This window comes from Zalophus californianus, chromosome 6 (assembly GCF_009762305.2).
Source record: "Zalophus californianus isolate mZalCal1 chromosome 6, mZalCal1.pri.v2, whole genome shotgun sequence".
Taxonomy (NCBI): Eukaryota; Metazoa; Chordata; class Mammalia; order Carnivora; family Otariidae; genus Zalophus; species Zalophus californianus.
The window spans coordinates 117940386-119093818 of NC_045600.1; the positions used below are offsets into that span (position 1 = coordinate 117940386).

A 1153433-nucleotide genomic window follows, 5' to 3' on the forward strand; every position below is an offset into this window, starting at 1 on the left:
GAAAGCCGGAAAGATGCGTTCTTTGGGCGAGTTAGTGGTTTGGTGAAAGCGCGTCTGGAGACACTTGGAACAGAGATGTATTTTTCATGAAATACGTGGGAAACCTACTGTTAGGCCATCCCGCCTTGCTTCTCCAATGGAGAACTTCCCTAGGACCCACCATAATGGTTTTCTCTAAAGATTTGTTTATTTTAGAGACAGCGCCCGCGAATGCCCGGCGGGCAGAGGGGTAGGGAGAGAGAAAATCTCAAGCCTATTCCCACTAAACCGGGAGCCCGTCTTGGGGCTTAGCTTCAGGATCCTGAGATCATGACCTGAGCGGAAATCAAGAGTTGGAGGCTCAACCAACTGAGCCACCCAGACACCCCTGTTTCTGTCCATTTTAGAGAAAACCAGGGTGCCTGGGCGGCTCAGTCAGGCTTCAGACTCTTGATTTCTGCTCAAGTAATGATCTCAGGGTCCTGGGATCCTTTGCACTCAGCTGGGAGTCTGCTTGAGAATTCTCTCCCTCTCCCACTCCTGCAGCTGACTTGCTCTCTCTAAAAATAAATGTCTTAAAAAAATAATAAAATGGACAAAGAGGGCTCATTTCTAGGAAGTGGGGGGAGGGGGAGGGGAGGATGTGTGGGGCGAGGAACAAGCCAGATCTGGAGTGAGGCCTGTTGTTAGTATCTTGGTTACAGGTGCCAAGGTCCTTTGGGTATGTTGTTCCAGTTTCTGAATAGATACAAAAACACTAGTATTGGAAATGTAAATCATGTTGGGTGGGAATATTTTTTCGGTGAATGCTTGTTGAACCAGAAAATACCAAATATAATTTGCTTTTTTCAGACTAATTGGATTAGTTACCAACCTCTGGTTTCATTTTAGGTGACTATGCAGCTACTTATTTATTTATTTATTGCAGCTACTAATTTAAAAGCTTTTAATCTTCTGTGGGCTTGGTAACTAGCCAACCTTGTATTTAGAACTGGCTCAGAGGACTTTTTTAGCTTAATTCTTTGGTCTCAGCCAAATTCTAGATTACGTAGTCAAATAAGGAATTACATTAAATATTGAAAGATGGTTGGCATGTTGGTCTCTGATGATATGGTAGATTGATGAAAAATGGCTCCAATTCTCTACCCATCCATGTGCCCACATATTTTGCAGAGTGACTTTGCAGCTCCACTCCATCCCAATTCTGCCTTGGCCTTGGGACTGTTTTTGGCCAAGAAAATGCGGTGGTTCCCAGACTAAATTATGCTAAGAAACCTGGACTAGTTTGCTGGAGGAGACCACATGGAACAGACCACTTGGAAAGCTACCCAGATGAACCATACTATGTCCAGACACCAGAGATTGAGCCAACAACAGACCGATTTGATTGGTTGAGGTCCACAAATGTGCACTGTTGATCCACAAACATATGAAAAAGACTAAATGATTGTTGTTCTAAGTCACCAGTTTTGACAGAGATGGTATGTAGCAATAACTAACAAATGCCATCAGATACCTGTAGGAGGCAGATGATTATAATGAAAGTGGTGGTTAGTTTGTATGAACAAGAATGCTGGGGTGCCTGGGTGCCTCGGTCATTAAGCGTTTGCTTTTGATTCAGGTCATGATCCCAGGGTCCTCGGATCGAGCCCTGCACTGGGCTCCCTGCTCCACAGAAAGCCTGCTTCTCCCTCTCCTACTCCCCCTGCTCGTGTTCCCTCTCTCGCTGTATCTCTGTCAAAAAAATAAATAAAATCTTAAAAAAAAAAAGAATGCTTAGAAATGGGGTGCCTGGATGGCTCAGTGAGCTAACATCTGCCTGTGGCTCAGGTCATGATCTCAGGGTTCTGGGATCGAGCCCCATGTCAGGCTCTCTGCTCAGCAGGGAGCCTGCTTCTCCCTCTCCCTCTGCCTGCCTCTCTCTCTCAAATAGATAGAAGCTTAAAAAAAAATGCTTAGAAATTATGTTAACCTAAGGAATTTACTTGCAGGTCTTTTCTGCCAGTATTCTAATCATCCCAGCAAAGCCCTGCCTCATCTAATCAGCTTTCTCTCTTTGTTGTAGCTCACAGACTCCTCTCACATTTATCTGGACTTCCACCTGACACTTAAAAGCCACATTACACAGTGCATTGTTTTTATAGGTGTATATAATATACCTGCTAACATTATGCAGGCTCCTTAAATGTCCAGACCACTTCTCCAGCACATGATGTTGCACAACTTATATAATGTGAGTGTTAAAGATTGATCATAGATATTTTTAATCATAGATCATAGATATTTTTAAATTTTTAAAAATCCATTATCCTTTTCATATACTGCTGGTGGGATCATAAAACAGTGCAACTTCCTTGGAAAACAGTTTGGCAGTTCCTTAAAAAGTTAAACATATATCAACCATATGACCCAGCTTTTCTACTCCTAGATATTTACCCAAGAGAAATGGAAAGCATATATCCCTTAAAAGACTTGTAAATGAACATTCAATAGCAGCTTTATTTGTAATGTCCAAAAAAATGGAAACAACTCAAATGTCCAATAACAAAGCAACTGTGGATAAAAGCAACTGTGGTATATCCATATAATAGAATACCACTGAAAAATAAAAGGGAATGAACTATTGATACATGCTATAACATGGCTAATTCTCAAAATAATTTTGGTAAGTGAAAGAAGCCAGACCAAAAGTATATAATAAATAATTATGTTTATATAAAATTCTAGGAAATGGAAGGTAATATATAGCAGCAGAAAGTTAACGGTTGGCTGGGAGTAGAGGGGACAATAAGGGCAGAGGGATTACAATGGGGCAAAAAGAAACTTTGAGGTGATGGATATGTTCACTGTTTTACTCATGGTGATGCTTTCATCCTATAACATCATACGACATACATCAAAACCTACCAAATGTGTATTTTATATATGTGCAGTTTAGAGTATGTTGATTATATGTCAATAAAGCTGTGAAAAATCTTTGTTATAGAAGTATAAGCAAGACTTCTTTAATAAACAGTATTTTTAAAAATCATGTATTAGTAAATCAAATAGTTTCTCATGTATTTAGTTGCTCGTCTATGTTTTGGTTTTGTTACCACAGAGGCCAGCCAGAAGCATGAGAACAGCAAAACAGATGATTATTTTTTCTTTAGCTCAAGTCCGTATCACTAAATATGCTTTTTGTCCTTCCAAAGTGAATAGTGGCATTCTCTCACATTTATTTATTTTTTTAAAGTTTTTATTCAAATTCCAGTTAGTTAACATACAGTGTAATATTAGTGTCAGGTGTACAATATAGTACAATATTGTATAGAAGTACAATACTTCTATACATCACTGTGTGCTGATCACACCATGGGCCCTCCTTAATCCCTATCACCTATTTACCCCATTCCCGCCCCCCCCCCACTTCCCCTCTGGTATCTCTAGCATTTTAAAAGGTTAGTATTATATAAATATTTTCCAATTAATATTATTAAGTTTACTCAAGACCATAGATGACTTACAAATGTAGTAGGGCATTTTCCAAAACATTTGTCAGAAGGAGAGAGGAGATTTCTCTGAAAAAGACAGTAATAACTTGAAGCAAATTTAGGTAGAACACCAGGATGTTCATTAAAAGCCAGGAGATGGCTTTTAATAATTGCCTCATTTGATAAGATGGTGAGTGGATATGGTAGGCAGAATAATGCCCCACCCCCAAAGATGTCCACAGTCCTAACCTTCAGAACATGTGACTATGTTACCTTACAGGCAAAAGGAACTCTGCAGGTGTCATTAAATTAAGGGTCTCGAGATGGGGAGATAGTCCTTGATGTCTAAGTGGGTCCAAAATAATCACAAGGGTCTTTGTAAGAAGAAGACAGAAGTGTCAGAGTCAGAGAATGAGATAGGACAACGGAAGAAGGGTCAGAGAGATGCAACATTGCTGGCTTTGAAGATGGAGAAAGGAGAATGAACCAAAGAATGTGCAAGGCCTCTACTGAAAAAGAGAACAGATTCTCACCTAGAGCCTCCAGGAGGAATATAATCCTGCCCACACCTTGATTTTAGCCCAGTTAAATTTGTGTTGGATTTCTGACCTCTGGAACTGTAAGATAATAAATTTGTGTTGTTTTAAGCCAAAAAGTTGGTGGTAATTTGTTAGAGCAGCAATAGAAAACCAACACAGTGAATAAGCACACCAAATTAGAGTAAGGAGGACACTGACATCCCCCAAACATCATCATTAAAAATAAAAGGAATCCATTTTATAGACAGGCAACCATAGTTTGAATTTTCCTCCATCTTCTGTTCCTTTATCTGTTATTTTATATGGATTTGTTGTGTTACTTCATTGGCATCCCTCCTATCCTGCTTGCCATGGTGCAATTCCAATACCAACTTTCAAATTTCCTCAGCAGGAATTAGTCCTTTCCTTCTCTTCTGAACTGCTAATACAGATAGAAGAATCTTTTTGTTTCTTGACTGTGCCTCAGCTCTCCAACACAAAAAACCTTTATGAAACTACCATGTGAGGTTGGAAATATGGTGTACCAATGTGATTACCATTACAACAAAGATGCCAAAAATGTCATGCCTCGGGGTCATCAGACAGGGACATGACTTAGCAACAGAGGAACTAGAGCATAAGCTCTTTGGAGGGCAGGGAGCATGCCTGATTTTATATAACCCTCAGAACTAGGTGCAGAGCTACTAGCTACTACTGTGCTTGGCTAGAAAACTAACAGTTCTTTGCTAGTAACCAACCAGGGCAAGTTTTTGTAGAATTTGGCACTTACACAACTTCACAACCCCAAAAACCTGTGTGGAAAGGGGTATCCATAGAAACATTTGGTGGTTTTTAAAAATGTTTGTTCCCAATTTCTGTATAGTTATACTTTGATCAAAATGTAAGTAATTAGGGGTGCCTGGCTGGCTCAGCTGGTGGTGCACGCAACTCTTGTTCTTGGGGTTGTAAGGTGGAGCCCCATGTTGGGTATAGAGAGTACTTAAAAATAAAATGTTTTTTAAAATGTGAGTAATTAAATCCTTTTGGACAGAGCCTCAAAAATACATATTTTTGCTCAAATAAAATATTTTTTCTTTTTCTTTTTTTTATTTTGAGAGAGTGGGGGGGAGGGGGGTGGTAGGGCAAAAGGAGAAGAGAGAGAATTAAGCACTCTCCATGCCCAGCATGGAGCTGACATGAGATCATGACCTGAGCTGAAATCAAGAGCTGGACATTTAACAGACTGAGCCACGTAGGCATCCAGTATTTTTTCATTTAATAAAGTGACTTCCAGGATACTAATAAAGATTAATGACAAGATTTCCAATGACCCTTGTAGTTTTAAAATGTGTTATGATTTTGTAATTTTCCATGTGCTTAAAATATAATAAAATGTTATGTTCTACACCCCCCCAAACATGTAAAACATATTAACCTGTTAAAATATAGCTGGTTTTCTTTAATACCATCATTTCACTGTATCAGAAAAGTAATCACTAGATGATAAATGCCTTCACATATCATGGATTTGCTCCCTAAGATATACACAGGTAGACATTTTCTATATCATGATGGGGACTTGGGCTATTTGTTTCTACAAAGAAAATGGGAAACATTTAATCGAGGAATTCATTAGGATGAGCTGGAACCTGAGATTACATGAACATTTCACGTAGTGGGTAAAAAAAAAGCAACGAGTGTTCAGCTAGAAATAAGTTATTTTATTTTAAAACACATACAGATTAATAAATATTATTGGAAAACTTAATAAATAGCCTTTTATATTTACATAAGGCAATTACAACATGCTATGACTACTTCTATGAAGCAAAATATAAGCAAGTTTTAGCCATTACAAATGTGTGTATGTATGCTAATTGGAAGCTCCCCTGATACATTTACAGGAAAAAACTTATGCAATCAATCAACATGTTACATTTTTTTACGTAGTCATCATCTCCTTCACGATTATATTCCACTTTACAAGAAAGAAACATTTATCATTTAAAAAGGGAAAAACACTCAGGAATGCTACTGAAAAACAGTACCCTTAAATTATTCCAAAGTGCAAAAACATTGACATGGGGGTGGGGTCAAATTATTATATTCTGACAAATAAAAGAAATAGTCTGAACTTTTCAATGTGACCTTTTGGCACTAGTGGTTTGGGAGCTCCTGACATTTACCTGGTGTCAGGTAGTTCATGGTCAGGGTTGAGCTGCTTGGAAGCAAGAAGTTCAGCATCATTCATTACAAATCTAACACAACAGAATCAGTCTGGTTCACAGGTCATCGAATCTTCTGCAGAACGTCAGAAAATCTCATCACACAATCAGAATGTGATCTTTCAGTGCAGCTTTTTAAAGTCCCTGTTTAATTTCCATATTTTATAATAGAATATATAAAACCCTTCCTTTTAAAACAAAAAAAGGAAAATTAAAGCTTCATGGAATCGTGCAAACTTTATACCCAGCACTTCCTTTGCTTACTCAGTGCTTGAAGCTGCATGTCAGTAGCACAGTCCTGAGCAGACAGGATGCCCAGTGCAAACTGAGCTAATACTGCATCACTCCAGAGCAATCCTGCACAGAACACTCTTGTCTGAGGCTATCAGCACATGCTAAAAGTGTGAGCACTCTAAAAGAGGTGATTTGGAGAACCATCTCACCCCTTTAGAGGTAGAGAAACTGAGGCACTGAAAGGTTAAGTGACTCACCTATAGTTGCACAATTCAAGGAAAAATAGAGAAAAGAACAAATAAACCCTTCTCCCTGGCTCATGCTCTGGGCCCTAGACTATGCTTTTTATCACATTGGGTACATTTGAAATAGATTTATTTACATGATCATTGTTCTATTATCAACTTTTTACTAGACAACATTTTTTGATGTAACATAAAGTTACATTTTCTTAAAATATAATTCTCTTGTTGCATTTAATAGCATGTGAGAAACGTGTATGAAAATAAACAAGTAGTGATACTGGGCCAAATTCTTGTTCTCATTCCTATAATTCTTAATCTTTTCAAGTATATGATGGAGGTATAAGAATCTGGCCAGATGTGAAAAATCACCTAAAAGCTAAAGGACAGAGCCTTAAAATTCATCACCAGTACAACTATGAGGTGGAAGTGAGGAATACAGAAAATTGAGGTATTTTATATGATAAACTGTTTTATGGTGTGACTGGTGTGCAACTTGATCTTTTCTCTTTCCAACTCAAGTTAACAGACCTCTACCTATGAATATGAGTAAAACATATGAAAAACTAACACGGACATGTCCTTGGGAAGAAGGTCGATGCTAAGTTGTTAATGTTACATTTTTGGTCCCTGAGAAGGCGGAACACTAAGATTCCATCTAATCCTGCTTGATGGGTGAACTACTTCCTTGGTGTCAAACACAGTGAGGACAACTCCTTCAGACCACTGGAACCAATCAGACAGTTGTGAACAGATCTGAACTAAAGCATTTTTCTCTTTCTGGTTTCCTACTCGGTACAAGAGGCCTAAATCAGGATCAAGTAGGCATCAGAAAAGACAATGGGCATGGCTCTGTAGACAATCGGAACACTTTCTCTGCTCTTCTAGATTAGTTGAGCAGTTTGGAAAAGAGAGGTATCATCTCCCAACAAGAACTAGGCAGCTCATCAACACCTTGGTCTCCGGTGGACCAAAGTGCTTGTCCACACCTGGGAGACACTGCATCTCAGTGCTTTACAAATGTCTAGGAACTAGCTTCTAGAAGTGAGCACAGTATTTACAAAGAGAGGAGCTGTCAAGAAAGAAGGAAGATGAGGGCTGACTGCACACGTTAATAGTGTTCTCTTCTATCAGACATGAAACCCAAAGAAAAAGAACAAAAACCAAACTACTACAGCTGGAATGAACTTCTGGAAATAAAATTGAGTATAACAAATTGGCTTGAAAAGTAGTAATTGAAAGAATATTTCTTATTGCTGAACCAAGAGCAGCAAAGTATATTTCACTAACATTCTAATATGAAAATACCATAGGGACATTTGACTGAAGAACCAGTTGTGGGCAGTTCTTGCTCCAGGTGTGGCAAGGAGCAGACTGTCCTTCCTCTCCAAAACCTTCTCTACAGACATGGAATGGTCCTCCAGAACAGCAAAATGCCCAGGGTGGTCTCAGTGCTAGGCCCCAGTGAGCAAAACAAGAAAGCAATCTTTTTAAATGTAAAGATTCAGATGAGAAAACGAAGCACTGACCAAGTAGCAGAGGAGACAAATGGCTTATTTAAGTATCTATCCAGAGTAAATTTGCAAACTGTGATCAGAAACATAAGATTTTAGAGGAGGTTTGAAAACAAATAGACAATAGGTATTTTCTTCTTAATTCATCAGAGATAAAACCCAAGGAATAGTATAATAATGAAAATGTTTCACACGTATTTACTTTTGGAGAGACCAATGAGACCCATTCCCATTCTAGGCCCTCCCCTAAAACTCTCACTTTGAGGCTTTTTCCTTTGCAGTTCCAAACAAATTATGAAAACATGAATTTGTAAAATATAATAATAATACTATTAAATCAAGTTATATGCTCTATGTCAGACATGAAAATTAGGTTATTAGACTGCTGGTCATGTCAATTATTTTGAGGCTAGAGTCACACACTTGAAATAAAATCATAAGAACTTCATTTACTGGAAGGAAAGCTGTGCATCCTACCAAAATAATCTGCTAAACCTGGGAGAGTCTAACTGTTCCAGACCAAGTCACCCTGAAGAGGAGACCAGCTATCACTACTTTCAGATTTTGTTTTACTCTAAAAACATCATAGGGGTAATCATCCAGAAAATACCACCTCTGAATATCCATGGTATAATTGTGAATTAAAATATAATGAGGAACACTAATAAATTAATTTAAACTAAGCTTCACCTGTAAGTTATAACAAAATAAACAAGATAATTTCCATAAGACACATGAATTTTCTCAGTATACTTGGGTTACCACATGTATTCTTTTAATATCTCAAACTCCTCATCTAGGAAACTATTTTTATGCCTAAAAGTATATTGATACAACTACATGACATTTTTGAAAGTTCAGTTCAATAAATTAAGGCTTGCAGTCCTAAAAAGACCAGATTAAAAAAAAAACAAAACCTTCAAGAGCTGATAAAAAGAGTGAGGGACTTTTTGAATATTTATTAACTATCAGTGAATATAAGATTTAAAAAATTTTAAAACAATTTTGTTGCTGCTCTTAGTTCACTAATCCCTGACAACCCATAATCATCAGATGTACTTTTAAATCATAAAGGTGTTCTTCACTCTGTGTTAAACTATCCTCATTTTATTTAGCTTCTTCAACACTCTAGGGAACAATTTTTTTGGTCTTTAGAAATGTTCTTTTTGCCTGAAAAAAATTTTTTTTCCCTTAGTGAGTAACTTCAATTGAGTATTATTAAATTTGATATTCTCGTTCACCAAATCTACCTTACCCAATCCCATCTTCCAACTTGACACAGTTCCCTATTTAGATAAAACACTGCACATGAAGTACATGATATCTTAATGAAATAATATGCATCACTTTGTGCTTTGCTCCCATTTAATAAACATCAAAAGTTACTATAAACAGACGAATGATCTCTTTGACCCAATTACTGGCATAATTAGTGGCTATTTTGCATTTCAAAAGCTTAATGAGAGGTTGGGTGAGGAATTGTAGGGTGCTCTGCCATCTCAAACAATAAGGAGATGGATATGTTAATTGTTTTCATTTTTGTTAGAAATTCTTTTGAAAACTTACTATATGTGTTCCAATTTGCAGAAACTAGCCTGAGCTTGACTGTGTCCTTTAACCTGTTCCTGTATTATAGGGAACTTGATATATGTGCTATTAAACATTTACTCTCTCATCTAACAGCGTTATTATCAAGTTAAATAATTTATTTCTTCTGAATGGCCACAATGCTCACTGAAAGAGAACATGGATATATTTGATCCTGGGTCCCAGGTACATGGACTGAATGCAAATAAAATACCTTATACTACTTAAGTCAATTGTCTTTAATTGGATGATAACTACATGCTAAAAGGGTCAATTTGCTCTTATGTGTCTTTTGCCTTGACTTTCTTCCAACAAATGAATATACTGTTATTTCTAAATGCTTTACACATTTATATTTTGAATAGTGAAATATTAAAGTATAATCAAATAGTTATTCTAATCTAAGAGAACATACACATAAGTAATCATCAAATTAAGTGAAGAGTTCAAGTGATAAAGGCACTGAAATTGATTTGAGCTATTGAAAGTCATCCTATAAATGGAACTCTGCATCATGTCCACCTATTCTCTCTCTATTTTCAGTTAAAATGTCTTGGAGTAGGGGGTGGGAGAGTCAGCTCATTAGAGGATTAAAAACAATTAAATGTATGTACTTCTTATTTGGATGAGGTACCTGAATGTTATACATGCTTAATGCAAAATAACACAAGCACAGACACATTTAACTGTATAGTCAGACTTCAAGACAACAATTTCTCCCATTTCCAAAGTAATCTTCTAAGTAAGAATATCTGCTCCCCTGCAAAGACTAATCAGAAAAAGCCCATCTTTATTTTCTATTAAATAATGTTAAAATATTTTAAAAGGAAAGAGTATTCATGAAAGCTTCCAGGTTAACGGCAATGGATATGAGATTCCTCTCATCAGAGAGAGATGATGCCCAGACAACCATTTAGCAACTTCAGACTGCAAAGGGCTGGGCCCCCACCCTGGTGCTGAGTGATGCTCCCCACTGTCCACCAGACCACCCATTAATATGCAAGTAACTTTAATACTATTGATTAGGGTCTCTTCTACTACACACCAAATTAGAGCCAGAAACCACAACCATTTCCCATTTCTTGAGCCACCCAACCCCCTGTTGCATCCTAATCTGTTTTCATATTAGATTTGTTCATCTCCCCAAGGTTGAAATTGAACTCTTTGAACACCTGTATAAGGACAATCCCAACAGAGACAGTGGTGAAACCACAGGCCATACCCAAGAAGTCCACCAGGCCCACATTGCTCCATTCCCGAAAGAGGATGGCCGAGGCTAGCAGGACAAGGGTGGTGAACACGACGTAGTAGATGGCCCCGAACACAGAGGAGTCGAAGCACTCAAGCGCTTTGTTGATGTACCTGAACTGGACGATGATGCTGCAACCGAGCACAGCCAGGAGCACCAGGCACAGGCAGAGGGCCCGCTGACTGGATGGGTTATTGTGGAAGATGTCTTGGGCCGCCAGCCCGATGCCCTTGGTGGAAGGCACGGTGAAACTCCCTAGCAAGGAGCAGATACTGATGTAGACCATGATGTTGGTGGGCCCATGGGCCGGTGCAATCCAAAAGATGAGCAGCAGCAGCATAAGGAGCACGATGCACAAATAGCCCACAAACACTGGAAAACAGATGATTTTCTTGCTTTAGAGTCAATTTAACAAAACCTAGGCAGACAGCACTCTTGTGTGTGTGGCCAGAGTGGGAGGTTTCTTAAGGAACATGTGAGAAAGCTGTAGGGGTATTCGTGGCTGTTGCGGGGATTAAGGGCTGCATACAATAGGCAAAGGCCATGGGCCCTAGGATGTGGAGAGAGTTTCACACAATTAAAATCATCCCATTCTCCTCACAACTTCTGAATGTCTCCTTGGGTTTCTAAGGGAAAAATATGTTTATAATTACCACAGCCTCGTACCCAGTATATATATAAAACAAAGTAATTTTTGCACATATTTAAGAAGCACTGCATTTTTCAGAACTTCATCAAGAGTTATTCTCCATTTCAGAGGATCCCACTGCTGATGGCAATATCCCCTGAGTGTTTCAGTTAATAGCATGACACCCCATGTGTTTGCAGCTGCCAGGGTCTCAGCAACTCCACATGCTGTGGGGTCTGCTGGCTTTAGTATGTCTTCTATAGTCATACCTGAGCATTCTATTTTATTATAAAGTACCAACCTGCTATTTGTCCTTCATATTACAGTTAGGGCATCATATTGAAAATCTGCTTTGAAATTACATGTACAAGGAAGTTGTAATTTCCAATTCAATCTGAGATTGTAAAGGAGGTGCTAGGAGCTGGGCCTGATGGGGCTAGGAATGGCATGGCCATGCACCAGGCAGGCTGTGGGAGTCCCCTCTTCCCCAAAGGTAAGAAAAAGGAACTATGGAGCCCTGTTCTGGGGGAGGATTCAGGAAGATGACCATAAAATTTCTTCTGAGGCAATGATTTGACAAAAAATTCATTCCGGTTTTTTACATTTAGAAAAACATTTTTAAAAACTAGAAACCTCTTTAACTTAATACATTAAGTGGATAGAATAATATCAATTTATATTCCAGATTAAAACAAAGTTTTTCATGTTAAAAACAAAAGTCTTTTTGCTAGCATTATATCATCATGCAAAATTGTTATGGTAGAATTCAAATTAGACATGGTTTTTTTAAAAGTTAGGACCTGAATATACTGGTAACATCCAGATTTATCCAAAAATAAGAGGTGTTGGGGCACTTGGGTGGCTCAGTTGGTTAAGCATCTCTCAATTTCAGCTCAGGTCATGATCTCAGGGTTGTGAGATCGAGCCCCAAGTAGGGCTCCATGCTCAGTGGGGAATCTGCCTGAGATTCTCTCTCTCTCCTTCTCCCTTTGCAGCCCCCACTCAAAAAAAAAAAAAGAAAAAAGATACATTGTTCTGAAAATTACATAAAGTAAATCCTTCAGGACATTCATATCCAGTTTTCTGATTTTTTTTTTCATGTGTTTGTACTCTCTCACAGTTTTGGAAATATTTTGGCTTTTACAGGATGAAGTAAATAGAACAATACTAAGTATTTACGGATAAAAAATTACAGAGAAATAGTCTTGGCTAATTTCATTATGAATCCCTTTTCAAATTTTACAGATATTTCTGCTGCAATGTCAGTCACAGACAATTGAGAGCTATAAAAGAATGGTCAGATTTTTTTGTGGCCCAGAGATGTCTGTATTTGGGATATTCGTGTGGATGCAGTTTTGTGCTGGTACCTGTCTACAATTGTTGGTAAGCAACATTAAGATGGTCTACTGGGAGTAATTTAGAAGAATCTATACTTTAGGCTGGTATAATTATGTAGACTGTTTTTTTTATAGCATTTGTCAAAAAATATATAGTATGTCAAAATTACGTAGAAAAAAATCTAGAGAGATTTCTATGGGAGCTCCAAAGATAAATCAAACTGGATCTCAGCTCTCAGCTTCACATTAGAGGGAAGTGCAGAGGCTTGGACACACAGTGGTCCCGAGGGAAGGATGGCTCAGAGCAGACCCCAGCAGGACTAACACCAAGAAGCAGTAACAGCAGGAATGCGGGAAGGAGGTGGGGTACGAATACTGGGAGGTGGGGAGAGGTGAGAGGCTGTGGGAGGAGACATGTTGGGGGATGGTCATGGGAGGCAGGGGAATGGGAAGGCCACAGTAAGCAGGGGTTGGGTGGGTGTGGAAGGGAGGCTGGAACAGATGAGACTGTTGTGGAGGGGGCCAGATGAAGGCACCCATGCAATAGGTCCCTACGGTCCAGGAGAAAGCAGAAGAGGTCCCGAACCCTAGGGAGGGGGGATGCAAGGTCTGGAAAGCAAGGACCACCAGGCCTCTTCCCACACCTGGGGCAGGAGGAGTGAGGGATGCTATAGCCAGCAAGGCACAGTGATGGCCACTCACAGGCAAAGTCAAACACAGGGTCTAGGAGAACGGACCATGGGTAAGCCAACTCCACCCTATACCTGGAAGGATCATACTGACTGGCAAGCTCTCTTGCAGCTTTGCTAGAAAGGAGTTACCTGGGTTAGTCAGCTTCTCTTCCAGCTCAGCCTGAGTGGTCACACTCTCAGATTTTGGGGAGTGGATAATCAGCACAACAGAACCTGCACAGCTTAGCAGACACCCCAACTTGCCCAAGATGTTGAGCTTTTCCTTCAGAAGATAAGAAGCTAAAATGGACCTTTGTTTAAAAAAAAAAAAGAGAGAGAGAGAGAAATCATTAAAATTTAAACCATATATTTGACCTGTTTCTACTAATTGTACTTGTTTTGGAAAAGTTGTATTTTCTTGATAGCCATATTTGTTTTTAATTTAGTTTTTAAGAGGAGAAAAGATTAGGAATTTATTGAAATTGTTACTTAAACACAAAGGATTTTCATACCAATTCCACGCAGTCAGTATATAGTTAATGACTCTTAACTCATACTGCTATATATTATTTCAAGAGATATGCAATATACCAAAATAGAAAAATAAGTTTATTATTCATAAAAATGAACTTTTATGATTAAATAAAAATACTGCTTCCTTATTTTTAAAAGCAAACAATCGGGGTGCCTGGGTGGCTCAGTCGGTTGAGCATCCAACTCTTGGTTTTGACTCAGGTCATGATCTCAGGGTCATGAGATCAAGCCCCACCTTAGGCTCCCCATTCAGTGCAGAGTCTTGTTGAGATAATCTCTCCCTCTGCTCCTCCCCCTGCTCTCACTCTCTCTCTCTTAAATAAAATCTTTTTAAAAATAAATAAATAAAAGCAAACAAACTATGTTAAGTGGAAAAGTAGATATGAAAACTTAAAATAATTATAAGTCATTCATGATGAAAACGCTTAAGTTAAAATAAATCGAGAAAATGCACAAAAAGGGAAAAAACCAAAATGCTAATAGTAATTGCATTATGGTAGGAGTATGGGTCATTGATTATTTTTCTCTTCTATAATTCCCCCAAACTTTTTTTGGAGAGAGAGGGATGAGGAGGAGGGACAGAGGGGGAGGGAGAAGGAGGGATGGAGGGGGGGAGAGAGAGAGAGAGAGAGAGAATCTTAAGCAGACTCCACACCCAGTACAGAGCCCAACTCGGGGCTCGATCTCACAACGCTGAGATCATGACCTGAGCCAAAACCAAGAGTTGGGACACTTAACTGACTGAGCCAGCCAGGCGCCTCAATACCCCAAACTTTTAAAATGTGGTCACGTTACTTTTATAATGCAAAAAAAAAAAGTATTCCTTTTAAAACTTCTATAATCTTAAGGTTTTTAATATGTTCCTTATTTCCCTATGTAACATCAGGATACAATCTGAATTGGAAAACCTAGGCTTTTAGTAATCATGGGACTAGTAACTGTCACTTTGTTGTTGTCTATGCCAAAGGCACTCAGGGAACACAAATATCCATCAGGAGGGCACACTAGATATACGGGATTTCCTTCTTAATCCTCATTTTATAGATAAAGAGACAGCCTCAGAAAGGATAAGCACTGAACTCAAAGCCACAAAGCTAAGAAGAGGTGAAATCATGGTGATGACAAACCACAAAGCCAAAGCTCCATCTTTTCCCTTATACCACTTTGTGTCTTTATCTCTAGACAGCCTGGTCCTCAAGGAAACCTTGGCAATGTACTTGGAGAAATAATCAACATCACCAAAACAACCAACAAAAGATATTAGAATACACAACTGGGTGTTAATTTGAGGGGATACACATAGCTGCACACAGGTGGAAATGAGAGGACTGGGACGCTCTCAGAGTAAGAGGTGAGCCTGGGATGATAGGCAGGCTATGCCAAAGTGGTAAGTGGCTGCCATGGGTGAAAGAAGAGAGGCAAGAATGGTGAAAAAGAAAATCAAAGCTGGAGGGATCACAAATCCAGACTTCAAGCTGTATTACAAAGCTATAATCATAAAAACAGTGTGGTACTGGCACAAAAACAGACACATAGATCAATGGAACAGAATAGAAAACCCAGAAATGGACCCTCAACTCTACGGTCAACTAATCTTCGACAAAGCAGGAAAGAACACCCAATGGAGAAAAGACAGTCTCTTCAACAAATGGTGCTGGGAAAATTAGACAGCCACAGACAGGAGAATGAAACTGGACCACTGTCTAACAACATACACAAAAATAAACTCAAAATGGATGGAAGAATAAATGTGAGACAAGCACACATCAAAATCCTAGATTTTTTGCTAGGTTTTGCTAGGTATGTCTTCAAAGGCAAGGGAAGCAAGGGCAAAAATGAACTATTGGGACTCCATCAAGATAAAAAGCTTTTGCACAGCAAAGGAAACTTCAGTCAACAAAACTAAAATGCAACCTAAGAAATGGGACAACTTCTCAAACTCAATACCCAAAAATCAAATAATCCACTCAAAAATGGGCAGAAGACACGAACAGACACTTCTCCAAAGAAGACATACAAATGGCTGATAGACACATGAAAAAATGTTCAATATCATTAGCCATCAGGGAAATTCAAATCAAAACCACAATGAGATACCACCTTACACCAGTTAGAATGGCAAAAATTAACAAGGCAGGAAACAACAAATGTTGTAGAGGATGTAGAGAAAGGGTTACCCTCTTACACTGTTGGTGGGAATGCAAACTGGTGCAGCCATTCTGGAAAACAGTATGGAGGTTCCTCAAAAAGTTAAAAATAGAGCTACCCTACCACCCAGCAATTGCACTACCAGATATTTATCCAAAGGATACAGACATAGTGATTCGACGGGGCACATGCACCCCAATGTTTATAGCAACAATGTCCACAATTGCCAAAATATGGGAAGAACCCAGATGTCCATCAATAGATGATTGGATAAAGAAGATGTAGTGTATGTATACATATACACTGAAATTGTATTAGGCATCAGAAAGACTGAAATCTTACCATTTGCAATAACATGGATGGAACTAGAAGGAATGCTAAGCGAAATAAGTCAGAGAAAGACAAATATCAGATGATTTCACTCATATGTGGAATGTAAGAAACAGAACAGATGAACATAGGGGAAGGAAAGGAAAAATAAAATAAGAGAAAATCAAAGAGGTACCGTAAGAGACTCTTAACTATAGGAAACAAACTGAGAGTTGCTGGAGGGGAGGCAGGTAGAGGGATGGGGTAACTGGGTGATGGGGATTAAGGAGGGCACTTGTTGTAATGAGCACTGGGTGTTATATGCAACTGATGAATCACTGAACTCTACCTCTGAAATTAATAATACACTATATGTTATTTAATTGATTTTAAATTTTTTAAAAAGACAAGAAATACTAAATGTTGGTAAGGAGAAAGAGAAACCCTCAGGCACTGTTGGTGGACTGTAAATTGGTGCAGCCACTATGTAAAACAGTATGGAGGTTCCTCAAAAAATCAGAAATAGAACTATCATATGATCCCATAATTCCACTGCTGGGCATTCACCCAAATAAATGAAAACATTAATTCAAAATGATATGTGAACGTCAATGTTTTCTGCAGAATTATTTTTAACAGTCAAGATATAGCAGGAAACTAAGTCCTTATGGATAGATGAATGGATAAAGAAGGAATGGTAGGTGTGTGTGCATACACATGTGCGCACGCACACACACACACACACACACACACACACACACACACACACACACAGAGTATTACCCAGCCATAAGAAGAACAAAATCTTGCCATTTGTGACAACATGGATGGACCTAGAGAGTACTATGCCAAGTGAAAAAGTCAAAGACAAATGCTGTTATGATGTCATTTATATGTGGAATCTAAGTCACAAAATGAACAAACAACAAAGCACACAAAACCCTGAAGGCTCATAAATACAGAGAACAATCTGGTGGTTGCCAGAGGGGCAGGGGTGTGAGGAGATGGGTGAAATAGGTGAAGGGGATTAGGAGGTATAAACTTCCAGTTATAAAATAAACCATGGGTTGAAAAGTAGAGCATAGAAAATACGGTCAATAAGAATGTAATAACTGTATGGTGACAGATGGTAACTACATTTATTGTGATGAGCACTGTGTAATTTATAGAAATGTTGAATCATTTATGTTGTATACTTGAAACTTATATAACATTGCAGGTCAATTTTAATTAAAAAAAATTCTTGGGACGCCTGGGTGGCTCAGTCGGTTAAGCACCTGCCTTCAGCTCAGGTCATGATCCCAGGGTCCTGGTATTGAGCCCCCCTTTGGGCTCCTTGTTCGACGGGGAGCCTGCTTCTCCCTCTGCCTGCTGCTCCCCCTGCTTGTGCTCTCTCTCTCTCACACACAAATAAATAATAATCTTAAAAAAAATTCCTGTAGCTTTCAGTGTACAGATCACCTCCTTGATTAAACTGATTCCTCAGCATTTTATTGATGTTACTGTGAACAGAATTGTTTTGTTTCTCAGGTATTTCATTGTTAATGTAGAGAAACACAACTGATTTCTATAACCTGAAACTTTACTGAATTTTTTTTTTATCTGTTCTAACAGTGTTTTGGTGGAGTCTTTAGGATTTTCTATATATAAGATCATGTTGTGTACAAAGACAATTTTAATTCTTCTTTTCTGATTCAGATGCCTTTTCTTTCTTTTTCTTGCTTAAGCCCACTGACTAAGACTTCTAGTACTATGTTTAATAGGAGTGTTGACAGTGGACACACTTGTCTTTTTCTGATCTTAGAGGAAAGTTTTCAAACACTCACTGCTGATTATGTTAGCTGTGAGCTTGTCATCTATGGCCCTAATTATGTTGAGGTATGTTACCTCTATACCCAGTTTGTTAAGAGCATTTTATCATGAGAGGATGTTGACTTTGATCAAGATTTTTTGCATCTACTGAGATGACAATTTATTTTTGATCTTTCATTGTATTAATGTGGTATATGACATGTATTAGTATTGCTATGTTGAACCATACTTGCATCCCACAGAAAAATCCAACCTGATGATGATGTATGATCCTTTTAATATACTATTAAATTTGGATTGCTAATATTTTGTTGAGAATTTTTACTGATGAATTGAGGATAGATTCATCAAGGATATTGGTAGTTAGTTTTCTTTTCTTGTAGTGTCTTTACCTGGCTTTGGTATCAGGGTAATGCTGGTTCATAAAATAAGCTTTGGAGTGTTTTCTCCTCTTCAGTTTTTTAGAAGTGTTTGAAAAGGATTGGCATTAATTCTTCTTTAAACATTTGGTAGAATTCACCCATGAAGCCATCTGGTCCTGAGCTTTTCTTTATTGAAAGATTTTTTTATTATTGATTCCATCTCCTTACTACTGGACTATTCTTTTTTTTTTTAAGATTTTTTATTTATTTTTTGACAGAAAGAGAGACAGCGAGAGAGGGAACACAAACAGGGAAAGTGGGGGAGGAAGAATCAGGCTCTCCACTGAGTAAAGAGCCTGATGTGGGGCTTGATACCAGGACCCTGGGATCATGACCCGAGCCGAAGGCAGACGCTTAATGACTGAGCCACCCAGGCGTCCTGATTTTCTATTTCTTCATGATTCAGTCTTTGGTAGGTTGTATATTTCTAGGAATTTGTTCATTTCTTCTAGACTGTTCAATTTATTGCCATATAATTGTTCATAGTAGTACTTTATGATCCTTTGTATTTCTGTGGCATGAGTTGTAATGTCTCCTCTTCCATTCCTAGTTTTGAGACTTCTTTCCTTTTTCTTAATCTAACTAAAGCCATATCCATCTTATCTTTTTAAAAAGCTGCTCCTAGTTTCATTAATCTTTTCTTTTGTTTCTCTGGTCTCTATTTCTGATCTTTCTCATTTCCTACCTTTTGTCTATACTGGGTTTAGTTTGTTCTTTTTCTTCATTCCTTGAGGTATAAAGTTAGGTTTAGGTCATTTTTTCTTAAAACGGGCATTTACCGCTATAAACTTCCCTTTCAGAATTGCTTTTGCAGCATCCCATAAGTTTTAATATGTTGAATTTCCATTTTCATTTGTTTCAAGAACATTTCCCTTTAGATTTCTTCTTTCACCCTTGATTGTTTAGGTGTTGTTTCACCTTCACATATTTGTAAATTTTCATGCTCCTTTCCAGTTACTGATTTAAAATTCAATACAATTATGGTCAGATACTTGGTATGATCTCAACCTTCTTAAATTTGCTAGGACTTCTTCAGTGACCTATAATTTTATCTATCCTGAGGAATGTTCCATGTGCACTCAAGAAGAATGTGTACTCTGCTATTGTTGGATAGAATGTTCTGTGTATGTCTCAGGTCCATTTGGTCTAAAGTATGTTTCAAGTCTCATGTTTCCTTTTTGATTTTCTGCCTGAATGATCAATCCATTACTGAAAGGTCGACATTGAAAATCTCTACTATTACTGTACTGCTGTCTTTTTCCCCATCATATCTGTTAGTATCTGCTTAACATATTTAGGTGCTCTGATGCTGGGTGCATATATACTTATGATTGTTCTATCTTCTTGATGGACTTATCATTATATCTTTGTACTTTATTAGCATATTTCACTTCAAGTCTATTTTGTCCTTTGTCTTTTATTACCATACTTTACATAAATTCTATTTTGTCTAAGTACAGCTATACCTGCTCCCTTTTGGTTTCTACTTGCTTAGAATAGCTTTTAACATCACTTTGCTTTGGCCGTATGTATGTCCTTAAAGATGAATTGAGTTTGGGGAGGAGCAAGATGGCGGAGGAGTAGGAGACCTAAATTTCGTCTGGTCCCAGGAATTAACCTAGATAGGGATCAAACCATTCTGAACACTATGATCTAAACAGGAGATCAAAGAAAAAAACATCAGCAACTCTCTGAACAGAAAAGCAACCACTTTCTGGAAGGTAGGACGTGTGGAGAAGTGAATCCGAGGCAATATTCGGAAGATAGACAGATAGGAGGCCTCCATCAACCACTACTATCAAGGGACAGAGCAGCAGAGCACAAAATCGGAAATTTTAGAAGTCTACTCTGCTGAGGGATGTCGCTCCAGTGGCTAAGTTGGGGGTGGAATCCTCGCTGGGACGGTGTGGTCTCAGGACCCTCAGGATCACAGAAAGACCGGGGATGCTTGAGTGCGGCAGAGCTCCCAGGTATCAGAGAGGCGAAGCTGGCTGCAGAGACGGAGCCGAGGAGTGGGCTCTCAGCTTGGGGTTGCCATAAACTGTGATTCGCAGCACAGTCCGGCCACTGCTCTTCCAGCAGGGACGCAACAAGCGACACATCCGGGGAGACTCCACTTCCTTCCCCAGGATGAGAAGCGTGGGAGTGCACCACAGGAATCTGTTGGGTTTGGAGACGGGGTCACATGCCAGAGGTAGAAACGCTTAGTCACAGACCAGGTGAGCACAGAGTGCAGCTGGAGACCAGGGAGACGGGAGTGATTGACTGCTTTTCCCTGGGGGCTCACTGAGGAATGGGGCCCTGAATTCTCGGCTCCTCCGGGGCGGAGATTGGGAGGACACCATTTTCACTCTTGTCCTCCAAAGCTGTACGGAAAGCTTGCAGTGAACAAAAAGTTCCCGAGAGCAAACACAAGCAGATTACTTAGCCTGGCCAGAGCAAGGGTGGGGCAATTCAGCCTTGGCAAAGACATTTGAGAACCACGGCAACAGGCCCCTCCCCCAGAAGATCAGCAAGAACAGCCAGCCAAGACCAAGTTTACCGATCAATGAGAACGGCAGAACTCCAGCGCTAGGGGAATACTGCACATAGAATTCATAGCTTTTTTCCCATGAACCTTTAGTCTTTCAAAGTTAATTTTTTTAATTTTCTTTTTTTGAATTTTTCATTTTCCCTTTTTCAATCAACATCTTATCAATCCCTTTTTAAAAACTCTTTTTTATTTTTCATTTTTAGAGTCAAATTCTATCCCTTCATAGTAGTTAACCTTATTTTTGGTGTGTGTGTGTGTGTGTGTGTGTGTGTGTATTCTTGCTCTCTCTTTAAAATTTTGGGATACAGTTTCTTCTAACAGACCAAAATATACCCTAAATTTCTAGTGTATGGCGTTGTTCTACTTTCCTGCCTGATCACATTCTCTCCCCCCATTTTCTTTAAGTCTTCTTCTTTCTTTTTTCAACCAACTTCTTATCAATTCCCTTTATAAAATCTTTCATAATTTTCATTTTTACAATCATATTCCATCCCTTCATCGTATTTACCCTTATTTTGGTACATAAATAAGCTTTTCTTTCTTTAAAATTTTGGGAGGCACTTTCTTCTAACAGACAAAAATATGCACAAAATCTAGAGTGTGGCACTGATCTATGCACCAGTCTGATCATATTTGACCATATACTGTTTTTTTGTTTGTTTTTTATCTTTACTTTTTCATTTTTCTTTCTTTCCCATTCTTTTCCCCTGGTTTCAGGTCTCTTCTGATTTGTTTAGTGTATATTTTTCTGGGGTCACTGTTACCCTCTTAGCATTTTGTTCTCTCATTCATCTCTTCTCCTCTGGACAAAATGACAAGATGGAAAAAATCACCTCAAAAAAAAGAACAAGAGGCAGTACCAACTGCCAAGGACCTAATCAATACGGACATTAGTAAGATGACAGAAATAGGGTTCAGCATGACGATTTTAAAGATACTAGCTGGGCTTGAAAAAAGCATGAACGATATTAGAGAAATCTTTCTGGAGAAATAAAAGAAGTAAAATATAATGCAGTTGAAATAAAAGAGGCTATTAATAAGGTGCAATCAAAAATGGAGGCTCTAACTGCAAGGATAAATGAGGCAGAAGAGAGAATTAGTGATATAGAAGACCAAATGATGGAAAATAAAGAAGCTGAGAAAAAGAGAGATAAATAACTACTGGATCATGAGGGCAGAATTCGAGAGACAAGCGATACCATAAGACGAAACATTAGAATAATTGGGATCCCAAAAGAAGAAGCAAGAAAGAGAGGGGCAGAAGGTATATTGGAGCAAATTATAGCAGAGAACTTCCCTAATTTGGGGAAGGAAACAGGCATCAAAATCCAGGAGGCACAGAGAACCCCTCTCAAAATCAATAAAAACAGGTCAAAACCCTGACATCTAATAGTAAAATTTACGAGTTTCAGAGACAAAGAGAAAAAATTGAAAGCAGCTCGGGAAAGAGATCTGTAACCTACAATGGTAGAAACAGTAGATTGGTAACAGATCAATCCACAGAGACCTGGCAGGCCAGAAGAGAGGGGATGATATATTCAGAGCACTAAATCAGAAAAATATGGAGCCAAAAATACTATACCCAGCTAGGCAGTCACTGAAAAGAGAAGGAGAGATAAAAAGCTTCAAGGACAAACAAAAACTAAAGGAATCTGCAAACACGAAACCAGCCCTACAAGAAATATTGAAAGGGGTCCCCTAAGCAAAGAGAGAGCCTGAAAGGAACACAGACAATATACAGTAACACTCACCTTACAGGCAGTACAATGGCACTAAATTCATATCTTTCAATACTTACTCTGAATGTAAATGGGCTAAATGCCCCAATCAAAAGACACAGGCTATCAGATTGGATAAAAAAACAAGACCCATCCATATGCTGTCTGCAAGAGATTCATTTTAGACCCAAAGACACACCCACATTGAAGTGAGGGGGTGGAAAACCATTTACCATGCTAATGGACACCAAAAGAAAGCTGGGGTGGCAATCCTTCTATCAGACAAATTAGATTTTAAAACAAAGACTGTAATAAGAGATGAGGAAGGACACTATATCCTACGTAAAGAGTCTATCCAACAAGAAGATCTAACAGTTGTAAATATCTATGACCCTGACTTGGGAGCAGCCAATTATATAAGCCAATTAATAACAAAAGCAAAGAAACACATCGACAATAATACAGTAATAGTGGGGGACTTTAACACCCACCTCACTGAAATGGACAGATCATCTAAGCAAAAGATCAACAAGGAAATAAAGACTTTAAATGACACACTGGACCTAATGGACTTGACAGATATATTCAGAACATTCCATCCCAAAGCAACGGAATACACAATCTTCTGTAGTGCCCATGGAACATTCTCCAGAATAGATCACATCCTGGTCACAAAACAGGTCTCCACTGGTACCAAAAGATTGGGAGCATTCCCTGCATATTTTCAGACCACAATCCTTTGAGACTAGAACTCAATCACAAGAGGAAAGTCGGAAAGAACTCAAATACATGGAGACTAAAGAGCATCCTACTAAAGAAAGAAGGGGTCAACCAGGAAATTAAAGAATTTAAAAAATTCAAGGAAACAAATGAAAACGAAAGCACAACTATTCAAAACCTTTGGGATGCAGCAAAGACTGTCCTAAGAAGAAAGTATATAGCAATAAAGTCTTCCTCAAGAAACACGAAAGGTCTCAAATACACAACGTAACCCTACACCGAAAGGAGCTGGAGAAAGATCACCAAATAAAGCCTAAACCCAGCAGGAGAAGAGAAATAATAAAGATCAGAGCAGAAATCAATGAAATAGAAACCAAAGGAACAGTAGAACAGATCAACAAAACTAGGACCTGGATCTTTGAAGAAATTAAAAAGTTTGATAAACCCCTGGCCAAACATATCAAAGAGAAAAGAGAAAGGGCCCAAATAAATAAAATCATGAATGAAAGAGGAGAGATCACAACCAACACCAAAGAAATACAAACAATTAAAAGAACATATTATGAGCCACTCTATGCCAGCAAATTAGATAACCTGGAAGAAAAGGATGCATTCCTAGAGATGTATAAACTACCAAAACTGAACCAGGAAGAAATAGAAAACCTGAACAGACCGATAACCACTAAGGAAATTGAAGCAGTTATCAAAAATCTCCCAAGAAACAAAAGCCCAGGGCGAGATGGCTTCCCAGGGGAATTCTACCAAACATTTCAGGAAGAAATACTACCTATTCTACTGAAACTGTTCCAAAAAATAGAAATGGAAGGAAAACTTACAAACTCGTTTTATGAGGCCACCATTACCTTGATCCCAAAATCAAAGACCCAAGAAAAAGGAGAATTACAGACCAATACCCTTGATGAACATGGATGCAAAAATTCTCACCAAAATACTAGCCAATAGGATCCAACAGTACACTAAAAGGATTAGTCGCCATGACCAAGTGGGATTTAGCCCTGGGCTGCAAGGTTGGTTCAACATCCACAAATCAATGTGATACAACGCATTAATAAAAGAAAGAACAAGAACCATAGGATCCCCTCAATAGATGTGGAAAAAGCATTTGACAAAGCACAACATCCTTTCTTGATCAAAACTCTTCAGAGTATATGGGTAGAGGGTACATACCTCAATATCATACAAGCCATCTATGAAAAACCCTCAGCAAATATCATTCTCAGTGGGGAAAACTGAGAGCTTCCCCCTAAGGTCAGGAAATGGCAGGGATGTCCACTATCACCACTGCTATTCAACATAGTACTAGAAGCCCTAGCCTCAGCAATCACACAACAAAAAGAAATAAAAGCATCCGAATTGGCAAAGAAGAAGTCAAATTCTCACTCTTTGCAGCAATATGATACTTTATGTGGAAAACTCAAAAGACCCCACCCCAAAACTGCTACAACTCATAAAGGAATTCAGTAAAGTGGCAGGATATAAAATCAATACACAGATATCAGTGGCATTCCTATACACCAACAAGACAGAAGAAAGAGAAATTAAGAAGTCAATCCCATTTACAATTGCACCCAAAACCATAAGACACCTAGGAATAAATCTAACCAAAGAGGCAAAGAATCTGTACTCAGAACATTATAAAATACTCATGAAAGAAACTGAGGAAGACACAAAGAAATGGAAAAACGTTCCATGCTCATGGATTGGAAGAACAAATATTGTGAAGATGTCAATGCTACTGAGAGCAATCTAGACATTTAATGCAATCCCTACCAAAATACCATCCACTTTTTTCAAAGAAATGGAGCAAATAATCCTAAAATTTGTATGGAGCCAGAAAAGATGCTGAATAGCCAGAGGAATATTGAAAAAGAAAAGTAAAGCTGATAGCATCACAAATCCAGACTTCAAGCTCTATTACAAAGCTGTCATCATCAAGACAGTGTGGTACTGGCACAAAAACAGACACACAGATGTGCATCAGGGAAATCCAAATCAAAACCTCAATAAGATACCACCTCACAGCAGTCAGAATGACTAAAATTAACAAATCAGGAAACGACAGATGTTGGCGGGGATGCGGAGAAAGGGGAACCCCCTTACACTGTTGGTGGGAATTCAAACTGGTGCAACCACTCTGGAAAACAGTATGGAGGTTCCTCTAGAAGTTGAAAATAGAGCTACCTTACGACCCAGCAATTGCACTAGTGGGTGTTTACCCCAAAGATACAAATGGAGGGATCAAAAGGGGTACATGCACCCCGAAGTTTATAGCAGCAATGTCCACAATAGCCAAACTGTGGAAAGAGCCAAGATGTCCATCGACAGATGAATGGATAAAGAAGATGTGGTATATATATATACAATGGAATATTATGCAGCCGTCAAAAGGAATGAGATCTTGCCATTTGCAACAACGTGGATGGAACTGGAGGGTATTATGCTGAGCGAAATAAGTCAATCAGAGAAAGACATGTATCCTATGATCTCACTGGGATATGAGGAATTCTTAATCTCAGGAAACAAACTGAGGGTTGCTTGAGTGGTGGGGGGTGGGAGGGATGGGGTGCCTGGGTGATAGACATTGGGGAGGGTATGTGCTAGGGTGAGCACTGTGAATTGTGTAAGACTGTTGAATCACAGACCTGTACCTCTGAAACAAATAATACATTATATGTTAAAAAAAAAAAAGAAGAAGAAGATAGCAGGAAGGGAAAAATGAAGGGAGGGAAATCGGTTGGGGAGACAAACCATGAGAGACTATGGGCTCTGAGAAACAAACTGAGGGTTTTAGAGGGGAGGTGGTGGGGAGATGGGTTAGCCGGGTGATGGGTATTAAAGAGGTCACGTACTGAATGGAGCACCGGTTTTAAACGAAAATAATGATTCATGGAACACTACATCAAAAATTAATGTTGTAATGTATGGTGTTTAACATAACATAATAAAATTTTAAAAAGATGAATTGAGTTTATTGTAGGCAGTATATCGTAGGGTCCTCTTTTTTTATCCATCCAGCTGGTCTATGTCTTTTGATTGGAAAATTCACACCACTTGCATTTACAGTAAATCCTCACTTACTAATGTCATCTAATTGTTTTCTGGCTGTTTTGTAGTTCCCTTGTTCCTTTCTCCAACTTTTCTACCTTCCTTTGTGAACTGATGACTTGCTGTAGTGATATACTTTGATTCCCTTGTCTTTACCTTTTATGCATCCACTGTACGCTTTCACTTCATGTTTACCATGAGGCATACACAAAACACTTTATATCTTTAACAGTCTATTTTATGATAGAAATTTGACTTTACTCCCTTACAAAAACTCTACCTTTTTACTACCTGCCTTTTGTTTTTGCTGTCACGATTTACGACTTTTTATATTGTGTATCAACTAACAAATTATTGTAGCTGTAATTATTTTTAATAGTTTTGTCCTTTAACCAGTACACTGGAGTTAGTATTAACACACCACCATATTACAGTAGTAGAATATTCTGAATCTGACTATCTGCTTACCTTCACCAGTGTCTTATATATTTTCATGTTACTAATTAGCACGCTTTCATTTCAGGTTGAAGAACTTTCAGCATCTCTTGTAAGGCAGGTCTAGTGGTGATCCACTCCTTTAACTGTTGTTCATCAGGGAAAGTCTTTATCTCTTTTTTGAAAAAATTCCACTATATCAAAAACTAATGATGTATTGTATGGTGACTAACATAATAAAATAAAATTTAAAAAAAAGAAAAAATTGAAGTATAGTTAACATATAGTGTTATATTAGTTTCAGGTGTACAATAAACTTGTTCAACAATTCCATCACCCAGTGCTCATCACAAGTACACTCCTTAATATCCACCACCTATTTAATCCATCCCCTCATCCACATCTCCTCCGGTAGCCATCAGATTGTTCTCTATGGAAAAACGGATCAACTCTATGCAAAAGAATGAAACTAGACAACTTTCTTATACCATACACAAAAATAAACTCAAAATGGATTAAAGACCTAAATGTGTAACTTGAAATCATAAAAATCCCAGAAGAGAGCACAAGAGACCATATTTCTGACATTGGCCGTAGCAACATTTTTCTAGATATGTCTCCTGACACAAGGGAAACAAAAGCAAAAATAAACTATTGGTATCCAAATAAAAAGCTTCTTCATAGTCTTTATCTCTTTTTAATTTTGAAGGAAACGAGGGGCGGAGCAAGATGGTGGAGGAGTAGGAGACCTGAATTTCGTCTGGTCTCAGGAATTCAGCTGAATAGGGATCAAACCATTCTGAACACCTACGAACTCAACAGGAGATCGAAGAGAAAAATAGCAACAACTCTCTGAACAGAAAAGCAACCACTTACTGGAAGGTAGGACGTGCGGAGAAGTGAATCCGAGGAGATATTCGGGAGGATACACGGCGGGGGAGGGGGCCTCCGTCGGCCGCTTCTGGCAAGTGATAGAGCCGTGGAGCACAAAATCAGAACTTTTAGAAATTGGCTCCGCTGAGGGACGTCACTCCAGTGGCTAAGGGGGAGGTGGAACCCTCACGGGACAGTGCGGTCTCAGGACCCTCGGGGTCACAGAAAGACTGGGGGTGCCTGAGTGCAGCAGAGCTCCCTGGTATCAGAGCGGGGAAGCCGACTGCAGAGATGGTGCCGAGGCACGGGCTCTCAGCTCAGGGTTGCCATAAACCGTGATCCGCGGCCCAGTCGGGCCACTGCTCCTCCAGCAGGGACCCCCCGCAGCAGAGCTGGGGAGACTCCCTTTCCTCCCCTGGGAGGAGCGACGTGGGAGCGCACCGCAGGGATCTGCTGGGTTTGGAGACTTCACACGGGATTGGGTGCCAGAGACAGAAACACTCGGTCCCAGGCTGGGTGAACACAGAGTGCAGCCGGAGACCGGGGAGACGGGAGTGACTGGTTTTCTCTGGGGGGCACACTGAGGAGTGGGGCCCCGAGTTCTCAGCTCCTCCGGGCGGAGATTGGGAGGCGAACATTTTCACTCTGGTCCTCCAAAGCTGTGCCGGGAGCTTGCAGGGAACAAAAGCTCCTGAGAGCAAACCCGAGCAGATTGCTTAGCCCGGAGGGACAAGGGCGGGGCAATTCGGCCTCTGGCAAAGACATTTGGGAACCACGGCAACAGGCCCCTCCCCCAGAAGATCATCACGAACAGCCAGCAAGCCAAGACCAAGTTTCCGATCAAGGAGAACGGGAGAACTCCAGCGCTAGGGGAATACTGCACATAGAATTCATGGCTTTTTACCATGATTCATTAGTTTTTCAAAGTTAATTTTTTTAACGGTTTTTTTTTAAATTTTTCTTTTTCCCTTTTTCAAACAACATCTTATCAATCCCTTTTTTAAAAAAACATTTTTTATTTTTCATTTTTAGAGTCATATTTTATCCCTTCATAGTAGTTACCCTTATTTTGGGCATATATATATAAGTTGTTCTCTCTTTAAAAGTTTGAGATACAGTTTCTTCTAACAGATCAAAATATACCCTAAATTACTAGTATATGGCTTTGTTCTAGTCTCCTGCCTGATCACATTCTCTCCCTTTTTTTTTCTTTTTTCTTTTTAAATATTCTTTCTTTTTTCAAATAACTTCTTATCAATTCCTTTTTATAAAATCTTTTATAATTTTCATCTTTACAGTCATCTTCCATCCCTTCATTGTATCAACCCTTATTTTGTACATATGTAAGTCTTTCTTCCTTTAAAATTTTAGTAGGCACTTTCTTCAAAAAGACCAAAATATGCTCAAAATCTAGTGTGTGGCACTGATCTATGCACTACCCTGACCATATTTGATCATATTCTGTTTCTTTTTGTTTTGTTCTGTTTTTCTTTTTATCTTTTCCTTCTTTTTTTCTTTCTTTTTTCTTTCTTTCCCTTTCTTTTCCCCTGGTTTCAGGTCTTTTCTGATTTGTATAGAGTATATTTGCTGGGGACGTTGTTAACCTGTTAGCATTTTGTTCTCTCATTCATCTATTCTCTGGACAAAATGACAAGACGAAAAAAATCACCTCAGCAAAAAGAACAAGAGGTACTACCGTCTGCCAGGGACCTACTCAATACGGACATTAGTCCGTATTGTCGGACCTAGAGTTCAGAATCATGACTTTAAAGATACTAGCTAGGCTTGAAAAAAGCGTGGAAGTTATTAGAGAAACCCTTTCTGGAGAAATAAAAGAACTAAAATCTAACCAAGTTGAAATAAAAAAGGCTATTAATGAGGTGCAATCAAAAATGGGGGCAATAATTGCTAGGATAAATGAGGAAGAAGAGAGAATCAGCGATATAGAAGACGAAATGATGGAAAATAAAGAGGCTGAGAAAAAGAGAGATAAACAACTAAGGACCACGAGGGCAGAATTCGAGAGATAAGCGATACCATAAGACAAAACAACATTAGAATAATTGGGATCCCAGAAGAAGAAGAAAGAAAGAGAGGGGCAGAAGGTATACTGGAGCAAATTATAGCAAAGAACTTCCCTAATGTGGGGAAGGAAACAAGCATCAAAATCCAGGAGGCACAGAGAACCCCTCTCAAAATCAGTAAAAATAGGTCAACACCCCGACGTCTAATAGTAAAACTTACGAGTCTCAGAGACAAAGAGAAAATCCTGAAAGCAGTTGGGGAGAAGAGATATGTAACCTACAAGGGTAGAAACATTAGATTGGCAACAGACATATCCACAGAGACCTGGCAGGCCAGAAAGGATTGGCATGATATCCTCAGAGCACTAAACAAGAAAAATATGCAGCCAAGAATACTATATCCAGCTAGGCTGTCATTGAAAATTGAAGGAGAGAGAAAAAGCTTCCAGGACAAACAAAAACTAAGGGCATTTGGAAACACGAAACGAGCCCTAAAAGAAATATTGAAAGGGGTCCTCTAAGCAAAGAGAGAACCTAAAAGCAGCATAGATCAGAAAGGAACACAGACAATATGTAGTAACAGTCACCAAACAGGCAGTACAATGGCACTAAATTCATATATTTCAATACTTACTCTGAATGTAAATGGGCTAAATGCCCCAATCAAAAGACACAGGCTATCAGATTGGATAAAAAAACAAGACCCATCCACATGCTGTCTGCAAGAGACTCATTTTAGACCCAAAGACACACCCACATTGAAGTGAGGGGGTGGAAAACCATTTACCATGCTAATGGACACCAAAAGAAAGCTGGGGTGGCAACCCTTCTATCGGACAAATTAGATTTTAAAACAAAGACTGTAATAAGAGATGAGGAAGGACACTATATCCTACGTAAAGGGTGTATCCAACAAGAAGATCTAACAACTGTAAATATCTATGCCCCTAACATGGGAGCAGCCATGTATATAAGCCAATTAATAACAAAAGCAACGAAACACATTGACAACAATACAATAATAGGGGGGGAATTTAACACCCCCCCCTGACTGAAATGGACAGATCATCTAAGCAAAAGATCAACAAGGAAATAAAGACTTTAAATGAAACACTGGACCAAATGGACTTTACAGACATATTCAGAACATTCCATCCCAAAGGAACAGAATACACATTCTTCTCTAGTGCCCATGGAACATTCTCCAGAATAGATCGCATCCTAGGTCACAAATCAGGTCTCAACCTGTACCAAAAGATTGGGATCATTCCCTGCATATTTTCATACCACAATGCTTTGAAACTAGAACTCAATCACAAGAGGAAAGTCAGAAAGAACTCAAATACATGGAGGCTAAAGAGCATCCTACTAAAGAATGAATGGGTCAACCAGGAAATTAAAGAAGAATTAAAAAAATTCACGGAAACCAATGAAAATGAAAACACAACGGTTCAAAATCTTTGCGATACAACAAAGGCAGTCCTGAGAGGAAAGTATATAGCAATACAAGCCTTTCTCAAGAAACAAGAAAGGTCTCAAATACACAACCTAACCCTACACCTAAAGGAGCTAGAGAAAGAACAGCAAATAAAGCCTAAACCCAGCAGGAGAAGAGAAGTAATAAAGATCAGAGCAGAAATCAATGAAACAGAAACCAAAAGAACAGTAGAACAGATCCACGAAACTAGGAGCTGGTTCTTTGAAGGAATTAACAAGATTGATAAACCCCTGGCCAGACTTATCAAAAAGAAAAGAGAAATGACCCAAATCAACAAAATCATGAATGAAAGAGGAGAGATCACAACCAACACCAAAGAAATACAAACAATTATAAGAACATATTATGAGCCACTCTATGCCAGCAAATTAGATAACCTGGAAGAAATGGGTGCATTCCTAGAGATGTATCAACTCCAAAAATTGAAGCAGGAAGAAACAGAAAACCTGAACAGACCTATAACCACTAAGGAAATTGAAGGAATCATCAAAAATCTCCCAACAAACAAAAGCCCAGGGCGAGATGGCTTCCCAGGGGAATTCTACCAAACATTTCAAGAAGAATTAATACCTATTCTCCTGAAACTGTTCCAAAAAATAGAAATGGAAGGAAAACTTCCAAACTCATTTTATGAGGCCACCATTACCTTGATCCCAAAACCAGACAAAGGCCCCATCAAAAAGGAGAATTACAGACCAATACCCTTGATGAACATGGATGCAAAAATTCTCACCAAAATAATATCCAATAGGATCCAACAGTATATTAATGGATTATTCACCATGACCAAGTGGGATTTATCCCTGGGCTTCAAGGTTGGTTCAACATTCGCAAATCAATCAACGTGATACAATACATTAAGAAAAGAAATAAAAAGAATTATATGATCCTCTCAATAGATGCAGAAAAGGCATTTGACAAAGCACAGCATCCTTTCTTGGTCAAAACACTTCAGAGTACAGGGATAGAGGATACCTACCTCAATATCATAAAAGCCATCTATGAAAAACCTACAGCGAATATCATTCTCAATGGGGAAAAACTGAGAGCTTTTCCCCTAAGGTCAGGAACGCGGCAGGGATGTCCACTATCACCACTGCTATTCAACATAGTATTAGAAGTCCTAGCCACAGCAATCAGACAACAAAAAGAAATCAAAGGCATCCAAATCGGCAAAGAGGAAGTCAAACTCTCACTCTTTGCAGATGATATGATACTGTATGTGGAAAACCTAAAAGACTCCACCCCAAAACTGCTAGAACTCATATAGGAATTCAGTAAAGTAGCAGGATATAAAATCAATGCACAGAAATCAGTGGCATTCCTATACACCAACAACAAGACAGAAGAGAGAGAAATCAAGGAGTCGATCCCATTTACAATTGCACCCAAAACCATAAGATACCTAGGAATAAATGTAACCAAAGAGGCAAAGGATCTGTACTCAAAAAACTATAAAATACTCATGAAAGAAATTGAAGAAGACACAAAGAATTGGAAAAACGTTCCATGCTCATGGATTGGAAGAACAAATATTGTGAAGATGTCAGTTGTACCTAGAGCAGTCTACACATTCAATGCAATCCCCATCAAAATACCGTCCACTTTTTTCAAAGAAATGGAACAAATCATCCTAAAATTTGTATGGAACCAGAAGAGACCCCGAACAGCCAGAGGAATATTGAAAAACAAAAGCAAAGCTGGCGGCATCACAATTCTGGACTTCCAGCTCTATTACAAAGCTGTCATCATCAAGACAGTACGGTACTGGCACAAAAACAGACACATAGATCAGTGGAACAGAATTGAGAGCCCAGAAATGGACCCTCAACTCTATGGTCAACTAATCTTTCACAAAGCAGGAAAGAATGTCCAATGGCAAAAAGACAGTCTCTTCAACAAATGGTGTTGGGAAAATTGGACAGCCACATGCAGAAGAATGAAACTGGACCATTTCCTTACACCACACACAAAAATAGACTCCAAATGGTTGAAAGACCTAGACGTGAGACAGGAGTCCATCAAAATCCTAAAGGAGAACACAGGCAGCAACCTCTTCGACCTCCGCCACAGCAATTTCTTCCTAGAAACATCGCCAAAGGCGAGGGAAGCAAGGGCAAAAATGAACTATTGGGATTTCATCAAGATAAAAAGCTTTTGCACAGCAAAAGAAACAGTCCACAAAACCAAAAGACAACCTACAGAATGGGAGGAAAGATTTGCAAATGACCTATCAGATAAAGGGCTAGTATCCAAAATCTATAAAGAACTTATCAAACTCAACACCCAAAGAACAAATAATCCAATCAAGAAATGGGCAGAAGACATGAACAGACATTTTTCCAAAGAAGACATCCAAATGGCCAACAGGCACATGAAAAAGTGCTCAACATCGCTCGGCATCAGGGAAATCCAAATCAAAGCCTCAATGAGAGACCACCTCACACCCGTCAGAATGGCTAAAATTAACAAGTCAGGGAATGATAGATGTTGGCGGGGATGTGGAGAAAGGGGAACCCTCCTACACTGTTGGTGGGAATGCAAGCTGGTGCAACCACTCTGGAAAACAGTATGGAGGTTCCTCAAACAGTTGAAATTAGAGCTACCATTCGATCCAGCAATTGCACTACTGGGTATTTACCACAAAGATACAAATGTAGGGACCTGAAGGGGTACGTGCACCCCGATGTTTATAGTAGCAATGTCCACAATAGCCAAACTGTGGAAAGAGCCAAGATGTCCATCGACAGATGAATGGATAAAGAAGATGTGGTATATATACACAATGGAATATTATGCAGCCATCCAAAGGAATGAGATCTTGCCATTTGCAACGACGTGGATGGAACTGGAGGGTGTTATGCTTAGTGAAATAAGTCAATCAGAGAAAGACGTGTATCATATGACCTCACTGATATGAGGAATTCTTAATCTCAGGAAAGAAACTGAGTGTTACTGGAATGGTTGGGGGCGGGAGGGATGGGGTGGCTGGGTGATAGACATTGGGTAGGGTATGTGCTACGGTGAGCGCTGTGAATTGTGCAAGACTGTTGAATCACAGACCTGTACTTCTGAAACAAATAACGAAACACATTTTAAGAAAAAAGAAAAAGAAGATAACAGGAGAGGAAGAATGAAGGGGAGTAAGTCAGAGGGGGAGACGAACCATGAGAGATGATGGACTCTGAAAATCAAACTGAGGGTTCTAGAGGGGAGGAGGGTAGGGGGATGGGTTAGCCTGGTGATGGGTATTGAGAAGGGCACGTTCTGCATGGAGCACTGGGTGTTATGAACAAACAATGAATCATGGAACACTGCATCAAAAACTAATGATGTGATATATGGTGATTAACATAACAATAAAAAAAATAAAAAATAAAGAAATGGGCAGAAGACATGAACAGACATTTTTCCAAAGAAGACATCCAAATGGCCAACAGGCACATGAAAAAGTGCTCAACATCGCTCGGCATCAGGGAAATCCAAATCAAAACCTCAATGAGATACCACCTCACACCAGTCAGAATAGCTAAAATTAACAAGTCAGGAAACACAGATGTTGGCGGGGATGCGGTGAAAGGGGAACCCTCCTACACTGTTGGTGGGAATGCAAACTGGTGCAACCACTCTGGAAAACAGTATAGAGGTTCCTCAAACAGTTGAAAATATAGCTACCATACGATCCAGCAACTGCACTACTGGGTATTTACCCCAAAGATACAAATGTCGGGATCCGAAGGGGTACGTGCACCCCTATGTTTATAGCAGCAATGTTCACAATAGCCAAACTGTGGAAAGAGCCAAGATGTCCATCGACAGATGAATGGATAAAGAAGATGTGGTATATATACACAATGGAATATTATGCAGGCATCAAAAGGAATGAGATTTTGCCATTTGCAACGTCGTGGATGGAACTGGAGGGTGTTATGCTGAATGAAATAAGTCAATCAGAGAAAGACATGTATCATATGACCTCAGTGATATGACGAATTCTTAATCTCAGGAAACAAACTGAGGGTTGCTTGAGTGGTGGGGGGTGGGAGGGATGGGGTGGCTGGGTGATAGACATTGGGGAGGGTATGTGCTATGGTGAGCGCTGTGAACTGTGCAAGACTGTTGAATCACAGATGTGTACTTCTGAAACAATAATCCAATATATGTTAAGAAAAAAAAAGGAAGAAGATAGCAGGAGGGGAAGAATGAAGGGGAGTAAGTCGGAGGGGGAGACGAACCATGAGAGACGATGGACTCTGAAAAACAAACTGAGGGTTCTATAGGGGAGGGGGGTGGGGGGATGGGTTAGCCTGGTGATGGTTATTAAAGAGGGCACATTCTGCGTGGAGCACTGGGTGTTATGCACAAATGATGAATCACGGAACACTACATCAAAAACTAATGATGGTGATTGACATATGGTGATATGGTATGGTGATTAACATAACAACACAAAATTAATAAAAACTAATGATGTAATGTATGGTGATTAACATAACAATAAAAAAATTTTGAAGGAAACTTTCCTGGGTAAAGTATTCTTGCTATACAGTTTCTTTTTTTCATTTTTTTTTAAAGATTTTATTTATTTATTTAACAGAGAGAGACACAGCGAGAGAGGGAACACAAGCAGTGGGAGTACGAGAGGGAGAGGCAGGCTTCCCCACAGAGGAGGGAGCCTGATGCGGGGCTTGATCCCAGAACCCTGGGATCATGACCTGAGCCGAAGGTAGACACTTATCCCAGGCACCCCAATAGTTTCTTTTTTTCAACACTTTGAATATACCATCCCATTATCTCCTGGCTTACAAGGTCTTTTGTAAGAAATCTGCTCATAATATGGGAGTTTCCTTGTGAGAGAGAATTTTTTTCTCTTGCTGTTTTTTCTTTTCTCTTTTTTAAAAGGTTTTATTTATTTATTTGAAAGAGAAGTGAGAGAGAGAGAGCACAAGCAGGGGAGGGAGAGGGAGAAGCAGACTCCTCTGCTGAGCAGGGAGCCCAACATGGGGCTTGATCCCAAGATCCTGGGATCATGACCTAAGCTGAAGGCAGATGCTTAACCAACTGAGCCACCCAAGCACCCCTCTCTTGCTAGTTTTAAAATACTCTTTTCATCTTTGATATTAGACAGTTTTATTATAATATGTCTTGGTGAAGATCATTTTGGATTGAAATTTTGGTGTGACCTCTGAGGTTTATAAACCTGGATGTCCAAATCTCTCCCCAGGTTCAGGACGTTCTCAACCACTATTTATTTAAATAAGCTTTCTAACCCCTTTCTCCCTCTCTTTTTCCAATAATCGTACACTGTTTCCATGAAGGTGCCTTAGTCCCATAGTCTTTCTTCATTCTTTTTGCTTTCTGCTCCTCTGATTAGATGATTTCAATTGGTCTATCTTCTAGCTAACTAATTCTTTCTTCTGATTGGTCAAGGGTGCTGTTGAAGTTCTTTATTGAATTCTTCAGTATATCAGTTGTATTCTTCAGCTCCAAAATTTGTTTGGATCTTTTATAGGTTGTCTCTTTCTTGAACTTCTCATTTTGTTCTTGTGTTCTTTTCCAGATGTCTTTAAATTGTTTGTGTTCTCTTAGCATCTTTAAGGGAATTATTTCTGAATTCTTGGTTAAGCAATTTCTGGATATCCATTTCTTTGGGGCCAGTAACCAGAGGTTTACTGTGTTTGTTTGGAGGAGTCATATTTCCCTGATTCTGCATGATCCCTGTAGCCTTGTATAGGTGTCTGTGCATTTGAAAATGCTGTCACCTCTTCCGGACTTTAGGGACTGACATCAGGAAAGGAAGACTTTTACTTATGGATAACAGCACACTGGAGTATGCTGTGACTTTGGGTTTAGTGTTGCAGGGTACCAAGAATGGGTGTGTGTGGCAGCACCACATCTGGTGAGGTGTAATGTCTCTTCAGCTCAGGCTGCTGAGGTCCTCCACATTGACAACTATGTGTTTCTTGGCAAGAACTGTGAGGGTTTGAAGTGGCTGCTAGGGCTACTGGTGTCTTTAGCAGTGCCTTCAGGTCCAATGAATACGGATCAGGGCAGGCAGTGGTGATGGCGAGAGCTGGTGTGCACATGGCTGGCTATAGGGGCCAGCTGCATGTGCCTATGTAGTCGTAGAGTCCAGTTGCAGACACATACATAGTGCTCAGCACTAAGACAGGCAGTAAAGGCCAGGGCCAACTACAAGCTCATTGGTAGCTGCAAAGGCCCTGGCTGTTGGTGTGGCTGCACCTTCTTTCCTTGGGTGTGTGTACTACAGTGTAGGCCAGTCATAGGGGTCAGGATGGAGGTGTGCAGGTGCAAACGTGGAGGAGCTACCTTCAGGTGAACATGGTGGTGCAGGGCAGTGACAGATGATAAGGCCTAATCAGGACAATAGGCTGCTGCAGAGACTCTAATTGTCAGCATATTCTATCAGTAGTACCCCTGCCTGCATGCACAATGAAGTGGAGGTTGGGGACAGATTTCAGGCGTACAGTACGGACGGGCACAAATGGACAGGCTAGCCCCAAACTCACACATGGCACCTTACAGTATGGAAGGGCATAGCTGGAAAGGCAAACCCTGAACACGCACTCGGTCAGCTGTAGGAGTCTAGGCTGATGTCCTGTACTCACACAGCTACAGAGTTCTGGAATGGATGCTCAAGTGGTTCCTGGGAGCTGGCAAGAGTGGGGTGGGAATTGGAACGAGGAGGATTTTGATGGCTAGTATCACGAATATGAATACCTCTGGGGCATATGAAATTTCCAGGTGTCTGTGGCAACTGTGCTGGCCATTCGCTTCTTCAGTGGCAAAATCTGCTGGATTTATCTGCAGAGCAGGTAAGTGAGTCAAAATCGCTCTCACTGCATGGCTGCTATTGGTATCCCTTTTCTTCCCTGTTCCTCCTAGCCACCTCTATCTGTCAGCTTTTGCAGTGTGGGTGGAGTGAAACTAAAGCAGAACCTTGGAGCAATGTCCTGAAAGGTTGGGAAAGCTGGTTGCTCACCCTGCCCCTCCTTTCCTGGCAAGGAAAACACTTTCTGGTTGAGAAGTTCCCTCCTGGTGCTGTGCAATGTCAGCTTGGGGGAAGGAATGATGCAGGTAAAATGAAGTTGTCTTCTTTCTGTTCTTTTGTGGTTATTCTCAGGTTTTTTGTTCCACAGTGTTGCTAAAGTTTTTTACGCAGACTCCAGACCTCTCCCAGAACTGTTTCTCTTCATAGATAACTGTCCAATCATTGATCTTTGTGAGGGGATAGAGAGTGGATTCCCACATATCACCATTTTGGTGACATGTTTTTTTCCTGGCTTTTCACCTCCTTGATGGCATTCTTTAAAGCACAAAAGTTTTAAATTTATATAATGCCCAATTTATCTATTTTTCTTTTGTTGCTTGTGCTTTATGTGTCAAATCTAGGGAAACACTGCCTAATCCAATGTCACAAAAATTTATATCTTTTCTTCAAGAGTTTTATAGTTTAAGCTTTTAAATTTAGGTACTCGATCCCTTTTGAGTTAATTTTTTATATATAGTGTGCACATGGCTGGGAGTATATGTACATGTAGGTATAACTTCATTTATTTGCATTTGGATACCCAGTTGGATCAACACTAATTGAAAAGACTGTTCTTTCCTTACTAAATTGTCTTTAACCATTGGTAAAAATCTGTTGACTATAAATGTTAGGGTTTATTTCTGGAATCTCAATTTTATTTTATTGATATATATGTCTATCCTTAACTCAGTACCACACTGTTCTGATTACTGTAGTTTTATAAAATGTTTTGAAATCAAGAAGTGTGAGTCCTCCAGCTGTGTATTTATTTATCATGACTGTTTGGGCTATTCTGGGTCTCTTGCATTTCTATATGAATTTTAAGATCAGCTTGTCAATTTCAAATGATTCTGATAGAGATTGCTCTGAATCTGTAGATGAGTTAGTATCATCATCTTAACAATATTAATTCTTGTTAATATGTGAATATGGACCATTTATTTAGAATTAATTTCTTTCAAAGATATTTTTATGGTTTCAGAGTGAGTTTTATACTTCTTTTTAAAAATGTATTCTTAAGTACTTTGTTTTCATACTATAATTGAATTGTTTTCTTAATTTCATTTTTGGCATGCTCACTGCTACTGTATACAGATACAATTGATTTTTGTATATTGATCTTATATCCAGTACCCTTGCTGAACTTATTAGTTCTGATAGTTTCTTAGCAGTTCCATAGAATTTTCCATATACAAGATCATGTCGGTTCTAACAGAGATAGTTTGACTTCTTCCTTTCCAAACAAGATGGCTTTTAATTCATTCTCATTCATTTAATTTGCCTGCCCAACTATATTGGCTGGAGTCTTTGGTACAATGCTGAATATAAGTGGCAAAAGTAGATGTCTTGTTCCTGATCTTAGGGGGAAATCATCCAGTCCTCAACCATTAAGTATGATGTTAGCTGGGGGGTTTTCATAGAGATACTTTGCCAGATTAGGAAGTTACCCTTTATTTCTAGCATTTTTTTTAAGTAGGCTCCATGCCCAATGTGGAACCCAATGCAGGGCTTGAACTCACGACCCTGAGATCAAGACCTGAGCTGAGATGAAGAGTTGGATGTTTAACCAACTGAGCTACCCAGGTGCCCTTCTATTTCTAGCATATTGATTTGTTTTCATCATGAAGGGGTGTTGAATTTTATAAAATGATTTTTATATGTCTACTGAAATGTGTTTAACCTTTATTCTATTGATGAGGGGTATTAACTTACTCTGATGCTAAATCTACCTTGCATTCTTGAGATAAATCCCACTTGGTCATGGTGTATAATCCTTTTTATATATTGAATTCAATTGGCTAGTATTTTGTTGAGGATTGCTCCATCTATATTAATAAGAAAATTGATTTGTAGTTTTCCTTTCTGGTGATTTCTTTGGTTTTGTTACAAGGTAATATTATCTCAGAGAGTGAGTTGGGAAGAGTTCCCATCTTTCCTATTTTTTGGAAGAGTTTGTGAAGAATTCTATTAATTCTTCTTTAAATGTTTGAAAGAATTCATCAGTGAAACCACCTCTACCTCAACTTCTCTTTTTGGAAGTTTTTTTGTTTTGTTTTGTTTTTTTTTATTGCCAATTCAATCTCTTTATTTGCTCTAAGTCTATTTAGATTTTCTATTCTTAAAATATTTTCAGTAGTTTGAGTCTTTCTAAGAATATGACCATTTTGTCTAAGCTATCTAATTTGTTGGCATACTGTTATTCATCTTATTTGCTTATAATTCTAATTTCTGTAGAGTTGATGGCAATATCCCCTTTTTGTTCTTGATTTTAGTAACTTCAGTCTTCTCTGTCAATCTAACTGAAGGGTTATCAATTTTGTTGATCTTTTCAAAGGACAATCTTTGGATTTTTCTGCTTTTCACTATTTATTTCTAGTCTCTATTTCATTTATTTACTCTAATCTTTATTATTTCCTTCCTTCTACTTCCTTTGGGTTTAGTTGGCCCTCTTAGATTGTTGATTTAAGATCTTTCCTTTTTTTTTAATACAGGCATTTATATATATAAATTTTCCTCTGGGTATTGATTTAGCTGAGTCATGTGAGCTTTGGTGAGTTGTCTCCCCACTTTTATTCATCTCAAAGTATTTTCTAATTTCCCTTGTAAGTTTTTTGACCCATTGGTCATTTAGTAGTAAGTAGTTTAATTTCCACATATTTGTAAATTTCACAAATTTCACTGGTTTTGCTTTCTGATTTCATTCTATTATAGTTAGAGAAAGTACTTTGTATGGTTTCAATCCTTTCAAATTTATTGATTTTTTTTTATGGCCTAGCATATGGTCTATCCAGGAAAATGTTCCATATACACTTGGAAAGAATTCTACCACTGTTGGGTGGAGTGTTCTACAGATGTCTATTTTGTCTACTTGGCTTATGGCATCATTCAAGTCTTCTATCTCCTTCTTGATCTTTTGCCTAGTTTTTCTATCCATTATTGAAAATATTTGGATATTTCTATCCATTATTGAAAGTTGTAACTATTATTGTTGAATTATCTGTTACTCTTTATTCTTTTCAAGTATGTTTCTTATATTTTGAAGCTCTGTTTTTAGGTGCATATTTGTTTATAATTGTTATGTCTTCCTGATGGATTGACCCTTTTGTCATTATAAGATGTCTCTATCAGTAATAATATTTTTTGTTTTACAATTTATTTTGTTTGATATGTAGCCTCTCCAATTTTCTTATGCTATTGTTTGCATAATATATTTCTTTTCCTTCCTTTTATTTTCAGTTCATTTATATCTTTTAATCTAAAGTATGTTGTGTACAGCATATAGTTGAATCATTATACAGCCTGACAAACTCTGCCTTTTTAAAAAAATATATTTTTATTTATTTATTTCAGAGAGAGAGAGAGAGAGCAGGGGTAGGAACAGAGGGAGAGGGAGAGAGAGAATCCCAAGCAGACTCCGCACTGAGTGCAGAGTCTGATGCCAGGCTAGATCCCACCCCTGAGATCATGACCTGAGCCAAAATCAAGAGTCGGACTGAGACACCCAGGTGTCCCTAATTTCTGCCTTTTTACTGGATTGTTTTATCCACTGACATTAAATATTTTTAATGATATTGTTATTTGTATGTTTGCCATTTTACTTTTTATTTTCTACATTTTGTTCCCAATTCTTCACTTACTGCCTTCTCTTACATTAAGTGAATTTTTCCAGTGTAACAGTTTAGTTCCTTATTGATTTTTTCACCATATTTTTTTGTTATTTTTTAGTGGTTTCTCTAGGGCTTATCAGAATACATTTCAAATTGATACTAAATTAACCCCAGTGAGACACAATGTTACTCCTCTATAGCTCAATTTCTACTTCCTTCTTTTTGCACTATTTTTTTTGTGCTATTTGGGTCTTTTACAAACCCAATAATAATAATTATAATTATTACTTTATAAAATTTTATATCTATTTTTAAAAAGCTGAGAGAAGAAAGGAGAACACATATAAATTTATAGTTTGTTATATTTAGCAGGTATCCTTTCTAACATTCTTTTTACTTTTGAAATATTTATTAAATACACAGGTATTTATTACATTGTATCTGGTTGCTTATGAGCATTTTATTGAAAATGAGGGTTAATATTAGGGGAACAAATGTGTTTTCTTATGAACAAATTGTCAGTTTTGACTTTTGTCATTTTATCTACTGGTATTTTTCATATTATTCTGACCAATTTAAGAAATTCTTTATGTCATACCTTTAATTACTGTCATTTTGATTTAATCTTTTTCACAAATTATTTTTTTACTGTAGTAAGTTAAACTTTTCATTGTTATTACTTCAAACTTTAGAAATTTCTTATCCTTTTAAGATCTAAAAGACATTCATTGTTTCAAGTTGTAAAACTAAAAATATTTTTCTTATACATAGGCCATAAACCATGGAAACACAGCTAAACTTTTTTTTCCTCCTCTTTTACAGATTAAACCTCCATAGTACATACCCTGGGTTATATTAGAGATGCAGGCTTATTCAGTGAAAATCAGAGACAGAAAATGTCTACAGCTATACGCAACAGATAATTGGGCACATTAACTTATTGGGCTTTCCATAGCTTTACACAGAACACTGAACCCTCCATTACTGAGCAGGACAACATACTTCAATATATCACTTCAGTCACACACTAGAATAGTATCAATAAACCATTCAATGTTGTATTTGTCTATTTCCACATTTGATGGCCATTCTGTATATAATACTTAATTCGCTTAGATCATATTTTAACGGTGCTATGATTTAAATTGATGATCCTACAAATTGCGTACCAGTTTTCCCAACACTATTTAAAGAAAAAAAATCTCTTTAGACTAGAGACATGACAATTAAATGCAGCTCCCAATACTAAACTGGATCTTGTACTAGAAGGAAAAATGATGGTACAAAGGAAAAATAATGGCATAAGTGGTATAAATAAAGGTATAAAGGATAATGGCATAAAATAAGGGTATAATGGATCAATTAACAAAACTGGAATACAGAAGGCATATTAGATACATGTACTACAATGTTAAGTTTATTGAAATTGATCATTGTACTGTGGTTATTAAAAGAATATTTGTAGTGTTAGGAAACACAAATTGATGTATTTAAGGGTGAAGAGTCATGACAGATGTAGTCTCAAAGGATAAAAAACAAAGGAACAAAAAAACCAAAGGAAACACCACATTTATGGTTCTCAACTGGGGGTGATTTGCCCCCTCCCAGGACATTCGTAATGTCTGGACACATTTTTTGCGGGGGGGGGGGGTTTCCTGGCATCTGGCCAGTGGAGTCCAGGGATGCTAACACCCCACAATGCACAAATCAGCCCTCACAACAAAGAATGATCTGGCCTCAAATGTCAACAGTGTTGAGGTTGAGAAATCTTAATACAGAGAAAGCAAATAATGGAGGAAGTGGGATAAAATATTAACAGTAGGTGTGCACAGGTGAGGAGTATATGGGTGTTGTTGTGATTATTCTTTTTTTTTTAAAGTTTTCATTTAAACTCCAGCTAGTTAATATATAGTATAATATTAGTTTCAGGTGTACAATATAGTGTTTCAAAACTTACATACTACAGCCGGTGCTCATCACAACATGTGCACTCCTTAATCTCCATCACCCATTTAACCCATCCCCTGTTTTGATTATTCTTTATCTTGTAACTTTCCTGTAATTTGGAAATTACTTACAAAAAAAAAGTGTTTTTAAACTTCTTTTAGAAGTACTATGCTGTGATGATTACTTTATCATACATTGAATCATTACAGACAAAAGTGGACCTCTTTTGGGGCTTCCTCATCTATTTCTAGTCTATTCTATTTCTCTTCTCTATTTCTAGTCTGTCTCCTGAAGACTTGCAGCAGTGAACATTTCTGGTGAGGTGACTTAATTGTCAAAGCCATGAGAATAGTTCTTTGGAATTTAACTAGGCAAGATATTTTAAAATATGCGTATTAAATGTGCAATGTGCAAAGACCCCAGGGTCAGATTATTTATTTGCCTGATGTTTTTTCAGGAGAACAGATCAAAGAGTGAGGCTGGGCTTTGGGAAGCTACAGCAGTGATTCCCTGAAATGAGTACCCCTCATGCAATCCAAGCTCTTTAGAGCCATCCAAACACAAAGCAACATCAAGCTACATGTGATATTAGTCTTTTGTTTGGATAAGAACATTCTACAAACACATTTCCAAACGTTAGCCTGTAGAAAACATTTGTGCTTTTTAGGCTACAGGATCTTGAAGCCAAATTGACTTTATTTTTTTTAAAGATTTTACTTATTTGTCAGAGAGAGAGAGCATAAGCAAGGGGAGTGGCAGACAGAGCAGGCAGAGTAGGCAGAGGGAAAAGCAGACTTCCCGCTGAGCAAGGAGTCCAATGCAGGACTCAATCCCAGGAGCCTGCGATCACGACCTGAGCCAAAGGCAGCTGCTAAACCGACTGAGCCACCCAGGTGCCCCTAGCCTAACTGACTTTAAAGTACAATTTAAATATATCCATCATAGACACACTTCTCTGAAAGGATCTGGGAATCAGGGGCTCCTGGGTGGCTCAGATGGTTAATCGTCTGCCTTCGGCTTGGGTCATGATCCCAGGGTCCTGGGATTGAGCCCCACATCGGGCTCCCTGCTCGGCAGGAAGTCTGCTTCTCCCTCTCACACTCCCCCTGCTTGTGTTCCCTCTCTCACTGTGTCTCTCTCGGTCAAATAAATAAATTAAAAAAAAAAAAAAGGAATCTGTCTAAAATACAGCAGAATACCACTATATAAATGAGTTAGAAACTTGGATTTTATTTCTCTTCTATCACATGTTTCTTAATTTCTTCAAAGTAAAACAGAGTATAAATAGGTTCCTGGAAGGATATGTGTTGAGCTATTCAATAAATGTCTCATAAAATCATTTTTGTAGGTAAACCAAATGTATACAAAGACTTCACTTATAATGCATGGTGGCTGACAGCATTCAAGTCCCCAATCCTACTTTGCCCTTTGCCCCTGATAAGAAAGCCTGCTAATACCCTCAGACCCTAGTGTCCTCAGGCCCTTGGCAATGGGAGAAATTTCAAACCATGCAAGCTCCTGCTGAGGGTGGGAACCTCCACCCGACTCACTTTCTAACTACAATAAAACCCAAAGCCCCACCTCCCTCATATCCCTCCAGACCACACAGAAGCCCTTCTCCTACGCATGGGGATTCATCTGCTGTTAACTGTTATGAGTTATAAATTCTATTTTATACCCATTGGTGCCCATGTGTCATTTGTCCTACCTCCATAATTTCCCATGGTGGAGTGGGAGAATTGTTCAGTGTCTGGTAGGGGATGCTAGACACACAAATAAAACACCAATTGACTAGTTTTGCTTAATGATTTCTCAGAATCACTTGCCAAGGCACCAGGAAGACTCTAGTTTCTAGGAAGTCTTCCAGGGCAAAGACCAGGAGAAAGACAGAATCACATTCACTAATGTCCATGCATAAGTTAGGGTCTGAAATATACTAAAGCAAATTTCTAAGAGAAGGGTTAATAATTCAAAAAATTAATTTGAAGGATAAAATTAAACCATAGAGTAGAATACTGAAGACCTACCTTCAGTTATAATTTTGCTGTTATTATTTGAATAGAAACATTTAAAATGTAAAGTTTTTTTAAAAATCTAAACTACACATTAAAAACCAAAACACAGAATCCCAATTCTCACCCAAACGGCACTCCAAGGGCACCCAGTGGAGTCACCAGGACTGTGGGGACCGCAGTGTAAGCCAGGAAGTTTCCAATCTGGCCAACAGCCACTGTCAAGAGAATCACAAGAATACCACTTGCAATTACAGCTCTCTTTTAGCAATGATCAGAGTTTAATTTGGCAAGGCTCTGCTCTGAAAGGGCTATTTCTTTTCATTACTGGTGAGGAAGTAAATATGGGGCATCACTTGCATAATAAAGGGTCCTGAAGGCAGAGGACAGCAGGCCCCAGAGCATCATGACCCAACAGGTCAGGAGTAGTTTCAGCCCTCTGTGGAAATTCCCAAACTAAATGGCAGTGACTGACAATGGGTGCAACAAAGTATATTTCCACTCTCTCCTTCACACATTCTCCTTTTAAGACTGATCATGTAGAATTTCCTGTCGTCTCAATGGCCTGGAATCTACTCCAGTATAGACTAGTGGGCCACAGTGACATGCTGCTCATACACCAGCCGGAGAAACTACTGCCTGCACGGGACTGCACCCAGAGCTAGACCAAGACAAATCTTAACGATGAGCTCCTCAATGAAAGGAAACAACATCCACTAGACAACGTCTCACCTCGAAGACAATGTGTGACAAGTAAACCTCATGATATTTCTAGATTATTTAATACAATTTTTCTTTATATATTTAGGGTTCCAAACCCCAATTTTATTATTTATTTTTATATGACAGCACATAACCTGTGCACATGACCTCTTTTATACAATAGTACATGATCCTGTACTGAAGGCTAAGTGAAGAAGCTCTCCTTTGTAAAATCAATTATGTTCACCAAAACATGAAATTTCACCAAATATCAACAGCATGACTAAAGATGAGTAAGCAGGAGCTGTTTTAATTTCTTTGGGCCCAGGACAGTCTGAGCTGGACTATATTCAGAGCTAACTGCAGGCAGTAGGAGCCTCTATCTCCCCCACCAATGCCTCCCACCCTGGTCCTCATCCCAAAGAACGAAGCCACACTCATTCCACCTCCTCCAGATCTGCCAGAAGAATGACTGATCTTAAGAAAGAAAGCACACCAAGCTTTTCACCACACTGGGTACTTACTTGCAATTGTGCCTGCCCACCACACAATGTCTGTTAAATAGGAGGTACCTATGAAAGAGAGATAAAAATGTGAGAAAAGTACTAAGCAAGAGGTTTACAAACTATATACTTAAAAAGGAGTTTTTACATGAAAATAAAATTGAGAAAATGAACGCCATACTGCTTATTCACCCTTTAAAGAATTGCTAAGTTAGTCTATAAATAGCAGCATGAGAAACCATTAAAAGTGGCAAATACAGATATTTTTTGCAATGAACACAAGCTGACCCAAACAACAAATGAAACCTTTATAAAAAGCTATTTTTGGCTCATGATACCACCCAGAGACACAAATATTCTTTGGCATAAAGTTTTATGTTGAAGTCCAGTTCTCTCATGCATTTACTGCAACCCATTTATGTGATAATTTATGAGCATAGGGTTCAATGACTTGGTGCTTAAGCAGGTTACATAATTTTCATAAAACAGAACCTTTATGATATGGCTCTTTTTTCAACCATTTGGGCAGCAGACTTTTTCACTCACTCAATGATTTGACATTTTACACAGTCTCCTAATATTCTCTTAGGTTACCGTCATATATCCCCATGCATAGCCAGACAGAAACATGAGCAGATGCTCAGGCCTCCCCATCAGATGGGTCCCTCTTCCTGCCTGTATGACAGGAACCTTCAGCAAGATAGTCTCCCAACCTTTCAGACACATAGTTGTACTAATTCGGATATGTCAAAATGCTAGTCTGACAGGTTTCTTCACTTCAGATTTAGGTACCAAATTCTAGATTTTAGCCATTTTAACAGGTGTGAGCTGATATCTTATTGTGGTTTTGATTTGTATTTCCTTGATGATGAGTGATGTTGAGCATCTTTCCATGTGTCTGCTGGCCACCACTATGTCCTCTTTTGAAAAATGTCTATTTAGGTCCTCTACCCATTTTTCAACCATATTGTTTGGTATTTTTGGGGTTGAGTTGTATAAGTTCTTTATATACTTCTTTTTAAATTTTATTTTATTATGTTACGTTAGCCACCATACATCATTAGTTTTTGATGTAGTGTTCCACAATTCATTGTTTTTGTATAACACCCAGTGCTCCATGCAATACGTGCGCTCCTTAATACCCACCACCGGGCCAACCCAGCCCCCAATGCCCCTCCACTCCAAAACTGTCACTCTGTTTCTTGATTCCACAGTCTCTCATGGTTCATCTCTCCCTCCGATTTCCCCCCCTTCATTTTTCCCTTCCTTCTCCTAATGTCCTCCATGCTGTTCCTTATATTCCACAAATAAGTGAAACCATGTGATAATTGACTTTCTCTGCTTGACTTATTTCACTTAGCATAATCTCCTCCAGTCCCATCCATGTGGATGTAAAGGATTTTTTTAAAAAAAAAGATTTTATTTAGTCATTTGACAGAGAAAGACACAGCAAGAGAGAGAACACAAGCAGGGGGAGTGGGAGAAGGAGAAGCAGGCTTCCCGCTGAGCAGAGAGCCAGATGCAGGGCTTAATCCCAGGACCCTGGGATCATGACCAGAGCTGAAGGCGGACACTTAATGACTGAGCCACCCAGGCACCCCCATGTTGATGTAAAAGCTGAGTATTCATCCTTTCCGATGGCTGAGTAATATTCCATTGTATATATGGACCACATCTTCTTTATCCATTCATCTGTTGAAGGGCATCTTGGCTCTTTCCACAGTTTGGCTATTGTGGACATTACTGCTATGAACATTGGGGTGCATATGGCCCTTCTTTTCACTACATCTGTGTCTTTGGGGTAAATACCCAGTAGTGTAATTGCTAGGTCAAAGGGTCACTCTGTGTTTAATTTTTTGAGGCACATCCATGCTGTTTTCCAAAGTGGGTGTACCAACTTGCATTCCCACCAACAGTGTAAGAGGGTTCCCCTTTCTTCACAACCTCTCCAACATTTGTTTCTTGCCTTTTCGATTTTTGCCATTCTAACTGGTGTAAGGTGGTATCTCAATGTGGTTTTGATTTGAATTTCCCTGATGGTTAATGATGAACATTTTTTCATGTGTCTGTTAGCCATTTGTATGTCTTCTTTGGAGAAGTGTCTGTTCATGTCTTCTGCCCATTTTTTGACTGGATTATTTGTTTCTTGGGTGTTGAGTTTGAGAAGTTCTTTATAGATCTTGGATACTAGCCCTTTACCTGTAGTGTCATTTGTAAATATCTTCTCCCATTCTGTGGACTGCCTCTTTATTTTGTTGACTGGTTCTTTGCTCTGCAGAAGCTTTTTATCTTAAGTCCAAAAAGTTCATGTTTGATTTTGTTTCCCTTGACTTTGAAGATGTATCTTGAAAGAAGTTGCTGTGACCAATGTCGAAGAGGTTACTGCCTATGTTCTTCCCTAGGATTTTGATGGATTCCTGTCTCACATTGAGGTTTTCATCCATTTTGAATTTATCTTTGTGTACGGGGTAAGAGAATGGTCGAGTTTCATTCTTCTGTATATAGCTGTCCAATTTCTCAGCACCATTTATTGAAGAGACGGTCTTTTTTCCATTGCATATTCTTTCCTGCTTTGTCAAAGATTATTTGGCCATAGAGTTGAGGGTCCATATCTGGGTTCTCTATTCTGTTCCATTGGTCTATATGTCTGTTTTTCTGCCAGTACCATGCTGTCTGGGTGATTACTGCTTTGTAATATAGCTTGAAATCGGGCACGTGATGCCCCCAGCTTTGTTTCTCTTTTTCAACATTTCCTTGGTGATTCGTGGTCTTTTCTGATTCCATACAAATTTTAGGATTGTTTGTTCCAGCGCTTTGAAAAAATGTCATTGGAATTTTGATTTGGGATGGTGTTGAAGGTATAGATTGCTCTGGGCAGCATAGACATTTTTAACAATGTTTATTCTTCTGATTCATGAGCATGCAATGTTTTTCATTTTTGGGTTTTATTCAATTTCTTTCGTAAGTGTTGTGTAGTTCCTAGAGTATAGACCCTTTGCCTCTTTGGTTAGGCTTATTCCGAGGTATCTTATGGTTTTTGGTGCTATTGTAAATGGAATTGTTTCTCTAATTTCTCCTTCTACAGTTGCATCGTTAGTGTATAAGAAAGCAACTGATCTCTGTGCATTGATTTTGTATCTTGCCACATTACTGAATTGCTGTATGAGTTCTAGTAATTTGGGGGTGGAGTCTTTTGAGTTTTCCACATAAAGTATCATGTCATCTGTGAAGAAAGAGAGTTTGAATTCTTCTTTGCCAAGTTGGATACCTCTTATTTCTTTTTGTTGTCTGATTGCTGTTGCTAGGACATCTAGTACTATGTTGAACAATAGTGGCAAAAGTGGGCATCGTTGACGTATTCCTGATCTTAAGAGAATGTCTCTCCTCTTTTCCCCATTGAGGATGATATTCGCTGTGGGTTTTTCATAGAAGGATTGTATGAAATAGAGGAATGTTCCCTCATCTCTATACTCTGAAGAGTTTTAATCAGAAAAGGAGTTTCTGTCAAATGCTTTTTCTGCATCAATTGAGCGGACCATACGGTTCTTCCCTCTCCTCTTATTAATGTGTTCTATCACACTGATTGATTTGCAAATATTGAACCACCCTTGCATCCCAGGGATAAATCCCACTTGGTTGTGGTGGATGATCCTTTAAATGTATTGTTGGATCCTATTAGCTAGGATTTCATTGAGAATTTTGGAATCCATATTCATCAGGATATCAGTCTGAAATTCTTTTTGATGGGGTCTTTGCCTGGTTTGGGGATTAAGGTAATTCTGGCCTCACAGAATGAGTCTGGAAGCTTTCCTTCTGTTTCTATTTTTTGAAACAGCTTCAGGAGAATAGGTATTTCTTTTCTGAATGTTTGGTAGAATTCTCCAGGGAATCCATCAGGCCCTGGACTCTTGTTTTTTGGGAAGTTTTTGATCACTGCTTCCATCTTGTTACTGGTTACTGGTCTATTCAGGTTGTCAATTTCTTCCAGTTTGTCTTGGAAGTATACAGGTTTCCAGGATAGCATCTATTTCTTCCAGGTTGCTTAATTTATTGGCATACAGCTGTTGATAATAATTTCTAATAATTGTTTCTATTTCCTTGGTGTTATTTGTAATCTCTCCCCTTTCATTCATAATTTTATTAATTTGGGTCCTCTTTTCTTTTGGAGAAGTCTGGTCAGTGATTTATAGATCTTATTAATTCTTTCAAAGGACCAGGTTCTAGTTTTGTTGATCTGATCTGTTTCTGGTTTCTAACTCATTGATCTCTGCTCTAATCTTATTTCTCTTCTAATGTGTGGCTTAGGCATCATTTGTTAATTTTACTCTAGTTCTTTAAGGTGTAAAGTTAGTGAATTCAGGATTTTTCTATTTTTTTGAGTGAGGCTTGGATGGCTATATACCTTTGCAGTATCCCATAGGTTTTGACTGATGTGTTTTCATTGTCATTGGTTTCCATGAATTGTTTAAGTTCTTCCTTGAATTCTCAGTTGACCCAAACATTATTGAGCAGAGTGGTCTTTAGCTTCCAAATGTTTGAATTTCTGCCAAATTTTTTCTTGTGATTGAGTCCTCTTTTAAAGCATTGTGGTCTGAGAATATGCAGGGAATAATCTCAATCTTTTGGTATCGGTTGAGACCTGATTTGTGACCCAGGATGTGGTCTATTCTGGAGAAAGTTCCATGTGCACTTGAGAAGAATGAGTATTCTGTTGTTTTAGGGTGGAATGTTCTGTATGTATCTATGAGGTCCATCTGGTCCAGTGTGTCATTCAAAGCTCTTGTTTCTTTGCTGATTTTCTGCTTAGATGATCTATTGCTGAGAGTGGAGTACTGAGGTCTCCTGCAGTTAATGTATTGTTATCAATATGACTATTTTGGTTAACAGTTGGCTTAGGTAGATGGCTGCTCCCATGTTGGGGTTTAAGATATTTACAATTGTTATATCTTCTTGTTGGATAGACCCTTTAAGAACAATATAGTGTCCTTCTGTGTCTTTAACTACAGTCTTTAGCTTAAAATCTTGGGGTGCCTGGGTGGCTCAGTCATTGGGCGTCTGCTCTCGGCACGGGTCATGATCCTGGGGTCCTGGGATCAGGACCCGCATCAGGCTCCCTGCTCGGCAGGAAGCCTGCTTCACCCTCTCCCACTCCCCCTGCTTGTGTTCCCTTTCTCGCTGGGTCTCTGTCAAATTAAAAAAGAAATCTTTAAAATCTAATTTATCTGATGTAAGAATTGCTACCCCAGCTTTCTTTTGAGGTCCGTTGGCATGGAAGATGGATCTCCATCCCTTCACTTTCAGTCTGGATGTATCTTTAGGTTCAAAATGAGTCTCTTGTAGACAGCATATGGATGGGTCCTGTCATTTTATCCAATCTGCAACCCTGTGCTGTTTCACGGGAGCATTTATGACATTCACGTTGAGAGTGATTATTGAAAGATATGAATTAATTGTCATCATGTTGCCTGTGAAGACGTTGTTTTTATAGATTGTCCCTGTAAATTTCTGTTGTATATCACTCTTGGGGTCTCTCTCCTTTTATAAAGCCCCCTTAATATTTCTTGCAGGGCCGGCTTAGTGGTCACATATTCTTTCAGTTTCTGCTGGTCTTGGAAGCTCTGCATCTCTCCATCCATTCTAAATGACAGCCTTGCTGGATAAAGTATTCTTGGCTGCATGTTCTTCTTGTTTAGTACCCTGAACATGTCTTGCCAGCCCTTTCTGACTTGCCAGGTCTCTGTGGATAGGTCTGACATTATTCTGATGTTTCTCCCTCTGTACGTAAGGAATTTCTTCCCCCCAACTGCCCTTAAAATGGTTTCCTTGATTCTAAGATTTGCGAGTTTTACTATTACATGCTGGGGCACTGGTCTGTCTTCCTTGATATTGGGAAGCATCCTCTTTGCCTTTAGGACACAAATGTTTGTTTCATTCCCCAGATTAGGGAAGTTCTCAGCTATGATTTGCTCAAATGTATCTTCTAGTCCTCTCTCTCCAGCCCCCCTCAGGGATCCCAATAACTCTGACATTGGAACATTGGATGGGGTCACTTATTTCTCTGATTCTATTTTCAGGGATTTTGAGTTGTTTTTCCTGGCCTCTTTTGCCTTTTTGTATATTGATTGGTCTTCTAGGTCACTAATTCGTTCTTCTGCCTCACTTACCCTAGCTGTTAGATTATCTAGATTAGATGGGATCTCACTGATAGCATTTTTAAGTTCTGCCAATTCAGCTTTCATTTCTGCCCTTAGAGACTCTATGTTGCCATTAATTGATTTCTCCATTCTAGCTATTGTCTTCACAATTCCTAGTCTGAATTCCAACTCCGACATCTTGGTTATATCTGTATCCATTTGTAAATCTGTGGCAGAAGTCACAGTCTCTGAGTCTTTCCACTTTTGGGTGTTCCTCCTCCTAGTCATTCTGTTGAGGGGTGGTTGAGGGAATATACAGAGTCTAAATTATTGACCACAACCCAAGCAAGATGCACCTGTTTTATAGGGACCTTAGGGTAGTCGGCTTCTTGTTCTTCCAGCCTGCCTTCTGGGGGAGGGGCCTGCCACACTGTTACTCAGGCAACCCTTTTTGGGCAGAGTTGTCCTGCCCCCTGTGGGGGGTGGGAATGGGCTCAGTGAAAACCAGTCTTTTGGGGCTTTTGTTCTCTGGTGGCTTTCTGTGTCTCTTCAGAGTCAGAGCAGAAGAGACTTTCCAACCCTCTGCCTCAGAGCAGAGAAATCGCAGTCTGTTCTTCAATGAGCTCTCCAGGCCACACTATCTCCGTTTCTGTCTGTGCTGCTATAAACTGCAGCGTCCAGGGTTGTGCGCCCCTCAGCAGCGCTCCCAGTCCTTGCCTCCAAGTCGGGGCACATCTCTGCCCTTTGTGCTTCTAAAACTGCCAGCCGCCCCCAGTTCACATGTGGGGCCTTGCCACTCTGGTTTCAGTCCAGGGGGCTGCCCTAAAGTCCTTTCCCTGGCACTACCAGACTGCGAGTCTGTGCCCGGTCCCCAGAACAGGAGGCTTTTGCACTCCTGTGTTATTTCACCTTCCTGGCGCCAGCGCTTATGGCAGCTCCCACCCCCTTCTGTTTATCTTTGGATATGTGCCCATGGAATCACAGCTCCCCGCTTCATACCTCGAAACCAACTGCCTGCAATATTCTCTTTGTAGAAATCCAGATCTTCTTACATCTCAGGCTGATTTCGTGAGTATTCAGAATAGTCTGGTAGATATCCAGCTCAATTCCAGGGACTGGTTGGAATGGGGTCCCCTACTCCTCTGCCATCTTTTCCTGAACCCCGCTCTTTATATACTTTGGATATTAACCCTTATCAGATATATCATTTGCAAATATGTTCTCCCATTAAGTAGTTGATGATATTATAATAGCATTGTAACTGGGGCAGATGGTAGCTATACTTATGATGTACATAGCATAATGTATAAACTTGTCAAATCACTAAGTTGTATACCTGAAACAAATGCATCATTCTGTGTCAACTATGCTCAAATAAAAAAAGTAACCCTGTAGTTACTTTTGTAGGGAAATTATTTTTTGAAAAATCAAGTACCTAAATCTAATTGGACATTTCAATTCTTAGGAATTCAGTATAATAAACACAAGAATTCAGCTTGCTTCATGGAGGAACAGAGCTATAGATATTACAATAAGTTCTTAAAAAAATAAAATTGGGCTAATAAGTAATGACAGAGTAGGAAGAATGGTGAGTTAGAGTATCATTATTTGTCAACAGCACAATAAAAACCAACTTAGGCAAGAATCATCAATGGATACTAAAACAAGTAGATAAAAGTTTGTTGAGGAATATAGTATTACCATATACTCTCCATTTATCACCTCTACCAGTCTCTCATTAATTATGAAGAGAAAAACTTATCTTTACAGTACTCTGTAGAACCTGACTGACACCACCTTAACCAAGTGGTCAAAGTCAACATCATCAGCAATGGGACAAACCAACATCCCCATGCCTCCTGAGACGATGCACTGAGAAGGATATAACATCACATCTGTGGTATTCCTGTCAAAATGCATCACTTCAATCTAATCATAAGGAAACTGTGAAACAGGCTATGAATTTGCTGGTTTCCACTCTTCCAAAAAGGCAAGGTCCTAAAGACAAAGAAAGGCTAAAGGACTGTTGCAGATAAAGAAAACTAAGAAGGCATGGTGACTCAACACACAAGATGCTAAATGGAAAAAAAAAGGTTGCTATAAAGGACGGTATTGGCACAACTGGCAAAATCTGAATTTGGACTGTTGTAAATAAAAGACCTCCCAAACCCCTTCTCTTTCTACAGGAGAATGTGACTCAAGGTTCAATTTCTGGCTCTAGGAAGCTGATAGCTATGTGGCCAGAGGAAAGCACCTAGAAATGACTTTTTACGGACAAATGGCACCTGACTAGAAGCCTGGTGAACACCTGGTAGAGATCCTATCACTTGGACTCCCCTGAGTCCAATATCTCTGGGAACAAGCATGTCTGGCGGGGCTTGGGAGTTCTGCCTCTGTGACTTTAACAGGGCTCATAAGGCATGGCTGCTGTAGCAATGCCCGCTGCAGCTCTACATCCAGGCCCCTGAGACATGGTCTGCCTCTGCTGCCAACCTCCAGCAGGAAAGGGCATGACACTGGCTAGGACTCCTTTCTTGTGTCCCTCTGAGTGTGTCTGAGGCAAACATGGACCACGTTGTCCTGTAAGTAGGAAAGTACAACTGAGTCTAAGAAAGCCTCCTCCCAGTAAACATTGTAGAATAATTATCAGCTATTAGTACAGAATCCATCTTGAATTTCCTGAATGTGCTAATCACACTGTGTCTATTTAAGAGAATTTCCTGGTACATGCATGCTGAATTTTTAAATTTAAAAAAAATTTTTATTTTAAGTAGGCTCCACACCCAATGTGGGGCTTGAACACATGACCTTGAGATCAAGAGTCACATGCTCTATCGACTGAGCCAGGCAGGCACCCCGCATGCTGAATTTTAAGGATGCAAGTTCATTCATATTTCTTGCAGGACTGGCTTGGTGGCTAACTGAACACAATGAAAAAAAAAAAAAAGAAGAGGAAGAAGAAGAAGAAGAAGTTGTTGAAGGATGCAAGTTCATAAAGTCCACTTCCAGAATGCTGATGTGAGCAGCCCCGTGGACCAGTTGCCAGTGAAACAACAATAACTGGAGAATAAAATATTAAAAATATTTTTCAAGTCTCTGAAATTGTTCTAAGAGCATATAGCAGCAAATGAAGAAACATGTAGTCAAGAAAAATACTAAATCTCAGCGAGAAAAGTGTGAGTCCTTTGAACATTAGCTAAGACCCGCTGCTTCTCTCCCCCACTGCAATTCAGCTTCACAGAAGCTCCACTCCAGACTGGTGACGAAGAAAACGGGGTCCCATCTCCCCTTAGTTCTCCATCACCAGGAAGAGCAGTCCTTCAGCATTTCTCCCCCTCCCAAAGTTGAAGAGGCTAAATATCTTGTTAGTGCATCCAAGAGTTTGGGGGCTTCTTTCCCCAACACAGCCCCTACCCAGAGGCTCTACCCCTGGCACGACAGTCCCTGATTGTCCTGTTCCAAGCTTGAAGGTAGAGTAGAGGTCTCATGCCTGGAGAAGCCAGCAAGATCAGAGGCTACCAACCATTCCCAATAACTAGTCTCAACTAATATACCTGCCTGGAGACAACTGGACAAGACTGTGAGGCAATTTATGCACCAGAACACTGTCAAAGTAACAGACTAGTCATCCAGCAATTAGTAGAGCCTAACAGCTGGATATAATACCCAATGAGCAGATAAGAGAAAAATCAGAGAGAGAAACAGTCAAAGATAGCCCAGCTAATCATCCCAAATAAAGATGTATATAGTCAAGACTGTAAACTCTGAGGTGTGCCATTACAGGCTTCACACTGCAAGGGAAATAGACTTTACCAAAATACTCCACCCAGGTCACTAAACAAATAAACAAGCAAACAATAATCCACAGAGAGGGAGAGAGGAATCAGATTCCAGAATTGTTACCATATGTTACCTAAAATGCCCAGATAGCAACAAAATTCACGAGACAACAACAACAAAACAAACAACCCAATTCAAGAATGGCCAAAAGACTTGAATAGACACTTCTCCAAAAAAGATACACAAATGGCTAATAAGCACATGAACAGATGCTCAACATCACTGATTACGGAAACACAAAAGTCAAATCCCTCTCACTTCACACCCATTACAGTGACTACTAAAAAAAAAAAAGTGTTGGTGAGGATGTGGAGAAATTGGAAACCTTGTGCATTGATGGTAAGAATGGAAAATGGTGCAGCCACAGTGGAAAACAGAATGGTGGTTACTCAAAGAGTTACATATAGGATCATCATATGGTCCAGCAATTCCACTTCTGGGTATATATCCCAAAAGAACTGAAAGCAGGGACTTGAACATTTATTTATTTGTACACCATGTTCACACCAACTTTATTCACAATAGACAAAAGGTGGAAACAAACCAAGTGTCCTTCAACAGATGAAGGGACAAATGGATGGACAAAATAAAATGGACATGGTGCTATTTGTTATACATGAAACAGCAGTAAGCAGCACAAGAAAAACGGTTATTCAGCCTTAAAAAGGAATGAAATTCTGATACAATCTGTAACATACATGAATCTGGGAGACAATAATGCCAAGTGAAATAAGCCAGTCAAAATATGACAAATATTTTATGAGTGCACATACATGAGGTACATAGAGTAATCACATTCATAGAGAGAGAATGTAGAACAGTGATTACCAGGGGCTGGGAATGGGAATGGGAGTTATTGTTAAATGGGTACAGTGTTTTATAGAGGGATTATGAAGAAGTTCTAGAGATGGATAGTGATGACATTTAACACAACAGAAATATATTTACCACTACTGAGTTGTACAATTAAAAATGGTTAAAATAGTAAATTTTATGGCATGCATAGTTTGCCACAACAAAAAAATAGCTAGAGGAACAGAGGCCTGAAAATGTTAAGCCCCTATCATCTTGAGGTATGAACTGACTGATTTAAGAGCTTCCAATATCCTGAGTCATAAACCAGAATGCCCATGGCAGGAGTGCCTGGAGCCTTCATAATATCTGCAGTCCACCTCACACTGATACTATTGCCATTTAGTGGTCCTTGAGCCCTAGACCATTGGGGTCTCTTATAACTTAGATGCTATTCAACTTCAGGAGGAGCAATTGCTGGGTGAGGGCCCATCTCTAATCAAATCACTGCAGGCTATGCGTCTTGATGTGAAAATCGTGTCTTTCAAAATTTTTTTGGTGTTCAAATGTACGAAGAAGATGGGTATAGGGACCATTTTGCAGAGATTGTGTGTGTGTTCTTCATAGTCTGTCTTCATCTTTTTCCTCGTAGGTCTCTCAGGGGTTAAACAGTATCAGGAAGAAACAAAGCAAGTTTTTCTGCTTATTCTGCATGTTGGAAATGAGGAACATCTTATGTTCATGAGTAAGCTATTGTTTATTGATGTCATGATTATAGAAAAAATACTCCTGTTCCTTTTGTTACACATGAAACAGAAGCAAAGAATACAAGATAAACTATAACTAACGACTTGAATGATGTTGGTTTCTATTGTATTAGGTGTAAAAGTTGAGAGAAAAATAGTGCTGGGGAGATGACAGGGTCATGTAATAAAAAGAAGAAACAAACAAACAAACAAACCAACCCCAAAACCAAGACATGCAAAAAAGCCAGAAAAATGTGACCTATGTGTATGTATATATATATATATATATATACACATATACATACACATACACGCACAGGGAAAGTGCAGGCAACAAAAACTGCCTGCAAGAAGACCTAGACATTAGACTTAAAAAAAAATTTCAAATCATCCATTAAAAATACTTTCAAACTGGAATTAAAGTAAAAACTTTATATGTTCAAATAACTAAAGTATGCTTAAAGAAGTAAAGGAACAGAAGGGCGGAGCAAGATGGCGGAGGAGTAGGAGACCTGGATTTCGTCTGGTCTCAGAAATTCAGCTAAACAGGGATCAAACCATTCTGAACACCTATGAATTCAACAAGAGATCGAAGTAGAGAGTAGCAACAACTCTCTGAACAGAGAAGCGACCACTTACTGGAAGGTAGGACGTGCGGAGAAGTGAATCCGAGGTGATATTCGGGAGGATAGACGGCAGGGGGGCCTACGTCGGCAGCTTCTGGCAAGTGCTAGAGCCGCAGAGCACAAAATTGGAACTTTTAGAAGTCGGTTCCGCTGAGGGATGTCACTCCAGTGGCTAAGCGGGAGGTGGAAACCTCGCGGGACAGTGTGGACTCAGGACCCTTGGGGTCACAGAAAGACCGGGGGTGCCTGAGTGCAGCAGAGCTCCCAGGTATCGGAGCGGGGAGACCGGCTGCAGAGACGGAGCCGAGGCGCGGGCTCTGAGCTCGGGGTGGCCATAAACTGTGATCCGCAGCCCAGTTGGGCCACTGCGCCTCCAGCAGGGACCCAACAAGCAGCAAAGCTGGGAAACTCCCCTCCCTCCCCCAGGAAGAGCGGCGCGGAAGTGCACCGCAGGGATGTGCTGGGTTTGGAGACTCCACATGGGGTCGGGTGCCAGAGATACAAACGCTCAGTCACAGGCCGGGTGAGCACGGAGTGCGGCCAGAGACCAGGGAGACGGGAGTGATTGACTGCTTTTCTCTGGGGGCGCACTGAGGAGTGGGGCCCCGAGTTCTCGGCTCCTCCCGGCAAAGAGTGGGAGGCCACCATTTTCACCCTGGTCCTCCAAAGCTGTGCCGAGAGCTTACAGGGAACAAAATCTCCTGAGAGCAAACCGGAGCAGCTTGCTTAGCCCAGACTGACAAGGGCGGGACAATTCTGCCTCTGGCAAAGACATTTGGGAACCACGGCAACAGGCCTCTCCCCCAGAAGATCAGCATGAACAGCCAGGAAGCCAAGACAAAGTTTACTGAGCAAGGAGAACAGGAGAACTCCAGCACTAGGGGAATACTGCACATAGAATTCATGGCTTTTTTACCATGATTCATTACTTTTTCAAAGTTAATTTTTTTAATGTTTTTTTTTAATTTTTCTTTTTCCCTTTTTCAACCAACATCTTATCAATCCCTTTTTTAAAAAAACATTTTTTGTTTTTCATTTTTAGAGTCATATTTTATCCCTTCATAGTAGTTACCCTTATTTTTGACATATATGTTCTTCTCTCTTTAAAATTTTGATATAAAGTTTCTTCTAACAGATCAAAATATACCCTAAATCACTAGTGTATGGCTTTGTTCTAGTCTCCTGCCTGATCACAGTCTCTCCCATTTTTTTTCTTTTTTTTAAAATTTTCTTCTTTCTTCTTTCAAACAACTTCTTATCAATTCCGTTTATAAAACCTTTTATAATTTTCATCTTTACAGTCATCTTCCATCCCTTCATTGTATCAACCCTTATTTTGTACATATATAAGTCTTTCTTCCTTTAAAATTTTAGGAGGCACTTTCTTCTAACAAACCAAAATACACCCAAAATCTAGTATGTGGCACTGATCTATGCACTAGCCTGATCATATTTGATCATATTCTGGTTTTTTTGTTTTGTTCTGTTTTTGTTTGTTTTTATCTTTCTCTTTTTCTTTTTTTTTTTTTCCTCTTTCTTTTTTCTTTCTTTCCCTTTCTTTTCCCCTGGTTTCAGGTCTTTTCTGATTTATATAGAGTATACTTGCTGGGAACGATGTTAACCTGTTAGCATTTTCTGCTCTCATTCATCTCTTCTCCTCTGGACAAAATGACAAGACGAAAAAAATCACCTCAGCAAAAAGAACAAGAGGTAGTACCGTCTGCCAGGGACCTACTCAATACAGACATTAGTACGATGTCAGACCTAGAGTTCAGAATCATGACTTTAAAGATACTGGCTGGGCTTTAAAAAAAGTGGAAGTTATTAGAGAAACTCTTTCTGGAAAAATAAAAGAACGAAAATCTAACCAAGTCGAAATCAAAAAGGCAATTAATGAGGTGCAATTAAAAAGGGGGGCACTAACTGCTAGGATAAATGAGGCAGAAGAGAGATTCAGTGATATAGAAAACCATATGATGGAAAATAGAGAGGCTGAGAAAGACAGATAAACAAGGACAGGACCACGAGGGCAGAATTCGAGAGATAAGCGATATGATAAGACGAAACAACATTAGAATAATTGGGATCCCAGAAGAAGAAGAAAGAGAGAGGGGCAGAAGGTATATTGGAACAAATTATAACAGAGAACTTCCCTAATGTGGGGAAGGAAACAGGCATCAAAATCCAGGAGGCACAGAGAACCCCTCTCAAAATCAATAAAAATAGGTCAACACCCCGACATCTAATAGTAAAACTTATGAGTCTCAGAGACAAAGAGAAAATCCTGAAAGCAGCTCGAGAGAAGAGATATATAACCTACAATGGTAGAAACATTAGATTGGCAACAGACCTCTCCACAGAGACCTGGCAGGCCAGAAAGGACTGGCATGATATCTCCAGAGCACTAAACGAGAAAAATATGCAGCCAAGAATACTATATCCAGCAAGGCTGTCATTGAAAATAGAAGGAGAGATAAAAAGCTTCCAGGACAAACAAAAACTAAAGGAATTTGCAAAGATGAAACGAGCCCTAAAAGAAATATTGAAAGGGATCCTCTAAGCAAAGAGAGAGGCTAAAAGCAGCACAGATCAGAAGGGAATAGAGACAATATACAGTAACAGTCACCTTACAGGCAATACAATGGCACTAAATTCATATCTTTCAATAGTTACCCTGAATGTAAATGGGCTAAATACCCCAATCAAAAGACACAGGCTATCAAATTGGATTAAAAAAGAAGACCCATCAATATGCTGTCTGCAAGAGACTCATTTTAGACCCAAAGACACCCCCAGATTGAAAGTGAGGGAGTGGAAAACCATATACCATGCTAATGGACACCAAAAGAAAGCTGGGGAGGCAATTCCTATATCAGACTAATTAGATTTTAAAACAAAGACTGTAATAAGAGATGAGGAAGGAGACTATATCTTACTTAAAGGGTGTATCCAACAAGAAGATCTAACAGTTGTAAATATCTATCCCCCTAACATGGGAGCAGCCAGTTACATAAGGCAATTAATAACAAAAGCAAAGAAACACATTGACAAAAATACAGTAATAGTGGGGGACCTTAACACCCCCCTGACTGAAATGGACAGCTCATCTAAGCAAAAGATCAACAAGGAAATAAAGACTTTAAATGAAACACTGGACCAAATGGACTTCACAGACATATTCAGAACATTCCATCCCAAAGCAACAAAATACACATTCTTCTCTAGGGCCCATGGAACATTCTCCAGAATTGATCACATCCTAGGTCACAAATCACGTCTCAACCGGTACCAGAAGATTGGGATCATTCCCTGCATATTTTCAGACCACAATGCTTTGAAACTAGAACTCAATCACAAGAGGAAAGTCAGAAAGAACTCAAATACATGGAGGCTAAAGAGCATCCTACTAAAGAATGAATGGGTCAACCAGGAAATTAAAGAAGAATTAAAAAAATTCATGGAAACCAATGAAAATGAAAACACCACTATTCAAAATCTTTGCGATACAACAAAGGCAGTCCTGAGAGGAAAGTATATAGCAATACAAGCCTTTCTCAAGAAACAAGAAAGGTCTCAAATACACAACCTAACCCTACACCTAAAGGAGCTAGAGAAAGAACAGCAAATAAAGCCTAAACCCAGCAGGAGAAGAGAAGTAATAAAGATCAGAGCAGAAATCAATGAAACAGAAACCAAAAGAACAGTAGAACAGATCCACGAAACTAGGAGCTGGTTCTTTGAAGGAATTAACAAGATTGATAAACCCCTGGCCAGACTTATCAAAAAGAAAAGAGAAATGACCCAAATCAACAAAATCATGAATGAAAGAGGAGAGATCACAACGAACACCAAAGAAATACAAACAATTATAAGAACATATTATGAGCCACTCTATGCCAGCAAATTAGATAACCTGGAAGAAATGGGTGCAATCCTAGGATGTATTAACTACCAAAATTGAAGCAGGAATAAAAAGAAAACCTGAACACACCTATAACCACTAAGGAAATTGAAGGAGTCATCAAAAATCTCCCAACAAACAAAAGCCCAGGGCGAGATGGCTTCCCAGGGGAACTCTACCAAACATTTCAAGAAGAATTAATACCTACTCTCCTGAAACTGTTCCAAAAAATAGAAATGGAAGGAAAATTCCAAATTCACTTTATGAGGCCACCATTACCTTGATCCCAAAACCAGACAAAGACCCCATCAAAAAGGAGAATTACAGACCAATATCCTTGATGAACATGGATGCAAAAATTCTCACCAAAATCCTAGCCAACAGGATCCAACAGTACATTAAAAGGATTATTCATCATGACCAAGTGGGATTTATCCCTGGGCTGCAAGGTTGGTTCAACATCCACAAATCAATCAACGTGATACAATACATTAACAAAAGAAAGAACAAGAGTCACATGATCCTCTCAATAGATGCAGAAAAAGCATTTGACAAAGTACAGCATCCATTCTTGATCAAAACTCTTCAGAGTATAGGGATAGAGGGTACATACCTCAATATCATAAAAGCCATCTATGAAAAACCTACAGCGAATATCATTCTCAATGGGGAAAAGCTGAGAGCTTTTCCCCTAAGGTCAGGAACGCGGCAGGGATGTCCACTATCACCACTGCTATTCAACATAGTATTAGAAGCCCTAGCCACAGCAATCACACAACAAAAAGAAATCAAAGGCATCCAAATCGGCAAAGAGGAAGTCAAACTCTCACTCTTTGCAGATGATATGATACTGTATGTGGAAAACCCAAAAGACTCCACCCCAAAACTGCTAGAACTCATACAGGAATTCAGTCAAGTGGCAGGATATAAAATCAATGCACAGAAATCAGTGGCATTCCTATACACCAACAAGACAGAAGAGAGACCAATCAAGGAGTCGATCCCATTTACAATTGCACCCAAAACCATAAGATACCTAGGAATAAATTTAACCAAAGAAGCAAAGGATCTGTACTCAGAAAACTAAAAAATACTCATGAAAGAAATTGAAGAAGACACAAAGAAATGGAAAAATGTTCCATGCTCATGGATTGGAAGAACAAACATTGTGGAGATGTCAGTGCTACCTAGAGCAATCTACACATTCAATAAAATTCCCATCAAAATACCATCCATTTTTTTCAAAGAAATGGAACAAATCATCCTAAAATTTGTATGGAAGCAGAAGAGACCCCGAAGAGCCAGAGGAATATTGAAAAAGAAAAGCAAAGCTGGCGGCATCACAATTCCGGACTTCCAGCTCTATTACAAAGCTGTCATCATCAAGACAGTATGGTACTGGCACAAAAACAGACACATAGATCAATGGAACAGAACCGAGAGCCCAGAAATGGACCCTCAACTCTATGGTCAACTCATCTTCGACAAAGCAGGAAAGAATGTCCAATGGAAAAAAGACAGTCTCTTCAACAAATGGTGTTGGGAAAATTGGACAGCCACATGCAGAAGAATGAAACTGGACCATTTCCTTACACCACACACAAAAATAGACTCCAAATGGCTGAAAGACCTAGACGTGAGACAGGAGTCCATCCAAATCCTAAAGGAGAACACAGGCAGCAACCTCTTCGACCTCCGCCACAGCAACTTCTTCCTAGACACATCGCCAAAGGCAAGGGAAGCAAGGGCAAAAATGAACTATTGGGATTTCATCAAGATAAAAAGCTTTTGCACAGCAAAAGAAACAGTCCACAAAACCAAAAGACAACTGACAGAATGGGAGGAAATATTTGCAAATGACATATCAGATAAAGGGCTAGTATCCAAAATCTATAAAGAACTTACCAAACTCAACACCCAAAGAACAAATAATCCAATCAAGAAATGGGCAGAAGACATGAACAGACATTTTTCCAAAGAAGACATCCAAATGGCCAACAGACACAGGAAAAAGTGCTCAACATCGCTCGGCATCGGGGAAATCCAAATCAAAACCTCAATGAGATACCACCTCACACCAATCAGAATGGCTAGAATTAACAAGTCAGGAAACGACAGATGTTGGCGGGGATGTGGAGAAAGGGGAACCCTCCTACACTGTAGGTGGGAATGCAAGCTGGTGCAACCACTCTGAAAAACAGTATGGAGGGTCCTCAAACTGTTGAAAATAGAGCTACCATAGGATCCAGCAATTGCACTACTTGGTATTTACCCCAAAGATACAAACGTAGGGATCCGAAGGAGTACGTGCACCCCAATGTTTATAGCAGCAATGTCCACAATAGCCAAACTGTGGAAAGAGCCAAGATGTCCATCGACAGATGAATGGATAAAGAAGATGTGGTATATATACACAATGGAATATTATGCAGCCATCAAAAGGAATGAGATCTTTTCTTTTGCAAGAACGTGGATGGAACTGGAGGGTTTATGCTGAGTGAAATAAGTCAATCAGAGAAAGACATGTATCAGATGACCTCACTGATATGAGGAATTCTTAATCTCAGGAAACAAACTGAGGGTTGCTGGAGTGGTGGGGGGTGGGAGGGATGGGGTGGCTGGGTGATAGGCATTGGGGAGGGTATGTGCTATGGTGAGCGCTGTGAATTGTGCAAGACTGTTGAATCACAGATCTGTACTTCTGAAACAAATAATGCAACATATGTTAAGAAAAAAGAAAAAGAAGAAGATAGCAGGAGGGGAAGAATGAAGGGGAGTAAGTCGGAGGGGGAGACGAACCATGAGGGACGATGGACTCTGAAAAACAAACTGAGGGTTCTAGAGGGGAGAGGGGGGTGGGGGAATGGGTTAGCCTGGTGACGGGTATTAAAGAGGGCACATTCTGCATGGAGCACTGGGTGTTATGCACAAACAATGAATCATGGAACACTACATCAAAAACTAATGATGTAATATATGGTGATTAACATAACAATAAAAAATTTAAAAAACTAATGATGTAATGAATGGTGATTGACATAACAATAAAAATTAAAAAAAAAAGAAGTAAAGGAACAACTTAACAAATAGAGAATATAAGGAATGATTTTTCTACAAAACCCAAACTGAAATTCTGGAGTTGAAAAGTACAATAACTAGAATGAAAAAAGAAATCAATATCACATTTCAATATTCCCGGCAGTAGAGTCAATGAATTTGAAGACAAATTGATAAAGATCATACATTCTAAAGAGAATAAAAAATTAAAAAAATGAACAGAGAGGCGCCTGGGCGGCTCAGTCGTTGAGTGTCTGCCTTCAGCTCAGGGCATGATCTCAGGATCCTGGGATGAAGCCCCGCATTGGCTCTCTGATCAGCGGGAGGCCCACTTCTCCCTCTCCCATTCCTGCTTGTGTTCCCTTTCTCGCTGGTTCTCTCTCTGTGAAATAAATAAATAAATAATCTTAAAAAAAAAAAAAAGAAAGAAAAATGAACAGAACCTTAGAGAAAGGTGACAGACACCATTACACACTTCAACAGAGTCATAATGTTACTACTAGAAGGAGAGAAAAAAAAATAGTAGAAAAAATACTCAAGAAAAAAAGGGCTGAAATTTATCAAATGTGATGAAAATCCAAAAAGCTCAACGAACTCCAGAGAATTCCAAGCACACATCACATGTTGCTAACAGTGCTCAAAGATGAAGAGAAAATTTTTTAAAAAGCAACAGAAAAATGATAATATGCAAGAGAATCTCAGTAAGATTAACAACAGTTTTCTCAGCAAATTTTAATTAAAATTAAAATTTAAAATGTTTAATTACAAAACGGAAATTTGTTCTTCTTTCTCACCTTAACCTATCTGAAAAGCTATGGGATAAATATGCATATAACTGTGTTGTAATATATTTGACAATAACAACACAAAGGATGTGGGTATGAGTAGTTTTATGACTCAAATAAAGTGTACATAGTAAGAGTAAGAACATGGTAATTGATACTCTGAATGCCATAAAAATAAAGAAAATAAGGAATGATAAATAAGCAGGTTAACATATAGAACTCTATAAATCTATTATTTGCTTTTCTTTGTAAGCTTTTTAAAAATTTTTTATTTAAGTTTAATTAACACAGTGTATTATTACATTCAGAAATAGAATTTAGTGATTCATCAGTTGCATACAATACCCAGTGCTCATTACACCAAGTGCCCTCCTTAATGCCCATCACCCAGTTACCCCATCCCCACACCCACCTCCCTTCCAGCAACCCTCAGTTTGTTTCCTATAGTTAAGAGTTTCTTATGGTTTGTCTTCATCTCTGATTTTGTCTTATTTTATTTTTCCTTCTCTTCCCCATGTTCATCTGTTTTGTTTCTTTTTAAGTCACACATGAGTGAAATCATCTGATATCTGTCTTTCTCTGACTGACTTATTTTGCTTAGCATACTATCCTCTAGTTCCATCCACCTCATGGCAAATGGCAAGATTTTATTCTTTTTGATGACTGAATAACATTCCATTATATATATATATATATACACACCACTTCTTTCTCCATTCATCTCTCAATGGATATCTGGGTTCTTTCCATAGTTTGCCCATTGTGGACATTACTGCTATAAACATTGGGATGCATGTGCCCTGTTGAATCACTGTTTGTAAACTCTGAATAAATACCTAGTAGTGCAATTGCTGGGTCCTAGGGTAGCTCTATTTTTAACTTTTTGAGGTACCTCCATACTGTTTTCCAGAGTGGCTGCACCAGTTTGCATTCCCACCAACAGTGTAAGAGGGTTCCCCTTTCTTCACATCCTCACCAATATCTGTTGCTTCCTGAGTTGTTAATTTTAGCCATTCTGACTGGTGTGACATGGTATCTCATTGGAGTTTATGTGTTCTTTGGAGAAAGGTCTGTTCATGTTTTCTGCCCATTTCTTCACTGGATTTTCTGTTTTTTGGGGTGTTGAGATTGACACGTTCTTTATAGATTCTGAATACCAGCCCTTTATCTAGGACATTTGCAAATATCTTCTCCCATTCCGTAGGTTGCCTTTTAGTTTTGTTGACTGTTTCCTTTGCTGTGCAAAAGGTTTTTATCTTGATGAAGTCCCAATAGTTCATTTTTACTTTTGTTTCTCTTGCCTTTGGAGATGTGTCTAGAAAGAAGTTACTGTGGCCAAGGTCAGAGAGGTTACTGCCTGTGTTCTCCTAGAGGATTTCGATGGAATTCCTGTCTCACATTTAGGTCTTTCATCCATTTTGAGTTTACTTTTGTGTATGCTGTAAGACAGTGGTCCACTTTCATTCTTCTGCCTGTAGCTGTCCAATTTTCCCAACACCATTTGTTGAAGAGACTGTTTTTTTCCCATTGGATAGTTTTTCTTGCTTTCTCAAAGAGTAGTTGACCATAGAGTTGTGGGTCCATTTCCGGGTTTTCTAATCTGTTCCATTGATCTATGTGCCTGTTTTTGTGCCAGTACTGTGCTGTTTTTATGACTACAGCTTTGTAATACAGCTTGAAATCTGGAATTGTCATGCCACCAGCTTTGGTGGTCTTTTTCAACATTCCTCTGGCTATTTGGAGTCTCTTCTGGTTCTATACACATTTTAGGATTGTTTGTTCCAGCTCTGTGAAAAATGCTGATGGTGTTTTGATAGGGATTGCATTGAATGTGTAGATTGCTTTTGAATACCATAGACATTTTAACAATATTTGTTCTTCCAATCCATTAGCATGGAATGTTTTTTCCATTTCTTTGTATCTTTCTCAATTTCTTTCATAAGCGTTCTATAGTTTTCAGAATACAGATCCTTTACCTCTTTGGTTAGGTTTATTCCTAGGTATCTCATGATTTTTGGTGCAATTGTAAATGGGATTTATTCCTTGATTTCTCTTTCTGCTGTTTCATTGTTAGTGTATAGAAATGCAACTGATTTCTGTGCATTGATTTTATACCCTCTGACTTTGCTAAATTCCTGTATGAGTTCTAGCAATTTTGGGGTGGAGTCTTTTGGGTTTTCTATAATGAGTATCTGTGAAGAGTGAAAGTTTGACTTCTTTGCTGATTCAGCTGCCTTTTATTCCCTTTTGTTTTCTGATTGCTGAGGTAGAACTTCCAGTACTATGGTGAACAACAGTGGTGAGAATGGACATTCCTTTCATGTTCCTGACCTTAGAGGAAAAGCTCTCAATTTTTCCCCATTGCATATGATATTCACTGTGGGTCTTCTGTCATGGTTTTTATGATACTGAGATATATTCCCACTATCCCTATATGGTGGATGGTTTTTATCAATAAAGAATGCTGTATTTTCTCAAATGCTTTTTCTGCATCTACTGAGAGGATCGTAAGGTCCTTATCCTTTCTTTTATTAACGTGGAGTAACACACTGATTTCTGGGTGTTGAACCACCACTGCAGCCCAGGAATAAATCCTACTCCATCACGGTAAATAGTCCTTTAAATGTACTGTTGGATCCTATTAGCTAGTAACCTGGTGAGAATTTTTGCATCCATGTACATCAGGGATATTGGTCTGTAATTCTCCTTTTTATGGTGTCTTTGTCTGGTTTGGGGATCAAGGTGAAGCTGGCAACATAAAATGAGTTTGAAGTTTTCCTTCCATTTCTATTTTTTGGAACAGTTTCAGAAAATAGGCATTACTTCTTTAAATATTTGGTAGAATAATTCTAGGACGCCACCTGGCCCTGGACTCCTGTTTGTTGGGAGATTTTTGATTACTGCTTCAATTTCTTTGCTGGTTATGGGCCTGTTCAGGTTTTCTATTTTTTTCCTGTTTCCATTTTGGTAGTTCATGTTCCTTTTCTTTTTTTAAGATTTTATTTATTTATTTGACAGAGACACAGTGAAAGAGGGAGAATAAGCTGGGGGAGTGGGAGAGGGAAAAGCCGGCTTCCCACCGAGCAGGGAGCCTGATGTGGGGCTCGACCCCAGAACCCTGGGACCATGACCTGAGCCGAAGGCAGACGCCTAACAACTGAGCCACCCAGGCACCCCTGGTAGTTTGTTTCTAGCAATGCATCCATTTCTTCCAGATTGCCTAATGTTGGCAAATAATTGCTCATAATACTTATAATACTCTCTTCTAATTGTTTGTATTCCTTTGGTGTTGGTTGTGATCTCTCCTCTTTCACTTATGATTTTATTTATTCTTTATTTCTTTTGATAAGTCTGGCTAGTAGTTTATCAATCTTATTAAATCTTTCAAAGAACCAGCTCCTAGTTTTGTTGATCTGTTCCATTGGTTTTTTTATTTCTATATCATTGATTTCTGTTCTAATCTTTATTATTTCCTTCCTCCTGCTGGATTTAGGCATTATTTGCTGTTCTTTTTCCAGCTCCCTCAGGTGTAAGGTTAGGTTATATATTTGAGACTTTTCTTGCTTCTTGAGGAAAGCCTGTACTGCTATATACTTCCCTCTTAGGACTGCCTTTGGTGCATCCCAAAGATTTTGAACTGTCGTGTTTTCATTTTCATTTGTTTCCATGTATTCTTTTTAATTCTTCTTTAATTTCCTGGTTGACCCATTCATTCCTTAGTAGGATGTTCTTTAACCTCCAAATATTTGGGGTCCTTCCAAATTTCTTTTTGTGGTTGGCTTCAAGTTTCATAGCATTGTGGCCTGAATATATGCATCGTATGATCTCAGTCTTTTTGTACCAGCTGAGACCTGATTTGTGACCCAGTATGTGCTCAATTCGGGAGAATGTTCCCATATGCACTTGAGAAGAAAGCTGCTTTAGGATGAAATGTTCTGAATATATTGGTGAAATCCATCTGGTCCAGTGTGTCATTCAAAGCCCCTTCTTCCCTGTTGATCTGCTTAGATGATCTGTTCATTGCTGGGAGTAGGGTGTTAAATTCCCCTACTATTATTGTATTATCATCAATGAGTTTCTTTAAGTTTGTTATTAATTGATTTGTATATTTGGCTGCTTCCAAGTTAGGAGCATAAATATTTAAATTGTTAGATCTTCTTGTTGGATAGACCCCTTTCTTATGATATAGTGTCCTTCCTCATCTCTTATTATAGTCTTTGGTTTAAAATCTAGTTTGTCTGATATAAGGATTTCTACTCGTTTTCTTTAGACATCCACTAGCATGATAAATGGTTTTCCACCCCCTCAATTTCAATCTGGAAGTGTCTCTGGGTCTAAAATGAGTATCTTGTAAATAGCATATCAATGGGTCTTTTTTTTTTATCTATTCTGATATCGAAAGTCTTTTGATTGATACATTTAGTCCATTTACATTTAGAGTAATTATTGAAAGATATGAATTTAGTGCCATTGTAAATTGTAGTACCACCTGTAAATTCACTGTTTCTGTAGATTATTTCTCTTCCTCTCTAGTCTGTTACTTTTGGGCTTTCTCTTTGCTCAAAGGATACCCTTTAATATTTCTTGCAGGGCTGGTTTAGTGTTCACAAATTCCTTTAGTTTTTGTCTTTCCTGGAAAATCTCATCTCTCTATTCTGAATGACAGCCTTGCTAGATGATGTACTTTTGACTACATATCTTTCCCATTTACACACTGAATATATCATGCCAATCCTTTCTGGCCTGCCAGGTCCCTGTGGATAAGTCTGCTGCCAACCTTATATGTCTACCCTTTAGCTTAAGGACCTCTTGTCCCAAGCTGCTTTCAGAATTTTCTCTTTGTCTCTGAAATTTGCAAGCTTCACTATTATATGTTGAAGTATTGACCTATTTTTATTAATTTTGAGGGGTTCTCTGTACCTCCTGGACTTGAATGCCTGTTTCCTTCCCCAGATTAGGGAAGTTCTCAGCTATAATTTGTTCAAATAAACTTTCCACCCCTTTTTTCCACTCTTCATCTTCTGGGACTCCTATAATATGGATATTATTTTGCTTTATGAAATCGCTTAGTTCCCTAAGTCTACCTTCATGATCTAATAGTTTTCTTTCCCTCTTCTTTTTTTTTTTAAAGACTTTTATTTATTTATTTGACAGAGAGAGACCCAGCGAGACAGGGAACACAAACAGCGGGAGTGGGAGAGGGAGAAGCAGGCTTCCCGCTGAGCAGAGAGCCCGATGCAGGGCTCAGTCCCACTTCCCTGGGATCATGACGTGAGCCCAAGGCAGACGCTTAACGACTGAGCCACCCAGGCGCCCTTCTTTCCCTCTTCTTTTCAACTTCCTTGTTTTCCATCATTTTATGTTCTATATCACTGATTAGCTGCACTGATCCATTCACTCTCATTTTTATGGCCTCCACTTGGGATTGCCTCTATGCAATAGCATTTTTCATTTTGGCTTGACCAGATTTTAGTTCTTTTATCTCTATAGTAAGGGATTCTCTAGTGTCATCTATGCTTTTTTCAAGCCCAGCTAGTATCTTTATAATCATTGTTCTAAATTCTAGTTCAGAGGGGCGCTTGGGTGGCTCAGTCAGTTAAGCATCTGCCTTCAGCTCAGGTCATAATCCCAGGGTCCTCTCCCGCTCCCCCTGCTTGTGCTCTCTCTGTCAAATAAGTAAAATCTTTAAAAATAAATTAATAAATTAATTAATTCTAGTGTAGACATCTTACTTATAACCATATTGATTAAGTCCCTGCCAGTAAGTACTATCTCCTGTTCTTTCTTTTGGGGTAAGTTTCTCCATCTCCTAATTTTTTTCCAGAAAATAAAAGAAGAAAGAAAAAGAAAACAACAATAACAAAAAAACCTAGCTCCTGGGTGTGTTCTGGTCTGCTTGTTAAAAGAAACTAGATCCCAAAATAAGAAATATATATGTAAATTACATACAAATATTATATATTACATATAAATAAATATATATATTACAGTGAAAGGACACAAAAAATTAAAAAATATGTAACATATATACAAAAATAAAAATTAAAAAAATGAAAAATAACTGAGAAAATAAAATAACTGAAAAAATAATACTAAAAGACTAAACAATAAAAATACAAAGAATGCCAAGATCTGAAGGTTTGCAGCCCTCTATGGTCAGTAAAATTGGTGACAGCGAGTTGTTTGTGCTGGTTTTCTGCGGGAGGGGTCTGTTGCACTGATTCTCAGGTGGACTTGACCTAGTGGAAATGCTTTTCCAGGGCACAGGGAGGCCGGGCTTGTTGTAAGCAGCTCCAGACTCTACTAGGTGGCGCTGTTTTGCTCCCTGAAGGCCTTCAGCACTGAAGGGAAGGATGAATACAGCCGTGCTGTCTCTCTAGCCCCAGAGCTGAAAATTCACGCCCCCCCCCCCACTCTTCAGTAAGCCCTCACAGAAAAGCAGTCACTCTGCCTCCCCTGTTGCCATCAGAACTCTGCTTACCCAGCCTGTGATCCAGTGTTTTTATCTCAGGCATGCCACTGAGTTTCAAAACTCCAAATTTTAGGGACTCCCACAGAGTGAACCTGCACTGTTCCCCCTGGGGGAGGGAGGGGGGCCTCTCTACACTTCTGCCCTTTGCTGGACCCCTCCCAGAAAACGGCCCTACGACCACACAGCAGTTCGCAGTTTATGGCAATACAGAGCAGAAAACCAGCACCTAGAAACGCTGTTCTCAGCTAGCTTCCATGCTCCTATGCCTGGAAACTCTGTCAAACTCAGGCACCACCCGTTCTTCTTGGGACCCCAGGGATCCTGAGACCACGCTGTCATACCTAGGATTCCACCTCACTCACTACCTAAACACCTTTAAGCCAGGCACATGCCCCAGTAGACTTATTTTGCACTCTGCTGTTTATAATACTTTGTGGTAGCCTCCTTAAGCAGGCTCCTTCTCCGCTGACGTGTCCTAAGCTATATCACACTGGATTCAAGTCTCCACACCTCCTATCTTCCAAATGGTGGTCGCTTTTCTACTTGTAGACTTGCAGCATTTGTTTTCTCAGATCTCTAATTGATTTCTTGGGTGTTCAGAAATATTTGATAACTATCTAGTTGTATTTGAGGGACAAGACAAACTTAAGGTCCCCTACTCCTCCGCCATCTTAACTCCTCTCTCTGTTCTATTTCTATACACTAATAACGAACTAGCAGAAAGAGAAATTAAGGAAATAATCCCATTTACAACTGCATCATAAAGAATATCTAAGAGTAAATTTAACCAAGAAGGTGAAAGATCTGCACTGTGAAAACTATAAGACACGCTGAAAGAAACTGAAGATGACACATACAAATAGAAAGATACCCTGCTCATGTATTAGAAGAATATTGTTAAAATGTGCATACTCAAAACAATCTACAGATTCAATATAATCTCTATCAAAAATATTAACGGCATTTTTCACAGAAGTATTACAAAGGATCTTAAAATTTGTATGGAACCACAAAAGACCCCAAATAGCCAAAATGTTCTTGAGAAAGAGCAAAACTGGAAGTATCATGCTCCCTGATTTCAAACTATACTACAAAGCTATAGTAATCAATACAGTACAGTACTGGTGTGCAGGCGCGCACACACACACACACACACACACACACACACACACACACACACACACACATAGATGAGCAGAATAGACGGCAAGTTATAAACCCACGCTTACATGGGCAATCTACAACAAAGGAAACGAGTATACAATGGGGGAAAAAGTCTCTTGAATAACTGGTGTTGAGAAAACTGGTCAGCTACATGTAAAAGAACATAACTAGACCACTTTCTTACACCACATACAAAGGTTAACTCAAAATGGGTTAAAGGCCTAAATGTAAGACCTGAAACCATAAAACTACTAAAAGAAAACATATGCAGTAATTTTGTGGACATCAGACTCACCAATATTTTTCTGGATTATCTCCTCAGGCAAGGGAAACATAAGAAAAAATAAACTTTTGGGACTATATCAAACTAAAAAGCTTTTGCATAGCAAAGGAAACTACCAACAAAACAAAAAGGCAACATGATGAATGGGAGAAGATATTTACAAATGACATACCTGATAAGGGGTTAACATCCAAAATATATGAAGAACTCACACAACACCAAAAAACCCCCAATCTGATTTAAAAATGCACAGAGCACCTCAATAGATATTTCTCCAAAGACGACATACAGATGGCCAACACACATGAAAAGATGCTCAACACCCCTAATCATCAAGGAAATGCAAATCTAAACCACAATGAGGTATCATCTCACATTTGTCAGAACAGCTATTATCAAAAAGCCAGAAATAACAAGTGTTGGTAAAGATATAGATAAAGGGAACCCTCATGCACTGCTTGTGGGAATATAAACTGGTGCAGCCACCAGGAAAAACTATATGAAGCTTCCTCAAAAAATTAAAAACAGAGCTATCATATGATTCAATAACTCCACTGCTGGTATTTACCTAAAGAAAACAAAAATACTAATTTCAAAAGCTATATACACCCATGTTTACTGCAGCATTATTCACCATAGCCAAATTATGGAAGCAACTAAAGTGCCCACTGAAAGATGAATGGATGAAAATGCGGGATGTGTGTGTGGGGGGGTGTAGATAAATAGATACAGATATAGATATACAGATATATACATACATACAGTGGAATATTACTCAGTCATAAGCATGAAATCTTGCCATTTGTGGCAACATGGATAGACCAGAGGGTATTATGCCAAATGAATTAAGTAGGACAAAGAAAGACAAATATAGTGTGATCTCACTTACATGTGGAATCTAAATAACAAAACAAACGAGGGTGCCTGGGTGGCTCAGTTGGTTAAGCGACTGCCTTCGGCTCAGGTCATGATCCTGGAGTCCCGGGATCGAGTCCCACATCGGGCTCCCTGCTCGCCAGGGAGTCTGTTTCTCCCTCTGACCCTCTTCCCTCTCGTGCTCTCTATCTCTCATTCTCTCTATCTCAAATAAATAAATAAAATCTTTAAAAAAAAAAAAAAAAAAAACGAACAAAGAAAATAAAATAGAAGCAGACTCATAAAAAGAAAGAACTATTGCCAGACAGCAGAAGTGTGGGGGGATGGGCAAAACAGGTGAAGAAGATTAAGAAGTACAAACTTCCAGTTATAAAATAAGTCATGGGGACATAAAGAACAGCACAGGGAATACAGTCAGTTATACTTTAATAACTTTGTGTGGTGACAGATGGTAACTAGACTTGTCATGATCATTTTGTAATGTATGTCATATCAAATCACTACGTTGTACACCTGAAACTAATATAACGTTGAATGTCATCCTCAATAAAATACTTCAATAAAAAAATATAGTGAAAAATGACTAAAGGAATTAATAAAACATTATAATAGAAATTTTCACTTTATACAAATAAAACAATAAATGAGTATACAAACAGAAAGTACATGAAACAAATACAACAAAGAGTAAATGGCATACATAAATCCAACTGTAATAATTAAAATATTAAACATCAGTTGTTTATAGTGTCATTCAAGTCTTCTATTCCTTGCTGATCTTGTGCTTAGTTTTTCTATAAAAACTAGGCAGAATAACTGACTAAATACATTTTTTAAAGTAGGGTACTGAAGTCTCCAACTACTATTACTTGATTTTCTATTTCTTTATTATGTTATTTTTGTTTAATGAATTTTGAGACTCTGTTGTTAGGTACATATTGATTTATAATCATTACATCATCCTGATAGATGGACTATTTCATTGTTATAAATGTCCTTTGTTTCTAATAACAATTTTTGTCTTAAAATTCTATTTTGTTTCACATTAGTATAATCACCCCAGTTCTCTTTTGTGTATAAGTAAATATTCTTATTCATTAATTAAAAAAATTATAAATGTGTATTATTCTACAACATCTTAAAGCTCATTTTTATGGCAGATGAACACAATAACCTACTCAATAACTTTTTAAAGTTCTGTATATGATACAAAAAGATTTTAGGGCCTTTGAAATCAAGGAATCACTCACAATCTTTCCTAGTGGGGAAACACAGAATGTTGGGGGCAGGGAACATCAACTCCTTTTACTGTAATGAATATAGTTTGGTCATCAGTGCTTATGGAGTCAGGGATTGCTGCCACAGCAGTACCTGGAGTGTGAATGACCCTCCTGAAGTGAAAACTGGTCCAAGGATGCCAGTGGCCAATGCAATGAGACCCTCTTTCACTGCTACATTTCCCAGCACCATTGACCACTATACAGCACATGCATTTGGAGGTTTGAAAAAAAAATGTGTTATTAAAATGGGGAGAAACCTGGGATACCAGGTACCAAGGGATGGGGAAGTGACAAGCTTCTGGTCACCCTTTTGTCAAAGGGTACAAATCAGCTCCAAATCTTTCAGTCCTTCCACTCACACACTCTAGGGAAGAGCTTGTATTTGCTGAAATCCAAAAGCTGTTTAGATCACCCTCACATTTTAAGCCATTCGGCAAAATTTTTCAGCTTCCATGGATATTAATAAGTTAGATTTTCTATCTGATACCTGTCCCACACCCCTTACTACACACCAATGTGAAGCTCCTCCAGCTGGTCCCCAAAGGCCTCAAACCAGTAGCATCCCTTGTGCTCTGCCTTGAAGGAGGTCCATGGCTCTGCTTACCCATCCACCTGTGCACAGCCTCCTCACGAGCTGGCTACCTCAGGTTCCTTCCTCCTTCTGCAGCCATGAGCTCCTGGGTGCTTGCATTCCATAACAGCCCTTAGCCCCTGTCATAAATAGATACTTTTCTCTTATGTTCTAAGCCCAGTTGGTTTCCACAGTTTCATCTTCAAACATCACTGTACCTAAAGATCCTAGAGTCACTCACCAGATAACCTCAGGAGGCACTCATTCAAGCCTACACCCACACTCCTTTTCCCAGCTGATGCCCAGGACACTTCAAGTCCTCTGGGCTCAGCAAGAACAGAGAGCCACATAATTGTAGAACATTGGGAGGCTTTTCTGTTTGTCTGTTTAACTACACTCGTGTGTCCTCTACCCTTCACTCCTTAGGTATGGGTTGCAGGAGGTACCAATACCTAAGTTGTATGGGTTTTTGTCTCACATTGGAAAACTTGGGTGCTAACCAGGGGCTGAATGGCTGTTTATGACAGTTGAACTATAAAACAAAGAAATGTTGTGCAAACACAAAAGAGACTTGTCAGGATGATAACATCAATTGGCAGGGACACTGTCCAACCATGGACTTGTGGCTTTTAAAACCTTCCATTTAGTTATGTAAGTGCATCAGAAATATCCTTAAGATATGACCTTCTAGCACAAAATTAGAGATAGCCATCTAGTTTATTTACCTTCTGGATTATAGCACAGAAAAACTGCTTCAATTCGTATGTGCTCCTACAGCAACAACAGAAGTTGCTGCAAACAGGAAAGCTAGAGTCCATCACTATGTCCTTTACTAATTAATGCCTTGACTTCAAAAAAATGTGTAAAAATAAGCCATAGTTTTCAAAGAGTTCTTTAAAAAGGACTAAGAATAAAGAAATTTTCTTTCCAAACACCAACATACCTAAATGAGTGTATTAACTAAAATCATTCTGAGCACTACTATTCACTGACTTATACATGGATTTAGTACTTGAAGTCCCTCTGTACATCAATTATTAAATATGTAGAACTTATTTTCCTAAAGAAATAGTTGGGTAGTCTTGAAAAAGAGAAACAAAGTTGTAGAACTTATACCATCTGACTTTAAGATTTACTATAAAAATACATAATCAAGACAGTGTGCTACTGGCATAAGGATAGACATATACAATGAAACAGAACAGAGTTCTGAAAGAGATCCACACATGTACAGTCAAATCACAGACTGAAGCAGCAGTATAATTCAATGGGGAAGTCTCTTTAATAAATGGTGCTGCATCAACTGGATATTGGTAGGGAAAATACTGAACCTTGATTCATGCCTCACCTATACACAAAAGTTAACTCAGGATAGTTTACAGACCTAAAGGTAAAAGATAAAGCTATAAACTACTAAAGGAAAGCACAGGAGAATACCACCATGATGGAGGAGAAACAAAGATTTCTTAGGCAGAAATCAAATCAAAAAGCACCAATGACATAGAAAAAACAAAAAAAGTTACAGAGGTTGGAAGATGGTGGCAGAGTAGGATCCTAGGTTCCCCTCATCCCACGAATACAACTAGATAACTATCTCATCATCCTAAATACCCCCAGGAAATTGACCTGAAGACTGGCAGAATAAACTCCACACTAAATGTAGAGAAAACGCCACATCACTGAAAAGAAGTGCAGAGACATGGTTTGGGAGAGAAACCGTGGCCATTGTGGTGGAGAGAAAGTCACAGTCATGGAGAAGGGTAAGAGACAGGCTAGCATATAGGGGAGCCCTCAGGGAAAACAAATCCCCATAGCAATTGGCTTGGAAGGCAAGAGGCCAAATTTCTTGAGTTCTGGCAACCAACCAGGCTTAAAACCTGGTTTTAAAGGTCATCAGACTTGGCCAGGATAGAGACCAGAAGGCATCCTGCTGGTCTTAGAGAGAAGGCAGGCAACAACCCCTGGACATACAGTGTGGAAACAAGCAATCTGAACAGCGCCTAGGGCACACAGTGGGAAGATTATTCACTCCTTTCAGAGCTCGTCCTGGAAAGACAGTGTTCACAGAGAGACCCCTGCAAGAATAAAGGAACTGGCTGGTGCCATTTCCCTCCCCTGCCTCTCATAAGCACAGGGCCACCTGCGGGAACCAGCACAGCACTGAAACTACCTAATGTGCTTACCCCAAACCCCACCCCCACACACACACTCTGGTGGAACCACCCCTCTCAGTCACCCTTGCCTCAGTCCCAGCACAGCAGGTCCCTACCCCCAGAAGATCAGCCTAAACCTCTGCTCAGACTTTGCCTTCCCGACGTGGGAGCTTTTGCAGAGCCTCGGTTTAGGTGATGGTGGTGACAGCTCTCATTTCACAAACAGACCAGAGCACACCAAATGAAAATGTGCCACATTCAGGCCAGGGACCCAACACTGCCCACAAAAGGCAAAGATAGCCTCTGCAGATGACTGGCCTAAAGGATAAAGCAGCTAGAACAAAACAGCAGAATACATACAGCACACACTGGAGATACTCCTGGAAGTGCCAGGCCCTGGGCAACAGAGGACACCACACTGCAGGGCACTACATGGCCTAGTCTTCATAAGATCATTACTTTCAAGACCAGGAGATGCACAGAGACTCAGACAAAATGAGAAGACAGAGAAATTTATCCCAAATGAAAGAATAGGACAAGTCATGGCCAGAGATCTAAGTAAAACAGACATAAGTAACTAGCCTGATAAAAGAATTTAAAATAACGATCGTAAGGATACTCACTGGACTTGAGCAAAGAGTGGAAGACATGAGTGAGACCCTTAACACAGAAATAAGGCATAACATAGCAGACTATGAAATAAGTCAGGTTGAGGAAGACAAATACCATTTGATCTCAAGGATATGTGGAATTTAAGAAAGAAAACAAATGAACATATTGGAAGGGGGAAAAGAAAAGAAGTCATAAGTGACTCAACGACAGGGAACAAACTGAAGGTTGATGGAGGGAGTGGGTGGGGGATGGGCGAGATGGGTGATGGGTATTAAAGAGGGCACTTGTTGTGATGAGCACTGGGTGTTCAGTGATGAATCACTGAATTCTACTCCAGAAATCAAAATTGCACTATATGTTAATTAACAAAATTTAAATTTAAAAAAATGAAAAAAGATAGCAGAGATAAAGGGCTCAATAAACGACATGAGAAACAAGCTTAACGGAATGAATTAGTGACCTAGGAGACAGAATAATGGAAAGTAATCAGCTGGGAAAAAAGAAAAGAAAAAAGAATTATGCAAAATGAGAATAGACTAGGGAACTCTGTGACTCCATCAAATGTAATAACATTTGTATTATGTCAGTCCCAGAAAAAAAAGAGAAAAAAGGGAGCAAAAAATATAATTGAAGAAATAACAGCTGAAAACTTTCCCAATCTGGGGAAAGAAACAGATATCCAGATCCAGGAGGCACAGAGAAACACCTACAAAATCAACAAAAGCAGATCCACACCAAGACATATTGTAATTAAATTGGTAAAATATAATGAAAAAGAAAAACATTTTAAGTGTAAAACAAAAGACAATAACTTACATGGGAAAACCCATAAAGCTAGCAGGGGATTTTTCAGCAAAAACTTTGCAAGCCAGAAGAGAGTCGCATAATATATTCACAGTGATGAATGGGGAAAATCTGCAACCAAGAATAGTCTATCCAGCAAGGCTATCATTCACAATAAAGGAGGGATAAAGATTTTCCCATACAAACAAAAACTAAAGGAGTTTGTGATCATTAAACCAGCTCCACAAGAAATATTAAAGGGGACTCTTTGACTGGAAAGGAGAGACCAAAAGTGACAGTATAGAGACAGAAAACATAAAAGCAGTAAAAATGAATGTTTCTGTAAAAAATCAAAGAACTCACAAAAAAAGATATAAAATATAATAACAAATAGCTAAAACATGGGGAGAAGAGTAAAGATGGGTTCAAACTTAAATGACCATCAACTTAATATACACTGCTATAAGCACAAGAGGTTATATACAAACCTAAAGGTAACCATATATCAAAAGCCATTAACAAACAGGCAAAGAAGAGAAACAAAATTTATCACTAAAAAAATCAGCAACCTTGAAAGAGAACAAGAGATCAGAGATCTTCAGAAACAACCATAAAACAAATAAAACAACAAATATATATCTATCAATAATTACTTTGAATGTAAATGAACTAAATGCTTCAATCAAAGACATAGGGGAATATAATGGGTAAAAAAACAAGACCCATCAATATGGGAGAGAGACTCATTTCAGATGTAAAGACACCTGCTGACTGAAAGTGAGGGGATGGAGAAACATCTATCATGCAAATGGATGTCAAAAGAAAATGTGCAAAGAATACTTATATTGGACGAAATAGACTTTAAAACAAAGGCTGTAACAAGAGACAAAGAAGGACACTATAGAATACTAAAGACAATCCAACAAGAATATACAGCAATTATAAATATTTATGCACTTCACATGGGAGCACCCAAATATATAAAACAGTCAATAACAAACATAAAGGAACTAATTGATAATAACACAATAATAGTAGGGGACTTTAACATCCCATTTACATCAATAGACAGAGAAAGAGAAAATCTAAAGAGAAAATCAAGGAAAAAATGGTTTGAATGACATACTGGAAGGTTTGGATTTAACAGATATATTCAGAATACTGCATCCTAAAACAGAACACACATTCTTTTCAAATGCACATGGAACATTCTCTAGAATAAATTGCATATTAGCCAACAAAACAAACTGCGACAAATTCAAGATCAAAATCATACCATGCATCTTTTCTGAACACAATGCTATGAAACTAGAAGTCAACGACAAGAAAAAAACTGGAAACACCAAAGATACATGGGGTTAAATAACATGCTACTAAACACTGAAAGGGTCAGACAAGAATTCAAAGAAATTAAAAAGTATATGGAAACAAATGAAAATGATAACAGTCCAATACCTTTGAGATGCAGCAAGCGGTTCTAAGAAGGGAAGTTTATAGCAATACAGGCCTACCTTAAGAAGCAAAAAAATCTCAAAAAAACAACCTAACCTTTCTAGCACCTAAGGGAGCTAGAAAAAGAATGACAACCAAAACCTAAAACCAGCAGAAGGAAGGAAATAATAAAGATCAGAGCAGAAATAAATGACATAGAAACTAAAAAAAAAAAAAAAAAAATAGAACAGATCAATGAAAACAATAGAAACAGATGATTGAGCTGGTTCTTTGAAAATATCAATAGAATTGATAAACTTCTAGCTAGACTTGCCAAGAAAAAGACAAAGACTAAAAAAATAATATCATAAATGAGAGAGGAGAAATAACAACCAACACCACAGAAATACAATCATAAGAAAATATTATGAAAAACTATATGCCAACAGATTAGACAACCTAGAAGAAAAGGATCAATTCCTAGGAACATATAAACTACAAAAACTACAACAGGAAGAAACAGAAAATTTGAACCGACTGATAATCAGGAAAGAAATCAAACCATTAATCGAATGTCCCAGCGTGGAACCTGGGTGGCTCAGTTGTTAAGCGTCTGCCTTCGGCTCAGGTCATGATCCCAGGATCCTGGGATCGAGCCCCGCATCGAGCCCCGCATCGGGCTTCCTGCTCTGCAGGAAGCCTGCTTTCTCTCTCTCCCACTCCCCCTGCTTGTGTTCCCTCTCTCGCTGTGTCTCTGTCAAATAAATACAATCTTTAAAAACAAAACAAAAACAAAAACAAAAATGTCCCAGCAAACAAAAGTACGGGGCCAGATGCCTTCACAGGCAAATTCTACCAAGCATTTAAAGAAGAGTTAATACCAATTCTTCTCAAACTATTCCAAAAAAGGAAAATGAACGAAAACTTCCAAATTCCAATTAATTATATGAGGCCAGCATTACCCTGATACCAAAACAGGATACCACTGAGAAAGAGAAAAACAGGCCAATATCCCTGATGAATATAGATGCAAAAATCCTCAACAAAATGCTAGCAAACCCAATCCAACAATACATTAAAAGACTTTTTTTATTTTAAAGATTTTTATTTATTTATTTGACAGAGAGAGAGAGAGAGAGACCAAGAGAGGGAACACAAGCAGGGGGAGTGGGACAGGGAGAAGCAGGCTTCCCGCTGAGCCAGGAGCCCAATGTGGGGCTCGATCCCAGAACACTGGGATCATGACCTGAGCCAAAGGCAGACGCTTAACGACTGAGCCACCCAGGTGCCCCACATTAAAATAATTATTCAACACAATCGAGTAAGAGATTTATTCCTGGGTTGTAAGCGTGGTTCAATATTCTCAAATCAATCAGCGTGATACACCACATTAATAAAAGAAAGGATAAGAACCCTATGATCTTTTCAATAGATGCAGAAAAAGCATTTGACAAAGTACAACATCCATTCATGATAAAAAAAACCTCAACAAAGTAGGGACAGAGGGAACATACTTCAACATAATAAAGGCCATCTATGAAAAACCCACAGCTAATATCATCCTCAATGGGAAAAACTAAGTGCTTTTCCTCTACAGTCAAGGACAAAACAGAGATGTCCACTCTCACCACTGTTATTTAACACAGTATGAAGTCCTTGCCACAGCAACCAAAAAGAAAGAAAAGGCATCCAAATTGGCAAGGAAGAAGAAAAACTTTCACTATTTGTGGATGACATGATACTCTATATAGAAAACCTGAAAGACTCCACCAAAAAATTGCTAGAACTGTATACATAACTTCAGCAAAGTCACAGGACACAAAATCAACACACAGAAGTCTGCTGCATTTCTATATATAATAATGAAGCAGCAGAAAGAGAAATTAAGGAATCACTCCCATTTACAACTGCACCAAAAACAGTAAGATACTTAGGAATAAAACTAATGTAAGAGGTGAAAGACCTGTACTCTGAAAACTTTTGTTAAAAAATGGTAAAAGAAATTGAAGATGACACAAAGAAATGGAAAAACATTCCACATTCATGGATTAGAACAAATATTGTTAAAATGCTTATAATACCCAAAGCAATCTACACATTTCATGCAATCCCTATCCAAATACCAACAGCATTTTTCACAGAGCTAGAACAAACAGTCCTAAAGTTTGTATGGAACCACAAAAGACCCCAAATAGCCAAAGCAATCTTGAAGGAGAAATGTAAAGCTGGAGGCATCACAATTCCGGACTTCAAATTATATTACAAAACTGTAATATAATCAAAACAATACGGCACTGGCACAAAAAGACACATAGATCAACAGAATAGAAAACCCAGAAATGAACCCACAATTATATGGTCAATCTTCATTCAACAAAGCAGGAAGGAACATCCAATGAAAAAAAGACTGTCTCTTCAACAAATGGTGTTGGGAATACTGGACAGCAACATGCAAAAGAATGAAAATGGACCACTTTCTTATACCATACACACACAAAAAAAATTGAAAATGGATTAGAGACTTAAATGTGAGACGTAAAATCATAAAAATCCTAAAAGAGAACACAAGAAGTATACTCTCCAACATTGGCCATAGCAACTTCTTTCTAGACATGTCTTCTGTGGCAAGGGAAACAAAAGCAAAAATAAACTACTGAGATTCATCAAAATAAAAAGCTTGTGCACAGCAAAGGAAACAATCAACAAAACTAAAAGGCAACCTACGGAATGGGAAAAGATTTTTGCAAATGACATATCTGATAAAAGGTTAGCATCCACAATATATAAAGAACTTATAAAACCTGGGCACCTGGGTGGCTCAGTTGGTGGAGCATGCGACTCTTGATCTTGGGGTCATCGGTTCAAGCCCCACATTGGGTGTAGAGATTACTTAAAAATAAAATCTTTAAAAAAAAAAACTTCTAAAACTCAATATCCAGAAAACAAATAATTAATTTAAAAATGGGCATGGGGCACCTGAGTGGCTCAGTCATTAAGGGTCTGCCTTCAGCTCAGGTCATGATCCTAGAGTCCTGGGATCAAGCACCGTGTTGGGCTCCCTGCTCTGCGGGAAGCCTGCTTCTCCCTCCCCCACTTCCCCTGCTTGTGTTCCCTCTCTTGCTGTGTCTCTCTCTGTCAAATAAATAAATAAAAATCTTTAAAAAATAATAAAAATAAAAAATAAAAATGGGCAGAAGATATGAACAGACATTTCTCCAAAGACATAGATTGCCAACAGACACAAGAAAAAGATGTTCATCATCACTTACCATGAGAGAAATGCAAATCAAAACTACAGTAAGCTATCACCTCACACTTGTCAGAATGGCTAAAACCAACAACACAAGAAACAAGTTTCGGTGACGATGTGGAGAAAAAGGAACACTTGTGTACGTTGGTGGCAATGCAAATTGGTGCAGCCACTATAGGAAACAGTATGGAGGTTCTTCAAAAAGTTAAAAATAGAGCTACCCTATGACCCAGCAATTGCACTACCAGGTATTTACCCAAAGAATACAAAAACACTAGTTCAAAGAGTACATGCATCCCTATGTGTATAGCAGCATTATTTGCAATAGCCAAGATATGGAAGTAGACCAAATGTCCATCAACAGATGAGTGGATAAAGAAGATGTGGTATACATATACAATGGATTATTTAGCCATTAAAAGGAATGAAATCTTGCCATTGGCAACAACACGGACAGAGCTAGAGATTATAATGCTAAGTGAAATAAGCCAGTCAGAGAAAGATAAATACCATCTGATGTCACTCATATGTAGAATTTAAGAAACAAAACAAACAAGCAAAGAGGGGGAGGAGAAACAAATCAAGAAACAGGACTCTTTTTTTATTGTTATGTTAATCACCATACATTACATCATTAGTTTTTGATGGTGTTTCATGATTCATTGTTTGCATATAACACCCAGTGCTCCATGCAGTACATGCCCTCTTTAATACCCACCACCAGGCTAACCCGTCCCCCCACCCCCTCCCCTCTAGAACCCTCAGTTTGTTTCTCAGAGTCCATAGTCTCTCATGGTTTGTCTCCCCCTCCAATTTCCACCCCTCTTCATTTTTCCCTTCCTGCTATCTTCTCCTTCTTCCTTCTTTTTTTTTAACATATAATGTATTATTCGTTTCAGAGGTACAGGTCTGTGATTCAACAGTCTTACACAGTTCACAGCACTCACCAAAGCACATACCCTCCCCAATGTCTATCACCCAGCCTCCCCATCCCTCCCACCCCCCACCATTCCAGCAACCCTCAGTTTGTTTCCTGAGATTAAGAATTCCTCATATTAGTGAGGTCATATGATACATGTCTTTGTGACTTATTTTGCTCAGCATAATACCCTCCAGTTCCATCCATGTCGTTGCAAATGGCAAGATTTCATTCCTTTTGATGGCTGCATAATATTCCATTGTATATATATACCACATCTTCTTTATCCATTCATCTGTCGATGGACATCTTGGCTCTTTCCACAGTTTGGCTATTGTGAACATTGCTGCTATAAACATCAGGGTGCATGTACCCCTTCAGATCCCTCCATTTGTATCTTTGGGGTAAATACCCAGTAGTGCAATTGCTGGGTCGTATGGTAGCTCTATAGAAACAGGACTCTTAATCACAGAGATCAAACTGATGGTTATTTAGAGGGGAGTAGGGTAGGGATAGGTTAAATAGGTGATGGGGATTAAGGAGTGCGCTTGTGATGAGCACCAGGTGATTTATGGAATTGTTAAATCACTACATCGTGTACACCTAATATAACAAACATTGTATGTTAACTGGAATTAAAATTAAAAAAAACAAAAAAAAGTTACACTTTATCAACATTTAAATTTTCTGTTCTTCCAAATGCACCATTAAAAAAATGAAAAGGCAAGCCAGAAAGATCTGCAATTCCTATATCTGACAAAGGACTTGTATCTAGAATATATATACAAACAATGAATAAACAATAAATAATAAAAAGATACAATCCAATAAAACACAGGCAAAACTCTTTAAAAGACACCTCACTAAAGAGCATATACAAATGGCCAATAAACTCATTAAAAGATACTCAATATTGGGGCACCGGGTGGTGCAATCAGTTAAGCAACCCACTCTTGTTTTCAGCTCAGGTCATGATCTCAGGGTTGTGGGATCGAGCCCCATGTCAGGCTCCACACTCAGTGTAGAATCTGCTTGAGATTCTCACCCTCTGCCCCTCCAGCTTGTGTGCACGTGCACACTCTCTCTCAAATAAATCTTAAAAAAAAAAGAAAAGGATACTGGATATCATATGGTATTAGGGAAATGCAAATCAAAGTCATGAGATACCACTACACACTCACCAGAAAGGCTAAAATTAAACAGGTGATGACATGAAATGTTGAAGAGAATGTGGAACACCTGAAACCCTCATACATTGTTAATGAGAATGTAAAATGGTACAATTATAGTGGGAAAATGTTTAGTAGTTTCTTAAAATTTAATTATATACCTACTCCATGATCCAACACTATTACTCCAAGGTATTAACTGGAAAGAAATGAAAACATTATGTTTTAAAAAGAATTATATAAGAATTGTCACTGCATCTTTATTTAAATAGTAAAAATTTGGAAACCAAACCAAAATGTTCATCACAGGAGAATGAATAAGCAAATTATGGTATAGTCAAACAATGGAACACTATTGAAATGTACTACTGATACACACACGATGATGAATCTTCAAACCATGCCGAGCAAAAGAAAAGTAGACGTAACAAAATACATACTGTATGAATCCACTTATATGAAGTTCAAGAATAGGCAAAACTAATTCACTCTATGCAGATAGGTATTAGAGGAGTGGGCACTCTGGTGTGGGGAGGATAGAACGAAAAAGGACATGAGGGAACTTTCTAGGGTTATGGCAGTAATCAATTTCCTTTACTGGGGTGTCGGTTACACAAGTATATTTATTTGTCAAAACTCATCAAACTGTACCCTTATGATTTGTGCAGTTTACTCTATGTAATTATACTCCAATATTTTTTAAAAGAGTTTATAAACAATATTTAAACTTCTAGGTTAGCCCACACAATGTTGACCATAATGCATTAACTTCTGTGATAAAGTTTCTCTGTTTCTTCAGAAAATGACATTCTGTGTTTCAGAAGGAAAATGAGTATGGTATATATTGACACATTATCCTTTCTCATCCTACTCCCTCCAGGAAGCTCAGTGCAACAGTTGTATTCTATTTCCTTACTCTGCACATCTATTTACTAGAACCATCAGGTACACAGTCCTTCGTGAATACAAAGACTTAAAAAGACTTCCAAGGCATGGTTTCTGCCCTTAAAGAGCATCCAGTTTCTCCTTGCCATAATTGCAGAGCTTCTTCTCCCAGTGTTTTCCTCAGAGATGGAGGCTGCCCCGGACACACCCTGAAGGCAGAAAAGTCAAAGTGGTTGATTCCTGCTTTCATGACAGGTGGATGTCAGATATTTATACCTGTACTAGTGTCGTCTACTGATGTGAACAGAACAATCTAGGATAATGAGCTTTCATTCATGACTACTAGAAGGGAACTATAAGAGATAAGTCAATATTGTCGGAAAATGAATTTTGGGCATACATGTTTATATTTCTACTACATTTAAATATGAGCATGATGGGGCGCCTGGGTGGCTCAGTCATTAAGTGTCTGCCTTCGGCTCAGGTCATGATCCCAGTGTCCTGGGATCGAGCCCCGCACTGGGCTCCCTGCTCAGTAGGAAGCCTGCTTCGCCCTCTCCCACCCCCCTGCTTGTGTTCCCTCTCGCTGTGTCTCTCTCTGTCAAATAAAAAAATAAAATCTTTACTCTGAAAAAATATAAATAAATAAATAAATATGAGCATGCCTCTCAAGCACTGCTGGTGGGAATGGAATAGATATGATACATATATATTCCTAGAAATCAATTTGGCTATACACACACACACAGACACACGTGTAAATATATACAGTTTGAAGAACATCACTTTTAAAATTTTATTGCAAGGGAGCTACCCAAAGGAAATAACCCACAAAGATTTACATGCAAGGATATTCAATATAACATATTACATTAACAAAGAAACTAGAAACACCCATGTCCTACAAAAGAAGAATGGTAACATTTATGCAGCCACTGAATATTTTTTCAAAGAATATTTAACAACATGGGATGAATTCATGGCAGACGGAGCATAACCACAGGATATAAACTGACACACACAGCATAGACTCATATATGTTCTGTCCCATTTTTAAAAGTACATGTGATGGGCATTAAGGAGGGCACGTGATGTGATGAGCACTGAGTGTTATAGGCAAATGAATTACTGAAAACTACATTTGAAACTAATGATGTACTATATGTTGACTAATTGAATTTAAGTTTTAAAAAAAGTACATGAAGAGCTGTACGACCTAAGAGCAATATATGGGCCAAAACTGGATCCTGATTCTAAAAGATAAAGTGAGGGAAACTTGAGATAATCACAGAATATTAAACACTGACCATGAGAATATTAAAGAACGATTGTTAATTTTTAGGTACAATAAATATATTATGGTTTTATTTAACAAAGAGATATGTACTGAAATATCTAGATGAGATAGTATTCTGCCTGAAATTTGGGTAAAAAATTCCACTAGGGTGGGGGTAAAGGGATAGCACTTGAGGTATAGATGAAATAAGATTGGCCAAACTGATGATTGTTGAAGCTAAGTGATAGGTACCGTGGGGGTCTATTACACTATTTTTTCTATGTATGTGTTTGACATTTTCCATAATAAAAAGTGGGTTGTTTTTTTTTTTTAAGATTTTAAGGATACATATATTTGGAATATCTGATGGGTGGTGTTTATTACTTTATACCCTAGATCAGTGTTAGATATATTTTGTATGTACAATTTTTTCATTAAAATTCTACTTTGAAAGATAAGTATTGAAAGTGACTAGGAAGAGGGGCGCCTCGGTGGCTCAGTCAGTTAGGCATCTGCCTTCAGCTCAGGTCATGATCCCAAGGTCCTGGGATCAGCCCCACATCGGGCTCCTTGCTCAGTAGTGAGCCTGCTTCTCCCTCTCCCTACTGCTCCCCCTGCTTGTGCTCTCTCTCTGCCAAATGAATGAATAAAATCTTTAAAGAAAAAAAAAGAAAATGATTAGGAAGAAATACATCCTAAATATAACAGCAGTTATCTCAAGTTGAGGAGGTGATACTTTTTATTTTCCTATTCATAGTTTTATGTACTTCCCAGATTTAAAACAATGGCCAAAAACTCTACAGTCAGGAAGAAGATGCTTTTTTAAAGAACATGACATGCCCACGTTCTGGGAATTCATGATACACTCTGCTGAATAATTACATCATCCCAAAGAGCTCTGACTGGGCATGAACAAGCAAGGCAAATCCTCTGCCTGCCTACTGTCCCCTGGGTCGAGGGCACTGCCTTTCAGGCTGTTCCAGGCAATGTCTAGGGGCCAGTTCAAAGTCACAAGTTCCTGGCCCAGAAGGATTAGGGAGTTTAGGCTTAGGGAGTGTCGGATTGTGCATATTACTTTTTGAAAAGTGGTATTTCAGTTTGTATTCAAATTCGTTAGTTAACATAAAATGTAATATTAGTCTCAGGTGTACAATGTAACACTTCCATACATCAATAAAATGTGGCTGAAGTAGCACGGCAAGACTTCTCAATCAGGCCACAAATATCTATGCAGCTTCTACCATGGTCCTGGAAGGTTTGGTCTAAGGGAAACTACCCACCATGTAGGGATCTGACTTCCCTGAGACCACCATAGTGTAAGGAAGCCCAAGGTGGCAACATGTGAAGAGACTACATGGAGAGATGGAGGAAGGGAAAAAAGGAGAAGGGACAGAATGAGAGAGGTGGGGCTCAGGAAGCTGACAGATACATGAGTCTGGGATACCATGGGTCTTCTATAAGCCTCCTTTATCTTCTCTTCTCATGGAAACAGTATCAGTTAAACCAGGTACAGGCTGCAGAGCTACTCTCCCACTATTCTCACCATGTTCCTTATCAATGATCTCTCCTCAGGACTAGACAGAGATCAGACAGGTGTAGATGTTCAGATCTAGCAGTAACTCTGGCCTCCTTTACTTAGTAGGGCCACAGATAAATGAGGTTAGTTTTAAGTAACTTGAAGAATGCTCTGAAATATAAGGTTCAGTTTTACCCTCTTCGCTCCACAGTTACTCCTGGCCAGTTAGATAGCATTACTGAGTGTCCACCACATGCGTCCCAAGTGGACAGGAGCTGTGCTCGGCCTTGACAAGCCAAGATCCAGGGGAACACAGACAAGTAAACAGGACATCATCCCATGGGTTTCAGGGGCAGAAGGGTGTTGAGGACTAGTACTGAGGAAACACATGGGAGAGGCAACTGACCCCATCTGTCAAGGTCTGGAGGGTTCACAGAAGCAGTGGAAATTAACCACAGACCAAAGGGCTACAGGGATGAAGACAACATGTGCCTGTCTTGTCTCTGGGTGTAGAGGCACATGTGCCTAACATGTGTGTCTGGAGATGGCTGGAGAGACAAGGAGAAAGCACACAAATATCCCACAGCCAGGAAAAACGCGCCCTTCAGAAACAATGTACAGAAAGGCTTGGGGCAGCAGGTAGAACGCCTGAACTACCAGTTTCCATTCTCACAAGACAATTCACTCACCTTCTGAGTGTCTTAACAGTGGGACTATACCTTTAGGCTGTACTCCTCAGCAAGGAGATTATGAAATCTGAAAAGGATTTTATTACGGTAAAATATACATAACATTAAATTTACCATTTTAAACATTTTTAAGTATGTGATTCTACGACATTAAGTATAGTCACATTGTTGTGCAACCATTACCACCACTGATCTCCAGAACTTTTTCATCTTCCCAAACAAAAACACTGTACCTGTTAAACACTAACTCTCCATTCCCTGCTTCCTGGGGTCCTGCAACCTCCATCCTACTTTCTGAGTCTGTGAATTTGACTAGGTACCTCATATGAGTGAAATCATAAAGTGTCCTTTTCTGACTAATTTCACTTAGCATATTGTCCGCAAGGTTGATCTACGTTGTAGCATGTGTCAGAATTAACATCTTTTTAAGGCTAAATAATATTCCCTTGAATGTATATGCCACAATTTGTTTATCCATTCATCTGTCAATGGATATTTGGGTTGTTTCCACCTTTTGTCTATGCTATGTCCTTAGGTTCCTGCTATAAACATGGGTGTACAAATATTTGTTCAAAACACTGCTTTCACTTCTTTTGGGTCTATACCCAGAAGTGGATTGCTGGATCATATAGTAATTCTATGTTTAATTTTTTGAGGACTCACCCTACTGTTTTTCATAGCAACTGCACCATTTTACATTCCCATAAACAGTGCACAAGAGTTCCAATTTCTCCACATCCTCACCAATACTTGTGATTTTATTTTTTGTTTTTTGTTTTGTTTCTAATTCTAAATCTCCTACTCATTCTAATGAGTAGGAGATGGCATCACCTGGTTTTGATGAAAGGGATTTTAAAAAGATCAGCTGGTTCATCCTGGTCTAGGGCATTCTACATACAGTAACTTACTATGCAATTCTCCAAAGCCTGCAGCAAATTCAAACACATGACCCTCCTGAGATTGTTTCCACCAAGCCTGCTGGAGGGCAGGATACCACCCTCAGTCATCAGACTCCCTGGGCATCCTCACCTACGTGCACAAAAATTCTAAAAGTTGTAACTGGCTTCCACAAATGCTTTCACACCCAATGATTACCTTGTTTCTCTTACTAAGTTCTGCTTTAACTGAGTTCTAACACTAGAAATGATCTGTGTGCCCTCTTCTCTCTTCCCATGCAGAGTCCTTCAAAGGTTCCCCAGGAGTCAGGCAGTCCACCATGAGCTTGTGTTACGGAGAATGCTCCTGGACTATCTGGGTACTCCATTCACTGGGAAGGCCCTTTCAAAAGTTCATGAAAGTTTGTAACAGAGGAAGCCTTGCCCCAAAACCCCCAGTAGAAGGGCTGAGACCAGAACTTACCTCTCCTGAAGCTAAAACTCCAAAGAAATGCTCTCATGTGGCAATTCGTTTAAAGTTGAAACTTTCAGGGGGCGCCTGGGTGGCTCAGTCTGCCTTTGGCTCAGGTCATGATCCCAGGGTCTGGAATGGAGCCCCACATTGGGCTCTCTGCTCAGCAGGGAGTCTGCTTCTCCCTCACCCTCTCCCTCATGCCTGCCGCTCCCCCCCCTGCTGTGCATTCTGTCAAATAAATAAATAAAATCTTAAAAAAAAAAAGAAAATTTTCAGTGAGGTTTTTATAGTGTAAGAAACTGACCAGTCTCCTTTAATGCAAGAACTTGACTTCCTAGTTCTTAGCTACCTCTTTTCTCCTATCTCCTCCATTTCAGGCATTTCATAATAGTCAACTCTGCTGCTTGTTAGCAGAGCTGGGAAAAGATTTTAGGGAGAGTAGAGTCTAAAACTGCATATCAATACCTACAACAGTGCCTGGCACATAATAAGAGCTTCATGAATATCTGCTGAACAAATCAAAACTAAATTTATCAAAACAAATGTACATGTCTGTCTTCCATCACTATGAGCAACCCAACTAACTTGAATCTGTGGCAGTGCGTGGTAAGTGGGAAAGTAGGAAATTAGCAGATATCACATTTTCACTTTTATTAATTTAAAGGGATAGTATGTAGTTATAAATAACAGTATCAATCATGGCTGGGTTTTTTTCTGGTCGATCTGTTTCTTATTTTCTTATTCACTAATTCCCTCAAACACATAAGCTGAACTAAAATAACACTTTAGTTTACTCAATAACTGTTTTTTATTAACTAAAGTCTGTATTAAGGTTTCCTTAGATTTTCCCTAATATTGTCATGTGTCCTTAGACTCCTGTGACAGTCTCTCAGAATTTACCACCTCAGCAAAGGACTGGTCAGACATTTTGCAGACTGTTCCTCAATTCATGTTTGTCTGATATTTTTCTCATGGTGAGACTGGGGTTGTTTTTGGAAGGAGCACCACAGAGGTGGAGTTCTCCTCCCACACATTTTACCCATGGGCACATGTGTTGTTTATTTTTGAGTCACAGCAAACACTTCACACTGATAGGTTCTCCCTGAAAACTACCACTGCCGGATGTGTCCACATCTGCATCCTAAGGAAGTCATACTTGCTTTTATTTAGATTTTATGTAAACTTTAGTGTTTTCACTTCGAAGTTTAATTCTTTAAACAAATATCCATGATTTTATATTTTCATTTGAGATTACAGGCCCCTTTATCTCTTTCCTGAAGGGACTACTGGCTCACCATCCAAGACACTCTGAGAAAGTTTCATCTGTGTTCTGGAATCAAAACTATTAAATAAGTTTATTTATTCTCAAACCCATGACCTGGTGGTCTCATTTTCTCCAGAGAACTCTTAACACCATTCTTATGAAAATGCAGCTAACAATCACAAGATTCTCTGTCCTGGAAGCAGGATTTCTTTTCAGTTTCAAAGCATGTTACATCTTGCATTCAGTAAACTGTCTCAGACCTCTCAAAACAGAGGGACGCTGGCAAAGAACTATGCTGCATCTCTCAATTTCCACATTACTAAGGAGTGGGGTTTGGTGGTGTATCCACCAAGGGAATACTAAGTTGGTCCATTTTTTGCTTTTTAAAAAAAATCTGCCCTTCGCTTTCTTCACATTAAGGATCACTTGTAATCAGATAGCTCAAGTCTAAACCAGAGTGGCTCAATCAAGGACTCCAAGAACAGAAGCTAAAGAAAAGCACAGACCTCTTGCTTGACCCTGAGAGTGAGCGCCTCCTTGGCCCACCTGTCCCGCCCTGGCCTGCCTAGTGCACAGTTCTTATTTCTGCACTGGCGTGGCCACTGCAGCGTGGCTGGGGGGGGGGAGGGGCGGGGGGCGCGCAAGTGAGCGGGTCTTGCTCTTCCAAGTGCACTCGAGGCTGGGGCCACAGCCAAGGCGAATAGGGCCGTCGCTCCTTCTGGGCAAGCACTGCGCTTCGACCATTTCGGGGACACTATAAACGGGAAGGTTTCCCTAGCAGCGGATGGGTGCGGGTGACAGGGACGCCTGGGCTCCAACCGGAGGGCAGGTTAGTAGTAGGCTGCGCGGCTGCAGAGGGAGTGGGAGGGTCTGGGAAGGAAGACATAAGTCAGCTAGAGAAACCCTATCAAACTGAACAAGGCCTCTCCAGCCGCTAGGGAGGGAGAAAAAAGGTGGACGAGACACAACTACCAGGGCGGGCAAAACACGGCAGCGCCTGTTACGCTTCTGGGGCGCAGGGCCGCGACCGTGCCTGCGCTTCAGGTGGGCGAAGAGCCTCCCGCCCGCGCAGCCCGCCCCCCCGAGGTGCTCCGCCTTCTGCCTGGGCCCGGCCCTGAGCGGAGACGCAAACACCCCCCAACATGCGGCCGCTCCCCTTTCCACCGCCTGGCGGCTGTTCCCTCCACCCCCACCCCTGACCCAGAGCACAGCCCGCGCGGCCCGCCCTACCTCGCCGCTTGGCGCGCACGATGCCCTTTTTTTGAAGCACGAACGTGGACCCATTCACCAGGCTCGACACGACGGCCACGCCCAGGCCGAGCGACACGGCGGCGGGGCTCGGGCTGCGCGCCCCCTCCCCGGCCGCCGCCGCTGCCGCCGCTGCAGTCCCCATGCCGCCCGCGCCCGCCCTCCGCGCCTGCGCCTGCGCGCCGTGCGCGCCTGGGCCGGAGGTGGGGGTTGGGGGGTGGACCCGCGGATCCGCGGAACCCCGACAGAGTGGAGGCTGGGGTTGGGATTCGAGCCTCCGCCCGGGAGGGACGGAGTCGGGGGGTGGGGAGGATTCCAAGTTCCGCCCAGGCGGAAAAAAAGGACGAGGGGAACTTGGGCTCCGCGACAAGTTTGCGGTGGGGGAACTCGGGGCTAGGCGAGTGGGGGAGGAGCCCGGGTTCCGCTGACCCGGGAGATGGAGGATGGATCCGGGGCTCCGGGAGGATAGTGAGAGTGGAAAGGAGAAGAGTGACGGTGAAGAAGGAATTGAGAGAGGGGAGTGGTAAGAGGGGCGGTGTTGAGGAAAGGGAAAAGGCGGTAGGTGGGTGGGTCGAGGTAGGGTTCCCAGATTTGGCAAATGAAAATACAGGAATCCCACTAACTTTTATCGCAGATAAATAATTTTTTAGTATGGGTCCCATGCAATACTTGGGACCAGAAGGGGACCAGCAGGACGCAGTCTTTGCTGGGATCACGATCCCCACAAAGCCTCTAGGCAGAGGCCAACGGGGAATCTCTGGTAGGGCCTGAAATCTGGACGACTCAGCTGTAGACACTGAAATGGGACCGCTGACTGGGGTGAAGTCAAGTTGCCTCCACAATGGAGCAGTGAGCTTGTAACCGTACTAATTTCCTAATTTATTTTCAATAAAATATATCAAAACTAGGCAACGAGGAAATAGTTACTTAAAAATTTCACAATCCCACAACCTTAGCCTAATTATTATTTAGGTCTTTTCCCTTAGGATACGTACTTTTACGTATTTCCAATTACAATATACAAAATATCCATTTTATTTAATGTCATAATCAGTTTCCGTGTTGCTACATAATTATTATTTTAATGACAGTATAATTTCCAATAAAGTTACCATAATTTGTACAACTATTTAGCAATTGTTGGTTATTTGGCTACCAGGTTTTTTTCTATTATAAATGATGCTGTAATAAACATCTTCATAAATTTTGAAACTAGGTTAAAGTGTATAAATCTATATCTACAGCATTATTAGTTTGTGGAGCAATATGAAATCTTATACTATTCTGTATGAAAACTTTCATGCTGAATGAATCTAGCCCATTGTTTATTCTTTTTTCTTGTAACATGCAGTTGACTCTTGAACAACCCCAGTTTGAACTACTTGGGTCCACTTATACTCATGTTTTTTACAATATGGTACTATAAATGTATTTTTCCTTCCTTATGATTTTCTTGATGTTTTCTGTAACTTTATTGGAAGACTACAGTATATAATACATATAACATATAAAATATGTGTTAATCTTCTGTTTATGTTATTGGTAAGGCTTCTGCTCAACAATAGGTTATTAGTAGTAGTAAAGTTTTTAGGGAACCCAAAGGTATACATGGATTTTCCTGTGCAGGGAAAGAGTCGGTGCCCTTAACCCCCACATTGTTCAAGGGTCAATTGTATATAACATAAAACTTTCCATTTTAACCATTTTTTAATGTACAATTCACTGGCATTAATTATGTTGACAATGTTGTGCAACCCTCACCACTGTCTATTTCTAAAACTTTTCCATCATCTGAAATGGAAACTCTGTAGCCATTAAGCAGTCATCCCCATTTCTCCTTCCCCCTACTCTTTGGTAATTTATAATCATTTTCAGTCTCTAGGAATTTGCACATTTTAGATCTTTTGTTTAAATGGAATTATACAATATTTGTCCTTCTGTGGCTGGCTTATTTCACTTAGCTTCGTTTTCACTTGGTTCTAAGGTTCATCCATATTGTACCATGTGTCAGAACTTGATTCCTTTTTATAGCTGAGTATTATTCCATTGTATATATATACAACATTTTGTTTATCTGTTATTTGTTGATGGACGCTTGGGTTGTTCCCACGTTTCGGCTTTTGCGAATGATATTGCAAAGACCATGGGCATGAAAGTATCTGTTTGAGTACCTGACTTAAAATATTTTGGGTATAGTGTACCTAAGAGTGGAATTGCTGAGTCATATGGTAATTCTATGTTTAGGTTTTTGAGGAACTGCCAAACTTTATCATAGTCTCTGCACCATTTTACATTCCTACCAGCAATATACAAGGGTTCCAATTTCTCCACATTCTCACCAATACTTGTCATTTTCCAGTTGTCTTTTTTTTAATAGCTGTCCTAGTAGGTGTGAAGTGGTTGCTTTTTCTTTTTAAATATACCTGTGAGCGTAAGTGATGTTTCCTGAAATAAGCAATTACTTCTATCATAAATCTCAGCAGAAGCAAGCAAATGAAAGCAGCAGCAACAGCATTGCCAACATAATCATAATTATTTACTTTTCTAATAATGCCAGTATTATTTAATATATGTATATGTATATATGTATATTTTAAATAATGCCTTCAGAGCTTTTGGCAAAAAAAAGTCATGCTCATTAAAAAAACAACTCAGTGAATTCAGTAAGTGCTAGAGAATATAAAACATCACCCCAAATTCCATCACCCTAAAATAACTATTATTACCATTAAGAACTCCACTCCAAACATTTTTCCAGATAAGTATATGAGTAAAAGGATAGACGTTATCAAATGGGAAGGCACATATGGTATTTTAATTTGAAAGCAAAAACTATATATTACTTGGATTTAACATTTAAAAAGCTGGAATAAAAATGAAGCTGAGATAAATACCATTCTACCACAAGAGACTCTAGTTCCTAAAAGATGCCTCTAAAATTGAGGTCAGTGAAAAACATTATGAGATGGGAGTTATTATGTTTCTCTTAACTCTTAACTTTTAGACAGTATCACTTGACTCCTTGCAATGACAAATGAGGAAATCAGCTCACTTACCAGCTCCTTGTGATTTTTTTTTTTACTTTGTCAAGGTATATAACATTTAGAGACTACCCTGTATTAATAATTCTATATTTGTATAATCTTAAATATATATTTAACTGGGTTCATTATTCACATCATCCTTTAACCAATTTTTTCTATCTTTCAATTCACTAGAAAATTTTCACTGAACATATATTAAAAATGAACAACCATAGATGCTATAATCTTTGAGTTCTTTTTTTATGGAATGTTTGCCTGAACCACAAAATGGACAAATATAATATTTTCAAACTGTACTTTCTTTCCCTAAAACATTGTAGGCATTGTCTCATCTTCTGGCATTAAGTGTTATGTTAAGAGTCTGAAGTCACACTGAACACAAATGGGGTTAATGTTAAAGAATGTTAATGTTAAAAAATGATTGTTAATTTTGTTGGGTGTGCTAATGAAATTGTGATTGTATTAATATCTTTATTACAGACAATTACTGAAGTATTTATATGTGAAATGATTATGTTGGGGATTTGCTTTTTAAAATTTCATAATGAAATAAAATGAGTGTGTAGGCATATGTGTAAATGGATTTATCAAGCAAATGACACCTGTTACCACCTCCAGCCAAGGAAGAGTCCTACTGCAAAATAGTGTATGGATATCTGCCACCAAGAGCAGTAGTCACAAGATGTCTACTCACCCCATGGTTTATAAATGGCAGGGTCATTAAGAGAGACATGATTCACTGGATAGACCAACACTTAACTCTCACACAGAAGAAACAGAGCAAGATCAGCTTCAACAATGGGTTTTAGTCTGTCATGGTCAACAGGTCCCAGCCTATGGCCAATGCAGGGCAATGGTCTGCATTCACCCCTCTTTTGCCACAAGCTAAGGACCCCATTCCCTTCCTGCTGGGAATGTATATAGTAGTGGGGTTGGTCAAGTGCCATATGATGCACAAGCTTAAGCAGAAAAAGGAGTACACAGAATCTGAATCAGGGGAAGATATTGCCACACAAGGAGATAAACCCAGCATAAACTGCTAAGGCTCTGTATGTCTTGAAAAAGAAGTATCCTAGGCCCTACATCCATTCTCATGCAGCCAAGCAAGGGTCAGAAGACTGCACACATGTGATTGCCTTTCCCACCAAGATTAAAAGAGTAAAAACACTAGAAAGTTGCTAATTAAGTTGGGCGACAAGTAAAAGTATGTGAGGATTGCATGCTATTCTCTCTTTATGTGTTTGTAAACATTCTTTTTTTCTTTTTAAGTAGGTTCCATGCCCAGCACGGAGGCTAATGTGGGGCCTGAACTCACAACCCTGAGATCAAAACCTGAGCTTAGATCAAGAGTCAGATGCCCAACTGACTGAGCCACACAGGCATCCCTGCAAATATTCTTAATAGAAGTATTTGTGAGTTTTTTTTTAAACTCTAAAGTCAGCCTGATTTTCAAAAATTTTTTTTTATTTCTGTGTTTGAGAAGAGTTTAAATACAAATAAGGAGTCAGGAAAGATTGAATAATCTGTCTTTTTCCTTCATTATAAAATATTTCAAATGCATATCAAAGTGCAGAGAATAACACTTTAAAAAAGCCATGTACTCATCCCTTCAAATCTATCTAATCCTAATATTTTAATGTATTTGGCTCAAAATTTTAAGGGAAATATATAATAGCAAAGGCTCTCTTTTAGTCCATCTCTCTTTCTTCTGCCTGTCATCTGCAGAATTAGTTATTATCCTTGAAGCTCAATAATTCATTTAGTATATATCACAGTATTGACCAATCTGTACCATTTCTCCTAGGACAAAGTGTATCCTTCCTTTTGTAGATTATTTTTCCTTCTTTCAGCAATTTTCTTTTTTTAAAAAAGATTTTATCTATTTATTTGAGGGAGAGAGAGAGAGAGAGAGAGAGAGAGCACAAGCGGGGGGAAGGGTAAAAGAGGAGGGAGAAGCAGGCTCCCATTTAAGCAGGGAACCCAAGGTGGGGCTTGATCCCAGGACCCTGAGATCATGCCCTGAGCTGAAGGCAGACACTAACTGACTGAGCCACCCAGGGGCCCCCAGCGATTTTCTACCACTGTGTTTTTAAATATCCCCGAGATATCCCTCCCCTTCTTATGTTCTATAAGGTGAGTTCTCTATTTTAAGAACACCAGTATTCCTTATGTTGGATAGTCTTTTGTTATGTTTGTTTTCTTCTTAACTATCTTGATATTTATCCTCTGTCTATAACCACTAATAAAATGATGGTGATACTCTATTTGTTTCATTAGCTCTGAAATTTTATTTTTCACCAAATCTGTTGTTGTGTGCAGCTTGGTCTACCCATATCTACATATCTATATCTATATCTCTCATCTGCCCTGCCCAGATCAAAATACAGCAGATATCTAGGACCCCAGACTTTCCTTCCTGAAAACTTCCAAACTCATTCTATGAGGCCAGCATCACCTTGATCCCAAAACTAGACAAGACCCCACCATTATAATTGGAAAATTACAGACCAATATCTCTGATGGACATGGATGCCAAAATTCTCACCAAGAATTTTGACTAGCCAATAGCATGAACAGTACATTAAAAGGATTCTTCACCAACACAAAGTGGGATTTACTCCTGGGCTGCAAGGGTGGTTAGACATCTGCAAATCAATCAATGTGATACGTCACATTAACAAAAGAAAGGACAAGAACCATATGATCCTCTCAACTGATGCAGAAAAAGCATTTTACAAAAATACAGCATTGGGGCGCCTGGGTGGCTCAGTCGTTAAGCCCCTGCCTTCGTTTCAGGTCATGATCCCGAGGTCCTGGGATCGAGCCCCACATCAGGCTCCCTGCTCAGCAGGAAGCCTGCTTCTCCCTCTCCCACTCTCTCTGCTTGTGTTCCCTCTCTTGCTGTGTCTCCCTCTCTCTCTGTCAAAAAATAAATAAATAAAATCTTTAAAAAAAATACAGCATCCTTTCTTGATTAAAACTCTGCAGTGTAGGGATAGAAGGAACATATCTCAGTATCATAAAAGCCATATTACAAAGAGCCCACGGCGAATATCATTCTCAATGGGGGAAAACTGACAGCCTTCCTAAGGTCAAGAACATGACAGGGATGTTCACTCTCACCACTCCTGTTCAACATAGTACTGGAAGTCCTAGTCTCAGCAATCAGACAACAAAAAGAAATAAAAGACATCCAAATTATCAAAGAGGTCAAACTCTCACTCTTCACAGATGACATGATACTCTATGTGGAAAACACAAAAGACTCCACCCCAAAATTGCTAGAACTCATACAGGAATTCAGCAAAGTGGCAGAATGTAAAATCAATGCACAGAAATCAGTTGCATTTCTACACACTGACAATGAGACAGAAGAAGAGAAATTAAGGAATCAATTTGCAAGTGTACCAAAAACCATAAGATAGCTAAGAATAAACCTAACCAAAGAGGTAAAGGATCTGTACTCTGAAAACTATAGAACGCTTATGACAGAAATTGAGGAAAACACAAAGAAATGGAGAAACATTCCATGATCATGGATTGGAAGAACAAATATTGTTAAAATGTCTACTCAATCCAATCTCTATTGAAATACCATCAATATTTTTCACAGGGCTAGAACAAACAATCCTAAAATTTGTATGGAACCAGAAAAACCCCCAAATAGCCAGAGGAATGTTGAAAAAGAAAACCAAAGCTGGTGGCATCACAATTTCAGACTTCAAGCTCTATTACAAGGCTGTAATCACCAAGACAGTGTGGTACTGGCACAAAAACAGACACATAGATCAATGGAACAGAATAGAAAACCCAAAAATGGGCCCTCCACTCTATGGTCAACTAATCTTCAACAAAGCAGGAAAGAATATCCAATAGAAAAAAAGACAGTCTCTTAAATGGTGTTGGGAAAATTGGACAGCCATAGGCAGAAGAATGAAACTGGACCACTGTCGTACAGCATACACAAAAATAAACACAAAATGGATGAAAGACCTAAATGTGAGACAGGAATCCATCAAAAATCCTTGAGGAGAACACAGGCAGCAATCTCTTTGACCTCAGCCACAGCAACTTCTTGTTAGACATGTCTCCAAAGGCAAGGGAAGCAAGGGCAAAAATGAACTATTGGGACTTGATCAAGATAAAAAGCTTTTGCACAGCAAAGGAAACAGTCCACAAAACCAAAGGACAACCTACAGAATGGGAGAAGATATTTGCAAATGTCTTACTAGATAAAGGGCTAGTGTCCAAGATCTATAAAGAACTTATCGAACTCAACACCCAAGGGGCGCCTGGGTGGCTCAGTTGTTAAGCAGCTGCCTTCGGCTCAGGTCATGATCCCAGGGTCCTGGGATCAAGCCCCACATCAGACTCCCTGCTCAGCAGGAAGCCTGCTTCTTCCTCTCCCACTCCCCCTGCTTGTGTTCCCTCTCTCGCTGTGTCTCTCCGTGTCAAATGAATAAATAAAATCTTAAAAAACAAAAACAAAAACTCAACACCCAAAAAACAAAGAATCCAGTCAAGAAACGGGCAGAAGACATGAACAGACATTTCTCCAAAGAAGACCTACAAATGGCCAATAGACACATGAAAAAGTATTCCACATCCCTTGGAATCAGGGCAATACAGATCAAAACCATAATGAGATACCACTTCACGTCAGTCAGAATGGCAAAAATTCACAAGTCAGGAAACAACAAATGTTGGAGAGGTTGTGGAGAAAAGGGAAACCTCATAAACTGCTGGTGGGAATGCACACTGGTGGAGCCACTCTGGAAAACAGTATGGAAGTTCCTCACAAAGTTAAAAATAGAGCTACCCTAGGACCCAGGAATTGCACTAGTAGGTATTTACCCCAAAGATACAAATGTAGTGATCCGAAGGGGCACCTGCACCCCAATGTTTATAGCAGCAATGTCCACAATAGCCAAACTATGGAAAGAACCCAGATGTCCATTGACAGATGGATGGATAAAGAAGATGTTGTGTGTGTGTGTGTATATGTATATATATATATACACACACAATCTATATATATATGTATACACACACACACACACACACACACACACACACACACACAATGGAATATTACTCTGTCATCAAAAAATGAAATCTTACCATTTGCAACGATATGGATGGAACATACTAGAGGGTAGAATGGTAATTGAAATAAGTCAATCAGAGAGACAATTATCATTCGATTTCACTCCTATGTGGAATTTAAAAAACGAAACAGAGGATCATAGGGGAAGGGAGGGAAAAATAAAATAAGATGAAATCAGAGGGAGACAAATCATAAAAGACTCTTGACTATAGGAAACAGACTGAGGGTTGCTGGAGGGAAGGTGGGGTGGGATGGGGTAATTGGGTGATGGGCATTAAGGAGGGCATGTGATGTAATGATCACTGGGTGTTATATGCGACTGATGAATCACTGAACTCTACCTCTGAAACTAATAATACACTATATGTATTAAAACTATTAACTATTGACACTATATGTTAATTAATTGAATTTAAATAAAATTTTAAAAAATAAAATAAAAGAAGTTCCTTCCTGATCTATACCCTTCCTCAAGTAAATCACTACTCTGACTTCAATAATTATTATTTAGTTTTGCCTTCTTGAGCTTCATAAGTGAAATACAGTACATTCTCTCTTATAGCTGGTTTCTTTCACTCAACCTAATATGTTAGATCTATCCACGTTGTTGAATGTTCCAGTACTTTATTTTGTGTGTGTGTGTGGGTCGTATTCCATTAGGTGAATATAACACAATTTATCCGGGCACCTGGATGGCTCAGTCAGCTAAGCATCTGCCTTTGTCTCAGGTCATGATCCCAGGGTCCTGGGATTGAGCCCTGCATGGAGCCCCGCAGCCCCAAATCAAATCAGGCTCAGCGGGGAGACTGCTTCTCCCTCTCCCTCATGTATCCTATATATATAGATGTGTAGGGGAAAGTTTCTGAAATCTATCTGATTTTCAGAAGGAAAAAGTGGGTTTGGATCTCTTTACCTGCATACATCCAGGATGGCTACCCAACCCATCTGTGTGCCAATTTCTCACTAGAAAAGTGAGTGTAGTGATAATACATGATTTAACTATTCCCAGTAAGACAGGAAAATAAAACAAGAAAGAAGCTTGATTAAGTCTCATTATGCAAATATCAGGCATTATATATTACTATATATTTCCATCCATTGGTCCCTCTGCCTGCCACTCCCCCTGCTTGTGCTCTCTCTCTCTCTCTCAAATAAATAAATAAAATATTTTTAAAAAACCACAATTTATCCTTTCTCTTGTTGATGGACATTTAGGATGTATCCATTTGGGGATTATTATGAATGAAAATGGCTATGCACATTCTTGTATAAGAACATATGCACTCATTTCTCTTGTGTACATACCTAAGAGTGGAATTTCAGAAGGTAGGCATATGTTTAGCCTTAATAGAAAACATCAAAAAGTTTTCCAATGTGATTATACCACTCTATACTCTCACCAGCATTGTTTGACCGTTCTGATACCATCACACCTTTCTGATACTCACATTTAATCTCTTAACTTTCAGCAGAGATAAAATAATGGAAAGATCCAGAATACTATGCATATTACTGAGGAACACTCAGTAAAGCATTGATTTTGTTCACCTAATTCTGAAACTGAAAACCATAATGTGGCCAGAATGGGGAAAGAAGCCTGGCAGAACCCTCCCAATGAAGTGCCTGTTGCTTCAGTGAGCTATATGTCCCATACCCCCTCCTTCTGGGGGACGCCTTTGTGGCTCAGTCAGTTAAGTGTCTGCCTTTGGCTCAGGTCATGATCCCAGGGTCCTGGGATCCAGTCCCACATCGGGCTCCCTGCTCAGCAGGGAATCTGCTTCTCCCTCTGCCTGCCGCTACCCCTGCTTTGTGCTCTCTCTCTCTCTCTCTCTCTCTGACAAATAAATGAGTAAAATCTTTTTTTTAAAAATGCCATAATAACAAAAAAAGAAGTTTCCTTCTTGGCATGCTATTTCCTCTGGTCTTTTTCACCCTTGGGCCTCTGAGACAGAAAGAGGGAGAAAGAGAGAATGAGAGAGAGAGAGAGAGAGAGGAGAGAGAGAGAGCTCTGACACCCAGTGGCCCAAGAGTAGTGTCTCCTGCCTCACCCTGTGTGAGAGGCCGGTCCTTTGGCTCCTGCTTCAGGAATTCTGAAATCTGTAGGTCCTTGGTATGTTCATTTATTAAACATGGTTTAAAGTAAAGTCTCCCAGCTCTGTTGGATGGGTCCCCGTGAGGGGAGCCAGCACCAACAAGGGGTCCTTTCTTGAAGGAAGCAGCCCTCTGGTCAGAATCTTTGGGCCTCCAGGTCTTATAATGCTCCCCAGAAAAAGCCTTGTGGGCATTTGGTGGAGCCAAGTGGCCTTGAGAAGGCAATGTTTGTCCCCATCCTAAAGAACATTCGTACAAGTTTGAGAGGAGGGCTTGGTGTTGTGCCATTCTGGGCTGACTCAGCTAGGTATGAGCAGGGCTGAATGGAGCAGAGGGAGGTCCAGCAGCTCTGACCTTGAAAGAAACAAAGCCCTCCCAGGTGCTGGCTTAGGTGAGCCTTGGGTACCCACTCCATAATTTCTAACAATACCCAGAAATACTGGCCCATAAACCAGCTAGTGAGTAATAGATTTCCAGAGCTAAAAAAGGCCTTGGGAAGATCTGTTCTAAATCAACACATGCATTATGCTTTATATACAAACTGGAGGCTCGATAGGGGCTAGCAGCAGCCTGTTTGGAGGTCGTGGAAAGCACGTTAGATTTTAAGGGCAATGGGAGTCATGGGGTGTGGGCTTTAAGGTTTTAGGAGCAGAAAGATGAATATATTTTAGAGTGATATGGGTAAACTGAAAATAAGGTTTTGAGGTAGAACCATTAAAAATTTTTTTAGGGGGGGCGCCTGGGTGGCTCAGTCGGTTAAGGGACTGCCTTCGGCTCAGGTCATGATCCTGGAGTCCCGGGATCGAGTCCCACATCGGGCTCCCTGCTCAGCAGGGAGTCTGCTTCTCCCTCTGACCCTCTTCCCTCTCGTGCTCTCTATCTCTCATTCTCTCTCTCTCAAATACATAAATAAAATCTTAAAGAAAAATTTTGGGGGGGAAATCTCTCACCTCCAAAACTCTCTCAGCATTTCTGCAGAGGTAACTATCTAGGTGAGGAGAAAAAAATAATTCTTTGTGAGGAATGACCATGCATAGTTATCAATTATTTTTGTCTTTATATTTTGTTTATTATAAAATATAACATATTTGGAAAAGTACATAAAACAAATGCACAGTGGAACAAAGTATTATAAAGTCAATTCCCAGGTAACCACCAACCAGGCCAAGACCTACATGGTTGTCAGCAGCCCAGAAGAACCTGACTGCTCCTGCCTCACAGCCAGCTCCTCCCATACTAGAGGGAACGACTCCTTTGCTTTTCTTTAGAGCTTTACATCCCAAGGGTAGTTCAAAGGTTGGAAAACTATGGCCTGCCAAATCTGGAACCCAGTCTGTTTTTAAATTAAGTTTTGACGGAATATAATCACACCCATTCTTTTATGCACTGTACTGTTTATAACTACTTTCCGGCTACAAGAGCAGAGTTGAATAGTTGCTGCAGAGACCCAGATGGCTGGCTAAGCCTAAAATATTTCCTATCTGACTCCTCAGAAAAAAAATGGGGCTCCCAGGTGTAGTTTATGATCTACCAAACTTGCAGTTTGCTGCCCCCAGTGTAGTGAGTGCTCTACCAATTTCCCCCAGCTGCTGGGAGGATTGGCTGCCGGGAATTCACTGCGGCCCACTTCTCTGGCAGTTCGGTGGGGGAAAACCCGGCGACAGACTCTCTTGGTGCACTCCTCAGTCAACTGATGCTATTATAAATGTAATTGTCCTTTAATTTCATTTTTAAATGGTTTATAGCTAATGTATAGATGCAACTGATTATTAAATATCAGTCTTATATCCTGCAACCTTGCTGAAATTGTTTCTTACTTCTTACCTCTAATATATTTTTAGTAGACTCCTTAAGGTTTTCTATATAGAACTCATGTCATCTGCAAAAAATTTTTACCTCTTCCTCTTCCATCAAGTTGCCTTTCATTCTCTTTTATGTCTAATTATGCTACCTAGAACCTCATGGTGGATTTGTTGAATAGTTGTAGCAAGAGCAGACATCCTTATCTTATTCTTGATCTTAGGGGGAAATCTTTCAGTCTTTCAGTGTTAACTATGATGTTGGCAAATTTTTTGTAGATGCCCTTTGTCAGATTGAGGAAGTTCCCTTATATTTCTAACTTGAGGGATTTTTTTAAAAAATCATGAATGGATGTTAGATTTTGTCAAATTCTTTTTCTGAGTCTATTATGTGTTTCCTTCTTTTCCTAGTAATATGATGCTTTACATAGATTGATTATCATATGTTGAAACAATCAAATCCCATTTGCTCACAATGTGCTTTATCTGGATTTGGTTTGCTGGTATTTTGTTGAGAATTTTTGCATCTACCTTTATAAGGGATATTGGTTTGTAGTTTTTTTGTGATGTCTTTGTCTGATTTTGGTATTGGGATAATACTGAACTCATAGAATGAGTTGGAAAATGTTCCTTCTTCTATTTTTTGAAAGAATTTGTGAAGAGTTGGTGTTAATTTTTCAAATGTTTGGTAGAATTCACCAGTGAAGCCATCTGGTTCTGAGCTTATCTCTGTGGGAAGTTTTTTGAATGTTAATCCATATCTTTACTTTCTATAGGTCTATTCAGATTTTCTATATCTTCTCAAGTCAGTTTTGGTGTTTTTGTCTTTCTAGGAATTTCTTGGTTATCTAATTTGTTGATAGATAATTGTTCATAGCATTCCCTTATCATCTCTTTTATTTCTGTAAAGTTGGCAAATAATATCCCCAGATATTTTGCTGATTTTAGTAAGTTGAGTCATCTCCCTTTTTTTTGTTGGTCTGACAAAAGGCTTGCCAATTTTGTTGATTCTTTCAAAGACCAAATTTTTGGTTTTGTGACTTTTTCTATTGATTTTCTATTCTCTAACTTATTTCCACTCTAATCTTTATTATTCATTCCTTCTGCTTGCTTTGGGTTTAGTTTGGTCTTCTTCAGTTTGCTCTTCTAGTTTTTAAGTTGGAAGCTTAGATTATTTATTTGAAGTCTTTCTTCTTTTTTAAATGTAGGAATTCACAGCTATAAATTTCCCTGTAAGCATTCCTTTTTCTGAATGCCATAAATTTTGGTATTTTGTGTTTTCATTTTCATTCATCTCAAATGTATTTTATAATTTCCTATCTGGTTTCTTCTTTGACTCATTTATTAAAAGTATATTTTTAAATTTCCACATATTTTTTACTTACCAAATTTCTTTCAATTAATTTATAATTTCCATAGAATTGAAATTATTTTGATTAATTTCAATCCTTTTCACTTTACTGGTGCTTGTTTACTGACCTAACATATGGTCTGTCCAGGGGAATGTGCCATGTACACCAAGGAGGATTATCTGTTCTGCTATTGTTGTTGGATTCAGTAGATGTCTGTTAAGTCTATTTGGTTATAGTGTTGTTCAAGTCTTCTATTTCCTTGTTGATTTTCTGCCTAGTTGTTCTTTTCTTTTTCTTTTTTTTTCAATTTTCTTATGTTATGTTAGTCACCATACAATACATCATTACTTTTTGATGTGCTGATCCATGATCCATTGTTTTCGTATAACACCCAGTGCTCCATGCAGTATGTGCGCTCCTTAATACCCATCATGGGGCTAACCCATGCCCCCACCCCCCTTCCCTCTAAAACCCAGTTTGTTTCTCAGAGTCTATAGTCTCTCATGGTTCATCTCTCCCTCCAATCCCCCCCCTTTTTCCCTTCCTTCTCCCAGTGTCCTCCATGCTATTCCTTATGTTCCACAAATAAGTGAAACCATATGATAATTGACTTTCTCTGCTTGACTTATTTCACTTAGCATAATCTCCAGTCCCATCCATGTTGATGTAAAAGTTGGGTATTCATCCTTTCTGATGTCTGAGTAATATTCCATTGTATATATGGACCACATCTTCTTTATCCATTCATCTGCTGAAGGGCATCTCATCTCTTTCCACAGTTTGGCTATTGTGGACATTGCTGCTATGAACATTGGGGTGCATATGGCCCTTCTTTTCACTACATCTGTGTCTTTGGGGTAAATACCCAGGAGTGCAATGGCTGGGTCATAGGGTAGCTCTATTTTTAAATTTTTGAGGAACCTCCACACTGTTTTCCAAAGTGGTTGTACCAACTTGCATTCCCACCAACAGTGTAAGAGGGTTCCCCTTTCTCCACAACCTCTCCAACATTTGTTGTTTCTTGCCCTGTCCATTTTTGCCATTCTAACTGGTGTAAGGTGGTATCTCAATGTGGTTTTGATTTGAATTTCCCTGATGGCTAATGATGATGAACATTTTTTCATGTGTCTGTTAGCCATTTGTATGTCTTCTCCAGAGAAGTGTATTTTCATATCTTCTGCCTACTTTTTGACTTGATTATTTGTTTTTTGGATGTTGAGTTTGAGAAGTTCTTTATAGATCTTGGATACCAGCCCTTTATCTGTAGTGTCATTTGCAAATATCTTCTCCCATTCTGTGGGTTGCCTCTTTGTTTTGTTGACTGTTTCCTTTGCTGTACAGAAGCTTTCTGTCTTGATAAAATCCCAAAAGATCATTTTGCTTTTGTTTCACTAGCTTTTGGCGATGTATCTTAAACGAAGTTGCTATGGGCAATGTCAAAGAGGTTACTGCCTATGTTCTCCTCTAGGATTTTGACGGATTCCTGTCTCACATTGAGGTCTTTCATCCACTTTGAGTTTATCTTTGTGAATGGTGTTAGAGAATGGTCGAGTTTCATTCTTCTGCATGTGGCTGTCCAATTCTCCCAGCACCTTTTATTGAAGAGACTGTCTTTTTTCCATTGCATGTTTTTTCCTGCTTTGTCAAAGATTATTTGACCATAGAGTTGAGGGTCCATATCTGGGTTCTCTATTCTGTTCCATTTGTCTATATGTCTGTTTTTGTGCCATTACAATGCTGTCTTGGTGATCACAGCTTTCTAATATAGCTTGAAATCGGGCAACGTGATGCCCCCAGCTTTGTTTTTCTTTTTCAACATTTCCTTGGCAATTCGGGGTCTTTTCTGATTCCATACAAGTTTTAGGATTGTTTGTTCCAGCACTTTGAAGAATGTCATTGAAATTTTGATTGGGATGGCATTGAAGGTATAGATTGCTCTGGGTAACATAGACATTTTAACAATGTTTATTCTTCCGACCCATGAGCATGGAATATTTTTCCATCTTTTTGTGTCTTCTTCAATTTCTTCCATGAGTGTTTTGTAGTTCCTAGAGTATAGATCCTTTACCTCTTTGGTTAGGTTTATTCCGAAGTATCTTATGGTTTTTGGTGCTATTGTAAATGGAATCGTTTCTCTAATTTCTCCAGTTGCGTTGTTAGTGTATAAGAAAGCAACTGATGTCTGTGCATTGATTTTGTAACCTGCCACATTACTGAATTGCTGTATGAGTTCTAGTAATTTGGGGGTGGACTCTTTTGGGTTTTCCACATAGAGTATCATGTCATCTGTGAAAAGAGAGAGTTTGACTTCTTCTTTGCCAATTTGAATACCTTTTATTTCTTTTTGTTGTCTGATTGCTCTTGCTAGGACTTCTATTACTATGTTGAACAATAGTGGAGAGAGTGGGCATCCTTGATGTGCTCCTGATCTTAAGGGAAAGGCTCTCAGCTTTTCCCATTGAGGATGATATTTGCTGTGGGTTTTTCAGAGATGGATTTTATGAACTTGAGGAATGTTCCCTCTATCCCTATACTCTGAAGAGTTTTAATCAGGAAAGGATGTTGTATTTTGTCAAATGCTTTTTCTGCAACAATTGAGAGGACCATATGGTTCTTCTCCCTCCTCTTATTAATGTGTTCTATCACATTGATTGATTGGCGAATGTTGAACCACCCCACATCCCAGGGATAAATCCCACCTGCTCGTGGTGGATGATGGATGATATTCTTAATGTATTGTTGGATCCTATTAGCTAGGATTTTGTTGAGGATTTTGGAATCCATACTCATCAGGGATATCAGTCTGAAATTCTCCTTTTTGATGGAGTCTTTGCCTGGTTTGGGGATTAAGGTAATGCTGGCCTCATAGAATGAGTTTGGAAGTTATCCTTCTGTTTCTATTTTTTGAAACAGCTTCAGTAGAATAGGTATTATTTCTTCTTTGAATGTTTGGTAGAATTCCCCAGGGAATCCATCAGGCTCTGGACTCTTGTTTTTTTGGGAGGTTTTTGATCACTGCTTCAATCTCGTTCCTGGTTATTGGCCTATTCAGGTTGTCAATTTCTTCCTGTTTCCCTCTTGGCAGCTTATAGGTTTCCAGGAAGACCTCCATTTCATCCAGATTGCTCAGTTTTTTGGCCTATAGTTGTTGATAATAATTTCTAATAATTGTTTCTATTTCCTTGGTGTTAGTCATGATCTCTCCCCTTTCACTCATAATTTTATTAATTTGGGTCCTTTCTCTTTTCCTTTGGGTAAGTCTGGCCCGTGGTTTATCGATCTTATTAATTCTTTCAAAGAACCAACTTTTAGTTTCATTGATCTGATCTACTGTGTTTCTGGTTTCTAATTCATTGATCTCTGCTTTAATTTTAATTATTTCTCTTCTAATGCGTGGTTTCAGCATTGTTTGTTGCTCTTTCTCTAGTTCTTTAAGGTGTAGAGTTAGTTGGTGAATTCGGGATTTTTCTATTTTTTTGAGTGAGGCTTGGATGGCTATGTATTTCCCCCTTAGGACCACCTTTGCAGTATCCCATAGGTTTTGGATCAATGTATTTTCGTTCTCGTTGCATTCCATGAATGGTTTAAGTTCTTCTTTGATTTCCTGGTTGACCAAAACATTCTTGAGCAGAGTGATCTTTAGCTTCCAAGTGTTTGAATTTCTGCCAAATTTTTTCTTGTGATTGAGTTCCAGTTTTAAAGCATTGTGGTCTGAGAATATGCAGGGAATAATCTCAGTCTTTTGGTATCGGTTGAGACCTGATTTGTGACCCAGTATGTGGTCTATTCTGGAGAAAGTTCCATATGGGCTTGTGAAGAATGAGTATTCTGTTGTTTTAGGGTGGAATGTTCTGTAAATATCTATGAGGTCCATCTGGTCCAATGTATCATTCAAAGCTCTTGTTTCCTTGTTGATTTTCTGCTTAGATGATCTGTCCATTGCTGAGAGTGGAGTATTGAGGTCTCCTACAATTAATGTATTGCTATCAGTATGACTCTTTATTTTGGTTAACAGTTGGCTTATGTAGATGGCTGCTCCCATGTTGGGGGCATAGATATTTACAATTGTTAGATCTTCTTGTTGGATAGACCCTTTAAGAATGATATAGTGTCCTTCTGTGTCTCTATTTACAGACTTTAGTTTAAAATCTAATTTGTCTGATATGAGAATTGCTACCCCAACAGCTTTCTTTTGAGGTCCGCTGGCATGGAAGATGGATTTCCATCCCTTCACTTTCAGTCTGGATGTATCTTTAGGTTCAAAATGAGTCTCTTGTAGGCATCATATGGATGGGTCCTGTCTTTTAATCCAATCTGCAACCCTGTGCCGTTGTATGGGAGCATTTAGGCCATTCACGTTGAGAGTGATTATTGAAAGATATGAATTAATTGTCATCATGTTGCCTGTGAAGACGTTGTTTTTATAGATTGTCCCTGTAAATTTCTGTTGTATATCACTCTTGGGGTCTTTCTCCTTTTATAGAACCCCCCTTAATATTTCTTGCAGGGCCGGCTTAGTGGTCACATATTCTTTCAGTTTCTGCCAGTCGTGGAAGCTCTGCATCTCTCCATCCATTCTAAATGACAGCCTTGCCAGATAAAGTATTCTTGGCTGCATGTTCTTTTCATTTAGTACCTTGAATATGTCTTGCCAGGCCTTTCTGGCTTGACAGGTCTCTGTGGATAGGTCTGACATTATTCTGATGTTCCTCCCTCTGTACGTAAGGAATCTCTTGCCCCTAACTGCCCTGAAGATGGTTTCCTTGGTTCTAAGATTTGCAAGTTTTACTATTACATGCCAGGGTGTTGGCCTGTTTTCCTTGATCTTGGGAGGGGTCCCTTCTGCCTCCAGGATGCGAATGTTTGTTTCATTCCCCAGATTAGGGACATTCTCAGCTACAATTTGCTCAAATACATCTTCTAGTCCTCTCTCTCTCTCCACTCCCTCTGGGATTCCAATTATTCTGACATTGGAACGCTTCATGGTGTCACTCATTTCTCTGATTCTATTTTCATGAATTCTGAGTTGTTTTTCCCTGGCCCCCTCTTTTCCCTTTTTATCTATTATATTGTCTTCCAGGTCGCTTATTCATTCTTCTGCCTCAGTTACCCTAGCTGTTAGAGTATCTAGATTGGATTGGATCTCATTGATAGCATTTTTAAGTTCTGCCAATTCAGCTTTCATTTCTGCCCTTAGAGACTCTATGTTGCCATTAATTGATTTCTCCATTCTAGCCATTGTCTTCACAATTGCTAGCCTGAATTCCATCTCCGACATCTTGGTTATATCTGCATCCATCTGTAAATCTGCAGCATAAGTCATAATCTCTGAGTCTTTTCTATTTTGGGGGCTCCTCCTCCTAGTCATTCTGTTGATGGGTGTTTGAGGGAATGTATAGAGTCCAAATTATTGACCAGAACCCAAGCAAGATGCACCTGTTTTCTAGAGACCTTAGGGTTGCTGATCTCTTGTTTACCCAGCCTGTCTTCTGGGGGAGGGGCCTGCCGCGCTGTTGCTCAGGCAACCCAGTTTGGGTGGAGTTGCCCTGTCCCCCTGTGGCGGGGGATGGGCTCAGCGGGAATCAGTTTTGGGGGCTTTTGTTCTCCGTTGGCTTTCCCTGGCAGCTTTCCGTGTCTCTTCCGCGAGTCAGAGCAGAAGAGAACGTTTCCAACTGTCTGCCTCAGAGCAGAGAGACTGCAGTCTGTTCTTCAGTGAGCTCTCCAGGCCACACTGTCTCTGTTTCTGTCCGTGTTGCTATAAACTGCAGTGTCCTAGGTTGTGCGCCCCTCCGCAGCGCCCCCACTCCTGCCTCCAGGTCGGGGCATGTCTCTGCCCTTTGTGCTTCTAAAACCGCCAGCCACCCCCAGATCGCACATGCGACCCCCCCCCCCGCCCCGTTCCAGGTTTCCACCCCGGGGGCTGCCCTAAAGTCCTTTCCCTGCCGCTACCTGTCTGCGAGTCTGTGCCGCATCCCCAGCGCATGAGGCCTTAGCTCACTGGTGGTGTAGGATCCCCATGGCCAGGCACCCTCCCGCTACCGTTTATCCTCCAATAGCTGCCTGTGGAATCACGGTTTCCTGCTTCGCACCTCAAAACCAACCGCCTGCGATATTCTGGTTTGTAGAGATCCAGATCTTTTTACATCTCAGGCTGGGTCATGGGTGCTCAGAGTGGTCTGGCTGATATCCAGCTCAGTTCCGGGGACCAGTTGGAATAGGGTCCCCTACTCCTCTGCCATCTTTCCTTCTTGCTTAGTTGTTCTATCCGTTATTGAAAGTGGTGTATTGACGTCTCCAACAATTAATTTGAATTTTCTATTTTTTTCCTTCAACTCTATTCATTTTTGCTTTATATATTTTGATGGTCTCTTATTACATAATGTTTATAACTACTATATCTTTTTACCATAGTGAATATTTTATTAATAGATAATGTCCTTCTTTATCTCTTGAAAACTTTTTTGATTTAAAGTTTATTTTGTCTGATATTAGTATGGTCACTTCAGCTCTTTTTGGTTACTATTTGTATGATATATCTTTTAGCATCCTTTTACTTGCAACCCATTTTTGTCTTTGAATCTAAATTGTGTCTTTTACAGATAATATATTGCTGGATCATGTGGGCTGGGTTTTTTCCCTTTTTAAATCCATTCAGCTAGTGTCTGCCTTTAGATTGAAGAGTTTAATCTGCTTATATTTAGTGTAATTACTGATAAGGTAGGAGTTATGTCTTTAATTTTGTTATTTTTTGATATGTTTTATGTCCTTTTTGTTATTCTATTCCTCAGTTATTGCCATTTTGTGTTAAATATTTTCTAGTGTGCCATTATAATTCCCTTGTTATTTCTTTTACCATATAATTTTCAGTTATTTTTTTAGTTGATACCTTGGGCGTCACAGTTAGCTTTTGCTATTTCAATCCCTTAGGTTTCAGTAAGGGCAATTATTCCCATGACATAAAGGCCTTATTTCCTCTATTTGTTGAATGCCAAGTTATAGGTTCTGAGTATGAGCAAGTATCCTAGGGTACCAAATCTTATCTCCTTTTCCTGCTATTTCTTGTTTCTGGGATCTGACTATTGGCAACTCTTCACTGGACAACAAGGCCTTATCTACTTTTTTGTTTGAACCAATTTTTCCAGGTTCTAAGGAAAAGCAATTCCTGTCACAACACCATGGGCTTGTGCCTTCGCTTCTTGGATCCAAGTTCTATAGGTTTTGTGTTTTTTTTTCTTCCAAATTTTTACTTAAATTCTAGTTAATTAACAAATACTGTAATACTGAAAAAAATAAATAGTGTAATATTGGTTTTAGGAGTAGAATTTAGTGATTCATCACTTACATGTAACACTCAGTGCTCAACATAACAAGTGCCCTCCTTGATAACCACCACCCATTTAGCCCACCCCCCCACGTCCCTCCATCAATCCTCAGTTTGTTCTCTATCATTAAGAGTCTCTTATGGTTTGCTTTCCTCTCTCTCTTTCTTTTTTTCTTTCCCTTCCCATATGTTCATCTGTTTTGTTTCCTAAATTCCACACATGAGTGAAATCATATGGTATTTGTCTTTCTCTGACTGACTTATTTCACTTAGCCCAATATACTCCAGGTCCATCCATGTCATTGTAAATGGCAAGATTTCATTCTCTTTGATGATTAATATTCCATCTTTACCCATTCATCAGTCGATGGACACCTGGGCTCTTTCCATAGTTTGGCTATTGTTGATAATGCTGCTATAAACATTGAGGTACATGTACCCCTTTGCAAGTTCTCTAGGTTTTGAAAATGAGCAAAAACTGTGTCTTAGTCTGGGCTGCTGTAACAAAAAACATCTTCTGCTTGTATAACCTGGATGGCTTGTAGATGACAGAAGTTTATTCCTCATAGTTCTAGAGGCTAGAAGTTGAAGACCAAGGTACTAGCAGATTCAATGTCTGGTGAGGGCCTTTTTCCTCATAGTTGGCTGTCTTTTCACTGTACCATCACATGGTGGAAGAGGCAAGGGAGCTCCGTGGGATATCTTTTATTAGAGTATTAATCTCATTTATGAGGGCTCCAACCTCACAACCTAAGCATCTCCCAAATACTCCATCTCCTAATACCATCACATTGGGTGATGGGAATGCTTGCTCATACTCAGAACCTGTAACTTGGGATTCAGCACACAGAGAAAACAAGGCCTTTATGCTTTGGGAGTAATTGCTCTTACTAAAAACCTAGAGATTGAATTAATTTCAACATATGAATTTTGGAGAGACATCAATATTTAGTGTTATAGCAAACATGGAGGGTTTTCTTTTTGCCCCCCCCCCCCACGCCTTTTTTTACTCTTTTACTCTTCTTGCAAATTTCTGTGTCTAGGATCCAATTCTGGACAAGTATTCCTTTGGCAAGAAAACCTTATCTTCTCTTTGTGTTAGATCCAGAATGTGTAGGTTCTGAGGATGGGCAACTATACTCAGGACATCAAAACATTAAATCTTCTGTTTGGTAGAAAACTAATATATATGTTGTAGAATGGGCAACTATTTCTAGTTGCTCTGGCCTTTCCCTCACTGCTTCATCATTCAAAGGTCCTGGAATATGAATAGGTGAAACAACTCCTGGGAGCAATGGACCTTGCCCTTTTTACTTTTTTTACTTCTCAGATCACTAGGTTCCAAGTATGGGCAACAACTCCCACTACAATTGGACTTATTCCCTCTTTGTTGGCTTATACATCTCTAGTTTCTGAATATGTGCACCTCTTTCAAGAGTTCCAAAACATCTCTCCACATTTTGTTAGATCTCAAATTGGTAGGATTCAATTATGGATACTAACACCTCAGGGTACTAAGACCTCATTTCCTCTAACTGTTAGACACAAGGAAGGCTAACTAGTTTCAGAGCACCAAGGCCTTGTCCCTTCTACTTGTTATATAACAGTTCTTTCTGTTCCAAGTATGACCAACTCCTTGTCTCCTCTGTTGGATCCCGTGTCTTGGTTCTGAATATGGGAAACAGCTTCCAGGTCAGCAAGGCCACTGCTTGTTGGATTAAACACCTCTAGTTTTCCAATATATATACCTACTTCTGGGGCTTTAAAGCTTGTTTCCACTGCTTGTTAAGTCCCAGATGTGTAGTGTAAGTGCCTGACAATTAGCTTTTTTTTTTTTAATTGAAAGTGCCTGACATTAAGCCTTCAACTACTAAGGCATCCATTTCGAAGATATACATCTTAAACAAACATATTGCCAGCTATGTGACACAGTACTAGCTACAAAACTAGATAAAGAGCCAGGATGCCCTACTCACGAAGTTCCCCTTTTAGAAAGCTCATAGTGACCTAGATAACTGAATGATTGAGTGACCCTGCTTTTCTGTCCCCATGCTTTAGTTCCTGCTCTTATGTTTTAAATAGTGAACTTGTGAAACCCTAGGCACCCCACCTTCGATCCCAATAAAATCAGTACCCCAGGTCTACTTTCTCTCTCTCTACCTGTGACCTCTCTATAAAATCCTGGGCATGCACTGTACCCTCCAGGACCTATGAGTAATAAACCTTGTGTTTACAAATTTCCCCAATTGTTGTTGCTGAAGTGTGTTTTGCAATCATAATAAAAGCTACAAGGGTCTGTCCAGCCACAACATTGGCTATGGTTGGAGAAATGTCTGTAGGGGCTACCATAAGTAATATGGGCCCATGTGAGTGCCCCAAGCATTCCTAGCTGACAGTATCACTTTATTATAGCTGAGACCAACACAAAACAAAATGTCTAGGATTCAAGTATGAGAACATACTTCCTAGGCACCCAGACCTTATACTATATACTTGTTGGATCCAAAGTCTCTAGGTTCAAAGTATAGACAAGTACTTACAGGGTAGCTACTGTATCTATACCAAGTACAGACAGCTACTCACAGGCTGACCTCCTCTCTTGTCGGTACCAAAGTCTAGGTTCACAGCAGAGGTACAAACCCCAGTATGCAAAGACCTGGTCTCTTCTGCTTGTTGGATCTTAGGCCTGTGGGTTAAAAATACTGGCCATAATTTGAGACTAAGGCCTTGTGTGTTTTTGTATAGCAGGGTTTTAGGTTCCTAACATGGGCTACTACTTCTAGCTTAACAAACCCTATTCTATTCTGTTTGTTGGATCTCTGGTGTCTAGGAACCAATCTGAGCAACAAGGCCTGTGTCTTTTGTGTAGCATCCCAGGTCTCTATTTAAGTTTGGGAAAATACTCCCAGGACGCCAAGACCTGGTCAAATCTCTGTTAAAAATGAGCTTCTAGCTTCTGAGTATGAGCCACTAATCTCCAACATTAAAACTTTTTTTTAAAAATCTGCTTATTAGATTCAAAGTCTCCAGAGTTTGAGTAAGAGAAACCATGTCCAAGGCATGAAAGTATGTTTTCTTTTCTTTATTTGGATCCTAGGTCTCTAAGTTCTGGGTACAGGCAGTGACTTTAAGGACATCATGCCTTTTCTCCTCAGTTTATGGGATTCTAGGTAACTATGTCCTGAACATGGGCAACTACACTCAGGACATCAGGACCTCACCTCCTTTGCTTGATAGATTCTGTATATTTATGTTCTGAGTATGGACACATATTCTCAGGGTGCAAGGCCACATTTCCTCTGCTTGTTGGAATCCTGGTCTCTAAGTTCAGATTATGAGAAACTATTCCCACAACACCAGAAAGTTGCCTCCTTTGCTATTTGTTTTCCAGGTCTCTAAGTCTTGAGTACATATATCTTCTAAGGTACAGAATCTTCTCTCCTTGCTTTATGGTTCCAGTTTTCTAGGAAGCAGCAGAAGAACTATTCCCAAGGCACAAAATTCTTGTGTTCCCCCACTTGTTGGATTCCAGGTATCTGTGTTTTGGGTTGGGGCACCTTCTTTCCTGGCAACAAAGTCTCACATATTTTTCTTCTTGGACTCCAGGTCTTTAGATTGCAAAAACTGTTACATGTTCTTAGGGCACTAGATCTATTTTCCTCTGCTTGTCAGATATCATATCTTTAAATTCTGATTATGAGCAAATAATCTCTAGACACAGAGGCATAGGTTCTTCTGTTTGTTGGAGTCTAAATATCTAGGATCCTAGAATGAGCAACAACACCAAGGGCACCCGTGACTTTGTCTTTTCTCCTTAACAGACTTTAGATCTCAATGATCTGAACATAAGCAACTGTTCCCAAGGCACAAAGCCTCTGGCTCCTCTGCTTGAAGGAATTCAGGACTCTAGGTTCAGATTGTTATATTTTTAAAAGATTTTATTTATTTATTTATTTATTTGAGAGAGCATGTGAGAGAGAGAGAGCAAGAGAGTGAGCACAAGCAGGGGGTGGGGGAAGGATAGAGGGAGACGCAGACTCCCCGCTGAGCAGGGAGCCTGATGCAGGACTTGATCCCAGAACCTTGAGATCATGACCTGAGCCAAGGGCAAGACGCTCAACTGACTGAGTCACCTGGTGCCCTCCAGGTTCAGATTATGAGCAACTATTCCCAGGGCTCCAAAAACTACATCCTATATGTGTTCTCTAATTTCTTCTTCCTAGGTATGAGAACCTACTCCTAGGGCATCAAAGCCTTGTCTTTTTCTTGATGGATCTCATTTCTATGATTCAGAAAACTCTTTTAAGGGCATCAAGCTATCTCCTTTGTCACACTCTGGATCTCTGCGCTGAGTACGGACAATTACTCCCAGGGTACAAAAGCCTTGTGTCTTCTCCTTGTTGGATTCTAGGTCCGTATGTTTTCAATAATGGCAACTCCTCCCCAGGCAAGAAAGTCTCACATATTCTGTTTTGTGGGTCCCAGGTCTCTAGAATCTGAGAGTTGGCAAGTACACCTAGGACACAAAGTTTTCTTCTCTGCTTGTTAGATCTCAGGTTCTGATTATGGGAAAATATCCCAGCACTAAGGCATTGACTCCCCTGTCTTTTGGATTCCTAGTATATATTCTAGGGATTGACCACTATTTGTAGGGCTCTGAATCTTTGTCTCCATTGCTTGTTTGATTTTTATGAGCTGAGGTTCCAAGTATGGGCACTTATTTTCAGGGCATTGAGACCTTGTCTCCTCTGGTTATTGGACCAAAGTCTTTCTGCCTAGGGACTTAAGGCTTTGTCTCCTCTGCTTGATGGACACCAGTCCCCAGGTTCTGATATGGTCTAATACCCCCAGGCACAAAGGCCATCTGTTGGTTAGATCTCAGGTCCTTGTTCCAACTATGGATAACTATTATCAGGGCATTATAGCTGTTTCTACTGCTTGTTTGAATCAAGTCATTCAGGTTCAGATTATAAGGATCCTATATGTCTAAGTTCCAAATAGGGTTACCTACCTCTAGGGTTTCAGGGTCCTGTCTCTTCTGCTTGTTGCATCCCTGGCCTCTAAGTTCTGGGAATGAGCTTCTACTCCATGGGCAACAAGGCCATGTTTCCTCTCCCTGGTAGATTTCAGGCATCTAGGTTCTGAGTATGGCTAACTTCTCCAGGGTACACAGCCTTGTCTCCTCGGCTTGTTGGTCCTAGACTTAGGCTCCCAAGCATAAGCAATTATTCTCTGTGCTCCAAATCTTACCAGATTTGAGTTCCCAGGTATCTATATTTCAAATATGGGCAACTACTTTTATGTCACAAATATTTTCTCACTCTATCATTGCTTTAGCTCTCATTTCTATTTGCATTCGATCCTAGAAATATTCTTGAGATTTTTGAACTTGGCTATATTTAGCATGTAATATCATTTCCATTATGTCTAGGTGTCTTTAGCGGTAGGGTTTTCTTTTCCTCAGAAAAGCTATTCCATCATATTTCCAGCAATCAAGTTTTGCTAGGTAAATAAAATAAGTGTTTACACTCCAATTTTTTGTTCTGAAGTTTTATTTATTTTTAAGAATATAATTTTATTCGGGTGCCTGGGTGGCTCAGTCGTTAAGCATCTGCGTTTGGCTCAGGTCGTGATCCCAGAGTCCTGGGATTGAGCCCCGCATTGGGCTCCCTGCTCCGCGGGAGGCCTGCTTCTCCCTCTCCTGCTCCCCCTGCTTGTGTTCCCTCTCTCGCTGTGTCTCTGTCAAATAGATAAATAAAATCTTAAAAAAAAAGAATATAATTTTATCTTTGTATGTTTAGAGAATTAGAAAATATGACAAGCATAACGAAGAGAATAATAACATCATTTCCCACTGCCCAAAGTTGATCATTATTAATCCCTTAGAATATACATTTCTAGAGCTTTTTCTATGCATGCACACACCTACATATACTCTTTGCTAAAATGTTTCCATCCTATATGTTCTGTTTTGCAAGTTGTTTTTTCCCCATCAGGGATATCCACGTATTCAATATCAGTATATATTCACATAATTTAAAATCCAGATTTTATTCAGATTTCTCCCATTGTCCTCCAAACAGCCTTGACATACAAATTGTCAAAAGTATCCAAGCCAGGATTCTGCATTTATATTTGGTCTCTTAAATTGCTTAACTAGCTCTTAATTCTTTTTATCTGAGAACTTTTATTCATACCATTGACTTGTAGATGAGACTAGGTCAGATTCTTTTCTTTTGCTGAATTTAACATGTTCCTCTACTTCCTACCTTTTTAAAAGATTTTATTTATTTATATGACAGAGAGAGACAGCAAGAACACAAGCAGGGGGAGTGGGAGAGGGAGAAGCAGGCTTCCTGCTGAGCAGGGAGCCTGATGCGGGGCTCGATCTCAGGACCCTGGGACCATGATCTGAGCCAAAGGCAGATGCTTAATGACTTGAGCCACCCAGGCGCCCCTACTTCCAATGTTTCTAATAACTCAAAGGTAATAAGAGCCTAAAGGTTTGGCTTAATGAAAACACTTTTTTAAAAATTAGAATGTATCATGGTTATTTCGTGCATTTAATAGTGTCAGAAGACTCAAAATATCTAGTTAACTCTTCATAAGTGGTACTAAGAGTGGCCACTGAATTAGGATGATGTCAGTCAGGACCATTAAGGTTTTCCCCTTGTGACAAGGAAACCATCTGGGTGGTGTTGCTGTAGGAATGCCCAGTTCCTCTTTAACCATTTACCTAATGCTTTAGCAGAAGTTGCCTGAGTCAATGTTATTAGAATTTACCAAACAATGAATGATTCCTTAAATATGTCATTATGTCTATATTTACTATCTGGCTTGTTCTGGAAAGCATATCATCAGAATAGGTAGGGATATGCTGCAATAACAAACAACTCTTGAATCCTGTTGACTAAAAATAAAGTTTAATTCTTGGTCAAGCTTTATGTCAAATATGGGTTGGTGGTGAGACTTCTGCTCTCACTAACCCTGAGGGACGATGCAGGCTCAAATTCAACACCTGCTCCCATGATTGTCATGAAGAAGAGAATGCTAGAAGGTTTCACATTAGCAACTTACTGTTCCAGCTTGGAAATGACACACATCACTTCTAGCCACAACCACTAATACTACGTCACTTCAAGGGGAAATACAATCTTCTCATGTGCCTGGAAAGGAAGGAGAACTATTGTTGGTACTACTACTGATTATTGAACAAATTACTTTTTGCCTGCCACCTGCCATACATTGTCTCCAACTGGCTGAACATACCAGGAGGTAAGTAGTGATATCCCTACTCCATAGACAAAGAAAGTGAGGTTGAAAGATTTCTACAAGGTCACATAGGAAATATGAAACTCAGAATTCAAATTCATGACTCCACAGCTCATGGAGGAAACTTTTGGTGGGATAGTGGGATGAAAATATCTTCTTTTTCTTATCTTTCCCTTAGGGTAAGTCTTGCAGTTTGGGGTCTCCTTACTCTCTGGATAACCTTAAGTATAACCGGAATTAGGTTGAGGCCAAGGAAAATAATGATGGTGATGATGACGATGATGATGATGATAATGATAACATATATTAAGATGTCACTAGGGGCAGAGCAAGATGGCGGAGGAGTAGGAGACCTAGATTTCGTCTGGTCTCAGGAATTCAGCTGAATAGGGATCAAACCTACGAACTTCTGAACACCTACGAACTCAACAGGAGATCGAAGAGGAGAGTAGCAACAACTCTCTGAACAGAGAGAAGCGACCACTTACTGGAAGGTAGGACGTGCGGAGAAGTGAATCCGAGGCGATATTTGGGAGGATAGACGGCGGGGGAGGGGGCCTCCGTCAGCCGCTTCTGGCAAGTGATAGAGCCGCGGAGGACAAAATCGGACCTTTTAGAAGGTGGCTCCGCTGAGCGACGTCGCTGCAGTGGCTAAGCGGGGGGTGGAATCCTCCAGGGACAGTGTGGTCTCAGGACCCACGGGGTCACAGAAAGACCAGGGGTGCCTGAGTGCGGCAGAGCTCCCAGGTATCGGAGCGGAGAAGCCAGCTGCAGAGACGGAGCCGAGGCCCGGGCTCTCAGCTCGGGGTTGCCATAAACTGTGATCCGCTGCCCAGTCGGGCCACTGCTCCTCCAGCAGGGACCCAACAAGCGGCAGAGCCGGGGAGACTCCCCTTTCTCCCCGGGGAGGATCGGCGCGGGAGCGCACCGCAGGGATCTGCTGGGTTTGGGAGACTCCACACGGGGTTGGGTGCCAGAGATACAAACGCTCGGTCACAGGCCGGGTGAGCACGGAGTGCGGCCGGAGACCAGGGAGACGGGAGTGACTGCTTTTCTCTGGGGGCGCACTGAGGAGCGGGACCTCGAGTTCTCAGCTCCTCCGGGTGGAGATTGGGAGGCCACCATTTTCGCCCTGGTCCTCCAGAGCTGTACCAAGAGCTTGCAGGGAACAAAAGCTCCTGAGAGCAAACCCGAGCAGCTTGCTTAGTCCAGACCGACAAGGGCGGGGCAATTCAGCCTCCGGCAAAGACATTTGGAAACCACGGCAACAAGCCCCTCCCCCAGAAGATCAGCACGAACAGCCAGCAAGCCAAGACCAAGTTTACCGATCAAGGAGAATGGGAGAACTCCAGCGCTAGGGGAATACTGCACATAGAATTCATGGCTTTTTTTTAACCATGATTCATTAGTTCATCAAAGTTAATTTTTTTAACTGTTTTTTTTTAATTTTTCTTTTTCCCTTTTTCAACTAACATCTTATCAATCCCTTTTTAAAAAAAACATTTTTTATTTTTCATTTTTAGAGTCATATTTTATCCCTTCATAGTAGTTACCCTTATTTTGGGCATATATATATAAGTTGTTCTCTCTTTAAAACTTTGAGATACAGTTTCTTCTAACAGATCAAAATATACCCTAAATCACTAGTGTATGGCTTTGTTCTAGTCTCCTGCCTGATCACATTCTCTCCCTTTTTCCTTTTTTTTTTAAATCTTCTTCTTTCTTTTTTCAAACAACTTATCTTATCAATTCCTTTTATAAAATCTTTTATAATTTTCATCTTTACAGTCATCTTCCATCCCTTCATTGTATCAACCCTTATTTTGTACATATATGTCTTTCTTCCTTTAAAATTTTAGCAGGCACTTTCTTCTAACAGACCAAAATACACTCAAAATCTAGCGTGTGGCACTGATCTATGCACTAGCCTGATCATATTTGATCATATTCTGCTTTTTTTGTATTGTTCTGTTTTTGTTTTTATCTTTTTTTCTTTTTTTTCTCTTTCTTTTTTCTTTCTTTCCCTTTCTTTTCCTCTGGTTTCAGGTCTTTTCTGAATTGTATAGAGTATATTTGCTGGAGACGTTGTTAACCTGTTAGCATTTTGTTCTCTCATTCATCTATTCTCTGGACAAAATGACAAGACGAAAAAAGTCACCTCAGCAAAAAGAACAAGAGGTAGTACCGTCAACCAGGGACCTACTCAATACGGACATTAGTCCGTATTGTCGGACCTAGAGTTCAGAATCATGACTTTAAAGATACTAGCTGGGCTTGAAAAAAGAATGGAAGATATTAGAGAAACCCTTTCTGGAGAAATAAAAGAACTAAAATCTAACCAAGTCAAAATCAAAAAGGCTATTAATGAGGTGCAATAAAAAATGGGGGCACTAACTGCTAGGATAAATGAGGCAGAAGAGAGAATCAGTGATATAGAAGACCACATGATGGAAAATAGAGGCTGAGAAAAAGAGAGATAAACAAGTACAGGACCACGAGGGCAGAATTCGAGAGATAAGTGATACGATAAGACGAAACAACATTAGAATAATTGGGATCCCAGAAGAAGAAGAGAGAGAGGGGCAGAAGGTATATTGGAGCAAATAATAGCAGAGAACTTCCCTAATGTGGGGAAGGAAACAGGCATCAAAATCCAGGAGGCACAGAGAACCCCTCTCAAAATCGATAATAGTAGGTCAACACCCCGACATCTAATAGTAAAACTTACGAGTCTCAGAGACAAAGAGAAAATCCTGAAAGCAGCTCAGGAGAAGAGATATGTAACCTACAATGGCAGAAATATTAGATTGGCAACAGACCTATCCACAGAGACCTGGCAGGCCAGAAAGGACTGGCAAGATATCTTCAGAGCACTAAACGAGAAAAATATGCAGCCAAGAATACTATATCCAGCTAGGCTGTCATTGAAAATAGAAGGAGAGATAAAAAGCTTCCAAGACAAACAAAAACTAAAGGAATTTGCAAAGACGAAACCAGCCCTCCAAGAAATATTGAAAGGGGTCCTCTAAGCAAAGAGAGAGCCTAAAAGCAGCATAGATCAGAAGGGAACAGAGACAATATACAGTCATAGTCACCTTACAGGCAATACTATGGCACTAAATTCATACCTTTCAATAGTTACCCTGAATGTAAATGGGCTCAATGCCCCAATCAAAAGACACAGGCTATCAGATTGGATTAAAAAACAAGACCCATCCATATGCTGTCTGCAAGAGACTCATTTTAGACCCAAAGACACCCCCAGATTGAAAGTGAGGGGGTGGAAAACCATTTACCATGCTAATGGACACCAAAAAAAGCCAGGGTGGCAATCCTTATATCAGACAAATTAGATTTTAAACCAAAGACTGTAATAAGAGATGAGGAAGGACACTATATCCTACTTAAAGGGTCTATCCAACAAGAAGATCTAACAGTTGTAAATATCTATGCCCCTAACATGGGAGCAGCCAAGTATATAAGGCAATTGATAACAAAAGCAAAGAAACACATTGACAACAATACAATAATAGTGGGGGACGTGAACACCCCCCTGACTGAAATGGACAGATCATCTAAGCAAAAGATCAACAAGGAAATAAAGACTTTAAATGACACACTGGACCAAATGGACTTCACAGACATATTCAGAACATTCCATCCCAAAGCAATGGAATACACATTCTTCTCTAGGGCCCATGGAACATTCTCCAGAATTGATCACATCCTAGGTCACAAATCACGTCTCAACCGGTACCAAAAGATTGGGATTATTCCCTGCATATTTTCAACCACAATGCTTTGAAACTGGAACTCAATCACAAGAGGAAAGTCGGAAAGAACTCAAATACATGGAGGCTAAAGAGCATCCTACTAAAGAATGAATGGGTCAACCAGGAAATTAAAGAAGAATTAAAAAAATTCACGGAAACCAATGAAAATGAAAACACAACGGTTCAAAATCTTTGGGATACAGCAAAGGCAGTCCTGAGAGGAAAGTATATAGCAATACAAGCCTTTCTGAAGAAACAAGAAAGGTCTCAAATACACAACCTAACCCTACATCTAATGGAGCTGGAGATAGAAGAGCAAAAAAAGCCTAAACCCAGCAGGAGAAGAGAAATCATAAAGATCAGAGCAGAAATCAATGAAATAGAAACCAAAAGAACAGTAGAACATTCAACAAAACTAGGAGCTGGTTCTTTGAAAGAATTAACAAGATTGATAAACCCCTGGCCAGACTTATCAAAAAGAAAAGAGAAATGACCCAAATCAACAAAATCATGAATGAGGGAGGAGAGATCACAACCAACACCAAAGAAATACAAACAATCATAAGAACAGATTATGAGCCACTCTATGCCAGCAAATTAGATAACCTGGAAGTAGTGGGTGCATTCCTAGAGATGTATCAACTCCCAAAATTGAAGCAGGAAGAAATAGAAAACCTGAACAGACCTATAGCCACTAAGGAAATTGAAGCAGTCATCAGAAATCTCCCAAAAAACAAAAGCCCAGGGCCAGATGGCTTCCCAGGGGAATTCTATCAGATATTTAAAGAAGAAATAATACCTATTCTCCTGAAACTGTTCCAAAAATAAGAAATGGAAGGAAAACTTCCAAACTCACTTTATGAGGCCAGCATTACCTTGATCCCCAACCCAGACAAAGACCCCATCAAAAAGGAGAATTACAGACCAATATCCTTGATGAACATGGATGCAAAAATTCTCACCAAAATACTAGTCAATAGGATCCAACAGTACCTTAAAAGGAGTATTCACCACGACCAAGTGGGATTTATCCCTGGGCTGCAAGGATAGTTCAACAATCCGCAAATCAATCAATGTGGTACAATACATTAACAAAAGAAAGAACAAGAATCATATGATCCTCTCAATAGATGCAGAAAAAGCATTTGACAAAGTGCAGCATCCTTTCTTGATCAAAACTCTTCAGAGTATAGGGATAGAGGGTACATACCTCAATATCATAGAAGCCATCTATGAAAAACCTAAAGCAAATATCATTCTCAATGGGGAAAAGCTGAGAGCTTTTCCCCTAAGGTCAGGAACGCGGCAGGGATGTCCACTATCACCACTGCTATTCAACATAGTATTAGAAGTCCTAGCCACAGCAATCACACAACAAAAAGAAATTGAAGGCATCCAAATCGGCAAAGAGGAAGTCAAACTCTCACTCTTTGCAGATGATATGATACTGTATGTGGAAAACCCAAAAGACTCCACCCCAAAACTGCTAGAACTCATACAGGAATTCAGTCAAGTAGCAGGCTATAAAATCAATGCACAGAAATCAGTGGCATTCCTATACACCAACAACAAGACAGAAGAGAGACCAATCAAGGAGTCGATCCCATTTACAATTGCACCCCAAACCATAAGATACCTAGGAATAAATTTAACCAAAGAGATAAAGGATCTGTACTCAGAAAACTATAAAATACTCAGGAAAGAAATTGAAAAAGACACAAAGAAATGGAAAAATGTTCCATGCTCATGGATTGGGAGAACCAACATTGTGAAGATGTCAATGCCACCCAGAGCAATCTACACATTCAATGCAATCCCCACCAAAATACCATCCACTTTTTTCAAAGAAATGGAACAAATCATCCTAAAATTTGTATGGAACCAGAAGAGACCCCGAAGAGCCAGAGGAATATTGAAAAAGAAAAGCAAAGCTGGCAGCATCACAATTCCGGACTTCCAGCTCTATTATAAAGCTGTCATCATCAAGACAGTATGGTACTGGCACAAAAACAGACACATCGATCAATGGAACAGACTCGAGAGCCCAGAAATGGACCCTCAACTCTATGGTCAACTTATCTTTGACAAAGCAGGAAAGAATGTCCAATGGAAAAAAGACAGTCTCTTCAACAAATGGTGTTGGGAAAATTGGACAGCCACATGCAGAAGAATGAAACTGGACCATTTCCTTACACCACACACAAAAATAGACTCCAAATGGTTGAAAGACCTAAATGTGAGACAGGAGTCCTTCAAAATCCTAAAGGAGAACACAGGTAGCAACCTCTTCGACCTCAGCCACAGCAACTTCTTCCTAGAGACATCGCCAAAGACGAGGGAAGCAAGGGCAAAAATGAACTATTGGGATTTCATCAAGATAAAATGCTTTTGCACAGCAAAAGAAACAGTCCACAAAACCAAAAGACAACCTACAGAATGGGAGGAAAGATTTGCAAATGACATATCAGATAAAGGGCTAGTATCCAAAATCTATAAAGAACTTATCAAACTCAACACCCAAAGAACAAATAATCCAATCAAGAAATGGGCAGAAGACATGAACAGACATTTTTCCAAAGAAGACATCCAAATGGCCAACAGGCACATGAAAAAGTGCTCAACATCACTTGGCATCAGGGAAATCCAAATCAAAACCTCAATGAGAGACCACCTCACACCAGTCAGAATAGCTAAAATTAACAAGTCAGGGAACGACAGTTGTTGGCGGAGATGTGGAGAAAGGGGAACCCTCCTACACTGTAGGTGGGAATGCAAGCTGGTGCAACCCCTCTGGGAAACAGTATGGCGGTTCCTCAAAGAGTTGAAAATAGAGCTACCATACGATCCAGCAATTGCACTACTGGGCATTTACCCCAAAGATACAAATGTAGGGATCCGAAAGGGTACGTGCACCCCAATGTTTATAGCAGCAATGTCCACAATAGCCAAACTGTGGAAAGAGCCAAGATGTCCATCGACAGATGAATGGATAAAGAAGATGTGGTATATATATACAATGGAATATTATGCAGCCATCAGAAGGAATGAGATCTTGCCATTTGCAACGACGTGGATGGAACTGGAGGGTGTTATGCTGAGTGAAATAAGTCAATCAGAGAAAGACATGTATCAGATGACCTCACTGATATGAGGAATTCTTAATCTCAGGAAACAAACTGAGGGTTGCTGGAGTGTTGGGGGGTGGGAGGGATGGGGTGGCTGGGTGATAGACATTGGGTAGGGTATGTGCTATGGTGAGCGCTGTGAATTGTGCAAGACTGTTGAATCACAGTTCTGTACTTCTGAAACAAATAATGCAACATTTGTTAAGAAAAAAGAAAAAGCTGCTATAGGAGGGGAAGAATGAAGGGGAGTAAGTCAGAGGGGGAGACGAACCATGAGAGATGATGGACTCTGAAAAACAGACTGAGGGTTCTAGAGGGGAGGAGGATAGGGGGATGTGTTAGTCTGGTGATAGGTATTAAGGAGGGCACATTCTGCATGGAGCACTGGGTGTTATGCACAAACAATGAATCATGGAACACTACATCAAAAACTAATGCTGTAATTTATGGTGATTAACATAACAATAAAAAATTAAAAAAAGATGTCACTAGGCACTGTACTAAGTATATTGCATCAATTGCCTCAATCTTTGAGGTAGCTCTATGAGATAAATAATTTTATTGTCCTCATGTTAGAATGAGACTAAATAACTTGCCAAAACTCACATAGCTAGTAAGAGCAGAAAGAAGATTTTACATAGGCAGTCTGATTGCAAGGATTTTCCTCTTAATCATTGCAAACCTGATCAGTCAGGTCTGGCTTTGCCTTAGACTTTAATAAGCGAGATAAAGAAATTTTAATAGATATGTTATAACTGCTTACCCAGCTCATACATTTTATTCAAACCTATAGCTTCTGCTGAAGGAATGGGTCCAAGTAGGTGTCTTGTACCACATGACTCTCTTTCTGGCTCTGGTGACTGACACAAGGATGGACACTTCCTCGAGAGAGAGGGAATAGCCCTGGGAATAGCCAAAGAGATTTCCTCTCTTGGGAATCAGGAGTTGGGGTATGGGGTGAGGCAGATAGTGGTGGACTTTTGAGCCATGTACAAACAGATGATAGCCAGAAAAATTTCTAAGGAAAGATCATTCCAAGTAGAGAGAATAGCAAATGCAAAGGTCCTGAGACAGAAACATGTTTGACATGTTGGAGAAGTAGGAAGAAGACCAATGTATTTGAAGTGAATTGGGTGAAGAGGAAAGTGGAAGTAAGTAAGAACAGAGAAGGAGCCAGGAGTAGATCAGGCAGGGCCTCACCTTGGTTATAGTTAAAATATGATGAGAAGTCAGTGGAGGGTTTTGGTCAGTAAGAGACATAATCTGAAACATATTTGAAAAGTATCATATTGGTTGCTGGGTGGAGAATGGATAATAAAGCACAGTTATGGAAGCAGGGAGTTAGAAGGTTAGAAGGCTCTTGCCTAGGTCCAGTTGAGAAATGAAGGTGTTTTCGTTCACATTATTGTAGAAGTGATGGAAAGTGGTCTAATTCAAGATAGAGCCAATAGGGTTTATGCTTGGATTGGATCTTGGAGGTGAAAGAAAGAAAGGAGTCAAGGGTGATTACAAAGTTTTTGGTGGTCTATTTACTGAGACGAATAAGGGATGTGAAGGGGAGATTCTACATTCAGCTTTGGACCTATAAAATTTGAGATACATATTATTCTTCTAAGTGGGTTGTTGGATGTAGGACTATGGAATTTAGAACTGGAGATCTATATATCTTATGTCCTCAATTCTGAGATACACATTTTCTGTATATCATTATCTCTGAAATCAGGATACATCCCATTATCATTTGTTTTCAGACAAGTGGCAGTTGTGACTTAGTTATGACATTTTCTTTTGACACCATTTAGTAAGATAAAGAAAATAATGGCATCAATGCTTCTTAGATTTAATTAAAGATGTCAAACTCGGGAGTTATTAGCATATTGAAAGCCATAAGATTAGATGACATTACCTGAGGAGTGTTGATAAAGAAGAGAGCTGAGGAATAAGCTTGGGTCATTCCAATATAGGAAGGTCAGGAAAATAAGGAGACTGATGAGGAATTTCCATCACATAGGAGGAAACTGGGAAAATGTGAAGAATATGTTTCAATTATGAAGTTGTGAGCAACTGTGAACATACTACTGGGAGTGTACATATGGTGAAAACTGATGACTGACATGAAATTTGGCCAACTGATGGTCATTAGTAAACTCTGCAAGAGAATTCCAGTGAAGTGGTAGGAACAAAGCCTGACTGTTGTGCTTTAAGTAAGAGTAAGGTGAAATAGAGGTAGAAAGTGAAAAGGAATTTTGCTATTTTTAAAAAAATCAGAGAAGTGGGATGGCTTCTGTAAGGATATGTGGAGTTCAAAGGAACGCGTTTAAAACTAGGATCCTGGGCATATTTGTAAGTTGGTAGAACAGATACAGAAGAGAAGGAGACACTCATGGAAGGGTGGAGGGGAGGTGAGGCAAGGACTGGACTAATACCTGAGTGGCATCATTGATAGGTGAGGGGGTGGATCCAGAGCACTAGTAAGGAGATTGTCTACCCATAAGATATGGGAAGCTTTAGCCACAGTAACGGAAGGGAGGGGGAAAACTGCAGACAGTTATGGTGGCAATTTTCATGGTGAGAACACTTTCATCAGTTAGGGTGTTCCTGGCTGTGATAATATCTGCTTGTTAATTACTTCTAACTTCAATAAGTCTGGGGGTGGATGGACACAAGATTGGGTCAATGGTGCATGTATAATTTCCAGGACCTCCTTCCATCCTTCCACTTTGTTGCCCCCCTACCCCTAGCTGTCTGGCTCTTCTTTCTTAGGCCTGTAGTATCCTTGGTGCCAAAAGGCTGTGTGGCACCAGGGGAAGGGAAAGTAGATATGGAGTAGATATGCAGTTGTGTGTTTCAGGGGTTCAGCCACACACTAAGTGAGTGGAGTGGATTCACCCAGCATTAAGGTTTGCCAGGATAGTACAATGGAGAGATAGAGGAATGTGATTAGAGATTATGGGCAGGCCATATGCTGGGCTGCAAAATCAAACTTGGCAAAAAAGGAAAGTGAGGATGTGAGACAAGACTTCTAGAGGGGTTGAAGTTTGTTTGCATAATTACTAGAGGCAGTGAACTAAAAAGATAAGATGCAGTGATCAAAGAGTCAGAGGCTCACAATTGTGATCTTCAAGGTTATTTCATGAATGGAACAGACCACGGTGGTGAGTGGTTCAGGTGGAGCAGGAAACAGGATGGTTAAAAGTAAGGCCATGAAGAACTGAGAGGCAGGGGCACTGAGCTGTGGTAGCAAAGGCCCTGAGAATGGGCCAGTGGTAGCTGTGGTAAAAAGGTCATCAGTGGAGTGCTTAAATCTTCAGTGGACATGGAAAGTGATGGATAGTACCATGGGTTATTGCAAACAGGTCAGAGAGTGGTATAATCTGATGTCAAGTGTTTCAAAGAAGTTCAGTTTTGTTTTAAGTGAAATGGGAGGAATAATGGTCTAAAAGTGGCAAGGATCCACTTCATGTCCTAAGATGTATGTATGTGGAAGAATAAAAAGTCACTGCTTTCCATAGGAGACTACAGATTTTTCATTAGAACAGTAACATGATAAGAATATGCCTGTAAACAGTCAGCAAAATCAAAATGCAACTTACCAAATGGGAGAAGATATTTGCAAATGACATTACAGATAAAGGGCTAGTATCCAAGATCTATAAAGAACTTATCAAACTCAACACCCAAAAAACAAAGAATCCAGTCAAGAAATGGGCAGAAGACATGAACAGACATTTCTCTAAAGAAATTTACAAATTGCCAACAGACACATGAAAAAATGCTCTACATCCTTTGGCATCGGGGAAATACAAATCAAAACCATAATGAGATAACACCTCACACCAGTCCGAATGGCTAAAATTAACAAGATGGGAAACAACAAATGTTGGCGAGCATGTGGAGAAAGGGGAACTGTCTTACACAGTTGGTGGTAATGCAAGCTGGTACAGCCACTCTGGAAAACAGTATGTGGTTCCTCAAAAAGTTAAAAATAGAGCTACCTTAGGACCCAGGAATTTACCCCAAAGATACAAATGTAGTGATCCAAAGGGGCACCTGCACCCCAATGTTTATAGCAACAGTGTCCACAATAGCCAAACTATGGAAAGAGCCCAGATGTCCATCAACAGATGAATGGATAAAGATGTGCTATATATATATATACATACACACAATGGAATATTACTCAGCCATCAGAAAGGGTGAATACTTAACCATTCACATGGACATGGATGGAACTGGAGGGTATTATGTGGAGTGAAATAAGTCAAACAGAGAAAGACAATTATCATATGGTTTCACTCATAGGTGTAATTTAAGAAACAGCACAGAGGATCATAGGGGCAGGGAAGGAAAACTAAATGGGAAGTCATCAGAGAGGGAGACAAACCATGAGAGACTCTTAACTATAGGAAACAAACTGAGGATTGCTAGAGGAGAGGTAGGTGGGGGGATGGGATAATTGGGTGATGGGCATTAAGGAGGGCACGTGATGTGATGAGCATTGGGTGTTATATGTAACTGATAAATTATTGAACACTACATCTGAAACTAATGATGTACTGTATGTTGGTTAATTGAATTTAAATAAAAAATTAAAAAAAAGAATATGCCTTTAAGTTCCACAGGGTTCAGGGGTAGGGGTTAGGAATAGATGAGAAATAGGGACCTAAGGATACAGATAAGAGTGGGGATAAGAAATAAGATTAGGAATATACAAAACTAAATTTACTCATGCTTTCTGGGTTGTTGTTGCCAGTGCTTTTGGTGCCATATTTAAGAAATTATTGCTAAATCCAATGTCATAAAACTTGCCCTCCATATATTCTTCTAAGAGTTTTATACTTGTAGGTCTTACGTTTTAAGTTTGATCCATTTTGAGTTAATTTTTATATATGGTGAAATGTAAGTGTCCAACTTCATTTTGCATGTGGAAATTCAGCTTTCCAAGCACTGTTTATTGAAAAGACCACCCTTTCACCATTGTATGGTGTTGGCACCCTTGGAAGAAATCAATTGACCAGATATATGAGCGTTTATTTCTGGGTTCTGGGTTTTATTCCATTGATCTACATGTCTACCCTTATGGAAGTACCACACTATTTTGTTTACCATAGTTTTGTAGTAAGTTTTATTATCAGAAAGTGTGAGTCCTCCAACTTTGTTCTTTTTCAAGACTGTTTTGGCTTGTATGTAGATTTTTACAGATGTTCATTAGCAAGCAAACTTACTAGTTTGCTCAGAGTTTTTATGAGATGTTGATTTTTGTCAAAAGCATTTTCTGCGTCTATTGAGATGATCTCATGGTGAATTACATTTAGCTTTGAATGTTAAACCAATCTTGAATTCTTGGGATAAACCCCAGTTATGATGTATTGTCCTTTCTAATATTGCTGGAATCCATTTGCAAAAACTTGGCTAAGAATTTTTATATATAATGTTCATGAAAGATATCGGTCTTAAGTTTTCTTGCAATGTCTTTTTCTGGTTTTGTTATCAGGGTAATGCTGTGGTTATATAATGAAAATTTTCACTCCTCTTTAATTTTCTGGGAGAGTTTATATAGAATTGGTGCTCTTTCTTTATTAAATATCTGGTAGAACCAGAATCTACCACGGAAACAATCTGGGCCTGGAGATTTCTTTTTTGGAAGGTTTTTAACTGTGAATTCAAATTTTAAAGTAGGTATAGTCCTGTTCAGGTTTTTAATTTGGTAGTATACAACTTTTGTGGAATTAGTCCATTTCATATAAATTATCAAATTTGTATGTGTAGAATTTTCCTGGTATTATTTTACTCTCCTTTTGAAGATTTTACTTTTAAGTAATCTCTACACCAAGCTAGGGATGAAATTTACAACCCTGAGATTAAGAATCACATGCTCTACTGACCTAGCCAGCCAGGTGCCTCTCCCTTACTCTCTTTTTGAAGTCTGTGGGGTCTTTAGTGATATCTTCTCTGGTATTCCTGATTTTGGTAACCTATGTGTTCTCTCTCTCTCTCTTTTTTTGGCAGGCTTATCAAATATCTTTCATCTTTTTTTAAAAAGGATTTATTTTAGAGAGAGAGCAGGGCGAGGCACAGAGGAAGAAGGAAAGAGACAATCTCAAGCGGACTCCCTGCTGAGTGGGGAGCCCGATGCGGGGGTTCTATCTCTGGACACTGAAATCTTGACCTGAGCCAAAATCAATAGTGGGATGTTTAACCACTGAGCTACCCAGGTGCCCTCTCCCTACCTTTTATCTTTTCAAAGCACCAGCTTTTAGTTTCAATGTTTTTCTGTTGTTTTTCCATTTTTCTTTATTTCTCCTCCTGTCTTATTTCCTCCCTCTTCTTGCTTTAGATTTATTACTTTTCTTTTTCTAGTTTCTTGAAATGGAAGCTTACATCCTTGATTTTAGACCTTCCTTTTCTAAGAAAAGCAGTTGTTATAAAATTTCACGTTCATCACTGTTTTTTAGTTGCATCCCATAAATCGTTATATTTTTATTCAGTTCAAATAGTTCTATTTCCCTTGAGATTTCTTCTTTGACCTGTGGATTACCTCGAAGTGTATTGCTTAATTTCCAAGTGTTTGGAAATAGTCTTGTTATTTTTTATTTTTACTTTTGAGCGTGTAGCCCAAGGTGGGGTTTGAACTCACCACCCTGAGTTCAAGACCTGAGTCAAGATCAAGAGGCTTAATCCACTGAGCCACCCAGGCGCCCCCTGTTGTATTTTACTGATTTGTAGTTTAATTCCATTATGGTCAGAGAACATACTTTATATGACTTCAATTGTTTAAAATTTCTTAAGATTTGTTTTATCGTGATACTAAAAGTTCTGATTTCCTTCTCCAAGTCCCCTTGCTACCAGCCGCTCCATGAATTCAGCCTAGGATTGCAGCTGCTTTCAGTGGGACAGACAGGAGGAGGCTCTAGCCGACTGGAGCCAACCTCGAGTCTCTTCTCCCCTGTACGTGTGCCCATGGCACACACCCTAGCCACTCCGTGCTGAAGCACCTCAGTCACCTCACGTTCTACCCCGCCCGCAGGTTTTTCGCCAGCGCTGTACGGAACCCGGGACAGGAGTGCCAGCATGAGGCGGAAATCCCGCCTCCCGGCGCCTGCGGTTGGCCCTGACCGCAAGGGGTGAACCCCAAGGAGGAAGATGAGCAGGATTGAACGAAGCAGGGGAGTAGGGAGGAAGGGCGAGAGGGCTCCTCTTCCCCATTGGCTGGTCCAGAGAGCAGCCTCTCTGTGATTGGCTGGCCGGTGGGGGCGGTAGTCCCGAGTCGGCCCGCCTCTCCGGTCGCGAGAGATACCGGGATCACCAGCGCCGGCCGAGCCAGCGGCGGCTTGGAGGCTGTGTCCGCACGCCGCCGGACTGAGGCGGTGGGGCCTTTGCGCGTCAGGTCCTCATCCCCGGGGGTGGCGAGGGCAGCTAGCCGCTAGGGCGGTGCGGGTCGGAACCCAGGGCACGGTCGGGCTGGGGCGCGGCGGGCGTTGGCGCGGCTGCGGGACCTGGGCCTGCGCGGACCGCCCGCGGCGCGCGTCTCGGGCTGCCTTTCCATTTCAAAGTGATTATTGTTTTGGATTTGTCCGCAGGCGTGACTTTTGATTAATTTGTTTCACGCACCACTATTGGTATGGGATAAAGCGGTAGATGCACGCTACTGTCATTTGTCGTTGAAATGTGGGCTTCCTGTCGTTCTGTGTGTTTACCTTTTGGATTTAAGGGAAGGGGATGACATTGTGATATTGTCTCTTGTGACCGTCCATTCTCAAGGTCTCGCCGACGTAGTACAGAAACCAGGCGAATCCTGTGTGTGGCTCTTAACCTGTATTGGAAGTAGGCTTTTTCTTCCATCCTCCTCCCTGTCTCTCTCCATCTTTCTCTTCCTTTCTCCTCCTCTCCCTCCCCTCCCCCACCTGTTCTCCTCTCCCATCTTTCTGTTCTTTTTGCTGCATTAAACCTTGCGGGAGGGTCTTGGGAGAATTCTGAAAAGCTTTAGGTCTTCCAACATTTATGTTCTACTTGCAGGACTGACAACTGGGAGGAAACTGGCGGAAAGATGCCCTCTGATTCTTTCTGTTTGGCTGCCCAAACTCGACTTGACTCCAAATGGTTGAAAACAGATATACAGGTGGGGTTTTGACATGCTTTTTTCTTGGTGTGTTCCTGCCTCCATATTTAAATTTCTGATTACGGCTTTATACAGGATGAGTACAAGGATGCAGATCGGATCTTGCCTATTAGAGAAGCAGGTTTATTTCCTATAATTTAAAATGCACCTTTATTGTATCAGTTTTTATAGATTGTGGCTACATTTTAGTTGCAGTTATGTGTAACTGCAAGAAACTTGAGATCTGTTTATGCAAACATTTTTTCTATTATTATTTTTAAGAGGTCTGTAGTATTCTTAACCTTGTTGACTGTTTTCCGGATAGTTTTGAGATGTTCAGTTAATGAGGGGAAGAAGTGACACGTAGTAATTTATTATGTCCTGCAGAAACTCACTCATTTTATGGGACCCTGTGTTTTTGTTTCTGGGGAGACAAGAGTTCAGTTGAGCTGTTTGTTTTTGTGACTGGTCTATTAAGAGGAGTGCTCAGGGTTTCACATAAAGAATGCATGAAACAAAATGTTGGCCTTAGACTCTCTAATGTTTTAATAATGCAGTTGTAAGCTTGTCCAGAAATTAGCAAATAAATAATAGCAGTAATGTTTCTATAGACTTTTTTTTTTTTTACCCCAAGTTAGTTTTCTTTGCAAATGGTTTGGAAAAACTACTTTTGTAACTCCATATTAACAGCAAAAAGAAGTGTCTGAAATATTTTGTAGTATATATGGCTTTTTTTTCTCTTTCCTGAGGTTAACCATTTTAAGTATTTCTCAAGTAATCTATGTTTTTCAGTACAATCTTACATAGTGCATCACAGTTTATCAGGAGTCATGTATTCTATAAGCACTTGATCGTAGATACTTGTAGTGAAGTATTATAATCTCTCTTTACTTATTTATTTTAAGTGTTGAGTCCCAGTAGGTGTGAGAGCCAAGTGCTTAGAACTGTGTTGTGGATTTTGGGACAGTTATTAATGGGGTAATGTTAGATTAAAGCAAAAAGAATTGGGCCAAGAATTGGCATAGTAGTGACTCTTGGTTTGTTTTTGTTTAAACTTTGCTTTTTATTTAGCAATTCTGTTTGTTTTCCTTTGTCATTTTTTTTTTTAAAGCGTGGTCGGGGGAGGTGAGATGAGTAATTTCTTATTTCTGAAATCTTGAGATTTAGGCAAACTGATTTTAAGACTTCATTTTTTTATTAGTGTTTGTGTATTTTGCAGAACTTGTTGAAGTAAAGAACTCTATGAAGTTTTTCTTTTTAATCATAATTGAATAACTGTTTAATATGAGTTTTAGCATCTTGATCTAAAACCAGTTTAATGCTGAGTTGAGTGCCTATGATGAGTCAGGCAGATATACATAAAAGGAAACACCATTTATGCCTTAGAGTGCTTACTATTTTACTTTTGATTTATTTAGTGTAATATATAATGCTTAGCCCTTCTTAGACATTTCAGATACTAGTCAGAAGTCCTCCAAACTCATCCTAGGAACACATGAAGAGACCTAGGTTTTGGAGAGTGCCTCAGAGGGAAAATGTATTGTGGGTATTGAAGCTACTTAATATCATGAAAAAAGTGATCGCTGACCTTGGTTTTATATAGTTTCTCCAGCATTGCTTATTAAATGTGAGGAACAAATGTCGTTTTACCCTAACAATTGACTTAGATTTAGTTTCTCTCTTTGGAATCCTTCCTATAGACACACATTGCAGATGCAAGCCTTATACTGACAGCTTTTACCCTTACCCTATTCGGGATGTCTCTCCCAACTGGAGTGGGAAGTGTCCCATTCCTTAGGTAGGGCTTTTGTATTGGTAACAGAATTGAGACCTTGTTAATTAATATTATGTGGGGTAGAAACATGTTTCTTAGCCATAGGATTTAGCAAATCTATTTTCTGTGGCTATTTTTGTTTGAAATGCCTGTGAAGGTTTTAGTGACTTTAGAAAGGAAATATTTTTGGAAGCTGTGAAAACTTTTAATATGTGTATATTATAAAGAACACAGGCACTGATCCTAGGCTTTCTTGTTCATAGATGTTTAGGCCTACGATTTGTCAGGCCTAGGATGTTGCAACAAGCTGCCTTTAATAGAGTGCCAGTTATATGGAAGGCATATATGTGGTTTTTACATATATAATGCTTTTTACTTTTTACTTTTTCTTTTCTTTTTTTTTTTAAGATTTTATTTATTTATCTGACAGAGAGAGACAGCGAAAGAGGGAACACAAGCAGGGGAAGTGGGAGAGGAAGAAGCAGGCTCCCCGCTGAGCAGGGAGCCCGGTGTGATGTGGGGCTTGATCCCAGGACCATGACCTGAGCTGAAGGCAGACACTTAACGACTGAGCCACCCAGGCGCCCTGCTTTTTACTTTTTCAACACTCTTTTCTGATTGTTGTGTGGAGTACCTTGAATTGCCATTTCCTTTGCAACTCTCTTGAAGAGGCAATAAAACATAGAGCTAAGAGATGTTAGCTACATAATCAGTACCATTCTTATATTTAAAGTAAAAGTCCTCTCTGATGTGTTTGGTTGTTTCTCAATGAACCAAAAAGTCAGTTAAGCAAAGGACCTATAAAAAAATGATACCTTAAAAGCTTTTTATTCTTAAATCATATATGCACATTTATTTGCTAGTTTTGATGTAAGGCTAAGGGTGTGTCTTTGAGCATGGCTCCAAGAATGGTGTTATCTTTTTCTTGCATAATCTGTACTCAGATGAATCTCCTACAGTTTCTATTTTTGGATACTTTGAAGTGGAGCATGAAATTAGATATGTATGATGCAATTTCTTTTAACTTTTTATTTTGAAATAATTTATAGAGTCACAGGAAGTTGCAAAGAAAGTAGAGAGGTCACTGTATACTCTTCACCCAGATTCCCCCATTGGTTACATCTTATGTAACTATAGTATAATATCAAAACCAGGAAATTGACATTGGTACAATGTGTGCATAGTTCTGTGCCAATTGTGTAATCACACCACAAAGATCTCCTTCCTCTTGCCCCTCTGTAGGTCACACCACCCTTCCCCCACCATCTCTGACCCCTGGCAGTCACTAATCTGTTTTCCATCTCTTTAATTTTGTCATTTTGAGAATGTCATGTGATATGTGATCTTTTAAGACTGGTTTTGTTCACAGTATAAGGCTGTTGAGGTCCATCAAAGTTGTTGAGTATATTAATAGTTAAACTCAAATAATTTATTTGTCTCTTACTCTAATCAATTTAGAATGAGTAAAGATAAAAGTTAAATTTTAAAATTAAAATTATTAAATGTATATATTGTTACTTTATGCTTAGAATATCAGTAGATTAAAGAACATAGACGTGATCATCTTGGTAAATTCTGTTCTCAGGTTTTCCAGTTGACAGATGAGATGTAGAAATAAAAGAATTTTGTAATACAGGTAACTTGATATTCATAATGACATCTGATTACTTTTTTGTCTGTAGGATAGGTAGCATAGCTCACTTTTTTATTCATGATTTGGTTATTTGTATTTTCTCTATATTTTCATTAATCTTGTCAGGACTTTAAACATTTTGTTAGTCTTTTTTAAAAAACTAACTTCTGGTTCTTAGAAAAGACTAATAATATTTATAAGGGAAAGATAAATATGAGGTTACCATCAGATTTGATAAGACTGTTTTGCAGAAGAAGATTCAGTAACATATTTATGGCTCCCAAGAAAAGAAAATGTGAGGCAAGGATGTTATGTTCTAGCAAAACTGACTTTTCAGGCAAAAGGACACAACTTTATCAATGCACAAATACTGTTCCCATGAGCTCTTCTTGAGGAAGTGAGCAGAGAAGGATCTTTAGATGACCAAATGACTGTAGATTGACATGAAGACTGATGGTGGTCATTGTACCTACAGTTATATGTGGAACCTAGAGTAAACGAGTTTTAAAAGGGAGAGAACATACTATATAATAGCTATCTGCTTAAACATGTTACTTTATGGTATAACTGTTACGCAGTGTCTAACCTATTAATCCTATGCATTGAAGTTTTCACCATGTTGTATTTTTCATCTCTAGGTGTTCCATATGGTTCCTTTTCATGTCTTTTGTTTCACTTGTCATCAGGTTCATATTTTCCTATTTGTGAGCATCTGGATATATCTATAATGGAGTTTTTAATGTTCTTGTCTGCTAATTCCATCATCTCTATCACATCTGGATCTATTTCTTTTGATCACTCTGTCATTTCCATTGATTGATTGCTTTGGTCATGGGGTGTGTTTGCATGTCAGGTAATTTTTTATTGAATGCTGGACAATATTATGTTGTTCTGTGCTGGATTTTGTTTTATTTCTTTAAAGAGCATTAGTTTTGTCTGGCATTCGTGTAAGTTTGTTGGGATCAATTTAATTTTTTCAAAGCTTAATCCTCAGGTTTGTTCAGGCTGATCTAGCACAACCTCTAGTCATGTACTAATTTATCTCTCTTACTAAGGCAGTATCCTTCTTAGGACTCTTCCAAGTGTTTGGTGTGATAGGAGGTCTATTTCATGTTGGTTGGTGGAAACACAAGCTTTTCTCAGACTGGGAATCATGGGGATTCTGCCTTTTTCTTTCTAGTGCTTCTTTCCCCAGCCTTGGTAGTTTTCTCAACCCACACCCAATTCAGTATTCAGCCCAAGACTCAGGGGATCCCCTCTGCCCATCTTTAGTGTTTACTCTTTCTCTGCAGATCCCCCTTCACCTGTATTCTTGTCATTTTAACCTCTTATAGCTGATCTGTCTCTTCAACTCAGCAAGACCTCTGGGCTCTGTTTGGGTTCCCCTTTCCTGTGCTGCATCCTGGAAGCTGCTTCTAAGCAGTAAGCTTGGGCAATTGTAGGGCTTCATTTGTTGCCCTTCTTAGGGATCATAGCTCTGGGCTGTTTGATATATTTTGTTTGATTTTCTAGTTGATTATAGTGGAGAGGTAATTCTTAAAGAAGTTAATCTTTCATAGGCAGAAGAAGCACAGGCCTTCTTAATCTGCTTTTAATCTCCTTCAGCATTCTTAATTATAAATAATGTATTTTTTGGTTCTAAAATTTTCATGGTTTTGTTTAAATGAATTTTATTGAGGTATAGTTATATTTAGTAAGATGCATCTATTTTAAATGTTTAGTTTCGAGTGTTTTGGTATTTTGTTTACCTACTATGTTCTAGTTTCCTTGACTGTGTCTCCCCTTCCCTCTTGGTTGACATCCAGCATGCCCATGGATGACCCTTCCACTTCAGTCTTGGATGTCATGTCACACAACAGGCTGTGCGTTATGGCTTCCCAGCTGTCTACCGTGGAGCCAATGACATAGCCTACAAGGTGCTGGGAGAGCAGGAGTTAGCTCCCTATAGACTGAACATCCACCTCTTGGCAAGGACAGATAAGGGGACTGGTATTTTAATTCCTTTTCTTTTTATTCCCTCCTTGGACTGTTCCATGATTTCTTCTTACAAAACTTGTAGAAGAGTCCCACATGCCTAGTGAATGTGCCTAGTGGACAACCTGCTGTATCTCCTGTTCACTGTGGATTATGGGCCAGTGCAGTAACATAGGAGTCAGCAAACTTTTTCTGTAAAGAGCAAGATAGTAAATATTTCTGTGAGCCATATGTTCTTTGTAACAACTACTTAACTCTGCCATTGTCATGCCACAGACAATACATAAACAACTCTGTCTGGGTTCTAATAAAGCTTTATAGATACTGAAGTTTGAATGTCATCATTTTCATGTGTCACAAAATATTTTCCTTGATGATTTTTCAACCCTTGAAAAATGCAACAACCATTCTTAGCTCAGGGGCCATATTAAATCAGGTGGTGGGCCAGTTTTGGCCTGTGGGCTAGGCTTTAGTTTGCTTACCCATGTGGTAACATGTTGTATCTTGTGCTTCATGTGTTCCCTTCTCCCCCTTCCCCTGCCTCCCACTGCCCTGGGCTGGCATCTGCCAAATAAATCCATTGCTCAGGCTCTTCCTTTTAGGACAGAATCTGTGTCTATATTTCTGTTTTCTGCATCCACTCTTGATTTGTTTCTGTTTTTTTCTGTATATTTTTTTCATTTTTCTGTCACATAATCTTGCTTTATCCATTATTATTTTTGTTTGAGTTTCAGATACTATATATGAAAAATTATTGTGATCATTTGAGGCTCTGGGTGACGATTTCCCCTCTGGAGGGGATCTACCAATCACACAGCACTAGCAGTCCCAGGTCACTGCAGTGCAGTTGGGGGCTGAAATGATTCAAAATTGTGCTCCTTCCCTAGGAAGGCCATCTGCTTCTTCCTCACCACTACCTACTTCTGGTGTGTGTGGCCCTTTGAAGTTTCATTCAAAGCATGGTGTGTTTAACAGGCCTTCCCCCCATGAGGACCCTGGCTCAAGCCTGTCTCTCAGCAGCTCTGCTCAGTTCTTGGTCTTAGTCCTGCTCACAGGATTGGCAGGTGCCTCTCAGGAAAGCAGCCTTAGGTTCTTTGGGCTGTACTCCTCTCTTGGGTCTCAGGCTCGCTATTCCTAACTGCCCGATGTCTTAAAAGAGAGGTACTTTAAGTTTCTGTCTGCCCTCCCCAGTTGCTTAAGAAACCTTTTCTTAAAATTTTTTTGGTGTTGATACGTTGTCCTGTGTTTAACAGGTGCTTAGTAAGTATTTTTCTGCAAGGCTAGGAAAAAAAGCCAGATACCTTTACTTTAGTATCTGCAGGTATTTGAACAGATTACATATCAGACATGTTTTAAAGATAAGTAAAATAATTTTCTAAAAAAATTTTCTAACCTATAAGTTAATCAAAATGTCATTTAAGCATTCTGAATTAGTCATTTTATTTATTTTTTTAAGAGATTTTATTTTTAAGTAATTTCTACATCCAACATGGGGCTTGAACCTACAACCCCAAGATCAAGTGTTGCACACTCTACTGATTGAGCCAGCCAGGCATCCCCTGAAGTAGTCATTTTAATAGATACTTTAAGGGTTGGCTTGCCCAATCCTGTTTAGTGTTCAAGTGTCAGTAGCATCAGTGTGGGGGACTCAGTGGTTCTCCCAGGCCTCTTCCCTGCATGTGTGGATGCATGTTGTGGTGTTGGTGAGAGGAGAACAAGCTTGGGAGTTAGGCCTTTTCCCAAATTCCACTTCTCATAGTCTCAGGGTTGTGTGATCCTGATCAAATAATTGAGCCTCTGAGTTTTAGTTTACTGTCCCTTAGAACTGAGCATGTTAATACCCCTCTTACTGTCTGCTTTTCAGGGTGAAAATGACTTTACCTGCTATGTCATTTTAGAGGTATAAAGTAAGAATGTGAGAACAATTTGGAAAAGGAACCTAAGACCAAGTAAACTGATTAGAAGCATCTGGATTCTGTCTAAAACAGTTAAAATTTAAAACCTGTATCATCACCCATTGGGTACTTTTTAGTGTAAGTTAGCTATTTATGAAGACAAGCTAATAATAGACAGTTGTACAGATACTCTTAAAATGACAGATTGGTATTTCTTATTTCCTGTACAGGCTGTTCTTACAATGCTGTGATTATTTTTGATTTCCTGGCTTTCTCTTTGGGATTCTGTGCTTTCCTTCCATTGCCCTGGAATGCTTTCCTCTAGGCTTCATCTCTGCCTTCCACAGCCTAGCTCTTTCATGCCCTCCTCCAGGGAAGCTTGCTTTGTTGCCTTAGTAATGTTCCTCTTTCCTCAAATCCTTTAAGATGCCCAGACCATTGTGCTTTAAATGGTGGTTACTCAGGTCCATGGTTCATTTACATCTTTGTGTCTTCAGTCGTCCAGATACCCAATCTCCACCTTCCACACAGCTTCTGCCCTGCTTTTCTACCTCCTGACATGGTAGTAACAATTCTTGTTTCCACATAAACTGGGCTTCTTCCTTGGCTTATTCTTTAATTCATGTTTGTTTTTCTTTTTTATAGCTCTAAACACTGATGTTATTCAACCTGGACTGCATCCAAAAATACTGATGCAGTCACCTTGTGGGTAATCCCAGTGTGCTGTCAGGGTTGAGGATGTTGTTACTCTCTTTGGGCGTTGGCATTTCCTCCAGGTTGTGGTCTATATTTCATTTGCTCATGACTCCCAGATTTGAATCTCTAGTCCTGACACTCTGTTAAGATCTGGATTTGTATTTGCACTGTGTATGTGTGTGTGTGTATGTATGTACATATGTGGCTGTGCATATGAATGCACGCATGTGTGCGTGGGGAGAGGATCTCCATGCTCATGTTCATAGTGCAAATCTCAGTGGTTAATACCGAGCTAGTTCTCTTTCATCTGATTCTGTTCCCTACCTCCTTTTCACTTTTCACATCTGATCTGTCTCATTTGATCTGAAATGTCTTAAGTTCTTTCCTCATCTTACCTTAGGCTGTCACCCTTTTTTGGGGAGACTCTTGACAGAGGCTCCTAAATTATTTTCTGTTTCTAGTTTCTTCCTCTGTCTCCATCCATTGCACTGATACTGAGTTATGCCTTAAGTTATGATCATTTATTCCCTGGACTACCTAAAGATGGCGTGTAACTGCTGGAGCCCAGCACACGTGGGGCTGTTTAGTCTGGCTCCTGTTTGCCTCCCATGCTTATGTGGTTGTGTAGGACCTGGACTGAACCCTAGCAGTATTAGCCCTCCTCTTACCTGAATGAGCAAATGAGCCAAGCTTTTCCATTCCCTCATTAAAACGTAAGGGGTGCTGAATGTTTGTGGCTCGCTCTTTATTTTTCCCCCGCCAGTTGATACTTTTATCAAGAATCATGTTTTAGTTTTAAGTATATTTATGGCAGTTATCTTGTTAGTGAGGTCAACAAATAAAATATGAGTGCTGAAAGAAAGCTGTTGCTTCTGTGAAAACTAAGTTGGATGCTGAAATGGTTTTCTGTTGCTATGTTACAAGTTACTAGCTGTAAATTAAGCAGCTTAAAACGATTCATGTTTATTCTCTTTCCCAGTTTCTGTGGGTCAGGAGTCTGGCCAATGCTTAGCTGGGTCCTCAGCTTTGGGTCTAATAGGCTGCATGCAGTCAGGGTGTTGGCCATGCTGTGCTCTCATCTGGGGTCTCATTGGGGTGCTCTTTGGCAGAATTTAGTTCCTTGCAGTTGGGGAACTGAGTCATGGGCTCCTTGATGCTGCCCCTCTGCATAGGTGGCTCATGGCAGCTCGCCTCTTCGTGACTGTAGAGAATGTCTCTTCTGGATGGCCCCATACTCTTAAGGGCTTTCACCTGATTAAGTAGGGCCCCAGGATAATCTTCCTTATGATAACTAGAAATCAACAGTTGTGGGACTTTAATTATATATGAGAAGTTCTTTCACCTTTGCCATAGATGGAAACAAAACCTGACAAGTACTGACAAGTGGGAGCATTTTTTTTTCTTTGAATATCACTGTGGACTTGTGTTTTTATTTACTTTGGCAGTCCACTGCAGTTATGTATTTTGATGCTCAAAATTGTTTTAAATTTGGCCAGTAGAGTCCCCATAAGGCCTTACACACCTTTTTTGGGGTATAAACACAAAATATTCCAGGCTCATTTTATTTGTCCTGACCCTGGAATCAGCCTTTTTTCCCCAAGAGCCCAGGTTTTGTTTATGGGAAGTGAGACTTAAAAATTGATGTCTGGGTGCTGGGAGTACTCATTGCTCTCAGAATGTCTGTTATTCATTCTAGCTCCTTCCCAAGCAGATGTATTCAAATATAAATTTGTATTGAGATTTCCAGTTCACTTTGTTCTTAAAAATATCCTTCATTTTTATCTCTTTTACACTTAAAACCTTTGTTGCTAGTGACACTAACATAACTGTTGTAAACATGTTTTATTAACATTGCTGTATCATACAATATATGAGATAGTTTTAAGATTTTAATATCAATACTATGATTATCAGTAAGACCAATGAGTAAAGCTTAAGATATTTTTCCTTTAGAGTATATTTGACTAAAGATGTATAATTGAAAAGGCCCCTGAAATACTTTCCTTTGTGATAAACATAGGTTAATTTGCTTGTTACCAGTTGTAGATTTTTCTTTTTTATGATTTAATTTTAATTTTTGAAGATGAAAATCATTTATATGTTTAGAAGTAAAAATATATAAAGTTTACTCAAAATCTTGCTTTCATTCATCTGTACTGCCATGTTCCCTTGTCACAGGTGTCTCTCCACAGGTAATCATCATTATTCGTTTCTGGTTTATCTTCCCAGAGCGCATGTGCGTGTCTTTTTTCTTGTATCTTATGCAGAAGTTAGCATTGTTTATATACTGTTATGCCCTGTGCCTTTTTCACTTAACTGTATTTTTTGGGATGATTTTTATTAAATGTTGATGATTGAATAAATGAGAGGAAGTGAGATTTTTTTTGATTATATCATTCTTTAAGAATTGCATTGTATGATCATTCTGTAAGTTTATGTTATTTATCATTACCAGCTTGCATTCACAAGAGATGGGCTCTGTGGCTTGTGGAATGAAATGGTTAAAGATGGAGAAATTGTATATACGGGGACAGAATTAAACCAGAATGGAGAGCTTCCTCCTAGAAAAGGTAAGGACCTCTTACTGGTAGTTTTCATTTTCTAAAGACCTTTATAAATCATATTTTATAGAAATTTTGGAATGTGCAATAGGAATAGGAGTATTTAAGCGTAACTCTTTGAAATTTTGTTTTCACTTTGGAGATTGTTGTCTACATTGTAGTTAACATTATGAGCTACCTGGATTTCATTGCTCTTTGTGAATGAAGGTCTTTTCATTGCAAAGCCATCTTGCAAAATATTAACCTTCCCAGTTAATATTTCTTATTTTAAGTTTTATAATACATCTTGCCTTGGCTAACTATAAATAGTGATTATTATAAGATTGAGTGAAACAATTACTCCTGAAATTTTTCCTATATCACTCTCCTGTGGCAACATATAAAACACTTTTTGGAAGCCTTTGGCCTGTGGACTGGACTTGGCCCCTTATTTTATTTAATCTTGTATTTTTCACAGCGAAATACCAGTAAATACTGTTGTTTAGGCCTGTTGTTATGAAAAGTCAACAAGACTTTCAATGACAATTCAGTTGCTCTGGATTTTGGCCACAAATCAGAAACTGTTGAGCCTTTGAAAAGAAATAGATGCCTGTATCCACCCCAGACCTGTAGAATCTGAAAAGCCCCTCTTGAGATCTGTCGAAGTTTGTTGGTCCCGCTGTTTGAAAGTCATCATGGTGGATAAAAAAGTTACTTTAGAAAGTGGTTCTTTTTCTCTTTGTAGAATGGAGATAGTATCCATTTGAAAATACACTGGAAAACATTAGTATATTTTTTTGGTTATAACATCTAGTAGAGTTTTCTCTTTTTTCCCTGATATTTCATTGGTAAAATTTCCATACACCTAGAACAACTGAAATATCTACATAGTGAGCAGCTGCAAACCCACCCCCCAGATCCTACCACAAGTGTTTCTTTTCACTTGTTTATCTCAGGGCTTCCTGGATCTCTTCTGTCCATTGGTGCATCTTACCCAGCTCCCTCAGACATAGCATTTACTTGATTGAGTTCTGTTTAGTTTTTTGTCTTTAAGTAATATGTATGCATAATGAAATGCTTATATTTTAAGTTTACTGTTCCTCAAGTTTTGACAAATGTAACCTGTATAACCTAAACCTCTCTCAACATTATATCTCACTTAGAAAGTTCCCTTGGGCCCTTTCCTGGCCCATCCCTGACCCCGTTTTCCAGAGGCAACCACTGGTCTGATCTTTCTTTACTGTTGATTAGTTTTGCCTGTTCTAGAACTTCATGTAAATGGAATCACGTAGTAGTGTCCTCTTTTGTGTCTGGCCTTTTTCACTTGGTAATGTTTTAGTAGTTTCAGTGGTTCATTATGTATGTTTTAAAAAGTTTTCCATCACTTCTTCCCAGTTCTCCAGTATTTGTTAATGAATTAAATGATGTTTCCCAAAATGTTTTTCATGAAACACTAGTTCTGAAAGATGCTCTGAGAAAAACTATTTAAATAAGGAAAAATTCAAAGTGTATTTCTTACTATAGTTGATGAGTATTTTTTCTTCTTTTGAAAATCATGTGGTTAGAAAGCAAAGCATAATTTTTTTTCTTGAAGATTTTTGTTTACTTGAGAGAGAGAGAGAGCATGAGACGGGGGAGGGTCAGAGGGAGAAGCTGACTCCCTGCTGAGCAGTGAGACCGATGTGGGACTCGATCCTGCGACTCCAGGATCATGACCTGAGCTGAAGGCAGTCACTTAACCAACTGAGCCACCCAGGTGCCTGCAAAGCATAATTTCTTTTTATGTAGGTCCCATCTGAATAGTTTTTTGGGGTCATTTTTTGGGCATTCAGTAAGTTTCTATTTTTGGTGTGGCATGATGTGTGCTTTTTATTGTTAGAAAATACTTTTTTCATAGGGGGCTTTTTATATACCAAATTCCATTAGAAGACTATGTACATTATATGTTGGTGGTATTGTAGTTAATTGTGAGGAAAGTACAGATGAGAGTAGAATTTTCTTAGATACACAGTTTTCTTTCCTGTATTTTCAGAGATTACTTTCTTTGGGAAAGGATTGGTTTCTTTCTTCCACAAACAACCATCCTAGGATGGGTTTTTATTGTTAAGCTCGCTCCTTTAGTGGCTTATTTCTGGGAAATAGTGGCTTCTAATAATTTCTGCTTCCCCTGAGATAAGCTTTCTTATTTTCTTTTGTAATCACATGTAGAGTTTACTGGCCCTGCTGATGAGGAAAGAAAGCTGTCTTTCTTTTTTAATAGTACGGTAGTACGGTTTTGTGTTTATTTTTGGGGGCCTGCTGCACAAAAAAACAGACTGGATTATAGTCTTATACTTTTTCAAGTGAATGTTTCTATTAACACCCCATTTCCCTAAACTGGGTGGCTCATTTGGTTAAGCATCTGCCTTCGGCTCAGGTCATGATCCCAGGGTGCTGGGATCGAGCCCCGCATCGGGCTCCCTGCTCAGTGGGAAGCCTCCTTCTCCCTCTTTCCCCTGCTCGGGCTCTATCTCTTGCTATCTGTCTCTCTCTCTCTCTCAAATAAATAAAATCTTTTTTTTTTTTTTTAAACACTCCATTTAAGGTTGTTTGTATTTATTATTTTGAGGGAAGGTACAGGAGGGAATATAGTATATAAAAAAAGGAAAGCCAAAGAAGGTACTAAAAGATATGCCAAGTTTATTTTTTATTTTTGTCTAGGGCTGACCTTGTATGAAGAATTTAAGCATGAGCTGTTTCATTTATTATAAACCTTTTCAGTCTATGCAGATAGTAGAAATAATATTACCCAGTACTTTGCTTAGCTCTTATATCTTTTCTTGAAAGTATTTTCTCATTATTTCCCTTAATCCTCAACTCTACCAAGAGATAGAAGCCACGGTTTGCACAAGTAACAGGGGCAGAGCTGGAAATTGAAGCCAGGCCTCTTGAGAAAGTTTCATTGCTATTTCTCTTGTACTACAAATGTAATTTACTGACATCAGGATCAATGTTTTGTAGTTCTGTGGAGCTTATGACTTCATATCGTATAAAAGTGTTGTAATTGTTTTGAAGTTTTTGTATGTGTGTGGTGTCTAGTCTATACTCTTTATGTGTTTTAATTTTAAGAGTTTAGAGAAAGGTTTTGATTTTTTTTTTCTTTTTGGGACATGAATGTTTCCGTTATGTTCTGTGCTGACTGGCAGCTTTCCAGCTGGTTTTATAGCTTTTCCTTGGAGGTTGTAAAAAAGCATTAAATGTGGACTTTCTCTCACAGTAAGTCATGATTATTTGGGCAGAAAAAGGCACCCATATGCCAGGGTGTGTAACAGAGGACAAAAACCCTGTGATGTCACCCACATGCAGGGTGGGAGCATTTTAGGTATGGAGTGTTGGTTGAAGTTCGAGCAGTAGTTACAGAGACCTGGTCTGGGCTCGAGGGACAGTGGTGTTTGGGGTCATACAAGAGAAGTGGGCACTGGCCTCCAAGTGGAGAACTGTGGAAAACAGAACTGGGAGTGGGTGTGCAGGGGTGACAGGGAGCAGTGAACAGTGAGCAGAGAGCAGGAAGCAGCAGAATGGGTTGTGCCAGACTGGAGTGAAATGTACTCTTTCACGTGCCCTATGGCATCTAAATCCTGGGAAGTATGTCTCTTCGTGCAGTGGACACATTCCCCAGGTGACATGTTTATACCCTGAAGTTTGAAAGCCACTGCATCGAGGGCCACGAATATTAGGAAAATTAATCAAGACTCTCTCCTGCAGTGGGAACTCAAAGAATTAAATCTTGAATCCCTAGCCCAAGGGTTCTCAATCTTTGTTGTTCATTAGAATCACCTGGAGGGCTTGGTTAGACACCCATGGCTGTCGCCACCTCCAGAGTCTCCGATTCCTTAGAGTTGTGATGGGGCCTGGGAATTTGCATTTCTAACACATTTCCAAGTCCTGCTGATGAGGCTTCCTTTTCAAAGACTGTGTCATGTTGTTTATACAGGCACAGTCTATTGCACTGGGAGTTAGAGATGTAGAGGAAAGGAAAACCTCCTCATGAGGCTTTCCTTATTTTAGGAAATAAGACTATTAAAAAAAACCCAACCATATTCCAAAGCAATTAGATTTCCCTCATAATTTTATTCTGTCCTCCATAATTAATTCCTGTTGCTTTGGATCTTGAGTCCTTGATGGAGGGCTTAACCCATCTCTGGGAGTCTGCCTGGTGTGTACTGGAAGGAGTGGTGTCAGCTTCTGCTGGAGTCTGTTCCCTACAGGGTTGGTAGTTCCGCTGAGGCTCTGTGTTTGTTCTTGTTCGTTAAAGACCCATTTTTGGCCTTCAACTTTGGAAGGAAGCAGGTAAGACATAAAGCTCTGGTTAATTAATTATACTTAGCAACAGTATCAGAATGGACAGGACTAAAATTCTTGGCAGGGTGGGCTTCATGGCTGTGTGTAAGGATTTGGTTATTGTCCACCTTGGGGGTTAGAACATAGCAAGGCAGTGAGGCATGGTTGCATCTCTAGGGCCTCTCACTGTCCTGGGAACTGTAGAGTGTGTGTTTACATAACATTCTGCTTGTATGTAATTAATCTAGGCACCTTAATTTTCTCTTTTTGATTTGCTAGCTCTTCCCATATTATGGGCCTAGAGCATAGGGAAACTTTAATGGTGGTGGTGAGCTAATGAAGAAATAAGGAACATCCCAACTCTACCTAATTTAATGATCAGCCTTCCTCCTGCTTGTGAGCATTTCATCATGAGTTCCGTGATGTGGGAGCCCATGTTTGTTATTCTGGTGATCTGGAAAGTGCCAAAGACCATTTGGATGTAAAAACACCTTGATGATTTTTTAGTTCAAAATTTAGAGTCTGACCCTGGGAAGATGGTATCAAACAGCTTCCAGGGGAGGCTGACCTGGGCTTGAAAGAGAGTGGCTATACTGTGACTTTTCCAGGCTGGCATGAAAAAGTGGTTACAGAGAGGAGGCCCAGTCTGGTAATAAAAGGCTCACAGTTTTGTTTATTGATCAACTTTGTGAATTCTGACACATTTTTGCAGGTTTTGTAAACCAAGGCAGATAAAGTTCACTTTCCCTGGAATCTTGTACATTTTATTGTATCTGCTCACTTGGCCCTTACCATCTTCTTTCTGTTCTGGTATAACTAGATATTTTTCTTTAAGACAAAAATGCTATCTTTTTTCCTTGATAGAAACATTCATCATCTTGCATATATATTTATATTTCTCTGCCACATTCTTTCTGGTTTAATCTCAATTATCCATATTACTTACAACTTTTATCCAAATTAAGTAACTTCTAATTCAGATAGTGTTTTTTTCTGACATCAAATACATGTTTTTCCACACCAGTTCTGTAATTCTCCTACATAACCCAACTGTGTGTCTAGGAATTCAGTTCAATTCTGACAATTACTAGTTAGCGCAGGCCCTGTGAATTAAGGTCTCAGTGCTACAAGACTGCCTTCGCTTTAGATGCCAAATGGGATTTCCAGACTTCTCACATTTTTGCCTGGCTGACTACAAATTCAGGGGTTCTGCAACTCCCCTCAGGTTCAATATTCTCTAGAACCAGTCACAGAATGCAGGAAAACACTTTACTTATGTTTATTGGGCTATTATAAAGGATACAACTCAGGAACAGGCAAATGGAAAAGATGCATAGAGCAAGGAATAGGGGAAGGGGCTTAGAGCTCTCTGCCCTCTCTTGGTCCCCCTACTCCCTCAGCACATCCGAGTGTCCACCAACCTGGAAACTCCCCAGTCTTATAGTTTAAGAGTTTCTATAATTTAATCTGCAGCCTGCCTCCCCTCTTGGAGGTCAGGAGGTAGGGCTGACAGCTCTTACTGTCTAATCACTGGTCCTTTTGGTGACCAGCCCACACTGAGGTTATCTAGTGGCCCTACCCCGAGCCAGCTCATTAGTATAAACTCTGGTGTGGTGGAAATGGGTTTGTTAAGAATAACAAAAGACATGCCTATCCTCGGTTAATTCCAAGGGTTTTAGGAGCTTTGAGACCAAATATATATTTTTATTATACCATAGATAAAAAAAAGTGGGAAGTAGGTGTTAGAGCATTTTAGCAGAGCTCTGGAGTCTACCTTATAAGACCCCCCCAATTTTGCATATTTAATGAGCAAAAAAAGAGTTGCAAAGTTGGGGGTGCTTGGATGACTCAGTTGGTTAAGTGGCTGTCTCTTGATTTTGGCTCAGGTCATGATCTCAGGGTCCTGGGATCAAACCCCACGTTAGGCTCAGTGCCAGGCCGGGAGTCTGCTTGAGGATTCTGTCTCCCTCTCCCCCTTTTCCCGCTTGTGTGCTCTCACTCTTTCAAATAAATAAATCTTTAAAAAAAAAAGTTGTAAAGTTGTTTTTGCATCCTGCCATTGTAGTAGCAATCTGAGAGAAAAATATGTGTGCTTGTATTTATTAACCTGTGCTTGGTGGCGGATGACCTAGAATTCTTTCTTGGCATTTGTTCAGGGGTTCACAGATTAGCTATTGATTAAATCAATTTAATATTGGGACAAGTGTCTCTAAGTTAATGAAAGAATTGAATATTGTTTTTAAGCTAATACACTACAGAACAACATAATTTTTGTCGATAGAAGTTTGTCAGATTTTTATATTAATTCAATTAGAGTGAGTCAATAATCTTACATTTTCACAATCTTAAAAATGTGGAAGTCACGTTAGGTTACCTGATGAGTAAAACTTGCATAGGAGATTTAGAAAAAGTCAGATTAACTAGACCCTCCTTAAGAAAACAAACCCAAGGTTTAGAAAACTTATATGCTCTGTTGTATGCCATTGTGGTAGCACATCAGGGAATGGAATTAGAGCTGTTTTTAAGCAGAATTAATCCAGTCAGTCTGATTTCTGCAGGGGTTCACCGGGATTATGTGAATTTGAATTCTGTGTGTAAAGGTGCTTCTAATTTAGTAGTTTCTAAGAGATTTTTTCTTTTCCTCAGCTTTATTGAAATATAATTGATATATTAAAATTGTGTAAGTTAATAAGGTGTACAGTGTGATGATTTGAATGCCCACATACATCGTGAAATGATTAAAGGTTGCTTAACACCTCAATCACATAATTATTGTATTTTTGTGTGTGATGAGGACATTTAATCTTTATTCTCTTGGCAACTTTCAAGTATACACAACTTTTTTGTTAACCATTGTCACTGTGGTATACATTAGATCCCCAGAACTGATTCCTATTGTAACTGCCAGTTTGTACCCTTTGACTAACAGCATCTCCTCGTTTACCCCACTCCTGCAGCCCCTGGCCTCCACCAATCTATTCCCTGTGAGTTTGGATTTTCTAGATTCTACATATAAGTGGATCATACAGTGCTTGTCTTTCTCTGACTTATTTCACTTAGCATAATGTTCTAATCATCCATTGTTGTAAATGGCAGGATTTCCTTTTTTATGGCTGAGATAATATTCCATTGTGTGTGTGACACACCACATCTTTATCCATTCATCTGTTGACACACTCTTAGGTTGTTTCCATTTCTTGGCTATTGTGAATAATGCTGCAATGAAATATGGGGGTAGAGATATCTGTTTGAATTAGTCCATTTCCTTCAGATATATACACCCAGGAGTGGGATTGCTGGATCATATGGTAGTTCTGTTTTTAGTTTTTTTGAGGAACGTCCATGCTGTTTTCCACAGTGGCTGTACCAATTTACATTCCCACAAACAGTGCACAATGTTTTCATTTCTGAGAGATATTTTTTTTTTCCTTCTTAAAATGTTGGCTACTATTTAAAGTATCAGAAGTTTCTCTCTTTATTTTCTGTGGATTCTTGATTTCCATTTTATTAGATTATATAAGCCTTTATTACTTCTTTTAAATGAATCAGAATAGGAGTACCACTAGATTTAAAAGACTTCATGGTTAATAATTCCTTGCAGAGGTAAGAAAATATACATACACAGTGAAGGGTACTTATAGTGGTTTTGATATCAAGGGTCTATTTGGCTATATAGGGTTTTCCATTGAATGAATCTGAAATATTTTTAATTGTCCAAAGTTCCACCATAGTCTCATCCACCCCATACAAATCTGGTCAGCATATTGGTGTCTGGCCTTGCAGTTGACTGTGAGGTGGTAAGGTACACAGACCCTGGGGCCTGCAGTGGGGTGATGCTGCCCTTACCAGTCTAGGGCTCTGGGTGATAATATGCTCTGTGCACTATCCGGGTGGTAAGAAATGCATTTCAACAAGCTTAAGATGCCTTAACAGTAAGATGTGCTATTATTTATCACCAGGAGAGAATTCACTGCACATGAATCTGATGCATCCCATTTGGCACGCTGACTTTTGGGAAAGGTGCATCTCGGGATTGGTGAAACACACACCTACTTCATGGGGTTGAAGTTGATTATTGAGTTGATTTATGGTGTGCACAGAACAGTATCTGGCTCCCAGTCTGTGCTACTTAATAGTTTGTGATTCTCATAGTGGTGTTTAAGTGCAGGCAGAAGCGTCAGTGTCCTGTCTGTGCATCAGTTCTCTTGTCCCTGTGAGTCCCCTGTGCTGAGTCTAGGGTGAATGATGTCCATATTCCCATGTTAAATAAGTCAGCTTGTGAAGGGACATGTTTGCCTGAGAGACTGAACTCCTGTTTTTGATTAGAGGAGGTGCAGCAAGAATAAATTCAAATCTTTTATATCATGTATTTATTTCTAAGTTCAGTGTTAGATTTTTATCTTATTAAAAATATTGACACTGATACCCAGATTATAGCATTCAAAAGCTTAGACAGAAGTTTTAGTAAAGAGTGAGTTCCTGCCCAACAGAACACCTGTCAGGTGTTCTCCAGACACCTGAGCTTTTTTTTTCCTTCTTAGCAATATTACTAGTTTTAGAATATTTCCAGAGATGATATATGGACATATAAGTACATATATGAAACATACACTTCATTTTAAGTAAAAATTAAAGTCTTCCAGAATATGAGGTATACCAGAATTTAGGAGAAATGTACAAAAATGTATCATAGAGTTTAACCCTCAGTCTCTGTCTTGACTTTAGTTTATCTTTCTTTGAAATCAGTAGATTTACTCCTCCTGAGTCCATCTGAATTGAGTCAAGGAGAGATGAGTGAGTGGGTGAGAAGCACAATCCAGACTAGTGGCCCCGTGGACTGTGGGTGGGCTACCTGGGGCCATGGATCATCCTGGGCAGTGCTGTGTAATTGTAGCTTCTTTGTTCCCCATGTCAGCCATTCAGATCCTTCTCCACACCAGTCTTTGGAACTTCTTTGAAAAGCACTTTTCTTCTGGGAGATGCGGTGAATTGTATAGCATGTGGGTCATTCATTCATTTGCTCATTGATTCACAGCCTCATCCAACTTGTCGGGGTCCTCCTCTGTCAGTGAGGGTGGTTGTAGGTGGTAGGATGTGATGGTGAATGAGCCACGTATGGCCCCTCCTTTCCTTTCCTGGAGCTTACATTCTAAGTGGGACAACCAATAAAAAAGTGTTAGCAGAAAGAAAAGAGATATGAAGAAAACAGAACAGGGAGATTCAAGAAGCTTCCAGGGTAGGTCCCTTAGATCACATACCAAGGCCCGGTGCCTTGTTCACATCCTCTCACCCTGCTGTGCCTTGACATTGATGTCTCACCCTCCTGTAACAACTTTGTAATGGCCATGACCTGTGAGGACAGGCTGTATTTTTTTTACCATGGTACCCCCAGCACCGAGCAGAGTAGTGGCACCCAGGAGGGATCCAATAAGTAATTTGTGTTGTGAGTTAGTGTGTCCTCTCAGCTTCAGGCCAACTAGGGTCGTACCAGTTCCCTGGAGGAGGATGGGACGCCGAGGATAAGTGCCCTTTTATGTGTCATTCAGGTGGATACTTTAAGCCTTTTTTACTCTTTTATCCATCCTACTGGATATCCTGTATACTGTAACATAACTGTTACCCATCCTCTTCCTTAATTTTATTTCTCTGTCTTTTAAAATCCCATTATTGATTTGTTGGATCACTTTTCCTCTTTCACTTGAGAATTAAGTTTTCCTGTCAGTTGAACACACAGCATCTTTGTATTTAATCTGCTGCTAAAACCTTTAAATTGTTTGTAATTGTATTACATTACTAATAATGAGATAGACATAATAGATACTGTACTGTATCTTTGAATGGCCACTTCTGTGTTTGTGTTCTATTAGAAAGTTTTCATAGCTAAAATCTCTTAAAATTGTACTTCTTTATAAAAAGAAAAAAATTTCAATGTCATACAAAAACATATACAATATCTCTTTTTTAACTAGTATTTGATTAATTGGGACTCTTAGTGCGATAGTTATGTATCGGTGCCCAGATATTTGGTCAAATATTATTTTGGGTATTTCTGTGAAGGTGTGTTTTAGATGAGATTCACATTTAAATCCATGGACTTTGAGTAAAGCAGATTACTCTCCATAATGTGGGTGGGCTTTATCCAGTCAATTGAAGAGCCTGAATAGAAAAAAGACTGACCACCTCCAACAAGAAGGGATTCTGCCTCCAGATTGTCTTTGGATTCAAACTGTAACATAACTGTTTCCTGGGTCTTGAGCCTGCCAGTCTGCCCTGCGGATTTTGGACTTGGGCTTCTATAATTGTTTGAGCCAATTCCTTAAAATAAATGCCTTCTCCCTCCATCTCTCCCTTTCTCTCTCTCTCCCTACACATTCTTTTGGTTCTCTTTTTGTGGAGAACACTGACTAATATGCTTAGTTACCCATAGTTTTTTCCTACAATCTATTTTTGAGAAGCAAATGATAGTGAACAAGCTTTCTTAAAGGTAGTGATTAAGGTAAAAACAAAACATAAGTGAATCTTCTTGAACATTGAAATGCTGGTCTTCCTGATTGTGCCCAGGGCTGTTAGAGGTATGCCTCTTCTACCTGTCCTGCGGGAGCCACACAGAAAAGGTGTCTCTACCTCTAGGCTGCTGCTGCCCCTGGGCCCCAAGCCTTCACCCCTTGGCACTCCTTCTGTAGGTCCTAGACACAGTGATTTGAATGGAAATCACTTTGGATGGTTTGTAAAAACCTCCTCACTGTAACTGGGCAGGAATGTCTTAAAGTCCTGAGGTCATCTAGTCCTACTTCCATTTTCAGGGACCATGTGGCAGAGCTCTCTCCCATCAGTGGCCCCTCAGGGTATATTGCTCTGGGTTCTTAGGAAGGTCAATTTCCCCACTTTCCCCTTCTCCCCAGCTTTCCGTGATTTGTTTGGGCAGTTTGTGTTCTGTTTATTCTCTCTCTGTAAACTTTGAACCCTGCATCCATAAAAAGGAGAGCAAATACTGAAACTAATGTGATGTTGTCTCTGAACTGGTCATGCTAATTCTTCTTCTTACTTTAGTTATTTTTCATTATTATTCTCTGTTTCCTTAACTTCCAGTGATGTCATCCTGCCTTTGCTGTTGTAAATGTTCTCATTTATCCTTCTGAGAATAAAATGTTACGTGCGCTTAATGATGCTTCTTGTCAGTTTCCTGGTGACTGTCAAACAAAGCTTTTCAACCTGGACAAGAGATTATGTGACCAGTATATCAACTTTAAAATGAGAATTTTTGGGGCACCTGGGTGGCTCGGTCGTTAAGCATCTGCCTTCGGCTCAGGTCATGATCCCAGGGTCCTGGGATTGAGCCCCGCATTGGGCTCCCTGCTCAGCGGGGAGCCTGCTTTTCCCTCTCCCACTCCCCCTGCTTGTGTTCCCTCTCTCGCTGTCTCTTTCTCTGTCAGATAAATAAATAAATAAAAATAAAATCTTTAAAAAGAGAATTTTTATTCTTATTTGTAAAATTTGTAGAATGGTGTAGAGCAGGGGTTGGCAAAGTTTCTGTAAAGGGTCAGGTAGCAAATATTTGAAGCCTTGTGGACCACAACTATGTGGTAACATGGGACCCTACAGTTGTGCCAAAGCATCCATAGATAAAACTAAGCAAATGGATGTGGCAGTGTGCCAATAAAACTTTATTAACAGACACTAAAATGTGAAGTTCATATAATGTTCATAGTACAAACTATTATTATTCTTTTGATTATTTTTCAATCATTTAAAAACATAAAATCTTTGCTTTTAGGTCAAACACAAACCAGCCTTGAGCTGGAGTTGGCCCCTGGCTCTATTCCCCGGGTAGAATAGGGCCTAGCAGTTAGAGCCAGCAATGTGTTCTATCCCAGCTCTATTTCTCTGGCTAGGACCTACTCTGTGAAGCACAGTTTCTACATCTGTGAGCTAGAGGCAGCAAAGCCCTGCCTCCTTGAAAGGTTGTTTGAAAGATTAAAAAGTATAATGTTGTTTGGCTAGGTACTCTTATGTAGTCTTATCTAGTTCACATCAGCTTATTTTCATTTTCCATTAGCTGCTCCCCCCTTAATGTCCTATTTTGGGATATGATTTTTGAATTAAATATATCTTGTTTTAATTTAATGTAATTTAATTATTTATTTGAGAGAGAGAGAGTGCGGGTGCATGAGCAGTGGGGAGGAGCAGAGGCAGAGGAAGAAACAGACTCTCCGCTGAGCAGGGAGCCCCATGCAGGAAGCGATCCCAGGACCCTGGGATTGTGACCTGAGCCGAAGGCAGACACTTAATTGACTAAGCCGCCCAGGTGCCCATATATCTTGTTTCTTAAGATTCTACTTTGTTGTCACACTTTCTATGTTATTAGGTTAAAATAAGGGGCTAAATAAATCAGACTGACTTATATTTGTGTTTAGTTTTTCTGGTTAAGGTAGACGATTATCTATTGCAGATGCAAACTCATTCTCCCTTCATTCGTGATACATTTCCTCATGTTTTACTGGCCCAAGGCCATATGCTGCTCTAGCTTTCAGGACCCAGCTCTTTGCCTGAAAATGCTGCTTCCAGACTCTCTTCCAGCTGTCCTCCCTGCTCCTTGATACTTGACTCAGGACCCTTGCCAAACCCAGATTTGTACTGATTAGTTGTGTATGTGATACGTCTTTTCTAGAGATTCTTTAGGGCTATAGGAGGTATTTTTTTTCTTTTGTATACAAGTGTTTACCATGGTGCTTTGATGTGCTGTGTGGTAAGTAACATGTTTATTGAACTTAATTGAAATTTTACTGTAGTTTTAGGGAAAACCATTTAAAGAGCTTTTATTTTTAAAATTAATATGGTACAGTTTATTCCTTTTAGGTGTTCAGTTCAATGAATTTTAACACATATATAGGTTCAGGTAACCATCACTGTGATCATGATTCAGAACAGTTTCATCATCCTTAGAAAACACTCTTCTATTGCTCCTTGTGTCACATATTCCCCCAACACCTGATCCCTGGAAACCACTCATCTGTTGTCCATCACTGTGGTTTTGCCATTTTGAGAACTGTCATATAAATGGAATGATACATATATAACATTTTATTTTTTTATTTTTAATTTTTTTCAAATTTTATTTTTTTAAATAAATTAATTTATTTTTTAAAAAGATTTTATTTATTTATTTGAGAAAGAGAGAATGAGAGATAGAGAGCACGAGAGGGAAGAGGGTCAGAGGGAGAAGCAGACTCCCTGCTGAGCAGGGAGCCCGATGTGGGACTCGATCCCGGGACTCCAGGATCATGACCTGAGCCGAAGGCAGTTGCTTAAGCAACTGAGCCACCCAGGCGCCCTATTTTTTTTTAATTTAAATTCAACTAAGTAACATATAGTTTTTTTAGTTTCAGAAGTAGAGTTTAGTGATGATCAATCAGTCTTATATCATACCTAGTGCTCATTACATCCCAGGCCCTCCTTATTGTCCCTCACTCAGTTACCCATAACATTCCCCTCTCTCCTCCTGTCCAGCAACCCTCAGATTGTTTCCTATAATTAAGAGTCTCTTTTGGTTGGGGTGCCTGGGTGGCTCAGTTGGTTACGTGTCTGCCTTTGGCTCAGGTCATGATCCCAGGGTCCTGGGGTCGAGCCCTGTATCGGGCTTCCTGCTCAGTGGAGAGCCTGTTTCTCCCTCTTCCTCTGCCACTCCCCCTGCTTGTGCTCGCTCGCTGTCACTCTGGCTTTATCTCATAGATAAATAAAATCTTAAAAAAAAAAAAAGTCTCTTATGGTTCCCTCCCCTCTGATTTTGTCTTGTTTTATTTTTCCCTCCCTTCCCCTATGATGCTCTGTTTTGTTTCTTAAATTGCACGTATGAATGAAATCATATGATAATTGTCTTTCTCTGATTGACTTATTTGCTTAGCATAATACCTTCTAGTTCCATCTGCATCATTGCGAAGTGGCAAGATACCTTTTTTTTGATGGCTGAGTAATATTCCATTGCATATATATACCACATCTTTTTATCCATTGATCTATTGATGGACATCTTGGCTCTTTCCATAGTTTGGCTATTGTGGACACTGCTGCTATGAACATTGGGGTGCAGGGGCCCCTTTGGATCACTGCATTTGTATCTTTGGGTAAATATCTAGTATTGCAATTGCTGGGTCCTAGGGTAACTCCATTTTTAACTTTTTGAGGAATCTCCATACTGTTTTTCAGAGTGGCTTTACCAGCTTGCATTCCCACCATTGTAAGAGGGTTCCCCTTTCTCCGCATTCTTGCCAACATTTGTTGTTTCCTGAGTTGTTAATTTTAGCCATTTTGACTGGTGTGAGGTGGTATTTTGTAGTTTTGATTTAGATTTCCCTGATGCTGGGTGATGTTAACCTTTTTTTTCATGTATCTGTTGGCCATTTGTATGTCTTCTTTAGAGAAATGTCTGTTCGTGTCTTCTGCCCATTTCTTGATTGGATTATTTGTTCTTCGGGTGTTGAGTTTGATAAGTTCTTTATAGATCTTGGATACTAACCCTTTATCTGATATTTGCAAATATCTTCTCCCATTCTGTTGATGTCTTTTGGTTTTGTCAACTGTTTTCGTTGCTGTGCAGAAACTTTTTATCTTGATTAAGTCCCAGTAGTTCATTTTTGCCTTTGTTTCACTTGCCATTGAAGACATGTCTAGCAAGAAGTTGCTGTGGCTGAGGTCACAGAGGTTGTTACTTGTGCTCTCCTCTAGGATTTTGATGGATTTCTGTCTTACATTTAGGTCTTTGATCCATTTTGAGTCTATTTTTGTGTATGGTGAAAGGAAATGGTCCACTTTCATTCTTTGCATGTGGCTGTTCAATTTTCCCAACACCATTTGTTGAAGAGACTGTCTTTTTTCCATTGGATATTCTTTCCTGCTTTGTCAGGGAGATTAGTTGACCATAGAGTTGAGGGTCCATTTCTGGGTTTTCTATTCTGTTCTATGTGTCTGTTTTTGTGCCAGTACCATACTGTCTTGATGATGACAGCTTTGTAATAGAGCTTGAAGTCTGGAATTGTGATGCCACCAGCTTTGGTTTTCTTTTTAAACTTTTTTTTGGCTATTCGGGGTCTTTTCTGGTAACATACAGATTTTAGGATTCCTTGTTCCAGCTCTGAAAAATGTTGATGGTATTTTGATAGGAATTGCATTGAATGTGTAGATTGCTCTAGGTAGCATAGATATTTTAACCATATTTGTTCTTCCAATCCATGAGCATGAAATGTTTTTCCATTTCTTTGTGTCTTCCTCAATTTCTTTCATGAGTGTTCTATAGTTTTCAGAGTGCAGATCCTTTACCTCTTTGGTTAGGTTTATTTTTGGTGCAATTATAAATGGGATTGATTCCTTAATTTCTCTCTCTTCTGTCTCATTGTTAGTGTATAGAAATGCAACTGATTTATGTGCATTGATTTTATATCCTGCCACTTTGCTGGATTCCTGTATGAGATCTAGCAATTTTTGGGTGGAGTCTTTTGTGTTTTCCACATAGAGTATCGTATCACCTGTGAAGAGTGAGAGCTTGACTCCTTTGCTGATTTGGATGTCTTTATTTATTTTTTTTGTTGTCTGATTGAAGTGGCTAGGACTTCCAGTACTATGTTGAACAACAAGTGGTGAGAGTGGACATCCCTGTTGTGTTCCTCATCTTAGGGGGAAAAGCTCTCAGGTTTTTCCATTGAGAATGATATTTGCTGTGGGCTCTTTGTAATATGGCTTTTATGATATTGAGGTATGTTCCCTCTATCCCTACACTGCGGAGAGTTTTAATCAAGAAAGGATGCTGTATTTTGTCAAATGCTTTTTCTGCATTAATTGAGAGGACCATATGGTTCTTCTCTCTCCTTTTAATGTGTTCTATCACATTGATTGATTTGCAAATGTTGAACCACCCTTGCATCCCGGGGATAAATCCCACTTGGTCGTGGTAGATGATCCTTTTAATGTATTGTTGGATCCTATTAGCTAGGATTTTGTTGAGAATTTTGGAATCCATATTCATCAGTGATATCAGTCTGAAATTCTCCTTTTTGATGGGGTCTTTGCCTGGTTTGGGGATCAAGGTAATGCTGGCCTCATAGAATGAGGCTGGAAGCGTTCCTTCTGTTTCTGTTTTTTAAAACAGCTTTGGGAGAATAGGTATTTCTTTTCTGAATGTTTGGTAGAATTCCCCAAGGAATCCATCAGGCCCTGGACTCTTGTTTTTTGGGAGGTATTTGATCACTGCTTCAATCTCGTTCCTGGTTATTGGTCTATTCTCCTGTTTCGGTCTTGGCAATTTATAGGTTTCCGGGAATGCATCCATTTCTTCCAGGTTGCTTAATTTATTGGCTTATAGTTGTTGATAATATTTTCTAATAATTGTTTCTATTTCTTTGGTGTTCGTCATGATCTCTCCCCTTTCATTCATAATTTTATTAATTTGGGTCCTCTCTCTTTTCTTTTGGATAAGTCTGGCCAGTGGTTTTTCGATCTTATTAATTCTTTCAGAGAACCAGCTTCTAGTTTCGTTGATCTGATCTACTGTTTTTCTGGTTTCTAATTCATTGATCTTTGCTCTAATCTTAATTATTTCTCTTCTAATGTGTGGCTTAGGCATCGTTTATTGCTTTTTCTCTAGTTCTTTAAGATGTAAAGTTAGTTGGTGAATTCGGGACTTTTCTGTTTTTTTGAGTGAGGCTTGGATGGCTATGTATTTCCCTGTTAGGACCACCTTTGCAGTATCCCACAGGTTTTGGACAGATATGTTTTTGTTCTCATTGGTTTCCATGAATTGTTTAAGTTCTTTGATTTCTCGGTTGACCAAAACATTCTTGAGCAGAGCGGTCTTTAGTGTCCACGTATTTGAATTTCTTCCGATTTTTTTCTTGTGATTGAGTTCTAGTTTTAAAGCATTATGGTCTGAGGGGCGCCCGGGGGCTCAGTCTTTAAGTGTCTGCCTTCGGCTCAGGTCATGATCTCAGGGTCGTGGGATTGAGCCCTGCATCTAGCTCCCTGCTCAACAGGAAGCATGCTTCTCCCTCTCCCACTCCTCCTGCTTGCGTTCCCTCTCTTGCTGTGTCTTTCTCTGTCAAATAAATAATAAAGTCTTTAAGAAAAAATAAAGTATTATGGTCTGAGAACATGCATGGAATAATCTCAGTCTTTTGGTATCAATTGAGACCTGATATGTGACCAGTACGTGGTCTATTCTGGAGAAAATTCCGTGTGCGCTCAAGAAGAATGAGTATTCTGTTGTTTTGGGGTTGAATGTTCTGTATATATCTATGAGGTCCATCTGGTTCAGTGTGTCATTCAAAGCTCTTGTTTCTTTGTTGATTTTCTGCTTAGATGATCTGTCTGTTGCTGAGAGTGGAGTATTGAGGTCTTCCACAATTAACATATTATCAGTATGACTCTTTATTTTGGTTAACAGTTGGCTTACGTAGATGACTGCTCCCATGTTGGGGGTGTTGATATTTACAATTGTTAAATCTTCTTGTTGGATAGACCGTTTAAGAATGATATAGTGTCCTTCTGTGTCTCTAACTACAGTCTTTAGTTTAAAATCTAATTTGTCTGATATAAGAATTGCTACCCCAGCTCTTTTGAGGTCCGTTGGCATGGAAGATGCATCTCCATCCCTTCACTTTCAGTCTGTATGTATCTTTAGGTTCAAAATGAATATCTTGTAGAAAGCATATGTATGGGTCCTGTCTTTTTATCCAATCTGCAATCCTGTGCTATTTTATGGGAGCATTTAGGCCATTCACATTGAGAGTGATTATTGAAAGATATGAATTAATTGTCATCATGTTGCTTGTGAAGATCTTGTTTCTACAGATGGTTTCTGTAAATTTCTGTTCTATATCACTGTTCCGGTGTTTCTCCTTTTATAGAACCCCCCTTAATATTTCTTGCAGGGCCTTCTTTTTTTAAAAATTTTTTATTGTTATGTTAATCACCATACATTACATCATTAGTTTTGGATGTAGTGTTCCATGATTCATTGTTTGTGCATAATACCCAGTGCTCCATGCAGAACGTGCCCTCTTTAATACCCATCACCAGGCTAACCCATCCCCCCACCCCCTCCCCTCTAGAACCCTCAGTTTGTTTTTCAGAGTCCATCGTCTCTCATGGTTCGTCTCCCCCTCCGATTTCCGCCCCTTCATTCTTCCCCTCCTGCTAGCTTCTTTTTTTTTTTCTTAACATATATAGCATTATTTGTTTCAGAGGTACAGATCTGTGATTCAACAGTCTTGCACAATTCACAGCACTTGCCATAGCACATACCCTCCCCAATGTCTATCACCCAGCCACCCCATCCCTCCCACCCCTCCACCACTCTAGCAATCCTCAGTTTGTTTCCTGAGATTAAGAATTCCTCATATCAGTGAGGTCATATGATACATGTTTTTCTCTGATTGACTTATTTCACTCAGCATAACACCCTCCAGTTCTATCCACGTTGTTACAAGTGGCAAGATCTCATTCCTTTTGATGGCTGCATAATATTCCATTGTGTATATATACCACATCTTCTTTATCCATTCATCCGTCGATGGACATCTTGGCTCTTTCCACAGTTCGGCTATTGTGGACATTGCTGCTATAAACATCAGGGTGCACGTACCCCTTCGGATCCCTACATTTGTATCTTTGTGGTGAATACCCAGTAGTGCAATCTTGCAGGGCCTTCTTAGTGGTCACATGTTCTTTCAGTTTCTGCATGTCTTGGGAGCTCTGTATCTCTCCATCCATTCTAAATGACAGCCTTGCCGGATAAAATATTCTTTCTTGGCTGCATGGTCTTCTCATTTAGTACCCTGAATATGTCTTGCCAGCCCTTTCTGGCTTGCCAGGTTTCTGTGGATAGGTCTAATGTTATTCTGATGTTCCTCCCTTTATACGTAAGGAATCTCTTTCCCCTAACTGCCCTTAAGATGGTTTACTTGGTTCTAAGATTTGCCAGTATTAGTATTACATGCAGGGGCATTGGTCTGTCTTTCTTGATCTTGGGAGGCGTCCTCTTTGGCTTTAGGACATGAATGTTTGTTTCATTCCCCAGATTAGGGGAGTTCTCAGCTATGATTTGCTTAAGTATATCTTCTAGTCCTTTCTCTCTCTCCACCCCCTCGGATCCCAGTAATTCTGACATTGGAACGTTTTTTTGGTGTCACTTATTTCTCTAATTCTGTTTTCATGGATTATAAGCTGTTTTTCCCAGGCCTCCTGTTTTTCCTTTTTTTCCATCAGTTGGTATTGTAGATCACTAATTCATTCTTCTTCCTCTTTTACCCTAGCTGTTAGAGTATCTAGATTAGATTGGATCTCATTGATAGCAGTTTTAAGTTCTGCCAGTTCAGCTTTCATTTCTGCCTTTAGAGACTATGTTGCCATCAATCGATTTCTCCATTCTAGCTATTGTCTTCAGAGTTGCTACCCTGAATTTCATTTCCGACATCTTGGTTATATCTGTATCCATTTGTAAATCTGTGGCAGAAATCACAGTCTCTGAGTCTTTCCTATTTTGGGTGTTCCTCCTGCTAGTCATTCTGTTGAGGGGTGGTTGAGGGAATGTACAGAGTCTGAATTATTGACCACAACCCAAGTATGATACACCTGTTTTATAGGGACCTTGGGGCTTTCGGCCTCTTGTTTTCCCAGTCTGTCTTCTGGGGAAGGGGCCTGCTATGCTGTTACTAAGCCAACTCTGTTTGGGCAGAGTTGCCCTGCCCCCTGTGGTGGGGGATGGGCTCAGTGAAAACCGTTTTTTTGGGGCTTTTGTTCTTTGGCAGCTTTTCTTGGTGGCTTTCCACGTCTCTTCTGAGAGTTAGAGCAGAAGAGACTTTCCAACTTTCTGCCTCAGAGCAGAGAGATCGCAGTCTATTCTTCAATGAGCTCTCCAGGCAATAGTATCTCTGTTTCTGCCTCTGCTGGTATAAACTGGAGCATCTTGGGTTGTGCACCCCTCAGCAGCGCTTCCAGTCCTCGCCTCCAGGTCGAGGCACATCTCTGCCTTTTGTGCTTCTAAAATTGCCAGCCGCCCCCAGTTCGCATGTGTGGCCCTGCCAGTCCAGATTCCACTGGACGTGGTGGGCTGCCCTAATGTCCTCTCCGTGTCTCTACTGGTGTGTGAGTCTGTGCCCTGTTCCTAGCCCCGGAGGCTTTCCCGCACTGGCAGTGCAGGATCCCTATGGCTCCCTCCCCCTTTCGTTTATCTTCTTGTATCTGCCTGCGGAATCACGGCTCCCTGCTTCGTACCTCAAAACCAACTGCCTGCAATATTCTATTCATAGAGATCCAGATCTATCTTCTTACATCTCAGGCTGATTTCGTGGGTGTTCAGAGTGGCCTGGTAGATATCCAGCTCAATTCCAGGGCCCGGTTGGAATAGGGTCCCCTACTCCTCCACCGTCTTTTCCCCTGTAACTGAGACCTTTGTTGTTGTTGTTGTTGTTTTTTTTAAAGATTTTATTTATTTATTTGAGAGAGGGAGAATGAGAGATAGAGAGCACGAGAGGGAAGAGGGTCAGAGGGAGAAGCAGACTCCCTGCCGAGCAGGGAGCCCGATGTGGGACTCGATCCCAGGACTCCAGGATCATGACCTGAGCCGGAGGCAGTCGCTTAACCAACTGAGCCACCCAGGTGCCCCCCTTTGTTGTTTTTTGAGAAAGGCTTGTATTGCCATATACTTCTCGTTTAAGACTGCCTTTGTTGTATCCCGGAGGTTTTGAACATTTGTGTTTTCATTTTCCTTTGTTTCCATGAATTTTTTAAATTCTTCTTTAATTTCCTGGTTGACCCCTTCATTCTTTAGTAGGATGCTCTTTAACCTCCATGTATCTGTGTTCCTTCCAGATTTCCTCTTGTGACTGAGTCAGGTTTCAAAGTATTGCCACCTGAAAATATGCAAGGAATAATCCCAGTGTTTTGGTACCAGTTGAGACCTGATTTGTGACCCAGTATGTGATCTATTCTGGAGAATGTTCCACGTGCACTGAAGAGGAATGTGTCCTCTGTTGCTTTAGGATGAAATCCTCTGCATATATCGGTGAAATCCATCTGGTCCAGTGTGTCATTCAAAGCCCTTGTTTCCTTGTTGATCTTCTGCTTAGATCATCTTTCCATCTCTGTGAGTCGGGTGTTAAAGTCCCCTACTATTCTTGGGTTATTATCAATGTGTTTCTTCAGTTTTGGTATTAATTAGTTTATATAATTGGCTGTTCCCAAATTAGGGGTATAAATACTTACAATTGTTAGAACTTGCTGGATGGACCCTTTAATAATGATTAAGTGTCCTTCCTCATCTCCTGTTATAGTCTTTGGTTTAAAATCTACTTTGTCTGATAAAAGGATTGCTATTCCAGCTTTCTTCTGATGTCCATTAGCATGATAAATGATTTTACATCCCCCTCACTTTCAATTTAGATGTGTCTTTGGGCCTAAAATGAATCTCTTACAGACCACATATCGATGGGTCTTGCTTTTTTATCCAATCTGTTACCCTTTGTCTTTTGATTGGGGCATTTAAAACATTTACATTCAGAGTAACAGCTGAAGGGTATGAATTTAGTGCCATTGTATTACATATAAAGTCGCTGTTTCTATATATTGTCTCTGTTCCTTTCTGGTCTGTGTTACTTTTGTGCTCTCTCTTGGATTAACGGATCTCCTTTAATATTTCTTGCAGGGCTGGCTTAGTGTTCACAGATTCCTTTAGTTTCTGTTTGTCCTGAAAACTCTTTATCTCTCCTTGTATTATGAATGACAGCCTTGCCGGATAAAGTATTTTTGGTGCATATTTTCCCCATTTACACATTGAATGTATCATGCCAGCCCTTTCTGGCCTGTCAGGTCTCTGTGGATAGGTCTGCTGCCAGTCTTATGATTCTACCCTTTTAGGTTAAGGGCCTCTTGTCCCAAGCTGCTTTCATGATTTTCTCTTTTGTCTCTGAAATATGCAAGCTTCACTATTAAATGTTGAGTTGTTGACCTATTTTTATTGATTTTGAGAGAGGTTCTCCCTCCCTCCTGGACTTGAATGCCTGTTTCCTTCCCCAGATTCAGGAAGTTCTCAGGTGTATTTGCTCAAATATACCTGCTGCTCCTCTCTATTTCTTTCCTCTTTTTCTGGGACCAAATTATTCTAATATTGTTTCGCTTTATGGTTCACTTATCTCTTGAATTATCCCTTCATGATCCACTAATTGTTTCTCTCTGTTTCTCAACTTTTTTATTCTACATCATTTTGTCTTCTGTATCCCTAATTCTCTCTTCTGCCTCGTTTATCCTAGCAGTTAGAGCCTCCCTTTTTGATTGCACCTCATTAATAGCCTTTTTGATTTTGACTTGGTTAGATATTAGTTCTTTTACTTTTCCATGAAGGGATCGTCTAGTGTCTTATGTCCTTTTTTCATGACCAGCTAGTATCTTTATAATTGGTATTCTGAACCCTAGTTCTGTCATCTTACTTATATTCCATTCTGATTAGGTCCCTGGCAGTCAGTATGGCTTCTTGTTCTCTTTTTTTGAGGTGATTTTTTTCTGTCTTGTCATTCTGTTCAGAGAAGAATAGAGGAAGGAGATACCAAAATACTGAAATAGCAACAATGAACCCAGAGAATTATACACTAAACAAATCGTAAGAAACCAGAAACCAACAACAAAAAAATAATAAAAGGGAATATAATCAGACAGCTGAACAAATAGAGCAATACACTAGATCTTGTGTGTATTTTGGTCTATTTGTTGGAAAACTCGATCCCAGAATGTAAAGAAAGAATAACTTATTAAATACAGTGAAAGGATAGAATGTAACTAAAACAAAAATTAAGAAAGACTTAAAAAGATGGAATGTAGTCAGAGAGGTGAACAGAACAGAGCAATTGCACTGGCTTCTTAGGTATATTTTGGTCTGTTTGTTAGAAAAAACTACATCCCTAAATTGTAAAGAAAAAAAATATATATACAGGAATAAAATTAAATACAATGAAAGGATAGAATGTTACTATAAAAATGAAAATTAAAAAAGTCTTAAAAGAGTTGATAAGAAATCATTTGAAAAGATATAAAAGAAAAAAAATTGAAAGAATAAGGAATCATCAGAAAAAACGATGAATTCTACATACTCTTTTCCCGTAGAACTAGAGTTTTGCAGTTCTGTGTATAATTGGTAAACTTGGTCTTAACCAGATTTTCTTGTTGATCTTCTGGGGGAGGGACCTGTTGTGCTGATTCTCAGGTGTCTTTGCTGGGGCAGAATTGCACCCCTCTTGCCAGGGGGCCGGGCTCAGTATAAGTGGCTCCAGATTGCTCCATGTGGCTTTTGTTCCCTGAAGGCTTTTCCCACCACTTTAAAGGATGAAAATAAAAATGTCAGTGCCCCATCTCCAGGAGCTGAAAGATTTCAGCCCTCACTCTTCAATGCGCCCTCAGGGAAAAGCAGTCAATCACTTTTGTCTCCATGGTTTCCCTTCTCACTCTGTGTTCACCCAGTTTGTGACAGTGTTTTTATCACAGGTACCGGCCTCTGGTTTGAGTCTCCAAACTTTGCAGACTCCTTTGGCACGCACCTCCACCTCCTCCCAGGGGAAGGAGGAGGGTCTTACCTTGGTTCTGCTACTTGCGGGGCCCCTGCTCAGAGAGTGGTCGCCCAACCGTGCTGCAGTTTGGGGTTTATGGCAACAGTGAGCTGAAAGCCCACCCCTGGGCTCCCTGATTACAGCTGGCTTCCCTACTCTGATGCTTAGGAACTCTCCCACACTGAGGTCCCCCATTCTTTCTGTGACCCTGGGGATCCTGAGACCACACTGTCCCACCTAGGATTTTGCGCTTTGCCACCTGAGCACCTTTCAGGCAGGGACATCTCCCAATCCAACTTCTATAAGTTCTGGTTTCGCCTCCACTGCTATATCACTTTCCTGTAGCCAGCTTGCGGAGGCTCCCTCCCCACGCAGTTTATCTTCTGATTTATCACATCAGATTGACTTCTCTGCACTTCCTGCCTTGTAAAAAGTGGTCACTTTCCTATCTGTAGAATTACAGCAATTATTTTCTTAGATGTCCAGTTGATTTCACAGGTGTTCAGAATGATAGCTATCTAGCTGAATTCCAGGGATCAGACGAAACTAGGGTCCCCTACTCCTCCATCATCTTCCTCTGAATCCCTATTATATAACATTTTAAAGTTGGCTTCATTTACTCACTAGTTGTGTCTTTAAGATTCATCCATATTGTTGTGTGTATCAACAGTTCTTTTTATTACTGAGTACTATTCCATAATTTGAATGTATCACAGTGTATTAATCCATTCACCTACTAAAGGACATTTTGGTTGTTACCATTTTTTTGGTAATTATAATAATGGTGCTATGAACATTTCTGTACAAATTTTTCATGAATATAGTTTCCATTTCTTTAGGATAAATACCTAGTAGTGTGATTGTTGGACTATGTAGTAGATGCAGGTTTCATTTCATACAGAACTGCCAAATTGTTTTCCAAAGTGGCTTTATCATTTTGCCTTCCCTCCAGCACTGTGTGTTAGTGCCTGTTCTGTATCCTTGTTAGCACTTGGTATTATCAGTACTTTTAATTTTAACTATTCTTATAATTATGTAGGATGAGCTCATCAATGGTTTTAGTTTGCATTTCCTTAATGGCAAATGATGTTGAATACCCTTTCATGTGCTTATTTTTCATCCTTATATCCTGTTTGGTGAAGTTTCTGTTTACATCTTTTTATTAATGGGTGAATTAGGTTGTTTGCTTTCTTTTTGTTCAGTTTTGAGAATTTTTTATGGTTTGTATTTTCATTCCAGGTCCTTTCTTGGATACATGATTTATAAATATTTTCTCTCATCAGTCTAGTACCTCATTTTTTATTCTCTTAATGTGTATTTTCTAATTTTTTCTTTTATGGATTGTGCTTTTGATCTCATGTCTAAGAATTTTTTTGCCTAGTGTCGGGTAACAAAGATTTTCTTCTATAATTTCTTCTAAGAGTTTTATAGTTTTTCATTTTATTATTAGATCTTTGGTCCATTTTGAGTTAACTTTTGTATAAAGTGTAAGGTTGGGGTTGAAGTTTTTTTATTTTTGCATATGGACATCCAGTTTTTCTAATACTGTCCTTTTCCCATTGAATTGGTTTTGTATTTTGTCAAAATGAATTGACTCATTTTGTTTGTGATTATTCCTGGACTTTCCAGTCTGTTTCATTGATATGTGTCTATTCCTTTATTAATGGCACCAAAAAAAAAAAAAAAGTCAGCTTATCTGATATCTGCAAAAAATCTTGCTGGTTTTCTTTTTTTAAGATTTTTTATTTATTTGATAGAGAGAGACAAGTGAGAGAGGGAACACAAGCAGGCTTCCTGCTCAGCAGGAGCCTGATGCAGGGCTGGATCCCAGGACTCTGGGATCATGACCTGAGCCGAAGGCGTACGCTTAACAACTGATCCACCCAGGCGCCCCTTGCTGGGTTTTTGATTGATATTGTGCTAAATCTATAGATCAGTTTGGGGAGAGTTAACATCATTACTATGTTTTATTTTTCATTTCGTAAACATAGTATATCTCTATTTAGGTAGTGTTTTATTTCTTTCATCAGGATTTTGTACTTTACAACATACATTTCCTAAGTGTGCTGTATTTTTGTTAGTGTGTACCTAAGTACTTCTTTTGGAGCTGTTATAAATGTTTAAAAATTTTTTTAGTTTCCAACTGTACATTGATATTACATGGTATAACTTCTGCATTATGTCTGTTACGTAGAAAATAGTATGTAGATGATACTATTTATTACATTTTTGTGTATTGACTTTGTCTCCTATGATCTTGATAAACTCACTAGGCAGTGTTGTTTTTTTTTTTTTGTAGATTTCTTGGGATTTTCTTGAAGACAATCATGTAGTTTGTGAAGAGGAACAGTTTTTATCTTTTCTTGTCTTACTGCCTTAACTAGGACTTCCAGTACAGTATCAAATAGGGGTGAAGAGAAATGGACATCTTTACGTTATTCCTTATCTACATCAGTAGTATCAAGTGATTCTTTTTTTTTTTAATTTTTTAAAATTAACTATATGTTAATGTATTATTAGTTTCAGGGGTGCAGGTCTGTGATTCATCAGTCTTACACAATTCATAGCACTCACCATAGTACATACGCTCCCCAATGTCTATCACCCAGCCTCCCTATCCCTCCCAGCCCCCTCCACTCCAGCAACCCTCAGTTTGTTTCCTGAGATTAAGAGTCTCTTACAGTTTGTCTCCCTCTCTGGTTTCATCATGTTTCATTTTTCCCTCCCTTCCCCTATGATCCTCTGTCGTGTTTCTCAAATTAAGTGATTCTTATTTCTGTGGGGGATTACACTGATTGATTTACAAATATTGAACCAGCATTGTATTCCTGGGATAAACTCCTCTTGTTTATAGTGTATTATTCTTTATTGCTGGATTCAGTTTACTAATATTCTGTTGAGAATTTTGCGTGTATGTTCATGAGGGGTATTTATTTATAGCTGTATTTTAGTATGATTGACCTTGAACAGCATGAGTTTGAACTGTGCCTGTCTGCTTCTATGCAGGTAATTTACAGTACTGTAAATGTATTTTCTCTTCCTTATGGTTTTCCTAACATTTTCTTTTCTGTAGCTTACTTTATTGTAAGGATACAATATATAATACATATACAACACGTGTGTTTATTGGCTGTTTATGTTATCAGTAAGGCTTCTGGTCAGCAGTAGGCTATATTTGTAATTAAGTTTTTGGGGAGTCCAAAGTTATGTGTGGATTTTCAACAGGCAGGGAGTTGGCACCCCACCCCCCTTGTTGTTCAAGGGTCAGCTGTACTCTTGTTTGTCTAGTTTTGGTGTTAGAGTAATACTGGTTTTGTAAAATAAGTTGGGAAATGTTCCTCCTCCCATTTTCTGGAAGAGATTGTGTAGAATTGGTATAAATTTCTTCTGTAAATATTTAGTAGAATTCTCCATTGAAACCTTCTAGGTCTTGAGGTTTCTATTTTGAAAGGTTTTAAATTCTGAAGTAAATTTCTTGAATAGTTATTATACTATTTAACTTACCCAGTTCTTCTTGGGTGAGTTTTGATAGTTTGTGGTTTTTGAGGAATTGGACTGTATCAACTAACTTGTTGAATTTCTGTGTTTAGTGTTGACGTAGTATTCTCTTATCCTTTTAAGATCTGCACAGGTTGTAGAGATAGCCCTCTTTCATTCCTGATATTTGTTAATTACTGTCTTTTTTCTCCCCACTAGTCTTGTGCAAGGTTTATCAATTTTATTGATCTTTTCAACAAATCAGCTCTTAGTTTCATTGATTTGTTTTCTGTTTTCCTGTTTTCAGTTTTATTGATTTCTGCTCTTCATTATTCCCCTTTCTGCTTGCCTTTGGTTTATTTTGCTTTTCTCCTTCTAGTTTCTTAAGGTAGAAGTTTAGATTGTTGACTTCAGACCTTTTTTTCTTTGCTAACATAAGCTTTTAATAATACAAATCTCCCTGTAACACTATTTTGACTGCACCCCACAAATTTTGATGTATTTTCATTTAATTAAAAATATTTATTTAATATTTAATTACATTTCCACTGACACCTGTGCATTACTTTGAAATGTGTTGTTTAATTTCCAAGTCTTTTGACATTGTCTAGTCATCTTTCTGTTATTATTCATTTCTGGTTTAATGGCATATGGAGAGGACACATGCTTAATGTGGTTGATATCAACTCATTTAAATTTGTTAAGATTTGTTTTATGACCTAAGATGTGGTCTGACTCGTTGAATAGTCAGTATGTAACTTCACAGTTCTGTAGGCTACAGGTCTGAAATCAAGGTGTCATTTTTTTTTTTAGAATGATATTCTGGGGGCGTCTGGGTGGCTCAATTGTTAACTGTCTGCCTTCAGCTCAGGTCATGATCCCAGGGTCCTGGGATTGAGCCTCGCATCGGGCTCCCTGCTCAGCAGCAGGGAGCCTGCTTCTCCCTCTCCCCCTGCTTGTGTTCCCTCTCTTGTGATCTCTCTGTCAAATAAATAAATAAAATCTTAAAAAAAATGATATTCTGCTGTAGTTGGGTGGCTCAATGTGTAAAATATTGATTGCATCCTTTTGGTCGATGATCATGAAGTTCAGTTCTTTATTCTTGCTGGTTTTCTTTCTACTTGTTCTGTTACTGAGAGGGTAGTGTTGATATCTCTAATATAATTGTGGATTTGTCTGTCTTTCTTTTCAATTCTCATTTTGTGTTTTGAGGCCTTATTGTTGGTTTCATACACGTGTAAGATTGTTTTGTCTTCTTGGTGAATTTACCCCTTTATTTATGTTTTTCCTGTTTATCTCTGGTAATTTTCTTTGCTGTGGAGTTTGTTTTGTCTCATTAATATAGCCATTTCAACTTTCTTTGATTAGTGTTTCTTGGTATATATTTTCCCCACCCATTTACTTTTAATTGCTTTGTATCATTATATATTAAATGAGTTTTTTAAAGATGGCATATGATTGGGTCTTTTTTTTTTTTTTTTTTTTTTAAATCAAGCTTGTGGGATGCTGCTTCCATGACCCAAAGCATAGTGGGGAGCTGGGTGTGGAGGGTTACAGGCTCAGGGTCTTTGGGAGCCTCTGTTTTCAGAAAAGCTCAGTATATGGCTATAATTTTCCACTCTAATGATGTATAGTGCAGGGCTGGGAAGGGCATTTTCTTGCATCTGAAGCCTGTAGGCAACATGTCATCGTAGGTGGTCCAGAGACTCCAGGGGGCATGAGAGGAAGTTCCTAAAGCCTCTTCAGTGAAGACATCTCTGAGGGTGCTAAGGAGGAGTATTTGTATTAGTTTCCTAGGGCTGCTGTAACAGACTACTGCAGGCTGGGAAGCTTAAACAACAGAAACATATTGTCTCACAGTTCTGTAGGCTACAGGTCTGAAATCAAGGTGTCAGCAGGGTTGTATCCTTTTGAGGGTTATGAGAAAAGGCTGTGTTTTACCTCTCTCTTTGGCTTCTAGATGGCTGCCTTCTCCCCATGTCTTCACATTGTCTTTCCTCTGTGTATATCCGTGTTCACATTTCCTCTTTTTGTAAGGACACCAGTCGTACTGGATTAGGGCCCACCCTAATGACTTCTTAATTTGATCATCCTCGAAAAGACCCTGTTTGCAAATAAGGTCACACTCATAGGTACTGGAGGTTAGGACTTGAACATGTTACCAAAAAAAAAAAAAAAAATCTGTATTTAATGCCCAGTTGGATATTTCTGTAAATAAGAGAGGTACTCTTAGTCATAGCTGTGGCAGGAGATTGAAAGAATGGGACACATGAAGTGTACCAGTGGTAAAGGTCCTTTCTTCAGCTTCAGGAACTGAGGATTGAGTTAATTATGCTTCATGGTTCCTAGCACACCATTTTCAAATCCATCTTTTAAAATGTTTTCCTTTCTAATGTGTTTGTATCATCATGAAACATTTTAGTGTTAATGTGCATGCATTTTTAGTTTGTGTAAATGGAATGTGTGGTTCTTTAGCCTGAGTTTGTTCCCTTTGCCATTTAGTACTGTATTTTTAAGTCGTATTCATAGTGCATTGGACTGCTGTGGGTTTCTGTCCTCTGCATCCTCCTAATTGTGGGCCTATATGGGAGTTCTGTGAGCATAGCCCCTGGAAGGGATTAGAGGACCTTGCATGTAACTCAGAGGCACCTGATTACTCTCCATTCTGGTTGCGTGGAGTCTACCCCCTTGGCCAGCTGTGCCTGAAGGTTTATGTCCTCAGCTCCGCATTTTCACTGACACTTGACATTATTATCAGACAGATCATCGAAAGCTTATTTTCTGGCATGTGTTGTTCTAGGCACTTGGGATTTATCAGTGAACAAAACCAGATGAAATGGGAAAAAAAATCCTGTCTTGGAGCTTATATTTTAGCTTTTCAACAATTGCCAATTTGCTGAATGTAGAGTAATATTTCATTGTTTTAATTTATATTTTTCTAAACAGAATTTGAGTATCTCTTCATAACATTAGTCATTTCGGATTCCTTCTGTTTGATATCTGATATTTCTCTTATAAATTGCAGGAGTTTCTTGATATTTGTTACTTGTTGGTTTCAGTTATTTTTAGATACTTCTTACTGTTTGTAATATGATACAATCTCTTTCACAGATTTAGATGTATATTTCTATTTATCATTTAGAAAATAATTCATTTGGGGCGTCTGGGTGGCTCAGTCTTGTTAAGCGTCTGCCTTCGGCTCCGGTCATGATCCCAGGGTCCTGGGATTGAGCATTGCCTCAGGCTCCTTGCTTGGTGGGAAGCCTGCTTCTCCCTCTCCCACGTGCCCTGCTTGTGTTCCCTCTCTCGCTGTGTCTCTCTCTGTCGAATAAATAAATAAAATCTTAAAAAAAAATAATTCATTTAGTAAGGGCCTTCTAGGATAGGACACATTTATACTTCAAGGTTAGGTTTTGTCTTTATTTGCTGTGTGTAAGGAGTTTCATGACATTTGTTCTTTTTTTTAAAAAATTTTTTATTGTTATGTTAATCACCATATATTACATAATTTGTTTTGGTGTAGTGTTCCATGATTCATTGTTTGTGCATAACACCCAGTGCTCCATGCAGAATGTGCCCTCTTTAATACCCATCACCAGGCTAACCCATCCCCCTACCCTCCTCCCCTCTAGAAACCTCAATTTGTTTTTCAGAGTCCATCATCTCTCCTGGTTCGTCTCCCCCTCTGACTAACTCCCCTTCATTCTTCCTCTCCTGTTATCTTCTTCTTTTTCTTTTTTTTTTCTTAAAATATGTTGCGTTATTTGTTTCAGAAGTACAGATCTGTGATTCAACAGTCTTACACAATTCACAGCGCTCACCATAGCACATATCTTCCCCAATGTCTATCACCCAGCCACCCCATCCCTCCCACCCCCGACCACTCCAGCAACCCTCAGTTTGTTCCTGAGATTAAGAATTCCTCATATCAGTGAGGTCATATGATACATGTCTTTCTCTGATTGACTTATTTCACTAAGCATAACACCCTCCAGTTCCATCCACGTCGTTGCAAATGGCAAGATCTCATTCCTTTGGATGGCTGCATAATATTCCCTTGTGTATATATACCACATCTTCTTTATCCATTCATCTGTCGATGGACATCTTGGCTCTTTCCACAGTTTGGCTATTGTGGACATTGCTGCTATAAACATTGGGGTGCACGTACCCCTTCGGGTCCCTACATTTGTATCTTTGGGGTAAATACCCAGTAGTGCAATTGCTGGATCGAATGGTAGCTCTAATTTCAAATGTTTGAGGAACCTCCATACTGTTTTCTAGAGGAGTTGCACCAGCTTGCATTCCCACCAACAGTGTAGGAGGGTTCCCCTTTCTCCACATCTCCGCCAACGTCTGTCGTTCCCTGACTTGTTAATTTTAGCTATTCTGACGGGTGTGAGGTGGTCTCTCATTGAGGTTTTGATTTGGATTTCCCTGATGCCGAGCGATGTTGAGCACTTTTTCATGTGCCTGTTGGCCATTTGGATGTCTTCTTTGGAGAAATGTCTGTTCATGTCTTCTGCCCATTTCTTGATTGGATTATTTGTTCTTTGGGTGTTGAGTTTGATAAGTTCTTATAGATTTTGGATACTAGCCCTTTATCTGATATGTCATTTGCAAATATTTTCTCCCATTCTGTCGGTTGTCTTTTGGTTTTGTGGACTGTTTCTTTTGCTGTGCAAAAGCTTTTATCTTGATGAAATCCCAATAGTTCATTTTTGCCCTGGCTTCCTGTGCCTTTGGTGATGTTTCTAGGAAGAAGTTGCTGCGGCTGAGGTCGAAGAGGTTGCTACCTGTGTTCTCCTTTAGGATTTGGATGGACTCCTGTCTCACGTTTAGATCTTTCAACCATTTGGAATCTATTTTGTGTGTGGTGTAAGGAAATGATCCAGTTTCATTCTTCTGCATGTGGCTGTCCAATTTTCCCAACACCATTTGTTGAAGAGACTGTCTTTTTTCCACTGGACATTCTTTCCTGCTTTGTCAAAGATAAGTTGACCATAGAGTTGAGGGTCCATTTCTGGGCTCTCGATTCTGTTCCATTGATCTATGTGTCTGTTTTTGTGCCAGTACCATACTGTCTTGATGATGACAGCTTTGTAATAGAGCTGGAAGTCCGGAATTGTGATGCCGCCAGCTTTGCTTTTCTTTTTCAATATTCCTCTGGCTATTCGGGGTCTCTTCTGGTTCCATACAAATTTTAGGATGATTTGTTCCATTTCTTTGAAAAAAGTGGATGGTATTTTGATGGGGATTGCATTGAATGTGTAGATTGCTCTAGGTAGCATTGACATCTTCACAATGTTGGTTCTTCCAATCCATGAGCATGGAACGTTTTTCCATTTCTTTGTGTCTTCTTCAATTTCTTTCCTGAGTATTTTATAGTTTTCTGAGTACAGATCCTTTGCCTCTTTGGTTAAATTTATTCCTAGGTATCTTATGGTTTTGGGTGCAATTGAAAATGGAATCGACTCCTTGATTTGTCTCTCTTCTGTCTTGTTGTTGGTGTATAGGAATGCCACTGATTTCTGTGCATTGATTTTATAGCCTGCTACTTGACTGAATTCCTGTATGAGTTCTAGCAGTTTTTGGGTGGAGTCTTTTGGGTTTTCCACATACAGTATCATATCATCTGCAAAGAGTGAGAGTTTGACTTGCTCTTTGCCGATTTGGATGCCTTTGATTTCTTTTTGTCTGATTGCTGTGGCTAGGACTTCTAATACTATGTTGAATAGCAGTGGTGAGAGTGGACATCCCTGCCGCGTTCCTGACCTTAGGGGAAAAGCTCTCAGCTTTTCCCCATTGAGAATGATATTCGCTGTAGGTTTTTCGTAGATGGCTTTTATGATATTGAGGTATGTACCCTCTATCCCTATACTCTGAAGAGTTTTGATCAAGAAAGGATGCTGTACTTTGTCAAATGCTTTTTCTGCATCTATTGAGAGGATCATATGATTCTTGTTCTTTCTTTTGTTAATGTACTGTATCACGTTGTTTGATTTGCGGATGTTGAACCAGCCTTGCAGCCCAGGGATAAATCCCACTTGGTCGTGGTGAATAATCCTTTTAATGTACTGTTGGATCCTATTGGCTAGTATTTTGGCGAGAATTTTTGCATCCATGTTCATCAAGGATATTGCTCTGTAATTCTCCTTTTTGATGGGATCTTTGTCTGGTTTTGGGATCAAGGTAATGGTGGCCTCATAAAATGAGTTTGGAAGTTTTCCTTCCATTTCTATTTTTTGGAACAGTTTCAGGAGAATAGGTATTAATTCTTCTTTAAATATCTGATAGAATTCCCCTGGGAAGCCATCTGGCCCTGGAGTTTTGTTTCTTGGGAGATTTTTGATGACTGCTTCAATTTCCTTAGTGGTTATACGTCTGTTCAGGTTTTCTATTTCTTTCTGGTTCAGTTTTGGTAGTTGATACATCTCTAGGAATGCACCCATTTCATCCAGGTTATCTAATTTGCTGGCATAGAGTGGCTCATAATATGTTCTTATAATTGTTTGTATTTCTTTGGTGTTGGTTGTGATCTCTCCTCTTTCATTCATGATTTTGTTGATTTGGGTCATTTCTCTTTTCTTTTTGGTAAGTCTGGCCAGGGGTTTATCAATCTTGTTCATTCTTTCAAAGAACCAGCTCCTAGTTTCGTGGATCTGTTCTACTGTTCTTTTGGTTTCTATTTCATTGATTTCTGGTCTGATCTTTATTATTTCTCTTCTCCTGCTGGGTTTAGGCTTTATTTGCTGTTCTTTCTCCAGCTCCTTTAGGTGTAGGGTTAGATTGTGTATTTGAGACCTTTCTTGTTTCTCGCGAAAGGCTTGTATTGCTATATACTTTCCTCTCAGGACTGCCTTTGCTGTATCCCAAAGATTTTGAACCGTTGTGTTTTCATTTTCACTGGTTTCCATGAATTTTTTTAATTCTTCTTTAATTTCCTGGTTGACCCATTCATTCTTTAGTAGGATGCTCTTTAGCCTCCATGTATTTGAGTTCTTTCCGACTTTCCTCTTGTGATTGAGTTCTAGTTTCAAAGCACTGTGGTCTGAAAATATGCAGGGAATGATCCCAATCTTTTGGTACCGTTTGAGACCTGATTTGTGACCTAGGATGTGATCAATTCTGGAGAATGTTCCATGGGCACTAGAGAAGAATGTGTATTCCGTTGCTTTGGGGTGGAATGTTCTGAATATGTCTGTGAAGTCCATTTGGTCCAGTGTGTCATTTAAAGTCTTTATTTCCTTGTTGATCTTTTGCTTAAATGATCTGTCCATTTCAGTGAGGGGGGTGTTAAAGTCCCCCACTATTATTGTATTGTTGTCAATGTGTTTCTTTGCTTTTGTTATTAATTGCCTTATATAATTGGCTGCTCCCATGTTCAGGGCATAGATATTTACAACTGTTAGATCTTCTTGTTGGATAGACCCTTTAAGTAGGATATAGCGTCCTTCCTCATCTCTTATTACAGTCTTTGTTTTAAAATCTAGTTTGTCTGATATAAGGATTGCCACCCCAGCTTTCTTTTGGTGTCCATTAGCATGGTAAATGGTTTTCCACCCCCTCACTTTCAATCTGGGGGTGTCTTTGGGTCTAAAATGAGTCTCTTGCAGACAGCATATGGATGGGTCTTGTTTTTTAATCCAATCTGATAGCCTGTGTCTTTTGATTGGGGCATTGAGCCCATTTACATTCAGGGTAACTATTGAAAGGTATGAATTTAGTGCCATTGTATTGCCTGTAAGGTGACTGTTACTGTATGTTGTCTGTGTTCCTTTCTGATCTTTGCTGCTTTTAGGCTCTCTCTTTGCTTAGAGGACCCCTTTCAATATTTCTTGGAGGGCTGGTTTCGTGTTTGCAAATTCATTTAGTTTTTGTTTGTTCTGGAGGCTTTTTATCTCTCCTTCTATTTTCAATGACAGCCTAGCTGGATATAGTATTCTTGGCTGCATATTTTTCTCGTTTAGTGCTCTGAAGATATCTTGCCAGTCCTTTCTGGCCTGCCAGGTCTCTGTGGATAGGTCTGTTGCCAATCTAATATTTTTACCATTGTAGGTTACATATCTCTTCTCCTGAGCTGCTTTCAGGATTTTCTCTTTGTCTCTGAGACTCGTAAGTTTTACTATTAGATGTCGGGGTGTTGACCTATTTTTATTGATTTTGAGAGGGGTTCTCTGTGCCTCCTGGATTTTGATGCCTGTTTCCTTCCTCACATTAGGGAAGTTCTCTGCTGTTATTTGCTCCAATATATCTTCTGCCCCTCTCTCTCTTTCTTCTTCTTCTGGGATCCCAATTATTCTAATGTTGTTTCGTCTTATCGAATCACTTATCTCTCAAATTCTGCCCTCGTGATCCTGTAGTTGTTTCTTCCTCTTTTTCTCAGCCTCTTTATTTTCCATCATTTGGTCTTCTATATCCCTCATTTATCCTAGCAGTTAGTGCCCCCATTTTTGATTGCACCTCATCGATAGCCTTTTTGATTTCGACTTGGTTAGATTTTAGTTCTTTTATTTCTCCAGAAAGGGTTTCTCTAATAACTTCCACGCTTTTTTCAAGCCCAGCTAGTATCTTTAAAGTCATGATTCTGAACTCTAGGTCCGACATCGTACTAATGTCCGTATTGAGTAGGTCCCTGGCTGACGGTACTACCTCTTGTTCTTTTTGCTGAGTTGATTTTTTTCGTCTTGTCATTTTGTCCAGAGGAGAATAGATGAATGAGAGAACAAAATGCTAACAGGTTTACAACGTCCCCAGCAAATATACTGTATACAAATCAGAAAAGACCTGAAACCAGGGGAAAAGAAAGGGAAAGAAAGAAAAAAGAAAGAGAAAAAGAAAAAAAAAAGAAAAAGGATAAAAACAAAAACAGAACAATACAAAAAAAGCAGAATGTGATCAAATATGATCAGGCTAGTGCATAGATCAGTGCCACACACTAGATTTTGGGCGTATTTTGGTCTGTTAGAAAAAAGTGCCTCCTAAAATTTTAAAGGAAGTAAGACATATATGTACAAAATAAGGGTTGATATAATGAAGGGATAGAAGATGACTGTAAAGATGAAAATTATAAAAGATTTTGTAAGAGGACTTGATAAGATAAGAAGTTGTTTGAAAAAAGAAAGAAGATTTAAAAAAAAAAAAAGGGAGAGAATGTGATCAGGCAGGAGACTAGAACAGAACCATACACTAGTGATTTAGGGTATATTTTTATCTGTTAGAAGAAACTGTATCTCAAAATTTTAAAGAGAGAACAACTTATATATATATATATATATGCCAAAAATAAGGGTAACTACTATGAAGGGATAAAATATGACTCTAAATATGATAAATAAAAAATGTTTTTTTTTTTTTAAAAAGAGATTGATAAGATGTTGGTTGAAAAAGGGAAAAAGAAAAAGAAAAAAAAACAGTTAAGAAAAATTAAGTTTGATGAACTAATGAATCATGGTAAAAAAAAGCCATGAATTCTATGTGCAGTATTCCCCTAGTGCTGGAGTTCTTCCGTTCTCCTTGATCGGTAAACTTGGTCTTGGCTTGCTGGCTGTTCGTGCTGATCTTCTGGGGGAGGGGCCTGTTGCTGTGGTTTCCAAATGTCTTTGCCGGAGGCTGAATTGCCCTGCCCTTGTCGGTCCGGGCTAAGCAAGCTGCTCGGGTTTGATCTCAGGAGCTTTTGTTCCCTGCAAGCTCTCCGTACAGCCTTGGAGGACCAGGGCAAAAATGGTGGCCTCCCAATCTCCGCCCGGAGGAGTTGAGAACTCGGGGCCCCGCTCCTCAGTGTGCCCCCAGAGAAAAGCAGTCACTCCCTTGTCCCTGGTCTCCGGCCGCTCTCCGTGCTCACCCGGCCTGGACCGAGCGTTTGTATCTCTGGCACCCGATCCCGTGTGGAGTCTCCAAACCCAGCAGATCCCTGCGGTGCGTTCCTGCGCCGCTCCTACCCGGGAAGGAAGGGGAGTCTCCCCGGATTTGCCGCTTGTTGGGTCCCTGCTGGAGGAGCAGTGGCCCGACTGGGCCGCGGATCACAGTTTATGGCAACCCCGAGCTCAGAGCCTGCGCCTCGGCTCCGTCTCTGCAGCCGGCTTCCCCGCTCTGATACCTGGGAGCTCTGGCGCACTCAGGCTCCCCCGGTCTTTCTGTGACCCCAGGGGTCCTGAGACCCCACTGTCCCATGAGGGTTCCACCCCCGCTTAGCCACTGGAGCGACGTCCCTCAGTGGAGCCGACTTCTAAAAGTTCCGATTTTGTGCTCCGTGGCTCTAGCACTTGCCAGCAGCGGCCGGCGGAGGCCTCTCCCCCGCCGTCTATCCCCCCGAATATCGCCTCGGATTCACTTCTCCGCACGTCCTACCTTCCAGTAAGTGGTCGCTTCTCTGTTCAGATAGTTGTTGCTACTCTCTTCTTTGATCTCCTGTTGAGTTTGTAGGTGTTCAGAATGGTTTGATCCCTATTCAGCTGAATTCCTGAGACCAGACGAAATCTAGGTCTCCTACTCCTCCGCCATCTTGCTCCGCCCCCCATGACATTTGTTCTTGACTGAAACTTTAAATTGTCAGTGGCCCAATATCATGGTTTTCAGCTTTTTTTGTGTGTCCGAAAGCTCCTGAATTATATTTTGTCCGTGGTAGTGGTCCTGTGTAGCAGTGGTTCTCAGTTGGTGGCGTTGGGCAATATATAGAGTTGAAAATGGTTTTTGAATCATGCTACCATTTCACATCCTCCCTTCTTTTGGACACAGCATTTGGGGATCACTGGATAAAAGCAGTTCACATGAAATTCAACTAGGTAGTATCAAAGACTAAATTTATTAGTTGTGAAATGTAGTAGGAAATTGATGAAATACTTTAGGAGATCTGCTTCAAAGAAGAATTTGAATGATACATTGATTTCTTTGTTAAAAGGGTCACTAAACCATTCATTACTTCATAAATCACACTGTATCTTGTGGTGATGATTCATATTAATTTTCTTTTAATCATCAAATATTCAACTAATGATGTATATTGTAGCTTAACCTTTCCATTTCTGGGAGGGACTTTGCAAAGAGACTGACAAGTGGATGTTACATTTTGAAAAGGAATTTATAGAATTTTTTTTAATTTTGATTTTCCAGATGATGGTGTTGATACTCAAAGTGGAACAAAGAAAGAAGATCTGAATGACAAAGAGAAAAAAGATGAAGAAGAAACTCCTGCACCTGCATGTAGGGCCAAATCAATCCTAGAGAGCTGGGTATGGGGCAAGCAACCAGGTATTACGAACTGAGATTCTAGTACTTTGGAAAGCTTGATCTGGCACTTCTTTTCTAGATATCGTAGATGGATTTTTTTGTTGTTGTTGTTATAGAATTCTTAAAAATTTAACTTAAAATTTTTTCATATTATGGTAAACTCTACATAACATACAATTTACTGTTTCAAGCATTTTTATGTATACAGTTCAGGGACATTAAACATGTTCACATTGTTTTGTAATCACCACCACCATCCATATGCAGAACCTTTTCATCTTCCCAAAGTGAAACTCCGTACTTATTAAACAGTAACTCCTCTTTCTTCTCTACTCTTAGCCCCTGGAGACTTGTTACAATTTTACTTTCTGTCTTTAGGATTTTGACTAGTCTAGTTACCTGGTGTAAGTGCAGTCATATAGTATTTGTCCTTTTATGTCTGGCTTATTTCGTTATTTAGCATAATGTCTTCAGGGCTCATCCATGTTGTACTATGTGTCAGAATTTCCTTCTTTTTAAAGGTTGACTAGTATTCCATTATATGTATATATTGCATTTTGTTTATCCATTCATCCATGGATGGGCATTTATGTTGCTTCCACTTTTTAGCTATTTTGAATAATGCTGGTATGAGTGTAAATATACATAAGTTCTGCTTTCAGTAATTTGTGTATATACCCAAGTTCTGCTTTCAATTATTTGTATATGTACCAAGGAATAGAATTGGTGGATCATGTGGAAGTTCTCTGTTTAATTTTTTGAGGGCCTGGCAAACTTTTCCACAGTGGCTACACCATTTTATCCCTACCAGCAACGTATGAGTGATTCTGTTTCTTTGTGTCCTCATCATCATTTGGTGTTGTCACTTTTTAAAAAATTTTAGCCATTGTGTTAGGTGTGTGGTGATACCTCATTGTGGTTTTAATTTGGAGTGTCCTGTGGCTGTTTACCATCTTTGTCTTTTCAGTGGAATACCTGTTCATGTCTTTTGCCCATTTTCTAGTTAGATTTTTCTTTTTCTTTATACTGTTGTGTTTTTGGAGTTCTGCATATATTCCAGATACTAGTCCTTTGTCTTATATATGGTTTGCAAATAATTTCTCTCAGTTCATAGCGTATCTTTTTATCCTCTCAACAGTGTCTCAAGTGCAGCAAAAGTTTTAAAATTTTGATAAAGTTCAGTGTGGATTTTGCTTCTTCCTCCTCCTCCTTTTTCTTCTTCGTCCTCCTCTTCCTCTGTTTCTTCTCCTTCTCTTTATCTAGCCTACCAGCCTGAAGATTTTCCCCTATGTTTTTTCCTAAAAGTTTTGTAGTTTTATGTTTTACTTATATGTTCCTGTTCCATTTGAGTTAAATTCTGTGTGCAATGTGAGGTTTAGGTCAAGCTTTTTTTTTTTTTTTTTTTTTTTTGCTTATAATAACTAATTGCTCCAGCACCATTTGTTGAAAAGGCTAACTTTCTACCATTGAATTGCTTCTGCACCTTTGTCAAGAACAAGTTGGGTATACTTGTGTGGTCTGTTTCTTGTTTGTCTTTTCTGTTCTACTAATCCATGTGTGTATCTCTCTGCCCACACCACACTCTTTATTACCGTAGCTAAGAGTAAGTCTTGAAATCAGATAGCCTGGTTCTTCTTCACACTTTCTTCTTTTTTCGTATTGTTCTAGCAATTCTAGGTCCTTTGCCTTTCCATATAAATTGTTAAATTAAAAAAATTGTTAAATAACTTTTGGATAATTTAATACCCATGTGTTCATTATTAGTGTATAGAAATACAATTTATTTCTATATGTTTATCTTGTGTCCTGCAACCTTGCTGAATTGACTAGGAAATTTTTTTGGATTTTCTGCATAGACAATCAGTTTATTTCTCCCTTTTCAATCTATGTGCCTTCTATTACATTTTTTTGCCTTATTGTTCTGGCTAGAACTTCTTTACTATGTTTTATAAGAGTGGTGAGGATAACCTTACTTTATTCCTGATCTTAGGGGGAAAACATTCGGTCTTTTCATTGTTAAGTATAATGTTAATGTGTTTTTGTAGATGCTTTTTATAATGGTGAGGAAGTTCCTATCTATTCCAGTTTCCTGAGAGGTTTTATCATGAATGAGTGTTCAGGTTTGTCAAACAAATGCTTTTTCTGCATCACTTGATTTGTCATGTGATTTTTTTTTTTTTTTTTTCCATTTAGTTTATTAATATGAAGGATCTGATTTTTGACTGTTAAACCAGCTTTGCAATCCTGGAATAAATACCACTTGGTGGTGATGTATAATTCTTTTTAAATATTGCTTAATTCTACTTACTAATATTTTGATAAGGATTTTGTGCCTGTATTCATGAGAACAATATTCTGTAATTTTTTTTTTTTGTATTTTCTCTGTTTGGTTTTGCTAATACTAGTCTCTTAAAATGAATTGTGAGGTATTTCCTTTTCTATTTTCCAGAAGAGATTGTTTGGAATCTATGTTAATTCTGTCCTAATATTTGGTAACATTCTCCAGTGAAGCAATCTGGACCTTGTGATTCTTAAAGTTATGAATTCAGTTTTCTTAATAGTTGTATGGCAGTTTACGTGATCTGTTTCATATTTGCTGAGTTGAGGTAGTTTGTATTTTTTGAGAAATCAGTCCATTTTGTCTAAGTTGTCTAATTTATATGTGTAGAGTTGTTCCCTCGTTGCTTCTAATTGTACGTAGATCCTGTTTCTTTCTTGATATTGGTAATTGATGTTTATTCTCTTTTTGTGTTTTGTCAGTCCTGCTTAGAGGTGTGATAGTTTATTGATCTTTTGAAAGAACCAGTTCTTTGTCTTATTGATTTTTCTCTATTGTTTTTTCCATTTTCATTCTCATTGTTTCTGCTCTTAATTATTTCCATCTTTCTGCTGCTTTTTGGTTTATTTTGCTAGTTTTTTCCTAGGTTGCTGAGATTGGAGCTTATATTTATTGATTTGAAAGTTTTCCACTTTTCAAATGACCCGATTAGTACTATCCATTTCTCTCATGATTGCTTTAGCATTTTTCCCCACACATTGTGATGTATTCTATTTGTATTTTAATTCAGGTCAGTATATTTTTTATTTCCTTCCCTCTTTGACCCATGGATTATTTAAGAGTGTGTTGTTTAGTTCCCAAGAGTTTGGCCATTTTCCCAGTATTTTTCTGTTACTGATTTCTAGTTTCTTTCCGTTGTGTGATTTCAGTTCTTTTAAATTTGTTGAGGTTTGGTTTGTGCCCAGGATATGATCTGTTTTGATATTTGTTGTGAATGATTGCATATTCTGCTGTTGGCTGGAGTGTTCTAAATATTGATTAGATCCTGTTGGTTATGGTGTTGTTGTGTTCTTTTATATCCTTGCTGACTTTCTGTCTCCTTGTTCTGTCAGCTATTGAGATGAAATGTTGAGGTCTCCAACTCTTACGACTATATAAATAGTTTTTTTTGGTCACATCTTTTGTAGTTTGGTGCATGCACATTTAGAATTGTTATGTCTTACAGGTGGATTGACCATTTTCTTATTTTTTAATGTTGCTCTGTATTCCTGGTAATTATCTTTACTCTGACATCTACTTTATTTGACATTAATATACCCATTCTTGCTTTCTTTTGATTACTGTTTTCATGATTTTTGGTTTTTTTCTGCCCATTTACTTTTTTTATTTTTAAGTATGCTCCACACCCAGCATGGAGCCCAACACAAGGCATGACCTTGATCTCATGACCCTGAGATCAAGAGTCAGATGCTTAGCTGACTGAGCCACCCAGGCACCCCTCTATGCATTTACTTTTAATTTGCCTATTTGAAGTCACTTTCTCGTAGATAGCATATAGTTGGGTCATATTTTTTAGTCTACTCTACCAATGTCTGTCTTTTAATTGGTATATTTAGACTTTTTGCATTGAATTTCATGTAAGTATTGATAAATTAGAGTTTAAGACTGCTGTTTTCTGTTTTCTGTTTGCTGTTTTTTCATTTTTGTTTTGTTTTGTTTATACTGCCTCCCTGTGGTTTACTTGACCATTTTTTAGAATTCCATTTTGATTTATCTATAGTGTTTTTGAGTTTATTTTTTGGTGTAGCCTTTTTAGTCATTTGTCTAATATATTATATATACATAACTAAGCAGTTTCCTGGTTGTGTCACTTAACCAGTTTGGTTGACATATAGAAACCTTACTTCCCTCTATGTCCCTTTATCCTTTTCTGCTTATATGATTGCCTTACATATTTTTGTTGCATGTATTTATAACTACATTTAGCAATATTATAATTTTTGGTTAAAGCTTCAGACATAATTTAGAAAAGTCAAGAGATGAAGAAAAGCCTTTTGTATTACCCCTGTGTTATTTACAGTGTTCTTCCTTCCTGAGCTTCACAGTTTTCCTTTTATTGTTGCTGTTCTGTGTAGAGAACTTCCTTTAGCCATTCTTTTAGTGTAGGTCTGCTGATGACGTATTTTCTTAGTTTTCCTTCATTTGAGAATGTTTGATTTTCCTTTAATTCCTAAAGGACATTTTTGCTAGATTTAGGATTCTAGGTGGATCATTCTTTCTTTCATCACTTCAAAAATATTTTGTTGCTTTCAGCTGTCCTCCATGGTGTCTGATGAAAAATTTGCTGTTACATGAATTGTTATTCTACCATAGTTAAAGTGTTTTTCTCTGGCTGCTTTTAAGATACTTTCTTTGTTTTTAGTTTAATTATGTTGTGTCTTCGTGTGGATTTTTTTCGGTTCATCCTGTTTGGATTTGCTCACCTTCTTGGATTTGTAGATTTACATATTACTGAATTTGGGAAATTTCAGCCTTAACTTCTTAGGATACTTTTTCAAGCCCACCCCCTTCTTTAACAACCCAAAGTTCAATGAGAAGAATGTTAGATCTTTTGTTACATTCCCACAGGTACCTGTGATTGCTCATTTTTCCTTTTTTAAAATGAGGTATAATAGATATATAACATTTTAATTTCAGGTGTGCAATATATTGATTTGAGATATATATATATATATATAGCAGAATGATCACCACAGTAGTCCAGTTACAATCAGTCACCATATATAGTTAAGAAAATTTCATTTTCTGATGAGAACCTTTAAGATCCACTCTTCTAGCAACTTTCAAATATGCAGTATAGTATTATTAACTATAGTCACTATGTTGGAACATTACACCCCTATGACTTAGTTATGTTAAAACTGAAAATTTGTACCTTTTAATCCCCTCATCCATTTTGCCTACTCCCTCAACCACCCCGCCCCTTGCTTCAGGCAACCACCACTCTATTCTCTGTATCCATGAACTTGGTTCTATTTGTTGGTTTTGTTTTGTTTTTTAGATTCCCCATACAAGTGAAATCATATAGTATTTATCTTTTTTAAAAAAGGATTTTATTTATTTATTTATTTGAGAAAGAGTCAGCATGAGCAGGGGAAGGGGCAAAGGGACAAGCAAACTCGGGACTTGATCCCAGGACCCTGAGATCATGACCTGAGCCAAAGTCAGATGCTTAACCATCTGAGTTAAGTGACTGAGCCACCCAGGCACCCCTATAGTATTTATCTTTTTATGTCTGACTTATTACAGTTAGCATAATGCCCTCAAAGTTCATATCTATGTTGTTACAAATGGCAGAATTTCTTTTTTTTTATGTCTGAATAATAATACATTGTGTATATATACCATATTTTCTTTACCCATCCATCCGTCAGTGGACATTTAGGTTGTTTCTATTTCTTGGCTATTGTAAATAATGCTGAAAATGGGGGTGCATATATATTTTCAAATTAGTGCTTTTGTTTTTTTCAGATAAATACCCAGAAGTAGAATTTCTGAATCATATGGTAATTTTATTTTAAATTTGAGAAACTTTCTTACTGTTTTCCATAGTGGCCATACCAATTAAATTCTCAACAGTGCACAAGTGTTCCCTTTTTTCTACATCTTAACCAGCACTTGTTATTTCTTGTCTTTTTGATACTAGCCATTCTAAAGAGGTGAGGTTATATCTAATTATTGTTTTGACTTGTATTTACTTAATAAATGTTGTTGAGTACCTTTTCATGTACCTGTTGTCCATCTGTATGTCTTCTTTGAAAACTGTATATATTTTCTCATTTTTAATTGGATTTTTTTTTGCTATTGAGTTGTAGGAATTTTTTTTAACGTATTTTGGATGTTAACCACTTATCCCTTATCAGATATATCATTTGCAAATATTTTTTCCCATTTGGTAGGTTGCCTTTCGTTTTATTGATGGTTTCTTTTGCTATGCAGAAGTTTTTTAGTTTGTTGAGTCCCACTTGTTTTTTTTTGCTTTTGTTGTCAGATTGAAAAAAATCATTGCCAAGATCTATGTGAGGAAGCTTACCACCAATGTCGAATTCTAGGATTTTTATGGTTTCAGGTCTTATGTTCAAGTTTTTAATCCATTTGAGTTAATTTTTGTGTGTGGTGTAAGATAGCTGTCCAGTTTCATTCTTTTGCATGTGCCTGTCCAGTTTTCCCAATATGATTTATTCAAGAGACTATCCTTCCCCCACTGTATATTTTGGCTCCTTTGTTGTAAATTAATTGATCATATGTGTGTGGGTTTATTTCTGGACTCTCCATTCTGTTCCATTGAGCTATGTGTCTCTTTTTATGCCAGTGCCATACTGTTTTGATTACTACAACATAGTAACATAGTTTGAAATTAGGGAGTGTGATGCCTCTAGCTTTGTTCTTTTTTCTTAAGATTGCTTTGGCTATTTGGTCTTTTGTGGTTCCATGTAAATATTAGGATCATTCTATTTCTGTGAAAAATGCCACTGAAATTTTGATAGGAATTTTGAACCCGTAGATTGCTTTGAGTAGTGTGGACATATTAACAATATTAATTCTTTCAGTCCATGAGCATGGATTATCTTTCCATGTATTTGCATCATCATCAATTTTTTCCATCAGTGTCTTATACTTTTTACAGGTCTTTGACCTCCTTCGTTAAATTTATTCCTAGGTATTTTATTCTTTTTGACGCTGTTATAAATGGGATTGTTGATTTCTGTGATAGTTCATTATTAGTTTATAGGAGTGCATCAGATTTTTGTGTACTGATTTTTGTGTACTGATTTTTGTATTTTGCTTTTTTAAAATTTATTTTTATTTTTTAAATTTAAAATCAATTAATTAACATATAATGTATTATTAGTTTCAGAGGTAGAGTTTAGTGGTACATCTGTTGCATTTAACACCCAGTGCTCATTGCTTCAAGTGCCCTTCTTAATTGTGTTCTGCTACTTTACCAAATTTGTTTATTAGCTCTAACAGTTTTTTTTTTTTTTTTATGGTCTTTGGGGTTTTCTATATATCATGTCATCTGCAAATAGTGACAGTTTTATTTTTTCCTTTCTACCTTTTTTTTTCCTTGCCTAAATGTTCTGGTTAGGATTTCTAATACTATGTTGAATAAAAGTGGTGAGAGTGGGCATCCTTGTCTTGTTCCTAATTTTCGAAGGAAAGCTTCCGGCTTTTCAGTGTTAAGTCATTGTTAGTTGTGGGCTTGTCATATATGGCCTTTATTATTTTGAAGTACATTCTGTCTATACCTGCTTTGTTGAGAGCTTTTATCTTAAATGGATGTTGAATTTTGTCAGATGCTTATTTCTGCATCTATTGAAATTATCGTATGATTTTTATTTTTCGTTTTGTTAATGTCTATTATGTTGATTGATTTGTGGGTATTGAACTGTCCTTGCATCCCTGGGAATAAATCCCAGTTGATCATGGTGTAGCATCCTTTTAATGTATTGACAAAATTAGTTTGCTAATATTTTGCTGAGGATTTTGGTGTGCATGTTCATTAGGGAAATTGGCCTGTAACTATTTTTTTTCTTGCAGTGTCCTTATTTTGCTTTGATATCAGTAATTCTGGTCTCATAAATTGAATTAGGAAGTGTTCTCTCCTCCTCAGTTCTTTGGAAGAGTCTGAGAAGGGTTGGTATTAATTCTTCTTTGAGTCTTTGGCAGAATTCACCAGTGAAGCCATCTGTTTCTGGATTTTTTTTTTAGATTTTATTTATTTATTTGACAGAGAGAGAGAGCACAAACAGGGAGCAGCAGGAAGAGGGAGAAGCAGGCTCCCCGCTGAGCAGGGAGCCTGATGTGGGACTTGATCCCAGGACCCCAGGATCATGACCTGAGCCAAAGGCAGATGCTTAATTGACTGAGCTGCACAGGTGGGGAGGTTTTTATCACTGATTAAATCTTCTTTTCATATTTTGTTTCTTTCTCATTCAGTCTTGGAAAGTTGTATGTTTCTAGGAATTTGTCCATTTCTTCTGGGTTGTGCAGTTTGTTGGTATATAATTATTCATAGTAGTTTCTTATGATCTTTGGTATTTCTGTAGTATCAGTTGTAACATCTCTTCTCTCATTTCTGATTTTGAGTTCTCTCTTTTTTTTCTTGGTGACTTTAGCTACCTGTTTGTCAATTTTGTTTATCTTTTCAAAGAACCAGCTCTTGGTTTCATTGATATTTTCTATTGTCTTTTTATTACCTATTTCGTTATTCTCTGATCTTTGTTTTTTTCCTTCCTTCTACTAACTTTATCCTTCATTTGTTCTTTTTGTAGTTCTTTGAGGTGTAAAGTTAGATTATTTGAGATGTATCTTGTTTCTTGATATAGGCATTTATCACAATGACTTTCTGGTTTAGAACTGCTTTTGCTGTATCCCATAAGTTTTGGTATACTGTATTTTTCTTCTCATTTGTCTCAAGGTATTTTCTGATTTCTTGGTTGACCCATTGGTTGCCAAGTAGCATGTTTAAGTTCCAAAGTATTTGTGATTTTTCAAGTTTTCTTGTCATTGATTTCTAGTTTCATACCATTCTGGTTGGAAAAGGTGCTTGATGTGATGTCAGCCTTCTTAAATTTATTAAGACTTTCCCTGTGTTCTAAAATATGATCTATCCTGGAGAATTTCCATGTTGACATGAGAAGAAAGTATATTCTGTTGCTGTATATATCTGTTAAGTCCATCTGGTCTGATACATAGTTTAAGGTGATATTTCCTTATTGATTTGATGAAAGTAGACTATTAAAGTCCCCTGCTGTTACTCTACTGATGTTTTTTTCTCCCTTTAGGTTTGTTGAGATGTGCTTTATATATTTATTTGTTCCTGTGTTGGGTGCATAAATATTTATAAATGTTATATCTTCTGTTGGGTGGACTATTTTTTTTTTTATCATTTTTTATCATTATGTAATGCTTTTTTTTCCTTTGGCTTTTTTTTTTTTCGTTAAGATTTTTTATTTATTTGACAGAGAGACAGAGAGAGAGGGAACACAAGCAGGGGGAGTGGAAGAGGGAGAAGCAGGCTTCCCGCTGAGCAGGGAGCCCGATGTCGGGCTTGATCCCAGGACCCTGGGTTCATGACCTGAGGCAGAGGCAGATGCTTAACGACTGAGCCACCCAGGCGCCCCTTCTTTGGCTTTTATACAGTCTTTATTTTAAGTCTGTTTTGTCTGTTACAAGTATAGCCACACCCACTTTGCTTTGGTTGTCATTTGCATGGAATATCTTTTTTCATCCCTTCACTTTCAGTCTGTTTGTGTCCTTATGTCTGAAGTTGAATCACTTGTAGCAGCATATAGATATTACTTTTTTAAAAAATCTATTCAGCTATTTCATGTCTTTTAATTGGAGAATTTTCTGTATTTACATGTACTCTGATTATTGATAGGTATGTGCTTATTGCCATTTTGTTAATTGTTTTCTGGCTGATTTGTAGTTCCTTTTTTCTCCTCTTTCCTTCTTTGTGGTTTGATGGCTTTCTTTTATTGTTATGCTTAGATTTCTTTATCATTATCTTTTATGTATCTGCTATAGGTTTTTGTTTTATGGTTAGCATGAGGCTTACATATTTATAAGTCTATTTTAAGTTGGTAACAACATAAGTTTGAAAGCATTCTAAAGCTGTAAATATTTACCCTCATCCCCATGCTTTATGTTTTGATGTCATAATTTATACCTTTTTGTCTTGTGTATCTTTTAGTTATTGTAGTTGTTATTTTTACTAATCTTGTCTTTTAACCTTTATGCCAGTTTTGTAAGTGATTAATCACATACCTTTACTCTATATTTCTTTCCAGTGAGATTTATACTTTCATATATTTTCTTGTTACTATTTCCCTTTCTTTTCCAGAAAAAGGGTTCTCATCCAGGCCCTGATGGACAACCAAAAAACTGGCAGTTGGTGTTTATCTTTGCCCCTCAAGGCTCAGGGATTAGCAGCTTTATAGATAAGGGCAGTCCTGATCATAAACCTACTGCATTTGCACAAAACAGTGCAGTTTGTCTATCCCTGACTGCTTTAAGTCCTAGTGCTCACTTCTCTTCCTTAGTAATAAATGCTGTTTGTGGCATTTTTTTCCCCCCAGAATAGGACACTTTCATCTGCATTAAAAACCTGTGCAGGCATGTATTCTTTTTCCTCAGTGACTTTCTGAATGGCATCTGGAATCTTGTCTACTTCCTCTTGATTGGCAGAAGCTGCTTTTCCTGTTGACTTTTTTTTAAGCCAAATCTCTTTCTGAAATTACCATACCAACTTACTGGCATTAAATTCTCCAGCTTTTGATCTTCATCTTCGTTTTGCTTTAGGTTGTCATCATATGATGGCTTCGCTTTTTCTCAAATCACATTAGAGTCTCTATAGGTATTCCTTTCTTTTTTTTTTAAATTTTTAAATTTTAATTGTTTTGTTAATCACCATACGTTACATCATTAGTTTTGGATGTAGTGTTCCATGATTCATTATTTGCGTATAACACCCAGTGCTCCACGCAGAACGTGCCCTCTTTAATACCCATCACCAGGCTGACCCATCCTCTCACCCCGCTCCCCTCTAGAACCCTCAGTTTGTTTCTCAGAGTCCATAGTCTCTCATGGTTTGTCTCCCCTTCCGATTCCTCCCCCTCCTTCATTCTTCCCTTTCTGCTATCTTCTTCTTCTTTTTTTCTTTTTAACATATAATGTATTGTTTCAGAGGTACAGATCTGTGATTCAACAGTCTTGCACAATTCACAGCGCTCACCATAACACATACCGTCCCCAATGTCTGTCACCCAGACACCCCATCCCTCCCACTGCCCCCCACTCCAGCAACCCTCACTTTGTTTCATGAGATTAAGAATTCTATAGGTATTCCTTGCTCATAGCAATCCTGCACCCGCATAAAAGCTGCATTTTCAATACTATATAAAAAGGTATTTTGCAGAAAGTACAGTGTTTTTGTGTCTGCTGGTGTGACTGCTGTGTCAGCTTCATGAATTTCCTCTTCTTTTTTTAACATTGGTTCTTATACTGGATTCATTTATCTTGAAATGGCAGGCAGCCACAGCTGCAGACCTCCATCTATGGTATTTATCAAACAATTCAACCTTTTCTTGTAATGTCATGACTTTTCTCTGCTTCTTGGGAACATGTCTGGCATCATTAGTGGCACTATGTATGGCTCCCATGGTGTTATTCAAGGTTATGAGAACTACTAGAGGTCACTTTTTACTGCAGTACACAATTTACTGGAGACAACTGCTCATGTGGAGATGATTAGCATCTAGTGGTGTTTTAAGCGGATACTTGCAACACTTGAGCTCACTGCAATTGCAACGGGAGTGGTTATGAAATTTTAAGAGTAGTACATTACATTAAGTATGTACTGTGGTTAATTTTATGCTGTTATGATTTAATACTGCATCTTTAGGTTTATTTACATTTTTTCAACCCTTTAGGGGCTGTAAGTATTTTTGTGTGTGTTGATAAATTTTAACTTTATAATAGGTTTGTGTATGTTTTATGGTAGTAAATGATAGAGTAGTAGTTACATATATTTTGTGCATTCCTGACATACCTAACTTTTAATTTTTTTTTGATATTTCTAGGCTTTGTGATTTGCTTGTGAGTTTTTTCAAATTGTTGCAAATGTCCAAAAAATTTTCCAATATATTTATTGAAAAAAAATGTGTGTATAAGTTGACCTGTGTAGCTTGACTGTGTTGTTTAAGGGTCAGCTGTAATTATTTTATCTTCCTCCAAAATATTCCAGTAAATGTATTACCTTTCATGAATCGTGTATGCTGGACAATTTTACTGAAACATTTTTATTTTGAGTTTGGTTATATAACATGAATATAATGGATAGAGTTTTTCTGTGTGTAGGAAATGTGCTGCTGAAAGGTGTTGACTTTATAATTTTGTGTTAAAAGCTTTAATACAGTGTTTCAGAGAGGCAGCATACCGTGGTGGCTAAGAGTGGTCTGTCTCATGTGCCGTAATCCTCTGGGTCACCTTGAGCAAATTCTGTATGCCTCAGTTTCCTGCTCCTTAAAATCCATGTACAATATTACCTCTTGATGGTGACTGTGAGAATTACCCAATATGTGTAAGGTGCTTAAAACCATTTATTGGCACATATTAAGTACTCAGGTGTTACATATTATTGCTATTATCCATTTTATCAACATTGTAACAAACTATAGGCAAGATATTGAGAGTTTGGGTATTTTCCTCTCTTGTTTTCTAGATGTGAATGAATTGAAGGAATGTCTTTCTGTGTTGGTTAAAGAGCAGCAAGCTCTGGCCATCCAGTCAGCCACTACTACCCTTTCAGCCTTGAGACTCAAGCAGAGGCTGGTCATCTTGGAACGATATTTCATTGCCTTGAATAGAACTGTTTTCCAGGAGAATGTCAAAGTTAAGTGGAAAAGCAGCAGTGTGTCTTTGCCTCCTGTGGACAAAAAAAGGTAATAATATAATGAAGAATGAATCCTGATACCAGCTAAATATAAAATGCAGGCTGTTTTGTTTTAGAAAGTTTAAGTACAACTTGCAATATAGTCCCGTTTTTCATCTTATGATATTTTGTTCTTGCTTTCCCTTTTTGTATGTTTCATATAATCTGGAGAATGGCTTTGCTAATTTTCTCAGATTAACAGACTATGCTTCATAATCTGTGCCATTATTTTAAAACCCTTTTCTGTCAGTAGCTGTGGAAGCCAGTGAAGGTGTAGATAAGCATGTCTAGATTTTTGAAAATGGGGTCTGAATATTATGTTCTTTTCATTTTGTTTTATTTTGCTACTGGATAGGGAATAGTCAGATCATGATATTTAGTGCCTAGTGCCTAGCTAGTTTAGATGTTTATTTTTTCTTCCTAATGTGATTTTCTTCTTCTTTTATTATGAGAGATTCTTTCAGGCATATCATTTTTAATGTATTGGTATATATCAGCAGATTTTCTGAAACATTAACTAGAATGCTTAAGGCTCGTATAAAGTTTTAGTAGCTGTCTACCACAGTTTTATTCTCAGAAGACTTGACTAAAAGATTTCTAGATATAACTCATACTTTATGTAGCAAGAAGAGTTTTTTTTTTTTTTAAGATTTTATTTATTTATTTGACAGAGGCAGTGAGAGAGGGAACACAAGCAGGGGTAGTGGGAGAGGGAGAAGCAGGCTTCCCGCTGAGCAGGGAGCCCGATGCGGGGCTTGATCCCAGGACCCTGGGATCATGACCTGAGCCGAAGGCAGACGCTTAATGACTGAGCCACCCAGGTGCCCCAAGAAGAGTTGGTTTTATTTGAATATAATACTGACTTTTATTCCCTATAGAGCATGGAATGTCCGGGGCAGAAAGAAGCAGGGGGGCAAAAAACCTTATTATCTTGCTACTTGGAGATAAGTGCTAAATTTAGCATATTTCATGTTTTTTTTCCTTTTTAAATCTAGTTGAAATCATATTACATGTCCTATATTTGATAGTAGTTTTAAGATAGATTAAACCAAGCGACAGAGGATTCCTACCCATGTGGTGAGAGCAAGCAGCACGGTCCTTTCTTTCCTTCTTGACTGGAAAGCGAGTGGTTCTTTGTGGTAATTATTGATCAGAGAGGGGTTCTGCATATGGGGGTGGTAGATTCTAAGCCTCTGTAAGCACTCCTGTGTGTTTGTTGAATGAGACTGAATTCTCTAAGATGCAGAAGTGGATGAGACCCCAACTGATTTTTCTCTGTGATTTTTCCTTTGTGGTGATGTAAGTGTTAACAGATTAATTGGAATCTGCCTTTCACTAAATCAAACAAATTCCTAAAATTAAAAAAATATGTATTTTGAGATAATTGTGGGTTCACATGGAGTTGTAAGAAATAGTACAGATTCCTTATAGCCTTCACTTTCTTTCCCTCAGTGGTAGCCACTTGCAGAACTGTGGTATACTGTCACAATGAGGATATCGACTTTGATACAGATTCCCTCTCTCAGTCAGATTTCCTTAGTTTTACGTGTTCTCAACTCTGTGTGTGCATGCATGTATGCATGTGTTTCCATACGATTTTATCAGAGGTATGGATTTTTATTACCACTGCCACAGTTGGAGTACAAGACAAGGAGTCTTTTTATACCACACTCTCCTCCTTTCCACTCCCCTCTGCCTTATCCTCTGGCAGCCCTTAATCTGTTCTTCATGTCTATTATGTTACCTTGGCTTTTTTCAATCAGCATTATCTCCTTGAGATTTTTCCAAGTAGTTACATGTGTCATCATTGCATAATAGAATTCTGTGACATGGATGAACCTCATTTTGTTTGACCATTCATCAATTGAAGGTCATCTCAGTTATTTACAGTTTTTGAGTATTATGAATAAAGCTGCTATGAATATTTGTGGACAGGTTTTTGTGTGAACCTGTTTCATTTCTCTGGAATAAATGCCCTGGAGTTCAATTCTCATGTCTTATGTTTAGGTTTGTAGGACACTGCTATACTCTTTCCAGAATAGCTGTACAGTTTTACAGTCTCATCAGCTATGTATCAGTGGTTTAGTTTCTCTACATCCTTGTTAGCATTTGGTGTTGTTACTTCTTTGTTTTAGCTATTCTGTTAAATGTGCAATGATATCTTCTAAATTTTTGTAGATTTATTTTCCTCATTTCTCAACTTACTGGATAGTGGTGGGTTTTACCAACTAGCAATGGGTTGGATAGTTGACTGGTGTGGATGGGCGTGGGTCCAAGCTACTTGTATTTTTTTTTTTTTCTTGAGTATCTGTAAAATAGAGAGTGACTTACTGAAGATTTAGCAATTCTTACACTGTACAGATTTAGAACTGTTGGGCTCTTTCTCTAGGGCCAAGGTTATGACTGCCTGAGGGAAACCCCAGTTTCATGTTTCTCCTGAAGCATTTTTCTGGTGAGGGCTCCTCCTACCTCATCTGAATAGACTCAGCATGTGTGCTTTCTGTCTTAAAGACCACTATATTTCTCATGCAGAAATCAAGTTTAAATTTCCTTATTCCTGTCTCCTAGGAACTCAGTCCCCTTATTAGAGGCAGTCACTAATTAAGGTTTTTTGTGTCTCCTCATGAGCTCCCCTCCTAAAGCTCAAGATTCATAGATGTATGCATACTAGCTGCCTCTGTGGGGTCCCCACGTTCTTTGCTGCTAATTTTACTTGATGTTATATCTTCGGACAGTCATTCCATATCATTACCCATTTTTTTAAATAGCATTTCCCCCTGATTGTGAAAGCAAACTTTAGTAAGTTTGAAGAATACGGTGTATAGTAGAAATACTCAACAGTGTAAAGTTGAAAATAAAATTACTTGCTAGTCATGATGGAGTTTGTATTGTACACTTTTTATATTCTAGGTTTTTTTTAAGAATGATTTTTATGGTATGCCATTTGTATAACTTCTTTAAACATGCATATTTGTTAACTCTACAATATAAGTAGTAAAAACCTTAAAAGACACATGAGAATGATAAGTACTAAATTCAGGAGAGGATAAGCAGGATGGGTGCAGTCTCAGGCATTTGTTGTATTGTTCTCTGTGTGTTCCTCAACCCCCTCACCTGCCTTTTCTTTACTACATGACCTTTAACCTCCCATTTATGTATTTATCTGTTTATTTTCTGTTCACCATGTGTCTCCCTGACTCATAAGATCACCTCCCAGAGATTATTTTGTGAACATTCTGCAGGTCATTTAAAATTCTTTCTAAATGTCTTTTTCTTAAAGAGAAAACTCCTTTACAAAGGACATTTGATAAAAGTTTTTATATATGAAACTAAAAGTCACACATTGTCATCCTGCTGTTTAAAGAAATCTATTGATCATATTTTTTTGTACAAATCCTTCCATGTTACTTATTTTATTTTGGTATTTGCACATTCCTCTGACTGACCAGTTAACCCAACTCCCATGTGTGTTGTCCACAGTTCCCGGCCCACAGGCAAAGGAGTGGAAGGACTTGCGAGAGTTGGATCCCGAGCAGCTCTCTCCTTTGCCTTTGCCTTCTTACGCAGGGCCTGGCGGTCAGGTATGTGGGCCCAGAGTGTTCTTTTTCCCCACATCGGAAGACTTGGATTGTCTTCTCAGTTCTGCCACCACATGCCCTTGGCCGATCCCATATGCTCTCTGTGCCTCGTTTTTCTTGTTTGTAGAATGAGAGGCTTCAGTCTGTTTGATTTTTCAGGACTGTTCTCTTAAAAAAAAAAGAAAAGAAAAAGTGTATATGTGCATATATTCCAGGTAAACCACTGCAGTGTGCATCAATGCTGATTTATTTCCTAGAACAAGAAGTTAGAATTGCACATGGGAGAGTCATAAAATAAAGAACTGACTGAGTTCTTGGAGTATCTCGTTGAGAGGAAAGTGAGGGATTGAAAATGTGACAGTGGCATCCTCTCATATGGTGGGGTAGGAGGTCCCTCTGGGAAAGTGGGGAGGGCTTTACTTGTCAGTGCTGCCTGAGGATTGGGTGGACTTCTCTGATGCATGTGTGTGCCCAGGGGAGGATGCGGATCTCTGCAGTGAGCTGTTACAGGAGTCCCTGGATGCCTTGAGAGCCCTGCCTGAGGCTTCACTCTTTGATGAGAGCACGGTGTCCTCTGTGTGGCTGGAGGTGGTAGAGAGAGCAACCAGGTTCCTCAGGTCTGTCGTGACAGGGTGAGTTCTTTCTTTTCACATCTTAATACATGAATGGTTCCAACATGCTTCAAAGTCTCGTCTCATCTTCTCTTTAGAGCATAAGGTTTGTGGTATGTGTTTCCAGCCCATCCTCAACTCTTTGATTCTAGATCTTGGTTTTTAGGTTTTCAAATATTTGCTTTTGATATTCTGATTAGACCCAGGAAGCTATCCTATTGAATCAGGTAGAAAATGAAAGATGCTTTTGTAATGTGTTTTTTTCAGATATTTTATGATTTGGGAATTAGTCATTCATAAAGTGTTTGAGCACCTATTGTGGGCCTCTCAGTGAGAATGTGGATGCTACCATTCTGAGTGAGGGGTGTTGTCTTAATAGACAATGTGGGATTAAACAACTACTCAAGATCAAAATGTTTAAAAAAATTTTTAAAGGTGAATCATTTTTCGGTAAGGAAAGCCATGAACTCTGATCTTGGGTGCAATGTATTTTTGTTAAGAGTTTTTAAATTTAAAGAAAATGTATGTATTCAAGACATAATTCAGCAACAAGGACATAATTAAAAGAAAAGTGAGTGTTTTCTCATTCCTTTTGCCAGAGGTCACTCCTGTGCCCCTTCCAGTATGCAGGGATACCTGTGGTCTCTATGACAACAGACTGTGAGTTCAGCTCCCTAGAATGCTGATGAAGGCATTGCAACAAGGTTTAGGACTGGGAGCCCTGAAAATAGGCTTGGAATTACAGTTGATCCTTGAACAATATTAGGGGGTTGGGGGTGCCAGTCTCCACACAGGTGAAAATCCACATATAACACTTGACTCCCCCCAAACTAAACTAATAGCATACTGTGGATTGGTAACCTGAACAGTGGATTAACGTATTTTATGTTATATTTTTATTTACTGTATTCTTATTATACTACCTACCTTTTTCTTAAAATTTTGGTATTTCTAGGCTACATGGTTCATCTGTGAGTTTTTTCAAATTATTGCAAATCTCCAAAAAATTTTTCAATGCATATATATATATATATGTTGAAAAAAATCTGTGTATAAGTGAACCTGTGCAGTTCAAACTCGTTCAAGGGTCAACTGTAATTTCAAAATTCAACTGTAATGGTGATGTCAGAAGGTCCTCCCTTCCCCATCTTGGGTTAAGAAGACTTGTTATTATTGGGGACAAGTTAAAATATTTCTTTGGTCAGAGATAAAAATAAGCATAACATTTTGCATATATTTGCCAGGTGGTTTTAGAAATTGATGTTTCTCCACTTCCATAGAGGGATGTGGATATTCCACATGTCACTGAAAGTGGAAACATATCTAAACATTTTTCTACCCATGATTTGAATAATGATAAAAATAATTTTATGCTATGGAAACTGGAATGTTTTCTAATGTAGTCATAGTATCTGAATTAATTCTTTCAATAAGAAAATATCTTTACAAATTAATTGTATGCTTTAAAATCTCTTACTAAATTTGAGTAGTAAGTCTCAGAAACTTGATTCTAAATATTAAAAATATACATGCTGTCTTAAGCTCTCATGTTACTTTGTTCTGCTTTCATTTCAGGGATGTTCATGGAACGCCTGGTACCAAAGGGCCGGGAAGCATTCCCCTTCAGGACCAGCACCTGGCCCTGGCCATCCTGTTAGAGCTGGCTGTGCAGAGAGGCACGCTGAGGTGAGGGGTGCCTCAGGCTGGGAGCATTTCAGGGAAATGTCTCTGTATCTGAACATCTGTTTCATTTTATGGCATTTCATTGAATCATTTATGATTGTAGAAAACATGTGGTGTTCTTCTATAATCAAGAACCATATCCCAGGACTTTCTCTTCTTTCAAACCTGGGTACACTTAGGTTTTCTTCACTTCCTTTTTTTATGTTCAACTTTCTAGTAGTCTAGGAGCTGTTCTTTTTTTTTCTTTTAATTTTCCTCAAATAATGATTTTTATTCCATTAATTAAGGTCCTAGAAGTTCCCTTTAGAAAGTGCTGTTTGAGGGGTGCCTGCGTGGATTAGTTGGCTAAGCGTCTGACCCTTAATTTCGGCTTAGGTCTTGATCGCAGGGTCGTGAATTCAAGCCCTGGGTTGGCCTCCATGCTGGGTGTGGAGCCTACTTTAAAAAAAGAAAAGTGCTGTTTGAGTTTCTTAACTGGTTTTATATGTGGATATCTTTTGCTAAAATCTTGGCATTGATTCAGTGATTTTACTGCCAAGAATTATTTTCATGGTATTATTTTAGTGGTATCCTTTTGAATATAAAGTATTTCTTCTATTTAATTACATAACCTGCTTTTATTTTTGGCAGACCATGGCAATAAAAGCTAATCTGTTTTTGCTAGAGAATAAAGATGTTTTCTCTTTCAGCCAAATGTTATCTGCCATCCTGTTGTTGCTTCAACTGTGGGACAGTGGGACCCAGGAAACTGACAATGAGCGGTCCGCCCAGGGCACCAGCGCCCCCCTTCTCCCTTTGTTGCAAAGATTCCAGAGCATCATCTGCAGTAAAGATGCCCCTCATACAGAGGGTGACACTCACGTAAGTATCGTAACAAGATTTTGCATTTAAGTAGCTGTCTTGATTCAGTTATCCTAAAAGAGTTAGACTTTTGGGGCGCCTGGGTGGCTCAGTCATTAAGCGTCTGCCTTCGGCTCAGGTCATGATCCCAGGGTCCTGGGATCGAGTCCCGCATCGGGCTCCCTGCTCAGCGGGAAGCCTGCTTCTCTCTCTCCCACTCCGCCTGCTTGTGTTCCCTCTCTCGCTGTGTCTCTCTCTGTCAAATAAATAAATAAAATCTTAAAAAAAAAAAAAAAGAGACTTTTATAAACAGACCAGACTGCATGTCTGTGACAGTAGTTGTCTCTAGGGGAGAGAGTCAGTCAGATGTGGGACAGGTGTAGGGATGTCATGGAGTGAGTTTCACTTGATATGGTAGAATATCACGGGAGCATGAGGCCTCTGTGTCTGTGTTCTGGATTGTGTGTACTTAGTAGGAAGAATGTATTTCTTGACATGTATCAACTTGTACTTTTAGAGAGATTCCTCTGCTGCTCTTTGACCATGCAGTTTTCTTTCTGCTGAACTGGAGCCATTGAGCCCTTCATGTTTGTGGGTTTAGTGCTTGTGTGTTTCTAGCAGCCTGGAAATTTGCTTTGGCTGTGCTTTGGCTGTGATGGGGAGTGAGTTTAAGATGCTGTGGAAGATATAAAGAAGGTGTGCTCATCTCCATGAAGGAGTTAGTTTAGTAAGAGGCATGAAAATGGGTAAAAATTCTGACAACTGGAATTTCAGGAACAAAATGTGAGAGTCAAAGCAAGTCCTTATGGGTACTTGCAGTGATAATGTGGAGAGGCATCGCAAGGGTTTGAGGCTCAGTTGGTGTGGGATGGAGTGCGTGTCTGGTTCAGAGAATGTGCTTTACCATGAGGTCGTGTAGTTGCCTAGTGGTTAACGTTCATTTGTTTTGACCCTGCCTAGAGAAGTCAGGTAAATCTTTCTCCTCCATGTTCCTCCATATGCCATTTATGGAGAAGACCTCGGATCGGTGAGTGCCAGCTGCATTGCAGCACAGAGCTAAGTCTGACATGCACCCTTTATTTTTTTTTAAGATTTATTTATTTATGAGAGAGAGAGAGTGCGTGTGCAGGGTGGGAGGGGCAGAGGGAGAGGGAGGGAGTCTCAAGCAGACTTCCCACTGAGCACGGAGCCCAACGGGGTGCTCAATCTCACAACACCGAGATCATGACCTGAGCTGAAATCAATATTTGGACCCTTAACTGACTGAGCTACTCAGGTGCCCCTGACATGCACACTTTTAAATACATGTTAGAAAAAGAGCATTGAAAATAGTGGCTTACTTTCTTGGACCTTCCTGTATGCGGGGCATTGTGTGGAGCATGTCACCTAAGTCATCACTGTGTTTAGTCCTAGAACAGCAAGGCTGGTGGCAGAGGAGGGCCTGCCTGGGTCCTCGGTATGAACTTGTGGGACTGCTTCTTTTTAGAAGAGTTTGATCTTGTAGGTCTTTTCTGGAAAGGCAGCTATTCCATTATAAAGTTAATTTTTCTATCACTTGGCAGTCTTTAATGAGAATAAGGCCATTCTGCCTTTAGAAAAGAATGAAATTTGTTACTTAATGTGTAATATTAGGTTTTCTCCAGGGTGGGTGGCATTTAGGTTAAAATAAGTGGTTTTGGTTTTCAGTTTGCAAAGCCAGTTTGAGGTGCAGTGCTGTGTTCCTAGGAAGCTTGCTCTGTATTCTGAGGGCTGTTGGAGGGGTGAGCCTGCAGGGTGGCTGGGCCATGTCATTGACCTGTGTGGAGTACGTACCTGGAAATGTGCAGGCACCGCTGTGTGTAGTTTTACAGCAAGTGTGTAGACATGTGGATGTGTAGTGTCACTGGATCAGCAGCACTTCTCATTTGATGGCCAAAAGGAGTAGGTTTACAGATAATGCATAACTGTGACTACCAAAATATAAAGAGTGGTTAAGAGCTAATTATGTTACTTTAATTTTTCCTCTGTTCTCAAGAAGCCTGTTTACTTTTCTTCTGTAGCTTTTGTCTGGTCCTTTGAGCCCCAATGAGAGTTTCCTGAGGTACCTTACTCTTCCACAAGACAATGAACTTGCCATTGACTTAAGACAAACTGCGGTTGTTGTCATGGCCCATTTAGACCGTCTGGCTACTCCCTGTATGCCACCTCTGTGTAGCTCACCAACGTCTCATAAGGTATGTGAGATAGCAGTGTTTGTTCTTTGTATGTTCTATAGTTAGTAGCACTCCTAGATTCTCACTCTGTGCCAATATGGAGACACTTTCTCTGGTATTGGGGGTGGAGCTGGTTACAGCTTTTAAACATGTATACACTTTAAAGTGTTGTCAGTGGTCAGAGCGAGTGATGAGCAAGCTGAGGTATACAGGACTTTAGGACCCAATCCAGCATCCCAGGTTCCAGATTCAGGAGATGTGTCCCCAGAGAGCGCTCCTTTATCCGAACAACCACATGCTGTCCTGCCTTCCTCAGGGAGGTTCCAGCGCTTTTTTTGTACACTAGGAGCTTAGGCCATAGGCTGTCTTGATGCTACTCAGAGCAGTGATAACACTAATCTACATGTGTGAAGAGCCTGCCAGTGCAGGCCCCCTGAGGACTTCACACACACAGTTGCATCTGGCATCACAACACTGTCCCACTGTATTGATGAGAAGATTGCCATTTGGAGTGGCAGTTAATTTTGCCAGGGTCACACAGAATAATCCTGGATTTGAATCCAGGTTTTTCTAACTTTTTATTTTTAACATGATTTATATTTATTTCATTTGACCATCATTTTTTTTTCCAAATAAATATATTCACATGGTTCAGAAGTCAAAATTAAGTGCAAAGACACCATTACTTTCTCCTCCCTGTCCCCTCATCTGCCTGGTTTTGCACCTGCTTTTCACTTTTCTAGTCTCTTACATATCCTTTCAATATCTCTGGTATTAGCATTAGTGGTAGCATGTCATAGCTTGTTTTTTTCACTATACAGTATGTACTGAGGAGCTTTCTCTATTAATAAACAGAACTTCTTTCTTTATTTTAAAGCAACTCAGTATTCCATGTATGGATCTATCATGATTTTTTTGATGGACACTGTGTTGCCAGAAGTTTGCTACTCAAGTACTGCTGCAGTGACTAGCCTTGTACGTTTGTTCTATTTGCACGTATGCATGCGCCACTGATTGACCTGATATGGGTGGACACATTAGCTGATTATCACAAAATAGCTCACATACAACTTGATCCTTCTCACCCATACCAACAGTAGGATACTTGTCTCCCAGCCTCTTGCTTAGGCTTTCAGGTTTCTTCCTGTTACGACAAAAATGGTAACCTGATACGATCTGAGCATTTTAAAATATGTTTAATGTCTACTTATATTACTTTTTAATGGTTTCTGTTAAAATGAAATGCTGTGGAAGAATAATAACCTGTTCAGTTACTTCATCTTACCTGTTAACTGAGGTAATATGGAATGTTATGACTTATTTTGATATTTTAGATCAGCTTCATTCTTTACATGCTTTGTTTTTATCCTATGGTATCTCAGTGTTAGCATAAATTTTTCTTTCTTTTGAGTAAGAAAAATATTCTTGCCACCCTAAAGAAGATGTTTACTTACCTTGTTATCTTACAGGGATCATTGCAAGAAGTCATAGGGTGGGGGTTAATAGGATGGAAATACTATGCCAATGTGATTGGTCCAATTCAGTGTGAAGGACTTGCCAACCTGGGGGTCACGCAGATCGCCTGTGCGGAAAAGCGCTTCCTGATCTTGTCGAGGAATGGCCGCGTGTATACGCAGGCCTACAACAGTGACACGCTGGTAGGTGTTTTGGGGCCCAGATCACTTCCCTTGGTGGGCACTTTTCTACTACAGGTGCTACAGAATTCTAGTCTTTATTTCTGAAGATTTAGAAGCACCTGTTCCTTGTATTTTATTAGTCTTACTTAATAATCTTAAATAATTAAGATCATTATTGTCAAAATTTGGGGGCAGAATTTCTTAGTTGTTAAGATCAGGAGCTCCTTACAATAACACGCATTGCCTATCATGATTCCCATTTGTAAACTAATTTTCCACATGTAAACTCAGTATATTTTGGGGCCACATAGTAACAGATAAGGGAATTGGGCCTTGTGGGGTGTTTTTCATCTTGAGTTGTGAATTTCCATTGTGTGGAGGTGGACTAGTCATGTCACAGAGCACTTGGAGGCTGCCCACTCTTCTGTTGGTAGTGGGCAGGGCATCTGGACGATTGGATGGCAGCCTCCAGAAGCTCATGTTCTTTCAGTTCAAGGAGAGTTTGTTAAAATGAGATGCATAATTGAGAAGAGTCATGCTGTTTTCATTGTCCTTGGACTGCTTACTAATTTTCTTCCTATTTTTACCCTTTTAGGCCCCACAGCTGGTCCAGGGTCTTGCCTCCAGAAACATTGTGAAGATTGCTGCCCATTCTGATGGTCACCACTACCTGGCTCTGGCAGCCACAGGAGAGGTGTACTCCTGGGGTTGTGGGGATGGTGGACGACTGGGCCACGGGGATACTGTGTACGTATGGTCGATTATTAAAATTGACATGCTTTCCCTTTGAGTTGCTGTATCCAAAATAGGATGGAAAAGAAAAGTGTGGCTGGTTGTTTTCTAGCTACTCTGATGTGTAGGGCTAGGGTGGAGAAGGCTATCAAGATATGTCAGCCCCTGGGTAATGCTATGGGAGTTCTGCCCATAGCACAGAGGATGACGTCAGTTGCCCTTCCTGTTCTTCTCTCCCAGATTCAAAGCTTCCAGCTTTTGCTGTTCCTGTTTTAATTATATATACCAATACCCCACACTGTGGAGTTTCCTAAAGCAAATCCCATTGAAACAATCCCTTGTTTCTTCATTCACAAACACTTCAACATGTCTCTAAGAGATAAGATCCTCCTTTCCTTAAGCCATTCCATTTTCATAGGTACAAAATTCAGTAATTTCTTAATGTCCTATTTTGTGGAAGCTTTTGATTATTGTGAGAGAGCAGGAATAAAACAAAATGGTTGTTCTAAATGCAGGGTTGTAAAAATGGAGAGTTCCCACAGCTGCCACAGAGTGGTAGGAACCCTTTTATATGTTGCTGGCTTGAGTGGGAAGCCTGGTAGAGAAAAACTTGGCCCTAGATTAAAATTGAAGATGCACCCCCATTTCAAGGGGATTAGAGGCATGAAAAGAGTGGAGAGGAGTCTGGCACCTTCTCACTGTGGTGGGATGGAGATGGACATCCCCGGGTAGAATCTCAAACTGTGAAAAAAACTGAGCAATGTGTATTGTGTGTTAGCATTCAGCAGAAGTATTCTAAACTTGACAGTACTGTAAGGGAGTCAGACAAATGTGGTAAAAGGAATGCTAATTATAGAATTTAGAATTGTTGTTATTCTCAGACTAAAGGAGGTGAGGTGGGTGGGGCACATAGGACTTGAAAGGATGGAGATACAGGCTGGGGACATTAGTTTTTTGCTTCTTTTATGTTATTTGTAATTTGTACTAAATTAACAAAAAAACTAGTAATAAAATTATACTCAGTTGAGATTAAGTGCTAGATGCTAGATTAAATAACTTGTCCATTGCTTGAGAAATTGAGGGAAGGAAAAGAGATCAGTGGAGATGGTAGGAATTGGAGGGAAACTTGGGGGTTGAAACTTGAGCTGAACAGGAGGGATAAGTGGTATCAGAGTAGGGTTGTTCAGCTCTCCCTGTGCCTATATGTGCCCATGCTTTTGTGTGCATTTATTTATTTTGCAGAATAGTGGGTCACAAAGTCAGTAAACCATGTCTTTGGAGAGGGTAGAGTTGGGTGTTACCAATCATAGTATACATATGCTGGATTATAAGCATAGGGCATTTTGCTGGTTTTGAAAGTGAAGAGCCATCTACTAAGATTTCTCCCTAATTAATCCTTATTGCCTCCTATTTTTATTTGTAAAATATAGTTTGGAGTGTGGTTAGTAACCTTGCTCCTTCATTCCTTCCTCATTTATTTAACAAATGTGTAAATTTTAACCACCGGTATGAGGTTTACAAATCCAATTGTTATAAGAGTGCAATTTGATGGGTTTCAGCAAATGCATGCAGTTGGGGAACCACCACAACTGAGAGAACATTTCTGATGCCCCTGCTACTGTCTTTGGACCCCTTTGCAGTCAAACCCTGCTCTCTGCTTCCAGTTCCTGATCTGCCCTCTATCACTATGTGGTATTTTGTTCCTGGCTCTTTCACTTAGCAGAGTTCCTGAGCTTCAGCCAAGTTGTTGCATGTGTCAGTAGTTGCTTTGTCCCTGTTGCTAAGTGGTCTGTCTATGGATGGGTCACTGTTTTGGACCACTATGAACAAAGCTGCTCTAGACTTGATTGTACGAGTCTTTAACAGACCTGTTTTGATATTCCTGCCGGATGCCATGCTTGGCATTAGGTGCCCAATAAACGATCAATCGTGGAAGTGTTGGGTGTTTGAATTCTATGTTCCTTTATTATTTCATAAGGCGCCTGAAAGGCCAAACTGTCTTGGCACTCTGGTGGTTGATTCAGATAGTTATTTTCTTTGCTAACACTAATAGGACATGCATAGAAGGACATTCACATTTGTTTCCCTTCTCTCCACAGGCCTCTGGAAGAGCCTAAGGTGATATCTGCTTTCTCTGGAAAACAGGCTGGGAAGCATGTGGTGCACATCGCATGTGGAAGCACATATAGTGCGGCCATCACTGCCGAGGGGGAGCTATATACCTGGGGCCGAGGGAACTACGGCCGACTAGGCCACGGTACATTTGCTCTGAGCCAGCTCGAGCATGCGGTGGGAGGTTGCCTCTTTTGAGGATCTTACAGTAACGATTGTCCTATCTGTTTGAAGGCTCCAGTGAAGATGAGGCCATCCCAATGCTGGTAGCTGGGCTTAAAGGATTGAAGGTCATTGATGTGGCATGCGGGAGCGGGGATGCTCAAACCCTGGCCGTGACAGAGAATGGTACGCAGTGCTTATGCTGCCCGAGCAGGTCCTCAGGATGAGGAGTGCCGCTTTCTTTGAGGGAGTGAGTGCACCTCATGTGGCTGCCCCTTTGTCCATCTTTAAGTGGTGTGCACCTCAGGGTCTGTGGCAGAGGTTAAGAAGTTACAGGACTTCTAACATCTGTTACCCACATGCAGAGAGCTAGTTAACAGCTGTATCCTCCCTATTTGGGCATTTCATTTTTTAATTAAAAAATGAGTTACAGTGGAATAATTGACATTCTGAATTGTTTCTAGTTATTATATTTCCTCATGTTCAGCTACCCTTGATTCTCTGTGGTAACTTAGAACACTGCTTAGGCTATGTGGATTCTAGTATAATGTTACATTGTTGGCTTGTTTTTAATTTCACTTTTGTATTTGTGTTCATTACTGAGATTGTACTCATTTTGCTTTTCCTTTGAGGGTACGTTTAGCAGGTTTGATGGTTAGAATCTTACTGATTTTTAAAAAACTATTTGTTAATATTGTGAGGGTCTGTCTTCAGAATTGTGAGGGTCTGTCAGAATCAGCTGGGGAGCCTCTCTGTCTGCCCTCCTGCAGAAGTTGAATGGCACATTGGGAACTGACTTAATTCTGGGGATTACTTTCTTTTTTTAAAAAATTATTTATTTATTTGTTTCAGTGGTAGAACTTAGCAATTCATCAGTTGCATATAACATGCAGAGCTCATTACATCAAGTGCCCTCCTTAATGCCCATCACCCAGTTACTCCATCCCCCCTTCCCCCCAGCAACCCTCAGTTTCCTCTAGTTAAGAGTCTTTTATGGTTTGTCTCCATCTCCGATTTCTTATTTTTTCTTGTATTCATCTGTTTCTTAAATTCCGCATATGAGGGAAATAATCTGATATTTATCCTTCTCTGACTAACTTGTTTTGCATTAACATAATACCCTCAAGTACCATCCACATCATTGCAAATGGCAAGATTTTATTCTTTTTGATGGTGGAGTAATATTCCATTGCATATATATCCACATCTTCTTTATCCATTCATCTCTTGATGGACATATGGGCTCTTTCCATAGTTTGGCTATTGTGGATGTTGCTGCTATAAACATTGGGGTGCATGTGCCCCTTCCAATGACTATGTTTGTATCCTCTGGATAAATACCTAGTACTGTGGATCATAGGGTAGCTCTATTTTTCTTTTTGAGGAACCTCCATACTGTTTTCCACACTGGCTGTACCAGGTTGCATTCCCACAGGAAGTGTAAAAGAATTCCCCTTTTTCTGTATCCTCAACAACATCTGTTGTTTCCTGAGTTGTTAATTTTAGCCATTCTGACTGGTGTGAGGTGGTCTCTCATTGGTGGTTTTGATCTGTATTTCCCTGATGCCAAGTGATATTAAGTGTTTTTTCATGTGTCTGTTGGCCATTTGTATGTCTTCTTTGGAGAAATGTTTGTTCATGTCTTCTGCCCATTTCTTGGTTGGATTATTTGTTCTTTGGGTGTTGAGTTTGATAAGTTACAGATTTTGGATACTAGTCCTTTATCTGATAAGACATTTGCAGATATCTTCTCCGATTCTGTAGGTTGCCTTTTAGTTTTGTCAGCTGTTTCCTTTGCTGTGCAAAAACTTTTTATCCCGATGAAGTCTCAGTAGTTCATTTTTGCTTTTGGTTCTCTTGCCTTTGGACACGTGTCTAGCAAGAACTTGCCAAGGCCAAGGTCAAAGACGTTGCTGCCTGTGTTGTCTAGGATTTTGATAGATTCCTGTCTCACATTTAGGTCTTTCATCCATTTTGAGCTTATTTTTGTGTATGCTGTAAGACAGTGGTCCAGTTTCATTCTTCTGCATGTGGCTAATTTTCCCAACACCATTTGTTGAAGAGACTGACTTCTTCCATTGGATATTCTTTCCTGCTTTGTCAGAGATTAGTTGACCATAGAGTTGAGGGTCTAATTCTGGGTTTTCTATTCTGTTCCACTGATCTATGTGTCTGTTTTTGTGTTAGTACAATACTGTTTTGATGATTATAGCTTTGTTTTTTTTTTTTTAAAGATTTTATTTATTTATTCATGAGAGACAGAGAAGAGAGAGAGCGAGAGAGAGGCAGAGGGAGAAGCAGGCTTCCAAGGAGCAGGGAGCCCGATGCGGAACTCGATCCCAGGACCCTGGGATCATGACCTGAGCCGAAGGCAGATGCTTAACCATCTGAGCCACCCAGGCGCCCTGATTACAGCTTTGTAATACAGCTTGAAGTCTGGATTTGTAATGCCTCCAGCTTTGGTTTTCTTTTTCAACATTCCTTTGGCTATTTGGGGTCTTTTCTGGTTCCATACAAGGTTTAGGATTGTTTGTTCCAGCTCTGTGAAATATGCTGATGATAATATTTTGATAAGGATGGCATGAAATGTGTAGATTGCTTTTAGATAGCATGGACATTTTAACCATATTTGTTCTTCCAATCCATGAGCATGGAATGTTTCTCCATTTCTTTGCATCTTCCTCAATTTCTTTCGTGAGTGTTCTATAGTTTTCAGAGCACAGATCCTTTACCTCTTTGGTTAGGGTTATTCCTAGGTATCTTATGGTTTTTGGTGCAATTATAAATGGGATTGAGTCCTTGATTTCTCTTTCTTCTGCTTCATTGTTAGTGTATAGAAATGCAACTGGCTTCTGTGCATTGATTTTGTATCCTGCCACTTTGCTGAATTTCTGTATCAGTTCTAGCAGTTTTTGGGTGGAGTCTTTTGTGTTTTCTACATAGAGTGTCATGTCATCTGTGAAGAGTGAGAGTTTGACTTCTTTGCTGATTTGGATGCCTTTTATTTCTTTTTGTTGTCTGATTGCTGTGGCTAGGACTTCCAGCACTATGTTGAACAGGAGTGGTGAGAGTGAACATCCCCGTCATGTTCCTGACATTAGGGGAAAGGTGTCAATTTTTCCCCATTGAGAATGATACTCTCTGTGGGCTTTTCATAGATGGCTTTTATGATATTGAGGTATGTTCTCTCTATCCCTACACTGCAGAGAGTTTTAATTGAGAAAGGATGCTGTATTTCGTCATACGGTTTTTCTGTGTCAGTTGAGAGGATCGTATGGTTCTCCTTTTATTTATTGATGTGGTGTATCAAATTGATTTGTGGATGTTGAACCACCCTTGCAGCCCAGGAATAAATCCCACATGGTCCTGGTGAATAGCCTTTTGATGTATTGTTGGATCCTATTAGCTAGTATCTTGTTGAGAATTTTTGCATCCATGTTCATCAGGGATATTGGTCCATAATTCTCCTTTTTGGTGGGGTCTTTGGTTTTCGGATCAAGGTAATGCTGGCCTCATAGAATGAGTTTAGACGTTTTCTTTCCATTTCTATTTTTTAATCAGCTTCAGAAGAATAGGTATTAATTCTTCTTTAAATGATTGGTAGAATTCTGTTGTGAGGCCACCTGGACCTGAACTCCTGTTTGTTGGGAGATTTTTGATTACTGCTTCAGTTTCTTTCTTGGTTACAGGTGTGTTCAGGTTTTCTATTTCTTCCTGTTTCAGTTTTGGTTTTTATGTTTAGGAGTGCATCCATTTCTTCCAGATTGCCAAATTTGTTGGCATATAGTTGCTCTTGATATGCTCCTACAATTGTATTTCTTTGGTGTTGGTTGTGATCTCTCCTCTTTCATTTATGATTTTATTATTTGGGTACTTTCTCTTATTGACATATCTGTCTAGGGGTTTATCGATCTTACTAGTTCTTTCAAAGAACCAGCTCCTAGTTTCACTGATTTCTTCTACTGTTTTTGATTTATATTTCATTGATTTCTGCTCTAATCTTACTATTTTTCTTCTCCTGCTGGATTTAGGCTTTATTTGCTGTTCTTTTTCCAGCTCCTTTAGGGTAACGTTAGATTGTGTGTAATACTTTTCTTGAAAAAGGCCTGTATTGCTATATACTTCCCTCTTAGGATGTTGCATCCCAGAGTATGTGAACTGTTGTGTTTTCATTTTCATTTGCTTCCATGTATTATTTTACTGTTTTTTAGTTTCCTGGTTGTCCCATTCATTCTTTAGTAGGATGCTCTTTAACCTCCATGTATCTGTGTTCCTTCCAAATTTCCTCTTGTGATTGAGTTCAAGTTTTAAAAGCATGTGGTCTGAAAATATGCATGGTATAATCTCAGTCTTCTGGTTCCAGCTGAGACCCAGTATGTGATCTATTCTGGAGAATGTTCCATGTGCACTCTAGAGGAATGTGTATTCTGTTGCTTTAGGATGAAATGTTCTGAATATTTTTGTTAAATCCATCCGGTCCAGTGTGTCATTCAAAGCCACTTGTTTCTTTGTTGATCTTCTGCTTAGATCATCTTTCCATCTCTGTGAGTGGGGTGTTAAGTCCCTTACTATTATTGTATTATTATGAAAGTGTTTCTTTAGTTTTGTTATTAATTGGTTTATGTATTTGCCTGCTCCCAAATTAGGAGTATAAATATTTACAATTGTTAGGTCTTCTTGTTGCATAGACCCTTTTATTATGAATCAGTGTCCTTCCTCATCTCTTATTACAGTCTTTGGTTTAAAATCTAGTTTGTATGAAATAAGGATGGCTACTCCAGCTTTCTTTTGATGTTCATTAGCATGGTAAATGATTTTACACCCCCTCACTTTCAATTTGGATGTGTCTTTGGGTTTAAAATGAGTCTCTTATAGACAGCACATCGATGGGTCTTGTTTTTTTAATCCATTCTGATACCTTATGTCTTTTGATTGGAGCAATTAGTCATTTTACATTCAGAGTAATTACTGTAGGATATGAATTTAGTGCCATTGTATTACCTGTAAAGTTGCTGTTTCTGTATATCGTCTCTGTTCCTTTCTGGCCTTTGTTACTTTTGGGTTCTCTCTTTGCTCAAAGGATCCCCTTTAATATTTCTTGTAGGGCTGGTTTAGTGTTCACAAATTCCTTTTGTTTCTGTTTGTCCTGGAAACTCTTTATCTGTCCTTGTATTCTGAATGACAGCCTTGCTGGGTAAAGTATTCTTGGCTGCATATTTTTCCCATTTAGCATGCACATTGAATATATCATGTCAGTCCTTTCTGGCCTGCCAGGTCTCTGTGGACAGGTCTGCTGCCAGCCTGATGTGTCTACCTTTGTAGGTCCAGGACCTCTTGTCCTGAGCTGCTTCTATAATTTTCTCATTGTCTCTGAAATTTGTTAGCTTCACTATTATATGTTGAGATGTTGACCTATTTTTATTGATCTTGAGGGGATTTTCTGGGCCTCCTGGACTTGAATGCCTGTTTCCTTCCCTAAATTAGGGAAGTACTCAGCTATACTTTGTCAAAATGAACGTTCTTCCCCTCCCCGTCCCATCTTCTGGGACTCCCTATTATCTGGATATTATTTTGCTTTATAGTGTTTGAGTTCTTGAAATTTCCCTTCATGGTCCTGTAGTTGTTTTTCTTCCCCCTTCTCAGGTTCCTTATTTTGCATCATTTTTTCTTCTGTCTGACTCGCTCTTCTGCCTTCTTTATCCTCACTTTGGAGCCTCTGTTTGTGACTATATCTCAGTAATAGCATTTTTAATTTCGGCCTCATTAGATTTTAATTTTTTATTTATACAGGGATTCTCTACTGTCTTCTTTGCTTTTTTCAAGCCTAGCCAGTATCTTTATAATGGTTTTAAATTCTAGTTCAGACATCTTACTTATATCTGTTATTGATTAAATCCCTGGCAGTGATTATTACCTCCTCTTCTTTCTTTTGGGGTGAGTGTCTCCATTTCATCATTATGTTGAGAAAAGAATAGAAGAAAATGAGAGAATAAACAAAAATAACAACAGAAAAAAACAAAACAAAATAAGAAAAAATCAGGGTGCCTGGGTGGCTCAGATGGTTAAGCGTCTGCCTTTGGCTCAGGTCATGATCCCAGGGTCCTGGGATCGAGTGCCGCATCGGGCTCCCTGCTCGGTAGGGAGCCTGCTTCTCCCTCTGCGTCTCTCTCTCTGTCTCTTATGAATAAATCAATAAAATTAAAAAAAAATAACAAAAAATCAAACAAGAAGTAAAACAGAGCGAAACAATAAGCTGGATCCTGGGTGTATTTTGGTCTGTTTGTTAAGAGAAACTATATCCCAGAATAGCAAAGAAAGATAATTTTGTGTGTGTGTGTGTGTGTGTGTGTGTGTGTGTGTGTGTGTGTGTGTATATAAAATAAAATACAGTGAAAGTAAACCAAAAATTATATGTATACAAATATTTATATATATATGTAAAACATGTATAAAAATAAAAATTACCCATTCATCTGTTGAAGGGCAATGGATAAAGAAGATGTGGTCCATATATACAATGGAATATTACTCACCCATCGGAAAGGATGAATACCCACCATTTGCATCAACATGGATGGGACTGGAGGAGATTATGCTAAGTGAAATAAGTGAAGCAGAGAAAGACAATTATCATATGGTTTCACTTATTTGTGGAACATAAGGAATAGCATGGAGGACATTAGGAGAAGGAAGGGAAAAATGAAGGGGGGAAATCAGAGGGAGAGATGAACCATGAGAGACTGTGGACTCTGAGAAACAAACTGAGGGTTTGAGAGGGGCGAGGGTGGTTGGGGTAGCCGGGTGATGGGTATTAAGGAGGGCACGTGCTGTAATGAGCACTGGGTGTTATACACAAATAATGAATCATGGAACACTACATCAAAAACTAATGATATAGTGTATGGTGACGAACATAAAGAAAAAAGAAAGAATAAAAGAATTGAAAAAATAAGAAAATTAGGTGAATGAAAATAAAACTGGAAGACTAAAATAGAAAAAAACCCCACAAATGCTATATACTGTATTCCCCAAGAGCTGAAGTTTTGCAGTTCTCTATCATCTGTAAACTTGGTGCTCTCCAGTTGTTCCTGCTGGTCTTTCGGTGGGGGGGTCTGTTGATCAATTCTCAGGTGCCCTTGCCCTGGTGGAACTAAGCCTCCCTTGCCAGGTTGCTGGGCTCAGTGTAAGTGGCTCTGGATTGCACTGTGTGGCACTGATTTGCTCCTTGAAGGCTTTCAGCACTGATGGCGGGATGAAAATAGTGGTGCCCGGATCTTTATCCCTGGAGCTGAAAGTTGGTGTCCCTCACTCTTTAGTGAGTCCTCACAGAAAAGCAGTCAATCACTCTGTCTCCCTGTTTTTTGTCTGAACTCTGTGTTCACTCAGCCTGTGACTGACTGTTTTTATCTCAGGCATATGCCGGAGTTTCAGGTTTCCACAAACTTTTATGGACTCATGAGACGTGGACCCATGCTGTTCCTCCTGGGAGCTTGTGGGGTGTCTTGCCGAGCTTCTGCCTTTTGCCTAGACCCTGCCCGGAGAGTGGTTGTGCAACCATGCAGCAGTTCGCAGTTTACAATTTACAGCAACACAGAGCCAAAAGCTGGCACCTAGACTTGCTGTTTTCATTCGGCTTCCCCGCTCCAATGCCTGAGAACTCTGCCGCACTCAGGCACTCCCATTCTTCTTGTGGCCCCCGGGATCCTGAGACCATGCTGTCCCACCTGGGATTCCACCCTGCTTTGCCACCTGAGCACCTTTAATCCAGTGATGTCCCCCACTGTAGCAAACTCATAAAATTCCGATTTTGCGTCCTGCTGCTTATAATACTTTGCAGTAGCCTCCTTAAATAGGCAGTCCTCTCTGCAATTTCCTCAGATATATCACCCTGGATGCCAAGTCTCGGCACTTCCTACCTTCCAAAAAGCGATTGCTTTTCTATTTGTAGAATTGCAGCGTTTCTTTTCTCAGATCTCCTCTTTTCACAGGTGTTCAGAATGATTTGATAACTATCTAGCTGAATTCCAGGGACCAGACAAACTTAGGGTCCCCTACTCCTCTACCATCTTAACTCCCCTCCCTGGGGATTTCTTTAGTGAGAGGAGAAAGAATATTTCAGGCATCTTCATGTCCACATAGGCCCCCCCGCCCCCTGAAGGGATAGACATAGAGGCATCTTCTGCTACTGTAAGTCTTAGAGAAAAGATGGGTCTCATCAGTCATCTTAAAGTTCTCTTCTGGCATGAAGCTTTCAATTTGACATCTTGTTGTTTTTAAGTGTCCATAGTTGAGTGATTAATAGATTTTATAAACCTCTTAGCCAGAAAGTCTTTTCTTGAATAAGTGTCTTATTAGGGTTTGTTCCTGAATTCTTTGTGTGAGACTGCTATGAAGGTAAAGCTGTTTGAAGTTTTGACTAAATTGCTGTGATTGGAAACTATGCATGCTTTTTACCTCACATTGGTATTTGGTCATATAGGGAAATGTTCCTGCTACATAACTGTGTTTTTTGAGACGATTGGTATAGTAGAAGCATCCTGACCTGTAAGGTCTGGTTCTGGGGTGATAGTCACTGAAAACATTGGAGAAAGTGGGAATTGCCAGCTGGGCTATGTGAACAACAGGCATTTTGCAAAGCATATAAGTGTATACACATTCTTTATACACATTCTCTGATGTTTGTGTATGGGTTTGCTGCATTGAGCATTTGTGTGTTTATGTCATTGACCACCCACTAGTGTATCATCTATAATTTTTGATCAGGAATTGGCTGTTTTCACAAATAGACTTGTATTGGAATGCCACCTTGCTTACGTATTGTCTGTGGCTGCTTTCCTGTGACGGGAACACTTGGATAGTTGTGACAGAGACCACATTGCCCACAAAGCCTAAAAATATACTTACCATCTGATTATTTAAAATAGAATGGGAACTTAGTCACTTATGGAGCAATCTAATTTCTTCTTTTACATATCTTCTCATTTCTTTTCTCATCTTCTGTAGGTTTTACCAGGTATTTTTTTTTCAATAATTCACATTTATTGCATTTTTGCGAAGTTTTTAGCTTAGTTATCAAAGTAAAAAGAATGCAACCACACTTTTGTAATTTGTTTTATCCCTTTATGTAATATTTAACTAGATTATACTAACAAATATTATTGGAAAAAGATGCTGTCATGCAGTTAACTTGTGGTGAGCATGACAGGAACAGTGTGCAGACAGACCTGAGAGACAGTGGTCAGGGAGCTGCAACTTCTTGTGGTGGGCCAAGTTACGGTATTTTATGGAGGCAGTGGAGTTTTTGTTCTATGTTCACTACTTGATTGAACTGAACCCAGTTGTTGAGCCCAAACTAGTACGGGTCAGGACTTCATTATTCTTTTAGCTAAAACAAAAAGAAAACCCAGCTATCCTTTTTTTAATTGCTTCTATATCAACCTGAAGTATAAACTAGATTTCATTTGGCCACTAGTCACCTGTATAGTGTTAACTAAATATATTAATGGTGTAGGTTTGTTATGGGTTATATTGAGTATTTGAGCCATCTAAAAGTTGCATTAAGATATACAGCTATTTTTACTTAAATATATTTGTGTTTTTTTAGGTCAGGTGTGGTCTTGGGGAGATGGTGACTATGGGAAATTGGGCAGAGGTGGTAGTGATGGCTGCAAAACACCAAAGCTTATTGAGAAGCTTCAAGACTTGGATGTCGTGAAGGTTCGATGTGGAAGTCAATTTTCTATTGCTTTGACGAAAGATGGCCAAGTTTATTCATGGGGAAAAGGTGACAACCAGAGACTTGGGCATGGAACAGAAGAACATGTTCGTTATCCCAAACTCTTGGAAGGCTTGCAAGGTGAGTAAAATGTAAACTTTTAAAACTCTTTGAAGCTTTTTCTTCAGTAATCTTTTAAAGTTTGCAGGTTTTTTTTTTAACCTAATATTTCATGAATGACTTATCATTAGAAGGCTTTTACTCACATTTTCATAGGTATAGATAATAATGGAAAGTAGTTTGTCTTTATTAAAAAGCACTGTAGGGCACCTCGGTGGCTCAGTTGGTTAAGTGTCTGCCTTCAGTTCAGGTCATGAGCCCGGGATCCTGGGATCAAGTCTCACATCGGGTTCCCTGCTCTGTGGAGAGCCTGCTTCTTCCCCCCTCCTCTGCCTCTCTCTCTCTGTCTCTCCTGAATAAATAAATAAAATCTTTAAAAAAAAATGGTGTAGAATTATTCTCACCAGATTTCATTTGAAACTCATTCAGTTTTACTAGTATTGGTAAGTCTTTTTTGTGGCAGGCATCTTTTCATCATTGAGTAATACGACCTTAGTGGGATGAATTTCTGTTGGTGAGGTTACTGATACTTATAGTGTAGACATTGCTAAGATGACAGATATGCACGGTGTTGTGGGAATGTAGTGGGAGATAGGATTGGGTCCTTGGAGTGTTCTCACTTGAACTTATCCTTGATGGGTAAGTCCTGCTTGTTTGATTTCAAGGGCATCCAGCATGCATTCTAGATAGAATGGGAGCCAAGGCATGTAGGTGTGCTTTGCAGATGCCTTCTGAAGTGTGGGAGAGGTTAGTGATAGGTGTATCAGGTGGCCTGTAGTGCTAAAGGGGATGGGCAGACTGTTTTTTAAAGGAGTAGACTGTAAGTATTTTAGGTTTGAGTACCATATATTGTATGTCTCAACTACTCTTTTCTGCTGTTGTAGTCCAAAAGGAGCCATAGCAATATGTAAACAAAAACAGTCCTTGGCCTGTGTTTGCATGAGGGATGGTTTGTTGAATCCCTGAGCTAGATTCTACTTTGTGTTTTTGCTTTTTTGTCAAGGGAGTTTGGAATTGAGACTTTTACATGGGACTTGCTTGTTTTTTTCCCTGTCATTATTATTTTAAAACATATACCTTGAGGTGCCTGGGTGGCTCAGTTGGTTAAGCATCTGACTCTTGGTTTTGGCTCACGATGTGATCTCAGGGTCATGAGATGGAGCCCCGCATTAAGCTCTGTGCTTGGCATGGAGTCTGCTTGAGATTCTCTCTCTCCCTCTCCTCCTCTCCCTGCTCGCACATGCATGTGCTTTCTCCCTCTCTCTCTAAAACTAAATAATCAATAAAATCTTTAAAGCATATTAATACCTTGATGACAAGAAGGTATTATGGTATTTATTATTTTCTAAGTTTCTGAGGTAAGTTGTAGGGTAATACAGTTGGTTGTATGTTATGGAGCTGTGTTTGAATTTTGTTAGCCTTCTTCTTTATATATTTTTTTCACTTAGTAAAGGAAATCTGCTTCCTCAGCTCCATTTATTAGATACAGAGATAGCTTACTGTGAAAGCATTTAAATGATTGATGATACAGTCATTTTGGCCATCACTATGTCAACGTATGATAGGCTCAAGATAGAATTGTTTTCCTTACTCAGGTAGAATTTTGTAGCTGAATTATTTTTTACGTTGACATTTCTGAAAATATCCCTTGTGTTGGTCATGTTAGATTTACTATTAAGCAAAAATACAATACCTTAATACCATTTAAATAGGAAAAACATATTTGTATCATTTCACTTTGGAGAAAAAATTTTGTTTTAGAAAACTTTCTTAATGAAGATAGCCCACAATCTGGACTATAAAGCACACGTTAACATATTTAAAAGAAGAGAGATCAAACTGTGTCTGTTCTCAGACTGCAAGAGATTTAAACTAAAAATTGTAACAGAAAGATAGTTGGAAAATCCCCAAATGCAGGGAGATTAAACAACAAACTTCCAAATAACACATGGTCAAACAAAAGTCTTAAAAGAAATTTTGAAATATTTTGAACTAAATGAATATGAGAACAACTTACCAAAATTTGTGGGATGCAGTGAAAGCAGTGCTTAGAAGGAAATTAGAAGGCATATGTTAGAAAAGAAGAAAAATCTAAAGTAAGTAATCTTTGTGTATAGGAAAGAAAACCAGTAATAAAATGTAAAGATGGGGTGCCTGGGTGGCTCAGTTGGTTAAACGTCTGACACTTGATACTGGCTTAGGTTATGATTTTAGGGTTGTGAGACTGAGCCCCACATTGGACTCTGTGCAGGGCATGGAGCCTCATTAAGATTCTCCGTCTGCCTCCCTCTCTCCCTCTGCCCCCCCCCCCCCCCACTCCCTGGCACACTCACTTTCTCTCAAAAAAAAAACCAACAAAAAAACCCCACTAAAATGTAAAGGCAACCTATAGAATATAGAATGGGAGAAAATATTTGTAAATCATATATCTGATAAGGGGTTAATATCCAAAATATATAAAGGATTCTTAAAATTCAGTAGTAAAACAAAAAACGTACCCCATAACCAATTTGATTAAAAATTAGGCAGAGTATCTGAGTAGACATTTTTCCAAAGATGAGTTATGGTTGGCCAACAGGTACATGAAAAAGGTGTGTGCTCAATATCATTAATCATTAGGGAAATGCAAATCAAAACTACAGGTGAGAGAACACTTCATACCTATTTGAATGGCTATTATCAAAAAGATAAGAAGTACAAGTGTTGGTGAGGATATGGAGAAAAAGAAACCCTTGTGCAGTGTTGGTGGGAATGTGAATTGGTACAGCCACTGTGGAAAACAGTAAGGAGGCGTCACAAAAAAGAACTACCATATGAACCTGCAATTCCACTTCTGGGTGTTTATCTGAAGGAAGTAAATATGTGAACTCAAAAAGGTATCTGCATCCTCATGTTCATTGCAGCATTATTCACAATAACCAAGATATGGAAACAACCTAAGTGTCCCATTGGTAGATGTGTAGATAAAGAAAATGTAGTATATACATATGATGGAATATTATTCAGCCATAAAAAAGAAGGTAATTCTTCCGTTTGTGTTAACATGGATGGACCCTGAGGGCATTATGCTAAATAAACAGGTCAGAGAGAGACAGACACTGTATAATCCTACTTATTTGTGGAATCTAAAAAAAAAAAAAAAAAAAACCTCAAAACCCTCACCAAACTCATAGATGCAGAGAATAGATTGGTGGTTGCCAGAGGTGGGAGTTGCGGGGGGTGGGTAAAGTGGGTGAAGGTGGTCAAAAGGTACAAACTTCTAGTTGTGAAATAAGTCCTGCGGATATAATATACAGCATGGTGACTGTAGCTGTTAACACTTTATAGCATATTTGAAAGTTGCCAAGAGAACAGATCTTAAAAGCTCTCATCACAAGAAAAAAAAATTGTAATTATCTGTGGTTATGTATGTTAAAAAAATATCCATAGTCTAAGTTTCCACCTTAGGAAACTAGATATAGGAGAGCAAATTGAATCCAAAATAAGAAGAAGGAAAGAAATAATGAGAATTAGAGAAGAAACCAATGAAATTGAAAACAGAAAATCAATAGAGAAGATCAAGGAAACCAAAAGCTGGTTTTTTGAGAAGATTAAAAAAATCAATATACTTTAACTAGGCTAAGAAAAAAGGAAAACAGGACGCAAATTACTAATATGAGAAATGAAAGAGAAGACATCACTATAGATCCTATTAACATTGTAAAGATGATAAAGGAATACTAAGAACAACTCTATGCCTGCAAATTTGGTAACTTTGATGAAATGAACCATTTCTTTAAAAGCCACAATTTGTCAAAATTTATATAAGAAGAAATAGACAAACTGAATAGGCTTATATCTCTTAAAGAAATTAAGTCAATAATTAATAACTTTCCGAAACAGAAAGCATGAAGCCCAGATGGGTTTACTGGTGAATTCTGCCAAATATTTAAGGAAGAAATTATACCAATTCTCTATAAGCTCTTTCAGAGGCTGGAAGCAAAGGGAATACTTCTTAATTCATTCTACGAGGCCAGCATTACCCTAATACCAAAGCCAGACAAAAATATTATTAGAAAAGAAAATTACAGACCAACATGTCTCATGAATATAGATGCAAAAACCCTCAACAAAATATCAGCAAATCAAATTCAACAATATATAGAAAGAATTAAACATCACCACCAAGTTGAATTTATTCTACATACGCAATGTTGGCTAGTTCAACATTTAAAAAACCAATTAATGTAATCCATCAAATCAAGAGAGTAACAAGAAAAATCACATGATCATATTAATCGATGCAGAAAAAGCATTTGATAAAATCCAATACCCGTCCATGATAAAAACTTTCAGCAAACTAGGAATGGAGAGAACGTCATTAACTTGATAAAGAAAATCTATAAAAATCCTACAGCTAACATCATACTTAATGGTGAGAAACTTGAAGCTTTCCCACTAAAATAAAGTACAAGGAAAAGATGTCTCATCTCACCATTTCTTTTCAAAATCATACTGGAAGTTCTAGCTAATGCAACAAAACAGCAAAAGGATATTAAAGGTATACAGATTGAGAAGGAAGAAATAAAACTATCTTTGTTCACAGATGACATGAATGTTTATGTAGAAAATCTGAAAGGATCAACAAAAAGTCTGGAAGTAATAAATGATTATAGCAAAGTTGCAGGATACAAAGTTAAAATACCAAAGTCACTTGGTATATACCTTAGTTCCTATATACCAGCAACTAAGAAGTGGAATTTGAAATAAAAACAAAATACCATTTACTTAGTATTAAAAAAGTGAAATATATAGGTATAACTCTAACAAAATAAATACAAGACCTATATGAGGAAAATTACAAAACTGATGAATGAAATCAAAGGAGAACTAATAAATTGAGAGATATTCTGTGTTCATGGGTAGGAAGAATGAATACTGTCATTTCTTTCTATCTTGATCTATACATTTAATGCAAGACAAACCGATTCTAAATGTGGAGAGGTGGGGCACCTGGGTGGCTCAGTCAGTTAAGCGTCTGCCTTCGGCCCAGGTCATGATCCCAGGGTCCTGGGATCGAGCCCCGCGTTGGGCTCCCTGATGCGCGGGAAGCCTCTGCCTCTCCCTCTCCCACTCCGCCTGCTTGTGTTCCCTCTCTTGCTGTGTCTCTCTCTGTCAAATAAATAAATAAAATCTCTAAAAAAAATGTGGAGAGGCAAAAGACCTATAATAGCTAACACAGTATTGAAGGAAAAGGGCAGGTTGGAGGACTGACACTACCCAACTTCAAGACTTAATATAAAGCTACGGTAATCAAGAAAGTATGACATTGACTAAAGTATAGACAAATAGATCATTGGAACGAAGTAGCTGAGAAATAGACCCACATAAGTATAGCTAATTGATCTTTGACAAGGGAGCCAAGGCAGTACAATGAAGCAAAGGTAGCTTTTTCAACAAATGGTTTTGGAACAAGTAGACATTCACATGCAAAAAAAAAAAAAAAAAAGTGAATAATTGATAATGGGCGAGGCTATGCATGTGTTGGGGTGGGGAGTATATGGGAAATCTCTGTGCCTTTTCCTCAATTTTGCTGTGAACCTAAAAATATTCTAAAAATATAAAGTCTCATTGAGGCAAAAAGAATACACTTTGTGTGATTATACTTGGGACAGGAGAATATGATTTAATTTATTAAAATACACTTGTCTCCTTCTGAATGAAAATCTGAATAAGGAGAAAAAAGTAACTTTTTTCATACTAAGGTAAGGAAAAGATCCTTTTCATACCTTAGTATTATTTAATTTTCAGGCTATAGGTCTTAATAAATTATAGCTAGTAAAATGTAACAGTTTTAATAACATACATGAAGCAGAGGAATTATGCATAATATGAAAGCAATGAATTATTCTTTAGAAGTTGACATTAACTACCTCCTGACCTGAATGACCTAAGCAGAAGTCAGGTGTGAAGCTGTATTGTATCACTCTTTCCTCCTAGGGAAGAAGGTAATTGATGTGGCTGCAGGCTCCACCCACTGCCTGGCTCTGACTGAGGACAGCGAGGTCCATAGCTGGGGGAGCAACGACCAGTGCCAGCACTTTGACACCTTGCGTGTGACCAAGCCAGAACCCGCTGCACTGCCAGGACTGGATACCAAACACATAGTTGGAATTGCCTGTGGACCTGCTCAGGTACTGAGTAGTTAGTTTGGTTAGATATTTTGTGAAATTTTGGCTTCATGTCTTCATTGCTAGTATGTAGAAATACCACTGACTTGTGTTTGTTGTCCTTATATCCTGTAGTTGTATTCAGTATGATGCTGAAGAGTGGTGAGAGGGCACATCCTTGTTCCTGATTGTAGCGGGAAAGCATTTTTCTAGTCTTTTCACCATTAGCTAGGATGTTAACTGTAGGATTTTTTTAGTAGATGCTTTATCAGATTAAGAAAGTTTCCTTTAACTCCTACTTTTTTGAAAATTTTTTCTAATACTGAATAGATGCTAAATTTTGTCAAATGCTTCTTTTCTTCTCAAATGATATGATCATGTAGTTTTCCTTCTTTAGTCTGTTTATATGGTAGAATATGTTAATTATTTTTCAAATATTGACCAGACCTTGCATTACTGAGATAAATCCCGCTTGGTTATGGTATATTATTCTTTCTTATATATTGCTTTATTTGATTTGCTAATTACATTGTTGAGGATTTTTCTGCTGATGGTCATAGGAGATAATTGGTTTGTGGGGTTTTTTTTTGTGGTTTTATACTGTATGTCTATCATTTATCAGGGTCAAACTGCCTCATAAAAAGTGTTGACAAGTGTTCCTTTCTCTTTTGTTTTCTAGAAGGGATTGTGTAGAATTAGTGTTATTTCTTCTTTAAATGTTTTTTTGTGAATCCATCTAAGCCAGGAGATTTCTTTCTCAAAAGATTTTTAAGTAAAAAATTATTTCTTTGGGAGATACAGAACTATTTCGAGTTTTTTTTTCTTGAGTGGATTTTCCTGGTTTGTAAACAAACAACTCAAGGAGTTGTTCCATTTCTTCTAAGTTGTCTGATTTTTGTGTATAAAGTTTTCCTTAGTATTCATTTACTAATCTTTCAAAGTCTTTGGGGTCTGCAGTAATATTGTTTTGGTAATTTTCTTCTTTTTTTCTTTTGCCAGTTTTTCGCCTAGAGGTTTATCCATTTTATTGATCTTTTTAAAGAACTAGATTTTAATTTCATTAATTTTCCCCTTGTTTTTTGCTTTCTATTTCATTGGTTTATTCTCTTGTCTTTGTTATTTTTTTCGCCCTTCAGCTTGCTTTGGGTTCATTTTGCTCTTTTTTTAGTTTCTTCAGGAGGAAGCTTAGGTTAATTTTAGACCGTTCTTCTTTTGTAATATTTAAGCATTTGATGCTATAAATTTCCTTCTAAGCAGTGCTTTAATTGTACCCACATTAATTGCACCATTGTTTTGATGTATTTTCATTTTTGTTCAGTTCAAAATACTCTTTTAATTTCTCTCGAAAATTGCTCTGTGACCTATGGATTATTGTGTCATTTAATTTCAAAGTGTTTGAAGATTGTTCTGTTACCATTCTGTTACTGATTTCTAGTTTAATTTTATTGTTGTTAGAGAACAGACTATATGATTTCAGTTCTTCTAGATTTGTTCAGATTTATTTTAGGTCTTAGGATATATTCTCTTATTAAGTGAATGTTCAGTGTGTTTATTGAAAAGAGTTGTGTATTTTATTGTTGATGTATTTTGCTGTTGTTGGGTGAAGTGTTCTATAAATGTCAATTAAATCCAGTTCATTGATGGTATTCTTTTCTACATCCTTGCTGATTTTCTGTCTGCTTGTTCTGTTTCTTTCTGGGAGGGTAGTGTTGGTATATCCAAGTATAATTATGTATTTCTCCATGTCTTTTTTCAGTTCTATCAGTTTTTTTTAATAGCAGTGCTTTTGGTCATTAAAAAATTATGGTTGACTGAACAGTGGCATTAAGTATATTCATGAGATTGTAAAACTATCACTGCTATCTGTCTCCAGAACTTTTTCATCATCCTAAACAGAAACTGTATCCATTAAACAATTACTCTCCATTTCTCCTCCCCATGGTCCCTAGTAACCTCAAATTTACTTTCTGTTTCTGTGAATTTGCCTTTTCAAGATACCTCTTATAAATGGAATCATATAATATTTGACCTTTTGTGTCTGGCTTGTTTAATTTAGCATAACGTTTTCAAGGTTGATCCATTTGTAGCATGTTTCAGGATTTTATTCTTTCTAAAGAATTAATAATATTCCATTATATGTATATCCCACATTTTGTTCATTTATTCCTCCTTCGATGGACACATGAGTTATTTGTATCTTTTGGCTGTTGTGAATAATACTGCTATGAATATTAGTGTACAAATGTTTATTTGAGTCCCTACTTTCAGTGTTTTTGAGTATTTATCTAGAAGTAGAATCACTGGATCATATGCTAATTATGAGGAATTTGAGGAACTGTCAAACTGTTTTCCACAGCAGCTGCATGATTTTTACATTCCCACCAGATAGGCACAAGGGTTTCGATTTCTCCACATTTTTGTTCACACTAGTTATTTTCTGCCTTTGTTTGTTTGAAGCCATTCTAGTGGGTGCAAAGTGGTATCGGACTGTGGTTTTGATTTGCACTTCCTATAGAAAAGCTATGAGCATCTTTTCATGTGCTTATTGACCATTTGTATATCTTCTTTGGAGAAATGTCTCTGTTAAGTCCTTTGCCCCTTTTTGAATTGTGGTTTTTTTTTTTTTTTCCTTTCCTTATTGAGGAGTTCTTGATATGTTGTGGCAGGTAATATGATTTACAACTATTTTTTTCCCATTCTCTGCTTGTCTTTTCATTCTGTTGAATGAAATAGTGTCCTTTGATGCACACAAGTTTTAATTTTGAGTAAGTCCACTTTATTTTTTCATATGTTGCCTATGCTTCTGGTGTCATATATCCAAGAAATCCATTGTCATGTAGATTTTATCCAGTGTTTTCTTCTAATAGCTTTAGTTTTAACTTTTATGTTTTGGTCTTTGATCCATTCTGAGTTACTTTTTGTATATGGTGTAAGGTAAGAATCCAATTTGATTGTTTTGCAGTTTTCCCAGCACCATTTGTAGAAGTTCTTTCCGCATTGAATGGTCTTGGTACTTGTCAAAAATCATTTTACTGTACTAGGCAAGAGCTTATTTCTGGGCTCTCCATTCTGTTTAATTGGTCTGTAAACCAGTATTTTATTGGTACTTTATGCTAGTACCATACTGTTTTGATTACTGTAGTTTTGTAGTAAGTTTTGAAATAGGAATTTTGAGTCTTCTAATTTTGTTCTCTGTTTCAAGATTATTTTGTTTATTTGGGGTCACTTGAGATTCCATATAAATTTTAGGATGGGTCTGTCCATTTTTTATATATTTTGAAGCTCTTTTTTTTTTTTTAAGATGTGTACGGATTTAGGTTTGCCTTTAGGTTTGTCATCTTGGTGAATTGACCCTTCTATCATTATGCAATTGTTCTTTATCCTTGCTGTTCTTTGCTATGAAGTCTCTTTTCTCTGATTTTAATGTAGGTACTTTACTTTTCATTTAATTAGTGTTTGCATGCTGTAGTTTTTCCATCCTTTTACTTGAAAATTTTTAAATTGAAATAAGATATTTTCATGGGAATTTGCCAGTATCATAGGTCTTTTTTACTGTAGCTATATAAGAAGTCTATATTCTAGTTCCTTTGCTTTTCCATATAATGTTTAGAATAGTCTTGTCTATATTGGCAAAAATATCTTGCTTGGACTTTAATAGGAATTGTGTTCAACCTCTTACCAGTTTGTGGAGAATTGGCAGTTTTGCTATATATAGTCTTCCAGTCAGTGAAAATGGTATGTCTAAGCATTTACTTACATCTTCTTTGATTTCATTTATCAGCATTTTCAGTGTATAAGTATAGAGTGAGTTTCTTGGGTACATGTATAGGTGCATTTTTAAAAAAATTCTTGAGCCAATCTGTCTTTTAATTGGTATATTTACTGTAATTTTTGACATATATAGATTTAGGTCTTCCATTTTGTTGTTAGGCTTTTGTTTGTTTTCTATTATTTGTTTCTCTCTGGTGCTTTTCCTGCCTGTTTTGGAGTATATGAACTTTTTTTAGTATTCCACTTAACTTATTTTGAATTTGACTATTTTTTATATAGTTTTTTTTTTAATGGTTGCTGTAGGATTTATCATATACATACTTAACTCTTTGCAGTCTACTTAGAATCAATATTTTACCATTTTAATTGGAATGTAGAAACCTGTTTAATTTTCAAGTGTTTTGAGATTTTTCTAGTTATTTTCATCTAGTTTTTATTGATGTCTACTTTCTGTTGTTGATTTCTAGTTTAATTTTATTATGTTCAGAGAAAATATGATTTCAGTTCTTTTAGATAATTTTATGATTAAATATTCTAAATATGACTATTCTGCTATTGCCGAGTGGTCTATAAATGTCAATTTGTTCTAGTTCATTGATGGTTTTGTTCATTTCTTTTAATTTTTACTGATTTTCTGTCTCTGGTCTGTGTTATTAGGAGGGTAGTTTTGTTATCTTCAACTATGTTTTTGGATTTATCTATTTCTTTTATTTCTATCAGTTTTTACTGCCATGTGTTTTATAGTTAAATGCATATTGTTCAACATTGTTCTGTCTTCTTGGTGAATTGACCCATTTATCATATATAATGTCTCTCTTTAGCCCTGGTAATTTCCTTCCTCTGAAGTTTGCTTTGTCTGATATTAATATAGCTGTTTTCTATCCCTTTACTTAGCCTTTTTTAATCTTTCTATTTAAGGTAGATTTCTTGTTGATACCATATAGTTAGGTTTTGATTTTCATATATCCTGACAACTTCTACTTTTTGTTTGTATGGTTAGACCATTTAAATATAATGTAATTATCTATAAGTTGGATTTATTTCTAACATTGTTTTTTGCTTGCTCTCTTTTATTCCTTTATCTTTTCCTGACTTCTTTTGGGTTATTTGAATAATTTTTAGTATTCCATTTTAACTTATTGTCTCTTTGTGTAGTTTTTTAGCTGTTGCTCTACAGATTAAATATATCTAATCTTTTATTATTTACTTACAGTTACTTGTAGCTGTTCAAGTGGATTATGATCCTCACTGCCTGATTAATGTGTATCATTAATTTTGAGAGTGAAAAGATTTTAAACTTTTTATCTTTTTATTTGTGGTACAATGAGATTGGGTCCTAAAATGAGAAAGAAAATTGGAAACTGATAGTGTATGAACTAGACAACCATGAAAGTACATGTGCATTTGGGACAATATAGAGGGATGAGTAAGTAATAATTTAAGGCATCTTTGTAATTCATAACGGTGAATCTCTCCTGTGAAACAGACCAAGAGCTGAATGTGTAGATTCATTTTAGGTTCTTATGATTCGTCCATAGAGTTTTGCTTGGTCATCTTGTTCTGAGTGGTCCATTGGCCTCCGTGTCCCATTTGTGGTAGACATCTGCTCAATGACTTTTGAGCAGCTGGACCTCCTACTGCGGCAAGTGAGTGAGGGAATGGATGGCACTGCTGACTGGCCCCCACCTCAAGAGAAAGAGTGCATGGCTGTGGCAACCCTGAATCTTCTACGACTTCAGGTATTAATGATTTCCTTTCCTCTCCCTCCCTTTGTAAGTGTCTTAGGTATTTGTAATAATGTTTATGTATACTGTTCAGTGAACTGCTAATGAAAATTTTAAAGTATTTAAAGTATTTAGATTACTTAGATTAGGTTATTTAGATTATGATGGAGTATAATTTGTATGAGGTTTAAAAAAATCAGTCTAGTTATCTTAAATTTATCCTGGAAGTCAGTCTCTGCATGCAGGTAAGTGTGTGTATGGATTGTGTTATTTCTGCTATAATCAGCTTGTTTGTATTCATCATGGAGTCAATCTTGAATTTACTGTTCTTCTGTGTGGGGAAACAACTGGGTGAGGCAATAGCTAATTGAGAGACCAGCTGGATGTGCTAGCCAATCTCTCCTCTGGAGTGTGAAAGTTCAACTCAGTAAGCTTGGGCTCCCTCCAGTAGTACCTCCACTTTGTCACAGGGAATATTAAGGTTAAAAGTCAAAATAAGAAAAGCTAAAAAAATATTTTTCATTTCTTTCTTTTTTTCTTTCTTGCATTCATTCATTCATTCATTTATTCTTTCTGTAAAACTATAGCTGAAATCTTTGGTCATCCTATTTCTCTTGGTAATAAAAATCCTATGACTGAATGTCAAGAGACTGTTTTTTCTTAACAAAGTAATTTTTCCCTTTATAATACAAAGATTTGTATGTACCTAGTCATGTCCTCCTCTGCTCTCTCCCCATTTTTGCCTTGGTTTCTAAAAAGCACATAGATGAATGTAATGTTTACTTACATTAAGCAAATTAACAGAAGTTTGGAGAGTACTTCTCTTCCCTAAAGTCTTCTCTAAGAGCTCATTTATTAGGCCCATTGTGGTCCCTTTCATAAATCTACCCAGTTGTTTGTCGCTTCCCTGGTTTGTAGCAATGTTGCTGTCTGGTCAGTGCTATGGACTGACCTTTTGGCCCATATTTGTCTGGTGCCGTAGTTTTTCTGTTGCTTTATTCCATCTTTCTAGGTCCTTATGCTTTAGTTGTATCATTTTAAAAATTCACTTACAAAGCTTGATTCTTAAAAAAGCATCCAATTTGAGAATTTCTTGATAAAATTTCCAAAAGTTTTTTCTTTTCAAGTACCTTTAATTGTTCCTAAACTTTTCAATTTGATTTCTGGACATTAATTATGCTACAAAAAAATTAAATATTTCTTAATTCCACAAAGTGTTAACCAGTACTTCTCTTCATGAAAAACATAGGGGTTATAGGTTGCATTAAACCTATACTCCCCTTTCCACTTTGTGTGTTTAAATTGTCAGGTAGTTTATTATTATACTGGATCTAAGACACACTGATTTGTGGGGTGTGTGTGTGTGTGTGTGTGTGTGTGTGTGTGTGTGTGTGTGTGCTCCCCTAAAAGAAGAATGCTCCCAATTGCAGTATGTAAGATACATTTCTGATTTAAGACATGAAAAGAAATTTTCCTTCAATTGATTATCATCATAATCATCATTTTTTAAGAGACCATACTTACTTTGAGATAGTCTTTTTTTTTTTTTTTTAAACCAATTTGTTTTGTCTTTGTTGCTTACATACTCTCCTGCCTGGGTACCTCCTGCAGTAAGTTTCTTCATCAAGGTCTGTGAGTTATAAAGTCTGAAAACTCTGCTTGAATGCTTTTTAAGATAATTTAACAGGGCTTAGCTTTTTAGGTTATTTTATCAGCAGTTTGAAGATGTTCTTCTGATTTTTATTGTTGCTGATGAGAATTGTTACATTGGTGTAATTGTTTTCTTTGTAACTAATTTGCTTTTCTTTTTGGTAGCCTTTCATATGTTTTTTTTGTTTTATATGTCTAGGTGAAGATTTATTTTTGTATGTATAACTTGAGGTTATGATTCTCATTAAATTTGAGATTACATATTTTTGTTAAGTTTTGAAAAATATTCAGTATTTACCATTGAAATTGCTCTCTTTTTTGTCTGCTTTTCCCTTGGAGAACTCTTTCTCTATGCTGAACTTTTCTCCTCTTCCCAAGTATCACAACTTCTTTGATATTTTTAAATCTTTTTATCTTTTATAATGTTCGCTTTCTGTCCTTCCATTCTGCCTTCCAGTTTTTCATTCAGTGCTCTCTTTTAGTTTCCAAATCTTTTAGCTGAATGTTCCATATTTTTGAGTTATCCATTTATTTAATAAATACTTGTATGATTGCAGCATTATACATAAGAATTCATTAAATCCATGTACCACCCATCAGAGAGGTAGGACCCCTAATGTGTATTGCACAGATGAGGATGTACAGAGAAGTTCAGGAATCGCCCAGGTCAGGTATCCATTGCTGGAGGTTCAGGGCTAGAACCTGGACCCAGGCTTTTCACACTTCTGCTTGAGGTTTTTATTCTTGTAGCTGTTTTTCTCGTTTTTAGAATTTATATTTGGGTCTTTTTCAAGGCTTTCATTTTGTTCATTATAGTCTTACCTTCTGGGTTTTGTGCCTTCCTTGATCTCTAAGAACATTTACTTTTTTTTTTTTTTAAAGATTTTATTTATTTATTTGAGAGGGTGGGGAAGGGATAGAGAGACTCCCAGGCAGACTACATGCTGAGCACAGAGCCTGACACGGGGCTCGATCCCAAGATCAGGACCTGAGCTGAAACCAAAAGCTGGATGCTTAACTGACTGCGCCACCCAGGTACCCCAGAACATTTACTCTTTTTATGGACTCATTCCAATGTTTATATTGCTGCCTACTCTAGGGGCATGAGTTCGGCCTCTTATAAGAGCTTTGTCTTTGCTTCTCCCTTGTGACCTAGTGTGGCTTGTCCTTTCTGACTGTAACACCACTATCGGGGGAGATCTTGCTAGGGGTATCTCTTTGCCTTTGGCTATGGTGATGTCCCTAGAGGGCGGTTTTATATTTGTGTCTCTGAAGTGTCATGTGTTTCTCAGCTTTAGATGTTTTGGTGTTCAATTCTTGATTCGTGATATCTATACCTAGTTGGTTGGTATGAACTTGATTTTACATCTGCTCATAGGGTGGGCCAGGTCTCTGATTTCTTGTGGGGTCTCTTTCTACCAAAAGCCTTCGTGGGTATTGGTGCCTTCAAGTGCTGGCTGGTGATAGACGGGTGATCTTCAATGGCTCAGTGGGCTGCCATGAGCAGTTTGGATCTCATGCCCGAAGGCCTTGATCTGCCCTCAGAGCCCAGAACCCGTCAGCTCCTGCTATGTGTGTCTCTCTGAGTTCTGGTTTGGCCCTCGAGGAGTTTCCTTGTATACTCTCAGCTTGACTATATAATCTTTTAACAGTTTTTTGGTTGTATTATATTCACTCTTTCTCTGTGTTTAGTACAGATGGTTGGGGGTGGGGTAGAGGTTACTGTTTAACCTCTCTGTTGATCTTGAGGTCTTCCATATATGTACTTAAAGTGGGTTTAAAAAATTCCTTTTTTTTTTTTTTTTAAAGATTTTATGTACTTATTTGACAGAGAGATAGAGAGCACAAGTAGGCAGAGTGGCAGGCAGAGGGAGAAGGAGAAGCGGGAGCCCAATGCGGGCCTCATCCTGGGATAATGACCTGAGCCGAAGGCAGATGCTTAACCAACTGAGCCACCCAGGCACCCCTAAAAAATTCCTCTTAAAAATACCTTACCATCAGTTCTCATCTGGTATGAGTAAAATTTTTTAGTCTAGTTAAAAAAAATCATATATCAGAACTTTTCCTTTATTATTTAAATAAAATGCAATTTGAGGTATTATTTAATCTTTAATAAGTTTTGAAATCCACTTGTTTTTAGGGCTTCTAAATTAAAATTGTTTTTCTCCTTTCAGTTGCATGCTGCCATTAGTCACCAGGTTGACCCAGAATTCCTTGGTTTAGGTCTGGGCAGCGTCCTCCTCAACAGCCTGAAACAGACCGTGGTGGCCCTGGCCAGCAGTGCAGGCGTCCTGAGCACTGTGCAGGCAGCTGCCCAGGCTGTGCTGCAGAGCGGGTGGTCCGTGCTTCTGCCCACCGCTGAGGAGAGGGCCCGGGCACTCTCTGCTCTCCTGCCCTGTGCAGGTGGGCTTGGGTGGGGAGCAGGGCTGGGGATGGGTTGGGTGCACGAGAGGGTGCCAAGAGGCGTTGGTGCTTACCTCACATTGGCAAAAGTGCTTTCCCTTTCCAGTTTCAGGCAATGAAGTTAACATAAGTCCAGGTCGTCGATTCATGATTGATCTTCTGGTGGGCAGCTTGATGGCTGATGGAGGCTTAGAGTCGGCCTTAAATGCAGCTATTACTGCAGAAATCCAGGTATGTTTCTAGGAGTGTATGTGAACTGACAGGCAATTTTTACCTGGCAATGAGCTGAGATTGAAACACTGTACTCATGTGAAGAAATAGCAGCCTATTGCCAGAATTGAAAAACTGAAACATAAAACTTTTACTAACATCCAAATATTTTCTATAATTAAAGCTTTTTTTATCTTACTAGTTAAAAAAATTTATTGCAATATTAAGTATGATAAAATATATCCACTTTTGTCTATTTAAATGAATGTGACAGATACCCTAATCATATTATGAATCAATTCCATCACCCTAGAAAGTGCCATTGTGCCTCTTTGCACTCAAAGTTGGGGCTCCCCTGCCTCCCTCAGATTAGTTTTGCCAGTTCTGAATGTCATATATGTGGAATCATGTACTATTTTGTGTCTGCTTTATTTTGCCTTGATAATTTTCAAACTCATCTACATTGCTTTTACCATTGAGTATTTCATTGTATTATTACGGCACTATTTGTTTATCTATTCTCCTGTTAATAGACATTTGATTATTTTTGATTGTCTAAAGCTGCTTTGATCATGCTGTGTACAGTTCTTTAGTGAACACGTGTTTTTCTCTTGGGTAAATAATTTGAATTGTAATTTGCTAGGTCTTACGGTGAGTGTTTTTATAGTTTCCCAGAGTAGCTATGCCATTTATTTTGAACCAGCCTATGTGAGAGTTCTAGCTCTTTCTTGACCTCACCAACATGAGTCATGTCGTTCTTCATAAATTTAGCTATTCTGGGTGGGGGAGTGTGGTTTTTAATTTGCATGTACTTAATGATCATTCATAGCTTCTTTTGTTGCTTTCATAGTTGCAGTAGTTTCTTATTTAAAAACTCACACTGATGAAATTAGATGAAGTAAGTATATTAAAAGCAAAATAAGCCAATCAGAAAAAAACAATTATCATATGATCTCACTCATATGTGGAATTTAAGAAACAAAACAGAGGATCATAGGGGAAGAGAGGAAAAAATAAAACAAGATGAAATCAGAGAGGGAGACAAAGCATAAGAGACTCTTAATCATAGGAAATAAACTGAGGGTTGCTGGGGGGTGTTGAGGGATGGGGTAACTGGGTGACGGACATCAAGGAGGGCACAGGATGTAATGAACACTGGGTATTATATAAGACTGATGAATCACTGACCTCTACCTCTGAAACCGATAATACATTATATGTTAATTAATTGAATTTAAATAAAAAAAGAAAAAATGTCTTTGAAAACATACCTAAATACTTTGATTAAATTGAAAAAAATAGAAGAAATCGTATATATAATGTTAGGAACAATGACAGTTCTTTGTGTAGCTGTTATTTTCCAGGTGCTGTGCTGGGTACTTTCATTTTCTCTTTTAACTTTGTCAACTTTGTTGAGTGGAAAAAGTGGTTGAAATTTTCATTTTATAGATGTGAACGTAAGTACCACAGAAGTGTAGTGATTTTCTAAGGTGTCAAGACTAGTGAGTGGCAGGTTTGCTGACTCCGAGCCTCTTCCTTTTCTTCCTCTTCTCCACAAAGCTCCATGTGACAGCTTGCCTGATGGGAGCAGTGATAGTGAACTGGCAGAGGCAGTCCACATGTGGGTCAGACAGTAACCTTGACATGACCCAAGCAGTATTTTTAGAACCTATTATTTATTTATTTAATTAATTGGTTTCAGAGGTAGAGTTCAGTGATTCATCAGTTGCATGTAACACCCACTGCTCATTACATTAAGTGCCCTCCTTAATGCCCATCACCCAATTATCCCTTCCTGTCACCCATTGTCTCTCAAGACGTTTCTCCAAGAAGACATACAGATGGCCAGCAGACACATGAAAAAATGCTCAACATTACTCAGCATCAGTAAAATACAAATCAAAACACAATGAGACACCACCTCACACCAGTCAGAATGGCTAAAATTAACAACTTAGGAAACAACAGATGTTGGTGAGGATGTGGAGAAAGGGGAACCCTCTTACACTGTTGGTAGGAATGCAAACTGGTACAGCCACTCTGGAAAACAGTATGGAGATTCCTCAAAAAGGTAAAAAATAGAGCTACCCTTACAACCTAGCAATTATACTACTAGGTATTTATACAAAGGATACAAACATAGTGACTTGAAGGGGCACATGCACCCCAATGTTTATAGCAGTAGTGTCCACAATAGCCAAACTATGAAAAGAGCCCAGATGTCCATCAACAGATGAATGGATAAAGAAGATGTGGTGTATATATACAATGGAATATTACTCAGCCATCAAAAAGAATGAAATCTTGCCACTTGAAATGATGTGGATGGAACTAGAGGGTATTATGCTAAGTGAAATAAGTCGTCAGAGAGGGACAAATATTATATGATTTCACTCATATGTGGAATTTAAGAAACAAAACAAATGAACATAGGAGAAGGGAAGGAAAAATAAGACGAAAATTGAGAGGGAGGCAAATTGTAAGTGACGCTGAACTCTAGAACCTATTAATTTATTTAGCAAATGTTTATTCATTTCCTGTTGGAGAGAGGGAGGGACCTTTGGGGGGGTGTTGGAGGGAAAGTGTTGCAGGGGGTAGACAGGCTACAGAGGTATATAGATTGTGATCTATATAATAATTAAGGTGCCTAAAACAAGATAACTAATGGCCATTTATTTTAAAATTGTTATGAAGCTACAAAAAGGCATAAAAAATCTCATCATTTAGGAATTGTTAATATACCAGTATCCATTGTTAATAGTTTTGGTGTATAGTCTTCCAGATTTTTATTTATTTTTTATTTTTTTTAAAGATTTATTTATTTATTTGACAGAGAGAGCACAAGCAGAGGGAACAGCAGAGGGAGAGGGAGAAGCAGGCCCCCGGCTGAGCAGGGAGCCCGATGCGGGGCTCGATCCCAGGACCCTGGGATCATGACCTGAGCCGAAGGCAGCCACTTAACCGACTGAGCCACCCAGGCGCCCAGTCTTCCAGATTTATAAAGATGCAGATGTTTACTAATGATAACTGCTTGTGGTGTTAGAATTAGTCTCAATGATATATCAATTTGTGTCTTTTTTACTTCTCATGTTGCCATGTCTTCTGTATTGAATATTTTATTATCTCCATTTGTTCTGTTGCTTTGGGGAAGCCTGTCATATGGAAAGGGAATTCCTTCTTATTCCTGTTTTTTTTTTTTTTTAAACAGCCTATTATTGACAATTTAAGTTCTAGATATTTTTACTACTATAAATAATTATATTTTATAGATTATAAGTCATTGAGTATAAGAATGATAATTAGGAAAAGGTTCTAGAAATGAAATTGTGCTGAGTCAAAAGCATGCACATTTTTTTTTTTTTTATGATTTTATTTATTTATTTGACAGAGAGAGCACAAGCAGGGGAGTGGCAGGCAGAGGGAGAGAGAGAAGCAGGTTCCTCACTGAGCAGGGAGCCTGATGCGGGGCTTGATTTCAGGACCCTGGGATTATGACCTGAGCCAAAGGCAGATGCTTAACTGACTGAGCCACCCAGGCACCCCAAGCATGCACATTTTTTACCTTTCTGATTCGTGTTGCCTTCTTATTCTTAAGGGTGGGTGGCCCAGTTCCAATCTCACCACTAAGATTGGGTCTTCATCCCCACACTACTCAGGACTGGGAAGGACTGTTGGTGTTTAGACTGTTCTGGCTTTTGTCGTTAGAAAATAAAGCCCAGAAAGAAAGAACTTTTTGGCTTTTTCACAGTAAATTTGGTCACTAGAGCAATGCTTGGTACATAATAAGTCCTCATGAATATTGGTTGTATTTGACTGGCAAAGATACCTCCTATTTTTGGTTTTGCTTTTTTGTTTCCTTTTTAAAAATAATAGCTTTATTGAGATCTAATTCACATACTGTAAAATTCACTCTTTTAAAAAGTGTATAATTCAGTGGTTTGTTTTTTTTTTTTTTGTATATTCACAGAGTTGTGCAACCATCATCACCACTATCTAATTTCAGAACATTTTCATTACTCTAAAAAGAAACTCTGTGCTCCTTAACAGTCACCCCCTATTCCCTACTCCTCATAGCCATTGACAGCTACTAATGTACTTTCTGTCTCTGAAAGATTTTCTGGCTCTGGACTTTTCATATAAATTGATTTATACAATATGTGACCTTTTATGTCTGGCTTCTTTTTACTTAGTCTAGTGTTTTCAAAGTTTATTTATGTTGTACTTCATTTTTTAAAATTGCTAAATAATATTCCATTGTATGGGTGTAGCACATTTTGTTTATCCATTCATCAGCTGATGGACATTTAGTTGTCTTTACTTTTAGGTTATTATTAAAATGCTGTTATAAACATTTGTGTATAGGTTTTTGTGTGGACATATTTTTTTTTTTCTTGTAGGTATATGCCTAGGAATGGAGTTGTTGAGTTTTATGGTAACTCTATGTTTAGTGTTTCGAAGAATGGCCACATTTTTTTTTCTTAAGTGGCTGTGCCATTTTACATTCCCAGTAGGAATGTATGAGGGTTCTAGTTTTCCACATCCTTGACAATGCTTGCTACTCTCCCAACTTTTCTATTATAGCCATCCTAACAGGTGTGAATTTCCTTGATGACTAATAATGTGGAGCATCTTTTCATATGCTTAGTAGCCATTTATATATCTTCTTTGAAGATATGTCTGTCAAATCCTTTGCTTATTTTACACTGGTTTATTTATCTTTTAATTGTTGAGTTGTAAGAATTCTTTCTGTATTCTGAACACATGTTTCATCGGGAATGTATCTTCTCATTCTTGGGTTCTTGCTTCATGTTTGCAATACAGATAGACTGTGCATGTATGGGGCAGATCGCATTGGGTATTTTTGAGATCAGGAGTAAAGATTTTAGGGACTTCCCAGAAGGAAGCTGGAGACCATCAGCAATGGCAGCCTGGACATGGGATTTATAGGACAAGTAGTCTGTTTAGAAACTGAGTACCTGAGTAATGGGATTTCAGACAGGTGGGCGTGGGCCAGTGTCATCAGGTGGTTTATGAGTTAGTGCAAAGAGGCTGGGACACCTAGGCTGTGGGATCAGGGCTCCAGCCCAGGGTGCCTTCACACTTGCTCCTAAGATAACTGGTAACCAGTTTCTGTTTTATGAATTACAGGATATAGAAGCCAAAAAAGAAGCACAGAAGGAGAAAGAAATTGATGAACAAGAAGCCAATGCCTCAACATTTCACAGAAGTAGGACTCCATTGGATAAAGATCTTATTAATACAGGGATCTATGAATCTTCTGGAAAACAGTGTTTGCCTTTGGTTCAGCTCATACAACAGCTTCTTAGGTAAATAGTATTATAGTATTAGATATATTTTAATAGGAGGATTGTTGGTTTTCACTAAGGTCTGAAAAATGTGTTTGGGTATTGAGGAAATACTCTGAAAGTTACCTAGAATAGGTTTTGGGGTAAAGAACAGACTTTTTTTTTTTTTTTAGTTTTTATTTTAATTCCAGTTAGTTTACAATGTTATATTAGTTCCAGGTGTACAATGTAGTAATTCAACAGCTTTGTAAACTACGCTGTGCTCATCACAAATACACTCCTTAATTTTCATCACCTGTTTAACCGCCCCCCTCCCCCCGCCCTGTTCCCTCTGGTAACCATCAGTTTGTTCTCTAATTAAGAGTCTGTTCCTTGGTTTGTCTCTCTCTTTTTTTTTATCCCCGTTCTGCTCATTTGTCTTGTTTCTTAAATTCTACATATGAGTGAGAGCATATGCTATTTGTCTTTTTCTCTCTGACTTATTTTCCTTTGCATTGTACTCTCTAGCTCCATTTATGTCATTGCAATGGCAAGATATCACTTTTTTTTTTTTTATGGCTGAATCAATATTGCATTGTGTGTGTATACACACACACACACACACACACACACACACACACACACACACACACACACACACACACACACACACACCCCCACATCTTCTTTATTCATCATTGATGGACACTTGAGGTGCTTCCATAATTTGGCTATTGTAAATAATGCTGCTGTAAACATAGTGGTGCCTATATCCCTTTGAATTAGTGTTTTTGTATTCTTTGGGTAAATACCCAGTTGTATGATTGCTAGATTATAAGGTATTTCTATTTTTAACTTTTTGAGGAACCTCCATACTGTTTTATGAGCAGACTTTTAACAGATGAGAGGTTGGAGTGTGTGAGGTAGAACTAGAGAATCTAAAGGTTTTCACACAAGAGAAAATTGGAGTGTATGAGATAAACAGGAAAAGATTCTTATTCTCATTAGTAAGCAGTAGATACAAATGAAAATCATCGTGGTAGAGTTATTTCTTTTAAAACTCATATCATTGCCTCATTGTGTGTATCATGGATTAATGTGTATTACTTTCTAAGATAACTTTTAATTTAAAAGCTGAAATAGATAAAAGAATGGTGAGCATTATTTCTGAAGTCCCTATCAGGAGTAAATAAGAATTAATCAGAATCAGAATATAAACATAGAAACCTTGAGCTGAAGTGATCATACACTGTTTGGTGAAACCTGTCAACCAGTGTTTCAGTGTCATTCAAATAAAAAAGACCAAAAAAGCAAGGTGGTTTCTGAAAGGCAATTGTTAGTGGCAAATTGTTGTCCTTCTATTTAACAAAACTGTTCTATGTAAACTTGGCTCCTGGTTTGTTTCATTTTCTACACATAGAGAAAGTAGAGCCCTGGAGTGTTGGCTCAGGCAGCTAAGTCCAGAGAGCAGGGGGCTCTGCATGCATGTCTAGAAGGGTGGCATGTTTAGGAGAGTGGCGGGTGGTATGCTGCTGGTGTCGGGGCAGCCTGCTTTCCATATGGATGCACCAGAATTTACTGGATGCACAGTGAACTTTTAAGAGGAAGCTTTAGAGCTAGTTCTTTACATAGATTGTAGTAAAGGCTAATTAAAAAAACTTTTTCCTGTTTTTTTTATTTAACCTGATTATTGTTTTCTTTGATCAATATCTCATACATTCTGATCTTGAGTACAACACATTGAAAATGAATTAACTCAGTGTAGTTGGTGGTAGTAGAAGGAGCTTGGGATTTGTTCCTAGAAAATTTCAGTTGTGATTGCTTGTGTAAAATTGGCAAGTGAAACTCTTCTTCGGTGTGGGAGAGTAATAATAGGAGCAGTGTTTATAGAGTTAATTAAGGATCAAATGAGAAAATGGATGTTGAGTGCTATGTAATTAAAAGGTTAAGTTCTATGCAGAAGTTTTAAAGCATAAAGCATGTATTTTGAGAAGCACTTTTTTGAGTTCTTGAATGTCCCACCCTTGGCTGAGGAGGCTGTGTCCGGTCCCGTGGTATCTCTGGCAGAGAGTGAGTGCTGGGTTCGCTGACCTCGGCACATAGTAGGTTGCTCAGACTGTTTGTTCTCTTGGTGTGGAGAGACCTGTCTATTTTACCCACCTATGCCTGTTGCTGTACAGTCTGATGGTCACTTGGCACATTTGGCTGATAAGCACTTGAAATGTGCTAATGCTGCGACATTGAATTTTTGTTATTAATTAAAATTCAGTTATTTTAATTGAATTCTTAATTATTATTTATTTATTAAAATTCAAATGAAAAAACTTAGACCTGATTCAGCTGTGTGAAAACTTTTAAGTATGTTTGGAATAACTTGGCCATATGAATTTAATTTTTCAGCGGTGCATTTTATGAGTCAAGTTCAGATCAGGTATTTTCAACGAAAATTTAGTTTTATGAATTGAGATGTGCTGAATGTATAAAGTACACAATGGCTTTTGAAGACTGGCTGTGAGAAACCTAATAAAAATATTTTAATAGTTACTTTTTGGAGTCCAGATTTTATGTTGAAATAATATTTTCAGTATATTGGGATAAATACATTATTAATACTGGTTTTTGGTTTCTTTTTATCTTTATTAATGTGACTGGCAGAACTTTTTATTTATTTATTATTATTATTATTTTTATTATTATTTTTTTAACTAGGTTCCACGCCCAACGTGGAGCCTAACACAGGGCTTGAATTCATGACCCGGAGATCAATACCTGAGCTGAGATCCAGAGTCAGATGCTTAACTGACTGAGCCACCCAGGTGCCCCTGGCAGAACCTTTTAAATAACATATGTGGCTCCCTGGTATTATGTTGCTATTGGACAGCACTCTGTAGACCATCCTTATAGTTTGTCTTCTGAACCTTTGGCATGCAAGGAAGAGTTGGCTCCCCAGCAGTTTTATAATAAAGATGTACCTGGTTAAAAAACACAAAACAAAAACTGAGCAATGGAAGTAAACAACACCTTAGAAAAGTTTTGGAAAATAGAGAAAGGAAGATGCATCAACACCTTTCTTACTAACACAGTGCCTATAATCCAGGCTCTTTTCTTTCATAAGTGTATATTTCTTTCATAATGTGCCTCTCTCACTGTAGAGGGAGACTTTGACATTTAATTTTCTTTTTTTTTTTTTTTAAGATTTTATTTATTTGACAGGGAGAGAGATAGCGAGAGCAGGAACACAAGCAGGGGGTGTGGGAGAGGGAGAAGCAGGCTTCCCACTGAGCAGGGAGCCAGATGTGGGGCTCGATCCCAGGACCCTGGGATCATGACCTGAGCCCAAGGCAGACGCTTAATGACTGAGCCACCCAGGCACCCCGACATTTAATTTTCTTACTTTAAGTGTGACTGAAGATAGTTCAGTGTGTTGACTTAGCTGATGCAGTTGTTGAAAAATAGTCTAAATATGGAAGAGCTTATAGAGACATTTTGTGTACTTGATTCCTTGGAAAGCAGGTTGAAGAAATTGCAGCTTGCCAAGAATAAGCCATGAAACATTTCAGAGTAACTCTTTAGTCTTAGGCTGACAAGGAGCCACAGAAGAACATATATATTTGTAAATTGAGAGCTATGAAGATTTTTTTAATTAGTGAACTCTATCAGAATTATACATTATGATTATGGTTCTGAATTTTTTTATTAAGGAAATAAGTTAAAATTTTTATTATATTTTATTAGTCTCTTGTGCTTCTTCTTGTATAGGATACCCCCAGATTCTAGACCTATTTTCTTCTACTGTGGTTATCAAGGCAGGGTATCACCTGGTAGAAGAAAGATGAGGTTGACTAGAGGCAAGACCCAGTGAGCACCTGCCTTCATTTTGTGTGGCCAGGGAGTGGGCCTGTGCACCAGCCACGGTCTTCTTGCTCTGCTTAGTGACTCTTTGGATGTATATTGGAGTTCTGATGGGACTCCTGACGTTTCCTGTTCCTATCCTTCCTCACAGTGCTGTTAGTTCCAGGAATGTATCATGGGGGCAGGTGCAATTGACAGAGGTTTTCCACAAACTGGCTGTCACATTAGAAATCAAGGGGAGTGGGGCAGAACACCTGTCTGTGGCATGGTGTTATGCAGAGATCCCAGACTCACCCGCTCAGTGGCAGTGCTGGGTTTCAGCCAGCTAGTCCTCACCCTCCTGGCTGGGATGGGGTTGGTATGATGGAGCTACTTTGACAGCAGCCCAGAAGGAGGCTCTGCTTTGGCTCCTTTCCTCCACTAACCCACTTCCTTCTGTTCTTAGTACCAGGGATCAGGCCTGGTTCAACTGGTGCTGGGACTGTCTCTGGGTGGCAGGGTATTATCTGGTGTTCCATGTCCCCTCTAATCTACCTTCACACTCATATCAAACTTAACCTTCCTCAAACACAAAAAGGATGTATTCCCCTTTGGAAGCTTTAGTGCCTCAGCATTGTGGAATCTAGTCTCAGCAGCTGGTACTCTGTCACCTGGAGTGTCCATTCTCCTTCCTTCTCTTGTCTTGACTCTCTGCCCTTGTTCCTTTGCAAGCTGCTCATGGAACCAGAACATTTTACTACTGTTCTAATTGTACCTTTTGGAACTCACATTTCTTCCTTTTTCGCCCTGTTAACTGATAGGTTTGTGTCTCGAGTCAGATCCCACAGTTGGAGTCTTTGTTCCTTTCCTTGCTGCCATATTCTTCAAGCATCTGTTACCCTGAGCTGGTCTGTTTGTACCCACTTTGGTCTTCCTTCCTGTACTTTCAGAGTCCTGGGTACCCCCCTACCTTGCCCACCTAGGTACTTACCTGAATAGGTCTCAAGGCAGATTTGTGAGGCACATGCAGAAATGATGAGCGAATCTTGTCTTTAAGAAGGCTGTCACATATATGTGTGAAATGCAGCTTTGGACAAAAATAATGACACAGTTGTTTTTTTTCTCAAAGGTCTGTACAGGAGTTTTCTATCATTTTGGACCATTCCACATAGCTCTTAGGAGCTCATTTGTAAAACAGGGCATCATTATATCTTTTGTAAATTCTGTGCTTCTCTACTCTGTTTTGACTGAGGTTGTATTTATTGCAGACACCCGTGACACGTATTTGGGGAAGGAAGCCAGCTGCAGGTCACCTGGGTGTATGATCTGTATTTCTGATTTTAGTTTATGTCATGATTTCTTAATACCTTTTTTTAAACAGACATAACTTCTTTAATTTTGCAATCCTCTTTCCCCTGCATAGAAACATTGCTTCTCAGACAGTAGCCAGATTGAAAGATGTTGCCCGTCGGATTTCATCATGTCTAGACTTTGAGCAACATAGTCGTGAAAGAACTGCTTCATTGGATTTGTTGCTGCGCTTTCAGCGCCTACTTATCAGTAAACTTTATCCAGGAGAAAGTATTGGTCAGACCTCAGATATTTCTAGTAAGTTGATTAAAATTAAAATGTCTTGTGTGTATTTGGCTTTCTAATTTAGACTTTTTGACATGCCTATTCTACATTCCCAGATGTGTAGTTCTTTTACTATTAAATCTTATACCAATTTGGGGGGACTTCATTTTGCATCCACTTTTTTTTGATGAATATTAGACTTATCAGTATTTTTTTCATTGTCTTAATATTTAAGTTATTTGGGCATCAAAAATAGTATTCTTTATGTTCAGGTTAGTTTTATAGAAGATTTATCAGACTTATTGTACGTATCTCTAATGGAGTGTTAGATACTGACATAATGTGGGAACTAAGTAGTGACATAGTATTTGTATGTCACACTGGAAAGCTAGGTAGGTGTAATGTGTGGAATGAATCGTCATTGGGGGAAGTTATAACACTGGTTTATTAGCTTCTGGACATGGGACTGAGTTTCCTGGGGGTTATAGGTTGCTCATCTATGGAACTGGAATCACATCTCAGGGTGCCTGTGAGGATTAAAATAGGATGGTATGTAAGCGCTCAGCTCTGTGCATGACATAGAGTAGAGTACTTTCCATAAGCTTCAAAGGTAGTCGGTGGCTCTCCATAAGTTGGCTTTCTCTGTCAAGAATGGAAAGGTCTGCTGCTTTTGTTAATATTTTTATAGATAGTATATTCTAAAATATCTTAGTTCCTGAAAGAGTTAGGCATTTGTGGATGATAGAAAATTTCAGGATGAAATAGGTGAACTTAGAGTCTGAAGTAGGTGCCCATTTCAAAGACATAAAGTCCCCCCCCAAAAAAGACATAAAGTCCCAAGAACTGAAAAGTCATTAAGAGCCATGTAGGAAGAAAAGTTAAAGATTTAAAGAAAAATGCCTAATAATTTGCAAGTGTTAAGACTTGAAATTTGGTAACATTTGTGTGTATTGGATATAAGATTTTAAAACTCTATAAATTATGACTTTAGTATTTATACACCCAAAGTTTCTAGGTATTATGTAGTACAGTGTATAAAAATTGACAACTAAATTCACTGTTTCTCAAACTATGTGATATAAAAAGAGCCAGGGATTAAGGGTTAATAGCTTCTGTTTGACATAATTATTATAGGTAAAAGATGTATAGATGAGAGTAGAATAGTGAATCAATGCAGTTTATTTACAAAGTAAATTTTAATGGTAAAAATGAAAATTTTTAAATCTTTCTTCGAGGTCCTGAGCTTATGGGTGTCGGTTCCTTACTGAAGAAGTACACAGCCCTTTTGTGCACACACATTGGTGATATACTGCCTGTGGCAGCCAGCATTGCTTCCACCAGCTGGCGGCACTTTGCAGAGGTGGCCTGCATTGTGGAAGGGGACTTCACTGGTACCTTTTTAATATTCTACCTTCAGACATGTATTTATTTTTGGAGATTGATGAGACTTAAAATTTATCCTTTCCTGATAAACCTGCAGGCCTTTGCCCCATACATTTTCTAGTCCTGTTGGCCTTTCTCTTTTTGTTTTTTCACTTGCTGACGATTCTGTTGTTAAGCAACCTGGTGCAGGAGTTGTGTCACTATAAATGTAATTGGTGATTTAGAGTCATACCACCATTATTAACATTTCAATAATGAGGTCATTAGTAATTATAATTTTATTTCAACAGCATAAAAATTAGTTGCTCCTTTCGGGACCTTAATAAAATTCCTTTATTGCTTAATATGTTTTCAAGTTAATTCTGTGACGGTAGAGCATTATTATTGCTTTTTTTTCTGATAGTAAACTTAGTTTTCTGGAAACACTTATGTTTTCTGAATAAAAGACTCTAGTTAATACTTCTATTGAAACACTGTTTTTGAAAAGCGTTCTTGTAACTCAGAGGGTTTTATTTGATACCTTTATCTGTTCTTTCAAGATGGAAGATAAAATAATCCTGTAGAAATATGCTAAGACAAGCATTCTTTATTTTGTGATTTATCAGAATTTAAACATAGAATGAGCTTACAAAGTGGCTTAATAGGATATATGCTTTTATTTAAATCTTAATGCTTTTTTTCCTTTCTTTTAAAATGTAGGTGTTCTTCTTCCAGAACTAGTAGTTTCTATAGTGCTTCTGCTCAGTAAAAATGCTGGTCTCATGCAGGAGGCTGGAGCTGTCCCTCTGCTGGGTGGATTGTTAGAACATCTGGATCGGTTCAACCACCTGGCACCGGGAAAGGAAAGGGATGACCATGAAGAGTTAGCCTGGCCTGGCATCATGGGTATGGCATCTTAACTTATAGAACTTCCATTCAGGAAAGTTTTATCTTAATCTAACCTATTCTTGCCTTTTTATTTGAAAGAATACTTCACAAAGAGAGACCAATTATTTTCCATTTTCACTGATGGTAGTATAAGTAGAAAATGAAGATAATCCAAATCAGAAGAGATTTAAGTTATATGTAAGAAAGATTCCCTTTCTTTCTGGTGTCTCCAGAAGTTACTGTTGAAATGATTAGATATGGTCCAGCTTTGGAGGCAGACATCAATATGGGATGACTTTCTAAACCTATTTCTGTCTGACATTACTGAGTTATGGAATTTCCATAGTCAGCTGAGCACTTGCCTATAGGTACGGTCTATAGTGCTTACCAAATTGGAATGGAACTTGTCTTCTCAAAGTATCTAGCTTTGACATTTTTGAATCTAAGTCTACATTACTATGTTATATATGGTTCTGACTTCCTGTATTCATAGAATTTAAATTGAAATTGGGGTTCAACTTTTATTTTATAGGAAAGCTCAAGCAAGGTGGGCTTTTTCTTCTCCCATTATAAACTGTCATCTTGTACCACAGGAGCTTCAAATAAGAAGTAACAACTGTGCTGAAGAAAATAACATTAGGATATCGAGCATAGTTTTTAATTTTTTATATTACTAATATTTTTAGCACCATTCTTCTACTTTTGTGAATTTAAATGTTACTTTTGTCTCTATTTTCAGTATGGTTGAGGGCATTTAATCTGATTAGCAGTTCAAACTCATTTAAAAACCTTTTTTTTTTAAATTGTGAAATATAACACATACTCAAAAGTACAGAAAATAGCTCTGTGACTGATCATAGAGAAAATCATTTATCATCCATCCAGATAAAGAAATGGAATGTTGGCAGGACCATCCTAAACACTGCCTCTTGTCTCCGGAAAGATTCCCCTCTCTGGTCTTGTGTGGTTGCTGCTCCTCTGCTTCTCTTGATCATTTTATCAGACAGGCATGTACCCCTTAACAATTTAGTTGTTTAAACATTCTTATGTCTGTTTCTTGGTGGTTTGTAGGGTATGCTTTAGTACAGAATGCCATAGGTTTCCATAGTGATTGTGCTGATTTTCATCTCTATTAAGTATGAGAGTTCTCACTGTTCATCTTTGTGCCAAGAAGTCAGATGTCATTTTTTCCATAGGTGATTTGTCCATAGGGTCATCGTACCAGCACTTTTGGGTGAAAGCACTGTCCTTGGTCACTCTTTGGGAGTACTGCTTTTGTCTAAATCAGTTGACTGTCTCTGCCTGTGTCTGTTTCTGATCTTGCAGCCTCCCCCTGTGACTTTGCACTTGGTAGCACCCTCTAGTGCATTGTTGAATGGAAATGGTGATCATGGGCAGTCTTGTCTTGTTCTTAGGAGCAGAAGAAAAGTTTCCAAATTTCACACATGAAGTATGAAGTTTCTTAAGGGTTTCCTTTGTAGAAACCTTTAAATATTAAGGATGTTCTCTTTTATTCTGCTTTGAATAGAGGTTTTAATTGTGAACTGATATTAGATTTCATCAAATGCTTTTTTGCATCTCAATGATCATATAATTTTTCCTCTTTTTTCTATTAATGTGTGAATTACTGATTTTTCAAAAGTTAAATCAGCCTTCCATTTCTGGAATAAAACTACCTAGGTTATATTATATTGTTCATATTAATATACATTGCTCCTTGTTTTTTTTTTTCCCCCAACAGTTTGCATCTGTGTTTGTGAATTGTAATTTTCTTTTCTTTTAATGCCCTGCAGGTTGCTGATAATCACTGCCCCTCCACTAACAAGCTGTTGTTTAGGAACATGGCAGCTTCCCATGCAACCTCGTTTAATTTCTGTTATGATCTGTCAATTGAGAATGTTAGCTAGTTGGGAGAAACTGTCTGATGGATTCAATAGTACAAAAATACAACATTCAAAGTTTTGATAAGGCAGGTTGTGTTATTCTCTTAGAGTTAGAGAATGTTCTTTGCTCTTCTTTTTTGAGAACTGTATGTATAAGATTGGTGGAATTTGCCAGATAATCATCTTGATCTGTAGTGTTCTTTGTGAAAAATTTCTTTTGATTTGGGGGTTGTAAGGTAGAGTGGAAACACAACTTTTTTTTTTTTTTTTAACCTATGAGAGAATATACATAACATAAAATTTATCATTTTAACCATTTTTAAGTTTTCAGTTCTATGGCATTAGGTACATTCACATTATTGTGCAACCATCACCACCATCCAGCTTCAAAATGTTTTCATCTCCCTTCAACTGAAACTCTGTACCCATTAAACACTAACTCCCATTCTTCACTCCCCCTCAGCCCTTGACAACCACCATTCAGCTTTCTGTTTCTATGAATTTGATTACTCTAGGTAAGTCATATAAGTGCAATCATACAGTATTTGTTCTTTGGTAATGGGTTTATTTTACTCAGCATGTCTTCAAGGTTCATCATGTTGTAGCATGTGTTAGAATTTCCTTCCTTCTTAAAGCTGAATAATATTTCATAATATTTCAAATGAAATGGTTTATCCAGTCATTTGTTGATGGACACTTGGGTTGTTTCCACCTTTTGCTGCTGTGACTAATGCTGCTATGAACATGGGTGTGCCAATGTCTGTCTGAATCCCTGCTTTCACTTGTTTTGGGTATGTAGCCAAAAGTGGAATTGCCAAGTCATACGGTAATTCTATCTTTAACTTTTTGAGGAACCCCACCATAATGTTTTCCGTAGTGGCTGTTCCATTTTACATTCCCATAAGCAAGGTACAAGGAAGGGTTCTAATTTTTCACGTCCTTGCTAACACTTTTTTTTGGTTTTGTTGGTAATAGCCATCCTAATATGATGAAGTGGTGTTACATTGTAGTTTTGATGTGATTTTCCTTAATGGTTAGTGATTGGCCATTTGTATATCTTTGGAGAAATGTCTATTCTAGTGTTTTTCCTATTTTTGAATCAGGTTTTGTTGTTATTGTTGAGTTGTAGGAGTTTGTTATAGTTTGTTATATATTTTGGATATATATGATTTGCACCTATTTTCTCCTATGTGTGGATTGCCTTTTCATTTTGTTGATAGTGGTCTGTGATGTTTAATTTTGATGAAGTCCAGTTTACCTATTTTTTCTTTTGTTGCCTGTGCTTTCGGTGTTTTGTCCAAGACATCATTGCCAAATCCTATGTAATGAAAGTTTTCTCCTGTTTTTTTTTCCTAAGAGTTTGATATTTTATAGTTTTAGTTCTTTATTTAGCTCTTTGATCTATTTTGAGTTAATTTTTGTATATAGTGTAAAGTAAGGGTCCAACTTGATTTGTTTGCAGTTGGATATTCAGTTTTCCTAGCCCCATTTGTGAAAAAGATTTCCCCATTGAATGGTTGTGGCACTCTTGTCTGAAATCATTTGACCATATATGTGAGGATTTATGTTTGAGCTCTGTATTCTATTCCATTGATCTAAATGTCTGTCTTTATGCTGGGGCCACACTGGTCTTTATTATTTCTTCCTTTTTAGGGTTTAATCTGATATTTTTCTAACTTTTAGAGAAATGTTTATTAGCACAGTGATGTTTTTGTAGTGTTTATTATGAAAACACAGATAAAAGTAGGGAGAATAGGATAATGAACCTGGATTTACAAATATTCACATCACCAGCCTCTCCTACACTTATCTTATTGATTGAATGAATGAATGAATGAATCATTTTAAAGCATATCTCTTTAAAACATTTTGACAGATATTACCTGTTAATGATCAGAACTTTTTTGGTAATGAAACCATAATGTCATTTTTCTGTCCAAAATTAACAATGATTCCTTAATGTAACATGTAGTCCATGTTAAATTTTCTTGGATTATCTAAAAATGCCATTTTATTGGTTTTTTTTTTTTTTTTTTTTTTAGAATCAGGATCTAAACATGTTTTGCATGTTACAGTTGGATGATATGCTTCTCTTATTCCTTTAACAGTATATCTCTAGGCCTTTCTCTCCTTCTCTTTGGTCATACTATTTATTTGTCAAAAAAGCAGGGCATTTGTTCTGGAGAATTTCACATTTTCTGAATTTGGTTGATTGTTCTCTCCAGCTGGTTATATATATATAAGGTTGATGAGATTTGGATGCAGATTTGGATTCAGTTTTGGTTAGAGTGTGTCTGAGGTCATGCTGTGTGCTTCTTGTTTCATTGCTTCTGAGGCCTGTGATTCAGGGTGACCCCACCTTCAGTTCTGTTCACATGGACCAGGGAGTTCATATACAGTCTGTCCTCTATAATATCCCCTAGTAACCTTGCCCTCAGCTGTTTGGTTAGCATGAGGTACAATTGCACAGCTAGGACATGATCCTAGCTTGATTCCCCTCCTCAATCACCTCCATTTATAATTTTTCAAATATTGAGTTGGTGTCTTAGTACTTCTAAAGGTGACCAATGAGGTTTCCTCCCTCCCTCCTGCCTCCTTCCCTCCCTTCATCTTTTCTCTTTCCTTGCCTTGCCTTTTGCCTTTTTTGCCTTTTGCCTTTCCTTTCCTTTCCTTCATATCATTATGAACTCATAAAATTTTATTGATTTGATATTTACTAACTTTTTAGCTTTTCCTTTTTCCTGTTGTATATATTTAAAAGTATAAATGCCCTCAAACATATATTTAGCTATGTAAATGTTGGTCTATAGTATTTTCATTGTTTTCCATTGTATTCTTTTTCTATAGTTATTTTTTTCTGGGAATTTTAGATGACATTTCATAATTTTCAAATATGTAGAGAATTTTTATTTTGTTTTTGTTACCTATTTGTAATTTAACTGCATTATAGTCAGTGTATATGCTCTGTAGCTTTCTTTCTTTAAAATTTTTAAGATTTGCTTTATTGCCTGGTCAGATTTGCTATTGGTGGTACTCAGGTGATGTTTTTTTTGTTTTTGTTTTATAACTCATTCCATATCTTCATTGAATTTTTGTTTGTGATATTAGTTATAGTGAGAGGTATGTTAATCTCCTATTACGGTTATAGATTTGTCTATTTCCCTTTGTTGTTCTTTTGCACAATTTGTTGTAGGTGTTTCATCTGTTGATCTATTGATTCATTGATTTTGGTTTCTGTATATACAGAGTCATTTTTTACAGGTCAGAACTGTAGAAATAATGAGGAGGTGACACAGATACGCAAAGCTGATTTGGAGAACCACAATAAAGATGGAGGTTTCTGGACGGTGATTGATGGGAAAGTGTATGATATAAAGGACTTCCAGACACAGTCATTAACAGGAAATAGTATTCTTGGTAAGGCCTCGCTTTCTACTTTGTGGTTAAAAGTTGTGGCATGTGCCATTCTGAGCAGAGCATTTGACTTTTAAGTGATTGAGTATTGTTCCAGCCCCCACACGTTTTAATCTGCTGGTAACTTTGTTGTCTGTCCTATCAGTGAATTCAAGCACATTTGAAGAATTTCTCATCATTATACATTTTTGTGTGTGTTTGTTTCAACACTTGTTGGTGGAACTTGTTTCAACTCTGCATTGGCCCAGGTAGCTCTGGGAGAGGGTGAAAGATCATTATACTTTGGTAACCCTCACGTTGGAGTTAACCAGCCTGATCTATTTCCTAGTTGACATTTCTACTATAGGTGTCTAGGCAAATTGCACTGAAGTAATGTTGCTTTTTTCTTTTTTGTTTTAGCTCAGTTTGCAGGGGAAGACCCAGTGGTAGCTTTGGAAGCTGCTTTGCAGTTTGAAGACACTCGGGAATCGATGCATGCCTTCTGTGTTGGCCAGTATCTGGAGGTGAGGCTGTGTGCAGTAGGCATCACGGCGGATATCAGGGGAGACCCTCTCTGTATATTTGTGATAGGTGGTTTTTGCCCTGAAGTACTGATAGCTGGGCTTTTTGGTGGGGGTGGTTGTCATTAAGTGACACATGTGAAGATCCTTTAGAGATTTTTTTTATAAATGAATTGTTATTCATGTTAAGATTTATGAAGGACTGGTCTTGAAAAATTATTTCAAAAATTGTTAATTGTAAGAAATGTGGACACTTTTCCACACATAAAAAAGAGGTTAACCTTTGGTTTTTATATTTTCATTGTAAGCTTATGTAGAAATTTGAAATGGTTGAGATATATTTTTTAGGAAGAACTGTCTAGTAGCATAATTCTTTAGAATAGAAATATGTCCTACATATGCATGAGCTTTGGAATTTATATATTGGGATTGGTTTTCCAGGTATGGATCCAGAAGTAATAAAATTTATGAAGTGCCACATGGGTAGTACTTAAAGCATTCATGAAGGGGAAGATTGACTTTGCTTGTAAATTATCATCTAATATGACTAGCAAAGTTTATTTTCATTTGAGCTCTTTTCTAATTGGGTTTCCTTTTTGTTAGCATAAATATATTTTTTCCACTTATGTGGTTACAGTTTACTCACAGATTTACTCACAGATTACTCACAGCAATCCTTGTATTTTTGTCTTTTTTGGGGTTATTTGTGCATGTAACAGTTCAGTATATTTTCTGAAGTATTGTTATACAGTCACTCTGGAAACTTCTATTTGATTTTGTAAGGAATTCTCTAGCTGACTTGTTTATTGAGCTTTGGTTTTACCACCAGTAGACCTGTGTGTTTACTGTCTGCTTTGTAGGGTGTGCATGGTTGTTTTGGCAGCAGCATGAGCTCACTGTAATAGGATGTAGAAAGAGGGTGTCCAGAGCACCTGCTTTTCTTCCTGATGGAACTTTGTCATGTTTAGGGATATAAGCTGTTACTTTTTTGGTTTTATGTTTTTAATTAACCCTATTTTCTCAGACTGATGACGAAATTTATCTTTCCAAGCCTGACCAAGAAGTTGTTACCATACCAGACCTGGGAAGTCTCTCTTCGCCTCTGATAGATACAGAGAGGAATCTGGGCCTGCTTCTCGGATTACATGCTTCTTATTTAGCTATGAGCACACCACTGTCTCCAGTTGAGATCGAATGTGAAAGTAAGAAAAATTTTGCTTTCTACTAACAGATTAGCAAGTTCATTTTATTTTTTTTATTTTATGTTATCTTAAAGATTTTATTTATTTGACAGAGAGAGAGACAGAGAGGGAACACAAGCAGGGGGAGTGGGAGAGGGAGAAGCAGGCTTCCCACGGAGCAGGGAGCCCAATGCGGGGCTTGATTCCAGGACCCCAGGATCATGACCCAAGCTGAAGGCAGATGCTTAACGACTGAGCTACCCAGGCGCCCCTAGCAAGTTGTTTTAGCTGAGACATAAGTGCCATTTAGAATGGGAGAAGAATCAACGCAGTTGTTGGTGAGTAAAAATAAGAATAGTGAGACTAAGAGAATAAGCCAATTAAATAGAAATAGATGTTAGTGGCTTTTATTTGCTCTCATGACCTGTGGCAGCAGAGGAAGCTAACAGGTGCATAGGAAGATCAGTCTTGTGCGTGCTCTTACTTTGCCTCCTGTGACAGATGGGCTCAACCTGGCTGTCGTCTCTATGTCACATGGATTGGGTTTCTTTTGGGAATAGCATTTTGTTTGAGAATTGTGTTTTTACTAGACTCAAATACATTTTGGGATTGCAACCTTTTTAATCACCGAAAGTTATAAAATTTCTCCATATAAGATGGATTAATGTTCCCTTTGTGTATTTGTGTATTTCTCTATCCATCTGTCTACCAACCATCCAGCAAGCATCTATTGAGTAAGTACTTATGAGTTACCTTGCTGGGTGCTCAATGCATTAGGCATGGAATTAGACACATCTCTGCCTTTAGGTGCTTTTTGTGTGATGATGAGCCAGACGTTATAATAGATCAGTATGCAGGGTGATAGAGGATAAAATGGAGACATTTGTAAGTGATTCTGATGGGGAGGAAAGCCCCATCAGAGGTAGAAGAATCATGAAATTGGAGTCCCAGCAAACTGGGTGTGTGAAACACGTGTGTGAGGGGCATTCTTGAAAAAAGTAGGGTTTCCAGTTGCTTATATATGTGCGCTGTCAGGGGAGAAGGGCTGGTGGGCAAGGATGGCTATGTACCTGGTCAGCCCAGCCTTCTGGAGCAAGCCCTTGGTGTGCATGCTAGGTGTTTTGCTGTCTGCAGAGTCGCTAAGTGGGAGAGGTTGGGGGTTGGACTCATCCTCTCCTTCAAAGACTTGTACTGTGGGGAAGATAGGCTTCTTCTAAAATGAGAAGAACCAGAGCAGAGGAGAGCAGAAGGTGCTATGGGCCCTAGTGGAGGGGTCCTAATCTACTCTAGGGCATCAGAAGCCACCTTTAGAGCAGTATCTTTGAGAGATTAGAGAGAGTTCTAAATGTAGAGAACCAGGGAAGGTCATGATCAGATTTGTGTTTTAGAATTAATGTGGCACTTTGGAGAATGTTCGTGAATGCTCTTAACATCTAAATTTCCAGTAAAAGAATGTTGAGTACATCCTAGATTTGATTGCTTGGGTTTCAGAGGACTATTTTGGTCACACAAGTCATTGAAAAAAATTTGTAGCAATGTACAAACTGACTCTTCATTTTTTTGGTGAACCTTTACTCTAGTTATCATAGCAGTTAGAATGAGCACTTACATTTGCACTGAGGAATAGCATGTTCTTGAGGGTCTGGCCATGCCTCACACAGGTCTCCTTTATAGTCCACTGGATATCCAGTCTCCCAAGGATCTGTCTCTTACTAAGATCCCATGTTATATGTCTAGTAGTCGCTCATTTTTATTACTGGATTAATGCTCTAGGGAAATGTGGCCTGCCCTGACCATGTTTTTCTTTGTAGATCCCTTCTCATGTGCTGTTTTCCTACTTGGATGCTCAGTGTTTTTGTCTTTATCTAGATCTCAGTTCAATTGTCACTTCCACAGCAAATCCTTTACTGAATCTTCAAATAGTGGAGGTCTTGCTGCTATACCCACTGTAGTACTTTGTAGCATACAGTTATCCCAATTCAAATTGAATGATTACTTGTGTAAATGTTGCCCAGATGATGCTCTCCCTGTTAGAAGGCAAAACCCCAGTCTTCACACAGTATCTGTGGAATCTGTCAGCTCCGTGCTTGACCGGGTATCTAAGTAAATGTTGGACTGAAACTATTATCCTGCGTTCTGACACCATGCTTAAGATGTAGTAAAGAACCAGAAGTGTAGGGGCGCCTGGGTGGCTCCGTCATTAAGCATCTGCCTTCAGCTCAGGTTATGACCCCAGGGTCCTGGGATGGAGCCCCGCATCGGGCTCCCTGCTCAGCAGGAAGCCTGCTTCTCCCTCTCCCACTCCCCCTGTTTGTGTTCCCTTTCTCACTATCTCTCTCCCTCTCTGTCAAATAGATAAAAATCTTAAAAAAAAAAAACCCAAAAAACCAGAAGTGTTACCTGTTTTCCTGTAGATATAGGAATTATAAGCCAGTAAATATGTTAGATGTGACTCTTTAACATGAATGATGCTAAATTTCTCCTTGTAAATCAGCTGTTCGGTTCTTTATCTTTTATTTCAATATTTATTTCTGAATAGTGCACTCAAGTTTCTTCTTAATATTTGCATATGCACTTTCTAGAGTGGCTTCAGTCATCCATCTTCTCTGGAGGCCTGCAGACCAGCCAGATCCACTATAGCTACAATGAGGAGAAAGATGAGGACCATTGTAGCTCTCCTGGGGGCACTCCTGCCAGCAAGTCCCGACTCTGCTCCCACAGACGGGCCCTGGGCGACCATTCCCAGGCATTCCTGCAAGCTATTGCTGATAATAACATCCAGGATCACAATGTGAAGGTGAGTGAGGCCTTCCCACACTTAGTGTCCTTTGGTTTGCCTTAGGACTTTGAGGTGCGAACACCTTCACACTCTTTGATTGGCTTAGCACAGACTTTATTTACATATTATTTGTGGGGCTGGTTTTGAGGTAAGAGGCTGGTTCGGTGCAATATGCCAGTGATGTTTTAGAAGCATTGGTGATTGCAAGTGCATCAGAAATTGTGGCATGTAGTTTGGAATTCATGATGGTGTTTCATGTGGCTTTGAAGTTACCTCCAGCTGTTTCTGTTACAGGACTTTCTGTGTCAAATAGAAAGGTACTGTAGGCAGTGCCACTTGACCACACCAATCACATTTCCTCCTGAGCATCCTGTGGAAGAGGTTGGCCGCTTACTGTTATGTTGCCTTTTAAAGCATGAAGATTTAGGTAGGAAACTTGATATTTTAGCTATACTATTACATTTTTTGACTGAATGCAATATGCATTCATTCTTACCCTGCCCCCTTTTTAAAATGTCTTTTACAGGTCACGTGGCATTATCTTTAGTTCATGCAGGAGCACTTGGTATTGAGCAAGTAAAGCACAGAACATTACCTAAATCAGTAGTGGATGTTTGTAGAGTTGTCTACCAGGCAAAATGCTCACTCATTAAAGTAAGTACATTTTTATTCTTTTTCTTGTGTGCTTTGCAGACAGTTGGTAAAATATTTGTTGTTAATTGTCTTTTCATATTTAACTTTGTAGACACATCAAGAACAGGGTCGTTCTTACAAGGAAGTCTGCGCTCCAGTCATCGAACGTTTGAGATTCCTCTTTAATGAACTAAGACCTGCAGTTTGTAATGATCTCTCTATAATGTCCAAGTTTAAACTGTTAAGTTCTTTGCCCCGTTGGAGGAGGATAGCTCAGAAGATAATTCGAGAACGAAGGAAAAAGAGAGGTAAGAACGTGAAAGGTAGGAAAGTGCTGTCAAAGTGTGTGCTTTGCCCCCATATGATTGAGTCTGTGATTTGAGTGAAGCTGTTCACTACTGGTCAGTACATGTGGATTTCCACAACTGCCATGATATTTGTTATGTGTATTTATGATTAAATATACAGATCCTGCTTATTTTTCCAAGACATCAGATAATGATGCAACTTTGAGATTGAGGGTGTTATGATTTGGTAACTAGTAAGCTGATACTGCAAAAGGTAAACTATACTCTTTATTAAATTGATGGGGAAAAGGAAGTATTTTTTTTTAATCACTTATCCTGGTAAATGAGATGTATGGAAACATTTAATTTTGCAGTTAATTTTGCCATTCTTGTAAAGAAATGTTTTTCTTTGGAAATATTGAGTATTCTGATACATGAGGAATTGTTATAAAAGTAGCTAGAAGAGTTACTAATATTTTTAGGAAGTAGCTAAACAGTTGGGATATTACGGAAAAGACTTTTTGCATTAAATAGCCAGAATTTGAGTATAAGTACATAAAAGACTGGAATTTGGTTAATTGTGATTATAAACATGTTTACAGAAATTTCTGATTGTATTCTTATGAATTATACTGATTTATTAACAGATCAGCTTATTAAACAATATTAATTACTGACTTTTTTTTAATTACTGAATTTTGGATGGACATTATGAACAATGATGTCAGGAAAGATTAAGTTGTGTTAGAAGCCCTCCTGAATTGATTGTTCTTGAGCAGACTCTTAAGCAACAACAATTTGCCTAAATCCTAGAGATGCTCTAGGTCAGGAAATCATGGTAGGAATGCTTCTGAGATCCTCGCAGCAGAGGCACAGGCTTGGGAGACTGCCATCTCAGCTTGAGGGAGAATGATGTCCTCACCACCCAGCCGTCACCTCCACGGATTCTGAGCCCTCATTGTCACCTCTTAAAGTTTCTTGTTTGGGGTTTAAATTATTTAGTTGTGTGTGAAGTTTGAAGCTTTTTTTTTTTTTTTTTTTAAAGAAAATTTAAGCAACTTATAGATGATGATATTACTGGTGCTGTGTTAAGGTCACCAAGAGCACCTGATGATTCACTGGTATGGCTCCATAGGACTCAGAAGAGCTGTTATATTCCGAGTTACGTTTATTATTGTGAAAGGATACAAGTTAGAATTAGTAAAAGGAAAGGTGCATTGAGGGAAATCCAAAGGAAACTGGGCCTAAGCTTCCAGTGGAGCTGCACAGAGCCATGCTTAGTCCTCTTAGCAGTGAGAGACAACATGTGTGAAGGGCTGTCAGCCAGGGATGCTCACCTGAATGGTTGCTCTCAGTTACTTAAGACTCCAGCCTCCACAGTGGGAACAGGTGAGAACCAGAAGTCCCATTGTTGGCATAAACTATCTAGTCAAACTGGAAAACATGGCCCCAGACCTCAGGCATACAGAAACACTCTTCTCAGGCAGAACATGCCAAGGACTCAGAACTCAGTTCACAGGAGTTGGCAAAGTGCTGAAGGAGCAGTCTTTCTTGGGAATTTGCAGGGTTTGGGCAACCCAGATGTGCTGTGTTAGTGTTCTACTGCCCAGGTGTATTATTAATTATGTTGCTTATTATATGCTGAGAAGAAATAGATTAAACATCTTGAAAGGGAGCAAAAATATGGAAGCAACAGTGTGTATCACATTGCAAATTCAATAGAAATTTCCCTAATTAAAGAGACTAACATAGTAAAAGGCATCCAGTTAATTCACTTACACCATGGTGACACATTCATTGAACTGGTCCAGAGTGGGCAAGCTGTGGTCTGGGGACAAATGCAGCCTGCTCCTTGCTATCTACTGCCACTGTCTGCTGTCTACTGCTAAGACCAGTTTTGCATTTTAAGACTTTTTAAAAAAATCAAAAGAATAATATGTTGGACACATGGAAATTATATGAAGTTTAAATTCCAGCAACCATAAATAAAGTTAGCTGCTTTTCATTCTGCAACAACAGAATTGAGTATTTGCAATAGACTGAATAGCCGGCAAAGACTAAAATATTCACCATCTGGCCCTTTACGAAAATGTTTGCTGACTCCTGGGCTTCCCTTTCTGTAGGATCTGCCGCATCATTGCACTCTCACTGCCTTTCTGTTCATGATGTGAAGTGGCAGAGTGTTATTATTGAATGTCATGTGAAAATAATCATGATGGTTTTTACTTTTTGTTGTTTGAGCATTTCAGATGACAGTGATATTTACATATTTGTTTGAGTAAAATATTCAGGTCCTTTGCCTTGGTACATATTTAATATATCTTAATTTAAAATTATGTTTAAGTAAATGATTTTTATAATGAATGATAATTTTAATCATAGTTCCTAAGAAGCCAGAATCTACTGATGATGAAGAAAAAATTGGAAATGAAGAGAGTGATTTAGAAGAAGCATGCATTTTGCCTCACAGTCCTATAAATGTGGACAAAAGACCCATTACAATTAAATCACCTAAGGTGAAGTATTTTCTGTGATTTTGAGGCTGGCTGAATAGAAACAAAGCACATAGCAAAGGAACTCATAGTATTGTCACTTTGTCCTTGATTATCTATAGGATAGAGAGTGTAGTGGGTTACTGAGAGTATGGGTGACATTCCAAGTCACACTTAGCGCACTTGATTTATGGTGTCCTGGTCAGATTGATAGCTGGGAAAGTGTTCCCTTTTATGTTTAGTGGTACATTGTATCATTATTCATTTACCATTCATTCATTGAATGTATGTATACTTTGCTGCAGAAACTGTCCTGGTGTCTTAGGCTATTAATATCGATGATAATTTAACTTTGTATGCCATGTTTGTCTGTGCCAAGGTACGTAAGTATAGAGATTATAAATTCATTTATAAGTCTTTTTATGGCATAGCTATTTTTGCCATACTCGCTAAACTTAAAGTATTGTAGCAATTTCAACCTATTTGCATTTATTTATATTTTATTTGTATAAGTGTTTTAGAGCGCATATTAATATCAATAAGGTAAACTAATGGTGAAAATGGTTTTCCTTTGTCAGGATAAATGGCAGCCACTGTTGAGTACAGTTACAGGTGTTCACAAATACAAATGGTTGAAGCAGAATGTTCAGGGTCTTTATCCACAGTCTGCACTCCTCAGCACAATTGCTGAATTTGCCCTTAAGGAAGAGCCAGTGGATGTGGAAAAAATGAGAAAGTGCCTATTAAAACAGGTAAAATTTGCTAAGAACGTTCTTCTCTGCATAGGATAATATACACAACACTTAACTGTATGCATTCATATTTTGCAGTTGGAGAGAGCAGAGGTTCGTCTGGAAGGGATAGATACAATTTTAAAACTGGCAACCAAAAATTTCTTACTTCCATCTGTACAGTATGCTATGTTCTGTGGATGGCAAAGACTTATTCCTGAGGGGATTGATATAGGGTAAAACTTCATAACATTTGTTTCTTAATTAAGGGAAACTGTGGCAACAAAGCATTATTCTATTGAAGTTGAAAGTCTGGCAGTATTCTAAGTAATATTCTTTAACTTTGTTTGAAAGGGAACCTCTTACAGATTGTTTAAAGGATGTTGATTTGATCCCACCTTTTAATCGGATGCTACTGGAAGTAACTTTTGGCAAGCTGTATGCTTGGGCTGTTCAGAATATTCGAAATGTTTTGATGGATGCAAATGCCAAATTTAAAGAGCTTGGTGAGTTAAAAAAAATGCTTAAAAGGCTGTATTAAGATTGCTGTTGAAGTAATGTCAGTGATCACATTAGCGTTATTTTATAGTTTGGCTCTTAATTATATGTTGTAGAACCTTGCAAATGCTGATTTTTGCTCTTTGAGAAGACTTTAATAACTTTTTACATTAGAATAATCTTTAAAAATTTTTTTATTTAATCAATTTAGTTAATATATAGTATATTTGTTTCAGGGGTACATTAGAATAATATTCTAAGCTGCTTTAAGCTTTCTCAAATTTTAAACAAAACTTTCAAAATTCGGAAGATACAATTTTGTAGTATTGTGATATTAAGCTTTTACGTTTTAACATTTTCATGTGTATCATTGATACCATATGTCCTAAATTGTATATCCTATATTAATTCTTAATTTCTTGGATAGTTTGAGTACCTACAGAGAAATGCTAGGATTGGTCTTGTGGAAGACAAGTGAAATATGACTGCTGTATTTGAAATGAAATGAGTAAGCCATCAGGGACATTTAGAGGAGCAGTGTGATAAGTTTTGCAGACAATTGGAAATGGCTATATGTGGATTGATGGTGGTAGGATTATTGCAAAGTAATGCACAGCTGCCTGATGTCCATACACTTTGGAAACCCACTGAAAAACAGAAATTTTTAAAAATTGCTACTGCTTTTTGCATCATGTATGTTTTTATATCCACACACAAGAAATTTATGTGGGTGCCAATGCCTTTTAGGTATCCAGCCTGTCCCCCTACAAACCATTACCAATGAGAATCCTTCAGGACCAAGCCTGGGGACGACCCCACAAGCTCGCTTTCTCCTGGTCATGCTCAGTATGCTTACCCTGCAGCATGGTGCAAACAACCTGAACCTCCTGCTGAACTCTGGCACACTCGCCCTCACACAGACAGCACTTCGGCTTATTGGTAGGTTGGCACTGCCTTAAGTCATTCATGAAAATGTCAGGATTTTGCCTTTATGTCTTCTTTCTCTCTCTTTGTAAACTTTTTTTTAATTGTAAAATAAAAATAACATAAAATTTACCCTTTTAACAACTTTATCATTCAGTAGCATTAAGCACATCTATAGTGTTGGACAAACATTACTACTATCTAGTTCCCTAACTTTTTTGTCACTCCAAATGGAAAGCCATACCCATTTAGTGGTGATTCTGATTTCCCACTCCCCCTTTTGGCAACAACAAATCTGCTTTTTATCTCTGGATTTTCCTATTCTGGATATTTCATATAAATGAAATACAATTTTTAGCCTTTTGTATCTGGCTTATTTCACTTAGCATGTATCAGTACTTCATTCCTTTTTATGGCTAAAAAACATTATATTGTATGCATATACTACATTTCATTTAACCTTTCATGCATAGTTGGACATTTGGCTTGTTTCTATCTTTTGGCCATTGTGAGTAGTGCTGCTAGGAACATTTGTGTACAAGTTTTTGTTTGAACACCTGTTTCTAATTCTTTTGTTATATATCTAGGAGTGGAAGTGCAGAGTCATATGGTAATCCTATGTTTAGCATGCTAAGGACCACCAGTCTTTTCCATAGCACTGCAACATTTTCTATTTCCCCCAGCAATGGAAAAGGGTTCCAGTTTCTCTGCTCCTCACCAATACCAGTTATTTTCCTTTTGGGGGATGGTGGGCGGGGGGTGGCGGGGGGGGGTTGGATTGCAGTCATTCCAGTTGGTGTGAAGTGGTTTCTCATTGTGGTTTAATGTACATTTTGCTAATGTGAGGACATTGAACATCTTTACACGTGCTTGTTGGCCATTTGTATATCTTTCAGAGAAATTTCTTCAAAACCTTTGCCCATTTTTAAATTAGGTTATTTGTCTTAGTGTTGTTGAGTTGTAGGAGTCCTTTACATGTTCTGGATACTAGACCATTATCAATTACATGATTTGAAGATATTTCCTCCCATTCTGTGGGTTGTGTTTTACTTTGATGCATAGAAGTTTTAAATTTTGGTGAAGTCCAATTTATCTGTTTTTCTTTTGTTGCTTGTGCTTTTGATGTCATGTTCAAGAAATCATTGCTAAACCCAGGTCACGAGGATTGCTCACTGCGTTTTCTTTTTTTAAGTTTATATAGTCTTAGTTCTTGTAGTCTTTAGTCCATTTCTAGGCAATTTTTAATATGGTGTGAGGTAAGGACTCCTTTTATTTCTTTTGGTTATCCAGCTGTCCTAGTATCATTTGTTGAAAAGACTCTTCTTTTCCCAAGGTCTTGGCCCTTTGTCAAAAATCTTTTGACTATACATTTTTTGGTTTATTTCTAGACTCTATTTTGTTGGTCTGTCATTATGCCAGTACCACATTGTTGTGAACACTAGCTTTGTGGTAAGTTTTGAAATCAAAAAGTGAGTTTTCCAACTTTGTTTTTTTCCTCAAGATTATTTTGGCTATTTTGGGTCCTTAGGATTTCTGTATGAATTTCAGGGCTGGATTTTCCATGTCTGCAAAAAGTAGCTGTTGGGATTTCCTAGAGTTTGTATTGAATCTGTAGATTGTGTTGGGGAGTATTCCTATCTTAACAGATATTAAGTCTTTCTTTCCATGAACGTGTGATGGCTTTATATTTATTTAGGTCTTCTTTCATTTCTTTGAGCAGTATTTTATAGTTTTATTGTTAATCAGGATAATGCTGGCCTCATAGAGTGAGAAAATGTTGCCTTCTATCCTATTTTTGGAAGAGTTAGAGAACTGGTATTAATTTTTCTTTAAATGTTTGGTAGAATTCACCAGTTAAGCCATCTGGTTCTGGATTTTTCTTTGTTGGGAGGTTTGATTACTGATTCAGTATCTTTGCTTATTATAGGTCTATTCACATTTTCTATTTCTTCTTGAGTCAGTTCAGATAATTTGTGTTTCTAAGAATTTATCCATTTCATCTAGGTTAGCTAATGTGTTAGTGTATAGTTGTTCATAATACTTTCTTACAGTTCTTTTTATTTCTGTAGAATCAGTAGTAATGTCCCCAGTTTCATTTCTGGTTTTAGTTATTGGCATCATCTCTTTTTTTCTTAGTTAATCTACTTAAAGTTTGTCAATTTTGTTGGTATTTTCCAAAAAACCAACTTTTGATTTTGTTGATTCTGTTGTTGTTGTTGTTGTTGTTTTTAATTCTCTCTGCTCTAGTCTTTATTCTTTCTTTCTTCCTACTAACTTTGGCTTTATTGTAGTCTTATTTTTCTAGTTCCTCCAGGTGTAGAGTTAAGTTACTGATTTGAGATTTTTCTTCTTTTTTTAATGTATGCATTTATAGATATAAATTTCCACCTTAGCACTGCCTTTTCTGCATCCCATAAATTTTGGTATGTTGTGCTTTTGTTTTCATTTGTCTCAAAGTATTTTAAAATTTCTCTTGTGATTTAATTTTTCCCTTTGGGTGATTAAGTGTATGTTATTTAATTTCCATATACTTGTGAAATTTCTAGTTTTCCTTCTGTTATTAATTTCTCATTTCATTCTGTTGTCAGAGAACATAATTTTTATGATTATACTCTATTTCAATTTATTGAGACTTGTTTTATGGTCTAGCATGTGATCTATCCTGGAGAATGTTCCATGTACCCTTGAGAAGATTGTGTATCCTCCTCTTTTTGAGTTCTATGTATATATGTCTGTTAGATCTGATTGGTTTATGATGTTCTTTGCCTGGAATCTGAGATACTGCAAGGCTAGTGTTCAAGTCCAAGCAAAAAAGCAAGGCTTTCCTAAGCTCCTTGATCTTGTCAATCTTTGTGTCCACATGACCCATTCAAAAATATGCATTAGGCTAGAAAACAATCAGCCTCTGTGAGTCAGACATCTGATTTCTTAAGACCTCCTTAACAATTAAAAAATACTTTTAAAAAAATAACCTCAAAAAGGTGTTTCCATCTAGAAATTGCCTCTCTTTTTATGTCATCTCCCTTTTTTCCCCAGAGAATACAGTAGGTAAAAGTCATAGCACAAATCATTAATTACGGGGGTTTTTGTTTAGAGTTTAAATTTGAACCTGCCTACTGGCTGCAGAAAGCAATGGAATCATGTCCCATAAATACATATCTGTATTTACCACTTGCCTTGATCAGGGTTATTTTTCTTTCATATAAGAAATTATAAACATATAATATTTTATATTAATTTTATGTATGCATCCAGATATAAGAGCCACAAAATACAAAACCACTTGAAAAAAAGATCCCCTTTTTCCTTATTGCAAATGTATTCAAACCCTTTGCAGTAAATTTGGCATTTGCAGGGTTAACATTATAGCTGCCAGGGGAGATCCTAGCTGGAATGCAACCTCTGCCCTTCTTAGGGCCTCACTGAGGCACCACTGGGTTGGGCTGAAGAAAAGAATATTTTTTGCCCCACTAAAACTGGGGAAAAGCTTTACTTTATCTAAAGCTTTGCTCCAGCCCTGGGAATTGAATAACCTTTTTTTCTCCATTTTGGAGGAGAGAGGATCATTAACTTTGTACATTTTTGACGCACCCAGGTCCACCTTTGGAAATGTTTGGGCACCTTTTCCTCCCCCTTGGAGGAGCAAACAAAGACTGAAGGAGTTACTAGGGCTGTGTTTTCTTCCCCCTCACATTAGCCAGCAAAGCCAAAAGCAGCCAAGGGGATCCAGCATGCTGACTCATAGGGTTAAATTTACTATTTTAAAATCTGTTTCTAAATTTTACTTCTTTTTTCTTTTTGAAGATTTTATTTATTTATTTTAGAGAGAGTGAGAAAGAGCATGAGAGGGGAGACAGTCAGAGGGTGAAGCAGACTCCCTATTGAGCAGGGAGCCCGATGTGGGACTTGGTCCCGGGAGTCCAGGATCATGACCTGAGCTGAAGGCCGTCACTTAACCAGCTGAGCCACCCAGGCGCCCTAAATTTTACTTCTTGTAGCTGATAGCTCAACTTCTGTTTTATACTGTGGACGATTTCGCAGCAATCAGGGACCAAATATTCATCATGCTCCACCCCTTCATTCTTCCTTTTACCAAACAGTCCTTTTGCAATATTTCAGCAAGTTAGGGTTGTTCTAGAGAATCCTACTGCTGCCATTCCTGTGCCAGGGTCCCTAAGACCACTCCCAGATTCAGTAATTTGTGAGGAGGCCTCACCAGACTTGGTATATAGTCACACTGAGGGCTAAGATTCACTATAGTGAAAGACTAGAAAGCAAAATCACTGAAGGGAAGGGCACATGGGAAATGTCTGGGAGAAACTGACATGAGTCCTCTCCTAGTGGAGTCACACAGGATGAACTTAATTCTCTCAGCAAAGAGTTGTGACTACATGTGTGAAATGTTGTCTACCTGGAAAGTTCAGAGAGTTTGCACTGGGGCTTGGCACATATGCAAGTTCTAGACCCCCAGAAGGAAGCAGGTTTCAGCAGAGACCACATTTTGCAAACAGTTTAGGCACAGAGAGGCCTCTTACCAGTTAGGGAAGGGTAGGAGCCCTCCTGAAATCCAGGTTCCCAGACACCAGCTGAGGGCTGCCTTGCAAGCAGCCCTTCCTAAGGACAGCAGTATCAGGCCTGCTGTTCTTAGCTCTTTTCTGCATGGTACCATAATTAAAGTTGGTTAGTTTCTCATTGTTAGACATTTATGTGGTTATCTTTTGTTTTTCTATTCTAGTAAGAATATGTGATGAGTGTTTTTCTAACTTAATCATTTTGCTTTTCTTTTTGGAGGGGGGCATAATTTCTAGAAGTAGAGTAAATGTCTCTGTTGCTCATTTTATATCTTTTATATCTTCTGATACATATTTCTATACTTGGTTCTCCCTTTACCATTTTAAATTCTCATCAATAAATCTTTAATGATATTTATTGTATTGAAAAGATAATACAGTATACACTATAGAATCTTCAAAATTATCTTCATCAGTACTTACTAAGTTTTGAAAAAGTGTATTAAGATTAGGAAGTTGTAACTACTTATTAGTTCAGCTGCTGCATTTGATGCTCTGATAGGTCCTAGTTGTGATAATGTTGAAGAGGATTTGAATGCTTCTGCCCGAGGAGCTTCTGCTACAGTTTTGGAAGAGACAAGGAAGGAAACGGCTCCGGTGCAGCTTCCAGTTTCAGGGCCAGAACTGGCTGCCATGATGAAGATTGGAACCAGGGTCATGAGAGGTGTTGATTGGAAATGGGGTGATCAGGTACTTAGATTTGATTTTGAAACACGTTAGCCACACATTAGTTACCATCTTTACTTGCATGTTATTAGTGGGTGGAAATTGGAATAAATAACTACCTTAACTTAGGGCCTATGCAATTGACAGATGATGTAGTTGGTGATGTAGTTAGTTCCTGGGCAGGTGAATGGAGTCAAAACAAATAGAAGCAGTGGGTGTAGGGACATCTCAAGTAGGATCAGGTCTTCAAAGGGTGACAGCTGTTTTCAGAAAACTCCTTGGCATGGGCTCAATTTGAGGGGCAGCCCAGAGTAGGAGCAAGAGTAAACAGGAGAGAGCAAACCGCATCTTAGTAATAGTGTCCTGAACACTGTGAGGCAGGAAAACCCAGGTGCTGCCTCTGGGAGCTGATGGTCATGTGCCCATTAAGTGCCCCAACCTTGCAGTTTTAGGTGTGCCAGTTGGGCAGTGGCCATTTCTGTTTGTCCTTGTAGCACACCACTCCCAAGCTCTGTCAGGGCTCACGAGGTAGAGATCGTGGGGGCTGGTATCTCTGTCATTACTGTAGTCACTAGCGAAGGACAGTGCTCACCTTCCTACAGTGTGGTAGTATTCTTGTCATCTCTTGGTTTTCTCAACCTCATTTTTAAGCATGGGCCTCATCAGAGTCATCTCAGAAGTGTCCTGGAACAGGTAGCAGCATCCTGAAAACAGCTTTAACTCATAGAAATGAGAGACGGAGTTTCCACTTTAGGTTCTAGAGGGAAACTGAAGAATAAGAGGAAATGAGGAGATGCAGGTGCCTGTTTCAGGTTTCAGGTCTTTCGAAGCCCTGTGGGAGATTGAAGGAGCCAAGGAACAGGGCACCAGGACTAGACTGGGGAAAGCCTCATCTCTGCATTGGTTTAGGGAGGGTGGTAATTGAGTGATACTTTTCCTACTTAACTCTTTGGTAAAGGAGCATAAGCAAGTTATTTCCTGATGTTTGATTTAAGGTAATGATGTGTGAGCTGTGCATGTCGCAGGTGGGTTTGGAGCAGTCTGTGGGCACAGAGTCTGTGCAGAGTAACATAGCAGTCCTTACAGGCTTCATTTGTGTGACAGAACAGGCATATACCTTCTTAACTGATCTTTGTTTTGGCTTCCTCAGGATGGACCTCCTCCTGGTCTTGGCCGTGTGATTGGTGAACTGGGAGAGGACGGATGGATCAGGGTCCAGTGGGACACGGGCAGCACCAACTCCTACAGGATGGGGAAGGAGGGGAAGTATGACCTCAAGTTGGCAGAGCTGCCGGCCTCCACACAGCCCTCAGCAGAGGACTCGGACACAGAAGATGACTCTGGTCGGTGCTTGGGGCTGTTTAGTGTGGGGCAACCTGGCAAGCTGTGTGCTAATGGCAGCTGGCCATCCTTTTCATCTGGGAATGAGAACAGTGTCAGGACTCAGCTGTGGACCGTGGTCTGTAGTTTTGGACTTGCCCCTGAAGGTTCAGTTTAAATAAGTTCCAGGTGATTCTTACGCAGGAATTAAAAGCATGGCTCTGGTAACTGGCAACCTAGCTGGATTTGACTCTCTTGCTCCCTTTGGGGACAGTGCAGTAGGGTTTGGCAGTGCAGGGCTTGCTCTCTCTTTACCTCTGGTGGACCTTCTTGGTTGGCTCTGAGCCTGTGTGTGAGGTAGTGAGCCAGTGCCTGGTGGACTAGGAATAATGTGGATTAGTCACTACTGTATTGCCTTAAAGAAACCAGAGGTGAGAATTTGGAGTGAACCCAGAAAGTTAAATCCTATCTAAGGAGATCCAAGGTTGTGGGAGGAGGACTTCATGACATTTTTAGATGTGTCCAACAGACATTGGGATGTATGAATGAAGCTTCCCACAGCTGGTCTCGGTGAGACTGTCCAGGAGGCTAGGGCTGATTCTTGGGGCTCAGGTGATGGCTGTATGCACTGCATGGTCAGGCTTTGGAAGTGGTTTGTATGGTCAGGCGAGGAAACCTGAGAGGCTGAGCTCAGTAGAGAATGGGTGGTGTGGAGAGTGGAAAAGGTTGTGTTCCATCCATGTCGCTTGTGAGGGTGCAGGCCCCCTCAGATGTGAACAGATGATGCCTGCCTTTTGGGGCTGTTGGGAGTACCACATGTGAAACCTGGAGTCGCACATAGATGGTCAGGGCTGGTTTCGTTTTCACTCAGAGAAGTCAGGGTAAGAACTGTGGTTCTGCTGTTACATGCCTCCTTGTCAGAAAGTCAGTGCCTTGGTTCACACGAGCCTCTGGTTCCCCTTCATGGCACAGGCACTTCCATCTTCATCCAAGGCATAGTTAGCTTATCAGCAAGCAGCTCTTGACATTTGGAAAGTTGTCTTTCTAAAAGAGTAAATCCTTGAGATTGTTTTAGTGCTTCTGAGCTATGTGCAGAGATTGTTTTAAAAAAGTAAACTCTAATTTAGAAGGCTTATTTTCTTTGAGGAAAGTGGGGACAGAGGTGATTAGGGTATTTAGTGCATTGTGAATTCCATCTTTTCTTATAAAGAGCTATTTTCCTTTCCACAGTAAAAATTGTGATATGAAATTCCTTAAAAGACTGGGTTATTAAAATCCCTTAAATTACATGCAGGGACATTTTCCACTTCTATTTGGAAGTATAGGTTCTTATTTTGATACTTTTTTTCCAGAAGCTGAACAAATTGAAAGGAATATTCATCCCACTGCAATGATGCTTACCAGTACTGTTAATTTATTGCAAACTCTTTGTCTCTCTGCTGGAGTCCATGCTGAAATCATGCAGAGTGAAGCCACCAAGACCCTGTGTGGACTGCTGCGAATGTTAGTGGAAAGTGGAACGACGGACAAGACATGTATGCAATGAATAGTTGTGGGCCTACAGAGTACTGGGGCTATGAATTTGGTGTGTGTGTGTCTGGGTGTGTGTATGTGTATGAGTCTGCATGTGTATTAATGTCCTAGGGCAGTCAGAACAACTTACTGCAAATTTGGTTGGTTTGCTTGGGCTGCCACATGAAACTACCATACACCTGGGTGGCCTAAGTTTTTTTCCTCCCTGTTCTGGAGGCTAGCAGTTCAAGATCAAGGTGTCAGCAGGGCTGGTTCCTTCTGAGAGCTGTGAGGGAAGGATCTGTTCCAGGCCTCTCCCCTAACTTGGGGTAGTTTGCTGGCCATCTTTGGCATTCCTTTGTTGTAGATTATTGCCGTCATCTTCACGTGTGTGTGTGTGTGTGTGTGTGTGTGTGTGTGTGTGTGTGTGTCCCCAAATCTCACCTTTTATAAGGACACTAGTCATAATTGGATTAGGGACCAACCCTAATCTAGTTTAACCTCTTCTAAACAGATTACATCTTCCATGGCCTCATTTCCAAATAAGTCACATTCTGAGATACAAAGGGTTAGGACTTCAACATACTGCTTTTGGAGGGGGAAGATACAGTTCAGCCCTTAACAATTATGGAACCTCATATTTTTGGAGACCAGAAGTCCAAAATCAAGGTTTTGGCAGGGCTGCGTTCCCTGCAGAGACTTCAGGAGAGGATCCTTTCTTGTCTGTTCCAGCTTCTGGTAGCTCCAGGCTGTCTTGGCTTGAGGCCACAGCACTCCAGGCTCTGCCTCATTTTCACACAAAGGACTGCCATGTGTCTCTTTGCGTTCTTTTCTGCCTCTTAAAAGACTCATTGGATTTAAGGTCCACCCTGACTCAGTACAGTGTCATCTCAATCCTTATCTTAAGTACATCTGCAAAGAATTTATTTCCAAATAAGGTCACATTCTGAGGTTTTTGGGTGAACACGAATTCTGGGGGATACAGTTCAACCCATTGAAATGTTTGTGTGTGAATGTGGATGTGTTTAAGAGTGGAGAGAATGAGTTGATGAAGTGGGAGGAGTGAGTGTGTGTTTAAGTGTGAGAGTGCTTGTGAGTATGTGAGTGAGTCTGAGTGTGAGTGAGCGAAGAGTTTGTCACTGAGACTACGGGTGTGAGCGTGAAGTGGAAGTAAGTGTGAATGTATGTGAGTAGCTGGGTGTGTTTATGAATAATTATGAGTGTGTGTGAGTGTATCAGTGACTATGAGAATGAGCATGTGTGATTGTGGTAGGGTGTGACTGTGTGAAAGTCAATGTGTTTGTGAGTGTGAGTGTGATTGAGGGCAGGCATTAACATGTGTCTGAAGGCTGTGCCCCTGGGAGCCTGGAGAGCAGGAGAGCTGGGTCCTGGCAGGCGGGCCTCTGCCAGGAAAGAGTGGAAGCCCTGGGGTGCCCATGAGCGGAGACCTGGAAGCCAGGAGGAGCAGACAGGGTCAGTTGCATCAGTCAAATTAGATAAACCTCACGAAAGCCTCCTAGTCTTGTTCTATTAATGCAGACTTCTTAAACTTGGATTGGAAATTTGTGGTGCAGATTAAATGTAAACAAGATCATGGGAAATATTTAAAACACATGAGGTTATAAAAAATATACAAGATGCACTCTTACTAGTAACTGCTATTTGAATAGTGAGTCATTTTCTTACTGTCTAGAAATAGTAAATACATGAAACTTCTTAACTGGTTTGAGTTACTCATGTACTTTAAAGGTTTTAAGAGTGTTTTAAAGTGTTCCTTGAGCTAACTGCAGGGTCACTGCTCTCACTTTGAATGAGTGAAATTGTAATATATTTGTAAAGTAGGTTATTTTTGAAAATAATATGGTAGGTAAATTAAAAGTGTAGATTGTACTGAGTATTTATTTCTAGAAATTTGGTGCCAAGCTAGTTTGTTTCACTCTGGCAGCTTCCCCAAACAGGCTGGTGTGCCGGGAGCAGCACCGGAGCTGGTGCACGCTGGGCTTCGTGCGGAGCATCGCGCTCACGCCACACATGTGTGCTGCCCTCAGCTCCCCACAGTGGATTGCCCTGCTCATGAAGGTCGTGGAGGGACATGCACCTTTCACCGCCGCCTCCCTGCAGCGGCAGGTAATTGTGCTGCTGGGCTGATCCTGCTCAGTGTGAGTTTTGGGACTGTATGACCCCCTTAAGAGGTGGCATCAAGATACCAGTGCTCCTAGTCATTATAATTAGGTATCTGTACTCAATAATGAGTGTAGAAAAGAACTGGAACCAACCCAAAGTAGATTTTCTAGTGCAAGGGGCTGAAGTTTTTGATTATTTTAAATTGATTAAATTGCTAAACTGTACTTGACTTACTTGTCTTTGAAGTGATAAATCCTACCATCTGCTCTTACGGGCTTCATAGGAGTTGTAGTATAATTCTCTTTAGAAGAACTAAGCTGAAAAGAATTACTTTTTAATGAAATAAATACCCGCATCTGTAAAGTACCTTTTTATAACCCCTGATAATCTGTATCTTTAATTAACTTGGGTGTAATTATCTGGTTGTAAAACAATGGATATCTGAATTTTCACATAATTGCATTATAGGAACAAAAAAAAGAAAGTAAAAATCTGTTATTTCTTAACCTAAAATCACAGTAGTTTTCTTTAATGTTTGCCATTTTAAATTGTCTTTTATCAGATCTTAGCTGTGCATTTACTGCAAGCAGTGCTTCCATCATGGGACAAGACCGAAAGGGCAAGGGATATGAAATGCCTTGTGGAAAAGCTGTTTGGTTTCCTGGGCAGCTTGCTTACCACCTGTTCTTCAGATATCCCATTCCTCAGAGGTGGGCAGCTCTCCTTATTTGTGTCCTGGTTAAGTGAGCAGGGCACCATGTAGCTCCTCTCTCATACGTCTATTTCAGAATCTACTCTGAGGCGGCGGAGGGCACGCCCGCAGGCCTCCCTGACTGCCACCCATAGCAGCACCCTGGCAGAAGAGGTGGTGGCGCTGCTCCGCACACTTCACTCCTTGGGTCAGTGGAATGGACTCATAAACAAGTACATCAACTCTCAGCTGCATTCCGTCACCCGCAGCTGCACAGGAAAGCCGTCAGAGGGGGTGGGTGCTGTGTTTTCAGATCTGATCATTTTTTTCTGTAAAATGTCAATTTAAACTTTATCTTTTTAAGTGACATGTATTTTGTTTAAAGACATTTTAAAATATATTTTACTAGAAATAACTATTGAAGAAACTAGTATAAAAATGAACTTGGCTTAGCTGTAAATGTGTAAGAAACAGGCAGCACCCTGGGCTCTCTTCTTCAATCTGGCTATTTGTCTGCATTAGGCCCTGTTAGAGGACTACTTTCCTGATTCTGAAAACCCTGAGGTGGGGGGCCTCATGGCAGTCCTGGCTGTGATCGGAGGCATCGATGGTCGCCTGCGCCTCGGGGGACAAGTCATGCATGATGAGTTTGGAGAAGGCACGGTGACTCGCATCACCCCAAAGGGCAGAATCACTGTACAGTTCTCAGACATGCGGATGTGTCGTGTTTGCCCATTGAATCAGCTGAAACCAGTAGGTGAACTTGTGTTCAGTTACTTGGTAATAAGGCAGAGGAGTTTTATACTAGAACTGGGTTCTACCATCAGTGCTGGAATGAACTTGATTTTCATAGTTCATGTCTTCCATCTAGGAAGCTATGCAACTTGTGGAAAGCCATCTGTCTATCTTCTCTTGTTCGCTTTGTGCCCCTGTGATAAATAAGGCCTATCTCATGCTGTTACATGGATTAGTAGTTCATGTCTTATTTTAGCTGCAAGAGACATAAAAGGGCATTAGCAACATAGAAGGTACTTGAAGCTGTGTTTGTTAGTTTTAATTATCTTAAAATGCAAAATTTGAAGTTTATGTTTTATTGAACAACTCAATTTTTAAAGAAACCTAAAGATGATTCCTTAAAAAATGACCTTTCGTCATGTAGAAAATGCTTATTAATTATGTTGAGTGACATAACTTATGTACTAGCAGCTACTGTCATCTTAAATCTGTGAATTAGGGATGTACAGGGAAAGTGAGTGATTTATATTAGTTCAGTGTGATTAGACTATCTTCCTGTAAAATACTGTTTTTGATTATTACAGAAATGAAGGTATGCATGTTGTAGAAAATTTGAAACACATAGAAAATGCCTAAGAATATAATAATCACCACCCTGATGTAATTATTGTTGACAAGTTGTAAAAGAAAAAATCAATTATGTTTACTATACATATAAATCTCTATTTTGCCTTTAATGTCATCTTTTAAAGTGATTATTTTCAGGTATAAGAAGACTTATGGATATATGTGATAATTTCAGAATTAAGATTCATGGTTATGATAATTTTCAGAACATTTCATTTGCTCATTTCATTGGACAGACTTTGAAGGTTTCTGTGTTCTTGCTTTAGCTCCCTGCCGTGGCATTCAGTGTCACCAACCTGCCCTTCACAGAGCCGATGCTGTCTGTCTGGGCTCAGTTGGTAAACCTCGCTGGAAGCAAATTGGAAAAGCATAAAGTAAAGAAATCACCTAAACAGGGTTTTTTAGGTCAGTACATGGTGCTTCTTGATGGAATAGCTACAGTCTTAACTGGCATTGTTAGGACAATGTTTGTCATTTTGTCAGAGCAAGTTCCTGCCACTGCCAAAGTCTTTGGGTTCCAGTGGGTTGACCATTTGTTAAGTTACTGTGGGCATGAAACCTTGAATGTGGTGATAAGAGTGTGTAATACAAAGAATGACAGCATGGTGGGAGCGGCCCCTGAAGAGCCCCAGGCTTCCCCCCAAGCCTGTTTTCCAGTGCCAGTATGTATTCTGAACAAGCTTTTTGAAGAGGAATCTGTGTTCTCTCTCCCTCCCTGTTAACCCCCCAGCCATGGCCCTTTGGCCCAATTGCCCTTTAGGAGTTTTGCTCTTAGCCTCATCACCACCAGACCCAGTAAGGTCTGCATGTTTGGACCTGCCTTACTTACTTCATATCTGTGGACGTTGGGCTAAGACCAAGGTCACCTGTGCCTTCCTTCCTTTGGTCTGAAATAGTGCTCCCTTAATTTTCCTTACACTGTCGCTTGCATGTTCTTTGAGAGTTCTTCTCCCTGACTATTCTTTGCATATTGGAAATTCTTACGGTTTTCTCCGTAACTTCTGGCTCACTGTGCCCGCTCTTACTGAGTTTTCTCACCCATTTCTCCCTATTCCTGTGATTGCTGCTGTAGCGTATATGATAGTGAGCACCTAAGGGTGCTCTGGGTATCCAGCTCACATCTCTGGCTGGAGGGCCGCGTGCATGTACACCACAGCACGTTCAGAATTCCACTAACCTTGTCCTTTGGTCCCCATTTCTATCACAGTGAATAAACCTGTTTGCCAGGCAGTCAGGCTTGATGCTCCTCCATCCTGTTCCATCCCACATTGCTATGCTGCCTTCTATGGCCTCCAACATATCCTGCCTTGGAATCCTGTTGCCACCACTGTAGTCCAGCTGTTCTTGTGGTCTACCTGCATCTTTGTGGCAGCTATCTTCGTTTCCTCCTCAGTCGGCTGTCAGGCACCACTGCAGTCATTTGTTTAGATAAGACTCCAGAAAGTGCCATGATCTTGTTGAGTTAGAGAACTGTGTGTTGTGAGTATCCGACAAAACTGTCTTGGAGGAGTCTGGGCAAGAAAAGGTGAAACTATTTTGTTTGTGACGTAGGTATCTAGTTGAAATTTCAGCAATGTGGGAAACGTTTGATTATACTAATAATAACTAACATGGATCTAACTGTGTTAAACCATTTAATTCTCACCCTAACCCATGAAAGTAGCTACAAGGGGAGCAGGAAATGGGGAAGACCTGGGGGAGGTAGAGGATGCTTATCCAGAAGCACTAGTCAAAACACTGGGAAAGACAAGTCCTTCATTACTGACAGTATTTGGCATGGCCAGCTAATTCCCACAGGGCAGGGCATTGTTTATGCCACTTTGCAGCCATGGCACTTTGGTACGGGAAGCAGAACACCTTCCCCAAGGCCATACAGCTGGTGAGAAGAGCGCAAGCAGGGTGTGTCATTCCCGCTGAGTCCTTTTCTCCCACAGGACAAGTAGACCTGGATCTGCTGAGGTGCCAGCAGTTAAAACTGTACATTCTGAAGGCGGGCCGTGCACTGCTTTCCCACCAGGACCAGCTCAGGCAGATCTTGTCTCAGCCAGCTGTTCAGGAGGTCACAGCTGCTCATACAGGTACCTTTTTAAGGAAGCTCTTATAGATCTGTAAGGAAGGCAGGTACTCCCATAGAAAACAGGCAAAAGACATGAATAAATAGTCTGTAAAAGGGAAAACAGATGGCTTCTAAATATATGAGAGAGATGTGCAACCTGGCCAGTAATCGGTGAAGTGCAAATGACAGTGTCGTTGTCTTAAAAGACAAAAGATTGAGGGGATCTGGTGGGAAGGGAGGAAAAACAGTGCTCTCCTGTTTTGTTATTTAAAGTGTGGCCCATGGACCAGCAGCATTGATGGCACATAGGACCAAGTTAGACACACAGACTCTCAGGCTGCACCCCAGACCTAAGAAATCAGTTTGCATTTTAATAAGGCCCTCAGGGGGTTTATAAATAAAACATATAAAATAGTACTGCTTTAACATATTGCTAGTGGGAATTTAAGTTGGTACAACCACCTAATGGGCATTTGAGGAAATGTTACGCTTTAAAATGCATATACACACACACACATACACAGCTATTATCTGTATCTCTCTGTTCTCTGTATCTCTCCATTGACCTGTGAGTCATCTTGTGGGAATTTATCACATGAAAAGGCATGAAGATAAGTGTTTACAGAGGCTCGTTATGGCTTCTTTAATGGTATTGTTTTTAGGTTGTAAACTGGAGACACCTAAATGCCCATTATTGAGTGGTGTATCTGCACAGTGGAATACCATGGCATCATTCACAATGATGATACATATATATGTTCATTGCCATGGGAACGTGAAAATGATAAAATAAATAAAAAAGCACATTGCTATGTATATCTCTTTGTAGATATGCCATAGATTCATCTGCTTACTACATTTTGACAGTGGAATTTCAGCTGCCTTTATTTTCCTTATACTTTCCTATATTCAGTTTTCTAGAATAGCCTTATATCATTTAGAATAGGAAAAACCCCCAAAGTTATAAAATATCTTTTTGATTATCTACTATTAAAAGACATGTGCTAAAGTATTATGGGAAACAAGGTAGTCCTTGTTTATGATCCCAAACTCTCTGGGGTCAGAGTGAGAAGAGAAAATGAATGCAGATGGCTCTGTGCAGGGTATGAGGCCAGTGCCCTGTGAAATGTGTAATTGCAGTTCCACAGGTGTCTTGGGGACATTGGTGGCTGAGGGCTGGGGAGGGCAGCTTTTGAAGGGTGTGGCAAACCCTAGGTACAGCATGATGAGGAAGCTGTGTCCTGGTGGAAGAGACGGTAGGGGCACAAACATAGCAGTGAGTATATGGGTGAGTGTGGAAGTACTTCGTTTTGCAAGGAGCTCAGGGTTTATTGATGAATGTGGGCCAAAAGCTGGAGAGGTCAGCTGAATTCATGTGATAGAATGCCTTGAATACGAGGGTGAAACTTTGATTTAGAGCTTGCAGTGAGGACCCACATGGTAAGGACTGATATTCAGGATGATAAATCTTCTAGTGAGGTATAGGAGTATTTGAAAAACGAAGGCCATGGAAATGAGAATTGCTTTTTTGTCAAGTGATAAGGTGTCTTCTGGGGGAAGGCATGAAAAATGGAAAGAAGGTTCCAGTAGACACTAACAGTGTAGTCTTTTCGATAATAACCACATGGGAAACCAGTGAAAAGTCAAAGATGGCTGATGTTTCAAGCTTGAGTTACAGGGAGGGCAGAGGGGTGTGCCTTTGACAAAAATTAGGAAGTACAGTGGAGTTTGGGGTGTTTTGTTTTGTTTCTTAATCCTAAGAGGGTATTGTGAATTTAATTTTAATGTGCTGAGTATAAGATAAATCTAATCAAAATGTAGATTTATTCTGTATTAGACAGTAGGGACCTTAAAGATAATCCACAATTGTAGAAGATCAGGAAACCAGAGCCCAGGGAATTGGATTGGCTGTTCTCTGGTCACCCTGATGAGTAGCTCTGAAGACACTGAATCAGGGTTATTATCCCATGCTTGGAACAGAGTAGGGGCTCCAGACAGAGCTGTGTAGAGCAGGGCTTGACAAATTACCATGGCCACGTGTTTTTATAAAGTTTATGGGAACCCAGCCATGCCTGCTTGTTTACATGTCATCTTAGGTGGCTTTCACTCTGCAGTGGCAGAGTTGAGTAGCTGTGATAGACATGTGGGTGGTAAGTTTGAATTGTTTACTCTCCCTTCAAGAGAAAGATTTTCCAACCCCTGATCTAGAGGATTAGTTGAAGTTGTCACCAACCAGCCAGCAAACTCAAATGGTGAGTGGGCTTGAGGCAGTGGGACTCAGTGGGCCTGGGGCAAACAGGAAGTGCTAAATGCTTCACCCAAAGCTACTCAGATTAAAACAGACAAAAAGATGTTACCCTGACTACACAACATATTTGGAATTGGTGTCAATTTATGGCCTGAACAGGGTTAGCAGGAAAAGCCAGCGCTAAAAATACAAACTTGGGAGTGTCCATAGAAGGGGGGCTTTCTGAAGCAGTGAGTGTGCACCAAGAAAGAGAAGGTGTAAGAACTGGGCCAAAGGCAGAAATCTGAGAGGTAGCCTTTTTTTTTTTTTTTTTTGTTCTAAAGAGACACATGAACTAACAAAGGATAGATGCCAAAAAGCAGGGAGTGGAAAATTCTTTAGAGACTAGTTTTTGATATCTGAGCCTTGAAGATTTTGATGGTCCAGTGCTTGAAGATGTAGAGATCTTATTCGGTTTAACATGTTTAATGCATTATCTTTAATAGTGAAGAGATGTTAGAAGTTGAAATATAATTTACTCATATTGTTTGTTTTTTAAATGCAGATGATGGAGGAGCTGCATCCCCTGACCTTGGGGACATGTCTCCTGAAGGGCCGCAGCCTCCAATGATCCTCTTGCAGCAGTTACTGGCCTCGGCCACCCAGCCATCTCCAGTGAAGGCCATATTTGACAAACAGGAGCTAGAGGTACAGTAACAGCCTGGGCAATTTTAATCTGTTACATTAAATTGGGAACAATATTTTTCCTAGATGTGTGTTTTCTTAAGGATATATTCTGAATTTTAAACGATATGCCAAAATAATTCTTATTACTAGTTAGGCTTTAACCATGTTTGTCATAGAGCATTATAATACTAGTTAGAGGATGGATGAGTTGAAGTTTAACCTTATTTTTTTTTTTAAGATTTTATTTATTTATTTATTTATTTATTTATTTATTTATTTATTTTTATTTATTTGAGAGAGAGAGTCTAGAGCAAGCCGGGGGAGGTAGAGAGACAACAGACTCTGCACTGAGTACGGAGCCTGATGCAGGGCTCGCTCTCACGACCCTCAGATCATAACTTGAGCTACAATCAAGAGACACTTAACCAACCGAGTCACCCAGGCATGCTGAAGTTTAACTTTATTTTGAATATGTGTGAATTATTTGAAAAAGTTAATGAGATTCAACATGGGTCAGATGCTCAAATAGTTATGGCGTAATCTTTTTCTAGGAAATATTGTTATTGAAGGAGCCCCATTAGACCTAGGCATATTACACTGGCAGGTTTTTTCCACTCACTCCAAAGGCTTTCTTGGGCATGCCCTGTTGCTGCCAGGCTTGCAGTCCTTGCCCTGTTGCAGAGCACATGTGCTGCACAGTGTAACTTGGGGCTTGGGCTTTGGGCAAGTTCCCAAAGAAATATGACATGTGACCAGGTCTAAGAGTATTGTGGATTTTCATGGCCTGCAGCATGAAGGATTAGATGTTTCTAAAAATCCTTCTTTTGGGGCACCTGGGTAGCTTTAGTCAATTAAGTGTCTGACTTCGGCTCAGGTCATGATCTCGGGGGTCCTGGATCAAGCCTGCATCAGGCTCCCTGCTGAGCAGGGCATCTGCTTCTCCCTCTGCTTTTGCTTCTCCCCCTGCTTATGCTCTCTCTCAAATAAATAAATAAAATCTTTTAAAAAAAATAAAAATCCTTCTTTCTATGTAATATATAAAAAACTCTGGATAAACTCTCAAAAACAAAACCTTGAGTGCTCAATATGGCAGGCGGAACATACCCTAATAGAAATCCTCAGAGACCAAGACTGCAGGGAGTTAAGGGAGTGAGGAAGCAGCTGCATCAGTTCGATGGGAGGGCTGACAGCAATCTGGTGGGAGGAAGGTGGAGTGCAAAGGGAGAAGGCAAGAAATGTTGGGCATGAGGATAGGGAGCAGTGCGGTCTGAATGCCAACTACTTGTTAGGTCTGAAAACCACTAAGATGAGAGTTCAGGTTAAAGTGGCTACAGTGTGGCAGCGCTTCTGGTCACCTGTAGAGATAAAAAGAGGACACTGAGAGCAATTGAAGAGTGAATTGGACAGAAGGCAACCTGGAATCACACTGGGAGGTGCCCAGTGTTAAGACGAAAGATGTAGAGGGAAATGCAAGAGTTATCCTTTAAGAATTGAGAAGGACTGTTGTAGCAAAGAGAGATCTTTTTTTCTTCAAGATTTTATTCATTTATTTGAGAGAGAGAGTGCGAGCGAGAGAGAAGCAGAGGGAGAGGGAGAAGTAGACTCCCCACTGAGTAGGGAGCCTAATATGGGGCTCCATCCCAGGACCCTGAGATCATGACCTGAGCTGAAGGCAGCCGTTTAACCAACTGAACCACCCAGGCTCCCCATAAAGAGAGATCTTTCATTGTTTCGTCTGTCTCTATTGATTCTGATGGAAATTCAACCATCATTCTTTTTTTTTTAATTTTAATTTTTTAAAGATTTTATTGATTTATTTGAGACAGAGAGAGAGGGAGCAAGCACTAGTAGAGGGAAAGGGCAGCGGGAGAGGGAGAAGCAGACTCCCTGGTGAGCAGGGAGCCCGATGTGGGGCTCCATCCCAGGACCCTGAGATCATGACCTGAGTGGAAGGCAAACACTTAACTGACTGAGCCACACACGAGCCCCTCAACCATCATTCTTTTTTTTTTTTTTTAAAGATTTTATTTATTTATTTGACAGAGAGAGACACAGTGAGAGAGGGAACATAAGCAGTGGGAGTGAGAGAGGGAGAAGCAGGCCTCCTGCAGAGCAGGGAGTCTGATGCGGGGCTCGAACCCAGGACCCTGGGATCATGACCTGAGCTGAAGGTAGACGCTCAACGACTGAGCCACCCAGGCGCCCCTCAACCATCATTCTTATTGTTTGTATGAAATGCCTTTTTCTCCCCCTTTGGCTGCATTTAATATTTCATGATTTTTTTTGTTTGTTTGTTTTATTTTTCTGCAATTTGACTAAGATGTGTATGTATTTTTTTGCTTCATCTTCTTGGGGTACATTTAAGTTATGTGCATCTATGGCTTGATATTTTTCCCCCCACCAAATTTGGAAACTTAATAACCATTTTTTCCTGTTCTGTTCTCATTTTGTTCTTTGCTAAGAAAGATTAATGCATTTCTGTTTGTTTTGTAGGTCTTTCTTTTGGTTAATCAGCTTGGCTAACTGTATTGATCTGTTTTCAGGGTCAGGCTGTTCTGCTTTGTTGGGTCTAAATCTGCTGTAAGCCATCTAAGAAATTCTTTGTTTTGTATTTTCAGGTCTCCTATTTCCATTTGGATCCTTATTTTATAGTTCTGTAAAGCTCTCCTGACAGTTATCTCTTCACTCTGTATTTTTTACTGTATGTATATTTAAAACATGTTCCTGATAGTTGTGTTAAATTTCTTGTTTGGTAATTTTACCACTTGGGCCAGCTGTCAGTCTGCTACTATTGGCAGTTTTTTTCTCTTGATTATAATCAGTTACTGGTTCTGCTTCTTTACATATCTGTAGTTGTTAATGTATTCCAGAAGTTTCACATGTTACTTTGTATTGCCTCTGTGTTCTGTCAACGTTTTCTGGAGAATGTGGAATTTTATTCTCATAGATGGTTCATTACCTGACAGTTCTCCCCAATCCTTTGAGAACTTGGTTCTAGACTTTTTTTGTTGTGGTTTATTTTTGTTTTGCACCTAGACCTGGTTTCTGTGTTCTCATTCTATAGGATTTAGAATCTTTTTTGAGGTTTCAGTGGGAACCTCTGCACCTTGACCAACTCCATCTAACTTGGTTGGACTGGGACCTCAGACTGTCTCCCTAGCACTGGGTAGCTGTAGAATCCCTCTAGCCTTCCAGCATTTCCTTTATGCTGGGTTCTTCAGGGTCCCACAAATGCTCAGTTTTGGAATCAGTCAGTAATTTGGGATAGTCTGTATGCATATTTTATGATTTCTCCCTCACTTCTCATTGCTCTGGCAGGACTGAATTCCAGCCTCTGATTGTAGTCTAATAAACACTGCCCTGTCAGCTTGCATGCTGGTTTCCCTTGTGGTCAAAGGTTGTACCTATTCCAGTTTTGATTGCTTTAGCTGTTCTCCAGGACCTTCAAACAGTTTTTGAAAATATTTTGTTCAGGGTTCATAGTTATTATTAGTAGAGACTTAGTCCAGTGCACCCTAAGTCCCCATCACCAGAACTTCTAACTCAGTCTAGTTTAGAATTGTAAGCTTTTAGGATGAAGCCTGTCACTTCTGAGTTATTCACACCTCACAGCAAACCTTTGGTTTTTGACACTTCCTAAGCACTGAAAGGCTAAGGGAGTCCTTGGTTTCTTCTTAATTTCTTCCTCACATGCTCAGTTAAAAAAAAAAAAAAGCAAGTCTTAGGCGCTATGAGAATAACTGGAGATGAGGAGCAGAGAGTTTCAAGTAGTTCAGGGAAAGGGTTGTATGTACTGGAGGTGGGAAGTCCCAACTATAGACCCCAGCAATGCATACGTTCATTGATTGATTGTAATTTGTTTCCCAGTATTTCTTATTTCCCTTATTTTTTATACCATGTTTAACTCAGAGTGGTTCTTTTACCTGTGAATCACTGAGAGTTGACTTGATGGTACATGAAAGAATCCCATGTCATCTCTGGCTTATCTTACAGAGGAAAAGAGCAAGAGACTGTGGACACTGCCTGGTCATGGGGGGTGGTCAGGGACTCCTACCTTCCCATCCAGCTCCACTCACTCTGCATTTAACTTGCTCAGCTTGTTTCCTACTCAGAGTGGCTGTGATGTTTTCTTTAATTACATTGATAATTGGCTAATTTACTGGGTGCTGTGCATGATGAAGCAGGAGTTACTTGACCATCACATCTTTCCGCTGCATTAAACTATGAAAGTTGTCTTTGTTGTTTGTTAACATATTTTATCCATTCATTTAAAAATAACACATGTAAGTCTGAGTTTCCTCTACTTTTGTACTGCATTTCATAGTAGAAGCTCGTAATTTCCATTTTCTTAGACTGCTTAAGACTCTTGACTTTTCTTAAAAAATATTTTTTATTTATTTTCTTAAAGTAGGCTCTGCACCCAAGGTGGGGCTTGAACTCACGACCCCATGATCCAGAGCCGCATGCTCTACCAGTTGAGCTAGCCAGGCACCCCAGTCTCTTGATTTTTATAAACCTCCTAGCTCCACTCTCATTTGTCCAGGCTGCAGCTCTGGCTGTATGTCAGTGTTTGGCTGTGGAGTCTACTCACCCGTCGAGCCCAGTGTTTGAAGACTGCAGCTCCAGTGAGGCCACAACGCCTGTCCCTGTACAGCATGTTCGCCCTGTCAGAGCAAAGAAGCGCAAACAGTCACCTGCCCCTGCTCTGCCTATTGTGGTTCAGCTCATGGAAATGGGATTTCCTAGAAGGAACATAGAGTTTGCGCTGAAGTCACTCACTGGTGCCTCTGGGAATGCTGCTGGCTTGCCAGGTATATTGTTTTCCTTGTGGGTGCTTCACTTACTGTGGCCCACACATTTGTTTGTAGGTTTACCTTAAAATGCTAACATCAGCAGCCTGCAGGCAGGCTGGTGCTGTGGATCCTCACTGTGGGTGCACTGTGTGCTTGCTTGTAGGCGTGGAGGCCTTGGTTGGGTGGCTGCTGGACCATGCTGATGTGCAGGTCACAGATCTCTCGGATGCAGACACAGGGTCTGAGGAGTGTTCAGATGAGGAGGTGGTGGAAGATGTGGATGACTTGGCCTACGCTGTGGTCAGTGCCTCCTGTGTGGTTGCTCCACCTCTTGTGTCAACCTGATCTGTGCTCTGGGTTTCCTGCATGCTGTTCCATGGGACCTCTTTGCGGTTCTTCCGCACACATAATGAAGCTGCTAAGTGCTGACTGGGTTTTCTGTGCCTTAATTACTTTAACTTTAAAGCAGACCCTTGTTCCAACATCTAATGATGTTGGGTAGCCATTAGACTATGCTTTATTTAAAAAGCATGTTTTATATGACACAGTGACTTCTGATTTAAGTAAATCATTTCATGGGATTAATTTGGCAATGTCTCAAATTTTCCACACTTTTAGCTTTTCATATTCATTCTGTTTACTATATTGTTTAATATTTTTAAAATGAAGAATTTTATAGTGAAAATACAGCATAATATTTCATACTTTATTTTTTAATATTAAAGATTTCACATACTTCTTTTTAAGTAGGTTTATCTGGCTCACAATTTTTAAAAAAAATATTTATCTCTTGTAGTCTACTGGTGCTGTTGTGACAGAGAGCCAGACGTACAAAAAACGAGCTGATTTCTTGAGTAATGATGATTATGCTGTGTATGTGAGAGAGAATATTCAGGTGAGTAAATGTCTTAGCCTGGAGCTTTACTCAGGTTTCCAGTCAGTAGTGTTTGAGCATCTTAGAAAGTCAGAAGCCTGCTGGGGGAGGGCATAGCCCCCAGCAAGGAGGCCACTGTCACTGGAGTAGAGGACAGAGGAACAGAAGATGAACAAGGGGTGCCAGAGCTAGAGAGCAAAAGGTGGTTTGTCCGTAACGACATGGCACAGACATATGTGCTTCTCAATTATCCCCATTTGGACCCTTAAAAAATCTATTTTTGCTTCTTTTTCTTAGACAATTTTTATTGCCAGCTAATTTTTAAAATCTAGTTAGGCTCTTTATATAGTCCTTTATGCATCTTAAATCCTTTCTTTTCTTGTTTTAATTCTTTTCTGGTTAGCATACTTAAGAGAAAATCCCAGAAATCATCTCATTTCATCTGTAAATATGTCAATATGTAGTCCTAATAGATAAAGGATTTGTCTTTTTTTTTTTTTTTTTAAAGTAAGCTGTATGCCCAGTGTGGGGCTTAAACTCACGACCCCAAGATCAAGAGTCCCATGCTTTACTGGGTGTGCCAGCCAGGCAACCTGATAAAGGATTTGTTTAACATAACAACATTACTGTTACCTAACATTAGGTAACAAAATAAACAATAATTCCATAATATCATCTTATACCCAGTGCTTGCTCAGATTTCCCCAGTTTTCTCAGAAATTGCTTTTTAAAACAGTAATATTTTTGAATTTGGATCAAACAAGGTCATACACCTTACATTTGGGTGATGTCTTTCTGAAGTGTCTTTTAACCTAGAACAGTTTCCCCCTTTTTTTTCTCCTTTTCATGTCATTTATTTGTGGCTAAACTTTGTTGGATCACATCTTCCTCCTTCCCTCCTCTGCATTTCCTGTAAAGTCAGAATGAGGTCTGGTGGGGTTGAGGGGAGCTCTTGGACTCAGGCAGTGTCTTAGGCATGAATGCATCATATGGACCAGCATGCAGTGTTGTGGGTTAGGTCTTTTTAGTGTACTTCCATCTGCTAAGGAGTTCTCTATTGTTCATTTTTGTGCTTTGATAGCCATTCATGTCATCACCTAGACTCATCATGAGGGCTTGCACAATAGTGGTTTTCTAACTTTGTCATGCCTTCCAAATTTATTAGCTGGAGTTTATTCTTTGAAGAACTCTTTTTAAATCAACTCTAGTTACTCTTTATAATACATTTTATATAGGAAAGGCAGAATAAATGCTTGTTTTGTTTTAGTTTTGCTTTATCAATTTTCAGAATGGTAAATTGGTGCCATGGAACTTACAAAGGTGACCAAGAAATTTTGCTTATTATCATTGTGATGAATTTATTGGCTGATAAGGATTTGATGTGTTTCAACCATTAGTCCTATTGATCAAGTTGTTCTTTTGAATGAACACTTTGATCTTTGAGAGCTCCCTTGCTTTATGGCGCAAGTTGATCCATGTTCATTTATATATTTCCTGCCCCAGACCTTCAGCCAGCCAGTTTTCTAAAGAGCCCTGGTTCCTTTTAGTGTAAAATGATTTTAAGAGTACACTTTGGGTGCTAGAGGAAATCCTTTCTTAGAGAATAATGCTACTTATAATTGTTCATTTCATCTATACACTGGATTGGATTTTAATTTTAATCTTAGGTGGGAATGATGGTTAGATGCTGTCGAACATATGAAGAAGTGTGTGAAGGAGATGTGGGCAAAGTTATCAAATTGGATAGAGATGGACTACATGACCTCAATGTTCAGTGTGATTGGCAGCAGAAAGGAGGCACTTACTGGGTTAGGTATATTCATGTGGAACTTATTGGTAAGCCCATTCTTGAGTTCTTTTGCTTTTTCTTAAGTAGAGACAGAGTTCTCAGGAATAAATACTAATTATAGTTTACTTATTATTGTAATCTCTAGGCTATCCTCCACCAAGTTCTCCATCTCACATAAAGATTGGTGATAAAGTTCGCGTCAAAGCCTCAGTCACCACACCAAAATACAAGTGGGGATCTGTGACTCATCAAAGTGTGGGGGTTGTGAAAGGTAATATTATCCAGGCAACAAAATTCCAGATACTAGCTTTTCATCAGCTAATGTAATAAACTCACATTTTTTCATTCAAGTGCAAGAAAAACAAGTATGAAGAAAGCCTATAATATATAAATAGCATTGTTTTTTTTGCTTGTCAGTGCTCTCTAGTCCAGGAACACACCTATAGTTGAACAGAGTCAGGTTTATTAACTCATTACCACTCGGGAGGATGCATACCCTGGAAAATGAGGTGTTTCCATAAGTGGGTATAACAAAGGACTAATGGGGTTTGTGTTGGGTATTTTGGGAAGGGTTCAAAGGAGTGGGGTAATTCTAAGAATGGGTATCTTAATAAATATTAATCTATAAGGCAGGAAAAAAATGGAGCTAGGATGGAGTTAATGGTTAGCAAGGAAGCAATTGTTCATACTAACCAGGATGGGGGACGTTGGGGGTTAGGGAGGGTATCTGATTGTGTTTGTGCTTTGGATTAGATTTGAACTTGATCAGACTGACTAAAGAGTGGTTTTGCTTTTGTCTTGATGTGTCACAGTCACAGGGTAACCTTGTTTGATGTTGGTGTTCTGTAAACTGGTTCTGTCATTCTGCCAAATGGCCTATGTGTGAGTGGCCAACTCCCTCAGTTGGGGACTATTTCTGTCTCTCTCTCCTTTCTGCTATAATAAAATTTAGGACTAAATTTAAGAAATGGAAATGTGCAAATAATGTGAGTTAAGAACTGGAAACACAAAATTCTTTTCAGTTTATATTTAATGTGATCTTATTGAGATTTCAGATCAAACATGGTATACTTTAAAAGTTATCCTATGTCCATTTTAACAATTGCATGAGAAGTAATTAAAATGCATCTGGTTTTATTTTATCTTTAAACTCTTTTAAGGCCATAAAGAGATCCTGTTTTGTTGAACCTTGTACAAAACTCTTACAGTTGAATAGCTTAGATTAGAAATGGCCATAATGGTGGTGCTTCCCCCAGTGTGTGGGAGTGTTAGAATGTCTCAAGTTACATAAGAACAAATGGCTTATTTAACATTTTACTTTAACATGTTTCTTTACTTAAGAGGTTCTTAAAAGCTTTATAAGTCAAAACACATAAATTTTAAAAATAAGAACTTGGTTCAAAAGTTAATGTTTGAGTAGCAGAGTGTTCTCACCAAAGGACAAGAGATCTCTTAACATTATTGTTGTGATTTTTATTTCCTAAGATACTAAATGGAGTTTTGACTTGATGTAATTAAAAAAAAGAAACAAACTTATTGTGGAAAATTTCAAACATATACAAAAGTAGAGAATATAGCATAAAGAACCTCCTTGTGCCCATCACTTGGCTTTAATAGTTGTTAACCCCTGGCCAAAGTTGTTTCATCCATGTTTCCCTCCCTTGATTATTTTGAAGCTAATCCCTGATTGAGGTCATGTGTTAGTTCATCCGTAAGTATCTTGGTATGTCTCTCTAAAAGAGAACTACTCTTTGTAAAACGTAAATAACTACAATATATTTATCATATGATTAGGTATAGTTTAAATTTTTAACGTTAGGCTTTTATTGGTGACTAAGATGTTTCAGCAGTTTCTTTTGTGTCCTAGCTTTCAGTGCAAATGGAAAAGATGTCATTGTCGACTTTCCTCAGCAGTCTCACTGGACTGGGCTGTTGTCAGAAATGGAGTTGGTGCCTAGTGTTCATCCTGGGGTTACGTGAGTTAATTTTTATATTGCTAGATTTGTTTGGGAGGAATAGTTTTCTTTGGAATTAAATTTAATAAATTGTCTTAATTTAATAAATGACGTTATCTTTTTCTTATCAACGCACTGGTTGTTTTAAAAATAGGTGTGATGGCTGTCAGATGTTTCCTATCAATGGATCTAGATTCAAATGCAGGAACTGTGATGACTTTGATTTTTGTGAAACCTGTTTCAAGACCAGAAAACACAACACTAGGCATACGTTTGGCAGAATAAATGAACCAGGTATGGTAGAATGGTTATGCTCTTTTTCATTAAAATATTATTAATGAAATCATTATTGTGCACAGGTATGTTATTTAGTTTGCTCTTTAAAGTTCATGTTTATAGAGTGAGCACTGCACATTGTGCACAATAAAACAAGAAAGATGCACACACTTGAAAACTTGCTATCTTTTTTTTCAAGCAATGGGGGGCTATGGGCATTAGAATAACAGGGTTTGTTTGCTTGTATTTCCATAAATAACATTGAAAGGGTCTCAAGAAACTAATAAATGTTTTGTTGCATGGGGTGTGGAATTGGATAGATATATGTCTTTTATTATATCTTTTTTTATTATGGCAGAATATGTACAACACAAAATTCGCCATTTTAATCACTTTGAAGTGTACAGTTCAGAGAATGTTGCACAACATCTCCACTATCTATTTCCAAAACTTTTTCACCACTCCAGACAGAAACTCTGTACCATTAAGCGGTAATTCCCCATTTTCCCCTCCCCCAGTCCCTGGGAATCAGCTTCCTGTCTCTGTGAATTTGATGACACCAGGTACCACATATAGGTGGAACCAAAATTTGCCTTTTTGCGTGTGGCTTATTTTACTAAGGATTATGTTTCCAGTGTTTTTTCCATGTTGTAACATGTGTCAGAACTTCATTTCTTTTTATGGCTGAATAATCTTTCATACATGCCACATATTGTTTATCTGTTCATCTATTAACAAACATTTGGATTTTTTCTACCTTTCAGCTATTATGAATAATGTTACTGTGAACATTGGTGTACAGATCTGTTTGAGTTCTTGTTTTTAAAATTGGGAGTGGAATTGCAGGGTCATATGGTAGTTCTTTGGGGAAACTCCAAACTGTTTTCCAGAGTGGCTGTACCATTTTATATTCCCACCAGCAGTAGATAAGGATTCCAATTTCTCCATGTCCTCACCAACATTTGTTATTTTTCATGTTTTTTTAAATTACAGCCATCCTAATGGGTGAGAAGTATTATCTTGTGATTTTCATTTCAGTTTCCCTAATGACAAATGACATTGAGCCTGTTTTCATGTCATTTTGACCATTTATATATCTTTTTGGGGGATATGTCTATTTAAGTCCTTTGCCCACTTTTAAAGTCTTGATGTTGAGTTTTAGGAATTCTTTAAGGGGCACCTGGGTGGCTCAGTCGGTTAAGTGTCTGCCTTTGGCTCAGGTCATGATCTCAGGGTCCTGGGATCAAGCCCCATATCGGGCTCCCTGCTCAGTGGGGAGTCTGCTTGTCCCTCTGCTGCTCCCCAGGCTTGTGCTTTTTCACTTGCACTCTCGATTGAATAAAATCTTAAAAAAAAAAAAAGAAAAAGGAATTCTTTAAATATTCTGCACATTGAACCATGTCAGGTGATTTGCAAATATGTCATCCCATTCTTTGGGTTATCTTTTCACTTTCTTGATAGGATTCAGTGATGCGTAAGTTTTTAATTTTAATGAAGTCCATTTTATCTATTGTTTCTTTTGTTGCCTGTGCATTTGGTGTCATATTTGCTTTCTGTGTCCATTTAAGAGACCATTGCTACATCCAAAGTCATGATTAGCACCTGTTTTTCTTTCTAAGGGGTTATAGTTTTAGCTCTTAAACTTAGGTTTTGATCCATTTTGAATTTATGTACTAAGAGTTCAATTTCATTCTTCTACATGTGTGCATCCAGTTTCCCAACACTACTTACTGAAAAGACTGTCCTTTCACCATTGAATGGTCTTGGCACCCTTTTTGAAAATCAACTGACCATTGATGTGAGAGTTTATTTTTAGGCTCCCAGTTCTGTTCTATTGGTCTATTTGCCTATCCTCATGCTAGTAGCAAACCATACATTGTGATTATGTTAGCTTTGTAGTAAGTTTTGATATTGGGAAGTGTGAATCCCTCCAAATCTGTTCTTGTTTTTCAAGATTGATTTGACTATTTGGTATCCTTTGAAATTCAGTATAAATTTGGGGATGGATTTTTCTACTTTGGTAAGCAATAGTTTTATAGGAATTGCATTTGCATTGAATTTGTATATTGATTTGGGCAGAATTGTCATTTTAATAATATTAAGTTTTCCAGTCCATGAGCAAAGGATATCTTTTCCATTTACTTAGACCTTCTTTCTGCAATTTTTCTTTCAGCAATGTTTTGTGATTTTTCAGTGTATCAAGTCTTGTACCTTCTTGATTAAATTTATTTCTAAGTATTTTTTATGCCATATTAAACGGAATTCTTAATTTCCCTTCTGGAATGTTTGTTGCTAGTATAGAGAAATATACACTACACTTTCAGCACATTTTGTGTGTTGAATTAATATCCAGCAGCTTGGCAGAATTTTATTTATTGTCTACTGTGGTTTTTTTTGGTGTGGTTTCTTTTGGGTTTTCTACATATTAGATCATGTTATCTATGAACCAAAATGATTTTACTTATTCCTTTCCAATTTGGGTGCCTTATATTCCTTTTTCCTGCTTTAGCTAGTTTTTCCAGTACTAAGTTCAATAGAAGTAGAAAAGGTGGGTATCCTTGTCTTGTTCCTGAATTTAGGGGGAAAGCTTTAGTCTTTCACTATTGAGTATAATGTTAGTTGTGGGTTTTTCATAAATAGTCTTTCTCATGTTGAGGAAGTTCCTATCTAGTTCTATCTAATTTGTATTATTCTCTACTGTGGGGGATTTATAGAATCTAGTGTTAGCTCCTTTTCAAGGCTAACTTAGAATAATTTCTTCTTTTTTCTTGATCGGCCTGCCATGGGTTTATCAGTTTAATTAGTCTTTTCAGAGAGAGAAATTTTGGCTTTTTTGCTATTTCTCATATCTTTATTATTTCTTTCTTTTTCCTATGGAATTGGGTTTAACTTGATTCCCCCCCCCACCCCAGTCTTCTTGAGGTTAATGTTTATCTCATTTTCTCACTCTGTCTTTTCTAATATATGAGCTTAAAAAGATTTTTAAATTTGTTTTTAAGCAAGGCTTAAGCTGTATCCTGCACTACTGCTATATAGTGATAGTTCGTTACTTATTTCAAAGTATTTTTAAAATTCCCTGAGAATTATTTTTTTGTATTCATTGGTTTTTAAATTTCCAAACACATCAGCAATTTTACTGGTTTCTGCATTGCATTCAGAGTATGTATCCTGATTGACCTTTGACACTTTTTGAAACTTGTGTATGATTATATAACTTAGTATGTGATGGGATTTTATAAATGCTTTATGTGCGCCAAAAAAAAGAGCCTCCTGCAGTTCTTTGGCAAAGTTAGCGTTTACTTAGTGTATCTTTATTTGTTTACTATTTTTAAAGATTTATTTATTTTAGAGAGAGAGAAGAGAGTGCATGTGAGGGGGGAGGGGCAGAGGGAGAGTTAGAATCTCAAGCAGACTCACTGCTGAGCACAGAGCCTGACACTGGGCTTGATTCCAGGACCCTGAGATCATTACCTGAGCCAAAATCAAGAGTTGGGCACTTAAACGACTGAGCCACCCAGGCATCCCTTAGTGTATCATTTTTTAGCCTTTAACCTTCAATCATTGTGTATTCCTGTATTTTCGATATATTTCTTATAAGTTGTAAATAGTTTTTTTAAATTCCAATATGATGATGTTTGTCTTTCATATGGATCATTTAGGTATTTAAAGCAATTGCTGATGTATTTTTATTTAAATTGACCACTTCTCAGTGTTTTTTATTTGTTCGGCCTGTTCTCTATTCTTCTATATTCCATCTTCATTTGGGCTGATAAGTTTTATATTATTTAACACCCCAGCCCCTCCCCACTTTTTGGCTTAGAAGTTACACACATTTTTAGTATATGTTTAATCTATATAAGTAGTGTATATGTTATACACATTTTTTAACAGTAGTTACTCAGAATATTTAAACATCCATTTTTGACTTACAAAATCTAATATTATTTAGTATTTTTATTCTCTCCTAAGCAGTGCAAGGACCTTAGATCCCTTTAACTTTATTTAGCCTCTTCTGATTTAAAATTGTCATGTTTTTATTGTGTTTTACAATTTTACACATACACATTTTTAACATACAAGACATAGTATTGTTATTATATATAGCCAGTATTTAGATTTTTTCGCATACTTAATATTTCATTTTTTCTATGTCTCATTTTTTATCTATCATCATTTTTCTCATACCTGAATATTAGCCCTTAATATTTTCCTTAATGCATTTCTGTGGTTATGAATTACATTTTTGTGTGTCTGAAAATGTCTTATTTCTTCTCCATTTTATTTTATTTTATTTTATTTTTTTTTAAAGATTTTATTTATTTATTCATGAGAGACAGAGAGAGAGAGAGAGGCAGAGGGAGAAGCAGGCTCCCAAGGAGCAGGGAGCCCGATGTGGGACTCGATCCCAGGACTCTGGGATCGTGACCTGAGCCGAAGGCAGACGCTTAACCATCTGAGCCACCCAGGCGCCCTCTTCTCCATTTTAGAAAAATACTTTTGGTAGGAATTTTCTTTAAAAATATTATTCCATTGTAATTCAGCTTATATTATTTCTGTTGAAGTCAGCTGGAAGTACAGTTATTGTTCCATTAAAGCTAATCAATTTTTGTATTTCCTCTTAGTTTGTTTTTGAGATACTTTTTTGTTTTTATCTTACACAAATTTTACATGTGCATAGAAATGTGTTTCTTTTCATTTATCTTCCTTGGGGTTAGCAGGACTCTGTATTTTTATTTTCTTTATTTTTTCTAGTTTTATTTAGCTATAATTGACATATAACATTGTGTAAGCTTAAGATGTACAGTATGATGATTTGGTACATGTATATATTGCAAAATAATTACCACAATGAGGTTAGTTGGTTAGTTAACAAATCCATCATCTCACATAATTACCTGTGTGTGTGTGTGTGTTGGGTAGGTAAGAACATTTAAGATCTACTCTCAGCAACTTTCAAAGCAGGACTTCTTAAAAAATCTGTGGCTTGATATCTTTTGTCAGTTCTGGAAGTTTTTCAGTCAGTCAGTATTTCTTCAAATATTGTCTGTTGTCCTATTAGCTCTTCTAGTTTTGGGACTCCTCTTCCACCTGTGTCAGACCTTCTCTCTATCCTGTAAGTCTTTTCACCTTCTCACTTATATTTTCTAAGCTTTTGCTCCTCAGTTTTTCATTCTAGGTATTGTTTAGTAATTCTCTTTTCATCTGAGTCTAGTCTGCTAGTAAACCTATTCATTGAATTCTTATAATTTTAATTACTGTATTTAACAGTTCTAATCTTTGTTTTTAAAAATAGTTTTCAATTCTCTGTTGAAATAGTGTCTTTTCAAACATAAGTAAGTATCGTTATTTTATTTTTTTTGAGGGCAGGAAGATGAAATTTTATTTTATTTTTTTAAATTTTATTTTATTATGTTATGTTAGTCACCATACGATACATCATTAGTTTTTGATGTAGTGATCTACAATTCATTGTTTTCGTATAACAAGTATGGTTATTTTAAAACCTGTGTCTTATAACTCTAGTATCTGTAGACTCTGTGGATCTCTTTCTGTTGTCTGTTATTTCTGGTAGTTTTTTTAGTCATGTTATCTAGTCTCATACGCCATTATGTACTGGACATTATATTTAAAAAATTATTTCTTGGATCCATTTGAGGCCGAAGATATTATTATTCTCCAGAGATTAGAGGAGGGAGGGTTGGTCTTCTAGGTAATTGGGGTAACTAACTATCTGGGCTCATCTCAGTCCAGTTTCATGGAATGAGATATTTCATGCTAAGCTATAATCTTTAAAAATAAACAGCACTGCATAGTTAATCTTCCTCTTGGGATTTTTCCTGTTGGGATCCTAACCCAAAGTGTGGGGTTTTTTATGGCTATCCCCTTCTCTTCTGGTGGGCGCTGGACTCCAGGTCCTGGTTCCCCCTCTCCCCTACCCCAGGCTTTGAAAAGTAGCATTTTTTCTTTTTTTCTTTTTTTGGAGGCTTTCCTTACTGACAGTTACCATCAGGGAAGAGTAGCTTCGGATACATAGCATTGCTCATCTGGACATCTCTATTCACTTAGCCTTCCTCAGATTCTGGTCTCATAATTTTTCCCATCTTGTTATTTCTGATACTTTTAAGATTTATTCATCTTTAAATGTTTTATCTGCTTCTTTTAGTTGTCCTCAATGGGAGGGCTAGATGAATTTCCAGATTTGCCATTCGTGGAAGTAGAAACTCTGCAGATTTGTTTTTGCTTTGTATTGGTAACGGCATTAAAAAAAAAAGATTCTATTTATTTATTTTAGAGAAAGAGAGAGAAAGGGCGCCTGCATGTGTGCAAGTAAGGGGGGAGAGAGAGGGTGAAAGAGAATCCCCAGTAGACTCCATGCTGAGCATGGGGCTCAATCCCACGACTCTGAGATCATGACCTGAGCAGAAACCAAGAGTTGGATGCTTCACGGACTAAGCCACTCAGGCACCCTGTAACAGCATATTTATTTATTTATTTATTTATTTATTTATTTTTATTTTAAAGATTTTATTTGTTTGACAGAGAGAGACACAGCGAGAGAGGGAACACAAGCAGGGGGAGTGGGAGAGGGAGAAGCACGCTTCCCGCGGAACAGGGAGCCCGATATGGGGCTCGATCCCAGGACCCCGGGATCATGACCTGAGCCAAAGGTAGACACTTAACGACTGAGCCACCCAGGCGCCCCTGCAACAGCATTTTTAATAAGAATGTTTTTTGTTAGGACTGTTACTGAACTCTACATCTCCCCCACCTCGGTTTCTGTGTACCATTCCATCTGGAAATACATCACTCTGTTGTTACTTGAGAGTCAAGTAGAATAAATCATAACATTATATGAACTTCATTTCATAAATTGGTATAAAATACATTGGGATTTTTGAAGCCGTTTTAGGTATTTATTAGTTCCATTTATTTATTTATTTATTATTGATTAATTAAGAGTGAGCAAGCCAGCCCTGGGTCAAGGGGGGTTGGAAGAGGGTTAGAAGGAGTGGGAGAGAGGGAATCTTAAGCAGGCTCCACACCCAGCATGGAGCTTGACGTGGGGCTTGATCTCATGATCCTGAGACCACGACCTGAGCCGAAATCAAGATTCACATTTTTTACCGACTGAGTCACCCAGGCTATTAGTTTCTTTTAATTTGAAAACTTATTATTTTCTTGAAGCAGGAAGCTCATCACTATATAGTATTCTTTATTTCTTGGTTGGGAAGGTTTTGCCCTACACGTATTAACACTGTTCCACCACCATTAAATAGGGCAGTCTGCAATATTTTGTGGCCGTTCTGGAAAACAGCTGAAGCGTTGTCACAGCAGTCAGCCAGGAATGCTCCTGGATAGCTGGTCCCGGATGGTAAAGAGCCTAAATGTGTCGTCCTCTGTGAACCAGGCTTCTCGTCTTATTGATGGCAGTGAGCCCTGCTGGCAGTCATCTGGTTCACAAGGAAAGGTAGTGTGCCATGTGGACACTTCCAGAAATGCTTTTATTTAGATGGCTTTACCTTTTAAGCTTCTTTGAAAAACCTACCAAGTTATACTGAGATAGCACCTGTCAGTACTGATTTTACATTTTAGTTCATAATTATTTTTAAAGCTACTGAGTAATAAACTATCCAATTTTAATTGTCAGAGATTTTAAATGATGTATGTAATAGATTTTATCTAATTGACCAATTGATAGAGGGTGTAATAGGGTGCTGTTATTTTTGTTACTCTCCCACATAAAATGAGTTCAGATTCTTCTGGTGAGCAGTTTTTCTAATATATCTGAACAAATAGGTATTGCTCTTTGGAATGTTACCGTAATTGCACTCAAGTGTGGGGGCCCATCATCTGAACTCGTGGTCAGACTTGGAGAGAGGGGCTATTTTTCCATCTTGACTCTAGTATTTTCTATTACCCACTCCTTGATGGGTATAAGGGGGCCACCCTAGATCAGGAGTCTGTAAACAAATAATTTCTGGGGTTTAGAGTGAGACTTTCTTTTAATAAACAAGTAAGTAGTGGAATAGAATACTCCTCTCTCTCAGGCCGTATCATATATATGGATAATGTCATGTAGATCCAAGCTTTAGTGACACTGTTTTAATAGCTAAGATATGGCTGAATTTTATTAACTGAGAATCTTTTTTTTTTTTTAAGCATTGGATTCGTTTGGAGATTTTCCCAGATGTTCTTGTTTATAGATTAAAAATGATAGTTGATCCCGCTGACAGTAGCTACATGCCTTCCCTGGTAGTGGTGTCAGGTAATTGAATTAGTTTACTCAGTATGTTCTCTCATATGATAAAAACTCCTTTGTCTGATTCCTTTATCTTCCTTCTTCCCCCTAGGCGGAAATTCGCTAAATAATCTAATTGAACTGAAGACAATCAATATTAACCCCACTGACACCACAGTGTCCCTTCTGAATGACTGCACAGAGGTAAGTGGAGATGACTTTTTTGGCTGTCTCTATATTAACATTGAGCCTATTTTCCCCCCTGAATTAAGTAATTGTATTTTAAAATTTGACAGGTATACAACTTGAATTTGCTGTTTATCAGATCAGCTTGGAAAGGAAACAAAATAAGTTTTATTCTCACTATCTTAAGTAAGAAGTGAGGGTAAAGCTCCTAGCAAAAGTTGTTACTAGGCACTTCAGATTGCTCTTTATATCCAGCAGAGGATTGTTTTCATTATGTATCTATTAATGTGTGGTGGTTTTTTTCTAACTGCACATGTGACACTGAAATTGCTTTTTTGTTTTCATACCTGTTGGCATCAAGTGCTGAGCTGTTTTGATGGGTTATAAGGTAATTTTCAAAATGAATACAGGTTTTTTATAAATCTTGAATATGCTGTCTGAGAGAATCAATGAAAGTTCTTTAATGTAGTAACTTTATATTACAGAGCAGTGAGACTGTTTCTCAGATCTTTCCATAAATCTTTCTACACAGCTGTCAACACTATTTTAATAAATTCAACATACTTAAAATAATACCACCTATACTATTGTCTCATGAGGACTTATTTAATTGGTGCAGTGATAGTGGATAAAGATATTAAATGATTGACTTTTATTCATCTAAAGTTTTTTATAGGTGAGTTTATTTTTAAATTATTAAATGTAGTTCACCATTATTATTATTAGTATTATTATCATCATCATCATTAGTCTGCCCACATAAGGGCAGACAAGTTCAAGGTGGTGCCAGTATGTTACTTTAAAAGAAGCTGATACATAGCCATTAGGTTAATTTGTTCATGGATGAAAGGTTTGTAATTTGTGTCCAGTCTATGGGAATGTACCAGCTCCTTTTCCCAGGTCCAAGAATTGATGATCTGGCCTTTATTTCCAATCTTCAATAAGTAGAATTGTGGGACACCATTCATTCTTAAATGTCATTGAGCTATTTTGTGATATTCCAATTAATACCAGTGGTGTTAATAAATGAATAAACTGGTAAATTATTAAAATGAACAATAATATTGAGTTTTTCTGAAAAAAGGTAATATTGAATTTTAGTGCATTTTATTGGTAACTGATCGCTAGCTACGCAACTGAAAGCAGCTTGTCTAATGTCTTAATTATACTTCTGCATATTTTTATACTTTAAATCAATAACTAGAGTTAATTAAATCAGTAACTAGCTGAAATTATCATTCATAAAAGGTGTATTAATTGTAGTCCAATAAATTTTCAATTCAGAACAATTTATTACATAATACTTGGTAAGTATAGAGTAGTATACATGATGCGTGTGAGAAATATGAAGCGTTGTGAGTAATTGGAAAACTCATGACCCACTCTCCATCGCTCCAACCAATTTAAGAACTAGAATATTAATCGTTCTTGGGAAGCCAGTGGACATTCTAGCATTGTCTTCCCTATAAAAATGGCTCATTGTGGTAATTTTCTAACATAACCAAAAATAGAAAGTATACTGATTCCCCCCACAAACCTTTGACCCATCTTCAACAATTATCAACATTTTTGTCAATTGTGTTTCATTGTTTCCTTCCATATGTTTTCCATTTTTTTAATTCCTAGAATGTTTAAAAGCAAGTCCGAGATATGACCTTATCCGTATTGTGTACTTCAATATTAATCTGTAAAAAGGACTTAAAAAATGTAACCACAGTGCCATTATCACACCTAATGGTTATTCTTTTAATATCATACAATATCCAGCCAGTGTTTACATTTTCCCAGTTATACCATAAATATCTTTTTGTAGTTGGTTTATGTGCCTGCACTTTGTACTGCATGTAAGTCTTAATTCTCTTGGTTTTTCCTTGCTAAAGAAGGAAACTGGGCCTTTGTTTCCTGTAGAATTATTCATTTTTTAGTTTGTCTTTTGTATCCCAATGGTTTTCTTCCACCTGTGCTTCCTGTGAGATCATAGGTAGTAGGTCTTGAGGTTTGATCAGGTCGAGTTGAGACAAGAAGTTGCTGGAAGTATGTGTGCTTCGTGCTGCATTACTCTTTGTTCACAGGAAATGCAGGAATAGAGAAATACTGTAAATGCCAAATACAGGATTTGGGGCATTCCGCAGGACAAAGAACCAACTTTAACAATTGAGTGTCAAAGGCATAACAGGGAGAGGTTGCATTCTATTTGGATCCTGATTTGAACAAGCCAACAATAGAAAAATGTTTATGAGATGACCATAAAAGTTAATCACTGGTAGCATAGTAAATGATATGAGGAATTACTGTTTTGGCTATGATAATAGTAATGTCGATTTTTTTTTTAAATGCCTGTACTTCAGTGATACATACTGAAGTTTTGAAACAACATGCTGCCTGGAATTTTCTTAATATAATCCATGTATGAACAAAACTGCTCATATGTTGATAACTTAGAATTAGGTGATAGTGTTGCAGGGCTCTTTATATGATTTTCTCTAATTTACATATATTCAAATATTTTTATTAGTTTTAAAAATTATGAAGGTTCTGAACTACCTGACATTTAATCTCTTTCCTAATACATCTTGATTCCAGAAAGATTTTTTTTTTTTTCCGAGAGAGAGACCGAAAGAGAGAGAGAGAGCCCATGTGCGTGCACATGCAAGTGGGGAGCCAGGCAAGGGCAGAGGGAAAGGGAGAGAGAGAATCCCAAGCAGGCTCCATGCCCAGTGTGGATCCTGATGTGGGGCTCAATCTCAGGATCCTGAGATCATGACCTGAGCTGAAATCAAGAGTGTAATGTTTAATGGGCTGAGCCACCCAGGTGCCCCTCAAGAAAGCTTTAAGACAGAAAAGTTTGCGTCATTCAGTAAAGCTATCATACTGTTTCATTTTAGTAAGAAAATCAATGTGAGTCCCATGCCTTGGATAGACATACTTGGTGATCAATGACTTCTTTTAATCTGTACTCAATAGTGACTGTTAATTTTGCCTAACTTGCTTGCTATTTCCAGAACTTAAGTAAAAGAGCTCTAACTTTCCACACATTCCATGTCTCAAATATGCTGCTCTCCAGTTTAAGTATCTCATGTATTTGATTCTAAAAAGTCTGTAGTTTACTGTTTTTGTGTCTAGTATCACAGGTATATTGAAATTGCTATAAAGCAGTGCAGGAGCTCAGGAATTGATTGTAAAATCCATGGTCTTATCCTGCTGGGACGCATCCGTGCAGAGGAGGAAGATTTGGCTGCAGTTCCTTTCTTAGCCTCAGATAATGAAGAGGAAGAAGACGAAAAAGGCAACAGTGGGAGGTGAGAGCCATTTGTTATTGGTGGTGCTCATTCCAAAATTCTCACTTTTTTAAAAGTAAATATTTTTCAGAGTCCATCGTCTCTCATGGTTCGTCTCCCCCTCCGATTTCTGCCCCTTCATTCTTCCCCCTCCTGCTATCTTCTCCTGAGGGTTCTAGAGGGGAGGAGGGTGGGAGGATGGGTTAGCCTGGTGATGGGTATTGGAGAGGGCACGTTCTGCATGGGGCCTTGGGTGTTGTGCATAGGCAGTGAATCGTGGAGCACTGCATCGAAGACTAATGGTGTAATGTATGGTGATTAACATAACATAATAAAAAAAATAAAAATAAAAGTAAATAATTAGAGTATATTTCATAATGAGAGTAGTTTTATGCGCTCAGGAATGTTTAGTAAATTTTAGTTGTTTTCAAAAATTTAATTTAATTTTAAGAGAATGTTTAATGTAGAAACACATTATATTTAGATAAATACCATCAAAAAGAAAAATGTTTAATTTTTCTACCTGAAATATCACAGCTAATATTTTGGTATATATCCTTGTAGTTTTCTTTTTATCTGTCCCTAATTGTGTTTTTCTATGAAATGGCATGATATGGTATATATTTTATAGTCTTCTTTGCTATGCTAAATATTTTATTGTCAACTTTTAAATTAAAATTTATTATGATGAAATATACATAACATAAAATGTATCCTCTTAACTATTTTTAAATGTCTAGTTCTGTGGCGTTAAGTACATTCACATTATTGTGCAATTGTGAGTAATATTCGTCCCCCAAATATCCATATCATTAGTCTTTTGTTATGTAATTTTATTGAGTGCAGTATTTCATCTTATGACTATGTTCTCGTTTGCTTACTCAATTTGGTATTTTGCAAGAGTACTATAGTGATGACTATTACCATATTTATTCCTTCACCATCCATCTATTGAACACCTGTTGTGGGCTAAACCCTGTTCTCCATCCTTTGAATGCTGTGGTGAATATGCACAAAATAAAATAAGACAAACTCACACACATCAGAGTGGCTTTATGACTGTGGGAAGTGCATGAAGGAGAAGTGCACGGTCCTTTGAGAATCTGCAAAAGAGCATTGATTTGTCAGGAGGACAAGGAAAACTCCCTCTAAAGGCATACTTTGAGGAAAAGTCAGAGTTTTCAAAGCCAGGTGGGCAGAAAAGGTGTTTTTGGCAGGGCAATAGCGTATACCAAGGATGAAGAAAGATACCTGCCAGGTTTCTGCACATTTGCTTCTTTTATTCTAAGATGTTTATGGAGGACTGTTATGTGCAGGGGGTTGTTCTGAGCCTTGTTCATGGCCCAGCAGAAAACAATGTAGATAATCACTTTCCTCAGAGAAGTTGTATTTTCCTAGATAAATTGCTAAAAGTAAATGGCTAAGTCAAAGGATATGCAAAATCAGTTTATGTGTGTTACTGTTGTCCTACTGGTGTAGTCTGGTCCTTGCAGATACATGAAGGAGGCAGGTACCATGTTAGCTGAGTTCTTCTCACCATTGCCCTTTGCACTAAATGCTTTCTAGAGTGTGATGTAAGTAGTCTTTCTTTTAGAAACAGGAGCTCTGCCTCTCACTGCTATTAAAGCACATTCTCTTAGTCATGAATGGGTGGCAGCTGTGATAATAAATCAGGTTATTCTAGGGTTCTGTGATCTTGAGTTTGGATTCTGTCCTGTTTTATTTTGGAAAATTTGAATTGAAACTGAAAAGAAAATAATACATATAACATTACCTCATCTAGAATATATGTTGTACTATATGTTATGGTTCCAACTGATTTGGTAAGGAAGGAAAATACCAGTTCACTTAAATGAATCATTGAGATTTTCAAGAGAAAGGATTATAGGTTTGTATATTCTTATTCAGTAACTACGAAAATGAATTGGACAAATACATAAATACATGTATATATGAGATAATCAAAAAAGTTGAGCTTTTACTCATTGATTAAATTTTTACATAATTGAATACATTAACAAAAGATTTCTAGGTATTTGAATGTAATGTTTTTCTTTTCCTGTCAGATGTTAATGAGCTAATAATTTCAGGGTGAATAAGTGGTCCCAACAGTCTCCCACAGAGCACACACACAACTGGGGTATGCCCACACTGATGACCCACTGGCCTCCATTCTGACTGGTTGATAATTATGTGGTACCAGTCATTATATATCTTGAATATCACTCTTGGTGTCCAATACATATTTTTGACTAAAAACGTGTTACAGGGTATATCAAGTATAAATAGTCTGCGATTTATTTGACTTGCAAGTTTTTGACTTTACAATAGCGCAAAAGTGACACACATTCCATAGAAACCGAACTTAAAATTTGGATCTTCTCCTGAGTTAGCAATATGTGGTACAATCCTCTCTTTTAACACTGGGCAGCAGCAGCGAGCTATATAGCGCTCAGCCATGTAATCACAGGGGTAAATAACCAATATACTTACTTTAGCCATTCTGAACCCATACCATACTTTCACCTTCAATATAGTATTCAAGAAATTACATGAGATATTCAACACTTCATTATAAAATAAGCTTTGTGTTAGATGATTTTGTCCAACTGTAGACTAATATAAATATTCTCAGCATGTTCAAGGTAGGCAAGGCTAAGCTATGATGTTGGGTAGGTTAGGTGCATTTTTAAAATACTTTTCAACTTAACGATATTTTCAATTTATGATGAGTTTATTGAGGTAAAATACTATTGGAAGTAGAGGAAGATCTGTAATTACAATATAATATACTTGCTCTTTTGTGCCTGGTATCAGATGAAAGGATTTTCCTACATTTTAATCCCCAGACCATAAAATTTTGATCCCTTAAAATAAATATTCGTTAGTATATATATATTAAAAAATCTTACCTATCTAGAACCTAGCTCTGGAGCTGTTGGTTGTCCATCCTTGTTTATAAAAATAGAACAAAAGCAAATAAAAAGCCAAAAATCTCAAACACAGGTTCCTTAGTACCTGGTATTAACTAACAACCAAGAAAATCTAACACTGTCCCATGTACTTGGTGGTCTCAAGTTCAAGAATTAGAGCGCTCTGTTGATTAAACTTCCAACCCATTGAGGGCAGGTCAGGAGATAGAATGAACAAGGTGGTGGGAACCAGCTGCCAGAGCTATGCTTCAGAAGCCTTGGGGTATGGGGCAGGCCTTTCAGGAGAGAAAGGAGGTAGGGGACCTCTAGTCCAGCTGGCCTATATGGTGGGCAGAAGATGTGAAGGAAGAAAATTGCATTTTGCTTTGGGACTTGTAACTGTGTTAGAGTACCTCAAAAGTTGTATGGTTTTATCTATTTTATTAGTTCTTTGAGGGAAAAAAATTACCAGATGTTTAGGTTTAAGGACGTTGCCAAAATGCCAGACCCAGTGGTAACTCCTATTAATCAGTGTTTTCTGCATTTAACATCTGTAGTAGCTATGTGTTGACACATTGGGTGGGAGTATCTGTGAATCAGTAAAACAGCTGTTGTGTTCAAATTGGTGTATAAGAAGAAAAGAGCTGCACAGTGTGTCATAGAAAGGTCTCCACCAAAAACAAGGCTAGAATTAAATTATAGTATTAAAAGGTAGCATGCTGGTATCTAGGATTTTGACCCTCTGGTACACTAACTTGTGTATTTACTTGAGGTTTCATTGTATTAAAACAAAACTTTAAAAGTTTCTGATAGTAATCAGCAAACTTTACTTGCTTGAGGTTGCTTTCCTTTTTGTTAAAAAAAATATTTTTATGTTGAATGACTTCTATTTCTGTCTTTTTTGTTTGGTTAGCCTTATTAGAAAGAAGGCTGCAGGGCTGGAATCAGCAGCTACAATAAGAACCAAGGTGTTTGTGTGGGGACTGAATGACAAGGACCAGCTGGGCGGCCTGAAGGGCTCTAAGGTATCCCCCCTCTTCCTGAAGTTCCTATGTTACCTGTCATCACATGATTGAGGAGGAGCTTTGCTGGTGCCTTTGTCCTAGAGAGGTTCAGTAATAATTAGACCTCTTCTAAGGTTTTTATGATGGTTTGCCTTCTATAAGTTGTTTTTTAAATTGACTTTTCTGAAGAAATTCTCGATATGAACTTGTCATTATTATCAAATTTAGTTTCTGTTAAAGCCTCTGTCCTTGGAAAATAGTGCATTTTAGTTGTAGTTATATTATTGCTGTTCTATAAACTAAAAAATACACTTTTGAAAGGATTCGACAAGTATATAGATGAAAATTATAGACTGTAATTATTTATTTTGCCATCAATACAATAAGCATTTTTGCTTACCATGAACAAAATAGTGTGTAAAAAATGCTGTAGTGGTATGAAGATGAGCAAGATATCATTTAAAGAGTAGTTATAACAAATGATGCATTTGAACTAGAGTTGAATTCAGTATCTATTTATGTTACTTAGTGTCTCTTAACTGAGGAGCCACAAAACAAATACCTCCAAGTTTTAGTGGCTGGAAAGAGTTTCTCTTCAGTGTCTCTGCTTCCTTTTAGTATTCTGTGAAACTTCACCCATCATAAGATCCCTTATTACCTGCATTGTTGAGAAGCTGAGAAGGAAAGTTAGAACTCATTTTAAGTCTCTCCTTTCAAGTACAACAAACCTTCATCTGTATTTGAACAGTCTTGAATGCATTTGTGTTTTAAGGCCTGTAGACTCCATTTGGAGGTGGGTAGGGGGCACTAAGATCTGGGAGTCTCAGTTGTGATAGTACAGGGCTGTCTAGGTGATCCTGAGGCACATGGCCCTTTGTTGGAGTTTGTACATGAAGGGTAGATTTCTTGCACCGTAGTAGTGACTATCTGATAATTTCTAGGAATCATAAAGGGTTTCTAGACAAGGGCTTTAAGAATTTTAAATTAGGTCGCACTCATCTATAATGGGAAATTGAAGTGTATAATTTCTTAGAGATGTCAGAATCAATAAGAATGAGTAGGACAAGACCTGAAATAAGATGTAGTTTACCAGATACTTGGTTATATCTTTACATTATGTATATTTTATTTTTCACCTTTTATTATGGAGCTGTTCAAACATAGCAGGTAGAAAGAATAGGGACCTGAGCCCTCATGTTCCTGTACCAGCTTCAACAGTTAACAGTAGAAGGTCACATTTTTTGTCTTTATTTTATTTATTTATCTTACACTCCCCTCCCTCCCCCCATTTAAAGTATATCTCAATATATTCTTTCATCCTTAGAATACTTTAGTGTATCTCTAAGAGAAAAGAACTTCTTTGGTAAACAGTAATTTCTTATATCATCTAATGAGGATACTTTTAATTTTAAAAGCATAAATAAAATGATCTTTTTCCTTCTTTTGCTTAACAAAAAAATCCTGTTCTAGATAAAGGTTCCTTCATTCTCTGAGACACTGTCTGCTTTGAATGTGGTACAGGTGGCTGGTGGTTCTAAAAGTTTGTTTGCAGGTATGATTATTCTTATACCAAAAATTTTTTATAAATTATGCTTACCACCAAAAACATAGTTGTTATGTTGTGAAAAGTGAGTCTTGTCCTTGCTCTTGTTCTTTGCAGTGACTGTGGAAGGGAAGGTATATGCCTGTGGAGAAGCCACGAATGGCCGACTGGGGCTAGGCATCTCTAGCGGGACTGTGCCCATCCCTCGGCAGATTACAGCTCTTAGCAGTTACGTGGTCAAGAAGGTGGCCGTTCATTCAGGTACCAGACCAGAGTTGGCACTCATACGCAGATAAGCCTGTTGCTTATGCTCTGCAAATAATTACGGCCTTTAAATAATTTTCCCTAGGGTATATTCTTTTTCAAGTTTACTTAATTATTAAGAATAAAAGTTGGATAATGTAAATCTCCAGGTGGTCTAGAATTTAAGTATTTTGCTACACGAGGCTTTTTAGAGATCAGCAGTTGTTGGCATTCCAGGTGTGTAGGGACTACCCCTCTCCAAGGTGTGGGTTTTCAGTCTCGGAGCTGTGGTCTTTGGTTCATGGCATCTTTGAAATCATCATGTTCTGTGCTTAAATATGTGTTATTTTTCTGGCAAAAGAGCCTATAGCTTTCATCAGATTTCCAAAGTGTCTGTGAACCCCAGTGATAAGAAAGATCCTTTGAAAACAAATCACACTCTCTCAATTTAGGAAACCTTTACTGAGAATTATTTCAAAGCACTATGCTAGGCCTCTGAGGACTGGAACTAATAAATTAGGTACAAAACTCAGTTCATGCCTGCACTGAATAGGTTTAGGTTTAACCCCATATAAAAGCAAGTCCAAACAGTACTGGCTTGAGCAAGATAGAATTTTACTTTTCTTCTCTGTAAAAGTCTGGGGATGGGGTCCAGGGCTAGTATGGTAGCTCTGTGCCCATGAGGAGCACAAGTGCAGGCTTGCTGTTCTTTCCACCTTCATTGACAGATGACCATGCAGCTCTGTATAGGTGGGCACAGACAGATGTGTCCTCCAGCCCACTTAGCCCCTCTAAATAAAGCCCTTTTCAGGAAGCATCGCTCACTTCTGTTGGATCTCTGTCACCATCCTCTCTGGGTAAGGGACTCTGGGAAGTATAGTTTTTAGCTGAGCACATTGTTACTCTCATTAGTGTGGGTTTTGTTGGTAAAGAATAGGGCAGAATGAATGGTTTGGGGGACTGGGAGCCCAGGAGTTGGCAGGGACAGAAGTGACAGAGAGAGAACACCAGTAAAGATAGTGCTCTTCAGTCTTGGGGCAGAGTAGATGGGCTGGGAGAATGGTCCCCACTGGGGAAGAGCATGACCACGAAAGAATAGGTATAATGTGTTAATTGTGAATGACGGTGCTTTTGCTTAAATAACTCCACAGTTGGTGTACATTTCTCTAAAGCTTAATTGCCAGTGCATTTGATAATTTCCCTAATCATAAATGTACTTATTTTTACTTTTTTTCCACCTGAATTTTGATCTTTTATATATTTAACATAACAGGAAACTCATTATTAAACATGGCACTATTTTGCTTCTTCTTTGCAAGTAAAATCCATTCTAGGATTTAAACTTTGTAATTTAATAAAAGTTCACTGACTTTATGTATTTTCACCCTGAAATGCTGATCCTATCTACTCATTTATTGAACGCGTATTCATTGAACAAATGCTGCATGCCAGGCAGAGTAAAGTAATAATGCTGTGAACTTTTTGTAAATCAAATTTGGCAGCCTATATCTGTATGAATGTTACAGGTGGCCGACATGCTACAGCTTTAACTGTTGATGGGAAAGTGTTTTCCTGGGGTGAAGGTGATGATGGCAAACTTGGACACTTCAGCAGAATGTAAGAATATTTTCTTCATTACTTGCTAATAAGAAACATTACTTATGATAATAGTGAATATCCTTTGGTAGTTATTTTGCAGAAAATTAAATAGGATAGGTCATTCTTAAAAATGGAACCTAAAAATATATTTGTTAAAAATATCTCTGAATGTGATTTGGCCTCATGATCTGTTTTAATGTTTGATAGTTAAGTTGATCTACAGATGTTGTTTTAACTAAATGTGGACCAGTGTAGATGTCCTTTTTTTCTTCTTTAAAAAAGACTGGATTGATTATAGGCAATATTATTTAATCTTGTTTTAGGAACTGTGACAAGCCACGGCTTATAGAGGCCCTGAAAACCAAGCGTATCCGGGATATTGCCTGTGGGAGCTCGCACAGTGCAGCCCTCACGTCCAGTGGGGAGCTATACACCTGGGGCCTTGGAGAGTACGGCCGGTTGGGACATGGGGATAATACAACACAACTAAAGCCCAAAATGGTGATTATACACATTTTTGTTGCTTACAGAAAGCTTACCATCTGCTGATTTCAAGAGAAGATAAGCTTCGAGTCTAGGAAAGTTCATAAAGACATGTGCGCATTATTGGCTTTCAGTCTATGGAAAAAATTTCCCTTGTTTTCTCAGTGCCTGTGCTTGATTCTGTTTTTAAATTTGTAATTGAGTAGGTGAAAGTCCTTCTTGGTCACAGAGTAATCCAGGTTGCATGTGGAAGTAGAGATGCACAGACCCTGGCTTTGACCGATGAAGGTGAGCTCCTGCCTGACTCTGTGTTTCTGGGTGGGTAGGAACATCATGAAGCACTGGCCTGAAGTTTGCATTTTTTAAACCTAGGTTTGGTATTTTCCTGGGGTGATGGTGACTTTGGAAAACTGGGCCGGGGAGGAAGTGAAGGCTGTAACATTCCCCAGAATATTGAGAGACTGAATGGACAGGGAGTGTGCCAGATTGAATGCGGAGCTCAGTTTTCCTTGGCCCTCACCAAGTCAGGAGTGGTGTGGACATGGTATGTAAACTCTATGTCACCCATCAGTGTGTCTGTCCATGTGAGACAGTGGTGGGCCTCCGCCCTATAACCCATGCCCACCCTGGAGGGATGGTTAACCTTCATTTTCTTATATCCAGGCATCTTTTTTCTTTTATTTATTTCGAGTTGGGATTAGTGACAATATTATAATAAGAAATTTTTCTTGTAAGTGGGTCATTTGGAAAAGAAGACTAGAGAAATTTTAGTCCAGCTTGTCTTCCCTGTTTAGGTGAGGTTTATGTAGACAGTTTCTTTTTTCTTATCATGCCAGAAGCCTAGTGATCAATTGGGCGGAAAGCAGACTTCTGATTTCTTTGATCCTGAAAAAGTTCATGTCTCTCTTGTGAAAGCTTATTTTGTTAAATTTAAAAGGAGTGGGGCATCCAGCTGACCTTGTGACAATGTGATGGGCCTTAGCTTGAGTATTGTGACTCAGAGACAGCTTGAGGAAGAATTAACCTATATCAGTAACTTAAGTGTACACAACACACATTAAGGATCTTGCTATAGAATTAATGAATTAATGATATACTATTTTACAACGTAATTTCAGAGACCCTGGGCACTGTGTGTGATGTTAATGAGCTGGCTCTAGTGCCGTAAACAATGAGTATTTTCCTGTGGAACATTGCCAGACAATAACCATATATTAAAATGCACACTGTTGATCTCCTTGCAGGGGGAAGGGGGATTACTTCAGATTGGGCCACGGCTCTGATGTGCATGTGCGGAAGCCACAGGTAGTGGAAGGGCTGAGAGGGAAGAAGATTGTGCATGTGGCCGTTGGGGCCCTGCATTGCCTGGCAGTCACAGATGCAGGGCAGGTAAGCTGAGGTGACAAGTCCTTGTGTCAAAAATATAATTCATGATGAAATGAAATGAGTCTTAGTACTTAAAGAACCAGGAGGATGGGCTGTGCCCATTTTGTTCTTGTGTGTTATCTGCCCAGTTGTCAGCGTAGGCAGGGACACCCGGTAAATTAAAGAGTTGCTGACTGACAGATGTTGTAAAGTGGTAGGCTTTCCTGCTCTAAAGTCCACCTGGAATGGTGAAAAGATTATTGTCATTGAAGGTGCTCCTACTGCTAAGGTATTAGCAGTGTTTTACTTTAGAAATTGATAACCGATGGGGAGATATATGTACGTCATTTTAGAAATAAAGTCATTCTTCTGTTTTGAGAATCCATATCATGACAGGCTCATGTTATATTTTAAAAATTCATTTATGACAACAAATTAGCACACTTTTTTTTTCCTCAAATTTTTATTTAAGTTCTAGTTAGTTAACATATAGTGTAATATTGGTTTCAGGAGTAGAATTTAGTGACTCATCATTTACATATAACACCCAGTGCTCATTATAACAAGAGCACACTGCTTTTTAATCAAAATGAATTAAAAATGAATTACTCCTTCTAATTCTGTAAAGCCAAGAAGTGAATTACATGAAAAGTGAGCATATTGTTTTTGATCATTTTTCTTTGCAAAATAAAGGAAAAAATAACTATTGAACTTAATTGAAGAGGAGAATCTCCCTGCTTCCTAAAACAAAACAGAACAGATGAATTCATTGGATTGATATTAAGTAAATACTTATTTATAGTTATTGGAAAGAAGTTTGAAGTAAATTTAAAGAAAATGTTCTCAAATGTTGAAAAATTCTGTTTTTGTTCCCTATAACAGGTTTATGCTTGGGGGGATAATGACCATGGCCAACAGGGCAATGGCACAACCACAGTTAATAGAAAGCCTACGCTTGTACAAGGCTTGGAAGGCCAGAAGATCACGCGAGTGGCTTGTGGGTCTTCACACAGTGTGGCATGGACTACCGTTGATGTGGCAACACCCTCTGTCCACGAGCCCGTCCTCTTTCAGACTGCAAGAGACCCTTTAGGTGCTTCCTATTTAGGTAACACAGATTTGTATTTAGTATGAGATACTTCTGTATGGTAGAGCAACATCATAGATAGAATATTTAATAAGACCACCAGATTAAAGTTTTTAGCACTGTGTTAACTGCATTCTGAACCAAGGCCACAAAGTAATTCATGGTGCTTTGATCTTTCCATGCTGGAATGAAAATTTTAAAAGGAGGTATGATGCTGATTCTATTATGATCAAATCAGTTCTGGCAATGCTGTATAATAACTACTTGACATATATAAGCACTGTGCTGGGCTGGGCTACTTGGTATTTTTAACAGCTTAACTCAGATATAATTGACATACAACAAACCATACATATTTAAAGTGTATGAGCTTTGACATGTGTGCACCTGTGAAAGCATCACTGCAGTCAAGATAAGTGAAAATATGCATATTCTTTGTGCCCCTTCTCAGGCTTCCTTTCTCCTACAACCACTTGACTTGCTTTCTGACACTATATCAGTTTGCATTTTATGAGTTTTATATAAATGGAATCATACAGTAGGTACTTTTTAAATCTCACTTTTTCCACTCAGGATCATTTTGAGATTCATCTATGTTGCATGTACCAATGATTCTTTTTCATTCTTGAGTAGTATTTCATTTATGCGTATACTGCAATTTGTTATTAGTTGCCTGTGGGTGGACTTTCAGGTTGTTTCCAGTTTTTGGCTCTACAAATACAGTTGCTATGAACATTCATGTTCAAATCTTTATATGGACCTACACTTGCATTTCTCTAGGGTAAATACCTAGGAGAGGAATGGTTGAATCATTTGGTAGGTGTATGTTTATCTTCTTAAGAATCCTACTGACTGTTTTTGCAAAGTTGTTGTTCCAGAGCTTCAGCTTACTCCATATTTTTGTCTACACTTGGTTTGGTCAGTCTTTATAATTTGAACCTAGATTTGTGTAGATATGTAGTGATATCTCATTGTGATTTTACTTTGCATTTCCCTGATGACTAATGATGTTGAGCATCATGTGTATTTACCATCCAAATGTGTTTTTTGTTGTGGTGCCTATTCCTATCTTTTGCCTATATTTAAAACTAGGTTGTTTTCTTACTGAGTTTTAATTTTTTATTTTTTTTAAGATTTATTTGACACAGAGAGAGACAGAGCAGGAACACAAGCAGGGGGAGGGGCAGAGGGAGAAGTAGGCTTCCCGCAGAGCAGGGAGCCCGATGTGGGGCTCCATCCCAGGACCCTGGGATCATGACCTGAGCCAAAGGCAGACGTTTAACCACTGAGCCACCCAGGCGCCCCTTGAGTGTTCTTTATAAATTCTGGGTACAAGTCTTTTGTCAGATATGTGACTTGTACATATTTTCTCCCAGTGTTGCTTGTCTTCTCATCCTCTTCACAAGTGAATTTTAAAGAGCAGAAATTCTTAATTTTGATAAAGTCCATTTTTTTTAATGGATCATACTTTGGGGTTTATATCTAAAAAGGCTTTGTGTACTCAAGATCACGAAGAATCATTTCTGGTGTTTTCTTATGTAAGTTCTGTAGCTTTAGATTTTCTTTTTAAAGATTTTATTTACTTATTTGATAGAGAGAAAGATCACAAGTAGGCAGGCAGGCCAGAGGGAGAGGGAGAAGCAGGTTCCCTGCTGAGCACGGAGCCTGATGCGGGGCTCGATCCCATGACACTGGGATCATGACCTGGGCCAAAGGCAAACACTTACCTGACTGAGACACCCAGGCACCCCTGTAGTTTTAGATATTTAAGTCTATGCTTGATCCTGAATTAAATTTTATATATTGTGTACTGAAATTCTTTTGGGGGGCGTGTGTGTGGATATCCAGTTGTTTCAGTTGCATTTATTGAAGAAAACTATCCTTTCTCTGTTGAATTGCTTTTTGCACCTTTGTTGAAAATCACTTGTCAATGTATGTTGTGGATCTATTTCTGGATGCTCAGTTTTGTTGCCTTATTTTTGTATTTTGATGCCAATACCACATTGTTTTGATTACTATAACTTTATAAAAGACCCAAATTCATGCTGTGGTAACTTCTTTAACTTTGTTCTTTTTCAAATGCTGTTTTGAGTGTTAGAATCAGCTTGTCAATTTTTAGAAAATAGCCTGCTGGAGATTTTTGTATGTCTGTAAATCTTTAGTTTAGATACAGTTAAGTTACTCTGAAATGTTTTGTTCCTTTTGGGTCTTGGTTTTGGATTTGTTTAGTGGCTTCAGACCTGATGTTAGTCTGGGGCTAATTATTCCCCACCACTTAGACAAGACCCTTATGAGTACTTAGCGCCCAATGAATAATGAGGTCTTCATGTCTGGCTGATGGGAGCAAGTGCTATGCTGGTTCCTCTGCATTCTTCCAGCATACGTGCTGGGCTTCTAGTACTTTCATGTAGTTCTTTCTTTGGCTTTGGGAAGTTCCTTCTCATGGAGGCACCCATCACCTTTTGCTGCATCGTCAACTGGGGTGAGTGAGGGTACTTGCACAACGCCCTGACACACTTATCTGGGCAACTGTCTCTTCTCTGCTTCTGTTTTTGTGAACTCTGACCCATTGGCTTCCCTGCCCCAGAGCTGTGCCTCCTTTACTCATGTAGACCACTTCCCTTGGCTGAAGCCTTTGAACTCTTAGGGCAGTGATGAGCTGGGTCATGTGTCCAGTAAGACTGTGTATTGGTGAACCATTGTTTTGTCTTGTCTCCATTGTTTTGTACTATTTTTTGTCTTGCATTTCAATGGTAAATAAATACAGGTAGTTACCATATTTTCATAACTTTTTTTTTTGTAGTCAAACAGCAAAGCTTTGATGAAAATAACTTCTTTATAGAAGTATGAATAAATAGGTTGCTTATTTTTTTGTTTTTACTCTGGAAGACCATTAGCCTAATACTTAATCTGTGAAATAGTAAAATGCAGATTGCAGTGTGTTTTAGAAATAAACTGAAGAGGTCAAATAGGAATAGAGCAAACTCTGATCTTTAAAATTGATCCCAAATTTTATTTTCCTTTTTCAGGTGTGCCTTCAGATGCTGATTCTTCTGCTGCCAGCAATAAAATCAGTGGTGCAAATAATTCTAAGCCAAATCGCCCTTCTCTTGCCAAAATTCTCCTGTCATTGGATGGAAATCTGGCCAAACAGCAGGCCTTATCTCATATACTTACAGCATTGCAAATCATGTATGCCAGGTAGGCTTGTTGGCTAGCTTTTGAAATCCTGCCGTTATTTAAATTTCAGGTTTTGTATTTTTGGTTAATCAAATGTCTCAGAGAATGTTGTGTTATTGTCTTTAAATACTGTGAGTTTTAGGTCATATACCCTTAGATAGTGAATGATGATTTTTTTTTTAAAGATCTGTTTATTTTAGAGAGCGAGAGAGTGCCTGTGCACACGAGGCGGGAGAGGGCCAGAGGGACGGAAAGAGAGAGAGAATCTCCAGCAGACTCCCTGCTGATCATGGAGCCTGAGAACACAGGGCTTGATCTCATGACCCTGAGATCACGGCCTGAGCCAAAATCAAGAGTCAGATACTTAACCGACTGAGCCGCCCAGGCACCCCTGTGCTTTTTTTTCATGGGGGTTGAAATATGAATCAAAATTCCAAATTGGGGTGCCTGGGTGGCTCAGTTGGTTAGGTGTTCGACTCTTGATTTAGGCTCAGGTCATAATCTTAGGGTCATGAGATGGAGCTCTGCATCGGGCTCCGTGCTGGGCGTGGAGCTTGCTTAAGATTCTCTCTCCCTCTCCCACTACTCCTCCTCTACCCCTGCTCTCTCTCTTTCTCTCTCTCTCTCAAAAAAGAAACCCAAATTAAAAAAAAAATTTTTTTTATGGCCAGTAAGCTCTAAGCATTACTATTTGAAGAATGAGATGAAGAATTAACTGATACAAGTATACAGTGATGTTTAAGACCACTTGTCATCTCCTTCACTCAAACACTTGATAAACAGAGTTTTGATAATGCTATCTTTTTTGCTGCTATTTTCTCAGTCTGTTAGTTGCCCATCTATCATGGTTATGGACCTGATGAAAATTACACAGGAACATTAGTTTCATACCAAAGGCCAACTCTGTCACTGAGAGGACATTTAGTCTTTGCTGCCTTGTGTGAGGCACCTTTGGTACACAGCTTTCAGTAAACAAAAAATTATCCTCAGGCTCTAACAATGATCCTAGAAGATTCCTCAGGGGAGTCTGGGGGTTTATTCTGGTCTGATTCTTCTATTTGTTATTTTTTCACCTGTCATCACTGAGGTCATAAGATCATAAGTACACATTGTAGCTTTTAGCTGAGGAATATTAGTTTGGTATTTTCCCAGAACTGCTTTATGTGTATCCTATAAAAATGAGGGAGTCATTCAGTAAGTGTTTGTCCCTCTTCTTGACTCTTCTCTCCTGTGATGGTTAAGGGCAGTTCACCACAGGCCTGGCTTTCTCTCCTGACAGAGATGCAGTAGTTGGCGCGCTCATGCCAGCTGGCATGATTGCCCCGGTGGAGTGTCCTTCATTCTCCTCCTCAGCACCTCCTTCCGATGTGTCTGCTCTGGCCAGTCCTGTGAATGGAGAGGAATGTGTGCTGGCTGTTGATATTGAAGACAGACTGAGTCCAAATCCATGGCAAGAAAAGAGAGGAGAGGTAAAAATAAATAGTACAGCAATAAAGCAACATTAGATCAAAAAGGAAAAAGTAGCTACTTTGTGTTTAGGAAAGTATAGGGCCTTCTTTCACTTAATTCAGACTGCTTTTGTTCCTACTGCTGTGATTTTTGGCTTGAATGAAAAATATTCAGTTTAAAAAGGATCTTTTTAATGCTTAAATAGAAATAGATTTATTCTTTTAAAAAGTTGTGAAATGCAAGCCCACAGTCCTTTATCTGCAATTCTGAAACATTAAAGCTCTGAAAGCCAAGAGTTTTTGTAACTTATTTTGGGGAAAAACCCAACTTGAAGAGATGTGAACTCATTTTAATCTTCTTCATGTGATCCTTTGTGAATATTAATAGGTTTTCATGGGAATATGAATGTGTTTGATTTGCAAGGTTGCCCTGTACCCCACTGGAGCTGGTGGTGTAAGCACCTTGTTAACCTCTATAAAGTCTGGGACATTCCAGATGGCCTAAGGGGTTTGAGATAAGGCTTTTTGGAGTTGTGTAGGAAGTGTGCCACATTGCTGAGTTTTTCTTCTTCCTGTATAATTTTAAACTAGATGATCTCTTCTGACGATGCTGTGACCCCCTCTGCAGTGACCCCATCTGCTTCCTCAGCTTCTTCTCGACCATTTATTCCAGTGACGGATGACCCAGGAGCTGCCAGCATCATTGCAGAAACTATGACAAAAACCAAAGAGGTCAAGGAGCTTTCTTCTTTAACATTTTATTTTGAAATAATCTTAAATGCATACAAAAGTTGGAGAAGTAGAACATAGAAATATAGCACATTGTACTTTCATATACTATTCACCTAGGTTCTCCAGTTGTTAGCCTTTCTGAACCATTGGTGGGGAGCTGCAGGGCACAATCCCCATTCAACCTCAAGGCTTCAGTGTGTCAGGGCAGCAACAGTCATCCAGGATTACTTTCTAATCCATAGATCTAATCAGATTTTGCTCATTGTCCTAATAGTATCCTTTATAGGTCTAGAACCCAACTCAGGGTTGTGTGTTGTCTCTTTAGTATTTAATATGGAACATTCTTTAATTCTTCCTTTTGATGAATACCACAGGAAGGATGTAGAGTTCTTTTCAGTGCATCCCATTGGGGTATGTGTGTTGTTGATTTGCTGCATTACTGGTGATATTAATTCTTACTGCTTGGTTAAGAGTATCTGTCAGGTTTCTCCACCAGAAGTTAATAAAAGTGAGTTAGTAACTATTCATGGGGAGATACTTCGAGGCTGTAAATACCTGTAAGAACCTTGTTCCTCCTCATATTTTTACCCAGCAGTTTTTACTATTGATGATTCTAGCTGAATTCATTATTACTGTGGTAGTTGTAACATGGTGATTTTTCAGATTTCATCATTCCTTTTTGAATATAATTGTTGCTGTTCTTCTGTGAGAACTTTCCCTTCTCATCTTTGTCTATCCGTCTATGTTGGTATAGATTCATGGAATCCTACTTTACTCAAATAATGACATCCATTACTGTTAGCATTTGGCACCTAAATTTTCCCAGACATGGGCACTGGAATCCCTTTTTGGCTGGTTCATTTGTCCTTTTTTTTTTTTTTTTAATTTTTTATTGTTATATTAATCACCATACATTACATCATTAGTTTTTGATGTAGTGTTCCATGATTCATTGTTTGTGCATAACACCCAGTGCTCCACGCAGAATGTGCCCTCCTTAATACCCATCACCAGGCTGACCCATCCCCCTCCCCTCTAGAACCCTGTTTGTTTTTCAGAGTCCATTGTCTCTCATGGTTCATCTCCCCCTCCGACTTACTCCCCTTCATTCTTCCCCTCCTGCTATCTTCTTCTTTTTCTTTTTTCTTAACATATGTTGCATTATTTGTTTCAGAAGTACAGATCTGTGATTCAGTTCAACAGTCTTGCACAATTCGCAGCACTCACCATAGCACATACGCTACCCAATGTCTATCACCCAGCCACCCCATCCCTCCCACCCCCCACCACTCCAGCAGCACTCGGTTTGTTCCCTGAGATTAAGAGTTCCTCATATCAGTGAGGTCATATGGTACATGTCTTTCTCTGATTGACTTATTTCACTCAGCAAAACACCCTCCAGTTCCATCCACGTCGTTGCAAATGGCAAGATCTCATTGCTTTTGATGGCTGCATAATATTCCATTGTGTATATATACCACTTCTTCTTTATCCATTCATCTGTCAATGAACATCTTGGCTCTCTCCACAGTTTGGCTATTGTGGACATTGCTGCTATAAACATTGGGGTGCACGTACCCCTTCGGATCCCTACATTTGTATCTTTGTGGTAAATACCCAGTACAATTGCTGGGTTGTATGGTAGCTCTATTTTCAACCTCCATACTGTTGTCCAGATTGGTTGCACCAGCTTGCATTCCCACCAACAGTGTAGGAGGGTTCCCCTTTCTCCACATCCCCGCCAACATCTGTCATTTGCTGACTTGTTAATTTTAGCCATTCTGACTGGTGTGAGGTGGTATCTCATTGAGGTTTTGATTTGGATTTCCCTGATGCCGAGCGATGTTGAGCACTTTCTCATGTGTCTGTTGGCCATTTGGATGTCTTCTTTGGAGAAATGTCTGTTCATGTCTTCTGCCCATTTCTTGATTGGATTATTTGTTCTTTGGGTGTTGAGTTTGATAAGTTCTTTATAGATTTTGAATACTAGCCCTTTATCTGATAAGTCCTTTGCAAATCTTTCCTCCCATTCTGTAGGTTGTCTTTTGGTTTTGTGGACTGTTTCTTTTGCTGTGCAAAAGCTTTTTATCTTGATGAAATCCCAATCATTCATTTTTGCCCTTGCTTCCCTTGCCTTTGGCGATGTTTCTAGGAAGAAGTGGCTGCAGCTGAGGTCGAAGAGGTTGCTACCTGTATTCTCCTTTAGGATTTTGATGGACTCCTGTCTCACGTTTAGGTCTTTCAACCATTTGGAGTCTATTTTTGTGTGTGGTGTAAGGAAATGGTCCAGTTTCATTTTTCTGCATGTGGCTGTCCAATTTTCCCAACACCACTTGTTGAAGAGACTGTCTTTTTCCATTGGACATTCTTTCCTGCTTTGTCAAAGATGAGTTGACCATAGAGTTGAGGGCCACTTCTGGGCTCTCGATTCTGTTCCATTGATCTATGTGTCTGTTTTTGTGCCAGTACCATACTGTCTTGATGATGACAGCTTTGTAATAGAGCTGGAAGTCCGGAATTGTGATGCCGCCAGCTTTGCTTTTCTTTTTCAATATTCCTCTGGCTATTCGGGATCTCTTCTGGTTCCATACAAATTTTAGGATTACTTGTTCCATTTCTTTGAAAAAAGTGGATGGTATTTTGATGGGAATTGCATTGAATGTGTAGATTGCTCTAGGTAGCATTGACATCGTCACAATGTTTGTTCTTCCAATCCATGAGCATGGAACGTTTTTCCATTTCTTTGTGTCTTCTTCAGTTTCTTTCCTGAGTATTTTATAGTTTTCTGAGTACAGATCCTTTGCCTCTTTGGTTAAATTTATTCCTAGGTATCTTATGGTTTTGGGTGCAGTTGAAAATGGAATCGACTCCTTGATTTGTCTCTCTTCTGTCTTGTTGTTGGTGTATAGGAATGCCACTGATTTCTGTGCATTGATTTTATATCCTGCCACTTTACTGAATTCCTGTATGAGTTCTAGCAGTTTTGGGGTGGAGTCTTTTGGGTTTTCCACATACAGTATCATATCATCTGCAAAGAGTGAGAGTTTGACTTCCTCTTTGCCGATTTGGATGCCTTCGATTTCTTTTTGTTTCCTGATTGCTGTGGCTAGGACTTCTAATACTATGTTGAATAGCAGTGGTGGTAGTGGACGTCCCTGCCGCGTTCCTGACCTTAGGGGAAAAGCTCTCAGTTTTTCCCCATTGAGAATGCTATTTGCTGTAGGTTTTTCATAGATGGCTTCTATGATATTGAGGTATGTACCTCTATCCCTATACTCTGAAGAGTTTTGATCAAGGAAGGATGCTGTACTTTGTCAAATGCTTTTTCTGCATCTGTTGAGAGGATCCTATGATTCTTCTTCTTTCTTTTGTTAATGTATTGTATCACGTTGATTGATTTGTGGATGTTGAACCAGCCTTGCAGCCCAGGGATAAATCCCACTTGGTCATGGTGAATAATCCTTTTAACGTACTGTTGGATCCTATTGGCTAGTATTTTGGTGAGAATTTTTGCATCCATGTTCATCAAGGATATTGGTCTGTAATTCTCCTTTTGGATGGGGTCTTTGTCTGGTTTTGGGATCAAGGTAATGCTGGCCTCATAAAATGAGTTTGTAAGTTTTCCTTCCATTTCTATTTTTTGGAACAGTTGCAGGAGAATAGGTATTAATTCTTTAAATGTGTGATAGATTTCCCCGGGAAAGCCATCTGGCCCTGGGCTTTTGTTTGTTGGGAAATTTTTGATGAGTGCTTCAATTTCCTTAGTGGTTATAGGTCTGTTCAGGTTTTCTATTTCTTCCTGCTTCAATTTTGGTAGTTGATACATCTGTAGGAATGCACGCATTTCTTCCAGGTTATCTAATTTGCTGGCATAGAGTTGCGCATAATATGTTCTTATAATTGTTTGTATTTCTTTGGTGTTGGTTGTGATCTCTCCTCTTTCATTCATGATTTTGTTGATTTGGGTCCTTTCTCTTTTCTTTTTGATCAGTCTGGCCAGGGGTTTATCAATCTTGTTAATTCTTTCAAGGAACCAGGTCCTAGTTTCGTTGATCTGTTCTACTGTTCTTTTGGTTTCTGTTTCATTGATTTCTGCTCTGATCTTTATTATTTCTCTTGTCCTGCTGGGTTTAGGCTTTATTTGCTGTTCTTTCTCCAGCTCCTTTAGGTGTAGGGTTAGGTTGTGTATTTGAGACCTTTCTTGTTTCTTGAGAAAGGCTTGTATTGCTATATACTTTCCTCTCAGGACTGCCTTTGCAGTATCCCAAAGATTTTGAACCGTTGTGTTTTCATTTTCATTGGTTTCAATGAATTTTTTTAATTCTTCTTTAATTTCTTGGTTCTCCCATTTTTCTTTAGTAGGATGCTCTTTAGCTTTCACGTATTTGAGTTCTTTCTGACTTTCCTCTTGTGATTGAGTTCTAGTTTCAAAGCATTGTGGTCTGAAAATATGCAGGGAATAATCCCAATCTTTTGGTAGCGGTTGAGACCTGATTTGTGACCTAGGATGTGATTAATTCTGGAGAATTGTTCCATGGGCACTAGAGAAGAATGTGTATTCTGTTGCTTTGGGATGGAATTTTTTGAATATGTCTGTGAAGTCCATTTGGTCCAGTGTGTCATTTAAAGGCTTTATTTCCTTGTTGATCTTCTGCTTAGATGATCTGTCCATTTCAGTGAGGAGGGTGTTAAAGTCCCCCACTATTATTGTATTGTTGTCAATGTGTTTCTTTGCTTTTGTTATTAATTGCCTTATATAATTGGTTGCTCCCACATTAGGGACATAGATATTTACAATTGTTAGATCTTCTTGTTGGATAGACCCTTTAAGTAGGATATAGTGTCCTTCTTCATCTGTTATTACAGTCTTTGTTTTAAAATCTAATTTGTTTGATATAAGGATTGCCACCCCAGCTTTCTTTTGGTGTCCATTAGCATGGTAAATGGTTTTCCACCCCCTCACTTTCAATCTGGGGTGTCTTTGGGTCTAAAATGAGTCTCTTGCAGACAGCATATAGATGGGTCTTGTTTTTTAATCCAATCTGATAGCCTGTGTCTTTTGATTGGGGCATTTAGCCCATTTACATTCAGGTTAACTGTTGAAAGTTATGAATTTAGTGCCATAGTATTGCCTGTAAGGTGACTGTGACTGTATATTGTCTGTGTTCCTGTATGCTGCTTTTATGCTCTCTCTTTGCTTAGAGGACCCCTTTCAAGATTTCTTGTAAGGCTGGTTTTGTGTTTGCAAATTCCTTTAGTTTTTGTTTGTCCTGGAAGCTTTTTATCTCCCCTTCTATTTTCAATGACAGCCTAGCTGGTTATAGTATTCTTGGCTGCATATTTTTCTCGTTTAGTGCTCTGAAGATATCATGCCAGTCCTTTCTGGCCTGCCAGGTCTCTGTGGATAGGTCTGTTGCCAATCTAGTATTTCTACCATTGTAGGTGACATATCTCTTCTCCCGAGCTGCTTTCAGGATTTTCTCTTTGTCTCTGAGACTCGTAAGCTTTATTATTAGATGTCAGGGTGTTGACCTATTTTTATTGATTTTGAGAGGGGTTCTCTGTGCCTCCTGGATTTTGATGCCTGTTTCCTTCCTCACATTAGGGACGTTCTCTGCTATTATTTGCTCCAATATACCTTCTGCCCCTCTCTCTCTTCTTCTTCTGGGATCCCAATTATTCTAATGTTGTTTCGTGTTATCGTATCGCTTATCTCTCGAATCCTGCCCTCGTGATCCTGTAGTTGTTTCTCTCTCTTTTTCTCAGCCTCTTTATTTTCCATCATTTGGTCTTCTATATCGCTGATTCTCTCTTCTGCCTCATTTATCCTAGCAGTTAGTGCCCCCATTTTTGATTGCACTTCATTAATAGCCTTTTTGAATTCGACTTGGTTAGATTTTATTTCTTTTATTTCTCCAGAAAGCATTTCTCTAATAACTTCCATTCTTTTTTCAAGCCCAGCTAGTATCTTTAAAGTCATGATTCTGAACTCTAGGTCCGACATTGTACTAATGTCCGTATTGAGTAGGTCCCTGGCTGATGGTACTACCTCTTGTTCTTTTTGCTGCTGTAATTTTTTTTTTATCTTGTCATTTTGTCCAGAGGAGAATAGATGAATGAGAGAACAAAATGCTAACAGGTTAGCAACGTCCCCAGGAAATATACTCTATACAAATCAGAAAAGACCTGAAACCGAGGGAAAAGAAAGGGAAAGAAAGAAAAAAGAAAGAGAAAAAAAAACAAAAAGAAAAAGATAAAAACAAAAACAGAACAATACAAAAAAAAGAGAATATGATCAAATATGATCAGAGTAGTGCATAGATCAGTGCCACACACTGGATTTTGGGCCTATTTTGGTTAGAAAAAAGTGCCTCCTAAAATTTTAAAGGAAGAAAGACTTATATACGTACTAAATAAGGGTTGATACAATGAAGGGATGGAAGATCACTGTAAAGATGAAAGTTATAAAAGATTTTATAAAAGGAATTGATATGATAAGTTGTTTGAAAAAAGAAAGATTTAAAAAAAAAAAGAAAAAGAGAGAATGTGATCAGGCAGGAGACTAGAACAACGCCATACAGTAGTGATTTAGGGTATATTTTGATCTGTTAGAAGAAACTGTGTCTCAAAATTTTAAAGAGAGAACAACTTATATATATATGTATGCCCAAAATAAGGGTAATTACTATGAAGGGATAAAATATGACTCTAAAAATGAAAAATAAAAAATGTTTTTTTAAAAAAGGGATTGATAAGATGTTGGTTGAAAAAGGGAAAAAGAAAAATTAGAAAAACAGTAAAAAAAATTAACTTTTAAAAACTAATGAATCATGGTAAAAAAGGCCATGAATTCTATGTGCAGTATTCCCCTAGCGCTGGAGTTCTCCTGTTCTCCTTGATTGGTAAACTTGGTCTTGGCTTGCTGGCTGTTAGTGCTAATCTTCTGGGGGAGGGGCCTGTTGCCGTGGTTCCCAAATGTCTTTGTCGGAGGCGGAATTGCCCCGCCCTTATCGGTCCGGGCTAAGCAAGCTGCTGGGGTTTGCTCTCAGGAGCTTTTGTTCCCTGCAAGCTCTCGGTACAGCTTTGGAGGACCAGGGTGAAAACGGTGGCCTCCCAATCTCCACCCGGAGGAGCTGAGAACTCGGGGCCCCGCTCCTCAGTGCGCCCCCAGAGAAAAGCAGTCACTCCAGTCTCCCCGGTCTCCGGCTGCACTCCGTGCTCACCGGGCCTGTGACCGAGTGTTTGTATCTCTGGCACCCGACCCCGTGTGGAGTCTCCAAACCCAGCAGATCCCTGCGGTGCGCTCTCGCACTGCTCCTCCCCGGGGGATGAAGGGGAGTCTCCCCGGACCTGCCGCTTGTGGGGTCCCTGCTGGAGGAGCAGTGGCCTGAGTGGGCCGCGGATCACAGTTTACGGCAACCCCGAGCTGAGAGCCTGCACCTCGGATCCGTCTCTGCAGCTGGCTTCCCTGCTCCGATACCTGGGAGCTCTGCTGCACTGAGGCACCCCTGGTTTTTCTGTGACCCCGAGGTTCCTGAGACCACACTGTCCCGCGAGGGTTCCACCCTCCCCCGCTTAGCCACTGGAGCGACGTCCTTCAGCGGAGCCGACTTCTAAAAGTTCTGATTTTGGGCTCCACGGCTCTATCACTTGCCAGAAGCGGCCGATGGAGCCCCCCCTACCCCCCGCCGTCTATCCTCCCGAGTATTGCCTCGGATTCCCTTCTCCGCATTTCCTACCTTCCAGTAAGTGGTCGCTTCTCTGTTCAGAGAGTTGTTGCTACTCTCTTCTTCGATCTCCTGTTGAGTTTGTAGGTGTTCAGAATGGTTTGATCCCTATTCAGCTGAATTCCTGAGACCAGACGAAATCCAGGTCTCCTACTCCGCCATCTTCTGGTCCATCTCATTTGTCCTTCTGACATGTGTCCTTAATTCTTTGAGCACTTCTTTACTTTTTGGCACAACATGTTCCAGACTTATCTTTCACTTATCTTGTGCCTGCTCTGGAATCATCCATTTCTCCAAGGAGTCCTGGTTCCTTTTAGTGGATCATAGAATTTAGAAACAAGATCTGGAAACTTGGTAAGTTAATTGCTACCAGATGTCCTTGGTTTATACCTTCTCAGCAAACATGCACACATATGTGTATTTTTTTTCTTCTTTAGCATCTTATCTTTATAATAAAAACCATGAATAGTTCAAACCACTATTTTCAGTTTCAGTCCAACATCACAGAATTTATGCTTGCTCTATCCCTTTCTGTGTTTGGAGTGTATAATCCTTTTATACGTTGCTGGGTTGATTACTGTTTTGTTGAGGGTTTTTATACCGGTGTTCATAAGGGATACTGATCTGTAGTTTTCTGGTGATGTCTTTGCCTGTTTTGGGTATCAGAGTAATACTGTCCTCATAGAATAAATTCGGCAGTGTTCCTTCATCTTCTGTTTTTTTAGAAGAGTTTGAAGGATTAGTGTTAATTCTTTAAATATTTTATAGAATTTTATCTGTCCCTTTAACATATTTTCATCATTATTTGAGTGTTTCCTTGTTTTCTGGCACAACACACAGTTCTAGCTAAGCTCAACAAAATATTTTATCCTCCAGCCTAGAAATCAGATGTGTCTCTAGGAGGTCTTGGTTCTTTTTAGTGGAGAATCGTATTTAGAAGGCAAGATCTTCAAGTGCTCATTGCTATTGAGATGTTGCTGTTCCCAAGCATTCTTAGTGGACAGAGCTAGGGAATAAATGTGTATGTGTATATATATGCACAATAGAGAAATACACTTGTATTTATTTCATTATAAATGTGCATATTTTGAAAACCACTCGTTCACAACAATACGATCAATTCTAACTGCACAGGATTCATTCTTCTTTTCTCCCCCTCTGTATTTATAACTCTTCTCTGAAAGTGAGAAACCTGACTCCTATTATTGGCAATTTATTTAGTTCCCCTTAGGTAGCCAGCCTCCCATCTGGTTGCCACTCTTCTCCCACATGGGTACCCTCCTTTCTCTGCACAGGTTCTGACTTTCAAAACCAGACTAACTTCTGCAGGGATACCTTTCACCTGCTTGATTTGTGACCTCTCCCTCACCTTCCATGCTGTCCCGCCAAAGCAGGGACACCTTCTACTTTGCGTGGCTCTGTCACACCAGCCACCCCCACATGTGGACACCCTCCCCAGCCCACGTAGGTGCTCCCTGTGCCAGATCATTGTACCCTCCTAACACTCTCTCCCTTGCCAGCATATTCCCCTTGGGGATAAATATGCATTCTTTTTTTTTTTTTTAAGTTTTTATTTAAATTCCAGTTAATATACAGTGTAATACCAGTTTTAGGTGTATAATACAGTGATTCACCACTTCCGTACAACATCTGGTGGTTATCATAACAAGTACACTCCTTAGTCCCCATCATCTATTTAATATGCATTATTTGCAATTATACTTGGAACTCTTGGTTTATTATGCTATTACTGCTGACAAAAATATGTCCTATAGAAATTACTCATAACCGTCTTTGGTAATAAAAAATTACTATTTATAAATTAGGTTTCTAGATTCAACTTCTAATACTTAGCAATCTCCTAGGGTGAGGATTTAATGCAGAAATTATCCTGAATTATGCAAAATTTTTTCTTTTAGGTAGAAGTGGCATTGCTTTCCTACCAATTTATTTATGAGACATAGGCATTATCCAGATTATTATACCCCTAAATTCCTATCATTTCAGTTTTGGTTTGATTCATAAATAAAAATGATTAATTGGTCTTGAAAGCATAGTGTACATGGTGATGGAAATTTTAGGGGTCTGTCATTTCTTAATCTGACATTTCATGGTATTAAAGGCCTTCTAAAGTCCCTTATTCATCAGTAGTAGTTGCGTGTCTTTTGAGTTTATGGGTAAACTGGTGACTGTTTCTTAATGTATCATTTCTCATTTTAATTTTTGGACTTTTTAGGATGTTGAAAGCCAAAATAAAGCATCAGGTCCAGAACCTCAGTCCTTGGATGAATTCACCAGTCTGCTGGTTGCAGATGACACCCGAGTCATGGTGGACTTGCTCAAGCTGTCCGTGTGTAGCCGGGCAGGGGACAAGGGCAGGGACGTGCTTTCAGCTGTGCTGTCTGGCATGGGTACCGCCTACCCACAGGTGAGCCACACAATGGGTGCTGTGGGCCTCCTCTCCAGGGAATATGCTACTGTTGACATCACACCTTATCTTGTGCTTGATTTTATTCTAGTAGATAGCAATTTAGAAGGACTCTTTGTAAGTAAGTCCTTTCTCTGTCATATGTGCTGCAGTTGTCCTTTCAGTGTGCCTTTTGACATCATTTTGGTACTTTCTGCCATTTAGAAATTTCTGATTTTTATGAAGTCAGATCTGCCAGTTTTTTTCATTGATGACTTCTGGATTTTGTATTATGCTGAAAAAATGCTTACCTACATGACATTATTTGAAGAAATTTTCTCAAGTTTCTTCTAATTATTTTTATGATTTCAGTTATTATATTTACATTTTTTTAGCCATCCGGGATTTATCTTTTTTTTTTAAAGATTTATTTATTTACTTTGGGGAGAGAGAGGGAGAGTGTGAGCAAGTGGGGGAGGGCCAGAGGGAGAGAGTCTTCAAGCAGACTCCTCACTAAGCACAACATGAGGCTCCATCTCACAACCCATGAGATCATGACGTGAGCCAAAGCCAAGAGTCGGAAACTTAACTGACTGAGCCACCCAGGCACCCCATCTGGGATTTATCTTAATGTAAGGGATAAGGTAGGGATCCAACTTTATTTTTTCCTAGATGGCAAGCATGTTGCCCAACACTGTTTATTGAATAATCTATCCTTTTCTCAATGGTTTAAAAACTATTTTAATCATATTTTAAATTCCTGTATATATTTGTGTCCATTTATGGACTCTTTTCTTGTTCCATTAACCTAACTCTTTATGGTCTCATACTACAGTGTTTTAACTATTATAGCTTTAAATAGGTTTTTAATATTTGGTAACACTGGATCCAATAGGATTTTTTGCTGTGGCGGCAGTGTTTTGTAGCTGAAGCCATTCAGTGTGATAGCCTCCAGTCACATGTAGCTGTTGACCACTTCAAAAATGACTGGTGCACCTGAGGAACTGAAGTTTTCATTTTATTTAACTTTAATTAATTTAAATTTGTATAGCCACATGTGGCTAGTTTAGGATAGAAAGCCAGTATCATGTATCAGTATATCTTAGAAATTGGATTGATGAATCCTAAAGTTTTTTGGCTTCCTTAAGGACTCTTATTTAATCAGTGGCCTTGCTCTGCCTTTCTTACACTGGCCGCGTCAGGAAGTCTGATGCCATGTGCTCTGTACAGATATGTAATCTGTGTTTCTCTGGGCCTCATATCACTACCACACAAATGAGAAGTTACTTAAGTATGGTTCAGTGGTCTTGAAAACATAGTAAATGGTTTGGTAGATAGTAAATGGTTTGGGGCTTGTTATTTCTTAATTGTATTCAGAAAGAACAGGAAGTAGGTTTCCTACTTTCTAGTTTTCTGAGGCAAGTTACTTGGCATAATTCTGAGAGATTGAATCAAGATGAATTGCCACAAGCAAAAGCTTAATTTTTTTTTCATAAGTTTATTGCATTTGTGAGAGGAAAGGATATGAATGAGGACATGGATTTAAAGAAATAATGCCCAGCATTTGTTGCACATAAATCTGCTGGGTCCAGTTCTGGTGTGTTCTTGGTACGAGGGTAGGTGTTGGTATTCTCTGTTTACAGATGAGGAAACTGAGGCTCTGAGGGGTTGTTTCTGGCTCAGGGACACTCAGGTTGCTGGTGGGTGGGAGAAACGGTGTTGGACCCTGGGTACTCTGAGGGCAGAGCCACATCTATGATCCTTATGTCATCTTCTCCTGAGAAGCTTATTGGGCCCTCCTGAGGGAATGATGGTTTTTTCAGAGGAAGATTGTGCAGCCCAGAAGACCCCTGGTGGGCTGTGCAGTAGGTGTTTGATGACACCAACATCTGTGTCTCAGTGACACAAACCCACAGCAGGCTCAAAGAGAGGCAGAAGCAGAGATAGGATTGTCTTCAAACTGTCCTGACTAGTGGCAAGATGCTAGTCCTTTGTCCTACCCTGACCTACTGTCTGGAACTCTTGAAAGAGAGAGATGTATATATTTATAGTTCTAATACCTAGATGGCAATGATATTAGTTTGTCATTAGTAAATCACTGTTTACTAAGTTACTTGGTTTGTTATCTAAATATGAGGAAAAATAGAGAAAAAAAATCATTCCTGAAAAGTATGGAATAGAGAATAGTTTTTTTTTCCCGAATGTAGAAAATTTACAGGTCATTATTGCTATAGTAACATATTTTTTTTTTTAAGATTTTATTTATTTCTTTGAGAGAGAAAGATGGCAAGAGAGAACAAGAGAGCACAAGCAGGGGGCCCGAAGCGTGGCTTGATCCCAGGACTCTGAGATCATGACCTGAGCTGAAGGCAGACGCTTAACCGACTGAGCCACCCAGGCTCCCCTTCTTATTTGTTTCTAAAAATAGAAGTCAAGGAGTTTATGATCACCAGAGTTGACTACTTCAGTGGTGTGAATCACTAAAATTTTAAAATGAAATAATGACATTATGGATTATTGAAGGAATATGGTATGGGGGCTGTCTCTTAATGTCCTGGGTCAAGAGAAATTCCCACTTAAGTTTGTATTTATAGCCCCTCATTCCAGATACTCTGCTGCTGTTTGGCCTGGATGGCTTGATCATTCTTCTTTATTCCTGCCCACTCCTGCTTGATCCCTGGTGTCTTCTTGGATTTTGGTCATTTTTATCACCTTTCTGCTCCTTCCCTTGATATTTTGTTCCTGAGGAAGATTTTTCCTACCTAGGAAGTAATCTTGTTTTGATATTAAAAGAAACTGTTGTGATCACAGTTTCATCATTTGGGATATATTGAGTGTCTTATATATGTCAGGCACCTCCCAGCCTCATACATACATATATAGGCACCTCTGTGAGCTCTGTGCTATTTTGATGTTATAGGTGAGGGAACCAAGCCCTGATTTAAACTAGATTTGTCAAATTCCCAAGTGCTCTGCTCTGCCACCCTGTCCCTGTGGAAAGACCTGGAGCAGGGCTGGCAGGGATAGTATCCTGATGACTTGATCTGTGCCCCTGCTTCCTCCACCAGGTGGCAGATATGTTGCTGGAGCTCTGTGTCACCGAACTGGAGGATGTAGCCACGGACTCGCAGAGCGGCCGCTTGTCCTCTCAGCCTGTGGTGGTAGAGAGTAGCCATCCCTACACAGACGACACTTCCTCCAGTGGCACAGTCAAGATACCAGGTATTCAGTGCTGGTCCAGGGGGAGGAGGTGGGGGGAATCTCTGCCCATAGAATGGCTTCATTTCTGTAATTGCATCAGTAGAAGTAACCATCACCATTTTATAGAAAAGAAGCTACAGAATTGCTTTAGAATTATTTCTCCCACTTTTCTAATAAAAACCTTTTTTTTTTTTTTTTCAAAATGTGATACAGAAAACCACACAAAGTGAATATTTAGCTTAATGATTATTAGGTGTATGCCTTAGTCACCAAAACTCAGACCTAAAAGAGGTCCTGTGCCGGTTTCTAGAAGCCCTTCTTGTGTCCCCACTAAAGTGATTGCTGTCCTCATTTGGAGATAAGGGTGACTTGTATTTCTGGACAGTTTTTATTACCCAGGTGTGCTTCCACTTCTTAAGTCTCTTTTTAATTAATAGTTTCTATCTTTTAACTTTCTTATTGTAACTTTAGTTTCTTCCTTTATTTTCTTTTTCCATTTTTTTCAACAATGTACCTATTGAGGAACCTGGGCCTTTGAACCTTTGGGCTTCCCTGCAGCTTGGATTTGCATACTCCTGTTGTACTTCAGCCTATTCTTCAACCTTGTCTTTCTGTATATTTGACTTGATTCAGAGTTCCAAGTAGTTCAGCCCCTTTGGCAAGACCACTGGTGGTTGTGTCCTAGCATCTGAAAGTACCTGGTGCCTGCTTGTCTTTCCTTATGTGATGTTAGCAGCTACCAGTGCTCAGAGCCTGAGGCCATTAATCCACTGGGGTTGCAAAATGGTGCTATTCTAATTGTTTCATTTCTTTCTTTCTTATTAGCTGGAATACTTTATAAAGAGATATTTTCCCTCATCCTTTAATTGGTTACCCAGGGGTGCTGTTTGCATAAGCAATGGATTAGAAGCTTGAGTTTTTTTTTCTCCTATTTATATATGTGTGTGTGTGTATATATATATATATATATGTGTGTGTATATATATATATTTTATTATGTTAATCACCATACATTATATCATTAGTTCTTGATGTAGTGTTCCATGATTCATTGTTTGCATATAACACCCAGTGCTCCATGCAGTACGTGCCCTCCTTAATACCCATCACCAGGCTAACCCATCTCCCCAGCCCTGTCCCCTCTAGAACCCTGTTTGTTTCTCAGAGTCCATAGTCTCTCATGGTTCGTCTTCCCCTCCAACTTACCCCCTTCATTCTTTCCTTCCTGCTATCTTCTTTCTTTCTTTCTTTTTTTTTTTTTTTTTAACATATAATGTATTATTTGTTTCAGAGGTACAGGTCTGTGACTCAACAGTCTTACACAATTCACAGCACTCACCATAGCACATACCCTCTCCAATGTCTATCACCCAGCCACCCCATCCCTCCCACCCCCACCACTCCATCAATCCTCAGTTTGTTTCCTGAGATTAAGAGTTCCTCATATCAGTGAGGTCATGTGATACATGTCTTTCTCCGATTGACTTATTTTGCTCAGCATAACACCCTCCAGTTCCATCCACGTCGTTGCAAATGGCAAGATTTCATTCCTTTTGATGGCTGCATAATATTCCATTGTATATAAATACCACATCTTCTTTATCCATTCATCTGTCAATGGACATCTTGGCTCTTTCCACAGTTTGGCTATTGTGGACATTGCTGCTATAAACATCAGGGTGCATGTACCCCTACATTTGTATCTTTGGGGTAAATACCCAGGAGTGCAATTGCTGGGTTGTATGGTAGCTCTATTTTCAACTTTTTGAGGAACCTCCATACTGTTTTCCAGAGTGGATGCACCAGCTTACATTCCCACCAACAGTGTAGAGGGTTCCCCTTTCTCCACATCCCTGCCAACATCTGTCGTTTCCTGACTTGTTAATTTTAGCCATTCTGACTGGTGTGGGGTGGTATCTCATTGCGGTTTTGATTTGGATTTCCCTAGTGCCAAGCGATGTTGAGCACTTTTTCATGTGTCTGTTGGCCATTTGGATGTCTTCTTTGGAAAAATGTCTGTTCATGTCTTCTGCCCGTTTTTTGATTGGATCATTTGTTCTTTGGGTGTTGAGTTTAAGAAGTTCTTTATAGATTTTGGATACTAGCCCTTTATCTGATACATCATTTGCAAATATCTTCTCCCATTCCGGCAGTTGTCTTTTGGTTTTGTTGACTGTTTCCTTTGCTGTGCAAAAGCTTTTTATGTTGATCCAGTCCCAATAGTTCATTTTTGCCCTTGCTTCCCTTGCCTTTGGCAATGTTTCTAGGAAGAAGTTGCTGTGGCTGAGGTCGAAGAGGTTGCTGCCTGTATTCTCTTTAGGATTTTGATGGACTCCTGTCTCACATTTAGGTCTTTCAACCATTTTGAGTCTATTTTTGTGTGTGCTGTAAGGAAATGGTTCAGTTTCATTCTTCTGCATGTGGCTGTCCAATTTTCCCAACACCATTTGTTGAAGAGACTGTCTTTTTTCCATTGGACATTGTTTCCTGCTTTGTCGAAGATTAGTTGACAATAGAGTTGAGGGTCCATTTCTGGGCTCTCTATTCTGTTCCATTGATCTATGTGTCTACTTTTGTGCCAGTACCATACTGTCTTGATGATGACAGCTTTGTAATAGAGCTTGAAGTCCAGAATTGTGATGCTGCCAGCTTTGCTTTTCTTTTTCAACATTCCTCTGGCTATTCAGAGTCTTTTCTGGTTCCATACAAATTTTAGGATTACTTGTTCCATTTCTTTGAAAAAAGTGGATGGTATTTTGATGGGGATTGCATTGAATGTGTAGATTGCTCTAGGTAGCATTGACATCTTCACAATAAGTTTGAACCCATTCTTTACTCTTCTCTCCCCCAATGCTTTAGGTATATGGTGTCAAATTTTACATCTTTTTGTTTTGTGAATCCCTTGACTGATTTTAGTTGTGATGTTTGTTTAGCCAGTCTTTGGGTCCTTTTCTGGGTTATTTGCTCTGATATGAGTGTTATCTAGTTGTATCTAGTGTATCCAGTTATCTAGCTGTATCTGTGGGGTGAAGTGAGTTTAGGGTCCTCCTACTCTGCCATCTTCCCTGAAAGTGCCTATCATTTCTACTTTTAAAATATATTACTAACTCAGTCATTTCTCTCTAACTCCTGGCCATTCTGGGCCCAACCAGTTGGTCTCACCCAGTTTATCATACTAGCACCATATACTATACTAGCACCTAACCTCCTGTGTCCCCCAGAATCATCTCCCTACAGGACAATCAGAGATACTCTCTTAAAACCACCTTGTGAACCACCCCAGTCAGAACATACTGGTCCTCTGCTTAAAACCCACCAATATACCCCATAAGTATAACTTTAAAATAAGAACTGAACTTCTGACCATGGTCTGTATGACTTTATATAAGCCCTGGTCACCTCTTCAATGTATTGCTTCCTCACTCCTTTGTCTCTCTCTCTGGGCCCCTCCACATCATCTTCTTTGCCAGTCCTGAAGTATATTCCAGGTTCAGGCTCTTTGTATTTGCCATCTGCCTGAAATATTCTTCCCCGAGGCAATTACAGATTTCTGGCCATATCTCCCTTGTTCAGAGAATCCTTTCCAGTTTAACTACCATATGCAGAAGCAGCCTTTCCCCGATCTCATTTCACACCCTTCCTTCTTCATAACAGTTAACACCCTGTGACATTTAACAGACATCATCTGTCCCTTACACTAGAGCAGAGACTGGCTAGAATCAGTTGCATACTAAGGGTGAGAGTAGAAATCCTTTCCTTGTTCCAGTAAGGTTAACACGTTTAGTCTGTCAGCATTACGTCCATTAACTAGATTTTTCATAGATGCCCTTATCAGCTTGAGGAAGTTTCTTTCTGTTCCTAGTTTGGGGGATAGATTTTAAGAGTAAGTGTTGGATTTTGTCAAATGCTTTTTGTGTGTTTTGTTGTTTACTCAATAGAGCATATTGTAGAAATCAGGTTTTGGATATTAAACTCACTTTGCATTCCTGAACAAATCACAATTGTTGACAATGTGTAATCTTTCTTATATGTTGCAGGATTTGGTTTGCTAATATTTTGTTAAGGATTTTTGCATCTATTTTCATGAATAGTATTGCTTTGTAGCTTTAAGTTATTTTAAAATTAATTTATTTATATGGCTTTTCCTTTCTTGTGGATAGCTCTGTCTGGTTTTGGTATCAGGACAATACTGGCCTTAATAGATTGGGTTGCAAAGTGTTTCCCTCCTCCTCTATTCTCTGAAAGAGTTTGTGTAGGATTGGTATTATTCTTCTTTAAATAGCTGATAGAATTCACCAGTGGAGCCATCTGGGCCTGGGCTTTTCTTTTTGGGAAGGTAAATCTTGTCAGATGTTCTATTTCTTTTTGAATCAATTTTGGTTAACTGTGTCTTTTTGGACTTTGTTCATTTCATCTAATGTGTTGGTATGAAGTTGTTTATGGTGTCCCTCAAAACCCTTTATATTTCTGTAGGGTTGGTTGGTTCTAATGAAATAACACATTCCCATGTATCTCCTCTACTCTCAATACTGTACTACAGCACTCCTTCACTTTTGACGCAAGATATGTGGGTGTTTCCCACACATCAAGCAATTCTGTGATACCAGCTGGATGTCCTAAAATTTAACTCAATCTTGACACCATCCACCTGGAGATAGTGTCAGATCCCACAGATTAAGGGCTCAGCCCACAGCTTCAGATGTCAGTCACAAACCTAAATTATCATCTGTGCTTCTGGACTGATTTGGTATAAATCGGAGGTTTCCGTGACCCCCTCCTTGGGTTTGATTAATTTGCTAGAGCAGCTCACAGAATTCAGAGAAATATTTTCTTATGTTGACCTTAAAAGTAAAACAGCCTGTTATTTTACCAGCAAATGGTTTTATTTGAGAATAGCAGAGGAATTGCAGTTTGGGACAAGCAAGTCATAGCAAAAGCCATAGGTAAGTTCATAGAACAAAGGAGAATTATTCTCTTTTATAGAGGAAAGGGGAGAGTTGGAAGGGGTTCTTATAAACAAAAATTCCATTGGAGTAAACTGTGAGTTCAAAGTATAGTGGCTTTTCATTGGCTGAGTTGTGATAGTCTCATTGGCTGGGCTCTTGCTGGAGGAGGAAAAACACCTTTCTTCCTGCTGGGGTAGTAATGTACAGGATTCTTCCTGTTGGGAATGCAAGATATCTCTCTTCTTGTGGGATTCTGCAACTGATGAAGAACGGTAGGGCATGAGAACTCACCATTCTGGCCTCCTGACTTCATTTGAAATAAAGTGTCTGTTATTCAGCTTCACACTTAAGTTTACCAGTTTATTATAAAAGATATTATAAATATCTATGCAGATGAATAGCCAGTTGAAGAGGTACAAAGAATGTGGTCAGGATAAGGCCTGAGTACAGGAGCTTCTGTCCTTGTGGAACTGGGGTGTACCACTCTCCCAGTATGTGGAGGCTCATCAGATCTTGCCATTCAGGAGTTTTTATGTACCTTAATCTACAACACCCCCTCCACACTTGCTCCCCTTCCCAGAGATCTCTTGGTGGGATTGAAAGGTCCAACCTTCCAGTCATTTGGTCTTTCTGGTGACCAGCCTCATCCTGAGGTGCTCTAGGGACCCCGCCCTAAGCTCATTAGCATAAACTCAGGTGGGCTCCAAAAGACTCCTTATGAATGACAAAAGACACTCCTAACAGAAAATTTCTAGGATTTTAGGAGCTCTGTGCCAGCGATGAGGGACAAAGACCAAATATATATCTTATTATAACATAATATTGATGTCCCTTCTTTTTTCCTGGTTTTTGATCATTTCTGTCTTCTGTATTTCTACCAGCTTCCCCCACCATTAGCCATGTTAAAAGTTGATTAATTTTGTTGATCTTTTCAAAGAACTAACCTCTGGTTTCATTGATTTGGGTTTTCCTTCATTTTTTGTTTTCTCTTTCATTGATTTCTACTCTGATCTTTAGAATTTTCTTCCTTCTGCTTTAGGTACAGTATGTTTTTACTTTTTTTTTTTTAAGGTAGAAGCATTGATTATTGAGACCTCCTTTCTTAATAGCGTTTGAAGTAACAGATTTCCTTCTAACCACTGCTTTGGCTGTACCACATAAATTATGATAGTGCTGTGTTTTCATTTTTTGTTCAGCCTAAAATACTTTCTGGTTTCATTTTTGAGATCTCTTTGAACCATGGATTATTTAGAAGTGTTAAGTATTTGGGGATTTCGCAGATTTCTTTCTGTTTGTAATTTCTGATTTAATTTCATTTTAGTTATACAGTTATGATTGTAGTTAGTCATATACTGAATGATTTCAGATCTTTTAAATTTGTTGAGACTTATTTTATAGAATGTGGTCTATCCTAGAGAATGTTTTATGTTTGCTTAGTAGGAATGTGCATTCTTCCTTTGTTAGGGGAAGTGTTTTGCAATTGTCTCTAAGGTTAAGATGGTTGGTAGTCCTGTTGAAATCTGTAGTCTTACTGATTTTCTGTTCACTTGTTATATCAGTTATTGAGATTCGGTATTGAAATCTCCAGCTGTAATTGTGGATTTGTCTACTTCTTTAATTTCTATCAGCTTTTCATTCATGTGTTTTGGAGCTTTGTTGTTAGATATACATACCTCTGTAATTGTTATATATTCCTGATGTTTGACTCTTTTTTCAATGTGAAATATCCCTTTTTGTCTCTATTAACGTTTCTTGCCTTAAAATCTATTTTGTGTAATATTAGTATAGGCAGTCCATTTCTCCTATGGTTATTCTTTGCATGCTAGACCTTTTTCCATCTTTTTACTTTGAGCCAGGGTTTGTCTCTGGTTATGCACCTTTTAGTTAGATCCTGCCTTTTTTTTTTTTTTTTTTTTTTAAATCCAGCAGTCTCTGGCTTTTGATTGAGATGCTTAAGCCATTCATATCTAGTGTAATTATGGCTTTGGTTGGGTTTACATCTGCCATTTTGCTGTGTTTTCCCTATGCCTTGTCTCTTTTTTGCTTCTTCCTTTAGTGCTTTCTTTTGTATTAAATTTTTTTTAATGTACCATTTTAATTCTGTTGATTTTCAGCCACTTTTTTTAGTGTTTGCTCTAGGGATTAAAATATGTATTTGAATTTATCATAATCTACTTCATGCTAATACTGGTAAAATATAGCATTCTCCAGCATAGTTCTATTTCCTCTTTCTTCCTTCTTGCTATTACTGTCATACATATTACATTTACATGTGATAGGGCTGTGCAACAGATTTGTAACTATATGTGTTACATGTGATGTATATGGTATAATAATTATTGCATTATGCCAGGGATTGGCAAACTTCCATATGTCACAAAATAATATTTTGAATTTTTTTCCCAACCATTTGAAAATATACAAACCATTTTTAGCTCACAGGCTATGCAAGAACGGGTGGGACAAATGTGGCCCATGGAATATAGTTTCCTAAGCTTTGCTTCATGTAATCTTTTGTCTTTCAAAAATATTCAGGAAAGAAAAAAAATATACTTATCCTATCTTTTAAAACACATATTTCCCATTCCCAGTGCTCTTTATTTCCTCCCATGGATTCATGTTTCTATTTGATGTCATATCAGTATGTGTTTATCTGGGAATGTTTTAATTTTGCCTTTACTTTTTGAAGGATAGTTTTGCTAGATATACAATTCTTAGTTGATAGGATTTTTTCTCTTATATTATTTTAAACATGTCATCTCACTGGTTTCTGTCCTTCACTGTTTCTCAGAAGTCAGCCATTAATGATATTTTGTACTCCTAGATGTCATGTGTCTTTTTTTTTTTCTCTCTTGCTGCTTTCATAATTTTCTCTTTGTCTTTGGTTTTCAACAGTTTCAATATAATGGGTCTGGGTGTGGATCTCTTTGTTTATCTTACTTGGGATTTATTAATTTTGGGAACTGTAGATTAATATTTTTCATCAAATTGGGGTGTTTGGTTGTATGTGTTTAACTACTTTTTCTGTCCCCTCTTTTTCTCTTCCCCCTTTTTTGGGAGGAAGTTCTCATTCTTCATATGTTTGTATTCCTTGATGTTGTCCCCTAGGTGTTTGAGACTTTGCTTATTTTTCCTCAATCTTTTTTCTCTTATTTTCCAGCTAGAGTAAGATGGAAATTATACAGTCTTCAATTTGACTGATTCTTTTTCTCTGCTGTTTTAAATCTGCCATTTTGCCCATCGAGTGAATTTTTCATTTTGGTTATTATACTTCCCAACTCAGAAATTTCTTTTTAGTACTTTCCTCATAGTTTCTCTTTATTGACATTTTATATTTTTTAAGTCATTGTTATCTTGTTTTCCTATGTTATCTTTTCTCTGTGTTTTTTTTTTTTTTAAATTTTGAACATACTTATTTCAGTTGCTTAAAAGTTGTCTGCTAAATCTAGCATCTGGCCCATCAGAGTCCACTTTTATTGACTGATTTTATTCCTGAGTATGGCTCACACTTTTCAGTGTTTTTGCATGTCTCATAATTTTTTGCTGAAAAACAGACATTCTAGATAATATATTGTATCATCTGGTTTCTGATTTTTTTTTTAAAGATTTATAATGGTTATTTTTATTGTTTTGTGTACTTGTTTTATATCATGCCTAGAATTCTCTCTGAAATCTGTTTACCCCATAGCATGCAGCCTCTGATGTCTTGGCTTCACTCTTCTGTTTTCTAGCCTGACTTCTAGGGTTTGTTCTATATCTTCTTGGCTTATGCTTAAGCCTACTGGTCTCCCCTTCTGCTGATGGGTCTACATGTGGGTGGAAGCAGGGAGGGCTTAGAATTCAGTGTTTTGGCAGTTTTCCTGTGTGTATGCATCCCAGTTTTTCCAGGCCTCCCTGATGCCCTCAGTAGCCCTTCTGTGGTCTCTGTATTTTATGATTCCCTGTTAAATTTCCGGCTAGTTTTCAGATCTGACATCTAGTGAAACTGTTCTCAGGCCAGTGGAGATGGAGGCTTTCTTGTTGGTCCTTTTACTGGCAATGACCTTGGCATGCATTTTCTCCTTCCTACTCTATACCAGTCAGCTTCTGCTGGAGGCAGAGTCTCATCCTGGTAGAACTGTCTTCCAACTTGGATAAAAACATACCCATATATACACAGTGGAATATTATGCACCCATCAAAAGGAATGAAATCTTGCCATTTGCAACAACGTGGATGGAACTGGAGAGTATTACGCTGAGCAAAATAAGTCAATCAGAGAAAGACATGTATCATATGACCTCACTGATATGAAGAATTCTTAATCTCAGGAAACAACCTGAGAGTTGCTGGAGTGGTGGGGGGTGGGAGGGGTGGGGTGGCTGGGTGATAGACATTGGGGAGGGTATGTGCTATGGTGAGCACTGTGAAGTGTGCAAGACTGTTGAATCACAGATCTGTACTTCTGAAACAAATAATACATTATATGTTAAAAAAAGAAGAAGAAGATAGCAGGAGGGGAAGAATGAAGCGGGAGAATTGGATGGGGAGATGAACCATGAGAGATGATGGACTCTGAAAAACAAACTAAGGGTTCTAGAGGGGAGGGGGTTGGGGGGATGTGCTAGCCTGGTTTTGGGTATTAAAGAGGGCACGTTCTGCATGGAGCACTGGGTGTTATACGCAAACAATGAATCATGGAACACTACATCAAAAACTAATGATGTAATGTATGGTGATTAACATAATAATAAAAAATTAAAAAAAAAAAAACATGCCCAGGCAAGAACACCATAGACACTCACTGTCCCTACCCATATTTGGCAGTTTTTTTCATAAACACTTCTCAATTTGTTGTTTGCCTTTACATTATTTTCAGAGCCCTGGGATCATTGTCTTTTATAATTGTGTGTTTTGAAAGAAGGATTTGCTAACCTCTTCGTTCTACCATAACCTAGGTGCTGCCCTTCATTAATTCTTCTGTAAGCTAATTTGTCCAAAGAAGACTCTAGATCGAATGCTAAAAGTTTGATGAATATTTCAAATGGCATTTTAAATGTGTGTGTGTGTGTGGGGGGGTGGGAATAATAAAACTTGGTCTGCCAATGAAAATTTGCCTAGAAGTGAGAGCACAAAATGAATTAGCCAAGCAGAAGTTTCTTCTTGGCCTTTCCATCACTGTTGAAGTCTTCTGTGGTAGACAAGGTGAGGGGAAAGAGGCAGTTAGTCTTAAGATTCTTGTCTTTGAGGTCAGTTCTTTCTTCCTTTCTGCTTTTCATTAGCTGTTAAACATCATTTTAGTTTCACTGTTTATGTGTGGTGTGTTGTGGCTTATGGCCTTGGCTGTGGTATGTCAGTTGGGAGTAAACACTGTGTTTTGTGCTCACTTGACCTCCAGGGGCAGAAGGACTCAGGGTGGAGTTTGACCGGCAGTGCTCTACAGAGAGGCGCCACGACCCTCTCACGGTCATGGACGGTGTCAACAGGATTGTCTCCGTGCGGTCAGGTGTGAAGGAGGGTTGAGCAGGACACTGTCTCCTTGCCTTCATAAAATAGAACTGTTAACTTACTAAACAGAATGCTATTGCTTCATTCTTATGTGACACTTAAAGATGGGACAATAAGTTATTTTGCTGCAAAATACAGTAGGTTTTATCTGCCTCTTCCTAATACTTTCAGTAAGATAATTACACTAGTTGTTTGTGCACCTCACCAGTGGTGGGTGGGATTACAGGTTTCCTGTTGGGTCCTTGGGACACAGACAGTCTGGGAAGCCCAGTTTCACCCAGATAGTTAGAGATGGTGCTATAAGACATGTGGGAATACCAGGCTTGTGCAAGTTAGAGGTTGATGTATGAGAAAGCTGCCTACAGGGACTCAGTTGATAATTGATTCAGTGAGGGCTGGGCTCAGGTTTTTTGTAAAATTGTACCCTCTCCGGGGAAAGCTGAAGCTCTTTATCCTGTTTCCTGGGTAACTGCCATCATATAAGACCTTCCCCTGGAAACTTCCCTATAAGCCCTTGACCTGGTGTGTGTGCTGGCTGACTTTGCTGTCCTGTCATACTATGTTGTAGTTATGTATGAGTGTTTCCATCAGGCAGTGCCTACCTGTTCGCAATTTCCCTAGTATTTGGTATAGTGTGTATGGAAGGACACTATGTATTAAATGTTATTCACTAGGAGTAGTATGAACTCAAATTTGGGAGAACTTGGGTTGGAGGAGCCAGCTGTTCTTCAGATACAGTGTAGATGATTTTGCTTTGTATCTAAAGAAGTTTGTGTTGATCACATGATGGAGAGGACCCAACCCCAGGGCCTACTTTTCTGTACTAGGCCGAGAATGGTCTGACTGGTCCAGTGAACTGCGCATCCCAGGGGATGAGTTGAAGTGGAAGTTCATCAGTGATGGGTCTGTGAATGGGTGGGGCTGGCGTTTCACAGTCTATCCCATCATGCCAGCTGCAGGTAAGTGGGGGGCCTGGCGGCATGCAAGTCCTGATGACTCAAGCAAGGTGGACACACAAACCATTTTCATTTAGTACTTTGTAGTCTGCCTTCTCCTGATGAGTTGGGAGCCAGCCCTGCCCAAGGCCCCACTGCAGTGATGATCAGAACTGCCAAAGAGCCACCTCAGCAGTCTAGTGGTTAGGGTGTTAGCAGTCCATCCATCACCTAATAGGAAAGGAGTTATTGCTGGTTGCACTTTTTTTTGTTTGTTTGTTTTAAAGATTTTATTTGTTTATTTGAGAGAGAGAAAGAGAGCAAGAATGGGGGCTAGGGGCAGAGGGAAAGGGACAAATAGACTCCCTGCTGAGCAGAGAGCCCACCACGGGGCTCGATCCCAGGCCTGGGATCATGACCTGAGCTAAAGGCAGACACTTAACCTTACTGAGCCACCCAGGCGCCCTGCTGGTTGCACTTCTTAAGCTGTTTGATTTTCAGTTAAAATGTCAATGTACAGAGTGTAGTTGTGACACAGACAGTGGCAGTACCATGGGCAGCTCTGTAACCACAGCATCCGGGTAGACAAGGTCCACTGGGTCAGATTTGTGTAGGTCTCCTTGTGGGATAGCCCTCATCCTGTTCAACACAAGGACATTTACAGTGCTCATTTCTCAGGCCCTAAAGACCTCCTTTCCGATCGCTGCGTGCTCTCCTGTCCATCCATGGACTTGGTGACATGTCTATTAGACTTCCGCCTCAACCTCACTTCAAACAGAAGCATTGTCCCCCGCCTCGCGGCGTCGCTGGCAGCCTGTGCACAGCTGAGTGCTTTAGGTAAATAGCACCTTTATTATCTTGTCTGTTGTACTTGAAGGGAAAAGTGGTCAAGCTTCTGATATGTTCTGTCTGCTCATTTTAGCGGCCAGTCACAGAATGTGGGCCCTTCAAAGACTGAGGAAGCTGCTTACAACTGAATTTGGGCAATCAATTAACATAAACAGGCTACTTGGAGATAACGATGGGGAAGCAAGAGCTTTGGTATGGAACATTAAATTACAGTTTCTAGATGTTTGACCTTTGGGAATAAAATGTTGCTTAAATAATTTAAACTTTTAAATCACTGAGAAGAGTTGAGAAATTCTACATAAGAATAATGCCACCTTTGTCCCATCCAGACTCCTTTATGTTGCTCCATATACTGACTGCAGACTGGCTTGTGATTTTTGGAGACAGATGTGTCAATGGCTGTGAGCATAGGATTGTGTCTGTTAGACTTTGCAACAAATCTGGCTCACAACATCCCTTTGTTTTTGCTGTATGAGGTAGTTACTGTTGAAAGGATGCTTGATCTTAACCTTCTTAGGAGATGGGGCTTTATAAGCCAGAAAGAGACTGGTTCCCTGCAAGTGGCTATACTGAAATCGAGACCAAGCATTCTGAGGTGAATTTTCAAGCTCTTATTTTTAATTTAGGTTTCATCAAACCTATTTGAAAAATCTCAATACACATTTTTTTAGGGCAAATAGTACCAACAAAACAAAACATTTGACTCAGAAACAAAACGCCTACTTCCCTACATTTTGGATTGCTTTGCTAGGAAATAATTTTGTTGTTTTTTTAGAGTTTTACAGGTAGTGCTCTTGCTGCTTTGGTAAAAGGCCTTCCAGAAGCTTTGCAAAGGCAGTTTGAATATGAAGATCCTATTGTAAGAGGTGGCAAGCAGCTGCTCCACAGCCCATTCTTTAAGGTAATGCTTGACTTGCTTTAAAGTGATGAGGAGAGCCACCGAGAGTGGTCATGTGTAGTGCATTGCATTTCAGGCCCCCTTGAGGACAGATACAGGTATTGCTGACTTTGAATGTGAAAAATGTCCAGAAATGACTATGTGACTTAAGCCCTTAATACTTTAACCAAGTATTAGTGTACTTTGAGATGATTGACTTAGGCAGCAAGTATTGTAGCAGTTGTCAGATCTGAGGTCCTGTGTGTCAGGTGCATCACTAAGGGCTGGGTAGGAATAATCCACATCACTGGTGATGGTGACATACTTGCTTGGCACATGGCAGTCAGCCTGGAATAAGGAGCTCCTTCCTGAATGAGGACTCACAGAAACCCTATAATGGTGTCTGTCTTTAGTATGCAGTACTGGTGAAGTGGAATGTTAGCTGCATTTCTGAGCTTCCTTGTGTTACTAATTTTTGGTTGCTGCAGGTACTGGTAGCTCTTGCTTGTGACCTGGAACTAGACACTCTCCCCTGCTGTGCTGAGACGCACAAGTGGGCTTGGTTCCGAAGGTACTGCATGGCCTCTCGTGTTGCTGTGGCCCTGGATAAAAGAACACCATTGCCACGTCTTTTTCTTGATGAGGTATTGCATGTTATTTTTAAATCACTTTTGGAATGTAAACCATTTTCCTTTTTCAGCTGTTGTATAAAAAGATGCCAATATTATGAGGCAGAGCAACATTCTCTTACAAAGGAATACCATAAAGAAAAAAGCAGACAGGGCGCGTGGGTGGCTCAGTCGGTTGAGCGACTGCCTTCAGCTCAGGTCATGATCCTGGAGTCCCGGGATCGAGTCCCGCATCGGGCTCCCTGCTCAGCGGGGAGTCTGCTTCTCCCTCTGACCCTCCCCCCTCTCATGCTCTCTCTCTCTCTCTCATTCTCTCTCTCAAATAAATAAATAAAATCTTGAAAAAAAAAAGAAAAAAGCACACAAGTGAAAATGAATAAACAGATACTGTGAATTTCAGTTAAAGTTTATTTTTAGTAAACTAAAGATATAATGGTATTATAAAGATATATTGGATATTTTCAAATATCTTAGACTTGATATAATCATATTAGTTTCGCTTATTAACTATAAAAATCACAATTTTGATGTTGGCATTCTCTCAGATTGTTGGATGGGGATTATTCCTGTGTTTTTTTATCTTAATATTATTTCTTTTATTTTTGAGAGATGAGTGTTTGATTGATAATCTCATAATAATGTTGTCTAGGTGGCTAAGAAAATTCGTGAATTAATGGCAGACAGCGAACACATGGATGTTCTCCATGAGAGCCACGACATTTTTAAAAGAGAGCAAGATGAACAACTTGTGCAGTGGATGAACAGGTTATTATATCAGAACCAAGAATAATGTTGTATACTGGAGAAAGGTGTTTCATTTGCACTTCTTTCCCACATCAGTTAATCACTTAATGTTTGTTGTAGGCGACCAGATGACTGGACTCTTTCTGCTGGCGGCAGTGGAACAATTTATGGATGGGGGCATAATCATAGGGGACAGCTTGGGGGCATCGAAGGTGCAAAAGTTAAAGTTCCCACTCCATGTGAAGCCCTTGCAACTCTCAGACCTGTGCAGCTAATTGGAGGAGAACAGACTCTCTTTGCAGTGACAGCTGATGGAAAGGTAAGGGTACATTTTCTGTGTCATACTGACATTAAAACTAAGAGATTGCTATGGCTAGAGTGCATCGTTGGGTCCACAGTATGTATAAGGTTTCTATATTGAAACATTATCTCAAGGTTAATAGTACTCATGGTGTGCTGGAGGCAGTTATCATTCTAAATATTTCTGAATGATCTTCAATGTGTTCTATAACTTCATAGTTTTTATTTTCAAATACAGCATACGTAAAATGTGCTGTTTGCATATCAATAATACCTTAGAGTACTCCTTTTTTGTTAGCTATTGTAATGTTCTTTTAAAAAATTAATTGCTGTTAGTATGATGAAATGGTTGATATTTATATATTGACTTTATGTCTGGTGACCTTCTTCTACTCTTTTCTTTCCTTTTTATACGTCAGGATTTCTTGTATCTTCTTTATAGAGAGTCATCTGTAAATTTTGTTCCTTTTCAGTTCATTTCTCTTTTATTTTTTTCCTTTTGTGTGGAGGAAAGGAAGCTTGTTGTGCTGGGTAAGAGTTGTGGTATAATATTAAGCAGGGTTGGTAGTCGTGGGCTTGCTCTTGTCTTAATCCAGGCTGCAAAGCAAACACTGATTGAATATTTCACACACTTACTATGAGATTTTGGTGGATGCTCTTTATGAGATTAAGGAAATTTCTTTCTCTTTCTACATTTAAAAAAACATTTATGTTTTCTCCTTTAGTGGATTCATATAGTGAATTGGATAATTGGATTAATTGGTTTTCTTATAGTAAACCCCTTGCATTCTTTGGAGAAACCCAACTTGGTCAAGATATGTTTTATTTTTTGGTTTGTATTTGTGAATATCTTGTTTGGGATTTTGGGGAGCTCCAAGATCATGAATGCAATCATTATAATGTTCCTGTCTTATACACTCCTTGTCTGGTTTTGATACTCTATTATTTATCTGTTTAACTTACAACAATTAACTTAAATACACATTTATTAGCTTGCAGTTTCTCTGGGTCAGGGCTCTGGAGGTGACTTAGCTTAGTCCTCCCTTCCAGGATCTCTTACCAGGCTGCAGTTGCCTCAAGGCTATACTGAGGATTCAGTTCCTCATGAGTGGTTTGTCGAGGCTGCCCTCAGTTCTTTGCCACCTCACATGTGCAGCTGGCTTCATCAGAACAAGCAAGGGGGATGGGGCAAGAGAGAGTGATAGCAAGACCAAGTCACAGTCTTATGTGACCTAGTCCAAAAGTGACAGTCCATTCCTGTTGCCATATTCTGTCCATTAGAATTAAGTCAGTAGGTGTAGCCCATGTTCAAGGAGAAGGGATTACACAGGGTGGGAATCAGGGACCCTTGGGAACCACATCAGAAGCTGCCTGCCAAGAGTATCAAGATTGTGCTAGTCTCATTAAAAGGGGTTGAAGTATATCCTTCTCTTTCTCTTCTCTGGAGAATTCTGTGTCTTTTTTAGTTGTTTCCTGGTTATTTTAACATGCATTAGTAAAATCTGAAGTGAATTAGTATTTCTGTCCTCGTCCCAAATAATACAAATACTGATCTTTTGTTATCCTGTGTTTTGGCGCAAACCCATTAGGGAATGATAGGCGTTATTATTTTTGTTGTTATATATAGACCCAAGTTTTTTTTTCCAGATTTACCCAACGTGGTATATACATCTTTGTCACATTGTTTCTTATGTCTCAGACCTTACATCTTTAATCATTTTTCTTCTATTTTAAGCATGTATTTTCGGTTTTCTTTAGTGAGAGTCTTTTGTTGGTTAATCCTCAGATTGTTTTTGTTTACTTGAATAGGTCTTTATTTTGTTCTTTTTCTAAAGTAAGGGTTGCAGACAGTTTCTGTAAAGGTCACAGTATTTTTAGCTACATGGGTCATATGGTCTCTGTTGCAATAAGCAGCCTGTGAACAATATGTAAATGAATGTATGTGTTTGTGTTCCAATAAAACTTTATTTACAAAAGTAGATGGTAGGGCCTGATTTGGCTCATGGGCCATAATTTGCTAACCCCTGTTCCAGAGTATAAAATTTTCAGTTGACTTACTTTCAGTCTTCCTGTTAAAAGCTTAATTTTTCTGGTTTTTGGCCTTCATTGTTGCTAATGAAATGTCAGCGGTCAGACTAATTTTTACCCAAATGAAGGTAATGAATCTTTTCTCTGTGGCTGCTTTTAATATCTTTATTTAGTGAGCTACAGTTTTGTTATGATATATTTTTATTTTTATTTTTTCTGCCTTTTTTGTTTTACTTTGTTTTTGCCAGGTGATAAGGGATGGGAGAGGGGGGCTTTCTGGCTCTTGAGAAGTGAATTTTCAATAACTCTTAGAGTTTTTTTCCCCAGTGTTGCTTCTCTCATATTCTCTGTGTGATCTCTACCTGATACTGTGAGTTCTGATTGATGTTTGAGTCAAAGGCTCTGTCTTTTATATCTCTAACACCTTCTTTCATGTTTCTTCTTTTCTTTGTGTTTCTGGGCTATATGCTAGAGAATATCTTCAGACCTATCTTCTCGTTCTGTAATCTCTTCTTCACCTGTTTATGATCTGCTGTTAAATATATCTGGGTTTTTTATTTCAGTTACTATCTTTTTAATTCCTAGAAGTCCTGCTTTGGGTAATTTTGTACTACCTGCCAGCTTTATTTCTTTAAACTTAATATTGGACTGTTGTTCTGCTGACTCTCACTCATGGTATCTTCTTTCAACCATGAGCTGACCATTTTCCTTGGAAGATTTTATGTAGAAATTCTTTAAGGCTTAGTTTGAAATCACTTGTCAAAAGAGAATTTATAACCCTGGGGTACTACTAGTCTAAGACATCGTAAATTAAATTCTTTAAGGAATTTATGCCGAATGTAGCATAAATTCAGGCTGAAAACCAATCTCATGACCAGCTTTTGTGGTGATGAATTCTCAGGAGAGATTTCCCCCATCTAATTCAGTGCTAAGATTGAGAACGGCACCTTGCTTTGTTGTTTTCTTCTTAGTTTTCGTTCACATTTGGCCCACTGGAGCCTCACCTTTCTAGTCTCCTTTTAGGCTTTGGCACTTTACCCCTGACACCCTGTGTGCTAAAGATTCTCAAAACCTTCCCAGGGGACACTGGCTTTAGGGCTCATCTATCAGCCTGAGTTCTTGGTTTCATTTCCTGTTTTAGTCCTTGAGGTTTCCTTACTCTTGTGTCAGTGCAGCAATGCATTTGAAACAGTGAAACAACATTTAAGTTTTTATGGGAGGGATGTTTGATATGCATTTGGAAAAGGCAGTCTGATTTAAAAAAAAATAATGATAAACCTTGTGTCCTGAAATAATTTCCCACCGAGAATGAAAGAAAAATAGTGTATTCTATTGTGTGATTTATATGCTGCCTTGCTGAAATACTAAATATATTTAAGTTTTTCTATGAGTGTTATTATCAGGGATTTGTTCCAGGGAAAAGATCTTCTTTTCGAAATACATTTTTTTGAATTTGGGATTTCTAATAGTTATAAGTATTTCTTTCATTTTTAGCACAAAAAGTTATAAACATTCTTGTGATTTTTAATTTTTAATTTCATTTCTCTGTGGTAAAAATGTCTAGAGCACTGATTGAGCTGGTTAATTACTAAAATATAGGGATAAATTTAGATAAAAACCTGATATTTATATTTTTCTTGTCTTAGCTGTATGCCACTGGATATGGTGCAGGTGGCAGACTAGGAATTGGAGGGACAGAGTCAGTATCTACCCCAACATTACTTGAATCCATTCAGCACGTGTTTATTAAGAAAGTAGCTGTGAACTCAGGAGGAAAACACTGTCTTGCCCTCTCTTCAGAAGGAGAAGTTTACTCTTGGGGTGAGGCAGAAGATGGGAAGTTGGGGCATGGCAACAGAAGGTATTATGTGAAAACATTTTCAATGTTATGCTTTCCTTTTCTTGTTTGTTTTAATTTTTGTATAATGTATTAGCACTTTGTTTTTCAGAACGTTTATAATAATCTACTCAAGTTAAATGTTAATGACTCATTTAGCAGAAATAAGTTTGTGTTCCAATGTGTGGACTTGCCTACATGAACCTCCTATTTGAGGGGAAATTCAATTCTGAACTTTTGATTTTTAAGTACTAAGTATGTTGAGCTTCTCTTTGCCCTTCTCCCCAAGTTCCCTTGCTCTGATTCTGAGTAATTCACTGAATCACAGTAGGCACTTTGGTAACATATGTGATACTAAAGCACAGAGGAAATGGAGGGGGACACACAAATGACAGTATTTTTTAAACAAAGCAACCAAACCCTCTAGTTTTTAAAAATTGATGGGAACTACCTGCCCAGTTGGAGTACGAGGACCTTCATTACAAATAACTTAAAGCACCAGACTAAATATATAAAATTGCAGCCCTAAAGATATTGGACAAGAAGCAGTAAAGTTACACACAGTAATCTGCAGAGGTGAATACTGACAGTCACGTGTATGAGGAGAATAACTGAGAGGCCAAGGAACAAACCACCCAAGAGGATTAGAAGGAATGGTCCGTAGAGCTCACAGAGGGCAGATGATCGACCTTGCTTCCAAAACCTCATAATTCCCAGGGCATTGGTTAGAGGACTAAGAATGACGTTGCACAAAAGTGGGGAAAAAAATTAAACATAGATTGTGTGGCTCTGATCCTGCCAATAAAGCTTAAAAGCAAGACCTGAAGGGATTATAGTATTTACAAGGAACCATAAACTCAAGAATATCTTTATGAATACAAACATACCAAGCATTCAGCAAGATAAACTTTATAGTGTTCTACATCCAATCAGAAATTATCAGGCATGTGTCTTTTCAATAAATAGTGTTGGGAAAATTGTATATTCAAATGCAAAAGAGTGAAATTGGATCCCTTGTGTACACCACTTTCAAAAATGAACTCAAAATGGATTTAAAAACTTAAATGAAATGTAAGACCTGAAGCTGTAAAACTCCTAGAGGAAAACATAGGTAAAAAGCTCCTTGACATTGGTGTTTGCAATGATTTTTTGGATATGACACTAAAAGTGTAAGCCCAAAGCAAAAATAAACAAGTGGGACTGCATCAAACAGCAAAAGAAACAATCAACAAAATGAAAAGACAATCTGTAGAATAAGAGAAAATATTTGCAAACCTATAACTGGTAAGGAATTAATGGAGAAAATGTGTAAGGTACTCATATAACTCAGTATCCAAAAATAACCCGATTAACAAATGGGCAAAGGACCTGAAAAGACATTTTTTCCAAAGAATACATACATATGACTCATAGGTACATGAAAAGTTTCTCAGCATCACTAATCATCAGGGAAATGCAAATCAAAACCACAATGAGATATTACCTCACATCTGTTAGAATGGCTATTACCAAAAAGAAAAGAAATAGGAAGTGCTGGTGAGGATGTGGAGAAAAGGGAAACTTTGTACACTGTTGGTGGGAATATAAATTGTTGCAGCCACTATAGAAAAACACAGAAAAAGGTAAAAAAAAAAATAGGAACTACCATATGATTCAGCAATCCCTCTTCTGGGTATATATCTGAAGGAAATAAAATCATTGTCTTGAAAGGATCTGCACTCCCATGTTCCCTAACCCTAACCCTAACCCTAACCCTAACCCTAACCCTAACCCCAATAGCCAAGACATGGAAACAACATAAGTGTTCGTCAGTAGATGAATGAAAAAAAAAAATGTGGGGTAAGGTGTGTGTGTGTATTTGTGTGTGAATATTATTCAGCCATAAAAAAGGAAATCCTGGTATTTGTGATAACTTGAATTAACTTTGAGGACATTATCCTAAGTGAAATGAGCCAGAGAAAGACAAAACACTGTGATCTCACTTATATGTGAAATCTAAAAAAGCTGAAGTCATAGAAATAGAGTAGATTGGTAGTTGCCAGGGGCTCAGGGTTGGAGATTTGGCGATGTTGACAGAGTGTACTAACTTACACTTATAAGGTGAATAAGTTCTGGGGATTTAATGTACAGCATAGTGACTGTAGTTAACAATATATTTTATTGTATCCTTGAAAGTTGCTAAGAAAGAGTAGATCTTAAATGTTCTCACCACACAAAAAAATTATTAGGTAATGGATTTGTTAACTAAACTTACTGTGGTAATCATTTTATAATGTATACATGTATCAAATCATCATATACCTTGAATTTCTATAATTTTATATGTCAGTTATATCTCAAAGCTATAAAAATTATCAGGCACACAAAAGAGCAGGAAAATACAGCCCATATAATGAGAAAAATCAATTAAAACTGACCCAGAAATAACATCAGTGATAGAATTACTAGATAAGAATATTAAAACAGTATTTTAACCACATGCCTAGATCTTTAAGAAACTTGAGGGAAAACTTGAACATGTTAGAGACTGAAAGATATTTAAATGCTTTAATCAAAGTCCTAATGATGAGAAATATGTCTGAAATGAAAAGTACAGTGCATGTTTAATATAGATTAATGTATAATCTGTTTAATACAGATTAATGTATATGTATATACATTGTTGGTTTATTTTTTAAATTTTATTTATTTGTCAGATTGAGAGAAAGAGAGGGAACACACAAGCAGGGGGAACAGACTCCCCGCCAAGCAGAGAGCCCAGTGCAGGACTCGATCCCAGGACCATGGGATCATGACCTGAGTGGAAGGCAGCCACTTTAACCAACTGAGCCACCCAGGCGTCCCTATATACAGTGTTCAATACAGATTAAACATTGCAGAAGAAAAGATCAATGAACTTGATGACCTAACAATAGAAACTGAAACACAAAAATGAAACACACATACATAAAATTAACACAGCATCAGTGAATTATGGATACACAGTCTCAGGTGGCCTATTATGAATAATTTGGAGTCACCAGAGGAGGAGGGGGGTGATTTTGAGACATAATGCTGAAAAATGTCCAAATTTGATGAAAACTATAAACTCACAGATTCAAGAAGATCAAAGAACTTCAAGCAAAAGGAACATGAAGGAAACTTACCAAGGCACATCATAATCAAATTGCTCAATACCCCTGATAAAGGGAAAAAAAATCATAAAAGCAGCTAGAGGGAAAAATATATGTTACATACAGGAAAAAAGGTAAAGGATGACAAGAAATTCCTTACAGAAAACAATGCAAGCTAGAAGACAGTGGAGGTACTGAAAGTAAAAATAACTGTCAACTGAGAATTTGTTTACTCTCTGAAAATATTTTTTCAAGAATAAAATTGAAGTAGACTCATTCAGACATACAAAAGCTGAGAGAATTCAACACCTGTAGACCTGCACAACAAAAATGTTAAAGGAATTACTTCAAACAGAAGGAAAGTTATATCAGATGGAATTAGGGTTCTATATGAATGAATGAGGAAATTGCTACATGGGTTAATTAATATCATGACTTTTTCCTTATTGTATCAATATTTTCAAGAGATAATTGAATATTTCAAGGATATAATAAAAATGAATTGAGATACATAGAAGTAAAATATGTAGCAGTAATATAGAGGAAGACAGCAGCTACACAGAGGCTTGGGGGTAGGAAATAGAAGTATGCTATTGTGATGTTCTTATACTATACATGATGTAGTTGTATGACTTCAGATTAAACTGTGATGGAGCGGTATTCTATACATCCTAAACCAAACATTAATATAATGCAACAAAAAGCCTTACTTGATAAACCAACAAGGAAGTTAAAGTGAAATTGTAAAACATACTCTGAAGAAGAAAAAGTAAACAGATGGGACAAATAGGAAAAAGATAGCAAGATGTAGATACAAGCCAGAATATATTAACAATAACATCAAATATAAATGGTTTAAGCATTCCAGTTAAAGTCAGAGGTTGTCAGAATGGATATAAAAGCAAGATCAAACATATTTTTAAAACTAATTTTAAGTACTAGACACATAAATAGATTAAAAGTAAAAAGATGGAAAAATATATACCATGTTAACACTAATCAGAACAAAGTTGGTATGCTTGTATTAATATCTTACAAAGTAGATTGTACAGCAAAGAATATTGAGACAGATAAAAAGGGTCAATTAGTAATGATGAAGTGGTCAGTCATCAAGGGGACATAATAATCCTAAATGTTTACACAACTAATGATAGACCTGAATACATGAAATTAAACAAAATGATAGAATTGCAGGGAGAAATAGACAAATCCGCAGTTACAGTGGAGATTTTAATACCCTTCCCTCAATAACTGATAAAACATGTAGATAGAAAATCTGTCAGAAGACTTAACTCGGTCAGCCAACTTTATCAAGTAGCCATTTATAGAACACTCAATTTAGCAAAAGTACTGTCTTTTCAACTACGTATGGAACAACTACCAATATAGACCATAATTTGGGCCAGAAAACAAATCACATACATCAAGAGTACTCAAGTCATACAAAGTATATTCTCTGACCCTAATGGAATTAATTAGAAACCAATAACAATAAAATCTCTGGGAAATCTTCCAAATACTTGGAAAGTAAATAAAACCTTTTAAAATAACTGGTCAAAGAGGGAATCAGAAGTAAATTAGAAATGACTTTGACCTGAGTGAAAATGTAAACAGAATATAAAAATTTATGTGATCCAGCAAAGGCAATACTTAGGAGATTTATAGCATGAAGTGCCTTTTTTTCTTAATTTATAAAAGAAACATGGTTTTTAATGACTTTGGTTTCTACCTTAAGACACTAGAATAAGAAGGACAAATGCAACACAGAATAAACAGAATAAAGGAAATAAGGAAGATCAGAGTGAGAATCCATGAAATAGAAAATAGAACAAGAGAGAAAAATCAAAGAATACAAAAGTTAGTTTTTTGAGAAAGTCAGTATAAAACCTCCCTCTAGACTGATCAAGAAAAAAAAGATTATACAAATTATAGCAATATCAGGAATGAGGGAGTTTCATCACTGCAGATGTACAGCTATTAAAAAATGAAATATAATGAACATCTTTATGCCAACAAATGCAACTTTTTAGATGAAATGGACAAATTCCTCAAAGGACACACACTCTTTAAAGCTCACTCAAGAAGAAATAGGTGACTCAGATAGTTTTGTGTCTATTTAAGTAATTGAATTTCCCACAAAGAGATCTCCAGAAACAGGTGTAATGATCTCTGCCACATGTATAAGTAACAGATAATACCAATTCTTAACAAACTATTTTTGAAAATTGAGGAGGGAATTCTCCCCAACTCTCTTTTGTGAGTAGCTTTAGTCTTATACCAAAACCAGACTCAGACATTAATAGGGAAATACAGACCAATCTCTTTCATGAAAGTAGATGTAAAAATTCTTAACATTTTAGAAAATCAAATCTGACAATATAAAAGGATAATACACCATGACCAAGTGAGTTTTATGTCAGAAATTGCATAATTGTTTTTTAACATTGGAAAATGAATCAAGTAAAAAAGAAAAACCATATGATCATCTTAGTAGATGAAGGAAGGAAAAGTATTTGACAAACTTCAACATCTGTTTCTGACAAACAACTTTCACCGATCTAGAAATAAAAGAACTTCTGTGAGTTGATGAAGAGCATCTCTGTTACACATAGAGCCAATACAATACTTAATAGTGACAGACTGAACCTCCCCTAATTTCAGGAACAAGACAAGGACATCTGCTGTCAAGATTCAGTATTATATTTCAAGGTTAGCAAGTGCAGTATAGCAGTATAAAGAAATAAAAGGCATTCAGATTGGAAAGAGAATAAAGCTATTTACAGGTAGTATAATTGTTTATATAGAAAATCCGTGGTATCTACAAAAAAGCTACTAGAATTAATAAATGAGATTAGCAGGGTTGCAGGATAGATCAGTAAATAAAAGGCAATTGTGTGTCTTTATACATATGCAAATGTAATCAGAAATTGAAGTTTAAAAAATACCATTTATATTGCCCTCCCCCCAGAATTGAAATAGTAAGGGACAAATTTGACCAAGGGAAAAAAAAACCATGGATGACTTATAGGCAGAAAACTAATAAAATATTGGTGGGGGAAATTTTAAAAGACCTAAAATCATGGAGGAGAGTATACTCTGTATTTGTGGATTAGAAGACTCAATATTGTTTTGTCAGTTTTTGTCCAATTAATGTATAGGTTCTACCCCTTCCCAATTAAAATGTTTGTAGAAATTGACAAGCTGATTGTAAAATTCATATAGAAATGCAGAGTACCTAGAATAATCAAAACAACTTTAAAAATAAGGAGCAAAGTTGGAGGATTGACAATACTTCAAGCCTCATTTTAAAGCTACAGTAATCAAGACAGTATAGTATTGTAAAAAGAGAGAAATATATCAGGGGAACAGAATAGAGTCTAAAAATGTATCACAAATACTGAATAATGACTGTGAAAAAAATGAAGCTTGATTTCTCCCTTAGAACTTCCAATGCACAATTTACAAAAATGCAGACATTTTATTGGAGAACAGAGCCTTTTCAACAAATGGTCTTGAACAATTGGATTGCCACGTAGCAAGCAGTGAACTTCTTGCACCATATCCAGAATTAACTCAAAATGATTGGTAGTTATAAATGTAAAACCTAAATCCAAAAACTTCTAGAAGAAAACATGAGAGAAAACCTTTGTGACTTAGGTAAGACAAGGATTTTTAGATAGAACTCCGAAAACATGATCCAGTAAAGAAAAATAGGATAAAATTGGACTTCATAAAAATGTGAACTTCAGGTTTTCGAAAGTTAGATTGAAAAGACATGCGACAGACTGAGAAAGCATTATTTGTAATCAGACATCTGGCTAAGGTCTTATATTCAAGGTTATTATAAAGAGCTTTCAAAATTCAATAATAAGAAAACAAACAAGTTTGCTATCAGTGCTTGCCACATTGTAGGTTAGTTGATATTCAAATGATAAAACTCCTTAAATGAAATGTTGATTTATAGCAAGGGTGGGCAACTTGTTTTGGTAAAGAGCCAGGTAGTAATAAATATTTTAGGCCAGCCACAGACAGTCTTTGTTGTATATGCTTCTTTTCAGTTTTTTTTTTTAACAGCCCTTTAAAAATATAAAATTCATTCTAGGCTAATTGGCCTTTCAAAAAGAGGCCATGGGCCAAATTGGCCCACATTTGGGCACTAGTCTCCTGGCCTCTGATTTAGACTGAAAGTCTCTGCTCTCTGGCATTAGGGCAGCTGCTATAAAAGGAGACATGTAGGAAATTGTGAAATTTTCAGTTCAGGTCTGAATGATTCTTCTTAATTAACAATTGATTTGAGAGGCGTATATTAAACAAGTGAACAGCAAACCAAAAGCCTAGTATTTAATACTTTTAAAATATTTAAGAATAAAACTATTTCCGTTATCGTTGGTGACCTTTTTTGCAGTCCATGTGACCGCCCTCGAGTCATTGAGTCTCTGAGAGGAATTGAAGTGGTTGACGTTGCGGCTGGTGGAGCCCACAGTGCCTGCGTCACCGCAGCAGGGGATCTGTACACTTGGGGCAAAGGCCGGTATGGCCGCCTGGGACACAGCGACAGTGAGGACCAGTTAAAGCCAAAGCTGGTGAGGAGGCACCTTGAAAAGGTGCTCAGAGGCCTGGGGCGGCTCTTCACACCTTCACTGTTGAAGGTGGTAGGGGAGGCAGCTTGCCACTGTCATTATGCCATTATGATTTTTAAAAGCCAAAAGTATTTCCTTTTCCAGTTTCTTTTGTTTTAAAGTTGATGGCCTTAGCCTCGTTATTTACAGGTAGGTTTGTAATCAGTGGGTCATTTAAACAGGATAGTATTTGAAATACCCTTTTATTTATACTTTATATTATATATATATTTATATATTAATATTACTCGGCATCTAGCTAAATGCTTTGGCTTCTAGAAGGCCCACTGTATTTTGGGTGAGGCAGTAAATAAGACTTCTTGGTGTGGTAGGACTGGCTCACTGGGGACACTGGTTCCTGCCTCCTATAGTTTAGATTTATTTGGTTCAAACAGATGAAGGTGTTTCTGTGTTATCTTACAGGATTATTTAAAATTTCACATTCTTTGCAAAGGCTTAAAACAGCCCCCTCCCACACGCACACACAGGGAGCATCATAGTACTTTAAAGCCTTTCCTGGGGTGCCTGGGTGGCTCATTTGGTTAAGTGTCTGACTCTTGATTTCTGTTCAGTTCATGATCTCAGGATCGTGAGATTGAGCCCCACATCAGGCTCCGCACTCAGTGGGGAGTCTGCTTGAGATTCTCTTTCTCCCTCTGCCCCTCCCCCCACTCTCAAGCGGGCGCCTTCTCTCTCTGTCTGTCTCATTCAAATAAATAAATAAATCTTTTTAAAAAAATATTTTATTTATTTGACATAGAGAGAGTGCACACTCTCACAAGCAGGGACAGCAGGAGAGGGAAAAGCAGGCTCCCTGCAGAGCAGGGAGCCTGATGTGGGGCTGAACGATCATGACCTGAGCTGAAGGCAGATGCTTAACTGACTGAGCCACCCAGGTGCCCATAAATAAATCTTTTTAAAAAATTAAGAAAAATAAAGCCTTTCCTTAGGTAAGCTTCCTTTCTACTGCAGTCAGATAACCTTGGTTCCTTTTCTCTGAAGGTGGAGGCGCTGCAGGGCCACCGCGTGGTTGATGTCGCCTGTGGCAGTGGAGATGCCCAGACCCTCTGCCTCACTGATGATGATACTGTCTGGTCCTGGGGGGACGGGGACTATGGCAAGCTTGGCCGAGGAGGCAGTGATGGCTGTAAAGTACCCATGAAGGTATTTGTGTTTGCGTAGTGGGAGAAAAACACCTTTCCCAACGATCCTGGGATGGGAACGTTCCAGGTCTTTCTGGAGCTCTTAGAGCTCCCTGGGCCCTCCTAGGAGCACAGAGGTTTGCTGCCACCTCCCCCTCTGTGTGCTTTTCAGGAGTATTTTACCTCATCTTACCTTCTTTGCAGAAAATATAATGGATAATTAGTAAAAAGTGAGGGAAAGGCCCAAAGGTATTGAGATATTTTAAGTGCTCTTTGTGTTGTCTTGAGAAAGTTATGTAATTTAGTGAGACCTGTGGTTTTATGTAGTATGTAGACCTGTTTGAGGAAAAGGATAACAAATTGTTCACGGTCTTTTCAATTTATAGAGTTCTATAGCTATGAATGTGTTGTACTGAAAGGGTTGCATCTGGCTTAGCCAGAGGCTGTTTTAAATGGACATCCTGTGACAAGCTAAGAGGCTACAGGCCTGGGTTGGGGGTCAGATTGCTTTTCTCCATGTGACCTGCATGAATCTGAGCAACTTTTTAACTTTGTGAGACTGTCTTGCCCTTGTGAATGGGCAGTTAGCAAAGATTAAGTTCATTGATGTGTTTAGACCATCTGCTGAGTGCTGTGTGCATGAACCCGACCGGGCCATTTAATTGAGGTGCTTTGCTGTGGATTTGGGAGTGTGTGTGCTGTGAAAGAAAACTAGAAACTGTTCTCTGTCTGGTGTCCAGTCTTGTTAGGAATCTAGGACTGTGTGTGCAGAATAGAGACCCCCACGGTGCACAGGCAGCCCTGGGCGGCAGCATTCTGCCAGAGGCCCCCTCAGATGGGACAAGAGCCTAGGCTAGAACTGCACAGCTTTTCTTCCGAGAGCTGTGCTGCCCAGTACAATAGCTGTTGGCCACACATGGCTATTTAAGTTTAACTCAATTAAGAGTAGATAAAGTTGAAATTCACTTCCCTGCTCACAGTGGCTGCATTTCATGTGCTTAGTAGCTGCATGTGTCTGGCAGCTTCCATTTGGGCGTTTTGGACACAGCACATTTCCATCACTGCAGAGAGTGGTTTTGGCTGGTGCTGCCTGCAGCCAAAGCCTGGTGGAGATGTGCCTGGAGGCACCCCTGTGTCCTCCTGGGCACTGCTGGAAAACCAGAAGCTCGGGGCTTTCTCCTCAGTCTTACCATCTCTTGTTCCTTTTCTCTTGCAGGTGTACGGTATTTTAACCATGTTACAGGTTACTTGGGGTTTCCAGATTTATGAAAAAACTGTCTGTTTTGGACTTTATTATGCTTAGGAAAGCTTAGACACAGACTTTGAACCTTCAGGGATTAAGATGTTGGACACTGGGGGGATGGAGGTCATTACTGATGTGATTATGACAGAAGTGAAGGTGAGGAGAGAACTGAGAGAATTGATTGTTTTAATTAATTTAAATTTAAAATCACATATGAGAACTTAAGTCTGAGAACAGTCACGCATAATAATAATAATAATAAAATAATAATAATAAAAGAGAATAGCTTGCTGGGTGAGAAAAGGTGATGACTAGTTTAGTAAGCCCTAGTGAGACCTCTGGGTATTGGCTGTGAAGGGCCTGGACCCCCAAAGCGTTCAGGGGTGGAGGTGAGTTCCAATACTGGCCTGACCAAGGTCGTATTTAATTTAATTACCCTGGATAGATGGCTAGGTCATGTCTAAAGGCCAAAGCCCTGGTCCTCTTGGCCAATCCTCCTTCCCATTGCTTGCTGTTCCTCTCCTGTGGGCCTGTGGGATCTGAGAGGGCTGGAGGGCAGAAGAGAAGTACAGGGCTTACTGGCGAATGGGGCCAGCACACCACAAAGAGAAATGGAATTGGGAGAGTGGATTCTGAGACCTTCAACTGTGACATGTCCATTTTTAGTGACACTTGCTGGGTCTCATTGTGCAGTAGCATGGGCCCATGGCTGAGTGTCACCATGTGTGCCTTCAAAGCCAGGCATTCCTGCTCCTCCTGAGAACGCTTACCTGGTTAAGTGGAGTAGGATTTTAAGTTGTATGAAATATTTGACCTGAGTAAGGATTTTCAGAGTTCCTTATTAGATTTAGTTCAGTCTCTATGTGGTTGCAGCAGGCAGCAAAAGCCTTGATTCAGTCTAATTGAACCTTTTTCCCTTTTAGATTGATTCTCTTACAGGCCTTGGAGTGGTTAAAGTAGAATGTGGATCCCAGTTTTCTGTCGCCCTTACCAAATCTGGTGCTGTTTATACTTGGTATGTAGAATGTGGATCCCAGTTTTCTGTCGCCCTTCCCAAATCTCGTGCTGTTTATACTTGGTATGTAAGATTCTGTTTGTTTGCTATCACCAAAACCGGTTTACTAATGTGAAGTTATATTAACTGACCTCTCATAGATTGAGATGAAACTTATATAGCAGGCTGTGATTTGTGTCGTGAAGTATGCTGCTTAAGCCAGGAGGGTGGGGCAGGGTGGTAAATGACATGGCCTTGCACTCATGCTTCTCTATTTCCTTTTGTGCAGGGGCAAAGGTGACTATCACAGGCTGGGCCATGGATCCGATGACCATGTTAGAAGACCTCGGCAGGTCCAAGGGCTGCAGGGGAAGAAAGTCATTGCTATTGCCACTGGCTCCCTGCACTGTGTGTGCTGCACTGAGGATGGTAGGTGGGAGGCCCAGTGTTGCAGCACAGAGGCCTTTAAAATCTAAGAGGTCTGGGAGAGGAGCAAGTGGCGGGGGAGTAGGAGACCTAAATTTCGTTTGGTCCCAGGAGTTCAGCTAGATAGGGATCAAACCATTCTGAACACCTACAAACTCAACAAGAGAGTGCATTAACTCTCTGAACAGAAAATCGACCACTCTCTAGAAGGTAGGGCATGTGGAGAAGTGAATCCGAGGCCATATTCGGGAAGATAGATGGCAGGGGAGGGGGCCTCCATCAGCCCCGCTACCTGCTAGTGATAGAGCAGCGGAGCAAAAATCAGAACTTTTAGAAGTCGGCTCTGCTGATGGACGTTGCTCCATTGGCTAAGCAGGGGATGGAACCCTCGCTAGGACAGTGTGGCCTCAGGACCCTTGGGGTCACAGGAAGACCAGGGGTGCCTGAGTGCGGCAGAGCTCCCGGGTATCGGAGTGGGGAAGCCGGCTGCAGAGATGGAGCTGGGAGTGGGCCCTCAGCTCAGGGTGGCCATAAACCGTGATCCGTGGCACAGTTGGGCCACTGCTCTTCCAGCAGGGACCCAACAAGCGCAAATCCAGGGAGACTCCCCTTCCTCCCCTCGGAGGAGGGGTGCGGGAGAGCACTGCAGGGATCTGCTGGGTTTGGAGACTCCACACAGGGTCATGTGCCAGAGATAGAAATGCTCGGTCACAGGCCAGGTGAGCACGGAGTGTGGCCGGAGACCGGGGAGACGGGAGTGACTGCTTTTCTCTGGGGGCCCCCTGAGGAGTGGGGCCCCGAGTTCTTGGCTCCTCCGGGGCGGAGATCGGGAGGCCGCCATTTTGACTCTTGTACTCCAAAGCTGTAGGGAAAGCTTGCAGGGAACAAAAGCTCCCGAGACCAAACCTGAGCAGATTACCTAGCCCGGCCCCCGGCAAGAGCAGTGCAATTCCACCTCAGGCAAAGACATTTGAGAACTACTGCAACAGGCCCCTACCCCAAAAGATCAGCAAGAACAGCCAGCCAAGACCAAGTTTAACAATCAATGAGAACAGCAGAACTCCAGCACTAGGGGAATACTGCACATAGAATTCATAGCTTTTTTTCCCATGATTCTTTAGTCTTTCAAAGTTAATTTTTTTTAACTTTCCTTTTTTTTTTAAATTTTTCTTAATCCCTTTTCAACCAACATGTTATCAATCCCTTTTTTAAAAAATCTTTTTTATTTTTCATTTTTAGAGTCATATTCTATCCTTTCATAGTAGTTAACCTTATTTTTGTATATGTATATAAGTTGTTCTCTCTAAAATTTTGGAATACAGTTTCTTCTAACAGACCAGAATATACCCTAAATCTCTAGTGTATGGCTTTGTTCTAGTCTCCTGCCTGATCACATTCTCTCCCCCCCCTTTTTTTTTTAAATCCTCTTCTTTATTTTTCAGGCAGCTTCTTATCTTATCAATGCCTTTTATAAAATCTTTTGTAATTTCCATCTTTACAGTCATATTCCATCCTTTCATCATATTTACCCTTATTTTTGTACATATATAAGTTTTCCTTTCTTTAAAATTTTGGTAGACACTTTCTTCTAACAGACCAAAATATGCCCAAAATCTAGTGTGTGCAACTGACCTATACACAGCCTGATCATTTTTGATCATATTCTGTTTTTTTTGTTTGTTCTTATCTTTTTCTTTTTTCTTTCTTTCCCTTTCTTTTCCCCTGGTTTCAGGTCTTCTCTGATTTGTTTACTGTATATTTTTCTGGGGTCGTTGTTACCTTGTTAGCATTTTATTCTCTCATTCATCTATTCTACTCTGGACAAAATGACAAGACGGAAAAGATCACCTCAAAAAAAAGAACAAGAGGCAGTACCGACTGCCAGGGACCTAATCAATACGGACATTAGTAAGATGTTGGAACTAGAGTTCAGAATGATGATTTTAAAGATACTAGCTGGGCTTGAAAAAAGCATGGAAGATCTTAGAGAAACCCTTTCTGGAGAAATAAAAGAACTAAAATCTAACCAGGTCGAAATCAAAAAGACTGTTAATGAGGTGCAATAAAAAATGGAGGCTCTAACTGCTAAGATAAAAGAGGTGGAAGAGAGAATCAGTGATATAGAAGACCAAATGATGGAAAATGAAGAAACTGAGAAAGAGAGAGATAAACAACTACTGAATCACGAGGGCAGAATTTGAGAGATAAGTGATACCATAAGATGAAACAATAATCAGAATAATTGGGATCCCAGAAGAAGAAAAGGAGAGAGGGGCAGAAGGTATATTGGAGCAAATTAGAGCAGAGAACTGCCCTAATTTGGGAAAGGAAACATGCATCAAAATCCAGGAGGCACAGAGAACCCCTCTCAAAATCAATAAAAATAGCTCAACACCCTGACATCTAATAGTAAAACTTACGAGTCTCAGAGACAAAGAGAAAATCCTGAAAGCAGCTCAGAAGAAGAGACCTGTAACCTACAATGGTAGAAACATTAGATTGGCAACAGACCTATCAGAGAGACCTGGCAGGCCAGAAAGGACTGGCATGATATCTTCAGAGCACTAAATGAGAAAAATATGCAGCCAAGAATACTATATCCAGCTAGGCTGTCATTGAAAATAGAAGGAGAGATAAAAAGCTTCCAGGAGAAACTAAACACTAAAGGAATTTGCAAGCACAAAGCCAGCCCTAAAAGAAATCTTGAAAGGGGTCCTCTAAGCAAAGACAGAGACTAAAAGCAACATAGACCAGAAAGGAACACAGACAGTATACAGTCACAGTCACCTTACAGGCAATACAGTGGCACTCAATTTGTATCTTTCAATAGTTACCCCGAATGTAAATGGGCTAAATGCCCCAATCAAAAGACATAGGCTATCAGATTGGATAAAAAAACAAGACCCATCGATATGCTGTCTGCAAGAGACTCATTTTAGACCCAAAGACACCCTCAGATTGAAAGTGAGGGGGTGGAAAACCATTTACCGTGCTAATGGACACCAAAAGAAAGCTGGGGTGGCAATCCTTATGTCAGACAAATTAGATTTTAAACCAGACTATAATAAGAGATGAGGAAGGAGACTATATCCTACTTAAAGGGTCTATCCAACAAGAAGATCTAACCATTGTAAATATCTATGCCCCTAACATGGGAGCAGCCAATTATATAAGCCAATTAATAACAAAAGCAAAGAAACACATCGACAACAATACGGTAATACTGGGGGACTTTAACACTCCCCCTTACTGAAATGGACAGATCATCTAAGCAAGAGATCAACAGGAAATAAAGACTCTAAATGACACACTCAAACAAATGGACTTCACAGATATATTCAGAACATTCCATCCCAAAGCAACAGAATACACATTCTTCTCGAGTGCCCAGGAACATTCTCCAGAATAGATCACATCCTAGGTCACAAATCAGGCCTCAGCCGGAACCAAAAGATTGGGATCATTCCCTGCATATTTTTGGGCCACAATGCATTGAAACTAGAACTCAATCACAAGAGGAAAGTTGGAAAGAACTCAAATACATGGAGGCTAAAGAGCATCCTACTAAAGAATGAATGAGTCAACCAGGAAACTAAAGAATTTTAAAAATTCATGGAAACCAATGAAAATGAAAACACAACTGTTCAAAATCTTTGGGATGCAGCAAAGGCAGTCCTAAGAGGAAAGTATATAGCAATACAAGCCTTTCTCAAGAAACAAGAAAGGTCTCAAATACACAACCTAACCCTACACCTAAAGGAGCTGGAGAAAGAAAAACAAATAAAGCCTAAACCCAGCAGTAGAAAAGAAATAATAAAATCAGAGCAGAAATCAATGACATAGAAACCAAAAGAACAGTAGAAAAGATCAACTAAAATAGGAGCTGGTTCTTTGAAAGAATTAACAAAATTGGTAAACCCCTGGCCAGATTTATCAAAAAGAAAAGAGAAAGGACCCAAATCAACAAAATCATGAATGAAAGAGGAGAGATCACAACCAACACCAAAGAAATACAAACAATTACAAGAACATATTATGAGCAACTGTATGACAGCAGATTAGACAATATGGAAGAAATGGATGCATTCCTAGAGATGTATCAACTACCAAAATTGAACCAGGAAGAAATAGAAAACCTGAACAGACCTATAACCACTAAAGAAATTGAAGCAGTCATCAAAAATCTCCCAAGAAACAAAAGCCCAGGGCCAGATGGCTTCCCAGGGGGAATTCTACCAAACATTTCAAGAAGAATTAATACCTATTCTTCTGAAAGTGTTCCAAGAAATAGAAATGAGGGAAAACTTCCAAACTTGTTTTATGAGGCCACCATTACCTTGATCCCCAAACCAGACAAAGACCCCATCAAGAAGGAGAATTACAGACCCAATATCCTTGATGAACATGGATACAAAAATTCTCACCAAAATACCACCCAACAGGATCCAACAGTACATTAACAGGATTATTCACCACGACCAAGTGGGATTTATTCCTGGGCTGCAAGGCTGGTTCAACATCTGCAAATCAATCAACATGATACAATACATTAACAAAAGAAAGAACAAGAATCATAGGATCCTCTCAATAGATGCAGAAAAAGCATTTGACAAAGTACAGCATCCTTTCTTGACCAAAACTTCAGAGTATGGGGATAAATGGTACCTACCTCAATATCATAAAAGCCATCTATGAAAAACCTACAGTGAATCTCATTCTCTATGGGGAAAAACTGAGAGCTTTCCCCCTAAGGTCAGGAACACGGCAGGGATGTCCACTCTCGCCACTGCTATTCAACATAGTATTAGAGTCCTAGCCACAGCAATCAGACAGCAAAAAGAAATAAAAGGCAGCGAAATCTGCAAAGAAGAAGTCAAACTCTCACTGTTTGCAGATGATATGATACTTTATATGGAAAACCCAAAAGACTCTACCCCCAAACTGGTAGAACTCATCCAGGAATTCAGTAAAGTGGCGGGATATAAAATCAATGCACAGAAATCAGTGGCATTCCTATACACCAACAGAGAGAAGAGAGAAGAAAGAGAAATTAAGGAGTTGATCCCATTTACAATTGCACCCAAAGCCATAAGATACCTAGGAATAAATCTAACCAAAGAGGGAAAGAATCTGTGCTCAGAAAACTATAAAATACTCATGAAAGAAATTGAGGAAGACACAAAGAAATGGAAAAACGTTCCATGCTCATGGATTGGAAGAACAAATATTGTGAAGATGTCAGTGCTACTACTTAGAGCAATCTACACATTTAATGGAATCCATATCAAAATACCATCCACTTTTTTCAAAGAAATGGAACAAATAATCCTAAAATTTGTATGGAACCAGAAAATATCCCGAATAGCCACAGGAATGATGAAAAAGAAAAGCAAAGCGGGTGGCATCACAATTCTGGACTTCAAGCTCTATTACAAAGCTGTCATCATCGAAACAGTATGGTATTGGCACAAAAACAGACACATAGATCAGTGGAACAGAACAGAGAGCCCAGAAATGGACCCTCAACTCTGTGGTCAACTGATCTTCAACAAAGCAGGAAAGAATGTCCAGTGGAAAAAAGACAATCTCTTCAACAAATGGTGTTGGGAAAATTGGACAGCCACATGCAGAAGAATGAAACTGAACCATTTCCTTACACCACACACAAACCTAGACTCAAAATGGTTGAAAGACCTAAATGTGAGACAGGAGTCCATCGACATCCTAAAGGAGAACACAGGCAGGAACCTCTTCGACCTCAGCTGCAGCAATTTCTTCTTAGAAACATCACCACAGGCAAGGGAAGCAAGGGCAAAAATGAACTATTGGGACTTCATCAACAAAACGAAAAGACAACTGACAGAATGGGAGAAGATATTTGCAAATGACATATCAGATAAAGGACTAGTATCCAAAATGTATAAAGAACTTATCAAGCTCAACACCCAAAGAACAAAAGATCCAATCAAAAAATGGGCAGAAGACATGAACAGACATTTTTCCAAAGAAGACATCCAAATGGCCAACAGACACATGAAAAAGTGCTCAACATCACTCGGTATCAGGGAAATCCAAATCAAAACCTCAATGAGATACTACCTCACACCAGTCAGAATGGCTAAAATTAACAATTCAGGAAACGACAGATGTTGGCGGGGATGCGAAGAAAGGGGAACCCTCCTAAACTGTTGGTGGGAATGCAAGCTAGTACAGCCACTCTGGAAAACAGTATGGAGGTTCCTCAAAAAGTTGAAAATAGAGCTACCCTACAACCCAGCAATTGCAGTACTAGGTATTTACCCCAAAGATACAAATGTAGGGATCCGAAGGGGTACGTGCACCCTGATGTTTATAGCAGCAATGTCCACAATAGCCAAACTGTGGAAAGAGCCAAGATGTCCACTAACAGATGAATGGATAAAGAAGTGGTATATATATACAATGGAATATTATGCAGCCATCAAAAGGAATGAGATCTTGCCATTTGCAGTGACGTGGTTGGAACTAGAGGTCATTATGCTGAGTGAAATAAGTTAATCAGAGAAAGACATATATCATATGACCGCACTGATATGAGGAATTCTTAATCTCAGGAAACAAACTGAGGCTTGCTGGGGTAGTGGGGGGTGGGAGGGCTGGGGGGCTGGGTGATAGACATTGGGGAGGGTATGTGCTATGGTGAGTGCTGTGAATTGTGTAAGACTGTTGAAGCACAGACCTGTACCTCTGAAACAAATAATACATTATATGTTAAAAAAAAAAAAAAAAGGAAGAAGAAGATAGCAGGAAGGTAAGAATGAAGGGGGGAGATTGGAGGGTGAGACAAACCATGAGAGGCTATGGACTCTGAGAAACAAACTGAGGGATCTAGAGGGGAGGGGGTGGGTGATGGGTTAGCCTGGTGATTGGTATTAAGGAGTGCACCTACTGCATGGAGCACTGAGTGTTACACACAATGAATCATGGAACACTTCGTCAAAAACTGATGATGTAATATATGGTGATTAACATAACATAAAAAACAAAACTAAGAAGTCTGCTCAGGAATAATATATGCAGCTGTAAGGAGTGGGGAGCAGTTGTATTATAGCTGAGAATTTGCTGAAGAGCTCTGGCTTTTGTCATCTTCAGCCCCTGGTGTTAACACTGGTGAATATGTTATATTTTACGGCTATGCCGAAAAGAGGTAACAGAGCACATTTGATACTGCTGTCCTTTGGAGGAGGTTGCTGCTTGTAAGGTGGCCCTCAGCTGGCCTCTGGGAACCTGGATTTTGGGAGGGCTCCCTCCCTTCCCTAATTGAGAAAAGGGCTGCTGTGCCTAAACTGCACAATGTGGTCTCTGCTGAAACCTGTTTCCTGAAACCTGGGTATGTGCCAGGCAGAACCTGAGGGCTGCTTGTAAGGTGGCCCTCAGCTGGCCTCTGGGAACCTGGATTTTGGGAGGGCTCCCTCCCTTCCCTAATTGAGAAAAGGCCTTGCTGTGCCTAAACTGCACAATGTGGTCTCTTCTGAAACCTGTTTCCTGAAACCTGGGTATGTGCCAGGCAGAAGTGTCCATGTGACAACCCTAGTGAACCCTGGGCGCCGAGGTAGACAGCATTTTACATGTGTTGTCACAACTATTGCTAGAGGAATTAGGCTTGTCCTGTGTAACTCCATTGGCATAGGATCATTGGAAGCTTGTACCTGGTTTCCTCTGGACTTCGCTCATGTGCCTTTTCCCTTTGCTGATTTTTCTTTGTGTCCTAAACTGTAATTATAGCTGAGTATGACTGTATGCTGACGCCTGGGAGTTTACCCAGTGAATCAGCAAACCTGAAGGTGGTCTTGGGGACCCCAGCACAATGGCAAAAGGGACTGCAGATGGAATTAAGGTTGATAATCAACTGACATTACAATATGGAAATTATTCTGGATTATTAGGTGGGCTAATGTAATTACACAGACCCTTCATAACAGAAAAGGAGGCAGAAGAGTCAGTCAAAGAGATTGTAACAGAGAAGAGGCAGGAGAGATTTTTCGAAGTGAGGGAAGGTCTTGATCCACCATTGCTGGCTACAGAGATGGAGGAAAGGGAATATGGGTGGCCTCTGGAAGCTACGAACAGCTGTCAGCTGACAGCCTACAAGGAAACAGGACCTTGGTCCTCCAAAGAACTTAATTCTTCCAACAGCCTGAACGAGCAAGGACATGGGTTCTCTCCCCCAGAGCGTCCAAAAAGGATGCAGCCTGCTGAGATCTAGCCGTTAGCCTAGTCAGACTCATGTTGGGCTTCTGACCTACAGAACTGAAAGAACTGTTTAAGCCAGTAAGTTCTGGTAATTTGTTATGGTAATAATGGAAAACTAGTGTACCATCTTTCATTAAAACGGCCGTTTCCCCATTTTGTTCCCTTTTAAAGCCTTTGGTGAATTATATGAACATATACTGTACCCTTCAATTGTTTCATTTCTGGAAGAGTTTCATATATGAATAAGTAATTTTTATGGCCTATTGTGGACTGATATTGTAGTTCTTAAGAACTTAGAACACATTTTTTTATTTGCTTCATTTTCATTCTTTAAATTTTTGAAACAAATCACCACACTTAGAGAACAGCTTGAAGTGCAGTACAAAGACTTTCTTTTTTTTTATCCATGTGAGAGTCAGGTACTGCCCATTACCCTAAACATTTGAGAATTTATTTCCTACAAACAGGGACACTACTAAACAATCCCAACATGGCTGTTCAGTTGGGAAATTCACCCTGGTTATTACTACACCTGATCTTCATGCCCATTTATGCTACAACACAGGCTACATTTAGCTGAAACATGTTCTTGTCTCCTCTACTCTGAGACAATCCTCAGTTGACCATGAGCATCATTCTTTGACACTTCTTCAGTCTTCCTGAGTTTTTTGGACTGTGGCACTTTTGAAGATTATAGACTTTTTTTGTAGAACATCCCTCAATTTGAGTTTGTCTCATATCTCCTCAGTAGATTCAAGTTGCTCATCTTTGATCTTTTTTTTTTAAAGATTTTTATTTATTTATTTGACAGAGAGATAGAGAGCACAAGTAGGCAGAGAGGCAGGCAGAGAGAGAGGGAGAAGCAGGCTCCCCACTGAGCAGGGAGCCCGACACGGGGCTCAATCCCAGGACCCTGGGATCATGACCTGAGCCGAAGGCAGCCGCTTAACTGACTGAGCCACCCAGGCACCCCTCATCTTTGATCTCAATTCTTGCTGTGTTCTTAATTCATTTTTAATTCATCAGGTGACATGCAATTTCTCTGTCCCATTACTGGTGGTGTTAACTTCAGTCACTTGATTAAGGTGGTGGCTGCCAGGCTTTTCCACTGTGAACATCCTTTGTAACTAATAAATATTTGGGAGAGTATTTGAAACTATTTAAGTATCCCTTTTCTCTTTGGATATTTTATTCTCATCAAATGTTTAGGTTTTTTTTCGTTTACATCTATGTGGGACTCATGGTTTCCCAATTTTTTCAATTGATTATATATAATCTGTTACTGTTACTAATTTTGATGCTCAGATTGGCCCTATTAGGCTAGATTTATTTGCTGGTGTGTGCCCATCATTCACTGAATACTTCCTTGCTTTCTGGCACAATAAGACACCCTATATTCTTGACTCCCCATGGCCCAAGCCTAGCAGTGGCCATTTCCGCAAGGAGTCCTGGTGTCTGTAGAGGAGAATGGTGTTTAGAAGACAGATCAGGTCGATAGATGTGCTCATTGCTTTTGGGATGTCACTGCTCCCAGGCCTTCTGAGTGGATAGAGCCAGGGAATACATTTGTAAATAATAGACAAATTTGTATCTATGTTATTTTTGTATCTATATATGTATATTGAATACCACACATTCACACCCGGACCCCAGGTTCCGGTTCTGTACCACAGGGTTCATTCTGGTTTTCTCTCTTTCTATACTTTTAACTCCTTTCTCACCAGGATTTGGTGAGAATCCTGGATTTCATTATCCCTAATGCAGTGATTCAGTCCCTCTGCCTGCATGTGACCAGCATCCCATCATTGCCTTTGCCCTCTCCCCTGAATGAATCCTCACCCATCTCGGGCTGTGACTGTCCACTCTGGGCCACCCCCACATGGGGTACTGGTCTCTCTGCTTGGGCCACTTCCCCACACTGGGACACTCCCTATATGGAAGTTTTTATCATTTGTGGACTCTGAGTCTCTGCATCCAGTTGTACCTCTGCTGAGAAGTCCTCCTCTCTTTACTTGTGCTGTGACACCCACACAGTGACTTTAGGACTAAACTGTCCATAATGGGAAGAGGCGGGACACAAGCACACTGCCCTTGATCATGCAGGCATCACACCTTACAGAGTGCTGCTTGTGGCATGGCTCCCTGAGGAGTCTTTGTGGATATGGCAACTAACTCATTTCTATTTTAGTCACCGAGTGATCTTACCCTTAGAACAGTTTTCTGGTGGTGGTTCATGGTTGGGATTTAGCATGGTACACTAAAAAATATTCTCATCAATGATGAATCTCATGTTTAGGTTATGAACAACTATAGGAAGAACTGTGTTTCCTTTAAAAACGGGTTGTGTTTTTTAAAAAACTGATTTTTTTCCTCTCCATTTAACATAAAAAATTAACTTGGGCAATTAAGGATATTACCATCTATTTTATTGTTACTTGTTCTGATTAAGAACTACTGCAGTTATGTGCTTAGTACTAGAAAAAGCATGTTGGCCAGCAGGGCCTGTCCAGAGTTCTGAGAAGCATGCTACCTCTTTGGGTGCTGTGATTAGAGACATGTAGGTCACACATGAAGTTGACTTTCAGACAGTTGACTACCAGCACCCCATTGAAGAGGGAGTATGATTGTGATGAGAAGATATTGGTGGTTGTGCATTCATTAGCCCTAGTATACAAGTTCTTGTTCTAAATTCACTTCATTTAGGAGAAGTTTATACGTGGGGCGACAATGATGAGGGACAACTGGGAGATGGAACTACAAATGCCATCCAGAGGCCCCGGTTGGTAGCTGCCCTTCAGGGTAAGAAGGTCAACCGTGTGGCCTGCGGCTCAGCACATACCCTTGCCTGGTCAACCAGCAAGCCTGCCAGCGCTGGGAAGCTTCCTGCACAGGTCAGTATTGATTGGGCCAGGTGGGCTAGGAGGTGTACAAGTAGTGACAAAGTTAGTATCTGTGTATTGAATTATGCATGTAAGCCACACTCACACTTCATTTTCCACTGTATATTTACAGAAGTGTTCTGTTGAAAATATTTCTGGTTCATAATGTGAAAAACAGTACCTTTAAGAACCATTATTAATAGTCACATTAACCAACGTTCTATGTTATGTCAGCCTTCATTCTAAATCTTACAAGCTATACAAAACCATTCTGATAGTACAAGCTGCACATATTCCTTAGTAAATATATTTCTATAGACTAATTTTTTTAGCATTTTCCTTGATTTACATTACTTGACTCAAGCAGTCAAGCTGGCCAGAATATGGTTCTAAAAACAATGAGGTTATTCATGCCAGACTCAGAAGTAACAGTGCTTCTCTGTTTTTGAAAAAAATATTTTCAGAATTCATCTACAAACTATGGCTTATCTGTGCATTTGACACCTAAGTTGACTTAATACAGTTTCAACGTTTCAGGTTCCCATGGAATACAATCACTTGCAGGAAATCCCCATAATAGCACTGCGGAATCGGCTGCTTCTGCTACATCACATCTCAGAGCTCTTCTGCCCCTGTATCCCTATGTTCGACCTGGAGGGCTCTCTTGATGAAACTGGACTTGGGCCTTCTGTGGGGTTTGACACTCTGCGAGGAATTCTGATATCCCAAGGAAAGGTACTCTTTTAGCAGTCTTTGTTGTAGGCAGAACTGGTATTTTCAGTAAATTTTAATACAACAAAAATTCCCAAACTGGAAATATACAGAATAAAGCTTATTCAGCAGATGTTCATTGAGCTCCTACTATATGCCAGGCTCTGTTCTAGGTGCCCAGAATGCATCAATGACAAACAGACAAAAATGTCTTCTCTTTTAGAGCTTACATTAAAAATTAATAGTGTGGTATGGCATTTTCCTATTGTAATCTCTGCTTCCCACCTCCCCAAAAGGGTGGGGTGGTTTGCAAAACTAAGCCTTCTTGGCAATGTTCTCTGCTTGGCTAGCCTTGAGACATTATAGCAAATCCCCACTGGCAGCAGGAAGAAAAAATGAGCTAATTTCTTCCCCAGGGATGTCCAGCAGAGAGTGCCAGGTAGTCTAGATGATTTAGATGAAAGTTCTGTACCAGGATATTTAGAGATTCCTTGTCAAAGCATAATTTAACAGGCTGTGAATAGAATCATGAATGAGGGCGCATAAAAATCACCAGACAGATTTTGACCCATTGACGTTTGTAATAATTTGAACTTTCTAGAGTAAGTAATAATTTGAACTTTCTGGCAAGCAGGTTGACAGGATGTTCTAAAAGAACCAATGTGTGATAGGGGAAATATTTGTGCTGAAAAAAGCATAGAGGTCAGATTTGAGGGCTCCTAATTCTGAAGAGTCTATTGATCCTGAGATCTATTTTGTGGCCTATTTTGTTATCAAAGATTATGGTCTTTTTAAATTTTAATTTAATTTAATTTTCTCGTTTTTTTATTTTTTTAAAAAGACTTTTATTTATTTGACAGAGAGAGAGAGTGCACAAGCAGGAGGCATGGCAGGCAGAGGGAGAAGCAGGCTTCTCAGCAGGGAGCCTGATGCGGGACTCCATCCCAGGACCCTGGGATCATGACCTGAGCCGAAGGCAGACGCTTAACTGACTGAGCCACCCAGGCACCCCTAATTTTTATTTTATTTTTTTTAAGATTTATTTATTTATTAGAGAGAGAGAGTAACCACGCATGCGAGTGGGGGAGGATCAGAGGGAGAGACTCTCAAGCAGATTCCCTGCTGAGTATGGAGCCTGATGCAGGGCTTGATCCCATGAGATTATGACCTGAGCCAAAACCAAGAGTTAGACTCTCAACCGACTGAGACCCAGGCACCCCATATATATATTTTTTTAATGATAATAAAATCTAGATGTTTTGGAGCCCATTCCAAGCAGATTTTTTTCCCCTCAGGATTGGCTTTGTTTGCACTTAGCTGAAGGGGACTGGTACACACATTTTCTTTTTTTAAAGATTTTATTTGTCAGAGAGAGAGAGTGAGAGTGCGCAGGGGGAGTGGCAGGCAGGGGGAGAAGCAGGCTCCCCACTGAGCAGGGAGTCTGATGCAGGACTTGATCCCAGGACCCTGGGATCATGTTCTGAGCCGAAGGCAGGCACTTAATCAACTCAGCCCCCCAGGCATCTCCACACGTTTTATTTTCATGTGTGGCTTAGTGACAAGTGGACACTGATAAGGATTGTGGTAATGGTAACATCTCTTTGATGGTGGGGAACAAGAAAAAGTGTGTAGGTAACACTGATATGAACATAGATATGAAACTTCAACCATTTTCTGATAATAAAAAGTAGGAAATTTGATCTCTTTTACCATTTTTTTTTATCTGTCAGAGTAGAGGTGATAATAGGCAGCTAGGGGAAAAAAACCTTCCCTCATAGGGAGAAAACCAAGTGAGAGCACGATGTGCACCACAGGGACTGCATGAGTATTCTGAAGGCTGTGAGCACAGGGGTGGGAGAGCAGGAGTGCTAAGGGAGTTCAGCAGGTATCCTCAGTGGCAGGGAATGTGTAATCGGCCTCTGTTCTGGTCCTGGGTAGGAAAGGATCATATCTGCTGGAAAATTTGGGGAGTGGGTGTCGTTTGTTTGTGATCATGGAGAGTTATTACCAGGATGGAATTCAGAGCACAGAAGCTGAGAGAGCACCATAGGAGAGCAAGTCTGGGTGAGGCCATTCAGAGAAGAGAAATGCATGTTCCTGTGGAGGAGGAACTGCGCTTGGTTCTGGGCTGAGTAGTTAGTAAAGCAGAGATTAGACAGGGTGGAGGGCAAAAGTAGCTGGTAAGTGTTACATGAGGGTGCATGCGTGGTGATGGGTGTACCTCTTTGAGCTCCTGTGTGCTGTGATGGGTTCGCCTCTGTGGACTGGTTGTCTCTCTGACACCCTCACTTGATCTTTTTTACGTCTGAGGTCCCTCCTTGGGCTGCTTAGGGCTCTTGCCCTTCCTGCTGTCAGAGGTTGGAGTTCTGACCTGGGAGAGGGACCTAGACCCTGTTGCAGATACCTTGTGTTCCCCCAGCCACCCTGTCTCTGGACAAGGGCAGGGTCACCCATTTGGCGGAGACCTGGGACTCCCACTGATCCTACCTCCTTTAAGTCTCTTGGGTCTCTTTCCCTCCTCCTGTCCCAACTGCTGCTGCCTGTGCCCTTGTCCATATAAGCATGGCAGGCCTGCCTTTACCTGGGTGACGTTGGGCCCCACTCTCTTTTCTTGCTGTCTTGCCCTGGGTATTCCAGGTTTCTTTCAGTGTATGGTGTCTATATGTTCCCTCCTTCATTGGTCTCCCCATCCTCACCCCAAGCCTTGCTTGACCTACAGGACTCCCTGGCCCTCCGGCTGTTTTGTGGCTTTGTCAGGACCATGACACTGAGGCATAGTGTTTAATGTCAGTCCTGCCACTCGTGGACTTGTGGTTTGTCTGGGAGCCCTTGGTTTTCTAGTCGATCCTCTGGGCCTGGCCTCTGTTCTAAGTCAGAGCAGACACGTGCCAGTCTCTGGCCCTCCCCACTCTGTCCCCAGAGTGTGGTGGGCTCTTCTTGCCTCCAGATGGTGGGCTTCTGCATAGGTTTGTGCATGGGTTCCAGGCTGTGCCCCCAACACCACCCCACGATTCAAAAAGAGTTTATAGTTACCGTTCTTAAGAAAATTTAACTTTTTGGAATATTACTCAGCCATCTGAAAGGATGAGTATCTACCATTTGCATCGACATGGATGGAACTGGAAGAAATTATGCTAAGTGAAATAAGTCAAGCAGAGAAAGACAATTATCATATGGTTTCACTCATAGTGGAACATAAGGAATAGTGTGGAGGACCACAGGGAAAGGGAGGGAAAACTGAATGGGAAGAAATCAGAGAGGGAGACAGACCATGAGAGACTCTGGACTCCAGGGAACAGACTGAGGGTTGCAGAAGTGAGGGAGTGGGGGGATGGGGTAATCGGGTGATGGGTATTAAGGAGGGCATGTATTGTGATAAGCACTGGGTCTCATATGCAACTAATGAATCATTGAACACTACATTAAAAACTAATGTTGGCTAATTGAACTTAATAAAAAGAAAAAAAGAAAATTTGACTTTTAGGAAAGGCTATTTAAAACAAAACTATGACATGATTTATCTGTTATTTATCCTTCTTTTTATGTTCTAGCACAGTGCCTTATGTTACAAAAATGTTCAGTACATGTTTGAAAAATAGAATGGATATTTAAAACAAAACTATGACATGATTTATATATGATTTATAATATTTCCTATAGCAGATTCTAAATTTTGTCCATCTGTTATGTTTTAGGAGGCAGCTTTCCGAAAAGTAGTACAAGCAACTATGGTGCGAGATCGCCAGCATGGTCCTGTGGTAGAGTTGAACCGGATTCAGGTAACAAGTGGAATTGTTCTTAGTCTGACACTTCTCAGATGGGATGGTTTCGTGGTTGGGAGTTATGGTCCCCCACAGCTTGGGGGAAGAGCAAACTTTCTCATGTGTCCTTGCTTTAGAGAGTAAGGTGCCACCTGTCTGTGATGTCCTGTGGTGCCGAGGCTTTGAGTTGGGAATGTAAATTGTTTTCTTTGTAACAGAAGTAAGAAAGATTTATTTCAGATAATCCAGAAGGATGCATACAGATAAGCAAAGAGGGAAAAGTAAAAAGGACCATACTTCCACCACATAGTGATAACTACTACTGACATTTGGAGGTGTGTTCGTATGTTTGTTATAATTGAAACTGGATGTCTCTCTTTTGTAACTTGCTGTTTTTTCCCCCTTATTACATTGTAAGCACCTCTCCTTGCCCTACAGTGGGACTGTGGGATTATTTTTGCTGACCACCTACCCCATGTTCTCTTAGTTTTCTCTGTCAGATTTCTTTGCAGGGGGCTGGAAAGCTGTGCCCACTTTTCTGGGATATAGCAGGGCTTCTCGGCACAGCCCCAACTACAAATGTGTCTTCAGTTGCCCTCCTTGTGTTAGTTTCTGAGAAGCAGGGCCAGTCAAAGGCCCTCCATACATCAAATTGTATGTGGGCACAATTCCTGTTCTTACCAGCCTCACACCCTTTCTGGCTCTGATAGCTTTCTTTGCATTCTTAGTAGACCAGAATCACTAATACTGTTCTATAATAATCGGAGAAATGGAAAGTAGGCCATCTCTGAATTAATCCTGCTGCCAAGGATAGATAAACTTACAGTTTAAAAAATTAACCAAAAACAAGAGAACTCCAGCACTGATTATGATATTGTGTGCACTTGACATTTAACATGCAAATGAAATGGCCCCGCTTCTTGGAACAGAAACAGAGTTACAAAGAACAAATTCTTTGTTCCTTTATATTAACACATGATTTTTACCCTGATGTTGGTTGCATGACTAGACGTTTCTCCAGAGTTGTTCTTGGGGGCATTTTGAATTAAGACACAAACTCTTGTCATTTGTTGGAGAACACATGTGACCACACTGATGGAAGTAGTCCCTGCACTGACGTCAGACTTGTTAATGCTAAGCTGGAGGTCAGTCAGCCCACTCTACAAACAAATGGGCTGTTTAATTAGGTTCATAAAAAAAGGTTTTATTTCTCCACCTTGGAGGATCATTTTGGTTTGTTCTACGTTATTACGTCTTAAACACTGAAGTTTGTAAGTGAGGAAAGCTCGACTAACACAGTTGGTTGGGCATTCCTAGATCATATGCCTGCCCCAGTCACACACACACAGGTGCCTGGTCAGGGCCAGCGGCCTAATACAGGTATTCAAATCTGGGGCTTTTGGCATCATTGAGCCATAGTGACCTGGAACCCAGGTTAGACATGTTTTTCCTCTCTTTCTCTTATCTCAGATTTTGGTTCATCATGTTTGAATACCTCTTTCCATCTTGTCTTTATGTTCCAGCACAGTGCCTTATGTTATGAAAATCTTCAGTACGTGTTTGAAAAATAGAATGGATAAAGGACAAATTCATACTAGCATTTTAAAATGCACATAAACAGCGTTCAGTGCAGCATGCCATGACTGCTCCAGTATACCTAGTGGCCCTCTGGTACCAGAGTTAGGTCCTCTTCAGCTCAGATTTCATACTTCATACTATTTCATACTCATATGAGTATTCATACTCAGTTCATATTTCATACTTCATGTTTCATACTCCAGTATACCTAGTGGCCCTCTGGTACCAGAGTTAGGTCCTCTTCAGCTCAGATTGCATACTTCATACTATTTCATACTCATATGAGTATTCATACTCAGTTCATATTTCATACTTCATGTTTCATACTCCAGTATACCTAGTGGCCCTCTGGTACCAGAGTTAGGTCCTCTTCAGTTCAGATTTCATACTTCATACTATTTCATACTCATGAAATAGTATTCATACTCAGTTCATATTTCATACTTCATATTTCATACTCCAGTATACCTAGTGGCCCTCTGGTACTGGAGTTAGGTCCTCTTCAGTTCAGATTTCATACTTTCCTCCTGAAGCTAGAAAGATCTTCCACAAAGATGGACATAGAATTGTACAAATAGGGGGTGAGAATGGGAGGTATTCCATTCATCTTGAGTTGAGCTCAACATACGAGTTGATCCAGAAAGGTGGCATCAGCTGTCCTGTGGCTACAGGTTGCTGTTGGCATCAGCCTTCTCCCATGGGAATGCTATTATAAATATTCTCATACTGTCTGCAAAGTGTTCTAGAGACACCAAAACATAGGCATGTTCCTGGAGGGTTTTTCTTTGTTTGAATATAATTTAGTTTTATAACAATCTGAAAGTCAGTGTACATAAACATTTTTAATTTAAAATTTATTGCAGAATTAATGAGCATGCTCATTTCTGAAAATTTGGAAAATTCAGATTAAAGGCAATTAAAATGACTATATTCCTACTGTCCAGAAGTAGCCACAGGTACATAGGTGCCTGTCCTTGCAGAGTCATAGCTGTGTTCTCATAGCCATTTCCTTCAGAGGAGCTAAGAGCATCAGTCTCTGTTAATTAGTATTGTAAATGGAGGTGATGTGACATTCATCAGAGTGGGAAGCTGGGTCTGCATCTTGTTTCTCATGGGTGGACACATCCCTCTTTCTGTAGCTCAGTTTCCTCCAGGGATATTGGGTACCTTGAAGAACTGCTGTGAGATTTAAATGAAATCACATTTGTGAACATACAATCAAATGTGTGTCACAAAGAACATTTCATTCCATAGGAAGCTGTTATCATTATTGTCGTTATTTGTAAGTCTTGTTTATGATTATTTGTGTGTGAGAATTAGCTATTTAAACTCACCCTAGAACTTACTAAGAAGTTAAGGATTGTGAGAGTTTAGCTGGAGGAGGCAACAGAAAAGTGTATTTTCATGAACATTTTTTTCCTTAACTTTTCATTTTGCCATTATTTTAGACTGAGCTTCTCAGGTGATTCTGAAGCACTATGTAGCCTACAAAACTGCAGGGTTACTGAGTCCACACCAGGTGAGGGCCTTGAGGGCTCTTGGTCTGATCTGTTTGAAAATCTTAGCTTAGGGTTAGAAATACAGGTAGAAAAAGTGATTGTACTTGGGGGAGATGCAGTGACCCCAAGGGTTGGAGTAGGATACATTCAGATGAGTAAAGGGAGGGGATGAAGGTTCTGTTCTGGCTGAGGTGGTGCCTCCAGGTTTGGTCTCAGCCATTTGGTTTGAAGCTCAGAGTCCTGATAGTCTGCCAAGGAGAGCTGCTTTTGGAGTTCCTGGCATCTTATTCATGGAGGCTGAGGCAGTGTGGTAAAGTGGTTGGCCATGGCTAAAGTTATGAAGTGTGAGGATGAATCATATTGTAGTTCCTGACCACATGGATTGCCACCACCCCACGTGAATGGCCAACCGAGGTCTGTGATTTCTTGAGGGACTGTTTACTCAGACACCACCAGTCCTGAGGGGTGCTGTGCTGTGGCAACATGCTGCATGCAGTCGGAGGAGCAGGGGCCATGCCTCCCATGATTATAGCAGAGCTTCCATTAGCACAGCCGTCCAGTGGGCATCCTGTGTGTGAGGCCTGAGCAAGTAGACCTGTGGTGTCCAGTGAGGGGAAAGGAGTGTGAGACCAGTCTTTGAGGTGCTCAGAGCGTTTGTGTGCAGGAGGGAGGAAGAGGAGCAGTCAGAGAGAAATGAGGCTTAGTCTAGAAGCTCTTCACCTTGTACACATGTTTTCTGTGGGTTTTGCTTTGTTTTGTTGGGTGAGTGCAGCAGCATCTGAATGCTGCTGCCTGTGGGCTCCACTCGTGACAGCTCTTTAGGTCCAGCAGCAGAGTGCTGGCTGGACTTCTACCCTGGTGATCAGGGTAGGGAATAAAGGGGTAACAAGAAGGGCAAATGGCTGTAGGGCTTATTGTTGCCACAGGTGTCCTGGGCTGGTTAGCTGTGGAGGATAGTAGCTGTGTGCTTTCTGCTGCTGTAGCTGTTTCATACTTATTTCTTTTCTCATCTCTAGGTCAAACGTTCAAGGAGTAAAGGCGGCCTAGCAGGCCCTGATGGGACCAAGTCTGTCTTTGGGCAGATGTGTGCTAAGATGAGCTCGTTTAGTCCCGACAGCCTTCTCCTCCCCCACCGCGTCTGGAAAGTCAAGTTTGTGGGTGAGAACTTGCATGCACTGGCAGGCCCGTGGTCCTGAGGGTTGGCAGTCTGAGCACAGACAGTAGTGCATTGGGCGTTACAAGGACAGCTGAGAAGTCCATCTAGCTGTACCTTACGGGGCTTTGCTGGCATGACTATGAGTTGCTGACTCTCCTTTCCCTCAAGGTGAATCTGTGGATGACTGTGGTGGAGGCTACAGTGAGTCCATAGCCGAGATCTGTGAAGAACTGCAGAATGGACTCACCCCGCTTCTGATCGTGACACCCAATGGGAGAGACGAGTCAGGGGCCAACCGCGACTGCTACCTGTTCAGCCCTGCCGCCAGGGCGCCTGTGCACACCAACATGTTCCGCTTTCTGGGTGGGCCATCTCGCACGGGCATGAGGCCTCAGTTACTTAATGTCTACTCTGTCTTGGGAATGACAAATACTTTGAGTATTTGGTTTTAGCTTTCTCAGTGTGCGGGTGCAGGGACACGCAGAACCCAACCATCAGTGAGTGGCTGGGTGCTAAGGGCCAGAAAGTGTCTGGCACACAGAGTATCTGAAATACCTTATTTCTATAGCTTAAATGTATCTGAAACTTGGGATCGGATCTGAGGGGTTTTGGTAGTTGTTCAGTCCCTCCCTTCTATTCCATTAAGTATCTGTGCTGGGTGCTCCTGTTGCTGCCTGTATCTCTCCAGGTACTACACCCACCTTCCTTGAGAAACTCCATCTGTTTGTTTTGCCGTCAAAGAAATGGAGATTGACCTCTGTGTGGCTTATACCTATTGGTAGAAAGAGAAGAGTTAGTAACTAGGCCCATAGGCACAAAAGGAAACAATGAATTTAGAACAGGACAGAATGTTTTAAGGATGGACCTGTCTCCATGAATTTGGGTAACATTGGTTTAGAAGGCACTGAGGCCCAGTGTAGAGCTATTCTGTGGTGTTGATTGAACTGTATGTTTTATCATTGATTTCAAGTATCTCCTGTTACTTCTGCCTTGAATGAGCAGGTGTGTTACTGGGCATCGCTATCCGGACTGGGAGTCCCCTGAGCCTCAACCTGGCCGAGCCTGTCTGGAAGCAGCTGGCTGGGATGAGCCTCACCATTGCAGACCTCAGTGAGGTAACCACCAGGAAGGCAGGGATGGGGAAATGCGACACCTAGTGTGCCTGGTACAGAGTACAGGGGGCACCCCTGGCTGCAGACTACCTTCTAGTAGCAAAGAAGGTCTGTGGATGTTAGGCCAGTGTGCTTCTAGAACTTGATAGACCCATCTGTTTTGTGATGCTTTGCAACTTTAAATCTTGTCAGGTAAGAAAGTTCACCATTTTTCCTGTGGAGGAGCAGAGCTTGAGAGTGGCTGGGTGGTGGCTTTGGCTTTCAGGTGGGGAGACATGACTGGCTGACCGCAGCCAGCATCTTCCCTGTGGCCATACTTCCCTGGGTACCATGACTGTAGGGTGGGATCCATCTCCAACCAGTGGCTGTTGCTCTCTTAGTGGTTAATTTTAAGGACTTCCTGGAATTACAAGCTCTTTCCTCAGCTCCCTGCATGAAGTACTTTCTCACTGCCAGTCTCTTATTTCCTGGCATGTATAATACACCAGCAGCCTTGAGGTATGCCCAGTGCAGACTGAGGCCCCCTCATGGCTGAACACCTCAGGTGTGAACTGCAGTCAGAAGTGTGGTAAAGACCCTGACTTAACACGTGGGCTCTGTTTTTTCCCTTAAAAGGTTGATAAGGATTTTATCCCTGGGCTCATGTACATCCGTGACAATGAAGCCACCTCAGAGGAGTTTGAGGCCATGAGCCTGCCCTTCACTGTGCCAAGTGCAAGTGGCCAGGACATCCAGCTGAGCTCCAAGTACACACACATCACCCTGGACAACCGTGCAGAGTATGTCCGGCTGGCAATAAACTACAGGTGGGGTCATCTGCCTTCCATTGTTTTGATTCAGTAAATAGCAAAAATAGGAAATAGTTTGCTTGGATGGCTGCATTTTTCAGAAATACCATACAGTAAAATGCTAGTGGGCTTGGTTCCAGTGATTGCTGATCTGTAGTCATCAAAGCTTATTTTGTACTCCAAGTCAGAGTATTCGTTATTCTTGCCTGAGATTCCTGGCTCTGACTAGAAAACCAAGGTGGATAGAATTGTCCTGTTTTGGGAGCTGTCCCGGCAGAAGTCACAGGACCTGTGGGTGCCCCTCTGTGGTCTGTGAACTCTCCTGGGCAGCAGGGTGTCAGGACTGGTCCTACCCCTGCCTGGTCCTCACACCAGCATTCCGCATGGTTGCTGTGCGGCAGGTCAGCAACGCCACCCATCTCGCTTCTGCTGCTCCTTGCTGCTTCCACCTGACATTACAAGTCCACACAGTGGACCTTGTTCTCCAGAAACACCTGGCCAGGTACTTGGTGAGATTGCACATTGGGTGGGCTTTGCTTGCTGAGTTCTGGTTGTGGGTGGTCCCGGCAAGTGTGCTGTGCTGTCCCTTTGTGTTCATTTCTGCCTTATGCCCTAACTTGCCAGTTATGAAGGCCCTGAACACAGTATTTGCTTCCAGAGGGTTCTTACTGTGGGTGCTGTGGAGCCTGGTTCTCTGATTATGCACATCTAATTCTGGCTCCTTCCTGGGTGTGCAATAAATATTAAGAATTGTGTCTTGGAAGCTCTAGGTAGTTTTTAAGATTATCTTCTATGTGCCAGTGTAGGTGAACTCGGTATGTGAGAAGCTCTGTGATGCCATTTTTATAAGGCACATGCCTTGGTCATCTGTGTGGTAAGGCTTGGTATGAGCAGGACAAGATCTACATTATCAAAGATAGAAATGCAAAGTGAGTTTTTTCTTTCAGACTCCATGAATTTGATGAGCAGGTGGCTGCCGTTCGGGAGGGAATGGCCCGAGTCGTTCCTGTCCCCCTTCTTTCCCTCTTCACTGGATATGAATTGGAGACGATGGTACGCCCCCCGAGTGCTGCTGCCCTAGAACTGCCTTTTGCATATCGAGCCACCAATTCAGTGCCACTAGTTAACTTCTTGGTTAAATCTTGCACTTAATTTACATCTGAATTATGCTCATGCCTGGTGGATGACGTGAAAACATGTTTGAAAAGTGGGTGTTCCCTGCCTGCGTCCTTCCTCCCCTTGCAGCTCCCTGTCCCACACCAGGGTGGAGCACAGGGTCAAGTGCAAATCCGCCTGAACACATGGTACCCATCCTCCCAACTGTCCACTCTGGCTCTCATACACGTCCTGCCTGAAACAAGCCTTGGTAGACAGAGTGCTTGACTCTGTACTGAAGTGAAAAGTCAGAAGTGTCAGCCAGCCCTGATGGTATGTCCCTCTGCAGGTATGTGGCAGCCCAGATATCCCTCTGCATCTCTTAAAGTCAGTGGCAACATACAAAGGAATCGAGCCTTCTGCATCCCTGATCCAGTGGTTCTGGGAGGTGATGGAGTCCTTCTCCAACACAGAGCGTTCCCTCTTTCTTCGCTTTGTGTGGGGCCGGACAAGACTGCCCCGGACCATCGCCGACTTCCGAGGCAGAGACTTCGTCATCCAGGTGCGGTTCCTGCATATCTTATGGTGTCAGCTGTGGGGGCATGCTCCTTGCACATGATCCTACAGCAGATTAGAAAATGGGTTTGTGGTTTTTCCTTCTTCTTGGAAACAGTAATAAAGAGCACACCCAACTTCTTTGATTTGATCACTCAAAATTTTATGACTATAGGTCTTAGGTCTCACTTTCTGCTTCTGGAAAATTTATATGGCCACCACCAGAAGGTACTGCTATTATGTCAGCATATTTGAGATTTTGAGCACACATGTCATTTAAAGCATGTATTTGATTCTCTGGTTGAATTAGGTAAATTAAGTAATGTTGCTTACTGGGAAAAATAAGAGCACCCATCATATTGAGAACAAGAGTTTTTCTTTGATTTATAACTCTGTGGTTCAGTGGTCAGAAACAGGCTTTGTTTATCTGCCGAGTGATGGGGTGAAGTGACTTAACCCCCCTCTCCCTCCTCTACCCTGAGGCAACAGGTGTGACTTTCTAGGTAGCAATACTGGGGGGATGGCGGACTTCCTTGGAGGGGCATATTGGTGTGGAGGGTCCATGTTCCCTGCATGCTTGAAAGGATTTGGGGATGGGCTCCTTCCTGAGCACAGCCTGACTTTAGTCTCTGACTGGGGGTGAAATAGGAGTCATTTGTCAGAGAGATCTTTGAGAGCAACATGTAGTTTTTCTCTCCCAAAATAGGTAATTCCTGGGTCCACAATTCTTGCTGGCTTCATAGTGTTTTATCTATAGTAGTTGAAAGGGGCTAATGGGTTTAAGGAGAATTCCCCATGTCAGTGTGTGCTGAGCCCACGTCCTCTGCCTCCCTTGTGCCAGACCCTGTTCACAGCACTGATTTGTCAAAAGTAATTGCCACAGTAGCCAATTGCTATTTTTGACTGTAAGTCCTAGGAATTATTGAGTTGCTCCTTTTGAGTATTTGTTTTCTATACTTGGTTATTCTTAGCCAAAAATATTATGATTTTTGTGAGAGTCAAGAGTCTAATGAACATAGTAAAAGAGATTACCAGTTCCACCTGTCCTTGTACATAGTCTCTGATTACTTAACATTTTTTCATCAATAGGTATTGGATAAATACAACCCTCCTGATCACTTCCTTCCTGAGTCCTACACTTGCTTCTTTTTGCTGAAGTTGCCTAGATATTCCTGTAAGCAGGTGCTGGAGGAGAAGCTGAAATATGCCATCCACTTTTGCAAATCGATAGACACAGATGATTATGCTCGCATAGCCCTTACAGGAGAGCCAGCTGCCGATGACAGCAGTGACGACTCAGAGAATGAGGATGTGGATTCATTTGCTTCAGACTCTACACAGGATTATTTAACAGGACACTGAGATGGAGAAAGGCCATCGCGAGACACCACGAGACTAAGCAAGGAGGCAGAGTGCTGCAGTTTAGAGTGCAGGACGTAGTGTGTTTGATGAGAAATATTAGGTCTCTGAAATGCATGGGGGTGGGCAGGGAGACTGATCACTCATGATTGAACAATGAATGGAATAATGATCGGAAAATCAGCCTTGCACGTGGGGCACTAGGTGGACACTAACATTTATTTTTGAGACTTAAAAGGGTCTTACCCATAATGCTGCATTACATGTAGGACTTCTGTGTTTACTACAATGTGTAAATGTTTATATAAATACTGAATTGCAGCATCCCCAAAATGAATAAAAAGCTTTTTTACTTGTGGGTGCAATAGATTGTTTTTTTTTTTCTTTTTTCTTCTTTTCAAGTGTTGTGCATTGTCTTGATTGTACATTGGAAATACTGTGTAATGATTAAATCGTATTATAAATATTTCAATTAATATTACCCTGAATTTGTTTATTAAAAGGTTTTTGAACATTAAATGATTAGTATTACTTAAATGCATCTAGAGGTTATTTAAACAAAAACCAAAACAAAAAGGCCATTGGTCTCCCTCTTCTCCTCAGGTGCACATTTTAGCATATGCAGTATGTAACTTAAATTGAGGCCTTTCTGTGAGCAGTATCTATCATAGCAAGTATACTATATATCATGTTTGTGTCCTGTATATCCTTAAATTTTAATTCCCTATGAATAAAACATCTGTCATAAAAATGTAAGCTGAACTTTCTTATCTGGTTAGACTAGCGCTGGTGGATGTGCTACAACCAAAAAATAGTCTTTGATAGAGCATTAAAGACATTCCAGTCTAGTTTAGACTTTTTTGATTACAAAAACCAAACTCACTCCAGTGACAAAGGAGGAATGGGTAAAAGAATGGGTAGTTTCAAGGGGAGTGGCTGGTGTTGGGAGCTGGGGACCAGGAGCCTTCCGGATCAGTTCCCCTGTCCTCCACCCCCACCTGTCCTGGTTCCTATCCCATTGGCCTGAGGTCAGGCTTGTGTTTCTGGTCCATTTTGCCATGGGGTAGGATTTGAGAGCTGCGTCTTCTAGAGTTGTGTGTATGGCAGGTTCTCTGCAAAGGGAAGGACTGAGAATAGGGTAGGAGAGTTGGCTAACAGGCCTGGTGTGCTCAAACTTGAGGTAAACTAGATGAAGGCAAAAGGAGATATTTTATGTTGGGAGAGGGACACATTGTTTTGCACTAGAGAATCCAAAGAGAGGTTTCTGGGAATTTATCCATGACCAAATTTGTGCATGCCCAGATTAATCTTTTATTTTTACCTTGGCTCAAAATCTCCATAATCTGTGAGGTAGTTTTTAAATCACCAACCTTTTTGTTGTCAGTCAGCTTTTGCTGCATAACAAACTACCCCTAAATTTGGTGGCATACAAGATGCAACATTTGTTTCTCTCACGTATCTGGATTGGCTAGTCTTGGCTGAACGACTCTAGACAATGGGTTAGGCAGGGCTCTGCACACATGCCTTTCTGACTACCCAGGGCAAGAGAACAGTTGAAAACAGGTGAGGCCTATGCTCAGAAATGAACTGTCCCTCCACCCATATTCTGAGGGCCAACTCCCTAACCAAGTGGACTGACATGCCTCTAGAAGAGCTGTTCTCAAAATCTTGTTCGAGGACCCCTTGGTTTCCCTTTCATGGTGTCCCATAAGGTTCTCCCTTTTCCAACTATGTTTCTACACGAAGCTAAATTTTCTTCATATCCTGCAACCAAAACTATATTGTAATATACGGATGGCAGAAACAGAAATGAGATTCCAGCTATCTTCCCATAAGCCAGATGATAAAAAGATTATAAACATGTTAATGCTCTGCTCACTAAATCACTAAATTTTTTAGTTTTGGAAAATAGTTTTTCAGAATAGTATTCATGTTAATAAGTAATGGGTTTGTTGGGACACTTGGGTGGTGCAGTTGGTTAGGCATCTGACTCTTGGTTTTAGCACAGGTTGTGGTATCGAGACTCACATTGGGCTCAACCCTCAGCATGGAGTCTGCTTGGGATTCTCTTTCTCTCCATCTGCCCTTCCTGCTTGTGTGTGCTCTCTCTCTCTCTTTCTCGCTCTCAAATCTCAAAGAAAATTAAGTAATGGGTTTATTTTATTTTAAAATGAATCAATATTTTAAAACATTTTAATTTTAATTTCCAATATGGTAATTACTGATAGAACCTAGATAAAAATTACTGAATGAAAAAGCATTCTGAGTCAAACTGCTGCAGAGGAGGCAACTGCAAAGTCATCACCAGAAGTGTGGTCCAGGGAACTGCAAACAGCTTGGACAGCCATGCCTTCTACCTACCTGGCTTTGTCTCTGCTGTGTTTGCACTGTTCAGAAGCAATTGCCTGAGACCTACTTGTTAGGAGCTCTTTTTCTTTAACTTCAGAAATGCTGGAGGATTATCTCTTTCCTACATTTATTCCACTCAAAAAAAAAAAAAGAGGGACTTTGATTTTCATAGTAACGGTTTCTTCATTTTTGTCCAAGACAAATCTATAAAAGAGTTACCTGTCCTCTTCAATTTGATTTTTTAATCTTGTCAATTTATGAGGCCTGAAGTTATAGTTCATTTTTGCAGATTGAAATTAGTGCAGCAGAACCTATGGAAAGGTAAACTGTAGGAAAGACAGACGCAAACTGTGCTACGAGTGGGAGTCCTCAGTCACTGATGAAGACTCCTTAATTTCATTAGCAGTTTCCATCAACATTTTGAACTGTGGATTAATCCCTTCTGAGGCAATTAGATGGTGTGATGCATCATGTGTGTTTCTCTACCAATAAAAGTAGTAGATGTGCATTTACAATGCATATGAAGCTGCATCTGTTTAGACTTACAAAAACTTAATATGGTGCCTGACACTAGTGTTCACCTTTAGAATCCCTCTCGTGCCTCTGTTCGAACTTGTCCACCCTCCATGCAATCACATGGCCATCTGCCTTGCTCTGCAGTTTATTCACTTGGTACACTCCATCCTTCAGATCCCAAGTACAAACTTTAAGGGCTGGGATTGGTTTTCTTGAGCATGTCCCAGCCCTGGGAGCAGGCCTGAGTGCAGAGAAGTGCAGGGTGGTTGTGTAGTAGGTAGCCCCTGCTCCACCACTTGATTCATGACCAGGAGTGACTGCTGGCTCTGTGTTGTTGCTGGACACGGGGCCCAGTTCTGACAGGTCCACTTCTGGAAGACACACCTCATCTACAAATGGCAGCACTTGCCCCAGTGGCTGTTTGAGCACTAGAGAATGTGGAGGCAGTACCTGGCTGACAGGTGTTCAACAATGAACACTAAGGCGGGTCATTCATTTTCATCAGGCAGGGAATACTGTCCAGCATCAAGGTGACCACTGGCTTCTGAGGTTGTCAACTAGAAGCATCTGGGTTAACTAGAAATCTACGTATATCAGAAAGAGCTTCCTAAGTCCATGTACGTGTAAATTGTCTTGACTTGCAAAACTAGCTAAGATAATTTCATTTGGGGACAGTGGAAGAGAATGGAGAAGTCTGAGGTATGGGCAACTGGGCTTCCACATGCTGGCTATTCGAGTGTGGGGCCAGGCACTGGGGTTGGGGCCTCCTCCACATTGGGTCTGCTAGCCCGGGCAGGTAGGGAACATGGAGTGGGAGACCCCTGGGGTTTCATTCTGCTCCTTGGACTGGGGTCTTCTGATCCTTCCTAGCTCTTAATCTCAGTACAGCTCAGCTTTAGCACTGACAAGGCTGATTAATCACTCCCTTTTTTGTAGGTAAACACTTTATAGCAAGGATCTCTGCTAGGACATGTCTCTTGGAAATCCCGATAGGCTCAGTAAGAAGGACATGAATCCTGGGCATGGAGGGGCTGGGGGCACGGCTCTTCCACCCTGAGAGCCTAGACTCTGCCCTGCCAGACCTCCAGGGTGCCAGGCAGGCTGGCCAGGGCTTGTGTAGTCACTCAGGACCTCAGGAATAGGCCACGAAGGATTACCCACCCCCATGGTATTAGCCCTAGGTCCTTTCAACCACAGGGCCACCCACGGTGAACCTCTTTCCCTTTGCAAATCTGAAAGGGAGTCCACGACCATGGGACTTCTAACTCATGGGGAGTCCATCTGAGACTAAAGTAGCCACAGGAGTGCCCAGGGATACCCGATTATCCCACCACCCTGCAGGCTGGGCAGCCTGGCACTGCTCTTAGAAGGCACAGGTAGATGTCCAAATGCTGTCCAAGTACTCCCTGGCTACAGGCTGCATGCTGTGGGTCCCTGAGCTGTCTGCTTGAGTGCAGGAACATGGGGGTTGGTGGGGGGGGGGCGGACCAAAGAAGGTTTGAGAACTGGTTCCACCAGCCCTGCCACACTGCGGGGTCTTTTGGCCTGTGGATAGGTGAGCTCTGCTGTGTGCAACATGGGCCACATACTGTAAACTGCCATCAGTCCAAGAGTGGTTCCTGGCCTCCTGTGCTTGGTCTTGCTGGCATGTCATAGTGGCCACAGGCATTTGGTGTCACTTGTCCCTGGGAAATTCCTTGTGTGGCATTGCTGTGACCCCAGCCCCAGCTTTACACTCTGCTGTGCATGTACATGCCCAGTGGAGGCACCAGTGCCCGGGCCCCTTTGCTATCCCTCTTCCTTTAATTGGCTTGGATAGAAGGAGGTCCTTGGAGGGACCATAATTTCTCAAAGCAGTAACATCCCAGGCTCAGCACAGGGCACAGGGAAACTTGAAGCTGACACACTGGTCCTAGTGGAGCTGGCACAGGTATAGGACTCTGGGCATTGCCCCCTGACTTACCCAGGCTGGAGTGGGCTAGACCTACTGCTAGTGGGAAGCCTCAGGGACACTGTTCTCATGGGTGAGCAGGTGTGAGGAGCAGGCTCTTCCCAGCCACAGGGAGCCCTGGTTCGTGGGCCCCACCCCAGCCACTTTTTTTTTTTTTAAGATTTTTTAATTTATTTACTTGACACAGAGAGATAGAGAGCACAAGCGGGGGGAGCGGCAGGCAGAGGGAGAGAGAGAAGGAGGCTCTCTGCTGAGCAAGGAGCCTGATGCAGGCCTCTATCAGGACCCTGGGATCATGACCTGAGCCGAAGGCAGCCACTTAACCGACTGAGCCACCCAGGCGCCCCTCACCCCAGCCACTTTTCAAAGATTTTTTTTCCCTATACAATGGAATCTACACAATGAATTTTCCTCTAGCTCCTTACATTAAAAAAATAAACTTTTAGAGCAATTAGGAGCAGTTCCTATTGCTCCACAGCTCATTACATTTTAAACTGCCTTTAAAGTGCAGACTTGAAGGCCAGAATTCCTCCCATTGTTTGCATCATGCCTTCATTGTTCCCTTGCTGCATCCTTGGCTAGGATGCAGTCTGTGGTAATTTAAAATATGGCTCTAATGTTCTTTGACATTTTTCCCATCAAGAACCGGAGACTGTGTCCTTCCCTTTGAACCTAGCCTCTGTGATATGTTGACCAGTGGAGTATGATGGAAGTGACACGTGCCAGTCCTGGATACAGAGCTGAAGGAACTGGCAGCTTCCAATTCCTGTCCCTTGGGGCCCTGCCGCCATGCTGTGAGGGAGTCCAAGAATCAGGGCAGAAGCCACATGGGAGGGCAGGCAATCCCACAACAGAAATGAATGAGGCCACCTCCCAATACTTCCAGTTCCCAGTCTCAAATTGCTTCCTGCCTTTGTGCCACCTTGACTGTACTGGGGCTCAGATGAACTCTTTCCATGGTGCCTGAGTTCCACACCCATGGCATCTGGGAGCATGATAAAATGGTATTTTTCCCACTAAACTTGGGCTGGTTTGTTACATAGCAGTAGATAAAGGGCACCCATGTGAGTCTGCATTTGATTTTTCTTTCTCAGGTCACTCTCTCGGCTGGACTAAGAGACAAGAAAGCTGCCCTGGCTCTCTGCCCAGTGTCCCCTCTCTCCTACATCTCTTAGGGGTCAGTGAGGCTGGGCTGAGTTGAACCACCTGTGGGCAGCAGTGGGTGAACAGGATGTGTAGCCGATGCAGTTAGAGCAGGCAAAGGCTGGTGGCCAGAGAGGCCTGCACAGTGGGTGTCACAGGGACCCCTGAGAGAAGGTAGGATTTCCAAAGGAGAGCTGCAGACAGATTTCCATGTGAAGTGGCGGTTGAGGACTGGGATGGAGATGGCTCTGAGTCACATCTGTCTGTTGAGGGTGAGAAGCCAGGGGCACTTCACTGGATCACCCACAAACACATAAAATATGCTCATCCACACATCCATATAAAACCCACCACTACTTCTATCATGTAAGCAAACAGATTTTATTACAGGTATTTCAGAATTTATACCTCCAAGCACTGTATATTTGAAAAGAGCCACCTTTATTTAGCCTTTATGTCTGATTCCAATGATACTCCTTTTTGCGAAGACCATTTAGAAAGCTCCTATTTTAGAGTTTCTCTCAGGAATTTCCCAAGTCATCCAAGAAAAGTGTGACTCTATGGTTAGATTTTGATGAAGTCTTCCTGCCCAGCTCAGGATCACTACACCATTTCTGACTGTCCCCACTCACTTCTGACTGAAGAAATTCAGAACTTCTCCATGGTACAGCGCCAGCACCATGAATTATGCTGTAGTTTCCACTAATATTATCTCCATCCAATCCTCATTCTTAACTGCCTGAATCCCTAATTGGACCTGGCTTCAACAAGCAAGAGGGTGGCTTAGCAATGATTAAGGAGCCCAGAGATGGAGAGCTTGAAACTTAGTCCAGCATGGAACCCTGCTCTGTGTGGACTTTGTTGCCATGTGGGTTGGGACATGTGGATGCCAATCCCTGGCAGGGGTGGGATTTCTTCCATAACTTGGGCCACATGCACTCACTCCTGGAGCAGGGATAGTTGATCCCACCACAAATATTTAACAGCTACATAAAGAATATTAGGGGCTTTTGATGAAGGAGGAAGAAGGAAGCATGCAGTCAGCCCTGCTGGCCAGGCGGAGTCAGCAGGTGAACGTTAGAAACACAGGCATCCGGCTGAGTCCACAGGTGAACATTAGTAACCCAGGCATCAGTAAACTATGTGTTTGGTCATAGTTGCCCTCCTTGTGCTTCATGATCCTCCTTTGGACCTGTCAGCCTGCACACCAAGGCTCCCCAGGTGTGGATATTATTCTGTAAGGAGGGCAGTAACCATTAAGGGTGCCTGCACATTCATACTCTGGGCCCCCTGTGACACTATCCTGAATTGGTGTTTCTTGAGGTGCTGGAGGAGGATGCTCAGGCTCAGGGATGAGCGTCGATACGTCAGCATTTCTGCTGTGGTCACAGACTCCACAGTGCCCTGCCCCACGTGGATGGAGTCACCAGGCACAGCACATGTGAGCTGTGTCACACATGACGTGCACAGTAATCTGACACGAGGTGTCTGAAATGCCATACTGGACCTTATCTCAAACAACTTGGGCTCCCTGTGGTTGTGGCCAGCCCTGGGACTGCAGTGTGGCAGTGTTTCTGTGTGTGTCCCTGTCTCTCTGTGTGGTTAATATGTCTGTGTACAGTGTATACTTGTGGTATGTGTGTGTCTCTGTGTAGTTTCTGTTCTGTGTGTATGTGTGTGTATTTGTGCGCCTGTATTTCATTGTGTGTGTATGCAATTTATGTGTCTGTGTGGCGTGTGTGTCTATGTGTCTACTTATCTGTATCTGTGTTTAGTTTGTGTGTCTGTGTGTCTGATGCATCTGTCCGTGCGTTTGTGTACCTCTGTGTTGACGTCTCTTTATGTGTGTTGTATGAGAGAAAGAGTGAGCTTTCCACAAATGTAACATTGGCCCCAGTCCTAGGCTGGAGAGGAAACAGGCAATGAGAAAATAAGAGGAATGCTGGTCAGGTTTATCAGCAATAGCTGAGGACTCTTCAAATGCAGAAGAGAAAAAAAGGAGGCAAAATAGTCACGTTTTCCGAATTCTTGTTCATAGGGAAAAACCTGTACTTGGCTACCTTCAATAAACTAGACCTTGTAATGGGCACAGCGAGCAGACTTCGTCAGCTTTCAGAGAGGGTCTGACCTTTTATCAAGAGCATTTTTTCTCCGTTTCCTGAGTCTCCTGTAGCTCTTGGGGTGAGGGAGCCCCCTTCTCCAAGTCCTGCTGGCTGCCCTGGGTCGGGGGGCGTTGCCCGCGGTGACGTCTGTGGGCGTGGTCAGGCTGGGAGGTGCGGAGGAGGGCTGCCCCGGCCCGCGCCCTGCGCCTGCAGTTTTTCTTACTCAAGAGTATTGCTCTCCACTCAGCGTTCCGGAGCTATCAGTTTGGACCTTACAACTTCACTTTTGTTGAGAGAGATCAAATCTTCAGGCCAGTGGGGAGAGAGGAGGTGAGGAACTAACCCGTCTGTTCTGGGGAGCAGGTAGGGTTTTGATAATCCTGTGTTCAGTTGTTACTTTGTGGGGCAAGGAAAGTTCGTCTGTGGGAAAATGAGTAGTTGGCATGAGCATAGGGCGCTCACTCCGACACCAAGCATTTTCTGGATTTGATGGGAGCAGCTCACTAAGAGGCAGGTTCCCAGGACAAACAGGGTCCCTCATTCCGGGGTGGGCCATGGGGATATTGAGCGGAGTTTGGACGTGTTCAGACAATTAACGTTCTGCTTGAACTGTAGGGCGGCATCTGCTGCCACCGCCGGCTTCACACACGTGAGCGCTAGTCAGGCGTTTCTGTGCAATGGAATGCGCCAGGGGGGAACATTAAATCCCCCAGAGCCTCTTTCCCCTCCCCCCCCCACTCTGGCCACACACAGCGGAATAAGTGGATTTAATGTCGCTAGCTCCTTCCAAGGACATGGATATTAAGCACAAGCTTCCCCGTGTGTGGACATTTTTGTGTTTACAGACCCAGACCTGGGCCAGGGGCTCAGCAGGTCCCTGGCATTGCACCACAAAGGACTGGCTGCTTGTGAAGTCCTGCACAGCCAGGGTCTGGGGGCACGTCACAAGTAAAGGGTCTGCAGGGTGAGGACAGCCCTCAGACTCTGGGTTTGTGAGCCTTTGAGAGATCAGTGGAGACAAGAAGGCAGCTGCACATGATCTAGGCTGCAGAGGGGAGCTTGGGGGCATCGCCTGTCCACCAGAGAGATCTAAGCCTCTTGGGAAAGGGGAGAGGAGTAAAGCCGTTTAACTCCAGGGTGTGGGGGAGACTGGGGGGTGGTTGGGTGGAGGATTGGGGTGCGGTGGGGAAGAGTTGGGCCTGCGTGGAGACATGTAAGGCCAGAAAAGGGGAAGGATAAGGTAGAAGCTTAGAGGCTCAGAGGAGGTGGTCTGCAGAGGAGGGGTGAGCCGTTGTGCAGCTCGGCGAGTTTTCCATCTTTCCTATATAGTGGAAATAGAGGAAGAGACCCCACAGACCAGGTCTCTCTGGTTAGCTCCTGTGGGCGGCTGCACCACCTTGGGGAGGCCCTTTCCTGTGCGTCCGGGGGTGCCCCTGCCAGCGGGCTCCTCTCATACAGTCGCCCATGCACTGGGCACTGGTGCTACCTGAGCGGCCCAGTCCTGCCCATGGTGGGGCCCAACTTGGTGCCCTCTCTGGCCTCTCGGTGGTGAGGTCGGTGCTCTGGCCGCACCGCTGTGGTTTCCGTGCCCCCAACCCAATGTGCACTGCGAAGCAGGAGGCACGCTCCACGGGAGACAGTAGTGAGGACTCGCCCCAGGGCAAGTCTGTTTTTTGAGGGGCAAAGGACAGTTTCAAACTGGTTTGCAGGATGGACAAAAGTCAACAACATAGCAACACAGGAATAAGGGGAACAGCTTGAAGTGCAGGTAGAAGAGACAGCCTCTCCTCGCGTGGGGGCTGGCAACAGGGCCTGACATAAGAGGGGGTCCTGCCGAGGGCAGGAGGCAGCCCAGGGCGGCCCAGGTCCAGACTGCAGCAGGGGGGCATCACTCCTGGAGGTCTCTTGGGCATGCTTCTGAGCACAACCCACTCGTGACCTTCCCTGGGCACAGCACAGGAAGGGCAACTCTCGTCATAGGATCGGAGACTGTGTAAAACGAGAGCATAAAAGGGCAAACAGTGCTGTTGGGTTGCACGTTCTAGAAACTTCTACCCAAGTTCACACGTTGCAAATCCCATCTGAAGGGATACAGGGGCAGACTGTGCGCTGGCCTGGTGTGGGGCAGAGGCATAGCCTGCGCTGTGCTACTCACTGCAGAGACACATCTACCTTTTCGCAGGGCGAACTGAGAAGGAGGCTGACCCCTGGGCCTGGGCTGTACCGGCCCCCTCCTCCCCAGGGGCTGTGCCTGTTCCTTTTCTGGCTTAATCAACTAGAAGAAGTGCAGTGGACTCAGGCACCTCTGACGCAACCACGCCCCCACGGACAGCTGCGCCCCTGCAGACACAGACCCTACTACAGAGGCACCCCTACAAACTCAGCCGTTACCTGCAGAGGCAGCCACACCCCTAGACGGCTCTGAACTGACCGCGAAGCTTTGGGCCTGAGTAGTGCTTAACGTGGCAAGGACTATTGGATGACTGGAGTGTTTTCTTAGGACCTTAGACTGTCCGCAAGAGGAAAGCAAATCGCTGCGGAGCGATTTCTTTTTAATAAGATTTTCACAGCAGCCAATATATATTTTTCTTTTTCTCTTTTCATTATTGTATAATGTCAAGTGATCAAAGAACTTGAGGGAAAGTGTCTTTAAAATTTACGAAGGTACTGTATTCCAAACGATGTATATTGTTGCTGCTGATTTATGCACTACTGTGAAACCAAAGTGTCGGTCTTCATTCAGTAATTCAGTTTGTTTAATTGGCATGCCTGTGCAGGGGACGGCACCGAATCCCCAGGACAGGAGGCAACGCAGTGCGCCAAAAGACAGTTGTTTAGGTGCAGCTTGCTGGCCTGAGGGGCACCAACGACAGGCTCCTGGGACCCCTGTCGTACTCCTGCTTCCTGTCCCTCATGCCTCTGCCAACCCATTTGCACCAAACCTGAGCGCTGCTCCATAATGCCAGCAGACTCTACTGTGCCTACAAAACCCCAGCCAAGTTCTGCTGTCAAGAACCATCAGAAGGGGCTGGGGGTGCCCAGGCCTGGCTTTAGCATCTGAGAAGACAACTCACAGATTCCCCCCCGGCTTTGTTACATCCCCTCAATTGTCCGGTCATCCCCTCAGATCAGAGCAACTAACAACAACTGCTGGACCACGTTGAGAAGGGGCCAAAGGCAGAATTCCATTCCCCCCTCAGTAGGGACAGATATTGGAGCCTGTGTCTGGTGCCCTGTCCCTGTGCACTGAGCCCTGGCCTCTGGCCACTCTTGTATCCAGACCTGTCCTCCCAATGAGTTCCTCCCCAGGTTGTGGGCACATCTGCAGGAGGAGCAGCAAGGTCAAACAGCATAACCAGAAGCAGGGATGGTGAGCTTCAGCTATGCCTCCAGGCAAGGCATGGGTAGGGAGGGGGTCAAGTCTGTGGCAGGACAGACCAAGGAGGGGCCTAGGTGGGCAGGGCTCTTGCAGGACCTGGAGGGATCCTGGAGGGGAATCACTGCTACAAGACTGCTGGGGAAGGAAGCAGAGCCAGAGGACACATTCAGGACCAGGTGGGAAGACAGGAGCATTCCACGGGGTTTGAAATATCAGCCATAATATCTATATTTTTCTAAAAGTTGGTGGCAATTTGGTCATTTTGGTATGAATCTTGCTCAGAGGGAAAGGACCGGGCTCAGCCATGGTGGAGGCTGGGCTGGCAGAGGGGCACTGCCCCTCTGTTACCACTCAGACCTCATATAGTGGCTCTCCCACCTCTGTCCCTATTCAGGATACAACTGCACCCAGGGTCTCAGGGGTGTAGCCCTTCTTCTGCTGACTGTGGATGTTCTGTCCCAGTCTGAGCTCAGCCCAATGCTCAGGGCAGCCTCTGTGGAGTCTTTTTTTTTTTTTTTAAGATTGTATTTATTTGACAGAGAGAGACACAGTGAGAGAGGGAACACACGCAGGGGGAGTGGGAGAGGGAGAAGCAGACTTCCTGCTGAGTGGGGAGCCCGATGCTGGGCTCAATCTCAGGACCCTGGAGTCATGACCTGAGCTGAAGGCAGACGCTTAACGACTAAGCCACCCAGGCAGCCCTCTGTGGAGGCTTTAGGAGTGAGCCCCAGGCATCTCTCTGCAGGTCAGACATACTGGGCTCAGTGGGGAGAGGCCAGGCTGAGACTGTGGGCCCCGGAAAAGTGCAGCCACAGACTGGGATGCTGGGGGGTGTTCCCAGAGGTTAGTCTGTGGGCTAGGATGTTGGGAGAGTCCTTCCAGAGGATGGGCTGTGGCCTGGGATACTGGGAGGCATTCCTAGAGGATGGGTAGTGGGATGGGGTATTGGGGTCCTCAGAGGACAGATTGTGGGCTGGAGTGTTGGAAGGTGTTCCGAGAGAGTGGTCCATGGGCTGGGGTGTTGGGGTCCCCCCAGAGGACAGACTATGGGACTGGAGTGTTCCAGCCACCTGCGTGAAAATTAATGACCAGAAGGTGCAAGCAGCAGGATTTGGGATATGTTTAGATGAAATGGATGAGAAAGGTAAGAGAAAAAGAGAGACCTCTGGGTGAGCAGAGCCCTTTGAGACCTTGAGAAGGTGGCCAGGAACTGGGCTGAACAAGAGCAGAGGCACTGGGCAGTGCTGAGCCAGGGTGAAGAGGACACTGTGAGTGGGAGACTCAGCTCAGAGCTAGTTGGGTCAAAAGATAGACATCTTCAGAGAGTGGCCGGTGTTTAAAGCCAATCCTGAGATCTTCTAGGGATGGTGGGCCTAAGGTAGAGGCTGGGAAGAGTAGAAGGAGCCAGCAAAGGAGAATGAGGAAGAGCTACAGCCTTAGTGAACCCTGAGAAGGCGGGGTTCTAAAAGAGAAGGCAGTGCAGGGAAGGCTGCTGAGAACCTGAGAAAGGGCCAGAGCTTTTCTTTTCTTTTATGTTATGTTAATCACCATACATTACATCATTAGTTTTTGATGTAGTGTTCCATGATTCATTGTTTGTGCATAACACCCAGTGCTCCACGCAGAACGTGCCCTCTTTAATACCCATCACCAGGCTAACCCATTCTCCCACCCCCCCCTCCCCTCTAGAACCCTCAGTTTGTTTTTCAGAGTCCATCATCTCTCATGGTTCGTCTCCCCCTCTGATTTCCCCCCCTTCATTCTTCCCCTCCTGCTATCTTCTTCTTTTTTAAAAAATTTTATTATGTTACGTTAGTCACCATATGGTACATCATTAGTTTTTGATGTAGTGTTCCACGTTCCATTGTTTTCCTATAACACCCAGTTCTCCATGCAATACGTGCCCTCCTTAATACCCATCACTGGGCTAACCCATCCCCCACCCCACCCCCTCTAAAACCCTGTTTGTTTCTCAGAGTCCATAGTCTCTCATGGTTCATCTCTCCCTCCGATTTCCCTCCCTTCATTTTTCCCTTCCTTCCCCTAATGTCCTCCATGCTATACCTTATGTTCCAAAAATAAGTGAAACCATATGATAATTGACTTTCTCTGCTTGACTTATTTCACTTAGCATAATCTCCTCCAGTCCCATCCATGTTTATGTAGAAGTTGGGTATTCATCCTTTCTGATGGCTGAGTAATATTCCATTGTGTATATGGACTACCTCTTCTTTATCCATTCAGGTTTTGAAGGGCATCTCAGTTCTTTCCACAGTTTGGCTATTGCGGACATTGCTGCTATGAACATTGGGGTGCATATGGCCCTTCTTTTCACTACATCTGTGTCTTTGGGGTAAATACCCAGGAGTGCAATTGCTGGGTCATAGGGTAGCTCTATTTTTAATTTTTTGAGGAACCTCCACACTGTTTTCCAAAGTGGCTGTACCAACTTGCATTCCCACCAACAGTGTAAGAGGGTTCCCCTTTCTCCACAACCTCTCCAACATTTGTTGTTTCTTGCCCTGTCCATTTTTGCCATTCTAACTGGTGTAAGGTGGTATCTCAATGTGGTTTTGATTTGAATTTCCCTGATGGCTAGTGATGATGAACATCTTTTCATGTGTCTGTTAGCCCTTTGTATGTCTTCTTCAGAGGAGTGTCTTTTCGTATCTTCTGCCCATGTTTTGACTTGATTATTTGTTTTTCGGGTGTTGAGTTTGAGAAGTTCTTTATAGATCTTGGATACCAGCCCTTTATCTGATATGTCATTTGCAAATATCTTCCCCCATTCTGTCGGTTGTCTTTTGGTTTTGTTGACGGTTTCTTTCGCTGTGCAAAAACTTTTTATCTTGATGAAGTCCCAATAGTTCATGTATGCCCTTGCTTACCTTGCCTTAGGCGATGTTTCTAGGAAGAAGTTGCTGCGGCTGAGGTCGAAGAGATTGCTGCCTGTGTTCTCCTTTAGGATTTGGATGGACTCCTGTCTCACATTTAGGTCTTCCAAACATTTTGAGTCTATTTTTGTGTGTGGTGTAAGGAAATGGTCCTGTTTCATTCTTCTGCATGTGGCTGTCCAATTGTCCCAACACCATTTGTTGAAGAGACTGTCATTTTTCCATTGGACATTCTTTCCTGCTTTGTCAAAGATGAGTTGACCATAGAGTTGAGGGTCCATTTCTGGGCTCTCAATTCTGTTCCATTGATCTATGTGTCTGTTTTTGTGCCAGTACCATACTGTCTTGATGATGACAGCTTTGTAATAGAGCTGGAAGTCCGGAATTGTGATGCCGCCAGGTTTGTTTTCTTCAACTTTCCTCTGGCTGTTCGGGGTCTTTTCTGGTTCCATACAAATTTTAGGATTATTCAATTTCTTTGAAAAAAGTGGATGGTTATTTGATGGGGATTGCATTGAATGTGTAGATTGCTCTAGGTAGCATTGACATCTTCACAATATTTGTTCCTCCAATCCATGAGCATGGAAAGTTTTTCCAATTCTTTGTGTCTTCCTCAATTTCTTTCATGAGTATTTTATAGTTTTCTGAGTACAGATTCTTTCCCTCTTTGGTTAGATTTATTCCTAGGTATCTTATGGCTTTGGGTGCAATTGTAAATGGGATCAACTCCTTAATTTCTCTTTCTTCTGTCTTGTTGTTGGTGTATAGGAATGCCACTGATTTCTGTGCATTGATTTTATATCCTGCCACTTTACTGAATTCCTGGATGAGTTCTAGCACTTTGGGGGCACAGTCCTTTGGGTTTTCCACATAAAGTATCATATCATCTGCAAAGAGTGAGAGTTTGACTTCTTCTTTGCTGATTTGGGTGCCTTTGATTTGTTTTTGTTGTCTGATTGCTGTGGCTAGGACTTCTAATACTATGTTGAATAGCAGTGGTGAGAGTGGACATCCCTGCCACGTTCCTGACCTTTGGGGGAAAGCTCTGAGATTTTCCCCATTGAGAATGATATTTGCTATGGGTTTTTCATAGATGGCTTTTATGATACTGAGGTATGTACCCTCTATCCCTATACTCTGAAGAGTTTTGATCAAAAATGATGCTGTACTTTGTCAAATGCTTTTTCTGTATCTATTGAGAGGATCATATGGTTCTTGTTCTTTCTTTTATTAATGTATTATATCACACTGATTGATTTGCACATTTTGAACCAAGCTTGCAGCACAGGGCTAAATCCCACTTGGTCCTGGTGAATAATCCTTTTAATGTACTGTTGGATCCTATTGGCTAGTATTTTGGTGAGAATTTTTGCATCCATGTTCATTAAGATTATTGGTCTGTAATTCTCCTTTTTGATAGGGTCTTTGTTTGGTTTCAGGGTCAAGGTAATTTTGGCATCATAAAACGAGTTTGGAAGTTTTCCTTCCATTTCTATTTTTTGGAACAGTTTAGAAGAATAGGTATTAATTCTTCTTTAAATGTTTGGTAGAATTCCTCTGGGAAGCCATCTGGCCCTGGGCTTTTGTTTGTTGGGAGATTTTTGATTTCTGCTTCAATTTCGTTAATGTTTATAGGTCTGCTAAAGTTTTCTATTTCTTCCTGGTTCAGTTTTGGTAGTTGATACATCTCTAGGAATGCATCTATTTCTTCCAGATTAACTAATTTGCTGGCATAGAGTTGCTCATAATCTGTTCTTAAAATTGTTTGTATTTCTTTGGTGTTGGTTGTGATCTCTCCTCTTTCATTCATGATTTTGTTGATTTGGGTCATTTCTCTTTTCTTTTTGATCAGTCTGGCCAGGGGTTTATCAATCTTGTTAATTCTTTCAAAGAACCAGCTCCTAGTTTTGTTGATCTGTTCTACTGTTCTTTTGGTTTCTATTTCATTGTTTTCTGCTCTGATCTTTATTATTACTCTTCTCCTGCTGGATTTAGGCTTTATTTGCTGTTCTTTCTCCAGCTCCTTCAGGTGTAGGGTTAGGTTGTGTATTTGAGACCTTTCTTGTTTCTTGAGAAAGGCTTGTATTGCTATATACTTTCCTCTTAGGACTGCCTTTTTTGTATCCCAAAGATTTTGAACAGTTGTGTTTTCATTTTCATTGGTTTCCATGAATTTTTTAAGTTCTTCTTTAATTTCCTGGTTGACCCATTCATTCTTTAGTAGGATGCTCTTTAGCCTCCATCTATTTGAGTCCTTTCTGACTTTCCTCTTGTGATTGAGTTCTAGCTTCAAAGCATTGTGGTCTGATAATATATATGGAATGGTCCCAATCTTCTGGTACTGGTTGAGACCTGATTTGTGACCTAGGATGGGATCTATTCTGGAGAATGTTCCATGGGCACTTGAGAAGAATGTGTATTCTGTTGCTTTGGGATGGAATTTCTGAATATATCTGTGAAGTCCATTTGGTCCATTGTGTCATTTAAAGTCTTTATTTTCTTGTTGATCTTTTGCTTAGATGATCTGTCCATTTCAATCAAGGGGGTGTTAAAGTCCCCCACTATTACTGTATTGTTGTTGATGTGTTTCTTTGCTTTTGTTATTAATTGGCTTATATAATTGGCTGCTCCCCTGTTAGGGGCATAGATATTTACAATGGTTAGATCTTCTTGTTGGATAGACCCTATAAGTAGGATATAGTGTCCTTCCTCATTTCTTATTACAGTCTTTGGCTTAAAATCTAATTTGTCTGATATAAGGATTGCCACCCCAGCTTTCTTTTGGTGTCCATTAACATGGTAAATGGTTTTCCACACCTTCACTTTCAATCTGAGTGTGTCTTTGGGTCTAAAATGAATCTCTTGCAGATAACGTATCGATGGGTCTTGTTTTTTTATCCAGTCTGATAGCCTGTGTCTTTTGATAGGGGCATTTAGCCCATTGACGTTCAGGGTAACTATTGAAAGATATGAATTTAGTGCCATTGTATTGTCTGTAAGGTGACTGTGACTGTATATTGTCTGTGTTCCTTTCTGGTCTATGTTGCTTTTAGTCTCTGTCTTTGCTTAGAGGACCCCTTTCAACATTTCTTGGAGGGCTGGTTTCGTGTTTGTAAATTCCTTTAGTTTTTATTTGTTCTGGAAGCTTTTTATCTCTCCTTCTATTTTCAATGACAGCCTAGCTGGATATAGTATTCTTGGCTGCATATTTTTCTCATTTAGTGTTCTGAATATATCATGCCAGTCCTTTCTGGCCTGCCAGGTCTCTCTGATAGGTCTGTTGCCAATTTAATGTTTCTACCATTGTAGGTTACAGATCTCTTGTCCCAAGCTGCTTTCAGGATTTTCTTTGTCTCTGAGATTTGTAAGTTTTATTATTAGATGTCGGGGTGTTGACCTATTTTTATTGATTTTGGGAGGGGCTCTCTGTGCCTCCTGGATTTTGATGCCTGTTTCCTTCTCCAAATTAGGGAAGTTCTCTGCTACAATTTTCTCCAGTATACCTTTCTGCCCCCCTCTCTCTTTTTCTTCTGGGATCCTAATTAATCTAATGTTGTTTCATCTTATGGTATTGCTTATCTCTTGATATAAGAGATGTCTCTTTATAGAGAAATATATATATATGCCAAAAATAAGGGTAACTACTATGAAGGGATAGAATATGACTCTAAAAATGAAAAATAAAAAAGATTTTTTAAAAAAGGTTTTGATAGGCTCCTGGGTGGCTCAGTTGTTGGGCGTCTGCCTTCGGCTCAGCTCGTGATCCTGGAGTCCTGGGTTCGAGCCCTGCATCAGGCTCCCTGCTTGGCGGGAAGCTTGCTTCTCCCTCTCCCACTCCCTCTGCTTGTGTTCCCTCTCTCTCTGTCTCTCTCTGTGTCAAATGAATAAAATCTTTAAAAAAAAGGGGGGATTGATAAGATGTTGGTTGAAAAAGGGAAAAAGCAAATTTCAAAAAAAAGAAAGTTAAAAAAAATTAACTCTGAAAGACTAAAGAATCATGGTAAAATGCCATGAATTCTATGTGCATTATTCCCCTAGCGCTGGAGTTCTGTCATTCTCATTGATCGGTAAACTTGGTCTTGGCTGGCTGTTCTTGCTGATATTCTTGGGGAGGGGCCTGTTGCCATGGTTCCCAAAAGTCTTTGCCAGAGGTGGAATTGTCCTGCCCTTGCTGGGTTGGGCTATGTAATATGCTCGGGTTTGCTCTTGGGAGCTTTTGTTCCCTGCAAGCTTTCCGTACAGCTTTGGGGGACGAGAGTGAAATGGTGGCCTCCCAATCTCCACCCTGGAGGAGCCGAGAACCTGGGGCCCTGCTCCTTAGTGAGCCCCCAGAGAAAAGCAGTCAATCACTCCCGTCTCCCTGGTCTCCAGTGCACTCCGTGCTCACCAGGCCTGTGACCGAGCATTTCTATCTCTGGTGCACGACTCCGTGTGGAGTCTCCAAACCCAGCAGATTCCTCCAGTGCACTCCTGCACCGCTCCGCCCTGGGGAGGAAGGGGAGTCTCCCCGGATCTGCCACTTGTTGGGTCCCTGCTGGAGGAGCAGTGGTCCAACTGTGCCACGGATCACAGTTTATGGCAATCCTGAGCTGAGAGCCTGCTCCTCAGCTCAATCTCTGCAGCCAGCTTCCCCACTCCAATACCTGGGAGCTCTGTCGCATTCAGGCACCCCTGTCTTTCTGTGACCCTGAGTGTCCTGAGACCACACTGTCCCAGCGAGGGTTCCATCCCCCGCTTAGCCACTGAAGCAATGTCCCTCAGTGGAGCCGACTCCTAAAAGTTCTGATTTTGTGCTCCGCGGGTCTATCACTTGCCAGAATCTGCCAGCGGAGGCCCCCTCCCCCGCTGTCTATCCTCCCGAATATTGCCTCGGATTGACTTATCCATACGTCCTACCTTCCAGAAAGTGGTCGCTTTTCTGTTCAGAGAGTTGTTGCTATTCTTTTCTTCGATCTCCTGTTGAGTTTGTAGGTGTTCAGAATGGTTTGATCCCTATCCAGCTGAATTCCTGAGACCAGACAGAATCCAGGTCTCCTACTCCTCCACCATCTTGCTCCGCCCCCGTTTTCATAATATTCTCTTATGATTGTTTGTATAGCTGCAGTATTGGTTTTTATTTTTCCTCTTTCATTTGTAATTTTATTATATGTGTCTTTTTTTTTGATAAGTCTGGCTAGAGGTTTATGAATTTTCTTTATTTTTTCAAAGAACCACCTCCTGGTTTCATACGTCAGTTCTATTTTTTTAGTTTCCATACATTTATTTCTGCTCTAATCTTTATTATTTTCTTCTTTCTGCCGATTTTGTGTTTTATTTATTCTTTCTCTAGCTCCTTTAGTGTAAGGTTAGGCTGTTTATTTGAGATTATTCTTGCTTCTTGAAGTAGGCCTGTATTGCTATGAACTTCCCTCTTAAGGCTGATTTTGCTGCATCCCAAAGGTTTTGGGCTGTTGTGTTTTCATTTTCATTTGTTTCTATGTACTTTTTGATTTCTTCTTTGATTTCTTGGTTAACCCATGTTATTTAACATCCATGTATTTGTGGTCTTTCCAGGTTTTTTCTTGTGGTTGACTTTTAGTTTCACAGCATTGTGGTCAGAAAAGGTGCATGTCTGACTTCAGTCTTATTGTATTTGTTGTGGCCTGTTTTGTGGTCTAATATGTGATGTATCTAGAGAATATTCCCTGTGAACCTGAAAACAATGTGTATTCTGCTGTTTTAGGATGGAATGTTCTGAATATATCTGTTAAATCCATCTGTTCTAGTGTGTCATTCAAAGGCATTGTTTCCTTGTTGGTTTTCTCTTTAGATGATCTGTCCATTGATGTAAGTGTGGTGTTAATGTCCCCTACTATTATTGTATTACTATTAATTAGTTCCTTTATGTTTGTTATTAACTATTTCATGTATTTGGGTGCTCCCTTGTGTATGCATAAGTATTTATACTTGTTAGATCTTCTTGGCGGACTGTCCCATTTATAATTATGTAGTGTCCTTCTTTGTTGTTACAGCCTTTGTTTTAAATATATTTTGTCCAATATAAGTATAGCTACACTGACTTTCTTTTCACATTCATTTGCATGATAAATGTTTCTCTATCCCCTCACTTTCAATCTGCAGGTGTCTTAAAGTAAGTCTCTTGTAGGTAGTGGCAGAGAGATGGGTCTGTTTTTTTCTAGCCAATGCTGTCTTTTTGATTGAAACATTTAGCCGTTTACATTTCAAAGTAATTATTCTTGGATATGTATTTGTTGCCATTTTATTACTTATTTTGTGGTTGTTTCAGAAGTTTTTCTCTGATCCTCTCTTCTTTCTCTCTTTCATGGTTTGCTCGTTTTCATTAATGATATATTTGAATTTCTTTCTCTTTATTCTATTAGTGGCTTTTGATTTGTGGTTACCATTAGGTTTGTATACTACACATTCTGGATAGAACAGTGTATATTAAGATGATGTTCACTTAAGTTTGAACCCATTTCTTTACTTCTTTACTTCCTATGTTTTAGGTATATATATATTTTACATCCTTTTATTTTGTGAGTTCCTTGACTGATTTTTTACAGAATTTTTTTAACTGCTTTTGTGTTTGCTACTTTCATACTCTGACTTCTGATTTTTCCTTTGTACTCAAAGAGTCACTTTTAATATTTCTTGCAGGGCCAGTTTAGTGGTCATAAACTCCTTTAGTTTTTGTTTGGGAAATTCTTTATCTCTCCTTCTATTGGCTGCATATTTTTTCCATTCAGCACTTTGAATATATCATGCCACTCTCTTCTGGCTTGCAAAGTTTTTTATGAAAAATCTGCCTTTTTCCATGTAGGATTTTCTGTGTATGTAACTGTCTTCTTTGGTTTTGCTGCTTAAATTTTTTTTCTTTATAACTACATTTTGCCATTTTAATTATAATATGTCATGTGTGGATCTGCTTTTCTTGATTTTGTTGGGAGTTGTCCGTGTCTCCTGAATCTAGATATCTCTTTCTTTCCCCAGATTAGGGAAGTTTTCAGCTATTATTTTTTCAAATAAATTTCCTACTCCCTTTCTCTCCCTTCTTCTTCTGGGACTTTTATTATATGAATGTTATTACATTTCATGCAGTCACTGAGTTCCCTATCTTCATTTATCTTTCTTCTGTCCAGCTTGATTACTTTGCATTACTCTGTCTTCTAGGTCTTTAACTTATTCTTCTGCTTCTTCCAGCCTGCTGTTCATTCCATTAAACATGTCTCTCATTTCATTTATTGAACTGTTCATCTCTGCTATACTATTCATTATCTGTGTTAAGGGTTTTATGGATGATTTCCACTTTTTTTCTCAAGTCCAACGAGTATCTTTATGATCATTACTTTAAATTCTTTATCAGGCTTATTATTTATATCTGTTTTGCTTAGATCTCTGGTTATGTCCTTGTCCTGTTCTTTCATTTTTTCAAATTCCTCTGTCTTCTCATTTAAAGTCTCTTGGCCTGTTTTTATGTTAGGGAAGTCAGCTCTCTCTCCTGTTCTTGAGGATAATGGCTTTATGAAGTGGTCCTATAGTGCCCTGATGTGTAGTGTTCCTTGTTCCCCAGAGCTGTTTCTTCAGGGAGTGTGTCCAATGTGTGCTGTGTGCTCTGCTATTGTGTCCTGGTCTCTTTATGCTTTAGGCCAGTGATCTGCAGAGGCTCTCAGTCTGTTGTGGGCAGTGTTTGGTCCCTGGCCTGAATGTGCTGAGTTTTAACTGGGTGTGCTGTAGTCCACTTTTGAACGGAGACCTATTGCCACCACTGCCAGAAACAAGCCCTGCAAAACTCCTGGGCTGGGAGATGTGTTGTGAGCAGGGGTTGGTTGGTCTTCTGGGAGAGGGGGCTGCTGCTCTGGGACTGAGGCACACATGACTGTGAAGGGTGGTTCCACCAAAGCCTGGGGAATAAGACTTGGTGTAAGCAAGTTAGGTAGCAAGTGTCAGTGCTGCACTCGTTCCCACAGGTGGCCTGTGCTTATTCTGAGGGGAGGAGGAGGGAAATGGTGCCTGCCCATTCCTTTGTTCCTAGAGGGATCTCCCTTTGAATGCTGCCTCTCTGAGACATGCTCTGAGAGAGCAAATAACCTCCCCTCTGTGGGCCCCAGGCACTTTCAGATTGCTCTTTCCACACTGTATGTCCACACGCTGTTTTCCCTGCCCTCTCTCCAAGGGCAGACCAATGCTCTTCAGGCTTTCTCTGAGCCAAGGCTACTGACTTTAAAACTCCAGGCTTTAAGCCTCACTGTTTGCAAGAACTCACGAAGTTTGGCTCCTCTCGCTTTCCAAGCCAGTTGCTTTGAGTATTTGTCTTCCCTATGTGGGCTTCCTTATGCATTAATCTGTCTTGTGCCCTTCTCTAGGACCATGGTTCCATCCCCACTGCAGCAGCCATGATCCATTTCTCTCCCAAACTGGATCTCTGCACTTCCTACCTTCTTTGATGTGGCCTCTTCTCTACCTTTAGTTGTGGAGTTTGTTCTGCCAGTCTTCAGGTTGGTTTCTGTGGTCTTTAGGATGATTTAATGGTTATTTAGTTGTATTTGTGGGACAAGCTGAGCCTAAGGTTCTCCTACTCTGCTGCCATCTTCCCTCCCCTGAGAGTTCTTTATGTATTCAGGATAACAGTCCCTTTCTGGATACGTGATTGGCAAGTATTTTCTCAGAGTTCATGGCTTGTTCTTTTTATCCTCCTATCAGTCTATTATAGAGCAAAAAATTGTAATGTTGATTAAGTCCGGTTTACCATTTTTTTCTTTTTATGGATTGTGCTTTTGGTGTCAAGCTTAAGGCTTTTTGCCTAGCCCTAGATTCTGAAGATTTCTCCCTATGTTTATTTTTAAAACGTTTATAGTTTCACATTTTACATTTAAGTCTGTGATCCATTTTGAGTTAACTTTTATATAAGTTATGAGACATAGATAAAGGTGATTTTTCTTTTGCCTACGGATATCCAATTACTCAAGCACCCTTTGTTGAACAGTTTGTCTTTCTGAAGTTAAATTGCTTTTGCACCTTTGTCAAAATCCACTGGGCATATTTGCATAAATCTGTTTATGAGTTCTCCCTTCTGCTGATCTGTGTGTGTATGACTCTGCTCAGACCACACACTCTTAGTTACTGTAACTATAGAGTAAATTGGGTCCTCCCACTTTTTTCAAATTGTGTTAGGTATTCTAGATCATTTGCATTGCCATATAAATTATAGAATAATCTTTTTTATATCTATAAAATATCATTCTGGAATTTGATAGGAATTGCATTCAACCTGTATATAAATATGGGGAGAATTGACATCTTTACTATGTTGAGTCTTCTAGTCCATAAACATGATTTATCCTTCCATTTATTTAGATATTTGATTGCTTTCATCAGTGTTTTATGGTTTCCAGCATATGAGTCATTACATGTCTTATTAGATGTACATTTACATATTCAAATATTTAATTTTTTAGCAATTATAAATTGTTTTATTTTACTTTATTTTATTTTTTAAAAGATTTTATTTATTTATTTGACAGAGAGAGAGAGACACACACAGAGAGAGGGAACACAAGCAGAGAGAGTGGGAGAGGGAGAAGCAGGCTTCCTGACAAGCAGGGAGCCCGATGTGGGGCTCGATCCCAGGACCCTGGGATCATGACCTGAGCCAAAGGCAGACACTTAATGACTGAGTCACCCAGGCGCCCCTGTTTTGTATTTTTAATTTTGATGTCAACATGTTCATTGATGGTATATGGAAATATAGATTTTTAAAATATTTATCTTGGATCCTGTGACTTTGATGAACTCAGGCTATGAGGTTTTTTCTTTTTTTTTAATAGATTACTTGGGATTTTATTATGTAGAAAATCATACCATCTGCAAATTGGGACAGTTTTATTTCTTCCTTTCTGCTCTCTATGCCTTTTCCCTTTTCTTGCCCTGTTGCACTGGCTACAACTTCCAGTATCATGTTGAATAGGATTGATGAGAGTAGACACCCTTGCCTTATTCTTTTTTCTTTTTTTTGAGGGGGGGAGTTTGCAATTTTATTTATTTATTTATTTATTTATTTATTTATTTATTTATTTATTTATTTATTTATTATGTATTATTTGTTTTAGGGGTACAGGTCTGTGATTCAGCAGTCTTACACAATTCACAGCACTCACCATAGCACATACCCTCCCCAATGTCCATCACCTCACCACCCCATCCCTCTCACCACCTTCCACTCCAGCAAACCTCAGTTTGTTTCCTGAGATTAAGAGTCTCTTATGGTTTGTCTCCCTCTCTGGTTTCGTCTTGTTTCATTTTTTCCCTCCCTTCCCTTATGATCATCTGTCATGTTTCTCAAATTCCTTACATCAGTGAGATCTAATGATAATTGTCTTTCTCTCATTGACTTATTCACTTAGCGTGATAATCTCTAGTTCTAGCCACATCATTGCAAATGGCAAGATTTCTTTTTTTGATGGCTGCATAATATTCCATTATATATATACCACATCTTCTTTATCCATTCATCTGTTGTTGGACATCTAAGCTCTTTCCATAGTTTGGCTATTGTGGACAATGCTGCTATAAACATTGGGGTGCACGTGCCCCTTCGGATCCCTCCTTTTGTATCTTTGGGGTAAATACCCTGTAGTGCAATTGCTGGGTCATGGGGTAGCTCTATTTTCAACTTTTTGAGGAACCTTCAGACTGTTTTCCAGAGTGGCTGCACCAGCTTGCATTCCCACCAACAGTGTAGGAGGGTTCCCCTTTCTCTGCATCCTTGCCAACATCTCTTGTTCCCTGACTTGTTCATTTTAGCCATTCTGACTGGTGTGAGATGGTATCTCATTGAGGTTTTGATTTGTATTTCCCTGATGCTGAGTGATGTTGAGCACTTTTTCATGTGTCTGTTGGCCATTTGGATGTCTTCTTTGGAGAAATGTCTGTTCATGTCTGCTGCCCATTTCTTGATTGGATCATTTGTTCTTTGGTTGAGTTTGATAAGTTCTTTATACATTTTGGATACTAGCTCTTTATCTGATATGTCATTTGCAAATATCTTCTTTGGTTGAGTTTGATAAGTTCTTTATAGATTTTGGATACTAGCTCTTTATCTGATATGTCATTTGCAAATATCTTCTCCCATTCTTTTGGTTGCATTTTTGTTTTGTTGACTGTTTCCTTTGCTGTGCAAAAGGTTTTATCTTGATGAAGTCCCAATAGTTCATGTTTGCCCTTGCTTCCCTTGCCTTTGGCTATGTTTCCAGGAAGAAGTTGCTGCAGCTGAGGTCAAAGAGGTTGCTGCCTGTGTTCTTCTCAAGGATTTTGATGGATTCCTGTCTCACATTTAGGTCTTTCATCCATTTTGAGTCCATTTTTGTGTGTGGTGTAAGGGAATGGTCCTGTTTCATTCTTCTGCATGTGGCTGTCCAATTTTCCCAACACCATTTGTTGAAGAGACTGTATTTTTTCCATTGGACATTCTTTCCTGCTTTGTCGAAGATTAGTTGACCATAGAGTTGAAGATCCATTTCTGGGCTCTCTATTCTGTTCCATTGATCTATGTGTCTGTTTTTGTGCCAGTACCATACTGTCTTGATGATGACAGCTTTGTAATAGAGCTTGAAGCCTGCAATTGTGATGCCTGTGACTGAGTGTTTCTATCTCTGGCACACGACCCCATTTGGAGTCTCCGAACCCAGCAGATTCCTGTGATATACTACCACGCCACTCCTCCTGGGGGCAGAAGGGGAGTCTCCTCAGATCTGTTGCTTGTGGGGTCCCTGCTCAAAGAGTAGTGGCCTGACTATTCTACGAATCACAGTTTATGGCATCCCCAAGCTGAAAGCCCAATCCTTGGCTCTGTCTTTGCAGCTGGCTTCCCTACTCCGATACCTGGGAGCTCTGCCACACTCAGGCACCCCCGGTCTTTCTGTGACCCTGAAGGTCCTGAGACCACACTGTGTCAGTGAGGGTTCTACCCTCCGCTTAGCCACTGGAGTGACGTCCCTCATCAGAACAGACTTCTAAAAGTTCTGATTTTGTGCTCCACTGCTCAATCACTTGCCAGTAGCTGGTTGACAGAAGTTCCCTCCCCCCACGGTCTAACTTCCCAAATATCGCCTCAGATTCACTTCTCCACACGTCCTACCTTCCAGAAATTGGTCGCTTTTCCGGTCAGAGGATTGCTGCTACTCTTTTCTTCGATCTCCTGTTGAGTTTGTAGGTGTTCAGAATGGCTTGATAACTATCTAACTGAATTCCTGGAATGAGACAAAATTTAGGTGTCCTACTCCTCTGCCGTCTTGCTCCTTTTCCCCTCTTGCCTTATTCTTGATCATAGAGGAAAGCTTCAAGTTTCTTTACATTAAGTATGTTGTTTACTGTTTTATATTTTTCAAGTTGAGGAATTTCCCCTCTATTCCAATTTTCTTTAAGTTTTTTATCATGAGTGGGTATAGAATTTTGCCAAATGTTTTTCTGCATCAATTGATATGATCATATGATTTTTCCTCTTTTGCCTGTTAATGTGGTAGATCATATTGATGGATGTTTTTATTAGCTTTATTGATATATAACTAACATCATATAATACATCCATTTAAAAGGTATAGTTTAATGGTTTTTACTATATCTACTCAATTGGATGACCATTACCACAGTCAATTTTAGAGCATTTTCACTAACCCAAAATGAAACTCCATATGCATTGTCACTCCTTATTTTCCTTTGATTTTTCTCTCCTCCCTTAATGGCAAACACTAATCTGCTTTCTCTCTCTACACAATTGCCTATTCAGAAGATTTCATATATAAATGGAATCAGGTAACATGTGCTTTTTTGTGACTAGCTTCTTTCACTTAATGTTTTCAAAGTTCATCTCTGTCATAGTATGTATCATTACACTATTTATTTTCATTGTTGAATAGTATTATATCATATGGCTATACCACATTTTATTTATCCATTAATCGGTGATGGACACTTGGGTTGTTTTTACTTTTTGAGTATTATGAATAATACTTTTATAAAAAATGTACATGTTTTTGTGTGGGCAAGTGTTCCATTTCTCTTGGTTATCTACCTAGAAGTAGAATTACTGAATCATACAGTAACTGTATAGTTAACATTGATCAGTTTGTGAATACTGAACTAGTTTTGCATCTCTGGAATAAACTATACTTGGTCATGGTGTATATTATATATTGCTGAATTTCCTTTGCTAATATTTTAAGGAGTTTTGGTTTGTAGTTTTTCCTTTCCTCCTTCCCCTCCCTCCCTTCCTCCCTCCTTTCCACCCTCCCTCCCTCTCTCTCTTCCTTCCACCCTTTCCTTCCTTCTCTCTCTCTCTTTCTTTCTTTCTTTCTTCTTTTTCTTTCTTTCTTTCTTTCTTTCTTTCTTTCTTTCTTTCTTTCTTTCTTTCTTTCTTTCTTTCTTCTTTCTTTCTTTCTTTCTTTCTTTTTTTCTTTCTTTCTTTCTTTCTTCTTTCTTTCTCCTTCCTTCTTTTCTTTCTTCTTTCTTTCCTTCTCTTTCTTCTTTCTCTTTCTCCCTTCCCTTTCCTTGCCTTCCCTTTGCATTTGCCTTTGCCTTTTCCTTTCCTATAAGCCTCTGTCTGATTTTGAACACTAACCTCATAAAATTACCTAGGAAGGGGCGCCTGGGTGGCTCAGTTGGTTAAGCAACTGCCTTCGGCTCAGGTCGTGATCCCAGAGTCCCAGGATCGAGTCCCACATCGGGCTCCCTGCTCCGCGGGGAGTCTGCTTCTCCCTCTGACCCTCCCCCCTCTCGTGCTCTCTGTCTCTCATTCTCTCTCTCTCAAATAAATAAATAAATAAAATCTTTAAAAAAAATTACCTAGGAAGTGTACCTCATCTTTATTTTCTGGAAAAATTGGGTAGAATTTGTGTTAATTTTTCTTTAAATGTTTGGTAGCATTTTTCAAATAATCATCTGGGTCTGGAGATTTGTATTTTGGGAATTTAAAAATATAAATTCAGTCTACTTAATAGTTACAGGATTATCCAAATTATCTATTTTATTTTTTTAATTTTTAAAAATGTTATTTTATTATGTTATGTTAATCACCATACATTACATCATTAGTTTTTGATGTAGTGTTCCATGATTCATTGTTTGCATTATAACACCCAGTGCTCCATTCAATACATGCCCTCTTTAATATCCATCACCAGGCTAATCCATCCCACTGTGCCCCTCCCCTCTAGAACCCTCAGTTTATTTCTCAGATCCATAGTCTCATGGTTCGTCTCCCTCTCCAATTTCTCCCCCTTCATTTTCCCCTTCCTACCATCTTTTTTTTTTAATTAACATATAATGTATTATTTGTTTCAGAGATACAGGTCTGTGATTCATCAATCTTACACAATTCACAAATTGTCTGTTTTATATTGGGTGAATTGTATTCATTTGTGCTTTTTGAGGAATTGGTCTTTTCCATCTGAGTTGCCAAATTTATGTGTGTAGCATTGCTCAGTATTCCATTATTATCTTTTTGATGTCTGTAAGTTCTGTAGTGATGTTCCCCATTTCACTCCTGACATTGGTAATTTCTGTTCTCTTTTTTTTTTGTCAGTCATGCTAGAGGTGTTTGTCAATTTGTTGATGTTTTCAAAGAAGAAGCTCTTTGTTTCATTGATTTTTCTCTGTTGTATTTCTGTTTTCTATTTCATTGATTTTTTGCTCTTATGTTTATTATTTTCTTCTACTTTCTTTAGGTTTATTTTTTTCTAGGTTATTGAGATGAAAGTTTAGATTGATTTGAGACATTTTCTCCTTTCTAATATGAACATTTAATCCTGTAAACTTCCCTCTATCACTGCTTTAGCTTTATTCCACAAATTTTGATATATTGTGTTTTCATTTTGTTCAGTTCAGTATAATTTTATTTTCTCTTGAGACTTCCTCTTTGACTTCTGGATTATTTAGAAGTGTTTAAATTTAATTTTCAAGTATGTAGACTTTCTGCTTGTTTTTTTGTTATTAATCTCTAATTTGATTTTATTAGAGTGTGGCTGTAGAACACACTGTGGGCTTTCAATTCTTTTAAATTTTCTGAGGTTTGCTTTATGACCCAAGTTGTAGTATATCTTGGTATATGTTTTATGGACACTTAAAAGAATGTTCTGCTGTTGTTGGATGGAGTGTTCCATACATATCAATTGGATCCTGTTGGTTGATGGTGTTATTCAGTTCTTCTATATCCTTGCTGATTTTCTGTTTATTTGTTCCATTAATTGCTGAGAGAGAAAAGCAATCTCCAACCATACAACTGTACATCTCTCTTTCTCCTTTCAGTTCTGTTAGGTTTGCATCACATATTTTGTAGCTTTGTTGTTTGATAATACACATTTAAAATTTCTATGTAATTCTGGTAAATTGACCCTTTTATTATTACATAATCTCTCTTTCTATACCTAGAAATTTTCTTTGCCCTGAAATTTATCTTATATCAATACAGCCACTTGTGCTTTCTTTTGATTAATGCTTGAATGATATTTCTTTTTCCATCCTTTCACATTTTAGCCTACTTAAATTGTTATTTTTGAAGTTAATTTCTTATAGACTGCACATAACTGAGTCATGCTTTATAATCCACTCTGCCTATCTCTGTCTTAATTGTTGTATTCAGGCCATTTATATTCAATGCAATTTTAATATGTTAGGGCTGTGGGTTAATTGGACATATTTTGTAATTCCATTTTGATTTATCTCTAGTATTTTTTAATGTATCTCTTTTATAGCTTTTTCAAGTGGTTTCTCTAGGTGTTAAATTATATATACATTGCTTGGCAGGGCCTCATGATGTTACCATTTTATCAGTTTGAGTAAAATTTAGAAAAACCTTACCTCACTCTACATCCTTTTACCTCCTCCATTTGTGATAAAATTGTCTTAAATATTTCCCCTACATACATTGATAACTACATCAAAGAGTGTTATAATTTTTCCTCCAAATCAAACAATTTAGAAAAATTTAGAAAATCCAAGAGAAGAGGGAAACTGTTGGATTTACCTGTGCTTTTCTTGTTTCCATTGTTCTTTTTACCTTCCTGATGCTCTAGAATTCCTTCTTTTATCTGTCCTTTTGTGTTTAGTAATTTCCCTTAGCCATTCTTTTAGGATAGTTCTGCTAGCAACAAATTCTCTTAGTTTTCTTCCATCTAAAAAAGTCTGATTTCACCTTCTTTCTTGAAGGATATTTTCACTGGATAAGGATTCTAGGTTGACAGAAACCATGGAGGCAGAAGAAGTGGCACCATATTTTTTCAAGAAATGAGACAAAAGAACAAAAGAAATGAAACGAAATAATTCTATGTTGACAGTTCTTTTGTCTCATTTCTTGAAAAAATATGGTGCCACTTCTTCTGCCTCCATGGTTTCTCTCATTTGAATAGTTTTTACCTTATAAGTATGTTGTCATTTCTCTGTTAGTGGTTTCAAATTTTTTTTCTCTGTCTTTAGTTTTCAGAAGTTTGTCTGTGATATGTCTTGATGTGGGTTTCTTTGGATTTATCCTTTTTAAATTATCATTAAGTGTCTTGGATCTGTAGGTTTATGAGTTTTGCCAAATTTGGGGAGTTTTCAGCCATTCAAGTATTTCAAGTACTTTTTCAAGTACTTTTCAAGTATTTTTCAAGTACCTTTTCAAGTACTTTCAAGTACTTCAAGTACTTTTTCATAATCTTTGTCTTCTGGGATTCTGATTACATGAATGTTAAATCTTGTTATTATCCCACATGTTTCTGATGTTCTGCTAATTTTTCTTTTTTACTCTATCAGATTGGATTTCTGTTGTTCTGAGTTCTTTTCTCACCCCCCCCATTTTGTTGTTGAGCTCATCTATTGAGTTTTTAATTTTGCTCTTGTGTTTTTCACTTCTATTTGGCTTTTTTCTGAGACTGTTTCTTTGCTGAGAATTTCTATTTTTTCCAATGTTCCAAGTGTGTCTGTTACTTTTTGTTGATGTGTTTTTATTTTGATTGCCTTAAAAATCTCAGTCAGATAATTCTAACATCTCTCATCTCAGTGTTGTTATCTATTTTCTGTCAAATTGAGGTTTTCCTGGTTATCACTGTTGATAGCTGATTTTTTTTTTTATTGAAACCTTATGAGTTTCATTGCACATTTTGGGTATTATGAGACTCTATATTCCTATTTAAAGTGCATGTTTAACTGGCTTCCTCTGACACCACTCCAGCAGAAGTGGGGTTAGAAGCCCGTTTTTCACTTGGCCTCGGTTGGCATCAAGATGAGGAAGGATTCTCTATTATTGCTGGGCGAGGATGAGAACTCTGGCTCCCCACTGGGCCTCTGCTATACCATCCCACATGGAAGAGGGTAGTTCATCTTATTACTTCTCCTTATGTGGCTTCTAATGACACCATTGGGGGTTTCCTTATTAATGCCAAGCAGTGGTTAAAGTCCTGACTTTCCACTTGGCCTCCTCTGACACCTTAGCAAGAAGGAGGAAGGGTTCCTTTTATTGCAGGAAGTTATCTCTGCCCACACAGGGAGGTGAGGGGTGTGTAGGGAGGAGGTGGGACTCCCTAACACCCAGCAGAGATGAACATCCCAGATCCTCATCAGTCTTTTCTGACACCAATAGGGATGGGGGCCTGGGCCCCTTATTTTATTTTATTTTTTTAAAAGATTTTATTTATTTATTTGAGAGAGAGAATGAGAGATAGAGAGCACGAGAGAGAAGAGTATCAGAGGGAGAAGCAGACTCCCCGCTGAGCAGGGAGCCTGATGAGGGACTCGATCCCGGGACTCCAGGATCATGACCTGAGCCGAAGGCAGTCGCTTAACCAACTGAGCCACCCAGGCGCCCTGGACCCCTTATTTTAGCCTGGGGAGGGTAGAGGTTTAGGTACCTCACTTGGCCTTTGCTGTCTTGGGTGGATGTGGGTTTGCAGCATTTGGCTGCAGTAAAGCAATTATTGCTCAAAAGTTTTTTGTTCTACTAAGCTGTGCCTTAACTACTGCTTTGGCTAGAAAAAGCAGGCTTTTCTTGGTTTGTGCTTGTTGGTGTTTCCAGGTTGCCAACTTCTTCAGCACCCTGTCTGGGATATATGAGACAAAAATAAAAATTCAGGGGCTTCACTGCTGTGTCATTTATTGAGTCCCTAACCAGTTTTCTTTTTCTCTACCTTTCAGAGTCTTCTAATGGTTGTTTTATACAAAATGTCAGGTTTTTCATTGTACTTAGCAAGAGGAGGAGGGAAAGGTAGGTCTACTCTGTCTTCCTGGGAGCAAAAGTCCTGAGATGTATCTTTTTAAAAATTATTTTAATTAATTAATTTATTTTTAAAGATTTTATTTGAGAGAGAAGGAGAGTGAGAGAGAGCACAAACAGGGCAGAGGGAGAGGGAGAAGCAGACCCCGCTGAGCAAGGAGCCCAACACAAGGAGCCCCTATCTTTTTTATTTTTTTAATTAAAATGTTAGCGAAAGTGTGGAGAAAGGGGAACCCTCTTGCACTGTTAGTGGGAGTGCAAACTGGTGCAGCCACTCTGGAGAACAGTTTTGAGGTTCCTCAAAAAGTTAAAAATAGGGATGCCCGTGTGGCTCAGGTCATGATTCCAGAGTTCTGTGATTGAGCCCCGTGTTGGGCTCCCTGCTCAGTGGGGAGCCTGCTTCTCCCTCTCCCACTCCCCCTGCCTGTGTTCCCTCTCTGTCAAATAAATAAATAAAATCTTTTTTAAAAAGTTAAAAATAAAACTACCCTACAACCCACTAATTGCACTACTAGCTATTTGCTTAAAGAATACAAAAATAGATTCAAAGGAGTACATGCACCCAGTGTTTATAGCAGCATTGTCAACAACAACCAAACTGGAGAGAGTCCAAATGAACAGATAAAGAAGATGTCACATATATACACACAGTGGAGTGTTATTCAGCCATCAAAAAGAATGAAACCTTGCCATTTGCAACAATGTGGACAGAGCTAGAGTGTCTTATGTTAAGTGTAATAAGTCAGAGAAAGACAAATACCATACAATCTCACTCATATTTGGAATTTAGGAAACAAAACAGATAAACATATGGGAAGGGGGAAGAGAAAAAAAGGAAAGAGGTAAACAAGCCATAAGTGACTCTTAATGATAGAGAACAAACAGGGTTGATAGAGGGAGATGACTGAGGGCTGGGCTAGATGGGTGATGGGTATTAAAGAGGGCACTTGTGATGAGCACTGAGTGTTGTATGCAAGCAATGAATCACTGAATTCTACTCCAGAAGCCAATATTGCTCTGTATGGTAATTAACAAATTTTTTAAAAAAATTTTATTTAAATTCAATTAGCCAACATATAGTACATTATTAGTTTAGGATGTAGAGTTCAATAATTCATCAGTTGCATATAACACCCAGTGCTATCACATCACATGCCCTCCTTAATGCCCCTCACCCAATTACACCATCCCCCCACCCACATCCCCTCCAGCAACCTCAGTTTGTTTCCTATAGTTAAGAGTCTCTCATGGTTTGTCTCCCTCTCTTTCTTTCCATTCCATTTTCCCTCCCTTCCCCTATGATCCTTCATGCTGTTTCTCATATTCCACATATGAGTGAAACCATATAATTGTTTTTCTCCATATCCTTGCCCATACCTGTTGTTTCTTGTGTTGTTAATTTTAGCCATTCTGACAGGTGTGAGGTGGTATCTCATCATGGTTTTAATTTGCATTTCCCTGATGATGAGTGTTGAGCATCTTTTCATGTGTCTGTCAGCCATCTGGATGTCTTCTTTGGAAAAATGTCTATTCATATTTAGGTCTTTATGATCATTTAGGTTTTACATCCATTTTGAGTTTATTTTTGTGTATGGTGTAAGAAAGTGGTCCAGTTTCATTCTTTTGCATGTAGCTGACCAGTTTTCCCAACACCATTTGTTGAAGAGACCCTTTTTTTCCATGGGATATTCTTTCCTGCTTTGTTGAAGATTAGTTGACCATATAGTTGTGGGTCCATTTCTGGGTTCTGTATTCTGTTCCATTGGTCTATGTGTCTGTTTTTGTGCCAGTACCATACTGTCTTAATGACTATAACTTTGTAATAGAGCTTGAAATCCAGAATCGTGAAATCCACTTTTGTTTTTCTGTTTTCCGAAATGCTTTGCATATTTGGGGTCTTTTGTGGTTCTGTACAAATTTTAGGATTGTTCTAGCTCTATGAAAAATGCTGATGGTATTTTGATAGGGATTGCCTTAAATCTGTAGATTGTTTTGGGTAGTATAGACATTTTTAACAATGTTTGTTCTTCCAATCCATGAGCATGGAATGCTTTTCCATTTCTTTGTGTCCTCTTCAGTTTCATTCATAAGTGTTCTGTAGTTTTCAGAGTACAGATCCTTTACCTCTTTAGTTAGGTTTATTCCTAGGTATCTTATGGTTTTTGGTGCAATTGCAAATGGGATCAATTCCTTGATTTCTTTTTCTGCTGTTTCATTATTGGTGTATAGAAATGCAACAGATTTCTGCACATTGATTTTATATCCTACAACTTTGCTGAATTCATTTTCTGAGTTCTAGCAGTTGTTTTGGTGGAGTCTTTTGGGTTTTCTACATAGAGTATCATGTCATCTGCAAATAGGTGAAAGTTTGACTTCTTCTTGCCAACTTGGATGAATTTGATTTCTTTTTGTTATCTGGCTGCTGAGGCTAAGACTTCCAATACTATGTTAAATAGTAATGGTGAGAGTGGACACCCTTGTCTTGTTCATGACTGTTGGGGAAAGGCTCTCAGTTTTTCCACATTGAGAATAATATTAGCTATGGGTTTTTGTATAGGGCCTTTATGATATTGAGGTATATTCCATCTATCCCTACTTTGTTGAGCGTTTTAATCAAAAAACGATTCTGTATTTTGTCAAATGCTTTTTCTGCATCTATTGACAGGATCATATGGTTCTTCTTCTTTCTCTTATTAATGTGGTGTATCACATTGGTTGATTTCAATTGTTGAACCACCTCAGGATCCCGGAAATAAATCCCACTTGATCACAATGAATAATTCTTTTAATGTACTGTTGAATTCTTGGGGCGCCTAGTTGGCTCAGTTGGTTAAACATCTGCCTTCGGCTCAGGTCATGATCCTGGAGTCCTGGGATCGATTGAGCCCCATGTCTGGCATCTGCTTCTCCCTCTGCCCCTCCCCCTGTTTGTGCTCTCTCTCTCAAATAAATAAATAAAATCTTTAAAAAATGTACTGTTGAATTCGATTTGCTACTATTTTATTGAGAATTTTTGCATCCATGTTCATCAGAGATATCATCCTGTAATTCTCCTTTGTAGTGAGGTCTTTGCCTGGTTTTGGAATCAAGTTAATACTGGCTTTGTAGAATGAGTTTGGAAGTTTTCCTTCCCTTTCTATTTTTTTGGAACTTTTTCAGAAGAATAGATATTACTTCTTTAAAGGTTTGGTAGAATTCTCTGGAAAACCACCTGGCCATGGACTCTTGTTTGTTGGGAGATTTTTGATTACTGATTCAATTTCTTTGCTGGTTATAGGTCCGTTCAAGTTTTCTGTTTCTTCCTGTTTCAGTTTTGGTAGTTTGTGGGTTTCTAGGATTTTTTCCATTTCTTCCCTGTTGCCCAGTTTCTTGGCATATACTTTTTCATAGTATTCTCTTATAATTGTATTTCTGTTGTCTCTCCCCTTTCATTCATGATTTTATCTATTTGGGTCCTTCTTCTTTTCTTTTTCATAATTCTAGCTAGGGGGTTGTCAATTTTGTTAATTCTTTCAAAGAACCATCTTCTGCTGATCTGTTCTACTTTTTTTTTTTTTTAATTTCTATATCACTGATCTGTTCTACTCTTTACTATTTCCCTTCTTCTGAGGGCTTTACACTTTATTTGTTCCGTGTCTAGCTCCTTTAGGTGTGAGGTTAAGTTGTGTATTTGAGATTTTTCTTGCTTCTTGAGGTGGGCCAGTACTGCAATATACTTCCCTTTTATGACTGTGTTTGCTACATCCAAACGGTTTGGACTGTTGTGTTTTCATTTTTATTTTCTTCCATGTATTTTTTCATTTCTTCTTTAATTTCCTGGTTAACCCATTCATCCTTTTTTTTTACCCTTTGTTATTTTCTTTTTTTCCTCTTCTTTTACAAACCCTTGTTTGGAGGGCTGACTTTCAATAGATCATACTGAGGGAGCTGCCTTGCTACGTACAAAACCCCAACCCAGAAGCAAGTTGTCTACGAATGGTTTAGCATCAGGTTCCCCATGAACATGCATTGCATGACGGGTGAGGGGGTGGCCCCCTTTCTGCCCACACCTCGTTTCCCACATTCATTCTTTAGTAGGGTGTTCTTTAACCTACACATTCTTGGGGCGCCTGGGTGGCTCAGATGGTTAAGCGTCTGCCTTCGTCTCAGGACATGATCCCAGGGTCCTGGGATCGAGTCCCGCATCGGGCTCCCTGCTCCTTGGGAGCCTGCTTCTCCCTCTGCTTCTCCCTCTCTCTCTCTCCCTCTCTCTCTCTCCTCCTCTGTCTCTCATGAATAAATAAATAAAAAAAATCTTTAACCTACACATTCTTTAGTAGGGTGTTCTTTAACCTACATGTATTTGTGGTCTTTCTAAATATTTTCTTGTGGTTGACTTCAGGTTTTATAATACTGTGGTCTGATAATATGCACAGTATGATCTCAATCTTTTTGTATTTGTTGAGGGCTGATTTTTGACCGAGTATGTAATTTATTCTGGAGAATGTTCCATGTGCACTAGAAAAGAATGTGTAGGGGCACGTGGTTGGCTCAATTTGTTAGGTTTGGACTCTTGATTTTGGCTTAGGTCATGATCTCAGGATTGTGGGATGGAGCCTAGTGTTGGTCTCTGCACTCAGCAGGGAGTCTGCTTGAGATTCTCGCTCTCCCTCTCTTGCCCTTCCCCCATGCATACTCTCTCCTTCTCTCTCCAAAATGAATAAATAAATCTTAAAAAAAGGAAAAGAATTTGTATTTTGCTGCTTCAGGATGAAATATTCTGAATATGTTTGTAGGTCCATGTGGTCCAGTCTATCATTCAAAGCCATTGTTTTCTTGTTGATTTTCTGCTTAGATGATCTGTCCATTGCTGTAAGTGGGGTGTTAAAGTCCACTACTATAACTGTATTATTATCAATGAGTTTATGTTTGTTATTCACTGATTTTATTCATTTAGGTGCTGCTGTTAGATCTTCTTGATAGATAGAACCCTTAATTATGATATAATGCCCTTTCTCATCTCTTGTTATAGTCTTTGGTTTAAAACCTCATTTGTCTGATATGATATTTGTCTTTTTTTAAAAAAATTATGCTTAGTTAGCCAACATATAGTACATCATTAGTTTCTGATTTAGTGTTCAATGATTCATTAGTTGCATATAACACCCAGGACTCATCACAACACATGCCCTCCTTAATGCCCATCATTCAATTACCCCATTCCCCACCCCCCCTTTTGTGACCCTCAGTTTGTTTCCCAGAGTCCAGAGTCTCTCATGGTTCGTCTCCTTCTCTGATCTTCCCATTCAGTTTTCCCTCCCTTCCCCTATGGTCCTCTGCACTATTCCTTATGTTACATATGAGTGAAACCATATGATAATTGTCTTTCTTTGCTTGATTTATTTCACTTAGCATAATCCCCCCCCGTTCTATCCATGTTGATGCAAATGGTGGGTATTCATACTTTCTCATGGCTAATATTCCATTGTATATATGTACCACATCTTCTTTATCCATTCATCTGTTGAAGGGCATCTTGTCTCCGTCCACAGTTTGGCTATTGAGGACATTGCTGCTATGAACATTGGGGTGCATGTGCCCCTTCTTTTCATTACATCTGTATCTTTGGAGTAAATACCTAGTAGTGCAATTGCTGGGTTGTAGGGTAGCTCTATTTTTAACATCTTGTGGAATCTCCATATTGTTTTCCAGAGTGGCTGTACCAGCTTGCATTCCCACCAACAGTATAAGAGGGTTCCCCTTTCTCCACATCCTCGCCAACATTTGTTGTTTCCTGTTTTGTTAATTTTTGCCATTGTAACTGGTATAAGGTGGTATCTCACTGTGGTTTTGATTTGTATTTCCCTGATGGCTAGTGATGATGAACATTTTTACATGTCTGTTAGCCATTTGTATGTCTTCTTTGGAGAAGTGTCTGTTCATGTCTTTTACCCATTTATTGATTGAATTATTTGTTTTTTTGGATGTTGAGTTTCAGAAGTTCTTTATATATCTTGGATATCATCCCTTTATCTGTAATGTCATTTGCAAATATCTTCTCCCATTCCATGGGTTGCCTCTTAGTTTTGTTGACTGTTTCCTTTGCTGTGCAGAAGCTTGTTATCTTTTTTAAAAGATTTTATTTATTTATTTGAGAGAGAGAGCACAAGCAGGGGGAAGGGCAGAGGGAGAGGGAGAAGCAGGCTCCCCACTTCTCCCAGGACCCTGGGATCATGACCTGAGCCAAAGGCAGACGCTTAACTGACTGAGCCACCCAGGCACCCAAAAACTTGTTACCTTGATCAAGTCCCAAAAGTTCATTTTTGCTTTTGTTTCCCTTGCCTTTAGAGATGTATCTTCAAAGAAGTTGCTGTGGCCCATGTCAAAGAGGTTACTGCCTATGTTCTCTTCTAGGATTTTGATGGATTCCTCTATCACATTTAGGTCTTTCATCCATTTTGAGTTTATAGTTGTGTATGGTGTAAGAGAATGGTCCAGTTTCATTCTTCTACATGTGGCTGTCCAATTTTCCCAGCACCATTTACTGAAGAGACTTTTTTTCCATTGGATATTCTTTCCAGATTAGTCAAAGATTAGTTGGCCATAGAGTTGAGGGTCCACTTCTTGGGTCTCTATTCTGTTCCATTGATCTATGTGTCTGTTTTTGTGCCAATACTAGGCTGTCTTGTTGATCATAGCTTTGTAATATAGCTTGAAGTCAGGCATCATGATGTCCCCAGCTTTGTTTTTCTTTTTCAACATTCCCTTGGTGATTCGGGGTCTTTTCTGGTTCCATACAAATTTTAGGATTGTTTGTTCCAGCTCTGTGAAAAATGTCAATGGTAATTTGATAGGGATGGCATTGAAAGTGTAGATTGCTCTGGGTAGCATAGACGTTTTAACAATGTTTATTCTTCCAATCCACAAGCATGGAATGTTTTCCCATCTCTTTACATCTTCCTCAATTTCCTTCATAAGTGTTCTGTAGTTTAAGTATAGATACTTCATCTCTTTGGTTAGGTTTATTCCTAGGTACCCTATGGTTTTTGGTCCTAGTGTAAATGGAATTGATTCCTTAATTTCTCTATCTTCAGTTACATTGTTAGTGTATAGAAATGCAACTGATTTCTAAGCATTGATTTTGTATCCTGCCATGTTGCTGAATTGCTGTATGAGTTCTAGTAATTTGGGGGTGGAGTCTTTTGGGTTTTCCACATAAAGTATCATGTCATCTGTGAAGAGAGAGTTTGACTTCTTCCTTGCCAATTTGAATACCTTTTATTTCTTTTTGTTGTCTGATTGCTGAGGCTAGAACTCTAGTACCATGTTGAACAATAGTGGTGAGAGGGGGCATCCTGTCATGTTCCTGACCTTAATGGAAAAGCCCTCAGCTTTTCCCCATTGAGAATGATATTTGCTGTGGGCTTTTCGTAGATAGTTTTTATGATGTTGAGGAATGTTCCCTCTATCCCTACACTCTGAAAAGTTTTAGTTAGGAAAGGATGCTGTATTTTGTCAAATGCTTTTTCTGCATCAATTGGGAGAATCATATGGTTCTTGTCTTTTCTTTGATTGATTTGCGAATGTTGAACCACCCTTGCATCCCAGGAATAAATCCCACCTGGTCAGTGGTGGATAATCCTTTTAATGTACTTTTGGATCCTATTGGCTAGGATCTTGTTAAGTATTTTGGCATCCATGTTCATCAGGGATAGTGGTCTGTAATTCTCCTTTTTGATGGGGTCTTTGGTTTTGGGATCAGGGTAATGTTGGCCTCATAGAACACGTTTGGACGTTTCCCTTCTGTTTCTATTTTTTGGAACAGCTGCAGTAGAATAGGTATGATTTCCTCTTTAAATGATTGGTAGAATTCCCCTGGGAAGCCATCTGGCTCTGTACTCTTGTTTTTTGGGAGGTTTTTTATTACTTCTTCAATTTTTTTACTGGTTATTGGTCTATTCAGATTGTCCATTTCATCCTTTTTCAGTCTTGGTAGTTTATAAGTGTCCAAGAACGCATGCATTTCTTCCTCATTTCCTCGTTTGTTGGCATATGCCTGCTGGTAATAAGTTCTAATAATTGTCTCTATTTCCTTGGTATTGGTCGTGATCTCTCCCCTTTCATTCATGATTTTATTGATTTGGGTCCTTTCTTTTTTCTTTTGGATAAGTCTGGCCAGAGGTTTATTGATCTTATTAATTCTTTCAAAGAACCAGGTTTTAGTTTCATTGATCTGTTCTACTGGTTCTGGTTTATATTTCCTTGATTTCTGTTCTAATCTTTATTATTTCTCTTCTCTTGTTTGGTTTAGGCTTTATTTGCTGTTCTTTCTCCAGGTCCTTTACGTTTAAGTTTGGCTTGTGAATTTGGGATTTTTCCAATTTTTTGAGAGAGGCTTGGATGGTTATGTATTTCCCTCTTAGGACCGCCTTTGCAGTATCCCATAGGTTTTGGACCAATGTGTTTTCATTCTCATTAGTTTCAATGAATTGTTTACAATCTTCTTGAATTTTCTGGGTGACCCAATCATTCATTCTTTAGCAGGACGCTCTTTAACTTCCAAGTGTTTGAGTTCCTTGCAAATTTCTTCTTATGGTTGAGTTGCAGTTTCAAAGCATTGTGGTCTGAAAATATGCAGGGAATAATCTCAATCTTTTGGTATCAGCTGAGACCTGATTTGTGACCCAGTATGTGCTCTATTCTAGAGAAAGTTCCATGTCCATTTGAGAAGAATGAGTATTCTGTTGTTTTATGATGGAATGTTCTGTATATATCTACGAAGTCCATCTGGTCCAATGTGTGATTCAGAGCTCTTGTTTCTTTGTTGATCTTCTGCTTAGATGATCTGTCCATTGCTGTGAGTGGAGTTTTGAGGTCTCCTACTATTAATGTATTATTATCAATATGTTTATTTTGGTTATTAATTTTTTAAAGGTTTTTTTTTTAAAGATTTTATTTATTTGAGAGAGAGAATGAGAGAGAGAGAGCACGAGAGGGAAGAGGGTCAGAGGGAGAAGCAGACTCGCTGCTGAGCAGGGAACCTGTTGTGGGACTCGATCCTGGGACTCCAGGATCATGACCTGAGCCGAAGGCAGTCGCTTAACCAACTGAGCCACCCAGGCGCCCTATTTTGGTTATTAATTTGTTTATATAATTGGCTGTTCCCATGTTGGGGGCGTAGATATTTACAATTGTTAGATTTTCTTGTTGGATAGACCCTTTAAGTATGATATAGTGTCCCTCTACCTCTCTTATTATGGTCTTTGGTTTAAAATCTAATTTGTTTGATATGAAGATTACTACCCCAGCTTTCTTTTGAGGTCCATTAGCATGGTAAATTGTTCTCCAGCCCCTCAGTTTCAATCTGGAGGTATCTTTAGGTTCGAAATAGGTCTCTTGTAGACAGCATATGGATGGGTCCTGCTTTTTTAATCCAATCTGAAACCCTGTGTCCTTTCATAGGAGCATTCAGCCCATTTACATTCAGAGTAACTACTGAAAGATATGACTGTAGTTCCATTGTATTGCCTGTAACGTCCCTGTTTCTATAGATTTTCTCTGTTTCTTTCTGGTCTATGTGACTCTTAGGGTCTCTCTTCCCTTACAAAACTCCCTAATATTTCTTGCAGGGCTGGCTTGGTGGTTGCATATTCTTTCAGTTTCTACCTGTCCTGAAAGCTCTTTATCTTTCCATCCATTCTGAATGACAGCTTTGCTAGATAAAGTGTTCTTGGCTGCATGTTCTTTTCATTTAGTACCCTGAATATATCTTGCTAGCCCTTTCTGGCTTGCCAGGTTTCTGTGGACAGGTCTGATGTTATTCTGATATTCTTCCCTCCATATGTCAGGAACCTCCTCTCCCTGGCTATTCTCAGGATTGTGTCTTTGGCTGTAAAATTTGCAAGCTTCACTATTATGTGTCAGTGTGTTGACTATTTTTATTGATTTTGGGAGGGGTCCTTTCTGCCTCTTGGACTCGAATGCTTGTTTCCTTCCCCAGATAAGGGAAGTTCTCAGCTATGATTTGCTCAAATATACCTTCTAGCCCTCTTTCTTTCTCCACCCCCTCGAGGATCCCAATAATTCTGAGATTGGAACACTTAATGGTATCATTAATCTCTCAAATCCTTTTCTCTTGTGCTACTAGCAGCCTATATCTGTTTTCCTCAACTTCCTTTCCATCAGTTTATCTTCTAGATCACTAATTCTCTCTTCTGCCTCATTTGCCCTGGCTGTTAGATTATCCAGTTTAGACGGCATCTCATTCATAGCATTTTTTAGTTCAGCCCGATTAGATCTCTTTTCTGCTCTTAGAGATTCTATATTGTCACTAGTGCTTTTTTCAAGCCTAGCTTTTGACTTTATGAGTACTATCCTGAATTCTATCTCTGACAGCTTGCTTATATCCATATCCATTAGTTCTGTGGCAGAGGACATTGTCTCTGTTTCTTTTCTTTATTGAGAGTTCCTCCTCCTAGTCATTCTGTTGAGGGATGGTTGAGTGAATGAGCAGAGGCCAAAATATCAACCACGTCCCAAGCAAGATGCACCCTAGCAAAATCCAGAGTGGTCAGAAGCCACAACCAAAAAACAAAGCCAAAATGAAACACAAGAATAAAATTAAAAAATAAAAAAAAAATTTAAAAAGTGGGGGATGCAAAAACCCATAAAACCATAGCATAGACAGAAACAAAGGAGAAAGTCCTTACCACCCAGAGGTAATAATATTTGGATGCTGGGTCTTTTTGGTCTTCTGTTCTATGCATATGCTATGTATATATTTATTTCAAGAAAAATATCCTAGTTTAACAATGTTGTTTTCTGTACCCTTAATATTTCCCACTACCAATCAGTATCCCTTTAGATCATTTTTAGTTGCATAGTATTTCATACTATGCACATATTACAACTTACTTAACTAATGCTTTCTTGTTGAATACTTAGGTCATGGCTAGTGTGAAATGTGCTACAATGTTCATCCTTGGAGATGAGCATACACTGTTTCCCATATGATATTAGAATGCTGGAACCCTGGAAGGGCCTCATTATAAGAGGCCAAAAAATAACAAGGGTAGAGAGAGACTGAATGGATTCCATATGTGTTCCCCAAGGTGCAAACAATATTCCCAATTTGCTTTTCATCAACGGTGGTTTCTTTCTGGCTAACCTAGTGAGAAGAGTGAGAACGGAACATGCATCTAGAGAACAAAGATGGTGGGCTGACCTCTGGTGTGCTGGAGATGGAGCTACATCAGACATCTTCTCCCATGCATGCTGGCCTGGGAAGGCCAGAACTGGCAGGACCTGCCACCAGCAACTGCAGGCTACAGCAGGGAGTCAACAAAGCAGACCCCTCAACCCCCTACCCCAGCAGGGCAGCTGGGCAGAGCTGCTGGGCTTCTGTGGACCGAGATTTTGATTCATTCCTCACAAAGCAGAGGTGAGTTTGTAATAATTTTATCTTGTAAATGTGGAATGCACAAATATTGGATTTCTGTGAGTAGTTCCCCCCATTTTTTGTCAGAAAATTTTCAGATATTATGCAAGAAATGCAAGAATCTTTCTAGCACTTTCCTGGCCTGTTTTGAATGAATGCTCTTTCTAAAATGTGGCTAACATAACTCCAAAAGATAATAAAAATAAAAAGATTTTTAGCATGAAATTTGCATTTACTAGATTATTTTAAGGCATTAAAAGTATTACATGACTTTAAAAAGGATATATGTTTACATGCTTATATATATAATATGCATATATATATATCTTAGAACATGCTTTATTCCTACAAATATGTCAAGTGAATCAATTGAATATTGTTTTTCATGTTAGAAAAATGTAGATTTACATAAAAAAGAACTTTTGATAAACCCTTAAATATTTACCAAAGTAAAACCAATAAGTAGATATAAAAGCATCCTATAAGTGTCTATTCATACCCATGTAGGGACATCTTGTTAACCCTGCAGATCTGGGTATCCTTGTCCCCACAGGCATTAAGTCCTGCTCAGGGCAGTTGCTCAGCCAGAACCTGACCCATATAGTATCAGTGGTCTAATGTTGAAAAAGGCAAAGCATCACAGAAATGCATACAAGTGTGGTGTAGAGCCCCACCACCTGCCATGATCCTGTCCCCTCCTCTTCTCTAGGGTAAGACCTATCCCAGGTTACTGTTGATCTCACCAATGTGCAGGTTCATACTTTTACTGTTTGTTTATGTATCACTAAATAGTATATGCTCTTGTTTTGCTCTTTTTGTCCAACTTGTTTTTGGGATTTGTCAGTGTGGCTGCCTGTAGTTCTTGTTAATTCATTTGGATTGCTAACATAAGATGTCTGTATATGAATATCCCACAGTTTATATGTCTTGTCCTGTAGGTATCTATTCGGTGTCCACCCCACTCCCTAGTATTTTGCTATTAAAAACTGCCTACAACACATTTTCTCATATAGGTTTTCTAGGGTATAAGTGGGGTGATTCTCTAGAGTATCTCTCTACTTGAGAACGAATGTTTGTTCCTAAAGTGTATGCACCTTAGGATTTACTAGATGTACCAGATTCATAATTGTATCAATTTACCCTCCCACCTTTCCAACATTTGGTGCTGGGGGACTTTAACATGAGAAGATGTGATACATGTGATGTGCTATGTCATAGTTTGCAAGGAAATATACATTTCCTTGTTGACCAGGAAAGCAGACCTTCTTCCCATGTTTACTAAACAGTTAGGTTTGTTTTTCATAATGTACCACCTCATACATTTTGCTCAATTTTCTAATGAGTTGTTTATATTTTTATTTCTGTGTTGTGGGTTTTTTTTTTTTTAATTCTTCATATTAACCCTCTTTGGTCCTGTGTTGCAGGGTCTTCTCCAAGCCAAAAGATCATCTTTTCTTTTTATTTATGATTTTTTCAAAAAGATTTATTTAATTATTTTAGAGAGAGAGCATGGTTGGGAGGGGCAGAGGGAGAGAGAGGGAGAATCTGAAGCATACTCCATGCTGAGCGTGGAGCCCAGTGTGGGGCTCAATTCCACGACCCTGAGATCACAACTTGAATCGAAACCAAGAGTCAGATACTCAACCCACTGAGCCACCCAGGTGCCCCTATTTATGTTTTTTTTAAGTATTTAATATGATTATATTTGTAATTCTTTCATGGTTTTGTACTCTTTTTTGGGGTTAATATTTTTAAGCTCAGATATTTTTAAGAACTCCATTTCCTCTCTGACTTCATAAAATTTTTCTCCTGTTTTCTAAAAGTTTTAAACTTTGCTCTTTAGATTTAGCTCCTTTACCAACGTGGAATTTATTTTTAAATCACCCTTCCTTCCCCTCTCTTCTTTCATCCTTCCCTCCTTAGTACTTAAAAATATAATAATACATACAAAAAAAAAACCCCACCCCAGTACAGCTTTTGATAAAAATTTTAGTTCTGAAATGCATGAATAATTAAGGGCACCCTTGGAAGTTGAAGGAATACCTCCAGGATTTCTATGTAGGATTGGATTAGGGCAGACTGTGGGGAAGCTGGGGCTGAAGACCTTCTCTGGAAGCTTTGTTGACCTGGTACATCAGCTATCTCTTGCCAGACCCCAAACACAAACTTCACCATGTGGGTTGTAGGGTGGTGTCTAACCCCTTATGCCAGTGCAGGTGTGGCTACCAGCTGACTTAGGAGCCCCATGGGCCATCTGCCTCTCATCCTTCCAAAGGCTTCATCACTCAGGAGCGGAGGTGGTCATAAGCTTCTCCCACCTCATGTCTGCTAACATCTCACCAGCAGACTGAAGGTCAGAGTCACATCTTGTGCTCTGAGGGTCACCAGATAGAATGTAAGTTGCAAATATGAATTTCAGATAAAAATGAATATTTTGGGGGAAGTTCTCAGACTAAAAAATTACTTCTAGTTTATCTGACACCAAATTTGCCTGGGCACTCTATCTTTATTTGTCAAATCTGACGACATGTTGTTCAGGATATGCTCCTCTCTGGAGACTAGAGCTCCTGTGGGCCAAAGGTGACCATAGCTATGTCCTGTGACAGCCCTGCTGGCTGGGTGGTGCAGGGAAGGTCCACAGGTTGGGAGCAAGGGGGTTGAGAGTAGATGGCAGCGAGGAGGCAAAGGCCATAGGTGAGGACAGGTCCCAGGGCAAGTAGAGATGAGTACGCTTGAGCCACAACTTCTGCTGAGCTTGTTCCAGGAGAGGGAGCAACAGTAACCAGGAATCTTGTAGGGACAGCTCACAAAAGACCCGGGGGCATGGCTCTTGGCTAGTCCTACTGTGATGTGGGCCCTTAGGAGAAGGACCAGCTTGGTGTGAGTGTCTGTGAGTATGGAGGCTATAGTGCTATCCACACATGTGCACTTACATGAGCCCCTGAACCAACATGCTCCTCCTGAGCAGGCATGTGCTGGTGTTGTATGGTCAGCCCAGATGCATCTTTTTAAAGGTTATTTGAGGGCTTCATTACATTTTGCACTTCTTATTTCATGAAAGTAAGTATAAAATAAAAAGAGATGTGCTCATATTGGTGATAAAACGTAGAGGTCTTTTAAACCCAATATAGGTAAGGCAAGATGGAAATCACAGGATATGCAAAAAACAACCAACTCTTTAGCCTCAGAGGATTTAAAACTTATTAACTATTACAAGTTTGTTTATGAAGAGAATGAAACTAAAGAATGCTATGGGATGCTACAAATACATTGCTTAATATTGCGCTGAAAAGGTAATTTGGGATTTCATATTTTTTAACTTCCCGAGAACAGTCCCCTTGCAAACTGATCATTTGCTGTTAATTCTGAACAGAAGGGAAGCAGGCAGAGGTTTGTAGCTGTTGCATCCCTTTTGCCCTTTGACTTCCAGGAAGTCTAGGGACAGTTTTTCAGATCAGTTACATCACCTGTGTACAAACTGGTTAGTAAGTGTTTTCTTAAAACTATTAAAATCTTTGAGAAACAAGGCAGGGTATAGATAACATGACTATCATGTCATTAATACCACCCTGTTTTGTATCCTGTAGCTTTTAGAAAGTTCTGAAATCAAATAGTATGAGTCCTCCAACTTTGTTTCTTCTCAATATTGTTTTGGGTATTCTATGCCCTTTGCCTTTCCATATAAATGCTATCATAACCAGGTCAATTCAAAAAACTCTGTTGGCATTTTGATTGGAACTGCACTAAATCTATATAATGTTTAGGGGGGATTGATATCTTAATAATATTGAGTTTTCTGATCCAAGAAAATAGTATATCTTTCCATTTATTTTGTTCTTATTTATCTCAACAATGTTTTGTAGTTCTCAGTGAACAGGTGCTTGACATATTTTGTTAGATTTACCTATAAATAGGTCATTTTTGATATTTTTAAATGGTGTTTTTAGACATTAATTTATATTTCTTCATTGCTAATATATAAATTGATTTTTGTGCATTGATCTTATATCTTTGCTAAGCTCATTTATTCTAGTAACATTTTTTGTTTACAAATTTTTGGCTTTTCTAAGTAGATAATCATGTCTGTGAATAAAGACAGTTTTACAAATCCACAACAAAAATCAATTGTTTTTCTATTCACCAGTAATGAGTAATCTGAAAATAAAATTAATGAAATAATTCATTAATTTTCATTAATATGAAAATAATAATAATGAAAATAAAATTAAGAAAACAGTTCCATTCACAAAAGCATTAAAAAGAATAGAATCCTTAGGATTATATTTATCAAGACTCTTATAACTGAACACCAAATGATTTTGTTGAGAGAAATTAAAGGAGATTTAGATAAATGGAGAGACATTCAATGTTCATTGGTTGGAAAACAATATTATTAAGATGATAATTTTTTCCTAGATTGATCTATAGATTTAACACAATCCCTAAAACAATCTCAGTAGGGTTTTTTTTTTTTTTTTCAGGGGCAGAAATCAGTGAGCTGATCCTAAAACTTATATGGAAAGGCAAAGAATCCAGAATAGGCAAAATAATCTTGAAAAAGAAAATGAAGTTCAGAGACCCTTTTCTTCTAAATTTTGGAACTTGCTTTAGAAGAACGATAGCAGTAAAATGGCAGAGTAGGACGTTCTTAGCTCTTGTTCCCTTACAGGAACATTGAAAAACAAGCAGAAACACTCAGAACCAACATTGTCAGAACTCTAGAAATAAAAAAAAAAATGATAGCAACCAAGTAAAAGGCAACTTGAAAATGGTAGGAAAGTTTTATGGCATTTTTCTTAACCTTGTCCTACTCCTTCCCCATCATGGTGGCAGGTTTTTTTAATTTTTAAAAAATTTTTATTAAATTAATTTACAAATAGTGTGTTAGTTTCAAAGGTAGAGTTCAGTCATGGTGGCAGTCTTAAAGCCATGGCAGACCAATCTTAAAACTTGGTCCCTGGTTCCAGATAGAGCAAAACAGACTTTATTGCAAATTATTGTGTGTCTCTTCTAACCTATCTGGGGCCTAGCTGAAGGACTGACAGAGCCCCTCATCTCTGTTTTACCTAACCTGGAACAGTGTGTAAAAGTGTTGGGCATTGCTTGAAAACACTATAAGAGGATTTAACAAACTGCAGATGCCTGGGGGAGAAGCTTACTGGTTGAGATGTACAACAGAGTGCCTATGCCCCAGGTGTAAAACCTGGGGAGAGTCTTTGGAAAAGTAGGATATTCAAAAGTACACATGTATGTGGGGGAATTTAGAAAGCCACACATAGGGCGAGATGCATGCCCAGAAAAGACTAGAGAAGACCCTGAACTTTTATCTCAAGCTTAGCCCTAGTTCCATGGAAGACTTGCTAAATGTTGATGGAGTACCCCAGAACAGAGCCAATCTGCAAAGACTGAGAAAAGTGTTAGTGTTTTTTTTTTTTTAATTTTTTATTGTTATGTTAATCACCATATATTACATCATTAGTTTTTGGTGCAGTGTTCCATGATTCATTGTTTGTTCATAACACCCAGTGCTCCATGCAGAACGTGCCCTCCTCAATACCCATCACCAGGCTAACCCATCCCCCTACCCCCCTCCCCTCTAGAACCCTCAGTTTGTTTTTCAGAGTCCATCATCTCTCATGGTTCGTCTCCCCCTCTGACATACTCCCCTTTTCTTCCTCTCCTGTTATCTTCTTCTTTTTCTTTTTTCTTAAAATATGTTGCATTATTTGTTTCAGAAGTACAGATCTGTGATTCAACAGTCTTGCACAATTCACAGCGCTCACCGTAGCACATACCCTCCCCAATATCTATCATCCAGCCACCCCATCCCTCCCACCCCCAACCACTCCAGTAACACTCAGTTTCTTTCCTGAGATTAAGAATTCCTCATATCAGTGAGGTCATGTGATACATGTCTTTCTCTGATTGACTTATTTCACTCAGCATAACACCCTCCAGTTCCATCCACGTCGTTGCAAATGGCAAGATCTCATTCCTTTTGATGGCTGCATAATATTCCATTGTGTATATATACCACATCTTCTTTATCCATTCATCTGTCGATGGGCATCTTGGCTCTTTCCACAGTTTGGCTATGGTGGACATTGCTGCTATAAACATTGGGGTACATGTACCCCTTCGGGTCCCTACATTTGTATCTTTGTGGTAAATACCCAGTAGTGCAATTGCTGGATCGAACGGTAGCTCTAATTTCAACTGTTTGAGGAACCTCCATACTGTTTTCCAGAGGGGTTGCACCAGCTTGCATTCCCACCAACAGTGTAGGAGGGTTCCCCTTTCTCCACATCCCCGCCAACATCTGTCGTTCCCTGACTTGTTAATTTTAGCCATTCTGACGGGTGTGAGGTGGTATCTCATTGAGGTTTTGATTTGGATTTCCCTGATGCCAAGCGATGTTGAGCACTTTTTCATGTGCCTGTTGGCCATTTGGATGTCTTCTTTGGAGAAATGTCTGTTCATGTCTTCTGCCCATTTCTTGATTGGATTATTTGTTCTTTGAGTGTTGAGTTTGATAAGTTCTTTATAGATTTTGGATACTAGCCCTTTATCTGATACGTCATTTGCAAATATTTTCTCCCATTCTGTCGGTTGTCTTTTGGTTTTGTGGACTGTTTCTTTTGCTGTGCAGAAGCTTTTTATCTTGATGAAATCCCAATAGTTCATTTTTGCCCTGGCTTCCCGTGCCTTTGGCGATGTTTCTAGGAAGAAGTTGCTGCGGCTAAGGTCGAAAAGGTTGCTACCTGTGTTCTCCTTTAGGATTTGGATGGACTCCTGTCTCACGTTTAAGTCTTTCAACCATTTGGAGTCTATTTTTGTGTGTGGTGTAAGGAAATGGTCCAGTTTCATTCTTCTGCATGTGGCTGTCCAATTTTCCCAACACCATTTGTTGAAGAGACTGTCTTTTTGCCATTGGACATTCTTTCCTGCTTTGTCAAAAATAAGTTGACCATAGAGTTGAGGGTCCATTTCTGGGCTCTCAATTCTGTTCCATTGATCTATGTGTCTGTTTTTGTGCCAGTACCATACTGTCTTGATGATGACAGCTTTGTAATAGAGCTGGAAGTCCGGAATTGTGATGCCACCAGCTTTGCTTTTCTTTTTCAGTATTCCTCTGGCTATTCTGGGTCTCTTCTGGTTCCATACAAATTTTAGGATTATTTGTTCCATTTCTTTGAAAAAAGTGGATGGTATTTTGATGGGGATTGCATTGAATGTGTAGATTGCTCTAGGTAGCATTGACATCTTCACAATGTTGATTCTCCCAATCCATGAGCATGGAACGTTTTTCCATTTCTTTGTGTCTTCTTCAATTTCTTTCCTGAGTATTTTATAGTTTTCTGAGTACAGATCCTTTGCCTCTTTGGTTAGATTTATTCCTAGGTATCTAATGGTTTTGGGTGCAATTGTAAATGGGATAGACTCCTTGATTTGTCTCTCTTCTGTCTTGTTGTTGGTGTATAGGAATGCCACTGATTTCTGTGCATTGATTTTATATCCTGCTACTTTACTGAATTCCTGTATGAGTTCTAGCAGTTTTGGGGTGGAGTCTTTTGGGTTTTCCACATACAGTATCATATCATCTGCAAAGAGTGAGAGTTTGACTTCCTCTTTGCCGATTTGGATGCCTTTGATTTCTTTTTGTTGTCTGATTGCTGTGGCTAGGACTTCTAATACTATGTTGAATAGCAGTGGTGAGAGTGGACATCCCTGCCGCGTTCCTGACCTTAGGGGAAAAGCTCTCAGCCTTTCCCCATTGAGAATGATATTCGCTGTAGGTTTTTCGTAGATGGCTTTTATGATATTGAGGTATGTACCCTCTATCCCTATACTCTGAAGAGTTTTGATCAAGAAAGGATGTTGTACTTTGTCAAATGCTTTTTCTGCATCTATTGAGAGGATCATATGATTCTTGTTCTTTCTTTTGTTAATGTATTGTATCACGTTGATTGATTTGCGGATGTTGAACCAGCCTTGCAGCCCAGGAATAAATCCCACTTGATCGTGGTGAATAATCCTTTTAATGTACTGTTGGATCCTATTGGCTAGTATTTTGGTGAGAATTTTTGCATCCATGTTCATCAAGGATATTGGTCTGTAATTCTCTTTTTTGATGGGGTCTTTGTCTGGTTTTGGGATCAAGGTAATGCTGGCCTCATAAAATGAGTTTGGAAGTTTCCCTTCCATTTCTATTTTTTGGAACAGTTTCAGGAGAATAGGTATTAATTCTTCTTGAAATGTCTGATAGAATTCCCCTGGGAAGCCATCTGGCCCTGGGCTTTTGTTTCTTGGGAGATTTTTGATGACTGTTTCAATTTCCGTAGTGGTTATAGGTCTGTTCAGGTTTTCTATTTCTTCCTGGTTCAATTTTGGTAGTTGATACATCTCTAGGAATGCACCCATTTCTTCCAGGTTATCTAATTTGCTGGCATAGAGTTGCTCATAATATGTTCTTATAATTGTTTGTATTTCTTTGGTGTTGGTTGTGATCTCTCCTCTTTCATTCATGATTTTGTTGATTTGGGTCATTTCTCTTTTCTTTTTGATCAGTCTGGCCAGGGGTTTATCAATCTTGTTAATTCTTTCAAAGAACCAGCTCCTAGTTTCGTTGATCTGTTCTACTGTTCTTTTGGTTTCTAGTTCATTGATTTCTGCTCTGATCTTTATGATTTCTCTTCTCCTGCTGGGTTTAGGCTTTCTTTGCTGTTCTTTCTCCAGCTCCTTTAGATGTAGGGTTAGGTTGTGTATTTGAGACCTTTCTTGTTTCTTGAGAAAGGCTTGTATTGCTATATACTTTCCTCTCAGGACTGCCTTTGCTGTATCCCAAAGATTTTGAACAGTTGTGTTTTCATTTTCATTGGTTTCCATGAATTTTTTTAATTCTTCTTTAATTTCTTGGTTGACCCATTCATTCTTTAGTAGGATGCTCTTTAGCCTCCATGTATTTGAGTTCTTTCCGACTTTCCTCTTGTGGTTGAGTTCTAGTTTCAAAGCATTGTGGTCTGAAAATATGCAGGGAATGATCCCAATCTTTTGGTACCGATTGAGACCTGATTTGTGACCTAGGATGTGATCAATTCTGGAGAATGTTCCATGGGCACTAGAGAAGAATGTGTATTCCGTTGCTTTGGGATGGAATGTTCTGAATATGTCTGTGAAGTCCATTTGGTCCAGTGTGTCATTTAATATCTTTATTTCCTTGTTGATCTTTTGCTTAGATGATCTGTCCATTTCAGTCAGGGGGGTGTTAAAATCCCCCACTATTATTGTATTGTTGTCAATGTGTTTCTTTGCTTTTGTTATTAATTGGCTTATATAATTGGCTGCTCCCATGTTCGGGGCATAGATATTTACAATTGTTAGATCTTCTTGTTGGATAGACCCTTTAAGTAGGATATAGTGTCCTTCCTCATCTCTTATTACAGTCTTTGTTTTAAAATCTAGTTTGTCTGATATAAGGATTGCCACCCCAGCTTTCTTTTGGTGTCCATTAGCATGGTAAATGGTTTTCCACCCCCTCACTTTCAATCTGGGGGTGTCTTTGGGTGTAAAATGAGTCTCTTGCAGACAGCATATTGACGGGTCTTGTTTTTTAATCCAATCTGATAGCCTGTGTCTTTTGATTGGGGCATTTAGCCCATTTACATTCAGGGTAACTATTGAAAGGTATGAATTTACTGCCATTGTATTACCTGTAAGGTGACTGTTAACTGTCTGTTGTCTGTGTTCGTTTCTGCTCTTTGCTGCTTTTAGGTTCTCTCTTTGCTTAGAGGACCCCTCTCAATATTTCTTGGAGGGCTGGTTTCGTGTGTGCAAATTCTTTTAGTTTTTGTTTGTTCTGGAAGCTTTTGATCTCTCCTTCTATTTTCAATGATAGCCTAGCTGGATATAGTATTCTTGGCTGCATATTTTTCTCGTTTAGTGCTCTGAAGATATCTTGCCAGTCCTTTCTGGCCTGCCAGGTCTCTGTGGATAGGTCTGTTGCCAATCTAATGTTTCTACCATTGTAGGTTACATATCTCTTCTCCCGAGCTGCTTTCAGGATTTTCTCTTTGTCTCTGAGACTCGTAAGTTTTACTATTAGATGTCGGGGTGTTGACCTATTTTTATTGATTTTGAGAGGGGTTCTCTGTGCCTCCTGGATTTTAATGCCTGTTTCCTTCCTCACATTAGGGAAGTTCTCTGCTATAATTTGCTCCAATATACCTTCTGCCCCTCTCTCTCTCTCTTCTTCTTCTGGGATCCCAATTATTCTAATGTTGTTTCGTCTTATCGTATCACTTATCTCTCGAATTCTGCCCTCGTGATCCTGTAGTTGTTTCTCTCTCTTTTTCTCAGCCTCTTTATTTTCTATCATTTGGTCTTCTATATCGCTGATTCTCTCTTCTGCCTCATTTATCCTAGCATTTAGTGCCCCCATTTTTGATTGCACCTCATCAATAGCCTTTTTGATTTCGATTTGGTTAGATTTTAGTTCTTTTATTTCTCCAGAAAGGGTTTCTCTAATAACTTCCACGCTTTTTTCAAGCCCAGCTAGTATCTTTAAAGTCATGATTCTGAACTCTAGGTCCGACATCGTACTAATGTCCGTATTGAGTAGGTCCCTGGCTGACGGTACTACCTCTTGTTCTTTTTGCTGAGGTGATTTCTTTCGTCTTGTCATTTTGTCCAGAGGAGAATAGATGAATGAGAGAACAAAAGGCTAACAGGTTTACTACGTCCCCAGCAAATATACTGTATACAAATCAGAAAAGACCCGAAACCAGGGGAAAAGAAAGGGAAAGAAAGAAAAAAGAAAGAGAAAAAGAAAAAAAAAAGAAAAAAAAGATAAAAACAAAAACAAAACAATTCAAAAAAGGCAGAATATGATCAAATATGATCAGGCTAGTGCATAGATCAGTGCCACACACTAGATTTTGGGCGTATTTTGGTCTGTTAGAAAAAAGTGCCTCCTAAAATTTTAAAGGAAGAAAGACATATATGTACAAAATAAGGGTTTATACAATGAAGGGATGGAAGATGACTGTAAAGATGAAAATTATAAAAGATTTTATAAAAGGACTTGGTAAGATAAGTTGTTTGAAAAAAGAAAGAAGATTTAAGGAAAAAAAAAAAAAGGAAAAAGGGAGAGAATGTGATCAGGCAGGAGACTAGAACAAAGCCATACACTAGTGATTTAGGGTATATTTTGATCTGTTAGAAGAAACTGTACCTCAAAATTTTAAAGAGAGAACAACTTATATATATATGCCAAAAACAAGGATAACTACTATGAAGGGATAAAATATGACTCTAAAAATGAAAAAAAAAATGTTTTTTTTTTAAAAAAAAGGGATTTATAAGATGTTGGTTGAAAAAGGGAAAAAGAAAAATAAAAAAAAGTCAACAAAAATTAACTTTGATGAAATAATGAATCATGGTAAAAAAAAAAAAAAAAAAAAAAAAAAAAGCCATGAATCTATGTGCAGTATTCCCCTAGCGCTGGAGTTCTCCTATTCTCCTTGATCGATCAACTTGGTCTTGGCTTGCTGGCTGTTTGTGTTGATCTTCTGGGGGAGGGGCCTGTTGCTGTGGTTTCCAAATGTCTTTGCCGGAGGCGGAATTGCCCCGCCCTTGTCGGTCCGGGCTAAGGAAGCTGCTCCAGTTTGCTCTCAGGAGCTTTTGTTCCCTGCAAGCTCTCGGCACAGCTTTGGAGGACCAGGGCGAAAATGGCGGCCTCCCAGTCTCCGCCCGGAGGAGCCGAGAACTCAGGGCCCCACTCCTCAGTGCGCCCCCAGAGAAAAGCAGTCACTCCCGTGTCCCCGGTCTCCGGCCGCTCTCCATGCTCACCCGGCCTGTGATCGAGCGTTGCTATCTCTGGCACCCGACCCCGCTCGGAGTCTCCAAACCCAGCAGATCCCTGCAGTGCGTTCCCGCACCGCTCCTCCCCGGGAAGGAAGGGGAGTCTCCCCGGATCTGCTGCTTGTTGGGTCCTTGCTGGGGGAGCCGTGCCCCGACTGGGCCGCAGATCACAGTTTATGGCAACCCCGAGCTGAGAGCCCGCGACTCTGCTCCGTATCTGCAGCCGGCTTCCCCGCCCCGACACCTGGGAGCTCTGCCGCACTCAGGCACCCCCGGTCTCTCTGTGACCCCAAGGGTCCTGAGACCACACTGTCCCGGGAGGATTCCACCCCCCGCTTAGCCACTGCAGCGACGTCCCTCCGCCGAGCCAACTTTTAAAAGGTCCGATTTTGTGCTCCGCGGCTCTAGCACTTGCCAGAAGCGGCCGGCGGAGGCCCCTCCCCCGCCGTTTATCCTCCCGAATATCGCCTCGGATTCACTTCTCCGCACGTCCTACCTTCCAGTAAGTGGTCGCTTCTCTGTTCAGAGAGTTGTTGCTACTCTCCTGTTCGATCTCCTGTTGAGTTCGTAGGTGTTCAGAATGGTTTGATCCCTATTCAGCTGAATTCCTGAGACCAGACAAAATCTAGGTCTCCTACTCCTCCGCCATCTTGCTCCGCCCCCCCCGTTAGTGTTTTTTGTATGTGTATTTTTTCTTTCTTTTTCTTTTTTGGTTTGTTTACTTAAGTTCCTGGCATTCAAGGAAATCTCTGTCAAAACAACTGAACATGAGCTAAAGGTTAGTGATCACTCACAAGCAGGAATACAGTCTTTGGAAAAAGACTCTGCTGCTCCCCTTTCTTGTGCTCTCCCCCTCTTTCTGTTCAAATAAATAAATAAAATCTTAGACCAGTTTACAGGAAAAAGTCTTTTTTGGTTTGTCTTTTCCTTCAGTTGTTTTGTTTCTTAAATTCCAGATATGAGTGAAATTATATGGTATTTGTCTTTCTCTGATTGAATTATTTCACTTAGCATTATGCTATCTATATTCATCAATGTTGCAAATGGCAAGATTTCATCCTTTTTTATGGCTGGTAATAGATGGACTTCTTTATCTATGAATCTGTCAGTGGACACTTGGGCTGCTTTCATAATTTAGCTGTTGTAAATAATGCTGCAATAAACATAGTGCTGCATGTATCTTTTCAAATTAGTGTTTTTGTATTCTTTGGGTAAATATCCAGTAGTGGAATTACTGGATCATATGGTAGTTCTATTTGAATTATTTTGAGGAACCTCCATACTGTTGTCCACAGTGGCTGCACCAGTTTGCACTCCCACCAGCAGTGCACAAGGGCTCCTTTTTCTCCACATCCTCACCAATACTTGTTTCTTTCTCATCAGCTTTAAATGATGATTTTATAAAGCAGTAATTATAAATCTGTGGTGGAGGGTATACAATGTATAAAAGTCTAATATATAGCCCATAACAGTATAAAATACTTGAGGGAACATTTATATAGGAACAAATTTTTGTTTATAATTGAAATTAAGCTAATACTAATTCTAACTAGATTATTTTAAGATGATATTGGAATCTAGAAAGAACATAAATACATGGAGAATAAGTAATATGCTACTAAACAAAGAATGGGTTAACCAAGAAATCAAAGAGGAAATTAAAGAAAATACATGGAGACAAATGAAAATGAAAACACAACAGTCCAAAATCTTTGGGATGCAGCAAAAGAAGTTCTAAGAGGAAAGCTTATAGCAGGACAGACATACCTCAAAAGCAAGAAAAATATCAAATAAACAAGCTAACCTTACATCTAAAAGAGCTAGAGAAAGAACAGAACCTAAAGCCAGTAGAAAGAGGGAAATAATAAAAATTAGAGCAGAAATAAATGAAATAGAGACTAAAAAACTAATAAAACAGGTCAATGAAACCATGAGCTGGTTCTCTGAAAAGATAAAACTTTAGCCAGACTTATCAACAAAAAAGAGGACACAAATAAAATCAGAAAGGAAGGAGGAGAGACGATAACCAATGCCACAGAAATACAAAGGATTATGATATTATGAAAAATTATATGGTAACAACTTGGACAACCTATAAGAGATGAATAAATCCCTAGAAACCTATAGCCTCCCAAAACTGAAGCAGGGAAAAATGTAAAATTTGAACAGACTGATTACTAACAATGAAATTGAATCAGTAATGAAACAACTCCCAACAAAAAAAGGTCGAGGACCAGATGACTTCACAGGTGAATTCTATCAAACATTTAAAGAAGAATTAATACCTATTCTACTCAAACTATTCAAAAAAATAGAAGAGGAAGGAAAATTTACAATTTCATTCCATGAAGCCAGTATTACCCTGAGGGTACACTAGAAAATATCTGTTTGATTCAAAAGAATGCAGTAATGGAGAAATTGAGGAACAAAAAGGCATGAAATGTATAGACAAGAAATACCAACATGACAGATAAATCCTACATTTTAGTAATAACATTAAATGTAAATGGATTAAACACTCCAATCAAAAGGCAAAATTGGTGAAAAGGATACAATAAATGATGCAAGGATGTCCTATCTACAAGAGATACACTAAAATCAAAGACACAAATAGGTTGAAAGTAAAAGGATGGAAAAAGATATATCATCAAAACAGTAATCAAAAGAGAGATTGGAGAGATAATACTAATATTAGTCAAAATAGTCTTTAAGTAAAAAATTGTTACTAGAGTCAAGGAAGATTTTCTGATTATAAAAGGATCACTCTGTCAAGAAACTATACCAATTATAAACATATATGCACATATATTGTCACTAAAGACAAAACATTTTATGATCCCATATATATGCAATATCATAAAGGCAGAAAGTAGATTAGTAATTGCTAGGGCTGAGGGGAGGCAGGAATGAGGAGTGACCACTAATGGGTATGAGGTTTCTTTTGGAGGGATTGAGGATAGTCTAGAATTAGATAGTGGTGATGGTTGAAATACTTTGTGAATAGACAACAAGACACTGAATTGTACACTAAAAAAAAAATACAAGGTTGTATGATATTTTAAACAACAGGAGGAAGTCAGGGTAGGTTGACGTTATTCACAGCTGTTGTAACCAAAGCAATAAAGGAGAATATTAAATTGGTGGCTGCAATTGACTGAATGTTTGTGTTCTTAACCTAAATGTGATGGTATTAGGAGATGGGGTCTTTGGGAATTAGAATATTTTTTTTCCCCCAACACCAAGCAATTCTCCAGTTCTCTACAGACATTGACTGGGTATCCCACAGATTTAACTCAATTCTGACCCTATGTGGAGATAGTAGCAGATCCCACAGGTTAAAGGCTCAGTCCCATGAGACTGTTGAAAGTCTTCAGATGTCAGTCACAAGTCCAGGTTATCTGTGCTTCTGACCAACTGGCTATACACTGGAGGTTTCCACAATCCTTCCCCTGCCCCAGGTTTGATTAGACCAGTTTACAGGAAACCAGATTAATTACAGATTACTTGCTAATTACAAGGTTATTAAAGGATGTGAATGAAGACATATGAGGAACAAGATCCTGAATGCAGGAGCTTCTTTCTCTGTGGAGTTTGAGGACTCCCAAACAGGGATCCATTATGGTTCACCAACCTGGAGTCTTTCCAAACCCTGTCCTTTTGGGTTTTCATGAAGGCTTCAAAGCATGATTGATGAAATCATTGGCCATTGGTGACTAATTCAAACTCTAGTCCCTCTCCGCTCCCCAGAGGTCAAGGAGTGGGACTGAAAGTTGCAACCCTCTAATCATGGTTATTTCCCCTAGCAGTCAACCCCCCGATCATTAGGTGATTTCTAAAAGTCATCTCATTAACATAAGTTTATTTGTGGTTGAAAGGGGCTTGTTATGAATAATAAGACACTCATTTCACTTTTATGGCTCTGAAATGATTTTAGGAACTGAGAACTAAAGACCAAAAACAAAACGAAACAAAAAACCAAGATGCTCCCAATGCTCTTATCACTTAGGAAATTCCAAGAGCTTCAGGAGTAGTAAGCCTGGAACTGTGGATGAAGAACAAAATATACACTTATTATAAATTAATCTATCACAAGAGATTCTGCCCTCACAAATGGGATTAATGCTTTTGTAAAAAGGATTCCAGCAAGTTCTCTAACCTTCTTTCTGCTGTGTGAGGGCACAATGAGAAGTTGGCCGTCTGTAACCTGGAGGAGCTTCCTCACCAGAACCAGACCATGCTGGCACCCTGATCTCAGACTTCCAGTCTTCAGAACTGGGAGAAATAAATTTGTGCTGTTTATGAACAACTCAGTCTATGGTACTTTGTTATAGCAGGCCTGAACTAAGAGAGTGGCAATACAGTCATCATTGTTTATAATACTATTGCAAAAAAGTCTACAGGAATTAACTGAAAATATACTGTAACTATACAGTAAAGTAACAGTATGTACCAGCAATAACCAGCCAGAAAGTATTCTTTTAAAATGCATCTCATTCAAAATAAACATGTCTGGAAATGCTCTTACTAAATGAAATATATATGACATTTACTAATCAGAATATAAAATTATAAAATTAGAAGAGTTGCATGGGAAGTTAGGTTTATACACTTAGATAAGAAGGCAAAGTAAAAAAAAACCTCTCTGTAAATTAATGTATAGATTAATGTAATTTATAGATTTAATGAAAATAAATATCATGGGCATTATAAACAACAATGTTGACATCTGGCTTCACGACTGTTATTTACACTCATTATTTTGTCTGCAGCTCTCTTTTAGTTACTATTTGCATAGAATATTATTCTCTACCTTTTTATTTTCAACATATTTATGTGTTTAGATCTAAAGTGAATACCTTGTATACAGCATATACTTGGTTTTTGCTTTTTAATTTATCCTGTAAGTCTTTGTGGAGAAAACAGGGGGGCCTGGCTGGCTCAGTAAGTTAAGTGTCTGCGTTTGGCTTGGGTCATGATCCTGGAGTCCCAGGATGGAGCCCCACGTCGTCAGGCTCCCTGCTCAGTGGGGAGACTGCTTTTCCCTCTCCCTCTGCCCCTCCCCCTGCTCATGCTCTCTCTCTCTCTCTCAAATAAATAAAATCTTAAAAAAAGAGAAAAAATAAAAATGAGAAAACACCAGTGGGTCTTCAAAATCACTTTTTTCGAACACATCAGAGAGCTAATGTCATAGGCCTACTAACTAGGCAAAAATCTAGGAAAAGACAAATACCTCCAATGAGAAATGGAGCACTAGCACTGTCTAACCCTAGGCAGAGTATAGGAGGAATATGGTATTAAGGAAAAAAAATTCAACTGAGTAAATTTGAAGATCTAATTGGCTTTATTAAGTGATTAGGGGAGCTCATAGAAGTTGTACAAAATGGAAGTTTTGTAGGAAGGAGAGTGGGGCAAGGAAGTTATTAGTAAAAGATTGTTTCAGGCAAGGTCACTTTCCCTTAGGGGAAAGAGCAGGGGGTCTTTTATTATTATTATTATTATTTTTGTTCTGTTATGTTAATCATCATACATTACATCATTAGTTTTTGATGTAGTGTTCCATGATTCATTGTTTGCATATAACACCCAGTGCTCCATGCAGAATGTGTCCTCTTTAATACCCATCACCAGGCTAACCCATCCCCCCACCCCGCCTCCTCTCTAGAACCCTCAGTTTGTTTTTCAGAGTCCGTAGTCTCTCATGGTTGGACTCCCCCTCCGATTTCCCCCTGTTCATTCTTCCCAGGGGGTCTTTTTTTTTAAGATTTTATTTATTTATCTGAGAAAGAGAAAGAGCGGGAAAGAGAGAGAGAGGGAGGACAAGACTCCATACTGAGCACAGAACCCGACAGAGGGCTCAATCCCACAACCCTGAGATCATCACCTGAGCTGAAATCAAGAGTCAGAGCCTTAACCAACTGAGCCACCCAGGCACCCCAGAGCAGGGGGTCTTATCATGTAGATTATCTAATCTTCCTTTGGGGATGGAGGGCCCATGTGACAGTTTACCTCATTTGTACTGAGCAGAAAATTCCTGACTGGCCAGATAAGACTGCATTTCTGGAGGAGGTTGGAACTGCAATTAGGTATTAAGCCCTGGTTTGGTGATGTGGCCTAGCATAAGTGACTCTATTTTGGGTCTTTGTGTGTGTGTGTTTTCAACGGGGGTATAGTAAGAAAAAAACTAATTTTTTTAATGAGTTGCTAAAAAGCGGGTCTGGGCTTGCATGAGAATTTAGAACCCTTGGATACCACAGATGCCAGGAGTGTGTGCACACACTTTCAGGGTCTTGTCCATCAACCTCCAATGGGCACTTAAAGAAAAAGAATGGGAATAGGGTGGGACACAGGATTGTGATCCATCTTTGTGTATGGTATGAGGTAAGGATCTAATGAAATATTTTGTTTGTGGATATCCAATTATCCCAACACTATTTGTTGACAAGACACTTTCCTAGCAATTGCACTACTAGGTATTTATCCAAAGAATACAAAAGTAGTGATTCAAAAGGGCACATGTACCCCAGCATTTATAGCAGCAATGCTGCTGTGGAAAAACTATGGAAAGAGCACAGATGTCCATCAACAGATGAATGAGTAAAGAAGATGTGGTGTGTGTATATATGTGTGTGGGGGTGTGTACACACACCCACACCCCCCCATATATATATAATGGAATATTACTCAGCCATGAAAAAGAATGATATCTTGCCATCCAATGATGTGGAAGGAACTAGAGGGTATTATGTGAAGTGAGTCAGCCAGAGAAAGACACCATATGATTTCACTCATATGTAAATATAAGAAACAAAACAGATGAACATAGGGGAAGGGAAGGAAAAATAAAAAAAGATGAAAACAGAGAGGGAGCCTCTCATTTCTCATAATAGACTCTTAACTCTAGGAAACAAACCGAGGGTTGCTGGAGGGGAGCTGGGTAGGGGTTTCCTAGAAACATCGCCAAAAACAAGGGAAGCAAGGCCAAAAACGAACTATTGGGACCTCATCAAGATAAAAAAGCTTTTGCAGAGCAAAAGAAACAGGCAACAAAGCCAAAAGACAACCAACAGAATGGGAGAAGATATTTGCAAATGACATATCAGATAAAGGGCTAGTATCCAAAATCTATAAAGAACTTACCAAACTCAACACCCAAAGAACAAATGATCCAATCAAGAAATGGGCAGAAGACATGAACAGACATTTTTCCAAAGAAGACATCCAAATGGCCAACAGACACATGAGAAAGTGCTCAGCAGGGAATGATCCCAATCTTTTGGTACCAGTTGAGACCTGATTTGTGACCTAGGATGTGATCTATTCTGGAGAATGTTCCATAGGCACTAGAGAAGAATGTGTATTCTGTTGCTTTGGGATGGAATGTTCTGAATATATCTGTGAAGTCCATTTGGTCCAGTGTGTCATTTGAAGTCTTTATTTCCTTGTTGATCTTTTGCTTAGATGATCTGTCCATTTCAGTTAGGGGGGTGTTAAAGTCCCCCACTATTATTGTATTGTTGTTGATGTGTTTCTTTGCTTTTGTTATTAATTGGCTTATCTAATTGGCTGCTCCCATGTTAGAGGCCTAGATATTTACAATTGTTACATCTTCTTGTTGGATAAACCCTTTAAGTAGGATATCATGTCCATCCTCATCTCTTATTACAGTCTTTGGTTTAAAATCTAATTTGTCTGATATAAGGATTGCCACCCCAGCTTTCTTTTGGTGTCCATTAGCATGGTAAATGGTTTTCCACCCCCTCACTTTCAATCTGGGGGTGTCTTTGGGTCTAAAATGAGTCTCTTGCAGACAGCATATCAATGGGTCTTGTTTTTTAATCCAATCTGATAGCCTGTGTGTTTTGATTGGGGCACTTAGCCCATTTACATTCAGGGTAACTGTTGAAAGATACGAATTTAGTGCCATTGTATTGCCTGTAAGGTGACTATGACTGTATATTGTCTGTGTTCCTTTCTGGTCTATGTTGCTTTTAAGCTCTCTTTTTGCTTAGAGGACCCCTTTAATATTTCTTGTAGCGCTGGTTTCGTGTTTGCAAATTCCTTTAGTTTTTGTTTGTCCTGGAAGCTTTTTATCTCTCCTTCTGTTTTCAATGACAGCCTAACTGGGTATAGGATTCTTGGCTGCATATTTTTCTCATTTAATGCTCTGAATATATCATGCCATTACTTTCTGGCCTGCCAGGTCTCTGTGGATAGGTCTGTTGCCAGTCTAATGTTTCTACCATTGCAGGTTACACATCTCTTGTCCCAAGCTGCTTTCAGGATTTTCTCTTTGTCTCTGAGACTCATAAGTTTTACTACTAGATGTTGGGGTGTTGACCTATTTTTATTGATTTTGAGAGGGGTTCTCTGTGCCTCCTGGATTTTGATGCGTGTTTCCTTCCCCAAATTAGGGAAGTTCTCTGCTCTAATTTGCTCCAATATACCTTCTGCCCCTCTCTCTCTTTCTTCTTCTTCTGGGATTCCAAGTATTCTAATGTTCCATCTTATGTTATCGCTTATCTCTCGAATTCTACCCTCGTGACCCAGTAGTTGTTTATGTCTCTTTTTCTCAGCTTCTTTATTTTCCATCATTTGGTCTTCTATATCACTGATTCTCTCTTCTGCCTCATTTATTCTAGCAGTTAATGCTCCCATTTTTGATTGCACCTCATTAATAGCCTTTTTTATTTGGACTTGGTTAGATTTTAGTTCTTTTATTTCTCCAGAAAGGGTTTCTCTAATAACTTCCATGCCTTTTTCAAGCCCAGCTAGTATTTTTAAAATCATGTTTCCGAACTCTAGGTCTGACATCATTCTAATGTCCATATTGAGTAGGTCCCTGGCAGACTGTACTACCTCTTGTTTTTTGTTGAGGTGATTTTTTCTGTCTTGTCATTTTGTCCAGAGAAGAGTAGACGAATGAGAGAGCAAAATGCTAACAGGGTAAGAACGTCCCCAGCAAATATACTCTAAACAAATCAGAAAAGACCTGAAACCAGGGGAAAAGAAAGGGAATGAAAGAAAAAAGAAAAAGAAAAAAAAAGAAAAAGATAAAGATAAAAACAAAAACAGAACAAAGCAATAAAAAACAGAATATGATGAAATATGATCAGGCTGGTGCATAGATCCTTGACACACACTAGAGTTTTTGTGTATTTTGGTCTGTTAGAAGAAAATACCTCCCAAAATTTTAAAGAAAGAAGAACCTATATATGTACAAAAATAAGAGTTGATACGATGAAGGGATGGACTATGACTATAAAGGTTAATTTATAAAAAATTATATAAAAGGAATTGATAAGAAGTTGGTTGAAAAAAGAAAGAAGAGGATTAAAAAAAAGGAATAAAAAAGGGAGAGAATATGATCAGGCAGGAGACTAGAACACAGCCATGCACTAGAGAGTTAGGGTATATTTTGATCTGTTAGAAAAAATTGTATGTCAAAATTTTTGAAGAGAGAACAACTTATATATATATGCCAAAAATCAGGGTAACCACTATGAAGGGATAGAATATGACTCTAAAAATGGAAAATAAAAATGTTTTTTTAAAAAAGGGATTGATAAGATTTTGGTTGAACAAGGGAAAAAGAAAAATTAAAAAAAAGACAATGAAAAAAATTAACTTTGAAAGACTAAAGTATCATGGTACAAAAGCCATGAATTCTTTGTGCAGTATTCTCCTAGTGCTGGAGTTCTGCCGTTCTTATTGATTGGTAAACTTGTCTTGGCTGGCTGTTCTTGCTAATCTTCTGGGGGAGGGGCCTGTTGTTGTGATTCCCAAATGTCTTTGCCGGAGGTGGAATTGCCCCGCCCTTGCCTGGTCTGGCCTAAGTAATCTGCTTGGGTTTGCTCTTGGGAGTTTTTGTTTCCTGCAAGCTTTCGGTACAGCTTTGGAGATGAGAGTGAAAATGGTCGCCTCCCATCTCCGCCCTGGAGGAGCTGAGAACTCGGGATCCCGCTCCTCAGTGAGCCCCCAGAGAAAAGCAGTCAGTCACTCCCATCTCCCCTGTCTCTAGCCGCACTCCGTGCTCACCCAGGCTGTGACCGGGCGTTTCTATCTCTGGCCCCTGACTTGTGTGGAGGCTCCAAACCCAGGAGTTCCCTGTGGCACGCTCCTGCGCTGCTCCTCCCAGGGGAGGAAAGGGAGTCTCCCTGGATCTGCTGCTTGTTGGGTCCCTCCTGGAGGAGCAGTGGTCTGGTTGTGTCGCCGATCACAGTTTATGGCAACCCCGAGCTGAGAGCCCGCGCCTTGGCTATGTCTCTGCAGCCGGCTTCCCCGCTTTTATACCTGGGAGTTCTGCTGCACTCAGGCACCCCCAGTCTTTCTGTGACCCTGAGGGTCCTGAGACCACACTGTCCCATGAGGGTTCCACCCCCAGCTTAGCCACTGGAGCGATGTACCTCAGCAGAGCCGACTTCTAAAAGTTCCAGTTTTGTGCTCCACTGCTCTATCACTTGCCAGAAGCCGCCGATGGAGGCCCCCTCCCCCACCGTCTATCCTCCCAAATATCACCTCGGATTCACTTCTCCACACGTCCTACCTTCCAGAAAGTGGTCGCTTTTCTGTTCAGAGAGTTGTTGCTATTTTCTTAGATCTCCTGTTGAGTTCATAGGTGTTCAGAATGGTTTGATCCCTATTCAGCTGAATTCCTGAGACCTGACGAAATCCAGGTCTCCTACTCCTCCACCATCTTGCTCCGCCCCCTCCTCTCCTTCTATTTTCCATGACAGCTTAGCTGGATATAGTATTCTTGGCTGAATATTTTTCTCATTTAGTGCCCTGAATATGTCATGCCAGTCCTTTCTGGCCTGCCAGGTGTCCATGGATAGGTCTGTTGCTAATCCAATGTTTCTACTATTGTAGGTTACAGACCTCTTGTCCCAAGTTGCTTTCAGGATTTTCTCTTTGTCCCTGATACTTGTAAGTGTTACTATTAGATGTTGGGGTGTTGGCCTATTTTTAATGATTTTGAGGGGTTTCTCTGTGCCTCCTGGATTTTGATGCCTGTTTCCTTCCCCAAATTAGGGAAGTTCTCCACTATAATTTGCTCCAGTATACCTTCTGCCCCTCTCTCTCTTTCTTCTTCTGGGATCCCAATTATTCTAATATTGTTTTATCTTATTGTATCACTTATCTCTCGAATTCTGCCCTCATGATCCAGTAGTTGTTTATCTCACTTTTTCTCAGTTTATTTATTCTCCATCATTTGGTCTTCTATATCACTAATTCTCTCTTCTGACTCATTTGTCCTAGCCGTTAGAGCCTCCATTTTTGATTGCATCTCATTAATAGTGTTTTTGATTTCAACTTGGTTAGATTAGTTCTTTTATTTCTACAGAGAGGGATTCTCTAGTATCTTCTATGCTTTTTTCAAGCCCAGCTAGTATCTTTATAATTGTCATTCTGAACTCTAGTTCTGACATTTTACTAATGTCTGTATTGATTAGGTCTCTGGCAGTCGGTACTGCCTCTTGTTTTTTACTTTGAGGTGATTTTTTCCATCTTGTCATTTTGTCCAGAGAATAGATGAATGAGAGAACAAAATACTGAAAGGGTAACAATAACCCCAGAAAAATATACGCTAGGGAAGTCAGAAGTGACCTGAATCCAGGGAGAAAAGAAAGAAAGAAAAAAAAAAGATATGATCAGGCTGGTGAATAGAACAGAGCCACACACGAGATTTTGGGTGTGTTTTGGTCTGTTAGAAGAATCTGCCTCTCAAAATTTTAAAGAAAGAATAACTTATATATATACAAAAATAAGGGTAAATACGATGAAGGGATGGAATATGAATGTAAAGATGAAAATTAAAAAAAATTTAAAAAAAGGAATTGATAAGAAGTTGTGATTCAAGACTGTGATTCAACACACAATTCACAGTGCTCACCATAGCACATACCCTCCCCAATGCCTATCACCCAGCCACCCCATCCCTCCCACCCCCCACAACTCCAGCAACACTCAGTTTGTTTCCTGAGATTAAGAATTCCTCATATCAGTGAGGTCATATGATACATGTCTTTCTCTGATTGACTTATTTCACTCAGCATAACACCCTCCAGTTCCATCCACGTCGTTGCAAATGGCAAGATCTCATTCCTTTTGATGGCTGCATAATATTCCATTGTGTATATATACCACCCCTTCTTTATCCATTCATCTGTCGATGGACATCTTGGCGCTTTCCACAGTTTGGCTATTGTGGACACTGCTGCTATAAACATTGGAATTCACGTACCCCTTCGGATCCCTACATTTGTATCTTTGTGGTAAATACCCAGTAGTGCAATTGCTGGATCGTATGGTAGCTCTATTTTCACGTGTTTGAGGAACCGCCATACTGTTTTCCAGAATGGTTGTACCAGCTTGCATTCCCACCAACAGTTTAGGAGGGTTCCCCTTTCTCCACATCCCTGCCAACATATGTGGTTTCCTGACTTGTTAATTTTAGCTTAGAATAAACTAAACTCCAAAGCTAACAGAAGTAAGAAAATAAAGATTAGAGAGGTGACTAATAAAACAGAGATGAGAAAACTATAGAGAAAATCAATGAAATCAAAAGTTGGTTCTTTGCAAAGATCAATAAAATTTATACATCTTTAGCTAGATTGACTAAGAAAAAAAAGAAACTCAAATTACTAAAATCAGAAATGAAAGCAGGAACATTACTATCAATTTTACAGAAATAAAAAGGATTATAAGAGTATACTATGGATGATTATATGCTAACAAATTGGATAACCTATATAAAATGGGCAAATTCTTAGCTATACACAACCTACCAACACTGATAATGAAGAAAAAGAAAATCTGAATAGACCTGCAACTATTAAGGAAATTGAATCAGTAATCAAAAATTTCCCAGCAACAATAAAAAAAGCCCTGAACCAGATTGCTTAGCTGATGCACTCTACCAAATGTTTAAAGAAGAATTAACACCACCTCCTGAAACTCTCCTAAAAAACTGAAAAGGAGGGGACACTCATTCAATGAGGTCAGCATTACCTTGATACCAAAGACACTACAAGAGGAGAAAACCACAGACCAATATCCCTGATGAATACTGACACAAAAAATCCTCAACAAAATACTAGCAAGTCAGTTCAGCAGCATATTAAAAGGATTATACACTATGACCAAGGGGAATTTATTCCTGGAATTCAAGGACGGTTCAAAATATGAAAATCAATCGATAAAACACCATATTAACAGAGCGAAGGAAAAAAAACACATGATCATCTACTGATGCAGAGAAGTATATGACAAAGTTCAACACACTTTCCTTATAAAAATATTCAGCAATAAGGAATAAAAGGAAACTACAACATAATAAAGGCCACATGCAAAACAGCTAACATCATACTCAAAGGTGAAATAATGAAAGCTTTTCCTTTAAGATGAAGAACAATTTGAGGATACCTGCTTTGCTTCTAATCAATATAGTACTGGAAGCTCTAGCCAGATCAATTAGGCAAGAAAAAGAAATAAAATGCATTCAAATTGGAAAGAAACATATAAATTATCCCTGTTCACAGATGACATGAGCTAATATGTGGAATATTCCGAAGATTACCCACACACATGAATGCACACACACACACACACACACAATTAGAACTAATAAAATCAAATTCAGTGAAGCTGGAAGATACAAAATCAACATGCACCAGGATATTTACACAAATAAAATTTTACACAGCAGTGAAACTGGAGAAACTACAGTTAAACAAAGCAATATGGGCAAGTGTTAGAAACATAATGTTGAGTGAAGAAAGGAATTCATGGAAAAATACATACAAGATATAACTTCTATAAAGCTTAAAAACAAGCAACACTAAACAATACATTGTTTAGAATCCATTTACTTGGTTTTAGATAGAATAAATAGAGAGATGGGGAGAGAGAGAGATAGATAGATATACACAAGCACACACATACAGGAATTATAAATACAAAATTCCAGAAAATGGTCCCATATTAGAAAGCAAAGGGATAGGGCAAAACAAGTGCCAACTGGTTTATGAAAATTAAACTTCATAACTTACTGATATTCACTGATATGTGGAATATAAGAAATAGTGCAAAGGATCATAGGGGATTAAAAAAAAAAAGTACCAGGAGGAGCAAGATTGGCAGAGGATAGGAGACCTAAATTTCGTCTGGTCCCAGGAATTCAGCTAGATATCAAACCATTCTGAACACCTACAAACTCAACAGGAGATCAAAGAAAAGAATAGCAGCAAATCTCTGAACAGAAAAGTGACCAATTTCTGGAAGGTGGATGTGCGGAGAAATGAATCTGAGGCGATATTTGGGAAGATAGACCGAGGGGGGAGGAAACCTCCATCAGCCAGGTACGAGCAAGTGATAGAGCAGTGGAGCACAAAATCGGGACATTTCTTTGAAGTCCGCTCTGCTGAGGTACATTGCTCCAGTGGCTAAGCAATGGGTGGAACCCTCCCTGGGACAGTGTGGTCTCAGGATCCTCAGGGTCACAGAAAGACCAGGTATTCTGATGGGTGTGAGGTGCTATCTCATTGAGGTTTTAATTTGGATTTCCCTGATGCCGAGCGATGTTGAGCACTTTTTCATGTGTCTGTTGGCCATTTGGATGTCTTTGGAAAAATGTCTGTTCATGTCTTCTCCCCATTTCTTGATTGGATTATTTGTTCTTTGCGTGTTCAATTTGATAAGTTCTTTATAGATTTTGGATACTAGCCCTTTATCTGATATGTCATTTGCAAATATTTTCTCCCATTCTGTCGGTTGTCTTTTGGTTTTGTGGACTGTTTCTTTTGCTGTGTAAAAGCTTTTTATCTTGATGAAATCCCAATAGTTCATTATTGGCCTTGCTTCCCTTGCCTTTGGCGATGTTTCTAGGAAGAAGTTGCTGCGGCTGAGGTCGAAGAGGTTGCTGCCTGTGTTCTCCTTTAGGATTTTGATGGCCTCCTGTCTCACGTTTAGGTCTTTCAACCATTTGGAGTCTATTTTTGTGGGTGGTGTAAGAAAATGGTCCGGTTTCATTCTTCTGCATGTGGCTGTCCAATTTTCCCAACACCATTTGTTGAAGAGACTGTCTTTTTTCCACTGGACATTCTTTCCTGCTTTGTCAAAGATGAGTTGACCATAGAGTTGAGGGTCCATTTCTGGGCTCTCGATTCTGTTCCACTGATCTATGTGTCTACTTTTGTGCCAGTACCATACTGTCTTGATGATGACAGCTTTGTAATAGAGCTGGAAGTCTGGAATTGTGATGCCGCCAGCTTTGCTTTTCTTTTTCAATATTCCTCTGGCTATTTGGGGTCTCTTCTGGTTCCATACAAATTTTAGGATTATTTGTTCCATTTCTTTGAAAAAAGTGGATGGTATTTTGATGGGGATTGCATTGAATGTGCAGATTGCTCTAGGTAGCACTGACATCTTCACAATGTTTGTTATTCCAATCCATGAGCATGGAACGTTTTTCCATTTCTTTGTGTCTTCTTCAATTTCTTTCATGAGTATTTTATAGTTTTCTGAGTACAGGTCCTTTGCCTCTTTGGTTAAGTTTATTCCTAGGTATCTTATGGTTTTGGGTGCAATTGTAAATGGGATGGACTCCTTGATTTGTCTCTCTTCTGTCTTGTTGTTGGTGTATAAGAATGCCACTGATTTCTGTGCATTGATTTTATATCCTGCTACTTTACTGAATTCCTGTATGAGTTCTAGCAGTTTTGGGGTGGAGTCTTTTGGGTTTCCACATACAGTATCATATCATTTGCAAAGAGTGAGAGTTTGACTTCCTCTTTGCCGATTTGGATGCCTTCGATTTCTTTTTGTTGTCTGATTGCTGTGGCTAGGACTTCTAATACTATGTTGAATAGCAATGGCGAGAGTGGACATCCCTGCCGCATTCCTGACCTTAGGGGAAAAGCTCTCAGCTCTTCCCCATTGAGAATGATATTCGCTGTAGGTTTTTCATAGATGGCTTTTATGATATTGAGGTATGTACCCTCTATCCCTATACTCTGAAGAGTTTTGATCAAGAAAGGATGCTGTACTTTGTCAAATGCATTTTCTGCATCTATTGAGAGGATCCTATGATTCTTGTTCTTTCTTTTGTTAATGTATTGTATCATGTTGATTGATTTGCAGATGTTGAACCAGCCTTGCAGCCCAGGAATAAATCCCACTTGGTCATGGTGAATAATCCTTTTAATGTACTGTTGGATCCTATTGGCTAGTATTTTGGTGAGAATTTTTGCATCCATGTTCATGAAGGATATTGGTCTGTAATTCTCCTTTTGGATGGGGTCTTTGTCTGGTTTGGGGATCAAGGTAATGGTGGCCTCATAAAATGAGTTTGGAAGTTTTCCTTCCATTTCTATTTTTTGGAACATTTTCAGGGGAATAGGTAGTAATTCTTCTTTTAATGTCTGATAGAATTCTCCTGGGAAGCCATCTGGCCTTGGGCTTTTGTTTGTTGGGAGATGTTTGATGACTGCTTCAATTTCCTTAGTGGTTATAGGTTTGTTCAGGTTTTTTATTTCTTCCTGGTTCAATTTTGGTAGTTGATACATCTCTAGGAATGCACCCATTTCTTCCAGGTTATCTAATTTGCTGGCATAGAGTTGCTCATAATATGTTCTTATAATTGTTTGTATTTCTTTGGTGTTGGTTGTGATCTCTCCTCTTTCATTCATGATTTTGTTGATTTGGGTCATTTCTCTTTTCTTTTTGATCAGTCTGGCCAGGGGTTTATCAATCTTGTTAATTCTTTCAAAGAACCAGCTCCTAGTTTCGTTGATCTGTTCTACTGTTCTTTTGGTTTCTAGTTCATTGATTTCTGCTCTGATCTTTATTATTACTCTTCTCCTGCTGGGTTTAGGCTTTATTTGCTGTTCTTTCTCCAACTCCTTTAGGTGTAGGGTTAGGTTTTGTATTTGAGACCTTTCTTGTTTCTTGAGAAAGGCTTGTATTGCTATATACTTTCCTCTCAGGACTGCCTTTGCTGTATCCCAAAGATTTTGAACCGTTGTGTTTTCATTTTCATTGGTTTCCATGAATTTTTTTAATTCTCCTTTAATTTCCTGGTTGACCCATTCATTCTTTAGTAGGATGTTCTTTAGCCTCCATGTATTTGAGTTCTTTCCGACTTTCCTCTTGTGATTGAGTTCTAGTTTCAAAGCATTGTGGTCTGAAAATATGCAGGGAATAATCCCAATCTTTTGGTACCAATTGAGACCTGATTTGTGACCTAGGATGTGATCTATTCTGGAGAATGTTCCCTGGGCACTAGAGAAGAATGTGTATTCCGTTGCTTTGGGATGGAATGTTCTGAATATATCTGTAAAGTCCATTTGGTCCAGTGTTTCATTTAAAGTCTTTATTTTCTTGTTGATCTTTTGCTTAGATGATCTGTCTATTTCAATTAAGGGGGTGTTAAAGTCCCCCACTATTATTGTATTGTTGTCAATGTGTTTCTTTGCTTTTGTTATTAATTGCCTTATATAATTGGTTGCTCCCACGTTAGGGGCATAGGTATTTATAATCGTTAGATCTTCTTGTTGGATACACCCTTTAAGTAGGATATAGTGTCCTTCTTCATCTCTTATTACAGTCTTTGTTTTAAAATCTAATTTGTTTGATATAAGGATTGCCACCCCAGCTTTCTTTTGGTGTCCATTAGCATGGTAAATGGTTTTCCACCTCCTCACTTTCAATCTGGGGGTGTCTTTGGGTCTAAAATGAATCTCTTGCAGACGGCATATTGATGGGTCTTGTTTTTTAATCCAATCTGATAGCCTGTGTCTTTTGATTGGGGCATTGAGCCCATTTACATTCAGGGTAACTGTTGAAAGGTATGAATTTAGTGCCATTGTATTGCCTGTAAGGTGACTGTTACTGTATATTGTCTCTGTTCCTTTCTGATCTATGCTGCTTTTAGGCTCTCTTTTTGCTTAGAGGACCTCCTTCAATATTTCTTGGAGGGCTGGTTTTGTGTTTGCAAATTCCTTTAGTTTTTGTTTGTCCTGGAAGCTTTTTATCTCCCCTTCTATTTTCAATGACAACTTAGCTGGATATAGTATTCTTGGCTGCATATTTTTCTCGTTTAGTGCTCTGAAGATATCATGCCAGTCCTTTCTGGCCTGCCAGGTCTCTGTGGATAGGTCTGTTGCCAATCTAATGTTTCTACCATTGTAGGTTACATATCTCTTCTCCCGAGCTGCTTTCAGGATTTTCTCTTTGTCTCTGAGACTGGTAAGTTTTACGATTAGATGTCGGGGTGTTGACCTATTTTTATTGATTTTGAGAGGGGTTCTCTGTGCCTCCTGGATTTTAATGCCTGTTTCCTTCCTCACATTAGGGAAGTTCTCTGCTATTATTTGCTCCAATATACCTTCTGCCCCTCTCTGTCTTTCTTCTTCTGGGATCCCAATTATTCTAATGTTGTTTCGTCTTATTGTATTGCTTATCTCTCGAATTCTGCCCTCGTGATCCTGTAGTTGTTTATCTCTCTTTTTCTCATCCTCTTTATTTTCCATCATTTGGTCTTCTATATCGCTGATTCTTCTGCCTCATTTATCCTAGCCGTTAGTGCCCCCATTTTTTATTACACCTCTTTAATAGCCTTTTTGATTTTGACTTGGTTAGATTTTAGTTCTTTTATTTCTCCAGAAACGGTTTCTCTAATAACTTCCACACTTTTTTCAAGCTCAGCTAGTATCTTTAAATTCATGATTCTGTACTCTAGGTCCGACATCATACTAATGTCAGTATTGAGTAGGGCCCTGGGAGATGGTGCTACCTCTTGTTCTTTTTGCTGAGTTGATTTTTTTTGTCTTGTCATTTTGTCCAGAGGAGAACAGATGAATGAGAGAACAGAATGCTAACAGGTTAACAACGTCTCCAGGAAATATATTCTATACAAATCAGAAAAGACCTGAAACCAGGGGACAAGAAAGGGAAAGAAAGAAGAGAAAAAAAAAAAGGAAAAAGAAAAAGATAAAAACAAAAACAGAACAAAACAAAAAAAAACAGAATATGATCAAATATGCTCAGGCTAGTGCATAGATCAGTGCCACACACTAACTTTTGGGCATATTTTGGTCTGTTAGAAGAAAGTGCCTGCTAAAATTTTAAAGGAAGAAAGCCTTATATATGTACAAAATAAGGGTTGATACAATGAAGGGATGGCAGATAACTGTAAAGATGGAAATTATAAAAGATTGTATAAAAGGAATTGATAAAATAAGAAGTTGTTTTTAAAAAGAAAGAAGATTTAAAAAGAAAAAGAAAAAAGAAAAAAAAGAAAAAAAAAGGGAGAGAATGTGATCAGGCAGGATACTAGAACAAAGCCATACACTAGTGATTTAGGGTATTTTTTGATCTGTTAGAAGAAATTGTATCTCAAAATTTTAAAGAGAGAACAACTTATATATATATATATATATATATATATATATGCCAAAAATAAGGGTAACTACTATGAAGGGATAAAAGTATGACTCTAAAAATGAAAAATAAAAAAATGTTTTTTTAAAAAAGGGATTGATAAGATGTTGTTTGAAAAAGGGAAAAAGAAAAATTCAAAAAAAAAGTTAAAAAAATTAACTTTGAGAAACTAATGAATTATGGTAAAAAAGCCATGAATTCTATGTGCAGTATTCCCCTAGCTCTGGAGTTCTCCCATTCTCCTTGATCGGTAAACTTGGTCTTGCGTTGCTGGCTGTTCGCTGATCTTCTGGGGGAGGGGCCTGTTGCCGTGGTTCCCAAATGTCTTTGCCGGAGGCGGAATTGCCCTGCCCTTGTGAGTCCAGGCTAAGCAAGCTGCTCCGGTTTGCTCTCAGGAGCTTTTGTTCCCTGCAAGCTCTCGGTACAGCTTTGGAGGACCAGGGTGAAAATGGTGGCCTCCCAATCTCCGCCCAGAGGAGCTGAGAATTCAGGGCCCTGCTCCTCAGTGTGTCCCCAGAGAAAAGCAGTCACTCCCGTCTCCCTGGTCTCCGGCTGCACTCCGTGCTCACCCGGTCTGTGATCGAGCGTTTCTATGTCTGGCACCCGACCCTGTGTGGAGTCTCCCAAACCCAGCGGATCCCTGCGGTGCGCTCCCGCGCCGCTCCTCCCGGGGGAGGAAGAGGGGTCTCCCCGGCTCTGCCGCTTTTTGGGTCCCTGCTGGAGGAGCAGTGGCCCGACTGTGTCCCTGAGCGCAGTTTATGGCAACCCAGAGCTGAGAGCCCGCGCCTTGGCTCCGTCTCGGCAGCCAGCTTCCCCGCTCCGATACCTGGGAGCTCTGCCGCACTCAGGCACCCCCGGTCTTTCTGTGACCCCGTGGGTCCTGAGACCACACTGTCCCATGAGGGTTCCACCCCCCGCTTAGCCACTGGAGTGACATCCCTCCGCGGAGCCGACTTCTAAAATTTCTGATTTTGTGCTCCGCGGCTCTATCATTTGCCAGAAGCGGCCGACGGAGGCCCACTCCCCCGCCATCTATCCTCCCGAATATTGCCTCGGATTCATTCTCTGCATGTCCTACCTTCCAGAAAGTGGTCGCTTTTCTGTTCAGAGTGTTGTTACTATTCTTATCTTCGATCTCCTGTTGAGTTCGTAGGTGTTCAGAATGGTTTGATCCCTATTCATCTGAATTCCTGAGACCAGACAAAATCCAGGTCTCCTACTCCTCCACCATCTTGCTCCGCCCCCCTTCCTGTTTTGTTTCTGTTTTAATCTCTCAGCCAAACTCTGCCTTTTTTAAAAAAAGATTTTATTTATTTATTTGACAGAGAAAGACAAAGTGAGAGAAGGAACACAAGCAGGGAGAGTGGAAGAGGGAGAAGCAGGCTTCCTGCTGAGGAGGGAGCCCAATGCAGGGCTTAATCCCAGGATCCTGCAATCATGACCTGAGCCAAAGGCAGATGCTTAATGACTGAGCCACCCAGGTGCCCCAAAACTCTGTCTTTTGATAGAGTTTAGTATATTGATATTTAAGGTTATCATTCATACGGAAAGAATTACTTTTGGCATTTTGTTTTATGTTTTCTGTATGTTTTATGGCTTTTTGCCCCTCATTTCCTTCATTATTGCCTTCCTCCTTTACTGCCTTCCTTTGTGTTTAGTTGACTTTTTGTAGTGATATGTTTTGATTCTCTTCTCATTTTTTTGGTGTACGTTTTATTATATTTTCTTTGTGTTTACAGTGACAATTAGATATGACATTCTAAAGTTATAACAACCAAATTTGAATTGATACCAACTTAACTTCAACTGCATAAAAAAGTCTACTTCTATATAGTTTTGCCCCTCTTTGTTATTGATATCACAAATTACATTTTTGTATATTATGTACCTATTAGCATAGATTTTTCATTATTTTTATGCATTTATTTTTTAAATCCTGCAGAAAATAACTAATGGGGGTGTTAGGTTGAAGAAGTGGGAAACTTCCATCATGTTTTCTACTTCTTCACTCACAACTGATTACAAACATTGCCCCTGAGCAGCCTGGACCATAGGTTCCCTTTTTTGCACTTAATTAAACTTAAAAGCCTGGCTATGCTTGGACAGAACAATGATAGACTCTCTGAAGTTCTGACTCTATTTAGGTGAAGAATTACAGTCTCCTCCCAACTCTTCTAAAAAATGACACATGAGTGGGTGGCAGCTTCCCTGCTCACTTTTCTTCCTCATCTGCTTTCTCTCAATGGACACACTTGACTGTTTTCTGTGTGATCACTTTTGGGGCAAACCCAGCTTTTCCCAGCCTGCTGGTTTGCTTTTTTCCTTCTGGAAAGGTTGCGTGGACCAGTGAACCCAGGATGAAAACAGGCCAAAAAAAAAGAGTCAGAGAGAGAGGGAGGAAGGCAGTGGAATCATTTTGCACTCCTTGTTACTGGCTCTGGGTTCCCTGCCAAGCAGAGCTGGCTTCTGTCCTGCACTGATGGTCTCTACATGATACAGAGCTTGAGAAAGAATGAGAGCAAACTTCTTCCTCTACCATTGATAACCAAACCACTACCTCTCCAGCGTGTCCTTTGCACTAATCGTTGTCTCTTGTCTGGACTTTAGAATTGTGAATCTTCTCAGAAGTGTTAATATATTAAGTATTCAATATTTTTTAACATTCTTAGATACTTTTTTCTTTTTTTTAAGATACTTTTTTCTTAATAAAATGACATAAGCACCATAAGACTACTGTTTAGATCTAGAAAGAACTAGGGTGTCTGGAGTTAAGAAAACTGCTATAGACAGGGGAGGGTTGGGAGGTATTGCCAACACACTGTACCATCTTGCAGGCTGGCATAGAGGGATCTTATTTACAATCACGGCAGCAAGATTTCTTGACAATGGTGGATCTGAATCAATTCTAGCTGCTTAAAATTACTGCTTAAGGATCTAAAATATGGCTAACACCCAGGGCTTTGGGGACAGGGATTTGATCCCTTCCATAACTGAAAGGCATAGTAAGGCTCGTTGTGGACCAGAAGCACCAAGACACTTTTTGCCCAGTGACTCCACTTCTAGGAATCTGTTCTAGGAAACTTTTGGAGGCACACACAAAGACTTATCTACTAGGACTCTCATAATGTTTGTTACTTATATTAGTAAAGAATTAGAAATTCCCTAAATTTCCAACAACAGATGGATGGTTAAGCCTAATGTGGTGATCCATGTAATGGAATATGATGCCAACATGTAAATCACATTGTAGAAGAACATTTAATAACACAGAAATGCTAATGACATATCTAAGTTAAACAATTAGAGGACAAAGCCATTTATTTGTTTGAATGTATTTCTGGACATGTATATATTTGAAGCTGACTTTATTATTATTTTTTTATTTTCAATTAGCCAACATATAGTACATCATTAGTTTTGATGTAGTGTTCAACGATTCATTCGTTGCCTATAACACCCAGGGCTGACTTTAAAACTGTTTGTTTATATGTAGGGAAAAAAAACCCAAAAGGAAGTTCTTTATTTTTGAATTTTTAAAGTATTTAAATTCCAGTTAGTTAACATACAGTGTAATGTTAGTTTCAGGTGTAAAATATAGTGATTCAACACTTCCACACAACACCCAGTGCTCATCATGACAAGTGCACTCCTAAATCCCCATCATCCATTTAACCCATCCCCCCATCCACCTCCCCTCTGGGAACCATCAGTTTGTTCTCTCTAGTTAAGAGTCTTTAAATGTGGGCGCCTGGGTGGCTCAGTTGGTTAAGCGACTGCCTTCGGCTCAGGTCATGGTCCTGGAGTCCCGGGATCGAGTCCCGCATCGGGCTCCCTGCTCGGCGGGGAGTCTGCTTCTCCCTCTGACCCTCTTCCCTCTCGTGCTCTCTATCTCTCATTCTCTCTCTCTCAAATAAATAAATAAAATCTTTAAAAAAAAAAAAGAGTCTTTAAATGTTAACAGCTGGTATCTTTGAAATACAGAATTATATACAATCATTTTATCTGTTATCCTCTTCTGTAGTTTCCAAATTATTCAAATAAGTATTGCCCGCTTATAAGTTTACAGGCATATATGAATTTTGCACATGTATACAGAGTTGTTGAGACACTAGGGAAAATAGATACTGTTGAATTTTGTGAATTTTGAAAACACCTGGGCTTAGATGTGAAGTCAGATAAATGTCAATGAGATTTCTTTTTTCAGAAGGAGAAAAGGTCAGGTATAATATAGATCTCATCAATATTTTCTACCTTAATTAAGTCAAAAAGAAAAATGACTCTGAAATATGTGTTTCTTGGGCAATCCTGAATCTTCTCTATATGTAGTTTCTGAGTTTTCTATCTTCCAGGACAGCAGATCAGGGATCCTGTGAAGTAACAGGGTCTAAAGCCCTCTCTGACCTTCTCTTCTTTGCAAAAAAGAAATGGACTTGGAACAATGGAAAATAATGTCTGGACAGTGTCAGATTAAGTTTAAATTTGGAATAGCCTGAAGTCTCTGGGAAATTTCCCAGCAAAACTTAATTTTATTTTTGGTTCTTTAGAATCACAACTAAATATTAAAAAGCTTAGAAACTACTCCCTGTACACTTAACTACAATTATAAAATACTGTGTGTACACAAAGTGCAATTAGAAATGTTAAATAATGAAATCAGCCAGATGTGCCCACCTCAGAGAAAATAAAATGTACTCTTGACTTTTCCCCCTTTCCAATTTTCCTCCTTCATGGCCATAAGGTGAATTCTCAGCATTGCACAATGTGGTGCTGCTGTGAGCTGTGCTGAGAACCTGTGGGTAGTGCTTTCTAAGGAGCAATAGCACCTCCACTCTCTTGAACATTTTCTGCTCTTCAGAGGGTCAGTGGTGATTCTGAGCACATTATTGATCTAATAATGCTTTAGAAAACTGTTCCATTGAGTCAAAAAGACACCTCATGCAAACAAGCTGTGATTACTGGGATTTATCTAATTCATTAAGTATTTAAGCACCTACATTGAACTGGGTACCAGTTAAGGTACCAGATAAAACAAGATGGAAATAACATGGTAGCCATTCATCAGAGTCTCACAGTGTAATAGAAATAATTGAATTGAATTGAAGCCGAACTATGCTTACCATTTACATCTCCTAATTTAGTGTGACTCACTTTACTGAGTTTTTCCTTTAAATCCACATTATACAGATGAGAAAATGGAAGCTCAGAGTGGTTAAATAATGTGAGTGAGGTCATAGTAACAGTCACCTTTCCCAGAAATGCTATGTAACAGACCATGCCAGGGAGTAACAGAAAACACTGGATATTAGTTGACTCATTGAGACATTTATCTAAATGTGCCTGAGGCCCTTCTTTATTTACAGTTATGAGACATGAAAAATTTAAAAGCCCAACTAATTGTTTAAGCCAGTTTGAACAGCTAACAGGCCCACAGGTAAAGTGCATGAAACTATTAAATCCCTCAAGTGGAATTCATCTTCCACCTCTGCTCTCATGCATGCTAGTTAGGGCATCTATTCTACACCTTGTTCTCTGCTGTGCTCTTCTCCCTGGCTATTAAAGCTCCTGAGGACAGAATCCTCTCTCATCTGTGTTCCCCTATAAAGTGCACATGGCTGCCCAGAGGTGCTACTCAGAGGACACATTGCTGGCCCAAGACAGACTCCCTTCCTGGGTTCAGTGTGGAGTGGTGGGTATTGTTGGACACAGCTCAGGGCCCTGGTTTCATTCACCCATGAAACCAGTGTCTTATTGACTGTTGTCACAGGTGCATGCTGGAATGAGAAGGAGAAAGGGGGGTGGGAATATTTTTCTTTCCTTTCTCTGTATTTATGATTTGAAGTACTATTATTGCCCCAGGTGAGTGTTTCATGGCATCCACGGCAGCTCTGTGTGGCCTCGGCTCCTTAAGGAAAGGCAATGTATGTGTATAAAATGACATATTCCCAACAGGAATGAAAATGATTTCTGCAGCTTTTCATGAAGAGCTGGTTGCTTTTAAACGTCATGTGTCCTTGAATGAGGTGACCATATATGCTTGTGGGTTCTCTTGTGCCCGTGCAATTATTTCCATCTTAAAAGCTCCTGATTTGGATAAGTTTATGGTGGCCCTTCCTCTAGTGCAGGCCAGCACAGTGGAAGGGGGTCCCACACAGTGTGAGCCTTTGCTTTGCTTCACTTGTGGCTTCCATCCCCCTGAGAGACCCCTCCTTGCCATTTTATGATTTCATTTTGACCCTGTGGGCCCTGACTTCTGCTGCTTGGTCTTTGATGGGAAGCCAGTAGGTTATTTTCAATGTGTGATATTTAAATACTGTGATCTTAGGACGTAGAATTTTCTGAGTATAGAAAGGCCTGTCAGACTCTGAATGGTTTTCTCCATGAAAAGTTCTGCATGGAATGGCAAAGCCTAAAAGTATCAATCCTACAGCATCTGGTCTCCTATGTGAGTTTCTGTTTTGTACTGCTAACCTGGTTATGCTGGGGAGGAGAGCTGTTTCTAATTGTGTCTCCTAAAACTCCAGCTTTTTACAATTCAGATATAACTTATGTAAAATTTATCACTGAATCTCAGGCATGTTCTTGGATATAGCCCCAATTACCAGTGAACACCTCCACCATTGTTGTGTTGGTGATCCTTTTTCCTTCATTGTGTCTTTCAGGTCTCACTCTTCTTTACCTCAGTTCTTCAACTCCAGGTCAAAAGACCCCTGCTTTACAGAAAACACTCCTTTGCTGAGAAATTCCTCACAAGATAAAGGGTGAGTTCCCCCCCACCCACTTCTTATAAAATTGAGAAATCTCTGAACATTGCCCTTGGCACTTATACTGGAGAATTTCTTCCTGAGATGTGAATTTTTCTCTGACACGTTGTTTGGTCTCTGCCAGATCCTTGTCAGTTCAGTGTAGGATATATTCATGATTCTAGTAGTTGTAGTCTGTGGCTTATGAATTTCCAAATAACCTTGAGCATACCCCTGCAGTGATTAAATAACACATGTGCACATTCATGTATATACACAGCTCTGATGGGCCATCTTACCAGGCCAGGGCTTCTGAACCAAGGGTAAGGAAGGCATCATCCAGAGATATTTTTTTGTTGTCATATCTGGGGCAGGGGTACTACTGGCATTTAAGGGTAAAGGCCAGGGATGCTGCTTAACATCCTGCAGATGTTAAGGGACACTTCCCCACAACAAAGAATTATCTGGCTCAAATGTCATTAGTGGTAAGTTTTAAAATGTATGATTTAAGAGGAACCTCCTCTTCCTGCAAGTTTGAGGTCCTATTGGGTACAAACAGGATGGTTCTGGAATCTCTGAGCAGAGCTGATCTGGAGGATAACTCTGTCTCCTAGGATGAAGGGCCATGCCCCAGTTTCCAAGCTCATCTCTTCTTTTTGCAGACAAACTTCCAGAAGCCTGAACCACCTGCTCAGTATCCCCTGACTCCCTGCACATTACAAACTTGATGGCATTGTCATGGACTCTTCCTTTCCTGCCCTCTGACCCCACGCACCTGCATTGGCAGGCAGGCTGCCGTGTTACCTGCCCTTACCTCCCTCCCATCCTCTGAGGAGCTGCCCACCCTCTTTCCAGCCCTGTCTGCAACCATGTGGATGGGACTTCATACTTTATAGAGTGTATCAGAATTCTTTGGGGTACTTGTATGCCATGTGGATTCCTAGCCTCACTTGCCAAATACTCACCCCATTTAGATAGGGTGTAAGAATGTGGATTTAATCACCTCCTGGTGCAGGGACAATCTGGCTCCCTCCAGGAGATTCTGATGACAAGTTGTGTCTTCCTGCAAAAGTTCCCACTGAGCCCTTTGACTAGACGAACTTCCTCCTGTTCTAGCTCTCCAGGGCAGTCTCACTCAACTTCAAAGGGGCTCAAATGTCACCTCCTTGGTGAAACATTGGTCCCCCCAACTCCCTTAAGAGTCAATGCTTCTTCTGTGCTCTCAAATACACATTCATTCATGCCTATAGTTTAGAACATGCCTTATGTTCCATGGTTATGCCTGCCAGCCTGCCTCTTTTCATCTCACATCCTAGTGTCCAGCACAGTCCCTGCAGCCAGGAGGATAAATTAATTTTTCTCTATTTCTCCTAATAAATAACTTTGAAAAGACACTCCAAATATCAATTCCCTTAATGCTTTCCTTTGAATTACTTGGTAAATCATGAAGGTTATTTTAGAACTCATGTTTCATTGGAAAAGCATAATGTGTAGGCATTTGTCCTGGGCATATGGAGCACAGAAACATGCCCCACGATTCCAAGCTGTGCCTCAAGTCAAAAACTACATACCTACAGAGGAGCAGAACATGGGTCAGGTGTGCTTATAAAACGTTTTCTTTCTTTTCAAGGTGTTGAGGGCAGGAATATGCAGCTGATGGTATTAGGAGCAGAGCATGCTGTGCATCTGCACTGACCAGCCTACTAGCTACTTGTCACAGGCATTATTCAAAGCTAAATTAATTAAAATTAAAAATTCAGTCTTCAGTTACACACTTCAAAGGGCCCATGAGCATGTGTGACTACCATACTGGGTAGGAGAGAGAACACGCCCATCACCACAGAAAATTCTATTGCACAGCATTGTTCTAGATACACTGGCATTAGCTTTCTTCTTGCCACTTCTAAAAGAAGTTTCCTTAGTTCCAGTTTTTGTTATGGTTGTATTTGTTCACCAGTTGAGGGGGTCGTGATATCATTCCTTACACATAAATATTTCCCAGTCACAGAACTCTTTGTTTTCAGTATTGCAGCACTGTCAGCATCAATTGCTATTGTTACATATTTGTTTCATACAGCCTCATTTGCATCTTTGGGCTTCTCTTTACGAATAAGACTTTTTTTTTCTTGTTGTAAACCAGTTTGAAGTAATTATAGGTGTTCAGGAGAATCACAATGCCCTTTTGAGCTAGTTGGGCTTGAGAGGCATAATTGGTTTCTAAGATCATGGCCCGTTATGTCAGTAGGGTGATCCCATGAATATTCCAAGTAATACATGAAAATACTGGGCTTTAGTGCAACCTCACTAGAGTCAAGTGCATTTGAACTGAGGGTTTGTTCAGAAGCCCAGAGATTCAACCAAAAGTAAATGGATGTGTCCACATGTAATTTTGTTTTTTTAAATTTTATTTTATTATGTTATGTTAATCACCATACATTACATCATTAGTTTTTTCCCTTTTTAAATTATTATTATGTTATGTTAATCACCATACAGTACATCATTAGTTTTTGATGTAGTGTTCCATGATTCATTGTTTCTGTATAACACCCAGTGCTCCATGCAGAACGTGCCCTCTTTAATACCCATCACCAGGCTAACCCATCCCCCCACCCCTCCCCTCTAGAACCCTCAGTTTGTTTCTCAGAGTCCATCGTTTCTTATGGTTTGTCTCCCCCTCCGATTTCCCCCCTCATTCTTCCCTTCCTGCTATCTTCTTCTTCTTCTTCTTTTTTACACATATAATGTATTATTTATTTCAGAGGTACAGGTCTGTGACTCAACAGTCTTGCACAGCTCTCACCATAGCACATACCCTCCCCAATGTCTATCACCCAGCCACCCCATCCCTCCCACCCCCCACCACTCCAGCAACCCTCAGTTTGTTTCCTGAGATTAAGAATTCCTCATTAAGAAGTCCACATGTAATTTTGAGAAAAGTTTATGATTCCTTTTGAATCGTCCTTCTAGATAGAAGTTCCATTTCTGGGCCCATCTAGTCCAGCACTGATGTTCTCACTCCTGCTCATGCTCATGTATAGGCTGGTGGAAAAGCCAGGTAGACCATCTTCCGTATAGCTCTATTATAGAAAGATAACTGTAGGCCTACACCCCTTATTCTGCTTCAGGACAAGTGTAACTAGGTACTGAGAGCTCCAGCACAATCAAAGAGAAAGCAAATACTGAAATTGACTGAAGTTGGTCTGAGCCAGAAACAGCTTTATTGGAAAGTTCCAAACTCAGAACAAGCTGATGTTTCTTGAAGGTCCACAAATCATATCCATGACCCCAAATTTTCCTTAAGCTAAGTGTTCTGTGATGTCAAGAAAGACCCATTCCCACCAGTTTGACAGCACTAAAATGTCTGTGGTGCTTTTAAAAACCAAAATTGATTCCACATTTCATACTTACCACTGAAATGAAATCTTATTTTGGAGATGCTACTATTTCTGTGAAAATAACCACAAAGCCTTGCTTTCCAGGTCATGGTGCATGCCTATTTGCCATCCAGAGTTCATCACTGCTGAAGAATCTTGGGGAAACAGCTCAGCTGAGTGGGAAGGAGGATCCCTCTTGAGCAAAGACTTGGCTGGTTCCTCTGGATCTGCCTCCCAAGAGAAGGGGGAACATCTGGACAGTGCTCATATCAGGTTCCATCTTTTGAAGCTGAGGTAGGAAGACCTGGAGTGCTAGCACTGGCACAGAGTGATGGTTGCATAGAGCATCCCACTTGCCTGGGACTAGGCTGGGGGCGGTTCTCACCCTCACTGCATCCTTCGCAACCAACAGAGTGAAGGTGAGGAAGAGGGAATTTCACATTTGGCCAGGCTGCACTTTTCCTGGAAGGTTATTTACCTTTTCTCCAGGCCCTAGAATATATGTAAGGTGGCACTGCTAATCAGTATGGAGCCTGTAAGGAAAACCCAGTTACAGACCTAAATGACTGACATCCTACACTCCTTGTTTGTGTTGCAGGGGTCTTCATGGCATGACCTCAGTTTGCAGATAGAATCAGTTCACTTTAGCAGTCCCTGTGGTATTGTATTGTATTGTATTGTATTTATTTATTTATTTATTTATTTATGACAAGATTTTATTTATTTATTTGACACACAGAGAGAAAGCACAAGCAGGGGGAGCAGCAGGTAGAGGGAGAAGCAGACTCCCTGCTGAGCAGGGATCTCATAATCCCTTGTAGTTGGCGATGAAGCATGTTATTAGAAGGGTTGGCTCTTGCACCAGGGCTCATCCTTCAGGAAGCTGTGTTGTCCAGCCTGTGTGAGCTGGGACCCTGAGGCTGTGAGGAAGGGGTTGGTGGTAGTGGTACTGGAAAAGCTATGCTTGCACATGGAGAGGAGGACTTGGGCATGCCTGTGTGTGGGAAAGCTTAGGGCATTATGCTGGACCATGTGAACTGGCCAGCCAGAGCTGGAGCACTTTTTCTCTCCCTACTTTGTCTGCTGTGCTTCCATAGGCACATTTATTTAAAAGAAAGGTTTTGTTGAGAGCGACATGTTTGAAAGTGGCATCTCTAAGTACAGAATAAGTCTTGGGGACCAGGACCACTAGGTCCTCATTCCAGATATGCTCTGAGGTAGCTGAGGGACCAGCAGAGGCAGACACATCCATTAAGCTGTTTCCTTGTCACCTTGTATCTCCCTCACTACACAGCCTTGCAAGGGCTTCTACTAAGATCGTCTGTGGGAAAGCTCATGGATAGGTGAGAAAACACTATGTAGCTATAAAATAATTGTATTATTATTTGTCTACATTAGGGTACCTGTCTTTTCTGAAGCTGTTTGAAGGCCTGATTAGAAATGTACCTATCTGCATGCCCAAAGTGAACCTGTTTGTGTGCAGAGAGACCCACTCTCATTGTTCTATTGACCCTTCTAGGAACCTTGAGAGGTAGATGAAGGAAGAGACTGCAGGGAGGATAAGGATTTTGCCTGAGGTCATGCAGCTTGTAAGCTGAGGGGGGTCAGCAGGGATGTGACCTCCATATCTCCCACCTGTGCTTGACCATGGAGATTATGTTTCCCAACATGTTTCCCAGCCCTGTGTTGCTTTTCATGATTACTGGTCTCAGCTGCCAGCATATATATGACAAATATTTGGCCACAGAATCTGCTATGAAATTAAGTGAATTGTGTGAAAGTGTGTGAATAGGGATCTGGCCCTAAAGACCACAGGTTGGTGAGCGCTGACACTGTTAACACCCTCCCTCAACTGGTTGGTTCACAGCTCGAGACGATGTCAGGTTTTTCAACTGTCCCACACCATAGAAGAATTTAAACAAGTACATTTGAGACTTTACATTCTGTGTTACTTTATCTTCTAGGATTCATGGAATAGTTGCATTGAGCTTGCCACCGAACTAAAAAGACTTAGTGCCATTCTTTTTAACAGGGTTAAAATGTACCATGTATGATCATTGGGAAACTTGTAAAACATAGTTTGGATTGTCATCTCTGCTGTATATGTCTCTTATGTAGAAAAAAATTTTGTATTTGGAGTAGTTAAATCAATGCCTCATGCTTTAAAAAAGAATTATCATTTTGATTCCCATTTATTTATTACTATTTTTAATTTGAGCATAGTAGACATACAGTGTTACATTAATTTCACATATACAACACATTTTTTCAAGAAATGTATATGTTATACTATCTTCAAGTGTAGCTACCATTTGTCACCATGCAGTGCTCTTAAAATACCACTGACTATATTCCCTATGCTGTACCTTTTATTCCTATGTTTTGTACATTTAATAACTAGAAGATTGTATCTCCCACTTCCCTTCACCCATTTTGCCCATCCCTCTATCTCCCTCCCCTCTGGAAACCATTAGTTTATTCTCTGTATTTATAGGTGTGAGTCTGATTTTTGTTTGTTTTTTCATTTGTTTTGTTTTTTTAGATTTCATATATGAGTGAAATCATATGGTATTTGTCTTTCTCTGTTTGACTTATTTCACTTAGCATAATACCTTCTAGGTCTATCCATGTTGTCACAGATGGCAAGATCTTGTCCTTTTTTTGGCTGAGTAATATTCCATTATATGTAAATGTAAATATAAACACACACACACACACACACACACACATTCTTTATCCATTCCTCTGTTGATGGACACTTGGGATGCTTCCATATCTTGGCTATTGTGAATAATGCTACAATAAACATAAGGGTGCATATATCTTTTTGAATTAGTGCTTTTGTTTTCTTTTGGTAAATACCCAGTAGTGGAATTATTGGATCATATGGTATTTCTATTTTTAAATTTTGGGGGGGATCTCCATACTGTCTTCCACAATGGCTGCTCCAATTTACATTTCTACCATTAGTGCTTGAGGGTTTGTTTTTCTCCATATCCTTACCAACACTTCTTATTTCTTGTCTTTTTGATTTTAGCCATTCTGATAGGTGATATCTCATTGTGGTTTTGATTTGTGTTTCCCTGATGATGAATGATGAGCATCTTTTCATGTGTCTGTTGGCCATCTGTATGTCCTCTTTGGAGGACATCTATTCAGGTCTTCTGCCCATTTTTTAATTGGATGTGTGTGTGTGTGTGTGTGTGTGTATGTGTGTGTGTGTGTGTGTTATATAAGTTCTTCCTATATTTTGGATATTAACCCTTTATCAGATGTATTGTCTGCAAATGTCTTTTCCCTTTCAGTATGTTGCCTTTTGTTTTGTTGATTGTTTCCTTCACTGTGCAGAAGCTTTTTAGTTTGATGTAGTCCCAGTAGTTTATTTTGGTTTCTGTTTCACTTGCCTTAGGAGACCTAGAAAAATACTATGGCCAATGTCAAAGAAATTACTGCCTAGGAGTTTTAGGGTTTCAAGTCTCACATTAAGTCCTTAATCCATTTTGAGCTTATCTTAATGTATTGTGTCAGAAGAGTAGTCCAGGCTTATTCTTCTGCTTGTAGCTGTCCAGTTTTCCCAGCACCATTTATTGAAGAGACTGTCTTTTCCCTAGTTTGTATTCTTGCCTCCTTTGTTGTAGATTAATTGACCATATAAGCATGGGTTTATTTCTGGAGTCTATTCTGTTCCATTGATCTATGTGTCTGTTTTTGTGCCAGTACCATACTGTTTTGATTACTATAGTTTTGTAGCATATCTTGAAATCTGGGATTCTGATACCTCCAGCTTTGATTCCCATTTAAAGAGGGGGTGTTGAGTCATAATTTGGAAGTGTGAAATGATTATCCATCAAACTCATTAAATGTAAGGGAATGAAAAATAAGACTTTCCCATTTTGAAAAGATCAGAAAGGTATTGAAAAAGATGTCCTAACATAGACCTCTGCATTCTATAAACATATGTCAAGCACAGGCTGTGGACCAGCACCCTTCCACATACAGGGACAGAGCACAGACACCACAGTGCCTGCTCTTGAGGGGTGGCCAGTGGCAGAGCACACCCCGCAGCTGGGCAGTGATAATGTCATTAGAAGATGGAATCCAGTGGGCCTGGGGAGGTGATATGAGCAGAGATGGGACTGGAAAGACTGCAAAGGGTTGACTAGACTCAGATTTACCTGGCCCTTAGAGCCACAGTTAAGAAAGGTATAGTGATGACTGGGTCAGGACACCATCAGGAGACTGTACAGTGGGCCAAGAGCATGGCCTGATTGTTAATTATCTCTGAAGGAATTCTTAAAAGACTTTGCTAGTACAACCAGTGACAGCACTGTAATTTCTTTTTTGAATTGGTTTGATTATATCTCAGTTCAGTGTTTTTATATTTGATGATCAAATCCATATTCCCACTTTCCAGAAAACTTAAGGGAATGTAATTGATAAATATGAATCTGAGAGCCCATATAAGGCCTGTTTCCAGGAAATTCAGCCTTCAAAATGCTAGGGAAGAGCCTCCAAATTTGAATTTTAGCATCTCCGGCGTGAAACATGTGCAAACACTAGGTTAACTTTGCTCTTCTCTGTAACCTTCACCAAGCTGCTTTTCTTGAGGCCATATATTTATAGGTCAGCAATGTCTTCCTTTATACCATATTATGGAAAGAATTCCTAACATGTGCTTTGAGATTGATATTACCCAAAGCTTCAGAAAGGTGTCTGAGGTTTGGCAGTCTGGGCACATGCAAACAGGACTGCTTTGGTGTGACTTGGGTCCTACCTTTTCTCTTGCAGGCGCTGTGTACGGTGGCTGAAAGTTGCAAGCCTGTTTATCTTTGTGGTGGTGTGCTCTGTGAGTATCACAGAGCTCTGCTGTTGGGTCAGCAGAGCCCCAGGGTGCCTTGGGCTGGGTAGCAAGGCACCTAAAGTATGGGGCTCATACCTTTCTTTGGAGGAGATGCTGAAGGCATGTGGGATTGTGGGCTGAGGTTGGTGAGGGAGGCCTCCCCTTAGCAATGTTCTTCTGCTGTGATACAACAGAAGCCCTGGGGACTTGGCTTTGCTCTGTAGAAGGCAGTTAGCTTCATCCTTGGGTCTAACTTTCCACCTGAAGGCGGCTTACCAATTCTGTTTTCAACCACATGCAATAAAACTCTTTATTTGTCTTGGGCATGTCCAGCATCGTGGGTGGCCCCCAGAATGTGTCTTGCTGCCAGCATTTGTGTGGTGTGTATCCTGATGTAGCCTAGCTGGAATCACATTGCAGGTGCTCAATATTTTGCCAAATGAATGAGTGTGAGATTCTTTGCGCTCAGGTGTGCATATCTGTGTGTGTACAAATGTATGGTTAAATGTCAGCTGTGTGTGTCTGTGTGTGCTCATGTGGATGTGAGGTCCTCTGTGCCTGCTGTGTGTTTGTATGTCTGCATGCCTGTGTGAGACATGTGGGTCATTTGTGGTCTGTGATCATTTTGAGGTTGTGTCTGTGCTTGGGGTCTTATTTCTGGGTGTGTACCAATTTTCAGCATTGGCATAAGAGAGTTTGTCTGCACCATTGTTGGGAGATTCCAGTGGGTGGCTGGTACATGCTGCTGTGACAGCATGTGAGATTGTGAGCAAGGATGGGGTATGTGAGTGGTGTTTTCATGCCTGGGCAATGTGGACTCCAGGACATGTGTGGCTGTGCCTCTTCTATGCAGGCAGCCTGAGGTTATGGCCAGGCTGAACCCTGCATGACTGGAAACTGCACATGACCACATGTGGCTGTGAATACTTGGTTTTCATTATTTGCACAGGTGGGCATGCGTTTCGGGGCTCTGTGTGTGTGGGGGGGGATTATGCGTGAGAAGAGGCTCCTCTTCTCAGAGTGGCGAATCGAGAGCAATATTGCATCTTGAGCATCGAGGGTGGTTCATGAAGTCAATACTGGCTGAATTGAATTGAATACCTGCAACTCTTTGAAAGCCCACAAGGGAGGGGAGCAGTGGCCCAGAGAAAGGAAATTATACATGAAACAAGAAACAAATACATTGAACTCTGGAAACTTCATGCTTTTACTTTTTAGCTGCCAGTTTGCTTCTTTACTTCCTATTCACACAATTGTGTGGCTCTGAAGCTCTGGCTGCTTCGCAGGGCCTGGTAGGTGGGTACACAGGGATTTCCAAGCCGAAGGTCAGGGTGGGCCAGCTCTTACCTGATCTCCTGAGGACTAACCTGAGCTCTGTATCTAGTCTTCAGCCTTCTTCTGGGATTTGAAGTTTTGGTGATTTGGGGAATTTGTTTTGAACTTCTATAACCTGTCATCTTATAACCACTTCAGTGTACTTTCTGATGAGGTATAAGGTACTCTGCAAATTCCACAAACACATACTTTAACCATCACATGTGTTGTATCCCCTTTTCTCCAGTATGGGAAAACCATGTTTACCTTCCTCTGATGATTTAATTTTGTGGCTGAGTGGTTAGTCCTTAAAAAAAACAAATATCAGTAATCAAGACCCATTGTAGTGGAGAATAGTATAATGAATCAGAATTTTATCTCTAAGAAATATCTAAGAAATATTTAGAAGAAAATATCTAAGAAAATATCTATCTAAGAAAAACTAGAGTGAGCTGGTGAATGTTCGATACATCAGTCAACACCATTATTATACCCATATTTTTAACTTTTGTCAAAATTATTTAAATCCTACTGTACTCCTACCACAAATATATCATTAAATGTTTCTGATTTTTACAGATTTTATTCAGCCTGTATCCAGATCAAGGAAAGTTCTGGCAGTTGTTGGCTGTGTCACCCCTGCAAAGCTACTGTATCCAGTCTATACAGAGATGGATAGTTGCCCATGGCTGAGATTCACAAAGAGACACCAGAGAACTATTACAACTGTTGCTGAAGGCCCCAGTGTAGGTGATCACTGTTCCTCCCATGCCTATTTTGTTCCTTCAGGACATTTGATGAAAGATGAGGCCAGAGCAGAAGGGGAGGGGAGCACTAGTGAAACTATGGAGGGTGGTTGGTGGTGAGGTTCCCCCTGGGGTGATGACAACCAGGTGGCACATTCCAGTTAGGGCCTGGCTCCCCTGGGCTCTTGCACACTCTGTTTTGTACCCCAACCCCACTTCCTTTTGCATTTCAGCCTGGGTGGTTTCTACTGACCTATTTTTAAGTTCATTGTTTCTTTTCCTTGGCCGTGTCATTTGGGCATGATGATTGCTTGGTTTCTTCATACTGTGTTTTCTCTTGCCTTTTTGTAGGCCTCATAGTTTGTCACTAAAAGCCAGACGTGTTGTATAGGATAGTAGATATTGAGTGTGTTAGTCAGCTCAGACTGCCGTAACAAAATACCACAGCCTGGGGATTAACAGGTATTTATTACTCACAGTGCTCGAGGTTGGACGTCCAAAGTCAAGGTGCTTGCTAATTTGATATCTGGTGAGAGCTGTCTTTCTGGCTTGCAGATGGCTGCCTTTCTTGCCATGTCCTCACAGGGCCTTTCCTCAGTGTGCGTTTGTGTATGTGGAGAGAGAAAGCATTCTCTCATGGCTGTTCTTATAAGGATACAATCCTCTCAGATCAGGACCCCACCCTATGACTTCATTTAACATCAGTTACTTCCTTAGAGGCCCCATCTCCAGACACAGCCACACTGGGGGGCCGGGCTTCAACATTTGAATTTTGTGGGGGACATAAACATTTATTCCATAGTACTGTGGGTTTTAGTTGGGGGTCTGGGTAAATGTAGTCAGAGGTTGGCTGTGTGGCAGTGTGTAGTTGCCGTGGTAACTGCTAGCATCCCAGACACTCGGAATTGCTTGGCTTCTCTCCTGCTGTCTGCCAGGCTGTGCACTATTCCTCCTCCTTCCACAGGGGACAGTTACTTTCCCCTCTTACCCATCACCCCCAGCTGCTGGAGTTCCACTGTGCCCTTAGACTACCAGATTTGTTATGTTTCCCCAGCAAATTAATGTTTTTTCATGAGTCTCCTCAATTTCTCCATCTTCTTTGTGAGTACCTGCTAGGGTTCCTGAAGCAAAATCCTATTAGAAGATGTGAACAGCCCAATTCTGTGGCTCCCAGGATCTCCCTACTACCACGCTAGCCCATACTTGACCTTGAGCAGTTTAAAAATTTTCTGATTTAATCTTTTCTGTTTCTGTGAGTGGTGGTAGCACCTGTCTCAGGGAAGCAAACGCTTGGCCCTATTCCTCCCCTCAGTCACCCGTCTCATTCTAGATTTCAAGTTAGATGTTTATGATGCAACCTCATTCTTGACAGAATAAGTCATTAACTTCACATCTGTCCAGCCTTTTCAGGTTGTGAGAGTAGGAGTGGTGTGTTTCTAGCTCTCTACTTATCCCAGCTGAAACTAAAAGTCCAGAGCCCAAAGTCTCTCTTGAATAAACATTTGGATGAGGACAGTCAAGCATGAAAGTACCTAAAGCTCCCAGGCCTGGAAGAGGGAACATCTTGGAAAGCAAGCTGGGGAGGAGAGGAAGGCAAGGAGGAGAAAGGAGTGGGGAGGAAGAGGAAGCCAATGGAAGAGGAGGCTCGTGGAGGAGGAGGGAGAAAAAGAGGCAGCTGTGTCCAGCTCAAGTATTTCTGATTATTACCTTTTTTTCTGATTATTGCCTTTTAAAAAGGAGTTAAATCATTCACAGATTTTTTTTTTCTTCAGTATCTTCAATTGATAAGCTTGGGTGAACTGAAATTTTAGAAAATTGGGTAGTTTCCCTCACAGTCACCAGTAGTTTTTGCATATTCTTATTTCCTCTGGTTCTTTTGGGGAGTCCCTCTGTGTCTTTCCAGGACATCCTCTCACTCAGCTGAGCCACTCAACATTCCAGAAAGACCTGGCACTCAAGGTCTTCAGGTGGGCTCATGAGATGGCTCTGGTGGGCAGTGCATGGTGCATCCCTGCCCTTAAATGAATGAGAGCACTCATCTCTACCTTCTCTCAGGACAGAGTAGCTCTGAAGAACTTGCTAAAGTCTTGGTATTTGCTTCACCACTTTAAAATTGTGTCTCAGTTTTAGGTGAAGATGTATCTCCCCGTGAGAGAACTGGAGAGCTCTGTGATTTTAATGAGCTTTGTTTCCCATTCCTAAGCCTTACCTTTATATCATCTCCATGGGTCAAAAACACTAAGACATCTTCCTGCTTTCCTCAGCTTCCCCTGGGGCCTTCTCAAAGCAAGTGTCAGTGTGGAGGCCTGACTTCATGATGCCCCTAGGAGAGGGATCTTGCCTTCCCTTCATGTGACCTCACTGTAAATGATCATAACCTACTGCCCAGGCTGAGCCAAGAACTTGGAGAGATCCTATCCAGAACGAGACAGGGAGGGGGAAATATTTGCAGGTTGCTGAGTGATTACTGTACTGTGGCAACTCCTGTATGAACCTTATCAGTCAGCAGAAATCCTAAGTAAGTATAACAAGTAAGGATAATAACAGGATAAAATCAGATAATGACAAATAAGAGTCTTCTGTTCATCCCACCGAGAACTGTACCATGTCACTTTTACTCCACAGCATTGTGCAGTTTTCCTTCTACAGCAGCCCAAGTACACTAGCCCTTTCCTGGGACTTGAATGAACCCAGACCCATCCTAGTGACTGGCAGACAAATGGTTTTTCTCAGCAGTAAGGGTAACTGGGAGGTCTCTCTCCCCACATGTATATTTGGGTGAAGAGAGAAAGAGAAGTGGAAGAGATGGAGAGAGCTGTGTGGGATGATAGGAATGCTGCAGAGTGGTTCTTACATGTATGTGGATCTGCTAAGAGAAAAAAAAGTCTTCAGTGACACTTGTTAAAGATGGCAAGTCATACTTTATTTGGGAACTTAGTGATAGTTGTAGAGACCACTGCAGTGAGGCCTTGCAGTGGGGGAGAAAGATTGAGCTTGAAAAGTGGGAGTTTAAAGCCAAGGAGCAGGGTGGGGGGCAGTGGATGAAAACTACTAAGAGGAAACATCATGGATAAGAGGAGATTCTGGCCAAACTGACCTCACAGGATACTTGTTGAAGACAGGCCAGAGTGACCAGACATCACCTGGGGGATGGAGGCAGATGAGGAACCTGATCAGATATTGAGTGTGATTAGATATGGAGAATGAAGATTCTGACTAAATTAACCTAGCAGGATTCTTGCTAAAACTGGACACAGAAGCCCCAAAGTCAGGGCTTAGTCTTAGAGAAGAGAGTTCAAAGGAGCGTACCTAAGGTTTGGCCAAAGAGAGACTCTGTCAATCATTAACCATTATTAAGGCTGATTTAAGCTTCCCACGGGCTCCTTAGAAAATGTACATTGTTCTCAGTAGATTTTCCATACATTTCTGGAAGCTCACAGACCCTCTCCCAGGACCTTAGGCCGAGAACTTGCTATGGTGGTTTGTGAAAGGACAGATCAGAGATCAGAAGTCCCCCTCAGATGCCCCCAGAGAGCCAACTGCTGCTGGTATCTACAAAAATGGGGACAAAGTCAGGACAGGCTAGACTGTGCACCAGAGTTTGGACCTTTGAAGGTGATTCTCAGCAAAAGGGTGTTATTGTGCCCGTCTGGGGCAAGAAGTGATTCAGGCAGGCCTGGTTTTGAAAGGCCAGTAGTGGTGTTCTCGTTGTTGTCCTCATGAATGAAGAGCCCCACTGTTATTCCTTCTTGACTTCTGGCCAGACCCCAGGGGTGTGTGTTTTGGTGGGAAGTGCTTTTGGAGAAAGCCTCACTATCCTTGAACTGGAGAATAACAAAGCTACCTTTTCCTCTATGATGTTTTCTTTGTAATAGTCTGGTTTTGTCACCTCAGTAATTGCAGGGTTTATTTTAGAAGCTTTGTGAAACAGGAAGTGGCTGTGATTACAGGCATGTGAGGTTCTTTGTCCCTGAATTGTTCTCTGTGCTTATTATGGGGGAGACCTGTTCAAGGCTCCTAGGTCATTTAGACAGGTGAATAATGGTCAGCAAGCCAGGTTATATATAAGCAGGGTAATTAGGCTTGCTCACTGACCTTCCTCCCTTCCCTCCTTCCCTTTCTCTCCCTCCCTCTCTTCCAATCTTTTTTCTTTGTTTCTTGACATATGGTCCATTTTCCATCACACCCTTCATAGTAGTCCTGGGGGCTTTCAAAGTACATAAAGAAAACACTATACATATTAAAGGATTTTGTCCCCTCCTGTTCTTCCTCTCTTACATCCTAAGCTCCTTAGGTAGTAACCTCATAATTATGATGTCCAATATGATAGCAACTAGTCACTTGTGGCTCTTGACATTTAAATTTATATTAATGAAGTGAATAACATTAAAGTGTCACTTCCCCATTCACACCAGCCACATTTCAAGTGCTTAATAGCCACATATGATTAGTGGCTACCATATTAGACAACACAGATAAACACATTTCTATCACCACAGAAAATTCTATTGGCCAACACCACTCTAGAAATTAAGGACACTCATTCATCCATTTGGTCCCAAATGCTGGAGAAAATACATTAGCACTAGATAGATAATTTTTATGAATTGATCAGTCTTAAAAGTTTCATACTTTATCAAGTGACATTGCTCCCATTTTTATCAAGAAGTTGGGTCTAAAGGAACCCCACTTTCTTACCTCCATTCAATTAAGCAAGAGTTGTGTCAAAGAAAAATTGTATCAGTTAAACAGGTAAGGAAGGAAGTCTTTATCCAAGACTATTGCAATAGGGAAGAGGTTGAACTCAACTCCAAATACAACAGGTTAGGCTGGGAATCTACAGAAGGGTGAGGGGGAGGATGGAAAATTACCAAAGGGAACTTGGCTAGGGATCAAGAGTGAAGTGAAGGCATTCTCAAAAAAAAAAAAAAAAAAAAAGAAAAAAGAAAAGAAAAAAAAGAAAAAAAAAGAAAAAGAAAAAAGAAAAGAAAAGAAAAAGTAAAAGAAAAAGAGTGAAGGGATTCTTGATAAACTGGGCTCACCAGGCCAAGGTTTAAACTTAATCAAGAAGAGGGCTCAGAGGACCTAAGTTTGGTCCAGGAGGGAGTCCTGGCCAGTGTTAACTGAACCTGGCATTTGATAGGCTCTGTAGCAAACTGAAGGGTAAGCCCAAGAGGACTCTACAGTTTAGGTGGAAATGAAGGCCCCTCTCAGGCTCTCATGGATTTGTTCCATGACCTGTAGCAGCACACTGCCCGCTGTTCAGAAGTGCTTTGCTCATGTGTCTTTCTCCCCACCATGCATAGGCTGCCAAGACAGCTGCCCACACTGGGACAGCCAGAGAAAGTCAATGGTCACACTCAGAGGTACAACAGGAAGATGATTAACTAAGAACTCAGAGGAGGGACGTCTAGGGGGCTCACAGAGTGGGAAGAAGGTTCATAGAAGGCATGTCAAGTTAGCTCTTGAAAGATGGCTTTGACTGGGGTAGTGGTAAAGTCAAGAGACTACTTTGATGCAGCTAGAAGAAGGAGGCGATTTCTCTATGACTTCTTCATGCCCTGTCTGGCAGGGACTTTGGTCTAAGTTTGGAGGACCTCAAGGATGATGCTGTAAACAAATATCACTGGTGAGACAAGTATATTTGTTGGGGCATCTGATGTGGCGAGAACCACATTAGTTTCTAAAGAAGTAACAAAATGAATAAGATGCAATTATTCCTCTTGAAGAGTGAGACCAGTTGTGGAGAAAAGTCTAAAACAAACTGCAGTATGGCATGAGCCCAATCTACAGAGGAACACTGGAGGAAGCCAGAGGATCCGCTGGAGTCGTGGAAGACAAGGAAAGATTTAAGGAGAGGAGAGATTGAGTGAGAACTTGAAAGATGGTAGAAGTTCTGCAGATTTGGGGAGGCATTTGAGGCAAAGGCAGGGGACTATGTGTTAGGAGCATGGTGGAGAGTTCAACATGGCTGGGAGGCAAGGATTGAAGCTACCTGCAAGGGTGAGGCTCAATTAGAGGCTCCTGTTTGCTGGGATTTGGAAGTTACAGCTGACGCAGTCTGAGCACAGTCACTCTGACATAGTCAGAGCACCCCAGTGGGCTTTGAATCTTAAGTGCATGGTGGGCATCTAGAAAGACAGAGAAAAGGAAGGGTGGAAGTACATGTGGCCCTGTGTCTATGTGATTTTGTATGCACTCAATTTGGTTAGTTAATAATAGGGTGCTTTGTTACATGGTTGTCTCCCCAACAGGGCTTGAGATGCCCCCCGGCCCCCAGGACAAAGATCTTGTTTTATTCATTTATTTCTTGGAACGCAATAAGTGCTCCACAAACATTCATTAAATCTGAGGGTGAAGGCACTGCTTTTCTAATGTTAGCCTCTAGGTGGTGCTGTTCCTTCCCCTGGGTTTCTGCAAGGTCTCTTGGAATCCTTTCTGAACTGAAATATTTCTCCCCACTGTCTATCTTTTGTTTGCCCTGGGGAAAGACCAGGACACGAGTAATTTTGGCAGAAGCAGCAGTGTCTCTTTGGGCCTTTCGTTGGTATATCCTGCCTCATATATGACGTCTGTTTTCCATTTGTCCTTGTTGGAACCCAAGTAGTAGCATAAGTATGTGGAGAGGATTTCCAACCAAGTGCTGGGGACCGCTGCTCAGTCTGGGCTCTCATATGGACAGCAGTGCTGATAAAACCCTTTCTTTACCAGGATGTTTTTTGTACAATTTGTTTTTTAAACCAGTGCATTTTGCTTGAGGAAATAGATAATGAAAAAAGATTAACCATTCACTGGCCCTTGATACTCATAGTAAATCTTGTGTACACTCTGGCAACAGTGAGGTTGTGCCTTTTCCCTAACTCTGTTCCATAAACCGCCTGTTTCTTCTAGGGTTTTAAGGAAGAGCAAAGGAATTGGCTACTGAATCCTCCTGCAATCAGTGAGCTGCTGCTAAGACTTTTGAGACCTCATACAAAGCTTAGACTATTTTGAGATTCATTTTTCCACCGACAACAGTTTTCTCCTCTGGATCAAAATAACTGGGCTAGCCGCTGTGTAGAATCCATGTCATGACCCCCAGAACCTTGCAGCAGAGGCAAGACCTGGCCCAGAGTAGAGAGAGAGGGGTTGAGTAGCACGGGCTCCTACGTTTGTGCAACACCCAAATGCAGGATGTAGGTGCTAAGGGGAAGCCTACAGTGGGACTTAAGTGCGATGGGAATTATATTTTGTGGGGGGAAAGTCTCTTTACCTGATAATTTTTCCCTGATCAAGAGTCCTTCACATGCTTTGAAGAAATTTCTCTCCTTTCACTGCAGTGCACGTCACTTATTTAGCTGGCTTCAGAATTCTTATTTTCAATTCTCTTTGTGATTTCTCATTCTAAAAATAGAGACCTGGCACCTAAGGATTTGGACATGGATGTGGATCAGTGTATCTGTTCATTCATGCAACCATCCTGTCTACTAGCTCATGGTAGGTCCAGGAAATTGGGGAAGAGTTTTATGCTGGCTGCAAAAAGTGGAAGCAGAGATCACGGTAGAATGGGGAGATACCACTTAAAGGTTAAAACAGAGGATTTGAAACACATGCAATCAGACATTGCAAAACAAACTGCATGTCAGGAGTGAGGTGCTAAGGAGATAAGGAGTGGTCAAAGTCTGCAGTACAGTTGTCAGAAACAGCCTGGATAGGTATTTCTCTGTGCACCTTCTAAGGAGGGTGCTCACTGGGTGGGTGGTGACGGGACTTCAGGCCTCTCTTCCTTGCTTTGTGGTTCACCTTGACTTTGCCTCAGCTTCGAACCTCACCAGCCATGTGGACTCCACACTGCTCCAGGTGGATCTGGCAGGGGCCCTGGTGGCCGGTGGCCCAAGTCATACCGGGAGAGAAGAACATGTCATGGTGGAGGTGACCCAGGTTGACGTTCCAGGCTCCAGGCGGCGGCGGCCACAGCAGGTTACACTTATAAGTTATTTGAAAGGAATTGTAAATACTCATTTCATCTCTTTATAAATTGAGTTTCCTTTTGAATGGATTTGATGGGAAGCCATAAGGCAATGACACCATTATTAGGCAAACCCTATGTTTTGCTTTGTCTTTGACTCCTTTCTCCTTTTGTCTAAGACAATTATAAAACTCTTGCCATTTCAGTAAAATGAGGCTTGCAAGTTATTTTATTCACATGATTTTACTGGGCAATTCAGGGAAACATTATATATTTGAAATCAGTTTTCTGTTGTTAAAGCACAATTAAACCTGGGCTTTACCCCATGGTACAGAAGGTATTCAACACCACAGTTCTCTTGGGTTTGGGGACACTTGGCTAAGACTTGCATAGTTTCCCAAAGCTTCTGCTTCTAAAGTGATAGGATCTTGTCTTAGTGCCTCCTAGACCAAACCTTTAGTTCCTGTCCTTCGAAGGCAAGGAGAGCCAACAGTGGTGTTGTCACCATGGCCCAGAGCCCAGACAAGGCCTGGCCCCTCTCTGTGCATCCTGACCTGTACCCCAAGTCCTGGCCTTGACAACTCCCCGGGATTATCATGGTGACTTGTGTATGAGGTTCGTGGGTTTCCCTCATTATATCAATAAGAGGAAACCCTGCTGGTGCACAATGCTGTGTCATCCAAAATGGAGCATCTGATGGGTTACTGCACCCCTCGCATTTTCCTGCCATGCCAAGCAGGGTCCACAGAACAAAGGCCTCATTATGAATGAGGCTGCAGTTTCATGGGTGATGGTCTGTGCAGCACCAGTGTTCTGAACCGGTTGCCTTGGCCTTAGGATGTAAACTTCACTTCCTCGTGTGTGGTGTACAACCGGCTGGCAAGGCCTTCTCAGTAAAGGCGGGGTGAGCACACATCTGCCTGCTCTGTCTGTGGGCCTTGTGTGGGGGAAGATGTGACCTTTTGCAGCCTGCTGACACAGCTGCCTGCCCATGGGGCTCCACTCTGCTCTAGTGTCACACACAAATCCAGCTCAGAAACATGAAGAACACAAGAGATCTTTACTAATGGATTTTTTCTGATATACTCTTTCCAAATACTGAAGTGTTTTAAGAGAACTTATGAACTCTCATTTATGCTTTGACCAATTTCAGAGTTATTATTTTCGTTTACTTTATGATTTGTGGGCAGCAAAGCTCCTGTCTTCCCGTTGAAGTTTCCCTGGCCCTTTGGGTCCCCAAGCTAGCCCCTCCCTCTCTGCTCACATCTCGTCCCCCTCAGCTGGTTTCTCCACTGCCCTGCTTAGGACAGGAACATGTGGGGTGGATTTGCCTGCAGCAAAGGAAGCTTCATCCTTGGGTCCTACCTCCCATGGACTCCTGTGACATGGGTGTGAGGGTTTTCTGCCTCCAATTTGCAAGCAGGAAGCAGTTCTAAGCAAGCATTTCTTGTGAATTGCCTCAGAGGGCTCAGAAGATCCCAAGTCTCGTATAAAGTGCAGTGATTTCTTTTTCTCATAATAAATCATATTTACTTCTATACCTTTGTACCCTTTATACTAATTCTATATTTGTACTTCTGTATTCTGTTTTTTTTTTTTCTTAAAGCCCTCTATGTTGTGGAAATTTCCAGTTCTGCACAGCTTGGATATGCTGTAGTGTCAGGGATATGGGAGCTGTATACAAAGTCCTTGCTGTTCCTCTTTGTCTTCTTTTCTTATTCTAAACTAACACCTACAGTGAATAGCACTGAATCCCAGGTGATGGTTCAGGTTCAAAGCCTTACTCTGATATTACATTTCAACTTTTACAGGTCACTCAGAATTGGACAGTATTTTTAAATCCGAGAAGAAGTGAGCACTTGGTGGTGAGCAGGACCTTTGAGATACTGAGCAGGTGGGTCTCAGGTGATCAAGGATCTTGGGGGAAGGTCTCCTCTGGACATTTTCACTTAAAAAGTTTGACCTGTGGGACTCCAATTTTTGGCACAAATAGCCAGATCAGTTATGTGGTTTGGATGGGATGTTCTAAATGTATAGACTAGGAACATGAAGGATGTAGGAGGGCATCATAACCGTGAGTGTCAGGAAATGAGGATTGATTGCAGGGTCCATTTTGAAGCAAATGGTATTTTATAGTTGATGCTTTAATTTCATTAATATTATGAAGCTCCACAATGGGGAATTCCAGGAAATTTTAGGATTATTTCTCTTTTTCTTTAATGCCGCTCCATATTATGTCTATATGAGTTTGCTAGGCCTGCCATAACAAATACCACAGAGTGTATGACTTAAACAGTAGAAATTTATTTCCTCAAGGGTTCAGCAGGATTTGTCTCTTCAGAGTACTCTGTCCTTGGCTTCGTCTCCCTGTGTTTTTCTGTGGACTTTTCTGTGTGTGTGTGTCTGTCCCAATCCCTTCTTGTAAGGACATTAGTCATACTGGATTAGGGACCACGTTAGTGACCTCATTTTAACTTAATCACCTCTGTAAAGACTCTAAATATAGTCACATTCTGAAGTTTTGAGGCTTAGGGTGTCAACATCTATATTTTGGGGACATAGTTCAGCTCAGAATAGTTACTGACTAAACTTTTAGAAAAGTGCTTTAATTTCACCATGCCACATACTGTTGATTACTTGGATGCCTCTTGTTCCAGGTGCTTTCCCCCACCATCTGTGACAACCTGTCTACATGTTCTTAGGTTGCACATGGCCCTTTTTTGAATCTCCCACATGTGAGAATGGTTGGCTTTGCTATTTGTTAGCAGGTAAAGCAGTCAGTGTGTAATGAGGAGAGAGAAAATTAAATGGCTAGAACCAATGTAAAAGTCCTTGCTCCCTGTTAATTGTTGGAGTGGAACCTGCCACGAGGCAGACACTGCCAGGTGTGGGGGCCTACATCAGATGGACCTGGCTATAGGGAGGCTGTGTCTGCATCTTACACTGCTCATATGCACTCAGAGTGCCTCATCTGCCAGGTCAGACATTGGGCTAAATCACTGTGAGGTCAGTTTGGGCTCTGGTTATGGCCATGGATGACTTGTGTTGGGAAGGACACCAAGGAAGCAAGCACTAATTGTTGACATAGAGTGTGGTTTCCCTTACTAGTGGTAATATCTTTGCTTCATTCTGCAGAGATACTGTTTCTATCAGCATTCAAGCCTCCCTCCAGCAGACACAGGCAGTTCCTCTTTTGATGGCTCATCAGTACCTCCGTGCAAGCATAGAAGCACAAGTGACCATTGCTGTGGTCATCCTTGCTGGGGTCTACATGCTGATTATATTTGAGGTAACTTTCATGCTAGCTCTCTAAGATTTATCTGTGTTCACAAGTAAGTGTCCTTTCAACATGAAGGTGCTCTGGATGGGCTCAGTTCTGCTTCTTAATCAAACTGCAATGGCATCTTTCCTAAAAAGGAAGATTCCATCATTCTAGGTAGAAATTGATTTGTACTGGAATATTTGCTGAATCTTGGCAACTGACACATGCAAGATGAGTTTTAGCAGGCCCCAGCAAAAGTTTACCTGAGAAAACTGAAAATGTACATGATTTTCTCACTCTGCCGCTCACTTGAAGTGTGATGCTGAGGTGGTAAGTGTTGAATCTCTCTGAAATGCATATTAAAATGCCCCCATTTGCTTCATAGGATTGTGTATATTACAGGGACTTGAGAGACCTTGGGCTATGTGGGGGGAGGGATTATTATCTCTTATGTTTATCAACTCAGCTAATGAGCCTTTTCACAATTGATCTCATGTCTTATAAATTCCATGTTTCTGGGAAACCAAGTTCGGCTCTACCTTTAATAGCATGGAGCAAAGTGCAGACACTTTCTGGATGCGTTGGTCCATTATTAATTTAATCATGAAACCAGATATACAGCAACACATTGATGGGATGTCAGTAGAGGATGTGATTCTGAAGAGGTATTTCTTCTTGAGTGTAGGATAGGTATGAGAAATGCCTTGGAGTTTCAAGGAAATGGCCTGCAGCAGGTGGCCAGGAAAGTTCCAGAAGTTTGCCTGTGGTTGTCTAGTCTACCTGGTGAGGAATGTTTGCTCCAGTAAGTTGAGCCCCAAGTTCCAACAAGATCCAATCATTGGTTTAGGTGTTATATCTCTATGTCTTCTTTATTCCAGAGTAGCTCTATTCTCTCCATTCTTTTTCTGTTTTCCTCTCAATCAATATTATCATGTTTCAGGGTTCTCTTGATTACCTACACACTGTGATTTTCTAGAAGAACTCACAGACTCAGAGGCAGCTGTGCCCTGTCTGGGCTGTGGTTTATTACCATGACCAGCAGTGGGGAAAGCCTTATCAGGCAGTCTGGAGGAGTCCAGGAACAGGGTTCTGAAAGGTCTCCTTTCCAAGAAGGGGGCCATATAGAAAATGCTTCTTCCTCCAATAGTAGTGTTTCTGCCCATGGCAGCCTGCTTGAGACCCAGCGAAGGTTTTTGATGGGGGCTTGTCATTGGGTGCCCTCAGCCCACCAAAGTCCCAACACCCCAGAAAGAAAACAGGTGTTAACAGTAAATCACATTTTTATACAAATAGTTTAGGCATGTTAGTACAGCTTAATGCAATGCTCTAATCCTACAGAACAACCATATCACTCTGTAACATAAGGAACATTCCAAAAGCCAAGTACCCAGATGCCAGCCAAGGGCCAGCCCCAGAGCAGGCTCTTCTAAAGGCCCTTAGAATGATGGCAATTTCAGACCTGCCAGGTTAAGTCTTTACTGTACCACCATCTAGATGAAAAATCCCATTGTCTGGGAGAAGATATTTGTAAATGACTTATCAAATAAAGGGCTAGTATCCAAAATCTATAAAGAATTATCAAACTCAACACAGAAAAAACAAATAATCCAGTCAAGAAATGGACAGAAGACATGAACAGACATTTCTCCAAAAAAGACATACAAATGGCCAACGGGGGGACGACTGGGTGGCTCAGGTGGTTAAGTGTCTGTCTTAGGCTCAGGTCATGATCCCGGGATCCTGGGATTGATCCCTGCATCAGGCTCCCTGCTCAACGGGAAGTCTGCTTCTCCCGCTGCCCTTCCCCCTGCTCGTGTTCTCTTTCTCTCTCTCTCTCTCAAATAACTCTTGCTCTCTTGCTCTCTCTCTCTCTCTCAAATAAATAAAATCTAAAGAAAAACAAACAACCAAATGGCCAACAGACCCATGAAAAAATACTCCACGTGACTTGGCATCAGGGAAATACAAATCAAAACCTCAATGAGATACCACCTCACACCAGTCAGAATGGCTAAAATTAACAACTCAGGAAACAACAGATGTTGGTGAGGATGCAGAGAAAGGGGAACCCTCTTACACTGTTGGTGGGAATGCAAGCTGGTGCAGTCATTCTGTAAAACAGTATGGAGATTCCTCAAAAAGTTAAAAATAGAGCTACCCTACAAACCAGCAATTGCACTACTAGGTATTTATCCAAAGGGCACAAACATAGTGATTCAGAGGGGCAATGCACCCCTATGTTTATAGCAGCAATGTCCACGATTGCCAAACTATGGAAAGAGCCCAGGTGTCCATTGACAGATGAATGGAGAAAGAAGTGGTATATATAGACAATGGAATATTATTCGGCTGTCAAAAAGAATGAAATCTTGCCATTTGCAATGATGTGGATGGAACTAGAGGGTATTATGCTAAGCAAAGTAACTCAGAGAAAGACAAGTATCAGATGATTTCACTCATATGTGGAATTTAAGAAACAAAACAGATGAACATATGGGAAGGGAAGGAAAAGTAAAATAAGATAAAATCAGAGAGGGAGACAGACCATAAGAGACCCTTAACTATAGGGAACAAACTGAGGGTTGCTGGAGGGAAGGTGGAAGGGGGGAAGGGGTAACTGGGTGATGGGCATTAAGGAGGGCACTTGAAGTAATGAGCACTAGATGTTATATGCAACTGATGAATCACTAAATTCTACCTCTGAAACTAATAATGCAGTAAATGTTAATTAAATTTAAATAATTTTTTTAATTTTATTTTATTATGTTATGTTAGTCACCATAAAATATATCATTAGTTTTTGATGTAGTGATCCATGATTCATTATTTTCGTATAACACTCAGTGCTTCATGCAGTACCTGCCCTCCTTAATACCCATCACCGGGCTAACCCATCCCCCCACCCCCATCCCCTCCAGAACCTTCAATTTCTTACTCAGAGTCCATAGTCTTTCATGGTTCGTCTCTGCCAGTAAGTCTGGCCGGTGGTGTATCGTTCTTATAAATTCTGTCAAAGAACGAGCTTCTAGTTTCGTTGATCTGATCTACCTTGTTTCTGGTTTCTAATTCATTCATCTCTGCTCTAATCTTAATTATTTCTCTTCTAATACATGGCTTAGGCATCATTTGTTGCTTTATCTCTAGCTCTTAAGGTGTAGAGTTAGTTGGTGAATTCGGGATTTTTCTATTTTTTTGAGTGAGGCTTGGATGGCTATGTATTTCCCCCTTAGGACCGCCTTTGCAGTATCCCATAGGTTTTGGACCAATGTGTTTTCGCTTTCATTGGTTTCCATGAATTGTTTAAGTTCTTCTTTGATTTCCTGGTTGACCCAAACATTCTTGAGCAGAGTGGTCTTTAGCTTCCAAGTGTTTGAATTTCTCCCAAATTTTTTCTTGTGATTGAGTTCCAGTTTTAAAGCATTATGATCTGAGAATATGCAGGGAATAATCTCAATCTTTTGGTATCAGTTGAGACCTGATTTGTGACCCAGTATGTGGTCTTTTCTGGAGAAAGTTCCATGTGCTCTTGAGAAGAATGAGTATTCTGTTGTTTTAGGGTGGAATATTCTGTATATATCTATGAGGTCCATCTGGTCCAGTGTGTCATTCAAAGCTCTTGTTTATTTGATTTTCTGCTTAGATGATTTGTCTATTGCTGAAAGTGGAGGATTGAGGTCTTCTACAATTAATGTATTGCTATCAATATGACTCTTTATTTGGGTTAACAGTTGGCTTATGTAGATGGCTGCTCCCATGTTAGGGGCATAGATATTTACAATTGTTAGATCTTCTTGTTGGATAGACCCTTTAAGAATGATATAATGTCCTTTGTGTCTCTAACTACAGTCTTTAGTTTAAAATCTAATTTTTCTGATGTAAGAATTGCTACCCCAGCTTTCTTTTGAGGTCCATTGGCATGGAAGATGAATCTCCATCCCTTCACTTTCAGTCTGGATGTATCTTTAGGTTCAAAATGAGTCTCTTGTAGACAGCATATGGATGGGTCCTGTCTTTTTATCCAATCTGCAACCCTGTGCTGTTTCACGGGAGCATTTAAGCCATTCATGTTGAGGGTGATTATTGAAAGATATGAATTAATTGTCATCATGTTGCCTGTGAAGAACTTTTTATAGATTGTCCCTGTAAATTTCTGTTGTATATCACTCCTGGGGTCTTTCTTCTTTTTTTTTAATTTTTTATTGTTATGTTAATCACCATATATTACATCATTAGTTTTTGATGTAGTGTTACATGATGCATTGTTTGTGCATAACACCCAGTGCTCCATGCAGAATGTGCTGGGGTCTTTCTTCTTTTATAGACCCCCCCCCCTTAATATTTCTTGCAGGGCCTGCTTAGTGGTCACATATTCTTTCAGTTTCTGGTCTTGGAAGCTCTGCATCTTTCCATCCATTCTCAATGACAGCCTTGCCGGATAAAGTATTCTTGGCTGCATGTTATTCTCATTTAGTACCCTGAATATGTCTTGCCAGGCCTTTCTGGCTTGCCAGGTCACTGTGGATAGGTCTGACATTATTCTGATGTCCCTCCCTCTGTACATAAGGAATCTCTTCCCCCAACTGCCCTTAAGACGGTTTCCTTGGTTCTAAGATTTGCGAGTTTTACTATTACATGCCGGGGTGTTGGCCTGTTTTCCTTGACCTTGGGAGGGGTCCTCTCTGCCTCTAGGACACGAATGTTTCATTCCCCAGATTAGGACGTTCTCAGCTACGATTTGCTCAAATATATCTTCTAGTCCTCTCTCTCTCTCAACCCCTTCAGGGATTCCAATAATTCTGACATTGGAACGTTTCATGGTGTCACTTATTTCTCTGATTCTATTTTCATGGATTCTGAGTTGTTTTTCCCTGGCCTCCACTTTTCCCTTTTTATCTATTAGTTGGTCTTCTAGGTCACCAATTCGTTCTTCTGCTTTGCTTACCCTAGCTGTTAGATTATCTAGATTAGATTGGATCTCACTGATAGCATTTCTAAATTCTGTCAATTCAGCTTTCATTTCTGCCCTTAGAGACCCTATGTTGTCATTGATTGACTTCTCCATTCTAGCTATTGTCTTCACAATTGCTAGCCTGAATTCTATCTCCGACATCTTGGTTATATCTGAATCCATTTGTAAATTTGTGGCATAAGTCACAGTCTCTGAGTCTTTCCTATTTTGGGGGTTCTTCTTCCTAGCCATTCTGTTGAGGGGTGGTTGAGGGAACGTATAGAGTCCAAATTATTGACCACAACCCAAGCAAGATGCACCTGTTTTCTAGGGACTTTAGGGTTGCTGGCCTCCTTTATTTTCTTACATCTCAGGCTGATTTCATGAGTGTTCAGAGTGGTCTGGTAGATATCCAGCTCAATTCCAGGGACCAGTTGGAATAAGGTCCCATACTCCTCTGCCATCTTTTCCCCCCAGCCAAATAAAAAAAATTTTTTTAAAAAGAATCTGAGGGTACCCTCAATGAGCCATATCAATGAACTAATTTTCTGGTTTCTTCTCAATTGTTCGCTTTTTGTTTCTGTCAGTGTAGAAGCCATGTTGAATTGACTTCTTTACAGGACTTTTATCACCTCCACATGGCTGCTGAGAGGAAGGGAAAAGTTTTTCTGAATGGCTACCAATAACTGCTATTAATTAATGAAAGATTAATAAATACAAATTATAAATTACAATAATTTGTAATTTATTACAAATTGTAATATATTTTTGAATTGTAATATAATTTTGAAAGTTTGGACAATTAAACAAAAAAGACAGATTCTAGAATAATAGAAAAGTCTCCTCAAAAATAAGTTGGCATTGGACTGTAATTTTTTAAATTACTAATGACTGCAACTGATTTAAGTATATTGACTTTATTAAACCCATAAGTTCATATTCATAAGTTCAAAATGATATTCAGAAAATGGGAGACAGACACAAAATAAACTCTGTTGACATCACTGGAAGTTGCTAAGGGAAAAACTCATTTCTATGAAAATTGATAACCAAAGAAAAATAATTTATCTTGTGTTTCTGGCATTAAGTGTGTTTCACATTAATGAAATTGGGTGGGAGAAAGTTCTTCAATACACAATGAATCATTTATAAGTGCAGACAGAATGATAGAATTAGCAAATTTATTGCAAATGCTAATGGTTCCTTGTAGATATTATAACCATTAGGAGCAAAGGTCACAGGGAATTTGATAATCACTGGGTCAAACTGCCACCACCTAAACTCACTAAGCAATCTCAGCATCCCTGAAAGGGGGACATCTAGACATCACAGTCCTCCTTGTTGCAATCCAAACTTGCAGAATACCTGTGACATACGTACATGGGTCCCAAAATAAAACCTGAAGGCTTCAGATATAAGTTGTAGTCCATAGGATTTCCTATGGAGGGACTAGAGGGACTAGAATAAGAAATTAATCCCATGAGAAGCCCATTAGCCCATTACAGGATTCAGGATATTCTACAGAATCCCAGAGTGGGATTTTTCTTTTTTTTATTTAAAATCAATTAATTAAATATAGCATATTATTAGTTTCAGAGGTAGAATTTAGTGATTCATCAGTTGCATATAACATCTAGTGCTCATTACTTCAAGTGCCCTCCTTAATGCCCATCACCCAGTTACCCCTTCCCCCCTTCCACCTTCCCTCCAGCAACCCTCAGTTTGTTCCCTATAGTTAAGGGTCTCTTATGGTCTGTCTCCCTCTCTGATTTTATCTTATTTTACTTTTCCTTCCCTTCCCATATGTTCATCTGTTTTGTTTCTTAAATTCCACATATGAGTGAAATCATCTGATACTTGTCTTTCTCTGAGTTACTTTGCTTAGCATAATACCCTCTAGTTCCATCCACATCATTGCAAATGGCAAGATTTCATTCTTTTTGACAGCCGAATAATATTCCATTGTCTATATATACCACTTCTTTCTCCATTCATCTGTCAATGGACACCTGGGCTCTTTCCATAGTTTGGCAATCGTGGACATTGCTGCTATAAACATAGGGGTGCATTGCCCCTCTGAATCACTATGTTTGTGCCCTTTGGATAAATACCTAGTAGTGCAATTGCTGGTTTGTAGGGTAGCTCTATTTTTAACTTTTTGAGGAATCTCCATACTGTTTTACAGAATGACTGCACCAGCTTGCATTCCCACCAACAGTGTAAGAGGGTTCCCCTTTCTCTGCATCCTCACCAACATCTGTTGTTTCCTGAGTTGTTAATTTTAGCCATTCTGACTGGTGTGAGGTGGTATCTCATTGAGGTTTTGATTTGTATTTCCCTGATGCCAAGTCACGTGGAGTATTTTTTCATGGGTCTGTTGGCCATTTGGTTGTTTGTTTTTCTTTAGATTTTATTTATTTATTTGAGAGAGAGAGAGAGAGCAAGAGAGCAAGAGTTATTTGAGAGAGAGAGAGAGAAAGAGAACACGAGCAGGGGGAAGGGCAGCGGGAGAAGCAGACTTCCCGTTGAGCAGGGAGCCTGATGCAGGGATCAATCCCAGGATCCCGGGATCATGACCTGAGCCTAAGACAGACACTTAACCACCTGAGCCACCCAGTCGTCCCCCCGTTGGCCATTTGTATGTCTTTTTTGGAGAAATGTCTGTTCATGTCTTCTGTCCATTTCTTGACTGGATTATTTGTTTTTTCTGTGTTGAGTTTGATAATTCTTTATAGATTTTGGGTACTAGTCTTTTATCTGATAATTCATTTGCAAATATCTTCTCCCATTCCATAGGTCGCCTTTTAGTTTTGTTGACTGTTTCCCTTGCTGTGCAAAAGCTTTTTATCTTAAAAATTTTTTTTAATTTTAATTTTTTTATTATGTTATGTTATGTTATTCACCATACTACATCTTTAGTTTGTGATGTAGTGTTCCATGATTCATAGTTTGTGTATAACACCCAGTGCTCCATGCAATACGTGCCCTACTTAATACCCATCACTGGGCTAACTGATCCCCCCCCCCCACCTCCCCTCTAAAACCTCAGTTTGTTTCCCGGAGTCCATAGTCTCTCATGGTTCATCTCCCTCTCTGATTCCCCCCCTTCATTTTCCCCTTCCTTCTCCTACTGTCCTCCATGCTATTCCTTATGTTCCACAAATAAGTGAAACCATATGATAATTGACTTTCTCTGCTTGACTTATTTCACTTAGCATAAAAAAAAGCTTTTTATCTTGATAAAGTCCCAATAGTTCATTTTTGCTTTTGTTTCCCTTCTCTTTGGAGATGTGTCTAGAAAGAAGTTGCTGTGGCTGAGGTCAAAGACGTTGCTCCCTGTGTTCTTCTCTAAGATTTTGATGGATTTCTATCTCACATTTAGGCCTTTCCTCCATTTTGAGTTTATTTTTATGTACGGTGTAAGAAAGTGGTCTATTTTCATTCTTCTTCATGTGGTTGTCCAATTTTCCCAACACCATTTGTTGAAGAGGCTTTTTTTTCCCCATCAGATATACTTTCCTGCCTTGTTGAAGATTAGTTGGCCATAGGGTTGAGGTTCCATTTCTGGGTTCTCTATTCTGTTCCATTGATCTATGTGTCTGTTTTTGTGCCAGTGCCATACTGTCCTTATGATTACAGCTTTGTAATACAGCTTAAAGTCTGTAATTGTGAAGCCACCAGCTCTGGTTTTCTTTTTCAACATTCCTTTGTGGGGGGGGGGGGGGTCTTCCTTAGATCCATACAAATTTTAGGATTGTTTTCTTCAGCTCTGTGAAAAATGCCAATGGTATTTTGATAGGAATTGCATTGAATGTGTAGATTGCTCTGGGTAGCATAGACATTTTAAGAATATTTGTTCTACCAGTTCATGAGCATGGAATGTTCTTCCATCTTTTTATGTCTTCTTCAATTTCTTTCCTATGTGTTTTATAGTTTTCAGAGCCTTTACCTCTTTGGTTATGTTTGTGCCTAGGTATCTTATGGTTTTTGGTGCAGTTGTAAATTGGATCAATTCCTTGATTTCCCTTTCTTTTGCTTCATTGTTAGTGTATAGAAATGCAAGTGACTTCTGTGCCAGAAGTCATTCAACTTTGCTGAATTCTTGTATCAGTTCTAGTAATTTTTGAGTGGAGTTATTCAGTTTTTCTGCATAGAGTATCATGTCTTCTGTGAAGAGTGAAAGTTTGACTTCTTTGCCAATTTGGATGCTTTTTGTTTCTTTTTGTTGTCTGACTCCTGAGGCTAGGACTTCCAGTAGTATGTTGAACAACAGTGGTGAGAGTGGATATCCCTGTCATTTTCCTGAGCTTAGGGGAAAAGCTCTCAGTTTTTCCTCATTGAGGATGATATTTGCTGTGGGTCTTTCATATATGGCTTTTATGTTATTGAGGTATTTTCCCTCTTTCCCAACACTGCAGAGAGTTTTTATCAAGAAAGGATGCTGTTTTTTGTCAAATGCCTTTTTTCTCCATCTATTGAGACAATCATATGGTTCTTGTCCATTCTTTTATTAATGTGGTATATCAAATTGATTTATTTGTGGATGTTGAACCACCCTTGCAGCCCAGGAATAAATACCACTTGGGCATGGCGAGTGATGCTTTTAATGTACTGTTAGATACTATTAGCTAGTATCTTGGTGAGAATTTTTACATCCATGTTCAACAGAGATATTGGTCTGTAATTCTCCTTTTTGGTGGAGTCTTTGTCTGGTTTTGGGATCAAGGTGATGCTGGCCTCATAGAATGAGTTTGGAAGTTTTCCATTTCTATTTTTTGGAACTTTTTCAGAAGAATAGATATTAATTCTTCTTTAAATGTTTGGTAGAATTCCACTGGGAGGCCATCTGGCCCTGGACACCTGTTTGTTGGGAGATTTTTGATTACTGCTTCAATTTCCTTGCTGGTTATGGGTCTGTTCAGGTTTTCTATTTCTTCCTGTTTCAGTTTTGGTAGGTTTTATGTTCCAGGACTGTATCCATTTTTTCCAGATTGCCTAATTTGGTGGTATATAATTGCTCATAATATTCTCTTATAATTGTTTATATTTCCTTGGTGTTGGTTGTGGATCTCTCCTCTTTCATTCATGATTTTATTTATTTGGATCCTTTCTCTCTTCTTTTTGATAAGTCTGGCTAGGGGTTTATTGATCTTATTAAATTCTTTCAAAGAACCAGCTCCTAGTTTCATTGATCTATTCTATTGTTTTTTTTTTTTATTTCTATATCATTGATTTCTCCTCTAATTTTTATTACTTCTTTTCTCCTGCTGGATTTAGGCTTTATTTGCTGTTCTTTCTCCAGCTCCTTTAGGTGTAGGGTTAGGTTGTGTATATGAGACTCTTCTTGTTTCTTGAGGAAGGCCTATATTGCTACTTCCCTCTAGGACTGCCTTTGCTGCATCCCAAAGCTTCTGAACTGTTGTGTTTTCATTTTCATTTGCTTCTATGTATTTTTAAAATTCTTTGATTTTCTGGTTGACCCTTTCATTCTTTAATAGGATGCTTATAACTTCTGTGTATTTTTAGTCCTTTCAATTTTTTTCTTGTGGTTGACTTCAAATTTTAAAGCATTGTGGTCTGAAAATATGCATGTCAGTCTTTTTGTACTGGTTGAAACCTGATTTATGACCCAGCATGTGATCTGTTCTGGAGAATGTTCCATGTGCACTTGAGAAGAATGTGTATTCTGTTGCTTTAGGATGAAATGCTCTGAATATATCTGTGAAGTCCATCTGGTCCAATGTGTCATTCAAGGTCCTTGGTCCTTGTTGAAATTCTGCTTAGATGATCTGTCCCTTGCAATGAGTGGGGTGTTAAAGTCCCCTACTACTATTGTATAATTATCAATGAGTTTCTTTAATTTTTTTATTAGTTGGTTTATATATTTGACTGCTCCAAAATTGAGGGCATGCATATTTACAATTGTTAGATCTTGTTGTATAGATTCTGTAAGTTTGATGTAGTGTCCTTCTTCATCTCTTATTACAGTCTTTGGTTTAAAATCTAGTTTGTGTGATGTAAGGATGGCTACTCCAGCTTTCTTTTGATGTCCATTTACATGATCAGTGCTTCTCCACCCCCTCACTTTCAACCTGGAGGTGTCTTTGGTTTTAAAATAAGTCTCTTGTAAGCAGCAAATTGATGGATCTTTTTTTTTTTTAATCCATTCTAATACTCTATGTCTTTTGATTGGAGCATTTAGTCCATTTACGTTCAGAGTAATTATTGAAATATATGAATTTAGGGCCATTTTATTACTTGTAAAGTTGCTGTTCCTCTAGATTGTCTCTGTTCCTTTCCAGTATTTGTTACTTTTGGGTTCTCTCTCTACTCACAGGGTCTCCATTAATATTTCTTGCAGGGCTGGCTTAGTCTTCACGGATTCCTTTGGTTTTTGTTTGTCCTGGAAACTATCTCTCCTTGTATTTTTTTTTTAATTTATTATGTTATGTTAGTCACCATACAATACATCATTATCTCCTTGTATTTTGAATGACAACCTTGCTAGGTAAAGTATTCTTGGCTGCATATTTTTCCCATTTAGCACCTTTAATATATCATATCAGTCCTTCCTGGCCTTCCAGGTCTCTGTGGACAGGTCTGCTGCCAGCCTTATCATTCTACCCTTGTAGGTTAAGGACCTCTTGTCCTGAGCTGCTTTCAGGATTTTCTCTTTATCTTTGAAATTTGCAGGCTTCACTGTAATATGTTGAGGTGTTGACCTATTTTTATTGAAATTGCGGGGGGTCTCTGTGCCTCCTGGACTTAAATGCCTGTTTCCTTCCCCAGATTAAGGAAATTCTCAGCTATAATTCACTCAAATAGACCTCTGTCCCTCTTTCCCTCTCCTCATATTCTGGGGCCCCATTATCCAGATATTATTTTACTTTATGGAATCACTGAGTTTTCTAAGGCTTCCTTTGTGATCCAATAGTTTTCTTTCTCTTTTCTTTTCAGCTTCCTTATTTTCCATCATTTTGTCTTCTATATCACTGACTTTTTCTTCTGCCTCATTCACCCTCACTTTTTAGAGCCTCTATTTGGGACTGTATCTTGGTAATATAATTTTTAATTTCGGCCTGACTAGATTTTAGTTCTTTTATTTCTACAATAAGAGATTCTCTAGTGTCTTCCATGTTTTTTTTTTCAATTCCAGCTAGTATCTTTATAATCATTTTAAATTCTAGTTTAGACATCTTACTTATATCCATATTGATTGAATTCCTGGCAGTGAGTACTACCTCCTGTTCTTTCTTTTGGGGTGACTTTCTCTGTCTTGTCATTTTGTCCAGAAAAGAATAGAAGCTAGAAAGAGAAAACCACCACCACCATCACCACCACCACCACAACAAAACAAACCAAAATCAGAAAAAAAAAAAACAAACAAAGAAGGAAAAAGTAAATAAACAAAACAGAACAAAACAGAAAACTACATCCTGGGTGTGTTTTGGTGTGCTTGTTAAAATAAACTAGATTCCCAAAATAGGAAAGAAAGAAAACTTATATATATACATAGATATGTATAAAACATATCTATATATATACACAAAAATAAAATGAATTAAAATAAAATACAAGGAAAGGAAACAAAAAAACAAAAAATAAAAATATGTAATATATATAAAATAAAATTAAAAAATAAAAATGAGTTGAAAAAATAAGAAAATAACTGAATATTTAATACTCAATGACTAAAGAAACAAAAAACAACATATGCTACGTACTGTTTTCCCCAAGAACTGAAGCTTTGCAGCCCTCTATGATCTGTAAACTTGGTGCTATCCAGTTGTTCGTGCTGGTCTTCTGGGGGAGGGTCTTGTTGCACTGATTCTCAGATGCACTTGAGGTATTGTAATTGCGCCTCCTTTGCCAGGAGGGTGGGCTCAGTGTAAGCAGCTCTAGATTCCACTAGGTGGTGCTGTTTTGCTCCCTGAAGGCTCTCAGCACCGATAGGTGGGATGAATATGGTGGCATCCCACTTTCTAGACTGGGCGGTAAAAGTTCACACCCCCTACTCTTCAGTGAGCCTTGACAGAAAGGCAGTCAATTACTCTTGTCTCTGTGGTTATGTCCAAACTCTGTGTGCACCCAGCCTGTGACCTAGTGTTTTTATCTCAGGCAGGTGACTGAGTTTCAAAACTCCAAATTTTATGGACTCCTGCCTCGCAGACCCCACGATGTTCCTCCCAGAGGAGGGAGGCAGGGGTCTTGCCAGGCTTCTGCCTTTTGGTGGACCCCTGTCAGGAAAGCAGTCACACAACCATGCAGGATTTCGCAGTTTATGGCAACACAGAGCAGAAAGCCCGCACCTAGGCTCACTGTTTTCAGCAGGCTTCTTCCCTCTTGTGCCTGGGGACTCTGCTGCACTCATGACCCCCTGTTCTTTTTGTGATCCCTGGGGATTCTGAGACCATGTTTTCCACTCAGGATTCCATCCCACTTTGCCACCTGAGCACCTTTAAGTCAGGGATGTCCCCCACCGTAGCATACTTCTAAAAGTTCCGATTTTACGTCCTGCTTCTTATAATACTTTGCAGTAGCCTCCTTAAGCAGGCTCCCTCCCCTCCACTGTATCCTTAGATATATCACCCTGGATTCAAGTCTCCGCACCTCCTACCTTCCAAAAAGTGGTAGGTTTTCTACTTGTAGAATTGCAGCCTTTCTTTCTTTTCTCATATCTCTGACTGATTTTGCAGACGTTCAGAATGATTTGATAACTATCTAGCTATATTCAAGGGACCAAACTTAGGGTCCCCTACTCCTCCACCATCTTAACTCCACCCTCCACACTCAGACTCTGTATAAGTCAGTCAGGTGAACTGGTGCCCCTCAGGATAAGGCATCACTCCTCTGCTGCTCCATATTATAATGTACTGGCTAAATTATCTGTTAAAAACCTTTTTTTTTGTTATTGTTTTGAAATAATTACAGATTCACAGGGGGTTGCAAAGAAACGTACAGGGAAGTCCTGTGCATACTTCCCCAGCCTCCCTCAATATTAACATGCTATACAACTATGATTTAATAATATCAAGACCAAGCAGTTGGCATTGGTACAATCCATAGAGCTTATTTAGATTTAAGGGGTTATACCCACACTCATGTTTGTGTATGCATGTGTGTGTGTGTATTTGCAGGTATGGCTGTGTGCAATCTTATGTGTATAGCCTTGTGTAACCACCACTGCAGTAAAGGTACTCAAACTGTACCATCACCACAGAGTCCCTGTGAGAGCCTTCTGTAGCCACAGTCATCCTCTTCTCCATCATCCCTAAGGCCTGGCAACTATAATTTGGTTATTTCACCAATGCTTTGTAATGGAATAATGTAGTATGCGTCCTTTTGAGATAGGCTTTTTTCACTCAGCATGATTTCCTTGAGGCTCATTCAAAGTGTTGCATATATCACTAGTTTGTTCCTTTTTATTACTGAATAATATTCTGTGATATGAATGGAATAGTGTGTTTAAGCATTCATCCTTTGAAAGGCTAAAATAATTTTTTCAGTGTTAGGCTATCATAAATAAAGCTGCTATGAACTTTTAAAAATATTTTTTAAAAACATTTTAATGATGTTTTAATATTGAGTTTTAAATATTCTTTATGTATTCTAGATATAAGGGCTTTGTTGGTTATGTAGTTTTCAAATACTTTCTCTTAGTTCAATTTACAAATGTTTTCTTTCATAGATTGTGCTTTTGATGTCAAGTTTAAGAATTCTTTGCCTAGACCTAGATCCCAAAGATCTTTTCCTAAAATTTATATTGTCTTACTTTTTACATTTGAGTCTATGATCCATTTTGAGTTAGCCATTGTTTAAGGTGAGAAGTTTAGGGGAGATTAATTTTTTAATCTGTGGACCATTTTTTTAAGCATATGGACCTCCAGCACTGTTTTCTGAATTGCTTTTGCTCCTTTGTTAAAAATTAATTGGACATATTTTTGTGGGTATATTTTTAAATTCTCTATTCTGTTTCCCTGATCTATGTGTGTATTCTTCCACCAATACCATGGCACCTTGATTGTTACAGATATATCATAAGTCCTGACACTGAGGTTAATGATTCCTCTCACTTTTATTTTCAAAATTGTATTGACTATTCTATGGCCTTTGTCTCTCCATATATATTTTAGAAAGACCTTCTAGTCGTGAACATTCTATGCTTCTTCATGTATTTAGGTCTTTGATTTCTTTTATAATTTTTTATCGTGTACATATTTTGTTAAATTTACACCCAAGTATTTCCTCTATTTTGGGGGGCAATTATAAATGGCATTGTGTTTTTAATTTTTATTTTTTTCATTGTTAACATATAAATGCAATTGATTTTTGTATGTTGATCTTGTATCCTGTTACTTTATTGTTAATAATAATACTAATAATATTTTTACTTATTAGTTCTTGGAGGTGTTTTATAGATTCTGTGGTATCTTCTATGTATATAATCATGTCATTGCAATAGGAACAGTTTTTTTTTTCTTTTCAAATACATATGCCTTTGATTTTCTTGCTTTATTGCAGTGGCAGAAACAAGAGTAGTGAGAGTGGATAGCCTTGTCTGTTTCTGATGTTAAAGGGAAAGCATTCAGTCTTTCACCATTAATGTTAGCTGTAGGTTTTGTAGATGGTGTTTATGAGATTGAGAAAATTGCTTTCTTTTCCTGGTATACTGAGAGTTTTTGCCGTAATTGGGTATTGAATTTTTGCAGTGACTTTTTTTGTGTTAATTGATTTTCTTCCTTAGCTGTTTGATATGGTAGATTACACTGACTTATTTTAGAATTTTGTAACAGGCTTGACTACCAGAAAAAGAATCTTTCTTTTCTAATGTGAGTATTTATTGGTATAAACCTTCCCTCTCAGCACTTCTTTGGCTGCATCCTACAAATTCTGATAGGTTGTATTTTCATTTTAACTTGGTTTTATTTTTTATTTTATTTCTAAAATATCTCCCTTTGAAACTCTCTTTGACCCATTGATTATTTAGAATGCTTGGAGATTTTCTTGTTTTTCTGTTACTGAATTATAGTTTGATTCAATTATGGTCAGAGAACTTACTCTTTATGACTTCAGTTCCTTATGAAAAAAAAGTATTTATGCCCCAGTTTTTTTTTTAATTTTTTTATTGTTATGTTAATCACCATACATTACATCATTAGCTTTTGATGTAGTGTTCCATGATTCATTGTGCATAACACCCAGTGCTCAACGCAGAATGTGCCCTCTTTAATACCCATCACCGGGCTATCCCAACCCCCCACTCCTCTCCTGCTAGAACCCTCAGTTTGTTTTTCAGAGTCCATCGTCTCTCATGGTTCGTCTTCCCCTCCGACTTACACCCCTTCATTCTTCCCCTCCTGCTATCTTCTTCTTTTTCTTTTTTTCTTAAAATATGTTGCATCATTTGTTTCAGAAGTACAGAACTGTGATTCAACAGTCTTGTACAATTCACAGCGCTCACCATAGCACACATACCCTCCCCAATGTCTGTCACCCCGCCACCCCATCCCTCCCACCCCCCACCACTCCAGCAACCCTCAGTTTGTTTCCTGACATTAAGAATTCCTCATATCAGTGAGGTCATATGATACATGTCTTTCTCTGATTGACTTATTTCACTCAGCATAACACCCTCCAGTTCCATCCACGTCGTTGCAAATGGCAAGATCTCATTCCTTTTGATGGCTGCATAATATTCCATTGTGTATATATACCACCCCTTCTTTATCCATTCATCTGTCGATGGACATCTTGGCTCTTTCCACAGTTTGGCTATTGTGAACATTGCTGCTATAAACATTGAGGTGCACGTACCCCTTCAGATCCCTACATTTGTATATATGGGGTAAATACCCAGTAGTGTAATTGCTGGATCGTATGATAGCTCTATTTTCAACTGTTTGAGGAACCTCCATACTGTTTTCCAGAGGGGTTGCACCAGCTTGCATTCCCACCAACAGTGTAGGAGGGTTCCCCTTTCTCCGCATCCCTGCCAACATCTGTCGTTTCCTGACTTGTTAATTTTAGCCATTCTGACTGGTGTGAGGTGGTATCTCATTGAGGTTTTAATTTGGATTTCCCTGATGCCGAGCGATGTTGAACACTTTTTCATGTGTCTGTTGGCCATTTGGATGTCTTCTTTGGAAAAATGTCTGTTCATGTCTTCTGCCCATTTCTTGATTGGATTATTTGTTCTTTGGGTGTTGAGTTTGATAAGTTCTTTATAGATTTTGGATACTAGCCCTTTATCTGATATGTCATTTGCAAATATTTTCTCCCATTCTGTCGGTTGTCTTTTGGTTTTGTGGACTGTTTCTTTCGCTGTGCAAAAGCTTTTTATCTTGATGAAATCCCAATAGTTCATTTTTGCCCTGGCTTCTCTTGCCTTTGGCAATATTTCTAGGAAGAAGTTGCTGCGGCTGAGGTCGAAGAGGTTGCTACCTGTGTTCTCCTCTAGGATTCTGATGGACTCCTGTCTCACGTTTAGGGTTTCAATCATTTGGAGTCTATTTTTCTGTGTGGTATAAGGAAATGGTCCAGTTTCATTCTTCTGCATGTGGCTGTCCAATTTTCCCAACACCATTTTTGAAGAGATTGTCTTTTTTCCACTGGACATTCTTTCCTGCTTTGTCAAAGATGAGTTGACCATAGAGTTGAGGGTCCATTTCTGGGCTCTCGATTCTGTTCCATTGATCTGTGTGTCTGTTTTTGTGTCAGTACCATACTGTCTTGATGATGACAGCTTTGTAATAGAGCTGGAAGTCCGGAATTGTGATGCCGCCAGCTTTGCTTTTCTTTTTCAATATTCCTCTGGCTATTTGGGGTCTCTTCTGGTTCCATACAAATTTTAGGATTATTTGTTCAATTTCTTTGAAAAAAGTGGATGGTATTTTGATGGGGATTGCATTGAATGTGTAGATTGCTCTAGGTAGCATTGACATCTTCAGAATGTTTGTTCTTCCACTCCATGAGCATGGAACGTTTTTCCATTTCTTTGTGTCTTCTTCAATTTCTTTCATGAGTATTTTCTAGTTTTCTGAGTACAGATCCTTTGCCTCTTTGGTTAAATTTATTCCTAGGTATCTATGGTTTTGGGTGCAATTGTAAATGGGATGGACTCCTTGATTTGTCTCTCTTCTGTCTTGTTGTTGCTGTCTAGGAATGCCACTGATTTCTGTGCATTGATTTTATATCCTGCTACTTTACTGAATTCCTGTATGAGTTCTAGCAGTTTTGGGGTGGAGTCTTTGGGTTTTCCACATGCAGTATCATATAGTCTGCAAAGAGTGAGCGTTTGACTTCCTCCTTGCCAATTTGGATGCTTTTAATTTCTTTTTGTTGTCTGATTGCTCTGGCTAGGACTTCGAATACTATGTTGAATAGCAGTGGTGATATTGGACATCACTGCCGTGTTCCTGACCTTAGGGGGAAAGCTCTTAGCTTTTCCCCGTTGAGAATGATATTCGCTGTGGGTTTTTCATAGATGGCTTTTATGATATTGAGGTATGTACCCTGTATCCCTATACTCTGAAGAGTTTTGGTCAAGAAAGGATGCTGTACTTTGTCAAATGCTTTTTCTGCATCTATTGAGAGGATCCTATGATTCTTGTTCTTTCTTTTGTTAATGTATTGTATCACGTTGATTGATTTGCGGATGTTGAACCAGCCTTGGAGCCCAGGGATAAATCCCACTTGGGCATGGTGAATAATCCTTTTAATGTACTGTTGGATCCTATTGTATGCCCCAGGTTTATGGTCTATTTTGGTGAATATTCCATGGGCTTGAAGTAATAAGATTTTCCCCCTGTTTTATAACACTAATGTAACTTGTAGATAGAAACTGTATATTCTTAGGCCAAGCAATAACTTGTGAAACTCCAAAGCTGCAGTTTTGTTCTGTCTGTAATTTGATATAGAAGGTGGAGTATCATGTGATGTGATGAGCATTGGGTGTTATACTGAACTGATGAATTATTGAACATTACATCAAAAACCAATGGGTGCAGATGGGTGGCTTAGTTGGTTAGGTGGCTGCCTTTGGCTCAGGTCATGATCCCAGGGTCCTGGGATCAAGTCTGCATTGGGTGCCCTGCTCAGCGGGGAGCCTCCTTCTTCCTCTCCTTCTGCCCCTCCCCCCTCTTGTTCTCTCTCTTTCAAATAAATAAATAAAATCTTTAAAAAAAACAATGATGTACTATACTTTGGCTAATTGAATTTAAATAAAAAAATAAATAAAACGTGCTACCAAAAAAAGAAAAAAAAGAAGGTACAAACTGAGTGTTACTGGAGTGGTTGGGGGTGGGAGGGATGGGGTGCCTGGGTGATAGACATTGGGGAGGGTTTGTGCTATGGTGAGCGCTGTGAATTGTGCAAGACTGTTGAATCACAGATCTGTACTTCTGAAACAAATAATGCAACATATTTTAAGAAAAAAGAAAAAGAAGAAGATAACAGGAGAGGAAGAAAAGGGGAGTAAGTCAGAGGGGGAGACGAACCATGAGAGATGATGGACTCTGAAAAACAAACTGAGGGTTCTAGAGAGGAGGGGGGTAGGGGGATGGGTTAGCCTGGTGATGGGTATTGAGGAGGGCACGTTCTGCATGGAGCACTGGGTGTTATGAACAAACAATGAATCATGGAACACTGCACCAAAAACTAATGATGTAATATATGGTGATTAACATAACAATAAAAAATTAAAAAAAAAAAGAAGGTAGAGGATGTTACAGAGGTGTTAGGAAAATGGTATGCTTGACCTGTGTTTCTGAAACTCTTATGCTTCCAGAATCCCATTGGAGCATCTGCACATTATGAGCAGAGAGCTGGATGCATACCTAGCCCTGTGGGCTTTCTAGAAGCAGAGTCGACATTGTAGCATTCCTAGGATCTACTGTAGGAGTCTACTCTATGGGTAGAACTTGCCTTAGGTGAGGACTCAGAAGTTGTCTTAAGTCTTGGGGTAGAGCTGTTTTCCTAGAACCTAAGGTCTCTGGACTCTGTAGACAGGCATGCTCAGGCCATGCTTCTGCCATCTGCACCCTCATTCAGGGAGAGTGAGTCTTGGGGTGGCCTGCAGATCTGCCCATCTGCCCTCCCTCTCTGCTGCTGCCAGCTACTCTCCTTACATGCTGTACCCTCCTTGATCCTTCTAGGCCTGCTCTGCTGCAGCTGTGTCATACTTACCACTTTCTATTGTGCCACCTAATTCACTCATTATGTGGGCTGTATGTTGTCTGCAGTTTTATTCTGTGTTGGTTCCTGGTGCCTCATACAGCACCTTGTACAGAGTAAGTGCTCAATAAATATTTATTAAACAAAAATGTTTCCAGAGTGTCTTTAGGTATTTGACTAGGTACCAAGGTCCCACTCTGGGTCTTGTCTAACCTGGCTCCTGGGAACAGGGCACCATCCACGTTTGACCCCTGAGTGACTGTGTGGGAATGAAGCATTGGCCAGGGTTTTCTTCGGCTTTCAATAGCTTGATGGGATGAAATCATTTCAGGAAATTCCTTAGGTTATTTAAACTTCTTTCCCTACAGATAATCCTGATTGGCACTTTCTTACCAGAAGTTCTGGAGTTGTATTTCTCATGCTTGTAAAGTAGCTCTTGTTGAAAGCCCCAAAGAACAAAATTGGACCAATCTTCCTAATTCTTGAACTTTGCATCTCTAATAGGGCTTTAGGAGATTTCCCAAAGCAGCATTCTAAAAATTCCATTATCACAGCTAAGGCTTTTATGCCCTTATACTATATAAAATCATATTAAAACAGTGTGACACAAACTTAAATGACAAATATTTCACAATATAAAGGAAATAATACTTTTCCCCCATGTACCCTCCATTCAATGCCTGGAATTATATTTTAGGAAGGATTGCCACCACAGGTTCCTTTCTCCTGGAAACAAGGAAGCTTTTCTTTCCTTTTCACTCACTTTATCTAATTGAAACAAAATGATGCAGCCTTTGTGTAAGATCATGTGTCATTGCCCTGGGTCCTTTCATATTTAATCTAGGAGCTCATAAAGCATTTGGTTTAAAAATTAACTGTGAAATGAAATTCAAAACATATGAATAGAGAATACCTTTACTCTTCCAGGGGTCTCTAATTTCCAGAAATGGGAAGCTCATTTGGAGAAAGGCAAGAAGCTGTATTTCACAATGCAATGTACATACCACAGTGCCATTTTTCAATGGAAACCTCCAAGTCAAGCCTTTCTAATTTTGGTTATTGTATTTTGCAAGGCTGAAATTTAAATTATAGCTGTGGCCAATTGCTCTGCCCTGTAATTCATTTCCCTTTGTCTGCCAGCTTTTTCTTATTGCTGAGAAGTTGTTATTGTGATTCACAGAACATATTGTTTTTAGTAGCATCTGGCAGACTTTGTCTAGCAGGCTCCATTACCTTGTTACAGAGGTGCTTTTTCTTCTTTGAAATTAGAAACTTCAGAACTGTAAGAGAGCTGGTGGATTATGTAATACAAGCCCTTTACTTAACAGACAAAAATGCTGAATTGCAAAGACATTTTTATAATCGAAGGAGTTGGGATGGGGCATAGTTTTTCCAAACACACTTGGCCATGCTGCCATTTCTTCTGACAAGCTCACAACTTGACATTTCAAGGTTTCTTAGATCAACTCCTTAGAAAAAATTCCAGTATTATGTAGATTTGTCTACAAATCTAGTAATTTAGTAATCTAGTGTTGGAAGTGTTCTGGGGGGGTGTAGAGGCAAAGGAAGCTGGGGCATAACCTGAGGGTTTTGACTTAAAAGAAAATAATGATGCTTTTGGTACTCAGCAATAGTGGAGAGACAAGCACAATTCTGAAAATTTTGTGTGTATTAATAGGACTCCCACCAGAATCCCACAAGGTGGGCTTTATTATTATCCCCATTTTATAGGTGAGGAAATTGAAGCTCAAGTTAAATTGCTTGCTCAAAGTCCCTGAGCTGGTAAAGATGAAGTAGGGGACTGTCTTTGGAACCCATGCTTCTCCCTAGGCTGCATTGCTTGTCAAGGAGCAGGGAAACATTTGCAGCCAGAGCAGGAAAAGCTACATAAGGGGTGAATGAATATATATTATGCACACATCACTGTCAAGTTTTGTGTTTGCAAATGTTATATTATTTAATTACAAAAAGATATGGTAGGTTGAATAGCTCCCCACCCCCACTCCAGACATTCGTGTCCTAATTTCTAGAACCTGTGAATATGTGACCTTGTAAGGCAGAAGAAACTTTGCAGATGTGATTAAATTAAAGACGTTGGGAGATTATCCTGGATTATCCAGGTGGGCCTAATTGCCCGAAAGTGGAGAACCTTTCCCAACTGTGGTTAGAGGGAGCCATAACTATGGAATAAGGGTCATAGAAAGGTGATGTGAGGACTTTTGACCCACTGTTGATGGCTTTGAGAATGGAAAAGACAGGCACTGGTAATGGAAAATGGGCAGCCTTTAGAAGCTGGAATAGGTGAGGAGATGGATTCTTCTGCAGAGCACTAGAAGGAACACTGCCCTGCTGACTATGTTGGGTTTCTGACCTATCAAAATATAAGAGAATAGATCTGTGCTATTTTAAGCCACCTACCAATATATGTGATAGCAGCCCTAGGAAACTAACATAGTAGGTCCCCATGAGGGAGGTGTAACATTCCTGTTTTATAGCTGGAGAAACCATGGAGAGGACAACTTGATGCAGGTCTCAGCCGTGGTAAGTGGGAGAGGCATGACTGAGCCCATGTTCTTCCATAGCCAAGCTCCTCATCTGAGGAAGGCGAATGGATGTATCAGAGGGTATCACATGGTTGCTGAGCTTTAGTACACAGCTGACAGTAGGTGCCCCAGCTCAGCTGCCTCTTGACCCTAACGTCTTGCACATGTGGGTGATGCAGGGGGTGGACTGCCCTTGTATATATACAGGAAGAAAGCTGAAGTTCATAGGCACGGGCTTGCCTTGTCCCCTAGTTTGATCAGTCAGGACTTTGTAATCAAAAGACCTGGCTGCTGTGAGCTGGAGGGATCAACTGGAAGGACATTTGGGGTGAATGTGTGTGCATGTATGAGACTATGTGTGAGTGAGAGTGTGAGGAAGCTGTGAAGTGTGTCTGTGTGCACAAGTGTGGGTATGTGAGACTGTTGATGCTGTGTGAGTGTGCAAGACTAGAAGTGAATGTGAGACTGTGAGATGTGTTTGAGTGTACAAGACTATGTGTGTGTGTTTGAGTGAGGGTATGTGATTGTGTGTGTGGTACATGAATGTGAGACTGAATGTGTGTTGAGTGTGTGCACAAGATAGGTCCCAGGGCTACTTTGTCTTCGTGTCACTGGCTCATCTCTGGCGCCATGACTGGGCTGTGCTGAGACAGGGGTTGGAGAGTCTGACCTGTTGCCAGCATCTGGCAGTTTGGAGAGTTGGTTCCCCAGAGGCCTAGGTACCCCCAGGATTGGGAGCAGACAAATCCCGACCACACAGGGAATGTGCACACCCAAGTCCTTGCTGGAGTTCTATTCCTATCCCACATGACCTCCTCTAGGAGAAAGAGCCCAGAGTCAGGGTGCAGGAGGTGCTGCCATGCCATGCCATCACACGGAGGACAGGAACTGGCTTATCTCCTTTCCTTTACCACCTCAGGGTGTGGAGTGGCCTGGACCTTCTCTCTGGTGCTTTGGAACCTGATCCCACCCTGGGGAGAGTTGGGAGCCTCAAGGGGCAGGTGGCATCAGGGCAGATCTGCTGGGGGTAGAGAGAGTGATGGGAGTGGTGGGGTGTTTCTCTCTTCCATTACGTCTGCTTTTATGGTCTAGCTTGGGCAAGTCTCTTGATAATATGGTACATTTTTGTTGTTTTTCTTGTAAGTTATTTTATTTGCTGACAATGTGTAAAAGATTCTGCTTTGGTATTTTACAGAATATTTTTTTCTTTTTGCTATTTTTAGAGTACCCAAGGTCTAAAATGAACAGATTTTTTAAAAATTGAGATTTAATTGACATTCATCATTGTGTAAGTTTAAAGTGTATAACATGTTGACTTGATACATTTATATATTGTAATATGATTACCATTGTAGCTTTTTTCCTTTAAATTTTTTTGTTATGTTAATCACCATACATTACATCATTAGTTTGTGGTGTAGTGTTCCATGATTCATTGTTTGTGCATAACACCCAGTGCTCCATGCAGTACGTGCCCTCTTTAATACCCATCACCAGGCTAACCCATCCCCCCACCCCCTCCCCTCTAGAACCTTCAGTTTGTTTTTCAGAGTCCATCGTCTCTCATGGTTCGTCTCCCTCTCCGATTTACCCCCCTTCATTCTTCCCCTCCTGCTATCTTCTTCTTCTTTTTTTTTCTCTTAACATATATTGCATTATTTGTTTCAGAGGTACAGATCTGTGATTCAACAGTCTTGCACAGAGCGCTCACCATAGCACATGCCCTCCCCAATGTCTATCACCCAGCCACCCCATCCCTCCCATCCCACCCCCACTCCAGCAACCCTCAGTTTGTTTGCTGAGATTAAGAATTCCTCATATCAGTGAGGTCACATGATACATGTCTTTCTCTGATTGACTTATTTCACTCAGCATAACACCCTCCAGTTCCATCCACGTCGTTGCAAATGGCAAGATCTCATTCCTTTCATTACCACTGTAGCTTTAACCAACACTCTATCACAGTTACATAATTATCAATTCTTTTATGTGGTGAAAACAATTAGGATCTAGTCTCTTAGCAACTTTGAACTTTATAATACATTATTGTTGACTATAATCACTATGCTATACATTAATTAGGTCTCCAAAATGTATTTATCCTCTAGATCCAAGTTTGTACCCTCAAACATCTCCCCAAGTTCCCCATCCCCCAGGCCTTGGTAACCACCATTTTACTCTTTTTCTACAAGTTTGGCTTTTTTAGGTTCCATGTATAAGTGAGATCATACAGTAATTTGTCTTTCTCTGTCTGACTTATCTCATTAGCATAATGTCCTCAGGGTCCATCCATGTTGTCATAAATGGCAGAATTTCCATTTTTATCATGGCTGGATAATATTCCAACACACACACACACACACACACACACACACACACACACACACACACACCCCACATCTTTTTTATCTATTTATTCTTTAATGGATGGTTAGGTTGTTTCCATATTTTGGCCATTGTGAATAATGCTGCAATAAACATGGGGGTGCAAATATCTTTTTGAGATCCTATTTTTATTTCTTTTAGATATATACTCAGAAGTGGAATTTCTGGATTCTGTAATAGTTCTATTTTTATTTTTTGTGGATCTTCTGTACTATTTTTCCACAGTGACTGAACCAATTTACATTCCCACCAACAGTGCACAGGATTTCCCTAAAATGTGTAAGGTGGTTTTTGATTTGCACTTCACAGATGATTAGTGATGTTGAACATACTTTTCCAGGTACCTCTTGGCCATTTGTATGTCTTCTTTGGAGAAATGTCTGTTCAGCTCCTCTGCCCATTTTAAAATCAGTTTTTTAAAAATGTTCAATTAGCCAACATATGTAGTACATCATTAATTTTGAATGTAGTGTTCAATGATTCCTTAGTTGCATATAAAATCAGGTTGTTTTTTGTTGTTATTGAAGAACTGTTTTCAGCATTTCTTGCAAGGCAGGTCTAGTAGTGATGAACTCCTTCAGCTTTTGTTTTGGCTTTTGTCTCTCTTTCATATTTTTTAACACTTTAAATATGTCATTATACTCTTTCCAGGCCTTCAGGGTTTCTGCTGAGAGATCCTCTAAAAGCCTAAGGGGGATCCTTTGTAGGTTACAATCTTTTTTCTCTCTCACAGCTTGTAGGATTCTCTTTAATCTTTGAATTTTGACAGTTTCATTATAATGTGTCTTGAAGAAGTTCTTTTGCATTGAGATGTCCATGTCTCCCCAGGTTTGGGATGCTTCCAGCTATTATTTCTTTAAATAAACTTTTTTCCCCTTTCTCTTTCTTCTTCTGGAACCCCCAGTTATGAACCTTTGGGGGGAAGTTCATAGATCGTGTAGGCTTTCTTTGCTCTTTTTCATTCTTTTCTCTGACTGGGTCATTTCAAAGCTTCTGTTCTCTAGGTCACTTATTTTATCTTCCACCTGATCTACTTTGCTGCTGATGCTCTTTTGTTGCATTTTTCATTTCATTCATTAAATTCTTCAGCTCCAGAATTTGTTTGGTTCTTTTTTATGATTTCTTATTCATTTGTTAAATTTCTCATTTTGTTCATATGTTATTTTCCTGGTTCCACTGAATTATATTTCTGTTTCCTTGTAACTCCAGTCATAACAGCTCCCCTGCTAGGCCAGGGCCAGGCTTGCATCTATGTTTGTTCTGATATTGTTATCGGTGGCACTGCCTGAGAGGTGGGTCTTCTTTCCACCCTCCCTTGTCTCTTAGGAAGAGGATGTGGCCATTTTATATAGGTGGTGGGCCTGCATCCTTCTGTCCCATGGTGTGAAGGTACTCTGTTCCTTCAGTGCATGGTAGGCTGACTACCCTCCCCTCTGTGGTCAGGTGTGGTCTTGCCTTGTGCCTGGCTGTTGGGTTATCAGCAGAGCAACTCCCCCTTCTTGCCTCAGTGATGGCATGTGTGAGGAAGCCTGGGTTACTGAGGAACCACAGTGAGGAGAGGCCTGCTGGCCATGTGCATTGTGGCTGTGCAGGCATTAAGAGGCCAGCTGAAAATGTAGAGCAGTCAGGCCCCTACTGGAAGGGATGGTGCAATCTGCCCTCAGTGCCAGAGCCTGTTGAGTCTGATTCTCTCATAACTAGAGAGAATCTCATGACTCTTGCTGAGCTGGGGTCCTGCCTTGGGGAAACACTGGCTGTTCCCAGTTCTTATGTATTGGCACTGCCATCAGAGGGAATTTCCAGCATCCATCCCTGTTCTAGAGTTTTCTCCAAGCTCATGCATGCTGTTCTGCAAATGTCCATGTGAACCATTTCTTTTTGTCAAAGGGAGAAGTTCGCTTAAGAAATTCTGAAAAGAATGGAAGGGGGTGTGCTTGCTGGGCAGTGTGGGGTGAAGGGGGTGATGGCCTGGGTACTGTGGGCCTTACCTGGTGTTCCTGGCCCAGAGTGAGCCAGGAAGGACATGTGATTTCAGAGCTTCTCAGGGTGACAGAACCATCCTCATAGCTTGGGTGGGCCTGACAATGAGGGTGTCTGCTCTTCTTCCCACCCATCCCACATGCTACCTGATGTCCTCATGACTTTTCCTTCTTTCCAGAGTCTCCCATGTACAGAAGAGGCAGATAGTTGTGCCTGAAGCATGGGGCTGGCTGGAATCATCAAGACCCTTTTTGTTGGCCCTTGTTCAGGGGGCTGCCACGTCACTGGAGTCAGTCCCATCACTGCTTTTGAGGTTTGAGCATCATGGACACTTCACACAAGATTCAGTAAACCCACTTTCTTTTCAAGAGCAAGTGTTGTGTTCCCAGCTTAGTCTCACAGTTCGGCAGGTGGCTGTATGTTGCTAAATAAAAATCCCCAGCTCAGGTGTGTTCATGCACCTCTGAGGCAGAACAGGGTGCAGGCCCCACCCCAGTTGGGCTGTGTTGGCATTTCTGATTCCAGATCAACTCTGTAGCACTGCCTGTCCTCCAAGACAAGGGGACAGGATGGGAAGGAGGTGTGAACAATTGAGACCACCTGTGTACACCTGGCTTCTTTTAGAGTTGGGAAAAAGGAAATGGACATACCTAACATGGTATTTTCATCCTGCTCTGGGAATAATGTCCATTTGATGATGTGTGGCCAAAGAGCAGTCATTTTGGAAGAATGTTGCAAGGAAGTTATGGGAAACTTCAAACAGAATGTATTTTCCTAATCTTTATTTCAAACTTTAAGATATAGTCACATGAAAAAAGTTTTTGGTAACATCCTAATTCTCTAAATGGATTTGTGGAGTTGCGGCCGCCTATTGTAATTCTCCATAGCTAGAAGAGTTAACAACTGACATATTTTCTTTCACTGTGGTAGCCAGGCTTCTGTAGTTTCTTAGCAGAAATGTTTGCAATATGCAATAGGAATTTGTACCTTATGAACTTAGCACTGAAAATTCAGTGACACAACTATTCTTTTATCCTTTTTTAAAAAATTTTTTTATTGTTATGTTAATCACCGTACATCATTAGTTTTTGATGTAGTGTTCCATGATTCATTGTTTGTGCATAACACCCAGTGCTCCACGCTGAACGTGCCCTCTTTAATACCCATCACCAGGCTAACCCATGCCCCCAACCCCCTCCCCGCTAGAAACCTCAGTTTGTATTTTGGAGTCCATTGTCTCTCATGGTTCATCTCCCCCTCTGACTTACTCCCCTTCATCTTCCCCTCCTGCTATCTTCTTCTTCTTTTTTTCTCTTAACATATATTGCATTATTCGTTTCAGAAGTACCGATCTGTGATTCAACAGTCTTGCACAATTCACAGCGCTCATCATAGCACATACCCTTCCCAATATCTGTCACCCAGCCACCCCATCCCTCCCACGCTCCACCACTCCAGCAGCCCTCAGTTTGTTTCCTGAGATTAAGAATTCCTCATATTAGCGAGGTCATATGATACATGTCTTTCTCTGATTGACTTATTTCGCTCAGCATAACATCCTCCAGTTCCATCCATGTCGCTGCAAATGGCAAGATCTCATTCCTTTTGATGGCTGCATAATATTCCATTGTGTATATATACCACCCCTTCTTTATCCATTCATCTGTCGATGGACATCTTGGCTCTTTCCACAGTTTGGCTATTGTGGACATTGCTGCTATAAACATTGGGGTGCACATACCCCCTTCGGATCCCTACATTTGTATCTTTGTGGTAAATACCCAGTAGTGCAATTGCTGGATCGTATGGTAGCTCTATTTTCAACTGTTTGAGGAACCTCCATACTGTTTTCCAGAGGGGTTGCACCAGCTTGCATTCCCACCAACAGTGTAGGAGGGTTCCCCTTTCTCCACATCCCCGCCAACATCTGTCGTTTACTGACTTGTTGATTCTAGCCATTCTGACTAGTGTGAGGTGGTATCTCATTGAGGTTTTGATTTAGATTTCCCTGATGCCAAGCGATGTTGAGCACTTTTTCATGTGTCTGTTGGCCATTTGGATGTCTTCTTTGGAAAAAGGTCTGTTCATATCTTCTGCCCATTTCTTGATTGGATTATTTGTTCTTTAGGTGTTGAGTTTGATAAGTTCTTTATAGATTTTGGATACTAGCCCTTTATCTGATATGTCATTTGCAAATATGTTCTCCCATTCTGTCGGTTGTCTTTTGGTTTTGTGGACTGTTTCTTTTGCTGTGGAAAGCTTTTTATCTTGGTGAACTCCCAAGAGTTCATTTTTGCCCTTGCTTCCCTTGCCTTTGGCGATGTTTCTAGGAAGAAGTTGCTGCGGCTGAGGTCGAAGAGGTTGCTACTTGTGTTCTCCTCTAGGATTTGGATGGACTCCTGTCTCACGTTTAGGTCTTTCAACCATTTGGAGTCTATTTTTGTGTGTGGTGTAAGGAAATGGTTCACGTTCATTTTTCTGCATGTGGCTGTCCAGTTTTCCCAACACCATTTGTTGAAGAGACTCTTTATTCCATTGGACATTCTTTCCTGCTTTGTCAAAGATGAGTTGACCATAGAGTTGAGGGTCCATTTCTGGGCTTTCGATTCTGTTCCATTGATCTATGTGTCTGTTTTTGTGCCAGTACCATACTGTCTTGATGATGACAGCTTTGTAATAGAGCTGGAAGTCCGGAATTGTGATGCCGCCAGCTTTGCTTTTCTTTTTCAACATTCCTCTGGCTATTCGGAGTCTCTTCTGGTTCCATACAAATTTTAAGATTATTTGTTCCATTTCTTTGAAAAAAGTGGATGGTATTTTGATGGGGATTGCATTGAATGTGTAGATTGCTCTAAGTAACATTGACATCTTCAGAATGTTTGTTCTTCCAATCCATGAGCATGGAACAATTTTCCATTTCTTTGTGTCTTCTTCAATTTCTTTCATGAGTATTTTCTAGTTTTCTGAGTACAGATCCTTTGCCTCTTTGGTTAAATTTATTCCTAGGTATCTTATGGTTTTGGGTGCAATTGTAAATGGGATGGACTCCTTGATTTGTCTCTCTTCTGTCTTGTCGTTGCTGTCTAGGAATGCCACTGATTTCTGTGCATTGATTTTATATCCTGCTACTTTACTGAATTCCTGTATGAGTTCTAGCAGTTTTGGGGTGGAGTCTTTGGGTTTTCCACATACAGTATCATATCGTCTGCAAAGAGTGAGAGTTTGACTTCTTCTTTGCTGAATGGATGCCTTTGATTTCTTTTTGTTGTCTGATTGCTGTGGTTAGGACTCCTAATACGATGTTGAAGAGCAGTGGTGATAGTGGACATCCCTGCCGCGTTCCTGACCTTAGGGGAAAAGCTCTCAGCTTTTCCCCATTGAGAATGATATTCGCTGTGGGTTTTTCATAGGTGGCTTTTATGATATTGAGGTATGTACCCTCTATCCCTATACTCTGAAGAGTTTTGATCAAGGAAAGATGCTGTTCTTTGTCAAATGCTTTTTCTGCATCTATTGAGAGGATCATATGACTCTTGTTCTTTCTTTTGTTAATGTATTGTATCACGTTGATTGATTTGCGGATGTTGAACCAATCTTGCAACCCAGGGATAAATCCCACTTGATCATGGTGAATAATCCTTTTAATATACTGTTGGATCCTATTGGCTAGTATTTTGTTGAGAATTTTTGCATCCATGTTCATCAAGGATATTGGTCTGTAATTCTCCTTTTTGATGGGTCTTTGGTTTTAGGATCAAGGTAATGGTGGCCTCATAAAATGAGTTTGGAAGTTTTCCTTCCATTTCTATTTTTTGGAACAGTTTTAGAAAAATAGGTATTAATTCTTTAAATGTTTGGTAGAATTCCCCTGGGAAGCCATCTGATCCTGGGCTTTTGTTTCTTGGGAGATTTTTGATGACTGCTTCAATTTCCTTAGTGATTATAGGTTTGTTCAGGTTTTCTATTTCTTCCTGGTTCAGTTTTAGTAGTTGATACATCTCTAGGAATGCACCCATTTCTTCCAGGTTATCTAATTAGCTGGCATAGACTTGCTCATAATATGTTCTTATAATTGTTTGTATTTCTTTGGTGTTGGTTGTGATCTCTCCTCTTTCATTCATGATTTTGTTGATTTGGGTCATTTCTCTTTTCTTTTTGATAAGTCTGGCCAGTGGTTTATCAATCTTGTTAATTCTTTCAAAGAACCGGCTCCTAGTTTCCTTGATCTGTTCTACTTTTCTTTTGGTTTCTATTTCATTGATTTTGCTCTGATCTTTATTATTTCTCTTCTCTCCTGGGTTTAGGCTTTATTTGCCTTCTTACTCTAGCTCCTTTAGATGTAGGGTTAGGTTGTGTATTTGAGACCTTTCTTGTTTCTTGAGAAAGGCTTGTATTGCTATACACTTTCCTCTCAGGACTGCCTTTGCTGTATCCGAAAGATTTTGAACAGTTGTGTTTTCATTTTCATTGGTTTCCATGAATTTTTTAAATTCTTCTTTAACTTCCTGGTTGACCCATTCATTCCTTTGTAGGATGCTCTTTAGCCTCCATGTATTTGAGTTCTTTCCGAATTTCCTCTTGTGATTGAGTTCTAGTTTCAAAGCACTGTGGTCTGAAAGTATGCAGGGAATAATCCCAATCTTTTGGTACCGGTTGAGACCTGATTTGTGACCTAGGATGGGATCAATTCTGGAGAATGTTCCATTGGCACTAGAGAAGAATGTGTATTCCGTTGCTTTGGGATGGAATGATCTGAATATATCTGTGAAGTCCATTTGGTCCAGTGTGTCATTTGAAGTCTTTATTTTCTTGTTGATCTTTTGCTTAGATGATCTGTCCATTTCAGTGAGGGGGGTGTTAAAGTCCCCCACTATTATTGTATTGTTGTCAATATGTTTCTTTGCTTTTGTTATTAATTGCCTTATATAATTGGCTGCTCCCATGTTAGGGGCATAGATATTTACAATTGTTAGATCTTCTTGTTGGATAGACCCATTAAGTAAGATATAGTGTCCTTCTTCATCTCTTATTACAGTCTTTGTTTTAAAATCTAATTTGTCTGATATAAGGATTGCCACCCCAGCTCTCTTTTGGTGTCCATTAGCATGGTAAATGGTTTTCCACCCCCTCACTTTCAATCTGGGGGTGTCTTTGGGTCTAAAATGAGTCTCTTGCAGACAGCATATCGATGGGTCTTATTTCTTAATCCAATCTGATAGCCTGTGTCTTTTGATTGGGGCATTGAGCCCATTTACATTCAGGGTAACTATTGAAAGGTAGGAATTTAGTGCCATTGTATTGCCTGTAAGGTGACTGTTACTATGTATTGTCTGTGTTCCTTTCGGGTCTATGTTACTTTTAGGCTTTGTCTTTGCTTAGAGGACCCCTTTCAATAATTCTTGTAGGGCTGGTTTCGTGTTTGCAAATTCCTTTAGTTTTTGTTTGTCCTGGAAGCTTTTTATCTCTCCTATTTTCAATGACAGCCTAGCTGGATATAGTATTCTTGGCTGCCTATTTTTCTCGTTTAGTGCTCTGAATATATCATGCCAGTCCTTTCGGGCCTGCCAGGTCTCTGTGGATAGGTCTGTTGCCAGTCTAATGTTTCTACCATTGTAGGTTACAGATCTCTTGTCCTGAGCTGCTTTCAGGATTTTTTCTTTGTCTCTGAGACTTGTAAGTTTTACTTTTAGATATTTGGGTGTTGACCTATTTTTATTGATTTTGGGGGGAGTTCTCTGTGCCTCCTGGATTTTGATGTCTGTTTCCTTCCCCACATCAGGGAAGTTCTCTGCTCTAATTTGCTCCAATATGCCTTCTGCCCCTCTCTCTCTTTCTTCTTTTTCTGGGATCCCAATTATTCTAATATTGTTTTGTCTTATGGTATCACTTATCTCTCGAATTCTGCCCTCGTGATCCAGTAGTTGTTTATCTCTCTTTTTCTCAACTTCTTTATTTTCCATCATTTTGTCTTCTATCAGTAATTCTCTTTCTGCCTCATTTATCCCAGCAGTTAGAGCCTCCATTTTTGTTTGCACCTCATTAATAGCCTTTTTGATTTCGACTTGGTTAGATTTTAGTTCTTTTATTTCTCCAGAAAGGGTTTCTCTAGTATCTTCCATGCTTTTTTCAAGCCCAGCTAGTATCTTTCAAATCATCATTCTGAACTCTAGTTCCAACATTTTACTAATGTCCGTATTGATTAGGTTCCTGTCAGTCGGGACTGCCTCTTGTTCTTTTTTTTGAGGTGAGTTTTTCTGTCTTGTCATTTTGTCCAGAGGAGAACAGATGAATGAGAGAACAAAATGCTAACATTTTGTTAGCATAGGGTAACAACGACCCCAGAAAAATATACACTAATCAAATTAGAAGAGACCTGAAACGGGGGGAAAAATAAGGGAAAGAAAAAGAGAGAAAAAAAAGAATATGATCAAATATGATCAGGCTTGTGAATAGATCAGTGCCACACACTAGATTTGGGTTGTATTTTGTTCTGTTTGAAGAAAGTGCCTTCCAAAATTTTAAATTAAGAAAAACTTATATATGTACAAAAATAAAGGTAAATATGATGAAGTGATAGAATATGAATGTAAAGATGAAAATTATAGAAGATTTTATAAAAGCAATTAATAAGATAAGAAGTTGTTTGAAAAAAGAAAGACGAGAAATTAGAAAAATAAGAAAGGGAGAGAATGTGATCAGGCCAGAGACTGGAACAAAGCCATACACTAGAGATTTAGGGTATATTTTGGTCTCTTAGAAGAAACTATAGCCCAAAATTTTAAAGAGAGAACAACTTATATATATATATATACCAAAAATAAGGTTAACTGCTATGAAGGGATAGAATATGACTGAAAAAATGAAAAATAAAAAGGATTTTTAAAAAAGGGATTGATAAGATGTTGGTTGAAAAAGGGAAAAAGAAAAATAAAAAAAAAAAGAAAATAACTTTGAAAGACTAAAGAATCAGGGGAAAAAAAGCCATGAATTCTATGTGCTGTATTTCCCTAGTGCTGGAGTTCTGCTGTTCTTGATCGGTAAACTTGGTCTTGCTGATCTTCTGGGGGAGGGGCCCATCGTAGTGATTCTCAAATATCCTTGCCTGAGGTGGAATTGCACTCCCCTTGCAGGGGATCGGGGCTAGGTAATCTGCTCAGGTTTGGTCTCGGGAGCTTTTGTTCCCTGCAAGCTTTCCCTACAGCTTTGGAGGACGAGAGTGAAAATGGCGGCCTCCCAATCTCCGCCCTGGAGGAGCTGAGAACTGAGAACAGACCAAAATACACCACAAATCTAGTGTGTGGCACTGATCTATTCACAAGCCTGGTCATATTTGATCATATTCTTTTTTTTTCCTCTCTTTTTTCTTTCCCTTTCTTTTCCCGCGTTTCAGGTCTCTTCTGATTTGTTTAGTGTATATTTTACTGGGGTCATTGTTACCCTGTTAGCATTTTGTTCTCTCATTCATCTGTTCTCCTCTGGACAAAATGACAAGACAGAAAAACTCACCTCAAAAAAAGAACAAGAGGCAGTACTGACTGACAGGAACCTAATCAATATGGACATTAGTGAGATGTCGGAACTAGAGTTCAGAATGATGATTTGAAAGATACTAGCTGGGCTTAAAAAAAGCATGGAAGATACTAGAGAAACCCTTTCTGGAGAAATAAAAGAACTAAAATCTAACCAAGTCGAAATCAAAAAGGCTATTAATAGGTGCAAACAAAAATGGAGGCTCTAACTGATGGGATAAATGAGGCAGAAAGAGAACTTGGAGTCCCACTCCTCAGTGAGCCCCCAGAGAAAAGCAGTCAATCACTCCTGTCTCCCCAGTCTCCAGCCGCACTCCATGCTAACCCAGACTGTGACCCAGCATTTCTATCTCTGGCACATGACCCTGTTTGGAGTCTCCAAACCCAGCAGATTTCGTGGTGCACTCCCACACCGCTTCTCCCAGGGGAGGAAGGGGAGCCTCCCCGGATCTGCCACTTGTTGAGTCCCTGCTGGAAGAACAGTGGCCCGACTGTGCTGTGGATCATGGTTTATGTCAACCCTGAGCTGAGAGCCCACTCTTTGGCTTCATCTTTGCTGCTGGCTTCCCTGCTCTGATACCTGGGAGTTCTGTCACACTCAGGCACCCCCGCTCTTCCTGTTGCCCCAAGGGTCCTGAGACCACACTGTCCCAGCGGGGGTTCCACCCCCTACTTAGCCACTGGAGCAACATCCCTCAGCAGAGCAGACTTCTAAAAGTTCCGATTTTGTGCTGGGCTGCTCTATCACTTGCCGGTAGCTGGCTGACAGAGTCTCCCTCCTGCTGTAGTCTATCTTCCCTGTATATCGCCTTGGATTCACCTTTCCTCACATCCTGCCTTCCAGAAAGTGGTCACTCTTCTGTTTGGAGCATTGCTACCATTCTTTTCTTTGATCTCCTGTTGAGTTCGTAGGTGTTCAGAATGGTTTGATACCTATCTAGCTGAATTCCTGGGACTAGACAAAAGTTAGGTCTCCTACTCCGCCTCCATCTTGCTCCTCCTCCTTAGTCAACATTTTCTGTGTTCACAGCTCACCGAAATATCCCAGTGACTGACAACCCACTGCTTTCTGCTCTGCTGGGACTTGATGGCAGGACTGTTGTCTGAACAGCATCTCTGAGGCTCTGCTCAGACTGGTATTTGTCATGCCTGCTTGTGTGGCCTCAGTGGACTAGTGGGGCTGTGCATTGACTCCCAGATAACCTGTGGCCCTTCCCAGGGTGTATGTTCTTTCATTTCTTCCTTCTGGATGCATTTTGAGAGGAGAATCCCAGTAGCGATTATGGTTTTGGAAACATTGCAGAGAGGCATATGTGAATCTATGTTTAACTAGCATCTCCCATGCCTGTTGGCCCACAGGGTCTTCTGTTGAGCTAAGATTATCAACACTTCAAGGAACTCAAGATCTTTGGAATGCACTTAATGTTCCACCCATCTTCCATGTTATGTGAGACTCAGCAGAGCAATGGCTGAAGGTGCTGCTAGTTAGAAGGGGGCCTCACAAGTAGTGTACAGGGTGAGAGGTCATGGCCGGTTCCAAGCGCCCAAGGATCATTCAAGCCCAATGTGGTTAGTCTCAGGACAGGGTGAAGCAGAAGGCAGAGAACACTGATTCAAAATGAGGATAATGTTTGGGTTCCAAGGCACTGGTTCTAATGAAGACCTGGATCACTGTGGTGTCCTTTGATAGTGTCACTTTCTCTGTCTCTCTCCCTCAACTCTTTCCTCCCCCTCTCTTATGTTCTCATTTTTCTCCTTCCCGTTTTCTTTCTTCTTGCGCTAGTGTAAGGCTATATTGTCATAGTAGCCGAATATGTAGTATTTTTTATGTAATAGAATAACTGACATAACTGAATATAACTGATTTAAGCCCTTAATGAGATCATAAGGAATGCAGTTAAAGTGGAACTTTATCATCACCTTTGCAATCTACTGCATAATACATTAAAAGTGGTTGCCTTTATTAACAGAGGCTCTGCAATTAGTATGACACCTGTCAAGGTTGTTGGAACCTACATTGCTCAGAATAGTTTACTGACATTTTGAAACAACTTTGCCTGTGTTATTTGTAAAAAAAAAAAAAGTTAAAAAAGCATTGCATCACATAAAAGTTATCTCGGTGACCACTGTTGAGAAAAGTTGCATTTCAATGTAGATTGTGAACTTAATTTTAGGTTTCTGTAGTATATCACACATAGCAGGCAAAATATAGAGGTACATTGTTGTTCATGAAAGCTGTTTCTAAAATTATTTGAAACCTCTGAGCAGAATGCATTTATGTGCAGACGCATGAAATTACAGTGCTTTAATTTATTATTTCATGAAGTTTTCAGTGATTTTAATGTCAAGTGCGTTAAAAACCACTTTTGACCAATTAGAAAAATGTTCTATGTAATGCTTTTCAAAAATAGAAAAAAATAAGACAAATGGAACCTGCCTTGGAACCATGGTGAGAAGGAAAAGAACTTTGCTTCTTGGCAACCTGCCTCATTGGATTAAACAAAAGCAGAGGAAATTAACACACATTCAGGCTGCTTAGAACTCACTCAAGGCTCCGTGCTTTCTTGAAGTTTGTTGATCCACAACATTTTCCTTTAATTCTTTCTCACTGTTCTTTATTCTTTCTCATATACACACATAAAAAGCAGGGAAGACGTGCAATTTTTTTGGCAAGTAGTTTGTTTGTTTTTGAATGAGAAATGATGAAATTAAACCCAAACCTCTCCTGACCATGGCCCAATTGCCTGTCCTTGACTGCTGGCCCCTCCTCTCCTTCCCTTCTGCCGCTGACACTGAAGCCCCTTTTGGCCCTGACACCTATTCGGAGCTGAGTCTCCCTCCTTCTCTGGGTGTCCTGTGTCCTGACTGTGTCATACCTTCAGGCCTCTCTGTCCTATGACATCCCTCACTCTGTTTACCAAACACTCATTTCTTGTTTACAGGGACTGGGCTCCACACAGCCAGGGCACTCCTGTCTCTTTATTGCTGATTCCTCAATGCTGGGAGCAGTGCCCAGTGCACTGTTGCTATTTTTCAATTAAAGTAAGCATCTTGTTTTGAAAGCTCCTTATATTTTGATGGTATTAATTTCAGCTTTCCAAATTTAGGAAGATATTGCCATGGAATTCTGGAATGAAAAGGATCCTTGGGGTCATCTGATTTGAATCCATATGTTCTTTTTGTTTAAAAAAATTTTTTTTTGCTTTTTTACTGTAAATTGTATGCTGAATAGGATCCTACGTTTTGTCTTTGATTTAGGTTTAGCAATGTCTTGGAGGATAGAAGCATGCCTTTTTTTAAATTAAAGTTTTAATTTTGACATAGCTGCATATTCACATGTAGTTGAAAGAAATACAGTGATTCCCTGTACTCTTTATCCACTTTCCCCCAATGGTAATACTGTGGGGATGGGAGAAATTTCCCTTCTTTCTTGCCTACATTCTTTGGCTGATCTTTTAGGGTTCCCGAGTCAATTCCAGCATGGGAGTCCCACCAACACCCAGAAATTCTGACACTTGAGAATTTAACTCATTTATGACACTACTCAGGGATAGCATCAGATTCCATAGGTTAAGCATTCAGTGCCTACTCCTGACTTCAGAAACCAGTCATAAGCCCCAGGCTTCTGACCAACTGACAACAAATTAGAGGTTCCAACAACTTCCTCCTCAGGTTTGATTAATTTGCTAGAGTGGCTCACGGAACTCAGGGAAACACTTACGTTTATCAGTTTATTAAAGAATGTGAAGAGATACATATGGCAAGGTCCCCAAGAAAAGAGCTTCTGTTGTCATGGAGCTTGGGGCCCACCCAGCTTGATGGCATGTGGAAGTGTTCTAGTTCCTCAAGCATGGAAGCTCTCTGAAAATAAGGACCAAAAGCTATCCTCATGTGTTTTTATGGAGACTTCATTACATAGTAATGATTAAATAAGTCATTGGATATTGGTCAATGCAGCCCCTCTACCCTCTCTGGAGGTTGGGGAGTGAAATTAAGTTTTAATCCTCTAATCACATGGTTGGTCCTTCTGGCAACCAGCCACTGCCCTTGAGTGGGGTCCAAAAGTCACCTTCATTAATGACAAGACACCCATTTCATTTATTTATTTATTTATATTTATTTATTTACTTATTTAAATTTTTAATTTAAATTCCAGTTAGTTAACATATAGTGTAATATTAGTTTCCAGCGTACAATATGGTGATTCAAAACTTCCATACAATACCTGGTGCTTATCATGACAAGTGCATTCCTTTTCTTAAAGTTTTTATTTAAATTCTAGTTAGTTAACATATAGTGTCATATTAGTTTCAGGTGTACAATTTAGTGATTCAGCACTTCTCTATAACACCTGGTGCTCATCAACACAAGTGCACTCTTTAATCTCATTTCACTTTTATAGCTCTGAAGTGTTTTCAGGAACTGTGGATGAAGATTAGATATATCTGAGAAACAAATGTTGGTCATCTGAATGACAAAAGATATATTTTTATCATTATATCACAGTTGGTTTGGTAATTAAGTTGACAGAAGATAGATTAATAGGAGAAAACAAATTAATTTTGTACATATAGGAGCCCCCCAAAATATAAGCCTCAAAGAAATGACCAGAGTAGGCAGCTTTTATATCTTTTAGATAAGAAAACAACACATTTGTGAAGAATTGACAAGACAAAGGGGTTTGGGCTTGGGTAGTAAATTAGTGAAGTAACAAGGCTTGTTTATATAGCCTTCTCAGCCCTGAGTTCCCTATTTCTGGTGATGAGGATGGCATCTACCCTCCTAGTCCAGGGAAAATACCTTTCACATGGGAGATTTATTTTTTTTCTTTTCAGGGGGACAAAAAAGGTTTAGAGTGTCTTTTTTATAACAGCTGTTTCCAAGTAACTTTATTTTTAAAATTTTATATATTTTAAAAATATTTCATGTATTTATTTGACAGGGAGAGACATAGTGAGAGAAGGAACACAAGCAGGGGGAGTGGGAGAGGGAGAAGCAGGCTTCCTGCTGAGCAGGGAGCCTGGTGGGGGGCTCGATCCTAGGACCCTGGCCGGGATCATGACCTGAGCTGAAGGCAGACGCTGAATGACTGAGCCACCCAGGCGCCCCTCTCAAGTAACTTTAATTAAAAATAATCAATATGCCATCAGGGAAATCCAAATCAAAACCTCAATGAGATATCACCTCACACCAGTCAGAATGGCTAAAATTAACAAGTCAGGAAATGACAGATTTTGGTGGGGTTGCAGAGAAAGGGGAACCCTCCTACACTGTTGGTGGGAATGCAAGCTGGTGCAACCACTCTGGAAAACAGTGTGGAGGTTCCTCAAAAAGTTGAAAATAGAGCTACCATACGATCCAGCAATTGCACTACTGGGTATTTACCCCAAAGATACAAATGTAGGGATCCGAAGGGGTACGTGCACTCTGATGTTTATAGCAGCAATGTCCACAATAGCCAAACTATGGAAAGAGCCAAGATACCCATCAATAGATGAATGGATAAAGAAGATGTGGTATATATATACAATGGAATATTATGCATCCATCAAAAGGAATGAAATCTTGCCATTTGCAATGACGTGGATGGAACTGGAGGGTATTATGCTGAGTGAAATAAGTCAATCAGAGAAAGACATGTATCATATGATCTTACTGATATCAGGAATTCTTTTTTTTAATTTTTTATTCTTATGTTAATCACCATACATTACATCATTAGTTTTGGATGTAGTGTTCCATGATTCATTGTTTGTGCATAATACCCAGTGCTCCATGCAGAACGTGCCCTCTTTAACACCCATCACCAGGCTAACCCATTCCCCCCACCCCCTTCCTCTCTAGAACCCTCAGTTTGTTTTTCAGAGTCCATCATCTCTCATGGTGCATCTTCCCCTCCGATTTCCCCCCCTTCATTCTTCCCCTCCTGCTATCTTCTTTTTTTTATATGAGGAATTCTTAGTCTCAGGAAACAAACTGAGGGTTGCTGGAGTGGTGGGGGGCAGGAGGCATGGGGTGACTGGGTGACAGACACTGGGGAGGGTATGTGCTATGGTGAGCACTGTGAATTGTGTAAGACTGTTGAATCACAGACCTGTACCTCTGAAACAAATAATATATGTGAAAAAAAAGAAGAAGATAGTAGGAAGGGAAAAACGAAGGGAGGAAATTGGAGGGGGAGATGAACCATGAGAGACTATGGGCTCTGAGAAACAAACTGAGGGTTCTAGAGGGGAGAGGGGTGGGGGGATGGGTTAGCCTGGTGATGGGTATTAAAGAGGGCATGTATTGAATGGAGCACTGGGTGTTATATGCAAACAGTGAATCACAGAACACTGCATCAAAAACTAATGATGTAATGTATGGTGATTAACACAACATAATAAAAAAAACTATGCAAAAAAATAATCAATATGCCAAAGTGGCATATTTTGGGTCTGGCATATTCAGCTCCTCTTTACAAAACTATAGTAGAAAAATCACAATCAGGTTATTAATGTAACCACATTCAAGATACAGAACATTTCCATTCCCACAAGGACTCCTCATGTTACCCTTTTGTATTCACACCCAATTCCTTCCATTCCTTATAATCCCCTTCCCACTGACAATTACTAATCTGCCCCCTATTTCTATAATTTTATCATTTCAAGAATGTTGCTTCTATCAGTGGTTTGTACCTTTTCACCATGACATAGATGTTTAACCACTCACCTCTTGAAGAACATCTGATTATTTCTAGTTTGGGGCAGTTACAAATAAAGCTGCTATGATTATTCATGTACAGGTTTTCTGTGAACATGGGTTTTCATTTCTCTGGAATAAAATGTCTGGGATGGAATTGATGGGTTAGTTGGTTAGTTGCTTGTTTAGTTTTTTGGACCGTTTTCATTCCTACAAGCAACATGTGAGTGAGCCAGTCTGCATCCTTGCCAGCATTTGGTGTTGTTTCTACTTTTTATTTTAACCATCCTCCTAGATGTGCTGGGAAATCTCATTGTTTCTAGCCCCAAAGCCCCTTCGGGACTCTGTGGGAGAAACATCTGCCCCACTGTTCTCCCTCCAGCTTGTTCTGAGGAGCAGATCCATGGCTGTGTTTAGTTTCCCCCGCTGGTGGGTCATGAGCTCTATGAGGGGCACTGCTGGCTTTAGTTTCCTGGCCATCCCCTGAGAACGGTTGTCTACCACTGCCTGGACACTGTGCCTTGACTGTTATGTGAATAGGAAGCAGCCTCACTTGAATTTCATTTTGGAGGCACTAGCCTCCTCCAGAGGTCTTGTGATGGAATGGGGTGGTTCTTATCTCAGGAGTCCCTGACTGTTGGGCAGAGGTGCTCCCTTCTATGTCCTGGGGCCTGGAGTGTCCATCTGTGCTGAGGGCAGAGGGGCTCCATCCTGTGTTCACCAACCCTTAGCACCTATCTCAGTCTGTTTTGGCTGCTGTAATGCAATACCACTGACTGGGTGCCTCATCAACAACAAATTTATTTCTCACAGTTTTGGGGACACAGAAACATTCAGACTATAATATTCTACCCCTGGCTTCCCAAAATTTATGTCCTTCTTTAATGCAAAATACATTCATTCCATTTCAATAACCTAGAAGTCCTAACTCATTCTAGCATTAACTTAAAAGTCTGAAGTCCTGAGTCTCATCTAAATAGCATCTAAATCAGATATGGATCAGAGTCAATGTATATCTGGAGACAAATTTCTCCCAGCTCTGAACCAAAGATGTTGAATGTGTGAACTCAAATGTGCTTCCAAAATGCAATGGTTGAACAGGCATAGGATAGATATTCCCATTACAGAAGGGAGAAATAGGAAAGGTGAAAGGATTGATAGGTCCCTGGCAAGTTCAAAACCAGTGAGGGTCCTGCCTTCACTGCTTTAGGTAGCCCTGCCCTCATGACTTTGCAGGACACACCCTATTCTGCAGGCTGGAATCAAAGGCCTGTGGCTCTACTTGTCTACTGCTGTCCTGGGCATTGCCCTAGCAGGGGCTTTCTGCTGTGATCTTATGCTCTTGTTGGTCCTATGCCTGGGTCCAAAGCCTAGGGCTCCAGGAGGTCCATTCTTCAAAATCTAGGTGGAGAAAGCCATGCCCCCTGTGCTTTGTTGGGTGCACTAGGTCCACTTGAGCCCACGATGTGAAGCAGTGCCAAGCAGCATTGGCTCACCCTTTGAAATCTTTCTGCCATGTAGGCCTTTGCACTCTGGGCCTAGAATGGGAGGGGCAGCCCTGATGATCTCTGAAATATCTTCTGGGCTATTCTTTCACTGTGTTGGATGGTAGGTCTGGGCTTCTGTCTAGACGGCTGACTATTCTCCCCATTGTCTTGATGACTAGCTCCTAGCTTCTGTTGAGATGTCAGATCCAAACTGATAACCTTACCAAATTTGGCCATGCCCTTTGTGTTCTCTCCTAAATAAACTTTCTCATTTATTTCAGTTTGGATAGACTGAGAATTCCAAATTTTAAAGTTTGGCTTCCTTTTTGATTAACCATTCCATCTTTAAGTCATTTCTCACTTCTCTCATTTTACTCCAAGCATTGAAGAGTAATCAGGCAGCACTTTCATCTCTTTGCTTAAAAATCTCCTCAGCCAGTTAGCCAATTTCATCCCTTACAAGTTCTACCTTGCACAAATAAGATGCAAACACAATTCAACCAAGTCCTTTGCCACTTTATAACAAGGATCACCTATTCTCCATTGTTCAGTAATATGTTCCTCATTCTGTCTGAGACCTCCTCAGAATGGCCTTTACCATTGATATTTCACCAACATTTTGTGTTCACAACCACTTAGGTATTCTCTATGAAGACTGAGGCTTCTCCTCAGACTGCTTTCCTTCTGGGCCCTCACCAGAATTGCTTTTAATGGTCTGTTAGTAACGATGTAGGCTTTTCTTGGTGTGCCCCTCCAGACTCTTCCACCCATTACCCAGTTCCAAAGCTGCTTCCACATTTTTAAGGATTATAGCAGTGTCCCCACTTCTCAGTACTAGTTTCTTAGGGCTGCTATAGCAAAATGCCACAAACTGAGTGGCTTATAAATGGCAGTTCTGGAGGCATTAGGTGAGGGCCTTCTTATGGGTTGCAGACTTTTCATTGTATCCTCACATGGTAGAAGAAGCAAGAGATCTCTCTGGATCCTCTTTTATAAGGTCACTAATCCCATTCATGAGGAATCCATCCTCATGACCTCATGACCTCCCAAAACTGCACCTTCTAATACCATCATTTTAGGGATTAGAATTTCAACATATGAATTTTGGGAGGACACAAACTTTCAGACCACAGCAGCAACTATTAGCATGATACAGTTTTAGAATGTTCCATCACCCCATAAAGACCGCTAGGGCCCATTTGCAATCAGTCTCTATTGTTACCTCTAGCCTTAGGCAACCCTGATCTTTCTGTCTCTCTAAATTAACCTCTTCTGGACAGTTCATATAAATGGAATGACACAATATACAGTCTTTCGTGTTTGACTTCTCTCACTTTGCATAATGCATTTTGGTTCATTCATAACAGAGCATGTGTCAGTAGTTCCATGTTGTAACATATACTACTTTTTTTATTCACTTACCATGGATAAACATTTGGAATGTTACCAGTTTTTGTCTATTTTGAATAATGTTGCTTTGAACATTTATGCTTTATGTGAATTATTAAAAGATCAAGGCATAGTAAATTTTTAAGAGTTTATTTGAGCAAAAATTTGTTTGAATTGGGCAGTGCCAAACTGGCAGTGTTTAGGAGTGCTCTACCAACAGGAGGTATGGAAAAGACTTTTACAGGGAAAAGGGGGAAGTGTAGCAAGGAAATAATTTGTTTAGCTATAGCTTAAGTGTTTGCCATATTTGGGAAGTCTAGTTGGCTGTTTATGATGAGTTGTCCTTAGATTTTGATTTCTTAACCTTGAGGCATTTATTATAAGCTTAGATTTTGGTTTGCTTAGTAGGCTGCTAAGGTGTTAGAGCCACTTCAGTTTAATGGCCTCGTTTAATTAATTTAATAGAACATATGTTTTCATTTCTCTTGAGAAATTCCTAGGAGTTGAATTTCTGATTATATGGTAATTATTTAACTTACTAAGAAACTGCCAAGCTTTTCCATGATGGCTGCACCATTTTACATTCCCACCAGCAATGTTGGAGGGTTCCAATTTCTCTGCATCCTTGCCTTTCTTCATATTTTGTCTCAGAAATTCCGTGTCCATTTGAATTATAATTAAACAGAAAAAGTACTTTCATGATTCAGTGATAACACCGAAGTCTCAATTAGATTAAGCATTTGACAATATACCTTTGGTTTAATAACAGTCTCAGTAATTGGGCAGAATTGATTTATGTTGTGAAACTAATGGTCTAGTTGCCTAGGGATAATATGGTAAATAATTAATGACAATTTACTGCAGGCTTCCTTATAGAACATACTGTAGCCTTCTGCTTCTACTTCTGGGTCATCTAATTATTCAGGAAATGAAATCAGCTTTCTTTAGAAGGCAGACTGGTGCTATTTGTGTGTGACTCTGAAACAGCAAGACCCATGATTTATTTATTTTCTTAATAGATATGGTACAGAATGGCTGACATTAATGGATACAAATAGCAATATAGGCTTTTGTGTGTTTTAAACCCCTGTGGATCAGAATGACATAATTTCCTATGTTCCTTTCCAGATTGTTCACAGAACCCTGGCGGCCATGTTGGGTTCCCTTGCGGCATTAGCAGTGCTGGCAGTGATTGGAGATGTAAGTTGTAACATTTTGAATCAATGGCTTACCACTCCATAGGGTATAAGATTCAAAGACAGTCTAGGAATTAGGTGTTAGCTGGTGATTTTCATTCTTTCGTATACTCTTTCCACATTTCTCCCTCAGGAACCATGCTTGAAGCATGAACTAACAAACCTTTCAACATTGATGAGTATTTTTCATTTGACTTTATCACACACACATTTTTTATTCCCCATTTTGATTGAGGAAAGGCTTATCATGGCCACTCATTTGCCCCAGGCTATACAGCTGAGTGGTGTTAGAGTTGACTTTGTGCTGTCAGCCCTTGGGAACTAGAGGGGGTCATCCTGCCTGGAGCAGAGGTGAGAAATGGTGAGGTTGGCGTTCTGTCTTGCAGACATCAGGAGGTCCCTAGAGATGTGTGTTTGGGGGTTGATGGCACATAATCAGTGTCTGTGTGTGGCTTGTCTGGCAGGAACATAGGAGTGAATGTAGGGAGGCAGGAGAGGCCAAGCACCCACTGAAAATGGAGGCCTGCCATTGTTTGAGGAGCAGTACTGGAACCAAACAAGGTGGCAGCACACAGAAGTGGATTTGAAAACAACTCTATAGAATTCAGAAGAGTGTTCTGCAAAGTGCTACTATAGGCCATCCAGTCAACCAAAGAATAATAACTGGTTTAAAAAACTATGGGAGCTATGTTCAGTTATTATTTATTTATTTATTTATTTATTTATTTATTTATTTTTATTTTTTCTTGGCTAGAGTTGGTATAAACAAATACTAACTCTAGGGTAAAATGTCCCAGAGTCCTAAAACTTATACATAAGCCACTGTTACTTTTATTAATTCTTAAGCAGTAGTATAGTAGGAGTTATTTTGTTTTAGAAAACGTTAATGTGGCACACAGCCTGTGCTGTGGTTAGCTCTCTGGGCCACTGTGCAGTCCTTTCCCAACAACTAGAGTCTAAAAGTGCCCTCACTTTACACTCCATGTTCCCATTTCCCCATGACTCCAGCCTTCCCTACTCTTCAGGGTTGTTAGAAGATGAAGTGAGAGTGGATGGACAACTGGTGAGTAGGACAAGTGTGACCTTCAGTTATTGCCATCCTGGCCTCATAGTCCAACACCAAGGAAGGCATGTTGGGACCTCACAACCTCAAGGGTCAATCCTGCAATTCAGGCTATAGTTCTTCATGGAGTTGCCAGGGACAGGATTTAAGAAATTTGCTTTTCTTATAAATAAATGCATAGGCTTGACATTATTATGCCTTGGGTCACAAGTGGTTTTCATTGATATACTCTAATTTCAAAGGCAAGGGGATGGTGTGATTTTTGACTCTGGCCCAATGAGTGCGCTTCCCATAAAGAATAGCACATTTTTTTTTACAGCCTATCACCAAGAGGATGATGCCCAAGATTAATTGGGAAACTTGTGCTTTGATTGCAGAGACCCAGCCTGACCCATGTGGTGGAGTGGATTGATTTTGAGACTTTGGCCCTGCTGTTTGGCATGGTAATTACAGTCCTCCCAGTGGAACAGGGCTCCTAGCCTGCTGTAACCCAGCACCTTCTTTTTTGTTGCTACTGCTGATAATCTTTCATTATATTAAAGACATTGTGCTGCTTGACAATTAGGGCTTGATTAAGAAGTGTTAGTACAGGTCTAGACAATTTCTCCTGTGGAGGAATGGAATGATTGGTGCTCTGGTTAGCTAGGTGGAGAATTGCAGCCGTAGGCCTGTCTAATAGTTAAATAATATTGCCATTTAAAAAATTTAGCAATTTTTTTAAATGGCCTTAAAGTATAAAATTACTGCTCTTAAAATATAAAATGGAATATTCTAAATAAGTGAACCATGTAAGTTTTGGTGATTAGAAAAACACCTATAATTACATGGCAAATGGATGAAATTGTCCCTAAAGAATAGTTTATGTCTCATAAACTGATTTAACTAGAATAAGTGAAAATTGATAAGGGCCTGGACGGCAGTGGGAATGCTGCATGTGTTCTTGAACAGACCCACAACAGCTACGTGGTCTGAAGGAGGGTTTTTCCTTTCTGGACAAAAGACCTACTTTGTATAAAGCAGGTTACTATATTTCCTCATTTTCCTTGGTAATGTTTATTCCTCCTGGGTAGTCATAACAGAAGGCCATGCTGCTCTAGCCTTTAATGTGATCCAAACTAGCTGCCTCCTTTCTGAGTAGAGTGTAAGGAGACAGGGCAATTCTCTGAACTCAGGCTTTAAAGAGAAACTCATAATCCTGTTGGTCCTGAAAAATATATAGTAGGGCCTGCACATCTGGAAAGAAGAAAGAAGACATAACAGATGTCTCATAAAATAAGTTTAAAAAAAACCTTAGGGAAGTGTGTGTTTACCATTTTGTTAGTATTTGAAATGGTTTGTAAAAAAAACACCTTAAATGGATGGTGTATTAGTTTGCTGGGGCTGCCATAATAAAGTACCACAGATTGGTGGCTTCAAAAACATAAATTTATTTCCTCACACTTCTGGAGGCTGGATTTCTGAGACCAAGGTGTCAGCAGGGTTGGTTCCTTCTGAGGCCTCTGCTTGACTTGTGGATGACATCTTTCCCCTGTATTGTCACCTGGTCTTCCCTCTGTGTGTGTCTGTGTGCAATCTCCTCTTATAAGGATACCAGTCATACTGGATTAGGGCCTCACTTTAACTTATTCTGAGGTACTGGGGTTAAGATTTCACCATAGGAATTTGTGGGGGAAAGTGGCATAATTTAGCCCATAACAAATGGTTTAGTTTTTTTCTCAGTTGATGTCAGTTCAGCAGGATTCTAGAACTTTGAATGTGGAAATATAGTTCACATATCCAGGCCCCTGCCTTATCTTCTTTATTTTATGGCAGTCAGCCACCTATGGGGTACTTACCCCAATCCCTGAGTCTCAGTTTCTTCTGGGTAGTTTTGGCAGCAAATGTGTGGGCCAGCTTCCCCACAACAATGGAAGACCACACAGGACCTACCCATTCAATTCAGTTCATGTGAAGCATCTATTGGTGCGTGAAGCACCACATTCTACAGACAGCAACAGATGGAGGTGGCCATTTGGGTTAGGATAAACATCAGTGGTCACTATAGATGAGATAGATATTTTTATTGAGTCTAAACTGATTTTTGGAAATTTTCGTTTTATGCAGTATATTTGAAAGACAGTATTGGGCCCACTATTTTCTAAGTACTTTAATTTATGTAATTTTATTGAATTTCTATAATAATTCAGGTTCATTTATTCAAGGAATAAAACATTTAAAGTTGAGGGGAAAAGCTGAAATACAGAGGATTAAATAATTTTGTTTGCACAAGGTTAAACTACTTCTAAGTGGCAGAATTAGTACTTGAACCTGCATCTTCTTGCTCCAAGTTCAATGCATTGGTATATTGCCATCTTAGGAGATAGAATACAGAATCATCCAGAAAGTTCCGGCTGGTTGAAATATCTGGTTGATTAGATTTGGAGTAAATGGGACATTCCTTTTTGTTACTATCTCTATGTCATCACTAGAAAGAAGCACAAGTTCTGGGTTCATATAGAACCCAGAGAATAATAATTTCAATGTAACTGCTCTTATTTGCATGTCTTGATCAAATTGGTGATGAAAATCTGTTTCATTATTTTAGAAAACAAAATTTAACCCAGTTTAAAAATCTTAAAATGTTTAATTGTTGCTTGTGTGGACATGTAGGTACAGAAGGCCATATTCTGGCTCATTTCCTTTCCTGCTTCTAGCTTTGTGACTGTTAGCAAGTCATTTCCCAACTCTGCCCCTTGGTTTCCTGGTATAACAGAGTAATAATGATGGGCACCCAGGTGGCTCAGTTGGTTGAACGTCCAACTCTTGGTTTTGGCTTGGGTCATGGTCTCGGGATCATGGGATTGGGCCTCTGTCATGCTCCAAGCTCAGCACAGAGTCTGCTTGTCCCCCTCCCTCTGGCCCTCTCCCTGCTCGTGCGTGCTCTCTCTTTCTAACATAAATAAATAAAATCTTAAAAAAAAAAACCAGAGAGTAATGATAATACCTGATATTTGTTGTGAAGATTAGGTGGAATGATAATGTACCTTGGGTACATATAACCCTGGACAAAAATATAGAGGTACAAACCTGTTAACAAGAGGCTCAATTCAGGAAGTTCGTAAGTGGACTACACTCAGCAAGAGAGCAAGAAGCTTGATGTCATACAGAGGCCAGAGCTGAGATCTGTAACTGATCACTCTGATGTCCTTTCAGGATGGTGCACTGCTAAAAGATTCTCCTTATCTCCTTTTTCTGTTTTCCCCACAGATGATCTTAGTAGCCATATTTTCAGAAACTGGATTTTTTGATTATTGTGCTGTAAAGGTAGGTTTGATGTGATATTTAATATTTATGTATTAATTAATTAATTAATTTTTTGCCATGGCATATTCAGTTAATAAAACTACCATTTAAAGCAAATATTTTAAAGTTCCATTCTCCTTTTCAAAATCACAGATGTAAGCCTGGGTACAGTTGCTGTGCAGAGTTGGTGGCTCTGAGCAACACTTTCTTCTCAGTAAACTGAAGAAGGAGATCAAGGAAAAGAGTATTTGAGTTGAATGCTTGTGTAACATTAGTTAAATTGGCAAGTTGAAAGCTACATATCAAATATTGTTTTGCATTTTAGACCATCTAAATATTTCAAGTGATCAGTTTCTGATTACTTGCTTTTTGGTGAAATAATTTCAATGATCACTTTCTAATCATTGAATATATAAACATTCACTTCTGTACCTGGAATCCTGAGGAGTCCATCAGCAAGTTCTGACAGCCAGACTCTGTACTGGTGCTGTCACTCAAGGTTGGTGAGAGGAGATCTTGCCATGCCCTCCTACTGCAAAGGCAAATGTTGTGCTTGATTTTTTTTTTTTTGAACTGGAAAATTCTTTTAAAAGATTATTTACTCATCAAACCCTTTTGCAAACTCTGAATGATAGAACTATGCTATGATTTTTGCCATCTTTTTGTACCCCCTTGCACCTTCAAATATCTGGTCTCCTCTCAATATTGGTACTAAAAGTCCCTAAAATCTAAGTTGTCAACAATCATCAGGCTTAAGGGTCACAGCCCAGTCTGTCTAACCAAAAGGAGATTGTAAAATACTGGATAATGTTAAAGGGATAGAGGGCTATAACACTGTAACCAGTGTACCATCACAGGGCACTGTGAGAAGGAGAATCAGAGGGAAGGAATGTAGGTCAACGTGGGTTCAGAATGTTCAGGTACAAAATATCACTTCCTCATCATAGCAAATTTAGGAATTCGTGGGTCTAAGTTTTAATCCACCATACAGTGTTTTTTTGGACCCCTAGTTCTTAGAATCGCTAATGAAAAGTCACATTTATTCTTTTTTTAAAATTTTTTTATTGTTATGTTAATCACCATACATCATATCATTAGTTCTTGATGTAGTGTTCCATGATTCATTGTTTGTGCATAACACCCAGTGCTCCACGCTGAACGTGCCCTCCTTAATACCCATCACCAGGCTAACCCATCCCCCCACCCCCCTCCCCTCTAGAACCCTCAGTTTGTTTTTAGTCACATTTATTCTTCAACCCCACTAATCCTGGCTTGTTCCTTTCTCTGTGTGTGCATCTCAGACATACCGACTGTCTAGGGGTAGAGTGTGGGCCATGATCATCATGTTGTGTCTCATTGCTGCTGTCCTGTCTGCCTTCCTGGACAATGTCACCACATTGCTGCTTTTTACTCCTGTGACCATAAGGTATGCAGAGTGGCCCTGCATGGGCATTAGGCCAGGCTCATGGTGGTGTGTTCTTGCTGCTCAATCTAGTCCCCACTTTCCCTTTGCTGGTGTGCCCTGGTCTAGCCTGTGCATCCCTTGGGACTGTGGTGCTCAGTGCTCTTGGCTAAGGCTATGGTTTTAGCTGTGGCTGTGACAGCAGCAGTGGTGGCCACAGAAACACCTGTGGGAATCAGAAAACTCAGACTTTGCTGTCCAGGGGTGGGGGACAGACTGACAGGTGCCAGAAGATCTTGTCCATTGGGCTGGTCACAAGTGTGACAGAGCAGTGTGGGAGCTCCTGCCATGTGGGCAGGAGCATGTAGCCAGGGTCTGGGGAAGGTGGGGCAGCCATCTTGCTCTCACCGGGCTCCTTGGAGGGTTGCAGGACCTGGCCTGACAAGGCTTTGCAGGGTAACGTTGGGAGAGAGAGATTCAGTTTGATTCCCCATTTCATTCCTTTTAATTCCATCCACTTCATTAATTAGACATTTATTGAGCATCAGAGGCCATTTGCCCTGAATCTTCTGAAGCTTGAGCTTCAGACCCAGTCATGCAGGCTCCTTGCAAGGCCATGGGCCTATACTTTCATCCATACTTTTTTTTTTAAGATTTTATTTATTTGAGAAAGAGAGAGAGAGCAGAAGTGGGGAGAGGGGCAGAGGGAGAGAGAGAATCTCAAGCAGACTCCATGCTGAGCATGGACCCTGATTTGGGGCTCGATCTCACAATGTTGAGATCATGACCTGAGCCGAAATCAAGAGTTGGCCACTCAACCAATGAGCCACCCAGGTGTCCCCTTTTATCCATACTTAATGTTCTTTATTTTGAAGATGGTTCCTGGTATTCAGCTGGTCCTAGGGAAACAGGTACCCGCTGGGGGTTCAGGGAAGCAAGCTATATAATGAAGGGTCCCAGACAAGTCACTTTAGCTACACTGATCTGGGTTGTACCATCAAAGGGACTAACTCAAGCTAGTGTTTTGAGGATTCTGCTGGACAAGAGATCCTCCTGGACATGAGGCATGAGACATAGCAAGTTCAAAGTGATCAATAAGGGGCTACTTCCAGGGCTCAGGACTAATTCTAGGTGATGCCTTTGGCATTTGAAGAATGGCGACTCTCAGAGGTGGAGTGAATTGGAGCAGAGGGGAGGGGTTTGGGGGGAGGAGCAGCGAGCAGGCAGCATCCCCATGGGTGCTGCCTACAGTGTGGAGAGTTGGTCTCTTGTCCAAGCTCCTGCAAACTTGGCTGCCTTTTCACTCCCTGCATGTAGGCAGGGATTTGGGGTGAGGGACACTGGACTCAGGCTTCCTGTGAGGGGAGTGTAACACCTCCTAGTATGTGGGGTTCTTCTGAGGGCAAATGAGGGCTGGAACGAACGTGTTTCAAGGGTGCTGTAAACTGTAACATGTACCACTAATGGCAGGTACCAAACTCTGCCTCGAGGAGACCTCAGGGGTCAAGAGGCAGGCCATACTCACCCCCTCCTACCAAGGCGACTCTGCTGCTGTCACTGGTTTGAAAACCGTAGTATCACCCACAGGTGCCAGGTCCCAGTGTATTGTTGCACTCTCTGATGGCAGCTCCAATGAAAGCGGGCTTCCAGGGGGGCATCCATATTCCTGGCATCCCCAAGCCTTGCTGGGATTTGTTTATATCCTCACTGTTCCAGGAACCAACTTTGTAATTTTCCGTGAGAGTAGCAATTCCATTTATTATTCTAAAAATTGCATCTTTCAAGATTTAAGTGTTAGTGTGTTCAGATTCACTATTTATATTACCATATTCTTCATGACTTTATGAGCTTAATCACATTCTTCTGCCTTTGTCTGGAGTAGCATTAGTCTTTACAGTTAAAGAGTTAGACCCATTTACATAGGATGCCATCTCTGTGCTTGCTCCAGCATTATTGATTAGTGTACAAATTATTTTCTTGCTGGAGCCCGATCCTGGGAGCTTCCTCGGCTGAGAGCTGCTGCGGCTGCTGCTGCTGTTGCTGTGGCTGTTTGGGGTCTGATCCTCTTTTTGGATTCATTCCTGTCCCTCCTCAGCTTCCACACATGGCTCTGTAGGCTGACCCCCCTCAGATGTGCTATTGGTTATGCTCTGAGCTGGGAGATGATGGGAAGGACCCCTGACTGCAGCAGCCTGGAGACCCAAGGCCTGGTTTCTATATGGAAGTGGGCGCTGCAGATGGGCAGATGTGGTGGGCCGTGATGTGTTTCCTAAACCTTCTTTAAGGCAACATTTTTCAACTTCATGCTCACTGGATCCACCTAAGGAGCTGTAGAATGCTTCTCCCCAAGCCCACTCCCAGGGATTGGTCTGTCATGGGCTGGACAGCAGGACTTTTCAAAGGTTCCCAGACAAATCTAGTGTGCAGCCAAGGCAGGGAACCACAGCTGTAGAGTGTGTGCTCATTCTCTCAGGAAGAGGTCCACAGGTAGTAGTTAGAGGGAAGAGGTGAGGAGACACATTAGGGCCTCAGCATCTGAGAAAGGGAAGGTGGGTAAGGAATTAGGCTGGTAGGCTTGGTGTGAGCTACTGAGTGTTGGTGCTTTTTGTACTGCCACACCCCTGACTCTGAGGAGTCTGGTGGTCAGCACCAATTTACATGTGCCAGGGCCTGCACACAGGGAACTGTGCTCCCTCCAGATATGGGGGGGGGGTTTCTGATGGGGGTACATTTTCACACTGATGGTTCAGATGGGTAGTCAGTTAACTTTCAGAGAAATGCAATGCTGAGGGTCAATTGTAGCTCTGTAAACATTGTTGTCTTTGTTTATTCCTCAGCATTGCATTTCTTATAGGTGTGTGTGTGTGTGTGTCTGTGTGTGCGCGTGCGCGTGCACGTGCGCCTCTCTTGTACAAGCAAGTACAAGTGTGTGTGTGCGTGCGTGCGTGTGCACGCCTGTCTTGTATAAGCAAGTGCTTTAAAAATATTTAGGTTGCACATGGGCCTGTCACAATTGAATAGCATGGCTACTTTTATTTTCCTCCATTTGTGACAGGTTATGTGAGGTGCTCAACCTTGATCCAAGACAAGTCCTGATTGCAGAAGTGATCTTCACAAATATTGGAGGAGCTGCCACTGCCATTGGGGACCCACCAAATGTCATTATTGTTTCCAACCAGGAGTTGAGGAAGATGGTATGTATGTACCAGTGTAACAGGGTTGCTTTTAATAAATATAGATCCCAACTTACTTGCCCATTTAGCATTCTACCCAATGTGGAAGCTTTTATTAGAAACTAAGCTCTTCCATATCACTTCTTCATGTTAAGTGCTATTGGTTATCTTGAGAGGGGAGGTTAGGTGACTGATCCTGCAGTGTAGAGTGAAGTGGTCTGATGATGGATAACATTATCTACTTAGTCATAGTATATTATATTAATGGGAACTAAGGTTTCTTCCAACTAATACTAAGAATAAAATGATCTGTCCTCTTGCATTTTTCAACTGGTGGATGAATTTATTGAAGAATTTAAGATTATTTTAAAGAAGGATCATAAAATGAAGGTCTTTAGGAATTTTTTGAAAGCTCTTATAAATATTAATATATAATTTCTTTGTACACTAAAGTAAAAACAAAGTACTAGAGAGTGAAAATGATATTTTATATATCTTAAAAGAATTAAAATTAAAATTATATAATTTTCATTTAACATTCTTTGGTCATTAGAATTTTCTCAATATTTCTTCTTTGGAGTATTAGCAAAAATGCTTCCAAATTGGTATCATTTATTGTAGATGATGTGTTTATGTGTGTGTCTGTGAAGTGTGTCAGTGTGTTTGTGCATGTGTGCTGTCTTCTATAAAAATATTTAAGCTTTTGGGAGTTCATGGCTCTGAGGTGTTGATGGACATTTTGTAGACCCACCATATTTTAGAGATTCAGGGTATAATTTAGATGCTTTGTCTGAACTGTAATACTCCCTAGTTACCCTGGGAAATTGGCTGGCAACACTTTAGCAGGCTTGCTTCGTGAATTGAGCAGTATACCCATTATCATGTTACCCTGGAGCACATCAGAAGTTGGCAGAGCCCTATAATCTGTTCTAGGGGCACCTATCATCCAGGATGGGCCTCATACACATTGGAGAGAACTATTTTTAGAGAAAAATACTGTTTTATTTTTATTTTACAGTAATACATTTATTGTAGAAAATATAAATCATACATACAAAATTTAAAAATTGTCATAATCTCACCACTCAGAGATAAATCTTCTTAAAGTTTTGGTGCATGTAGTCTCCCAGAATATTTGTATGTGGATACACATGGATAAAAAAAGATAACACAGCTTCTGCTCTGGCCAGGATAAGAGTAGCAGGGACTGGATTTGCCCTCTTCCTTGAGATATCCCAAAAGAAAACTAATGAAAATCCAAAAAACAAAACCCCAAACAAAGCAAAACCAGACAGTAATAAGCAAGAAACTGGATATCAGGCAAAAAAAAAAAAAAAAAAAAAGACAGTGATCCCTGAGAATGGGGAAACAAATGAGGTGAGCCCTATGATTGCCCCAGTTTACTGCCTTGAGAGAGTTTCTAGGATGTAGTACAGGGATGGAAAACCCATGTGGAGCCCTTCAGACTCTCTGAGTTGAGGGGATGGAACTGAGAATCTGGAGAGATCAAAGCTAAGATAGCTTCTTTGGTGAAATCTATGTATATTTAAGGAAGAAATAATGCTATAATACCAATCCTACATAAAGCTTTAGAGCAAATTGAAGAAAAGAGAATACTTTCCAACTCATTCTATGAGGCTCTGATACCTAAACTGGACAAAACCAGTATAAGAAAACTATTAAGTTTTTCTTATGAACATAGATTTTTGATTTTTGAAAGTAAATTTTTAAAAATTAGCATATCCAACTGAATAATATATAAAATGGATAATATGTCATAACAAGTAGAATTTATAATATTTGAAAAGTCAATCAATGCAATTTACTGAGAAAATTCATATGATCATCTCAATGGAAAAATAACTGGCAAAATAGAACATTCATTACTGATTAAAATCTCTCAATAACTAGAAAAATAAGAGAACTTCATCAGCCTAATAAGGAGCATCTATGAAAACACATCTTACTTAAATGTGAAAATTGAATGCCTTCTTTCTTAGATCAGAAGTAAGACAAAGATGTTTGTTCTCACCACTTCAGGGTATCATTTTACTGGAGGCTCTAGCTGATACAATAAGGCAAGAAAAGAAATACAAGACACCCATATCAGAAAGGTGGAATTAAAAGTCTTTATCTGCATATGACGTAACTGTCGATGTTAATTACGGACATTTCTAGAATCTATGTTGCAGTCTGAAGGACTGAAGGAAATAAGTAAATTTGACAAGTGTGCAATATAAGATCAATATAGAAAAATTAGTGGTTTTCTATATTCTGGCAATAAATAATTGGAAATTAGCATCAATATATAAAATACTTTAGGGTAAATCTGACCAAACATATGCAAGACCTGTATACTGAAAACTATTACAGAGTAATTAAAGAAGATCTAATTAAATGGAGAGAGATACTTTGTTCATGGATCAGAAGACCCAATATTGTTAATATATCAGTTCTTCACAGATTGATCCACAGATTTATGCAATCCCTGTCAAAACCATAGCAGGGTTGTTGTTGTTTTTGGTAGAAACTGACAAACTGATTCTAAAATTTATATGGAAATTCAACGTGTTCAGAATGGCCAAAAATAACTCTTAGTGGGAAGAACAAAATGGGAGGGCTAGCGCTACCTAACTCCAAGACTTACTATAAAACCACAATAACCAAAACATCGTGGTATTGGCATCATTACCGGTAAATATGTAAATAGGTAAAAAGTAGAGAGTCTGGATACAGACCCCCACATCAATGAATAATTGCTTTTGACAAAGGAGGAAAGCCAATTCAGTGAAGAAAGGATTATTGTTTTTTTTTTTCCACAAATGGTCCTGGAACAAAAGGACATCCATATGTAGGAAAAATGAACATCAATCCACACTTCCCACTTCGCCCAAAAATTAACTCAAAAGTTACATACACAAAATGTAAACAAAAAGTTTACATACACAAATGTAAACCCTAAAACCTTAAAAGTTCAAATAGAAAACAATTTGTAGTAGAATGGGTATAGAAATAGTTCAAGTGAGAACATGGCTACTCTATTTCATTAGACTGTTTTTTAGAACTTGGCTGAAAGTGTCTTGTTCTAAAAGTTACTCAGTTGGATCCTCCTGGAATATATGTAGTGTATGAGGCTGTGGATGTTCTAATCTGATTCTGGGGGGATCCTCTTTTCATATTTTTACATGCCTCAGATTTTGGCCACTTCCACTGTTGAATGAAGACTTTGTGGAAAACTAAGAAGAAAGTAGCTGAGTGGAGCCAAAACCAAAACAGTACAAAACAAGACTGAAAGGGGCAAAATAGAAACAGCACCTTGCAAGAAAGGGCTGCATTTAACCATTGTATTGATGCAAGTATAGTAGTGGGTGGTTTTGTTACTGAGGACATTAAGGAGAAGAGTGTCGGAAATTACAGAGGCGTGTAAAGAAGCAGGGAAGCCCAGATACATGAACCTAATAAGCTTAGTGAAAATATTTAAATTCCATGATATAGTGCATCTGCCTATGTTATTTCTTAAATTTTTCACCTGGGATTCTCCCGCTCTGCTTTGTTCTCATTTGATAAATCCACCCATTGCAACTCTAGTAGCAACCAAATACTTCTACTCAAAGCTGTGTTGTTTTGTTGTGGAGCTCCTTCCAGGAACTCCTTAGTCCTTTTCTTTCTTTAATTTACCCCCTCCTTTTTTTCCAATTGTCCCATCATTTCTAACAGGACAAAAATTTATAGTTAATATGTGCAAAAAAGTATCCAGAATTACTCAGGATACAAGTACCTCTGCTTTAGTGGGCACCTTCCTTCAAAAAATATTAATTACCTTCAGGGATCATCTGTATATATCTGCTGAATGTATAAGCACAGAGTAAAAGACAGACAAAACCAGCTAATGATGCTGCTGACTTATTCCCTGACAGATTAATCTAGTGGGGGATTTTACCCCAAAACATCCTCAGCAGCTGACCATGGCAAATCGTTCTGCAGAGAGGCAAAGGAAGTGTGAGGGGAGGGAGAAGCTCCTGCCTGGGCCCCTTATGGCCAGTAGGGATGCTCTGGGCCACCTCAGTCCTGATGGCCATTGGCTGCCCTGCAGAGGGCTGTGCTCTCCAGCCAAGGAAGTTCTTTCACATTGATATCAGGGACTTAAATGAAATATTTAGAAAACCCAACTTACCTTGAAATGGACAAATATTGCCACATAGTTTTATGTTTTGCCCCCATCTGTCTTTTTTCACCCTGGACGAATGTGTCAGTCCAGTGGTGAAGGTAGACCCAATTAATGTTGAGATTGTCTGTGATAACTGTTTTTGTTTTCTCCTAAGGTTGCTTGTTATTCAGGTAGGGATTGTTTTTTTTTAAATTTTTTATTGTTATGTTAATCACCATATATTACATCATTTGTTTTGGTGTAGTGTTCCATGATTCATTGTTTGTTCATAACACCCAGGGCTCCAAGCAGAATGTGCCCTCTTTAATACCCATCACCAGGCTAACCCATCCCCCTACCCTCCTCCCCTCTAGAAACCGCAGTTTGTTTTTCAGAGTCCATCATCTCTCCTGGTTCGTCTCCCCCTCTGACTTACTTCCCTTCATTCTTCCTCTCCTGCTATCTTCTTCTTTTTCTTTTTTCTTAAAATATGTTGCGTTATTTGTTTCAGAACTACAGATCTATGATTCAACAGTCTTACACAATTCACAGCGCTCACTGTAGCACATACCCTCCCCAATGTCTATCACCCAGCCACCCCATCCCTCCCACCCCCGACCACTCCAGCAACCCTCAGTTTGTTCCTGAGATTAAGAATTCCTCATATCAGTGAGGTCATATGATACATGTCTTTCTCTGATGGACTTATTTCACTAAGCATAACACCCAGGTAGGGATTGGTTTATTGACACAAAAGAAACAAACCTTAAACATTTTCAAAATTGTAGAGAAGAGCACCTGTTCTGTGGGTTTTGTGCTGGGCCCTGTGACCCTTGAGCTAACTAACCCACCACCCTGACGTGCCTGCCCCTGCTGGATCTCAGGGCTCAGCCCTCCCTGGATCTGTCATTTGGGGGTGTCCTAAATTGGGCGCTATGCCTATGCAGAGGAGAATCTCATCTGTTATTTCATTTCTCCTTTCCTATTTCCAGGGCCTGGACTTCGCAGGATTTACTGCACACATGTTCGTTGGGATTTGCTTCGTTCTCCTGTTCTCCTTTCCACTATTCAGACTCCTTTTCTGGAACAAAAAGCTTTATAACAAGGAACCCAGTGAGATTGTTGGTGAGTACAAGCACCTCCTCATGTAACCTCAGAGTATACTATCATATTATTATTTTCCAGAGGAAGTTGCCACAGAAAGGCAGGAGGTTTCTTACATGTAGAACATCAGAGCACTGTGAATTGTGTAAGACTGATGAATCACAGACCTGTACCTCTGAAACAAATAATACATTGTATGTTAAAAATAAAAAAGAAGATAGTAGAGAGGGAAAAATGAAGGGGGGGTAGAAATTGGAGAGGGGGAGAAACCATGAGAGACTATGGACTCTGAGAAACAGACTGAGGGTTCTAGAAGGGAGGGGGGTGGGTGGATGGGTTAGCCTGGTGATAGGTAGGTATTAAAGAGGGCACGTTCTGCATGGAGCACTGGGTGTTACGTGCAAACAATGAATCATGGAACACTACATCAAAAACTAATGAGGTAATGTGTGGTGATTAACATAACATAATAAAATTAAATTAAAAAAATATAGTGGTCTAAAAAAACCCAAAACATCAGGGAAGTGATGGTCACTGGGATGCTGCATGCTCAATGTTCCCGTCTGCCTCCTGGTATGCTTTGTGCTTTCAGGGCTTTAAATTCATGGGCCTTTCCTTTTTAATTTTCTTTAGGGTGAAGTGTGGGAAGCAGTGGCCACTGTATATAGTTTGTATGTCATGACATCATTAAACCACGTGTATACAACACAAATAGTATAGCATGGAGACTGTAGTGTTCAATCATACTTTGAGATTAAATGTGATTACAAAAATAGCTACATAATCCAGCACAGAGGACAATGTACTATGTCAATCAAGAATGTATTGATGAGGCAGCAGCCAACAGAAGGAGGGCTCATGACAATCTTATTACTTTGCATTTTCCTTACTTAAAAATTTTAGTAAATGTTTATTGAGAACATTATGATCAGGATATATTAGAAGCAATAATTTATTTGGGAAACAGCCAGCCTGTCCTCCTGTAGAGGACAGAACCATGCAGGTTGCCTGGGTAACAGAGCGTATCTGGGTGACAGGAGCAGAGTGACAAAGGTGCATTTCTTTGTGGCTTCAGATGGCATGGTGCCCTCACAGAGCTCATTCTGTTATTCCTCTGTCCTTGTGTTGTACAGGACTTCAGGTTTTCTTTATTTTTAGTAAGATAAACAAATACCATTTCTGTATGGAAAGCTGAGGATCTAAGTGTATTCTTATCAGTCCTTCTGCTCATCAGATGGTGACTGTATGAGGCAGATTGGCATTTTTTCATGAGTGATTTTTTGTATTCAGAATTTGACTATTTTTGTTCTAGTTTGGAAAACATTGTCTTATATACCCTCTCAAGAGTCATCTATGTAAGATAAGCTTGTTCTTAGTAAAATTTAGCTACCCAGCTCTCCCAGAGGAATGGAATGATAAGCAGAAATTTCTATTTTAGGAAATACTTATTGACCACATGCACAAAACATTGGAGTATCCTTGTGGGTATAGAAATGGTACTTTAAACATACTCAAGGGTGTTCTCAGCCTAGCTCCCATGAAGGTGATGTTAAGTGCAGGACAAGTGGGCACACTCCCTGTACTAAGGCTGCTCAAGGGGCAGTAGGATTGGCATGGGTCCCAACCAACAGGACCTGCATGTGGGGGGTAAGCCCAGGGTGGGGGACTGGAGAGAAGAGGGGGTGCAGCACAGGTGTTGGGGGACAAATAGAATAGTCCTTTTGGCTACAAGGTTGAGATAGCTTCCTGCTGATGTAGCATAGTTTACTTCTTTTGGAGAAAGACTGTATTTTCTTGATAGCATTGATAATTCCTCATCTCTGGCAGTCTACAGAGCAGGCCATGTACCTTTCTTGAGAAAAGAGAGTCCCAGATTCTGCTGTCCTATTACAGCTTTATAATGGGGGAAACAACTATACATGATCCTATTACTTCCCTGTTTTGAAGAAAAATTTAATCAATATTGGCTTTTTTTAAAAAAAAAGATATTTCTGGTAGTGAGATGCCTTGATCCACTTTTGCCACTGTCCAATATATTAGTTTTCTCGGACTGCTGTAACAAAGTACCACAGACTGAGTGGCTTAAACAAAGATGGCTTATTTCTACAGATGCTAAGAGGACTTATAAACCAGAACAGGTGGCTTATTTCCTCACAGTTGTGGAGGCTGGAAGTCCAAAATCAAATTGCCTGCAAGGTTGGTTGGCTCTGAAGGATGTGTTCCAGACCTCTCTCCTTGGCTTTTAGATGGCCATATTTGTGTTTATGTGGCTTTCTCCTTGTGTGTGTCTGTGTCCACATTTCCCCCATTCGTAAGGACACCAGTCATCCTGGACTTGAGGCCACCCTAATGACCTCAACTTAACTAATTACACCTACAACAACCCTATTTTTTTAAATTTTATTTTATTATGTTATGTTAATCACCATACATTACATCATTAGTTTTTGATGTAGTGTTCCATGATTCACTGTTTGCATATAACACACACTGCTTCATTCAGTACGTGCCCTCTTTAATACCCATCACCAGGCTAACCCAACCTTCTACCCTCCTCCCCTCCAAAACCCTCAGTCCGTTTCTCAGAGTCCATAGTCTCTCATGGTTCGTCTCCTCTTCTGATTGCCACAGGTTTATTTTTCCCTTCCTGCTATCTTCTTCTTTTTTCTTCTATTTTTTTTAAACATATAATGTATTATTTGTTTCAGAGGTACAGATCTGTGATTCACCAGTCTTGCACAATTCACAGCACTCACCATAGCACATACCGTCCCCAATGTCTGTTACCCAGCCACCCCATGCCTCCCACGCCCCCCACTCCAGCAACCCTCAGTTTGTTTCCTGAGATTAAGAATTCCTCATATCAGTGAGGTCATATGATACATGTCTTTCTCTGATTGACTTATTTCGCTGAGCAGAATACCCTCCAGTTCCATCCCCATCATTGCAAATAGCAAGATTTCATTCCTTTGGATGGCTGCATAATACTCCATATATATACACCACACCTTCTTTATCCATTCATCTGTCAATGGACATCTTGGCTCTTTCCACAGTTTGGCTATTGTGGACATTGCTGCTATAAACATTGGGGTGCACGTACCCCTCTGGATCCCTACATTTGTATCTTTGGGGTAAATACCCAGTCGTGCAATTGCTGGGTTATATGGTAGCTCTATTTTCTACTTTTTGAGGAACCTCCATACTGTTTTCCAGAGTGTCTGCACCAGCTTGCATTCCCACCAACGGTGTAGGAGGGTTCCCCTTTCTCCACATCCCCATCAACATCTTTCGTTTCCTGACTTGTTAATTTTAGCCATTCTGACTGGTGTGAGGTGGTATCTCATTGAGGTTTTGATTTGGATTTCCCTGATGCCAGGTGATGTTGAGCACTTTTTCATGTGTCTGTTGGCAATTTGTATGTCTTCTTTGGAAAAATGTCTGTTCATGTCTTCTGCCCATTTCTTGATTGGATCTTTTGTCCTTTGGGTGTTGAGTTTCATAAATTCTTCTTTAATTTCCTGGTTGACCCATTCATTCTTTAGTAGGATGCTCTTTAGCCTTTATGTATTTGAGTTCTTTCTGACTTTCCTCTTGTGATTGAGTTCTAGTTTCAAAGCATTATGGTCTGAAAATATGCAGGGAATAATCCCAAACTTTTGGTACCGGTTGAGACCTGATTTGTGACCTAGGATGTGATCTATTCTGGAGAATGTTCTATGGGCACTTGAGAAGAATGTGTATTCTGTTGCTTTGGGATGGAATGTTCTGAATATATCTGTGAAGTCCATTTGGTCCAGTGTGTCATTTGAAGTCTTTATTTTCTTGTTGATCTTTTGCTTAGATGATCTGTCCATTTCAGTGAGGGGGGTGTTAAAGTCCCCCACTACTATTGTGTTGTTGATGTGTTTCTTCGCTTTTGTTATTAATTGGCTTTTTTAATTGGCTGCTCCCATTATAGGGGCCTAGATATTTACAGTTGTTAGATCTTCTCGTTGGATAGACCCTTTAAGTAGGATATAGTGTCCTTCCTCATCTCTTATTACAGTCTTTGTTTTAAAATCTAATTTGTCTGGTATAAGGATTGCCACCCCAGCTTTCTTTTGGTGTCCATTAGCATGGTAAATGGTTTTCCACCTCCTCACTTTCAATCTGGGGGTGTTTTGGGGTCTAAAATGAATCTCTTGCAGACAACATATTGATGGGTCTTGTTTTTTAATCCAATCTGATAGCCTGTGTCTTTTGATTGGGGCATGTAGCCCATTTACATTCAGGGTAACTATTGAAAGATATGAATTTAGTGCCATTGTATTGCCTGTAAGGTAACTGTTACTGTGTATTGTCTGTGTTCCTTTCTGGTCTATGTTACTTTTAGGCTCTCTCTTTGCTTAGAGGAGCCCTTTCAGTATTTCTTGTAGGGCTGGTTTCGTGTTTGCAAATTCCTTTAGTTTTTGTTTGTCCTGGAAGCTTTTTATCTCTCCTTTTTTCAGTGACAGCCTAGCTGGATATAGTATTCTTGGCTGCATATTTTTCTCATTTAGTGCTCTGAATATATCATGCCAGTCCTCTCTGGCCTGCCAGGTCTCTGTGGATAGGTCTGTTGCCAATCTAATGTTTTTACCATTGTAGGTTACAGATCTCTTCTCCCGAGCTACTTTCAGGATTTTTTCTTTGTCTCTGAGACTTGTAAGTTTTACTATTAGATGTTGGGGTGTTGACCTAATTTTATCGATTTTGAGGGGGTTCTCTGTGCCTCCTGGATTTTGATGTCTGTTTCCTTCCCCAAATCAGGGAAGTTCTCTGCTCTAATTTGCTCCAATATATCTTCTGCCCCCCTCTATCTTTCTTCTTCTTCGGGGATCCCAATTATTCTAATATTGTTTTGTCTTATGGTATCACTTATCTCTCAAATTCTGCCCTTGTGATCCAGTAGTTGTTTATCGCTCTTTTTCTCAACTTCTTTATTTTCCATCATTTGGTCTTCTATATCACTAATTCTCTCTTCTGCCTCCTTTATCCTAGCAGTTACAGCCTCCATTTTTTATTGCACCTCATTAATAGCCTTTTTGATTTTGACTTGTTTAGATTTTAGTTCTTATATTTTTCCAGAAAGCGTTTCTCTAATATCTTCCATGGTTTTTTCAAGCCCAGCTAGTATCTTTAAAACCATCATTCTGAACTCTAGTTCCAACATCTTACTAATGTTTATATTGATTAGGTCCCTGGCAGTTGGTACTGCCTCTTGTGTTTTTTTTTTTTTTTTTTTTTTTGTGGTGATTTTTTTCTGTCTTGTCATTTTGTCCAGAGGAGAATAGATGAATGAGAGAACAAAATGCTAACAGGGAAACAACAACTCCAGAAAAATATATACTAAAAAAATCAGAAGACACCTGAAAAAACGGGGGGGGGGGTGGAGAAAGGGAAAGAAAGAAAAAAGAGGGAAAAAAAGAAAAAGAAAAAAAACAAAACAAAACAGAATATGATCAGTTATGATCAGGCTGGTGCATAGATCAGTGCCACATGCTAGATTTGGGGCGTATTTTGGTCTGTTAGAAGAAAGTGCCTCCCAAAATTTTAAAGAAAGAAAAGCTTATATATGTACAAAAATAAGGGTAAATATGATGAAGGGATGGAATATGACTGTAAAGATGAAAATTATAAAAGATCTTAGAACAGGAATTGATAAGAAGTTGGTTGAAAAAAGAAAGAAGAGGATTTAAAAAAAAAGTGGGGGAGAGAATGTGATCAGTCAGGAGACTAGAACAAAGCCATACACTAGAGATTTAGGGTATATTTTGGTCTGTTAGAAGAAACTGTATCCCAGAGTTTTAAAGATAGAACAACTTATATATATATATATACCAAAAATAAGGTTGACTACTATGAAGGGATAGAATATGACTCTAAAAGTGAGAAATAAAAAAGATTTTTTATAAAAGGGATTGATAAGATGTTGGTTGAAAAAGGGAAAAAGAAAAATTCAAAAGAAAAAGAAAAACAGATAATTAAAAAAATTAATTTTGAAAGACTAAATAATCATGGTGAAAAAACCATGAATTCTATGTGCAGTATTCCTGTAGTGCTAGAGTTCTGCTGTTCTTTTTTTTTTTATGTCTAGTACTTTTTTATTGTTATGTTAATCACCATACATTACATCATTAGTTTGTGATGTAGTGTTCCATGATTCATTGTTTGTGCATAACATCCAGTGCTCCAAGCAGAACGTGCCCTCTTTAATACCCATCACCAGGCTAACCCATCCTCCCACCCCCTGGAGTTCTGCTGTTCTTGTTGATCAGTAAGCTTGGTCTTGGCTGGCTGTTCTTGCTGATCTTTTGGGGGAGGGGCCTGTTGCCGTGGTTCCCAAATGTCTTTGCTGGAGGTGGAATTGCCCTGCCCTTGCTGGGTCCGGGCTAAGTAATCTGCTCGGGTTTGCTCTCGGGAGCTTTTGTTCCCTGCAGGCTTTCCATACAGATTTGGAGGACGAGAGTGAAAATGGCGGCCTCCCAATCTCTGCCTTGGAGGACCTGAGATCTTGGGATCCCACTCCTCAGTGAGCCCCCAGAGAAAAGCAGTCAGTCACTCCCATCTCCCCAGTCTCCAGCCGCACTCTGTGCTCACCCGGCCTGTGACTGACTGTTTCTATCTCTGGCACCTGACACAGTGTGGAGTCTCCAATCCCAGCAGATTCCTGTGGTGCTCACATGTGCCGTTCCTCCTGGGGTAGGAAGGGGAGTTTCCTCGGATCTGCCGCTTGTTGGGCCCCTGCTGGAAGAGCAGTGGCCTGACTGTGCTGCAGATCATGGTTTATGGCAGCCATGAGCTGAGAGCCTGTTCCTTGGCTCCATCTCTGCAGCTGGCTTCCCTGCTCCAATACCTGGGAGCTCTGCCGCACTCAGGCACCCCAGTCTTTCTGTGACCCCGAGGGTCCCGAGACCACACTGTCCCAGCGAGGGTTCCACCCCTCACTTAGCCATGGAGTGACGTCTCTCAGTGGAGCCGACTTCTAAAAGTTCCGATTTTGTGCTCCACTGCTCTGTCACTTGCCAGTAGCGGCTGACAGAGGCCCCCTCCTCCGCCGTCTATCTTCCTGAATAGCACCTCGGATTCACTTCTCCGCACGTCCTACCTTCCAGAGAGTGGTCGCTTTTCTGTTCAGAGAGTTGCTGCTATTCTTTTCTTCGATCTCCTGTTGAGTTCATAGGTGTTCAGAATGGTTTGATCCCTAACTAGCTGAATTCCTGGGACCAGGTGAAATTTAGTTCTCCTACTCCTCCGCCATTTTGCTCCTCCCCCAACAACACTATTTTTAAGTAAGGTCACATTCTGAGGTACTGGGGATTAGGACTTCACTACATGAATTTTTTTGGGGGGAGGACACAGTTCAACCCATAACAACCAGTTAGAGATATTCAGAATGTTTTATCATCAACTAGTATACATAAAATTTGATAATTTAATATTTAGATTTAATTTTCTGATGGAAAGGATTGCACCAGATTGGAGCGCTAAGGATACTGTGATCACAGTGGATAATTGTATGGGCATAGCTGTACCTCAGTGGACAGTTAGATTGTTGCCTTGTCCAGTTATGCCAGGTTCTCCCTAACCGTCCTTTTGATCAGAATGACCTGAGAACAATTTTTGTATGTTTAGGTTACCAGGCCCACCCCCAGGAATTCTGTGCTGTTAATAAGCTCTTCTGGAGAATGCTAGCTTGACATGAATTTAGGATACACAGATTTAGAAGGATATGAAACAAATCTGTATAATCAACTGCTCCACTGTTCCTGAGGAAGGAGCTGAAAAAAGCTCTGAGGGAAGTGGGAGGGGATGGCTGGGACCTGGATGATTCTGAAACCCTATGGCAATGCCAAGACAAGCTATAAATCAGCACAGAGTGAGCTGTGTGGAGTCAGGGCAATTGCTCTGGGCTACCGTGGGTCATAGGGCTCTCCAATTTTAGAATGCTTATTATAACTACAGATTCTCAAGCCTTATCCCAGAGATTTGGGTTCAGTAGGTCTGTAGTGGCATCCAGAGCATCTGTCCAAACAGGCTTGGTTATGCTGCAGTGAAAAAGTAATGCTGCTCTGTTCTTTTCCTGTCTTTGGCTTCATTCCCACTGTGTACTGGCAGTACCCTGCTTGTAATCAGTTCTCAGAGCCTTGAGCTCTTGGTCATCAAAGCAGAGAGAACCCCTTGTTCCACCCCATTATTGACTGACACAGGATGCCTCTGTTCATAGCTTGTCATCCTGATTGTCACAAGGCCCCACTGGTCACAGGGACCAGGATGAGTCAGCCTAGCAAGTGCCCAGAATGGAAAAGAAAATGACTTATTTTGTGAAAAGTACAAATAACCATCAGAATCTGCCCTCATCATCAGATATCAGCTCAAGCTGCTTCTTGCTAATATTTTGTATAGAATTTTTGTGTCTGTGTACATTAGGAATATTGCTGTAGAGTTTACTTTCTTATAATGGTTTCTTTGCTGTCCTCATAGAATAAGTACAGAAGCATACCCTCCTCTTCAATTTTTTTGAAAGAGATGGTTTAGAATTGCTAGTACTGTCCCCTTAAATTTTGCTAGGACATTTACAGGCTTGGATGTGTGTGTGTGTGTGTGTGTGTGGGTGTGTATGTTACAAATTCAAATTCAAAATCCTTCATAGACACAGGACTGGCTATTATGGTTATCTCTTTCTTCTTGAGTGATTCCTGGTACTTTATATCTTTTTGAGGAATTTATCTATTGTATCTCAGTTGTTGAAATAATTCTGAAGTTGTTCATAATATTCTTTTATTACCCTTTTAATGGATTTTTTGATCATGTAATCTCTCATTCCTGATATTGGTAATTTGTGCCTTTGCTTTTTTTCTGATTGGTCTGGTTACAGTTTTATTAATTTTATTGATATCAAGGAACCAGCTTCTGATTATATAGGTTTTCTCTCTATATTTTTAATCTTTTAATGATTTCTACTCTGGTATTTATTTTTCTCTGCTTACTTTGGGCTGATTTATTCTTCTTTTGCTAGTTTCTTAAAGTAGAGGTTGAGGTTATTGATTTTATATATGCCTTCTTTTCTAATACAGGTGTTCAGTGCTCTAAATTTCCTTCTAAGTATTTTAGTGACCTGCCACCAATTTTCATATGTTTTATTTAGTTTCCATTCAGTTCAAATTACCTCCTAATTTCCCCTTTGATATCTTTGATCCTTAGATATTTTACATGTGCTTATTTACCAAATAGTTGGAGACTTTGCAGTTACCTATATCAGAGAATATACTTGGTAAAACTTGAATCCTTTTAAAGTTATTAAGACTGTGTTATGGCTAGAATATCTAGCCTCATAAACATTCCATGGGCACCAGAACAGAATATGTATTCTGCTGTGTTGGGTAGAGTTTTGTCAGTACAGTCAGTTAGGTCAAGTTGGCTGATAACGTTATTCAAGTCTTCTGTATTTGATTTTCTGTCCATTTGTTCTATCAATTATTGAGAGATGGAAATAGGAATCTCTAATTATGATTGTGGATTTGTCTATTACTCTTTGCAGTTATGTAATTTTTGCCTTATATATTTCAAAGTTCTGTTATTATAGTATGTAAGGATTTAGGGTCATTATTTTCTCTTGAAGAATTAACACCTTTATCATTATAAAATGACCTTCCCTATCCATAGTCATATTCTTGCTCTGAAATCAATTTTGTTGTTAATGTAGCAGTTCCAGCTTTCTCTTCACTAGTGATAGTATAGTATATCTTTTCCATCCTTTCACTATGTCTTTTGTTTTATTTATTTTTTAAATTTAAATTCAATTAATTAACATATACTGTATTATTGGTTTCAGAGGTAGAAGTCAGTGATTCATCAGTTACATCTAACACCCAGTACTCATTACATCATGTATCCATCACCCAGCCACCCCATCCCCACACCCACCTCCCCTGTAGCAACCCTCAGTTTGTTTCCCATGATCAAGAGTCTCTTATGGTTTCTCTCCCTCTCTGTTTCCGTCTTGTTTTTTTTTTAAGATTTTATTTATTTGCCAGAGAGAGGGAGAGAGAGCAAGAGAGTACAGCAGGGAGAGTGGTAGGCAGAGGGAGAGGGAGAAGCAGACTCCCTGCTGAGCAGGGAACCCGATAGGGGACTTGATCCTAGGACTCTGGGATCATGACCCGAGCCAAAGGCAGATGCTTAACCAATTGAGCAACCCAGTGTCCCCATCATGTTTTATTTTTTCCTCTCTTCCCCTATGATCCTCTGTTTTGTTTCTTAAATTCCACATATCAGTGAGATCATATAATTGTCTTTCTCTGATAGACTTATTTTGCTTAGCATAATACCCTCTACTTCCATCCACATCATTGCAAATGGCAAGATTTCTTTTTTGATGGTTGCGTATACCACATCTTCTTTATCCATTCATCTACTGATGGACATCTAGGCTTTTTCCATAGTTCGGCTATTGTGGAGGTTGCTGCTATAAACATTGGGGTGCACATGCCCCTTCGGATCACTACATCTGTATCTTTGGGGTAAATACGCAGTAGTGCAATCCCTGGGTCATAGAGTAGCTCTGTTTTAACTTTTTGAGGACCCTCCATACTGTTTTCCAGAGTGGCTGCACCAGCTTCCATTCCCACCAACAGTGTAAAAGTGCTTCCCTTTCTCCACATCCTCACCAACATCTGTTGTTTCCTGAGTTGTTAATTTTAGCCATTCTGACTGGTGTGAGGTGGTATCTCATTGAGGTTTTGATTTGTATTTCCCTGATGCCCAGTGATGTGGAGTATTTTTTCATGGGTCTGTTGGCCATTTGTATGTCTTCTTTGGAGAAACATCTGTTCACGTTTTCTGCCTATTTCTTTTTTTTTTCCTGGTGATGATTTTTATTTTTTTTTATTTTTTAAAAATTTTTTATTGTTATGTTAATCACCACACATTACATCATTAATTTTTGATATAGTGTTCCATGATTCCTTGTTTGTGCATAACACCCAGTGCTCCACGCACAACGTGCCCTCTTTAATACCCATCACCAGGCTAACCCATCCCCCCACACCCCTCCCCTCTAGAACCCTCAGTTTGTTTTTCAGAGTCCATCGTCCCTCATGGTTCGTCTCCCCCTCCGATTTACCCCCCTTCATTCTTCCCCACCTGCTATCTTCTTCTTTTTCTTTTATTTCTTAACATATATTGCATTATTTGTTTCAGAGGTACAGATCTGTGATTCAACAGTCTTACACAATTCAGAGTGCTCACCATAGCACATACCCTCCCCAATGTCTATCACCCAGCCACCCCATCCCTCCCACCCCACCCCTACTCCAGCAACCCTCAGTTTGTTTCCTGAGATTAAGAATTCCTCATATCAGTGAGGACATATGATACATGTCTTTCTCTGATTGACTTATTTTACTCAGCATAACACCCTCCAGTTCCATCCACGTCGTTGCAAATGGCAAGATCTCATTCTTTTGATGGCTGCATAATATTCCATTGTGTATATATACCACCCCTTCTTTATCCATTCATCTGTCGATGGACATCTTGGCTCTTTCCACAGTTTGGCTATTGTGGACATTGCTGCTATAAACATTGGGGTGCACGTACCCCTTCGGATCCCTACATTGTATATATGGGGTAAATACCCAGTAGTGCAATTGCTGGATCGTATGGTAGCTCTATTTTCAACTTTTAGAGGAACCTCCATACTGTTTTCCAGAGTGGTTGCACCAGCTTGCATTCCCACCAACAGTGTAGGAGGGTTCCCCTTTCTCGGCATCCCTGCAAACATCTGTCATTTCCTGACTTGTTAATTTTAGCCATTCTGATTGGTGTGAGGTAGTATCTCATTGAGGTTTTGATTTGGATTTCCCTGATGCTGAGCGATGTTGAGCACCTTTTTCATGTGTTGGCCATTTGGATGTCTTCTTTGGAAAAATATCTGTTCATGTCTTCTGCCCATTTCTTGATTGGATTATTTGTTCTTTGGGTGTTGAGTTTGATAAGTTCTTTATAGATTTTGGATACTAGCCCTTTATCTGATATGTCATTTGCAAATATTTTCTCCCATTCTGTCAGTTGTCTTTTGGTTTTGTGGACTGTTTCTTTTGCTGTGCAAAAGCTTTTTATCTTGATGAAATCCCAATAGTTCATTTTTGCCCTTGCTTCCCTTGCCTTTGGCGATGTTTCAAGGAAGAGGTTGCTGCGGCTGAGGTCGAAGAGGTTGTTGCCTGTGTTCTCCTTTAGGATTTTGATAGACTCCTGTCTCACTTTTAGGTCTTACAACCATTTAGAGTCTATTTTTCTGTGTGGTGTAAGGAAATGGTCCAGGTTCATTTTTCTGCATGTGGCTGTCCAATTTTCCCAACACCATTTGTTGAAGAGACTGTCTTTTTTCCATTGGACATTCTTTCCTGCTTTGTCAAAGATAAGTTGACCATAGAGTTGAGGGTCCATTTCTGGGCTCTCGATTCTGTTCTATTGATCTATGTGTCTGTTTTTGTGCCAGTACCATACTGTCTTGAGGATGACAGCTTTGTAATAGAGCTGGAAGTCTGGAATTGTGATGCCGCCAGCTTTGCTTTTCTTTTTCAACATTCCTCTGGCTATTCGGGGTCTCTTCTGGTTCCATACAAATTTTAGGATGATTTGTTCCATTTCTTTGAAAAAAGTGGATCGTATTTTGATGGAGATGGCATTGAATGTGTAGTTTGCTCTAGGTAGCATTGACATCTTCACAATGTTTGTTCTTCCAATCCATGAGCATGGAACGTTTTTCCATTTCTTTGTGTCTTCTTCAATTTCTTTCATGAGTATTTTATAGTTTTCTGAGTACAGATTCTTTGCCTCTTTGGTTAGATTTATTCCTAGGTATCTTATGGTTTTGGGTTTAATTGTTAATGGGATCGACTCCTTAATATCTGTCTTTTCTGTCTTGTTGTTGGTGTATAGGAATGCCACTGATTTCTGCACATTGATTTTAAATCCTGCCACTTTACTGAATTCCTGGATGAGTTCTAGCAGTTTTGGGGTGGAGTCTTTGGGTTTTCCCCATACAGTATCATATCATCTGCAAAGAGTGAGAGTTTGACTTCCTCTTTGCCGATTTGGATGCCTTTGATTTCTTTTTGTTGTCTGATTGCTGTGGTTAGGACTTCTAATACTATGTTGAATAGCAGTGGTGAGAGTGGACATCCCTGCCGCGCGTTCCTGACCTTAGGGGGAAAGCTCTCAGCTTTTCCCCATTGAGAATGATATTCGCTGTAGGTTTTTCATAGATGGCTTTTATGATATTGAGGTAGGTACCCTCTATCCTTATACTCTGAGGAGTTTTGATCAAGAAAGGATGCTGTACTTTGTCAAATGCTTTTCTGTATCTTTTGAGAGGATCATATGATTCTTGTTCTTCCTCCACTATTATTGTATTGTTGTCGATGTGTTTCTTTGCTTTTGTTATTAGTTGCCTTATATAATTGGTTTCTTTTGTTAATGTTTTGTATCACGTTGATTCGATTTGCGGATGTTGAACAAATCTTGCAGCCCAGGGATAAATCCCACTTGGTCATGGTGAATAATCCTTTTAATGTACTGTTGGAGCCTATTGGCTAGTATTTTGGTGAGAATTTTTGCATCCATGTTCATCAAGGATATTGGTCTGTAATTCTTCTTTTTGATGGAGTCTTTGTCTGGCTTTGAGATCAAGGTAATGGTGGCCTCATAAAATGAGTTTGGAAGTTTTCCTTCCATTTCTATTTTTTGGAACAGTTTCAGGAGAATAGGTATTAATTCTTCTTTAAATGATTGGTACAATTCACCTGGGAAGCCATCTGGCCCTGGGCTTTTGTTTGTTGGGAGATTTTTGATGAGTGCTTCAATTTCCTTAGTGGTTATAGGTCTGTTCAGGTTTTCTATTTCTTCCTGGTTCAATTTTGGTAGTGGATACATCTCTAGGAATGCACCCATTTCTTCCAGGTTATCTAATTTGCTGGCATAGAGTTGCTCATAATATGTTCTTATAATTGTTTGTATTTCTTTGGTGTTGGTTGTGGTCTCTCCTCTTTCATTCATGATTTTGTTGATTTGGGTCATTTCTCTTTTCTTTTTGATAAGTCTGGCCAGGGGTTTATCAATCTTGTTAATTCCTTCAAAGAACCAGCTCCTAGTTTTGTTTATCTGTTCTACTGTTCTTTTGGTTTCTATTTCATTGATTTCTGCTCTGATCTTTATTATTTCTCTTCTCCTGCTGGGTTTAGGCTTTATTTGCTGTTCTTTCTCCAGCTCCTTTAGGTGTAGGGTTAGGTTGTGTATTTGAGACCTTTCTTGTTTATTGAGAAAGGCTTGTATTGCTATATACTTTCCTCTTAGGACTGCCTTTGCTGTATCCCAAAGATTTTGAACAGTTGTGTTTTCATTTTCATTGGTTTCCATGAATTTTTTTAATTCTTCTTTAGTTTCTTGGTTGACCCATTCATTTTTTAGTACGATGCTCTTTAGCCTCCATGTATTTGAGTTCTTTCCGACTTTCCTCTTATTATTTAGTTCTAGTTTCAAAGCATTGTGGTTGAAAATATGCAGGGAATAATCCCAATCTTTTGGTACTGGTTGAGACCTGATTTGTGACCTAGGATGTGATCTATTCTGCAGAATGTTCCATGGGCACTAGAGAAGAATGTGTATTCTGTTGCTTTTGGATGGAATGTTCTGAATATATCTGTAAAGTCCATTTGGTCCAGTGTGTCATTTAAAGTCTTTATTTCCTTGTTGATCTTTTGCTTAGATGATCTGTCCATTTCAGTCGGGGGGTGTTAAAGTCCTCCACTATTATTGTATTGTTGTCGATGTGTTTCTTTGCTTTTGTTATTAGTTGCCTTATATAATTGGCTGCTCCCATGTTAGGGGCATAGATATTTACAATTATTAGGTCTTCTTGCTGGATAGACCCTTTCAGTAGTATATAGTGTCCTTCCTCATCTCTTATTACAGTCTTTGTTTTAAACTCTAATTTGTCTGATATAAGGATTGCCACCCCAGCTTTCTTTTGGTGTCCATTAGCATGGTAAATGCTTTTCCACCCCTTCACTTTCAATATGGCGTTGTCTTTGGGTCTGAAGTGAATCTCTTGCAGACAGCATATTGATGGGTCTTGTTTTTTAATCCAATCTGAGAGCCTGTGTCTTTTGATTGGGGCATTTAGCCCATTTACATTCAGGGTAACTATTCAAAGATATGGATTTAGTGCCATTGTATTGCCTGTAAGGTGACTGTGACTGTGTATTGTTTGTGTTCCTTTCTGGTCTATGGTGCTTTTAGGCTCTCTCTTTGCTTAGAGGACCCCTTTCAATATTTCTTGTAGGGCTGGTTTTGTGTTTGCAAATTCCTTTAGTTTTTGTTTGTCCTGGAAGCTTTTTACCTCTCCTTCTATTTTCAATGACAGCCTAGCTGTATATAGTATTCTTGGCTGCATATTTTTCTCGTTTGGTGCTCTGAAGATATCATGCCAGACCTTTCTGGCCTGCCGGGTCTCTGTGGATTAGTTTGTTGCCAATCTAATGTTTCTACCATTATAGGTTACATATCTCTTCTCCTGAGCTGCTTTCAAGATTTTCTCTTTGTCTCTGATACTCGCAAGTTTTACTATTAGATGTCGGGGTGTTGACCTATTTTTATTGATTTTGAGAGCGGTTCTCTGTGCCTCCTGGATTTTCATGCCTGTTTCCTTCCCCACATTAGGGAAGTTCTCTGCTATAATTTGCTCCAATATACCTTCTGCCCCTCTCTCTCTTTCTTCTTCCTCTGGGATCCCAATTATTCTAATGTTGTTTCATCTTATCGTATCGCTTATTTCTTGAATTCTGCCCTCGTGATCCAGTAGTTGTTTATCTCTCCTTTTCTCAGCTTCTTTCTTTTCCATTATTTGGTCTTCTATATCGCTGATTCTCTCTTCTGCCTCATTTATCCTAGCATTTAGTGCCCCCATTTTTGATTGCGCCTCATTAATAGCCTTTTTGATTTCGACTTGGTTAGATTTTAATTCTTTTATATCTGCAGAAAGGGTTTCTCTAATAACTTCCATTCTTTTTTCAAGCCCAGCTAGTATGTTTAAAGTCATGATTCTGAACTCTAGGTCTGACATCGTACTAATGTCCGTATTGAGTAGGTCTCTGGCCGAGGGTACTACCTCTTGTTCTTTTTGTTGAGGTGATTTTTTTCGTCTTGTCATTTTGTCCAGAGGAGAATAGATGAACGAGAGAACAAAATGCTAACAGGTTAACAACATCCCCAGAAAATATACTCTAAACAAATCAGAAAAGACCTGAAACCAGGGGAAAGGAAAGGGAAAGAAAGAAAAAAGAAAGAGAAAGAAAAAAAGAAAAGAAAAAGATAAAAACAAACAAAAACAGAACAAAAGAAAACAAAACAAACCAGAATATGATCAAATATGATCAGGCTGGTGCATAGATCTGTGCCACACACTAGATTTTGGGTACATTTTGGTCTGTTAGAAGAGAGTGCCTCCTAAAATTTTAAAGAAAGAAAGACTTATATATGTACAAAATAAGGATTCATACGTTGAAGGGATGGAATATGACTGTAAAAATGAAAATTATAAAAATTTTTAAAAAGAATTGATCAGAAGGTGTTTGAAAAATAAAGAAGACGATTAAAAAAATGGAAGGAAAGAAAGATAAAAAGGGGAGAGAATGTGATCAGGCAGGAGACTGGAAAAAAGCCATACACTGGAGATTTAGGGTATATTTTGATCTGTTAGAAGAAACTGTATCTCAAAATTTTAAAGAGAGAACAACTTATATATATATATGCCAAAAATAAAGGTAACTACTATGAAGGGATAGAATATGAGTCTAAAAATGGAAAATAATTTTTTTTTTAAAAAAAGTGATTGATAAGATGTTGGTTGGAAAAGGGAAAAAGAAAATTCATAAGAAAAATAGTTAAAAAAATTAACTTTGAGAGTCTAATGAATCATGGCAAAAAATCCATGAATTCTGTGTGCAATATTCCCCTAGCGCTGGCGTTCTCCCATTCTCATTGCTCGGTAAACTTGGTCTTGGCTGGCTGTTCGTGCTGATCTTCTGGGGGAGGGGCCTGCTGCCATGGTTCCCAAATGTCTTTGCCAGAGGCGGAATTGGCCCCCCCCACCGCCCTTGCCAGTCCGGGCTAAGTAATCTCCTTGGGTTTGCTCTCGGGAGCTTTTGTTCCCTGCAAGCTTTCCGTACAGAATTGGAGGATGAGATTGAAAATGGCGGCCTCCCAATCTCCACCCGGGAGGAGCCGAGAACTCGGGGCCCCGCTCCTCAGTGCGCCCCCAGAGAAAGGCAGGCAGTCACGCCCGTCTCCCTGGTCTCTGGCCGCACTCCGTGCTCATCCAGCCTGTGACTGAGCATTTCTATCTCTGGCATCCGACCCCGTGTGGAGTCTCCAAACTCAGAAGATCCCTGCAGTGCACTCCCGCGCCACTCTTCCCAGGGTAGGAGGGGAGTCTCCCCTGATCTGCCGCTTGTTGGGTCCTTGCTGGAGGAGCCGTGGCCTGACCTTGTCGCCGATCACAGTTTATGGCAACCTCGAGCTGAGAGCTTGCTCCTCAGCTCTGTCTCTGCAGCCGGCTTCCCCGCTCTGACACCTGGGAGCTCTGCTGCACTCAGGCACCCCCAGTCTTTCTGTGACCCCGAGAGTTCTGAGACCACACTCTCCCACGGGGGTTCCACCCCCCACTTAGCCACTGAAGCGATGTCCTTCTCTGGAGCCAACTTCTCAAAGTTCCGATTTTGTGCTCCGCGGCTCTATCACTTGCCAGAAGCGGCCGACGGAGGCCCCCTCCCCTGCTGTGTAACCTCCCAAATATTGCCTTGGATTCACTTCTCCGCATGTCCTACCTTCCAGAAAGTGATCGCTTTTCTGTTCAGAGAGTTGTTGCTATTCTTTTCTTCAATCTCCTGTTGGTTTTGTATGTGTTCAGAATGGTTTGATCCTTATCCAGCTGAATTCCTGAGACCAGACGAAATCCAGGTCTCCTACTCCTCCGCCATCTTGCTCTGCCCCCCTCTGCCTATTTCTTGATTGGATTATTTGTTCTTTGGGTGTTGAGTTTGATAAGTTCTTTATAGATTTTGGATATCACTGTGTCTTTATATTGAAAGTGCATTTCTTGCAAAGAGCTAACATTTGGGTCTTGCTTTTTTATCCATTCTGGTAATCTCTATCCTTTAACTGGTATGTTTAGATTATTTATATTTAACATGATTAATGATATTTTTAAATTTAAGTGGTCATCATGTTGTTTTTTATTTGTGCTTTCTCTTCTTTATTCCCTTTGCCCTCATTTTATGCCTTCTTTTGAATGTATTGAGTATTTAAAAAATATTCCATTTTACCTCTTTTTTTTTTTTGCTGTTACATTTTTGGCTATGGTTGTGTCTTGTGAGTTTAGTGATAGTTTTACCACTAACTTCAAGTGATATTGTACTGTAACACAAATTGTAAGCATCTTATAATAGTAGAATTCCATTTTTCAATTCCTGGCCTGGGAATCTTCCCCTGAGATTCATCACTTGGAGCTGGATGACCCTCCTCTAGGCTTTCTGGCATCCACGAACTCCTGTGAGAGAGCATATCCCACATGGTAATGTCTTTCCCTGTTTGTACCATGTATACAGTAACCCTAACTAATGCTATAGGAGGTTGGTTGAGAAACTCAGGGAGATAGGGGCTGTAGGTAATCGGAGAAGTGGAGATGAGACATCTGATGACATCTCCTGGTCAGAGGCCAGTGTGGCAAAGGTAAGAGCTGATACAGTAGGATCAGTGCTCACAGTGCTGCTTGCCATTTGAGGATATTGTCTTCCCTGAGGATCTTAGGCTTTATTCTGCAAGACATGGGGAACCAATGGTTATTTGAAAGAAGGAACCTATCTGTCTGTCTGTCTGTCTATCTGTCTACGTACACTTATCTATCTTTCTAGATAGATCAGCCTAGATAGATTTATCCCATTCTAGAAGATAGGTAAGTAGGAACATAGATAGGTTTCTTCTCTGTATATCTACCTATATAATTGTATCTATCTATGACTAACCATGGGTGGGTTGGTAGGGAATGACTCCAGTTAGAGGTTACTGAGGAGCAATCAGAATCAGCAAGTATGAGGAGATGAAGCCTGGAGAAGCTGGTGACCTGGGGTAGGAAAAAGTAGACCCTGTAAGAACCATACCACTATATCCTGAACTCTTTTTGTGACACAGTACTGTCCTGGCTCATGTTTACTTATGATATAGCTTATATCTCTTTCTAGCTTGTTAGAGGCCCATCCTGTAACTTACTAATTTTTCTCCTTTAGCATCTAGCATGGTATCTGACACCTATTACATGCCTAGTAATGTTAACACAGAAGTAGTGGAGAGTGGCACTGAGAAGACTAAAATGACCTTTCAGGCTCATGAACCTGGAAGATTAATGATGGCATATAAAGAAGAAGAAAGTGAGGGGAGAGAGTTTTGTTGGGGGAAGATGGAGTGTTTATCTTTGAATCTGGCAGCACAAGGTGCAGAGGGCAATATCAAGTAACCCATTGAAACCATGGTCTTAGAGCTTAGCAGAGGATTCAGGGTGGGGAAATGGCAGAGGTGTGGAGGAGGTCTGGGAACAAACTGAGGAGCACATTCAATTGGGTAAACTGAGTTCTGGGTGCAGGCAGTGAACTTCCTTTCCCTGGGCAAAATCTCTCTCTCAACTAAATTCCCTGCTAATTGATGATATATTTCATTACAAAATTAGGAGAACAGGAGTGTACAACCTGAGCATTAATGCCCAGGTTTACCTGGGGAGAATAGCTCCACCTGTTTGATTTGATGGGTTAGAAGGCAGCTAGGCTCTGGGTATGTACAAGGGGGCTGAAGCTGTCTCTGGAGAGGACACCTGTAGAAAGGAGCCAGGGATACATGAAAAGGCAGTTTTATAGATGCAACAGTGACTCCCAGGCTCTGCTTCTCCACACACAGATGGAGAGAGGACTCCCAGCCTGCACCCAATGGGCTAGCCCCAAAGACTAACCATGTTCTTGTTTAGCTCTTTAAAGTTGATCAACCACTTAAAAAAGTGACCATCACCAGCATGCCTTGAAAGACTAGCTGGAAAGGCGGAGCAAGATGGCGGAGGAGTAGGAGACCTAGATTTCGTCTGGTCTCAGGAATTCAGCTGAATAGGGATCAAACCATTCTGAACACCTACGAACTCAACAGGAGATCAAACAGGAGAGTAGCAACAACTCTCTGAACAGAGAAGCGACCACTTACTGGAAGGTAGGGCGTGCGGAGAAGTGAATCCGAGGCGATATTCGGGAGGATAGACGGCGGGGGAGGGGCCTCCGCCGGCCGCTTCTGGCAAGTGCTAGAGCCGCGGAGCACAAAATCGGACCTTTTAGAAGTTGGCTCGGTGGAGGGACGTCGCTGCAGTGGCTAAGCGGGGGATGGAATCCTCCCGGGACAGTGTGGTCTCAGGACCCTTGGGGTCACAGAGAGACCAGGGGTGCCTGAGTGCGCCAGAGCTCCCAGGTATCAGAGCAGGGAAGCCGGCTGCAGATACGGAGCAGAGTCGCGGGCTCTCAGCTCGGGGTTGCCATAAACTGTGATCTGCGGCCCAGTCGGGGCACGGCTCCCCCAGCAGGGACCCAACAAGCAGCAGATCCGGGGAGACTCCCCTTCCTCCCCCGGGGAGGAGCGGTGCGGGAACGCACTGCAGGGATCTGCTGGGTTTGGAGACTCCGCGCGGGCTCAGGTGCCAGAGATAGCAACGCTCGGTCACAGGCCGGGTGAGCACGGAGTGCGGCCGGAGACCGGGGACACGGAAGTGACTGCTTTTCCCTGGGGGCACACTGAGGAGCGGGGCCCCAGGTTCTCAGCTCCTCCGAGTGGAGATTGGGAGGCCACCATTTCTGCCCTGGTCCTCCAAAGCTGTACCGAGAGCTTGCAGGGAACAAAAGCTCCTGAGAGCAAACCGGAGCAGCTTCCTTAGCCCGGACCCACAAGGGCGGGGCAATTCCGCCTCCGGCAAAGACATTTGGAAACCACGGCAACAGGCCCCTCCCCCAGAAGATCAGCACAAACAGCCAGCAAGCCAAGACCAAGTTGATCGATCAAGGAGAATAGGAGAACTCCAGCGCTAGGGGAATACTGCACATAGATTCATGGCTTTTTTTTTTTTTTTTTTTACCATGATTCATTATTTCATCAAAGTTAATTTTTGTTGACTGTTTTTTTTTTTATTTTTCTTTTTCCCTTTTTCAACCAACATCTTATAAATCCCTGTTTTTTAAAAAAAAAAAAACATTTTTTATTTTTCATTTTTAGAGTCATATTTTATCCCTTCATAGTAGTTGCCCTTATTTTTGGCATATATATATAAGTTGTTCTCTCTTTAAAATTTTGAGGTACAGTTTCTTCTAACAGATCAAAATATACCCTAAATCACTAGTGTATGGCTTTGTTCTAGTCTCCTGCCTGATCACATTCTCTCCCTTTTTCCTTTTTTTTTTCTTAAATCTTCTTTCTTTTTTCAAACAACTTATCTTACCAAGTCCTTTTATAAAATCTTTTATAATTTTCATCTTTACAGTCATCTTCCATCCCTTCATTGTATCAACCCTTATTTTGTACATATATGTCTTTCTTCCTTTAAAATTTTAGGAGGCACTTTTTTCTAACAGACCAAAATACGCCCAAAATCTAGTGTGTGGCACTGATCTATGCACTAGCCTGATCATATTTGATCATATTCTGCCTTTTTTGAATTGTTTTGTTTTTGTTTTTATCTTTTTTTTTCTTTTTCTCTTTCTTTTTTCTTTCTTTCCCTTTCTTTTCCCCTGGTTTCAGGTCTTTTCTGATTTGTATACAGTATATTTGCTGGGGACGTTGTAAACCTGTTAGCATTTTGTTCTCTCATTCATCTATTCTCCTCTGGACAAAATGACAAGACGAAAGAAATCACCTCAGCAAAAAGAACAAGAGGTAGTACCGTCAGCCAGGGACCTACTCAATACGGACATTAGTACGATGTCGGACCTAGAGTTCAGAATCATGACTTTAAAGATACTAGCTGGGCTTGAAAAAAGCGTGGAAGTTATTAGAGAAACCCTTTCTGGAGAAATAAAAGAACTAAAATCTAACCAAATCGAAATCAAAAAGGCTATTGATGAGGTGCAATCAAAAATGGGGGCACTAAATGCTAGGATAAATGAGGCAGAAGAGAGAATCAGCGATATAGAAGACCAAATGATGGAAAATAAAGAGGCTGAGAAAAAGAGAGAGAAACAACTACAGGATCACGAGGGCAGAATTCGAGAGATAAGTGATATGATAAGACGAAACAACATTAGAATAATTGGGATCCCAGAAGAAGAAGAGAGAGAGAGAGAGGCAGAAGGTATATTGGAGCAAATTATAGCAGAGAACTTCCCTAATGTGAGGAAGGAAACAGGCATTAAAATCCAGGAGGCACAGAGAACCCCTCTCAAAATCAATAAAAATAGGTCAACACCCCGACATCTAATAGTAAAACTTACGAGTCTCAGAGACAAAGAGAAAATCCTGAAAGCAGCTCGGGAGAAGAGATATGTAACCTACAATGGTAGAAACATTAGATTGGCAACAGACCTATCCACAGAGACCTGGCAGGCCAGAAAGGACTGGCAAGATATCTTCAGAGCACTAAACGAGAAAAATATGCAGCCAAGAATACTATATCCAGCTAGGCTATCATTGAAAATAGAAGGAGAGATCAAAAGCTTCCAGAACAAACAAAAACTAAAAGAATTTGCAAACACGAAACCAGCCCTCCAAGAAATATTGAGAGGGGTCCTCTAAGCAAAGAGAGAACCTAAAAGCAGCAAAGAGCAGAAACGAACACAGACAACAGACAGTTAACAGTCACCTTACAGGTAATACAATGGCAGTAAATTCATACCTTTCAATAGTTACCCTGAATGTAAATGGGCTAAATGCCCCAATCAAAAGACACAGGCTATCAGATTGGATTAAAAAACAAGACCCATCAATATGCTGTCTGCAAGAGACTCATTTTACACCCAAAGACACCCCCAGATTGAAAGTGAGGGGGTGGAAAACCATTTACCATGCTAATGGACACCAAAAGAAAGCTGGGGTGGCAATCCTTATATCAGACAAACTAGATTTTAAAACAAAGACTGTAATAAGAGATGAGGAAGGACACTATATCCTACTTAAAGGGTCTATCCAACAAGAAGATCTAACAATTGTAAATATCTATGCCCCGAACATGGGAGCAGCCAATTATATAAGCCAATTAATAACAAAAGCAAAGAAACACATTGACAACAATACAATAATAGTGGGGGATTTTAACACCCCCCTGACTGAAATGGACAGATCATCTAAGCAAAAGATCAACAAGGAAATAAAGATATTAAATGACACACTGGACCAAATGGACTTCACAGACATATTCAGAACATTCCATCCCAAAGCAACGGAATACACATTCTTCTCTAGTGCCCATGGAACATTCTCCAGAATTGATCACATCCTAGGTCACAAATCAGGTCTCAATCGGTACCAAAACATTGGGATCATTCCCTGCATATTTTCAGACCACAATGCTTTGAAACTAGAACTGAACCACAAGAGGAAAGTCGGAAAGAACTCAAATACATGGAGGCTAAAGAGCATCCTACTAAAGAATGAATGGGTCAACCAAGAAATTAAAGAAGAATTAAAAAAATTCATGGAAACCAATGAAAATGAAAATACAACTGCTCAAAATCTTTGGGATACAGCAAAGGCAGTCCTGAGAGGAAAGTATATAGCAATACAAGCCTTTCTCAAGAAACAAGAAAGGTCTCAAATACACAACCTAACCCTACACCTAAAGGAGCTGGAGAAAGAACAGCAAAGAAAGCCTAAACCCAGCAGGAGAAGAGAAATCATAAAGATCAGAGCAGAAATCAATGAACTAGAAACCAAAAGAACAGTAGAACAGATCAACGAAACTAGGAGCTGGTTCTTTGAAAGAATTAACAAGATTGATAAACCCCTGGCCAGACTGATCAAAAAGAAAAGAGAAATGACCCAAATCAACAAAATCATGAATGAAAGAGGAGAGATCGCAACCAACACCAAAGAAATACAAACAATTATAAGAACATATTATAAGCAACTCTACGCCAGCAAATTAGATAACCTGGAAGAAATGGGTGCATTCCTAGAGATGTATCAACTACCAAAATTGAACCAGGAAGAAATAGAAAACCTGAACAGACCTATAACCACTAAGGAAATTGAATCAGTCACCAAAAATCTCCCAAGAAACAAAAGCCCAGGGCCAGATGGCTTCCCAGGGGAATTCTATCAGACATTTCAAGCGAATTTGAGCACTTTTTCATGTGCCTGTTGGCCATTTGGATGTCTTCTTTGGAGAAATGTCTGTTCATGTCTTCTGCCCATTTCTTGATTGGATTATTTGTTCTTTGGGTGTTGAGTTTGATAAGTTCTTTATAGATTTTGGATACTAGCCCTTTATCTGATAATGTCATTTGCAAATATTTTCTCCCATTCTGTCGGTTGTCTTTTGGTTTTGTGGAATGTTTCTTTTGCTGTGCAGAAGCTTTTTATCTTGATGAAATCCCAATAGTTCATTTTTGCCCTGGCTTCCCGTGCCTTTGGCGATGTTTCTAGGAAGAAGTTGCTGCGGCTAAGGTCGAAAAGGTTGCTACCTGTGTTCTCCTTTAGGATTTGGATGGACTCCTGCCTCACGTTTAGGTCTTTCAACCATTTGGAGTCTATTTTTGTGTGTGGTGTAAGGAAATGGTCCAGTTTCATTCTTCTGCATGTGGCTGTCCAATTTTCCCAACACCATTTGTTTAAGAGACTGTCTCTTTTCCATTGGACATTCTTTCCTGCTTTGTCAAAGATAAGTTGACCATAGAGTTGAGGGTCCATTTCTGGGCTCTCGATTCTGTTCCATTGATCTATGTGTCTGTTTTTGTGCCAGTACCATACTGTCTTGATGATGACAGCTTTGTAATAGAGCTGGAAGTCCGGAATTGTGATGCCGCCAGCTTTGCTTTTCTTTTTCAGTATTCCTCTGGCTATTCTGGGTCTCTTCTGGTTCCATACAAATTTTAGGATTATTTGTTCCATTTCTTTGAAAAAAGTGGATGGTATTTTGATGGGGATTGCATTGAATGTGTAGATTGCTCTAGGTAGCATTGACATCTTCACAATGTTGATTCTCCCAAGCCATGAGCATGGAACGTTTTTCCATTTCTTTGTGTCTTCTTCAATTTCTTTCCTGAGTATTTTATAGTTTTCTGAGTACAGATCCTTTGCCTCTTTGGTTAGATTTATTCCTAGGTATCTAATGGTTTTGGGTGCAATTGTAAATGGGATAGACTCCTTGATTTGTCTCTCTTCTGTCCTGTTGTTGGTGTATAGGAATGCAACTGATTTCTGTGCATTGATTTTATATCCTGCTACTTTACTGAATTCCTGTATGAGTTCTAGCAGTTTTGGGGTGGAGTCTTTTGGGTTTTCCACATACAGTATCATATCATCTGCAAAGAGTGAGAGTTTGACTTCCTCTTTGCCGATTTGGATGCCTTTGATTTCTTTTTGTTGTCTGATTGCTGTGGCTAGGACTTCTAATACTATGTTGAATAGCAGTGGTGAGAGTGGACATCCCTGCCGCGTTCCTGACCTTAGGGGAAAAGCTCTCAGTCTTTCCCCATTGAGAATGATATTCGCTGTAGGTTTTTCATAGATGGCTTTTATGATATTGAGGTATGTACCCTCTATCCCTATACTCTGAAGAGTTTTGATCAAGAAAGGATGTTGTACTTTGTCAAATGCTTTTTCTGCATCTATTGAGAGGATCATATGATTCTTGTTCTTTCTTTTGTTAATGTATTGTATCACGTTGATTGATTTGCGGATGTTGAACCAGCCTTGCAGCCCGGGAATAAATCCCACTTGGTCGTGGTGAATAATCCTTTTAATGTACTGTTGGATCCTATTGGCTAGTATTTTGGGGAGAATTTTTGCATCCATGTTCATCAGGGATATTGGTCTGTAATTCTCTTTTTTGATGGGGTCTTTGTCTGGTTTTGGGATCAAGGTAATGCTGGCCTCATAAAATGAGTTTGGAAGTTTCCCTTCCATTTCTATTTTTTGGAACAGTTTCAGGAGAATAGGTATTAATTCTTCTTGAAATGTCTGATAGAATTCCCCTGGGAAGCCATTTGGCCCTGGGCTTTTGTTTCTTGGGAGATTTTTGATGACTGTTTCAATTTCCTTAGTGGTTATAGGTCTGTTCAGGTTTTCTATTTCTTCCTGGTTCAGTTTTGGTAGTTGATACATCTCTAGGAATGCACCCATTTCTTCCAGGTTATCTAATTTGCTGGCATAGAGTTGCTCATAATATGTTCTTATAATTGTTTGTATTTCTTTGGTGTTGCTTGTGATCTCTCCTCTTTCATTCATGATTTTGTTGATTTGGGTCATTTCTCTTTTCTTTTTGATCAGTCTGGCCAGGGGTTTATCAATCTTGTTAATTCTTTCAAAGAACCAGCTCCTAGTTTCGTTGATCTGTTCTACTGTTCTTTTGGTTTCTATTTCATTGATTTCTGCTCTGAGCTTTATGATTTCTCTTCTCCTGCAGGTTTAGGCTTTATTTGCTGTTCTTTCTCCAGCTCCTTTAGGTGTAGGGTTAGGTTGTGTATTTGAGACCTTTCTTGTTTCTTGAGAAAGGCTTGTATTGCTATATACTTTCCTCTCAGGACTGCCTTTGCTGTGTCCCAAAGATTTTGAACAGTTGTGTTTTCATTTTCATTGGTTTCCATGAATTTTTTTAATTCTTCTTTAATTTCTTGGTTGACCCATTCATTCTTTAGTAGGATGCTCTTTAGCCTCCATGTATTTGAGTTCTTTCCGACTTTCCTCTTGTGGTTGAGTTCTAGTTTCAAAGCATTGTGGTCTGAAAATATGCAGGGAATGATCCCAATCTTTTGGTACCGATTGAGACCTGATTTGTGACCTAGGATGTGATCAATTCTGGAGAATGTTCCATGGGCACTAGAGAAGAATGTGTATTCCGTTGCTTTGGGATGGAATGTTCTGAATATGTCTGTGAAGTCCATTTGGTCCAGTGTGTCATTTAAAGTCTTTATTTCCTTGTTGATCTTTTGCTTAGATGATCTGTCCATTTCAGTCAGGGGGGTGTTAAAGTCCCCCACTATTATTGTATTGTTGTCAATGTGTTTCTTTGCTTTTGTTATTAATTGCCTTATATAATTGGCTGCTCCCATGTTCGGGGCATAGATATTTACAATTGTTAGATCTTCTTGTTGGATAGACCCTTTAAGTAGGATATAGTGTCCTTCCTTATCTCTTATTACAGTCTTTGCTTTAAAATCTAGTTTGTCTGATATAAGGATTGCCACCCCAGCTTTCTTTTGGTGTCCATTAGCATGGTAAATGGTTTTCCACCCCCTCACTTTCAATCTGGGGGTGTCTTTGGGTGTAAAATGAGTCTCTTGCAGACAGCATATCGATGGGTCTTGTTTTTTAATCCAATCTGATAGCCTGTGTCTTTTGATTGGGGCATTTAGCCCATTTACATTCAGGGTAACTGTTGAAAGGTATGAATTTAGTGCCATTGTATTACCTGTAAGGTGACTGTTAACTGTCTGTTGTCTGTGTTCGTTTCTGCTCTTTGCTGCTTTTAGGTTCTCTCTTTGCTTAGAGGACCCCTCTCAATATTTCTTGGAGGGCTGGTTTCGTGTTTGCAAATTCCTTTAGTTTTTGTTTGTTCTGGAAGCTTTTTATCTCTCCTTCTATTTTCAATGATAGCCTAGCTGGATATAGTATTCTTGGCTGCATATTTTTCTCGTTTAGTTCTCTGAAGATATCTTGCCAGTCCTTTCTGGCCTGCCAGGTCTCTGTGGATAGGTCTGTTGCCAATCTAATGTTTCTACCATTGTAGGTTACATATCTCTTCTCCTGAGCTGCTTTCAGGATTTTCTCTTTGTCTCTGAGACTCGTAAGTTTTACTATTAGATGTCGGGGTGTTGACCTATTATTATTGATTTTGAGAGGGGTTCTCTGTGCCTCCTGGATTTTAATGCCTGTTTCCTTCCTCACATTAGGGAAGTTCTCTGCTATAATTTGCTCCAATATACCTTCTGCCCCTCTCTCTCTCTCTTCTTCTTCTGGGATCCCAATTATTCTAATGTTGTTTCGTCTTATCGTATCACTTATCTCTCGAATTCTGCCCTCGTGATCCTGTAGTTGTTTCTCTCTCTTTTTCTCAGCCTCTTTATTTTCCATCATTTGGTCTTCTATATCGCTGATTCTCTCTTCTGCCTCATTTATCCTAGCATTTAGTGCCCCCATTTTTGATTGTACCTCCTCAATAGCCTTTTTGATTTCGATTTGGTTAGATTTTAGTTCTTTTATTTCTCCAGAAAGGGTTTCTCTAATAACTTCCACGCTTTTTTCAAGCCCAGCTAGTATGTTTAGTCATAATTCTGAACTCTAGGTCCGACATCGTACTAATGTCCGTATTGAGTAGGTCCCTGGCTGACGGTACTACCTCTTGTTCTTTTTGCTGAGGTGATTTCTTTCGTCTTGTCATTTTGTCCAGAGGAGAATAGATGAATGAGAGAACAAAAGTCTAACAGTTTTACAACGTCCCCAGCAAATATACTGTATACAAATCAGAAAAGACCTGAAACCAGGGGAAAAGAAAGGGAAAGAAAGAAAAAAGAAAGAGAAAAAGAAATAAAAAAAGAAAAAAAAAGATAAAAACAAAAACAAAACAATTCCAAAAAGGAGAATATGATCAAATATGATCAGGCTAGTGCATAGATCAGTGCCACACACTAGATTTTGGGCGTATTTTGGTCTGTTAGAAAAAAGTGCCTCCTAAAATTTTAAAGGAAGAAAGACATATATGTACAAAATAAGGGTTGATACAATGAAGGGTTGGAAGATGACTGTAAAGATGAAAATTATAAAAGATTTTATAAAAGGACTTGGTAAGATAAGTTGTTTGAAAAAAGAAAGAAGATTTAAGGGAAAAAAAAAAAGGAAAAAGGAAGAGAATGTGATCAGGCAGGAGACTAGGACAAAGCCATACACTAGTGATTTAGGGTATATTTTGATGTGTTAGAAGAAACTGTACCTCAAAATTTGAAAGAGAGAACAACTTATATATATATGCCAAAAACAAGGGTAACTACTATGAAGGGATAAAATATGACTCTAAAAATGAAAAAAAAGATGGTTTTTTTTTAAAAAAAAGGATTTATAAGATGTTGGTTGAAAAAGGGAAAAAGAAAAATAAAAAAAAGTCAACAAAAATTAACTTTGATGAAATAATGAATCATGGTAAAAAAAAAAAAAAAAAAGCCATGAATCTATGTGCAGTATTCCCCTAGCGCTGGAGTTCTATTCTCCTTGATCGATCAACTTGGTCTTGGCTTGCTGGCTGTTTGTGCTGATCTTCTGGGGGAGGGGCCTGTTGCTGTGGTTTCCAAATGTCTTTGCCGGAGGCGGAATTGCCCCGCCCTTGTCTGTCCGGGCTAAGGAAGCTGCTCCGGTTTGCTCTCAGGAGCTTTTGTTCCCTGCAAGCTCTCGGTACAGCTTTGGAGGACCAGAGTGAAAATCGCGGCCTCCCAATCTCCACTCGGAGGAGCTGAGAACTCGGGGCCCCGTTCCTCAGCGTGCCCCCAGAGAAAAGCAGTCAATTCCGTGTCCCCGGTCTCCGGCCGCACTCCGTGCTCACCCGGCCTGTGATTGAGCGTTGCTATCTCTGGCACCCGACCCCGCTCGGAGTCTCCAAACCCAGCAGATCCCTGCAGTGCGTTCCCGCACCGCTCCTCCCCGGGAAGGAAGGGGAGTCTCCCCGGATCTGCCGCCTGTTGGGTCCCTGCTGGGGGAGCCGTGCCCCGACTGCCGCAGATCACAGTTTATGGCAACCCCGAGCTGAGAGCCCGCGACTCTGCTCCGTATCTGCAGCCGGCTTCCCCGCTCCGATACTCGGGAGCTCTGGCGCACTCAGGCACCCCCGGTCTCTCTGTGACCCCAAGGGTCCTGAGACCACACTGTCCCGGGAGGATTCCACCCCCTGCTTAGCCACTGCAGTGACGTCCCTCCGCCGAGCTAACTTCTAAAAGGTCCGATTTTGTGCTCCGCGGCTCTATCACTTGCCAGAAGCGGCCGGCAGAGGCCCCTCCCCCGCCGTCTATCCTCCCGAATATCGCCTCGGATTCACTTCTCCGGACGTCCTACCTTCCAGTAAGTGGTCGCTTCTCTTTTCAGAGAGTTGTTGCTACTCTCCTGTTCGATCTCCTGTTGAGTTCGTAGGTGTTCAGAATGGTTTGATCCCTATTCAGCTGAATTCCTGAGACCAGGCAAAATCTACGTCTCCTACTCCTCCGCCATCTTGCTCCCTGATATGAGGAATTCTTAATCTCAGGAAAGAAACTGAGTGTTGCTGGAGTGGTTGGGGGTGGGAGGGATGGGGTGGCTGGGTGATAGACATTGGGGAGGGTATGTGCTACGGTGAGCGCTGTGAATTGTGCAAGACTGTTGAATCACAGTTCTGTACTTCTGAAACAAATAACGCAACATATTTTAAGAAAAAAGAAAAAGAAGAAGATAACAGGAGAGGAAGAAAAGGGGAGTATGTCAGAGGGGGAGACGAACCATGAGAGATGATGGACTCTGAAAAACAAACTGAGGGTTCTAGAGGGGAGGGGGGTAGGGGGATGGGTTAGCCTGGTGATGGGTATTGAGGGGGGCACGTTCTGCATGGAGCACTGGGTGTTATGAACAAACAATGAATCATGGAACACTGCACCAAAAACTAATGATGTAATATATGGTGATTAACATAACAATAAAAAAATTAAAAAAAAAAGACTAGCTGGAAAGTCTCTGTACTTTGTGGATGGGCTTTGAATGATGTCTTCTCTGTAATGTGGTTCAGAGCATTGGATGAAACACTGGCGCTGTGGACCTTCACTAAGGCAGCATGGCCTCATCTCCCCTTTCCTATCCTTGTGTGGCGTTTTTGTGCTTGGTGTTTCAGGTAGCTGGTTTATTCAGTGTTCTCCTCCTCTTGCTCCTCCTTTTAATGCTATCATAACCTCATAGGTTGTTTAATGAGGTGTGAGGCTCTCTGAAAAGAAATTATAAATTTGTTTCTCTGAAGAGATTTTTGAATTATGCCCAAGTATTTATGTATTTATTTTTTTTTATTTTGGCAAGCTACAAACTATCAATATGTACTGAATGAAAGCATATTACACATCCTAGTTCTAAAGGATTTTCCTCTTTGTAAGGCTGAGCCTTTGGAGAAAACCATGTGTTAACTGAAATGGTGTTAGTGCCCCTGTCCTCAACTAATTCTCTTTTCTGAGTCTTGACACACTTTATTTGCTGTCTGTGTCTATGCCTAGTTTATACTTGTTTTTTCAGCATTTGCAGTAGGTTTGTCACCTAGTAGGTGATCAACACTTGTGTACTGAGTCGAGGGAGCTTAAAAGATAATATTTTCCTAGTCATCAAACCCACAAGTACAGGCTGCTTCACAGTATTTGGATAATCGCCCTGCCTTGCCTCTGCTCTGAGCTAGTTGTCAAGTGCTTTAGTCCTGCTTGAAAGGGTTCTGTCTTTTAATTTCATCTGGAATTCTTGTGATATGTGGTATAGTACGTTGCACATAAGAGGTGATTCATGAAAATACATGCTTCCTTATGTATTTTTGGTGGATATTTTGAGAAATTTATGTAGTATCTTTATCTGTAAAATAGAGGTTAAATGTAAATTTTCATGAAAGATTTTGAAGGAACCAATGAATTGACAATTCATTTCTCTCTATTCTTCTATACCAGAAGATGTCTGAATTCACTGATGGGTGAAATTTGCCTCATTCTATTAATTAGAGCATTTCATAAGGTTGTCTACATCTTTCTCACCTGCGTTCTTTCATAGACGCAAGCTCAGCTTGGAATCCTTGTCAGGGGGAGACATTCCCTACCTCTGCCTCTTACCAGATGCCCTCCTCTGAGAACTACACTTGTATTTCCAATGTTTACTAGGTCTATTTAATGATTAGGCAATGTCTGGATTTTTGCCAAGAGACCCAAACGTATGGCTGTAAGAAGTAATTTCCTGGGAGGGGAAAAGTTTCTTGGGGGCTAGCACTGATAGGTATATTCAAGAATTTATTCCTAACCCAAATTACATTACTTCACATCCATGGTAATTTTTTAACGTGGGCATGATGACATGATGCCAAGAAGCCACTGCTTTGATTTGGCCCTTGGTTATCTGTGCATTACCATGTATGTGTTTCCTGGTCTTGGAAAGTGGTGAGGGGAGTGGAATGCCTGCTGGTGTCTGAGGTTGTGGGAGACTCAGGGCTCAGCTTTCCTTTCCTGCAGAACTGAAGCATGAGATCCATGTCTGGCGCCTGACTGCACAGCGCATCAGCCCGGCCAGCCGAGAGGAGACAGCAGTTCGGGGCCTGCTCCTGGGGAAGGTGCGGGCACTGGAGCATCTGCTGGCCCGAAGGCTGCACACCTTCCACAGGTACCAAGCCAGGGCCCTGCTCAGGCAACTCTTGGTTTTCATCTTTATAAGTTGTGCTCAGTGGTTGGATTGTATCAACAACCTATTTACTACCACCCCCATGGTGTCCAAATGTCATAGAGTGTACCATTCAAGTAAGTTAAAATGATGGGTCCTCAGAATACTTCATGGTACTCTAAAATTGTAACTCTATCTTCATGCCAGTGAGCAGGTTTTGGGTACCATACACTGTGTAGTAAGTCTCTTGTGAAACATTATTTTATCTAACCCCTACTTGGATCTTTGGAATGTGTGCTGGTACTAGCCCCAGTTTAAGGAAGAAAAAACAGGTTCAGAGAATTTGACCAATTTGTCCAGGATTCTACAGCGAGGAAAGAATTACACCAGCGATTGAATCCACACTCAACCACTTCCTGTCACACTTCCACACATAACATGTTGCATAGCAAGAATCAAAAACAATATAAAACATTAATCTAACAAAATACCCTCCCAGTAGTTGATTTCCAGGGACCTCAAAAAATACCTAAGTCCTTCTCAATTCATTTCCTGTCATTTGCTTCTAATCAAAGCTAAGATATAAAAGGTAACTGGAGTGGTGAGTATTTCCTCCCAACTCTGATGAGGTGCTGAGTTCTAACCTGTCTTCACTTTGGGAGTGCTGATGGGAAAAGCAGGAGCATGCCCACCCCTTAGGGACATTGAAGCATTACTGCCATGAGCTGGGAACTAGGTGGAGATGAGAAATCTGTCAAGACAAGGGAAATGTGAGTCCTTGTGAATGTAGTGTAAATGATCTTGCATGTTGTAGTTTGCTGAAACCAGCCCTGTGTTCCCCGGCTGAAGACCAGCACCGAACCTTGAGGGTAATCCAGCGTGGCTGTCTTGCAGCCTGTTCAATTAGTGGGGGAGGGGCGGGGGGGGGAAGGCCACAGGTGAGCCTGTGGGGACTCACTCTCTCCAGACAGGCAGCCCAGGGCGAAGCACTGTCTCAGCCCCATCCCAGCCCAGGACCCATCTCCACCAGGTGGTGCTGGGGAAACAGGTCCTGCAGCTCCAGGAGGGCCCAGAATTGCAGACTGGGTCCCAGCTTTGACAACAGGCATACATCTTAAAAGGAGAAACTTTGTAAATTAAAGATGCAGGAGTAAATTTCCCTAAATGTATTTAATCCATTGACACTGTGGGGTGTTAAAGATATACTCAGTGTATCTCAGGGTTACACATGTGAAGAACCACATGGACCCAGAAGTTCACCAAGTTTCTGTCGGCTCATCCTGTGTTGATCACAGATAGCAAAACTGAGGCCTGGAGAGGGCAGTGGCTTTGCAAGGCCACACAGTCACTGAGGAGCAGATTAGAATGAGGGTGGTCTAAGGCAAGTGCTGGCTCTGCAGGTCTTGTTTTTACATAGCCTTTAAAAAAATTGTCCTCAGGATTTGCCTAGGTCTGCTGTGATTTCCTTTAGGGTATGTTCTGGCTGCATGATCAGCCTCCTCTGATAACTTACGAGACATGAGTGCTCATTAAAACTAAATTCTCCACTGTTCTGATTGATAAAAGTCACCACTAAAGCAAGCCATTAGTTAGTTTAGTTGTAAATATAACATAACCTCATTGTGGAAAAAGTATAGAAAAGTAGACAGTGAAAAGAGGTAAACAAATTTATGCCGTCATTCCCCTTGTTCAAGTTTTGGTCAGTGTTCTTCTGACGTTCCCTATGCTCACACTCACACGTATACATGCTTGCACACACCTCATTAACATTCCATTTATTTCCTATTGTTATGGAACCTGGACTGGACCACCTGACAGAAGAACCCAGTGGCACCCCGAGAACTTGGAGGATAAGAGGTTTATTTAATGCTGGCGGAATGCCGGTGGGCTCAGGGGAGAGTGGTCTCCAAAGGTCTGAGCCCTGAGCGCAAACAAAGGGGGTAATTTATGCAGTTCTACTTCTGCATCCTGGGCACTCTTGGCCCGCGAGAAGCAGAGCAGAGAGAAGAACCCTAAAGAGCCCCGGGGCAGGGGCTGAGACTCCCTTGTTGGTTCGGTCAGCCATCTTAGGACACAGATGTTTCCTTATCACTATGTACTTTTCTTTGGAAATATAGATGGAGCATTTTTCCCAATCCATAAACCCAGCTCCACTGGTCACCTTCCATGACCAGGTGTGCACTGTTACGCGGCTACCTTAGGTATCAGTGGGTGGTGTCCAGGCCAGAGGTCCATGCTGAATGTGCGGCTGACTGCTGCCTTGCTGATCTCACTGCTCAATGTCACCAGGAAAATAATGAGTCTGTCTTTTTCTCCTTTAGACAAATCTCACAGGAAGATAAAAATTGGGAGACCAATATCCAGGAACTACAAAAAAAGGTATTGTGGTTTCTTCTCTCAGGAATTTCTGATTCACCTCTTGCTTCACACAGAGATAAAACTGAAAGTGATTTCTCTTTTTATTCCTATAGCTGTACACAAGAGAGATAAGTTAGGAGTTAATGGGGAGTTAATGGGGAAAATAATTTTCCTGACATTTTCCAAAATCATTATTTTGTCCAGAAATTGAAAAGTTAAAATTTTTATATTTCTTTTGTGATAGGGTGGCCCTTTCTATGGTTAATGTAGCTGCAGAGAAAGTTGGCTGGGTGCCTCTGGCTCTTGGAGCTCTTCTTGATCCTAAAAGGCAGGTGTCATGTTTCCCATTGTGTGGATGAGGAGGTGGAGGTAGGGACAGGTGGGGCACGCTGTGTGAGATGGAGAAGTGTTAGGGACAGAGATGTAGTGTGTGTGTACGTTCTGTCATATGGCTCTCACTTCTGGTGGGCACACATAGTGCCCTCTCCTAGCCAAGAGAACTCTTCTCCAGATCTGCTTGGAGACGTTTGTATCTTTGTGATCTTTCAAATCCCCGTAGTTTCTTTTCTAGGGAGAGGGTGAGTGCCCACTTTCTTATTACGATCAGAACATTTTATCTCTTTCTAAAGGAAATTTAGACATGGGGGTCCTGGTGAGTAATGTGTTCTTTGGGTCTCTTCCCAGTCTCTGTCCCATTGAGATGGTTAGGGTTGGGAAAGAGGGGTGTGGCTATGACCCTTTTCTGGGCCCCAGGTTTATGCAGACCCTGACTGCTTTGCTAGACCATGTAGTGCTGGCTGTGAGTTGGGGAAGAGACTGTGTACCTCTCTGTATACCTGGCTGAATGAGGATTGAGGAGAGGTGGAAGGGACAAGCAAAGGAGCTTGTACTGAATCTAGGAGTCCTCAACTGTGATAGCTCCACATACCTAAAATAAGAAAATTTAATAGACACCCAAAATAACAGATAAGCACAAACTCTGCATCATCTCCACTTGTACCAGCCAAGTGATGCTGGGAATGTTCTTTGACCTGCCTGCTCCCTCCATTTTCAATTCTGGAAATGCCCATGGTAATACCTACTTTCTGTGATTAACATGGCTGCACAGAAGGTTTGTGGTGTCTCCCCTCACAACAGGTGGGTGCCATGCCCTTTTTCTCTTAATTCACCATCACAGACTAATCGAGCAAAACTGGCCTTCCTTGGAGGTGGAAGGGGGAGATGAGTTGGCTTGCGGCCAGCTCAGCCACAAGCTTTGGCAGTAGGTGAGGAAGGAGGACAGATGCTCAGGAGGTGGCCCACATGATCTGTAAACAGGGGGCCAGGGGCTGCAGCCAGAGCCAGTGCAACATGGAGGAATTTATGACAACAACTCTAACTGCATGATCAGAGAAATCCAGAGAGAAAATCTATACCTATGTGCAGATCTCTCTATCTCTATACCTATCTCTACCTCTGTCTCTCTTTCTATCCATGTACATACCCATAAAATCTGTCTCTCTCTATATATCCATATTTATACCCATATCTATACTTTATCTAATTCCAGATAGACGTAGACATAGACAGATAGACAGATGTACTGGTGGGACATGACACTGTTGTCAGTTCACATGGTGGAGCGTGATTCACACAGGGGCCTGGTTGGGTGGGGCAAGACAAGTCAGTGCCCATCTGCACAGGTTTTCTGGGACTTCGCTCCCTTCCCCAGCTCCACACAGCCGTGGCCCTCAGAGCATAGCACCCTCTGGGAACCTTGCCCATCTTGCTCTGTGGCTCAGGCCCACTGGAAGAAGGTCTGCACCTCTGAGGTTAATGAAGGTACTATAGAGCCTTCTGGCACCTCCCCTCACCCCTGAACAACTTGTCAGGCTCCCAGAGGCATCATCTTGGTGATTAGGGCACTGTCAGGCACCTTCCAGGGTCCCTGTGAACATGAAAGGATATAGTAAGAACCTCAGCAGGAGTCATGTTATTGCAAGAACATGTTAACCTCAGCGCCACTATGAACAGGGATTTGTGTAATAGGAGGAAAGTTGAATTAAAAGGATAGGGGAATGGAGGGAGATCTGAAAGGGGAGAAATCAGAGAGGAAGATGAACCATGAGAGACTATGGACCCCAGGAAACGAACTGAGGGTTTCAGAGGGGAGGGGGCTGAGTGGGGATGGGGTAACAGGGTGATGGGTATTAAGGAGGGCACATGTTATAATGAGCACTGGGTGTTATACCTAACTAATGAATCATTGAACATTACATCAAAAACTAATGATGTACTACACAGTGGCTAACTGAACATAAAAAAAAAAAAGAAAGGGTATAAGCATATAGCACCTGTGGAAATGCATGGCCAGGGCCCTGGAAGTTATGTTGTTTCTCCAGTGATTTTGCCAACATCTCATCTAATGCTTGTGGTGGGACTGGGAGCACTTTCTTCATCACATTAAGAAGTCATTTAGTCAGGTGTTCTATAAAAGGATTGTGCTATATATATATATTTAAAAATTTTATTCACTTATTGGAGAGAGAGAGAAAGAGAGAGAGAGAGAGCATGACTGGGGAGAAGGGGCAGAGGGAGAGGGAGAAGCAGACTCCCCGCTGAGCAGCAGGTCCAATGTGGGGCTCGATCCCAGGACCCTGAGATGAAGGTAGACCTTAACAGACTGAACCATCCAGGCACCCCATGTACTATATTTTAAATTTATTGTGTTTATTTTTAATAAAGATTTTGAATGCTGTAATCCCAAATCTGTACAGTCTTCCTTATAATGCATTACCTTATAATCTTCTTTCAAGTTCAAGATGTTATATTTTTCATCTTAAAGAGAATTTGTAGTGATTCAAGTCATGTAGGATGATGGACACATTGCAGGAAGCAGAAGATACTATCCAGTAAATGAGTTGTGTTTTCTTTTCTCACAGCACAGGATATCAGACAAGATTCTGCTCACCAAATGCCTGATGGTGTTGGGATTTGTTATCTTCATGTTCTTTCTCAATTCATTTGTCCCTGGTGTTCATCTTGATCTTGGTGAGTCTAATTTTTTGTTACGTTTTGTTGATAGGCTTTGCAATTGCTATCACAGTCTGCAAGGGAAGATTTCAAAACTTGTTCCTAGACATTGGTGAGGAGGGCTGATGTGGAGTGTGGCCAGCCTTTGATGGAAAGAAGGAAACCTTTATCCACTACCTCTCTTTTTGTTTTCTGGGAGAGAGGGAGAGGGAAAAAGAGAGGGAGGGAGGGAGAGAAAGAAGGAGATGCATCTCCAGCCCCTAGTGTCTCAGTGCATGGGTCCTCAGCCCTTTCAGGGTTTAACATTAGAAGAAATATAAAGTAGAGTCAATATTATCATCTCTCTTATACTTGATAACCAGATCTGTAAATTGTTGCTTGAGAAGAACCCCCAGAAGAGACAGGAGGTACCATCAACAAGGTCATAGTCTTGCAGTTTGTGCAACTTGACATGAGGATTAGATGAGGGACTGAAAGGGCCAGGGGAGTGCAAGAGGTCTACAAAACTCCCCTGCCCCCTATGGTGCATCCATTTTCCCCACAGAGCAGAACCCCTTCTCCCACCCTCTCCCATAGGTTTCTCTTCTCTTGTTTTCCTGGTGCTATGGCTCTCACTTTCCACTTTCTCAAGTCCTGTGTCAAGGTTGCACGGCCTGTCCCCCCCGGAGACATGCTGTCTTGCAGATTGGGCTCACCACATATCTTGTTAACCCCGACATCCTTCCACTCTTCATCAGTATTTTCCACATTCCTTAGGTTTTTCTTACTGATTTAGCAATTATCTCTATTGGTGTTATTACTTAAAACAAAACAAAACCCAAACGACTTCCAAAATGCACCTCACATGAATGTATAGATTTATGAGAAAGATAAATTTGAAGTCCTTTCAAGGAATATTTTTTTATAACCAAAGCTTTATGGTTTTCCTTCAAAAGGAAGCTCTATTAAGATATATTAAATTTCTTTTTATAAAAATTTGATTTACTGCAACATTTGAAGAATATAATTTTTATAGAAAGCAAAGCCTCTTTGTAAAATGATGGATAATGTGAGCAAGTTTCAGTTATTCACACCATGGCATTGCTCCTTTGGATCTAGGCTACCATCAGAAATCTTTATTGTAGATTAATTTCCCTTTTCTGTCATATGTAGAAAGACACATTGCTAGAGTCTTTACACATAGTACGTGATGTACATGCTTTTGACTGGGTGTCCAGCTTTATATCATGTGTTCAGAACCTCTCAGAATTTATTTCCTTAAATAATCTCAATCTAATTTTCCAGGCAGCCTGGGCTGGGTTCTAAGCTGACAAGTGTTCTTTATCCACAACTGAGAGCCAATCCATATAGAATCCTGATGTAATAAAGAATGCCCAAGCTAGACTGGTAAAAATGTCATGAATTTTAATTTTATTTGGTGTATTACATCTAGAAATTATTGTTGCAATGTAATTATTTTGAATTACACTGCAGACATAATGTAATTTTAGCATTATAAAGCTTTAAGAGGTGGTCACCACAGGTAATTAAGCAAATACAATAAAACTGGTGTTTTGTGGGCAGGAGGGTTCCATTAGATAATTCTTTTGGGTATTTACGGGATATTTTGTTTCTAATTTTATTTGGGATCACACTATAAATGAACATAGCATGCATTTTAAAGACTAAAAAATATATGGAAGTTTGCATGCAATATTTTTAGCATTTGGCAAGTGATCACTCTATAAATAACAATACTTTAAAAATTTAGTCATATCTTTAACTATATGGACTTTAAAAAATCTTGATTACTGCAAAACATGTTATTTTAGCCTGAGAAGTTGACACTTTTTATTAAGATGTTACCTCTCTTTTTGTACGGTTGTTGCATCTGTGATCAAGGAACTTCTTTATTGCTTTTAATTTTATGTTTTCAGTTAGGGTTTGTGAAGAAATGATTTTATCTGGGGATCCTGGAATACGTAACTCAGATATTCTACCTGCTGATGGGAACAGGAACAAAACTGATACAAGATCTGCCCAGGGCTTCAGTCAGTAGATCTGACCATTTATTTTTGGTGAATTGCTGTTTTGAATGTGATGTGCTGTGTAAATTGAGCATAATACAATATGATGTCATATAACATGAGGTGATGTCACATCACACAATGTACATCATGAAACACGTGACATTATATAAAACAGCATAATATCAGATGATAAACTGGTGTCATATAACACTGTGTACAATGTGACATCACATAATTACAATGTGGTGTCATATAACATCAGATCATACCATGTAACAAAACATAGCATCATATAACACATTCCTTCATTTAAACATCATAACCTAAACACAGCATTAACTCTCATCCTCTTTTTCTTTATTTTATTTTTTTAAGTTATCATAGAGAAAAACTGAGTTTTCCTTTTGGTACAAAATTTTATGAATTTTAACAAAGATGTAAATTTATGTAACCACCACTACAATTGGAATATAGAACAGTTCCATTGCCCCAAAAAACTTGTGTTATCCTTTTGTAATCACCCCGGCCTCAATCCCAGCAACTCCTGATTTGTTCTCTATCCCTACAGTTTTGTCTTTTAGACGATGTCTAACACATGTAATCAGACTTCATGCAACCTTTCACTTTTCTCACACAGCATAACACCTTTCAGATTCATCCAAGTTGCTGTGTGTATCAATAGTTCATTTGTTTTGTTGCTCAGTAGACTTCTGTGGTATGGATACATTTTGTTTTTCCATTCACCCATTGAAGGACATTTGGATTGGTTCCAGTTTTTGGTGATTGTAAGTAGAGCCAACATTTGGCATGGTTAGACACCCTCCCCTGGAGTTCCAAGCACCTTAGATCAAGAACTCACATGTTATTCTAATTATTTGTTTGTGTCTCTGTCCCCTAATATCCCCTTGCCCTAGCTAGACTCAAGGGCGTGGTCCTTGTCTGCTAAACTTTTCTCTCCTCAGTGCCTTGTATAAATGCCCCACACATTAATAGATACAAGATATAGGGTTCTAGAATGCATGAACAAACTTCTTGATTCTTTCTTTTTAAATTATCGATAGGTTTTTTAATTTAAACAATGCAGAAAATAACAAAAAGATAAAAGTTGCTACTTAGAATACTATGTGACTTCCAAAGTGAATATCATATTCTCTACTTTTCAGAGAAAAACAATGTTCACAGTTTTGTCCATATTCTTCCCTATTTTGTAATATTACATTATTTATTTATCTAGATTATTTATCAGTCACCTATGTATCTATGTCACTAATTTCTATAGTCACATTGTCTATAGTGAACTACATCTCTTTTTTTCCATTTATGTATCATACAAATGTGATCATATCAGTGTAGAGACCTACTTCATTCTCTTTTAATGACTACACGTACTCTATTGTATGGATACACCATATACAATTCAGTGAGACTCCTATTAAAAATTAAATTGTTTTCCATTTTTATGCCATTACCATGATACTGCAATGTACTTCCTTGTACATATGTGACTGACCAGCTGTACTTTGAATTTTTAACATATTTTGCTATGTTCTCTGTTGGTTTGTCACTTTTTTCTTTTTCTTTTTTTTAGGCTTTAGTGATACTTTATTTTTTAAAATTAATTAATTAATTTTTAAAAAATATTTTTTATTTATGACACAGAGAGAGATAGAGAGAGAGCAAGCACAAGCAAGGAGAGCAGCAGGCAGAGGGAGAGGGAGGAGCAGGCTCCACGCTGAGCAGTGACCCCAATGTGGGGCTCGATCCTAGGACCCAGGGATCATGACCTGAGCCGAAGGCAGACGCTTAACCAACTGAGCCACCCAGGCGCCCCTAAAATTATTTTATTTTTATTAACATATAATGTACTATTTGTTTCAGGGGTACAGGTCTGTGATTCATCAGTCTTACACAATTCACAGTGCTCACGATAGCACATACCCTCCCAATGTCCATCACCCAGCCACCCCATCCCTCCCACCCCGCTCCACTCCAACCCTCAGTTTGTTTCCTGAGATTAAGAGTCTCTTATGGTTTGTCTCCCTTTCTGGTTTCGTCTTGTTTCATTTTTTTCTTCTCTTCCCCTATGATCCTCTGTCTTGCTTCTCAAATTCTGCATATCAGTGAGATTGTATGATAATTATCTTTCTCTGATTGACTTATTTGGCTTAGCATAATATCCTCTAGTTCCATCCATGTTGTTGCAAATGGCAAGATTTTGGTTTTTTTGATGGCTGCATAATATTCCATTGTATATAATACCACATATTCTTTATCCATTCATCTGTTGATGGACATCTTGGCTCTTTCCAGTTTGGCTATTGTGGACATTGCTGCTATAAACATTGGGGTGCACGTGTCCCTCCGGATCACTACATCTGTATCTTTGGGGTAAATACCCAGTAGTGCAATTGCTGGATCGTAGGTAGCTCTATTTCCAACTTTTTGAGGAACCTCCATACTGTTTTCCAGAGTGGTTGCACCAGCCTGCATTCCCACCAACAGTGTAGGAGGATTTCCCTTTTCCTCATCCTCGCCAACATCTGTCATTTCCTGACTTGTTGATTTTAGCCATTCTGACTGGTGTGAGGTCTTCTTATTGATTCTTATAGATTCCAACTTAATTATGAGAATTTTAGATGTGGCTGACTCAGCCTAGGTTCTCTAGAGAGCAAAGCCTGGGCGAAGGCTTGTGTGTGGGTTTTTCATTGGGAAGTATGATTCCAGGGAAGAGAAGTGAAGGATAAGGAGGCAGAGTAGTGTCAGGTGAATGTGATAACCACTACACTGTGGAAACATGGAAGCACAATAGTGAAGAGAGGATGCCAAAACAAGACTGCATCATCATATGGCCACTAATGTGGGCCACTGGTGGCTCCATCCCATAGGATTGTCTGAGAAGAAGTATAGAATATGTCTCAGGTCTGTCCATGGGGTTGCATGGGAGAGGGTGCATTTACCTATTGGCTCCATTAGCCATTGGTTCAAGTTCTATGGAACGCTAACTTGCACATGTATACAGCTGATACATGCATGAAGGTCAAGCAGCAGAAAGGCTACAGTTGGGAAGTAGGTGCATGGATTTAGGGACAGATTCAGTCAGGGTACATCTGTATGAGGGCACATCCACACAGAGCTGGCTACTGCCACAGACTTTATGTGAGAGACAGGAGAACTTTGAGGGACCTAAAGGTGCAAGAGGTGCTACAATAGTGAAGAAAGAAAAGGGACCTGGTTACAATTTATGTGCATCTGGCAAAGAGATAGTTCCCCAATGTGCAAGGATCTTTATCTCACAGCATATGTTAGAATTAACTCTAGTCTGCTCAGTTGGTACACAGAGGAAACTCTTGCTACCAGATATGTTTCAAAATTCTGATATCTTTGTTTGTATTTTACAAGGAGAATTCAATGTACATACTGAATTGTATATAATGTAACACCCCCAAGAGGTTCAGAGCCAGCATCTTATCATCTAAGCTTTAATATTGCTGCAGTGAAACATGAATACTTACACAAGGTGGGATAAATTAAGACCATAAATTGCCTCATTTTAGTTCAAGTCAGGTTTTATTGAATTTTAACATAAAACTTATAAAAATTTTTGCTTTATCTGAACTTTAGGATTTCAGAATCATGGATAATTGATTAGTAAACTGTAAGAATCAGTGAACCAGCGTTAAAATGTCTTTGGCCTTACAATTTATAACCTTGATCAGGAGTTTTCTAGGTCTCCTCTTTGATAATTAGTTTAGAATGTCCCCCTAAGTTCTCTCACAATATATTTGATTAGATTTCAGTTTTGGAGGTTTTTCTGTAATTATTTCCCTGATTATGGTTTCAAAATTGCTAGTGTTTTTACTGTCCCTTTGTGTCCTATTGTTGAACAAATAAAACAACTTACTTGATCAGTCTTAAGCAAAATAAAGGTTATTGAAGGATACTGGGCTCACTGGCAGACTGCAAGGGATGATTGGTCCTGGGCAGTGGGCAGACTCAGGAAAAAGAAAGGCATCCAGACAAAGGGCATGCTCCCGATTCCCAAACACTCTCCATTCTATTCTCATAGCCTCGTGCTTCTCCATGCACCATTTTCTCATCTTTTTTCTGTTCACAGCAGAACAGAGATGATCTCATTACTTTCCTGATTTGTAGAATCTCACTTTCAGCAACACAGAGGGAAAAAGTTATTTTGAATCCCAGATTCCCCGGTGAAGAGTCTGATTGGCCCAGACTGGATTAGCTTCCTTTTCTAACCTAGAAATTATGACCAGGACAAGGGCCACATGTTTTATAATGGAGGGGCTGGAGGTATAGTTCTTAGAGGAAGGGGGTCATTGTGAGCTGGACAGACATCTCCAAAGCTTCCTAATATATTTCCCAGGTACTCTGATTTCTGGTAAGTAATTCATTTCAGTTACATCATTCATTTATTAATTCAGTTATCCATTCATGCATTTGTACAACAAATGCAAGTGGTGGTGTAGGGCCTGGGTATAGTGTAGTGAACATAAAAACTATGTCAGTGCTCTCATTGGTCTCTCATTATAGAGGGGAGGTCTGTATTGATTCACATGAGGTGCATTGAGAATTACACAGCTAATTAAGACACAGATCTTCAGAACTCTCACAGTTCGTTGTAGAGGCAGGACAAGGGTACCAAGTTATAAAGCCAAATATGATAACTTCCATAATCAAGGGACAGATGAACTGTTATTGCTGTCAAAATTAAATAGCTAGAAATAGGGGAGAAGGAAATGGAATAGGAGGAGGAAGAAGAAGAAGGGGAGGAACAGGAAGAGGAAGAGTTGGAAGAGATCATATCCAATTGAAAAGGCAAGGAAATGCCTCTTGGAGGAGGCAGCATTTTTCATGGACTTTGACAAAAGAATATGATTCCAAAGGTTGGGGATGAGATTAAAGATTTCACCCAGATGGAAAAAACTGAGCAAATACAAAGCAGCAAGTGACCCTTGTAGAACTTCCAATAAAAAAAACAGAAACATTTGTCCCATGGTGACCCATGGTGTATGCCTGGCAACTGGTTGATGGTGTCCCAAGAGGTAGGTCAGCAGCACCCTTCATGCTGGGCAGGTGGTTCAGAAATGTTATTCCAAGTAAGCTCAGACACTCACCAGCCCATAACATGGATCTGTTCTTTTATGGCTGAGAGGATTTGACCAGGTTGTCTTCTAGCTCATGTGTTATCAAAACATAAACTTAGACTGATACTGTGAAATGTTACATTTTAACAAGGAGACAAATGCATTAGTTTGAAATAAGTGTTGTAACTGTGGAGGGGACAGTATATTTGGATCTTGGGGTTAGTCAAAGGGTTTGAGTGTTTCATAGCATCATGCTGTGAGTGCCTGTGAGTGACAGATGAGGAACTGAAACTTCAATTAAGTCACTTGACTACCCTGTCAGTGAGGGCTGAGATGATCTAGTTTTGAGGGTCTTCTCAAGACTCTGCTGCCTCAAAGAAAGACTTCTTCCTATGGCCTCAAAGTAGATCTAAAGGAATGGCGGCACTCACCTGAGTTGTAAGGATACACACAAACACACACACACACACACACACACACACACACGGCAATTGTTACATGAAGTTAGTGTCAACCTGATAATAGAAACATTTAAATCCCTAGATAGTTCCTTTCTAGTTTTTATCAAGTATTCATCTTAAATGAATGTAAATATCCACATGATTATTTTGGAATGACAATAAATATAACAAATAGGTCTTGGCTTTTAAGAATCAATTAGAGTAAAGTGCCTGTTTTCCTTACTAATCTTACCATGGATAAAATTACCATATTCCCCATGACACTGCAGAAATGAAATTGAGAGAGAGAGGTGAGGGAGAGGAAGGAAGAGGAAGAGAGAAAGGGAGCAGGTGAGATGAGAGAGAGAGAGAGAGAGAGGGAGAGAGAGAGAATGGATTAGATTTTTTTTATTGAGATCTAGAATTCACATACCATAAATTTCATCCTTTAATGTGTATAATTCGGCGTTTTTTTGTATATTCACAAAGTTGTGTAACCATTGCCACTTCCAGGACATTTTCCTCACCCTCAAATAACCCCACACCAATTAGCAGTCACCATGTCCCCTCACACCCTGCATCGCACCTCCTTCCAATAATTCCACTTTCTGCCTGTATGGACTTGCCTATTACGGCATGGGATCTTTTGTGTCTTAGCATAATAATTTCAAGATTCATCCATGTTGCAGGATGGTTTACTACTTCATTACTTTTTATGGCTGAATAATATTCCATTTTCTAAGCTATGCCATAATTTGTTTATCTATTAATTGACTGATGGACATTTTGGTTTTTTTCCACTTTTTGGTTGTTATGAATGATGCCACTTGAACATTTGTGTATGAGTTTTTGTGTGGACATATGTCTTCAGTTCTCTTGGATATATGCCTACGAATGGAATTGCTGGGTCATATGGCAATTCTGCATAACTTTTTGAGGAACTGATAGATTGTTCTCCATAGCACCTTTAATTTTACATTCGCAACAGCATTGGATGAGGGTTCCAATTTCTCCACATCCTCACCAACACTTGTTATTATCTATATTTTTGATTATCTGCTTTCTTCAGGGTGCGAAGTAGTATTTCATTACGTTAATGAGATGGCTAATGGCTAATGTTGTTGGGCATCTTTTCATGTGCTTGTGGCCATTTGTGTATCTTCTCTGGAGAAATGTCTATTAAAACACTTTACCCATTTTAATTTATTTATTTATTTAAAATGTTATTTTATTATGTTATGTTAGTCATCATACATTATATCATTAGTTTTTGATATAGTGTTCCATGATTCATTGTTTGAGTATAACAATCAGCCCTTTACCCATTTTTAAACTGGCTTGTCTTTTTGTTGTTGTTGAGTTATAAAGTTCTTCATATAGTCTGGATACTAGCCCCTCGTCAGGTATATGATTAGTAAACATTTTCATTTATTCTGTGGATTTTCTTTTTGCTTTCTTGATGGTGTCCTTTGAAGCACAAAAGTTTTTATTTTGAGGAAGTCCAATTTATCTGTTTCTTTTGTTCCTTGTGCTTTTGAGGTTATGTCTAACAAACCATTGCTTAATCCAAGGTCATGAAGATATGTACCTCCGCTTTCTTCTAGTGTTTTATAATTTTCGATCTTCCATTTAGGTCTATGATCCATTATTTTCATATAAAGTGTGAGGGAGGTGTCTTTTCTTTTTTTTAAAGCTTTCTCCCACCGTTTTATTGAGAAATAATTGACACATTGCTGTATGAGTTTAAGGCATACAGAATGACAATTTGACTTATGTGTTTTGTGAGATGATTACTACAATAGGTTCAAATAAAATTTATTTTCTCATGTAGATAAAATAAAAACAAAAGAAGGAAGAAAGTAATAAAGGAAGAAAAATTTCCTCCTGTGATGAGAACTCTCATTTACTCTTGTAACAATTTTTGTATATATCATACAGCAGAGTTAGCTATTGCTTCATATTGTACATTTTATCCCTAGTACTTATTTATTTTTTGGTGAATAATTCAATCTCTTTAATCCAATAGATATATTCAGGTTTTTTATTTCTTCTTCAGTCAGTTTCAGTAGTTTGTGTCTTTCTAGGAACTTGTCCACTCTATCTAGGTTATCAAATTAAATTTTTTTCATAGCATTACAGGCATATCTCAGAGATATTGTGGATTCAGTTCCAGACCACTGCCATAAAGCAAATATCACAATAAAGTGAGTTAAATGAATTTTTTGGTTTCCCAGCACATATGAAAGTTATGTTTACACTGTAGTCTATTAAGTGTGCAATAGCATTGTCTAAAAAAAGTGTACATACTTTAATTTAAAAATATTGCTAAAAAATGTCAACCATAATTTGAGCTTTCAATGGGTCATGATTACTGGTCACAGATTAACATAACAAATAATAATAATATAAACGCTTGAAATATTGTGAGAATTACAATAATGTGACACAGAGACATGAAGTGAGCAAATACTGTTGGAAGAATGGTGCTGATAGACTTGCTGGATACAGGTTGCCACAAACAATTTGTAAAAAATTCAGTGTCTGCAAAACACAATAAAGTGAAATGCAATAAGATGAGGTTTGCCTGTGTGTTATAATCTTTTTAAATTCAGTAAGGTCTGTGGTAATGTCCCTACTTTTCTTGCTCAGTCTAGCTAAAGGTTTGTCAAGTTTGTTGCTCTTTTGGTTTTTGATCATCTCTATTATTTTTCTATTCTTTGTTTGATTTATTCCCACTCTCATTTTTATTAGTTACTTTCTTCTGCTTGCTTTAGGTTTAGTTTGCTCTTTTTTTTTTCTAGTCTTAACATAGAAGATTAGATTATCCACCTGAGACCTTTCCTCTTTTTGAATGAAGGTATTTACAGCTATAAATTTCCTTCTTAGCATTATGTTGATGCATCCAAACTTTTTGTTTTGTGTTTTCATTTCCATTCATCTCAAGTATTGTCTAATTTTATTATGATTTCTTCTTTGACCCATTGGTTTAAAGTGTGTTGTTTACACAGGGAAGATTAGTCCCTTTTTAAGCTCTGGCTTAAAAACCAGAGGGGCTGAATTCTGTGAGATACAAAACTGGTGGTACTTGGAGCCTGGAGCTTTAAAAGTCTGCTGAGTCAGCACAGGGTGATCTCAGGAAACAAATTGAGGGTTGCTGGAGTGGTGGGGGGTGAGAGGGATGGGGTGGCTTGGTGATAGACACTGGGGAGCGTATGTCCTATGGTGAGTGCTGTGAATTGTGTACGACTGATGAGTTGCAGATCTGTACCTCTGAAACAAATAATACATTATATGTTAAAAAAAAAAAGAAGATAGTAGGAAGGGAAAAATGAAGGGGGGGAAATTGGAAGGGGAGACGAACCATGAGAGATTATGGACTCTGAGAAATAAACTGAGGGTTCTAGAGGGGAGGGGGGTGGGTGGATGGGTTAGCCTGGTGATGGGTATTAAAGAGGGCACGTACTGAATGGAGCACTGGGTGTTATATGCAAACAATGAATCATAGAACACTACATCAAAAACTACTGATGTAATATATGGTGATTAACATAACATAATAAAATAAAATTTAAAAAAATGTCTGCTGCTGAGTCAGCACAGGGTGAGCTGAAAGGTGAGAGATAGCTAGGTTGCTGCCCTTAAAGAGACAGCAGCTTGTATGGAGAGGCAACATAAAAACTTCTCTGAAAACAAGGGAACTGGCAGGCACCATTTTCCTCCACCAGTCCCTAGCATTAACACAGAGCCAACTGTGAGAAGCTGGGCTGCATAGATACTTGCTACCTAACCCACTAGCAATGTACCACGTGCATGAGTTCTCCTGAGGACTAACCTACTCCAAGCCTGCTAGCCTTGGCCCTGAGCTCAGGGCAAATTTTGTTAAAGCTGCACATGCTCCCCAATCAGATACTGGGTGCATAGCTGCTACAGGGCATCATGTACATCCTCCATGGTGCCTAGCCATGTGCCCCCACCACTGTCCTACACTGCACCTAGTCATGCACCTCCAGCTACCCTCACATGCCACACTCAGCCATGTGCCCCAGCCACTGATTCATGCTATGCCTAGGCACCCTTACATGCAGCACCCAGCTGCTCACCCATAGCAGCCATAGCACACTGCTCAGTCACACACCCCAGCCACATTTGCGTGCTGCACCCAGCAGCCAAGTGCACAGCTGCCACCACCCAGCCACCACCCTGCACACCCAACTGCACACTCCCAGTCACCCTCATGTGCCAGGCCCAGCTGTGCCTAGCCTTGCATCCCTGACAGCCCTGGCATGCAGCCCTACCACCATAGTGCTTCAAGGGATACAGTTATAGGACGAGTGGACCAGCAAAAATTTTGCTATACTGCTGCCCTGTTTACAAGTTCTCCAGCTGGCACACCTCCTCAGATTTGGCCTGCCTCTGGTACCACTAACACCACAGAGAGCAAGCACAGCCCACAAGTTAGTCAGGGCAGATGACTGCATTGAAAGAAAAAGTGACTCCAGACACAACAGCAGGGGGTAAGTAACACACATAGGATACTTTCCTTAAGTGTCAGGTTCTAGTGAACAGGCGACAAACCACTATAGGGACTCCAGGACCTCTTCTTCATAAAACCATCATTTTCAAGAGCAGAAGACACAGCTGACTTTCTTAACACACAGAGGCAGACACAGAGTTAGATAAAATGAGGAGACAGAGAAATTTAGCCCAAGTGAAAGAACAGCACAAGGCCATGGCTACAGATCTAAGCAAAACAGATCTGAGTAATATGCATGAGAGAATTTAAAGCAATGATAATATACTCCCTGGACTTGAGAAAAAAGTGGAAGACATCAGTCAGACTCTTAACACATAGATAAAGAATAACATAACAGAGATAAAGGGCACAATAAACAAAATAAGAATCAAGGTTGATGGAAAAACAGCAGGCTGGAAGAAGCAGAGGAACAAATTAGTGACCTAGACGCTAGAATAATGGAAAGTAGTCAAGCTGAACAAAGGAGAGAGATAAGAATTATGCAAAATGAGAATAGACTTAAGGTACTCAGTGACTCCATCAAATGTAATAGCATTTGTATTATAGGAGTCCCAGAAGAAGAGAGAAAAGTGGGCATAAAATGTATTTGAAGAAATAATAGCTGAAAACCTCCCTAATCTGGGGAAGGAAACAGATATCCAGATCCAGGGGCACAGAGAACCCCCAACAAAATCAACACAAACAGGTCCACACCAAGACATATTGTAATTAAATTGACAAAATATAATAAAGAAAAAATATTAAAAGCAGCAAGACTAAAGAAGTCATTAACTTGCAAGGGAAAACATATAAAGCTAGCAGGAGATTTTTTAAAATTTTTTTATTATGTTAATCACCATACATTACATCATTAGTTTTTGATGTAGTGTTCCATGATTCATTGTTTGTACATAACACCCAGTGCTCCATGCAGAATGTGCCCTCCTCAATACCCATCACCAGGCTAACCCATCCCCCTACCCCCCTCCCCTCTAGAACCCTCAGTTTGTTTTTCAGAGTCCATTGTCTCTCATGGTTCGACTCCCCCTCTGACTTACTCCCCTTCCTTCTTCCACTCCTGCTATCTTCTTTTTTTTTCTTAACATATGTTGCATTATTTGTTTCAGAAGTACAGATCTGTGATTCAACAGTCTTGCACAATTCACAGCACTCACCATAGCCCATACCCTCCCCAATGTCTATCACCCAGCCACCGCATCCCTCCCACCCCCCACCACTCCAGCAACCCTCAGTTTGTTTCCTGAGGTTAAGAATTCCTCATATCAGTGAGGTCATATGATACATGTCTTTCTCTGATTGACTTATTTCACTCAGCATAACACCCTCCAGTTCCATCCACGTTGTTGCAAATGACAAAAATCTCATTTTTTTTGATGGCTGCATAATATTCCATTGTGTATATATACCACTTCTTCTTTATCCATTCATCTCTCGATGGACATCTTGGCTCTTTCCACAGTTTGGCTATTGTGGACATTGCTGCTATAAACATTGGGGTGCATGTACCCCTTTGGATCCCTACATTTGTATCTTTGTGGTAAATACCCAGTAGTGCAATTGCTGGATCGTATGGTAGCTCTATTTTCAACTTTTTGAGGAACCTCCATACTGTTTTCCAGAGTGGTTGCACCAGCTTTCATTCCCACCAACAGTGTAGGAGGGTTCTCCTTTCTCCGCATCCCCGCCAACATCGGTCGTTTCCTGACTTGTTAATTTTAGCCATTCTGATTGGTGTGAGGTGGTATCTCATTGAGGTTTTGATTTGGATTTCCCTGATGCCGAGTGATGTTGAGCACTTTTTCATGTGTCTGTTGGCCATTTGGATGTCTTCTTTGGAAAAATGTCTGTTCATGTCTTCTGCCCATTTCTTGATTGGATTATTTGTTCTTTGGGTGTTGAGTTGGATAAGTTCTTTATAGATTTTGGATACTAGCCCTTTATCTGATATGTCATTTGCAAATATTTTCTCCCATTCTAGCAGGAGATTTTTTAACAGAAATATTGCAAGCCAGAAGATAGTGGCATGATATATTCAAAGTGCTGAATGTGAAAAAGCTGCAGTCAATACTATTCTATCCAGCAAGGCTATCATTTAGAATAGAAGGAGAGATAGGCTCCCAGACAAACAAGAACGAAAGGAGTTCATGACCATTAAACCAGTCCTGCAAGAAATATTAAAGGGGACTATGGGTGGAAAGCAGAGACCAAAAGTAGGAATATAAAGGTAGGAAGCACAAAAACAATAAAAATGAGTATTTTTGTAAAAAATCAGTCAAGGAACTCACAAGATGAAAGGATGTAAAATATGATAACATATACCTAAAATGTGGGAAAGAGAGGAGTAAACAGTGGGTTCAAACTTAAATGACCGTCAACTTAATATAGACTGCTATTGTAGAAGAGGTTATATACAAACCTAATGGTAACCACAAATCAAAAACCACTAATAAATATGGAAAGAAATCCAAATATATCACTAAGAAAATCAACAAACCATGAAAAAGGGAAAGGCAAGAAAGAATAAGAGAAACTCTTCAGAAATAACCACAAAACAAGTAACAAAATGGCACTAACTGCATATATTCTAGTAATTACGCTGAATGTAAATGGACTAAATGCTCCAATCAAAAGACATAGGGTGAGAGAATGGATTAAAAAAAAAAAAAAAACAAGACCCAACTACATACTGCCTACAAGAGACCCATTTTAGATCTAAAGACACCTGCAGATTGAAAGTGAGAGGATGGAGAAACATTTATTGTGTAAATGGAAATCAAAAGAAAGCTGGAGTAGCAATACATATATCAGGCAAAGTAGAATTTAAAACAAAAACAAGAGACAAAAGGGGCGTCTGGGTGGCTCAGTCGTTAAGCGTCTGCCTTTGGCTCAGGTCATGATCTCAGAGTCCTGGGATTGAGCCCCGCATCGGGCTCCCTGCTCAGCGGGAAGCCTGCTTCTCCCTCTCCCACTCCCTCTGCTTGTGTTCCCTCTCTCGCTGTGTCTCTCTCTGTCAAATAAATAAATAAAATCTTAAAAAAAAAAACAAGAGAAAGAAGGACACTATAGGAGGGTGGAGCAAGATGGCAGAGGAGTAGGAGACCTGGATTTCGTCTGGTCTCAGGAATTCAGCTGAGTAGGGATCAAACCATTCTGAACCCCTACGAACTCAACAGGAGACCGAAGAAGAGAGTAGCAACAACTCTCTGAACAGAGAAGCGACCACTTACTGGAAGGCAGGACATGCGGAGAAGTGAATCCAAGGCGATATTCGGGAGGATAGACGGCAGGGGAGGGGGCCTCCGTCGGCTGCTTCTGGCAAGTGCTAGAGCCGCGGAGCACAAAATCAGAACTTTTAGAAGCCGGCTCCGCTGAGGGACGTCGCTCCAGTGGCTAAGCGGCGGGGGGGGGGGGGGGGGGGGGGGGACTCTCGCGGGACAGTGTGGTCTTAGGACCCTTTGGGTCACAGAAAGACCGGGGGTGCCTGAGTGCAGCAGAGCTCCCAGGTATCGGAGCGGGGAAGCCGGCTATAGAGACGGAGCCGAGGGGCGGGCTCTCAGCTCAGGGTGGCCATAAACCGTGATCTGCGGCCCATTCGGGCCACTGCTCCTCCAGCAGGGACCCAACAAGTGGCAGAGCCGGGGAGACTCCCCTTCCTCCCCCCGGAGGAGCGGCGCAGGAGCACACCGCAGGGATCTGCTGGGTTTGGAGACTCCATGCGGGGTCAGGTGCCAGAGATAGAAACGCTCCATCACAGGCCGGGTGAGCACGGAGTGCGGCCAGAGACCGGGGAGACGGGAGTGACTGCTTTTCTCTGGGGGCGCACTGAGGAGTGGGGCCCTGAGTTCTCAGCTCCTCCGAGTGGAGATTGGGAGGCCACCATTTTCAACCTGGTCCTCCAAAGCTGTACCAGAACTTGGAGGGAAGTTCTATTCCCTCCAAAAGCTCCTGACAGCAAACCCGAGCAGCTTGCTTAGCCCAGACCGACAAGGGCGGGGCAATTCCACCTCCGGCAAAGACATTTGGGAACCACGGCAACAGGACCCTCCCCCAGAAGATCAGCACGAACAGTCGGCAAGCCAAGACCAAGTTTACCGATCAAGGAGAACGGGAGAACTCCAGCGCTAGGGGAATACTGCAGAGAGAATTCATGGCTTTTTTTTTTTTTACCATGATTCATTAGTTTTTCAAAGTTAATATTTTTAACTGTTTTTTTATTTTTTCTTTTCCCTTTTTCAACCAACATCTTATCAATCCCTTTTTTTAAAAAAACATTTTTTATTTTTCATTTTTAGAGTCATATTTGATCCCTTCATAGTAGTTACGCTTATTTTTGGCATATAAGTTGTTCTCTCTTTAAAATTTTGAGATACAGTTTCTTCTAACAGATCAAAATATACCCTAAATCACTAGTGTATGGCTTTGTTCTAATCTCCTGCCTGATCACATTCTCTCCCTTTTTTTTTTAAATTTTCTCCTTTCTTTTTTCAAACAACTTCTCTCGTATCAATTCCTTTTATAAAATCTTTTATAATTTTCATCTTTATAGTCATCCTCCATCCCTTCATTGTATCAACTCTTATTTTGTACATATATAAATCTTTCTTCCTTTAAGATTTTAGGAGGCACTTTTTTCTAACAGACCAAAATACACACAAAATCTAGTGTGTGGCACTGATCTATGCACTAGGCTGTTCATATTTGATCATATTCGGGTTTTTTTGTATTGTTCTGTTTTTGTTTTTATCTTTTTCTTTTTTTTTTTCTTTCTTTCTTTTTCTTTCCCTTTCTTTTCCCCTGGTTTCAGGTCTTTTCTGATTTGTATAGAGTATATTTGCTGGGGACCTTGTTAACCTGTTAGCATTTTGTTCTCTCATTCATCTATTCTCCTCTGGACAAAATGACAAGACGAAAAAAATCACCTCAGCAAAAAGAACAGGAGATAGTACTGTCAGCCAAGGACCTACTCAATACGGACATTAGTACGATGTCGGACCTAGAGTTCAGAATCATGACTTTAAAGATACCAGCTGGGCTTGAAAAAAGAATGGAAGTTATTAGAGAAACCCTTTCTGGAGAAATAAAATAACTAAAATCTAACCAAGTCGAAATCAAAAAGGCTATTAATGAGGTGCAATCAAAAATGGGCGCACTAACGGCTAGGATAAATGAGGCAGAAGAGAGAATCAGCGATATAGAAGACCAAATGATGGAAAATAAAGAGGCTGAGAAAAAGAGAGAGAAACAACTACAGGATCACGAGGGCAGAATTCGAGAGATAAGTGATACGATAAGACGAAACAACATTAGAATAATAGGGATCGCAGAAGAAGAAGAAAGAGAGAGAGGGGCAGAAGGTATATTGGAGCAAATAATAGCAGAGAACTTCCTTAATGTGAGGAAGGAAACAGGCATCAAAATCCAGGAGGCACAGAGAACCCCTCTCAAAATCAATAAAAATAGGTCAACATCCCGACATCTAATAGTAAAACTTACGAGTCTCAGAGACAAAGAGAAAATCCTGAAAGCAGCTCGGGAGAAGAGATATGTAACCTACAATGGTAGAAACATTAGATTGGCAACAGACCTATCCACAGAGACCTGGCAGGCCAGAAAGGACTGGCATGATATCTTCAGAGCACTAAATGACAAAAATATGCAGCCAAGAATATTATATCCAGCTAGGCTCTCATTTAAAATTGAAGGAGAGATAAAAAGCTTCCAGGACAAACAAACACTAAAGGTATTTGCAAACATGAAACCAGCCCTCCAAGCAATATTGAAAGAGGTCCTCTAAGCAAAGAGAGAGCCTAAAAGCAGCACAGATTAGAAAGGAACAGAGACAATATACAGTAGCAGTCACCTTACAGGCAATACAATGGCACTAAATTCATACCTTTCAATAGTTACCCTGAATGTAAATGGGCGAAATGCCCCAATAAAAAGACACAGGCTATCAGATTGGATTGAAAAACCAGACCCATCAATATGCTGTCTGCAAGAGACTCATTTTAGACGCAAAGACACCCCCAGATTGAAAGTGACGGGGTGGAAAACCATTTACCATGCTAATGGACACCAAAAGAAAGCTGGGGTGGCAATCCTTATATCAGACACATTAGATTTTAAAACAGAGACTGTAATAAGAGATGAAGAAGGACACTATATCCTACTTAAAGGGTTTATCCAACAAGAAGATCTAACAATTGTAAATATCTATGCCCCTAACATGGGAGCAACCAGTTATATAAGGCAATTAATAACAAAAGTGAAGAAACACATTGCCAACAATTCAATAACAGTGGGGGACTTTAACACCCCCCTGACTGAAATGGACAGATCATCTAAGCAAAAGATCAACAAGGAAATAAAGACTTTAAATGACACAATGGACCAAATGGACCTCACAGACATATTCAGAACTTTTCATTCCAAAGCAACGGAATACACATTCTTCTCTAGTGCCCATGGAACGTTCTCCAGAATTGATCCCATCCTAGGTCACAAATCAGGTCTCAACCGGTACCAAAGGATTGGGATTATTCCTTGCATATTTTCAACCACAATGCTTTGAAACTAGAACTGAACCACAAGAGGAAAGTCGGAAAGAACTCAAATACATGGAGGCTAAAGAGCATCCTACTAAAGAATGAATGGGTCAACCAGGAAATTAAAGAAGAATTAAAAAGATTCATGGAAACCAATCAAAATGAAAACACAACTGTTCAAAATCTTTCGGATACAGCAAAGGGAGTCCTGAGAGGAAAGTATATAGCAATACAAGCCTTTCTTAAGAAACAAGTAAGGTCTCAAATACACAACCCAACCCTACCCCTAAAGGAGCTGGAGAAAGAACAGCAAATAAAGCCTAAACCCAGCAGGAGAAGAGAAATAATAAAGGTCAGAACAGAAATCAATGAAATAGAAACCAAAAGAACAGTAGAACAGATCAACGAAACTAAGAGCTGGTTCTTTGAAAGAATTAACAAGATTGATAAACCCCTGGCCAGACTTACCAAAAAGAAAAGAGAAATGACCCAAATCAACAAAATCATGAATGAAAGAGGAGAGATCTCAACCAACACCAAAGAAATACAAACAATTGTAAGAACATATTATGAGCAACTCTATGTCAGCAAATTAGATAACCTGGAAGAAATGGGTGCATTCCTAGAGATGTATCAAGTACTAAAACTGAAGCAGGAAGAAATAGAGAACCTGAACAGACCTATAACCACTAAGGAAATTGAAGCAGTCATCAAGAATCTCCCAACAAACAAAAGCCCAGGGCCAGATGGCTATCCCAGGGGAATTCTATCAGACATTTAAAGAAGAATTAATACCTATTCTTCTGAAACTGTTCCAAAAAATAGAAATGGAAGGAAAACTTCCAAACTCATTTTATGAGGCCACCATTACCTTGATCCCCAAACCAGACAAAGACCCATCCAAAAGGAGAATTACAGACCAATATTCTTGATAAACATGGATGCAAAAATTCTCACCAAAATACTAGCCAATAGGATCCAACAGTCCATTAAAAGCATTATTCACCATGACCAAGTGGGGTTTATCCCTGGGCTGCAAGGCTGGTTCAACATCCGCAAATCAATCAACGTGATACAATACATTAACAAAAGAAAGAACAAGAATCATATGATCCTCTCAATAGATACAGAAAAAGCATTTGACAAAGTACAGCATCCTTTCTTGATCAAAACTCTTCAGAGTATAGAGATAGAGGGTACATACCTCAATATCATAAAAACCATCTATGAAAAACCTACAGCGAATATCATTCTCAATGGGGAAAAGCTGAGAGCTTTTCCCTTAAGGTCAGGAACGCGGCAGGGATGTCCACTATCACCACTGCTATTCAACATAATATTAGAAGTCCTAACCACAGCAATCAGGAAACAAAAAGAAATCAAAGGCATCCAAATCGGCAAAGAGGAAGTCAAACTCTCACTCTTTGCAGATTATATGATACTGTATGTGGAAAATCCCAAAGACTCCACCCCAAAGCTGCTAGAACTCATACAGGAATTCAGTAAAGTAGCAGGATATAAAATCAATGCACAGAAATCAGTGGCATTTCTAGACAGCAACAACAAGACAGAAGAGAGTCAAATCAAGGAGTCGATCCCATTTACAATTGCACCCAAAACCATAAGATTCCTAGGAATAAATTTAACCAAAGAGGCAAAGGATCTGTACTCAGAAAACTATAAAATACTCATGAAAGAAATTGAAGAAGACACAAAGAAATGGAAAATTGTTCCATGCTCATGGATTGGAAGAACAAACATTGTGAAGCTGTGAATGCTACCTAGAGCAACCTACACATTCAAGGCAATCCCCATCAAAATACCATCCACTTTTTTCAAAGAAATGGAACAAATAATCCTAAAATTTTTATGGAACCAGTAGAGACCCCGAATAGCCAGAGGAATATTGAAAAAGAAAGCAAAGCTGGCGGCATCACAATTCCGGACTTCCAGCTCTATTACAAAGCTGTCATCATCAAGACAGTATGGTACTGGCACAAAAACAGACACATAGATCAGTGGAACAGAATCGAGAGCCCAGAAATGCCCCTCAACTCTATGGTCAACTCATCTTTGACAAAGCAGGAAAGAATGTCCAATGGTAAAAAGACAGTCTCTTCAACAAATGGTGTTGGGAGAATTGGACAGCCACATGCAGAAGAATGGAACTGGACCACTTCCTTACACCACACACAAAAATAGACTCCAAATGGTTGAAAGACCTATACGTGAGACAGGAGTCCATCAAAATCCTAAAGGAGTACACATGTAGCAACCTCTTCGACCGCAGGTGCAGCAACTTCTTCCTAGAAACATCGCCAAAGGCAAGGGAAGCTAGGGCAAAAATGAACTCTTGGGAGTTCATCAAGATAAAAAGCTTTTGCACAGCAAAAGAAACAGTCCACAAAACCAAAGACAACCGACAGAATGGGAGAACATATTTGCAAATGACATATCAGATAAAGGGCTAGTATCCAAAATCTATAAAGAACTTATCAAACTCAACACCCAAAGAACAAATAATCCAATCAAGAAATGGGCAGAAGACATGAACAGACATTTTTCCAAAGAAGACATCCAAATGGTCAGCAGACACATGAAAAAGTGCTCAACATCGCTCGGCATCAGGGAAATCCAAATCAAAACCTCAATGAGATACCACCTCACACCAGTCAGAATGGCTAGAATTAACAAGTCAGTAAACGACAGATGTTGGCGGGGATGTGGAGAAAGGGGAACCCTCCTACACTGTTGGTGGGAATGCAAGTTGGTGTAACCCCTCTGGAAAACATTATGGAGGTTCCTCAAACAGTTGAAAATAGAGGTACCATACGATCCAGCAATTGCACTACTGGGTATTTACCCCAAAGATACAAATGTAGGGATCCGAAGGAGTACGTGCACCCCCAATGTTTATAGCAGCAATGTCCACAATAGCCAAACTGTGGAAAGAACAAAGATGTCCATTGAGAGATGAATGGGTAAAGAAGAAGTGGTATATATACACAATGGAATATTATGCAGCCATCAAAAGAAATAAGATCTTGCCTTTTGCAACGACGTGGATGGAACTGGAGGGTGTTATGCTGAGTGAAATAAGTCAATCAGATAAAGACATGTTTCATATGACCTCACTGATATAAGGAATTCTTAATGTCAGGAAACAAACTGAGTGTTGTTGGAGTGGTGGGGGTGGGAGGGATGGGGTGGCTGGGTGATAGACATTGGGGAGGGTATGTGCTATGGTGAGTGCTATGAATTGTGCAAGAGTGTTGAATCACAGATCTGTACTTCTGAAACAAATAATGCAACATATGTTAAGAAAAAAGAAAAAGAAGATAGCAGGAGGGGAAGAATGAAGGGGAGTAAGTCGGAGGGGGAGACGAACCATGAGAGACGATGGACTCTGAAAAACAACCTTAGGGTTCTAGAGGGGAGGAGGGTGGGGGGATGGGTTAGCCTGGTGTTGGGTATTAAAGAGCGCACCTTCTGCGTGGAGCGCTGGGTGTTATGCACAAACAATGAATCATGGAACACTACATCAAGAACTAATGATGTAATGTATGGTGATTAACATAACAATAAAAAAATTAAAAAAAAAGAAGGACACTATATAAAATAAAGGGGACAACCTAACAAGAAGATATAACAATTGTAAATATTTATTCACCCAACATGGGAGCACCCAAATACATAAAACTTTTAATAACAAAGATAAAAGAACTAATCCATAATAATATAATAATAGTAGGGGACTGTAGCAACTCACTTGCATCAATGGGCAGATTATCTAAAGAGAAAATCTGCAAGGAACATTTGCTTTGAATGACACACTTGACCAGATGGATTTAACAGACATAGTCAGAACATTCCATCATAAAACAGTAGAATACACATTCCTTTCAAGGGCACATGGAATATTCTCCAGCATACATCACATATTAGCCCACAAAACAAGCCTCAACAGATTCAAGAAGATCAAAACCATACCATGCATCTTTTCTGACCATAATGCTATGAAACTAGAATGAACCATAAGAAAAACCTGGAAAGACCACAAATACATGGAAGTTAAATAACATACTACTAAACAATGAATGGGTCAACCAGGAAATCAAAGAAGAAATAAAAAAATTAAAAATAGAACTACCCTATGACCCAGCAATTGCACTCCTGGATATTTACCCCAAAGACACAGATGTAGTGAAAAGAAGGGCCATATGCTCCCCAATGTTCATAGCAGCAATGTCCGCAATAGCCAAACTGTGGAAAGAGCCGAAATGCCCTTCAACAGATGAATGGATAAAGAAGATGTGGTCCATATATACAATGGACTATTACTCAGCCATCAGAAAGGATGAATACCCGACTTTTACATCATAATGGATGGGACTGGAGGAGATTATGCTAAGTGAAATAAGTCAAGCAGCAGAGAATGTCAATTATCTTATGGTTTCACTTATTTGTGGAACATAAGGAATAGCATGGAGGACATTAGGAGAAGGAAGGGAAAAATGAGGGGGGGAATTGGAGGGAGAGATGAATTATGAGAGACTCTGGACTCTGAGAAACAAACAGGGTTGTAGAGGGGAGGGGGGAGGGGGGATTTGTTAGCCCAGTGATGGGTATTAAGGAGGGCACATACTGCATGGAGCCCTGGGTGTTATATGAAAACAATGGATCATGGATCACCACATCAAAAACTAATGATGTATTGTATGGTGGCTAACATAACGTAATAAAATTTAAAAAAATTTAAAAATGACATTTTGTAGCCAGTAGCACCAAAGCATAAAAAAAAAAGTACACGGAAACAAATGAAAGTGAAAACACAACAGTCCAAAACTTCTGGGATGAAGCAAAAGCAGTTCTAAGAGGGAAGTTTACAGCAATACAGGTCTACCTCAATAAGCAAGAAAAATATCAAACAAGCTAACCTTGCCCTTAAAGGAGCTAGAAAAAGAACAACCAACAAAACCTAAATTCAGGAGAAGGAAGGAAATAATGAAGAGTAGAGCGGAAACAAATTATATAGAAACTAAAAAGAGCTGATTCTATGAAAAATCAATAAAAATTATAAACGTCTAGCCAGACTTCTCAAGAAAAAAATAGAAAGGACTCAAATAAAATCACAAATGAGAGAGAAGAAATATCAACTAACACCATAGAAATATAAATAATCATAAGTGAATATTATGAAAAACTATATACCAACAAATTAGACAACCTTGAAGAAATGGATAAATTCCTAGAAACATACAAACCCCCAAAACCGGAAGAGGAACAAATAGAAAATTTGAACAGAACGATAGCTAGGAAAGAAATTGAGTCAGTAATTAAAAAAAATAAAAAAACTCCTAACAAACAAAAGTCCAGGGCCAGATGGTTGTATATATGAATTCTACCAAACATTTAAAGAAGAGTTAATACCTATTACAAAAGAAAAGAAAATTTCCAAATTTATTCTGAAGCCAGCATTATCCTGATACCCAAAACATAAAGACACCACTAAAAAAGAGAAATATAGACCAATATCCATGATGAACATAGATGCAAAAACTCTCCACAAAATATTAGCAAACCAAATTCACAATACATTAAAAAAATATTTCACCAGGATTAAGTGAGATTTATTCCTGAGTTGCAAGAGTAATTGATTATTTGCAGATCAATCAACATGATACATCTTGTCAATAAGAGAAAGGATAACCATATGATCTTTTCAATAGAGGCAGAAAAAGTACAGCATCCATTCATGATAAAAAAAAAAAACCCTCAACAAAGTAGGGTTAGAGGGAGCATAACCCAACATAATAAAGGCCATATATGAGACATCCACAGCCAGCATCATCCTTCATGGGGAAAAACTGAGAGCTTTTCCTTTATGATCAGGAACAACATAAGAATGTCCACCCTGACCACTTTTATTCAATATAATATTATGAGTCCTAACTACAGCAGACAACAAAAATAAATAAAAGGCATCCAAATCAGTAAGGACAAGTAAGACTTTCACTGTGTGCAGATGACATAATTCTATATATCGAAAACCAAAAAGACTACACCAAAAAACTACTAGAACTGATAAACAAATTCAGTAAAGTTGAAGGATGCAAAAATCAATGTACAGAAATCTGTTGCACTTTTTTACACCAATAATGAAGCAGCAGAAAGAGAAATCAAGGAATAAGTCCCATTTACAATTGCACCAAAAACCATAAGATACCTAGGAATAAACCTAACCTAAAGGTGAAAGACTTGTTTTATGAAAGCTATAAAACACTGATGAAAGAATTGGAGAGGACACAAATAGAAAGATATTTCATGCTCATGAATTGGAAGAAGAAACATTGTTACAACTTCTATACTACCCAAGGCAATCCACACATTTAATGCAATCCCTATCAAAATACCAGCAGCATTTGTCACAGAACTAGAACAAAGAATCCTAAAATTTTTATGGAACCACAAAAGACACGAAATAGCCAAAGCAACCTTGAAAAAGGAAAGCAAAGCTGGAGGCATCACAATTCCATTACCCAAAGAATACAAGAACAATAATTCAAAGGGATACATTCACCCCTATGTTTATAGCAGCATTATTTACTATAGTTAAAATATGGAAGCAGCCTGTGTCCATCAATTGATGAATGTATAAAGAAAAAGTGATACACACACACACACACACACACACACAATGGTGTGTCATTCAACCATAAAAAAAGAATGAAATCTTGCCTTTTGCCACAACATGGATGGAGCTAGAGAGTATTATGCTAAGTGAAATAAGTCAGTCAGAGAAAGACAAATACCATCTGACTTCACTCATATGTGGAATTTAAGAAACAAAACAAACAAGCAAGTGGAAAAAAATGAGAGAGAAAGAAGGAAATCAAGAAACAGACTCTTTAAAAAAAAAGATTTAAGTTTTTATTTGAGAGAGAGAGAGAGAGAGAGAGCATGAGCAGGGGAGGTGGCAGAGGGAGAGGAGAAGCAGACTCCCCGCTGAGGAGGGAGCCTGATGCTGGCTCCATCCCAGGACCCTGAGATCATGACCCGGGTTGAAGGCAGATGCTTATCTGACAGCCACCAGGCACAACAAGAAACAGACTCTTAATTATAGAGGACAAACTGATAGTTACCAGAGGGGCGGTGGGTGGGGGGATGGACTAAATAAGTGATGGGGATTAAGGAGTGAACTTGTGGTGATAGGCACAGGGTGATGTATGGAAGTGTTGAATTACTATATTCTACACCTGAGACTAATATAACACTGTATGTTAACTAACTGGAATTAAAACAAAAACTTAGAAGTAAAAATCTCTGGGCCAGCAGAAATCTCAGAATTGGCTTTTGGACCAGATCCCATCTTCTCTCCAGGTTGCTGGCTTCCTGAATAACACATATTTTTCTCAGGTCATGATCCTGGAGTCCCGGGATCGAGTCCCACATCAGGCTCCCTGCACAGCAGGGAGTCTGCTTCTCCCTCTGACCTTCCCCCCTCTCATCCTCTCTCTCTCTCATTCTCTCTCTCAAATAAATAAATAAAATCTTTAAAAAATATAAAGACTGTGTTGTTCAATTTCCACATATTGTGTTATTTCTCCAAATTTTTTTTATTTTTTATTGTTATGTTAATCACCATATATTACATCATTAGTTTTTGATGCAGTGTTTTTCTCCAATTTTTTTAGTTATTGATTTTTAATTGTGGTCAGAGACGATATTTAACGTGATTTCATTCCTTTTACATTTAATTAGCCTTGTTCCTAGACTAACATATGGTCTACTCTACAGACTGCCCCATATGTGCTTTTAAGAAAAATGTGTATTTTGCTATTATTGGGTGGAGCACTCTGTAGATGTCTATTTGGTCTAGTTTCACAGTGTTGTTCAAGTCTTTCACTTCTTTGTTGATCTTCTCTCTAGTTTATCCATTATTGAAAGTAAAGAACTGAACTCTGACTATTCTTATTGAATTGTCTAGTATCTTTTCAATTTGGTCACGTTACCCTCCATGTGTTTTGTGGCTCTCCTGTTAGGTGCATATATACTTAAATTGTTAGGTCTCCTTGACAAACAATTTTAATTATTATAAAATATCTCTAGTGACATTTTTTTGTCTTTAAATCTGTTTTTACTGGTTATTAATAGCCACTCCAGCTTTATTTGATTTAGATAGGTCTAGGTGTAGATTTCTTTGAATTTATTTTATTGGGGTTTCACTGAGCTTCTTGGATGTTTTTCATTACATTTGGAAAATTTTTCATTAGTATTTTCCCCCATTTTTTATTAAAATTCAATTACTTAATTGTATTTTGTATTTGTATTATTGGTTTCAGAGGTAGAGGTCAATGATTCATCAGTCATATAGTACCCAGTGCTCATTACATCATGTGCCCTCCTTAATGTCTATCACCCACTTACCCTATCCCCCACTTCCATCCCCTCCAAAAAGGGGTTTGCTTCCTATGATTAAAAGTCTCTCATGGTTTTTTCCCTCTCTGATGATTTCCCATTCAGTTTCCCCTCCCTTCCCCTATATTTCTCTGTGCTGTTTCTTGTATTCCACATATGAGTGAAACCATATGATAATTGTCTTTCTCTGATTGACTTATTTCACTCAGCATAATACCCTCCAGTTCCAACCACTTCTATGTAAATGATAAGTATTCATTCTTCCTGATGGCTGAGTAATATTCATATATATACCACATCTTCTTTATCCATTCATCAGTCGATGGACATCTGGGCTCTTCCCGAGTTTGGATAATGTGGACATTGCTGCTATGAACATTGAGGTACAGGTACCCCTTTGGATCACTACATTTTTATCTTTGGGGTAAATACCCAGTAGTGTAATTACTGGGTCATAAGGTAGCTCTATTTTCAACTTTTTGAGGAACCTCCACACTGTTTTCCAGAGTGGCTGCACCAGCTTGCATTCCCACCAACAGTGTAGGAGGGTTTCCCTTTTTCTGCACCCTCGCCAACATCTGTTGTTTCCTGAATTGTTAATTTTAGCCGTTCTGACTGGTGTGAGGTGGTATCTCATTGTGGTCTTGATTTGTATTTCCCTGATGCTGGGTGATATTGAGCATTTTTCATGGGTCTGTTGGCCATTTGTATGTCTTCTTTGCAGAAAAGTCTGTTCATGTCTTCTACCCATTTCTTGATTGGATTATTCTTTGGGTGTTGAGTTTGATAAGTTCTTTATAGATTTTGGATACTAGCCCTTTATCTGATATGTCATTTGCAAATATCTTCTCCCATTCTGTCAGTTGTCTTTGTTTTATTCGACTGTTTCCTATACTCTGCAAAAGCTTTCTTATCTTGGTGAAGTGCCAATAGTTCATTTTCCCCTTTGTTTCCCTTGCTTTTGGAGACGTGTCTAGCAAGAGGTTGCTGTGGCCAAGGTCACAGAGGTTGCTGCCTGTGTGCTCTAGGATTTTAATAGATTCCTGTCTCACATTTAGGTCTTCCATCCATTTTGAGTTTATCACTGTGTATGGTGTAAGGAAATGGTCCAGTTTCATTCTTCTGCATGTGGCTGCCTAATTTTCCCAACACCATTTGTTGAAGAGACTGTCTTTTTTCCACTGGACATTCTTTCCTGCTTAGGAAAAAGATTAGTTGACCAGAGTTGAGGGTCCATTTCTGGGCTCTCTATTCTGTTCCATTGGTCTGTGTGTCTGTTTTTGTGCCAGTACCATGCTGCCTTGGTGATCACGGCTTTGTACTATAGCTTGAAATCAGGCAATGTGATGCCCCCAACTTTGTTTTTCTTTTTCAACATTTCCTTGACTATTTGGGGTCTTTTATGATTCCATACAAATTTTAAGATTGTTTGTTCCAGGACTTCCAATTCCATCATTGGAATTTTCATCGGGATGGCATTGAAGGTACAGATTGCTCTGGGCAGCATAGACATTTTAACAATGTTTATTCTTCTGATCCATGAGCATGGAATGTTTTTCCATCTTTTTGTGTCTTCAATTTCTTTCATGAGTGTTCTGTAGTTCCTAGAGTATAGATCCTTCACCTCTTTGGTTAGATTTATTCCGAGGTATCTTATGGTTTTTGGTGCTATTGTAAATGGAATCGATTCTCTAATTTCTCTTTCTATATTTACATTGTTAGTGTATAAGAAAGCAACTGATTTTGGTGCATTGATTTTGTATCCTGCCACATTTTTGAATTGCTGTATGAGTTCTAGTAATTTGGGGGTGGAGTCTTTTGGATTTTCCACATAAAGTATCATGTCATCTGTGAAGAGAGAGAGTTTAACTTCTTTACCAATTTGAATACTTTTTATTTCTTTTTGTTTTCTGATTGCTGTTGCTAGGACTTCTAGTACTATATTGAACAATAGTGGCGAGAGTGGGCATCCTTGTTGTGTTCCTGATCTTAAGGGAAAGGCTTTCAGCTTTTCCCCATTGAGGATGATATTTGCTGTGGGTTTTTCATAGATGGATTTTATGAACTTGAGGAATGTTCCGTCTGTCCCTATACTCTGAAGAGTTTTAATCAGGAAAGGATGCTGTTTTGTCAGATGCTTTTTCTGCATCAATTGAGAGGACCATATGGTTCTTCTCTCTCCTCTTATTAATGTGTTCTGTCACATTGATTTGCAAATGTTGAACCACTTGGTCATGGTGGATGATCCTTTTAATGTACTGTTGGATCCTACTAGCTAGGATTTTGATGAGAATTTTGGAATCCATATTCATCAGGGCTATTGGTATGAAATTCTCCTTTTTTTTTTTTTTTAATTTTTTATTGTTATGTTAATCACCATATATTACATCATTAGTTTTTGGTGCAGTGTTCCATGATTCATTGTTTGTTCATAACACCCAGTGCTCCATGCAGAACGTGCCCTCCTCAATACCCATCACCAGGCTAACCCATCCCCCTACCCCCCTCCCCTCTAGAACCCTCAGTTTGTTTTTCAGAGTCCATCATCTCTCATGGTTCGTCTCCCCCTCTGACATACTCCCCTTTTCTTCCTCTCCTGTTATCTTCTTCTTTTTCTTTTTTCTTAAAATATGTTGCATTATTTGTTTCAGAAGTACAGATCTGTGATTCAACAGTCTTGCACAATTCACAGCGCTCACCGTAGCACATACCCTCCCCAATATCTATCACCCAGCTACCCCATCCCTCCCACCCCCAACCACTCCAGTAACACTCAGTTTCTTTCCTGAGATTAAGAATTCCTCATATCAGTGAGGTCATGTGATACATGTCTTTCTCTGATTGACTTATTTCACTCAGCATAACACCCTCCAGTTCCATCCACGTCGTTGCAAATGGCAAGATCTCATTCCTTTTGATGGCTGCATAATATTCCATTGTGTATATATACCACATCTTCTTTATCCATTCATCTGTCGATGGGCATCTTGGCTCTTTCCACAGTTTGGCTATGGTGGACATTGCTGCTATAAACATTGGGGTACATGTACCCCTTCGGGTCCCTACATTTGTATCTTTGTGGTAAATACCCAGTAGTGCAATTGCTGGATCGAACGGTAGCTCTAATTTCAACTGTTTGAGGAACCTCCATACTGTTTTCCAGAGGGGTTGCACCAGCTTGCATTCCCACCAACAGTGTAGGAGGGTTCCCCTTTCTCCACATCCCCGCCAACATCTGTCGTTCCCTGACTTGTTAATTTTAGCCATTCTGACGGGTGTGAGGTGGTATCTCATTGAGGTTTTGATTTGGATTTCCCTGATGCCAAGCGATGTTGAGCACTTTTTCATGTGCCTGTTGGCCATTTGGATGTCTTCTTTGGAGAAATGTCTGTTCATGTCTTCTGCCCATTTCTTGATTGGATTATTTGTTCTTTGAGTGTTGAGTTTGATAAGTTCTTTATAGATTTTGGATACTAGCCCTTTATCTGATACGTCATTTGCAAATATTTTCTCCCATTCTGTCGGTTGTCTTTTGGTTTTGTGGACTGTTTCTTTTGCTGTGCAGAAGCTTTTTATCTTGATGAAATCCCAATAGTTCATTTTTGCCCTGGCTTCCCGTGCCTTTGGCGAGGTTTCTAGGAAGAAGTTGCTGCGGCTAAGGTCGAAAAGGTTGCTACCTGTGTTCTCCTTTAGGATTTGGATGGACTCCTGTCTCACGTTTAAGTCTTTCAACCATTTGGAGTCTATTTTTGTGTGTGGTGTAAGGAAATGGTCCAGTTTCATTCTTCTGCATGTGGCTGTCCAATTTTCCCAACACCATTTGTTGAAGAGACTGTCTTTTTGCCATTGGACATTCTTTCCTGCTTTGTCAAAAATAAGTTGACCATAGAGTTGAGGGTCCATTTCTGGGCTCTCAATTCTGTTCCATTGATCTATGTGTCTGTTTTTGTGCCAGTACCATACTGTCTTGATGATGACAGCTTTGTAATAGAGCTGGAAGTCCGGAATTGTGATGCCACCAGCTTTGCTTTTCTTTTTCAGTATTCCTCTGGCTATTCTGGGTCTCTTCTGGTTCCATACAAATTTTAGGATTATTTGTTCCATTTCTTTGAAAAAAGTGGATGGTATTTTGATGGGGATTGCATTGAATGTGTAGATTGCTCTAGGTAGCATTGACATCTTCACAATGTTGATTCTCCCAATCCATGAGCATGGAACGTTTTTCCATTTCTTTGTGTCTTCTTCAATTTCTTTCCTGAGTATTTTATAGTTTTCTGAGTACAGATCCTTTGCCTCTTTGGTTAGATTTATTCCTAGGTATCTAATGGTTTTGGGTGCAATTGTAAATGGGATAGACTCCTTGATTTGTCTCTCTTCTGTCTTGTTGTTGGTGTATAGGAATGCCACTGATTTCTGTGCATTGATTTTATATCCTGCTACTTTACTGAATTCCTGTATGAGTTCTAGCAGTTTTGGGGTGGAGTCTTTTGGGTTTTCCACATACAGTATCATATCATCTGCAAAGAGTGAGAGTTTGACTTCCTCTTTGCCGATTTGGATGCCTTTGATTTCTTTTTGTTGTCTGATTGCTGTGGCTAGGACTTCTAATACTATGTTGAATAGCAGTGGTGAGAGTGGACATCCCTGCTGCGTTCCTGACCTTAGGGGAAAAGCTCTCAGCCTTTCCCCATTGAGAATGATATTCGCTGTAGGTTTTTCGTAGATGGCTTTTATGATATTGAGGTATGTACCCTCTATCCCTATACTCTGAAGAGTTTTGATCAAGAAAGGATGTTGTACTTTGTCAAATGCTTTTTCTGCATCTATTGAGAGGATCATATGATTCTTGTTCTTTCTTTTGTTAATGTATTGTATCACGTTGATTGATTTGCGGATGTTGAACCAGCCTTGCAGCCCAGGAATAAATCCCACTTGGTCGTGGTGAATAATCCTTTTAATGTACTGTTGGATCCTATTGGCTAGTATTTTGGTGAGAATTTTTGCATCCATGTTCATCAAGGATATTGGTCTGTAATTCTCTTTTTTGATGGGGTCTTTGTCTGGTTTTGGGATCAAGGTAATGCTGGCCTCATAAAATGAGTTTGGAAGTTTCCCTTCCATTTCTATTTTTTGGAACAGTTTCAGGAGAATAGGTATTAATTCTTCTTGAAATGTCTGATAGAATTCCCCTGGGAAGCCATCTGGCCCTGGGCTTTTGTTTCTTGGGAGATTTTTGATGACTGTTTCAATTTCCGTAGTGGTTATAGGTCTGTTCAGGTTTTCTATTTCTTCCTGGTTCAATTTTGGTAGTTGATACATCTCTAGGAATGCACCCATTTCTTCCAGGTTATCTAATTTGCTGGCATAGAGTTGCTCATAATATGTTCTTATAATTGTTTGTATTTCTTTGGTGTTGCTTGTGATCTCTCCTCTTTCATTCATGATTTTGTTGATTTGGGTCATTTCTCTTTTCTTTTTGATCAGTCTGGCCAGGGATTTATCAATCTTGTTAATTCTTTCAAAGAACCAGCTCCTAGTTTCGTTGATCTGTTCTACTGTTCTTTTGGTTTCTAGTTCATTGATTTCTGCTCTGATCTTTATGATTTCTCTTCTCCTGCTGGGTTTAGGCTTTCTTTGCTGTTCTTTCTCCAGCTCCTTTAGATGTAGGGTTAGGTTGTGTATTTGAGACCTTTCTTGTTTCTTGAGAAAGGCTTGTATTGCTATATACTTTCCTCTCAGGACTGCCTTTGCTGTATCCCAAAGATTTTGAACAGTTGTGTTTTCATTTTCATTGGTTTCCATGAATTTTTTTAATTCTTCTTTAATTTCTTGGTTGACCCATTCATTCTTTAGTAGGATGCTCTTTAGCCTCCATGTATTTGAGTTCTTTCCGACTTTCCTCTTGTGGTTGAGTTCTAGTTTCAAAGCATTGTGGTCTGAAAATATGCAGGGAATGATCCCAATCTTTTGGTACCGATTGAGACCTGATTTGTGACCTAGGATGTGATCAATTCTGGAGAATGTTCCATGGGCACTAGAGAAGAATGTGTATTCCGTTGCTTTGGGATGGAATGTTCTGAATATGTCTGTGAAGTCCATTTGGTCCAGTGTGTCATTTAATATCTTTATTTCCTTGTTGATCTTTTGCTTAGATGATCTGTCCATTTCAGTCAGGGGGGTGTTAAAATCCCCCACTATTATTGTATTGTTGTCAATGTGTTTCTTTGCTTTTGTTATTAATTGGCTTATATAATTGGCTGCTCCCATGTTCGGGGCATAGATATTTACAATTGTTAGATCTTCTTGTTGGATAGACCCTTTAAGTAGGATATAGTGTCCTTCCTCATCTCTTATTACAGTCTTTGTTTTAAAATCTAGTTTGTCTGATATAAGGATTGCCACCCCAGCTTTCTTTTGGTGTCCATTAGCATGGTAAATGGTTTTCCACCCCCTCACTTTCAATCTGGGGGTGTCTTTGGGTGTAAAATGAGTCTCTTGCAGACAGCATATTGATGGGTCTTGTTTTTTAATCCAATCTGATAGCCTGTGTCTTTTGATTGGGGCATTTAGCCCATTTACATTCAGGGTAACTATTGAAAGGTATGAATTTACTGCCATTGTATTACCTGTAAGGTGACTGTTAACTGTCTGTTGTCTGTGTTCGTTTCTGCTCTTTGCTGCTTTTAGGTTCTCTCTTTGCTTAGAGGACCCCTCTCAATATTTCTTGGAGGGCTGGTTTCGTGTTTGCAAATTCTTTTAGTTTTTGTTTGTTCTGGAAGCTTTTGATCTCTCCTTCTATTTTCAATGATAGCCTAGCTGGATATAGTATTCTTGGCTGCATATTTTTCTCGTTTAGTGCTCTGAAGATATCTTGCCAGTCCTTTCTGGCCTGCCAGGTCTCTGTGGATAGGTCTGTTGCCAATCTAATGTTTCTACCATTGTAGGTTACATATCTCTTCTCCCGAGCTGCTTTCAGGATTTTCTCTTTGTCTCTGAGACTCGTAAGTTTTACTATTAGATGTCGGGGTGTTGACCTATTTTTATTGATTTTGAGAGGGGTTCTCTGTGCCTCCTGGATTTTAATGCCTGTTTCCTTCCTCACATTAGGGAAGTTCTCTGCTATAATTTGCTCCAATATACCTTCTGCCCCTCTCTCTCTCTCTTCTTCTTCTGGGATCCCAATTATTCTAATGTTGTTTCGTCTTATCGTATCACTTATCTCTCGAATTCTGCCCTCGTGATCCTGTAGTTGTTTCTCTCTCTTTTTCTCAGCCTCTTTATTTTCTATCATTTGGTCTTCTATATCGCTGATTCTCTCTTCTGCCTCATTTATCCTAGCATTTAGTGCCCCCATTTTTGATTGCACCTCATCAATAGCCTTTTTGATTTCGATTTGGTTAGATTTTAGTTCTTTTATTTCTCCAGAAAGGGTTTCTCTAATAACTTCCACGCTTTTTTCAAGCCCAGCTAGTATCTTTAAAGTCATGATTCTGAACTCTAGGTCCGACATCGTACTAATGTCCGTATTGAGTAGGTCCCTGGCTGACGGTACTACCTCTTGTTCTTTTTGCTGAGGTGATTTCTTTCGTCTTGTCATTTTGTCCAGAGGAGAATAGATGAATGAGAGAACAAAAGGCTAACAGGTTTACTACGTCCCCAGCAAATATACTGTATACAAATCAGAAAAGACCTGAAACCAGGGGAAAAGAAAGGGAAAGAAAGAAAAAAGAAAGAGAAAAAGAAAAGAAAAAGAAAAAAAAGATGAAAACAAAAACAAAACAATTCAAAAAAGGCAGAATATGATCAAATATGATCAGGCTAGTGCATAGATCAGTGCCACACACTAGATTTTGGGCGTATTTTGGTCTGCTAGAAAAAAGTGCCTCCTAAAATTTTAAAGGAAGAAAGACATATATGTACAAAATAAGGGTTGATACAATGAAGGGATGGAAGATGACTGTAAAGATGAAAATTATAAAAGATTTTATAAAAGGACTTGGTAAGATAAGTTGTTTGAAAAAAGAAAGAAGATTTAAGGAAAAAAAAAAAAAAGGAAAAAGGGAGAGAATGTGATCAGGCAGGAGACTAGAACAAAGCCATACACTAGTGATTTAGGGTATATTTTGATCTGTTAGAAGAAACTGTACCTCAAAATTTTAAAGAGAGAACAACTTATATATATATGCCAAAAACAAGGATAACTACTATGAAGGGATAAAATATGACTCTAAAAATGAAAAAAAAAAATGTTTTTTTTTTTAAAAAAAAGGGATTTATAAGATGTTGGTTGAAAAAGGGAAAAAGAAAAATAAAAAAAAGTCAACAAAAATTAACTTTGATGAAATAATGAATCATGGTAAAAAAAAAAAAAAAAAAAAAAGAAGCCATGAATCTATGTGCAGTATTCCCCTAGCGCTGGAGTTCTCCTATTCTCCTTGATCGATCAACTTGGTCTTGGCTTGCTGGCTGTTTGTGTTGATCTTCTGGGGGAGGGGCCTGTTGCTGTGGTTTCCAAATGTCTTTGCCGGAGGCGGAATTGCCCCGCCCTTGTCGGTCCGGGCTAAGGAAGCTGCTCCAGTTTGCTCTCAGGAGCTTTTGTTCCCTGCAAGCTCTCGGCACAGCTCTGGAGGACCAGGGCGAAAATGGCGGCCTCCCAGTCTCCGCCCGGAGGAGCCGAGAACTCAGGGCCCCACTCCTCAGTGCGCCCCCAGAGAAAAGCAGTCACTCCCGTGTCCCCGGTCTCCGGCCGCTCTCCATGCTCACCCGGCCCGCGATCGAGCGTTGCTATCTCTGGCACCCGACCCCGCTCGGAGTCTCCAAACCCAGCAGATCCCTGCAGTGCGCTCCCGCACCGCTCCTCCCCGGGAAGGAAGGGGAGTCTCCCCGGATCTGCTGCTTGTTGGGTCCTTGCTGGGGGAGCCGTGCCCCGACTGGGCCGCAGATCACAGTTTATGGCAACCCCGAGCTGAGAGCCCGCGACTCTGCTCCGTATCTGCAGCCGGCTTCCCCGCCCCGACACCTGGGAGCTCTGCCGCACTCAGGCACCCCCGGTCTCTCTGTGACCCCAAGGGTCCTGAGACCACACTGTCCCGGGAGGATTCCACCCCCCGCTTAGCCACTGCAGCGACGTCCCTCCGCCGAGCCAACTTTTAAAAGGTCCGATTTTGTGCTCCGCGGCTCTAGCACTTGCCAGAAGCGGCCGGCGGAGGCCCCTCCCCCGCCGTTTATCCTCCCGAATATCGCCTCGGATTCACTTCTCCGCACGTCCTACCTTCCAGTAAGTGGTCGCTTCTCTGTTCAGAGAGTTGTTGCTACTCTCCTGTTCGATCTCCTGTTGAGTTCGTAGGTGTTCAGAATGGTTTGATCCCTATTCAGCTGAATTCCTGAGACCAGACAAAATCTAGGTCTCCTACTCCTCCGCCATCTTGCTCCGCCCCCTAAAAAACCTGAAATTCTCCTTTTTGATGGGGGTCTTTGCATGGTTTGCAGATCAAGGTAATGCTGGCCTCATAGAATTAGTCTGGAAGCTTTCCTTCTCTTTCTATTTTTTGAAACAGTTTCAAGAGAATAGGTATTCTTTCTTCTTTAAATGTTTGGTAGAATTCCCCAGGGAATCCATCAGGCACTGGACTCTTTTTTTTTTTTTTTTTAGATTTTTTTATTGTTATGTTAATCACCATATATTACATAATTTGTTTTGGTGTACTGTTCCATGATTCATTGTTTGTTCATAACACCCAGTGCTCCATGCAGAATGTGCCCTCCTCAATACCCATCACCAGGCTAACCCATCCCCCCACCCTCCTCCCCTCCAGAAACCTCAGTTTGTTTTTCAGAGTCCATCATCTCTCCTGGTTCGTCTCCCCCTCTGACTTACTCCCCTTAATTCTTCCTCTCCTGCTATCTTCTTCTTTTTCTTTTTTCTTAAAATATGTTGCGTTATTTGTTTCAGAAGTACAGATCTGTGATTCAACAGTCTTACACAATTCACAACACTCACCATAGCACATATCTTCCGCAATGTCCATCACCCAGCCATCCCATCCCTCCCACCCCCGACCACTCCAGCAACCCTCAGTTTGTTCCTGAGATTAAGAATTCCTCATATCAGTGAGGTCATATGATACATGTCTTTCTCTGATTGACTTATTTCACTCAGCATAACACACTCCAGTTCCATCCACGTCGTTGCAAATGGCAAGATCTCATTCCTTTTGATGGCTGCATAATATTCCATTGTGTATATATACCACTTCTTTTTTATCCATTCATCTGTCGATGGACATCTTGGCTCTTTCCACAGTTTGGCTATTGTGGACATTGCTGCTATAAACATTGGGGTACACGTACCCCTTCGGGTCCCTACATTTGTATCTTTGAGGTAAATACCCAGAAGTGCAATTGCTGGATCGAATGGTAGCTCTAATTTCAACTGTTTGAGGAACCTCCATACTGTTTTCCAGAGGGGTTGCACCAGCTTGCATTCCCACCAACAGTGTAGGAGGGTTCCCCTTTCTCCACATCCCCGCCAACATCTGTCGTTCCCTGACTTGTTCATTTTAGCCATTCTGACGGGTGTGAGGTGGTATCTCATTGAGGTTTTGATTTGGATTTCCCTGATGCCGAGCGATGTTGAGCACTTTTTCATGTGCCTGTTGGCCATTTGGATGTCTTCTTTGGAGAAATGTCTGTTCATGTCTTCTGCCCATTTCTTGATTGGATTATTTGTTCTTTGGGTGTTGAGTTTGATAAGTTCTTTATAGATTTTGGATACTAGCCCTTTATCTGATATGTCATTTGCAAATATTTTCTCCCATTCTGTCCAGTTGTCTTTTGGTTTTGTGGACTGTTTCTTTTGCTGTGCAAAAGTTTTTGATCTTGATGAAATCCCAATAGTTCATTTTTGCCCTGGCTTCCTGTGCTTTTGGTGATGTTTCTAGGAAGAAGTTGCTGCGGCTGAGGTCGAAGAGGTTCCTACCTGTGTTCTCCTTTAGGATTTGGATGGACTCCTGTCTCACGTTTAGGTCTTTCAACCATTTGGAGTCTATTTTTGTGTGTGGTGTAAGGAAATGGTCCAGTTTCATTCTTCTGCATGTGGCTGTCCAATTTTCCCAACACCATTTGTTGAAGAGACTGTCTTTTTTCCACTGGACATTCTTTCCTGCTTTGTCAAAGATAAGTTGACCATAGATTTGAGGGTCCATTTCTGGGCTCTCGATTCCGTTCCATTGATCTATGTGTCTGTTTTTGTGCCAGTACCATCCTGTCTTGATGATGACAGCTTTGTAATAGAGCTGGAAGTCCGGAATTGTGATGCCGCCAGCTTTGCTTTTCTTTTTCAATATTCCTCTGGCTATTCGGGGTCTCTTCTGGTTCTATACAAATTTTAGGATTATTTGTTCCATTTCTTTGAAAAAAGTGGATGGTATTTTGATGGGGATTGCATTGAATGTGTAGGTTGCTCTAGGTAGCATTGACAGCTTCACAATGTTTGTTCTTCCAATCCATGAGCATGGAACGTTTTTCCATTTCTTTGTGTCTTCTTCAATTTCTTTCCTGAGTATTTTATAGTTTTCTGAGTACAGATCCTTTGCCTCTTTGGTTAAATTTATTCCTAGGAATCTTATGGTTTGGGGTGCAATTGTGAATGGGATCGACTCCTTGATTTGTCTCTCTTCTGTCTTGTTGTTGCTGTCTAGAAATGCCACTGATTTCTGTGCATTGATTTTATATCCTGCTACTTGACTGAATTCCTGTATGAGTTCTAGCAGTTTTGGGGTGGAGTCTTTTGGGTTTTCCAGATAAAGTATCATATCATCTGCAAAGAGTGAGAGTTTGACTTCCTCTTTGCCGATTTGGATGCCTTTGATTTCTTTTTGTTGTCTGATTGCTCTGGCTAGGACTTCTAATATTATGTTGAATAGCAGTGGTGAGAGTGGACATCCCTGCCTCGTTCCTGACCTTAGGGGAAAAGCTCTCAGCTTTTCCCCATTGAGAATGATATTCGCTGTAGGTTTTTCGTAGATGGCCTTTATGATATTGAGGTATGTACCCTCTATCCCTATACTCTGAAGAGTTTTGATCAAGAAAGGATGCTGTACTTTGTCAAATGCTTTTTCTGCATCTATTGAGAGAATCATATGATTCTTGTTCTTTCTTTTGTTAATGTATTGTATCACGTTGATTGATTTGCGGATGTTGAACCAGCCTTGCAGCCCAGGGATAAATCCCACTTGGTCGTGGTGAATAATCCTTTTAATGTACTGTTGGATCCTATTGGCTAGTATTTTGGTGAGAATTTTTGCATCCATGTTCATCAAGGATATTGGTCTGTAATTCTCCTTTTTGATGGGATCTTTGTCTGGTTTTGGGATCAAGGTAATGGTGGCCTCATAAAATGAATTTGGAAGTTTTCCTTCCATTTCTATTTTTTGGAACAGTTTCAGGAGAATAGGTATTAATTCTTCTTTAAATGTCTGATAGAATTCCCCTGGGAAGCCATCTGGCCCTGGGCTTTTGTTTGTTGGGAGATTTTTGATGACTGCTTCAATTTCATTAGTGATTATAGGTCTGTTCAGGTTTTCTATTTCTTCCTGGTTCAGTTTTGGTAGTTGATATATCTCTAGGAATGCACCCATTTCTTCCAGGTTATCTAATTTGCTGCCATACAGTTGCTCATAATATGTTCTTATAATTGTTTGTATTTCTTTGGTGTTGCTTGTGATCTCTCCTCTTTCATTCATGATTTTGTTGATTTGGGTCATTTTTCTTTTTGATCAGTCTGGCCAGGGGTTTATCAATCTTGTTAATTCTTTCAAAGAACCAGCTCTTAGTTTCATTGATCTGTTCTAATGTTCTTTTGGTTTCTATTTCATTGATTTCTGCTCTGATCTTTATTATTTCTCTTCTCCTGCTGGGTTTAGGCTTTATTTGCTGTTCTTTCTCCAGCTCCTTTAGGTGTAGGGTTAGATTGTGTATTTGAGACCTTTCTTGTTTCTTGAGAAAGGCTTGTATTGCTATATACTTTCCTCTCAGGACTGCCTTTGCTGTATCCCAAAGATTTTGGACAGTTGTGTTTTCATTTTCATTGGTTTCCATGAATTTTTTTAATTCTTCTTTAATTTCCTGGTTGACCCATTCATTCCTTTGTAGGATGCTCTTTAGCCTCCATGTATTTGAGTTCTTTCCGACTTTCCTCTTGTGATTGTGTTCTAGTTTCAAAGCATTGTGGTCTGAAAATATGCAGGGAATGATCCCAATATTTTGGTACCGGTTGAGACCGGATTTGTGACCTAGGATGTGATCAATTCTGGAGAATGTTCCATGGGCACTTGAAAAGAATGTGTATTCCGTTCCTTTGGGATGGAATGTTCTGAATATGTCTGTGAAGTCCATTTGGTTCAATGTGTCATTTAAAGGCTTTATTTCCTTGTTGATCTTTTGCTTAGATGATCTGTCCATTTCAGTCAAGGGGGGTGTTAAAGTCCCCCACTATTATTGTATTGTTGTCAATGTGTTTCTTTGCTTTTGTTATTAATTGCCTTATATAATTGGCTGCTCCCATGTTCGGGGCATAGATATTTACAATTGTTAGATCTTCTTGTTGGATAGAACCTTTAAGTAGGATATAGTGTCCTTCCTCATCTCTTATTACAGTCTTTGTTTTAAAATCTATTTTCTCTGATATAAGGATTGCCACCCCAGCTTTCTTTTGGTGTCCATTAGCATGATAAATGGTTTTCCACCCCCTCACTTTCAATCTGGGGGTGTCTTTGGGTCTAAAATGGGTCTCTTGCAGACAGCATATCGATGGGTCTTGTTTTTTAATCCAATCTGATAACCTGTGTCTTTTGATTGGGGCATTGAGCCCATTTACATTCAGGGTAACTATTGAAAGGTATGAATTTAGTGCCGTTGTATTGCCTGTAAGGTGATTGTTACTGTATGTTGTCTGTGTTCCTTTCTGGTCTATGCTGCTTTTAGCCTCTGCCTTTGCTTAGAGGACCCCTTTCAATATTTCTTGGAGGGCTGGTTTCATGTTTGCAAATTCCTTTAGTTTTTGTTTGTTCTGGAAGCTTTTTATCTCTCCTTCTATTTTCAATGACAGCCTAGCTGGATATAGTATTCTTGGCTGCATATTTTTCTCATTTAGTGCTCTGAAGATATCTTGCCAATCCTTTCTGGCCTGCCAGGTCTCTGTTGGTAGGTCTGTTGCCAATCTAATATTTTTACCATTTTAGGTTACATATCTCTTCTCCCGAGCTGCTTTCAGGATTCTCTCTTTGTCTCCGAGACTCGTAAGTTTTACTATTAGATGTCGGGGTGTTGACCTATTTTTATTGATTTTGAGAGGGGTTCTCTGTGCCTCCTGGATTTTAATGCCTGTTTCCTTCCTCACATTAGGGAAGTTCTCTGCCATTATTTGCTCCAATATACCTTCTTCCCCTCTCTCTCTTTCTTCTTCTTCTGGGATCCCAATTATTCTAATGTTGTTTCGTCTTATCGAATCATTTATCTCTCGAATTCTGCCCTCCTGATCCTGTAGTTATTTCTCCCTCTTTTTCTCAGCCTCTTTACTTTCCATCATTTGGTCTTCTATATCACTGATTCTCTCTTCTGCCTCATTTATCCTAGCAGTTAGTCCCCCCATTTTTGATTGTACCTCATCAATAGCCTTTTTGATTTCGACTTGGTTAGATTTTAGTTATTTTATTTCTCCAGAAAGGGTTTCTCTAATAACTTCCACGCTTTTTTAAGCCCAGCTAATATCTTTAAAGTCATGATTCTGAACTCTAGGTCCGACATCGTACTAATGTCCGTATTGAGTAGGTCCCTGGCTGACGGTACTACCTCTTGTTCTTTTTGCTGAGGTGATGTTTTTCGTCTTGTCATTTTGTCCAGAGGAGAATAGATGAATGAGAGAACAAAATGCTAACAGGTTTACAACGTCCCCAGCAAATATACTGTATACAAATCCGAAAAGACCTGAGACCATGGGAAAAGAGAGGGAAAGATAGAAAAAAGAAAGAGAAAAGAAAAAAAAAAGAAAAAAAAGATAAAAACAAAAACAGAACAATACAAAAAAAGCAGAATGTGATCAAATATGATCAGGCTAGTGCATAGATCAGTGCCACACACCAGATTTTGGGCGTATTTTGGTCTGTTAGAAAAAGGTGCCTCCTAAAATTTTAAAGGAAGAAAGACATATATGTACAAAATAAGGGTTGATACAATGAAGGGATAGAAGATGACTGTAAAGATGAAAATTATAAAAGATTTTATAAAAGGACTTGATAAGATAAGAAGTTGTTTGAAAAAAGAAAGAAGATTTAAAAAAAAAAAGAAAAAAGGGAGAGAATGTGATCAGGCAGGAGACTAGAACAGAGCCATACACTAGTGATTTAGGGTATATTTTTATCTGTTAGAAGAAACTGTACCTCAAAATTTTAAAGAGAGAACAACTTATATATATATGCCAAAAATAAGGGTAACTAGTATGAAGGGATAAAATATGACTCTAAAAATGTAAAAAAATAATAAAAAAAAATTTTTTTAAAAAAGAGATTGATAAGATGTTGGTTGAAAAAGGGAAAAAGAACAAGAAAAAAAACAGTTAACAAAAATTACCTTTGATGAACTAATGAATCATGGTAAAAAAAAAGCCATGAATTCTATGTGCAGTATTCCCCTAACGCTGGAGTTCTCCCATTCTCCTTGATCGTTAAACTTGGTCTTTGCTTGCTGGCTGTTCGTGCTGATCTTCTGGGGGAGGGGCCTGTTGCTGTGGTTTCCAAATGTCTTTGCGGGAGGCTGAATTGCCCCGCCCTTGTCGGTCCGGGCTAAGCAAGCTGCTCGGGTTTGATCTCAGGAGCTTTTGTTCCCTGCAAGCTCTCCTTACAGCCTTGGAGTACCCGGGCAAAAATGGTGGCCTCCCAATCTCCACCCGGAGGAGCTGAGAACTCGGGGCCCCACTCCTCAGTGAGCCCCCAGAGAAAAGCAGTCACTCCCTTGTCCCTGGTCTCCGGCCGCACTCCGTGCTCACCCGGGCTGTGACCGAGCGTTTGTATCTGTGGCACCCGACCCCGTGTGGAGTCTCCAAACCCATCAGATCCCTGCGGTGCGTTCCCGCGCCGCTCCTCCCCGGGAAGGAAGGGGAGTCTCCCCGGATCTGCCGCCTGTTGGGTCCCTGTTGCAGGAGCAGTGGCCCGACTGGGCCGCGGATCACAGTTTATGGCAACCCCAAGCTGAGAGCCCGCGCCTCAGCTCCGTCTCTGCAGCTGGCTTCCCCGCTCCGATACCTGGGAGCTCTGGCGCACTCAGGCTCCCCCGGTCTTTCTGTGACCCGGAGGGTCCTGAGACCCCACTGTCCCGCGAGGGTTCCACCCCCGCTTAGCCACTGGAACGACGTCCCTCAGCGGAGCCAACTTCTAAAAGGTCCGATTTTGTGCTCCGCAGCTCTATCACTTGCCAGAAGCGGCCGGCGGAGGCCCCTCCCCCGCCATCTATCCTCCCGAATATCACCTCGGATTCACTTCTCCGCACGTCCTACCTTCCAGAAAGTGGGCTTCTCTGTTCAGATAGTTGTTGCTGCTCTCCTCTTTGATCTCCTGTTGAGTTCGTAGGTGTTCAGAATGGTTTGATCCCTATTCAGCTGAATTCCTGATACCAGACGAAATCTAGGTCTCCTACTCCTCCGCCATCTTCGCCCCTAGGCACTGGACTCTTGTTTTTTGTTTTTGATTACTCTTCAATCTCGTTACTGGTTATTGGTCTATTCAGGTTGTCAATTTCTTCCTGTTTCAGTCTTAGAAGTTTATAGGTTTCCAGGAGGCATCCATTTCTTCCAAGTTGCTTAATTTATTGGCATATAATTGTTGATAATAATTTCTAATAATTGCTTCTACTTCCTTGGTGTTAGTTGTGATCTCTCCCCTTTCATTCATAATTTTATTAATTTGGGTCCTTTCTATTTTCTTTTGGATAATTCTGGCCAGTGGTTTATCGATCTTATTAATTCTTTAAAGAACCAGCTTCTAGTTTCTTTGACCTACTCTACCTTATTTCTGGTTTCTAATTCATTGATCTCCTCTCTAATCTTAATTATTTCTCTTCTAATGTGTCGCTTAGGCATCGTTTGTTGTTTTTTCTCCAGTTCTTTAAGGTGTAAGATAGTTGGTGAATTCAGGATTTTTCTTTTCTTTCTTTTTTTCTTTTCTTTTCTTTTCTTTTTTTTTTTTTTTGAGTGAGGCTTGGATGGCTATGTATTTCCCCCTTAGGACTGTCTTTACAGTGTCCCATAAGTTTTGGACCGATGTGTTTTCATTCTCATTGGTTTCCATGAATTGTTTAAGTTCTTTGGTCCTGGTTGACCCAAACATTCTTAAGCGAGTGGTTATTAGCTTCCAAGTGTTTGAGTTTCTTCCAAATTTTTTCTTGTGATTGAGTTCCAGATTTAAAGCATTATAGTCCGAGAATATGCAGGGAATAATCTTTTGGTATCAGTTGAGACCTGATTTGTGACCCAGCATGTTGTCTATTCTGGAGAAAGTTCCATGTGCACTCAAGAAGAATGAGTATTCTATTGTTTTAGGGTGGAATATTCTGTATATATCTATGAGGTCCATCTGGTCCAGTGTTTCATTCAAAGCTCTTGTTTCTTTGTTGATTTTCTGCTTAGATGATCTGTCTATTGCTAAGAGTGGAGTATTGAGGTCTCCTACAATTAACATATTATTATCAATATGAATCTTTATTTTCGTTAACAGTTGACTTATGTAGATGGCTGCTCCCATTTGCAGGACATAGATATTTAAATTGTTTGAGCTTCTTGTTGGGTAGACCCTTTAAGAATGATATAGTATCCTTCTGTGTCTCTAACTACAGTCTAGTTTAAAATCTCATTTGTCCGATGTACGAATTGCTACCCCAGCTTTCTTTTGATGTCTGCTGGCATGGTAGATGGATCTCCATCTCTTCACTTTCAGTCTGGATGTATCTTTAGTTTCAAAATGAGCCTCTTGAAGACAGCATATGTATGATTCCTGTCTCTTTATCTAATCTGCCACGCTGTGCCATTTTATGGGAGCATTTAGGCTGTTCATATTGAGAGTGATTATTGAAAGATATGGATTTATTGTCATCATGTTGCCTGTGAAGACCTTGTTTTTACAGATTGTCTCTGTAAATTTCTGTTCTATATCACTCTTGGGGTATTTCTCCTTTTATAGAACCCCTCTTGATATTTCTTGCAGGGCTGGCTTAGTGGTCACATATTCTTTCAGTTTCTGTGGGTCTTGGAAGCTCTGCATCTCTCCATCCATTCTAAATGACAGCCTTGGTGGATAGAGTATTCTTGGCTGCATTTTCTTCTCATTTAGTACACTGAATATGTCTTGCCAGGCCTTTCTGGCTTGCCAGGTCTCTGTGGATAGGTTTGATGTTATTCTGATATTCCTCCCTCTGTACATAAGGAATCTCTTCCCCCTAACTGCCCTTAAGACGGTTTCCTTGGTTCTAAGATTTGCGAGTTTTACTACTACATGCTGGGGTGTTGATCTGTTCTCCTTGATCTGGGGGGGTGGTCCTTTCTGCCTCGAGGACACGAATGTTTATTTCATTCCCCAGATTAAGGAAGTTCTCAGCTATGATTTGCTCAAATATATGTTCTAGTCTTCTCTCTCTCTCCACCCCCTCCGGGATCCCAATAATTCTGACATTGCAACATTTCATGGCGTCGCTTATTTAATTCTGTTTTCATGGGTTTTAAGTTGTTTCTCCCAAGCTTTCTCATTTTCCTTCTTTTCTATCAGTTTGTGTTCTAGATCACTAATTCATTCTTCTTTCTCATTTACACGAGCTGTTAGATTATCTAGATTAGATTGGCTCTCATTGATAGCATTTTTAAGTTCTGCCAGTTTAGCTCTCATTTCTGCCCTTAGACACTCTGTGTTGCCATTAATCGATTTCTCCATTCTAGCTATCGTCTTCATAACCGTTACCCTGATGTCTGTTTCTGACATCATGCGTATATTGGTATCCATTAGGTCTGTGGGAGAGGCCATTGTCTCTGGGTCTATTCTTTGTTGGGAGTTCCTCTTCGTAGTCACTCTGTTGAGTTGTGGTTGAGGGGATGTACAGTCAAAAATATCAACCACAATCCAGACAAGGTGCACCCTGGGAAAGTTCGGAGCAACTGGAAGCCACCACCAAAAAAACCCAGCCAAAATGAAACCCAAGAATAAGATTTATAAAGTACAAAAAGCAAACGAACAAACAAACAAAACCTACAACCCTCCCCCACAAAACCAACAAAAAAACCCCAAAAAACAAACAAGAACAAAAAAGGGGGGGAGGTGCAGGGAAGATGGCTGTAATTCCTCTATGTGGGCAAGGTAGAGTGTTTCAGCTCTTCCTGGGTGTATTTTGTTCTCTTTGTTAGAGAACAGTACTTCCCAGAGATACAGGGAAGTTAAAACTGGTATATATATAAAGGCAGTATTGAGTAGTGAAAGAGGACTACTTTGAAGCTTATATATATGTGTGAAAAAGTTCAAGTTAAAAAGTTACTATGGAATATGTTGTATCAAACATCTGGTTCAAATGACAAGTAGGTAAAAAAAAAAAGAAAAAGAAACAGGAAACATGAGAAAGAATTAAAAAAAAGAGAAAAGTTGTTATCTGAGAAATACACAGGCCGTGAGGCAACACCAGGAGCTTAATATACTAATTTTCCCCTGATGTTGGGGTTTTATAGTTTTATGGGGACCCTGGGGTTGTTGTCCTCTTGTTCTTCCAGCTTGTCTTCTTGGGGAGGGGCCTGCCGCCTTGTTTTTCAGTCAGTCCTGCTTGGGTGGAATTGCCCTGCCCCCTATCTAGGGGCCTGGAATCTGGGGAAACCCTTTTTTTGGGCTTTTGTTCTCTGGCAGCCTTTCGAGCCTTTTTGGAGAGTTAGAAAAAAGGAAAATGTCTGCACCCAGACCTCTGTCCCACAGGAGAGAAACCACGGTCTGCTCCTCTCTGAATCTACCAGGACACACAGTCTCCCACTCAGTAAGCCCCGCTGAAAACTGCAGCCTCCCATAGGCAGTGCATGCCACCAGCTATCACCTCAGCGGTGGACCCCAGCTCCTGCTTATCTCTGCCCCCTGTGCCACCAAAACTGGGAGCAATCCCGGACTAGGCAGCACGGGATGCAGCAGGAGTGGTGGCCCGCCTGCAGGTCTATGGGCACAGTTCCAGTTTTGGGTGTATTTTGGTCTGTTAGAAGAAAGTGCCTCCTAAAATTTTAAAGAAAGAAAGACTTATATATTTACAAAATAAGGGTTGATACAATGAAGGGATGGAAGATGACTGTAAGGATGAAAATTATAAAAGATTTTATAAAACTAATTGATAAGAAGTTTTTTATTGTTATGTTAATCACCATACATTACATCATTAGTTTTTGATGTAGTGTTCCATGATTCATTGTTTATGCATAACGCCCAGTGCTCCACACAGAATGTGCCCTTTTTAATACCCATCACCAGGCTAACCCATCCCCCCAACCCCCTCCCCTCTAGAACCCTAAGGTTGTTTTTCAGAGTCCATCGTCTCTCATGGTTCGTCTCCCCCACTATTGGGATGAAATCCCAATAGTTCATTTTTGCCCTTGTTTCCCTTTCCTTTGGTGATGTTTCTAGGAAGAAGTTGTTGCAGGTGAGGTCGAAAAGGTTGCTGCCTGTGTTCTCCTTTAGGATATTGATGGACTCCTGTCTCACATTTAGGTCTTTCAACCATTTGGAGTCTATTTTTGTGTGTGGTGTAAAGAAATGGTCCAGTTTCATTCTTCTTTATGTGGCTGTCCAATTTTCCCGACACCATTTGTTGAAGAGACTGTCTTTTTTCCATTGGACATTCTTTCCTACTTTGTAAAAGATTAGGTGACCATAGAGTTGAGGATCCATTTCTGGGCTCTCTCTTCTGTTCCATTGATCTATGAGTTTGTTTTTGTGCCAGTACCATACTGTCTTGATGATGACAGCTTTGTAATAGAGCTGGAAGTCCGAAATTGTGATGCCGTCGGCTTTGCTTTTCTTTTTCAACATTCCTCTGGCTATTCGGGGTCTCTTTTGGTTCCATACAAATTTTAGGATGATTTGTTCCATTTCTTTGAAAAAAGTTGATCGTATTTTGATGAGGATGGCATTGAATGTGTAGATTGCTATAGGTAGCATTGATATGTTCAGAATCTTTTTTCTTCCAAACCTTGAGCATGGAACGTTTTTCCATTTCTTTGTGTCTTTCTCAATTTCTTTCATGAGTATTTTATAGTTTTCTGAGTACAGATCTTTTGCCTTTTTGGTTAGATTTATTCCTAGGTATCTTATGGTTTTGGGTGCAATTGTAAATGGGATCGACTCCTTGATTTGTCTCTCTTCTGTCTTGTTCGTGTATAGGAATGCCACTGATTTCTGTGCAATGATTTTATATCCTGCCACTTTACTGAATTCCTGTATGGGTTCTAGCACTTTTGGGATGGAGTCTTTTCGGTTTTCCACATAAAGTATCATATCATCTGCCAACAGTGAGAATTTGACCTCCTCTTTGCCGATTTGGATGCCTTTGATTTCTTTTTGTTTCCTGATTGCTGTGGCTAGGACTTCTAATACTATGTTGAATAGCAGTGGTGAGGGTGGAAATCCCTCCTGTGTTCCTGACCTTATGGGGAAAGCTCTCAGCTTTTCCCCATTGAGAATGATATTCGCTGTAGGTTTTTCAAAGCAGCTTTTATGATATTGAGGTATGTACCCTCTATCCCTACACTCTGAAGAGTTTTGATTAAGAAAGGATGCTGTACTTTGTCAAATGCTTTTTCTGTATCTATTGAGAGGATCATATGATTCTTGTTCTTTTGTTAATGTATCACGTTGATTGATTTGAGGATGTTGAACCAGCCTTGCAGCCCAGGAATAAATCCCACTTGGTCATGGTGAATAATCCTTTTAATGTACTGTTGGATCCTATTGGCTAGTATTTTGGTGAGAATTTTTGCATCCATGTTCATCAAGATTATTGGTCTGTAATTCTCCTTTTTGATGGGGTCCTTGTCTGGTTTGGGGATCAAGGTAATGGTGGCCTCATAAAATGAGTTTGGAAGATTTCCTTCCATTTCTATTTTTCGGAACAGTTTCAGGAGAATAGGCATTAATTCTTCTTTAAATGTTTGGTAGAATTCCCCTGGGAAGCCATCTGGCCCCGGGCGTTTGTTTCTTGGGAGATTTTGGATGACTGCTTCAATTTCCTTAGTGGTTATAGGTCTGTTCAGGTTTTCTATTTCTTCCTGGTTCAGTTTTGGTAGTTGATACATCTCTAGGAATGCACCCATTTCTTCCAGGTTATCTAATTGGCTGGCATAGAGTTGCTCATAATATGTTCTTACAATTGTTTGTATTTCTTTGGTGTTGGTTGTGGTCTCTCCTCTTTCATTCATGATTTTGTTGATTTGGGTCATTTCCCTTTTCTTTTTGATAAGTCTGGCCAGGGGTTTATCAATCTTGTTAATTCTTTCAAAGAACCAGCTCCTAGTTTCGTTGATCTGTTCTACTGTTCTTTTGGTTTCTATTTCATTGATTTCTCTTCTGATCTTTATTATTTCTCTTCTCCTGCTTGGTTTAGGCTTTATTTGCTCTTTCTTCTCCAGCTCCTTTAGGTTTGGTTTAGGTTGTGTATTTGAGACCTTTCTCGTTTCTTGAGAAAGGCTTGTATTGCTATATACTTTCCTCTCAGGACTGCCTTTGTGGCATCCCAAAGATTTTGAACATTTGTATTTTCATTTCATTGGTTTCCATGAATTTTTTAAATTCTTCTTTAATTTCCTGGTTGACCCATTCATTCTTTAGTAGGATGCTCTTTAGCCTCCATGTATTTGAGTTCTTTCCGACTTTCCTCTTGTGATTGAGTTCTAGGTTCAAAGCACTGTGGTCTGAAAATATGCAGGAAATATTTCTAATCTTTTGGTACCGGTTGAGACCTGATTTGTGACCTAGGATGTGATCAATTCTGGAGAATGTTCCATGGGCACTAGAGAAGAATGTGTATTCCACTGCTTAGGGATGGAATGTTCTGAATATGTCTGTGAAGTCCATTTGATCCAGTGTGTCGTTTAAAGTCTTTATTTCCTTGTTGATGTTTTGCTTAGATGATCTGTCCATTTCAGTGATGGGGATGTTAAAGTCCCCCACTATTATTGTATTGTTGTCGATGTGTTTCTTTGCTTTTGTTATTAATTGCCTTATATAATTGGCTGCTCCCATTTAGGGGCATAGATATTTACAATTGTTAGATCTTCTTGTTGCATAGGCCCTTTAATTAGAATATAGTGTCCTTCCTCATCTCTTATTACAGTCTTTGTTTTAAAATCTAATTTGTCTGATATAAAGATTGCCACCCCAGCTTTTTTTGGGTCCATTAGCATGGTAAATGGTTCTCCACCCCCCTCACTTTCAATCTGGGGGTGTCTTTGGGTCTAAAATGAGTCTCTTCAAGACAGCATATTGATGGGTCTTGTTTTTTAATCCAATCTGATAGCCTGTGTCTTTTGATTGGGGCATTGAGCCCATTTACATTCAGGGTAACAATTGAAAGATATGGATTTAGTGCCATTGTATTGCCTGTAAGGTGACTCTTACTCTATATTGTCTGTATTCCTTTCTGGTCTATGCTGGTTTTAGGCTGTCTCTTTGCTTAGAGGACCCCTTTCAATATTTCTTGTAGCGATGGTTTCGTGTTTGCAAATTCCTTTAGTGTTTGTTTGTCCTGGGAGCTTTTTATCTCTCCTTCTATTTTCAATGACAGCCTAACGGGATATAGTATCCTTGGCTGCATATTTTTCTCATTTAGTGCTCTGAAGATATCATGCCAGTCCTTTCTGGCCTGCTATGTCTCTGTGGATAGCTCTGTTGCCAATCTAATGTTTCTACCATTATAGGTTACATATCTCTTCTCCCAAGCTGCTTTCAAGATTTTCTCTTTGTCTCTGAGACTCGTAAGTTTTACTATTAGGTGTCGGGGTGTTGACCTATTTTTATTGATTTTGAGAGGGGTTCTCTGTGCCTCCTGGATTTGATGCCTGTTTCCTTTCCCACATTAGGGAAGTTCTCTGCTATAATTTGCTCCAATATACCTTCTACCCTTCTCTCTCTTTCTTCTTCTTCTGGGATCCCAATTATTCTAATGGTGCTTCATCTTATCATATCACTTATCTCTCGAATTCTGCCCTCTTGATCCAGTAGTTGTTTATCTCTCTTTTTCTCAGCTTCTTTATTTTCCATCATTTGGTCCTCTATATCGCTGATTCTCTCTTCTGCCTCATTTATCCCAGCAGTTAGAGCCTCCTTTTTTGATTGCCCTTCATTAATAGCCTTTTTGATTTCCATTTGGTTAGATTTTAGTTCTTTTATTTCTCCAGGAAGCGTTTCTCTAATAACTTCCATGCTTTTGTCAAGCCCAGCTAGTATCTTTAAAATCATGATTCTGAACTCTAGGTCTGACATTGTACTAATGTCCATATTGAGTAGGTCCCTTGCAGACGGTACTACCTCTTGTTCCTTTTTTGAGGTCATTTTTTTCATCTTGTCATTTTGTCCAGAGGAGAATAGCTGAATGAGAGAAGAAAATGCTAACAGTTTAACAACGTCCCCAGCAAATATACTCTAAACAAATCAGAAAAGACCTGAAACAAGGGGAAATGAAAGGGAAAGAAAGAAAAAAGAAAGAGAAAAAGAAAAAAAAGAAAAAGATAAAAACAAACAAAAACAGAACAAAACAAAACAAAACAAAACCAGAATATGATCAAATATGATCAGGCTGGTGCATAGATCAGTGCCACACACTAGATTTTGGGTGTATTTCGGTCTGTTAGAAGAAAGTGCCTCCTAAGATTTTAAAGAAAGAAAGACTTATATATTTACAAAATAAGGGTTGATACAATGAAGGGATGGAAGATGACTGTAAGGATGAAAATTATAAAAGATTTTATAAAACTAATTGATAAGAAGTTGTTTGAAAAAAGAAAGATGATTTAAAAAAAAAGAAAAATAAAGGAGAGAATGTGATCAGGTGTGAGACTAGAACAAAGCCATACACTAGTGATTTAGGGTATACTTTGATCTGTTAGAAGAAACTGTATCTCAAAATTTTAAAGAGAGAACAACTTATATATATATGTCAAAAATAAGGGTATCCAATATGAAGGGATAGAATATGACTCTAAAAATGAAAAATAAATTTTTCTTTCAAAAAGGAATTGATAAGATGTTGGTTGAAAAATGGAAAAAGAAAAATAAAAAAAAACAGTTAAAAATTTTTTTGAAAAACTAATGAATCATGGTAAAATAGCCATGAATTCCATGTGCAGTATTCCCCTAGCGCTGGAGTTCTCCCGTTCTTGATTGGTAAACTTGGTCTTGGCTGACTGTTCCTGCTGATCTTCTGGGGGAGTGGCCTGTTGCCGTGGTTCCCAAATGTGTTTGCTGGAGGCGGAATTGCCCCGCCCTTGTCAGTCCAGGCTAAGCAATCTGCTCGGGTTTGCTCTTGGGAGTTTTTGTTCCCTGTAAGCTTTCCGTATAGCTTTGGAGGACGAGAGTGAAAATGGTGGCCTCCCAATACCGCACGGAGGAGCTGAGAACTCGGGGCCCCGCTCCTCCGTGCGCCCCCAGAGAAAAGCAGTCACAGCCATCTCCCCGGTCTTCGGCCACAGTCTGCGCTCCCCTGGCCTGTGTCTGTGTGTTTCTTTCTCTGGCACCAGAGTCGGTGTGGAGTCTCCAAACCTAGCAGATCCCTGCGGTGCGCTCCCGTGCCGCTCCTCTTGGGGGAGGAAGGAGAGTCTCCCCGGATCTGCCGCTTGTTGGCTCCCTGCTGCAGGAGCAGTGGCCCGACTGTGTCGCCAATCACAGCTTATGGCAATCCCGAGCTGAGAGTCCGCACCTTGGCTCTGTCTCTGCAGCCAGCTTCCCCGCTCTAATACCTGTGAGCTCTGCTACACTCAGGCACCCCCAGTCTTTCTATGACCCCGAGGGTCCTGAGACCACACTGTCCTGCGGGGGTTCCACCCCTCACTTAGCCACTGAAGCGACGTCCCTCAGCGGAGCCGACTTCTCAAAAGTTCCGATTTTGTGCTCCGCGGCTCTATCACTTGCCAGAAGCGGCCGATGGAGGCCCCCTCCCCCGCTGTCTATCCTCCCGAATATCGCCTCGGGTTCACTTCTCCACACGTCCTACCTTCCAGGAAGTGGTCGCTTTTCTGTTCAGAGAGTTGTTGCTACTCTCTTCTTCGATATCCTGTTGAGTTCATAGGTGTTCAGAATGGTTTGATCCCTATTCAGCTGAATTCCTGAGACCAGACAAAATCCAGGTCTCCTACTCCTCTGCCATCTTGCTCCGCCTCCCCTCAAATATATCTTCTAGTTCTCTCTCTCTCTCCACTCCCTCTGGGATTCCAGTAATTCTGTCATTGGAACACTTCATGGTGTCACTTATTTCTCTGATTCTAGTTTCATGGATTCTGAGTTGTTTTTCCCTGGCCTCTTCTTTTCCTTTTTTATCTATTAAATTGTCTTACAGGTCACTGATTCATTCTTCTGCCTCACTTACCCTAGCTGTTAGATTATCTAGATTAGATTGGATCTCATTGATAGCATTTTTTTTAAGTGGGTATTTTATTTATTTTTTACTTAAACCTATAAACCAACCAGCCAAACTGGTACTATTACCATGATACATTAAAATATAAAACATCTTTCTACAAATACTAGAATAATGAACAAATTAACAGTTCTAGTAAAACATCACAAGGGACAGAGGAAATCAATGAAGCACATTGTAGCTTAACCCTTCACTGTTAGTAATTGAGGTTATTAACAAGAAAAGCCTCATAATCTTGGAAAATACAGATTATCCTTCATCACACGTCTTTGTATCTTCACTTCTTTTTCTTGAGATTAGATTCTAGAGCCTAAAGATATCCACATTAGTATTGTATCTGGTTATCTATAGCCAGAAACACCTTTTATCATGTTGTCCATAGCAGCCAACACTACTGAAACCTCTTTGACTCCAATCATACCCCCTCAATGGACCCATTAATTATAATGGGAAACAGAATATCGAGGCAGAGTTATATAGGACCCTAAAAGACAAAGCCTAGGAAAAGTAATACAGCCACCGCCCAAATTGAGATCAAATAATATACTCATCGTCACACATCTTCAGGCTGTATGTTCACAGAGTAATTTGGGAACAAATCCATTATTTGCTGGGTACTAAAATACTTAACAGATTGTTGTATTACACTATGGCTTTCCCCAGAAGTTTCTAAGATGGATTCCACATCGCTGATGGAATTTTGCTGGAACTGGATCTGGGGCTGCAGGGATTCCTCTCCACAGTTCTGGAGCTGATTGTTCCAGTCTTGGGGGCACCAGGTCTAACTGGCCCAGGAATGGTTGCTCCAAGACTGGCTGTTCCAGGTCTGGTTGCTCCAAGACTGGCTGTTCCAGGTCTGGTTGCTCCAGTTCAGGTTATTCCAGATCTGGTTGCTCCATATTGGAAGGTTTCCAGAAGCGTTCCTCAGGTATCTCTGGTGGTAGGAATAGAAGCCTGGGTATTCTGCAGTTGCTGTGCTGTTCTGAGTCACACTCTTGCTCTCCTTTGGTCAGTGGTTTTTCTGCCACCTCTTACATTTCATTCTCTGGTTCTGGAAACAGGTCTTCACCTGCTTATAGCTAAGATTCAGAATGTTGGAAAGTTCTTGCATCTGCTGGAGACTGAGGTATTTCTGTCTCTGAAATCGATCGTTGAGGACATAGAGTTCGGTCTGAGAGAACACGGTCCTGATCTTCTGTTTCTTGCCCTGGGCTGTATCTTCCTTCCTCACTGTTCTCTCCTTTCCAGATATGGGTGGTAGTTTTACCCTGGGACTGGTGCTGGAGTCGGGGCTGTCCTGAACAAACAGATCCATGGATGAAGGAAGAAGAGAGACGGTCTCCGCACGGGGTGTCTCAACAGATGACATTTGCAGGGATGCATAATTTTCTTCAGGCCCACAAATCTCAGGCATTGGAGAAGAGTCCCTAGAACTGGGTACTTCAGGGCCAGGTGGGCATTGGGGCAGAACTGGATCTGCACTCATGTTGGTGAGTTGAGGGTAGACGGAAAAAAAAAGAGAGCGAGATTGTAAGAAAGGCCCAGGCTTATGGATCTAGGTGGAAGAGCTGAGAAGTGTAGGAAGACCTCCAGATGTTAAGAGTCTGAGAAAGACAGGATGAAGTGTGTCACCACTGCAATAGTAAGAGCCAACCAGCCAAAGGTCTCATTGATAGCATTTTTAAATTCTGCCAGTTCAGCTTTCATTTCTACTGAGACTCTATGTTGCCATTAATTGATTTCTCCATTCTTGCTATTGTCTTCACAATTGCTAGCCTGAATTCCATCTCCGACATCTTGGTTATATCTGAATCCATTTGTAAATCTACTGCATAAGTCATAATCTCTGAGTCTTTCCTATTTTGGGGGTTCCTCCTCCTAGTCATTCTGTTGATGGGTGGTTGAGGGAATGTATAGAATCCAAATTATTGACCAGAACCTAAGCAAGATGCACCTGTTTTCTAGAGACCTTAGGGTTGCTGGCCTCTTGTTCTCCCAGCCTGTCTTCTGGGGGAGGGACCTGCTGCACTGTTACTCAGGCAACCCTGTTTGGGTGGAGTTGCCCTGCCCCCCTGTGGTGGGGGATGGGCTCAGTGGGAATCAGTTTTGGTGGCTTTTGTTCTCTGGCAGCTTTCCCTGGCGTATTTCTGTGTCTCTTTCAAGAGTCAGAGCAAAAGAGACTGTTTCTAACCCTCTGCCTCAGAGCAGAGAGATCGCAGTCTGTTCTCCAGTGAGCTCTCCAGGCCACACTATCTCCGTTTCTGTCTGTGCTGCTATAAACTGCAGCGTCCTGCATTGTGTGCCCCTCCGCAGAGCCCCCAGTCCTGCCTCCAGGTTGGGGCACGTCTCTGCCCTTTGTGCTTCTAAAACCACCAGCCGCTCCCAGTTCGCATGCACGATCCCGCCGCTCTGGATTTCTGTCCTGGTGGGCTGCCCTAAAGTCCTTTCCCCTTTGCTACTGGTCTGCGAGTCTGTGCCCCATCCCCAGCCTGGAGGCTTTCCCGCACTGGCAGTGCAGGATCCCGATGGCTCCCTCCCCTTTCTTTTTATCTTCCGATATCTGCCCGCAGAATCATGGCTCCCCACTTCATACCTTGAAACCAACCATCTGAGATATTCTGTTTTTAGACCTCCAGATCTTCTTATATCTCAGGCTGATTTCGTGGGTGCTCAGAGTGGTCTGGTAGATATCCAGCTCAATTCCGGGGACCAGTTAGAATAGGGTTCCCTACTCCTCTGCCATGTTTTCTCCCAATGTAGAAGAAGATTCTTAGATTCTTAATGGTGCATTGTTAGTATTTGTAATAGAATGTGAAGCTGAAAATTGTGATGTCCCCATCAGCAGTCTTTTCTTCCAGCACAGTATAAAAGAATCCACCACTTCATCCTTTATCACTTGCTGGCTCTCACTGAGGAGCCAGCCCTGAAAGAACAGAATGGAACATTTCTGATAGTGACCGAGGGGAACATGTTAGAAGGTGCCTCTTCGACTCCTCAGTAAAGGCACCAGGTATTTCCGAGCAGATATGCTTATGCACAGGTAGTTTGATTAGTGCTGCTGCTGGCTCTGCAGACAGTGTGATTAAAATTATGGGAGAAATTGAGGTTTTGAAGGGACAAGGGGGACCTCATTCAATTGTAGGTTATTGCAGGAAATTTTTTGACACAACAAAGCTTTGTGAATATAGGACCTATTCTGAAGTTCGACTGATGAGTACTATGACAGAAGTTTGGACTGGAAGAAAATTCAGACCTCCACAAACTTATAAGGAAAAGTAGAACTGTAGAGAGACTCCTAGTGGAGCTCCCATCTTTCTGTCCTGACTGAAATTTCTCTCAGGATCATGAACAATAACCTGTGTTTTTACTGACTCGGAGGTTCTTTTTTTTTTTTAAAGATTTTATTTATTTATTTGAGAGAGAGAGAATGAGAGATAGAGAGCACAAGAGGGAAGAGGGTCAGAGGGAGAAGCAGACTCCCTGCTGAGCAGGGAGCCCGATGTGGGACTCGATCCCTGGACTCTAGGATCATGACCTGAGCCGAAGGCAGTCGCTTAGCCAACTGAGCCACACAGGCGCTCCTGACTCAGAGATTCTTACTGCCATATGGTAGAGCAAGCACTGGGATGCCATTTCTGGTTTGTAGAAGACCATTATCCAGGAAAAGTGCAATTGCTGTAATTTTTTACTGGGAATTTAAAGAAATCTGCTATCTTTAGGAGAGAAATAAAGGAATCAGCCATCAGATAATATGGAACAGATAAGCAATATTTGTCTTTAGTACTGTGGTAGGTGCCCTGGAGAATTCAGAGAAAAGTAACAAAATCTAGTCAGGCAAACAAAGCTACATACATGGAACAATCAGGCCACTCTGGCTCCTCTGCTTAAAAAAAAACTTCAGTGACTTCTCTGTCTACAGCATGAGATTCCAATAACTTTGCATGCTATATAAGGCCTTCTGATCTACCTCATGCACACTAAATGACAGTGCACTTCCCAACCAGGACATTTTTACTCTTCTATCTTTTTATTGTGGTAAAAAATATATCACATAAAATTTGACATTGTATCCATTTTTAAGTGTACAGTTCAGTGGTATTAATTACATTCACAGTGCTGTGTAACCATTACCATGATTTATTTCTAAAACTATTCATCACCCTAAACAGAAACTCTGTAACTATTAAACAATAGCCCTCATTTTCTTCTTCTGTACTCCCGGTCCCTGGTAACCTCTAATCTACCTTCCAACTCTATGAATTTGTCTAACCTAGATATTGCATATAAGTGGAATCATACAATATTTGCCCTTTTATGCTGGCTTATTTCAATTAGAATAATGTTTTCTGATTCATCCGTGTTATAACATATATCAGAAATTAAATTTTTTTAACATATAATGTATTATTTGCTTCAGAGGTACATATCTATGATTCAACGGTCTTGCACAATTCACAGCGCTCACCATAACACATACCCTCCCCAATGTCTATCACCCAGCCACCCCATCCCTCCCACCCCCACCATTCCAGCAACCCTCAGTTTCTTTCCTGAGATTAAGAATTCCTAATATCAGTGAGGTGATATGACATATGTCTTTCTCTGATTGACTTATTTCGCTCAGCATAACACCCTCCAGTTCCATCCACATCATTGCAAATGGCAAGATCTCATACTCTTTGATGGCTGCATAATATTCCATTGTGTATATATACCACTTCTTTATCCATTCATCTGTCGATGGACATCTTGGCTCTTCCAACAGTTTGGCTATTGTGGACATTGCTGCTATAAACATTGGGGTGCACGTACCCCTTTGGATCCCTACATTTGTATCTTTGTGGTAAATACCCAGTAGTGCAATTGCTGGATCGTATGGTAGCTCTATTTTCCACTTTTTGAGGAACCTCCATACTGTTTTCCAGAGTTGCTGCACCAGCTTGCATTCCCACCAACAGTATAGGAGGGTTCTCCTTTCTCTGCACCCCCACCAACATCTGTCCTTTCCTGACTTGTTAATTTTAGCCATTCTGACTGGTGTGAGGTGGTATCTCATTGAGGTTTTGATTTGGATTTCCCTGATGCCGAGCGATGTTGAGCACTTTTTCATGTGTCTGTTGGCCATTTGGACGTCTTCTTAGGAAAAATGTCTGTTCATGTCTTCTGCCCATTTCTTGATTGGATCATTTGTTCTTTGGGTGTTGAGTTTGATAAGTTCTTTATAGATTTGGGATTCTAGCCCTTTATCTGATATGTCATTTGCAAATATGTTCTCCCATCTGTCAGTTGTCTTTTGGTTTTGTGGACTGTTTCTTTTGCTGTGCAAAAGGTTTTTATCTTGATGAACTCCCAAGAGTTCATTTTTGCCCTTGCTTCCCTTGCCTTTGGCGATGTTTCTCAGAAGAAGTTTCTGCGGCTGAGGTCGAAGAGGTTGCTGCCTGTATTCTCCTTTAGGATGTTGATGGACTCCTGTCTCACATTTAGGTCTTTCAGTCATTTTTAGTCTATTTTTGTGTGTGGTGTAAGGAAATGGTCCAGTTTCATTCTTCTGCATGTGGCTGTCCAATGTTCCCAACACCATTTGTTGAAGAGACTTTTTTCCATTGGACATTCTTTCCTGCTTTGTCAAAGATAAAGTTGACCATTGAGTTGAGGGTCCATTTCTGGGCTCTGTATTCTGTTACATTGGTCTATGTGTCTATTTTTGTACCAGTACCATACTGTCTTGATGATGACAGCTTTGTAATAGAGATTGAACGCCGGAATTGTGATGCCGCCAGCTTTGCTTTTCTTTTTCAACATTCCTCTGGCTATTCGAGGTCTTTTCTGGTTCCATACAAATCTTAGGATTATTTGTTCCATTTCTTTGAAAAAAGTGGATGGTATTTTGATGGAGATTGCATTGAATGTGTAGATTGCTCTAGGTAGCATTGAGATCTTCACAATATTTGTTCTTCCAATCCATGAGCATGGAACGTTTTTCCATTTCTTTGTGTCTTCTTCAATTTCTTTCATGAGTATTTTATAGTTTTATGAGTACAGATTCTTTCCCTCTTTGGTTAAATTTATTCCTAGGTATCTTATGGTTTTGGGTGCAATTGTAAGTGGGATTGATGCCTTAATATCTCTTTCTTCTGTCTTGTTGTTGGTGTATACGAATGCCACTGATTTCTGTGCATTGATTTTATATCCTGCTACTTTACTGAATTCCTGTATGAGTTTAGCAGTTTTGGAGTGGAGTCTTTTGGGTTTTCCACATAAAGGATCATATCATCTGCAAACAATGAGAGTTTGACAACTTCTTTGCCAATTTGGATACCTTTTATTTCTTTTTGCTGTCTGATTGCTATGGTTAGGACTTCTAATCCTATGTTGAATAGCAGTGGTGATAGTGGACATCCCTGGTGTGTTCCTGACCTTAGGGTCAAAGCTCTCAGTTTTTCCCCAGAGAATGATATTTGCTGTAGGTTTTTCATAGATGGCTTTTATGATATTGAGGTATGTACCCTCTATGCCTATACTCTGAAGAGTTTTGATCAAGAAAGGATGCTGTACTTTGTCAAATGCTTTTTCTGCATCTATTGAGAAGATGATATGGTTATTGTTCTTTCTTTTATTAATGTATTGTATCACAGTGATTGATTTGCAGATGTTGAACCAACCTTGCAGCCCAGGGATAAATCCTACTTTGTCATGGTGAATAATCCTTTTAATGGACTGTTGGATATTATTGGCTACTATTTTGGTGAGAATTTTTGCATCTGTATTCATCAGGGATATTGGTCTATAATTCTCCTTTTTGATAGGGTCTTTGGTTTTGGGATCAAGGTAATGGTGGCCTCATAAAACGAGTTTGGAAATTTTCCTTCCATTTCTTTTTTTTGGAACAGTTTCAGAAGGATAGGTATTAATTCTTCTTGAAATGATTGGTAGAATTCCCCTGGGAAGCCATCTGGCCCTGGGCTTGTGTTTCTTGGGAGATTCTTGATGACTGCTTCAATTTCCTTAGTGGCAGTAGGACTGTTCAGGTTTTGTATTTCTTCCTGGTTCAGTTTTGGTAGTTGATACATCTCTAGGAATGCATCCATTTCTTCAAGATTATCTAATTTGCTGGCATATAGTTGCTCACAATATGTTCTTATAATTGTTTGTATTTCTTTGGTGTTGGTTGTGATCTCTCCTCTTTCATTCATGATTTTGTTGAGTTGGGTCATTTCTCTTTTCTTTTTGATAAGTCTGGCCAGGGGTTTATCAATCTTGTTAATTCTTTCAAAGAACCAGCTCCTAGTTTCGTTGATCTGTTCTACTGTTCTTTTGGTTTCTATTTCATTGATTTCTGCTCTGATCTTTATTATTTCTCTTCTCCTGCTGGGTTTAGGCTTTATTTGCTGTTCCTTCTCCAGCTCCTTTAGGTGTAGGTTAAGGTTGTGTATTTGAGACCTTTCTTGTTTCTTGAGAAAGGCTTGTATTGCTATATACTTTCCTCTCAGGACTGCCTTTGCGGCATCCCAAAGATTTTGAACAGTTGTGTTTTCATTTTCATTTGTTTGCAGGAATTTTTAAAATTCTTCTTTAATTTTCTGGTTGACCCATTCATTCCTTAGTAGGATGCTCTTTAGTCTCCATGTATTTGAGTTCTTTCTGACTTTCCTCTTGTGATTGAGTTCTAGTTTCAAAGCACTGTGGTCTGAATATATGGAGGGAATGATCCCAATCTTTTGGTACCAGTTGAGACCTGATTTGTGACCTAGGATGTGCTATATTCTGGAGAATGTTCCACGGGCACTAGAGAAGAATGTGTATTCTGTTGCTTGGGATGGAATGTGTTGAATATATCTGTGAAGTCCACTTGGTCCAGTGTGTCATTTAAAGCCTTTATTTTCTTCTTGATCTTTTGCTTAGATGATCTGTCCATTTCAGTGAGGGGGGTGTTAAAGTCCCCCACTATTATTGTATTGTTGTCGATGTGTTTCTTTGCTTTGATTATTAATTGGCTTTTTTAGTTGGTTGCTCCCATGTTAAGGGCATAGATATTTACAATTGTTAGATCTTCTTGTTGGGTAGACCCTTTAAGTAGGATATAGGGCCCTTCCTCATCTCTTATTACAGTCTTTGTTTTAAAATCTAATTTGTCTGATATAAGGATTGCCACCCCAGCTTTCTTTTGGTGTCCATTAGCATGGTAAATGGTTTTCCATCCCTTCACTTCCAACCTGGGGGTGTCGTTTGGTCCAAAATGAGTCTCTTACAGACAGCATATCAATGGGTCTTGTCTTTTTATCCAATCTGATAGCCTGTGTCTTTTGATTGGGGCATTGAGCCCATTTACATTCAGGGTAACTATTGAAAGATATGAATTTAGTGCCATTGTATTGCCTGGAAGGTGACTGTTACTGTATATTGTCTGTATTCCGTTCTGGTCTATGCTGCTTTTAGCCTCTGTCTTTGCTTAGAGGACCCCTTTCAATATTTCTTGTAGCGCTGGTTTCGTGTTTGCAAATTTCTTTAGTTTTTGTTTGTCCTGGAAGCTTTTTATCTCTCCTATTTTCAATGACAGCCTAGCTGGATTAGTATTCTTGGCTGCATATTTTTCTCGTTTAGTGCTCTGAAGATATCATGCCAGTCCTCTCTGGCCTGCCAGGTCTCTGTGGATAGGTCTGTTGCTAATTTAATATTTCTACCATTGTAGGTTACAGTCTCTTCTCCCAAGCTGCTTTTAGGATTTTCTCTTTGTCTCTGAGACTCGTAAGTTTTACTATGAGATGCTGGGGTGTTAACATGTTTTTATTGATTTTGAGAGGGGTTCTCTGTGCCTCCTGGATTTTGATGCCTGTTTCCTTCGCCAAATTAGGGAAGTTCTCTGCTCTAATTTGCTCCAATATACCTTCTGCCCCTCTCTCTCTTTCTTCTTCTTCTGGGATCCCAATTGTTCTAATGTTGTTTCATCTTATGATGTCAGTTATCTCTAGAATTCTGCCCTCATGATCCAATAGTTTTTATCTCTTTTCTCAGCTTTATTTTCCATCATTTGCTCGTCTATATTGCTAATTCTCTCTTCTGCCTCATTTATCGTAGCAGTTAGAGCCCCCATTTTTCACTTCACTTCATTAATAGCCTTTTTGATTTCAACTTGGTTAGATTTTAGTTCTTTTTTTCTCCAGAAAGGGTTTCTCTAATAACCTCCGTGTTTTTTTTAAGCCCAGCTAGTATCTTTCAAATCATGATTCTGAACTCTAGGTCCGACATCTTACTAATGTCCGTATTGAGTAGGTCCCTGGCAGTCAGTACTGCCTCTTGTTCTTTTTGTTGAGGTGATTTTTTCCATCTTTTCATTTTGTCTAGAGGAGATTAGATGAATGAGAGAACAAAATGCTAATAGGGTAACAACGTCCCCAGAAAATTTACTCTAAACAAATCAGAAAAGTTCTGAAACTGGAGGAAAAGAAAGGGAAAGAAAGAAAAAAGAAAAAGATAAAAACAAACAAATACAGAACAAAAAAAAAACCCACCAGAATATGATCAAATATGATTAGGTTGGTGCATAGATCAATGCCACACACTAGATTTTGGTTGTATTTTGGTCTGTTAGAAGATAATGCCTCCCCAAATTTTAAAGAAATATAAACTTATGTATGTACAAAAATAAGGGTTGATACGATGAAGGGATAGAATATGACTGTAAAAATGAAAATTTTAAAAGATTTTACGAAAGGAATTAATGAGAAGTTGGTTGAAAAAGTAAGGAGAGGATTTAAAAATAAGAAAAAAAAAGGGAGAGAATGTGATTAGGCAGGAGACTAGAACAAAGCTGTACACTAGTGATTTAGGGTATATTTTGATCTGTTAGAAGAAACTGTATCTCAAAATTTTAAAGAGAGAACAACTTATATATAAATATGCCAAAAATAAGGGTACCTACTATGAAGGGATAGAATATGACTCTAAAAATGAAAAATAAAAATATTTTTTAAAAAAGGGATTGATAAGATGTTGGTTGAAAAAGGTAAAAAGAAAAATTCAAAAAAAAAAAAGACAATTGAAATAAAAATTAACTTTGAAGAACTAAAGAATCATGGTAAAAAAGCCATGAATTCTATGTGCAGTATTCCCCTAGTGTTGGACTTCTTCATTCTCATTGATCGGTAAATTTGGTCTTGGCTGGCAGTTCTTGCTGATATCCTGGGCGAGAGGTCTGTTGCAGTGGTTCCCAAATGTCTTTGCCGGAGGCAGATTTGCCCCGCCCTTGCAAGTCTGGTCTAAGTAATCTGCTCGGGTTTGCTCTTGGGAAGTTTTGTTTCTTGCAGGGTTTCCCTACGGCTTTGGAGGACGAGAGTGAGAATGGTGGCCTCCCAATCTCTGCCTAGGAGGAGCTGAGAACTCGGGGCCCCACTCCTTAGTAAGCCCCAGGGAAAACAGTCAATCACTCCCATCTCTCTGGTCTCATGCCGAACTCCGTGCTCACCCGGCCTGTGACCGAGCATTTCTATCTCTGGCACATGACCCCCGTGTGGAGCTCTCCAAACCCAGCAGATCCCTGCGGTGCACTCCCACGCCTCTTCTCCCAGGGGAGGAATGGGAGTCTCCCTGGATCTGCTGCTTGTTGGGTCCCTGCTGGTAGAGCAGGGACCGGCCAGACTGTGCTGCGGATCACGGTTTATAGCAACCCCGAGCTGAGAGCCCATGCCTCCGCTCTGTCTCTCAGCTGGCTTCCCTACTCCATTCCTGGGAGCTCTGCCACAACTCAGGCACCCTCGGTCTTTCTGTGACCCGGAGGGTTCTGAGACCACACTGTCCTGCAAGGGTTCCACCCTCTGCTTAGCTGCTGGAGCGACGTCCCTCAGCGGAGCTGACTTCTAAAAGTTCAGATTTTATGCTCTGCTGCTCTATCTTTTGCCAGAAGTGGCAGATGGGGGCCCCTGCCCCCGCTGTCTATCCTCCTGAATATCACCTTGGATTCACTTCTCCGCACATCCTACCTTCCAGAAAGTGGTCGCTTTTCTGTTTAGAGGGTTGTTGCTATTCTTTTCTTTGATCTCCTGTTGAGTTTGTAGGTGTTCAGAATGGTTTGATCCCTATCCAGCTGAATTCCTGGGACCAGACGAAATCCAGGTCTCCTACTCCTCTGCCATCTTGCTCCAGTACTCTTTTTTTTTTTTTTTAAAGATTTATGTATTTATTTTAGAGAGAGAGAGTAGCCAGGCTGGTGGGGGAGGGGGGCAGAGGGAGAAAGAGGAGCTTGAAGTGGGGCTTTATCGCATGACTCTGAAATCAAGACCTGAGCCAAAATCAAGAGTTGGACACTTAACTAATGAGCCACCCAGACACCCCAAAGTAGTACTCTTTTTATGTCTGTAGAATTTATAGTCATGTCACTGTTCTTTTTCTTGATATTGGCTAATTTTGTCCTCTCGTATTTTGTCCTATTCAAATTGGCTAAGGTTTATCAACCTTCTTGATTTTCTCTAAGAACCAAATTTTGGTGTCATTGCTTTGCTTTACTATTTTTCTACTTTCTATTTCACTGATTTCTGCTCCAATCCTTACTCTTTCTTTTCTTCTACTTATTTTGGGTCTTATTTGCCCTACTCATTAAAAAAAATGACCAGACTGTTTGAATAACAACTTCACAAAAGAAGATCTGTAGATGGCAAAAAGCTACATGAAAAACACTCAACATCATTAGCCTTTAGAGAAATGTAATTTGAAACCACAATAAATACTCACTGGAATGTCCAACATTAAAAAAGCCTGACCCAGTGTTGAAAATCTTGGGTAACAAATTCTGATACTGCTGGTGGTGTTATAAAATGTTACAACCATTTTGGAAAACAATTTCACAGTTTCTTAAAACATAAATATTCTATAATATTAACCTATCATATGATCAACTATTCCATTCCTAGGTATTTGTCCAAGGGAACTGAAAACACATGCATAGATAGATAATTGTATATGATAGCACATTCGTTTGTAATAGTCAAATAATGGAAGCAATCCAAATGTCCCATCAACAGTGAATAGATATGTACATCATCCCATAGCCATACTATGGTATACTAGTAAACAATAAAAAGTAATGGACTATTGATCCACAAACCAATATTGAAGAATCTTAAAATAGTTGTGTTGAAGTGGAAGCAGTCAGACAAAAGAATGAATGCTGTATGATTGCATTTATAGAAAATATAGAAAATGTAAACCAATCTATAGTGAAAAAAAAAAGACATAAATAGTTCCTGGGGGTAGGGTGGGGTTACAGGGGGAGCTAGAGAGGATACAAGAATGCAAACATTAGTAAATTGCTGGGGGTAGTTAATGTTTTCATTATCTTGATTGTATTATTGGTTTTGTGGGTATATACATTAGCCAAAATATAAATTGTACATTTTGAATATGTTCAGTTTGCAGAATATAAATTTTCTTCAATAAAGAAAGCAATCAGAAGATAAGAACTCAGTGTGTTAACAATTGAACTACATCTATGTCTATATGTCCACTTATTTGTTTTTCAGGGTGGATTGCTATTCTGGGTGCCATCTGGTTGCTAATTTTAGCTGATATTCATGATTTTGAGATAATTCTACACCGAGTGGAATGGGCAACTCTTCTATTCTTTGCAGCACTCTTTGTTCTGATGGAGGTAAGACTTTAGAACTTTTGCAATGTCATCTTTTACCTGACTTTTATATTTCATCTTTTACTGAGTGAATGAAAAAAGCCCAAGTCTATAAGTCTTTCCACATATTCACCAAGGAGAAAATGATGGAGTTTGTAATTAGAATATTTTAAGTTAAACCAGCTTTTATCTCAGCCACCTAAATATTTCTGATAAAATTGTTTATTTGGTTGCTTTTTAAAAAATTATCTTTGTGGTTTGTAAACTTGTTCAGATTTCATTTGATATAAAGTAGAACTTGCTGTAAGTTGGGTTTAGAGCTGAATGACTTGTTAGAGCAAATTTATAGGGTAATATTATCTTGACGGTCTATTTCATTTTGTGTAGTACTTAAGTAAATATTCTATGTTATCATGGAAAAGACTACATCAAAGAAAAGAGTGAATAATATATATTGTTTTAGTCATTGTTACAAAATTTATTAAAAAATTATTGACATTATTGTTCAGTCTTGAGACTTAATTTATGAACTTGTATCCTCCTCCTCCTCAAATACAAGGTTTGCTGATGTAGAAAAATACTACTCCCTAAAGGATATCTCCTCAAGCACACCAAATGTCTCACATTAATTATCTTAACTTGCTGATGACAGATCCATTGTTTTATTTCTTCTCTGGATTAAAACTTTGACACTTTCCCCCCCCAGTGTCTTTAAGACAAATCCCCTTGAAGTTTTGTAATTTATGTCTTTACTCGTAATGGATTGTGTGGATGTAATCAAGTGACTCATTTAGTCCCTCCAAATCACTTAGGGAGTTGTGAATTATATTCGAGGTCCTTGGTTCCCTACTCAGAAACTTCACTTTTTTCTTTTGGGTATTCTTCCACACCAAACACATAGACTACGGAGGGGAAATTTCTGGTTACTGTTTTCATGATTGGACTTTGAAAGTCTGACTTGATTACATGTTTACTCCAGGCATAAACTGCTATCTCATCTGGGTTTGGGCATATTTTCCCAGTTTTATGCTTAACCTTTGTGTTGATGGAATAAACAATGGGATTTTTTAAAACAACTTTATTGAGATGTAACTTACATATCATAAAATTCACCCATGTTAAGTTTATAATTCAATGATTTTTAATAAAATTCAGAACATTTGCATTATCCAAAAAGATTGTGCATGTCCTTTACAATTAATTCTAGCTCCCAAATCCAGCTTTAAGCAACCACTAATTTTTCTGTCTATTTATTTGCCTTTCCTGTACACTTTATCTAAAAGAGTCATATACTGTATAGGCTTTTCTGTCTGATTTCTTTAATTAGAATAATGATAATAATGTTGAGGTTTATTCATGTCCTTGTATGTATCTTTATCTAATTTTTTATTACTGAATAGTTTTCCACTATGTGGATATACTATATTTTATTTACCCAATCACCATTTGATAAATATTTGTATGGTTTCCAATTTTGAATTTTATGAATATTACTGTCATAAACGTTTGTGTATGTCTTTGCGTGGAAATATAATCTTTGTGTAGAAATATATTTTCATTTCTTTGAGGTAGATGCTAGGCTTTATCATAAGTTTAGCTTCTTAAGAAACAGCCAAAATGTTTTCCACAGTGGCTACACCATTTTACATTCTCACCAGTAATGTAATAGGATTCCAGTGTCTCTACATTGTCACCTATTGGCTTTCTTTCTAGTAGGTGTGAAGTGGTATCTCATTGTGATACTCAACATCATGTTATTAGTCATTTTTTATATGTTTGGCAAATTTCTATTCAAGACTTTTCACCACTTTTCATTTGGGTTTTTTTCTTTTTTGAGTCATAATAGTCCTTTATATATTAATCTTTCACTAAATATATGATTTGATTCTGATTGTACATTGCCATTATATAGAAATGAAATTAATTTTTTATATTGGTGTTGTATGCTGTGAGCTTGTTGAACTAATTTATTAGTCTAGTAGTTATTTTTGGATTCCTTAGAATTTTCTTTCATATCATTTGTAAATAGAGACATTTTAATTTCTTCCTTTTCTGATCTGGATGCCTTTAACTACCTCACAATCTCTCCCTTCCTCTTTCCCATTTTCCTTCTCTTTCTTTTTCTCTTGTCTTGTTGACTAGAACTTCCAGTTCAGTGTTGGATAGAAGTGGTGAGCACTGATACCTTGTTCCTGAGCTTAGGGGCAAAGCATTCAGCTTTTCACTACTATGCATAATGTTTGTTCTAGGTTTTTCTTAATAGAAGCTCTTTATCAGGTTGAAAAAGTTCCAATATATTCCTAGTTTGTTGTGAATTTTTATCAGAAAAATATATTGGATTTTGAAAAATCCTTGTCCATATCTATTGAGATGACCATGTAATTTTTATCCTTGAGTCTATTAATTTGAATCTATTAATATGGTATACTACATTAATGGATTTTCAGATGTTAAATTTACTTTGCATTCTTAGAATAAATCTCACTTGGTCATGGTGTATAATAAATTGTTGAATTCAGTTTGTATATTCATGAGTGATATTAGTCTGCATTATTATTTTATGTGACGTTTCTGGCTTTGGTTTCAGCATAATACTGAATGAGTATAATAGAATAAGTTGAGAAGTGTTCTTTGTGGAAGAGTTTGTGAAGGATTGGTTTTAATAGCCAACTGAAGTGTTCAGTGAAGCGATCTGGGCCTGGAATTTAATTTGTGGGGAAGTTTTGTGTTTGTTTTAGGAATTCAATTTCTTTGGTCATTCAGATGTCTATTTCTTCTTGAGTAAATTTTAGTAATTTTTGTCTTTTATGAATTTGTCTATTTCCTTTAAATTGTTTATTTTTGGCATAAGTTGTTTATAATATTGCCTTATAATACTTTTTTATTTCTGTGAAGGCATTAGTGATGCCCCCTCTCTCGTTTCTTATTTTGGTGATTAGTCTCTTTTTTTTCTTGGTTAGTGTAGGTAAAGTTGGACATTTTGTTAATCTTTTTAAAAAAGAGCAAATTTTGACTTCATTGATTTTGTCCATAGTTTTTTTCTATTTCATTGATTTTTCCTCTAACCTTTATTATTTCATTTCTACTCTTGCTCTTGACTTAGTGTTCTCTTTTTTCCCCTAGGTTCTTAAGGAGGAACCTTAAGTTATTGACTTGAAATCTTTCTTATTTTCTCATATAAGCATTTAAAGTTATACATTTTCCCCAAGCACTACTTCTCTGCATCCCTTAAATTACATGTATTGTCTTCCATTTTCATTTAGTTCAAAATATTTTCTAATTTTCCTTGTAATTTATTTTTTGAATCATAGATTATTTAGAAGTATGTTTTATTAAGTTCCAAATATTTGAGGATTGCTCATATTTCCTTCTGTTTTTGATCTTTAGTTTAATTCAGTTGTGTTTTCCATCATTTCAGTTCTCTTAATTTTATTGAGACTTGTGGTGTAGAATTTGGTCTTTCCTGGAGAACATTCCACTTGTGCTTGAAAAGTATGTGTTCTTTGCTGTTGTTTGTGGAATGTGCTATTAAATGTCAGATATGTCATGTTTGTTAACAGTTTTAAGTCTCATATATCACAAATATGTGATGTGTAGTTGTTCTATCAGTTATTGAGAGTGGGATATTGAAGTCTTCATTATTGTTGAATTGTGTATTTTTTCTTTCAAGTGTGTTCATTTTGCTTTATGTCTCTTGAGGATTTGTTGTTAGGCACATATATTTTAGAATTATTATATCATCCAAATGAATTGAGCTTTTTTTCATTCTTAAGTGTCCCTCCTTTTCTTTAGTAATATTTTTGTGCTGGAGTCTATTTTGACTGATATTGATATAGCCACTTTAGTCTTCTTTTGTTTACTGTTCGTATGGGCTGTCATTTAAAAAAATCCAATTTGACAATTTTTCTATTGTTTGAAATGTTTAATCCATTCACATTTAATAAAATTATTTTATTGTTGAGTTTATGTCTGCCATTTTGCTATTTGTTTTTGCTTTCTCATTTCTTTTTCGTTCCTTTCTTCTTTGCTGCTTTCTTTGTGATAAAAAATATTTTCTTTTGTATCATTTAAATTCTCCTTTGTTTCTTTTTTTACACCATATTTTAAAATTATTTTCGTGTGGTTATAGGAGTTAAGCTATGCATCTTAATTTATTACAGCCTACTTTGGATTAATAGTAACTTACTTCTAGTAAAATATAGAAATCTTCTTCTAATATGGCTCCAGTTTCTCATCTCTTCTTTGTGCTTTTATTGTTACATATGTTATATCTTTGTTGTATGCCTAACATAGTTATATCATTATTATTTTATGCAATGTATATTAAATAAAGAGAAGAAAAATATATTCATACAGTCTTTTATAAATATGTATTTACCTTTTCCATGGCTCTTTATTTCATTGTATGGATTTAAGTTCACATATGGTGTCAGCCTGAAGGAGTTCCTTTAGTATATCTCGTAGAGCAGGTTGGCTAACAATGTATTCTCTTAGTTTTTGTATGTGAATGCCTTTATTTTGCCTTCATTTTCAAAGGGTAGTTCTGCTGGATCAATATAGGATTCTTGGTTTATAGTTGTTTATTCTTTCAACACTTTGAATCTGTCATCCTACTGCCCTCTGATCTCCATTACTTTTTATTGGAAGTCAGCTGTTAATCACACTGTTTTTTCTCTATGCATATTGATTCATTCTTCTGTTGATGCTTTTGAGACTTTGTCTTTGTCTTTCAATAGTTTGATTATGATACACCTAGGTGTGGATGTCTTTGTGTTTATTGTACTTGTGTATTTTTGAGCTTTTCAGATCTGTAGATTAATTTTTTTAAAAATCAAATTTTAGTATTTGAACAGTTTTTGATTATTATTCCCTCAATTACATTATTATCCCTTTTTTTCTCTTTAAATTATATTGTTTTCCTCTCTTTCTGGGACTCTCATCACAGTCATGTTTGTTTGCTTGATGGAGTCCTAAAGTTCTTCATTTTGTTCATATTTCCTTATTATTTTTTCTTTCTATTCTTCAGAGCAATAATTTCTATTGATAAATCTTAGTTTTCTTCTTTTTAAAGATTTTATTTATTTATTGGAGAGAGAGAGAGAGAGAGAGCGTGAGACAGCATGAGTGGGCGGAGGGGCAGAGCCCTCAGCATACATTCTAGGAGCTGATGGGAACTGTACAACAACCTCCCCCCCCACCAGCCTACATCATATGCTGCATCAATTGAGACCATGCCTGTGTTTTTTTTCACTACCTGAGGTCTTACACCTACTCACGTAATTGTGGGTGTGAGCGTAATAATGGTTCTTCAGAAAGACCTATATGATATTTATCTTTTTGGATATATTGGACTCTTTAATCCTTTAATTTTTTTCTTATATCTTCTTTATACCTCACTTCATTCCCTCTAATTGCCTCTTATTTTTCTCTTGGCATTAGGGGAACCAAACTGGGTATATTGATTTAATACCTCGATACTGGGAAAGGCAATTATGTCTCATTATATTCAATCTGCAGCAGGACCCAAGTGATAAAAATCAAGTATTTTCTGCATGTGAGCACTGAATTGGGAGAATTTGTCTAGTTGTTTTTTAGGATCTGTATCCTAATCATTCAAACTCATGAGACATTGATTAAATTCATCTTTTTTTAAAAAGGATTTTTTTTATTTATATGAGAGAGAGAACAAGTGGTGGGGAGGGATAGATGGTGAGAGAGAGAGAAAGAAGCAGACTCCCTGCTGAGCAGGAAGCCTAATGTGGGACTTGATCCCAGGATCTGGAGATCATGACCTGAGCCAAAGGCAGATGCTTAACCAACTGAGCCACCCAGGTTCCCTGATTATATTCATCTTAGTAAGTCAAAATACCTTTAAAATTTTTCACAGAGCTAGAAGAAATAATCCTAAAATTTGTATGGAACCATGAAAGAACCCTGAATAGCCAAAGGAATGTTGAAAAAGAAAACCAAAGCTGGAGGCATTACAATTCTGAACTTCAAGATATAATACAAAACTGTAATCATCAATACAATATGGTACTGGCACAAAACAGACACACAGATCAGTGGAACAGAATAAGAACCCAGAAATGGACCCTCAACTCCATGACCAACTAATATTCAACAAAGAAGGAAAGAATACCCAATGGAGAAAACACAGTCTCTTCAACAAATGGTGCTGGGAAAATTGGACAGCCACATGCAGAAGAATGAAACTGGACCATTCCCTTACACTATACACAATGATAAACTCAAAATGGATGGAAGACTTAAATTTGAGACAGGAATCCATCAAATTTCTAGAGGAGAACACAGGCAGCAACCTCTGTTCCACAACAACTTCTTGCTAGACATGTCTCCAAAGGCAAGGGAAGAAAGACAAAAATAAACTATTAGGACTTCATCAAGATAAAAAGCTTTTGCACAGCAAAGGAAATAGTCAAAAAAACCAAAAGACAACCTACAGGGAAAAGATAACTGCAAATGTCTTATCAGATAAAGGGCTAGTATCCAAAATCTATAAAGAACTTATCAAACTCAACACCCAAAAAACCAAAAAATCCAATCAAGAAATGGGCAGAAGACCTGAACAGACATTTCTCCAAAGAAGACGTCCAAATGGCCAATAGACACATGAAAAAAAAAAAGGCTCTATATCACTCAGCTTCAGGAATATACAAATCAAGACCACAATGAGATACCACCTTACACCAGTCAGAATGACTGAAATTAACAAGTCAGGAAATGACAGATGTTGGTGAGTATGTGGAGAAAGGGGAACCCTCTTAACACTGTTGGTGGTAATGCAAGGTGGTACAGCCAGTCTGGAAAACAGTATGGAGGTTCGTCAAGAAGTTAAAAATAGAGCTACCCCACCACCCAGCAATTGCACTACTGGGTATTTACCCCAAAGATACAAATGTAATGTTCCGAAGGGGCACATACACCCCAATGTTTATAGCAGCAATGTCCACAATAGTCAAACTATGGAAAGAGCCCAGATGTCCATCGACAGATGAATAGATAAAGAAGATGTGGTATATATATACAATGGAGTACTCTTCAGCCATCAAAAATAATGAAATCTTGACATTTGCAATGACATGGATGGAGTTGGAGGGTATTATGCTGAGCGAAATAAGTCAGTCAGAGAAAGGTAAATATCATATGATTTCACTCATATGTGGAATTTAAGAAACAAAACAGATGACTATAGGGGAATGAAGGAAAAATAAAATAAGAGGAAATTAGAAAGGGAGACAAACCGTAAGAGACTCTTAAGTATAGGAAACAAACTGAGGGTTGCTAGAAGGGAGGGGGAGGGGGGATGGGGTAACTGGGTGATGGGGATTAAGGAGGGCACTTGATGTAATGAGGACTGGGTGTGATATGCAATTGATGAATTACTAAGTTGTACCTCTGAAACTAATAAAAAATGAGAATATAATTTTATAAAATTTACAGCCAATGAGTTTTTAAATTTCTGACAACAATGGAGATATAATAAGTTTTCACTTAGGAAAAGCAAATAGAGATTTCATTTGTGCATGAAATTAATTTCAATAAAACCATCTGAGCAAGGTTGCTGCTTTCTTTTTTTCTATTTTAAAATTTTATTTATTTTTTTAATGTAAGCTTTGTGTAGTTAACATAACATAGTTTTTTTGGAGTAGAATTCAGTGATTCATCACTTACATACAACACCTAGTGCTCATCTATCAAGTGCCCTCCTTAATACCCATCACATATCTAGCCCATTCCCCTACCCACTTCCCTTCATCAACCCTCAGTTTGTTCTTTGTCATTAAGAGTTTCTTATGGTTTGTTTCCTTCTCTCCTTTTTTTCTTTTCTCCTTTCCTATATGTTCATCTGTTTTCTTTCTTAAATCCACATATGAGTAAGATCATATGGTATTTGTCTTTCTCTAACTGACTGATTTCACTTAGCATAATATACTCTCGCTCCATCTTTGTCATTGTAATTGTCAAGATTTCATTCTTTTTTTTAATTTTTAAAAAATTTATTATGTTATGATTTTTTAAAAGATTTTATTTATTTATTTGAGAGAGAGAGTGAGATAGAGAGAGCCCAAGAGGGGGTAGGGTCAGAGGGAGAAGCAGACTCCCTGCTGAGCAGGGAGCCCGATGTGGGACTCAATCCCAGGACTCTGGGATCATGACTTGAGGTGAGGGCAGTCGCTTAACCAACTGAGCCACCCAAGCGCCCTATTATGTTATCTTAATCACCATACATTACATCATTAGTTTTTGATGTAGTGTTTCATGATTCATTGTTTGGGTATAACACCCAGTGCTCCATTCAGTACGTGCCTTCTTTAATACCCATCACCAGCCTAACTGATCCCCCCACAACCCTTCCCACTAGAACCCTCAGTTTGTTTCTCAGAGTCCATAGTCTCTCATGGTTTGTCTCCCCTTCCGATTCCCCCCCTTCATTTTTCCCTTCCTACTATCTTCTTTTTTTAACATATAATGTATGATTTGTTTCAGAGGTACAGGTCTGTGATTCAAAAGTCTTACACAATTCACAGTACTCAACATAGCACATAGCTTCCCCAGTGTCTATCACTCAGCCACCCTATCCCTCCCATGCCCCATCACTCCAGCAAACCTCAGTTTTTTTCCTGAGATTAAGAATTCCTCATATCAGTAAGATCATATGATACATATCATTCTCTGATTGACTTATTTCGCTCAGCATAATACCCTCCAGTTCCATCCACTTCGTTGCAAATGGCAAGATTACATTTCTTTTGATGGCTGATTAATATTCCATTGTATACAAGTACTACATCTTCTTTCTCCATTCATCTGTCAATGGACATCTTGGCTCTTTCCATAATTTGGCTATTGAGGACATTGCTGCTATAAATATTGGGGTGCGTGTACCCCTTCAGATCCCTATAGCTGTATCTTTGCGGTAAATACCCAGTAGTGCAATTGCTGGATCGTATGGTAGATATATTTTCAACTTTTTGAGGAACCTCCATACTGTTTTCCAGAGTGGCTACACCAGCTTACATTCCTACCAACAGTGTAGGAGGGTTCTCCTTTCTCCACAGCCCTGCCAACATCTGTCCTTTCCTGATTTGTTAGTTTAAGTCATTCTGACTGGTGTGAGGTGGTATCTCACTGAAGTTTTGATTTGGATTTCCCTAATGCCAAACGATGTTGAGCACTTTTTCATGTGTCTGTTGGCCATTTGGATGTCTTCTTTGGAAAAATGTCTGTTCATGTCTTCTGCCCATTTCTTGATTGGAACATTTGTTCTTTGGGTGTTGAGTTTGATAAGTTCTTTATAGATTTGGGATACTAGGCCTTTATGTGATATGTCATTTGCAAATATGTTCTCCCATTCTGTTGGTTGTCTTTTGGTTTTGTTGACTGTTTCTTTTGCTATGCAAAAGCTTTTTATCTTGATGAAGTCCCAATAGTTCATTTTTGCCCTTGCTTCCCTTGCCTTTGGCGATGTTTCTAGGAAGAAGTTGCTGTGGCTGAGGTCGAAGAGGTTGCTGCTTGTGTTCTCCTCTAGGATTTTGATGGACTCCTGTCTCACGTTTAGGTCTTTCAACCATTTTTAGTCTATTTTTGTGTGTGGTGTAAGGAAATGGTCCAGCTTCATTCTTCTGCATGTGGCTGTCCAATTTTCCCAACACCATTTGCTGAGGAGACTGTCTTTTATCCATTGGACATTCTTTCCTGCTTTGTCAAAGATGAGTTGACCATAGAGTTGAGGGTCCATTTCTGGGCTCTCGATTCTGTTCCATTGATCTATGTGTCTGTTTTTGTGCCAGTACCATACTGCCTTGATGATGACAGATTTGTAATAGAGCTTGAAGTCCGGAATTGGGAGGCCGCCAGCTTTGCTTTTCTTTTTCAACATTCCTCTGCTTATTCGGGGTCTTTTCTGGTTCCATACAAATTTCAGAATTATTTGTTCCATCTCTTTGAAAACAGTTGATGGTATTTTGATGGGGATTGTATTAAATGTGTAGCTTGCTCTAGGTAGCATTGACATCTTCACAATATTTGTTCTTCCAATCCATGAGCATGGAACGTTTTTCCATTTCTTTGTGTCTTCCTCAATTTCTTTCATGGGTATTTTAGAGTTTTCTGAGTACAGATCCTATGCCTCTTTGGTTAGATTTATCCCTAGGTATCTTATGGTTTTGGGTGCAGTTGTAAAGGGGATCAACTCCTTGATATGTCTCTCTTCTGTCTTGTTGTTGGTGTATAGGAATGCCACTGATTTCTGTGCATTGATTTTATATCCTGCCACTTTACTGAATTCCTGTATGGGTTCTAGCAGTTTTTGGGTGGAGTCTTTTGGGTTTTCCACATAAAGTATCATATCATCTGCCAACAGTGAGAATTTGACTTCCTCTTTGCCGATTTGGATGCCTTTGATTTCTTTTTGTTGTCTGAATCCTGTGGCTAGGAATTCCTGTACTATGTTGAAGAGCAGTGGTGATAGTGGCCATCCCTGCTGTGTTCCTGACCTTAGAGGGAAAGCTCTCAGTTTTTCCCCATTGAGATTGATATTCGCTGTGGGTTTTTCATAGATGGCTTTTATGATATTGAGGTATGTACCCTCTATCCCTATACTCCGAAGAGTTTTAATCAAGAAAGGATGCTGTACTTTGTCAAATGCTTTTTCTGCATCTATTGAGAGGATCATATGGTTCTTTTTCTTTCTTTTATTAAGGTACTGTATCACATTGATTGATTTACAGATATTGAACCAACTTTACAGCCCAGGGATAAATCCTACTTGGTCGTGGTGAATAATCCTTTTAATGTACTGTTGGATCCTATTGGCTAGTATTTTGGTGAGAATTTTTGCATCCATGTTCATCAAGATTATTGGTCTGTAATTCTCCTTTTTGATGGGGTCTTTGTCTGGTTTTGGGATCAAGGTAATGGTGGCCTCATAAAACTAGTTTGGAAGGTTTCCTTCCATTTCTGTATTTTGGAACAGTTTCAGAAGAATAGGTAGTAATTCTTCTTTAAATGTTTGGTAGAATTCCCCTGGGAAGCCATCTAGCCCTGGGCTTTTGTTTGTTGGGAGATTTTTGATGACTGCTTCAATTTCCTTAGTGGTTATAGGTCTTGGTCCAGGTTTTCTATTTTTTCCTGGTTCAGTTTTGGTAGTTGATACATCTCTAGATATGCATCCATGTCTTCCAGATTATCTAATTTGCTGGCATATAGTTGCTCATAGTATGTTCTTATAATTGTTTGTACTTCTTTGGTGTTGGTTGTGATCTCTCCTCTTTCATTCATGATTTTATTTATTTGTGTCATTTCTCTTTTCTTTTTGATGTGTCTGAGCAGGGGTTTATCAATCTTGTTAATTCTTTCAAAGAACCAGCTCCTAGTTTTGTTTATCTGTTCTACTGTTCTTTTGGTTTCCTTTTCATTGATATCTGCTCTGGTCTTTATTATTTCTCTTCTCCTGCTGGGTTTAGGCTTTATTTGCTGTTCTTTCTCCAGCTCCTTTAGGTGTAGGGTTAGGTTGTGTATTTGAGACCTTTCTTGTTTCTTGAGAAAGGCTTGTATTGCTATATACTTTTCTCTTAGGACTGCCTTTGCGGCATCCCAAATATTTTGAACAGTTGTGTTTTCATTTTCATTTGTTTCCCTGAATTTTTTAAATTCTTTAATTTCCTGGTTGACCTATTCATTCCTTTATAGGATGCTCTTTAGCCTCCATGTATTTGAGTTCTTTTTGACTTTCCTCTTGTGTTTGAGTTCTAGTTTCAAAGCATTGTGGTCTGAAAATATGCAGGGAATAATCCCAATCTTTTGGTACTGGTTGAGACCTGATTTGTGACCTAGGATGTGCTCTATTCTGGAGAATGTTCCATGGGCACTAGAGAAGAATGTGTATTCCATTGCTTTGGGATGGAATGTTCTGAATATATCTGTGATGTCCATTTGGTCCAGTGTGTCATTTAAAGTCTTTATTTCCTTGTTGATCTTTTGCTTAGATGATCTGTCCATTTCAGTGAGGGGGGGGTATAAGAGTCCCCTACTATTATTGTATTGTTGTCGATGCATTTCTTTGCTTTTGTTATTCATTGGCTTATATAATTGGCTGCTCCCATGTTAGGGGCATAGATATTTACAACTGTTAGATCTTCTTGTTGGGTAGACCCTTTAAGTAGGATATAGTGCTTTCCTCATCTCTTATTATAGTCTTTGGTTTAAAGTCTAATTTGTCTGATATAAGGATTGCCATCCCAGCTTTCTTTTGGTGTCCATTAGCATGATAAATTGTTTCCCACTCCCTCACTTTCAATCTGGAGTTGTCTTTGGGTCTAAAGTGAGTCTCTTGCAGACAGCATATTGATGGGTCTTGTTTTTTTTATCAAATCTGATAGCCTGTGTCTTTTGATTGGGGCATTTAGCCCATTTACATTCAGGGTAACAATTGAAAGATATGAATTTAGTGCCATTGTATTGTCTGTGTTCCTTTCTGGTCTATGTTATTTTTAGGCTCTCTCTTGCATAGAGGACCCCTTTCAATATTTCTTGTAGGACTGATTTTGTGTTTGCAAATTCCTTTAGTTTTTGTTTGTCCTGGAAGCTTTTTATCTCTCATTCTCTTTTAAATGCCAACCTAGTTGGATATAGTATTCTTGGCTGTATATTTCTCTCATTTAGTGCTCTGAATATATCATGCCAGTCCTTTCTGGCCTGCCAGGTCTCTGTGGATAGGTTTGTTGCTAATCTAATGTTTCTACCATTGTAGGTTACAGATCTCTTGTCCTGAGCTGCTTTCAGGATTTTGTCTTTGTCTCTGAGACTTGTAAGTTTTACTATCAGATGTCAGGGTGTTGACCTATTTTTATTGATTTTGAGGGGGTTCTCTGTGCCTCCTGGATTTCGATGCCTGTTTCCTTCCCCAAATTAGGAGAATCTCTGCTCTAATTTGCTCCAATATACCTTCTGCCCCTCCCTCTCTTTCTTCTTTTTCTGGGATCCCTATTATTCTAACACTGTTTTGTCTTATGGTATCACATATCTCTCGAATTTTGCCCTCGTGATCCAGTAGATTTTTATCTCTTTTTCTCAGCTTCTTTATTTTCCATCATTTAGTCTTCTATATCACTAATGTTGTCTTCTGCCTCATTTATCCTGGCAGTTAGAGCCTCCATTTTTTATTGCACCTCATTAATAGCCTTTTTTATTTTGACTTGGTTAGATTTTAGTTCTTTTATTTCTCCAGAAAGGCTTTCTCTAGTATCTTCCATGCTTTTTTCAATCCCAGCTAGTATCTTTATAATCATTATTCTGAACTCTAGTCCCGACATCTTAATAATGTCCATATTGATTAGGTCCCTGGCAGTCAGTACTGCCTCGCGTTCTTTTTTTTTTTTTTTTGAGGTGATTTTTTTCCATCTTATCATTTTGTCCAGAGGAGAATAGATGAATGAGAGAACAAAACGCTAACAGGGTAACAACAACCGCAGAAAAATATACACTAAACAAATCAGAAGAGACCTGAAACTGGGGGAAAAGAAAGAGAATGAAAGAAAAAAGAAAAAAAAGAGAAAAAGATAAGAAAAAAGAATATGATCATATTTGATCAGGCTGGTGTATAGATCAGTGCCACACACTAGATTTTGGACGTATTTTGGTCTGTTAGAAGAAACTGTATCCCAAAATTTTAAAGAGAGAACAACTTATGTATATGTACCAAAAATAAGGTTAAACTACTATGAACGGATAGAATATGACTCTAAAAATGAATAATAAAAAAGATTTTTGAAAAGGCATTGATAAGATGTTGTTTGAAAAAGGGAAAAATATTCAAAATATTTAAAAAATTAACTTTGGGAATGACTAAAGAATCAGGGGGAAATATTTCTTTGCCTTCTTCCAGATTTTTTCCTTATCATTGTTTTCTATAGTTTGAAAATTATATATGTAGGTGTAGTTTTTCTGGCATTCATCCTGCTTGGTGTCCCTTAGCTTCCTGGATCTGTGGTTTGGTGTCTGACATGAATTTGGGGGATTCTTAGCCATTCTTGCTTCAAATATCTCTTCTTTTCCTCCCTCTCTTTCTTCCCCTTCTGATATTCCCACTGTGCATATATTATACTTCTTGCAGGTTTTCCACAGTTCCTGGATATTCTGTCCTGGTTCTTTTTTTGTCTTTGTTCCCTTAGCTTTTCAGTTTTTGAGAATTTTATTGAGATATCCTCTACCTCAGAGATTCTTTCCTCAGCTGTGTCCAGTCTACTAATGAACCCATCAAATGTATTCTTCATTTCTGTTAGAGTGATTTTGCTCTCTAGTGTTTCTTTTTGATTCTTTGAATTTTTATCTCTGTTTACATTTCTCATCTGTTCTGTATGGTATCTTCTTTATCCACTAGAGGCCTTAGCATATCAATCAGAGTTGTTATCAACAACTCTGATAATATCAACATCCCTGCTGTATCTTCTTTGTTCTGATTCCTGCTCTGTCTCTTTCACTTGTGATTTTTGCCTTTAATATGTCTTGTAATTTTTTTTTCCTGCTAGCCAGACATGAGGTACTGAATAAAAGGAACTGCAATAAATACGCCTTTAATAATGTGGTGGTGGGGTGTGGGAGGGAAGCATCCTGTAACCCTTTGATTAGGTCTCAGTCCTTTAGTGAGCCTGCGTCTCTGGACTATGAACTTCAGAAGTGCTCCTGAGTACTCCTCCCCACCCATGCCATCCCACCAGATGGAACAGAATGGCTACATCAGGCTGGAGTTGAATGTTTCCTTTTCTCCAGCTAGTTAAGCTCTGATAAAACCCAAGCAGGTTAGTCTCTGGTTCACTAGTTTCTTCTGGGGGCAAACTTCGTTAAGAAGAACAGAGTGAATAAATCACTGGAGTAAAAGGCACAGCATAAGAAATATAGTCAATGATATTGTAACCGCGTTGTATGTGGACAGATGGTAGCTACACTTGTGGTGAGCACAGAATAACATACAAACTTGTCAAATCATTATGTTGTATACCTGGAACTAATGTAACATTGTGTGTCAGCTATGCTCAAATAAAAAAATAATAATAAAATTAAAAAAATAAAATAATAAAAACAGAAGAAAAAAAAGAATCAGGGGGAAAAAAGCCATGAATTCTACATGCTGTATTTCCCGAGTGCTCGTGTTCTGCCTTTCTCATTGATTGGCAAACTTGGTTAGCTGGCTGTTCTTGCTGATCTGTGGGGGGAGGGGTCTGTTGCAGTGATTCTCAAATGTCTTTGCCTGATGTGGAATTGCTCCGCCCTTGCCAGGGGCTGGGCTAAGTAATTTGCCCAGTTTTGCTCTCTGTAGCTTTTGTTCCCTGCAAACTTTCCATACGGCTTTGGAGGACGAGAGTGAAAATGGCGGCCTCCCAATCTCCTCCCCGGAGGAGCTGAGAACTCGGGGCCACACTCCTCAGTGTGCCGCCAGAGAAAAGCAGTCAATCACTCCTGTCTCCCCAGTCTCTGTCCTCACTCCGTACTCACCCAGCCTGTGACCCAGCATTTCTATCTCTGGCACCTGATCCTGTGTGGAGTCTCCAAACCCAGCAGATTCCTGTGGTGCACTCTCACACCTCTCCTCCTGGGGAAGGAAGGGGAGTTTCCCTGGATCTGCCGCTTGTTGGGTCCCTGCTGGAAGAGCAATGGCCCGACTGTGCTGCAGATCACAGTTTATGTCAAGCCCGAACTGATAGCCCACTCCTCAGCTCTGTCTCTGCAGCTGGCTTCCCCGCTCTGACACCTCGGAGCTCTGCCACACTCAGGCACCCCCAGTCTTTCTGTGACCCCGAGGGTCCTGAAATCACACTGTCCCAGTGAGGGTTCCACCCCCCACTTAGCCCCTGGAGCAACATCTCTCAGCAGAGCCGACTTCTAAAAGTTCCAATTTTGTGCTCCACTGCTCTATCACTTGCCAATAGTGCCTGATGGAGGCTCCCTCCCCCCACGCTCTTTCTTCCTGAATATCGCCTCAGATTCACTCATCCACACGTCCTACCTTCCAGAAAGTGGTTGCTTTTTTGTTCAAATAGTTGTTGCTATTCTTTTCTTCGATCTCCTGTTGAGTTCGTAGGTGTTCAGAATGGTTTGATTCCTGTGTAGCTGAATTCCTGGGACCAAACGAAATTTAGGTGTCCTATTCCTATGCCATCTTGCTCCTCCTCTCAAGATTTCATTCTTTTTTGATGGTGAATATATATATTCCATCATATATATACACCACATCTTCTTATCCATTCATTATTTGATGGATTTGGGCTCTTTCCACCGTTTGGCTATTGTTGATAATGCTACTTTAAACACTGAGGTGCATGTATCCCTTGAAATCTGTATTTTGGTATGCTTTGGGTAAATACTGAATAGTGCAGTTTCTTGATTGGAGGGTCTATGTACCAAACTGTAGTCCAGGGATGACTCTTCCAATTCAGGTTAACAGCTTTAAGACCTTAGCATTATGTAAGAGATATTTTCATCTTCAATTTCTTTCATCAGTGTTTTATAGTTTTCAGGGTATGGGTCTTTTACCTCCTTGGTTATGTTTATTCCTATGTATTTCATTCTTTTTAGTGCAATTATAAATGGAATTATTTTATTACTTTCTCATATGCTGCTTTGTTATTAGTGTATAAAAATACTACCACTTTCTAGGTATTATTTTTTTTATTCTGAACTTTACTGAATTCACTTATAACTTCTAATATATTTTGGTGTTGTATTTAAGATTTTCAATATGTTGTATGTCATCTCCTTGCCTGCTACGGGCAGTATTTGTTCCCTGGACTGATGTGGCAAGTTTTAACTAGGTGTGCTCTGGTCTGCTTGTGAAATGAGACCTGACACCACCTCCATGAGAACTGAGGCCCTGGAGAACTCCCTGGTCAGGAGACATGGTGTCAGGAGGGGTTTGTGCTGACCTTCTAGGGGAGGGACTCATCATGCTGGGACTGAGGCAAGAGTGACTGAGAAAGACAGTCCCACCAAAGTACCAGGTGTGGGGCTTAGTGTAAGCAAGTTAGGCAGCCAGTTTTGGTGCTGTGTGGCTTCTGGCAGGTAACTCTTTTATGCTGAGTGCCCAGTGAGGGAAATTGTGCTGGCCAGCATCTTTGTTCCTGAACACATGTCTCTGTGAATGCTGCCTCTCAGGCATGTGCTCTAAGAATAGTGAATAATCTCTCCACTCTATGCCCAGGCACTCTTCAGGTCATTGTTTGCCTGCTGTCTGACCCCATGTTGTTTGCTTTGTCTCTAGGAGCAGTAGAGTGGCCCTGGGCTCTATCCCAGCCAAACCTGCTGCCTTTCATACTCCAGGCTTTAACTCCAAGTGGTTGCAGGAACTCACAAAATTCAGCCCCTCTTGTTTTCTAAACCAGGGCCTTTGGGGAAATGTTCTCCTTGTGCATTCCTCTTTGTGCTCCTCACTTTTGCCCCACCCTGTGAGTGTGGCTCCCTCCCCTCTCCAGCACCCACAATCTACAATCTGTTTATCCTCTAAACCATGTCTCTGCACTTCCCACCTTCCTTGATGTGGCCTCTTCTCTCCCTTTATTTGTCAAATTTGTTCTCTCAGTCGCCCAGTCGGTTTTAGGGGTATTTAGGATTATTAGGTAGTTATTTAGTTGTGTCCAAGGGACAAGGGGAACCTAGGATTCTCCTATTCTGCTTCCATTTTCCTCTCTCCATTAATATTTGCTTTATTTATTTAGGTGCTCCCATGTTTGGGCGAATAGATTTTTGCAATTGTTATAATCTCCTGTTGGATTGGACTCTTTATGATTATATAATGCCTTTCTTTGTGTCTTATTAACAATCTTTGTTTTAAATTTATTTAATTTGGTTTAAATATTGATACCCTGGCTTTTGCCATCCCTTCACTTTCAGTCTGTATGTGTCTTTAGTTTTGAGGTGAGTCCGTTCTAGACAGTGTATAAGTGGGTCTTTTTTTTTTAATCCATTCTTCATCTGATATCTTTTGGTTGGAGCATTTGGGACTTTTATATTGAAAGTAATTATTGATATATGTATGTACTTTTTGCCATTTTGTTCATTGTCTTCTGGTTGTTTCTGGAGTTTTTTTTCTGTTCTTTTTTTTCTCTTGCTCTCTTTTTTGTGATTAATGAGTTTCTGTAGTGTTATTTTTGGATTTTTTCCTTAATTTATTCTGTTTCTATTATAAGTTTTGGGCTTTTGGTTATCATGAGGTTCATATATAAGATCCTAAGTATATAGCAGTGTATATTAAATTGATGGTCATTTAAATTCACACACATTCTTAAAAAAACACTTTCTTTACTCTTCCCTCCTCCACATTTTATATATATGCTGTTATATTTTGCATCTCTTTATAATTTTCTTACATCTAATTATGGCCATTTATTTCCTTTACCATTTCTCATAAGGCCTGTTCAGTAATGGTAAACTTTTTAAACTTTTGCTTGTCTGGAAAACTCTTTCCTTCAATTTTAATGGATAACCTTGCTGGGTAGAGTATTTTTTGTTGTAGGGTTTTTTTTTCCTTTCAATACCTTAAATATATTATTCTACTTTCTTCTGGCCTGCAAAGTTTCTTCTGAAAAATCAGCTGGAAGCCTTGTAAAGTTTCTCTTTATAACTTTTTGCTTCTCTCTTAGTGTTTTTAAAATCCTCTTTATCTTTAACATTTGACTTTGTAATTATGTGTTGTAGTGTGGACCTTCTTTGATTCATCTTGTTTGGAAACTTCTGTGTTTCTTGAAACTGGATGTCTATTTCTTACCTAGGTTAGAGAAGTTTGGGGCTATTATTTCTTTTTTTAAAATTTTATTTTATGGGGCTATTATTTCTTTAAAGAAATTATGGCCCTTCCTCTCCTTTTCTGTGACACTTATAATGTGAATGTTTGTTTGATGTTGTTCAAGAGATCCCTTAAACTTATCCTCCCCTTTTTCCCCCACTTTTTTTCCTTTTTGCTGTTCAGCTTGGTTACTTTCCATTACCTTGTCTCCCAGATCACAGGTACATTCTTTTGCATCCACTAAGCTATGGTTTATTCCCTCTAGTGTAGTTTTTATTTGTTATTCTTCAACTCTGGTTGGTTCTTTTTAAATATTTTCTATCTCTTTATTGAAGGTTTCTCTGAGTTCTTTCACTTTTTCCTCCTACCCAATGAGCATCTTTATGATCATTACTTTAAATTCTTATCACATATTTTGTTTATGTCAGTTTTTAGTTCTTTTTCTGTTTTTTTTTTCCTTGTTTTGTTGTGTTGTTATTGTTGTTGTTTTGGCACATATTCCTCTATCTCCTTATTTTGCTTGACTTCTATGTTTGTTTCTAATGATTAGAGAGAACATTTTCTTCTCCTAAATTTGAAGGAATGGTCTTGCCTATGGTCATCCCCTCTGTTGGGCTTGATGACTTTCACTGGCTGACTGGAGCTGTGGCTGTTCAGTGGGCACCTTGGAGGAGCAGGTATAGCTGATATGGGTGCAGGTTGGTGTGGCCTCTGGGCTCTAATGCAGCGGGTGCCCTGGCACAACGCCTAAGCTGAAGTGGGTGCAGGCTGGGAAATCCCTGGATGAAGAATTTGTATTCTGTATTTTAGGGTATAGAGTTAAATATAAGTTCATAATATTTTCTTTATAGATTATGTTATTTAATTGTTTTATCTCTTCACTTTTTGTCCATGTGATTGACCTATACTAGATGTGACGTATATGTCTTCAATTATTGTGTTTAGGGTTTTGAATCTTTGCATATACTGTGGTTTTGCTTCGTAAAGTCTGTTTCTCTGTTATTTAGTACATTAAGTATTCATAAGCGTTATCTCTGCATTGTGATTTGTGGCTTTGAGCATGAAAAATTTCCTTCTCTGTTATATTTACTTTGTCAGCTACCCCTCCGTTTTTGTTTGTGTGTTTCTATTGCCTGGTGTACCTTTACCTACTCTTTCACTTTTAGTCTTTCAGAATCATCTTGTTTTAGGCATATCCCTTGTATACATCATGGAATGGCGTCTCATTTTCTGCCAAATTGAAAGCCTCTTTCTTTTAATAGATGAGTTAAGTACATTCACATTTACTGATATGACTGACAATTTTAGTCTTAATTCTGGCATATTTGTAAGTATGTGTATTTTGTTGTATTAGCTATGTTCATTTCTCTATATAAGATGTATGTTCTTTGTTCTTGTATTGATAATTTTTTTTGGTACCTGAGAAGTTTGTATTTTTATTCTAATGGTTACCTTTGTGTTTAAATCTTTTTAAATATCATTAATACCCAATTTCCTTTTTAACCTTTACTATCTGGCTTTTCAGTCTTTTCCCCAATATCTTTTATTGCCTGCCTATTGCTGATACAGTAGTAAGATTTTTTTTCTATTTTCATCTTTCTTTTTTTTAAAGAGTTTATTTATTTATTTGACAGATAGAGAGAGCAAGAGATGGAACACAAGCAGGGGGAGTGGGAGAGGGAGAAGCAGGCTTCCTGCTGAGCAGCGACCCCGATGTGGGACTTGATCCCAGGACCCTGGGATCATGACCCAAGCCAAAGGCAGGTGCTTAACAACTGAATCACCCAGGCACCCCTCTATTTTCATCTTTCATTCAATCCATATATTTGTTTTAACCTTGGATGTACATGTATATATTGTTAAATGCTGACCACTTGTCCTTTTGCTGAAGTTTTCCCAGTAATAGTGAGTCAAATGAAACTCATTCTCTAACACAACGGTAAGTAAACTATGGCCTGTGGACCAAATCTGGCATACTGCCTGCTTTTTCAAATAAAGTTTTATTGGAGCAAAGTCACACTCACTGATTTATTTTTTATGGCTACTTTTGTACTACATTGGCAGAGTTATACAGTTGCAATAGATACCTTTTGGCCTACAGAGCATAAAGTATTTACTTTCTGGCCTATTACAAAAAAATATATGCCTGCTTTAGATGATTCCTCACAAAGGGCTAAAAGGGTGCTGAAATTCCTAAATTCTTACATGTTGAAAATTTTTTTCTATAGTCTTGATATTTTAAAGACAGTTTGGCTGGATTTACATCATTTGTTTACCCTTTCTCTCACTGATTTTTAAAAAGATGTTTCATTATTGCCTTGTTTTATATGTTGGTTTTGAAAGGTGTAATGTCAACCAAACTCTGTTTTCACCTATGGGCCTTGATGATTTTATATTCTTTGAAATCTAATAGTTTTATTAGAATACACTACAGCTTTTAGTTTTTAGTTTAGTTTTTTTTTTAAAGCTAAGATGAATGAGCTGAGGTATAGTGGTTTTTGATTCTTTTTAAAAAGCATCATTACAATTTGTTAGCAGAAATATGATGAGGATATATTAGATACAAAATAATTATTATTTATGAGGGGGGATTAGAGGCAGAAGAGGTGTAAGTTAGATTTCTCAATATACAGTTTGTATTCAGTTTTGTTTTAAACTATAGGAATGTATTATATAGCAAAAGTAACATTACATTTAAATGAAAAAAAAAGAGAACTAAAGCATCAGTCATATCAAAGTAGTCCTATATTGACATTTGGCTTTCTTGTGCATACACATTTTTATCTGTATGCCTTTGTTAATGCTTTTTAATTCTTCTATCCCTTAAAGCATTTCTTGGAAGACTTGATTTCTTATTTGGAAAGGAACCATAGTACTTAAGACCAATTTGTATTTTACTTGTTGTAATATTTTCCACACATCATTTTCCTAAAATAAATTGCAATTAACAGTTTTTTTAAAATCTGTTTTTGGATATATCAGAATTTTAAATTGCAGGTGAGTGGAACAGAGAATTAGAAGGGGGAAATCATTTGGCATTGATTTCAAAACTGCAGAGAATCTAAGATCCAAAAATGTCAGATGCAACATCTTTTAGCTTTGTTTCTACTTTTCTGCATTTTTTACAAGTTTCTCAGGGCAATATTTGCATAATTACTTTTTGGAGTTGCATATTTCCTTTTATTTCATCGTTTCCTACAAAATATTTTTCCATTAGAGAAGCCATTACAAACTACCTCTTGAAAGTGCTGTGGGAATATTAACCCTAGTTTGAATACCATTAGAAAGCTTTCAGGCATTAGAGTCCTCCCTCCACACCAATTTTTAAAGGTAATTTGATAAGATTTCCTACTTTCCACCTTCAAGCTTATTATTTTTTTCTGTTTTATACAACTCAATGTCACTTTTAAACTCCCAGTCACTAGCAGAAATCCTAAAGATCTGCTGATCAAGAGGCACAGAGATTTTAGTTTTAATATCAGTTCCATTTCACTATTTTGTTTTTCTTCTTTAGAGACTCCAATAAACAAATATTCCTTTGTTTCCTTTTTTCCATTTCCATCACTGTCTTTATGACCCTTTTTGTTTGTTTGTTTGTTTTTATTCTCTTGGTTGTTTTGGTGCCTTTCTTCATTGCCCTATATTACAATTTTATTTATGTCTACTGCCCCTTAGGTATCTTGTAATTTTTACTAATTTCTGAGAAATCTTTGATTTTATTTTGTTCCTAAGTTCATTCAACTCTGTTTCTCCCCGTTATTTGTCTATTTATGTGTTCTGTTTTTGAATTTCTGGAATTTAATATGGATGCTTGTATTTTTTTTTATTTTTAAAAAGAGATTTATTTATTATTTTAGAGAGGGGGGAGCGGGGGTGGCAAAGGAGAGGGAAAAAGTCTTAAGCAAATTCTGCCTTCAGCAAGGAGCCTGATACAGGCCTTGATCTCACAACCCTGAGGTCAAGACATGAGCTGAAACCAAGAGTCGGTCACTCAACCAACTGCACCACCCAGGCACCCCGATGTTTGTATTTTTAAATGCCTGCTGGAGCATATTTAATCAGTTTGAAGTATGGACTTGCAGTTTTCTTTTGTTTCATAGATGTTTTCAAAGAGGAATTTTCCCCAATGATATGTGTAAAATTTTAATTCTTGATTTTTTTTTTTTTGCTAGCTCTGTGTATGACTTTACTTTTCTCCTATAAATTTAATGCTATTGGATTTGCTTGTTTCTTTGTTTTTTTATTTTATTTTATTTTATTGTATTTTATTGTATTATGTTATGTTAATCACCATACATTACATCATTAGTTTTTGAGTGTTCCATGATTCATTGTTTGCGTGTAACACCCAGTGTTTTTTGTTTGGTTGTTTCCTTTTGTTTTAATGATCCCTATTTAATGGCGCCCTCTTCTGTCGGCAGAGCAAAGTTTGGGCACTTGTGATTTGTGGGACCCCACTTTTGCTTTGTTTTCTTCTTTTTACCTTGACCACTCAATTACCAAAAGAAACTTCTCCTGTCCTCTGTGTTCCTTTCTCCCCCAGAAGTTAGGCATTCCCAGGAGGGCCGCATCAGTGCTCCTGCCCCAGTACACAGAGCCTCACTGCAATCCTTTCTCCATAGTAGCTTCTCGTGGACCTACACCATCATCCTGGTCCTTTGCTAGCTCCCTCTCTTCCCTTTGGTTTGTCTTTGTAGAGCCTCAGGAGGGAGGGAAGACGATAGTAAGAGTGGTGCTGTTTTCTCTTTTTATTTATAGATAATTTGCACATTTGGTGTTCTCTATCTTCAAGTTATGTGAAAGTCCTGGTTTTGTAGTTTTACTTCTCTCTTCTTCTTTATCTTATCTTTTGAGGAGAAAATTTTGTGAGACAGGAAGTTATACCACTCCTGTTGTCCTTAGCTACTTACATTGCCAACTTTTTTTTTAATTTAAATTCAATTAGCCAACATTATTAGTTTCAGATGGAGAATTCAATAATTCATAAGTTGCATGTAACACCCAGTGCTCATCACATCTCATGCCCTACTTAATGCCCAGCACCCAATTACCCCATTCCCCAACCCACCTTCCCTCCAGCAACCCTCAGTTTTTTTCCTGTAGTTTAGAGTCTTTCTTGGTTTGTCTCCCTCTCTGATTACTTCCCATTCAGTTTGCCCTCGCTTCCCCTATGATCCTCTGCACTGTTTCTTATATTCCACCTATGAGTGAAACCATATGATAATTGTCTTTCTCTGATTGACTTATTTTGCTCAACGTAATACCCTCCAGTTCCATCCACGTCATTGCAAATGTCAAGATTTCATTCTTTTTGATGGCTGAGGAGTATTCCATTGTATGTATGTACCACATCTTCTTTATCCATTCATCTGTCGATGGACATCTGGGCTCTTTCCATAGTTTGACTACTGTGGACATTGCTGCTATAAACATTGGGGTGCACGTGCCCCTTCGGATCATTACATTTGTATCTTTGGGGTAAATACCTAGTAGAGCAATTGCTGGGAGGTGGGGTAGCTCTATTTTTAACTTCTTGATGAACCTCCATACTATTTCCAGACTGGCTGTACCACCTTGCATTCCCACCAACAGTGGTAAGAGGGTTCTCCTTTCTCCACATACTCACCAACATCTGTCGTTTCCTGACTTGTTAATTTTAGCCATTTTGACTGGTGTGAGGTGGTATCTCATTGTGGTCTTGATTTGTATTTCCCTGATCCTGAGTGATATAGAGCATTTTTTTTTTCATGTGTCTATTGGCCATTTGGATGTCTTCTTTGGAGAAATGTCTGTTCATTTCTCCTGCTCATTTCTTGACTGGATTTTTTTTGGGGTGGGGTGTTGAGTTTGATAAGTTCTTTATAGATTTTGGATACTAGCCCTTTATCTGATAAGACATTTGCAATTATCTTTTCCCATTCTGTCGGTTGTCTTTTGGTTTTGTTGACTATTTCCTTTGCTGTGCAAAAGCTTTTTATCTTGATGAAGTCCCAATAGTTCATTTGTGCTTTTATTTCCCTTGTCTTTGGAGATGTGTCTAGCAAGAAGTTGCTGCAGCTGAGGTTGAAGGGGTTATTGCTTGTGTTCTCCTCTAGGATTTTGTTGGATTCCTGTCTCATATTTAGGTCTTTCATCCATTTTGAGTTTATCATTGTATATGGTGTAAGGAAATGGTCCAGTTTCATTCTACATGTGGCTGTCCAATTTTCCCATCACCATTTGTTATAGAGACTGTCTTTTCTCCATTGGATATTCTTTCCTGCTTTGTTGAAGGTTAGTGGACTGTAGATCATATATCCAACTTTTAAAAGAAACCACTGTAAGTAAATCAATGAACACCATGCTGGGGCAGCCGCAGGTCAGGTGTACAGAGATTTTACATAGTGTTCCTACCCCAACAGGCTACATAGAAGGATGGAGTGTGTATTGGGGGAATGGCTGGGAGGATGAGGAGTCAGTACTTTGACTCCTGGACAGGTCCTTGTTATTTAGCAACTTTTAAAAAAAATTTTTTTATTGTTATATCACCATACAGTACATCATTAGTTTTTGATGTAGTGGTCCATGATTCATTGTTTGTGCATAACACCCAGTGCCCCACGCAGAATGTGCCCTCTTTAATACCCATCACCAGGCTAACCCATCCCCCCACTCCCCTCCCCTCCTGAACACCCAGTTTGTTTTTCAGAGTCCATCGTCTCTCATGGTTCGTCTCCCCCTCTGACTTACTCCCCTTCATTCTTCCCCTACTGCTATCTTCTTTTTTTTTCGTAAAATATGTTACATTATTTGTTTCAGAGGTATAGATCTGTGATTCAACAGTCTTGCACAATTCACAGCGCTCACCATAGCACATACCCTCCCCAATGTCTATCACCCAGCCACCCCAACCCTCCCACCCCCCACCACTCCAGCAACACTCAGTTTGTTTCCTGAGATTAACAATTCCTCATATCAGTGAGGTCATATGACACATGTCTTTCCCTGATTGACTTATCTCACTCAGCATAACACCCTCCAGTTCCATCCACGTCGTTGCAAATGGCAAAATCTCATTCCTTTTGATGGCTGCATGATATTCCATTGTGTATATATACCACTTCTTCTTTATCCATTCATCTGTCGATGGACATCTTGGCTCTTTCCACAGTTTGGCTATTGTGGACATTGCTGCTATAAACATCGGAGTGCACGTACACCTTCGGATCCCTACATTTGTATCTTTGTGGTAAATACCCAGTAGTGCAATTGCTGGATTGTATGGTAGCTCTATTTTCAACTTTTAGAGGAACCTCCATACTGTTTTCCAGAGGGGTTGCACCAGCTTGCATTCCCACCAACAGTGTAAGAGGGTTCCCCTTTCTCCACATCCCCACCAACATCTGTCATTTCTTAACTAGTTAATTCTAGCCATTCTGACTGGTGTGAGGTGGTATCTCATTGAGGTTTTGATTTGGATTTCCCTGATGCCGAGTGATGTTGAGCACTTTTTCATGTGTCTGTTGGCCATGTGGATGTCTTCTTTGGAAAAATGTCTGTTCATGTCTTCTGCCCATGTCTTGATTGGATTATTTGTTCTTTGGGTGTTGAGTTCGATAAGTTCTTTATAGATTTTGGATACTAGCCCTTTATCTGGTATGTCATTTGCAAATATGTTCTCCCATTTTGTCGGTTGTCCTTTGGTTTTGTGGACTGTTTCTTTTGCTGTGCAAAAGGTTTTTATCTTGATGAAATCCCAATAGTTCATTTTTGCCCTTGCTTCCCTTGCCTTTGGCGATGTTTCTAGGAAGAAGTTGCTGCAGTTGAGGTCGAAGAGGTTGCTGCCTGTGTTCTCCTTTAGGATGTTGTTGGACTCCTGTCTCACGTTTAGGTCTTTCAACCATTTGGAGTCTATTTTTGTGTGTGGTGTAAGGAAATGGTCCAGTTTTATTCTTCTGCATGTGGCTGTCCAATTTTCCCAACACCATTTGTTGAAGAGACTGTCTTTTTTCCATTGGACATTCTTTCCTCCTTTGTCAAAGATGAGTTGACCATAGAGTTGAGGGTCAATTTCTGGGCTCTTGATTCTGTTCCATTGATCTATGTGTCTGTTTTTGTGCCAGTACCATACTGCCTTGATGATGACAGCTTTGTAATAGGGTTGGAAGTCCGGAATTGTGATGCTGTCAGCTTTGCTTTTCTTTTTCAATATTGCTCTGGCTATTCGGGGTCTCTTCTGGTTCCATACAAATTTTAGGATTACTTGTTCCATTTCTTTGAAAAAAGTAGATGGTATTTTGATGGGGATTGCACTGAATGTGTAGATTGCTCTAGGTAGCATTGACATCTTCAAAATGTTTGTTCTTCCAATCCATGAGCATGGAACGTTTTTCCATTTCTTTGTGTCTTCTTCAATTTCTTTCAAGAGTATTTTCTAGTTTTCTAATAACAGATCCTTTGCCTCTTTGGTTAAATTTATTCCTAGGTATCTTATGGTTTTGGGTGCAATTGTAAATGAGATGGACTCCTTGATTTGCCTCTGTCTTGTTGTTGGTGTATAGGAATGCCACTGATTTCTGTGCACTGATTTTATATCCTGCTACTTGACTGAATTCCTGTATGAGTTCTAGCAGTTTTGGGGTGGAGTCTTTTGGGTTTTCCACATAAAGTATCATATCATCTGCAAAGAGTGAGAGTTTGGCTTCCTCTTTGCTGATGTGGATGCCTTTGATTTCTTTTTGTTTCCTGATTGCTGTGGCTAGGACTTCTAATACTATGTTGAATAGCAGTGGTGATAGTGGACATTCCTGCCGCATTCCCGACCTTAGGGGAAAAGCTCTCAGCTTTTCCCTATTGAGAATGATATTCGCTGTAGGTTTTATCTACCCTCTATCCCTATACTCTGAAGAGTTTTGATAAAGAAAGGATGCTGTACTTTGTCCAATGCTTTTTCTGCATCTATTGAGAGGATCATATGATTCTTGTTCTTTCTTTTGTTAATGTATTGTATCACGTTGATTGATTTGAGGATGTTGAACCAATCTTGCGGCCCAGGGCTAAATCCCACTTGATCATGGTGAATAATCCTTTTTTTAAAAAATTTTTTATTGTTATGTTAATCACCATATATTACATCATTAGTTTTTGGTGGAGTATTCCATGATTCATTGTTTGTTCATAACACCCAGTGCTCCATGCAGAACGTGCCCTCCTCAATACCCATCACCAGGCTAACCCATCCCCCTACCCCCTCCCCTGTAGAACCCTCAGTTTGTTTTTCAGAGTCCATCATCTCTCATGATTCGTCTCCTCCTCTGACATACTCCCCTTTTCTTCCTCTCCTGTTATCTTCTTCTTTTTCTTTTTTCTTAAAATATGTTGCGTTATTTGTTTCAGAAGTACAGATCTGTGATTCAACAGTCTTGCACAATTCACAGCGCTCACCGTAGCACATACCCTCCCCAATGTCTATCACCCAGGCATCCCATCCCTCCCACCCCCAACCACTCCAGTAACACTCAGTTTGTTTCCTGAGATTAAGAATTCCTCATATCCGTGAGGTCATGTGATACATGTCTTTCTCTGACTGACTTATTTCACTCAGCATGACACCCTCCAGTTCCATCCACGTCGTTGCAAATGGCAAGATCTCATTCCTTTTGATGGCTGCATAATGTGAATAATCCTTTTAATGGACTGTTGGATCCTATTGGCTAGTATTTTGGTGAGAATTTTTGCATCCATGTTCATGAAGGATATTGGTCTGTAATTCTCCTTTTGGATGGGGTCTTTGTCTGGTTTTGGGATCAAGGTAATGCTGGCCTCATAAAATGAGTTTGGAAGTTTCCCTTCCATTTCTATTTTTTCGAACAGTTTCAGGAGAATAGATAGTAATTCTTCTTTAAATGTCTGACAGAATTCCCCCGGGAAGCCATCCGGCCCTGGGCTTTTGTTTGTTGGGAGATTTTGGATGACTGCTTCAATTTCCTTAATGGTTATAGGTCTGTCCAGGTTTTCTATTTCTTCCTGGTTCAGTTTTGGTAGTTGATACATCTCTAGGAATGCACCCATTTCTTCCAGGTTATCTAATTTGCTGGCATAGAGTTGCTCATAATATGTTCTTACAATTGTTTGTATTTCTTTGGTGTTGGTTGTGGTCTCTCCTCTTTCATTCATGATTTTGTTGATTTGGGTCATTTCCCTTTTCTTTTTGATAAGTCTGGCCAGGGGTTTATCAATCTTGTTAATTCTTTCAAAGGACCAGCTCCTCGTTTCTTTGATCTCTTCTACTGTTCTTTTGGTTTCTAGTTCATTGATTTCTGCTCTGATCTTTATTATTTCTTTTCTCCTGCTGGGTTTAGGCTTTTTTTGCTGTTCTTTCTCCAGCTCCTTTAGGTGTAGGGTTAGGTTCTGTATTTGAGACCGTTCTTGTGTTTGAGAAAGGCTTTTATTGCTATATACTTTCCTCTCAGGACTGCCTTTGCTGTATCCCAAAGATTTTGAACAGTTGTGTTTTCATTTTCATTTGTTTCCATGAATTTTTTAAATTCTTCTTTAATTTCCTGGTTGACCTATTCATTCTTTTGTAGGATGCTATTTAGCCTCCATGTATTTGAGTTCTTTCTGACTTTCCTCTTATGATTGAGTTCTAGTTTCAAAGCATTGTGGTCTGAAAATATGCAGGGCATAATCCCAGTCTTTTGGTACCGGTTGAGACCTGATTTGTGACCTAGGATGTGATCTATTCTGGAGAATGTTCCATGGGCACTCGAGAAGAATGTGTATTCCGTTGCTTTGGGATGGAATGTTTTGAATATGTCTTTGAAGTCCATTTTGTCCAGTGTGTCATTTAAAGTCTTTATTTCCTTGTTGATCTTTTGCTTAGATGATCTGTCCATTTCAGTGAGGGGGGTGTTAAAGTCCCCCATTATTATTGTATTGTTGTCAATGTGTTTCTTCTCTCTTGTTATTAATTGCCTTATATAATTGGCTGCTCCCATGTTAGGGGCATAGATATTTACAATTGTTAGATCTTCTTGTTGGATAGACCCTTTAAGTAGGATATAGTGTCCTTCTTCTTCTCTTATTACAGTCTTTGTTTTAAAATCTAATTTGTCTGATATAAGGATTGCCACCCCAGCTTTCTTTTGGTGTCTATTAGCATGCTAAATATCATTCCACCCCCTCACTTTCAATGTGGCGGTGTCTTTGGGTCTAAAATGAGTCTCCTGCAGACAGCATATTAATGGGTCTTGTTTTTTAATCCAATGATAGCCTGTGTCTTTTGAGTGCGGCATTTAGTCCATTTACATTCAGGGTAACTATTGAAAGGTATGAATTTAGTGCCATTGTATTGCCTGTAAGGTGACTGTTACTGGATATTGTCTGTGTTCCTTTCTGATCTATGCTGCTTTTAGGCTGTCTCTTTGCTTAGAGGACCCCTTTCAATATTTCTTGGAGGGCTGGTTTTGTGTTTGCAAATTCCTTTGGTTTTTGTTTGTCCTGGAAGCTTTTTATCTCTCCTTCTATTTTCAATGACAGCCTAGCTGGATATAGTATTCTTGGCTGCATATTTTTGTCGTTTAGTGATCTGAAGATATCTTACCAGTCCTTTCTGGCTTGCCAGGTCTCTGTGGATAGGTCTGTTACCAATCTAATATTTTTACCATTATCGGTTACATATCTCTTCTCCTGAGCTGCTTTCAGGATTTTCTCTTTGTCTTTGAGACTCGTAAGTTTTACTATTAGATGTCGGGGTGTTGACCTATTTTTATTGATTTTGAGAGGGGTTCTCTGTGCCTCCTGGATTTTGATGCCTGTTACCTTCCTCACATTAGGGAAGTTCTCTGCTATTATTGGTTCCAATATACCTTCCGCCCCTCCGTCTCTTCTTCTTGGATCCCAATTATTCTAATGTTTCATCTTATTGTATCACTTATCTCTCGAATTCTGCCCTCGTAATCCTGTAGTTTTTTCTCTTTTTCTCAGCCTCTTTATTTTCCATCATTTGGTCTTCTATATCACTGATTCTCTCTTCTGCCGAATTTATCCTAGCAGTTAGTGCCCCCGTTTTTGATTGCACCTCATTAATAGCCTTTTTGATTTCGACTTGGTTAGATTTTAGTTCTTTTATTTCTCCAGAAAGGGTTTCTCTAATAACTTCCACGCTTTTTTCAAGCCTGGCTAGCATCTTTAAATCATGAATTTGAACTCTAGGTCTGACATTGTACTAATGTCCGTATTGAGTAGGTCCCTGGCTGATGGTACTACCTCTTGTTCTTTTTGCTGAGGTGGTTTTTTTCGTTTTGTCATTTTGTCCAGAGGAGAATAAATGAATGAAAGAACAAAATGCTAACAGGTTAACAACTTCCCCAGGAAATATACTCTAAAGAAATCAGAAAAGACCTGAAACCAGGGGAAAAGTAAGGGAAAGAAAGAAAAAAGAGAGAAAAAAAAAAGAGAAAAAGATAAAAAGAAAAACAGAACAATAGAAAAAAACAGAATATGATCACATATGATCAGGCTAGTGCATAGATCAGTGCCACACACTAGATTTTGGGCATATTTTGGTCTGTTAGAAAAAAGTGCCTCCTAAAATTTTAAAGGAAGAAAGACTTATCTATGTACAAAATAAGGGTTGATACAATGAAGGGATGGAAGATGACTGTAAAGATGAAAATTATAAAAGATTTTATAAAAGGAATTGATAAGAAGTTGTTTGAAAAAAGAAAGAAGATTTAAAAAAAAAGATGAGAAAAGAAAAGGGAGAGAATGTGATCAGGCAGGAGCCTAGAACAAAGCCATACACTAGTGATCTAGGGTATATTTTGATCTGTTAGGAGAAACTGTATCTCAAAATTTTAAGAAGAGAACAACTTATATATATGCCAAAAATAGGGGTAACTACTATGAAGGGATAAAATATGACTCTTAAAATGAAAAATAAAAAATGTTTTTTTTAAAAAGGGATTGATAAGATGTTGGTTGAAAAAGTTAAAAAAATTAACTTTGAAAAACTGATGAATCATGGTAAAAAAAGCCATGAATTCTATGTGCACTATTCCCCTAGCGCTGGAGTTCTCCCGTTCTCCTTGATCGGTAAACTTGGTCTTGGCTTGCTGGCTATTCGTGCTGATCTTCTGGGGGAGGAGCCTGTTGCCCTGGTTCCCAAATATCTTTGCTGGAGGCGGAATTGCCCCGCCCTTGTCGGTCCGGGCCATGCAAGCTGCTAGGTTTTGCTCTCAGGAGCTTTTGTTCCCTGCAAGCTCTCGGTACAGTTTTGGAGGACCAGGGTGAAAATGGTGGCCTCCCAATCTCCTCCCGGAGGAGCTGAGAACTTGGGACTCCGCTCCTCAGTGCGCTCCCAGAGAAAAGCAATCACTCCTGCCTCCCTCGTCTCCGGCCACAGTTCGTGCTCAGCCGGCCTGTGACTGAGCGTTTCTCTGGCTCCCGACCCCGTGTGGAGTCTCCAAACCTAGCAGATCCCTGCGGTGCGCTCCCGCGCCACTCCTCCCCCGGGAGGGAGGGGAGTCTCCCCAGCTCTACCGCTTGTTGGGTCCCTGCAGGAGGAGCAGTGGCCCGACTGGGCTGCGGATCACAGTTTATGGCAACCCTGAGCTGAGAGCCCGCGCCTCGGCTCCGTCTTTGCAGCCAGCTTCCCCGCTCCAATACCTGGGAGCTCTGTTACACTCAGGCACCCCCCGTTTTTCTGTGACCCCGAGGGTCCTGAGACCACACTGTCCTGCGAGTGTTCCACCCCCCACTTAGCCCCTGGAGCGATGTCCCTCAGCAGAACCGACTTCTAAAAGTTCAGATTGTGTGCGCCGCGCCTCTATCACTTTGCCAGAAGCGGCGGACGGAGGCCCCCTCCCCTGCCGTCTATCCTCCCGAATATCGCCTGGGATTCACTTCTCCGCACGTCCTACCTTCCAGTAAGTGGTCGCTTCTCTTCAGAGAGTTGTTGCTACTCTCTTCTTCGATCTCCTGTTGAGTTCGTATGTGTTCAGAATGGTTTGATCCCTATTCAGCTGAATTCCTGAGACAAGACAAAACCTAGGTCTCCTACTCCTCCACCATCTTGCTCCGTTACTTAGCAACTTGATGTTCCCATGAATAGGGAGATGGGTCCTTGGCAGTTCAAAGGACTTGAAACTCACATGTACTGAGCTTGATGATCAGGGAGGCACTTTCCTTCATGCTTCATATGCTTAATGCCCTTGTTTATGCCCCACCTTGAGCTCACACACCCAATTCGCCTGTAGGACTGAGCTCCACTTTCTCATCTCTGGGAGTTGAGGTTGTGGCAACCTTAGCACCCCCAGTCTTGGCTTGGTCTTACTCCCACTGACCCCCAGCTGAGTCCTCTGAAATTGCCTTGTTTCGGGTCTTGGATGAATCCCAGACTCTGCATTGTGCAGTTCCTCCATCTTTCAAGGACATCTGAAGCATCTCTTTTGGGAAGACCTCCCAAGCTTTTATGTTCCAAGATGGCAAGTGATCCCTCCTCTCTGATCCTAAGCAGTGCTTTTATCTCTAACTTCCTAGTGTCTCTCTGAAAGGCCATTCCTGCCTGGAGGACAGGGCTTCTGCCTCACCTGCCTGTTCCCTAGATGTGCACCCTGTGCTTGGTCATCCTGGGGATCAAGTGGGAAGATATTGAAAGAATGAACATGGGAACTTGTACAATGCCCTTGTCAGCTGGTGTCACTGGCTATGGTTCCAGGAGGAAGGGTATCTTCACAAAGACTCAGAGTCCGAGGAAAATTATCAACAGTTCAAAAATAGCAGAAGTAAAACCAGTAATCACCAAAGTAGTAATCAGTAGAAGTTTATTGTGCATAGGGCAGCAGCCAGTCCTGAGGTAGAGGGTCTCTCTTTCTTTGGCCATCCAACATGGTCACCCTCCATTCTAGGGCTCTTCCTGGGCTCAGGGCATCTCTCTCACCTGTGCTGATTGAGTGCATTTGAAGTGCTGGGCACTAGGAGTGGTGTAATCTTGGGCTCATGTCATCCTCAGGACAGAAACCCTTGTCTAGGCTGTAGTCTTTGTTATAGGTAGAAGAAGAGACAAACTATATATATTTGCCCATGGACACTCATATAACTTCTGCCTCCTTCAAGAAACAAGAATAAAGGATGTTGGGATAAAATAGTAAGGTGGTAGGAAGTACTTATAAAGTCCTTAGAAAAAGTTATTTAAATTAAATAAACTTATGAAGAAGCAGCAGTGTCTCAGGGACTAGGTGATCATTGCATTTCTTGAGTAGACTCAGTTGGTAATAAATGGCAGAAACTCTTGAGAAATCTAATGGATGGATGCTAACTGCAGGTACAATTGGATCAAGAGGTCAAAGGATATTGTCAGGACTGTGACACTTGACCTCCCCCCCAATATCTGGGCTCTGCTCAGCTTTATTTCCAAGCTGGCTCTTTCCAGGATGGTGTGGAGAAGCCCAGCCCACAGTCTAGTATCTCAGAAAGAGAGACCCTCTCCCACTATCTTATCTACCTCCCAGGGACTCTGATGCTCCATCCACCAGGAAGGAGCCCACAACAGTGGGAGGAAATAGCCCCAAGTATACAGTTTACAGGGAATGAGGAGGGCTGACTTCCAAAGGGAGGAACTGATGTTTTTGGAAAATGAATGTGTATGTGTGTGTTTGTTAGCTTGACCTGGCAAAAATGCTCAACCTAGAAACATTCTGATTTGATGCCTCAGTGCCTGCTCAGGGGTTCCACAACACTGCCTTGTTGAGGCTTTATCCACAGTATGCTGGCTTTTCCCACAGTCAGGATGCCCTTCCTGGCCTTCAGATTAAGGTCACTTGCCCAGATTAAGGTCCTTCCTCAGTCACCAAATTCATAGTGTATTTTATTGGTGAATCTTTAAACCAGTTATTGTGTGAGGTCTGACTTCACAGGGATGGATGGTAAATGTTGGGAGCGTGCCCATGTACTCTTGGAGCCCAGACATAGTACATACTTAGGAATATTTGAGGAGTGAAAGATTTACTTTAAGATTGACAGTATCTTCTGTTTATAGATTTTTTTCATGGATTTCTTTATAATATCACTGAAGCAAACTAAGAACTAGATTTCTTAAAATTCAGCAGTTTATACTTCAATTTGGGGGAAAAAGCATTAAAAAAGTAAATATAATTAGTCAATTTATAATTTTGGCCTCAATAAGTTCCATTTAAATATAATGTATCAAGTATGATGATTTGTTGAATAAATTAAATCATAGATACATTTTAATGTTCCTAAAGTTATGAAATCATCTAAGCTTCATAAAAAGAAAGCATTTCATCTATTTTAATTTTTCTTGGAAGTCCCTATTTGTCAAAAGAATAGTGAAACAGTTTTTCTTTCATGATTTCAAAGTTTGCCAATATTATATAGCTGGTAGAACTCAGAAGGGTTCTCATGCTTTCCATAGTTGTGCAGTCAGTGTCACCAGGAGTCCACTGGGTCTCACAGATCATAGAATTTCCATTGCAGGAAATATTAGAGATTATTTAATTGAACCTTTTCATTTTATGAATAAAACTCTGGTATCAAACACATCAAATAGCACTCCCTGGGACCCTTCTAGGCACAGTGACTCTGACTGGGCAGCTCCGGACAGCTCCCTGCCCCTCTTATACCCCTCAGTCACTGGGGAGAACTCATTGTAAATCTTGTGCCCCCAGCCCCATGAGTGCCACCCCCCCGGTAGGCAGGTCTGAGTGGACTAAACAGTCACATTCTGCTTCTGCACTGGGTTTTTTAATTTATTATTATTATGTTATGTTAATCACCATACATTATATCATTAGTTTTTGATGTAGTGTTCCATGATTCATTATTTACGTATAACACCCAGTGCTCCATGCAGAACGTGCCCTCTTTAAAACCCATCACCAGGCTTGCACTGGGTTTTATATCCAGGATTTGTGTGTTCATTTGGGAGGGACCTGCACCACCATCTGCAGCTTCCCTTAGGGGACTATTTACAGAGCACAATTTTCTTGGTCCTGAAGTCAATCAATTTTAGCAAGGCCCCTGTCCCCTGTGGGTGGGGGAAACCTGTCCTGGTGTTCTATTCCACTCTCCCCACCAACTCTGAAGTGCTGTCTAGTCTGGCAGTTGTGGCAGTTTGCCAGACCTTGGTCTGAAGGCGGCATCCAAGCTGTTCCCACGCCTGGCTGACCTCCAGGTGAGTGTTTCTTCCACCACTGCCCCCCCTCCCCCCGCTTTCTGTGGGCATTCCTCTTCATTCCTCCTCTTGGCCAAATGCCAGCCTTGTATTCTTCTGTACAAACAGGGTGCCGAGGCAGTAGGCTTCCTTTGCAGCGTCAAGTGGGGCCAGACTGGTTCCTCCTCAACTTCCTTCTCCCTCTGATGGTGCAGCCAGTAGCGGATTTTTTTTTTTTTTTTGAATTTGTCATCACCCTAGGATGTAAAGCTTGGAGGTAAGTTCCAGTGACTCTGCAAAAGGACCTTATCTTGAAAGATCCAAATCCTACAAGACAGTGGTTGTTAGTTTTTGCCATTAGCAAGATATGTGTGTCATAGATTTAAACCATTGTATTCAAGTTTCTCTGCCAAATAAGTGATAGGATTTTTTAAAATTTAAGTACTTAGTCTTAAATTGATTTCCTTTCCTTTATAATAATTTTTATATATTATCAACTATGGATTTGCAAATGCAATTAAGTGTAACTAAAATTTGGTATTAGACATTGTTGACAGTTAAGTAACATAGATTGTGAATTTATGCTCTAATTATGATTTTCTCTTACATCTTGTTAAATTATGAGATACATGTTCTTGTGTGGACAGGGAACTATTTTTACATAATTTTAAGATTATTGCCATTAAAATGATTTCAAAATGAGAAATGCAACTTTTTAAACCTCCTGAGATGATTACTGATATTGGATATCCAGGTTTACTTGTTCATTTTTTGTTTCATTATTTATTTACATGCAGTTGTAGATGTTCTCACAGTGGCATGCATGTGGCATGTTGAAATCCCAGCCAAGCAAGATAAAAGTTTCCTGATTGCCTCATCTTCCTGCTGCATTTGATTCTCTCTGAGATCATCTTTGCTAGGGCCTTATCTTCCAGATATAGAATAAAAAGTATGATTGTGGAAGTGTTTTCCTTAAGTGTTTAAAACTTAGTGGCTTCTTTGAAAAAAATTCAAATTTCAGAATTTTAACTTTAACAAAAAGGGTACTACTCACACTTATTAAAGTTAGAAAATTTAGATAAAAAGAAGAAAATACCTATGCATTATGCACCATTGAGAATCAATATTTTATTTTATTTTCTATATGTATGTTTATTTATTAAAACAAAATTAGAATCATTTTTTAAAAAATTAGGATCATTTATGCACATGCATAAATTTATAATTAAAAATATAATTAAAATTTTTCCACATCACAAATATACATAATCTTTAATAACCTGCTGGTAAACTCTTTTTTTCATGTAAATGTATTGCTATATCATCTAAATAATCATATGGCTGTGCCATGCTCAGCTGGCATTTTGGATATTTTCTACTTATTTTCCACCTGAAACAGCTCTGTAAAGAGCATGTTTGAAACTGGGTGACTCTTTCTGACTCTTCTTGCTGCATAGAGTCTCAGCAAGAAAGAGATTATGTGCTTGAAGTTCAAGTGTTTGGGGAAAGAATGGGTGTGTTGAAGTTCTGCACCAGATAGGAACAGAAGTCATGACTGCATGGCCCAAAGGGGCGAGGGGAGAGCTGGGATTTGCAGCTCTGGAGAGGGCTGCCCAGCCCTGGTTTGTAGCAGAATGCTGCCTAATAGTCTGCAGCCTCACCAGGAAGGAGCCATGAGATTAAATACCCTGACCCTCTTCCTCGCAACTCTTGAGTTTTGCCAGTGTGTTCCTTTGGCCAGATCCAGATAAGACCAGAAGATAAGAGAGCTTGACTGAGGTAGGGCAGGAAGCACAGCTTCCGGGTGCCCAGAGCCAAGGAGAAGGCTGAGAATGGGCTGGGGGCAAATGTGAGCTGTTCCAGTTCAGTCCTGCACTTGTGACTGTTAGGATATATTTTTATCCTAGTCCAGGAAAAAACCACCTGTCCCCAACACAAGAGTTGCATAATATCCCATCAGCTACTGTGTGGTGTGGGGTGATGTTGATTCAGTTATACTGGAAACTTAAAGTGTTAGTTACTCTAGTGCTCTTCATACATGGCAATGGAGAATAAAGGGCAGGGGTGGGGCAAGAAACAGTGAAATACCATAAACATATCTACTTTGGTCCCAGCTTCTATAGTTTGGATTGTTAATCAACTTCCTTCTCTAATACCATCTTTGCCTTACCTTGCCACCACCTCAGCTACATGGATTTTATTCACTGTTGGAGGTAACCCAAACCTTCATTCCTATAGGATCTGAGTCCTTTGTGGTCATGTCTTCACTGGAGTGCCCAGGTGTCCATGGATTAGGACTGACAGAATGCAAGGAAGCACCTATGTGAATGCCCCATTTCCGGACAGTGCTCCTTGCTCCTATGAGGGAACAGCAGCCCAGCTCCCTCTGATAATTGGGACTGGTCATCCTGGATAGCAGAGGGACTCCTCTTGTCTGCTTGATGGTTATAGCATATGAGGATCCCAAAAGGCCACAGAGCGCTCTCAGCTTCCAGCATAACAGCACTTTCATTGTGTTCTCTGTTAGCTGCATTCCCTGAGCTCAAGACTGTAGAGACAGGGAGCAAAAATTCATTAACTGGGTTACTGGGTATAATAGCAAGGAGGACCCCTCCCATCTCTACCCTTTGGTTCCTGCACTCATGCTTTCCAGTTGGTATGCAGGAGATAGTGACATACATATATTGGTCATTTGTTTAAAGCATACACTGCACAATGTAGGAGGACACCCCAACTTTTCAGAGTTTGGGGTTGCAGCAGTAGGTAGTGCAGCTGAACTTTCAGCAGGCCACCCTTCTATCAAGTCCAGTGCTTCTGGGTAGTGGAGCACATGTTAAGACCAGTGGGTTCTGTTATGATGTACTTCCTTCATCATGAATAACAGAAGGAATTCCTGTCAAAGGAACTGGGGAGGAAACCAAGGATTGGAAAGCAAAATCTGTAAGTCAATAAATGATGGGGCTGGTTGAAGCCTTGCAGGATGAAGTAGGAATTTAGATTACTGATTTGAAAGTTTTCCTCTTTTCTAATGTTAACATTTAGTGCTATAAAATTTCCTTTCAGTTCTGCTTCAACTGCATCCTATGCATTTTGATATGTTGTATTTTTATTACCATTCTGTTATCTGTATTTTAAATTTTACTTTGAGTCTTCTTCATTGACCCATGGATTATTTAGAAGTATGTTGTTTAGTTTTCATATGTTTTAGAGATTTTTCTATTGTCTTCCTGTTAACTGATTTCTGTTTTTATTCCATCATTATGGTTGGAGAACATAGTCTGTATGATTTCCATTCTGTAACACTTGTTGAGATTTGTTTTATGACCCAGAATATGGTCTCTTGGCAAATCTTCTATAAGAACTTGAAAAAGAAGTGTATTCTGTTGTTGGCTGGAATATTCCATATATGTGAATAAAATCTTTTTGGTCCAGTGTTGTTCAGTTTTTCTATATCTTCAACAATTTTTTATATCTAGTAGTTCTATTAGATTCTGAAAGGGGGTTGTTGAAGCCCCCTACTACAAGCATGGATTTGTCTATTTTTTCTTTTAGCTCTACCAGTATTTTGCTGTTTTATTATTCCCTGTGTACACATTTAGGATCGTTATGTCTTCCCATTGAAGTGATACATTTATCATTATTTAATGACCTTATTTGTCTCTACTAATTTTCTTTGTTCTTAAATCTAACTGATATTAATATAATCACTTAGTTTTTTTGTGTGTGTGATATATCTTTTCCTGTCATTCTACTTTCAATCTTCCCATATTGTTGACTTAGAAATGAATTTTTTGCAAATAGCATGTAGTTGGGTTATTTTTAAAATTTACTTAAATTAGGATTTAAATCTGCCACTTATTTATTTTCTGTTTCTTTGGTTTCTAGTTTTTATGTTTCTCTTTCCTTGACTTCCTTGAGCTTTTTTGGGTTATATCTTGATTTATTTATAATATATTGGAGTATATCTCTTTGTATAGTTTTTGTACTGGTTGCATTGAGAGTTCAATATATATTTGTGACTTATTAGAGTTTACTGGTATTATCATTTACTGCTTTGAGTGAAGTGTGAAAACCTCATTTCTGTTGAGATTTCTTTAACCTACTCTGTTTAAATATCATTATCTTGAGTATCAGATATTATAATTTTTGTTTTAATTATAAAATATGATATATAGAACCCATGGGGAAAAGAATAGTTTGTTGTATATACATGTTTCTCTCTCTTGTTCAGATTGGGTGAATTCTATTAATCTGTCTTCAAATTCACTGATTATTTCCTCTGTCATATCCACTCTCACTGTGAGCCCATACTAAGAATTTTTTTAAAGATTTCTGTTACTTTACTTTTTAGCTCTATAATTTCCATGTGGTCCTTAAAAAAATAAGCTCTATTTCTTCATCTGATTTTATGTTTTTTTAAAATTTTTTTCAAGAGAATTTGTAATTAATTATTGGGACATTTTTATGATGGCTGCTTTAAAATCCTTTTTAGGTAATCCAACATCTGATTTATCTCAGTGTTGATGTCAATTTGATTGTCCTTTGTCATGCAAGCTGTTTTTCTTCGTTGTTGTTTTGTTTTGTTTTGTTTTTTGGTTTCTGATATAACAGGTGACTTTTGGTTGTATCCTGAACATTTTATCCATCATTTTAGGGGACTCTGAATCATACAGCAATCTTTTATTTCAGCAGGCAGTCATCCTGTTTTAAGTTTAGCCCTCAGGTTCTGGCCTGTGGTCTATGGTATTAATGACGGTTTAATTTTCAAAGAGGAGGTAGAAGGGTTTTCCCCAGGTTGGGCTGCCTGGGTTTTTCTATGTTGGAGAAGAGGAGTCTCAGGCCTGCAGGAATGAAGAGGCCTCCTGTGTGGGTGTTTGTTATAGTGGGATCCCCTTTCCGTGGGGGCCTCAGAACATTTTTTGGGCCATGTACTATGATAGGATACCTCCACCAGTGTCTCACAGCTGCCCTAGATATCTCTTGGCAGAGAAGGGGGTTTCAGGCCTGGTGTCCAAAGGACTGAGATCCCAGGTTTGTGTTATGGTGGCATCTCTCTGTAGGATCTGCGTGCCTACCAGGTATTTCTCAGCAGGGGAGGGACAGCTTTCCTGGCCACCTTTGTTGGCAGGGCTTCTACTGATATTCCTTGTTAGGGGAGCCATAATCACCCGGTATTGTCAGAAGGATCCCATTCCACCCAGGGGAGGAACAAGCCCACATGGCTGCCTTCTCTTGCTATGTTGTGGGGGGGTCAGAAAATGTTGGTCCTGGGAGATGGATGATGTCCTGCTGTTGATCATTCTTCCTTATCCTAAGGTACCAAACCAGTTTGCTTTCCTATTACCACCTTTAAGAGTTCTCCTTTAGTTGTCTCTTGATTTATTTCCAGGGTTTATAGTTGTGCTTAGCAGAGATGAGCAGGTAGAAGGGGGTCTATACCATTCTGTTTGGACTAGAAGTCTCCTGAAATTGCTCATTCACTTATTTTTAATCTCTGTCATTTTGTTTTTAGTTTGTTTCCAGTAAAGAACATACATTTGGATCTAATTTTAAACTAGTCACTGTTTTGTCCTATATTTGATATATTGTTGCATTTCCTTGGTATTTCCTTGTTAAAATGCCTTTATATCTATTTTCTTTTATATCTTTATATCCTTTATATTATATCTATATATCTTATATCTATTTTCCCATGTGTTTTGAAACTATAGAGTGTATTTGTATTCTCTTAATTATTACCTTAAACATTAAAAAATAGCTAAACCTATCTTCATAATCATAAGAATAAAACAAGAATTGGCTATTTTAGGGAGTTGAGAGACATTAAGTAGATTTATTCCTCTCAGGTGGAAAGTTTAGATTTGAAAATCTTGAAGGAGACACTGTTTCCACTTTTGCCCTGTGATATTGACAAGTTAGCCTTCAAGTGCTTCTTGGGTCTTTCTGGAAAAACGTTTGAGCAGCAGACGTCCTTCTGTACCGCTGCAAATGCCACTCATTTTCTTAGAATGTTTGGCAAGAACAATAACATTTGGTGTTTTCATGGCAGTGTGTTTTCCTCGTTGCACTTGAAATGAAATCCAAAACCTCAACCATAGCTTATTAAACATGAATGATCTGGCTGCAGCTACCATTCATACATTGTTTTCCATCATATGTTCACTTGTTCACTGAATCCAGACCCAATGGTCTTCTCACTAGGTGAATGTGTATTTGTACTTGTGAATTCTACCTGGGTGCTCCTCCTAAGCATGCTGCCAGCTGCCCAACAGTGCCTGGCACATAATATGCACTCAATAAACATTTGTCAAATGAATAAAGGAATGAATGGGACTGAGCAATCTGGAATATTGCTTTATGAGGATTTTACATTTATAAAATATTTATGTTTATAAATGGAACTGTGTGTCCAGAGATATAATAGTCATTCACAATAATTATCACAGGTGTTGTGTGGAGAGTCGTTCTTGGATGGATTCATCTAAGAAGACTTCTTGTGAGGATATTTTTATCAGAGTCTTAAACTGAGAAGAAAGAGAAAAAAATTGTAATCTTTAGGCAGTATTAGGAAGCTTTGGTGATTTCTTGGTTCCTAAGCAATGATTTATCCTTTTAGGCATATTCATGCTTTGTGTCCATTTCCTTCCTTGGGTATCCAGGATGTTTGGAAAGTCTTCCTGTGCATCTAGATTTATTTGTGTCTTTGTCAGTGGGACATCTTTAGCTATGCCAAGAGTCTGTCACTGAAAATAATAATAGTGCTAATAATAAGAGGGATAAAGTCTCTAATTTGTAGGTTTCATTTAATGATTTCGTGTTAATGGTTAATAACTCATGCCAAATTCCAAACCAAACTTCACTGCAACATTCCGAGTTCTCCTTGGCTACCCATCATTTTCTTGTATATGTTACTTTTTGGCATAAGTTACCTTTATTCATAAGCCCTGAAGTTTATAACATAAAGGTCATATGTTTCTTATATTCTCAACTGTGTTAAGAAAACTTAAGATCAAGTGAGAAGTAACAACCTGAATGACTGAAAGAGTGTTCATTCACTGGAAAATTAATTTTGAGGAGTTCTGGCAGAGAGCACAGTTGCCTACACCTGAGGGGCAGAGATTGACCACCAATATATATTCAAATTACAAGTTCAAAAATACCAATGGCTCATTCTTCTTGCCTTTGGGGAAAGATAACAAATATAGAAACTACCCGCTTAAAAAATAAAAATAGCAAATTAAAACAGAGGAAAACATAGCACTATTACTACCGAAAAGAGTTAATAAATTTTTTATTTAATTTTATTGCTTTAGTTTTTTTCATTAAGTATTCAATTCTCTTCTAATATATCTCTTCGATGGAATTAGTTTTTAAATTATAAATGCCTTCAATGGATCTCTGATTCAGTGAAAGAGAACAACATAAGAAGTTTATTTTTAGAGAATGAGAGTGGTCATCTAGCTTTTCTGCCAGGCACCTGAACATGAGGGTCATTTACAAACAAGATTGTTAGTGAGTTCACTGGGAAGAAACATGCATAATTCTGGGGAAAAATGGACACATAGGTACTTTCATTTTTGGATGTTTGCAGCAAAAAGGATTTATAATGAGCTCTTTATCAATTTCAATAATCTGTTTCTAACCTAACTGTGATATTCTCTAAAAATAGCGCTGTAATTTAAGTTAGAATAATTTCAACTATAATGTATTCCAAATGTTTGTGAAAATAGCTGAATGTATCAGCTGTTAAAATGTCAGAATTTTCAATATATTTTAGAGGTTGTAAAAATCAGAGTGTGTGGGTGTGTGTGTTTTGATCAGGTCAGATTTTGATGGAGGTGATTTTAAAATAAGATGAGATATCATGAAAAAGGGGGAAAAAAGATAGCAGGGAAAAGTAGATCAGAGGTTATCTGTTAAAAAGACCCCAAAGAGCACATGACTTTCTATTTGACCTCTTGAATACTGACATACTTGTGCTTCCACCTTGGTTCAATTGATGGTCATGGGACTTTTAAGCATTTCCTTTCAAATTCTGACAGGATTCAGGTTGACTAGCATCCTTCTCTCTTTATCCAGAGTTGCTGTGTGACTCATGCTGACCTCCGTCGGTTACCCCACAGAGGGCTCTAGGATAGACACTAGGTCTAGCTATGCCCCTGCCCAGATCCCTGGGTGGTGATTATGGGTGCACAGATCAATTGCAGAGGATTTGGCAGGGAGAAATAGCACATTTAATCTATTTTTAAATCTAGAAGTTAGCTGAAGGAAGAGTATTTTAACTGAGTTACATAATGAGAAAGAATATTGAATTCTAGCTGTTCTTTGGGGTATAAAACTATTAAAGGTTATTCCTCTCTCTAATTGCAACTGAAACTGTGGACAAAATACAAAAACCAAGTACCCATGGACTCTGAAAAATAAACAAAACCAGGTGGATTGTGGAAGGGAATTCATACTTGGAGAAGTGACCCTCTTGGGGTGATTTTTTTTTTTCTCTCTCCTAGATTTCCCTCCAGGACAGGCAGGCTTCACTCATAGCACAGCGTGATGGCATAAATGCCTAGCACTCCCATAGTACCCTCATCTTTCCACCCAGAGAAGCCAGGAAAGTAGCATCTGTGGGCTAGAGAATGAGAGAATCTCAGAGGAGAGTTCCACACCCCCAATTCCATGCATGAAAATGTACAATTCTGAACAATGCATGTGTGGTACAGACCCAAAGCAGCCTAGTGAAGGTCTAGAAAACTATTTGAGATTAGAACCATTCATACAAGTCTCTAACTCCTGTATGCTGGACAGGCATAAATCAACATAGGAAATTTTAAAGAACTCAACAGAAACTTGAACCATCTGCACAAGTTTCCAAGTGCTGAACTCAGCATATGTGAGACAGACTGAAACTATCATGGAAAATATGAATTTGAACCACTATCCATGGAAAGTGAGACAGAGATTGTGGTCTGAAATTAACTTGTAACTGAAAAAGAAAATAATCTCCAGAAGATTATAACAGGACCCAGAGTCTACATATCTTAACATTGACAATATCCAGGAGATGATGCCAAAGAACTCAACATACAAAGAATGAGGAATATGTAATTAATTCTAAAAGGAAAAAAATCAATAAATAGATCTTAATCCCAACATGATCCAGATGTTGAAGTGACCAAAGAATTTTAAGTATCTATTATAACATGCTCAATGAGGTAAAGAAAAATGAATTTGAAATGAATGAAAAGATAGGAATCTTTAGGAGAGAAACAGAAATTATAGACTGTCCAGTGGAAAAAAGACAGCCTCTTCAACAAATGGGGTTGGGAAAATTGAACAGCCACATGCAGAAGAATGAAACCCGACCATTTCCTTACACCACACACAAGAATAGACTCAAAATGGTTGAAAGATCTAAATGTGAGACAGGAGTCCAAAATCCTAAAGGAGAACACAGGCAGCAACCTCTTCGACCTCAGCCTCAGCAGCTTCTTTCTAGAAACATCGCCAAAGACAAGGGAAGCAAGGGCAAAAATGAACTATTGGGACTTTATCAAGGTAAAAAGCTTTTGCACAGCAAAAGAAATAGTCAGTGAAACAGAAATTATAAAACAGAAGCAAATGCAAAGGTCAGTGCTTAAAAAATATAACACAAAAAAAACTTTATGGGTTCAATAACAGAATGAATTAATTGGAAGAGAAGGAAAGGTCAGTGAGTTGAAAATAGAACAATATATATCATCCAGTCTGAAGGGGTTGGTTAAGTGTCACATATTTATTTCATTTGCCATTTTATAAAGGAGTTCTTAGATAGTTCTATTTTGACTTTCTTTTTTCAATTAAGAAATCAGTTACTTTGAACCGAGTTAGTAGATATAATGTTCAAGTATTTTGAAGATTTTCCTTTATGTTGTCTTACACTGCATACCATGAATGTTGATATGTGGGTTAATTATATGACACTAAATATATAAATAGATAGTTGTTTATAGGTTCACATCACAGTGTGGACATAATACTGTGTATGTGTACGTATGTATATTCTCATATATAATCATCTCTATTTGATACCTAGCAGGAAGTTTTAATCTGGTTTACACCTCTGGCTTTTTTTTTTCTTTTTTTTTTTATTATGTTATGTTAATCAGCATACATTACATCATTAGTTTTTGATGTAGTGTTCCATGATTCATTGTTTGCATATAACACCCAGTGCTCCATTCAATACATGCCCTCTTTAATACCCATCACCAGGCTAACCCATCCCCCAACCCCCTCCCCTCTAGAACCCTCATTTGTTTCTCAGAGTCCATAGTCTCTCATGGTTGGTCTCCCCCTCCGATTTCCCCACCTTCATTTTTCCCTTCCTACTATCTTTTTTTTTTTTTAACATATAATGTATTATTTGTTTCAGAGGTACAGGTCTGTGATTCAACAGTCTTGCACAATTCACAGCGCTCACCATAGCACATACTGTCCCCAATGTCTATCACCCAGCCACCCCATCCCTCGCAGCTCCCACCACTCCAGCAACCCTCAGTTTGTTTCCTGAGATTAAGAATTCCTCATATCAGTGAGATCATAAGATACATGTCTTTCAATCAATAGTATAGAATGAAATAAAAGATGTGACTACATTTAATTGTGTTTTGGAAATGAAAAATTTTATTTATTTATGGATTATTATAAATCAGTGATTCTTGTCAGGTGGTCAGGGCTGATTTTGTGGCACCATTGGAACTGCTTGGAGACATTTTTGGTTGTCACTCTGGGGACTGGAAGCCAGGGATGGTAAACATCCCACAATGAATAGGACAGCCCCTACAATAAAGAATGATTTAATTCCTAATACCAACACTGCTGACTAGATTTATGAACAGAGTTATCTAAATAGATTTATCCTAATGATTTTCTTGATATAATAGCAAACTTGATTGAGAATTGTAATTAAAAAAAAAAAAAACATTTGGGTTCCACAGCTTTTAAATGAAGGCTAACCAACAGCTCTACATGTGGATAAGGAAGTTGTAAACTTGTATTTAAACATGACCAAGCTGATGTTTTCAATATTTATAGTCATTCAGCATGGTGACATCACAGTGCAAAGGCCATATTTGAGAGGTGCAAGGCAGCCATGTCATGCCCACATTTGGTTCTGTATTGGTGCTTACTTTCAGGATCCATCGTGGGCAGCAAAGCATCCCTACCCTGTCTGGGACCAAGGTGGCACCTGAGCAGGACAGCTCTTGCACTTACATCTCCTTCATCTAATCTTCTTTTCTCCCTTTCCCTGGACACAATTTTCTCAATCTGTGTAGTACTGAGAAAATAGTTATACGCTGCAGTTAAAGAGATCTTTTCTTTCTTTCTTTGACAGTTTTATTTTTTTTAAGATTTTATTTATTTATTTGAGAGAGAGAGAATGAGATAGAGAGAGCATGAGAAGGGGGAGGGTCAGAGGGAGAAGCAGACTCCCTGCTGAGCAGGGAGCCTGATGCTGGACTCGATCCTGGGACTCCAGGATCATGACCTGAGCCGAAAGCAGTTGCTTAACCAACTGAGCCACCCAGGTGCCCTCTTTGACAGTTTTAAAAACCATGCATTTTATTTGATTCTTCTAAAACTCTGTGATGTTGAACTTCAAAATGAAATTTGAAATGCAACTTACTTGAAAGACCTTCTATATGGAGTGACATTTCATTATGTACAGTTGAACAGTGCTCCTATACACCGATCCTAAAGAGATGGCATTCCATTCGAATGTAAATTTAATGTGGACAGTAACACAAATCAATGAGAAATTCCTGCCTGTGGTATTGTGCTTTCTTTTCAGAGAATCTGTGCCTATCTGATAGTAAATTATTTATAAACTGTGTATTTGAGTCTGATCCTTTATAAGACATGAGAGCCTGGACCAGCCTTATGTTCACTTGTTTTCATTTTAAAGACATGTTTCTTTGAAAAAAATTGCATGTAGTCTTAGTTTTAAACTGATTCTTATCATATATCCATTTCTCCTAGGCACTGGCACATCTCCACTTAATAGAATATGTTGGAGAACAGACTGCTTTGCTAATAAAGGTACATTAAATACTGCAATAAAATGTGCTTCAGCCACTGTTACTTTGATTTTGTAAAAAAAAATAATAATCTGGTAAGAATAGGTCACAAATTATGTAAAAATTATAGCAGGGAACATTTTTTATCCCGTGTAACCTAGAGATGAAGAGAGATTTTTTCCAAAGAATATATAATTACAGATGCCTGCAATTTTGCTATTAGCTTTCAGTTAAAACCATCTAAGGAGAGCAATAGAGACACCAGTGTTAGTAAGTGAATGCACAGCCCCAGGGGGAGATAAGATCTGTGTAACCAGTGTGTGCTGCCACCAAGAATGGGGCTACCATTCTCCCCTCCCCAGGGGCTGGTTGGCTTGGGGGTCGCTGGGAATCACTCTCCTCAGTTTCTTGTAGACCCAGCTGAGGCTCCCAGTATTAGCCAGGAAAGCCCAGGCTGGTTCTGTTTGCACACCTGGGTTTGCCTTGGTCTTCTCTTATGTGAAAGGAAGTACTGACATCCCTGTGAGTCCCTCATGTCTTACCATCCTCAGTGTGTGTGATTTATCAGTGCCACTATGCTCCATAGCACTGCTATTATCTGCTCCTTTCCAGATGGTCCCAGAGGATCAGCGCCTCGCCACTGCCATCATCCTGGTGGTCTGGGTTTCAGCCATTGCATCATCCTTGATTGACAACATCCCATTCACTGCAACAATGGTGAGTTGCACCATTCCTCCATGTGATAAGGACCCGACTTTCAGCCTGGACATGATCTGGGCTCAACAGAGGAAGCAGAGAATGAACCTTGTCCCTTTGCTGTGCTCATAGCTATAGAGGAAAGATGTGGCAAAGCTTGGGGCCAGCTGTGCCAGGGGTGCTGAGTCCATACTGCAGGCTGGAATCCATGGGCTTGCAGCTGCGGTGGGCAGTGCAACAGTAATTAGTTGTTTCACGGTTAGCCCAACTGAGAGCTGTCGCACCTCATGGAAAAGACAATCTGTTTATTTTTTTCTTTCTTAAAGAAGATTGTAAGATACCAAAGACAGGCTGGTTGAAGACATTCATCCTTTATTCCCTGTGAATACAAAAGCTGTTCTAACTGGTCTGTGTGGCTTCACGTGCTTGGCTTGGGCAGAATTTTGAGTTCTCTGTGTGGTCCTGACTGCAGCTGAGATTGGGGGATACACATTAAAAGCCTTACTTATGGGCGCCTGGGTGGCTCAGTTGGTTAAGCGACTGCCTTCGGCTCAGGTCACGATCCTGGAGTCCCAGGATCGAGTCCCACATCGGGCTCCCTGCTCAGCGGGGAGTCTGCTTCTCCCTCTGACCTTCTTTCCTCTCATGCTCTCTCTCTACCATTCTCTCTCTCTCTCTCAATAAATAAATAAAAATCTTAAAAAAAAAAGCCTTACTTATACAAGGATGATGAGCCCGGTTTCTGCTGTGTCTTCTGACATCACTGATAGGTGTACGGCAGAATTGTGAATCCCTGGTGTGACAATGTAAAGGCAGGAATGGGAGCTTGCATATAGGAACCTAAGGTCCTGTCACGAACACCTGAGGTTCCAGGTGTGCTAAGCATGTGTGAACACTCCTCATGACTGTATTCTGGACAGGGTAATTTTCCCTGTTCTTGTGATGTTGAGGGCCCAACCATACTCCTGCACAACAGCCTGTGCAAGGGGGCTCCCATGACATTCATCCCCTTGTATCACACTGGGAATCACGTGGGACCCTTGGAAGTAGAGCAGAGAACCTGGCAGTGAGGAGTAGGGCAGTGCTTCTCTCTCCCACAGGACCTTAGGCTGACCTGGCACTCGATGTCACTCACTCATTGCCTGAGATTGTCTGCAGGTTGGCTCTCTAGTACCTAGCTTTTATTCTTCCATGGTCTGGGTTTGGTAATTATGAGCTAATTTTGTGGCTATTATTTTATCATGAAGTCCTGAGTGAGAGAAGTTGTACAGATGTTGTAGAATATCCTGGTTTGGGCTCAACAGGCACTATCAGAACTGTGGCTGTGATGCTGTGGCCCCACAGAAGGCCAAGAGCAGCGGCATTTCTCAAGCGGACGAAGGCAGCTGGGCCCTGGGCTTCTGAAATGCCAGGTCAGCTTGTGTGTGCCTTCCATTCTCAGATGAGGTAGTCTCCAGAAGACCCAGCATGTGTGAAACCAGGAGACCACACAGTGCGGCCACAGCCAAACCCTGATCTGCCCTTAGGGCTCTGCATGTTCATGAAGCTGCTACACCCTGCCTCCTGGGGAAGCTTCTAGGTTTCAGGACCCATATGCTCTCTGGGAGTGGATGAGAGCATACCTATTGTTAGAAATTTAAGCTCCTGGGGGGCGGAGCAAGATGGCAGAGGAGTAGGAGACCTGGATTTTGTCTGGTCTCAGGAATTCAGCTGAATGGGGATCAAACCATTCTGAACACCTACGAACTCAACAGGAGATCGAAGAGGAGAGTAGCAACAACTCTCTGAACAGAGAAGCAACCACTTACTGGAAGGTAGGATGTGCGGAGAAGTGAATCCGAGGCGATATTTGGGAGGATACACAGTGGGGGAGGGGGCCTCCGTCGACCGCTTCTGGCAAGTGATAGAGCTGCGGAGCACAAAGTTGGAACTTTTAGAAGTCGGCTCTGCTGAGGGACTTCGCTCCCGTGGCTAAGCAGGGGGTGGAACCCTCGCGGGACAGTGTGGTCTCAGGACCCTCGGGGTCACAGAAAAACCGGGGGTGCCTGAGTGCCGCAGAGCTCCAGGTATTGGAGTGGGGAAGCCAGCTGCAGAGATGGAGCCGAGGCGTGGGCTCTCAGCTCGGGGTTGCCATAAACTGTGATCCGCGGCCCAGTTGGGCCACTGCTCCTCCAGCAGGGACCCAACAAGCAGCAGAGCTGGGGAGACTCCCCTTCCTTCCCCGGGAGGAGAGGCGCGGGAGCGCACCACAGGGATCTGCTGGGTTTGGACACTCCACACGGGGTCGGGTGCCAGAGATAGAAATGCTCGGTCACAGGCCGGGTGAGCATAGAGTGCGGCCAGAGACCAGGGAGATGGGAGTGACTGCTTTTCTCTGGCGGCGCACTGAGGAGCGGGGCCCCAAGTTCTCGGCTCCTCCGGGTGGAGATTGGGAGGCCACCATTTTCACCCTGGTCCTCCAAAGCTATACTGAGAGCTTGCAGGGAACAAAAGCTCCTGAGAGCAAACCCAAGAAGCTTGCTTAGCCTCGACCAACAAGGGCGGGGCAATTCCGCCTCCGGCAAAGACATTTGGGAACCACAGCAACAGGCCACTCCCCCAGAACATCAGCACGAACAGCCAGCAAGCCAAGACCAAATTTACCGATCAAGGAGAATGGGAGAACTCCAGCGCTAGGGGAATACTGCACATAGAATTCATGGCTTTTTTTTTACCATGATTCCTTAGTTTTTCAAAGTAAATTTTTAACTGTTTTTTTTTTTTAATTTTTCTTTTTCCATTTTTCAAACAACATCTTATCAATCCCTTTTTTAAAAAAACATTTTTTATTTTTCATTTTTAGAGTCATATTTGATCCCTTCATAGTAGTTACCCTTATTTTTGGCATATATATATAAATTGTTCTCTCTTTAAAATTTTAAGATACAGTTTCTTCTAACAGATCAAAATATACCCTAAATCACTAGTGTATGGCTTTGTTCTAGGCTCCTGCCTGATCACATTCTCTCCCTTTTTTTTTAAAATTTTCTTCTTTCTTTTTTCAAACAACTTCTTATCTTATCAATTCCTTTTATAAAATCTTTTATAATTTTCATCTTTACAGTCATCTTCCATCCCTTCATTGTATCAACCCTTATTTTGTACATAGATAAGTCTTTCTTCCTTTAAAATTTTAGGAGGCACTTTTTTCTAACAGACCAAAATACGCCCAAAATCTAGTGTGTGGCACTGATCTCTGCACTACCCTGATCATATTTGATCATATTCTGTTTTTTTTTTTGTATTGTTCTGTTTTTGTTTTTATCTTTTTCTTTCTGTTTTCTTTTTCTTTATCTTTCTTTTTTCTTTCTTTCCCATTCTTTTCCCCTGGTTTCAGGTCTTTTCTGATTTGTATAGAGTATATTTGCTGGGGACGTTGTTAACCTGTTAGCATTTTGTTCTCTCATTCATCTATTCTCCTCTGGACAAAATGACAAGACGAAAAAAATCACCTCAGCAAAAACAACAAGAGGTAGTACTGTCTGCCAGGGACCTACTCAATACGGACATTAGTACGATGTCGGACCTAGAGTTCAGAATCATGACTTTAAAGATACTAGCCGGGCTTGAAAAAAGCGTGGAAGTTATTAGAGAAACCCTTTCTGGAGAAATAAAAGTACTAAAATCTAACCAAGTCGAAATCAAAAAGGCTATTGAGGAGGTGCAATCAAAAATGGGTGCACTAACAGCTAGGATAAATGAGGCAGAAGAGAGAATCAGCGATATAGAAGACCAAATGATGGAAAATAAAGAGGCTGAGGAAAAGAGAGATAAACAACTACTGGACCACGAGGGCAGAATTCGAGAGATAAGTGATATGATAAGACAAAACAATATTAGAATAATTGGGATCGCAGAGGAAGAAGAAAGAGAGAGAGGGGCAGAAGGTATATTGAGCAAATAATAGCAGAGAACTTCCCTAATGTGAGGAAGGAAACAGGCATCAAAATCCAGGAGGCACAGAGAACCCCTCTCAAAATCAATAAAAATAGGTCAACACCCCGACATCTAATAGTAAAACTTACGAGTCTCAGAGACAAAGAGAAAATCCTGAAAGCAGCTCAGGAGAAGAAATATGTAACCTACAATGGTAGAAATATTAGATTGGTAACAAACCTATCCACAGTGACCTGGCAGGCCAGAGAGGACTGGCATGATATCTTCAGAGCACTAAACGAGAAAAATATGCAGCCAAGAATACTATATCCAGCTAGGCTGTCATTGAAAATAGAAGGAGAGATAAAAAGCTTCCAGGACAAACAAAAACCAAAGGAATTTGCAAACACGAAACCAGCCCTCCAAGAAATATTGAGAGGGGTCCTCTAAGCAAAGAGAGAATCTAAAAGCAGCATAGATCAGAAAGGAACACACACAATATACAATAACAGTCACCTTACAGGCAATACAATGGCACTAAATTCATACCTTTCAATAGTTACCCTGAATGTAAATGAGCGAAATGCCCCAATCAAAAGACACAGGCTATCAGATTGGATTAAAAAACAAGACCCATTAATATGCTGTCTGCAGGAGACTCATTTTAGACCCAAAGACACCCCCAGATTGAAAGTGAGGGGCTGGAAACCATTTACCATGCTAATGGACACCAAAAGAAAGCTGGGGTGGCAATCCTTATATCAGACAAATTAGATTTTAAAACAAAGACTGTAATAAGAGATGAAGAAGGACACTATATCCTACTTAAAGGTTCTATCCAACAAGAAGATCTAACAATTGTAAATATCTAGGCCCCTAACATGGGAGCAGCCATTTTTATAAGGCAATTAATAACAAAAGCAAAGAAACACATTGACAACAATACAATAATAGTGGGGTACTTTAACACCCCCTCACTGAAATGGACAGATCATCTAAGCAAAAGGTCAACAAGGAAATAAAGACTTTAAATGACACACTGGACCAAATGGACTTCACAGATATATTCAGAACATTCCATCCCAAAGCAACGGAATACACATTCTTCTCTAGTGCCCATGGAACATTCTCCAGAATTGATTCCATCCTAGGTCAAAAATCACGTCTCAACCGGTACCAAAGGATTGGGATTATTCCTTGCATTTTTTCAGAACACCATGCTTTGAAACTAGCACTCAATCACAAGAGGAAAGTCGGAAAGAACTCAAATACATGGAGGCTAAAGAACATCCTACAAAGGAATGAATGGGTCAACCAGGAAATTAAAGAAGAATTAAAAAAATTCATGGAAACAAATGAAAATGAAAACACAACTGTTCAAAATCTTTGGGATACAGCAAAGGCAGTCCTGAGAGGAAAGTATATAGCAATACAAGCCTTTCTCAAGAAACAAGAAAGGTCTCAAATACACAACCTAACCCTACACCTAAAGGAGCTGGAGAAAGAACAGCAAATAAAGCCTAAACCCTGCAGGAGAAGAGAAATAATAAAGATCAGAGCAGAAATCAATGAACTAGAAACCAAAAGAACAGTAGAAGAGATCGACGAAACTAGGAGCTTGTTCTTTGAAAGAATTAACAAGATTGATAAACCCCTGACCAGACTTATCAAAAAGAAAAGAGAAAGGACCCAACTCAACAAAATCATGAATGAAAGAGGAGAGATCGCAACCAACACCAAAGAAATACAAACAATTATAAGAACATATTATAAGCAACTCTACGCCAGCAAATTAGATAACCTGGAAGAAATGGGTGCATTCCTAGAGATGTATCGACTACCGAAATTGAACCAGGAAGAAATAGAAAAGCTGAACAGACCTATAACCACTAAGGAAATTGAAGCAGTCATCAAAAATCTCTCAAGAAACAAAAGCCCAGGGCCAGATGGCTTCCTGGAGGAATTCTATCGAACATTTAAAGAATTAATACCTATTCTACTGAAACTGTTCCAAAAAATAGAAATGGAAGGAAAACTTCCAAACTCATTTTATGAGGCCAGCATTACCTTGATCCCCAAACCAGACAAAGACCCCATCAAAAAGTAGAACTATGGACCAATATCCTTGATGAACACGGAAGCAAAAATTCTCACCAAAATACTAGCCAATAGGATCCAACAGTCCATTAAAAGGATTATTCACCATGACCAAGTGGGATTTAGCCCTGGACTGCAAGTTTGGTTCAACATCCACAAATCAATCAACGTGATACAATACATTAACAAAAGAAAGAACAAGAATCATATGATCCTCTCAATAGATGCAGAAAAAGCATTTGACAAAGTACAGCATCCTTTCTTGATCAAAACTCTTCAGAGTATAGGGATAGAGGGTACACACATCAATATCATAAAAGCCATCTATAAAAAACCTACAGTGAATATCATTCTCAATGGGTAAAACTGAGAGCTTTTCCCCTAAGGTCAGGAACGCGGCAGGGATGTCCACTGTCACCACTGCTATTCAACATAGTATTAGAAGTCCTAGCCACAGCAATCAGACAACAAAAAGAAATCAAAGATATCCAAATCGGCAAAGAGGAAGTCAAACTCTCACTCTTTGCAGATGATATGATACTCTACGTGGAAAACCCAAAAGACTCCACCCCAAAACTGCTAGAACTGAAACAGGAATTCAGTAAAGTAGCAGTATATAAAATCAGAAATGGGCCCTCAACTCTATGGTCAACTCAGCTTTGACAAAGCAGGAAAGAATGTCCAATGGATAAAAGACAGTCTCTTCAACAAACGGTGTTGGGAAAATTGGACAGCCACATGCAGAGGAATGAAACTGGACCATTTCCTTACACCACACACAAAAATAGACTCCAAATTGTTGAAAGACCTAAACGTGAGACAGGAGTCCATCAAAATCCTAAAGGAGCAACCTCTTCGACCTCACCCGCAACAACTTTTTCCTAGAAACATCGCCAAAGGCAAGGGAAGCAAGGGCAAAATGAACTGTTGGGATTTCATCAAGATAAAAAAACTTTTGCACAGCAAAAGAAATAGTCCACAAAACCAAAAGACAACCGACAGAATGGGAGAACATATTTGCAAATGACCTATCAGATAAAGGGCTAGTATCCAAAATCTATAAAAAACTTATCAAACTGAACAGCCAAAGAACAAATAATCCAATCAAGAAATGGGCAGAAGACATGAACAGACATTTTTCCAAAGAAGACGTCCAAATGGCCAACAGACACATGAAAAAGTGCTCAACATCGCTCGGCATCAAGGAAATCCAAATCAAAACCTCAGTGAGATACCACCTCACACCAGTCAGAATGCCTAAAATTAACAAGTCAGGAAACGACCGATGTTGGTGGGGATGCGGAGAAAGGGGAATCCTCCTACACTTTTGGTGGGAATGCAAGCTGGTGTAACCCCTCTGGAAAACAGTATGGAGGTTCCTCAAACAGTTGAAAATAGAGCTACCATACGATCCAGCAATTGCACTACTGGGTATTTACCACAAAGATACAAATGTAGGGATCTGAAGGGGTACATGCACCACAATGTTTATAGCAACAATGTCCACAATAGCCAAACTGTGGAAAGAGCCAAGGTGTTCATCGACAGATGAATGGATAAAGAAGGGTGGTATATATACACAATGGAATATTATGCAGCCATCAAAAGGAATGAGATCTTGCCATTTGCAACGATGTGGATGGAACTGTGTTATGCTTAGTGAAATAAGTCAATTATAGAAAGACATGTATCATATGGCCTCACTGATATGAGGAATTTTTAATCTCAGGAAACAAACTGAGGTTTGCTGGAGTGGTGGGGGGTGGGAGGGATGGGGTGGCTGGGTGATAGACATTGGGGAGGGTATGTGCTATGGTGAGCGCTGTGAATTGTGCAAGACTGTTGAATCACAGATCTGTACTTCTGAAACAAATAATGCAACATATTTTAAGAAAAAAGAAAAAGAAGAAGATAGTAGGAGGGGAAGAATGAAGGAGAGTAAGTCAGATGGGGAGACGAACCATGAAAGTCGATGGACTCTGAAAAACAAACTGGGGTCCTAGAGGCGAGGAGGGTTGGGGGATGGATTAGCCTGGTGATGGGTATTAAAGAGGGCACATTCTGCGTGGAGCACTGGGTGTTATGCACAAACAATGAATCATGGAGCACTATATCAAAAACTAATTATGTAATGTATAGTGATTAACATAATAAAGAAAAGAAATTTAAACACCTCCATTTTCTAAAAATATGACACTTTCGATGTTTTCATTTTAACAATTAATTTTGTTACCTAAAATTTAAATTAAAAAATCAAGAGAATCACGGAAGGTAGTATAACAAATATCTGTATGCTCACAACCCAAAATGAGGAAATTCAAACATTCATTCTCTTTGTCTCGGGTTTTCGTGTTTGTTTTATTTTTAAAAAATAAAACATAGATCAACGTGACATTCTCTGTTCCATCCCTTAACCTCCAGGATCATGTCCATTTTCCCCTGTACTGAGAGGACTACCCCCATGAATCTGGGGCACATCCATTCATTTGATGGCCCACTATGGAAGGGACCAAGGGAAAGATCTTGGTTATGTGAATCAACATGGACAGACACCAAATGCTGAGAGACCAAGGATACAGCTATTGCATAAATTGGCAGGCAGCTTTCTAAAACTGCCAAATCAGTTCTGTGACTCAGCAGGTTGGCGGGTGGTGTCCACAGTGGTTGCATCAGAGGAGAACATGGAGAGCCACCCAGGTTTTCACCTTAGACTGGAGGGCCCAAACAGATCTGAAGCCACCTTAGTCTGGAGGACCCTAAGAGGTCTGGCTGGTGGGTGGAATTTTATGGTGGTGACATTCCTATATTCTCAGCTTTGCTGTTTTCCTGGGGGCTGAACAAGAAGACCCAAGAAAATTTTGTGGAAATACTGTCAGGTCAATAACATGGGTAGAGATAGGTTTGCCTGCTTGTGACCATCAGATATGCAGTGAACACACTGGAGCTGCAACCCAGGTCCCTGCTACCCAGTGTGCAGAGGACACCCTGTTTCAGCCCAACTTCATTCTGCTGTGAGAACACGCTCTGGCCAAAGTCATCCTCCAGGTCAACATGACACATGTCTGTGGAGATTTTAACATGTGTGGAAACTTCATTAAAAAGGATCAGAAAGCTGACAGATGCATTCAGCATTTCCAATGACTAGGAATGCTGGCAGACGTGCTGGTAGGGAGACTGAGGCTGTGCCTGACAAGGTTGTGAGGCATCTACTCAAAGTTCCTTTAGAAAATTATGAGCATGATTCCATTATTCCAAGGCAGTGAGTTGGAGAGACAAAACAAAGCCCATCTCTTCCTGGGTGGTGTCTTCTCTCTGGAGTGTGTCTTTAGGTTGGGGGGGCCATTCCTCCAGTAGTCATACTATTAACCGTGAGCTGAGAGCAGCAGGTAGGAAGCACTATTCACATTTATTCATGGCATTTCTCTTCTTCCAATGGTCAGAGAAGAACACCAAATAATTCAGGAAATGCAAAAGACTTAAATTCTAACTGGCAGGATCATGCTATTGAATTTTTGCTTATTTCACAGTATCCAGAGTCGAAAGAACTAGATCATAGATGGGCTTATCTCTCTAATTTGGCTGGATGGGGCTTCAGTGAAAATTACAACATGAGCACAGCCAAGCTTTGGAAGAGCACCCCAGGGCTTTTTTGGGATTAGATTTGCTCCTTTAAATTTTCCTTATTCCTTGGGCTCTCCCCTTCATTTTGACTTTTGCTAATCTTTAATGGTAATACTATTAAACAATTATATATATATAATTGTTATATATATAATATATAATAATATATATTTAATATATAATACTGTTAAACAATTATAAACATTATTAGGTCAACTTAATATTGATATTCCATCATTGTTTAGGGCAACCAGAATAGACATGGAGCCTCTGAAGCAGGAAGCTTGAAGCCCTCTCTCTCCTCTTAACTCTGTGTCATTGTTAATTCCTCACTTGCTTGGGGCAGAGTGGGCCCCAAAGGGCTGAGGCCATGGGAGGCACTGGGGGTTTTTGATGGTGGCTCTCCATCAATTAGTTTGGAAATATTTCCTTTTTGTTTTGTCTTTAATTTTTAATTAATTAGTTAATTAATTTTTAAGTAGGCACCGCACCCAGCATGGAGCCCAGTGTGGGGTTCGAACTTACGACCATGAAAAGCAAAACCTGAGCCTAGATCAAGAGTCATACACTTAACTGACTGAGCCACTCAGGAGCCCCTTTAATTTTTATTTTTTTAATTGAAGAATAGTTAACATACGTTATGTTAGTTTATACAATATAATGATTCAACAATTCTATACATTACTCAGTGTTCATAGCCTTGAGTGTATTCTTTTCTTTTTTTTTTTTTAGTATAGTTGATGCACAATGTTACATTAGTTTCGGGTGTACAACATAGAGATTTGACAAGTTTACACATTATGCTGTGTTCACCACAAGTGTAACTACCATCTGTCCCAATACATTCCTATTATTATATCATAACCGTATCCTTTATGCTGTGCCTTTTATTTCATTGACTTATTCATTCCATAACTGAAAGCCAGTATCTCCCATTCCCTTTCACCCATTCTGCCCAACCCCCTACCCTGCTCCCCTCCGGCAACCATCAATTTCTTCTCTGTATTTTATAAATACATTTTATAAATGTATTTTATAAATTTTATAAATACAGACCTAAAGTCTGATTCTGCTTTTTGTCTGTTTATTCATTTGTTGTTGTTGTTTTAGATTCCATTTACCATTTATGAGTGAAATCATATGGTATTTGTCTTTCTCAGCCTTAACAAATATTTCCATACATGGTAAACCCATTAACATCTGTGCCTCACCTTCCTTACCCTTCCTGTCTACAGCTGATAAGGAGATGTGGGAGCCACACATGAACTCAGACCTGCTTTTGTAGGCACCTTCTTAGGTCTCCCCAGTACATTGTACTAGAGACTGTATTGGAAACCTGCAATACATTGCTAATGACTGAGAATTCCCTGACAACCTTTCTCCCTTTAAACCTTATCTTTTCAGCCTCTTTTGCTTGAGCAGGAAGAATTCTCAGGCTATTTTCAAGTTAAAATGTGATTATTCTTGTCCTGGATGATGAATTCAAAGGATGGTAATTTATGCACATAATTTTGTGGGTTTTCTCTGACTTCTTGGATCCTCATCATTATCTGTATTATCATTCAGCCTTGGTGAAAGTCAGGTTTTCATGGCTTATTCTCATGTACCTTCTTCCTTTAGGTCTTTGTAGTATAGTATCCTCCCAGCTAGCTGCCCTGCAGGAGGTGCTAGGGCAGAGGGCAGACTGCTGTAACCCCTGACAAAGAAAAATGCTCTTGCAGGGTATTAAGTCAGAAGCATTTCACATTTGCTTTTGTTGTTTACATAATCTCATTTTGTTTTCATTCATCTTCTCTTAAAACATCCAGGATCAAAATAATGTGGAGGGTCGAACCTGGTCCAGCAGATTGCAGTTGGGTTTAATAACATGAGCATTTGTAGCAATTAACAGTTCAGGTTCTGGAGAAGGTGGGTCTGGACTTGGTACAAGCTGAGAACGCACTGGATTAGAGAAAAAGAAACGATAGCAGCAGAGAGATGCTGTTTTCCCCATTAGGTTGGTGGAGCTCCTGCAGTTGGATCACTGTGGTACTGGCAGGCTGTCAGGTTGGAAGTCAGCCCCTTGGGACAGTGCACAACTTCTTTGGGAAGGGCTTCCCCCTTCCCAAAGAGAATGGGCTCTGAGGGGCCCTGCAGTGCCTAGGCTGAGGGTCCTTCACCTTCTATGACCCGAGGACTGACCTCTACACTGCCGGATCCTAGCTCCATGGCACTCCATAAAAAAAAAGTCACACATTTGGGGCATCAATATCCTCAGAGAAGGTTGATCACAGCATGTCCCAGAGACATAGGAAAACAAACAATAAATTGTAAGAACACTCAGGGAGGTTTTAAGCATTGAACAAAAAATACTTTCTGGAACTAAAACCCATAACTTTTTAAAAATGTTGAATAATGAATTGAAGAAAAGTCAGTGTTAGGCCTGAGTTGGTGGGTTTGAAGCCAAGTGAAAGAGCTAACTAAAAGTACAGAGAAAAAGTACAAAGGAACAGAATCATGAAAAAAGATAAGAGATTTGGTGAGACCCAGGAGACCAAGCATGGCATGATAGGAGCAATGATAGGAGTTCCAGGAAGAAGGAAAGGAATGCATTGGATTGACAATGAGCAGCCCCTCCATCTCAAGTGGAGTCTGGGTGGCAGCAGCTTTGGAGCATGTACAAATGCATGCCTTAGCTACCCAGACCTGCCAAGTCAGAACCTGCACCTGGACAAGATGCTGGGTGACCACCTGCACATGTGCTGGGCTGGGCCAAGTCTCCATCCGGGGGTGTTCCCCTACCATTATCAATATGCCTGCCACTGCAGAACTACAATCCCACCCTCTCCACTCTCAGGAGCCCCTATGAAGATGCAAGCTGTCCTTAGTATTTGCCTGGGGGCACATATTAAATTTCACACAAAAAGAATCTGACCAGGAGTAGGTAATTCCTCATAGGCCCAAGCACTTTCCCATCTATCAGAGATGGCTGGGACAAGTCTCTAGGTTGAGTGTCCAAATTTAATATCTCACCTGGGGACAGATGGCAGGCATCAGCAGCAAAATGACAACCAGTAAGAGTGCTAGCTGGGGATAAGTGAACACTGACCCCAGTGGTGGTGGGTTTAAGGAAGGCAGGTGATAGGGAGGGTAGGTGTGGTGGATTAGAGGAAAAGCAGGTGTGCTGGGCCCAGGGAGAGCAGGTGTGGTGGGTGCAGGAAGGGCAGGTTGTGGGCATAGAGGGCAGGGTGCACTGGGTCAGAGGGAGGGCAATACCTGTCTGGCTGTGATGCATCTTCTCCCTGCAGGGAAGTAGGCTTGATGTATGAACTTATTTGATTTTTCAAAAAAAAAAAAAAAAAAAAAAGCAGGTATCACTATTTTTCTATGAAAAATTCTCAACTCTCAAATGTTGATAATAAATTCAAATTTCAAAACTCACCCTGCTGGCTTCTGCACTTTACATTCTCTTTCACAGAACAGCCTCTCCTCTTGGTACTCACTGTGAGGTTATACTGGGTTGTCCTAGGACAGCTGTCCACCTGAAAAGTGCTGTGCCTGTCCCTTTGGCATTGCCTTGTGCCCCAGAGCAGCCACTTGCCCTGAGAACAACTGCTGCTTCCTGCTATTGCCTACCTGGGCCACCTCAGCCCCTCTCTGGGCATCTCCTGCCTCGTGTCTCTTTCATTCTTATAAGGGACAGCCTGGCCAGCCTCCCTTTAATTGTTAATTCTCCTGCACTCAGTCAGGAGCCATCTCTCCCAGGGTCCTGGATCAGATGCCCATTGTAGGGGTTAGAGGTCAGGCAGCAAGACATGTGTCCTCCTGCTCAGATACCTGAAAAAGAGCTTTATATGTATTTTTAGATGAAATAATACTACAGTATTTAAATATAAGTGTATAGATTTAAAAGAATGATGGAATGCTTTTGTTTAATAATGTCAATATATGCTAGCAATTACATTCTTGGTAACTACTTTAAATTAGGATGACAAATTTTACATATTAACTTAAAATGTATGAGCTAGCCACATTTTTTTTTTCAGGATTCCTTGGGGGCATAGCTGAAGTGACTAGGCCAGAGGTGGGCACTCAGCTGGTCTTCTTGTACAGTGCTGTGTGCTGGGCTGATGCAAGTAACATTTCATGGGGTGATGGCTGTCCTAGGATGACCTTGTAGCAATATCAAGAAAAGAAGTTGTTTTGTGCAGACCCAAAGCCAAACCAGCAATCTCAGGGGAACACAAAGGGTCTGGGCTTGGCACACCATGCGGTGTGTGTAGCCCTGGCGGGCATCCCAATGGGCCTTGATGTAGGCAGCAGTCCAACCTTACCTGTGTTCCTCCCTGTTTTGGGGATCACTTGGGGTTCAGCTGGGATCAGTCCAAGCAGAGCCTTTCCCTACACCTGTATGATTTTCAACATCCACAGGGCCATGATCCAGGATCCACTCCTTAGTCTCTTTCCATGGTCCCTCCATTGTCTAGGACATCCATTGTCTAGGACTGAAAGCAACTCACTTTGATGATGTATGGAAGATCTGGAAATTGATTCCCTTAATACTACCCACGTGCTTTAGCTCCCTTAAAGTCTTTGTGTACCCCCAAGGAGAAATGTAACCCAGTTCTGGACCCTGCTCTAGAGTTGTTGCTGATATCTTTGTGACCCAAGTCAACAGCCCTTCCAGCTGACCAACCCTCCTTTACACTCTTTCCTCCATAAACACCTATCTATCATTACTGTTATTAAGATTATCTCTGTGTATTAATCCCCAACTCCCTTGCCTCTATTTGGTTTCACAGTCTTCCTTTGGCAAAGTACCACCTATTGCCAGGTGAAGCCTGTCCCCTGCCTCCCCACCCCACATGCACAGACAATGGAGCCTAGCAGCAAGCACCTGCGTTGCCATCTTGCTTCCCAGCCATAGCACTTCCCTCACTGTTGCCTGCCACACAACTTCTCCTTGGGCCTCATCCTCCCAAGACTCTTGACAGCTTCTGCACACCTCTTCTCTCTTTGAGCCTCCAGTGCCCTTCCCTTCCTTCCTAGCAGTTGATAACCTTGCTTCCCCTTTGTGACAAGATAAAGGCAGTCATGTGGGATGTTCACAAGCAGTGACTATTGTGGCTGCCTGGGGCATCCTACCTTCCTTCCAGTTATATGGAGGGGATTCCTATTCTCAGGGGAGGCCAGCCCCTCCACCTGGCACCAAAGCCACAGTTCTTTCCTGCATAATTTTATTTTTCACTCTCCACTACATCATTCTTATCAAGATCTAAACACGCTGCCATCTCTCTCTCATGAAGACCCTCAGTGAGCCACGCATCTCTGTGACTCCCTTCCCTTTCCTCCACTCCCTTTAACAACCAAACTCTTTGAAAGCACTGTCTATCCTTGCCATCCTCATTTTGCTGTAATCCCTCTTCATTTTCCTCTTGACCCCACTGCAAGACCTCATGGTATTCACCCTTGTGATAAATCCAGTGATGCTCCTGGTTCTCTTCTAACCTGGCCTGTCAGCAGCACATGGTGGAGGCAAACTCTCTGCTCCTTGGGATCCTTTACATATCTGGCTCCTCAAGGTTCTTCTCCTACCTGTGTAGCCACTCCTCCTTGGTCTCCTTCCATAGGCCCTCTTCACCTTCCAGTTCCCAAACACTGGACTCAGTTCTGGCCACTTCATTCCCTAGACTCATTGCAAGTGGTCTCATCTAAGCTTATGCTCTAAATTCCACCTACTCCTGGGCTTCTTTGGGGCTCAGGTACCCCAGTTGCCCCCTCACCTCTCCACTGAGATGCCTCCATTGAGGCATCTCAAACTTAACATGTCCCAAACCAAATCCTGATTCCATTCTTCCTCAATCTTCCCCACTTCCATAAAAATTTCATTTTCTCAGTTCCTCAGGGCCCCAAATCTTAGAACCGGCCCGACCCCTTGCTCTTTCTTATAACATACAGCCAGCAGCCCTTTGAAACTTTTAAATATGGCCAATTTCCATAGTCTTTACCACTGCCCCCAAATCCGAGCCAACATTCCCTGCCTGTGTATTGCAGTCACCTCCAAATTGTTCTGTTTCCACTCTTGCTCCACCCCCAAGCATCCATTCTCTACTGAGGAATCCCACTTCCCTCAGCACAACTCAGAGTCTTGCAGTCATGCCTTACCGATCTGGCAACCATCACCTCTGATTGCACTTCCTATCACTCTTCTCTTTGTCCATTTAGCTCCAGCTACACTGGCCTTCTTAGCTTTCCTTGGACATGTCAACAAGCTCCTGCCTTAAGGTCTTTGTACTTTCTATTCTTTCTACCTGAGACTCTTTGCACAGATCATTAGGAGCTTGGTCTTGCCTCCTCATCTTTTATTAAGTTTTCTTAAAATATTGCCCAGTGCTAAACTGATGCCCCCTTATCTCCTTTGTGCTTATTTTTTCTCCATAGCACATAATTCCACCTAACATTGTGTATTTTACTTGTTTTGATCTGTTTAGTTGCTTAATGTTTACCTTTAAATCAAATTACACATTCATATAAAGTGCTAAATCAATCTAGAATTCTTATTAAAAAATAACACTTTTATATAACCTTCATCTCATCTCTTTTTCTAGTGGAAAACTTTGTCATAATTTGCTGCCTTTTAATTTTATTTTTTGTTTCTTGAATGATGTTATCTGTGTTTCAGCTCCTTCTGTGGCCTTGTCCTCTTTTGCCTGAGTCCTAGCATCTTTCCATTTGTCTCATATCTGGAGAGGCACAGATTGCCTTAAGTTCAGGCTTTTGGTGCCAAATTTCATAAGGGGTATTGGTATATAGTTTTCTTGTAGTGTCTTTGCCTAGCTTTGGTATCAAGGTAATGCTGACTTCATAGAATGAGTAAGGAAGTATTGCATCCTCTTTAGGTTTAGGAATAGTTTGAAAAGGATTGGTGTTAATTTTTCTTTAAATATTTTTAATTTAAAACGTTAAAACATTTCTTAAATGTTTTAAATGTTTTGTAAAATTCCCCAGTTTGGAAGTGTTCCCTTCTTTTCAATATTTTGGAAGTTTTTTTCAATATTTTTTTATTATGTTCAGTTAGCCAGCATATAGTACATCATAAGTTTTTGTTGTAGTGTTCAATGACTCATTAGTTGCGTATAACACCCAGTGTTCATCACCACACATGCCCTCCTTAATACCCATCACCCGGTTACCCCATCCATTCACCCCCCTCTCTTCTGTAACCCTCAGTTTGGTTTCTGGAGTCCAGAGTCTCATGCTTTGTCTCCTCTCTGATTTCTTCCCATTCAGTTTTCCCTCCCTTCCCCTGTGGTCCTCCACACTATTCCTTATGTTCAACATACGAGTGAAACCATATGATAATTGTCCTCCTTTGCTTGACTTACTTCACTTAGCATAATCCCCTCCAGTTCCATCCATGTCATTGCAAATGGTGGGTATTCGTTGTTTCAGATGACTGAGTAATATTCCATTGTAGATATGGACCACATCTTCTTTATCCATTCATTTGTTGAAGGGCATCTTGGCTCTTTCCACCATTTGGCTATTGTGGACATTGCTGCTATGAACATTGGGGTGCATGTGCCCCTTCTTTTTACTACATCTGTACCTTTGGGGTAAATACCTAGGAATGCAATCGCTGGGTCATAGGGTAGCTCTATTTTTAACGTCTTGAGGAACCTCCTTACTGTTTTCCAGAGTGATTGTACCATCTTGCATTCCCACCAACAATGTAAGAGGGTTCTCCTTTCTCCACATCCTCGCCAACACTTGTTGTTTCCTATCTTGTTAATTTTGACCATTCTAACTGGTGCATACAAATGGCTAACAGACACCTGAAAAAACGTTCAGCATCACTAGCCATCAGGGAAATACAAATACTTTGGAAGACTTTGGGAAGGATTGGAATTAATTCTTGAAATGTTTAGTAGAATTCGCCAGTGGAACTATCTGGTCTTGGGCTTTTTTTTTTTCTTTTTAAGACTTTTCATTATTTATTCAATCTCCTTACTAGTAATGGGTCTATTCAGATTGTCTTTTTGTGTGTGTGTGTGATTCAGTTTTGGCAGGTTGTGTGTTTCAAGGAATTCATCCATTCCTTCTCGGTTGTCTAACTTGTTGTCATATAACTGTTTATAGTAGTCTCTTATGATCCTATGCAATTCTGTGGTGTCAGTTGTGATGTTTCCTTTTCCATTTCTATTTATTTGAGTCTTCCTTTTTTCTTAGTCTAGCTAAAGGTTTGTCTGTGGTTTCCTTTTGCTCATTAAACACACTTAAGACAGTTGATTTAACATATTTGACTAATAATTCTAATGTCTGGGTTTCAGGGATGGTTTATGTCAAATTATTTTTAATTTTTTCACCTGAAAATGAGCCATACATTCCTATCTCTTTGTATGTTTTGTAATTTTTTTTTGTTGAAAACTGGGCATTTTCAGTATTATGTTGTAATAACCCTGGAGATTTAATTCCCCTATTCCTCAGGGGGTGCTAAATCTTGCTTGCTGAAAGGCTAGAGCCATTCATTTCTGACTTTTCCAAACTTTTTTTTGCAAAGTGTGCATTTTTTGTTGTTGTTGTGTGCAGCCATTGGTGTTTCTCTTCTATTATTTCTATAGTAAAGCAGTATTTTGAAAAAAAAAATTTCTTAAGGGGGCGTACAAATAGTTTCATGAAGTCTCCTGGAAGCTGTTTCATCCCTCAGGGATTAAAACAATGGCCAGCATCTGGGCTGACTCTCAGGGATCAAAAGCAGTGGTCAGTAATCAACACACATACCCAGTTTTTGGAGGACAAGATCCTTATTGTCCACCTTGCTAGCAGGAAGTTGCACATAAAGGTGGCTATCTGCCACAAGGCTGGGAGTATGGAGAATGGTAACCAGTATAAGAAAGGCCAAAATTAAATAGCTTCTTTTTAATCGCTTCCCTGGTTCCTGCAAGTGTTTGTCCACACTCCACGTTTCCAGAATAGTTAAAAGCATATCTCAGAGACATTGTGGGTTTTATTCTAGACCATACAATAAAGCAAATATTGCAATTCAGTGAGTCAAATGCAGTTTTTTGTTTTTTAGTGCATATAAAGTTATGCTTACACTAAATGTAGCCTATTAAGTGTGTAATAGCATTATGTCTAAAAAACAATGGACATTAACTTAATTTAAAAATACTTTATTGCTAAAAATGCTAACCAGCAACTGAGCTTTCAGCGAGCCGCAATCTTTTTGCTGGTGGAGGGAATTATCTTCATGTTGATGGATGCTGACTCATCAGGGTGGTAGTTGCTGAAGGTGGGGGTGGCTGTGGCAATTTCTTAAAACAAGAAAACAATGAAGTTTGCCACATCTATGGACTCTTCCTTTCATGAACAATTTCCCTGTAGCACGTGATGCGCTTTGATAGCATTTTACCCACAGTGGAACTTCTTTCAAAATTGGAGTCAGTCCCCTCAAAATCTGCTGCTGTTTTATCAGCTAAGTTTATGTAATATTCTAAGTCCTTTGTTGTCATTTCAACACTCTTCACAACCTTTTCACCAGGAGTAGATTCCATCTCAGGAAACCACTTGCTTTGCTCATCCGTAAAAAGCAACTCCTCATCTGTTAAATTTTCATCATGAGATGACAGCAATTCAGTCACATCTTCAGGCTCCACTTCTGATTTTAGTTCTCTTGCTATTTCCACCCCATCTGCAGTTGCTTCCTCTACTGAAATCTTGAACCCCTTAAAGTCCTCCATGAGGGTTGGAATCAGCTTCTTCCAAACTCCTGTTCATGTTGATATTTGGACATCTTCCCATGAATCATGAATGTTCTTAATGTCATCTAGAATGGTGAATCCTTTCCAGAAGGTTTCCAATCGACTTTGCCCAGAACCATCAGAGTAATCACTATGGCAGTTATAATATTAAAAAATCTTTTTCCTAAACAATAAGACTTGAAAGTTGAAATTATTTCTTTTTTTATTTTTAAAGATTTAATTTATTTATTTGACAGAGAAAGAGATAGTGAGAGAGGGAACACAAGCAGGGGGAGTTGGAGAGGGAGAAGCAGGCTCCCCGCTGAGCAGGGAGCCCGATGTTGGGCTTGATCCCAGGACCCTGGGATCATGACCTAAGCCGAAGGCAGATGCTTAATGACTGAGCCACCCAGGTGCCCCCAAGTTGAAATTATTTCTTGATCCATGGGCTACAGAATGGATGTTGTGTTAGCAGGCATGAGTACAATATTAATCTCATTGTACATCTCCATCAGAGCTTTTGGGTAACCAGGTGAATTGTTCATGAACAGTGATATTTTGAAATAAATCCTTTTTTTTTTTTTCTGAGCAGTAAGTCTTGACAGTGGGCTTAAAATATTCACAAAACCATTTTGTAAACAAATGTGTTGTCACCCAGGCTTTGCTGTTACATTTTTAGAGCACAGGTAGAGTAGATTTAACATAATTCTTAAGGGCCCTCAGATTTTTAGAATAGTAAATGAACATTGGCTTCAACTTCAAGTCATCAGCTGCATTACCCTCTAGGAAGAGAGTCAGCCTATCCTTTGCAGCTTTGAAGCCAGGCATTGAGTTTTCCTCTTTACCTATAAAAATCCTAGATGGCATCCTCTTCCAATAGAAGGCTGTTTTGTCTACATAAAAATCTATTATTTGGTGTAGTCACCTTCATTAATTATCTGAATCGGATCTGGATAACTTGCTGCAGTTTCTACATCAGCACTTGCTGCTTCACCTTGCACTTTTATGTTATGGAGACAGCTTCTTTCCTTAAATCTCATGAACCAACCTCTGCTAGCTTCAAACTTTTCTTCTACAGCTACCTCACCTCTCAGATCTCATAGAATTGAAGAGAGTCAGGGCCTTGCTCTGGATTAGACTTTAGCTTAAGGGAATGTTGTGGTTGGTTTGATCTTCTATCCAGATCACTAAAACTTTCTCCATATCAGCAATAAAGCTGTTTTACTTTCTTATCATTTATGTGTTCACTGGAGTAGCACTTTTAATTTCCTTCAAAAACCATCACCATGACAAAAATAATAATAATGAAAAAGCTTGAAATATTGTGAAAATTACCAAAATGTGACACAGAGATCCAAAGTGAGCAAATGCTGTTGGAGAAATGGCATGCCAATTGACTTGCTCCATGCAAGGTTGCACAGACCTTCAACTTGTAAACAATGCAGTATCTGTGAAGCACCATAAAGGAAATTGCAATAAAGAAGGTATACCTGTATTGTTATGGATTGAATTGTATCTCCCCAAAAGATAGGTTAAAGTCCTAATCCCGGGTTCCTGAAATTGTGACCTTATTTGGAAATAGGATCTTCATAGAGATCTTGAAATTAAAACTAGTTCATTAGGATGGGCCCTAATCCAATATGACTGGTATTCTTATAAAAAGGGGGAGTTTGCATGCAGAAGCAGGCATGCAAAGAAGGAAGAACATATGAAGACACATAAAGAGAAGTTGGCCATGTCACTGGAGTAAGGCACCTATAAGCAAGGATTGTTGGCAACCACCAGAAGCTAGGAGAGGCAGGAAGGATCTTCCCCTAGAGTTGTCAGGGAAAGCATAGCCCTACTAACAGGATTTCAGACTTTGTAACTGTGAGACAATGTATTTCTCTTGTTTCAAACTACTTTGTTATGGCAGCCCTTGGAAATTTATACAGTTACTTCATAGTTGTTGTCTTCAATCATTGTTTGGGTGGAGGGCTGGATTTCTGGAGTTTCCTATTCTGCTATCTTCTATGACATCCTTATTTATTATTTAATTTTTTTTCTCTCTCTCTGCTGACTCTAATGTAAGCTCTGTGAGGGCAGGGAATTTTGTCTCATAGGAACTGCTATGTGCACATAGCATTAACAGACAAGTACTGCAGCAATAGGTCATTTATGAATAATAATTGAATGCTTTAAGACACAAAGGAACATGGACAAGGTAATATGGTCCCACCCTCGTAGAGGAGGAAGGTGTGTCTTAAATGTAACAATGGCGATGTTTCTAGGAAGAAGTTGCTGTGGCTGAGGTCGAAGAGGTTGCTGCCTGTGTTCTCCTCTAGGATTTTGATGGACTCCTGTTTCACATTTAGGTCTTTCAACCATTTTGAGTCTATTTTTGTGTGTGGTGTAAGGAAATGGTCCAGTTTCATTCTTCTGCATGTGGCTGTCCAGTTTTCCCAACACCATTTTTTGAAGAGACTGTCATTTTTCCATTGGACATTCTTTCCTGCTTTGTCAAAGATGAGTTGACCATAGAGTTGAGGGTCCATTTCTGGGCTCTCTATTCTGTTCCATTGATCTATGTGTCTGTTTTTGTGCCAGTATCATACTGTCTTGTTGATGACAGCTTTGTAATAGAGCTTGAAGTCCAGAATTTTGGTAATGTATGGTGATTAACATAACATAAAATTTAAAAAAATGTAACAATGGAAGTAAGTTCTGGGCATAATGTGATATAAAACATCAGCCACTTTGGGAAAGTCAGGGAAGGTTCTAGAGGACAGATGCCCAATCCTGTGTGAAGCTGCACTTTTCTTGCTCCTCCAAAGAGCCAAAACTTCAAGTTTGAAACTGCCTTTGTGACAACATTTGGGTTCATTATGAGACAACAAAAGCCAAGATTGAAATATGCCATGAGGGCTGCTCAGGGGCTCCTGTGCCAGGAGTTTCTGTTTCTTCCAGTTAATATTTGGGGCTGCCAAAAATGAAAAAGTGAGCTTTTTAAAATGCTCCTATGACCCAACAAATAGTAAGGGCTCTTTCTTAGACATTACAAGGCAACTCTGGATGACTGTATGCAGGGCTGGCCGAGCAACATGTGTAGTAGGCTGGTAGAGAGGAGTGTGTGCAGTAGGTGCATAGGTCTGCAGGTTGGCTGCAGCCTACTGACCAGTCTCTGCTGGGGCTGATGGGGCCCCCTCAGCATGTCCTCCCTCTGGGGACCCCATAGGGCCGCAGTATTTCCTAGGGCATACTCTTCTCATGGCTGAACCTGAAGCTCCAGAGAGGCTTGCAGTAACATGGGATGCTTCTTTCTAGTCCACCTACCTTTCATTGGTCAAAGCAAGTCACTGGCTAAGCCCAATGTCAGTGGGGTGGGGGAATGGATCTTTCTGCCCCACTGGGGCCCACCACAGAGGCATGCATGTAGAGTCCTACTGCAGGGATAAAGAACTAGGGAGTGACCCAATCTTCCTAGATAAACAACAAGGCATTACTTTTTATGATATCAAGTGACCTGCTCTCCAGAAGAGCATGGTTCTGCTGTCCCCTGATTCTCTACAGCAAATGAAATCACATGTCACATATCTTCCCATTGGTTTCAGCTTTCTTCTTGTGACTTTGGGAAATCCTTTCTGAAGGGATTACCATTGGAGCCCCCCCCCCCCCAGAGATGTTCACAAAAGGCAACTTCCCTATGGCAGCAGATTCAAGGGTCCCTCCTTAATATCTTGTGGGCTGCCCTGAAGTGCCTAGCAGTGACAATATAGACCAACATTCCTCCCAAGCCAGCTGGAAACAGGCCTCATGGCTACATCCTCCCTCTGGCTACATTCTCCTACATTAGCAACATGAGCCACAAGGGGGCATGCTTTTGGAACACAAATTTCTTACAGAAGCTTTGCAACTGCTACATTTTTTTAATAGCAATAATGTAAAATTCATCTCTGTCAGAAAGATACACTGGATGCTAGCATGACTTACTAGAAAATACTATTTTCTAGTTATTGAATCGATACCTGTTATCATAAGAACATCAGCAGGGTCGGGAAGACTGCACAGAGGGCCGTGGTGAGAAGTGGTTTAGCACAGGTTTGCCATTTTGCAGTTTGGAATCAGAGAACTGTGTTCAGGTTCATTTTGGTCACTTATAAGATATGTGTTTCTCCATGCCTTGATTTCCTCATCTATCAATTGAAGGAATAACAAATACACCTGAGAGATGTTTGAGGATTAGATAAAATATGTGCATGGAGTTAGGATAGGACTTGGTCCACTGCAGGGCTAAGAAATGCTGGCTAGATGGTTATGGTTATGGTCCCAACCACTGCAGGAGGTTCTACAGGATTTTACTGAAAAAGTGTTTTGGATCTTGCAAATCAGTTACAGTACAGGAAGCTCCTCTGTGTTTCCATGATGTGATTTTAGTGTTCTTTCCTCTACAGATTCCTGTGCTCCTGAACCTCAGCCAAGACCCTGAAGTCAGCCTGCCTGCACCACCACTCATGTATGCCCTGGCACTTGGTGCCTGCCTGGGAGGTAAGGGGGTGCTGATGCATGCAGGGAAGGGGCCACTGACACTGTAGTGACCCCAAACTGATGGTTTATACATGCCTAATTGAAAGTAAATTAAGGAGAGTTTGGATGATTTCCTGAGTAGAAACCCACCTTCAGCTTTGACTGAAGCAATTCTAGAGGTGAAGCCTGTCCCTTTCCCCCTCTGCAGAACGTCCCCTGACATCCCAAGACCACAGCCTGGGGACGATCATTACTGACACATCTCAAAGTGAATGTGCTCCCACACTGCACCCACACTTTACCCACACAGATGTGGCTTATGTTTAGAAACAGATTTTGAATCAGAAGCCATCCTCAGTTGTAGTTTTTATTCCCTCCATAAGGGGTTGGGAAGTGATGAATGGGTAAGCAAAGAACTAGAGACCTTAACCTAAGAGTAAGAAGAAAGATTAAATTTTTTTCTTTTTTGGAGAGGGGTGTTGTCCTTTAGAGAATTTTAGAAGTGAATTAGTGAAAGTGTCAGGAGAGACTAACTTCTGGTGAGCAAACAGAGGGTTTTGATAATCTTTTGAGGGAGGTGTGTTAGAGTTAGAGTCCTCATATTTGGGAGGCCTATCACCTTTGGGACCACAGGAGGATTTTGGAGAATCTAAGATAAACATACCAGATACATTTTAAGTTTTTATTCTTAAATCCAGGCATGCTTAGATAATCCAGCTTGCTTTGTTCTTTGATTGATCTCTGTTAAATCAATAAGTTTCTGTTTAGTTTATCTCTTTGTTTATAAAGGGGGATTAATGTTATTCAGTGAAGTTGCTATGATTTCTGGAGGCAGCTAATTCACCTCATTCAGCAATTGAGACCTCAAGTTCTTATGCAACTATAGATCTGTTAAAATGGCCCCCATTTAAGCATTAGCCCCCAGAAAAGCAGTAACTGTGTTCACAGCTACATTTAACATCAGTGATAGAAACAGAATCCAGGGGGACGTGGAAATGTGTCCTTTGTGTGGGACTTTGTTCATTAAACCTCACTGAGCATCTGCTATAACCTGACATTGTGCTTTTGAGTGAGACGGTCACCTAAGCTAAGGTTACACCTTAAACAGATATGTCCTCTCATGGTGGAATGCACAGAGTGCTTAGGGAGCACCAGAGAGAGACTAGAGGAAAAGTCAGAGAAGGTCCTCCAGAGAGGAAACTTTTGAGCTGGGTCTCAGAGGGTGAGAAGCCTCTTGGGCTAGTGCTGATTCCCCAGAACATGTAGAATGAATGCGGATGGGATTATCAAAGACAGAAATTAACATGGACCATATATATGGCTGCTAGCCTAAAATACAAATCAACACCTGTTGACTGAGGCCCTTTTGAAAGCAGGGATACAGCTGTAATGAATAATAAATGTATTAAGCCTTGGGGTCTTTTTAACTTAGTAGCTCTGGTCATTGAATGACACTTGTTCCTGGATTGCAGATGCCCAGTTGTGCAGAGTGTTAACTCTACACTTATTCTGTCAGGGACCCTCTTTCATTGACTCAGTTTGGAATTACTTTTTTAAAATTTGTGGCAAGGCTGTTAAATCACAGACCTGTACCTCTGAAACAAATAATATATGTTTTTTAAAAAAGAAGATAGTAGGAAGGGAGAAATGAAGGGGGGGAATCAGAGGGGGAGACAAGCCACGAGAGACTATGGACTCTGAGAAACAAACTGAGGGTTCTAGAGGGGAGAGGGGTGGTGGGATGTGTTAGCCTGGTGATGGGTATTAAAGAGGGCACATATTGCATGGAGCACTGGGTGTTATACGCAAACAATGAATCATGGGACACTACATCAAAAACTAATGATGAGATGTATGGCGATTAACATATAATAAAATTAAAAAAATAAAAATTGTGGCAAAATGTACATGGCATACAATTTACAATTTTAACCATTTTTAAGGCTGTACAACATTAGCATTAGAGAAAGTAAATTAAAACCACAGTAAGATATCATCACATACTTATAAGAATGGCTAAAATAAAAATAGTAACAACACCAAATATTCACAAGGATGTGGGGAAACTGGATCACTTATACATTATCACTGGGGCTATAGAAGGGTACCATCACTCTGGAAAACAGTTTGGCAGTGTATTTAAAAACTTAACCTGCAACTACCATAAAACCCAGCAATTGCACAACTGGGCATTTATTCTACAGAAATGAAAACTTATGTTCATTCAAAACCTACATACAAATGTTGATGGAAGCTTTATTTGTGATAGCCAAAAAGTAGAAATAAACCAGATGCCCTTCAGTAGTAAATAGTTAAACAAACTGTGGTACATCCCCACCATGGAATGCTACTTGACAGTAAAAAGAAATTAAGTATTGACACACAAGGCAACCTTAATTCTCCAGGGAATTATGAAAAGCGAAAAAAGTCAGTCTCAAAAGGTTACAGACTGTATGATTCCATTTATATGATATTCTTGAAATGATACAGTTGTAGAAATGCAGAATGGATTAGTGGTTAATGGGTGTTAAGTACAGGGCAAGGCGGAAGGAAGTGTATCTGGCTGTAAAAGGACAATAGAAGGGATCATTTTGGTAATGAAAATGTTCACTGTATCAATGTCAGTATTCTGATTGTGACATAGTACTATGGTTTCGAATTATATTACCTTTGAGGGAAGCTGTAAATGGTACATGGGATCTCTTCATATTATTCCTTACAACTTCATGTGAATGTATAGTTACCTCAAAATAAAACTTCAGTTACAATAATAGAAAAATGAAAGCCAGAGGGAAGAATGTTCTTATTGATTAAATCCATAATTACTAAACTAAGTAAATATGGATAGATTGGATCACTGAAAAATAAAGTGAAGGAAATACTCCAGAATCTAGAGGCAAAAGTCAAAGAAAAATTACAGAAGAAAAATAAAAAAATATACATAAAAGTTCATTATGGGAAATCCAATATTTGACTTCTAAGAAAAATCTCAGGAAGGACAGAATGAAGTGAAGGAAAGAATTTATCCAAAAAAATAATAGAAGCAAATTTTCCAGAATAGAAGCAACATACCTAATACCTAATGTCACGTTTGTGAAATTTTGGAACTCTATGGAGGCTTAGAAATTTGCCCAATTGTCATACAATAGTAAATCTCAAAACTGGGTATCTAGCAGTTCAGCTCCAGAGTTTGTTTTCCTAAGCTCTCTTTATGTTGAAAACAGGTAATTAGAAATACCAGGTTCAGCAAAAAATGGTACAAAAATATTAGCGTTCAAATTTGAAGCAAATTAAAATGAGACATGATCTTAAGCAAATGATAGAACACAAGAAATGAGACTTGATTGGACCTTGGTCCTGGTGGATGTCTTGACCCTACAGGGATGTCATTTACATAGTCTGGATGATGTGAATGTTGCTGACTGGTTTTCCCAGTTGGAACAAACATATATCTAACCCAGGAAGTCTTAGCTACTTGTAAAACATACTATGGTTGTTAATTTCCTTGACAATCAAGCTTTTCTATTTTATTTGGAGGTCTTCATAATCCAAATCTAGCATTCTTTCCACTATACCTGTTGATATACTCTATTTCCAATGTGTTTGTGCAGTACCCGCTGTCTGGCTAACCCAACACCCAACACTCTCTTTTATGTCCCTCTACTATAATAGTTGCTCTGGTGGCTGGTCTACACCGTTTGCCTCATTTTGCTGACCAATAAGACATGAGGGAAACCTGTTTGTGAGCCTCTTGACATAGATTTTGCCCTTCTGATAAAAATGTATTGGTACCAGTTCTTTTACATGCTTACTACCTTAGACATGACCATGAAACCATCTATGATGGGATGGAGAGACCAAGAGAATTGCAAAGATCCACCTCTGAAATTACTTACAAGACACTGACCTGATGCTTGGCAGCCCTCTACCCCCAGGCTTCTTGTTACATGGGAGGAGATTGTTTTCCTTTGTGTGTAAACCACTGTTATCCAGGTTTTCTGTTACCTGTAGCTAAAAAATTCTTAAAAGAATCAGCCGTTCAATAGAATGAAATCTTGCCATTTGCAATGATGTGGATGGAACTAGAGGGTATTATGCTAAGCTAAATTAGTCAGAGAAAGACAAATACCATATGTTTTCACTCATATGTGGAATTTAAGAAACAAAACAGATGAACATAGGGGAAAGGGAGGCAAAAGGAAATAAGATGAGAATAGAGACGGAGGCAAACCACAAGAGATGCTGAACTCTAGGAAACAAACAGGGCTGCTGGAGGGGAGGTGACTGGGGAGATGGGGTAATTGGATGATGGGCATTAAGGAGGGCATTTAATGTAATGAGCACTGGGTGTTATATGCAACTGATGAATCACTAAATTCTACCCCTGAAATTAATAATACACTATATGTTACCTAAATTGAATTTAAATAAAGAATTAAAAAAAAAGAAACAGTGATCAGTGAAACTTAATAAGTTAATGCACCACTTCCCAGGTTATGAGGCGTTCAGGAGGCCAAATGACATCATGCAAATGGGTGACTGACAGGCAAGTTTTGGGGAAGGAGGTCAGGCTGTGAGGGCATACCCCAGGGTAGAAAAGGCTTTTTGGGAATAGCAATTATGCCATCTGTGCTGTATTCCTGAAAATGTGGCTAGGAGTCAGATGTAAAAAAGCCGAACAACTGCCTTATGTGAGAGCAGTCAGCCCAGTCCTTGCTCATATCTCTGCCTGTCTTCTATCTAAGGAAAGAGTTTGAGCAATGGGGGTCCTCACTTTACCCCTCTTTCCCCACCCAGCTCTCCTCATAATGCCTGAGTTGTCATGAGGCCATTTGTTGAAGAGACTTTTTTCCATTGGACATTCTTTCTTGCTTTGTTGAAGATTAGTTGACCTTAGAGTTGAGGGTCCATTTCTGGGCTCTCTATTCAGTTCCATTGATCTATGTGTCTGTTTTTGTGCCAGTACCAAACTGTCTTGATGATGACAGCTTTGTAATAGAGCCTGAAGTCCGAAATTGTGATGCCACAAGCTTTGCTTTGCTTTTTCAACATTCCTCTGGCTATTTGGGGTCTCTTCTGGTTCCATACAAATTTTAGGATTATTTGTTCCATTTCTTGAAAAAAGTAGATGGTATTTTGATAAGGATTGCATTAAATGTGTAGATTGCTCTAGGTAGCATTGACATCTTCACAATATTTGTTCTTCCAATCTATGAGCATGGAACGTTTTTCCATTTCTTTGTGTCTTCCTCAAATACTTTCATGAGTACTTTCTAGTTTTCTGAGTACAGATCCTTTGCCTCTTTGGTTAGATTTATTCGTAGGTATCTTATGGTTTTGGGTGCAATTGTAAATGAGATCGACTCCTTCATTTCTCTTTCTTCTGTCTTGTTGTTGGTGTATAGGAATGCCACTGATTTCTGTGCATTGATTTTATATCCTGCCACTTTACTGAACTCCTGTATGAGTTCTAGCAGTTTTGGGATGGAGTCTTTTGGGTTTTCCACATAAAATATCATATCATCTGCAAAGAGTGAGAGTTTGAAATCTACTTTGCTGATTCGGATGCCTTTTATTTCTTTTTGTTTTCTGACTGCTATGGTTAGAACTTCTAATACTATGTTGAAGAGCAGCGGTGATAGTGGACATCCCTGCTGTGTTCCAGGCCTTAGGGGGAAACCTCTTAGTTTTTCCCCATTGAGAATGATATTTGCTGTGGGTTTTCATAGATGGCTTTTATGATATTGAGGTGTGTACCCTCTATCCCTATACTCTGAAGAGTTTTGATGAAGAAAGGATGCTGTACTTTGTCAAATGCTTTTTCTGCATTATTGAGAGGATCATATGGTTCTTGTTCTTTCTTTTATTAATGTATTGTATCACATTGATTGATTTGTGGATGTTGAACCAACCTTGCAGTCCAGGGATAAATCCCACTTGGTCACGGTAAATAATCCTTTTAATGGACTGTTGGATCCTATTGGCTAGTATTTTAGTGAGAAATTTTGCATCCATGTTCATCAAAGATATTGGTCTGTAATTCTTTTTTTTAAATTTTTTATTCTTATGTTAATCACCATACATTACATCATTAGTTCTTGATGTAGTGTTCCATGATTCATTGTTTGGGCATAACACCCAGTGCTCCACGCAGAATGTGCCCTCTTTAATACCCATCACCAGGCTAACGCATCCACCAGCCCTCCTCCCCTCTAGAACCCTCAGTTTGTTTTTCAGAGTCCATCGTCTCTCATGGTTCGTCTCTCCCTCCTACTTACTCTCCTTCATTCTTCCCGTCCTGCTATCTTCTTTTTTTTTCCTTCTTAACATATATTGCATTACTTGTTTCAGAAGTACAGATCTGTGATTCACCAGTCTTGCACAATTCACAGCGCTCACCATAGCACATACCCTACCCAATGTCTATCACCCAGCCACCCCATCCCTCCCACCACCCACCACTCAGCAACACTCAGTTTGTTTCCTGAGATTAAGAATTCCTCATATCAGTGAGCTCATATGATACATGTCTTTCTCTGATTGACTAATTTCACTCAGCATAACCCCCTCCAGTTCCATCCATGTCATTGCAAATGGCAAGATCTCATTCCTTTTGATGGCTGCATAATATTCCATTGTGTATATATACCACTTCTTCTTTATCCATTCATCTGTCGATGGACATCTTGGCTCTTTCCACAGTTTGGCTATTGTGGATATTGCTGCTATAAACATTGGGGTGCATGTACCCCTTCGATCCCTACATTTGTAGCTTTGGAGTAAATACCCAGTAGTGCAATTGCTGGATCATATGGTAGCTCTATTTTCAACTGTCTGAGGAACCTCCATACTGTTATCCAGAGTGGTTGCAGCAGCTTGCATTCCCACCAACAGTGTAAGAAGGTTCCCCTTTCTCCGCATCCCCGCCAACATCTGTTCTTTCCTGACTAGTTAATTTTAGCCATTCTGACGGGTGTGAGGTGGTATCTCATTGAGGTTTTGATTTGGATTTCCCTGATGCCGAGCGATGTTGAGCACTTTTTCATGTGTCTGTTGGCCATTTGGACGTCTTCTTTGGAAAAATGTCTGTTCATGTCGTCTGCCCATTTCTTGATTGGATTATTTGTTCTTTGGGTGTTGAGTTTGATAAGTTCTTTATAGATTTTGGATACTAGCCCTTTATCTGATAGGTCATTTGCAAATATTTTCTCCCATTCTGTCGGTTGTCTTTTGGTTTTGTGGACTGTTTCTTTTGCTGTGCAAAAGCTTTTTATCTTGATGAAATCTCAATAGTTCATTTTTGCCCTTACTTCCCTTGCCTTTGGCGATGTTTCTAGGAAGAAGTTGCTGTGGCTGAGGTTGATGAGGTTGCTACCTGTGCTCTCCTTTAGGATTTTGATGGACTCCTGTCTCACGTTTAGGTCTTTCAACAATTTGGAGTCTATTTTTGTGTGTGGTGTAAGGAAATGGTCCAGTTTCATTCTTCTGCATGTGGCTGTCCAATTTTCCCAACACCATCTGTTGAAGAGACTGTCTTTTTTCCATTGGACACTGTTTCCTGCTTTGTCAGAGATTAGTTGACCATGAGTTGAGAATCCATTTCTGGGCTCTCTATTCTATTCCATTGATCTATGTGTCTGTTTTTGTGTCAGTACCATACTGTCTTGATGATGACAGCTTTGTAATAGAGCTGGAAGTCCGGAATTGTGATGCTGCCAGTTTGCTTTTCTTTTTCAATATTCCTCTGGCTATTCGGGGTCTCTTCTGGTTCCATACAAATTTTAGGATGATTTGTTCCATTTCTTTGAAAAAAGTGGTTGGTATTTTGATGGGGATTGCATTGAATGTGTAGATTGCTCTAGGTAGCACTGACATCTTCACAATGTTTATTCTTCCAATCCATGAGCATGGGACGTTTTCCCATTTCTTTGTGTCTTCTTCAAATTCTTTCATGAGTATTTTATAGTGTTCTGAGTACAGATCCTTTGCCTCTTTGGTTAAATTTATTCCCAGGTATCTTATGGTTTTGGGTGCAATTGTAAATGGGATCGACTCCTTGATTTATCTCTCTTCAGTCTTGTGGATGGTGTATAGGAATGCCACTGATTTCTGTGCATTGATTTTATATCCTGCTACTTTACTGAATTCCCGTATGAGTTCTAGCAGTTTTGGGGTGGAGTCTTTTGGGTTTTCTACATACAGTATCATATCATCTGCAAAGAGTGAGAGTTTGACTTCTTCTTTGCCGATTTGGATGCCTTTAATTTCTTTTTGTTGTCTGATTGCTGTGGCTAGGACTTCTAATATTATTTTAAATAGCAGTGGTGATAGTGGACATCCCTGCCCCGTTCCGGACCTTAGGGGAAAAGCTCTCTGCTTTTCCCCATTGAGAATGATATTCGCTGTAGGTTTTTCAAAGATGGCTTTTATGATATTGAGGTAGGTACCCTCTATACCTATACTCTGAAGAGTTTTGATCAAGAAAGGATGCTGTACTTTGTCAAATGCTTTTTCTGCATCTATTGAGAGGATCATATGATTCTTGTTCTTTCTTTGTTAATGTATTGTATCACGTTGATTGATTTGTGGATGTTGAACCAACCTTGCAGTCCAGGACTAAATCCCATTTGGTCATGGTGAATAATCCTTTTAATGGACTGTTGGATCCTATTGGCTAGTATTTTGGTGAGAATTTTTGCCTCCGTGTTCATCAAGGATATTGGTCCATAGTTCTACTTTTTGATGGGGTCTTTGTCTGGTTTGGGGATCAAGGTAATGCTGGCCTCATAAAATGAGTTTGGAAGTTTTCCTTCCATTTCCATTTTTTGGAACAGTTTCAGGAGAATAGGTATTAATTCTTCTGTAAATGTTCGATAGAATTCCTCCAGGAAGCCATCTGGCCCTGGGCTTTTGTTTGTTGGGAGATTTTTGATGACTGCTTCAATTTCCTTAGTGGTTATAGGTCTGTTCAGCTTTTCTATTTCTTCCTGGTTCAATTTCGGTAGTCGATACATCTCTAGGAATGCACCCATTTCTTCCAGGTTATCTAATTTGCTGGCATAGAGTGGCTCATAATATGTTCTTATAATTGTTTGTATTTCTTTGGTGTTGGTTGTGATCTCTCCTCTTTCATTCATGATTTTGTTGATTTGGGTCATTTCTCTTTTCTTTTTGATCAGTCTGGCCAGGGGTTTATCAATCTTGTTAATTCTTTCAAAGAACTAGCTCTTAGTTTCGTTGATCTGTTCTACTGTTCTTTTGGTTTCTAGTTCATTGATTTCTGCTCTGATCTTTATGATTTCTCTTCTCCTGCTGGTTCAGGCTTCATTTGCTGTTCTTTCTCCAGCTCCTTTAGGTGTAGGGTTAGGTTGTGTATTTGAGACCTTTCTTGTTTCTTGAGAAAGGCTTGTATTGCTATATACTTTCCTCTCAGGACTGCCTTTGCTGTATCCCAAAGATTTTGAACAGTTGTGTTTTCATTTTCTTTGGTTTCCATGAATTTTTTAAATTCTTCTTTAATTTCCTGGTTGACCCATTCATTCCTTTGTAGGATGCTCTTTAGCCTCCATGTATTTGAGTTCTTTCTGACTTTCCTCGTGTGATTGAGTTCTAGTTTCAAAGCATTGTGGTCTGAAAATATGCAGGGAATAATCCCAATCTTTTGGTACCGGTTGAGACCTGATTTGTGACCTAGGATGGGATCGATTCTGGAGAATGTTCCATGGGCACTCGAGAAGAATGTGTATTCCGTTGCTTTGGGATGGAATGTTCTGTATATGTCTGTGAAGTCCATTTGGTCCAGTGTGTCATTTAAACTCTTTATTTCCTTGTTGATCTTTTGCTTAGATGATCTGTCCATTTCAGTGAGGTGGGTGTTAAAGTCCCCCACTATTATTGTATTGTTGTCAATGTGTTTCTTTGCTTTTGTATTAATTGCCTTATATAATTGGCTGCTCCCATGGTAGGGGCATAGATATATATATTTAAATTTTTTATTGTTATGTTAATCACCATACATTACATCATTAGTTCATGATGTAGTGTTCCATGATTCATTGTTTGTGTATAACACCCAGTGCTCCATGCAGAACGTGCCTTCCTTTATACCCATCACCAAGCTAACCCATCCCCCCACCTCCCTCCCCTCTAGAACCCTCAGTTTGTTTTTCAGAGTCCATCATCTCTCATAGTTCCTCTCCCTCTCTGACTTACTCCCCTTCATTCTTCCCCTCCTGCTATCTTCTTCTTTTTCTTTTTTCTTAACATATGTTGCATTATTTGTTTCAGAAGTACAGATCTGTGATTCAACATTCTTGCACAATTCACAGCGCTCACCATAGCACATACCCTACCCAATGTCTATCACCCAGCCACCCCATCCCTCCCAACCCCCACCACTCAGCAACACTCAGTTTGTTTCCTGAGATTAAGAATTCCTCATATCAGTGAGGTCATATGACACATGTCTTTCTCTGATTGACTTATCTCACTCAGCATAACCCCCTCCAGTTCCATCCACGTCATTGCAAATGGCAAGATCTCATTCCTTTTGATGGCTTCATAATATTCCATTGTGTATATATACCACCCCTTCTTTATCCATTCATCTATCGATGGACATTTTGGCTCTTTGCACAGTTTGGCTATTGTGGATATTGCTGCTATAATCATTGCGGTGCACGTACCCCTTCGGATCCCTACATTTGTATCTTTGTGGTAAATACCGAGTAGTGCAATTGCTGGATCATATGTTAGCTCCATTTCCAACTTTTGGAGGAACCTCCATACTGTTTTCCAGAGTGGCTGCACCAGCTTGCTTTCCCACCAACAGTGTAGGAGGGTTCCCCTTTCTCCACATCCCTGCCAACATCTGTTGTTTCCTGACTTGTTACTTTTAGCCATTCTGACGGGTGTGAGGTGGTATCTCATTGAGGTTTTGATTTGGAGTTCCCTGATGCCGAGTGATGTGGAGCACTTTTTCATGTGTCTGTTGGCCATTTGGATGTCTTCTTTGGAAAAATGTCTGTTCATGTCTTCTGCCCATTTCTTGATTGGATTATTTGTTCTTTGGGTGTTGAGTTTGATAAGTTCTTTATAGATTTGGGATACTAGCCCTTTATCTGATAGGTCATTTGCAAATATTTTCTCCCATTCTGTTGGTTGTCTTTTGGTTTTGTGGACTGTTTCTTTTGCTGTGCAAAAGTTTTTATCTTGATGAAATCCCAACAGTTCATTTTTTGCCCTTGCTTCTCTTGCTTTTGGCGATGTTTCTAGGAAGAAGTTGCTGCCGTTGAGGTCGAAGAGGTTGCTGCCTGTGTTCTCCTTTAGGATTTTGATGGACTCTTGTCTCATGTTTAGGTCTTCCACCATTTGGAGTCTATTTTAGTGTGTGGTGTAAGGAAATGGTCCAGTTTCATTCTTCTGCATGTGGCTGTCCAGTTTTCCCAACACCATTTGTTGAAGAGACTATCTTTTTTTCATTGGACATTCTTTCCTGCTTTGTCAAAGATGAGTTGACCATAGATTTGAGGGTCCATTTCTGGGCTCTCGATTCTGTTCCATTGATCTATGTGTCCGTTTTTGTGGCAGTACCATACTGTCTTGATGATGATAGCTGTGTAATAGAATTGGAAGTCTGGAATTGTGATTCCGCCAGCTTTGCTTTTCTTTTTCAATATTCCTCTGGCTATTCTGGGTCTCTTCTGGTTCCATACAAATTTTAGGATTATTTGGTCCATTTCTTTGAAAAAAGTGGATGGTATTTTGATAGGGATTGCTTTGAATGTGTAGATTGCTGTAGGTAGCTTTGACATTTCAGAATGTTTGTTCTTCCAATGCATGTGCATGGAACGTTTTTCCATTTCTTTGTGTCTTCTTCAAATTCTTTCGTGAGTATTTTATAGTTTTCTGAGTACAGATCCTTTGCCTCTTTGGTTAAATTTATTCCTAGATATCTTAGGGTTTTGGGTGCAATTGTAAATGGGATCGACTCCTTCATTTCTCTCTCTTCTGTCTTGTTGTTGGTGTCTAGGAATGCCACTGATTTCTGTGCATTTATTTTATATCCTGCTAGTTTACTGAATTCCTGTATGAGTTCTAGCAGTTTTGGGGTGGAGTCTTTTGGATTTTCCACATACAGTATCATATCATCTGCAAACAGTGAGAGTTTGACTTCCTTTGCCGATTTGGATGCCTTTGATTCCTTTAGTTGTCTGATTGCCGTGGCTAGGACTTCTAATATTATGTTGAAGAGCAGTGGTGATAGTGGACATCTCTGCCACATTCTGGACCTTAGGGGAAAAATTCTCTGCTTTTTCCCCATTGAGAATGATATTCACTGTAGGGTTTTCATAGATGGCTTTTATGATATTGAGGTAAGTACCCTCTATCCCTATACTCTGAAGAGTTTTGATCAAGAAAGGATGGTATAGTTTGTCAAATGCTTTTTCTGCATCTATTGAGAGGGTCACATGATTCTTGTTCTTTCTTTTGTTAATGTATTGTATCACGTTGATTGATTTGCGGATGTCCAACCAGCCTTGCAGCCCAGGGATAAATCCCACTTGGTCATGGTGAATAATGCCTTAATTTACTGTTGGACCCTATTGGCTAGTATTTTGGTGAGAATTTTTGCATCCATGTTCATCAAGGATATTGGTCTCTAGTTCTCCTTTTTGATGGGGTCTTTGTCTTGTTTTGGGATAAGGGGCATAGGTATTTACAATTGTTAGATCTTCTTGTTGGATAGACCCTTTAAGTAGGATATAGTGTCCTTCTTTATCTCTTATTACAGTCTTTGTTTTAAAATTTAATTTGTCTGATATAAGGATTGCCACCCCAGCTTTCTTTTGGTGTCTATTAGCATGGTAAATGGTTTTCCACCCCCCACTTTCAATTTGGGGGTGTCTTTGGGTCTAAAATGAGTCTCCTGCCAACAGCATATCGATGGATCTTTTTTTTCTTAATCCTATCTGATAGCCTGTGTCTCTTGATTGGGGCATTTCGCCCATTTACATTCAGGGTAACTATTGAAAGGTATGAATTTAGTGCCATTGTATTGCCTGTAAGGTGACTGTTACTGTATATTGTCTGTGTTTCTTTCTGGTCTATGCTGCTTTTAGGCTGTCTCTTTGCTTTGAGGACCCCTTTCAATATTTCTTGGTGGGCTGGTTTTGTGTTTGCAAATTCCTTTAGTTTTTGTTTGTCCTGGAAGATTTTTATCTCTCCTTCTATTTTCAATGACAGCCTAGCTGGATATAATATTCTTGGCTGCATATTTTTCTCGTTTAGTGCTCTGAAGATATCATGCCAGTCCTTTCTGGCCTGCCAGGTCTCTGTGGATAGGTCTGTTGCCAATCTAATGTTTCTACCAGTGTAGGTTACAGATCTCTTCTCCTGACCTCCCTTCAGGATTTTCTCTTTTTCTCTGAGACTTGTAATTTTACAAGATTTTGAGGGGTTCTCTGTGCCTCCTGGATTTTGATGCCTGTTTCCTCCCACAAATTAGGGAAGTTCTCTGCTATAATTTGCTCTAATATACCTTCTGCCCTCTCTTTCCTTATTCTTCTTCTGGGATCCCAATTATTCTAATACTGTTTTGTCTTATGATATCTCTTATCTCTCGAATTCTGCCCTCGTGATCCAGTAGTAGTTGTTTCTCTCTCTTTTTCTCAGTCTCTTTATTTTCCATCATTTGGTCTTCTATATCACTGATTCTCTCTTTTGCCTCCTTTATCCTAGCAGTTCGAGCCCCCATTTTTGATTGCACCTCATTAATAATAGCCTTTTTGATTTAGACTTGGTTAGATTTTAGTTCTTTTATTTCTCCAGAAAGCGTTTCTCTAATATCTTCCATGTTTTTTTCAAGTCCAGCTAGTATGTTTAAAATCATCATTCTGAACTCTAGTTCTTACATCATACCAATGTCCGTATTGAGTAGGTCCCTGGCAGTCGTTACTCCCTCTTGTTCTTTTTGTTGAGGTGATTTTTTCCGTCTTGTCATTTTGTTTAGAGGGAAACAGATGAATGAGAGAACAAAATGCTAACAGGTTAACAATGACCCCAGAAATATATACACTAAACCAATCAGAAGAGACCTGAAACTGCAGGAAAAGAAAGGGAAAAAAAGAAAAAAGAAAAAAGAAAAAGAAAAAGATAAAAACAAATAAGCAAACAAACAAACAAAAAACAGAATATGATCAAATATGATTAAGCTGGTGCATAGATCAGTGCCACACACTAGATTTTTGGTGTATTTTGGTCTGTTAGAGAAAAGCCCCTCCTAAAATTTTAAATAAAGAAAAACTTATATATGTACAAAAATAAGGGTAAATACAATGAAGGGATGAAATATGACTGTAAAGATGAAAATTATAAAAGATTTCATAAAAGGAATTGATAAGATAAGAAGTTGGTTGAAAAAAGAAAGAGGAGGATTTAAAAAAAAAAGGAGAGCATGTGATCAGGCAGGAGACTAAAACAAAGCCATACACTAGAGATTTAGGGTATATTTTGGTCTGTTGGAAGAAACTGTATCTAAAATTTTAAAGAGAGAACTACACACACACACACACACACACACACACCAAAAATAAGATTGACTCAAAAAATGAAAAATAAAAAAGATTTTTTTAAAAAGGGGATTAATAAGATGTTAGTTGAAAAAGGGAAAAAGAAAAATTCAAAAAAAAAAGTAAAGAAAAAGAAAGTTGAAAAAAATTAACTTTGAAAGACTAAAGGATCATGGTAAAAAAGCCATGAATTCTATGTGCAGTATTCCCCTAGCGCTGAAATTCTACCATTCTCATTGATCGGTAAACTTGGTCTTGGCTGGCTGTTCTTGCTGATCTTCTTGGGGAGGGGTCTGTTGCAGTGGTTTTCAAATGTCTTTGCTGGAGGTAGTATTGCCCTGCCCTTGCCGGGTCCTGGCTAAGTAATTTGCTCAGTTTTGCTCTTGCATGCTTTTGTTCCCTGCATGCTTTCCCTACAGCTTTGGAGGATGAGAGTGAAAATGGTGGCCTCCCAATCTCTGCCCCAGAGAAGCCAAGTGCTCAGGCCCCAGTCCTCAGTGAGCCCCCAGAGAAAAGCAGTCAATCACTCCTGTCTCTCCAGTCTCTGGCTGCTCTCGTGCTCACCCAGTCTGTGACTGAGTGTTTCTATATCTGGTGCACCACCCCGTGTGGAGTCTCTGAACCCAGCAGAGTCCTGTGGTGCACTCCCGCGCTGCTCCTCCCGGCGAAGGAAGGGGAGTCTTCCTGGATCTGCCGCTTGTTGGGTCCCTGCAGGAGGAGCAGTGGCCTGACTGTGCTGTGGATCACGGTTTATGGCAAACTCGAGCTGAGAGTCCATTCCTCAGCTCTGTCTCTGCAGCCGGCTTCCCTGCTCCTGATACCTGGGAGCTCTGCTGCAGTCAGTCACCCCTGGTCTTTCTGTGACCCTGAGGGTCCTGAGACTGCACTGTCCCAGGGAGTGTCCCCCCCCGCCCCCGCCCCGCTTAGCCACTGGAGAGACGTCCCTCAGCAGAGCCGACTTCTAAAAGTTCCAATTTTGTGCTCCACTGCTCTATCACTTGCCAGTAGCGGCTGATGGAGGCCTCCTTCCCCGCCATCTATCCTCCCGAATATCACCTCAGATTCACTTCTCCGCATGTCGCTCCTTCCAGAAAGTGGTTGCTATTCTGTTCAGAGAGTTGCTGCTTTTCTTTTCTTTAATCTCCTGTTGAGTTCATAGGTGTTCAGAATGGTTTGCTCTCTATCCAGCCGAATTCCTGGGACCAGACAAAATTTAGGTCTCCTACTCCTCCGCTATCTTGCACCTCCCCACATCATTTGTTTTTGATGTCGTGTTCCATGATTCATTGTTTGCGTGTAACACCCAGTGCTCCATGCAGTTCATGCCCTGTTTAATATTCATCACCAGGCTAACCCATCCCCCCACTCCCCTCCCCTCTAGAACCCTCAGTTTGTTTCTCAGAGTCCATAGCCTCTCATGGTTCCTCTCCCCCTCTGATTTCCCCCCCTTCATTCTTCCCCTCCTGCTATCTTCTTCTTCTTCTTCTTCTTCTTTTTCAAACATATAATGTATTATTTGTTTCAGAGGTGCAGATCTGTGATTCAACAGTCTTACACAATTCACAGTGCTCACCATAGCACATACCTTCCTCAATGTCTATCACCCAGCCACCCTTTCCCTCTCACCCCCCACCACTCCAGCAACCCTCAGTTTGTTTCCTGAGATTAAAAATTCATCATATCAGTGAGGTCATATGATACATGTCTTTCTCTGATTGACTTATTTCGCTCAGCCTAATACCCTCCAGTTCCATCCCTGTCATTGCAAATGGCAAGATTTCATTTCCTAGGATCTCTCTGACCCTCTGTGATCTCTCTGACTCTCCCCACTCCATTTCTTCTACCATCCTCACCCTCACTGGGTTCTCTTTGACCCCCCCTGGTATCTCTCTGACTCTCTCCTTAAGGTTGCTCTTCTGCTTCCAGCTGGAGAAAGTTTTCTGCTTTTAAGGGTTCATGTGATTCAGTGGTCCACCCAGATAATCCAGGGTAATCTCCCTCTCTCAGGGTCCATAACCTGAATTACTTCTGCAAAGTCCCCTTTGCCATACAGGGTAACATAATGACATAACCACAGTTTCTAAGGATTAAGGTGTGGACTTCTTTGCAGTGGGTGTAGGGAGCATTGATCGGCCTCCCACACCACCTGGAACAAGCTAGTATCACCTGTAGCCTGAAGTGTTCCCCCAGCCAGGCTCCCTGCTTCCTCTATCACCACCCTAAAGTCTATCCTTCACACAGCAGCCCGGTGTCAGCCTGTCATGCTCTTCTTTCTCCTTGGTCATGGGCAAATCCTCCAGTGCCCTTCTTGATTCTCTAGGTAGGGCCATATACTCTAAAGTGCACTGAGAAACAGTGGGACTGTCAAAAAAATGGGACATCAGAAACACAGTGACCACAAGCAGAGTGAGCCAACCTCGGGGAGGCATTGCCATCACAAAGCTTGGGCTTAGTGGCTGCAGGGTGCTGGGGAGACCCTGAGGATTTTACTGAGTTCTTTTTTTTTTTTTGAAGTGAACATAACCTCATGATTTTATTGTCTTCGTAATATTAACAAAATATGAAGCTTAGAACTGGATCACTTGGCCCTTTCTCTTCTTATCTCCTCCCAGTTCAAAATGTTTGCATCTCTTAATAGCCAGCATTCTCTTAGATCTGCAATTGGGCTCAACACATTCAAGCCTCAGCACAATCTTCTTTGTAGTTTTAACCTTTTTCAGGAAAATCGGCTTAGTCTGCCCGCCATAGCCACTCTGCTTCCTGTCATAACGCCGCTTTCCCTGGGCATAAAGAGAATCTTTGCCCTTCTTGTACTGTGTCACTTTGTGGGGCTGGTGCTTGCCACACTTCTTGCAGAAAGTCCGGCGGGTTTTAGGAACGTTCACCATGTTTGCGAGAGCGCTATCGGCATGGAAAGCGGATTTTACTGAGTTCTTAAGATCCAAAGTCTTATCATTTTGATTCCTCAACTATATTTCATCCTTCGAACAAGCTTATAAATGGATGCAGCATGCTATTTCAGAGGTTTTCACTGAAAAAAAAAACCCAGTCTAAGTCTTCTATGAATGAAAAGCAGAGAAAATAAAATGAGGCTTGAGCTTGCTTTCATGAGACTTTGCACAGGCAGTCTGGGCTGCATACCTGACAGGAGGTTGTGTTGCCTGCCATGTTTCAAGGAGAAGGTAAGGACCATGAAGAAGGAGGGGAGCAGGAGCATGTGTTCAGTGGAGTGTCATTTGCACTGATATCTCCTCTGCAAGGGCCTCTCCTGGGGAATAGACCCCAGGCTGTGTGCCTCCTCTAGTGGAGAAATCCAAAAGTCCACGTTGCTCTGAGATTATTTATTCTGTACTTCTCTCCATGCTCAGTGCTCCAGAAGACCCAGAGATAAAATGGTGCTGGGTTCTCAGAAAAGGCAGCACTTAGGGGCTCAGCTTATGCACCCAGGACTTCACCCTTGGTCCTCCTCCTCCTGCTCTGTTACTTTTGTTGTCCAATTTCAGAGAGGCTGCTCCCTTGTGTCAACATGCAGTAGGAAGCTCCAGATTTGTGTCTCAGTTCACCAGTCCTTAGGAAACAGAGTCTTTTCCTTAGTGGTTTATGCACACATGTCAGAACTGAGTAAAATTGGCTGAGCCTGGGTCATGTGCCTATTCCTGAACACTGACCTCTGTGGTTGGGGATTAACAGATGCTGATTGATTTCATCAAGCAAATTCACCCTTCTCTGAATTAGTCACCATGTTGGGGGCTGGCCTTGGGCCACATCCCTTACCATGAGGCCTCACCAGTATGTATGCATGTGCAGGTTATGATTCCCCACAGATCATGTACACTCTCACACAGAGAGGCATTTTATTATCCTCTGTTTGCATCCATCCTTCCATCCACAGACAGACAGTGTTTTCTGGTGGGTGTCCGGGCCTAGAGTCCTGAGGAAGGTGGTTCTTATCTGAGATCCCAATTCCACTGTTCTGAAAACACCTGTTCTCTCCTATGGTTGTTGGTCTGGCTTACATTTTCCTCTAAAAGATAGGTGCCACCATGTGCCACAGTGATTTGCCAATTCTCCTTAGCATTTCCTCTTTTCTATCACATAGAGCAGTCATAGTCTTATCTGTAAGTGAATTACAGTATTTACAAGCAGAAAACTTATTTTCTGGTTGTCAGTGTTTTGTTTTCTGCAGAAAAGCAATCACTTTGATAGTACCTGTAAAGTAATCATCAAATCAAAAGGCTGTGAGATGATCCGAATATTACAGGACAAAGAGAACAGAAGCCTACCACCAAGATAAACTGAGATTTTATTTTACTTTTAAAATTTTGATTCCAGGTAATGGGACACTGATTGGAGCATCAGCAAATGTTGTTTGTGCAGGAATTGCAGAGCAGCATGGTTATGGATTCTCTTTCATGGAATTTTTCAGGTACTTTAAAACCCATTTGAAATTTCTGTTTGTTTAATCCCTTAACTCACTTAATTAAAAAAAATAGCAGTGCAAACTGTTAAGCACTAGGATAAGTATGTTTTTAGCAATTAGACGTTAGTGTAGGTGAGCTTAGCTAAAAAAAAAAAACACATTAAAAATTTATTGCTGGGATTAGCTTCATAACACAGAGCATGATTCAGATATTCTGAATAATTCTGATTGAGTCTAGGGGTCAAGAAATGGTTGTGGGCTTGCTGGGTGTTTTATGTTGTTCTCTTGAAAATTTTAACAGTGATTTGTGCCTTGACTGTCTATGACTGGGGTGCTTAGTGAGAGTCTGAAGACCCCCTACTAGGCTGCCCTGTGAAAAAGTCTGCACTGGAAAGGACCCAGGAATATTGCAGATAGGGAACAGGCATTCATGTGTGGACACCTATCAGGAGGGCAGTACAGAGATGAGGCCCAGCATGGGGAAGAGCTGCCAGTGCTTGCTCTTGCAAAGGAGAACCTGCTCCAAGGGAGCAGGGCCCTTGCTGGGGTCCTGACTCCCGGCATGCCTGTTTTCATATGGCACCACTGCACTTTGGAAGCAGATGAATGGGCAGAATGGATACTGGTGGCTCCCATAAAATGGTGCTGCTAAAATGAACTGACATTCATTTGGTGTTGAACAAGATTTCTGTCGAAGGTTTTAGACTATAAACTCACAGCACATGTATGCACAGCGATGATTCTCAGAACCAGCCCTGCTTAAGATTTGGAACAGCAGCTCTGCCTGAGATGCAGAGTGACCTGCAGCCTGTGGAGGCTGTGACCTCAGGCTTCTGCAGGGTACTACTTGGCTGGGCTGGGCTTGGGGAGAAAACCCCAGCTTTCATACCCAGGTAAGAATCAACATCAGTCTTTACATGTAACACTGAATTTTGGAAGACTTATAATGCTGACCATTACTGACCATGCTGACATGCTGACCATGTTGTTCATGAGTGGCTAATAATTCTTGACAATTTTTTGGGACATTAACATTTATTAATAAATACTCCTGGAAGACTTGGGCATGGGACAGAGGAATGAAACTGGACAGTGAGCTGTGGGGACACTGAACATGCATCTCTCAGCAGGACTCTGGCACATTGCTTCCCCCACAGCTAAGAGACAGGATCTGAAACTTAGCAATTGACCACTATCTGCCTGTTTAGATAGACATCATCAGCATCTGCTAAACGTAAAAGGAATAATCCTTTCACTTAAACAAGAGTTTTCTTAATGAGAACAGCATTCACTATAGCAAATTCAGCAGTAGCCTTAGCAGTGTAACTCACCTCATCATCTCATCTTTGCTGCAGAGTCAGTGAGGGTTCATCCCTGGAGCACAGCTAAGAAAAGGGGTTCAGAGGCAAGTGCCCTTAGAGGGGTAACAGCAGGAGATATAGACTTGCACCTCCAAATTCCAGGGCTTCCTCATTTGGACTGGATTCTCAGTTTCTGTAGAGCTGGAGGGCTGTCATTCACTTGTCCCTGGTCTCCTCTTTTATGGTTAGCCAAGCATCTGATACACTGGCCCTCTACCTGTTGACAGCCCTAGCTGGACTCAACAGCAGGGACTCTCATGGCCATTTAACAACACTGGTTGGTCTCACAAGTAGGCTTGAGAGGCGTGATATTAATATCATAAAAGATTAGAAGGTTTTTAGGGCAACAATACATGCTGGTTGGATATTTTCTCCAGTGTAACTTTGACATAGTAATCAGGAATATAGAAAGAGCCCAGATGTCCATCAACAGATGAATGGATAAAGAAGATGGATATATATACACATATATATCTTTATATATATACCACATCTTCCTTTATCCATGGATAAAGAAAGATATATGGATATATATGGAAGGATATATGGATATATCCATATCCACACACACACACACACACACACACACACACACACACACACACACACACAATGGAGTATTACTCAGCCATCCAAAAGAATGAAATCTTGCCATTTGCAATGATGTGGATGGAACTAGAGGGTATTATGCTAAGTGAAATAAGTCAGTCAGAGAAAAACAAATACCATATAAATTCACTCATATGTGGAATTTAAGAAACAAAACAGATGAACATAGGGGAGGGGAAGGAAAAATAAAATAAGATGAAAATAGAGAGGGAGGCAAAACATAAGAGACTATTAACTCTAGGAAACAAACTGAGGCTTGCTGGAGGGGAGGGGAGTGGGGGGATGGGGTAATTGGGTGATGGGCATTAAGGAGGGCACATGATGTGATGAGCACTGGGTGATATATGCAACTGATGAATCACTAAATTCTACCCCTGAAACTAATCATCATCGTCAGGACATCTGCCTGACTGAAAGGGTTGGTGTGCAGCCACTCAGATTATGCACAGAGCTCAGGGTTCAGCTCCAGTGGGTGATGTATTGTGCATACTGAACTTATTAAGTAGGCCTTGTATTTCTATTTGATATGTGCCCCTTGTGTGCAGAGTTACAGTGGGGAAAGCTAGGATAATATTCAGTAAGTTGGGGGCCTCAAAAAGACTGGGGCAAGACTGCCAGTTATCTCTTCCAAAACCTCTTTAGCTAGTGGCCTTAAGAATTGGAACCACCTTCTTAGATGAAGGAAAAATGTCTCTCTGGTTAGTAGTGTTCAAGAGCCGTATCTTATTTCTGTCTGGCTCCACCTCTGATCATTCTTGTCGGGTCCTTGCTGTTCAGAAATCGGAGCAGTTTGGTCATTAAATGGTCATCAAGGGGCACCTGGGTGGCTCAGCCGGTTAAGGGTCCTGGGATTGAGCCCCACGTCAGGCTCTCTGCTCAGTGGGGAGTCTGCTTCTCTCTCTCCCTGCTGTTCCCCCTGCTGTGCTTGCTCTCTCTCTCTGTCAAATAAATAAAATCTTTAAAAAAATGGTCATCTACTGTACCTCTGAAACAAATAATACATTATATGTTTAAAAAAAGAAGATAGTAGGAAGGGAAAAATGAAGGGGGGAAAATCGGAGGGGGAGACAAACCATGAGAGACTATGGACTCTGAGAACTAAACTGAGGGTTCTAGAGGGGAAGGGGGGGGATGGGTTAGCCTGGTGTTGGGTATTAAAGAGGGCACGTACTGAATGGAGCACTGGGTGTTATATGCAAACAATGAATCATGGAACACTACATCAAAAACTAATGATGTAATGTATGGTGATTAACATAACATAATAAAAAATGGTCATCTACATGTTCAGCCCTTAATTGCATAAAATTCTTAGTTTGCAGTTGCAAGTACACTAAATTGACTTTAATCTACCTCATTTCAAAATTTCTTTCACAGAAGGTGGCTTCCTGTGATACACAGTGCAAAATGTTGACTTCCCATTTTATTTTTTTAAAAATTACTATTTTTCTATCAAAAACTAATGATGTAATGTATGATTAACATAACAATAAAAAAATTAAAAAAGAATGAAGATACACAAAAAAATTACTATTTTTCTGACTATATAAATATATATTCAAAGGGAAATATAAAAGTAAAAGAATAAAATATAAAAGTAACTTGTAAGTTTGCTACCCAGAAATAACCACTGATCAAAATTTGGTGTGTTTTCTTACATTTTCCCTTCCTCTCATGAAACATATATACTTGTTAACAAAAACTTTAATCTCATTATTTCTTACCTTTCATTTTTCATAATATGTTGTGAAGATTTTACCAGGCCACTAGTTATTCTTTCAAAATAGAATATATTTATACCTAAAACATGTAGATATATCACTATTTTACCTTTTTTGGGCGTGTGTGTTGCTTCCTATTCTTTGTTATCATAATCAATTCTGTTTTGAATATCTTCACAGATAAAACTTTGTTTTATTCTTGCTCATCAGTGATAAATTTCCTAACATACAATTGTGGGTTAAGTGAATTTTTTAAATTAAGTTTTTCATTTTAATTCCATTACAGTTAACATACAATGTTATTAGTTTCAGGTGTACAATATAGTGATTTAACAATTGTATACATTACTCAGTGCTCATCATGATAAGTGTACTCTTTAATCCCAAACACCTATTTCACTCATAACCCCCACTCCCCTCCCCTCCAGTAACCATCAGTTTATTCTCTGTAGTTTCTTGATTTGTCTCTTTTTTTCCCTATGTTAATTTGTTTTGTTTCTTAAATTCCACATATGAGTGAAATCATATGGTATTTGTCTTTCTCTGACTAACTTATTTCACTAAGCATTATATTCCCTAGATCCATTCATATCATTGCAAATAACAAGATTTCATTCTTTTTTATGGCTGAATATATATATACCACATCTTCTTTATCCATCCATCTATTAAGGGGCACTTATGCCACTTCAGTATATGGCTATTGTAAATAATGCTGCAATAAACATAGGGGTGCATATATCCTTTTGAATTAGTGTTCTTATATTCTTTGCGTAAATATTCAGGAGTATGATTACTGGATCATAAGGTTGTATTTTTAATTTTTTGAGGAACCTCCATACTGTCTTCCACAGAAGCTGCACCACTTTGCATTCTCACCAACAGTACATGAGTGTTCCTTTTTCTCTACATCCTCATCAACACTTGTTTCTTGTTTTTTTTTTTTTTTTTCTTGCCATTCTGATTGGTGTGAGGTGATATCTCTTTGTGGTTTTGATTTGCATTTCCCTGATGATGAGTGATGTTGAGCATCTTTTCATCTCTGTTGGCCATCTGTATGTCTTCTTTGGAAAAATGTCTGTTTGTATCTTCTGCCCATTTTTAATTGGATTGTTTGGTTTTTGGGTGTTGAGTTTTATAATTTCTTTTTATATTTAGGATACTAATGCTTTATCGGATATGTCATTTGCCATTCAGTAGGTTGTCTTCTAGTTTTGTTGATTATTTCTTTGCTGTGTAGAGACTTTTTATTTTGATGTAGCCCCAATAGTTTATTTTTGCTTTTGCTTCCCTTGCCTTAGGAGACATATGTAAAAAAGTTGTTATGGCTGATGTCAGAGAAATTACTGCCTGTGCTTTCTTCAAGGATTTTTATAGTTTTAGTTCTCACATTTAGGACTTTCACACATTTGGGTTTATTTTTGTGATGGTGTAAGAAAAGTAGTTCAGTTTCATTCTTTTGCATGTAGATGTCCAGTTTTCCCAACACCAATTGTTGAAGAGACTTATTTTTTTCCCATTCCATATACTTGCTTCCTTCATTGAAGAGTAATTGACCATATAATCTTAGGTTTGTTTCTGGGGTTTCTACTATGTTCCATTGAGTGCCATACTATTTTTGTTACTACAGCTTTGTAATATAACTTGAAATTTGGAATTGTGATACCTCCAGCTTTTTTTTTTTTTTTTTTTTGAGGATGCTTTGGTTATTTGGGGTCTTTTGTGGTTCCATATAACTTTTAGGATTGTTTGTTCTAGCTCTGTGAAAAATGATGGTGGTATTTTGATAGAGATTGAATTAAATTTGGGTAGTATGGACATTTTGGGGGGGAGGAGCAAGATGGCGGAGGAGTAGGAGACCTAAATTTCATCTCATCCCAGGAATTCAGCTAGATATGGATCAAACCATTGTAAACACCTACAAACTCAACAGGAGATTGAAGAAAAGAATAGCAGCAACTCTCTGAACAGAAAAGCGACCACTTTCTGGAAGGTAGGTTGTGCAGAAGAGTGAATCTGAGGCGATATTTAGGAAGATAGGCGGCGGGGGAAGGGGCCTCCGTCAGCCATTACTGGCAAGTGATAGAGCAGTAGAGCACAAAATCAGAACTTTTAGAAGTCGGCTCTGCTGAGGGACTCACTCCAGTGGCTAAGTGGGGGTGGAACCCTCTCTGGGACAGTGTGGTCTCGGGACCCTCGGGGTTACAGAAAGACTGGGGGTGCCTGAGTGTGGCAGAGCTCCCAGATATCAGGATAGTGAAGCTGGCTACAAAGACGGAGCCTGAGGAGTGGGCTCTCAGCTCGGGGTGGCCATAAACCATGATCTGTGGCACAGTCGAGCCACTGCTTTTCCAGCAGGGACCCAACAAGCAGCAGATCGGGGAGACTCCCCTTCCTCCCCTGGGAGGATCGGCGTGGGAGTGCACCGCATGAATCTACTGGGTGTGGGGACTCCAAATGGGGTTGTGTGCCAGAGATAGAAATGCTTGGTCACAGGCCAGGTGAGCACAGAGTGTGGCCAGAGACCGGGGAGACGGGAGTGATTGACTGCTTTTCTCTGGGGGCGCTCTGAGGAGTGGGGCCCCGAGTTCTCAGCTCCTTGGGGGCGGGGATTGGGAGGCTCCCATTTTCACTCTCGTCCTCCAAAGCTGTATGGAAAGCTTGCAGGGAACAAAAGCTATGGAGAGCAAACCCGAGCAGATTACTTAGCCCAGACCCAGCAAGGGCGGGACAATCCTGCCTCTGGCAAAGACATTTGGGAACCATGGCAACAGGCCCTTCCCCCAGAAGATCAGCAAGAACAGCCAGCCAAGACCAAGTTTACCGATCAATGAGAATGGGAGAACTCCGGTGCTAGGAGAATACTGCACATAGAATTCATGGTTTTTTTTCCCATGATTCTTTAGACCTTCAAAGATAATTTTTTTCTTTTTTTTTGAATTTTTCTTTCTCCCTTTTCCAAGCAACATCTTATAAATACCGTTTTTAAATATCTTTTTTTTTTTTTTTAAGATTTTTATTTATTTATTTGACAGAGAGACACAGTAAGAGAAGGAACACAAGCAGGGAGAGTGGCAGAGGGAGAAGCAGGCTTCCCGCTGAGCAAGGAGCCCGATGTGGGGCTCGATCCCAGGACCCTGGGATCATGACCTGAGCCGAAGGCAGACGCTTAACGACTGAGCCACCCAGGCGCCCATAAATACCGTTTTTAAAAATATCTTTTTTACTTTTCATTTTGAGAGTCATATTCTGTCCCTTCATAGTAGTTAACCTTATTTTTGGTATATATATATATATATATATATATATATATATATATATATATATATATAAGTTGTTCTCTCTTTAAAATTTTGGGATACAGTTTCTTTTAACAAACCAAAATATACCCTAAATCTCTAGTGTATGGCTTTGTTCTAGTCTCCTGCCTGATCACCTTCTCTCCCTTTTTTTTTTAAATCCTCTTCTTTCTTTTTTCAACCAACTTCTTATCTTATCAATTCCTTTAATAAGATCTTTTATAATTTTCATCTTTACAGTCATATTCCACTTCTTCATTGTATTAACCCTTATTTTTGTACATATATAAGTTTTTCTTTCTTTAAAATTTTGGGAGGCACTTTCTTCTAACAGACCAAAATATGCCCCAAATCTAGTGTGTGGCACTGATCTATGCACCAGCCTGATCGTATTTGATCATATACATTTTTTTGTTGTTAATGTTGTTGTTTTTGTTTTGTTTTGTTTGTTTTTATCTTTTTATCTTTTATCTTTCTATCTTTTATCTTTTTCTTTGTCTTTTTTTTTTCTTCTGTCTTTCCCTTTCTTTTCCCCCAGTTTCAGGTCTCTTCTGATTTGTTTAGTGTATATTTTTCTGAGGTCATTGTAACCGTGTTAGCATTTTGTTCTCTCATTCATATATTCTCCTGTGAACAAAATGACAAGACGGAAAAAATCACCTCAACAAAAAGAACAAGAGGCAGTACCGACTGCCAGGGACCTACTCAATACGGACATTAGTACGATGTCAGACCTAGAGTTCAGAATGATGATTTTAAAGATACTAGCTGGGCTTGAAAAAAGCATGGATGATATTAAAGAAACCCATTCTAGAGAAATAAAAGAACTAAAATCTAACCAAATCAAAATCAAAAAAGCGATTAATGAGGTGCAATCCAAAATGGAGGCTCTAACTGCTAGGATAAATGAGGCAGAAGAGAGAATTAGTGACCAAATGATGGAAAAATAAAGAAGCTGAGAAAAAGAGAGATAAACAACTACTAGATCACGAGGGCAGAATTTGAGATATAAGTGAACCATAAGATGAAACAATATTAGAATAATTGGGATCCCAGAAGAAGAAGAAAGAAAGAGGGGGACAGAAGGTATATTGGAGCAAATTATAGCAGAGAACTTCCCTAATGTGGGGAAGGAAACAGGCATCAAAATCCAGGAGGCACAGAGACCCCCCTCAAAATCTTTAAAAATGGGTCAACACCCTGACAACTAATAGTAAAACTTATGACTGTCAGAGACAAAGAGAAAATCCTGAAAGCAGCTCGGGAAAAGAGATCTGTAACCTACAATGGTATAAACATTAGATTGGCAACAGACCTATCCACAGAGACCTGGCAGGCCAGAAAGGACTGGCATGATATCTTCAGAGCACTAAATGAGAAAAATATGCAACCAAGAGTACTATATCCAGTTAGGCAGTCATTGAAAATAGAAGGAGAGATAAAAAGCTTCCAGGACAAACAAAGTAAAGGAATTTGCAAACACGAAACCAGCCCTCCAAGAAATATTGAAAGGGGTCCTCTAAGCAAAGAGACAGCCTAAAAGTAACATAGACCAGAAAGGAACACAGACAATATACAGTCACAGTCAACTTACAGGCAATACAGTGGTACTAAATTCCTATCTTTCAACAGTTACTCTGAATGTAAATGGGCTAGATGCCCCAATCAAAAGACACTGGCTATCAGATTGGATAAAAAAACAAAACCCATCAATATGCTGTTTGCAAGAGAATCATTTTAGACCCAAAGACACCCCCAATTGAAAGTGAGGGGGTGGAACCATTTACCATGCTAATGGACACCAAAAGAAAGCTGGGGTGGCAATCCTTATATCAGACAAATTAGATTTTTAAAACAAAGACTGTAATAAGAGATGAGGAAGGACAGTATATCCTACTTAATGGGTCTACCCAACAAGAAGAACTATCAATTGTAAATATCTGTGTTCCTAACATGGGAGCAGCCAATTATATAAACCAATGAATAACAAAAGCAAAGAAACACATTGACAACAATACAGTAAGAGTGAGGGACTTTTATACCCCCCTCATTAAAATGGACAGATCATCTAAGCAAAAGATCAACAAGGAAATAAAGACTTTAAATAACACACTGGACCAAATGGACTTCACAGATATATTCAGAACATTCCATCCCAAAGCAACAGAATACACATTCTTCTCTAGCGCCCATGGAACATTCTCCAGAATAGATCACATCCTAGGTCACAAATCAGGTCTCAACCAGTACCAAAGGATTGGGATTATTCCCTGCATATTTTCAGACCACAGTGCTTTGAAACTAGAACTCAATCACACGAGCAAAGTCAGAAATAACTCAAATACATGGAGGCTAAAGAGCATCCTACTAAAGAATGAATGGGTCAACCAGGAAATTAAAGAAGAATTAAAAAAATCCATGGAAACAAATGAAAATGTAAACACAAGTGTTCAAAATCTTTGGGATGCAGCAAAGGCAGTCCTAAGAGGAAAGTATATAGCAATACAAGCCTTTCTCAAGCAACAAGAAAGGTCTCAAATACACAACCTAACCCTAAACCTAAAGGAGCTTGAGAAGGAACAGCAAATAAAGCCTAAACCCAGCAGGAGAAGAGAAATAATAAGGATCAGAGCAGAAATCAATGAAATAGAAACCAAAGAAACAGTACAACAGATCAACGAACCTAGGAGCTGGTTCTTTGTAAGAACTAACAAGAGAGATAAACTCCTGTCCAGACTATTCAAAAAGAAAAGAGAAATGACACAAATAAATAAAATCACGAATGAAAGAGGAGTGATCACAAACAACACCAAAGAAATATGAACAATTATAAAACATATTATGAGCAACTATATGCCAGCAAATTCGATAATCTGGAAGAAATGGATGCATTCCTAGAGATGTATCAACTACCAAAACTGAACCAGGAAGAAATAGAAAACCTGAACAGACCCTTAACCACAAGGAAATTGAAGCAGTCATCAAAAATCTCCCAACAAACAAAAGCCCAGGGCCAGATGGCTTCCCAGGGGAATTCTACCAAACCTTTTAAGAATTAATACCGATTCTTCTGAAACTGTTAAGAAAAATAGAAATGGAAAGAAAACTTCCAATCTCGTTTTAAGAGGCCAATATTACCGTGATCCCAAACCCAGAAAAATTCCCCATCAAAAAGGAGAATTACAGACTTGTATCCCTGAAAACCATGGATGCAAATATTCTCAACAAAATACTAGCCGATAGGATCCAATATTACATTAAAAGGATTATTCACCATGATAAGGTGGGATTTATCCCTGGGGTGCAAGGTTGGTTCAACATTAGCTAATCAATCAACGTGATACAATACATTAATAAAAGAAAGAACACGAATCATAGGATCCTCTCAATAGATGCAGGAAAAGCATTTGACAAAGTACAACATCCTTTCTTGATCAAAACTCTTCAGAGTATAGGGATAGAGGGTACATACCTCAATATCATAAAAGCCATCTGTGAAAAACCCATAGTGAATATCATTCTCAATGGGGAAAAACAGAGCTTTCCCCCAAAGGTTAGGAACACATCAGGGATGTCCACTATCACCACTGCTATTCAACATAGTATTAGAAGTCCTAGCCACAGCAATCAGACAACAAAAAGAAATAAAAGGCATCCGAATCGGCAAAGAAGAAGTCAAACTCTCACTCTTTGCCGATGATATGATACTTTATGTGGAAAACCTAAAGACTCCTCCCGAATACTGCTAGAACTCATATAGGAATTCAGTAAAATGGCAGGATATAAAATCAATGCACAAAAATCAGTGGCTTTCCTATACACCAACAACAAGACAGAAGAAAGAGAAATGAAGGAGTCGATCCCATTTACAATTGCACCCAAAACCATAAGATACCTAGGAATAAATCCAACCAAGGAGGGAAAGAATCCGTACTCAGAAAACTATAAAACACTCATGAAAGAAATTGAGAAAGACACAAAGAATTGGAAAAACGTTCCATGCTCATGGATTAGAAGAACAAATATTGTGAAGATGTCAACGCTACCTAGAGCAATCTACACATTCAATGCAATCCCTATCAAAATACCATCCATTTTTTTCAAGAAATGGAACAAATAATCCTAAAATTTGTATGGAACCAGAAAAGACCCCAAATAGCCAGAGGAATATTGAAAAAGAAAATTAAGGCTGGTGGCATCACAATTCCGGACTTCAAGCTCTATTACAAAGCTGTCATCATCGGGCGCCTGGGTGGCTCGGTTGGTTAAGTGACTGCCTTCGGCTCAGGTCATGATCCTGGAGTCCTGGAATCGAGTTCCACGTCGAGTCCCACATTGGGCTCCCTGCTCAGCAGGGAGTCTGCTTCTCCCTTTGACCCTCTTCCCTCTCGTGCTCTCTATCTCTCATTCTCTCTCTCTCAAATAATTAAATAAAATCTTAAAAAAATAAACAAAGCTGTCATCCTCAAGACAGTATGGTACTGACACAAAAACAGACACATAGATCAGTGGAACAGAACAGAGAGCCCAGAAATGGACCCTCAACTCTATGGTCAACTCATCTTTGACAAAGCAGGAAAGAATGTCCAATGGGAAAAGGATAGTCTCTTCAACAAATGGTGTTGGGAAAATTTTACAGCTACATGCAGAAGAATGAAACAGTACCATTTCCTTACACCACACACAAAAATAGACTCAAAATGGTTGAAAGATCTAAATGTGAGACAGGAGTCTGTCAAAATCCTAAATGAGAACACAGGCAGCAACCTCTTCGACCTCAGCCGCAGGAACTTCTTCCTAGAAACATCGCCAAAGGCAAGGGAAGCAAGGGCAAAAATGAACTATTGGGACTTCATCAAGATAAAGAGCTTTTGCACAGCAAAAGAAACACTCAACAAAACCAAAAGACAACCGTTGGAATGGGAGAAAATATTTGCAAATGACATATCAGATAAAGGGCTAGTATCAAAATCTATAAAGAACTTCTTAAACTCAACACCCAAGAACAAATGATCCAATCATTAAATGGGCAGAAGACGTGAATAGACATTTTTCCAAAGAAGACGTCCAAATGGCCAACAGACACATGAAAAAGTGTTCAACATAGCTCGGCATTGGGAAATCCAAATCAAAACCTCAATGAGATACCACCTCACACCCGTCAGAATGGCTAAAATTAACAAGTCAGGAAACGACAGATGTTGGCGGGGATGCAGAGAAAGGGGAACCCTCCTACACTGTTGGTGGGAATGCAAGCTGGTATAGCCACTGTGGAAAACGGTATGGAGGTTCTTCGAAAAGTTGAAAATAGAGCTACCATATGACCCAGCAATTGCACTACTGGGTATTTACCCCAAAGTTACAAATGTAGGGATCCAGAGGGGTATGTGCACCCCGATGTTTATAGCAGCATTATCCACAATAGCTAAACCATGGAAAGAGCCAAGATGTCCATTGACAGATGAATGGATAAAGAAGGGGTGGTATATATACACAATGGAATATTATGCAGGCATCAAAAGGAATAAAATCTTGCCATTTGCAACTACGTGGATGAAACTGGAGGGCATTATGCTGAGCGAAATATGTCAATCAGAGAAAGACATGTATCATATGACCTCACTGATATGAGGAATTCTTAATCTCAGGAACCAAATGGAGGGTTTCTGGAGTGGTGGGGGGTGGGAGGAATGGGGTGACTGGGTGATAAACATTGGGGAGTACATGTGTTATGGTGAGCACTGTGAATTGTGTAAGACTGTTGAATCACAGACATGTACCTCTGAAATAAATAATACATTATATTTAAAAAAAAAAAGAAGATCGCAGGAAGGGAAGAATGAAGGTGGCAAAATCGGAGGGAGAGACGAACCATGAGAGAATATGTCCTCTGAGAAACAAACTGAGGTTTCTAGAGGGGAGGGGGTTGGGGGGAGGAGTTAGCCTGGTGATGGGTATTAAAGAGGGCACGGACTGCATGGAGCACTGTGTTTTATATGCAAACAACATAATATGGAACACTACATCAAAAACTAATGATGTAATGTATGGTGATTAGCATAACATAATAATAAAAAAATGTATGGAGATTTTAACAATCTATGTGTTCTCCAATCCATGAGCATGGCATGTCTGTCTTTCTTATTGTTTGCGTCCTCTTCAATTTCTTTTTTCAGTGTTTTATAGTTTGCAGTGTATATGTCTTTCACCTCCTTGGTTAATTTTATTCCTAGGTAGTTTTACTTTTTGGTGCAAGCATAAATGAGATTATTTTCTTAATTTTTCTTTCTGGGGCCTTACTATTAGTGTATAGAAATGCAACAGATTTCTGTACATTGATTTTTTTTTAATTTTTTTATTGTTATGTTAATCACCATATATTACATCATTAGTTTTTGGTTCAGTGTTCCATGATTCATTGTTTCTGCATAACACCCAGTGCTCCATGCAGAACGTGCCCTCCTCAATACCCATCACCAGGCTAACCCATCCCCCTACCCCCCTCCCCTCTAGAACCCTCAGTTTGTTTTTCAGAGTCCATCATCTCTCATGGTTCGTCTCCCCCTCTGACATACTCCCCTTTTCTTCCTCTCCTGTTATCTTCTTCTTTTTCTTTTTTCTTAAAATATGTTGCATTATTTGTTTCAGAAGTACAGATCTGTGATTCAACAGTCTTGCACAATTCACAGCGCTCACCGTAGCACATACCCTCCCCAATATCTATCACCCAGCCACCCCATCCCTCCCACCCCCAACCACTCCAGTAACACTCAGTTTGTTTCCTGAGATTAAGAATTCCTCATATCAGTGAGGTCATGTGATACATGTCTTTCTCTGATTGACTTATTTCACTCAGCATAACACCCTCCAGTTCCATCCACGTCGTTGCAAATGGCAAGATCTCATTCCTTTTGATGGCTGCATAATATTCCATTGTGTATATATACCACATCTTCTTTATCCATTCATCTGTCGATGGGCATCTTGGCTCTTTCCACAGTTTGGCTATGGTGGACATTGCTGCTATAAACATTGGGGTACACGTACCCCTTCGGGTCCCTACATTTGTATCTTTGTGGTAAATACCCAGTAGTGCAATTGCTGGATCGAACGGTAGCTCTAATTTCAACTGTTTGAGGAACCTCCATACTGTTTTCCAGAGGGGTTGCACCAGCTTGCATTCCCACCAACAGTGTAGGAGGGTTCCCCTTTCTCCACATCCCCGCCAACATCTGTCGTTCCCTGACTTGTTAATTTTAGCCATTCTGACGGGTGTGAGGTGGTATCTCATTGAGGTTTTGATTTGGATTTCCCTGATGCCAAGCGATGTTGAGCACTTTTTCATGTGCCTGTTGGCCATTTGGATGTCTTCTTTGGAGAAATGTCTGTTCATGTCTTCTGCCCATTTCTTGATTGAATTATTTGTTCTTTGGGTGTTGAGTTTGATAAGTTCTTTATAGATTTTGGATACTAGCCCTTTATCTGATATGTCATTTGCAAATATTTTCTCCCATTCTGTCGGTTGTCTTTTGGTTTTGTGGACTGTTTCTTTTGCTGTGCAGAAGCTTTTTATCTTGATGAAATCCCAATAGTTCGTTTTTGCCCTGGCTTCCCGTGCCTTTGGCGATGTTTCTAGGAAGAAGTTGCTGCGGCTAAGGTCGAAAAGGTTGCTACCTGTGTTCTCCTTTAGGATTTGGATGGACTCCTGTCTCACGTTTAGGTCTTTCAACCATTTGGAGTCTATTTTTGTGTGTGGTGTAAGGAAATGGTCCAGTTTCATTCTTCTGCATGTGGCTGTCCAATTTTCCCAACACCATTTGTTGAAGAGACTGTCTTTTTGCCATTGGACATTCTTTCCTGCTTTGTCAAAAATAAGTTGACCATAGAGTTGAGGGTCCATTTCTGGGCTCTCAATTCCGTTCCATTGATCTATATGTCTGTTTTTGTGCCAGTACCATACTGTCTTGATGATGACAGCTTTGTAATAGAGCTGGAAGTCCGGAATTGTGATGCCGCCAGCTTTGCTTTTCTTTTTCAGTATTCCTCTGGCTATTCTGGGTCTCTTCTGGTTCCATACAAATTTTAGGATTATTTGTTCCATTTCTTTGAAAAAAGTGGATGGTATTTTGATGCGGATTCCATTGAATGTGTAGATTGCTCTAGGTAGCATTGACATCTTCACAATGTTGATTCTCCCAATCCATGAGCATGGAACGTTTTTCCATTTCTTTGTGTCTTCTTCAATTTCTTTCAGGAGTATTTTATAGTTTTCTGAGTACAGATCCTTTGCCTCTTTGGTTAGATTTATTCCTAGGTATCTAATGGTTTTGGGTGCAATTGTAAATGGGATAGACTCCTTGATTTGTCTCTCTTCTGTCTTGTTGTTGGTGTCTAGGAATGCCACTGATTTCTGTGCATTGATTTTATATCCTGCTACTTGACTGAATTCCTGTATGAGTTCTAGCAGTTTTGGGGTGGAGTCTTTTGGGTTTTCCACATACAATATCATATCATCTGCAAAGAGTGAGAGTTTGACTTCCTCTTTGCCGATTTGGATGCCTTTGATTTCTTTTTGTTGTCTGATTGCTGTGGCTAGGACTTCTAATACTATGTTGAATAGCAGTGGTGAGAGTGGACATCCCTGCCGCGTTCCTGACCTTAGGGGAAAAGCTCTCAGCCTTTCCCCATTGAGAATGATATTCGCTGTAGGTTTTTCATAGATGGCTTTTATGATATTGAGGTATGTACCCTCTATCCCTATACTCTGAAGAGTTTTGATCAAGAAAGGATGTTGTACTTTGTCGAATGCTTTTTCTGCATCTATTGAGAGGATCATATGATTCTTGCTCTTTCTTTTGTTAATGTATTGTATCACCTTGATTGATTTGCGGATGTTGAACCAACCTTGCAGCCCAGGGATAAATCCCACTTGGTCCTGGTGAATAATCCTTTTAATGTACTGTTGGATCCTATTGGCTAGTATTTTGGTGAGAATTTTTGCATCCATGTTCATCAAGGATATTGGTCTGTAATTCTCTTTTTTGATGGGGTCTTTGTCTGGTTTTGGGATCAAGGTAATGCTGGCCTCATAAAATGAGTTTGGAAGTTTCCCTTCCATTTCTATTTTTTCGAACAGTTTCAGGAGAATAGGTATTAATTCTTCTTGAAAGGTCTGATAGAATTCCCCTGGGAAGCCATCTGGCCCTGGGCTTTTGTTTCTTGGGAGATTTTTGATGGCTGTTTCAATTTCCTTAGTGGTTATAGGTCTGTTCAGGTTTTCTATTTCTTCCTGGTTCAATTTTGGTAGTTGATACATCTCTAGGAATGCACCCATTTCTTCCAGGTTATCTAATTTGCTGGCATAGAGTTGCTCATAATATGTTCTTATAATTGTTTGGATTTCTTTGGTGTTGGTTGTGATCTCTCCTCTTTCATTCATGATTTTGTTGATTTGGGTCTTTTCTCTTTTCTTTTTGATCAGTCTGGCCAGGGGTTTATCAATCTTGTTAATTCTTTCAAAGAACCAGCTCCTAGTTTCGTTGATCTGTTCTACTGTTCTTTTGGTTTCTAGTTCATTGATTTCTGCTCTGATCTTTATGATTTCTCTTCTCCTGCTGGGTTTAGGCTTTCTTTGCTGTTCTTTCTCCAGCTCCTTTAGGTGTAGGGTTAGGTTGTGTATTTGAGACCTTTCTTGTTTCTTGAGAAAGGCTTGTATTGCTATATACTTTCCTCTCAGGACTGCCTTTGCTGTATCCCAAAGATTTTGAACAGTTGTGTTTTCATTTTCATTGGTTTCCAGGAATTTTTTAAATTCTTCTTTAATTTCTTGGTTGACCCATTCATTCTTTAGTAGGATGCTCTTTAGCCTCCATGTATTTGAGTTCTTTCCGACTTTCCTCTTGTGGTTGAGTTCTAGTTTCAAAGCATTGTGGTCTGAAAATATGCAGGGAATGATCCCAATCTTTTGGTACCGATTGAGACCTGATTTGTGACCTAGGATGTGATCAATTCTGGAGAATGTTCCATGGGCACTAGAGAAGAATGTGTATTCCGTTGCTTTGGGATGGAATGTTCTGAATATGTCTGTGAAGTCCATTTGGTCCAGTGTGTCATTTCAAGTCTTTATTTCCTTGTTGATCTTTTGCTTAGATGATCTGTCCATTTCAGTCAGGGGGGTGTTAAAGTCCCCCACTATTATTGTATTGTTGTCAATGTGTTTCTTTGCTTTTGTTATTAATTGCCTTATATAATTGGCTGCTCCCATGTTCGGGGCATAGATATTTACAATTGTTAGATCTTCTTGTTGGATAGACCCTTTAAGTAGGATATAGTGTCCTTCCTCATCTCTTATTACAGTCTTTGTTTTAAAATCTAGTTTGTCTGATATAAGGATTGCCACCCCAGCTTTCTTTTGGTGTCCATTAGCATGGTAAATGGTTTTCCACCCCCTCACTTTCAATCTGGGGGTGTCTTTGGGTGTAAAATGAGTCTCTTGCAGACAGCATATCGATGGGTCTTGTTTTTTAATCCAATCTGATAGCCTGTGTCTTTTGATTGGGGCATTTAGCCCATTTACATTCAGGGTAACTATTGAAAGGTATGAATTTAGTGTCATTGTATTACCTGTAAGGTGACTGTTAACTGTCTGTTGTCTGTGTTCGTTTCTGCTCTTTGCTGTTTTTAGGTTCTCTCTTTGCTTAGAGGACCCCTCTCAATATTTCTTGGAGGGCTGGTTTCGTGTTTGCAAATTCCTTTAGTTTTTGTTTGTTCTGGAAGCTTTTGATCTCTCCTTCTATTTTCAATGATAGCCTAGCTGGATATAGTATTCTTGGCTGCATATTTTTCTCGTTTAGTGCTCTGAAGATATCTTGCCAGTCCTTTCTGGCCTGCCAGGTCTCTGTGGATAGGTCTGTTGCCAATCTAATGTTTCTACCATTGTAGGTGACATATCTCTTCTCCCGAGCTGCTTTCAGGATTTTCTCTTTGTCTCTGAGACTCGTAAGTTTTACTATTAGATGTCGGGGTGTTGACCTATTTTTATTGATTTTGAGAGGGGTTCTCTGTGCCTCCTGGATTTTAATGCCTGTTTCCTTCCTCACATTAGGGAAGTTCTCTGCTATAATTTGCTCCAATATACCTTCTGCCCCTCTCTCTCTCTTCTTCTTCTTCTGGGATCCCAATTATTCTAATGTTGTTTCATCTTATCGTATCACTTATCTCTCGAATTCTGCCGTCGTGATCCTGTAGTTGTTTCTCTCTCTTTTTCTCAGCCTCTTTATTTTCCATCATTTGGTCTTCTATATCGCTGATTCTCTCTTCTGCCTCATTTATCCTAGCATTTAGTGCCCCCATTTTTGATTGCACCTCATCAATAGCCTTTTTGATTTCGATTTGGTTAGATTTTAGTTCTTTTATTTCTCCAGAAAGGGTTTCTCTAATAACTTCCACGCTTTTTTCAAGCCCAGCTAGTATCTTTAAAGTCATGATTCTGAACTCTAGGTCCGACATCGTACTAATGTCCGTATTGAGTAGGTCCCTGGCTGACGGTACTACCTCTTGTTCTTTTTGCTGAGGTGATTTCTTTCGTCTTGTCATTTTGTCCAGAGGAGAATAGATGAATGAGAGAACAAAAGGCTAACAGGTTTACAACGTCCCCAGCAAATATACTGTATACAAATCAGAAAAGACCTGAAACCAGGGGAAAAGAAAGGGAAAGAAAGAAAAAAGAAAGAGAAAAAGAAAAAAAAAAGAAAAAAAAGATAAAAACAAAAACAAAACAATTCAAAAAAGGCAGAATATGATCAAATATGATCAGGCTAGTGCATAGATCAGTGCCACACACTAGATTTTGGGCGTATTTTGGTCTGTTAGAAAAAAGTGCCTCCTAAAATTTTAAAGGAAGAAAGACATATATGTACAAAATAAGGGTTGATACAATGAAGGGATGGAAGATGACTGTAAAGATGAAAATTATAAAAGATTTTATAAAAGGACTTGGTAAGATAAGTTGTTTGAAAAAAGAAAGAAGATTTAAGGAAAAAAAAAAAAAGGAAAAAGGGAGAGAATGTGATCAGGCAGGAGACTAGAACAAAGCCATACACTAGTGATTTAGGGTATATTTTGATCTGTTAGAAGAAAGTGTACCTCAAAATTTTAAAGAGAGAACAACTTATATATATATGCCAAAAACAAGGATAACTACTATGAAGGGATAAAATATGACTCTAAAAATGAAAAAAATATATATATAAAAAATGTTTTTTTTTTTTTTTTAAAAAGGGATTTATAAGATGTTGGTTGAAAAAGGGAAAAAGAAAAATAAAAAAAAGTCAACAAAAATCAACTTTGATGAAATAATGAATCATGGTAAAAAAAAAAAAAAAAAAAGAAGCCATGAATCTATGTGCAGTATTCCCCTAGCGCTGGAGTTCTCCTATTCTCCTTGATCGATCAACTTGGTCTTGGCTTGCTGGCTGTTTGTGTTGATCTTCTGGGGGAGGGGCCTGTTGCTGTGGTTTCCAAATGTCTTTGCCAGAGGCGGAATTGCCCCGCCCTTGTCGGTCCGGGCTAAGGAAGCTGCTCCAGTTTGCTCTCAGGAGCTTTTGTTCCCTGCAAGCTCTCGGTACAGCTTTGGAGGACCAGGGCGAAAATGGCGGCCTCCCAGTCTCCGCCCGGAGGAGCCGAGAACTCGGGGCCCCACTCCTCAGTGCGCCCCCAGAGAAAAGCAGTCACTCCCGTGTCCCCGGTCTCCGGCCGCACTCCGTGCTCACCCGGCCTGTGATCGAGCGTTGCTATCTCTGGCACCCGACCCCGCTCGGAGTCTCCAAACCCAGCAGATCCCTGCAGTGCGTTCCCGCACCGCTCCTCCCCGGGAAGGAAGGGGAGTCTCCCCAGATCTGCTGCTTGTTGGGTCCTTGCTGGGGGAGCCGTGCCCCGACTGGGCCGCAGATCACAGTTTATGGCAAGCCCGAGCTGAGAGCCCGCGACTCTGCTCCGTATCTGCAGCCGGCTTCCCCGCCCCGACACCTGGGAGCTCTGCCGCACTCAGGCACCCCCGGTCTCTCTGTGACCCCAAGGGTCCTGAGACCACACTGTCCCGGGAGGATTCCACCCCCCGCTTAGCCACTGCAGCGGCGTCCTTCTGCCGAGCCAACTTTTAAAAGGTCCGATTTTGTGCTCCGCGGCTCTAGCACTTGCCAGAAGCGGCCGGCGGAGGCCCCTCCCCCGCCGTCTATCCTCCCGAATATCGCCTCGGATTCACTTCTCCGGACGTCCTACCTTCCAGTAAGTGGTCGCTTCTCTGTTCAGAGAGTTGTTGCTACTCTCCTGTTCGATCTCCTGTTGAGTTCGTAGGTGTTCAGAATGGTTTGATCCCTATTCAGCTGAATTCCTGAGACCAGACAAAATCTAGGTCTCCTACTCCTCCGCCATCTTGCTCCGCCCCCCTGTACATTGATTTTGTATCCTGTGACTTCTCTGAATTCATTTATCTGTTCCATTATGTTTTTGGTAGAGTGTTTTTCGGTTTTCTATATGTAAGAGTATTGTGTCATTTGCAAATAGTGAAAGTTGTACTTCTTCCTTACCAATTTGGATGCTTTTATTTCTGTCTGATTGGTGTGGCTAGGACTTCCAGTACTATGTTGAATAAAAGTCGTAAGAGTGGATATCCTTGTCTTGTTCCTGACCTTAGGAGGAAAGCTCTCAGTTTTTCCCTATTGAGGATGATGTTCACTGGGTTTTTTTCATGTATGGCCTTTATTATGTTGAGGTAGTTTTCCTCTGAACCTACCTTTTGAGGGCTTTTATCATGAATGGATTTTTTACTTTGTCAAATGTTTTTTCTGTGTCTACTGAAATGATCATTTTTTTTTATGCTTTCTCTTACTGATCTGACCACAATTGTGATGTAGCACATTGATTGATTTGTGAATATTGAACCACCCTTGCAACTCAGGGAGAAATCCTACTTGACTGTAGGATTGGTTTTTTTAATGTATTGTTGGATTCAGTTTGCTAGTATTTTGTTGAGGATTTTTGCAAGTATGTTCCTCAGAGGTATCGGCCTGTAGTTCTCTTTCTTTCTAGTGTCTTTATCTGGGTGTGGTATCAGAGTAATGCTGGCTTCGTAGAATGAATTTGGAAGTTTGCCTTCCTCTTGTATTTTTTTCGAATAGTTTGCAAAGTATAGGTATTAACTCTCCTTTACATGTTTGGTAGAATTCACCTGTGAAGCTCTCTGGTCCTAGAGTTTCTTTCTTGGGAGGTTTTTGTTTACTGACTCAATTTCATTGCTGGTCTGTTCAAATTTTCTATTTCTTCTTGGTTTGTTTTTGGGAAGTCATGTGTTTCTAGGAATTTATCCATTTCTTCTAGGTTGTCCAATTTGTTTGTATATAATTTTTCATAATATTCTCTAACAATCCTCTGTATTTCTGTGGTGTTGATTATTATTTCTCCTCTTTCATTTCTGATTTTGTTTATTTGAGCCCCCTCTCTCTCACTCTTTTTTTTTTTTTTGAGAATCTGGCTAAAGACTTATCAATTTTGTTGATCTTTTCCACAATCAGCTCCTGGTTTCATTGGTCTATTTTATTTTTAGTTTCTGTTTCATTTATTTCTGCTCTAATATTTATTGTTTCCTTACTTCTACTGTTTTGGAGTTTTGTTTGTTGTTCTTTTTCTAGCTCCTTCAGGTGTAAGGTTAGTTTGTTTGAAAATTTTCTTCCTTCTTGAGGTAAGCCTATATGGTGATAAACTTCCATCATGGAACCCTCTTAGAATCTCCCTGCTTTTGCTGCATCCCAAAGATTTGGACTGTTGTATTTTCCATTTTCATTTGTCTCCATGTATTTTTTAATTTCCTCTTTGATTTCTTATTTGGCACACTCATTGTTTAATAGCATGTTATTTAACCTCCATATATGTGTGCTCTTCCCACGTTTTTTCTTGTGGCTGATTTCTAGTTTCATAGCATTGTGGTCAGGAAAGATGCCTGGTATGAGTTTGATCATTTTGAATTTGTTGAGACTTGTTTTGTGGTCTAATATGTGATCTATTCTGGAGAATGTTCAATATGCACTTGAAAAGAATGTGTATTCTGCTGTTTTAGGTTGGAATGTTCTAAATATATATGTCAAATCCATCTGGGTCCAATGTGTCATTCAAAGCCACTGTTTCCTTATTGATTTTCTGTGTGGGTGATCTGTCTGTTGATGTAAATGAGGTGTTACAGTCCCTTAGTTTTATTGTATTACTATCAGTTACCTCCTTTATGTTTTTCATTAACTGTTTTGTGTATTTGGGTGCCCTATGTTGGGTGTATAAATATTTACAATTGTTGTAACTTCTTGTTGGATTGTGCCCTTTAGTATTATGTAGTGTCCTTCTTTAGCTCTTGTTACAGTCTTTGTTTTAAAGTCTATTTTGTCTGATATAAGTATTGCTACTCTGGCTTTTCTTTGTCTTCCATTTCATGATAAATATTTCTCCATCTTCTCACTTTGAATTTGTAGCTCTTTTTAGGTCTAAAATGAGTCTCTTATAGGCAGCATATAGATGGGTCTTGATTATTATTTCTTATTTTTTCCATCACCCTATGTTTTTGATTGGAGTGTTTAGTCCATTTACATTCAGAATAATTATTGAAAGATATGTATTTATTGCCATTTTGTTACTTGTTTTATGGTCGTTTTTGTAGTTCTTTGTTCCTTCTCTTGCCCTCTTCTCTCACAATAAGCTGGCCTTCTTTCATGATATACTTGGATTCCTTTCTCTTTATTTTTGCCCCTCTATTGCTGGTTCTTGATTTGTGATTACCATTAGGTTTGTATATATCAGTCTTCTGCATATATAAGTCTATATTAAGTTGATGGTCACTTAAGTTTGAACCCATCCTTTGAATTCCTTATCTTGGCACATTTTAGGTTATATGGTGTTATATTTTGTGAGTCCTTTCACTGATTTTCACAGATGTACTTGTTTTTCTGCTTTTGTGTTTTCTACTTTTTTTACTCTTACTTACCGTCTTTGTCTTTCCTTTCCATTTAAAGAGTCCCCTCTAACATTTCTTGTAGGGCTGGTTTAGTGGTCATGAACTCCTTTAACTTTTGTTTGTCTGGGAAATTCTTTATCTCTCCTTCTACTTGGAATGATAGCCTTACTGGACAGAGTATTCTTGGCTGCAGATTTTTTCCTTTCAGTACTTTGAATATATCATGCCACTATCTTCTGGCCTGCGAAGTTTGTACTGAGAAATCTGCTGATTGCTTTACAGGGTTTCCTTGTAGTTAACTTTTATTTTCTCCTGCTGCTTTAAAGTTCTTTCTTAACACTACTTTTTAAAATTACCTTGTGTCTTGGTGTGACCTCCTTGGGTTGATTTTGTTGGGGCCATTCTGTTTCTCCTAGATCTGGATTTCTGTTTCCTTTCCCAGGTTCAGGAAGTGTTTCAGTTATTATTTCTTCCAATAAATTATCTTCTCCCTTTTCTCTCTCTTTTCCTTCTGGGATCTCTATAATGCAAATGTTATTACTCTTGATGGAGTTGCCAAGTTCCTTAAGTCTATTCTTATTTTGCACAATTTTTTTCCTCTCACCTGCTCAGCTTGATTACTTTCCATTCTCTGACCTCAAGGTCACTGATTTGTTCTTCTGTTTCCTTTAGTCTGTTATTTATTACATTTAGTGTATTTTTAATTTCATTTATTGTGTTCTTCATCTCTGATTGGTTCCTTTTTATCTCTTTGTTAAGGGTCTCACTGATGTCTTCCACTCGCTTCTCAAGTCCAGTGTGTATCTTTATGATCAGTATTTTAATTCTCTATCAGGCATATTACTTATTTCCATTTCTATTAGGTCTCTTGCAGTGATTTTGTTGTGTCCTTTCATTCAGGACATTTTCCTCTGTCCCCTCATTTTGTCTAACTCTCTTTGTCTGTTTCTATGTGTTAGGAAAGTCAACTATGTCTCCTGATCTTGAAAATGCTGTCCTGGGGTGCCTGGGTGGCTCACTTGGTTGGGCGGCTGGCTCTTGATTTTGGCTCAGGTCATGATCTCGGGGTCCTGGGATCGAGTCCCACATTGGACTCCACACTCAGCGGGGAGTCTTCTTGAGGAGTCTCTCACTCTCCCCTCTGTCCCTCTCCCTGCTCCCATACTCTCTCTTTCTTTCTAAAGTAAATAAATAAATATTAAAAAAGATAAAGTGCTGTCCTTATGAAAAAGAGGTCCTGTAGTGCCCTACAGTGAATATCCCCTGTTAACTGGAACCTGGTGCTTCAGGAATATGTCCTATGTGTGTTATATGCACCCAGCTATTGTGGCTGAGCTACTTTTCCTTCAGTCCAGTTGTCTGCAGTGACACTTTTTGCCCGACGTGGGCAGTGTATGGTTCCTGTGGTGTTAATGGGCCAGTCTGGAGCCACCATGGGCTTGAGTTGAGTCAGCCCAGGTGTTCACCAGAGATGTAGTAGCACCAAACTGCTTGTTACTTTCCCTGTGTTGTCCTGAGAAGCTTTTGTTGGTGGGCAGGGCCTGCAATAAGACCAGCTATCTGCCCCCAGCCCACTGCTGGGGCTGTAGTCTGACTTATATGTGTGTTTATCTTTCCCTCTCCCTGGGGCAGAAGTCAGTTTGGAGTGGTTCTGGCCCTTGGGGCTGCTTCCATGTGCTAGGTTTGTGTCACTGCTTTGGATGGGCTCCAGGAAAGAGTTTATCAGAAGGAAGAGATCTGGGCGCCTGGGTGGCTCAGTCGTTAAGCATCTGCCTTCAGCTCAGGTCATGATCCCAGGGTCCTGGGATCGAGTCCCACATCGGGCTCCCCGCTCAGTGGGAAGCCTGCTTCTCCCTCTCCCACTCCCCCTGCTTGTGTTCCCTCTCTCACTGTGTCTGTCTCTGTCAAATAAATAAATAAAATCTTAAAAAAAAAAAAGAAGGACGAGATCTGTACATGTGTGGCATGCAGTGCTAGGAAGGTTTTCCTATTGGTCCTCTGTGAGAGGACTAGGACCAAGACCAGCCAGGTTGGATGGGGTAGATCCACATGTGCAGGGGCAGAGCATGCAGTTTTAGCAAGGTGTGCCTGGTCCTTTAGGGGAGGGGACCTATAGTGCCAGGACTAATACTAGCCTGGCTGGTGGGGGCAGGTCTGCTGAAGCTTGGGGAAGGGACATAATCAAGTTAGTTAGCAAATGTTGGTGCTCTACTACTTCCCACAGGTGGCCTGTATTTGTACTGGGGAATGGGGTAGGGAAATAGCACCTACTGGTTCCCTTTTTCCTGGGAGGTGTCTCTTAGTGGTCTCTGTTCTTCCAAACATGCTCTGAGATGAGTAACTAATTTTACCTTCCATATGTCCCACACATTTTCAAACTGCTGCTTCTATTCTGTATCTCTGTGGGCTGTTTATTGTGCTGTCTCTTTAAGGGCAGGAACTCTGTTTCCAATCACCCTCCAGGTTCTCCTGGACCCCAGCTCACTGGTTTTTAAAATTCCAGGTTTTAAGTCCCGCTGGTTGTAAGAACTCACGAAATTTAACCCTTCTGGTTTTCCAAGCCAAATGTTATGGGGATTCATCTTCCCCATGCCGCCCCAGTGTGATAGTCTGTTTCTGTTCCTATTCTGTGCCCAGAGTTTCCTCCCTTTGGCAGATAGCCTGCTGTCTATTTAGCTCTCCACCACATCTTTGCCCTTCTGACCCTCTTTGATGTGGCCTCTTCTCTACATTTAGTTGTAGAGGGTTTTGTTCTGTTAGTCTTTGGGTGGTTTTCTGACTGATGTGTTATCTAGTTATATATCCCTGGGAGGAGGTGAGGTTAGGGTCCTCCTACTCTACTTTCTTCCCAGCCTCTTTGAGTTTTTTCTTTCTAAATGGCAGATTATGAAGTGTTTCACAATCTTTGATCTGATGCAATATAGTACAGATTCTTCAGTCTAAGCACTTTTATTTTTACTCCACTGGAGAAAAGGAAATGTGGCTGGAAGGAAAAGCACCAGGTGGGCCGTCAGGAGCTCCTCCTTCCAGTTTTGCTTCTGTACTGATCAATGCAGGAAGTTGGTCATGTTGCTTCCTTCACTGGGATTTCACCTTCTCTTCTGGGAAAACAGGATGAAAGATGGCCCTGGCATCTCAGTGCCTATGCCTCATCCTCTAGCTGTTGTCTGGCTTGCTGATAAGTGCTTGCTACCAGGACTCCTTGCACTTGGGATCTGGGCTGCAAGTGCAGCATGTGAGGAGCTGAGGACAGAGTGCCTTTAATTTATCTTAGAAGTGTAATAGTTTTACTAAGATATGCCCTGGATTTGATTGTTCATGTTAATTTTCTCAGGTATCTCATGGGCCCTTCTTGCATGTAGAATCAAGTCTTTTTTTTTTTTTAAGCTTCAGAAAGTTTTCTTGGATCAGTTTTAAGTGTTAACATTCATTGTTTCACGGATCTGTTCATATTGGATCTTCGTGGTTTGTCTTCGAGTTCAACCACTTTCCCTTGGACAGATGTTATTACTTAATTTATTTTTACTCCTTTGTTTGCTTTTCTTCTTTCTTCAATGTCCCTTACTAAATTTTCATTTGATTGTATTTTTCTGGGATGCTTTATAATTTAATCTTCATTTTTGACACGATTTGGTCTTCTGCTTTGATTTATCATTTTATTTCTTAGTGTTTTTGCCTATTTCTGTTCTTAACATTTGGGTTTCTGATTTAAGGTGTTCTTTTTGTCGCTGTTTTTTTCCTCCATATTTCCTTGTGCTTATTTAATATATATAATTCGGTATAGATTATAATGCAGGGTTTTTTTTCCCCCCTAGTTCATGTTTAGCTTTTTGGAGAAATCTTCATCAATTTCAGTATTTAAGTTCTCATGTTCTGTTGTTTTCTTATGAAAGCCTTGTATAGGTGAAATCTGCTTTCATCCATGCAGTTTCATGGATGGGTTTGGCCATTGGGGTCAGTTTGAAGATTCCTAGTTCAAGAGGACCCTCTATGGTAAGTGCCATGGACTACAGTTTTTTTAAAGGATGATTATTGTATTTTTTTGAAGGTGAAGGGTTGTCTATCAATTTTTGTTGTTTTGTTTTTTTACCTAATAAGAGTATTTCCTCCTCTTGCTGCCTTTCCCCTTCCCCTCCCAAACTCTAATGAGCACTCCTGCCTTCTTTCCTGCTGTCTTCTCTTCTGGCAAGAATGAGTGCCAAGGTTGTCACCTGTTACCCTGTGCATGTTTGCATCCTTTCTCCACTGTCTCTTCTCTGAGTGGGATTATTTTTCAGTATTTTAACACTTAGGTTGGACTTTCTTTTTATGGCTGTTGTTATTCACTCAGTTCTAGGAATTTTATTGCTTCTTTTCTTTTTTCATGAAGTTTTCTGATTCTTCCAGCAATTTGTTAAGACCTGGGGCAGTGGCTTGAGAGCCAGCTCTGCTGGGAATTGGTGTTCATTTCTTTGCTGACAAGTAATATAATGTTTATGGTGCTCTCTGTCTTCTAGTTATGTTGAAGGCGTGGTATCTATGTGGTTTTATTTGTACTTCTTATTGATCTGTAGAGTTTATTGTGAGCTGTGTGGAGAGTTCTGGATTTTCCTGGCTGTTGTTACCTTGGCCACCAGAAGTCCTCCACCCCCCTTCTGAAGATAGTAGTATCACCCATTTCTCCCTGTTGATCTGTGATGACTGCAGGGGTACAATAGAATTTTATCTTGTTCTTTTTGGAGGGGATTATCTTCTGAATGATGATTACGCTCATGTTGGATTCTCTCACTGAGCAGGAACATAGTCTCCATGGGACACCCCTCCATGGGACGACCCTCCATGGGACACTTCTTTATGGGGCACCCCTCCATGGGGCAACCCTCCATGAAGCACCCCTTCATAGGGCACACTTCCATAGGGTATTCCTCCATGGAACACTACTAGGCAATACACATGGATCAACTAAAAGTTGTTTCATCAATTGATGATGCAGATTTTTATATTTCTTTAAATTTAGAGACACAATAAGATGAATTTTGTTGTGGAAATTAGCCTCCACATACTTTTTTCATTTTCTCTTTTGTTTCTTTTTAAGGTTTATTGGAACACAGCTAACCATTGTGAGGCTTTTTAAAAAAATGAACAAGTTGAGGAAAAAATGAACAAGTTGGTAAATTAAATGAAAGAGAAAAAATATCCAGAGAATAAATTATTTAGAAATTAGTATTCTAAAAGCAACATTTGAAAATATCCTGCCATTGTTTAGTGTGATTCAGAAGGATCACAAACATTATTAATATTAAATTGGGATAGTTTTTTGGCCACTATATTTTATGAAGTGCTCATTCTAGATCTTTTTTGAGGGATATACAGGTAGACATTTATATTTCCTCAAAGGTCAAAACTGATGCTTACATAATATGTTTTTTAGGTTAATATCTATATTAATTATAATGTTATAAACTCACTGAAGCAGAAGTCAAATAATTTATTTCCTTGTGAGAGTTAAAATCATGAACATGAGATCAATATTTTTCTGAATGTAAATTGCAAGTCAGTCTCGTCCATACATTACGTTTGCTAAGGAAAAAAGGGTTATTTTCATGTAGCTCTCTCGTGTTTAGGACAGAAGTGGTCTGTCCTCAGGCTTCTCTGAGCAGGTGGTTCCTGTTTGTGTCTAAAGGATTACTCAAAGCCCCCCAATCCCCACTCTCCTACCTTTGTACAAACATAAGGAATATTTTCTGTTGGTTTTGCCCTGAGAATCTTCAGCCCTGGAGTGAAACTAGTTGAGTAGATTAGCATATTCTTGAACACTTCTAAACAATGGTCCTGAGTATGGCTACTATAAGGGGACAGGAGTTGGGCAGGTTCAGAGCATTGGAGGACTATTTGAGACCTTTGAAGATAAAAGAGTTCCCAAAAAGTTCAAGGAAGCCACACGAGCCCAAGATATCCAGCCAGAGGATGCCATGAGAAGTGGTACAAAAAAGGTTCTAAGCATTTGATGATTTTGCTTTCCATTTTTTATGGAAACAATGGCCCTGTTTTGATTTGGAGTAATCACCCTTCCCCGACTAATGCACTTCCCAGGAAGGCATGACTCAGAATGGGGGGAGGGATACAAAACAACTAAGGAACAATTGAAGGATGGCATACAACTCAAGTCAGAATGACCAGCGACAAAAACTGCTGAGTTGTTGGAGAAGGGAAATTCCATCCACTAGATGAGGGTAATATGGAAACCCCAAAGATGTTGTATGCCATTATTAGAAGCCTGAGTCTGGGCTCTGAGCCTAGAGGAACCAGATCCAGGACAAGGATCTTGATAACATCATCTATCCCTGTCATTATGGCTGCATAACAAGTTACCCCAAAATGTAGTGGCTTCAAGCAACAGCAATAATTATTTTGTCCTTTAGTTGTACCATCTTTGCAGGACTTGGAAGAGCCAGCTTGTTTCTGCTCCACTCAGAATCATCAGGGGCTACTCAAAGGCTGGAGACTAGAATCATCACATAAAGCTTGCTTACTTACATGTCTGATGACTGGGCTGTGGAGATCCAAAGACTTAGGGGCTGAAATGACTGAGGTGTCCTAGGCATCAGTCTGTAACTGTATGTCACAGGCCCTCCCAAATTTGGAGAAAGGAACCTCCTCATGGAGGAGTAGTCATGTCACATGGTAAGAACATATGGGATAGGCCATACAGGTGCAGCCAAATTTGGAAAATGCAAGGTGCCATGTCATTTTATCAATCCCCAGACTTGTAGCTCATAACATCTCATAACTCACCTTTTACTTTAGCCATTATATGTTGGATTTCCTATTACTTGTAACTATAAGAGTCCTAACTATTAGAGAGGCCCTACAAAATGTCACCACTTTATGATCATTTTCAAGAACTCATACTAGTGTAGTTGTCTTAATTAGGTGAGTGATTTGATCACAAATTTGTTCTTGTCAAGTCATGTAGGACTAGTATTTCTCAGAATAATGTACTGTGCAGTATTGTATCTCTATTGTGGCTACACTCCTGACCCTTGCCAGGAGCCACTGGTTACTAGGAAGACAGGTGGATAAGCTGACTCAGCAAAATTCTGCCACCGCCAGTGAATGTTTCTTTTTTTTTGTCCTCACACCAACCAGTTCTCCAACTCTCTGACACCAGCTGGGTATTCTATAATTCAATTCAATTCTAACTATCTGGAGTTAGCACAGACTCACAGGTTAAGAGCTCAGTCCACAGGGCTGCCCCACTTAAGATACCAGTTGCAAGGATCAGGTTCCCAGGTTACCCAAACTTCTGCAAAGTTGGAGGTTTCTATAATCTCCCTTTTGGGTTCACTAATTTTCTACAACAGCCCACAGAACTCAGAAAAGCACTTTAATTACATTTGTCATTTTATTTTAAAGGATACAAATGAACAGTCAGGTGAAGAGGTACATAGGGCAAAGTCTGGAGGAGTCTCCAGTACTGGTGCTTCTGTTCCTGTGGAGTGGGGGTATGCCATCCTCCTAATGCATGGATGTGTTTGCCAACCCAGTAGTTCCCAGAACCCTGTTGTCTAAGGGGTCTTATGGGAGTTTTATTAGGTGGGCATAATTATGGCCATTGGTGATTAACTCAGTCTCCAACCTCTCTCCCCTCCCTGAAGGTTGGGTCTGAAATTTTCAAGTTTCTAATCAAGTCTTAGTCTTTCTGGTGACTGGCTCCCATCCTGAAGCTATCCAGAGGCCTACCAAGAGATGCCTCATTAGAACAAAGACACTCCTATCACCTTTATCATTCATGAAATTCCAGGGAATTTAGGACCTGTGTGCCAGGAACTGGGGACAGAGACCAAATATCTTTCTAATTATTCACCACTAGGAAAAGGACATGCTCCGTGCAATGGTAATCAGGTGGGTGTTCACAGAGGACAGTGCAGCTTTGTATCGACTGTCCACAAAAGCAGGGATGAGATGTTTGCTGAGAAAGCCATTCACTGCTAGTGTTTCTTCATATGTTAAAACTTTTTCTCTAAAATATAAAATTGAAAATGAGTTGTCTAATGGAAAATTTCCATTTGTCTTTGCATTGATCAAATTTCCTACAGCTGAAAAGAAATCAAATGGGACCACTTGTATCCTAAATGAATATATTTATGCAACTTCTTTTCAGTATATTATTAATTGAAAGACAGAAAATTCTTATTTCCAACCATTATGGAATTCAGAAATAATGTGCAAATTAAAATAATTTAAAATGACTAAAAAAAGCATAAGAAACTTAAAAGTATGAAAAAGTAAATGTCTTGGAGTGGGATAAGGTGAGGTGGGGCTGGACTAGTCCCAACACAGCTTCTGTCATTTTCTAAAACAGCCTCCAAACAAAATCCATATCTGGCAACTTCCTGGAAACAAGCAGTTCAGTGCTTATGGATGGCAGAAATGCTGTCCTTTCCTTATGTATCCTTTCATGACAGACAGCACATTTATTGACTACATTTTTTAAAAAGATTTTATTTACTCATTTGAAAGAGAGAAAGAGAGTGAGCGCACAAACAGGGGGAGAGACAGAGGGAGAGGGAGAGGGAGAAGCAGACTTCCTGCCGAACTGGGAGCCTAATATGGGGCTCAATCCCAGGATCTGGAGATCATGACCTGAGCCAAAGGCAGATGCTCAACCATCTGAGCTACCCAGGCACACTTATTGGCTAAATTTTTGAAATAAAGGGAGCTTGGTCTAAACTTTTCCTCTTAAAATATATTTTAGAAAGTAATAAAATGAAAACTTTTAATTATGAATTTAGACATTTATATTAACATAGATTCACATTCTTTACTTATAAAATGATGTATTTATGGACAACTAAGGAATTTATTAGATATTTCTTTTTTATTTTTAAAATTTTTTTATTGTTATGTTAATCACCATACATTACATGATTAGTTTTCAATGTAGTGTTCCATGATTCATTGTTTATGCATAACACCCAGTGCTCCACGCAGAATGTGCCCTCTTTAATACCCATCACCAGGCTAACCCATTTATTAGATATTTAATCAGGCCATATTTCATGAATATTCATTGTATAAATAACATTCATTTATGTTCATCTGTTCAGTCAACACATATTTGTAAGTACCAAGTAGTAGGCTCCAGTGGTGCACAGGTTAACCAGACAGCCATGGTCCTGGTAAGCTTTGAGTCTGGTCAGGTGAGGACCAATACACACAAATAGGCATAGACTACATGAACTATCCACAATGTGAGCAAATGCTGCTATGCTAAAAATACTAATTTTCTGAGATAAGAAATAGCCCCAAGTAGGCAAACTGAGTATCTTCTCTGAGGAAACCAAACAACTACCATCACTCTGGTGTAGGGAGAGTCCTTAAAGAGGCTGCATACCTTGACACATAGACTCAATGGAGAAAGACTGGGTTTATTTCAGGTGTGGTAGGAGCACACAGAAGGGCTTTAAACAGGAAAGCAATGTGATGTGATTTTTATTTTGAAAAGACCACTTTTCACAGCAGTAAAATGAACAGATTGGAGGAGTCAAGAATAGCAGCAGACTAGTTAGAGGCTGAGGTGGGGGGCAAAGTGTTTAACTTAGGAAGGTAAGGTGGGGAAAGGGAACAGGTTTGAGGTACAGTTTGGAAATGGAATCAGCAGGGCTTGATAGTGAGAAGACATGTAACTGGGGAGGTGGGGGGGGGGCTTGCAAAAACCTTGGGAGTGGGCATTTGACATCAGCCATGGATGCTGTGGGAGAAGAAGAAAGAATGCAAGATGCACTGCTAATCAGGACTCTTGGTTGTGCATGACAGAAGCCTTCATCAACTTAGGTTGGGCAAGGGGGAGAATGGAATAGCAATCTACCAATTCTGTATGGGCAGTGTCTGGGGCCTCAGAGGCAATAGGAGCCAGCTCTCCCCAACTTTCATCACTGCTTCATTCAGTTTGGGGCTTCATCTGTAGCTTCTTTCATATGCTAGGGAATGGCCATCTATAGCTCCAGAGATGAACTGAAATAGGCTCCCTTTAACATCCTTTCCAAAATTCTCAGGGAAGGGCTCTAAACGGTCTAACTTAGGTAAAGTGTGATTCTTAGACCAAGGGCTGTGGCACCCAGTCCTAGCTGTTTTCAGTGTGTATCTAGTGCTTGTTACAAGTCACCGTGGCAACACATTCACCATGGGGGAGCAGTGGATGCTGTTGGAGAGTCAAAACAGTAGGCATCCACCATGTGCATGTGAGGTGAGAAGGGCACTGGGGGAGTCCCTATCTGCCCCTCAGCATCAGACTCCCCAGGCACTGACACTGCTGATGCTTTTATTCTTCTTTTTTATTTTTTTTATTGTTATGTTAATCACCATATATTACATCATTAGTTTTTGGTGCAGTGTTCCATGATTCATTGTTTGTTTATAACACCCAGTGCTCCATGCAGAACGTGCCCTCCTCAATACCCATCACCAGGCTAACCCATCCCCCTACCCCCCTCCCCTCTAGAACCCTCAGTTTGTTTTTCAGAGTCCATCATCTCTCATGGTTCGTCTCCCCCTCTGACATACTCCCCTTTTCTTCCTCTCCTGTTATCTTCTTCTTTTTCTTTTTTCTTAAAATATGTTGCGTTATTTGTTTCAGAAGTACAGAACTGTGATTCAAAGTCTTGCACAATTCACAGCGCTCACCGTAGCACATACCCTCCCCAATGTCTATCACCCAGCCACCCCATCCCTCCCACCCCCAACCACTCCAGTAACACTCACTTTGTTTCCTGAGATTAAGAATTCCTCATATCAGTGAGGTCATGTGATACATGTCTTTCTCTGATTGACTTATTTCACTCAGCATAACACCCTCCAGTTCCATCCACGTCGTTGCAAATGGCAAGATCTCATTCCTTTTGATGGCTACATAATATTCCATTGTGTATATATACCACATCTTCTTTATCCATTCATCTGTCGATGGGCATCTTGGCTCTTTCTACAGTTTGGCTATGGTGGACATTGCCGCTATAAACATTGGGGTACACGTACCCCTTCGGGTTCCTACATTTGTGTCTTTGTGGTAAATACCCAGTAGTGCAATTGCTGGATCGAACGGTAGCTCTAATTTCAACTGTTTGAGGAACCTCCATACTGTTTTCCAGAGGGGTTGCACCAGCTTGCATTCCCACCAACAGTGTAGGAGGGTTCCCCTTTCTCCACATCCCCGCCAACATCTGTCGTTCCCTGACTTGTTAATTTTAGCAATTCTAACGGGTGTGAGGTGGTATCTCATTGAGGTTTTGATTTGGATTTCCCTGATGCCGAGCAATGTTGAGCACTTTTTCATGTGCCTGTTGGCCATTTGGATGTCTTCTTTGAAGAAATGTCTGTTCATGTCTTCTGCCCATTTCTTGATTGGATTATTTGTTCTTTGGGTGTTGAGTTTGATAAGTTCTTTATAGATTTTGGATACTAGCCCTTTATCTGATATGTCATTTGCAAATATTTTCTCCCATTCTGTCGGTTGTCTTTTGGTTTTGTGGACTGTTTCTTTCGCTGTGCAAAAGCTTTTTATCTTGATGAAATCCCAATAGTTCATTTTTGCCCTTGCTTCCCTTGCCTTTGGCGATGTTTCTAGGAAGAAGTTGCTGCGGCTAAGGTCGAAAAGGTTGCTACCTGTGTTCTCCTTTAGGATTTGGATGGACTCCTGTCTCACGTTTAGGTCTTTCAACCATTTGGAGTCTATTTTTGTGTGTGGTGTAAGGAAATGGTCCAGTTTCATTCTTCTGCATGTGGCTGTCCAATTTTCCCAACACCATTTGTTGAAGAGACTGTCTTTTTTCCATTGGACATTCTTTCCTGCTTTGTCAAAGATAAGTTGACCATAGAGTTGAGGGTCCATTTCTGGGCTCTCGATTCTGTTCCATTGATCTATGTGTCTGTTTTTGTGCCAGTACCATACTGTCTTGATGATGACAGCTTTGTAATAGAGCTGGAAGTCTGGAATTGTGATACCGCCAGCTTTGCTTTTCTTTTTCAGTATTCCTCTGGCTATTCTGGGTCTCTTCTGGTTCCATACAAATTTTAGGATTATTTGTTCCATTTCTTTGAAAAAAGTGGATGGTATTTTGATGCGGATTGCATTGAATGTGTAGATTGCTCTAGGTAGCATTGACATCTTCACAATGTTGATTCTCCCAATCCATGAGCATGGAACGTTTTTCCATTTCTTTGTGTCTTCTTCAATTTCTTTCATGAGTATTTTATAGTTTTCTGAGTACAGATCCTTTGCCTCTTTGGTTAGATTTATTCCTAGGTATCTAATGGTTTTGGGTGCAATTGTAAATGGGATCGACTCCTTGATTTGTCTCTCTTCTGTCTTGTTGTTGGTGTCTAGGAATGCCACTGATTTCTGTGCATTGATTTTATATCCCGCTACTTTACTGAATTCCTGTATGAGTTCTAGCAGTTTTGGGGTGGAGTCTTTTGGGTTTTCCACATACAGTATCATATCATCTGCAAAGAGTGAGAGTTTGACTTCCTCTTTGCCGATTTGGATGCCTTTGATTTCTTTTTGTTGTCTGATTGCTGTGGCTAGGACTTCTAATACTATGTTGAATAGCAGTGGTGAGAGTGGACATCCCTGCCGCGTTCCTGACCTTAGGGGAAAAGCTCTCAGCCTTTCCCCATTGAGAATGATATTCGCTGTAGGTTTTTCATAGATGGCTTTTATGATATTGAGGTATGTACCCTCTATCCCTATACTCTGAAGAGTTTTGATCAAGAAAGGATGTTGTACTTTGTCAAATGCTTTTTCTGCATCTATTGAGAGGATCATATGATTCTTGCTCTTTCTTTTGTTAATGTATTGTATCACCTTGATTGATTTGCGGATGTTGAACCAACCTTGCAGTCCAGGAATAAATCCCACTTGGTCCTGGTGAATAATCCTTTTAATGTACTGTTGGATCCTATTGGCTAGTATTTTGGTGAGAATTTTTGCCTCCGTGTTCATCAAGGATATTGGTCTGTAATTCTCTTTTTTGTTGGGGTCTTTGTCTGGTTTTGGGATCAAGGTAATGCTGGCCTCATAAAATGAGTTTGGAAGTTTCCCTTCCATTTCTATTTTTTGGAACAGTTTCAGGAGAATAGGCATTAATTCTTCTTTAAATGTTTGGTAGAATTCCCCTGGGAAGCCATCTGGCCCCGGGCGTTTGTTTCTTGGGAGATTTTGGATGACTGCTTCAATTTCCTTAGTGGTTATAGGTCTGTTCAGGTTTTTTATTTCTTCCTGGTTCAATTTTGGTAGTTGATACATCTCTAGGAATGCACCCATTTCTTCCAGGTTATCTAATTTGTTGGCATAGAGTTGCTCATAATATGTTCTTATAATTGTTTGTATTTCTTTGGTGTTGGTTGTGATCTCTCCTCTTTCATTCATGATTTTGTTGATTTGGGTCATTTCTCTTTTCTTTTTGATCAGTCTGGCCAGGGGTTTATCAATCTTGTTAATTCTTTCAAAGAACCAGCTCCTAGTTTCGTTGATCTGTTCTACTGTTCTTTTGGTTTCTAGTTCATTGATTTTTGCTCTGATCTTTATGATTTCTCTTCTCCTGCTGGGTTTAGGCTTTATTTGCTGTTCTTTCTCCAGCTCCTTTAGGTGTAGGGTTAGGTTGTGTATTTGAGACCTCTCTTGTTTCTTGAGAAAGGCTTGTATTGCTATATACTTTCCTCTCAGGACTGCCTTTGCTGTATCCCAAAGATTTTGAACAGTTGTGTTTTCATTTTCATTGGTTTCCAGGAATTTTTTTAATTCTTCTTTGATTTCTTGGTTGACCCATTCATTCTTTAGTAGGATGCTCTTTAGCCTCCATGTATTTGAGTTCTTTCCGACTTTCCTCTTGTGGTTGAGTTCTAGTTTCAAAGCATTGTGGTCTGAAAATATGCAGGGAATGATCCCAATCTTTTGGTACCGATTGAGACCTGATTTGTGACCTAGGATGTGATCAATTCTGGAGAATGTTCCATGGGCACTAGAGAAGAATGTGTATTCCTTTGTTTTGGGATGGAATGTTCTGAATATGTCTGTGAAGTCCATTTGGTCCAGTGTGTCATTTAAAGTCTTTATTTCCTTGTTGATCTTTTGCTTAGATGATCTGTCCATTTCAGTCAGGGGGGTGTTAAAGTCCCCCACTATTATTGTATTGTTATCAATGTGTTTCTTTGCTTTTGTTATTAATTGCCTTATATAATTGGCTGCTCCCATGTTCGGGGCATAGATATTTACAATTGTTAGATCTTCTTGTTGGATAGACCCTTTAAGTAGGATATAGTGTCCTTCCTCATCTCTTATTACAGTCTTTGTTTTAAAATCTAGTTTGTCTGATATAAGGATTGCCACCCCAGCTTTCTTTTGGTGTCCATTAGCATGGTAAATGGTTTTCCACCCCCTCACTTTCAATCTGGAGGTGTCTTTGGGTCTAAAATGAGTCTCTTGCAGACAGCATATGGATGGGTCTTGTTTTTTAATCCAATCTGATAGCCTGTGTCTTTTGATTGGGGCATTTAGCCCATTTACATTCAGGGTAACTATTGAAAGGTATGAATTTAGTGTCATTGTATTACCTGTAAGGTGACTGTTAACTGTCTGTTGTCTGTGTTCGTTTCTGCTCTTTGCTGCTTTTAGGTTCTTTCTTTGCTTAGAGGACCCCTCTCAATATTTCTTGGAGGGCTGGTTTCGTGTTTGCAAATTCCTTTAGTTTTTGTTTGTTCTGGAAGCTTTTTATCTCTCCTTCTATTTTCAATGATAGCCTAGCTGGATATAGTATTCTTGGCTGCATATTTTTCTCGTTTAGTGCTCTGAAGATATGTTGCCAGTCCTTTCTGGCCTGCCAGGTCTCTGTGGATAGGTCTGTTGCCAATCTAATGTTTCTACCATTGTAGGTTACATATCTCTTCTCCCGAGCTGCTTTCAGGATTTTCTCTTTGTCTCTGAGACTCGTAAGTTTTACTATTAGATGTCGGGGTGTTGACCTATTTTTATTGATTTTGAGAGGGGTTCTCTGTGCCTCCTGGATTTTAATGCCTGTTTCCTTCCTCACATTAGGGAAGTTCTCTGCTATAATTTGCTCCAATATACCTTCTGCCCCTCTCTCTCTCTCTTCTTCTTCTGGGATCCCAATTATTCTAATGTTGTTTCGTCTTATCGTATCACTTATCTCTCGAATTCTGCCCTCGTGATCCTGTAGTCGTTTCTCTCTCTTTTTCTCAGCCTCTTTATTTTCCATCATTTGGTCTTCTATATCGCTGATTCTCTCTTCTGCCTCATTTATCCTAGCATTTAGTGCCCCCATTTTTGATTGCACCTCATCAATAGCTTTTTTGATTTCGATTTGGTTAGATTTTAGTTCTTTTATTTCTCCAGAAAGGGTTTCTCTAATAACTTCCACGCTTTTTTCAAGCCCAGCTACTATCTTTAAAATCATGATTCTGAACTCTAGGTCCGACATCGTACTAATATCCGTATTGAGTAGGTCCCTGGCTGATGGTACTACCTCTTGTTCTTTTTGCTGAGGTGATTTCTTTCGTCTTGTCATTTTGTCCAGAGGAGAATAGATGAATGAGAGAACAAAATGCTAACAGGTTTACAACGTCCCCAGCAAATATACTGTATACAAATCAGAAAAGACCTGACACCAGGGGAATAGAAAGGGAAAGAAAGAAAAAAGAAAGAGAAAAAGAAAAAAAAGAAAAGAAAAGATAAAAACAAAAACAAAACAATACAAAAAAGGCAGAATATGATCAAATATGATCAGGCTAGTGCATAGATCAGTGCCACACACTAGATTTTGGGCGTATTTTGGTCTGTTAGAAAAAAGTGCCTCCTAAAATTTTAAAGGAAGAAAGACATATATGTACAAAATAAGGGTTGATACAATGAAGGGATGGAAGATGACTGTAAAGATGAAAATTATAAAAGATTTTATAAAAGGACTTGGTAAGATAAGTTGTTTGAAAAAAGAAAGAAGATTTAAGAAAAAAAAAAAAGGAAAAAGGGAGAGAATGTGATCGGGCAGGAGACTAGAACAAAGCCATACACTAGTGATTTAGGGTATATTTTGATCTGTTAGAAGAAACTGTACCTCAAAATTTTAAAGAGAGAACAACTTATATATATATATGCCCAAAATAAGGGTAACTACTATGAAGGGATAAAATATGACTCTAAAAATGAAAAATAAAAAATGTTTGTTTTTTTTTTAAAAAAGGGATTTATAAGATATTGGTTGAAAAAGGGAAAAAGAAAAATAAAAAAAAAACAGTCAACAAAAATTAACTTTGATGAAATAATGAATCATGGTAAAAAAAAAAAAAAAAAAAAGCCATGAATCTATGTGCAGTATTCCCCTAGCGCTGGAGTTCTCCTATTCTCCTTGATCGATCAACTTGGTCTTGGCTTGCTGGCTGTTTGTGCTGATCTTCTGGGGGAGGGGCCTGTTGCCGTGGTTTCCAAATGTCTTTGCCGGAGGCGGAATTGCCCCGCCCTTGTCGGTCCGGGCTAAGGAAGCTGCTCCAGTTTGCTCTCAGGAGCTTTTGTTCCCTGCAAGCTCTCGGTACAGCTTTGGAGGCCCAGGGCAGAAATGGTGGCCTCCCAATCTCCACTTGAAGGAGCTGAGAACTCGGGGCCCCGCTCCTCAGTGTGCCCCCAGAGAAAAGCAGTCACTCCCGTGTCCCCGGTCTCCGGCCGCACTCCGTGCTCACCCGGCCTGTGATCGAGCGTTGCTATCTCTGGCACCCGACCCCGCGCGGAGTCTCCAAACCCAGCAGATCCCTGCAGTGCGTTCCCGCACCGCTCCTCCCCGGGAAGGAAGGGGAGTCTCCCCAGATCTGCTGCTTGTTGGGTCCCTGCTGGGGGAGCCGTGCCCCGACTGGGCTGCAGATCACAGTTTATGGCAACCCCCAGCTGAGAGCCCGTGACTCTGCTCCGTATCTGCAGCCGGCTTCCCTGCTCTAATACCTGGGAGCTCTGCTGCACTCAGGCACCCCGGTCTCTCTGTGACCCCAAGGGTCCTGAGACCACACTGTCCCGGGAGGATTCCACCCCCCGCTTAGCCACTGCAGCGACTTCCCTCTGCCGAGCCAACTTCTAAAAGGTCCGATTTTGTGCTCCGCGGCTCTATCACTTGCCAGAAGCGGCCGGCGGAGGCCCCTCCCCCGCCGTCTATCCTCCCGAATATCGCCTCGGATTCACTTCTCCGCAAGCCCTACCTTCCAGTAAGTGGTCGCTTCTCTGTTCAGAGAGTTGTTGCTACTCTCCTGTTCGATCTCCTGTTGAGTTCGTAGGTGTTCAGAATGGTTTGATCCCTATTCAGCTGAATTCCTGAGACCAGACGAAATCTAGGTCTCCTACTCCTCTGCCATCTTGCTCCGCCCCCCTCCTGATGCTTTTATTCTTAATATTCCCTGGAAGAATCTTACAGAAACCCGGCTCTCTATTGGGATTTCCCATCCTTACCAGGAGGGCAGACCCTCACTTTGATCCAGCCTGCTTTCCTGAGCACCTTACAGTAAACAAGTTTTTTTCCCCCCATGGAGACACAATGCATCCTTTGATATGATAAGTTCCAATCTCTATTTGGATCCATCCAGTGCCATTTTGGTAGACTGACTGTCCTTCCTAGAGCCAGTACCGAGAGAGAGAGAGAGAGAGAGAGAGAGAGAGTTAGCTTTATAATAATTTAAAAATATTGTAAGACAACTTACAATTTTTAAAAATAATTGTGCATTCTGAATCATTCACTTTTCAAAGAAACTTCTGTCATTTTACTTATATTAAAAATTGAGATTTTGACTAAAAATGACATTATACTAATAGAATGTCCTTACTTTGGGAAACATGATTTATTTCTCTGTTTATTCAGCTCTTGTTTTAATAAAATATTTTATCTTTAATAAGGTTTTTTGTTTCTTCATATAGGTTTCAATGTGGTTTTGATTTGAATTTCCCTGATGGCTAATGATGATGAACATTTTTTCATGTGTCTGTTAGCCATTTATATGTCTTCTTTGGAGAAGTGTCTGTTCATGTCTTCTGCCCATTTTTTGACTTGATTATTTGTTTTTTGGGTGTTTAGTTTGAGAAGTTCTTTATAGATCTTGGATACCAGCCCTTTATCAGTAGTATCATTTGCAAATATCTTCTCCCATTCTGTGGGTTGCCTCTTTGTTTTGTTGACTGTTTCCTTTGCTGTGCAGAAGCTTTTTCTCTTGACAAAGTCCCAAAAGTTCATTTTTGCTTTTGTTTCACTAGCCTCTGGAGCTGTATCTTGAAAGAAGTTGCTGTGTCAAAGAGGTTACTGCCTATGTTTTCCTCTAGGATTTTGATGGATTCCTGTCTCACATTGAGCTGTTTCATCCATTTTGAGTTTATCTTTGTGTATGGTGTTAGGGAATGGTCGAGTTTCATTCTTCTTCATGTGGCTGCCCAATTTTCCCAGCATTTATTGAAGAGACTGTCTTTTTTCCATTGCATATTTTTTCCTGCTTTGTCGAAGATTATTTGACCATAGAGTTAAGGGTCCATATCTGGACTCTATTCTGTTCCATTGGTCTATATGTCTGTTTTTGTGCCAGTACCATGCTGTCTTGGTGACCACTACTCTGTAATATAGCTTGAAATCAGGCGATGTGATGCCCCCAGCTTTGTTTTTCTATTTCAACATTTCCTTGGTGACTTGGGGTCTTTCTGATTCCATACAAATTTTAGGATTGTTTGTTCCAGCACTTTGAAAAATGTCATTGGGATTTTGATCGAGATGGAGTTGAAGGTATAGATCACTCTGGGTAGCATAGACATTTTAACAATGTTTACTCTTCCAATCCATGAGCATGGAATGTTTTTCCATCTTTTTTTGTCTTGTTCAATTTCTTTCATGAGTGTTCTGTAGTTACTAGAGTATAGATCCTATACCTCTTCGGTTAAGTTTATTCCAAGGTATCTTATGGTTTTTGGTGCTATTGTAAATGGAATCCTTTCTCTAATTTCTCTTTCTACAGTTGCATTGTTAGTGTAGAGGAAAGCAACTGATTTCTGTGCATTGACTTTGTATCCTGCACATTACTGAATTGCTGTATGAGTTCTAGTAATTTGGGGGTGGAGTCTTTTAGATTTTCCACATAAAGTATCATGTCGTCTGTGAAGAGAGAGAGTTTGACTTCTTCTTTGCCAGTTTGAATACCTTTTATTTCTTTTTGTTGTCTGATTGCTGCTGCTAGGACTTCTAGTCTTATGTTGAACAATAGTGGCAAGAATGGGCATCCCTGTCATGTTCCTGATCTTAAGGGAAATGCTCTCAGCTTTTCCCCACTGAGGATGATATTCACTGTGGGTTTTTCATAGATGGATTTTATGAACTTGAGGAATGTTCTGTCTATCCCTATACTCTGAAGACTTTTAATCAGGAAAGGATGCTGTATTTTGTCAAATGCTTTTTCTGCATCAACTGAGAGGACCATATGGTTCTTCTTTCTCCTCTTATTAATGTATTCTATCACACTGGTTGATTTGCAAATGTTGAACCACACTTGCATCCCGGGGATAAATCCCACTTGGTCGTGGTGGATGATCCTTTTAATGTATTGTGGGATCCTATTAGCTAGGATTTTGTTGAAAATTATGGAATCCATATTCATTAGGGATATCGGTCTGAAATTCTCCTTTTTGAAGGGGTCTTTGCCTGGTTTGGGGATTAAGGTAATGCTGGCCTCATAGAATGAGTCTGGAGGCTTTCCCTCTGTTTCTATTTTTGAAATACCTTCAGGAGAATAGGTATTATTTCTTCTTTTAATGTTTGGTAGAATTCCCCAGGGAATTCATCAGGCCCTGGACTTTTGTTTTTTGGGAGGTTTTTGATCACTGCTTCAATCTTGTTACTGGTTATTGGCCTATTCAGGTTTTCAATTTCTTCCTGTTTCATTCTTGAAATTTATAGGTTTCCAGGAAGGCATCCATTTCTTCCAGGTTGCTTAATTTATTGGCATATAGTTGTTGATAATTTCTAATAATTGTTTCTATTTCCTTGGTGTTAGTGGTGATCTCTTCCCTTTCATTCATAATTTTATTATTTTGGGTCATTTCTCTTTTCTTTTGGATAAGTCTGGCCAGTGGTTTATTAATCTTATTAATTCTTTTAAAGAACCAGCTTCTAGTTTCGTTGATTTGATCTACCTTGTTTCTGGTTTCTAATTCATTAATCTCTGCTCTAATCTTAATTATTTTTCTTCTAATGCGTGGCTTAGGCATCGTTTGTTGCTTTTTCTCTAGCTTTTTAAGATGTAAAGTTAGTTGATGAATTCAGGATTTTTCTATTTTTTTGAGTGAGGCTTGGATGGCTATGTATTTCCCCCTTAGGACCAATTTTACAGTATCCCGTAGGTTTTGGACCAATGTGTTTTCATTCTCATTGGTTTCCATGAATTGTTTAAGTTCTTTTTTGATTTCCTGGTTGACCCAAACATTCTTGAGCAGGGTGGTCTTTAGCTTCCAAATGTTTGAATGTCTTCCAATTTTTTTCTTGTGATAGAGTTCGTTTTAAGGTATTGTGGTCTCGGGTGCCTGGGTGGCTCAGATGGTTAAGCATCTGCCTTCGGCCCAGGTCATGGATCCCAGGGTCCTGGGATCAAGCCCCACATCTGGCTCCTGGCTTAGCGGGGAGCCTACTTCTCCCTCTCCCTCTGCCTCTCTCCCTGCTTATGCTCTCTCTCTCTCTGTATCTCTTTGTCTCAAATGAATAAATAAAATCTTAAAAAAATAATAAAGCATTGTGGTCTGAGAATGTGCGGGAATAATCTCAATCTTTTGGTATTGGTTGAGACCTTATTTGTGACCCAGTGTGTGGTCCATTCTGGAGAAAATTGCATATGTGCTCAAGAAGAATGAGTATTCTGTTGTTTTAGGGTGGAATGTTCTGTATATATCTATGACATCCATCTGGTCCAGTGTATCATTCAAAGCTCTTGTTTCTTTGTTGATTTTATGCCTAGATGATCTGTCTATTGCTGAGAGTGGAGTATTGAGGTCTCCTACAATCAACGTATTATTATCAATATAACTTTATTTTGGTTAACAGTTGGCTTATGTAGATGGCTGCTTCCAATGTTGGGGGTGTAGATATTTACAATTGTTAGATCTTCTTGTTGGATAGACCCTTTAAGAATGATATAATGTCCTTTGTGTCTCTAACTACACTCTTTAACTTAAAATCTAATTTGTCTGATATAAGAATTGCTACTCCAGCTTTCTTTTGAGGTCCGTTGGCATGAAAGATGGAACTCCATCCCTTCATTTTCAATCTGGAGGGAAGTTTAGGTTCAAAATGAGTCTCTTGAAGACAGCATATGGGTGGGTCATATCTTTTTATCCAATCTGCAACCCTGTGCCATTTTATGGGAGCATTTAAGCTGTTCACGTTGAGGGTGATTATTGAAAGATATGAATTTATTGTCATCATGTTGCCTGTGAAGACCTTGTTTTTATAGACTGAATCTGTAAATTTCTGTTCTATATCACTTTTGGGGTATTTCTTCTTTTATAGAACCCCTCTTAATATTTCTTGCAGGGCCAGCTTAGTGGTCACATATTCTTTCAATTTCTCTGGGTCTTGGAAGCTCTGCATCTCTCCATCCATTCTAAATGTCAGCCTTGGTGGATAAAGTATTCTTGGCCGCATGTTCTTCTTGTTTAGTACCCTGAATATGTCTTGCCAGCCCTTTCTGGCTTCCCAGGTCTCTGTGGGTAGGTCTGACGTTATTCTGATGTTCCTCCTTTTGTACGTAAGGAATCTCTTCCCCCGAACTGCCCTTAAGATGGTTTCCTTGGTTCTAAGATTTGTGAGTTTTACTATTATATGCCAGGGCATTGGCCTGTTTTCCTTGATCTTGGGAAGGGTCCTCTCTGCCTCTAGGACATGAATGTTTGTTTCATTCCCCAGATTAGGAAAGTTCTCAGCTATGATTTGCTCAAATGTCTCTTCTAATCCCCTCTCTCTCTCTCCACCCCCTCAGGGATCCCAATAATTCTGATATTGGAACATTTCATGGTGGCACTTATTTTTCTGATTTTATTTTCATGGATTTTGAGTTGTTTTTCACTGGCCTCCGCTTTTTCCTTCTTGTCTATTAGTTGGTCTTCTATATCACTAATTAGTTTTTCTGCCTCTCTTACCCTAGCTGTTAAGAGTATCTAGGTTAGATTTGATCTCATTGATAACATTTTTAACTTCTGCCAATTCAGCTTTCCTTTCTGCCCTTAGAGACTCTATGTTGCCATTAATCGATTTCTCCATTCTAGCTATTGTCTTCACAATTGCTAACCTGAATTCCATCTCCGACATCTTGGTTATATCTGTATCCATTTGTAAATCTATGACATTAAGTCACAGTCTCTGAGTCTTTTCTATTTTGGGGGGTTCCTCCTCCTAGTCATTCTGTTGAGGGGTGGTTGAGGGAATGTACAGAGCCCAAATTATTGACCAGAACCCAAGCAAGATGCACCTGTTTTCTAGGGATCTTAGGGTTGCTGGCCTCTTGTTCTCCCAGCTTGTCTTCTAGGCGAGGGGCCTACCACGCCGTTACTCAGGCAACCCTATTTGGGCGGAGTTGCCCTGCCCCTTGTGGAAGGGGAATGGGTTCAGTGAAACCAGGTTTTCTGGGGCTTTTGTTCTCCAGTGGCTTTCTGTGTCTCTTCCAAAAGTCAGAGCAAAACAGATTTCCAACCCTCTGCCTCAGAGGAGAGAGATCACAGTCTGTTCTTCAGTGAGCTCTCCAGGCCACACTATCTCCGTTTTGCTATAAACTGCAGCATCGTGTGTTGTGTGCCCCTCAGCAGGGCTCCCAGTCCTCGCCTCCAAGCCAGGGTATGTCTCTGCCTTTTGTGCTTCTAAAACCACAAGCTGCCCCAATTCGCACGTGCGGCCCTGACGCTCCGGGTTTCAGTCTGGGGCTTGCACTAAAGTCCTTTCCCCATCACTACCAGTCTTCATATCTGTGCCCTGTCTCCAGTGTAGGAGGCTATTGCTCACCGGTGGTGTAGGATCCCCATGGCTCCCTCTCCCTTTTGTTTATCCTCTGATATCTTCCCGCAGAATCACGGCTCCCAGCTTCATACCTCGAAACCAACCACCTGTAATATTCTGTTTGTAGAGATCCAGATCTATCTTCTTACATCTCAGGCTGATTTCGGGCATGTTCAGAGTGTCTGGTAGATATCCAGCTCAATTCCAGGGACTGGTTGGAATAGGATCCCCTTCTCCTCCACCATCTTTTTTCCTTCCTGAATAAATTATATTTTTAAAAATATTCTTAAAAGCATCTAGTAACGTAATAAATAAGTAATTTATCACACTAAAATATACATCATAGTAAAAACAGAAAACCTGGGCGCCTGGGTGGCTCAGTCGTCAAGTGTCTGCCTTTGACTCAGGTCATGATCCCAGGGTCCTGGGATCAAACCAGTCATGTTATGCTTTTATTGTCAATTATTACTGCATTTTATTACATGCTATTAGTGAATTTGTTGATATAATTTTATGATTTTTTCTCCTTTAAGTCATTTATATAGTGAATCATGTTTTAGATTTTCTAATATCAGGTAATTCTTGTATTTCTGGAATAAGTCCTCTTTAGTGCATTCCCTTTGGTTCAGAATGTTTCTTTTTTTTTAATCAGAGTTGTACCTATATTCATAAGTAAATTTGGTCATAGCTTTTTTTATTTTTTGTACTATATTAGGTTTTACAGTTATACTAGCTTCATCAAATGAATCAGGGAGCTTTCTGTATTTAACTTTGAATGGTAGAATTGTAAATCCATTTGGATCTGATGTCTTATATCTTGCTAGGAAATAACTTGAACTTTCCATAGTCCTTATATCAATGGTCATATCTCCCTTCTCTGCTGAAACACACATACCCACTGACCCCATATAATCTTAAAATATTCGAAGACATTTTATATATATATATATATATCCATGTGTGTGTGTGTGTATATATATATATATATATATATATATACACACACATATATATGTAATATATATATGCATGTATTCTTTTTATTTTTTTCCTTACTGAAACTTCTCAGAAGTTTATATTTGAGATTTCAGAAAATAGACTTTTGGCCTTTTACTCTAATTAGCTTGTTTCTGTACTACATTACTTTCAGGTTTTTTTATCCTAATTGACCCCACTTTTGTTTAAACAATATTTATTGTGCTCTTTTTTTACCTTTTATAATGTTAAATATTTTATTTATTTTCAATTCTCTACAGGTAGAAAGTAATGAAGAGGTTTGTATATTTCACCTTGTACAACTTTTCTGTGTCCCCTGAAATATATTAAATGTTTTTCATTTTAGCACTTTCTATATTATTTGCCATTCATTTTGATTTTTTTATTTAGTGGTTATTAGAAGAATATTTCTTAATTTTATCTAAGTTATTTTATTTTTTAAAATGTATTTTTTTATTATGTTATGTTAATCACCATACATTACATCATTAGTTTTTTTTTTAAGATTTTATTTATTTATTTGACAGAGACACAGCAAGAGAGGGCACACAAACAGGGGGAGTGGGTGAGGGAGAAGCAGGCTTCCCGCCAAGCAGGGAGCCCAATGCAGGGCTCAATCTCAGGACACTGGGATCATGACCTGAGCCGAAGGCAGACGCTCAATGACTGAGCCACCCAGGCACCTCACATCATTAGTTTTTGGTGTAGTGTTCCATGATTCATTGTTTGCATATAACACCCCGTGCTCCATGCAGTATGTGCCCTCCTTAATACACCCCCTCCCCTCTAGAACCCTCAGTTTGTTTCTTGGAGTCCATAGTCTCTCGGTTCATCTCCCCCTCTGATTCCCCCCCTTCATTTTTTCCTTCCTGCTATCTTCTTCTTCTTCTTCTTTTTTTTAACATATAATGTATTATTTGTTTCAGAGGTACAGGTCTGTGATTCAGCAGTCTTACAGAATTCACAGGTCTAACCATAGCACATACCCTCCCCAATGTCTGTCACCCAGCCACCCCATCCCTCCCACCCCCCACCACTCCAGCAACCCTGTTTGTTTCCTGAGATTAAGAATTCCTCATATCAGTGAGATTATATAATACATGTCTTTCTCTGACTGACATATTTCACTCAGCATAATACCCTCCAGTTCCATCTATGTCATTGCAAATAACAAGATTTCATTTGATCTAAGTTATTTTAATCAATTTTATTGCTGTTTTTCTTTTTCATGTCTCATAGATAATACATTTAGATTGTTAAATAAATGAGAAAAAGTAGTACATTGAGAAGTCTTATTCTCAGCCTATCACCATTTACTTCACTTTCTCTCCACACATTATGTCTACTTATATTACTTTCTTATGTGCTTTTTTCAGTATACCTTTCTGCTGATACAGGAAACTCTAAATGTAAATCTTTATTTCATCCCACTTTCTTACACATAAGTTAGCACATTACATGTGCTGCTCTACATTCTGCTTTTTCCTCTTACTATTATATCCTAAGACCTCTCAATAGAGAATTTCCTCATTCTTTTTTGTATATTTGTTTTTAAGAGCTGTATAGTAATGAATGGTGTATAGAACATAATTTATTTAAATATTTCCTAGTGAGGAGTTAAGATAGTGGAGGAGTAGGGGGCCCCTAAGCTTGTTTTGTCCCTCAAACACAGCTAGATAGTTATCAAATTATTCTGAAACCAAACAAATGAAGTGGAGGTCTGAGAGAAGAAAAACTGCAAGTCTACAAGTAGAAAAGCAACCACCTTTTGGAAGGTAGGAGGTGCGCAGAGTTGACTTGGGGGAGATATAGCTGTGGATACCATGGCAGGGAGGGAGCCAGGTTACAGAGGCTACTGCAAAATATTATAAGCAGTGAGTGCAAAATCTGAAATTTTACAAATCTGCTACCATGGTGGATGTGCCTGGCTTAAAGGTGCTCAGGTGGTGAGGTGGGGCAGAATCCTGGAAATCACAGTAGGGTCTGAGGATCCCCTGGGTCATAAGAAGAATGGGTGACACCAACCTGCTGTGCTCTTCCCAGGGATAATAGCAGGGAAGCTGGCTGAGAGCAGTGAGTCTTGGTGCCAGTTTTCTGTTCTGTTTTGCCATAAACTGCAAACCATGTGACTACTTTCCTGGGATCTGCTGGAAAAAAGCAAAAGCATGATGGGACCCTACCATGGAGGAACAGCACAGGTCCATGCCATGGGAGTCCCTAAAATTTGGAGTTTTGGAACTCAGTGGTATGCCTGAGGAAAAAAAAAAAAAAAAACTCTGATATAGGCAGGGTGAACGCAGGGTTCAGAGGGAAACTGGAGACAGAAGTGGGGTGATTGATTGCTTTTCTGTGAGGGCTCACTAAAGAGTGGGGGGGTGCAAACTTTCAGCTCGTGGCTAGAGAGTGGGGGCCACCATATTCATCCTGCCCATCAGCACTGAAAGTCTTCAGGAAGAAAATAGCACCATCAAGTGGAGGCTTTAGCTGTTTACACCAAGCCTCACCCGCCCTGCACCCTGGAGGTATATTTCCACTGAAACAAGTCAGCCTGAGAATCAGCCCAGCAAGCCCTTCTCCCAGAAGACCAGCACAAACAATTCACTTGCCCACGATGTCTACTGATCATGGAGTTCTGCAAAGCTTTAGCTGTAGGGGAAATAGGATCTAGCTTCCTTTAGTTTTATTCTTTATTTTTTATTATTTTTTCATTTTTCTTATTTTTTCCCAATTTCATTTTTAAATTTTTATTATTAACTTTTTAAATTTTAATTTTTATATATACTTTATATATTTTTTTTTAATTTTTTCTTTTCAGTTTTCTTTCCTTTTTTTAAATTATGTTATGGTAGTCACCATACAGTATATCATTAGTTTTTGATGTAGTGTTCCATGGTTCATTATTTGAGTATAACAACCAGTGCTCATTGCAACTTTTTTTTTAAATTTTGGGATCTAGATTCTTTTGATAAGCAGACCAAAACACACCCAGGATCTATTTTTTCTGTTTTTTTCCTTATTTGTTTCATTGTTTTTGTTAGTTTGTTTTTTGTTTCTTCTTTCTTCTTTCTTCTTTTCTTTTCTGGAAAAAATGATGAGATGGAGAAATTCATCCAAAATAAAGAACAAGAGGTAGAACTCACAGCCAGGAATTTAATCAATACAGATATAAGTAAGATATCTGAACTAGAACTTAAAGTAATGGTTATAAAGATACTAGCTGGGCTTGAAAAAAAGCATAGAAAACACTAGAGAATCCCTTACTGCAGAGATTAAAGAACTAAAATCTAGTCAGGCTGAAATTAAGAATGCTATTACTGGGATGCAATCCCAAATGGAGGCCATAAAATTGAGGATGGATGAAACAGAAGAGTCAATCAGTGATAGAGAAGATAAAATTATGAGGAAAAAATGAAGCTGAAAAGAAGAGGGAAAGAAAGGTAATGGACCATGAAGGTAGACCTAGGGAACTCAGTGACTTATGACAATATAATAACATTCATATCATAGGAGTCCTAGAAAATGAAGAGAGATAAAAAGGGGCATATAGTTTATTTGACCATATTATAGCTGAAAACTTCCCTAATCTGGGGAAGGACACAGACATGAAAATCCAAGAAGCACAGGGAACTCCCATTAAATTCAATAATAGCTGACCATCACCAAGGAATATCATAGTCAAATTCACAAAATACACAAACAAGGAAAGAATCCTGAAAGCAGCAAGGGGAAAAAAGTCAACCTATAAGGAAAGAACAGATCAGATTCACAGCAGATCTTATCCACAGAAATGTGGCAAGCCAGAGAGAAGTGTCAGAAAATATTCAATGTGCTGAATGAGAAAAATATGCAGCCAAGAATTCTTTATCCAACAAAGTTGTCATTCAGAATAGAAGAGAGATAAAGAGTTTCCAAGACAAACAAAAACTAAAGGAGTTTGTGACCACTAAACCAGCCCTGCAAGAAATTTTAAGGGGAACTCTTTGAGTGGAGAAAAAAAAAGACCAAATGCAACAAAGACTAGAAAGGACCAGAGAACATCACTAGAAACACCAACTTTACAGGTAACACAATGGCACTAAATTCACATCTTTCAATAATCACTCTGAATGTAAATGGACTAAATGCTCTAATCAAAAGACATAGGGTATCAGAATGGGTTAAAAACAAAACAAAACAAAACAAAACAAGATCCATCTATATGCTGCCTACAAGAAACTTACTGTAGACCAAAAGATACCTGTAGATTGAACGTGAGGAGATGGAGAACCATCTATCATGCTGATGGATGTCAAAAGAAAGCCAGAGTTAGCATACTTACATTAGACAAACTAGATTTTAAACCAAAGACTGTAATAAGAGATGAAGAAAGGCATTGTATTATAATTAAAGGGTCTATCTATCAAAAAGATCTAACAATTATAAATATTTATGCCCCCAACTTGGGAGCACCCAAATATATAAATCAATTAATAATAAACATAAAGAAACTCATTGATAATAATACAATAATAGCAGGGGACTTTATCACCCCACTCAGAAATGTACAGATCATCTTAGCAGAATATCAACAAGGAAACAAGGGCTTTGAATGACACACTGGACCAGATGGACTTAATAGATATATTCACAACATTTCTTCCTAAAGCAGCAGAATACACATTCTTTTCAAGCATACATGGGATATTCTCCAGAGTACATCACATATTAGGTCACAAGTCAGCCCTCAAAAAGTACAAAAGGATTGAGATGGTACCATGCATATTTTCAGACCACAATGCTTTAAAATTTGACCAACCACAGGAAAAAATTAAGAAAGACCTCAAATACATGGAAGTTAAAGGACATCCTACTAAATGGGCTAACCAGGAAACTAAAGAGGAGGTTAAAAAAAATACATGGAAGCAAATGATAATCAAAACAAAATAATCCAAAACCTTTTGGATGCAGCAAAGGCAGTCCTAAGAGGGAACTATATGGAAATACAGGCAAGAAAAGTCTCAAATACACAACCTAACCTTAACACCCAAAGGAGCTAGAAAAGGAAGAGCAACTAAAGCATAAAGCCAACGGAAGGGAATAATAAAGATTAGAGCAAAAATAAATGATATAGAAATAACCAACCAACCAACCAAACAAAAAAACAACAGTAGAACAGATTAACAAAACTAAGAGCTGGTTCTTTGAAAGAATTGGTAAAATTGATAAACTGCTAGCCAGACTTATCAAAAAGAAAGGGAAAGGACTTTAATAGATAAAATCACAAATGAAAGAGGAGAGATCACAACCAGCACTAAAGAAATACAAACAGTTACAAAAGAATGCTATGAAAAATTATATGCCAACAAACTGGGCAACCTGGAAGAAATGAACAAATTCCTAGAAACCTACAAACTGAAACAGGAAGAAATAGAAAATTTGAAAAGACCCATAACTGGCAAAGAAATTGAATCAATAATCAAAAGTCTCCCAAAAAAACAAAAGTCCTGGGCCAGATGGCTTCCTGGGGGATTTCTACCAGACAGTTAAAGAGTTAATACCTATCCTTCTGAAGCTGTTCTCAAAAATAGAAATGGAATGAAAACTTCCAAATTCATTCTACAAAGTCAGCATTACCTTGATTCCGAAATCAGACAAAGACCCCACTACAAAGGAGAATTATAGGCCAATATCCCTGATGAACATGGATGCAAAAATTCTCACCAAAATACTAGCAAATCAAATTCAACAGTACATGAAAAGAATTATTCACCACGATCAAGTGGAATTTATTCCTGGGCTGCAGGGGTGGTTCAATATCTGCAAATCAATCAACATGATACACCACATTAATTAAAAAAAGAATAAGGGGGTGGCTGGGTGGCTCAGTTGTTAAGCGTCTGCCTTTGGCTCAGGTCATGATCCTAGGGTCCTGGGATCGAGCCCCACATCGGGCTCCCTGCTCCGCGGGAAGCCTGCTTCTCCCTCTCCCACTCCCCCTGCTTGTGTTCCTTCTCTCACTGTCTCTCTCTCTCTCTCTCTCTCTCTCTGTCTGTCAAATAAATAAATAAAATCTTAAAAATAAATTAAAAAATAAAAAAGAATAAGAACTGTATGATCTTGTCAATAGATGCAGAAAAAGCATTTGACAAAATACAGCATCCTTTCTTGATAAAAACCCTCAACAAAGTAGGGATAGATGGAACATACCTCAACATCATAAAGGCCATATGCTAAAGACTCACAATACATATACAATACAATTCCATATACAATGGAATATTACTCAGCCATCGGAACGGATGAATACTTACAATTTGCATTGACATGAATGGAACTGGAGGGGCTTATGCTAAGTGAAATAAGTAAAGCAGAGAAAGATAATTATCATATTATCTTTGATATTATCATCCTCAATGGGAAAAACTGAGAGCCTTTTTCCCTATGGTCAGGAACAAGAAAAGGATTTCTTTCCCTTTTTTAAACTTATTTCATTTAAATTCAATTAGTTAACATATAGTGTATCATTAGTTTTATTTTTTAAGTGTCCCATATGTATATATTTTTAATTTTTAATTTTTTTAATTTAAATTCAGTTAGCCAACATATAGTACCTCATTAGTTTTTGCTATAGTGTTCAATGATTCATTTGTTGCGTATAACACCCAGTGCTTATCACATCATGTGTCCTCCTTAATGCCCGTTACCCAGTTACCCCATCCCCCCACCCACCTCCCTTTGTTCAACCCTCAGTTTGTTTCCTGGAGTCAAGAGTCACTCGTGGTTTGGCTCCCTCTCTGATTTCTTCCCATTCAGTTTTTCCTCCCTTCCCTTACAATCCTTTGCACTATTTCTTATATTCCACAAATAAGTGAAACCATATATAATTATCTTTCTCTGCTTTACTTATTTCACTTAGCATAAGCCCCTCCAGTTCCATCCGTGTCAATGCAAATGGTAAGTATTCATCCTTTCTGATGGTTGAGTAATATTCCATTGTATATATGACAAGGATTTCTACTCTCACCATTATTATTTAACATAGTATTGGAAATCTTAGCCTCAGCAATGAGACAATAAGAGGAAATAAAAAGCATCGAGATTGGCAAGGAAGAAGTCAAATTTCCACTATTTGCAGACAACATGATACTTTATGTACAAAACCTGAAGGACTCCCCCAAAAATTGTTAGAACTCATACATGAATTTAGCAAAGTTGCAGGATATAAAATCAATGTGCAGAAATCTGTTGCACTAACGAAGCAGCAGAAAAAGAAATCAAGGAATTGATCCCATTTGCAATTGCACCAAAACCCATAAGATACCTAGGAATGAACCTGACTAAACAGGTAAAAGATCTGTACTCTGAAAACTATAGAACACTTATGAAAGAAATTGAAGAGAACACAAAGAAATGGAAAAGCATTCCATTATCATGGATTGGAAGAACAAACATTGTTAAAATGTCTATAGCACCCAAAGCAACCTACACATTTAATGCAATCCCTATCAAAATACCACCAGCATTTTTCACAGAGCTAGAACAAACAATCTTAAAATTTGTATGGAAACACAAAAGACCCTGGATAGCCAAAACAATTCTGAAAAAGGAAAACAAACCTGGAAGCATCACAATTCCAGATTTCAAGCTATATTACAAAGCTGTAGTCATCAAGACAGTATGATACTGGCACAAAAACAGATTAATGGAACAGTCAGTTGAGTGTCTCTTGGTTTTGGCTCAGGTTGTAATCTCAGGGTCATGGGATCAAGCCCCATGTTGGGCTCTGTGCTCAGTGCAGAGTTTGCTTGGGATTCTCTCTCCCTCTCCCTCTACCTCTCCCCCTGCCCCCACTCTCTCTCTCAAATAAATAAATCCTTGAAAACAAAGATGTGATATGTGTGTATATATATATGATATATATATATATATATATATCATATATATATAATGAAATACTACTCAGCCACCAAAAAGAATGAAATTTTGCCATTTGCAATAATGTGGAGCGAGCTAGAGTATATTAAGTGAAATAAGTCAGTCAGAGAAAGACAAATACCATATGATCTCACTCATGTGTGGAATTTAAGAAAGAAAACAGATGAACATATGGGAAGGGGGAAAAGAAAAAAAAGGAGAGAGGGGAAACAAACCATAAGAGACTCTTAACAATAGAGAACAAACTGAGGGTTGATGGAGGGAGGTGGGTGGGGGATATGCTAGAAGGGTAATGGATATTAAAAAGGGCACTTGTGATGAGCACTGGGTGTTGTATGTAAGTGATGAATCACTGAATTCTACCCCAGAAACCGATATTGCACTGTATGTCCACTAACTAAAATTTAAATAAAAAAAATTTTCTGTTGATAGGTGTTTAGGTCATTTCCAAACTTTTGCTCTTTAGAAGCAAAAAAGAAGAAAGCATTATAATGAGTAACTCTGCACATATATCAATTCCCAGAAGTGGAATTTCAGGATTAAAGGGTAATACATATATGATTTAATAAATATTGTTAAATTGTTCTGCATATGGTTTTATCATTGTTATCTAACTAGCATTATATGAGAATGTTTTCTAATTAAAATTAGTGAAGTTGAATACCATTTTACAGCTTAGGGTACAGTTTTATTTCTTTTCTTTTGAACTCTTCCTGTTTTTTTTTTTCCATTTTCCGTGGCAGTATTGGACTTCTTAAAATTGAGTTTTATTTATTTATTTATTTTATTTTATTTTTTTAAATTGTGTTTTAAAGGCTCTTTATAAATTAGGAAAGTGAATCCTTTGTCCATGATTTGAGTTACAAATATTTCTCATGGTTTTCTTTTGTCTTTTGCCTGCTACCACCACCTCTTTTTTAAATTTGTCATGCAAAAGTTATTTACATTTCTTTATGCTGTTAAATTCATGTCTTTTTTTTTTGTTTAAAATCATAGTTGAAAAGGCCTGTCTACTCCAGTGTTATAAAGTATTTTGCCCTCCTTTTTGTCTAAGACCTTTGTGATTTCATTTTACACACTTAAATTATTGATCCTTTTGGAATGTATTCTTTTATATGGTGTAAGAAATGGATCCAACTCCTCTTTTGCAAGATCGGTATCCAGGTCTCTCAAAATTCTTTAATAAAATGTTTATCTGCACCTCACTGATTTCATATACCACCTTTATAATGAAAAAAATTCCTGTGGGGTTTTGGATATGTTGGTGGACATTCAATTGTGTTTTATGAGATCAGTGTGCCAATACCATGGGTTTACTTTGTTGAGACTTTATGGAATGTTTTACTATGTTGTAGGGCAAATATCCCTTTATACTTTTCCTTTTTAGTGTTTTTCTAGCTATTCTTATTTATTTATCTTTCCAGATGAATTATAGAAGGTATGTGTTGTAATGAGCACTGGGTATTATATAAGACTGATGAATCACAGACGTGTACCCCTGAAACAATATACTATATGTTAATTAAAAAATAAAAAAGAATCACTCCTTTAGATTAGTTTAAAAAAACAATTATTATTTTGATTAGGATTATAATAAATCTTAAATTAACTTCAAGAAAGTTAACATCTTTTTAATATCAAGTTCTTCCTATAAAAGAACATGTTGTTCAATTATAATTTATATTTAAAATTTTTCCACATGTCTGATTTACATAGCCATGGTAAATTTATTCCAAAGTATATTGGCTCATGTAATATCAATGGTAAATGGAATTATATTTTCTGTTATACCATCTAACTGCTTGTGATTTCATATTTTAAAGCTTTTGATTTTTGGTTATTAATTTTATATGCTAATATTAAATTAATGTTCTTCCATTTAATTTTTTGGTGATAGTTTTGCCTATTTTTCCAGTTTTTACATTTTGCTTTTTTTCCCCTTCCATCTAATTCAATTAGTAAATAGCTAAAGTACAAGTTTAAAATAGCAATGATGTTAGTGGATATCTTTGTCATTTGGTAATGGCATACTTTTTAGTGTGATCTGGATTCAGTCTGCTAATATTTCATTTAGGAGTTTTATATTGATATTTATAACTGAGTTAACACGTAGTTTTTATTGTATACTCTTTGTTAAATTTTGGAGCCAATGTTATATTTCATAAAATTGAGAGATTTCTTTCTTTAGTTATTCTCTGGAACAATTTGAATTGCATTGGACTTTTCTGTTTTTCAAAGATTTGGTACAATGTTCCCTGTGAAATTATTTGGACCTGAAACTTTTATTTTTGGGGAAAAGTTATCTATTTACAATTTCTTTTCCCATACGTTCTTTGGAAATTAGTTTCTTTAGATTTTCAATCTTTTCCTTAGTTTTGTTAAATTATATTTCCATTCATGCTTTCAAATATATTTGTAGATATTTGTGCAAATTAGGTTCATATGATTAAAAAAGTACTGATTCTCTATTATCCTACTCAGAGATAGCCTTTTGGGTCATCTGGCAAGTAAGTAAGAATAGCCACCCCAAAATGGTATATATTTCCTTCAAAACCATGCATGCTATACCAAATGTTGTGCCACCTTCTTAGAATGCAGGAGGTAAAGTACAGTCTCTGGTACTGTGCATGCCCTTGCTCACTGCCCCACCCATAGAAGCTTTATTTTCTGCACATTTATGAGATTTATCCACAAATATCCACTTACCCATTACCCTCTGTTATGCTTGTGTCTTATCAAAGCATCTAAAGCCCCTGTTATTTTACCCTCTGTAGGTCTTTAAAAGCCAGAGGTCTTGTGGAGTCATGTTGGTCAAATTCTCTGAGGATTAAATTGTGGCATGGCTGAGATGCTTACTTTTTTCCTTAAAGGGTGAGAGTTATGCATTTCCCCTGCTTATGAGAGAAAAACACCTTTGCAGGCTCAAATACTGTGTGCTGTATCCCAGAGACTATCAACTTTTTTTTCCAGTAAGAAAATCTCATATAGAAGAGCAATTCAATTAGATTCACCCTTTGGTTAAGATAGTCATAATATACTGTCTGTTTTCAGGAAATATCCATCTTCTGCATAAACCAAAATGGAGAGCTAAGTGGGGATGTGATAGGCAAGTGGTTTTAGCACCTATTATCTGTAGCTCAGAAATGCTAATGGAAAATGCTACCATTAATATTGGCTCCCTGATTTCAATAGGGATGGTGCTGGGGATGTAGGTACAGGTACAAAGTCAAGGTTGGCCCTATCCATAGCTCACATCTTCCATCTGTCTCTGGACACTTCATGTTGCTACTGCTCTAAATGCTGAGACCAGCCCCCTGAATAGATCCTCTTTGGCCTCTGCTTCTGTGTATCTAGAGCTCAAAGTTCTGGGCAGGTACATTTAATGAACAAAGCTTAGGCCATGTGCTTTGTTTTAGCTGCAAGGAAGTCTGTGAAATGAGCATCTGGTACTTTGAATTCTAGGTGAGAGGCAGGGACCAGGTCCTCAGGTATGTGCTCCAATTACTTGCATTCCAAAAACTGTCTTTCATTTGTCCTGATTTGTCTGTCTGTCTATTTATCTATCTTCTCTAAAGTCTCCTTTGTTGCAGATCTTATTCTTCCTTCACTTTAAGTCAGTGGGAGCTGCCTATTCACATGCTGTGTTGGTTGTTCTCCATAGGTTACTGCCTCCCCACATGTGAGCTGCGATTTCTTTTGGGCAGTGCCCATCTCTGTGTTCCAGTAGTAATCTTGTCAGCAGGACAGATTTGTCTTCAAGACAACACTCAGCAAGTGGGCCAGTGTAGCCCTTCTCTAATTTATATATCTTGGGGGATCTTCCAGCACCCTCAGTGGGTGGCAGAACACCAGAATTTGGCTTTTGCTATTACCCGATGCTACAGAGAACCCTAAAGCATGTCTTCTCCCTAAAATATGCAACTCCAGACAGACTTTCCAAGCACTCCCAACTTCTCTTGCTTCAATGGGTTTATTCTAAGCAACCATCTTTCCAGACCTGGAAATATGAGGTACCTAGAAAAGTCAAATAACATTCAACTTCAAAGCCCTGTGATTTTTACCAACTTGTGATTATCTGGGCCATGCAAGTCTCTAGCTAAACTTGGCAGCACTTCAAGAACTTACCAGGAAAAGCTGAATGTTTTGGGCAGAAATTGCTTTTCTCTGTAACTTCCTCCTTCTGCCTCTTTCTGAGATGGTCTGTGAAGCTTGCAGTACAAAAGTGAGAAATGCACAGGGTGTGCATTCCCTTATCCCTAGAAGAGCCTGCTTTAGGAGGGGCCAAGCCAACATGACTGTGTGAAGGGGCCTCAGGACTGGTGAAGAGAACCCACTAAGTATGTTGGTATGGAAGTCCCTAGTGAAGACCACTCACTGAGGATCCTTCACAGGAGGATGGACTTCAGTGCTTTGCCTGTGGAAAAAGGTCATGAAGGGAGTGGGAGTGGGACATGGAGTGAGACAGGGGATGAGGCAGAAGTGGCCTGATGCCAGTCTAGAGTTGGAATTTGTCACCTGCTCTAACCTCACTTTACCTACATGCAGCTTAATTTTTTACTCCACCACTCACACAGAGCAATATAAAAGGCATAAGAAAAAAAATCAAGCTCAAGTCACAAGGCAAGCCCAGCAAAATCTCTTTACAGTTAGAGGATTGACCATGAAAGTAGTGCCATGTGCTGGTGATCATCTTACCCAGGGACCAACCACACTTTCAAGTGTCTTAGTTTCACAAAGGATTGTGAAAAGTCTATCAGTTTGTAAAAAGCAAAAAAGTGAATGGACAACAACTTTCAGAAATCTGAATTTACATTTTTAAAAGATGATTTACTTTCCTCCTGATTAAAACAACAACAGAACAATTATGCTTATTTTAAATATCTCTATATTTAGCTCTTTCACAGTTTTTAAATATTTTGTGAGTTTTCCATAAAGTTTAAAATAAACTATTCTCCCTTTTCAGAATTTAAATGGTTTTTGTTTCCACCTTCCAGTGACCTGGGTATTATGAACAAATTCATAGCACCTTAATGGTTTTCTTTGTATTTTTCTCAACTGATTTTTTTTCTTAAATGACTCATGAAAATTATGAGGAATCAACAAAGTGCCCAGTAGAACAACTACTTGTGGTATGCTAATCACAATCCCCAGCTCTGTCTGCATTCTGTGGAAGGTGGTATCTTCCTGAATTTGCTTTTATTCTATAAACTCAGACTTACTTGAGAATCAGGGTCTTCCTTCTAGAATGCAACTTAATAGCAACCTTTGAGAATTAATTACAAGATCTCTTGCCATTTAACTTTTTTTTTTTAAATTTAAATCAGACTTTGATTTTCCAGTTCTTGATTCATTAGCTTCTTCAGCATTGTGTGATTTCTGCATGGCTAGCTACTTTCAATTCCTACGTTTGTGTAATTATCAGATGTGCCAGGCTTCTTGTCTCATTATATGTTTCAGCATCCAGAGAGAATAGAGCTGGGTCTAATATACTGATAACCATGCTTGAGAGGGCCCTTACTCTCCTGTGCTGGTTTGGGTTCTGTACGATTGTCCAACCACATGCAGCAGCCTCCCTCCTTGAGGATGTGGAATCTTGTTGGGGAAGGACATGCCACACAGGGCTTTCTCCTGAGAGTCCTGCTGAATTCTCCTGTAAGATGTTAATGGAAGAGTCACAAAGTGAGTGTCTTATGTTTAAGTTTGGGACACATCTGGTTAAACAAAACTAAACACTTTCTTACTGCAAAGTGTCTCAGCTTTTAATATGCTAATATGGCTTGTGAGTCTTTAAGGGGACACTAAGCTATACGGAATGTCCCAAGCTGTTAGGCCACTCAGGGTACATCTTGACAGGGTTGTCATCCACAAGCTTGGGAACTGTCCAAACCACCCCTATTTCCAGGTGACATCAACTGACTGGTGAGGGAGATTTGGCCCCATTGATTTCCTTTCCTAGGAATGTGATGTTGGACCTGAAGTCAGAGCCACAAAGGAGGCATGAATGCAGGAGCTTGGCATGCATGTGTTCTCATGTGCTGAGAAAGGGGGAATGAGTTGTGCAGAGAGGGACTGAGAGGAGAGAGGCAGAGGTAGTTCAGGTCTGAGTTCCAGTCTGCCCTGAGTGCCAGCTGCATCCCTGACCCATGAGATGCCCTTCTACCCTCTTCACTACACCCCTTCATGCTTAGGCCGCACCAGTTGGCTGTGGTAAAGTCTAATGGTTGAGGGCCCTTTTTCGGGCCTGAACGCTCATCCTACTATTTACTAGTGAGTATGAGTGAGGAGGTTCTTCGACTTCCCTGTGCGACAGCTCCTCATTTGCAAAATGGGCCTATGAGCTACTGTCTCAGCATGCTGTGGCAAGCATGAAATATGATCACACTTTAGTTTAGGGAAAAGCACTCAGAAAACTGCCTGGTCCCACAATACACCTTATGAAACAAGAATACTTTTTCCGGGAGACACTTTCCACTTTCTCCCAGATAACTGTGACTCACCAGTTGGGAAAAGCCATATAAAGGGCAGATAGCTGCTTGCCATTTTTGTCCAAAAATGGGCACAAATTTTATAGGCCTAGAACCTTGTCTAGATGATGTCTTTTGCAGATTGTATGTCCACTCAGTCCTGAATGGCTTTCTCTTTGATCGCCTTAGCTCTCATACCCAGTTGGTTGTCTGGAATTGAGAGACAGGAAATTGGGGTGCCTGGGTGGCTCAGTTGGTTAAGTGTCTGCCTTTGGCTCAGGTCATGATCCCAGGATCAAGTCCTGCATCAGGCTCCTTGCTCAGTAGGGAGCCTGCTTCTCCCTCTACCTCTGCCTGCCACTCCACCTGCTGGTGCTCTCTCTCTCTCTCTGTCAAATAAATAAATAATATCTTTAAAAAAAGAGGAAAAAAAGAGAGACAAAAAATCATTTTATTTCCTTTAATAGAATTTAGAAGACAAATCTATTACACAAATTCAGGTGGCTAGTTCTGTGGCTAGAGTAGAAATGGGTTCTCATTTTCTGCTGTCCTGGCTAGAGCCATCTCTCTGAAGTGCCTCAGTGGCTCCCCTTCTCCTGCTGAACTCCCTTGGGCCCCTGGGGCTCTGTCATTGCAGCCACTGCCCACAGCAACCCGTGGCCCACTCCATCATTCCACCTCCACTCCCCCTGGGGACACCTCAGGTGCCCATATGCCCATCTACCTGTCTGCCTAGAGTTCCTTTCCCATCCACTGCCAGGTCTTGGCTCCTTTCCCACCTCCATCACTGCTAGTAAGCCTTGAAACAGATGCAGGCTTGTGTCCCCCAAGAAGCCCCTGGTTGGGGGGGACAACTCCTGTGCTTTGCAATGGCAAGTCTTTCTGTTGTCTCTGTTACACAGAGTAGAACCAGCCCATCCCATGATGGAGGAGGCCCTTCAACATGGAAATCGAATTTACATTTGGCTCCTAACATGTGTGCTCAGGCAACTGTGGGTACACAATAGGCTGGGCCTCAAGCTCGTATGGGGAAGGAGGAAGGTGCCCACAGCTGGTGTGCGGGGGCTGCCCTCTTTAGTGCTGGCCATGTGGGCAGGGATGTTGGCCTTCCTCAAGGAATCAAGACACCAAGCAATCATTTCTCAAGAGAATCATCTAGAGTCAGTTTTCAATGTTGTCTAATGTAATGATTGTGTCATGTAATGACAAGGTAATGATTGCTGATTATTTATGACACAGATGAGGTCTTAATTAAAATTCTTAAAATTCCTAATTGGTCCCCAACAGGGCCACTCATGAGTGTAGAGAATAATTGTTTTCTTTACTGATGGAGATTTTTGTGCATGTCATCTCTGATTAATGCCACATGTAGGTGAGCTGACCAGGTATGCTATTGACAGTCCATCGAGGTCCCACCTCCAACAGAGAGGCTATGAGCACCATCCTTTTATAGAGCTCAGTTGTGGGATAGACCTTGACTCGTGTGTGAAGTGGGCTTTAGAAAAACTGTGTAGCTTTTTAGGTGAGTGTGTTACATGCAGAGACGAGCTAACAGAGCACCCTGAGACTGCTGTCCTTAGAAAGGCCTGCTTGCAAGGTTGCCATCAGCTGGCCTCTGGGAACCTGCATTTCGGGAGGACTCCCTTCATTCCCTGACAAGAGACCTTACTGTGCCTAAACTGAGCAATGCAGTCTCTGGTGACACCTACTTCCTTCCAGGGGTCTGGAACTTGGGTACATGTCAGGTGAAGGTGCCTATGTGACCTGTGTCAATGAAAACCCTGGACACTGAGTCTCTAATGAGCTTCCCTGGTAGATACCATTTCACATGTGTTATCACAACTCTTTGCTGGGGGAATTAAGTACACTCTGGGGGCCTCCACTGAGAGAGGACTCTTGGAAGCTTGCTGATTTTGCTTCCATCCTTTGATTGCTGATTTTGCTTTGCTAAAATAAATGTAGCCCTGACTATAACTATATGCTAAATTGTCCTAGAAAATCATTGAATCTGGAGGTGGTCTTGGGGTCCCCTGACACATAACTACTTGAGACAGTTTGAGTCTCAGATATTTAAGTTAGTAATAATACTTTCAGAGATTACCTCCAATTGAGGTGTCTGTGTGTGTGTGTGTGTGTGTGTGTGTGTGTGTGTGTGTGTGTGTGTATGCATGTGCCTGTGTGGGTGCATGTATTTGCTTTTTTATTGTGGTAAAATATATATAATATAAAATTTACCATTTTAAACAATTTTAAGTGTGCAGTTCAGTGGCATTAAATATATCCACATCGTTGTGCAACCATTACCACCATCATCTCCAGAACTCTTCATTATGTCAAACTAAACTCTGTGTTCATTAAATAATAACTCCCCTTTCTGACCTATCCCCTGTCCCTGGCAACCATCATTCTACTTTATGTCTCTATAAATTTGACTCTTCTAGGTACCTCATATGAATGCAGTCATGCAATATTTGTTCTTTTGTGTCTGGCTTATTTCACTTAGCATAATGTCCTCAAGGTTCAGTTCTTTTTTAGGCTGAATACTCCTCCATTGCATGAAGATATCATATTTTGTTTTATCCATTCATTCATCAATGGACATTTTAGGTGCTTCTACTTTTTGGCTATTGTGGATAATGCTGCTATGAACATGGGTGTATGAATATGTGACATAGTTTCTGTTTTCCCTTCTTTTGGGTATATACCCAGAAGTAGAATTACTGCATCATATGGTAATTCTATGTTTAATTTTTTGAGAAATTGCCATACTATTTTCTTTCTTTTTTTTTACTATTTTCTTTTTTAATTAATTTATTTTTGCAAGTGAGAGAGAGAAAGAGCAAGTAAGTGAGCACAAGAGGGGAGAGGGGCAGAGGGAGAAACAGACTCCCTGCTCAGCAGGGAGCCTGATGCAGGAGTTGATCCTAGGACCCCGGGATCATGACCTGAGCTGAAAGCAGATGCCTAACTGATTGAGCCACCCAAGCGCCCACCATACTATTTTCTACAGTGGCCACACCATTTTATTTTCCTACCAGTAATGTATAAGGGTTTTGATTTCTCCACATCCTCACCAACACTTGTTATTTTCTGTGTTCTTGATAATAGCCATCCTAAGGGGGTGTGAAGTGGTATCTCATTGTGGTTCTGTTATTTTTAGGTGAAATTTGGTTGTACAGATAATTATAGAGGAGAAATTATTTGGACCATTCAATCTAACACTTTTGCTTCAAACATTAAAGTATTTCAAGTGGGAAGTCAGACAACAGCTTATTTTGCATACAAAGAGAATTGGCTAGAGATTTCATACTCCATTGTTAAATTTTTAGACCTGAAATTGCCAACCAAAAAAGAACTGATTTTTTTAACAACCTAATTTTTTATGTTGAAATTTTATTTATTCAAGAAAACCTAAGCTTTTGACAGTTTAATTTTACATAACTTTTTCATTCTATTTAAATTATTTCAGCATGTCTTTATGTACTAACCTATATTCAAGGCCATGAGTTTATGGAGTTTAAGAAGTATGCCTGGATTCCCATTTATAGTCTGAAGCTATTGATGAGCTTCATTATCCTATCTAATTCAAATTCATATACACTTCAGGCTGTCTAATATTGCATTGTAAATCATTTTATTTCTTCAAAATGCTTTTTAAATGAGCATCTTGATTAGGAAATAAGTCAACATTACATTTTATTTTCATTGTTGTAGCTATAGAACTAATTAAAAGTTTCAAAGATAACTAGCAGTATTATAAGCTAATATAGAATTTAGGGATGATTTGTGTACGTCTGTGGAGAAAGAGTGCTAATTCTACAATTATAAAGGTGTTTTTCAGTTCATTCATTTTGTAATTGAATAAAGGTTTTTCAGTACCATTTATTAGTCATTTTAAAAATTAACTGTGCTTATGATAGAGATGTTATCCAGAAAATGCTAAGATAATTGATTAAAAAGTGAAAAAATTCAAGTTAAAATGTTTTTTCATCTTTAGCTATATGGTTAAACTTTCCCTGGGTTGACTCATTGTTTTAACATTAGGTAAACATGGCCTTAAATTAATTTTTATTTATAACAGATTTATTATTTTGGGGAAAATAACTAACTGTCATTACTATAGCAAATAGAATCATCACTATTATCAGTATATGACTAATTCAAATAAGTCTACAATCTGTCTTCCTCTGTCCCTTCTGTTTTTGTTTCTGTTTCTGTTTTTCCCTCCCTCCCCTCCTTCCTTCCTTTTTTTATTAACATGTAAGTAAAACAGTGCTTGGCAACTAATACTAGCAGACATCAAGGACTATTATAAGCTCTAATAAAGAGAATAGTGTGGTATTGATGCAATGCTAGAAAAACGGTTCAGTGGCATTAAATGGAAAGGAATGGAGAACCTAGAGACTAACCCAACTTTATGATTTATGATTTATGACAAAGTTTACATGGCAGCTTAGAAATGAAATATTTTTATTTACAATAGATGGTGCTCTGTCAATTGGCTATCTATATGGAAAGAAAATGTACCTTGACTCCTACCTCACATCATACACAAAAATCATTTCCATGTGGATTTCAGATCTAAACATGAAAGGTAGAATGTAAATCTTTTAAAGGGAAACACTCAAAAGATTATTAGTGAACTTACAATAGGACAACATTTAATAAACAGGACCCAAAAAGCACTAACCAAAAAAGAAAAAAAAAAGAAGAGAAATCAAATTGTATTGAAGACCTTTCGATTATCAAAAGTTACTATTAAGAGAATGAAAAGGTGAGTTAAAAAGTGGAAGAAAATTTTACATACAAGAAAGGATTCATATTAAGAATATATAAGGAGCTCCTGAAAATCAATAAGAATCCCCACACACATAGTCCAATAGAAAAATGAGCAAAACATTTGACTGACAGTCCACTGGAAGAGGATATCCAGTAGCCAGTAATCACATGAAATGATTCTGAAATTCATTAGTCACAAGGGAAATTCAAATAAAAACCATAATGCTATTTTATCACATCGATATAAATGACTAAATTGAAAAAGACAAAAAATAGCAAATGTTGGTGAGGTTATGAAGCAAATGGAACTCATGTACACTCACTGCTAGTGGGAATGTAAATTGCTGCCATTACTTTGGAAGCACCTTGATAGTATCCACTAAAGTTGAACATTTGCATACCCTATGAAATTTCAGCCTCAATCCTAGGTACACTCCTAACAGAAACAACTTTATTTCCATTTAAAAATATACCAGAATGGTAATACTAGCAGTACAAATTAGATATACAATATGTAACAATATGGAAGAATCTCAAAAACGTGTTGTTGAGTGAAAGAAGTCAGAGTATATATGATTTCAGTTACATGAAGTACAAATATAGAAAAACTAATTTGTGTTGTTAGAAAATAGAATAGTGATTCTTCTTGAGGAGTGATGTAGTGAAAAGAAGGGCCATATGCACCCCAATGTTCATAGCAACAATGTCCACAATCGCCAAACTATGAAAGGAGCCGAGATGCCCTTCAACAGATAAATGGATAAAGATGTGGTACATATATACAATGGACTATTACTCAGCCATAAGAAAAGATGAATACCCACCATTTGCATCAAAATGGATGGAACTGGAGGGGATTATGCTAAGTGAAATAAGTTGAGCAGAGAAAGACAATTATCCTATGGTTTCAGTCATATGTGGGACATAAGGAATAGCACAGAGGACCATAGGGGAAGGGAGGGAAAACTGAAGGGGGAGAAATCAGAGAGGGAGACAAATCATGAGAGACTCTTAACTCTGGGAAACAAACTGAGGGTTGTACAAAGGGAGGTGGGTGGGGGTAACTGGGTGATGGGCATTAAGGAGGGGATGTGAAGTGATGAGCACTGGGTGTTATACGCAAATAATGAATCACTGAATACTACATCAAAAACTAATGATGTACTATATGTTGGCTAATTGAATTTAAATTAAAAAAAAGGAAAAAAAGAAATAGAGAGTCTTTATGTGCTAGTAATGTCATATTTTATGATAGTGCATGCTCAGTTTGTAATAATCTTATTTTCATGTTTATACTACTAAACACATAAAAATAATCGTATTTTGTGTTTATACTCTATCCACGGATCAACTGCCTGTTGGCTGGTCACCTGTTTTTTAACTAAAGCTTTATTGGAACACAGAGATGCTCATTCAGTGATATATTGTCTATGTCTACTTTCATGCTATAATGGAGAGTTAAGTTGCCAGATCTGCAGTACTTAAAAATAGGCAAACAAGTTTTGTTCAGATAGAGACAAGGAAATACTGAGCTGCAAATATGTGTGTGTGTGATAGGTGTATGCATGTGTATGTGAGCCTCTACATGTACATGTGTTTGTGAGCCTGTACATGTGAGTATGCATGTCTGTGTATGTGTGTGTATAGTGTACATGAGTGTATATAGACAAATGTGCATGTATGCATGTAAGCTTATATATGTACATTTGTAAATGTGTTTGTATGAGTATTTGTGTGTGCATGTGTGGGTGAGTGCATGTATGCATGTAAGCCTGTGTGCATCTCTGCACACGTTTGTACACATGCATACAACTATAAATGCATTATGCATTATGGCTCACATTATGCATGCACATGTGTGGATGTATGGGTGTACACATTTAGGTGCCTGCACATGTGTGAACTGTATTGTGATTTGGTATGCACACATGTACACCTGTGTGTGAGAGTGCATGCATAAGTGTTCCTGCATGTGCATCCATGTGTCTGCCTGAACATATGCTCATGTGTATGTGTGTGCATGTATGTTCATGTGTGTGCCTTATGTGTTTACATGTGTGAGAGAGAATGTGTGTGTGGCTCCAATTGGATATTGTCAGTTAAATTTCTCTTTCTCTTGTGCAACTATCTGAATATGCACACACCTTTGATTACTTATGTTAGAGTGTCTTGAAATGTTTCAGTAGTTAATCCTAAAGGCATGTTGCTACTTAAAGTCTATAACAATGAAGAATAACCAGACTACTGAGAAATTATTCTTCTGTTTTTACATCCAAACTACTTTTTTTCAGATCATGGGCCATTTTTTAATAAAAAGGAAAGTGGGTTTAAAAAATTAACTACAATCCATACTTTATTTAGATATCCTTATTTTTTCCCTAGTGTTTTTTTCTGTTCCAGGATCCCATTGAACAGATCACTTTATATATAGTCATCATATCTCCTAAGTCTCTTCTTGGCCATGCCAGTGTCTGCATTTCCATGTTTTTAATGCCCTTGACACTTTGCACGTGCATTATTAGTCAGATGTTTTGTGGGATAACACTCAATTCAGATTTGTCTGACATTACTCTCATGCCTAGACTGGGACTGTGGGTTTTGTAGAGAAAGACCACAGGTATAAAGTGTTATTTTCATCACATCATGTCAAGGGTATACATTATCTTTTTTTTAAAGATTTTATTTATTTATTAGAGAGAGAGAGAGAATATGCATGAATGGGGGAGGGGCAGAGAGAGAAGCAGACTCCTCTGCTGAGGAGGGAGCTCAACATGGGGCTCGGTCCCAGGACCCTGAGGTCATGACCTGATCTGAAAGCAGATGCTTAACTGACTGAGCCACCCAGGTGCCCCAAGGGAACACATTATCAACATGACTTATAACCATTGATGTTAACTTGATCCCTGGGCTGAAGCAGTGATTGTCAGGTTTCTCCACTGGAAAGTTCCTTCCCCATCCCCCATACTATCCTCTTTAGAAAAAAGTCACTGTCTGTGGACCACACTTACAGGAGTGGAATTATACTCCAGGGTGGAGTGGCTACAGAACATATTTGGAATTCTTCTACATAGATTTGTTTATTCCCTTCCAATTACTTACTTATTTATTTTATTTTTATCAGCATGGATTCATGGATATTTATTTTATACTTTGGTAATGCAATACTACTTTATTTTTTACTCAAGTTATTCCATCTTTGGCCATTGGGGGCTCTTTCTGTTGGCTCCTGCATCCCATTAACATAACCCAACATTCTGTTTTATTGTGTGTGTCTTTGAGCTCTTCCTTATTTTCTAGCATTACAGTATATCACAGGCTCATCTTATATATTGTGCTCCAGTCCTAGTATCAGCCATTTCTTAAATGAGCCCGGTTTTTAATCTTATTATTTTATTTAATTTTATTTATTTAATTTAAAATAATTTAATTTTTTATTTTATTTTATCTTCTTTAATCACCATATATTACATCATTTTTTGATGCAGTGTTCCATGATTCATTGTTTGCATATAAAACCAAGTGCTCCATTCAATATGTGCTCTCTTTAATACCCATCACCAGGCTAACCCATCCCACTACCCCCCTCACTTCTAGAACCCTCAGTTTGTTTCTCAGAGTCCATAGTCTTTCATGGTTTGTCTCCCCCTCCGATTTTCCCCCCTTCATTTTTCCCTTCCTACTATCTTCATTTTTTTAAACATATAATGTATTATTGTTTCAGAGGTACAGGTCTGTGTTTCAACAGTTTTACACAATTCACAGTGCTCACTATAGCACATAACCTCCCCAATGTCTATCACCCAGCCACCCATTACCTCCCACCCCTCCCCACTCCAGCACTTTCAGTTTGTTTCCTGAGATTAAGATTCCTCATATCAGTGAGATCATATGGTACATGATACATGATACATGTCTTTCTCTGATTGACTTATTTCGCTCAGCATAATACCCTCTAGTTCCATCCATGTCATCGCAAATGGCAAGATTTCGTGGGTTTTTTTATTTTTTGATGGCTGCATAATATCCAATTCTATATATATACCACATCTTTATCCATGTATCTGTTGATGGACATCTTGGCTCTTTCCATAGTTTGGCTATTGTGGACATTGCTGCTATAAGCATTGGGGTTCAAAAGACCCCTTCAGATCCCTACATTTGTATCTTTGGGGTAAATACCCAGCAGTGCAATTGCCGGGTATAGGGCAGCTCTATTTTAAACTTTTTGAGGAACTTCCATACTGTTTTCCAGAGTGGCTGTACCAGCTTGCATTCCCACCAACAGTGTAGGAGGGCTCCCCTTTCTCTGCATCCCCACCAACATCTGTCGTTTCCTGACTTGTTCATTTTAGCCATTCTGACTGGTGTGAGCTGGTCTCTCACTGAGGTTTTGATTTGGATTTCCCTGATGCTGAGCGATGTTGAACACTTTTTCATGTGTCTGTTGGCCATTTGGATGTCTTCTTTGTAGAAATGTTGGTTCATGTCTTCTGCCCATTTCCTGGTTGGATTATTTGTTCTTTGGGTGTTGAGTTTGATAAGTTCTTATAGATTTTGGATACTAGCCCTTTATCTGATACGTCATTTGCAAATACCTTCTCCCACTCTGTCGGTTGTCTTTTGGTTTTGTTGATTGTTTCCTTTGCTGTGCAAAAGCTTTTTATCTTGATGAAGTCCCAGTGGTTCATTTTTGCCCTTGCTTCCCTTTTCTTTGGCGATGTGTCTAGGAAAAAGTTGCTGTAGCTGAGGTGAAAGAGGTTGCTGCCTGTGTTCTCCTCTAGGATTTTGATGGACTCCTGTCTCACATGTTAGGTCTTTCATCCATTTTGAGTCTATATTTGTGTGTGGTGCAAGGAAATGGTCCAGTTTCATTCTTCTGCATGTGGCTGTCCAGTTTTCCCAACACCATTTGTTGAAGAGACTGTCTTTTTTCCATTGGACATTCTTTCCTGCTCTGTCGAAGATGAGTTGACCTTAGAGTTGAGGGTCCATTTCTGGGCTCTCTATTCTGTTCCATTGACCTATGTGTCTGTTTTTGTGCCAGTACCATACTGTCTTTGTGTCAGCTTTGTAATAGAGTTTGGAGTCCGGAATTGTGATGGCACCAGCTTTGCTTTTCTTTTTCAACATTCCTCTGGCTATTTGGGGTCTTTTCTGGTTCCATACAAATTTTAGGATTATTTGTTCCATTACTTTGAAAAAAGTGGATGGTATTTTGATAAGGATTGCATTGAATGTGTAGATTGCTCTAGGTAGCATTGACATCTTTACAATATTTGTTCTTCCAATCCATGAGCATGGAACGATTTTCCATTTCTTCGTTTCTTCCTCAATTTCTTTCATGAGTGTTTTTATAGTTTTCTGAGTATGGATTCTTTGCCCCTTTGCTTAGATTTATTCCTAGGTATCTTATGGTTTTGGGTGCAATTGTAAAGGGGATCGACTCCTTCATTTCTCTCTCTTCTGTCTTGTTGTTGGTGTATAGGAATGCCACTGATTTCTGTGCATTGATTTTATATCCTGCCACTTTACTGAATTTCTGTATGAGTTCTAGCAGTTTTGGGGTGGAGTCTTTTGGGTTTTTCACATAAAGTATCATATCATCGGCAAAGAGTGAGAATTTGACTTCTTTGCCGATTTGGATGCCTTTGATTTCTTTTTGCTGTCTGATTGCTGTGGCTAGGACTTCTAATACTATGTTGAATAGCACTGGTGAAAGTGGACATCCCTGCTGTGTTCCTGACCTTACGGGGAAAGCTCTCAGATTTTCCCCATTGAGAATGATATTCGCTGTGGGATTTTCAGAGATGGCTTTTATGATATTGAGGTATGTACCCTCTATCCCTATACTCTGAAGAGTTTTTGATCAAGAAAGGATGCTGTACTTTGTCAAATGCTTTTTCTGCATCTATAGAGAGGATCATATGATTCTTTTCTTTCTTTTGTTAACATATTGTATCATGTTGATTGATTTGCAGATGTTGAGCCAACCTTGCAGCCCAGGGATAAATCCCACTTGGTCATGGTGAATAATCCTTTGAATGTACTGTTGGATCCTATTGGCTAGTATTTTGGTGAGAATTTTTGCATCCATGTTCATCAAGGATATTGGTTTGTAATTCTCCTTTTTGATGGCGTCTTTGTCTGGTTTGGGGATCAAGGTAATGGTGGCCTCATCAAACGAGTTCAGAAGTTATCCTTTCATTTCTATTTTTTGGAACCATTTCCAAAACTGTTCCAAAACTATGTTCCACTGCCTATTCCAAAAATAGGTATTAATTCTTCTTGAAATGTTTGGTAGAATTCCCCCTGGGAAGCCATCTGGTCCTGAGCTTTTGTTTGTTGGGAGATTTTTGATGACTGCTTCTATTTCCTTAGTGTTTATAGGTCCATTCAGGTTTTCTATTTCTTCCTGGTTCAGTTTGGTAGTTGATACATCTCTAGGAATGCATCCATTTCTTCCAGATTCTCTAATTTGTTCTTTTTTTTTTTGGGGGGTGATTTTTTGTCTTGTCATTTTGTCCATAGGAGAATAGACGAATGAGAGAATAAAATGCTAACAGGGTAACAACGACCCCAGAAAAATATACACTAAACAAATCATAAAGACCTGAAACCAGTTGAAAAGAAAGGGAAAGGAAAAAAAAGAAAAAAAGTAAAAGAAAAAGATAAAAACACAAAAACAAAGACAAAAAAAAAAAACAGAATATGATCAAATATGATCAGGCTGGTGCATAGATCAGTGCCACACTAGATTTGGGGTGTATTTTGTTCTGTTAGTGAAAGTGCCTCCCAAAATTTTAAAGAAAAACTTATATATGTACAAAAATAAGGGTTAATATGATGAAGGGATGGAATATGACTGTAAAGATGAAAATTATAAAAGATTTTATAAAATGAATTGATAAGACAAAAAGTTGGTTGAAAAATGAAAGAAGAGGATTTGAGGCAGAATTGCCCCGCCCTTGCTGGGCTAGGCTAAGTAATCTGCTCGGGTTTTGCTCTCGGGAGCTTTTGTTCCCTACGAGTTTTCCATACAGCTTTGGAGGATGAGTATGAAATGGCGGCCTCCCAATCTCTGCCCTGGAGGAGCTGAGAACTTGGGGCCCCACTACTCAGTGAGCTCCCAGAGAAAAGCAATCAATCACTCCCGTCTTCCCAGTCTCAGGCCGCAGTCCGTGCTCACGAGGCCAGTGACTGAGCATTTCTATCTCTGGCATACGACCCCGTTTGGAGTCTCCAAACCCAGCAGATCCCTGTGGTGTCCCCCCCCAACTGCTCCTCCCAGGGGAGGAAGGGGAGTCTCCCCGAATCTGCTGCTTGTTGGGTCCCTGCTGGAAGTGCAGTGGCCTGACTGTGCTGTGGATCACGGTTTATGGCAACCCTGAGCTGAGAGCCTGTGATTCTGCTCTGTCTCTATATCCGGCTTCCCTGCTCCGATACCTGGGAGCTCTGCCGCACTCAGGCACCCCTGGTCTTCCTGTGACCACGAGGGTCCTGAGAACACACTGTCTCAGTGAGGGTTCCACCCCCACTTAGCCACTGGAGCAACGTCCCTCAGCGGACCTGACTTCTAAAAGTTCCGATTTTGTGCTCCGTTGCTCTATTACTTGCCAGTAGTGGCTGACGGAGGCTCCCTCCCCTGACATCTATCTTCCCAAATATCGCCTTGGATTCCCTTCTCCGCATGCCCTACCTTCCATAAAGTGGTCGCTTTTCTGTTCAGAGAGTTGCTGCTATTCTTTTCTTTGATCTCCTGTTGAGTACATAGGTGTTCAGAATGGTTTGACCCCTATCTAGCTGAATTCCTGGGACCAGACAAAATTTAGGTCTTCTACTCCTCCACCATCTTGCTCCTCCCAGAGAGACCATATTTTTTTAAAATTTTTTTATTGTTATGTTAATTACCATACATTACATCATTAGTTTTTGATATAGTGTTCCATGATTCATTGTGTGCATAACACCCAGTGCTCCAAAAAGAACGTGCCCTCTTTAATACCCATCACCAGACAAACCCATCCCCCATGCCCCTCCCCTCTAGAACCCTCAGTTTGTTTTTCAGAGTCCATCATCTCTCATGGTTCATCTCCCCCCTCCAATTTACCCCCCTTCATTCTTCTGCTCCTGCTATCTTCTTCTTCTTCTTCTTTTTTTTTCTTAACATATATTGCATTATTTGTTTCAGAGGTACAGATCTGTGATTCAACAGTCTTGCACAATTCACAGTGCTCACCATAGCACATACCCAACCCAATGTCTATTACCCAGCCACCCCATCCCTCCCACCTCACCCCTACTCGAGGAACCCTCAGTTTCTTTCCTGAGATTAAGAATTCCTCATATCAGTGAGGTCATATGATACATGTCTTTCTCTGATTGACTTATTTCATTCAGCATAACACCTTCCAGTTACATCCACATCATTGCAAATGGCAAGATCTCATTCCTTCTGATGGCTGCATAATATTCCATTGTGTAGGTATACCACCCCTTCTTTATCCATTCATCTGTCGATGGACATCTTGGCTCTTTCCACACTTTGGCTATTGTGGACATTGCTGATATAAACATTGGGGTGCACGTACCCCTTCGGATCCCTACATTTGTATCTTTGGGGTAAATACCCAGTAGAGCAATTGCTGGATCGTATGGTAGCTCTATTTTCAACTGTTTGAGGAACCTCCATACTGTTTTCCAGAGTGGTTGCACCAGCTTGCATTCCCACCAACAGTGTAGGAGGGTTCCCCTTTCTCCACATCTCCACCAACATCTGTCAATTCCTGACCTGTTAATTTTAGCCATTCTGACTTGTGTGAGGTGGTATCTAATTGAGGTTTTGATTTGGATTTTCCTGATCCCGAGCGATGTTGAACACTTTTTCATGTGTCTGTTGGCCATTTGGATGTCTTCTTTAGAAAAATGCCTGTTCATGTCTTCTGCCCATTTCTTGATTGGATTATTTGATTTTTGGGTGTTGAGTTTGAGAAGTGCATTTTTTATTGTTATGTTAATTACCATATATGACATCATTAGTTTTTGATGTAGTGTTCCATGATTCATTGTTTCTGCATAACACCCAGTGCTCCATGCAGAATGTGCCCTCTTTAATACCCATCACCAGGCTAACCCATCCCCCTACCCTCCTACCCTCTAGAACCCTCAGTTTGTTTTTCAGAGTCCATCATCTCTCATGGTTCGTCTCCCCCTCTGACTTAGTCCCCTTCATTCTTCCCCTACTGCTATCTTCTTTTTCTTTTTACTTAACATATGTTGCGTTATTTGTTTCAGAAGTACAGATCTGAGATTCAACAGTCTTGCACAATTCACAGCGCTCACCATAGCACATACCCAACCCAATGTCTATCACCCAGACACCCCATCCCTCCCACCCCCAACCACTCCAGTAACACTCAGTGTGTTCCTGAGATTAAGAATTCCTCATATCAGTGAGCTCATATGATACATGTCTTTCTCTGATTGACTTATTTCACTCAGCATAACACCCTCCAGTTCCATCCACGTCGTTGCAAATGGCAAGATCTCATTCCTTTTGATGGCTGCATAATATTCCATTGTGTATATATATTACATCATCTTTATCCATTCATCTGTCGATGGACATCTTGGCTCTTTCCACAGTTTGGCTATTGTGGACATTGCTGCTATAAACATTGGGCTGCACTTACCGCTTCGGGTCCCTACATTTGTATCTTTGGGGTAAATACCCAGTAGTGCAATTGCTGGATCGAATGGTAGCTCTAATTTCAACTGTTTGAGGAACCTCCATACTGTTTTCCAGAATGGTTGCACCAGCTTCCATTCCCACCAACAGTGTAGGAGGGTTCCCCTTTCTCCACATCCCCGCCAACATCTGTCGTTTCCTGACTTGTTAATTTTAGCCCTTCTGAGTGGTGTGAGGTGGTATCTCATTGAGGTTTTGATTTGGATTTCCCTGATGCCGAGCGATGTTGAGCACTGTTTCATGTGTCTGTTGGCCATTTGGATGTCTTCTTTGGAAAAATGTCTATTCATGTCTTCTGCCCATTTCTTGATTGGATTATTTGTTCTTTGGGTGTTGAGTTGGAGAAGTTCTTTATAGATTTTGGATACTAGCCCTTTATCTGATAGGTCATTTGCAAATATTTTCTCCCATTCTGTCGGTTGTCTTTTGGTTTTGTGGACTGTTTCTTTTGCTGTGCAAAAGCTTTTTATCTCGATGAAATCCCAATAGGTCATTTTTGCCCTGGCTTCCCGTGCCTTTGGCGATGTTTCTAGGAAGAAGTTGCTGAGGCTGAGGTCAAAGAGGTTGCTACCTGTGTTCTCCTTTAGGATTTGGATGGACTCCTGTCTCACGTTTAGGTCTTTCAACCATTTGTAGTCTATTTTTGTGTGTGGTGTAAGGAAATGGTCCAGTTTCATTCTTCTGCATGTGGCTGTCCAATTTTCCCAACACCATTTGTTGAAGAGACTGTCTTTTTTCCATTGGACATTCTTTCCTGCTTTGTCAAAGCTGAGTTGACCATAGAGTTGAGGGTCTATTTCTGGGCTCTCGATTCTGTTCCATTGATCTATGTGTCTGTTTTTGTGCCAGTACCATACTGTCTTGATGATGACAGCTTTGTAATAGAGCTGGAAGTCCGGAACTGTGATGCCGCCAGGTTTGGTTTTCTTTTTCAATATTCCTCTGGCTATTCGGGGTCTCTTCTGGTTCCATACAAATTTTAGGATTATTTGTTCCATTTCTTTGAAAAAAGTGGATGGTATTTTGATGGGGATTGCATTGAATGTGTAGATTGCTCTAGGTAGCATTGACATCTTCACAATGTTGGTTCTCCCAATCCATGAGCATGGAACGTTTTTTCATTTCTTTGTGTCTTCTTCAATTTCTTTCCTGAGTATTTTATAGTTTTCTGAGTACAGATCCTTTGCCTCTTTGGTTAAATTTATTCCTAGGTATCTTATGGTTTTGGGTGCAATTGTGAATGGGATCGACTCCTTGATTTGTCTCTCTTCTGTCTTGTTGTTGGTGTATAGGAATGCCACTGATTTCTGTGCATTGATTTTATATCCTGCTACTTGACTGAATTCCTGTATGAGTTCTAGCAGTTTTGGGGTGGAGTCTTTTGGGTTTTCCACATACAGTATCATATCATCTGCAAAAAGTTAGAGTTTGACTTCCTCTTTGCCGATTTGGATGCCTTTGATTACTTTTTGTTGTCTGATTGCTGTGGCTAGGACTTCTAATACTATGTTGAATAGCAGTGGTAGAGTGGACATCCCTGCCATGTTCCTGACCTTATGAGAATGATATTTGCTGTAGGTTTTTCATAGATGGCTTTTATGATATTGAGGTATGTACCCTCTATCCCTATACTCTGAAGAGTTTTGATCAAGAAAGGATGCTGTACTTTGTCAAATGCTTTTTCTGCATCTATCGAGAGGATCATATGATTCTTGTTCTTTCTTTTGTTAATGTATTGTATCATGTTGATTGATTTGTGGATGTTGAACCAGCCTTGGAGCCCCGGGATAAATCCCACTTGTCATGGTGAATAATCCTTTGAATGGACTGTTGGATCCTATTGGCTAGTATTTTGGTGAGAATTTTTGCATCCATGTTCATTAAGGATATTAGTCTGTAATTCTCCTTTTTGATGGGGTCTTTGTCTGGTTTTGGGATCAAGGTAATGGTGGCCTCATAAAATGAATTTGGAAGTTTTCCTTCCATTTCTATTTTTTGGAACAGTTTCAGGAGAATAGGTACTATTTCTTCTTTAAATGTCTGATAGAATTCCCCTGGGAAGCCATCTGGCCCTGAGCTTTTGTTTCTTGGGAGATTTTTGATGAGTGCTTCAATTTCCTTAGTGGTTATAGGTCTGTTCAGGTTTTCTATTTCTTCCTGGTTCAATTTTGTTAGTTGATATATCTCTAGGAATGCCCCCATTTCTTCCAGGTTATCTAATTTGCTGGCATAGAGTTGCTCATAATATGTTCTTATAATTGTTTGTATTTCTTTGGTGTTGGTTGTGATCTCTCCTCTTTCATTCATGATTTTGTTGATTTGGGTTATTTCTCTTTTCTTTTTGATCAGTCTGGCCAGGGGTTTATCAATTTTGTTAATTCTTTCAAGAACTATCTCCTAGTTTCGTTGATCTGTTCTACTGTTCTTTTGGTTTCTAGTTCATTGATTTCTGCTCTGATCTTTATTATTCCTCTTCTCCTGCTGGGTTTAAGCTTTATTTGCTGTTCTTTCTCCAGCTCCTTTAGGTGTAGGTTTAGGTTGTCTATTTGAGACCTTTCTTGTTTCTTGAGAAAGGCTGGTATTGCTATATACTTTCCTCTCAGGACTGCCTTTCCTGTATCCCAAAGATTTTGGACAGTTGTGTTTTCATTTTCATTGGTTTCCATGAATTTTTTTAATTCTTCTTTAATTTCCTGGTTGACCCATTCATTCTTTAGTAGGATGCTCTTTAGCTTCCATGTATTTGAGTTCTTTCCGATTTTCCTCTTGTGATTGAGTTCTAGTTTCAAAGCATTGTGGTCTGAAAATATGCAGGGAATAATCCCAATCTTGTGCAACCGGTTGAGACCTGATTTGTGACCTAGGATGGGATCAATTCTGCAGAATGTTCCATGGGCACTCGAGAAGAATGTGTATTCCGTTGCTTTGGGATGGAATGTTCTGAATATATCTGTGAAGTCCATTTGGTCCAGTGTGTCATTTAAAGTCTTTATTTCCTTGTTGATCTTTTGCTTAGATGATCTGTCCATTTCAGTGAGGGGGGTGTTAAAGTCCCCCACTATTATTGTATTGTTGTCAATGTGTTTCTTTGCTTTTGTTATTAATTGCCTTATATAATTGGCTGCTCCCATGTTCGGGGCATAGATATTTACAATTGTTAGATCTTCTTGTTGGATAGACCCTTTAAGTAGGATATAGTGTCCTTCCTCATCTCTTATTACAGTCTTTGTTTTAAAATCTATTTTGTCTGATATAAGGATTGCCACCCCAGCTTTCTTTGGTGTCCATTAGCATTGTAAATGGTTTTCCACCCCCTCACTTTCAATCTGGGGGTGTCTTTGGGTCTAAAATGAGTCTCTTGCAGACAGTATATTGATGGGTCTTGTTTTTTAATCCAATCTGATAGCCTGTGTCTTTTGATTGGGGCATTGAGCCCATTTACATTCAGGGTAACTATTGAAAGGTATGAATTTAGTGCCATTGTATTGCCTGTAAGGTGACTGTTACTGTATGTTGTCTGTGTTCCTTTCTGATCTATGCTGCTTTTATGCTCTCTCTTTGCTTAGAGGACCCCTTTCAACATTTCTTGGAGGGCTGGTTTCGTGTTTGCAAATTCCTTTAGTTTTTGTTTGTCCTGGAAGCTTTTTATCTCTCCTTCTATTTTCAATGACAGCCTAGCTTGATATAGTATTCGTGGCTGCATATTTTTCTCGTTTAGCGCTCTGAAGATATCTTCCCTGTCCTTTCTGGCCTGCCAGGTCTCTGTGGATAGGTCTGTTGCCAATCTAATGTTTCTACCATTGTAGGTGACATATCTCTTCTCCCGAGCTGCTTTCAGGATTTTCTCTTTGTCTCTGAGACTCGTAAGTTTTACTATTAGATGTCGGGGTGTTGACCTATTATTATTGATTTTGAGAGGGGTTCTCTGTGGCTCCTGGATTTTGATGCCTGTTACCTTCCTCACATTAGGGAAGTTCTCTGCTATTATTTGCTCCAATATACCTTCTGCCCCTCTCTCTCTTTCTTCTCTTTCTGGGATCCCAATTATTTTAATGTTGTTTCATCTTATCATATCACTTATCTCTCGAATTCTGCCCTCGTGATCCTGTAGTTGTTTATCTCTCTTTTTCTCAACCTCTTTATTTTTCATCATTTGGTCTTCTATATCACTGATTCTCTCTTCTGCCTCATTTATCCTAGCAGTTAGTGCCCCCATTTTTGATTGCACCTCATCAATAGCCTTTTTGATTTCGACTTGGTTAGATTTTAGTTCTTTTATTTCTCCAGAAAGGGTTTCTCTAATAACTTCCACGCTTTTTTCAAGCCCAGCAGTATCTTTAAATTCATGATTCTGAAGTCTAGGTCTGACATCGTACTAATGTCCGTATTGAGTAGGTCCCTGGCTGACGGTACTACCTCTTGTTCTTTTTGCTGAGGTGATCTTTTTCGTCTTGTCATTTTGTCCAGAGGAGAATAGATGAATGAGAGAACAGAATGCTAACAGGTTTACAACATCCCCAGCAAATATACTGTATACAAATCAGAAAAGACCTGAAGCCAGGGGAAAAGAAAGGGAAAGAAAGAAAAAAGAAAGAGAAAAAAAAAGAAAAAAAGATAAAAACAAAAACAGAACAATACAAAAAAAGCAGAGTATGATCACATATGATCAGGCTAGTGCATAGATCAGTGCCACACACTAGATTTTGGGTGTATTTTGGTCTGTTAGAAAAAAGTGCCTCCTAAAATTTTAAAGGAAGAAAGACATATATGTACAAAATAAGGGTTGATACAATGAAGGGATGGAAGATGACTGTAAAGATGAAAATTATAAAAGATTTTATAAAAGGACTTGATAAGATAAGAAGTTGTTTGAAAAAAGAAAGAAGATTTAAGAAATAAAAAGAAGAAAAAAGGGAGAGAATGTGGCCAGGCAGGAGACTAGAACAGAGCCATACACTAGTGATTTAGGGTATATTTTGATCTGTTAGAAGAAACTGTATCTCAAAATTTTAAAGAGAGAACAACTTATATATATATGCCAAAAATAAGGGTAACTACTATGAAGGGATAAAATATGACTCTAAAAATGAAAAATAAAAAATGTGTTTTTTTTTTTAAAAGAGATTGATAAGATGTTGGTTGAAAAAGGGAAAAATAAAAATAAAAATAAAACAGTTAACAAAAATTAACTTTGATGATCTAATGAATCATGGTAAAAAAAAGCCATGAATTCTATGTGCAGTATTTCCCTAGCGCTGGAGTTCTCCCGTTCTCCTTGATCGGTAAACTTGGTCTTGGCTTGCTGGCTGTTCGTGCTGATCTTCTGGGGGAGGGGCCTGTTGCCGTGGTATCCAAATGTCTTTGCCGGAAGCGGAATTGCCCCGCCCTTCTCAGTCCGGGCTAAGCAAGCTGCTCGGGTTTGATATCAGGAGCTTTTGTTCCCTGCAAGCTCTCGGTACAGGCTTGGAGGACCAGGGCGAAAATGGTGGCCTCCCAATCTCTACCCAGAGGAGCTGAGAACTTGGGGCCCCGCTACTCAGTGCTCCCCCAGAGAAAAGCAGCCACTCCCGTGTCCCCGGTCTCCGGCCGCACCCCGCGCTCACCCGGCCTGTGACCGAGCGTGGCTATCTCTGGCACCTGACCCATTGTGGAGTCTCCAAACCCAGCAGATCCCTGCAGTGCGCTCCCACGCCGCTCCTCCCCGGGAAGGAAGGGGAGTCTCCCCGGCTCTGCCGCTTATTGTGTCCCTGCTGGAGGAGCAGTGGCCCGACTGGGCCGCGGATCACAGTTTATGGCAACCCCGAGCCGAGAGCCCGCGCCTCGGCTCCGTCTCTGCAGCCGGCTTCCCCGCTCCGATACCTGGGAGCTCTGGCACACTCAGGCACCGCTGGTCCTTCTGCGACCCCAAGGGTCCCAAGACCACACTGCCTCGGGAGGATTCCACCCCCCGCTTAGCCACTGCAGCGACGTCCCTCAGCGGAGCCGACTTCTAACAGTTCCGATTTTGTGCTCCGCGGCTCTAGCACTTGCCAGAAGCGGCCAGCGGAGGCCCCTCCCCCTCCGTCTATCCTCCCGAATATCGCCTCGGATTCACTTCTCCGCACGTCCTACCTTCCAGTAAGTGGTCGCTTCTCTGTTCAGAGAGTTGTTGCTACTCTCCTCTTCGGTCTCCTGTTGAATTCGTAGGTGTTCAGAATGGTTTGATCCCTATTCAGCTGAATTCCTGAGACCAGACGAAATCTAGGTCTCCTATTCTTCCGCCATCTGGCCCACAATCCTATACCACCCCTTCTTTATCCATTCATCTGTCAATGGACATCTTGGCTCTTTCCACAATTTGGCTATTGTGGACATTGCTGCTATAAACATAGCGGTGCACGTACCCCTTCGGGTCCCTACATTTGTATCTTTGTGGTAAATACCCAGTAGTGCAATTGCTGGATCGTATGGTAGCTCTATTTTCAACTGTTTGAGGAACCTCCATACTGTTTTCCAGAGTGGTTGCACCAGCTTGCTTTCCCACCAACAGTGTAGGAGGGTTCCCCTTTCTCCGCATCCCCACCAACATCTGTCATTTCCTGACCTGTTAATTTTAGCCATTCTGATTGGTGTGAGGTGGTATCTCATTGAGGTTTTGATTTGGATTTTCCTGATGCTGAGTGATGTTGAGCACTTTTTCATGTGTCTGTTGGTCATTTGGATGTCTTCTTTAGAAAAATGTCTGTTCATGTCTTCTGCCCATTTCTTGATTGGATTATTTGTTCTTTGGGTGTTGAGTTTGAGAAGTTCTTTATAGATTTTGGATACTAGCCCTTTATCTGATATGTCATTTACAAATATTTTCTCCCATTCTGTCGGTTGTCTTTTGGTTTTGTGGACTGTGTCTTTTGCTGTGGAAAAGCTTTTTATCTTGATGCAGTCCCAAGAGTTCATTTTTGCCCTTGCTTCCCTTGCCTTTGGCGATGTATCTAGGAAGAAGTTGCTGTGGCTGAGGTCGAAGTGGTTGCTACCTGTGTTCTCCTTTAGGATTTTGATGGACTCCTGTCTCATGGTCCAGTTTCATTCTCCTGCATGTGGCTGTCCAATTTTCCCGACACCATTTGTTGAAGAGACTGTCTTTTTTCCATTGGACACTCTTTCTTGCTTTGTCAAAGATGAATTGACCATAGAGTTGAGGGTCCATTTCTGGGCTCTCGATTCTGTTCCATTGATCTATGTGTCTGTTTTTGTGCCAGTACCATACTATCTTGATGATGACAGCTTTGTAATAGAGGTGGAAATCCTGAATTGTGATGCCGCCAGCTTTGCTTTTCCTTTTCAACATTCCTCTGGCTATTCGGGGTCTCTTCTTGTTCCATACAAATTTTAGGATTATTTGTTCCATTTCTTTGAAAATAGTGGATGGTATATTGCTGGGGATTGCATTGAATGTGTAGATTGCTCTAGGTAGCATTGACATCTTCACAATGTTTGTTCTTCCAATCCATGAGCATGGAACGTTTTTCCATTTCTTTGTGTCTTCTTCAATTTTTTTCCTGAGTATTTTATAGTTTTCTGAGTACAGATCCTTTGCCTCTTTGGTTAAATTTATTCCTAGGTATCTTATGGTTTTGGGTGCAATTGTAAATGGGATCGACTCCTTCATTTCTCTCTCTTCTGTCTTGTCGTTGGTGTATAGGAATGCCACTGATTTCTGTGCATTGATTTTATATCCTGCCACTTTACTGAATTCCTGTATGAGTTCTAGCAGTTTTGGGGTGGAGTCTTTTGGGTTTTCCACATACAGTATCATATCATCTGCAAAGAGTGAGAGTTTGACTTCCTCTTTGCCGATTTGGATGCCTTTGATTTGTTTTTCTTGTCTGATTGCTGTGGCTAGGACTTCTAATAGTATGTTGAATAGCAGTGGTGATAGTGGACATCCCTGCCGTGTTCCTGACCTTAGGAGAAAAGCTCTCAGCTTTTCCCCATTGAGAATGATATTGGTTGTAGGTTTTTCATAGATGGCTTTTATGATATTGAGGTATGTACCCTCTATCCCTATACTCTGAAGAGGTTTGATCAAGAAAGGATGCTGTGCTTTGTCAAATGCTTTTTCTGCATCTATTGCGAGGACCATATGATTCTTGTTCTTTCTTTTGTTAATGTATTGTATCACATTGATTGATTTGTGGATGTTGAACCAACCTTGTAGCCCAGGGATAAATCCCATTTGGTCATGGTAAATAATCCTGTAATGTACTGTTGGATCCTATGGCTAGTATTTTGTTGAGAATTTTTGCATCCATATTCATCAAGGATATTGGTCTGTAATTCTCCTTTTTGATGGGGTCTTTTTCTGGTCTTCGGCCAAGGGACCATATTTTAAAAAATAATTTAATACCTTAATGTTTTGTATGGTAGGTGTTTCAATAAACATTGAATTGATATTTTCACTCTTCCTTAGTAAATTAGATGTATACTCTTTTGGTTTTAGAACTGTGACTTCTGAATCATATTTCCTAATGTGTCATTTTATTAGAGGGTAAATTACTAGAAGCTATCAGAATTAAAATGTCAATTAGCTCTACATATGCATACACATTTTATCTTACATTAGGTATGTAAACGTTCAGTGCCGTACTTAGAAAGATCCCCAAAATTCACAAATAGACCCTTCCTTCTTGAGGCTCACATCCTGGTTGAGGATCCTGGTCATATATACCATCAAAGAAAGCTAAAAATATGGACAGGATAGCATAGGTTTGATGTTAATAGTCAAGGGAGTGAGACACTAGGAATGTAAGCCTCATGGAATCTCGTGGCCTGAACTTGTAGGCTTGACTTTGGGATGGACTTGGGGGATGACTACGGTTACATAAATGGTGAGAAAAGGGAAAAAAATTTCCATGTGAGGGCCTCACCTGAGAAAAGACTGGGGGCAGAAACCTTGAACCCTGCTGGGTGATGGATCCACCCCATTCATCATTGCCATGGAAGCTTGGTGCAGACTACCTTTACAAGGATTGTGGTTCAGCAACTAGCCTTGAAATACAGAGCTGTCTTCATCTGGAACAAAAGGCAGGGATGCTCACTGTCCCCTATAATAGATTTGAGTTCCCTACAGTCTAAATGCCTCTCCTGACATGACTTCCTGCCCATGCAGGTCTTGTCTGACCCCTTTGAGTTGCCCTATGGGAACTGAGGCTCTGGGAACTGGCTGCAGACAGGCTAATGCTCAGGCTGCCTGCTGGACCTTGAGTAACAATTCCTTTTGTCTAACCCCAGAGTCATGCCTATATCTTCTGGCAGCCTCCATGAGGGGTGGGTAGGCATGCTGTTCACTTTGATGTCATTCAAAGAGCACCAACAGCAGATTTTGCAAAGAGAAGCCTCCTCAAGTGGGAAATTTGAGGAGACTTTTTTACAAGAAATATTTACATGGGAGAATTCAGTAAGTTGGAGGGTATCACTGACCTTGGGCCAGAAGGCACAAGGGAGAGATAAGTTATGGGAACTTGGGGAAGGAGGCAGATTACAGCTGGCCAATGAGTGCTCTTCCTTGACAAACTTCTCAAAATAGCTGGGACCTTGCTCCCAGTATGCATACTGTGTACACACGTATGTATACACACATATATGCATACAGAAACACATACATGTTTGCATATGTATGTGTGTATACATGTTTTGCATATATATATATATATATATATATATATATATATACCTTTTAAAAGATTAAAAATGAAAGCATACCGTATACTCTATTCTGCAGCACCTTGTTTGTTTTTTCACTTAACAATAAAGCTTAAAAGACAGTTCCCATCAGAATTCATATAACTCTCCTGCTCTTTAATGTTGTTTTGTGTTCTATTATGTGATGGATCATTATTTACTTTGCATGTTGTCTGTTGGTGGTGGACATATTTTTTCTAGATTTTGCTAGCCTGTTATAGATGCCTTTGGGACATGTACATGTCTCTAGAATGCAGTCTTACAAGTTGAATGCTAGGGTAAGTGTTCTTGGTTATTAATAGTTTGCTGGGTTTTGCCAAATTGCCCTCTCAATAAGTTATACCAATTTACCTCATCCCACAAGTATGAGGATGCTTATTCTCTAAACCTTTACCAATATTGTATGTTATCTTTTTATCTTTGCCAATTTAATGTATAAAAAATGTTATCTCATTGTATAATCCTAAGGTTTAAGCACTGCTTTGGGGGAGTTTATTTCCTTTGTACGTGTATTGTCTGGGCACAGCCAACATGAGGACTTTCCTGCAAGCTATGTCTCCTGCTCCTGATGCATGCCAGGAAAGTCCAGATGTTGGGTGAGTCTCCTAGCTGCAGTGCTCACAGATTTCACCATGGGCTGAGGCATTTGAGCAAATTGAAAGGGTTTCCCACCTCTCTCCATTCATTTAGTTAAAATTGTTTCCTCAAATATTTCAGTATTTTATTCTGTGGTCCCTTACTTGGATTGCTGGCTGGAGGTCAGTCTTTCCCATCTCTGCCTGCCATGTCAGCAGCCAGAAGGCATAGCAAGGGCCCTGTCCCAGGGGGTGGAGCTTCCTTAGGCATACTGGACACTCCTTTTGTGATGGCCACAATCCTTTCCTCATTTATCCGTGGGGCAAAGCCACATTTTTGTTTTAATATGAACACAACTGTATTTAGTATAATAACACAATGATCTTAAAGATGAACTGAAGCAAACTTAACTAATGTTTGTTCTATGTATTGCTGTACATTTTATATATTTATATTCTGCAGTCTTACCACTTTTCCATGCTTATTTAATATCCCATTCTTCACTGATAAGATCTTTCTTATGTTCCTCTCACTTAGTTGTGGGTTTTTTTGTCTTTTCAAAGTAAACTGATTTTTCCCCATGTTCATCTTTTATGTATAGATTTTTTTAAGATTTTATTTATTCATTTGTGAGAGAGACAGAGAGAGAACAAGCAGGGGGAGAGGCAGAGGGAGAGGGAGAAGCAAACTCCCTGCTGAGCAAGGAGCCCGATGCGGGACTCAATCCCAGGACCCTGGAATCATGACCCGAGCCGAAGGCAGACGCTTAACCATCTGAGCCACCCAGGCACCCTATGTATAGATTTTTATAAAGATGCAACATACTATTGTTTCTTCAGCTCTGGTTTAAGAGGTTTCTTTATCATCTTTTATCAGTACTTTCTGATGATACCCTGGATTTGTTATTTCCAGCCTTTTGAGCATGAAATATGAGTGAGGAGTCTCTTTCTTCTACATCAATGAAGTTCAGTGTACTACTACACCCCACTGTAATTACAAATCTTAGTGATCTGATAGATACATCATCCTCATGGTAAAGCTTTGAACAAAGAAGATGAAATCTTCCCCTTTAATGAGCTCAAGTACCTTGCATATCTGGTGGTTTCTATTCTCTTATTTCCATTTTTCAAATAAAGGTTTGATGGGACCTGGAAGACTAAGGACATTTTCTGTAATTTCTGTGTTACTTGAGCCTGACTAAGGCATGCTGTCTTCTTAGATTGTGCTTGTAAGTGTGTGTGTACAGGGTATGGGAAAGCAGGTAAAGAAGTCCTTGGGAGTGGCTTCAACCCCTGCTGAACTTAGAAGATGCAAGGAGGGAGCAGGAGAGGAGAGGCCATTTGGCTGGGACCCTGAAGAGATGCTGGCCCCACACTTTTTTTAAGATTTTGTTTATTTATTTGAGAGAGAGAGAGAAAGCAAGCATAAGCAGGGGGGAGGGACAGAGGGAGAGGAAGAGGGAGAAACAGACTCCTCCCTGAGAGGCAGCATGGACCTCGATGTGGGGCTCCAGGCAGGGTTCCATCCCACAACCCTGAGATCATGACTTGAGCCAAAGTCAAAGGCTTAACCGATTGAGCCACCCAGGCGCCCCTGGCCCCACACTTCTTATCCAGATGTGGAGAGAGCTGGGCGAGGGACTCTGACCTTTGCTCTCATATTCCTGTAGTGAGGCCGGCCTCTTCTCTTTCCCCTCTTCAGAGAAACATTTTCTTCTCTGCAGTGCCCCCTGCTGATACCTCGGAACACACAGTAGTTCTTATGCCAGGGAACCCCTGAGCATCTGTAGTGGGAGTATGGGAAAAACGTGTTTTGGAGAGAAGTATTTTTATGAGGAGGAGCAGTTGTAGACGGGCTGGGGTGACTACCTGGCATGTATTAATGAGGGCCTTGGCAAAGCAAAATACAGGCAGGGATGGCCTTGCGTGTTTTACCTCTAGTTAACTAGACAGTTACAGTTAGAAAGTCACAGTAGGAGAGACAGATGCTATTAGTTGGGAGGTGCATACCTAGAATTCTTTACACCACACATTTCTTCCTTCCTCTAGGTAAAAGAGGGTTTTCTCTTTTGTTTTTATTGGAATTGGATATTGTTTAGACACTTTAGAAAAAGAAAAGCAAGCTGACAGTTTTAGATCCTGAACTGGGAAATGAACAGTAACTTCACTAAAATGGCAGTTCCATGGGCAAAAATGTAGTTTATCATATAATTGTCTTTAATCTTTTTTTAATGAAAGATTTTTTTAAGTTCTATTCTTCTTCCTATCAGTTCTAAAACATGTCATGAAATTCTTTCCAGCCAAAGTGCCACCACTCTTACATTATATCGTGAACAGTTTAAGTGAGATTAATGAGGGAAACAAGGGCATTTTCTTACCTTCACATTACATAATAGATGTAATTCTCTTTTTTGCTAGGAACTCAACAGGAGAAAATATTTTCTCTCAATAATTTTTCTTTTGGAGGGGCGCCTGGGTGGCTCAATCATTAAGCGTCTGCCTTCGGCTCAGGTCATGATCCCAGGGTCCTGGGATCGAGCCCCGCATCGGGCTCCCTGCTCAGTGAGAAGCCTGCTTCTCCCTCTCCCACTCCCCCTGCTTGTGTTCCCTCTCTCGCTGTGTCTTTCTCTGTCAAATAAATAAATAAAATCTTTAAAAAAAAGAATTTTTCTTTTGGAAAATCCTTATAATTTTATAATTGAATAAAAATTGAATACTTAAAGTCTAGATGTATATTATTCTATATGTGGTTGGTAAAATGAATTTGGGTATTTCTATGGGTAGAAGGTTGTAGAGATTTTGATGAATGAAGACTTTCATCCAGGAATTAGCCTGATTGATGGTGGGTCTTCACTCCAACATCTATCTCATGGTTGAGTCATCAACTTCATATACATGCAATATCACTTAATAAAAATGCTCAACGTGTTGTGAAAATTATTTATGGAATTATTTATGGAATCCCCCAATCCAACTTTGAGATCATTTTTATAAAGTGGTTTGAAGTAAAAATAAAGTGATCCTGAACCTGTTTAATCATTGTCAAACCCTCTGGCAACAAGGTCAGTGCAGGGACAAAATGCTCACATCTGTGGAGGCCTTGTGCACCTGGCATGGGGCTTGGCATTTGGTGCCCTTTCTTATTTGGTCACCATGTAATCTAGATAACCAGGCCTTATTAGTTTTATTTTATAGGTAACTGAGGATGACATGATTTCTGTGACTTGATCATGATGACAAAGCTACATCATCCTATTGCTCAAGTGATGTGGGTGCTGTCAACCCCAGACACACAGTTGTTGTTATTTCCCTATATAGAGAGAAAGAAAAGATGAGGTTTTATCATGGTGTTTCAAGACTTTGAAACAGCACTAAGCCATTTTCTTTTCTTGATTGACTTATAAATTGAAAAAAAATCAATAGATCTGAGTTTCCTAAACTTTAAAAGTTGATAACTTTTTGAATTAGAATAGTTCTACTGAAATGTGAAGCAACAGAAGAGGGAGGGGAAATGTCATCATTGTCACAATGACTGAAACACTCCAGAACAGTGAGATTTGGCATTACCCAAAATGGAAATCATAAAAAATTAAAGAAATCTGGGAAATTGGAAGATAGGAAGAAAGGCCTGCATGGGCATGTTCATGTGAAGCAGAAAGAGGGCCAAGAGGAAGGGGTTGGGAGGTTGGGGACCCTGGAGGAGGCTGGAGCAAGCAAATGATGTGGAGGACACCTGGTTGTTCTTCCAGAGGTGACAATGAGAGCTAGATGGAGAGACAAGAGCACTGAGGTGAAGAGGGTCCATTCAGTCCAGGAGAGAGAAGGTCTAGAAGATACTGAGGCAGGAGCAGGACATCTATTATCCTGGGACATGACAGCTGCAAACCCAGTCTGGGTTTGGAGTAACACTCCATCTGGATTCCTCACTCACTACTTCCCACCAATCCCACTTCCAGTTTCCTATTTGACTCCAGACCCAATTTTCTAAGGCCCATCCTCCCTGATGCCCTGTTGCCTGAATACACACCTTACCCCCTTCCCTTCCTTCAGGGCATGTCCTCCCCTTTTTGGTTAATCTGGTACATTTCCTAAATATTCAGACCAGAAACCTGAGTCATAGAATGTCAATGCTGTACTGAAATTTACAGATCATTCTCCAATCCTCACTCAAAACTATGCATCATTTCCCAATTTCACATGTCCTTCAGCTCCTAAGAATGTCCATTTTGGGTTTAGTTCTACAGTTGGACAATTTCTCTTCATAAGGAAGTAGATTCTGCCTCCAGTGGTCTTCTCCCTTGCTTTCTACTCATAAGTCCTAGTGCAATATTCTCAGCCCAAAGGGAAAGTGGTTTTAACTTCTTCCCCTGGTCAGTGACTTGGTCAGTTCAGGCTACTATAACAAAGTACCAGAGACTGTTTGGCTTATAAACAATAGACATTTATTTCTCACAGCTCTGGAGGCTGGAAGTCTGAGATTAGGGTTCCAGCATGGTCAGGTTCTCTTCCAGGTCTCAGACTACTGACTTCTCAATGTGTCCTCACATAGTGGAAAGAGAGCAAGATAACACTCTGGGGTCCCCTTTATAAGGGCACTAATCCTATTCATTAAGGTTCCATCTTCATGACGTAATCCAAAGGCCTCACCTCCAAATACCTTCAAATTGGGGGTTATGACTTAATGTATGATTTTGGGGAGACACAAATATTTAGCCTATAGCAAATATCCAGGTCCCCCCCTCCAAGATTTCCCTTCTCCCACCTAAAATCCTTGGGTGATGGTCACATCCTTGTCCATCCTATCTGAGCCAGTGTGAGTTCTTCCATTTCCTCTGTAAAGTGTGGGCTTGCCAGAGCAGAAAAAGAACCATTTCCTCCTTGTTTTATAGTCTGTCCCTCCGGATTCTGCATTAACCCCCATGTAGAATGAGGAGAAAGGGATGTCTGCTGGTGCAAAGTATTGGGCCAGTGTCTGAATTCCATTTCCTTTGCCTAGTATGTCTGCTGGTGCAGACAGGTGTGAAGCAATTACCTAAGTGAGTTAAGAAAACCAATTGCCTTTGCTTTCTTATTACTTCCATCATCAGGGGAGGCTCCTTCATCCCATCCCCAGACAGCTCACACTTCCCTTTATTGGGTAGACAAGGTGTAAATCTGCTCTTTTGAGTAAAGGGGTATAACAAAGCATGGATTGGAGACTTACATTGAAATAAGTGGCAGAGCTGTGGATTTATTGCTTGGCCTTTTTCACTCTCCTGAAGAAAATGGGTTTTAATAATAATTTTCTCTCATATAAAAAAAGATATTCTCAGAAAAGAAAATCACTCATGGCATCCAACTTACTGAAGTACTCTCTAGAGGAAAGTTTTTCAAATCTCCCTTTAATCTGGTTACATAAGGTTAGGCAAGGTTCTCCTAGTACAGGGAAGTATTTGCTGTCCACAGGAGGACGTCTGTGAGTTCCCTGAGGGCAGGGCTCTATTTTCTTATTCCTCACTGTATGTGCATTGACAATATTTATCACTGCATGGATTCATGTGTGCATTGTGTGTGTATGCATGTGTGTGCATATGTGTGTTTACACATATGTGTACAAGTGTGTACATACTCATCTACATTTCCAGGTAGTGACAGGTGATACTGAGGAAAATAAGTCACAGTGAAGTGCTTGAAAGTGCCTGGTAGAGGTTGGGTTGGGGCTCCTTTTCAGGAGTGTGTCAGCAAAGACTCTCTGAGATGCCCTTTGTAAGTGAGGATAAGTCAGCAGATGTGTGGGGAGCAAGGACTGGGTAAAGGATACCTCAGTGGAAAGGCACTGAAGCATGGGGACTAAGGGGCAGCTCAGGCCAGACATAGCCTTGCAGACCCTGTCAGGAACTTGGGCATCATTTCTGTATTACAGGAAGCCATCGGAAGGGTTTGGTCAGGGTTTTGGTCTCATCAGATTCTCATTTGCCAGTATCATTCTGGCTGCTGTATAGATGGACAGAGTGGCAACCAGAGCCAGTTAGGGTGATTCCAGTTGTCTAGACTGGGAATGCTGGTGGTTTGGACTGGGGAAGGCATGAGCTGGGTGTGAACTGGGCCATATGTTTCTGGTAGGGCTGAGGGGATTTGCTAATGTGTCAGATGTGGGGTTTGAGGGCTGGACAGCAATCAGGGATGATTTCCAGATTTGGTCTTGGCCATTGTGGATGAGGGCAGGAACACAGACTGAAACACAAGTGTGCAGAAGCTGGGGAAACAGCCAGTCAGGCTTGGTGACACACACTTTGTTTGCTACCTGTCAGCTTTTATTAAGGCAGTCAGAAGTCCTCTCCAAAGTCTGGGCCACCACTGTAATGAACACTGTGGCTTTTTTTTGTTTGTTTGTTTGTTTTGTTATTGTTGTTGTTGTTTAGCAAGCACTTTCCTTCCTATGGTACAGCCTTTTTCTTTCTTTCTTATTTTTGTGGGGGAGGGGAGGAGGGTTTTATTTTATTTATTTTAAAAAATTTTTTATTTAAATTCAATTTAGTTAACATATAGCATATTATTAGTTTCAGGGAGAGAATTTAGTGATTCATCAGTTGCCTATAACACCCAGTGCTCATTACACCCAAGTGCCCTCCTTAATGCCCATTACCCAGTTACCCCATCCCCCACCCCCCTCCCCTCCAGCAGCCCTCAGTTTGTTTCCTGTAGTTAAAGAGTCTTTTATGGATTGCCTCCCTCTCTGTTTTTATCTTATTTTCCCTTCCCTTCCACTATGTTCATCTGTTTTGTTTTTTAAATTCCACATACAAGTGAAAACATATCGTGTTTTTCTTTCTCTGACTGACTTATTTCACTTAGCATAATACCCTCTATCTAGTTCCATCCACATCATTGGATGGCAAGAGTTCATTCTTTTTGATGGCTGAATAACATTCCATTACACACACACACACGCACGCACGCACACACACACACATACCATTATATGTTTGTATATACACCACTTCTTCTTTATCTATTCATCTGTTGTTGGACATCTGGGCTCTTTCCATATTTTGGTCACTGTGGACATCACTGCCATAAACATTGGGGTGCATGTGCCCCTTCAAATCACTATGTTTGTATCCTTTGGATAAATACCTCGTTGTGCAATTGCTGCGTTGTAGGGTAGCTCTATTTTTAACTTTTTGAGGAACTTCCATACTGCTTTCCAGAGTGGCTGTGCCAGTTTGCATTCCCGCCAACATTGTAAGACGGTGGGGACAGCTTTTTTCATACCTCTTCTATCCAGAGAACTATGTTAAAGTGATTTTATGTGGGTAAAATCAGCTGGTTACAGCATCATGATCAAATAGGACCATCTAATGACACAGGAACGAACACACAAACAGGTCTTGGTAAAGCAATACTTACGCACTCAGGGTAGAGCTATGTCAGTTAAGGAATAGAGCCCTGCTGAGGCACAGCTTTTGTCATCAGGAAGAGACAGGGAGAGTTGGGGAGGGAATATGGCCTTCTAACCCCCCCAGAACTTCCAAACTGCCAGGAGAATCCTATCCTGACCCTTCTCCAATGGGGAGTGTGCCCAAGAAGGTGGAGCCACTCACATTTGATTCCCTGATTTCTCTCCAAACTCTGCCAACTCGCCTCAGAGTATTTTATCCTTCTGGGTGGGAAAACCTGTTTTTACAACTTGTGTACTCTTTACACATCTGTGAATCATGATACAAGCATCATGTTCTTTTGAGCTCCTACTTTGGAAACTTCAAACAAAGCACAATAAAAACAGTCTTTTCTCTCTCAAAAATTGTACCTTTCTCAGTGGAAGTCTAGGATTGTATAAAACTTATATTTGGAGACAAAAGCTAGAAATGAGCCCTCTGCTCTCAGTTTTCAGCTGTGTTTTCCCCACCCCGAGGAAGGCCAACAGGAGATCAGGGTGTGGAAAAGCCTACAGCTTTGTGAATAGTCAGAACACCACTGTGCCCCTTTAGCCAGGCAGCACACAAAAGTGGGCATCTTCTAAAGTCTGTCTTTTTTTTAAACCATTTTCTCACTGCCTCAGAAAACTTCCATTGTAATTTCCCTTTGGGGATGAGGCTCTACCATTCAGTCTAAGAGGTGGGCTTGGAGAGATGATGATGAAGGCTCTGGAGACCCCCTGACTTCTCGGTTCTCTGTGATCACCAGCTCACTTGCCTCTGGTGAACCTCGAATCTGGCCACCCAAAAGGCTCCCTGGGCTGCTTTTCTGTTGTTACTGGGTCATCTGTGCACTCCTCCTGTTTCCATCTGGATGCTGGAGATGGGCGTCCCATCTGACCAGGTGGTCACTAGGCACCTTCCTGCTTACTCCACACCTCTACATGGATGCCCTGGGTTCTGCTCCCAGGCTGGTCCAGAGCATTTGCTGAGCAGCCCACTCCAGCCCAGCTCTGCCATTCATAAGCATACCCCTGGACATTGGCATCATCCTTCTTTCTTTTCTCCCTCATGCTGAGTCAATGGCCAAATTCTGGGCGGGGTGACTCTCTGGGCATGCTGCCAATGTAGTCCATGGCCCAGATCTCCCAGAGCTCTGCTCAGGGTTCAGTGTTCTGTACTAGCCATCTTGAGGTTCTTAGTAATTTTTGAACCAGTGGCCTTGAATTTTCATTTTGTACTGGGTCCCCACAGTGTATAGCCAGCTGCCTACTGGGCTTGCCTGTGAAGTAATCTGAACACTCATCCACTTCTCCTATCTCTTCCTTACTGCTGGGCCCAAAGCTCCTCTGTTTTTACCCTGTTGATGGAAGTAACTGCTAGTCTACTCTTTCCTTCCTGTACTCACTGTATACACAATATTTTCAAAATGCCAATTTATTTATTTATTTTTAATTTTTAAAATTTTAATGTTATGTTAGTCACCAAACAGTAAAAATGCCAATTTAAAATAGAAAAAAACAGCTTTGCATTGTATTAAGTATCATGTCTAAGTGGGTAACCTGTTTTATCCCTATGTGGATATGACCACTCCTCGTGCACCTGTGCCTTGGTGCTGGTATATTCTAGGCAGAGCTCCTGCCCTCACCTTGCTCAGGCACCTCCTCAGCCCAGGCCAGCCCTCCCCACTCTCACACATCTGCTCTGCTAACTCCTCTCAGTCCTGACCATGCTCCCAAGGCAAGGCTTCTGGACAAGTGCTTCTTCATGGCACTGATGAAAGTTGCAGTTAAATAGTTGTACAGAGAGTTGTTTAATGTCTGTATGTCTTGCCAGAATGCAAATTTAGTGAGGTTTTGGGTCATGATCATGGTTGAAAGAGAATATAACACAGGGCTTTGTATACCCTGGATGCTAAGTAAATATAGATGGATAAATGGAAGGAAGGGAGGGAGGGAGGGAGGGAGGGAGGGAGGGAAGGAAGGAAGGAAGGAAGGAAGGAAGGAAGGAAGGAAGGAAGGAAGGAAGGAAGGAAGGAAGAAGGAAGGAAGGAAGGAAGGAAGGAAGGAAAAGAAGGAAAGAGAGAGGGAGGGAGGGAAGAAGGCAGGAAGGAGGGAGGGAAGGAAGAAGGGAGGGAAGGAAGGGAGCGACCCTTTCTTTTTTTTCTTCTTTATGGTGCTGTTTATTTTTATTTATTTTTAATTTTTTATTGTTATGTTAATCACCATACATCACATCATTAGTTCTTGATGTAGTGTTCCATGATTCATTGTTTGTGCATAACACAAAGTGCTCCACGCAGAAGGTACCCTCTTTAATACCTATCACCAGGCTAACCCATCCCCCCGCCCCCCTCCCCTCTAGAACCCTCAGTTTGTTTTTCAGAGTCCATTGTCTCTCATGGTTCGTCTCCCCCTCCGACTTACTCCCCTTCATTCTTCCCCTCCTGCTATCTTCTTCTTTTTCTTTTTTCTTAACATATATTGCATTATTTGTTTCAGAAGTACAGATCTGTGATTCAACAGTCTTGCACAATTCACAGTGCTCACCATAGCACATACCCAACCCAATGTCTATCACCCAGCCACCCATCCCTCCCACCACCCACCACTCCAGCAACACTCAGTTTGTTTCCTGAGTTTAAGAATTCCTCATATCAGTGAGGTCATATGATACATGTCTTTCTCTGATTGACTTATTTCACTCAGCATAACACCCTCCAGTTCCATCCACGTTGTTGCAAATGGCAAGATCTCATTCCTTTTGATGGCTGCATAATATTCCATTGTGTATATATACCACCCCTTCTTTATCCATTCATCTGTCAATGGACATCTTGGCTCTTTCCACAGTTTGGCTATTGTGGACATTGCTGCTATAAACATTGGGGTGCACGTACCCCTTCGGATCCCTACATTTGTATCTTTGGGGTAAATACCCAGTAGTGCAATTGCTGGATCGTATGGTAGCTCTATTTTCAACTGTTTGAGGAACCTCCATACTGTTTTCCAGAATGGTTGCACCAGCTTGCCTTCCCACCAACAATGGAGGAGGGTTCCTCTTTCTCTGCATCCCTGCCAACATCTGTCGTTTCCTGACTTGTTAATTTTAGCCATTCTGACTGGTGTGAGGTGGTATCTCATTGAGGTTTTGATTTGGATTTCCCTGATGCCGAGCGATGTTGAGCACTTTTTCTTGTGTCTGTTGGCCATTTGGATGTCTTCTTTGGAAAAATGTCTGTTCATGTCTTCTGCCCATTTCTTGATGGATTATTTGTTCTTTGGGTGTTGAGTTGGATAAGTTGTTTATAGATTTTGGATACTAGCCCTTTATCTGATAGGTCATTTGCAAATATTTTCTCCCATTCTGTCGGTTGTCTTTTGGTTTTGTGGACTGTTTCTTTTGCTGTACAAAAGCTTTTTATCTTGATGAAATCCCAAGAGTTCATTTTTGCCCTTGCTTCCCTTGCCTTTGGTGATGTTTCTAGGAAGAAGTTGCTGCGGCTGAGGTCGAAGAGGTTGCTACCTGTGTTCTCCGTTAGGATTTTGATGGACTCCTGTCTCACGTTTAGGTCTTTCAACCATTTGTAGTCTATTTTTGTGTGTGGTGTAAGGAAATGGTCCAGTTTCATTCTTCTGCATGTGGCTGTCCAATTTTCCCAACACCATTTTTTGAAGAGACTGTCATTTTTCCATTGGACATTCTTTCCTGCTTTGTCAAAGATGAGTTGACCATAGAGTTGAGGGTCCATTTCTGGGCTCTCGATTCTGTTCCATTGATCTATGTGTCTGTTTTTGTGCCAGTACCATACTGTCTTGATGATGACAGCTTTGTAATAGAGCTGGAAGTCCGGAATTGTTGTCTCTGGGATTTTTGTCCAGCATTCAGGCACATGCCTGACTCCTCAGATTTTTTAGAGTTCTGCTCGGTGTCACTTTAGCAAAGAGGCCATCTACCACTCAAACCACAATAGGAGCCCCCACACCTTCCCTGACATGTTTTGATCCATAGCACTTTCCATCTCATGCAGTGCAGTGCGTATGTATTTTTCTGTTGTTTCTCTCTCCTAACTGGAGTAAAAGGCCACTGAGAACAGGGGTCCTTAAGTGCTTGCTGTTAGGGGCCCAGGGTGGGAATGGTACCAACTTACAGTAGGTGTTTAATACATGTTGAGTGAATGAATGAATACTGTCCACTGAGTCCCAGAGGTTGCTCCAGGTTTAACTCAGCCTGGTCCTTCTCTGTAAATGCACTCCTCTACTTTACCCATAGAGTTTCCCTGACAACTGCAAGGAAAATGGCTTCCATTTTGTAGAATAATGAGAAATAGTCATGGTTTTTAAGGCCTGCTTATTAAGAGCTCTCTTGTTTAATGAAAAACATTGTTTGGTTTTCTTAAGATCCAATTGTAATGCAGATCTGACAATGCATGCAGCTGATCTCTCTCTTTATCTAAAAACCCATCTGGGTTCTTCTAAGAAAACCTTATCCCAAATGGAATTCTTTAAAGTTGCAGCCTCTTTTTTTTTTTTTTTTTAATCAAGCTGTTACATAGCTACATTGTGACTCAGTACTTACTGGTCTAACTTTGTTAAATGCTTTGTAAATCCAAAGGCTTATAAATTTTAAAGAAGAACACAAAATCCTGTAACCATCAGTGTTATTTTAAATGTTGGAATCGGGGGTGCCTAGATGGTACAGTTGGTTAAGCATCTGACTCTTGGCTTTGCCTCAGGTCAGTATCTCAACTCAGGTGGAGATCTCAGGGTTGTGGGATTGAGCCCCGCTTTGGGCTCTACACTCAGTGCAGAGCCTGCTTCAGATTCTCTCTCCCTTTCCCTGTGTCCCCACCCCCCACTTGTGCTCTGTCACTCTCTCTCAAATAAATAAATAAATCTTAAAAAAATAAATTTTAAAATCAGCATCCAAACCCAAATGCACTGTTTATGTAGTGATAAATGAAGGGGCATCTTGAATGGGCCTGGTGCTTTTTGTATGTTTATTTTGATGCCAAAAGATTTTTTTCTTCCAATCAGTAAGACAGGATCAGAAAGACTTCCATAACTTGAAGAAGGTAGAGAGATCACTTTACAGTCTTTCTTCCCTCACTGAGGACATCTCAGTCTTCTGAGTTCATTTCTCTGTCATAACCTCCTGCAATGTTCTTTTAAGTCATTGTTATACATAAAATTTTAAAATAGAAGTCCAAACTGAGAATAAGGTCACATTACATTAAAAAACAAAAACACCTCTCCTACTGTCAAACTTTGTTGTGCCATAGAGGAGAAAATATCACCCAAAATTGGCATCAGAATGGAGCTTGGTATCAGAATGGAGCTCACATGGGTCTTGGCAGCAGACTGGAGCTCATCAAAGCCCCTTGTCAGCCTGTTGTGAACCGAACTGCTGGTCACAGCTTGGCCTTTCATCTTCCTCTAAGTCTTCTTCTCTGGCCTCACCTCCCATCTCAAAAGACTTTTGCATCTTTTTTTCTAACTGGTCATTAATTTAAACCAAAATGTTTTATTTTTGCTTTTTAGTTCTTTCTGGCAATGGTGGGATGTCTGTAGTCCTTTCCTCCACCTCTCCACACCCCTGGGTCTGCACACACCCTGTGGGCTAAGATGGCCTCCCTGTCCTGCAGCAGGCTGCCATTCTCAGGGAAATGCCCAGGTAGGGCACTCACCTGGCTGGCCTCCCAGCAGGGTGCCATTTCAGTCAGGCCTGGGCCAGAGAGTCAGGAATCATCTCTGGTCTCTGAGTGCTCCTGATGGACATCTGGGCCACTCCTAGGAGTGCCCTTGTTTTCTAATCACCCCTCAGTCTATCATTGGTGTCCCTCCAATCCCACTTGTCAGCTGCTTTTTATTAGTTCTGTCATAGTGAAGCTGGATCCCTCCTATTCTGAAAAACATTTTTTTCCACTGAAGATTGATCTTATTCTGAATATTATTACTCACTCACAAGCTAAACATAACAAATGAAACTTGTACCATTTCATTTTTGTTCTAGAAACTTAAACTAAAGCTTCATCATCCAGAGTTTATATTAGACACCTTCCGAAGGGTGAGAATATTCTCAATAAATGTGAATGGTTTCTCTGCCTGGTCAGAGTTTCTGAATGCACATAACACCCATGCACTAGAATAGAACCCAGGGGTCCAGCTAGAAGACAGGAAGATTTCAGGGGATCCTTGAAGGTTCTGATGTCCAAATACCATGGCTGGCCCATATGAACTAAAGGCTGAAATTCCATCTTTAGAATCATCCCCTTAGATCAAGGCTGTTCTACATCAGGGTAATGTGAAGAGATAAAAAGAAGAGGCACATAGTGTTTGGCATACAGCTGGCTCTCAGTGAATATTTGTTGAATGACTCAAGAGAAATAATAATATAGTTAATAATTATTGAGAGTGAAGTGGATTTTCCCCCTTGCTTCTCCTTGTGAAAGTGGGAGAATCCTCCTCATCCCCTGAGGAAAACAGCCAGAGGTCAGCTGTGTGGTCCAGGCCTTGGGCCCTGACCAGTGGGGCCACTGAGCCTAGCACTCTGGCCCTAAGACTTGAAATTGGATAGGACATGCAGGAGCAGAGGGAGATGGGAAACCTTAAGTGAAGAACAGGGGAAGCATGGGGATGCAGGCCTGCCTTGCCCGGCCTTTGCTTCCTGAGGGATTTTTTATATAATTTTGTACTACTAGTTGCTGCTTCCAAAGTGGGGCTAGGAAATGTCTGCAATAGTTGAGAAAGGGTATGCTTTTGATGATGACAGGTGATGCTTCTCACATGATTCTGCTTTTAGCTCTATTACAAATGTTGGGGGAAACTGACACTCAGAGGACCTGCCCCACCTGGCATTATAGTAAGTGCCCAGCAAGCTTCCATTGTCAGATGAGGGTGCAGGTGCTCACAGTGGACCAGTGGATGGGAACTTGTTCAAGCCTTTTCAGTAGCAAGTGGCAGCTGGGGTCTTCACAGCTCTCTCTGCCCCAAGTCCAAGTTCTTTCTGCTGCACTGTGCCTCTTCCCGTAGATGTTTTGAAAGCACATGTTTTAGTGGAGAATAATGATCACAGATGTTCAGGACTTGGTGGTATTCCAATAAATATGACAGCAAATGTTGCCCATTCCTCAACCCAGAAAGCAGATGTGTGCATCAGCAGAGCTCGTGGTCCTGTGGAACCATTGATGGCTCAGAGCATCTTTGTCCTTTCTGCCAGTACATAATCAGGTTAAGGTTAGTGTACAAGCAGTAAAGACTAAAGAACTCAAGATACTGGAGAAGGCACAAAGAAATACTGCTTTAGGGCAAGTATTGATTTTTTTTCTTAAATAGGAAAATTCAAGTGAGTTGAAGTACATTCTACAATGTTACAAATTTCACAAGTGAAACACTGCCAAAGGCCGTAGCCTTGTCATCTGTGAAGTTCCTCTTCTAATACAAGCAATGATATGTATGGAGATGCTGCTGCCAAGAGCAGCAATGAGAGAATGCAGCGTTGGAGCCCTATGGAGGGTCCAACAGTAAGACTGTGCTTCCAGGCATGGCTCTGCTTCCAGTGACCACCCTTCTCTCAGATCTGGGAAACTCGATCTGGTTTGAATTTTTATAAAAGATCTCCTTGGAGGCCATGGGAAAGCAGAGAGATGGTTGTTGAAGAGATGAGACTGGTCTAGGGTGGAGCCTTAGCTGGAGGACAGCGATGGTGAGAGATCGGGAGACAACTAGCTTGTGAGGAATTAGTGGTGTGGACAAGGGAGGGGGAAGAAGAGAACATTCAAGGAGACTTCTGAGTTTGTGGCCTGAGAGACTGGGTCAATAGCAGTATCATTTCTTGAGACAGGAGAGCTTTAATGTTAGATGGATGACTTTAAATGGCTTGAGTATTCAGCCAAAAATAAAGACAAAAGAATTTGTCCAGGACAGTTATTGTTACAGGCCAGTCCCCTCTGAAAAATGCCAATGTCTCTGTGATTTACGTAAAATCCCGCTCTGAGCTAAGTGGAGCATAGCAGTCTGAGGTGATGGAAGTGTGCTTAATTTAAATTCATTTCACCCAGAATGAAGTTTTTCCTAGGCACCAGTAACCCAATGGGTGGTGGCATTGCTTTGCGTTAGGTTAAAGTGCAGTCACCCCCAGAATAAAATGAAAAGAAGCACCTCAATGATTAACAAGCTGGAAATCAACCCCCTGTGCAATATTTTCCATCTGTCTCCCAGTGCCATAGAAATGGTTTGCTCTGTTCTCTTTCTCAATACAATATACAAACTGCCTGAAAAAGTTATTTTCAAGCTATATAATCTGAAAAGAACTAGCAATTGAAAAGACAAAACTATTGTAAAGGTATTTGTGCTGAGGACAAAGAATGCATTTATGTTTTCATTGATCTTCCAAGATATGCCCTTCTATATAGAACTTCAAGGTAAAAATTGGCATTTAAGAAGGATGTAGGCATTTCCACAAGATTGGAGTCTTGAGACCATATTATTTATAAATGCATTTTCTACACCATCACTTGGAAGTGAGGATATATATTTAAATGTGTGCTGAGTATACTTTCCTTTTAAGTTCCTGGCTCTGTAGCACACTTCCTTTTATGTAACATTCAGGGTGATACTGGTGATGGATGCGCTTTCCAGCATTTGCACACCTTTATTTACTGAAAATTTCTTAAGTCGTGGTTCCTTGGGTTTTAGACCAGCAGGAGTATTAATGTCAAGGGTGTTCATGGCTATACTTCTGCTACTTATTGATATACCTCTAACTCATTTGAAGGTGTTGCCTAAACAGAATGAGGAAGAACCATGTAGAATGAGGAAGAACCATGTATAAAATTTCAACTCTAAATTTCCAGCTCCAGAACTCACACTCACATTTAGTCCCCTAGGGCTTCCTCCAATCCGAGTGTGGTTTCCTCACATGCCTCTTAGACAAATGAGCTGTGTGCCTTCCACATGGTGGGACAGAGGGTTCTCATCTGACACTTACATGTCTGCTGGGTGCAAACACACCAGGGGACAGAACTACCCAAATCTGCTCAACTCATGTTCATGGAATTTCTTGGAGGATAACAGAAACTTGGATACCCTGGTACTAAAGTGTGTGCAAGAACTGGCTTGTGAGAGCTGATTGCTAAATTTTCAGAATTTTTGGCACCCAGTTGTTAAACATAGTTGTTATTAAAATTAAGTTATGTAAACTTACAATTAAGTGTACTAAAACCAAAGTAATATTCAAAATGTGTCTCTTCCTAATTAGTTTACTACATTTTGCTATTATCTATGTCCTTGAGGTTATTTGCATTTGTTTGATCTGTATGGTAGAAATATTATATAACAGTGTGTTGCAGTGCTCACTCCCCAGTTCCATATTTAGTGGTGTCACATTTATGCTTGTAATTAGTCATGGTGGGAGTATTAACACCACTTATTTTTACCAGCACTCTTAGTGTATAAGGAGAATATTTTCTCCCTTGAAAATCTTAGTGTATAAATCCTTATGCACTAAAAATCATGGTTTGTCATTTATTAGAAGATGTAATTTCTAATATTAAAAACATCTACAATTTGTTGAGTGCCTGCTTTGCTCCAGGCTCTGTATCAGGCACTGACATGTGTCATCTCATTTTTTACCTGTTAGAATGGAAACCTGTATCCCTTCATTTGCTAAAAAGATCCTTTCCATCCATTTACTTGCTATAAAACTTTTAGTTCTCTGTTTGTTCTAGACTTAACCCTCAATCTGCATGTTAAAATGCAACAAAGCTAAAGGTCCAGAAATGGTGCTGACCTTGTGACTCTTGTGGCACCTCCTTGGACGTTGCAGTCACACCATACTGTGTTCCTCCAGGGGAGAGTGGAGGAGACCTTATATAAAACAGCTTAGAAATGAGTGGCAGGACAGGAGATGCAGCCTCAAGCGGTGAAGATTGAGGGGAAGCTGACCTTGAGAGACCCTCACATGTGTTGAATTTGGTATGGACCCCACCATCTCCAGAACAAGGTGCATAAAGCCACTAATACTTCTGAACAGTTGCCCACATTTTGCCTGTTTCTGGTATTTAAATATGGCAGTAGTAGCCCCATTCTTGAATCAGCACAGAGATGAGGGAAATGTGTGGAATTCTAAATTGTTTTCTTAACCTACAAAAGGATGGGTGTTGTCAGTGCACCTAGAACATGAAGAATGGCTGCTCAGAGTATGGCCACTCAACCAAGAGCCACATGTGATTCCCTCTCAACACCAGATGGGTACTTGGGGCTGGGCAGGGTATAACTACAGTACTTTCTGTAGCTTCTGTGTGATGCAGAAGTGGCCATTAGGCTATTCTGTGTGGGCTTCAGATGTCCCAACACAGCACACTCAGAGCATCCCAAGTATGGGCCAACCCTGGCCAGCAGAGACTGCTTCGTGAGCAAAGGTAGTTTCCTGGAAGCTGAGGGGGACATCTCTAGCACTTGCTGACACTCACATGCAGGGATGGAAGGTATTGTTTGTTTACCTCTACTTTCACCAATACTAAAAGAAAAGGGAGCTCTCCTATTAATTCATATGCGGAAGCATCAAATCTAATGAGGCACACATGTGTGTTCTGGGTGGAGCTATCTAGTTTCAGGATGGCGAGTGACATCTGGACACTGCTAGACATGCTTTCTAAACCAGCTATGCTCCAAAGTGGATGGTCCATAGGAAGAATCTAGTTTGGAGATCCTGTTATCCAATAGAAAATAAGTCATAGTTCATATGTCATAAGATTGAAGATAACAGAAGTGTAAGCTTCTATAGGAATTTAAGGTAGTAAAAGGGGAGAAAGGGCAGGATGGATGTGCCCCAGAGAGAATGAGCTGGTGTGGACCTCCCACAGGATCCTCAGCCCCTGTGCTGGGGACCTCTGGTTTGGGAATCGCCCAGGACTGGTGCTGAGGCAGGCTGACATCACAGCCATGGCCTCAGCCCCCACATGATGCCTGTGGTCCACATTGGGACTCAGGATGGCAGCTGGCCATGCCTCTAAAAGGTAACCAGCCACCTGATTTCTTTCTGGTTTTCAGAGGGGTCCCAATGCAGAGCTGCTGTGTCCAGGGGTGCATGAGGTCTTTGAGCTTTCAGCACACATAATTTTTGTTCCTTCTCCTGGATGCAGGATCTTTGAAGGTCTGACCTACTGAGCAAAGATCTTCCTTCTCTGGGGAAGAATTTCTCTAGGAAACTAGCAGAGTCCTGACCCCCAGAACGCTCCTCCTTTATTTGACTCCTGATGAATCCCCCAGGTCCACCTGATACACTTGTATCTGACTAACCTCCAGCCTTCATGGCCACTTCTGAGTTCTTTTTCTAGGAACTCAGCAGCTCCACAAAAACAGTGAAAGAAAATGGGCATGAAAGGTGTGTGAGAGGCCCAGACTGAGGGGCCTCCCTGGCTCACTCACCCATGGCTTTGCCCACTATGCCAGAAAACCCGGTTCCGTGATAAGTAATAGGCACACACTGGTTGATACTTTCACCTGCCTCCTTAGTATTTAGAAGGACAACAGATGTATATTGTGCAATGTTATATATATTCCTGGGAGTTTAAGCCAAGGCTTTCTGTTGCTTTTTCTGAATGGATATAATGTAATCATATAATCCACTGAGTTGGGAGGCATAGCCCTGCTATGGGCTTGACCCTGACTAAGCTTTTCCTTGATACCATTTTCAATAATGACAATGACTGAACAGGGTAAATAATGATATGAACTCATAAAGGCACATCTGGCACATAGTAGGCACTATGCAAGAAATGTGTAATTATTTGAGCCAGAACACTGAGAATCAAAGGTCAGATAATCAGATAATCTGCACAAGATCAAACAAGAGGCAGAAACAGAACTGAGGGTTTAGCTCATGCTTATTTTGCTCCCTGCTACTTCCCTCAAGGCACTCACCAGACAGCCCTATGAGAAGCAACCTCAGAGCAGTGCGTGGGAAGGGGGTATAATCACACCTCGGTGACGGGGCATCATCCCTGCTAGGTCCCTCTCTCTGCGGTCCTTGTATCCCACAGCCCCACCATGTGTGGCACGGGGTGCCAGAAGGGCCAACTATCAAGTGTGTGGCACTGATGAAATGTGGCAGTGTGTCCTCCTTCCTGAGTGCTGCAGAGGGCACATCCACTCATGCAGCCTACGAGAGCCTCTCTCAGGCCCTCTCAACAACAACACAGTCCACAAGAAAGCATACACAAAGGACGAGGCTCTCTTAGAATGAGCCAGGGCTACTGCTACACAGGGTTGCCTCGCAGGCAGGCCCATGCATCCTGCGGCATGATGTAGGAACTTAGAGATTCTGTCATCCCTGTTCTTACCACCCCTGATGTCAGGCTGCTGTGCTTCCGTGGAACTCTTGTCTGTTCCAGAGTGTTCCAGGGACTTTCTTGGAGGTGGAGTTGAAGGTGTACTGTATAGTGAAACCATTGCGTCCACTGTGGAGGGACTCTGCTGGTGTCAGACTCACAGGCACAGGAAGATCTGAGGGAATGATGCTGTGGAGCAAGATGGGAACATGGGGAGAGCTTCTTCACAGTGGAGGCACAGAAGCTGGCCTCCACACCAAATTTGCCAACGACTGTGTGCCTGACTTTCCATCTTTTTACATAGTTCTTCTTTCCCACCACATGGAGGACTGACAGGTTAGAGTAAACCATGAAAGTTCTTTGAGTGAATGAATGAATGAGTGAATGAGCATGAAGGACTGAATGACGCAGTGCTTGAGGTGATTTCCTTTTCTCAAATTCTATGACTCTATGCATGGGAGAAGTAAAGCAAGGACTCCTATCAAAGCTTCATAGCTAAATAAAAATCTCACGAAAGTTATTTCAGTAATAAAGCGGCAACTGAAGGAAGAATCGGTATTTTACTTTTAAAACCAAACCCTGACCATCTTGACAGGAGAAAATCTCCAGCTAAGATTCATCTGCAGTTATTTTTTGTTTTAAATGGTGAAAAGCAGGGGCGCCTGGGTGGCTCAGTTGGTTAAGCGACTGCCTTCGGCTCAGGTCATGATCCCAGGGTCCTGGGATTGAGCCCTGCATTGGGCTCCCTGCTCAGCGGGAAGCCTGCTTCTCCCTCTCCCACTCCCCCTGCTTGTGTTCCTTTTCTTGCTGTTATCTCTCTCTGTCAAATAAATAAAATCTTAAAAAAAATGGTGAAAGCTGTTTTCACATTATTTTTTGATAGGCCGGATCATTGTTTTTACTACATGGGCATTGTAAACATCCCTGAAGTATAGATAATATTGTCATTGTCAGATTTTAGCAGTAGTTTATGGAACACTCATAAGATGTCACATAGCTAATTTGCTGTCAGTTTTATACTTTCAAAACCCGGGTGAGCTACACATAGTGATAAATTTTTGGTCCAGTTGGAAGAACTGTTCCACATTATAAGATGCCAGCTTTGAGTATCAGAGCCCCACTGATCTGTGTCTATATTAGTCAGTCCATTAGTTCCATCATGGTTTTGCTTCACTCAGAGATGGCTGGATAAGAGATAAAGCTGCATTGTCAGTGATTATAAGAATGAAATTTCCAGTTTTGTAAACAACCCCGGGAGCTGTCAGACCTGCAGATACCAGGACTGACAAACACCCTGGATGCTCCTCCTCTGAGAGCTGTGCTGGACACCAGCACACTCAGCCACAGACTCACCTGGGACCTCAGTGTGATCGTGGGCCAGCACAGGGCACCTCTCTTCTGCTCTGCCCTTCTCTCCAGCCTCTAGTCCTCAGTACAGATTCTACTCCTCCTCCCAATTTAGGGGAACCCAGCCAAGTTTTATTGGCCACTGGGGACTCAGAAATAAATTAGTTTTTTTTCCCTTGGTGCACGGGAACTTGCACTCTGATGAAGAAAGACAGGCAGACTCCAGTGTGATTACAGCCCAGTATAGGATAGAGATGTGCAGAGTTGTGGAAAACCAAAGCTCCTAACTCAGCTGTGGTGGGTGCGGTTTAGGGAAAGGTGTACATTGCACAGATAGTTCTAGAAGAGCCACACAGAAGAAGGGATGGTTGCAGTGAAGACATACAGCTTGCATGGGAGATGAGGCTGGGTGGTGGGCAGGCTGCCAGGAAGGACTGTACAGCCTGACTGCAGGTGAGAAATTACATTTATTAACCACTGGATGATTTTATCCCTAAAACCCAATTAGATATCCACTGCCACATAAAAGGTAAAGTAGGAAAAGGAAAGGTGGATTGGGCAAGGAGACCAGCTGTGAAGTTTTTTCTGTGGTTCTTTGAAATGTCATAGTGCTTGGACCATTTTTGTGCATGATAAGCATTAGTTGACTGAGAGAAATAATATTCCCCTTTTACATTTCCTATGAGATTGTTCTATACTTCAGGCCCTTGGAAGCTGTGGCTGTTTATCATGGTTGTTTATCAACATCTGGCTCTGTGCCTCTATAATGAACACTCAGAGCATGGTGAGTAAATGCATGAACTAAGCTTGAATACTTTCACCCTCAGCTGCTGAGGCAACAGGAAGCTGACACAGTACAACCCTGGGGCTTATGTTAGTCACCCTCTCTCCCCTCAAATGGAATCGTAGTGCAGCAACAGGGAAAGGGGGCATAGTGGTCTCGAAGAAACTTCAGATTAGAAAGTTTGCTCCACATCACCATGGGACATTTGCAGATGTTTGCTCCTTTTGGGGAAAAAAAATGGAGATGTAAAGGAATTCTTCACTTTCTCTTTTCTGCATTCTCCAAAACAAACTTGTGGTATTCCTCATACCCTGCTCAAAGTCCCTTTGCTGAGGCCATGTCCTGATTGACCACCTGTCTCTTACCTGTTGGATTTACCCACTCTTGGATTTTCACATCTTTCCTTTCCTTCAATGTGGACATCTTTTGTTTGTGTTCAGATTTATTTACAAACTTTAATTTGCAGGTATAGCAAGCATCAGAAAATGTTTTTAGGTTTCTCTGTTTCAGTATTGTTATCATGACCTCAATACTTACTTTGTTCCCAGATAAAGAAAACTGTTTCAGGCAGTCTCCATGTTGATGACCCATTTCCTATATAGAGAAGTGCAAAACATTAAAGTGGGGCAGTTTTCTCTTAAGACGTGAAGATAATTGCACTGAAAGCATCTTGAAGATGAAAAGAGCCCTGATGTCAAGGCCTCTGGGCTCAGTCTCCATCTTCAGCAGTCACCACATGCTGTTTCCTCCTCTGCAACATGGTGGCTATGTTGTTTACCACAAAGTGTTGTGCAGGATGGAGTAGAGCCATTCTGGAAGCAGAATACAAAAGTAAATTTAAGCATTGTTTTTGAAGGCTTTTAAAATGAACTTTCTTTTTAAAAAAATATTTTATTTATTCATTTGAGACAGAGAGATACACACACAGAAAGAGAGAGAGAGCACAAGCTGGGGAGAGGCAGAGGCAGAGGCAGAGGGAGAAGCAGACTCCCTGCTGAGCCAGGAGCCCAACCACGTGGGGCTGGATCTCAAGATCATGACCTGAGCCAAAGGCAGACACTTAACCATCTGAGCCACCCAGGTGCCCCAAAATGAATTTATTTCCAAAAAAATTTTTTTAAAGTAAAACGAACTTATTTCTGAAACTAATGATGTACTATATGTTGGCCAATTGAATTTAAATAATAATAATAATAAAAAAAGAAAATGACCATTGGGAAAACAAAAACAAAAAAACAAACAAAAAAAATGAACTTGTTTCTAAAAAGAAGGCTATCTTGGGTGACTGGGTGGCTCAGTTACTTAAGTGGCTGCCTTCGGCTCAGGTCATGATCCTGGAGTCCCTGGATCGAGATCCAGTCCAGCATTGGGCTTCCTGCTCAGTGGGGAATCTGCTTCTTCCTCTGACCGCCCACCCTCATTCTCTCTCTCAAATAAATAAAAATAAAAAATATTTAAAAAGAAGGCTATCTCAGGAGTCACAAATTTAAGTGAAAAAATCAGAAATTTTAACTAGTTTGAAATTTGTTCCAACTATTTAGCTAATCCAAAATATTGAATAGTGAAAATGTCATTTAACTATAGCTGTAGAATGTAGTGAGAATATCAGATGCAGTAGTGCAAACTTGGTGACCATTCTGTCTTTTATGTACCTGGAATGATATGCTCCTGGTCTATCCCTCAGGCTGGGGATAAGGCAGAAGCCCCACATTCACCTTCTTGGAGCCATTACTTTAGAGGTTAGGGTTGCAAAGTTCTGCCAATGTAAGAACCCCTACTTCCACCCACCTCTAACAGCACATCCTCCAGGCCCTGAATGAGCTCTGCCAAGGATGGGAGAATCTTTACTTTAGAATGTAAATTTTGCATATTTCTTAGGGAAATTTACTCTTAGTATTGAAATTCATAAGAAGAAAACCTACAGAAAAGCAAACAAATTTTAAGGTATAGCATTCAAAGATCCTAACAAAATACATATTCCAAGAAATTGAATCAAAATACAAGGAATCCATTTTCCACAAATTTTACATAGAGATTTAAATTTATAATTTATATTTCAATATACATATAGTAAAATTCAGTATTATGGTGTAGAGTTCCATGAATTTTTAGGAATCTGTTGTTACATATCTAGCACCATGATCAAGAAACAGATAATTCTATCACCTGGAAAAAAAAATTCCTTTATGCTGATCCTTTATAGATAAACCCTCCCCTCCCCCCCCAGTAACCACTGACAACCACTGATTTAGTTGCCATCTATAGTTTTGCCTTTACCAGAATGTCATAAAAGTGGAATGATGGGGGAGGCTAAGCATGAATGGGAGCAAGAGGTAGTTGGGAAATCTCTGTACCTTGTTAAGCCTTTTGGGTCTGCTTCTTTAATTTACCAAAATGCATTTGAGATTCATCTATGCTGTTGTATGTATCAATAGTTTGTTCCTTGTGTTTCTGTGGATTATTCCATTGATGAGTGATCAGCAGTTTGTTTGTTCACCAGTTGAAGGTCATTTTTATTTTTTCAATTTTGGATAAATATGAATAGAGCTGTTCTGAACACTCATGTACATGTTTTCATGTGAACATAAATTTTCTACTGAGCATGGCTGGGAACAGGTTGCATGCAATTTGAGGGTCTAGTGACAAAGACTCCATATCTCAATTCATTTTTTTAAAAATGAGAGTAATTGAGGTATAATTTCATATAGTAAACTTGACCCTTTTTAGATGTTTGGACAAATATGTATAGTCATGTAGCCACCATCTCAACTGAGACAGAGTATTTCTCCCCAACGTTCCCTGGTACCCCTTTATCTTCAATTCCTTCTCCTACCTACCTCTTACCTACTGGTAAGAACTCATCTGATTTCTGTCCGTGTAGTGTTTCAGTTTGTTTTAGGTTTTTGTTTTTTTGTTTGTTTGGTTTTGGGTTTTTTGTTTGTTTCTTTTTTTAGCTTAGAAATTAAAAAAATTATTTTAAATATTTAATTTATTTTTTATAGAGGTTTTTGGTTCACAGCAAAATTGAGAGGAAGGTGTAGATTTGCCACCTATCTCCACTCAAGCACAGCCTCCCCCATTATCAAAACCCTCCACCAGAGTGGTGCATTTGTTATAATTGATGAACCTGCATTGACACATCATTATCACCCAAAGTCCACAGTCTACTTTAAGGGTCACTCTTGGTATTGTACACTGTATGGGTTTAGACAAATGTCATGTATCCATCATTATAGTATCATACAGAGTATTTTTACTGCCCTAAAAATCCTCTGTCATTGCCCATCCCAATCCCTGGCAACCATTGATCTTTTTACTGCCATCATGGTTTTTCCTTTCCCAGAATGTATTATAGCTGGAATCACACAGCATGTAGCCTTTTCAGTTTGGCTTCTTTCACTTGTAATATGCATTTAAGATTCTTCTGTGCCTTTTCATGACTTGATAGCTCATTTCTTTTTAACACTGAATAATATTGCATTGTCTGGATGTACCAGCTTGTTTATCCATTCACCTGCTGAGAGGCATCTTCCAAGTTTTGGCAAGTATGAATAAAGCTTCTATAAACATCCCTGTGCACATTTTTGTGTGGATGTAAGTTTTCTGTTCCTTTGGGTAAATAACGAAGGAATGCAATGGTTAAATCATATGGTAACAGTATGTTTGGCTTTGTAAGGTATTGCTAAAATATCTTTCAAAGTGGCTGCACCATTTTGCATTCCCACCAACAATGAATGAGAGTTTCTGTTGCTCCACACCCTCACCAGCATTTGTGTTGTCAGTGTTTTGGATTTTAGTCTAACAGGTATGTAGTGGTATGTCATTGTTGTTTTAATTTGCTTTTCCCTAATGACATCTAATGTGGAGCATCTTTTTATATGCTTATTTGACATCTGTATATCTTCTTTGGTGAGGTGTTGCCCCCATAGTTTTACTTTTTTCAGAATCTCATAAAAATGGAATATAGATCCTTCACTTAACATGATGCTTTTGAGATCCAATAGTTATCAGTATCAATAGCTATCAATAGTTAAATGTCTGTTTTTACTGCTGAGTAGTATACCATTGAATAGATGTACCACAATTTGCCCAGAGGTCTTTGTGTGCATATATGTTTTCATTTCTCTTGGGAAGATCCTTAGCAATAGAATTGCATGGCCATGTGGTTTGTGTACATTTAACTTTTTGGAGTTGCTGTATCATTTTGAATTCCACCATTAATGTATGAAAGTTCCAGTTAGGTTTGATTTTTGCTCATTCTAACATGTGTGTGTAGTGGTAGGTGGTTTAATTTACATTTCACTGATGACTAATGATGTTGAACATGTTTTTATCTGTTGATGTCCTTTGGTGAAGTATCTATTAAGATCTTTTGCCTTTTAAAAATTGGATTATTTTCTTATTAAGTTTTGAGAGATTTTTATATTCTTAAGATACAAGTTCTTTGTCACATACGTGATTTGCAAAATTTTCTTGTCTTCCCATTCTTGTAATAATATCTTTCTCAGACAAAGATTTTAAATTCTGATAAAGTCCAACTTATGAATTTCTTCTTCTGTGGATCATGCTTTTTGTGTTATATCTAAGAAATCTCTGTTAGAAAGACATATGGTTTCACTCATGTGGTTTTCTGTGTACAGATCTTTGGTTAAGTATATTTCTGAGTATTTTATTTTTTTTCTGATGCTATTTTAAGTGGAACTGGTTTCATAATTTCCTTTCCAGATTGCTCATTGTTACTGTTTAGAAATGCAAGTGATTTTTGCATGTGGACTTTGTATCTTGCAACTTTGCTGAATTCATTTATTAATTCTAATGGGTTTGTGTGTGTGTGTGTGTGTGTGTGTGTGTGTGTGTGTGTGTGTGTGTGACTTTAGAGTTTTTATGTATATGATTATGTCATCATGGTAATCATGACATCATCCTGAACAGAGATAATTTTACTTCTTGCTTTCTACCTTAGATGCTTTTTATTTCTTTTTCTTGCCTAATTACTCTGTCTAGGAGGACTTCTAGTACTATGTTGAATAGAAGTGGTGAGAGAGAGCATCCTTGTTTGGTTCCTGATCTTAAAGGGAAAGTCTTTAATTTTTCAGCATTGATTATGATGTTAACTGTGGACTTCTCATATATGGCCTTTATTATGCTGAGGTAATTTTCTTCTATTCTTAGTCTGTCAAAAGTTTTCGTCATCAAAGACTGTTGAATTTTGTCAAATGCTTTTTCTGCATCAACTGAGATGATAGTGTTTTTTTTTCCTTTCATTCTGTTAATGTGATATATTACATTGATTGTAATATGATTTTTGTATGCTAAACCATCCTTACATTCCAGGAATAAATTCCACTTAGTTATGGTGTAAATCCTATTAATGTGTTTCTGAATTTGGTTTGCTAGTATTTTATTGAGGATTTTTGCATCAATATTTACCAGGGCTAATTGGTCTGTTGTTTTCTTTCCTTGTAATGCCGTCATTTGATTTTGGTATCAGGTTAATGCTGGGCCTCCTAAAGTTGGTTTGGTAATGTTCCCTCTTCTTCAGTTTTTTTTTTTTTTGGAAGAATTGAGCATTACTGATGTTAATTCTTCTTTAAATGTTCAGTAGAATTCACCAGTGAAACCATCAGGCCAAAGTCTTTGTTGGGAGGTTTTTGATTACTGATTCAATCTGCTTTCTAGTTATAGGTCTCCAGATTTTTTTCTTCATGATTCAGTCTTGGTAGATTGTATATTTATAGAAATTTAATCAATTTTTTCTAGATTCTAATTTGTTGGTTTATAAGTATCCTTAGTAGTTTCTTATGATCCTTTTAATCATTGTAGCATCGGTTTTAATGTCTTTTCTTTCATTTCTGATCTTTAAAATTTGAATCTTCTCTCTTTTTTGTCTTAGTCTAGCCAAAGGTTTGTCAGTTTTATTAATCTTTTTTAAAAATCAGAGCTTCTATTGTTTTTCTATTCTCTGTTCATTTGTTTGTGCTTTAATTTTTATTATTTTCTTCTTTCTGCTAACTCTGTGTTTGTTCTTCTTTTTTTCTAGTTCCTTGAGGTGTAAAAATTAGTTGTTGATTTAAGATCTTTCTTTTATTTTAATGTAGGCATTTGCTACTATAAACTGCCTTCTTAGTTCTTTTACTGCATCCCATAAGTTTTGGTAAATTGCATTTTCATTTTCATTGTCTCAATACATTTTGTGTGTGTGTGTGTGTGTGTGTGTGTGTGTGGTCAGTATGTCACATTTTTAAAAATTGAAGTATAATTAACATAGAGTGTTATGTTAGTTTCAGGTATACAACATACTGATTCAACAGTTCTATACACTTCTCAGTGCTCATCAGGATAAGTGAACTCTTAATCCCCTTTGTCTATTTTACCCATCTTCCCACCCACGTTCCCTCTGGCAACTGTCAATTTGTTCTCTATATTTAAGACTCTATTTTTTCTTTGTTTGTTTTGTTTCTTAAATTCCACATATGACTGAAATCATATGGTATTTGTCTTTCTTTGACTACTTATTTCACTTAGCATTATATATCCTCTAGGTCCACTCATGTTGTTGTAAATGGCAAGATTTCATTCTTTTTAGGGCTGAATAACATTCCATTGTATATATGTACCAACCCTTCTTTATATTTATCTATGGATGGACGTTTGTGTTGCTTCCATATCTTGGCTATTGTAAATAATGCTGCAGTAAACATAGGGGTACATATGTCTTTTTGAATTAGTGTTTTCATTTTCTTTGGGTGAACACCCAGGAGTGTATTACTGAATCATATGGTAATTCTATTTTTAATTATTTGAGGAGCCTCCATACTATTTTCTACAGTGGCCATACCAATTTGCTTTCCTACCAACAGTGAACAAAGTTCCTTTTTCACCACATCTTAGTCAACACTTGTTATTTCTTGTGTTTTTTATTTTAGCCATTCTGACAGGTGTAAAGTGATATCTCACTGTGGTTTTTAATTTGCATTTCCCTAATGATTTGTGATGTTGAGCATCTTTTCACGTGTCTGTCGTCCATCTGCATGTTTTCTTTGGAAAAATGTCTATTCAGGTTCTCTACCCATTTTTTTTTAACAAATGGTGCTGGGAAAATGGGATAGTTACATGCAAAACTAGACCACTTTCTTATACCACACATAAAAATAAACTCCAAATGGATTAAAGACCTAATATGAGATCTGAAATGATAAAACTTCTAGAGGAAAACATAGTCAGTAATTTCTTTGACATTGGCTATAGAAACATTTTTCTAGATATGTCTCCTCAGGCAAGGGAAACAAAAGCAAAATGACTCTATTGGGACTACATCAAAATAAAAATCTTTCACACAGTGAAGGAAACAATCAACAAAACAAAATCATGATTTACTGAATGGGAGAAGATATTTGCAAATATTTGATAAGGGCTTAATATAGAAAATATATAAAGAACTTACATAATTCCACACCAAAAAACCCACAAATAATTGGATTAAAAATATCTCAGCATATTTTCTAATTTCCCCTGTTATTTCTTCTTTGACCTGTTGGTTGTTCAAGAATAGGTTGTTTAATTTTCACATACTTGTGAACTTTCTAGTTTATTTTTGCTGTTGATGTCTAGTTTCATTCTATTGTAGTCAGAAAATATCTTTGGTATAATGTAATGGCTTCTTAAATTATTAACACTTGTGTTGTGGCCTAACATGTGATCTCTCCTAGAGAATGTTCTGTGTGCACTTGAGAATGATGTATATTCTTCTATTACTAGGCAAAATATTTTGTTTGTGTCTGTTAGGTACATTGGTCTGTAGTGTTGTTTAAGTCTTCTGTTTCCTTATTGCTCTTCTGTGTGTTTGATCTATTATTGAAAGCAGGATATTGAAATATCCTACCATTATTATGTTACTTTTTATTTCTCCCTTTAATTCTGTCAGTGTTTGCTTCATGTATTAGGGTGCTCTGCTGTTAAGTGATATATATTTATAATTGTTATATTTTCCTGGTTAGTTGACTTTTTTAGCATTATATAATGTTCTTATTTGTTTTGACAGTTTTTCAGCATAAAATATTTTTTAAATTGAAGTGAAATAAAAGTTAACCATTTTAGGGGTGCCTGGGTAGCTCAGTGAGTTAGGTGTCTGCCTTCAGCTCAGGTCATGATCCCGGGGTCCTGGGATCAAGCCCTGCATCAGGCCTCCTGCTCAGTGGAGAGCCTGCTTCTCTTTCTCCCTCTGCTGCTCCCCCTGTTTGTGCTCTCTCACTCTTTGTCAAATAAATACATAAAATCTTAAAAAAAAAGTTAGCCACTGCCTTCAGCTCAGGTCATGATCCTGGAGTCCCAGGATCGAGTCCTGCGTTAGGCTCCCTGCTCAGCAGGGAGTCTGCTTCTCCCTCTGCTCCTTCCCCCTCTCATGCTCTCTCTCTCTCTATCTCATTCTCTCTCTCAAATAAATAAATAAAATCTTTTACGAAAAAATAAAGTGTACAACTGAGTAGCTTTAAGTACATTGATGATATTGTACAAGCACTACTTATCTCTAATTCCAAAATGTTTTCATAATCCCAAAATAAAACTATTCTCTTTAAGCATTTGTTCCTCATTTCCCTATTCTCCAAGTCCCTGACAACCAGTAATTTGCATTCTGTCTCTATAGATTTACCTATTCTAGACATTTCCTATGAACAGGATCATACAACATATGACCTTTTATGTCTGGCTTCTTTCACATAGTGTAATGTTTTTGAGGGACATCCATATTATGGCATGTATCAGTACTTCACTTCTTTTTTATGACAGAATGACATTCCATTGTATGCATGTACACATTTGTCTATCCATTCATCTATCTATGGACACTTGGGTTGTTTCTACAATTTTGCTATTGTGAATAATGCTGCTGTAAATATTAGTGTACAAATATGTGTTCAAGTCTGTGCTTTCAATTCTTTTGGGTATATGCTCAGAAGTAAAATTGCTGGATCACTTGGTAATTCTATATTTAGTTTTTGAAGATCTGTCATTGTTTTTTATAGTTGCTGTACAATATTACATTCCCCCTAGCAGCATACAGGGTTCCAATTTCTCTATATTCCCTCCAATACTTCTTCTTTTTTAAAATATAAGATGATGGGTGTGAAGTGGTATCTCACTGTTTTGATTTGTACTTCCCTAATATGAGTGATGAGTATCTTTTCATGTGCTTATTGGCCAATTGTATGTATTCTTGGCCCAAATGTTCATTCAAGTCCTTTGCCTGTACTTTAGTAGGGATGTTTATCTTTTCCTTGTCAAGCTGTAGGAATTTTTTAATATATTTTGGTTAATAACCTCTTATGAGATATATGACTTACAAATATTTTTTCTTATTCCACAGGTTGCCTTTTCATTCTATTTATTGTGCCATTTGATGCACATTTTAAATTTTGATGGAGTCTAATTTATCTATTTTTCCTTTGTTGCCTGTGCTTTTGTTGTCATATCTAAGAAATTATTGCCAAGTCCAATGTATTCCCAATGTTTTCTTCTAATAGTCTTATATTTTTAGCTCTTATGTTTAGGTCTTTGATCCATTTTTAGTTATTTTTAGTATATGGTGTGAGGTAAGGGTCTAACCTTATTCTTTTGCATGTCAATATCCAGTTTTCTCAACATGTTGTTGAAAGATTTTCCTTTTCTCACTTAATGGTCTTGGTGCCTTTGCTGAAATCATTTGACCATATATGTGAGGGTTTATTTCTGGGTTCTGTTTCTTTGTATGCTTTGTGATCTGAAAATTGAAAACTGAGCATCTGAAAAGACAGTCACCTCTCCCAGTGTTTGTTGACTGGCTCCATGCAAGGGAAGACTTTCACTAATCAGCCTGGCTTGAAGGCTTACGGTTTCTAAGGCTTATTCTGGACATGCATCTACCCTGGGCCTGTGTGTATACTTTTTTAAAATTCCGCCAAACAGATGACCACTCTTAAATGCTTTAATTCCCTAAGAGTCTCACCCCTGCTTTTTCTTGGATCCTTAGCTGTTCAGTTGTATTCCTCTATCAGTCATCTCTTACCTCATGTGTCTTAGAGTCTGTAGTCCCCTATGGCTTTCAGGAGTTGAACTGCTAGTTCTTGTGGTTTTCCCTAGCCTGGAACCTGAACTGTGCCACTTTTAAGCATTTGAATTTCAAGGTAGGTGTCATGGAGACCAATCCCTCAGCAACTCCTAGAAATGTTGCAAGTTTTGTCCTCTCTACTCTCTCAGGTTCATGGAAGGGATCTGGGCATTGGTCCACTGCTTCTCCCAAAATGTATGACACCAGGGAGGGTGTGGGGACAGTGTGAGTAAAAACACCATGAAATTATTTACTGTTTGAATATGGCATTTTTTGATTACTTGTTCGCTTTATTTCTGTAGATCTTTGATTTCCAAAACTCCAATAAAGTTATTTTGATTAGTTCTTAGTTGTTTATTTAGTGTTTCTGTGGGAGGTTCCTAATCCACCATTTTGCTCTGTTTCATTGTTTTTGTAATGGTAGATGACATTCGATTGTATAGATATACCAAATTTTTATTTATCAATTCATGCATTGATGGACATTTGTGTTGTTTCTACATTCTTGCTACTGAAAATAGTGCTGCTGTGATCATGTGTGAACATACATGGGATTTGTTTGAATACCTGCCTTTTTTATTTGCTTTATATAATCTTAAGTATTTTTTATTTTTTTTAAATTTTTTATTGTTATGTTAATCACCATACATTACATCATACCTTTGATGTAGTGTTCCATGATTCATTGTTTGTGCATAACACCCAGTGCTCCACGCTGAACGTGCCCTCTTTAAACCCATCATCAGGCTAACCCATCCCCCCGCACCCCTCCCCTTTAGAACCCTCAGTTTGTTTTTCAGAGTCCATCATCTTTCATGGTTCGTCTCCCCCTCCGACTTACTCCCCTTCATTCTTCCCCTCCTGCTATCTTCTTCTTTTATTTTTGTTCTTAACATATATTGCATTATTAGTTTCAGAGGTACAGATCTGTGATTCAACAGTCTTGCACAATTCACAGCGCTCACCATAGCACATACCCTCCCCAATGTCTATCACCCAGCCACCCCCTCCCTTCCACCCCCACCACTCCAGCAACCCTCAGTTTGTTTCCTGAGATTAAGAATTCCTCATATCAGTGAGGTCATATGATACATATCTTTTTCTGATTGACTTATTTCACTCAGCATAACACCCTCCAGTTCCATTCACATCGTTGCAAATGGCAAGATCTCATTCATTATGATGGCTGCATAATATTCCACTGTGTAAATACACCACAACTTCTTTATCCATTCATCTGTCGATGGACATCTCGACTCTTTCCACAGTTTGGCTATTGTGGGCATTGCTGCTATAAACATTGGGGTGCATGTACCCATCGGATCCCTATATTTGTATCTTTGGGGTAAATACCCAGTAGTGCAATTGCTGGATCATATGGTAGCTCTATTTTCAACTGTTTGGGAACCTCCATAATGTTTTCCAGAGCGGCTGCACCAGCTTGCATTCCCACCAACAGTGTAGGAGGGTTCCCCTTTCTCCACATCCCCGCCAACATCTGTCGTTTCCTGACATGTTAATTTTAGCCATTCTGACTAGTGTGAGGTGGTATCTCATTGAGGTTTTGATTTGGATTTCCCTGATGCCGAGCGATGTTGAGCACTTTTTCATGTGTCTGTTGGCCATTTGGATGTCTTCTTTGGAAAAATGTCTGTTCATGTCGTCTGACCATTTCTTGATTGGATTATTTGTTCTTTGGGTGTTGAGTTAGATAAGTTCTTTATAGATTTTGGATACGAGCCCTTTAACTGATAGGTCTTTTGCAAATATTTTCTCCCATTCTGTCGGTTGTCTTTTGGTTTTGTGGACTGTTTCTTTTGCTGTGCAAAAGCTTTTTATCTTGATGAAATCCCAATAGTTCATTTTTGCCCTGGCTTCCCGTGCCTTTGGTGATGTTTCTAGGAAGAAGTTGCTGCGGCTGAGGTCGAAGAGGTTGCTACCTGTGTTCTCCTTTAGGATTTTGATGGACTCCTTTCTCGCGTTTGGGTCTTTCAACCATTTGGAGTCTATTTTTGTGTGTGGTGTAAGGAAATGGTCCAGTTTCATTCTTCTGCATGTGGCTGTCCAATGTTCCCAACACCATTTGTTGAAGAGACTGTCTTTTTTCCTTTGGACATTCTTTCTTGCTTTGTCAAAGATGAGTTGATCATAGAGTTGAGGGTCCATTTCTGGTCTCTCTATTTGGTTCCATTGATCTATGTGTCTGTTTTTCTGCCAGTACCATACATGTCTTGATGATGACAGCTTTGTAATAGATGTCGGAATTGTGTTGCCGCCGGCTTTGCTTTTCCTTTTCAACATTCTTCTGGCTATTCGCGGTCTCTTCTGGTTCCATACAAATTTTAGGATTATTTGTTCCATTTCTTTGAAAAAAGTGGATGGTATTTTGTTGGGAATGCATTGAATATGTAGATTGGTCTAGGTAGCATTGACATCTTCATGATGTTTGTTCTTCCAATCCATGAGCATGGAACGTTTTTCCATTTCTCTGTGTCTTCTTCAATTACTTTCAAGAGTATTTTATAGTTTTCTGAGTACAGATTCTTTGCCTCTTTGGTTAAATTTATTCCTAGGTATCTTATGGTTTTGGGTGCAATTGTAAATGGGATCGACTCCTTGATTTGTCTCTCTTCTGTCTTGTTGTTGGTGTATAGGAATGCCACTGATTTCTGTGCATTGATTTTATATCCTGCTACATGACTGAATTCCTGTATGAGTTCTCGCAGTTTTGAGTGGAGTCTTTTGGTTTTTCCACATACAGTATCATATCATCTGCAAAGAGTGAGAGTTTGACTTCCTCTTTGCCGATTTGGATGCTTTTGATTTCTTTTTGTTGTCTGATTGCTGTGGCTATGTGGAATAGCAGTGGTGAGCGTGGACATCCCTACCACGTTCCGGACCTTAGGGGAAAGCTCTCAGCTTTTCCCCATTGAGAATGATATTCACTGTAGGTTTTTCGTAGATGGCTTTTATGATATTGAGGTATGTACCCTCTATCCCTATCCCAAAACTCTGAAGAGTTTTGATCAAGAAAGGATGCTGTACTTTGTCAAATGCTTTTTCTGCATCTATTGCGAGGATCATATGATTCTTGTTCTTTCTTTTGTTAATGTATTGTATCACATGGATTGATTTGTGGATGTTGAACCAACCTTGTAGCCCAGGGATAAATCCCACTTGGTCATGGTGAATAATCCTTTTAATGTACTGTTGGATCTTATTGGCTAGTGTTTTGGTGAGAATTTTTGCATCCATGTTCATCAAGGATATTGGTCTGTAATTCTCCTTTTTGATGGGGTCCTTGTCTGGTTTGGGGATCAAGGTAATGGTGGCCTCATAAAATGAGTTTGACAGTTTTCCTTCCATTTCTATTTTTTGGAACAGTTTCAGGAGAATAGGTATTATTTCTTTAAATGTTTGGTAGAATTCCCCTGTGGGCCATCTGCGCCCGGGCTTTTGTTTCTTGGGAGATTTTTGATGGCCGCTTCAATTTCCTTAGCGGTTATAGGTCTGTTCAGGTTTTCTATTTCTTCCTGGTTCAATTTTAGTAGTTGATACATCTCTAGGAATGCACCCATTTCTTCCAGGTTATCTAATTTGCTGGCATAGAGTTGCTCATAATATGTTCTTATAATTGTTTGTATTTCTTTGGCGTTGGTTGTGATCTCTCCTCTTTCATTCATGATTTTGTTGATTTGGGTCATTTCTCTTTTCTTTTTGGTAAGTCTGGCCAGGGGTTTATCAATCTTGTTAATTCTTTCAAAGAACCAGCTCTTAGTTTCGTTGATCTGTTCTACTGTTCTTTTGGTTTCTAGTTCATTGATTTCTGCTCTGATCTTTATTATTTGTCTTCTCCTGCTGGGTTTAGGCTTTATTTGCTGTTCTTTCTCCAGCTCCTTTAGGTGTAGGGTTAGATTGTGTATTTGAGACCTTTCTTGTTTCTTGAGAAAGGCTTGTATTGCTATATACTTTCCTCTTAGGACGGCCTTTGCAGTATTCCAAAGATTTTGAACAGTTGTGTTTTCATTTTCGTTGGTTTCCATGAATTTTTTAAATTCTTCTTTAATTTCCTGGTTGATCCATTCATTCTTTAGTAGGATGCTCTTTAGCCTCCATGTATTTGAGTTCTTTCCGACTTTCCTCTTGTGATTGAGTTCTAGTTTCAAAGCACTGTGGTCTGAAAATATGCAGGGAATGATCCCAATCTTTTGGTACCAGTTGAGACCTGATTTGTGACCTAGGATGTGATCTATTCTGGAGAATGTTCCATGGGCACTAGAGAAGAATGTGTATTCCGTTGCTTTGGATGGAATGTTCTGAATATGTCTGTGAAGTCCATTTGGTCCAGTGTGTCATTTAAAGTCTTTATTTCCTTGTTGATCTTTTGCTTGGATGATCTGTCCATTTCAATCAGGGGGGTGTTAAAGTCCCCCACTCTTATTGTATTGTTGTCAATGTGTTTCTTTGCTTTGGTTATTAATTGTCTTATAAAATTGGCTGCTCCCATGTTTATGGCATAGATATTTACAATGGTTAGATCTTCTTGTTGGATAGACGCTTTAAGTAGGATATAGTGTCCTTCCTCATCTGTTATTACAGGCTTTGTTTTAAAATCTAATTTATCTGATATAAATATTGCCACCCCAGCTTTCTTTTGGTGTCCATTAGCATGGTAAATGGTTTTCCACCCCATCACTTTCAATCTGTGGGTGCCTTTGGGTCTAAAATGAGACTCTTGCAGACAGCATATTGATGGGTCTTGTTTTTTAATCCAATCTGATAGCCTATGTCTTTTAATTGGGGCATTTAGCCCATTTACATTCAGGGTAACTATTGAAAGGTATGAATTTAGTGCCACTGTATTGCCTGTAAGGTGACTGTGACTGTATATTGTCTGTGTTCCTTTCTGATCTATGCTGCTTTTAGGCTCTCTCTTTGCTTAGAGGACCCCTTTCAATATTTCTTGTAGGGCTGGTTTCGTGTTTGCAAATTCCTTTAGTTTTTGTTTGTCCTGGAAGCTTTTTATTGCTCCTTCTATTTTCAATGACAGCCTAGCTAGATATAGTATTCTTGGCTGCACATTTTTCTCGTTTAGCGCTCTGAAGATATCTTCCCTGTCCTTTCTGGCCTTCCAGGTCTCTGTGGATACGTCTGTTGCCAATCTAATGTTTCTAACATTGTACGTTACATACCTCCTCTCCCGAGCTGCTTTCAGGATTTTCTCTTTGTCTCTGAGACTCGTAAGTTTTACTATTGTATGTCGGGGTGTTGACCTATTTTTATTGATTTTGATGGGGGTTCTCTGTGCCTCCTGGATTTTGATGCCTGTTTCCTTCCCCACATTACGGAAGTTCTCTTCTCTAATTTGCTCCCATATACCGTCTGCCCCTCTCTCTCTTTTTTCTTCTTCTGGGATCCCAATTTTGCTAATGTTGTTTCATCTTATTGTATCTCTTATCTCTCGAATTCTGCCCTCGTGATCCTGTAATTGTTTCTCTCTCTTTTTCTCAGCCTCTTTATTTTCCATCATTTGGTCTTCTATATCATTGATTCTGTCTTCTGCCTCATTTATCCTAGCATTTAGTGCCCCCGTTTTTGATTGCGCCTCATCAATAGCCTTTTTGATTTTGACTTGGTTAGATTTTAGTTCTTTTATTTCTCCAGAAAGGTTTCTCTAATAACTTCCACGCTTTTTTCAAGCCCAGCTTGTATCTTTAAAGTCATGATTCTGAACTCTAGGTCCGACATCGTACTAATATCCATATTGAGTAGGTCCCTCAGATGATTTTTTTCGTCTTGTCATTTTGTCCAGAAGAGAATAGATGAATGAGAGAACAAAATACTAACAGGTTAACAAGGTCCCCAGCAAATATACTCTATACAAATCAGAAAAGACTTGAAATCAGGGGAAAAGAAAGGGAAAGAAAGAAAAGAGAAAGAGGAAAAAAAAAGAATAAGTTAAAAAACAAACAAAAACAGAACAAAATAAAAAAAACAGAATATGATCAAATATGATCAGGCTAGTGCATAGATCAGTGCCACACACTAGATTTTGGGCCTATTTTGGTCTGTTAGAAGAAAGTGCCTACTAAAATTTTAAAGGAAGAAAGATTTATATATGTACAAATAAGGGTTGATACAATGAAGGGATGGAAGATGACTGTAATGATGAAAATTATAAAAGATTTTATAAATGGAATTGATAAGAAGTTTTTTGAACAAAGAAAGAAGATTTTAAAAAGAGAGAAAAGAAAAAAAAGGGAGAGAATGTGATCAGTCAGGAGACTAGAACAAAACCATACACTAGTGATTTAGGGTGTATTTTGATCTGTTAGAAGAAACTGTATCTCAAAATTTTAAAGAGAGAACAACTTATATATATATATGCGAAAAATAAGGGTAACTACTATGAAGGGATAAAATATGACTCTAAAAATGAAAAATAAAAAATGAATTTTTTAAAAAAGGGATTGATAAGATGTTGGTTGAATAAGGGAAAAAGAAAAATTAAAATAAAAAACAGTTAAAAAAATTAAGTTTGAAAAACTAATGAATCATGGTAAAAAAGCCATGAATTCTTTTTGCAGTATTCCCCTAGCGCTGGAGTTCTCCCGTTCTCCTTGATCAGTAAACTTGGTCTTGGCTTGCTGGCTGTTCCTGCTGATTTTCTGGGGGAAGGACCTGTTTCCGTGGTTCCCTTCGCCGGAGGCTGAATTGCCCCGTCCTTCTTGGTCCAGGCTAAGCAATCTGCTCGGGTTTGCTCTCAGGAGCTTTTGTTCCTTGCAAGCTCTCGGTACAGCTTTGGAGGACCAGGGCGAAAATGGTGGCCTCCCAATCTCCTCCCCGAGGAGCTGAGAACTCGGGGCCCCACTCCTCAGGGTGCCCCCAGAGAAAAGCAGTCACTCCCGTGTCCCTGGTCTCCAGCCGCACTCTGTGCTCACTGGCCTGTGACCAAGCTTTTGTATCTCTGGCACCCGACCCCGTGTGGAGTCTCCAAACCCAGCAGATCCCTGCGGTGCATTCCCGCGCTGCTCCTCCCGGGGGAGAAAGGGGAGTCTCCCCGGCTCTGCCGCTTGTTGAGTCCCTGCTGGAGGAGCAGTGGCCCGACTGGGCCGCGGATCACAGTTTATGGCAACCCCGAGCTGAGAACCTGCGCCTTGGCTCTGTCTCTGCAGCCGACTTACCCGCTCCGATACCTGGGAGCTCTGCCGCACTCAGGCACCCCCATTCTTTCTGTGACCCCAAGGGTCCTGAGACCACACTCTCCCTGGAGGATTTCACCCCCCACTTAACCACTGGAGCGACATCCCTCAACGGAGCCGACTTCTAAAAGTTCCGATTTTGTGCTCAGCGCCTCTATCACTTCACAGAAGCGGCCAACAGAGGCCCCTCCCCCCATCTATCCTCCCAAATATCGCTTCCTATTCACTTCTCCGCACGTCCTACCTTCCAGTAAGTGGTCGCTTCTCTGTTCAGAGAGTTGTTGCTACTCTCCTCTTCGATCTCCTGTTGAGTTCGTAGGTGTTCAGAATGGTTTGATCCCTATTCAGCTGAATTCCTGAGACCAGACGAAATCTAGGTCTCCTTCTCTTCCGCCATCTTGCTCCGCCCCCTCTGGGATCCCAATTATTCTAATGTTTCATCCTATGGTATCGCTTATCTCTCGAATTCTTCCCTCGTGATCCAGTAGCTGTTTATCTCTCTTTTTTCAGCTTCTTCATTTTCCATCATTTGGTCTTCTATATCACTGATTCTCTCTTCTGCCTCATTTACCCTAGCAGTTAGTGCCCCTATTTTTATTGCACCTCATTAGTAGCCTTTTTGATATTGACTTGGTTAGATCTTAGTTCTTTTATTTCTCCCAAAATGTTTCTCTAATAACTTCCATGCTTTTTTCAAGCCCAGCTAGTATCTATAATATCATCATTCTGAACTCTAGGTCTGACATCATACTAATGTCTGCATTGAGTAGGTCCCTGGTAGTTGGTACTACCTCTTGTTCTTTTTGTTGAGGTGATTTTTTTCCATTGTCATTTTGTTCAGAGGAGAATAGATGAATGAGAGAACAAAATGCTAACAGGTTAACAACGTCCCCAGAAAATATACTCTAAACAAATCAGAAAAGACCTGAAACCAGGGAAAAAGAAAGGGAAAGAAAGAAAAAAGAAAAGGAAAAAAAATTATAAGATAAATACAGAACAAAACAAAAAAAAAAAACAGAATGTGATCAAATATGATCGGGCTGGTGCATAAATCAGTGCCACACACTAGATTTTGGGTGTATTTTGGTCTGTAAGAGGAAAGTGCTTCCCACAATTTTAAGGAAAGAAAAACTTATATATGTACAAAAATAAGAGTTGATACAATGAAGGGATGGAATATGACTGTAAAGATAAAAATTATAAAAAAATTTATAAAAGGAATTGATAAGAAGTTTGAAAAAAGAAAGAAGAGGATTAAAAAAAAAAGGAGAGAATGTGATCAGCCAGGAGACTAGAACAAAGCCATGCACTAGAGCTTTAGGGTATATTTTGATCTGTTAGAAGAAACTGTACCTCAAAATTTTAAAGAGAGAACAACTTATATATATATGCCAAAAATAAGGGTAACTACTATGAAGGGATAGAATATGACTTTAAAAATGAAAAATAAAAAATATTTTTTCAAAAAGGTATTGATAAGATGTTGGTTGAGAAAGGGAAAAAGAAAAATTAAAAAAAAAGTTAAAAAATATTAACTTTGAATGACTAAAGAATCATGGTAAAAAAGCCATGGTTCTATGTGCGGTATTCCCCTAGCACTGGAGTTCTGCCGTTCTCATTGATCGGTAAACTTGGTCTTGGCTGGCTGTTCTTCCTGATCTTCTGGGGGAGGGGCCTGTTGCCGTGGTTCCCAAATGTCTTTGCCAGATGCGGAATTGCCCCGCCCTTGTCAGTCTGGGCCAAGTAATCTGCTCGGGTTTGCTCTCGGGTGCTTTTGTTCCCTGCAAGATTTCCGTACAGCTTTGGAGGATGAGAGTGAAAATGGTGGCCTCCCAATCTCTGCCCCAGAGGAGCCGAGAACTCAGGGCCCTGCTCCTCAGTGAGCCCCCAGAGAAAAGCAGTCAATCACTCCTGTCTCTCCAGTCTCTGGCCGCACTCTGTGCTCCCCCAGTCTGTGACTGAGTATTTCTATCTCTGGCACATGACCCCGTGTGGAGTCTCTGAACCCAGCAGAGTCCTGTGGTGTGCTCCCGTGCCACTCCTCCTGGGGAAGGCAGGTAAATCTCCCCGGATTTGCCACTTGTTCGGTCCCTGCTGGCGGAGCAGTGACCCAACTGTGCCGCGAATCATGGTTTATGGCAATCCCAAGCTGACAGCCTGCGCCTCGGCTCCATCTCTGCAGCCGGCATCCCCACTCCAATACCTGGGAGATCTGCTGCACTCAGGCACCCCCGGTCTTTCTGTGACCCCCAGGGTTCTGAAACCACACTGTCCTGTGAGGATTCCACCTCCCGCTTAGCCACTGGAGCAACGTCCCTCAGTGGAGCCGGCTTCTAAAAGTTCCGATTTTGTGCTCCGGGACTCTATCTCTTGCCAGAACTGGCCAGCGGAGGCCCCTTCCCTGGCCATCTATCCTCCCGAATATCGCCTTGGATTCACTTCTCTGCACATCCTACCTTCCAGAAAGTGGTCGCTTTTATGTTCAGAGAGTTGTTGCTATCTTTTCAATCTCCTGTTGAGTTTGTACATGTTCAGAATGGTTTGATCCCTATCCAGCTGAATTCCTGAGACCAGACGAAATCCAGGTCTTCTGCTCCTCCACCATCTTGCTCTGCCCCCTGGTCTATATCACTTTTAGGCTCTCTGTTTGCTTAGAGGACCCCTTTCAATATTTCTTGTAGGGCTGGTTTCATGTTTGCAAATTCCTTTAGTTTTTGTTTGTCCTGGAAGCTCTTTATCTCTCCTTCTATTTTCAATGACAGCCTAGCTTGATATAGTATTTTTGGCTGCATATATATTTTTCTCATTTAGTGCTCTGAAGATATCAGGCCAGTCCTTTCTGGCCTTCCAGGTCTCTGTAGATAGGTCTGTTGCCAATCTGATGTTTCTACCATTGTAGGTTACATATCTCTTCTCCCGAGCTGCTTTCAGGATTTTCTCTTTGTCTATGAGACTTGTAAGTTTTACTATTAGATGTCAGCGTGTTGACCTATTTTTATTGATTTTGATGGGGGTTCTCTGTGCCTCCTGGATTTTGATGCCTGTTTCCTTCCCCAAATTAGGGAAGTTCTCTGCTCTAATTTGCTCCCATATACCGTCTGCCCCTCTCTCTCTTTCTTCTTTTTCTGGGATCCCAATTATTCTAATATTGTTTCATCTTATGGTATCACTTATCTCTCAAATTCTGCCCTCGTGATCCAGTAGTTGTTTATCTCTCTTTTTCTCAGCTTCTTTATTTTCCATCATTTGGTCACTAATTCTCTCTTCTGCCTCATTTATCCTACCAGTTAGTTGCTACATTTTGGATTGCACCTCATTAATAGCCTTTTTGATTTTGACTTGTTTAGATTTTAGTTGTTTTATTTCTCCAGAAAGGGTTTCTCTATTATCTTCCATGCTTTTTTCAAGCCCAATTAGTATCTTTATAACTGTCATTCTGAACTCTAGTTCCGACATCTTGCTAATGTCCATATTGATTAGGTCCCTGGCAGTTGGTACTGCATCTTGTTCTTTTTTTCTTTTTTTGACGTGATTTTTTCCATCTTGTCACTTTGTCCAGAGGAGAATAGATGAATGAGAGAAAAAAATGCTAACAGGGTAACAAGGACCCCAGAAAAATATACACTAAACAAATTAGAAGAGATCTGAAACCAGGAGAAAAGAAAGGGAAAGGGAAAAAAGAAAAAGATTAAAAAAAAGAATATTATCAAATATGATCAGGCTGGTGAATAGATCAGTTCCACACACTAGATTTTGGGCATATTTTGGTCTGTTAGAAGAAACTGCCTCCCAAAATTTTAAAGAAAGAAATGCTTGTATTTTTACAAAAATAAGGTGAAATATGATGAAGGGAAGGAATATGACTATAAAGATGAAAATTATAAAAGATTTTATAAAAGGAATTGAGAAGATAAGAAGTTGGTTGAAAAAAGAAAGAAGAGAAATTAAAAAAGGGGGGGATAATGTGATCAGTCAGGAGACTAGAACAAAACCATACACTAGAGATTTATGGTATATTTTGATCTGTTGGAAGAAACTGTATCCCAAAATTTTAAAGAGAGAACAACTTATATATATATATATATATATATATATATATACCCAAACTAAGGTTAACCTTTATGAAGGGATAAAATATGACTCTCAAAATCAAAAATAAAAGGATTTTTAAAAAAGGATTGATAAAATATTGGTTGAAAAAGTGAAAAAGAAAAATTCAAAAAAAATAGAAAAAGAAAAAAAGAAAATTAAAAAAAATTAACTTTGAAAGACTAAAGAATCAGGGTGAAAAAAGCCATGAATTCTATGTGCTGTATTCCCCTAGAGCTGGAGTTCTGCCGTTCTCTTTGATCGGTAAACTTGGTCTTGGCTGGCTGTTCTTGCTGATCTTCTGGGGGTGGGGCCTGTTGCAGTTCTCAAATGTCTTTACTGGAGGCTGAATTGCCCCACCCTTGCCAGGGGCCGGCCTAAGTAATCTTCTTGGGTTTGGTCTGGGGAGTGTTTGTTTCCTGCAGGCTTTCTGTACAGCTTTGGAGGATGAGAGTGAAAATGGCAGCCTCCCAATTTTTGCCCCGGAGGAACTGAGAACTCGGGGCCCCACTCCTCAGTTAGCCCCCAGAGAAAAGCAGTCAATCACTCCTGTCTCCCCCATCTCCCGCTGCACTCTGTGCTCACCTGGCCTGTGACTGAGCGTTTCTATCTCTGGCACACGACCCCTTTTTGAGTCTTCAAACCCAGCAGATCCTTGCATTGTGCTCCTGTGCCACTCCTCCCCGGGAGAGGAAGGGGAGTCACCCCAGATCTGCTACTTGTTGGGTCCCTGCTTAAAAAGTAGTGGCCCAACTCTGCCGCAGACCACGGTTTATGGCAACCCCAAGCTGAGAACCCACTCCTTGGCTCTGTCTTTGCAGTCGGCTTCCCCACTCCAATACCTGAGAGCTCTGCCACACTCAGGCACCCCTGGTCTTTGTGTGACCCCGAGGGTCCTGAGGCCACACTGTCCCGCGAGGGTTCCACCCGCCGCTTAGCCACTGGAGCGACGTCCCTCAGTGGAGCTGACTTCTAAAAGTTCTGATTTTGTGCTCCACTGCTCTATCACTTGCCAGAACCTGGCGGCAGAAGCCTCCTCCTCCACCGTCTATCCTCCTGAATATCGCCCCAAATTCACTTCTCTGCACGTCCTACCTTCCAGAAAGTGGTCGCTTTTCTATTCAGAGAGTTGTTGCTATTCTTCTCTTCGATCTCCTGTTGAGTTCGTAGGTGTTCAGAATGGTTTAATCCCTATCCAGCTGAATTCCTGAGACCAGATGAAATCCAGGTCTCCTACTCCTCTGCCATCTTGCTCCGCCCCCTAGAATTTGATTTTGAATAACATTTGGAGGCATGCAAATGAGCCCATGTGGGAAGCAGAGTAGTCAGGCATGGTAGCTCTCTCTGGGAGTCTTAGAGTTACATCACAGGGAGCTTTTACAGGCTGCATGGGTAGCATATGCTATTCCAGGGACCACCATTCAGAACAGGATGCTTACGTGGCTGACTCTGGCTGGAGATGAGGGAAAGAACAGTAGCAGCCTCTGGGCACAGCCAGGACAGACTGAAGCAGACAGGGCTTGAGCACTAGGAAGCAGGAGGTGGCCTGGCAGAAAGAATCGCAGAAGCCACAGTTCAACTTCTCCTGTTTTTTGGGGAATGAAGAGCCTGGCCATTTTGATACAGCACTTCCGTGAATGCAATTGCAGTAGACAGTACAGTCAGAAACATTTTTAAATCCATTTAAGATAAGGTCTCTGTTTTCAGCCATGTTCTTTCTAGTTCTACCGTAATGCTTTCTGTCACTTATGATAATTTAAGTATGAAGGAAACCCCCAGAGCTTTAGTGTTTAACAGCCCACATTATTTCTGTCTCTGCTCTTCGTTTCTGCAAATGTATTCGAGCCTCAGTATTTTCTTCTGTAACGTACAGATGATGCTATCTAATAATATCCATGTTGTAAAAATTAAATAAAGGAAGCATAGAAAGCTCATAACACTTAAGTGAAATTCCTGCATGTTTTCTTTCCTTTCTCTTCCTGCAAGGAGCCAAATATATACCTTTCTATTAACGTAGAAACTCCTGAATCCCCTTTCCCTGAACTCTGAGTTCAGTCTCTGTGACTGGCTTTTCCCAGCTTGTAGCTGGCTCTCCCTCTGGACTTGCTCTAGCTTTCCTCTTCCCCAGGGTTTGCTTGTTGCTCTGTGTGAGGGTGTCTTGGTTAGAGCACTGGGAAATTTCCAGCAGGTTTTCTCCTCTTCTGTCATACCATGACTTCTGATGTGACATCTTTTTTTCTACATGACATACAATTTTAAAAAGAAACAAGCTGAACATCATAATTCTAAAAATAGATACCCCAGGCCTCTCCTTTTGTGCAGGGTGCTGTAGAAAAGGTGCACGTGGTGACTGATTTAATATCAAATCAGCCCCAAACTTCTCAGGATGCCTTGTCAAAAACAAAACCTCTCACATGGGTCTTTCCTCCTTTTCCCCCATTTTTTCTATGGTTGTGTTCTTTTGGTGCATATGTGTTAATTTGGAACACAGAAAAATGTATACTTCCTGGCAAGATCTCTGCTGAACACAGTGTTATAAAAGTAGAAAGAAAAGCCATTTGGATTTTAAAATGCCTAGTTAAGTGGTTTCAGATTCAGCAAAAGGTTGATGCTAAAAACTAACATTAACTGATGGAATTATGTATCCCCAGTACCATTGTAATCTTGGTATGCCTGAATGTGTAAAAAAAAAAAAAAAAAAAAAAGGAAAGAAAGAAATCTGTGGGGCACCTGAGAAGCTCAGTCGGTTAAGTGTCTGACTCTTGATTTCGGCTCAGGTCATGATCTCAAAGTTGTGAGATTGAGCCCCATGTTGGGCTCCATGCTGGGAGTAGAGTCTGCTTGGGATTCTCTCTCTCCCTCTCCCTCTGCCTCTCCCTGTCCCCACTCATGTGTGCTCTCTCTCTAAAAAAAAGAAAAATAATAAATAAAATTAGAAATAAGAAAATAAAAATGAAATCTGATTTCCTAAAATGTGGAAACTTAGATTTATTGTGCTTATTAAAGATTTTCCTCACCTGATATTCTACATTGAAAAGACACTTTAAAACATTTATTTTATTGAGATATAATTGACATATAACATTATATTAGTTTCAGATGTACAACATAATGATATGATACTTGCATATATGGTGAAATGGTCACCACAATAAGTCTACTTAACATCTGAGACCACACATAGTTACAAATTCTTGTGATGAGAACTTTTAAGATTTATTCTATTAGCAACATTCAAAAACACAATATGGTATTTTAACTATAACTACCATACTTTACATTGTATCTCATGACTCACTTTATAACTGGAAATTTGTATCTTTGGACCTCTTTAACACATTTTGCTGATGCCCACCCCTGGCAAATACCAATCTGTTCTATGTATCTATGAGTTGATTTTTTTTTTCAAGATTCCACATGTGAGATCGTAGTTTAATCATATGAACAAATATCATATTTGTCTTTTTCTGACCTATTTCACTTAGCATAATGCCCCCAAGACTCATGTTGTCAAAAATGGCAAGATAATATTCTTTTTTAATGACTAATATTCCATTGTGAATGCACATGCACACACACATACATGCACATTTTCTTTTAGTATTCTTTTTTAATGACTGAGTAATATTCCATTGTGAATGCACATGCACACACACATACATATACACACATTTTTTATCCATTTTTAAATTTTTTTATTGTTATGTCAATCACCATATATTACATCATTAGTTTTTGATGTAGTGTTCCATGATTCATTGTTTGTTCAAAACACCCAGTGCTCCATGGAAAATGTGCCCTCTTTAATACCCATCACCAGGCTAACACATCCCCCTACCCTCCTCCCCTCTAGAACCCTCAGTTTGTTTTTCAGAGTCCATCATCTCATGGTTCCTCTCCCCCTCTGACTTACTCCCCTTCATTCTTCCGCTCCTGTTATCTTCTTCTTTTTCTTTTTTCTTAAAATATGTTGCGTTATTTGTTTCAGAAGTACAGATCTGTGATTCAACAATCTTGCACAATTCACAGCGCTCACCATAGCACATACCCTCCCCAGTGTCTATCACCCAAACACCCCATCCCTCGCACCCCCCACCACTCCAGCAACACTCAGTTTGTTTCCTGAGATAAAGAATTCCTCATATCAGTGAGGTCATATGAAACATGTCTTTCTCTGATTGACTTATTTCACTCAGCAAAACACCCTCCAGTTCAATCCACGTCGTTGCAAATGGCAAGATCTCATTCCTTTAGATGGCTACATAATATTCCATTGTGTATATATACCACTTCTTCTTTATCCATTCATCTGTCGATGGACATCTTGGCTCTTTCCACAGTTTGGCTATTGTGGACATTGCTGCTATAAACATTGGGGTGCATGTACCCCTTCGGGTCCCTACATTTGTATCTTTGGGGTAAATACCCAGTAGTGCAATTGCTGGATCGAATGGTAGCTCTAATTTCAACTGTTTGAGGAACCTCCATACTGTTTTCCAGAGTGGTTGCACCAGCTTGCATTCCCACCAACAGTGTAGGAGGGTTCCCCTTTCTCCACATCCCCGCCAATATCTGTCGTTCCCTGACTTGTTAATTTTAGCCATTCTGACTTGTGTGAGGTGGTATCTAATTGAGGTTTTGATTTGGATTTCCCTGATGCCGAGCGATGTTGAGCACTTTTTCATGTGCCTGTTGGCCATTTGGATGTCTTCTTTGGAAAAATGTCTGTTCATGTCTTCTGCCCATTTCTTGATTGGATTATTTGTTCTTTGGGTGTTGAGTTGGATAAGTTGTTTATAGATTTTGGATACTAGCCCTTTATCTGATAGGTCATTTGCAAATATTTTCTCCCATTCTGTCGGTTGTCTTTTGGTTTTGTGGACTGTTTCTTTTGCTGTGCAAAAGCTTTTTATCTTGATGAAATCCCAATACTTCATTTTTACCCTGGCTTCCCGTGTCTTTGGCGATGTTTCTAGGAAGACGTTGCTGCGGCTGAGGTCGAAAAGGTTGCTACCTGTGTTCTCCTTTAGGATTTTGATGGACTCCTGTCTCACGTTTAGGTCTTTCAACCATTTGGAGTCTATTTTTGTGTGTGGTGTAAGAAAATGGTCCAGTTTCATTCTTCTGCATGTGGCTGTCCAATTTTCCCAACACCACTTGTTGAAGAGACTGTCTTTTTTCATTGGACATTCTTTCCTGCTTTGTCAAAGATGAGTTGACCATAGATTTGAGGGTCCATTTCTGGGCTCTCGATTCTGTTCCATTGATCTATGTGTCTGTTTTTGTGCCAGTACCATACTGTCTTGATGATGACAGCTTTGTAATAGAGCTGGAAGTCCAGAATTGTGATGCCGCCAGCTTTGCTTTTCTTTTTCAATATTCCTCTGGCTATTCGGGGTCTCCTCTGGTTCCATACAAATTTTAGGATTATTTGTTCAATTTCTTTGAAAAAAGTGGGTGGTATTTTGATGGGGATTGCATTGAATGTGTAGATTGCTCTAGGTAGCATTGACATCTTCACAATGTTGCTTCTCCCAGTCCATGAGCATGGAACGTTTTTCCATTTCTTTGTGTCTTCTTCAATTTCTTTCATGAGTATTTTATAGTTTTCTGAGTACAGATTCTTTGCCTCTTTGGTTAAATTTATTCCTAGGTATCTTATGGTTTTGGGTGCAATTGTAAATGGGATCGACTCCTTGATTTGTCTCTCTTCTGTCTTGTTGTTGGTGTCTAGGAATGCCACTGATTTCTGTGCATTGATTTTATATCCTGCTACTTGACTGAATTCCTGTATGAGTTCTGGCAATTTTGAGTGGAGTCTTTTGGGTTTTCCACATACAGTATCATATCATCTGCAAAGAGTGAGAGTTTGACTTCCTCTTTGCCGATTTGGATGCCTTTGATTTCTTTTTGTTGTCTCATTGCTGTGGCTAGGACTTCTAATACTATGTTGAATAGCAGTGGTGAGAGTGGACATCCCTGCCGCGTTCCTGACCTTAGGGGAAAAGCTCTCAGCTTTTCCCCATTTAGAATGATATTCGCTGTAGGTTTTTCATAGATGGCTTTTATGATATTGAGGTATGTACCCTCTATCCCTATACTCTGAAGAGTTTTGATCAAGAAAGGATGCTGTGCGTTGTCAAATGCTTTTTGTGCATCTATTGAAAGGATCATATGATTCTTGTTCTTTCTTTTGTTAATGTATTGTATCACGTTGATTGATTTGCGGATGTTGAACCAGCCTTGCAGCCCAGGGATAAATCCCACTTGGTCGTGGTGAATAATTCTTTAAATGTACTATTGGATCCTATAGGCTGGTATTTTGGTGAGAATTTTTGCATCCATGTTCATCAAGGATATTGGTCTGTAGTTCTCCTTTTTGATAGGGTCTTTGTCTGGTTTTGGGATCAAGGTAATGCTGGCTTCCTAAAATGAGTTTGGAAGTTTTCCTTCCATTTCTATTTTTTGGAACAGTTTCAGGAGAATAGGTATTAATTCTTCTTCAAATGTCTGATAGAATTCCCCTGGGAAGCCATCTGGCCCTGGACTTTTGTTTCTTGGGAGATTTTTGATGACTCCTTCAATTTCCTTAGTGGTTATAGGTCTATTCAGGTTTGCTATTTCTTCCTGGTTCAATTTTGGTAGTTGATACATTTCTAGGAATGCACCCATTTCTTCCAGGTTATCTAATTTGCTGGCATAGAGTTGCTCATAATATGTTCTTATAATTGTTTGTATTTCTTTGGCGTTGGTTGTGATCTCTCCTCTTTCATTCATGATTTTGTTGATTTGGGTCATTTCTCTTTTCTTTTTGATCAGTCTGGCCAGGGGTTTATCAATCTTGTTAATTCTTTCAAAGAACCAGCTCTTAGTTTCGTTGATCTGTTCTACTGTTCTTTTGGTTTCTAGTTCATTGATTTCTGCTCTGATCTTTATTATTTCTCTTCTCCTGCTGGGTTTAGGTTTTATTTGCTGTTCTTTCTCTAGCTCCTTTAGGTGTAGGCTTAGGTTGTGTATTTGAGACCTTTCTTCTTTCTTGAGAAAGGCTGGTATTGCTATATACTTTCCTCTCAGGACCGCCTTTGCTGTATCCCAAAGATTTTGAACAGTTGTGTTTTCATTTTCATTGGTTTCCATGAATCTTTTTAATTCTTCTTTAATTTCCTGGTTGACCCATTCATTCTTTAGTAGGATGCTCTTTAGCCTCCATGTATTTGAGTTCTTTCCGACTTTCCTCTTGTGATTGAGTTCTAGTTTCAAAGCATTGTGGTCTGAAAATATGCAGGGAATGATCCCAATCTTTTGGTACCGTTTGAGACCTGATTTGTGACCTAGGATGTGATCAATTCTGGAGAATGTTCCATGGGCACTAGAGAAGAATGTGTATTCCGTTGCTTTGGGATGGAATGTTCTGAATATGTCTGTGAAGTCCATTTGTTTGAGTGTGTCATTTAGAGTCTTTATTTCCTGTTGATCTCTTGCTTAGATGATCTGTCCATTTCAGTAAGGGAGAGTGTTAAAGTCCCCCAGTATTACTGTATTGTTGTCGATGTGTTTCTTTGCTTTTGTTATTAATTGGCTTATATAATTGGCTGATCCCATGTTAGGGGCATAGATATTTACAATGGTTAGATCTTCTTATTGGATAGACCCTTTAAGTAGGATATAGTCTCCTTCCTCATCTCTTATTATAGTCTGGTTTAAAATCTAATTTGTCTGACATAAGGATTGCCACCCCAGCTTTCTTTTGGTGTCCATTGGCATAGTAAATGGTTTTCCACCCCCTCACTTTCAATCTGGGGGTGTCTTTGGCCTAAAATGCGTCTCTTGCAGACAGCTTATTGAGGGGTCTTGTTTTTTAATCCAATCTGATAGCCTGTGTCTTTTGATTGGGGCATTGAGCCCATTTACATTCAGGGTAACTATTGAAAGGTAAGAATTTAGTGCCATTGTATTGCCTGTAAGGTGACTGTGACTGTATGTTCTCTGTGTTCCTTTCTGATCTTTGCTGCTTTTAGGCTCTCTCTTTGCTTAGAGGACCCCTTTCAACATTTCTTGGAGGGCTGGTTTCGTGTTTGCAAATTCCTTTAGTTTTTGTTTGTTCTGGAAGCTTTTGATCTCTCCTTCTATTTTCAATGACAGCCTAGCTGGATATAGTATTCTTGGCTGCATATTTTTCTCATTTAGCGCTCTGAAGATATCTTGCCAGTCCTTTCTGGCCTGCCAGGTCTCTGTGGATAGGTCTGTTGGCAATCTGATGTTTCTACCATTGTAGGTGACATATCTCTTCTCCCGAGCTGCTTTCAGGATTTTTCTCTTTGTCTCTGAGACTCGTAAGTTTTACTGTTAGATGTCGGGGTGTTGACCTATTATTATTGATTTTGAGAGGGGTTCTCTGTGGCTCCTGGATTTTGATGCCTGTTTCCTTCCTCACATTAGGGAAGTTCTCTGCTATTATTTGCTCCAATATACCTTCTGCCCCCCCCTTCTTCTTCTGGGATCCCAATTATTCTAATGTTGTTTCGTCTTATCGTATCACTTATCTCTCCAATTCTGCCCTCGTGATCCTGTAATTGTTTCTCTCTCTTTTTCTCAGCCTCTTTATTTTCCATCATTTGGTCTTCTATATCACTGATTCTCTCTTCTGCCTCATTTATCCTAGCATTTAGTGCCCCCATTTTGATTGCACCTCATCAATAGCCTTTTTTATTTCGACTTGGTTAGATTTTAGTTCTTTTATTTCTCCAGAAAGGGTTTCTCTAATAACTTCCACGCTTTTTTCAGCCCAGCTAGTATCTTTAAAGTCATGATTCTGAACTCTAGGTCCGACATCGTACTAATGTCCATATTGAGTAGGTCCCTGGCTAACGGTACTACCTCTTGTTCTTTTTGCTTAGGTGATTTTTTTCGTCTTGTCATTTTGTCCAGAGGAGAATAGATGAATGAGAGAACAAAATGCTAACAGGTTTACAATGTCCCCAGCAAATATACTGTATACAAATCAGAAAAGACCTTCCAGTAAGTGGTCGCTTCTCTGTTCAGAGAGTTGTTGCTACTCTCCTCTTCGATCTCCTGTTGAGTTCGTAGGTGTTCAGAATGGTTTGATCCCTATTCAGCTGAATTCCTGAGACCAGACGAAATCTAGGTCTCCTACTCCTCTGCCATCTTGCTCCGCCACCCCCTTTTTATCCATTTTTTAATCCATTCACCCAAAACTTACAATTTTCAGTGTACCGGTCCTTCATCTCCTTGGTTAAATTTATTCCTAGGCATTTATTCCTCTTAATGCAAATGTAAATGGGACATGTATTGAGTCATTTTCTTCTAGTCATTTTTTCTACATTTTCCTTATTTCTCTTTCTCATTATTATTAGTCTATAGAAATACAACAGATTTTTTATATATTGATTTTTGTATCCTGCAAGTTTACTAATGTTGTTTAATCTCTACATATGTGTGAAATTTAAAGTTTTGTTTTTGTAATTGATTTCTAGTTTCATATGATTGTAGTCAGAAGAGATGCTTGATATGACTTCAGTCTGTTTAAAGTTAATGTGTGATCGATCTCATGTAATGTTCCCTGTGTGTTTAAGAATATATATTCTCTTGCTTTTGGATGGAATATTCTATATATCTGTTACAATTATTTTTACTGCTTTTGTCTTCTGATCTTCATACTAGCTTTAAAGGGATTAACCCACCACCTTTACATTATATTATTCTGAATTTTACTGTATACTTACCTTACCAGTGCGATTTATACTTTCATATGTTTTCCTGTTACAAATTAGTAATATTTCTTTTTTTTGATTAAATATTTTATTTATTCATTTGAGGCAGAGAGATACAGAGAGAGAGAGAGAGAGCTTGAGCAGGGGGAGAGGCAGAGGGGGAGAGAGAAGCAGACTCCCCACTGAGCTGGGAGTCTGACACAGGGCTCAGTCCCAGGACCCAGAAATCTTGACCTGAGCTGAAGGCAGACATTTAACCATCTGAGCTACCCAGGCACCCCAAATTAGTAACATTTCATTACAGCTTTCACTACAGCTTGGAGAAATCCCTTTAACATTTCTTTTAAGACTGGCCTAATGATAATGAACTCTTTTAGCTTGTGTTTGCCTGGAAAACTATATCTCCTTTTGTTATGAGGGACAACTTTGCTGGGTGGAGTATTCTTGGTTAGAAGTTTTTTTTTTCTTTTAACACTTTTGTGCCACTGCTTTCTGGCCTGAAAGTTTTCTGCTGAAAAACATGTTTATAGTCTTCTGGTGGTTTCCTTGTATGTAGCAAGTTGTTTGTCCGTTGCTGCTTTTGTGATTATGTCCTTGTCTTTAATTTTTGACACTTTATAATGTTTCTTGGTGTGGTTCTCTTTGAGTTCATCTTATTCGGTACTTTCTGGATCTAGATAATCTGTTTCCTTCCCCAGGGCAGGGAAGTTTCAGCCATTATTTCTTCAAATAAGTTTTCTGCCCTTTTATCTCTCTCCTCCTTCTGGGTGCTTTGTAATGTGAATGTTGGTCTGCTTGATGTTTTCTCGTAAGTTTTTTAAGCTATCTTCACTTTTTTCCCATTCTTTTCTCTTTTTTTATTCTGATTGGGTGAGTTCCATTGCCCTATTTTCAAGTTACCGATCTTTTCTTCTGCTCCATCTTGTCTGTTCTTCAACCCTCTACTGTGTTGTTTAGTGCAGTTGTTTTACTCTTCAACTCTGTAACTTCTGTTTAATAATTTCTTATATTTTCTAGCTCTTTGTTGAAATTTTCATTTTGTTCATCCATTCATCTCCTAAGCTCAGTGACCATCTTTATGATTCATTGTTTTGAACACTTTATTGGTTAAATAATTTACCTCCATTTCAGTAAGTTTGAAAAGCCAACTTAGTTTTGTTGAGTATTTCCTTTGCTGTGCAGAAGCTTTTTATCTTGATTAAGTCCCAAAAGTTCATTTTTGCTTTTGTTTCACTTGCCTTTGGAGATGTATCTTGAAAGAAGTTTCTGTGGCTGATGTCAAAGAGGTTACTGCTTATGTTCTCCTCTAGGATTTTGACGGACTCCTGTCTCACATTGAAGTCTTTCATCCATTTTGAGTTTATCTTTCTGTATGGTGTAAGAAAGTGGTCAGTTTCATTCTTTTGCATGTATTTGACCAGTTTTCCCAACACCATTTGTTGAAGACAGTGTGTTTTTCCCAGTGGTTACTCTTTTCTGCTTTGTCAAACATTAATTGACCATATAATTGTGGGTTTATTTCTGGGTTTTCTGTTCTATTCCACTGACCCATGTGTCTATTTTTATTCCAGTACCAAACTGCTTTGATTACTGCAGTTTTGTAATATAACTTGAGGTCAGAATTGTGACACCTCAGCTTTGCTTTTCTTTTTTCAAGATTGATTTGACTATTTGGAGTCTTGGGATCCTGTTCTTTTTTCTATGTATTTGAACAATTAATTTATTTTGTCCTTATTTTGGAATATTCACTAAATATAGAATTCTAGTGTATTAAGATGTCAAAATGGAAACAAAGGCTTGAGCTTCAAAATATCAGAAATGAGACTTACTTATAACATTGAATATTGGGATGCCTGGGTGGCTCAGTTGGTTAAGTGTTAAGCCAGGGAGGGAGAAGAAACCAATTTTATCAACACCTTGATCTTGGACTTCCAGCCTCTAGAACTGTGAGAGAATAAATTTTTGGTGTTTAAGCAACCCCGTTTGCGACTGTGTTATGGCAGCCCTAGCAAATGAATACAGACATACTGACTTCAAAGGACCATCCAGAGGTGATGCTAGGCAGTGTGTGGATGGAACCTTGGGACTGTGGACCTCAGTAGAATCTACCTGCAGGGGGTAGCTGATTAAAACCATATAGGTTTCTAAAGGATGAGGAACAGAGAAAGAGGAAAGAATGTCTGAAGATAGAACATTGAGGATCTACTTTAATAATTTATTTATTCCATATTTAATATATTAATACATTTTAGTATTGTAATAGATGGTGAGATATATTTTAATGCAGAAATCAATGACATAGAGAACTCATTCAAGGACAGCCAAGACAACAGAGTCCCTGTAATTATAAGAAAGGAGAGCATGTAATAAAAGGAGAGGTTCAGCAAAGGAACTATGGAAGGTGAAGAAGAGAAAAAGTTCTGACTGTGGGGCCACATTCAAGCTGACATATTACACATGTGGAGGGAGTTAACCCTGCCTGCAGTGAAGCAAAGAACAAGTGCAGGTCAGTATCCAGGTTAGCATAAGATCAGGGTTATCAATCCCTGGGTACAGAAATAGATACCATTAAGAACACCCTGACCTTGGGCACCTGGGTGGCTCAGATGGTTAAGCGTCTGCCTTCAGCTCAGGTCATGATCCCACGATCCCCTGGGATCGAGTCCCGCATCGGGCTCCCTGCTTCTTGGGAGCCTGCTTCTCCCTCTGCCTCTCTCTCTCTGTCTCTCATGAATAAATAAATAAAATATTTAAAAAAAAAGAATACCCTGACCTTATTAATGAGGAGGCCCAACTTCTTATTAATGGATAATGCAAAGGAAAAAAAAGTAACTTACAGAAGTGATGGCAAGGAAGATAGTGGCATAGGAAGATCCTGAGCTTACTTCCTCTGATGGGCACAACAAACCTGCAACTAGCTATGGAATAATTAATTCCCTGTGAAGGGAACCTAGAAACTGGATGAACGGAGCCACCACAACAAGAGACAACACTTAAACATGTAGAAGAGGCAGAGATATGGTCTTACTAAGGAAGAAATTACACCCCAGGGATAGCACTCCATGATCAGGAGAGATCTCAAAGATATGATTTTTTTCCCAAGGAGCAAGAGATTTGAGCTCCACCTCAGGCACCCAGATCCTTAGATCCTGCACAGGAGAGATGAGCCCTCAAAACACCTGGCTTTGAAAACCAACAAGAAGTATATCCAGAAAAAAACTATAGAGCTCTGATGAAAGAAAAACCCACTCTTAAGGGGTTCACATGCAAACACACTTGACCCTGAAATCAGCACAAAAACATCGGATAGAAATGTTCATAGACCATAGGTGAAGGAGATCCACTTATTAATCTTGGAGCGCCTGCCAGAGAGGCAGGAGGCAACTGGGCCTCAACTCAGGGACTGTGACACTGATAGCAGCCAGTTTTTCCTAACTTGTTCTGCTGTGCTGATCTCAGCACTGGAGGGCAGCATATTGGAATCCTGCCTCTAGACTGCTAATGCCAGGAAGAACATCTCATGGGAGCCCCACACAACATTGTGCCTCAGTGGGACCTCACAGCTGACAAGAAGATAACTCCACCCACCAGCATGCCCATAGCAGGTGCTGCTGTTGGGCCCTACAACCACCCATGCCAGGAACCAGCCCCACCCACCAATGCACCTGAAACAGTCATAGACTAACATTCATATTATAGGGGTCCCAGGTGGAGAAGAAGGAAAGGGACAGAAAATTTATTTGAAGAAATAATAGCTGAAAACTTACCTAACCTGGGGACGGAAAAGAATCACCCATATCAAGGAAGGGCAGAGAGTCCCAAACAAGATAACACAAAGAGATCCAGAACCCATTATTATTAAAATGGCAAAAATTAAAGATAAACAAATAATGTTAAAAGCAGCAAGAGAAAAGCAATTAGTTACATATAAGGGAACCTCCGTGAGACCATGAGCTAATTTTTCAGCACAAACTGTACAGGACAGAAGGGCATGACATGATATATTCTAAGTGCTGAAAGGAGAAAAACACAATCACAAAAACATACAACCAAAAATACTCTGTCTAACAAGGATATCATTAGAAATGAAGGGGATATAAAGAGTTTCCCAGACAAACAAAAACTAAAGGAGTTCATCACCACTAAACTAGCTTTACAAGAAATATTAAAGGGATTTCTTTAAGCAGAAAAAGAAAGGCCATAAATAGAAATAAGAAAATGTATGATGGGAAAAAAATCTCACTGGTAAGGGCAAACATATAGTAGAGGCAACAGATCAAACACTTAATAAAACTAGTATTTTGTTAAAAGACACAATTAGTAAAATCAAGTATATATAAAATAATTAAGGGATACACAAAATAAAAAAATGTGAAATATGACATCAAAAACATGAAATGTGGGGGAAAGTAAAAATATAGTTCTTGTAGAATGAATTTGAACTTAGGTGACCAGCAACTAAAAATATAGTGCTATGCAGATAGGTTATAATATATGAAATCGTGATAACCACAAAGAAAAAACCTGTAAGACACACACACAAAAAATAAACAGAAAAGAATACAAACAACACTAAAGAAAGTCATCAAATCATTGGGATGAGAGAGAGAGAAAAAAGGAGCAGAAAAAAGCCACAAAAGCCACCATAAAACAATTTTTAAAAATGGCAATAAGTACATAACTATCAATAATTACTATTTTTTTCTTTTTTTAAATTTGAACTCAATTAGCCAACGTATAGTACATCATCAGGTCAGATGTAGGGTTCAGTTAATCATCAGTTGTGTATAATACCCACTGCTCATCACATCATGTGCCTTCCTTTAATGCCCATCACCCAGTAACCATATCACCCCACCCACCTGCATTCCAGCAACTCTCAGTTTGTTTCCTATAGTTAAGAGTCTCTCGTGGTTTGTCTCCTTCTCTCATTTCTTCCCATTCAGATTTCCCTCCCTTCCCCTATGATTCTCTGCACTGTTTCTGATATTCCACATATGACTGAAACCATATGATAATTGTCTTTCTCTGATTGACTTATTTCGCTCAGTATAATACCTTCCAGTTCCGTCCACATCAATATAAATGGTAAGATTTCATCCTTTTTGATGGCTGAGTAATACATACATATATATATATATATATATATATGAATATATATTATCACTTCTTCTTTATCCATTCATCTGGTGATGTACATCTGGGCTCCTTCCATAGTTTGGCTATTGTGGACATTGCTGCTATAAACATTGGGGTACAGGTGCCCCTTTGGATCACTACATTTGTATCTTTGGAGTAAATACCTGGTAGTGTAATTAGTGGGTCATAGGGTAGCTCTATTTTTAACATTTTGAGAAACCTCCATACTGTTTTCCAGAGTGGCTGAACCAGCTTGCATTCCCACCAACAATGTTAAGAGGGTTACCCTTTCTCTGATTCCTCGACAACATTTGGTGTTTCCTGACTTGTTAATTTTAGCTATTCTAACTGGTGTGAGGTGGTATCTCACTGTGGTTTTGATTTGTATTTTCCTAATGCGAAGCTATGAATACCATTTTTTCTTTCTTTCTTTTTTTAAATTTTATTATGTTATGTTAATCACCATACATTACATCATTAGTTTTTGATGTAGTGTTCCATGATTCATTTTTACGTATAACACCCAGTGTTCCATTCAGTATGTGCCCTCTTTAATATCCATCACCAGGCTAACCCATCTCCGAACCCCTCCCCTGTAAATCCCTCAGTTTGTTTCTCAGAGTCCATAGTCTCTCATGGTTCTTCTCTCCCACTGCTTCCCCCGCTTCATTTGTCCCTTCCTACTATCTTCTTTTTTTTTTTTTTTAACATACAATGTATTATTTGTTTCAGAGGTACAGGTCTGTGATTGAACAGTCTTACACAATTCACAGCGCTCACCATAGCACATACCCTCCCCAATTTCTATCACTCAACCACCCCATCCCTCCCAGCCCCCACTACTCCAGCAACCCTCAGTTTGTTTACTGAGATTAAGAATTCCTCATATCAGTGAGATCATATGATACATGTCTTTCTCTGATTGACTTATTTCGCTAGGCATAATAGCCTCCAGTTCCATCCACGTCATTGCAAATGGCAAGATTTCAGGTTTTTTTTGATGGCTACATAATATTCCATTATATATATATATATATATATATATATATATATATATATATATATATATACCACATCTTCTTTTTTTTATTATTATGTTATGTTAATCACCATACATTACATCATTAGTTTTTGAAGTTGTGTTCCATGATTCATTGTTTGCGTATAACACCCAGTGCTCCATGCAGAACATGCCCTCTTTAATACCCATCCACAGACTAACCCACCCCCCCAACCCCCCTCCCCTCTAGAACCCTCAGTTTGTTTTTCGGAGTCCATCATCTCTCATGGTTCGTCTCCCCCTCCGATGAGTTGACCATAGAGTTGAGGGTCCATTTCTGGGCTCTCTATTCTGTTCCATTGATCTATGTGTCTGTTTTTGTGCCAGTACCATACTGTTTTGAGGATGACAGCTTTGTAATAGAGCTGGAAGTCCAGAATTGTGATGCCTCCAGCTTTGCTTTTCTTTTTCAACATTCCTCTGGCTATTCGGGGTCTTTTCTGGTTCCATACAAATTTTAGGATTATTTGTTCCATTTCTTTGAAAAAAGTGGAAGGTATTTTGATGGTGATTGCATCGAATGTGTAGATTGCTCTGGGTAGCATTGACATCTTCACAATATTTGTTCTTCCAATCCATGAGCATGGAACGTTTTTCCATTTCTTTGTGTCTTCCTCAATTTCTTTCATGAGTATTTTACAGTTTTCTGAGTACAGATTCTTTGCCTCTTTGGTTAGATTTATTCCTAGGTATCTTATGGTTTTGGGTGCAATTGTAAATGGGATCGACTCCTTCATTTCTCTTTCTTCTGTGTTGTTGTTGGTGTCTAGGAATGCCACTGATTTCTGTGCATTGATTTTATATCCTGCCACTTTACTGAATTCCTGTATGAGTTCTAGCAGTTTTGGATGGAGTCTTTTGGGTTTTCTACATAAAGTATCACATCATCTGCAAAGAGTGAGAGTTTGACTTCCTCTTTGACGATTTGGATGCCTTTGATTTGTTTTTGTTGTCTGATTGCTGTGGCTAGGACTTCTAATACTATGTTGAATAGCAGTGGTGATAGTGGACATCCCTGCCGTGTTCCTGACCTTAGGGGGAAAGCTCTCAGCTTTTCCCCATTGAGAATGGTATTCGCTGTGGGTTTTTCATAGATGGGTTTTATGATATTGAGGTATGAACTCTCTAACCCTATACTCTGAAGAGTTTTGATGAAGAAAGGATGCTGAACTTTGTCAAATGCTTTTTCTGCATCTATTGAGAGGATCATATGATTCTTGTTTTTTCTTTTGTTAATGTATTGTATCACATTGATTGATTTGTGGATGTTGAACCAACCTTGCAGCCCAGGAATAAATCCCACTTGGTCGTGGTGAATAATCCTTTTAATGTGCTGTTGGATCCTATGACTAGTATTTTGGTGAGAATTTTTGCATCCATGTTCATCAAGGATATTGGTGTGTAATTTTCATTTTTGGTGGACTCTGTCTGATTTTGGAATCAAGGTAATGCTGGCCTCATAGAACGAGTTTGGAGTTTTCCTTTCATTTCTAATTTTGAAACATCTTCTGAAGAATAGGTATTAATTCTTCTTTATATATGTGGTAGAATTCCTCTGGGAAGCCATCTGGCCCTGGGCTTTTGTTTGTTGGGAGTTTTTTGATTACTGCTTCAATTTCCTAGTGGTTATGGGTCTGTTCAGGTTTTCTATTTCTTCCTGTTTCAGTTTTGGTAATTTATATGTTCCCATGCATCTATTTCTTCCAGATTGTCTAATTTGTTGGCATATAGTTGCTGATAGTATGTTCTTATAGTTATTTCCATTTCTTGTGTGTTGGTTGTGATCTCTCCCCTTTTATTCATGATTTTATGAATTTGGGTCTTTTCTCTTTTCTTTTGGATAAGTCTGGCTGGAGGTTTATCGATCTTATTCTTTCAAAGGAACCACCTCCTAGTTTTGTTGATCAGTTATACTGTTCTTTTGGTTTCTATTTCATTGATTTCTGCTCTGATCTTTATTATTTCTCTTCTCCTGCTGGGTTTAGGCTTTATTAGCTGTTCTTTTTCCAGCTCCTTTAGGTGTAAGGTTAGGTTATGTATTTGTGACTTTTCTTGTTTTTTGAGAAGGGCCTGTATTACCATATATTTCCCTCTTAGGACCACATTTGCTGCATCCCAAAGGTTCTGAACTGTTGTGTTTTCATTTTCATTTGCTTCCGTGAGTTTTTAAATTCTTCTTTAGTTTTCTGGCTGACCCATTCATTCCTTAGTAGGATGCTCTTTAGCCTCCCTGTATTTGAGTTCTTTCCAAATTTCCTCTTGTGATTGTGTTCAAGTTTCAAAGCATTGTGGTCGGAAAATATGCAGGATATAAACCCAGTCTTTTGTTATTGGTAGAGACCTGATTTGTGACCCAGGATATGATTTATTCTGGAGAATGTTCCATGTGCACTCAAGAAGAATGCATATTGTGTTGTGTTAGGATGGAATGCTCTGAATATATCTGTGAAGTCCATCTGGTTTAGTGTGTCATTCAAAGTCCTTGTTTCCTTGTTGATTTTCTGCATAGATGATCTGTTCGTTGCTGTGAATGGGGTTTTAAAGTCCTCTACTCTTATTGTGTTATTATCCATGTATTTCTTTAATGTTGTTATTAATTGGTTGATATAATTGGCTGCTCTCAAGTATTTACAATTGTTAGATCCTCCCCTTATGATCCAGTAGTTGTTTTTCTCTATTTTTCTCAGGTTCCTTACTTTCCATCATTTTGCCTTTTATATCACAGACTCTCTCTTCTGCCTCATTTACCCTAGCAGTTAGTGCCTCCATTTTAGACTGCATCTCAGTAATAGCATTTTTAGTTTTGGCCTGACTAGATTTTATTTCTTTTATTTCTGCACTAAGGGATTCTCTAGTGCCTTTTATGCTTTTTACAAGCCCAGCTAGTATGTTTATAATCGTTATTCTGAATTCTAGCTTAGACATCTTACTTATATCCATATTGATTAAATCTAAGGCAGAGAGTATTACCTCTGGCTCTTTCTTTTTTTGTGAATTTCTCCTCTTAGTCATTTTTTCCAGAAAAAAAAGGAGGAAAGAAAAAGAAAGAAAAATAAAGAAAGAAAAAAAATCCTAGCAAAAACAGCAATAATAATATCAAGAACAACAACAATATCTTCAGGAAGTGATTGTTTATGCAGTGTACATTCTCCTGTTATGTTTTGGCTGCTCTTTCCCACTGCTCCTCCCTCTACAGAGTTCCACCTTGCTTTTAGTGGGGAGTGTTTGTTCCCATAGTAGATATGCTTTGATTTGTTTGTGACGTTAAGGTGGAAGCTTTTTTTTTTTTCTTTAATCAGTAGACTTGGTATATGGTGGGGTTTGTGTTTGTCTTCTGAGTGAGAAGCCTGCTGTGCTGGGTCACAAACTGATTTGCTCTTGGAAAGATGCTCCTACCAGGTCAGGGGGTGGGGTTTAGTGTAGGGGATTCCAGCCTCCACTATAGGCACTGTGTTTCTCTCTGGAGTCTGACTGTGCTGGTGGGCAGGAGGAGGGGGTGGTGGTGGAGGAGGTAGACTGTGGCATCACCTCATCCCTTTGTCCTTGGCAGCTACTGCTCAGAAGGCCCTCCCAGAAAAGCAAGCAATCTCCCATGGCCCAGGCTCTTGTTAATTCCCTGGCCTAACCTTTCTGTGTCTGGATCATCAGCATACCTAGATCCACAGATCTGTATTTTTTGTCTGGCCAGTGGCTGGGATTCAAAACTACAAGTTTTAAAGGGCTTGGTAATGTGTGCACCCATTCCTCTCCCCAGTTGGGAGGCTCAGGGCATGCCCAGCATTGTTCTGTCCCTGAAAAGCCTTCACACAGTACATGTGCTGAGGCTAGAGTTTATTGTAATGCTCAGTAAAAATCTGGAGCCAAGCCATCAGCCATCTGCATTTGATTCAGTCCTCTACTCCTCTTTGTCCCAGAAAAGCCATTGCAGAGGCTAGACTGCACTGTGGCAGACAGAAAAAAGTGGTGGCCATGTTATCAGTGATCCACTCCAGCCTTTGTGTTGTTCCCAGCCAGTCCCCAAAAAGTAGCTGTAAAGGTGTATGTACAGAGGTTCCGGGATACTATGGCTCAGAGCAAAGACCTGGGGCCAGGTTATCTGTGATCCACTCCAGCCTTTGCACTGTGCCCAGCCAGTCCCAGAAAAGTGGCTGTGAAGATGCACACAGAGAGGTTCAAGCCTATTGTGACTCACACCAAAATGTTAAGAGTTTTATCTCCACTCTCTGTGCCCCTCTGAGCCCGCTGTGGCCTCACCTCAATGGCTCCCCGGCTGTCTCTTTGTCTCTGAAGAGGACAAATACGCTCCTCAAATGCCCTTCAGAAAGGGGAGAAATTCTTCCCTGAGCAATCCAAGGATACATTCGCCACAGCTTATTGAGGGGATGCAATCCACTGCAATCTTTCCAACTTTCTCCCTCTTCCTGACCTTGCTCTATGAACCGGGCTTCTGGGCTTCTTCCCCTTCCTGGCCCTGCAGCCCTCCTAATCCCCCAGTTCAGGGCTCCAAACCTTGCTTCTGCCAAATTCACTCACAGATGGTTTCTGTACTACTCTGATCCTTTTCCTAGTTGTTCGAAATCATTGACGGTTGATCTAGTTGTATTCCCAGGATGAGGGACTTTCAGGGTCCCCCTAATATTTCACCATCTTGGAGCCACCCTCAATAATTATTTTAAATGTAAATAGACAGTTCTCCAATCACAATATATAAGGTGTCTGAATGGACTTAAAAAAAAAAAGACCCATATATATGCCACCTACAAAAGACTCACTTCAGAAATAAGACAAACAGTCTGAAAATGAAGGGATAGAAAAAAGATATTCCATGCAAATAGAAATGAAAAGAAAGCTGAGGTAGCAATACTTATATCAGACAAAATAGACTTTAAAACAAAGGCTGTACCAGAGACAGAGAAGGGAATTACATAATGATAAATGGCTCAATCCAACTAGAAGATGTAACACTTATAAATAATTATGCACCCAACATAGGAAGAACTAAATGTATAAAGCAAATATTAATAGATATAAAATGAGAATTTGATAGGAGCACAATAATAGGGGACTTTAGTACTCCATTTATATCAATGGATGGATCCTCCAGGCAGAAAATCAGTAAGGAAGCAGTGTCAGATGGAGTTAACACATATATAGAACATTCCATCCCAAAATAGCAGAATACACATTCTTTGCAAGTGCACTTGGAACATTTTCCAGGATATATCACATGTTGTGCCACAAAACAAGTCTCAATAACTTTAAGAAGAGTGAAATCATATTAAGCACCTTTTCTATGAAACTAGAAGTCAATTGTAAAAAGAAAAGTGGAAAAAACAAGCTCATGTGTACTATGCAACATGCTACTAACAATGAATGGGTCAATGAAAAAAATCAAAGAGGAATTCAAATAATTCCTGGAGACAAATGAAAATGAAAACACAACATTCCAAAGTCTGTGGGATGCAGTAAAAACCGTTCTACGAGGGAAATTTATAATGATAGAAGCCTACCACAAGACATAAGAAAAACATCAAATAAATAATCTAACTTTACATCTATAGGAACTAAAGAAAGAATGAATAAAGCCCTAAATTAGTAGAAGGAAGAAAATAATAAAGACCAGAGCAGAAATAAATGAAATAGAGACTCAAAAACAAAAACACTAGAAAAGATCATTGAAACTAAGAGCTTGTTCTTTGAAAAGATAAACAAATGATAAATCTCTAGCAAGACTCATCAAAAAAAAAGAGGACCCAAATAAGTAAAATTAGAAGTGAAAGAGAAGTTACAACTGATACCACATAAATACAAAGGATTACAGGAGACTACTACGAAAAATTGTACATCAACAAATTGGACAACCTAGAAGATATAGATAAATTCCTAGAAAAACATAACTTTCCAAGACTGAATCACAAAGAAATAGAATATCTGAACAGATTAACAGTAATGAAATTGAATCAATAAAAAAATCTTTCAACAAAAGTACAGGACCAGGTTGCTTCACAGGTGAATTCTACTAAACATTTAAAGAAAAATTAATACTGATTCTTCTCCAACTATTTCAAAAAAATTAAAGAGGAAGGAACTCTTCCAGACTCATTCTATGATATAAGCATTACCCTAATACATAAATCAGACAAAGACACTACCAAAAAATGAAATTACTGGCCAATAGCCCTGATGAACTGTGTTGTAAAAATCCTCAACAAAATATTGGGAAACCAAATTCAACATTAAAAGAATCATTTGCAATGATCAAGTGGAATTTATTCCAGGGATGCAGATTGCTCAGTATCCACAAATTGACATGATAGACCATATTAACAAAATGAAAGATAAAGAAAATGAAGGATAAAAATCATATGATCATCTCAATAGATGCAGAAAAACATTTGACCAAAGTCAACATCCATTTATAATAAGAACTGTCAACCAAGTGGAGATAGAGTGAATGTACCTCAGATAATAAAGGCCATATATGATAAACCCACAGCTAACATACTGAATAGTGAAAAACTTGAAACTTTCCCTCTAAGATCAGGAACAAGACAAGGATGTCCACTCTTTGGCATCTTTAGTCAACATAGTATTGAAAGTCCTTGCCATAACAATTAGAAAAAGAAAATAAAAGGAGGAAGTAAATCACTATTTGCAGATAATATGATGTTATATATAGAAAACCCTAAACTTTCCACCAAAGAACTATTAGAACTACTAAGTAAACCAATAAATTTGTAGGATACAAAATCAATACACAGAAATTTGTTGTATTTCTATATACTAAAAATAAGCTATCAGAAAGAAATTAAGAGAACAACCCCATTAATAATTGCATCAAAGAAATAAAATACCTTGGAATAAAATTAACCAAGTAGGTAAAAGACCTGTACTTTGAAAAGTATGACATTGATGAAAGAAATTGAATATGACACAGATAAATGGAAAGATATACTGTGGTCATAGAGTAGAAGAACTAATATTAAATTGTCCATCCTACTCAAAGCAATCTACAAATTCAGTGTAATCTTTATCAAAATACCAATGGTATTTTTCACAGTATTAGAAAAAATAACACTAAAATTTGAATGGAACCACAAAAGACCCCAAATATATAAAGCAATTTTGAGAAAGAAGAACAATGCTGGAGGTATCATATTCCTGGATTTCAAAATATACTACAAAACTAGAGTAATCAAATGGTATTGTACTGGCACAAAAACAGACACATAGATCAGTGGAACGAAGTAGAAAGCCCAGGAATAAAACCACACTTATATGGTCAATTAATCTAAAGCAAAGGAGGCAAGGATATACAATGGGGGAAAGACAGTCTCTTCAATAAATGGTGCTGGGAAAACTCGACGACTACATGCAAAAGAATGAAACTGGACCCCTTTTTACCCCATTTACTAAAATAAACTCAAAATGGATTAAAGACTTAAATGTAAGACCTGAAGCCTTAAGACTTCTAGAAGAAAACATAGACAGTAACATAGACAGATCTTTGACATCAATCTCAGAAATATTTTTTGAGTCTCTCTCCTTAACCAAGGATAACAAAAACAAAAATAAAAAAAACGGGACTACATCAAACCAAACGGCTTTTGCACAGTGAAGGAAACCAAAATGCAAATCAAAACAAAAGTGAGATATCACTTCATATCTGTCAGAATGGTATCAAAAAGACAAGAAACAGTAAGTGTTGGTGAGGATGTGGAGAAATGGGAACCACTGTGTACAGTTGGTGGGAATGTAATTTGTTGCAGCCACTGTGGAAAAGTATGAGGGTTCCTCAAAAAATTATAAATAGAACTACCATATGATCTAGCAATTCCACTTCTAGGTATTTATCTGAACGCAATGAAAACATTAATTCAAAAAGACCTATGCACCCCTACATTCATCACAGCTTATTTACAATATCCAAGATATGGAAGTGGCCTAAATGTCTATTGATAGATGAATGGTTAAAGAAGATGTGAGATATAAATTTTATATATATAAAATATTCCATGGAATATATATATATATATATTTAATTGAGCCATAATAAAGAATGAAATCTTGCCATTTGCAACAACATGGATGGACCTAGAGGTCATTACGCTAAATGAAATAAGTCAGACAAAGACAAAAACTATATTATTTCACTTATATAAGGAATAAAAAAACCAAAACAGAAATAAAGTCATGGATACAGAAAACAAACTGATGGTTGCCAGAGCAGAGGGATAGGGGGATGAATAAAATAGGTCAAGTGAATTAAGATGTACAGTCTCCTACTTATAAAATAAATTAAGACATGGGAATGTAATGTATAGCATTGGGAATATAGGCAATCATATTGTTACAACTTTGTACACTGACAGATGGTAGCTAGACTTATTGTGGTGACCATTTTGCAATGTATATGAATATCAAATCACAATCTACAATGTTTATTGAAAACAAGCACTTGGGGGACTTTTTGTAAATAAAGTGATTAAAAAGGAAGGAAACAGCAGCAATAATCAAAGCATAATTGAATAAAATATACCTGAATATTAAAAAAAAACCACAAACACTGATTTTGGAATGTACACCAAAATATGCTATATCACAGATAAAATTAACTGAATGATATTCATGCTATGACACAGACTGTCATTATTTTTAATAACAAAGATAAAGATAATATTTCTATAAGAATCCAAGAACCTTATGCACAAAAATAGAAAACAAAATTAAGAGGACCTCAAACTCCTGAATATTATTAAATGCTCAATAACAAAGTTTGGATAGGAAATGGCTATGATCCCAGGGTTCTAATTTCAAGTCTGATCAAGTTCCATCTACCTGCTAAAGTTACAGAAATCTTTCTGTCTCTGTTGCTAACTAGTTGTGTGATCTTGGGTGGTTACTTAACCTCTCTGGGCCTTAGTCTTGTTATCTTTAAAAGTAGAGAATACTACTACCTATCATAGTATTTTGTGAGGATCAGCTCAGCTAATGCATATAAATCTGGTTGTCTGATATGTTATCACTCATGGATGTCATCTACTGTTGTTATAATTATTGGAATGTCCTCCTATTCTTCATCATCATCAGTGTACAGGTGAGTCACAATTCAGGAACAACACTGCTATAATTTCCTGAAAGTGATTATTGAAATATGTATTCCAGAATGAGGCACTTAGGCTATGAAATTTGTGGTGATAAAATGATTAATCATAAATAGTAAAATCAATTCAATGCATACTTACAGAAATAAGATAATAATGTTTATAAATAGACTATTAAATCAAACTAAATCAATAACCAAAATTATCTAAACAGAATATATATATTGTAAATAGTAAGAATTTAAGAAATGTAATTTGAGTCTACAATCTCATATTGAATTAATGAAGACCACAGAATATGTTGAGGTGTTATGGAGAGAAATTAAAACTTCCTGTTTTATTTGTCTTGCATAGGAGTGTCAAAGGATACTGGTTTATTTATTTTTCTTTTGTATTTGAGGTATTTGGATTTATCATTTTATTATTAAATACTTAGAAGTAACTATTAGTGGAAGCTATTAGTGGAACTTAATTTTTAAATCACTGTATTGATAAAGACAAGTCAACAAAATTTATGTAGCTAAAAGTATAATAAACCAAAAAAAGGAAACAAAAATTTAAAAACATGAAACATAAACCAAGATTACATAGGGAAAGCCAAATATAGCATTAAAAGTGAAGAATCAGGGCACCTAGGTGGCTCAGTTGGTTAAGAATCCAACTCTTGGTTTTGGCTCAAGTCTTGATCTCAGGGTCATGAAATCAAGCCCTATGTTGGGCTCTGAGCTCAGCAAGGAGTCTGCTTAAGATTCTCTCTCCTCCCTATGCCCCTCCCCCCCTTTCAAATAAATCTTTTTAAAAAGGTAAAGAATCAAAAATAGAATAAAATCAAATTCTAGCTGGATTCTGCTTTAAAAACAGAGATCAGGGTAATATAGAAAGGTTAAAAATAAAACTGTAAATAAAGTAAGTCTGGTTAATACAATTGAAAAGATAATAAAGGTAGAAACATGTGTAATGTAAAATATAGAAGTCTTTTTTAAAAATTCAGTAGGACAGAGTCAATATAATACTTTTTAACTGCCAAAAATAACAGCATCAAAATGTACAGAATAAGTTCAGTCAGAAATGAAAGGAGAAATTAACATAAACTTCATCGGTAATGGAAGATTTTCATGTGACACTATCAATTTCTGAGAATTGAAATATTAGATATATGATTCTCTTTTCTATAGAGAATATGCCTTCTTTTCAAGAGTCCACAAAACAGCTACAAAAATCCATTGTATATTAAGCTGTGAAGACAATCTCCATGATTTAATAACTGGATATTTACAAGCCACACTTTCTGACTACCGTGAACAGTTTGCCTTGCATGTTAAATTAAAAATAAGAGGAAAAAGGTGATCCACTTTGCAAAAGATAAATCAAAAGAAGTAATAATAATAATAATAATAACAGAAGTAATAGTAATTGTATTAATAGAATTTGTGGTAGTAGTAGTAACGATGATAATTAGTATTCACAATTTCAAGAGCATTTATAAAGTACTAGAGCTAAATCATTGCTTTACGTACTATATTTTAAGTTTCTTTGCAGAAAATATTTTATAGGAAGATTAACCTCAGGGAGGTTGGCTACTTGTTGAAGGTATGCAGCAAATTCAATTCATACCACCAGGCTTTGCGTGGCCCCCCAACACTATGACTTACTGGCAGCTGATTGATTGTTTAAGAAACAAAACAAATGATCATGGGAGAAAAAAAGAGAGAGGTATATCAAGAAACAGACTCTTAACTATAGAGAACAAATTGATGGTCACTGGAGGGACGGTGGGTGGGGGGATGGGTGAAATAGGTGGTGGGGTTCAGGAGTGCACTTTTGGATGAGCACCAGGTGTTATATGTAAGTGTTGAATCACTAAATTCTACACCTGAAACTAATATTACACTGTATGTTAACTAACTGGAATTTAAATAAAAACCAACCAAACAAACAAAAAAACCCCCACAACACACACACAAGAAGAATACAAATAGTAGATTTGATAAGTCAATAGGTGATTTTTTTATAAACGTTTTTGATATTATAAAGTTTTGGCATCAATCAAGAAAAAGAATGAAAGCAAAAATTAGGTATTAAAAAAGGGAATAAAACTACAGAGATAGGTGGGAGGATCAAGATGGTGGAGGAGTAGAAGACCTAAATTTCGTCTGGTCCCAGGAATTCAGCTAGGTAGGGATCAAACCAATCTGAACAGTTATGAACTCAACAGGAGATCAAAGAAAAGAATAGCAGCAACTCTCTGAACAGAAAAGCGACCACTTTCTGAAAGGTAGGATGTGAGAAGTGAATCCGAGGTAATATTTAGGAAGATAGACCTGGGGGGGAGGGGGAGGGAGCCTCCATCAGCCGGCTACCAGCAAATGATAAGAGCAGCAGAGCATAAAATCAGAACTTTTAAAAGTCTGCTCCGCTGAGGGACATCACTCAAGAGGCTAAGCGGAACCGGGGGGGGGGGGGGGGATTTGGAACACTCACTGGGACAGTGTGGTCTCAGGACCCTTGGGGTCATAGAGAGATCAGGGGTGCCTGAGTGCAGCAGAGCTCCCATGTATCAGAGCGGGGAAGCCAGCTGAAAAGGCAGAGCCAAGGAGCAGGCTCTCAACTCCAGGTTGCCATAAACCATGGTCTGCAGCAGAGTCAGGCCACTACTTTTTGAGCAGGGACCCAACAAGCGACAGATCCAGGGAGACTTCCCTGCAGGAATCTGTTGGGTTTGGAGAGTCCAAAAGGGGGCATGTGCCAGAGATAGAAATGCTCAGTCACAGGCCAGGTGAGCACGGAGTGCGGCCGGAGACCGGGGAGACAGAAGTGATTGCTTTTCTCTGGGGGTGCACTGAGGAGTGGGGCCCCACTTGGCTCCTCCGGGCCAGGAATTGGGAGGCCGCCATTTTCACTCTTGTCCTCCAAAGCTGTAGGGAAAGCTTGCAGGGAACAAAAGCTCCCCAGAGCAAACCCTAGCAGATTACTTAGCCCAGCCCCTGGCAAGGGCAGGGCAATTCCACCTCAGGCAAAGACATTTGAGAACTACTGCAACAGACAGAGATCAGCAAGAACAGCCAGCCAAGACCAAGTTTACTGATCAATGAGAACAGCAGAACTCCAGCATTAGGGGAATACAGCACATAGAATTCATGGCTTTTTTTCCCCCTGATTCTTTAGTCTTTCAAAGTTAATTTTTTTAATTTTCTTTTTTTCTTTTTCTATTTTTTTTTGAATTTTTCTTTTTCCCTTTTTCAACCAACATCTTATCAATTCCTTTTTTAAAAATCTACTTTATTTTTCATTTTGAGAGTCATATTCTATCCCTTCATAGAAGTTAACCTTAGTTTTGGTATATATATGTTTTTCTATCTTTAAAATTTTGGGATAGAGTTTCTTCCAACAGACCAAAATATACCCTAAATCTCTAGTGTGTATGGCTTTGTTCTAGTCTCCTCCTGATCACATTCTCTCCCCTTTTTTAAAAATTTCTCTTCTTTCAGTTTTCAACCAACTTCTTTATCAATTCCTTTTATAAAATCTTTCATAATTTTCATCTTCACAGTCATATTCCATCCCTTCATTGTATATTTACCCTTATTTTTGTACATATATAAGTTTTTCTTTTTTAAAATTTTGGGATGCACTTTCTTCTAACAGACCAAAATATGCCCAAAATCTAGTGTGTGGCACTGATCTATTCACTAACCTGATCATATTTGATCATATTCTTTTGTTTTTTTATGTTTTTCTTTTTCTTTTTTCTTTCTTTCCCTTTCTTTTCTGCCGGTTTCAAGTCTCTTCTAATTTGTTTAGTGTATATTTTTGGGGGGTTGTTGTTACCCAGTTAGTATTTTGCTCTCTCATTCATCTATTCTCCTCTGGACAAAATGACAAGATGGAAAAAAAATCACCTCAAATAAAAGAACAAGAGGCAGTACCGACTGCCAGGGACCTAATCAATACAGACATTAGTACAATGTCGGAACTAGAGTTCAGAATGACAATTATAAAGATACTAGCTGGGCTTGAAAAAAGCATGGAAGATATTAGAGAAACCCTTTCTGGAGAAATAAAACAACTAAAATCAAAACAAGTCAAAATCAAAAAGGCCATTAATGAGGTGCAATCAAAAATGAAGCCTCTAACTGCTAGGATAAATGAGGCAGAAGAGATAATTAGTGATAGAGAATACCAAATGATGGAAAATAAAGAAGTTGAGAAAAAGAGATAAAAAACGTGATACCATAAGATGAAACAATATTAGAATAATTGGGATCCCAGAAGAAGAAGAAAGAGAGAGAGGGGCAGAAGGTATATGGGAGCAAATTAGAGCAGAGAACTTCACTAATTTGGAGAAGGAAACAGGCATCAAAATCCAGGAGGCACAGAGAACCCCCCTCAAAATCAATAAAAATAGGTCAACACCCCGACATCTAGTAGTAAAACTTACAAGTCTCCGAGACAAAGAAAATCCTGAAAGCAGCTGGGGGCAAGAGGTCTGTAACCTACAATGATAGGCACATTAGATTGGCAACAGACCTATCTACAGAGACCTGACAGGTCAGAAAGGACTGGTATGATATATTCAGAGCACTAAAAGAGAAAAAAATTATATGCAGCCAAGAATACTATATCCAGCTAGGCTGTCATTGAAAATAGAAGGAGAGATAAAAAGCTTCCAGGACAAACAAAAACTAAAGGAATTTGCAAACATGAAACCAGCCCTATAAGAAATATTGAAAGGGCTCCTCTACGAAAGAGAGAGCCTAAAAGAAACATAGCCAAGAAAGGAATACAGACAATATACAGTAACAGTCACCTTACAGGCAATACAATGGCACTTAATTCATATCTTTCAATAGTTACTCTGAATGTAAATTTGTATGGAACCAGAAAAGTCCCCGAATAGCCAGAGGAATGTTGAAAAAGAAAAGCAAACCTGGCAGCATCACAATTTCGGACATCAAGTTCTATTACAAAGCTGTCATCATCAAGACAGTATGGTACTGGCACAAAAACAGACACATAGATCAGTGGAACAGAACAGAGAACCCAGAAGTGGACTCTCAACTCTATGGTCAACTAATCTTCGACAAAGCAGGAAAGAATGTCCAATGGAAAAAAGTCTCTTCAACAAACGGTGTTGGGAAAATTGAACAGCCACATGCAGAAGAATGAAACTGGACCATTTCCTTACACCATACACAAAAATTGTCTCAAAATGGTTGAAAGACCTAAACGTGAGACAGGAATCCATCAAAATCCTAAAGGAGAACACAGGCAGCAACCTCTTCGACCTCAGCCGCAGCAGATTCTTCCTAGAAACATCACCAGAGGCAAGGGAAGCAAGGGCAAAAATGAACTCTTGGGACTTCATCAAGATAAAAAGCTTTTGCACAGCAAAAGAAACAGTCCACAAAACCAAAAGACAACCGACAGAATGGGAGAAAATATTTGCAAATGTCATATCTATAAAGAACTTATCAAACTCAACACCCAAAGAACAAATAATCCAATCAAGAAATGGGCAGACGACATGAACAGACATTTTTCCAAAGAAGACACCCAAATGGCCAACAGACACATGAAAAAGTGCTCAACATCTCTGGGCATCAGGGAAATCCAAATCAAAACCTCAATGAGATACCACCTCACACCAGTCAGAATGGCTAAAATTAACAAATCAGGGAACGACAGATGTCCGTGAGGATGCGGAGAAAGGGGAATCCTCCTACACTGTTGGTGGGAAAGCAAGCTGGTGTAGCCACTCTGGAAAACAGTATGGAGGTTCCTCAAAAAGTTGAAAATAGAGCTACCATACAACCCAGCCATTGCAATACTGGGTATTTACCCCAAAGATACAAATGTAGTGGTCTGAAAGGGTTCATGCACCCCAATGTTTATAGTAGCAATGTCCACAATAGCCAAACTATGGAAAGAGCCAAGCTGTCCATCAACAGTTGAATGGATAAAGAAAATGTGATACACACACACACACACACACACACACACACACACACACACACACACAATGGAATATTATGCAGCCATCAAAAAACCCCCAAATCTTGCCATTTGCAATGACGTGGATGGAACTGGAGGGTATTATGCTGAGCGAAATAAGTCAATCAGAGAAAAACATCTATCATATGATCTCCCTGATATGAAGAATCTTAATCTCAGGAAACAAACTGAGGGTTGCTGGAGTGGTGGGGGTGTGGGAGGGATGGGGTGGCTGCGTGATAGACATTGGGTAAGGTATGTGCTATGGTGAGCGCTGTGAATTGTGTAAGATTGTTGGATCACAGACCTGTACCTCTAAAACAAATAATACATTATATGTAAAACAAAAAATAAAAAGAAGAAGAAGAAGGTAGTCAGAAGGGAAAAATGAAGGGGGGAAATTGGAGGGGGATATGAACCATGAGAGACTATGGACTCTGAGAAACAAATTGAGGGTTCTAGAGGGGACAGGTGTAGGGGGCAGGGGTTAGCCTGGTGATGCGTTTTAAAGAGGTTACGTATTGAATGGAGCACTGGGTGTTACACACAAACAATGAATCATAGAACACTACATCAAAAACTAATGGTGTAATGTATGGTGATTAACATAGCATAATAAAATAAAATTTAAAAAAAACTACAGAGATAAAGATTAAAATTATATTAGGATATTATATAAATTTGCTAATAAGAATTTTTATAAAATTAATGTTTTTCTGGAAAAATATAAATCATCAAGGTTATTTTAAGTAATGGATCCATATGGATACTCTCTTTGACATTTCTCATGTCCAGTCTCCTCTTTTTTGCCTGTTAAATTCCCATTTTCTGGTTTTGTTTTTTTTTTTTGTTTGTTTGTTTTTTGGTTTTTGAATGGATAAAGAAGATGAGGTATATACAAACAATGGAATATTTTTCAGCCATAAAAAAGAATGAAATCTTGATGTTTGTAACAACATGGGTAGAGCTAGAGAGTATAATGCTAAGTGAAATATGTCAAGCAGAGAAAGACAAATACCATATGATTTCACTCATGTGGAATTTGAGAAACAAAACAAATGAGCAAAGAGAAAAAAAAGAGAAAGAGAAACCAAAAAGAAGAGAAACTATAGAGAACAAACTGATGGTTACCAGAGGGGAGGTGGGTGTTGGGGGATGGGTGAAATAGGTGATGGGGATTAAGAGTACACTTACCATGATGAGCACTGAGTAATTTATAGAATTGTTGAATCACAATATTATACACCTGAACCTAATATAACACTGTATGTCAACTACACTGGAACTAAAATAAAAAAAATTAGGGGTGCCTGGGTGGCTCAGTCGTTAAGCGTCTGCCTTCAGCTCAGGTCATGATCCCAGGGTCCTGGGATCGAGCACAGCATTGGGCTCCCTGCTCAGTGGGAGGTTTGCTTCTCCCTCTCCCACTCCCCCTGCTTGTGTTCCTGCTCTCGCTATCTCTCTGTCAAATAAATAAATAAATAAAATATTTAAAAAAAATAAAAGAAGTCAGAAGGAAGATCATATTCCAAATATGGGAATATGGGAGGAGTCAGGAAGTTTTAGCAAAGGTATTGAACAAAACATTTATAGGGTGTCTTCACATGATGCCAAGTGTTTGCAGGGCTGTCTGACTTTCCATTTCTGTTCAGTGGAGACCCTCAGTGGGTAAAGGGGCTTCCTCAACATGGAAGGGAGAGGCTGGCTAGATGCAGGTATCACTGAGGGAGAGATGAGAGTCCCAACTCTACAGCTGACCCAAGAGGTGCTGGTCGAGACAGAGAGAGCTGGCAGAGGTGGGCACAAAATCTGCAATGAAATTGCCTTTTTTCAGAAGAAGAAAGAGCAAGACATAATTTTCTCAAATTCTTTCTCTTTTGCTTGCTATAAAGATGGTACATACATGTCGTAAGGTTGAACACATGAAAAAGAAACCACCCAAACTTGAGTCTATTCTGATGGGGAAAAAAGCAAATTATTACAACTTCAACAATTTCATCATCACAATCCTTCTTTTCCCTAAGCTTTGCCTCTTCACTTTGATGCTTTGCTCCTTACCATGATTTCTATGCTGTTCCTCTATCATCCTTTCTAGTCTTTAGCCATGTGAACTCTGCTGCTTGCAGCTGGTCACCAACGCAATGTGATGGGGAACACTCTGAAGATACCACAAGTACCCCTCCTAACTTAGATATGCCTTCTCTTTTCTGTAGCTTTCCCTCTGGGTCACTACCTTCTACCACCAGGAACTCCTCTCTCTGTGGGAAATATAATGATAGGGCTTTATGTCCAAGATGAAGGAACTTCATTCAGCCTTTCTTCATGAAGAAGATTAGCTAGTTGTCACCTGGAGAGATCCAGGACATGAGGTGTGAGGCTGTTCAAATTTCAAATGACGGCTGAGAATGGGAAAGCAATTCCTGTCCTGGGATCTTGAATGACCTGAGGACAGGTTAAGGGGCTGAAGAGTATGGCTCTCAAGGTATCCATGGTCTACAGAAAGTGGAGCAAGCTGTACACCCTTGTGATAAGCTCCCACAGTCCTGTAGATGCAGAAGTTGTTCTCCTGAGAAACATGCATTACCTTTGTAGAAAGGCAACAATGAAATGGCTTTTGATGAAGACCTGTGTGGTCTTAATAGTCATGGTGTGTTATAAAGCCTTTTGGTTGGGATATTTAAAAAAAAAATTTTATTATTATGTTAATCACCATACATTACAACATTAGTTTTTGATGTAGTGTTCCATGATTCATTGTTTTGTATAACACCCAGTGCTCCACGCAGAACGTGCCCTCTTTAATACCCACCACCAAGCTAACCCATCCCCCCAGCCCCCCTCCCCTCTAGAACCCTCAGTTTGTTTTTCAGAGTCCATCATCTCTCATGGTTCGTCTCCCCCTCCAATTAAATCCACTTCATTCTTCCCTTCCTGCTATCTTCTTCTTCTTCTTTTTTAAGATTTTATTTATTTATTTGAGAGAGAGAATGAGAGATAGAGAGAGAACATGAGAGGGGGGAGGGTCAGAGGGAGAAACAGACTCCCTGCTGAGCAGGGAGCCCGATGCTGGACTTGATCCCGGGACTGCAGGATCATGACCTGAGCCGAAGGCAGTCGCTTAACCAACTGAGCCACCCAGGCGCCCTTCTTGTTTTTTTTCTTAACATATATTGCATTATTTGTTTCAGAAGTACAGATCTGTGATTCAACAGCCTTGCACAATTCACAGTGCTCACCATAGCACATACCCTCCACAATGCCTATCACCCAGCCACCCCATCCATCCCAACCCCCACCACTCCAGCAACCCTCAGTTTGTTTTCTGAGATTAAGAATTCCTCATATCAGTGAGGTCATATGATACATGTCTTTCTCTGATTGACTTATTTCACTCAGCATAACACCTTCCAGTTCATCCACGTCATTGCAAATGGCAAGATATCATTCCTTTTGATGGCTGCATAATATTCCATTGTGTATATATACAACATCTTCTTTATCCATTTATCTGTCGATGGACATCTTGGATCTTTCCACAGTTTGGCTATTGTGGACATTGCTGCTATAAACATTGGGGTGCATGTACCCCTTTGGATCCCTACATTTGTATCTTTGGGGTAAATACCCAGTAGTGCAATTGCTGGATCGTATGGTAGTTCTATTTTCAATTGTTTGAGGAACCTCCATACTGTTTTCCAGACTGGTTGTAGCAGCTTGCATTCCCGCCAACAGTGTAGGAGGGCTTCCCTTTCTCTGCATTCCCTCCAACATCTGTCATTTCCTGGCTTGTTAATTTTAGCCATTCTGAGTGGTGTGAGGTGGTATCTCATTGAGGTTTTCATTTGGATTTCCCTGATGCCGAGTGATGTTGAGCAATTTTTCATGTGTCTGTTGGCCATTTGGATGTCTTCTTTGGAAAAATGTCTGTTCATGTCGTCTGACCATTTCTTGATTGGATTATTTCTTCTTTGGGTGTTGAGTTGGATAAGTTCTTTATAGATTTTGGACACTAGCCCTTTATCTGATATGTCATTTGCAAATATTTTCTCCCATTCTGTCGGTTGTCTTTTGGTTTTGTGGACTGTTTCTTTTGCTGTGCAAAAGCTTTTTATCTAAATGAAATCCCAATAGTTCATTTTTGCCCTTGCTTCCCTTGCCTTTGGCGATGTTTCTAGGAAGAAGTTGCTGCGACTGAGGTCGAAGAGGTTGCTACCTGTGTTCTCCCTTAGGATGTTGATGGACTTCTGTCTCACGTTTAGGTCTTTCAACCATTTGGAGTCTATTTTTGTGTGTGGTGTAAGGAAATGGTCCAGTTTCATTCTTCTGCATGTGGCTGTCCAATTTTCCCAACACCATTTGTTGAAGAGACTGTCTTTTTTCCACTGGACATTCTTTCCTGCTTTGTCAAAGATGAGTTGACCATAGAGTTGAAGGTCCATTTCCGGGCTCTCGATTCTGTTCCATTGATCTATGTGTCTGTTTTTGTGCCAGTACCATACTGTCTTGATGATGACAGCTTTGTAATAGAGCTGGAAGTCCGGAATTGTGATGCCGCCAGCTTTGCTTTTCTTTTTCAATATTCCTCTGGCTATTCGGGGTCTCTTCTGGTTCCATACAAATTTTAGGATTATTTGTTCCATTTCTTTGAAAAAAGTGGATGGCATTTTGATGGGGATTGTATTGAATGTGTAGATTGCTCTGGGTAGCATTGACATCTGCACAATGTTGGTTCTCCCAATCCATGAGCATGGAACGTTTTTCCATTTCCACACATTTTTTAGTTTTCTGAGTACAGATCTTTTGCCTCTTTGGTTAAATTTATTCCTAGGTATCTTATGGTTTTGGGTGCAATTGTAAATGGGATTGGCTCCTTGATTTGTGTCTCTTCTGTCTTGTTGTTGGTGTCTAGGAATGCCACTGATTTCTGTGCATTGATTTTATATTCTGCCACTTTACTGAATTCCCGTATGAGCTCTAGCAGTTTTGGGGTGGAGTCTTTTGGGTTTTCCCCATACAGTATCATATCATCTGCAAAGAGTGAGAGTTTGACTTCCTCTTGGCTGATTTGGATGCCTCTGATTTCTTTTTGTTGTCTGATTGCTGTGGCTAGGACTTCTAATACTATGTTGAAGAGCAGTGGTGAGAGTGGACATCCCTGCCGCATTCCTGACCTTAGGGGAAAAGCTCTCAGCTTTTCCCCATTGAGAATGATATTCGCTGTAGGTTTTTCATAGATGGCTTTTATGATTTTGAGGTGTGTACCCTCTATCCCTATACCAAAACTCTGAAGAGTTTTGATCAAGAAAGGATGCTGTACTTTGTCAAATGCTTTTTCTGCATCTATTGCGAGGATCATATGATTCTGGTTCTTTCTTTTGTTAATGTATTGTATCACGGTGATTGATTTGCGGATGTTGAACCAACCTTGCAGCCCAGGGATAGATCCCACTTGGTCATGGTGAATAATCCCTTTAATTTACTGTTGGATCCTATTGGCTAGTATTTTGGTGAGAAATTTCGCATCCATGTTCATCAAGGATATTGGTCTGTAATTCTCCTTTTGGATGGGGTCTTTGTCTGGTTTTGGGATCAAGGTAATGCCTGCCTCATAAAATGAATTTGAAAGTTTTCCTTCCATTTCTATTTTTTGGAACTGCTTCAGGAGAATAGGTATTAATTCTTCTTTAAATGTCTGATAGAATTCCCCCGGGAAGACATCTGGCCCTGGACTTTTGTTTCTTGGGAGATTTTTGATGGCTGCTTCAATTTCCTTAGTGGCTATAGGTCTGTTCAGGTTTTCTATTTCTTCCGGGTTCAATTTTGGTAGTTGATACATCTCTAGGAATACACCCATTTCCTCCAGGTTATCTAATTTGCAGGCATAGAGTTGCTCATAATATGTTCTTATAATTGTTTGTGTTTCTTTGGTGTTGGTTGTGATCTCTCCTCTTTCATTCATGATTTTGTTGAGTTGGGTCCTTTCTCTTTTCTTTTTGATAAGTCTGGCCAAGGGTTTATCAATCTTGTTAATTCTTTCAAAGAACCAGCTCCTAGTTTCATTGATCTGTTCTACTGATCTTCTGGTTTCTAGTTCATTGATTTCTGCTCTGATCTTTATTATTTGTCTTCTCCTGCTGGGTTTAGGCTTTCTTTGCTGTTCTTTCTTCAGCTCCTTTAGGTGTAGGGTAACGTTGAGTATTTGAGACCTTTCTTGTTTCTTGAGAAAGGCTTGTATTGCTATATACTTTCCTCTAAGGACTGCCTTTGCTGTATCCCAAAGATTTTGAACAGTTGTGTTTTCATTTTCCTTGGTTTCCATGAAGTTTTTAAATTTTTCTTTAATTTCCTGGTTGAGCCATTCATTCTTTAGTAGGATGCTCTTTAGCCTCCATCTATTTGAGTTCTTTCCAACTTTCCTCTTGTGATTGAGTTCTAGTTTCAAAGCATTTTGGTCTGAAAATATGCAGGGAATAATCCCAATCTTTTGGTACAGTTTGAGACCTGATTTGTGACCTAGGATGTGATCAGTTCTGGAGAATGTTCCATGGGCACTAGAAAAGAATGTGTATTCCATTGCTTTGGGATGGAATGTTCGGAATATGTCTGTGTAGTCCATTTGGTCCAGTGTGTCATTTAAAGTCTTTATTTCCTTGTTGATCTTTTGTTTAGATGATCTGTCCATTTCAGTCAGGGGGGTGTTAAAGTCCCCCACTATTATTGTATTGTTGTCAATGTGTTTCTTTGCTTTTGTTATTAATTGCCTTATATAATTGGCTGCTCCCACGTTAGGGGCATAGATATTTACAATTGTTAGATCTTCCTGTTGGATAGACCCTTTAAGTAGGATGTAGTGTCCTACCTCATCTCTTATTACACTCTTTGTTTTAAAATCTAATTTTTCTGATATAAGGTTTGCCACCCCAGCTTTCTTTTGGTGTCCATTAGCATGGTAAATGGTTTTCCACCCCCTCACTTTCAATCTGGAGGTGTCTTTGGGTCTAAAATGAGTCTCTTGCAGACAGCATATTGATGGGTCTTGTTTTTTAATCCAATCTGAGAGCCTGTGTCTTTTGATTAGGGCACTTAGCCCATTTACATTCAGGGTAACTATTGAAAGATATGAATTTAGTGCCATTGTATTGCCTGTAATGTGACTGTGACTGTATATTGTCTGTGTGCCTTTCTGATCTTTGCTGCTTTTAGGCTCTCTCTTTGCTTAGAGGACCCCTTTCAACATTTCGTGGAGGGCTGGTTTCGTGTTTGCAAATTCCTTTAGTTTTTGTTTGTTCTGGAAGCTTTTTATCTCTCCTTCTATTTTCAATGACAGCCTAGCTGGATATAATATTCTTGGCTGCATATTTTTCTCGTTTAGTGCTCTGAAGATATCTTGCCAGTCCTTTCTGGCCTGCCAGGTTTCTGTGGATAGGTCTGTTGCTAATCTAATATTTCTACCATTTTAAGTTACATATATCTTCTCCCGAGCTGCTTTCAGGATTTTCTCTTTGTCTCTGAGACTCGTAAGTTTTACTATTAGATGTCGGGGTGTTGACCTATTATTATTGATTTTGAGAAGGGTTCTCTGTGCCTCCTGGATTTTGATGCCTGTTACCTTCCTCACATTAGGGAATTCTCTGCTATTATTTGCTCCAATATACCTTCTGCTCCTCTCTCTCTTTCTTCTTCTTCTGGGATCCCAATTATTCTAATGTTGTTTCATCTTATCGTATCACTTATCTCTCGAATTGTGCCCTCGTAATCCTGTAGTTGTTTCTCTCTCTTTTTCTCAGCCTCTTTATTTTCCATCATTTGGTCTTCTATATCACTGATTCTCTCCTCTGCCTCATTTATCCTAGCCGTTAGTTCCCCCATTTTTGATTGCAGCTCATCAGTAGCCTTTTTGATTTTGACTTGGTTAGATTTTAGTTCTTTTATTTCTCCAGAAAGGGTTTCTCTAATAACTTCCACACTTTTTTCAAGCCCAGCTAGTATCTTTAAAGTCATGATTCTGAACTCTAGCTCCGACATCGTACTAATGTCCGTATTGAGTAGGTCCCTGGCTGATGTTACTACCTCTTGTTCTTTTTGCTGAGGTGATTTTTTTGTCTTGTCATTTTGTCCAGAGGAGAATAGATGAGTGAGAGAACAAAATGCTAACAGGTTAACAACATCCCCAGCAAATATACAGTATCAAATCAGAAAAGACCTGAAACTAGGGGAAAAGAAAGGGAAAGAAAGAAAAAAGAAAAAAAGATAAAAACAAAAACAGAACATTACAAAAAAAGCAGAATATGATCAAATATGATCAGGCTAGTGCATAGATCAGTGCCACACTCTAGATTTTGTGCGTATTTTGGTCTGTTAGAAAAGGGTGCCTCCTAAAATTTTAAAGGAAGAAAGACATGTATGTACAAAATAAGGGTTGGTACAATGAAGGGATGGAAGATGACTGTAAAGATGAAAATTATAAAAGATTTTATAAAAGGAATTGATAAGATAAGTTGTTTGAAAAAAGAAAGAAGAAGATTTTTTTAAAAAGGGAGAGAATGTGGTCAGGCAGGAGACTAGAACAAAGCCATACACTAGTGATTTAGCGTATATTTTGATCTGTTAGAAGTAACTGTATCTCAAAATTTTAAAGAGAGAACAACTTATATATATATTGCAAAAATAAGGGTGACTACTATGAAGGGATAAAATATGACTCTAAAAATGAAAAAGAAAAAATGTTTTTTTTTTAAAAAGGGATTGATAAGATTTTGGTTGAAAAAGGGAAAAAGAAAAATTAAAAAAAAACAGGTAAAAAATTAACTTTGGTGAACTAATGAATCATGTTAAAAAAAAGCCATGAATTCTATGTGCAGTATTCCCCTAGCGCCGGAGTTCTCCCGTTCTCCTTGATCGGTAATCTTGGTCTTGGCTGGCTGGCTGTTCGTGCTGATCTTCTGGGGGAGGGGCCTGTTGCCGTGGTTTCCAAATGTCTTTGCCGGAGGCAGAATTGCCCCGCCCTTGTCGTTCCTGGCTAAGCAAGCTGCTCGGGTTTGCTCTCAGGAGCTTTTGTTCCCTGCAAGTCTTGGTACAGCTTTGGAGGACCAAGGTGAAAATGGTGGTGTCCCACTCTCGGCCCAGAGGAGCTGAGAACTGGGGGCCCCACTCCTCAGTGTGCCCCCAGAGAAAAGCAGTCAATCACTCCCATCTTCCCAGTCTCTGGCTGCACTCTGTGCTCACCCGGCCTGTGACCGAGTGTTTGTATCTCTGGCATCCGACCCTGTGTGGAGTCTCCAAACCCAGCAGATCCCTGCGGTGCGCTCCCTCACCACTCCTCCTGGGGGAGGAAGGGGAGTCTCCCCGGCTCTGCCGCTTGTTGGGTCCCTGCTGGAGGAGCAGTGGCCCGACTGGGCCGCGGATCACAGTTTATGGCCACCCCGAGCTGAGAGCCCATGCCTCGGCTCCGTCTCTGCAGCCGGCTTCCCTGCTCTGATACCTGGGAGCTCTGCCACACTCAGGCACCCCCAGTCTTTCTGTGACCCCGAGGGTCCTGAGACCACACTGTCCCGCGAGGGTTCCACCCCGAGCTTAGCCACTGGAGCGACGTCCCTCAGCAGGGCGGACTTCTAAATGTTCTGATTTTGTGCTCTGTGGCTCTATCACTTGCCAGAAGCAGCTGACGGAGGCCCCCTCCCCCGCCTTCTATCCTCTGGAATATCGCCTCGGATTCACTTCTCCACACGTCCTTCCTTCCAGTAAGTGGTCGCTTCTCTGTTCAGAGAGTTGTTGCTACTCTCTTCTTCGATCTCCTGTTGAGTTTGTAGGTGTTCAGAATGGTTTGATCCCTATTCAGCTTAATTCCTGAGACCAGACGAAATCCAGGTCGCCTACTTCCCCGCCATCTTGCTCCGCCCCTGTTATAAAGCCTTTTGGAAAGGAAAAATAAATAGGAAGAATGATTTCAGTCTAAAACTCAAGTAGGAGACTTCATTAGCAAACATTTCCTTTTGAAAGCCAGGTATGTCTTCAGTGTGTGGAGCTCTGTTTTCAGTGCAATGCCTGACCTCCATCGGAAATGGCATGGTTCTGGGGCAGCTTGTTTCCCAGCAATCTGGAAGCTTCAGTTCCTTGGATTACTGTGTGTCATCACAGTTATGTTTTTAACCTAAACCTGAATGCAGCATTTGTCTGGGCATCCATCTGACATTTTGCCTCTTGATTTGTGCTTTGACATTCAAGCGTTTTTGTCTTTTGTAACAGAATGTGATATTTGGAGCCAGAATAGATTGAAAATAATCCTAGAGGGAAATGACAGCATAATGCGATGCTGGATTTTGAGTAAATATGCTTTTCCTATGCCTTTTGGTGAAGGTGCTGCTTTTCTGAGAGGCTTGGGGAGCAAGACAAATGGATCTTCTGGGAAATGGAACAGCTCTTAGTAAATGTGGAGTGTAAATGTGTATATTCAGAGAACTGCTGGCAGTGACAGGAAGTCATTACTGCCCTCTCTTCAAATAAATCTCCTTCTGGCAGTCTCCTGGTTGGGCAGTGAGTGAAGCATTGAAACACCAATCAAGCTAACTGCACTCCTACAGGAGAAAGCAGCAGGGGTCACCCCAAGAAGGAACATGCCAGCTTTAGCAGTTTCTACAAAAGAGCTACCTCATCCTTGTCTTTACCCATCAGATACTCAGGTGTGTAGCCAGTGTTGCCAGTGCCGCCATCAGATTGCCAATAAACAGCTTCATCATTTGTCTTGACCCTAACATTAGAGGATTCTTTGTGGGCATGTGTGACTTCCAAAATGTATAAGGAAAAGGCCACCCTGATGAGCTTGCTCCCCTAGGGGAGATGTGCGTAGAGGGTGGCAGAGCCCCTGCCAGCCTGTCTTAACCGGGTTTCTCTGCAAAGGCCTCGCTCCAGCATATCCTCTCCGAAAGCTCCATCCAGAGCCAGCATCCCCTGCATCAACTCAAGGTCATAAACCTGCTTTTTCATAAATGTTTTTAGTCGGAAATTGCGAGCCTCCTAGAGCTGCATTGGACCACACAGCCCCCAGTTGCTTAGACACATTTGAACCTTGAAATGTGGCAAGTCAAAGTAAGGTGTTCTATGAATAGAAAATCTACACTGGATTTTGAAGATTAAGTATAAAAAATGAATGTAAAATGTTCCATTAGAAATGTTATGTTGATCATATGTTGTAATAATTTTGATATGTTGGAATAAATAAAATATTAATTTTAATTTCATTTATTTCCTTTTACTTTTTTTGAATATGTGGTACTTGAAATTTGAAATTACATGGTGGCTCACAGTAATTTTCTATTGGTTGGTGGTCTGGGACTACCTTGTATTTTGAGTAGGAGCTGACAAGAAGATGACAAGTTTCTTCACCTTCCCAGGACTGAATGTCTTTTTCTATAATAGGGTGTGGCAAATATTTTTGTAAAGGGTCAGATAGTAAGTCTTTAAGGCTTTGTGGACCACATGGTCTCTGTTGCAACTACTCAACTGTACTGTGCTGTGGCAGACTCAGCCACCCTAGATGGTAAAGCAGCCATTGATGATAAGTAAATGAATGGGGGAGAATGTGTTCCAATAAAACTTTATTTACAGAAACAGGCAGTGGGCCAGTATTAGCCTGGGGGCTGTAGTTTATTGTATCTTGATCTATAAAAAGTCTTTGGCCTGGAAAACCACATTTTTCATTCATAGAATCCTTACTCTATGCATGTTTATGGGTTCAGAGATCTTATGGTACATGCAAATATCTTTTTTTTTTTTTTTTGGCATGTCATAACTAACAAATGGTGGAGCTGGAAATTTAAAATAATAGAGCTGGCATCTGATGTAAATTCCCTTCTCTCTCTTTCTCTCTATCCCTCCCTTCCTTATTTTTTACCTCCCTCCCTCCTCCCTTTCCTTTTTCCCCTTCTCTCTCTCTTTCTATGTCTCTCACATGTCTGTCTCTATCTGTCTGTTTCTCTCTGTTTATGCTTTTGTCTCTATCTCCATCTCTCTCTTCCCACTGTTTAGGCTAGAATTTGTACCCTGTGGGTTCCTTAATTAGAGCATTGTAGGTGATATTAGGATAGGCTTAGGTTGATCTATTCTCCTGAGGCTCAGCAAATATTAAAATGTCTCCTTTGTAGTCCTGGATACCTTGTCTGAGACTCGTTGTCATGTTAGATGAGCACAAAGGGGTGCTTGTCATTCTCTCCTGGTGGCTCATTATGTGACCAGACACTGGTCTAAGGCATTTATAGGTATGAACTCATATAATCTTCATAATAACTTTAGTAAATAGGTACCATTATTACCCCCGTTTCAAAAATGAGGAAATTGAGTCATGGAGCTCTCCCAAGATCTGCACCTGGACAAGAGCAGGGCCCTTAACTAATGTGTTGTGGTGGGAATACATGCAGGTTTTGAAGGCAGAAAAATATGCCAAAGTATCATCTGCATATTAGTGGTGGCATACTTTGTAAAATTCCTTAGTATATTTAAGCTTCAGTTTCTTCTTCTATAAAATAGGGTTAATATGTATGGCTTACCTTATTGTGTTTGGGAAATGTCAATGTCTTACATCTATGAGACTCTTAACATACAGCAGATGTTCAGTAAGTCACTTATCTTTGAGTGATATATTGTCATTGTGTGGTTTACTTATACCCACAGGGAAACAGAATGTATAGTGATTAAGAGCATGGACTTTAGAGTTAGACTGAGGGGGTTTGAATGTCTATACCAGAGCAGATTAGCCAAGTGACCTGGATAAGTCTGCTTCCTTTTTCAAATCCCATCTGTACAGTGGGTGCAATGATACCAGTCTTGAAAGGTGATGTGAGCAGTTGATGCAGTCATCTGTGTGAGGATTTCCACTGTGTCTAGACACTAAGTGAACAATCATTTTTCTGATGGTGTCAGAATGCTTGCAGCAATCCCTAGATGATGCCCCTTCTTGGGATTGGTGTTATCTCTGAGATGCCAGTAACTCTTAGTTGGAAGCACAGCAGAACCATCTACAAGGAACTTCCTCTGGACTTGGACTCCCCAAGTGTAATGTCTTCTTTTTGTGGGATCCATTCCTTGCAAGGCAGATTTGCTTCTGAAACATAGCCAGGTGTCCCAGCACCCAGGTTGAAGTATTCAGCAACTTACTCAACACTGATGCAATTTCACACAATCAGTGTAAGGAAGGGTTTGCATTTCTATAAAAGCTTGTGATGATATCTGTGATGCCTGGAGTTGACCAGACACTGTTCCTGGGGTGTATTTTTCGAGAATTCAATAATCAGGGTTGATCTATTGCAAACATGTTCAGCTGTTTAAAAAAAACTAAGTTTACTAATCTCAAGAAATTTAGATAGTTTTGCTGAAATCCGTTGTTTTGGTTTTCTGTTTTATAAAAGAAATGTAGTCAGAATAGAAGCCAACACCTTCTTGAAATGTCCAATTCTGGTTTAGAATTTAAGGAACTATTTCACATGTGGATGCAGTTTCTGTGTTTAAATTACAGCTTTGTGGAGAGAGCCTTCCTGTGGCTCTTCCTGAGTAGCCACTCTCCATGCACATGACCAGGGAAAGGAAGAATGTCATAATTCTTATTAGCACACACTAGGCTCTTGCCAGTGAGAGACTTTACCTCCCTCCCTCCTCCCTTTCCTTTTTGCACTTCTCTCTCTTTTTCTGTGTTCCAAGTTACTGCAAACTTTACCTCCCTCCCTCTTTCCTCTTCCCCCTTCTCTCTCTCTTTCTGTGTTCCAAGTTACGGCAAAGATTAAAGGTTTTGTCCTCCTGACTCAGGACAAAACCTTTAATCTTTGCAGTAACTTCCCTCAGTGACAATGCAGCACTAAGCAATGTCTTCAAAGCATGAATTCCAAATGTGAAGTGGGAATCAATTGGGATTCATTAGCCAGGATAGGGATTTGTGGGAATACAAGTATATTATGGAAGGCATATAGTGCGGGAAACTTTCATCTTCTCATGACTTCTTTTGTATTTGTGCATACTTTCACTCGCATATTTCATCTCACTGAATACAGAAGAAATTCCTGTTCTTTCCTCTTCTCTTCCTAAGACAAGATGTTATTTCCCAATCCTACTTCTGAAACTCTCTTCAGTTTTAAACGTTAGGAACTTCAGGGGTCTATGGAAATATGACCTTTCTGGGAAACCAGCTTTCTCAGAAGGACAATTGGAAGATGATGCAGTGATTTAAATAATGGTCCAGTTACATAACATTGGCAGTTGTGTCATTATCAAGACCAACACTTCAATGTTATAGATGAACAAATTGAGGCTATAAAATGTCAATTAAAAATTTGCAAAAATTTTAATCACATCTCAAAATGTCACACATTGGGGGATATCTAATAAAGGCATGCATCCATATTATCTAGGCTAAAACCAACTCTTCAGTTTCTAGAAATAAGAAGTGATTGACTTTGCAGATACAGAAAGCTCCTAAGTCATGAAAAATATAATGATGCAATGACAAATGTAATAATAAGTCTAGATCTCATAGTACTTGCCAGATACCAGACACCACAATCCACTTTTCTTTGTGTTTCAGGTTGGGCTTCCCCATGATGGTCGTCTCCTGCACAGTTGGGATGTGTTACCTCCTTGTTGCTCATGTCGTGATGGGATGGAATTAACAGTTATATTTGAAGACTAAAGGAAACTTGACCCATCACCAACATCAGTAGAAAACCACCCCAAGACCACTCTTGGGAAAAGAGAAGGTGCTTATCATGGGGGTGCTCTGGAATGGAGAATTTTGGCATCCATACTCATTCGGGTGAATGCTGGAAAATCATGGGGAATACAAATAACTTACTAAAGATTCCCCTACAGGAAAATATGTATATTTCCAAACACATCATGCTATAGTCTGCAAGAAAAGACACAATGCAGTATTCTACCCAAATGACTTGTGCTATTTAACTCTCACTTTCCTGAGGCCTTCTAGAGTTTTTTCATGTAATCACTTTCCATGTTAAAATAATCAGCATTCAAATTGTATACTCTCCAAATACATATTCTTCCTTGGAAAAGGAAGACAATTTGTAAGGAAACATTTTATGTCTTAAAAAGAAAAATAAACTGTATCTTGACAAAAGGTTTAAAATTTGTTAGTCTCCTAAATTTTTAGTAGTTTACATTGTGTAAAATTGCATTTTATCCATTTATGTTTTTCTCTGGAGTTTTTAAGTCACCAATTACAAGTGCAGGGGGCGCCTGAGTGGCTCAGTCAGTTAAGCATCTGCCTTTAGCTCAGGTCATGACCTCAGGGTCCTGGAATCTAGCCCTGCATTGGGCTCTCTGCTCAGGAGGGAGTCTGCTTCTCCCTCTCCCTTTGCCCCTCCCTCCACTTGTGCTCCCTCTCTCAAATAAAGAAAATCTTTAATTTTCTTACAAGGGCAGAAATTTGACTTGTAAGAAGGTCATAAGTGCTTTTTAAATAATATTTTACATATTTAACAGCCTAGAATAATAATCTTCAGTTTTGAAGGTGGTACGTGCTATTTCCATCAATTATACAAAAGCGTGAGACTATGGACTCTGAGAAACAAACTGAGGGTTCTAGAGGGGAGGGGGGTTGGGGAGATGGGTTAGCTTTGTGATAGGTATTAAAGAGGGCACGTATTCAATGGAGCACTGGGTGTTATACGCAAACAATGAATCATGGAACACTACATCAAAAACTAATGATGTAATGTATGGTGATTAAGATAACATAATAAAATAAAATTTAAAAAAATGCTGTTCTTTTGTGGAGCATTACATGTGAGACAAAGATAGTGAGAGCAAAGAGCAAGAGGGTCTGGGGTCTCATCTGCTTTGCTTGGTCAGGCGCATTATTATATCCCAGATAACTGAACTCTTCTTCAGTTTTTGGTCTACTGTGTATGATTCCTTGAGGTGAAAATGTTTACTGGGGACTCTTCTCAGAAGTGGTAGTTGTATAAAGTGTCCAATTTCAAACAGTTTAAGATCCCCAGGGCACTAAATACTGGAAAATTGGAGACCTTTCTAGTTGCATTTCTGTCCCTGGCATTCTCTGGATGAATGTGTCCTTTCTATAGTTTAGAATCTGTATTTGTTAAATGGCAACCTGTGTCTTTCCTGAAAGAAAAGGTAGAAAGTCAGGGAGAGAGTTTATGAGAATATGCCCTTTGGATTCATGAGCCATCTTTGAATTCTTTGACAGCAAAGATGACACTAAGCCCCAATTTGTTTTAAAATCTGGTCTTGGTCACAGAAGCTGCTGTGTGCACCTGACTCAGTGCTCCAGAGGAGTCCCCACCCCAGGCTTCCGAGGGAAGGAGACCTGACAGCTGTTCTAGCTCTGGTCCCTTTTCACATGGCCTTACTGATGCCTAGATCTCCCCAAAGTCTTTCACTAAAAGGCACTGTCTTCTCTTCTCCCACATATTTCCATGCCTGGTGGTGGTGTTGGTTCCTTCCTTGTGCCCAGCTGCTGCTTCTAATTCACGGCCCTTCTTTCCTCCTCTACATCTCCTCCCCCATGATGCTGCAGCCTCTGTCCCTCCACCTCCCACCTCTCTTCATTGATGCCATCCTCAGTCCTCAGTCACTCCTTCTCATTCTTAAATACCTTTGGCTCCAGACTCATTTCTTCCTCTCCTCTTTACCCCCTCACTTTCTCAGCATTCCCCACTCAACATTCAGGCCTCATTACGTCTGAACGTGGTCCTCAGTAACTGCCCCTTGAATTCGTCAGCTCACATATCTCTCTCTGACACTTCTGATCATCTGCTCCAGATCACCACCCAAACACATTCCTCCACTGATGTCTCCAGTTCATCAGCTGCTCCCCTTTAATAACCTCCCACATCAGTTCCTTCCCAGCTCAGTTTTCTACCTTTGCTCTAAATTCAAAACCGCTCTTAAATGAACCGCCACTGCTCTCCTTTTTCTGTCCTTGTGTCTAAGCACCTGAATAGTGCTGAGGTAATTCATGAGATTGGATGACTGGTTTTACTTTAAAATAGAGATCACAAGCATCAAACAGGCACTCAACACTGCCTGACTCCTTTCTTGCCTTTTCCCAGTACAGCTGTCAGAGTCATGGCTAGAAACACATGGCTGATCAAATTGCTTAACTCAGAGGGAATTTAACCAGTATGGTGCAGTCCTTCAGACTGGTCAAAGGGTGAAGGAAGGAACTAGCAGAACCTAGAGATGCAGGGAGCTGGATGGCAAGGGACCCCTGATGGAAGCTGTGATCTTCTGCAGTTGGTTGCAGCCGGCAAAAGTCACTGCTGGGAGGAGGCTGTGGAAATTTTTTTGATTTCACTCCCTTTCCTCCCTGTGATTTCCAATGTCCTTCCCATTGGCTGAAGCCAGTCAGAAGCTAGAAGGGGAGAGGAACTGTTGATGTTGTTTACATAAGTGAGCTCCTGTGGACACAGAGCAGGACAAGTAGCATGGAAAGTGGGTTTGAAGGAGTAGGTGAAAGATAAATTACTCCATCCACCAGTTTTTCTCTTCAGCAGATAAAAAGTTCACATCTGCAATAAAGGAAACATTGAAAGTGCCATCAGCTTTCTTGTCATTAGGAGACAATGCAAGTTTGTCTATACTCCCTCCTGATACTGTCTCCAAAATTAATAGGTAAATAATCCAATGCCCGTTTAACCCTGTTTCACCATGATAGGAAAAGACAACACTGAAGGGACAAACTGTGGCTTTGCTATAAATGTTGTACCACCATAGGTCAATTATCCTTGTTGGAGTTGTTCTGATACCTCATGCATAAACCCCTCGGGGCCGCAAGGACCATGAGGACATACTTTTATAGTCTGAATTCACCATGAAAATCTATTTGCTCTTCTGCTGCATATGAGGATTCTGAACTTGCATTGGTAGTTGTGTATTACCTTTGACAGGTGCCTTGCACCACATATACTCCCAAAGCCACATGCAGGCCTGGGTGGAGGAAGAGGTGGCAAAACAGCAGACACAGCTGCCATGGGAATCTGAGCAACTTCCTCCTGCAATTTATGTGTGCCTTCTAAACATGCTTGGGTCCAGTTTCCTAACTGCCACATTATAGAAGAACAACTTTGTGGATTGGTTGGTCAGATGGCACTTGGTTCATGATACACAGCTCAACTTGCCTGGTCACACTATTTCCCATAATCAGGTCTTCAATCTGTACCAGGGTAGAGTGGCAGCCAAGGGAGTTTCCACAAGCCTTTAGTGGAGATAAGTAGTCAGAATAAGAAGGCAGGGACTTTGTCCAAATCCTCAGGGTCTGTACTATGATTATCCCATTGAGGTTTGCCAACACCTCCCCTCAATGTGTTGTGCCATTACAGAAGGCCCACGTGGCAAGGCAGCTTGCACTACAACCTGGCCCTACTGAAGGGCTTTTGCTTGCTTTGGTCCCCCTCAAACCATGCAGCCTCATGAGGGTTAGAGTAGATTCTCCAATCTGTTATATGTTGCCTATAAAATCAAAAGTAGACCAAGAAGAATTGTATTTTGTATTTTGTGTGTGTGTGTTTAGTGCAACAATTTGTCTCTCACTTTGCAGAGTAATTTTAAGTAATTGATTGGCACTAGCCTCTGCCATTTGCATCAGGATGTTATATTTCTTTCTTTTTACTATCTTGGTGTGAATGGGTAAACTTTCTAACATAATAGGGAACACACTTGGAGACTCTAATAGTTATTTGACATATCTATCCCAGGACTCATTCTGGAGCTGGGACATCCACAGGATGGGTCCACTATTCTATGGGATCAACTATTGTATGGATTTAGCTCAAGAATGCGTCTACTGCTTGCCGGCCATAGGCCTCTACTTTTCTAGTGAATCAGAGGGCATTCTGGGTCACTGAGGATTGCAGAAAATTAACACCTACATATGAAAATCTAAGTTATTCTTTTCACCAATGCACAAGTCCTCTGATAAATGGCCAAAAATGGCTTGTGCTGTTTCACTGCTGTCCTCTGAGGAAAGTGTGAGGGCAGAGCACTAAACACATCCTTGCCTGTGCTGCAGGGTTCTTTCTCAAAGAGACATAGCTTCCCTTCAAGGAAAACATTTAGATCTGGGAAGTAACTGAGGACTTTAATCCTTCTTATGATCCTTGCGTTAAGGATGAAGATTTTTTTTCCAGTTTTATATGGGAAGCTGCTCATATAATTCACTACCATGAACTCCATGATTAACTTGCCTTTTAGTATAGGTCTCTGAAGCTTACTGTGGAAACTGTACACAGCTGACTACAACGATGAAGCACTTCTTTGGCTTTTCCTGTCTTGGGATCCCATTATTCCCATTGGAAAAAGAAGACTCCATTCAATTACTGTGACCCCTACTATCATCAACAGTCTTCAGAGGACAGCCATCTCAGGGGTTTCCAACAACACTGATGCCCTCCTCCACATCCTGCTCTCAGGAAGGAAGTGACCAATGAGTTCTCTTGCAAGGGGCTAGCGGGTAGGTCATGAATAATCAGTCTGAGCCTTTGGACTCTTTTGTCTATATGCCAAGGATTAACCACTTGTGCATAGAATTGATGTGTTGTGATGAGCACTGGGTGTTATATGCAACCAATGAATCACTGAACACTAAAAAAGGAGGGGGGGTCTCCTGGGTGGCTCAGTCATTAAGTGTCTGCCTTCGGCTCAGGTCATGATACCAGGGTCCTGGGATTAAGCCCCGCATCGGGCTCCCCACTGTGCAGGAAGCCTGCTTCTCCCTCTCCCACTTGCCCTGCTTGTGTTCCTTCTCTTGCTGTGTCTCTCTCTATCAAATAAATACATGAAATCTTAAAAAAAAAAAAAAAAAAAGAGGTGAAATGTCTTCCAAGTGCTCAAGCCAGCACATGAAATCTCAAATTCCACATGAGCGCACTGACTCAAGATTTTGGTCCTTATATCTCATCCTTCCTGGTGTGCTATCTGTAGACTTCTATCCCTTACATCCTCCCTAAACAGAGTAGTGGAGTTTGATATTTTCAATAAACAGGATAGTTTGTCTTGAAGTGGACTTTCTACTTCTCTATCCAAAACATATTGGTATCTTGTTAGACTCCTGGAGAAAATGGAGGGTATTGGGGATTGGTCTTGAAGCAAATTCACTTCAGCTTGGGAGGCAACTGACACAGGTGTGGCCATGAAATGGCTGTTAGTCAGGAAAAGGTGCTCTCCTGTTTATTACTGAGGGGAAACTCAGGACAGTGTGGGGATTCAAACTTCTCAGTCATGTCTGAGTCTGCTCGGAGGCACACACCCCAATTTCATGGTCCTGCTCTTTCTCCACCAGTATCCTTACCAATCTTCATAGTCAGGCCTAGGCCCAGGCCTCAACCAGATCTGCTGGACTATTTCCAAGCTACCTTCAAAGTTTTCTGATCAACCACTCATATTCTCACCTGGATAAATATCCACAGCTTTCTTTTTTTTTTAAATAATTTTTTATTGTTATGTTAATCACCATACATTACATCATTAGTTTTTGATGTAGTGTTCCATGATTCATTGTTTGTGCATAACACCCAGTGCTCCACGCAGAATGTGCCCTCTTTAATACCCATCACCAGGCTAACCCATCACCCCACCCCATCCCCTCAAGAACACTCAGTTTGTTTTTCAAGTCCATTGTCTCTCATGGTTCGTCTCCCCTCCGACTTACTCCCCTTCATTCTTCCCCTCCTGCTATCTTCTTCTTTTTATTCTTAACATATATTGCATTATTTGTTTCAGAAGTACAGATCCGTGATTCATCAGTCTTGTACAATTCACAGTGCTCACCATAGCACATACCCTCCCCAATGTCTATCACCCAGCCACCCCATCCCTCCCACCCCCCACCACTCCAGCGACCCTCAGTTTGTTTCCTGAGATTAAGAATTCCTCATATCAGTGAGGTCATATGATACATGTCTTTCTCTGATTGACTTATTTCACTCAGCATAACACCCTCCAGTTCAATCCACGTCGTTGCAAATCGCAAGATCTCATTCCTTTTGATGGTTGCATAGTATTCCATTGTGTATATATACCACCCCTTCTTTATCCATTCAACTGTCGATGGACATCTTGGCTCTTTCCACAGTTTGGCTATTGTGGACATTGCTGCTATAAACATTGGGGTGCACGTACCCCTTCGGATCCCTACATTTGTATCTTTGGGGTAAATACCCAGTAGTGCAATTGCTGGATTGTATGGTAGCTCTATTTTCAACTGTTTGGGAACCTCCATACTGTTTTCCAGAGGGGTTGGACCATGTATTCCCACCAACAGTGTAGGAGGGTTCCCCTTTCTCCACATCTCCGCCAACATCTGTCGTTTCCTGACTTGTTAATTTTAGCCATTCTGACTGGTGTGAGGTGGTATCTCATTGAGGTTTTGATTTGGATTTCCCTTGTGCCGAGCGATGTTGAGCACCTTTTCATGTGTCCTGTCGGCCATTTGGATGTCTTCTTTGGAAAAATGTCTGTTCATGTCGTCTGCCCATTTCTTGATTGGATTATTTGTTCTTTGGGTGTTGAGGTTGATAAGCTCTTTATAGATTTTGGATACTACTGCTTTATCTGATATGTCATTTGCAAATATTTTCTCCCATTCTGTCGGTTGTCTTTTGGTTTTGTTGACAGTTTCTTTTGCTGTGCAAAAGCTTTTTATCTTGATGAAATCCAAATAGTTCATTTTTGCCCTGGCTTTCCTTGCCTTTGGCGATGTTTTGGGAAGAAGTTGCTGTGTCTGAGGTTGAAGAGGTTGCTGCCTGTGTTCTCCTTTAGGATTTTGATGGACTCCTGTCTCACGTTTAGGTCTTTCAACCATTTGGAGTCTATTTTTGTGTGTGGTGTAAGGAAATGGTCCAGTTTCATTCTTCTGCATGTGGCTGTCCAATTCTCCCAACACCATTTGTTGAAGAGACTGTCTTTTTTCCTTTGGACATTCTTTCCTGCTTTGTCAAAGATGAGTTAACCATAGCGTTGAGGGTCCATTTCTGGGCTCTCGATTCTGTTCCATTGATCTATGTGTCTGTTTTTGTGCCAGTACCATACTGTCTTGATGATGAGAGCTTTGTAATAGAGCTGGAAGTCCAGAATTGTGATGCCGTCAGCTTTGCTTTTCTTTTTCAATATTCCTCTGGCTATTCGGGGTCTCCTCTGGTTCCATACAAATTTTAGGATTATTTGTTCCATTTCTCTGAAAAAGGCGGATGGTATTTTGATGGGGATTGCATTGAATGTGTACATTGCTCTAGGTAGCACTGACATCTTCACAATGTTTGTTCTTCCAATCCATGAGCATGGAAGGTTTTACCATTTCTTTGTGTCTTCTTCAAATTCTTTCATGAGTATTTTATAGTTTTCTGAGTACAGATCCTTTGCCTCTTTGGTTAGATTTATTCCTAAGTATGTTATGGTTGTGGGTGCAAATGTAAGTAGGATCGACTCCTTGATTTGTCTCTCTTCTGTCTTGTTGTTGGTGTATAGGAATGCCACTGATTTCTGTGCATTGATTTTATATCCTGCCACTTTACTGAATTCCTGTATGAGTTCTAGCAGTTTTGGGGTGGAGTCTTTTGGGTTTTCCGCATACAGTATCATATCATCTGCAAAGAATGAGAGTTTGACTTCCTCTTTGCCGATTTGGATGCCTTTGATTTCTTTTTGTTGTCTGACTGCTGTGGCTAGGACATCTAATACTATGTTGAAGAGCAGTGGTGAGAGTGGACATCCCTGCCGCTTTCCTGACCTTAGGGGAAAAGCTCTCAGTTTTTCCCCATTGAGAATGCTATTCACTGTAGGTTTTTCAGAGATGGCTTATATGATATTGAGGTATGTACACTCTATCCCTATACTCTGAAGAGTTTTGATCAAGAAAGGATGCTGTACTTTGTCAAATGCTTTTTCTGCATCTATTGAGAGGATCATATGATTCTTGGTCTTTCTTTTGTTAATGTGTTATATCACGTTGATTGATTTGCGGATGTTGAACCAGCCTTGCAGCCCAGGGATAAATCCCACTTGGTCATGGTGAATAACCCTTTTAATATACTGTTGGATCCTATAGGCTAGTATTTTGGTGAGAATTTTTGCATCCATGTTCATCAAGGATATTGGTCTGTAATTCTTCTTTTGGATGGGGTCCTTGTCTGGTTTTAGGATCAAAGTAATGGTGGCCTTATAAAATGACTTTGGAAGTTTTCCTTCCATTTCTATTTTTTGGAACAGTGTCAGGAGAATAGGTATTAATTCTTTTTTAAATGCCTGATAGAATTCCCCTGGGAAGCCATCTGGCCCTGGGCTATTGTTTCTTGGGAGATTTTTGATGACTGCTTCAATTTCCTTAATGGTTATAGGTCTGTTCAGCTTTTCTATTTCTTCCTGGTTCAATTTTGGTAGTTGATACATCTCTAGGAATCCACCCATTTCTTCCAGGTTATCTAATTTGCTGGCATAGAGTTGCTCATAATATGTTCTTATAATTGTTTGTATTTCTTTGGTGTTGGTTGTGATCTCTCCTCTTTCATTCATGATTTTGTTGATTTGGGTCATTTCTCTTTTCTTTTTGACAAGTCTGGCCAGGGGTTTATCAATCTTCTTAATTCTTTCAAAGAACCAGCTCGTAGTTTCGTTGATCTGTTCTACTGTTCTTTGGTTTCTAGTTCGTTGATTTCTGCTCTGATCTTTATTATTTGTCTTCTCCTGCTGGGTTTAGGCTTTCTTTGCTGTTCTTTCTCCAGCTCCTTTAGGTGTAGGGTTAGGTTGTGTATTTGAGACCTTTCTTGTTTCTTGAGAAAGGCTTGTGTTGCTATATACTTTCCTCTCAGGACTGCCTTTGCTGTATCCCAAAGATTTTGAACAGTTGTGTTTTCATTTTCCTTATTTCCATGAAGTTTTTTAAATTCTTCTCTAGTTTATGGTTGACCCATTCTCTCTTTAGTACAAAGCACTTTAGCCTCCATGTATTTGAGTTCTTTCCGATTTTCCTCTTGTGATTGAGTTCTAGTTTCAAAGCATTGTGGTTGGAAAATATGCAGGGAATAATCCCAATCTTTTGGTACCAGTTGAGACCTGATTTGTGACCTAGGACGTGATCAATTCTGGAGAATGTTCCATGGGCCGTAGAGAAGAATGTGTATTCCGTTGCTTTGGGATAGAACGTTCGGAATATGTCTGTGAAGTCCATTTGGTCCAGTGTTTCATTTAAAGTCTTTATTTCCTTGTTGATCTTTTGCTTGGATGATCTGTCCATTTCAATCAGGGGGGTGTTAAAGTCCCCCACTATTATTGTATTGTTGTCAACGTGTTTCTTTGTTTTTGTTATTAATTGCCTTATATAATTGGCTGCTCCCACGTTAGGGGCATAGATATTTACAATTGTTAGATCTTCCTGTTGCATAGACCCTTTAAGTAGGATATAGTGTCCTTCTTCATCTCTTATTACAGTCTTTGTTTTAAAATCTAATTTGTCTGATATAAGGATTACCACCCCAGCTTTTTTTTGGGTGTCCATTAGCATGTTAAATGTTTTTCCACCCCCTCAATTTCAATCTGGGGGCGTCTTTGGGTCTAAAATGAGTTTCTTGCAGACAGCATATCGTTGGGTCTCATCCTTTAATCCAATCTGATAGCCTGTGTTTTTGATTGGGGCATTGAGCCCATTTACATTCAGGGTAACTATTGAAAGATATGAATTTAGTGCCATTGTATTGCCTGTAAGGTGACTGTGACTGTATATTTTCTGTGTTCCTTTCTGATCTATGCCGCTTTTAGGCTTTCTTTTTGTTTAGAGGACCTCTTTCACTATTTCTTGGAGGGCTGGTTTTGTGTTTGCAAATTTCTTTAGTTTTTGTTTGTCCTGGAAGCTTTTTATCTCTCCTTCTATTTTGAATGACAGCCTAACTGGATATAGTATTCTTGGCTGCATATTTTTCTCGTTTACTGCTCTGAAGATATCATGCCAGTCCTTTCTGGCCTGCCAGGTCTCTGTGGATAGGTCTGTTGCCAATCTAATGTTTCTACCATTGTGGGTTACATATCTCTTCTCCCGAGCTGCTTTCAGGATTTTCTCTTTGTCTCTGAGACTTGTAAGTTTTACTATTAGATGTTGGGGTGTTGACCTATTATTATTGATTTTGAGAGGGGTTCTCTGTGCCTCCTAGATTTTGATGCCTGTTCCTTCCCCACATTAGGGAAGTTCTCTGCTGTTATTTGCTCCAATATACCTTCTGCCCCTCTCTCTTTTTCTTCTTCTTCTGCGATCCCAATTATTTTAATGTTGTTTCATCTTATTGTATCGCTTATCTCTCGAATTCTGCCCTCGTGATCCTGTAGTTGTTTCTCTTTTTCTCAGCCTCTTTATTTTCCATCATTTGGTCTTCTATATTGCTGATTCTTTCTTCTGCCTCATTTATCCTAGCAGTTAGTGCCCCCATTTTTGATTGCACCTCATTAATAGCCTTTTTGATTTCGACTTGGTTAGATTTTATTTCCTTTATTTCTCCAGAAAGGGTTTCTCTAATAACTTCCACACTTTTTTCAAGCCCAGCTAGTATCTTTAAAGTCATGATTCTGAACTCTAGGTCTGACATTGTACTAATGTCATTATTGAGTAGGTCCCTGGCAGACGGTACTACCTCTTGTTCTTTTTGCTGAGGTGATTTTTTTTGTCTCGTCATTTTTGTCCAGAGGAGAACAGATGAATGAGAGAACAGAATGCTAACAGGTTTACAATGTGTCCAGCAAATATACTCTATACAAATCAGAAAAGACCTGAAAGCAGGGTAAAAGAAAGGGAAAGAAAGAAGAGGGAAAAAAAAGGAAAAAAAAAAACGATAAAAACAAAGAAAAACAGAACAAAACAAAAAAAACAGAATATGATCAAGTATGATCAGGCTAGTGCATAGATCAGTGCCACACACTAGGTTTTGGGCATATTTTGGTCTGTTAGAAGAAAGTGCCTGCTAAAATTTTAAAGGAAGAAAGAGTTATATATGTACAAAATAAGGGTTGATACAATGAAGGGATGACAGATGACTGTAAAGATGAAAATTATAAAGATTTTATAATTGGAATTTAAGATAAGAATTTGTTTTTAAAAAGAAAGAACATTTAAAAAGAAAAAGAAAAAAGAAAAAAAAAGCGAGAGAATGTGATCAGGCAGGAGAATAGAATAAAGCCATACACTAATGATTTAGGGTATATTTTGATCTGTTAGAAGAAATTGTATCTCTGATGGTTATACAACAATGTGAATGTACTTAATTCCGCTGGAATGTACACTTGAAAATGAAAAAAAAAAGAAGAAGAAATTGTATCTCAAAATTTTAAAGAGAGAACTTATATATATATATGCCAAAAATAAAGGTAACTACTATGAAAGGATAAAAATACGAGTCTAAAAATGAAAAATAAAAAATGTTTTTTTAAAAAAGGGATTGATAAGATGTTGTTTGAAAAAGGGAAAAAGAAAAATTCAAAAAAAAACAGTTAAAAAATTTAACTTTGAAAAACGAATTATGGTAAAAAAGCCATGAATTCTTTGTGCAGTGTTCCCCTAGCGCTGGAGTTCTCCCGTTCTCCTTGATCGGTAAACTTGGTCTTGTCTTGCTGGCTGTTCAGCCTGATCTTCTGGGGAAGAGGCTTGTTGCCGTGGTTCCCAAATGTCTTTGCCGGAGGCGGAATTGCCCCACCCTGTCTGTCCGGGCTAAGCAAGCTGCTCCGGTTTGCTCTCAGGAGCTTTTGTTCCCTGTAAGCTCTCGGTACAGCTTTGGAGGACCAGGACGAAAATGGTGGCCTCCCAATCTCTGCCCAGAGGAGCTGAGAACTCGGGGCCCCGCTCCTCAGTGTGCCCCCAGAGAAAAGCAGTCACTCCCATCTCCCTGGGCTCCGGCCGCACTCCGTGCTCACCCAGACTGTGATCGAGCGTTTCTCTGTCTGGCACCCAATACCGCGTGGAGTCTCCAAACCCAGCAGATCCCTGCGGTGCGCTTCCGCGCTGCTCCTCCCAGGGAAGGAAGGGGAGTCTCCCCGGCTCTGCTGCTTGTTGTGTCCCTGCTGGAGGAGCAGTAGCCCGACTGGGTCGCGGATCACAGTTTATGGCAACCCCGAGCTGAGAGCCCGAGCCTCGGCTCCATCTCTGTAGCCAGCTTCCCTGCTCTGATAATGGGAGCTCTGCCGCACTCAGGCACCCCCGGTCTTTCTGTGACCCCGAGGGTCCTGACACCACACTGTCCCGCGAGGGTTCCACCGCCCACTTAGCCACTGTAGCGACGTCCCTCACTGGAGCCGACTTGTAAAAGTTCTGATTTTGTGCTCCGCGGCTCTAGCACTTGCCAGAAGCGGCCGACGGAGGCCCCCTCCCCCGCCGTCTATCCTCCCAAATATCACCTCGGATTCACTTCTCCGCACGTCCTACCTTCCAGAAAGTGGTCGCTTTTCTGTTCAGAGTGTTGTTACTCTTCTTATCTTCGATCTCCTGTTGAGTTCGTAGGTGTTCCGAATGGTTTGATCCCTATTCAGCTGAATTCCTGAGACCAGAGGAAATCCAGGTCTCCTCCTCCTCTGCCATCTTGCTCTGCCCCCAATATCCACAGGTTTCAATTCGTGTCTTGTCCCCTGTTTATGGTCTCTAGGTCTATCAGGAAAAGCCCCAGCTGACCCCACACACCTTGGTGATGAAGCCACTTGGAACCCGATGTCTTATTTCCCCTGTGACCTTCAGTGATAGTGATGCTGTTTCAGTCATGAGTAGCCTTGGTCTCATTCTCCCCTGGAACAAGAATTATTCCTGCCTTCCTCAGAGTTATGAGGAAAATAATTCCAATTCTCATTTTGAGAGGTTATTTCCTGGGGTCACTCAGGTTATGGATTAGGTAGGGAACAGAGGGCATGATCAAGTTGCAAAATATGAGAATAGCTTGATAAAGGGATATCTGCAAAGTACGGGTGCATATTAAGAAATTACAAAGGGGAGGAGGGGAGGAGCAAGATGGCAGAGGATTAGGAGACCTAAATTTCATCTGGTCCCAGGAATTCAGCTAGATAGGTATCAAACCATTCCGAACACCTACAAACTCAACAGGAGATCAAAGAAAAGAATAAGAACACCTTTTGAACAGAAATGCCACCACTTTCTGGAAGATAGGACGTGCAGAGAAGTGAATCCGAGGTGATATATGGGAAGATGGACTGCGGGGGAGGGAGCCTCCTCAGCCAGCTACCAGCAAGTGATAGAGCAGCGGATCACAGAATTGGAACTTTTAGAAGTCAGCTCCACTGAGGGATGTCGCTCCAGTGGCTAAGCGGGGGGTGGAACCCTCGCTGGGACAGTGTGCTCTCAGGACTCTTGGGGTCACAGAAAGACCGGGGGTGCCTGAGTCTGATAGAGATCCCAGGTATTGGAGCAGGGAAGCCAGCTGCAAAGCCAGAGCCAAGAAGCGGGCTCTCAGCTCAGGGTTGCCAAAAACCATGATCCGTGGCACAGTTGGGCCACTGCTCTTCCAGCAGGGATGCAAGAAGTGGCAGATCCAGGGAGACTCCCCTTCCTCCCCTCAGAGGAGTGGCACAAGAGTGCACCACAGGAATCTGCTGGGGTTGGAGATTCCAAACGGGGTCGTGTGCCAAAGATAAAAATGCTTGGTCAAAGGCCAGGTGAGCACGGAGTGCAGCCAGAGACTGGGGAGACAGGAGTGATTGTTTTTCTCTGGGGTCTCACTGAGCAGTGGGGCCCCGAGTCCTTGGCTCCTCTAGGGTGGAGATTGGGAGGCCACCATTTTCACTTTCATCCTCCAAAGCTGTATGGAAAGCTTACAGGGAACAAAAGCTCCCAAGAGCAAACCCTAGCAGATTACTTAGCCCGGCCTCTGGCAAGGGCGGGGCATTCTGCTTCAGGCAAAGACATCTGATAATCACTGCAACAGGCCCCTCCCCCAGAAGATCAGCAAGAACAGCCGGCCAAGACCAAGTTTTCTGATCAACGAGAATGGCAGAACTCCAGCACTAGGGGAATACAGCACATAGAATTCATGGCTTTTTTTCGCTATGATTCTTTAGTTTTCAAAGTTAATTTTTTAAATTTTCTTTTTCTTTTTCTCTTTTTTGAAGTTTTCTCTTTCCCCTTTCAACATCTTATCAATCCCTTTTTTAAAAAATCTTTATTTTTCATTTTTAGAGTCATATTCTATCCCTTCATTGTAGTTAATCTTATTTTTGGTATATATATAAGTTGTTCTCTAAAATTTTGGGAAACAGTTTCTTCCAACAGACCAAAATATACCCTACATCTCTAATGTATGGCTTTGTTCTAGTCTCTTGACTAATCACATTACTTCCCCCCCTTTTTTATTTCTCTTCTTTCTTTTTTCAACCAACTTCTTATCTTATCAATTCCTTTTATAAAATCTTTTAATTTTCAGCTTCACAGTCATATTCCATCCCTTCATCATATTTACCCTTATTTTTGTACAAATATAAGTTTTCTTTCTTTAAAATTTTGGGAGGCAGTGTCTTCTAACAGACCAAAATATGCCCAAAATCTAGTGTGTGGTACCGATTTATTCACCAACCTGATCATACGAGATCATATTCTTTATTATCTTTTTCTTTCCCTTTCTTTCCCCCCCAGTTTCATGTCTCTCCTGATTTGTTTAGTGTATATTTTTTCTGGGGTTGTTGTTACCTGTTAGGATTTTGTTATCTCATTCATCTATTCTCCTCTGGACAAAATGACAAGACGGAAAAACTCACCTAAAAAAAAAAAAGAGAAAGAGGCCGTACCAACTGCCAGGAACCTAATCGATAAAGTCATTAGTAAGATGTCGGAACTAGAGTTTAGAATGATGATTATAAAGATTCTAGCTGGGCTTGAAAAAAGCGTGGAGATACTAGAGAAACCCTTTCTGGAGATATAAGAACTAAAATCTAACCCAGTCGAAATCAAAAAGGCTATTAATGAGGTGCAATAAAAAATGGAGGCTCTAACTGCTATGATAAATGAGGCAGAAGAGAGAATTAGTGATACAGAAGACCAAATGATGGAAGAAGCTGAGAAAAAGAGAGACAAACAACTACTGGATCACGAGGGCAGAAATCGAGAGATAAGCGACACCATAAGATGAAACAATATTAGAATAATTGGGATCCCAGAAGAAGAAGAAAGAGAGAGAGGGGCAGAAGGTATATTGGAGCAAATTAAAGCAGACAACGTCCCTAATTTGGGCAAGTAAACAGGCATCAAAATCCAGAAGTCACAGAACCCCACTCAAAATCAATAAAAATAGGTGAACACCCCAACATCTAATAGTAAAACTTACAAGTCTCAGAGACAAAGAGAAAATCCTGAAAGCAGCTAGGGACAAGAGGTCTGTAAACTTCAATGGTAGAAACATTAGACTGGCAACAGACCTAGCCACAGAGACCTGGCAGGCCAGAAAGGACTGGCATGATATCTTCAGAGCACTAAATGAGAAAAATATGCAGCCAAGAATACTATATCCAGCTAGGCTGTCATTGAAAATAGAAGGAGAGATTAAAAAGCTTCCAGGACAAACAAAAACTAAAGGAATTTGCAAACGCCAAACCAGCCCTACAAGAAATATTGAAAGGGGTCCTCTAAGCAAAGAGACAGCCTAAAGTAACATAGACCAGAAAGAAACACAGACAATAAACAGTAATAGTCACCTTACAGGCAATACAATGGTACTAAATTCATATATTTCAATAATTATCCTGAATGTAAATGGGCTCAATGCCCCAATCAAAAGACACAGGTTATCAACTGGTTAAAAAAATAAGACCCATTGATATGCTGTCTGCAAGAGACTCATTTTAGACGCAAAGACACCCCCAGATTGAAAGTGAGGGGGTGGAAAATCATTTACCATGCTAATGGCCATCAAAAGAAAGCTGGGGTGGCAATTCTTATATCAGACAAATTAGATTTTAAACCAAGACTATAGTAAGAGATGAGGAAGGATATTACATCATACTTAAAGCGTCTATACAACAAGAAGACCTAACAGTTTCAAATATCTATGCCCCTAATTTTATATAAGCCAATCAATAACAAAATCAAAGAAACACATCAACAACAACACAATAATAGTAGGGGACTTTAACACCCCCCCCTCACTGAAAAGGACAGATCATCTAAGGAAAAGATCAACAAGGAAATAAAGGCTTTAAATGACACACTGGAACAAATGGACTTCATAGACATATTCAGAACATTCCATCCCAAAGCAAAGGAATAAACATTCTTCTCTAGTGCCCATGGAACATTCTCCAGAATAGATCACATCCTAGGTCACAAATCAGGTCTCAACTGGTACCAAAGATTGGGATCATTCCCTGCATATTTTTAGGCCACAATGCTTTGAAACTAGAACTGAATCACAAAGGAAAGTCAGAAAGAACTCAAATACATGGAGGCTAAAGAGCATCCTACTAAAGAATGAACAGGTCAGGGGGCAGAGCAAGATGGCGGAGGAGTAGACCTGGATTTTTTCTGGTCTCAGGAATTCAGCTGAATAGGGATCAAACCATTCTGAACACCTACGAACTCAACAGGAGATCGAAGATAAGAAGAGTAACAACACTCTGAACAGAAAAGCGACCACTTTCTGAAAGGTAGGACGTGCGGAGAAGTGAATCCGAGGTGATATTTGGGAGGATAGACGGCGGGGGAGGGGGCCTCCGTCGGCCGCTTCTGGCAAGTGCTAGAGCCGCGGAGCACAAAATCAGAACTTTTACAAGTCGGCTCCAGTGAGGGACGTCGCTACAGTGGCTAAGTGGGCGGTGGAACCCTCGCGGGACAGTGTGGTGTCAGGACCCTCAGGGTGAGAGAAAGACCGGGGGTGCCTGAGTGCGGCAGAGCTCTCAGGAATCGGAGCAGGGAAGCCGACTGCAGAGACGGAGCCAAGGCGCGGGCTCTCAGCTCGGGGTTGCCATAAACTGTGATCCGCGGCCCAGTTGGGCTACTGCTCCTCCAGCAGGGACCCAACAAGTGGCAGAGTTGGGGAGACTCCCCTTCCTCCCCTGGGAGGAGAGGTGCGGAAGCGCACTGCAGGGATCTGCTGGGTTTGGAGACTCCACGCAGGGTCGGGTGCCAGACAGAGAAATGATCACAGGCTGGGTGAGCATGGAGTGCGGCCGGAGCCCGGGGAGACGGAAGTGACTGCTTTTCTCTGGGGGCACACTGAGGAGCGGGGCCCTGAGTTCTCAGCTCCTCTGGGCTGAGATTGGCAGGCCACCATTTTCACCCTGTCCGCCAAAGCTGTACCGAGAGCTTGCAGGGAACAAAAGCTCCTGAGAACAAACCGGAGCAGCTTGCTTAGCCGGGACTCACAAGGGTGGGGCAATTCCGCCTCCGGCAAAGACATTTGGGAACCACGGCAAGAGACCCCTCCCCCAGAAGATCAGCAGGAACAGCCAGCAAGAGAAGACCAAGTTTACTGATCAAGGAGAACAAGAGAACTCCAGAGTTAGGGGAATACTGCACATGGAATTCATGGCTTTTTTACCATAATACATTAGTTTTTCAAAGTTAAATTTTTTAACTGTTTTTTTTTGAATTTTTCTTTTTCCCTTTTTCAAACAACATCTTATCAATCCCTTTTTAAAATTTTTTTTTTATTTTTCATTTTTAGAGTCATATTTTTATCCCTTCATAGTAGTTACCCTTATTTTTGGCATATATATATAAGTTGTTCTCTCTTAAAATTTTGAGATACAATTTCTTCTAACAGATCAAAATATACCCCAGATCACTAGTATATAGCTTTGTTCTATTCTCTTGCCTGATCATATTCTATCCCGTTTTTTTCCCTTTTTTTCTTTTTTCTGTTTCTTTTTAAATGTTCTTTCTTTTTAAAAACAACTTCTTATCTTATCAATTCCATTTATAAAATCTTTTATAATTTTCATCTTTACAAGTCATCTGCCATGCCTTCATTATATCAACCCTTATTTTGTACATATATAACTCTTTCTTCCTTTAAAATTTTTAGCAGGCACTTTCTTCTAACAGACCAAAATATGCCCACCAACCTAGTGTGTGGCACTGATCTATGCACTAGCCTGATCATATTTGATCATATTCTGTTATTTTTGTTTTGTTCTGTTTTTGTTTGTTTTTATCTTTTTCTTTTTCCTTTTTTTTTCTCTTCTTTCTTTCCCTCTGGTTTCAGGTCTTTTCTGATTTGTATAGAGTATATTTGCTGGACACATTGTAAACCTGTTAGCATTCTGTTCTCTCATTCATCTGTTCTCCTGTGGACAAAATGACAAGACGAAAAAAATCACCTCAGCAAAAAGAAAAAGAGGTAGTACCATCTGCCAGGGACCTACTCAATAATGACATTAGTACAATGTCGGACCTAGAGTTCAGAATCATGACTTTAAAGATACTAGCTGGGTTGAAAAAGTGTGGAAGTTATTAGAGAAACCCTTTCTGGAGAAATAAAGGAAATAAAATCTAACCAAGTCGAAATCAAAAAGGCTATTAATGAGGTGCAATCAAAAATGGGGGCACTAACTGCTAGGATAAATGAGGCAGAAGAAAGAGTCAGTGATATAGAAGACCAAATGATGGAAAATAAAGAGGCTGAGAAAAAGAGAGTAAAACAACTACAGGATTACGAGGGCAGAATTCAAGAGATAAGCGATACGACAAGACGAAACAACATTAGAATAATTGGGTTCGCAGAAGAAGAAGAAAGAGAGAGAGGGGCAGAAGGTATATTGGAGCAAATAACAGCAGAGAACTTCCCTAATGTGGGGAAGGAAACAGGCATCAAAATTCAGGAGGCACAGAGAACACCACTCTAAATCAATAAAAATAGGTCAACACCCCGACATATAATAGTAAAACTTATGAGTCTCAAAGACAAAGAGAAAATCCTGAAAGCAGCTCGGGAGAAGAGATATGTAACCTACAATGGTAGAAACATTAGATTGGCAACAGACCTAGCCACAGAGACCTGGCAGGCCAGAAAGGACTGGCGTGATACCTTCAGAGCGCTAAATGAGAAAAATATGCAGCCAAGAATACTATACCCAGCTAAGCTATCATTGAAAATAGAAGGAGAGATAAAAAACTTCCAGGACAAACAAAAACTAAAGGAATTTGCAAACACGAAACCAGCCCTCCAAGAAATATTGAAAGAGGTCCTCTAAGCAAAAAGAGAGCCTAAAAGCAGCATAGATCAGAAAGGAACACAGAAAATATACAGTCACAGTCACCTTATAAGCAATACAATGCCACTAAATTCATACCTTTCAATAGTTACCCTGAATGTAAATGGGCTCAATGCCCCAATCAAAAGACACAGGCTATCAGATTGGATTAAAAAAGAAGACCCACCGATATGCTGTCTGCAAGAGACTCATTTTAGACCCAAAGACTGCCCCAGATTGAAAGTGAGGGGGTGGAAAACCATTTACCATGCTAATGGACACCAAAAGCAAGCTGGGGTGGCAACCCTTATATCAGACAAATTAGATTTTAAAACAAAGACTGTAATAAGAGATGAAGAAGGACACTATATCCTACTTAAAGGGTCTATCCAACAAGAAGATCTAACAATTGTAAATATCTATGCCCCTAACGTGGGAGCAGCCAATTATAAAAGGCAACTAATAACAAAAGCAAAGAAACACATTAACAACAATACAGTAATAGTGGGGTACTTTAACACCCCCCTCACTGAAATGGACGGATCATCTAAGCAAAAGATCAACAAGGAAATAAAGACTTTAAATGACAAACTGGACCAAATGGACTTCAAAGACATATTCAGAACATTCAATACCAAAGCAACAGAATACACATTCTTCTCTAGTGCCCATGGAACATTCTCCAGAATTGATCATAGCCTATATCACAAATCAGGTCTCAACCGGTACGAAAGGATTGGGATTATTCCTTGAATATTTTCCGATCACAATGCTTTGAAAGTAGACCTCAATCACAAGACGAAAGTCGGAAGGAACTCAAATACATGGAGGCTAAACTGCTTCGTACTAAAGAGAGAATGGGTCAACCAGGAAATTAAAGAGAATTAAAAAACTTCATGGAAACCAAGGAAAATGAAAACACAACTGTTCAAAATCTTTGGGATACAGCAAAGGCAGTCCTGAGAGGAAAGTATATAGCAATACCAGCCTTTCTCAAGAAAAAAGAAAGGTCTCAAATACACAACCTAACCCTACACCTAAAGGAGCTGGAGAAAGAACATATTATGAGCAACTCTATGCCTGCAAATTAGATAACCTGGAAGAAATGGGTGCATTCCTAGAGATGTATCAACGACCAAAATTGAACCAGGAAGAAATAGAAAACCTGAACAGACCTATAACCACTAAGGAAATTGAAGCAGTCATCAAAAATCTCCCAAGAAACAATAGCTCAGGGCCAGATGGCTTCTCTGGGGAATTCTATCAGACATTGAAAGAAGAATTTATACCTATTCTCCTGAAACTGTTCCAAAAAATAGAAATGGAAAGAAAACTTCCAAACTCATTTTACGAGGCCAACATTACCTTGATCCCAAAACCAGAGAAGGACCCCATCCAAAAGGAGAATTACAGACCAATATCCTTGATGAACATGGATGCAAAAATTCTCACCAAAACACTAGCCAATAGGATCCAACAGTACATTAAAAGGATTATTCACCATGACCAAGTGGGATTTATCCCTCGGCTGCAAGGCTGGTTCAACATCCGCAAATCAATATCATTCTCAATGGGGAACCATTTCCCCATAATGTCAGGAACGCGGCAGAGATGTCCACTCTCACCACTGCTCTTCAAGATAGTATTAGAAGTCCTAGCCACAGCAATCAGACAACAGAAAGAAATCAAAGCATCCAAATCGGCAAAGAGGAAGTCAACCTTTCACTGTTTGCAGATGATATGATACTGTATGTGGAAAACCCAAAAGACTCCACCCCAAAACTCCTAAAACTCATACAGGGATTCAGTCAAGTAGCAGGCTATAAAATCAATGCACAGAAATCAGTGGCATTCCTAGACACCAACAACAAGACAGAAGAGAGACAAATCAAGAAGTTGATCTTATTTACAATTCCTCACCCAAAACCATAAGATACCTAGGAATAAATTTAACCAAAGAGGCAAAGGAACTGTACTCAGAAAACTATAAAATACTCTTGAAAGAATTTGAAGAAGACACAAAGAAATGGAAAATGTTTGGAGTAAGTTCCATGCACATGGATTGGAAGAACAAATATTGTGAACATTTCAGTGCTACCTAGAGCAGTCTACACATTCAATGCAATCCCCATCAAAATACCATCCACCTTTTCCAAAGAAATGGAACAAATAATCCTAAAATTTGTATGGAACCAGAAGAGACCCCAAATAGCTAGAGGAATATTGAAAAAGAAAAGCAAAGCTGGCGGCATCACAATTCCGGACTTCCAGCTCTATTACAAAGCTGTCATCATCAAGACATTATGGTACTGGCACAAAAACAGACACATAGATCAATGGAACAGAATCGGGAGCCCAGAAATGGACCCTCAACTCTATGGTCAACTCATCTTTGACAAAGCAGGAAAGAATGTCCAGTGGAAAAAACAAAGTCTCTTCAACAAATGGTGTTGGGAAAATTGGACAGCCACATGCAGAAGAATGAAACTGGACCATTTCCTTATACCACACACAAAAATAGACTCCAAATGTTTGAAAGACCTAAATGTGAGACAAGAGTCCATCAAAATCCTAAAGGAGAACACAGGCAGCAACCTCTTAAACTTCAGCCACAGCAACTTCTTTCTAGAAACATCGCCAAACGCAGGGGAAGCAGGGCAAAAATGAACTTTTGGGATTTCATCAAGATAAAAAGCTTTTGCACAGCAAAAGAAACAGTCCACAAAACCAAAAGACAACCGACAGAATGGGAGAAAATATTTGCAAATGACCTATCAGATAAAGGGCTAGTATCCAAAATCTATAAGGAGCTTATCAAACTCAACACCCAAAGAACAAATAATCCAATCAAGAAATGGGCAGAAAACATGAACTGACATTTTTCCAAAGAAGACATCCAAATGGCCAGTAGATGCATGAAAATGTGCTCAACATCGCTCAGCATCAGGGAAATCCAAATCAAAACCTCAATGAGATACCACCTCACAGCAGTCAGAATGGCTAAAATTCACAAGTCAGGAAACGACAGATGTTGGCGGGGATGCGGAGAAATGGGAACCCTCCTACACTGTTGGTGGGAATGCAAGCTGGTGCAAATACTCTGGAAAACAGTATGGAGGTTCCCCAAACAGTTGAAAATAGAGCTACCATGCGATCCAGCAATTGCACTACTGGGTATTTACCCCAAAGATACTAATATAGGGATCCGAAGGGGTACGTGCACCCCAATGTTTATAGCAGCAATGTCCACAATAGCCAAACTGTGGAAGGAGCCAAGATGTCCATCCATAGATGAATGGATAAAAAAGGGGTGGTATATATACACAATGGAATTCTATATAGCCATAAAAGGAATGAGATCTTGCCATTTGCAATGACGTGGATGGAACTGGAGGGTGTTATGCTGAGTGAAATAAGTCAATCAGAGAAAGTTATGTATCATATGACCTCACTGATATGAGAAATTCTTAATCTCAGGAAAGAAAGTGAAGGATGCTGGAGTGGTGGGGGGGGTGGGAGGGATGGGGTGGCTGGGTGATAGACATTGGGGTGGGTTTGGGCTATGGTGAGTGGTGTGAATTGTTCAAGACTGAGGAATCACGGACCTGTACTTCTGAAACAAATAATGCAATATATGTTAAGAAAAAAAAAAGAAGAAGAGGATAGCAGGAGGGGAAGAATGAAGGGGAGTAAGTCGGAGGGGGAGACGAATCATTAGAGATGATGGACTGTAAAAAACAAGCTGAGGGTTCTAGAGGGGAGGGGTGTGGGGGGATGGGTTAGCCTGGTGATGGGTATTAAAGAGGGCACATTCTGCGTGGAGCACTGGGTGTTATGCACAAACAATCAATCATGGAACACTACATCAAAAACTAGTGATGTAATGTATGGTGATTAACATAACAATAAAAAATTACTTAAAAAAAAGAAGGAACAGGTCAACCAGGAAATTAAAGAAGAATTTTAAAAATTCATGGAAACAAATGAAATGAAAATACAAGTATTCAAAATCTTTAGGATGCAGCAAAGGTGGTCCTAAGTGGAAAGTACATAGCAATACAAGCCTTTCTGAAGAAACAAGAAATGTCTCAAATACACAACCTAATCCTACACCTAAGGAAGCTAGAGAAAAAAACAGCAAAGAAAGCCTAAACACAGCAGGAGAAGACAAATAATAAATATCAGAGGAGAAATCAATGAAATAGAGAGGGCGGAGCAAATGGCAGAGGAGTAGGAAACCTAGGTTTTGTCTGGTCTCAGGAATTCAGCTGAATAGGGATCAAACCATTCTGAACACCTAGGAACTCGAGATCAAAGAGGAGAGGAGAAACAACTCTCTGAACAGAGAAGCGACCACTTACTCGAAGGTAGGACGTGAGGAGAAGTGAATCCGGGGTGATATTCGGGAGGATAGACGGTGGGGGAGGGGGCTTCCGTCGGCCGCTTCTGGCAAGTGATAGAGCCGCAGAGCCCCAAATGAGAAGTTTTAGAAGTCGGCTCCGCTGAGGGACATTGCTGCAGTGGCTAAGCCGCGGGTGGAACCCTCCTGGGACAGTGTGGTCTCAGGACCCTCGGGGTCACAGAAGGACCGGGGGTGCCTGAGTGCGGCAGAGCACCCACGTATCGGAGCGGGGAAGCCAGCTGCAGAGACAGAGCCGAGGCTGGGCTCTCAGCTCGGGGTTGCCATAAACTGTGATCCACGGCCCAGTCGGGCCACTGATGCTCCAGCAGGGACTCAAAGAGCGGCAGAGCCGGGGAGACTCCCCTTCCTCCCCCGGGAGGAGCGGTGTGGGAGCGCACCGCAGGGATCTGCTGGGTTTGGAGACTCCACACGGGATCGGGTGCGAGATATAGAAACGCTCGGTCACAGGTCGGGTGAGCACGGAGTGCGGCCGGAGACCGGGGAAACAGGAGTGACTGCTTTTTTCTAGGGGCGCACTGAGGAGTTGGGCCCCGAGTTCTCAGCTCCTCCCAGTGGAGATTGGGAGGCCACCATTTTCGCCCTGGTCCTCCAAAGCTGTACCGAGAGCTTGCAAGGAACAAAAGATCCTGATAGTAAACCGTAGCAGCTTGCTTAGCCCGGACTGACAAGGGCGGGGCAATTTAGCCTCCCGCAAAGACATTTGGAAACTATGGCAACAGGCCCCTCCCTCAGAAGATCAGCACGAACAGCCAGCAAGCGAAGACCAAGTTTACCGATCAAGGAGAATGGGAGAACTCCAGAGCTAGGGGAATACTGCACATAGAATTCATGGCTTTTTTTTACCATGATTCATTAGTTCATCAAAGTTAATTTTTTTAACTTTTTTTTTAATTTTTCTTTTTCCCTTTTTCAACAAATATCTTATCAATCCCTTTTTAAAAATTTTTTTTTCTTTTTCATTTTTAGAGTCATATTTTATCCCTTCATAGTAGTTACCCTTATTTTTGGCATATATATAAGTTGTTCTCTCTTTAAAATTTTGAGATACAGTTACTTCTAACAGATCAAAATATACCCTAAATCACTAGTGTATGGCTTTGCTCTAGTCTCCTGCCTGATCACATTCCCTCCCTTTTTTTTAAAAAATCTTCTTCTGTCTTTTTTCAAACAACTTATCTTATCAGATCCTTTTATAAAATCTTTTATACTTTTCATCTTTACAGTGATCTTCCATCCCTTCATTGTACCAACCCTTATTTTGTACATATATGTCTTTCTTCCTTTAAAATTTTCGGAGGCACTTTTTTCTAACAGACCGAAATACGCCCAGAATCTAGTGTGTGGCACTGATCTATGCACTAGCCTGATCATATTTGATCATATTCTGCTTTTTTTGTATTGTTCTGTTTCTGTTTTTATCTTTTTTTCTCTTTCTTTTTTCTTTCTTTCCCTTGCTTTTTCCCTGTTTTCAGGTCTTTTCTGATTTGTATACTGTATATTTGCTGGGGACGTTGTTAACCTGTTAGCATTTTGTTCTCTCAGTCATCTATTCTCCTCTGGACAAAATGACAAGACGAAAAAAATCACCTCAGCAAAAAGAACAAGAGGTAGTACCGTCAGCCAGGGACCTACTCAATACGGACATTAGTACGATGTCGGAGCTAGAGTTCAGAAACATGACTTTAAAGATACTAGCTGGGCTTGGAAAAAGCGTGGAAGTTATTAGAGAAACGCTTTCTGGAGAAATAAAATAACTAAAATCTAACCAAGTCGAAATCAAAAAGGCTACTGATGAGGTGCAATAAAAAATGGGTTCACTAATGGCTAGGATAAGTGAGGCAGAAGAGAATCAGTGATATAGAAGACCAAATGATGGAAAATAAAGAGGCTGAGAAAAAGAGAGAGAAACAACTACAGGATCATGAGGGCAGAATTCGAGCATAAGTGATACGATAAGATGAAACAACATTAGAATAATTGGGATCCCAGAAGAAGAAGAAAGAGAGAGAGGGCAGAGGGTATATTGAAGCAAATAATAGCAGAGAACTTCCCTAATGTGGGGAAGGAAACAGGCATCAAAATCCAGGAGGCACAGAGAACCCCGCTCAAAATGAATAAAAAATAGGTCAACATCCCAACATCTAATAGTAAAATGTACGAGTCTCAGAGACAAAGAGAAAATCCTGAGCGGGTCGGGAGAAGAGACATGTAACTTACAATGGTAGAAACATTAGATTGGCAACAGACCTATCCACAGAGACCTGGCAGGCCAGAAAGGACTGGCAAGATATCTTCAGAGCACTAAACGAGAAAAATATGCAGCCAAGAATAATATATCCAGCTAGGCTGTCATTGAAAATAGAAGGAGAGATAAAAAGCTTCCAGGACAAACAAAAACTAAAGGAATTTGCAAACACAAAACCAGCCCTCCACGAAATGTTGAAAGGGGTCCTCTAAGCAAAGAGAGAGCCTAAAAGCAGCATAAATCAGAAAGGAACACAGACAATATACAGTCACAGTCACCTTACTGGCAATACAATGCCACTAAATTCATACCTTTCAATAGTTACTCTGAATGTAAATGGGCTCAATGCCCCAATCAAAAGACACAGGCTATCAGATTGGATTAAAAAACAAGACCCATCAATATGCTGTCTGCAAGAGACTCATTTTAGATGCAAAGACACCCCCAGATTGAAAGTGAGGGGGTGGAAAACCATTTACCATGCTAATGGACACCAAAAGCAAGCTGGGGTGGCAATCCTATATCAGACAAATTAGATTTTAAAACAAAGAGTGTAATAAGAGGTGAGGTAGGACAGTGTATCCTACTTAAACGTCTATCCAACAAGAGGATCTAACAATTGTAAATATCTATTCCCCAAACGTGGAAGCAGCCAATTGTATAAGGCAATTAATAACAAAAGCAAAGAAACACATTGACAACAATACAATAATAGTGGGGGACTTTAACACCCCCCTCACTGAAATGGACAGATCATGTAAGCAAAAGATCAACAAGGAAATAAAGACTTTAAATGACACACTGGACCAAATGGACTACAGAGACATATTCCGAACATTCCATCCCAAAGCAATGGAATACACATTCTTCTCTAGTGCCCATGGAACATTCTCCAGAATTGATCACATCCTAGGTCACAAATCAGGTCTCAACCGGTACCAAAAGATTGGGATTATTCCCTGCATATTTTCAGACCAAATTTCTTTGAAACTAGAACTCAATCACAAGAGGAATGTCGGAAAAAACTGAAATAGATGGAGGCTAAAGAGCATCCTACTAAAGAATGAATGGGTCAACCAGGAAATTAAAGAGAATTAAAAAACTTCACGGAAACCAAGGAAAATGAAAACACAACTGCTCAAAATCTTTGGGATACAGCAAAGGCAGTCCTGAGAGGAAAGTGTATAGCAATACCAGCCTTTCTCAAGAAACAAGAAAGGTCTCAAACATTCGACGTTACCCTCCACCTAAAGGAGCTGGAGAAAGAACAGCAAATAAAGCCTAAACCCAGCAGGAGAAGACAAATAATAAAGATCAGAGCAGAAATCAATGAACTAGAAACCAAAAGAAGAGTAGAACAGATCAACGAAACTAGGAGCTGGTTCTTTGAAAGAATTAACAAGATTGATAAACCCTTGGCCAGACTTATCAAAAAGAAAAGAGAAATGACCCAAATCAACAAAATCATGAATGAAAGAGGAGAGATCATAACCAACACCAAAGAAATACAAACAATTATAAGAACATATTATGAGCAACTCTATGCCTGCAGATTAGATAACCTGGAAGAAATGGGTGCATTCCTAGAGATGTATCAACTACCAAAATTGAACCAGGAAGAAATAGAAAACCTGAACAGACCTATAGCCACTAAGGAAATTGAAGCATTCATCAAAAATCTCCCAAGAAACAAAAGCCCAAGCCAGATGGCTTCCCGGGGGAATTCTATCAGACATTTAAAGAAGAATTAATACCTATTCTCCTGCAACTGTTCCAAAAAATAGAAATGGAAGGAAAACTTCCAAACTCATTTTATGAGGCCAGCATTACCTTGATCCCAAAACTAGACAAAGACCCCATCAAAAGGAGAATTACAGACCAATATCCTTGATGAACATGGATGCAAAAATTCTCACCAAAATACTAGCCAATAGGATCCAACAGCACTTTAAACGGATTATTCACCAGAACCATTGGGATTTATCCCTGGGCTGTAAGGATGGTTCGACATCTGCAAATCAATCAACGTGATACAATACATTAAAAAAAGAAAGAACAAGAATCATATGATCCTCTCAATAGATGCAGAAAAAGCATTTGACAAAGTACAGCATCCTTTCTTGATCAAACTCTTCAGAGTATAGGGATAGAGTGTACATACCTCAATATCATAAAAGCCATCTATGAGAAAGCTACAGCGAATATCATTCTCAATGGGGAAAAGCTGAGAGCTTTTCCCCTAAGGTCAGGAACGCGCAGGATGTCCACTCTTATCACTGCTATTCAAATATTATTAGAAGTCCTAGCTATAGCAATCAGACAACAGAAAGAAATCAAAGGCATCCACATCGGCAAAGAGGAAGTCAAACTCTCACTCTTTGCAGATGATATGATACTGTATGTGGAAAACCCAAAGACTCCACCCCAAAACTGCTAGAACTCATACAGGAATTCAGTCAAGTAGCAGGATATAAAATCAATGCACAGAAATCAGTGGCATTCCTAGACACCAACAACAAGACAGAAGAGAGACAAATCAAGGAGTCGATCCTATTTACAATTGCATCCAAAACCATAAGATACCTAGGAATAAATTTAACCATAGAGGGAAAGGATCTGTCCTCAGAAAAGTCTAAAAATACTCATTAAAGTAATTGAAGAAGACACAAAGAAATGGAAAATCGTTTCATGCTCATGGATTGGGAGAACCAACATTGTGAAGATGTCAACGCTACCTAGAGCAATCTACACATTCAATACAATCTTCATCAAAATGCCATCCACTTTTTTCAAAGAAATGGTACAAATAATCCTAAAATTTGTATGGAACTAGAAGAGACCCCAAATAGCCAGAGGAATGTTGAAAAAGAAAAGCAAAGCTGGCGGCATCACAATTCCGGACTTCCAGATCTATTAGAAAGCTGTCATCATCAAGACAGTATGGTACTGGCACAAAAACAGACACATAGATCAATGGAACAGAATCGAGAGCCCAGAAATGGACCCTCAACTCTATGGTCAACTCATCTTTGAGAAATCAGGAAAGAATATCCAGTGGAAAAAAGACAGCCTCGTCAACAAATGGTGTTGGGAACATTGGACAGCCACATGCAGAAGAATGAAACTGGACCATTTCCTTATACCACACACAAAAATAGATTCCAAATGGTTGAAAGACCTAAATGTGAGACAGGAGTCCATCAAAATCCTAAAGGAGAACACGGGTAGCAAACTCTTCGACCTCAGCCGCAGCAACTTCTTCCTAGAAATATCGCCCAGGCAAGGGTAGCAAGGGTAAAATGAACTATTGGGATTTCATTAAGATAAAAAGCTTTTGCACAGCAAAAGAAACAGTCCACAAAACCAAAGGCAACCGATAGAATGGGAGAACATATTTGCAAATGACCTATCAGATAAAGGGCTAGTATCCAAAATCTATAAAGAGCTTATCAAACTCAACACCCAAAGAACTAATAATCCAATCAAGAAATGGGCAGAAGACATGAACTGACATTTTTCCAAAGAAGACATCCAAATGGCCAACAGACACATGAAAAATTGCTCCACATCGCTCGGCATCAGGGAAATCCAAATCAAAACCTCAATGAGATACCACCTCACACCAGTCAGAATGGCTAAAATTTACAAGTCCGGAAACGACAGATGTTGGCGGGGATGTGGAGAAAGGGGTACCCTCCTACACTGTTGGTAGGAGTGCAAGCTAGTGCAACCACTCTGGAAAACAGTAGGGAGGTTCCTCAAACAGTTGAAAATAGAGCTACCATACGATCCAGCAATTGCACTACTGGGTATTTACCCCAAAGATACAAATGTAGGGATCCGAAGGGGTACGTGCACCCCAGTGTGTATAGCAGCAATGTCCACAATAGCCAAACTGTGGAAAGAGCCAAGATGTCCATCGACAGATGAATGGATAAAGAAGGGGTGGTATATATACACAATGGAATACTATGCAGCCATCAAAAGAAATGAGATCTTGCCATTTGCAACGACATGGATGTAACTGGAGGGTGTTATGCCTAGTGAAATAAGTCAATCAGATAAAGACGTGTATCATATGACCTCACTGATATGAACAATTCTTAATCTCAGGAAACAAACTGAGGGTTATTGGAGTGGAGGGGTTGGGAGGGATGGGGTGGCTGAGTGATAGACATTGGGGAGGGTATGTGCTATGTTGAGCTCTGTGAATTTTGAAGTCTGTTGAATCACAGATCTGTACTTCTGAAAGTAATATTGCAATATATGTTACGAAAAAAGAAAAGAAGAAGATAGCAGGAGGGGAAGAATGAAGGGGAGTAAGTCAGAGGGGGAGACGAACCATGAGAGTCGATGGACTCTGAAAAACAAACTAAGGGTTCTAGAGGGGAGGAGGGTAGGGGCATGGGTTAGCCTGGTGATGGGTATTAAAGAGGGCACATTCTGCGTGGAGCACTGTGTGTTATGCCCAAGCAATGAATCATGGAACACTACATCAAAAACTAATGATGTAATATATGGTGATTATGATAAGAGTAAAAAAATTAGAAAAAGAAATCAATGAAATAGAAACCAAAGAACAGTAGAACAGATCAACCAAACTAGTTGCTGCTTCTTTGAAACAATTAATAAGATTGATAAAACACTGACCAGAGTTATCAAAAAGAGAAATGACCCAAATAAATAAAATCATGAATGAATGAGGAGAGATCACCATCAACACCAAAGGAAATACAAACAATTATAAGAACATATTATGGGCAGCTATATGCCAGCAAATTAGATAATCTGGAAGAAATGGATGCATTCCTAGAGATGTATAAACTACCAAAACTGAACTAGGAAGAAATAGAAAACCTGAACGGACCTGTAACCAGTAAGGAAATTGTAGCAGTCATCAAAAATCTCCCAACAAACAAAAGCCCAGGGCCAGATGGCTTCCCAGGGGAATTCTACCAAACATTTCAAGAATTAATACATATTCTTCTGAAACCGTTCCAAAAAATAGAAATGGAAGGAAAACTTCCAAACTTTTTTTATGAGGCCAGCATTACCTTGATCCCAAAACCAGAGAAAGATGACATCCAAAAGGATAATTATAGATCAATATTCCTGATGAACATGTATGCAAAAATTTTCTCCAAAATACTACCCAATAGGATCCAAAAGTTCATTAAAAGGATTATTCCTGACAACAAAGTGGGATTTATTCCTGAGCTGCAAGGTTGGTTCATCATGTGCAATTCAATCAATGTGATGCAATACATTAATAAAAGAAAGAACAAGAAGCATATGATCCTGCCAATAGATGCAGAAAAATCATTTGACAAAGTATAGCATTCATTCTTGTTTAAAACTCTTCAGAGTGTAGGGATAGAGGGTACATATGTCAATATCATAAAAGCCATGTATGGAAAAACCCACAACAAATATCATTTTCAGTGGGGAAAAACTGAGAGTTTTACCCTAAGGCCAGGAACATGGCAGGGATGTCCCCTATCACCACTGCTATTCAACTTAGTACTAGAAGTCCTAGCCACTGCAATAAGACAACAAAAAGAAATAAAATGCAACTGAATTAGTAAAGAAGAGGTCAAACTCTCACTCTTCACAGATGATATGATACTTTATTTGGAAAACGCAAAAGACTCACCCCAAACTGCTAGAATTTGTACAGGAATCCAGTACAGTGGCAGGATATAAAATCAATGCATAGAAATCAGTGGCATTCCTATACACCAACAAGACAGAAGAAAGAGAAATGAAGGCGTCGAACCCATTTACAATTGCACCCAAAACCATAAAATATCTAGGAACAAATCTAGCCAAAGAGGCAAAGTATCTGTACTCAGAAGACAATAGAATACTCATGGAAGAAATTGAGGAAGACACAATGATCCATGCTCATGGGTTCGAAGAACAAATATTGTGAAGATGTCAATGGTACCTATAGCAATCTACATATTTAATGCAATCCCTATCAAAACACTGTCAACTTTTTCAAAGAAATGGAACAAATAATCTTAAAATTTGTATGGAACCAGAAAAGACCCTGAATAGCCAGAGGAATGTTGAAAAAGAAAGCAAAGCTGGCGACAGCACAATTCCAGACTTTGAAGTCTATTACAAAGCTGTCATCACGACAGTATGGAACTGGCACAAAAAGAAAGACATAGATCAATGGAAGAGAATGGAGAGCCCAGAAATGGACCCTCAACTGTATGGTCAACTAATCTTTGAAAAAGCAGGAAAAAATGTCCAGTGGAAAAAAGAGAATCTCTTCAACAAATGGTGTTGGGAAAATTGGACAGTCAAATGCAGAAGAATGAAACTGAACAATTTCTTACACCACACACAAAAATAGACTCCAAATGGTTGTTAATGTGAGACAGGAGTCCATTAACATCCTAGAGGAGAACACAGCAACCTCTTCAACGTCAGCTGCAGCAACTTCTTCCTAGACACATCGCCCAAGGCAAGGGAAGCAAGGGCAAAAATGAACTCTTGGGACTTCAATCAAGATAAAAAGCTTTTGCACAGCAAAAGAAACAGTCAACAAAACCAAAAGACAACCGACAGAATGGGAGAAAATATTTGCAAATGACATATCAGAGGAAGGACTAGTATTCAAAATTTATAAAGACTAAAGAACTTATCAAACTCAACACCCAAAGAACAAATAATCCAATCAAGAAATGGGCAGAAGACATGAACAGACATTTTTCCAAATTCAACAAAACCAGAAGACAACCGACAGAATGGGAAAAGATATTTGCAAATGACATATCAGAGAAAGGACTAGTATCCAAAATCTATAAAGATTAAAGAACTTATCAAAACTCAACACCCAGAGAACAAATAATCCAATCACGAAATGGGCAGAAGACATGAACTGACATTTTTCCAAAGAAGACATCCAATTGGCCAACAGACACATCAAAAATTGCTCAACATCGCTCGGCATCAGGGAAATCCAAATCAAAACCTCAGTGAGATACCACCTCACACCAGTCAGAATGGCTAAAATTAACAAGTCAGGAAAAGACAGATGTTGGTGGGGATGGGGAGAAAGGGGAACCCTCCTACACTGTTGATGGGAATGCAAGCTGGTGCAACCCCTCTGGGAAAACAGTATGGAGGTTCCTCAAACAGTTGAATTAGAGCTACCATACGATCTAGCAATTGCACTACTGGGTATTTACCCCAAGATACAAATGTAGGGATTCGATGGGGTACATGCACCCCAATGTTTATAGCAGCAATGTCCACAATAGCCAAACTGTGGAAAGAGCCAAGATGTCCATCGACAGATGAATGGATAAAGAAAAAGTGTTATATATACACAATGGAATATTATGCAGCCATCAAAAGGAATGAGATCTTGCCATTTGCAACGACGTGGATGGAACTGGAGGGTGTTATGCTGAGCGAAATACGTCAATCAGAGAAAGACATGTATCATATGACCTCACTGATATGAGGAATTCTTAATCTCAGGAAACAAACTGAGGGTGTCTGGTGTGGTGGGGGTTGGGAGGTATGGGGTGGCTGGGTGATAGACACTGGGGAGGGTATGTGCTATGGTGAGCACTGTGAAGTGTACAAGGACTGATGTACCATGGATCTGTACTTCTGAAACAAATAATGCACTATATATGTTAAGAAAAAAAGAAGAAGAAGATAGCAGGAGGGGAAGAATGAAGTGGAGTAAGTCAGAGTGGGAGGCGAACCATTAGAGACGATGGACTCTGAAAAACAAACTGAGGGTTCTAGAGGGGGAGGGGGGGGGGGGGATGGGTTAGCCTGGTGATGGGTATTAAAGAGGGCACATTCTGTGTGGAGCACTGGGTGTTATGCACAAACAATGAATCATGGAACACATCAAAACGTAATGATGTAATGTATGGTGATTAACATAACAATAAAAAATTATTAAAAAAACAAAAAAAGTTGAAAATAGAGCTAGCCTACAACCCAGCAATTGCACTACTGGGTATTTACCCCCCAAATATACAAATATAGTGATCTGAATGGGTACGTGCACCCGAATGTTTATAGCAGCAATGTCCACAATTGCCAAACTATGGAAAGAGCCTAGATGTCCATCAACAGCTCATTGGATAAAGAAGATGTTGCATATTATACAATGGAATATTATGCAGCCATAAAAATACCCACAGCTGTGTGATGATGGTTTCCCAAGAGGCCTATGACTTGTGGCCCAGGGCTGCAGCCTGCCCACTAGTCCCTGTAGGAAGGAGTCAGGAAAAGGAATACTGATCTCAATCTCCCCACCTTCTAGTTCTTGCCAGTGATTCCCATTGTCTGAATATGGAGAGAATTATAAGGCATAGAAAACCATCCACGCTGCCCATGTGGGCCAGATTCCAGCATGGAGCAGGGTAGAAAAGGATGATAAGCCTGTGGGTTAGAGAGAGGTGATGCAAGTCAGAAGGAAGTTCATCTTCCTCTGCTCTGGATGATTTTACGCTTCCTCTCCTCCAAGCCATCACACCTCATTTGCCCCCAACCCCAGTTTTCCTTCTTTGAGAACATAGAAGCCCTCAGAGAAGAACATTGTCATTAGTAACTTTACAAGTTTGTTTGCATCTGGCCCCAAATTTCTGTCTTACTTTATAACATAAGAACAGGTGACCTTGTCAAAGGCCAGTCCCTCCATTTTTGCTCTGAATCTTGTAGTCCTCATTTCTCATAAAAAGCTTCACTGTTTCCAATGAGAAACGACTCTCTGCATTGTCTACCATATCCTTCCCACCCACATACAAACATGATTTTGTGGAGTTCGTTCATTCACTCATTCATTCATTTGAAGGTGTAGGTATGCCCTGCTTTTTAAAAGTGCTCATTAGCACTTCACTTTTTACCAAAGACTTACGTTAGTTCCTGTTTTTGGTAACTAGAGGAAATCTGAAGAGGATTTTTGCTTTTATGAGGAGGAGTGAAAAGCAAAAAATTATGTTCAGTGTTGGTTTTTCAGAGAGCTGCTAGAGAGGTAGCGCACAGCCAGAGCAGCGAGGGTGGCCCCCAAGCTCCTTCCCCAGAAATTGCACCCAGCGTCTCAGCAGCAAGTGGACATAGCTTTGGACTGTGTCGGGGAGCGTCTGTGCTTTATCTGGATTCATTTTTGTGCGTCTGTTAGCAAGATGTGTCCTAAAGGTACCAGGAGAGCCTGAGAGAGGCATTTTTTGGGTCTGGAATGCTCAAAACATTTTTCCATAGAATTAGTGGGGCATGTCATTTTGGCTTATGAAAAATTTCATAGGAGTGCTCTGCTTTTGGATAGCTGGAAAAACCTGTATTAACTTAATGTTTTGTATGCTTTGGACAACTTTTCCGGATGCTAGAGAGGAAACAGCAAGTGAATAAAGAATGATTGAATAACTCTAGCTTCATGGAATTTATGTTTAATGCCCGTTTTAAAAATCATTTTCCTCCAGCTCCCACCCCATTTCTAAAACTTTCTGAAATAATTTTGTCTGTACCACTTATACTTTCTCTTCTTCAGTTTACTCTCTTTTTATTACTATAAATAATCCAGGCATACAGAAATAAAAATATATAATGAATATTTGTGTATGCACTAAGCAGCTGACTTGAAAAAAATACTATCACCCAAACCCCTCTCTGCCCCACACCTGATAACACTCTCCTTCTCCCCCTTCACTAGAGATAACTACAAATAGATTTGATGCTTTTGCTCCACCTCATGAAATCAAATTCTCTTGTATCATTACTCCCCAGCAGGGGTCCTGGGTCCCTGTGTCATTGTCACCACTGTGCCTTACTTGAGCTTGTGCAGAGAGTAGATTAAGTAAATATGTCAGGCAGTGGTGAGTTCTAGGAAGAAAAATGCAGCTAGTGGTTTTAGATAGGTTGGTTGGAGACAGGACATCTGAGCAGAGACATAAAGTGAGATCAGCCATAGAGGGGTCTGGATAAAGAGGGAGCACAACAGAGTGCTCAAGAAATGAGACCCCCAAGGCATGAACATGCCGGGGTGTTATTGTACCAGCAGAGTGAGCTGGGGGAAGAGGAACCCAGGTTCTGGCCCTGCAGGACTGTGGGCCAAGGGTAGGACTTTAGATATTTGTTCACTGAAAAAAAAAAAAAAACAACACTAGATGGATAAATGGGGAATGTTGAAGGGAGGGGGGTCACATCCCAGCTGTCCTAGAAACATGTTGCTGTCTCCATTTCTGTGTCAAAGACAAGAACTGGACCAGTAAGGAGACTGATTTTATTTAGGTTATTGCAATGGGGAGAATGACCCAGCTCCAAAGATCAGAGTGTCTTAAAAGGATGGATATGCTGCATTTAGTAGGGAGTAAGCAAGCAGCAGATGGGATGATTTGAGGTTGGGGCTGTTTGAAAAAGAAGACTCAGTTATCAGAAAGGGAATGTTTTTCTTTGTAGTCAGTGTCAAAAGTAGTAATTAGTAAAAGTTTACTGTGCATACACCAAAAGGTTTGCAAACCTGGAACACTTGAACTAAAACATGGACTGAGGCTCAGAGGTATACTGTCATAGAAGAGCTTATATAGTGAGCAGTCAGGGACTGTCTAGTCTTCACACTGATTGGTTATTACAGTAAAATTTTCTTAAATGATAGGGATTTGGTTACCGGTTACCTCATACTAATATTGGGAAGCAGTTTAAGTTTTGCTTATGATATTCCAAAGACATATTTCCAAGAAATAACCTAGGTCAAGTTAGTCTTGCTAAAAAGAAAAAAAAAAAAGCTAATTTAAGCTTTGTTTGTATGACTGAACTGGTTTCATCTCCTCAGGGAATTTTTGAGACTGGCCTCTGTTTTTCATTTTAACTTTAGCTAGTTTCGGGGGACAAGTAGTTCTCATCTTGGCCAATCAATCACAAGAAATAGTTTTAACCTTTGCTAATCAATCATGAAATGAAGAACAGGAAGTTGGAGGGTCTGTGTTTGACTTTGGCAGCTACCATTACATAATTGTTGGGCTGTAGGACATCCTATCTCAATACAGCAGCATTCAAGTAGCTAAGAATAACAATACAAAATATGTATAAATCTTTCCCTGCATTTTGGAGCAAGAAGTTCCAGCTAATAGCCCTCAGTGAGGTCCCCACTGCATGGAGGACAGTGAAGAGCACAACTGCCCACCACTAGCCTTAGCTCACTGCATCACCTATGGAATTGAGTCACCAGACAGAAGGTGCTGGTTGAAACAATGCCTTACTCACAGAGAGAGAACAGACCCGGCAAGATCAGCGTCTGCAATGTGTGGTGGTCTTCCACATCAGCAGGGTCTCCAGATAGTTGATCCGGGATGATGGGCTGCATGTTCCCCTCTCCTGCTGCAGGCAGAGACCTCATTCCCTTCCCACAGGGGGCAGATATACCAGTGGGCTGAACAGGTGCCATGTGTTATATAAACTTAGGCAGAACAAGGAAGTTCACTGAGAACTTCATCCATTCACTTATTGGCTTGGCATCACCAAGGAGAAATCGACACACACAGTGCTGGTTGGAACGATGCCTTACAGAGGGAGAGCAGACCCAGCAAGATCAGCATTCACCCCAGAAGAGGCAATGATTTCTCCTAATAAGGAAGGAGAATCCAGGGTCAGCAACAACTTGATATCTGGCCACCATCTGAGGGAAATATTCTGGACCCTGGGCACTGAAGGGGGCAATGGATTCCCTCCAGGGGGAGGGACAATATGGCTACTTCCCCAACAGGCATCTTAAAAGAAAACCAAAAAAGAGACAGTGCAAACCCACAGAAGAGCTCATGAGAAGCAAATCCTTTTTATCTGCCCCTTTACCTGTCACCAGCCCTGGCCTGGCCCTTGGGCTCTCTCTTCCTCCCAGGGCCCAAAGTACTTGCTCCACATCCAGCCCATCTCTTCCCACTCACTTCCAGTCTTTCTAGATTCATCTTCAACCCCTTGCCAGTCTTCATTTTCAATGTACAATTTCCATAATTCTGTCTTTGCTTTCTTTAAATCCTGCAGCTCTTTTTCACACCTTATTTTAAGTGATTTATTAACTTATTAAAAGACCACTTTCTCCCTCCCTGGTGGTCCCTCCTCTCAGCAATGCAAACAGTCTTAGACACCCAGGGTGGAATGGGGAGAGGCTAGATCTAATCACTGTTTTTAGTATTTTTTGCCCCTGTTACACAGGCTTTTTTTCAGCACCAAGGGAGGCTAAAATGAAGCACAGATGTTGCTATGTGAATGGACTTGGCCAGCTGCAGGGGGACTAGCCTTTTCACTGACCTTCATTCTCTTTCTCACACTCTTTTATGGATCCTACAGTGGTAGAAAATCAATGAAAACTTTCATAGGTGAAATGGATTTTAGAGGAAGCATTTGTGAAAAAGGAAGCAGCTGGTGAAAGATCAAAAGGAGAGACACGCACCAGTGTGAAGGTTGGGAAGGCAGTGTACTCAGCAGGCTGGCTGGAGAAAGAAGCTGAGGGGTCTAGAAGGAGAGCAGGGGCTGCTGGTGTGGAGAGGGAGTCCCGCTGAGATCAAAGGGAAGTCAGCCTCCTTCCCCTGCTTTGGTCAATGGAACTCATTTACCAGGCACCATCAGGACATAATCTGTGCCTGAAGAACAAGGGTTTTTGAATGGAATCCACTTGCTGTATGGTGATGGGACTCCTGGCCTTCGCCCTGTGGACGGTAGACTTTAGCTTCTCAAATCACCAACTTATAGCCCGCTTGACCCCCAAGTGCTTGTAGGCCCAACACAAACAGACATCTGTGACAGGCTCAGACTTGCATCTGGGGTGTCTGGACTGATGGCTGCTTCTCTGGAATAAGCTTCATGAAAAGACAGAGGAGGGCAAATGGTGAAAGTCTGACCTAAGGCTGTCAGGAGGCTCTCTGCCCTAGTGTTCAGAAACAGGGAGTAGGGATGATTGAAAGCATGTTATTTCATTGGGTATAGCTGATGTTCTTCAGGGCAGCCTGAAGTTGACTGGAATAAAGCCTGTCCCTGCCCTTTTCTTAGGAGCACGGCAGAATGTCGGTTCCTCTGGTTAGTCTCTGCAGCAAGGAGCAGCTCAATCTCCTGTCACAAACCACTCACAGCCCATCTAGACTGAGCACATGTGCCCTCTCAATTGCCTCTTGCCACCATGGGCAGTGCCACGGCATTTCCTTCCCAGGAGTGCAGCAGGAAGAAACTGAACTGAGGGGGGCAAAATGACCCTTTTGGAATGTCTATCTTGATGACATTTTATAACTGTAGGTGAATTAAAAACAAGCTTTCCAATTAAGTGCCTAATCTAATACAGCCTTATGAGGTATGTACAGAAGAAACAGGGGACAGCCAGCCCCTGCCCTCCAGGAGCTTTCACGAAATGTTACATATTTTCTTATTTTCTTCTCAGTGAGTGCAATCTCTCCCTGAGGCTGCCACCATGTGCTGGCACGCCCTATAATCCAGACTCCTCAGAGATTTGCATGTAGCCAGACAGCAATAAACATGTTTGTGGATTAATACATCACTGTAGAGCCTATTATATGCAAAGGGAGAGTCTTAGATGTCTGGAAGAACTCTTTTAGTGACAATCCAGGTTCCAGCTGTGTTCCTTGCTCTACATTCCGAAGTCAATTCTCTCCCGGTTTTTGCCCAGCTTTCTTTTGCAGACAGTGGCAAACCTTACAGGTAAGTAATGTGGCCCAGTTCTGCATCTCCCACTGCATGTAAATCTTATTGGTCTCAGCCATCCCTCTCATTCCTTTCCTTGTCTCAGGGTCCAGCCTTTGAAAGTGTCATCCAGAACTTTTGGAGTGAGAGGAGACTGGCTCTTGTCTTCATCTTACATGTCCCCAATGCCCCCATTTCCCGTGTCCCTAACCCCCACCCCATCCCCTCATCTGGCACATGCACAGTCAGGGCTGGTCTAGTCTGACTTTGGGACAAAAATTTTGGAGACTGACCCTTCCCCAGCATGTTGTTTACTGCACGGCTTCCTAGCTGCTTTGCACATTTGTCAGCATCATGCTTTAGAACAGTTAAGAATGCCATTTACCTAGCAATCTGCAGCCAGAAAGGCAAGCATCTTTCATTTTCCATCTCCTCTTTGCTCTTACTAAGCCCCACTCATACCTATCCTCTACTATGAAACATCACCTGCCTGCAGGCAAAGGCCTTCTTCAACAGCCCAGATAAGTATTCAGTGTGGATTTATTAAAAGCATCATTTTTGGCAAAATAAATTATCACTAAGAAGTTAAATCATTGCTGAAATGTCCCATCCCTTGGAAAAGTCATTTTGGTTAAGATGCTGCTGCAGTGGCTCTGAGCTGCTCCATATGATGATAAATGTTTATCATGTAATAACGAAAAATATGCTATTCAAAACAATTTGTATAAGACATTTGAATAAAGGTAAGTTGACACAATTTATAGTGATGATGTTAAACTCTTCCTGAGTCTGTGCTCCTAGAAACAGTGCAAATTAAGAAAAACACCATACCCTTTGTGTCCCTAGATGTGACTTACTGAGAAAAAACCTCTATCCCATGTGATTTACCTAAGACAAAAATGCTCCCCCTTGTTTTGCTAGAATAAGGCCAGACACTCCAAATTCCCCTTCCTTGCCTCATAAATGATTAGCTGAGCTGGTTGTCCCCACTCACCAATCTGGACAAAATGCCTTTCCCCAGGCCCCTCAACTTGGGCCCACCCATGAGCATTGCAACACAGAACAACCCTCCTTAATGCCTGCCTGGGATCATTTCCTGCTAAATTGTGGGAACATGTCACCCTCTCCCTGCCCCCTCTGTTTTTCTAGCCTTGCTTACCCCTCTCTATAACAGAAAGTCTCTTTCTGCCTGACCTTTGAGAGCCTTGCAGATCTGATGGTCACAGTGTTCTGCTATTGCACTAGCCCCTTCCTTCTATTGCAAAGTCGCCTCACCCTAATTGCAACAATCCATTGAATAAGGTCTCTCCTCACTTAGGCATGGGTTTACTTCTTTATGGGACAATAGAAGTCATAAATGTTGTATAAGGGATTCTCCATTTTGAAGGGTCCAACTGATGAGTAATTACATTTTCTATAACCCAAAATAGAGAAATTTTGTCTTGGTGAGAATGAGAGGCCTCAGACATAAATACGTATGAGATAAAAGCTATGGTATAAATAAGGCAGGAACCAGAAGCCTTCACTATCCCACCCCTATCTGTTAGTAATCACTGTCCTAGAAATGTCCTTGGCCTTCAGTGGGCCTGTTTCTCCCACACTGAAATTATGTGACTTGGGGAGCTCCGAGGATCCCTATAGATCCTCTGCTCTGAGATTGATAGTGGGGATGGATGAAGAGAAATAGCTCTTTTCAGGAGGCTGGAGACCCATGGGATGAGGGCAAGAGCTGTTTCTGCCTGCTGACTGCAGAAGTGTCTTCAGTCTGGCATCAAAGCATGATGTGGAGGGCAGAGAGCAAGGGTACACACCAGCCTGGGAAGAAGATGGCTGACTGCGGTCTTGTATCAGCCTCTACTCTACCAAGCTCAGCCATACTCAGGAGGAAGGCTTGAGCTTCTTTAGGCAGGATCTGAATTAATCTGTTGATTCCATTCATCATGATTAAATATTTGGTGAGCACTCATTGCCTTGTTTGTCCTATGAGCTGTGGGCCTAGAAAACAAGGACCACACATGACTCAACTTTGCATCTCCTGCGCATGATGAAATACCCAGTCCATAGCTGGTGCTGAATATGTTTTTGTTGACTCAATTAGATTAAATTACCCTTCACCTCTCTCTCCTCTCTCCTGGTGGAGAAGGTAGCAAGATAGCAGCCTGGTAACGTAATGTGAGAGGAGGGTACTATCTGGAGGAGTGGGTCCAGGGCTACCTGGACGTTCTTTATCTTCCCACCAGTGGTGAAGGTAAGGAAGGTGGCTCTTGCTTGTGCACTGGGAGAGTGGGCATGGGGGTTGGGGGCTGGAATCTGGAATGTGAGGAGCTGGAGCTTCTTATCCTTTCCTGTCCTGTGCCCAAGAACACTTTAAGTTAACCTTGCTGGAAACGGGCATGAATTACACCCAAGCACAGGGCTGGGCACAGAGTTCATTAAACTCCACCCTTACTGGCCTTTTATTCTAAATAATATGCTGAAAGAAATGTGTGGACACAGCAAACTGCTTGGTATGAATCATGTTCATAAAAGCAGCTATGAATAGAAATCCTATCTGTGAATACAACAGTTCTTGAGATGGGCAAGTAGAAGATACCGTCCAATTCACTGTCTTATTACTCAGCCATAAAAACAATGAGCATATAATTAAGCATATGCCTTAAAATTAGCATTCTAAGGAGTACTACATGAAATGCAAATCTTACCTGTAACTTAGCTCTCCTGAATCATGTCCTTCATGGACAGTGATTTCTGAGCACTCGCCAACTCTCTGGGAGAGGCAGCTTCCTTAGCTGAGTAAAAGAACTCATTCTCACTGCATGAGGGATATGGGAAGTTGTGGGATTTAGACATGAGAAGTCTCCAGTTAAAAGCTGTGAGTTTATGTGTCTAGAAAACAATGTTATTATTAGCAAGTATAATGATCAATGTGCAGTCATACCATCACTGTTTCTCCGAGGAACAATTTAATCTGGAAATAATATGTCCACCCTGGTCATCCCCTACATAGGCAAGATCAATATGTATCAGAGGTTCACACTACAGAGTGTTGGAGTTGAATGCATAATGAGAGTTCTATTTCAGTCTTTCCCGTAAGTGTCAGTGCAGCCTGGCAAGTTTCTTTAAGGGATTACCATCCTACATCTATTATTTTTTTTAAGATTTATTTATTTACTTGAGAGAGAGAGAGAGAGAGCACATGAGGAGGGAGGGTTAGAGGTAGAGGGAGAAAGAATTCTGAAGCCAACTCCTCACTGAGCACAGAGCCTAGTGCCGGGCTCAATCCCATGATTGCGAGATCATGACCTGAGCCGAAACCAAAAGTCAGGTGCTCAACTGACTGAGTCACCCAGGTGCCCCCCTACTCTATTTCTAGGACTTCTTATGTCTCATGTTTTATGGCCATGGCATCTAAAACTGAAGAAAACACCAGTGTTTATGTTGACAGGGAAAGCTGGAAAGGGCTTCCTGCCCTGGAAAGCACCGGGGACCCCATTCTACTCCAGTTCCTCCACTGATTCAACCACACACATGCCCTTTAGTCACGTCATCTCAGTGTTTGACCTATAGAACAGAGCCACTGAATAAGATGCTTTGTAACTTTTCTTTTAGATCCTAAATATTACAATTACATATTTAAGCCTGGCTACTTTGTATTTTAAAATAAACATTTGTATAGACATATAATGTACATATATCATAAATCATAAATCCACAGCTTGATGAATTTTTCACAAAAATCTCACTCGCAGAAGCCCAATTCCCTCCATGCCCTCAGGGAGCCACTGACATCTAACGCCATAGATTAGTTTTGTCTGCTTTTGAAGTTTTCTTAAGTGGAAGCACACCATGTGAATTTTGTGAGTCTGTCTGTCTATCTTATTTCACCTATGTTTGTGTGACCCATCTGTGGTATTGCAAGTAGCAGAGTTTGCTCATTTTGTTCCTGCGAATGTTCTATTATGTGAATGTGCCATAGTTTATGTACCCACTCTGCTGTTGATGGATGGGTGTTTGGACTGTTTCCCATTTCTAACAGTTATTAATAATTATGCCAGGAACACTCTTGTGCATAGTTTTCTGTTTTTATTTTGGTATACATATATATGTTTCTAGCTGATACATATCTAGTGATGAAATTTCTCAGTCCTAGGGTATACATATGGTTAACATTATTAGATAGTTTTCCCAAGTGATTACGTTCCTTTACACTCTCACCAGCGGATGATCAGATTCCCTTTGTTCCCTTCCTCAGCAGTATGTGATATTATGAAAGTTTTGTTATTAGCATTCTGACATTCTAATGGTACTGGTACTTTGCTATGGTTGCAATTTGCATTTTTCTGATCACTAACAATGTAGAACATATCCTACTTTTGTCCCTTCTCTTATTATGCTTTCTGTCTCTTTGTATGGGAGTTCCTTATATATTCTGGATTCGAATCCTGTGTTGGATATATGTATTGAACTATTCTGTCCCCTCTGTGACTGCCTTGGTACTTTTTTTAATGGTATATTTGAATATAACACAGATTCCTATGCAGTCCATTTGACAACTCATTTTCCTTATGGTTAGTAGTATCTCTTATGCCCTGAAGAATAATTGTTTGCCAACCTCTGAAACATGATATTTTCTCATAGTATTGGCTAGAAATGTTTTGCTTTACTTTTCCAGTTTTGCTTGACGAGTCATCTAGGATTGATTTTTTTTTTTTTTTAATATATGGTATGAGTAGGACTTAAGAGACATGTTGTTCTGCCTGGGTATTCAATTGACAAAGCACCCTTTATTGAAAGACACTTCTCAGGGTACCTCGGTGGCTCAGTGGGTTAAGCAGTTAAGCATCTGCCTTCAGCTCAGGTCATGATCTCAGGGTCCTGGGATGGAGCCCAGTGTCAGGCTCCCTGCTCAGTGGGGAGTCTGCTTCTTCCTATCCCTCTGCCCCTCCTCTTCCCCCTCCCCCTGCTTCTGCTCTCTCTCTTGCTCTGCGTGCTCTCTCTCAAATGAATAAATAAAATCTTAAAAAAAAGAAAGACATTTCTCTTTGTTTTTCTGGACTATTCTGTGCCATTGATATATTTTGCTATCCTTGAACCAGCATTCTTTGTTGTCACAAGTCTAGATGCGCTAAAGTCCAAGTCTTCTAAATTTGTCCCTTTCTCAAGATTGTCTTGGCTCTTTGCCTTCTTCATTTTCATGTAAATTTTATACATTGCTCATTAATTTCCACAAAAATACCTGCTGTGATTTTGATTGGGATTGTACTGAATCTACAGATAAGTTTGGGAAGAATCAAACTAATGAGTATTATATATATCCCTCCATTTACTTAGGCTTTTTTTTAGTTTCTCTGAGGCATGATTTTGAAGTATTTTTGTGGAAAGGTCCTTATCTGTCTTTTACTAGATTTATTCTTAAAAATGTGATTCTTCTGAGGCTACTGTAAATGACAGCTGTTTAAATTTTCCTTTCTTATTAAGTTATTGCTGGTATAAAGAGAAGTAATTGGTTTCTGTATTTTGTCCCTCTACCTAGCAACCTTGCTAAAGTCAATTCATTAATTCCATTGATGTATCTGAATAAACTCCTGTATTTTCTACATAATATTGAGCCATTCACAAAAATGGCATTTTCCATTTCCTTCTTTCCAATCATTATTCTTTTATTCTATTTCTTGCACTGTCGTGCTGGTCAGGACCAGGCATCCCTATCTCATTCTCAAATTCAGAGAGAAAGCTTTCAATAATTCACTGTTAAATATAATGCTGGCTATTAATTTTTATATCTTTATCAGATAAGGAAATTCCCTCTGGGGAGGATTTTAAAGCAGGTGGGAACTCATTGCTTATTTCTGTGGGCACCCTTGGGCCATTATTTCTTTATTCCCACCAGACTTCCTTGTAAATATACTGATGGGATTTGCTAATTGAAAGACAGTCAGGGGCCTTTAGGGGCTGTTAGGTAACAGGTTCTTACCTAAGAATGCTTTCAGCGGGCTAGACTGGGCCTGCCTCGGGAGACCCTCACCTGCAAATTTTATCTTTCAAGCCCTATGAGTCTAATGAAAAGTCTACTTGGTTTCTTGGCCTCTTGGCAACTCCCTCTGTTCTGTCAGCCTGTCAGGTGTCTCTGTAGAATCTGTGAATGACTTGAACAAAACGTGCCAGGAAATCCTGGGTTCTCCTTCCTATGCCTCCCCTTCTCTTGGGAGGTAGCCCCCTTGAATTCTTGCTGGTTCTCAACAAAAATATTATGTCCAACTTTTACATTATTTTGGCAGGAGAGAGTTTGTCAGAAACAACTGAATCTGACATTTGCCATAAGCAGAAGTAAGTTCTGGAAATGCAAAATTTAGCAGATGTGATATATAATTTTAAAATAATAATTTTAATGTTTTATACATATAACATGAAAATTTACAATTTTAGTAATAACATGAATATTTGAACAATATTTTTACTATATTAATGTTTTAAGTTAAATTAAAATACATAAAATGTGATGATTTAAAATGGAGATATTCAGTTTTATGGATTGTTCTCATTATTAATTAATTAAAGATCATTCAATAAATGTTTGCTGAATACCTGCTATGTGCTAGGAACTTTTCAGTGCTCAGTGAGACACATCAGAACAAAGATCTCTGCCCTGGAGGGGCTTATATTCTATTAGAAGCAGACACAAGAAATTAACATAATATGTCAACCTGTGGGAAGGGCTAAGCAGGGCTTGGGAGGGCCAGATGGGCAGAGCCTACTGGAATTCTAAACCAGCAGACTGGTTAGGACCATCAGGAAGGAAGGCGACATTGGAAAGGGGATTTGAGCCAGGCTGGCTGAGGGGACAGTGTTCCAGACAGTGGGTTGCCAGTCTGCTGGTCTGATGCTCAAGAGGGCTTGGGATGGGAGCAGCAGACAAGACACAGGTCAGAGGTGGACAGGAGTGTGGACCACGGGGCCAGTGACATGTGGAGCCTCTGCACTATTGAAGGAATAATGGGATCTTACTTATATCTTCAAAGGAAAAAAAAGTTCCATCTGAAAGAAAATATGAAGAATTTTTAAAAACCCAATTCTAAATTTGACCATATCCTCTATCCTTTGAAAGTCTAGATCAATCAAAAACTTTTTAGGCATTCTGTTTATATTTTAACCAAATCAGATTGGTTTAAAAGAATGCAGTCATTCAAAAGAGATGAAAACTCATGGATTCTGGGGTCATGAGTGTTCCTAATGCTAAGAATGCTTTTTTTAATCCATGTGTTCCTTTTTGGTACATAGTTGTAATTATCCTTTGCCCCAATTTTCTGTAATGGGCAGACAAAGAAGGCTGGATGTGGTCAATTTGAAAAAATATATAAATAGGAATCAAATTTGTTCCTTCCTGTTGGACAAAACCAAAACAATAAATGACACTTTTCCCATACCCTAATTTGATAAATTATTATCTCCAAAAGTCATAAATTAGCTTCTAGTTCACTGAAACATCTGAGAGAGGACATAGTTAGAAAAGGAGAGATCCCTGTTCATGTAGTGTGTGTGGAGGGGGGCGCCAAAGCCCAGACACTGTGCTAGCTGAGAAGAGAGTTATCTCATCGTAGACTAATGCCAGAAATGTCCACTGGGAACTGACCAGTCTAGGGAAAACCAGGCCTACACCCAGTGAGCAGAAAGGAGATTCTCCTGAGGGTCTGGCCTCCAGGGTCACACCCCCCACATTTGCCTTCTCTTCTAGCCAGTTTCTTAAATCCAGGATTTTCCTTATCTCCTTCCTCTGCTATCAATTGCAAAATCCTGTTGAGAGCTCCTGTCATCCTGTTTCCCTACCTGGGTCTTCTGTTTTCCATGGTTTCCCACTTGGCTTTGGAGGATTGTGAATGTGGTGTTGGGATGCACCCTGGTGACTCCTTAGACTGGAGTCTCCTCTGACAGAGAGGCTCTCTTACTTGTCCCTGTGTCAGTGCCCATCTGTGTTTGTATATTCCCATGACAGGTGTTGAAGGTAGAAAACCATCCATGCATGAACACAGTGTTTCTGCTCCTTCTTCCCCCAATTTATGAAAAGACAGATCCTCATCTCTTGCCATGTTCATGCACAATGGAATCTCACTGTCTTCAGCTTCTGATTTATATCATTGTTTTCAAGTCTAAGTTTTGGAGGAAACGCTTTAATTCAGATTGGAAAATGATAATTGTGTACAATGGATTGGTATTTAAAATAAGATCATCTTTGGTCAGTAAGCCTACTTTATTAGTCTGTCCACCTTACTGTATTTCTGGGACATCCATCATGACAATATCTTGTCAGACATCCAACTGTATATGTGATAACCCAGGGTTCTTGCCTCAAAGTTGAGCCAAAAGTGATTAAACCTCTTGGCGGTACTGGAATAGATTACATATTTTTATAGGTGGACTAAACATACGACAGAAATGGAGAAAGCACACTGGGGATCCTGTTATGTTAAACAGTGTTAGCATATGTGCTATTTTTGAGCCTGCCCTCAGAAATCTATCTTTTAAAGGATAACCTTTCTTTCTCTCCCCTGGGCACATAGCACCCGCTACCTTCCTCCTGCCCTGTTACCCAGGCTGACCATGGTCGGTCATTAAGAGCCTAAGGAGACTCTGAGGGTCTCTGATAGGGATGTCTGAAGGAATGAGGATTGAAAGTATGTTTATGCAATTTATTCATGCTTCATTAAATCAAAGAAAGATATAGTTTAGCATTTCTATCTATAAATGGTTGAACATTAACATCACAATGTATTCATTTCCTTTGAGTTCTTTTTTCTTTTTACATTCAGGCTGAGGCCAAATCCCACATAAGAGGAATCTCTACACCTGCCACAAAATAAAATACCATCAACATTTCCTTCTCAAAGAGAGACATGTAATTTGAAGTTATACACATGTCACAGCTAAAATAGCTATTCTTGCATAATAATATTTAACACACATAATTTTCTCCCTACCTAGAACTAATAGGTACTGTAAATTCTGAGACCCACTATAATTTATAACAAAGTATATGAGGTTTATGAGACTGGTTTGAAGACATTTCATACAAAGCCATCAGTGCTTTTTGAATTCTAAGGTAGATTTTATAATCAAATGCAAAATCAATTGAAAGTGTTGGGGTGCCTGGGTGGCTCAGTCAGTTAAGCATCTGCCTTCAGCTCAGGGCATGATCCCAGGGCTCTGGGATCAAGTCCTGCGTCAGGCTCCTTGCTCAGCAGGGAGCCTGCTTCTCCCTCTACCTGCTGCTCCCCCTGCTTGTGCTCACTCTCTCTCTCTCTCTCTGTCTCTGAGAAAAAAAATAAAATAAAATCCTTAAAAAAAAAAACAGAAAGTGTTATATGCACTGGCAGTGTGTAATGCCGCCTTAGATCCGGTATAGTAACAGTCTTGTCATTAGAGGAGCTGGGAGTGCCCTTCCACTTACGAAGTGGATACACTTCTACTTACAATGACTTTGCCTGGAAATAACAGAAAATTTAATTCAAATTAATTTAAAAACTAAGGAAATTTATTAACTCATATTAGGGCAAATGATGGGCTTTTGAGAAAAGGTGAGCTTTTGAGTTAGTTGACCCATGGCTCAAAAACACCCTAAAACTCACTCTATTCTCCATTCCATGACTCTGTTTTCTGCTGTGTGGAGGGAGCTTGGGTCATTTTTGTTGTTACCCACCAGTTCCATTCCCAAAGCCTTAATGCCACTTATTTTTAAAATTTACTTTTATTGAAAAATAAATCACAAAACACTAGAACACCACGCTCTTAAGTTTATAATTCAATGAATTTTTACATTTGTCCATGTGGTAGACACAATAATGCTCCCCTCACTAAAAGGGCTACACCCTAATGCCAATCATATAAGTCTTTATTTTTTTTTAAAGATTTTATTTATTTATTTGAGAGAGAGAGAGAGAATGAGAGATAGAGAGCATGAGAGGGAAGAGGGTCAGAGGGAGAAGCAGACTCCCCACCAAGCAGGGAGCCCGATGCGGGACTCAATCCCGGGACTCCAGGATCATGACCTGAGCCGAAGGCAGTCGCTTAACCGACTGAGCCACCTAGGCGCCCTCATATAAGTCTTTAAAAGCAGAGGCCCTAGAGAACATTTCTTGGCTGTAGGCAGAGAGGAAGATGGCAGTGGGGAGGAGTTGCTCCTCCAAGAGCTGGTTCTGAGATGGAAGGCTCTGCATGTAAGGAACAGAATTCTTCCAGCAGTTCAAGTAAACAAGAAAACAGTCCTCCTTTGGGGTCTTTGCAGAGAAATAAGGCCCTTCTAACAATCTGATTTTAGGCTGGTGTGACTGGAATGGGACTTCTGACCTACAGAGCTAAAAGATAATGAATTTGTGTTGTTTTAAGCCAGTTAGAGTGTGGTAATATGTTATGGTGGCAACAGAAAATTAATACGTATTTTTGGGTGCGCCTGGGTGGCTCAGTTCATTAAGCAGCCGACTTTTAATTTTGGCTTGGGTCATGATCTCATGGTCCTGGGATCGATCCCCGAGTAAGGCTCCATACCTGGCAGGGAGTCTGCTTCAGATTCTCTCCCTCTGCCTCTGTCCCTTCCCAACCACTCTCTCAAATAAATAAATAAATCTTAAAAAAAAGAAAGAAAGAAAACTAATACATATTTTTGGAACCAGAGGTGTTGCTATAACAAATGACTAAAAATGTGGCAAGGGCTTTGAAGTTGGAAAGTAGGCAGAGACTAGAAGAATTTTGAGATGGTAGAAAAACTTCAATTGTCTTGAACAGACTATTAGTAGAAAACAAAAACAAAAACAAAAACAGATGTCATTGCCAGTGAGGAGGAAACAGGAGGAAGTGAGGTGCATGGTAGAGTAACCTGTATGCAGCTTAGAGAATATCTAAGTTTGTGAGCAGAATATCAGTAAAAATATGAACATTATGGGCACTGATGATGAAGACTTAGAAGAAAATCAGAAATGTATTATTGGATATTGGAAGAAGAGGGATATAGTGGCAGAAAGCTTAGCATGTCTTGTGGTTGTGTGGAAAACAGAACTTGTAAGAGACTTTCAAGTGTTGAAAGTGCAGTCTGGTTTCTTGTTTGCTTAGTAAAAAACAAAAGAAAAGAGATAAACTAAAGGAAAAATTGTCCAACAAAAGGGAACAAGGACTTGATGGCTTGAGAAATCCTCAACCTATCCAGGTTGCAAAAAGACACTAAAATTAAGCACTTTACTGTCAGAAAAGTGTGCTCTGGAGAAAAAGCTGAATGTAAGGCTGTACAACATTTTGTAAATATCTTAGAAAGATCAAAAGTTCAGAGTATTCAGTAACACAGAAGGCTTTTTGAAGAGACTGAGTGTGATTCACAGATGCCCTCAATCAAACCAGAAAGCATCAAAGAAGCTTAAAGACATTGTCCCTCAACCATCTCAATAAAGGAAAGATGGAGATGGGATATGTGGTCAAGCCTCTTATTCAATGGAGTGAATCCCCATGACATACATGTGTGACCCACAGGTTTCTTGAGAATTTTATATCAGCAGAAACAGTACTAGCTTGTGCTGAAAAGTATAGAAAGAATAAAAATAAAAGAAATTTTTTGGACCCTCACAATTCCACTGGAAGGCAACAGGCTGATAAAACTACTAGCTGTACACAGGTGTTGTATTTCTTTTCTTCTTTCTTTCTTTTTTCTTTCTTTCTTTCTTTCTTTCTTTCTTTCTTTCTTTCTTTTTCTTTCTTTCTTTCTTTCTTTCTTTCTTTCTTTCTTTCTTTCTTTTCTTTCTTTCTTTCTTTCTTTCTTTCTTCTTTCTTTCTTTTTTCTTTCTTCTTTCTTTCTTTTCTTTCTTCTCTCTCTCTTTCTTTCTTTCTTCTTTCTTTTCTTTCTTCTCTCTCTCTCTCTCTTTCTTTCTTTCTTTCTGTCTCTTCTTTCTTCTTTCTTTCTTTCTTTCTCTTTCTTTCTTTCTCTTTCCTTTCTTTCTTTCTTTCTTTCTTTCTTTCTTTCTTTCTTTCTTTCTTCTTTCTTTCTTCTTCTCTCTCTCTTTCTTTATTTTTTGAAAGATTTATTTGAAAGAAGGAGAGAGAGATAGCACAGTAGTGGGAGGGCAGAGAGGGAGAGAGAGAATCTTAAGCGGACTTCGCACAGAGTGTGGAACCCAATGTGGGGCTCAATCTCACCACCCTGAGATCACTACCTGAGCCGAAACCAAGAGTCCAATGCTCAACTGACAGCACCACCCAGGCACTCCCATAGGTGCTGTATTTCATGGAAAAGTTAGGATAATTTGGAGAGTCACCGAGCTGAGACCACCTACTACCATGTTTTGACTTTCAGACCTAGTGGAGTTTGCCTGCCTTGATTTTAAATGGCTTGGGACCTTTTATCCTTGAATGGGAATGTCTGCAACTATTAACTGGTACCTGTCCCCCACTGTATTTTGGGAACAACTTGTTCGTTTGGTCTCAAAGCTCCACAAATGGAGGGGAATTTTGCTCCAAGACAGAGCCTCACCAACACCTGATTTTGATGGTAATGTTTTGAACACTGAGGTTGTTGAAGTTTGCATGAAATTGAGTATAATACCAAGTTGCTGATTGACTTGACCTCAGTTTTCTCATATGTATACTGGGGATAAAATGCCTTTTTCACAGAGCTTTGGATATCAGGTATCTCAAAGAAAACAAAACAAAAAAACAGTAAATGGTTTCCTGTTCTTTTTAGTTATTAGTAAGATTAGGCATTTAAAGAAGTCGGGATTCCTATGACTGACTCAAGGGTCCTGGAGCTTAGGATAACCAGCAAGGGACAGTGGATTATAGAAATATGCACAGTACCATTAAAGTCCCCTGGGGGCCTATCATGGGATGAATTGCATCCCCTCAAAAAAGATATATTGGATTTTTTTTTAAGATTTTATTTACTTATTTGACACAGAGAGAGAGACAGCGAGAGAGGGAACACAAGCAGGGGGAGTGGGAGAGGGAGAAGCTGGCTTCCCACAGAGCAGGAAGTCCAATGCAGGCTCCATCCCACGACTCTGGGATCATGACCTGAGCTGAAGGCAGATGCTTAATGACTGAGCCACCCAGGCGCCCCGATATATTGGAGTTTTTAACCCCCAGTACCTCAGAATGTGACCTTTTGGAGATAAGGTCTTTACAGAAGTGACCCGTTAAAATGGATCATTAGGGTGGGCCCTAATCCAATTTTATGTGTCTTTTATAAAAGGACATAAGGAATTTGGACATAGAGACACCCACACAATGAGGGAAGACAACATGAAGATACAGGGAGAATGCCATTTTTAAGCCAAAGATGTCTGAGGACACCAGCGGACAGGGCAGAGGCCTGTAACAGACCCTTCCCTCACAGCCCCTAGAAGAAACCAACCCTGACAACATCTTGATTTTGGACTTTCAGCCTCAGGACTATGAGACAATGAACTTCTGTTGCTTAAGGCACCCAGTCTGTGGAACTTTGTTAACAGCAGCCCTAGAGACAAATGCATGTACATTTAAAACATGATCCTTGCAGAAGCTGACAATAGCTCTGAGAAAGCCTTCAGACATCTTTTCCTGCAGGTTTCAGTTGGGAGATCCCCCAAGAGCTTGTTTGAGCCACCTAGTTTATGGTACTCTGTTACAGCAGGCCCAGGAAGCCACATGGACATATATGAGCTGAAACAGATGGGAGGCTCTGTGTGCAGCTTGGAGGCCCTGTGTGCCACATGTACCTCTAAACATGTGATTTCCTATATCCCATCTCTGAAATGTCCCTTCCCAACCAAGTGACTCACATTCTGGTTTGTAACACCTCTGGAGATTCCTCTACATCTGAAATGTTGAGAAGACTGGACTAAGGGTTTGGACAATGTGATAGGGAGCAGGGAGGCCTGCAAGAGATTCTTGGACTGACAAGTTTGATGGATGGGTATATGAAATGCAAGGATGGCTGAGGTGGACAGGAAAGTGTGAATGAGCCATCGAAAGCATCCAGCTGGTTAGCTGGTTCCCCCGGTCTTCCTCAGGGCCCCACTTTTGACCTACTTCAATTCTGTTTTTCACACTGATTTCTCTCTGCAGGTACCCTCTGTCTCTGGGTCAAGTGTGTGTGTGAATGGCCTCCCCCACACTTGGGGACACATTTAGTGTCCATGAGAATATGGCCTGATTTCTAGAAAGGGAAACTATGGACTCACACAGCCGTATTCATAACATATGCATATTTGGATGTGCATTCATTCGCTTGTTAGCCATTCATTAAAGAAAAAAAATCACTCCTACCATGTGGCAGATATTATTCTAAACAAGGGGACATGGAGAAAACCAGGTAAAAAACAAAATCTCTGCTCTTTTTTTTTTTTTTAAATTGGGGGGTTGGTGGATAGACAATTAGAAAAATAGATATAGGTATAAAATTTTAGAAGTTGAGAAGGGCCAAGAGGTACAAAATAGGTTAAGGAGGTAAGAGAGAATGGTGGTGGGGTGGGAAGGTAGCCCTCTAGGGTCTTGTGGGTTTCTCATGAATACTAAAAGAAATCTGAGCAGCTATTAGATGGAAGCTAGTACATTTAATGAGAGCATCCACAGCTACCTTGCATTCAGGAGAGACATACAGACATACGTTGCCAGGTGTGCAAATGGAACATGACTTGTGGGAAACTGAACTCATGGCCCTGAAAACATGCCATCTCTGCCTGAGCAATTCAATTCCAGGAATTTATTCTGAGCGAATGTCCACAGACATTGGCAAAGATTGATGTGCTAAGGTTTTCACATTCACATCACTTACCATTGAAAAATAGATATATGACTCCAGAGATCAGCCTAGAGATTGGTGCAGCAGGTACATGGCAAGCAAGTCCTCTGAAAACACATATTTTTGGGTCCCTGAAGCATTTCAGAAATTATTTCAGTTACAGAATTGAACATTGTACATTCATGCTGATAAGTATATTTCATGATTCAGGTAAATATCCATATAGTATTAAGTTGAAAGAAGCTGATGAAATAATTTTAGGACAGATATTTTAATACATACAAATATGTCTAAATTCATTTTAGGAAAAGCACTGTTTGCCTAGGTACCAGCTTGCTAACAGAGGTCCTCTCTTGGGTTTTTAAAAATAGATGTTTAAATGACAGATTTTCTTTCTTTGTCTTTTTTTTTTAATTTCCCAAATTTTCTGTAAAGAACACACATTATGTTTTGATCAGAAAAAAAAAGATTCTATGGTTTTAAGGCATGACAAAAAAATAATGTGCTGAGCATATGACCCATAGAGACACACATTTTACAAATAAAATTGTTGTCACTCTCATTTATGGATTTGTGTAGAAGACAAAAGAGCATTACATTGGACCATGAGCCATTTTTACTTGATTTAATGCAATTTGAACTTAAAGTTGATGAATGTGGTAAATGTCCTTTGGAAATACTGATTATACTTTAATTTCCACCAGGTTTTCACACAGAATTTGATTATTTGAAGGTAGTATGGAAATAGCATTTCACGTTCATTAAAATTAAGTGTAATCATTGTGTATAAAAATATTTTTCTTCCAGTGAAATAATTATATTTTTAGTGTTACTCATTAAAATAATATGGTTCATTTATTTTCTGCTAGAGTTTTCCAGTGTCACATACAATGTGACATACTGAAATTGCACTTTACAAATTGTTTAATAAATGGGTTTGAAATCAGATTAAGCTTTAGAAAAGCCAAACTAAACTAAACTCAAAACAAAGCACTCTTCAAAGTTCCCAGGATCAACTAACAGAAAACATAGACAAATAGATGCTGGTCAAAGGCTACAAACTTTCAGTTAGAAGATGAGTAAGTTCTGGGGGTCTAATGTACAACATTGGGATTATAGTTAATAATACTGTATTGTATACTTGAAAGTTGCTTAGAGAGTAGAACTTAAATGTTTCACTACAAAAAATGATAATTATGTGACAAGATGGAGGTGTTAGCTACGTGTATCAAATCAATAGGTTGTACACCTTAAACTAACACAACGTTATATGTCAATTACATCTCAATAAAGCTGCAAAAAAAAAGCTATTAAAATCAAACAAGATCCAGAAAGTTCATTGTGACATTAAAACTACACATTGAGTAGTTTCAGTTGCTGAGATAATGTGAAACTGGGCTTTCATTCCAACACTGCACCTAAGTCCTGATTCAGGAGCTTCTTCATGCTTGTTCAGAGATTCAGTCTCAGGATTTGGGTCATGTCTTTCTTTGGGAAGGAAATACATCACATGGCAAGTTTCCCTCAGATGCTGTGATAAACAGAGTATACTTTTTTTTTTACAAACTTATTGAGGTATTTTTGATGTACAATGAACTGCACATATGTAAAGTGTACCATCTGATCAGTCTTGGCAGGTCCATAGACCTGTGAAATGTCATCACTATCAAGATAACAAATATGTCTGTCAACCCCCAATGCTGCCTACTTCACTTTGCCCTTCTCTGAGGGCAACCACTGATTGAATTTCTGTCATTGGAGTTTTACGTAAGTAAAATCAGAAAGCATGTACTCTTTTTTTTTTTTAAACTTAGCCCAGAGATTTCAAAACTCATGTAGGATGTTACATATCTTAAGAACTTGTTCTTGCTCTCTCTCTATCTTTCTGCTGAGTATTATTGCACTGAATTGATATATCACAATTTGTTTATTCACTCACCCACCAGTGGACATTTAGATATTTTTTACAGCTTTGGGCTACTACAAAGAAAAATGCTATGAAATCCATATTTGTGTTGATATATTTTTCATTTATCTTGGACATGTACCTAGGAATAGAATGTCTGACTTATATGATAGGTGGATTTTTTCAAGATGGTTACACCAGTGTCCATTCCCAGCAGCATATGTGCGAATGTATGTCTACTCGTTCATGTATGCATGAATATATACATGCACGTATATATATGCACAGTGGGAGCTGGGTAATAAACCTGGGCGTCGTTGATCCTCTGGAATTTATTTATTTTTTTATTTTTTAACTTAAATTAAATTAATACATATAGTGTATTATTAGTTTCAGAGGTAGAATTTAGTGATTCATCAGTTGCATATAACACCCAGTGCTCATTACATTAAGTATCCTCCTTAATGTCCATCCCCCAGTTACCACATCTCCCCACCCAAGTCCCCTCCAGCAACCCTCAGTTTGTTTCCTATAGTTGAGAGTCTCTTATGGTTTGTCTCCCTCTCTGATTTTGTCTTATCTTATTTTTTCTTTCCCTTCCCCTATGTTCATCTGTTTTGTTTCTTAAATCCCACATATGAGTGAAATCATATGGTATTTGTCTTTCTCTGACTGACTTATTTCTCTTAGCATAATACCCTCTAGTTCCTCTGGAATTTCTCTGAAGTGTGCTCACTGTCGTTTGTGCTTCTGTTTAAACAGAGGACTGGTATAAGGATGCTATAAATCCCTACACATTATGTTACATTACATGAGCATTAGAAGGCTAAGTGTATAGGGAGCAGACCTTTAATTAATGCCAAACATGTTTGAGCCCCTGCTTTGTGTCAGATGTTGGGGCTAGGCACTTGGGATACGATAAAATGTTAATGACCTGCATTTTTTAACAAGGGGGATAAACCAATACATATGCATTTACAATATGGTTGGAAGGTAAAGAATCTCTTCCCTTTGATCATATTATTTCCCATAATGACTTCCCTTAATGACTCATAATCAGTGTTTGCTCTCTTATGTCTAGGTCCCCTATGAGACTTCTTCACTGCCACTTGGACCTGGTCTGAACCTGACCATGACTGAGGTTTGGGGGCACGGACAGGGGGTGGAAGTGATAAGTCTGTGGCTAGAATGACTTTCTTCCAGGAGAAGGAGGAAGTGAAGCAATCATGAGTGCCAGCTTTTCTAAGAAGCCTGATATTCTATTTTGCTTAAGGAATACATTTTTCTATTTGGTTCATGAGGTAATAAGCCTCTGGTAATTGAGAGTTTTAACTCTTTTCCTACAGAATAAACATGCACCATTTGCTCCTCAGTTGTTATTTCATACTGTGGACCCAGTACATTCCTACCAGTGTTGGCCAGAGGAGGCCTTGTCCTGGCAAAACTGGAGGAGTGGGGCTGCAGAGATGCCTAGGGGTAATGCTGACACAGAGAAGAGCAGTGGTTCCTCAAAGACTTGGAGGTCCTGACATCACCATAACTCCTGCTGCAGCAGTAAGCCTCTGTCTGTGACAGAGCACTAACTCTTGGCATTCCCATGCCATGCTGACATGATCACCCCCATAACAGTCTGCTATTCTCAATTGTTTCCATCCTATTTCTGCCCAGTTCACAGGTTCAGCTCACCAGGGATTAACTGTTCTGTATGATAACTCAATCCTTGTTCACTCAACATTTACTAAGCATTTGTAATGTCACTGTTAGCCATTGTGCCAACTCCTAGAAAATACAAAAGTCTTACCTTCTATGTTGAGTGGAAGGATACAAGATCTCCTCTAACCCCATCTTCCTTAGTGAAGGTCATCTGTCATAGTTACTGACTGTGTGGTGCCAGCCCTTTATTTTAGTGGCACCCTGCTTCCTGGATAGGAGGCCCAGGTGTCTGGAAATGGGTTGGGATCATGATAGCACCATCAGACAGTCTGAGTAAACAGATGAGGAAATACAACCCATTAGATCAGACCACATATTCAAAATCGGAAAGTTTTTGAAGTGCCCAGAGCTGATGTGTTAATGCTATATGTTTGTTTTAAAGATAATATTTCAACTGAATAAAAGAGAAAATAGAACATATAAAAATATGGAGAATGTAGCTATAGCATTAATTAGACAGAAATTTATAACACTAAATGCTTACATTAGAAAAAAGGTCTCAAATCATTAATCTAAATTCCAACCTTAAGAAACTAGAAAAGAACAAAATAAATTGAAAGCAAGCAGAAGGAAAGAATAAATTGGAGCAAAAATCAATGAAGTTGAAAACAGAAAAAAAAAGGAAGAGGAAATCAATGAAACAAAAAGCTGATCTTCAAAAAAGTTCAATAAAACTGATGAAGTTTTAGCAAGATTAAAACAGATTAAAAAGAAAGAAGACACAAATCACAATTATCAGGAATGAAACAGTTATCTATTTAAAAAATTATATACCGGGGTGCCTGGGTGGCTCAGTTGGTTAAGCGACTGCCTTCAGCTCAGGTCATGATCCTGGAGTCCTGGGATCGAGTCCCATGTTGGGCTCCCTGCTCAGCAGGGAGTCTGCTTCTCCCTCTGACCCTCTTCCCTCTTGTGCTCTCTATCTCTCATTCTCTCTCTCAAATAAATAAATAAAATCTTTATAAAAAATTATATACCATGACCAAGTGGAGTTCATTCCAGGCATAAAAAAGCTGGTTCAGTATTCAAAATTAACCAACATTGTTCACTACAGCAGTCTAAAAAAGAAAAGCAATATGATCACATCAGTAGGTGCAAAAGAGCATATCATATACCACAACCATGCATGATAAAATATCTCAACAAAGTAGTAGCAGAGGGGAACCTCCTTAACTTCATAGAAAGCATCTACAAAAATCTTATAGTTAACATCATACTTAATGGTGAAAGACTGAATGAATTTATTTTAAAACAAGAACAAAGCAAGAATGTCTGCTTTTATTACTCGTATTCAACATAGTATTGAAAGGTGCAGGCAATGACATAAGTCAAGAAAAAGAAAAAGAAAGGAAAGTCTGTATAAAGTTCATATAGAATGGACAGGAAGAAGTTAAACTGTACCTATTTGCAAATGACATGACCATCTATGCAGAAAACCCCAAATAATCTACAAAAAATAAACAAACAACTAAAAAACCCCAAAACCCTCCTTGAACAAACAAGCGAGTTTAACAAGTTTGCAGGATTTAAGATCTACAAAAAAATTTAAGTGCATTTCTATATACTAATGAAAAATTGACAACACATTACCGTTTGAAGTTGCTCCAAAGTAAATGAAATCTAGCAAACATGGACAGGATTCTATGTATTAAAAATTGTGAAATGATAACGAAAGAGATAAAAGATTATGTAAATAAGGGAAGAGACATTGTATTATATAGATGGAGAACAGATCAGTGGTTGTTGGGTGTTAAGGCTGGAGGGGAAATTGTGGCTACAGAAAACTAGCTCAGGGAAACCATGTGGTAGTTACACAAATTACACGTGTGACTAAATGTGCATAGAATCACATGCACACAAATGAGTGCACATGAAACTAATGAAATCTGAATAAGGTCTGAGGATTGTGCCAATGTCAATGTTTTGATTTTGAGACTGTCCTATAATTATGTAAGATGTTACCCTGGAGAAATGGAGTAAATGGTACCCAGACCTTTCTGTACGATTTTGGCAACTTCCTGTTAATCTGTAATAATTTCAAAATGAAAAGTTACAGAATATTAAATCAGTATAGTATCAGTACGGAGATAGGAAGACAGACCAAAGGAGTGCAATGGAAAGCCCAAAGCAGGCCTATGGATAATGCCAACTAGCAACAAGGCAGAGCTACCATTACACACTGATGTTCAGCACATGGTGCTGGGACAGCTGGCTCCTCATTGAGAATTAAAAGAAAATCTGATACTTGCATTACACCCTGGACAAAAATTAATCTCACAAAGACCCAGTGGATACTACCAAAATGTTAACTTCAGTAATCCTTTATAATGTGTTTTTTTCATTAAATATCAGAGTAAAGTTGTTTGTTTTTTCTGAATATTCATGTAAAAAGCAAACAGTAAGCTTAAAAAAAAAAGTTCAAACTTGACCCTGTGTATTGTGAAGTTTCTTTTACTTACTAGTTTCTATAATATAGATAGATTAAACTGGATTAATCTGCCTATAACAGAGCCCCTAAATTTCAGAGGTTAAACAAATTAGAAATTGGTTTATCTTTCATGTGCCCATACACAGCAAGGCCACTCTGGGCTTATGCAGTAGCCTGGTCTAGGGCTGATGTAGCTCCACCTAGCTTCTGTCTATGCCATCCTTAAAGTGGTTTTCTACAATGCCCGTACTGCAGTCAGCAGGGAGAGAGAAAGGGGCCAGTAGGTTCTCTAAGGATATGACTCTTATCATTGGTCAGAATGGAGTCACATGGACATACCAAGCAGCAGGAATTGGGAAAAGGAGCCATTGTGGTGAATGGTGAGGGGAACAGATAAAAACGGAATCGTATTGCTATGAATGAGGAAGCCAAGTGAGGCCAACTGGTAGTCTTTGCCACCCAGCAAATGGGATGCATAGTACTCACAGGTGTCAGTTTTGCTAGATTCATCCTATGTTTAGTAATGAGAAAGCTGCCATCGAGATGTGTCTACCAAGTTGACTTGGATATGTAAGAGGGTGGCCTGTCTGGTTCAGTTGTGTGTGATTAGAACAGTGGTTCTCTGAATGTGGTTCCCAGACTTTCAGCATTGACAGCACCTAGGAATTGTTAGAAAAACACATTGTTAGTCTCCTGCCCCAGACCTGCTGAATGAGAAATGGGAAAGGACCAGAGTTTCTCCAAGCCTTCAGATGATTCTAATGCATGCTAAAATTTGAGATCCACTAAAATCACAAAGGAATCATGGAGGAAAGTATTAGGAAAATGTAGATTCAGGCATATAGGGATTATGTAGTGGGATTCTTTAAAAACACAGAAATTCACAAGTGATTCTGAAGGTAATAAAGTCAAGATATTTTAAAGAGAGTGGGTGTGAATGATTGCAAAAATCATTGCTCAATTGTGTTGTCTGTTTCCTCTCATGTTTGACATCCAAAGGTGGCAAAACCACTCCATATGGTTGACTGTAGTCTCTGTGGCACTCAGCATACCACCTGGCCTGCAGCAGGCACACAGTAATCTGTTAGATGAGTGAATGAAATATGAGAAGACAAAAGGGCATCTTGGGTCTCTATCAGACAATCAGCCATATATAACAATGAATTATAAGCAGTTGTAGTGTAAGAAAGGAAAACATTATGCTTAATAAGCTTTCATTTTATTGGGTGGGGCCAGCTTTTATGCACACACACAGTACAAGTAATTGTCAAGCTGTTTGTTTGTAATGCTGAAAATATATACATTAATTTTCTATTGCTGCCCTAACAAATTACCATAAACATAAGGTTTTAAACAACACAGATGCATTGTCTTTCAGTTCTCTAGGTCAAAAGTCCAACATCAATTTTACCAGGCTAAAATCAAGATGTTGGCAAGGTCACATTACTTTCTGGAAGCTCCAAAGGAAGCCTTGTTTCCTTGCTTATTTAGTTTCTTGGCAATATTCAGTTACCTGCAGTTATAGGACTGAGATATCTATTTCTTGCTGGCTGTGAGCTGAAAGCCATTCTCATGTGGAAAGATTGGGTCCAACAAGAGGATCCATAAAAATCTCCCCATATCACAATTTGTAATCATAATCAGATCTTCAAATCCCTTTTGCCATGTAAGGTAACATATTCATAGGTTCTTGTTATCAGGCATGGACATCTTTAAAGGGTCATTATTCTGCTTACCACAATGTACTGAGGAAACAGTAGGCATTCACAACCAAAAATAACAGCTGGGATGATGTCAGTGAAAATGGCAGAGTATGAAGCTACAAGGGGTCAACCCTCCACAGAAACACTAAAAGAATGAGAAAAATGATCAGAATCAATTTTGTTTTACCCCTAGAAAATGGTGACAGGTTTATCAGTCAAGTGAGGGCTGAATCAGGAAAGAGATAATAAATGCTATAGGAAAGCTTGGCTAAATTTCTACTTTCCCTTGCCCCACTCCTCTCCCAACTGGGCGGCACTCTTGAAGACAGCACCTCACATTGCCATGTTGGGGTCCTAGTTGTTGGCTCCAAAGAGAGCAGAGAAGACCTATCTTTGACCTGTCCAGGGGCTACCTAAAAGACTGGCACAAGGCAGAATTCAGAATTCTCCCAGGGTGGAAAAGTAGCTATGCAGAGGGCATTTTTCAAAAAATATTGAAAGGCATATGAACCCTGCTGACCAGGGCAAAATATTACAGTGGAAGCAAGCAACAGATATATCCAAGTCTGGGAGGAAAAGAGATTCTTTGGTGAATCAGACTACTAGAAAGTGTGTGTACCAGAGAATCTAGAAAGTCATATACCTTCCCAAGGCAGGACACATGCTCAGAAGAGACCCAAGAAGACCCTAAACTTTCACCTCTCTCTGAGTTTTCAGCCTGAGCAGATAGTGTGAAGGCTAAGGGAGAGTTATAAAAGGCCTGCTAATTGTTGGCATGTCTCAACATAGGGCAAATCTATAATAACTAGAAGTGTTTTGTTGTTGTTGTTTTTGTTTTTTGGCTCCAGGCATTCAAGGAAATCTCTATCAAAACACCCATTGACCACAAGCTAAAGGAAATGAGATATCAGAGACCATGCATGACAAAAAATACAGTTATTACAGAAACAGCTCAATAAACAAATAAACAACTACACCTCAGAGTGAGCATAGAAAATAAGTGTGAAAGCATGCAGAGAAACAAGAAAGTATGGATTATCACAGAACTTAACAGAAAGTGCTCTGAGGGGGCACCTGGGTGACTCAGTCATTAAGCAACTGCCTTTGGCTCGGGTCATGGTCCTGGAGTCCTGGGATCGAGCCCTGCATCAGGCTTCCTGCTCAGCGGAGAGCCTGCTTCTCCCTCTCCCACTCCCCCTGCTTGTGTTCCCTCTCTCTCACTCTCTCTCTCTCTCTCTGTCAAATAAATAAATAAAATTTAAAAAAAGAAAGAAAGAAAGAAAGTGCTCTGAGGAAGCACAGACATTGGATTTACTAGACAACACCTTTAAATTCACTATCTTAAATATGCTCAAAGACCTAAAGGAAACCCTAGACAAAGAGATAAAGGAAATGGAGGACAATGTCTCATCAAGTAGAGAATATTAGTCAAGAGATAAAGGGGTACAAGGGAACCAACCAGAAATTCTGGAGCTGAGAAGTACAACTGCTAAAATGAAAGTTCCCTACATACACATAATAAGTCCCAGAAAGAATGAGAGAGAAAGAGACAGAAAGAATATTTGAAGAAATAATGGTCCAAACCTTCCAAATTTGATAAAAGACATTAGTTTGCATATACTGGAAGCTCAGGGAATTTTTAAGAGTGATAAACATAAAGAGATCCATAATATGACATATTGTAATCAAACTGTCACAAGCCCAGGACAAAAAGAGAATCTTGAAAGTAGCAAGAGAGAACTGACTCATCACACACAAGGGATCCTCAATGTGATTAAAAACTGATTTCACAGTAGAAACCATAGAGGCCAGAAGACAAAGGAATGACATATTTAAAGTGCTGGGAAAATAAAACTGTCAACTGAGTACTATATCCAGCAAAAGTATACTTCCAAAATGAAGAAGAAATTAAGACATTTTCAGATAAAGAGAAGCTGAAGGAGTTTGTCACTAGTAGACCTATAAGAAAAGCCGAAAAGAGTCTGTCATGCCAAAATGAAGGGACAATAACTAGTAACTCAAAGTCATAAGAACAAATCAAGAACTATGGTCAAAGTAACTACATAGGCAAATATAAAAGCCAATATTATTATATTTCTGCCTTGTAACTCCTATTTTGGTTTCCAAATTCATTTGGTTTGACAAATTCATAAAGTAATAATTATAAACCTATTTTAATGGGCACACAATGTGCAAAGGTATAATCTGTGACAATGCAACATGAAGGGAGAGTCTGGGCAGAGGGTCTGTATAGAAGCAGAGTTTTTGTATGCTATTTAAGATAAATTGGTGACAAATTCAAAGTAGATTGTGATAAATTTAGGGTATTTATCCTCATGGCGACACTAGGAAAACAACTAAAAAGTATACAGAAAAGGAAATGAGGAAGAAATCAAAGTGTTGGACCAGAAAAATATCAATCAATTCAAAAGAATTGATTGAAGAATATTGAAGGAAGTGAGGACAAAGTAAGATAAGACAGGAGATTAATAAAAATAGCAGACGTTTTCCCTTATTAGTAATTACTTTAAATGCAAATGAAATAAACTTATGGGGCACCTGGGTGGTGAGGTGAGTTAAGCGTCTGACTCTTGGTTTCAGCTCAGATTGTGATCTCAGGGTTGTGAGATCGAGCCCCACATCAAGCTCCACACTCAAGGCAGAGTCTGCTTGGGACCTTCTCTCCCTTTCCCTCTGCCCTTGCCCCTGTGTGTGCTCTCTCTCTCCCTCTCAAAATAAATAAACAAACAAATAAATAAAAAATAAACTCACCAATTAGAAGATATAGAAAGAATGCAACGTAAAAAAAAAAGAAAAGCATGATCTGACTATATGCTGTCTAGAAGTAATGCACTTTAGAGCCAAAGACACAAATTAGGTTGAAATTGGAAGGATGAAAAAAGATACTCTGTGCAAATAGTAACCAAATGACAGGTGAAGTGGTATACTAACATCAGACAAAAAAGACTTTATGTCAAGAACTGTTACAAGAGATAAAGAAGGTCATTATAAATTGACAAAAGAGTCAATTCATATAAAAGATATAACAAGTTTAAACCAAAATTTGAACCAAATGGCAGAGACTCAAAAATATATGAAGGATAACACTGACAAACTGCAGGGAGAAATAGGCAATTCCACAATAACAGTTGGGAGACTTCCCCAGCATCAGTAATGGATACCACCCCTAAATCAATGATCGATAAGAAAAAGAGGGCTTGAAGAGTACTATGAATTAGCTATTCCTAGAAGACATGTATAGAACACTCCACCAATGACAGGAGAATATACATTCTCCTCCAGCACACATGGAACATTTTCCAGAATATATTAAGCCATAAAGCAAGCCTTAATGAGTCTAAAAGGGTAGTGTCACACAAAGCATCTTCTCAAAACACCATGAATGCATTAGAAACCAATGACATCAGGAAAACAGGAAAATTCACAAATATGTAGAAATTAAACAACAAACTTTCAAAAATCCAACTGGTCAAAGAAGAAATCACAGGGAAGTTAGAAAGTATTTTGAAATGAGTGAAAATTAAAACACAACATACCAAACTGCACTGGATGTGACAGAGAAGAAATTTATGGCAGAAACTAACATAACATAATAAAATTAAATTAAATTTAAAAAAAGAAATTTATGGCAGAAATTTATAGCAGTAAATGTATGTATGCATGAAAAAAAGATCTCAAATCAGTAAACTACCTTTACATCTCAAGGAACTAGAAAAGGAAGAGAAAACTAAACTCCAGCCTGGCCAAAGGAAGGTAATAATAAGTATTAGTGGAGATACACTAAATAGAGAATAGAATAACCATACAGAGAATCAATAAAATCAAAAGTTTGTTCTTTGAAAAGACAAAAACTTGAGAAACTCTAGCTAGAGGGACAAGGAGAAAGAGAGAAGATGCAAATAACTTACTGAAAATCCCAGGATAGGACCACATGCCTTAACTTGTTAATTCTGCCAATTGCTTAAAGATGAATTAATACTGATCCTTCTCAAACTTTCCTGAAAATTAGAAGAGGAGTGAGTACTTCCTAACTCCTTGTATGAGGCCAACGTCCTCCCAATACCAAAGCCAAAAAAGGACATCACAAGAAAAGAAACTGCAGACCAATATCATTTATAAATATAGATGCAAAAATGCTTAACAAAATACTGGCAAACCAAATCCAGCTGCATATTAGAAGGATTATACACTATGACCACATGGGATTTATCCTAGGAATGTGAGGGCCATTTAATCTATGAAAATTAATATAATATATGACCTTAATAGAATGAAGGGAAACAATTATATGATCATCTCAATTAAGCAGTGTGTTTGATAAAGCCAATATCTTCTTCATGATTAAAAATAAACTGAGAACAGAAGGGAGCCACCCCTATGTTTATTGCAACATTATTTATAATAACCAACATATGGAAGAAGCCCAAGTGTCCACTGATAGATGAATGGTTAAAGAAGATGTAATACACACACACACACACACACACACACACACACAATTGGAATATTACTCAAGTCATGAAAAAGATGAGATATTACCATTTGTGACAACATGGTTGGAGCTAGAGAGTATTATGCTAAATGAAATGAGTCAAAGACAAATACCATATGATTTCACTTACCAAAACACAAAACAAACAAACAAAAAACAAAGACTCATAAATACAGAGAACAAACTGATGGTTGCCAGAGCGGAGGAGGATGGAAGATAGGCACAATGAGTGTAGGGGAGTGGGAAGTACAGGCTTCCAGTTATGGAATGAGTAAGTCACAGGGATGACAGGTGCAGCACAGGGAACATAGTCAGTGGTACTGTAATGGTGTGGTGACAGCCAGCAGCTACACTTGTGGTGAGCATAACATAATTTGTTGAATGTAGTATGTTATACCTTTGAAACTAATGTAATATTGTGTGTCAACTATACTTCAGAAAAAAAAAAAAGAATAGGAGGGAGCTTCCTAAACCTGATAAAGACTGTCATGAAAACCCACAGCTAACATGTTCAATGCTCAAAGACTGAAATCTTTCCTACTAAAATCAGTAACACGATAAGGATGCCTGCTTTTGCCACTTACATTCAACTGTGTGTTGCAAGTGCTAGTCAGAGCATCCATAATGGAAAGGAAGAAGTAAAACTATCTCTCTTTGCAGCTGGGATGAACTTACATGAAGAACATACTAAAGAATCCACAAAAAAGCTGTGACATCTAGTACATTACCTCTCATAAATAAATTTGGCAAAATTGCAGAATACAAAATCAATACACAACAATCAGTTGTATTTTTACACACTAGCAATGAACAATCTGAAAAAGAAAAAAGAAAACAATTTCATTTACAATAACATCCAAAAGAATAAAATATCTAGGAATAAATTTAATCAGCAAGATAAAAATATTATACCTGAAAGTGACAAAACACTGCTGAAAGAAAGAAGTCTTAAATAAATGGAAAGATATTGTCTTCATAGACTGAAGACCTAATATTTTTAAGATAGTGATCAAAATTTCAATAGACCTTTTTCAGGAATGGAAAATTTAATCCTCAAATTCATATGAAATTGCAAGAGGCCAAGAATAACCAAAACAATCTTGAAAAAGAACAAAGTAGGAAGACTCAAATTTTCTGACTTCAGAATTTATTACAAATTATCAAAAAAGAGTGTGTTACTTGCATAGGATAGATATATGGATCAATGGGATAGAACTGAGAATCAGAAATAAACCCATATATCCACAATTATTGATTTTCAACAAATATCAATACCATTCAAAAATGGTGCTGGGACAACTGGATATCCACATACCTCACAGTTACCTGCATGTGCCTCATAAAATCTAATGCTCCAGGGTCCCTCTCTTTCCCTGCTCCCAAGGCAGCCCCAAACCCAGTCACCCCTAACTAAACACTGGCATTACTACTCACCGGTGTCCCCTTCTCCCTCTTTCCACCCTTAAAATCCCATCCTACAGGCTGAGCAGCCTTCTCAGCTCACCCAGCCCTTAGGCTCTGTTTGCCTCTTCCTAATATCATTTTATGTTTACTTTTGTTAGCCTTTGCTCTAGGGATGATGTGAGATTCATGAAGCCAGGAGCAGTTTTTCTTATTCATCTTGGGTCTGGAGGGTCAGGAAAATCTCTTGATCCACAGAGGTGCTTTGTAAGTCATTTTGAAGGAGTGAATGATACTAGGGGATCCAAGAGAAAAAGAATTCCAGGTTGGGCTGATCTAGGATGGAGGTAAAGGAGAATCTCAGAGCAGACTAACTTTGTTTCTTTCCACCATAGGGTAGATATTAACATTTCCTTAAGTCTTTGTTTCCTCATTAATCGAATGGAAATCTGTTAAATCATTTAAAAAGGTATTCAGAAATCACTCTGCCAGATATGATTCTAGATTCTGAGGCTCCTGTGAGGAGCAGGTAGTCATTGTTCCTGCCCTCATGGAGCTTTGTGTCACTGGGAGGTAAAGAGAAAACAATGTGCACAGGTGCTGGGCATGTGCAGTCACCAGGACAGGTGTGCTGAGGAAAGTAGAGCATACAAGGGAAAGGAAGTGACAGAATATGGTTCAGTACTGATGGTGAGAAATAATTCCAGAGATGTGATGGAAAAGGAGCCACAAGAAGACCTGGGGTCAGCTGTCTGGCCTGGGGTAGCAGTATCCAGTGGGCCGGTGGGCAAGAACCGAGTCCAGAGCACCAGTTAGGGAAGGTATGCTAGCTTCATAAATCAGAATGCTATTGTGCCTATTGTGGGCAGGAGTGACGTGGATTAAGAGGTTGTTGATGGAATCCCATTGGATCGGAGATGTGCTGGTAGTGAGAAGGAGGTTGGACCAGAGATAGATTCTGAAACAGAACTGACAGAACCTGCTAAAAGTTTGGAAGTGGGCAGAGAAGTGTTGAGGAGCACCAAGAGACAACCTTAGTTTTGGGCGGATAATGCCATTCACCATATCAGGGAACCTTGGGATGCAGAGTGTGACGGGGTATCTGTGAGTCCAATGGGGTATCAGGCATCTTTGTCATGACATGCGAAGTATGTATAGCCACTGGGGCTCAGAAAGATAGGTGGGTGGGGAGGGAAGATGCTCCCCAGAAGTAAGACGCATTCTGTCATCCTTCCCCAAAGAAGGGAAAGTATTGTTACAGTGTTCTTTCTTGTGGAGTTGAAGAATGAATCTTGTGGACACAGAGGGGTGAAGTGATAGTTTATTAAGTGAAGGTGAGAACAGAAAGAAGAAAGAAAGCTCTCTCGAGTGAGAGGGGTCCCGAATGGGTTGCCACTCTGGGCTTTTATTGGCAGTCTTTTATTGAGAACTGACTAGGAAGCTTGTAGCCTGAGATCCTTGTGCCATCTTTGTTTGAGCAAGGACTATTGATAACATCCTTAATAGCTTACTTCTTCTTTGAGGTCTGGTCATTTTCTGTGGTTACAATGTAGCTGCCATAAAAAAAAAAAAAAATCCCCTAACATCCAGGGCTAGGTGGTCTGATTTGTTCTCTTCACTTTTGTTCAGCTCTTTATCGGAGTCTCTGCCTGTCAGTAATAGTTCCGGAGCCTAGTCAGGAGCCTCCTATCTCTTCCTGCCTATTCCTTAACACTTTCCCTATTCAGTATCTTTCTTCCTTAATGCAATGGCCATGTATTAAAATGAAACTTCTTGTCTCCCTCACACTGTGGATGACAATGATCACTATTCCCTGAACAGGCAGAACAGGCCTCATGCAAAATGATTGAGAGCAGATGTGTGTGTGTGTGTGTGTGTGTGTGTGTGTGTGTGTGTGCGCGTGTGTGTGTATTTGACAGGTCCAACTCTCTATGATTTTATAATTTATTGTTTTTTCAGTAACTGTCTACATTAAGTCACTGTCTGATTTGCAGATGAAGTTACCAGGGCCCAGAAATGTTAAAGACCTGCCCAGGAACAGGGGGACCCAGCTCTGATCCACATGCCTGAGTGCACAGAGCATGCCAGGCCCACCAGGAGGCTGCACAGCAGCTTGGTTTATCCCTCAAGGGACTTTCTTCCTGTCTTCCATCCCTGTGCTCTATCCAGAACTATTCCTAAGTGTTTTGGCTTTTATCTGATGTTAAAGATGGGTCAATTGATGCCAAAGGCTTATATTTAATAAAATTCAGTACAAAGCTGTGAAGCTTCCAGACCAACGGGGGTGACATTTTGATGAACTGACAGGATAGAGAGGTGTTTGGGGATTTCCTCTAAGGGATACAGCTTATGAGACTGCCAAAGCAAAAAATGCATCAAAGTTGAACTGCCTAAGAAGATTTTATTCCTGCTCTTGCCTGAAAAGAGAGACTGAACTCAAGTTTGCTGAAACAAAAGGTGGGGTTTGGGGAGAGGGGTTTGCAGTGCTGGGGTGAGTAGAAAGTGCTAGAGGATGTTATGGGGAGCAGGACCAATGTTGTACTGAGCACATTGAGGGCTGTCTTGGTCAGGCTGTAATACATCTTGTAACAAAGGGAGCAGTAGTGGCCGGTTCAGTCTGCCCACTGGGTCAGGCTGGCTAAGGTTGAGGAGGGGTTGTGAAGGGCTGGGGAGGGGGAGAGTGCATCTAAATTAGCTCGCTGAGTTTGTAGTCGTGCTGAGGAGCCTGAACTAGCTGGTGTAGAAGCAGGGCCCAGGCAGCAGGCAGCTGGGCACCCCTTAGTCTTGTGCTGCCCCTCTGCCACTCCTAAGAACCTTACAGCTCCCTACCTCAGGGACTACCCAGAGCATCTCCCTGTACACAGGGATAAGCTGGCATTGACTGCTCAAGCAGAGGACAAGGCAGAGAGCAGCAGCAGGTGTTTCTCTGCTCTTTGAAATCACAGGGAGAACGTCTGTACCCTGCCAAGAAACATGAAAGTCTCAGGCACATAATCCTCCATTGCTGTGGAGGATAATGAAGCTCAAGGAGGAAGGTGAAACATTTCCCCCAGCTCTAAGCCTCCCTCCCTGACAGCCAGCCAAGTAACTAGGCAATCACCCATACCCATTTAGACAGGTTTCCAGCAGCCCTTAGCATCTCCCTGGCCATCCACTGAAGCCAGCTAATCAGAGGTGGTCAGCGGGAAGCACAGATTGACCACAGCAACTAATTCACCATTTGGAGGACAGCATCTCTTGGATGACCTCATCAAGTATCTGAGAACAGGTTCATGATCAGGATGCTCTGGGGAAATGGTTTGTTAGGATTTGTTCAGTTAGTAATTTACTTCCATGTTTCAAAAACTTATAATTAGATATAATATTGAACTGCTAGAAATATACTTTGTAAAAATGTTGTTTCAGTGCACACCATTACTTTTTAATAGTGCAGGAAACCAAGAAAGATAAAATCAGGTCACAACTATCTAAAGCACAAGTGAGGGCGCCTGGGTGGCTCAGTTGGTTAAACGACTGCCTTCGGCTCAGGTCATGATCCTGGAGTCCCGGGATCGAGTCCCATGTCGGGCTCCTTGCTCAGCAGGGAGTCTGCTTCTCTCTCTGACCCTCTTCCCTCTCGTGCTATCTCTCATTCTCTCTCTCTCTCAAATAAATAAATAAAATCTTTAAAAAAATAAAAAATAAAGCACAAGTGAAAGGAGAGTAATCCAAATAAAATCTACACTGAGCTTGTTTAAACAACAACAACCACACCACCCCCACCAACAACAAGGGAGGTTTACCAATATTGCAAATGGCACTGCATGTGTATGTTCGCCAAAATGTGCCCCTGCTGGAAATTCCCCGAATGTCCATCAACAGAATGGGTAAATACATTGTGAAATAGTCACACAATGAAATAGTACAGAGCCATGAGAATACATAGCCTCTAAAGACACATGCCAAGTGGACGAGTCCCTAGACAGAGAGTACCTACTGCATGATTCCATTTATGTAAAGTACAAAAAACAGGCAAAGTGGCCCAGGCCATTCAAGTCAGGAGAGTGACAGGCAGGGCCTGTGAACCTGCATGGAGCCGTGTTGACCTCGCACTTTCTGCAAGTGTGTTCTGCTTAACAGGGAAGCTGTGTACAACCTCCTGGCTCTGTAGCATGAATGTCTTTGGAGACCAGAAAGTAGAGGGGAGCAGAGTGCTTCCGAGAAACTAAGATGATAGTCCCCATGGGTTGTGAGTGCCTAGCAGCATAAGTTGTCCTGTGACCTCAGTCTCTTGTCTCAGTTGGCCATGCTGAAATGCATGGTACTTAACTTAGATTTCCCTGGGAAAAGTCAACGTGACACAAGAAATGCTACACGGGGGCGACATTACAGGGTGGGAGTTTTGGCTGTTCTTTCCAAGTTTAGTGTTGCACAAATGAAACATTACATGTGGAAAAGCAACAACCTGTATTGGGTTCAACTGAGCGTAATCAGGGACAGGAGAATTTCTGCCAAGTTTAGGGAAGACTGAGAAAACTTGCTTTTCATATTTAGGAGTAAATGAAAAATTTCCAGGCTTCAGTGCTTTGAGCTCTGAAAAGAAATACATTTTTCTTCTTCATCTTTTTTTTTATTGTGGTAAAATATACATAACATAATATACATAACATAAAACAAATCTTCTTATATATATAACAAAATATACATAATGTTAACTTGACTGGGCCAGAGGGGTGTCCAGATATTTAGTCAAACATTATTCTAGGTGTGTCTGTGCAGGTGTTTCTGGATAAGAATAACATTTGAACTGGTGGACTGAGTAGAGCAGATGGCCCTCCCCAGTGTGGGTGGGCCTCACCCAGTCAGTTGAAGGTCTGAATAGAACAAAAAGACTGAGTAAAAAAATTCTTGTCTGACTGTAATGAGCTAGGACATTGTTTTTTTTTTTTTTTATCTTTGAACTTGAGCTGAACCATAGTCTCTTTTAGGTTTTGAGCCTGCTATCTTTCAGGCTAAAACTCATACCATCAGTGCTCCTGGGTCTCCAGCTTGCTGGCTCACCCTTGCAGATCTTGGGACTTGTCACCCTCCAAAATCACATGGGCCAATTCCTTATCATAAGTCTTTGTCTATCTCTATATTCATCCTATTGGTCTTGTCTCTCTGAAGAACCCTGACAGATACGCCATCTTAACCATTTTTAAGTATACAGTTTCTGTGGCATGAAGTACATTCACATCATCACACAACCATCACCACCATTCATTTCCAGAAAGTTTTCATTTTCCCCAACTGAAATTCTGAAAAAATTCCCTTTCTACAGCAATATCCCCCTAAGGATCTGAGCAATATGCCAGAAGATACTTAAAGATAAGACTCTTTGTAGTTCAGTTGAAATTCATATATCTATCTGTTTGTTCTTTTACTCAGGTATAATGAATATTTATGTAAATGTTCATGTAGGTAGAGTTAACTTCAAGGTTGTTCTGAATAGTTTAAGCAAAATCATTCAACTAACAAATAGCCCATATGTGTATTTTAAAAAATATTCTAAATTAATTATCAAAGCTGATAACTTTGATTAAAATTTCCAGATAGCCATTGAGGTTCCACTTAAACCTGTGCAGGGGAGTTTTTAGGAAGAAGAAAACTCCAGCATACTTCACTAACGTTAGACATAAATTTAATTTTTAAAATTTTATCCAAGAGAAAGAAATAATTCCAAAAAAGAATAAGAGTTTTCATAACACAACTCTCATGAAAACCACCACAGGTAACTCATGAACTTCAGCATGTGGTCAGAAGTAGATGCGGTGGGGGGACTGGGGGAGCATGTGGTGGGCAGTCTGCACCAATTAGCTGTCACTCTGTATTTAAAATATAACCTGCTTTTTCATAATTGCTAAGGCTGGCTAGTAGGTTTCTCAATTCTTTAAAAGTTAGCAGAGCTAAACCCTGAAGCCTGGCCAGCTGGAAGCTAGGTTGCTATGGGAGCACGCAGCACTAACAGCCACGTGCCCCTCCATGAAACCCCTCCCTATTCCAGCATAATAAAGCAGAAGGCAGCTTTTTTTTGTTGCTGGCGGCCAGCATTTCTGTCCTCCCTGTACCAGCGGCAAAGAGTGAGGGTTTCTCGTGGAGCATTTGGCAAGGAAAACACCGACGACAAAGTAGTTAGAATTAGATCATCTTCTGGCCTTAATCATTCTCTAAAGGCATGTGTGAGATCCCATATCAGACAGGATGGACCTTGCTGGTTAAGCCTTATGAATGGCCAAGACTTTGGGATTCCCAGAGATTAGTGTCAGTATTTCCCTTGCCTGGTAAGAGGCTGAGCCATTCACCAGAGGCCTCCTAGGCCCACCCGGAACTAGGCCGTGAAAGGGCTTCCACAGAGGGAGGTACAAAGGTGATAGAGATGCAAAGGTGCCCAAACCTTTCTTGAGCCTGTTGGAAGTAGGGGAAGGTGCATGTTTCTGAAACATTTGCTTTAGGCGTAACTTAGGCCTGTGTGTGGTTAACAGGTTGGAATAAAACAATCATAGGCTGAGCACATCCCCTAACCCTCAGTCATCTGCATACTTTCTGCTCATGTCTTCCCCTTCAGACTCTTCCCAAACACCATTAACTGGGGGCATTGTGGCATCTCCCTGATAGGATAGGGGCCTCCAAATGTGGGGTTTCTTGAGCAGTGAAAGAATTCACCTGAGGTAAACAAAGGAGATAGAAATTTATTGAATACACCACAAGGGAGCAGTGGACAAGACAGCAAAGGAGAGACTGTCTGCCACCTGGCAGTGGGTGGAGGATGTGTTTAAAGGGGGATGGTGAGGAGGTATGGGGTTATATGGAATTTTCCCTTTCTTGGTAACTTTGCCTGGTTGTAAGCAGCTCATTAGTTAGTTAGGGCCTATTTTGAGGTGGGTTGCCTCATGTTTGTATTCACCCAGGCCATCACTGTGAGCACTTTTGCCTTGCTCAACATTCCATTGTTCAAGCCTGTGGCCTAAAAACATCCTCTACAGGCATGGTTGGTGTCATTCTACAGATGAAGACATTGAGGCTCAGAGAAACCAGAAATGCCCCAGTCACTCAGCAAGCAGCAAAAACAGCATTTTAATCTCACACTCCCACTCTGAATTTGCCTTTAGCACCTCACCTTCTCTTTCTGTACTTCCAGTCTAACAAAATAAGAAATATCCCTTCCCTCCTGCATGGTTTGTGTTGTTGCACCCTCTTACCTCCCTGCACTCTGGCCAGACCTGGATAGAAGAAGGTTGCTCCTCTACACTGGCCAGGCTCTCTGCTCTCCCTGGGGGAGCCTCCATCAGAACTTTTGCTGACAGAGGTCAGCTTCATCACCTCACCTGGTCCAAGTAGGACATTTATTGTGCATGCTTACATCTGGGTTCTTAATGAGGTAATGCCTCTACTGTTACTCCAGGGTTAGGTGGAGTGAAGTCTTGCTTCCAGGACAAGACTGAAAATCTTTAAGGGACGGGGTCACATCTTATGTTTATTTTGCACACCCAATTCTCAGTGGGTACCAGTGATACAGACAGGCCTTGAGCAGAAACAGTCTGTTTTTCACTGGGCCCCAAATGTAGCATAAATGCCTATGGCCACAACAAGAAACACACAAGGGCAGTATGGAGTTTCCTCCCTTGTCCCTAGCTCAAAAGGGCTGTGAGGTGGAACCCAGGAACCCACACACTCCTCAGCCCAGGGGTTATTAAGAGTACCTTCCAGGAGAGTTATGGCAAAGATCAAATGGGCAAGAGTTCAGGAAAAGATGGCAGAGGAGTAGGGGACCCTATTCCAATCGGTCCCCAGAATTGAGCTGGTTATCTACCAGAACACTCTGAACACCCACGAAATCAGCCTGAGAGGTAAGAAGATAGATGTGGATCTCTACAAACAGAATATCGTAGGCGTTTGGTTTTGAGGTATGAAGTGGGGAGCCATGATTCTGCGGGCACATATCCTAAGATAAACGGAAGGCGGAGGGAGCTGCCATAGCACTGGTGCTGGGAAAGTGAAATAACACAGGAGCCCAAAAGCCTCCCACGCTGGGAACCAGGCACAGACTCGCAGACTGGTTGCGACGGGGAAAGAACTTTAGGGCAGCCCCCCAGACTGAAACCAGAGCAGTGGGGCCATGCATGCGAACTGGGGGTGGCTGGCGGTTTTAGAAGCACAAGGGCAGAGACGTGCCCTGACCTGGAGGCGAGGACTGAGAACACTGCTGAGGGGCGCACAAACCAGGACACTGCTGTTTATAGCAGCACAGACAGAAACGGAGATAGTGTGGCCTGGAAAGCTCACTGAAGAACAGACTGCGATCTCCTTGTTCTGAGGCAGAAGGTTGGAAACAGTCTCTTCTGCTCTGACTCTCCAAAAGATACAGAAAGCCGCCAGGGAAAGCCTCCAGAGAATGAAAGCCCCCCCAAAATCAGTTTTCACTGAGCCCATCACCCACCAGAGGGGCAGGGCAACTCTGCCCAAATAGGGTTGCCTGAGTAACAGCGCAGCAGGCCCCTCCCCTAGAAGACAGGCTGGGAGAAAAAAAAGGCCGGGAACGGTAAGGTCCCTATAAAACAGGTGCATCTTGCTTGGGTTGTGGTCAATAATTTAGACTCTGTACATTCCCTCAACAGAATGACCAGGAGGAGGAACCCCCAAAACAGGAAAGACTCAGAGACTGTAATTCTGCCACAGATTTACAAATGGATACAGATATAACCAAGATGTAGGAGATGAAATTCAGGGTAGCAATTGTGAAGACAATAGCTAGAATGGAGAAATCAATTAATGGCAACATAGATTCTCTAAGGGCAGAAATGAAAGCTGAATTGGCAGAACTTAAAAATGTTATCAATGAGATCCAATCTAATCTAGGGTAAACGAGGCAGAAGAATGAATTAGTGATTGAGAAGACCAACTGATAGACAAGAAGGATAAAGAGGAGGCCAGGAAAAAACAACTCAAAATCCATGAAAATAGATTCAGAGAAATAAGTGACACCATGAAACGTTCCAATGTCAGAGTTATTGGGATCCCTGAGGGGGTGGAGAGAGAGAGAGGACTAGAAGATATATTTGAGGAAATCGTAGCTAAGAACTTCCCTAATCTGGGGAATGAAACAAATATTTGTGTCCTAGAGGCAGAGAGGACCCCTCCCAAGATCAAGGAAAACAGGTCAATGCCCCGGTATGTAATAGTAAAACTCGCAAATCTTAGAACCAAGGAAACCATATTAAGGGCAATTAGGGGGAAGAGATTCCTTACGTAGAGAGGGAGGAACATGAGAATAACGTCAGACCTATCCACAGAGACCTGGCAAGCCAGAAAGGCCTGGCAAGACATATTCAGGGTACTAAATAAGAAAAATATGCAGCCAAGAATACTTTATCTGGCAAGGCTGTCATTTAGAATGGATGGGGAAATGCAGAGCTTCCAGAACTGGCAGAAACTGAAAGAATATGTGACCACTAAGCCAGCCCTGCAAGAAATATTACGGGGGGTTCTATAAAAGGAGAAAGACCCCAAGAGTGATATAGAACAGAAATTTACAATCTATAGAAACAAGGTCTTCATAGGCAACATGATCACAATAAATTCATATCTTTCAATTATCACTCTCAACGTGAATGGCCTAAATGCTCCCATAAAATGGCACAGGGTTGCAGATTGGATAAAAAGACAGGACTCATCCATATACTGTCTACAGGAGACTCATTTTGAACCTAAAGATACACCCAGACTGAAAGTGAAGGGATGGAGATCCATCTTCCATGCCAACGGACCTCAAAAGAAAGATGGGGTAGCAACTCTTATATCAGACAAATTAGATTTTAAACTAAGGACTGTAGTTAGAGACACAGAAGGACACTATATCATACTTAAAGGGTCTATCCAACAAGAAGATCTAACAATTGTAAATATCTATGCCCCCAACATGGGAGTAGCCATCTACATAAGCCAACTGTTAACCAAAATAAAGAGTCATATTGATAACAATACGTTAATTGTAGGAGACCTCAATACTCCACTCTCAGCAATAGACAGATCATCTAAGCAGAAAATCAACAAAGAAACAAGAGCTTTGAATGACACACTGGACCAGATGGACCTCATAGATATATACAGACATTCCACCCTAAAACAACAGAATACTCATTCTTCTCCAGCAGACACAGAACTTTCTCCAAATAGACCACATACTGGGTCACAAATCAGGTCTCAACTGATACCAAAAGACTGAGATTATTCCCTGCATCTTCTCAGACCATAATGCTTTAAAACTGGAATGCAATCACAAGAAAAAATTTGGAATAAATTCAAACACTTGGAAACTAAAGACCACTGTGCTTAAGAATGTTTGGGTCAACCAGGAAATTAAAGAAGAACTTAAACAATTCATGGAAAACAATGAGAATGAAAACACATCGGTCCAAAACCTATGGAATACTGCAAAGGCAGTCCTAAGGGGGAAATACATAGCCATCCAAGCGTCACTCAAAAAAATAGAAAAATCCCAAATTCACCAACTAATTTTACACCTTAAAGAACTAGAGAAAAAGCAACAAATGATGCCTAAGCCATGCATTAGAAGACAATTAGAATTAGAGAAGAGATCAATGAATTAGAAACCAGAAACACAGTAGATCAGATCAACAAAACTAGAAGCTCTTTCCTTGAAAGAATAAACCACTGGCCAGACTTTTCTGAAAGAAAAGAGAAAGGACCCAAATTAATGAAATTATGAAAGAAAGGGGAGAAATCATGACTAACACCAAAGAAATAGAAACAATTATTAGAAATTATTATCAAAAACTATATGCCAATAAATTAAGTAACTTGGAAGAAATGGATGCCTTCCTGGAAACCTATAAATTGCCAAGACTGAAACAGGAAGAAATTGACAACCTGAATAGGCCAATAACCAGTAATGAGATTGAAGCAGTGATCAAAAACCTCCCAAAAAACAAGAGTCCAGGGCCTGATGGATTCCCTGGGGGATTCTACGAAACATTCAAAGAAGAAATAATACCTATTCTCCTGAAGCTGTTTCAAAAATAGAAACAGAAGGAAAGCTTCCAGACTCATTCTATGAGGCCAGCATTACCTTGGTCTCCAAACCATGCAAAGCCTCCATCAAAAAGGAGAATTTCAGACCAATATCCCTGATGAACATGGATTCCAAAATTCTCAACAAAATCCTAGCTAATAGGATCCAACAACACATTAAAAGGATCATCCACGACGACCAAGTGGGATTTATCCCCAGGATGCAAGGGTGGTTCAACATTTGCAATCAATCAGTGTGATAGGACACATTAATAAGAGGAGGAAGAAGAACCATATGGTCTTCTCAATTGATGCAGAAAAAGCATTTGACAAAATACAGCGTCCTTTCCTGATTAAAACTCTTCAGAGTATAGAGATAGAGGGAATAATCCTCAAGTTCATAAAATCCATCTATGAAAAACCCACAGCGAATATCATCATTAATGGGGAAAAGCTGAGAGCTTTTCCCATAAGATCAGGAACATGTCAAGGATGCCCACTCTTGCCACTATTGTTCAACATAGTACCAGAAGTCCTAGCAACAGCAATCAGACAACAAAAAGAAATAAAAGGTATTCAAACCGGCAAAGAAGTCAAACCCCATTATCTTCACAGATGACATGATACTTTATGTGGAAAACCCAAAGACTGCACCCCCAAATTACTAGAACTCATACAGCAGTTCAGTAATGTGGCAGGATTCAAAATCAATGCACAGAAATCTCCCGTTGCTTTCTTATACACTAACAATGCAACTGTAGAAAGAAAATTAGAGAAAGGATTCCATTTACAATAGCACCAAAACACCATAAGATGCCTCAGAATAAACCTAACCAAAGAGGTAAAGGATCTATACTCTAGGAACTACAGAACACTCATGAAAGAAATTGAAGGAGACACAAAAAGATGGAAAAACATTCCATGCTCATGGATTGGAAGAATAAACTTTGTTAAAATGTCTATGCTGCCCAGAACAATCTATACCTTCAATGCCATCCCAATCAAAGTTCCAATGACATTTTTCAAAGTGTTGGAACAAACAATCCTAAACTTTGTATGGAATCAGAAAAGACCCCGAATCACCAAGGAAATGTTGCAAAAGAAAACAAAGCAGGGGGCATCACATTGCCGGATTTCAAGCTATATTACAAGGCAGTGATCACCAAGGCAGCATGGTACTAGCACAAAAACAGACATATAGACCAATGGAATAGAATAGAGAGCCCAGATAAGGACCCTCAACTCTATGGTCAAATAATCTTCAACAAAGCAGGAAAAAATATGCAATGGAGAAAAGACGGTCTCTTCAATAAATGGTGCTGGGAAAATTGGACAGCCACATGCAGAAGAATGAAACTCGACCATTCTCTAACACCATACACAAAGATAAACTCAAAATGGATGAAAGACCTCAATGTGAGACAGGAGTCCATCAAAATCCTACAGGAGAACATAGGCAGTAACTGCTTTGACATTGGCAATAGCAACTTCTTTCAAGATACAGCTCCAAAGGCTAATGAAACAAGAGCAAAAATGAACTTTTGGGACGTCATCAAGATCAAAAGCTTCTGCACAGCAAAGGAAACAGTCAACAAAACAAAGAGGCAACCCACAGAATGGGAGAAGATATTTGCAAATGACACTACTGATAAAGGGCTGGTATCCAAGATCTATAAAGAACTTCTCAAACTAAACACCCAAAAAACAAATAATCAAGTCAAAAAATCGGCAGAAGACATGAACACAAATGGCTAACAGACACATGAAAAAATGTTCATCATCATTAGCCATCAGGGAAATTCAAATCAAAACCACATTGAGATACCACCTTACACCAGTTAGAATGGCAAATATTGACAAAGAAAGAAACAACAAATGTTGGAGAGGTTGGGGAGAAAGAGGAACCCTCTTACACTGTTGGTGGGAATGCAAGTTGGTACAGCCACTTTGGAAAACAATGTTGAGGTGCCTCAATAAATTAAAAATAGAGCTACCCTATGACCCAGTAATTGCACTCCTGGGTATTTACCCCAAAGACATGGATGTGGTGAAAAGAAGGGCCATATGCACCCCAGTGTCCATAGCAGCAGTGTCCACAATAGCCAAACTGTGGAAAGAGCCGAGATGCCCTTCAACAGATGAATGGATAAAGAAGATGTGGTCCATATATTCAATGGAATATTACTCAGTCATTAGAAAGGATGAATACCCAACTTTTACATCAACATGGATGGGACTGGAGGAGATTACGCTAAGTGAAATAAGTCAAGCAGAGAAAGTCAATTATCCTGTGGTTTCACTTATTTGTGGAACATAAGGAATAGCATGGAGGACATTAGGAGAAGGAAGGGGAAAATGAAGGGAAATTGGAGGTGGAGATGAACCATGAGAGACTATGGACTCCGAGAAACAAACTGAGGGTTTGAGGGGGGGGATGGGTTATTAAAGAGGGAATGATGGGTATTAAAGAGGGAATATTCTGCATGGAGCACTGGGTGTTATATGCAAACAATGAAACATGGATCACTACCTCAAAAACTAATGATGTATTGTATGGTGACTAACATAACATAATAAAATTAAATTAAATTAAAAAAGATCAAATGGGCAAGATGCAAGAACTGTTTTTGTAAAAAAAAAAAAATCTAATAATTAGGTGAAAAAAGAAGTTTGAATCCACTCCAAATAGGAAAGAGTTGTAGTGCATGGTGTAGTGCTTGACACACAGTAAGCACTCAATACATGTCAGCTCCACTTATTATTTCTTCCAATGGAAACATGCTGGAATATTCTGAGAGAAGGGGACATGAAGGGAAAAAGGAAGGACCAAAGAAGCAGCAGATGAGTTAAAAAAGAATAGTGACCCCTTTAGAGTCAAAGGAAGGTTTGGGGTATGTGTCAATTTTAAAATAGCCAAAATCCAAATTGAGAAAACCAACCTTGGGATTGTCCCAAGTTCAAGTGGAAAGAATAAGGCTTGGATAGGCTTAGGCTCCAGAGCTGTGTGATGTTGATGAAGTAACTTAAACTCTCTGGGCTTCTTGTTTTTCTCCTCTCTGAAAAGGATAATGATACCAGTCTTATACATCTCACAGAACAAGTCTGAAATGACTTTTAAAAATCTTATGAAATTGGCAGAGATTACAAAGAATTACAGTATTCTTCACTGTGAGGAGAGCAGATAATTGCATGTATTTTTGGACAACTTGGCAAAATACATTAAAGACATTGAAATATGAATCTCTTTTGAACCAGCAAACCACTTCTGAGAACTTTTCCCAGGAAACAATCAGGTAGAGATCAAGGAATTGTTAACAAAGATGCCCACTATGTTGGCGGTAGGGGAAATCTGGAAATGACACACATATTCAACAGAAATGACATTGCAGGGGTGGAGCAAGATGGCGGAGGAGTAGGAGACCTAGATTTCGTCTGGTCTCAGGAATTCAGCTGAATAGGGATCAAACCATTCTGAACACCTACGAACTCAACAGGAGATCGAACAGGAGAGTAGCAACAACTCTCTGAACAGAGAAGCGACCACTTACTGGAAGGTAGGACGTGCGGAGAAGTGAATCCGAGGCGATATTCGGGAGGATAGACGGCGGGGGAGGGGCCTCCGCCGGCCGCTTCTGGCAAGTGATAGAGCCGCGGAGCACAAAATCGGACCTTTTAGAAGTTGGCTCGGCGGAGGGACGTCGCTGCAGTGGCTAAGCGGGGGGTGGAATCCTCCCGGGACAGTGTGGTCTCAGGACCCTTGGGGTCACAGTGAGACCGGGGGTGCCTGAGTGCACCAGAGCTCCCAGATATCAGAGCAGGGAAGCCGGCTGCAGAGACGGAGCAGAGTCGTGGGCTCTCAGCTCGGGGTTGCCATAAACTGTGATCTGCGGCCCAGTCGGGGCACGGCTCCCCCAGCAGGGACCCAACAAGCAGCAGATCTGGGGAGACTCCCCTTCCTTCCCGGGGAGGAGCGGTGCGGGAACGCACTGCAGGGATCTGCTGGGTTTGGAGACTCCGTGCGGGGTCGGGTGCCAGAGATAGCAACGCTTGGTCACAGGCTGGGTGAGCACGGAGTGTGGCCGGAGACCGGGGACACGGAATTGACTGCTTTTCTCTGGGGGCACACTGAGGAGCGGGGCCCCGAGGTCTCAGCTCCTCCGGGTGGAGATTGGGAGGCCACCATTTCTGCCCTGGTCCTCCAAAGCTGTACCGAGAGCTTGCAGGGAACAAAAGCTCCTGAGAGCAAACCGGAGCAGCTTCCTTAGCCCGGACCGACAAGGGCGGGGCAATTCCGCCTCCCGCAAAGACATTTGGAAACCACAGCAACAGGCCCCTCCCCCAGAAGATCAGCACAAACAGCCAGCAAGCCAAGACCAAGTTGATTGATCAAGGAGAATGGGAGAACTCCAGCGCTAGGGGAATACTGCACATAGATTCATGGCTTTTTTTTTTTTTTTTACCATGATTCATTATTTCATCAAAGTTAATTTTTGTTGACTGTTTTTTTTTTATTTTTATTTTTCCTTTTTTCAACCAACATCTTATCAATCCCTTTTTTTAAAAAGAAAAAAAAAACATTTTTTATTTTTCATTTTTAGAGTCATATTTTATCCCTTCATAGTAGTTACCCTTATTTTTGGCATATATATATATAAGTTGTTCTCTCTTTAAAATTTTGAGGTACAGTTTCTTCTAACAGATCAAAATATACCCTAAATCACTAGTGTATGGCTTTGTTCTAGTCTCCTGCCTGATCACATTCTCTCCCTTTTTCCTTTTTTTTTCTTTTTTTTCTTAAATCTTCTTTCTTTTTTCAAACAACTTATCTTACCAAGTCCTTTTATAAAATCTTTTATAACTTTCATCTTTACAGTCATCTTCCATCCCTTCATTGTATCAACCCTTATTTTGTACATATATGTCTTTCTTCCTTTAAAATTTTAGGAGGCACTTTTTTCTAACAGACCAAAATACGCCCAAAATCTAGTGTGTGGCACTGATCTATGCACTAGCCTGATCATATTTGATCATATTCTGCTTTTTTTTGTATTGTTTTGTTTTTGTTTTGATCTTTTTTTCTTTTTTTTTTTTCTTCTTTTTCACTTTCTTTTTTCTTTCTTTCCCTTTCTTTTCCCCTGGTTTCAGGTCTTTTCTGATTTGTACACAGTATATTTCCTGGGGACGTTGTAAAACTGTTAGCATTTTGTTCTCTCATTCATCTGTTCTCCTCTGGACAAAATGACAAGACGAAAGAAATCACCTCAGCAAAATGAACAAGAGGTAGTACCGTCAGCCAGGGACCTACTCAATACGGACATTAGTACGATGTCGGACCTAGAGTTCAGAATCATGACTTTAAAGATACTAGCTGGGCTTGAAAAAAGCGTGGAAGTTATTAGAGAAACCCTTTCTGGAGAAATAAAAGAACTAAAATCTAACCAAATCGAAATCAAAAAGGCTATTGATGAGGTGCAATCAAAAATGGGGGCACTAAATGCTAGGATAAATGAGGCAGAAGAGAGAATCAGCGATATAGAAGACCAAATGATGGAAAATAAAGAGGCTGAGAAAAAGAGAGAGAAACAACTACAGGATCACGAGGGCAGAATTCGAGAGATAAGTGATACGATAAGACGAAACAACATTAGAATAATTGGGATCCCAGAAGAAGAAGAGAGAGAGAGAGGGGCAGAAGGTATATTGGAGCAAATAATAGCAGAGAACTTCCCTAATGTGAGGAAGGAAACAGGCATCAAAATCCAGGAGCCACAGAGAACTCCTCTCAAAATCAATAATAATAGGTCAACACCCCGACATCTAATAGTAAAACTTACGAGTCTCAGAGACAAAGAGAAAAATCCTGAAAGCAGCTCGGGAGAAGAGATATGTAACCTACAATGTTAGAAATATTAGATTGGCAACAGACTTATCCACAGAGACCTGACAGGCCAGAAAGGACTGGCAACATATCTTCAGAGCACTAAACGAGAAAAATATGCAGCCAAGAATACTATATCCAGCTAGGCTATCACTGAAAATAGAAGGAGAGATAAAAAGCTTCCAGAACAAACAAAAACTAAAGGAATTTGCAAACACGAAACCAGCCCTCCAAGAAATATTGAGAGGGGTCCTCTAAGCAAAGAGAGAACCTAAAAGCAGCAAAGAGCAGAAACGAACACAGACAACAGATAGTTAACAGTCACCTTACAGGAAATACAATGGCACTAAATTCATACCTTTCAATAGTTACCCTGAATGTAAATGGGCTAAATGCCCCAATCAAAAGACACAGGCTATCAGATTGGATTAAAAAACAAGACCCATCCATATGCTGTCTGCAAGAGACTCATTTTAGACCCAAAGACACCCCCAGATTGAAAGTGAGGGGGTGGAAAACCATTTACCATGCTAATGGACACCAAAAGGAAGCTGGGGTGGCAATCCTTATATCAGACAAACTAGATTTTAAAACAAAGACTGTAATAAGAGATGAGGAAGGACACTATATCCTACTTAAAGGGTCTATCCAACAAGAAGATCTAACAATTGTAAATATCTATGCCCCGAACATGGGAGCAGCCAATTATATAAGGCAATTAATAACAAAAGCAAAGAAACACATTGACAACAATACAATAATAGTCGGGGACTTTAACACCCCCCTGACTGAAATGGACAGATCATCTAAGCAAAAGATCAACAAGGAAATAAAGACTTTAAATGACACACTGGACCAAATGGACTTCACAGACATATTCAGAACATTCCATCCCAAAGCAACAGAATACACATTCTTCTCTAGTGCCCATGGAACATTCTCCAGAATTGATCACATCCTAGGTCACAAATCAGGTCTCAATCAGTACCAAAACATTGGGATCATTCCCTGCATATTTTCAGACCACAATGCTTTGAAACTAGAACTCAACCACAAGAGGAAAGTCGGAAAGAACTCAAATACATGGAGGCTAAAGAGCATCCTACTAAAGAATGAATGGGTCAACCAAGAAATTAAAGAAGAATTAAAAAAATTCCTGGAAACCAATGAAAATGAAAACACAACTGTCCAAAATCTTTGGGATACAGCAAAGGCAGTCCTGAGAGGAAAGTATATAGCAATACAAGCCTTTCTCAAGAAACAAGAAAGGTCTCAAATACACAACCTAACCCTACACCTAAAGGAGCTGGAGAAAGAACAGCAAATAAAGCCTAAACCCAGCAGGAGAAGAGAAATCATAAAGATCAGAGCAGAAATCAATGAACTGGAAACCCAAAGAACAGTAGAACAGATCAACCAAACTAGGAGCTGGTTCTTTGAAAGAATTAACAAGATTGATAAACCCCTGGCCAGACTGATCAAAAAGAAAAGAGAAAAGACCCAAATCAACAAAATCATGAATGAAAGAGGAGAGATCACAACCAACACCAAAGAAATCCAAACAATTATAAGAACATATTATGAGCAACTCTATGCCAGCAAATTAGATAACCTGGAAGAAATGGGTGCATTCCTATAGATGTATCAACTACCAAAATTGAACCAGGAAGAAATAGAAAACCTGAACAGACCTATAACCACTAAGGAAATTGAAACAGTCATCAAAAATCTCCCAAGAACAAAAGCCCAGGGCCAGATGGCTTCCCAGGGGAATTCTATCAGACATTCCAAGAAGAATTAATACCTATTCTCCTGAAAGTGTTCCAAAAAATAGAAATGGAAGGGAAACTTCCAAACTCATTTTATGAGGCCAGCATTACCTTGATCCCAAAACCAGACAAAGACCCCATCAAAAAGGAGAATTACAGACCAATATCCCTGATGAACATGGATGCAAAAATTCTCACCAAAATACTAGCCAATAGGATCCAACAGTACATTAAAAGGATTATTCACCATGACCAAGTGGGATTTTTCCCTGGGCTGCAAGGCTGGTTCAACATCCGCAAATCAATCAACGTGATACAATACATTAACAAAAGAAAGAACAAGAATCATATGATCCTCTCAATAGATGCAGAAAAAGCATTTGACAAAGTACAACATCCTTTCTTGATCAAAACTCTTCAGAGTATAGGGATAGAGGGTACATACGTCAATATCATAAAAGCCATCTATGAAAAACCTACAGCGAATATCATTCTCAATGGGGAAAGGCTGAGAACTTTTCCCCTAAGGTCAGGAACGTGGCAGGGATGTCCACTCTCACCACTGCTATTCAACATAGTATTAGAAGTCCTAGCCACAGCAATGAGACAACAAAAAGAAATCAAAGGCATTCAAATCGGCAAAGAGGAAGTCAAAGTCTCACTCTTTGCAGATGATATGATACTGTATGTGGAAAACCCAAAAGACTCCACCCCAAAACTGCTAGAACTCATACAGGAATTCAGTCAAGTAGCAGGATATAAAATCAATGCACAGAAATCAGTGGCATTCCTAGACACCAAGAACAAGACAGAAGAGAGACAAATCAAGGAGTCTATCCCATTTACAATTGCACCCAAAACCATTAGATACCTAGGAATAAATCTAACCAAAGAGGCAAAGAATCTGTACTCAGAAATCTATAAAATACTCATGAAAGAAATTGAAGAAGACACAAAGAAATGGAAAAACGTTCCATGCTCATGGACCGGGAGAACCAACAGTGTGAAGATGTCAATGCTACCTAGAGCAATCTACACATTCAATGCAATCCCCATCAAAATACCATCCACTTTTTTCAAAGAAATGGAACAAATAATCCTAAAATTTGTATGGAACCAGAAGAGACCCAGAATAGCCAGAGGAATACTGAAAAAGAAAAGCAAAGCTGGTGGCATCACAATTCCGGACTTCCAGCTATTACAAAGCTGTCATCATCAAGACAGTATGGTACTGGCACAAAAACAGACACATAGATCAATGGAACAGAATCGAGAGCCCAGAAATGGACCCTCAACTCTATGGTCAAGTTATTTTTGACAAAGCAGGAAAGAATGTCCAATGGCAAAAAGACAGTCTCTTCAACAAATGGTGTTGGGAAAATTGGACAGCCACATGCAGAAGAATGAAACTGGACCATTTCCTTACACCACACACAAAAATAGACTCCAAATGGTTGAAAGACCTAAACGTGAGACAGGAGTCCATCCAAATCCTAAAGGAGAACACAGGTAGCAACCTTTTCGACCTTATCCGCAGCAACTTCTTCCTAGAAACATCGCCAAAGGCACGGGAAGCCAGGGCAAAAATGAACTATTGGGATTTCATCAAGATAAAAAGCTTTTGCACAGCAAAAGAAACAGTCCACAAAACCGAAAGACAACCGACAGAATGGGAGAAAATATTTGCAAACGACATATCAGATAAAGGGGTAGTATCCAAAATCTTTAAAGAACTTATCAAACTCAACACCCAAAGAACAAATAATCCAATCAAGAAATAGGCAGAAGACATGAACAGACATTTCTCCAAAGAAGACATCCAAATGGCCAACAGGCACATGAAAAAGTGCTCAACATCGCTCGGCATCAAGGAAATCCAAATCAAAACCTCAATGAGATACCACCTCACACCCGTCAGAATGGCTAAAATGAACAAGTCAGGGAACGACAGATGTTGGCGGGGATGTGGAGAAAGGGGAACCCTCCTGCACTGTTGGTGGGAATGCAAGCTGGTGCAACCACTCTGGAAAACAGTATGGAGGTTCCTCAAACAGTTGAAATTAGAGCTACCGTTCGATCCAGCAATTGCACTACTGGGTGTTTACCACAAAGATACAAATGTAGGGACCCGAAGGGGTACGTGTACCCCAATGTTTATAGCAGCAATGTCCACAATAGCCAAACTGTGGAAAGAGCCAAGATGCCCATCGACAGATGAATGGATAAAGAAGAAGTGGTATATATACACAATGGAATATTATGCAGCCATCTAAAGGAATGAGATCTTGCCATTTGCAACGACGTGGATGGAACTGGAGGGTGTTATGCTGAGTGAAATAAGTCAATCAGAGAAAGACATGTATCACATGACCTCACTGATATGAGGAATTCTTAATCTCAGGAAAGAAACTGAGTGTTACTGGAGTGGTTGGGGGTGGGAGGGATGGGGTGGCTGGGTGATAGACATTGGGGAGGGTATGTGCTACGGTGAGCGCTGTGAATTGTGCAAGACTGTTGAATCACAGATCTGTACTTCTGAAACAAATAATGCAACATATTTTAAGAAAAAAAAAAGAAGAAGATAACAGGAGAGGAAGAAAAGGGGAGTATGTCAGAGGGGGAGACGAACCATGAGAGATGATGGACTCTGAAAAACAAACTGAGGGTTCTAGAGGGGAGGGGGGAGGGGGATGGGTTAGCCTGGTGATGGGTATTGAGGAGGGCACGTTCTGCATGTAGCACTGGGTGTTATGAACAAACAATGAATCATGGAACACTGCACCAAAAAACTAATGATGTAATATATGGTGATTAACATAACAATAAAAAATTAAAAAAAAGAAAAAAAAAAGAAATGACATTGCATGTATGCAATGAACTTGTTAGCAACTCTTAAAATAAGTGCTTATTGAAAAGAAAATTCTTAATGTAGTTTTTTTTTAAAAAAGGGTTTTAAGAAGATAGAGTATAATTTAACATTTTCAGAATAAATTTTGGAAAGACTCACCCCAAAATGTTAACAGTTGTTTCTCTAGTCATTGGAATATGTTATCCTACAGATCTGACTTTTTTTGTTTTTTTTTTTGCCATGAACCCATGTTTTAATTTGGGTAGAAACACATGCAGAAATATCTCATTAAAATAAACATTAAGTTATCACAGTAGACATACCACCAGGCATAAGAATTCTCTTGCTAATATTCTAGACAGACTGCCAGTTAAGCACCTTTTTGATCCTTTTTGGATCTCCTTCAATGATAGCAGAGCCCTTCCTCACAAGCAACTGTCCTCAGCCTGCAAGATGAAGTTTTGGCTGCACCTTGACTCATGCTGTGAATGTCTGAAGTATTACTGCTGTGGTTGCCCAGTGAGGTCCCCTCCCCTTCTCAAGAGCAGGTTCAAACCTCCAAGGGGCCCTTTGCTCAGATCTCTGCAACCAAGAACAATGCTATCCTTGGCAATGATTCACATTCCTGCTGTCCCCATCTGCCATGTGGAATGCACAGAGAACCAGTGGCTCCTCTTTGAGTCAGCACCTGACTCTGAGAAGTCACGTGGCCAATACTGAATGAATGGTGAAAAGGAAAAATGAAACAAAAGATGTCACCAAACAGTTTGGAGAAGAAAGCCAATGGAGCAAAAGATGGCTCCTGATTCTGCATCTACCCCTCTCTCCCTGAAGACCTCCCCAGATACCTCGTTCTCTTTCTGGACTTATAGAACAGAATAGAAAGAAATCATCCTTGAGTTGGAGTGCACATATCTGCCCTGTCTGCACTTTCCTCTGTGATTGACCTGCTTGCTCTGGTCTTACAGATAAAGCCTGTATTTCTAGTGTGACATCAAATGCTAGTTTTCTCCAGGGCCATCCAAGCGGAGCAGGGTCCTGCCTGCCACACATGAATTTCCTGAACCATCTAAGCACAGGGGCCAGGCTATGTGTACAATCTGCTGAATTGCAAATCTGTCAGCTTATGGAAAGGAGGCCTTGATTCTAATGGAGGTTGGGGATGTCCTACAAATGGCCAAATCTGACGCTTTTTAACAGAGTAGCAAACACTGCTGGATTCTCAGCCTGCATAGTGCATATCTCTAAAGCACCAGGAAAAATCAGGCAGTCATTGCAATATCAAAGGGGCCAAAAAATCAAAGAAGTTCTGTGTTTCTTTTGCAAGGAGATTTTCAAGAAAACTTTCCTGCAAATGGCGCAGCTCTTCTGTCCCCAGGAGATGTCAGCTGCCCAAAGTATCTTGTGGCCTGGGGTGTCACCTTGGCAACCAGTGCATCCCCAGGTTCTCCAGGGCCTGTCAGATGTGTTCCTCCCAGGGCACCCTGAGCTCGCTTGGGGGCCTGGAAGCTTAGCCTCCCCAGAGCCTGTTCTTTTCATTGGAGGCATTTTCTCTTATTATAATGCCCTCATTTCTTTCTCTCAACAGGTACTTATTAAGCTCCTACCAAGTACCAAGCATAGTTATACATACTGAGGACACAGTTTGAATAAGAAGAAATGCTGTCTTCATGGGGCTTATGTCTCACTGCAGGAGGAGGCTCTCAATAAAAGAGAGATGATGAAGGACGCTTGTTATGGGAGAAAACAGCAGGGGCAAGGGCATGAAAGACTACATTTGCACGTGATTTATAGTTTCCAAAGAACTCTCCCTTACTTTGCAGTCCTTCCTGTACTGCATTCTTTATATTTCAGATATGGAATTTGCTCTTCCAGGTGCAGGCATCACCCCTCTTCAAGCGCTGCATGCCTGCATTGCACTGAATGCTCATGCCCTTTTGCCCCCCGCATCCTGCTTGCACCTGAAACTGCTCATCCTCCTTGCCTTGTGCCCCTGTGCCCTCACATTTGGCTCATCTCTGGAGGTACTGGGCTTGAGTGCCCGGCCCTGGCCAACGGCCCACATTGGGTACTGGGGTTGAAGGCAGGATGGTCACAGCATTTCAAAGATAGGGCAGACTCAGCCTTTGTTCAGATGGACTAGAAGTTTAAGTGGGAGGTCACTTAGAGCAGTCGGGGAGGTGCACCCATCAGCTTTTACTGGTCAGGAAGGCAGTGTCTGCCACCACTGAATGGGAAGGTCATGGGTGCACAGAGGGGTGCTCCTACCTAGGCTTGGTGGATTATGCTGCATGACTAGTCACCAGGAGCTTCTGAGAAAACACGATATCTGAGCAGATACCTCATCTCTTTTTAGACCTCAGTGAGTCTGTAGTTGGATGAACAAGGGTGGGTAAAAGGGATAGGGCAGCCTTCAAAAGTGCCCTCTCTTTGGAGACTGGCATCCTAAGATGTGGCTCTGGTCTTCCTTTCCCCCTTCTTAAGACTGATATTACTCCTTTCTTTGTAACACCTCTGTGCAGTGTTCTCAAAAGCATACAAAAAAAGCATTTAATACTGTGAGAAAATAAAGGAGGGTCTTTAGAAAAGGATTAGACACATGCCCTCACCAGCCTTAATGACAAGCCAAAAGCCTAATTTCTTACAGACTATGCAAATCCTTTTGTGTGTCACGTTGGATAAGGCATCCTCTGTCTGTTTCTATGTCTGCAGAGCAAATGCCCTCAGAGTGGATTGTTTTTATTTTATAGGACCCCAAATTGTGTATGTGTGGTGTTCCACCTATGGAGGGTGTGTGTGTGTGAGTGTGTGAGTGTGGGTGCCTGCCCAACGTGCGTGTTTGTAGCATATATGTGGGAGGTGTATGTGTATTTGTGGCTTGTGGTGTGGTGTGATGTGGTGTGGTGTTTCAAGTTACAGGGATCAGGGAAACCAAGTGAGAGACATTCTGACATTTCCAAATGGCAGCGGTGACTTACTGGGTCTCTTTCAACATTTAGAGAGATTAAAAAAAGAAAAACTGCACTCAGAAAGCAGTTATTGGGCAGAAAGAATTCCATTTGAACAGATTGGTTTTGAAGCATTTAATTTTGCTCCCCTATCAAATCCTTGTATTATTTTAAGTGAATGCCTATTATTTTACTTTCTTTTTCTTTCTCTTGGATTGAACATATTTTTCCAAAATAGCCATTTCAAAGCCAACCAAACATGTAGGCAGCTACGAAGCAAAAGAAGGTGAAGAAAAATAAAATGTAAGGTTTGAAATGGCTGAGAGAATTTGAGATAATCAGAATAGCAAAGCAAATAATGAGAAATTACAGTAATTGAAATCTTAACTGTTTTACAAAGAATAATCTCAGATTTCCATTCAATTAAATGACATTTCTCCCTCAGACTCAGCAAGTATATCTTTATTTGCTCAGTTCAGGGTGGGCTGCTCTTGGGTCTCCCCATGCCCCTTCAGCTTTGGGCCATCTGAGTCACTGGGCTGCATTTACCATCTGTGGATCTTTGCAGGTGGATTCGGCTGAAACCTTTCAATCTCTTTCATCATTTAATTTTGTTTGAGTACTCTGTTTCACTACCAGTCCTTCCCTTTTCCTTTTCTCCCTGTCACTTGAATTAACTAATAAGGAAAAGTGCATCCCAACATGCAAACCCACAGATGCTGCTGCAGAGTCGTGGTGAAGCTGCTTACATGGTTGCTGGCTTACATAGCTGTTTTAGAGCTTGGGAGGATTTACCAGTTGTGGACAGAAGTAACAACTTGCTTTGCAGAAGGCAACTTAGCACAGAGATCAGCACACTTTGTATGAAGGGCAAGAAAATAAATATTTTAGGCTCTGTGGGCCAGTTGTGTCTCCATCATGACTACCCAATTCTGTTATGCAGGAGCATCATGGATGTAAATGAATGTGTATGGCTGTGTTCCAGTAAAACTTTATTTGACACTGGAATTTGAACTTCATGTAATTTTCCCATGTCATGAAATACTATTCTTTTGATATCTATTCAACCATCTGAAAGTGTGAAAATCATCCTTAGCTTGAGGGTATGCTAACAGGCAATGGGTTGGATTTGTCCGGCAAAGATCCCAGAAGCTGGGGCTGCTATGCCCACAAGTCCTGCTCCCCATGCAGTTCTGGGTCCTTCCTGCACTGTGCACTTGCTTTCCAGTTCCAGGCTCACAGTAGGTCTCAGTTAGCATTCAGTGAATCAAAGCCTGTCTGACTCTGTGCTTCTCCTGGTTTTGTCTTTCCCAGCCAGGAGCAATTTACTGCCACCAAACTCCCTTCTTTTATTCTTATTTTATCCAGACCTTCCCCTGAGGGCACACTGTCAGGCTTGCAGACTGATATGTGGGATCACTGTATACTAGGTAGGCTGCTCATTTAGTGACAACTTCAATTAAGTGACAATTTCTCCTGCCTCAACTGAGTTGCAGAACCCATTACACCTACCCAGGTAACATTTTTGTTTTAGCAGAAGTCTTCTGGCCTTCAAGCTAGAGCCAGTGGCCAGGCTAACGAAGGGACACTTCGTGATAGCCTCCCTTACAAAATAAGATTTAGCTTCCAGACAGCTATGCTTTATTAACTACTAAACCTGGTTCAGTGCTCATGTACCAACTGGCTGACAGCAAAGAAAAACCATGTGCTAATTATAGACCATCTCCACTTGTATAGCCAAGAAATGGCACATTCTTGTGCTTCATCATGGGAGCATGGATTTACAGTGGCTATTTGGCAAAAGAATTAAATAATTCAAACCTGTCTCCGGGGCCGTTGGAGCACTAAAAACCAAGCACGGCAGATATCTTTTTGCAGTGTTCAGCTATGTCCTGATGAACATTCTGTTAATGTCCTTCCAGTTAAAGGCATTGTCTGCATGTGGGCAGAACTCTTACATTCAGATGAGCCAAACAGTATTTTCACACAAAGCTTATTTGTTTCCAAACACTGTTAGGACCCTATTTGAGAAAACTGACTGAAGAACATATGCAGCATCTACCCCAATGCCATGACACCCCATCCATCCTTGTGGGTGTGATTCTATCTAGAAGACAAGTCTATGAGAGGAGCACTCAGCTCTCTGCCTTTCAAAACTCATTCATCAAGTGATCCCTTGTGGCAACGTGTCGCCGGGGTCAATTTTAGGCATTTGGTTCAATATATCACTCTATGTTCATTTCTGAGTCAGGTTTTTGCTAATGAGTTGTACTCCCAAAAATTGTTAAGGATTCTTCTTTCTATGTAGCTCGATTCCTTTGATGGAGGGAATGGTTTTGGCTTAGAAAAATACCATAGTAATGCCTGGGATGCAGATAAGATGTATAGGCATGGTAGTGACAGAGGAGACAAAAAAAAAAAAAAAAAAGAAGGGAACTAAAATTTATTTACTCTAAAATAAGTCAGAAATTGGAGAGTGGAAGAGAGGGAGGAAGAGAGAGGAGAGGAAGGAGAATAGTTGAAATGACAATGAGAGTCAGTATACCCAGTATGTAATTTTAGGTAGATTACTGTTAATTTTCTCCATCTCTCCAGATCTTTTGTAAAGTGCAAAAATCTGCTATATACATCAAGGCTTTGGGTGCTTTTCCCCTCTCCTTGCAATAGTGAAGGAAAAGTGAAATCAATTCAAATCAAAGACAAGGACAGTGTTCCATGTCTGGGTGACGCCATGAAGCATGCACTCTACTGTGGCTAATCCAGCAGGAGGAGGCAGAGGAAGCCTGGAAGCTGGGTTTGCGTGTGGCATTTAATGGAAGAGAGCAAAGAGGTGCAGAGTCTGAGTGCTTGTCAAGGACCACAGCAGAGCTAGGACTCATCCCCAGGTGTGTCAGGGGCACAGATGGACCCCTGAAGCAGGAGTGGAGCAGGAAGCCCACTACCTCTCTCCCATCCCGAAGCTGCTGAAGACCTTTGCCAGGCTATGGCAGGAGAACTCTGAGAAACTTTCCTGGCACCATCATATGGGAAATGTCATCCTGTCCCTCCTTGTGGTGAATCAGGCTGGGGTCTCTAAAGCTGCCCTCCCAACAGCAGGCAGAATCAGTGTTGCTGGTTCCCTGGGCTGGGCACTGCTGGCTCCTGCCTTGCCCACTTCCTTCTTGTCAGGACCTGTTCTCCCAGCTGCCATCTTGCATCTGGGCCAGGGTAAACCCAGGATGGGTGGAGGGGCAGCTGTTTCTGTAGGACACTGGAGATGGGCATGGAGCCAGCAGCCTGGGATGGGTCTGGCCTTCCCCAGTGCTGTAAGAATTCTTGCAGCGGTTATACTGATGTTCAGCTTTTGAGGTCAGCTAGGTTTTAAGGAGTCTCTTGGATAAGGAGAATTCAGCTTAGCTAGAGAAAGAAGAACAGGGGTGCATATGAAAAACCATTTTCAATGATTTGAAAGTGTATAACATGAATGAAAATGTCCAACTATTATTCAAAATCCACAGATAGGACCGAACAAATAAATCCAAGGGCAAGAAGAGCAAGGCCCAGACTGACTGGAAAAGTAATTAGCACTAAAGGACAGTCTAATAAGGATCCTTAAGAAGAGTAAGGAAGAATATTTGCCACAATATGTCCTAAGATAACTGATACAAAAAGTCTTCGAGAGTTGAGAGTACTCTACAAGGGCAGAGCTATCAGTGACACTGGGCTTTCCTTGGGGGCAGATGACCAGAACAGAAGACTTGGGGGAAAAGTTTAGAGCTCAACACAGGGGCAGGCACACACAGTGGCACTCTGTGTTGGCTGGTCCCTTTCCCTCCTCATCTCTGACTCGGTTCCTTCAGATTGGAAACATTTTCAAGAACCACAAAATAGTAATAAGTAAAAATACACTCTTGAAATAATATGTATCTTTGGACAGCTTAAAGTGAGGATAGGCAGTTGTAGTTAATACTTTCTGGTAGGTTATAGGAACATGAATCATATCATATCTCCCTTTGTTATATTTTATTTTTCATTGCAGAAAATAAACATAGCATAAAGTTTACCAACCTAACCAGTTTTAAGTGTATAGTTCAGAGGTAAGTACTTTTGCATTGTTGTGCAACCATCACCACCATCAAGCTCTAGAACTTTTTCATCATCCCAAACTGGAATTCTGTGTCCATTAACCACTAACTCTTCATTCACCCCTACCCCAGCCTCTGGTAGCCTCCATTCTGCTTTCTCTTTCTGTGAACATATCTACTGTGGGTACCTCAGAGACATGGAATCATACAGTATTTGTCCTTTTGTGACTGGCTTGTTCAACTTAGCATAGTGTCCTCAAGATTGTTCTAAGTAGTGGCATGTGTCAGGATTTACTTCCTTTTTAATGTTGAATAATATTTCATTGTGTATATATAACAGATATTGTTTGTTCTTTAATCCATTGATGGACACCTGGATTACCTCAACCTGTTGTGAACAGTGCTTCTAAGAACAGAAGTGTGCAAATATCACTTTGAGTCTTTGCTTTCAGTTCTTTGGGGTATATACCCAGAAGTAGAGTTGCTGGATCATATGGTAATTCTGTGTTTATTTGGGGAGGAACTGCCATTCTATTTTCCACAATGATTGCACCACTTTACATTCCCAGCAACAATGAACACGAGTTCAAATTTCTCCACATCCTTGCTAATACCTACAAATTTCTATTTGTTTTTTGTTTTGTTTTGTTTTGTTTTTGTTTTTGTTTTCATCAATAGTAACCATCTTAAATGGGTAATATCTCACTGTGGTTTTGCTTTGCATTTCCCAGTGACTAGTGATGTTGAGCAACTTTTAATATATTTATTGTCCATTTGCAGATCTTCTTTGTAGAAATGTTTATTTAATCCTTTGCTTTTTTTAGTCTTTTTTTATTATGTTATGTTAATCTTCATACATTACATCATTAGTTTTTGATGTAGTGTTCCATGATTCATTGTTTGCATATAATACACAGTGCTCCATGCAGAAGGTACCCTCTTTAATACCCATCATCAGGCTAACCCATCCTCCCACCCCCCTCCCCTCTAGAACCCTCTGTTTGTTTTTCAGAGTCCATAATCTCTCATGGTTCATCTCCTGCTCTGATTTCTCACCCTTCATTCTTCCCCTCCTGCTATCTTCTTCTTCTTCTTCTTCTTCTTCTTCTTCTTCTTCTTCTTCTTCTTCTTCTTCTTCTTTTTAACATATAATGTATTATTTGCTTCAGAGGTACAGATCTGTGATTCAACAGTCTTGCACACTTCAGAGCACTCACCATAGCACATACCCTCCCAAATGTCTATCACCCAGCCACCCCATCCCTCCCACCCCCCACCACTCCAGCAAGCCTCCGTTTGTTTCCTGAGATTAAAAATTCCTCATATCAGTGAGGTCATATGATACATGTTTTTCTCTGATTGACTTATTTAGCTCAGCATAATACCCTATAGTTCCATCCATGTCATTGCAAATGGCAAGATTTCATTCATTTTGATGGCTGCATAATATTCCATTGTATATATATATATACACCACGTCTTCTTTATCCATTCATCTGTCGATGGACATCTTGGCTCTTTCCACAGTTTGGCTATTGTGGACATGGCTGCTATAAACATCGGGGTGCACATACCCATCGGATTCCCTACATTTGTATCTTTGGGGTAAATACCCAGTGGTACAATTGCTGGGTCATATGGTAGCTCTATTTTCAACTTTTTGAAGAACCTCCATACTGTTTTCCAGAGTGGCTGCACCAGCTTGCATTCCCACCAACAGTGTAGGAGGGTTCCCCTTTCTCTGCATCCTGCCAACATCTGTCATTTCCTGACTTGTTAATTTTAGCTATTCTGACTGGTGTGAGGTGATATCTCATTGAGGTTTTGATTTGGATTTCCCTGATGCCAAGCGGTGTTGAGCACTTTTTCATGTGTCTCTTGGCCATTTGGATGTCTTCTTTGGAAAAATAACTGCTCATGTCTTCTGCCCATTTCTTGATTGGATTATTTGTTCTTTGGGTGTTGAGTTGGATAAGGTCTTTATAGATTTTGGATATTAGCCCTTTATCTGATATGTCATTTGCAAATATCTTCTCCCATTCTGTCGGTTGTCTTTTGGTCTTGTTGACTGTATCTTTTGATGTGCAGAAGCTTTATATCTTGATGAAGTCCCAATAGTTCATTTTTGCCCTTGCTTCCCTTGCCTTTGGCAATGTCTCTAGGAAGAAGTTGTTGCGGCTGAGGTCAAAGAGGTTGCTGCCTGTGTTCTCCTTTAAGATTTTGATGGACTCCTGTCTCACATTTAGGTCTTTCAACCATTTGGAGTCTATTTTTGTGTGTGGGGTAAGGACATGGTCCAGTTTCATTCTTCTGCATGTGGCTGTCCAATGTTCCCAACACCATTTGTTGAAGAGACTGTCTTTTTTTCCATTGGGCATTGATTCCTGCTTTGTCAAAGATTAGTTGACCATAAAGTTGAGGGTCCATTTCTAGGCTCTTTATTCTGTTCCATTGATCTTGTGCCAGTACCATACTGTCTTGATGATGACAACTTTGTAATAGAGCTTGAAGTCCGGAATTGTGATGCTGCCAGTTTTGCTTTCCTTTTTCAATATTCCTCTGGCTATTTGAGGTCTTTTCTGGTTCCATACAAATTTTAGGATTATTAGTTCCATTTCTTTGAAAAAAGTAGATGGTATTTTGATGGGGATTGAATTGAATGTGTAGATTACTCTAGGTAGCATTGACATCTTCACAATGTTTGTTCTTCCAATCCATGAGCATGGAACATTTTTCCATTTCTTTGTGTCTTCCTCAATTTCTTTCTTCAGTATTTTATACTTTTCTGAGTACAGATTCTTTGCCTCTTTGGTTAGATTTATTCCTCGGTATCTTATGATTTTGGGTGCAATTTTAAATGGGATCGACTCCTTAATTTCTCTTTCTTCTGTCTTGTTGTTGGTGTCTAGGAATGCCACTGATTTCTGTGCATTGATTTTATATCCTGCCACTTGACTGAATTCCTGTATGAGTTCTAGTAGTTTTGGGGTGGAGTTTTTTGGGTTTTCCACATAAAGTATCACATCATCTGCAAAGAGTGAGAGTTTGACTTCTTCTTTGCCGATTTGGATGCCTTTGATTTCTTTTTGTTGTCTGATTGCTGTGGCTAGGACTTCTAATACTATGTTGAAGAGCAGTGGTGAGAGTGGACATCCCTGCCACATTCCTGACCTTAGGGGGAAAGCTCTCAGTTTTCCCCATTGAGAATGATATTTGCTGTGGGTTTTTCATAGTTGGCTTTTATGATATTGAGATATGTATCCTCTATCCCTATACTCTGAAGAGTTTGGATCAAGAAAGGATGCTGTACTTTGTCAAATGCTTTTTCTGCATCTATTGAGAGGATCATTCTTGTTCTTTCTTTTATTAATGTATCATATCACATTGATTGATTTGCAGATGTTGAACCAACCTTGCAGTCCAGGGATAAATCCCACTTGGTCATGGTGAATAATCCTTTTAATGTACTGTTGGATCTTATTGGCTAGTATTTTGGTGAGAATTTTTGCATCCATGTTCATCAAGGATATTGATCTGTAATTTTCTTTTTTGATGGGGTCTTTTTCTGGTTTGGGGATCAAGGTAATGGTGGCCTCATAAAACGGGTTTGGAAGTTTTCCTTCCATTTCTATTTTATGGAACAGTCAGAAGAATAGGTATTAATTCTTCTTTAAATGTTTGGTGAAATTCCCCTGGGAAGCCATCTGGCTCTGGGCTTTTGTTTGTTGGGAGATTTTTGATGACTACTTCAATTTCCATGGTGGTTATAGGTCTGTTCAGGTTTTCTATTTCTTCTTGGTTCAGTTTTGGTAGTTAATACATGTCTAGGAATGCATCCATTTCTTCCAGATTATCTAATTTGCTGGCATATAGTTGCTTATAATATGTTCTTATAATTGTTTGTACTTCTTTTTTTAATTTTATTTATTTACTTGAGAGAGAGAGAGCACATGAGAGAGAGTGGAGGGTCAGAGGGAGAAGCAGATTCCCTGCTGAGCAGGGAGCCCGATGTGGGACTCGATCCTGGGACTCCAGGATCATGACCTGAGCCGAGGGCACTGGCTCAACCAACTGAGCCACAGAGGCGTCCAATTGTTTGTATTTCTTTAGTATTGGTTGTGATCTCTCCCCTTTCATTCATGATTTTGTTGATTTGGGTCATTTCTCTTTTCTTTTTGATAAGTCTGGCTAGGGGTTTATCAATCTTCTTAATTCTTTCAAAGAACCAGCTCTTAGTTTCGTTGATCTGTTCTACTGTTCTTTTGGTTTCTAGTTCATTGATTTCTGCTCTGATCTTTATCATTTCTCTTCTCCTGCTGGGTTTACACTTTATTTACTGTTCTCTCTCCATCTCCTTTAGTTGTAGGGTTAGGTTGTGTATTTGAGACCTTTCTTGTTTCTTGAGAAAGGCTTGTATTGCTCTATACTTTCCTCTTAGGACTGCCTTTGCTGCATCCCAAAGATTTTAAACACTTGTGTTTTCATTTACGTTGGTTTCCATGAATTTTTTTAATTCTTCTTTAATTTCCTGGTTGACCCATTCATTTTTTAGTAGGATGCTCCTTAGCCTCCATGTATTTGAGTTCTTTCCGACTTTCCTCTTGTGATTGAGTTCTAGTTTCAAAGCGTTGTGGTCTGAAAATATGCAGGGAATAATCCCAATCTTTTGGTATTAGTTGAGACCTGTTTGTGATCTAGGATGTGATCTATTCTGGAAATGTTCCATGGGCACTAAAGAAGAATGTGTATTCTGTTGCTTTGGGATGAAATGTTCTGAATATATCTGTGAAGTCCACCTGGTCCAGTGTGTCATTTAAAGTCTTTATTTCCTTGTTGATCTTTTGCTTAGATGATCTGTCTGTTTCAGTGAGGGGGATGTTAAATTCTCCCACTATTATTGTATTGTTGTCAATGTGTTTCTTTGCTTTTGGTATTAATGGGCTTATATAATTGGCTGCTCCCATGTTAGGGGCATAGATATTCACAATTGTTAGATCTTCTTGTTGGATAGACCCTTTAAGTAGGATATAGTGTCCTTCCTCATCTCTTATTACAGTTTTTGGTTTAAAATCTAATTTGTCTAATATAAGGATTGCCACCCCATCTTTCTTTTGGTGTCCATAAGCCTCGTAAATTGTTTTCCACCCCCTCACTTTCAATCTGGGGGTGTCTTTGGGTCTAAAATGGATCTCTTGCAGACAGCATATTGATGGGTCTTGTTTTTTAATCCAATCTGATAGCCTGTGTCTTTTGATTGGGGCATTGAGCCCATTTACATTCAGGGTAACTGTTGAAAGATAGGAATTTAATGCCATTGTATTGCCTGTAAGGTGACTGTTACTGTATATTGTCTGTGTTCCTTTCTGATCTATGCTGCTTTTAGGCTCTCTCTTTGCTTAAAGGACCTCTTTCAATATTTTTTGGAGGGCTGGCTCGTGTTTGCAAATTCCTTTAGTTTTTGTTTGTCCTGGAATCTTTTTATCTTCCTTCTATTTTCAATGACAGCCTAGCTGGATATAGTATTCTTGGCTGCATATTCTTCCCATTTAGTGCTCTGAAGGTATCTTGCCAGTCCTTTCTGGCCTGCCAGGTTTCGGTGGATAGGTCTGTTGCCAATCTAATATTTCTACCATTGTCGGTTACTTATCTCTTCTCCCGAGCTGCTTTCAGGATTTTCTCTTTGTCTCTGAGACTCGTAAGTTTTACTGTTAGATGTCAGGATGTTGACCTATTATTATTGATTTTGAGAGCAGTTCTGTGTGCCTCCTGGATTTTGATGCCTGTTTCATTCCTCACATTAGGGAAGTTCTCTGCTATTATTTGCTCCAATATACCTTCTGCCCCTCTCTCTCTTTCTTCTTCTTCTGGGATCCCAATTATTCTAATGTTGTTTGTCTTATCGTATCACTTATCTCTCGAATTCTGCTCTCGTGATCCTGTAGTTGTTTCTCTCTCTTTTTCTCAGCCTCTTTATTTTCCATCATTTGGTCTTCTATATCACTGATTCGATCTTCTGCCTCATTTATCCTAGCAGTTAGTGCCCCCATTTTTGATTGCACCTCATCAATAGCCTTTTTGATTTTGATTTGGTTAGATTTTAGTTCTTTTATTTCTCCAGAAAGGGTTTCTCTAATAACTTCCACACTTTTTTCAAGCCCAGCTAGTATCTTTAAAGTCATGATTCTGAACTCTAGGTCTGACATCGTACTAATGTCTGTATTGAATACGTCCCTGGCTGACGGTACTACCTCTTGTTCATTTTGCTGAGGTGATGTTTTTCGTCTTGTCATTTTGTCCAGAGGAGAATAGATGAATGAGAGAACAAAATGCTAACAGGTTAACAACGTCCCCAGCAAATATACTGTATACAAATCAGAAAAGGCCTGAAACCAGGGGAAAAGAAAGGGGAAAAAAAAGATAAAAACAAAAACAGAACAATACAAAAAAAGCAGAATATGATCAAATATGATTAGGCTAGTGCATAGATCAGTGCCATACACTAGATTTTGAGCGTATTTTGGTCTGTTAGAAAAAAGTGCCTCCTAAAATTTTAAAGGAAGAAAGACATATACGTACAAAATAAGGGTTGATACAATGAAGGGGTGGAAGATGACTCTAAAGATGAAAATTATAAAAGATTTTATAAAAGGAATTGGTAAGATAAGTTGTTTGAAAAAAGAAAGAAGATTATTAAAAAAAAAGAAAAAAAGGAGAGAATGTGATCAGGCAGGAGACTAGAACAAAGCCATACACTAGTGATTTAGGGTATATTTTGATCTGTTAGAAGAAACTGTATCTCAAAATTTTAAAGAGAGAACAACATATATATATATATATTTATATGCCAAAAATAAGGGTAACTACTATGAAGGGATAAAATATGACTCAAAAAATGAAAAATAAAAATGTTTTTTTTTTTTTAAAAAAGGGATTGATAAGATGTTGGTTGAAAAAGGGAAAAAGAAAAATAAAATAAAAACAGTTAAAAATTAACTTTGATGAACTAATGAATCATGGTAAAAAAAAAAAAGGCCATGAATTTTATGTGCAGTATTCCCGTAGCACTGGAGTTCTCCGGTTCTCCTTGATCGGTAAACTCGATCTTGGCTTGCTGGCTGTTCGTGCTGATCTTCTGGGGAAGGAGCCTGTTGCCGTGGTTTCCAAATGTCTTTGCGGGAGGTTGAATTGCCCCGCCCTTGTCGGTCCAGGCAAAGCAAGCTGCTCGGGTTTGCTCTCAGGAGCTTTTGTTCCCTGCAAGCTCTTGGTACAGCTTTGGAGCACCAGAGTGAAAATGGTGGCCTCCCAATCTCCGCCCGGAGGAGCCAAGAACTCGGGGCCCAACTCCTCAGTGCGCCCCCAGAGAAAAGCAGTCACTCCTGTGTCCCCGGTCTCCGGCTGCACTCCATGCTCACCCGGCCTGTGACCGAGTGTTTCCCTCTCTGGCAACCGACCCCGTGTGGAGTCTCCAAACCCAGCAGATCCCTGCGTTGTGCTTCCGCGCCGCTCCTCCCGGGGGAGGAAGGGGAGTCTCCCCGGCTCTGCCGCTTGTTGAGTCCCTGCTGCAGGAGCAGTGGCCTGACTGGGCCGTGGATCACAGTTTATGGCAACCCCGAGCTGAGAGCCTGTGCCTTGGCTCTGTCTCTGCAGCAGGCTTCCCTGTTCCAATACCTAGGAGCTCTGTTGCACTCAGGGACCCCCGGTCTTTGTGTGACCCCGAAGGTCCTAAGACCACACTGTCCCGCAAGGGTTCCACCCCCCGTTTAGCCACTGGAGTGACGTCCCTCAGTGGAGGCGACTTCTAAATGTTCTGATTTTTTGCTCTGCGGCTCTATCAACTGCCAAAAGTGGCCGATGGAGGCCCCCTCCCCCACCATCTATCCTCCCGAATACCGCTTCAGATTAACTTCTCTGCACGTCCTAACTTCTAGTAAGTGGTCGCTTTTCTGTTCAGAGAGTTGTTGCTATTCTTTCCTTTGATATCCTGTTGAGTTCGTAGGTGTTCAGAATGGTTTGATCCCTATTCAGCTGAATTCCTGAGACCAGACGAAATTCAGGTCTCCTACTCCTCCCCCATCTTGCTCTGCCTCCCTTGTTTGTCTTAAATGTTATGAACCAGATATTTACCAAATTCCCTGTTCAGTTTTCTATAAAAGACCCACCATAAAAGCCCTCAGTGGCAACCCATTCGGGACCCCTCTCACTCTAGAGAGATTTTTTTTCTTTCTTTTCTGTTCTCACCTTCAGTTAATAAACTTTTACTTCACTTCACCTGTTTGTGTCCATGAGATTCATTCTTTGAGTCCATGAAACAAGAACACTGTGACCTGGCAACATTATCAGAATAGACAGAAGGAGAGGGTTCTGCATGCATCTCCAGAAGAGGAAAAAGTTGGAATTTGTCTCTGCAATTTCTGGGTTGGGTAGGAAAGGAAGGACAATCAAATGGTCAGTAATGGCCAAAACTCAGAATGTAGGGATATAGGCAAGGCTCAGACCCACTCTCCATTCCTGATGGGAATATGGGGGTGGGGGAAGCCTGACAGTTTCCCTGTTCACCAAGTAACTCTATGGCTCCATTGAGCTAAGGGCAGACAGGTGGGCAGTGGCCCTCCCATTTTCTTCCCACTGAAACAACATGCTTTTGTTTGTGTTCAGCTTGTGCGTTTGATTTTATTTGAGGGCTCTATGATTAAACCCAGTGAAGAACCCACTACTCCATCCCTTGCTTCTGCCCTGGGGTCATCACCTACCCTCTCCAAGCCTTTTCAATCATTCATAGCAAACCGAATACTCATAGATATTTTAATGAACCTCGTCAGCTGTGTGGGGAAGGTATGTATGCTTATCACTATGGTTTTACTAATTGTGAGCTCCAAGTCTTTGGCATCCTCCAGCTGTGGGTGGGAGAGTCAGACACAAGCCCAAGGCCACCTCTGGTGTTTGTTCAGGGACAACAAGGCTTAGACAGCAGGCCTGGCCATCCCTGGGCAGGTCACACTGCCCTCCATGTGGAGACAGAACTTGGCACCACTCTATGTCCTGGAAATCCATCTTGGAAGTGTTAACTTTAAAAATAAAATAATTTTGGGGGGCGGAGCAAGATGGCGGAGGTGTAGGAGACCTGGATTTCGTCTGGTCTCAGGAATTCAGCTGAATAGGGATCAAACCATTCTGAACACCTACAAACTCAACAGGAGATCAAAGAGGAGAGTAGCAACAACTCTCTGAACAGAAAAGGGACCACTTCCTGGAAGATATGACGTGCGGAGAAGTGAATCCAAGGCAATATTCAGGAGGATAGAAGGCAGGGGAGGGGGCCTCTGTGGCCGCTTCTGGCAAGTGATAGAGCAGCGGAGCACAAAATCGGAACTTTTAGAAGTCGGCTCCACTGAGGGACGTTGCTCCAGTGGCTAAGCTGAGGGTGGAACCCTCGTGGGACAGTGTGGTCTCAGGACTCTCGGGGTCACAGAAAGACCAGGGGTGCCTGAGTGCAGCAGAGCTCCCAGGTATCGGAGCAGGGAAGCTGGCTGCAGAGACGGAGCCGAGGCGCAGGTTCTCAGCTCGGGGTGGCCATAAACCATGATCTGTGGCCCAGTCGGGCCACTGCTCCACCAGCAGTGACCCAACAAGCGGCAGAGCTAGGGAGACTCCCCTTTCTCCCCCGGGAGGAGCGGCGCAGGGGTGCACCGAAGGAATCTGCTGGGTTTGGAGACTCCACATGGGGTTGGGTCCCATAGACAGAAACGCTCAGTCACAAGCCGGGTGAGCATGGAGTGCGGCCGGAGACCAGGGAGACGGGAGTGACTGCTTTTCTCTGGGGGCACACTGAGGAGTGGGGCCCCCAGTTCTCAGCTCCTCTGTGTGGAGGTTGGGAGGCCACCATTTTCACTCTAGTCCTCCAAAGCTGTGCCGGGGGCTTGCAGGGAACTAAAGCTCCTAAGAGCAAACCCAAGCAGATTGCTTAGCCCGGACCGACAAGGGTGGGGCAATTCCACCTCCAGCAAAGACATTTGGGAACCACGGCAACAGGCCCCTGCCCCAGATCGGCACGAACAGCTATCAAGCCAAGACAAAGTTTACCGATCAAGGAGAACGGGAGAACTCCAGCATTAGGGGAATACTGCACATAGAATTCATGGCTTTTTTACCATGATTCATTAGTTTTTCAAATTTTGAGATACAGTTTCTTCTAACAGATCAAAATATACCCTAAATCACTAGTGTATGGCTTTGTTCTAGTCTCCTGCCTGATCACATTCCCCCTTTTTTTTTCTTTTTTTGTAAATCTTCTTCTTTCTTTTTTCAAACAACTTCTTATCTTATCAATTCCTTCTATAAAATCTTTTAAAATTTTCATCTTTACAGTCATCTTCCATTCCTTAATTATATCAACCCTTATTTGTACATATATAAGTCTTTCTTCCTTTAAAATTTTAGTAGGCACTTTCTTCTAACAGACCAAACTACGCCCCAAATCTAGTGTGTGGCACTGATTTATGCACTAGCTTGATCATATTTGATCATATTCTGTTTTTTTTGTTTTCTTCTGTTTTTGTTTGTTTTTATCTTTTTCTTTTTTTTCTTTCTTTTTCTTTTCCTCTTTCTTTCTTTCTTTTTTTTTTCTTTCTCTTTCTTTCCCCCTGGTTTCAGGTCTTTTCTGATTTTATAGAGTATATTTGCTGGGGACGTTGTTAACCTGTTAGCATTTTGTTCTCTCATTCATCTGTTCTCCTCTGGACAAAGTGACAAGATGAAAAAAATCACCTCAGCATAAAGAACAAGAGGTAGTACCGTCTGCCAGGGACCTACTCAGTAAGTACATTAGTACGATGTAGGACCTAGAGTTCAGAATCATGACTTTAAAATACTAGCTGGGCTTGAAAAAAGCATGGAAGTTATTAGAGAAACCCTTTCTGGAGAAATAAAAGAACTAAAATCTAACCAAGTTGAAATAAAAAAGGCTATTAGTAAGGTGCAATCAAAAATGGGGGCACTAACTGCTAGGATAAATGAGGCAGAAGAGAGAATCAGCAATAGAGAAGACCAAATGATGGAAAATAAAGAGGCTGAGAAAAGGAGAGATGAACAACTACAGGATCACGAGGGCAGAATTCGAGAGACAAGCAATATGATAAGACAAGACAACATTAGAATAATTGGGATCCCAGAAGAAGAAGAAAGAGAGAGTGGGGCAGAAGGTACACTGGAGCAAATAACAGCAGAGAACTTCCCTAATGTGAGGAGGAAACAGGCATCAAATCTAGGAGGCACAGAGAACCCCTCTCAAAATCAATAATAATAGGTCAACACCCCGACATCTAATAGTAAAACTTACGAGTCTCAGAGACAAAGAGAAAATCCTGAAAGCAGCTCGGGAGAAGAGATTTGTAACCTACAATGATAGAAATATTAGATTGGCCACAGACCTATCCACCAAAACCTGTCAGGCCAGAAAGGACTGCCATGATATCTTCAAAGCACTAAACGAGAAAAATATGCAGTAAAGAATACTATATCCCGCTAGGCTGTCATTGAAAATTGAAGGAGAGATAAAAAGCTTCCAGGACAAAAAAAACTAAAGGAATTTGCAAACACAAAACAAGCCATAAAAGAAATATTGAAAGGGATCCTCTAAGCAAAGAGAGAGACTAAAAGCAGCATAGATCAGAAAGGAACACAGACAAGATACAGTAACAGTCACCTTACAGGCAATACAATGGCACTAAATTCATATTTTCAATAGTTACCCTGAATGTAAATGGGCTCAATGCCCCAATCAAAAGACACAGGCTATCAGATTGGATTAAAAAACAAGACCCATCGATATGCTGTCTGCAAGAGACTCATTTTAGACCCAAAGACACCCCCAGATTGAAAGTGAGGGGGTGGAAAACAATTTACCAGGCTAATGGACACCAAAAGAAAGCTGGGGTGGGAATCCTTCTATCAGAGAAATTAGGTTTTAAAACAAAGACTGTAATAAGAGATGAAGAAGGACACTATATCCTACTTAAAGGGTCTATCCAACAAGAAGATCTAACAATTGTGAATATCTATGCCCCTAACATGGGAGCAGCCAATTATATAAGCCAATTAATAACAAAAGCAAAGAAACACATTGACAACAATACAATAATAGCGGGGGATTTTAACACCTCCCTGACTGAAATGGACGGATCATCTAAGCAAAGGATCAACAAGGAAATAAAGACTTTAAATGACACAATGGACCTTGGACTTCACAGACATATTCAGAACATTTCATCCAAAGCAACGGAATACACATTCTCTCTAGTGCCCATGGAACATTCTCCAGAATAGATCCCATCCTAGGTCACAAATCAGGTCTCAACTGGTACCAAAAGATTGGGATTATTCCCTGCATATTTTCAGACCACAATGCTTTGAAACTAGATCTCAATCATAAGAGGAAAGTTGGAAAGAACTCAAATACATGGAGGCTAAAGAGCATCCTACTAAAGAATGAATGGGTCAACCAGGAAATTAAAGAAGAATTAAAAAAATTCCTGGAAACCAATGAAAATGAAAACACAACTGTTCAAAATCTTTGGGATACAGCAAAGGCAGTCCTGAGAGGAAAGTATATAGCAATACAAGCCTTTCTCAAGAAACAAGAAAGGTCTCAAATACACAACCTAACCCTACACCTAAAGGAGCTGGAGAAAGAACAGCAAATAAAGCCTAAACCCAGCAGGAGAAGAGAAATAATAAAGATCAGAGCAGAAATCAATGAAATAGAAACCAAAAGAAGAGTAGAACGGATCAACGAAACTAGGAGCTGGTTCTTTGAAAGAATTAACAAGACTGATAAACCCCTGTCCAGACTTGTCAAAAAGAAAAGAGAAATGACCCAACTCAAGAAAATCATGAATGAAAAAGGAGAGATCACAACCAATACAAAAGAAATACAAACACTTATAAGAACATATTACGAGCAACTCTATGCCAGCAAATTAGATAACCTGGAAGAAATGGGTGCATTCCTAGAGATGTATCAACTACCAAAATTGAACCAGGAAGAAATAGAAAAGCTGAACAGACCTATAACCAGTAAGGAAATTGAAGCAGTCATCAAAAATCTCCCAACAAACAAAGCTCAGGGCCAGACGTCTTCCCAGGGGAATTCTACTAAACATTTAATGAAGAATTAATACCTATTCTCCTGAAACTGTTCTAAAAAATAGAAATGGAAGGAAAACTTCCAAACTCGTTTATGAGGCCAACATTACCTTGATCCCAAAACCAGACGAAGACCCCATCCAAAAGGAGAATTACAGACCAATATCCTTGATGAACATGGATGCAAAAATTCTCACCAAAATACTAGCCAATAGGATCCAACAGTATATTAAAAGCATTATTCACCATGCCCAAGTAGGATTTATCCCTGGGCTGCAAGGTCGGTTCAACATCTGCAAATCAATCAATGTGATACAATGCATTAACAAAAGAAAAAACAGAATCATATGATCCTCTCCATAGATGCAGAAAAAGCATTTGACAAAGTACCGCATCCTTTCTTGATCAAAACTCCTCAGAGTATAGGGATAGAGGGTACATACCTCAATATCATAAAAGCCATCTCTGAAAAACCTACAGTGAATATCATTCTCAATGGGGAAAAGCTGAGAGCTTTCCCCCTAAGTTCAGGAACGTGGCAGGGATGTCCACTATCACCACTGCTATTCAACATAGTATTAGAAGTCCTAGCTACAGCAATCAGACAACAAAAAGAAATCAATTGTATCCAAATCGTCAAGGAGGAAGTCAAACTCTGCAGATGATACGATACTGTATGTGGAAAACCCAAAAGACTCCACCCCAAAACTGCTAGAACTCATACAGGAATTCAGTCAAGTGGCAGGATATAAAATCAATGCACAGAAATCAGGGGCATTCCTATATATTCCTGTATATTCCTATATATTCCTATAACACCTATAACTGGGTGTTATGCACCAAGAACAAGACAGAAGAGAGACAAATCAAGGAGTTGATCCCATTTACAGTTGTAACCAAAACCATAAGATACCTCGGAGTAAATTTAATCAAAAGGCAAAGGATCTGTACTCAGAAAATTATAAAATACTCATGAAAGAAATTGAAGAAGACACAAAAAAATGGAAAAATGTTCCATTCTCATGGATTGGAAGAACAAACATTGTGAAGATGTCAATGCTACCTAGAGCAATCTACACATTCAATGCAATCCCCATCAAGATACCATCCACTTTTTTCAAAGAAATGGAACAAATCATCCTAACATTTGTATGGAACCAGAAGAGACCCTGAATAGCCAGAGGAATATTGAAAAAGGAAAGCAAAGCTGGCGGCATCACAATCCCAGAATTCCAGCTCTATTACAAATCTGTCATCATCAAGACAGTATGGTACTGGCACAAAAATAGACACATAGATCAATGGAACAGAATAGAGAGCCCAGAAATGGACCCTCAACTCTATGGTCAACTCATCTTTGACAAAGCAGGAAAGAATGTCCAATGGAAAAAGGACAGTCTCTTCAACAAATGGTGTTGGGAAAATTGGACAGCCACATGCCAAAAAATGAAACTGGACCATTTCCTTACACCACACACAAAAATAGACTCCAAATGGTTAAAGGACCTAAACGTGAGACAGGAGTCCATCATAATCCTAAAAAAGAACACAGGTAGCAACCTCTTCGACCTCAGCCGCAGCAACTCCTTCCTAGAAACATCGCCAAAGGCAAGGGAAGCAAGGTCAAAAATGAACCTTTGGGATTTCATCAAGATAAAAAGCTTTTGCATAGCAAAAGAAACAGTCCACATAACCAAAAGACAACCAATGGAACGGGAGAAGATATTTGCAAATGACATATCAGATAAAAGGCTAGTATGAAAAATCTCTAAAGAACTTATCAAACTGAACACCCAAAGAACAAATAATCCAATCAAGAAATGGGCAGAAGACTTGAACAGACATTTTCCAAAGAAGACATCCAAATGGCCAACAGACACATGAATAAGTGCTCAACATTGCTTGGCATCAGGGAAATCCAAATCAAAACCTCAATGAGATACCACCTCACACCAGTGAATGGCTAAAATTAACAATTTAGGAAATGACAGATGTTGGCGGGTATCGGAGAAAGGGGATCTCTCCTCCACTCTTGGTAGTAATGCAAGCTGTTGCAACCACTCTGGAAAACAGTATAGAGGTTCCTCAAACATATGAAAATAGAGCCACCACACGATCCAGCAATTGCACTACTGGGTATTTACCCCAAAGATACAAATGTAGGGATTCGAGGGGTTACATGCACCCCAATGTTTATAGCAGCAATGTCCACAATAGCCAAATGGTGGAAAGAGCCAAGATGTCCATCAATAGATGAACAGATAAAGAAAATGTTCTATATATACACAGTGGAATATTATGCAGCCATCAAAATGAATGAGATCTTGCCATTTGCAACGACGTGGATGGAACTGGAAAGTGTTATGCTCAGCGAAATAAGTCAATCAGAGAAATACATGTATCTTATGACCTCACTGATATGAGGAATTTTTAATCTCAGGAAACAAACTGAGGGTTGCTGGAGTGGTGGGGGTGGGAGGGATGGGGTGGCTGGGTGATAGACATTGGGGAAGTTATGTGCTATGGTGAGCGCTGTGAATTGTGCAAGACTGTTGAATCACAGATCTGTACTTCTGAATCAAATAATGCAATATATGTTAAAAAAAAAAAAAGAAGAAGAAGAAGATAGCCGGAGGGGAAGAATGAAGGGGAGTAAGAGAGTCGATGGACTCTGAAAAACAAACTGAGGGTTCTAGAGGGGAGGAGTGTGGGAGGATGGGTTAGCCTGGTGATGGGTCTTAAAGGGGGCACATTCTGCATGGAGCACTGGGTGTTATGCACAAACAATGAATCATGGAACACTACATCAAAAACTAATGATGTAATGTATGGTGATTAACATAACAATAAAAAATTAAAACAAAACTTAAAAAAAAAATAAAAACTAAAATAATATTAGAAATAAAAAATTTTTTTCCCCAGCAAAAATGTGTGTATTGATGAATAATGGAATTGCAATTCAGGACAAGCAAGCTATCGCAAAGGCATAGGCAAGTCCCACAAACAGAAGAGAGGAGTTGCTTTATGGAGAAGAAGAAAAAATTTGGGAGGGGTTGTTTTGAACAAAATTTCATTGGAGGAATAGTAAGAGTTCAGGGTGATGAGGGTTTCTCATTGGCTGAGTTGCAGGGGTTGTCAGTTTTTTGTAGGAGTTGCAATATACATCTTGCCCTGTTGGGGTCCTGTAATTTATGGCTCTCTCCTGTTGATCCTTCCTGTGCGGTTCTGTAATTGACAATTTTTCCTCTAACTGAGGGTGAGTGGCATAGCTCACCACTTCCAGCTTCCCTTTCTAACATCTAGAGTCCACTTCAGTGAGGTTTCCCTTTATTAACTTTCTCAGGAGATATGCTGGCTCTTCTAAGTAACTACTTTGCATCTCAGTTTGTAACCATCTAACTTAAGAGTAGCCTCTGAGAATTCTTAATCTCAGGAAACAAACTGAGGGTTGCTGGAGTGGTTGGGGGGGTGGGAGGGATGGGGTGGCTGGGCGATAGACATTGGGGAGGGTTATGTGCTATGGCAAGTGCTGTGAATTGTGCAAGACTGTTGAATCACAGATCTGTACCTCTGAAACAAATAATGCAATATATGTTAAGAAAAAAAAAGAAGAAGATAGCAGGAGGGGAAGAATGAAGGGGGGGAAATCGGAGGGGGAGACCAACCATGAGAGACGATGGACTCTGAAAAACAAACAGGGTTTTAGAGGGGAGGGGGGTGGGGGGATGGGTTAGCCTGGTGATGGGTACTAAAGAGGGCATGTTCTGTGTGGAGCACTGGGTGTTATGCACAAACAATGAATCATGGAACACTACATCCAAAACTAATGATGTAATGTATGGTGATTAACATAACAATAAAAATTAAAAAAAAATAAGAGTAGCCTCTGAAGGGGCGCCTGGGTGACTCAGTCGTTAAGTGTCTGCCTTCGGCGGCTCAGGTCATGATCCCAGGGTCCTGGGATCAAGCCCTGCATGGGGCTCCCTGCTCCACAGGAAGTCTGCTTCTCCTCCCACTCCCCCTGCTTGTGTTCCCTCTCTCGCTGTGTCTCTCTCTGTCAAATAAATAAAATCTTAAAAAAAAGAGTAGCCTCTGAAAACACTTTGAAACTGCATAAGGGAGCCCCCAGAAGCCTCCTAGAGTAGATACCTTGCTGTGTGCCAGCAGGGGGTGGTCCTTGCAGAAAAGCACAAGAAATTAAGAGCCTTTTGACCTGATTCCAGTTATTTCCCACCCCCCACCCTAAGTTCTTTTTTTTTTTTTTTTTAGACAGCTGATAGGTAATGTGATGTCTGTCCAGTTTGGCAGCTAGGTCATTTCAAATTGAAATTTCAGATTTGGTCATTTATCTTTTTTTTTGAAATTCTATTTGCTATTCTCAGACATTTATTGAGTCCATTTCTCAGCCTGTGGGGGTGGTGGACAACACAAAATTTCCCTTCTGATTCTCATATTTAAATAAAATTGAATGCCACTAATGGCAGATTATCTGAAAATACTGTGAAAGATGTGTATGTGGATGATGCAGTCTGAGAAATAAACCTCTGGTGTGAATTACTCTACTTGAAACAGTCTGCAGTGTAAACACTGTCAGGAGCCCAGGAAATGGGTAAGATTGGGATCTATTCACCATTCTAATTATATTCTATAAATGTTGCTATATTGTTCCCTTTGTTATTTCGGCAAACATAAATATCTATAGTTCCTCTTTGTCTTCCTAGTCTATAAGAATACTATTTTTTCTTGTTACAAGCAAAAGCACTCATGAATGTACAGTTTTTAAAACTTGAGTGTCTCTGGTTTCTCTGGAACAAATGTTAAGCATGACAGGATCGGACCTAAGGGCAAATAATTAAAAACTTGTTTGGTAGAAATGTGCTGTCAAAGTTTAGGTGGAATTGACATGGATGGACCTAATTTTATTTGTTGGAAGTGGGATCAAACCTCACAGATAGGATTTAGCAATGCCTGTTACTGCAGCGTACCATTATTTATCACATTACATGCAATGAAATCTACAGTGTATATGAGGTCTGTAGCCTGGCCAGGATGCAAACACCAGCAGGACACAGAGTGGGGATGGGAATAGGTATTGGTGTTGTTTGGTGTTTGTTGTTCTGAGTAAGGGACAGGTATGGCAGGTAGGGAGAGACAGGTAGGGGGGGCACATGAGGAAGCTCACAGAAATCCAAGATGTGGAGAAATAGATGAGATATTAACCAGAGAGAAAGGGACACCTTGTTTGCTCTCATGATATTTAGAGAACACCTGTTGTTGTTCTAAATATAGATAGGATATTCTCACGATATTTATAAATCCACCATGTTTTTGACATGAAACTTACCAAGTTCCTTGGTCAGGTTTCTATATACACTGACCATAAAAGCCCTCAGTGGCAACACACTCAGGACCCCTCTCCCTCCAGAAAGCTTTTATCTTTCCTATCTGTTCTCACCTTCACTTAAACTTTCACTTCACTTCACTCTTTTGTCCCTGAGATTCATTCTTCAACTCCATGAGACAAGAACCCTGCAACTCTGCAACACTACCATGACCAAAACCACATTTCTGGAACAGTGTGAAAAGGGAAATAAATGGATACAAGTAGGCACTAATAAAAAGACAGACAAGCAGAGGGTGCAAGTGAGGGCTTTGCAAATGCATCTTAAGCCAGGGGTGGTGCTGGAGAGCTTCTTACAGTGCTGGTGCCTATGCTAGAGCATTACAGTCAGCAGGTGGGAAATGCAGGTTTTATTCTGAGCCTGACTTCCTTGCAAGAAACTTGGCTTCTGTGAATACTCAGCATTACATTTAGAGTAAAAACCGGGGTTACAAAAGAATATTCCCAGAAAGGCCCAGCACTGAAAATTTCTTCTCTCTTCCCCTGAGATCCACCTCCTGTTGTTTCTCAGAACAGATGTTAAGGCATCAAAATGAACAATGTTGCATTATTTGGGGGTGGTTTGCACATTTCTAATCTGCCTAGTTTCCAAGTGTCTGCCATTCTTTCTAAAGCCTCCCTCTCTCCCACACAAACAAACTGGTTTAGTAGCTGGTAAGTAAACTCTTGCTTACCTTGCAATTTGCAAACCAGAGAAGTCAGTTTACAAAAAAAAGGCTGTCACAGCATGTAGTCTATCCTGATCCTTACTGTTCTTCCCAGTAATTTATGTCGTGTGAAGTCACCTGGAATGCTGCATTAGTGAATTCTGAACCTTTGCTTCCAGGAGAATACAGGATATTAGGTCCCAGTGACCTCTGGTCACATGTTTGTCAATTAAGTAATATAGAACCTTGTTTGATGTGTATTTCTGTTTAAAGACACTTATTTAACATATATTGTTGAATCATTTACATTGCACCCATCCCCAATAGCATTGAAACTCATGCCTGAATATGAAGCTTATCAGACACATACTTTCTCCATAAGGCACATCACAACCTTCTGGCTCTTAGGAATGTTAAGCAGGAGGCTAGGCATGAGCAACAGGAGGACGGACTTTAGATGTCCTGACAGAGAGCCCCAACCAAGGACTGCCCATAGACTACCCCATTCCACCCATCTAGCAGTGGGTTTGTGGTTACAACATCCCAGCAGAGGAAGAGTTAAATTTGTTGTGCTTGTTGCGCTTGTCCTTGTTTGACCTACATCTCCAGAATGAAATAATACTACACTTTCCTACCCCTTGAAGGTACTTTGAATACATCTTGGTAAGGGACATGGTAGCTGGCTGATTATTACATAATCCAGACCTGTCACTCAAATGTTGTAACCCTAGGACCCACCCCAAAAGAAAAAACTGACATAAGTCCACAACCCAGAGTTGCTGGGCTGTTGACTTTCTTGACTGGCCTGCTCCTAACTTGGAGCATACTTTTTTGTTTCAACTGAGGTTTCTTTCCTTTTCCATCTGGTAACAGGAACACCAGACAGCACTTAACCACTATGCTTGGGAGTCATTCTAAATGGTAAAATCACCAACACAAATCACAAAAATTAAAGAAACATGATACTAAATAGATTTCAAAAAGAACACTTGTTTATAGCATGAAAAAAAGGCAGAGTGTGCCTTGTTATGCCTCAGCTGGGAATGTATATATCAGTGATTCAAATTCTTTGCCATGCTCTGAATAACTGGAAAAGGGCAGCGAGTATTGATTTGAGGTTACAAATAATTGTTAGTGAGCAGGTGAATTCACAAATAAGAAATCCAAAAATAATGAGGATCGACTGTATTATGTCAATTACTTACAACTGATGGCCCCAAAGAGTTCTAAGAAAATAAATTCTCTAAGTGACATATTTAACTCAGAGACATATTTTGCTATGAATGAGAGTGGGGTGGGGGAGGGGTTATTTTCATCTCTTTTTCACATAACCAAATTCCACTGTAATTCTCATAATTTGAATAGTTTTAATTCTCATAATTTCTCAAGTGTCAGCCTTGAAATTCCTTTGAAGGTGAGGAAGGACAGATTATTGCTAACCTTAATAATACTACAAAAATGAGTTTATTCAAGACTGATAGAGAATTGCGATTTAAGAAAGCAAAATCATAAGCAAGCCCAAGAAACAAGGGAACATTATTTTATGGAGAAGAAGGAAGTTCGGAGGTGTTGTTTTGAAGGAAAGTCCATTGGAGAAAAGCAAGGGTTCAGGTTGATGATGGTTTCTTATTGGCTATGTTGCTGGGGTGTTTGATTTCTTGTGGGAGATGCAATGTCTAGCTTTCTCTGTTGGGACCTGTAACTGATGATTCTTTCCCATTGAGGATTCTCCCAGTGGGGTTTGTAATTGGCCACTGAGTGTTACAGTTCCCCTTCTGGCCTCCCAATTTCGTCTTAGTGAGATTTCCCTTTATTAACACTGTGAAACTTTTTTTTTTTACTTTGAAACGTTTTTAGATCCCCTTTTCTTTGGGGCAGGCTCTTCCTCCATATAGATGGAAAGTCTGTATGAAACACATACCAGGAGAAAGCATAGCTGTTGAGCACAGGGCTCTGGTGCTGCGTTCTAAGTTGTATACCTTAGTGAGCTCTGCATCCTCCCTGTGCCTCAGTTTATTCACTTATGAATGGAAATAATAGTACTGCTAGATAACAAAGAATCTATACTTAGGTAAAGACAGATTTTATCCTAGGGTATTATTTCATTTAGGGGAAGGAGCTATTGCAATAGGGGGAATGCTCTGACCATGAGATCTTGCAGATGCCAGGCCCTGCCTTACCTACCCTGGAGGGCAAAAGGGAGGCCAGAAAGGAGTCTTCAGTGTGGCCAATGGCATAAATGGTGCTGAAATACCTGGGTTTTGGAGTCTGAAAAGTCTGCTCCTTAGTGCAGAGTAAGCTTCCCTAAGTCTCAGCTTTCTCAGCCATAACACAAGGTATTGATTCCTGCATGGTGGGGCTGTGGTAAGGAACTCTAGGACAGTGCTGGGATGCCATAAGACAAGTCATAATAATAATAGTCATAAAACGATTAACAGTAGTCTGAAAAAAGATGCTTTCTTGAATGGACTGTGCAAGACAAGCACTGCATATTAGGAAATTACCAAGTCCATTGCAATTTGCTGGCTGCTGTGTCCCTGTTTCTTTTCACGGACCCTGATCTGGTGGGTTGCCCTGTGCACCGGGGGGGGGGGGGGGGGACAGGTAACAGATAGCAGTTTAGTGAGGGTATCTGCAGAGCATTTTTATTATTAAAATTCATTTAAAGGATTCATTGTGTCCATTAAAAATATATTTCTGGCTGAAATTGGAGGAGAAATTGCTGAAAACCCACTATGTTTTCTTCTAAGAGCATTTCATTTGGAGAGATAATGGCCTGAATGCCTAGAATTTAACATCAATCTTCAAGAACAGACCATGAAAATACTGTGTGCAGAGGAGATCTGATTCTATTTGAGTTATACTACTCTGAGTTCTTAGCCTTGAACTTAGAAAATCTGAATTTTGAATTAAAAAGGAAAAGGCCTTTATCCATTCATTTCTACAAAAGGTATTAGTGTAATCTGTTCTGTTCCTGTAGGGTAAAGATTAGCATGTAGGTACAATTGTCATTCATTCCTAGTACTTCAACAGATATTTGTTGAGTGCCTGTTTTGTGGCCAAAGCTTCTTATGTGTCCTTTTCCATCTGGTTCTGTGTTTAGCACAGAACAGTCCATATTTGACAGCTTCATTGTAACAGAGGCCTGGTGGCTCCTTAGAGAACTGAGGCTTCCGAACCTCATAATAACCTCTGCTGACAGTGTTCCCTGGTTTCTCAGAAGGATACTCTTAGCTTGGATAAATTAGTGTGTGTGGCAGCAGGACGGCAGGGGTGGGTGTGAGGGGCAGTCTAGTCTGTCTTCTCTTCTGAATCACTGAGGAAAAGGTCATTTCCAAACATACTTTTAAGAAGAACATTTGTTTTGGAAAATAGACACAGCTAAAAACCTGCAGCTTCTGAGTCCTTTGGTCTTTGGTGATCAAATGACCTGAAAGGCAGGTGGAGTTTCAGCAACTTGCTGTTTGGGCCTTTGATCTGCCACTGGAGCTGCTGCTCTTTCTCTGATTGCATATGGATGGAGTAGCTCAATTGGCATTCAGTTGGTTTAATGGCCAATTTGCTCTGTTATTTTCCTTTTATAAGCAATTAGAGAGTAAGAGAACAAAGACTCTTTCTCACACAAAAGGTTAGTTGTGTTCCAAGGCGTAAGACAGAAGACTTGTCTTTGGGGATCCTTGCTTTCTTTCTGTGTCTTCCCTCCTACTTCTCATTCTTTCCTACTCTTCTCTTCAGCACAAGTGCACCTTCTGGATGCCCCCCCAAAGCACTGGCGCCTCAAAATAGGAAAATCCAGAGCACTCTATAGGGGCCAGGGCTATAGAAGTCACAGCCTTACCTTCACTTGTGTCTTACCTCTCAGGATCTTGGCCTCATCACCTACACAGTAGGAATAATAATAATAACCATCCCTTAAAATTGTTGTAATTCATTAATGAGATAATGCCTGAAAGGTCTTAGCATACAATATGATGTGGTCATTAAATACTCGTCACTCAAATTATTGTTATAAGCATCATCAAATAAATGAATGCATTCTAGGGACATTTCATTTAAAAAATAGACCACCATAGAGACATGGCTGATTAAACTCCGCAGATGGAACCGAAGGCATAATGGTGCCTAGATCAGATTTGATTTTGAGCAGTTGGCCATATCCCAAATGTCCCTCCTGTCAATACTCCATGTGGCTTTGAGGAGCCCTGAGTGTGGTCTCAGAGAGAGGGAAATTGGAAGAGAGACTGTGGAGAATATAAATTGCAAATTAATTCTTCACTCAAAATAAATGTACAACCAAATCATCTGGGAAATTGTTTTAGAAATGGAAATACGCAGATCCACAGCCACAGCCTCTGCCTGGCCTCTGCCACAGAAAGAGGCACACCTGGGGCCCCAGCAATTGATCCCGGTGCTGGAACTATGTGGTGCCTGCCTATTCCCATACAAAAAGATGTGTTTTTGGGGAAACGGCCCTGTCTGTGACTCACCCTTCCAGGGTATCCATTCTGGTTCTAAGGGAACTATTTTACACCTCAGTAAGTTGTAGACAGCTCACAGCAATGAAAAATACTTCCTGTCTGTAGCCATGTAAACTCTGCAGTGCTGTGGAGTTCCAAGTAACTTCCTCCCCATGGTTGAAGAGGCCACTTTGCTTCCATTTATACATTCCTGTCAATATTCCTGATCTGTTAATATGTCTGTTCTTAGTTCTCCTTCGTTGTAACTGGCGGTAACATTTTACTAGTTCCCTCACTGATAATGAGTTAAATAAACTCTTTAACATGTTCATTTTATAAATGTATGGGAATCATGATTTTGGTCTTTGTTTGACAATGCCCTAGTGGCCCAGCTTAAGGTATTAGTACTCCTTGTAGACCTGATAGAACAAGTCTATTTGAATCTGTTCCTTTTATTGATCCATAAAGAATTCAGGATAAAGCCCCATTATTTGTCAACTCTAAACTGATTCTGAGTCATTAGTGCTTTAACCTCCAGCATCTCAGCAACTGCCATATTTGGGTACACAGCTAAATGCACAGAGAGGAAGAAGAGGGGGGTGAGAACTTGAGAAAATAAACATTATTCAAACTGCTAAAATAAATCCAGTTTCACAAATACTAGAGTCTGTGTGACTAGACAAGCATTCAGTCCTGGAACTTATATTGATTTTTATAAGACTGAGGAAAAATGACTCATAGTTTTGGTTGAGTTTCAATGAGTCTTGTTTTCTTAGCAGGCCACAGGGAAGTAGGAGGATGGCTTCCCAGGGCCCCCAGCCAGGCCATGTTGGATGGTGATGAAGCCCACAAGGCTCAGGCTTCCTTGTTCCCTGGCCAAGATGCCCCTTGACCTGGGTCTCCCCTGTGAGGAAGATCCCAGTTTCACCATTCCAGTTAGTGGAAGGTGGCTCCTGGGTTTTAAAGCCTAAGTCTTTGACCAAGCCTTCTACCTTAAAAGTTCGTATTTTCCTCCTAAGGGTGGGGTGCTGTTCCTCTCTTATGCAAGCAATGTCAAGAATACATGGTGCCTGCAGGGTGCCTGCAGCTAGCATGCTATGAATGAGTCCTAGACAAAAGGAAACAAGTAAGGGCTCCTGGACTCTGTTCTGAACCCCAGTAGGTTCCTTTTTACAGGAAGATAAGGCCCAGCATGGGTCTTTCAACAATAGAAGGCAGGAAGACCAAATTGCTTTGAGCATGTTTTCAAAGAGGTTGGATGGAGTAGTAGAAACCTCTGGGGCCTGGAGGAATTTGATTGTCCAATGGTGAGATGTCCACTTGCTAATTTAGGACCTTATTAAAAAATCACATTTGGAAATACTCTTATCAGTGCATATAACATGGGGGAATAATAAAAAAGAAGTGAACAAATCAGGCTAAAGGAAAATGAAGGAAGAAAAGCAAGAAGACTCTCAGGAAATGTTGCAATGTCCATCACACTTCCAGGGCTATTTAGTTGGGTTGTAGTGGTGGCATGCAAGCTGGTGTGGACTCTCTGGTTTCCCAGTTTGCAGAGCCAACAAAGCAAAAGCAGGCTGAGAACATCAGCAGGCATGTCGTTAGGCAATGCTGAGCTGCACAGGCCCATCCTAGACCCTCTCCATCTAGGTAAGAGGTGAGCTGCATCACAGCTGGGGAGGTAGGAGTAATGGCAGGGGTGAGAGAGAGCAGAATGCCCTTGAGCCATGAGCAGTTCTCATAGCCCAGGTGTGATTACCTTAACAGATGTTTTCACACATCCTTTTCGGGCTGCCCCATAAACAAACAGAACTTGTCAGAGTAGAGTGCAGGCCAGTTCCACGGCCTCATTGGGTTAAAATGACCTGAAGTGATGGTGCACCCGGGGACCACAGTGGCAAGAAAAGGCAGCTTAGGAACGTCAGGAAACCATGCGAGAAGCAGTTCAAGCTGGACAGAGCCATAAATGTCCTTGGTATTTGTCCTGAATTCCAGAAGAATAAAGGACTACTCCTTAATTGTGTGGGGACATCAAATGAGAGGAATAATCCTGTCCAGCTTTCTTCCCCAGTGAGCATGTCCAGCCTTAGCAACCAGGGTTTTAGAAACAGCTGGGATTCCACCCTCAGTCTCCATCTGTTACCAGATCTCAGCATTCTGGGGGAGGGACATGGGAGATGGCTGATATTGGCATGCAGCGGTGCTTTCCCATGTACTGACTACTGAGAACATAGCCTGGTTCTGCAAGCTCACCTCTGCTGGGAACGTGATGAGTGAGCACTGTGAAGTCTTGCTATCAGCATTGTCATCACTACTCCTTCACTCAACAGTTTATGAGATGTAGAATAGCAAAATGTTAGTTCTGGAAGCTCCTCAGCAAACAGAATTCCATCCTTCTCCTTCTGTGGATGAGGTTGGAGTGGGTAGTTACCTCCTTAACTGTTGGGTAACAACCCCTCCAAGCGTCTGCTGCAAGCCTGGCTGTTCAGAACCACACAGCTTCGTTCTATAGTCATGTCCCCAAGAATGTGGCAGAAGCAAGGTCTGAGTAAGGATCAGAGGAACACTGAGTAAGGAGCAGAGGAACTTTTTGAATGTGAGTAACTTCTCTAAATATTTTGAGACTTATTACCCTATTTCATCTCTATAATGTATGCAGAGCAGGGGTATATAATAGAGATTAATTTTTTTACTTTAACAAACTAAAAGGAAAATAATAGCTACTACTGTTTACTGAGTGTGTTATTGCCAAGGACAGTTACAGAAACCTTGCATTTATTATATCTTATCCTTACACCAAATCAAAATGATGAGTATAATTTTCCTGGTTTGCATCCTATTGTATCACAGATGTCTGTGTAGAATTTCAGGCCTCCCAGCATCCCTGGAATCTAGTGTTATTGTTCCAGTTGATATTGTGCTGTGAACATGACCCCTGGAGTGCTGTAAGGTTAACCGCATGGTGAGGGATGCCTGGTTCACCTCTGGGCAAGCCGAGGTGCTCTTGTCACCCTCCCAAGGAGTCCATGACTTTCGTCAAGTTACTAACTCCACACCTGGGGCCCAGGGCAATGATAATAACTGTTGCTTATGTTTGTGTGATGTTGTATGTTTTACAGAATGCTCTCCTGACTATTGTGTCTTTCAGGTGTGGGCCATGGACTTGGTCCCATGTCACAGTGTCACACTCTTCTCTCCCCCATTCCTTGTTGTGGGCTCATGGCTCTAATTTCTCATTCAGTATTCTGGGAGAATTCACTAAGCAAAGGTATGCACAGGAATTTGAGAAACAAGACAGAGGATCATAGGGGAAGAGAGGGAAAAATGAAACAAGATGAAAACAGAGAGGGAGACAAACCATAAGAGACTCTTAATCTCAGGAAAAAATACTGAGGATTGCTGGAGTGGAGGGGGGTGGGAGGGATGGAGTGGCTGGGTGATGGATATTGGAGAGGGTATGTGCTATGGTGAGTGCTGTGAATTGTGTAAGACTGATGAATCACAGAACTGTACCCCAGAAACAAATAATATGTTATATGTTAATAAAAAAATTTTTTAAAAAATCAGACCTCAATGGAGACAAGGATGGCTCATTGTTTCATTTATCCTTTTGTTGGCTATTCTCCCCTTTAATTTTGAATTTCACAAGAATGTGTTTTTGTGTGAAAAGTATTAGCTTGACTTGAAAGATATGAAATATAAAACAATAGGATATAATGAATATGCCATGAAATATGATAAACACTATGACAGAACTAACATTAAATATATAATGTAAATGGACTTAACTGAGTTTTTACCAAAAAAAAAAAAAAGATTTTCAGTTTGGCTAACAAAGTAAAATTCAAATCTAAGTGTTTATATGAGATAGAAAGAGAGAGACTGAAAGATTAGAAATGAAAGGATTGTCAGAGACATATTGGGGCAAAAGGAAAAAAAAATTCAGAGTAATTGACTTGAAATGTCCCAGTCCACCAGGGCTGGTCTTCCTAACACTTCAGAGATCTCCGTGTTCCCCTGTGGTTCTGTATGACTCTTCCTCACAACCCCTTAGCTTGTGCAATGAGCAATTAAATATGCTTTTAAGATGGCATTTCCACCTAAGATGATTTCTAAAGCTGCTGGGATGCAGCCGACAATATGTGCTTCAGAGCTGCCAAAGCAGGTTTATGAGTTATTTCTAAGGGACAGAATAGGAATGGAGAATTAAGTGTGAATGACCTTCAAAAAAATGGAAAAGTCCACACAGTCAACAAGGTATGAGCATGTGAATATGCATATACATGTGTGTATGTAGGTGGATGTGGGTGTGTATATATGTGTCTGTGTCTGCACATGCATATACTTATAAGGTGTACATGTGTAAGTGTATATTTGTGTGTGCGCATGTTTGCACCCACACTTGGGATCCGGTGTTCCTATTCAGGTCCTAGGGAAATTCTGGAGCAGAGCCCTAGGGGAAATTAGAAGTCATCCTTGCGGAGGAAGGCCTGGCTCTTGGATGAGCACACTGGTAGGCACGCAGGAGAGTTGGCCAGGTTTCCATTTTCTCGTCTTTCCTTCCCACTCATATCCAGATAAGTGTTTTGAAGGCAGTGCTCTGGGGATCCTGTGAGCCATGCAAACACTTGGCATTTGTAAATGCCATTGAATAACACACTCTGGAGACCCTTGGTTAGAGACTCAGAAACTGCTGCAAAAACCTTGCTTTCCTAGGAGTGAAGCAGTAATGGCACATCCCCTCTATTTTATTGAATGGTAATAAAGTTATCTTCTTCATCCTAAGAGCCTCACCATTCTATGATCATTTCTGGAACTTGTGGTGATTAAACTTAGAGCAGAAACCCATTTGAAGCCAATTCATGATTTGTCTGTGACCCAAAGGAATAAAGTTGATTTGTGGAAACAGACTTCTATCCATTTGTCCAGACTACAGTCCAGGCGATTACTTTTCATATTTGACCTGTTCTGTAACATAACCCTTCTTATATTTCTGGATGTTAGAATTCTTTGTATCCACATCATGCTCCTGTGGATGTGCCAAGAGGGCACTGGCTCTTTGGTGAAGCCTGCACAGGATGATCCTTAGGGCATCATAAGCAGTGTGAGAAGCAAAGTGGTCACATGGAAGGAAGGAGGTGTGGGCTCCATCAATCCCAGTGCCACAATAAGATTGCGAGCTTGCCACCACAGGACCCATATTCAAGCTTCTGTTGCATCCTACCTGCAAACATCTCAGGAACCAAAATGAGTCCCATGGCTGAGCCATGGTTTGGACTGGGGCTATGCTGCCTGCCCAAGAAGGACAAGTCAAGGAAGGCCATGAAGAGGGGATCGCAATCCATCTGGGCAACAGGCTTCCTCAAAGTGAGGGTGACTTAGGGTGTGTGGAGTGAGCTGTTCATACATTGTTGGGGAGAGAAGGGATCTTGCTTCACCTGTGAGTGTGCCTGGCTGTGTCCAGGATTGCACTCATTCACCAGAGCTCTGGGGCCATCAACAGGGTTGCTGCCAGTCTCCTCTCTGTGAAGGGAAAAGGGATCAGTGTAACTTAGCAGTTCAAAACTGCAAAGCTTAAACCTATATTTAGACTAGAGGTTGGCAACTTCTTCTTAAGGGCCCAGATAACAAATATGTAGCCATTAAGGTTCTACTGCTACTACTTAGTTGGTTTTTGTACCCAGGAAGCAGCACAGACAATACGCACACAAATGGGCACTGTGTACCAACAAAGCTCTATTTACAAAAGGGGTGTTGCTGTGAGCCATATTTTGCTGACTAGTTTAGGTTAAAGATTTGGGAAGTATACTAGCTGACAAAGTTACCCCTCCAGGTAGGGGCAGCTAGATATGATGTCTCAAGCAGGGAAAGGACAGAGAATTCAGACTCTCATTCAGGAAGGCTCCTCTGCTGCCCCTGGAGATGGAGTTGCAGGTGTCTTATTTATGTTTAGGGTTTAGAAGCAGTATTCACGCAGAAAGTTCAACAGCGGAAATGGATACAGGTCACCATAGAGAGTTGTACATCACTAAGAGAAGACAGTGGCAGAAAGGTGAATGGCCTTTCTCACTGAGGCTGAGGCCTCCCAATGCCTAGAAGGAAGGAAAGGTGGAATATCTGGAATTTGACTAAATTGAAGACTGCAAATTTACCAAGCAGCTGTGTGGTCCTGGGGGTGACTGATCCTTATCATTATTATTTGCAATTAGATGGACTAGAAGATTGAGATAGAAGCCAGCTTTAATTACAGGGATATGGTTCATGTTCCATTTTTGCAAATGGGTATATCTCTGGGAAAATCACATGAGTTGCTATGCCACACAGTTATCGGCAAAAGGTAATAATGGTGGATAGAAGGCTAATTTTGTGCAGTGTCCATGGTTTCCAGACAGACACCTTACTTTTATGTGTGTCACCAAGTAGGAAGCAAGTCTAAGACATGTTCTGAGGAGACCTCTGGTGATGAGAGGACAGCTACCCCTGACATAGTGGCAGGAGTGCCAATCTGTGTGTGTGTGTGTGTGTGTGTGTGTGTGTGTGTGTGTGTGTGTGTGCGCACCCATGTTCCTATACTTTTCCATATTTGTGTTAGTCTCACTCCATATTTTTTAGAATGAGCCCTTTTATGCATCCCACATTACCACACCCACTCTCAAGTGTCAAAGTGAAAGATAGTCATCTGTAATTAGGGTTACCTGGATGAGAAACTGAATGTACATGTGGGGCCAGATCACATATGCCAATAGAATTCTGTACAATCTCTGCAGCAACCTGCCCAGAAAGCCAAACCACAATCTCTGCAGGAATCAGCCAAGAGTAGTCAGGACTTGGTCAATGACTGCTAGCTTCCCTGAGTTTTGCCCCCTGCTCCCAAATCAGGACCAACTGGAAAAAGCCAAACCAATCACACAGGATGTCCCACTTCTAGTTCCCCTGCCCCCAGCCTCCCATGCCAACAGCCTCCTATCATGACATTCTCCCTTTTTTCCTATAAGCTTTCCCTCTCTTCTGCCTGCCTTTGAGTCTCAGCCAAGTGCAAATGATGGTGGCTGACTTCCTTGCTCTAGCAAGTGCTGAATAAATAGCCTCTGCTTGTTCTCATTTGGATGGCCTTTGTTTATTTCCAGACAGAGAAACTTTGGCTCCTGCTCTTGCCAACAGAGGAACACACAGGAGCTGAGAGGTTGAAAAAGCTATAACTTTCCTCCTTTATTGCTCTTCTCTTATACTATTGGGTTGGAAAATCTGGTGCCAGATTTGACTAACAAAAATTGTAGAAAATGATTTGTCTGATAAATAAATAGTTCCATTCACTGGTTATACAACTTTTGATAATTGGGGTGCAACATGGAGCAAGTTTTCAATGTACAACTTTATTTTTATCCATTTATTAGAATTTTATTCTTTTTATTTCTGATTATTATCAGCCAAACATATACATAAGATGATGTGTCCACCATTGAGAAGATGAAATATCCTCTGCCAACACTGATGACTACCTGGGACAGTTGGATAGCAGTGGAGAGGAAGTGGCTGAGATTCTATGGAGGGAGACATACCTGGACCTGAGTCCTGACCTCAAAACTCACTGGGTGTGTGAGCCTGTCTCATCATTTATAAACGGGCTTACCAAGTGTGCCTACTTTGTGTGTGTGTGTGTGTTTTTTTTTTTTTGTGAGAACTGACTGAAAGTACAGTTAGTAATATATTAAAAAACACAACATATTGTGATATGGTAATTTATAACAAGAAGTACATATTTGCTCTTAATCTCCATTTCTGGCCCAGAGCTCCTAAAACCCTTGGAATACCTAAATGATGAGTGTGATAAATGTGCTTGATATTCATAACAAACCCTTTTCAAACTCACCTGAATTTATATTAATGAGGCGATTTTTTTGGAGAGCCCCTAGATAACCACAGGATGGAAGCTTGTTGCTGGGGAAATGAACCATGTCATTAAATGTTGGAATTTTCAGTCTCAACCCCCTGAACTCAGAGGCGGGAAAAGGGCTGGCAGTTGAGCCAATCACCAATAGTCAATGATTTAATGTCTGTGTAATGAAGTCTCCATAAATCCCCAAAAGGATGGGGTTTGGAAAGCTTTCGGGTTGCTGAACCAGAAGGCATCCATGTGCACAGCTCCAGCCTCAGGGAAACAGCTCTTATGTATACCTCCATCTGACTATTCATTCATTTCCTTCAATATCCTTTGTAATAAACTGGTAATCTTAGTAGTAATCTAGTAATCATTCATATCCTTCAATATCTTTTGTAATAAACTGGTAATCTCAGTTCTGTGAGATGCTCTAGAAAATTAGTCAAACTCAAGAAAGGGGACATGGGAACCTCTGATTTATCACCAATTAGTCAGAAGCACAGGTAACAGCCTGGACTTGTGATTGGTGCCTGAAGTGGGGGCAATCTTGGGGGCTGAGACCTTAACCTGTGGGATCTGATACTGTCTCCAGGTAGATGGTGTCAGAATCAAGTTGAATCTGTGGGACACCCTGACAGTGTCTGTGGATAATTAATTGTTTGGTGGTGTTGGAAAAACACACAATGGATATATCAGTATGGAAAGGTAAATGCTGCTACTATTACTGTCACTCCATATTGTGAGCAAATAATTAGTGAGGACAAATGATGTCCACAAGGATGACTTGCCTGTCTTACCATGAAATAATGATCTTTGTCTTTCTGTTTTTATTTTCTGTAAGTTATAATTTTGGGATTTTTTAACACGGTCTCAGAACCAATAACATCAAGATGTTTTACAGTTTGCTGAAAACAAGAAATGCCTTGGGCATATTTGGCAGTAATTATTAGCCTCTGGAATGTTTGGGGGTTATAGGGGTAATGATATAATGCTGGAATTTGAACAGGTCCTCCAGGATCCCCCTGCCCCCTGACTCTGAGGTGTAGATGCATCTTAGGGGCAAGGAGCATGAGATAACTGTCTGCAGACAAAGTGCTGGTAGTTAGTGGGGTCACTTATTTACATCCATGGGGAGCTAAGAAAGTCTGGAAGTCACTAAATATCTTTGTATCCTCCTCTGGGGTCTAGCTTCCCTAATAGTTTGTGTATATTGGCAATATACCTTCTTAGAAGGTTAAAGAAAGAAAACTAACTAGAACTTCCTACAGCCCCATAGCTCCTAATTGTTCTTTTGTTGGAGATGCTTATTGGTCTGGAACAAGTCCCCCGCAGAGTCTGCTCTTTGGGCCTTTCAAATGACCCTCCATTGTTGATGTGGACATAACTGTCTGCCTTAAGTCCTGGTTGTCAGGGTTCTCCACTGTAAAGTTACACTTCCCCACTTCATTTCCATACTGTGTGGCCCATACTGAAGGGGTGGGAAGCCATGTTCCACATGCTTGACAGTGGAGTGTCTACATAAATATTAGAAATCTTTCTGGAAAGGGGATTTGTCTTTTCTTCCCCATTTATTTATTTATTCATTCAGTCCTTAATATCATTATGGCTCATGGGGGTTTATTTAAATTTGGGTTATAATCCAACACTACTTTATTTTGTTGCTCAAATGTTGCCAGCTTTGGGCAGTGGGAGCTCTTTTAGTTGGCTGCTGTGTCCTGTGTCCCTTCAGCATACACCTTTTTTTTTTTTTTTTTTTAACAAAAACACTTTCTTACTTTTTGGCACTACAAGATATTCAAGGCTTATCTTATGTGTTTCCCCATGCCCACACCAGCCATTTCTCCACAGAGTCCTTGTTCCTTTTATTGTAGAATGGCAATAGAAATCAATATCTGGGTGCTAAGTATGCTCATTGATACTGGAAGGTGGTTGATTCTGGGACTTGTCAGCTGACAAAGAGATGTATGTATATATACTAGCCTGTGTATACACACGTCTATAAATACTTTTACAATCATATTAAGCTAAACATGAGTTTATACTAATATCTACAACTCCAGTCCATTACTACATGGAACCTTATAGCTCTCCTTCCCTTGCTTATTGGTAAACTCCCACTCCAACAGTCAGAGTACTGGCTCCCACTGTCTGCCATTCATTCATTGTTCAACTCTGGTATACATGTGTTACAGAATTAGAATTGTGAACCCATATTCTCCTGGGATACAACAGTGCTTACATGCAGTTCCTTTTGCCTTTAGTCTAAAAGACATCACACATTTACAGAGTTATTTAGGTCAGCATCTTTCTGTCACCCCTTCAGGGAGATTGTTTCATATATTTGTAGCACAGTTAGATTGCCTGGCAAATTCTAGATTCCATCCTGGGATTCCACAACCTCCCAAATTATTTTTTTAAGTTTTCACAATTAACATTCATTCTTTGTGCTTTAAAGCTTGTGACATTTTGGTAAATGCATAGTGTCATGTATCTATGATTACAGTATTGTACAGAATAGTTTTACTGCCCTAAAAATCCCCCATGCTTTACCTATTCAATTTCCTACCTCAAATTCCTGACAAAGCCTGATATTCTTAAAGTCTCTATAAAGCTACTATAAACATTCATGTGCATGTTTTGTGTGAGCATAAGTTTTCAGGTCAATTGGTTAAATACTTAGGAGTACAACTGATAAATTTTATGGTAAGTCTACATTTAGCTTTGTATGAAACTGCCTAACTGTCTTCCAGTGTGGCTGTTGCATTATGCATCCTCTTCAGCAATTGGTATTGGCAGTTTTGTGGATTTTGGTCATCCTTGTAGGATGCAGTGGTTTCTCATCATTTTAATTTGAAATTCTCTAATGTCAGGGCTGAACATCTTTCATAAGGTTATTTGCCACCTGTATATCTTCAGTAATGTGGCTTTTCAGATTTTTTGGCCTATTTTTTAATGTTTTTATTGTTATGTTAATCACCATACATTACATCATTAGTTTTTGATGTAGTGTTCCATGATTCATTGTTTGTGCATAAAACCCAGTGCTCCACGCAGAACGTGCCCGCTTTAATAACCTTCACAAAGCTAACCCATCCCCCCTCCCCCCTCCCCTCTAGAACCCTCAGTTTGTTTTTCAGACTCCATCGACTCTCATGGTTCGTCTCCCCCTCCAATTTACTCCCCTTCATTCTCCCCTCCTGCTATCTTCTTCTTCTTCTACTTTTTTTCTTAACATATGTTGCATTATACGTTTCAGAGGTACAGATCTGTGATTCAACAGTCTTGCACAATTCACAGCACTCCCCATAGCACATACTCTCCCCAATGTCGACCACCCAACCACCCCATCCTTCCCACCCCCCCCACCACTCCAGCAACACTCAGTTTGTTTCCTGAGATTAAGAATTCCTCATATCAGTGAGGTCATATGATACATGTCTTTCTCTGATTGATTTATTTCACTCAGCATAACACCCTCCAGTTCCATCCACATCGTTGCAAATGGCAAGATCTCATTCCTTTTGATGGCTGCATAATATTCAATTGTGCATATATACCACACCTTCTTTATCCATTCATCTGTCAATGGACATCTTGGCTCTTTCCACAGTTTGGCTATTGTGGACATTGCTGCTCTAAACATTGGGGTGCACGTACCCCTTCGGGTCCCTACATTTGTATCTTTGGGGTAAATACCCAGTAGTGCAAGTGCTCGATCGTATGGTAGCTATATTTTCAACTGTTTGAGGAACCTCCATACTGTTTCCAGAGTGGCTACACCAGCTTGCATTCCCACCAACAGTGTAGGAGGGTTCCCCTTTCTCCGCATCCCCGCCAACATCTGTCATTTCCTGACTTGTTAATTTACCATTCTGACTTATGTGAGGTGGTATTTCATTGAGGTTTTGATTGGATTTCCCTGATGCCGAGGGATGTTGATCACTTTTTCATGTGTCTGTTGGCCATTTAGATGTCTTTGGGAAAATGTCTATTCATGTCGTCTGCCCATTTCTTGATTGGATTATTTGTTCTTTGGGTGTTGAGTTTAATAAGTTCTTTATAGATTTAGATACTAGCCCTTTATCTGATATGTCGTTTGCAAATATTTTCTCCCATTCTGTCGGTTGTCTTTTGGTTTTGTGGACTGTTTCTTTTGCTGTGCAAAAGCTTTTTATCTTGATGAAATCCCAATAGTTCATTTTTTGCCCTTGCTTCCCTTGCCTTTGGCGATGTTTCTAGGAAGAAGTTGCTGTGGCTGAGGTCGAAGAGGTTGCTGACTGTGTTCTTCTCTAGGATTTTGATGGACTCCTATCTCACATTTAGGTCTTTCAACCATTTGGAGTCTATTTTTGTGTGTGTTGTAAGGAAATGGTCCAGTTTCATTCTTCTGCATGTGGCTGTCCAATTTTCCCAACACCATTTCTTGAAGAGACTGTCTTTTTGCCATTGGACATTCTTTCCTGCTTTGTCAAAGATAAGTTGACCATAGAGTTGAGGGTCCATTTCTGGGCTCTCGATTCTGTTCCATTTTCTATTTGTCTGTTTTTGTGCCAGTACCATACTGTCTTGATGATGACAGCTTTGTAATAGAGTTGGAAGTCCGGAATTGTGATGCCGCCAGCTTTGCATTTCTTTTTCAACATTCCTCTGGCTATTCGGGGTCTTTTCTGGTTCCATACAAATTTTAGGATTATTTGTTCCATTTCTTTGAAAAAAGTGGTTAGTATTTTGATGGGGATTGCATTGAATGTGTAGATTCCTCTAGGTAGCATTGACATCTTCACAATGTTTGTACTTCCAATCCATGAGCATGGAATGTTTTTCCATTTCTTTGTGTCTTCCTCAATTTCTTTCATGAGTATTTTATACTTTTCTGAGTACAGATCCTATGCCTCTTTCATTAAATTTATTCCTAGGTATCTTATGGTTTTGTGTGCAATTGTAAATGGGATTGATGTCTTAATTTCTCTTTCTTCTGTCTTGTTGTTGGTGTATAAGAATGCCATTGATTTTATATTCTGCCACTTTACTGATCCTGTATGAATTCTAGCAGTTTTAGGGTGGAGTCGTTTGGGTTTTCCACATAAAGTATCATATCATCTGCAAACAGAGTTTGACTTCTTCTTTGCTATTTTGGATGCCTTTGATTTCTTTTTGTTGTCTGATTGCTGTGGCTAGACTTCTAATACTATGTTGAAGAGCAGTGGTGATAGTGGATATCCCTGCCACATTCCTGACCTTAGGTGGAAAGCTCCCAGTATTTCCCCATTGAGAATGATGTTCGCCGTGGGTTTTTCATAGATGGCTTTGATGATATTGAGGTATGTACCCTCCATCCCTACTCTGAAGAGTTTGGATCAAGAAAGGATGCTGTACTTTGTCAAATCCTTTTTTTGCATCTATTGAGAGGACCATATGGTTCTTGTTCTTTCTTTTATTAATGTATCGTATCACATTGACTTGCGGATGTTGAACCAACCTTGCAGCCCAGGGATAAATCCCACTTGGGCATGGTGAATAATCCTTTTAATGTACTGTTGGATCCTATTGGCTAGTATATTGGTGAGAATTTTTGCATCCATGTTCATCAAGGATATTGGTCTGTAATTCTCCTTTTGGATGGGGTCCTTGTCTGGTTTTGGGATCCAGGTAATGGTGGCCTCATAAAATGAGTTTGGAAGTTTTCCTTCCATTTCTATTCTTTGGAACAGTTTCAGAAGTATAGGTATTAATTCTTCTTTAAATGTTTGGTAGAGTTCCCTTCAGAAGCCATCTGGCCCTTGGCTTTTGTTTGTTGGGAGATTTTTGATGACTGCTTCAATTTCCTTAGGGGTTATAAGTCGGTCCAGTTTTTCTGTTTCTTCCTTGTTCAGTTTTGATAGTTGATACATCTCTACGAATGCATCCATTTCTTTCAGATTATCTAATTTGCTGGCATAGAGTTGCTCATAATATATTCTTATAATTGTTTGTATTTCTTTGGTGTTGGTTGTGATCTCTCCTCTTTCATTCATGATTTTGTTGATTTGGGTCATTTCTCTTTTCTTTTTGGATAAGTCCGGCCAGGGGTTTATCAGTCTTGTTAAATTCAAAGAACCAGCTCCTTGTTTCGTTGATCTGTTCTTTTGTTTTTTGGTTTCTATTTCATTGATTTCTGCTCTGATCTTTATTATTTCTCTTCTCCTGCTGGGTTTAGGCTTTATTTTCTCTTCTTTCTCTAGCTCCTTTAGGTGTAGGGTTAGGTTGTGTATTTGAGACCATTCTTGTTTCTTGAGAAAGGCTTTTATTGCTATATACTTTCCCCCTAGGACTCCCTTTGCTGTATCCCAAAGATTTTGATCAGTTGAGTTTTCATTTTCATTGGTTTCCATGAATTTTTTAATTCTTTAATTTCCTGGTCTTCCCATTCATTCTTTAGTAGGATGCTCTTTAGCCTCCATGTATTTAAGTACTTTCTGACTTTCCTCTTGTGATTGAGTTCTAGTTTCAAAGCATTGTGGTCTGAAAATATGCAGGCCATGATCCCAAACTTTCAGTACTGGTTTAGACCTGTTTTGTGACCTAAGACGTGATCTATTCTGGAGAATGTTCCATGGGCAGTAGAGAAGAATGTGTATTCTGTTGCTTTGTGATGGGATGTTCTGAATATATCTGTGAAGTCCACTTTGTCCAGTGTGTCATTTAAAATCTTTATTTCCTTGTTGATATTTTGCTTAGATGATCCATTCATTTCAGTGAGGGAGGTCTTAAAATCCACCACTATTATTGTATTGTTTTCAATGTGTTTCTTTGCTTTTGTTATTCACTGCCATATAATTTGCTGCTCCCATGTTAGGGACATAGATATTTACAATTGTTAAATCTTGTTAGGTAGACCCTTTAAGTAGGATATAGTGTCACTCCTCATCTCTTTTTCTTTTTAATTTTTTTATTGTTATGTTAATCACCATATATTACATCATTAGTTTTTGGTGCAGTGTTCCATGATTCATTGTTTGTTCATAACACCCAGTGCTCCATGCAGACGTGCCCTCCTCAATACCCATCACCAGGCTAACCCATCCCCCTACCCCCCTCCCCTCTAGAACCCTCAGTTTGTTTTTCAGAGTCCATCATCTCTCATGGTTCGTCTCCCCCTCTGACATACTCCCCTTTTCTTCCTCTCCTGTTATCTTCTTCTTTTTCTTTTTTCTTAAAATATGTTGCGTTATTTGTTTCAGAAGTACAGAATTGTGATTCAACAGTCTTGCACAATTCACAGCACTTACCACAGCACATACCCTCCCCAATGTCTATCACCCAGCCACCCCATCCCTCCCACCCCCAACCACTCCAGTAACACTCAGTTTCTTTCCTGAGATTAAGAATTCCTCATATCATTGAGGTCATATGATACATGTCTTTCTCTGATTGACTGATTTCACTCAGCATAACACCCTCCAGTTCCATCCACGTGGTTGCAAATGGCAAGATCTCATTCCTTTTGATGGCTGCATAATATTCCATTGTGTATATATACCACCTCTTCTTTATCCATTCATCTGTCGATGGGCATCTTGGCTCTTTCCACAGTTTGGCTATTGTGGACATTGCTGCTATAAACATTGGGGTACACGTACCCCTTCGGGTCCCTACATTTGTATCTTTGTGGTAAACACCCAGTAGTGCAATTCCTGGATCGAACAGTAGCTCTAATTTCAACTGTTTGAGGAACCTCCATACTGTTTTCCAGAGGGGTTGCACCAGCCTGCATTCCCGCCAACATCTGTCGTTCCCTGACTTGTTAATTTTAGCCATTCTGACGGGTGTGAGGTGGTATCTCATTGAGGTTTTGATTTGGATTTCCCTGATGCCGAGCGATGTTGAGCACTTTTTCATGTGCCTGTTGGCCATTTGGATGTCTTCTTTGGAAAAATGTCTGTTCATGTCTTCTGCCCATTTCTTGATTGGATTATTTGTTCTTTGGGTATTGAGTTTGATAAGTTCTTTATAGATTTTGGATACTAGCCCTTTATCTGATATGTCATTTGCAAATATTTTCTCCCATTCTGTCGGTTGTCTTTTGGTTTTGTGGACTGTTTCTTTTGCTGTGCAAAAGCTTTTTATCTTGATGAAATCCCAATAGTTCATTTTTGCCCTGGCTTCCCGTGCCTTTGGCGATGTTTCTAGGAAGAAGTTGCTGCGGCTAAGGTCAAAAGGTTGCTACCTGTGTTCTCCTTTAGGATTTTGATGGACTCCTGTCTCACGTCTAGGTCTTTCAACCATTTGGAGTCTATTTTTGTGTGTGGTGTAAGGAAATGGTCCAGTTTCATTCTTCTGTATGTGGCTGTCCAATTTTCCCAACACCATTTGTTGAAGAGACTGTCTTTTTGCCATTGGACATTCTTTCCTGCTTTGTCAAAGATAAGTTGACCATAGAGTTGAGGGTCCATTTCTGGGCTCTCGATTCTGTTCCACTGATCTATGTGTCTGTTTTTGTGCCAGTACCATACTGTCTTGATGATGACAGCTTTGTAATAGAGCTGGAAGTCCGGAATTGTGATGCCGCCAGCTTTGCTTTTCTTTTTCAGTAGTCCTCTGGCTATTCGGGGTTTCTTCTGGTTCCATACAAATTTTAGGATTATTTGTTCCATTTCTTTGAAAAAAGTGGATGGTATTTTGATGGGGATTGCATTGAATGTGTAGATTCCTCTAGGTAGCATTGACATCTTCACAATGTTGATTCTCCCAATCCATGAGCATGGAACATTTTTCCATTTCTTTGTGTCTTCTTCAATTTCTTTCATGAGTATTTTATAGTTTTCTGAGTACAGATCCTTTGCCTCTTTGGTTAGATTTATTCCTAGGTATCTAATGATTTTGGGTGCAATTGTAAATGGGATCGACTCCTTGATTTGTCTCTCTTCTGTCTTGTTGTTGGTGTCTAGGAATGCCACTGATTTCTGTGCATTGATTTTATATCCTGCTACTTGACTGAATTCCTGTATGAGTTCTAGCAGTTTTGGGGTGGAGTCTTTTGGGTTTTCCACATACAGTATCATATCATCTGCAAAGAGTGAGACTTTGACTTCCTCTTTGCCGATTTGGATGCCTTTGATTTCTTTTTGTTGTCTCATTGCTGTGGCTAGGACTTCTAATACTATGTTGAATAGCAGTGGTGAGAGTGCACATCCCTGCCGCGTTCCTGACCTTAGGGGAAAAGCTCTCAGCCTTTCCCCATTGAGAATGATATTCGCTGTAGGTTTTTCATAGATGGCTTTTATGATATTGAGGTATGTACCCTCTAACCCTATACTCTGAAGAGTTTTGATCAAGAAAGAATGCTGTACTTTGTCAAATGTTTTTTCTGCATCTATTCAGAGGATCATATGATTTTGTTCTTTCTTTTGCTAATGTATTGTATCACGTTGATTGATTTGCGGAATTTGAACCAGCCTTGCAGCCCAGGGATAAATCCCACTTGGTCATGGTGAATAACCCTTTTAATGTACTGTTGGATCCTATTGGCTAGTATTTTGGTGAGAATTTTTGCATCCATGTTCATCAAGGATATTGTTCTGTAGTTCTCCTTTTTGATGGGGTCTTTGTCTGGTTTGGGGATCAAGGTAATGCTGGCCTCATAAAATGAGTTCGGAAGTTTTCCTTCCATTTCTATTTTTTGGAACAGTTTCAGGATAATAGGTATTAATTCTTCTTTAAATGTCTGATACAATTCCCCTGGGAAGCCATCTGGCCCTGGGCTTTTGTTTCTTGGGAGATTTTTGATGACCGCCTCAATTTCCTTAGTGGTTATAGGTCTGTTCAGGTTTTCTATTTCTTCCTGGTTCATTTTTTGTAGTTGATATATCTCTAGGAATGCACCCATTTTTTGCAGGTTATCTAATTTGCTGGGATAGAGTTGCTCATAATATGTTCTTATAATTGTTTTTATTTCTTTGGTGTTGGTTGTGATCTCTCCTCTTCCATTCATTATTTTGTTGATTTGGGTCATTTCTCTTTTCTTTTTGATCATTCTGGTCAGGTGTTTATCAATCTTGTTAATGCTTTCAAGGACCAGCTCCTAGTTTCGTTGATCTGTTCTACTGTTCTTTTGGTTTCTAGTTCATTGATTTCTGCTCTGATCTTTATTATTCCTCTTCTCCTGCTGGGTTTAGGCTTTATTTGCTGTTCTTTCTCCAGCTCCTTTAGGTGTAGGGTTAGGTTGTGTATTTGAGACATTTCTTGTTTCTTGAGAAAGGCTTGTATTGCTATATACTTTCCTCTCAGGACTGCCTTTGTTGTATCCCAAAGATTTTGAACAGTTGTGTTTTAATTTTCATTGGTTTCCATGAATTATTTTAATTCTTCTTTAATTTCCTGGCCGACCCATTTATTCTTTAGTAGGATGCTCTTTAGCCTCCATGTATTTGAGTTCTTTCCGACTTTCCTCTTGTGGTTGAGTTCTAGTTTCAAAGCATTGTGGTCTGAAAATATGCAGGGAATGATCCCAATCTTTTGGTTCCGGTTGAGACCTGATTTGTGACCTAGGATGTGATCAATTCTGGAGAATGTTCCATGGGCCCTAGAGAAGTATGTGTATTCCGTTGCTTTTGGGTTGGAATGTTCTGAATATATCTGTGAAGTCCATTTGGTCCAGTGTGTCATTTAAAGTCTTTATTTCCTTGTTGATCTTTTGCTTAGATGATCTGTCCATTTCAGTCAGGGGGTGTTAAAGTCCCCCACTATTATTGTATTGTTTTCAATGTGTTTCCCTGCTTTTGTTATTAATTGCCTTATATAATTGGCTGCTCCCATGTTCAGGGCATATATATTTACAATTGTTAGATCTTCTTGTTGGATAGACCCTTTAAGTAGGATATAGTGTCCTTCCTCATCTCTTATTACAGTCTTTGCTTTAAAATCTAGTTTGTCTGATATAAGGATTGCCACCCCAGCTTTCTTTTGGTGTCCATTAGCATGGTAAATGGTTTTCCATCCCCTCACTTTCAATCTGGGGCTGTCTTTGGGTCTAAAATGAGTCTCTTGCAGACAGGATATTGATGGGTCTTGTTTTTTATTCCAATCTGATAGTCTGTGTCTATTGCTTGGGTCATTGAGCCCATTGACATTCAGGGTAACTATTGAAAGGTGTGAATTTAGTGCCATTGTATTGCCTGTAAGGTGACTGTTAGTGTATATTGTCTGTGTTTCTTTCCGATCTAGCCTACTATTAGGCTCTCTCTTTGCTTAGAGGACCTCTTTCAATATTTCTTGGAGGGCTGGTTTCGTGTTTGCAAATTCCTTTAGTTTTTGTTTGTTCTGGAAGCTTTTTATCTCTCCTTCTATTTTCAATGACAGCCTGGTTGGATATAGTATTCTTGGCTGCATATTTTTCTCGTTTAGTGCTCTGAAGATATCTTGCCAGTCCTTTCGGGCCTGCCAGGTCTCTGTGGATAGGTCTGTTGCCAATCTAAAATTTCTACCATTTTAGGTTACATATCTCTTCTCCCAAGCTGCTTTCAGGATTTTCTCTTTGCCTCTGAGACTCGTAAGTTTTACTATTAGATGTCGGGGTGTTGACCTATTATTATTGATTTTGAGAGGGGTTCTCTGTGGCTCCTGGATTTTGATGCCTGTTTTCTTCCTCACATTAGGGAAGTTCTCTGCTATTATTTGCTCCAATATACCTTCTGCCCCCCCCCTCTTTTTCTTCTGGGATCTCAATTATTCTAATGTTGTTTCGTCTTATCGTATCACTTATCTCTCGAATTCTGCCCTCGTGATCCTGTAGTTGTTTCTCTCTCTTTTTCTCAGCCTCTTTATTTTCCATCATTTGGTCTTCTATATCACTGATTCTCTCTTCTGCCTCATTTATCCTAGCATTTAGTGCCCCCATTTTGATTGCACCTCAGCAATAGTCTTTTTGATTTCGACTCGGTTAGATTTTAGTTCTTTTATTTCTCCAGGAAGGGTTTCTCTAATAACTTCCACGCTTTTTTCAAGCCCAGCTAGTATCTTTAAGGTTATGATTCTGAACTCTAGGTCCGACATCGTACTAATGTTCGTATTGAGTAGGTCCTTGCCTGACGGTACTACCTCTTGTTCTTTTTGCTGAGGTGATTTTTTTTCGTCTTGTCATTTTGTCCAGAGGAGAATAGATGAATGAGAGAACAAAATGCTAACAGGTTTACAACGTCCCCAGCAAATATACTGTATACAAATCAGAAAAGGCCTGAAACCAGGGGAAAAGAAAGGGAAAGAAAGATAAAAGAAAGAGAAAAAAAAAAGATAAAAACAAAAACAGAACAATACAAAAAAAGCAGAATATGATCAAATATGATCAAGCTAGTGCATAGATCAGTGCCACACACTAGATTTTGGGCATATTTTGGCCTGTTAGAAAAAAGTGCCTCCTAAAATTTTAAAGGAAGAAAGACATATATGTACAAAATAAGGGTTGATACAATGAAGGGAAGGAAGATGAATGTAAAGATGAAAATTATAAAAGATTTTATAAAAGGATTTGATAAGATAAGAAGTTGTTTGAAAAAAGAAAGAAGATTTAAGAAAAAAAAAAGGAAAATTGAGAGAATATGATTAGGCAGGAGACTAGAACAGAGCCATACACTAGTGATTTAGGGTATATTTTGATCTGTTAGAAGAAATTGTATCTCAAAATTTTAAAGAGAGAACAACTTGTATATATATGCCAAAAATAAGGGTAACTACTATGAAGGGTTAAAATATGACTCTAAAAATGAAAAATAAAAAATGTTTTTTTTTTAAAGGATTGATAAGATATTGGTTGAAAAAGGGAAAAAGAAAAGTAAAAAAAAACAGTTAACAAAAATTAACTTTGATGAGCTAATGAATCATGGTAAAAAAAAAAATAGCCATGAATTCTATGTGCAGTATTCCCCTAGCACTGGAGTTCTCCCGTTCTCCTTGATCGGTAAACTTGGTCTTGGCTTGCTGGCTGTTCGTGCTGATCTTCTGGGGGAGCGGCCTGTTGCTGTGGTTTCCAAATGTCTTTGCCGGAGGCTGAATTGCCCTGCCCCGTCGTTCTGGGCTAAGGAAGCTGCTCGGGTTTGCTCTCAGGAGCTTTTGTTCCCTGCAAGCTCTCGTCACAGCTTTGGAGGACCAGGGTAAAAATGGTGGCCTCCCAATCTCCACCCGGAGGAGCTGAGAACTCGGGGCCCCGCTCCTCAGTGTGCCCCCAGAGAAAAGCAGTCGCTCCTGTCGCCCCTGTCTCTGGCCGCACTCCGTGCTCACCTGGCCTGTGACCGAGCATTGCTGTCTCTGGCAACCGACCCTGTGTGGAGTCTCCAAACCCAGCAGATCCCTGCAGTGCGTTCCCGTGCCGCTCCTCCCCGGTAAGGAAGGGGAGTCTCCCCGGCTTTGCTTCTTGTTGGGTCCCTGCTGGAGGAGCAGTGGCCCAACTGGGCTGCGGATCACAGTTTATGGCAACCCCGAGCTGAGAGCCCGCGCCTCAGCTCTGTCTCTGCAGCCAGCTTCCCCGCTCTGATATCTGGGAGCTCTGGCGCACTCAGGCACCCCCGGTCTTTTTGTGACCCCAAGGGTCCTGAGACCACACTGTTCCGGGAGGATTCCACCCCCTGCTTAGCCACTGCAGCAATGTCCCTCAGCTGAGCCAACTTCTAAAAGGTCCGATTTTTTGCTCCACGGCTCTATCACTTACCAGAAGCGGCCGGCGGAGGTCCCTCCCCCGCCGTCTATCCTCCCGAATATCGCCTCGGATTCACTTCTCCGCACGTCCTACCTTCCAGTAAGTGGTCGCTTCTCTGTTCAGAGAGTTGTTGCTACTCTCCTCTTCGATCTCCTGTTGAGTTCGTAGGTGTTCAGAGTGGTTTGATCCCTATTCAGCTGAATTCCTGAGACCAGACAAAATCCAGGTCTCCTACTCCTCCGCCATCTTGCTCCGCCCCCCTGGGTCTTGTTTTTTAATCCAATCTGATAGCCTGTTTCTTTTGATTGGGACATTTAGCCCATTCACATTCAGGGTAACTATTGAAAGATATGAATTTAGTGCCATTGTATTGCCTGTAAGGTGACTGTTGTTATATATTGTCTGTTTCCTTTCTGGTCTATGTTGCTTTTAGGCTCTCTCTTTGCTTAGAGGAGCCCTTTCAATATTTCTTTTAGGGCCGGTTTCGTGTTTGCAAAATCACGTTTAGTTTTTGTTTGTCCTGGAAGCTTTTTATCTCTCCTTCAATTTTTAATGACAGCCTAGCTGGATATAGTATTCTTGGCTGCATATTATTCTCATTTAGTGCTCTGAATATATTGTGCCTGTCCTTTCTGGCCTGTCATGTCTCTTTGGATAGTTTTGTTGCCAATCGAATATTTCTAACAGTGCAGATTACAGATCTCCTGCCCCGAGCTGCTTTCAGGATTTTCTCTTTGTCTGTGAGACTTTTAAATTTTACTCTTAGATGTCGGGGTGTTGACCTTTTTTTATTGATTTTGAGAGGGGTTCTCTCTGCCTCCTGGATTTTGATACTTGTTTGCATCCCCAAATTAGGGAAGTTCTCTGCTATAATTTGCTCCGATATACCTTCTTCCCCTTTCTCTCTTTCTTCTTCTTCTGGGATCCCAATTATTCTAATGTTGTTTCATCTTATGGTATCGCTCTTCTCTCAAATTCTGCCCTCGTGGTCCAGTAATTGTTTATCTCTCTTTTTCTCTGCTTCTTTATTTTCCATCATTTGGTCTTCTATATCACTAATTCTCTCTTCTGCCTCATTTATCTTATCAGTTAGAGACTCCTTTTTTGATTGCACCTCATTAATAGCCTTTTTGTTTTCGACTTGGTTAATTTTAGTTCTTTTATTTCTCCAAAAAAGTTTTCTTTAATAACTTCCATGCTTTTTTCAAGCCCAGCTAGTATCTTTAAAATCATCATTCTTGAACTCTACTTTTGACATTTTACTAATGTCCATATTGAGTAGGTCCCTGGCAGTCAGTACTTCCTCTTGTTCTTTTTGTTGAGGTCATTTTTTCAGTTGTCATTTGTCCAGAGGAGAATAGATGAATGAGAGAACAAAATGCTAACAGGGTAACAACGTCCCCAGGAAATATACTCTAAACAAATGAGAAAAGACCTGAAACCAGGGCAAGAGAATGGGAAAGAAAGAAAAAAGAGACAGGAAAAAGTAAAAGATAAAAACAAACAAAAACTCAACAAAACAATAAAAACAGAATATGATCAAATATGATCAGGCTAGTGTATAGATCATTGCCTCAGAGTAGAATTTGTTTGTATTTTAGTCTGTTATAAGAAAGTGCCTCCCAAAATTTTAAGGAAACAAAATCTTATATATGTAAAAAACTAAGGTTTGATAGGATGAAGGGATGGAATGTGACACTAACAATGAAAATTATAAAAGATTTTATGAAAGTAATTGATAAGATAAGAAGGTGTTTGAAAAAAGAAAGAAGAGGATTTATAAAAAAGGGCAAAAAAAAGGAAGAGAATGTGATCAGACAGGAGGCTGGAACAAATCCTTACACTAGAGATTTAGGGTATATTTTGATCTTTTAGAAGAAACTGTATCTGAAAATTTTAAAGAGAGAACAACTTTATATATATATATATATATATACACACATATATGCATGCCAAAAATAAGGGTAACTACTATGAAGGGATAGAATATGACCCTAAAAATGAAAATAAAAATGTTTATTTAAAAAAGGGATTGATAAGATGTTGGTTGAAAAAGCGAAAAAGAAAAATTAAAAAAAAATAAACTTTGAAAGACTAAAGAATCATGGTAAAAAAGCCATGATTCTATGTGCAGTATTCCCCTAGTGCTGGAGTTCTGTCGCTCTCATTGACCGGTAAACTTGTTCTTGGCTTGCTGTTCTTGCTGATCTTCTGGGGGAGGGACCTTTTGCCTTAGTTCCCAAATGTCTTTGAGGGAGGCAGAATTACCCCGCCCTTGCCGGTCGGGCTAAGTAATCTGCTCGTGTTTGCTCTTGGGAGCTTTTGTTCCCTGCAAGCTTCTGGTACAGCTTTGGAAGATAAGAGTGAAAATGGTGGCCTCCCTATCTCCACCTCCAATGAGCCGAGAACTCGGGGTCCTGCTCCTCAGTGAGCCCCCAGAGAAAAGCAGTCAATCACTCCCGTCTCCCTGGTGTCTGGCCACACTCCATGCTCACCCAGCCTGTGACCAAGCGTTTCTATCTCTGGTGCATGACCCCGTGTGTGGAGTCTAAACCAAGCAGATCCCTGTGGTGCCCTCCCGCACCGCTTCTCCCGGGGGTGGAAGGGGAGTCTCCCCAGATCTGCCATTTGTTGTGTCCCTGCTCTGCCATGGACCATGGTCCATGGCAACCCCGAGCTGAGAGCCCACTCCTCTGCTCCGTCTCTGCACCTGGCTTCCCCAGTCTGATTCCTGGGAGCTCTGCCACACTCAGGCACCCCCGGGCTTTCTGTGACCCCAAGGGTCCTGAGACCACACTGTCCTGCAAGGGTTTGATCCTCCGCTTAGCCACTGGAGCGACGTCCCTTGGCGGAGCTGAATTCAAAAATTTCTGATTTTGTGCTCTGCTGCTCTATCACTTGCCAGAAGTGGCCGAAGGAAGCCCCCTCCCCCGCCGTCTATCCTCCGGAATATCACCTCGGATTCACTTCTCCCCACGTCCTACCTTCCAGAAAGTGGTCGTTTTTCTGTTCAGAGTTGTTGCTCTTCTTTCCTTCTATCTTCTGTTGAGTTCGTAGGTGTTTAGAATGGTTTGATCCGTATCCAGCTGAATTCCTGAGACCAGATGAAATCCATGTCTCCTACTCCTCCATCTTGCCCCCAAAATATTGTTTTTTTGCAAAAACTTCCTTTAATGGTTAATCATTATACCTTAATCTGTCAGCTGAAACAGTAAAAGGTTAATCAAAAATTAACTTTCCAGGACGAAAGAATCATGGGAAAAAAGCCATGAATTCTATGTGCAATATTCCCCTAGTGCCGACGTCCTGCCGTTCTCATTGATTGGTAAACTTGGTCTTGGCAGGCTGTTCTTGTGGATCTTCTGGGGGATCTTGTTGCCATGGTCTTAAATGTCTTTGGCCGAGGTGGAATTGCCCCTCCCTTGTTGGTCTGGGCTACGTAATCTCCTCGGGTTTGCTCTCTGGTAGCTGTTTTCCCTGCAAGGTTTCTGTACAGCTTTGGAGGACATGAATGAAAATGGCGGCCTCCCAATCTTCACCACAGGAGCTGAGAACTCAGCCCCGCTCCTCCGTGTGCCCCCAAAGAAAAGCAGTCAATCACTCCCATCTCCCTGGTGTCTGGCCACACTTCGTGCTCACACAGCCTGTGACCCAGCATTTCTATCTCTGCCACACAACACCGTTTGGAGTCTCCAAACCCAGCAGATCCCTGCAGTGTGCTCCCGTGCCACTCCTCCTGGGGGAGGAAGGGGAGTTTCCCCAGATCTTCCACTTGTTAGGTCCCTGCTGGAAGGGCAGTGGCCCGACTGTGCTGCGGATCACAGTTTATGGCAACCCAGAGCTGTGAGCCCACTCCTTGGCTCTGTCTCTGCAGCTGCCTTCCCCGATCTGATACCTGGGATCTCTGCTGCACTCAGGAACCCCTGGTGTTTCTGTGACCCCAAGGGTCCTGAGACCACAGTGTCCCAGCGAGGGTTCCACCCCCCACTTAGCCACTGGAGTGACGTTCCTCAGCAGAGCCAACTCTAAATTTTGATTTTAGAACTTTAGAAGTGCTGCTCTATCACTTGCCAGTGGTGACTGACGGAGGTCCCCTCCCCACCGTCTATCTTCCCAAATATTGCCTCGCATTCACTTTTCCACACATCCTACCTTCCAGAAAGTGGTCACTTTTCTGTTCAGAGAGTTGCTGCTATTCTTTTTTCGATCTCCTGTTGAGCTCGTAGGTGTTCAGAATGGTTTGATCCCTTTCTAGCTGAATTCCTGAGACCAGACGAAATTTAGGTCTCCTATTCCTCCGCCATCTTGCTCTTTTGGGAGATTTTTGATTACTGCTTCAATTTCCTTGCTGTTTCTGGGTCTGTTCAGGTTTTCTATTTCTTCCTGTTTCATTTTTGGCAGTTTATACATCTCTATGAATGCATACATTTCTTCCAGGTTGCCTAATTTGTAGCCACATAGTTGCTCTTAATACGTTCTTATAATTGTTTGTGTTTCTTTGGTGTTGGTTGTGATCTCTCCTCTTTCATTCATGATATTATTTATTTGGATCCTTTTCTTTTCTTTTTGATAAGTCTGCTAGGGGTTATCAACCTTACTAATTCTTTCCAAGAACCAGTGGGTGGTTTCATTCATCTGTTCTACTGTTCTTTTGGTTTCGATTGCATTAATTTCTGTTCTAATCATTACTATTTCTCTTCTCCTGCCAGGTTTAGGCTTTATTTGCTGTCTTTCTCCATGTCCATTAGCTGTAAGGTTAGATTGTGTATTTGAGACCTTTCTTGTTTCTTGTGAAAGGCTTTTTTTTGCTATATACTTCCCTCTTAGGACTGCCTTTGCCGCATCCCAAATCTTTTGAACAGTTGTGTTTTCATTTTCATTTGTTTCCATGAATTTGTTTTTAATTCTTCTTTAATTTCCTGGTTGACCCATTCATTCTTTAGTAGGATATTCTTTACCCTCCCTGTGTATTTGAGTTCTTTCTAAATTTCCTCTTGTGATTTAGTTCATGTTTCAAAGCATTGTTGTCTGAACATATGCAGGGAATGATTCCAGTCTTTTGGGACCAGTTGAGATCTGATCCATGACCCAGAATGTGATGTGTTCTGGAGAATGTTCCATTTGCACTAGAGAAGAATGTGTATTCTGTTGATTTGGGATGGAATGTTCTGAATATATCTGTGAAGTCCATCTGGTCCAGTGTGTTATTCAAAGCCCTTATTTCCTTGTTGGTATTCTTCTTAGATGATATGTCCATTTCAGTGAGGGGGTTGTTAAAGTCCCCTACTATTATTGCATTATTATCAATGTGTTTCTTTGATTTTGTTATTAATTGGCTTATATAATTGGCTGATCCCGTGTTAGGGGCATAAATATTTACAATTTTTAGATCTTGCTAGATAGACCCTTTAAGTAGGATATAGTATCCTTCCTCATCTCTTATTACAGTATTTGGTTTAAAATCTAATTTGTTTGATATAAGGATTTCCACCCCAGCTTACTTTTGATAACCATTAGCATGGTATATGATTTTCCACACCCTCACTTTAAATCTGGAGGTGTTATTGGTTCTAAAATTAGTCTCTTGAGGACAACATATCAGTGGGTCTTGTTTTTTATCTAAACTGATACCCTGTGACTTTTGATTGGCACATTTAGCCCATTTACATTCAGAGTAACTATTGAATGATATGAATTTAGTTCCATTTACCTATAAAGTGACTGTTACATTATCTTGTCTCTGTTCCTTTCTCGTCTATGTTACTTTTTGGCTCTATCTTTGCTTAGAGGATCCCTTTTAATATTTCTTGTAGGGCTGTTTTGGTGATCACAAATTCTTTTAGTTTCTGTTTATCCTGGAAGCTATTTATCACTCCTATTTTGAATGATATCCAACTGGATAAAGTATTCTTGGCTACATATTTTTCTCACTTAGTGCCCTGAATATATCATGCCAGTCCTTTTTGGCCTGCCAGGTCTCTGTGGATTGGTCTGCTGCCAATATAATGTTTTTACCCTTGTACATTACAGACCTCGTGTCCTGAGCTGCTTTCTGTTTGCCAATGAGACTTGTAAGTTTCACTATTATATGTTAGGATGTTGACCTATTTTTAATGATTTTGAGATCGGCTCTCTGTGCCTCCTAGATTTTGATGCCTGTTTCCTTCCCTTGATTACAGATGTTCTCCACTATAATTTATCAAAATATATCTTCTGCCCCCCTCTCTCTTTCCTCTTCTTCTGGGATCCCAATGATTCTAATATTGTTTCACTTTATGGTATCATTTATGTCTCACATTCTCCCCTCATGATCCAGTAGTTGTTTATCTCAGCTTCTTTATTCTTTATAATTTGGTCTTCTACATCAACTAAGTCTCTCCTCTACCTCATTTATCATAGCAGTTACAGCTTCCACTTTTTATTGCATCTCATTAATTGTAATTGATTTCAACTTGGTTAGATTTAGTTCTTTTATTTCTTGGGAAAGGGATTCTCTAGTATATTCTATGCTTTTTTCAAGCCCAGCTAGTATCTTTAAATCATTATTCTGAACTCTAGTTCCAACCTCTTACTTATGTCAATATTGGTTAGATCCCTGGCAGTCAGTTCTGCCTCTTGAGGTGAGTTTTTTTCTGTCTTGTCATTCTGTCCAGAGAAGAATAGATGAATGAGAGAACAAAATACAAAAAACAGCAGCAATGATCCCAGACAAATATACACTAAACAAATTAGAAGAGACCCAAAACCAGGTGAAAAAAAGAAAGTAAAAATAAAAGAGAATATAATCAGACAGGTGAGCAGAATAGGGCAATACACTGGATTCTGTGTGTATTTTGGTCTGTTTTTTAGAAAACTAGATCCCAAAATTGTAAAGAAAGATAAAATTTTATATGTAGAAAAATAAAATTAAATACAATAAAAGGATAGAATGTAAAAATCAAAATTAAAAGACAAGAGAAAACCAAAGGAAAAAAAAACAACAAAATAAAGGAAGGGATATAAACAGATAGATCAACAGAACAGAGCAATACACTATCTCTTGAGCGTATTTTCGTCAGTTTGTTAGAAGAAACTACATCTCTAAATTGTAAAGAAGAAAAACATATATATATAAATAAAATTAAATCCAATGAAAGGATAGAACCTAACTGTAAAATGAAAATTAAAAAAGACTTTATCCATTCATCTGTTGAAGGACATCTCTGCTCTTTCCACAGTTTGGCTATTGTGGACATTGCTGCTATGAACATTGGGGTGCATATGGCCCTTCTTTTCACTACATCTGGATAAAGAAGATGTGGTCCATATATACAATGGAATATCACTCAGCGATCAGAAAGGATGAATACTCAACTTTTGCATCAATATGGATGGGACTGGAGGAGATTATGCTAAGTGAAATAAGTCAAGCAGAGAAAGTCAATTATCACATAGTTTCACTTATTTGTGGAACATAAGGAATAGCATGGAGGACATTAGGAGAAGGAAGGGAAAAATGAAGGGGGGGAAATCGGAGGGAGAGATGAACCATGACAGATTGGACTCTGAGAAACAAACTGATGGTTTTTGAGGGGAGGGGTGTGGCGGAATGGGTTAGCTCAGTGATGGGTATTAAGGAGGGCACATATTGCATGGAGCTCTGGGTGTGATATGCAAACAGTGAATCATGGAACACTACATCAAAAACTAATGATGTACTGTATGGTGACTAACATAACATAATAATAAAAAAGACTTTAACAAAACAAAACAAAACAAAAACAAAAAAAGGGAAGAAGAAGAAAAATAACAGCAATAACAACAACAAAAAGAATACGAACAGACAGGTGAATAGAACAGAGTCATACACCAGATTTTGGGTGCATTTTGGTCTGTTAGAAGAAACTGCATCCCAAATTGTAAAGGAAGAAAAACATATAGAAAAGTAAGATTAAATACAGTGAAGGGATAGAATGTAACTGTAAAAATAGAACTTAAAATAATTTTAAAAAGGAGTTGATAAAATAAGAAATTGGTTGATAAAGGAAAGAAAAGAATTAAAAAAATAAAGTTGAAAGACTAAAGAATCATGGAGAAAAAAGCCATGTGTTCTATGTGCTGTATTCCCCTAACGCTGGAGTTTTGCTGTTCTCATTGATCGGTAAACTTGGTCTTGGCTATATGCTCTTGCTGATATTCTGTGGGAGGGGACTGTTGTTTTGTATTTGCCCCAGGCAGAATTGTACTGCTTTTGCCAGTGAGCCAGGCTAAATAATCTGCTCCTGTTTGTTCAACGTGGCTTTTGTTCCCTGAAGGCTTTCCATACAGCTTTAGAGGATGAGAATGAAAATGGTGACCTCCCAATCTCTGGCCTTGGAGCCAAAAGCCCAGAGCTCCATGCTTCAGTGAGCCCTAAGAGAAAAGCAGTAAATCACTCCTCTCTCCCTGGTCTCTGGCCACCCTCCGTGCTCACCTGGCCTGTGACCGAGTGTTTCTATCTCAGGCACATGACCCCATTTCAAGTCTCCAAACCCTGCAGACTCCTGTGGCACACTCACGTCTCCTTCTGAGGGGGAAGGGGGGGTCTCACTGGATCTGCCACTTGTTGGGTCCCTCCCTGCTCAGAGAGCTCTGGCCCAGCTGTGCCATGGTTTGTGGTTTATGGCAACCCGGAGCTGAGAGCCCACTCCTGGGCTCACTGATTGCAGCCAGTTTCTCCGCTCTGATGCCTGGGAGCTTTGCCACACTCAGGCATCCCGTCTTTCTGTGACCCTGAGAATCCTGAGACCACACTGTCCCAGCTTGGGTACTGTCCCAGCTTGGGTTCTGTCCCTGCTTAGTCACCTGAGCAATGTCCCTCATCAGAGCAGATTTCTAAAAGTTCTGGTTTTGTGCTCAGCTGCTGTATCACTTGCTGGTAGCCAGCTGATGGAAGGTCCCACCCCCCCATGGTCTATCTTCCCATATATCACCTCAAATTCATTTCTCTGCACCTTCTAACTTGCAGAAAGTGTCATTTTTCTATCGGTAGAGTTACAGCTATTCTTTTCTTAGATCTCCAGTTGAGTTCACAGGTGTCCAAAATGATTTGATAGTTATCTAGCTGAACGAAATCAAGGTCTCCTACTCCTCCAGTGTCTTGGACTTCTCTCTCTTTTCTTGCTGTTTTGGTAGTAAAGCTGTTTTCGGTGTTGTCCAATCTTCTTACCTGTGAGATCATAATTGTGAAACCAGAAATAAGACCTATGGCACTGGGTTGGCCCCCATCTCACTCATTCCATGTAGAGAGACTCTAGAGCCATCCTCAGGGTTTCTGAGATATGCTGTGTCCCTTCTCCACATTTTCCTTTGCCTCTGTCTCCCTCATCCTCAAAAATATTTTTTGTTCACCTCTACGATGCTTGACATGATGTGTCATCTTCATGGCTCAAACCATCTTCACTGGCTTCAAACATAAATTGACTAATATCTAACTACTTTTACTGAATATTTGGGAGAATGTGTGCCCTCTCTTCCTTCCTCTCTCTTTTTTTTCTTCCTTTCACAGTGGAGGAACGTATGCAACTTTCTTATCCCATGCAGAGTGGTTCCCACCTAAACTGACATCCTAAACCCCTAACTTCTATCACAAACTGAGTACCATGGAATTTCTTCTGAACAAATGCCAATTCCCCTAAAGTAGTCCTGGTGAATACAGTTTCTTCTCTTTCTCCACATGAGAAAAGCAAAAGAATTCAAGATAAAAGAATAGGAAAAAAGTAAAAACTGATTTCAGTAGGTAAACAGAAGACTCCATTCTGCACTGAAGGGAATAGGCACTGTAGAAAGAGAACTTGAAAATTTAGGGCAGGCATGGTTAGTCAGATAAGGTAAGTAACATTCTGGTTGAAAAGAAAAGAGAAGGAAAAAAAAAAGAAAAGAAAAGAGAAGGAGATTTGTGATGACTCAGCCAAGACAAGGGGTGTTAGACCCCTGGTTGGCTGGGACTTTTGGTGCTGAGTTTTTTTTTTTTAGGAGAGTCTCAGACATCGGATGACATTATGGGTAAGAAGAGTAGAAAAGTGGAAGTCTCTTTGGATCTTTATTTTACATTTGTTTCTTGGTTTTTAGCTTTTAGTTGCATGTGAGAACTTAGTGTTATCAGTTGGTAGACTAGTTAAGGTTACTGAGTTTACAAAAGCTAACAGCTCCAGAGGAATTTGTGTCTGTATTATGTGGAAATCATTATTGGTTACCAAACAAAACTATCACCACTTTTTAAAAGCTTGATTTTTGTTGCAAAGTAAGAAATTATAATTGTGGGGCGCCTGGGTGGCTCAGTTGAAGTGACTGCCTTCGGCTCAGGTCATGAACCTGGAGTCCCGGGATCGAGTCCCACTTCGGGCTCCCTGCTCAGCAGGGAGTCTGCTTCTCCCTCTGACCCTCTTCCCTCTCGTGCTTTCTGTCTCTCATTCTCTCTCTCTCTCTCTCAAATAAATAAATAAAATCTTTTAAAAAAAGAAATTATAATTGTGCTAAATTTTCAGTAAAAATGTCTCAAGCTACTCTACTATATGTTGCTCCCTAATTCTGTTGCCCAGGTGGCTCTAAGACTTATCAGACAAGGATCACTTGTTTTGTCTTGCTTCCACATATAACTTGATAACCCCTTTAAACTATAGAGAAGTATTATTGTATCTTTACTTCCTTAGGGATGATGTTCTCCAAATTCATGAATTCTTTCCTTCATATTTAATTCTTTTTTTAAAAAAGTTTTTATTTATTTATTTGACAGAGAGAGACACAGCAAGAGAGGGACCACAAGCAGAGGGAGTGTGAGAGGGAGAAGCAGGCTTCCCGCAAAGCAGGGAGCCAGCTTCCCGCGAAGCAGGGAGCCCAATGTGGGGCTCGATCCCAGGATCCTGCGATCATGACCTGAGCCGAAGGCAGATGCTTAACGGCTGAGCCACCCAGGCGCCCCCTCCTTCATATTTAATTCTAAGAGTCACACAAAATAAGAAAAAGAAACATAAATGGAGATGCCATATGTCACTCAAAGGCAACTTGATTTGGTAAAACACTTGAGGGAAGGATTCTGGGATGCCCCCCCACACTTTCATCTGGAAGGTAATGAGAAGAAATGAGTCCCCACTGGATGAGGCCATCAGTGTCAATGGGATAACAACTGGAATATACTTAGGGTCTTAATTTAGAGTGGTAAAGAAACTATTTCCACAAACTGATGTAAGAAGTGTCAAAATTGACTCTGCTTTGGAAGGAAATAAAGTGAGAGTCCTAACAAATTTCATTATATAAGTAAACCCACATGAATTTTACAGTTTACTGTTAAAGTAAAAACTTTTTGGAAATTGCCTTTTTGGAGGTTTTACCATATTGTTGGCTTATAGTTCATTTTTCATTTTGTTTTATTCCTATTTTATTTCTAAAAATCAATTTACTTGAAGATGTCTGCTGGTAATCTTCTCAACTCTAGTATTATGTTTAGGCCAGTGCTTTATCTACATAGGGCATATATATTGAGTCTTCAGTATGACATCAGAGACTTTAGTGTCCTTCACACTAACACTACCTCTCTTAACCATTCTAGTTGTAGAGAGCCATTAGTGCCCTTAAGTCATTAGCATGAATCTTCATGTTTTATCCCAACAACTCAAAGCATTCTCTACTCCTACTCCATTAATGTAGAGAAGAATATTCATATCCTTATTTTCCCTCCAATTTTCCTTTCATATTTGCCTCCATATGAATGTTGATGACATGCATATTGGTATAGTCTCTTGGGTAAGCATACTTATGTCTGTTAGAGTCTGTCAAAGCAAACCATTAAGAACATTTAAATGATTATGACTAGGTAGGGCTGTTAAATATAGAGCCAAGGCACGTGCCTGGGTTCCATTTCCTTCCCTGTGGGTCAGTGGCTTGACCTTTGTGATGTTAGGAGGCAATGTGCTGCTATCCAACCAGGTAGTTTTTCTTTTCTTGTAGCTCACTGATAACTCAGAGACTCAACATATCTATATGCTTATTTGCCATTTGCATTTTCTTTTCAGCAATTTGCCTATGGTTCTCCTTTGGCAAATTTTTGGATTTGCTGTTAGTGTTACTCAGTAACCTTAACTAGTCTACCAACTGAACCAGATTTTTGACTTATTTTTCTTATTTGTAGTTAGGTATTTTTTATATAATCTGAATATGATGTATTTATGGTATCTGTATTCATACATAAGTTTTTAGTTTTGAAGGAGTAAGATATCTCAATCTCTTCCTCTAAGACTATCACTAATTGAATATGAGGGCCTTGCTTTCTCCAAAGTCATAAAGATGGCCTATCTTTTCTAAGTTGCCTTTCTTTTCTTTTCTTTTCTTTCTTTTCTTTTCTTTTCTTCTTTTAAGATTTTATTTATTTATTGGGCGCCTGGGTGGCTCAGTTGGTTAAGCGACTGCCTTCGGCTCAGGTCATGATCCTGGAGTCCCGGGATCGAGTCCCGCATCGGGCTCCCTGCTCAGCAGGGAGTCTGCTTCTCCCTCCGACGCTCTTCCCTCTCGTGCTTTCTATCTCTCATTCTCTCTCTCTCTCAAATAAATAAATAAAATCTAAAAAAAAAAAAAAAAAAAAAAAAAAAAAAAAAAAAAAAAAAAGATTTTATTTATTTATTGAGAGAGAAAGACGGAACATGAGCAGGGGAAAGGGGTAGAGGGAGAGGGAGAAGCAGACTCCCTGCTGAGCTAGGACCCCCCCCCCCCAACCAACGTTGTGCTCAATCCCAGGACACAGAGATCATAACCTGAGCTGAAGACAGATGCTTAACTGACTGAGCCACTCACTGCCCCTCTAAGTTGCCTTTATTTTCATACTAACTCTAAAATTAATCTGGGATTTGCTCTTATAAATGATGTGAATTAGCTATCTCACTATTTTCTTCCCATATTGGTACTCAATTTTAGTACCTGTGTTTACTGAAAAATCTTTTTCTTCATGGTTTTAAATGATATCTTTATCATCCACCATATCAATTCCTGAATTTATCATACAGCTTTGGGGGCTATTCTGTTCCACTAACCTGCAAATTTTGTGTCAATACTATATTGTTTAATCTCCATGGATTTCTAATAGGTTTAAGTCTCAGACAGTTGAGTTCCTATCTTTGTTTTAATTTTCAACAATGTGCAGTGGCAGTATCATAGCCAATGAGGTTTATCTGAGGCGCGATTATTGCTAATTTTCAACATTGTTTTAGCTCCACTAACCCACACACCTATCAACACGTGCTTTAGGTTTAATCGATTTCTGCTAAGGACCCTGTAGATTTCTAATTGGAATTGCACTGAGTCTGCAGATTCATTTGGGGAGAAATGACATCTTCCCCCCATGTTGCTTCTTGAATGTCTATGAATATTATCTCTTGGTCTATTTACTTAGCTATTCACACAGGTCTTTCAGTAAAGTTTTATTTTCTCCATAAAGTTGTTGGCATCAGTTTATCGGCATCTTGGGAGGAAGGAAAGGCAAATGCTTATGAAGCAATAGACAGATCATCTAAGCAGAAAGTCAACAAAGAAAAAAGAGCTTTGAATGATACACTGACCAGATGGAACTCATAGATATATACAGACATTCCACCCTAAAACAACAGAATACTCATTCTTCTCAGGCAGACACAGAACTTTCTCCAAATAGACCACATACTTTGTCACAAATCAGGTCTCAACTGATACCAAAAGACGGAGATTATTCCCTGCATCTTCTCAGACCATAATGCTTTAAAACTGGAGTGCAATCACAAGAAAAAATTTTGAATAAATTCAAACACTTGGAAACTAAAGACCACTGTGCTTAAGAATGTTTGGGTCAACCAGGAAATTAAGGAAGAACTTAAACAATTCATGGAAACCAATGAGAATGAAAACACACCAGTCAAAAACCTATGGAATACTGCAAAGGCAGTCCTAAGGGGGAAATACATAGCCATCCAAGCCTTACTCAAAAAAAAAAAGAAAAATCCTGAATTCACCAGCTAACTTTACACCTTAAAGAACTGGAGAAAAAGCAACAAATGACGCCTAAGCCATGCATTAGAGGAGAAATAATTAAGATTAGAGCAGAGATCAATGAATTAGAAACCAGAAATACAGTAGAGCAGATCAATAAAACTAGAAGCTGGTTCTTTGAAAGAACAAATAAAATTGATAATCCACTGGCCAGACATATCCAAAAGAAAAGAGACAGGACCCAAATTTATAAAATTATGAATGAAGGGGAAGAGATCATGACTAACACCAAGGAAATAGAAACAATTATTAGAAAGTATTATCAACAACTATATGTCAATAAATTGAGAAACCTGAAAGAAATGGATGGCTTCCTGGAAACCTACAAGCTGTCAAGACTGAAACAGGAAGAAATTGACAACCTGAATAAGTCAATAACCAGCAACGAGATTGAAGCAGTGATCAAAAACCTCCCAAAAAACAAGAGTCCAGGGCCTGATGGATTCCCTGGGGAATTCTACCAAACATTCAAGGAAGAAAGAATACCTATTCTTCTGAAGATGTTTCAAATAATAGAAATAAAGGGAAAGTTTCCAGACTCATTCTATGAGGCCAGCATTACCTTGATTCCCAAACCAGGCAAAGACCCCATCAAAAAGGAGAATTTCAGACCAATATCCCTGATGAATATGGAGTCCAAAATTCTCAACAAAATCCTAGCTAATAAGATCCAACAGTACATTAAAGAGATCATACACCACGACCAAGTGGGGTTTATCCCTGGGATGCAAGGGCTATTCAACATTTGCAAATCTATCAATGTGAAGAACACATTAATAAGAGGAGAGAAGAAAAACCATATGGTCCTCTCAGTTGATACAGAAAAAGCATTTGACAAAATACAGCATCCTTTCCTGATTAAAACTCTTCAGAGTATAGGGATAGAGAAAACATTCCTCAAGTTCATAAAATCCGTCTATGAAAAACCCAAAGGGAATATCATCCTCAATGGGGAAAAGCTGAGAGCCTTTCCCTTAAGATCAGGAATACATCAAGGATGCCCACTCTTGCCACTATTGTTCAACATAGTACTAGAAGTCCTAGCAACAGCAATCAGACAACAAAACATAAATAAAATGTATTCAAATTGGCAAAGAAGAAGTCAAACTCTCTTTCTTCACAGAGGACATGATACTTTATGTGGAAAACCCAAAGACTGCACCCCCAAATTACCAGAACTCATAGAGCAATTCAGTAATGTGGCAGGATACAAATTAATGCACAGAAATCAGTTGCTTTCTTATACACTAAATGGAACTGTAGAAAGAGAAATTAGAGAAAGGATTCCATTTACAATAGCACCAAAAACCATAAGATACCTCGGAATAAACCTAACTAAAGAGGTAAAAGTTCTATACTCTAGGAACTACAGAACACTCATGAAAGAAATTGAAGGAGACACAAAAAGATAGAAAATATTCCATGCTCATGGATTGGAAGAATGAACTTTGTTAAAATTTCTGTGCTGCCCAGAGTAATCTGTACCTTCAACGCCATCCGGATCAAAATACCAATGGCCAAAGACCCCATCAAAAAGGAGAATTACAGACCAAAATCCTTGATGAACATGGATGCAAAAATTCTCACCAAAATACTAGCCAATAGGATCCAACAGTACATTAAAAGGGTTATTCACCATGACCAAGTGGAATTTATCCCTGGGCTGCAAGGTTGGTTCAACATCTGCAAATCAATCAACGTGATACAAAACATTAACAAAAGAAAGAACAAAAACAATACGATCCTCTCAATAGATGTAGAAAAAGCATTTGACAAAGTACAGCATCCTTTCTTGATCAAAACTCTTCAGAGTATAGGGATAGAGGGTACATACCTCAATATCATAAAAGCCATCTATGAAAAACCTACAGCGAATATCATTCTCGATGGGGAAAAGCTGAGAGCTTTTCCCCTAAGGTCAGGAACGCGGCAGGGATGTCCACTATCACCACTGCTCTTCAACATAGTATTAAAAGTCCTAGCCACAGCAATCAGACAACAAAAAGAAATCAAAGGCATCCAAATCGGCAAAGAGGAAGTCAAACTCTCACTTTTGCAGATGATATGATACTGTATGTGGAAAACCCAAAAAACTCCACTCCAAAACTGCTAGAACTCATACAAGAATTCAGTAAAGTAGCAGGATATAAAATCAGTGCACAGAAATCAGTGGCATTCCTAGACACCAACAACAAGACAGAAGAGAGACAAATCAAGGAGTCGATCCCATTTACAATTGCACCCAAAACCATAAGATACCTGGGAATAAATTTAACCAATGAGGCAAAGGATCTGTACTCAGAAAACTATAAAATATTCATGAAAGAAACTGAAGAAGACACAGAGAAATGGAAAAACGTTCCATGCTCATGGATTGGAAGTACAAACATTGTGAAGATGTCAATGCTACCTAGAGCAATCTACACATTCAATGCAATCCCCATCAAAATACCATCCACTTTTTTCAAAGAAATGGAACAAATAATCCTAAAATTTGTATGGAACCAGAAGAGACCCCGAATAGCCAGAGGAATGTTGAAAAAGAAAAGCAAAGCCGACGGCATCACAATTCCGGACTTCCAGCTCTATTACAAAGCTGTCATCAACAAGACAGTATGATACTGGCACAAAAACAGACACATAGGTCAATGGAACAGAATAGAGAGCCCTGAAATGGACCCTCAACTCTATGGTCAACTCATCTTTGACAAAGCAGGAAATAATGTCCAATGGAAAAAGGACAGTCTCTTCAACAAATGGTGTTGGGAAAATTGGACAGCCATATGCAGAAGAATGAACCTGGACCATGTCCTTACACCACACACAAAAATAGACTCCAAATGGTTGAAAGACCTAAACGTGAGATAGGAGTCCATCAAAATCCTAAAGGAGAACACAGGTAGCAACCTCTTCGACCTCAGCCACAGCAACTTCTTCCTAGAAACATCGCCAAAGGCAAGGGAAGCAAGGGCAAAAATGAACTATTGGGATTTCATCAAGAAAAAAAGCTTTTGCACAGCAAAAGAAACAGTCCACAAAACCAAAAGACAACCGACAGAACGGGAGAAGATATTTGCAAATGACATATCAGATAAAGGGCTAGTATCCAAAATCTATAAAGAACTTTTCAAACTCAACACCCAAAGAACAAGTAATCCAATCAAGAAATGGGCAGAAGACATGAACAGACATTTTTTCCAGAGAAGACATCCAAATGGCCAACAGACACATGGAAAAGTGCTCAAGATCGCTCGGCATCAGGGAAATCCAAATCAAAACCTCAATGAGATACCACCTCACACCCGTCAGAATGGCTAAAATTAACAAGTCAGAAATCGACAGATGTTGGCGGGGATGTTGAGAAAGGGGAACCCTCCTACACTGTTGGTGGGAATGCAAGCTGGTGCAGCCACTCTGGAAAACAGTATGGAGGTTCCTCAAACAGTTGAAAATAGAGCTACCATACGATCCAGCAATTGCACTACTGGGTATTTACCCCAAAGATACAAATGTAGGGATCCGAAGGGGTACGTGCATCCCAATGTTTATAGCAGCAATGTCCACAATAGCCAAACTGTGGAAAGAGCCAAGATGTCCATCAACAGATGAATGGATAAAGAAGATGTGGTATATATGCACAATGGAATATTATGCAGCTATCAAAAGGAATGACATCTTGCCATTTGCAACGATGTGGATGGAACTGGAGGGTGTTATGCTGAGTGAAATCAGTCAATCAGAGAAAGACATGTGTCATATGACCTCACTGATATGAGGAATTCTTAATCTCAGGAAACAAACTGAGGGTGTCTGGTGTGGTGGGGGGTGGGAGGGATGGGGTGTCTGGGTGATAGACATTGGGGAGGGTATGTGCTATGGTGAGCGCTGTGAATTGTGCAAGACTGTTGAATCACAGATCTGTACCTCTGAAACAAATAATGCAATATATGTTAAGAAAAAAAAAAGAAGAAGAAGATAGCAGGAGGGGAAGAATGAAGGGGAGTAAGTTGGAGGGGGAGAGGAACCATGAGAGACGATGGACTCTGAAAAACAAACTGAGGGTTCTAGAGGGGAGGGTTTGGGGGGATGGGTTAGCCTGGTGTTGGGTATTAAAGAGGGCACATTCTGCGTGGAACACTGGGTGTTATGCACAATGAATCATGGCACACTACATCAAAAGCTAATGATGTAATGTATGGTGATTAACATAACAATAAAAAAATTTAAAAAAAATACCAATGGTATTTTTCAAAGAGCTGGAACAAACAATCCTAAAATTTGTATGGAACCAGAAATGACCCCAAATCACCAAGGAAATGTTGGAAAAGGAAAACTAAGTTGGAGACATCACATTGGCTGATTTCAAGGTGTATTACAAAGCTGTGATCACCAACACAGCATGTACTGGCACAAAAACAGACATAGAACAGAATAGAGAGCCCAGATATGGACCCTCAACTCTATGGTCAAATAATCTTCCACAAAGCAGGAAAAAATATGCAGTAGAAAAAAGACTGTCTCTTCAATAAATGGTGCTGGGAAAATTGGACAGCCATATACAGAAGAATGAAACTCACACCATACACAAAGATAAACTCAAAATGGATTAAAGACCTCAATGTGAGACAGGAGTCCATCAAAATCCTACAGGAGAACATAGGCAGTAACCTCTTTGACATTGGCCACAGCAACTTCTTTCAAGACATGTCTCCAAAGGCAAAGGACACAAAGGGAAAATGAACTGTTGGGACTTCATCAAGATAAAAAGCTTAGCAAATGAAACAGTCAACAAAACAAAGAGGCAACCCATGGAATGGGAGAAGACTTTTGCAAATGACACTACAGACAAAGGGCTGATATTCATGATCTATAAAGAACTTCTCAAACTCAACACCCAAAAAACAAATAATCAAGTCAAAAAATGGGCAGAAGACATGAACAAACATTTCTCCCAGAAGACACACAATGGCTAACAGACACATGAAAAAATGTTCATCATTAGGCATCAGGGAAATTGAAATCAAAACCACATTGAGATATCACCTTACACCAGTTAGAATGGCAAATATTGACAAAGCAAGAAACAACAAACGTTAGAGAGGTTGTGGAGGACGGTGAACCCTCTTACACTGTTGTTGGGAATGCAGGCTGGTACAGCCACTTTGGAAAACAGTGTGGAGGTTCCTCAAAAAATTAAAAATAGAGCTACCCCATGACCCAGCAATTGCACTACTGAGTATTTACCCCAGACAGAGATGTAGTGAAAACAAGGGCCATATGCACCCCAATGTTCATAGCAGCAATGTCCACAATAGCCGAACTCTGGAAAGAGCCAAGATGCCCTTCAACAATGGATAAAGATGTGTTCCATATATACAATGGATTATTACTGAGCCATCAGAAAGGATGAATACCCAATTTTTGCATCCACATGGATGGGACTGGAGGAGATTATGCTATGTGAAATAAGTCAAGCAGAGAAAGTCAATTATCATATGGTTTCACTTATTTGTGGAACATAAGGAATAGTATGGAGGACATTAGGAGAAAGAAGGGAAATATGAAGTGGGGGGAAATCAGAGGGGGAGATGAACCATGAGAGACTATGGACTCCGAGAAACAAACTGATGGTTTTAGAGGGGAGAGGGGTGGGGGGATGGACTTAGCCCGGTGATGGGTATTAAGGAAGGCATGTATTGCATGGAGCCTTGGGTGTTATATGCAAACAATGAATCATGGAACAATATATCAAAACTAATGATGTATTGTATGATGACTAACATAACATAATAAAATTTAAAAAAAGAAGTCATTAACAAAATACCTTTTCATTTGCAAGGGACACAACTAAATACATCAAAATACTTGGCTTTGGTAATTTAAATAAGGGAAGAGCAAACACATTGGATTAATAGATATTTCTTGAAGGACAGTTTGTCTTCTACTTGAGAAGTAAGAAACCTTAGTCACTTATAATGTTTCACCTAATATCTTCCTATGAAAAGATTCTAGTAATCCATTTAAGAGAGAAAACGTTCCTAACCTGATGTTGAGGCTGTTTCCTAGTAGGTGTATTGCACTTGCTAATTTCCATTCACACTGAATCTAATAAGAACATGTTATTTGTATCTTTTTCACAATCTCGGTTGCCTTTCGTAAACCTTTCCCAAAAAACGTTCCTATGTAATTTCTTTCCTTAATCCATGTGTTGGATCCTTCTGCTAAGTTTGTTTCCATATGTGAGATTTCATTTAATAAACTTATAAGCACTCATTCTTTTCCAGACACTATTCTAAATGCTTTCAAATAATCATGAACTAATTTAAGTCTTAAAACAACCCTGGGAGGAAAGCACCTTTATAATCTTCACTTTGCCAATGAGGTGCTTGAGGCTCAAGGGGATTAGTGACTGGCTTCCTTGGTCAAGGTTTCAAAGACAGCACATGGTGAGGTCAGCCTCTGCACCGAGCACACTGCCTCCTCCTCTGGACTTTTAACAACTACACTTGCTCCCTCAATCCCTGAAATCCATTGTGTAGACAAGGACACAAAAAATGCTCAAGAATTTCTTTTTAATTTATACAAAATAAAACTATGTTCAGGATTTTAAAATGTGAAAACTGGAAGGGATTAAGGTACTGATCTAATCCAACCTCTTCACTCTACCACCAAGGCCATGGACTTTAAGATCAAATTTAAATAGCTGCCCAGTCAAAAGAATGTAATCTACTTCTATTTCATGTAGATAAATGAGGTTTTTAAGAAGGAATAAGAGGGAGTGACATCACCAAGATGGTGACATAGGTTTTTCTTGATTTTGCTCCCCCTCACAAGAACAACTAACAACTATTTATGGATAAGAAACTATTGAGAGAATCCTAGAACACAGGAATGAGGCTGGGGCATCCTTCCTGCACAACATAGACTACATCAGAAGGGTAAGAGACTGAATTGTTCCTCCCTCAGGCCAGCATAACAGCATGTTGAGAGGTCTCCCTTGAGCCTGTGGTTACTAGAGTAGAAAAAGAGAACCCAGGAGTGATATTCAACCTTATCCCCAGTTTTGTGGGTTATTTCATGTAGCTCCTACTTGTGGTTTTGCTGCATAGGAATTGCATGGGAATCTGTGGGGCTCAATGACTGGGAATCCATTTGTGACCAGTAATTGCGGAGGGGCTTCCAACAACCAGAACTCAAATCTTGGCAGACTGAGTTCCTACCTGCAGAGTCCAAGTAATAATCCCAACCAGCAGTTTTGCTTATCTGCAGAACTGAGCTAGGGGGGAATCTGACCAGGGAAGTTGGCAGGTTGCAGGTCTGCCTGATTTGGGTCCCAAAATGAGAGGCATTTTGGCCCTGGAACCTGGTCTGTCTATGTCCAGGCATAAGAGCTCAGGCATAACCCCACCCACATGGATTATGGCACAGCTCCTCCCAAACAGAAAGCCTGTTTGGGAAAATTTGAGACTTGCCTGAAGTAGACCCTCCCAGTTTCACAGAAGTAGAAGCCAGAGTCATAACCCTACCTGCTGCAGAGAAAAGCTGACAGACCCACTTGAAAAGAAGGGCTGGTGAGAAGAGCTGGAAGCGGCATAATCTGTCAACTCGAGCCAAGAGGTCAGTGGGTAGTGCTGATCACCTTCAGAGCAAAGCCAGTGGCCCTGTTCAATAAAGGAACTTGAGACATGTCAAGATCACAAACAAAGAGCATTAATGACCTTGGAGGTGCTTTTCCCACTGCACTTAAACAGGAAAACTAATTTGTAGCCCCACTTATTGCTGAATACAGTCTTCAGACTGCCTAACCTGAGAACTTTACCAGAGCACACAGATGCTGAGTAACTCATCCAACAGCCCTGCTTGCAGTGGCATTTTAACAGAGAGCACAGCCCATGGATTTGTCTGCAGAGCGAAACTGGTGGCCTCACCTGACCAGGATATTCAATGCATACCCTGATTTGGGTCCCTAGACAATGATATGTGCAGGCTTTGGGTCACATCCAGTTCCCTAGTCAGGGCAGGGAAACTAATTCATAGCCTCATCTGCTGCTGAATATAGTATTCAGTCTTGATCATCTACTACACGTGACCAGAGATTTCAGGTAATTGGAAGGCCCATCTTACAGCTTCATCAAGCTGGCAGTTCTACCAAGCTCTTCTCAGCCAGTGGCACACTCCCCTCCCCACCTCTAACCTCAGAACTCAGTTACCTTGCATCCAAAATTGACCCTAACAGCAGGTCTTATCTGCCCAGAGATGTTACCAGAAGACTTGTCTAGAAACCCAAACTGAGCTGAATGGTAAAGAATTGTCTCTGCCAAAGCAAACATACAAAGTCTGAAAAAGATCACTTACTCAAATATGCAGATACCAATGCAAGGGATCAAAAGTCATGAAAAACCAGGTAAATATGACACTGCTGAAGGAAACTCATAAAGCTGTAATAACTAACCTCAAAGAAATGGAGATCTGTGAACAGTCAGAAAAAGAATTCAGAATAATCCTTTTAAAGAAGTTTAGTGAACTATAAGAACACAACACAGAGACAACTAAATGAAATTAGGAAAACAATGTATAAACAAAACAAGAAATTCAACAAAGTAACAGAAACTATATAAAAAAAAACAACCAGAAATTCTAGAATTGAAAAATATAATAACTGAACTGAAGAATTCAATAGAGCACTTCAAAAGCAGACTTGACGATGCAAAAGAATCAGCAACCTAGAAGATAGAACATTTGAAACTATCCAGTCAGAAGAGCAGAAAGAAAAAAAGAAAAAAAAAGAATGAAGAAAGCCTACAGGAATTATGGAACACAATTTAAAAAAGAAATTTTATTATTGGAATTCCAGAAAAGAAAAAGATAGGGACAGAAAATTTATTTAAAGTAATAATGGCTGGAAACTTTCCAAACCTGGGAAAGAAATAATCATCCAGACCCAAGAGGCCTAATGTATTCCAAATAGGTTGAACTTAAATAAAGATGCACTGAGACAAATTATAAATAAATTGTCAAAAGTCAAAGACAAAGAAATGTAAAAGCAGCAAGAGAAAAGAGAGACTTTACATTTGTGTGGACCCCCATAAGATTATAGGCAGATTTCTCAACAGAAACTTTCAGATCATAAGAGAATGGGGTGATATATGAAAAATATTGAAGGAAAAAAAACTATTAATCAAGAGTACAATTTCTGGCAAAAACCTCTTTCAGAAATAAGGGAAGGATAAATGTTTTCTTGTAGAAACAAAAGCTGAGGGAATTCATCACCACTAAACCTGTCTTACAAAAAATGCTAAAAGGAGTTCTTTGAGTAGAAATAAAAGGGCACTAATTAACATCATAAAACATAAAAAAAGGGCAATGTAAAACTCACTGGTAATGATTAGTATATAGTCAAACTTGGATTCTGTATTATGGTAAATGGTGGCCTGTAATAATAGCTCTGGTTTCATAGTTTAAAAATGTAGTAAAAATAACCATAACTACAATAATCTATCAGTTACACAATGTAAAAAAAATACGTAAATTAGAATATCAATAATCTAACATGTGAAGGGAAGCAGAAGTAAAAGTCTAAAGCTTAGAAATGCTTTTGAAGTTAAATTATTATTAGTTTAAAATAAGGTGTTACAATTTTAAGATGTTTTATGTAAACTTTGTCATAACCACAAAGGAAAATCTGTAGTAATTAAAAAGAAAGTAGTTAAAAAGAAACAAAGTCCTAGCATACTGATACCACAAGACATTAAGACACCAAAAAAGACAGCAGAATAAGAAACAAGGAACAATGGATCTACTAAACAACCAGAAAACAATTAACAAAACGGCAACAGTAAGTCCTTACTTATCAATAATTACTTTAAACATAAAGAGATTAAGTCCTCTAATAAAGACAGAGAATGGCTGACTGGGTTATTAATAAAACCAAGATCCAACAATATGCTGCCCACAAGAGACTCACTTTATTCCTTAAAGACATACATAGCTTGAGAGTAAATGAATGGGAAAAGATATTTCTAGCAAATGGTAACAACAACAACAACAACAACAACAACAACAACCAGGCATAGCTGTGTTTATGTCAGACGAAAACAGACCTTAAACTAAAAACGACAAAAAAGAGACAAAGCCACAAAACACTCTTGACTTCGGGAAACAAACTGAAGGTTGCAGAAAGGGAGGTGGGTGGGGGGATGGGGTAACTGGGTGATGGGCATTAAGGAGAGCACATGATCTGAGGAGCATTGGGTATTGTATGCAACTGATGAATCACTGAACACTACATCAAAAACTGGAGACACATACTGTGTGTTGGCTAATTGAATTCAATTAAAAAAATAAAAGAAAAAAGAGAGACAAAGAAAGTCATTATATAATAATAAATACTCAAGTAGATATAAAAATTGTAAATATTTATGTGCCCAACATAGGAACACCTAAAAATGTAAAGCAAAAACGAATAGATCCAAAAGGAGAAATAAACAATACAATTATAGTTGGGAAATTTAATACACATCTCTCAACAATGGATTGATCATCCAGATAGAATCAATAAACAGTGGATTTGAATAACACAGAGCAACACAAGTACAGAAAATACTATCTGACAATAGCAGAATACACATTATTTTCAAGCACACATGGAACACTTTCTAGGATAGACCATATGTTAGGCCACAGAACAAGTCTTAACAATTTCAAGAAGATTAAAATGACCACAGTAGTATAAAATGAGAAATCAATAACAAGAGGAAAACTAAGAAATTCACAAATACATGGAAATTAAACCAAAACTCTCCTGAACAACCAATGGATCAAAGAAAAAATTAAAGGACAAATAAAAAAGTGTTTTGAGACAAATGAAATAGGAACTACAACATAATAAAACTTATGAGATGTAACAGAACAGTTCTAACAGGGAAGTTCATAGCAATAAATGCCCACATTTGAGAAAGATCCCGAATAAACAACCTAACGGTGCCTTAAGAAAATTAAAAAAAAAAAAAGAAGAAGAAACTGAGCCCAAAGTTAGCAAAGGGAAGGAAATAATAAAGATGAGAGCAGAAATAAATAAAATAGAGAACATAAAAATAGTACAAAAGATTAACCAAATGAAGAGCTGATGTTTTGAAAAGATAAACAAAATTGACAAACTGTTACCTAGACTAACTAAGCAAAAAATAGAGAAGACTCAAATCAACAAAATTATAAATGAAAAAGGAGACATTACAACTTATACCACAGAAATGTGAAGAATTATAAGAGGCTATGAAGAAGAATATGTCAAACAAACAGGACAATCTAGAAGAAATGGAAAAATTCTTAGAAACATACAAACTACCAAAACTGAGTCAGTAAAAATTCAAGTCTGAATATACAACTTACTAGTAAGGAAATTAAATCAGTAGTCAAAAATCTCCCAATGAAGAAAAGCCCAGTATCAAATGGCTTTACTGGTGAATCTTACCAAGCATTTAAAGATGAATTAATGCTGGAAAGAGTTAAGATGGCAGGAAGGAGTTAAGATGGCGGAGTAGTAGGAGGACCGTATGCTTGCCTTGTCCCTTGAACACAGCTAGATAAATATCAAATCATTCTGAACACCCAAGAAATCGATCTGAGGACTGACAGAACAAACCACACAACTAGAGGAAGAGAAGAGACCACATCGTGGAAGATAGGAGGTGCAGAGATGTGATGTAGGGGAGAAAAGGATCACAGGTGTTGCAAAGGGGAGGGAGCCCTGATAGTGGTAGTGGGGTGGAGAGGGGATTGCACAAGGAAAACACTTCTCTAAAGCTATTGACTGGAAAATGAGAGGGACTGATTTTCTTGAGTTTTTACAACCAGCAGAGGTCAAAGACTGGAATTTTAGAAGTCCACACCATGGCTGGTGTTGAGCCCAGTGGGTGCTGACATGCTCCCATGGAGAAAAAGGGCAGAATCCCAGGAATAAACAGCATGTTCCCCCGGGATGCACGGGGAGAGAGGTTTCCCCCTTCTTGGAGTGCAACTGGGAGAGGTGGCATTACCTTTCAGGGGCCAAAAGAGCCAGTGGACGCCATTGTACTCCCCCACCCCTTAACATAGGGACAGAGACACCTGCTGAGGGCGGCTAACCTCAGGCTTTTTGCTGTGCTTTACTCTAAACTCCAAGTTCCTGCACATTGGTGTGACTGCCTTTCTGGGACAAACAGGCACTAGCTTCAGTGTGGCAAGACCCTCCCCCAGAGGACCAGTGTGGGTCTGTGTGTGCTGGGTCTCTAAAGTTTGGTTTTGAAACTCAGCCCATGTGTCTGAGATAAAACACAGGCACATTGCACTGTTGGGTGGGCAGATGGCCCGGACACAGACAAGGTGAAGGCAGGTATCTGAGGGATGCCTGGGACATATGAGGGGAGATTGCTCTTCTGTGAGGGCTTCCTGGACAGTGGTGGGTATGAACTCCTTTCTCCAGGGATGAGGGAAAGGGCTGGTGCCAGTTTTCTCCCTTGCCCATCAGCATGGACTGACTTCAGTGAGCAGTACAGTGCCAACCCCTACCCCCTGTGCACTGCAGGTGCTTTTTTATTAGAGCAAGTGGGCTTGAGAACCAGAGCATTGGGACCCCTCCCCCAGAAGACTAGCACAAACCCCTCACACACACACACCAAGAATGCTGCAAATCTTTAGCTCCTAGTGGAAATTAGATCAAGCCTCTTTAAAGAAGCAGACCAGAAGCACACCTAGTTAAAACTTGCCATACTCTGGACAAGGTCCAAACACTTCCCATTACTGGCAGGGAGAAACTCTGCAGACGACTGATCTGAAGGAAAGAACAACCAAAACACAGGGGCAGAGTGCACACAGCATACACCAGAGACCCTTCCTGAAGTGCCAGGTCCTGGTCCATATATGACCTCTTCCTAATAAAGCCATTACTCTCAGGAGCAGGAAACACAACAGGCTTTCCTAACACAGAGAATAAAACTGAGACCTAGATAAATGATAAGATGGAGGAATTCATCACAAAAGAAAGAACAAGTAGAGGTCACAGCCAGGGATCTACTTGAAACAGATATAAGTAATAAGCTTGATCCAGAACTTAAAACAACAGTTATAAGGATACTAGCTGGGCTTGGGAGAAGCAGAGAAGATACCAAGAGAGTCCCTTATCGCAAAGATAAAACACCTAAACCTTGTCAGGTTGAAATAAAAAATGCAGTAACCAAGATGCAAAACTGACTGGATGTAATGATCACAAGGATGGAAGAAGTAGAGGAATGAATAAGTGATATAGAAGATAAAATTATGGAAATAACTGAAGCTGAAATGAGGAGGGAAAGAAAAATATTGGATCATGAATGTAGACTTAGGAAACTCAGCAACTCTGTAAGGGGTAATAGCATTTGTATCATAAGAGTCCCAGAAGAAGAGAAGGGACAAAGGGGTAGAAGGTTTATTTGAGGAAATTATAGCTGAAAACTTCCCTAATCTGGAGAAGGAAACAGACATCCAGATCCAGGAGGCACAGAGAACTCCCATCAAAATCAACAAAAGCAGATGAACACCAAGACATCATAGTAAAATTTGCAAAATACAGAGATAAGGAAATCCTAAAAGCAACAAGGGAAAAGAAATCCCTAACTTAAAAGGGAAGACAAATAAGGTTAGCAGTAGACCTCTCCACAGAAACTTGGCAGGCCAGAGGGACTGGCATGATATATTCAACATGCTGAATGGGACAAATATGCAGCCAAGAATACTCTGTCTAGCAGGGCTGTCATTCAGAATAGAAGGAGAAATAAAGAGTTTCCCAGACAAACAAAAAATAAAGGAGCTCCTGACCACTGAACCAGCCCCGCAAGATACATTAAAAGGGACTCTTTGAGTGGGAAAGAGGGACCAAAAGTGACAAAAACTAGGCAGGAGCAGAGAAAATCTCCAGAAACAATAACTTAACAGATAAATATCAAATCATTCTGAACAACCAAGAAATCGATCTGAGGACTGACAGAACAAACCACACAACTAGAGGAAGAGAAGAGGCCACATCGTGGAAGATAGGAGGTGCAGAGATGTGATGTAGGGGAGAAAAGGATCACAGGTGTTGCAAAGGGGAGGGAGCCCTGATAGTGGTACAATATTCATATCTCAATGGTACTATATTCATATCTCAATAATAACTCTGAATGTAAGAAGATTAAATGCTTCAACCAAAAGACATAGGGTATCAGGATGAATTTAAAAAACAAAACAAAACAACACCCTTCTAATATGCCTCCTACAAGAGACTCATTTTAGACCTAAATACACCTATAGATTGAAAGTGAGGGGATGGAGAAAAATTTATCATGCTAACGAGCATCAAAAGAAAGCCTGAGTAGCCATACTTATATCAGAAAAACTAGATTTTAAACCAAAGACGGTCGGGTATTTGGGTGACACAGTTGGTTAAGTGTCTGACTCTTGATTTCAGCTTAGATCATGATCTCAGGATTGTGAGACTGAACTCCATGTTGGGGTCTGTGCTGGACATGGAGCCTGCTTAAGATAATCTCTCTTTTTCTCCCTCTGTCCCTCCACACCTAAAAAATAAATAAACCAAAGACTCTAACAAGAGATGAGGAAGGGCACTATATCATAAAAAGGGGTTCATCCAACAAGATCTAACAATTGTAAATACTTACGCCCCCAACTTGGGAGCATCTAAATACATAAAAAAAAAAAAAACATAAAGAAACTCATTGATAATAATACAATAATAGGAAGAGATTTTAACATCCCACTTAAACAATGGATAAATCATCTAAGCAGAATATCAACAAGGAAACAAGTGTTTTGAATGACATACTGAACCAGATGAACTTAACAAATATATTCAGAACATTTCATCCTAAAGCAGCAGAATACATATTCTTCTCAAATGCACATGGCACATTGTCCAGAATAGATCACATACTGAGTCACAAATCAGGCCTCAACAAATACAAAAAGATTGAGATCATACCATGCATATTTTCAGACCACAATGCTATGAAACTTGAAGTCAACCACATGAAAAAATTTGGAAAGACCACAAATACATGGTGTTAAAGAACACTTACATCCATTACTTAAGAATGAATGTGTTAACCAGGGAAATAAAGAAGAAATAAAAGAATACACAGAAACAAATGAAAATGAAAGTATGACCGTCCAAAATTTTGGGATGCAGCAAAAGTGTTCATAAAAAGGAAGTATATAGCAATACAGGCTTACTTCAAGAAGCAAGAAAAATCTCAAATACACAATCAAAATTTATACCTAAAGAAGCTAGAAAAAGAACAGCAAATGAAGCCTAAAACCAATAGAAGAAGGAAAATAATGATTAGAGCAGAAATAAATGATATAGAAACAACAACAACAACAACAACAAAAACAATAAAACAGATCAATGAAACTAGGAGCTGGTTCTTTGAAAGAATTAATAAAAATTATCACCCATAGCTAGACTTGTCAAAAAAAAAAAAAAGGAAAAGACCCAAATAAATAAAATCATGAATGAAAGAGGAAAGATCACAACCAACACCACAGAAATACAAATAATTTTAAGAGAATATTATGAGCAACAAATTGGGCAATCTGGAAAAAATGAATAAATTCCTTGAAACATATAAACTACTAAAAGTCAAGCATGAAGAAATAGAAAATTTGCACAGATCCATAACTAGCAAAGAAATTGAATTAGTAATCAAAAATCTCCCAACATAGAGTCCAAGGCCATATTGCTTCCCAGGGGAATTCTACCAAACTTTTAAAGAAGAATTAATACATTTTCTTCTGAAACTGTTTCAAAAAATAGAAATAGAAGAAAACTTCCAAGCTCATTTTATGAGGCCAGCATTACCTTGATTCCAAAACCAAAGACACCACTAAGAAGGAGAACTGTAGGCCAATATCCCTGATGAACATGGATGGAAAAATTTTCAACAGGATACTAGCAAATTGAATCCAACAGTACATTAAAAGTGGGATTTATTCACACTACAATCAAGTGGGATTTTATAGTGGGATATTATATGTCCATATATTATTAAGGTGTATATATATATATATATATATATATACACACATATATATCACATAAATATAAATATATAAATACAACATAATATAAATATATATATCCATATATATTTATGTTACCACATATATATATGTGGTTTGTATATATATATATCCATATATACAATATATATAATATATATATTATTATATCATATATATTATTGCATTGCATATATGGATATTATTCAAATATTATTAATATATTGTATTATGTACTATATATATGGATATTATTTAATTATAAGAAATGAGAAAATCCTGCCATTTGCAACAATGCGAATGGACCTTGAGGGAATTATGCTGAGTGAAATAAATCAGAGAAAGACAAATATGGTATGATCTCACTTATATATGAAATCTTAAAAAACAAACAAACACCAAACTCATATAAAAAGGGATCAGATTTATGGTTACCAGAGGTGGGGGTAGAAGGAAGGTAGTCAGAGTTTTAGTGACAAGATATATAAATACTAGGATGTAATTTACAACATGGTGACTATGATATGTCATCCATAACTACTGTATGATATATAGGAATGTTGTTAAGAGTGTAAAAACAGGGGGAAAATATTCTTCTTTTATTTCATCTATATGAGATGATGGATACTAACTTAACTTACAGTGGTAATCATTTCATAATATATATGTAAATCAAACTATTATGCTGTATATACAGCAATGTAATGCCAATTATATCTCAATAAAACTGGGGGGAAAAAAGAAGGAATGAGATAAATGCAAGTGTAAAAATAATGTAACCAAAACACATGATGATAAATTGCAGACTTTTAGGAAGCACTCTTTCTTACGTTAAAAAAGTTGAAATAAGGGATTAAGGTAAATGGCCAAAATTGTCATCATATAAAGACTAAAGAGTGCACACTTTGAAAGGGATTTTCAGTTTGGTAAAGGAAATAGAACAAATTTACGAATTATAAAAAAATTAAAATTCCAAGAAGCCAATTCAATATTTTTGCAATTTTTTTCTTATATTAAACTTATTTATTGTTTAGATTTTTATTTATTTATTTATTTATCTATTTATTTATTTATTTAAGATTTTATTTATTTATTTGACAGAGAGACACAGAGAGAGAGGGAACAAAAGCAGGGGAAGTGGGAGAAGGAGAAGCAGGCTTCCCACAGAGCAGGGATCCCGATGCGGGGCTCAATCCCAGAACCCTGGGATCATGACCTGAGCCGAAGGCAGACACTTAATGACAAATTAGATTGTTAAAGCACATTCTTTATACATCAACTGTTTAGATCTTTTTTCTTTATTTTTTAATTTTTTATTGTTATGTTAATAACCATACATTACATCATTAGTTTTTGATGTAGTGTTCCATGATTCATTGTTTGTGCATAACACCCAGTGCTCCATGCAGAATGTGCCCTCTTTAATACCCATCACCAGGCTAACGCATCCTCCCACCCTCCTCCCCTCTAGAACCCTCAGTTTGTTTTTCAGAGTCCATCGTTTCTCATGGTTCATCTGCCCTCTGACTTACTCTCCTTCATTCTTCCCCTCCTGCTATCTTCTTCTTTTTTTTCTTTTTAAGATTTTATTTATTTATTTGAGACAGAGAGAATGAGAGAGAGAGAGAGAGAGAGAGCACATGAGAGGGGGGAGGGTCAGAGGGAGAAGCAGACTCCCCGCCCAGCAGGGAACCCGATGTGGGACTCAATCCAGGGAAGCCAGGATCATGACCTGAGCCGAAGGCAGTCGCCCAACCAACTGAGCCACCCAGGCGCCCCCTGCTATCTTCTTCTTTTTCATTTTTCTTAACATATGTTGCATTATTTATTTCAGAAGTACAGATCTGTGATTCAACAGTCTTGCACAATTCACAGCGCTCACCATTGCACATACCCTACCCAATGTCTATCACCCAGCCACCCCATCCCTCCCACCCCCCACCACTCCAGCAACACTCAGTTTGTTTCCTGAGATGAAGAATTCCTCATATCAGTGAGCTCATATGACACATGTCTTTCTCTGATTGACTTATATCACTCAGCATAACACCCTCCAGGTCCATCCACGTCGTTGCAAATGGCAAGATCTCATTACTTTGGATGGCTGCATAATATTCCATTGTGTATATATACCACCCCTTCTTTATTCATTCTTCTGTCGATGGACATCTTGGCTCTTTCCACAGTTTGGCTATTGTGGACATTGATGCTACAAACATTGGGGTGCACGTACCCCTTCGGATCCCTACATTTATATCTTTGGGGTAAATACCGAGTAGTGCAATTGCTGGATCGTATGGTAGTTCTATTTTCAACTGTTTGAGGAACCTCCATACTGTTTTCCAGAGTATTTGCACCAGCTTGCATTCCCACCAACAGTGTAGGAGGGTTCCCCTTTCTCAACATCCCCGCGAACAACTGTCATTTCTTGACTTGTTAATTCTAGCCTTTCTGACGGGTATGAGGTGGTATCTCATTCAGGTTTTGGTTGGATTTCCCTGATGCCGAGCGATGTTGAGCACTTTTTCATGTGCCTGTTGGCCATTTGGATATCTTCTTTGGAAAAAGGTCTGTTCATGTCTTCTGCCCATTTCTTGGTTGGATTATTTGTTCTTTGGGTGTTGAGTTTAATAAGTTCTTTATAGATTTTGGATACTAGCCCTTTATCTGATACGTCATTTGCAAATATTTTCTCCCATTCTGTCGGTTGTCTTTTGGTTTTGTGGACTGTTTCTTTTGCTGTGCAAAAGCTTTTAATCTAGATGAAGTCCCAATAGTTCCATTTTTGCCCTTGCTTCCCTTGCCTTTGGCAATGTTTCTAGGAGGAATTGCTGCAGCTGAGGTCGAAGAGGTTGCTACCTGTGTTCTCCTTTAGGATTTTGATGGACTCCTGTCTCATGTTTAGGTCTTTCAACCATTTGGAGTCTATTTTTGTGTGTGGTGTAAGGAAATGGTCCAGTTTCATTCTTCTGCATGTGGCTGTCGAATTTTCCGAACACCATTTGTTGAAGAGACTGTCTTTTTGCCATTGGACATTCTTTCCTGCTTTGTCAAAGATGACTTGACCACAGAGTTGAGGGTCCATTTCTGGGGTCTCGATTCTATTCCATTGATCTATGCGTCTGTTTCTGTGCCACTACCATACTGTCTTGATGATGACAGCTTTGTAATAGAGCTGGAGGTCCGGAATTGTGATGCCACCACCTTTACTTTTATTTTTCAAGATCCCTCTGGCTATTCGGGGTCTCTTCAGGTTCCATACAAATGTTAGGATGATTTGTTCCATTTCTTTGAAAAAAGAGGATGGTATTTTGAGGGGGATTGCATTGAATGTGTAGACTGCTCTAGGCAGCATTGACATCTTCACAATGTTTGTTCTTCCAATCCATGAGCATCGAATGTTTTTCCATTTCTTTGTGTTTTCTTCAATTTCTTTCATGAGTATTTTATAGTTTTCTGAGTACAGATCCTTTGCCTCTTTGGTTAAATTTATTCCCAGGTATCTTATGCTTTGGGGTGCAATTGTAAATGGGATCGACTCCTTAATTTGTCTCTCTTCTGTCTTGTTTTTGGTGTCTAGGAATGCCACTGATTTCTGTGCATTGATTTTATATCCTGCTACTTGACTGAATTCCTGTATGAATTCTAGCAGTTTTGGGATGGAGTCTTTTGGGTTTTCCACATACAGTATCATATCATCTGCAAAGAGTGAGAGTTTGACTTCCTCTTTGCTGATTTGGATGCCTTTGATTTCTTTTTGTTGTCTGATTGCTGTGGCTAGGACTTCTAATAAAATGTTGAATAGCAGTGGTGAGAGTGGACATCCCTTCTGCATTCCTGACCTTAGGAGAAAAGCTCTCAGCTTTTCCCCATTGAGAACGATATTTGCTGTAGGTTTTTCATAGATGGCTTTTATGATATTGAGGTATGTACCCTCTATCCCTATACTCTGAATAGTTTGGATCAAGAAAGGATGCTGTACTTTGTCAAATGCTTTTTCTGCACCTATTGAGAGGATCATATGATTCTTGTTCTTTCTTTTGTTAATATATTGTATCACGTTGATTGATTTGCTGATGTTGAACCTACCTTGTAGCCTAGGGATAAATCCCACCTGGGCATGGTGAATAATCGTTTAATGTACTGTTGGATCCTATTGCTAGTATCTTGGTGAGTATTTTTGCATCCATGTTCATCAAGGATATTGGTCCATAATTCTCCTTTCGGATGGGGTCTTTGTCTGGTTTTGGGATCAAGGTAATGGTGGCCTCATAAAATGAGTTTGGAAGTTTTCCTTCCATTCCTATTTTTTGGAACAGTTTCAGGACAATTGCTATTAATTCTTCTTTAAATGTCTGATAGAATTCCCCTGGGAAGCCATCTGGCCCTGGGCTTTTGTTGGGAGATTTTTGATGACTGCTTCAATTTCCTTTGTGGTTATAGGTCTGTTCAGGTTTTCTATTTCTTCTTGGTTCAATTTTGGTAGTTGATACATCTCTAGGAATGCACCCATTTCTTCCAGGTTATCTAATTTGCTGGCATAGAGTTGCTCATAATATGTTCTTATAATTGTTTGTATTTCTTTGGTGTTGGTTGTGATCTCTCCTCTTTCATTCATGATTTTGTTGATTTGGGTCATTTCTCTTTTCTTTTTGATAAGTCTGGCCAGGGGTTTATCAATCTTGTTAATTTTTTCAAAGAACCACCTCCTAGTTTTGTTGATCTGTTCTACTCTTCTTTTGGTTTCTATTTCATTAATTTCTGCTCTAATCTTTATTATTTCTCTTCTCCTGCTGGGTTTAGGCCTTATTTGCTTTTCTTTCTCCAGCTTCTTTAGGTGTAGGTTTAGGTTGTGTATTTGAGACCTTTCTTGTTTCTTGAGAAACGCTTATATTGCTATATACTTTCCTCTCAGGACTGTCTTTGCTGTATCCCAAAGATTTTGAGACAGTTGTGTTTCCATTTTCCTTGGTTTCCATGAATTTTTTTAATTCTTCTTTAATTTCCTCATTGACCCATTCATTCTTTAGTAGGATGCTCTTTAGCCTCCATGTATTTGAGTTCTTTCCGACTTTCCTCTTGTTATTGAGATCTAGTTTCAAAGCACTGTGGTCTGAAAATATGCAGGGAATAATCCCAATCTTTTGGTACCGGTTGAAACCTGATTTGTGACCTAGGATGTGTTCAATTCTGGAGAATGTTCCATGGGCCCTAGAGAAGAATGTGTATTCCGTTGCTTTGGGTTGGAATGGTCTGAATATATCTGTGAAGTCCATTTGGTCTAGTGTGTCATTTAAAGTCTTTATTTCCTTGTTGATCTTTTGCTTAGATGATCTGTCCATTTCACTGAGGGGGGTGTTAAAGTCCTCCACTATTATTGTATTGTTGTCAATGTGTTTCTTTGCTTTTGTTATTAATTGCCTTATATAATTGGCTGCTCCCATGTTAAGGACATAGATATTTACAACTGTTAGATCTTCTTGTTGGATAGACACTTTAAGTAGGATATAGTGTCCTTCCTCATCTCTTATTACAGTCTCTGTTTTAAAATCTAATTTGTCTGATATAATGATTGCCACCCCAGCTTTCTTTTGGTGTCCATTAGCATGGTAAATATTTTTCCACCCCCTCACTTTCAATGTGGGGGTGTCTTTGGTTCTAAAATGAGTCTCTTGCAGACAGGATATTGATGGGTCTTGTTTTTTAATCCAATCTGATAGCCTGTGTCTTTTGATTGGGGCATTTAGCCCATTTACATTCAGGTTAACTATTGAAAGATATGAATTTAGTGCCATTGTATTGCCTGTAAGGTGACTGTTACTGTATATTGTCTGTGTTCCTTTCTGATCTATGCTGGTTTTAGACTCTCTCTTTGCTTAGAGGACCTCTTTCAATATTTCTTGGAGGGCTGGTTCGTGTTTGCAAATTCCTTTAGTTTTTGTTTGTCCTGGAAACTTTTTATCTTTCCTTCAATTTTCACTGAGAGGCTAGGTGGCTATAGTATTCTTGGCTGCAAATTTTTCTCTTTTAGTGCTCTGAAGATATCAAGCCAGTCCTTTCTGGCCTACCAGGTCTCTCTGGATAGGTCTGTTGCCAATCTAAAATTTCTACCATTGTAGGTTACATATCTCTTCTCTCGAGCTGCTTTTAGGATTTTCTCTTTGTCTCTGAGACTGGTAAGTTTTACTATTAGATGTCGGGGTGTTGACCTATTTTTATTGATTTTGAGAGGGGTTCTCTGTGCCTCCTGGATTTTGATGCCTGTTTCCTTCCTCACTTCACGGAAGTTCTCTACTATTATTTGCTCCAATATACCTTCTACCCCTCTCTCTCTTTCTTCTTCTTCTGGGATCCCAATTATTCTAATGTTGTTTTGTCTTATCGTATCGCTTATCTCTTGAATTCTGCCCTCGTGATTCTGTAGTTGTTTCTCTCTGTTTTTTCAGCCTCTTTATTTTCCATCATTTGTTCTTCTATATCGCTGATTCTCTCTTCTGCCTCATTTATCTTAGCAGTTAGTGCTCCCATTTTTGATTGCACCTCATTAATAGACTTTCTGATTTCGACTTGGTTAGATTTTAGTTCTTTTATTTCTCCAGAAAGGGTTTCTCTAGTAATTTACGTGCTTTTTTCAAGCCCAGCTAGTATTTTTGAAGTCATGATTCTGAACTCTATGTCCGACATCTTACTAATGTCGGTATTGAGTAGGTCCCTGGTTGACGGTACTACCTCTTGTTCTTTTTGCTGAGGTGTTTTTTTTCGTCTTGTCATTTTGTCCAGAGGAGAGTAGATGAATGGGAGAGCAAAATGCTAACAGGTTAACAACGTCCCCAGCAAATATACTCTATATAAATCAGAAAAGACCTGAAACCAGGGGAAAAGAAAGGGAAAGAAAGAAAAAAAAGAAAAAGATAAAAACAAAAACAGTACAATACAAAAAAAAAAAAACCAGAATATGATCAAATATGATCAGGCTAGTGCATAGATCAGTACCACACACTAGATTTTGGGTGTATTTTGGTTTGTTAGAAAAAAAAGTGCCTCCTAAAATTTTAAAGGAAGAAAGATTTATATATGTACAAAATAAGGTTTGATACAATTAAGGGATGGAAGATGACTGTAAAGATGAAAATTATAAAAGATTTTATAAAAGGAATTGATAAGATAAGAAGTTGTTTGAAAAAAGAAAGAAGAAGATTTAAAAAAAAAGGAGAGAATGTGATCAGGCAGGAGACTAGAACAAAGCCATACACTAGTGATTTAGGGTACATTTTGATCTGTTAGAAGAAACTGTATCTCAAAATTTTAAGGAGAAAACAACTTATATATTTATATGCCAAAAATAAGGGTAACTACTATGAAGGGATAAAATATGACTCTTCCAGTAAGTGGTCGCCTCTCTGTTCAGAGAGTTGTTGCTACTCTCTTCTTCAATCTCCTGTTGACTTCCTAGGTGCTGAAAACGGTTTGATCCCTATTCAGCTGAATTCCTGAGACCAGACGAAATCCAGGTCTCCTACTCCTCTGCCGTCTTGCTCCGCCTCACTGTTTAGATTTTGAAAGCATATTTTTTATACATCAACTTTTATTGTCTATGATGATGATGATGATTGACATAATTTGTACATTACATACCATTAAAGACCAGTGGTTTGGGGCCGAAAATAAATGTACATAGTTCATAAAAAAATTTGTTTTTATGAAAATATTACACCATTTCAGCTATTACTAATATGTGTAATTTATCTTTATTAAAAAGAAGATAATCAATTAACTCTCTAAAGTTATATTATGAAATATATAATTAATTCTCAATTGTGGTGAAATACATATAACATAAAATTAACCATTTTAACAATTTTAAAGTGTACAGTACTATGGTACTAAGTACATTCATATTGTTGTGCAACCATCATCCAGAACTCTTTTCATTTTGCAAAATTGAACTCCACACCCACTAGACAACAAATTTTCATTCTTCCTTCTCCTGAGCCCTTAACAACCACCATGCTACATTCTGTCTCCATTATTTGACTCCTCCAGTTATTGCAAAAAATTTGGAATCCTACAGTATTTATCTTTTTCTGACTGGTTTATTTCCCTTAGTAGAATGTCCTCAAGTTTCATCCATATTATAATATGTCTCAGAAATTCCTTCCTTTTTAAGACTGAATACTATTTCACTGTATGTATATGTCACATTTTTAAAATCTATTCATCAATGATGGACACTTGGGTTGCTTCCACATTTTTGCTACTGTGAATAATTCTGCTATGAACTTGGGTGTGCTATGAACTCTTCACAGCCCTGCTCTCTAGAAGAGGAATTTCTGGACCATATGGTAACTCAATGTTTAATTTTATTAGGAACCACTATACTGTTTTCCATAGTGGCTGCATCATTTTACATTCTCACCAGCAACATGCAAGCACTCCAGTTTCTCCACATCCCCACCAACACTTGTTATTTTCTCTTTTTTTGGTAGTAGCCATCCTAATGAGTGTGAGGTGGTAGCTCATTGTCGTTTATTTTAGGCACAACACACTCTTAGAAATACTAAAGAAGATAATTTGATAACGTCATTACATCACAAGCTAATTTCTCAATAAGAGTGTGAAATTATTTTATTGAGTCAGGACTTGACTGCTATTGTTAATTAAAGTATTGTTAAAACTCCAGGAGTTATTCCCAGTGTCTTTGGCCTAGGGAATTCAGACCGCAGTGGGCTTCAGGGTAAGCAGAGGGTTTAATGAAGAGTCCACTTCACAAAGAGGTCACATAGGTGTGAGATCCACCTTGTTTTGTTGTTGTTATTGTTTTAAGAGTAAAAACAAACGACATACTGATCTCTCACTGTGATCTGGGAAAGGACTATAATATAATTAATTAAAAATTTCAAACCAATTGGGTTTATAAATCCATACATTTTAAATCGACTGGAAATTGCAAAAGGTGCTTCTTAATCCTGAATTCAGGGTTCATGTTATATTAGCTAGATTAGTAAAAAAGGCATCTGATCAAAATATGGCATATGTAATTCTGAAGATTCCTAAATTCAAGATTAGTAAAGTTGTTTATTTTATGTTTTTCAATCTCAGGTTTTTATAGAGACTATCTTGAATTACTGACTGGGTTTGTCAAAAATAACTTGATCTATATAGATTATTATGTCTATATTCAGGAAATTAACAAAAACAAAAGGCAGACTATTTTAAAGGCAGAACCAACCAAGAGTATTTATCTCTTATTCTATGTGCTGATTCTGGTTCATGATTTCAAAAAATAAAAGCACCAAAAATAAACAGAAAGATGCTGTGGCTGACACACTCTGTTTTCTTGAAACAACAATCAAAAATGTCATGTTGATTACTGGGAAGACAACAGCTGTTCTGTATCTGCAGGTTCTTACCAACTTCTCAGCTTCAGGGTGAGTCCTGAGTCATCCCGCCCTCCTAAAGAATAATGCCTGCTCAGTAGGCAGGGTGGAGAGCTACAGATTTAGACTCCTTTGTATTTATTACAGCTTCTAGTTTTCTATAAAAAATCTATTTTTCATAGTAGTATGAGTATTCAATATTATAAAGCAATGGGTACCACTGAGGTGATACTAGAGCTTGTTTCTTCTCTTTATTTTAGAAAGTAGGAGAAATAATTAGACCAATAAATAGAACATTAGTTTCTCCAGAGAAATGAAGATTGGGTGTGAATTTCTCTGGCTCTCAGAGTCCCCACAATCTTTGGTCATCCTGGTAAATGCCAAACCACATTGTAATAGAAGTCTGAGACTAAGATTCGAATTTCCCTCTAGTCTGTCATACCAGCAATTTACATCTGCTTTACTGTTAGTAAAACAGGAACATTAACAGCTTTGAAAGTGGGATCAGTGAGGGTGTTTTGAGTTGGTGGAGGCTTTCCCCCATTGAGGGCTCAGTGGTTTCCCCCCTTATTCACTGAAACTAGATGTCTTCAGGCAATAGTCTTACCCCAAGGATTTATCTTCCAGATATCATTCTTGCCAGCTAACCCTTCTCTCTCCCTAGCCCTGCTGGACACCTCTTTTCCCAAGACCTCCCTTTCTATGAACATGTCTTTGACTATTATTGCATGGTGGTTCCCCAATAACAGTGTGCATGCCTTGAATCACATATATGGTGCTAAGTGCCAGCAGTGGCTTGGAACCCTCAACCCACAGTGCACCCATGTCACGATAAGTGTAGAAACTTCCTGGGACACCATATGCTCCTTCTTTCCCCAGCTGCTTCCTCTGGAAAAGTGGGAGCCATGTTTTAAAGCACCTTACACAGAGCTGGACACTGCATGCAAAATACATACTTTTTCATTGGATTAATATGTGTGTCTAGTTTTGTAAGAGTTAAAGGAGAAGAGGAAGTCAATATGTCCAAATGCTCCTTTTTTTTGGCTGAAACGCCCAGGAAATCTGTCAAGGTGTGTTCTATTATTTCTGTTAGGGACAACTTTTTAAAGACAGCTAATCTGAATAAATAGATAAATAGAATAAATAGATGCACATTTTAGTGAACAAATATTAAGGGTAAGAAGTCCTGGATTCTGGCTCCAGTTAGCTCCAGGTTTCCCACATATATCTTCGTGATTGTAAATAAGTCAAGAAAGCTTCCTGAGCTTGTGCCTGTAATTGAAGCAAGAAGATGTGGCCTTGGAGAGTGGTTTTGCTGTTTCAAAGAGATGAACAAGTGCAACACTTTGGAGTGTAAAGTGTTATAGATAAATGTAAGAGATTATTAAGGCCATAAGTCATTGCCATGTCTCCTGCTGGGAAAATGTGCTATAAGGAGGAACGTTTGCTGTGCTGTTGGTCCTCATTCTGTGAGGGAAGGTATATCTCAGCCAGGCAGGCAGGAAGCCAGAGCTTTGCCCACAAAGAAGGGGCTATTTTGTTAAGATCTTCTGTTTTCAGTGAATCATCAGAGGGAAACTAGAATCATGTTGCTGAGTGAACAGTGATATTGTTTTATGAAAAGCAAATCTACAGCATCTGTGATTTGCCTCACAATTCAATCTTAAAATAGGTATTTATTAGTTTTTTTCCATTTTATTTGTACATAAAGTACTTGGTTCTAAATTAGAAAAAGTTAATATTCTCTTGATGGGATTGCTTGAGGGAGCACACACCATGAAATGCAATGTTTCAAAAGAGACTTTAGATCCGTGGGCCACAAGAACTCTCACTTCAGTTTAATTGTGGAACTTTTCAGGTGCAAACAAACTAACAGGGGGCTTCAAAACACTAACAAGAAGAAGAAGAAGGAGAAGAAGAAGAAGAAGAAGAAGAAGAAGAAGAAGAAGAAGAAGAAGAAGAAGAAGACAATATAATGTGTTGTGAAAGCAGTCTTATAGACCAGGATATTTCTTAGGGTGCTAAGAATGTTTAGAAATGTTTGTAAGCAAATGATACATTGTTGACACATATTCCTATAAGCACATTTGATCAATTTGTGATTGAATTTTTTCTGTTTTTTTGTTTTTTTTTTTTTTTTTTTTTTTTTTTTGTTCTCAACCCTTGTAATCATGTTTAGAAGAATTTGGGAGTTTTAAGGCGATAATAAGACAGAAATGGTTGGAGAGACAATTCCAGTCTTGTTTTTGCTAAGCATCCAAGTGTATCACAAGAACCTGATTCCTGCTTTCAGCGTTGCACAGGGCTCAGTGTGGCCCAGAACACCCTGGAGTCAGGTTATTGTCCCATTTATTCCTTAGAGTTGGAAACCATTTCCTTCTAACAGTTTTTCCCCCAGTGGAATTACATTTTTTTGCAACCAACTACTGATCTAAAGGTTAAAAGGAAAAGAAAGAAAAGCTTTTGAAATCAGTGAAGGTATAAAAATAGCTCCTGCAGGGAGACACACACAAGCCATAATACATCTTGAACACAGAAAATTAATCCTGCCAACTCCAGCTGGCAGCTCAACCGGCCCCTGTGCACAGATACCACCCGTCTTCAGAGATCAAGTTCAGATTGCTTGCATTCATTATGCAAATTCATACTGTGGCTTTGGCCTCTATTTAAAAATAAGGGGAGGGCCCTAAGTAAAGCAAAAGTCTTAGTGAGAATGTAAAGCCAATTGAATTTATATATGTGCAAAGGGCAAATAAAATCTCCAATTCTGGCTGTGTTTTTAGGAACAAAACTATCCAGAATTCAAGAAATATTAAAAATAACATTAAAAATCTCATTCACATTTGGGACAGATTACATAATAATGAGCCTAAAACTGAATGTATCTATAATGCTCCCAGCACAGAGCTGCCTTTCCCCTTTCTCTATTAGTGGCATCACTGTTCCCCCAATACCTGAACCTCAACACTCATGCATCTTTGATTCCACATTTTCCCATCTCTCTAAAAGTAAGCAGTTGCCTGAAGTCTGGTCTCCTTTCAAGTTATGAAGAAAATGCTGAAAAGTTCTGCAAATACTGTTTAGCTTCTTCAAGGTACAGGGTGAACTTGAGAGGCTTACAGTCAAGGTTATTAAGAGCTCAAGTGAGTCACTGAAATGGATTTGATGTTGAAAACACAAGTTGCATCAGAATGAAGATTGAGCATTTATTTGATTCAGGTTCTGCTTTATAGTAAATGACAAACAAAGAGAAAAATATTTTTGAAAGACCAAAATGCCAGCCAGAGAGAGGTGGGGGTTAAGAGGCTGGATATAGCACTGGGGTTACTCCAAGTTAAAAGGCAGTGAAGGAGATCTGGAGGAGGGAGGGAAGATGGTGGAAGAATAAGGGACCCTAGATTCATCTGATCCCTTGAATTCAGGTAGATATCTATAAAATCATTCTGAATACCTGTGAATTCAACCTGGCATCTAAAAAAATAATTGCTACAAGTCTACAAATTGAAAAGTGATCACTTTTTACAAGGTAGGAGGTGCAGAGAAGTGAATCTGAGGGGATATATCAGAAGATAAGAGGCTGGCGGCCAGAAAGTGATATAGCAATGGAGTGCCAAATTGGAACTTTTAGAAATCTGCTCCTGTGAGGGACATCCCAGCCTGGAAGGTGCTTAGGTGGCAAAGCGGGACAGAATCCTGGGTGGGATCGTGTGGTCTCAGGATTCCCGAGGGTCACAGAAAGAATGGGGGTGCCATAGTGTGACAGAGTTCCCAGGTATTGGAGCAGGTAAGCCAGATACAATAGTGAGCCCTGGAGTGGGCTCCCAGCTAGGTGTTGCCATAAACCACAAACCACAGAAGATGGGGGTATTGTTCTCAAAGTAAGGGCCCAGCAAGCAGCATGTCCCTCCTCCTTCCCCAGGGAAGAACAAGGCAGGTGCATGCAGGATCCAACAACCACTCAGGGGCCCAGTGAACAGTGGAACCCTGGTGAGATACTGCCCCACCGAGGATTGGTGCAGGTGTGAACCACAGAAGTCTGCAGAGTTTGGTGCAAACAAAAGTGATTGATTGTTTTTCCCTGAGGGTGCACTGGAGAGTGGGCACCTCAGCTCTGGGGCTGGAGATCAGGGTGCTGCTACTTTTACTTTTTTCATCCTTTTAAAGCTACTCAGAAACTGTTCAGGGAACAAAAGCCACATAGAGCAAACGGAAGCAGCTTACACTGAGCCCAGCCCCCTGGTAAGGGATGGTGTAATTCCATCCAGGCAAAGATACCAGGCCCCTCCCCCAGAAAACCAGCAGTAATATCAGAGGAATACCAAATTTATGAATCATACAGAACTGCAAAACTCCTGTGCTAGGGGAAAATAGTATACAGAATTCGAGATTTTATTCTCATGATTCTTTAGTCTTTCAGTTTGAAATTTTCTTTTTCTTTTTTTCCCCTTTTCAACTAGTTTATTTAATCAACTCTTTAAGTCTTTTTAAAAATTTTCCTTTTTACATTTTCATTTTATGGATATATTCATATTTGGCTTCCATTCACTGTATTCAATTTTATTTTTGTAACTGTTTATACATATATATATGTATATATATGTATATATATATATATATATATACACACACACACATAAGCTTTGCTTTCTTTACAATTTTGGGATCAAGTGTCTGTTAGATTATACCTCCTCACATTTTTTTTTTTTCATTTTTTGGGCTTCTGATCTTTTCGGATTTGTCTAGTGTATACTTCACTGGGATTGTGGTTGATATTTTTATTTTGTTCTCTCATTCTTCTATTCTTCTCTCAGAAAAAATGACTAGAAGGAGAAATTCACAACAAAATAAAGAACCAGAGGTAATACTCTCCCTGCCATAGATTTAATCGATATGGATATGAGTAAAATGTCAGACGTAGAATTCAGAATAACAGTTGCAAAGTTACTAGCTGGGTTTGAAAAAAAAAAGCATAAAAGACACTAGAGAATCCCTTAGTGCAGAAATAAAATCTAATCAGACCAAAATTGAAAAATGCTTTAACTGAGATTCAGTCTAAAATGGATGCTTTAAAAGCTAGGATAAATGAGGCAGAAGACAGAGTCAGTGACATAAAGTACAAAATGATAGAAAGGAAGAAAGTTGAGGAAAAGAGAGAAAAACAACTAATGGACCATGAAGGGAAATTTCTAGATATCAGCAATACCATAGGTGAAACAAAATTAGAATTACTGGGGTTCCAGAGGAAGAAAAAGAGAGAGGGAGAAGGACAGAAGGTATATTTGAGCATATCATAACTGAGAATTTCCCTAAACTGGGAAATGAAACAGGCATTCAAGTCCAGGAGGCACAGAGAACCCCCTTCAAAAGCAATAAAAATAGAATGAACCCCAAACATATAATAGTGAAGATTGCAAATTTCAAAGATAAAGAGAAAATCCCGAAAGCGGCTTGAGACAAGAGCCCCTTAACCTACAAGGATAGAAACATTGTTGGCAGCAGACCTATCCACAGAGAACTGGCAGGCCAGGAAGGGCTGGCATGATATATTCAGGATACTAAATGAGAAAACCATGCAGCCAAGAATACTTTATCCAGCAAGGCTATCATTCAATAATGGAAGGAGAGATAAAAAGCTTCCAGGACAAATAGAAATTAAAAGAATTTGTGATCACTAAACAAGCCCTGCAAGAAATATGAAAGGAGATCCTGTAAGCAAAGAGAGAGCCCAAACATAACATAGACCAGAAAGGAACAGAGACAATCTACAGAAACAGTGACTTTACAAGTAATAAAATGGCACTAAATTCATATATTTCAATAGTTTCTCTGAATGCATGTGGGTTAAATGATCCAATCAAGACACAGGGTATAAGATTGGATAAAAAAGAAAGACCCATTGATATGCTGTCTGCAAGAGACTCATTTTAGACCAAAAGACACCTCCAGATTTAAAGTGAGGGTGTGGAAAACCATTTATCATGCTAATGGGTATCAAAAGTAAGCTGGGTGACACTCCTTTTATCAGACAAATTATATTTAAAATAAAAAACTAATAAAAGATGAGGAAGGACACTATATCATAATTAAAAGGGTCTATCAAACAAAATCTAACAACTGTAAGTATTTATGCCCCTAACACGGGATCAGCCAATTATATAAGCCAATTAATAACAAGATCGAAGAAACATATTGATAATAATGCAATAATAGTAGGGAACTTTAACACCCCCCCACACACACTGCAATGGACAGATAATCTAAGCAGAAGATCAACAAGGAATAAGGGCTTTGAATAACACACTGGACTGAATGGACTTCACAGATATATTTAGAACATTCCATCCCAAAGCAACAGAATACACATTCTTCTCAAGTGCACATGGAACATTCTCCAGAATACATCACATTCTGGGTCACGAATCGGATCTCAACTGTTACCAAAAGAGTGCGATTATTCCTTGCATATTTTCAGACCACAATGCTTTGAAAGCTTTGAAACATGAACTCAATCACAAGAGGAAATTTAGAAAGAACTCAACTACAGGGAGGCTAAAGAACATCCTACTAAAGAATGAATGGGTCAACCAGGAAATTAAAGAAGAATTAAAAAAGTCATGGAAACAAATGAAAATGAAAACACAACCGTCCAAAACCTTTGGGATGCAGCAAAATCAGTCCTAAGAGGAAGTATATTGCAATATAAGCCTTTCTCAAGAAACTAGAAAAGTGTCAAACACACATCCTAACCTTACACCTAAAGGAACTGGAGAAAGAACAGCAAATAGAGCCTAAACCCAGCATGAGAAGAGAAATAGTAAAGATTAGAGCAGAAATTAATGAACTAGAAACTAAAAGAAGATTAAAACAGATAAATGAAACTAGGGGCTTGTTCTTTGAAAGAATTAATAAGATTGATAAACCCCTAGCTGACTTATCAAAAAGAATAGAGAAAGGACTCAAATTAATAAAATCATGAATGAAAGAGGAGGGATCATGACCAATATGAAGGAAATACAAACAATTATAAGAACATATTATGAGCAACTATATGCCGACAAATTAGACAGCTGGAAAAAATGGATGCATTCCTAGAAACTTACAAACTACCAAAACTGAACCAGGAAGAAATAGAAAACCTGAATAGACCCATAACCAGTAAGGAAAGTGAAGCAGTAATAAAAAAATCTACCAACAAACAAAAGTCCAGGGCTGAATGGTTTCCCAGGGGACTTCTACCAAACATTTAAAGAAGAACAAATACCTCTTCTTCTGAAGCTGTTTCAAAAAATAGAAATGGAAGAAACTTCCAAACTTGTTCTACAAGGCCAACATTACCTTGGTCTCAAAACAACGAAGTCCCCCCCCAAAAGGAGAATTACAGATCAATATCCCTAATGAACATGGATGCCAAAATTCTCACCGAGATACTAACCAATAGGATCCAACAGTACATTAAAAGCACTATTCACCACGACCAAGTGGGATTTATTCCTGGACTGCAAGGGTGGTTCAACATCCACAAATCAATCAACATGATACATCACATTAAAAAGAGAAAGGACACATAAAAAGAGAAAGGACAAGTGCCATATGCAGAAAAAGCATTTGACAAAATACTGCATCGTTTCTTGATTAAGTGTAGGGATACAGAGAACATACTTCAATATGACAAAAGCCATATACAAAAAGCCCACAATGAATATCATTCTCTGCTTTTCCCCAAAGTTCAGCAACAGGACAGGGATGTCCACTCTCAGCACTGTTGTTCAACATAGCATGAGAAGTCCTAGCCTCAGCAATCAGACCACAAAAAGAAATAAAGGGCATTCAATTTGGCAAAGAAGTCAAACTCTCACTCTTTGCAGATGTCATGATACTTTTGGTGGAAAACACAAAAGACTCCACCCCAAAATTGCTAGAACTCATACAGGAATTCAGCAATGTGGCAGGATATAAAATCAGTGCACAGAAATCAGTGGTATTTCTATACATAAACAATGAGACAGAAGAAAGAGAAATTAAGGAGTTAATCCCATTTAACAGTTGCACCCAAAAGCATAAGATACTTAGGAATAAATCTTACCTGAGAGGTAAAGGATCTGTACTCTGAAAACTAGAGAGCACTTATGAAAGAAATTGAGGAAGACACACAGAAATAGAAAAACATTCCATGCTCATGGATTAGAACAAATATTTTTAAAATGTCTGTGCTACCCAGAGCAAACTACACATTCAATGCAATCCCTATCAAAATACCATTGACATTTTTCACAGAGTTGGAACAAATAATTCTAAATTTTTGTATGGAATTTTGAAAAAAATATCAAAGCTGGTATTTCCAGACTTCACAATTCCAGACTTCAAGCTCTATTACAAAGCTGTAATCATCAAGACAGTGTGGTAGGGCACAAAAACAGACACATAGATCAATGGAACAAAATAGAGAACCCAGAAATAGACCCTCAACTCTATGGTCAACTAATGTTCAACAATGCATGAAGGCATATCCGGTGGAAAAAAGACAGTCTCTTCAACAAATGGTGTTGAGAAAATTGAGCAGCCACTTGCAGAAAAATGAAATGACCATTTTCTTACACCATACACAAAGATAAATTCAAAATGGTTGGAAGACCTAAATGTGAGACAGGAATCCATCAAAATCCTAGAGGAGAACACAGGCAGCAACCTCTTTGGTCTAGGCCACAGAAAGTTCTTGCTAGACACGTCTCCCTTTAAAGGCAAGGGAAAGAAAAGCAAAAATGAACTATTGGGACTTCATCAAGATAAAAAGCTTCTGCACAGCAGAGAAAATAGTCAGCAAAACTAAAAGGCAACCCATGGAATGGGAGAAGGTATTTGCAAATGACATAGCAGATAAAAGGCTAATATCCAAGATCTATAAAGAATTATTTTTACAAACACACGAAAACCAAATAATCCAGTTAGGAAATGGGCAGAAGACATGAACAGACATTTCTCCAAAGAAGACATCCAAATGGCTAACAGACACATGAAAAAAAGTTCAATATTGCTCAGCATCAGGGAAATACCAATCAAAACCACAATGAGATACCACCTCACACCAGTCAGGATGGCTAAAACTAACAAGTCAGGAAACAGCAACTGTTGGTGAGGATGCAGAGAAAGGGGAACCCTCTTACACTGTTGGTGGGAATGCAAGCTGGTGCAGCTCCTCTGGAAAACAGTATGGAGATTTCTCAAGAAATTAAAAATAGAGCTACCCTACAACCCAGCAATTGCCCTAGTAGGTATTTACCCCAAAGATACAAATGTAGTTATCCAAAGGGGTACCTGCCCCCCAATATTCATAGCAGCAATGTCCAGAATAGCTAAACCGTCCATCTACAGATGAATGGATGAAGATGTGGTATACATAAACAATGGAATATTACTCAGCCATCAGAAAGGATGAATACTTACCATTTACATCAATGCAGATGGAACTGGAGGGTATTATGCTGAGCAAAATAATTCAATCAGAGAAAGAAAATTATCATATGGTTTCACTCATACATGGAATATAAGAATCAGTGCAGAGGATAATAGGGGAAGGGAAACTGAATGGAAAGTAATCAGAGAGGGTTGGTGGGCATTTAAAAGGGCACGTGATGTGATGATCCTTGGGTGTTATATGCAACTGATGAATTATTGTATTCTGCATCTTAAACTAAAGATGTACTATATGTTAGCTCATTGAATTTAAATTTAAAAAAAATCAACAAAGGCAGTGATGGAGGAGCAGAGCACAAATTTACCTCAGGCTAACAGAGTTTGGGGTTCTATGGAGGAGAATCAGAGCTCTTGGTTGCCCATGGCAGGCCCCGTGCCTCTGAAGGAGAGTGGATCGAGGGGTGGCCACACACCATAGATCAGGGCCCCCACTCACAGACAATGCCTGCTGGTGCACTTCATGTGGCAGGAGGGCCCCACCCCCACTACCTGCTGAGGTGTTGAGAGATAGATTCCCCTACAAGCCAATATGAAAATTTAAAATAAGACAAAGAATGTAGAAAGCATCACCTCAAAGTTGCAAAGTTTCCCCTCTGCAAGAAGCACTGTGCTTCTAGCCTTCTCTGCTCAGAACATCCTGTCCTTCAGTCAGTCACAACCTGAGCTCCAGCCCGGTGATCAATTCACTACAGCCTTACTAATGTGTCACCTGCCTGCAGGAAGCAGGCTCCCTGGTCCTAGACCTCAGTGCACTTGTCCCTTAGTCTGGAATTCCTGCACCCTGACATTTTTTTCCATGCACCTCCTGACTAGTTTAGTTCTTAATTTTAGTCACTCTTGTTCACTTTTAGAATTTATATTTCATTCTTTTATAGCTTGAAGTTCCATGCTCAAATCTGAATATTTTTAAGTTCTTTCAATATTGTAATTTTGGTCATTTTAAAGCCCATGTCTGGAAACTCCACTGCCTGAATCCCTGAGCTATTTTTCTGCTTTCTGTTGACTTTTAGAATTGTTGACATATATTTTCTTTTTTATATGCATAGTATTTCTTTATTGTTTCTTTACTTATAAATTTTCATCTGGTTTTAATTTTAGATTTACAAAAGCGTTGTCATTAGAGTAGAAAAACTTCTGTATATCCACCAGATTGACTCACCATTTTGCCCCATTTTTTTCATTATTCTCCCCTTCACTCTGTGTGTGTGTGTGAATATGTATGAAGTAATTTTATCTTATGTACTTCATAAACTCTTGCCTAAACCTTACAAGCCCCATTTTCTCTTATTCAATTAACCTAACTAGCAGAGTTAGTGCTCATTTACAACCTGATCACTCTTATAGACACTTTATTTCAGGGCATTAAATAAATGTATTAATATGTGTATACTCAACTATAATGAAAACGACCAAGAAATGAATGATGGAAAACATCTTGCAGGATAAATAACTGAGTGTGTATCTTCACCAATGTCTACATTGAGCTGTAGGATTGAGTAGAAGGTCAAAAAAGCTCATTCCTTGATTTTTAAAAGATGTTATTTGTGCCTGAATTAAAGTTGTGTCTATGTTAATTAATTGAAGAGCCAATAGCTAGGTAGTTCTGTTTACTTATGTTCATTGTAGTGTGCTTATTGTGGTCAATTAATTTTTGAGATTGATTTAGATGGAGTGCCCAGTGTTGGTGTTGTAGAGTTGTGTGATCATTAACAAAGAGGAATGCAGCCTAACCAGTGGGGGTAATGACAGAGGAGGGGCATCATCCAAGTGTTTCCTGACACGTTTTGTAAGAGAGAACAAATACATTTTTAATATGCATTCATCCTCATTTTTCTTATAATGAAGAAAATATTGAAATTTGGAAATGTTTTTTTTTTTTTTTCTTGAGATGGTATCCTTCTCTGTAGCTTGGCACCTGGGCCTCACAGAGGTTGGATCCATGTTTTCTTTTACTTTCCCCCATATGTAGCTCCAGTGGAAACTTCCAAGATGAACTGTTAGCATTTAAGAACAATGTGCAAACATATGCATCAGTACTGTCTAGGTCAAAGTCAAGAAAAGATTTAGACTATACAGATGAAATATCTTCATTCCAAAGGTATACAACAAGTTATTGTATAACAAAAATGTATCATTTATCTTTTAATTTAAATAAGTTTGATTATAGGATGAAATTTTGCTTAAAACAGCCTTTGTCAAAAACATGTATAATTGTTGAAGAAATAAAAATTAACTTCAAAGAATTAGATTTTTAAAGTTAAACTTAATCAAGGAAGGAATTAAGTTAAAAAACGATTAAATGATTAATTTAACAGCATTGTTTTGAATTATATTGCAATCTAAATAATCTATGCACTCTCTGTAGACCTCTTTTCTCTCTTTCCTCTGTCCATCTTCTGTCTGGCCTTTCTCTACCACAATGCCCTCCCTCCCTCAGACTTTCTCTTCCTTCTTCTCATCTTCATACTCTAATTAGTCACTTAAAATAGCCCATGCCCCATAGTATCAAGGGTGTGTGTGTGTGTCTGTGTGTATGTGTGTGTGTGTGTGTGTGTGTGTGTGTGTGTGTGTGTGTGTGTAGGTTAGGGGGGTGGCTGAAAGGAAAGGGGAAAGACTAAACAAAGGTAAGAAAGAGAACTAAAAAGTAAGTGCAGTGATAATTTGATAATGAAAAATAAAATTAAAAAGTTTTATATGGGGTTATTAAGTTTACTTATTTTGTTTTCTAAACTTTAGGCTTGTGTCCATGTTCATGTAAAATTTCCTCAACTATCCATCATTATTTCAAGATTACTGTGTTATGTTACTTTTGAGTGAACTTATGTTGAATGTTATCATAGGAAAAAATTATTTTCCTGAGCACTAGAAATTAATATATAATTAATGAATATATTAATATCAATATGTTAATAGAGCCTCATTTTAAATAAATAAACAAATCAGTATGATACATTATTTTGTGGCAAAATGTTATAAAAACAACACAAAGATTATGTGGTGATGGGAAAGTGGTTGCCATAGAATATTTAGATTTGCATCAGGACACAAAGTCAAATATATAAAAATCTTATGATTGCAATATTGGCAATGTTTTACAAAAATAAAATATGCAAGCCGTTAAACAGCATAAAAAACTTTTGTCAATTGGTTATTCACTCTACCAGGGCAAAGATTTTGTCTAAATCCTCACTCCTGCGACAGTCCTGACACAGTGCAGGACTGCACTAAAGATCATCAAATGAAAACATGTGTGGGTGTCTATGCTTCTCATATAATGTTTTTTAGTATTTTAATAAAGTAAATTAAATACATTCAAATTTTGCATTGATCATCAAATCATCATTTTTATATTACTTGGTGTTGCACTGAGGAAATGGAAAGTAATTGCAGAACAGGAAGTCAATCTGTTGCCAAAAGAAGTCACACTAATTCATATTTTATCTTTTTTAAGTTTTTTTCTTTAAAATTTTTTTATTCTTATGTTAATCACCATACATCATTAGTTTGTGGTGTGGTATTCCATGATTAATTGTTTGTGCATAACACCCAGTGCTCCATACAGAACGTGCCCTCTTTAATAACCAAAACCAGGCTAGCACATCCCCCCAACCCACTACCCTCTAGAACCCTCAGTTTGTTTTTCAGAGTCCATCATCTCTCATGGTTAGTCTCCCCCTCCGATTTCCCCCCCTTCATTCTTCCAATCCTGCTATCTTCTTCTTTATTTTTTCTTAACATATATTACATTGTTTCAGAGGTACAGATCTGTGATTCAACAGGCTTGCACAATTCACAGTGCTCCCCATAGCACATACCGTCCCCAATGTCTATCACCCAGCCACCCCATCCGTCCCACCCCCTACCACTCCAGCAACCCTCAGTTTGTTTCCTGAGATTAAGAATTGCTCATATCAGTGAGGTCATATGATACATGTCTTTCTTTGATTGACTTATATCACGCAGCATAACACCCTCCAGTTCCATCCATGCCATTGCAAATGGAAAGATATCAATCCTTCTGATGGCTGCATAATATTCCATTGTGTATCTATCTATCATCTATCTATCTATCTATCTATCTATCTATCTATCTATCTATCTATCTATCTATCTATCATCTATCTATCTATCATCTATCTATCTATTTAGATAGATATAGATATCACATCTATATATCACATCTATCACATCACTATCTATATATATAGATAGATATATAGATATATATATCACATCTTCCTTATCCATTCGTCTGTTGATGGGCATCTTGGCTCTTTCCACAGTTTGGCTATTGTGGACATTGCTGCTATAAACATCAGGGTGCACATACCCCTTTGGATCGCTATATTGGTATCTTTTGGGTAAGTATGTAATAGTGCAAAAGCAGGATCAAATGGTAGCCCTATTTTCAACTTTTTTGGGGGGGATTTCACAGTGTTTTATTTATTTATTTTTAAATTTTTTATTGTTATGTTAATCACCATACATTACATCATTAGTTTTTGATGTAGTGTTCCATGATTAATTGTTTGTGCATAACACCCAGTGCTCCACGCAGAATGTGCCCTCTTTAATACCCATCACCAGGCTAACCCATCCCCCCACCCCATCCCCTCGAGAACCCTCAGTTTGTTTTTCAGAATCCATCGTCTCTAATGGTTCGTCTCCCTCTCCAACTTACTCCCATTCATTCCTCCCCTCCTGCTATCTTCTTCTTTTTTTTCCTTAACATATATTGCATTATTTGTTTCAGAAGTACAAATCAGTGATTCATCAGTCTTGTACAATTCACAGTGCTCACCATAGCACATACCCTACCCAGTGTCTATCACCCAGGCACCCCATCCCTCCCACCCCCTCCCACTCCAGCAACATTCAGTTTGTTTCCTGAGATTAAGAATTCCTCATATCAGTGAGGTCATATGATACATGTCTTTCTCTGATTGACTTATTTCACTCAGCATAACTCCCTCCAGTTCCATCCACGTCGTTGCAAATGGCAAGATGTCATTCATTTTGATGGTTGCATAATATTCCATTGTGTATATATACCACCCCTTCTTTATCCATTCATCTGTCGATGGACATCTTGGTCTCTTTCCACAGTTTGGCTATTGTGGACATTGCTGCTATAAACATTGGGGTGCACGTACCCCTTCGGATCCCTACATTTGTATCTTTGGGGTATATACCGAGTAGTGCAATTGCTGGATTGTATGGTAGCCTATTTTCAACTGTTTGAGGAACTTCCATACTGTTTTCCAGAGGGGTTGCACCAGCTTGCATTCTCACCAACAGTGTAGGATGGTTCCCCTTTCTCCACATCCCCGCCAACATGTGTCGTTTCCTGACTTGATAATTTTAGCCATTCTGACTGGTGTGAGGTGGTATCTCACTGAGGTTTTGATTTGGATTTCCCTGATGCTGAACAATGTTGAACACTTTTTCATGTGTCTGTTGGCCATTTGGATGTCTTCTTTGGAAAAAATGTCTGTTCATATCTTCTGCCCATTTCTTGATTGGATTATTTGTTCTTTGGGTGTTGAGTTTGATAAGGTCTTTATAGATTTTAGATACTAGCCCTTTATCTGATATGTCATTTGCAAATATTTTCCCCCATTCTGTCGGTTGTCTTTTGGTTTTGTGGACTGTTTCTTTTGCTGTGCAAAACCTTTTTATCTTGATGAAATCCCAGTAGTTCATTTTTGCCCTTGCTTCCCTTGCCTTTGGCGATGTTTCTAGGAGGAAGTTGCTGTGGCTGAGGTCGAAGAGGTTGCTACCTGTGTTCTCCTTTAGGATTTTGATGGACTCCTGTCTCATGTTTAGTTCTTTCAACCATTTGGAGTCTATTTTTTTGTGTGTGGTGTTAGGACATGGTCCAGTTTCATTCTTCTGCATGTGGCTGTCCAGTTTTCCCAACACCATTTGTTGAAGAGACTGTCTTTTTTCCATTGGACATTCTTTCCTGCTTTGTCAAAGATAAGTTGACCATAGAGTTGAGGGTCCATTTCTGGGCTCTCGATTCTGTTCCATTGATCTATGTGTCTGTTTTTGTGCCAGTACCATACTGTCTTGATGATGACAGCTTTGTAATAGAGCTGGAAGTCCGGAATTGTGATGCGGCCAGCTTTGCATTTCTTTTTCAATATGCCTCTGGCTATTCGGGGTCTCTTCTGTTTCCATACAAATTTTAGGATTATTTGTTCCATTTCTTTGAAAAAAGTGGATGCTATTTTGATGGGGATTGCATTGAATGTGTAGATTGCTCTAGGTAGCATTGACATCTTCACAATATTGGCTCTCCTAATCCATGAGCATGGAACGTTTTTCCATTTCTTTGTGTCTTCTTCAATTTCTTTCATGAGTATTTTATAGTTTTCTGAGTACAGATCCTTTGCCTCTTTGGTTAGATTTATTCCTAGGTATCCTATGGTTTTGGGTGCAAATGTAAATGGGATCAATTCCTTGATTTGTCTCTCTTCTGTCTTGTTGTTGGTGTCTAGGAATGCCACTGATTTCTGTGCATTGATTTTATATCCTGCTACATGACTGAATTCCTGTATGAGTTCTCGCAGTTTTGGGATTGGAGTCTTTTGGGTTTTCCACATACAGTATCATATCATCTGCAAAGAGTGAGAGTTTGACTTCCTCTTTGCCGATTTGGATGCCTTTGATTTCTTTTTGGTGTCTGATTGCTGTGGCTAGGAGTTCTAATACTATGTTGAATAGCAGTGGTGATAGTGCACATCCCTGCCGCGTTCCTGACCTTAGGAACGCTGAGAAAAGCTGAGAGCTTCTCCCCATTGAGAATGATATTCGCTGTAGGTTTCTCATAGATGGCTTTTATGATATTGAGGTAGGTACCCTCTATCCCTATACTCTGAAGAGTTTTGATCAAGAAAGGATGCTGTACTATGTCAAATGCTTTTTCTGCACCTATTGAGAGGATCATATGATTCTTGTTCTTTTTTTTGTTAATGTATTGTATCACGTTGATTTATTTGCGCATGTTGAACCAACCTTGCAGCCCAGGGATAAATCCTACTTGGTCATGGTGAATAATCTTTTAATGTACTGTTGGATCATATTTGCTAGTATTTTGGTGAGAATTTTTGCATCCATGTTCATCATGGATATTGGTTTGTAATTCTTTTGGATGGGGTCTTTGTCTGGTTTTGGGATCAAGGTAATGGTGGCCTCATAAAATGAGTTCGGAAGTTTTCCTTCCATTTCTATTTTTTGGAACAGTTTCAGGAGAATAGGTATTAATTCTTTAAATGTTTGGTATAATTCCCCTGCGGGCCATCTGGGCCCGGGCTGTTGTTTCTTGGGAGATTTTTGATGACGGCTTCAATTTCCTTAGTGGTTATAGGTCTGTTCAGGTTTTCTATTTCTTCCTGGTTCAATTTTGGTAGTTGATACATTTCTAGGAATGCACCCATTTCTTCCAGGTTATCTAATTTGCAGGCATAGAGTTCCTTATAATATGTTCTTATAATTGTTTGTATTTCTTTGGTGTTGGTTGTGATCTCTCCTCTTTCATTCATGATTTTGTTGATTTGGGTCATTTCTCTTTTCTTTTTGACAAGTCTGGCCAGGGGTTTATCAAACTTGTTAATTCTTTCAAAGAACCAACTCCTAGTTTCGTTGATCCGTTCTACTGTTCTTTTGGTTTCTATTTCATTGATTCCTGCTCTGGTCTTTATTATTTCTCTTCTCCTGCTGGATTTAGGTTTTATTTGCTGTTCTTTCTCCAGCTCCTTTAGGTGTAGGGTTAGGTTTTGTATTTGAGACTTTTCTTGTTTCTCGAGAAAGGCTTGTATTGGTATATACTTTCCTCTCAGGACTGCCTTTGCTGTATCCCAAAGATTTTGAACAGTTGTGTTTTCATTTTCATTGGTTTCCATGAATTTTTTAAATTCTTCTTTAATTTCCTGGTTGACCCATTCATTCTTTAGTAGGATGCTCTTTAGCCTCCTTGTATTTGAGTTCTTTCCGACTTTCCTCTTGTGATTGAGTTCTATTTTGAAAGCATTGTGGTCTGAAAATATTCAGGGAATATTCTGAATCTTTTGGTACCGATTGAGACCTGATTTGTGACCTAGGATGTGATCAATTCTGGAGAATGTTCCATGGGCACAAGAGTAGAATATGTATTCTGTTGCTTTGGGATGGAATGTTCTGAATATATCTGTGAAGTCCATTTGGTCCAATGTTTCACTTAAAGTCTTTATTTACTTGTTGATCTTTTGCTTAGATGATCTGTCCATTTTAGTGAGGGGGATGTTAAAGTCCCCCACTATTATTGCATTGTCGTCAATGTGTTTCTTTGCTTTGGTTATTAATTGCCTTATATAATTGACTGGTCCCATGTTAGGGGCATATTTACAATTGTTAGGTCTTCTTGTTGGATAGACCCTTTAAGTATAATATAGTGTCCTTCTTCATCTCTTATTACAGTCTTTGTTTTAAAATCTAATATGTCTGATATAAGGATTGCCACCCCAGCTTTCTTTTGGTGTCTATTAGCATGGTAAATGGTTTTCCACCCCCTCACTTTCAATCTGGGGGTGTTTGGGTCTAAAATGAGTCTCTTGCAGACAGCATATCGATAGGTCTTGTTTTTTAATCCAATCTGATAGCCTGTGTCTTTTGATTGGGACATTTAGCCCATTTACCCTCAGGGTAAGTATTGAAAGATATGAATTTAGTGTCATTTTATTGCTTGTAAGGTGACTGTTACTGTATCTTGTCTGTGTTCCTTTCTGATCTATGTTGCTTTTAGGATCTCTCTTTGCTTAGTTGACCGCTTTTAATATTTCTTGTGGGGCTGGTTTGGTGCTTGCTAATTCTGTCAGTTTTTGTTTGTTCCAGAAGCTTTTATCTCTCCTTCAATTTTTAATGACAACCTAGCTGGATATAGTATTCTTGGCTGCATATTTTTTTCGTTTAATGCTCTGAATATATCATGCCAGTCCTTTCTGGCCTGCCAGGTCTCTGTGGATAGGTCTGTTGCCAATCTAATGTTTCTACCATTGTAGGTTACAAATCTCTTCTCCCAAGCTGCTTTCAGGTTTTTCTCTTTGTCTCTGAGACTCATAAGTTTTAATATTAGATGTCGGGTTGTTGACCTATTTTTATTGATTTTGAGGGACGTTCTCTGTGCCTCCTGGATTTTGATGCCTGTGTTTTTCCCCAAATTAGGGAAGTTCTCTTTTCTAATTTGCTCCAATATACCTTCTGCCCCCTCTCTCTTCCTTCTTCTCCTGGGATCCCAATTATTCTAATGTTGTTTTGTGTTATGGTATCGCTTATCTCTCGTATTCTGCCCTCGTGATCCTGTAGTTGTTTATCTCTCTTTTTCTCAGCTTCTTTATTTTCCATCATTTGGTCTTCTATATCACCGAATGTCTCTTCTGCATCTTTTATTCTAGCAGTTAGTGCGCCCATTTTTGATTACACCCCATTTATAGCCTTTTTGATTTTGACTTGGTTAGAGTTTAGTTCTTTTATTTCTCCAGAAAGCATTTCTCTAATAACTTCCATGCTTTTTTCATTCCCAGCTAGTGTCTTTAAAATCATGATTCTTAACTCTAGGTCCGACATCGTACTCATGTCCATATTGAGTATGTCCCTGGCAGTCGGTATTACCTCTTGTTCTTTTTGTTGAGGTGACTTTTTCCGTCTTGTCATTTTGTGCAGAGGAGAATAGATGAATGATTGAACAAAATGCTAACAGGGTGACAACGTCCCCGGAAAATATACTCTAGATCAATCAGAAAAGTCCTTTCATAAAGTGGTCACTTTTCTGTTCAGAAAGTTTTTCTTATTCTTTTCTTTGATGTCCTGTTCTATTCGTAGGTGTTCAGAATGGTTTGATCCCTATTCAGCTGACATCCTGAGACCAGACGAAATCCAGGTCTCCTACTCCTCTACCATCTTCCCTGAACTTTCTTTTTTAAATCTTTGTTTTGTGCTCTTTAAACATAGAGGTGATTAATTCAGTCTTATTTAAAAATTTAGAGGTGATTTTAAATAACTGTTATTAACTTTCTGGAAACATTTTTCTAGTGAAGTTTTGCAGTTTCCATTTATGGATCTGGTCTTCCTTTCCTCCTTTTCTTTTTCTTGTAGATTCTCTGTGTATAGATTATTTTCTGGATCCTCTGTGCTTGACTAAATATTAGGAAGTCCATGTTTCTAGGCTATTTCCAGGGTACAGCATGTTGGGGAAGAAACAAGACCATGTTCCAGTCTAGCAAGAATTTTCCTGATAACATAGGGTTTTCTTTCTTTCTTTCTTTCTTTCTTTCTTTCTTTCTTTCTTTCTTTCTTTCTTTCTTTCTTTCTTTCTGTGAGTTTGTATAGTCTTTATTTCTTCCTAGGCAATAGTATAATACTGATCAGATTAGGGTCTCTTTTTTTCCTTCCTACTGGAAAGCCATGCTATTGACAAAGAGCTTTCTCTGTGTTTCACCATTTAGCTTCTCTTCTGTTTTCTGGAACCAAACCAGGCCCAGGAGAGGTTTTGGTGGCAGCCTCTGCTCCCATCCCAGCTAGCACACCACCTGAACTAGCTGTTTGACTCTTATTATTGAGACAAGCGCTGAATATGCACTCCTCCGACTGCTTTCCTTCACACATGCTTATGTCTGATTGCCTTTGCTTCTGGTGGTCCTTTATCACATTCTGTTGTTTGCAGGGTTAGTACCTTCCTTGAAGTTATCATTTGTGATTCTGTTTCTTGTTCTCTTTATTTCTTTTGATGAATTTCCAGAAAAAAAGAAACCAAAACTTCTTTATGCTGCCATCTTCAATCTGGAACAGGCCTTAACCATTTAATATAACTCATTTTATTATTTTCTACACATGGTCCCATCTTTCTATTTCCTGGGAGGGCCACAATGCCTTGAAACATGAACTCAAGCACAAGAGGAAACTTGAAAGGAACACAAATACATGGAGATTAAAGAGCATCCTACTAAAAAATGATTAGGTCAACCAGGAAATTAAAGAAGAATTTAAAAAAATCATGGAAACAAATAAAAATGGAAACACAACTTTTTAAAACCCTTTGGATGCAGCAAAGGTGTTCTTAACAGGGAAATACATAGCCATACAAGCCTTTCTCAAGAAACCAGAAAATTCTCAAACACATAACCTAAACTTACACCTAAAGGAGCTGGAGAAACAACAGCAAATAAAGCCCAAATCCAGCAGAAGAGAATTAATAAAGATGAGAGCAGAAATCAATGATATAGAAATCAAAAAACAGTAGAACAGATCAACAAAACTAGGAACTGGTTCTTTGAAAGATTTAATAAACTTGATAAACCCCTAGCAGACTTATCAAAAAGAACAGAGAAAGTACCCAAATAAATAAAATCATTAATGAAAGGGAGAGAGCACAGCTGACATTGAAGAGAGGCAAACAATTAAAAACATATTATGAGCAACCATATGCCAACAAATGAAGCAGTCTGGAAGAAATGGATGCATTCCTAGACACATATAAACTACCAAAACTGAACCAGGAAGAAATAGAAAACCTGAACATACCCGTAACCAACAAGGAATTTGAAGTAGTAATCAAAAATCTCCCCAAAAACAAGAGTCCAGGATCAGATGGCCTCCTAAGGGAATTCTACGAAACATTTAAAGAAGAACTAATACTTATTCTTCTGAAGCTGTTCCAAAAAACAGAAATGGAAGGAAAGCTTCCAAACTCTTTCAATGAGGACAGCATTACATTGGTCCCAAAACCAGGCAAAGACTCCACCAAAAAGAATTACAGACCAACATTCCTTATAAACAAATATCCCTTATGCAAAAATTTTCACTGAGATACTAGCCAATAGGATCCAACAGTACATTAAAAGGATTATTCACCACGACCAAGTCGGATATATTGTTGGACTGAAGCGTGGTTCAATATCTACAAATCATTCAATGTGATACACTACATTAATAAAAGAAAGGACAAGAACCATATCATTCCCTCAACAGACGCATTAAAAGCATTTGACAAAATACAACATTCTTTCTTAATTAAAACTCTTCGCAGTGTGCAGATAGAGGAAACATACCTCAATATCATAAAAACCACGTACAAAAAGCCCACAGTGAATATCATTCTCAATACGGAAAACCTGAAAGCTTTTCCCCAAAGTCAGGAACACAACAGGGGTGTCCAGTATCACCACTGTTGTTTAACATAGTACTAGAAGTCCTAGCCTCAACAATTAGACCACAAAAGGAAATACATTGCATTCAATTTGGCAAAGAATAAGTCAAACTCTCACTCTCAGATGTCATGATACTTTTTGTGGAAAACCCAAAAGACTCCAACCCCAAACTGCTAGAACTCATGAAGGAATTCAGCGAAGTGGCAGGATATAAAATCAATGCACAGAAAACAGTTGCATTTCTACACACTAACAGTGAGATAGAAAAAAAAGTGCAATTAAGGAATTGATCTCATTTACAATTGCACCCAAAGCCATTAGATACTTAGGAATAAATCTAACCTAAGAGGTAAAAGATGTGTACTGTAAAACTAGAGAGCACTTTTGAAGGAAATTGAGGACAACACAAAGAAATTGAAAAATATTCCATGCTAATGGATTGGAAGAACAAATATTGTTAAAATGTCTATGTTGCCCAGAACAACCTACATGTTCAATGCAACCTCTATCAAAATACCATTGACAGTTTTCACAGAGTTGGAACAAATAATCCTAAAATTTATATGGAACCAGAAAAGACCCCCAATAGCCAGAGGAATGTTGAAAAAGAAAAGCAAAGCTTGTGGCATCACAATTCCAAACTTTAAGCTCTATTACAAAGCTGTAATCATCAAGACAGTATGGTAAGGGCACAAAAACAGACACATAGATCAATGGAACAGAATCGAGAGCCCAGAAATGGACCCTCAACTCTATGGTCAACTAATGTTCGACAAAGCATGAAGGAATATCAGGTGGGAAAAAAACAGTCTCTTCAACAAATCGTGTTGGGAAATTTGGACAGCCACATGCAGAAGAATGAAATGACCATTTTCTTACACCACACACAAAGATAAATTCAAAATGGTTGGAAGACTTAAATGTGAGACAGGAGAATACAGGCAGCAACCTCTTTGGCCTCAGCCACAGCAAGTTCTTGCTAGACACGTCTCCAAAGGTAAGGGAAAGAAAAGCAGAAATGATCTTGGGACTTTATCAAGATAAAAAGAGTTTGCACAGCAAAGGAAACAGTTGACAAAAGTAAAAGACAACCAATGGAATGGGAGAAGATATCTAAGATCTGTAAAGGACTTATCAAACTCAACACCCATAAAACAAGAATCCAGTCCAGAAATGGGCAGAAGACATTAACAGACACATTTCCAAATAGGAAATCCAAATGGCCAACAGACACATGAAAAACTGCTCAACATCACTGAACATCAGGGAAATACAAATCAAAACCACTATGAGATACCACCTTACACTGGTCAAAATGGCTAACATTAACAAGTCAGGAAATGACAGATGTTGGTAAGGATGTGGAAGAACCCTCTTACACTGTTGGTGGGAATGCAAGCCACTCTGGAAAACAGTTTGGGATTCCTCAAAAAGTTAAAAATGGAGTCGCCCTAGGACCCAGCAATTGTGCTGCTATGTATTTATCTAAAGATACAAAAGTAGTGATATGAAGGGGCACCTGTACCCCAATGTTTATAGCACCAATATCCACAATAGCCAAAATATGGAAAGAGCCCAGATGTCCATCCACAGATGAATGGATAACGACATGATATATACAATGGAATATTACTCAGCCATCAAAAAGATGAAATCTTACCATTTACAACGACATGGATGGAACTAGAGGGTATTATGCTAAGTGAAATAAGTTAGTCAGAGAAAGACAATAATCATATTATTTCACTCAAATGTGGAATTTAAGAAACGAAACAGAAGAACATAGGGGAAGGTAGGGAAAATAAAATAAGATGAAACCAGAGAGGGAGAGAAACCATTAGAGGCTCTTAAATATAGGGAACAAACTGAGGGTTGCTGGAGGGTCTTGGGTGGGGAGATGGGGTAACTGGGTGATGGGAATTAAGGAGGGCACTTGATGTAATGAGCACTGGGTGTTAAATGCCACTGATGAATTACTAAACTCTACCTCTGATACTAGTAATATGTTTTATGTCAATTGAATTTAAATAAAATAAATTTTTAAAAAAGATGTAAAAGTAAAAATTACAGAAAAATCCTTAGAATATGGTTCCCAGAACACAGATGGTCGCCTTTTCTCCCTGCTCTTCCCTGCTGGGGGACTCAACAAATCACTAATGCAATGGGTTTTGGGGGTTGGAATTGGGGGTGGATATCAAAATTTTTGCTCAAATTCACCCAAGGGGAGATCAGATGCAGGGAGAGAATTTGAAACACTGGTGGGGACAGGGAAACATGAAACACAAAACAAGGAGTAGAGGGGTGCTTTGTCTTGGAGGCTGGGTAGGGCAGGCCCTGGGAAACTCCGGAGATGGCTCAGTTCCCAGTGTCACATCTGTGCGCATGTGGTTTGTGCATTCATAGCTGTTTTAGAGGGGCATTTCAGAGTGGGACTAGAGATGTCATGAGGAAGCAAGGAGGAGGGAGGCTTATTTTGAGATAAAATTGCTAAACTGTACATCCTGTTATGTTACTTTTCCATGTATATATTATATTTCACAATGAAAATACTTATTAAAAGAAAATTGAAGAATTATGGCATTTGAGGCTCCTTTTATGACATGGAGGAATCTGTGATGTTACAAAGAATTGTCTTATAGATGCCCTTAATATCTTTAAATAAAAGATTAAAAATTCTTTTTTAAAGATTTATTTATTTATTTATTTGACACAGAGAAAGATAGCGAGAGAGACACCACAGGTGGGGGAGTGGCAGGCAGAGGTAGAGGGAGAAGCAGGCTCCCTGCTGAGCAAGGAGCATGATGTGGGACTCAGTTCCAGGACCCTGGGATCATGACCTGAGCCAAAAGCAGATGCTTAACTGACTGAGCCACCGAGGCACCTAAGATTAAAAATTCTTAATTAACAATTTAATTTAATTAGTAATTAACAATTTGATAAGTAGTTATTATGGAAATATATGTTTTAAAATTGGAAAAAAATGTTTGAAATTTTATTTCCAAAATTATTTGAGATGTAAAAACAGCCTGGGATAAGTGCCCCTCCTCTGTACTTCCCTAATACTGTACATGTCTATTGTGTTTACTACATTGTTTAATAATTATTTTTTAAATAAACTTTTTTTCAGAAGTTTTACAGAAAAATTGCAATGTTAATGCAGATAGTTCTTTTATACCCTATACCTAGTTACTCTTATTGCAGGTTACATTAGTTTAATATGTTTATCACAACTAATGAGCCAATATTGATATTTTATTATTAACTGGAGTCCATACTTTATATAGATCCCCTTAGTTTTTACCTAATGTTTTTTTCCTTTCCTAAGATCCCATCCAGGATAATACATTGTGTTTAGCCACCATGTCTTTTTGGGCTCTGCTAGACTGTGAAACTTTCTTAGACCTTCCTTGTTTTGAAGACTTTGACAGTTTTGAGGAGTGTTCGACAAGTAATTTATATACTTCTCAATTTGGTTTTGTCTGATTTCTTTTTCAGGATTACAATGGGGATATGGGTTTGGGTAGAAAGACCCACAGAGGTAAAATGCCATTCTCATAACCTCATATCAAGGGTACATACTATCAACATGACTTATCATTGATGATGTTGACCTTGATCACCTGGTGAGATTTTTTTAAAAAAACGATTTTATTTATTTATTTGTTAGAGAAGGAGAGAGAGAGATAGCACAGCAAGGGGAGCAGCCAGCAGAGCAGGCAGAGGGAGAAGCAGGCTCCCTGCCGAGCAAGGAGCCCCAGGCGGGACTCGATCCCTGGGCCCTGGGATCGTGACCTGAGCCAAAGGCAGATGCTTAACCGACTGAGCCACCCAGACATCCCTGGCTTAGATATTTTTTTTAAAGATTTTATTTATTTATTTGACAGAGAGAGACACAGTGAGAGAGGGAACACATTTGGTGGGGGAGGGAGAAGCAGACTCCCCACTGAGCAAGGACCCCAGTGCAGGGCTCGATCTCAGGACCCTGGGATCATGACCTGAGCTGAAGGCAGATGCTTAATGACTGAGCCACCCAGGTGCCCCCCTGGTTGAGATATTTTTGATCAAGTTTCCCCATTGTGAAGTTATTCCCTCCCACCCCATGCTCCACCTCCTACAAGAGGTTTGTCTGTTCTCCCTCATTAACTTATTTATTTAATAATTAACTTATATCAGCACTCATGAATATTTATTTTACTATACTTGAGGTTGTGATCTAACACCACATTATTATTATTATTAATTATTATTTTGGTTGCTCAAATTGTTCTAGTTTTTGTCTCCATTGGAAGGTCATGCAGGTTGGCTCCAGTATTTTCTAATAAAACAAATCATTTTGTTTTTCAGCACATCCTTACTTTCTAGAACTACAGGATGCTCTAGGGTTGTCTGGAATATTTCCTGCCCCATCTCTAGATTCAACCACTTTCTCAAGGGGTCCTGATTCCTTTCATTGGCAAACAGTATCAGAAACTAAGCCCTAGGGCAGAGCAAGATGGCGGAGGAGTAGGAGACCTATATTTCATCTGGTCTCAGGAATTCAGCTGAATAGGGATCAAACCATTCTGAACACCTACGAACTCAACAGGAGATCGAAGAGGAGAGTAGCAACAACTCTCTGAACAGAGAAGCGACCACTTACCGGAAGGTAGGATGTGCGGAGAAGTGAATCCGAGGTGATATTTGGGAGGATAGACAGCGGGGAAGGGGGCCTCCGTTGGCCACTTCTGGCAAGTGATAGAGCCGTGGAGCACAAAATCGGACCATTTAGAAGTTGGCTCCGCTGAGGGACGTCGCTGCAGTGGCTAAGCGGGGGGGGGGGGGGGGGGGGGGTGGAATCCTCCCGGGACAGTGTGGTCTCAGGACCCTTGGAGTCACATAAAGACCAGGGGTGCCTGAGTGCGGCAGAGGTCCCAGGTATCAGAGCGGGGAAGCCGGCTGCAGAGACAGAGCCAAGGCACAGGCTCTCAGATCGGGGTTGCCATAAACTGTGATCCGCGGCCCAGTCGGTCCACTGCTCCTGCAGCAGGGACCCAACAAGCGGCAGAGCTGCGGAGACTCCCCTTTCTCCCCCAGGAGGAGCGGCACGGGAACGCACCACAGGGATCTGCTGAGTTTGGAGACTCCACACAGGGTCGGTTGTCAGAGATAGAAACGCTTGGTCACAGGTTGGGTGAGCACAGAGTGCGGCCGGAGACCAGGGAGACGGGAGTGACGGCCTTTCTCTGGGGGCGCACTGAGGAGCAGGGACCCGAGTTCTCAGCTCCTCCGGGTGGAGATTGGGAGGCCACCATTTTCGCCCTGGTCCTCCAAAGCTGTACAGAGAGCTTGCAGGGAACTAAAGCTCCTGAGAGCAAACCCGAGCAACTTGCTTAGCCCGGACCGACAAGGGCGGGGCAATTCAGCCTCCCGCAAAGACATTTGGAAACCACGGCAACAGGCCCCTCCCCCAGAAGATCAGCACGAACAGCCAGCAAGCCAAGACCAAGTTTACCGATCAAAGAGAACGGGAGAACTCCAGCACTAGGGGAATACTGCACATAGAATTCATGGCTTTTTTTTTTTTTACTATGATTCATTAGTTCATCAAAGTTAAATTTTTTAACTGTTTTTTTTTTAATTTTTCTTTTTCCCTTTTTCAACCAACATCTTATCAATCACTTTTTTAAAAAAAATTTTTTTTATTTTTCATTTTTAGAGTCATATTTTAACCCTTCATAGTAGTTACCCTTATTTTTGGCATATATATATAAGTTGTTCTCTCTTTAAAATTTTGAGATACAGTTTCTTCTAACAGATCAAAATATACCCTAAATCACTAGTGTATGGCTTTGTTCTAGTCTCCTGCTTGATCACACTCTCTCCCTATTTTCTTTTTTTTTTAATCTTCTTCATTCTTTTTTCAAACAATTTATCAATTCCTTTTATAAAATCTTTTATAATTTTCATCTTTACAATCATCTTCCATTGCTTCAATGTATCAACCCTTATTTTGTACATATATGTCTTTCTTCCCTTAAAATTTTAGGAGGCACTTTTTTCTAACAGACCAAAATACGCCCAAAATCTAGTGTGTGGCACTGATCTATTCACTAGCCTAATCATATTTGATCATAGTCTGCTTTTTTTGTATTGTTTTGTTTTTGTTTTTCTCTTTCTTTTTTCTTTTTTTTTCTCTTTCTTTTTTCATTCTTTCCCTTTCTTTTCCCCTGGTTTCACGTATTTTCTGATTTGTATACAGTATATTTGCTGGGGACGTTGTTAACCTGTTAGCATTTTGTTCTCTCATTCATCTATTCTCCTCTGGACAAAATGACAAGACGAAAAAAATCACCTCAGCAAAAAGAACAAGAGGTAGTACCGTCAGCCAGGGAACTACTCAATACGGACATTAGTAAGATATCGGACCTAGAGTTCAGAATCATGACTTTAAAGATACTAGCTGGGCTTGAAAAAAGCGTGGAAGTTATTAGAGAAACCTTCCTGGAGAAATAAAAGAACTAAAATCTAACCAAGTCGAAATCAAAAAGGCTATTGATGAGGTGCAATCAAAAATGGGCGCACTAACTGCTAGGATAAATGAGGCAGAAGAGAGAATCAGTGATATAGAAGACCAAATGATGGAAAATAAAGAGGCTGAGAAAAAGAGAGATAAACAACTACAGGATCACGAGGGCAGAATTCGAGAGATAAGAGATACGATAAGATGAAACAACATTAGAATGATTGGGATCCCAGCAGAAGAAGAAAGAGAGAGAGGGGCAGAAGGTATATTGGAGCAAATAATAGCAGAGAACTTCCCTAATATGAGGAAGGAAACATGCATCAAAATCCAGGAGGCACAGAGAACCCCTCTCAAAATCAATAATAATAGGTCAACACCCCGACATCTAATAGTAAAACTTACGTGTCTCAGAGACAAAGAGAAAATCCTGAAAGCAGCTCGGGAGAAGAGATATGTAACTTAAAATGGTAAAAATATTAGATTGGCAACAGACCTATCCACAGAGACCTGGCAGGCCAGAAAGGACTGGCAAGATATCTTCAGAGCACTAAACGAGAAAAATATGCAGCCAAGAATACTATATCCAGCTGGGCTGTCATTGAAAATTGAAGGAGAGATCAAAATCTTCCAGGAGAAAAAAAACTAAAGGAATTTGGAAACACGAAACCAGCCCTCCAAGAAATATTGAAAGGGGTCCTCTAAGCAAAGAGAGAGCCTAAAAGCAGCATAGATCAGAAAGGAACACAGACAATACAGATTAAAATCACCTTACAGGCAATATAATGGCACTAAATTCACAACTTTCAATAGTTATCCTGAATGTAAATGTGCTCAATACCCCAATCAAAAGACACAGGCTATCAGATTGGGTTAAAAAACAAGACCCATCAATATGCTGTCTGCAAGAGACTCATTTTAGACCCAAAGACACCCCAGATTGAAAGTGAGGGGGTGGAAAACCATTTACCATGCTAATGGACACCAAAAGGAAGCTGGGGTGGCTATCCTTATATCAGACAAATTAGATTTTAAAACAAAGACTGTAATAAGAAGAGGTAGGACACTATATCCTACTTAAAGGGTCTATCCAACAAGAAGATCTAACAATTGTAAATATCTATGCCCCTAACATGGGAGCAGCCAATTATATAAGTCAATTAATAAGAAAAGCGAAGAAACAGATTGACAACAATACAATAATAGTGGGGGACTTTAACACGCCCCTCAGTGAAATGGACAGATCATCTAAGCAAAAGATCAACAAGGAAATAAAGACTTTAAATGACACACTGGACCAAATGGACTTCTCAAACATATTCAGAACATTCCGTCCCAAAGCAACGGAATACACATTTTTCTCTAGTGCCCATGGAACATTCTCCAGAATTGATCCCATCCTAGGTCACAAACCAGGTCTCAACCTGTTGCACAAGATTGGGATTATTCCCTGCAGATTTTCAGACCACAATGCTTTGAAACTAGAACCAATCACTAGAGAAAAGTCGGAACGAACTCAAATACATGGAGGCTAAAGAGCATCCTACTGAAGAATGAATGGGTCAACCAGGAAATTAAAGAAGAATTAAAAAAATTCATGGAAACCAATGAAAATGAAGACACAACTGTTCAAATTCTTTGGGATACAGCAAAGGCAGTCCTGAGAGGAAAGTATATAGCAATACAAGCCTTTCTCAAGAAACAAGAAAGGTCTCAAATACACAACCTAAACCTACACCTAAAGGAGTTAGAGAAAAAACAGCAAAGAAAGCCTAAACCCAGCAGGAGAAGAGAAATCATAAAGATCAGAGCAGAAATCAATGAAATAGAAACCAAAAGAACAGTAGAACAGATCAACGAAACTAGGAGCTGGTTCTTTGAAAGAATTAACAAGATTGATAAACACCTGGCCAGACCAATCAAAAAGAAAAGAGAAATGACCTAAATCAACAAAATCATGAATGAAATAGGAGATATCACAACCAACACCAAAGAAATACAAACAATTATAAGAACATATTATGAGGAACTCTATGCCTGTAAATTAGATAACCTGGAAGAAATGGGTGCATTCCTAGAGATGTATCAACTACCAAAATTGACCCAGGAAGAAATAGAAAACCTGAACAGACCTATAGCCACGAAGGAAATTGAAGCCGTCATCAAAAATCTCCCAAGAAACAAAAGCCCAGGGCCAGATGGCGTCCCAGGGTAATTCTATCAGACATTTAAAGAGGAATTAATACCTATTCTCTTGAAACTGTTCCAAAAAATAGAAATGAAAGGAAAACTTCCAAACTCATTTTATGAAGCCAGGATTACCTTGATCCCAAAACCAGACAAAGACCCCATCCAAAAGGGGAATTACAGACGAATATCCTTGAAGAACATGGATGCAAAAATTCTCACCAAAATACTAGCCAATAGGATCCAACAGTACATTAAAAGGATTATTCACCATGCTCATGTGGGATTTATCCCTGGGCTGCAAGGTTGGTTCAACATCCACAAATCAATCAACGTGATACAATACATTAAGAAAGGAAAGAACAAGAATCATATGATCCTCTCAATAGATGTAGAAAAAGCATTTGACAAGGTACAGCACCCTTTCTTGATCAAAACTCTTCAGAGTATAGGGACAGAGGGTACAGACCTCAATATCATAAAGGCCATCTATGAGAAACCTACAGCGAATATCATTCTCAATGGGGAAAAGCTGAGAGCTTTTCCCCTAAGGTCAGGAACGCCGTAGGGATGTGCACTATCACCACTGCTATTCAACATAGTATTAGAACTCCTAGCCCCAGCAATCAGACAACAAAAAGAAATCAAAGGCGTCCAAATCGGCGAAGAGGAAGTCAAACTCTCACTCTTTGCAGATGATATGATATTGTATGTGGAAAATCTAAAAGACTCCACCCCAAAAGTGCTAGAAGTCATACAGGAATTTAGTCAATTAGCAGGATATAAAATCAATTCACAGAAATCAGTGGTATTCCTAGACACCAACAGCAAGACAGAAGAGAGACAAATCAAGGAGTCGATCCCATTTTCAATTGCACCCAAAACCATAAGATACCTAGGAATAAATCTAACTAAAGAGGCAAAGGATCTGTACTCAGAAAACTATAAAATACTCATGAAAGAAATTGAAGAAAACACAAAGAAATGGAAAAAGTTCCATGCTCATGGATTGGGAGAACGAACATTGTGAAGATGTCAATGCTACCTAGAGCAATCTACACATTCAATGCAATCTCCATCAAAATAGCATCCACTTTTTTCAAAGAAATGGAACAAATAATCCTAAAATTTGTATGGAAACAGAAGAGACCCCGAATAGCCAGAGGCATATTGAAAAAGAAATGCAAAGCTGGCCGCATCACAATTCCGGACTTCCAGCTCTATTACAAAGCTGTCATCATCAAGACAGTATGGTACTGGCACAAAAACAGACACATAGATCAATGGAACAGAATCGAGAGCCCAGAAATGGACCCTCAACTCTATGGTCAACTTATCTTTGACAAAGCAGGAAAGAATGTCCAAAGGAAAAAAGACAGTCTCTTCAACAAATGGTGTTGGGAAAATTGGACAGCCACATGCAGAAGAATGAAACTGGACCATGTCCTTACCCCACACACAAAAATAGACTCCAAATCGTTGAAAGACCTAAACGTGAGATAGGAGTCCATCAAAATCCTAAAGGAGAACACAGGTAGGAACCTCTTCGACCTCAGCCACAGCAACTTCTTCCTAGAAACATCGCCAAAGGCAAGGGAAGCAAGGGCAAAAATGAACTATTGGGATTTCATCAAGATAAAAAGGTTTTGCACAGCAAAAGAAACAGTCCAAAAAATCAAAAGACAACCGACAGAATTGGAGAAAATATTTGCAAATGACATATCAGATAAAGGGCTAGTATCCAAAATCTATAAAGAACTTATCAAACTCAACACCCAAAGAACAAATAATCCAATCAATATATGGGCAGAAAACATGAACAGACATTTTTTCAAGGAGACATCGAAATGGCCAACAGACATATGAAAAAGTTCTCAACATCGCTCGGCATCAGGGAAATCCAAATCACAACCTCAATGTGATACCACCTGACACCAGTCAGAATGGCTAAAATTAACCAGTCAGGAAACGACAGATGTTGGCGGGGATGTTGAGAAAGGGGAACCCTCCTACACTGTTGGTGGGAATGCAAGCTGGTGCAGCCACTCTGGAAAACAGTATGGAGGTTCCTCAAACAGTTGAAAATAGAACTACCATACAATCCAGCAATTGCACTACTGGATATTTACCCCAAACATACAAATGTAGGGATCCGAAGGGGTACGTGTACCCCAATGTTTATAGCAGCAATGTCCACAGTAGCCAAACTGTGGAAAGAGCCACGATGTCCATCGACAGATGATTGGATAAAGAAGAGGTGGTATATATACACAATGGAATATTATGTAGCCATCAAAATGAATGAGATCTTGCCATTTGCAACAACGTGGATGGAACTGGAGGGTGTCATGCTGAGTGAAATCAGCCAGTAAGAGGAAGACATGTATCATATCACCTCACTGATATGAGGAATTCTTAATCTCAGGAGACAAACTGAGTGTTGCTGGAGTGGTGGGGTGTGGGAGGGATGGGGTGGTTGGGTGATAGACATTTGGTTGGGTATGTGCTATGGTGAGCACTGTGAATTGTGCAAGACTGTTGAATTACAGATCTGTTCTTCTGAAACAAATAATGCAACATATGTGAAGAAAAAAGAAAAAGAAAAAGATAGCAGGAGTGGAAGAATGAAGGGGCGTAAGTCAGAGACGGAGTCGAACCATGAGAGACGATGGACTCTGAAAAACTAACTGAGGGTTCTAGAGGGGAGGAGGGTAGGGGGAGGTGTTAGCATGGTGATGGGTATTAAAGAGGGCATATTCTGCATGGAGCATTGGGTCTTATGCACAAACAATGAATCATGGAACACTACATCAAATACTAATGATGTAATATATGGTGCTTAACATAACAAGAAATAATTAATAAAAAAAAAAAAGAAACTAAGTCCTAGGTGCTATGTGAGCTTGTTGCGCCTGGGTCACAGTTGTTCCTGAGTTTGCTCAGCAGACAGAGCTTGAAAGAATATGTGGGCATGCTAATCCATCTATAAACACATCTATTAGTATTTCTATTTATACCCATTTATATCTACATTAAACAACATACAAATTCATAATGCTGTCACCAGCTCTAATCCCACAAATGTGGCCCATTCTAGGCACTCTTTTTGCTTTTCTGTAACCTCCCACACCACCAGTGAGAAACTTTGCTCCAAGTATCCACCATCCATTTACTTATTCACTTTCAGTATATACATACAACAGTTTTAGAGTTATTATCTCATCGTGGAGAAAGAACTTTACCAACTAGTGTATAGTGCTTATGGTAGTTTATTTTGTCTTTAGTCTTACAATCTCTACTTATTTCCCAAGTTACTTAGCTCCGTGGCTCTTCTCATCTCTCTCTCCTTGGTGAGATTATGTCACATGTTTTAAATAGATTTAAATTCTTTCATTACAGTCTGCATTTCTGTCTGGTATCCTCTGCCAATATAGTTGGGTTTGCTTTAATTTACATTCATAAAAGTTTACTCTTTATGCCAGAAAGTTCTGTGGGCTTTGGCAAATGGATAGTGTCACCTATGCAACAATACAACACCATAAAAGAATTTCACAATCCTAAAAATCTTCTGTGCATTACATATTCAGTCTTCCCCCTTTCAAAGCTCTAGCAACCACTGACCTATTTTCTGCTCTGTAGGTTTGCTTTTTCCAAAATGTCATATAATGTAATCATATAGTATGTAACATTTTCAGGTTGGCTCTTTTACTTAGTAATATTTAAAATTCATGTATTTTTTTATTGCAAAGATTGCTAGCTCTTTTTAAAATCATTGAATAGTGTTTTTTCCATTGTATGTATCTACCACAGTTTATCTCTTCACCTATTGAAGGCTATTTTGGGAGTTTTCAGTTTTGACAATTGCAAATAAAGCTGCTATAAACAGTGTGCAGATTTTGTGTGGCATAACTTTTTAAATCAATTGGGTAAATACATAGCAGTATAGCTGCCAGATTATATGTAAAACCATTGTTTATCCGAAACTGTTAAAGTACTTCAAAAGCAGCTGTAACATTTTGTATTCCCATGAGCAGTGTATAAGGGTGCCTCTTCCTTTACATCCTCACCAGCAATTGGTATTGCCAGCTTTTTAAATAATTTTTTTAGTTATTTAAAAAATTTTTTTTCGTTTTTATTTAAATTCCAGTTAGTGAACATAGAATGTAATACTATTGTTTTAGGTGTGCAATTTAGTGATTCAACACTTCCATACAACACCTGGTGGTCATCACAGCAAGTGCACTCCTTAATCTCCATCACCTATTTAACCCACCTACCCGCTGACATCCTCTCTGGTAACCATCAGTTTGTTCTCAATAGTTAAGGGTCTGTTTCTTGGTTTTCCTCTCTCTTTCCCCCCATGATCATTTGTTTTGTCTCTTAAATTCCACATATACACAAAATAAATTCAAAATGGATGAAAGATCTAAATGTGAGACAGAAAACCATCAAAATCCTAGAGGAGAAAACAGGCAGTAACTTCTTTGACATCAGCCATAGTAACTACTTACTAGATATGTCTCCTGAGGAAAGGGAAATGAAGCAAAAATGAACTACTGAGAATTAATAACTTCTGCACAGTGAAGGAAACAATCAACAAAACTCAAAGGCATCTACAGAATGGGAGAAGATATTTGCAAATGACATATGTGATAAAGGGTTAGTATCCAAAACATATAAAGAACTTATCAAACTCAACACCCCCCAAAAACCCAAATAATCCAGTTAAAAAATGAGAAGAAGACAGAAATAGACATTTTTCCAAAGATGACATACAGATAGCCAACAGACAGATTAAAAGAAACTCAACATCACTCCTCATCAGGGAAATACAAATCAAAACTACAATGAGATATCTCACACCTGTTAGAATGGCTAAAATTAACAACACAGGAAACAACAGAGAGGCTGGCAAGGATGTGGAGAAAGGGGAACCCTCTTACACTCTTGGTGTGAATGCAAACTAGTGCAGCCATTCTGGAAAATAGTATGGAAGTTCCTTAAAAATTTAAATAGAACTATCCAATGATTAACAGTTGCACTACTAGATATTTACCCAAAAGATACAAAACACTGCTTTGAAGGGGCACATGAACTCCAATGTTTATAGCTGCACTATCAACAGTAGCCAAATTATGGAAAGAGTCCAAATGTCCATTGATTGATGAATGGATAAAGAAGATAATAATCAAATATTATTCAGTCAAAAAAAGAATGAAATCTTGCCATTTGCAATGATGTGGATGGATATAGAGAGTATTCTGCTAAGTGAAATAAGTCAATCAGAGAAAAACAAATACCCTATGAGATTTTTTTTTAATTTTTAACTATTATAATAGATGTGTATGGGTAATCCACTACTGTTTTAATTTGCAGTTGAGAAATGATGTTGAGTTTCTTTTCATCGTCTCTTTTTGCCATCTGTACACCTTGGATAAGATGTTTTAGATCTTTTGCCCAGATTTTAATAGGGTTGAGTATTAAAGATTAGTTGAGTTTTAGGAGGAGGAGCAAGATGGCAGAGGAGTAGGAGACCTAAATTTCATCTGGTCCCAGGAATTCAGCTAGATAGTTATCAAACCATTCTGAACACCTACAAACTCAACAGGAGATCCAAGAAAAGAATAGCAGCAATTCTATGACCAGAAAAGCGACCACTTTCTGGAAGGTAGGACCCGCGAAGAAGTGAATCCAAGGAGATATTTAGAAGATAAACCATGGGGGGAGGGAGCCTCTGTCAGCTGGCTAATGGCAAGTTATAATAGTGGAGCACAAAATCAGAAATTTGGTGGCTAAGCGGGGGATGGAGCCCTCATTGGGACAGTGTGGTCTCAGGACCCCCAGGGTCACAGAAAGACAGGGGGTGCCTGAGTGTAGCAGAGCTCCCAAGTATCAGAGCAGGGAAGCCAGGTGCAAAGACAGAGCCAAGGAGTGGGCTCTCAGCTCGGGTTGCCATAATGTGATCCATGGCACAGTTGGGCCACTACACTTTGAGCAGGGACCCAACAAGCAGCAGATCCTGGGAAACCCCCTTCCTTCCCCAGGAGGAGCAGTGTGGGAGCCCGACCCAGGAATTTGTTGGGTTTGGAGACTCCAAACGGGTCATGTGCCAGAGATAGAAATGCTGTCACAGGCTGGGTGAGCACAGATTGTAGCCGGAGATCAGGGAGACAGGAGTGATTGACTGCTTTTCTATGAGGGCTCACTGAGGAGTGGGTCCCTGAGCTCTTGGCTCCCTCAGGACCAGAGATTGGGAGGCCGTTTTTTACTCTCGTCCTCCAAATCTGTACAGAAAGCTTGCAGGGAGCAAAAGCTACCGAGAGCAAATCTGAGCAGATTATTTGGCCTGGCCACTGGCAAGGGTGGTGCAATCCCCCCTGGGGCAAAGACATTTGAGAATCACTGCAACAGGCCCCTCCCCCAGAAGATCAGCAAGAACAGTGAGCCAGGACCAAGTTTACTGATCAGTGAGGATGGCAAAACCCCAGCGCTAGGGGAACATAGCACATAGAATTCATAGCTTTTTTTCCCAGGATTCTTTAGTCTTTCAAAGTTAATTTTTAAAAATTTTCTTTATTTTTTTCTTTTTCTACTTTTTTGTTGAATTTTTCTTCTTTCCTTCTTCAACCAAAATCTTATCAATTCCTTTTTTAAAATCTTTTTTAATTCTCATTTTTACAGTCATATTCTATCCCTTCATTGTAGTTAATTTTTTTTGTATATATAAAGTTTCTCTTTCTTTAAAATTTTGGGATACAGTTTCTTCTAACAGACCAAAATATACCCTAAATCTAGTGGATGGTTTGTTCTAGACTCCCACCAGATCACATTCTCTCCTTTCTTTTTTTAATTTTTCTTATTTCTTTTTTCAAGCAACTTCTTATCAATTCCTTTTTAAAAAATCTTTTTTAATTTTCATCCTTACAGTTTTATTCCACCCCTTTATCGTATTTCCCTTATATTGGTATATATATATATATATATTTTTTTCTTTCTTTAAAATTCTGGGAAACAGTTTCTTCCAACAGACCAAAATACACCCCCAAAACTAGTGTGTGGCTCTGTTCTATATTTTTTTCCTTTCTTTTCCCCTCAGTTTTGGGTCTCTTCTGATTTATTTAGTGTATATTTTTCTGGGGTCATTGTTACCCTTTTAGCATTTTGTTCACTCATTCATCTATTCTCCTCTGGACAAAATGACAAGATGGAAAAACTCACCTCAAAAAAAAGAACAAGAGGCAGTACTGAATGCCAGGGACCTAATCAATACGGACATTAGTAAGATGTCGGAACTAGAGTTAAAAATGTTGATTTTAAAGATACTAGCTGGGCTTGAAAAAGGATGGAAGATACTAGAGAATCCCTTTCTGGAGTAATAAGAAAATTAAAATCTAACAAAATCAAAATCAAAAAGACTATTAATGAGGTGAAATAAAAAATGGAGGCCTAACTGTTAGGATAAATGAGGCAGAAGACAGAATTAGTGATATAGAAGACCAAAGGATGGAAAATAAAGAAGCTGAGAAAAGAGAGATAAACAACTACTGAATCATGAGGGCAGAATTTGTGAGATAAATGATACCATAAGACAAGACAATATTAGAATAATTGGGATCCCAGAAGAAGAACAAAGAGATAGAGGGGCAGAATGTATATTGGAGCAAATTATACCAGAGAACTTCCCTAATTTGGGGAAGGAAATAGGCATCAAAATCCAGGAGGCACAGAGAACCCCTCTCAAAATCAATAAAAATAGGTCAACACCCCGACATCTAATAGTAAAATTTACGAGTCTCAGAGACAAAAGGAAATCCTGAAAGCAGCTCAGGAGAAGAGATATGTAACCTAAAATGGTAGAAACATTCGATTGGCAACAGACATATCCAAAGAGACCTGGCAGGCCAGAAAGGATTGACATGATATATTCAGAGCACTAACCGAGAAAAATAGGCAGCCAAGAATACTATATCCAGCTAGGCTGTCATTGAAAATTGAAGGAGAGATAAAAAGCTTCCAGGACAAACAAAAACTAAAGGGATTTTCAAACACGAAACGAGCCCTACAAGAAATATTGAAAGGAGTTCGCTAAGCAAAGAGAGAGCCTAAAAGTAACATAGACCAGAAAGGAACACAGACAATACACAGTAACAGTCACCTCCCAGGCAATACAGTGGCACTAAATTTATAACTTTCAGTAGTTACCCTGAATGTAAATGGACTAAATGCCTCAATCAAAAGACACAGGCTATCAGATTGGACAAAAAAAAAAAAAAAAAAAAAAAAAGACCCATAGATATGCTGTCTGCAAGAGACTCGTTTTAGACCCAAAGACACCCCCAGATCGAAAATGAGGGGATGGAAAACAATTTACCATGCTAATGGACACCAAAAGAAAGCTGGGGTGCCAATCCTTATATCAGAAAAATTAGATTTTAAACCAAAGACTATAAAAAGGGATAAGGAAAGACACTATATCCTACTTAAAGGGTCTATGCAACAAGAAGATCTAACAATTGTAAATATCTATGCCCCTAACATGGGAGCAGCCAATTATATGAGCCAATAACAAAAGCAAAGAAACATATTGACAGCAATACAATAATAGTGGGGGACTTTAACTTCCTTCTCACAGAAATGGACAGATCATCTAAGCAAAAGATCAGCAAGGAAATAAAATCTCTAAATGACACACTGGACCAAATGGACTTCACAGACATATTCAGAACATTCCATCCCAAAGCAACAGAATACACATTCTTCTCTAGTGCCCACTGTACATGCCCAAGAATAGATCACATCCTAGGTCACAAATCAGGTCTCAACCGGTACCAAAAGACTGGGATTATTTCCTGCATATTTTCAGACCACAATGCTTTGAAAGTAGAACTCAATCACAAGAGGAAAGTCAGAAAGAACTCAAATACATGGAGGTTATATAGCATCCTACTAAAGAATGAATGGGTCAACTAGAAAATCAATGAAGAATTAAAAAAAATTCATGGAAACCAATGAAAATGAAAACACAACTGTTCAAAATCCTTGGGATGCAGCAAAGGAGGTCCTAAGTGGAAAGTATATAGCAATACAAGCCTTTCTCAAGAAACAAGAAAGGTCTCAAATACACAGCCTAACTCTTCATCTAAAGGAGCTGGAGAAAGAAGAGAAAATAAATCCTAAGCCCAGCAGGAGAAGAGAAATAATAAAGATCAGAGCAGAAATCAATGAAATAGAAACCAAAAGAACAGTAGAACAGATCGACGAGACTAGGAGCTGGTTCTTTGAAAGAATTAATAAGATTGATAAACTCCTGGCCAGACTTATCAAAAAGAAATTAGAAATAGCTCAAATAAATAAAATCATGAATGAAAGAAGAGAGATCACAACCAACACCAAAGAAATACAAACAATTTTAAGAACATATTATGAGCAACTCTATGCCAGCAAATTAGATAATCTGGAAGAAATGGATGCATTCCTAGAGATGTATTAATTACCAAAACGGAACCAGGAAGAAATAGAAAACCTGAACAGACCTATAACCACCAAGGAATTGAAGCAGTTATCAAAAATCTCCCACAAACACGAGTCAAGGGCCAAAAGACCTCCTAGTAGAATTCTATTAAACTTTTAATGAACAATTAATATCTATTCATCTGAAGCTGATTCAAAAAATAGAAATGGAAGGAAAACTTCTAAACTCGTTTTATGAGGCCAGCATTACCTTGATCCCAAAACTGACAAAGACCCCATCAAGAAGGAGAATTACAGACCAATATCCTTGATGAACATGGATGCAAAAATGTTCGCCAAAATACTAGCCAATAGGATCCAACAGTACATTAAAAGGAGTTTTCACCACAACCAAGTGGGATTTATTCCTGGGCTGCAAGGTGGGTTCAACATCCACATATCAATCAATGTGATACAATACATTAATAAAAGAAAGAACAAGAACCCGATGATACTTTCAATAGATGCAGAAAAATCATTTGACAAAGTACAGCATCCTTTCTTGATTAAAACTCTTCACAGGGTAGAGATAGAGGAAGCATACCTCAATATCATAAAAGCCATCTATGAAAAACCCACAGCGAATATCACTCTCAATGGGGAAAACCTGAGATCTTTTCCCCTAAGGTCAGGAACATCACAGGGATATCCACTATCACCACTGCTATTCAACATAGTACTAGGAGTCCTAGCCTCAGCAATCAGACAACAAAAAGAAATAAAGTCATTTGATACAGCAAAGCAGAAGTCAAACTCTCAGTCTTTGCAGATGATATGATCCTTTATGCAGAAAACCCAAAACACTCCACTCCAAAACTGCTAGAACTCATACAGGAATTCAGTAAAGTGGCAGGTTATAAAACCAATGCACAGAAATCAGTTTTATTTCTACACACCAATAACAAGACAGAAGAAAGAGAAATTAAAGAGTCAATCCCATTTAAAATTTCACCCAAAACCGTAAGATACCTAGGAATAAATCTAAGCAAAGAGGCAAAGAATTTGTACTTAAATTATAAAATACTCATGAAGGAAATTGAAGAAGACACAAAGAAATGGGAAAACGTTCCATGCTCATGGATTAGAAGAACAAATATTGTGAAAATGTCAATGCTACCTAGAATGATGTACACATTTAATGCAATCCCTATCAAAATACCATCAGCTTTTTTCAAGGAAATGGAACAAATAATCCTAAAATTTGTATGGAACCAGAAAAGACCCCGAATAGCCAGAGGAAGGTTGAAAAAGAAAAGCAAAGCTGGCGGCATCACAATTCCGGACTTCCAACTCTATTACAAAGCTGTCATCATCAAGACAGTATGGTACTGGCACAAAAACAGACACATAGAAAATGGAACAGAATCGAGAGCCTCAACTCTATGGTCAACTCATCTTTGACAAAGCAGGAAAGAATGTCCAATGGAAAAAAGACAGTCTCTTCAACAAATGATGTTGGGAAAATTGGACATCCACATGCAGAAGAATGAAACTAGACCATTTCCTTACACCACACACAAAAATAGACTCCAAATTGTTGAAAGACCTAAATGTGAGACAGGAATCCATCAAAATCCTAGAGGAGAACACAGGCAGCCACCTCTTCGACCTCAGCCTCAGCAAAATCTTCCTAGAAACACCGTCAAAGGCAAGGGAAGCAAGGGCAAAAATGAACTGTTGTGACTTAATCAAGATAAAACCTTTTGCACAGCAAAAGAAACAGTCAACAAAACCGAAAGACAACTGACAGAATGGGAGAAGTTATTTGCAAATGACATATCATATAAAGGGCTAGTATCCAAAACCTATAAAGAATGTATCAGACTCAACACCCAAAGAACAAATAATCCAATCAAGAAATGGCCAGAAGACATGAACAGACAATTTTCCAAAGAAGACATCCAAATGGCCAACAGACCCATGAAAAAGTGCTCAACATCACTCGACATCAGGGAAGTACAAATCAAAACCTCAATGAGATAACACCTCACAGCAGTCAGAATAGCTAAAATTAACAAGTCAGGAAATATAAGATGTTGGTGAGAATGTGGAGAAAGGAGATCCTTCCTACATTGTTGGTGGGAATGCAAGCTGGTGCAGACACTCTGGAAAATAGTATGGATGTTCCTCAAAAAGTTGAGAATAGAGCTGCCCTATGACCCAGGAATTGCACTACTGGGTATTTATCCCAAAGATACAAATGTAGTGATCCAAAGGGGTACGTGCACCCCGATTTTTATATCAGCAATGTCCATAATAGCCAAACTAAGGACAGAACCTAGATGTCCATCAACAGATGAATGGATAAAGAAGATGTGTTGTATTTATACAATGGAACATTAGGCTGCCATCAAATAAAATGAAATCTTGCCATTTGATATGATGTGGATGGAACTGGAGGGTATTATGCTAAGCGAAATAAGTCAAGTAGAGAAAGAATTATCACATGATCTCCCTGATATAGGAATTTGGGAAACAGGACAGAGGATCATAGGGAAGGGAGGGATAAATGAAACAAGATGAATCCAGAGAGGGAGGCAAACCATAAGAGACTCTTAATCTCAGGTAACAAACTGAGGGTTCCTGGAGTGTAGGGGGCTGGGAGGGATGGGGTGGCTGGGTGAGGGACATTGGGGAGGGTATGTGCTATGGTGAGTACTGTGAATTGTGTAAGCCTGATGAATCACAGACTTGTACCCCTGAAACAAATAATACATTATATGTTAAAAAAATTAGTTGAGTTTTAAAAATACTTTGTATATTGTGGCTATAAGTGAGATATTTTGTTTGAAAATATTGTCTCCCAGTCTGTGGCTTGTCTTTTCATTATAATAACAGAGTATTTCAAAGAAGAAAGGTTTTTAATTATATTAGTCTAATTTATGAATTTTTCCTTCATCATGCTTTTAGTGTTCCAAAATCTCATCACAAAAACTAAAGTCATATAGATTTCTCCCTCTTTGCGCCTAGAATTTTTATAGTTTTTCATTTTCTATTTGGGTCTATGATCCATTTTGAGAAAATTTTTGTGTAAGATATTAGGTCAATGTCTAGGCTTCTATTCATTCATTCATTCATTCATTTTGGCAAAGGACATTTAATTGTGCAGGCAGTGTTTGTTGAAAAAACTATCCTTTCTCTACTGAGTACTTGTGTACCTCTGTTAAAAATCAGGTGACAACATCTGTGTGTGCCTATTCCTAGGCTCTTTATACTGTTTCACTGATCTATTTATTTATTCTGGTCCCAGATTATACCATACTTTTCCTAATACCATACTATCTTGGTTACTGTAGATTTTTGTAAGTCTAAATCAAGCAGTGTCAATCCTTCAACTTTGTTCTTTTCTCATTTCTTTGTCTTTCTATATAATTTTATAATCAGTTTGCTGATACCCACAAAACAAAAATCATGCTGGCATTTACGTTGGGATTTTGTTGAATCAATAGATCAAACTAGGGAAAATTGACATCTTAATGTATTAAGACTTCTAAACACTGAGTATACCTGCATTTATTTGGATCTTTTTGATAATCTTCACCAGGGTTTTGCAGTTTTCTATACATATTTTCCTGTACATATTTTGTTAGATGTACACCTAAGTATTTCTTTTGTGTGTGTTATTTCAATATTTTTAGTTCCAAATTCTAAAAGATTCAGTTTCTTACCAATGACAATATTAGTTATAGAATTTTTGTAAATAGTTCTTTTTAGGTTAAGAAAATTCTTTTCTACTCATAGTTTATTGACAGTTTTTATCATAAAGGATGTTACATTGTTGAATGTTTTACATGGACTTATTATTATGGTCATATGATTTTCTAATGTAGTCCGATAATATAATGGTAACCCATATGTTGATTGACTTAAAAATATAAAACTCACCTTGTGTGCCTGGAATGAACTTTGGTTGTGGTGTGTTACCCATTTTATATATTTCTTGATTTGTTTTGCTAATATTCTGTTAAAGATTTTTGTGTCTCTGTTCATCAGAGATTGGTCTATAGTTCTATGTGTCTCTCTTTTTGTAATATCATCTTGTTTTGTCATTAGGATAATGTAGTCTTCAAAAAATTAATAGGCACCTTGTTTCCTCTTCTAATTTCCAGCAGAGATTGTGGAGAATTCGTACTATTTCTTCCTTTATATTTGGTTAAAATTTGCCAATGAAAACATCTGAACCATTGATTTCTTTCTGGAGATGTTTTAACTACTAAAATATCTTTAATAGTTGTATAGTTTTTCATGTTATTCAATGCTTGAGTGAGTTTTGTTAACTTGTGTATTTTAAAGAACTGATCTGTTTCTTTTGTTTTAACAAATCTGTGGACATAGAGTTAATTACTAATTCCTTTATTATAATTTTAGTGACTACTGACTCAATAGTAAAATGCCTCTTTTATTCCTGGCATTAGTAATTTGAATTATCTTTCTTCTTAGCCTGGCTAGAAGTTTGTTAAATGTATTAATATTTTAAAGAATGACTTTTGGTTTCCTTTTCTGTTTTCATATTTTAATTTCATTGACTAAGCTGTAATTTTTATTATTTCCTTTTCTTCTATTTGCTTTAGGTTCAATTTGTTAATATGTCTTCAGTTTCCTGGGGTTCACATCTAGATTAAATGATTTTAGATCTTTTGTTCTTTTTCCTCTAAATACTGATATAGTATGCCATAGCTTTTGATGAGTTATTTTATTTTATTGTGATTGTAAATCCTATTCTCTCTTACATTTTTATTTATTTTAATTTTTTCAATACATATTTTTTAATTCCAGTATAGTTAACATACAGTGTTATATTAGTTTTAGGTATATGATATAGTGATTCAACAATTCTATACATTACTCAGTCATCATTGTGATAAGTGTACTCTTACTCTCCTTCAGCTATTTCAACATCCCCTCACCCACCTGCCTCTGGTAACCACTAGTTTGTTCTGTATAGTTAAGTGTATTTCTTGGTTTCTCTCTCTCTCTCTTGCTTGTTTGTTTTATTTCTTAAATTCCACATATGAGTGAAGTATGATGGTATTTGTCTCTGACTGGCTTATTTCACTTTAGAATAATACTCTCTAGCTCCATCCATGCCATTGTAAATGGCAAGATTTCATTCTTTTTTATGGCTGAGTAATATTTCATTGTATGTATATACCACATCTTTTTCCATTCATCTATCAATGGACACTTGGGCTGCTTCCATAATTTGGCTATTCTAAATACCACCTGCAATAAACATTGGGGTGCATGTGTCCTTTTGAATTAGTGTTTTTGCATTTTTGGGTAATTACCCAGTAGTGTGATTATTGGATTGTAGGGTGGTTCTATTTTTAATGTTTTGAAGAAACTCCATACTGTCTTCCACAGCCGCTGCACCAGTTTGCATTCCCACAGTGTGAGAGCATTCCTTTCTCTCCACATACTCATCAGTACTTGTTTCTTGAGATTTTTTTATTTTAGCCATTTCCACAGGTGTGAGGTGATATCTCATCATAGTTTTGATTTGTATTTTCCTGATGATGAGTGATGTTGAGCATCTTATCATGTGTCTCTTGGCCATCTGGATGTCTTTGGAGAAATGCCTGTTCATGTCTTCTGCCCATTTCTTAATTGGATTATTTGGGTTTTTGGGTGTTGAGTTTGATAAGTTCTTCATATACTTTGGATACTAATCTTTTATCAGATAAGTAATTTGCAAATATCTTCTCCCATTCAGTATACAGTTTTGCTTTTGTTTTCCTTGTCTCAAGAGACATATCTAGAAAAAAGTTGCTGTGTCCCATGTCAGAGAAATTATTGCCTGTGTTCTGTTAGAGGATTTTTATAGCTTTTGGTCTCACATTTAGGTCTTTCATCCATTTTGAATTTATTTTTGTCTGTGGTATAAGAAAATGGTCCAGTTTTATTCTTCTGCATGTTGTCATCCAGTTTTCCCAACACAATTTGTTGAAGAGACTGTCTTTTTCTCATCGGATATTCTTCCCTGCTTTGTTGAAGACTAATTGACCATATAAACATGGGTTTATTTCTGGGCTTTCTATTCTATTATATTGATCTCTGTGTTTCTCCAGATTAGGGAAGTTTTCAGCTATTATTTCTTCAAATACGTTATTTACTTCCCTTTCTCTCTCTTCTCCTCCTGAGACTCCTATATTATGAATGTTATGCTTTGATGGTGTTGCTGAGTTCTCTAAGTCTATTCATATTATGCAGCATTTGTTTGTCTCTCACCTGTTTAACTTGATTGCTTTCCATTACTCTATCCTCCAGGTCACTTATATATTCCTCTGCTTCCTGTAGCCTACTACTATTCCATCTGTTGTATTTTTAATATCATTTATTGGCTTCTTCATCCTTATGTTATTTTTTATCCATTTGTCAAGTGTCTCACTGATGTCCTCCACCCTTTTCTGAAGTCCAGTTAGTATCTTTATAGTAATTGTTTTAAATTCTCTACCAGACATATAACTTATTTCTGTTTTGCTTAGATCCCTTGTTGTGATTTTGTCCTGTTTTCTTGTGTGGGACATACTCCTTTGTCTCCTCATTTTGCTGCTTTTTCTTTCA

At 39.7% G+C, this 1153433-nt stretch overlaps 4 protein-coding genes, 1 long non-coding RNA gene and 1 pseudogene across 14 annotated transcripts; 3 read left to right on the forward strand and 3 right to left on the reverse strand.

The window, feature by feature from the left end:
* Positions 1-5676: 5676 nt before the first annotated feature.
* On the reverse strand, positions 5677-96794 carry NIPA1 (NIPA magnesium transporter 1). The gene is made up of 5 exons (XM_027571732.2): positions 96627-96794; positions 47594-47641; positions 46495-46585; positions 13808-13968; positions 5677-11393 (listed from the first exon to the last, which is right to left on the reverse strand). Exons 1-5 carry the CDS (start codon positions 96787-96789, stop codon positions 10882-10884), a joined length of 975 nt encoding a protein of 324 aa, XP_027427533.1. The 5' UTR covers positions 96790-96794; the 3' UTR covers positions 5677-10881.
* A 42014-nt stretch (positions 96795-138808) lies between these two features.
* Positions 138809-392256, forward strand: HERC2 (HECT and RLD domain containing E3 ubiquitin protein ligase 2). 9 transcript variants are annotated; one of them, XM_027572866.2, is made up of 93 exons: positions 138815-138915; positions 139545-139647; positions 150054-150168; positions 188628-188765; positions 201311-201530; positions 205001-205101; positions 205574-205730; positions 207285-207395; positions 208082-208253; positions 210272-210445; positions 211894-212082; positions 212657-212808; positions 214893-215050; positions 215140-215253; positions 224672-224923; positions 230882-231075; positions 236361-236561; positions 240371-240599; positions 240706-240830; positions 245958-246136; positions 251349-251533; positions 252736-252891; positions 253583-253768; positions 258880-259050; positions 259447-259550; positions 260599-260749; positions 263311-263525; positions 263802-263934; positions 264034-264161; positions 264253-264448; positions 266810-266943; positions 267498-267671; positions 267750-267886; positions 268005-268156; positions 268896-269087; positions 274146-274333; positions 275460-275652; positions 276982-277164; positions 279087-279268; positions 279828-279975; positions 280054-280250; positions 280479-280709; positions 281585-281723; positions 283253-283396; positions 286167-286309; positions 290832-291099; positions 291245-291381; positions 291878-291976; positions 293623-293791; positions 293890-294015; positions 295612-295720; positions 295854-295993; positions 303253-303443; positions 304136-304241; positions 304327-304418; positions 307524-307699; positions 311504-311615; positions 313065-313146; positions 313255-313398; positions 314907-314997; positions 315303-315480; positions 315669-315750; positions 315835-316006; positions 316707-316851; positions 317710-317935; positions 320944-321115; positions 322374-322563; positions 323134-323274; positions 333238-333429; positions 336477-336630; positions 346933-347040; positions 347870-348001; positions 348656-348814; positions 348900-349018; positions 349602-349727; positions 350192-350347; positions 350982-351097; positions 351197-351395; positions 355051-355265; positions 362760-362937; positions 363976-364137; positions 366282-366373; positions 366642-366781; positions 377714-377901; positions 378427-378624; positions 382296-382379; positions 386455-386596; positions 386763-386957; positions 387597-387709; positions 388322-388512; positions 389442-389547; positions 389939-390151; positions 391234-392256. In XM_027572866.2, the coding sequence occupies exons 2-93, from the start codon at positions 139576-139578 to the stop codon at positions 391504-391506; spliced, it is 14514 nt and encodes a 4837-aa protein (XP_027428667.1). In that variant the 5' UTR covers positions 138815-138915; positions 139545-139575; the 3' UTR covers positions 391507-392256. The 9 variants fall into 9 exon arrangements, 8 of the variants coding, with proteins under 8 accessions (XP_027428673.1, XP_027428667.1, XP_027428671.1 ...); XM_027572870.2 differs by having other exon boundaries at positions 276985-277164; XM_027572871.2 differs by having other exon boundaries at positions 258895-259050.
* Positions 392257-399792: 7536 nt separating this feature from the next.
* OCA2 (OCA2 melanosomal transmembrane protein) lies at positions 399793-926426 on the forward strand. Of its 2 annotated transcripts, none has more exons than XM_027572901.1 (24): positions 399793-399894; positions 435226-435494; positions 473447-473545; positions 477010-477198; positions 481693-481750; positions 483638-483710; positions 491603-491763; positions 493564-493646; positions 494888-495041; positions 540259-540330; positions 541767-541832; positions 544636-544692; positions 545973-546097; positions 549129-549267; positions 554386-554518; positions 587005-587152; positions 589471-589528; positions 592429-592537; positions 658762-658889; positions 706835-706894; positions 707485-707589; positions 731351-731444; positions 750326-750419; positions 925452-926426. In XM_027572901.1, the coding sequence occupies exons 2-24, from the start codon at positions 435247-435249 to the stop codon at positions 925534-925536; spliced, it is 2538 nt and encodes an 845-aa protein (XP_027428702.1). In that variant the 5' UTR covers positions 399793-399894; positions 435226-435246; the 3' UTR covers positions 925537-926426. The 2 variants fall into 2 exon arrangements, with proteins under 2 accessions (XP_027428702.1, XP_027428705.1); XM_027572904.1 differs by having other exon boundaries at positions 399802-399927.
* LOC113910575 lies at positions 646803-647735 on the reverse strand (annotated as a pseudogene).
* Positions 748561-748897, reverse strand: LOC113910576 (60S ribosomal protein L36a-like). Its single transcript, XM_027572905.1, has one exon. The coding sequence runs from the start codon at positions 748879-748881 to the stop codon at positions 748561-748563; it is 321 nt and encodes a 106-aa protein (XP_027428706.1). The 5' UTR covers positions 748882-748897.
* A 122004-nt stretch (positions 926427-1048430) lies between the features above and the next one.
* LOC113908689 lies at positions 1048431-1053578 on the forward strand. Its single transcript, XR_003515572.1, has 3 exons — positions 1048431-1048592; positions 1049145-1049264; positions 1053424-1053578. It is a non-coding gene; the product is annotated as an uncharacterized LOC113908689 (long non-coding RNA).
* Positions 1053579-1153433: the final 99855 nt, after the last annotated feature.

Bases quoted from the DNA above. Each gene is read 5' to 3' on its own strand.
- OCA2 (XM_027572901.1), top strand. From the start codon at position 435,247: ATGCATCTAGAGAACAAAGATGGTGGGCTGACCTCTGGTGTGCTGGAG. The intron at 477,199-481,692 runs GTAGGAAGACCT...TTTCTCTTGCAG, and splicing joins TTCCATCTTTTGAAGCTGAG to GCGCTGTGTACGGTGGCTGA. The intron at 589,529-592,428 runs GTATTGTGGTTT...CTTTTCTCACAG, and splicing joins TCCAGGAACTACAAAAAAAG to CACAGGATATCAGACAAGAT.
- NIPA1 (XM_027571732.2), bottom strand. From the start codon at position 96,789: ATGGGGACTGCAGCGGCGGCAGCGGCGGCGGCCGGGGAGGGGGCGCGC. The intron at 13,969-46,494 runs GTGAGAATTGGG...TTTTAAACAAAG, and splicing joins GCCCTTGGAGTGCCGTTTGG to GTCCATTTTAGCTTCTTATC. The intron at 11,394-13,807 runs GTAACTCCTTTC...TCTGTTTTCCAG, and splicing joins AGAGAAGCTGACTAACCCAG to TGTTTGTGGGCTATTTGTGC.
- HERC2 (XM_027572866.2), top strand. From the start codon at position 139,576: ATGCCCTCTGATTCTTTCTGTTTGGCTGCCCAAACTCGACTTGACTCC. The intron at 264,162-264,252 runs GTAAGTACATTT...TTAACTTTGTAG, and splicing joins CAAAATGCTCACTCATTAAA to ACACATCAAGAACAGGGTCG. The intron at 307,700-311,503 runs GTGAGAGCCATT...TTGTTTGGTTAG, and splicing joins GAAAAAGGCAACAGTGGGAG to CCTTATTAGAAAGAAGGCTG.
- LOC113910576 (XM_027572905.1), bottom strand. From the start codon at position 748,881: ATGGTGAACGTTCCTAAAACCCGCCGGACTTTCTGCAAGAAGTGTGGC.